Raw genomic sequence first — 1,079,878 nt, 5'->3', positions numbered from 1 at the left:
AGAGAGAGAGGTGGAGAGAGAGAGGTAGAGAGTGAGGTAGAGAAGGAGAGGTAGAGAGAGAGAGGTAGAGAGAGAGGTAGAGGTAGAGAGAGAGGTAGAGGTAGAGAGAGAGAGGTAGAGAGAGACAGAGGTAGAGAGAGAGAGAGAGAGAGAGAGAGATAGCGAGAGGTAGAGAGGTGTAGAGAGAGGTGTAGAGAGGTAGGTAGAGGTAGAGGTAAAGAGAGACATAGAGAGAGAGAGAGACGTAGAGAGAGAGGTAGAGAGAGGTAGAGAGGTAGAGGGAGAGGTAGAGAGAGAGGTAGAGAGAGAGGTAGAGAGAGAGGAAGAGAGAGAGGTAAAGAGAGAAGTAGAGAGGGGTAGAGAGGTAGAGAGAGGGTTAGAGAGAGCAGTAGAGAGAGAGAGGGAGAGAGAGAGAGATAGAGTGAGAGAGGTAGAGGTAGAGGTAGGGAGAGAGTGAGAGAGGTAGAGAGAGATGTAGAGAGGTAGAGAGGTAGAGAGAGAGAGGGGTATAGAGAGGTAGAGGTAGAGAGAGAGCAGTAGAGAGAGAGAGAGAGAGAGTGGTAGAGAGAGAGAGAGAGAGAGAGAGAGAGAGGTAGAGAGAGATAGGTAGAGAGAGCGAGGTAGATCGAGAGGTAGAGAGAGAGAGGTAGAGGTAGAGAGAGAGAGGTAGAGGTAGGGAGAGAGAGGTAGAGGTAGGGAGAGAGAGAGGTAGGGAGAGAGAGGTAGAGAGAGCGAGGTCGATCGAGAGGTAGAGAGAGAGAGGTAGAGGTAGAGAGGTAGAGAGAGAGGTTGAGAGAGAGGTAGAGAGAGAGAGGTAGAGGGAGAGAGAGGTAGAGAGAGAGAGGTAGAGAGAGAGGTAGAGACAGAGGTAGAGGTAGAATGGTAGTGGTAGAGAGGTAGAGAGAGAGAGAGGTGGAGAGAGAGAGGTAGAGAGAGAGAGAGAGAGAGAGAGAGAGATAGAGAGGGAGAGAGGTGTAGAGAGGTGTAAAGAGAAGTGTAGAGAGGTAGGTAGAGGTAGAGGTAAAGAGAGACATAGAGAGAGAGAGAGAGAGAGAGAGACGTAGAGAGAGAGGTAGAGAGAGGTAGAGAGGTAGAGAGAGAGAGGTAGAGAGAGAGGTAGAGAGAGAGCGGTAGTGAGAGAGGTAGAGGTAGAGAGGTAGTGGTAGAGAGGTAGATAGATAGAGAGAGATAGAGAGAGAGAGAGAGGTAGAGAGAGAGAGGTAGAGAGAGAGAGGTAGAGCGAGAGGTAGAGAGAGAGGTTGAGAGAGGTAGAGGGAGTGAGAGGTAGAGAGAGAAAGGTAGAGAGAGAGAGGTAGAGAGAGAGGTAGAGAGGTAGTGGTAGAGAGAGAGAGAGAGGTAGAGAGAGAGAGAGAGAGAGAGAGAGAGAGAGGTGGAGAGAGAGAGGTGGAAGAGAGAGAGGTAGAGAGAGAGAGAGGTAGAGAGGGAGGTAGAGAGAGAGGTGGAGAGAGAGAGGTAGAGAGTGAGGTAGAGAAGGAGAGGTAGAGAGAGAGAGGTAGAGAGAGAGGTAGAGGTAGAGAGAGAGGTAGAGGTAGAGAGAGAGAGGTAGAGAGAGACATAGGTAGAGAGAGAGAGGTAGAGCGAGAGGTAGAGAGAGAGGTTGAGAGAGGTAGAGGGAGTGAGAGGTAGAGAGAGAGAGGTAGAGGTAGAGAGAGAAAGGTAGAGAGAGAGGTAGAGAGAGAGGTAGAGAGGTAGTGGTAGAGAGAGAGAGAGAGAGGGGTAGAGAGAGAGAGAGAGAGGTGGAGAGAGAGAGGTGGAGAGAGAGAGGTAGAGAGAGAGAGAGGTAGAGAGAGAGGTAGAGAGAGAGGTGGAGAGAGAGAGGTGGAGAGAGAGAGGTAGAGAGTGAGGTAGAGAAGGAGAGGTAGAGAGAGAGAGGTAGAGAGAGAGGTATAGGTAGAGAGAGAGGTAGAGGTAGAGAGAGAGAGGTAGAGAGAGACAGAGGTAGAGAGAGAGAGAGAGAGAGAGAGAGATAGCGAGAGGTAGAGAGGTGTAGAGAGAGGTGTAGAGAGGTAGGTAGAGGTAGAGGTAAAGAGAGACATAGAGAGAGAGAGAGACGTAGAGAGAGAGGTAGAGAGAGGTAGAGAGGTAGAGGGAGAGGTAGAGAGAGAGGTAGAGAGAGAGGTAGAGAGAGAGGTAGAGAGAGAGGTAGAGGTAGAGAGGTAGTGGTAGAGAGGTAGATAGAGAGAGAGAGAGAGAGAGAGAGAGAGGTAGAGAGAGAGGTAGAGAGAGAGAGGTAGAGCGGAGGTAGAGAGAGAGGTTGAGAGAGAGGTAGAGGGAGTGAGAGGTAGAGAGAGAGAGGTAGAGGTAGAGAGAGAAAGGTTAGAGAGAGAGAGGTAGAGAGAGAGGTAGAGGTAGAGAGGTAGTGGTAGAGAGGTAGAGAGGTAGAGAGAGAGATGTGAGAGAGAGAGAGAGAGAGAGAGAGGTGGAGAGAGAGAGGTAGAGAGAGAGGTAGAGAGAGAGAGGTAGAGAGAGAGAGAGGTAGAGAGAGAGGTGGAGAGAGAGAGGTGGAGAGAGAGAGGTAGAGAGTGAGGTAGAGAAGGAGAGGTAGAGAGAGAGGTAGAGAGAGAGGTAGAGGTAGAGAGAGAGAGGTAGAGAGAGACAGAGGTAGAGAGAGAGAGAGAGAGAGAGAGATAGCGAGAGGTAGAGAGGTGTAGAGTGAGGTGTAGAGAGGTAGGTAGAGGTAGAGGTAAAGAGAGACATAGAGAGAGAGAGACGTAGAGAGAGAGGTAGAGAGAGGTAGAGAGGTAGAGAGAGAGAGGTAGAGAGAGAGGTAGAGGTAGAGAGGTAGTGGTAGAGAGGTAGAGAGAGAGAGGTGGAGAGAGAGAGGTAGAGAGAGAGAGAGATAGAGAGGGAGAGGTAGAGAGAGAGGTGGAGAGAGAGAGGTAGACAGAGAGGTAGAGAGAGAGAGGTAGAGAGGAAGGTAGAGAGAGGTAGAAAGAGAGAGAGGTAGAGAGAGAAAGGTAGAGAGAGAGGTAGAGGTAGAGGTAGAGGTAGAGAGGGAGAGAGAGAGATAGCGAGAGGTAGAGAGGTGTAGGGAGAGGTGTAGAGAGCTAGGTAGAGGTAGGGAGAAAGAGGTAGAGGTAGGGAGAGAGAGAGGTAGGGAGAGAGAGGTAGAGAGAGCGAGGTAGATCGAGGAGGTAGAGAGAGAGAGGTAGAGGTAGAGAGGTAGAGAGAGAGGTTGAGAGAGAGGTAGAGAGAGAGAGGTAGAGGGAGAGAGAGGTAGAGAGAGAGAGGTAGAGAGAGAGGTAGAGACAGAGGTAGAGGTAGAGAGGTAGTGGTAGAGAGGTAGAGAGAGAGAGAGGTGGAGAGAGAGAGGTAGAGAGAGAGAGAGAGAGATAGAGAGGGAGAGAGGTGTAGAGAGGTGTAAAGAGAAGTGTAGAGAGGTAGGTAGAGGTAGAGGTAAAGAGAGACATAGAGAGAGAGAGAGAGAGAGAGAGAGAAGTAGAGAGAGAGGTAGAGAGAGGTAGAGAGGTAGAGAGAGAGAGGTAGAGAGAGTGGTAGAGAGAGAGCGGTAGAGAGAGAGGTAGAGGTAGAGAGGTAGTGGTAGAGAGGTAGATAGATAGAGAGAGATAGAGAGAGAGAGAGGTAGAGAGAGAGGTAGAGAGAGAGAGGTAGAGCGAGAGGTAGAGAGAGAGGTTGAGAGAGGTAGAGGGAGTGAGAGGTAGAGAGAGAGAGGTAGAGGTAGAGAGAGAAAGGTAGAGAGAGAGAGGTAGAGAGAGAGGTAGAGAGGTAGTGGTAGAGAGAGAGAGAGAGAGGTAGAGAGAGAGAGAGAGAGAGAGGTGGAGAGAGAGAGGTGGAGAGAGAGAGGTAGAGAGAGAGAGAGGTAGAGAGGGAGGTAGAGAGAGAGGTGGAGAGAGAGAGGTGGAGAGAGAGAGGTAGAGAGTGAGGTAGAGAAGGAGAGGTAGAGAGAGAGAGGTAGAGAGAGAGGTAGAGGTAGAGAGAGAGGTAGAGGTAGAGAGAGAGAGGTAGAGAGAGACATAGGTAGAGAGAGAGAGAGGTAGAGCGAGAGGTAGAGAGAGAGGTTGAGAGAGGTAGAGGGAGTGAGAGGTAGAGAGAGAGAGGTAGAGGTAGAGAGAGAAAGGTAGAGAGAGAGGTAGAGAGAGAGGTAGAGAGGTAGTGGTAGAGAGAGAGAGAGAGAGAGAGAGAGAGAGAGAGAGAGAGGTAGAGAGAGAGAGAGAGAGAGAGGTGGAGAGAGAGAGGTAGAGAGAGAGAGGTAGAGAGAGAGAGAGGTAGAGAGAGAGGTAGAGAGAGAGGTGGAGAGAGAGAGGTGGAGAGAGAGAGGTAGAGAGTGAGGTAGAGAAGGAGAGGTAGAGAGAGAGAGGTAGAGAGAGAGGTAGAGGTAGAGAGAGAGGTAGAGGTAGAGAGAGAGAGGTAGAGAGAGACAGAGGTAGAGAGAGAGAGAGAGAGAGAGAGAGATAGCGAGAGGTAGAGAGGTGTAGAGAGAGGTGCAGAGAGGTAGGTAGAGGTAGAGGTAAAGAGAGACATAGAGAGAGAGAGAGACGTAGAGAGAGAGGTAGAGAGAGGTAGAGAGGTAGAGGGAGAGGTAGAGAGAGAGGTAGAGAGAGAGGTAGAGAGAGAGGTAGAGGTAGAGAGGTAGTGGTAGAGAGGTAGATAGAGAGAGAGAGAGAGAGAGAGAGAGGTAGAGAGAGAGGTAGAGAGAGAGAGGTAGAGCGGAGGTAGAGAGAGAGGTTGAGAGAGAGGTAGAGGGAGTGAGAGGTAGAGAGAGAGAGGTAGAGGTAGAGAGAGAAAGGTAGAGAGAGAGAGGTAGAGAGAGAGGTAGTAGAGGTAGAGAGGTAGTGGTAGAGAGGTAGAGAGGTAGAGAGAGAGATGTAGAGAGAGAGAGAGAGAGAGAGGTGGAGAGAGAGAGAGGTAGAGAGAGAGGTAGAGAGAGAGAGGTGGAGAGAGAGAGGTAGAGAGTGAGGTAGAGAAGGAGAGGTAGAGAGAGAGAGGTAGAGAGAGGTAGAGGTAGAGAGAGAGAGGTAGAGAGAGACAGAGGTAGAGAGAGAGAGAGAGAGAGAGAGAGAGAGAGAGAGAGAGAGGTAGAGAGGTGTAGAGTGAGGTGTAGAGAGGTAGGTAGAGGTAGAGGTAAAGAGAGACATAGAGAGAGAGAGACGTAGAGAGAGCGGTAGAGAGAGGTAGAGAGAGAGAGGTAGAGAGGTAGGGAGAGGTAGAGAGAGAGAGGTAGAGAGAGAGGTAGAGAGGTAGAGAGAGAGAGAGGTGGAGAGAGAGAGGTAGAGAGGTAAATTGGAGATCCTAGCATTTCCAGAGCATTAAAGGCACTACTCATTTGTAGCGTCATTCCTTTCACTGCACTTCCTGCTTTATCTAAATAACTAGGGCCCTCAAATACGAAAGGATTTTGTGGTCATGAAGCTTACAATTTGCAGCATCACAGTGTTTGCTGCTGCAAAACCCCTTTTTTGGAGTTGTGTATAAGCTTCATGATTGACAAAAGGGGTTCTGCATCTTACTCCATATTGGACTTTGGAGGGGCAGTGAAAAGGGCGCTATCTTCAAATTGCAATTTACAAGGACATGTATCAATGGTTTTCAAACGCAATGGCAATCACAAACCATTGATCTGATGCCAACACTGAACTGCAGTTGGTACATGATTCAGAAAAGAAAAGTTGTGTCTGTGGGACAGCTTTCCCTTTGGGAATCATGTCAGGCGACAGTGAGTACAACAACAACATATATTGGAAGAGGGTCAAAAGGGATTTTTAGAGACCACACTCTGATACGGCCCCAACAGAACTTGTAAAACACAAAGTGTAAGAGGGTCTGAGGTAACATGAATAAGACTAACTGTGCATCTCCAAAAGATTTAATAACCAATTAGTGAAAAAACAAGGGTCACCCTAACATTAACCCCAACAGATGGTCATGTGAGGATGCCCATCAGTCACCACACGGAACCGCCCTTCATCATTTGGGTTCCTTCTAAGACCACTGATGGTGTTATCTCCTATGTTGCTCATGGAGAGCTAAGATTATAGCCGCCCTCTCATGGACAATGAGATTAACGTGGTCTTACTTCTCAACGGAGAGGATGTTAAGAGAAGGGGACTGATGTCGTAGTGCAAAAATGGTGAAAAAATAAGAAAAGAGTGTGTGAAGTAAAATTGGATAGGAGGGTGCTGAACGTGACTTTATTCTGTCGCTACCCGCTTTTCCAATGTTAAAAAAGTAGACACGGACAATCCAACTTGGATCATCTAAGGTATTCTAGGGTCAACATGTTTCTGCAATATATGACTTATGTTGTCATTGCTTTCATCAGGACCACTATACACTTACTTGCCACTACGAATCAATGTGCGTTAAAAGAAAAAAGTGTTCAAATTATTAATATAAATAAATTATAAGTATCAAAAACCGATACTGGGATCACCTGTGTCCACTAGATGTCTGTATCGGAACTTTCACCATTCCAAGATGGAGAGTTTCTAGGAATAGCGAAAACATAGAGTTATTAAACAGTAATCTAATCTAATTGGGGAAGCACAGCATTCTCATCCTAGTTTATACATTCTTGGTTTCAATTGTAAAATCCAAGATGAAAAATAACATTTATGAAGGCACAGTCATAGGAACGTCTTCTTAAGTGCCAAGTTTTCAACTTTTTTATGCTAATGTATTGATAGTCATCAAAAGGAAATCAGCATCTTACCCCATTGGAAGATGTAAAGACCTCACCCCACCTGGCCACGGCTCAGGGTATAGGGGACAGTGAGTACAGACAGTGGTCCAGGGGCTGCACTCGACACTGCAATGAACATGAGGGACTGCCCCTTTGGCGCTCAAGGCGTAAACTCTTTAATCCATCTCATCTGCAGACCCTTCTGTAATACTAGTGCTTATGGTGCAAAAAACAGGCATATCGTGTGTGGTGCAGACACTTCTGTTCAGTTTTAACTCTTTTTCAGTTGTCAACAAAATATTTTAATTCATATTTTGGTTTCCATTGTTAACTGTTTTTTAATATATCCATCATTTTATTTTAGAAATAATGGATATATTAAAAAACGTATAACAAGAGTTAACAATGGAAACCAAAATATGAATTAAAATATTTTGTTGACAACTGAAAAAGAGTTAAAACTGATTATTACCATGGAAAAGAAATTGATGAAACTTTAATGTTCGCTGAAAAGTGCACACATCCATCGGAACATAAGTGTCTGCACCACACAAGATATGGTATACGAAAGGGTACCTAAACAGACCCGCCAGGATATTGCGGCATAGATTTGCAAATTTAGCGGCACAAAAATGAAAATTTAGCGGCACAAAAACAGAAATTTAGCGGCATTTTTGCGCCACTTTAGTGTACTTGTAATCATTCCTTTTCAGCCTTAAATCAATGTAAACTGATTTAGCAGAGTATACCACTGTGTAATAGGCATATTTAAAGTATGTGTTGTGAGAATGCCCCCATCTGTGCTGTTACCGATGCATTAAAACACCTGGGGTGCTGTAAAAGCTAAAAGGGTCATACATCAGAGTGCTATTAGTGCATCATATGAACACAGTGTAGTTAAGGTGCCACCCGGTGACTAAATGGTGATGCAGCACATGCCCTGTTTACCCAAGTCCAGACACCATCACCCCAATTTAGACCCAGTTGTATGCCTTGGGTGTTGAGTATAGCTGAGGTATGTAGGGACCAATATTAGGGCAGTCGGATTAAGCGGCTGTCTTGTTTGGCTGAGCACATTAAGCACTACAAGCACTACAAGTACCAGAATTCTTTGGGAGGCTAGCAGCTGTGCCACATAAAGTGCCAGCTCGCCTTGAAGCATGCTGCCTGATTCTGAAACACTAGTATGAGCAGTTATCTGCCTCATGGCACCGATTAGGAGTCAGATACGGGTGGTAATCCCCTGATGGGATACCACTCTGCCTGATCATGACTGTATTAGTGTTCCCACATGGACTTAGTTACCGTAGGTGCTGCAGGTGCAGAGTCTCTGGGGCCCAGAGACCTCATTGAATACCCACAGTGCTGTATTTTCCCACCTCTACAGCAGTGAAAAGGGCCCTTTTCCCTGCTTCCACCAAGGCTCATGGCATCTTTTCTACACTACTGTTTCCACACCTGTATTGAGTGGCAACCGTAAAAATCGAACAGATTTAATTGGCCAGAAAAAACGACGGGTAATATTGCTTAAGGGTCGGGTAGGGGGTACGGATGCAAAAAGCCCAGTTGAACCCCTGTTGAATATCCTACGACACGCAGGGAGTGTGGATTACCCCCTCCTGCCCCCTCCCTACAGCAAACCTGTGCTGCCCCTGACCCCTCCTCACCACATCCGCAAAACCCCCTTTCTCCCCCCCCCCCTTTCCATTTACCCGGAAGGTGTCAAACTCATGTCGCATGTCTACTCAGTAAACCTGTATCCACGCTTTTGTTATTCCACATTCCTTGGGATTCAACTGGTAATCGTGGGGTACTGTAAATTACGGGAGTGTAGCCTGTGCACTGCTGTGACGCTCTTACGTGAGCCCTCAGCTGAGCTGCACCGTTTTGCAGGTTCATATTTGCCGAACACTGAGATTCAAAGGCCAGGCTGCAGGGTCCTTGCTGCTGAACCCCCACGAGATTGGAGGGACCACGGTGTTTTAAAGAGCCAGCCCCCACCACCACCTCCTGTCCTGTACTGCTCAAGGGTCTGTCTGCGCATGTCTAACCCAACCCTGCGCCTCTCACAGCATTGCCAGGAGTATGCAGATTTTGGACGTCGGCAGACACGTGACTCCAGTTGATCTGTGACATGATAGAAAGAAGATAGGAAATTAAAATGTACACAGTGTGCAGCGTGTCATGGCACACAAACGGACGTCTGAATATCAGTTGGAGCCCGTAGGAGGGAGAGACTTGTGGCCTGCACACAGTGTGATTAAAGCTGCAGATGTCCTATCTATGGCAGGAGGAGTACGATTGAAGGGGTGGGGTGGAGTTAGGATCGTTCTATAGAAGGGCAAGGGGATAAGTGGGGGGAAGGGCAGAGCGCACTCGGGCCTGGTAGCTCTAACTACATGGAATTGGAGAGGAGACTGTGGCGTAAAGAGAAAAATAGCGACTGGGGAAGCACAAACTTCTGCCATGTGGGGCTGAAATGCAAATTTCGCGGGCAGTTTTGAAAAAATCGCGGCATTTTCACAAAACTGCCGATTTCGCGATTTTTTTGCAAATCGCGAAATCGCGATATTCTGGAGGGTCTGCCTAAAGAGTAGGTACCAGGATGTAGTAGTACCAACAAAAGAAAGGAATATAGCTTGAGTACAAATAAATCACGAGTGCACAGAAGGACTTTACAATTGATCTCGCAAAAAAACAGGCAGACACACTCATTGCATCTCTGGGCGAATTGTGTAATTTGGTGCCGGCGTTAATGAGGCTTTGATGGTTTTCACCCCTTCCTAGGGCCCCTGGCTGCAGCTCCACTCTTCCTTAGCTTGAAAAATGTGCCCCCCTCCCCGAAATTTGACTCTAGGTGCGCCTCTGCTTCTAGCTGTGGGAGCAGCCAGGCCCGGACCTTCTCTCTTGCCCATCAGCAGCAGTTTTCCCGCTCATCAAGCAGGACTGTCATTGCAAGCGCTTTCTCACGCGTTTAAAATTGACGGCCCTGCAGACAAACACCACTGTGGGGACTGTCAATAGTGACGGACCGGTGTTCCAGGGGGGGGCAAGTGCCCCCCCTTGCCCTCCCCTGCGGACGCCCATGTGACAGTGTCACATCCTCATATGCGGCCACGGAGAGGGGGGACTTCTCAGACCCCACTGGTCCAGCAGCAGAGACTCCCCCTACAAAAGGACCAAGGGGCTGTCCAAAGAAATACCAGGGAGGATCCTGTGGCAAGCACCTGCCAAGCGTCAGTGGAGGAGCCAGCCATGATGGCAACTCTCTTCACCTTGCCATTGACTTTGTTGACTGTCCTTCCCTACACTGTCTTGTTAATGGCATCTGTCTGTTGGACTGGGTCACCACATCTACTCAATTGTCTCATCTACCATCACTGACAATTCATTGCTTCACTATTCACCTGTTTGTAAATATTCACTCCCCTATCACATGTGCCATTTGTAAATAAACACTCCTTACACACCTATGTCGTTGTGTCTGCTCCGTGTGTATTACCCGATGCGCAGTTTTCACCATGATTACAATGTTCCTGGAGTATGGATTGTTTGTAGGTAAGGAGAGACTGAAGAGCCCTAGGAAAACATAACAGAACAATATTCACTAGTCAGGCTGTGGCATCACAGCCATCACACAACACTTGTCATCAGGGTACTCCAATCTGCGCACATTTCAATGAGCAATAGTACCGACAAACATCCTTTATCTATGCCAAACTAGCCAGTCCCAGAAACCTTGTCAGCCAGCACTTAGTCAACAACAGGCTGCAGTCACAAAGCGCACACACACCTTTCCACCAACAACGACATCAGCAGACAATGGCTCCGTTGTACATTGTCACTCACCTTCAAGTGAAGTAGCGGTTGATGAGCTGTTGACGCAGGTTGAACCTTCCTCCTCCCCACTATCCTTGTCACTGGACATGGGTTGGTTTACAGGCGGGGGCCTCGGCTGCTCATCAGCATCCAGGAGCAGGGGACTCTCCTTGCGCAAGGCCAGGTTGTGGAGCATGCAGCATGCAACTACAATACATTTGCGTCCAACGTTAACTTGTCCTCTTTCAGATCCACCCTGAATGGATTATATAGTCCGTTCCTAAGTATGCTATGCCACCGTCTTTTTGTAATGCACTTTACATATTTTCCTGCTCTGGCAAAGTAGGCCCTGAATTTCTGCCATCGAGCCTCTTTTCTGGCTTTCTACTCTGACAGCCTCTGCCCAGGCTACCTCTGTACCCGTGAACTCTGACTTACTTCCAGCACGGCCCCTCGCGCTCAGCTCAGCCTGCTTTCTGCCAAGCCTGACTATAACCTTCGAGTTATCTGTTCCGCTCCTTGAAAATGCATTCCTGCCTACTAGCTTCAGTAAACATCCTCCCCAGCTGCAGAGCCAAAGGGCCGACCCGTCCCAATGCAAATAATTCATAGCCTCTGTTACCATGCTTCCATGGAAGGCCCCGTGCCCCCACGCTTCTCATGCAGACACTTAGGCGCTTATACACACATCCACAGTTAGCATAGAATAGCTTCTGCCTTAGAGACCTTTCCGCCCAGATAGTATGGTTCCTAAACATCAGATATCAGATATGATAGAAGTACAAGTTGATCTGACATGCCAGACTTCTGTCTCTTTCCGTTAGTGTAAATGTCAAGTCCCCTGCACCCCTCCAATCACACGTCATGCAGCTGCGCGCGCATCCAAGCTTCCGATTTCTGCTGACATTGCAACAATTCTGTTAGCACCACCCCTTGGTGCCACCCACTTGCGTCACCTATCAGTGACGTTTCTAGCACACACCTCCAGTTCACGCCTAGTTCACGCCTCCTGATTACGTACTAGTACCACGTGAATACTGTTATCTTGTCTTCTCTCAGCTGTTACGCCTACTACACTACTTCCTATGGTATAAATCAAGTATATAAGCTATGTAATGTCAATAAAGTTTGCTCTATCCCTTCTGACACCCCTGTGGTGGTCAGAACATGATATCCTGGTCTTGACCATTCCTTTTATGAGGAATAAAACCCTTAGAAACTCTAACACCACGGACTCTGTCTTTTTTTCATTCCGATTGAGTTATTATTGATTAAGTACTTACCTGCATAGAAATTAAGAGAGTAAATTATTTATTTACGTCATTTTGGCGCCCGAACAGGGACTCCTCCCCCACCTCACGCGCCGGTTGGCGCATTGCAAGCTCTGTCCCCTGCCGTCAGTTAGACGGAACCTACGCGTACCGGCAGGATTTCCTGCATCTCCCTCTGACCCAAGGAGGTGACGAAGACTGCGATCAGTGCCCAGACGAGGCGGTGAGGAGTGCGGAGGATCCCGACCAGAGCCTAGTCGAAAGAAGCAAGGTCCGAGGTGTCAAGAGGCCCACCAGGTTTCCGAAGTTTTCCGAGGTTTTCCGAAGTTCTCCGAAGTTTTCCGAAGTACCGAGTCGAGTCCAGTCGAGTTTTCCGAGGCCTTCTGTTTCCATGCTTTCCGGTGAGTACCATTGCTGGGTCGTATCTAGACGGGTTTGGGTACACAAGTCCGGTCTGCACTGTTTTTAGGCAGTGTATCCGTACTGTTTAGCAGTATATCGAGTATTCTGAATTTTTGCACTGTTACACCAGTGTATCTGTACTGTTTAGCAGTACATCCAGTATAGGGGATAGTCATCTATGTCTCAAATGTTTTAATGTGATTAATGTCGTGGTATGAATGTGACTGTTTAAATGTGCATTATTGTGTTTCTCGTATAAACTAGCTGTCAGCAGTATTAAGGAATAAGGATTGAGCATTCAGTAATAAGTAAATAAGATGCCGTTTTTCAACAAGTTAAAGCAGATAGGAACTAGGAAAGGGATACTGGAGGAAGAAATTCCTATTCCCCCTAGGGACACTCCAGGTAACTTTATGTACCACAAGCATGGCATAGATGCCATATTATATCTAGATTTATGGGCCGATTACACCAAGCACCTAGACGAAAGACACAGATGGCCTGTTACCGGGACATGGGATGCCGAGTGCATCATGAAGGTAGAAGAAGCATTATGGAAAAAGAAAGCTAGACAATCTCAGAAAGACGCCATAGAATTCTGGCGTAAGGAATCCCATAAGCGTGCTGAGAAAGCACTCCGTAGAGAAGACAGACTTAAAGAATCAGAAAAAGCCCAAGAAAACGAATTAGTTATTGAAGGAATCCGAGTAAAAACAGAACAAATAGACCGTGCCCGAAACAATCTCGTAAACGGTATGTACCTCGCGGCCGAGGGCACATCTGAAGCCCTATCAGAAATACCGAAAAACTTACCGCCACCATTAGTGCCAACTAAAGTAATGCATAAGACTACTAAAGACATATTCCTAAATTCATATTTAGAGGATGTAGCACCAGCTTACGCCAATCTGCCTGTTCGTACCCTGCCTGCGGACAGGGAAGGGGGTGGCAATCCGGCCCCAGATCATGTTCCGCCGATACCGCGACAGACCTCCCCCGTTCCGCCAGCTCCGCCACTTCCCACACCCAAGATTGACCTACTGAAGCAAGTCCTACCTGATCCTACTAAACGACAAATTCAAGTTCAGATCCAGACTCCGCAGGGAGATAATGCCCAAGCATCCGCTTCAGGAGGTGCGACTGCGGGTCTTCGGACCCCGCCATTAACACGCAGATTCAATTTCAGGGACACGCAGAGTCCTCTCACGTTCCAGTCCCCCCGCCTTGACGCATTAAAGGAAAACATTTCCGTTTGTAGATATGATCCAGTACCCGGAAAAAACGATCTAATGATATTGGCATCACTACGGTTAAGATCTGCCACTGATATCTTGCTATGCTATGTAGGAATGAAGGAGCGTCTCGATAGAATATATGAGTTTGTTCAGACAGGGAAAGACCCTGACAGTATCAAGGATGCCATGGATAAACAGAAAGTTGACATTCAAGCCCAGATATTACGATTTTTCATAAATTGTCTAATAAGAGAACGAGATCGGCCTGAGACAGATCAGAGTGAATTAGATGCACTAAACAAGTGGGGTCAAAATATAGCCGAAGGAAAACATGACAGGGGGGCTTGCATAGCCAGTATGTACCAGAAAATTAGAAAGGCAGTGATAACGGCACATCAGAAAGGGAATGACAAAGCTTCCTCCGAGGAGGAAGAACTTGAAGAACAAGGAAGGACTACAGATACTATAGCGTATGTAGGTAAGGGAAACTACCTTAGGAAAGGCATCCGTCCGGAAAACAAGAGAGTTTTTCTCTCTGCTTTAACAAACCCGAATTCTTCTGAACATCAGTTCCAGGAAACTGATAAAAGGCTCCGAGACCGAATGGGGTACCATGTACTCAATTCTATGGATGAACAGGAACTAGCTCGGTCAGCCGTGTTATGGGCCGAAAATCCAGACATATATAATGATGACACGTTAGCACAGACATTCTTGAACCTCTCCCCAGACGAGCAGAAATTAGCAGGTGTATACATGATTCAGCACCTCCTCATCAAGTACAGAAACGATCATTCCGATCCAGGTCCCTTACACAAAACATTAGAAGCACTACTCATGGATAGATGGAGAGGTTTCAGCACCAAGTTAATACAAATAATTCTAGAACAACGACATAAATACAACACCTTCATAAGCTCTGAATATGTTCCCGCCCCACCTCCAGAAAGAAAAACGTACCACATGCAATGCGGTGGTGGCATTGAAAGTCAGAACCCCTTACGAGAAGTACACCCAGTTATGGGTGCGGATCACATCTTGAAGCGTGTGTATGTTCACACACCACTGACTAAGTTAGAACTGTTAGAAATGAAGAAACTAGTTCCGTGTCACGATAAAGACCCTGCAGGTTTTCACAGAGAGCTCAAAGACATGTTACTCATGGGGGATTACACGTATGATGATATTATGAAAATGTTAAAGGTACTGCTGCCCACGGGCATTTACGAGAAATTAAAGGAAAAAGAATGGGAGGTGGGGGACACAAAGATTGCATGGGCAGAAATAGAAGACGAAGAAAGTAAACGGGTCCCAGGGTTAGGCCTTGGGGATAAGACTAAAGCATTACCCGGATTAATAGTACAGGTTCTGCCAAGATTATTGACAACTAGAAAGGAAGATTGGGACGCAATCTCGTCCTGTAAACAGAAACAAGATGAAGATACTAGTGACTTCTATTCAAGATTCGAGAAATGTTTCATTATAAATAGTGGCCTACAACCAAGCAGCGAGTCGTATCCACACCTTTTTGTATCAAAATTAGTCGAGAACTCGCTACCATTAGTTAAAAATAGAGTGTACAAAGTTGAAAGTACTTGGCAGGCAAATACGCCATCCCAGATGTTACAAATGTTACAATATCATCAGAACAGAATTAGAGAAGAACAAGATCAGGAACAGAAACGTATGAAAGACACAAAGATGAAAATGTTAGTAGCTCAGACGGTCCCAGCCGACGGTCAAAGGAAGGGTGGGGCCCAGACAAGTCACTCTACAGCTCCCGTTAAGGGAACGTGCAATTACTGCAAGCAGCCAGGTCACTACGTACATGAATGCCCAGTCCTGAAACATAACATAGCAACAGGTAAAACTAAAGAAAGACCGCATCCACCTAGACATGAACATGGGCATCAACAGACCTCACAGAGCGAACAGCCAATGCAGAACACACAGTCTATGCATGCTCCATCCCACACAGCGCAGACAGTAGCAGTACCGCAGCCACAGCCTATTGCCGCGACTCAGCAAGTATCGCAACAGATGTACCAGTATGCCCAATCTGCATATCCAGATTACCCCCGATACACATGAAACAGCCTAGAGAGGGAAGGTGGTTTGCCTCTTATTGAAATTCCTGTAGATCAAGAAGGTCCTTATGTACACAGTCACGTATTGGGAAAAGACAGAAAGTTTTTAATTGACACAGGGGCAAGTCGCACTACAATTAGTCATAATGAAGTCCCAGGGGCACCCCTCTCAGGCTCACAGAATGTTTCCCTTGGTTTTTCAGGACAGCCTATTGTAAATGAAGTATCGGAACCGGTACCATTGGCTGTGGGTCCATTATCCCGAGTTACAGATTTGTTACTTACGAAATCATGCCCAGAAAATCTGTTAGGAATTAAAACACTGAAGGCTCTAGGAGCTATAATATGCTGTTCCCCGGAGGGAGTCAGACTCTTTCTACGGGATTTCAAGGGTCATTATGTCTTACGAGAATTTGATGTCAGATTGAAAAATGTACCAGAGCACCTATGGGCAAAAGGCCCAGCTGACGTAGGTTGTATGCATATCACTCCATATCGTGTTACACTCAAGACAGGAGTTGTTCTACCCAGAATCAGACAATACAAGTTACCACCAGATGCTGTAGTGGCTTTACTGAAAATAATTGAAGAGCTCATTGCCCAGGGAGTGGTCGTAGAGACCGACTCCAATATCTGTAATTCACCTATCATTCCAATTCTTAAACGTACAGACCCCAATGCACCGCCAGTATATCGGCTGGTGATTGATCTTCGAGAACTGAATAAATGTATTGTACCACAGTACCCTGTGGTCCCCGATATCTCTTCCCTATTGACTGCGATTGATTCAGAAGCAACGTTCTTTACTGTAATTGACCTCAAGAACGCTTTCTTCAGTGTACCTATTGATCCGGAGAGCCAATATCTCTTCGGATTCAGTTTAAATGGACGAAGTTTCAAATTTTCCCGCGCACCTCAAGGATTCACAGAAAGCCCCAGCATCTATAGTCAAGCACTGAAAAGACAACTAGATTGTATTCAAATGCCAGTTAACACCGCTTTACTGCAATACGTCGATGATCTACTGATCACCGCACGAAGTGAGCCCGAATGTGAACAAGCATCATTGACAGTTTTACATTTCCTGGCCGACAAGGGACACAAGGTGTCTCCTTCGAAGCTACAATTCTGTGTTCAGCAAGTTGTGTACTTGGGTCACTTGCTGTCCAAAGTGGGGAGACAGCTCACTCCCGATCGCATTCAGTTAATTGTAAATATGCCACGACCACAGACACAAAAGGAAGTGCGGGCCTTTATAGGCCTCACCTCGTACTGCAGACAATGGATTCCTCAATATGCATTTCTAGCTAAACCACTCATCCAGTTAACGACGCAGGAGGCAGCAACGTCGATTGCCCTCCCTTGGACTCAGGAACATACACAAGCCTTTGAGGAATTAAAGAAAGCATTATGCCAAGCACCAGTTTTAGCGACACCATGTTACAGCAAACCGTTTACACTTTTTGTTACAGAACGTGATGGTACAGCATTGTCTGTCCTCACTCAAGATCAGGCAGGTTCACATAAGCCTTGCGCTTATTTTTCAAGTACATTGGATTCAGTAGCCCAGGCACTCCCTGCGTGCTTGAAGTCAGTAGCTGCAACAGCGTTAGCAATAAGACAAAGTGATTCAATTGTTTTAGGCCATCAGTTAACAGTACAAGTCCCACATTCTGTAGAGGTTCTTTTAAACAGAACTCAGACTCAACACTTGACTATAGCACGACTGACAGGTTACGAATTGACACTATTCCAGCCACACATAGAAATCAGACGCTGCAGTATCTTGAACCCAGCAACACTGTTACCCACAGTTATGACAGATCCAGCCCCGCATGATTGCACAGAGATCAATAATGCAGTAACCAAGCCCCGACGAGATTTAACAGATGTTCCACTGACAAATCCAGACCTGACACTTTATGTGGACGGTTCATGCATGAGAACAAGTACCGGAGAATTAGTGGCCGCGTATGCAGTGACCACTGAAACTGAAGTTAAAGAAACACACCGTATTGATACACTGTCTGCTCAAGCGGCAGAGCTCATCGCTCTGACCCGAGCCTGTATTCTAGCTAAGAACAGAAATGTCAACATATACACTGATTCCCGTTATGCGTTCGGAGTTGTACACGACTTCGGCATGCTATGGCAAGAACGAGGTTTTCTGACCTCTCATGGTGCCAAGATCCAACATGGTCCCCTCATTCAAGCACTGTTAGAAGCAATACATCTGCCTTCAGGCATATCCGTCATGAAGTGTAAAGCACATACTAAAGTCACAGATTCTGTTTCCCAGGGTAACGACCTGGCAGATCAGACAGCAAAACATACAGCATTGACTCACACTCAGACAACTGATACGACAAAGACAACAGATCCGACAAACTGTATGACAGTCAGGGATCCCACACTAGATGTTATCGACATTCAGACTCATGCTACTCCAGAAGAAATAAAGAAATGGATTGAACTAGGAGGGATCCAGACAGATCAAGGTTGGATGACGAAGGGAAAATCTACATGGTTTCTCCCTGACTCTATGGTTCAAGTCATGATAAATACAGCACATAGTCCCGCACATCTAGGAGAGAAAGCGATGTTAGACAGTTTACAAAATCTCTGGAACAATAAACACTTACGAGCAGCCGCAAAACAGAAAGTGCGTACTTGCATGATCTGTTGTCAGTTCAATCCAGGAAAAAGCGTCCCTGTAGAGCAAGGTGGATTCCATCCTCCCGATCACCCTTTTGAAGTCCTCCAGATGGATTATATCCAGATGGACCGTTGTCGAGGATTCAAGTATGTCCTTGTAATTGTTTGTGCTCTGTCCCGCTGGACCGAAGCATACCCAGTCCCAGATTACACTGCTCCGACCACTGCCAAGCAGCTGGTTCGTGAATTCTTCCCACGATACGGCTTGCCTCGTGTCGTGTACTCAGATAACGGTCAGCCATTCTCATCTGCATTAATGAAAGAAGTTTCTTTATTACTGGGATACCAGTGGAAGTTCCATTGTGTCCGACATCCCGAAGCCGCAGGCCTTGTAGAAAGACATAACCAGACACTAAAGATCCGCCTTGCCAAGATATGTCAGGAGAAAGGGGTCGACTGGATAGTCGCCCTGCCAGTGGCACTATTCTACATGAGAATGGTTGCCCATTCGAGATCAGGGCTATCCCCGTACGAGGTGGTCTTTGGCAGACCACCGAATATGTGGGGGACGCCCATTCCGAAAAAGATTACTGATGTTGATTGTAATATGTTGACAGATTACCTTGCCTCCTTGATGTCTGCACTCCAATCATGTCGTTCACAGGTTGCCGCAGCCTTCCCTGACAACACTGATGTAAAGCCACACGACGTCCGTCCTGGCGACATTGTACTAGTGCGCAACTTTGATAGAAAGAGTCCGCTGGAGCCCCGCTGGAAGTCCCCGAAGACCGTTCTTCTCACCACGAGGACGGCCGTGAAAATCGAAGGGAGAAAGGGGTGGGTTCATACGAGTCATGTGAAAAAAATTTTTGGACTGAAACCTGATCGAGACTCGTCCACCCCCACCAAAGACTGTGTCGAGCCAAAAGACTTTACAGAATCTGAACGAGAAAAAACTCCTCAAGAAGAGTATCGCATGAAACTCCGATCTAGCAAGTCAGACAGTTTAATTGTTTAAGTCCTCCCCTAGGTGAATCGGTTAAATAGTTTCTGACATGTATCCCCTAGATCGAGATAGAGAGAGAGAAGCCAAGAAACGTACATACTGTAAATCACTTCGTAGTCACTGTATAGTGACACTATTAATCATGTTTATTCTGAGTATTTTAATTATTGTTGTTAGCATCGTTTTACCTATCTATTACCCTATTTTCAAGCGTGAACAATCTGCCTATAATGTATCTGCTGAACACACTTTTAGTGAGTTACCTCCACACGAGCTTTCCTACAGACTCGCGCTGCGCAACAACACATTCATTAGTATGCTACACCATTCTCATCAAACTAACAATGCTACAAATTGCTGGATATGTGGCCGACTCCCTCCCTACCAGAATTACAAGGGAGCTCTGCCCCTCTTTCCGTACCCATTCACTCACAATGGCTCCTGCGGAGCATGGTTTAAAATAATTAATTCCTTAGATCCTGATATTGCTGTTTTCGATGGGGGCTGGGTTTGGGGAAACCTGAACTTGGTCCTGCTCGACGTCTGTTACCCTGATAAGGAGGGACTCCCCACTAGAATAGGAACTGATCTAGAAAATGAAGTATATGGATTAGGTAATTATACAATTAGCCTCATGATTCTTACTGTTGAATCCGAAGCTGCACCAGTTCTACCCATTATGTCAGTATTGCCAGTCACTGGTGAATTATGTATCAAGAAGAAAGGTTCAGTACACTTAGGTCATAGTAAATGCACTACTGTGGTCGAATTCAGTGATCATGGAAAATCGTCCTTCAAATCTATTAGTCATTCTTACTTTGTTTGTGGTCATACCGCTTACATACGCCTACCTCCAGATTGGGATGGTACCTGTTACATTGCATTCCTTCTGCCACCTGTTTTCCTAGCTCCCCCTGATTACCATAGAAATACCAATCTAGTAAAGAATAGATCCAGGAGAGATGTCCCACTTGTCGACTACACAGAAACGGCATGGGAACAATACACCGATTTTAATAAAGGATTCTTTTTCTTTTTAGGACCTGTTCAGAATAGTAAATTAATACGCAGATTAACTAGAACACTTGAAGCAGTAGTGAATGAAACTGCCTCCGCCTTAGGTAACTTAACCGAAGAACAGTCCGCCATGCGGGTTGTTGTCCTTCAGAATCGTCTTGTTATTGACGTCATCTTGGCAGATAGAGGTGGAGCCTGTAAGGTCATCGGGTCGAGTTGCTGTGTTTTCATACCACAAAACGCACCATCTGTATATCAAGCTATCACACGTCTCCATAAAATTGCAAATCAGATACATCAGAATCCAGGCACCTGGACTTGGTCCGGTTGGTTCTGGACAACGTTAACAGCTTGGGGATGGAAGATCCTATCCTTCCTAGGCATTGGCCTAGTCCTAGTATTCAGTTGCTGCCTGTGCCTGCAGTGTGGGCCAGCGATTTGTGGACTGTGTGCCACTTCTTGTATTGAACATTCCAGTTTTCTCTCAAAACGCAAACGAAAGAAAGAAGAACAAATGATGTTACAAGAACAAACTGATCGATTCATGAGGATCGATATATCATGAAGGGTCCGTAGGGAACAAGGAGGGAATGAGGAAATATACATTTTTGGTCATGTTATGTTCCCTAGCGCGTACCCCACCGACTCCATGTACCAGCTTAAAGTGCATGTAACTTCCCTCCTGTGCCAGCTATGAAGACGCAAATACATTTGCGTCCAACGTTAACTTGTCCTCTTTCAGATCCACCCTGAATGGATTATATAGTCCGTTCCTAAGTATGCTATGCCACCGTCTTTTTGTAATGCACTTTACATATTTTCCTGCTCTGGCAAAGTAGGCCCTGAATTTCTGCCATCGAGCCTCTTTTCTGGCTTTCTACTCTGACAGCCTCTGCCCAGGCTACTTCTGTACCCGTGAACTCTGACTTACTTCCAGCACGGCCCCTCGCGCTCAGCTCAGCCTGCTTTCTGCCAAGCCTGACTATAACCTTCGAGTTATCTGTTCCGCTCCTTGAAAATGCATTCCTGCCTACTAGCTTCAGTAAACATCCTCCCCAGCTGCAGAGCCAAAGGGCCGACCCGTCCCAATGCAAATAATTCATAGCCTCTGTTACCATGCTTCCATGGAAGGCCCCGTGCCCCCACGCTTCTCATGCAGACACTTAGGCGCTTATACACACATCCACAGTTAGCATAGAATAGCTTCTGCCTTAGAGACCTTTCCGCCCAGATAGTATGGTTCCTAAACATCAGATATCAGATATGATAGAAGTACAAGTTGATCTGACATGCCAGACTTCTGTCTCTTTCCGTTAGTGTAAATGTCAAGTCCCCTGCACCCCTCCAATCACACGTCATGCAGCTGCGCGCGCATCCAAGCTTCCGATTTCTGCTGACATTGCAACAATTCTTGTATAAGAGCAGAGAGGCGCACACAGTGAAGTCAATAATGTAAGAGAGTCCAAAAAGTAATTGTAGATCTTCAGTTCTTATAAAAGGATTCTTTATTTTCATGAACAGCGGCACAGCCAACGCGTTTCATTCCCTATTCGTGCCTTGGGAATTTCATCAGGGCATGTATAGACAGTTAATCCCGGTCGTACTTCTTCAAGAGCAGTGTGTAAAACGGTCACGGTAGGTCACAATGTGTGCCTGCAAGCTGTTTTGTACTTCTTTCCAAATAGCGTGCTGATCCAAGTCCCCCCGGAGTTTCTGGTCACTGTCACTCATACAGGTCAGATGAAGAATGAATATTCCGGACCCCTCAAGGGAAATCCGAAAGTAAGGAGGGGGGGATTTTCTGACTGCCCGGTGAAGTATCCGGCTGCAGTGGAGTTTTGGGAAGCGAGATAACGCAAACGGAGCCCTTGATAAGGCCTCCGGATTCCTCTGCTCCTCCTCGTGGAATACTGGATCCAGTATTCCACGAGGAGGAGCAGAGGAATATACAATCATTGGTCTGAAATACATCCTCGGCAGCGGATGGTGAGAGTAGCCGCACCGCCTAATAACTTTGAAACAGGAAGTGGATGTGCGAAACCCTGGTCAGCTGCTGATTGCGTCTGTCTATTGCAACAATTCTGTTAGCACCACCCCTTGGTGCCACCCACTTGCGTCACCTATCAGTGACGTTTCTAGCACACACCTCCAGTTCACGCCTAGTTCACGCCTAGTTCACGCCTCCTGATTACGTACTAGTACCACGTGAATACTGTTATCTTGTCTTCTCTCAGCTGTTACGCCTACTACACTACTTCCTATGGTATAAATCAAGTATATAAGCTATGTAATGTCAATAAAGTTTGCTCTATCCCTTCTGACACCCCTGTGGTGGTCAGAACATGATATCCTGGTCTTGACCATTCCTTTTATGAGGAATAAAACCCTTAGAAACTCTAACACCACGGACTCTGTCTTTTTTTCATTCCGATTGAGTTATTATTGATTAAGTACTTACCTGCATAGAAATTAAGAGAGTAAATTATTTATTTACGTCAAGTCAAAACGGGCACACATCAACAACACAATGAGCCCAGTCTGTGCATAAAAAACAAGTCTGTGCATGAGCCACGAAAAGAAGACAGTCAATTATGCACATTGCGTAGTCAGACATTCATCACTGTGAGTTGCTCTGCCTTTTCATACATTAACATGTGTACCCTTTGGAGAGTCCATCACAACACTATTCAGTGTACATGCCCAGCAATATCACAAGTGACATGTGAGGGAGTACATGCCAATGTTTAAAATCATATACATAAACATGGCATGTGTAGTCAGCAGTGGGATAAATGTTACTTTGGCATTGTGTGCACAATCGTGCCATTAATCTTGTGGCCACTTTGCACTGTTGAGAACTGCCTATTGGCCATTGACACAGCTTGATATGTCCATAGGAGCTGTCAAAGTGCTCCGCCACCCTAATCATAGTCATTCTTAGCAATGTATGGCACCCATATTGCGGTAGCTATCGCCTGACCCCAGTGGTGTGCCAATGCCAATGCCACACTTGCGGTAGTGATAGCGATATGTGTATTGCCAAATGGCGGTTGGCATGCTCTGCCAGCCAAATCACGGTCATTCTTAGCAATGTATGGCACCCATGTCTCGGTAGCTACTGCCTGGCCCAAGCGGTGAGTCACTGCCAATGCCAAAGCCACACTTGCGGTAGTGATAGGCATATACCCATGGTCAAATGGTGGTTGGCATTCTCAGCCAGCCAAATCACAGTCTTTCTTAGCAATGTAGGGCACCCATATCGCGGTAGCTACCGCCTGGCCCTAGCGGTGTGTCACTGCCAATGGCAAAGCCACACTTGCGGTAGTGATAGTGATATGTGTATTGCCAAATGGTGGTTGGCAGACTCCGCCAGCCAAATCACAGTCATTCTTAGCAATGTATGGCACCCATATCGCGGCAGCTACACCTGGCTCCAGCGGTGTGTCATTGCCAATGCCAAAGCCACACTTGCGGTAGTGATAGGCATATACCCATGGTCAAATGGCAGTTGGCATGCTCAGCCAGCCAAATCACAGTCATTCTTAACAATGTATGGCACCCATTTTGCGGTAGCTACCGCCTGGCCCCTGCAGTGGGTCACCGCCAATGCACAAGCCCTTACAGCCAATGGGAACCGCAATCACGGTAGACTAATGTAATTCTGAGAATCGCGCTAGGCCACCGCGGGCCGGTCATTGTATGCAATTGAAAGATGCACGACCGCGGTAGCAGCCGCCTGGCCCCTGCGATGTGTCACCGCCAATGCCCAAGCCCTTATAGCCAATGGGAACCGCAATTGGGGTAGACTAATTGAATTGAGGTAGGCGTGCTCCGCCACTGCGGGCCGGTCCTTGGATGCATTTGAAAAAGCCGGACCTGGAACACCAATTGCAGCAGCTTAGAACCACTGAAACTACCCCAGGCGGCTATATATGTGTGTGTGAGAGCCTCACATTTCCACAGCTTCCAGAGCCTGCTGTCTGACACCCCTCACCACCAACTGCTGCTGCTCCTGTCTCCAGAGCCTGCTGCCTGACACCCCTCACCACCAACTACTACTGCTCCTGTCTCCTGGACCCAATGCTATAGAGGACTGAGAAGATCCGGGCCCGTCCCTTCACCACCTAGGAGCTGGAGGTCCTGGTGGACGAGGTGCTCACACAGTATGGGAGGCTGTATGGTGCTCCAAATGTCGTGGTAAGAGTAGAAGTGAGAGTGCAGGGAGTGCCCACATGACGTTGATCTGCTGCAGTATATGCCTGAGAGTGTGGGGTTGTGTCATGTACTGCCTAGCATGCTGTCTCCCGGGGAATGGGGTGTGTAGCCTATTTCACACATTTCCCTGCCTGTACATCAAAATTGGAGCAACATGTATTGTTTTGGCAGCCATACAGTGACGCAGCAAGTTGATAATGCAGGAGTCAGGACAGAAATTGCCTGTGTGAATGGATGTGTGGGTCCCTGATGTTCTTCACAGGCTCATCTGTGGCCTCAGCAAGGGTTTACTTCCAGAGGGTACTGATGGAATTGTGTCTGACTCAAAATTTGCATCATGTATAGGTCAGCACTATGCTCAGGTCTTTAATACCAGAGGGTGATACTCTTGGTGGTAATTCACCTATGACACAGCAGATTGTTGTACTTTAGTGCACAGCCCCTTCCATTTCCACCAGCATGTGTAATGGCTCGCATGTGTAGGCACTGTTTACGATCTCAAGTTGTCCCTTCATGTGACATTTCTGATGCCCCACGTTGGACCTCAGTGTGATCCCACCTGGCCTGCACAGTCACTCCCCAATATGACAAGGACACATCACTGAATGTACAGAGTGAAACATGTGTGTTGTTTGCTTTACTATCCATCAAAGAGCCATCTCAGCCCTCTCAGCCCTGTAGATTGCACACAACAGACCTTGTGAGAAGGATGTGACATTGTAAGATCATGTTCCTCAATGTGACCTCCATGACACAGTGAGCTATTCACAGGGCAAGGACATTGATGCAGTGGCGGCTGGTGACTTTTTAAAGTAGTGGGGCGGAAATGTGGGGGTGAGTTAAACTGAATACTGATAACCTTATAAATACCAACCCAACAAACAGATGTTATTTTCAGCAATTTAAAAAATACAGCATTAGGCGCTACTCAAATAACATACAATTGTTATTAATAGTGGCAATTTTCTACCACTACCTCACAAAAATGTACCCACTTGAAATGTGTAGATGTTGGCAGACGTCTTAACATGTTTCTAAAATGTTGTCTTGTTCCTATTTTATTTATTAAAGGCACCTTAAGACTGAGAGAGAATGCATACAGACAGGCACGTGAAGGGAGGAGGTGCAATGTAGGCTTAATTTATTTACTGACATACAAGGCTGCAAATCCTGTAGTGAACGTAAATGCATACTTTTTAGGCATAAATCTCGTATGAGATCGAAGATTCAGCATTTCCTACTTCCCCTTACTTTATAAACTTTTTGTTCACATACCATGTAGTGTCTTCAAAGAACGCATGGTCCAAAATGTAGCTGTGTGCCTTACTCATCAAACTACAACCCTGTCGCAGCTGTGGTCTGAAATGACCAGACACTTCCTCAAATGCAGCAAAAAAATTATGTTTGTTTCTTTGTGCCACACTATTTAATATATCACGTATGTCTCTTTACACATGTCCTCTCAAACCGCTGACCCCTAGATTCCAGCAGGGATTTCTCCGGTTGCTAAGAGGCGCTTTTACAAGCCTTTGCCCAGTCTACGGACGCTCAAAGCCTCACATGTGTCTGTTACATCATGCCTGCTTGGCACATTCAAATAGAATAAATGCTGGCTCTTGGCACAGTATGGTGTGTCTGCCTGCGCTAAACATATGCCCTCACTACTCAGTGCCCATATGGCACTGGAAGAGCGAATCTTTACATCAGGGAGTGTCAGGCCACAGATAGGCAAGGGATGGTGTCTCCATGACCATGAAACAGTATTTCACAGAAAAGCTCTGTCTGCTGACTCAGCACCATTAGCCAACTCGCCGTCATCCCCTTTTCTGTTGCTGCTGGGCACATGAAGGGGGTATTAGGTGCCTCTTTATTAACATTTTGAGAGACACGGCCTTTCAAAATTTGCATTCACCTTTAAATCACTGGGCGTGGGCCGTTCGAAATTATGTTGTCAAACAAACAGTGGACAAGAAAGCCTAGATATTGTGCGTCACGATAACATCTCGAAGGAGTGGTGAACCTTTCACCTTTGACAGACGCATTGTTTGTTCTTGCAGACGCACATCCAATAATTTCTTTCACAATTACAGCTGCTTAGGCAGCTACTGCTACGCTAACAAGCTCTATTCACTGCGGTACACAACTAAAACACAGGCACAAATGGCATTCTATTAAAAAGGTGCTTATTTCTGTACACTCGCCCCTAAACCACAACTGAGGAACTTGTATTCTCTCTAGGACTGTGACCCCCGAGCAGACACCACCCCTGGGCGCTCCTGTCCCTGAAGAGGTCACACAGAGCGCCAGCCACCACCTCAGAGCGCTTGTCATGTGCTGTATCACGACTGACTGACTTATGAACGCAGGGCAAAAAAACAAAATAATTGCCAGTGCTGTGCACCTCGACTTTGCCCCGGATATAATATTGGCCGCACAAGCAGTGCTCCGAGCTTGACCCCAGACATCTAGTGCATAATTACAGTGACTCACGAGGAGGGCCGCGCAGCTCAGAGGGACAGGCAGCAAGGGAGAGAGGGGCACAAGAGAGGGACACAGGAGAGGGCAGGAGAAACAGTGGTAAGACCACGGCATTCTTAAGGAGGGAGCAGGGGAAGCTAGCAGCACGGCAGCCACTGAGCCCATCTTCGCACGGTCACCATTCATTGCAGTGCTTGGCTTTTCGGTTCTAATAAATCAGTGTTGTCAGGTGAGCCTCCATCGAGGCAAGTAGGCAACAAGCACCAGCGTGACTGCAAATAAAATAAAAAACTTACCGGGTCCGCGATGGCTGCTGCATCTGCTCCGGGGTCCCGACCGTTGGCGCCTGAGGAACAGCCGTGTCTCCGTCACTGCTGGCAACACCTCGCTGTGAGCCAATCCGAATGACTAAGGGCAATGTTACGCTCTGCCCATTAGGAGACCGAGGTTTGAGCCTTTGCTCAACCCTCGCTCTCCTAAAGGGCATGCACAGATACTAGTGCGCATGAGTGTGCACGGAGGAAAATTCGACCTCCGTCCCCACTCATGCGCACGTGTGCTGCTGCCTGCTGCCCAACAATCATGTCAGTCAACATGTCGTGGACCGCCCACCCCTTCAGACTCTGAAGAGGTGGGTGGTCCGACATCATGCTGACTGACATGATTGTCAGTTCAACCTCGGCGTCTTTCAACTTGAGTAACCTGAGAGTTTACTTAAGTTCAAACTGACGCCGAGGGAGCTGCGTGTGCGGGCGGCTTGTGGGGCAACGCCCCAGCGCCCTTAATGCACGCACCGCCACTGCATTGATGGCTGCGCAGTGCTGGACACAGTCAATCTGCCCCTAAACATATTTTGAAATGTAATGTATGTCTTTCTCACTCACAAACTGGATAGTAGATGTGGGCAGCCTACAAATAGCTTTCTGTGCTGGCATCCAGCATGTGTATGAGATGTGCAGGTACTGTGTCCACCCTCATGCCTGCATGCATTTTTGTATGATTCTCCAATGCTAATGTACTATGTGACATGCTGTATTGTCTCTGCTAGACATATCTGTGAAGTTGTACTGAGTTAGTATCATGCTCCTGTAATGAGAGATAGTGGTACATAACACTGTGTAACTGATTTTTCCCCCTTTTGTCTCCCATGCCTGCAGCTCATAGTCCACCAGCGTAAGGCCGTGTGGAGGGCCACTGCACGTAAGGTGCGGGCTCTGGGTGTCTCCAACCGACGGCGCACACACTGTCACAAGAGGTGGGATGACATCTGCAGGCTGAGCAAAAATGTGGCAGAGATGACGCTGGGGCTGCTCCCTTTGACTGGCAGGTTGACGCGCAGGAGCATGACACCACTAATGGCCCACATCTTAGCTGTGACACAGCCTGAGCTGGTCGCACATTTGAAGAAGCATCAGCAGCAAGCTGGGGGTGAGTATTCTTATAAGGGTGACTTTGGTGGTGAGTGGCTGCATGTGTTCACTGCCTGGGCCAGCACTGGGCTCTGTGATGTTGCTAGTGTGATGCAATGGCTTGTAAGTGGTCTCAGTGTTGGGTGCAGCTGTCATTGGAGAAATGGCTCTTGACATTGCATTCTGAGTTGTGGCCTTCTGGCATCGTTTGCATTGGGGTAGTCAGGGACATCCCATTGAAGGGAACAGCAGTGTGCATCATCTGAGTGTGCTTTCATCAATGTGTGCAATTGCATGATGTCAGAATTGTGAGGACTACACATCTGACAACAATGTGCAAATTTAGTTGTGCCACAAAGTACGACATGGTGGATGGCATGAGCTCATGGTCATTGTGGACTGTTATGTTGTAATCTGTATCTATGTTGTTCACTTCTGCTGCCTCCAGATGTGACAGTGGGAACATGTTGGGAGGTATATCTCTTCCCCCTCAGGGCCCTAGGTATGCTCAGAGGGATCTATGTGTCTGGTTACACAGAGCCACTGGCAGGCTATTTGGCTGTGTGGTCATCACATGGGTCATTTATGCCACCTTTGCATGATAACACGCAAAAATCGACATTTAAATTGAGGTGGCACAATGTTACTGCACAGGGTGGTGTGCAACATGGGGATATCATCATCTTGTTTTGTGCTTTGCTTGCATATGATGTTTGAGTTAATGCCAATGAATTGACCCTACATCTCTGTCTCATGCAGCATCTCCCATGGGCACAGAAGGACAGGGGATAGACACCAGTGGTGAGGCATAAAGCACGGCTGCTACACACGAGCACAGTGACACTGATGTGACCAGCACTTTGCAGGGAGACAGGAATCTGCTTGACGAATCACAGCCAGAGACAACAACCTCAACATCATCTGACGCCAGCGGTGACACAACAATGTTGCCGGGCACAGGAAGCGGGAACACTGCCTCCTCTTCCACCACCCTGGGTCGAGTGCCCACCCTCCCACCTACATCCACTAGTGCTGCCCGTATTCACACTAGTAAGAAGGGAAGAGTGTCCTTCACCCCAGGCACCCCTGCCCCTGTCTTCGCTGCTGCCATCAGAGTTTAGTCTGTTGACCTTTTGCCCCAGCTGTGTGTGGGCCAGACAACTCTCATCAACGCCTTCCTAGACCACGACAAAAAGTTGGCACAGGTCGTTGCTTTTATGGAGGGCATTCATTCAGACATGGGTGGGCTACACCGGACTGTCCAGTCTTTGTCCTCTGCAGTGACGCCAGTCATTCAACTGGCATAATCTCAGAGTCCAGCTCCAGTCCCTTTGGCCACCCCCCTGCCAGTGGCTATATCTGATGATAGTGACCACACACCACAGACCTCAGGCTCAAGATACAGCATACTCAGCACACAACAGCAGCAGCCCAAGCGGTCCAGAGCTCAGACACCATCCCCCCAAAAACTCAAAGCCACCCCAGAGCACAAAGGCAAACTGTTTTCGCTGGATCATGGGTCAAAAGCGCCAGGATGCCCTTGGTGGTGACAGGTTGCGCTATACAAGTATGCTACAATACAATACAATACAAAAGCCCTTCAGGTGACACTCAGTCAAGAAGCAGGCCTCAAAGGCATCCCCAGCCAAGGACTCTAAGAGTTCATATAGAAAGAGCTCCAAGACAGATTCACCCACAACCTCAACTCCCATCCACACCCCTGTGAAGCAGGGAAAGGAGGGCACTGTAGGGGGTACACCTGGTAAACATGGGATGGAGGGACAAAGGCAAGGCCAGGCCAAGCGTACCGTTGGATTCAACATGTCCCCAGAGGGAGGGCCACCAGCTGTACCTGATGCAGCTTTGGTGGTGTGTGTGCTTGTTGTGTCCGCCACACCTCCCACTCCTACCATGACAAGAAGGCCATTTAGAATCCCCAAGAAGTGGAAAGGCACCCTTCCACATTCTCGCACCCACACTGTATCTCACTTCAGCATGACTCATCCTGCCACCACACCACCCGGTCCAAGCAGCCCTCGGGCTTCCAAAGCGACTGGTACCTCTACCTCATCTGGGTTTCTCTCGCCCCAGCCCAGTCCTCCAACTGGCCCTGACACTCAGCCACCTCCCAGTCCGACTGACAGCCAAGTCTGAGTAAAAGTCCCCTTCACACCTGTCTATTCCACAGCTTTGCCTGGACTGCCCATTGTTATCCCCCTAACTGTTTTGCTGACCATGGCAGGGTACATTCTCACCCATTCCCTGTGCAAGATCTAATGCACACATGTACCTACTCTGCACTTTGGACTAGCCACTGAACATCAAGGCACTGCTGTTTGCCCATTCCCTGTGCAGGATCTCATGCACCTACTCTGCATTTTGGACTGGTGTTCACTGCTGCTTGCCCTTTCTCTGTGCAGGATCTCGTGTACCTACTCTGCACTTTGGACTGGTGTTCACTGCTGCTTGCCCTTTCTCTGTGCAGGATCTCGTGTACCTACTCTGCACTTTGGACTAGCCACTGAACATCAAGGCACTGCTGTTTGCCCATTCCCTGTGCAGGATCTCATGCACCTACTCTGCATTTTGGACTGGTGTTCACTGCTGCTTGCCCTTTCTCTGTGCAGGATCTCATGTACCTACTCTGCACTTTGGACTGGTGTTCACTGCTGCTTGCCCTTTCTCTGTGCAGGATCTCGTGTACCTACTCTGCACTTTGGACTGGTGTTCACTGCTGCTTGCCCTTTCTCTGTGCAGGATCTCATGTACCTACTCTGCACTTTGGACTGGTGTTCACTGCTGCTTGCCCTTTCTCTGTGCAGGATCTCGTGTACCTACTCTGCACTTTGGACTGGTGTTCACTGCTGCTTGCCCTTTCTCTGTGCAGGATCTCATGTACCTACTCTGCACTTTGGACTGGTGTTCACTGCTGCTTGCCCTTTCTCTGTGCAGGATCTCGTGTACCTACTCTGCACTTTGGAATGGCCACTGGCCTTGATGTTCACTGCTGTTTGCCTATTCCCTGTGCAGGATCTCATGTACCTACTCTGCACTTTGGACTGGTGTTCACTGCTGCTTGCCCTTTCTCTGTGCAGGATCTCGTGTACCTACTCTGCACTTTGGAATGGCCACTGGCCTTGATGTTCACTGCTGTTTGCCCATTCCCAGTGCAGCTTCTTGTGTGCCTACTCTGCACTTTGTTCTGGCCACTGGCCTTGCTCTTGTCTATTTTTGGTGCCTATATGTGTAATATGTGAATAAAGACAGTTACTCCTGTTGTCTGCTTTGTCAGTGTCCTTACTAAATAAAGGGTTTTCTGTGTGGGCACGGTTTAATGTGACACATGCTCTGTATGCCACTTCAACATTGCCAATGTCTTGTTTCACTTTTTCAGGGTTTTGCAGAGGAGACAGGCACTTCAGTTCTTCTTGACTCTGAGGCTTGGGGGTGCAATGATGGTGGTTTGTGATGAACTACTGTTATCATAATCATTCTTTGGTCAGGTTAGCTACATTGTACACATGTAATGTTTGGATGCACTGCCAGCACAACGTGGGATTCTATTCACAGGATTGCGGGCAGGCTGACCAGGGCCATCATGTCTGTGTGATCTTTCTTGATGTGTGCACAGCAGTGTTGGTGTATGCTCATCTTGTAATGGCTATTTATCCTAGTCACATGGGTAAATTTCAATGTGTGCACTTGGGTGGTCAAGAAGTGTGCAGTGCGAAGGGGGTGACTTTGTCAGTAGTGTTGATGTGTGTGTGCCCCTGCAATGGCAACTACACACATATGTCACCCATGAGTTGAGTGCCTGTTATTGTGATTAGTCAGCCCTTTGCTTGTGATTGGGTGCACATGTGGCAGTTGTAGGTTGTGCACTGGGCAGTGTGGTGGTGTGACCTTGCACTTCTGGGGGACACCTACGTGTTGTTGGCAATTGTGAGTATGCAGAGTGTGTGACTGGCAGGTCAGTGTTGTGTTTTGTTGATCAGCCATGTGTCTTGATACTGGCTGTGCTCACTGTACTGACCTACTCAGCCACACTGACATTGTGAGTGTGTTTTCTCATGCATTGCTGTCACTTAAGGCTTTCTTGGCTCCAGTATGGCATGTGGGGTGTGGAGTCATAACATCCCCTATCTGTGCTTCTGATGCCTACCCATTGTGAGTGAGCATTCCATCTATTTGTGTATGGGGCACTTCAAACATGTCCACTACTGACGTGCACAACCATTCACTCTCATGTCAGCAGTCTCCTTGGTTTGCCAGTGTGTGTGCCTCCCCACCACTTTATTTGTTACACTTTGCTTTGTGGTGCTGATCTGTACATAGGACCAATGTTCCACTCAGGACAGTTTCCCAATTGGTTATATGTGATTTTCTTGTACTGTTTTGCAGTCATAGTTGCTCATATGCAGTTCAACTGTTTGTGCTGCAGAGTCCTCTGGTCATGTTATTTTCACCTGGGTGTCCCAGACTTGTGCATCTGTGGGTGATGGGTGAGCTGTATGTGTGTTTGCTGAAGTACTTCTTCCCTTCCTGAGTGTGATGTTGTCTGTGTGCTATGGTGATTTATGTTGTGGGGGTTCATAGTGGGGCACTCATTTCTGTGTGGAACTGGCATGTTTGATGTGCACACACTGCTTGTCATGCATGCAGTGCTGTGAGTGCATGTTGAGTTGTAATTACAAAGCAACATGCATCCCCTGATGCCCAGCTGTGTTTGCAATGTGATGGACATGTGCATCTGTTTGATGTGGATGTGTGCAGTGTTGGCTTGTGTTGTCTCTTGCAGCTGACAGCTCTGTGTGTGATGTTCTATTTGCTTGTCAGTGTGTGTGATTTGTTTGTGCGTTGTGATTCATTCAGATGTGTGTTGCAAGTGTATTGTGCATTACTTGTGTGTCTGTCACATGCACCTAGGGTTATTCTTGTTCCTGGGTTTGTTTTGAGTGCATCCTTGGGCGTTTCTCCTCTTATACTTGACCTGTCACTTGTCAGGATTGTGCCTGTGCAAGCATGTGGTACACTATGACACCATGTTGACTTGATGGGTGGTGTGGTATGTCTGTCTGTTTTCTTAATGGCTCATTGCCCCCAGTTTGTGTCCATGATTGTTTTGAGATGATGCCCTTCTTGTCTGTGTTGGGGTAGTTTGTCTGTGCATTGTTCCTGAGTGATGATGTTGTGTATTCCTATTCTGTCTGGGCTCCCATCGCCGTTCTTCAGTTTTACTGTACAGGTCTGGGCTTGTTGTACTTCTATGTATGTTGTTAGTGAGTTTTGAGTTTGGCTGTTGTTTTTGTGCCATCATTGGTTCCGGCATCCCTGAGTGTGTGTGTGCGATGTTTGTGGTTGCCCCCAGGGAGTGTGATTGTCAGTGTATTGACTGGACAATATTGGCACCATTCCGTGTGTTTGACACTGTGGTTGAGTGCTGCAGGTGTGAGGTTGGGGGGGGGGAGGTATGTGTGAAGGATCCAACTTGTGTTTGACAGTCATCGAGTGTGACAATGGGCCCCGTGTGTTGTGCTGCTAACATACACCTGTCAAGTAGTTGGATATAGATGTGTGGCTGATCACTGACTTCCTTTCATTCCTGTCCCTATGCATGAGTTGTCTTGCTGTCTCCCTGAGTGGTTTAATTTCACTCACTGTGCCAGCCATGTGTGATTTGATGGGCTAAGGGTGTTGTTATATGTTCCTTATCTAGCATGTGATGTACACATGCATAGTGTCTAGCTCCTTGGTCTTCCATTTGTGCCCACCTCACTTTAGCTTTCCCATTTCTTGTCCACCATTGCTTCTGACATCTGGGCTGTGTATGTGGCTTTGTGTCAGTGTGGGATGTGTCTAGTTGAGTGATTGTTCATATTCATTGTGTGTATTAATTTTGTGATTGGACTCAGTTTGCTTGACATGAGTATAGTGTGGGGGTGGTGTGAGGGTTGCCCTGGCCCTGAGCTTATGTGCTGTGTGTTTGTGTGCCACTCCACCTGCTGTGACTGTCTCCCTGGTTGGTTGTTTGGTGTGTGGTGCAGGGTGTGGGTTCACCTGGCTGGTTATTGTGCATGGGGGTGCAAAGGAGGGGCACATAGCATGTCCCTTGATGGGTGTGGGGGGCCAAGTGTGTGGCGGGTGGAGGGGTGGCCCTATGATCTTTGTGGACTGCCCCTGCCTGGCGCTGGCCCTGCCTTCTACATTGTGCGCATGTTTTCCCACGTCTTCACCGCTGCTGTGATGTGACCGGGATATTGCATTGGTTTCGCAGTTTATGGGTGACCTGGATGCGGAGGGGTGATTTAGTGACAGGTAGGACATGTATGGGTACACTTGTGGATGTGTTCCTGTTCTCACCAGGGTGTCTGGTGTGGACTGTAACCGTATGTCAGCTCATGAGTTGTGTGTTGTGGTTGTGTGCGAAGTTGTGTGTTTTCGTACCTGCGTCATCATCCGTGACGGTGCATAACTTGCAGGTAGTATATCCGGTACAGCACCGGGAAGACGTGTAGAGCTGGATCCATTGCGGTCCGGACCGGGTGGTGTGGACTGGGAGTCTGGTTTGGCACCCAGCAGCCGTGCTTCCCCCGTCTCCCGTTGGGTGGTTTCTCTGCTGTGGTAATGAACAGCCAGATCGGCGATAAGATCCCAAAACATGCGATAAGGCGCGTTAGCAGCATGATTTTAACACCTGCTCTGACTTGGTGTAAAGTCGGAAAACAACCTGCCCCATCAGAGGGAGCCCAGCCCAGAGCCCCACATGAAGAACAACAGATGCCATGTAGCCACTGACCATGCATCCCAGAGCCCGAAGAGGGCAACAACACCCACCGCCACCACCCCTAGGACCCCTCCACACCCCCTCCCTGGGGCCCCTTTCTGGGTACCCCCACTCACACCCGGACCAAGGTATGCCACATCAACATTACGAAAACAATGTGCCCGATGTCGCACAATTACAACACCTAACATACCTGTGTTGTCAGAAAAATTAAAAACATACATTCATCCCAGGATTTTAGAATAATTTGTTTCATTCAGAATAAACACAAAACAACTATTTAGAAGAGTTGTGGCGGGTCCTCCAAGGACAATCTGTAAGTCACAGCCTGCAAAACAAAATTCTAGATAAGAAGCTGTGTTATGCGCTCATCAAAGGACAGAGAGAGCGTGTAAAAGAGAGAGAGATAGATATAGAGATAGAGAGAATGAGAGTGAGAGAAAGAGAGGGAGCGGGAGAGGGAAAGAGGGAGAAAGAGAGGAAGAACAAGAAAGAGAGAGGAAGAGAGAGAAAGCGAGCAAAAGAGAGAAAGAGAGGGAGAGGGAGAGAAAGAGAGTAAGAGAGAGAGGGAGAGGGAGAGAGAGAAAGAGAGAAAAAGAAAGAGGAAGAGAGAGAAAGAGAGAGATTGCACAAGAAGCGAAAGGCCAATCGGTCTCTTGTCTCATACATGCCAACTGTTGTGTGTGTATCGCTATTGGCGCACACTAAGTCAAAGGCCTGGCATCAATTGCAATGCGAAGGCCACATCACATTTAAAAAATGCAAGCATTAGTCAGACTAACATTAGGCATGAAAGCTCCTTTGTCGCAATAGACAAGGCGGAAGGACATCTCATCCCCCGACTTTGGTCTTGAATGCAGCTGGCACTCCCTGCGAGAGATACCACTCCAGATCATGCTGACTCCCACACCACGAACTGTGCGAATGAAAGACCAACGTGTCCACACCCCACACACACTTGTCCCAGCTTGAGGTACACCTGCATGGGATGTCCCTGACACATAATTTTTTGGAGTGGGGATTTTAAAATACCTTTATTGAGGAAATTGCACAACATGGTACATTACATTCAGGCAGAAGGTCCGCAGTCAGTAAAGAAAACCACATCTGTTACATATACTGTAAGGACAATCATGCATGTACAGCCCGGTACATTAACTGGAACTAAGCTGTGTGGAACGAAGCAGGAAGGACGGCGAACGCCCAGGAGAGTCCAGATGCTAGTGGGAACAAATTATCATTAGAGCGTGTTGATGGAGGAGCTGTGTATCACGAGCCAACCCCGACATCCACCGCCCGCGGAGTGCCGGCAGAGGGCACAGGAGTGGGCACAGAGGGCGAGGCAACTTGGCGCTGGAGATAAGAAATGAGGGGACCCCAACTGTTAGTCGGTCTGCTGGTTGCGGCACTAGGTCCCAGAATTCGGACAAAAGTGTCTGACAGCACGCAGCATCCTCGAGCCAAGTCTTGACCTAGGAGCAGACTTCCATTCCCAGTGCATGGAGACCCTGCGCCATGCAAAAACGAGCAGCATGGCGATCAGCTTGCAGCAGACATCAGGGCAGTATTTCACAAAGCCAAGAGGCACAGCAGTGGTTCTGGCATGGCAGTCATAGAGGTGATCACGGTGATGACGGCACACACATCACGCCAGTAAGCAGAGACATTTTGGCATAACCAGGCTAGGTGGGAAAGGTCAGCAGCGGAAGCCAAGTACCACAGACATCTGTCACTAGGAATGAGGCCCATTTTGTGCAGTGTGACAGGATAGTGGTATAATCTGTGCAGATATTTAAAATGTATGAGGTGCAGGCAGTAATTGGGGGACAAGCGTTTGGTCTGATTGCAACAGTACAGCCAGACCTCCTGGCAGAGGTCGGTGCTCAGTTCCACACTCCAGGCAGCGTGGGCACGGTCAGCAGTGGTCAGGGATGCCACCAGCATGAGGGCATAAATACGGGTGACCAGTTTGCTGGGGGAGCTGGACGTGTAAGCAAAGTTGAGGGCAGCTATCCCAGGGGGCTGAGGAAATGTGGGTTGAATCTCCCTGCAGGGCGCTCTAATTTGATAATACAGCAGCGTGTCCATGGGGCCTGACTCGGCAGCAAGGGTGAAGAAGGTATTATCAGGGTAGAGGTCCGACACAGTAGCTAGCCCCAGGCGAGCTGCACATTTGACCATTCCAGCAGTTTGCAGAGGGGGTAATGCTGGATTATGAGCGAGGGGCATGGCATTAGCGGAGAGAATGCTAGAGCCAGAGTACCTCCTCAATCCATCCCAAGCCCAGCGCGGTGTCTCCACAGTGTCTATTTTGCCGTGCAGTGGTTTTGCTGGGGCAAAGAGAGCAGTCAGGAGCAGACAAGGGGTTGCGAGGTCATCCTCCACCGCTACGTGAGGTTGAAAAGGCGTTGGGTGCAACCAGAAGTGAAGGAAGCTGGCTTGGGCACTGAGGGCGTATAGTTTGAAGCCCGGGGCTCCCAGTCCCCCAAGCAATAAGGGCAGCATCAGAATGTTGTATGTGATTCTTGGCAGGTGCCTGGCCCAGACAAGGGTGATTACAATTGGACGGAGCCTGCGAAAAAAGTGAGCAGTGAGGGGGTGGGGATGTTCAGAAAGAGGTACAGAAACTTCGGAAGTACCACCATTTTGGCGATGGCAATTCATCCCGCCAGGGTCAGGGGCAGTCTTCGCCAGAGCTGGATCTTGGTCTCCAACCAGTCAACTGCCCGGATGAAATTCGCCCTCCAATGTTTGTCCACATCCCTGCTGAGCCCAAATGCCCAAATATGTGGTGGGTCCGCGATGCCCGAAGAAACGGGTTGTCCGGAGTGAAGAGAACAGTGGCATCCGTAAGGGGAAAAAAACGGACTTACCCCAGTTGACCTGGATGCCAGACAGAGCTCCGAAGCGCACCGCGTCGCGGACCATGGGACCGAGATTCTCCTGAGGATTGTGGACATATAACGTGACTCGTATGCGTACATGGAAATGACCAAGGCACGAGCCGCGAACCCAAGTCTCCTCTGGGTGTGGTGTTGCCTGAGTCTGGCGGCAATGCGCTCCATGGCAATTGCAAATAACATGGGTGAAAGTGGGCACCCTTGCCTAGTGCCCTGGGCGACAGGGATGGGCTCTGTGATCTTACCGGTTATCCGAAGGCGAGCAGTGGGGAGAGTGTAAGGAAGCTGGACTTCGCGCAGAAAATCCAGGTTAAAGCCTAAGCAAGGGAGAAGGTATAAGAGGAAGGGCCACTCAAGAGTATTGGAAGCTTTGGTGGTGTCCAGGAGCGCAGCCACGGCCGGGAGAACGGGGTTGATTTGCTTGAGGACGGCAAATATGGTCTGGAGATTATGCGAGGTGGCGCAGCCGGGGATGAAGCCGGACTGATCTGGGTGAGCTAGAAGACGAGAGGCCAGCAATTTAGTGCACATTTTGTTATCAGTGTTAATGAGAGACAGGGGCGATAGGAGTCTCGAAGCTCGGGGGAATTGTCTGGCTTCAGGAGGAGTGCAAGCAGGGCCTCGCAGAGTGAAGGGGGAAACGGCTGCACTCAAAAGACTCATTATACATAGTGGTGAGGTGTGGAACCAGGAGGGGCGCAAATGTCTTGTAAAATGACGTGGTCAAGCCAGCGGAACCGGGAGCTTTGTCGCCTTGTAGGCCACTGATAGCAGCCAAAATCTCCTCCTTGGAGAAGGTCTCATCGAGATATTCCCGGTGGCTGTTGCCCAGCCAGAGGAGCTGAAGAGTATCTAAGTATTGATCAAGGATGTTGTGTGGGGGCACATACCCAGCAGTGTAGAGTTGTGAGTAGAAGGCAGTGAATCTGGCCACCACCTCCTTGGGAGAGGTCGTCCTGTCCGTGCCTCCATCCTGGAGCGTGGTGACATAGGAGGCAGCATGAGGCTGCCGCAGGTGATTGGCAAGAGTCTTGCCAGGGTGGCCCCCCTCGCCAAAGCGGCGAGCCTTTGCCTCCCTGCCCAAAAATGAAAGCTCCCTATTGACCTCGTCATTGAAATCAGGGAGTTTACCCCTGAGCTGCGCCAAAGTGTCGGGTTAAGGGTTCTGAGATCGCATGGAGTCCAGAGCCTTGATCTCCCCGCCAATCGCTCAAGAACACCACGAATAGGGGGAGGAGCTACGCTAGTGAACAAGATGGCTGCCTACGCTCCCGGCTCCGCCGACCTCCGTCTCCTGCCAGATGATCCTGTCATTTATCCTGTCTTTACGCCCTGCCTCCGTGTGTATGAACCAACTACAGCTCGATGGTGCCATCCTGAGATTTCTACTGGTTTGGTAGACAGAGGTATATCGTGTTAAAGTTTGCGGCCTAGCCCAGCTTGGAAGCCGGGTTCCAGTTGAACAACATCATCCGTGAGCGTGTGGCAGGGTCCGGTCTATTGCTGTGGAGGTTTTCTTGGCCCGATTTTGATGGCGATCTCCTGAGGTGGTAAACATCGAAGGAGGGGTGACAATGCACGACTGAGGCTGTGGGCGGAGGTCCCTGACCCGGTTGCCCGGTTAGCCACCCGCCGGCGTTCGCTGGGTTGGGATCTTCGCTTGCAGTGGCGAGGCGCAGATCAATGCAGCTGTTAACATTGAGCCCCCCTCTGCTGTTGTCCGTTCCACTTTTGACTGTTCCCCCGGGGAGACCGGGCTCTATGGGGAACCTGAAAATGGTTGATATTGAGCGAGGAGCAGTGGAGCGGACTGAGAATGAACCGTCGTTCGAACTGTGCTGGCGGCCGTTGGGGCTCTTCATACTAACGTGGTAGCCCTTATTCATAAAATGATAGTGAGATTGTTTGAAATTGGGCGGATTGGACCTGACCCTGCTCCACTACAAGGAATGAAGCAGCTCGAGATACCCACGATGGCCATTTTGATAGAGGAAGCGGGCCCTGTGCAACGAGAGGTGTCGGAGCCTCCGGCCGGTGTGATGGCCGATAGGAGCGAGATCAGTGCTTCGAATGGGTCATCAAGCCTACTATTAACGCTGACTGTGGAAGGACTAATCGGTGCTCCCTTTCCGGAGACTTTTGAGGAAAACTGTTTTGGGATTGAAACCGCGTCTCTCCCCTATCCGCCAGTTCCATTACGATGGCGGAGGAAACAAAGTTGGGAGTTCATGATGGTGAGGAGAGTCTTTGGCCCTGATGGAGTTCTCAGTGACTTAACATCTTTGCTTGATCTCAGTTTGAACTTTGCTGCACTTTTATCGTATTTTGACTATCCTGTGGAGGCGCCAGCTCGTCCGGAAGGGGTTCGCACGTCCGATCGGAAGGGTCAAGGATGAGACTGATTGACTGGGTTTGACATTGTGGTCTTGATGGATGTGGGATTTGCTACCATGATGCTTGCGGGAGGTTGGGCGGTGTTTACAGTTTACCCTGTTGCGTATTGCATTAGCTTCTTAATAGATTTGTGGATTTACTCTGGGGGATTCTTGGTTCTGGCTGGAGGGAGGGGGGACCGGGGGCACATACGAAGGTGCCCTCCTCCATTTTCTATTTTTAGTATTTAGTTAGATTGGGCGACAGGCACACTGCTAGTTGGGGTTTGGCGAAAGCCATATGCAGGGGTGCAGGGTGAGGGGATGGGTGTTAGTGTAGTTAGTTTAGGCTGTGGCGTGTATATTTTTGTCAATTATCCTGATTTAGTTTTTTTGTATCTGGGGGCACTACACCTTTCTTTATCCTGTTTTGTTGGGTGGCAGGGACTGAGCACTGTAGCGCATCAAATGTAGCTTAATTGTGTGCAGTCAACCATTATTGAACGATCTACGCGTCGATGTTTCAATGACCCCGCCGACTATTTTTTACAGAAATCCTGATATCTGAAAACGTTTGCTTATTATTGTAACTGAATGTGATGTCCCAGATACGTCTTTGTTTTTTATTTTGTTTTATACTTGAACATAAAAAGAAATATTTAAAAAAAAAAGAACACCACGAATAGATTGCAGTACACCTGATTGCCTGGAGATGCATCCGCCCCAGATCACCGCCTTGAAACTCTCCCAGAATGTGGAAGGGAATTCGACTGAGCCAGCGTTGAGTTCAAAATAATTTGTGATTGCCGCTTGAATTTCGTCGAGTGAAAACGAGTCTTGGAGTGCTTATGGGGGCAGCCGCCAGGCGAACATGTGCCGCGGGGCGTGTGGGAGCTGTATGCCAAGTCGCATGGGAGCGTGGTCATAGAGGGTGCGTGCCATGTGCTTCATGGAGGTGGCCCATGCGAAGGCGTCATGAGTAGTGATCCAGAGGTTCAAACGGGACCAGCAGCCCAGCAAGCCCGTCACGCATGTGCCCTCGTGGACTCATTGGCGGGTATGCTGCCACGCATCGAGCAAGGAATTGTCGGTCAGTATGGAATGCAGGCGAGAGGTCGCGCATGGGTGCAGTGCATGGGATCCGGAGTGATCATGGGAGGCAGAGGGTGCAATATTAAAGTTGCCTCCCCAAAGCAGGGCAGCAGGGCCCAGGGAGATGAGTTGCCATACCTGCAAGAACAGCAAGACAGTCGGAGTTGGGACCATACATTGCTGCAAGGATTAGAGGTTGGGCAAAAGATTACCATGCAAGATGACAAAGTGCCCCCCTGGAACCGCAAGGACCTGAGAAGTGTGCCAGGGGAGCCCTCTGCACATTAGAATGGACACTCCACGAGAGTAGTTGGAGTAAAAGGAGGAGTGAGTTTCATCCCAATATTTAGAGATATGCCTGTAAGATGTAGTGGGTAGCAGGTGGGTCTCCTGAAGGAAACAAATGTCTACCTTGTGTCGGATGAGGTGGGCGCATACCAGGCGGGCCTTGCAGTGGTCCTTGAGACCCCTGACGTCTTAAGTACGAAGTGTGGTGTCCATCATACTGCGGTGCCAAGGTGATGGATGACGGATGGGGACAGATGTGCAATGTGTACCGTGAGCATTTGTGAAGAGATGCGCGGTGCAAACCTGATTCAGCATACAACATGTTGCAAGAAACATTATGAAACAAAAAAACAGCAAGCCTCGAAAAGGAGGCAACAAGTCCAATAGACCCTTCCCCCCGCCACCCACACCAACCCCCCAATTAGGTTGAGATACCAACCCCAACCGCCCAAGGGAACCCCAACTTGGAAGGGGAAGATCACAGACAAGGTAGGGAGTCATCCCATTGAGCCAGCGCTGAACCGGGCACCCATAGCAGCAGGCGTGCCTTCCGATGGTGAAGTAGCTGACAAAGGCTGGTTGGTACCCCAGCGTGCAGCGACCCGCGAGAGATGCAGATGTTCAGTCAAGGACCCCTAGGAGGTGAAACACAGCAGGAGACAGGCCATCAAGGCAGCAGAACAGGTAGGTGGGCCTCGGAGGCAGACAAGGGCCGGTGCGGAGGACCTGGCAGGCAAGGCAGCAGTTGTAGACTGTGCACTCCACCATGTACAGGAGGACCGGTGCGCGACCTCCAGCCAGCATGGCAAGTTAGCAGGATTGCAGCAGGAAGACGGGGACCGTGGGAGTGGAGGCAGCAGGGAAACGCGGGGAGCACGCCGCCCATGTCGCAGGGCCGAAATCTAGGCAGAGGAAGGCAATGGGGCTACCAGAGTGTCGGATGGCACCCGACAGCGGGAAGAGAAGCCCAGGCCCAGTGGTATGGCTCGCGCGCTCCCATTCCCGCCGCAGACTGTCCCGCCATTATCATGATCTTACTGGGCGGAAGACTCAGCTGGGCAGCGGGAGATCAGCAGCGGGGCATCCCGGTCCCAGCGAAGCAATGCAGGCAGCCCCTCAGCTCAGAAGCAGCTCAGCGCAGTCAAAGGCCACGCGCCGTCAGGTAGGCCCAGCAGCCACACATGGAACTGGAGGTGTCAGCGGATCTCGATATGGCGATGATGGCAGGCACCTGCTGGGGGATCAATCTTCGCCCCCTGATGCAGTGAGTCAGGATGGCGTGGGGTGGAGGGTCAGCTTCACCAGAGTCTGCAGGATTGTTTCGGATTAAAGACTGGCCGGCAGTGCACACTCAGAGTGCAGCCATCTTGCAGCCGGCTAAGCCACACCCCCAACCCCTGACACATAATTAAAAAACAACCCATACATCCAAATGTTGCACACAAATCTGACTCATTGCTCCAAGCATTGGCATATCATCCACATAACTACCACCTGTCAGAAGAGTGCCGGTGCAACGAAACAAACAAATGCAATGGCTGGCAATCCCGGACACATGCACAACCCCTGTCACGTGGAACTGTGCTGTGCACGAATGCTGGATCTGTTAGGATCACTGCCACTGGCAGTGATGTGCATCAGTTACCATCTGGGTTTCCATCCTGCATACGTCACCTGCACATTTTGACAGTTGCTTCCACCCACCCGTCCTAAGCGCTACGAGGCCTCAGGGCAGAAGTGTGCTCTATAAAACCCGATTACATTACATTACATTACCTGCGTCCAGCCCTGGTTTTACTGTTGATCATGCACATTCAAGTGGCCCATGAATGTCGGCCAATCCAACACAACGGTAGCTGAACTGGATTATGACTTGTGTGTGTGCCCCCTGTTGGCCCAAGAACAGGAGTGCAACCGTGATACCCTTGCTTGGGATGCCTTGATATTTGGCGTAAGTGCAGGAATTTGGGCATGGGAGATTGCACAACTCCTCGTGTGTAGTGACCACATCGAGGTGCTCCCCTATTGGGCTGTGTTGTGGATTGGTGAAACAGCGTGGACGGAGCACAGCTGCCCGGACCAGTTAATGGTTTGGCTCGCCCTCGTGTTCCTTGAACTCGACAACGATGTACTCTTGGAACAGATTGCCTATGATGCTGCCCTCGCATTCATGGACAAGTAACTACTTTCCTGCAGCCACAACTGATTGTCACCCACATCACAGGTTCCCACACCTTGTAGCATCTTGGAGGAATGGTCACCTATCCCCCCACAACAGTGGACATGTCTGCCTTCGCCTGGACTCAGAATGCATGTGCGTGGACCTACGTGTGTGTATACACACCTGTGCAAAATGATGCAGTCCCATGGGCGGAGCTGCACAGTGTCATATTGCAACATCCCACAATTAAGAAAAACTGCTGGGGGGGAGAGAACACACATGGCAATGTAGTATGACATGTGACCATGTAGGACCCTTTCACCTGCTCACTGTCAGCAGAGCACACAGTCTGCGCAGTCTGGTGATATAGCACTGTGCAGATCCCATGGGATGTGAGTCGTGTCCCCTGATACGGGCCAATGAGCAGACGCCCAACATCACATGACTCGTCCAGCAAGGCAAGGTGGGCTGAGACCGTTGACATCCGTAATAATTTGTGTTCACTTTTTGCCACCCACTTCTTGCACCTCGACATGTTTCTGAGCTGCCTGTAAGTGTCAAACGTTGGTCTGCATGTTGTTGCCCTTGCCTTGCCCGTACTGACAAGCACATGCTAATAAAATCTACGCAACTTCACTAGTGTACAACTGTGATGAGTGTTGATCATAATGACAAATCGTGTGCCTCCATGTGCATTGTCCGTACAGACAGAGGGACTGATTGATGCTTATAAATTGGGGGTGAGTCCCTACTGACAGCTCCTCCTCTGTGAGCCAGACATTGTGATTGAAATAGTTGCTGGTAGACCGGTGCACTTGCGTGTCTCTGTCTCCAGCAATGTGAGTATGTTGTTCAACTTCTTGCCATGTAGATCAAGGTTATCCATCAAAACAGACTGTGTCTATATAGATGTGTGTGAGTAGGTATGCGAAGGGATGTTCTGTTGTCACATGTGAAGTGGGACACTACTTCAGGACAGCTACCGACTTCAACATTTCTACACACAGCCCTAATTAATACATGGACGTGGGGCTACGTTGGGGGGTAACAAGATTGTTGTTCATGTGCAATGAGACCACAGCTAGTTCACACCTTCACAGTCATCTCGTTGGCCATGTGGGTCAGGGTCAAACATGCGCATTGATGACATTTTTCAGGGTGTACCTTTTAGTGCAATCTATGTCTCTACATTCATCCAAACTTTTATACGTGAGTGAACATAAACATGACACATCTGTGTGATTTGGAATGTTTTATTCACATTCTGGGGAGTGTGGGAGCTGGAGCAGTACATGGCCCTTTCAAGCACACATAACATGGTTGCCCAGTGGTGGGCCAACCAGAGTCCTTGGGGGAATACAAAGTTAATCTGAAGAGCAAGAGTTCAGTCCTCAGCCGGATTGCTGTGTCATTGGTACCAGAGCAGATATGGCAGTCCATGTTGGATTCCAGGTGAATGTCGCAGACTGTTTAGAGGGACAGTGGGAGGTGTTGTTCCAGGGCATGATGCAGAGGGCTGAACCAGACAGTGACATGCCATATGGCAGGGACAGATGCTACTACCTCCTTCCTCACACAGTCATTACCTTCCACATCTTACTCCTTAGAGACGTCTTCTGTGGCTGGTGGTGTTATGGCTGCATCACTGTGTACCACTGACACATCAGGGTGAGAAGGTGATAGGGCTGCATCACTGTGTGCCACTGACATGTCAGGGGGCGGAGATGTGTGTGTCGAGGTTCCTACAGCAGTCATCTGGTACAGGCTCAGTGGCAGCAATGGCAAGATGAGGATCTACAAGGCATGGAAGATTCCAGCTACATCTCACTGGTGTTCAGCCATGGCGGCCACACTTCCGGACTGCATCGGCTCCATGGTCTCCATTGTCCTCAGCATCTGTGCCAACTCTGTGCTGTCATCGCTGGAGCCTATCTGACTAGACAGTTCTTGTATCCGAGTTATGGCCCCAGCGATGTCAGCCTAGGATTGTTGGTGAGCATGGTGCGGATAGTGAGTGTCTGTTATGGACTGTATGTGGTTCCTGTTTTGTACTCTTGTGCATTGTTTGTCTGCAGATGTGTGTTTGATGTCATGGGTTGTAGGTGCACATGGATGTTTCAGAGTGTGACCTGTCCTTTACGCATGTGGTCCACACTCAGCCACCTCAATGTCGTCTCATGCACCTTGTCATGTATTGTGACTGCAGCCATGCTATCTATCATGCAGTGTCACTTGCATTGTCAGTGTGGCTCACAGAACCGCTGTTTTTCTGGATTCAGCACATGTGCATGGGTAGGTTGTGGCATTGGTGATATGGAGGAGGGCCCATTTGTGTACATAGTTTATGGGGGCCTACTTGGTGTTTCTATGTGTGCTGCAGTGTGCCAAGGGTATTAGGGACATGTTACACACTCATTGTGGGTGTGCAGTGTGCTGCACATGAGTGTGCATGTGTGCCATTGTGCCCATCTCTCCCCATCCCCTCAGTCCCTAGTCTTTACTCACCCTGTTGATGTTGAGTTAGGTCATATCGAGCGGTGCTCAGATCCCCAACTCCTTCCACAGTCTCCACACTGATGACTGTGGCCACCATTTTCTCCAGCTCATCCAGCTCCTCCTGTGGCGCATGACTCCCATCTCCAGTTGCCTTTGCTGCCTTCCTGTTGGCAGCGAGTTTCTGTTTGGTTTGGCTGTGCACTTCATGCCAGCGCCTCTTGACCTCCTCCATTGACCTGATTGACACTCCGACTGCATTCACGTTGGTGACGATGGACTGCAATATTTCAGTTTGTGTTGCCAATGACGCAGTGGAGGTGATGAACAGTTGTTGGTAGTGTTCTGTCACCTCCTTGTGGATGATCTGGTCTTCCTGCGGACTGAACCCCATCTTCCTTTTCTCCTTACCCTTCCTCAAACAAGGGGTTCCTGGCTGGTTTTCCGTGGGGCTTGTGGGGTTCAGGTTGTACTCTGCACTCAGTCTATGATACTACGCAGTTTGATTTGGTTTTGGTGTGTTCTTTTGGTTGCTTTTATAGTGCATTTTCCCGCATGAAGTGTGGGAATTGCAGGCCTGTCGCTGGTTGTCGCTGATTTTTGTATCGCAATTTGGGGCATCGCAGGTTTTCACGTTCGTGTTTAGCATTTTTCCGGCGTGGCGTTAATTTGTAGGTGGTCTTTTGGCGCGTCATCCTGCTACTATCGCATTATGCTGCCGTGTTGGGAATACCACGTTAACACAGCGTTATTTTCCTGCGATAGACTGCGATATGCAAAGTTGCATTAAGCTAAATTTGCAACGGGTACCACACGTTCTTGAGAATACGCCCCATTGAGCACTAATGCAAAAAGATGTTGACTCTCAAAAAAACAGAAGCCAAACATACTGCTATTATTACACCATTTGCAAAAAACACATTCATGCTGGGAAATGAAACTAATTTAGAATAAATAGTACAAAAAAATGCCTCTTACCAAACACAAGCAACTACACAAAGTGCAGAACCACCATTAACGAAACCGCAACCTGGAACATCAGTTTAAATAGCAAAAGACTTGAACTAGAATAAAAAGTAGAAATAAAACGTTAAATTTGCAATTCACAAGAAATAAAACAATTAACATTATAACACGCAATATCACTATCCAAATGGTCAATCTGCCGGATGGGCCTTCAAATACGGGTGAGAAAAACGGGGAGTGATCTTGCCCAAGGGATCAGGTGGGGTTTTCTGCCAGGCCGATCTGTCTCTAGGTGGGCCAGAAAACAGCAGGCAGAAATGTGCCCCCTTGCAAAAGAAATAGATTCCTGGTGCCTAGTAGGGTTTTCTGACCTCCCCCGGGGGGCAGAAAGGCTAAAATTGAGCCGATCTGCCTCCAGGGAGGGCAGAAAACACATAAACTTAATTTGACCCCCTTGGAAGCGACCCTTTGCCCAAGGGGTCGCTTCCATCTACAATAAAAAAAAATCACATCTGCCTAGTGGAGTTTTCTGCCTCCCCTGGGGGCAGAAAGGCCAAAAAACAGACTGAACCATCAAATCTCTGGTGCCTAGTGGAGTTTTTCGCCACCCCAAGGGCATAAAGGCCAATAAAACGGGGCGATATGCCCCATCAAGCCAATTTGTCCCCCTTAGAAGCGTCCCTTGCCCAAGGGGCCACTTCCTTACAATAAAAACACAACCACAGGTGCCTAGTGGGGTTTTCTGGTCCCAAAGGCCAAACAAATGGGCTGATCTGCCCCCAGGGGGGACTGAAAAAACATAATTTTTTTATACCCCCTTTGAAAGCGACCCTTGCCCAAGGAGTCACTTCCATACAATGACAAACAAAATCCCTTGTGCCTAGTGGGCTTTTCTGCCCAACCCTGGGGGCAGAAGGCTAAAAAACAGGCCGATCTGCCCCTGGGGTGCAGTAAAAACAATAAGCACATTTGTTTCCCCTAGGAAGCGACCCTTGCACAAGGGGTTGCTTCAATACAATAGACACATAATCCCTGGGGCCTAGTGGGGGGTTCTGCCCCCTCCTGGGGGCAGAAAGGCCAAAAAAAGGGTTGATCTGTCTCAAGAGGGGGCAGAAAAAACTTCCTATATTTTTTACTCCCTAGGAAGCGACCCTTGCCCAAGGGGTTGCTTCCATGCCAACCAAACACATCCCTGGTGCCTAGTGGGGGCATTTCTGCTGCCCGATCGCGACGCTGTGCGCAATCGTGCAGCACAAATGCCCTTCAAAGAGACATCAGGGAAGAGGAAAAACTATTTCCTCTCCCCTGAAGCCTCGATGGCCAAAGAAACTCCACCCCCTGGAGCAGGAACACAAACCTCCTCCTGTGGATGCCTGGAGCAAACGGCTTCCAGCGTGCCAGGGCTTCCTGATGATGACGGTGGCGCCTGCTGTGCGCGCTAACGTCATGGGACTGCTCAGGGTGTTGGGGAGTGGCAGCGAAAACTCTTCCACTTCCATCCCCCTTAGTGGGGGCTAGATGCACTGCCCATCGGGGAGCACCAGCACTTACCCCATGGGTGGGTGCCATGATGTAGAGGTTCCATCATGAGCACACGCCCACCATGGCTCATGAAGGAACCGCTCCATCATGAGCGTAGAAAGGGTTAACTGGTAATTGGCAAATGTCATTAATAGATCTGTCATATTCCACCACTATAATATTATATGGGCTTTCACAGTGTAGACTAGAGTCAGGAGAGTCTGGACCAATTGTTTTATTTTATTCTTCATTGATAGTGACCATATTATTCTTCGTCCAGTCTTAGACTAGACATAGTTGAGTTTAGCCAAATCTCTCTTATTTTAGCCACCCTGCCGAGTTGTTATAGAAGAGACCAATGATCACTGCCAGTTCCCCTATGAGCAAACCCTCAATCAAACAGAATTTCTCAATAGATATTATCACATAATTGTTCAGCGAGGATGTTATGTCATTATCAAATGTAGGTTTACTCAGTTGATATCCTTTACGTCTTGCATTAATGACTATCGGTCTAAATTCATAAAAAACATCCTCAATTTTTCTGCCTTAGACATCACTAGTTTTATTAGTTAGTCATTGAGACAGAGGATTTAGACTCGCCTTACTTTCAGCTTGAAATTCATCACACAAACCAAGATTAGGGATTTTCATTAAAATCCCCAGACAATAATAACATACAGTGGGGATATAATATATATATCTTATCCAGGAGGAGTGTCAGTTGTTGGGCTTGCTTATGGTGATAATTATTTGGTGGGAAATATGTATTTATAACAAGAACACAATTAATTCCAACAGTTTTAAAAGGGATCTTCTGAATAAACACTCTTACTAGAACTGTTAAAATATCTTTAAATTGCTTACAGATCCTCCTTGACTGTATATTTCTCTTTGTGGATATTAATGGTAGAAGACCTCCCAATGCCCTACCAAAGTGCCCTTTCACTGCCTTAACATTATAGGTAGGAAAATAATTCATTACCACACCATTTTATTCCCAAGTTTCCTATAACTTAACAACAACAAAATGGTAAACAACCTTTACAACGCGGTCAAAACACCACAGTGCCATCACAACGCAGATTTTGAAACGCAAGTCGTTACCACGACTTGCACTGGAGGGCGCTCTAGACTAAGGAATAGTAGATTTACTATTCCAACACCTTCCCTACTGTACGTAAGCTGGAGTTGGAAAATAAAATTATACTATTCCTAAGTCCAGCACCCTACAGCGCAAGTCGTGGTTACGACTTGCGTTGTAAAATCTGCGTTGTGATGTACCGCGATCATTTTGATTGCGTGGTAACAACATACATCCCAACAAAATCCATATCCTTCAATTTCTAAAGAAGAGGTTTCCAGTTCTTTCTTTGCCCGCAATATTCCAGGGCATACAACATAACTGATTATCATCATAAATGATTATCATCGCATTTTCCAACGTAGGCAGTTAGTAATCTGTATTTCTGTATTTATTACAGTTACAATCCAATTCAAGTCATTAATTTTCGGTGTGTTGTACTATGATTGCACTCCCTATATATATATATTAGTATTTCCTGTACGTTTTTTGTTATCACAATTCGCTCACTTTCTGTTTCTCAAAGTCAAGTCGTTGCCCATAATATAGGTATTATCTACTTCATTAAATTAGTTGCGGTCTAAAATATACCTCTGGTTACCTTTCAAAAAGGAATACATTTTTTGTTTGTTTTCATAAACATCATAGTAGGAACGTCTTATGTTAACTTTTTTTTAAAACATACTTTATTGATTTTTCAGATCCCAGTGGTACATACATATATTCCGACCAATTTATCTAGTTGATAACAATATCCTGAACATTATCTCTTTATTTATGACCAAGGCTACAGGGAATATAACACATGCATTAATATAAACACACAAATTCTAAGTTGCAACATTATTTTCTTTCTTCTTCTGAGTCCTCTAATAGAATATCAGCAAACTCTAGGAAATAAGCAAACTCCCCATTTTCTCATAGATGCACAGACAGTGAACCTTGAAAAGTTGATGTTTTGTGGTCCAGACAGTTCTTTCCATGAATCATTCTTCTGCTTACCTCCTCTTCTCTCCGTGAGAACTCACTATCAGTTGCCTAATACATAACAACCACCTATTCTCAAGCTGACATGCGTCTAGAACAGTAGAGCATAGGAAACAAAGAGAAGAAACATTGTCCGCAAACAACTATTCAATGTGAAAATCGGCCTTTCACTGGTAGGGCATTATTTATCATTTGAAATGATTAGGCTACCTTAAATCAGCCCTTTTATACAAATACAGGTCTGATAAGATTTTAGAATGATTACTCACTACAAATTTAGTATTTAGCATATGTTTTATCTAAACGTAGGTTTTGCGCATTATCAGTAAAAAAAGATTGTTGAAAATCATCACAATTTTTTGTTTGCCTGTGTGGGGACAGAACTACAAGCCCTATCCTCACACAGCATCCCTACAACCAGGAGGCAGGGCCCTTGATTCGTGCTGAGTACTTAAATAGCAGACTCCTCACCCACAGAGCGGGGCACGCCCGGGCCAAGAGTGGGCCCGTCTGCCCTCGTCGAAGCCTGGAAGAGGTTTGACTGGGCCACCCCTCTAACATCCATGCCTGCCTGCAATGGTGCTTTGCGATTTATGTAAGTATAATTCAAAGGCTGTATTTGTTCTTGAGCCTGGCCCTTGACAGGGAACAGCAGGTGTCTTTCTTTTTTGTCAACAGGGCCATGGAGAAGAGGAGAGTGGACCTATTAAATGTGGTAGACAAATGGACAATGACTAACAAGACTATTCTACCCTTTAACAACAATGCAGTTGGAGTTCTTACGGAGGAGATTTCTAGTGTGGAAGACCAGCTGGCTTTATATTGTCATGAGGCTGACCCTTCCAGGGGCCAAGCAGAGGCTTTGCCTATTGATGTATTAACTCCCAATCTATGTTGCACTCTGCATAGCCCGAACACTGAGGACATGCCCCTGAGGACATGCCCAGTAACCTTACCCCAAATTACACCCTGGGTCAGGATTGTGCCACGTCTCTTAAACTGCCTAGTGTCTATGAAGTAAGCACAAGACCAAAAAGTATAAACATGGTGCCACAAACTAAGCTCCAAGTCGTAAGCAGACCAGGAAAAGGAGGCAAAAAGGGGAGGCCGGGTTCAAGACCATATTCTATCTATGGTGTCCTGCAGTCATCAGGACCTCTTCTCAAAACTGGAAACGTAAATCTCAACTGCTTTTGATATGTTAACTAGCCATATCCCTAAAATGGAGAAGGTGGTTGGGAAATTGGGAGAATCTGTGGGGCTTATTTACATTTCTTCAGTAAAACAACTCCTTTGTCTCTTACCCCCACGAGGCTCCCAACGTACCTCCTCGGAATTATCCCAGCAGGAACTTCCCACCATGACCATCAGAGATGTTAGAGGGCTGAGGATCACTGGCATCACAGCTGGTAACATAGTCATTGCTATTCCAACATCTCTTGTTATGCAGCCAGTATCCCAGAGGGCCCAGCCCTGTGTTCTCGATACTAAGAAACCCCTTAACAAAACCAGTCAGAATGCAGAGCCAGGGCACTGAGGGAGGGGTTTGCATATCCTAGTGGATGTAACCCCGTGGGACACGTGCTGTCACTGTGTTGTTGTTATCCAACTGTCACCTGCATCTTCCCCAGATGTTTTAGTAATAGCCAATGTTGACTCTCCCCTCACAAGGGCAAATAAACTGAAAGTTATCAGCAGGTCAAAAACAAAGTCACACACTGGCTGTCTGGCAGAGGAAACCTTGCTCAGTCTCTTCATGATGAGATTATTATAGTTTGGAGAGTGGGCTGGTTAGGGAATTCCCACAAATCTTGTGCAGGGGACTGCATAGATTATAAACTTTCGTAAAGCTGCAAGGGTGGGTTTCATCCTCAATAACCTTCTATCTAGTTTTGCCTCGAGAAGTAGAATCACAATGCTTCACCTGGGTTTCTTTTATAAACACACAACTATGGGGGTGTTGTGGAGGAGGGGCAGACAATTCCAGATCAGGATGTGAGTCCTAGTTGTAAGTGCCAACAAGGACAAGACCATATTTTGTGCCTTAGCAATTGTTTTGAACCACTGAGTGGGCTGAATGACCAAGACTGACTGGCACCCATTCCTGGGCAGAAAACCATGCCATTTCTAACGATCTAAGGTCTCTGAGAGACCTAAAAGTGATAATTTGAAATATCTCTGGGATAAATGGTTAATTAGGTGATGAGTGGATTACAATGATAAGCACCTAAAATATTTTCAGCCCATATTACGTTTTTAGACAGATAGGTCACGGTTGCCTCTACAGTCACATGCCCCACTCATGGTAGAGCCAAAAGGGGGCTAGTGACGTTAATCAAACTGGGTCTAAATGGTGGATCGGAGATTATCGCTAATATTCTTGGCATTTTTTTTAATTTTCTCAATCACCTTAAGGGTTCTGATTGTGAACATATATAATTCTACCTTGATCAGGAAGGAGCATGATGTTGTTAGGGACCTTCGAAAGTTCTTAGATGATTTTATCCACTATACACCCAATTTTACGGTGATTATGATGATGATCAATTTTAATTTGCATCCTGTAGAGATTTAAATATTTATGCGGATATTGGCAATGTTTTCTTAAATAATGATCAGGTGCACCTCAAACATTCTGAGGAGTGTGATATGCTAAATAACTTAATCTCTGACTGTCACCTAGTTAACATGCTAACGTTCATGGTGGCAGGGACCAGGTCAATCGATAATTAACTACATTTCTGTCTCTGCATGCCTATTTTCTACCCTTGTAAATGTTAACGTGGAATAGGACATACATAGCACCCACACACCTCTATTCGGCACTTTCTTGGGGGATGAGATGCCTGGGGTAGCGGGATGTTTATTCAAGGAACTAGTCATCCTAAAAGATTAGGGCCAAAGGGCAAAATGGGCCAAGATTATTCCTGCTGATTTTAATTCCAATTTGTTATCTATCGGTCAACCTGATCTTCTGATTTGTTTAAATGAGGAAGCTACCAACACCAATACTTTTGCAGTTTTTATCAGCCTCTGAGGGTTGATTAAGTCCCCCATCACTAGGACTGGGGTGTTGCCTCCCCCAATTCCCTATAAGTCTTTTGAGGAAAAAGTGCTCTCAGGCCCACAAAGAGCAGATGGAGAGTTTGCAAAAGATACCCAGTAATCAGAAAGAGTGAAGGCAGGCCAGGGCCTAGAACCTAGTGAGAACCTAGTGGTGGCTACTGCTTCCAGGGACAGTGCAGCTTTCTGGAAGGTAGTGAACCATCCATTGTTTAGCGCAAGCAGCTGTCAAGTCAGGCATCAACCATTTTGGTCCAGGGCACAGATCAACTTACACCTTGTGCCCAGGAGGACTCGAGGATTGTTTTTCCTGGGAAGGAGTAAGAAAAGCAAATGTCCTTACCTGTAGACAAAGATCTCAGATCTGATGGGGTCCCAGGCGATCTGTATGTCTCTATTTAATCTATAGGCACCCATATTGACACAACATTTAAATGCAGCAACTTGAGGTCCTTTACCGTCCCGTTGACTGCTTTCTGTGATTTTTTCTGTATTTAAAAAGGGGAGCAGAATGGACCCAGCCTGTTACCGTCTCATCTCATTGGTGGAATCGGAGGCTAAAATTATAGAAGAGATGCTTCTGGTTCATCTCACTGTATGAACAAAAAAAACAATATTTTGTCCAATATGGGTTCTGACCAGGTTGGGGTACTGTCAAGCAAAACCTCAATATATATATGTTACTTACCAAGTATACAAGGACGAAGTGGGGCTCAATTCACCTGGCCTTCTTGGAACTCAACTCAGCATTTGATAGGGTCAATTGAATAAAGCTCTGGGCAGTGCTGGAGTCCATGGTGGTCAAGACCGCTCTGGGTTACCTTTCTGCAACATTTACACAATGCCCTCTCGGCTATAGTGAAGTATGGCCCCAATGGAGAATGCACACAGCTCTTTAGACTGAAGAGATGGGGTTGATAGGGTTGCATCCAGGCCCCCTTTCTCTTCATTAGATTTATAAATCATCTAGAATCTGCTATAATTGAACATAGGCTGGATGTCCAAAGTGTTAATAGCAGACCGCTGCCCACCCTCTTATATGCATAAAACACTGTTTTATTTGTACGCACGGCGAGGGGTTTGCAGTGACTCCTAGATCTTTTAATCAGTTTTATGGACAACTAACTATAAAAATAATCTCACGTTATGGTGATTGGCCCCAAAAATCAAAAATTATTTGTAAGGGAGCCAATATTTAAGCAGGGTAAAAAAAATCTTATTTGAGTATTTTACTAGAGTTCCTCTTTAACTGCCAACCCTTGTTAAATAACAACACAATGATTTTTAAGAGGGGCATTTATAGTATTGGTGATTTTTCATGACAGCTGGGGCGTAAATGAATAAAGGCGATACTAGACATCTTCAAAGCCAAATGAATCTCTATGGCAAATTTTGGCTGTGAAATCTGGGGTTAAGCGCCTATTGAGCCTATAAAACCACCAGAGGCTTCTAAAACATCCCAAAAAGCATACCCACGAGGTTGTGCATGAAGAGTTGGGGATTGGGTATATCTCAGATTTTATAAATTTCCGTCCCTTTCTATTACGGCTCTCAGTCTCGTAGATGGATGAATTACACCTCAACAAGTTAATTGTGCGTGATTGCATGTGTTTGTATAATATGTTACATATCCAGAGGTTGCGATACATACTGCGTAATTTGAAGGATTGAGGGTAAGCAGAACTTTTTTGATCCTGCTCACATTGTGAAAAAGGATATCGCTTGGTTGAAGTATGCCTTTTACTGCAGAGTGGCAGCAGAACGCGAGAAGCTTGCTCTGACCAAGCACTCAATGTGTCAGTTTGTTCTGGTGAAATCTGTAAGAGGGTAGACATGTCTAGTCATTTTTTTTTTGTTTGAATATCTTTTATTGCATTTCGTTCTCTTTTCACAGTGCATACCATAGAAGTAGATGAAAAAATGTACATAACATTCTGAAGCTGTACATGAATATACTTTGTAATCAACAATTTGCCACAGTAGATTGCACTTGTTCCATGTTATACAAATCAAATATACACAAGATGGTACTTCGTTCGAGGAATCATATATCCAATGAGCGTCAGGTCAATATAGAAAATAAGGATTGAGCGGGAAACAACAAGCCACAACAAAGCCCAAGGTATATGATAACAAAAAGGGCTCGTAAGTCAAGTTAAACCTCAGAGAGTATATAGTATCATGATCGTAATAACTAGACGCCATAGTCGCTGGCGGCTCAACACGGGGAATATGCTCTTATCTCTGCATCTCTATTGGCCAGTATCATTTAACAGTCACAGGACGGATCATCCGGCACAATGGTATTGACAGATGCAAGTGAGTATAGGGCAATGTGTGAACGATCCGATATTCATAACATTATAACAACCATTAAAACTAAAACAACAATGAGACACAAGATAATGAAAGCAAGAAAAAATATAAATAATAAGTCAAATCAAGAAATCATTGGTGTGCTACCGCGATTGCGAGATATTAGTCGTGGGGTATGCCATGAACTAGAGCAAGGAAACATGTTACTACTGTATGCAGGGTCTGTCGGGGATGGCAATGTCAGCGTCGTGTATAGCGCCGGCGTCAGATATGCGGTAGTGTGGGAGTCAGGCTGCCAGCGACTGGGTCAGCGAAGTGTCAATGTAGTGTAGCAAAAAAAGTCTGTATGCAGATGTGAGGCACAAACTGATCACACGGGCCTATAGTCACTGGTGCCACCCCCCCCCCCCACCCCACCCCCCCTGTTAGGGCCAGAAAGGGCATGTCTATCTAACTCCTCTTCGGAGACATGCTTGATGAAAAATCTTCAGGGTGTCATCCCAGGACTGTGCTATGGGGTATTTCCTTAGCCCCACCGTCTCCTCTCTGTGAAGGGTTATGCTTTCCGCTCTCGCCCAGTTATCGAAAGAGCTGCGCCAATGCGCAGCTTGTGGAGGTTTGCTGCATTTCCAGCGCTTAGTGATTAACCTCTTTGCTGTGATAAGCCCAAAGTCCCAGATTCTAGAGGGGACTTTAGTTTGCTTCGTCCTCAGACCCAAGATGCACGTTCCCATGTGTGCTGCATTTCCCTGCCAACACCTTCAGTAAGGGAAGCAGTCACGGTGTGGCAATATAACTGTTGTGCGAGGTATGACCACAGCATATGTAAGAGGTCTGCATCTACAAGCGCACATCTCGGGCAGGCGGATGTCGTGGTGTGGAAGTATCTGTTAAGTTTATCAGGCGATAGATAAGCGCGATATATAATGTAAAACTGTATAAGTTTGAAGCGAGAGTTGCGCTGGATGTTCGTAGCGCCGGCCAGCACTACCGCCCACTCCTTGTCTGTCCATGCCCGCCCCCTGTCTACCGCCCATTTGTCTCTTAGGCTCTGGAAAGGACACTGTGTATGGGTAAGGAGTGCCTGTGCAAGCCAATGGACCACATGTGAACCATTCCCCATAACGTGTAGGTATTGCACCAGTAAATGTGTTGGTGGTTCTCTGGAGAGGTCGGCCCAAGCTCGTGTTAGCGTGTGTGTAATTGCTGCATATAGGAGAAACTGTCCTGCCGGGAGGCCCGTGTCCGCAACCAATGTCTCAAAGGGAAGTAAAACCCCCTCTGCATACAGGTCTCCCACTGTGTCTACCTCGGCTTGTACCCAGTGTTCCAGTGCCGTCTCTGTGATGACGTCTCTGTCCCTGGGTGCTCCCAGTAATGGAAAAATCGGGGCATATGGTATTACGGCGCTAGTGAGTTTCGGCTTCTCGTGTAGCATTTGCGTGCAACTGCGACGGGTAGGGAGCCCTGGTCAAAGGGTGAAACAGTGTGTGGACTTGCATCCGTGTCCAAATCGTGGAGTCTGTGGCGGTGTCCCGTAAGTTCCTCCCGCTTAGCCAGCCAGTCACCCACTGCAGCTGTGCCGCTAGATAGTAGAGTTCCTGGTTAGGGACCGCCACGCCTCCATCATCTGGGGGTGCATAGAGTTTCTTTAACGCGACGCGGGGTCGACCTGTGTTCCATATGAGATTTCTAACTGAGGTTTCTAGCTCGCGGAATATACGTGTTGGGACATAGACCGGGAGGTTTGGGTAGTAGTACAATAACCTGGGTAAGACTATCATTTTCGTCAGTGTGACACGGCTGGGCACATTAAGAGGGAGGGTCTTCCAGAAGTTAATTTGCGCTTGCAGGGAGGACAAAGCACGCACCAAATTGCCTTCCAACACGTCTGCTGGGGCCCTATAAATATATATTTCGAGATAGCAGAATGTAAAAGGATACCAGGCCGAAGACGGCTGAAATGCCAGAAACCGGTCCCCGGTAGCTTGTCTCCTTTCTGGTGAAGAATTGGCTTGGTAGTTTAGTCTGCCCTGTTCCCATGATGCACTGGGCCAGGGACAGACTAATTTGCATGTAGCCAGGTTCTGAGCTGGGATGGTGCAGTGAGCTAAAAAACGGTGATGGATCAAGCCCTGATCTGTTGACTGGGTAGGAGTGGTCTACTTAATTCAGACACTCTGTTCATCACCACCCCCTTTTCTGAATCGTTATAGAATTCGGCTGGCAGCCCATCTGGGCCTTGGAATTTTCCATTGGAGAGGGAAAAAATTACAGTACGTAGTTCATCAGGCGTGAGTGGGGCTCCCAACTCATCTTGCTGCACATCCTCTAATTGGGGTAGTGTTATGTCGGAGAGGTAGTCAGCTATGCTGGCAGCAGAGACCTGTAATCTAGAGCGGTATAATTCCACATAGTGGTCCACAAAGGCTGCATGTATGGCACTCTGTGTATACACCATGATGTCTCGACCGGTGTGGATTGCGGTCACCGACGCCATCCTTGTATCCTGTTTAATCAGCCAGGTCAGTAACTTGCCCGGCGTGTCACTAAGATGGTTGGTGCGTGCCGAATGGGCTGTGTAATTTAAATGTTGCAACTGGTCAAGTAGCCGCGTATGCTCCTCGTGAGCCTACGACAACGACCCATCATCCCCTTCCTGCTCCCTCCGGAGTAAATCCGTTTCTATGCGCGTCAGCTCTTTGTCTAAGTGTTTCTGCATACCTGCTTGTGTGCCTAGACAGTGGCCTCTAGTTACAACCTTAAACGCATCCCACTCGATTTGGGGGGTGGATGCAATGCGGTTGTTGTCCTCAAAATATTGTATAAGGTGTGTAGACATGGAATTGCGAAAGGGTGCATCAAGCAGCAAGTTGGGCTGGAGCCTACAGGTGGGTATTGGCGGGTGTGGACGTTCCCATGCCAGTGCTAAGACATGAGGATTATGGTCAGAGTGGGTGCGACCCAAATAGTAAGTGTCAGTGACATGGGGAAGCAGCTCGTTCGATAACATGTACCTGTCTAACCTGACATGTAGCGTGTGTGGACCTGAATAATAAGAGTATTCTTGGTTCGTGGGTTACGAGTCCGCCAAGCATCATGTAAATCCCATTGTGCGGCCCAGGTCGTTAGTGTTTTCATAGCGCCGTGCACGGGCGTGCCAGAGAGGGGCGGAAAGGATCGGTCCAAGGCAACATCTATAACGCAGTTGTAATCGCCCCCCAGCACCAATGGGACACCATGCCAAGGCGGCAGGACCGTAGACAGCTTTGCTGGTCCGTGTTCGGAGCATACAATGAGGCTAGGATAATCAACTGGCCATCTAGCTTACCCTGCACAGCTACATATCTGCCCTCAGAGTCTATCTGGAAATGTGTGACTGCAAATGGGGTCCCAGGCCGTACCCAGAGGAGCGTCCCGCGGGCACAGACCGAGTATCCAGTTGCCCTCACCATCTGCAATGCAATTTCTGAATTTCCGTACCAGCTAAATGTGTCTTTTGTAAAAGAGCTATGTGTATGTGGTGCCGCTTGAGGTAAGAGTGTATTTAGTACCTACTTGACGGTGTGTGCATGCCACGCACATTCCACGTGCATATCCTAACCGTGGACATGGTTATCTCAGGTGATCGCTCCACTCCCACCCCACCACAGATTCACTGTAGGAAGCTGGTCTAGTGTCCCTACAGTCCCCACGTTCATGGCAACAAAGTATAAATCAGTCAACAATCGCAGAATTCGCACAATATAAAAAGACAACTCAATCATTACATGTAATAAAAGAAACAAATAATCAATACCAAAAGGTCGACAGCGGAACATGCAGCCATCCAAACTCTCCAATGAGGCAACAAGTATCTAAGTCTAGGGGGGTTGCTATGCACTTGGCACGACTGTACTACTGCTTCTGTAACGCAAGCAGAGGGAGCACCCCTCCCCTCAGGCAGCATGCGTCAGCCATATTAGTTATATAATGTTTCGGCTAGAAATTCAGCGGTTTGCAAACCATGTAATTCGTCTCAGGGGCACCATTGGAAGGCAGAGCACCCCCCACACCTCCCTGTCCATTATGTGAGGAACCATCATTGTCAGGCCTGGCCACCCGCTGGAAAGCGCAGCGAGGAGACCACCCCTCCAGAGGTCATTCGACACAAAATGAGTACTCACTGTGTAGTGCACTGCAGATAGAGGGTCCAGTGCGCGCCCAGGAGCCAGTCACAACAATGTTCGAAGGCTCGGCCGACATCAGGTCCGGCGGTGCATCCGGATCGCCTAGTGATAAACAAACAGTCCCGAACAGTGAGACTGAAGAGTTAGTGGATCAAGTCAGCTGTTTGCGGAGTAACGTCCGGTTGTTCCATGGACATCTGCGAGTCTGGCAATCCATAGATATGTTCATCATCACTAGGCAGTTCACGGAGCCGTATCTGTACTCGGGGATCACTGAGTTCCGCCACCCTCCGGAGGGCATCCTGCTGTTCACTGAGGATAAGTTCCGCATGTGGACCCATCTCCGTCATCGCGTGCGTTTTGTTCACTGGAGATGATCTGTTTCTGCGACGGCGCAGGGGTCCCCTGAAGCGTGGCAAAGGCACTGCCCCAGACGCCTCTCGGGATTCCGCGACTATACCAGTGTCCAACCAGGCCTCCACCTCCTCAGGAGTTGCAAAGAAATGGGTTTTGTCCTGTGCCACCACCCGCAAACGCGCTGGGACGAGAAGGGAGTACTTCAAATCCTGTTGACGGAGCCGTTGCTTGACTGCCAGGAAGGAGTGTCTCTGGCGCTGAACATGGATCGTGTAATCTGGGAAGAACATTATCCGGGTGTTTTCGATCCGGACTTCCTGCAACTTCCTAGTTTCTCGCACAATGGAATAGCAATCACGATAGTTCAGGATTCTAAGAAGCATTGGCCAAAGGTTAGACCCTGTTGGGAGCGGTCGAGTCGGCACGCTGGTGTGTGCGTTCTACGACAAAGTGTGGCGACAGTGCTCCGGTCGGTAGCAGGTTGCGCACCCAGTCCTCCATATGTGTCGCAGGGTCCCTCCCCTCCCATCGCTCCGGCACACCTATGATACGCATGTTGTTTCTACGTGCCCTCCCTTCTGCATCCTCAGCACGATCTTCCAGAAATTCCACTCTGTTGAGGAGGTCCTGCACATGTTTATCTGTCTGGGGGAACCCGGGGCGTGAGGTCTGCGACAGTATCCTCTAAGGTGGTGATGCGGTCCACTAGTTTCTTGTGATCAGCGTGTAGATGCGTGAGATCAACAGCCACACCGTCTATCTTGGACTCTAGTGAGGCACGGTTAGCTGGAGCTATTCTTCCAGCCGCTCCATGGCGGCTAGCATCGTGTCAAGTTTAGAAGTTGTCTAATCCATATCAGCTGGTTTCGCTGTTTTTTCCATTCTGCCCTTCGTTTGTGTGCCTCCAGTGCCTGTTCTCGCCCTGGTACCCCAAGACACGAGTGGCGCGGCAAGTAGCCAGCTGGTGTTTCATACAATAATGTCCAACAATCCTCGAGTTTCTGGCCAGCACCAAGAGCAATGAGAGAGGGAGGCAGCACCGATTGCCGATGGGGGGGAAGGAAGTCAGCTCCGCCGCAGCGCAGTCCTGCGCAGTCTGGCCAGGTGTGTGGTTAGCAATGCTCCACGACAGCAAGTGGCGCGTGCAAGAACCTACTGCGGCAAGGCAGCAATCAGTCAGTTGCGGCGTTAGGTGGGCGCTGGAAGGTGAGTACCTGCAGAACGGCACTGTCGCTGGATGGGGGCAAGCAGGCCGCTCCCTAGTAACTTGCTGCAAGAATATGGAGAAATACGAGGGGGGGGACAGCTGGCACATCTCCCCAAACTATCTAGCGTGTCACTCAGTGCCGAATGTGAGTCTCTTATGATATAACCGCAGATGTCGTCAGCAATCAGGGGCCAGCGTCGGTGAGTAGCTGCAGTATGTGGAGGCACAGGCAGCTAAATATAAGTATTGCCCCTTCTTCACGGGTAATATACGACTGCGCGCTGACCCAGGCAGCACTGACCGTATGTGCAGTGCTGTAGCGGAGGCAAGTCCCAATGCGGTCCACACGGCGGCACAGGTCAGAGGGCCACGCGCGACAGGCAGCAGCAATAAGGGTATTCCGGCACCAGTGCACCTCTCCACTGTGGAGCCAGAAATGGATTACGCAAGTCCGTCAGGCCATGTGCGTAGGGCCAGACCTCCAAATCTCAGGGGCATCCCCAGAAGGCGCTCGGGTCGCGAGCCGTCCCGCCCGGGACCAGTCCAGCCGTCGTGTCCCAGCTCTCATGTGGGAGGCTGGCCCGCCAAGTCCCCGGAACAGTGCCACCCAGCGCCGGCTGCTCAGGCCATACCGACCCGCCTCGCACTGTCTGCAGGGCTCGGGGACTACCTTGATGTACAGTTTCCCCAAGTCAGGCTGTCACATTCGCTGAGGACAACGCCATCGATGTTTCACAGCCGCACCGCTATGCAGGCCGTAGTCGCGCAGGGCCTTGCGGGCGGAGCCAGCCCTCAGCCTCACGTGGATGTCCCTGCCGGGCAAAAGACAGCGAAGGCGGCAGCACACCTCACGGAGCCTCGGCGCGGCAGCAGTGTCTCACCGGTCCCAGACTTGGTGCAGTGGCAGGTGACAGCTCTCCGCGGTTCTGCTGCTATTTTGGGCTGTATTCGGAGAAATGTGATGGATCTATGGCCTTAGGAAGGGGAGCTCGGATCGGAGCACTACCCCAATGCATCCGTCGCCATTGCGTGCCTAGCCACGCCCCCATAGACCTGTCTAGTCATCATCGCAGGCTTTTGACCTATTTTAGGTTTAGTTTGATTCATCATTTGATGTTCACAAATGATAGATGGATTAAAGAATCTGACCTGTCAGTATGTTTGTGAAAATATCTCAATCACTGACACCTTGCACATTAGCATGATCTGACTCAGGTTTAGCAATTTAAGTCTTAAATATATACGACCCCTCCTGCTTAGTCTGAATTTTAAACAGGTGAGACCCCCCACAATTGTTTTTACAACTTTTATCAACACGGTTTTTTAATCATGGTTTTTATCATGTGTATCAAGCATGAAATTAACAGATCCTTTGGATGATAAGCTGCCCCTCTTTTTGTGGCTGTATCCAAATCATGTGTTTCTAGATTTTGTTTTATGGAATGCTGATTTGCATAAATATCTTTTTTGCTGCATTTCTCGTTGATGTATCTATGTGTGTACTTCTATGATTTTCAAGAGAAAAGTCTAATAAAGTTTATATTGATTGTTTGATCACCCTTTCTTCTTCACAAAATAATCTTTCACGTGCACTCTCATTGTTTGCTGAGCCATTCTTTCTATCTTTCAGGATTTAAATTTCCTTCAACATTTTATACTCTTAATTCTTTCTCTCATCCATTTTTAATTCTTCGCCGGTTTGTCTCCTTCTTTCTTTATTCTTCTTCCTTGTTAAATAACATCTAAATCCTTTATATAAAGCAAATACCAATGATTAATATAGGTCTCAATATGACCCTAAAAGTCCTCCACCCACTGTTACAAACCAGTTGTCAATTGTAGAAGTTTCTGAGCCTAAACTCCCTAATATACTAGCGGTTTCTAAAGGTCCGAATTCAGGTTTCAGGTCAGAAATGTTCTTTGGAAATTCTTTTATCTTTCTACTCTCAACAGGGATGTAAGAGCAGCAATGTTGAGCTTTCAGCATCTTGCAGACGCTGCCTTTTTCTGGAAACCAAATCTAATCAATCTTGCAAGACCATTGATCTAATAGCCACTAATTCTGTGTTAACTGTAATTAAGGTACCAGATGTACTAGAAGCCCGTTTATCTATCACTAATTGTGTCCCATCATTAGTACTAAGTGGCTGCATACGGGGTGGTGTGATTTTTAAAGCTTCTATGCTACGTACATGATACATCTTAGAAAATTTCAAAGCTAAATAGCAAATACCCTCCCAATCAGCAGGCAATTTGAAATAGGCATTTTGTCTACATACACAAATGAACTCCTGGAATAACTGCTTCTTCCCCTGTTACAATATGTGAAGGCCCTCCCAAAACCCTAAATATCTGTTCACAATTACTTATCCCAATATTTCCCTTTCTAAATTGGCTTCTCCTTTTGTAAACATATAATCTCCCTTTTTGTCCTATAGCCAGCTTTAATTTTGGATAAACCATTTTCTTTTTGTATTCCTCTTCTTCTTTCTTCCAAACGTTTCTATAGACATCTTCCCCTTTATTGGTATTATGAACAAGTTGAGCTCTTATCTCCTCTAATGTTAAAATGCACTTCTTTTGTAATGACCTCATTAAACAGGCTAGATTCTTCTTTCATGCCTTAACAGTGTCTATAACTGTAGGTGATCTAAAGAAATACCATGCCATTGACATACCCTTTGCTTGTGGGCAAGAATTCATTCTTTTCTGAAGAGGAATCTTAGAAAGAATCATATCATAATTAGAAAAATAATATTCAAAAAGTTCAGATGTATAAAATAAACTAAGCAAAATACTACATGTAATTACATATGAAAGTGGGATATGATTATAAATCACTTCTTCTGCAGCTGAAAAAGGTAAGTGTGCAAGGACATAGCAGTCCTTAGTATCTAAATCTTGACTGTATTCCTGAATCCTGAATTGATCTAAAGTAAACACTAGTTGTAAAATCTTCTTTTGAATAATCTTCAAATTAAGCTTTTAATCTCGTCTCATCTGCTCTGTGTGCAGAAGTTGTAGATGCAGGTATAGACCTAAGTGTTTCTATTTCTGGTGTGAAATTAATCCCAACTCAAAGGATTATAATAGCTAATATAACAATTTTTAGTGTGACAATAATCACATCTCTACACTTAGCTTTGGTAAGAATACACGTTTGTCTACTGTCAATCATTAATAGAATAAAACAGTATATCGAGTCAATATTCTGCGTTGACTTCTGCCTATGCAAACGTGCAAAACCTTTGATGATTCACTTATCGTTTTTTAATTCAGCTTATAGATAAAAGTCTTTGTAAGAATTCCCTAGCCTTACTACATCTTCTTCTAATTGTGCTATCCCTACTCTTCTACTGCAACCTTGGCCCTAGGGAATTGTTCTTAATTCTTTTTATTTATATTATTGTTAATTGTTCATTTTCAATTTCAAGTTATTTTTTTTTTAACATAGTTAATCATTTGTCGAAGTTAATTCAGTTTTGAATTCATTAAATAGTGCTCGTCAAATACTTGATTGTAATTTTTGTGTCCAAACTATTTTTTACTGTGGAACATCATAGAGGTTCAAATGTATCTGATCTCAAATCAATTGGAATTTGACCTGAAGCATTGAGCACATTCTCTGCATTCAGAGGCAAAAAGCCTATGAGGAGGTATTCTTGCTCTCTTGGATTTCCTCGGTGTCTGTTGATCTTCTTCTGATTCGCTTATACTACTTGATTCCATTTCCTCGATGATAGTTTGTGGTATACGTTCAACCGACACAAAATCTCAATTGCCTCCTACCATTTGGCCATTCTGATCTCAAAAGGGATCTTTCTCTTCGCACACTTGTTTCTTCACCTGGAACATTTGGTTGCTCTGAGGACGATTCAACCGTTCCCTTATCCTTAGCGCTCAATTCTTCTTCACTGGTGGGTATTTCCACACCACTTAACGAGATTTCAGGAACTTGCACCAGTGAGAGTTTGCTTTACTTCACCCCCTCTGTTTCTTCTAGATGTATAGGTAAAGGAGATCTTGGACTTGGCTTGAAGAATACTTCTACTTTGTACAGGCACTTTACTCTCTGAGTGTGTGAAGCATGCACCCAATTAGGGGATCGGGCTCATTTGACACAGTGTTGATAATCAAGATGACCTGGTAGGGGTCTTTCCACAGTGGCTCCAGACAAGATTTGTTTCAGTGTGTTCGCCGTTTTGGCTGGCCAGCATCACTTCCTCGGTTAGGTGAACCACACTTGCTTTGCTCTACAGTAATGCTGTGTTACTGGCTGCACAGAAAAAACATATTACGCAACTACACTTAATCCAGAATACAGCAATTAGACTACTCGGATGTGAAAAGGTTTTAATCCGTTAACTCTGCCAGAAATAACCTACACTGGCTAGCAGTGCAGGCCAGAATAATTTTAAATCTCTTTTTCTTAGTGTTGCTCTTTCAGATGTCTGCGTTCCAACAGGCAGTTTCCTTTGAAAATACCTATAGTTCAGACTTCTACTTTTGGTAATTAAGCGTTCTCAATTGATGCTGCTAAACGGCAGAATGCCTTGCTGGCACAGCTACTGAAACAATCCTCTTTTACACATTAAGAAATCTCTGAAGACACAAACTTTATACCATACTGACCTCACACCCACTCATTTAACCTTAAAAGAAGCACCAAGAACCTCTTCTGGTGAACGTTGCGCGTAATAAACTTGGCAATCATGTTAAATGCTGCACTTTTCGGATTAAGCCCTATTATTTCAACTGTCAAAATATTCGTAAAATACGAATGCACTATATTCAGATCCAATTATGGCTTGCCTGACTTCTTGGTGTTAATGAATGTGTCTGTCGATTTAACACTTGTTTAAACTAGAAGTGTTATGTAGGGATCTATCACTGGTGTACATCGCCACCTAGTGGCGTTTGCGTATACAATTTTTTGAGGCCACAAAGATCAACTTTGCGGCCACCGTGCTAGTCAGTTGATTTCGTGATTACTTTGCGCACTGCGAAATCCTGGAGGGTCTGCCTAATGTGGACTGGAAGTGACGGCTCCAACCTGGTGAGAAACAGAGGGGCATATTCTCAAGGATTTATTGCTGAGTTATCAGCACTTGATCGCAGTCAAAATGGCGATAAATGTATCGCCCCATTCACAAGCTGGTGCAAACAGCCCATAGCACCAGTTTACCTGCGATAACAGCCGCAAAAAACATCGCCACAGATGAGCCCGACAACTATCGCTAATGAGATGCAAATTAGGAGTTCCCGTGCAAAAAGCTGCAACAACACCACTCCGCAACAACCTCAAAGACCAGCCCGATCAGCGATAAGATCCCAAAACAGGCAAATAGGCGCGATAGCAGCAGGAATTGAAAACCTGCTCTTACTTGGTGTAAAGTAGGTAGACAACTTGCACCAGAAAAGGGAGCCCAGCACAGAGCCACACCTGAAGAACAACAGACGCCATGGAGCTATTGGTCACACAGCTCGGACACCCAAGAGGGCCACAACACCCACTGCCACCAACCCCAGGACTTCCCCCGCAGGGGCCCCCCCCCCAGCATCCACCCCCCCGGACAAAGATATGTTACATCAACTTCACAAAACCATAACCAAAACTATTCGTCTCATGTCACACAATCACAACACTGAACATGCATGAGTGGACCGAAAAAAGGAGAATGACTCAATCATCTTTGAATCACTAGACAAAACATTTTATTCAAATAAACTCAAAACAACTCTTTTGAAGAGTCATGACGGGTTTCCTCAGGACAATCTGTAGGTCACATCCAGCAAGACAAAATTCAATATAAGGACAGAGAGAGAGAACGACAGAGAGAGACAGAGAGCGAGGGGGAGAGAGAGAGATAGAGAGAGAGAGAGTGGCAGGGAGATAAAGAGAAAGAGGGAGAGAGGGGGGGAGAAAGAAATGGAGAGAGAGGGAGAGAGAGAACAAGAGGGAGAGAGAAAGAGAGGGAGAGTTAGAGAGACAGTGAAAAGAAGAGAAGAGAGGGAGTGCCGACACTGCGGACTCAAGACTGCGCACCTGCTGCCACCGGTGTGTCTCCAACCACTGTGCTTATACAGTGCTGTGATGTTGCATACTTGGGTACATTGGTCTCTTGGTGGGTGTTGGGGGTCTGGGGCATGGTTTGTCCACAGGTGTTCTCTACTTAATTGTGCATATGTGCCATTGTGCCCATCTCCCCCTGTCCCTTACTCACCCTTTTGCTGTTGTGACATGATGAGCAGTGTCCGGTCCCCCAACTCCTGCTACAGTCTCCCCACTGATGACAGTGGACACCATTTCCTCCATCTCGTTCAGGTTCTCCTGTGGCGCTGGACTCCCACCTCCAGTCTGCATTGCTGCCTTCCGGTTGTTGGCGAGTTTCTGCTTAGTCTTCCAGCGCCTCTTGACATCTTCCATTATCCTCTTCTGCACTCCAACTGCATTCACCTTGTCCACAATGGACTGCCATATTCAATTTTTTGTTGCCTATGACACAGTGGAGGTGACGAACAGTAGCTGATGGTTTTCTACCACTTCAGTTATCAGGATCCTGTTTTCCTGCGGACTGAACCGCTTCTTCCTACTCTTCTTGTCCTTGCCCTTCCCTGACCCTAGGTCCCAGGCTGATCCTCCGGGGGGCTTGTGGGGTTCTGGTTGTCCTCTGTACTTGCTCCGGCTACCTCCATTGTGCTTTGCTGTTGTTTGGCTTTTGTTTGTATATTTTTCTACTTTTATAGTGATTTTTCACAATTTTTTTTTTATTGCGGTTGGGCCCATCGCAACTTTTCCCGCGTTGGGATTTACTTTTTTGATTGCAGTCCGGTGACTTTAGCGCGGACATTTGACGCGTTATCGTTAGACTATCATAAGGTACCACCATGTTGAGAATACAATGTTAATACAACGTTATTTTCTCAACGATAGACTGCGATGTGAAGAGTTGTGTTAAGCTTATTTTGCGATAATTATCACACGTTCTTGAGAATATCTCCCAGAATGTACCATATCAGCTAATCTTTTGCAGTAATCTAGTATCATGTCATCAGTGAAGTTTAAAAGGACATTTTCAGTACAGCAGGCAGTCTCGTGGCATGACCCATGAGTATTTCATGAGGAGATAATCCAGTTCTCCTGTCAGGGGTGCTTCAAAGACCATTCAAAACCCGTGGTAAAGCATCTGGCCATGTCAACTGAGTGGATGCACAGACTTTGACTTACAGACCTTCAGAGTCCTGTTTACCTGTTCTGCAATCCCCGAAGCCTCGGGACGATAGCTACAATGTACACTCAGTTCCACTTAAAGAGCCACACACAGCATTCTAAGATCCTTTTTAATGAAACGGGTCCCTTGGTCTGGCCCAAGAGAAACCAGGAATCCGAACTGCGGAATTAATTCACGTAACAGAAGCGTAGCTACAGTGAGAGTGTCATTCCTCTGCGGTGGGTAGGCTTTCACCCATCAGGAGAAAATGCACACTATAACCAGGATATACCTCAGCCCATTGAAGACAGGCATTTTGATAAAGTATTTTTATTTTTTGTATTTTAGTAGTTTTGTATAGCGGTAGCTAGACCAAAAGGTATCAGACGCTTCACAACATGTAAATCAAATACAATAGTTAGCAAATGTTCAACTGTACAGAATAGGTCATCTAAATGATTGTTCCCAGATGAAATCTTGAGTTGCAACCGTGTTGTCCGACTCGACGTTTTAGAAAAAATGGAGAGACAGTTGGGGGTAGTCCACATTCTGTCAGTTCCCTTGAGTACGGTCGAGGAAGAGGACTTTGAGTAGTCTCTTTGAATTTTGTTAACGGTATTTTTCTAATGTGGGGAGGAATGGAGTTCCAGATTTTAGGAGCATTACCAGCAAAGGATTTGGCTGAGGTTCTGTGCTTGCGAGTTTTCGGGGGGATGAGCAGTAGTGAGTTGGAGCTCCTGAGGTTCCTGGACTGGCCTGTCCTGGTGAGCTTGGCGGCCAGGGTATTCTGGTTTGCCTGTGTGCAGGGCTTTGTGCGTGATGCAGGCTGTTCTGAAACTGGCTCGCAGCTCCACTGGGAGCCATCTGAGTTCTCTAAGGGCTGGAGAGGTGCTCAAATTTCTTAATTCCGGAGACCATTCTCGCTGCTGCGTTGAGTGTCGTCTTCAAGAGGGCACGGTGAGATTTTGCTGTCCCTGTCAGGGTCGCGATCCCGTAGTCTATTCTGGAGAGGACTAATGCTTGGGTGGCTTGTTGAAGGTCCTTGGGAGGGGGGGGGGGGAGGAGGGGAAGTGGGGAGGAAGGGTTTATTTTGTAAAGTAATTTTAGGGTGAGAAAGGCACTTTTAGCAGATCTTGAGATGTGTTTCTTCATGTCACGTTTTGGGTCTAGGGTGATCCCTAGAGATTTCACCGAGTCTGTCAGGGAGAGGTCGCCATTGAGGGCATCAATGGGTTTGAGCCATTCTTTGATTTGAGGGTCATCATCTTTGTTAGAAATGAGTAGTATGGTCCTCCTGATCGTCCAATGTGGCTAAGTGTTATAGGGGTTCTCCGTCCCACATTCATCTGCTGAAATGTAACACACCTTTAGCGTAGCTCTTCAGCTTAAACTCTGAATCTGGGATTGAACCAATTCTGCCTAAACAGTCTAACTCAGTGGTTCCCAATCTGTGTGTGTGCAGCGGTACCTTGGTGCTCCATCAGGGCTAGCTAGGGGCGCCGCAAACCACGCACAGAGTTTAGGAGCCCCTGTAGATGGAGTAGTTTCTTACCTGTAAATCCAGTTCTGTAGTAGGGGTATCACTGTTATAGTCATAATCTGTGAATAGTCCCGCCCATGTGCAGGGACCCCGGAGCAATCAAAACAGTCTCTTAAGTCGTCTTCTTCTGCAGGTCTGCATTGACACTTAAGAGAAAATAAAAGACAAATAATGCAGCCTGACATTAACAAGGCTACATTGCCCAGCACTTCATCCTGAAGTGAAAAGGATAGCCAAATAATATAATTAAATTTGACACATTTTACAGAGTTTCACCACACATAGGGAAACTCCCCTTCACAAAAATCTTTTGCATGATAGAGAGGAAGGGTTGGACAGACAAGCCTCATAGGCTGCCATTATGTGTCTGGAAAAGGGATACCGTGCCTTTAAGGAACCCTCCAGAGACCCTCGGTATCCCATGATGCACAGCCAAAGGCAAGTTACTTTCAGTTCTTTTTGAAGGTCTCTTAAAGCCAGGCCTGTAGCATCCAGGAAAAAACGTTTACTTCCACCGGGGAGGAGGGTGGGTCCCTTATGACTATAACAGAGATACCCCTACTACAGAACTGGAGTTACAGGTAAGAAACTACTCCTTCTGTAGTAGGGGTTCTCTGTGTATAGTCATAATCTGTGAATAGAATGGCAAGACCATCCCAACAACCAAATCCAGGGGTGGAAGAAAACTAAAGAAAAAAATCCTTACTGAGCAAATAAATTCCTCAGCGAAGCTTGCCCAACTTGCGCATCTGTCCTGGCATCAGAATCCAGGCAGTAATGTCTAGCAAATGTGTGGACAGACTTCCACGTAGCCGCCCTACAGATGTCTGCAATGGGAACGTTACGTAGCAAAGCTGCTTTAGCCGCTTTGTCCCTATTTGAATGAGCCTTAGGCTTACCCCCTAGAGTCTTGTTAGCCTTCTGGTAACATAGTTGTATACAGGACACAATCCACCTAGATATGGACTGTTTGAAGGGGGCAAGGCCAGTCCTGACTGAACCGTAATTAACAAACAACTGATCTGACCTACTAATGTCCTTGGTCTTATCTAAGTAGAATTTCAACACCAGCCTCACATCAAGTGAATGAAGGGACCTCTCCGCCGGAGAAGAGGGATGTTGAATAAATGTTGGCAATGTGATCGACTGGTTGACATGGAAATCAGATATCATCTAGGGAGAAATTTAGGGTGAGTCCTCATGACAACCTTGGAAGCATGAAATACTGTATAGGGCTCTTGACAACACAAAGCCTGAATCTCACTCACCCTGCGAGCCAATGTTATAGTCACAACGAAAGATGCCTTCCAGGACAAATGCTGTAGAGAAGCCTTATGAATAGGCTCAAAAGGATCCTTCATCAACCTGGACAGCACCACATTCAGCTCCCATGAAGGCGAAGGACGCCTAATTTGGGGAAACACCTTCTTCAGACCCTCCAAAAAATCTTTAATTACAGGTATCTGGAAAAAGGATGTTTGTGAAGCGCATTTGCTATACGCAGTTAATGCTGCGAGGTGAACCTTAATAGAATGGAAATTAAGACCAGATTGAGCTAAATGCAAGAGGTATGGAAAGATGACATCTTCTTTGCAGGAGGTAGGATCAACGTTCTTGGATGTGCACCAAATGCAGAACCTTTTCCACTTGTAGGCACAGAAGTCCTCGTGGATGGCCTTTTAGCCTACTTAAGTATTTCCATGCAGTTGTCAGGCAAGTTCAAGTGTCCATACTGTACTATCTCAGGAGCCATGTCGCCAAACTCAACGATGAGAGGTTGGGGTGCACCATCTGCTCCCCGAACTTCGTTAGAAGGTCCGGCCGACATGGAAGTCGCAGGGGGGGTTGGAGAGATCGGTGGAGCAGGTCTGTGAACCACCACTGTCGAGGCCACTCCGGAACAATGAGGATCATTCGCGCTCTGGATTGAGACAGCTTGATGAGCACTGCCGGAATCAGGGGAATGGGTGGAAAAGCGTACAGAAAGCTGTTCGACCAGCTGATCCACAGCGCATTCCCCAGAGTCCCCGGTTGGTAAAACCTGGAGGCGAAGTCTCGGCATTTGCTGTTTTCGGCGGTGGTGAACAGATCTACGTCTGGAGTGCCCCATCTTTCGAAGATGTTTCCTAGCACCTCGTCGTTTAAGACCCAATCGTGGTTTCCTGAACGAACCTGCTGAATGCGTCCGCCTGAGCATTCTGCACACCTGGTAGATAGGTAGCCGTTATCGTCAGTCCTCTGGCTAGCAGCCAGTGCCAGATCGCCTGCGCTTCCTGAGACAGTGTGAGCGATCTCGAGCCTCCCTGCTTGTTGAGGTAATACATTGTGGTCGTATTGTCCGTCTGTACAAGCAGGGAGTTGGTCTGGAAGGACGAATGAAAGGTCTTCAGTGGCAAGTGAACAGCTCTGAGTTCCAGAAAATTGATATGGTACTTGGACTTCACCTGGGACCACGTCCCCTGAATTTGCAGATGGTCCGAATGTGCTCCCCAGCCCCGGAGAGATGCATGCGTCACAATGGTCTGTATTGGAATGTCCTTGTGGAATGGAACCCTCCTGAGGAGATTCTCTGCTGAGCGCCATCACTTCAGGGACTGCTGAGCGTGCTGATACAGCCTGATTCTGTCCTCCCAGTTCCCTCGTTTCTGGTTCCATTGATCCTCCAGACTTTCTTGCAGAGGTCTCATATGGAGGCGGGCATGCGGTGTGAGGAATATGCAAGAAGCCATCGACCCCAAGAGAGATGACTCTGTCCTCACAGTCGCTGATGGAACAGACATGAGTGTCTGAGCCTTCCGAAGGATCAATAAGCGTCGCTCCTTCCAAGGACACAAGCTTGCTCTGAGAGTATTGATGGAGGCTCCAAAGTACTGCAGACACTGAACAGGTGTCAGAAGAGACTTGGACATGTTGATGTGTAGACCCAGTTGGCTCAACAGAACAGCTGTCCTGTTGAAATGCAATTGCGCTTCCTGGAAGGTGGAGGCTTTGATCAACCAGTAGTCCAGGTACGGGTAGACGAGCACCTTGTTCTTTCTCAGGTGCACCGCCACCACTGCCATGCATTTCGAAAAAGTCCTGGGTGCAGACTTCAGACCAAACGGAAGTACGGTGTACTGATAGTGGTTTGTGCCGACTAGGAAGCGCAGGAACTTCCGATGTTTCTGTTCAATGGGTACATGGAAGTACGCATCCTGCAGATCTATTTCACAAAGCCAGTCTCCTCGATGCAGCTGAGGATAAATCTGGTGCAAGGACAGCATGCAAAACGTCTCCCTGCCGATCCACTTGTTTGCTTGTCGCAAATCCAGAATGGGCCTGAACTCGTTCTTGTCCTTTTTGCGCACCAGAAAGAACCTGGAGTATAGACCCTTTCCCATTTGAGACAGAGGGACGTCTTCTATCGGCCTTTTTCTTAACAGGGTATCGGCCTCCGCTTGGAGCTCGTGCAGCTGGTATTGCGAGCGAACCGGTGGAATAGCTGGAGGAGGGCTGACAAAACGAAGACTGTATCCATTGAAAACAATATTCAGCACCCACTTGTCCTGAGTAATTTTTCTCCACTCTGCCAAGTAATTCTGTATGCTTCCCCCCACCGGAGCGGGTAAAGGAGTGAGGGAAAAAATCCCTCAGGGCCTAGACCCAGCCGGGCCCTTATTCCCCGATGAGGCCTGCTGACCGCCTCTGCCCCTCTGACGCTTCTGGAAGGACTGCCTCTAATATTGTTGTTGTTGCTGCTGCTATTGGCCAGCTTGAGGACCCTGCCCTTGCTGGAATCGTTGGGAGGAGTAGCGCCTCTGGAAAGGGCGGAAAGACTTCCGCTGGTCCTTTGGTTTCTCCAAACCGACAGCCTTTAGCGTTTCAACTTCTGCCTTCATGCGGGCCATCTCCTCTTCCGCATGAGTCTCAAAGAGGGTAGTGCCCGAAAAAGGGCAAGTTGGCAATACGCTGTTGCGCCTCCGGCTTAAGAGAGGTAAGGCGCAACCAGGAATGGCGTCTCAAGTTTGCTCCATGGCAGTACCCATGAGCAGCCAGGAGAGAGGCATCCGCAGCCGCGCTGATGACTTGGTTGGAAACTATCATGCCCTCATTCAAGATTTCCTGGAAATCTTACCTTCTGTGACTCGAGAGGAGTTCAATTAATTGTTGCAGGGACTCCCACAATGAACAGTCATACTGACCCAGAAGTGTTGTAGAACTCGCAGCTTTCAAAGAAGTGGCTGCCGTAATACAGACCTTTCTCCCTGCCGAATCCATTTGACGGCTCTCCTTGTCCGGGGGGACCGTCAACGAAGGAGCAGTAGAGTGTTGCTTCTTGGCCGCTGTAACAATAACCAAACCGGGGTGGGACCCGTTTTCAGAAACCCTGGATCTGAATCCAGGGGCCCGTACTTCTTCTGAAGCCGGGATGGGACAGACTTCACCGAGGCCGGCGTCAGGAACAGCTCCATGGCTGGTTCCTCCAACCCTGGCACCAAAGGGCGAGAAAGGTGCTTACGCTGTAGCGTTTCAAAGATGACCGAGGTGGAAGGGGTGGGCACTGTCAGTGCTATCCCCAACTTCGCTGATCCCCTCAACAGCAAGTCCTGAAACGTCACAATGTCATCCATTGGCGACACCCTCGTTGGGAGGAGAGTCAGACAAAATAGGTGAATACCTCCCGTCACTGGAAGAGTCTGTGTATCTGGTTTGCCTGGACCGTGTCCTATCTCTACGACAACAATGTCGTGACCTGGTAGAAGATCTAGGCTCACTGCGAGAGCGATGCCTCCCACATGATCGTGACCTCGGTTTCCTGGGCCTCACCGGACCCACCGGACCCACCGGCACAGACTGCTGCAGAAGAGGGGTCAACTGAGCCGGAATCAAAGGCCTCTGTTGTAGAGGCTGCGGTGGAGGAGGAGGACGCGGTGGAGGAGGAGGTGGAGGAAGTTGTGGAGGTGGAGGAGTAGATGTCCTAGACCTTGAGGGCGAGTAGGTCCTTGAGTAATCAGAGTCCGGAGACCGAAGTACTCTCCTCTTCTTATGAGCAGGCCTCGGAGAGGATGCTCTGAAGGTACACTCTCTTGAGGAAGAACGCCGGCGCCATCACGACCGGGAACTCACTGATGAGGAGACGCTCACCACACTAGACCCCGTCTGGGGCGTCGACTTCCTCTTCGAAGCCGACCTGTCCTTCCTCGACGTCGATCTCCTCGACGTGGCTCTCCTTGACGTCGACCTTCTTGACGTCGATCTTCTCGACGTCGACCTTCGTCTCCTCGACGTCGACCTTCGTGTTGACGTTGAAGTCGAACAGCGGTGTCGCCTCGACGGCGAGCGCCTGCCTCTTCGGGACTCAGCACGATGACGATGGTGTGTAGACGCCAGTGAAGTCCTCAACGTCGACCTCGTCCGAGGTCTCGACGTCCCACCCCTTGACGTCGAGCGTCGACGTCACTTTGACCCAGAGCCCTGGTTCGACGGGGAACAGATGGTAGTCATACCTCTTGACGCCGACGTCGAATCCCTCGACGTCGACCGGGACTGTTTCCGGGCCTGTTCTTGACTGGGGAGCCCGATGCACGAGCAGAGGATGAAGATAGAGTCCCTTCACTCCCAGAGGTCCCACCTGCTTCTTGATATCTCCTCTGCTCCAGGCTTTGGAGACAAATCTTATCCCTGTCACACAGGGTCCTCCTGGAGAAAGAATGCCAAATATCACAGGAGTCAGGTACATGGGTAGAAGGAAGACAGAGTATGGGCACTCTGTGGGGGTCTGACTTGGCCTTCTTTCTACCACACTCAGGGCACTTATCGAATAAAACTGGCATTTCGACAAGGTAGGGTGGCAAAACTGGTAAAAAAAGACAGAAACTGGAAGAGGAAGACCCCAGACGTCGAGTGAAACACAAATCTCACTGAAAAAACTCAAAATTTTGAGAATATACCCAAAAAGGTAGAGCTCAATGCTCCAGGGTCCTTAAGTGTCTATGCAGGACTGCAGAAGACGATGACTTAAGAGACTATTTTGATTGCTCCTGGGTCCCCGCACATGGGCGGGACTATTCGCAGATTATGACTATACAGAGAGATCCCCTACTACAGAAATAGAAATACACAGCAGTTTATTAAGTGCATTTTGAAACAGCAACGCTAGATGGCAATGTTACTTAACCCCTTGGTTCCTGATGACGGAACCGCTCCGTCATCAGCTGCGGGTGCGCTGTGCTGATGACGGAGCGGTTCTGTCATGGCCCGCTCGGAACGCCTGCGCGGCGCGAATTCCGCGCCTGCGCTGAGCGTTCCATTGAGCGGGGCGGGCCATGACGGAACTGCTCCGTCATGAGCACAACTCAACCGAGGCTGGTGACGGAGCGGTTCCGTCACCAGCATGCGGCCGCTGCGCGGCCGCCCCGCCCCCCTAGCACTGCGGCGGAATAGCCGCCGCAGTGAAGGGGTTAAACAAAGAAGTGTTTATTTTCTATTTACATGCACATTCATCACCGTTTTCAAAGCATGCATGGAAGAAGTACTGTTTAACTCTAACTGTTGCACTAAGTTTTGGAGGCAATGATTTAAGCACTTAAAATCTCTCTTCTTAAGTGGACTTAAATCTGTTTACTATCTGGCCCAGCCAGTAATACATGAATAATGAGGTGCTGATAGCATGAAGAGGGGGTGGGTGGTTGTATGGTGGAGGGGGGCATGCATGCGGGACGCAGTGGGGGACTGGTGGTGAGGAGGAAAAAGATGGCATCTGGAGGTACAAGTTGAGGATTTCGGATGCAGAGAGGCAGGGTGTGGGTGGCTGGAAGTGGGAGACTGCAGATGAGAGCAATGTGGAGGCGGAACAGGAGAGATTGGATTGGGAGACTGGGGACGGCTGGTACAGTCACGGATCATAGTGATGTTTGCTTCACAATCACATCTTTTTCGATAGTTTCGAATTCGATTGTTTACAGCATAATTGTTGTTGCTCATTTGGCTGGTACTGTTGACACAGATTGGCAGTGCCAATGGGTCTGGCTTGTTTTGAGCGTGTGCTTTTTTTTGTATGTGTCTAGATATGATGGTGGAGGATTCACAGACAGTGCTCATTTGCGGATTGCTGCTCAGATTTTCTTGCAGGAGGGTGTCACTCTTTGTTCAGTGGAGTGTCACTCCCACACACCGAGGACACACAAAAGTGTCACACATGGGCAGTCTGGAGGCTTGGCAGCTATGCAACCCACATGGCATGACTGGGCATATTTTGTGCTTCTTGTCGGTGTGGGAATCTGGAGGACAGGTGGAATGTGAGCACACACATGCATTGTGTTCATCCTGCTGGGAATTTTTCCTCCACTTGAAAAGCTTTTTTTGAGGGGTGGTTGCGGGGGCAGCAGTGATGAAGGACACCACAGGGGAGGGTAAAAACTGAAAATTCCAGATACTTGTTTCAGGGGGAGAAGGTGGGCATTTAAGGACGTCTACTCGGGCAGAATTTAGGCAGGGACGGAGACTGCAAGTTTTGCCAAGGTGCGCCTTTAAATGGCCATGGTGTTCAGTGATCTTTCAAAGGTGGAGGGAGGGGGCTTGGCTGCCTCGCTGATGCTGCACTGCATGTTAATGGTCAGTATCTTCATCGGCTTCATCCTGGTTGTTTTGGGGAGAAGGAAGGGGGATTCCGGGGGCGGCCCAGTCTTGCATCCCCACCAGTCAAGGAAGATGTGGGATGGTGGAGAGCCATGCCCAACAGCCAGTGGATCGGGGGAGCTGAGAGTGAAAAAGGTTTAGAGAACTACTTGTCTAACCATTGTTTCCCATCTAATGTGTGCAGGATCATGGAAATGTTGTGTCACAGGAAACAGACTGTCTGGCAACATTTGTCTTCCATCTGCTGAAATCCAAATGTTGTTTGCCTTTCTAACACATCCTGCTCTAATCCACTGTAGGAAAGTAGGATCTGCTTCTTATGGTTACCCCCGCTTTTTGCGGAGTGTAATACTGTTTCTGCCTAGTCTGGCTGGGATCCTGCTAATCAGGACCCCAGCCTATCTGCTTTCTCCCTTAAACTGTTATGATATGTATTAGGTACACTCGAGATTGGATACTGGGGTACCCTTGTCAGTCCCTAGTATATGGTACACGTGTACCCAGGGCATAGGTACCAAAGAGGCCTCCCATGGGCTGCAGCATGTATTATGCCACCCATGAGAGGCCATGCAAAATGGAACTACAGGTCTGCCATTGCAGCCTGTGTAAGCTGGTGCTTGCATCACTCACGAAAGATATAGGTTTACTATATCTATAGTTAGTTTTTTGCACTTAAAACCTATCAGTCACCCCTATAACAGGCCTTGCCTACCCTGAAGGCAACCTGGGTTTTACATGAGAGGGTGACCCTGCATGAGCAGAACGCCCCTCCAGCCTTTGGAGAATATTCCCCCGGGTTGTCGGTGACGCAGCCAGATATATAGGCAAAGGTGCATTATATGCTCATGTAAAATGCTATCTTGAAAACGGCTGCAACAAAACATGTCGTGTTTGGGATTGAACACATTGAAATCATACCTACACACCAGGAACCAGTTTGGGAGGTATGTTTGTACCCTTCTGAAGTGAGCTTCAGCCAATCGATCACAAAAAGTATGGCTGCCTCCTTTTTCTTCTACTCCTAGAAGTCTGAATACAGGCGTCCCTCAGAGCTCTACATTGAGCCCTCTTTTGTTTAATATCTATAGGACACCCCTGGTTTACTTGGCAGAGGAGCTGGGTGCTAAGATCATAGCTTATGCCGACGATACCCAGCTCCTCTTCACGTGGAACAAAACTGACTCCTCTCCGACCATTGCTAAAAATGGTCTTGCTGAGGTCTTTAAGTGGCTAGCAAAGGCCCAACTGAAGTGCAACGAGGAGAAATCGGAAGTGCTCCTTTATGGTTCCTTCCCTCCCCCGAATGTCAGAGAGGATATTTGGCCTGCGGGCTACCCCTTGCCCAGCTCTTCTGGGTGTCTGGCCAAAACTCTGGGGGTTTGGATTGGATTTGAAATTTCTACCCCATTTTAATAAACTGGCGGGTGTGTGCTTTGGAACACTAAAACGCCTAAAGAAGTTTCTGCCCCTCTTGCCCAAAAGGGCTAAGGAAATGGTGACCTGTGCACTCATCCTGTCAAGGCTAGCCTCCGCCAAGACTCAGACCAGTCTTTGAGGCAACCACGGACAGAGCGGGGCCTCGTATAATCCTGAGCACGGTCCAGGTGAGGTGCGGTCCAGTCGCCGGTCAAGCTGGATGCCATCTGCATTCCTTGATGCGGAGGATTTGTAGACTACAGGTTGTATTCATTCCAACCTTATTTCCTCTTTTTTTGAATAGCACCACATTCTCACTGGGTATGATTATCACTTGTATATGCAGTAGCAATATTAGAGAGCAGAGGCCCTGAAGAAAGCCTTGGGATTACTAGCCCGATTGGCTGAAACATGTTGGCCCTTTTTTGGCAGCTATTTGTTTAAACTGCCTTGTTGCACTGTTCTGTTTTTAAACTAGGGGTTGTGTCTACACCTTAATAAAATGTTCTCTATTTTGTGCCACATCACCCTATTTTAACTCACCACTCATTTCTGTGTTTGCACTGCAATTCATTGTCTTTGGCGGTCAACTACTCAGTTGCTTATTGTGTTTTCCAAAGTGAATGTGGGGCAGGATCCAGCCCACTACTTATGGAATGGTGGTCTCTATGATCAAGAGACATACCATTTTTCTAACTGGTTGACCAAATGATAATACTGATCACAATGATAAGTTGATGGCTATCCAGACAAACTGGGCTGGATCTTACCACGTATCACCATAACGTTCTTTTCCTGTTGTAAGTTCTTTTCTTTTTGACTGACTTGTAACTTAGGTACCACTTTACTTTTGTGAAAGTGTAGTTTGCCTACCTAGCTTTGGCTTTAAGACCCCCGGTACATTGTGTTGTTTACAAGTTAATATTTGGAGATGTGAACCTGGGCTGGTCTTTAAAATTTTCCCTATGACCCTCTCTCGCCTGGTTTTGTTGTAGAAGGCAAGATTACACCAATGCCCTGTACATTGGTCTCCTGGCACACCAACAAAAAAGCTACAGATTGTTCAGAACGTGACGGCTAGAGTCTTGTTGGGTATGCCAGGTAGATCCAGTGCTAGTCAGAATCTTCGAGATCTGCATTGGCTCCCGATTAAGCAGTGGGTATGGATCAAGGCTCTTACATTAGCTCATGGTGTCCTTTACAAGACAGGGCCGCAATATCTTAGGAGACGTTTTTCGTTCTATGAGCCGCCTCAACAGCTTCGTTCTACAGGCCAATGCCTTGCTGTTGATCCTAGGTTCCGCCTGACTAGGTTAGGTGGTAGCTCCCTGTTAAAGCGTCCATGGCTTGGAATGCCCTGCCCTTTGAATTACATAACTTTGAGAGCCTCAGGTTGTTTAAAAAACAGTTAAAAACCCTGCTATTTAAGTAAACTTATGTCAGGCCAACCCTTCTCTTCTCTACCATTTGGCAATTGCGCCGGGACAATTTTTATTGCAAGACTTTATTGACATTTCCAACAACAGTACATACGTGCGCCTACAACCCTGAGGCCGGCTTAAAGGGTTCCATACGAATGGTATACATGCAGGCGTTCTGGCCTTCTCCGGTCGTTGATATTCTATGGATCTGACAATTTGTTGGAACTCTAAGATCAATTGGTATACGGACATAGTAACAACTTGCATTTTGTATTTTATGTGAAACAAAAACTCAATACGTGACTCAGTATTAACACACACAATATTTCTCCTGCTTATCAGTATCAGCACTACCCTGCTAGATGTCGTACCTTCAAGCCTCACATGACTCCAACTCCCCTTCCAACCGACCCCTCCCACCCGCTCCTCCTGTATCAGATAAGGCTTATGTCCATTGTGCGTGCGTCTTCCAGTACCCCTTGACAATCAGTCAACTTCTGCCTCGTCCTCAGAACTATCAATATCATCATAGTGGAGAAGTGTGGCTCAGGTGTTAGAGGAGGCAGACCCGGAAGCTGAGATAGACCCTGGACCAGGGTTCAATTCCCTGCCCCGACGGGGGTTGGACTCAATAATTCCACAGACTCGATAATTCTCGCCCCGGTGCCTACTCGACTCACGGGTTCACACTCTGTGACTCTGGGCAATAGCTTGCTTAATCTCCACAACGGCCCCTCGCGGCGGGATGCCTGGCTTTCACCTTGTGGAGACCCTGCCGGGGGTTATCTCACAGGGGAATACCAGGACGGGTTCCCTAAGCAAGCGCATAGATGTCTGCGATGTGGGTGATTTGCGCTATATAAATACATGAACATTTACACATTTACATCCTCCGGTGGTGGTTCGCAAATGTCCCCTCTGTAGTTGTTCCAAGGCTTCCAAATCCCATTCCACTTGCGCGGGTTGGCTCTCAGCTTGTACACCGCCCTCTCTGTTAACATGAGCGTATCCATATTCCTACTCCATTGCGCCAAGGTGGGAAGCTCCGCCGTCCCCCATTTTTGCGCAATGTCCCGTTTGGCTGTCATGAGGCCTATCGTGGTCCACAGCCTACCATAATATGTTAAGTCAGTAGGTCCCCACACATTCAACAGGCACACCCGTGGGTCTAGTGTTAGTGAGGTTTCTAATGTTTTCGCGATGGTACGGAGTACCCGCTGCCAATATCCCACGAGGCCCGTGCAGCTCCAAAGTGTATGTATGAAAGTGCCTTCTTCACCGCAACCCCTAAGACAATATGGATGATCCGCCCTCTGCAATTTGTGTAGAGTAGTTCTCGTGTAGTATATCCTATGTAGGATTTTCAGTTGTACCAGGCGGAACCTAGCTGATATGCCTGCCTCACGTGGGGACGCAATAGCTGCGTTCCATTCGGATTCGTCAAATTCCCCAACGTCCTCCACCAATTTATCTTTTAGTTTCCCCAGTGGGTCAGGTAGGTTATTGAGCAGTTTACGGTACGTTAAGGAAGTCGCACCCTCCTGCATAAAGTCTGTAAGCAGACGGACTTCAAGCGGTGAGGACTCCGGTGGTATGGTATCTGGCGGGATCACTGCCTGAAGAGCATGTCTAATTTGTATGTATCTAAACAGTTCTGTGTTTCCCAATTCATACTGCTGCTGAAGGGATGCGAATGGGACCACCCCCTCTCTAGACCACATGTCTCCCACTGTTGATATCCCAATGTTGTCCCACTGGGTGAAACCCTTAGTACGCCTCAAATGTCCCAATGCCTTAGTGTCCCACAGCGGTGTGAGTTTCGTGATGATTCCTTCCCATTGTAATTTCGATTGCGCCTTATACCACAGCTGTACTGTATGTTTGGTGGGTCCCATCAGTTTCGCTGCAGTACCCTTATGATACAGAGGTGCTAGCAAGCTGTTGGTGCCCAATTGGACCCTATCCGCCTTAAACGCCGGGTCATCCTGTGGGGCGTGGACCCATTGGTTGAGAATCTTAAGCTGAGCCGCCCAGTAGTACAATTGCATATTAGGTAATGCGATCCCGCCGTCGTACCAGCTCCTGTTAAGCTTCGCTTGTGCTATTCGGGCTGGCCGGTTCCCCCATAGTAGACCCGATATCAGTGCAGTCACCTTCTGAAAGTAACTGGTAGGTATTATTGTCGGAGTGTTTTCAAGTACGTACAGAAAACGCGGCAGTGCCATCATTTTAAACAATGCTGCTCTGCCCAACAGCGTCAATGGAAGTCCCTTCCAGTGCTGTACGTCATTACGTAGTCGAATGAGAGGGGGTTGTAGATTACGATTAGAGAACTCTGTGGCATCTCGGGTGACATATATTCCTAGGTATTTAAAGGAAGTGGTAGCCACTTCCAGAGGGCAGGACTCCGGAAGGGTCGGGAGTGGACCCTTAAGCTCATAAATTGTCGATTTCGACCAATTAATAGTGTAGCCGGACACCCGCCCATGTGTGTTGCATATTGATAGGAGGTTCGGGATACTGCTGCCCAGGTCCGTGAGGTAAATCAACATATCGTCTGCGTATAAGGACACTATCTTCCCAGTTATGATTCCATCTAATCCCCTTCAATAATGGCGTCTTCCGAATAGTGACTGCCAGCGGCTCTAAAATCAACGCAAAGAGGATGGGCGAGAGTGGGCATCACTGCCTAGTTCCCCGTGCCAAGTGTATGTCACGTGATAAGTGACCATTTGCTACTACTCGTGCCACTGGGTCATTGTACAGCAACCGCATCCATGAGATGAAATTGGGTCTAAACCCCATGCGGGTAAGTACTGCGAATAGGTAGCTCCACTCCACCATGTCGAATGCCATTTTGGCATCCAATGACAGTATTTCTGCCGGTTCCGTCAATAGTGGAGTTCTCGCCAATACTCCCTGCACTCTACGAAGATTCAATGCCGTACTTTTATGTGGCATAAAGCCAGACTGGTCTGGGTGGATCAATTGGCCCAAGTACGGCATGAGCCTGTTTGCCAATAGTTTCGCTAGTATTTTCGCTTCAGGGTTCAGGAGTGAGATAGGCCTATAGGACTTACATTCATTAGGCGGTTTGCCCAGCTTCGGAATGGCCACTATGTTCGCCATCCGTTGGTCTGGGGGCAGCGTACCTTTCTCCCTACTTTCCACATACATCTGTAGAAGGGGTTCACTCAGGGATTCTGACATTGTTTTAAACCATTCAATGGGCACCCCGTTTGGGCCCAAAGCCTTGCCCGAATGGATTGCATTAATAGCCAATTGAATTTCGTCAGTTGTCAAGTTGGAATCAAGGTCTTCCGCCGCTTCCTCCGTCAGCGTCGGCAGGGACACATGACTGAGGACAGCCCGAGCCTCTTCCTCTGTCACAACTACCGCCGGGGTGTATACCTCGCTGAAGTGGTCGGCCAGTGCGTTCACAATTTCTTCCGGCCGTGTATGCACTTTCCCATGTGTGTCTGTAATTTGTAGTATATGCCTGCTGCCCCCCTGCTTCCTATCTAGCCACGCCAAGAGCTTACTAGCCTTGTCCCCAATGTCATAGACCCTGTGTTTGGTGGCTGCAATATCTGCCATGGTCAGTCGCCTCAGATGGTCATCAAGGAGGCGTTGACGTAGTTGTAGGGAATGTAGTGTATCGTCCGATGGGTCCGCCATATGGGCATTGTTAGCTCTTTCGAGTTCCAAGTCCAGCTCTAAAGCTACCCTCGCCTGTGTTCTCCTGTGGTTTGCTATCACTGCAATGGCTTGTCCCCTGAACACTGCTTTGTACGCTTCCCATAGTACTGAAGGTGATTCTACCGAGGACTGATTTTCCTCATAGTAATGTCGGGTTGCTTTCTTTAGGTCTTTACTAACAGACGGAATTTTAAGATACCCCGGATAGATCGGGTAAATCCTTTTACGAGTCTTTTCTAAACTAGACAGTGTTAAAGTAATCGGTGAGTGATCCGAAATACCCCTTGGTTTTATCTGTGCTTCATCTATGGTAAGGAGACCGTTCCCTAATGTGAGGAAGTAATCTATCCTGGACAGGCTATTGTGCGTTGCTGAGTAGTAGGTGTATTGCAGTTGTTCTGGGTGCAATAGGCGCCATATATCCACCAACCCCTGCGCTTCCAGGAATCCATTGAGTTTGTTGGGGCCGTCCACGTGTGCTCGCCCAGGGAACCTATCACGAGTGCTATGTAGTACTGCGTTAAAATCTCGCCCAATGATTAAATCTCCTTCTGGGAGCTCTAAGAGGAACTTGCCGAGGTCCGGCAGTGCCACGGCATGCAGTGCCGGTGGAATGTAAACTGAGACCACATTCAATGGCCTGCCTTCCCATTGGCCATGAACCGCTGTGAAGCGGCCCTGGTCGTCTACCTTGGTGGACTGTATTATGTAGTGGGAGGATTTTCGTATCAATATGCCTGTGCCACGTGACCCTGAGGTGAATTCCGCGTGTGCAATCATGCGGTAGCTCCGTCTATCCATTGCCTGTGTAGCAGCAGTGTCTCCTGTAAGAGGACCAGTGCAGGACCTAATCTCTTAACTCCCTGAAAAACCAAGCCTCTTTTAATCTTATCGCCCAGTCCCCTGACGTTCCACGACATAATTTGTAGCGGGGCTGTCTGGGCTGTCTGGGTGACTCGATCTACTCTGGCCATGGCATTGGCTTGTAGCGGGGCCGACCTAGTACCTTTGGATTCATTCTACCCCTTACTCCGTGGATGAACCCCACCCGGGGGCGGGCCCACCGCCTCCTACGTGGGGCAGTGCGCCCGACCAGGGGCGAGACCGGTGTATCGCCGATAGTCTTACTTTCGTGTGCCCTTTCGTGTGTCTTGTGACGCTTCGCAGTGATAGTGTCATACTGTACTGTGTTGTTTTGAGTCAAAGCTGTAACCTTTAGGACCAAACGATCCTGAACAATAACCTTCCCCCTTCCCGTAACCGCCCCCCCCCCCCCTGCCCCCTGCTACACGGACTCAAACCTGCCCGCCCCCCCAACTTAGCAGAGTGCTTGCCCCCACCCCCCAAACAGTGTACTTGCGCGCCGGGGTGAAGGACTATCCGAAGTCAGCGGCCCCTCAGTCTTCTCCCGGAGGCCCATCGCCCAGTGTCCAATGGCGGATCTTAGGCATGCAGCACAATAAATCCAATAGAATTTAAACCAGGAAGTCATTGTTCTTCATTGCCCTCTTCACCCACATCTTCTCCCAAGGGTGATGCTTGGGATTCCGGGTGACGTCCGGTGTTACGACCCTTCTGTTGCCGGTTAGATCACCGAGGGTGGGCGTTCGTCCTCCATCCCTCCAGCCAGTCTTGCGCGGATTCTGGGGTGTCGAAGAACCAAGTTTTGTTTTCCCCAACTACCCGCAACCTGGCCGGGAAGAACATAGAGTATGGGATCTCTCTCGCTCCAAGTTCTTTCTTCACCTCGAAAAACGTTTGTCTCCTGTGTGCGACCTCTGCCGTATAATCTGGGAAGAAAGACACAGTGGAGTTCTGGAGCCGAATAGGGGGGGATGCTCGGGCAGCTTGCAAGATGGCATCTCTATCCCGGAAGTTGAAGAGTCGGGTAACAATGGGCCGTGGGGCCGCCCCCGGTTTTGGTTGGCCACCTGGCACGCGGTGCGCCCTCTCCACGGAAAAGAAAGTGGACACTCCTTTCGGTTTTAGTTCATTTGTGATCAGGCGTTCCACGTATAAGTCCATGGCTCTCGTACCTTCCGACTCCGGTACGCCAATTATGCGGATGTTATTCCGTCTAGAGCGCCCTTCCTGCTAGTCGAGCTTCCCACGCAGTACCTTATTGTCCGTTGCCAACTTCTCCACCGCCAACTGAAGTTCAGAAACATCCTCCACTAGTGATTTTTTTACCATGGCGTTGACCTTCTCCGTCATTTTACGGAAGTCAGCTCTGATCAATGTAATTTCGGTCGAAATCGAGCCAACAGTTGTTTGTAGTTGTGCCAATGCCTGCATCACGTCGTCCAGGGTTGCCTTCTTGACCCCTGGTGCCTCCACGGATTTGCCAGCTGTCTCTCTCCCGGTCGTCGGGGAGGTGGTAGGCTTGTCGCAGGCATATCGGTCTATTCGGGTCTGTGTGGTACCACTCTTTGGTCCTTTCCCCGCCATGCCGGTGTTTTTCGCAGTCGTCGGGCACTCCTGAGTCGGAGGACCGCGTACACCCCTCCTGCGTTTGATGTTGTTTGCTGGCGTCTCTGCCTGTGTCAGTGGTTGGGCAGGAGGCTTCGTATCTGCCCTGGGTTGCCCGCGAGCAGAGGACTGTGCAGCCGCACAGCCCCTTTATGCCGGGCGAGGTCCATATGAGGAGACCTGCTCCGTAATGTCGGTTGTTCCCCGCTTTTTGGGCCTATGAGTTGTGCCGCCTTCCAGTTCCCAAGCAAAGGGTCGAATGTCAGTACCACATGTAGGGGTGTCAGACGTTCCTGTGCTGCTTTTACTACCGAGGGTGTGCACCTGAAACGAGTGGCCGGACCCACCTGTAGGATATAACCATGCTGTGTGTGGCGCCTCTTCTCAGCGTCCCTAAAGCCAGGATGTGCTGTACCACGGTTGCATATCTTCTGGGCGAGTCAGTCAAGCGCTTTGCGGCATCAACCGTGCCCTGTTGTCACCATGCGGGGCCAGCGCCAGAGGTGTGTCACCGGCCCCGTTAGTAGCAGCCACCCGCAGCTCCGTGGAGTCGGTGCAGGCCCACGCAGTCTAGTGGCATATGTGGAGTTCCGTTTGCCCCCTCAGCGCCAGGCGCTCCGTGATGCTGGTTCCACCGGTGGGGTTCACAGTGTGGTGCGGGCGGTTGCCCCAATCATCCGACGTCGTCCCCAGCCGGTTGGGCCAGGCGTGCTCTTCATCCGCCTGAGGTGCACACAGCTAGTGGGTCGGTTTCACAGGCAGCCGCCACCCGCAATCGCCGTATCTCCCAAATTCGGGCGTGATGCACGTAACCAGAGGGCAGTCTGCGCCTTGTTTGCAGTGTCCTCCGCTCCCCACAAAATGGCGGCTCACCTCCTTTCTATTTCTTTTCTCGGCGGCCTGCAGTTGACGATTTGGTCGCCGAGGAGAGGGGAAATGGTGGTCAGGCGCTGCCTCCGCACCTCCGATTGAGGGCAAAGTCCGGTCCGACCGGTGCACACTCCGGATTTCGGCGCACCTTCGCGAAGCACGGTCACTTGGTGGGAAATTCCGGTGTGAGCCCCCCGGAGCTGCTTCACTTCCTGCTGGGCAGGGCTAGCAGGACAGTCCCCGGCTTGATCGCGCCGTGTGGGCCACTCTGCAGTTCCGTCAGCATTCGGCTCCCAGACGTCGGATTTTCACACCGCTGGCCGCCGCTTGCCCGGTCCTGGGCTCTGGTTCCCTCCTGCAGGGATGAAAAAATGTGTCGGATCACTCGTCGGATCTTAGGAGAGGCCGCCTCAACCACGGAGCCTGTCCTTTATGCTGCCGCCATCATCGGCTGCTAGCCACGACCCCCCTGCGCCGGGACACTTCTGAGTAGCCCTGCACGTTATAAATGGAGGCTAACATAGCACAACATAACATAACAGCTTTGTGGGGTCCCTGGTCTACCTAGTATCAGCCTGCTCACCCGGACAGCACAAAATGGTTGCTGCCAACCAGAGAAACATTTCTGCCCTCCTGCTGCTGAGCCAAGCTTGAGCAGGGGAAGGCAGGATAGGCATCCAGTCACAGGGAGGTGTGCCCACCTCCCAGATAATTTGGCTGGGTGGGTGCACTTCCAAAGTGCCTGAAAGTCTGCACGAGAGGCACACCTGGTGTCCCTGTGCATAGAACAGCTCAAACCAGTTCTAAAACTGGACAAAGGAAATGGGAGTTTCTGTCCAAACCCTCCTCTAGGAGGGTCTCCTGAATCTGTCCAACCCTCTCCCGTGGGCAATTAAGGGCTTACTTGGCTGTAGGACCCTATATTTGATGTGGACCAGATTCTGAACAAGAAGCCATGAGCTTCGAAAGTCTGGACTTTGCTGGACTTTGACTGGGCCCGACTTAGTCTCCCTCTCCGTCCAAAGCATTGTCTGTGCCCATGCACCATACAGGCTCTGTGGAGCATCAAGGACAACTGAAGTTATCTCCCTTGGGGTGAAGGAGTCACTCTCCTACATTCACAAGCACCGTAACGGCAACTGACCGGTCTGCCGATCCTGAGGTCTCCGAAGGCTTTAGCAACACAGGAGGCGGGTTCCTATGTTCCTTGAGGTTAAGCTACCCTCTCACCAAGTCTGAGGCCAGTATCCCTCATGGGGACTGCATAACCCAAACCCCAGTGTACTGTGTACTTTTGCAAGTGCATGTGCTTGTTGGACAAAGTGCATTGGGCTACGAATAACCCCAACCTCTGGGCACATTTCCTACAAAGAACTTCAGCTTCTTCGTACTGCAAGCTGTCGTTTTGTGAAATTGCTCAAGGTCCTCCCGCGACTCCTGTGCCTCCGGCCTGTGAGTCCACTTGAGGGTAAACTCTGCTGTTCCCTGGCTCCCTTGGTTGCTCCAGGCCTGCCCTGACTCCCCTTGCTGTGGTGAGTCCCCTGGTTCTTGCTGGGTCAGACCCTAACATTCCTTGACCTTCTTTGTGGGTTGCCGCTGCCAAGGCTGATTGGTGCTCCTGCCGGACGCCGACCCCTCAGCACTCGACATCCTTCTTGGGACAGCTGATATCCGACACCTGGTTGTCCTCGACATGTCCTGGTACCAGTAGCTGCAGAGCCAAGGTCTCCATCATCACACACCTGAAGCACCCTACATCGGTGAGCATTTACTAGAGGACATCATACACCAGGCCAACTTCTCGCATCCACCCTTGCTATTCTGCCTCTGCAACTTCTTCCTGTAGTCTCTTGGTTTCTTCCCAACGCCATTGAAACTGTAGTGTTCTCATCAGATTCATTTGTATAATCTCTGTTAAATGTGCATGCAACAAGTGCACTATACTGAGCAACTTCATCAGAGTATCGATTTTCAATGGAGACATAGTCATTGCCACTTCTCTGGCCAGCACATTTTACTACTGCACTCTCTTGGGGTAACTACAAAGCTTCCAATAATTTCATTACATATTCCCCATTTCTGATAGGGTAACCTGATGATGTCATTAATCCCCCTTGTGACCATAACTTCCCAAAATCATGGACCACAACATAGCCATAATGACTATCTGTAAATATAGTCACTCTCAATTGAGCTGAAAGACAACAAGCTCTTGCAAGGGCAATTAATTCTGGCACTCGTGCAGAGGTTAAAACCTCAAAGAGAGGGTGTCCCTTCACTATGCTCTCACACCTCTCAAAACTGACATCAGCTACCACAACTGCTTTAAGGCAGTCCTGCGGCAACAGGGTCAAGTGTAGTTGACAAATATGTCACAGATATTCGAGAGTCTGCATGCATTTGAGTAGGCAATGGGAGTGAAGCCCTCGCTCTCACTGCAAAACAATGTGAACAATTGACTGTAATCGGGCAGAAACTTTCTCTCAGCTCTAGGAAAGCTTGCAAGCAATCGCTGTCCCGTGGATGAGGATCAGGCACATCTTTGTTCATCAGCCTCAGTAAATACTTTGCCACTAGGGAAAAGTTTGGTATCCACTGCCTACAGTAGCCAACCATTCCCAAGAACATTTGGACTTCTCTCTAAGTTCTAGGTGGGATGATCTTGAGAATTGTCTCTATTCTCTCCTGTGACCCTTTTCTCATTCCCTTCTCAATGAGAAGTCCGAAACATAGGACTTCTTTATAACAGTATTGTAATTTCCTCGGGGGACACCTTGCGTCGGTTCTCAGCTAAATGGTTTAATAAGCAATTGTGAATTCTTGCACACTTAATGCCATAAGCAGGTTATCAATGTACTGCATAATAACTGAATTGCAAGGCATCTTCAGATTTTTTTTCAAGATTTGATTGATAATGGAAAGAATTTCTGTATGCCCTGGTGGAACTCAGCATCATGTCAAAACTATCTCTAAACACGAAAAAGAACAAGAATTGACTCTCCTCGGGCAACGGAATAAAGAACAGTAGACCATTCTGTGTGTGCAGAGAATTTGAAATTGTATTTTTCTCGGATTTGGTACCACAGAAAAATATGGGACAACTATGCTGTCAATTGTTTGAAGATCCTGTACAATCCTTTATTTTCCATTAGGCTTCTGTAAACCCATAATAGGCAAATTGCAAGGACATCCAACAATTTCTGTCAAGATCCATTGTTTTAACATATTTTCAATAACTGGCATTATTCCAGGCACAGCCTCTGGCGTTAGATTATGAGGTGGTGTTCTCCAAAAAACAGCATTTGGTTCTATTGTGATTCAGACTTGATGTAAACCTTTGATTAGACCGATATCTTTCCCTGAAAAATCCCATACTTTTGTCACAGGATAGAATCCGACAGCTGTTCCTTGTAGGGCCATTTTAAATTCAACATCTACATTTTGCATTTAAATTTAACAGGACTTGAATCATATAACACAAATTGATGGTCTTCCTCAATTAACTTATTTTTACAGGTATTTTCTATGAAACCTGATTAGTTATTTGTTTATATGTAACGCCTATAACTTGGATCTTCTTTCTCGAGAGGGGTAGGTCTGGGACTTCCACTGTTCCAATAGTGGAACGGGTAGCTCCTGTGGTGATAAGTAATGACACCTAGTGAACATTAACCTCTCCTTCTACAAATGGTCCACTTTGGTCTTCCTCTAAGAATGTGCCAAGTACGCAATATTCCTCCTCCCTCAGGTACCATCATTTTGAGTTGTCAGAATGTAATCTTTTGTTTTCCAACAAGGGGAACTGTTGGAATGCGTTCTGATCTTGGAATGGGTTTGAATTTGCTCAATACTTGATTCCTATTGAAAATGGGTTTACCCATATTCCGTGCATCCGCTGGAACTTGCAGGATTTGAATCATGGAAACTTGTGAATGCATTGGCATCTGCATTCGTCTACTTGTGCTCTGAAATTTTTCTGTAAAGGAACACTCTTAGAAAGATTCACCTCATATTTTTACAAAATTCTGTTAAGTTGTCATGGTTGGCCGACGCACGTCTTGTGATATCTTTACTCAGATATACCAATTAATTCGCCTAGTATGGATTCAAATGTGAAATGTCTAAGCATCCTCTAATAATCTCCTCTAACTCCACCTTTAATTTTGGACATCCAAAGGTTTCACTCTCTACTGGCTGATAGATGGTCTCTCTGTTTCTCCCACCCTTCATTCTCTGAAGTTTTTCCAAACCATAGGGGAGGAATGCCATCATCAAATGGCCCCAGGCCTACCTTTCCCATGCTGCTGCACTGCCTGCTTCCTTCATGTTTTTCTGAGTGCTTTCTTCTGCTTTTGCCTCATTTTTCACTTCTTTCTCCTCCCCCCCCCCACCCATTTTTCTGAGTGCTTTTCAAGCTTTTGGCTTGTTTTTTTTTTTACTGCTTTTTCCTTCCTTTGCTTCATTTTTTTGATTACTTTTTTCTGCTTTTGCCTTGTTTTTACTGATTTCTCCTTCCTCTCCCCATTTTTTTGAGTGCTTTCTCCTGCTTTTTCGTTTTTTACAATTTCCTCCCCTTTTCCGAGTACTTTTTCTTGCTTTTACCTTGCTTTCACTTCTTTTGCTTTTCTCTCCATGTTTTTTCTCAGTGCCTTCTCCTGCTTTTGCCTCGTTTTTCACTGCTTTCTCCACGAAGCAGCTAGCAAATCCAGTGCCTTGAGACCATCGCAGGTAATTTGCTGCACTTTTTTAATCCTGATTGAAATGGTCCTGTCACTTCCTGTGCGATTGGTGTCATAAAGACAATTCCCTCTTCTCTCAATGACTGAACATTTTGTGGTGTTGTCCAGATAGCATTTTTGTGAATTCTGCCATGTCAGGATGAACTCAGTCACAGCTACACCTTCTACAGCACCTTGAACAATAGCATTCAAAACAATATTTACTGATACAGTTGCAACAGGCACTGCCAATGTCTGAGCTGTTACAACTTGAGGCAATGGGGATGGAGCGGCCACAATAGAAGCCGTAACACCCAGGGTGATTACAGTAGGAGCTGCTTCAATTGATGCAGGTGCAACCAGCAGTACTGGAAGTGGTGTATCAATCTGGATTCTAATTATATCAACAGGGGCTGTAGCACTGTGACACTTGCGGTTGTAACACCCTCAGTATTCTTTGTGGGAGTCACATATGATGGTGACATGAGGACAACAAGGCATCTAAAATTCCATCCACTGAATCACTATCATTGTCTTTTTTTCTTGCAGCTTCTTTATCATATCTCTGTTTCAGATACTTTTTAGACTTTTCAGTAGTTCTAGCTGGGTACATACTAGCTCCCTCGACTACACATTTCCTCCACCTTTGCAGTCCTTTATCCCATTGAGTGTTAGCGTAATTTCGCACTGCTCTCTTTGCTGTATTCTGGTACCTTTCTCTCTCCATAGCATGAGCCACTCGCTCCCAAAAAGTCAATGATCCATTTCATATAACGTTTCTGTGAAATTTTCAATAATCTTTAAATCTAAAGTACTGTTTAGTAGAAATTTAAACAGCCCTTCGCTTTCAGTGAACTTGCACCATTGACAAAGCACAAAACATGTATAGAGCCCTACATTTGTCATTTAATGAGCTGGCGTAACTTCCGGTGGAACCTCTTCACTCTCCCGAACATGGACTTGCACATCACCCATCATCAAATCTCTTAGTGCTTTGAAACATTTCATGTTTGAAAATATTCCACAGCAATTGACCAGTAATCAAATTCAAAAACGTCAATGTTTTGTTCAATTTACAATTCCGTACACTCCCTCCTATCATGGGCCAATTCTCTTGGGCAAACCAATCATAGCTTAATGCTTACTGATTCTTCAACCAATCTCAGACGACACTTCACACCAACTGACCATTCCCAGCTCGACACACTGCGACAAAATTCTTTACTCCTTGCAGCGGCTCACACCCGTTTTACAATTTTCTCGTACACAAAATCATACAAGCAAGCACAATAAATATATAACTTTTGTCTGCTCCACTAAAGGATTTAAAGAAGACCATTTATTGAAGAAATAGTCAGAAATAAGGTTTTATCACCCTTCGACTTTCCTACACATATACATCAATAAAATCTCGGCAAGCAGGAAATCACCGATATAGCTTGCCCTTTGCATATAGGTTCCACTAACACCAATCAATATTAGTACAATCACAACAAATTGTTATAGTGCCTATCTCAATAGTGCAGTCTACAGTATCTAACAAATCTGCACCAAAATTTTTAGCAGACATATAACATCATAATTTCAACTATCAATTTATTTATTTATCCCAGGATCTTAGACTACTTCGAGTCCGATAACAACTTCAACTGCTCAACATCCAAGCATAAACACATCTATTTTATCACTTTACCATAATACAAAAAATAAATTCAACACAAAAACGAAAGAAAATTGCGATGCCTAGCCCTATTGATACGGACACCTCCACCGCTGTAGCTGCCTTCAAAACCGCAAGCTTCTTCAGTCTTCAAGTTCAGGCTCCGGATTCAAGAGACAGGCAATTCTAAATTGGGGCAAATTATTTCAGCTCCTTTCTCCTGTGACATAAACCGTCCTTTCACTACCACTTGAGGTGTGGCATTTTATATATCTCAGTCTTTGGGTGTACTCATTAAATAACCCCTGCCACTGGTTGTATTGACATTTGCTAATCGACAAGGAGAAGTAAAGAGCAATCATCTACATAACAATAAACCATTAAAAACTTAACAGTTTAGTTAATAAAAAGAAGTAGTGAGAAGGAAAGTGTTTTATTATTTTCAAATCTTTTATAGTCTGTATGTTTATTAATTAGGTATTCATCTTTAGATTTCAGCATTAAAAGGTAATATAATCCATCAATCCATATTGGATTATAAGAATAGAACAAACTATTTTTTAGAATCACAGTTAATATAGTAATAATACAACAATCGTGTTTCATAAAGGAAACTTCCTATTCTAAATAAGCTGGAACAATGAGAGAAAAGGTGTCAGCTCGGAAACCCAAAGAAGAGTTCTGATGAGAAAGAAAAATCAAAGCGCAAGCATAGGACCTTTGCATAATGTGCTGGATAATATTCGCAGCTCAAAAATACCAGCAGACACTTCACAATTCAGTAAAATCTGAGTAAGGCAGCCTCTCATTAAGAAAAGGCATCAGAAACTCAAAGGCATGTCTTCAATCAGAGAGGAAGGAAAGGAATCTGCTAGCTACTCTAGGAACATACACAAATATAAATACACACATTTTATGTTGCAAGATTGTTTCCTTTCTTCTTCCAAGTTCCACAGTAGAATATCAGAAAACTCCCGGGAATAAGTAAAATGCTACTTACCAGTATGCATCTGTTCTTGGCATGTAGAGCTGCAGAGTTGTACACTTAGCATTAGATCGCCACCTGGTGTTGGGCTCGGATGAATGCAGGTTGTTGTCTTCTTGGAAGAAGTCTTTGCAGTCACGAGATAGGTGACTCCTCCCTTGGACAATACTGCGCATGGTCATCGACTCCATGCTCAGATTGTTTTTCGCCATGATGGGAAATGGAGTTAGTAGAAGTAAAGAGAAAGGATGTCCATGCGTGTGCATCTAAGTAAGATGAGAACTGGAACGGATACAAGTCCCGGGGAGGTGGGAGGGCGTGTACGACTCTGCAGCTCTACATGCCAAGAACAGATGCATACTTGTAAGAAGCATTTTCCGTTCGAAGCATATGAGTTGCAGAGTGTACACTTAGCATTGATTGTGCAGCTGTGTCTTTCCCTAGCGGTGGTCGCTTGTATCCGTTGCAGTATTTTGAAACAGTGTTCTAAGGACAACTTGGCCCACTGCAGCTTGCTGCTTGCCCTGCACATCAACACAATAGTGTTTAGTGAAGGTGTGTAGTGTAGACCATGTTGCTGCCTTGCATATGTCCTCTATTGGTATATTTCCTAAGAAAGCCATAGAGGCTCCTAGATTGCGAGTGGAATGCACTCTAGGAGGAACTGTCAGTGTAGGTTTAGCTTTTTGATAGCATATTTCTATACACTTTACAATCCACCTGGCAATCCCCCCCTTTAGAGATGGGGTTGCCTTTGTGTGGGGGAGAGGAAGATACAAATAATTGTTTTGTCTTTCTAAAGGATTTAGTCCTATCTGTGTAGTATAACAGAGCTCTTCTAACATCTAAGGTGCATAAAGCCCTTTCTGCAACAGAGTCTGGGTTTTGGAAAAACACAGGTAGCTCTACCGATTGGTTAAGGTGAAAAGGAGTGATAACCTTTGGCAGAAGCTTTGGATTAGGCCTAAGAACCACTTTATTTGGATGTATTTGAAAAAATGGTTCTTGTATTGTGAATGCTTGTATTTTAATAACTCTTCTGAGAGAGGTGATGGCAACAAGGAAAGCAGTTTTCCATGTTAGGAATTGCAATTCACACTTGTGTAAAGGCTCGAAAAGGGGTCCCATGAGTCTTGTAAGGACAATGTTCAGGTTCCATACCGGAGCAGGTGGTAACCTAGTGGGATTATTCGTTTTAATACTTCCATGAATGCTTTCATTGCAGGTACTCTGAAGAGAGATATATGTTGCCTATTTTGTAAATAGGCTGCAATTGCTGCCAGATGCAGGCGTATGGAAGAATAAGCCAAATTGGACCTTTGTAGATGTAAAAGGTAACAAATAATATTTTGGATGGATGCATCCAGTGGATCAATGTGATTATTGTTACAATATATTGCAAATCTTTTCCACTTAGCGGCATAACACGCTCTGGTAGTGGGTTTCCTAGCTTCTTTAATTATGTTCAAACAGTCTGGTGGCAGGTTAAAGTAACCAAACTCTAAGACTTTAGGAGCCAGATCCCCAAATTCAGCTGGCTTGGGTCTGGGTGTCTTATTTCTCCATGGTTCTGTGTTAACAGGGAGGGTGTGAGCTGTAACTTTTGATGTGGAACCAGTGAGAGATCTAGTAGTGGGGTGAACCACGGTTGACGTGCTCATGTGGGAGCTACTAGTATTAGTTTCAGAGACTGTTGTCTGAGTTTGCGCACTACTAGTGGAATTAGTGGGAGAGGCGGAAAAGCGTACGCAAATCTGCCTGACCAGTTCATCCATATCGCATTCCCTTCCGACCGTGTGTTAGGAGTTAGACACCTTGACATGCGAGATTGCAGGCAATGTGATCTTTTAGCCCATATCCCTAAACTAACTGATCACTAAAATCTTTGTGGACGCTCCCTAAACTGAGTAAAGAGGCGCGGCAGACAGTAAGCCGTTGCTTGGCTTACTGTTCCGGTACCACGCCCCCTCTTCACTTCCTGGTTGTTTGCTCGCGTCCTCCGTGGCGTCCTACGGACCTCTCCGTGTGTTCCTGGATATTTCCCTTCCTGCATTCAGCCGTCCCCTTGTCTTGCAGCATCCCGCTAGCCTGGTACACTGTGAGAATGTTTCTGCCGGTCTTCGGCATTTCTTTGTTTTTGCGCCAGTAATCTATCGCGACTACCCTTCCTTTTCTCACGCATTTTGCGGGCGTTTTCTGCTCGATTCATTTTCATTGCTCCTTCTGTGTGGCTTGTACTTACCCTTCATTTTTTGTTGTTTGGAGACTCCTATGAGAGTGAGCGCTCCGCCCTTGCCTTCTTTTAGGGCCGGGTGTCTCTCCTCGTGTGTGTGTGTGCTGCTCCGCTGTTTCAGCCCTAGACAGCCGGTCGGTGCTCCTCACTCCCATTATTGTTTTGGTTGTGTCTGGTGTGTATGTCCTTCGAGAGTTCTACTCCTTCTGCGCCGTTACTGAGTATCCTGCTACCCTTTACTTGAACTCTTCGATAAAGTCCACCCGACCTGCAGTTGGGGTAAGCATACCTGGAATATCACGCATGTCAATGTATCCTGTATTGAGGTCAGTGTAACAAGGGGATTATTACGTGTATAACTTATTTTGTTTCCTAGCCTTGACATCCACCTGAGATTCCTGCTGTACCCTGCCGACCACCTCGTATGAGGAGAGTGGTGGACACTCCTTGGTAATTCCCTCATACTTTTAGGGGACAGTAGACAGGAGTGTGTACATTTCACATTCTTGCTTCTGTGTCCTGGAGGTGTGGGGATTCTTCTTCGCTCCCGTGGAAATTGGTTATTCGACTAACACCGTGGGTGTGGAAACCTGGCAGAGAAGGTTGGGCATTTTGCATTTTCGTGGGTGGCAAACAGATCTATCTGTGGATGCCCCCACATTTGGAAGAACGGTTTAAGAACTTGTGGATGTATTTCCCATTCGTGAATCTTTTGTGAATGTCGACTCAACAGATCTGCTATCTGATTGTGAATTCCTGGAAGGTGGTCTACTGTCCGGTATATGTTTTGAGGAATGGCCTATCTCCAAATGTTCTGCGCGAGCTGAGACAGTTGTAGAGAGTGTCCCCCCCCCTGTTTTTGTATATAGTAAATGGCTGTCATATTGTCCGTCCGGATTAAGACAGCTTTGTTTTGTACTTGTAATTGAAACGTCTTGAGTGCTAGGAAAATTGCTACCAGCTCTAGATGGTTGATATGGACATTCTTTGTTGGTTGTTCCATTGGCCTTGTGTGGTATAGTGTAAGAGATGGGTTCCCCATCCTGTGAGGGATGAGTCCGTTGTGAGCACTATCTGTGGAACAGGTTCTAGGAACGGCCGTCTTCTTGTCAAGTTTTTGGTGTTCCACCATTGCAGAGAGCGATATGTACGGCTGTCTACCAACACCAGGTCTGTGAGCTGACCTTGAGCCTGATTCCACTGATGTGCTAGACATTCTTGTAATGGGAACATTTGCAGTCTTGCATGTGGAACTATGAAGATGCAAGATGTCATCATGCCTATTAGTCTCATGAACACTCTGGCTTGGAGAGACTGCTGGTGTTGAAAAATGGAGACTAAGGCCTGAATGCTCTGTATCCTGGCTGGACTGGGATACGCTAGAGCTGTAGATGTGTCTATGGTAGCTCCTAGATACTGATGCACGTGCGAAGGCTCTAGGTGCGACTTTGTGTAGTTGATCGTAAACCCCAAGTCGTGCAACAGCTGAATTGTCTGCTGAGTGTGTTGTACACATTGGTGGAATGATTTGGCTTTTATGAGCCAATCGTCCAGGTAAGGGAAGACATGTATCTGTTGTCTTCTGAGATGTGCCGCTACTACTGCTAAGCACTTTGTAAACACTCGTGGTGCTGTTGTGACCCTGAATGGAAGGACTTTGAACTGATAGTGCTGTCCTTGTATGATAAACCTTAAATACTTCCTGTGAGCAGGATGTATAGGGATGTGAAAGTAGGCGTCCTTTAGGTCTAGTGTTGAAAGAAAATCACCTTGTTGTAGTAGTGGGAGTACTTGTTGCAGAGTGATCATGTGAAAATGATCTGATTGTATGTAATGGTTGAGGGGCCTGAGGTCGAGAATTGGCCGTAGTGTCCCGTCCTTCTTGGGGATTAGAATGCACAGGGAGTAAACTCCTGTTCCCTGTTCTTCTAAAGGAACTAATTAAATAGAACCCTTTTATAGAAGTGCTAGAACTTCCTGTTGAAGCAGAGTCAAGTGGTCTGTAGACATTGGACACTGCCTGGGTAGTATGTTGGGAGGGGGGGGGGGGGTTGCTGCGAGTTCTAGGCAGTAGCCATGTTGGATAATTTGTCTCACCCACCTGTCTGTTGTGATGGAATTCCAGACAGGTAGGAACTGTGATAATCTGCCCCCCCAGGAGTGGAATGCTGTAGGGGAGGCAGAGGGACGTCACTGTTTGGGAGTGGAAGAGGAGCGGTTGTTGTTATTACCTCTACCTCTTCCCTTATTATTATTGCCTCTGTATCCTCCTCTAAAGTAGCCCTTGTTAGAGGAGGTGTGTGTGTGTGCATTTTGAAAGATGATGTTGTATCTGCACCAGTTTGCTTGGAGCCTCCTCTATGAAAGGAGCGGCGAAAAGAACTTCTAGTCTGTTTGGATTGTAGTGCTCCCATAGACTTAGCTGTGTCTGTGTCCTTTTTCATTTTCTCTAGTGTAGTGTCTACTTCCGGCCCAAACAATTGGTTTTGATTGAAGGGCTGGTTCAAGATGGTAGTCTGCACCTCCGTCTTAAACCCTGAAATGCGTAACAACGCATGTCGTCTGAGTATAACACTAGTATTGACTGCTCTGGATGCTGTGTCAGCTACATCTAGTGCACATTTAATTGAGGCATTAGATATTAATTTGCCTTCTTGTATGAGCTCTGTTGCCTGATCTTTGTATTGATCTGGGAGGTGCTCTAACAATTTTTCAAATTTATCGTAGTGAGCCCTAGCATAGCGTGAGAGCAGGGCTTGTGTATTTGCTATGCGCCATATATTTGTAGCCTGCGCAGCAATCCGTTTCCCTGACGCATTGATAACCTTGGATTCCTTGTCAGGAGGGTGCGTGTCACCAGAAGTCTGGGAATTAGCTCTCTTCTGTGCATTGGACACTACTACTGAGTCTAGTGGCAGATGTCCCTTAATATAGACTCGATCAGGTGGTGCTGGTCTATATTTCTTTTCTATTCTTGGACTTAACACTCTACAATGCACAGGGTCTTTAAATATTTCCGGAGCATGTTTAATGACTACTTTGATCATGGGTAGTATTTGTGTAGACCTTTGTGACTGCTCAAATGTGTTTAATAAAAAATCCTCCTCAATGGCATCAGAGTGCATTTTAACCCCGTGGTAAAGGGCAGCTCTATTTAAGAGGTGATTAAACCCAATGCTATCTTCTGTAGGGGAAGGTTTCGTTGGGTAGAACTGAGGATCAGGAATGTCAGCCACATTAGTTGATGGGTACTCATATATATCCTCATCTGTAGGATAAGTATCTGGGTTGATCCCTTCATCTACAGGGTATGTGTGTGGGTCTGGTGTGTCACTCTCACCACCTATATCATACTCCTCATCAGTGTGGTGTGATGATGCAGGAGATTGAACAGGAGAAACTCTTGGTGAAAAGTAAGGATGAATAGGTGAGGAAGAAGGTGAAGGAGAGGAAGGGTGTATTGGCGAAGTTGCACAATCCTTCTTTTTGGCAGGAACCACAGGTAGAAGTGGGGTGCCTGCTGGTCTCTTTTTGTAAGGAATAGCTTCTACATGTCCAGTTTTTGGGTTGATATGGACCTTCTTTTGTTTAGGATCTGGCCTAAACAGTTCTTCCTCCTCTACAACCTTCTTCTGCGTCGATTTTTTCTGTGCCAATAGGGGTTGTTTTGTGTTTTTTGCTGTAGGAGTCGTTACAGAGTCCCGTGGCAAATTTTTCGGTGCCGAAGGTGGTTTTGGCTTGGCAGGCTTGTTAGAGGGTTTAGGTGTCTCTGAATCAGGCCTTGGAGTCTTTGGTATCGAGGTTGGAGTCTCTAGAATGGAAGCAAGTCTCGTTGGCTTTGAGGCGTCGGACGCTGGCTATCAATCTTTATTTTTGGAGCCGGAAGGTTTCGGAGCCAGAGATTTTGCGGATTCGGTACAGTTTTTGGCTTCGGCGCCGGTGCATCTTTACGTTTCGGTGCCGAAGGGTCTTTGTCCTTGGGCACCGAAGGGCTTTTTGGCTTCGGTGTCGAAGAATCCTTCGGTGTCGAAGGATGTGTGTGCTTCGGTGCCGATGGAAGAGGTGGAATTGGCACGTGTGGCTTGGTCGTGCCGAGGCACCGGAAGGCATAGTTGTTTTCCTCGGAGCCGAGCCCGAAGGCGGGCGTTTGAGGGGATATTTCGGTCCCGACTGGGCCCCTTGGGCGGAGTGCTGACCGTTGCCTTTGTCTTGGGCTGTGTCTGTTGTGCAGGGGCAAGAGTACTCATGGGTTGACAAGATGGAATCGAGTCATCTGAGTCCTCTGCCTCTGATATGATCTGGAGATCAGGCGAGTCTTCCTCGGCGACGAGTGGAGCCTCGTCCTCGGAGATGTCTTCGAGTGGATTCTCGCCTCCGGAGAGGTCTTCTTCGACGATCTCCTCCTCGAAGATGGCCTCCGGTGCTGGGACTCATCTCCTCATCTCGTGTCGACGGGCCCTCCGATCCCGAATAGTCTTCTTTGTTCGGAAGGATGCACAAGCTGTGCAGGTTGACTCGTCGTGGTCTGGCAACAGACAGAGGTTGCAGACCTCGTGATGGTCGCTATGAGGGAATTTTGCTCGACATACCGGGCATCTCTTGAATTGAGTCCTGTCCATGAGGCGTAGGCCGTATGGCGCCGATCGGCCCGCGTTGACGCACCGGAATGAAGCTGATGGTGTCGAAAGTAGTCTATTCGATGTCGATATTGTTTGTATACAGTTTTTACGCTTCGAAGTTGCTGGAAAAGTTTTTCTAGCCGGAGCGGAAAAGTTTCATCCGAACCCAGTGGCGGGAAAAAACAATCTGAGGATGGAGTCGATGACCATGCGCAATATTGTCTAAGGGAGGAGTCACCTATCTCGTGACTACAAATACTTCTTCCAAGAGGACAACAACCTGCAATCATTAGAGCCCAACACCAGGTGGCGATCTAATGCTAAGTGTACACTCTGCAGCTCATATGCCTCGAACGCAAACTTTCCATTTTCTCATAGATGCACAATATGCTTTTAGACATTAAACCTTGAAAAGTTACATAGTTGATGTTTTGCAGCCCAGACTGTTCTTCCCATGAATCACTCTTTTGGTCACCAACAAGACTCTTGGTGAGAACTCACTATCAGCTGTCTAATACATCACTAACGCCTATTCACTAGCTAACAGAAGGCTTCCTAGAAAAGTACAGCATTTGACGCAAAGAGAAAAAACATTGTGAGCAAGCAGCTTTTCAATGTGAAAAACAGGCCTTTCAGTGTTAATACATTATTAGTTACATGACATCAAGAGTTAGGCTAACATAAATCAGCACTTTTATTCAATTACAGGCATATAACATTTAAGTATGATTACCCACTACAAAGTTTGCATTTAGCATATGTTTTATTTAAATGTAAGCTTTGCACATTATCAGTAAAAGCATTTTGTGCACAAATAAAATTTGCATCAACAATGGGTTTCAGTAAGCTGGCAGCTCTGAAGGTCCATTAATAGTATTTCTTATGTTCATTGTCCGCTTAGCTGCCTACTGCACGGGGCTGTCCATTCGGAGATATTTAGTTTGAAATATATGGTTCTTAGCAGGCATATGTTAAAGTTGGTTGATATGCTTTATTTCGATACATAAAAATATCTTAAAAGCAGTGCATACAATAGAAATTAGAAAAGATATACAGCAAATATACATAGGTATACATCCATGAGATAAAAAAGACAATAAAACATTAGAATATGTACAATTAAAAAGAATTGGATTAGTATGTACAGTTAAAAAGGAATTAAATAGATACAGAAAGCCTATTTGATCGGATCAACCAAGACCATTTTAAAAAAGTTGAAACGCCACAAACTACAAGGGGGTGGTATCTGTTAGTAAAATGCGTAGGGCCACTGAATATTGGCGAGTCCCAAGTGATCTGCACACAGGTTTAAGCCAGCGCTTTCTTGGGTTACAATAGTCTGGACATTCAAAAAAGATGTGGGCAACCGTCTCCACCCTCGAGGAACATAGGGCACAATAGGGGGAGTGCTGGGAGGTAGATTTCCATCTCAATGTCAAAGTGAGAAATGGTGGTGGGGGGGATGAGGGGGGGGGAGGGATCTGCTGGGATGGGCTTCGCTCAATGCCATATCTAATTGTCATTGTGAGATGTTCAGAAGCAGTCCTAGTTGGTAGCTAGATGGATTTGTAGTGGTGGACTAAATTAAAGTTCTCCATTGGCCAGTGGCATGCAGAATTATCTCTTCAGTCATTGTACATCTGTTAAGTTGTGTAATGGGTAGTTTATTGCTGTAGACCACATAAGGTCCCTATTGTTACTCACAGCTTTAGCATCTGAAAGACAAACAAATACACCAAAGAGAAGTAGTTTGAGGGCAGGTTTCGTGTCGCCACCTTAATTGGATTTCAGGTGTTTTTCATTGAGCACCATTCCTTGGATGGGCTGTGCATCAAGACCATGGAATTCACTAGCATGCAATCTTTTCTGATTTATGTTTCCATAAGATGTTAGTGATGATGGATCAAGTAGCCCTTTTGTTAGACTGCAGATACAACACAATGTGCAGCTTGCAATTGACAGCCACTACGAGTTATTTGATGCATTTACTTCGCTGACACGACTTTTTAATTGCCAATTTGCTTTTTTTCTTTAAGAACAGCCACCTGTGAATGCCTTAGCCTACTATAATACAGTGCTATTTACTAACTGTGGATTCAGGTATATTACTTTTCTGCAGAGGAAATAGTGCATTTTCAAGCATATTTGAGAAAGAATGGAGTGACTTTGGCAAGCATTGATGGAACATGCTGAGAAATTCATTTCCCACTCTCTCTGCGCCTAGAAACAGACCTTAAGTAAGTGTGTAACCTCAAAATGATTAATTTAGATATTTAAAAAAAATTTTTTTATCCCTGGCATGGCAAAAATATCCTGCTGTTGCAGCTAGGGAAAACAGCCAGGCTTGAACCGGACATCTTCCTAGTGCATTCTCATTATCCCAGCTGAGTTGGCATTCTATAGCTTGGTGGGCCTCAGCTTGCTATTGCCCAGTGTGGACTTGTGAAAGGGCAGGATGAGTGGTCGTCATTGCCAGCTTCATAAAAATGCAGCCTCAGGAGCTACAAGGCTTATACTGTACCTCCCCAAGGCTGCTTGGAAATATGACGCTGCCTGGCGTCACTTGTGAGAGGGCCCCCAAAAGAGCCGAAACAGTGAATACTGGGCTGGCACCATGTCAACCCAGTTTACTAAACTTTAATGCGACACATACGCAAAGCGCAAGTGTCACAACTTTACAAGAACCTGCCTGCCTGTCTTGCTTGACGAGCGTGTGACCTGGAGCGTCACAGGCAGGCAGCAGGACTGGGGCAGGCTTCTGCCTTTGTTTTACAATGGTAAGTATCTTTGCTTCTGGTGTTACATAGCATTTTAAAACAAATGCGGCATGTGGATGCCCCCGCCCATTGAAGGAAACTGCCACTGATTGCAATGCTCCAATATCCTATCATGGGACATTATGAGTGTGACATGCAGTGAACCCCAAGCATTTTGCATTTAGGGGAAATTTTGTAACATTGCTGAAAAATGCTTACCGTTATTCAACCCAAGTCAGAAAGGATTTCGGGGAGAGATGTACAAAACTATTTTGCAGTTGCAAAGGCTTACAAATTCTTTTATTTATTTTTTTAAAATTCCTTTATTTCGGCATGAATGCCATAAAAGAGTCACAACACAATTCGTTACATTAAAATAAACATTTTGTCTAGAAAATTTAAATGCATCATTAAAAATAAATGTCTTAATACAAATACATCGGAGCACAATCGTTTGTAAAGTACCAAAGATCCCCCTGTAGTTACTGGGGCATATTCTGATTCTTTTCTTAAGGATATACTTCATTTATAACTGTTGCCCCTTTTTTTTCCCTTAGGAAAAAAATTGAGTGTAAGAATCGACTAACACTAAATATTATTGTTTGGGTTGTGTTTGTTTTAAGTATTCTCAGGGCCTGGTTACATGATCTCAGTCCTAACAGTAAGCATAATGGTTTGATACATCTTCTTCTAGCCAATGCATAAGCGGGGCAGAAAAAGAAGATGTGAAACTCATTTTCAATCTGGCTACAATCACACATAGAGCAAATTTCATCTGCCACTAAGGGTGGAACATTAGGCCTCCTTGACCAACGTGCCAAAGTTGTTTTGATCAGAAGATTCCCATATCTTAATTTTAAAAATAGGGTTTTGGCAAGTGGGGGCTCTATCTCATCAAGAAAAGTCTCAAATAGTGGCTCGTCCTTGAAACTGAGAAAGTTTGTTACTAAAGTTCCAGCATCCGAAGCATTTGTTGCCATATTGACCATGAAACTCCAAAAGGCCCTTTTAGAATTAGTTTTGAGTTAGACGGTAGATGTTCTGGGTTCTCCCAAAAATGCTTTAAACCTATTTTGGTAAGCCAAATTTTAACATGTTTTAGCCATGGGATGGTTTTTGAATTGTCCAACCCCATGATTTCTTTTAGACCATCTCTATAGTCATACAATTCAGGCACCCGCCACAGTCTAACCCATAACATCAGTGGGCGAATTATAGTGTAATGGTCGGTTCTTTTGACATTTAAATCAAGTTGAAGGGGCACTAAAGGAGTGCCTCTTGGGACCCTTACCAGACTTCTCATAAAATTATTGTCTAGAACGCAAAAAGTATCCTTTGACCCTGGTCCCCAAATTTCTGCACCATATAAAGCTGCTGGTTGAACCTTGAATTTAAAGAGCTCAACTACCGGGGACACAGCTTTACTAGTACTCAAACTTTGTTTCCTGAGAATTGGCTTTACATTCTGAGTGAATGCCAGCTTACTTTTTTCCATTTGGGCTTTCCAGGATAAGTTGGAGTCTAAAGTAACCCCTAAGTATGAAAAATGTGAGACCGATTCTAGTTTAACACCATTCAGTGTTAGACAGCCTTTATTTGTTTTTGGTGGATTGAGGGCCATACAGTTAGTCTTTTTCCCATTTATTTCCAGTCCTTTCTTGCTACAGTATTCACTAAAAGAATTAAGTAGAGCCTGGAGGCCTTTCTTAGTTTGGGAAATCAAAATAGTGTCATCTGCAAATAATAATGATGTTACCCTTTCTCCATTCAATTTTGGTGAATCATTTATACATCCCTCTAGATGTGCAGGGATGTCATTCACGAAAAGGGAAAAGAGTGTAGGGGCCAATACGCAGCCTTGGCGAACGCCACGCTCGATGGGAATTTTTGGGGTTAGTTCCCCGCTTGGGCCCCATCGGATTTTCGCAAAGTTCCCTTCGTGCAGCTCTTTTATCTGAACCAATAGACTATTTAGCAGCCCTACTACACTCAATGTTTTCCATAAAAGATTGCGTGGCACTAAATCAAACGCTGCTCTCAGATCAACGAAAGCAACGTATAAATGTCCCTTTTTGATATGTACGTATTTTCAATAAAGGCAACAGAATCTGAATATCTGATCTATTGTGCTTACTTTACATCGGAAACCAGCCTGGAATTTGGTTAAAATTGCGTTCTCCTCCATCCAATCACTGACACGAGTTAAAATATGTCGTGAGTAGATTTTCTGGAGAATGTCCATCAGGCTGATTGGCCGGTAATTAGAAGGGTCCATCCGATCCCCTTTTTTGAAAATTAAAACAATTTCAGCTCCCCTCCAACTTTCGGGGAAATCTAAGCTAAGGGATAACCTATTACACAGGTAGTTTATATATAGTGCCCATACTTTTAAATCATGTTTGTATAAGTCCCCAGGAATCTTATCTAAGCCTGGTGCTTTACCAGACTTTACTAGGTTAATTGCCAACTCAGTTTCGCCTAGTGTAAAGTCCAGGCAATCAGTGGGGTGTTCAAAGCATGGGACATCCACATCGAATTCGGCATCATCGTACTTTTTATAGAGGTTAGTAAAGTGGTTAACCCATGTTAGTTCGTCCAAATAGACGTCCTTAACCACTCTCCCTACATGGTTCCCATTAGCTACCAACCTCCAGAAACCTACACTGTCATTTGTTTTAACAGCTAACAGCATATCTGCCCATTTTTCTTCCTCCCAGGCTTTTTTTGAAGCCTTTTGAACTAACTTGTAATTATTCCCTGCTATTTTTATATCAGATAGTGTCTTAGATTTAATGGCTGATAAAAGCGCCCTTTTAGATTCCCTACAGATTCTGTCATACCAAGGTTTGCTATGGGACAGATTCTGTGTCTTTTGTTGGTTTTTCTTGGGCATTTTAGTAACTAACATCTTTAAATCTTTAAAAAAAATGTTGTGGAGTGACATAAAATGAGTAGGATTTTCCTCATCTACCATTGAACCTATGTATGGACCAAAGGTCCCTGCGAAAAGTGTATATATGTCAGCGAGAATCTCACTGTGGTCCAGTATAAGTGACCATTTGAGTGCTCGTCTATTATTGCTGATGTGTACCTCAACGTTATCTCTATTGTTTGTATCTGCTGATATCGGACGGACTGCTCCCTGGAACAAAGAATCTTCTATTAATAGGCCCAGGGGAAAGTGATCACTTTCTAACCTGTCCTTTACCTCGAGGTCTAGAATGCTCGACCAAATAGAAATAGAAACAATCACAAAATCTAAATTGCTTTTGTAGTTATTTCTACTAAAAGTTGGTCTATTCAAACTATCGGACCGAAGCCGTCCATTACAGGCCCTGAGACAGTGCTCCGCACATAATTTTGTTATTTGGACTGCCAAAACCGAGCATTTAACCGGTTTGACATTCTCCAATGCTGGGATATTGTTAGCTCAGTCCTCATCTTCGAAAACATCACTAAGCCCCAGGACTGGTTCGTAATTGCAATTTAAATCACCCGCCAAAATAACATAATCCTCTTTACCATCTAGTCTGCTTAAGAGAAAGTCTAGTTTGACTAGTGTGGGTGATTCTTTGGATAAGGATGTTGGTCTATTATAGACATTTATTAGGAGGAATTTTTTCCCTTCACATGTGTTAATTTTTAACGCTAATATGTCAGGAGAATTTGCGTCTACCAACTCAATCTGTATTCTCAAGTTTACTTTCACCCAGATTAATAAACCACCCGAAGGCCTTCCGCTTTTAAATGGGATGGTGCCTATTCCAAAAGACTTAAACCCTAGTCTATGTGGTGTTGCCACCGCCAAGGTTTCCTGTAACAGCCAAAAATCATTTGTATCAATGAATCTTGCCCATTCAGGGTCCCTTAAATTTTTTGAGACTCCGGCTATATTCCAAGAGATTAGTTTTAATGGTTCCATCATTTCGGCCAGGGTCTCAGATTGGGCCACCAATGATGTTTCCTCAATTGTTGACATTCCTATTGGCATTTCTTCTGCTGCTTCTAGTGTGTTAGGATCTTTCATGCTCTTCCCCTGAGCAATTCCATCCCTCGCTGCCATGTTGGCCATTGGTGATTTAGCTGCAATTGGACACCCTAAAATAGATCTTGTGACTTGATCATAACAATGACCCACGGTTCCTTGGTCTCCAGGCTCTATCAGGGGTACCACTAGGGCCAAATTATAATCTAAACAGCCTTTCCCACGGAAGGTTAGGGGACCTGAGTGATCATCGCACCCCATGGGCCTCTGAGTATTGACGATCGGCCTCAGGGCTACTGCTTCTGTGGTTCCAATCGGACTACTTAGGCTGATTACAGTGGTTGGGAAGTTGACCCCAGGAGTCCCCATAGCTTCAGCTCCATTGTCAATGCCCTCCATACTGAGGGTATGAATTCCACTTCCCTCATCCCCTGGACTCACCAAACATCAATCACACTCATCTAGGCCGCTAAATATGTCAAATCTATTTGTGGTCTCCAGTGGGGTAAATGGTTTTAAGTGGTCCATTCTCCTGTTAATGGTAGTGTTGGACCTAGTTGGTACAAAGTTCCACCCATAAGGGTCAGGGACCAACATGGAATAGGGCGCGGTTTGAGGGTTCCTGACATTTTGTATGACTAAAGGGTGGATATTAGGGTGAGCTTGAATTTGCATGTGTTGAGGGGGTTGGTGCTGGACTGGAAACACCACTGATCTTGGATAGAAATACGTCAGTGGTCGGGGAATAATGCAATTGTTGGCATTACCTGGGGGCCAGTTTAGTATGAAATGAACAACATTTGGGTCCCTACAGTTCACTACCACCACATCACCCTCGATGTCCTTGGGTCTGCCCCCCAACCACTGAAGGCGGCGAACGTGTACAATTTCGCCGCTGATGTTGCTTGCAATTGGCCTGTATAAACTCAGCCAGTGCATGATCTTATTCTTCAGTTGAGCAAAACCCTCCCGCTTGTTCTCTTCCAACACAGGCACCCCTGTAAGGACTACAACAAAAGGTACTGCTTCCGGAGGAAGTTCCGGAAGTGGGGCCCGATTTGGTCTCCCCCAAGTATGCCTAATACTTTCCGCTTCCCTTGTTGGTTTCCCCAGTGATGTTTTGCCCAGGCCCTTAGTTGGTCTGCTGGCTAAAATAGCCGGGACCTGGTCGGGTTTACTTGTTGGTAAATTAGGAGGTGGATTGTGTTTGTTGTTTTTATTGTCGGCAGGTTTCGAAGTAGTTGGGTTCATGTTCGAGACGGGAGTCGGGGCAGATGTAGTGGGTTGAGTGAACAGTGTAGTGCTTTGTGTAGCATTATTGGCAGCTGTCTTAATAGAGGCTTCCTTTCTTCCCAGTTCCTGCTCGATTTTCCCTAGTCTTTCTTCCACCTTGTTCAGTCTCTCTATGATTGCTAGGGAATAGCTCCTAATTAAGCTTTCAATGCTATCCAATGTAACAAGGTTTGGGGTTACTTGAGGCACAATATCAACTGGGGGGATATCTATACTAGCCTCCCTATCTGTATGCATGGTGGATGAAGGTAGGAGCGCTATATTTGCTACCTCAGGTGCAGCTATTGGGGCCTTATCACTCCCAGTGACAATCTTTTCCCTTTTGCCATAGTCAGAATGGCTCAACTTTTGTTGGTGGAGTTCCCCCCTTTTCCGCCTTTTTTTGTTGGGGGGTGGGCCATACGTTTTAGGCAGCGGCATGATTTTTTTTGCCCTGTTTCGTGTAGTTTTGCATGGCATAGGTGCGGAGGTAATCAGTGCCTCAGTTATGATAGGAATACTAGTGTGTTTAATAGGCGAAGGACCATTCATAGTTGTCTCAGGGCAAGTACTGGGTGTCGACGGACAATCTCTAAATACCAAAGGCAGGCTATCTAGTAAAAGTACACTTTCGTTGCCGTTTTGGCTCCCTTCATCAATGGAGGCAACAGGTAAAGGTGACTGTATCGCTGGCCTATTCTTCATACTTTCTACAGAGCGGCGGCGTTCCGCTCGTCGTTCTGCTCAGGCAATTTCCTTGGGGACATCAGCAACAGTCTTTGTAAAATAATTATCTAGAGTTCCGTTATGCATACCCCCTAACTTGTCCGACATGACTAGTTCTGTGCTTAGCGGTAGCAATGACATTTATAAGAAACAACCAGCTAAGGATAATAGAACAGGGTGGTCTTTCTTAATACGAGCCCAGGGATAGAAATTGGCCAGGGGGTTATACCCAGACCAGTCTCCTCGGGCCTCTGAGGGCCACAGAGGGCCCGCCCTGCCCGGGCTTAGCCCCGAGCTTTGTCCCGCGCGCGTCCCGCTTCGCGGAAAGCCCGAACTGCTCTTGTAACCCTCAGCAATCAAGGGGGCGTGGCCGCTGCGGGAAGAGGCTACAGCTGTTACAATCGCCTCGCAGTCCAGCAGCGGTAAGGAGGCGGTCAGCGGCACACCGGCAATTCCAGCACGCCGCCCGCGGTGCCCACACAGCTTCAACAGCAGCACAGACAAGGGTCCAGGTCCAGCGAGGGTCCAACAGGCACAGGAGCAAACGAATGAGTAGCACCCGCGCAGCGGGTGCTGCGAAAAGTTATAGAGCTGGGTGTTCAGGGGGGCGTGGCCGCTGCGGGAAGAGGCTACAGCTGTTACAATCGCCTCGCAGTCCCGCAGCGGTAAGGAGGCGGTCAGCGGCACACCGGCAATTCCAGCACGCCGCCTGCGGCGCCCACACAACCCCAACAACAGCACAGACAAGGGTGCAGGTCCAGCGAGGGTCCAACAGGCACAGGAGCAAACGAATGAGTAGCACCTGCGCAGCGGGTGCTGCGAAAAGTTATAGAGCTCGGTGTTCAGGGGGCGTGGCCGCTGCAGGAAGAGGCTACAGCTGTTACAATTGCCTCGCAGTCCCGCAGCGGTAAGGAGGCGGTCAGCGGCACACCGGCAATTCCAGCACGGCGCCCACACAGCCCCAACAGCAGCACAGACAAGGGTCCAGGTCCAGCTAGGGTCCAACAGGCACAGGAGCAAACGAATGAGTAGCCTAGCTTACAAATTCGTAAAATTACAGGTTTTGTACATTATGACACATTCTTTTCTGGTCTCAAAGTGTAGGTTGAGGGTCACAAAATGCTTTACTGCCTATAAAGAACAGCAGAGAAACAAATGTGTATAATGTGCGCCCCTCTTCTTTGAAAGTCTGTATTTAATGTCTTGCTACAACAGTTCTCATTGTGCACCACTGAATTTCAGTTGCAAAACACTGATCTATTTCCAAGACTCAAAAGTGTGTGGTAACACATTCGCAAAGTGGAAGCTCTCTCCAAGGGATAGTTTCTGCCTTTCTGAGTGGGGGAAGCTGGCATTGGAGGGTGAAGACAGCTGCATGCTCTCCACAATGCCTTATACTGAATGGCAATATTTATTTGTGAAAACAGCCCTTTTGATGGACAGGGGCTGCTTAAAAAAAAAAGTTAAAAAAAAAAAAATGTCAACATTTGGAAATGGAAAAATAGAAATATGGAAGTCTGTTGTACCTCGCAGTCCTTCAGAGGGAATTTCAAAAAGGCTTCTGTCAGGAACTAAGACAGGAGATTCACTTAGGATCATATGGCTCTTATGCCCTAAAAGTAATGTGTAAATTTTCAAGTTCCTCCACTTTCAGTTCTAGTTTTCCCAATCAGTGTCGCCCTTCCTAAAGGGTTGTAGTCTCTTTTTCAGTCCCTAACCATCATCTTGCTCAGTTTTCCATTTTCTTACCCTTATCTCCAATCACTTTTCACCAGTTTCCCTTTTCCTTATTTTACCTCCATCCCAGCTTTCTCCCTCCTGTTCAGTTCCCCTCATGTTGTTTCCCTTTCCGCATTTCCATATCCCATCTCCTTAGTCAACCCACTTTTCTTTGTTATGTTAGTATGTCATTTTATCTCACTTTTCAATATTTCTAAGGTAAGGAATCTATCACTATGTGTTTCTTTCAGATTTACCATACAATGCCGGTCATTGTCTATTTCCCCTCTTCCTTCAATAACACTCCCTCATCCTGTGTTACCTTCGTTCCATCCTCCTGAGCACGTGCCTCTTCATTTTCAGATTTCCTGGCACCTTTTAACCTCTCCCTTACATCAGGTGTACAATGTATCCCCTACGTTCTCTACATAAATCACATGGACTGTTTTGTGTTCATTTGGGCAAACACTGGTGGGTTTCTTTTATCAAGAGATGTGTGGCTTTTTATTTATAACTCACAGACAATCGTTTCTCTCTGCCTAACTACGAGCAGCCGTAGCTTAGGTGAATGACCTTATTTACATGTCAGCTCTTGATGGCGATGCTGATGAAATCTGCCGCCTCTCAGCAATCAATCAATCAATCAGGGGTTTATAAAAGCGCTCTACTCACTAGTGAGGGTCTCAAGGCGCTCGGGGGGGGGGGGGGGGGGGGGCGGACACATTGCAGCTCTGATCAGTCGAAGAGCCAGGTCTGGAGTTCCTTCCTGAATGTTTGCAGGGTAGGGGAGGATCGGATGTTCACCGGGAGCTCGTTCCAGGTCTTGGCTGCGATGTTGGAGAAGGCTCTCCTACCTGCTCTGTTTCTGCAGATGCTGGGGACCTCTGCCAAGGGGAGGTCGGCGGAGCGCAGATTCCTCTTGGGTATGTGGAAGGAAACTCTCTTGTTAAGGTATTTGGGTCTGATGTTGTAGAGGGATTTGTAGGCGTGGGTGAGGAGTTTGAAGGTGATCCTCCTCCACTTGCTCCCCGTCGAGAAGTCAGATAGGTGTTGAGTCATGTGTTCGTGGCGCGGTGTCCCGAGGACGAGTCTGGCTGTGGAGTTCTGGATGGCAAGAAAGCCAAACTATATGTACTACACAATTTGCCGGAGATCCACAGCTTTGTTCAAACGTGTATTTTGTTACTGGAGTTAGTTTCTCAGAGAAAAGCTTGCAATCATCAAACAAGAGGTGAGCAACGACTCTGTGCAGCACTTGCGGGAGCAGGTACCAATCTACTGAGAGAAAGTTTCTGAGAGATGGTACTTGTAGATCCTTGAAGAAACATTATAGGGCCTTACTTAGAGTTGGGACGTCATGGAAAATCCTTCGAATTCTGGAGGAAGTGCTGAATCTGAAAGGGAATGAACCCCTAGGAATATCTTCAATAAAGTGAGAGAGCGGTTGAAAAAGGAATGTTGGTAGATTTTCTGCTGGATTTAGAGGATTTGTCATTACCATCGCTCTCAAAAGGCCCTAGTCTCAATGTTGGTGTGGTCGAGAAGAAATATTGGGGCATTGCTCCTACTTATGTACAAAAAATGTAATCTTGCGAGGTGGGGGAGTGGCGGGATTGCAGGGGGGGGGGGGCATGTGTTTTTTGTTTGTTTTTAAAATCATGTTTAATATTTATTCCATCTGCCAAGGCACAGTTTCCAAGTACAGCAAAATGTCAATGACCTGAGTATAAAAAATAAATCAACTGAAACAATACTTTTTTTATTCAGTGTTTTAATGACCATTTGAAATTCAGTACTACAGACAAACACCAATGCTGGTGGACAGGAAACATTGAACAGACATCCAGTACTACAATGTGTTTCCCCTGTGCCAGGGTGAATAGAAAAATAAAACCCATCATATGGCAAATAAAAACAGATTAAAATAACATCTAAACTCACCCAGCAACATCATCGTATGAACTCCAAAAATAGAACAATCACTCCATGGCGGAGGATGCAAAAGCATGTTTTACTGTACTTTCAAAGGTCCTTGGCCCTCTCCTAAAACATTTAAAACCAAAATATTATGAAGGCTGGTACGCAACATATATACTACCAGTGAAACCACAACTATAAAAAATTAAAATAAATATTAAAACAAATGTGCTTACTCAACAGTGCTGCTGTTGAATTCATCTAAATTTTGAAGAGTAAAAATCTGCGATTTTGTAAAACATATCTACATCTTAAATCCCACACCTATGATCAGGGAAAAGATGAAGTTGCCTCTTCGGTACCTACAATTCATAGCTATCAAACGTCTAATCTCTCCAAGTGCAGTACTGTAAAAGTAAGGTGCCTTGTGGTCACTTGCTGAATCCTTACATTTCAGTGAAATACTTGTGCATATCTTCTATTGTCTCCCGCATTAAGCACGAGCGAGCAAACCTGTGTGACGCAGCTCTTATTATTGAATTCCTTTAGCTTTAAGTTCATCTCGAACACGCTTCAAGTACTCAAGATCTGGGTATCCAAAGCTACAAAAGAGAACATAAAGAAATGAATGAGAACACCTTTTATAGCAACCTTTAATACAGCAACACTGCATAATGCACCACAGGTAGGACAAATAATTCATCATAGTAAGCCCAGTACTCTAAACAAAGATTCCTTTATGTTAACAATTCTGAAAAGAAATAAATGCATAAAAGTAAAAAAAAAAAGAAGAATCCAACTAATGGCATAGAGTGGTAACTGCAAGGGTTTTTAAAAAACAACTTAGCCAGGCAAATTATAAACATTAGCAAGTTGGTAATATGAAGGAGAGTATGAGCTGGAAGTAGCTGAACAATTACGTTAATGGTCAAAGCTAAAGTTCAAAGAAACAGGCTGCAAAAACTTGACCAAATCATATTCACAACTGGCAAGTATAGGACAGCAATACTCACGGGACGCATGTACACCTTCTAGTTGTAGTTGCCATACAGATCTCTTTTCTAGTAACATACCACTGGAAAAGTCCCAGATGCTAATTTAGCACTATTGCTGACATTTACTAGAAACCATTTGACTCAATTTCAGTCTTCCTCATTTTAGAACCTTGATTTGAACCCTTCCCTATGAAAAAAAGCTTGCCCCATAGTTTCTTGACATGTCCTGGTCTGATAGACTCATTCTTGTTTTCGGTTAGACCAGTTTTAGTTTTGGTACAGTATTATTAGTTCAGGTAGAATTGTTGGACGTACCTAATCGAAGGAAATATCCATCACCAGGGTACATTTCTCTTTTTTTTAATTGGTTTTCATAAACATGCAACAACATGACTCAGAATATCTGCCATATCATACACAGTTTGCTTAAGTACAACATTAAGCAGTCACCACATGGTGACGGTAAACCCAAAAGCCCACAAATACAGTTTCCACTCATAACGCCTCCCCGGCCAGGTTTGTACATTGTAGTCAGCATGATTAAGATCCCGCACACACCACATCCTCGCCAGCCACCAGCAGCAAACCAAGTTCTACGACAAATAAGTATGTGTGGCCCCGTTTCGGTGATCACCCTAACAGTGAGTTTGGACGGGCGTCCCATTACCTCCACTATTAGAAGTAAGGCGATAAATATTGTAGAATTCCCCAAAATTCTTGGGCCTATTGTGTGGGGGAAGGAGCTCACTAACAACCTCTGTCTGCGTACTACAGTATGCCATGTCATTCTTCCCTTGGGTAAGCGTAGGGAGAGGACCCCTGGACCAGTTGATAGCAATCCTGCGCTTGGCCATCAACATACCCATGTCAACCAACCTACGGGTCGCCTTTGGAATAATTTTAGAATAACCCAACAATGCAAGTGTAGGCTCTGGTCCTAGGGTAAGATTCGTGATTTTACCTATTTCCTTGAAGACCAAGCCCCAAAAGACAGCTATGCCTGGGCATGCCCAAGCCAGGTGTAAGAAGTCTGCAAACTGAGCATGGCACCTGGCACTGTTTGCGTCCTCACGCAGACCATACCTATGTAGCCTGTACAGCGTGTAGTATACCCTGTTGAGTTATTTGAAATGTATCAAGCGGTGCCTGCCGGCGAGTGAAATGCTCCGTGTAGTGATGCAGCAATATGTCCACATGGTATCTGTTATTTCTATGTTCAGGTCATGCTGCCACGCTAATCGTGCCTTGGTGTACTGATTGGCTGTGTAAAACATGGATGCCTTGTAAATAGTTGCCACTATACGCTTGGAAGATTTCGCACGTATAATGAGTGTTAGGGCCTGGGGATACTTGGCGGATCACCTTCTTCATTTTCCTGGCAGACAGCTCCTTTGCGGCAGGAGATTAGACTCTGTTTCCCTACGTTTTGCATAGCAACTAGCGGTACCCGCTGCGCGGGTCCCGCGTCGTGTGGGAGGCGCTTTCCAGCTTTGTGATAGACATTTGGGCGCTGGAGCGAACCGAAGCACCTTGAATCTGCAGGGCTGCGAGCAGGCGGAGGCGCAGGACTACCTGTCCCAGGAGCGCCCGCCCGCCCTCACTCAACCTACCTGGGCAGCTCTCCCTGCAGGGTCCTCCCCCCACTGGCTGATAGAAAAGTGAGCTGAACCGGATCACCGGTGGGATACTTGGCGGATCACCTTCCTCATTTTCCTGGCAGACAGCTCCTTTGCGGCAGGAGATTAGACTCTGTTTCCCTACGTTTTGCATAGCAACTAGCGGTACCCGCTGCGCGGGTCCCGCGTCGTGTAGGAGGCGCTTTCCAGCTTTGTGATAGACATTGGGGCGCTGGAGCGAACCGAAGCACCTTGAATCTGCAGGGCTGCGAGCAGGCGGAGGCGCAGGACTACCTGTCCCAGGAGCGCCCGCCCGCCCTCACTCACTCAACCCACCTGGGCAGCTCTCCCTGCAGGCTCCTCCCCCCACTGGCTGATAGAAAAGTGAGCTGAACCGGATCACCGGCGGGATACTTGGCGGATCACCTTCCTCATTTTCCTGGCAGACAGCTCCTTTGCGGCAGGAGATTAGACTCTGTTTCCCTACGTTTTGCATAGCAACTAGCGGTACCCGCTGCGCGGGTCCCGCGTCGTGTGGGAGGCGCTTTCCAGCTTTGTGATAGACATTTGGGCGCTGGAGCGAACCGAAGCACCTTGAATCTGCAGGGCTGCGAGCAGGCGGAGGCGCAGGACTACCTGTCCCAGGAGCGCCCGCCCGCCCTCACTCAACCCACCTGGGCAGCTCTCCCTGCAGGCTCCTCCCCCTCCCACACTCTGATCCTATAAACAACCCAGATTAGTCCCGCTGCGCGGGAGCGCGCGGGAGCGACCGGGAGAAGCCCGGGACAAGGGCGGGACCGTCTGTGGCCGTTCGAGGACGGGACAGGCCACCCCCCTTTCATCTGGATTTTGTGACTCTAAATTATGTGATCTCCATCTGAAGATAAGTATTCACATTTCTTTAATACATTGTAACACATTACCTCCTTCTTGATAAATTACGGCTACCATGTCTACAAGGGGTAGCCGGAGTAAAACTGCAGCTGGAGGAGCCAAGGTTACTGGTCCCATTGACAATTTCATTACGAAAGCGAATGAGGCAATAGTTCATAGAATGTCCTTATTGGAACTACGCGTTTCCTTAGAACTGGCAGAGGCGAAAAGGTCGTCATTGGGTTTGCTAGCCTCAGCTAAAACACCTTATCGAGACTCTGCAACACATGTTACGCCTGGTGTAATAGTGGAAATACATAGCATGCCAAACACTGTAGACTTATCTGCAACCCAGTCACTGTCGGAATTACAGTTGAGTCTGGAAAAATCACCAAATTTAGACCTGACAGATGATTTTAATGCAGAACTGGGTATGGTGACTGAGTCAATTCCAACAGCAAGTCCTGTAATAGTCCCGGACTCTATCATGATAGAGGCATCTCAAGTTACCTCTAATATTGACATTGTAAGTAGTTCCATTGCCAATGATACCCCGACTACAAACCTGGACCGGGTTGTTGCAAACCCCATCCCTGATACACCCACTGTCACCAGTAATATTCTGGATGACTCAACCACCGTTACAAGAAATTTGAGAGGTTTAAGGGAGGGGGCCATACAGAAACGACCACCCCAAAGTTTAGATACAAATACAACTATCCCCAGGTACAGAAAAAGCAGGGGAAGGGCTCAGCAAATAGTCTTAAGAAAGGGAATAAGAAAGGGACTACAGATTCTGCATGCTTAGGGGAAAGGTCTAGTCTGGGCTTGATATGTAAAGATTGTACCTCTAACAGCCAATTAATAATGAAGGTTGGGGAACTTGTGAGTGTTCAAAAATAGAATGGACACTTGTTTCTACAAAACCATTGGTTTGTTTTCGAAAACCCTCATAGACATCCTGGTATTGTCGTTTGCGGTGTATCTTTTCTCCGCCCCATCAGGAGTCATGGCGTATTCATCGGGTGATCGATTGACGTGCTGGGTGCCTGCCTCACCTGAGGCTACCTCTGGTACAAGTAGAAGTGTCCAGAGATCAAAAGAATATATGTGAGGAAATAGACTAAAAATAGTGTCTAATCAAAAAAAGGTTATTTATTCTGGATAGTTTAGGCACTAACGTTTAAAAGGAATTGCGATATGTAGGTGGTCAAGTTACTGGACTACCATATCTTTTGAGGGACGTGTCGACATGTTTCAGCTCGCTTGGCCCGGTCGGGTCTATGGAGCTTTCGTCAGGACAAAAAAAGTATATACAAACAAAACATACGAAGAAAAATTAAGAAATGAGCTTCACACAATTTGTGCGGGATTTAGTGTTTGAGGAATGGGAAATTCCCATGCTGTGGAGACAAAAACCAACACAGACTATTATGAAGGTTGGTACTCTATTCAGGTGAGTAGACAGTCATGCAGGATTCTATGGGGAGCGCTATGGTTTTACTCCAAATATAGAATGCGCGCCAACATTGTGGCATTGACACAGTGAGTACGGAGAAAAGGAAAACAAACTAGGTCTGAGAGGGGGGAAGTGTAGTAGTAGCGATTCAAAGCGGCAAGTAATTACAAAACATACAGGTATAACACATGCACAGTAGACCAAATGTTATTGAGTCTGATGGCTGTTCTATTTTGGTCGGGGGGTAGGTGACCTAAGGGCCCCGCAATTATCTGTTAAGTGAAAAATAGTGCATGGTCGGTGGTGGTAGTTATTTGATGAGTCATTTTGGGTTTTTAAAGGAGACGTGAATAGTGACTTGTGTAACCCTTTTTTTGATGAATAAAGTTGTAAATACCTGTTTTGCGCAAAGTGAGCACTTCAACAGGGGAGCCAGAGTCGCATACGGTATTTTACTGTCAAAGTAAAGATGGGCCCATTGATTAGTACAGTTATTAGTCTTACCCGTTTGCTGGAGAGCGGTGTGCTACCATTCTTACCCATGAGGTACAGCTTGGTGTCCCTTGTGCTGACTCTTCCCCTGGCTATGGGCGGGACTTTAGATTTCAGTCTTTTATATTGGTCCTGAACACAAAGAAGGGGCAACTCTATGTGTGCGAGTAGGTACTAGTAAGATGGAGGACACTCAAGACAATGTATTTTTTTCAGTAGAACTGATGCCAAGGAATATGATCGTTCATCTCCAGTGTGTCTGTTTTGAGGCGGTCTACCCATCTTTGCTCTTTTTCGAAAAGAGTTTGCTCTGCATTTTGGTTTTTGAATTGAAGCATTTCAATAACTGTCCATCTGAGTTCATCGCAGGTGTGACCTGCCTCTACAAAGTGAGTACATAGTTTAGTGTTGTTTTTCTTGAGTCTGATGTTGCTCCGATGTTCTCCTATGCGGAGTTTGACTTTGCGGCAAGTCATGCCTACGTATTGGCGTTGGCAGGGACAGGTGATTAGGTAGATTACGTGAGTTGAGTTGCAGTTAGTGTGGCTTCTTTGAGTCCACAGTATGTTGTCAGTTATTTGTAGTGTTTTGGTGGTGTTCGTGAACTTGCAAACTCCACATGTGCCACAAGGGTAGTGGCCAGTGATTGGGGTCATGTTTGTGTCTCTGATGGTAGACTTGAGTGGTTTATTCCTTGGCCTAGTGTGCACAAGGACATCTTTGATGTTTTTCGTCCTTCTGTTCGTAAATCTGGGTTTGGGCCAATTGAATTTGCCTGAAGTCAGTATTTGCCAGTTTTTTCTTATGAGTTTTTGAACATCATAGGTTGCCGGGCAGAAGGTGGTGACACAAGTGACAAGATCTTTTATTGGTTCTTTGTTGGTGTTCTGTAAAAGGCATTCTCGGGCTGATGTTTAGCACGTTTTTTGCATTTGGAGATTACTGCTGGAGTATAGTCTCTATTTCGTAGCTTACGGCTCAGTTCCTGTGCTTGTTGTGTGTAGTCTTCCTATTTACTGCAGTGGCGTTTGTGCCTCAAGAATTGACCATAGGGAAGGTTATCTCGCAGAGGGCGGGGGTGGTAGCTGTGATATGAAAGCAGGCTATTTTTAGCTGTAGGTTTAGTGAAGGTTCTTGTCTCCAATCTTCCATTCTCAGCAAAAATGGTTAGGTCCAGGAAATCAATTTTTTGATTGTTCGCAGTGAAAGTAAATTTCAGCCACTGATCTCTACCATTGAGCCATTCCATGAAGGTAGTGAGATCTAGTCTGGTGTCCCAAATGAGTAAAACATCATCAATGTAACGTTTCCAGTATATTATACTGGAAACGTATGGGTTGGTGTTCTGGAGCACACATTCTTGTTCAAGGCGGCTCACATAGAGTCCCGCTACTGAAGGCGTAAAAGCGCTGCCCATGGATGTTCCGTGGCATTGCAAGAAGAATTGGCCGTTATATTAAAAATAATTTTCTTGTAGGGCCAGTCTACAGCATTCAAGAATTAAATGTCGGGGAGTTTTGTGTGTCCAGTCTTGCAAAAAGAGAAAATCTTCTAGCATTTTTAAGGTATCCTCTTGGGGTAAGCTGGTGTAGAGGGACTCCACATCCAATCCCACCAGTAACATTGTGTCTGGATTGAATTCCCGATCTGCAATCTGAGTCAGGAGGTCTCTGGTATCTTTTAAGTAGGTAGGGGTACTCTGGACTAAAGGTTTTAAATATTCGTCCGCGAACTTTGATAAGGGTTCTAACAAAGATCCTATACCCGATACTATCGGGCGTCCCGGTGGTGGGGACTTGTTTTTGTGCGTTTTGGGCAGGGAATAGAAAAATTGTACTTTTGGTCCTTTTGGTGTTAGAAAGTCAGCCTCTTTTTTGGAGATCCATCCATTTGTCTCTGCTTCATGTACCATGATAGCAATGGTGTTAGTTAGTCTTTCAGTAGGATCACTGTCCAGTTTTTCATTGATGTTCTCATCTGACAGTAAAGACAGACACTGTTGGTTGTATCCATCTTTTGTCAAGATCACCACACCACCACCCTTGTCTGCGGGTTTTATTATGATGTTCTCATTGCTCTCAGTTCGTTTAAGGCTTGTTTTTCTTTATTGCTCATATTTTGATAGATCTTCTTCTTATTGTCCATTTTGTCAATCCCTTTCATGACAGCCTGTTCAAAGGCTTGTATTTCAATGGGTACTGCGCTGGTCTGTAGAGGCAGGTCACACCTGCGATGAACTCAGATGGACAGTTATTGAAATGCTTCAATTCAAAAACCAAAATGCAGAGCAAACTCTTTTCGAAAAAGAGCAAAGATGGGTAGACCGCCTCAAAACAGACACACTGGGGATGAACGATCATATTCCTTGGCATCAGTTCTACTGAAAAAAATACATTGTCTTGAGTGTCCTCCATCTTACTAGTACCTACTCACACACATAGAGTTGTCCCTTCTTTGTGTTCAGGACCAATATAAAAGACTGAAATCTAAAGTCCCGCCCATAGCCAGGGGAAGAGTCAGCACAAGGGACACCAAGCTGTACCTCATGGGTAAGAATGGTAGCACACCGCTCTCCAGCAAAACGGGTAAGACTTATAACTGTACTAATCAATGGGCCCATCTTTACTTTGACAGTAAAATACAGTATGCGACTCTGGCTCCCCTGTTGAAGTGCTCACTTTGCGCAAAACAGGTATTTACAACTTTATTCATAAAAAAAAAGGGTTACACAAGTCACTATTCACGTCTTCTTTAAAAACCCAAAATGACTCCTCAAATAACTACCACCACCGACCATGCACTATTTTTCACTTAACAGATAATTGCGGGGCCCTTAGGCCACCTACCAAAATAGAACAGCGATCAGACTCAATAACATTTGGTCTACTGTGCATGTGTTATACCTGTATGTTTTGTAATTACTTGCCGCTTTGAATCGCTACTACTACACTTCCCCCCTCTCAGACCTAGTTTGTTTTCCTTTTCTCCGTACTCACTGTGTCAATGCCACAATGTTGGCGCGCATTCTATATTTGGAGTAAAACCATAGCGCTCCCCATAGAATCCTGCATGACTGTCTACTCACCTGAATAGAGTACCAACCTTCATAATAGTCTGTGTTGGTTTTTGTCTCCACAGCATGGGAATTTTCCATTCCTCAAACACTAAATCCCGCACAAATTGTGTGAAGCTCATTTCTTAATTTTTCTTCTTATGTTTTGTTTGTATATACGTTTTTTGTCCTGACGAAAGCTCCATAGACCCGACTGGGCCAAGCGAGCTGAAACATGTCGACACGTCCCTCAAAAGATATGGTAGTCCAGTAACTTGACCACCTACATATCGCAATTCCTTTTTAACTTTAGTGCCTAAACTATCCAGAATAAATAACCTTTTTTTGATTAGACACTATTTTTAGTCTATTTCCTCACATATATTCTTTTGATCTCTGGACACTTCTACTTGTACCAGAGGTAGCCTCAAGTGAGGCAGGCACCCAGCACGTCAATCGATCACCCGATGAATACGCCATGACTCCTGATGGGGCGGAGAAAAGATACACCGCAAACGACAATACCAGGATGTCTATGAGGGTTTTCGAAAACAAACCAATGGTTTTGTAGAAACAAGTGTCCATTCTATTTTTGATTTTTGAACGTTTACCTACGGGAAATGAATGGACCTCTAATCCTCTTCTCTCCTATTTTGATATAAGAACTTTTTAGTGCCCATCTAGCCACTGTAGAGGCACGATTGGGGTTGATAGAAAAACAACTAACTGAACTAAGTACTATAATTAGAGGCCCCCCTGTGAAAACAAAACATTGTCCCTCTCCCCAAAAAACTGTCCAGCCAGCTCTAAAAACCATGCTAGCCCCCACCATCACTACCAAACCTAAGGCAGTTTCAACGGCTAAGGATCTGGTAATAAAACCAACAGTACCCACCCCAACTGCAAAATTGCAAGATAATAACCAAAAAACCCTGGGGGAAAGCTCTATTAAAGGGAAAGATAAAGTTAATGAGGGGAATAAGGAAAAGGAGTGGCACAAAGGGAAGAAAGGACGATTCGCCGCCAACCTCCCCCCAGGCTCAAGTCCTTATGTGGTAGTGATGACGGGAGTCCCAGAGACCCCGGATAACATAGATGAGCCATCATGGTCCCTACTAAACAAAGTTACCCACTGGTTGAGCAATAATAGGCCCTTACCACCATACTGTGCAAGTAAAATCCTGACAGTACGGAGAGTACCCTGGGTAGGCCATGAGAAAAAGAAAGTACAAGGTGATTGTGTGATCATTAATTTCGATGACCCCCGCACAGTGGACTATATCTGCTCCTGGGTTAGTGAGGGATACAACGAGGGCATCGAGACAAGGCATCTTTCATATTTCTACCCACCAAGGGGAAATGTTAGACAAGAACGTTATGCCCATGGATTGGATGAAGGATGGTCTCAGGTGGGGCAGAGGAATTTAGGAAACAACTGGGGAGAATGGGGGAGAAATGACCACAGGCATAATAATTATAGAAACTATCAGAGATGCCTTCCAGTAAGGGACGCTATTTGGGGGTTCCCTACATCTAACAAATTCAACAGCCTGGATATGGTTGACTGACTCCCATCACTAATTGAACCACAAAATACTATAACAGATGTCAGCGCTGGGGAAAAAATCAGTAGCGAGGTTGAGGTGGGAAGTATACAAATAGATGAGGCACACCTTACACTAGTTCAGGGCTCAGTTAGCGTACCGGGTCACATGTTGTCCCAAGAAAAGGAAGAACATGCCACCCCCTATGAGCTGGTGGCACAGAGGATTCAAGACCTGGGTTGTCACATTAGTACTCAGGACACGAACTTAAATAGGGGCGGACAACACTCACAGGCGCCAAATAAGGAACTTAGACTCATAAGCTGGAATGTTGCAGGACTCCAGCAAAGGGTCTCTGACTCGGAATGGCTAAAGGTTATCTCGGATAAGGACATAATACTATTGCAGGAAACCTGGGCGACAACTGCGGTGCATATAGAGGGTTTTCATGGTCATTGTATTAAGGCCCAAAAGTCTGTTTTTGGCCGCCCGATTGGAGGTCTACTAATCGGGTTTAAGATAAATATAGGGGGGTCTATAAAACTGATCCCCTCTAAAAGTGCAAACATTCAGATAATTGAGTATACCCGTAGGCTTCCATATTACTTAATTAACTTTTATAATAATGATTTTAATTCAACTCCGAATAAGAACTATATAGAACTTTTCGGAGAATTATCCAAAATAGCGGAAAATTCTCATAACCAGGTGAGCACTAGGACAATTCTTGCAGGAGATTTCAATGCGAAGTTCTCAAAATCTAAAATGGACAACATACAAATAGACAGGGCTTTTAAACGCGGTGAAGAATTAGAATGTTTTATTAATGAACATATCTTAACAGACATAAAGGACGTCAATAAAAACGAGCCACCTACTTACATCCCAACCTTTAGAGGAAGAGAATTCTCTAGCACAGTGGACTATATCTTTATGTCTTCTGACCTAATAGATAGAGTCAAGAAAGCTGGGGTTCTTGAGACCGCCTTCGGGGACCATAATGCCTTGGAGGTAAACATTGGTCTAGGTTCCTCCAACGCCTTTGCTCGCACTTTGGGAGCTAGGGACATCATGGTCTCGACTAATAATTTAAGATTAAAATGGCGAGGGGTAGATAGTAGTCAAATAACAAATATAATTATGAATAATCATGGCTCGCTAGTCGACTCCTGCTCTTTTGATGACTGGAACCATCAGAGGATAGTAAAAGATTTTGCCACACTCTGCTATATTATAAAATCTCTCCTAAGTGTCCCTACTAAATTGACTGCCCCTGAGCCAAGGTGGTTTGATTGTTATTGTTCAGCAGCTAACAAAGCCCTTCGTAGGGCTTTAAACTGTAAACCTAGAAGTATAAGGGATGTACGGGCTGCTAGATAAAATTATAAAACAGCCATAGGATCAAGGAAGGCGGCTTTATTAGCTGAGCAATGGGAGGCACTAACAACTGCTGCTGCAATAGGGAGCAGTACGATTTTCTGGCCTGCTGTTAAAAAGATGCGGGACATGGGTAAGCAGCTAACTCCAACTAGCTGCACCATAGCAAGTGAGCAATGGGAATTACATTTGTCTAAAATATATGCTAGCCCGGGAGCTGCCATAGGAGATTATGCCCCAGGAATACTGGAATCTCTAGAAATTACCATGGGGGAAGTCACCATGGCCATTAATCAGAGCCTTGGTAATAAGGCACCTGGGCCTGACGGCTTCCCAATAGATATAATCAAGTATAAGCCGGAACTCTGGGGACCAATTTTTGTAAACATTTTTAATAGTCTCCCGTTTGTCCCAATACCTGCAACCTGGTCCACGAGCATAATTGTGCCCATTTATAAAAAGGGCGAAAGATCTGACCCTGTAAATTATAGGCCCATTTCGCTCTTGGACAACACACTGAAGATCTTGGGTAGGGTATTGTACAATAGAGTTAAGGATTGGGCTGAGGAAATGGGGTTACTAGACCGTTGTCAAATGGGTTTTAGATGTAAGGTTGGGACCATCGAACAATGCCTAAATTTAAATCTTTTAATAAGCAAATACAACATAGCCAAGGCATCGCCCATTTACCTTGCATTTATGGATTTATCGTCCGCATTTGACCTGGTAAATAGGTCAAAATTGTGGTCGACTATTTTGTCTTACGGCCTAGATGCCCCCCTGGTACATTTCCTCGCCTACCTGCACAAAGATACAAAGGCGCAAGTACGGATTGACATGGAGGGCACAGTCTCCGGGCCAATTAATGTTGAAAGAGGTGTGAGGTAGGGGTGCGTTTTAGCACCCCTGTTATTTATTAGCTATATAAATGGCCTGAGTAACTCCCTGAAGAGGGCTACTCCAGATGTTCCCAAAATTAAAGGAGGCTTACTACCCTGTCTTTTGTATGCGGATGACGCTGTGCTTATGGGATTAACACCTAATGCCCTACGCGCATTAGTCAGGGATTTTTCTTCCTATATGGGGAACCTGGATCTTAAAGTAAATTTTAATAAATCATTTATTAGTCCTGTGGGCCGGGTGCCAGGCAATTAAATTCCGTCACAATAGGAGCTGATAAGTTGCTCTCAACTAAAACTTTCCCATACTTAGGTATGGTCTTTGCTGCGAACGGCCTGTGGAGTGGGCATATTGCCCACGCCACAGGCAAGTTCTCAAAGGCCATAAACTCAATCCTATTCTTTCCCAGACCGAGGAAAATTGGAGCAACTAAGGCAATCCTAAAGATATACAGGCTACAATGTACTCCTGTGGCAACCTACGGCGCCGAAATCTGGGGGTTAGTAAAAACCCCTACATTACAAAGAGAAGAGAATCGGCTCTGTAGGAAACTACTGGGGGCTCCCATTTCATCATCGGGGTACATTTGTCATTCAGAGCTGAACATACCGTACATCAGTGATTTTATTGCAGCAAGGCCTGCACTATTTTGGTTGGCTATTTGGGCAAATGACTATGCTAGTTTAACACAGGATATCCTGAGGGAGTGCTTAGCCTGTGATAAATGGAATAGGATCCCATGGCTTCGTGCTACACAGGAAAGTTTGTCTAGCATAGGCAGAGGCGATCTCTTTGATAATCCATCTCATATTAAGAGTAATGATAAAAAGGAAGTCCAATTCGAACTATATGCCACCTATAACGAAAAGAGACTGTCAGATGAGATGCGGAAACAAACTGTGTCCTATACCAACAATGGTTTATTTATTCAACAACTTCCATTGTATTTGACACTGCCAATGTGTAATTGGGAAAGATCCTTACTTTTCAGAATGAGAGCCGGAACTATTAAGTTTTCACTCTGTTTCCCGCTGGGACACAGCACATCTGGAAATATTCCGTGTCCTTACGACGGAGTCAGTAAACAAAATGACTTACACTTCTTTTTTATTTGTAAGTTTTATATGAAATATATCAAATGGTTTTTAGCCCCATATTTTAAAAAACATAGACCGCTCTCCTTGAATCAGTCCTACTTAATGCTCCTAAAATTAGAAGATGATGAACTTATATTCCGCACAAGCACTTTCCTAAAAGTTATTTTTAATGTACGCAAAACTATGGAATGTCCTTGATCTATTTGCCCTTTTCATGATTGTTGACCTCCTATGCACTTTATACAATGAAAATATGTTACTTTGTAATTGTATTGATATGCACTTTATAACATTTATTACATTTATTGTAATTTTTAAAAAATGAACTGTATTTTAAACTGTGCTTTTATGGATTTCTTGCAATCCGAATAAAGATTTTGAATCGAATCGAATCGAGTGTTAGGGCCAGTAGTTCCGGTGTTCCGGTGGTTCTAGATATTCGTCCCCCAGTAACTCCCTCAGTGCAGTTGGGGCAGGATCAACATTTCTTAATTCCTCCCATTTTCTGACAACCCCACCATCAAACAACTCCCCAACAGTGCTAACACCCAGGGTGCGAAACGCTTGCGTGACCCCTTTTTCCCCGCAGGGAGGCAACCGCAAACACCAATCCAGCAAAGCTGCTGGGGAATGAAGAATTGCACCCGCCTGTAACTGCAGTAAATAGTTCCAGGCATGCATTGTGGCATTAATAGAATCCAATATGCATGTCCGACGGTCAGTGGCCTGAAACAGCAGCGAGGGGAGAGGCTGTGGGGCCGCCACCTCCCATTCAATGCGTAGGTGTGGTATGTCCGGGGAGCCATGCATCCAAACATAGGCCTGTGCACCCTGTGCAGCTCTGTAATATAAATTAAAATCCGGAGCTCCCAACCCGCTCATGGAGTAAGGTAGTACCAATATCTGCCATTTTACCCGGGGTTGTGTACCAGCCCATGCCAATCTAACCATGAGAGACATAAGGCGGTCAAAGAATACGCGCGGGAGAACCATTGGTATATTATTAAATAAAAACAAAAGGCATGGGAGCACAACCATTTCATGATGGATATTCTACCAAGAAGGGAAAGCGGTAGCTTTATCCACTTCTCAACGTCATCTTCTAGCTTGCTGAAAGCCATCCCATAATTCTCTCTGAATACAATGTCGGAGTCTGTGTGCACTTTAATGCCCAAATATCGTAAAGCCTCCGTGGACCAGATAAGAGGGTATTCCATTTCGAATTAGGGGATGTTCGGAGTAAGAGGAAAGATAATGGACTTCGACCAATTGACATGCAGCCCCAAGAGACCCCCGAAGTGCACCACTTCCCGTAGAACTGCAGATATATTAGATTCCGGGTGTCTAATATACAGGAGAGTGTCATCCGCATATGTGGATACTATGATTTTTGCGGGAAGCATATACCCCGATTCTGATGGTATTCTCGTAGTGCACAGGCTAGGGGCTCTGCAACTAAAGCGTAAAGCAGCGGCGATAATGGGCAGCCCAGTCTCGTGCCGCGGGTAATGCTAATAGGAGCATTGCCTATTTTTATACGGGCTGTGGGCTTACTGTAAAGTGTGCCCATTAACTGTAAAAATACCGGACTAACTCCCATCCTGGTCAGCACGTGTGTCATGAAAGACCACTCCACCGAATCAAATGCCTTTTCTAGATCTAGAAAGACCGCCACCGCCGGTGTCTCTGGCTTAAAATGTTGCAGGGTTCCAAAAACCGTCCGCAAGTTATAAGTTAAATTACGGCCGGGGACAAACCCCGCTTGTTCCGGAGCAACTAAAATTGGGACTAAAGGGACCAGGCGATTAGCTAGGATTTTAGCCATAATCTTCGTGTCCACATTAAGGCGGGACAATGGACGATATGAGGCACATTCCTCTGAAGGCTTTCCAGGTTTAAGGAGTGCAACTATCACCGCCTCAGACATGGAAGGTGGCATCCGTTCGTAACACACATGCCGTTAAATAGCGTAGTTGGTTGCGTGAGCAATAAATCCAAGAATATCCTGTAGAATGCAACCGTGAGTCCGTCGGACCCCGGAGCACTCCCTGCCCTCATGCTTGTTAAAGCTAGAATAATTTGGTCTCTTTCTATGGGCCTCATAAGAAATTCTCTATGTACATTAGAAACCCAAGACAGACGTATACATGCCAAGTCCAGAATCTCTTCATCCGAGGCAAGCTTTCTGGAGGCATATAAAGCTGTATAGTATTGACAAAACCTCTCAGCTACTTCTTGTTCTCAGTTAAGAGCACACCCTCAGCAGAGTTGACAGCCACCGTGAGCTGCACCTCCCTAAGTTTCTTAAGCAATTGTGCCAAAACGGTCCCCGGTCTCCCACTCTCTCCATACAACCTAGCAGTGGCGTATTTACCCAGATGTTTGATCTCATGGACAGCTGCTGTATTATATTCTCCCAGCAACTCAGATAGTTGTTCACTAGCCAAACTGTCCGCCTCAATCAAAAGGCTATGATCAAGAATTTTGATTTTTCCCTCCAAGTCCTGCAGGCGATTTCGTATACAGCGGAGAACCCCTGAGTGCTTTGTTATAGCGATCCCCCTGACATAGACCTTAAACTCTTCCCAGGCGACTTGATAGTCATCCACAGAGCCCACATTCTTATCAATAAAGGTCTCAATTGCTTCTGCTAATTCTTCTTTGAATACAGCATCTAGAAGTGAAAAGGGGGGAAAGCGCCAAGTAAATGGGGATATACGCTTGCTGGGAGAAACCGATGACAAAAAGGATCGGCGAATGATCTGAAAGCATACATTGGAGGACGTGGTACGACCGAACCTTATCGCACAGGGAGGTAGCCGCAAGCCAGTTGTCTATGCGTGTGCAAGTTATGATATGCTGAGTAGTGAGTGAAGCCTCCTGGGTTAGGATGCCTCGAGCGCCACACGTCTCTCAAATCAAACCGAACAAGTATAAATTTCACCTCTCTAGCTCCAGCCGTAATGTGTCTCACAGGACCCCCTGATCTATCTAAATTGGGGTCTCGTGCCAGATTGAAGTCGCCACCCCACAGCTGAAGTGAGTCGTCCTGGTCCCCCACTCTGCGCGCCAGTGTAGAAAAAAACTCAGGGTTATCAAAGTTTTGGCCATATACATTCACAATAATAAAATCCATGCCTTTCCAGCAGAACCTAGTTATTATATATCTGCCTTTGGCATCCGTGTGCAATGGATGAATGGTTAGTGCCGATTTAGGGTTAACCCATGTGAGCACACCCCGCGCATGTGTGGTGAAACCCGCAGCATGAACATTTCCCAGCAAGCCCTTACTGCGCAGCATGGGAGAAGTGAGAGGGAGGTGTGTTTACTGCAGTAGGGCCACATCTTTATTAAGTCTCATCAGATAAGAAAGGACTTTTTTAACTTTCCTGTGTACATTCCACGTGAGAGCTCTAAGTGTGCATTCTCAGACGCAAATTTTTAGCATTAGCAAAGAACACACGCCCCTCCCTGCACATAATGTAATAATAGAACTTAATACGCATTTCAGTCCGCAACACCTTCTGTCACCAGAAGTTAAATACAAGTATGCATTATAAAGCAACAGTACACTCAAACCCCCTCCCAATACCACCCGATAAACTATGTTAATAAACTGCTTTCCTCCCCAAGAACGTAAGTCTTATCTGTGTTAGGAACGATCAATTCTCAGTCCTGCTCCTCCATGGAGCGGCCAACCGTCCCCGGCCGAGGTCTCCCTATCTGGGCTGCATCGCTGTTCCATTGACCAATTTTTCATGGCCTTTTGCTGTAATTTGCGGTCCGTGAAGACGTGTGACTTGCCCTGACGGTTGACGCATATGCGGGCTGGATACAGCATTGCAATAGTCGATGTTACATTCTGGTAGCTGCTTCTTAAGTGGCACAAACTGGCGTCTCGCTTCTTGCACTTTTATAGTAAAGTCTGGAAATAAAGCGAGCTCTGATCCTTCATAACGCAAAATGTGTTTCTCCCTTGCCGATCTTAATGCCGCGTCTCTATCACGGTAGATTAACAACTTTGCAATAATCGGCCTTGGAGGAGCGCCAGGTCCCGGACGCTGACCCAGAGAGTGATGCGCCCGTTCCACCACAAACATGGGCGAGAATATATCAGACCCCAGGAGCGTGACTAGTAATTTCTCTAAGAACAGCTCCATATTACCAGTCGCTGTCAATTCCGGTAGGTCAGTAATTCGCAGGTTGCATCTTCGAGATCTCGCCTCTAGGTCTTCGGTCTTATCCTGTAAAACCTGTAGCATCCGGTCCATACGTTTCTGGCCCGAGTCCGCTTCTGTCTGTGCCTCTTCCACTTCGGTGATACGCCGTTATGCTTTATCAATGCGTTCCACCTGTTTGTCTAATCTTTCAGACATCCGATCCATTCGATACAATAGAGAATCAATCTTCGTACCTAGAACCATGTGTGTGTTTTGCAGGCCCTTTTCCATCGATGGAAGCATATTCTTGATGTCTCCAGCTCGTGATTCCTGCTCTTGGTAATCATCTTGCACCCGATCATCAGCTGATTGGGCGCGTTACCTAGGCTTGAGCTGCTCAAAAGATAACTTCTGCTGCGTTTTGTCCGTTCTACCCATTGCCACCAGCAGCAAAAGGGCACACTGGAAACAGAAGTGTTAGCGCACCAGCAGACAGCAATAGAGCGTTGCAGATGTCAAATGAAAGGAACAGGTCAATACAACCCCAAACTGCGTCACACGTCACGCCTGGTGGACAGCCAATCACACCAGCCCGCTTCAGGGGCACCAGATCAACCAGTGTGTATGTCAACAGTACCACTATTCCTTAGGCACAACACAGTAAGGCGTAGCCCACCGAGTACTTTATGATTCTGGCAGCCCTACCCCTTAATTCCTCAATCAGCAGGAACCAGGAGGGCCACAGATGTCCTTGAAGTTCAATTGTAGCGTACTTAGCTACTGCAGGAAGTCAAACCAGAAGCCAAACCAACTGGTAGATGCCACAGGGACAGTTAGACAGCGGGAGGCAGCAAGGCACAGTCCCCCTGGTGGCACGCAATTCAACTTTCTCCAACCAGCAGGGAAACAAATCAGGCCTCAGAACGAAATCCAGCGCACATGCCCAGGTAATGTACGCAGGACAAAGCCAACAGCGGGACTCGCCCCCCCTTAGCGCGTGATCACGGTGAGCACAGATGGCAGGAGAACACCACAGCCACAATGTGGCAACTCTCACAAGAATCGTAGCGTTCCGCACAGCAGGGATCCCGCAGCCCGCTCACCCGACTTCAAGGCCAAGAGTCTCTTCCCCACACCCCCGCCTGTACATGCGGTAACGCTCCCAGAAATCTGAGCGCTCCGCACAACGGGGATGCCACGACCTGCTCACCACACCACAAGGTCGAGAGACTCCGCCTCACTCCCCCGCCAGCACAGCTCGGGCCAGCATGATTTTCCGGGCAGACGCTCCACTGCCCCGCTCCTCCAGTCAGGTCGGATCAATGCTCACAGGCCCAACAATCGTCCGTTACAACACAGGGGCAGCACTTTGTCCAGGAATCCAAACCGCTCACTCCGGTGCAGTGTCCCGGGGTGGGCACACTTCCAGCCGGCCAGACAACAGGAGCAGATCGGGGATTAGCGGCCAGGTCAACACATGGTGTCACCTCCAGCAGATCACCGGATAGCTCGAATTCAAGTGCAGTCGGGCAGCATCAGAGGGTGGCAAATCACTTCCGCCCTGAAGTGTTGCGAACTACCAAAGGAGGTGTCCCACGCAAATACAGAATAAATGAAGGATAGTCAGTGAGATATGTGGAGCCTCTCTGCTAAGTGGCTATGTTCAGCGCCGGCAAGCTCCGCCCCCAAGTACATTTTTCTTACCTCTGTCTAATGTAAATTAGTGAATTTTAGACCCATACCTTGCTCACTCTGTTCTATTTCGCTTCTGATGCTATCCTCAGTCAGGTACACCATTTTAATGGCTAGTGAACTATTTGGTTGTGCTCTTAACAAGAGCAAGTGTTTTCTGGTTCTGCTGCTCATCTGAACTCATTTTGTAGTACGTAAAATAAATTTCATTTACATACATTTTTAACATAAAAGTTATAAACGTTTTACATTTTTCCTATACCTTATCATAGGGAGATACCTGTCCCAGTTGCTAAGAAGTCTTTTGTACTGGTCCACTGAGGTAATTTGGTCTTCATGCTCTCCCGAACATCAAGGTTGCAGGACTTTCCCCTATGGTTGAGTGAGGGGTAGAACAGTAAGCTCGAAGAGTGGAATTTAAGACAGTTTTCAGGTTGAGCTTTTCCAACACAGCACGTTGAACAGCTTTCTTGAATGCTCATGAAACGTTCAACAAGGCCAGGTGTGATATTTCACATTAAGATGACTGGGTGTCTCTGAATTCTCGACTGGTGAAAGGTGGGCCATTGTTAGATTTTAAAGTTACAGGAACACCCCATGTCGCGAAGATGCAGTGTAATCTCTCAAATGACTATCTCCTAAGTGATAGATGGACGATATTCTATCAATGTTAAATGGAAGTATTCATCAACAACCACCACCACCACCACATGCTTTGCCACTCTGACATGTTTAAGGTATGCTGAGTGGTTTTTGATGACCCGCAGTTGACTACAGGCTTTCAATTCTCTTTAAACTCTCATCGAGATGAGGAAACTTGAATCGGAGAGTTCCACGATTCCACAAGGTCCTTTATGGACCACTTAGATTGGGTAATAAGGTCTTTTAATTTTAACATGTCACTGCCTTGACTCGTAGCAGTGACAATTTGATCTATTGAGATGGCAGCTGGTGTGCTTGATTTCACAATGAAATTTATGTTGGCCTCAGCCGTCTTGGAAGGGGTACCAGGGCACTGCAAAGGCATTCTTGAAAAGTAGTCAGTAGGGTTTTGATCTTTGCCTGGACGGCACACAACTGTGTAGTTGTACTCTTGTAACCTTAGAGTCCAACGTTCAATGTGAGGAGTCATTTGCCTTTGGATTGACAAAGATTGTCAACAATGCATGATGATCGGTCAAAAGCACTAAAGGCTTTCCATATAAGAAAAAGTTTAATTGTTCAAAGGACCACACCAATGCTAAACTTTCCTTCTGAGTTTGTGAATAAGAACGTTCAGTTTGGGACAAAATTTAGTTACTTATGCCACAATATATGTCTTCGAGCATTTGGTTGTCCACTGTGCTGAGCAATGATTGAACCTAACCCAAAGGTGCTAGAGTCAACAACAACTTCGGTTTGAAGCTTTGGATCTAAGTATGCCATTTCATTCTTGATAGCCTGTTTGATTTTTTTGCATTAATTTAACTAACGAAATGAAACATTATTTTTCATCAAGTCTCTTAACAGAGTTCTTATAGTGGCTGTTAGACCTGACACCTTGGCGTGAGTTTCCCTTCCACTTTTTGCTGATGTGCCTCAAATGTTTTTGCTGGTATCCGCTGCTCAGGGCACTGCGCCATGGCCAATCCGTGCCGCAGTGCAAGTGCTCCCATTGTAAAGTGTATATATGATTGATTTCCGTGATTGGCTCCTTGGATTTACTGTCAGTCCCCAGTAAAGGGCACCAGGAGTGCCAGGGCTTGTAAATGTCAATACTGCTAGTGGGCCTGCAGCGCTGGTTGTGCCACCCACAGAAGCAGCCTTAAAGTGTGTCTAGGTTCTGCCATTGCAGAACCTGCGTGCAGTCTGGTACTGTCATGCTGGCTGGGCAAGTGCACCCACTTGCCAGCCTCAAAACCTTCCCTTTGCTTCATATTAGTCACCCCTATGGTAGGCCCTAGGGCAGGGTGCATTGTAAGTGTAAGGTAGGACAAGCCCTGATATGTGTGGCATGTCCTAATAGTGAATTACAGCCAAATTCGTTTTCACTATTGTAAGGCTACCTGTTCTCTTAGGCCAAGATGGGCTGCTGGAATTATTACACCCTATAATCCCAGCAGGCTCAGGGAACATGGTACAAAGTCAAGTTTAGTATGCCTGAACTGAGAATAATAAAATACTTCTTTTAGTAAAGTTTATTTTAATATCTTGTGCTTGCAAATGCTACTTTTAGAAAGTTAGCATTTGCTTGCCTAACCATTTCAGCCCGCCTCTGCTAGGATGTATATCTGCTGTCTGGGTTGTGTGAGTGACAGGGCTGGGGGATGACAGGTGGTGAATGCAAGGATTACACCTTAGTGCGTGGTGGGAGTACCCCTGGACTCTGAATAGGGCTGTGCTCTGCCACCACAATGCTGGCTCCGCCCCCTTGGGAGCGATTGAGGACTCTGCCCGACACCTGGCCCAGGAAGAGGGAAGACTGTCAACAAGATACTCCTGGCTGTACTTGTCATCTGAATGCTGGCTCCACTTACTGCGGAGCGTCTGATGTGCCTGCCCCTCACACTGAAAGGAAAAGCCAGGAACAGCACAGCAGAGTGCTCCAAAACTGAATTAGGCTAAGCAAAGGCCTCCCTGGCCTGAAAGAACAAAAGAATTGCTGTATAAAAGACGGAGCCCTGCTCCTAGCAAAATAGATCCTGTTTCCCACAACGAACCTCTGCCCAACTAGGAGAAGAAGAAGCTGGAAGGACTGGCCTGCTGTCTGCCTTGCTGAGGAAGGAGAGGATTAGACTTATTGAAAAGACTTTGCTGACTTGTGCTTGAAACTTTCTCCAAGGGCTTGATTGAGCTTGCCCCCTGATCTGAACCCCAAGGACTAGTGGGTTCTCTGTGCCTTGGCTCATCTGCTAGTTGAGCCGTGTGATTCCTCCTGCCGGAGGCCAGACTGCGCCCCCCTCGCCCCCTCCTGGAATCGTGGCACTCGGGAGCGGCCCGCCCTTTTACCCGTTAAGAGCCTCGCTCTGTTCAGATTCGCTCTCTGCCCCTCGGGTCAGGCCGCCTGCTCCTCTGCCCCTGCTCGTTAACTGGAGTACTTGGTGTGCTCGTCTACCCCCTCCCGCCGGACTCCTGGTCCCGAGAGCGCTCCTGAAGCCTGGACGGCCGCCCGTGTGCTGTGAGCGCATCCGGCCGCCCGCTGTGCTCTCCGACCTGTGGAGAGGCTGCACCGCACCAGAAGGAATCCGCCCCCAGTACGGACCGTACTGGAGGCCCCGTGCCATGCCCCGCCTTCCGGAATCCGCCCACTACTTGTGAATCCCAAGGTACGTCTTGTGCTTGAAGCGCACCAACACGTCTGTATGCCTGGTAGACTGTGAGGAAGAAGGAACGCCGCGCTACAAGTACCAACCAGCACACTACGGGCTCGGGGCCCGCAATGTTTTCTTTCCCCCGTTCTACCTGTGCACCTCTGCCGTGCCAGTACGCTTCCCGCTGTCCGCCGCCCCGCTGACAGCCTACGGCGCGTACCCGGCCCGGACGTCTCCCTCTGCGCAGCCAAGTGCGAGCCGCACCAGAGCCGTACGACGCGTACCCAGCCTTGAGATAAGCCGCGCCGTACGCGGTGCACCGCGAGAAGCGTGGGAGTCGGCAGGACTCCGCTTCTCGGCCCGTACGACGCACAGGGAAGTGCTACGAGCCGCACATCCAGCCCGACCCGTGCCCCAGTGCGGGGAAGTGTGCCAAGAAACCTAAAAGAACTATTTTTGAAGTAAAAGAGACTGAAAGGAAGCAGCGAACTGACCTAAAAGAGAATTGCCATTATTTTCACAATCTTGTGGCCTAAGCTAAAATCGTTATATTGGTCTTGTGATAAGTCTTACCTGCCCAGATATATTTTTATATAAAGGAACCGTATTTTTACATATCCACATCCTGGTGTCCATCTGTGGGGGGATTGGTACATTTACTGTGTGTGTGATTACAAATGCTGAACCCAATAACGCCTGAAGAATAACCTTGGCTGCTCATGCCACTCACCTAGAGGGTGAGCAAGGGTACTTCTAAGGGGTCATCCTTCGCCATAACTTAGAGGAGAGGGTCCCTGCTTGTCACAAGTGAATACTTGCGCCAACCAGAGACCCCCAATTCTAACAGTGGCAAAGTCTCTTATGTATCTAGAACAGTAACTGTCCATGCCAAGGAATGAACGTCGTTGTTGTTATATTTTTATTTGGCATATATAGCCATAAAAAGAAGCACATTACAAACAATTAAAATGTAGATTGTACGAATATTATAACCATAAGCACAATATAAAACCCAATAAAAATCTAATAAATTAAAAAATAAACAATCCCCCGGCCTATAAAAAGCTCTTAATTCATCACCAAGGCAGGGAAAAGGTCACATATACATTCGCTATACATTTATACATCCGTACATATTGCCAAAAGTTAAAGATAATCCACAGATCATAGGCAAGGACGAATTTCTATCATGTGCTAATTTCAAACTATATTACCATTTCCTTCAATGACTCCTGTATTGCAGTGAAAAATCTTCCTATTGCACATGTAACCAAGGAATCAAAGTAACATGGAAACAACTTGTGGGGGCCTGGCAGTTGACCACGCTTGCACTTTAGTTGGATCGGGTGTCCTGTCCCCATCAGCAAAGATATGGCCAAAAAATGTCAGCTTTGTCGAACGGAGCTCACACTTATCAGCATTCAAAGCCAAAGCTGAATCAGCGGGCAAAGGACACACTTGCATGAGAGTTTTGTCATGCTCCTTCTGGGTAGCTCCAAAAATGAATATGTCAACACTGTAATTGAAAGCATTAATGACCAGGCTGTATGACATGTCGAATGCCGTCTTGAAAAAGCTCGGCGGCAGACAACACATGGAAACTTAGTCTTTTGTATTGGAACAAATCAATATGTGTCGAAAATGTTGTAAAGCCCAATTCTCTTCTAGTTTTAACTGATGATATCCCTTATTCAAATCAAGGTGAGAGAAGACCTTTGCACCATTCAGTTGTGTTATAATGTAGGCAATCTGTTGTTCTCTTTCAATTGCCTTGTTTGCTTGATGCATATCAATACAGATGCGCAGAGCTCCTTCACGGTCCGGTTAGTTGAACATTCAGAAATCATGTTTGAGTAATGATTAGAGTTTTTTCAACTGCTTCCTGCAAGTTAAATGCAATCCACCTGTGTACTGAGCAATAGGACGAATGTCCTCATTTACCGTTTGCCTTTACTTTCATAGTCTTGAGTTTTCCTAAACCATGAAACTACGAAGGGAACGGACTTACTATTTTGAGATGAGCATTCATGTTTTAAATCACTGATAAGTCGCCCATCAGCAGCTATGCTGGAGTCGAGTAAACAGGCGCTTGACGCCGCACCATGAAGTACATGAATGGGTGATTGTACGTTTGTTTTCTCATGTTTCATCTTTGCTATCTATCAACCTTGACTTTTTAATGGCATTGATGCAGTCCATGCATACACTTTGGTTTTCAATGGCATAAGTTGGGGCGATGGAGATAGTTCATTGTATTTCTGCTCTGGCATAATGTTTATTGATGCACCACTGTCGATAATAAAAGGTATTGAACAACTGTTTACCTTTAGGGTAATCTTCGGACAATGTTTAAATGACTTTAGTACTTTTCATCTCTACTTTTCTTTGACTTGTATCTTTCCTTGCCTGAGACCAGACCAACATGTGCACGTTTCTCAGAGGTAAACCTAGACATTGCTCAGACATCATCTTCATTTTCACTTTCACTTGATATTTATACTGAAATGTTTAGACAATGATTTTGATGATGATCGTTTTCGTTTGGTGTCGATTTGTCTTAGCTGGTGTGGTCGCTTGGTCTTGTGGGTGTACGCTGCTTTTGAAACGTTTGGACAGCCATTTCGTCTTCGCACCATGATGTACTTACCTTTTCCTTCGCCTTGCAAACCATCACAAAATGCTTCTCCTTCCCACAGCTGTTCCAAATTGGTCCAATGTTGAGACACATTTAACCTCATGTGGAAATGACAATCCACACCTGAAGCACAACTTATTTTTCTATGGAGACATCACTCTCTGTCCCTCTGCCTTTTCATGTTCATGACTGACTCACTCTGGACGCCTCCGGCCTCCATGTCAGCACCTCGATCAACACGCTCTTTAGCACTGGCAGCCATGATAACTTGCTTCAGGCTAAGAGTCTCTCAACATTCATCTTCTGAATGAATCTGACAGGCAACTGTCAATAACTCAGAGACATATTGCTTCCTCACCAATACATTAATTGAGCTTACAGTGTTTGGTGAGCGTATTCAGTCTCTCAACAAATTCATCAATAGTTTCACCAACTTTGTCGTTCTTGACTGAAAATGTCTACATTTGGCACTGGATTGAACTTGAGATTCAATGCTGTTTTGATTTGACTGTAGGTAATTTCGTCAGCTTGCAGCATTTTCTTTATGACTTCTTTTACACCTTCACCAGCAAGATTCTTAAGGAATTTGATCATCTTTTTGTTATCTGCTTCTTCTATCGCATCAATAAAATCAAGTGTCTTTATCCAAGCAGCTCATCTATCGCCAATATTATTTTTTATGGCGGTACTGAATGGTGGTGGTGGTTTTAAGAAGGTGGTGGCAATGTAACCATTTATGAGATTGGCTGCCACTAAGGGTGGAGTTTTGGCCCACATGATCGGCTATCCACTAGGAACTGCTTCCTCCACACAATCTCTAAGGTCCTGAGCTGCACTGGCATCAGGTTCATCCTGGACAGCCTGTGGAATTCCCTCTTGGTCTCCATTGGAGCTCTTCACGTTTATGGAAACCCCTAGACTTGTTCTGAGTCACCACACGGCAACTTTGATGGTGATGGTGTGCGGCTTCCTGTGTGGACAGATCTGTAAGCACAACTCCGACACTTCCTCTGGGGTCACTTCACGCAACACAGTGATATGATGACTCTCTTTACTCCGTTCTCATAAGTAGACAATCATTTCTGTATTTAAATGCTTTGTTTTAGGCGTCTCTTTGTGCACTCTGACACCTGGTTGATCTATGCTTTTCATCGCTTCTGATCGCAGCGTTAACTTAAAATTGACTGTCGCTATATGCTGCTCTTTCAAAACCTGGTTGCATCCGCCTCTAGAGTTATCACTCAGTAGGACCTATGGCGTAAGGTAGTGTATTAGCACAGTACCTCTATTTGCATCCTTCTCAGCAAGTTCTAGGCCAACATGTGTAGAATTGTCTGTAAAGGTTTTGTTATCTTCAAAGTAAATAGGATTGTGCTTTGACTCCACATACGGCAACGACAATTCTGCACTTCGATTGAGGCACCTGTGGCACGCAGGAGCAGTTTGCTGGACCACGGCAAACTCTCTGGGTGAGCACTGCCGATCTTCAGGTTACTAATTCCCTATCTCGTCCCCAGTCTGGGTACCTGACAAGGACTATACCACTCACGGAGAGTAATAATACACATCTTTATTCATCAGCATGCAAACACGAACTCAACATTCTGAACCTGCATTCGCTTCACTATGCTCCAACACTTATGTCATAGAGCAACAGAGTCCATCAGGAGGCAAAAGCGTTCTGTCATTGCTAGCTCACGCAACACTACAACTGAGAGTGAGTTCCAAACGTTAGTTGCTCCATAAGAAAACAACTGGTTTCCCACTTGTGCAGTTTGGAATCTGGTTTGTTTCGAAAGAAGAGATGTCTTACTTCTTAGGCCACCTTGCCCTCATTAAATTGATTAGGTTGGCAAAGTATGCTGGGTTACTGTAATGGCAGAGTTTTTGGCTTTATTTAGCAGTGATATAGACCTTAATCTTGCTCACATCTAGTATAGGTATTCTTAGCCTGTGTTGGCCCTTTTAAGCCCTTTTTCCAGACCTAGAAGAGGATAGCTGCTTAATATGATAATAGATCCTTTATTCTTGACTTTAACCTGTCTATTGCCTATTGGCTTTGACATATTAGACACATTGGTATGGTTTATGTAGGTATTCTGACAGAGCTAAGGGGCATTTCATCCCTTTCAGGCCTACAGGCCTAGAACTAGAGCGACTCCATCTTGATGAAGCTGAGAGGCTTTTCAGGGTAAAGGCAAAGTTTATAGTTAAGGCTGTTTTTCACTTGGAGAGAACCGGTCTGGGCCAGCCCTTATCGGTAGGCTGTATTATTCTCTGTGTAGAAGACACAACAAAAGGCCGGCCGGCTGGGTGTGTGTCCTTGATGCGAGGTGATGCAGAGACCTGGTGGGCGGCAGGCTGATGGCTGGAACTTTCCATGAGGAAACAGCATTCTATATCAGTGAAGTGCAGAGGCGGAGTCAGTGAGTCGAGTAGAGTTGCAGTCGAGTGAAGGTGGCGGTGCCAGTCAGTCGTGTTAAGGTGGAGGAGTGGAAAGCAGTGGAGTGGAGTTGGCAGAGAGAGAGGGTTCAAGCTGGAGAGAGAGCTGAGTTGAAAAGTGAGCTGGAACTGAAGGAAGCAGTCAGAAGCAGTTACTTATCAGGAGGAGGTGTGAATAGCTGGAGTCTGAAGTAATGCCTTTTAGAAGAGACGGAGGAGAGATCGTGGACTAACCTATGGGAGCAGATGGAGTTAATTGGACATTGGCGCAGAGACAGAGTGAATAAGCTAGTGGAATGAACGGTGATCAGAGCGGCAGGAACCATTAAGATTGAAGCTGGAAGGTGGAGACAGTTCGTGGGGGAGAGGAGTCCAGTGCAAAGTGATCAGCGCAGAGGTGTACCCAAGAGTGCAGGAGAGAGAGAGAGTCTGAGATGAGCCAAGGCACAGACGAGAGAGGAACCCAGATGACAGCTAGAACAAGACTACACACTAATAAGGTGAACTCCATCCTTAATCTTGTCCTTATTCCCTAAGCCATTGTATGTTTAAATCTTTTCTCTTTCAGCGGAGTGTTCCTGTTATGTTTAATCTTTTCTCTTTCAGCGGTGTGTTCTACCTATAGTCTTTGTCAGATCTGTGTAAAGGTTTATATTGTACTAATAAAATAACCCCCAGTTTGTAGAAGACTGGCATGTGTCTCATACTTTTGTTCAATCTAGGTAAATAAAACTTCTAGGTGCTTACTAGGTACATGAATGGATGAGTAATCCCAATCAGGTAAGTGGTGATCACATAAATAGGGAGTGAGTGGACCTATGATGCCAAGAATAAGAGATACATTATATTAATTGGCTAACTCCTAATATTGTAGTAGCAGACCCTTAGTGAAGAGACTTCACCAATATATATATATATATAGGTGTTCATAGGAATGTGGTCGTCGTTGATATGCGGCGTTAGTGAGAACGCTGGGTGGGAGACCAGCGTGGATACCCACAGGATTGTGGCTTGAATAAGTGAGAGCGCCAGGAAGGAGACTGGCGTGTAGTTTTGCAGGATTGCGAACAGTTTGGAAAAGGGAGCATTGGGTTCTGCAGGCCCATGTGTAGACGCACCGGATTGTGTGTCATATCTGCCCTAGGGTAGACCGGTCTGGGTCTGAGTGGCCGCGAGACCAACTGATGTGAATATAAGTGTGGTGTAGGGTATGGATATCCTTAGTAATCAGTGAGTATTCTTAGTATCCCTATAGGTTTAGTGGTGTTTTTAATAATATGAGCTTGTATATTGCGAGTTCCCCATCCTCAGGTAGGTACCCAGGTGCCTGGATAGTTGGTCCTGAGGAGGGATGTGATTACGTTCTGGCTGGGTTGGAGGGGCCCCTAGGGGCTGATCCCATCTAACCAGAAAATCCAGCCATTACATCTGGCGTAGTCGTCATCTTACGAATCCTGTGTGACCTTGCCATGTGCTTAGATTGTTTCCCATGTGTTCTGAGGGAGTGCCCTGAACGCCGGTTCCATCTGGCGTAATGTTGCAGTTTATGTAGCCTGTTAGACCCATGGGCTTGAACAGTTGCAGCGTGAGGAGATTGCATTACATCATGGCATTTGGTTTATTCAGGGTGGAAGGAATGGTTTTCATCTTGGTGTTTAAACTGTCAGGGTTGAAGGATGGCATTACATGAGGGAGCCAGTTACATGTTTGTGATGGTCCAATTGTATAAATGTGTGTAAAAAATGCTTTTAAATTGCCCATTAAATTGCTTGCTGCATCTGCTTATGCTGTGCAATGTGAAATGTGTTCATTGTTATATGATCTGTGGAGTTCTTTGAATATAGCTCCTTGTAAATATGACTTGTGAATAGCGCCATATTAATGTGGCGTGTGAGGTGCATGTTCTCATGTTGATCTGCTATGTTCCTTGTGCATTGCGCCTTGGATATATTGTTTGTGAAAAGCTTGTCTTGTAAATATGGCTTGTGAATAGCGCCATGTGGTCATGGCTTGGACAGGGCATGTTATCATTACGTTAGGCAGGAGAGAGCTGGATCTCTCTCGGTGCTTGGGGATAACGTTTTGAAAATATGTGTACGTGTTATCTGTAAACGTGAAGAAATGTGCTCATGACTTTCCAATGTATCCGCGGACATTGGGGAATGATTGTGCTTGAGCTGCCAACGGGTTAATATCTTGAGTTGAGATGGCAGTCTTTATTTTTCAACATGCTGTATTACCTTGCATGGTTATTTGACCTGACTATAAAAGTCAGTGGATTATTTTAAGTATTGATGGGTTGATTTTGACTTTTTTTTTTTTTTTTTTTTTTTGATTTTGATTCCTTGGTCTGCCTACGTGCTTTGTCAGCTTCTTGACGGAAAGGTAACATCTTGTGCTTTGCAAAGGGTTCTGTTCATTTCACATTCTTTTTGAAATGCGTCTACGAATTTGTGTGGGTTTGCCTTGGAACTGATGTGGTTATAAATCAACCAGTCGGATTGAATTAAGGGTTTGCACGGAGAGAGAGCTGTGTTCTTTTAAAATGAGTGAAATGTTAAAAAGATGGCCCTGTTAGAGTGCACGCTACGGGGCTGTTTTCATTAATTATTTCTTTGAGGGTTTTCCATCTAGAAAGGAATGTGCTGGTTGCAATGATCACAGGTTGAGAATAATCAATCTTGCCCGACAGTGCATGGTAACATGTGCTTTTAATTAGTGAAAGGCAACCGTTTGCCTTTGAAAAAATATAAAATGTAACATTATTATTTTCCCAAAAGTAAATTAAAACATTTTTTATAAATGTGTCAGCAAAACCAGCCTTGGTAAGTTCACCAACTCAGTTAGAAAATAATAGGCTGTTTAATAATGTATGAATGTGGCCCTTTTATTAGGTTGGATTAAATAGCTTGCATGTTAAATTACATTGTAATGCACAATTATATGATGCCCCTGGTTGAATTAAACACAATGTTGAAATGTATCTGCATTTTATGTTTTAAAATTATTTCTCTTTCAACAGCTGACAATGGTCCATGTTAATTCGTTTTTTAAATACAGATTGTATAATCTTGTGTGCAAAACTTAGTTGCCCCTTTCTAAATAAGTGCCCATATTTTAAATGTCTTGCCTTTAGCTGAATTAGTTAGACAAAAGTCTTTTTAGAAACTGGAGCTTTTAAGTAGCAGTACATTGTAATAGAATTGTGTTTTTTTAAAATGCTAGCTTTCGTTCGCTAGTACAATCAGGCCTGGGAACGAGCTTACAAGGAATTGGTTTGTCGACCTTGGCTGACCAGCTGGCTTGTGAAGACGAGTTTTTTTTTTCTTCCGCTGCAGGCTCCGAACAGGGCCCTGTCTCGTTATGATTGGCTATAATCCAATTTTATTCCGCGGACGGCTTGTTTATGTAAGGGCGGGGGAACTGGCTCTTCCTGGCTGTTGACGCAGGCAGCTTCATTGCCTGCTGATAAGGGACTCTTGCAGACTCTTGCCCTTGGTGTTAGTTAGTTGCAGTGGGCCTGGGCGGGCTTCTCTGATCAGGGAAAGGGGAGGCTTGCAGTGCCCTGCTCCTGCTGTGAGATCATCATTTGGCAGTGATTCAAATTACTTCATACTGTAGCCTGGCTCCTGCTCTGAAGGGAGGGGTGTCTCACAGAGGATTAGGGTATGTTAGGCCCTACTAATATTTCATTAAAAATTAAATTTTGAATGTTTTTAATTAATTAGGATATTTTCTTTTCAATAATGAAAGGCACCCGGGGTGCTTTTTAAATTAAAATTTTGTCATGCAAGATTAATGATACTTGTTTTCTTGTCCCTAGGATTGCTGGGTTGTGGTTGTGCGTGGGCCCCTCCCCCTCCCACTTCCTTTATTGTTTTAGTTTTTTACTTTCATGTTTTTATGTTAGTTTATTATTTTTGGAAGATGGAACCAGACCAGACCAGACCGGAAGGGTGGTGAATGGCCGCATCGGAGGAAGTGTCCGGATACCGAAGATGCAGGGTGGTGGCCTACACTGAAGTAACAAAATTGACTTTGGACTCTTTTTTTTTCAAATGGATTTGGTTACGTAATCCCTTGGCCTGCATTATTCCCATGTTTTCAATCATTACAAGCAGGCCCCACTTTTAAAGCAAAAACATGTCACCTATTATAGTTTTCCTGTTTTCTTCAAAACAGTTTTTGCCAATGAAGGACTTTTTTTTTTGAATGGTGGTGCACACATGTGTTCCACAGTGTGAAGAAACTAAGTGATATATATATATACACCAGCTATCTTGTAGAAATGGGGTTGTTTTTTACTGTTATTACAATTTCACCTTGATTGATCAAAGGGTGGTTACCCTAGACCTTAGATTGTCCTGGGAGGTGTGTATTTTAGTATGATTATGTATTAATGTTTGCCCAAACCTTGAAACAGTTTGTCATGTTTACTTCTCAGATTTCACTTTAAATTGACAGATGTCAGTAGGCCTCATTTAGGCCCATTGTTATTTTCATCCCACAAACAAGCCCCTACACCAATAGATTTCATGAGTCATCATTAGCTTAAGTTGACTATAGTAGGTAGGCCTCATTTAGGCTTAAGTTGTCCGAAGTAGGTAGGCCCCTTGCTGTTTTCATTCAACACATAAGTCCCTATATCACTAGATTTCACCAGTTATCACTAGAAGTTGAGGCACATTTAGTTTGAGGATGCTTTGGTTAGTTTCTGTTGTTATCAGATCCAATCTCAGATATGTTTCAGCATTCAAGTCAAGGGTGCTTTGATTTGTTTTCAGTCGGTTGTTAGGTTTGTATTCCCTACAATTGAGTTTCAGGTGGAATTTCTTTAAGTTGTCATTCTTTTTAGGGAGTTTTTTAGTTTTTGATTTGTTGATAGATTGTGTTGATGTTTGTTTATTTGGATGTTATTGTTTATAAGATGTTCGCATGATAAGGATCTAAGGGTGGATGGCAGAGTTTTTGGGCTCTATTTAGCAGTGATATAGATCTTAGTCTTGCTCACATCTAGGATAGGTATTCTTAGCCTGTGTTGGATAGATTATGTTGATGTTTGTTTATATGGATGTTGTTGTTTATTGATGTTCGCAAGATAAGGATCTAAGGGTGGAGTGTAATGGCAGAGTTTTTGGCTTTATTTAGCAGTGATATAGACCTTAATCTTGCTCACATCTAGTATAGGTATTCTTAGCCTGTGTTGGCCCTTTTAAGCCCTTTTTCCAGACCTAGAAGAGGATAGCTGCTTAATATGATAATAGATCCTTTATTCTTGACTTTAACCTGTCTATTGCCTATTGGCTTTGACATATTAGACACATTGGTATGGTTTATGTAGGTATTCTGACAGAGCTAAGGGGCATTTCATCCCTTTCAGGCCTACAGGCCTAGAACTAGAGCGACTCCATCTTGATGAAGCTGAGAGGCTTTTCAGGGTAAAGGCAAAGTTTATAGTTAAGGCTGTTTTTCACTTGGAGAGAACCGGTCTGGGCCAGCCCTTATCGGTAGGCTGTATTATTCTCTGTGTAGAAGATACAACAAAAGGCCGGCCGGCTGGGTGTGTGTCCTTGATGCGAGGTGATGCAGAGACCTGGTGGGCGGCAGGCTGATGGCTGGAACTTTCCATGAGGAAACAGCATTCTTTATCAGTGAAGTGCAGAGGCGGAGTCAGTGAGTCGAGTAGAGTTGCAGTCGAGTGAAGGTGGCGGTGCCAGTCAGTCGTGTTAAGGTGGAGGAGTGGAAAGCAGTGGAGTGGAGTTGGCAGAGAGAGAGGGTTCAAGCTGGAGAGAGAGCTGAGTTGAAAAGTGAGCTGGAACTGAAGGAAGCAGTCAGAAGCAGTTACTTATCAGGAGGAGGTGTGAATAGCTGAGTCTGAAGTAATGCCTTTTAGAAGAGACGGAGGAGAGATCGTGGACTAACCTATGGGAGCAGATGGAGTTAAGCCATTGTATGTTTAAATCTTTTCTCTTTCAGCGGTGTGTTCTACCTATAGTCTTTGTCAGATCTGTGTAAAGGTTTATATTGTACTAATAAAATAACCCCCAGTTTGTAGAAGACTGGCATGTGTCTCATACTTTTGTTCAATCTAGGTAAATAAAACTTCTAGGTGCTTACTAGGTACATGAATGGATGAGTAATCCCAATCAGGTAAGTGGTGATCACATAAATAGGGAGTGAGTGGACCTATGATGCCAAGAATAAGAGATACATTATATTAATTGGCTAACTCCTAATATTGTAGTAGCAGACCCTTAGTGAAGAGACTTCCCAATATATATATATATAGGTGTTCATAGGAATGTGGTCGTCGTTGATATGCGGCGTTAGTGAGAACGCTGGGTGGGAGACCAGCGTGGATACCCACAGGATTGTGGCTTGAATAAGTGAGAGCGCCAGGAAGGAGACAGGCGTGTAGTTTTGCAGGATTGCGAACAGTTTGGAAAAGGGAGCATTGGGTTCTGCAGGCCCATGTGTAGACGCACCGGATTGTGTGTCATATCTGCCCTAGGGTAGACCGGTCTGGGTCTGAGTGGCCGCGAGACCAACTGATGTGAATATAAGTGTGGTGTAGGGTATGGATATCCTTAGTAATCAGTGAGTATTCTTAGTATCCCTATAGGTTTAGTGGTGTTTTTAATAATATGAGCTTGTATATTGCGAGTTCCCCATCCTCAGGTAGGTACCCAGGTGCCTGGATAGTTGGTCCTGAGGAGGGATGTGATTACGTTCTGGCTGGGTTGGAGGGGCCCCTAGGGGCTGATCCCATCTAACCAGAAAATCCAGCCATTACAGTTACTAAGATGGATGGCATTTGGCGATAAGCAATGGGGAGAAATGGTACCTGCTTAGGGACTGGGAAAATGTGACCAAACTTCTTCATAAAGCAGATTATTCTTGCCATTGAATGGAGAACATCTTTTATTGGAGCAAGGTATAACTGTGTTACTACCAACACAATGGCATTGCCGAAGTTGAGACCCTGTATGTTGCTTTACTTAATAATTTCTCAATGGGCAATATGGAGGAGATATGGATCATGTATATAGTAAAGTATGATATCAGCATATAATGACAAGAGAAACCTTCATTCCTGGAATGTGGTGCCTTTATATGATTGGTGCTCCCTTAGTATACACACAGCACGGGAAACACAGCAAAATGAACAACACTGGTGAAAGAGGACACGCCTGGGTGGTGCCCCTGAGGATGACAATTGGGTTATATGCCATTCATTCTTATTCAACACACATATAGGGTTGCATATACAGCCAAAGTATGATTTTCAATAAATCGACAGCTTGAATTTCAGTGAATCTAACTGCCTTCATATAGATTCTAGAACCTCAGTGTGTTTGAAAATAAAGTTCTCTCACACAGGGTATTATTTGTGCACTGACCTCTCAATGAGTTTAAGGCATTCTGTAATAGCTTTTCTAATCACAGACCTGGACACTGGGTCGAAGGCCATTTCTATTCAAAGGTCCTCAAAGGCCCCAAAGAAGTGAGTTAACTAGGGGGACCTAGAAATGGTCTAAACAGGTTCTGAGGTGAATATCTACTGTTGCTACCCAGCCAGAGGTGTTGTGGGTCACAAACTAATAGTCAATGAGGGACATTGCGTCATTGACAGAAGAGGAAAAGGTTAACCCTTTTTCCAAGAGGTGTCCATGACACCACACATCCACCAAACAGTTTTGCAAGTCACAGCACCACACTAGCCAGAACTGAAAGTGGTCTAGTACATTGTCTATATTGGTCAAATGTCACATCATAAATGAGGTTGGACTCTCGTATATGCCACTGTGTTAGCGCAGATGGATCCACATATCCATAAACCTAGTGGAGAACACAAGGTCATTAATATTAGCGCTGTATTTGTCAATGGCTGTAACGCACAAGTTACTACTTGTGTAACGATATATCTGTAAAAGACATTAGTTAGTGATAGATTCACAAATGTCATGCAAGGTAATGTCGCGTCCCAAAGCAGTAGTGGCTGCCTTCGCCCTGGTAGAATGGGCACGCAGCCCCACAGGAGGCTCCATCTTGGCCATTGAGTAACATGCTATTATGCACAGAATAACCCACCGAGAGATGGTCCGTTTGTGCACGGCCCGACCTTTTTTGGAGCCCACATAGCCAACAAAGAGTTGGTCATCCACCCGGAACTGTTGTGTGCGCTTCAGATAGAACGAGCGGTACAAAAGGGGGTGGTGATGGACGGAGCATCTGAATCAATCAAACACTCACACCCAGTCAAAAGATCTGGGTTTAATCCATCACCGTTCTTTAGCCCTCTCTGCCACCCCAGTTCAGACATGGCTATATGCAAATCAGTCTGACCCTGTGCCTCATGGGAACAGTCCAGCCCGAACTGCCAAGCCATGTCTTTCCTGGACCGGAAACAAGCTTTCTGAGGACCGGTTTCTGGCATTCCAGCCGTCTTCAGCCCGGCTTGCCTGAATCCAGTGGCAAAGTGAGCAAGGGACTCACGTCTGAGCATACCCTGCCACACTTATGGCGGCCAAAAGCGGTACAAAAGGGGGTGGTGATGGACGGAACATTTGAATCAATCAAACACTCACACCCAGTCAAAAGATCTGGGTTTAATCCATCACCGTTCTTTAGCCCACTCTGCCACCCCAGTTCAGACATGGCTATATGCAAATCAGTCTGACCCTGTGCCTCATGGGAACAGTCCAGCCCGAATTGCCAAGCCATGTCTTCCCTGGACCGGAAACAAGCTTCCGAGGACCGGTTTCTGGCATTCCAGCCGTCTTCAGCCCGGCTTGCTTGAATCCAGTGGCAAAGTGAGCAAGGGGCTCACGTCTGAGCATACCCTGCCACACTTATGGCGGCCAAAAGCGGTACAAAAGGGGGTGGTGATGGACGGAGCATCTGAATCAATCAAACACTCACACCCAATCAAAAGATCTGTGTTTAATCCATCACCGTTCTTTAGCCCACTCTGCCACCCCAGTTCAGACATGGCTATATGCAAATCAGTCTGACCCTGTGCCTCATGGGAACAGTCCAGCCCGAACTGCCAAGCCATGTCTTTCCTGGACCGCAAACAAGCTTCCGAGGACCAGTTTCTGGCATTCCAGCCGTCTTCATTCCGGCTTGCTTGAATCCAGTGGCAAAGTGAGCAAGGGACTCACGTCTGAGCATACCCTGCCACACTTATGGCAGCCAAACCGCTTTTGGCAAAATTGCCCGGAAATTAGGCAAGGGCGGAGGCGGAATGAACGGCGTCAATGCCGGTGCCGGGAACGGAGCCGCAGGGGGCGCCAGGGCCTGAGCCACTGGCAGAGGACCCCGTGGCACCGGGGCCACTGGCAGAGGATCCCGTGGCACCGGGGGAGGTCCTTGCGGCGCCCCGCGGTCCATAGGGACCGCAGGGCTGAAAGGCGCATTGGCAGGAGCCCTAGGGGTGAAAAGGCGGTCCATGGTGGCAAGAAACTCTTGTCGCCGATGGACCCGGATAAGGTGGGTAGGTTGCGGGACTCCCAGACTCCAACTAAGCCGCCGGGGAAGGACCCCTGGCCCCCTCGTCCGCATCCGAAGACCAACGTGGGGACATCGGAGAGCGTGAAGTCTCTTACCGGAATCCGAGGGCGAGGACTTTGTCCGAGCGGGGCGATGATGATGGCTCTGCGGACGGTCCCTTGAGTGCCCCCTGGACCTCGAACGGCATGGAGACGACTGCCTGGCCTCCAGCAGCTTTAGGGACCGCTCTGCAAAGCCTTTGGGGCCATGGCCAGACAGTCGGGACATGACCGAGAGTGATGGTCGCACTCCAGACAGTAGAGACAAAAGCCATGGGGGTTGGCCACCGACATAGTACGGCAACAGGCCTCAGAAGATTTAAACCCAGGCATCCCTACTTGGCACAAGGAGTCAAAGACTCAAAAGGAGAGACAAAAGTTTCAAAAAGTTAGTGAAAAAGTAACTGGGGCACGTGATCTAACCGGAACTGCACTTGCTGGAGCGGAAAAAGAAAGAACTGATGTCAGCGCACATGGGTGGCGCCTAAGTAGTCTCTGTGACGTCATCTCAGCGCTTAGGATGCCAGCGACGGACACGGAGCCTCACAACACCACCTATCGACGCACAGGGGTACTGCTGATGAAAAACTTTCCTGATCCAGTCCGACGCCTGGGGATATTCTAAGGCAATGAGGTGAGCTATGCGTGGGAGATTTGAAGTTGACCGACAGGCATTCAAAGGAATTGTACATGCAGGCGGGAGTTTCCGAGATGGAGAGGTCACTTTTATGGATAATTGTTAGGCTGCCATCTTTGCGAATTATCGAGAAACCGGGCGGCACCAGCATGTCGAGAATGGGGGTTGATAGGGTGTTTAGCCACGTTTCCGTGATGAAGACTACATCCAGGTCGTGAGAGAGGATGGATTCAGCTATTTCCTTTGCATGTTTGACTGCAGACCGGCTGTTGATCAGCAGACAGTTAATGGGGTGGGGGGGGGTCTTCTTTTGATTTCAAATTGACAGGCTTGGCTCTGGGAATGGCGGATAGATACATTGGAAGTCTAGTGGCTCTGCGGGGGGCGGGTCCCTACCCACTCCAGTGATGACTTGGATCGAGGACATGACAGTAGAGTTCAGGAGTGGGGCCTGGGCTAGCTGATTCGAGGGGGTTCGTAAGATGTGACGAGTGCGCTCACTTCTTGGGGGGAGGTGGAGGTTATAGGTCTTCTTGGGGAGACTGCTCGTGACTCGAACTGGCCTCTAGTGAGTGGAGGCAGGAAACTAGGTGGGGGAAGGGACTGGTTGGGGGGCTGAGAGTTGAACCTAGGGAGGGGCGGAGGGATGAGGGGTGATGCGGGGGGAGGGGCGAGCAGCTGGAGATTCCCCAGGGCGGATAAGGTTTCCTGCAGGCCAAGGATCAGGGTGGCGATCTGCGCTTCTATAAGGTCGAGGCGTAGCGTCAGCCTGGGTGAGGGGGACAGGAGGGGAAGGTGGGCGGCGCAGAGCCCTGGATGGAAGGGGCTGTGGGGAGAGTCTCTACTGGGGGGTTCAAAGGAGGGGGGGAGCTGGATCAGGTTTAGAGTTCGGTTGGAGATTTCCCCCTTCGTTGACCTTGTCCACCAATTTCCAGTGGTCATCTTTGACAAGGCTGATGTCGGTCGCGAGAGTGCCCAGCCTTTCCTCCATAGACACTCTGGATTGTTCAATGGCGGCCAGAACGCGGTCCAGCTTATCCGATATAGACTGGTCTGGAGGCGTAGTGGTCGACTGAGTTCCCGTCTTGAGGTGCAGCATATTTTCTAGTGCTGTCTCTGGCACCACGTTGGGTTGCGTGTGCCGGGGTTTCCCCATCGTACCACCTGAAAGGTTTAGGAGCCGCTTGCCGCCATACTGGGGCCCGGCAGGTGTCGTTGCGGGTTCCTCGCTCCTCCGGTATGGGCGCCGATTAGTCTCTGTCCTCTATCTGGGTTGCCAGTTGAGTCGCGTGTTCCAGCTGCTAGGCCCAGGAGGGTCCCCGGGAAGGGCTGCCCCCCTCGTCCGTGTTCGGTGGTTGGCACCAAGTGGATCCCGGCGCAGGGCGAACCTGGTGCAGGTGCTATATCCCTCCTGCGTCTATGTCCATTGGGTCCGCTGGTGTGTGGGTTGCACGGCCCCCAGAGCCCACACCGGTATGCATACCCAGAATGTGCATGGGGCCGCTGGTGGTACGGCCGGCGAGGGGGGGGGGGATTTCCGGCTCGGGTGCCCAGCGGGCCGCCAAGGCGCCCCTCTAGGGGTGGTCAGCGGTCTGGGGGCACCAAGCGATCCCCTCCGGTATCATGCAGCCCGGGAGAGTGGGGAGGGGGGCACGACTCCTCCCGCCACTCACCGTTCTAAGGCCGCGGTGACCACTGACCCTGCCGTGCGATCCGGGCAGTGCCTCTATCCGTCTTCGCGCCGCGGCGGGCTCAGAGTGGCTCGCGCTGCGGGGCTGAGCCGACGTGGGCGGGCGTTGTATTGTATCTTCCTCGCTGCCCTAGGGTTCTGCGATCGGGAGGGTCGCGTGGCCCGTAGGGTCCAGACCGGACCGGACCTCCCAAATCATGTCCCAGGGCTGTTGGCTGGCTGATGCGGCTCTACTCCGCTCTCTTGAGGTCAGGCAAGCGCTCAGTTTGGCCTCAGTGGTGGGGGTGTGCGCCCTTCCCGGTATCAGGCCGCCCGAGGGGTTCCGGGAAGGGGGGGGTGGGTCCCCCCACCACTCACTTTGTCCAGGACTTTAGAATTCCCGATTATGGACTGGGACCGACGCTGGGAAGCGGTGAAAGTGCCCATCTGCAGCGGAGCCTCAGCAGTGCACGTCCACCATCATAGACTGCTTGGCCACGCCCCCCTGCATCAGAGACACTTGACCAACCTATTCGTATAGAACAAGTGATTTTGGCGATCACAAGGCTGGAGCCAATGAAATCATCGGGCCCGGGCAGGTTTAGTGCCGTCTTTTATATGAAGCTTTGCGGGGCATTGGCCCTCTTTCTGACTCGCCTTTTTTATTCTTTTGCTGACACAGGCACATTAACAGAGTCAATGCTGCAGGCTTCTAGCTCTGTAATACCGACACCAGGGAAAGACCTCAAACTATGCAGTTCGCACCGCCCTATTTTCCTTCTCAACGTAGACACAAAATTGTTTACCTTTGACTTGGCGCATCGCCTCAATCCCTTGATGCCTGGCCTCATCGATCCAGATCAAACTGGGTTTATCCCCTTGTGCGAATGTGGGGACAATACCAAGCGCATTGGCCATCTCATTGATAAAGTACATCGCTCATGGGAAGAGACCTTATTACTGGCTTTTTAGGCTGAAAAGGCTTTGGATCGAGTGCACTGGCCTATCTGTTTGTGACTCTCAAGCGCTTTGGGGTGGGTGAGAGGTTTGAGAAATGGATTAAAAGCATTTACAGCTCCCTTAGCGCTGTGGTGCAGGTTAATGAGGTGAGTTCCAGTAAGCTTGCTATTGAGAGGAGCACGAGGCAGGGCTGCCTGCTCTCTCCACTCCTCTTTGCCCTGTACATGGAGCCCTGTGCGCAGAAACTGCGAGGCAACCCTAAGGCGCGGGCATCCCGTTCGGACCGATCATCATTTGATTAGTCTCTACACAGACGATAGCAAGTTCAAGTTCAAGAAGTCTTTATTCGATTAGTTCATCATAAAAGACATAAAATACAATTTATACATATAAAACAGTTAAAACAAGTATTAAATCATTGACAAGCTAATCAGCTTCTTGTACAAATTTACAAAAATTTACAGAGACGCTCAAGTACAACCATAGGTCAGCAGAATACAGGTCAGGATGTCAGACAATCACAACTTTTAAGTCCCCATTAGATTGCTTTTAATGAGCCTGCTTCTAAGCAACCAGGCCCACCCCAAAAATTTAGCAACCCCCACAACAATAAGAGGGTCCAGGTTGGTTTTTAACATTCTACTTGCTTCCACAGCCGATCTGGTACCAAGGTTTCTGCATACCGGACTAAGCCATTTGGCTCTAGGGGCAGTGTATAGTGGACACACATACAAAAAGTGATTCAAGCTTTCCCCAATACCTTGACACTTGGGACAGAACCCCGTCCTTTCTGTTCCCCACTTTTTAGTGAAGTCCCCAAGGGGAAGTGAACCGCATCTAAATTGAAAAAATAGTTTGCGGTCCAAGGGTTTTGTTATAATATCCCAATACCCTTCCAACTTGGGCGTGTCCTTATGTGCAATAAACAGACCAGTGAGGCTACTCGAGCTCATTTTCGAATACATGTTGTGTGTCACCCATTCCCAATAGCATTGTTTAAGTTCCTTTTTTGAAGGGAAGTTGGCTGATTCAGGCGAGGACCACAGGTCGCCATATCCCAGAGCTAATAGGGTAGCCCTAAGGTCTCTGAACCAGCCAATATGTGCGCCACCAAAGCTGTTTCTAACCTCCAAGCAGGCTTCTGCATAATGATGGAGTTCCGGCGTTGTCCAAAGACGGCGCCAAAATGTTAGTGGGCGAAGTCTTGCTTGGTCCTCCACCGGATGGCACCCTAGGTCGTAAAGAAGGGGAGTTAGTGGTGTTGACTGTGGCAGACCTGTTGCCATTCTTAAAAATTTATTTTGGGCGTGTCTTAGCGGATCCAAATTGCTACCACCCCAGAGTTCCGCTCCATATAGGACTGCCGATAGGACCTTACCGCCATAGATCTTAATAAGTGATGACAATGGCCTTGTAAATGACCCTTTATGTTCCTTTATCAGTGCCCCGCCCAGCTGCTGATGCTTCATGGTCATGAGCTCGATCTGATGGGTCCAACTCAAGGTCTCACTAAAGGTGACTCCCAGGTAGGTGAAATGCTTTGTCTGCTCCAGGGGGATATCCCCCATGGAGACCCTGGCATTTATTTGTTTGTGCCCCCTTAAAACCATAAATTTGGTTTTGGACACGTTCACCTCCAGCTCATGTTCGCTGCAGAAACTCTCGAACCTTGACAGTGCTTTCTGCAAACCCTCTCTGGTTCGTGAAATCAGGAGAGTATCGTCAGCGAACATGAGCAGGGGGATTTTCATTCCAGCCAAACTTGGAGCATCTGTGGAAAAATTGTCGTAGTACTTGGTAACTCTATTGATATATAGAGAAAAGAAGGTAGGTGCCAAAACACAACCTTGCCTGACACCTTTAGCCACTGGAAAATTCTCCGTCACCTCACCCGGTTTACCCCATCGTACAAATGCAAATGTCTGTGCATGAAGGTTCACTATAAGTCGTACCAAAATGGGGGGCATGCCCAGATCTATTAGGCAGTTCCATAGCCCGGCCCTCGGGACAAGGCCAAACGCTGACCTTAAGTCCACGAAGGCCGCATATAGGTTGCCTTTGCCCAAAGTGACCGTCTTCCAATGCAAAAGCATGAAACGGAATGCCTGATCCAGGGTGCTCACATGGGGTCTAAACCCAGCTTGGAGAGGAGTAAGGATGTCATGCTCCTCTATTCATGCCTGAATCCTTGATAGAACAAGGCGGGATATGATCTTCTGTACCGCGTCAATTAGACTGATCGGCCGGTAGTTGGATGGAACCCACCGGTCACCCTTCTTAAAGATAGGCAATATTTCGGCACCAGCCCAAGAATCAGGTACCCTCGCACCCATGGCCAGTGCATTTGCCAATCGCACTAGATACGGTACCCATAGATCTTGATCCTGTTGGAATATGTCCGCTGGGATGCAGTCAGGACCAGGCGCTTTTCCCCTTGGGATGGCTTTCAGGACTGCTTCAACTTCTTTGGCCGAGAACACAAGTGTATCAAAGGATAGTGGCCAACTGATGGAATCTTGCGTGGTACTGTGGCATCTAAATTGTTCCTCAAAATAGGACACCCATTTCTGTTGATCAACGGATGCGGGGCTTGGGCGATCGTCCTGTGACTGACCCCACCTAAGAAGGTGCCAGAACTGCTGTAGGTTTCTAGAGCCACAGGCCTCAGCCAATGATGTCCAACGCTCGTCATCCCATGCGGCTTTAGCATGGCGTTTGGCTTCATTATACGCCTTCCTACTTGTTTTAATTAGGGCTAGGTTCTTTGATTTTAGGGCTTTAAACAGATCTGAATGGGACTCTCGGCAAGCTTCGTTGTACCAGTTTGCTGGTTTCTTAACCTTCCCTCTACCCTTATTGGCAACAAATTTAACAAACAGTGATTTTAAGGACAAAAACAGGCTAGCATGAATGTCTGTGATATTTGAGTTCATCGTTTCCTGGTTTTCACACTTGTCAGTTTCTAACAGTGAATTGGAAACCAGGACTCTGATCTTTTTGCGTGCTTCCACGTCTACAGAAACCTTTGGCCAGCGCACCCTCCTCATGTCATTTGTAAGTACGACGGCCTCGTGTACAGGATTAGGCTGTCGTTCAATCGGCCCTGCAAAGCTAAAGTCCTTCAGTTCCGCTATGAGTGGTTCGTGGTCACTTTCTGGACGTGGCTTAACTATCATATCCAATACCACAGGCCACATTTTGATGTCAACTAGGATGTAATCAATGCGACTGCTATGTCTGCCATTGAAAAATGTGTGATTACCCATCCTGTCCGAGCCTACACGTCCGTTTAGGGCACGCAACCCCCAGTTCAGGCAGAGACCTTTAATATATGTGGCTGCTTGGGACCACTTAGTGATCGGGGGTAAATCAAGTTGAGGGATCCCCCAGGTCAGATCCTCTGCTTCAGTTAATAACCCATCCTCTTTACTTAATGGTTCAAAACAAGTATTAAGGTCACCCGTAACAACCACATAACCTGTTATAAGAGTAGAACTTAAGAAATCATCCAGACAAGTAAGGGTGGTTGAAACTCTGCCACCCGCAATACCTCTAGCATATATATTGATCAGCAGTATATCCAACCCACTTTTTGTTTTCATACTAACTATCAATATATCAGGACAGTCAATAAAGATTTCCTTAACAGAAACACCTGCAACTTGACGAACCCAGATTGTGAGGCCACCCATGGCCCGACCTCTTTGACCTCTAATTGCTAGTTTATTAAAATTCAAGAAACCTGGAAAATACACTGGTAGAGTTGCCCAGGTCTCCTGGAAAGACCAAACATCGCCTTGTCGGATGAAATCAGCCCAGTCAGGAATGCATATACAAGATTCAATTCCCGCAACGTTCCAACATCCCATAGTAGTACCCTTTTTACATATTTGATCACACCTTTTTGTTACGTCTAAAGGGTGGGGTTCGTTGGACTGGGGAGAGGATTCTTCAAGCACGGGTGTAACTGTGTTCATACCTTCCATTGGCATACATATTGACCCAGCCTGAGTAGTTGGCTCAGGGTTTACGCCCACAGTGGTAACATCCATGAAAGACAATGAGGTGGGTACCAGAGCTAGTATATCTGGCTCTCCTGAGTAAACCATACACCCCTCCACACAATAACGAGGTTGGTCTTCAAAACTTTCAACAATACTTAGCGGGTTACTCAGGTCATCTCCAACACCCAAATGCTCAGAATTAGATTCATCATCCCTTGTCGAAAAAGCTGGTCAATCGTTAGTCGACAGCCCTGATAGTGGGTCATATAGGTTTCTCAGCGGAATATTCCAGAACTCTTTAGGCTGAGTGAACCTATTTGGATAATGATGTGCTGGGTAAAAACTTGGGGGCTGTTGTATCTGTGGGAAAACAGGGGTGGTGGGAACCATTGAATACAGAGACTTATTAGGGAATGGCAGGTCCAATAAGGCTGGGGGACCAATGGGCTGGGGCTTGATCTTAGCCCAACCCGGCGTTTGTATGGGACAATTGTAGCTAGATTGGATGTAGGAGCGATACTGTGCCTCAGGGTTAAATTGGGGTCCATGGAAGCTAGGTGTAAAGTTGGACCATTTGAGGAAACTTTTAGTGTTTTTATTGTTTTTAGCAGGAGGTTGGTCTGTTGGATTGATCAGGGTCTCAGGATAGAAATAGCTAAGGTTCCTCGTGGAGATCCCTCCCTCATTTCTTCCCACATACCAATCTGTGAGATGGGATACTACTCTATGGTCCCTAAAATTAATAAGCACTATATCCCCCTCTATATCCTTGGGGCGTACCCCCACCCACTGACATCTTCTGACCGAAACAATATCCCCATTAAGATGAACAGGAAGGGGTCTATTTGTTTTCAGCCAAAAGATGACTTTGTTTTTTAAACTTTCGTTATTTTCCCAATCCCCTTCCGCAACTGGTGGCACACCCGTCATTACAATGACATAGTTCATGGAATCCGGGGGCAGGTCTACATTGTTCCTCCGTGGTAGGGATTTATAGGATTTACTATTAGAGTTAGCGGGTTTACCCATCCCGTTCTTTGTCTGTGGCACTACTCCCTTAGGAGGTGATTTATTGGCGACCACCTTGGGATTTGCTTTGGCAGTGCTGGCTGCTCTGGGAGGTTTAACAGCCAAAGCCGATGCTCTATTTGAGGTAGTGACTGCATTGGTTGTACTTTTAGGATGTTGGCTGGTGGTAGTATTTATAATGCCTGCAACATGGGTTATACCAGGAGGTTTAGTGGATGGGCCCTTGTCCTTATCAAAGCTAGAGGAATGTGTTGGCTCAATGGTCGCCAGAAGGCGATCCAATTTGTCACCCATTGTCCTAACACGCTCCAGCAAGGGTAACATATATGATTTAATAAGCTTCTCTATAATGGCATAGGACACCTCATTAAACCCTTCGGTAACTAACTCAGGAGTTACCAAATCCTGTATATCTGGTGGCGGTAACTCTGCATTTGGTGGGATCAACAACTCAGAGTTTGGTTTGGGTAGTGACGGTGGTGGTGTCTGACAGCTTTGGCCTTTCCTTTTTACCCCGCCCTTTCTCCTTTTTTTCCTCGGTGGAGAACGCACAACCCTCTTAGCCTTGTCAGGCTTGGTTCTAGAGTTACACACACTCATTGGGGGTAAATTCTCGCCTGGGTCTATGCAAACCAGTGACAGGTTGGGCAACATAGTACAAGGTTCGGACTCCGTGATTTGGATATCGGGGATATTTATTTCAACAAAACTAGAATGATCAATAGGGGGACAAACTAAGTGGCCTCCGCTGGTAGCACTGACACATGGCGGGGAAATAATTGGAAACCTAAATATACTGGGGATTTGGTTGATATCAGTAACATCATCCTCAATAGAGCTCAGCCCTTGGGCAGCCGTTTCTTGGGTGAGATTTGAGACTGATAGTGTGGGCAGTGGAATTTTCTTTAATTGCTCAATTGAGCGACGACGCTCAGCTCTTCTCTCAGCAAGGAGTAGATCCATATCTACTTCCTTGGTGGATTTCTTAAAGAATTTATCTAGTGGGCCAAGAACAGAAATACCCACGCCTGGGGGAGCAGAATGACTCATATCCAGACAGAACAAACTATGCTTTCATAACACAGAATTACAGACTTAGTACACTACTGTCAGGAAGCAGAGCAGTGGTCAGTGAAAGAGAATACAAATAAAAATAAAAATGACAGTAACCTGGCCCAGCCCGGCCTCCTGCGGCCCCGGACGGCCACAGACGGTCCCGCCCTTGTCCCGGGCTTCTCCCGGCGAGCTCCCGCGCGCTCCCGCGCAGCGGCAGTCGCAGTCTCCTTTATGGTTGTTGCAAAGGTGGGAGGATTTTTTTGGGGCGGGGCGATGAGGGAGAGCGGCCCAGGTGGAGCGGGCGCGGGATGACCTGAGACTCCTGGGAGATGGAGTCCCAGCCCTTGTGCTCGCAGCCCTCAGCCCCTGGTACGCCCCAGTCAGCAGCTCCCAGGTGAAGGAAAGTGCCTCACAGCGATGCGGGACCCGCGCAGCGGGTTCCGCGAGGCGTGGAGTGAACACCGGCAATTATCCTCTGAAATGCAGGGTCGGCAAGAACAAGCAGCAATGAGGTCCCACGAAGCAATGAGCAGTCCTGGATTTAATCCGTGTACAGTTCTGTTGGGGGCGGGGCGATGAGGGAGAGCGGCCCAGGTGGAGCGGGCGCGGGATGACCTGAGACTACTGGGAGATGGAGTCCCAGCCCTTGAGCTCGCAGCCCTTAGCCCCTGGTACGCCCCAGTCAGCAGCTCCCAGGTGAAGGAAAGTGCCTCACAGCGATGCGGGACCCGCGCAGCGGGTTCCGCGAGGCGCGGAGTGAAGACCGGCAATTATCCTCTGAAATGCAGGGTCGGCAAGAACAAGCAGCAATGAGGTCCCACGAAGCAATGAGCAGTCCTGGATTTAATCCGTGTACAGTTCTGTTGGGGGCGGGGCGATGAGAGAGAGCGTCCCAGGTGGAGCGGGCGCGGGATGACCTGAGACTCCTGGGAGATGGAGTCCCAGCCCTTGTGCTCGCAGCCCTCAGCCCCTGGTACGCCCCAGTCAGCAGCTCCCAGGTGAAGGAAAGTGCCTCACATCGATGCCGGGACCCGCGCAGCGGGTTCCGCGAGGCGTGGAGTGAAGACCGGCAATTATCCTCTGAAATGCAGGGTCGGCAAGAACAAGCAGCAATGAGGTCCCACGAAGCAATGAGCAGTCCTGGATTTAATCCGTGTACAGTTCTGTTGGGGGCGGGGCGATGAGGGAGAGCGGCCCAGGTGGAGCGGGCGCGGGATGACCTGAGACTCCTGGGAGATGGAGTCCCAGCCCTTGTGCTCGCAGCCCTCAGCCCCTGGTACGCCCCAGTCAGCAGCTCCCAGGTGAAGGAAAGTGCCTCACAGCGATGCGGGACCCGTGCAGCGGGTTCCGCGAGGCGTGGAGTGAAGACCGGCAATTATCCTCTGAAATGCAGGGTCGGCAAGAACAAGCAGCAATGAGGTCCGATAGCATATTCCCCATCATCCGATCCCTGACCTCGCTTCCAGCCATTGTCTCGGAGCCGAGTGCATTTGGGGCCACATCGGGCTTTAGGGTGAACTAAGTATAGAACCTTACTGCAAATCAAGGCACTGAGCAAACTTTGTGACCAATCAATCAATCAATCGTTTGTTAGGCGCACTACATACCCGCGAGGGTCTCAAAGCACCCGGGGGGGTGTGAGGGGGGGCTACTGATCGAACAGCCAGCAATTGATTATCCTCCTGAAGGTCAGCAGGTCTTGGGACTGTCGTGGAGTCAGTGGGAGGGTGTTCCATATCTTGGAGGCGAGGTGGGAGAAGGATACCCCACCGGTGGTTGTTCTTCGGATGCACAGGACGGTGTCGAGTGAGAGGTCGGCGGAGCGTAACTGGCGGTTGGGGATGTAGAAGGAGAGCAGTCTGTTGAGTTAGGCTGGGCCGGTCTTGTGGAGTGCCTTGTGTGCGCGGGCGAGGAGCTTGAAGGATATCCTCTTGTTGACAGGGAACCAGTGCAGGTTTTTTAGGTAGGGGGTGATGTGGCCGTGGCATGGTACGTCGAGGATCAGTCGCACCGATGCATTTTGGATGGTTTGTAGTCGTTTGATGAGCTTGGTCGGGGCTCCCGCGTAGAGAGCGTTTCCGTAGTGAGTCTGCTGCTGATGAGGGCCTGGGTGACTGTCTTTCTTGTATCGGTCGGGATCCATCTGTAGATCTTGCGGAGCAGGAGGAGGGTGTTGAAGCAGGAGGAGGAGACTGCGTTGACTTGCTTGGTCATTGAGAGCGGTGAGTCAAGAATGATCCCAGGTTGCGTGCGTGGTCGGTGGGTGTCGGGGCTGCCCCCAGTGCCGTCGGCCACCAGGAGTCGTCCCAGGCTGAAGGGTTGCAGCAGAGGATGAGGACCTTCATCTTGTCAGAGTTCAGCTTCAGACGGCTGGTCTTCATCCAGTCAGCAACAGCCTTCATTCCTTCCTGGAGGTTGGCTTTGGCTGTGATGGGGTCCTTGGTGAGGGAGAGGATCAGCTGAGTTTCGTCAGCGTAGTAGATTATGTTGAGGTCGTGCTGTCGGGCTACGTGTGCGAGCGGGGCCATGTAAATGTTGAACAGCGTCGGGCTGAGGGAGGATCCCTGGGGTACGCCGCAAATGATCTTGGAGGCTTTGGAACGGAATGGGGGAGGCGGACGATCTGGGTTCTGCCAGAGAGGAAGGAGGTGCTCCAATCCAGAGCCTTGTCTTGGATCCCTGCGGCGTGGAGGTGTGCGAGTAGTGTGCGGTGGCAGACGGTGTCGAAGGCGGCAAAGAGGTCTAGGAGGATAAGTGCTGAGGTCTCACCGTTGTCCAGCAGAGTCCTGATGTCATCGGTGGTGGCAATGAGGGCAGTCTTGGTGCTGTGGTTGTAGTGGATCCCTGACTGGGAAGGGTCCAGGATTCTGTTTTCTTCGAGATATCTGGTTATCTGTCTCTTGACTGTTTTCTTGATGACCTTGGCCGGGAAGGGGAGCAGAGAGATGGGCCGGAAGTTCTTGAGGACACTTGGGTCTGCCTTAGGTTTTTTTGAGTAGGGTGTTGATCTCGGCGTATTTCCAGATCTCTGGGAAGGTCACGGTCTCGAGAGAGAGATTGATGGCGTTGCGCAGAAGAAGTGCGATGGAGCTGCTTGCTCTGTTGAAGACGTGGTGCGGGAATGGTCCCGGTATGACTCCCAGTGGGTTGAGACAGACCTCCGCTATCTGGGACTAGTCCTGGCATGGAGTCTCACTAAAACTGCAAAGGCTAACCAAGCCAGACTTATGGCCACAATCCTCAGAGACCTAGATCAATGGCAATGCTGGCCCCTCTCGTGGCTGGGCAGATCAGCCATGGTGAAAATAAACGTCCTTCCTCGGGCTCTTTTCATTATCAGACACTTCCCCTCTCTCCACCACCAGGCATGATTTACAAGCTTCAAGGGGAGTATGACCGTTTTATCTGGGGAAGACAAAGCCCAGAGTGCAAAAACAGTTGCTGCAACGAACAAAACAAGAGGATGGGTTTAGTTGTACCTAATGTCCTGCTGTACTATCAGGCAGCACAGCTAAGGTGGCTGGTGGAGTGGAATCGCCCTATGATGGAAAAGTACTGGGTCTTCATGGACCAAACGGTGGCGGGTGCACACATCTGGCACAAGGTTTAGATTCCCCAAGCTCACTGATCGTGGGGTCTCTACTTATCCCCAGTCACCAGTCCTACACTGAAAGTATGGGATAAAGTAGCGGAGACCACTGGGCTCTCATCTTTCCCCTTCCCTGCGACATCTTTGTTTGCAAATCCAGAGTATCCTCCTGGCATGTCCCCGGGCATCACTAAGCGCTGAGTAGCAGGCGGTTGCAAGGAGATCGGCTGCCTCTTCGATCATGAGGTTCTTATCCCATTTGATCAACTTGGGGTGCACTACTCCTTGCTGGAGCAGGACCGATTTACCCACACACAGCTGACTCACTGGTTTCTAAGCACTGAGATACGCCCCAAAACCAGTAGACCTATGACCCCCTTCGAGAAATGGCTGTTCCTTGAAAAGGACGATAAGAAGCTAATTTCCGAAATCCATCGACAATTGAGGAAAACATCTCGTAATCACAAGGCCAGATCCAATGGGAAGAGGAACTTGGACGAACCCTTACGTACAAAGAATGGGGAGATATATTTTATAGGATCCACCATATGGCACACAGCGCAGGACACACTGAAACAGCATACAAAATTAGCTCATATTGGTACTACACCCCTGCATGCATTAAAAAATGAAGCGCACTGTGTGACGGCCAGTGTTGGCGAGGCTATGGCAGCCCAAGGACGCTGCTGCCCCTTTTGTCGCATTGCCTCAAGCTCTCTAGATTCTGGGAGATGGTCCTGGAAGACATTGATAGCGCCTTTAATACTGAGATCCCTCGGTTCCCTGCGTATACCATCCTGGGGCTCCCCTATGCACTTAAATACCCACTCCCATCCACTAGACGTCGACAGATTGCGCTGACCCTAAACGCTGCACACAGGCTACTCCTGGCCAACTGAGGTTCAGACAAAGTCCCGGACCACAGACAAGGGCTTTACCAGCTTTGGTCCCTGCTGGGCAAGGAGAGACTGTCAATGACAACTGATACTGATCCTACTGCTTACCCAAAAATCGGGTCCTCATTTATTGCTGTCCTATCCAAGAGTTGAGGGAATTGACTTGACCATCATACCTGCATATTTTCAGACTATTGCCCCACGAGCAAGAGCAGCCAGGGGCTGTGTGACTTGCTTGATTCTTAGCAAACTCTGGTCAAGTCAGACACTTTACACTCTTAGGATGGTTTGGTCGGAAGGGGAAAGGGTGGGAGTCTGTTCAATTTTGTATAGTTTTCTTTTCTTGTTTTCACTGGTATTCTTTGGCATGCAAAGCACCTTACTACACCCAGTGACACCAAGTGGAGGCCGCGTTGAGACAAAGCAGAACATGAAGGCATTGCACTGCTGAACGAGCTTAGACTGGCTCCCAATCCCTGGTCCCTGGTCCCCTAAAGCGCCGCCGGCCCATACTGGGTTGTAGGTGACATGCTGTGTATTACCGTGGCTACAATGAGACTGCGCAGAATGATGTGTTTGGCTCTGTTCGCCTGTAAGCAACTAAAATGTGTGGTCGGCCCGGTGTGGGTTGTACGCAGGTTGCTGTGTATATGATCTCTCTTCTGGTTTAATCATAAAAAATATAGTGCAGCAGGTTTAAGGTGTGTTCACAGCACTGCGCCAATTACGTGAAGAAAAAGAGTTTGGCAAACAAAAGTAAAATGAATGGGTGACCGGGACAAAGTAAAAACACACCCAAAGATGGGCCAAAGAGCAAAGCATTACGAATGAGAAGAAAGGAATTGAGAAAGGCACAACACATGGAAAGTGGCGGGCTTGGCCTAAGCACCCCGAACAGACACAGCATGCTTTGCACAGCAGTGTATGTGACCTGATAGACTCAACCTAAAAATGTGCGGTATAACTATAATAGACAATATCCAATTATAGAAAGAAAGTACGAAAATCTTAAAGGCTCACTTAATTTTTTTTTTAGCCGAGCTAACTATAACTTGCGCCCCTCAATGTACTACTTATGACCTCACATATTACATCACTGGGGGGTGACGGTCCGCTGGGCCATTAATCGCTCCATGAGGGGAGCCATGAGGCCCACCTCCTTTCTTGTATTTGGGCCCGGGAATTTGGTGGTCCCGACGTTGGGGATCAGCGCAGATCCCTTCTTTCATGTTAATTGTAGCCCGGGGAGGTGGTGGTCCCCGGGGTTCTTGGACGGTGTGTGTTTACGCACAACCCCCACGCATTAAATTATACACGGAGAGGTAGTGGTCACCCAGGGTTTATAAATGCCCATGTAGGGGTGGCCACGTGCACCCACTCCTTAAATTTAATAAACTTGGCATGCCCCTGGGACCAGACCCACTCGGGGACTTAATTAAAAACAAGTGTGGGAGACTGCACTTGTTTTCTTTAACAACAAAAAAAAAAAAATGTTGCTGCCAATTTAAAATTACATTAAACAATGCTTTTTTGCCCTCGGTCATCCTACCCTGCCCCCTTTTCTTTTTTTAAAACTTTTTTTTGGTACTCGGCTGGCAGCCAACACTTCTGGGTTGAAGTATTGGCAGCCAATCAGAGCTCTACAGTTCTCTGCATGAGCTCGTTATTATTAGTGAATTAGCTACGATCGCACATATCCTAGTTTGGAGTTCCTTAAATTTCGCAACAACTACTGAACGGATTTACACAAAATAACAAAAAGCACAACCTATGAACCAAATGCGAGCCTTCTGCCAAATTTGGTGTATTTCCATTCAGTGATTCGGGCGGAGGTGTGTCTATAGAGTCTTTGGGAATCAGCATAGGAAACACACTCCCCATCTTGCTTAGCCCCCAGCTTGACGCATCACCCAAAAACTTTATGTATGCAACAAGACTCACTAGGACACTTTTTGGGAAAGGTTTGTGAAGATTCATCAATGATTTTTAGCTTTCCAGGTGAGCTGGGAACGAGATTGACTTCCGGGCAGGAAAGGGTGCACCTTCCGACCTGCCCCCTCCCCCTTGTGCTCTCTGCCTCTTTCTGTACCTCAGTCCTGACTAACCTTATGGTTGTTAGTCCGCCTTCAGATCCCGGGCTTTGAACAGTCGTGTACCTACCTGCCTCTTCAGACCTCCTCCCTTGACAGTGGTGTCACTATTTGCGGATTTTAGGCTCTGTGTGTGTGGGGGGGGCTCTCTGTGTGTGTGGGGGGCTCTCTGTGTGTGTGGGGTGGGGGCTCTGTGTGTGTGGGGGGGCTCTGTATGTGTGGCTCTCTGTGTGTGGCTCTGTGTGTGTGTGTGGGTGCAAATGCAATAGGTCTCGCATTTGCGAGCGATTAAGCTATTGACATTGTAAATAACAATGCCATTTATTTATCTGTTTTCAAAACCAACACATAAATAAAAATTTTGTCATTTACAATGCCAATAGCTCTAACTTTGGCAAAGGCGAGACCGGTGCATTGTAAATGCTTGTTTTTTTCCTTCCTTGCTTTTTTCTTCTTTCCCTTTTGTTTTTCTTCCTTCTTGCTTTGTTTTTTCCTTCCTTCCTTTGCTTGCTTTGTCTTTCTTTGCTTGCATTGTCTCTTTTCTTGCTATCATTTTTTCCTTTTTTCTTTCTTTTTTCTGTTTATTTATTTTATTTCCCGTCTTCTTTTCTTTCTTCCTTCGTGCCTTCCTGTTTCCCTTCTTTCTTTGTTTTTTCCTTCTTTCCTTTTTCCTTCATTCCGCTTTCTGTCTCTCCTTTATTCTTTGTTTATCTTCGGGTCTTCTTTTTTTCTTGCCTTCTTTCTTAGAGGTAAATGGTTGACAGCCAATGCCCAACCAATTGGCTTTTTTAAGTGTGCGTGAGCCAAGCCCTTTTCATTTTTACTAACCTTATGTGTATAACACTGTCTCTTATGCAGAGTTTTAGTGCAACGTCATCTATTAGTCTGTGGTTGTATCACTCACATTTTTCCTCCACCAATGACAGCATGCATCCAGGGGCAATGCATCAGCTCACTTCATTCATTGGCTGACTTCACTACGAGTTTCGTCATGCTGCCCTTTCAAAAGTAAAAGGAACAAATGATGGATGGAATGCTGAACAATACAAACATTCATCCCCAGTTACAAAGATCTGGGTTTAATCCATTTTTCCTTTGCTCACCACACCACCCCAGTTCGGACCCAGCCATATGCAAATCAGTCTTGAGCCTTCTCCGCAAGGGAACAGTACAGCCCAAACTGCCAAACCAGGTCCTCCCTGGACTGGAAATAAGCATCCTGGGACCGGTTTCACACTTCATCTGCTAGGCTAGCTTAAACCCATAGGCCAGTTAAATGCATGACACAGATGATTTTTTGGCCTTTTGGTATGTTGTTAGTAATTGATGTTCTGCTTTTTAGGTCTTGTCCTATTAATCGCGCAAGCGAAAATAGGACGAGAGTATTGAGGGCAAAACAAGCTATGAAACCACCAGGCAGACTACATCAAGTGCATGTGCTCGTGAACGCGCTTACCATTTGCTCCCAAGCCGCCTGCCTCCGAGAGCTTCACTTCAAAGGGATCCACTCCCCCGGCTTCACTCTTTTCACGGCCGCCAGGTCGTGTCTCGCATTTCTCCTCCCCCCCTACAACATTGTCTTTATCTACTCCCCATATGCTTTCCCTCCCCTCGCTCGCTCCCCCCCAGGCTCTTTTATCTACTTGTTCCTATTGCTGTCACAACATGTTTTTCTGCAACATTCAGCATGTGATTTGCGCTTTCACTTTCCAAACAGCCGGTCACTTCCGTCACATGTTTTTTTAACTAACTCGTTTTATCTTCCTCCCACTTCTTCCGAGATGTTGTTTCTTTATTTATTTTTAATTTAAAAAGTGCCAGATCCGCTAATAATTACAGATGTTGAGCCCACGCCAAGGCTCGAACACTGGTCCCCAGCTCCAGAGTCGGCCCCAGAGCTGGCAGCTCTGACCGCTGATCCAGTTCTCTCTCCATGCTTGTTCTTTTTAACTTCAGTTGGGAGCACTTCACTTCCCATGCTCGCTAACAGAGCAACACTGTCCCGCCCTTACTACATAGTGCCTTTGTAATGATGAGTGTGGGGGAGTCTCATGCTCCTTATAGTTGAATGAGGCATGCCTTTCGCCTTCCTATGCCTGGTTATGCTCCTCCCCGCACTTTTCTTATTTGTTTATTTTACCTACGGCGGTGCTAACACTGCAGCAGAGCGCATGCATACACTACTTAAAAGACACATTAAAAATAGATTGTGGAGGTGCTAAGTGGAGTCGGCCACTCAACAGATATGATCTGGGCAGTTAAACTGTTGTAAGTTTCCAGCAGCTGAAACGTAGAGTGACCTCACAAACAGGCAGCTTCAGGAATTCCACTGTAAAATATGGCTGCGCTTGAATTACTTGTTTATTTTTCTTTACTTTCTCAGGATTTTTTAATTAAATATCGTCGGAAGGAAAAGAAGCTGGCATTAGCCCCAGTGCGGTGTGAATGTCCTTTCTTATATTAAAGATGCTGCTGGCCACCTGTCTTGGGTCCCACGGGCAGAACAGGGAGGGGAGGTGCCGCAGCTCTCATACCCAAGTGTGCTCCGAAGTGCGGGCACAGAGTTGCTGGGCGACAGGAACACACTGACAGAGCGAGGAAGCGACCTGATGTAAAATGAAGTGCTTGGCCAGCAGATTTCAAGGAACTCAGACGAGAAAGTACATTCTTTCGGTACTTCCTATTTGGCATTCAAGAAGCTACACGAGAGCCGGTTAAAGGTTGCCCAGAATGCCAAGGGTCTCGGAATTGACACAGTACAGTCTTCAATCTCGGACATCCCGGGTCTAACGCCCCAAACACCCCACATAGCACCCATAGCCTCCTAAAAGCCACCTTTTTGTTGCAGAATAGCTGTACGCAGGGCCATAGACCACAGAGGGTACTTGGCTCTCCGAGCTGTGCCGACGTCAGTTCTTTCATCACCCTTGAATTAGGGGTTTGTGAGGCGGTGGCAGCCACCACAGGGATAGCCTTCCTCTGGGTACACTGGTTAACCTCCGTGCCAGGGCCTAACCTTTATTTCTGCATGTCTCTGTTCCATTCATGCTGGGAGGTTTCTAGATGGTGTGGTGTCCAGGGGGCGTACTTCTCAGGGCCGTTCACACCTCTCCTTTTGTCTCATCTGCTCGGGAGACAGGAAACTTCAGGTAAATGTTGACCACCCTCATCTCTGGTTTGTGCTTTTCTGCCCCCTGTTAGACTCGTTTTTGTGCCCTTCTGCTAGACTCGTTTTTTGTGCCTTTCTGCCCGCAGACTCGTTTTTTGTGCCCTTCTGCCCTCCGTTAGACTCGTTTTTCCCTTGCTTTTCTGTCCTTCTGCCCCCTGTTACACTCGTTTTTTTGTGCCCTTCTGCCCTCTGTTAGACACGCTTTTTGTGCCTTTATACCCTCTGCATCGCCACATCATCATTCGGCGCTACCCCAGCACCACCACATTATCACTCAGCACCACCACAGCACCACACAGCACAACTCAGCACCACCACATTATCATTCAGCGCCACACCAGCATCACTCAGCACCACCACAGCACCACCACAGCACCACTCAGCGCCACCACAGCACCACTCAGCGCCACCACAGCACCACTCAGCGCCACCACAGCACCACTCAGCGCCACCACAGCACCACTCAGCGCCACCACAGCACCACTCAGCGCCACCACAGCACCACCACAGCATCACTCAGCACCACCACAGCATCACTCAGCACCACCACAGCATCCCTCAGCACCACCACAGCATCCCTCAGCACCACCACAGCATCCCTCAGCACCACTCAACACCACCACAGCATCACTCAGCACCATCCCAGTATCACTCAGCACCACCACAGCACCACTCAGCACCACTACAGCATCACTCAGCACCACTACAGCATCACTCAGCGCCACCCCAGCATCAATCTGCACAACCATTCAAAAACAACTGGTTCAAATATGTTCCCTCAATGTATCAAGCTTTATTACAAATGTCACAAAAAGATGTTAATATTTCACTTCTGTTCTTGGATTTTCGTCACAATAAAATACATTGAACATAATCTTCACAAAAGTTATTTACAAAAGTTTAAGCTATTGCCATTATAAATTACAATCACTTTTATTTAAGTATTAATTATTTAAAAAAATTAAAAGCCATTGTTATTTGTAATATCAATACATCTAAGTCACATAAATACAAAACATGTTGCAATACAAATGCTATAGGTGTCACATTTGTGAAAGTTATAACTATTGGCATTGTAAATGACAAAGCTATTAATTTAGCTATTTTCAAAACCAACACATAAATAAAAAAAATGGTCATTTACAAGACCAATAGCTCAAACTTTCCTAATGCGAGACCTATTGCATTGCAAATGCTTGTTGATACCTGTTAAAAATGGGGGTCTCTGGTTGGCAATGGTAAAGCATTTGCACATAACCAACAGGAACACAGTGAAAGCACTACAAAAGAACACCACACCAGTTAAGAAAAGTATCCAATATTTGTACATACTCAAAACAAGACTAAAAACAACAATACAGTACTTGAAAAATAGATACTTTGCAAGATGTCTGCTAAACTGCGGAAATACCTCAAAAACACAGTTTGTACGAGTCGGTAACTCCGTTCAGGGCTACTGCAATGCTGAAAACAGCAGTCTAACAATTCCAGCCGACCGTGGAGATACGGGCTAGCAAAAGCATGAACAGACCTGGTAACAGTAGCTTTCTCGTTGCGGCTTACACGGAGGTGAGAGCCAGTCGTGGCAACCATCGCGGTTGCGTTGCATAATGGAATCGGTGCACGGCATGGTGTCCTCTCGAATGTGGTGCAAGTAGAAGCTCGTGACAATTGTCCAGACGGTGTCGGTGAGACCAAGGCTTACATGGAGGGCGAGATGGTGCTCGATGCGGTGCTGGCAGGTTGAGGTGCAGGTGACAGAGCCGATTTGCGGGAGCTGGCTTCGGTTGGCCCAGATGGATGTGTGGGACAAGGTGGTGCGTAGTGAAACTTTACGAGCGGTACCCTCAACCACGATGCGGTCACGGGTGTCGTGTCAGCAGCAGGGACAGTGTCGGTGAGACCAGGATGGCAAAGTGAAGTGAGGCGGTGCGGACTGTGGTGCCCACAGGTCACGATGCAAGCAGCGGTTCAGTGGTGGTGGTCGTCGTTGGTGAGACCAGGGTTGCAGTGCGAGATGCAGACGGTGCAGTCTGCGGTGCCGTCGGGACACAGAGCCAGCGAGGCAGTCGGTTATGGTTCCCTTCTCTGTGGCAACAAACAACGGTTCTAGAAGCGGTACCCAGAGGTTGGTGAAGTCTCTGCAGTCCCTGAGACTTCAGAACAGGAGGCCAGCGCGATTTCAGGCCCTTGGAGATACTCCGCGCAAGTGAAGAAAGTTCAGTCCAGTCCTATCAATGCCCAAGGCAGAAGCAGCAACTGCAGGCCAACCGAACAAAGCAACAACACAGCAAAGGGGCAGTACTCCTCCTGGCAGCTCTTCCAGCTCTTCTTCTTGGCAGGTTTCTTGATTCCAGCGAGTTCTTAAGTTTAGAGGTTTGGGCCCCACTTTTTATAGCCCAAAATTGTTTGTTCTCTGGGGGCAGAGAGTGTCTGTGCCCAGCCAGAACAAGTTCTGTCCTCCTTGGTGCAGCTCCATGGAAGGAGGTGTAGACAGCTTTGATAGAGGCAGACTAGGCCCATGCAGGTGAAAGGAAAACTCCACCCCCTACTTTAAATGCAGCCCAGGTCTATTCAGCCCTTCCCTGACCCATCTAGACTCTCTGGAGCCACTGCTCCTCTCCAGCCCCTGTCATCCAAAACCCAGACAGTCAATCCACAAATCTAGCAGAGGCCTTCTGGATGGCTGAGCAAGAAAATACCTACTTTCTAAAAGTGGCTGACATGTAAGAAAAGGGAAGGTTAGGGCCTGTCAAGTGGGTACACTTGCAATGTCGACATGGCAGTCCCAGACTGCATAGAGGGTCTGCAATAGCAGGCCAGAGATACCTTTACAGGCTGCTTGTGGGGGTGGCACAATCCAGTGCTGCAGCCCACTAAGAGCATTTGATTTACAGGCCCTGGCACACTCAGTACACTTTATAAGGGAATGACAAGTAAATCAAATATGCCAGTCATGGAAACACCAATCCATAACACAATTTACAACAGGAGCACTTGCACTTTAACACTGCTCAGTAGTGACAAAGTGTGCAGAGACACTAAGCCAGCAGAAACAGAGTCAAAACCGGGAGGTCAGAAAGCAAAAAGTCAGGGGAAACACGCCAAATGAGGCCAAGTCTAACAATACCCCTGTATATATTTATTTCAGAATTCTTTGTTGGATGTCCCGTCAATTGTTTTGTTTGTCCTGATGATGACCATACCAATCTAATTAGGTCGAAACACCGAAGACTTTTATCTTAGGCACCTATTCAAGAGGATGCATTAATTGCCTCTCCTGTTTTTTCCAATCAGTGTTTTTTGTGTGAATTTAGCTGCCTCTGATATGTTTTTTCTTTTTACACTGTTAATTGTGATTCCTGGTCTTGTTTTTTGTGTAATTGTGTGAGCACCATTAACTTTAAGATTGTATTATCTTTTTATATTATAGTATTAGTAAACAAATTGTTTATATTTTGCACAGGTATCAGTATTCTCTTTCTAATTTCTTACGATTTCTTTTTTGTGATATCATTTTCTTCACTGTATTATTTTCATATCTTCTATATTTATGCTTTGTGTAATTATGTACTTGAACCTTTGTTCTTATAGGAAGGCCGTAACGGGGATAACGGTTTTTGCTCCTAATCAGTGTGTAATACCAAAGATAAAATATACCACCAACACACAGCATGTATTAGTGATGGTGCATCTTTAGAGTGTAAAACCCAAACAGAAGCTTTGGTGGGGTAAATTGGGGTTTAGAAATAAAGGACATGCCCAGTACAGGGCAGATGAAAATCTGTGATCCAAGTTGGGGACAACTGCACTCACATTAATGTAATAGTGATCACTTCCCTAGGAGCCCATAGAACATATTAACAGTGCACATAATGCCACAACAATAGCTATACAAACAGAACTGCTTTGAAAGAACTCATCAAGGGTACTACCCTACTGGTCCTTTTAGAGCAAGTTTGTGACCAAATATGCATTTGGTTGAGCCCAGTGGGCAAAAGAAAAAAAGACAAATGTCCGATGACAAAGCATTCGACCCATAAACTGTTATTGTTTAAATACAACTCATATGAGAGTAAGTATCATTGTGTCCAGTCCTGTCCTGCCTGTCATGGCCAAGCAGAGCCTTCAGGTTTCTTCACTTTGATAAACATCCTCTTTGCCTCCTGCACCAAAGCTAGGAATTCTGGATGCCGCAATACTGCAACTTCTGTATAACAGAACTCCCACCTCTCCCACACCAGACACTATCAGTGTCACAATACCTGAAATTATCTAGGAGAGTAGTGATGGGTCTCGGTAGCAGCCAAAACCCCAGTCAGTCTGTTATTGCGAAGTGATCTGACACCGAGGTAAACCTTAATGGCTCAGATCATCACCTTCAGTACCATTTCAATCCTAAGAATGTTTCACTTCTGGAATTACTATAATTTTCAATGTCAAAGATGGGGATTTTGACCATGTCTAGACCAGGTCTCTCCTTATGCATTCCATGCGCACGTCTATCTTGACAACTTTTGTGCGCAAGCTCTGTTGCATATCGGAGTACACCGTAGCTCAGCCTTTTACTGCTGTTACAGCAGTGTGCTGGGATTGGCACCCTGCTTCTACTCAACTCACCTGGTTGCCCTATTTGAGTTGACTGAGGGCTTGCCATAAAGCAAAGAAGGGTACGCAGTTCCCCACAGACGGTGTTGCACCACTGTATTGTCACGGAAAGCTGGGAAGAGGTCCCAGTGCAGGAAATTGAACGGGAGAGGGAGGGGGAATCTCCCATTCGGGACTAAAACCCTCACACACCCAGCAAGCTAGGTGTCATACTTCATCATATGGGTTTTGCTCCTCGTCAAACTGGTGGTGCAATGTCTGACGGGCTCCCTAAAAAGGGGCTCTTTGTCGGAGATCTTCTGTCCCTGCCAATTGGTGCTTGGGTGTGAGGGCCCTAGGTGGGGTGTAGATGCTGGGGAGTAGTGAAAATGTTAAAAAGGTTAGGTAGTCCAGATATACTGAAGGTGAGCCAAGGCACTGGGGGAAACACACACAAAGAGAAGCTGCTCCTTGTTACAATCATGGGTTTCATTGGGGACATGGCATTACGGCACTAAGTTATTGGGGGCTTGGAGAGCGGCCCAGCACTCTGAAGGCAAAGAGGGGCTGAGCCCTGTATTTACCCCGACTGACGGGAGCATCATGCGACAGACTGATCCAGGTTTGGAGTGAATCACTGGATGCTCGCACTTACACTGGAGTGCATCCGGTGAACAGAATGCTTCCTAGTCCCAGTGCGGGGGTGGCAGAACTCATTGCTATGTGACCTCCTTCATCATCTTAGAGGGGCATTTCAGACTGCAGTGAAAAGCTGGTGGACGGAGGGCTCTGTTCTCATATATCCCCCAGGGAGGTCTTATGTCTGCCATTTGTCTGCCCAGCCACAGGCGTCATATCTCTCACCCACTCTCTTCATGCCCTGGAAGATTATGGGAAAGTTAAAGGCCCGAAAACCGAATGCACAGAGGGAAGCCTCAGACCAGTCGATGATGGCGGACGGAGGGAGTGGGGGCTGGGACACTATGCCAGCCCCTATGCAGCAGCAATTTGATAGAATCCTGGCGGCCATAGCCGACACAAAAAGCACACTTCAACAAGAGAATGGCGCCTTCTCTGTGAGGATAGGCCTGCTGTGAGCAGACCACAAACTATCAGACAAGGTAACAGAGATAGAATCGGGACAAGGTACTACGACCAGTGCATCTCGAACTGGCCCAGCAGGTTGAGACTGACTAATAATGTACAAATCTTGGAGCACCGTGCAGAGGATGTGGAAGGTCGTAACAGGAGAAGCAACGTATGAGTTGCGGGCCTACTGGAAGGGACAGAGGGAGATAAGGAGTAGTTTCTGTCCTGTAACTCCAGTTCTGTAGTAGGGGTATCTCTGTTATAGTCATAATCTAGTGAATAGTCCCGCCCATGTGCGTGGACCCCGGCAATCAAAAATAATCTCTTAAGTTGTCAAAATAATGCAGAAACTGCAAAGACACTTAAGAGAGAATATAAAGACAAATAATGCAGCCTATATCCACAGGCTACACTGTCCAGTACTTCAACTAGAAATTCCACCAAAAAAACACCACACACAACACAGCCTGCCAGTTTCTACCATAGAGAAACTTGCCTCCCCCAGTCAAAGACTCTGGAATGATAGAGAGGAAGGTAGGGACAGACAAGCCCCATAGGCTGCCATTACGTGGCTTAAATAGGATACTGTGCCTTTAAGAGAACTTTCCAGAACTTCTCCCAGTATCCCAGAATGCATAGCAGGTCCCTCTACTTTCAGTTCTTTTTGAAGGCGAAGCACGCCAGACCTGTCGCATTCTTTACATGATGAAATATCTCCACCGGGGAGGAGGGTGGGCGCTTTTGACTATAACAGAGATACCCCTACTACAGAACTGGAGTTACAGGACAGACACTACTCCTTCTGTAGTAGGGGATCTCTGTGTATAGTCATAATCTAGTGAATAGAATGGCAAGCCCATCCCCACACCAAGCGGCGGTGGAGAATAAACACATAACGCCACTACTGTGCGAACAAATTCCGCAGCAAAGCCTGCCCAACCTGAGCGTCTGCCCTGGCGTCAGTATCCAGGCAGTAATGCTTAGCAAAGGTATGAACCGACTTCCAAGTGGCTGCCTTGCAGATTTCAGCAATCGGCACGTTACGGAGCAGAGCCGTCGTGGCAGCTTTGCCCCTGGTGGAATGAGCCTTAGGCTTACCTCCTAAGGTCTTATTAGCCTTTTGGTAACACAATTGTATGCAGGACACAATCCACCTAGAGATGGACTGCTTAGAGGTCGCAAGACCCGTCCTGACCGATCCATAATTGATGAACAACTGGTCAGACCTACGAATATCTTTGGTTTTATCCAGATAAAATTTCAACACCCTCCTAACATCCAGGGAATGGAGAGACCTCTCCGCTGGGGAAGAAGGGTTCTGAAAAAACGTAGGCAAAGTTATAGTCTGGTTGACATGAAAATCAGAAATAACCTTGGGAAGAAATTTAGGGTGAGTACGCATAACAACCTTAGCAGCATGAAATACAGTATAAGGTTCATTACAACACAACGCCTGAATTTCACTCACCCTGCGGTCCGATGTAATGGCCACGAGGAACGCCGCCTTCCAGGACAGGTGCTGCAACGAAGCCTTATGAATAGGTTCAAAAGGCTCCTTCATCAATCTGGACAGCACCACATTCAATTCCCATGAAGGCGAGGGAAGCCTGACAGGAGGGAATACTTTCTTCAATCCTTCCAGAAAATCTTTGATCACAGGGATCTGGAAAAAGGAAGTCTGTGAAGGGCATTTCCTGTAGGCAGTCAATGCAGGCAGATGAACCTTAATGGAATGCACATTAAGGCCAGACTGCGCCAAATGTAAAAGGTAAGGAAGGATGACCTCTTCCTTACAGGTCGTAGGATCATGATTCTTAGACTGGCACCAGATACAAAACCTCTTCCACTTGTAAGCATAGGAAGTCCGAGTGGAAGGTCTCTTAGACTCCTTCAGTATGTCCATGCAATCTACGGGCAGATTCAGATGGCCATATTGCACTATCTCAGGAGCCATGCCACCAAACTCAAAGACGAGAGGTTGGGGTGTAACATCCGTCCCCCGAACTTCGTGAGAAGGTCCGGCCTGCACGGCAACCGAATGTGAGGAAGGAGAGACCGGTGAAGGAGGTCCGTGAACCACCACTGCCTGGGCCACTCCGGGGCGATGAGTATCATCCGATTCCTGGACCGGGCCAGCTTGATGAGCACCGCCGGAATCAGGGGAATGGGAGGAAAGGCGTACAGAAAGCTGTTCGTCCAGTTGATCCATAACTCATTCCCCAGCGTCCCTTGCTGGAAGTACCTGGAGGCGAAGTTTCTGCACTTGCTGTTTTCGGCGGTGGCGAACAAATCTACGTCTGGAGTTCCCCACCTTGCGAAGACTTCTCCTAGTACTTCGTCGTTTATGACCCATTCGTGGTTTTCCTGAACCAGTCTGCTCAGTGCGTCTGCCTGAACATTCTGCACACCTGGTAGATGGGTGGCCGTTATCGTCAGTCCTCTGGCTAGGAGCCAGTGCCAGATCGTCTGCACCTCCTGTGACAGAGTGCGTGATCTCGAGCCCCCCTGCTTGTTGAGGTAATACATCGTGGTGGTATTGTCCGTCTGTACAAGCAGAGAGTTGGTCTGGAAGGACGGAAGAAAGGCCTTTAGCGCCAAGTGAACAGCCCTGAGTTCCAGGAAATTGATGGGATACGTGGCCTCCATCGGCGACCACGTTCCTTGAATCTGTAGAGTCGCGGAGTGCGCTCCCCATCCCAGGAGAGAAGCATCCGTCACGACAGTCTGCGTGGGAATGTCCTTGTGAAAGGGAACCCCTCTGAGGAGATTCTCCGCCGAACACCACCACTTTAGAGACTGAAGAGCATGCAGCGACAGTCGAATCTTGTCGTCCCAAGATCCTTTCCTCTGATCCCACTGGTCCTCCAAGCACTCCTGCAGTGGCCTCATGTGCAGCCGTGCGTGTGGCGTCAGGAAGATACAAGAGGCCATCGATCCCAGTAGAGAAGACACCGTCCTCACTGTTGTAGATGGAGTTGTCATATGAGACTGAGCATTCTGAAGGAGTGATAATCGTCGCTCTTCCGAAGGAGACACGCTTGCTGACAGCGTATCGATGGAGGCTCCCAAGTACTGTATGCATTGGACCGGAGTCGGAACAGACTTGGCCATGTTGATGTGCAGCCCCAGCTTGTTCAAGAGAACGCACGTCTTCTGGAAGTGTGCTCGCGCTTCCGAGAAGGAGGATGCCTTGATCAACCAATCGTCCAAGTACGGGTAGACGAACACCTTGTTCTTCCTCAGGTGTGCTGCTACCACCGCCATGCACTTCGAGAATGTTCTCGGCGCAGACTTCAGTCCGAATGGGAGTACTGTGTATTGATAGTGATTGGTGCCGACTTGGAACCGCAGGAACTTCCTGTGTTTGTGTGCAATGGGCACATGGAAGTAAGCATCCTGTAGGTCTATAGCGCATAGCCAGTCTCCCTGTTGCAACTGAGGGTAAATCTGATGCAACGACAGCATGCGAAACTTTTCCCTGCGAATCCATTTGTTTGCCTGCCGCAAGTCCAGAATGGGCCTGAACTCGTTCTTGTCCTTCTTGCGAACCAGAAAGAACCTGGAGTACAGTCCTCTTCCTCTCTGAGACAGAGGTACGTCTTCTATCGCCCTTTTCCTCAACAGGATATCCGCTTCCGCCTGAAGCTCGCGCAGCTGAAACTGCGAGCTGACCGGGGGAATTGCTGGAGGAGGGCTGGTGAACCGAAGACTGTATCCATTGCAAACAATATTCAGCACCCACTTGTCCTGAGTAATTTTTCTCCACTCTGCCAGAAAAAATTGAATGCTTCCCGCTACCGGAGTGGGTAACAGATCCGGGGGAAGTAGGTTCCTAGGGCCTAGACCCAGCCTGGCCCTTGGGCGCTGGGGCCGACTGCTGGCCCCCTCTGCCCTTCTGGCGCTTCTGGAACGGCTTACGGAACTGGTGTTGCTGTTGCGATTGCCCCGAAGCCTGGCCCCGTCCTCGGCCTTGCCCGCCGAACCGCCGTTGGAAAGGGCGGTACGTCTTCTTGGTCTCTTTAGGCTTCTCCAGGCCCACAGCCGTTAGCGTCTCGGCCTCCGCCTTCATGCGGGCCATCTCATCGTCCGCATGCTTCCCGAAGAGGGTCTCACCGGAGAATGGTAAGTTGGCCACCCTCTGCTGTGCGTCCGGTTTCAGGGACGTAAGCCGGAGCCATGCGTGGCGTCGTTGGTTGACTCCGTGGCAAAATCCGTGAGCAGCCAACAGGGAAGAGTCCGCTGCAGCGCTGATTATCTGGTTCACCACCAGCATCCCCTCACTCAGCACTTCCATGAAGTCCTCACGCTTCTCCCGAGGTAAATGCTCTGCAAACCGCTCGAGGGAGTCCCAGAGGGCGCGGTCGTATCGGCCCAACAGCGCCGTGGCACTCGCAGCTTTCATGGAGGTAGCGGAAGTTCCACAGACTTTCCTCCCTGCCGAATCCATCCATCTGGACTCCTTATCCGGGGGAACCGTGGAGGACGGAGTGGTGGCATGCTGCTTGCGGGCCGCCGTCACAATGACAGAGTCAGGAGGGGGTTCCGTTCTCAGAAAGGCCGGATCCGAATAGGGAGCCCGGTACTTCTTCAGCAACCTTGATGGAGCCGCCCTCGTCACCGCAGGGGTGAGAAACAGGGCCATAGCCGGTTCCTCCAGGCCCGGCACCAGAGGCAGGAGAGGACGAGACAGGTGTTTTTGATGTAAAGTCTCAAAAATGACTGACGTTTTCGGAGTAGGCACAGTCAGGGATATGCCCAACTTCGCAGCGCCCCTTAAAAGGACGTCATGGAACGCCACCAGGTCATCTATCGGGGACACTCTCGTGTCTGGTGACCCCGATAGGGTAGGAGAATAGTCCCTGGTCCCAGAGGACCTCGTGTGTGAGCGAGATTCGCACCTCCTATGGCGGCGTCTCGACCTCGTGGATCTGCGTCGCGATCTCTCCCTTCTTCCAGAGCGAGAGCGAGACCTGCCCGCCCGTGGCCGCTCCGCCGGTTTTCGTGGCGGGGTCTTCCTTGGCTCCTCACGGGGTTTCGGTTTTGGGGTCCCCTTAGGAGGAACAGGCAAAGACAGCAGGGAAGTGGACCTCGGCGGAGGAACCTTCGGCTGCGGGGTGGGCTCATGCGGAGGGACCGGAGGTGGTGGAGGGTCTCCTGAAGGAAGTGGAGGTTTGGGTGGAGGATCCTCCTCAGGAACAGGAGGAGGAGTTGGAGTCCGAGGCCGAGATGGTGTGTACACCTCTGAGTACACCGAGCCCGGTGACCCCTTAGGCGAAGGGGGCGGAGAGCCAGCCCAATCAGCAGGTGACCGCTTCCTCTTGCGTCCTCCACTTGAAGCAGCATGACTTCTGGGACTAGAATCCCTCCTGCGCCGTTTTGGAGAGGCTGAACGACTCCTAGACGCCGACCGCTTTCTGCTCGACGCAGAGCGTCGCTTTTCTGGCGTCGAACGAGGCTTCCTTGACTCCGGCGTCGATCGCCGCCTCCGCGACGTCGACCCTCTTCCTCGGCGTCGAACGCCGACCCCTCGACGTCGACCTCTTCTTCCGCGACGTCGTACGCCGCCTCCGCGACGTCGAGCGTTCCGTCTTTGACGACAAGCGTTGCCGTCTTCTTGATGCTCTCGACGTCGACCGGTGCTTCGACGGCGATCGACGGTGTCGCCTCGACGGCGATCGACGGTGTCGCCTCGACGGCGAGCGTCGATGCTTGTCACTTCGCCTTCGGCGTCGATAGGAAGACCTCGACGTCGACGATGACGTCGACGGTGGCTTCGACGGCGACTTCTTCATGATCTTCGACGTCAAGCCGTCACGCCGTCTCGACCTGGAGCCCCGGGGAGAAGGGGAGCACACCGCCGTCATCCCTCTCGACGTCGTCGTCGATGCAATCGACGTCGACGGAGACCGGGACCGTTTGCTGGACTTCCTGCCCCTGGGGAGCCCCCCAGAGGCCTCAGCAGAGGTAGAGGGAACCTTCCCAGCCTGCCCAGACCCACCTGCAGCCTGCAGACGCCTCTCCTCAAGGCCAGAAATCCTGATCTTCAGTCTGTCCCTCAGAGTCCGAGCAGTAAACTGCAGGCAGATGACGCAATCCTCAGGGACATGATCTTCAGGGAGGCAGACGATGCAGACATCATGGGGATCACTCTTGGCCTTCTCCCTTCCACATGCTGGGCACTTATCAAAAAGGCCAGGCATTTTAGAGCCCTAAAACGCCTAAAACAGCACAAAAAAGAGAAAGAGAACACCAAGAAATTAACTGAAACACTTTTAGAACTCAAAAGTGCCAAAATATCCAATAAACCCTTGAAACAAGGGAGAGCTCAATGCCAGGGTCCTGTAGGCAGGAGCCGGAAAAAAGAACTGAAAGTAGAGGGACCTGCTATGCATTCTGGGATACTGGGAGAAGTTCTGGAAAGTTCTCTTAAAGGCACAGTATCCTATTTAAGCCACATAATGGCAGCCTATGGGGCTTGTCTGTCCCTACCTTCCTCTCTATCATTCCAGAGTCTTTGACTGGGGGAGGCAAGTTTCTCTATGGTAGAAACTGGCAGGCTGTGTTGTGTGTGGTGTTTTTTTGGTAGAATTTCTAGTTGAAGTACTGGACAGTGTAGCCTGTGGATATAGGCTGCATTATTTGTCTTTATATTCTCTCTTAAGTGTCTTTGCAGTTTCTGCATTATTTTGACAACTTAAGAGATTATTTTTGATTGACGGGGTCCACGCACATGGGCGGGACTATTCACTAGATTATGACTATACACAGAGATCCCCTACTACAGAACATGGTGTTCTAACTGCAGGACTTGATGAAGACCGTAGTAGCGCCAAACCAACTAACTCCCTTCTTTGCATTAAAGAGCATGTATAGGCAGACCACCTCGTCCAGTGGTGGCCAAACGCCTCCCTTTTCGGGATCACAATACCCTTCTGCAAAATGCCAGGAATAATGGCCCTTACCTGGTTGGAAGCAGTAGGGCCACATTGTTTCTGGACTATACCCTGGCAGTGCAGTCCAAGAGGACATCCTATATGGAAGTGAAAAAGGGGGCGATGTTCCTGGCCCAGTTAAAAATTATGTTGGATGGCGATGCACATTTCTATGATGACCCTCAAGAAGTGTGGGACTGGCTGGAATCCTACAGTGCCAGGTCAGGTAGACCTTTGGAGGAAGTGCTGAGGCGAAGGAGAAGGAACCCTGGGCCCAGGAGCAGAAGTACACAGCGGAAACCCACAAAAGAACATACTGAGCTGGAGAGGGCTGAGGTGCTTTGGGCGGGGGTGGTCCTCACCTCCAAGACGGGGCCAGACTCCAGCAGTGACTCATGTTCAAGAGGACAGGCCAAGGGTGGTCAGGGAACATGGCAGCCGGTTGACGCTGGTCGGGAGAACTCTGTGTGCGGCGAGAGGAGTCCAGTACCAATTTCTGCCGAAGGAGAATGAGGGTGTTTTCACGCTGTTTACACGCCGAGGCTTGAAGTAGTGACCCAGTGAGAGGAATCCCGGAGCCAATTTGTGAAAATGGAAGTATGAGGGTGCTCGAGCTCCCTGGTTGAAGCAGTGATTCTGCGGAGGTGCTTGGCGCGGGGAAAACGCTCACTGAGGTCGCATAATAACAGCACAATATAAAAGCGTACCTTGGAAAGCCCGGGTGAGAGCAGGAACGCAGGAGCTTTTTCGGTAGTTTCAGCTTTGCACTGAGGCTCATTTACAACCACATGTTCTGAGAGAGGCGACTGCTAAATATTATCTCAACTTTTGTTATATCACGGTAAGGTTTTGTATGGGCTTTACTCAGGGGCGGCTGGTCCATAGGGGCGCCGGGGCAGCGCCCCACAAAAGAAACTGCTCACTGCAGTTTGGGCAACAGGAATGTAAGCAGACGAATTGACAGCTTTCACAATTCGTCCGTTTACATTTCCGGCCGGCCGGTGCTTCAGGGGTTAAAGTGCGCATGTCTCCTGCTCTCTCCTGCGCACGCAGGTGAGAGCAGGCTTCCAGAAGATGGTCTAACTGCGCATGTGAGTGAGGAGCGTTGCCCCTCACTCACATTCACACACCATTAGGATGCTGCGCATGCCCAGTATAGTGCATGCGTCTGTAGATAGGTTCCTGCCCGGGCGGTGATGCGTTTTGCGCAAAGTCGCCCCATGCCCTATTAAATGCCAGGATACGAGGAAACATGAGTGCTACGTTGCTATGTTGAAGATCATGTGGAAAAATAAGATGTATACCATTCAAGAACTGGAGGAAGTAGATGCACTATTAAAACAGTTGAAATTATGTAATTGTAAATAATTTATAAGTAGTACAGGGGTGGAGGTCCCATTTAGATTCTAGATCTCACTTCAGTTGTGGTTGGAATAGATATGTATTTGACATTAAAATAGTATAGCTTAGACTTGGATGCATTGGTGTTATCGTCAATTTGAGACAGGTACCTGGACTTGACTCGTCTGTATAGGGATATCTCGAAGGTGTTTTCGCCTTAAGAGATAATTGGGAGGGTTCCCTGGGGTTTGGGGGAGGGTGGGGGTCACAGGCTGTTGGGAGCATATGGGAGGAAAAAAAGAAAAAAATGACTGTCCTCAATCGGCCGTTTACGATAGGTTTGGCTTTATTATTGGTTTCTAAAGTTAAATATAGATTGAATGAATGCCTTGGCTTATTGATTGGGAGGGAGTCTGGTATTGCATAAATACATACAAATTTGGTGCATTTCATCTCATGGAATGTGAATGGGATGAGATCTAAGAGAAAATCAGCTTGTGTTATGGAATTCCTTAAGAAAGCTGAAGCAAATGTAATTCTTTTAAAGGAAACCCATCTTGAAGAAAGTGAATGTCTGGCTGAGCTTAGAAAATGGTCCTGGGTCCAGGATGTAGTTTGCTCCAACCAGAGGGGTAGTGCAAGAGGAGTAGCAATAATAATCAGAATAAATAGTGGAATTAAACTAGAAAGCCATCTTTCTGATTCTTCGGGTAGATGGATATTAGCTAATATTAAAATCCAGAATAGGACTTTAGCGTGTGTTAGCTACTATGGCCCAAATCAGGACAACCCAGACCCGTTAAATAAATTGGAGGCTGAACTTCTGTTAATCCATAGTCTGGTGATTACAGGAGGTGATTTTAATTTAGTTCAAAGACCTGAATTAGATAGAACGTCCAAAGTAAAGAATCGTTGAAGGATTAAGATACTCATAAGTCGTATCATGGGTAAAACCAATCCCCCAACCTCCCGCCCATTGACACGGCAAAAAGCAGCATTATCAGTTCCCGTCCCTAGTGTGACGGCGATTGATAAAATGCTACAAAAAGCTATTGTGGTGGTTTCACCGGCCGTAGTTAATACAGAAAGACGACTCTCTCTTACACCTGCAATGGCTTCCCCCTTGCTACCTGGGAATGTATCACTATTTCCAACTCGCCTGGTTTTACGTTAGAGTCTCCTGTAGGTGAGCTTCCATGTGCTCAGATTGTACCGGATGTTTGTTCTCCCATTAATCTTGCACCTCTTATAGCTCCCCAGTTGCCTAAAACGGCACCCAAGTGTCGTTCTACAAATAGGAAATTGAAACCACATAAAAAACCTGCTAAGGCGATTACATCTGCCCTAGATACTCCCCAGGCAGAGTCAGGCCCTGCTAACGTTACTCTAGCCCCTCCGGTATGGGCTACTCATTTACTAATAGACTTTCAAACACAATTGGAGCAGCTTATCAAATCTCATTTAATAATCTTGATGAGCAGAATTGATAAAGTTGTTTCATTGATAAATAGCAAGGGTGGGGGAGGAGGACAGTCATCTGTCTTTACTGGGAGCAACACCGAGGAGGTGGACCTAGGTAATATTAATCAGGCTAACCAAGGACTAAGTATATATAATGGCCCTCAATGTAAAAATCTGGCACCTGGATTGGAACTGATGAATACGCTTAAACTAATTTCTAGTACCACTCCTTCCATTTCTGTTATTCCCTGTAAAGCGCCTTTAGATATAGCCACTTCTGCCCCTTGAGACCCAAATTTAATTCCACAAGTTAATAATAGGAACCAGTTAGACCAGGTTTTGGCCCCCTACAAGCATGTCCCGAAATCTCCTAGCAAAGATATTCAACAAACGTTACCTTGCCTCCGGTTACCTCCAGCGGCTTCTCCGTATGTGGTCATATTAACTGAAGTTCCTCTGCTGTCTGGTGACCGAGGTGAGACATTCCCGGAGCTGAAGAATAAAATTACTTTCTGGTTGAATAAAAACAGACCCTTAATGGGTATGGGGCAGGGTGAAATTTCATTTGCTAGAAGAGTCGGCTGGTTGGGGACCAAACCCAAGGATATTAGAGGGGATTGTGTGATTGTTAACTTTAGGGATCCTAGAGTGGTTAAACACATTCTTGATTGGGGAGGTCCTAGACTATCTGGTACAATCATTCCACTCCCTCTGGGGTATTTTTACTCTCGGGAAATAGTCCCTGGTTGGTTTGGACCAACCTACCCCGACTCCGGCGTGCAGGCGGTAGAATACAACCTTCCTGTCGTAAATAGATTCAGTGTCTTGAATTATGTAGATTGACTATACCAGTCACTAAGGCCTAATGAAACGGATTCTAATGCATCTGGGTTTCCTGTGGAGGAGCGCCAGAGGGTTGAGGGTGGGACCCCCCAGACAGACTCCGGGGTACAGGAAGATGGAATATTAATGATTCCACCTAGCACAATTTCAAGTCCCCCAGGATATGGAACTCAGCCAGATAATCTGGTAAGAACGCCCCCTTTTAATGTGTGCGCACCTCCTCCAGTTACTCCATTAAGGGAAGAATCCCATAGCACATTGATTGGGTCGTGGAATCTTGCGGGTATTGGTTCTTAGCTAGCCCATCCAGAATGGGGAGAGTTGGTGGACCAGTATGACATGTGCCTGTTCCAAGAAACAGGGATGTTGACTGCTCCCATAAGGGTGGGCTTTGCGACTTTTCATATACCTGCTGTACAGGGACCTAGAGGGAGACCCTCCGGGGGACTTTGTATTTGGGTAGCTACGCACTTGGGCTGTTCAGTGAAGGTGATAGAATCCCACTCTCCGGATATTCTTTGTATTGTTCTTAAATATTTGGATGGCACGAGTGTGGCGGTTTTTAATGTTTATTTGCGACCCACTCCCCATACGGTGGGTTCCTCTATGTTAAATGTTCTAGATGAGCTCCTCACATTATTTCCCTCACCGACACATAGAATTATGGGTGGTGACTTTAATTGCCACTTTGAACCCTTGGCCGGGATCCCTTCTGTAACTCAAGATGAGGATTCCACATGGCTCATTCAGGAATGCTCTATGTACCCGGCAAAGCGTTGGTCGCTAATGGCCCTGCAGATTAACAAGCTCCTATTAACTCACTCCCTTAGAGCTTGTAATGGCAGACTCCTTCCTGATGTCCCAGGTAAGATTACCTATAATAGAATAGGGAAAGGCACAACCATTGACTATATCATGGTCAATGTAGAATTGTGGTCTAAAATCAGGGCCTTCAGAGTTATCCCAAGGGTAGACAGTGATCATAATCTTCTGTCACTAGAATTAAAACATACATTGTGTTACCAATATAGACCGGGCGAGCTGGAGACCCATGCAGATAAGTATTTAATTACAGTTGCGGGTGGCAGACGCATAAGATGGGCCAAGTTTGTGCTAGCTCCTGATAAAATAGCTGATCTATACCAACACGTTGCCTGCTCCCTAGTGGAGGCTTTCGAACTCCCGATTGAAAACTTTGACTCTTCCTATTTTCATGCGTTTGGGACCATCCACTCCAATGTAACTATTACTTTGGCATCCTATTGTTACACCACTGTTAACAAGAGTCTGCGACCAAAAAACTGGCCCAATGGTACACCAAACCCTGTAGGGTGGCTAAATGTGCCCTTTTTAGGGAAGTCAAAATTGGATCTGTTGAGAGCATTAGAGCAGCTAGACTCTCTTACAAGAGTATAATTGCTGAATCTAAGTCAGAAAGGGAGGCAATAAGATGGGCAAACATAAAGGAAGCATTGGATGGACGCGATTACAGGGCTTTCTGGAATCTAGTTAGAACGGGTTCGGTTGAAGGTCCCTCTGCATTAGTACCTAACCTGAGTGAAGAGGTTTGGATATCGCATTTTAAGTCTTTGTTTTCCCATAGCGATACCCCAACTGCTGTAGATTTACTCCCCCCTACCCAAGGGACTATTCGCCTCAGGAGCACTGGATGCAAGAGATAATGATTATCCACCTTGTACTATGTTGGAAATTCAGGCGGCGCTGGGGAGCTTGTCTTCTGGGAAGGCTCCGGGATTGGATAGAATCCCTGGAGATCTATTTCTAAATGAGCAGAAGGTCTGGGTCCCTTATATTTGGTTATATTTTAATGCCATCCTCCACGGTATGGAAATCCCCCACACATGGTTGGGTGCAGAGATCCTCCCCATTTATAAAAAGGCCTCTCCACTCGACCCGGCAAACTACTGCCCCATTAGCCTGATTGATGTCCTGCAGAAATTGTTTGCCCGCTTTTTACTAATGAGGCTACAGTGCTGGATTGATGAACACATAAGCAAAAGGATTCTATCAATGTGCACTTGGAAATAGTTTTTATTTAGATTTTGTAATATTTATCTGGAGTTGTGAGGAAGGCTCCCTTTGCTGGTGGCAAAAGGCAAGCACTATGTGTTTTTAAAATACCCCTCACACACTAAGAATCCCTTAGTGTCATGCTTCATCATGGGGGTCTTCCCGTCCCTCTACGAGGCGGGGCGTGCTACGACCTACGAGCTACGGGGAGCATTTTGTTGTGTGACGATAGGCTATGTGTGGTGTGAAAGCAGTGAAGGTGAAGTGTAGGGACCTAAATATGTGACTGTTAATTAAAAATTAAAAATTCCCTGGCTAGTAGAAAAAAATGATTTATTGGCTTCTCTGGCTGGGAACATTAAAAAGGGTTATAGTAGAGCTTTGATATGTTCTACCAGGTCGACATGTTTCATAAGCAGTCCCCTACTGCTTACTCCTCAGGACCTCTATTCGTCCCTACTGTTTATACTCAAATAACTCTCTAAATAGTATGCCTATTGTTCTAAAATAAAGCAGCAAAAATAGGCTACTTTATTTTGCTCCTGGGCTTGAGTCGGCCCTTGTTGAAAAGTAAAAAATGGGTGACCTATTGTGGTCTCTGTAAGAGAAAGGGAAAAAAAGGGGAGGGAGAGAACGCATATAGTCATTAGCATACGTATCTCTACACACAGTTCTCAATGCTCACATGTTCATTTTAGTCACATTTCAGCGTGCGTTACTATCTCTGCTTTTGTTACTCAATGGTAACCTCATTGTGTTGCATCACATATGGAGAAATATCATGATATATTTTTCTCGTATTCTATACGTAATTTCTATAATGAGCCATGGTGCAATAAATTATTATCCGGTAATTCTCAGGATTTTGATATACTATATCTCTTTAGATTCCACACACAAACATGTGCCACACTGCATTCATACATCGCACCCAAAGGTAAGGAAACGAAACAAGTCCCGAAATCGGGTTACTGCTGTAATTGAGAACGATTGTCTCTTTTTGAAGTAAAAGTTCTTGTTAATGGCGATGGGGTTGTTAAAAAGAAAGCAATCTATTCCACGCATACTGTATATAAATGTCGAGTATACATACTGGCATGCGAAATCTAGCGTGCTCCATGAGCCAGCATCAAAAGGTTTTCATGCGGTCACTGAAAAGAAAATGCATAGTAAAGTCATTTCAGAGGCTTCGTTCTTGCTTTTTTTCGTGGTGCATTGATGGCCATATTTTAAAGACTTCTGGCCGTAGTCTAACTTACGTTACCGGAATTGCACTCCCTGATATCAGGCGATACTATTGGGCCTCACATCTAGCAGCCATTAACCTTTGTACTTATGGATCCCCTACTGACCCTGGATATGCAATGGATAGATGGCTTCTCAATGGGGGTTCCTATAGTCGTGCACTGTATGCCAGGTCGGTGGGGAGTGGTTTGACAGGACCGACTAGGCATGCGGTAAGGATTTGGCGTGACGCTACCAGCTCTTTGGGATGGAGGAACGGCTTGACGCAAGCTACCCCACTTTTTGACTCCGAAAAGTTGGGCAAGCTTTGGAATACAAAGGACTTCGACAAGTGGGATTTGATTGGGATCTCTACTATCGGTGCAGTACTGGTTAAGGGGAGGATTAAGACGTTTGAGGAATTGCAAACTTAATATAGATTGGGGAAAACGGAGTACTTTCGTTATGCGCAGGTCAAGCATGCGTTGAGGGCGGTACTGCCGGCGGAGGCTGACCTCCCCGAGGCGTCTCCTCTTGAAGACAGAATTTTGGATGGGCACCTGCCTGAGAAGACCATTTCCCTGATTTATAAAAAATTGATTAATCATAGGGAAGATCTCCTGATCGAGCTAAGGGACAAATGGTCGAACGATGGTATTTAACTAGATGATGAGGACTGGCAAGCTGCGGTCTCCTCACCGAAGGTGGTCGCAATTCCAGCGCACCTGTGCCTTGTCCAGCTGAAAATATTGCATAGGGTTTATGTCACAGGGCCTCGCCTGGTTCGGATGGGACTTTCTGAGACTAGTCTATGTATACGAGGTTGCGGCTCTGTGGGTACTTTCCTTCACATTATTTAGGAGTTGTTCTGTGACCGCGTATTGGAGTGGGATACATGATGTCATGCGAGAGGCTCGGGGAGTCGCTGTGTTGCCAGAAGCACGGAGATGCCTCCTGAATATTTGGGAACCTACGGATCTAAATGTGGTGCAGACCAAATGGGTAACTTTAGGTAATATGATTGCAAAACGAAATATAGCACAGAGGTGGGGGGCAGAGAGTGTGCCGACAGTTGAAGAATGGATGGAGGACATGGATTGGTGTATTGTGAGGAAATGCTCACCGATGTAATCCCATGGGTCGATAACATCCAACGGACTCCACAAACGACAACACCCAATCCGGATCCATGCCGTCTTTTCCTTTCATTACAGAGAGCCGGAAAACGTAGCCCAGAAGTGAATGACGGTAACACCGGAAACGGTCTACGAAAAACAATGAAAACTGAGCACGGAGGAGGGTTTGAGAGAGAAGGAGAAGACCGGAAGAGGACGCCGGTCGAGAGGACGCGAGGAGAAACTCCATACCGGAGCCGAGAGGACTACGAAGAGAAGACCGAGGAGAGAGAAACCCAGGACGAGGAAGCAGACGAGCCCTGGACCGAGGAGTGGTGGATTCCCTGTTATAGGGTAAACTAGTGTTCTGACGACTCCCTATCTTTCCTCTTTTTATGAGCCTCCGGGGAACACCCTTCGATTCCGAAGACGACGAGCCAGGACCATTGCCAGGATCCGAAGAGGACTCTCAAGAGGAGGACTACCGTGACGCCCGAACATCTGTTTTACCTGATCCTACCCTTGTTCAAAATAAACCGATACCTGTTCGAAAATTTATTCAGCCTCCTCGCCTGTATATTAGACCCGCGCTCCCACAAGTGGTGTCAGAAGTGGGATCTGAAGGCGCCATGGAGGCCGCACTTGCTAAAATGGCGGAAAATCAAGAACACCTGGGAAAAGTGATGGAGCGTTTCTGGACTGTCGTGGAAGAAGATTGAGGCAAAATACAGCAAGTACTTTCCGGACAAGGCCAAACTCATGATACCGCCCTGACTAAACTAACGGAGGCACTTGGACAACAGAGAGGTCCTACGACCCTTCCCTCAGTAGTGCTACAAAGATATGTAAGTGGAGAAGATCCTGATTTCTTTTTCAACAATTTTGAAAGGATGGCCACAGCAGCATCATGGCCACCCGACAAATGGGCACAATATTTAGGACCTTTATTATCAGGAGACTTACAAGCAGCATATCAAGCTGCGACAGTACAAGCGGGAGTAACTTATCCTGACATTAAGAAATGTATTATGGAGCGACTAGGAGTTGATGATGAGTCGTATAGACTTAAACTCAGACAAATGAAAGAAGGACCACAAGAAACACCGAGAGCGTTGTACTTCCGAGTTAAAGATATGGCCGACAGATGGCTAAAACCTGCCACCACCGACAAAGATGGTATCATGGCTAAAATCTATCTAGAACAATATTTAACATCCCTACATCCACCTATTCAAAAATGGGTACGCCAACAAGCTAATCTTACTCTAGAGACAGCAGTAGAGATAGCCAGCGCTTTTAGTAGGGCACAAGATTTACAGAAAGGTAAGGAGGACTATCATGGACGAGTAGGTGGTCAGATACCTCATAGGGCTCCTCGACCACCGATGGTTAAAAAACCAGAACCTATATCCATTGTTCCCGGAACTCCTGTTTTCCGAGCCCCTATGGGACCCCAATGTTTCCAGTGTGGGGGTATGGGACATATAGCGAGATTTTGTCCACAAAGAGAAAAGGAGGAGCCTATGGAAATTGGAGTTGTTCGAAATTATTATTGTTCCCCGTCGGAAAAGAGACAACCTCCTTATCATTGTAGAGGGTCAGTAAATGGACGACCAGTGACTGCTTTGGCTGATACAGGGTGTCTGCACAGCGTGGTACGTCCACAAGACTTAGGGCCTAATATTGGTCCAATTGATGGGGCAGTTGCGATAAGATGTGTTCATGGGGATACTAAACCTTATCCTACTGCGCAGGTACAGATTAAACACGCTGGTGATACTGGCACCACCCTAACCGTGGGACTGATCCCTAAGTTACCCGAACAAGCAATTCTAGGGAATGATTATCCCAAATTGTCACAGTTGTTAAAGGACAAACCTGACAGTACCAAAGAGTGGTTGGCCAATGCCCCATTTGCTCAAGATGAGGAGAATGAATGGCCACCATCAAAGGAACGTAAAAGTAAAAGACAAAGGAGAGCAGAGAAGAACAGGTCACAAAATGTGTTTCCAGTCTTTCAAGATGAAAATCCATGGGAAACTGATAGAAGTTTTCATGCAGCACAACATGAAGATCCGGTCTTACAAGAAGCTTGGAATCAGGCCTTACCGGATGAAGATCCTCAACACGTAGGTCCATATTTTTTCACGAAAAATGGGCTATTATACCGGAAGGGAAACCCAAATCAGAAAGCTCAACTCTTGGTTCCAGGGCCCTTTAGAGACAAGGTATTATATTTAGCCCATAGCCATCTTCTTGGGGGTCATTTTGGGGCTGATAAGACTGAAAAACAGATTCTAGAACTCTTTTATTGGCCCGGAATTTACCAACAGGTGAAAAGATATTGTAGAGAGTGTCCCGTTTGTCAGAGGAATAGTAGATACCATCCACCACGAGTTCCCCTTAGACCACTTCCAATAATTGATGAACCTTTCCAGAGAGTAGGGATGGATATAATAGGGCCTTTGCTTCCCTCACGGAGTGGCTGTCGATATATACTTGTGATTGTAGATTATGCCACGAGATTTCCCGAGGCCATACCTTTACGAAGGCCGGATGCGACTAACATTGCTAAAGCGATGATCACAGTATTTTCTAGAGTCGGATTCCCGAAAGAAATCTTGTCGGACCAGGTAACCCCCTTTGTGTCACAACTGATGAAACAAGTGTGTACTCAGTTAGGAGTCAAACAAATCCGTACCTCTGCTTACCATCCCCAAACGGATGGATTAGTCGAGAGATATAATGCCACCATAAAAAGTACCCTGAAAAAACTTCTTGCCTTGGAATCCAGGAAGTGGGAAGACATGCTGCCATTGGCTTTGTTTGCCATCAGGTGCAAGGAACAGAAAAGTACGGGATACTTACCTTTTGAGTTGCTGTATGGTCATAAACCACATACTTTACTGGAGATGGCACAGGAAAGATGGGAAAATGAACCCCATGACACTAAACCCATCACTGAATATGTGTCGAATCTACGTACACACCTAGGACAGATCAGGGCCATTGTTAAGAATAATCTAGAAGAAGCTCAAGAGTCACAAAAGAAACAGTACGATAAGGGTACAAAAGAAAGGTCTTTTAAGGTAGGAGACTCGGTACTACTCATGATGTCTTCCTCTGATCATAAGCTGTTGGGCCAGTGGCAAGGCCCTTATACCGTAATTGATCAGGTTACCCCTGTCACATACAGGATTGAGTTAGATCCAGTAAAACACACGTCTCCGGTATATCACATCAATTTACTTAAAAAATGGGAAGGACCCGTCCCAACCACTGTGAGTATGGTTCAGAATGCATCTGCTCCATTTGAACAATGTATAGATCCAGGGTTGCCAGACCATTTAAAAGAATGTCTAACCCAGATGTTAAAACCGATCGAAGATACCTTTTCCACCACGCCAGGCAGAACCACATTTCTTGAACATGCGATAAAAACTGCTCCAGGAAAGAAGGTCAGACTTCGACCTTATCGCATTCCCGAAGCTCGGAGGCAAACAATACGGGAGGAAGTCCAAAAAATGTTAGAAATGGACATTATAGAACCTTCCGTAAGTGAGTGGAATTCCCCAATAGTTTTGGTGCCAAAACCGGATGGGTCAGTGCGGTTTTGCATTGACTTCAGGGAAGTTAACAAGATTTCAGAGTTCGATACCTATCCCCTTCCACGGGTTGATGAAATGATAGTAAGGATAGGCCAAGCCAAATATATCAGCACACTCTATTTGTGTAAAGGCTACTGGCAAATACCCTTAAGAGCAGAAGATCGAGAAAAAACTGCATTTTCCACTCCTGATGGATTATATCAGTTTAAAGTTTTACGCTTCGGGTTACATGGAGCTCCAGCAACTTTTCAGAGGGCTATGAATATCATTCTCAGGCCCTATGAAACATATGCTGGTGCTTACATTGATGATATAATCATTTATAGTAATACTTGGGAACAACATCTCTGTCACCTTTCGAATGTGGTCCAAGCACTGGGTCAGTATGGCTTAAAAATCAATCCTGCAAAAAGCTATCTGGCCGCCCAAAGTGTTAAATATTTGGGATACTTGTTGGGGGATGGTGTAATTAGACCACAGGCTTCCAAACTGGCAGCCATTTCACAAATCCCTTTACCCCGCACAAAAAAAGATTTACGAGCCTTTCTGGGATTATTAGGATACTACAGAAGATTTATCCCACAGTTTTCCCAGACGGCTGCTCCTTTAACTGACTTACTGCAAAAACATTGCAAAACAGAAGAGCAGTTACAACATCCTTCCTTAGAGGTAGTACAAGCATTTGAAACCCTGAAACAGGCTTTGACATCCGACTCAGTGCTAACCAGTCCAGATTACACCCTTCCATTTGTGTTACAAACGGATGCTTCAGATCAAGGACTTGGGGCTGTTCTATCCCAAGAAACGTCCCAGGGAGAGAAGCCCATATTATACATTAGTCGGAAACTGTTTCCCCGTGAAAAAAATTATGCCACTATAGAAAAAGAAGCATTAGCCATAAAATGGGCGATAGAAACCTTAAGATACTATCTAGAAGGTAGGGAGTTTACTTTGTACACCGATCATGCCCCTCTAGAATGGTTAGCCAAAAACAAGGGCCATAATGAACGAGTACTTCGATGGTTCCTGTCACTACAACCTTATCGGTTTCGAATCAAACATAGGAAAGGAAGCGAACAAGGAAATGCGGACTACTTATCTAGATTTCCTCAAGATACCACCCCGATTAGAAGGACAGCAAGGGAAAGGGGATGTGAGGAAATGCTCACCGATATAATCCCGTGGGTCGATAACATCCAACGGACTCCACAAACAACAACACCCAATCCGGATCCATGCCGTCTTTTCCTCTCATTACAGAGAGCCGGAAAACGTAGCCCGGAAGTGAATGACGGTAACACCGGAAACGGTCTACAAAAACCAATGAAAACTGAGCACGGAGGAGGGTTTGAGAGAGAAGGAGAAGACCGGAAGAGGACGCCGGCCGAGAGGACGCGAGGAGAAACTCCATACCGGAGCCGAGAGGACTACGAAGAGAAGACCGAGGAGAGAGAAACCCAGGACGAGGAAGCAGACGAGCCCTGGACCGAGGAGTGGTGGATTCCACCGGAGGATGCTGAAGAGCGGCCGCGGACTCAGGAGAGTTTGCGGCAGGAGTCGGTGAGTTAAGGGTTTTCACTTACTACACGTGAGGGTAACGGGTGGTTTCTGTAAGAGTGGTGGGTGGCAGTTAGTGTATACGTTTTTACTATTCTGCTCAGAGAACCGCTTCCATCCTTAAAACGTTCGTTATACCTGTTAAAGACGGTGTTTTAGTGATCCTTTTGCTGCTAATGAGTAAAAGTGGTTTTATGTGCCTAAGTAAACTGAAGTTAGTCTCATAGGAAAAATCCTGCCTATTGATACATTGTCGTCTGATTGCATTTACGTAGAAACTGTCTTAGAAACCAATCACTCAATAAGACGGGAAACTATTTCTCTTAAGTGAGGGAACCTCACTATCCTTTTTGCTTTATTTATTCATGAGTCCCTATGCCCCACCCTTTCTTAGTTTAAAACCACAACCCTTTTTCCTAAGCACAACTGTGGTGCGGTGACGGGTTAGATTCCCTGTTATAGGGTAAACTAGTGTTCTGACGACTCCCTATCTTTCCTCTTTTTATGAGCCTCCGGGGAACACCCTTCGATTCCGAAGACGACGAGCCAGGACCATTGCCAGGATCCGAAGAGGACTCTCAAGAGGAGGACTACCGTGACGCCCGAACATCTGTTTTACCTGATCCTACCCTTGTTCAAAATAAACCAATACCTGTTCGAAAATGTATTCAGCCTCCTCGCCTGTATATTAGACCCGCGCTCCCACATGTATGTTCCGAGAAAAGACTGTTTATGTGGTGAGGGGTCGCCCCCGTAAGTGGACACCTGTGTGCGGGCTGTGGAATCGTTATAGGGGGGACATTTGTGTGCCACCTGTAGATGCGCCCATTGATATCCCTGCCTCGCCGTGATTGTTTATGATTATGTACCATGTTTCCCGCTTTTCCCCACCCTCTCCTTTTGTTGGATTGTGAGCGATATGGGAGACTGTCTCCCCAATGTAATGCTATTATTTATTTATTGTTTTGATGCCTTGTGTTAATAAAAAGAAATATATAAAAAAAAAATAATGGGTCAGCAAAATCCCGGATAATTTGGGATGCGTTTAAGGCATTTCGTAGGACCCTGGCAACATCAACAATGACGGGGAAGAAGCACAGCTCTAGGCAACGGGAGACTGATCTGTTGGAAAATATTCAAATTAAGGAGCTAGAATTACAGAGGGCTTCCCTAGAGTTTTTTAGTGAGGTCCCGCGCCTCACTAGGGAGTTGGAGAGCCTTCAATTGGAATACCGGGGACTTTTGGATATGATCATAATAAATTGATGGAAGGTCAGTAAATTGCAAAACTTCTCATATGTGGAGAAAAGTGTCCTAAAGCCAAAGTTCTAGTCAATGGAGAATTAACTGATTGGTTCAGTATTATGCGGGGTACAAGGCAGGGATGTCAGTTGTCCCCCTTGTTATTCAACATATATATATTGAACCTTTCGCAGCCTTAATTAGGCAAGACCTTTCTATCTTCCCCTTCAGATATAAAAATTTCTAGGCTAAAGTAGCGTTATATGCTGATGACCTCATTCTTTATACTCAGAATCCTTAGGAGGCTATTCCTAAGTTGTAGGATAAAGCAGATGTATTTGGGAAGGTCTCCGGATATTGTGTAAACAGATAAGACTGAGGTAATGGAGTGGAATCAATCTTCTCAGACACCTGGGTGCGATATCTCGGCATTATTATCACACAGAAATTAGAAGATCTCCCGGGGGTTAACTGGAGGAAGATTAGCCAGGAGGTTGGAAGATTATTGACCAGATGGGCTAATCTGCCCCTTAATTTATACGGAAGGGTGAATTTGACCAAAATGATCATACTCCCCAAGATTACTTTACTTTTTAATAATATACCCCTCCCATTTGAAAAATAATGATGTTGCAAAATTACAGGGCAACATAGGAAGTTTTGTTTTAGCGTCTAAAGGTCCGTGCATATCCTGGAAAAGGCTGAGGAGAAGGGTGATGAGTGGTGGTCTTGCCTTTCCGGACCTTTGGGTTTACGCACATGTATTTCATTTTAAGAATTTTTGAATGCTATTGAATAAGCCAGATGATTCTGCACTAGGTATAATCTATGGGGCATTGCTTAGTGAGTTGGGAGACGGACAAGATCAATTCCTTTTTAAGTTCGGAGACCCGACATTTTTTAAAAGAGTAAGTTTAAAAATTCTCCTCGAGAGGACAGGCCACGGATTTGGAACCTGAGAGCTCCCTCGTGGATTGAGAAGCCCCCCCAGTGGTTACTCCCCAATCAGCCGAGGAATTGGTTTACTCTGCAGACAGATCGCAAGATCGAGGACGGACACCCTGAGTCGGCTCCCTGCGTGGCCTTCTGGAGAATGGCTACCTGGGGAGGGCTCCTGTTTGGGGTCCTTTCTGTTTTGAACCTATGGGTGATCCCTGATGTCTCTTCGTGAGGTGCCTGGAGGTGATGTGACTGGAAGGGAGCAGCACCTGTGGCCATGAAGCGGCTGCACCAGGACTGGTGCACTGGTAAACTGGCTGACATTGTCTGGTTGACTGACCATTAGGGAATGGGTGTAGGTTACTCAATGTAAATGTATAATGCCCTGCGACATGGACTGTTACAGAACTGAAAATGTACATCAGGGTACGATGGGATGGAGCAGGCCCTCCCTACCCCATTCCCTCTGGGTTGCCTTAGTTGGAGAGGAGCAAGCTGATGGTGGAACTTTGCTAATGTAAATGTTTCAGTTAGGTGCCATTTGGACAGACAGTCGTACCTGACCTGCCCTGGGGGGAGGGAGTTTATGTTTGGGGAGTGAGTTGTAATTATTTTTTGCTTGTCTCTGCTGGGGGAGAGGGAGGGATGGGGAGAGCTGCAGGACCAGGTGTGCATGTTTAGCAGACTCCGGCTCGGAAAATCCAGTCATGGCCACAGCTAGCCAAGATTTTAAATGTCTGACATGGCCTGTCCAGGGAATGGGTCCGTTACCAAGCAACATAATGTATACCGCTACCTCAGACGTAGAGGTGTACATATCGTCATGCTCCAAGAAACACATCCAATGGGTGTGGAAGTGGAATGACTGATCTTGGTGGCGGTGCCAATTGTATGCCACATCCTTCTCTGGATACGCGAGAGGCATGTTGATTTGGCTGAAAGCTGGGACCCCTTTTGAGTGTTTGCCCATCCTTAATGATAAGGAGAGCTGCTACATCCTCATGAGGGGTAGCCTGCTGGGCAAAGATTACGTTGGGGAGTATATATGCACCTAACCATGAACAGGTGGCCTTTTTCCACTTACTCTCAGCACCGATAGGGGACACGCAAGGGGGTCATGTATTATTGGGAGGGGATTTTAAATGCATGGCAGATGTCACCCTGGATAGCTCTACCGCCCCATTGTTGAGTCTCAGCCCATACAGTGACAGCAGGCTTTCAAGACTGAATGTGGCATTGGGGGAAATTAGATCTTTGGCGCATTCAACATGGGCATGAGCAGGATTACTCCTACTTTTTATCAGTATATACACTGTACACTAGGCTTGACATGTTACTATGCTCAGATAGGCTGGCTGGCTATGCCACAGGCACTGAGAACCTCAGGCGTAACCTTTCTGACCACTGCCCTCTTCTACTGGGTTTTAAACCCCTAGATAATAGACTTCTCATCCCAACATGGCGACTTCAACCAGCGCCTGTTATAACGGATCCCTTCAAACACACCTCACAGACTATTTCGACCACAACCAGGACTCAACATCATCTTCCTTGACTGAGTGGGAGACGTTGAAGGTAGTGGTGCATGGGCATTGCATGAACACCTTGGCGGGGATCACTTGGGAATTACATGCGGAGCTGAACACCTTGGATGCGGTGGAGGGCAACCTTGGAACAGACCCGGAGACCAGGAAAAGGTTGATAAAAACAAGAGAGCGATATAACGCTACCCTGGAGCAGCAGTGCTGCCAGGAATATAAAAAATTACATAAGAGTGCACTCAGAAGAGGGTAAATCCGGGAGTATGCTGGCCTGGCTGATACAACCAGACAACAGTGGGGCACCAATAACCTAACTCACTTCCCTCGCTGGGACACATATATACATATATATACCCCCAGGGTGATATTAATGACGAGTTCGGCAGATACTATGAGCCGTTATATGGTAGAACGATGACACTACCCGAGGGACCATAAAACTGATTCTTGGACTGTATCACTCTTCCGTTACTACCCCCGTGGCTAGGGAAGAACTGGGGGTCCCAGTGACAAATGAGGAAGTGCGTGCAGCCATAAAGGATATGACTACTGGAAAGAAACCGGGTCATGATGGGAACCCGGCTGAGTTTTACACCGCTTATATGCACGTATTGGTTCCCATATTGGTGGCACTCTACTCACACTTCTTTCGGAAGGGACGGCTCCCGGAGTCCATGCGGGCCGCCACATAGGTCAGCTTGCCAAAGACAGATGAGATGGGGCCCCCCCTGATGGCATCTCGTCCCCTGTCCATGCTGAACATGGATTTCAAAATACTCAGTAAAATATTAGCAACTGGATTGCTCCCTCATATGCAGACCCTGGTACACAGAAACCAGAATAGCTTTATCCCCAGCCGCAGTACTTCGCTCAACCTCCGGAGGCTCTTTCACATACTTTCCCATCCCGAGGTACAAACCAATCAGGAAGCCTTTCTCATGTCAAAAGACCTGGAAAAGGCCTTTGACTCCATTAGTTGGAACTTTCTCATGACAACCATGCAAAAGATGGTATTAGGTGAGAAGTGGGTCAAATGGGTTTCCCTCATTTATACGGAACCGTTGGCTCGGGTGAAGACCAGATGCATCTTCCCTGCCACATACATGGCTGCCCACTGTCTCCTCTCCTTTTTGCATTGGCCATAGAGCCATTAGCAGAACTGTTTCGGGCAGGGGCACTGGACTGATGATGGATGGTCGGGAACACATCATCTCCCTACATGCTTATGATCTTCTTTTGTACCTCTGTGGTGGTGCCTCTGAAGTATGTAGAGCTTTGCACCTCCTGGAAGACTTTGGATGCCCATCGGGCTCGAAAGTTACCCATACCAAATCCTGTGTCGGGGGAGCACCTCTGGACCTGCCGTCGGGTTTCGTCTGGTCTAAAACTTAAGAGTGAAGGTATATCATGTTTTGGAGGACGAGCGAGAAGGGAATCTGAGGCAGGCGCTTTGAGCTCTTCAGACCGGTCTGGTCTTTTGGAGGTCATTGCGCCTCCAACTCATGGCACGCGTCGCTTGTTATAACCCTGATGCTTACCCACTTACTGTATTTCTTCATGAACCTACCGGTTAAGATACCTAAAACATGGTCCAAACTGCTGGAATCTCTTCTTCGTGACTTAATATGGGATGGATCATGAAGCACCCACCAGATGCTGGAGGCCTGGGAGTGCCACATTTCGAGCTATACTACCTGGCTGCACAACATCAATGGGTGGCTAAATGGCTGGACGCAGAGCCCACACACCCAGTGGCCCTCGTGGAGCTGGCACATTGCCGAGGACTGCTATTGGCACACTTGTTGAACCCGGGGGTAACCATCCCACAGCCAGGAGTGTTGCTCCATGTGGCTTTACAGTGTTGGTGCCATTGCCAGAGGGCTCCTCTGTACGTATTTGCTCTGCCGCTGGTGGGCCTCTCCCATGGAGACCCAGTTGTGTGTCTCACAACCACCCAACTTGCAGACTGGGCTGAAGCGGGTCTTGTGACGGTGGGGGACTGTTTCCTCCAAGGAGCATTTATACCCTTTAAAGGCTTGGTGGAAACTCATGCTTTACCAGGGGTCAATTTCTAAAATATGGAGCTTTAGTACGTACATTCAGAGACTTATGGGCCAGGGGACGGGAGGAATCACCGACACACATGGTCTTTCAGCTTTTTTTTTTGATGGGCTCAGCTCGCCACTTGGTGACTTAGTTCTCCCGGGCGTTGAACGAGATGGGAAGCTATTCTGGGACATGACATCCCGGACAGTGATTGGGGGAGGCTACTAGCATACCCCAAGAAATTGCAGCGTAATACTAGGCTGAAATACATACAGATTACACATTGGGTATGGGGTGAACCTCGAAGCTCTCCACGCTGTCAGGTGCTCGACACAGCTTCTGTTCTATGATTTTGGGATGCCCCGTGCTCCAGACCTTCTGAACAGCGGTGATTTCAGGCCACACTGGGCCATGCTGTTTTCTTGTACAATACGGACTTGCCTCTTGGGGAGCTTCCCAAGGCAAAAGATGAGGAAAGTGGGTTCCTGATTTCTGGACTTGACACTGGCCCTGGTGCGACGCAGGGTAGCCATGGAGTGGAAGTCTGACAGAGGATAAAACACTGAAATTTGAGAAAGAGATGTGATGGTCTGGGTGGAGGGGGAGGGACTGGACCTTCGACGGGAAGATGGCCAGAGTATATGTAGACTCCAACCAGCGGCAATGTGGCAAGAGTATCTTAAATAACTGGAGGCACCCGGGGACAGACTCAGACGTGGAACCAGAAGACCCGGGTGTCTCATATGGGAGAGAGGGGGTCATTAGGAGACATGAAACAAAGAGACACAAAGAGGTAGAAGGCGGTATCATTATGAGGACACCTGGGAGATGGGCATTGATCACCCAATACTCTTTAAATAGTGAATCCTCACTGACCAGGGGAGGCTCCTCCGCTATGGCAGAGGAGTGTCACCCCACTGCTTTCTCGCAGTGCGAGAAGAAAACTAAAATGGTCATAACTTTTAGTTATAACCATTTTATGTTAGCGTTGCGGGCGGGTGGGCAGGGGAGGAGTAGTGTGCCCACTCCTGAGTGCGCAAAGACAGTTTGGTCGGCCCTCTCGGGCCGGCCAAACCCGCCATGCACATTTTGCCTTTCTCCATACTCACCCCATATGCCCCATGCTAGGCGCCGTCCCGACCAATCACAACGATGCATGCAGCGTTGTGATTGACTAAAGGGATCGAACCTGGCTGCCTGCTTCCTCATCCTGTTGTAGGCAGGAGAGCAGGAGAAGAGATGACGCGGGACCCAGCCTCAAGGTAAGTTTAATTTTTTATTTCTTTAATTGCCCTGCACGATCCCCCCTCCCTGCGTGCCCCGCCACCCGTGAGGCATGCCGACCGCGACTGTCACTGACCATGCACATGTCAGGAGCTCTATATAACACAAATTGCCCGAACCACAAAATCTCCACAAGCTTATTAAGAGGGAAAAGATCAATGTATTGTGATCACCCTCGACATCCTACTTAGTGTCAATGTTTTTTATCTGTTTCAAGTTATGACAAGCTATATGACAGAAAACAACAATACATTAAATATTTACACACCTATATATACTTTGTACATACATAAAAAACAAATTATTTACACAGTACAAAACGAAAATTTCTTGCATCAAACATTGCAAAAAACTAAGAATACATCAAAAACGACATTAGAACAAACATTACAATCAAAAAATGAGAAAAATAGGAAAAACCAATCCTAGGGGGAATTATAAGCAAATGAATGGCTCTTAAACAAATCAATACTGGACCAGCCGGTCCTAGTATCGTAAAGATGACATTTTATTCCACCCTATGAAAGTGTCAGGGGCTCTGCCATCTGAGACTCCCACCCTGGACTTAGACAGGCCGGAAAACCAATTTCACAAGGCCCGAACCACCTGCCTGACACCGGGAGACACAGGCGAATGCGCACACACTTCCATAGACAACAGAGACTTGACCCCTGTCCCCAGCAACGCAAAAGCTGAGACTTCCCCATAGTTTTCTTAAGTCTATCTCAGTTTCCTAGTTTCAATGATTATGATTTCATACCGGTTCAACCCTCCCACTAATGGCCTTCAACTAGACGGCTAATAACAAGTATTGTCTGGAGAAATTGAGTGTTCATTTGGTTGACACACAGAGAACCCTCTAACCACAAGACACAGGTTAGGCATGAATAGATTACATATTATAAAACTGACCTGCTTGGATTGATGACTTTGTATTTCAATGATGTGTATTTATTTTATTGATTATTGCAACGTTCTTTGCCCACTGATTAGAGATTGTACAAAGCAGCACCTACATTTTGGTCAAAGATTCTGAAGAATGTGTTTAATGCCGCTAGAATGGGTGTGATCCCACAGTCATGGGCTACATCCGTCATCATACCCATCTTTAAAAAAGGCCTCAAGAGTGACCCTGCCAGTTACAGGCCTATCTCCCTGATTGACTCTGCTGTTAAAATCTTGGGCAGAGTCTTGGCTGGAGGGCAGGGGAATTCTTTCTAACGCTCAATATGGCTTTAGGGCTAAAAGAAGCACATTGGATCAGTGTTTAAACTTATACCTGATAACTACCAAATACACCTTAGTTAAGAAAGGAGCCTTATATATGGCTTTTATGGATCTCTCCTCAGCCTTTGACCTGGTTAACAGGTCAAGGCTGTGGGGGGTCCTCTTGGATATAGGTATTGAAAAATCTTTAGTTGGCTTTTTGGCTGATCTGCATCAGGGGCTGGAGGCCTCAGTTAGAGTAACTAGGGACGGCAGATGCACCAAACCCTTTAGCTCCGAGAGAGGAGTGAGGCAAGGATGTATCCTTGCCCCTCTCCTCTTCACTTTGTATATAAACACCTTGGAGCCGGTACTTTCCACCTTGGGCGCCGACGTCCCGCGTGCAGGAGAGACTAACATTCCAGTCCTCCTGTACGCGGACGATGCGGTCCTCTTGGCGAGAACTGGCGTTGCCCTGAACAAACTTTTGGCCTCTTTTGGGGATTTCATGACCTCTTTGGATCTAAAAGTAAACACACAAAAATCCCACGTCATGATTATGGGACTTAAAGGGAATAGGAGGAAACCCATAACCCTGGTTTGCACAGGAAAGGAGGTTCAAAGGGTTCCCTCTTTTACATACTTGGGCGTCCTATTTGATGATAAAGGCACATGGGGTCCCCAATATAAGGCCAAATCTAATGCACTGAGTAGATCGGCAGGGGCCATCCTGAATTTTGCTAGAAAACTGGGTTCAAGACCGACGAGCGCGATCCTCAAAGTATATAATGCCAAGAGCATCGCAATCGCCAACTACGGGGCCTCAATCTGGGGATACATAGAGCCTGTCCCTATTCAAAGGGCAGAGAACAGGTTTTTAAGATCATTACTTTCTGTTCCCCAGTCTACCCCCACCTTCACTATTCATTCAGAATTGGGGGTTGGGTACGTCTCTGACTTCATAAAATCTGCCCCTGTTATTTCTTGGTTAAAAACCTGGTTAAATGAAGAGATTTCTTTAAATCATAAAATTCTAGAAGATTGTTTAAACATGGATGGGGTACTCAAGATCCCATGGATGTTGTATGTGAAAAACATGTTAGCACAGGTGGGACGTATCGACCTTTTTAATTCCCCCGAGAACATAAGGAAGGAGGATGTTAAAATAATAAAGGAATCACTGATGAACCTTTTTTATCACAGAGCGAGAGGAAGTTGAACTTAAGAAAATTACAGTGAGAAGGAATTTCACACTCAAAACTGTTCCAGGTCCAGAACCCTACCTGGTATTTGTAAATAATTCATTCCACCGCTTTCTTTTAATTAGATTTCGTTTGAATTTAATTAATTTTCTATTGGGCACATACTATAGATGGGATACCCGTGATAATAGCGAACCTTGTGACTGTGATAATTTCTCACCCCAGGACACTTTACATTTTATTATGTTCTGTGATCACTATGATAAAATCAGAAGGAAATATCTTGTTCCCATCCTTAGAGAGGCCCGTTTTCTACAAGTGAGGCCTGCACTCCTATTCCTGCAACTTTTGCACAATGCACATGTCACTTTCCATGTTGCCAATTTTTTAGTAGCAGGAGTACGCATTAATAAGAAGCGCAGCAAAAACTATAATGGATTGATTATAAACGAAATTTTTTAAATGTGACTTCTATAAGAATATAGATATATTGATGTATCAAAGGTTTTAAATGTATTTTTTAATCTTTTTGATTGTTTACATAAATTGTTTATGCACATGTCACTTTACATTACTTCGACGTCATGAACTATGAATTATTATGTATATATATTATGCAAATATTTTTCTCGTGATCATTTAATTTCTTGTATGTGTAATTCTTGAAATGTATCCTGTGTCTTTTTATGATTTTTTAAAAATCGAATAAAAGTGATTGACTGACTGACTGACTGATTAGAGATACCATCATGATAAGATATGTGGCCAACAGAGGTCACATTATTCAATCTGTATACATTATAGATTTAACAATCGCAACTATAATGTGCTTGATAACTTTAAATGCCAATAAACATATCTTTAAAAAAGTGAACTTAAATGGAACCTATTTATACAGTCAGTGGTTAGCCTGAAAATGTGGTGTTGCCCTCCTGAACCTATGTTGTCATGCCAACTGAAGAGAGACCGATAGGAAGGGCACAGAGGTATCAAGTTAATTCAAGCCGATCCATATGCCCATGAGCTGCCTTATTGCAATTAGGATAAAGTAATGCCACTGAAGTTGCATTAAAGTTACTTTCCCTAAAATACATTCTATTCCATAACAACCATATCCTGGAATGTACAATAATATTTAAACAATAAATTAGGAACAAGCTCATGAGTCACATAAGTTAGTGTGGTAGAGCACCCCCAACTCAGATTTGAGCTTATTTAGACCAATGAAAGGTCGTCAGCCCTCACCTTTGAGGTCCACCATGCATGCTGGTTTTGTGATGAATATCATTCCATGTAACAATATTACTGGTTCCAGTAGTGCGAGACTGACCAATTGTGAATATCAATTTCTGATTAAAGGCTTTCTTAAGCAGATGTAAGATGTTCCGTCCTTCGTCATTATCAGGCAAGTACGCTCTGCGGTTTGCTCCCTGGAACCTCTGGCCCGGGTGTGGATGCTTAGCCTATTTGGGAATGAAATGTACATAATTAGCACCCCAAGGCTTATGCTTGTGTAAACTCATAACGGTGCAGGGCATGTTCAAATAAATTAGTCTGTTAATATGTAACTAGCACAAAAATACATGGAATAAAAAGACAACGTCTTAGCTTCAATATTTCACTTTTTAAAAGTATTTGTAAAAAACGTTATTACTAGGTCAGGGAGAGGGAATTCCTCATCTACTAATGATGTACGGAATAAAGTACACTCTGCCATACTTAAGAAGTAAATCATGAGGGGTTCTTAGAAGGTAAATAATAGAATGGTGCAGAAATGTTGGGGTTGCAACCATCAATTTAACCAGTTACAAAAAAATTAACCTGCACCTCAGCAGATTTTCCTCTACCACAGATATTCGGATTCAGGTGCAGGTAGCAGCAGGCAAGCAGCAATTCCTCATCCTGCTTAGCCTGGTAACAACCCTTGGCGCAGACATGCCACCATTCTCTGTTGGGTGAAGGGCAGCAGATGTTTCCCAGAATTCGAACACGATTACTTAAGGGGGGAAGGGCTGCGGGGGGGTCAGGCTACTCCGTTCCCTTCTTGAACAAGTCTCCATTGATTTTTCCTTCTCCACCTAAACATCTTAATGACCGGAAAATTTGCCCTACTCTAAAATCAGACTGTAGAAGAAGTACTCGTTTAGAAAATGGGAGTCCACAGTCAGTTACTTGAGATATTTCTTGAACCCCAAGAAAGGAAAGGAGGCCAGGTACATTCAATTGAGCATCGTAGATTTCTAAATAAGGAAAAGAAAAGAAAAAAAGTGTATAGAGTAAGGGCGCATCACATTTTACAAGCCTTTGGATGAAAAGAGTGGTCAATGTCTCTTGCTCTACACCCTCCGTGATCTTAAATCAGGTTGCAAAAAACTTGAACGGATATGGAGACAAGCCTATCTCCCCGAGGCTAAAAAGAACCTGAGGATGGCGTAAAAGAAATATTATGCAGCGATTAGATCTGCATAAAGCCAATACTACGAAGGGCGTATAACTAAGGCCAATAACAATAGCAGGGAAATCTTTGCTATTGTGAAAAGCTTTACCTCACCCTGTGCTGCCCAACCTGTACTTAACTCCTCGGAGAAATGGTGCGAAGAACTCTCCGTGTTCTTTGCTGATAAAATCACCAAAATCCAGGACGACTTAATCACTGTATGCAATAGCTTTCCACCCTCACTGGTCATTCCGTCCCCCATGATGCCTGTTCCTAAGGAACGGTTCGACCAGTTCACCCTAGTAGAAAAAACAGACATTGTTAGCATCCTCGCTGCCCTACAATCAGGATCCCCCTCTGACCCTTGTCCTGCCAGAGTGTTTGCGCGTCTTGCAGACACAGTCGGCAATGAGGTAACTCATATCATTAACCGCTCTTTCCTCACTGCTACTGTTCCGGCCTGCTGGAAGCAAGCTAAATTGCTCCCTCTCCTAAAAAAAAATGGTTTAGATCCCGCTGTCCCAGCTAACTTCCGGCCCATATCACTGCTGCCGGCTCTAGCAAAAATATGTGAAAAGGTCGCTTTCACACAGCTGGACAAATTTGTAGAAAATTCCCAGGCACTTCATCCAGCGCAATCAGGCTTCAGAGCAGCCTTCAGTACGGAGACGGCGCTGGTGGAAATATCTGAGGCCATCCGGGAGTGCCTGGACGGAGGTGGCAGAGCGGCTCTGATTTTATTAGACCTCTCTGCCGCCTTCGATACTGTCCCTCACTCCCTCCTCCTCACCAGACTAGCGGCCATAGGCATTACAGGCTCCGCCCTTGACTGGCTGACGTCTTTTCTAGACAATAGATCTCAGCAAGTCTGGATGCCGCCCTTTGCCTCCTCTCCCAAGAAACTTGCAACGGGTGTACCTCAAGGCTCTACCCTTAGCCTCCTGCTTTTTAATATATATCTGACCCCGCTCATCTATCTCGCCGAACAGCTGGGAGCAAAAATAATGGCCTACGCCGACGACACTCAACTTCTGTTCACATGGCCTAAAAACAACCTGGATACGTCTGGAGCCCAATCCTGCCTATCATCTGTCTTTCGATGGCTTGCCCTCGCCCAACTAAAATGTAACGAAAGCAAATCCGAAATCCTGCTATATGGCTCTTTCCCAGACAACTTTGGCGACTCTCTTTGGCCTGCCGATCTACCATGCCCCAAATCCATCTGAGGCCCCGCAAAAAACCTTGGAGTCTGGTTTAACAATAACCTCAGATTCGAGAATCACTTAAAAAAACTCACGGGGATCTGCTTCTCCACACTTAAAACATTACGCAGGTTCTTCCCGCTCCTCCCGAGAGAGGCCAAGGAGACTGTCATTCGCGCCCTTATACTATCCAGATTGGATTACGCGAATGGCCTCTTCTGTGGCCTACCAGCCTACCTGATCCACCGTCTCCAAGTTATCCAAAATGCCGCTGTACGGCTCTTGTTTAACATTCCAAAAAGTTCAAGTGTTCGTCAACCTCTCCGCACCCTTCACTGGCTCCCAGTTGCTCATAGGATTTCATTTAAAATCCTTGTCCTCGCTTATCGAGCTGTCCATCAAACTGGCCCAGTCTATCTGAGGAAAAGATTTTCCTTATATGTTCCCAATCGTCCTCTCAGATCATCTAATCTCTACCAAATTACTGTACCAAAATTTAAATATAGCAGGCTTGGTGGCCAATCCATCTCTGTCAGAGCTGCGAGAGCCTGGAACACCCTTCCTCTTCATCTGAGAACAGCCCCATCCATTACTGTGTTTAAAAAGGGACTGAAGACCCATCTCTTTAACATCACTGTTTAGGGTCTCACCCCTTTCTTTTCACCGGATTCACTCTGCTCTGCCTCTCACCCACCTCGCGCCAGGATACTATTTTCTTAGTAACAGAGCGCGCTACAAGTCTCTATAATAATATAATAATAATCTAGAGTATCTTCACAAACCCTCCGAAGTTGCAACAGGAAATACCTCAGGTTTGTAATAGAGAACGCTTTCAGTTTGTTTCCACTGTTTTCTCTATCGCTACCCCAGAATCTCACAGATTGTAACAGAGTTGGTGTCACCGAAGCGCACTACAATATTGACGATTGGCTCCTAAAAACTATCTCACCTCATATAGAGTTGCATAATTCTAAAAGTTCTATCACCCTTTCTCATTACTTGAGCTTTTCCGTAAACAGCTATTGCTCATAAGCAGCCTCCTAGTTATGAGAAGCCATTGTGAGTTTCCACCACCGGAGAGTCTGGATTGCATTCAACAAGCAATTTCTGTATTTTCTGAGAAGCTGATCCTGTCAGCAACGTCAGAGCTGAGGCATCTGGGACGAATGACCCCATGCAATTATCTAATTTCTGAAACTTCACTGAGACCTCTATAATTATAAGTCTACAGTGGAACTGATTCTATGGCGTCCTGGCAGATAGGATTTTCATTCCTCAATCTCCAAACTATAGTGGTTTAACTGTCCCCAGAATCTTTGGCTAAGACTACTATTAGTCTTCATCGCCATAAATGAGACAAGTGACTAACTTCAATTCCCTCGACTCTGCAAAAACCACAATGCTCAACATCACATCACATTTCAGAAACAGAGTGCAATTTGACTGGCCCCGGAAAACTATTCTGATTCTGCTACAGGCCTGACAGGTCCAAGTACTGACAAACCATACTGCTGCAATGATCTACACCAAGAAAGGAGGAGTCCTACCCAAAGCACTTGGTGAGCAAGCCTCTGGGTCATCAACAAAGAATTTGCTTTATCAGCTTGCTTCTCATTTGGCAATGGCTCCGAACACAATGCCAGACAGTTGAAGTAGACAAACAAAAACAAATCAAGAGCTACTCACGTAAATAATCTGGCATTCTGCTGTGGGTGCTTTTGGACACATATCTGTACAAAAATAACACAAAAACAAAAAATACCACAGGCTCTGCTCTTTGGAATACCCTGTGAGTGAGACACAGGAGGTAATGTGTTGTACAGCTGCGTGGAGAAACCAACACAGGCTCCTAATCCAGGTCTGAGTGCCGAACCGAGGCGCTCATACCAATCCCAGTGCTGCTCACATGCTGGGAATAGTATTCCCAGAATATAATATAATGGGATTGGGAGCCGGGAGCCTGGGCAGTGTGAACCAGGTTCCTGACGAGGACGCGAGGATCGGGTGGAAGGCCGCGGCTGTCTGAGCAGGTAGGTGAAATTTTAGAAAATATTTTATTGTCTTTTTTGTGTTCCCTCCTCCCCCCGCCCCACCACTTCATAGCACGAGGGGCCGCTCCTGCATTCAACAGCTATGATTGAACAGTATGTTACCCACATTTAGTAGTAGCATGGAACAGCCCACAGCCTAGGTCAGACCCCTGTTGCCGGGCAGGGTGGCAGAGAAGAAATAAATCGACCAGAGATTCCTAGCCTTAGCCAGCTTGCGCCTCCATGGCTGGCAACCAATCAAATGAATGGCATGCCACGTGGGACCCCGAGGCCAACTAAAGGATGTGAGAGGGCGCTGTGCTTAAATGGTTTGCTTCCTTCCTCTCTGATAGATCCCAAATGATCAAAATAGCGAACAGTCTTTCATCTGCTTTGGAGGTAGGTCAAGGTGTTCCTCAAAGCTCTATACTTGCACACACATTGTTCAATCTCTATTTAGAACCACTGGGAAATCTCCTAAGTAAATCCGGGATCCACTATCATCTCTATGCAGATGACACTCAAATCTACCTCAAGGTTGCCTCCACTCACGATCTCGCCATCCTAAGTTCTACTCTCGACTCCATTCAAAACTGGATGTCAACTCATCAACTGATTCTGAATCCCTCCAAAACTGAATTCCTCCTCCTCACTTTCTCCTCCCCCGGTTCAATCATGGATGGATCAGATGAATCTAGTTAACAATAAAGCCATCATTGTCGACAGCGCAAAATCCCTTGGTGTCATACTTGACAAAAACCTCAATCTAATCTCCCACATCAATTCCATTGCAAAGTCTGCTTGATACCAACTGCGCCTTCTTTGGGAAATTCATCGCTTTTTCCCGGAGCAAGACCTTAACACCCTGGTGCAATCGCTGGTCCTCTCCAGACTGGACTACTGCAATTCTCTTCTTACTGGCCTCCCCAAAGCCCATCTGTCCCCCCTTAAATCTGTTCTCCATTCAGCAGCTCGTTTCATTTATGGGGCCAAAAGAAGCAACCACATCACACTGATGTTATCCACCCTCCGCTGGCTTCCAATCGAGGCTAGAGCTATCTACAAGACTGCCTGTATCACCCACAAAGCCTTGCACTCCCCTTCTCGCTACCTGGCAAATAGACTGAAACTCTCTGGAGGCTCTAGACCATCTCGTAATGTGGAAAATCTACTACTTGAACCTCCCACTTTCAAGAAGGGTAGACCGATGACCTAATCCTTTTCAGGCAACGCAGTGAGAATCTGGAACTCACTTCCACCTCAGCTCCAGACCACCAACTCCTCCCAGGCCTTCAAAACGGACCTCAAAGTTCTCCTCCTCCAAAGACACCTCCAGATTTAATTCACGACCTCTCTATTATCTGAAGGAAGACCCCCCATTACTGCAAATTCTATTCTCCATGACTATGGAAGTGCCTTCCCAGTGTGTTCTTGTGGTTGGAGTGTTGCCATTTATTGCAGTATTATCCTTGTACCTGTCTTTGGTACTCTTTTGTAACATGCACACGCCACTTTTCTCTTGTAACACACTGTTTGCTACCTCTCACATTTTGTTTGCTTTTGATACTTGCAGTGCCACCATTGCCTACATAACGTTTGTTCTTGTGCTTGAGTGTCTGCCATGAATTGCAGTATTATACCTCTAATTGTAATTTGTTTTCTCTTGTAACCTGTACAAATGCCACTTTTTCCTCCTGTAATGCACCGTTTGCTACCTCATGTATTTTGTTTGCTCACATTTGTCACTTTTGCCTCATGTAACTTAACGTTTGCTTTTGTAATTTGCTCACTTGTAATTTTCTCGCTCTGACGCCTTCGGGTAAAGTCTGCGCTATATAAAAACGCATAAATAAATAAGGGGCCCCAGCGCGGATCTTCTCCCTGCAACAGTTCTCCAATTAGGCCCTTCTTTTACTGCAGTTTAGGCTCACCCAGTTTTCGGCATGTATTAAAAAACTTAGTATTGCGGCTTGACATCCACGTCTGTTTGATACTATGGTTTGTGCAGAGTGATTTTTTCATGACTTAGGCGGGAGCGTAGTTTTGTGTTTAGGTCTTCAAATCTCTGAAGTTAATTTGCTTTCTGTGATAACAGGATATTTCCACATCATAGTTGTACACTAGCGCCATCTGGTGGCCTTTGATAAACAATACTCTGAGGTCAGCTTTAATGCATCCGTCCCAGCAAAGCGATGAACTGGAACTATCGTTTTATCACGCTTCAGGACATGGTTCTTTTGCGTTACTCGGCATTGCGGTAATGCAGGAAAATTACAGGAAATGCATTATTTTAATGCGTGATGCATGGCACTTGACAGGGCTGTAACATTCTAAAACGGCAAGCGAGAACCCTCGTGCACCAACACGTGAGGAAGTGAAGTAAGGGAATAGAAAGACAGTGAGCGTATCAAGAGAATGCATAAACCCTGCAAGGACAACAGCAGTAAATATATGTACTGATATTACATCTTCTCCCTCTTTAGGAAAACATTCAGTCCAACAAATAGGCCGTAAATGTCAGAGGCATTTCCCAAGGGCTGGTGATATTTGCAAGTGGGGGCGTATACATTCTGGATGAGTGCACTGTGGCGAGTGATCCCAACCGTTATTAGGAGGGTTCGGGGTGGTGGAGGGGCTTCTCTCCCCGATAATTTTTTATTTTTTTTTTAAGTCAGCAAATGGTTAATTTCCAAGTTAATTGAATAAAGCTGGGAGAATAATAAAGCAATTGTGATAGTGTAGTTATGACACCAATAAAGAGATTTCATATAATGATAATGTAGGTAACAGCTTATTCAGTGTACCACAGGACTTCATAACAGAATGTTTTTGTTGGCACAATCCCACGCCACTTCCAAATCACAACCCTTGTGGAGACTTTTGGATGGTCAAAAGGACCAAGAAGTATTTGGAGGTATTGGGAAGAACATGGAATGGACCCAGAAAATCCAGACCAATTTTTTGCCAAGCTCTAACGGGTGGAGGAACAACAGAATTACAAACACCTTCCAAAATAAGAACTTTATCGCTGGAGTTGCAGCGTGTGCAGAGTTTGACAGCATCCACAATTTGATTGTCCATTCTTGGCCACCAGAAATTTGATCTGACATTTCTCTTGGTAATGGTGGCACCTAGATGTCCAGAATGGGCATCAGCAATAATTTTTTCACGGTAAACAAAAGGGGGAATAAATTTATCGCCCCTAACAATTTTGCCATTTTCCAAGGAAAGTTCTGAATTAATTTTCCAATATATCTGAAGTTCGGGAGAAAGAGATTTTTCCTTGGGCCAACCCTTCTGTATGAAGGAAATAACATCCTTAAGTACAGCATCATTCTCAACAGCATTAACCCAATCAGACTCAGCGAAAGAGATGGAATTTTGGGAAATGTTGGCCACAAAACATTCCTCAATCTCTGTTTCCCACTCATTTTCATCAGGTTCTTGTATAGGTAACCTGGAGAGACAGTCAGCACGTTTGTTTTTGCCCCCAGGAATGTAGATAACTTTGAAGTTGAATTCTAACAATTTAGTAGAAAGTCTAGCCAAACGTGCGGTAGTACGCTTGACGTTTCTGCCTGACAGAATGTCAACAAGAGGTCGATGGTCAGTTTGAAGAACAAATGGTCAGCCCCATAAGTAAGATTTAAACTTTTCGACGCTCCAAGCGCAGGCTAGCAGTTCTTTTTCAATGACTGAATATTTTCTTTCGACAGGACGGAGAGTCCTGGAGGCAAACCCCACAGTAAATTCTTTACCATGGGCCAATTGTGAGAGAACAGCCCCTAGGCCATATTCACAGGCGTCAACAGTGACAAAAGTTTCTCTATTCCCATTGAAAGGTTGAAGAGCAGGAGCTTTAGTGATGTGTTCTTTTATGAGTTGAAAGCCTTTTTCACACTCATCAGACCAGCTGAAAGTGGCCCCCTTTTTAAGCAAAAGTCTAAAACATTCAGTGGTCTTGGCGTAATCTCTCATGAATTTAGAGTAGAACTCACAAAGACTTAGAAAGGACAGGAGTTGTTCCTTGTTAGAAGGGGCGGGAGCCTCAATAATACTCTTGACTAGACCTGGCCTGGGTTTAATGCCACACTCAGAAATGGTGTGACCAAGGTATTCTACCTCTCTGGTTTTGAATACACATTTGCTCTTTTGTAGAGTTACACCTCTTCGTTCCAGGATGTTGAAAACTTGGTCAATGACCAAGTTGTGTTCATGCTCGGTTTGAGTGAAAATAAGAATGTCATCCTGGAAAACGACAACATTAGAGAGTTCCTCGAACATTTCTGACATAATACGCTGGAAAACAGCGGCGGCAGACGCCAACCCAAAGGGAAGACGACGAAATTGGAAAACCCCATCAGGAGTTACAAAGGCAGTGAGATGTCGGGAAAGGGGATGTAACTCAATTTGGTGGTAGGCCGCTTTTAGATCAAGTTTGGAAAACCAGGTAGATGAGCCTACTTTTGCTATCAAATCCTCAATGCGGGGAAGAGGAAAGCCATCGACCCAGATAGCTTCATTGAGGCTGCGTAGATCCACACACATCCTAAGGTCACCAGACCTTTTTCTAGCAAGAACAATGGGACTAAGCCATAATGTGGATTCTACTTTTTCAATAATTTCTTGCTCGCATAATGATTTTAAGTGTTTGGATAAATCTTCTCTAATACTGAGTGGAACGTTCCTAAGCTTGTGTTTAACTGGGGAGACACCATCTTTGACCTTGATGAAATGTTGGAAATTGGTGATCTTACCCAGGCGATCATCAAAGATTTTCTCAAATTTGCGCTCCCAAAATTCGCCATTCAAAATGTTGCATATAGGGGTAGAAGATGAAGGAGAGGAAAGATTACATCCTTCAATGAATACAGGGTTGGGTAAACCGGGTTTAATGGTAACACCAAAATCTGCCTGATGAATGAGACCTAGAACATTGATACCTCGTTTGGCAACATAAACCTTCCCTTTAATAGATTTGCCAAAGATGGAGATTTCAGCCCAGAAGTAACCTAAAAGGTTGATTCTGCTTCCTTCAAATGCTACAGAAAGAACATCAGGGGGAAGTAAACATTTGTCTTGCCAGAAATGAGAGTATTTTTCATAGGAAACAATTGTGATGCGAGCACCAGTGTCCACCAGTAGTAGGACATGGTGATTTTCGATAGTGGCATCAACTTCAGGATCAGGAACAAGAAAGGTACGACTGATAGTGTCATTGTCTTTTACCACAACTACATATTCCTGATTGGTTACATCACATACAGAATTTTCAGTCGAATGTTCAAAAGAATTTAAATCTTGGGAAGAATCATTCTCATTCATGATACAACGCACATTACCTCTTCTACCTCTCATACAGACCCTTGAGAAGTGACCATTTTTCCCACATTGAGTGCATTGTTGGTTGGCAGCAGGACAATTTTTAAAGTTGGAAGCATGGTAAGAAGAGCCACATCTAAAACAAAAAGTACTTTGGTTGTATTGTCTATTAGGTGTGAAAGGTCTTCTAAAACTAGTGTTTCCCATTCTTTTGAAATAACCACGAGAGTCACGAGGAGTAAAATTAGAAGTCTTGGTAGGAAGAGGCATCTTAGTGGAAACAGCACTAGAAATGGAAGTGTTTGAAAGAGAGACTTCTAATTGTTTGGAATCTTCTAAGGATGTTTCAATACTTTTGGCTATATCGATAGCCTTGTCGAGAGAAGGATCTTTGCAGGATAGTAGTTTCCCTTGGATTTGTTTGCAAGAACAGCGAGCAACAAGTTGATCTCTAATAAGTTGAGAGGTGAAATTGTCAAATTCGCATTTAGACGCAAGTATTTTTAAAGCAGTAACAAAAGTATCAATGCTTTCTTCGGGTTTTTGAGCTCTGGTGAAAAATTTATAACGATGCACAACCATGTTCTTAGTCTTAACAAAGTACTTGTCTAATTTAGCTATAGCTATTTCGAATTCATCAGGGGTTTCACCAGTAGGTGGAACATAGATAGGTAGATGGTCAAAAACATTCTGCCCTTCCACACCAAGATGATAATACATTAGACTCTTTTTCCTTTCAGCACGGTACCTAAGACCATCGATTGCTCCTAAGTAGGCCATAAAAGATCTCAACCAAAGCTTCCATTCAAGAGGAGGATCACCAGGAGTCTGAAGAAATGGAGCTGGAGGAGATACGTTTTGCATTGTAAGATCTTCTATTTTTCCTTTATGGTGAAAGACTTAGGTGCAAGGAGGCGAACAATAAAATGACAATAAAATTTTATAAGACAAGAGTAAATATTGTAAATTGTAAGTAGTTTGTCTTTGTTAAGAGTGGATGATGTTCACATTAGTATGTGGAAGCTGTGCACATCAGCGAGTAGATACTGTGCACATCGGCATATTGAGAAAAGAATGCGTGCAGAAGCTGTGCACGTCAGCGTGTAGAGCGTGCATAAGCTGTGCACGTCAGCGTGTAGAGACTGTATACTTCGGTGTGAAAAATGCGTGCAGAAGCTGTGCACGTCAGCGTGTAGAGACCGTATACTTCAGTGTGTAAGTGTTGATGTAGAAAGAATAGGCTGTGCACATCAGCGCGAGAAAAGGTGAGTTTATCTTTTGCTGTGTGCTTGAGCTGTGCACATCAGCGTAGAGAAATGAAATAATGAAAGCTGTGCGCATCAGCGTAGTAAAAATGATGGTTGAATGGCTTAAAGCTGAGCGCATCAGCGTGGTAAAATGCGCATCAGCGTGGTAAAAATAAAGGTTGAATGGCTGTGCGCGGCAGGAATAATGAGACTTGAAATCAGCAAGAAAGAAAAACTTAATGATGTGTTGAAACAGCTCACATAGCCAAAACAATGAAGGCTGGATTAGAAAAAACGTGAAGCCTTTGTGACGTGAAGGTGTCAGGGAGAACGTCGTGAAGACGCGGTGGTTAGCACAGAGAAAGAGCGTCTTGACGTGCAGGTTGCTATGGACACCAAATGCGTGCAGGCGCTGGGTGAAGACGAAAGTTCCACTACGTCATCATTCCGAAGCGCAGCTTGACGGTGGAGGGACAAGCGGTGAGGAAACACACAGCGCTGACGATGAAAGCACAAGGAGTGCTGGACGATGAAGGCACACGCAGCGCAGGTAATAAGGAGTAAAGCCACACGTAGCGCAGGTAGATTGAAGTGTAGATTGAAGGTAGGATGAGGCCGAGTAACACAGTTTAACAGTGCGCTAGGCAGCTTGAAGCACGTGAAGAGGCTTGGAAGGTGCGCAAAAAGTAACAAAACAAGTTATAGTAAAAGAGTCTGGTGGCTGCGACGGCTCTCAGTAGGTACAGCGCGTTGAAAGTATAAGTAAAAGTACTCACATGGAAGTAGGTCGTAGAGAGGAAAAATGTTCTGAAAATCAAACCGTTTTGCTTGAAGAGATTGTTTTGTGAGTTGAAATGACAGCTGAAGAACAGCTGACCATCCTCGTCGCCAATGTAAAGATGAGGCGGAGGCAGGAACTGTAGTAGAGGTTTATTCAGGAGAAGAGAGCCGTCCAGCATGAAGGGGAGACACAGCAGCTGCAACTGCCAAACAGGGAACACTGGGGAGGAATGCTCAGTACATGGAAACCCACAGGTGACATCATGGAGTTCTGGCAGGCATTACGCAATACAGATCACCACACAGTGCTCACTATATTCTCTGCCCCAGCACACACATTCAACCAACCCAAAGATCATGTCACCTGTTCCTGGAGAAAAAAAACATTTGTTTCCAGCTGTGTAGTCACCCTCATTGTGAGCATTGCTGCGGCTTCTGAGATCTTGTAGAATTTTATTACAACTAGGCAACTTCAGTAGTAAACACTAACACTTCACTTTCTGGCAACCAAGCATTATTTTCAGCCGGCATTCGCGATTTTTGCATATTCTGTCGGAATTTAGATGTACGGCGGCGCTGCAAGGGGACCATGAAGTGGTTTCACTGTGTAAGTGACTCGCACCTTCCACAACTGACTCACAGCGTGTAGGCTGCCAAAGGCTGTGGCAGTTTCTACAGGGCCAGATATAACTGTTGTGCAAATTGAGATTCTTGCACAATCAGCACAAGCAGATGTTTGGGCAAAGATTGTAATTAAAACAATGTGGTGTTTAGTACACTCGACAAGTACCGGTGTGGTAAAGTTCTCTCTTTTAATTGTTGGCAGGTCAAATGGAAACCTGCTGGACCTTCTGGAAAAGGCCCGGTATTTACGAGCACATACGGATGTTGGTGCACTAAGCACCAAAAGCCACGATATTCATAAAAAGGCAAAATGGGTTACATTTATGACATCCAATAAATTCCGTACCCTGGGGTGTCTGACTTTAAAGGTTAGATAAATTCCAGCATTGCTCAGGGGCACTTGTATTAAGGCCTTTATTTCTTGGGCGATTTTGCCAGCACTTTACACTGTACTCGCTTCTCCAAAATGATCTCTTTGAGCTAAAATGACGTGCTGACAAAAATGAAATGTGCGATTCTGGATCAAACATTTGAACTTATATAGGTTCAATTCACTTTCCTTGAAACGCGTGCACACATTATTTACTGCTCCTATATAAATCCGAAAAGGAGAGGAAGAGGACTAGATGCGATTTTCCTTTCTTTCTATATTTTATCCTTTAGCAAATGGATCCTTACTGTGCATAGGGCTTCTCAGGTCGGGTAGTACTGTTGTAAATATGTATATTAGGCTTGGTTAAGAAACTCGCTCTAACTAGCAGGTTTTTTTGGCATTCCATTCAGACGGTGCATTTAGAAAAGATTCCTTTCTCGTGGCTGGCTCTCCTCCTTTGTGAAAGTCTTCCCGAGGTGGCTGGCACCGCAACCGCCACGGCATGTTTACCACACACGCAGACATGAAAACACATACAACAAAATTACACACGGAGCGCACACACAGTACACGCCGCGCTCGGGTCAAATTGGCAAGTGTGGGATTGCACTTGACTTTGCTTTGGCGAAAGTTATCCATCTGGCTGACGTATAACGTGCTGATCGATGCGGGCTGGGGAGGGTGGGTTGTGTAATTCAATTAAACAGCTGGGGCTTTTGAGGGTTGCGCTGAGAGAAATGTAAATAAATAATTTGGTGAGCTGCTTTTTTGCATGGGGTACTTGTGCAGCCGGCTCAGGGAGAGCCCACGAAGGTAGGAACAATGTATTAGCGTACTTCACAAGCACCGATTTTTACAAATATGTGAACAAGTCCTACATGAGCGCCAGTTGCATTACAGACGAATACGTTAACTTTTAGGTGCAGAGAGATTTTTATTTTTTGCCCGCCGCCTGCCCATTAGGAGACCGAAGGGCTACTAATGGGCATGCGCAAGCCAGTGCAAACACAAGTGCGCATGACTGGGCACGGGTGAAAAATTTGCTCACCTTCCCCACTCATGCGCACTTGTGCTGCTGCCTGTCCCTGGCTGGTCTGACAATGCATGTCAGTCAATATGACGCCGGACCGCCCAGGCAAGGGGGTCCAACATCATACTGACTGACATGATTGTCAGTTCTCCGTCGGCGTCTCTGAACTTAAGTAAACTGAGAGTTTACTGAAGCTCAAAGACACAGAGGGAGCTGCGCGGGCGGGCAACGCCCCCACGCCCCAATGGACGCACCACGCCTGGCAGTTCTACCTTACATGGGGGCAGTAGACGTGATATGCTAGAATCTTGCACGTGTGTGTGCTGGGAGAATCTCTCTTACAATCATGTGACGGAAACACACCATGTGATGACAGGGGTTTGTAACTCGGTAGGTAAAAGAGAAAGATTCCCCGGAATTCTTGTAGGAACCCAGTCAGTCTCACTTGATGCTTGGGAAGAAAAAATATGTCCGGGAGAACCAGAACAGCACGGGACTTATTCCACCAACAACCTTAGGACTACTCTCATGGAATCAATAAACTTGTCACCCCGAACTTGTGCAGACGTCTAATCTGGACTACGTTTCCAACACATTTTCTACTGGGAATGGCTAATTTTCTCTAGTCTCAACACTTCATTTTGGCTTGACAATTCATAATCCTATCCATAGTGTTTTACTTATCTTTGCCGCGCTACATTTACAGCTCAGGGAGACATTTAATTTTTTTTATAACAATGGGGCTGCAGTTCTCACCAACTCGTAAGGGGTTTTATTGGTTACTCTGTGAGGAGAGGTGTGATACTCCCAAAGGCGAGTACTTCAAGCATTCTCGACAGGTAGCTTACTTTTCAAGGCTAGCCACAGGGTCTACTCAATAATGTGGTTAGCTTTCTCAACTTGGCCATTGCTTTGGGAATGGTACAATGCTTTCAGGCGAGTTTTGCATTAACTTAAACATTTAGACATTGCAACAGAAACAAATTATGAACCGTTATCACTTACTATTTCTACAGGAAATCCTTCCCTCTGAAAAACTTGTTTGAAAAAGTCAAGAACATTACTAGTAGTAGAAGAATCAAGAAATTCCATACAGATCTACTTACTATAGTAGTCGATAAAGACTAGAGCAGAACGCATGGCAGTAGGCCATTTGTACATAGGTCCAATACATGCTGATTGAAGAGCAGTCTGTCGTCAAACACGACCCTGAGATTTCGGACTTTGGTAACGGGTTGAGGTGGAGGACCCATCTCGCTAGGCCACCAATGGGGGGGACCAGCTAGGCTTGAGCTTCCCAAAGGTCATGACCTCCGTCTTTCCAGAGTTCAATTTTAAACAATTAGAAGTCACCCAGGAGCTGATGGCAAGCATTCCCTCTCGAAAATTAGCTGCAACTGTGTCTCCATCATGATGAACTGATAGGACCAGCTGGGTGTCATCAGCGTAAGTTGTGAGACTGATGCCATGAGACTTAATCATCCTCGCTAAGTCCGAAACGTAAATGTTGAACAAGGTCGGACTTAGCGAGGAGCCCTGCGGCACTCCACCTGGAAGGGAGAAGATGGGAGAGAAGAAAGGGCCTAATTTTACGGATTGGGTGCGATTGGCTAAGAAGGAGGCAAGAAGTTCTTTAGCCTTGTGTTGGATTCCCATCGCTGAGACACGGTCGATCAAGATGGCATGATCGACCGTGTCAAAGGCCGCGGACAAATCAAGCAGTATCAAAACTGCCGCCCCGCCTTTGTCTAAGGTCATCCTGATTTCGTCAGCCGCTTTTATGAGGGCCGTCTCAGTTCCATGTCCTTGCCTGAAGCCGAATTGTGTGTCATCAAGCAGATGATTGGTGTCAATGAATTCGGATAGCTGTCTGTTCATTAGATTATCAAAAATCTTAGAAGGAAAAGGGAGACAGGTAATAGGTCTATAGCTGGAGGATGATGCGGGGTCCAGAGAGTGTTTTTTTAAAAGCGGCTTAATGATATCCTTTTTCCAAACGGAGGGGTAGGAGCCTGTGAGAAACATGGTGTTACAAATGTTGGCTATGGCAGGGGTAATGACCTCCGGGATGAGGTTGAGAACGGAAGGAGGACAAGGATCCAAAGGTGAGCCTGATCTGATCGTGGAAATTAAATGAGAGATCTGTTATTAAGAAACCTGATTAAAATTAGGAAAAGTAGGGGAATTGATGGTGGAAACATGCACAGAAGTGTTCTGAGTGGGGGGAGGTGCGTGAACAAAGGCAGAAAAAATAGAGGTAACTTTGTCCGAGAAGAATTCTGCCAGGGAGTTGCAAAGGGCTTGGGAAGCGTCAGGGGGTGGGTTATGGGGATTGGAAAGATGGTTGACCCCCTGAAATAGTTTTTTAGTCGAATTGTGTGCCGAGTTGATTTGGGTAATGCAGTAGTTGCTTTTTTCAGAGAAGATGAGTGTTTTGTATTTGGCCAAGGCGCATTTATAGATTTGTTTATCGAGAGGGTTATAATGCTTGCGCCAATGTCTTTCAAGGTTTCTGCAGTATTGTCTTTGTAGCCGAAGGGCTTCGGAGAACCAAGGGGCAGAAGGAAACCTCCGGTTACGGAGAGTAGTCTTAGGGGGTGCCAAAGTGCTACAAGCAGTGTCCAAGTGAGTTAGGTAATTGCTAGATGCTAGTACCGGATCCGACTCCACCACATTGAGGGAGTTTGTCAGCATGGAAGTAAGAAGGGAGATGTCGATATTTTTCCAATCGCTTGTTAATGAGGGGGACATGGGTTTGGCTTGTGAGGGAGGGGACTATCTAGGTATGATGGTGAAGAGAACTGCAGAGTGATCTGTCCAGGTGGGAGGGATTGGGGTGGATACTATGATGTCAGGGTTGTTGGTAAATATTCCGTCAAGGGTGTGTCCTGCCTTATGCGTGGGAGAGGTGACAAGTTGGCGAAGTCCAGCTGCCAGCAAATCACTGATGAGGAAGCTAGTGTCATTGTCAGTGAGGGATTCCAAATGAAAATTGAAATCTCCTAGTATGGTATAGTGAGGAGCTCCAGCTGCGGTCTCAATGAGATTGTTGAGCCAGTTAACACGCAATCCCAACAGTGCTCCGAAGTTCACCACTTCCCGTCAGACAGAGGAGAGATTTTCCTCAGGGTTGCAACTGTAGAATAACGTGTAATCTCCGTAGGTGGATACTATGAGTTCATACTTCTGGAAACTGATACCTTTGAGGCTGTGGTACTCCCTCAATGCACATGCCAGGGGCTCGGCCACCAGAGCGTATAATAAGGGAGACAGCGGGCAACCCTGTCTCGTCCCTCTAGAAATGACAAGGGGATCTGTCACTAAGTTTCCTATTTTTATTCTGGAGGAGGTCAGCACATGGCGCATGAATGACCATTCGACAGAGTCGAAGGCTTTCTCTATGTCAAGAAAAATCACGGCTGCCTTAGAGTTCTGTTTGATATGTTGTACGGCCCCGAATACTGTGCGAAGATTGTAGGTGAGGTTCCTATCCGGGATAAACCCTGCCTGCTCCGGTGCAACCAGTGTCAGATCTAAAGGACCTAAGTGGTTAGCTAGGATCTTGGCAAATAATTTAGTATCCACATTTAGCAGGGAGAGCTGGCAATAAGACCCACACTCCTCCGTGGGCTTCCCCGGTTTGGGGTTTGCAACTACAGGGCTCGACAAATGTACTCCCCGCTCGCAAATGCGAGTGAAATTTGTGCAGGTCGAGTCAGTTTCAAGGCCTACTTGACCGGCCTGGCGAGTGCCTCTGGTAGGTGCAGTAGCATATGGAAGGCTCTAGGTGGCAGCATTGTGGATCATGCACGCGGGTGCGGTGCGCCGTGGAAGGCTTTAGGGGGCATCATGCATATCACGCAGGTGCGGTGCGCCGTGGAAGGCTTTAGGGGGCATCATGCACATGTATTGTTTGGGTGCCAGGGCCGTCAATCATGTAGCGCGCGAAAGCGCTACCAATGACGGCCCTGGCCTGCCCCGGTGCTGTGCTGCTTAAAGTGCAGCAGTGACGTAGCACGCCACCACGCGCTCTCCTCTGTGGAGTCAGGACTCGGGACAGAGTGCAGGGCGATTTGGCAGAGGTGAGTCAGTTTTTACATTAAGTTTCATTTAGGCCGACCGCAAAACTTATCACAGTGAGCAGTAGTGTCTTTTTGATTTCGCTGAGCTATTGTTCTTTGCGCGCCGCTGCCTGTGTTGTGTGCGAGTTCAGTCCGTGAGTGTGATTTATTAATGTAAGCAGCATAGCTTATGGATATCGTATCAAACCTTGTCTACTTTTATTTTCTTTTGTCTAGCAAACAAAAAAAACCCTGTTTTCTATTTTGGAGAATTGGAAACCCTTTCTTTGATACTTCAGACTGGGATGTTATTCCTGTATCATTATTCTACAATTCCTCTTTGACAATTGGAAAGGGGGCTCATTATTACTTGTCCCATTGTCAATCGCACTGTTATCGCCAGCCCCTCTCCTGTCCTACAGCCCTCAATCAATGTACTACTGTGGTGAACAGTACCCGTAAATTCGTTTTTCATAATTTTCTTTGCTAGTTTGAATCTGCTAGTTTCTACTACCCCTGTGTTACTCTTATTTGGACTTCAATCGGGTATATCGGGTGCGAGATTAAATTGAAGCATCCTCCTTACCCTTGCTATTACTGTCGGAGGCAGTACAGTTCAAGGAATAATGCTGACACTAATGAATATACGGTTACTGCTGTCAATAAGTATATATGCACTATGGAATGAACCTCTGCCTGAACTACTAGTTTATTGTGGATTGGAGAAAAGGTGGAAGTCTCCTCTAGTGCACCAGCATCATCGACACAATCCTCCCTGACCCCTACTGGAGGCACATACAGTACATATTGTTTCTGCAGTTCATGGTCTATGGCGGGTCTCACTGGGCTCTAAATATTTGTATGGGCCCCTTGTAGTGGAGATTTCTTGCATGTTTCATGGAGAAGCATTGATATTCCGTCCTGGCTCATTACTGGGTTATTTTTCAGATTAGCCCTTTTGTTGTTTTAATATCCTAGATGCAAATATGATATCTGAATAATGTTTGAGCACATTTTCTTCCAAGTTGGCAACCTATCCGTTGACACAAGAATGAGCAAAAGGGGACGTGGCGGTCCACCCCAGTGACAGGCTATCTGTGACGCAGTAATCACACAGGCTGCCTCACGGAGCCTGACACAGCACAGTCCGTTGAGCATGTAACAGTTGGCTAATCATTGTGTGACTCATGTTCTCCAGATGCTCATTATTCCGATCATAATACCCTGTACAAGGTTTACCTACAAGTTGATCATGTCTAGCTTTGTCAGGGAAGGTAGCACTACCTCTTGTGAGACAATTGCAGGATAATCCATTTGTGCCGGTTATTGCTTGAAAGCACTCCATCTGCAACTTTGCATTAGCTTTCCTTTGGTTTTACTCGTAATTGGGTAATTGGGTAGCATCCTTTCTAACAAATCTGCCGTTTTTCATTGTCCACCCGCAGGAGAAATAGTGTTTTTCTGGAGTAGAAATAGTGTTTTTCTGGAGTAGAAAGTTGTTTGATATAGAATTGTGTTTTTCTGGGTGTCAGGTTCATAGGTTTTCGAAGCAGTGGACTTCTTGATGACTAGTTTCGCACAGGCACCAAACGCTCCATAGAGGCCACTTCTGATTCACCTGGATTTAAGTCTGAGTTTACAAAGAGTTTGGAAGTCTCTCCTTTGCCATTCCTTAATTTTGAAGCTGAAAATAAAAGTGTATCTATAAAATGGGACCAACCAGTCCTTTTTAAACTAAGTCTATCAGAAATATTTTACTTAATTGACTGGATTAACACTGGGCACAGTGGTGTAAACTGGTGCTTTCAAATGACATGCAGCTGTAATCCCCGAATATACATTTATGCTGTGGTCATTGAAAAGCGTGTGAGGGTGTTGGTTACCACATTTTCAACAAAACTAAGCCATTCGTCATCTGATAGCCCACCAGCAGGCAGAACTTTATTGATTACATAATAGCAGACTGCTCCCATATGGTAAACACTTAAACTAGTTAGAGACTAGAAGCTTACTGCTCTGTGTCTACGTTTTCCTTTTTCATCTTCAACAGCGTTTCGGCTTAGCCGTGGAGCACATGGTTTCTTTAAATTGCAAACATCATCATCTTCGTGGGGATCACTGTGAGTTACTGTATGCTTGGTGGTTAGTGCCCTTCCATTTCTAGTGCTGTGCAGCAGTTTCATCTTATATCCGAGTTTGTCATATTGGGGTAAAATGCGATCAATTGTGGGTCGAGTGCATTGCTGTTAGGTCGAGTAGAAAAGTCTACTCACTCGACCTGCAGGTCAAGTGAGATTTTTTTAGATTTGTCGAGCCCTGAACTATGATTGCCTCACGCATTGTGGGTGGCATTGTGCCAGAGACACAAATGGCAGATAAGTGCGGGAGTAAAACCTTGATAAACACTTTGTAGAAGGCAACCGTAAGGCCGTCAAAGCCAGGCGCCCGAGGCCTTCATACCCGAAAGGGCCAACTGATTTTCATGTTTTTCTATGGGCCTCATGAGAAACTCACGATAAGTGTTGGTGAGAAATGGCAATTTAATATGCACAAGGTAATCTAAAATGTCCTCCTCCGATCCCGACGAACGAGATGTGTAGGTAGAGATTGGCGTAAAATTGTTTGAACCTGTCCGCTATGTCAGTTTCCTCGGTAAGAACTTCACCGTAAGCCAATAAAAGTTCGGGGATCTGTGTTTTACTACGCTTTTTCGTCAGAAGTTCTGCCAGAATAGAGCCAGGCCTTTCTCCTTCACCATGAACCCGCCGCTTCAAGGTATTCTACCAGCAAGTCTTATTTTGCGTGTTATTGCTACATCGGCATCGCGTTAGTTGGCGCTTCTCTAAAACTCCCAATTTATTTTCCAGCTCGGCTAGTCTCCGTCGAATGGAGCAGAGAAAACCAGAGTGTTCGACCATGGCTATACCACAGATATATACCTGGAAGGCTTCCCAAACAACCGGAGAACTATCTACAGAACCCACGTTAATGGTGAAGAAATTTTCAATGGCTTCAGTGAGGTCTTCCTTAAAGACCGGGTCTAGTAGTGAGTAAGGGGGAAAACCGCCATGTGAACGGCAGAATAATCTTCTGGGAAGCAGAAATAACCACTAGCAGTGGAGAATGATCCGATAGAGAGCGAGGAAGCACTAAGCATTCTCTAACTTGGGCAGTAAGTTGAAAGGAAGCCAACCAATAGTCAATCCGGGTGTGAAAATTATGATAAGCAGTAGTGAGTGTAGCCTCCCCTGTCTGGATACAGCGTGTGCCAGACATCACATAGGTCAAGGTTAACCATGGGGACCTCAAGTGCCCCGGCCGCTGCAGAGGGACGTCTCGCCTGGCCCCCAGATCTATCTATTCATGGGTGTCTGACCAGGTTCAGGGCTCTCCCCCACAGCAAACTCCCCTCCGTGTAACTACCAACAGACTACCAACAATGTGTGCCCATGTTCTATAAAATTCTGGAAAGTCGAAGTTAGGGCCGTATATGTTAACAATCATTAATTCCATACCTTTACCGCGGCACCTGGAAATAACATAACGGCCATCGCTGTCTTTAACACCTTGGCTGCTAAGGCAATTCCCCTCCTGTGCTGGAAATTGCACTTAGGCTCTATTCATGACGAGCTCAGCTCGTCATCAGCACAGCTCAACTGTGCCTCATGACGAGCTGAGCTCGTCATGAGCAGGGAAGGGGTTATTTAATGATGTCAATGAAAATTGGGATTTAGGGTTAACTCATGTCAGCACTCCTCGTGGGGGTGGAGAGAGAGAAAAAAAGTGTAAGTGTGTGTGTGTGCGTGTGTGTGTGTGTGAGTGTGTTTTTCTTTTCTAACAACCCTCTATGTCACAGTAGTGGGCTACTGGGGGGGAAGGTGCATCTCCTGGAGTAGGGCTATGTCTATATTCTGTCCAAGTAAATATTTCTCACACTTTACAGAGCTTCCTGTGATCGTTCAGCCCCCTAACATTCCACATGAGGGCCCAAAGGGTATCAGTTGACATATGGGCATCATAGTTATTGGGTCCTGTCATCATGTGAGTTACGCAGTCTGACCCAAGCCTCCAACAGCTAACTAGTAGATCACGTGCATACTGATAGAAAAAAAATCAAACAATAAAAACCACGTTTCAAACCACCCAACCCACACCCTCCCCCAGCAGACCAACCCCAACAAGGTTGCGATTCTGCCCCATCTTCTCCCCTTCCGAAAGAAAATCCCCCATGAACATTCTCAGGTGTGTTTCACACGTGAGCAGAGGTTGCTCATCAAACTAGAGGATCTGACAGGCCAGCACAAGGCCCTTCCCACATCACCGTCTAAAAACATATTATGCATCTACACAGCATAGAATGACCCTCACAGTTCCACCTAAACAGTGACCTCGGTTCAGTAGAAGTGAGACCTATGAATGACTACGTTGAAATACAGTCTGTGAGATCAGACGCCCCCTCCCGGGATCCAACCCTCTGATATAGAGTCCCCACAGCAGTGTGGCGCACCCACTCAGCTCCTAGTCTGCAGCGGATACCCTCCCTCCATGGTGCCCGCCATAACAACTGGGGGTGGCAGAGGTATCCGAGATGCGATCCCAGCCACCAGAACGAGCAAGAACAGTTAGCAAATACACAACCCCTCCTCCCCCAACGCCTCTCGGGTTTACGCCACGATCACAGATCATCAATATACTCATCATAAAGAGGCATCAAGGAGTGTTCAGTCCTGCTCATCCAACTGTCCTCCCCACTGCCTCGTCCAGCAGCTGCCGCTCCGGACTGTGACGCTGCTCCCTTAACCATTCCTTCAGCGCCTTCTGGAGGGTCTTTGGGTCCGTAACGATTTGGGAGCAACCCGGTCTGTTGACGCACAGTTTCGCCGGGTAAAGCATAGCGTAATCCACTCCAAGGTCACGTAGATGTTTTTTCATTGGTGCGAACTGTCGGCGTGCCTCCTGAACCCGGATAGTGAAGTCCGGGAATAGCAAAATCATGGAGCCTTCAAACCCCAATGGCTGCTTCTCTCTAGCCAGCTTAAGCGCCACATCCTCATCAAGATAGTTGAGCAGGTTTGCAATGATCGGGCGGGGAGGCGCCCCCGGGGGTGGCCGGGTTTCCCAGGGAACGGTGCGCTCTCTCTACCACGAACATGGCAGAGAACGAGTCCTCGCCAAGCAGTGTCTTCAGAAGCTTCTCAGTGAATTGCTCCATATTACCCGTGTGGGTTGTCTCCGGCAGACCTGTAATCCTGAGGTTGCAGTGTTGAGACCGCACCTTCAAATCTTCGGACTTGTCCTGCAAAACCCGCAGCACCCTGTCAAGTTGTTTATGTTCTGAGTCAAGGGTGGTATGTGCTTCCTCAGCTTCCGTTCCGACATGTCTAACCTCTCTAGTGCCAAGAGCAGAGATACCCCTCTGCAAGTTTCTTTCCATGGTCACCAGCAGAACTCGGATATCCTGATACAAGTCTTCTGTGGGCTGCTTCTGCATTCTGGAGGAATCTTCTGCGGATGTGACTCGAGATTTAGACCTTTTCTGCTCAAACAACAGCTTTGGTTGCACCCTGTGCACTCTGCCCATCCTGGCCTCCAGCGGGTCGTAAGACAGACCCAACATCACACTAGGGATTCAACCGTATGGGGAGGGGACAGCTCGTTATGGTCAACCTGCGCACCAATGAAGCACAGAGAGAGCGCACACACCAGAGGGGTTCAGGCCTTCAGCGCTAGGCCCCAGGACCACGGGACAAGCCGTATGTTCTTATAGTGAGCTTCTCAGGCATGCTCCTCAGCACTATGTAGCTTGAGTAGAGGCAGCTCCAACTGCAGACAATTAAAGCATGGAAATCGCACAGCCAAGGGGAGTGCAAGGCAATCACAGGGCCCCGCACCGCAGTGGGCAGCAAGGAGGGGCCCAAGGGCTGTAGAAGACTGATTCAGGCTGCACCCCCAGCTGAGGTTCAGCAATTATACCCCCCCCCTTTGAATGTCGTGATGAATATAAAGCTCCTCATGTATTTTGCATTATGTTAATATAGATACAGCCTTGTGATTTATGTTTTGTATTTACAGGATTTTCCCCTGATGAAGGGTACCTAAGGGTCCCGAAATGCATTGGGCATTGCTGAAGACTACAAATATTGTGGAAAAATGATGATTTAGTTATGAACATTTTCTTAAGAAATTTGTGTCCACATATGCGGTACAGTTAATGTAGCATGTAGAATACACATGTAGCAGCATTAATGTTTATTGATTTACATATTGATACATGTATGTGATTTATGGTACAAAATATCGATTGATTGTTAATTATGTGTAGACGTGTATGACCATGCAATACAACTGACTACAAAACATAATAAATATACATATATTTTTTCATCAAGTCAAGTGGATTCACTAGTTTAGTGGAAAATAGTAGTTTTTTTCCCCTAGGAACAGTGCTTACTACTAGTAGTTTTTAACTACTTTTCTTCTAGTTCAGCAATTTGAGCCACGCACAGCTAGGCAAGTGTTCCACGGAACCCCAGCATCTGCAGCTGAACAATAACTTGAAATTACCTCACTCCAGGGAAACAAAATCCAGACGGAGGGCACCATTCCCGGCACACCAAACAGACACCAATCAGAGTCTACAATGAGCACTGCTACAAGGCTGATCGGCTACCACCATGTTCAGTCCGGGGAAATCTAAGACGTTAAATAAACAAAATGGCGATCCTGTACCCTCTGTAAAATTAAAGGTCCCCAGAGCAGTGTCACGCAGTATTGGGGGGGGGGGGGGGGGGGGGGGGGGGGGGGGAAGACCCACCTCTGTAGGTTATGGGCCCCCGTCACTGGGTGAATGCAGTTCGGCGAGCCCCCCTCTCGGGCTGTGCCGCAGTCCGTGAGGCCACCAAGCATCAACTGCCACACACCACCGCTAGTGTAGGCGAGGGATAACAGTGCCAGTGAGACAATGCTCCGCTCACACCCCCGGCACTCGCGAAGCCACAGCCCCAGGCGCGCCCTCCCCCGCACCAACCAAGACCGGTGTTTGCGGCCTAGCCAGGGCGTCTACGCCAGGCTCACTTTCTCCGTGCAGGGGGGTTGCACAGCAGTCGGGGGCACACAAGGTTGTAGCAGCGGCCGTCCAGAGATCAGGAACGGCTGTCCCTGGTAGTACAGTCGACGTAGCTGCAGGATAATGAGCGGATATCGCGTCGGTGTTTGGGAGCTCACGGGTCAATCACCCATCTCGGTTGCGAACAAGCTCCGCCCCCTAGCTTGGTGATATGTGGGGACACTTTGACCCCCATTTACTTTAAAAATATTACCAAGGAATGTATGATCTGTTTTAATAAGAAATGGCATGTCACATATAAAGCTTTTAAAACTGGCTACAGCACACACAAATACCAGCAACTCATGCTCAATGCCAGAGTACTTTGCTCCTGAACCCTTCAGTTTGGCTGGAAGTAAAAGCTATGGGGCAGTTCCCATCTGATGTAGACGGACTAAGGATCGTTCCCAGTCCTGCTTGACTGGCATCAACAGTAATTAGAGATAAAAGATTAATTAAAAAACTTTAAAGACATTGCTTTCTGCATTTCTTCTTTCAGAACACGCTTGCACTGCAGCTTTCTTTACTAGTTGATGCAGTGACTCTCTCCACCTCTACAGTATAGTTCCTGATAATCTTTGTGTAGAACTCACATAGGGCTACAAAGATATCAATTCTTCCTTGTTCCTAGTTATGGAGATTAAACAATAGCAGAAACCAGGCATGGTTTGGGCACAACGCCATTGGCACTAATAACATGACTCAAATATTCCACTTGGTCCCTACAAAACGGACATTTCTCCTTTTTCTCAGGGTTAAGCCGCCTGCCTAAATTAATTTAATACCTTCCAGTAATATGTCCTGATGGCTTTGCTGATCCTCTTAAAACACCAGTGCATCATCCTAGGAAGCTGGGACGCCTTTCACTCCATAGAAAAGTTTGATTATTGTTTTGGAGAAAATAGCAAATGCTTAAATCAGGCCAAAAGGCATGTGCCAAAACCTACCCGCCCCACTTGGTTTGATAAATGACATGAGGTCACATGAGTTCTTGGGTGACGCAACTTAGTGGTATTTCGCAGTAAATTCCAATATTGAAAACTTATTGACATTACCTAAGGTGACCACAAACTCGTGTGAGGTAAAGGGTGATTCTTTACCACAACTTGTTTGTTCAATTGCTTCAAGTCAATGCACAGTCTAATACTGCAGTTCCTCTTTTTGGCAACAACCACCAATGATAGCCATGAATGCGCTGAAATTGGTTCAATAATACCCTCTATCAACCAATTATCCAACACTGCATCAACCTCTTAGCATGAGGATAGGGGATTGTTGCGTATCTTCCGTTTGATGGGCACAGCATTGTCTTTTTACTAGATGTAATTCTGAAACACTGTCCGTCGGCCCAAAAAATGGCGTATTCGGTCACAGTCATTTTCAGAAAAGCTGAGGGTATAGGGCGCTTTGGACACGTTAATCTGCATGCGTAGGCTCTGTTGTTTGTACCACCCAAAATGTTAATATCAAGGTGCACTATGCATCTTGGCAAGCTCAGTTCTTCTTTCAAATGACGAGTTTGCCTTGAACACACCTCTCAAATAGATTTTGTGACCATCATAAGCACCAGAATGATACAACTGGGTGGCAGTATTTTATTTTATTTATTTATAAAGTTTTGTATAGCGCGAACATGACCCAGGCAGGTATCAGAGCACTTCACAATTAGAGTAGGTAGGAAAGAAGTGGGCAACAGAGGGCAAAGAAAAATCTTTACCAATAGGTGCGCGGTATGAGCATGACCCCAGCGTGATTCAGTGCGTTTAACATTTGAGATTGGATGGACCCAGTAATGGGAGAAGAGCAATCAATCAGCACAAACCTGGGGAGAAAACAGGCCAGTACAAGAGTGCCAAAACGTGTCGCTATGCAGGGCGGCAATCCCCTGAACCTTTTTTTAAGAAGTAGAAAGCTTTTGGTATGCAAGTGAATAAAACTACATTTCTAGTTTACTGTGGAAAAAGCATACTGAACATTAAACATTCCGTTAACCGGCCTGGAAAATAAGTTTCTGTACAAGAGTGACAGCTAAAAAAACATCTTTAGTACAGATGGGTATAAACTACAGTCTTACTTAAGGTGGAGACAGTGCACTGAGCATCTAAACCTAAAATATGTTTTTTAACGGCTATCTAGTCCTCACTGTGAGCCCAAATTGAGTTATCTACTCTGACTCTACATTCTCTTCAGTATGGAAATGGAAAACGTTTTCACTACCCTGAGAGGAGAGGTCCCAAAAAAGTCCCCATCCAATAGCCACCAAATTCTATATCCAAATATGCCTGAAAAGAGGCTAAAACATTCTACAATTAGGTCAAACCCAGAAATTCTCATTGCCCAAAGATAAAAAACATACCAAGACTGACCTCTTCTTTACAGCCAAAACAGATGCATGGCTTGACACATTCCTAGCTAAAATCCCTACAATCAAGGGGCCAGAAATGCAAGGTGGCCACACACTGGATGCTGTCCACTATCTTGTCTCACCCCAGAAAACTCACTATTAATACTTATTGTGCCATCACCACCCAAGTTTATGACAGAAACCTATTGGCCTTCAAAAGTCTAAAAAATATGCATAGTCAGAGCTTCTACACACATACTGCCTCCAAACCCATAGAAAACAAACCTCATCTCCTTGATCACACATCATCCTTTTTACCCTACGTCAATAACAATCACCACTACCTAGCGCCAGTGAGCTGAGCAACAAATCTGTTTAGTTGACAGTCATTGCCCCATTGCCCTGCTGTCCTTACACCCAGTTTGCCAACAACATACCTTCTATAACAATTTACTTCTGAAGCCTTAAATTGCACACATGATTTTCAATGGCATAGTTTCAGACAGCTTAGAGGCACCAAAGAGGGAAAACCAATTCTGCATGTCGTCTGTGTTTTTGTTTAATATAGCATTACAACCACTAGTCAGGATGATAAAATATTTAAATACAGAAATTAGCACATTAAAAACTTAATATGCAGATAATATGAGCATGCATGTTTCTGACCTGGATAAGTCTGTCCCAGCAATTTCAGAAATTATACAACAATTAAGAAATCTATCTGGTTATATAGTAAACTGAACCAAAACCTAAGGTATGTCTTCTTCAGACTCTGAAGATATCAGAGAATGGCCAATGGCAATTTGGAAAAGCGCATATCGTATTTTGGAATTGCGGTAACAAAGCAAAATATAAGCTGGCAGAGGAATATCTGAACTCCCAAGTGAAGAATGAAGTTAATAAATGGAAAAATTTATGTATGGCCCTGGAGAATGCTTAGTCAATTTTCTTTACCTTTTTGCTTACACGCACTTCCAAATAAAAGGCCCTCTTACAAAGGTCAAAAGGCCTTATTTAAACAAGTTGACACAAACCTATAGTGAATTCTACACTACAGACCCCATCTCCCATGTTGAATATGTATTTTTCATATTTTTAAGTACACCAAATAATCTTCCAAAATACACTTACTAATCAGAACAAATCTCGTTCACACACAAGTTCCCAGAATGAAGTTAGCTGATCCTTCTCACTCCTCAGCCTCTCCACCCAAGAGCTACCCTTCATCCCCATCTGAACGGTCCTGGCTGCCGAACAGAGAAACATACTTTCTTTTTTGAAAAGTGTTATTTTCTGCTCTGAGACCTTCCTCCAATGTATTTGTTTTACTTCACTATTAAATATAAACACGATTGTAAGTAACCATGCAGATACTTTCTTTCTAGCAAAAAATACAACTTAAGTAGTTGCTTGGCACCGCTGTTGTAGTACAAAGTTACAGAGATTCATTCTGCCAAATGAAACAAATAGCACCAGTTACACTACATTTGCCCATTTATGCACATACCTAATTTGTAGTTTTAAACTCTTGCCCCTACTTCCAATTGTTAATGCCCTTTGTGAGTTACAAGTAACCCTGGTCGTAGTTTGTATAGTAGCGCTACGCATAGCTACGCAAAGTGCACTTCGCACTATGCATGCTACGCGAATTGCGTAGTGCGGTAGGGAAATGCAGTTCGCACTGATTGCACAGTGCCGGGTGCTTGTCCGCAGTGTGTAATCATTGCAAACGGCATTTTGCACAGTGCAAGCAGTCGTTTTATGCTTTCTCAACGCGGACTGGTAGTTTCTCATCGCGAGCATACGCGACCACTCGCAATGAGAAACCTGACCTTCCCGCGTTGAGAATCTCTCAGGGAGGTTTATTTTCCACGCTCGCAATCTGCAACTTGATGTTGCTGATCACGAACAAGGAAAAAGTCTCGCCGTGATGTTGATTTTGCTCGCTCGCGGTCGCCAACTTGACATTGAGGACCCCGAGCAAGCAAAAAATGCCCGCTACCCTATGCGTTTTTGCACTGTGCTACGTGCAATTCGCATAGTAGCGCAAACTACGCGCGCTCCTCGTAGCGTAGTACTACGCCCACGGTTAGTTACAAGTTCTTTTCAGGTCTCTCCATTTACTACACCCACTTTCACGTGTTCTCATTTTGACACTTAATAGCTGGATTTTACTTTCTCCTATCTATGACCCACAGAGGCCAGTGATAATCAGGGGACACCCCTTGAAGCGCTCTTAACACATCCTGAACACACATCTGCTGCGAGGAGGAGAGCAGAGAGAGACAAATACGGTTGAAAAAACAGGTTTATCATTTCAAAGCTTGTGAACTGATAGTAATATATATATAAATATATATTTTTTTTTTACTGCTTTATAAAAAACCGAAGCCTTTAACATGTTTTATTTTGATAGGCATATAAAAAAAAAAACTTACCCCTTGAATTCCATCCGGAATAGAGTAGTCAATCACTATAGTGCCACAGTGGTAACCAGGAAGCTTTTCAGGTGTACAGTAGTGGTCCATTCTTCCATCTGGCTGATCTCCAATTACAATACCATAAGGCGTATTGCACACAGGACAGACTGGCTTGTGCAACATTGCTGTATTGAGACATTGTTCACAGAATTCATGTTTGCATTTGTCCAGTATCTTTTTCTTTCTAGGAATCTCAAGACAAATGGGGCAAGTAGCCTTTTGCTCTTCTATTGGAGCTGCTTCTGATTTTTTTAATGGGGATGAATTCTCTCTCGTCAAGTCAGAGTCTTTGCTCTTGCTATAGGAGTCTATGGGGACATTCCTCAAGTGTGACAAATCTCTCTTTAGTAAAAAATGCAGTTCTTTTTCAGCATCCATCACACGAGGGAGTAAACCAGTAAGGATTAGCTTTTCGTCTACCATCTGGAACGATACATCGGAAAAAAGGTTTGCCACAAAATCGATTGAAGAGCTTAACTTCCCACGTGGATGAAAATCCTTAAGGTTAATTATTTTCTGACTCACATTGCTGACTGCTCTCTGAAAGGCAAAGATAAAATGTTCATAAGCATGCTCAGAGAGATCTAAATCTGCTTTTATAGGCGTAAATATGATGCTAACTTTTGGACCATGAGTATTTCTGAATTGCTTGGACACAAGATACTTTTGCTCTATTTCCTTAATATCTTTCTGGATCAAAACATGACAGAGCTGTAACTGATTTAAATCCACTTCAACTCCATCAGTCCTTTTATGTGTTTGTATCACTAAGTCTACAGGCTTTACAACTTGCTCGTTTTTTATATATTTCAAGAGTTTTTTCACCTCCAAAAGTTCATGCTTAGGGCCACGGAGTATAAGCGAATTGGTGGTCTTTTTTGTTAGGATTCGTTTATATTTTCCATTTAACAACTTTACTACATTATCCAAGCAACTTCGGTCTGCTAATTCAATCACTTCCTGAGACCAATCCGCCATTGTCTTCTGAAAAAGATAAACATACGACTGATGAGCTTTCTCTACTTGGCCACCATCATGGAGAGCTATGAAATGCAAGCTACTCATGCCATCTGAACTATCTGAACAGTCAATTCTGATGTGAAATCTTTGCTTCAATTCTTCAATCTCTTGGAGACAAACATGATTAAAGTATTCGTACTGCGCAGAGGTAACACGTACGGACAGTTCTTTTTCCTCAAATTCCAAACTGCCATAGAGTCCAGAATGCAAACTCTCTCTACTTTCTTGCTTTCTCAGATGAAGATCTTGAAAACACTGATAAATCTTTTCAATGTCTTTGTATGTTCCAGTTACTGTTTCAATTCCATTTTCTGAAGTTTCTTTGGTTATCTTTACATTTGAAAAGGATGTGCATATGTTCTTCCTTTCCACCTTTGAAAACAAATTAGTATTGAGGCTTGCGGTCATGTAACCAAAAATCTGGAAAGAAAAGCAACAAAGTAAATATAAAATGTTCAACTTTTCCTCCCAACATTTTTATTTAGTCTTGCAAAAAAACAACAACCATAGGCATTTACTCTTTAGCATTACAACATTATTCTCTATGTTTATAATAGGTAGAGACCTATTTTCAATGAACACTTAATTTCCCCCCATTGAAAAGTGCCTCCTCCTTCTCATTTTGTCCAATACACAGCTTATGGTTGGAGACACACGTGGAATTTCATAGAACCACAACATCGCTGTAATAGCATTCATGCAACTGGTAAAATGTACCCTGAAACTCCTGAACATAACTGACATTTCTGGGTTTCAATTTGTACTGGTAGGTACTACGAGTAAGTCAACATGCTGTGGAATCCGTATTTTAAGGCCTTACTTTGCCTAAGGAGGCAAATCGTCATTTTTATTCTGCAGCACCAGTAACATTGGGCTCTACGAGTTTACATCCATTAGCCGCCCAAGCTACTTCCCACAGATAACAAAAGTTTCACATCCGCCATGGCCCACTATGGAATTTCTACCAGCCCATCCTTTAAACAGGGGGATTTTGTGGATTTTAAATGTTCAAAGGTTATCCTAACCATATTTCCTACGCTCAACTTGGCTTACTCTCTAAAACTATGTAGCTGTAGATGGTTATTTTTTTAGATACAGGTTTTAAATTATATGAAGCACAAACTAACATCTGTTAGACATTAGCCTCCCCACAGTAAGAATTTCACCCTTTTGAATTAAAAGTCAAATTGCATTTGGTAAAAATAAGCATACATTTTATTTCACTCGTTTAAAGGACTCAACCTTTTCAATTTAATAGACAAAACAGAAGATGGAATATTTGAGAGATTTAAGTCCCTTTGTACCTTATACTGCGAATATTCAAGTTACTGAACGAAACCAAACCCAGTGCATTAGTATAGAACATTGCTTACATTATAGAATCACGGGATCGCATAATTGGACATCATCCTCCTAAATTACACGTTAGATAACTCTTTTACTCTAAGGGTGCTTCGTGAAATGTGTCATCTGTACTTTATAGCCAGAAAAGTTCCAGAATGTATTCAATTGAGAGAGCCGACGATATTGGATATGAGAGTTAAAAGGATATCATCTGCATAGGAAAAGGCTTTAATTTTTTCAGCAGCGTTATAAATACCCTTAATATCAGCTTTAGCTCTAATACCAATAGCTGAAAGGTTTAAAGTCAGTAGAAACAGTAATGAAGAAAGAGGACAACCCTGTCTGGTACCGCGGTAAATGTTAAAATATGATGATGTGAACCCGCTACATGATACGGACGCTGTGGGTGAGTGATACATACCGCTAGTTAAAGTAAGGAACTCTCTACTGAATCCCATCCTTTTTTTATATATAAATAAATATCCCCACTCTAGCCTGTCAAAGGCTTTTTCGTCGTCCAGTGAAATAAAAATATTCCCTTTTTTTCCGTTCTATAATTGCAATAATAAATGTGAAATGATTTGATTAGCAAATTTGTAGAGCGCACTAATGCCCAGGGACGTCTTGGCACTAAGTCAATGTAAAAGTCTAGAACTGCCGGAGATATAATGTTCTAACTAAGAAGTAAAAAGCCAGGTTTTTACATCTTTCCAGAATGGGAATAGCGAGGGACTATTTTTTATTGTAATAGGGAGAAGGTTCCACGTCTTGGCTGCCTGCAGCAGAAAGCTTCTCTCCCCCACCTGACCTGCTTAAATTTAGGGACCTGAATAAACTTTGCCTGACCCGATCTCAGGCTCCTGGATGGCTCATACTGTTTCAGATGAGTTTTTAAAAAGTGAGATCCTACCCAGTGAAGGGCCACGTAGGCTAGGCAAACGGACTTAAACGTTATACTTTTCTCCATTGGTAACCAGTGGAGGGCTCTTAGTGTGTGGGCAACCGGCTCAGATCTAGGAATGTCCAGCACCAACCTTGCTGCTGCATTCTGTAGACGCTGGAGTTTTGTTAGATGCTGGATTTGTATCCCAGCATACCAGGCATTCCCGTAATCCAACCTAGACAAGGCCAGTGCTGTTACTAATGTTTTACAGGATTCTTGGGGAATAAAAGGTAATCGTTTTAAAAAAAAATCATTTTAAGAATATACCACACAGTGGAAGACAGTTTATTTATCTGAGCATTAAAAGATAATTTATTATCAAATACAACTCCCAGGTTTCTAACTTTGTCCGCTGGGGAGAGGCAGTTGCCTAGGCTATCCGGCCACCATTTCGGCGACCAAAAATTCATATCTGTCCCAAGCAGCATAACTTCGGTTTTAACACCGTTTAATTTTAGGCAGTTAAGCTGCATCCAGTTTGTTTGGGACTGACACCACTATTTGGGTGTCATCTGCGTAGGAGACTGGTAGGAAGCCACAATTCCTTATTATAGTTGCTAGTGGGGTAACATATATATTAAAAAGGGTATGGCTCAAGGAGGACCCCTGAGGTACCAAGCATGGTGAGTTGAAGGGTTTGGATGTGGCATCTCCTAATTTAACTGTGAAAATTGTATCGGTCAAATATGAGAATTGCAACTTGAGTGCCGTCTCATGAACTCCTAGTTCTGCTAGTCGGGTCAGGAGTATATCGTCGTTTACAGTGTCGAAGGCCACCAAGAGATCCAATAGGATCTGGGCGGCCTTCCCACCTACATTCAATACACTATTGAGTTCCTCAACTGCGATGATCAGATCTGTCTCAGTTCCATGTTCCTCACGGGAAACCATACAGTGAATGGTCCAGGGCTAATTCCAGAGGTTAGAAATTTTGACAGTTTCTTATTCAGTAGTTTTTCCAATACTTTCGCTGGAAAAGGGATTCTCGAAATTGGTATGAAATGCGGATCCATATTTGGCTTCTTTAGTAACGGGAGGACAGAAACCGTTTTCCGGGCATCTGGGAAACAACTAGACTGAATTATCTTTGTGAAAACCAAATTTAATTATTCACTCAGTAGATCTGGGAACATGTGCATCACCTTAGGTGGGCAGGGGTCCGTTAGGTCCCCAGACCTAGTTGTCATCACCACCTGTTTAATCTGTTCCACAGATGGGGTCGAAAGTGGAACCCCGGTTTAAGGTTTCCAGTGTGCATGCCATACTTAGGATGTATGTGTAGCTGTGGGGTAACAGATTTGCTGGTCGTCTTAAAAGACTCATACCGATATAACTTTATTAATGAAGAACTGTCCCAGTGTGTTACATAGTTCAATGCTGCATTCTACCTGCTTACTAATGGTGAGGTTTGTTATTTTTTTCACAGTGGGAAATAGTTCCTTACTGGAGTTCTTGGCCTCATTTATTTTTCTTGTAAAATATTTACTTTTTTCCTTTATTATTAATTTTTTGTACGTTGCCAGGGTGCTTCTGTATTCATCAGTTGCTCATAGTCTGCCCTCCATTTTCTCGCAGCCCTTCTGCATGCTTGTTTTTGCGCTTTCACGGTTCTGAGGGATTTTTCCTCCTAGAGATAATCCTTTTCAGGGGGCTACTGATTCGACCGCTGAGTTAACCCAACTGGATACCTGATCAGCGGCTAGGTTGCTATCTAACCCAAGTTCCGGAATAGTCTTGAGAAGCTGTTCCTGTAATCTAGGAGTGTCAATCTTGGCCCAGTCTAGATAGGTGACGCACCTGGACTGGGGAGCAGTGGCTGGTTTAACCTGCTCTACCTTCAAGGTGAATGTTATTACTTTATGGTCTGACCTGGGGACGGGCAATATTTCCACAATTTTGATGTTTGTGTTTGAGGTGTAAATCCCATCGAGCTTGTGTTCGGCCACGTGGGTATCATGCTTAACAATCTGCTCCAGAGACAAGCTGGACATTGTATCAGCCAATAATACAGTGTTTTTGCCCGAAATCTTTTCTAGGTGTACATTGAAACCACACATACAACCACACACACACAACCACACACCCACAATCACACAGCCCCACACACAAAATCACACACAAAACCCCACACAACCAGACACACACACAATCGCACACAACCACACACACACACAACCACACATACAACCACACAACCACACACACAAAACCACACACACAACCCCAGACACAATTACACAACCAGACACACACACACAACCACCGCACACAATCACACACACAAACACAACCCCACACACAAAACCACACAACCCCCCACACACACAACCCCCCCCACACACACACAACACATACAACCACACAACCCCACACACACACAACCAACCACACATACAACCACATCCACACACACCCACATCCACACACACACCCACACAATCACACAACCACACACACAATCACACACAACCACACACATTACCACACACACAACCACGCACAACCACACCCCGCCCCCCAGCCACTTACTGCTGATCAGCCTCCTCTCAGCCAGGTAGCGCGATCGCGATCAGTTTCACTTTCACGCGATCGCATTCAGTTACACTTTCACGACCGCGTTCACCGTGGAGTGTTTGCGTTTCTAGTTTTATTCAGCATTCACTCGTTTACTAGAGCTTGACAATCCAATCTCTACAATATTTAAGCAGCCTGCACGTCTCCTGTCAACCATACCACTCCATGCATTTTCTCCGATCCACATAGAAATCAGTGGTACAGACACCAGGTTTCTTATCCTTCCTTCAAGCAATAACCAGAATACTAAACTGCATTCGTGCCGGACTTCGTTTTAAACAGGAAACAGTTATTCTAATCAGTTTGTTTCACAGAGGTTGTCTTAGGAGAAGGGCAGTGGCACTCGCATGGCACTATACACTAGTGTGTTCAAAAGAGTTGTTTAAAAAAAAGAAATGTTATGAAAAATTGACTCTTTTAAAAATTCTGATTCCACCAGAATTCGATTCCTCCACAACACTGTTTTTTTGGCCGTCAGCCGTGAAAAGGAGACCAATATTGCCCCCATTTTTATTATTCTGTATCCTCTGTTCAATTCTGGTGTGCTTTTTCAACTTGTTGCTAGTTCATTGCGAATCTTACCGTTACTAATTCAAATTGTGTTAGCTTTGGCTTATTTGCAATGCAAACTTTGTCTCAATAAGTTGCTGTAACAAGCTGCAAATCCGGTACGGAAGCCCATTCATTTGCTAATTATTTTCCACATAAGGTTGCAAGACCATACAGTGGAGTTTTCAGGATTTTGAATAGTTTCTTGTTTGAAGATGTTACTCTCTCCTGCGCACCCCACTCCTGTACTAAGGTTACGAGTGATTTGGCACCCGCCTTTCAGAGGTTCTTGCATCCACCCAAGTCTGGCCTGGTACTGGTGCGTCCCAGCCTGGCACACATCGAGTGATGATCTCCGCACTTCCTTCTAGACCCCAGCTCCCTACTGTTTGCAGTCTGTCACTCACCCCTCACCTCCCTGGTACTCACCCTTCACCCCTCAGGCCTGGCAGTCACTCCTCGCACTCACTCTTCTCCCTCTCTAGCACTCAGCATTGACTGTCCGTGACACTCAACTGTCACCTCCCTGACACTCACCCTCGACCCTCTTGGTACTCATACTACCCCTCCCTGGCACATATCCTTCACCTCCCTGACACTCACCCATGTCTCTCCTGGCATTCACTAATTGGCACTCACACTTCACCTCCATGGCACTAGCCTTTCATCACCCTGGCCTGGCAGCTACCCTTCACCCCTTGCACTCACCCTTCCCCTCCCTGGCACTCACCTTTGACCCTCCTGACTCTTACATCTCACCTCCATGGCACTCAACCTTCATCTCCCTAGCATTCACCCTTCATCCCCCTGACCTGGCAGCTACCCCTCACCCCTGGCACTCATCCTTCCCCTTCTCGGCACTCACCCTTCCCCTCCCTGGCACTCACCCTTGACCCTCCTCACTCTTTCGTCCCATCACTCTGGCACTCACTCCTCACCTCTCTGGCACTCACCCTTCACCCCCATGGCCTGACAGTCACCCTTGTCCCTCCTGGCATTCACTCCTCACCTCCCTGCCACTCACCCTTGACCCTCCTGGCACTAGCCCGGTTTCCCCCAAGAACAAAAAATAACAAGCATTGGCATAGCCAATTGGTCTCGCCTTTTTGAGACCTTATAAGTGTTTAGCCACACAACAGTTGATGTGGTTGCACCAAGGATATTGTGCTGCATAACTAAATACTATGAGGGGCCTGGAAGGGATGGGTCAGCTCCACTTCATTGCCCTATATGCAGACGATCTCCTAATGTTCCTTGCCAACGCTATAGAAGAGTTACAGGGCGCCCGAGAACTGCTGGCTAGATTGGGGCGAGTGGCAGGTCTCAAAGTCAACTGGAATAAGACATGCCTTTTTCCTGTCTGGAGTGATAGAGGCGAACCACCGGGTGCGATAGGGGTGCGGTGGGAAAGACGCTGCCTGACTTACTTAAGAGAGCGGATTTATCACGCACCCTCCGACGTGTTAGAAGTTAATGTTGGGAGAGCAATAAGAACCACCAGGAGCAACTTTGACTTTTGGGGAACCCTTCCACTTTCGGTAGCGGGGAGGGTGGCGCTGCTGAAGATGGTAACTTTACCCTGACTACTTAACTACTTTGGCTGACTACCGCTATGGGTACTGCAAAAATACTTAACCCAACTCAACACCATGGTTACAGGATTTTTATGGGGCTCTGGGTGGCGCAGAGTAGCGCTCACCACCATGATGAGACCCAGGCGGGAGGGGGTTCGCAGTCCCTGACTTTGAGGCCTATTACCATGCAGCCCAATTCCAATGGTTTACAAAGTGGTTGGCGAAGAGACTACGTACTGGAGAGGCCCTTGGGGGTATGGACCCGGACCTGCAACAGCTTTCTCGCGTACTCCTCTGGCTCCCCTTAGGCGAAAGAGAGGCCCCAAGGGATCTTTGGGTGATGAGACAGTGCTGGAATCAGTCCAACAGAAGGGCTAAAGTGGGACCCTCGTATGCGCCCGAGAGCCCGCTGCGAGTTTGTGAGACATTGCCACATGGGGGAGATTGGCAGAGGTTGCGAGATTGGGAAGAAGTGGGGATCTCCACTATTAGAGTCCTCTAAGAGGACAGAACCCTCATACCCTTCCAGGACCTATTAGAATGGTACGAACTGCCCCGGCATGACTTCCTATTGCATGCTGCATTGACGGCCGCCATCCGTAAGCACTGGAAGAGGGGGATGGAGGAACCATCGACTTCTCTCTGAGTATGTGGTGTCAGCGGCGGGGACGATCAAAGCGGTTACTTGCCTATATAGGCGAATTACACAGGAGATCAGGTCCCCCTTAGAGAGCCTGCGTATCAAATGGGAAGCGGACCTTGGGATCCCCATAGAGGAGAAGCCGTGGGTGGCAATGATGGAGCGGCCGTGGAAATGCTCTAGAAACGAGAGATTTCAACTAATCCAGTTTTATGTCTTCCACAGATCGTATCTCACCCCACACAAAATTAATGAATTTTTCGGGTCCCGAACAGCCTGTCCGCGTTGTAAGCTAGAAAATGCTACATTTTTGCACATGTTATGGGAGTGTCCACTGTTGGAAAGGTTTTGGAGGGAGGTGGGTGAAATAACGGATAGAGATAGTGAGCTGGCTCTGGGATTTTGTTCTTCTACACTGGTTTCCTCATACTGCCTGTAATAAAGTTACCAACAAATTCATAGATTTGGGGTTAGTCCTAGCTAAACGAGAAATAACCGGCCACTGGAAGGCGACCACTGCACCCAACACCACACGATGGCTGCGAGAATTCATAAAATGGGCTGACTGCAAGGGGATTTTTAGATTACAAATGGCCCACAGAACTAATAATGAAAAGATGATGGACATGGCTAGAGCATGGGTAGCGATGGTGGACTTACTTAAGAACCCCCTGAGTGAGAGGTCCTATGCATACGGATTGAAGCATTGTCCTGACTGAGCGGGTGATTTATATGATGGTAGGCTGGTGCTACAAGACGGCTACTCTATGCAGCTGTCTACTTTCTTGGCTTATGATGCCAGATGCCCTACAAGACTAGATACCACACAACACTGAGAATTGGATGATGGAGCGACATGTCTGACGGGGGGGGGGTAGAGTTGGAGGGGGGAGGGAGGAGGGGGGATAATTTGTTAATTCATTGACTGTTGAGATAAATATGAGTGAGGGCTAGCATAGATGCATATGGAATTGATTCCCTAGACAGAGCTATGGATCAAAATTCTCCTGAGACTGTTGTTCAGATAAAGGAACAATCTATGAAGCGGAGACATTGGACGGGAAGATGACTGTAAGAATGTATCATCAGTAATGTTAATGTTGCTAATTAATTCCACAATAAGTGGGAACTGATGTATCCTTGATAGGGTACCTGTTTAATGAGCTGTAACTGAATAAAGTTTGTTTAAAAAAAAAAAAACTAAGAAGGTCCCAAAAGCGAGACCTATTGGCTATGCCAAAGCTTGTTAACCTATGCAGCGTTAACCTGCACAATGCATAATATCTGAGAGGTGGTCAATTCGAACCAGGAACGTACTAGGTTCTACATGTTTTACTCACTTCGGAAGGAAAAAGGTAAGGGGGAATAAGGCCTTTGATGGGAATTTAGGGAATATCAGTGGGAGTGCGCCCCTTAAAATATTAACAAAGTATTTATGAACATGAGGTTTGGATCAACCCAATGTATTTACCTTCATACCACTTACCCTACACCTTACTAGCTGAACAGGATAGTTGGGATGGTGAATAAAACCTACCCACGGTGTAATCTAGTAGATGCCCATTTCTTCCGCTTTATTTGGTCCTGGCTAGGACTGACAAGTTTGGAGGCAGTTGATCGGAGAAATTACCGATGATGGGGTACTGTTTACTAAGCATAGGATATTAAGTCCTAAGTAAAGTAGGCACACATTATTAAAACAGATTGTTTGTATTGTCATAAAAAATGTAAACTGATAAGCATTGCTCTGATTTTCTTTAATTGAATGCAAATTAAAAAAAATGTTTGAAAGTTGAGCGTAGTATCTGACTTATTAACGCTTATACTTGTTCCTTACTTGTGTTATCTGGCCTTTTTAACAATGTCTAATTTATCTCTAGACAAACCAGGAGGGCTCTAAGTTGATTTCCCACAACTAGCCATGCTCAATAGAGATTGAAGGCAGAAATGTAAAACAAGTCTGGATCAAGAGTCAATGCAGTACAGAGAGATAGGAGGGAGAGTTAGAGAGGATCATTCTGTACAGGCAGAGTGATTTAAAAAAAATAAAATTGATTTGGCTGTAGGTGTGCAGCCAAATTGCCCGACACCATTGTGTTGTTTCCAAATTGAAGATAATATATGGAAGTAGAGGAAGAGGAGGATATGCCTCATTCAGCTGAATTTTGAACAGGTCAGCTCACTGAACTGTGTATTTGTTAGCGACCTCTGCACTGTGCATAGACATTGTGCGGGACCCCTAAATAACCTGGAGTATGCATGTATAAATATTGTGTTCTTTTGTATTTGCAGGAAATCAGAAGGTGAATGAGGAACCAAGATGCCTTTACATTTTTTTTATCTTGTCACATTTTGTATGCTTTCAAAGACAGAATGCCAGGCTAGGTCTTCTGACAAATTGCTACTTCTTCTTTCAACATGTAGAAGGTTATTCATTTATCATTCTCTAACTTTAAAGTCTGACTTTCTACGACTGCAAAGTTAGAGAATTTTGTAACGCGAACTATTTGAAAATCATTCTGGGATATAGGAAGTGTGAAGAAAAGGCTGTAGGATGTCAGTTTTTTTAATAACAGAACAACATTTAAATACTTGTAAATGAACTGTACAACTATTTTAAAACATATCAGCAGTTAGGAACGCATAAATTAATCACATTTCTTTGTCAATCTGACGTGTGATAATGTTAATAGAATCAAAACAAATCAAAACACTTTTACTTGGTGTGGTGCAAACGATAAATATTTGCTGACCCCGATTTCCACATCTTACCGTTTGGGCACTATTTAGTTTTGTCAGTAAAACTACATGTCCATGCAAATTCTATTCCCATTTCAATAGAAAATATATAAATGGAAAAAATAAATTACAGTGCCCTACCACACCCTAATTTAGTAATATATTTGTGATCGTGTGCTCCAAAATGCCCCACTGGCTACATAACACTCACTTTTCTTTCTTTTGCTGAATGGGCCAAGATAATTTTCTTCACTTGTTATTTTTGTGACATTTGGATTTTACCCATTCTCTATGACTTCAGTAGGTAACATTGATGGCAGCAAACCTACTCTGGAAATTATTCTAGCATCACTGCCTAAAGCCTTTGCATTTGGCATAGGGACTGATATTTTCATTAGCTAGAATTTAATAAGAATAATTGAAAGTGTTAACAATGTTAATGGGGGGGGGGGGGCGAGTGACACTCATACATGGCGGACGCCGTTGCCTTAGCGCTCGCTCCCATGCCAGCCCTGAGATTCGATACCACCCTGCCTTCAGAAGCGCTCCCTTCAACGACTGAGAACTTTGCTGACTGCCAGGACAACTGGCCCACCAAGCAGTGACGGGAATTGCTATGGCTTTTGAGGACAGAGGTAAATCCAATGCTGTGAGTCCCCTGGCTGACATGATTCTGGAAGAAGAGTGAGAAAGCCTCCTGCAAATCCAGTGGGGGCGCTGCTGCAATTGTGAATCGTGACCTAGGACAACCGGCTTCTGAAAGACAGAGTTAGATAGCAGATTTTGTTGCAGGAAAGGTTGGACATCCGAGCTTCAGTGTGCAAAAGCTGCTGGTGACCCGGGTGGCGAGCAAGCATAGTAGTTGCGTCGTCGCTGTTGCTGCTTGTGTTATGTGCAATGACTTGCACTGCTTGGTGTGGCCGTCAGTGTCTGGAGTGCTCTGTATGCTGTGAGCCACAATGGATGAGCTGAAAGGACTGCAATTTCTGACAGTAGACTAAGGCTTGCTAGCAAGGGGTCAATCCCCAAGCAGGGGAAGTTGGGTAAATACACAAAAGTGCTTGCACCCTCAAATGTAGATCTGCTGGACACCCAGCTGTCCCCGGGTGAAACAGTGGTGCTTCCTGTGGGAGCTCCTACCTCAAAGAATAGATTCCACAACCTATTCATGCCTCCAGACAGACAATAGAAACTAAGATCAGAGAAGTTGGCACAGATGTGGCAAGACCTCCGAAGCACTACGGGTGTGTAACACAGGTGGAAGTTTACAGATTAACACAAAGACACTGTTAAGAGTGCTCAAATTCAAAAGGGCCTAAAAGTAGAAAGAGCATCTACCGAACTGACAGTAGGAGCAGAACAGACGGATGGCCGCTCCTGTCCTCATACCTTACGAGAAGGCTTAGAGAGCTTGCACCCTGAGAGCCTTCTTCCTACAAACTTCAGCCGGCATCTTAACAGAGCATGCACGCCACTTCCTAAACCTGAGACCACCACCGGGTGCTCCCTGAAGCTGGCAATAGCAAGTTTCTAACCTATAGGTAGCGAGATCTGGTCGTCAGATTTGCATGAGAAAAATGGGAGGTATGCTTTGAAACTCAAAAGATCATGGTCTGTACGAATTATTCAAGATTTGTACAGGAACAGAGAGAGTCCTTTAAATATGTTAAGCACCAGAAGACTGCAATAGTACTTAAGTACATGCTACTATTTCCAGCTAAGATGAAAGTAATTTTTTCAGAACAAGACACATTTTTTGACACTTCGGAACAAGCCTCATCATGGGTAGAAGAAGCTTGTTTTGACATGAGAATTGTAGAGCACAGGCAGGAAGGAAGAAACACTTGGTCTTCAACCACAAAAAGGATGGATTAAAAGTCTACAAGCAGAGGGCGAACCTGGCACTGGCAAAGAATGGACAAGGAGCCGCTGGCAACAGCCAGTGAAAATGACTTATTGACTATGTGAATGCCCGACTAGGAGGAAGACAACACAAAATATTAACACAGGCTAAATGTGTCACTACACAAGGAATAGACTGGTAGAGTATTGAACAAATCTCTACAGGAAGCATTGTTGGACCCTGAAGCTGCTGTTCATTGCTAAACCCACATATATGTACTCCCATGAAACAGAGGAGTAAACTGCCACAACTAATGCAATTCTGGATAGACTGTCAATCTCCAAGACCTACTGAACAATGAGACAACTGAAATAATTCTGTTATTCAGTAAATAGGGGGCAAAGACAAATCCTGAACCACAGCAATTATAGTAAGAGAGATGTTTGTAAGGTGTGTAGTGGTGTAAACAGACATGGCTGAACCAACTCTTCTGCAAAACAGTTTTGGGAATGTTTTCGTTGAATTTCAAGTGGGAGTTCGGAAGAATAAGAGAACCCCCGTTGGCAGCTCCCATTGCTTTATCCAGCAACAGATTCTTAATTTTATTCTTGCAGTTTTATGAGGTGCAAACTTGGCCCAAGGGCTAAAGGACGATTTGCATGAACACCAGATTACATTACACAAGGTCAGATTCAAGTTTTCGGCCTTACTTCAAAGATTCTTCATGTTCTCAAAGTGTAGCGTGTGGGGAGGTTATGGGGACTTAATTGTTTCAAATAGCAGTTCATCACTGATACTAATAGAGCCAACGTCTTGTTAGAGCAAAACCCAAAGTACATTATACATTCCAATGTCCAGCAGCAAACAGTAAACTACTGCAGTTTGCAAATCCTCACATGGAAAGTGAAGGGCCTCCTTAATAAAATTAATTGAAGAGCAGGCCTTAAAATGGCTAAGTGTTAAAACGTTGATACTCTCCAACTACTGGAGACACATTTGATGGGGTCGAACTATCATGATACTGCTCCACTAGTGTGCATGCAGGATTTACCAGGGGCTTCAGGGGTGTAGCAGTCTTAAACCAAAGTCAGGTCCTCTTCAAAGTAGTGAAGGTATGGTGTGACACTATGGGAAGATATATAGCAATCACTGGGACACTACATGGGAAACCTTGTCCCTTGACAAACATACAGGTTCCACCCTTTGCATTGCCTTTTTGAATACCACTGATAAACTATTAACGCAACTTCCATTTGGTTACTCGATCATGGGGGAGGGAGATCTTAATGGTGTTGTTAACTGGATGATGGTCTGCACTAGAGAATCGTTGTCCAGGCAACAAGGGTCCACATGCCTGGCTAGGTTTCTGGACACTCTGGGGTTAGTGAGTATCCTGCAAATGTTTCATCAAATGGAATGTTGTTATACGTATCGCTCCTTCTCGAAGATCAATAAAATTTGAATACCTCATGCTACGACTACTAAAGTGTCAGATGTACGAATATGAACAAGAGGCCTTGTTGATCTTTCTCTGGTGAAACAAACACTAAATATGGACTCAAAGGATGGGAGGATCGGTTGGCGCTCAATAAGTGATGGCTGTCTGATGCGTATTTTATTGTATTGTAATTGCATTTATATATAAAAATGAAAATGTACTTACTATCCCTGAAGAGACGTCAAAACGCCTTTTCGGCGAGTAGCACACTACTGCAGAACTCATAAAGGATTAGTGGTGAATTAGCATAGTGAAAATATTAAAGTAATTTGAGCATACTGCAAGTCCCAATTAAAATGTGGCATGGAGAGATATTTTTTACAGAGAACCAATATATTTAGTGAGACACTTTAAATTAGTCAAGTAAATAGTCAATCACACTGCTACTAAATCCTCCATCCAGGTATGTATATATCCACTCATTCTTCAATGCAGATTGCTATATATATTTAATAAATATTTAAATAACGAACCAAACCACATTCCCTGGATGATGTCTTCAGTGATGTAATTTGAGATGTCATCAGTGATGTCACTGACCAAGTCATGAATGATGTAATATGTGACATCATCAGCAGTGGATTACGGTCGCGCGAGTTATAGTTAGCAGAACTAACTAGAACGGAGGAATTTCAATGGTTTTGTACGAGTGAAATGTCCAGATAACTATAACACCCCTAAAACCTATGTTTTTTTCAGTGAATTTCAAAGGTTTTTTAAATGCTAATTCCTAACTATAACATATCTGAAACCTATGGTCTTTTCAGTGAATTTCAAAGGTTTTGTAAATGACAATTTTTAAATGTATTAATTGTTATATTTATTTTTTTATACTGATTTACTACACTTTTTTTAAAACTACTTATTTTTAGATATTTTATTTTTTAAATTACATTATAATTACATTATACATTACATTGCAAAATATACTTTCTCAGCATGAATTACTTTACTTTAAATACTTTGCCAAAAGGCAATAGACTTTTAAGTACAGTAGTTACAGTTGTTGCAATGGGCAAAGCAATTTCAAACACAATGCAACATTGAGCTCAATGGGAATTTCTAGTTAAATGCAAATAATTACTTTATGGATTACTTTTCTAACCACAGGACTAGATCCTAGATTCAGTCCTGGGACATCTCCTGTAAACAGTTGAGTTAAATTGTTTTGGTTACAGTAGTGATTTTTAAGGAATATTATTGTATTTTAAAAGTTGACAGGTTGGAAACTTTTTCACATAAAATCACCAATGTTATCCTATGGGAGGAAATTCACTTAGCAGGTAAGTAGTGTTATCGTTATTTTTTCTTAGTCAGTGGTGGATCCTGGATCTAGCACTAGTGCATCTCCTGTAAACAGTTAAAGAACGCGTTTAAGTTATACAGGCAATTTTTAAGGAATATTTGTAGTTTGTGAAAATCGACGCTTAGAAACTTTTCTGGTGAAAACCAGACAATGGATTCCTATGGAAGGAAATACAAGTTACTGGTAAGTACGGTTAGAATTACTTTTCAGGGTCAGTGCTGGGCTTAAAGATGCAGCACTGGGTTCTCTCCTGATAACAGGTGAGTAAATCGGAATTCGTAGTTCAACTGATTTTAGAGGGTCCCCAGGGTCAAACTAGCCCAATAGGTACCTCCAATAGGTGCCACAGAGCTGTGTTGCAGAGAGGTGTAAAAAGGGGCGTGGCCTCTGAACACCTGTCTGCAACGCAGCTCCCTGGGGCATACTGGAGATACCTGTTGGGCTAATTGGCCCCAAGGAACCCTCATTATTGAAAGAGAATTAATTCCCCAACTTAAAACCCGCAACGGGCGCAGTGGTGAAGGAAGGGGACGTGTCCTGAGGTGACATGTCTACAAATACGCCCTGTAGTGCGTTTTAAGTTAGAGAATTAATTCCTCCTCAATCCTGTGGGTCCCTTGGCGCCAATTAGCCACCAGGTACCTCCAGATGTTGAGAGATGTGGCAATCAACGGTGTATAAGGGAAGAAACTCGCACATCAACAATAATGTATTTATTTTAATACTCGAATAAATAAAAAAAATTGAATCGCACCTTTTTAATAAAATAATGATAATAGGGGTTTTGGGTGGGGAAGTGTATTAAAATTGTGTACAGAAACTGTACACAGTAACCAATAAATATACTTGTTTTAAGAAATAAATACAAAGGTATTTAATTTTAATACTCTTATAATAAAAGAGAGAAAGACTTAAAAGAAAAAGAAAGAGCGAATACGTATGAGGATATAAAACGTAACTAAAACTGTTTAACAGGTTTCACGTTTACAAAAACACGTGTGCAAGTTAAACAGTGGAAATGTGAGCATGTGTCAACTGAAAAACGTGACAAACAAAATGGGAGGAGCAGTAAATTGGTTTCATACTGTCTTGGATAACCAAAACGAATATAAACTACACCCGTAGGATGATTAGTTTTGTTTTTTGTGATTTAATTACGGGTGTCCAAACTATTAGCAAGATGAAGTTTACGATCGTCGGATTCATCTCCAGTTTATCGTCCATTTCCTCAATGTATATATTGTAATATATAAAACATTATGCTCCCTCCAGAGGAGTTGGATGTATGTCGACGGAAGGAGGAAAGAATTTTAAAGAGAGGTAAATTAATGGTATAGGTTTATGCTATATATATTTTTCTAATGCAAGTATATTATGATTTCTAAATGTAGTGTGTAAAAGTATAATCGTACTTTAGAAACAAAATGACGTAAGAACAGTTCATATATTATCGTCGCGAATTGAAAATACTGCGAAGACGCAGAAAAAAGAAAGTTTGAAATATGTACAAATAAAAAAAAATGATCAAGTAATTCTCTTTCTTCTAGAGTGAAAATGGGTTTATCAGTATGTATATTGTGCAGTACTGTGACATATTTTCACTCATGAGGAACTGGAGGTTTATCGTTGCAAGCAGTAGACATGAAAAAAACTATTAATGTCAATTACCAAATAATAAAATAATCCTTTTTAACAGTCACAATGTTTTCATAAAGAGTAATTGAAAAGAAATGTACAATAACAAAGATGAAGTAGTGAGGGAGTGTTTGAAGTAGCATTTCTATTCTACTTAATCTGAAAGTAAATCATGCCCTCTTATATTAATAAGAATTTGGGGCAACACTTTAAAAAGTATTTGAATAGAAAATAGTGTTTATGGAGAAAAAAGGGAGTGTGTGCATATTTATTAAGCGCGTAGTCGACCCAAAACTAGATCAGCAATTTACATGAGAACCATATTTACAGTACATTTTCAGGCAGGTGTAATTACATAATTTCTCTTCAATAACAGAAACAGAATGTGGACGCGACTCAGAGGCTCGAACACTGATTTCAAGCACCAAGTTCGACAGTGTACCTGAATGACCACATACATATATATATTAGCTGCCCTTTATGTGCCAAAAACTGCATTCTAAAGCTTTCATAGCCCTGTATTACTACAGCTACAAAACTCCACTGAATGCACACCAAACATTCATATTCGCAGAAATAAGTCATGTCCACCATCTTTTATGTGTGCAACTATAGATGGATATAGGGTAAGTGATACCCCGTACCTTCCATGTTGGCCATGCTGTGGTACTTTACAGATATGACACATTTGCGTTTAAGACCCGGGTGACGTCATCACGGACACCCGAATCAGTTGATTTCTTATATAGCTCACAACGGAACCACGCCCATGCGGAATCATGGTTCACAGCCTCGCACAGCACTGGCATACGTCAGTCTAGCCTACTCCGCTTACACTTCCAGGAAACCACAACAAATTTAACGACACTTTCCTAACGCTAAAGCGACGATAATTTTAATGCTGTCCTTGTAAATATGCCCCCAATATCGCGAGAAATACAGCGAAAATTCATGTTCGCAAGTGAAAACCTTGTTAATATAAGACTGTGCACTTAACATATCAATCCACCTTGCATATTAAACATGCTTAAGTCTACTTCAGAACAGATGTTAGGATCTGACATAAACCGCAATTAGAGAGAGTTTTGCTATCGGTCCTCAAATCCAGGGCCCCCTTGTAAATACAACGCTGTTGTCCTACCTCCCTCTTCCGTGTTATAATGTCATAGGAACACCTACCTTGCCTCTGGGAACGCCTACATTGCAACTCATTGGAGATAAGAGGCGAGCCCTTAGCAAACCGGCTGCTAACATGCATTAATGCATTTTAGCATTACCTAGTAAATAGGGCGATATAATTTTCACCGCAGTTTTGGCTGTTTTTTTTTATTGCGGCGAAATAGCACTTGTTAATATGCTCTCAAGCTTGCTATAATATATAGATAGTAGGAGGTGCACTCCTGAATTCTCTATTTAAACCAACAGTTATATGGGGTGCAGCATCAAGCAAGGGCTGTCAAACCTTGCAGATAATAATGACAAGTTATTACAAGCACAGAGACTTGAATTTGTTGCGCACACTTCACCTGGTGTGAAACACCACAATATGACCAATCAATTTGATAAATCTGTTATGTATTGCTCTATTCTTTCAACTTTGTTTTCATAAAACCCAAAAAATAAAATTTTCAACAAATTCTTTTTTTTACATTGTCATCATATCAATAAATAAATCATATGTTGCTAGTATTCATCACATACATGTACAAAAAACAATGAAAATCATGTATATAAATTCATTCACTGTTCATTGCTGGTGCACAATGCATTTCGGAACTTGTGACAGTTCCTTCATCAGGGGCTAATCTGTAAATAAAACATATGATACATATATGAAAAATACATTTGGATTCCATAAGTGACTCAAAATCACATTACATCGCCTAATGTACAACAACTACAGACTACTGTTTATAATATCCTGATAACCAATGGGAGTATTGAAGGAGTACTATTCCAACCTTCCTCTGTGGGGTGCTTGCCTCAATGTCCTATGCGCGAATGGGTAAACTGTAAACGACCAGAAACACTGACGTTCAATGTCACTATCATCATATTAAGAGTAATGATGGCTATATAGACAAAACCTAAAAGCTCTCACCCTTACCTGCTGTGCCAAATATCAAGAATCAAGATCTGAAAAAGATCACCAATCACAGATTAACCATATGAAAGTGTTGCCAAAAGGAAGAGACACTCACGAGAACCACTCGTGATAACAACTGCTATGCCAACAAAGCTTACCTCAATCCTTCTGCCTATTCACCATGTATTCTGTGAAGACAAAACAGAATACCAATAAATTTCCTCCCTCTAAGTTCCCGCGTTTCACCGAGTGCCAAACGTACGAAATGTGACCAGCAGTGACCAAATACCTAAAAGTACGCTAAGGAAGACTCGTCCGTGCTCCATTCAGCAGCTAACGTGTTTGACCTTGACGTCCATAGCGTTGCTGCAAGATTATAATGGGCTAGTGACATGCGGTTAATCAACAGTGAAAACAGACTAGTAAAGAAACAGAATGATCTCCCGTGCTTATGACGGGAGCCATATTAAAATGGACTAAAAACAACATGAAAATCATGTGAGTCTTTAACTTATATATATATATATTTTTTAAGACCCTTATTGCACACTTCCATTTTAACACAGCTTATGGCCAACAACCCCTTGGGCCGGCAGCAATAGCGACACAGACGAATCATCGTTATCTGGTCAACACAGCCGTTTAGCCGACAACCCTGGGGTCCGGCGGCGAATGAAAACATGTTGTACATAATTCAAACAGTTCACTTATCCGATGTGTCTTAGGTCTATGATTTTTGTTTTTCCTGTGTTACAAAACTTTTTGCTAAATTAAAATTACCTTAAATACTTCAATTCTGGAAGGCGACAAAACACATGACCATACTCGGAGTATTTTTAGCTTTTGCAGTGCATTCACGGACCCGTCCATAACATTATAACACCTGTCAAGTAGTAGGGCAAATTTCGATACAGAAAGAAATACCTCTACCGACATATGAATTTCCAGGCCGACCACTCAATCTGAAAGGTATTCATCCGAGTCTACCCGTGGCGGCTCAAATATGTCCCCTCTGAACTTATTCCTTGCCCCCCAGATTTGTCCGCACTTTCCAGGGCATCCCCGATGGACAAATACTGTCTTCTCTGCCACCATTGCGTCATCCATGTCTCTGCACCAGTCACTCAATGTGGGCAGCTCATGAGAACCCCACAGGCCAGCAATATTGCGTTTTGCTACCATCATTCCCAGCATGGCCCAGTCCTGTTGACGATGGGTTAAGTCTACTGCATCCCATACGTTTAAAAGACAACGACATGGGTCGGGCATCAGGGAAACAGCCATGGTCTGGGAGACGGTTCGCGCCACCGCCGCCCAGTACATGGCCACCCGACCACAATCCCAGATGGTGTGATAGAACGCTCCCCTCTCTCCGCATCCACGGAGACAATACTCATGGGAGGCTCTCCCTATCCTGTGAAGGACCGTTCTGGTGTAATATGTGCGGTGTAAAACTTTCAGCTGAACCAGTCTAAGTCTGGAGGGAATCGCTGTCTCTCGTGGCGAGGAGAGGGCCTCCTGCCATTCCGAATCATCAAGGTCACCAATATCTTCTACCCAACTCAAACGCAATTTAGATGTCAGGGAGGTTGTTAACCAGTTTCCGATATGTGAAGGATGTTGCTTTGCGGGGCATATGTTTTGTTAGCAGCCTGTCCTCAAGAGGGGTGGATTCCTGTAGAGTCGTCCCCGTCGGGACGACTGACTGAAGTGCATGTCGTATTTGCATGTATCTGTAATGTTCGGACTGCACCATATCGTATTTGGTTTGTAGGAAAGTGAAGTCTACTATTTTGCGCTTTTTCCAGAGGTCTCCCACTACTGAAATGCCTATGTTGTCCCACGCCTGGAACCCTTTACTGTTGCGCATGAAACCTAATCTGTGTGAATCCCACACGGGTGCCATTTGTGTAATAACGTTAGCGCACTGAAGGTATCTATTTGCCTTATACCAGAGTTGAACCGTGTGACGGGTCGGACCCAATACATCGGACGGGACGCTACGACTATAGATGTTTCTTAACAGTCCCCTGGACTCCAAACCCTGCCTGTCCGCCAAGTAGGCAGGCTCAGTCTGCGGGGTATGCAGCCAGTAATTGATTTGCTTGAGGTGGGCAGCCCAGTAGTATAGTTCAATATTAGGGAGTGCTATACCCCCATCATACCAGTCCTTCACCAGTTTGCATTGCGCAATTCGTGCTGGCTTCCCGTCCCACAGCAAAGTAGAAACCGCCGCTGAGGAGGGGACCGGGAACGGTGTGTTCTCGAGGAGGTACAGGAAGCGGGGGAGTGTCATCATTTTGAACAATGTAGCCTTGCCCAGGAGGGTGAGAGGGAGGAAACGCCATACCCTCACATCCCGTTTGAACCGTTCCAATGGGGGTTTCAGATTTAGGGCGTAGAATTTGTCCGGGCTGGAAGAGACGCAAACACCCAGATACATAAAAGCGGCGTCGGTATAACGTAACGGACAGCTCGCCAGGAGTGAGGGTGGGCAGCCGGCAAGAACGAATAGGACTGATTTAGTCCAGTTAATCCTATATCCCGAAACTCTCCCAAATTTCTCGCAGACATTAAAGTAGTTCTAGGATTGACTTTTTAGGGGACGTGAGATAGAGAAGGCTATCGTCCGCGTAAAGAGATATCCGATCCTCCCACGTCGGCGACCACCGGATACCTTTGATGGAGGGCTCCCATCTCACCCAAATCACCAATGGCTCAAGGACTAGCGTGAATAATAAGGGGGATAACGGGCAACCCTGCCTCGTCCCACGACCGAGCGGGAAATCTCTGGAGATGTGGCCATTCGCTACTACCTGGGCTAGGGGCCCGGTATACAGCAGGCGAACCCAGGCGCAGAACTTGGGGCCGAAGTCCATGTGGCGAAGCACCGCGAATAGATAAGGCCACTCCACGATCTCAAACGCCATAGTGGCATCAAGGGAGAGAAGCACCGCCGGCTCCTGTATGCACTCCCGACGAGCCATCACAGCCTGTAGACGGCGCAGATTATGTGAGGTATTACGATTTGGCATGAAGCCAGACTGATCTGGGTGCACCAGAGTGGCAAGATGGGTGGGCTAATCGCTGTGCCAGTAATTTGGCAAGGATCTTTGGTTCCGCATTTAGAAAAGGAGATGGGGCGGTAAGAGGTGCACGCCTCTGCTGCCTTACCATGTTTGTGGATCGGGACGATTGTGGCAAGGCGTTGATCTTTAGGGAGTTCTCCTACTTCTAAACTGTCGGCAAACATTTTGAGGAGATAAGGGGCTGTTAATTGAGCTGTTTGTTTATACAGTTCTACTGGGAGTCCATTGGGTCCCAGAGCCTTGCCAGACGCTAGTGCGTCGGTTGCCTCCCGTATTTCTTCCACGGTGATGTCCGCCTGAAGCAAAAATGCTGCCTCAAGGGAGAGGCAGGGGATTGTCAGATCTTTAATATAATCATATGCCTCTTCTGTCGAATACGTCGCTTGGGGGGCGTATATTGTTTCAAAATGGTCAGCCAGCAGTCCGACTATGGCTCCGGGGTCCGAGGTCGAATGTCCCCCAGGTGATGTCAGCTGTGCAATAACTCTGCCTGCTTTTTCTTTTTTGTCGAGCCAAGCCAGCATCTTTCCAGCCTTGTCTCCCAACTCCTAAATCCTGTGACGGGTGGCCTGCATTGTGCTCTGAACCATTTCTTTTTGATATGTCATGCACTCAGTGCGCCGCAGTCGGACTGCCTGAGCGGTGCTCGGGGACGGGCGAGTCTCCTGTTCATGGATTGCTATTTTAAGAGCCTCCTCGAGGGCGCTGAATTCTTGACGCTGTGCTCGTTTATGAGCGGCAATGGAGGCGATCGCCTGCCCGCGCAGGACTGTTTTGTATGCCTCCCATAGCGTACTGTGGGAGTCTACGGAGCCCGAGTTCTCCTGAAAGTAGTGCTTAGTAGCATTGGAAAGGGTTTTCCCCAAAGGGCCGTTCTGCAGGTAGCCGGCATGGATAGGAAAAATGCGGCTTCTATGGGAACGGTGGTTTGTGTATGTGAGTCGCAGCGGCGAGTGATCAGAGATTCCTCTAGGACGGATGTCCACCTCCCCAACGCCGTGCAGACCATCTCCAGACATAAAAATGAAATCTATTCGTGAGAGACAGTCATGTGTTGCTGAGTAATAAGTGTATTGTTTGTCGTAAGGGTGTTTGTGTCGCCAGCAGTCCGTTAGTCCCAGGGCGTCCAGCAGTTCGGTGAGTGCCTGCCTCCCCGCACCATTGATGTATGTGGGTGTCTATCAAGCTCGTGATCTATAACGTCATTAAAGTCGCCCCCTATCACCAGCGTCGCCGTCGGTAAAGTCAACAGAAAAGTTGTGAGGGCAGTATGCGCTGTAGCATGTACGGCTGGGGGGATATATACGGACACAAAGTTGAAAAGTTGGCCTTCCCATTGAACCATCACCGCTGCAAAGCGGCCCTGATCATCTAGTCTTGTCTGTTGACATACCATCTGAAAGTTCTTCTGTACAAGTATCCCTGTCCCCCTGGAGCCAGAGGAAAAGTCTGCATGCGCAATGAATTTATATCCCCATCTATCCATTGCTTTCGAGGCCGAGCCCACAAGATGTTTCATGCAATAGGACTATCGCTGGGTTACAGCATTTCAGGTATCGCAACACTAGGCCACGCTTCACCTTATCACCCAACCCCCGGACATTCCATGTTAGGACTGTTAAGTTCGACGTGTGGGAAGGCTGTGATATACAAGTATCCAAACCACATACAGTAAAGGGGACCCATGGGCAGTTTAATGACCAGCTCTGAATACATGCCCACCTAACATTAATCACAAGATCTGGTATAGTGTTGGTCCTCGGAGCCCCAAATGATGAAGGGCGGTTCCGAGTGGTGACTGATGGGAGCCAGAGACCAGACACTGATCTTGATCTGGCATGTTTTACAGCACTCGCCCCTTAGTCATATGGCCAGTGGGAGCGCTACACCTTCTCTGTCTTTGACAATTAGCCTGTCTCACTCTTGACCCTCTGATACTCTCTTGTGATTAATGTGATATACAAGTCTCAGGTGTATCTACCACATGTGCTGCCATTTACCAGTGTGTGTAACATCGTGTAAGTCAATAAGGAACGGATCCTGCAATGCACTTTTCACCAAATAACCTGTCACCTTCGTGTTGTTTCGGTCATGTCGTGTTCTGCCACACAATACAGTAACTAAAACATTCAAACAATCCCCCCCCCCCTGTTACACGGGCCTAAACCGCCCGCCTCCCCAACTTAGCAGAGCGCGTAGTACCATCCCAACCCATTATACTTGCTTGCAGGGGGTAAGAAGCTCTGCGACTTCGATAGCAGCCGCATGTGTCCTCTTTCGCCTCTCACAGAGTGGATTCCAAGGGTCCCATAGTCAGTTTGCTGAAGAGTTTGTGACCATTGGCCGTGCATTCTTGCGTTCACTCCTCCGGATGTTCTCCTTCCTCCAGACCTGATTCCGCAAATAGGTCTTGGCTGTGTCCCTGTGATGCCTGGTGACTCGTCTGGTTATCCGTCTTTTGGTCGCGTTGACCCCTGCCCGTTCGCCGAGGAACCTCCACACGCCTCCAACCATCCAGCCATTCTCTTGCCGCTTCAGGGGTGTCGAAGAACCACGCTTTGTGATTATCTACTATTTTTAATCTCGCCGGGTAAAGCATGGAGTAGGGTAACTCTTTGGCCCTTAAGGCTTTTTTGATGTCCGTAAAAGTCTTCCGTCGCCGGGCCACCTCAGCTGTGTAGTCTGGGAAGAATGCGATGGTGGAGTTCTGTATTTTAATAGGTTCAGAGATCCTGGCTGTTTGAACTATGGCATCCCTGTCACGAAAATTAAAGAGTCTAGCCAGCACTGGCCACGGCGGTGCCCCCGGTTTCGGCGCTCCCCCGGGGACTCTATGAGCTCTTTCGACTGGGAAGAAGAAGGAGAGGCCCTTCGGTTGCAATTTTGTCTTAGTTAAGTCTTCCACATATAGATCCATCGTTTGCTTGCCTTCCGACTCTGGTATGCCTAGGATTCGGACGTTGTTTCTCCGCGAGCGTCCTTCCTGATCGTCAAGTCGTTCCTGTAGCTTTCTGGTGACCGCTTCCATGCGCTCCACAGCCAGCTGTAGTTCCGAGGTGTCCTCCACTAAAGACTTTGGGACCACCTCCACCTGCGCCACTCGCTCCGTCATCTTGTGGAGATCTGCCCTCAGTAGGCCAACGTCCGTAGAGATAGAACCCACTGTCGCCTGAATGCTGGAGAGCATTTTCATGAGATCTTCCAATCTTACATTTTTGGCGCCATCTCCCTCAGAGCTCTTGCCCGTGGACGGGCGTTCTTCCGGATGTTGTGCGGCGGTTTTATCGAAAGCGTATTTCTCCAGTTTTGCTTGCGCCGCGCTATTCCTGGGTCCCATTCCCGCCATGGTTTCTGGCTGCTGTCTCGCTATTGGACCTGGGCTGCCGTTCCACAGTATGCCTATTAGACTGCTGTTTCGCGTTGTGGGGCCGCGGTATCAAAATGGCGTCGTTTTCCAGAGCCCCCTCTCCACCGCAAGGTGTATCAGTACGGTGGCGTATTTGGGCAATAAGCGGCAAAGTAATGGCTCCACTACCACTCCCCTGCTATGACCACAGGTCCACACGCCTCCGATCGCCAGTCAGCACCCCCGGTCTTTCTTATGGCGGTATACCCTTTATAGCCGCACCGCTCACCTCAAGTCCCAGCTGTGGGCACTCCCAGAGTCCAGGCATCCTTAATTAGTCCCAGCTGCCCAGCGGAGCGACGAATCCCCCACCAAGTTCAATCACATGCCTCCTGTGCGTGGGATATCTTTGGCGCCTTCACTACAGGGCTGAGTGCAGCAGCGTCGGTCTTTGAGAACAATGCCCCGGTCCCTCTCCACACATAGCTTGCACCACTGCCTCTGTTGGGCAAATTGTACTCTTCTCCAGGGAGAGAGGGGAGAAGGCGCCGCCCCCGAGCTCCGTAAGCACAGCGGCCCGCAAGCCTCCCGGTTCCCGGAGCACGCCGAGCGTAACAGGCGCTCCTTCGCTGGGGCTCCGTATTTATTGTCAGCCGTCTCGCAGGTGGCAGCGCAGCTGGGTGTCTAATCGTCCGCAACTGCCTCACCTCCTCTTCCGCAGTGCCGACCACCCAAGCGATCTTCTTCTAGTCCGCGGCACCTTCCGGTGATTTACTCCGTCCACAGGGCACTTCCGGTCGGCCCGCGACTCAGCGTTAAGACGGCGTCCAGATACTCGGAAGGGCCCACCTCGTTTCCACGGTCCTCTTTCAGTATTCCTCTTCCGATTTTGTTCTGGATAGAATCGGACAGTGCCCCTCAGCCTCCACACCCCAGATCAGCCTCAGGAGGTGCACTTAAGCCGGATTAGCAGACGGATTTATGAAGTAAGGGCTGCTTCGGTCTCAGAGCTCTTTCACAACGCCACCATCTCGGTCGGCTCGTAGCCACGCCCCCAACTTATATTTTTAAGAAAGCAATCAAACCTGCATGCTGGTAGCAAAGTGTCAAAAACCGATAGTAATATTAATGCAGCTGCTTGTTTATCATAAGAGAACACATTTATGCAAGCCGTCTGCCATTTATAGCGGTAAATACTATCGCCTGATTTGCCACGCAATGAAATGAAAGTCCAAGAAAACTAATACTTCTCAATTGAAAAAATGCTAAATAAATGAATAACATGAATCGCAGACTCACAGAACACTAATGTTGTTGATCAACTCACTGAAACACGATCTTCTCAACAATTTCTGTTGCCCAATGGCCTGAAGAGGATGGCTATAATGAACGAGAGAAATGCTAAAATGCTACTCTAATGAATGGCTATAGTGGTAGATATGTGCTAATAGTTACCTCTAAATCATTGTCACTTGAGACAACAAAGTATTTTGGGTAATTGTGATTGATTTAGATTATTTGTCGTGATCTGAACGATGCTGGGTTATATTAAAAATAGGGACCTATTCGTTTTTTGCAATGTTTTGCCTAATAAAAAAATATTAATGGCATGTGCATATGCTGAATGTACGGATTCTCAATGGACATAAATGTACTTCTAATCTAAGATGAAACAGGACATGTCTAATCTGTCATTAAGACCTGTCGGGATCATGGAGTCAAAAGTTTTGATCCAGTAAACTTCTTGTTGGAGCAATCTTTTATGATTATTTGTTCCTTGCATAACTTGTACTTGCTCAATAACCCGGAATCGTAGTTGTGAAATAGAACTGTTAGCCTCCGTCCAATGTGCAGCTAGAGCTGATGTAACGTTCTTTGTGCGGATGCGACTTTTGTGCTCCGTAAGCCTAATTTTAATTTTGCGTTCGGTCTTTCCTACATATAACTTTCCACATGGGCATTTGATGCAATATATGACATTCTGCGTGTTGCAGTCACTGGTATGCCTTAGTGGTATTTGAGATCCACTTGTAGGGTGCATTAACTAATTGCCAGGAATGACATTATTGCAGTGGCTGCAAATATGACATTTTAGAGTCCCCTTCCAATCTTTATTTTCCTTGCGCTTTGAAGATTTTGATATTAACTCCCGGAGATTACGCCCTCTGGTGTACGCATGTATTGGTGGGTCCTTGTAGATAATATTAAAATCTGGTTTACTGGCCAAAAGTTCCCAGCTTGAGTTTACTATTTTCTTAATCGTCGCCGACATGGTAATGTATCTAGTAACAAACATTATGGCATTTCTTTTAATGGTTACTTTGGGGGCAAGTAATTCCTTGCATTCTTAATTAGCTGCTCTGGTCATGCACTCATTTAGTGTCCTGTCAGGATATCCTCTTTGTTTATATCTTTGTAGATATTCTTCCATTTTGGCTGAACTGGTGACAGGGTCAGAACATATTCTCTTGATTCGTACAAATTGTGAATATGGCAGATTTTTTATGAGACTTTTAGGATGAAAACTTGAGTATTCCAGGCATTATTACAATCTGAAGACTTAGTGAAAATTTGTGTATGCAATCCTTTGCCATCTTGTGTTTTGATTATTGTCACATCCAAATACTCAATGGTCTTATGATCAATTTTATGAGTGAATTGAATCCTGGGGTCAAATGTGTTCAACTGTTGTATCATGGATTCCAGTTCTTCACGAGTATGCGTCCAGATCAGAAAGAGGTCTTCTATAAATCAGCAGTAAAGTTACATTTTTGACCACCATGTGTTGTTACTCATCAAATTGTGATGCTCAAAATAAGCCATAAAGATGTTTGCATACGCAGGCGCTCCCGAAAAACCCATAGAGGTTCCAGTAAGCTGTGCATAGTACTTGTCATCCCAACTGAAGTAACTGTGAAAACAAAAATTTAGCAATTGGAGCAGTAATACTTTGTTTGTGTTTAGTTCTTCCATCTGCAATAAGGCCCATTCCACGGCTTCCAGTCCTGCAGCATGTGGTATAGAGATGTAAAGAGCCACCACATCTATAGTACCGAGTAACCATGAATCCTGCATATCCTGTTGATTGCATTCCAGTTTAGTTAAAAAGTCTGTAGTGTCCTTTATGTACGATCTCCACAGTTGTACGAACTGCTGGAAAAAATGATCAAGATATCTCCTGAGTGGGTCAAATATTGACCCACATCCTGATACTACCAGCCTGAATGGGGGGAGGGGGGGTCAAGAAGATTCTTGTGAATCTTTGGTATCATATACAACTGTGGTCATCTAGGATTAGATGTACTAAGATACAATTTTGTGAAGTCATCAATCCATCCCATGTCAACCGCATCTTCCCCAACATGCCAATCAATTCCACTATTGGATCAGTTTCTAGCGGTAAATAATTGTCCAATTCACTGACATGTAAGTTGACTTTTTGATGGTAGAAAACAGTGTCCATATGGACAATCGCTCCCCCTTTATCAGCCGGATGAATTGTCAAGTCAGGGTCGTTCGCTATGGATTGTATTGTCACTCTGTCATGTTTAGTTAGATTAAATCTTTTGACTTTTTTGAAATTCAAAGCTTTGATGTCTTTTTTTATCATAATTTCAAAAGTATCTAACATTTTCTGTGAAATGGGTGGTTGGAAAGTGCTCTTGGGTTTGAACTTCTGTTGTTCAATAGTCTGTTCCCTTTGTTAAGTGTTGACCACATTGCTGAAAAAGTGACGCAGTCGTAGAGTTCTCATAAATCGATATATGGATACTTCCAATTCTATGTGGTTAGGAGTATAAGGTGGTACAAAGAATAATCCTTTATCAAGTATTCTAGTTTGTTGTATTGTGAGTTGTTTAGATGAAATGTTGATTATCAGGCTATGTTCTTCCCGCTTCGTAAGGATTTGCCTGCTTTTTCCTCTCCTGGTCGGACGGGACTGCCTGCCGCCCCTTTCTGTACTACTGGAGGTAACCCTTGGTCCGGGGCCTGTGACAAAAATACCACTGTTCTAGGAGCTGGTGCATTCTCAATTGTATCTGTCGTGGGTCCCATGCAGCTTATGCCAGATTTTCCAGGTTGTACTGGAGTTCTGTTGGTGGATGTATCCTTATCAGTTACCAAACTCTCTTCAAAGGAATGAGTAGTAGTTTTCCATTGGTCAAACCTTCTACGAGCATAAATTTCTGCCCAAGTATAGACTTCATTAATTTGTAGTCTATTGTATCCCGTTTTTACTTTCTCAGCTTCCCTTCTTGTAACTCCTTGCTATATTTTTCCATTTTTTGATTTAAACCTTCCAAGTTGATCTGCCAGGTGTTGTGTTCCATCCTCAATTCAAGTTCTCCTTTGAGTACTGAAATCGCCTCCTCTAGTTCCCGTACTTTCAGGTATTTGGTCGCTGCTGGTCACATTTCGTACGCTTGGCACTCGGTGAAATGCGGGAATTTAGAGGGAGGAAATTTATTGGTAAGCTTTGTTGGCATAGCAGTCGTTATCACAAGTGGTTCTTGTGAGTGTCTCTTGCTTTCGGCACCAACTATCATATGGTTAACCTGTGATTGGCGATCTTTTTCAGATCTTGTTTTTTGATATTTGGCACAGCAGGTAAGCATGAGAGCTTTTAGGTTTTGTCTATATAGCCATCATAACTCTTAATATGAAGATAGTGACATTGAACGTCAGTGTTTCTGGTCGTTTTCAGTTTACCCATTGGCGCATAGGACATTGAGGCAAGCACACCACAGAGAGCACACCACAGAGGAAGGTAGGGAATAGTACTCATTCAATACTCCCATTGGTTATCAGGATATTATAAACACTAGTCGGTAGTTGTTGTACCTTAGGCGATGTAATGTGATTTTGAGTCACTTATGGAATCCGAATGTATTTTTCATATATTTTTCATATTTTTATCATATATTTTATTTACAGATTATCCCCTGATGAAGGAACTGTCACAAGTTCCGAAATGCATTGGGCACCAGAAATGAACAGTGAATGAATTTATATACATGATTGTCATTGTTTTTTGTACATGTATATGATGAATACTAGCAACATATGATATATTCATTGATATGATGACAATGTAAAAAAGAATTTTTGTTGAACATTTTTTTTTGCGTTTTATGAAAATAAACTCAAGTTTGCTGTGACACAGCGGGAACCTCGACTCCCGCACTGCCATAGCAAACAGCAGTGTCCCGGGGGTAGACACCCCAAGACACAGCAGAAGCCACTCCTGGGGGGTGGTGTTCCCCAAGGCTTTCGACTGCTCCAGAATGGAGACCACGCGGCCCCCTCCCAAAATATAAAAAGCACCAGAGGGTGGTAATCCCCGGGCCTTAGATGGACCTTTGAGCTCCCTCACTTAGTTATTTTGTAGCACAGAGGAATGACGGTCCCTGGGCTACAGGGCCCCTCTGGAACACCTTCAAATGCAATATTTTAGACACTGGGAATTGACCATCCAAGGTAGCTAATTTTTAAGCACAGGAGCTCGCGCTTCGTTTTTATTTCTTTTACGGGGGATCCATGCACCCAGCGCACATTTCTGTTTTTTCAACAAAAAAATCCCTGTGGGAGCCCCTGAGCAGAGGGTAAAAATATTTCTTACCTGCCCCTTTATACATTTTGAACACTTGTCCCACTAATTTCTAGACCCACGCTTCTACCGAGGCACAAAATGGCTGCAAACACTTCCTGGTTTCAAATGTTGACAACCACTTGACAGCCAATCAGCATTCAGCGTGTGATTGGGACGGTGTGCTTATAGTCCGCGCAAGATGCACGTATCCACCAAGGCCATAGATATATATGTACTTTTAGTTGTCATTTTCTCAGGAGCTACTGAGCAAATTTACACCATATAAGCAAAATGCACAAGTCTGAACCAAGGACTACAACTTTGCCAAATTTGGTGTAACTCCGTTCAGTCGTTCGGGCTGTAGCCGCGATGAACGGTACCTATGGAAAATTGCATGGGGAAAAAACACGTTTTGGGACCCGCTTTTTTCTCAGACCCCGCTTCACCCCAAGACTTTCAGGATAGGAGCGGACCAGAGCACCCCAACAGTTTTGAAAATTTCGCGAATATTCGTCAATCGGCGCCAAAGTTATTCCAAATAGAATGTTGCTGATTTCCTATGGAAAATAGGTCCTAACTATCCTACTGGTGACCGTCAGTGGGATATGTATGATTATATATATATATATATATATATATCTGCAAATACCTCACAGCAGCGCTCCTTCCAAAGGAAACTCGAGGCAAGGACCAACTTTCTTTTTCAGCATTCTTTATTTAGCCATTAGGTGGTCTGTCATGACGCGTTTCAGCCGTCCCAGCGGCCTTGGTCACATGGCGATACAGATTGCTTTTTGCCCATTTAAAGTGATAACGTGTGGTCACATGTCAGACAATGGTGGACATAGAAAAAATACTAGTATGTATGAATACAATTTACATATGCTTTCTCCTAGTACCAATATTAAAACTTTTGAGAATACCTGTATAAATACATAAATGAATCACAATATTGCATAATTATAAATTAATTTAAACTTATGCATGTACTGTTTCAATTTTAGTGTGCGAAGAGTATTACCAATTTAATAAAGATTGGTGATAACTGCATGAATGCCTATATAACTCTTCCCGATGGCGTTGAGAAAGAAGTATACCCACTTGTCCATCACAATCTAACACAAATTATTGTGCATAAAAAAATGTGTGCTCACCCTAGTGTATTGAAGTATAATACAAGATTATACAAATATTCACTACTATTGTTATAATAGTCGTGAAAAGAAGGATCCAAAAAAAGGAGAAATTTATTCTATCATTATGGATCTCTTTTGTTAAAAAAAGGGGGAAAAAAAACCACAAGAAGAAATGAATTCAAGACGTCAAATGTGCCAGCCACAAAAGCTCAAAAAGGAAAAGATTGTGGAGCCTAAACATACATCCGGTTCCATTATATCATTCTTATCTTTTGGCTAAACTATTGCACTTGTATATTTAAAGTGACCTCGTGTCTTATGGAAAAAATTATTAATTATAATTCCTTCCTCTAAAGTGACAATGTGCGGTCAAAAAAGTGCAAGTACAAATAAAGTGGCTGGTGCTGGAGGTTATACAGTACTGGGATAAGGGAGGAAGGGCAGTCTAAACACTATTAAAACAGTGCTTAGCTTCCAGTTATCAAATCAAGATAATTTCATACATCATCAATATTGCACGTATAAGAATAATCATCACACCATAAAAACAGTCTAAAAGAGAAAGGGAATCGGTAACATGACTAAAATCAGTCGCCATATCAAAAACCAGGATAAAAGACATATACTACCCCAATATCTAAGACGACGGCTAAAATCAATCAATTCATATATTTTTACACACACCTGATATATACACTCAACATATAAATTATACATAGTATAGTACAATATAAATATAAATATGTAAACAAAGTGCATGGTGCGAACCAACTCCTTTTGTTCCTCAGACTGTAATCATGTCATGGTGTTCGCTATAAGGTGAGGGTGGCATTGTCCCAGAGTGGTCACAGGTATGTGTGGAGGTCCTCCGTGGTGTTAAGACCCCCCGGCCACTTTGAGTTGAACTCCAAAATATATTTGGTTTCCAACCTGCGCATGCATGCCTCCCTATCACCTCCTCTTCTGGTAAGTGCTACAGACTCAATGGCAAAATATTTCAGACACTGAGGCTTACTATTGTGACATGCCTCAAAGTGTCTGGCCACTGGATAGCTTTGGTCTTTATTTACAATGGCGCGTAGATGTTGCAGGATACGCTTGTGTATTTGTAGCTTGCTGCTGCCAATGTATTTAAGCTTGCAGTCGCACTCTAAAATATATACACAGTATTCCGTCCTGCAGGTTAAATGCTGTTTTATTTCCCTAGTGGTTTTAGGGATTACTGTTGTATATTTTTTAGTATTGACACCATGTTGGCATGCTTTGCATGCCAAACACTTGTAGAAACCCCTGCTGATCGGTCTCCAGGGCTCCTTGCCTATATAGTCTTGACTGTTTTTAGAGAGAATAGAGCCCATACACAAACCTTTTCGAAAGGTAATTGATGGATTAGGGGGCATCACATCACCAATTGTGGGATCATCCTTTACAAAGTGCCAGTTTCTTCTGACAATACTCCTTAATTCTTTCTCCTGTTTGGAGTATGTCAGGATGAGTCTGACCTCATTGGTATTGTCACTTTCTTTCACTCTCCTAGTCAGCAAATCGCCTCTGTCTTTGATCCTAGATTTCTTTATAGCAGTGTTCACTAACTTGGCAGTATATCCCCTATCTACAAATCTTTCAAAGCTTTCCTGTTGTTTTGCAATCATATCTTCTTGATTGCTGCAAATGCGGCGGATGCGTAGCATCTCGCCATAGGGTATTGACTTGATTAGATGTTGGGGATGAGCACTCGTAGCGTGTAAAAGAGTGTTACCTGCCGTCGGTTTTCTAAAAAGAGTACTGGAAATCACATTGTTACATATAAAAACCTGTACATCTAAAAATGTTACCGATTCCCTGCTTATGTCAGAGGTAAAATGCAAATTAAGATCGTTATTATTGATGTCATGTATAAAAGTTAAAACACTTTCTTCGGAACCACGCCACACAATAAATAAGTCATCAATAAACCTGAACCAACAGGTAACATTAGTAGTCCAATAATCTTCAAATTTTCGCTGGAGGACCAGTTCCTCCCACCACCCCATAAAGAGGCAGGCGTAACTGGGGGAGAAACTGGCCCCCATTGCTACACCCTGGACCTGTTGGTACATTTGACCATTAAATATGAAAAAGTTGTTTTCGAGGCAGAACTTTAGCATATCCATGAGCATTTTGGTGTGTTGGGCCAGTTCCATAGGTCTGCGGCTAAGATAATGCTCACATGCCCGCAGACCATCCGTATGCTTTATACAGGTGTATAGTGAACTGACGTCCAACGTTACCAACAACAAGTCGGGGCTCCATGTAACATCATCCAACTTTCGCAGGAAGTCACTTGAGTCTTGTATATATGACTTTAGGGACTTCATGTGTGGCTGCAAGAAGTAATCAATGTATCTTGAAAGATTTTCCAAAGGGCCCCCACATGCTGCGATTATTGGTCTTCCTGGGGGTTTGGAGATATTCTTGTGGACTTTTGGTATGAAATAAATATATGGTGTCAGTGGATGATCTTTTTTGATGAACTTAAACTCATCTCCACTAAGCATACCAAAGCCCTTCCATGCCACCAAGTTCTTAAATAGAGCCTCCAACATCATCCTGTATTTCTGAGGGGTGCTCTTGGAATAACATTGTGGGTCATCTAATTGCCTATGGGCCTCCTCTAGATATTCCGTGGCTGGCCATAAAACAATGTTCCCACCTTTGTCCGAGTTTCTATATATATATAAATAAACACACACACTATCTATTCTAATATTATAAAAAGAGAGCCCAAACCTTTGAGGCGGGTAATCTCAGGAACCACAGCACCAATCACAACACCCAATACAGCATTGGAAAGGGCAGTTGCAGCAGAAGGACATAGGCTATATAGATCTACATTTGAAAGGTAAAAGAACCTTACTAGCAAAGTAGTCCCTTGTGGGCGGGGCGGGGCATGACGACAAAAAAAAAAAAGTCTTCCTTAAACGTGTGCGTTGTGCTGGCGGGGTTTGCTGGGGGCGTGAACAAGGTCAATGGGAGCGGCAATTGCAATTGCGCGGCAGCAAGGGGTGTGGCCAATGGGCGCAACAACCGGCAACAATCGCGCGGCACATCCCCCCCAAAAAAGCGTGCCTTGAGGGCATGTGGAAAACAAACGTGTGCGTTGGGCCGGGGGCGTGGCCAAGGCCAATGGCACGGCAATTGCCGGGGCTTAGGCGGGTGCAGACGTGACTGATCGTGCCTGCGGGGACAATAACTGCACAGTATCCTGCGCGCAGTCAGTAAGTCAACACTCTGCATAAAGGACTGTGCCTGCGGGGACATTAACTGCAGAGTCTCCTGCGCGCTGTCACACACTCAACGCGCTGCATAAACAAATTGACACCAGGCGCACAACATCAACCAGGGCTGGAGCTGGGCTCAGGTGGCGGATGACGCGACTAAGCGCGCCTGCTGGGACACTAACCTTTGAACTGACTGCACTTTCCCACACATGCAGCTTCTCCAGTGCGCTTTGTCACCCACTCAACTCTCTGCATCAACGACTTTACACCACAAGCACAACATCAAACAAAACTGGAGCTGGGCCTCAAGCGGGGGATGACGCGATTCAGCATGCCTGCGGGGACACGAAATTTTGAACTGAATGCACTTTCACACACGCTTACCTACGGAAGTGGAGTAAATACACACTAGAGACATCTGCTAATACTTCTTACTCAGAGGTACACACAGTATTTGCACACACATGCCTAACTATTGTGACATGTCATGCTAAAAATGTTCTCTACTGCGAGATTTTAAAATACATTTCCCTTGCCTATTACACACATTCTATTTCATACCCGGACAACGTCGGAACGGGCTGCTAATATATTATATATATCCACACACACACATTTGAATGTTGTTCATTTGACATCTGGGAAAGCCTTTTTTCAGGGTTTGTTGCACAAATAAAACCCCATGCCTTATTCTGAGGACAGTCTTTTGATGTGTCTAATTTTGTGAAAGAGAAATCCCTTTCCTGGCGTTTTTTTTGCTTTGCCGCGTTTGTGACTCCGTGTGGGAGGGCGGTATTTTTTATTATTTGGGAGGGCGAAGCTATACAGATTGCCTCTGAAAGATGTTTAAGGATTTGATAGACGAGGGAGTTACAGACTGACTTGCTGTTAGCTGAAATAGTAGTGATACATAAACCAGGTGGACACCCAGACAGTTGGTCCTCCTATTATCTAGTTTGCTGCTAAATGCGGAAGTGAACATGCTTGCCATGGCACAGGCCAACTGAATAAATCAGGTGATCTGATTGCTGTTTCAACCAGTTTCATGTGGCTTAATACGGTGGTGAGCAACTACACAAAATATTAGATTCCAACATAGGGTAGGTAGGAGGGTCCTACAGTAGTTCTGATCGCGGATCTTGATCAAGCATTTGATACAGTGAGCTTGAGTTACCTTTCCATGCTCCTAAAGAAAATGAACTTGAGACCCAAATACCTTGACTATGTACAACTTGCATACACTAACTTAATGGCCAGTCAAGGTGGGTGGTTAGGTTTCAGAGCCCTTTCTCATAGGTACGAGCACAAGAATAAACTCCCCTCTGCCCACCATCCTATTTGCTATTGCCATCAAGCTTGAAACTGAATGCATCAGTTTAGATATACACATTAAAGTATTCAAACCAGCCAGATGGGTGGCCAATCGAGTGTCCCTCTATATAGGTGACATTCGGATATTTTTACAAGATCTGAGGTTTTCTTGCCCTAGAGCTCTCCAAATCCTTGTGGCTTTCAGCAAAAAATACAGATCTGAAAATTAACCAAGCCTCATCTCCAATCTATCCAAAAAGAGGCAGTAACTAGAGCTTAGATGTTTTAGAAAATTGCTGGTGACCAAATAGGGGCTGCAATATTTAGGGATGTGCACACCTGAAAAAAAGACCATCATTTGGCAGAGAAATATCCAGCCCCTCTTTGATAAACTGTGGAGTGAGATAACATTCTGTTCCTCCCTTTTTATTATTGTTATGCAGTGCTGTTGCATTTAACCTGTGATGCGAACTTCAGAACTGTCCATTTGAAACCGCAAACTCTCTATATAGCTTAATTCCATGCCATGCAATTTAATCTGGAAAAAGATCCCCAAGAAGAGCTTTAATGAACTGTTTCACATCCACCTATGAGGGAGGGGTGGCAGCTGTGAATATTAGCTCATACTACAGAACGACACGCCTATTCATAATTAACGAGGGGAATTAAGACACACTAGGATGCCCCGCACTTGACACAGAGAGGGGAGCCCTGGCAGGCACCCTCATGCTGCACATACTATATGGAGTTAGCATTAAGTCACACCTCCCTCTTGCAATGCAGATGTTCTTCAAAATAAGATACAACACGCTCAAAGATTTGGGTTGGAAGCGCAGGTTAACTCTTGAAACTCCCCCTTAGGAGAGAGAAAGGTTGGGTCAAGTGTCAGCTTTGCACAGTTATCTGGAGTGGTAAACGATACTGATGACCAAACCTGGGGATGAAATGGCAAGAACAATGTTATGATATACAGGAGGAATATAAACTCTATAAGAACCAACTCTTCTGAAACCTTTAAATGTGCCATGGAATAACCCCATCTATATATAATTTATCAGAACTTTTAGAATTTAACCCATAGGAGGGAAAGCTTCTCATAAGAGAACTGAACATAACATATCCCAGGTATACCGATTCTTAGTAACTAACATCCCAGACCCTTTCAATAGGCTGAGAGAAAACTCATTACCTATTTGGAAATTGCATTATGACTTCTGTAAACTTACCTTATCAGTCAAAAGGTCATCGATCGACCCATGATGTTTCTCTATGCCTTTTTGGGTCAAATCATAGGAAGCCTTTGGCTTACCATTATAGTGTCCATCCATCTTAGACCGAAAGCAATGATGCTCATTTCTCAAACATTCATCAATTTCAGTTCATGGCCTTTGCCTTCACGGTGTCTCTCTTCATGGTGTGTGCATGATATCACAACCTTGTTATCTAAAAGGAAAATGATCTGAAAGTTAAACAGAGGTTCTAATAAAATGAAACAGTGAAAAGACATAGCATAAAGCTTCAAGATTAAAATCAGCAAGCACGAAACAATGACACTGGTCACCTTTGTAGCAGCCCTGGTCTTTGTCCTAGCTTTCATACATTACCAACACATAGGACTATAGCGAAACACCCACCAAAACAAGAGAACACAAGATCTAATATTTTCGTTTTTACTCTACAAGTAAAATAATTGTGAAAACGTTATACGTAATTTTGGACAAATTATCCCATCACGTCAAAAGAAATTACTTTACTTACATACCTATGACACGTTTAGATTCTTCTCACACTGACATTGCATAACTAAAATATTTGTAGGTGCTTTGGAGAAGGTAGAATTTACAGATTAGAGAGTGATTACAAGTTTTATCAAGAACATTTAACAATCACAGTCAACTACTGAGTTGCAGATTATAATGAATTTTTATTGGGTAGCGACCACGCAGCAATTCATATGGTAAATTCTAATGAATAAAAAATGTGTATGAAGGAAACCTATGAATTGTTTAAATGTGCCCTAGAAGCTGAGTTTAGGAAAGCGTCCCAGGCACAAAGGGCTCTCACCTAGAATTTGCCTCTCTTCGGCTTGCTATCACCGGGGAGCCAGTGTTAACAGGGGGAGACAGTTGGTCGTGGGTGGCACCCTACTGCAGGGATAGACAGAAATTTCAGTACCTGGAGGCTTGAGAGTAGCAAGCCCATGCGGATGTCAGCTTTGTAAGGCTTGAAGGACCTGAGAGCTTTAGTACGGGAGTGTAAGTATCTTGAGCCTTAGTCATTGCATTATCTGGAGCCACATTATCTGGAGAATACATACCCACCTGAGATAGCGCTGCCCTGTGTTATAAAGGGGGAATGAGCAGCTCGTCTTGAGAAAGGCGACTGATACATTTAGGCAGTCGCAGTATTGCATTCACTTGCCAAGACAATGTATACAACTGGAGCCAAATCTAGGGCAGGGAAAACAACTGGGTGGGACTCACAAAACAAACAAATGAATGAATTTCTATGCCGGATGGCGAACCCAGTAAAGCCCCTGAGGGAACATTAAACACAAGCAGCAATTACAATAATAAACAAGAAAACATTCGTATTAAACCATGCAGTTTTTGATATTTGGCACAGCAGGTAAGCATGAGAGCTTTTAGGTTTTGTCTATATAGCCATCATAACTCTTAATATGAAGATAGTGACATTGAACGTCAGTGTTTCTGGTCGTTTTCAGTTTACCCATTGGCGCATAGGACATTGAGGCAAGCACACCACAGAGAGCACACCACAGAGGAAGGTAGGGAATAGTACTCATTCAATACTCCCATTGGTTATCAGGATATTATAAACACTAGTCGGTAGTTGTTGTACCTTAGGCGATGTAATGTGATTTTGAGTCACTTATGGAATCCGAATGTATTTTTCATATATTTTTCATATATTTATCATATATTTTATTTACAGATTATCCCCTGATGAAGGAACTGTCACAAGTTCCGAAATGCATTGGGCACCAGAAATGAACAGTGAATGAATTTATATACATGATTGTCATTGTTTTTTGTACATGTATGTGATGAATACTAGCAACATATGATGTATTCATTGAGATGATGACAATGTAAAAAAGAATTTTTGTTGAACATTTTTTTTTTGCGTTTTATGAAAATAAACTCAAGTTTGCTGTGACACAGCGGGAACCTCGACTCCCGCCCTGCCATAGCAAACAGCAGTGTCCCGGGGGTAGACACGCCAAGACACAGCAGGAGCCACTCCTGGGGGGTGGTGTTCCCCAAGGCTTTCGACTGCTCCAGAATGGAGACCACGCGGCCCCCCTCCCAAAATATAAAAAGCACCAGAGGGTGGTAATCCCCGGGCCTTAGACGGACCTTTGAGCTCCCTCACTTAGTTATTTTGTAGCACAGAGGAATGACGGTCCCTGGGCTACAGGGCCCCTCTGGAACACCTTCAAATGCAATATTTTAGACACTGGGAATTGACCATCCAAGGTAGCTAATTTTTAAGCACAGGAGCTCGCGCTTCGTTTTTATTTCTTTTACGGGGGATCCATGCACCCAGCGCACATTTCTGTTTTTTCAACAAAAAAATCCCTGTGGGAGCCCCTGAGCAGAGGGTAAAAATATTTCTTACCTGCCCCTTTATACATTTTGAACACTTGTCCCACTAATTTCTAGACCCTTGCTTCTACCGAGGCACAAAATGGCTGCCAACACTTCCTGGTTTCAAATGTTGACAACCACTTGACAGCCAATCAGCATTCAGCGTGTGATTGGGACGGTGCGCTTATAGTCCGCGCAAGATGCACGTATCTACCAAGGCCATAGATATATATGTACTTTTAGTTGTCATTTTCTCAGGAGCTACTGAGCAAATTTACACCATATAAGCAAAAGGCACAAGTCTGAACCAAGGACTACAACTTTGCCAAATTTGGTGTAACTCCGTTCAGTCGTTCGGGCTGTAGCCGCGATGAACGGTACCTATGGAAAATTGCATGGGGAAAACACGTTTTGGGACCCGCTTTTTTCTCAGACCCCGCTTCACCCCAAGACTTTCAGGATAGGAGCGGACCAGAGCACCCCAACAGCTTTTAAAATTTCGCGAATATTATAAACACACACACTATCTATTCTAATATTATAAAAAGAGAGCCCAAACCTTTGAGGCGGGTAATCTCAGGAACCACAGCACCAATCACAACACCCAATACAGCATTGGAAAGGGCAGTTGCAGCAGAAGGACATAGGCTATATAGATATACATTTGAAAGGTAAAAGAACCTTACCAGCAAAGTAGTCCCTTGTGGGCGGGGCGGAGCATGACGACAAAAAAAAAAAAGTCTTCCTTAAACGTGTGCGTTGTGCTGGGGGGGTTTGCTGGGGGCGTTAACAAGGTCAATGGGAGCGGCAATTGCGCGGCAGCAAGGGGTGTGTCCAATGGGCGCAACAACCGGCAACAATCGGGCAGCACATCCCCCCCAAAAAAGCGTGCCTTGAGGGCATGTGGAAAACAAACGTGTGCGTTGGGCCGGAGGCGTGCCATTGGCGGGGTTTAGGCGGGTGCAGACGTGACTGATCGTGCCTGCGGAGACAATAACTGCACAGTATCCTGCGCGCAGTCAGCCAGTCAACTCTCTGCATAAAGGACTGTGCCTGCGGGGACATTAACTGCAGAGTCTCCTGCGCGCTGTCACACACTCAACGCTCTGCATAACCAAATTGACACCAGGCGCACAACATCAACCAGGGCTGGAACTGGGCTCAGGTGGCGGATGACGCGACTAAGCGCGCCTGCTGGGACACTAACCTTTGAACTGACTGCACTTTCCCACACATGCAGCTTCTCCAGTGCGCTTTGTCACCCACTCAACTCTCTGCATCAACGACTTTACACCACAAGCACAACATCAAACAAAACTGGAGCTGGGCCTCAAGCGGGGGATGACGCGATTCAGCATGCCTGCGGGGACACGAAATTTTGAACTGAATGCACTTTCACACACGCTTACCTACGGAAGTGGAGTACATACACACTAGAGACATCTGCTAATACTTCTTACTCAGAGGTACACACAGTATTTGCACACACATGCCTAACTATTGTGACATGTCATGCTAAAAATTTTCTCTACTGCGAGATTTTAAAATACATTTCCCTTGCCTATAACACACATTCTATTTCATACCCGGACAACGTCCGGACGGGCTGCTAATATATTATATATATCCACACACACACATTTGAATGTTGTTCATTTGACATCTGGGAAAGCCTTTTTTCAGGGTTCGTTGCACAAATAAAACCCCATGCCTTATTCTGAGGACAGTCTTTTGATGTGTCTAATTTTGTGAGAGTGAAATCCCTTTCCTGGCGTTTTTATTGCTTTGCCGCGTTTGTGACTCCGTGTGGGAGGGCGGTATTTTTTATTATTTGGGAGGGCGAAGCAATACAGATTGCCTCTGAAAGATGTTTGAGGATTTGATAGACGAGGGAGTTACAGCCTGACTTGCTGTTAGCTGAAATAGTAGTGATACATAAACCAGGTGGACACCCAGACAGTTGGTCCTCCTATTATCTAGTTTGCTGCTAAATGCGGAAGTGAACATGCTTGCCATGGCACAGGCCAACTGAATAAATCAGGTGATCTGATTGCTGTTTCAACCAGTTTCATGTGGCTTAATACGGTGGTGAGCAACTACACAAAATATTAGATTCCAACATAGGGTAGGTAGGAGGGTCCTACAGTAGTTCTGATCGCGGATCTTGATCAAGCATTTGATACAGTGAGCTTGAGTTATGTGCACAGCTGAAAAAAAGACCATCATTTGGCAGAGAAATATCCAGCCCCTCTTTGATAAACTGTGGAGTGAGATAACATTCTGTTCCTCCCTTTTTATTATTGTTATGCAGTGCTGTTGCATTTAACCTGTGCTGCGAACTTCAGAACTGTCCATTTGAAACCGCAAACTCTCTATATAGCTTAATTCCATGCCATGCAATTTAATCTGGAAAAAGATCCCCAAGAAGAGCTTTAATGAACTGTTTCATATCCACCTATGAGGGAGGGGTGGCAGCTGCGAATATTAGCTCATACTACAGAACGACACGCTTCTAGCGCACACGCCTATTCATAATTAACGAGGGGAATTAAGACACACTAGGATGCCCCGCACTTGACACAGAGAGGGGAGCCCTGGCAGGCACCCTCATGCTGCACATACTATATGGAGTTAGCATTAAGTCACACCTCCCTCTTGCAATGCAGATGTTCTTTAAAATAAGATACAACACGCTCAAAGATTTGGGTTGGAAGCGCAGGTTAACTCTTGAAACTCCCCCTTAGGAGATAGAAAGGTTGGGTCAAGTGTCAGCTTTGCACAGTTATCTGGAGTGGTGAACGATACTGATGACCAAACCTGGGGATGAAATAGCTAAACACCCACCAAAACAAGAGAACACAAGATCTAATATTTTCGTTTTTACTCTACAAGTAAAATAATTGTGAAAACGTTATACGTAATTTTGGACAAATTATCCCATCACGTCAAAAGAAATTACTTTACTTACATACCTATGACACGTTTTGATTCTTCTCACACTGACATTGCATAACTAAAATATTTGTAGGTGCTTTGGAGAAGGTAGAATTTACAGATTAGAGAGTGATTACAAGTTTTATCAAGAACATTTAACAATGACAGTCAACTACGGAGTTGCAGATTATAATGAATTTTTATTGGGTAGCGACCACGCAGCAATTCATATGGTAAATTCTAATGAATAAAAAATGTGTATGAAGGAAACCTATGAATTGTTTAAATGTGCGCTAGAAGCTGAGTTTAGGAAAGCGTCCCAGGCACAAAGGGCTCTCACCTAGAATTTGCCTCTCTTCGGCTTGCTATCACCGGTGAGCCAGTGTTAACAGGGGGAGACAGTTGGTCGTGGGTGGCACCCTACTGCAGGGATAGACAGAAATTCCAGTACCTGGAGGCTTGAGTGTAGCAAGCCCATGCGGATGTCAGCTTTGAGAGCTTTAGTACGGGAGTGTAAGTATCTTGAGCCTTAGTCATTGCATTATCTGGAGCCACATTATCTGGAGAATACATACCCACCTGAGATAGCGCTGCCCTGTGTTATAAAGGGGGAATGAGCAGCTCGTCTTGAGAAAGGCGACTGATACATTTAGGCAGTCGCAGTATTGCATTCACTTGCCAAGACAATGTATACAACTGGAGCCAAATCTAGGGCAGGGAAAACAACTGGGTGGGACTCACAAAACAAACAAATGAATGAATTTCTATGCCGGATGGCGAACCCAGGAAAGCCCCTGAGGGAACATTAAACACAAGCAGCAATTACAATAATAAACAAGAAAACATCCGTATCAAACCATGCAGTTCTAACAAAGTAATACCTTGCACACATGTCCAATTTCTGCTTTCACCAATCAAGGCCAATAATGTATTGATGACCCCCAGAGGAACTCCCATCCCTCTCCTGTGAAAGGGAAGAAATCCTATCAAATCTCAACCACTACGCTCACATTTCTAAGAGATCCATTACTGATCAGTTATTTATTGTATTATCATGATAATTATATGACAAGCCCTGCACCTAAGCAATACAATCGCCTCACAAATCAGGCCCTCCTACTTCCTCTCCTTCAAAATCAATTGACTGCTCCTCTTACAGAAACATATCTCTATGTAAGGGAAAGGGAACTTTCTTTAGCCATTTGCAGGAGCATGGTACCCATGGAAGCTCGACAACGTACCCACGTAAGTCATCTCAGCAAGTAGTCCAGTGAAATCCCCAACCTGAGAATTGACAGCTTTGCCTTTTCTTTATAAAACACCATGCAACAGACTTGACTCAATTGGACCAATGTTGAGAATTTGGTCTGACTCTTTTCCTCTTGAAGATGAGGACTTCAAGGGCATTGAATCACATAATGACCCAGTCATTTCACTGATTCCCACACACAAGACAGACCGCCTTGTAATGGACCCGATGGGCTAAAATTTTCTACTGAGGATGACAAAACTCAAATTAGAACCTCTGAAGAATTTGATACCACACATGCACAACAAGGTTTGGGAATCATGAAAGCTATGTGCAGAACAATTAACATCATAGCAGGAACATTATCAGAAATTGATTGATGACTAAACACAAGTGTTTCGAAAGTTTTGAATGCCCATAATCTACACTGATAGCAGAATGGTTGCAATGGAAGAAGTGTAAAAAAATAATCTTACACTACCCAGCCGACCAAGGAGAGACAAGTACCTGTTCACCTATCCTTAAGAATTGTCAGAGGTACCAAAAGAAAAAAACTTTATTCTAGTAGACTGCAAAATGAAACTAGCAAAAGAAGGTTTGGAAGCCCCAGACATGTTGTGACAACTTTAAAAAACATAAAAGCATAACACAACAGAGCACAGCAGAAAGAGTTACATTGTCATACGTGGTAAAAGAACAGTGCAGGCCAAAATCTCGTGCTGACAAGAGAGGGGTGAAGTGCAAACTCGAGGACGAAATAGAACGAATAACTTGAAAGTGTTGCAGTTAAAGGCCAACTTGTGTTCAATAAATTAGAAGCAATTCATGGCCTTAGCACACTGCGGCACCGGCACGTGTTTTGTGTTCCCAAATAGACAATCTTGATTAGACATTAGGAGCAGAAGATTTAATTAGTTAAACTAATTAGTTTGAGGAATTAATTAGTCAAGAACACACAGAGTCTTAGGTGTACATTGATAAAGCACAAATGCCCTTAAAATTGTTTTTACAGCAGACTATTATGACACCGATATTCCTCAAGAGTATTGATTATTTAATGACGCGCAGCTATTTTTGGGAGCGTTCTGACGTTTGTTCAGGCTAAGGCAACAGCTCGATGGCTACAGATCACTCAGTGAGAACTTTTGAAAAATATTAATACTACAATCGACGGATTGAATGCCATAAAGGAAGAGCTGCGGGAATTGAGAATGATGGTAATGCAGCACCGCTATGTTCTTGACCTTATGACGGCCATGCAAGGAGCAGTATTCACCAAAATTGTAACTGTTGTGTTGCACTTTCATTCCAGCAAAAGATGCAGATAATAGAACTTTATCAGATACCATACACTGCATAATCTACAGAAGAAAATGGTGGACGAAGGAGGTGCCCCAGATAATTGGTTTAGCATGTGATGTTATTTCTGACATCCTGGATGTCAGGACTGTTAGGAGCAGTGTTGTTAACTATTGTGGTCTTGCTTTTAATTTATTGTGCTGTTCAGTGAGTTCTAGTGTGCTGCAAAAGAACAGGGACAAAGGCAGTAGGGATTTTTCCAGTTAGGACAGCAGCACAAGTAGTACATTTTCAGGATAACATATAATCTAGTACCTAGTGTAAACCAAGATTTAGATCCAGCACTTGAAATATCAACTAGAAGATGGAATGTTGTGGAAAATGTAAAAAGTAAAAGCAAAACACAACAGCAGAAAGCGTTACATAGTTATACGTGGTTAAAGAATAGTGCAGGCCAAACCCTCGTGCTGACATGAGAAGTGAGGAGTTCACATGAGGACGAAACAGAATAAATAACTTGGAAGGGTTGCAGTTAAAGGCCAACTTGTGTTTAATCAACAAGAAGCAATTTATGGCCTGAGCACACTAATGCACCAGCACGAATTGTGTGTTCCAAACTAGATTAAAGCTTGATTAGACAATAGGAGCAGGTGATTTAATTAGTTAAGAACACACAGCGGTCTTAGGTGCACAATGATAAAGTACACATGCCCCAAAAATTATATTTACCACAAATATACATTACATACTTTCCCGAGTAGACGAATGCTTTGTTTGTTAAGCATTGTTCGAATTTCAATAAAGAATGTGTAAGTGGATTACGTTAGAGTTTTTGTTACAGGCCTTCAAGTATTTTTCCACTTTCAATCTGTAAATATGGAGTTAATTATTATTTGCAGTTTTATAATAGAGCATTGTCTAATTCTGTATAAAAACAGCTACCTGTGCAGCAGTAAATTAACTTACTGTAGACCTTGGCAAGACCGAATTCCAAAGAGCACATATCCCAAACCAGGCTGCCAATTGGCTCATATTTCCTTCATCAAAACAAATTCAGGTCTTCTGTGTGAAGAATCCTGTACAATCCACATGCCTGTCATAATAGTTTGATTAGTCACAGAGATCCTGAAACTGGTGCACCAAGGAAAAAATAATGTACAGCTTTTGGCAACAAAACCACCGACATCCCGACAGGAGCCCAAGAAATGCTGCAATCGCAACTGTGCCGTGCTGGCTGCTTCAACTCACCATTAAACAAGTAGACCAGAGCTAACAGCTTGTATGCGAACAACCAGGAGATGATCCAGAGGCCACCTGTGGTACAGACGCATATTAGAAAATATATAGAGTGGTGACCGAACAGAGAGAGTCTGGCAGTTTGGGACCCCAAAATCCAGAAAGTGGATACCAGCCAATATAACAGGAGCCAGTAGACCTTTGCGGCAGAGACAACATAGTCAATGTAGCACTGAAGCTAAAGTATTGAAATTTCAGCTCAAGAAAAAAATACAATTTTGACCCAAAGAGCATCTAAACCTAACAGAGGCTTCCTACCTGAGCCAAATGTCTATCTTACCACAGAATGACGTTTGTTTGACCCCTAGCATGCCTTCTTTGCATCAAGAAACTATTAGCAAGAAGCTCACACTTTCTTCATACCAATGTAACAATCCAGGGGTAAGCACAACATCTTTAATATGGGAAACAGTCTTAAAATGTCACTCCCTGGCATCCAACACATACTTAGCCACGCAGAGGAGCTTTTATCCTTGGAAATAATAGTGACCAAGACAAGATCGGTTTCACTATCGTCCAGAAGAAAATGAATAATCAAACCAATTATAAAAATCAGACCACAATCCAACCAGCTTTGTGGCCCATCTATGCCTCTTCCAACCAAAAACGACATCTCAGTAGAGATTTCCCATTTCCTACTGACAAAAATGTTTGAGCTAAACTGCCAATTTTACTTCCCTATCAAAGAGTCAGCAAAGTTGCACCAATTTTATTATAGTAGGTTTGATGCTAAGTATCTCCTGAACCCTTCAGTAGATACCTATAACGTTAAAAAAATTAAAGCTCCCAATCTTGCTTATGAATTGCTGTGGTTAGTAAGTTGGAGCATAACAGGACTGAGGAAATATTGGAAGACAAAGATTGGTTTGCATAATTAACTAAACCAAGACATCTGCTGAGGTATGGCGATATGGGCCTCATGAATAATATAGATTTAGATGGCTGTATCGTTTCACATGCCAGCCACTAAAATGATCAAAGAAAGGAGGAAGGGAGGTCTCACAATATGGGTAGGGAACAACTTCTCAAACAAAGTGGAAGCAACCTAGACTAACATAAACAATAGTATTCAACACTTTAAGATGAAGAAAGACCTGGAGTTGCTAGACCAATTTAATTTGTACCTCTCTCATTGGTGAGGGTGAGGGGGGAAGTGGGTGGGAATGGACACTCAAAACTCTTGTTCCGAAAGGACATAGATATAGGCACCCAAAATTAAAGGAATAATAAGATGCCATCTCATCCCAATAGGACTACCCTACTATGTTGCAAATTAATATCAAATGCCATTTGGTATTGTGGGAACTAACAGTTGCTGAGGTATACTGTGTTCCTCCTATTAGGCAACTAGGATAGGACTAGGATAGTGGCATCAGGTTAATGACTTTTGAATGGTGCACAGATTCAGATGATCCAAGAAACCTACATCGAGATCACATAATTGCGAAAGTATTATCAACTATGTCATACTCAGCCTGGAGGATTGGCAGTTGGTCAAAGACATGTCCTTGGTGCAGAGATTAGAAAGCGATCCTAATCCGCTTTCGCTAGCAATAGCCTCCCAATTTGTTCAACTGCCTATGCGGATTACATACATCTGCAAGATGGTCCTGAATACAACAAGCATGAAAAAGACACATAGAAAAACTCTCCAAAGGAAACCAAATGACACTTTTTCTAATATAAGATGGAAAGTTCTTAATGCCATCTTTGTTAATTGCAAAGCACGACCCAGGGTTTCTATTGATCAAAACATTTTACCTTCTTCTTGAAGCCACAGTTATGAAGGAAGTTAATGGAGCTGCAACGCCACGCCGAATATGTCATACCTCCGTAGGTATGATGAAGTAATGCTTTACATTTGGAAGATATCTAGCAACCACCCTTAGAACCAGCCATGCAGTCAGAAAGGTGAAACATCCTTACTAGAAGATAGAATGGTGTATAAATACCTTATAAAAACAAAAAAGTAACCAAAAGGCACAAGGCAAGGAAAGCTCTGCAGGCTGCAATTCTCTCTCGCCAGGCGCAGTAAGGAATCCCGGTCGCGATAATTGAGGAATTTCATGATGATCGGACGAGGTGTCGCTCCCGGAGGGGGTTTGGGCGCCAGTGAGCGGTGTGCACGTTCGATAACCAATTGCGCTGAGAAAGACTCGAAGAGATCGCTCAGCAAGCGCTCCATGTAGTCTTCTAGTCGGCCTGTGTTGGTGGATTCCGCCAGACCAAGTATGCAGACATTGTTTCTTCGGGAGCGTGCCTCCAACTCCTCATTCTTGTCCGCTATTACCCTTAATGGTTTGTCCATTTGCGCCACTTGTTTTTGGTTAGAGGTAGCGCCATCTTCCAGATCAGATACTCTTTGTTCAGCTTCTTTAAGGCGTTATTCGAGCCCATCCAATTTTACCACTACATTATCCAGCCTATGGTTCATGGAGTCAATTTTGGAGTCTATAGAGGTGAGGCTTTGTTGCATAGTTACTAGGAGGGCTTTCCAACTGTCATCTCGTGTTTCGGGTGGATCATCATCACCTTGGGACTTAGAGTTGACGCCCGCTGTCTTCGTCCGTCGAATAGCAATTTAGACTGCCTGGGTTCCGTTTTGCCCATCGCGGCTGGCCGAGTGGTGAGGTAGGGGAGTGGGAGGCCACCGCACGTCCACCCAGCTTTTTACGCAGTTCCAGTTCGAGAAAGTAGTGGGTAGGAGTACAACCAAGTCAGTTCACATGAGCGATCGTGGCCCAGCACCCTCCCAGCTTCCGTGAGGGAGGGGGGCGGGGGGGAGGGGAAGAGGATACCTGGTTTATCCACTTGCGCTTTCACCCCCGATTGATGTGGGCAGCCCACAGCGTCACTCGTGGCTCTCTCGCTGTCACGGTCTCCAGTAGCGTCAGTGACCATGTAAGTCTGCTCCCTACATGAGGACGGCAAGGGACAATGCAGAGTAGCGCATCTCCAGTCCCGAATGAGTGCAGCAGGACGAGACCGGGCTAGCACACGTCTCCCCGTGGATCCAATATGTTCGGGGGTACAGGGCTCTCGGTCCGAGCGCGGCCTGTGACTGCATCCGTATGGCTGCGCGGCAGAGAGACAGCAGCAGCCCCGCAGCCCTCCTTAAAATGGCGGGCAATAAGTATGTAGGTTCCTGCGGTGTATCCGACTTTCCGGCAATTCAGGCGGCACAACGGGACTGTACGGCCAACCAAACGACGGGCTGATTAGGAGATGGGGCCCAAGATAGCCCTGAGCAGGCAGTCAGGGACCCGGGCAGTGAAAAATGGCAGGCACAGCATCCTCCACCGCAGCTCCCCCGCTTCCTCACGCAGTATGGTCTCCACTGCACCTCCGACCCTAGGCGACGACACATCCAGCCGCCAACAGTGTTCAGGATGTCTGTGGGGGCTGCTTCAGGCCTTCAGTCTCCCCCAGCACCATCAGAGAAGCCGGGAGTAATCGCCGGGGGTAGGGGGGGGGGGGGGGCGGCGGCAGCATCCTACCATCGGGTGTTCAACGCCGCAGAACCAGGGGGGGTCCACGCATCCAGCGGAGAGGCGCCAAGCCCAGAGCTGAGTATTGCGTGAAGCGCCGGGCCCGTATCATGCGGCGGCCTGCAGGGCCGCGCAGCACCAGTCTCGCATTGCTCCCCAGGCCGCCAGGTAGACCAGCTGGTGCAGCAACTCTTTCCCGCTGCAACTTCGTTCGGCGATTCCGGGCCCGCCGCTACAGTCACAGGCCCAGGATTCACACCGAGGGAGCAGCTTGGCCTCCTAAACACATCGGTGGCAGTCGTAGACTTTGGCGAGAAGGCACGATTGGGTTTATGATGATTTTTATTCCAGGCAGGGCGAGAGCTCTACACCAGAGCGGCCATTCCGATCTAGCGCCCAAGATAGCAGAGTTGATGTACTCCACGGAGTCTCCACCACCATAAAATACAGATGAGGGGCTAGACACCTCCAACGGGGCCGAACGAGATGCCATGATGCCTCTTTAGTTTGCTACCAACTGGTGTCGCCGAGGACATCAAGAATCTGAAGGGAAAAATGGTTGATGGTGTCGAATTGCGGCACCAGCCGGCGGAGACAAAGTGGTGCCAACGGCAGCGCCCCGACTGTAAAGACATCCCGGGGCTAGGGGTGGTCTCCTGGAGTGCCAGCGATGTCAACTGCAGCATCGGGAGGCGAGAGAAGTGATGACTTTGGGGAAGAGCACAGACAGCCCCACAGTGTCACTGCCTGGCGAGTGCAGCGCGGAGGGCAGACAGACCAACCTGGCTGGGTGAACCGCAAGGCCCGGGGAACAGACGGAGAGGGCCCTGGGGCCCTTTACCACACAGAAGAGAGAGAGGAGGCACTGGAGGGCCGGGAACAGTAATCCCGGCTGCAAGACGGGAGACAAAGGAGGCTCTGAGCAACGCAGGGTGCATGACTCCAAGATGGCAGCAGCGAGTCCTTAGAGTGCTACGGACAGATAGGGAAGGGCAGAAGTCGGGCTGCTCCTCCTGTGGGACAGAAGAGGCCCCCGATTAACTGAAGAATGTGGGCACCACTGAGGAACTGAGGGGCTAGCTCTAGGGTCGAGTCAGCCATGCCTGGTTGGGGGTGCTGTGCTGTACTGTAAAAGGCCGAAGCAAGGTAGATCTGGATTGTGTTCCAGGGGACATGAGGGAGACTGGAGGTCCTCAAAGCACCAACAGAACCCACAACGTTGAAAGCCCCATGAACACACCACTTTGAGCAGTGGGGAAAGGCGGAGTTCTCCCTTTGCAAGCATCGGTGAGTCCAGGCTCCTAAAGGAGAGAAGGGGTGGGGTGGCCCACTGACCGGACTTGGAGGGTCCTAGCTTCGGTCAAACCTACACCAGAACCACAGCGCCATTTGAAGATTGTTTCATCTGCTGGGGGCGCCCTCCGGGAGCTTATTGACGGGCAATGGAGATCGAGGAATAGTAAGTTAAGCACCGTAGTCATTTCCCTGGGGTGTTGCCCACATCCAGTGAGTACATCTTGATGCTGTCAAAAAAAGTCGTACCCACAATCTAATAGGGTCCTGAGCTACTTTGTCAAAAATTACACCCTGGAGAAATTAGTGCTGCTGCGGAAGGAGGAGATAATGGCGCTGACGAAAGACTGCCTGCTATCCTCTCTGCAAGAGTTCATGTGCAAACCAAGGGAAGAACTCAGGACAGACCTGACGGCCTCCCTAGACGCCTTCAAAACAGAATGAAATGAAAGGCTGAGCACCCTCCAACAAGATGTTGACTCATTTAGTATGAGAATAAGAGACCTGGAAACTAAAACAATGGATTTGGAGCAGCACACCAAATACAAGCTCTCAACAACCAACTACAAGCTACCATTTTCAAAAATGAGGATTTAGAAAACAGATTGCGGCGTGAAAACATTAGAATTAAGGACTTAGAGGAAACTCAGGGAGAAACTAACTTGAAAATCAAAGTGGAGAGGACACATAGCATGGGGGGGGGGGGGGTGGGGGGGGGGTGGCATTGACAGGATTCCAGAAACATGACATTGTTGACATTGGTGAAACTATGTTACTTCAAAGTAAAAGAAGCTATCTGAAAGCTGCAAAATAAATGGGCAGGTTGTAGTTTCAGGGCTCCTCGTGCTCCATCTATCAAGACTTCGCTCAAGCCACACTGGCACGACGACAGCATTGTGCCCAGTGATAGAAAAACTTAACAAAGAAAACATCAAGTATCGCTGGACATTTCCCTTTGGCCTAGAATTTGAGTATTGAAATAAAGACCACCATGTGACGGATCAAACGGATGCCCAAACTCCGCTAGATATACCACTCCCGGAGGGACAACAAAATGGGTCGGTGCTGACCTCTTCAACACAGAGACCCTCAGGTCCTAGGGAGAGGGGCTGTGGCTTTCTCAGAGGTGCAGAAGGACTCATAAGAGATGTTAACAATATTGACGGGAAGAAGGGCCTGTGGGCTGCCCGTTAGATGCCTCACACCAGAAGGGACTTTGATACAGAAGGACGCCTTGCCGTGAGTAATGACTAAGAGACTCCAAATCTAGATGCGCAATAGCCTGACATTTAGCATATTAGCTAAATGGAGGTGGCGGTCTCTGACCGACTCTACTCATGCGATGTATTCTTCTTTACACAGTTACACTAGTTGGGATTTGCTTGTCCCGGACAGTAAGAGGTTGGGGATTTGGTTTCCTTACTTTTGAAATACTCAAGTATCATGTGGAACACCGATAGGCTACTTATGAGAGGCAGACTGTATCGTAACGCACACAAAAGATCATCAGGACAGTATAAAAAGGAACCGATGATGGATGGTGATTGGGGGGGGTTGGGGGGGGAGACACAGTTTGGTGGGGCACAAAGGCAAGAAAGCAACCTCTGGAGACTAGGGGAATAATTACTACTTTATCCTGAAATGTGAGGGGTCTTAAATCCCTACTTAAACGCCACAAGACCTGGAAATATTCTTTGAACTCTCATTTTGATATAGTGGCCACATAAGAGACCCATTTTACCTACAATTACCCACCACGCAGGGAGGACTGGGCGCTCCATCCTTTGAATCCTATTCCCCTAGCAGGATCACTACAGTGGTTATCCTACTGGACGGCAGGCAGGCACACAGACGAGACGCACACCACGACTGGTCAGGTGCCCATTCCAGAACTCCACCCCCTACTACTACCCGGCACTAAACCAAGACGTACATATCCCTTACAAGCAGGAGTGGCATGCAAATGTATGCAACGGATACACCGCATATCACCGGGGAAACCCCATACTCTCCTTTGTTCCCGCTGGTCGGGTGGCCCAAACACGTAAACTATTACACACCAAACATGCTTACCACATGGACGGACTGTGGCATTACCGAAATGGAGTCACTATTCGATGACGGACAACTCACACCGTTCCAACGACTTATGGACAACTACAATCTCCCCCTAGCCAGTTCCTACTTCACCGCCAAATCCTCGACAGTTACAGATCGTACCACGACTTCGACGGGATAGCCAAATACACACCCAGTCATCCACACAATCTTACATATGGGAGTGGGGCGACACTTGACCACATGGCTCTATAAAGCCATACAGGAACTCCAGAGCAGACCCTTGGCGACCCTGCGGACCACTTGGGAGGAAGAATTAGGGCGCCCACTATATGAGAAAGAATGGGAGAGGGCTCTGGAATACCCCAAGAAGGTGTCTAGAAGCGCACACTTTAAAAATATACAATTCTATATCCTCCATAGGGCGTATCTGATGCCAGCACGCCTTCAAACATTTTATTCCGACACCCAGTTCCTCTGCCCTAGATGGCAATCACAGGAAGAAGATTTTTATCATATGTTCTGGAGCTGCCCCACAATATGATCATATTGGCAAAATATTCACGAATCACTTGGAGATCTCACAGGGCTTACACACTTGAACACATGGGAAGCCAAGGCACTAGGTTTTCTCCGGAAACAGAAACAACACAAAGTGCACATTAGATTTCTCTCACTAGCCGTTTTGCTAGCTAAACAAAATATAGCCATGCACTGGCGATCCCCCACAGGCCCCAAGCTCGCGGCATGGGTGGGAGCAATACACAAATGGGCTGCGGCAGAGGAAGAAACATCACGAGAGAAAGAGGTGAAAGGGATACTTAAGCACCTCATCTTGATGGAGTGGGCCCTATTACTGCACCACTTCAAGCAGTCACCGCCCGGTGATGACCCAGATGGCGGCACGCACACACCGAAGGACCCACAATCACAAGTTCAGACCGCAAATGCACATACCGGATCTCCCCCTGCAGCGCACTGGTAATGTTGATTGTTAGTAACACCACGCATTACGCCACACTCGACGGCCAGATGTCGTAGCTGAACGGACCGCATTTTTCCCATCATGTCTAATAGCACACAGATGTACCGATTAGAGAGACACATAAGAGACACCTCATCTGATGTTTGTACCCAGAATTCCATGAAAGTTTCCCCAGTTTTTGTGCCCCGGTCAACAAGATATCTATCGAACAAATTCATACATGAATAGCACTGTACCACGATGTGAGACGCGGAAAATGCAATCCAACTGAATGTATCCTAACGCATTTTGTTATTGTAAACTATAAATGCCAATAAAAATATGTTTAAAAAATAAATAAGAGGAGGGGTTGTGCCCAGGCGCCGGCTGAGATGGCCGCCTAACCCGAGAGCTCAGAGTCACCGAGCCTTCTCCCCCATTTAATCCGGCCAATATCCGTAGATATCTGCGCTCCTGAGGCTATTGAGTTAAGACGGGGTAAACCCAGAAAAAACCTGAGGACCTGGGTCACTAAGTACAGTACAGAAAAAAATGGTCCGAGTATTCACAGTTATTTCTAAATATTCAACTTTGTTTACGTGAAAAAGATCATTGTGAATTACTACATCACAAAGGTAATTTTCTTTTTAGGGAATATAAACATAATTTTCAAAGCGTCACAGTGATAGTGCTCTCAGTGAAGGAAGGAAGGGATGTGAATGGGTTTGTGAGGGACTGGGTAAAGGTGGTGTGACATTGAAAATTACCTTTGTGATGTAGCAATTCACAATGAACACGGTTGTAAAAATAAATACAAATCAGTCTTTGAATATTGCCAGCTTTATTGTTCATTCTGTCTAAATAACACATAATGTTAGATATATGTGGTGAACGCTTTTTCATGTAAACAAAGTTGAATATTTAGAAATAACTGTGAATACTCGGACCATTTTTTTCTGTACTGCGCTCCTGAGGCAGCACGGGCTCTGCGTGGTGAAGGAGTACCCATCGACCCGACTCCTGCCCCGCTGTCTGTCTCCGTGGTCGCGCGGCACCCCCGCCATCTGAAGACCGGACGCCGGCCCGGAGCGTGGGTGAGACGCAGGCGGCCTGAAACATCAGGCGAGGCCCCAGCTTTGCGGCAAAGTCGGCGCGTGGCTCGGCCCTTGCGACAGGTCTCGGCCGCCATCAGCTGGCATAAAAAACACTACACTGCACCGTTGGGCCACATAAGCCTTCCTGCATCGCAGCCGGCGGGCGCTGAGTGCCGGCGTGGAAATCGAGCCTAGGCCCGCAAGAAACGCGGTCCGAGGCCTGTGTAACCTGGCAGGGAAGAAATATGCCCGGTGGCTCTCTCATCCTGAACCACGGCGAAGGACAGCAACACATGGCGCAGTAGGGGGTCCCCACCCACTACCCTACAGAGGGCCAAATCGCCGCAGGGGCCCCACCGCTACCGAACGGGGGGACCTACAAGACCTGAGCTGCGGTGAAATCCAGTCGGGGAGGCCCTTGCAGTTCCATTGACCATTTGCTGTGCCCTCTCTGCTGGGAATAGTGGACAATTACAACTGCGCCTACATAACCAGCAAGCAGCCCCTAATGGGTAGGAAGTTGGCCGGAGAGTGCTGGTATAGACGTCGTATGTGCCTCCGTCGAGGCGGTGCCCAGGGCTGAGGCGGAGTGCGGGGATCAGTGGCCCGTAGCGGTGAGCACACTGTGTGGACGCCTGAGGGCCGAGAGTCTGGACAGCTGGTACGGAGGGCCCCGCGTTCCCCTTGACGGCACAGGGTGAAGGTGCAGCGGCGCGGCTGAGACAAGTGTGGGGTTCCGATAACTACGAAGGATACAAGCATTGCTCCCGGACGGGACTGTGCACTTCACGTAGCTGTGACCTGCGAAGTGGGACACAGCTGCCATGAGGCCCAAACAAGGTAGACCTCCCAAACCAATAAACTTGATAAATACACGGTCAAGAAGGGAACTCCACAGGCGGAGGGTCCAGCTGGGGATCAGACATGCCCTAAAGAGCCGTCGTTGGCTTCCATCATGGCGGCCATTCAGTCACTTGGCGCCAACCTGGAGACGAAAATCGACAAAGTTTCCATAGAGGTCAACCTCCTTCGAGCCGACCTCAATAAAACGTCGGAGAAGACCAAAGGCAATGAAGCACGTATTACAAAGCTGCAGACATCCACCAAGGCCCTGGAACAATGGGTAAATTATCTGGTGCACTAGCACCGCAAAATGGCCCTGCGGCTGAAGGACCAGGAAGGAAGAGCCCGAAGATGTAATATCTGCGTAGTAGGCGTACCGGAGGGTTTGGAAGTGCCCAACATGGAACTCTTTTTGGAGGACCTGATCCTCAATCATCTTAAGCCCAAACACGCCTGTCAAACATTTTTACTATAGAGCAGGCACTCGGGCGCCTATCCCTAAACCTAAACCAGGGGCACCGCCCAGGACAATAATTGCAAAAATCCTAAATTATAGGGATAGAGACGCCATATTGCAGGCGGCCATGCAGGCGGGGGACCTGCAATACGAAAATACCGCCATTCGGTTTTTCCATGACTTTACTCTTCAGGTCCAGCGAGAGAGGCGATCCTTTGTCGGTGTGAAGGCGGCGCTGAGGGAGAGAGGCAAGTTTTCCCCCGCTAAGCTTAAAGTCCTGGCTGGAGGCAAGTCCTTGTTTTTTACTTCACCAGCGAACGTGCAGAATTGGATTGAACGGGAGTCGTCTAAGGCTCGGGACGCGGCAGGTGGTGAGAGCTGGAGAGACAACCAGGCTGCGTCACCGGAGTCGACGGCTGATAGGTCAGATATGGACGGCCTCAGTCAGAGCTCCTGGAGATCACGGTCCGCAAGCACCCGCTGGGGAACTCTCTGAGAAGCGGCTGACCACTGAGGGTGATGGACCTGCCACGATGGACCGCTGTATAATGTAACATTTTGCTGGAGGTGATGCTGGGTCGGGATCCACCTTGTAGGTCTTTACGGGGGGGGGGGGGGGGGTTTAGAGACGATACAGCCCCTTACAGCGATGGGGACATTGCTCCGATTAATAGACATTGTTGAGGGCCCTCCCCTTCCCTCTCATCTCTTGATCCAATGGCCGGACAGTCCTGCGACGGGCTGGAACAATGCCGCTCTGGGTGGGCTGCAGACTCTAACTGGACATAATCCTAGTGTGTTGGATTTAATGGTGTACGGATATAATCTATGGGTGGAGACTCGGGCGGCGGGTGGAGCTGGAGCACGCTCCTTGCAAAAGGTTCACCGGGAAGGGAAGACAGGGGTTTGTTTGATCTGTTGGTTTCTTCCTTTTCCAGGGTGAGTATTGGGCGAAAGGCACTCTGCTGATTGGGGATGTGGGTAGTTCGAAGCCTGCAGGGCAGCAGGGAGGGGGTGGGGCTTGGGGGTGTTGGGGGTTCAGTTGAGGGGGTTGGGGGATGGCGGGGTGGGGGGGGATGTTTGGTATGGTCGCACCAGGAATGTAATGACACAGTTGGTAAGTGTACCAGTTCACACAGGGCTGTTTTCTCAGTAAGGAGTGGTTATGGCTAAGAAATGGGACAAAAGCCTCAAGGTATTGAGCTGGAATGTCAACAGGTTTGGGGACAAGCTTAAAAGAACCATTGTATTGCAATTTGTTAACCGACACATCCCAGATCCTGTATTGTTGCAGGAGACCCCCTTGTTGGGCAACATGTGCCATGCACTGAACAGATGGGGGTACTCTTTGACTATTCACTCCGGTTTCACCTCTGGGTCCCGGGGGGTGGGAATCCTACTCCGTCGTAGCTTCCCCATCGTCATTGACCATACAGAAACTGACCCACAGGGACGATTCACGGCTATATCGGGAAAATGGGAGGGGCGTAGGCTGAACCTGGTATCGACCTACATCCCGCCGGGTCTCCAAACTCAGTCCTATCAAGACTTGGGCAGGCTTCTCCTTTCCCTCCCGGATGGTCAACTCCTAGTGGGGGGCGACTTTAATGCAGTGGTATCAGGGGACCTTGACAGACACCCACATAGGGAAATACCACCGGGGCGCCTGTGGTTGGCTGACTTCATGGAGGCATTCAGACTGGCTGATATTTGGCGTCTAAAACACCCGACGGACAAACAATATACCTTCTTTTCAGAAACCACACCGCTCTTTCTCCCGCATAGACTACATTCTGGCACCTATGCATCAGGGCACCACAATTCAGGAAGTCACGCACTTAGCGCGGGGTATCTCGGATCATTCCCCGCTGTTGGCCCACCTCACAATCGGTGACCGGCGGGAAGGGTGTATTGCGCCGATCAACGCCTGGTATTTGCGTAGCGACGAACTGAGAAAGACGCTAACTCTTTCAATTGACAGATACTTTGAGAGCAATGATGGCACTGTAGAATCCTCTGTAATATTGTGGGAGGCCTTCAAGACCGTCCTCAGGGGGGAGGCCCTGCCTGCGATCGCTGGCCGGCGCAAAGAAAGGGAGGCTCAGCTGGTAACAATTGAGACCGACCTTATCGGGTTGGAAAAGGCAGCGCAGACTGACGGTGACCCAGGGATTATCCACCAGATGCAACTCAAAGCAGCGGAATATAGGGCCCTGGCCACTGACGCCGCCAAGACTGAAGGTACAGGGAGGGCAGAATATACGACCAAGGCGATAAGGCGGGTAAGCTCATTGCCTGGCTCGACAAAAAACAGCAGGCACAGAGAGTAGTGGCTGAGCTTAAGACTGAATCTGGAGCCGTCATTAGAACCCCGCGAGATAGTCAGTGAATTTGCACAACACTCCCAGAGGGTATATAGCAGAGGGTCTGACCGCCCGGAGGAAGATTCTGTGGCCTTATTGGCTGACATTCAGATGACGGCTCTATGGGAGGATGAGAAACACTCCTTAGAGGCGCCAACCACCGTAGACGAGCTAGGGCGGGCTATTAGGGATCTTCATCCGGGTAAAGCCCTTGGGCCCAACGGCCTACCGATCGAGCTGTACAAGCTCAAACCTGATGGTCTTAGCCCTTACCTCAAGCGTATGTTTGAGGAAAGTAAGGAGAGGGGAGTGTTACCGCGAGATCACCGTTTAGCCATAATCGTGGCCATCCCAAAAGAAGGGAAAGCGAGAGATTCCTGTGCCTCCTACAGGCCCATATCTTTACTGAATGCAGAGCCCAAAATACTGGCCAAGGTCCTCGCCAACAGGCTTAAGTCAGTCTTAAATTCACTGGTCCACCCAGACCAATCGGGCTTTATGCCCCACCGCAACACCGCGCTCAACCTCCGTTGTCTTAATGGGGTGATGTCACACTATTCAAGAAGCCGCGGTTGTGGTGTCGCTCGATGATGGCGCTACATGATGGTGGCCCTACATGATGGCAGTTCTCCGGAAATTGGGATTTGGCCCTAGTTTTATCGGATGGGTGTGTCTCCTTTACTCAGAGCCCCTGGCCCAGGTCACTGTAAACAATAAAACCTCTAAGGCTTTTGCACTAGCTGCCTGGATTAGACAGGATGTTTCTCTGAAGGGGCTCCGGTGGGCCGACGTCTGGGAGGACAGGATCTCGCTCTACGTGGATGACATCCTCCTTTATCTCTCGAGACCTCGAAAGTCCCTCATGGTGGCCCTGGACATCTTCACCAATTTTGGGAAGAACTCCTGTTATAGAATTCATTGGAGTAAATCCCTATTGTATGTCCTCCATGGCGATCCCCCAGTAGTCCCTAGAGACTGCCCGATTAAGGTGGTCACAGACTGGTTCAAATACCTGGGAATCTTCATCTCTAAAGATAAAGCCATCATGTACGAGAGAAATCTTCTGCCGCCCTTACAGCGGTTTAAACGAGACTCCGCAACCTGGCAGAAGCTCCCGCTGTCACTGCTGGGCCGAGCGGCTCTTTTTTAAATGATGGCGCTGCCAAGATTCCTTTACGCCCTACAAAGCTACCCTGACCTGGTCCCGCAGTCCTATTTTGCGTCCGTAGAGGCCGCAAAAAGAGATCTCCTTTGGTCTGGCACACCCCGAATATCCATACAGAAATTGACACTGGGATGGTTTGATGGGGGTATAGCGCTCCCGGACATCCGTAAGTATTACTGGGCCGCCCACCTCTTGGCCATCAACTAAGGCACCTACTGTGACGGCAACGACCTGGGATACAGAATAGACCAATGGCTCCTTCCGGGCGGGAACTTAGAGGCGGCGCTTTACTCAAAACCTGGTAGATACTCGCTCACAGGGCCAACACAACACTCGGTCCAATGATGGCACATTGTTCAGCGCAAACTGGGATGGGCCAATACCCTTACAATGGCTACCACGCTATGGGTCTCAGAGAAGCTAGGCAATTAGGGCCGCACCAAAGGGTTCCGCAACTGGGATCTAATTGGCATCTCCCACGTTAAAGACCTATGGGGTCCGGACGGAGTTAGGCCATTCGCTTCACTCCAAAGCACGTACGAACTTGCACAAACAGAATACTTCCGATACTTGCAGGTCAGGCACTCCCTTCAGAAGAATATTCCCCCAGGGACCAAACCCCCAAAAGCCTCCCCCCTGGAGGATAGATTGCTAGATGGACACCTCCCAGAACATGCAATTTCCCTCACTTATAAAAAACTCAAACAATTCTCCGGACCCGTTACTAGCTCTCAAAGGGAAGTGGGAGGCTGACAGACTGAAAATAGACAACGAGGAGTGAAAAAGTGCCCTTGCTTCCCCTAAGGATTAGGCTATATCAGCTAAGCTTAGACTTATCCAGCTTAAAATACTCCACCGGGTGTACGTTTCTGGCACCAGACTGAAGCTGATGGGTCGTAGTGAGGAGGGTCTCTGTAGGAGGGGATGTGGGGAGGTAGGAACCTTCATTCACATAATATGGGAGTGCCCAGTGTTACAGACCTACTGGAAACGAGTGCTTCAATGTATTGCAGAAGTGTAGGGGGTGGAGCTGCTTATGGAGGCTAAGAGGTGCCTTTTAAACATCTGGGAGCCCACAGACCTGCCAGCAAAGGGGAGGTTATGGGTGACGCTAGGAAAGGCAGTGGCGAAGTGAAACATTGCCAGGCTGTGGGGGGCAATAGCGCCTCCGAGACTCAACTCCTGGAAAAAAGATATGGACTGGTGCATGCTCCAAGAAAAGACAGTGTACATGGCGCGAGGGTGCCCCGGGAAATGGGGGGCGGTGTGGTCCAACTGGAACGACTACAGAGGCAACATATGTGAACGCCCCCAACCCTTACACACAGACGGGGCGGCTGAACTGTAAACTGATTTATGACATGCTGCTGTAAACACTTTACAATAGACCGTTCATTGTTGGCTCTGTGTTCTCTATGGTACACTGTAACAATTCTATTGCAAGACTGTGTAGACCACCACTTGTTTTGAGCTGTTAATAAAAAGAAAGATAAATAAATAAATGAATAAATAAATAAATAAGAGACCCATCTCACATGATCGTAGGGCCACAGGTTTAAACATAAGCTTTATCCCCTGATCTATCGCACCTCAGCATCAACTAAGCACAATGAGGTGGCATTGTTATTTGATTTTACATTACAATTTCAGCAAACGGTACAAGACAGATAGGGAGGGACAATGGGTAATGGTCAAAGGAGGTCTCAGAGGGAAACAAGATACACTGGTCTCTCTCTCCGTCTATGTCCAAACTACCAATCAGGTAACCTTTCTCCCTTCATTTTAACGGTGCTGGGAGGCTATGAGGAGTTAGAAATTATACTAATGGGGGACTTTAATTTAACATGGCATTCGAGTGCAGATAGTATGCACCCAAACAGATCTTCCACCAGTAGTTTCCTGAAGGGATTGAAATTCACAGTGCAGGAATTTGGGCTGATAGGCGCATGGAGATCCCTCCACCCTGCTGTTAAAAGAGGACATGCTCTACTCACACACCTTCCGCATGTATTTGAGGTTAGACTCCATCTTCATAAGCAAATCCCCTCTCTCCAAGTTGCAAGCAGTGCCTATACACCGTATCATGATCTCTCAATTCGCCCCGATCTCGATGAACGTGGAGTGGAATGCTAAGTCATCTAAAAAGGTGAGGTGGTATTTCCCCAACTCCGAAGTGAGGGATATACTTCAGCGAGATGAACTCAGGAAAGAAATCCGTGAGTATTTTCAACTGAACCGCCCCACTGACATTACCCCCTCAAATAACTGGGATGAAATTAAAGCACTACTAAGAGGCAGATGTATACAACTTATATCCCAATTTAATAAGCAAAGACGCAACAGAGTACAGCTAGAGAAAGAATTGAAAAAGTGTGAATCGGCCCACAAGGCAACACCAACATTAGCCCTCCATTGGAAAGTCACCATACTGAAGGGGAAGCTAAACACAATCTATTCCAATAGAACTGAATATACACTGCTGAAATTGAAGCAGACCTTGTATGAACATGGGAACAAGGTGGGGCGCACTTGGCAAAACAACTAAGAGTCAAGTGAAAGAGGGAATATATAAGGGGACTTGGGGGAAAGATGTAGGGCTGGTAGACTTAGAGGAACGGAAGAATGAAGAGTTTCAAAATGTTTACAGAAGCCTATATACCGCGGACCATACAGACGCGACAACACATCTTAATTTTCTTCGCTCTACGGATCTCCCACAGGAGTCAGCAGCTCCGAATGAATACCTGATGACTCATTCACAGAGGAGAAAGAACGCCAGGCAATAGGGGGACTAAAGCTTCATAAATCGTCGGCCCAGATAGCCTGATGGCCCCGTTTTATAAGATCTTTTATGCTGACTGGACCACCAGTTGACGCTGCTTTTCAACCACAAAGCAACAGAACAAGTTGACACACACTCAATGAACGAACCATTAGTATCAGTAATACCTAAACCTGGAAAACATCTCCAGCTTTGTGGCTCATTCTGACCAATAGCCCTCCTCAATCTAGACACTAAACTGCATTGGAAATCTTGGCCACGTGCCAGGGAGACCTAATGCCGGACCTGATTCATCCGGACCAATCGGGGTGTATCAAGGGCCGGCAAACTCATGATAACATCAAGAGAGTGCTCCACTTGATTGAGAAATCCAATAAAAGACACATTCTGGAGTTTCTACTGGGGCTTGATGCCGAGAAGGCGATCGACCGGGTGGGCTGGGCCTTTGTGTTCCAGACATTGAAAATAATCCATTTTTGTGATACCTTTATTGCCATGGTCCGAGCCAATTATGTGGAGCCTAGAGTGAGGGTGACTATCAATATGGTGCAATCCAGATATGTTACACTGAGCAGTGGGGCCAGACAGGGGTGGCCCCTCTCTCCGTTACTCTTTGCCTTAAGCACAGAACCCCTGGCTGTGAAAATACAAACCTCACCAGAGATTACAGGCATCATGTTCGGCAACGTAGAACACAAAATATCTCTCTTTGCCGACGTTTTGCTCACCATCACAACACCACAGCGTTCCTTCGAAGCCCTACAAAAAGAGCTAAAAAATGTTGAAGCTCTAGCAGGCTTTTTAATCAATCTAACAAAATCTTACTTAATGAATCTGACCTTACCTAGGGCAGAAATTACTAAGATAGAAGAGAATACCCTCTTCTAAGAGGCAAAGAAAGAGATCACTTATTTAGAAATAAAAATCACGCCTAACTTATCAGCATTATATCAGGACAACTTTTCTCCCCTCCTACAGCAAATGAGGTGTTATGTTAAGAGATGCTCACCAATGTTTCTTCCCTGGCTGGGGAGAAAACATGCACACAAGATGTCGCAGGGCTCCAAAAATCCACTCACTATTGATGGCCAGATTTAATCAGGACGACGTATTTTTAGGGCCTATCGCTCATTCTGGTGAGCTGACACCAGGTGTATTTTTGCTCACAAAGTGAACAAGCATTTACAATGCAATGGTTTTGCCTTTGTTAAAGTTAGAGCTATTGGCATTGCTCTTGACATTATTTTTATTTATGTGTTTTTTTTAAAACATAAATAAATGGCATTGTCATTTACAATGCCAATAGCTTAATCGCTCGCAAATGCATGACCTCTTGCATTTTACACCCACACAGAGCCACACACGCAAAGCCACCCACACACGCAAAGCCACCCACACACACATAGTCACCCACACACTCTGCACTCTCAATCGGCACTCTCAATCGGCACTCTCAATCGGCACTCTCAATCGGCACTCTCAATCGGCACTCTCAATCTGCACTCTCAATCTGCACTCTCAATCTGCACTCTGCACTCTGAACGGGACGGCCCCGGCAAACACGGGACGCCTGCTCACCCTGATTATACACCATACCAGGCCCCGTTTCTGGGCACCTTGGTGGCAATTGACCAGTTGTGATATTTATGGTACGCACTCCTGGATGAAGATCAAGGTATAGATGTCTTAGTAGGAGGCACTGCTGCTTAGGGTGGCGATAATTTGACTATCACTATGCCAAGAGCCAGGACGTCACTTACAGAGCATGGCTTCCACTCGCCTCCCTTGATTTAAAGATGCGTATGAGTGCCTGTAGTCTGGGTACCACTTGCGCAACGCCCCATGCTCAGTGAAGGTCACCGTGTGCGGATGTCAAACGTCTGCCATTCAGGTTCAGAGAGGCAGATATTTTCCCGCAGACATGCTTGCGCTCAGGAAAGGGAGTATATATGTGTGGCACCGACAGTAACCTGGAAGTGAGGGCAGATGAAACCCCCATCCCCGCCGCTCTTCCAGGGGCCCCCAGAGGAGGTGCAGGCTGCGTGATTAATAATATTTTAGCGTGGCTGTCCTCTCGGGTTGGGTTTTTTGACGCACAAGCTGTTAAATCGCTCTGGAGGTGGAAGGCCCTGACATGTCTCCGGTTACGAAAACAAGCCCCGAAAATGAATGAAATTATTTCTGTGCGAGGGAAGAGCTTACGCACTGTCCACAGAGGTCACACTGCAGAATTGGGTGGGAATTAAGCGTCCCCAGATGTGCCTCGTGCTCCTCTTCGTGCCGGAGTTCAGCATAGCTGGAATATTTGGTGTCTTCTGCTGCAGCAACAGCTCTGAAGAGCCAGCAACAATTTGCAGTCTGCCCTGGCTGGATGGACTGACCCCTGGGATAGGGTGGGGACCACATTAAGGTTGACGGGCAGTCATAGGAAGTGACTGTAAGAACCTACTAAATCCATGTTTTAGGGAACTGTGTTTTTCCATCCAGAATACATCTTCGAGCTCCCCATGATTTCATAAAAATCCATGTGATTACATGTGATAGCCTGACGGGGTGTCTGAAATCTATACTGTGGAATTAAACACACCATTACGCAGCTTGTAAACTGTGCCAACACGTCGCCAGTAGTTCATTATAAATCAGATTCGAGGCCAGCTTTTAAGTGTTGAATGTGCGGTAATACGCAGGTGGAATCCTGCTTTCCTGTACTGAACCCCAGCTGTGGAGTAAATAAACACCCACTCTTAATTTCTGCTTTATTCTATGTGGGAGACTATAATCACCTTATAAAGGCTTGCACAATATTTTCAGCAGGCGTGAGATGACGTAATAAGAAGGTAATGTAGCAGAGTTGCTCCGTTTGCCAAAGAGATCGGTGCAGCAGTGCGTCCATAACGCTAAAGAAAAGAAAAAAAAAAAAGAAATAAAGTAGAGGGAGGAAAACCTACCGAAGCTAAGAATTCCAAGCAAGCAAAGGAGAGTGACAATGAACCGAAGTAGAAATGGGCGGGCGCTAAGTCCACTGTAAAGTACCAAAACGTCTGGCAACAGACAAGGGTGAGACATAATAAAAATAAAATGATGTACACAGTGGGCTTTGGATCCAGTCAGAGGAGTATTGGTCACTCACCTCCTGGTACAGGACAGCGAGGGGGGGGGGGGAGGGCGGGAACGGGGCACAGGACAGCGAGGGCGGGAACGGGGCACAGGACAGCGAGGGGGGGGGCGGGAACAGCACACGGTGTTCAATTATTCTCCTGGCGATGTGATTACTGCCAAAAGAGTCCACTTCAACATAAGAAATTCAAGGCATAGTGCATTTAATCAAAAGTTTGCTAATCCTCTTAATAGCACCATGCCCTGCTCCCAATTAGATAAAAGCCATACAGAAGAAACCATTTAAACCTTTGCGTTTTCAGTGGCAATGTAAACAGAGTGCATTCCAGATGATTTCTTGTTAACTGCAGTCAAATAGTAAGCCTAAACTTGCTCTAAATAGTATGGCAACCACGTGCTTGGGCGATACAAGTCTGAATGCAACCCCCTGGGCACCAAAAACAAACAAGCAACGGAGAGTGAAAGGGGAGGGGGGGGGCGGAACGGACAGCAGGAGGGGGCGGGAACGGGGCACAGGACAGCGAGGGGGGGGGCGGGAACGGGGCACAGGACAGCGAGGGGGGGGGGGGAGGGCAGGAATGGGGCACAGGACAGCGAGGGGGGGGGGAGGGCGGGAACGGGGCACAGGACAGCGAGGGGGGGGGAGGGCGGGAACGGGGCACAGGACAGCGAGGGGGGGGGGGGGAGGGCGGGAACAGGGCGGGAACAGCACACGGTCAGCGGGAGGGGGGGCGGGAAGGCAATGAAAAGGAAAAACAAGCACTCACCCACCTGGACTTCCTCCAACGTCGGTCGGCCGCAGAATGAGAGCAACATGGCGCCGGTCCCCAGGGATCTTGTTGCCTTCTCTAAAGGCAAACAGCTCGTTAGCCCCCGTATCAAGTCCCTTTAACCCTAAACAAGGAACATACCTTTCTCACCCCTCTCTCCCGGGACAGACTGGCTCTGCCTCTCCTTCAGAGGGTGACACCGTATTGCCTCCCTCAACAGTATTTGTCCGTGCTAAAGGGGCAAAGGTTTACTTCACACGTCCCGAGCACATCTCTCCCTTCTGGCCCACAGCTGCCCCGTCCGCGCCCCTCCCGGATCTCAGCAGACCCATCCCGGGCCGCGGCTACTCACACAGCCGTCTCCAAGAGCCTGCCGCGGCCGCTGTGAGTGCGCCCGGCTCCGCATCGCTCAGACCACAACCCCTCCTGCGCACAGCGGCCGGCGCGCGCCCCGCGTCACCGTCTGGCCTACAATGAAAGAAATGAAGGAAGGACAATCCGGGAAGAGAAATCGATAACACCGAGAAGACATCAGGAACTGCATTTATTTATATCAGAGTCAACAGTCTGCCCTCAACCAAAGAAATGGAGACTTGTTAGAATATACGCTGTCTCTTACGTTGCTTCTCTTGAGGAGCTTTCATTGTTGCCAATTTAGAAACAAGCAACGCACGGCCCGGCCGGACCAGATTCGGGGGCGTTCCCGGCTTTTGGCTGACGTCGCGTGACGTCGGCAAAAGCCAAAGAATCTCGGGAACGCCCCAGAATCTGGTCCGGCATTGACGGACAGGCCCATCGTCCAATGGCTATGCTCCATTTATGGAGCTAGCCAATAAATGACGGGGGCCGTTCCAAACCACACTACAGTTCTCATTAGGTTTTCGCCTGCGCGAAAAAGATGCGCAGAAGCGCATCTTTTTGCCAGGCAAAACCTAAAAAGCAATAAAGATGCCTTTAAATCTTGTTATCTTGTCACATTTGCTCAGCTTTCAGAGACAGACATCAAAAGTCAGTTTGTCTTCCTAAATTTACTTTCTTTCCTTGACTGAAGTTAGAGGATTTTGTAAAGTGATTTGTGTGACAATGGCGCTGTGCAAATCATGTGAAATGAAAGACTGTAAGATGGCAGGCTTTTTTTCTAACACAACACTGAAATAGCTACTAAATCAACTGTTCAAACATTTCAAATACATTTCAAAATTTATGAATACACTTTTTTGTAACTCTATGGTGAAAAAAAAGATTTTTATAGGCTCAAAACAAATCATAACACTTTACTTGCCGATATGTAAATGTTATATATTTGTGCTGAAACCCAATTTCCTAACATTGTTTATGCGCTATAAAGTTTTATCGGATAAACGACAGGATAACAATGTTATCAGTAAATGACATGGAACGTTTTGTGGCCATTTCAATGGAAAATGTGCTATCTGTAAATAACAGGGCACTACCACATTATGCTTTAGTAATATATTTATGGAAAGTGAGTTTTTAAACATGAACTGGGAATTATTTCTGCTCCGGCCCAGGTGACAATGCTATTAGTGAACTAACATGCATGCCTGGGATTGGCTTGGTTCTGGTTAGTCTAGTAAATAAAAGGAGTTTTTTGTACAGCAGAAATAGTGAACTTGCATATTTGAAGGTGCACTCTTATGTAATAATAAAACAAAAGGCATCTCCAAAAGAAAAAATATTTGCCTAGGATCACACAATTTGACACCAGTTCACAGGTCAAGTGCATTACAGCTAGGTCGAGTAGATTATTCAAGTTACAAGACCTGAAGGCCTAATAAAATGTTAACGATTTTTCGAGCACTAGGTCGGTGCTGCCAGGTTTTTTATATCTATTTCAGGCATTGCCCAAGACTTTTTAACCCCTCTAAAGACTCTCAGCATTCGATTTATCTGGCAGAAGGGACAGGCTTGCCTAAGTTACAACTTACTCAAGGCCCAAAGAGTGAGGAGGGACTAAGGTTACCCTATTTTTATCTCTACTATTAGGCAGCTCAATTACGAGGTATCACTAAATGGTCCTTGCGGAAATCGGATAAGTGTTGTCTACACATGGACAGAGCGATAGCGGGTAGGGTTATCTGGGACGTCCGGAGGAAACCTAAAGACCAGCGCCCCCGATGTAGACTTAAGCACTCCCACAAGGGCCATTCTTACTGCCCGGCTCAGAGTATATATAATGGCCAACTGGACCACATTCATCTACCCGAACACACCGAATCACGGCAATTCGGCCTTCCCACTGGAATTAAAGCCGGGACTCCGATGCCTGGAGGGAGGGAGGATGCCTTACACTAATAGACTTATTCCATAACTGGACATCCTGACATTTACAGATTGCAGATGCAATTTTAACCTACCAGCGTCTGAACACTTCCTTTACCTGCAGTTGAAATACTGGGCGTTCACACCGGAGGTCAGAGAGGCGGCGACCAGGAGCCAAACTCCTATTGAGCAGGGAAATGTAAGGAAAATGGGATCTTCCATGCAGCATTCCTCTCAACCAAGATTCACCTCTTTCTGGGAAAACACTGGGGACGGAAATAACAGAAGGGAAATGGAGGAAACTTTGGGAAGATATCCCCAAAAATAACCACTCAATAGGTATGAGATGAGAGCATTACAAATTGCTTTAAGATTGGCTTCTATACCCAGCAATGTTGAAGAAAATCTTCCCGGGAACATCTGACCTAATTACAGAGATATTGGGCTACCCCGTGCCAAATACCCCAGGTTGCATCTTACTAGGCCTTCGCGACGACACCTTGAAACATCAAACTAAACACCACAGGGCTATAATGTGGTTGTGTCTAGGAGCGGCTAAGCTGGCGAATGAAGCAGCCTGGAAAAAACAGAAGAGTCCTCCCTGACACAATGGCATATGCGGCTTTGGCAAGCTCCAATTATGGAAAGGATGGCAGACATTTTTAGAGACTATTTAAAAAAAATGTGAATATGCATGGGGTCCGCTGGTGGCATTTCTTTCAAGAGGATTTCCCCTCACTGTCCGTTATCCTAGGACAAGAGCACTACATTTGTTCCAATTTTAGACTCACAATCTCTCCATGGCCACAACGATCATTCTCACAAGCAATTGCTGAAAGGTTAGTGTTACTACACAGGAAGGTAACATTTATAACACAATTAGAAGCAGGCAACAGCTACCAAAGTAAAGTTGGTTTAGCAAAAGTTATGTTAAGATATTCAGGGGAGGGGATGGGGAGACAGTGGTTTTCTTTTCTTATTTTTCTAATACCAAGAGGGTTTATAGTTTTCTTGGTGGAATGGCGATGTCCGCCTGCTCCTGTATGATGTTCCAGATAAGATACTCTTCTGTTATTTGCGAAACTGTAATGCACAATGGCATATTATTGTTTCTTTAAAGAGGGATGCAAACATTGGATATGCGTGTCTTTGTTGTCTAACTCTGGAAAAACTTTCAACAAAAACAATGTTGACAAAAAAAAATAGTTTACGTCCGTTGTGTTCGGTCACCTTTTAAGTGAAAAATGCTTGAAAATATAAGGAGAATTTTTGACTTTTTATTCAATGCTGTATTGATTATGGACCAACTGGTTTTAATAAATAATATTTGGTATACACGTATGCTATGTGAAAGAAGTTTCCGTTAAAGCATAATCAGCAGTGAACCAGATAAAATGTTTGAGCATAAATTAGTAAAAACGGAACATAAATGTCTTGAATTTGTCTCTTTCTTGGAGAAACTCCCATTAATGGGGCAGGAGGCACTTTTGATAATGTTTCTTCCAACAAAACAAAATAGCTATTGCACCTGTTTCAGAGCATGCTCGTGTTTTCAAGAGGTATTTTAAAAGATTAAATCAGTTGCTACTGAGCTAGTACTGTAATGCTAAGGGCTCAGAATAACACTGAATATAATGCGACATTTACTCAAAGAGGTTAGGGATCTGAGCCTCTGAATTAACATAATCTTGCGCATCTCATTTGCAATACTTTGCAGATTGGCTGACAGAGTAAGCCACAGACCTAATGAACAAACTGATTGGGAGTTTGATGAAGCCACTCAATCGAGGCATATATATATTATAGATGTATAATGAGAGATCGAAGTGATATACACATTTTGGGGAGATTTTGATTTAAGGCCGAGTTACATGGCAGCATGCCATTGGGGGAAATACCCTTTCAAAGGCACCCACGAGGGAAGGCATCATGGAATAAAATGGTCTACATATTGTGAGTGAGGTTTATGGGGATGGCAGATGTACAGGCTGGCAACGGGCAAATGAGAAACAGGGCACTGCTTAGTATTGCTTTTCTAGCCACTGGTGAAGAATTGGCTTGGTAGTTTAGTCTGCCCTGTTCCCATGATGCACTGGGCCAGGGACAGACTGATTTGCATATAGCCAGGTTCTGAGCTGGGATGGGGCAGTGAGATAAATAACGGTGATGGATCAAGCCCTGATCTTTGGACTGGGTAAGAGTGGTCTGCTTAATTCAGACACTCTGTTCATCACCACCCCCTTTTCTGAATCGTTTTTGGCCACTATAGGTGTGGCAGGGTATACTCAGACATGAGTCCCTTTCTCACTGCTCCATCAGGATTCAAGCAAGCCGGGCCGAAGACGGCTGAAATGCCAGAAACCGGTCCCCGGTAGCTTGTCTCCTTTCTGGTGAAGAATTGGCTTGGTAGTTTAGTCTGCCCTGTTCCCATGATGCACTGGGCCAGGGACAGACTGATTTGCATATAGCCAGGTTCTGAGCTGGGATGGGGCAGTGAGATAAATAACGGTGATGGATCAAGCCCTGATCTTTGGACTGGGTAAGAGTGGTCTGCTTAATTCAGACACTCTGTTCATCACCATCCCCCTTTTCTGAATCGTTTTCTAGCCACAGTGGCATGTATACCAGGCCAAAAAAAAACAAGCATTGGAAATGCAATAGGGCTCGCATTAGGAAAGTTTGAGCTATTGGTCTTATAAATGACATTTTTTTTATTTATGTGTTATTTTTTAAAATAGCTAAAATAATAGCTTTGTCATTTACAATGCCAATAGTTATAACTTTCGCAAATGTGACACCTATAGCATTTGTAATGCAACATGTTTTGTATTTACGTGACTTAGATGTATTGATATTACATATAACAATGGCTTTTAGCACTTTCTGAGTGGGCGAGGAAGTAGCTAATCTGTTTGTATTATTTATACAGTGTTTCTATTCCTGACAGCGTCACACTATAGTGAAATCTCACAGAAATATACTTTTGTGCTCTGAAATGAACATTACCTCATACCCAGATTAGTATAGAAATATTCTGAAATGACGATATAAAATAATATTTTGGATAATAAAGCCTCAACCCGAATATAATTTCACTTTGTGATTGATATAATCTCACGCTATGAATCATCATGAACTCACAGTCTGATATAAATGTGCATTCTGATATGATCTCAAACTCTGAATTAATGCGTCTTCCGGTGCTCCCTTTCCTCTATCCGGACGTGCTCAGTATGGGTCCCCTGAAGCTCTCGCGCTCACATCGCTAGACTGCGAGTGTAGCCGGAGGAGCTCTTATCTTGTGATATTTACGAAAGTGTTTCATTGCTTGTTAATTTCTACGTGGGCAGATTGCAGAACGCGTGAGCGCATTGTGGAGTGTGACTGAGCTTGGATCCCGCTCCGGCAAGGGTCCGTGTGCGTCACGAGTTTACTGCATGCAGGAAATAAACAGTGTATGGCAGGGAGGGAGACATGACGGGTACAGGCCACAAGCTCAGGTAGCACTCGCACATGAGGGAGATCGTCAATGGAGAGGAAAGGGGGAAGCGAGAGGGTGAAAGAAGGGACGACAGGTTTAGAGGCAGCGACTACAGCAGAGCATCAAAGGGCTGGGCGAGAAGGGATGGGGGAATGCGAGGAGATAAGGACCCAGAAGGGGGAGGAGGGAAATGCGAGCAGACTTTAAAGGGATGGGCTAAAAGGGATGGGGGTATTCAAGGCATTTTGTCCCCGCAAACATCGGGGTAAGCCGCATCACTCAAAGTAGTGGTTACATTTCATAAATCTAAAGAACTTTACTAAACAAACCATGGTAAAAGACGACTAAACATTAGGGTACATTGAGTGGAATGCTTAAAAGCTGAGCGCGCAGTTGTTGCAGCAAGGGGCGGGAAGATTGAGAAGGGAGGGCGGAGGAAGCACGGGAAATAAAAACAAGTTAAACAAGTTATAAAAGGAGACGAAACTGAAAGTATGGCCGGCAGGCCGTGAATAATTAGGGGGTGACAAATGCGCTGGGAGGGCTGCCTTTGATGTGGTAATGCGAGGCAGGCAGGCAGGCGGCTGGTGGCATTGTGCACGCGCTTTTTAGGGCTTGCGCAATGACCTAAAAAGCACATGCACTGCAAGGAATCGCCAGTGGTGGTTAAACACGGGATAAGACCCTATAGAGCTTCGCCAGCTGTGCGCATGCGCACAGCAGGCGAGCCCTAACAAGTTATAAAAGGAGACGAAACTGAAAGTATGGCCGGCAGGCCGTGAATAATTAGGGGGTGACAAATGCGCTGGGAGGACTGCCTTTGATGTGGTAATGCGAGGCAGGCAGGCAGGCGGCATTGTGCACGCCCTTTTTAGGGCTTGCGCTTGCGCAATGACCTAAAAAGCACAAGCACTGCAAGGAATCGCCAGTGGAATCGCCAGTGGTGGTTAAACACTGGATAAGACCCTATAGAGCTTCGCCAGCTGTGCGCACAGCAGGCGAGCCCTAAAAAAGCTTGGACAAAAAATACAGCATACCAACAACACTTAAGCTGCAGTGGTCTGGAGGTAAGATAGTTAGTAATCTGGTGTGGTAATCAGAAAAGGTGGTTCTGGGTTATTATAGGAAAGCGATTTGGCGAGTGAATCAACAGCTGCTGAGAGGGAAAGGACGTGTTTATAGATAAAGTGTACACTTCAAAATAAGTAACTAAAAATATTTCAATACGGTGAACCTTTCCGAAGAGGTGTCACATGGGACGAGGATGACCACTGTGGAAGTCTACCCCTGATGTGGTTGTATGGAAGAAAACCGGATTTGTACGCTCAGACCAGTCCTTCGTTGGAAAAATATCTGGGAATCGAAATTTGCCTAGCTTAGTAACGGTAAGTTTCAATTCTATTAAGGACACGGAGGCGAGGATTATGCTTTTCTCTCTTCGCTGTTTATTCACATAACACCACACAGCAGCCAGAAAAGCATCAAAACGTGAAAATTTTTTGTATTCCAAACACAGGAATCATTGAAAACATCATAATAACATTTTTATAACTACAAGTCCCAACAGACCAACATTAGGCAGTCCTTTCTTAGTGTCCATAAATCCCAATATAAGGCGTCCATCTTGTGAACTCCTCCTCTTTCTTCGTCGCGAGTCAGGCCAAAGTCTCAACGATCTTGTTTCGCACCATCATTACCTGGCGGAAAAAAGAACAACGTGAGCTATGCCATACCCGCTAGGCCTGAAGGCAAGTCAACGAAAACATTGCAACAAGTCAATGACATGCAACCAAAGGGAGCAGTAAATCCACATTGCAATCAGGAAAAAAGATTACTTACTCCAGTACGGGCGGGATCTCCGAAGGAGGTATGGGTGGGATAATCCTCGCCTCCGTGTCCTTAATAGAATTGAAACTTACCGTTACTAAGCTAGGCAAATTTCGATTCTATGTCAGGACCGGAGGCTTCGGATTATGCTTGTTCAAAGCTTGTTCACCACCAAACTAGCAATATCCACCACCGGCTTGAAATAAAACCTTTTGAAGGTGGAATCCGAAGACCAATCCGCAGCACGCATGAGGTCTTCTAAACGTGCCCCAAGGGCAAACGCTTTGGAGGCCATGGCCCCTCTTGCGGAGTGAGCTCCGAACTGCTTCGTATCAATACCAGCTTCCTGTAATACCCAACGCACCCACCGGGCTATGGTGGGGGAAGAGACAGCCTTGTGAGGTTTGCGCAACGCAATGAGTAATTGCCGCTCGCCCGGAGGGCGAAGTTCTGTCGAGACATCCTCATAAGTTTTCAAACATTGCACCACACACAACTTAGGGACATCCGCAAAAGCCGGGTAAGAAATAGACCTCGTAGCAGATTTCGTGCGGCGGCCCACGGTAAAGGTCACCCCATCCGGGGAAAACGCTCTCGCCGTGACGTCTAAGGCACGCACGTCGGACACTCTGCGACATGACACCAAACAGAGGAGCATCGCCAGTTTAGCTGACAGTTCCTTTAAGGAGAGATATTTGTTAGGCTGCCAAGAAAGAAAAAGGTTCAACACCACATTAACATCCCACAGGACAGAATATCGTGGCTCCGGTGGTAAAGCCAGACGCACTCCTCTGAGGAGCCGGCATACAAGGGGATGTTCCCCGACCGCCACCCCATCCAACTTTTCATGAGCTGCTGATATGGCAGAGCGTATCGTGTTAATAGTTCGGTATGCTAAGCCGGCAGTAGAAAGTTCCGCCAGGAAATTCAGGATGGGAACAAGACCTGCGACCATGGGATCCAAGTCCCGTCGAAGACACCAACGAACCCACCTGGTCCAAGCCGATCTATACCTTTTTGCAGTGCTGCCTGCCCAGGCTTTGGACAAAAGGTGCTGAGCCGAGTTCGAAAGGCCAGGGAGCGACCAGCGTCTCCTGAAAGCCTCCATGCCATGAGGCGGAGAGAACCCTGGAGGAGATGGTGAGGGACCCCGTCTGGATTGAGGAGAAGACGAGGAAGCCGGGGGAGTAGGATTGGAGAATCCCAGGAAAGTTCCAGAAGAACTGGAAACCACACTTGCGACCTCCACACGGGTGTCACCATCACTACGTCTGCCATTTGACGGCGAAGCTGGGCCGCGGCCCTCACTATCATGGAGAAAGGCGGGAAGGCATACGGTCGTTCCTGACTCCAGTCCTGGAGGAACGCATCCGTCGCCTCCGCCAAAGGGTCCGGTCTCCAGGTGAAGAACCTCGGCAGCTGGAAGTCCAGGCGGGATGCAAACAGGTCTATGGAAAAAGGACCCCAGCAAGTCGCCAACCAGTGGAACACTTGAACATCCAGCTTCCACAGGCTGGAGTCTCGCAGGTATCTCGAGTGCCAATCCGCCACTTGGTTGGCCCGTCCCGGAAGGTATTCTGCCATTACCGAGACCTGATGGGCGAGACAATAATCCCAAAAGTCTTTTGCCAGATCCGCTAGTGCCCGCAATCGCGGGCCCCCTAAATGGTTCACATACCGAACCGCCGAAACATTGTCCATCCGCAGAAGGACACATGACTTCACAGAGTCCCTCGTCCAGCAACGGACGGCGAAGGAACCTGCTAGAAGTTCCAAGCAGTGGATGTGAAGTCGCTGCTCGTCGGATGACCAAGCGCCGCCTGTGGAGAAATCCCCGCAGCGGGCGCCCCAACCGGACCTGCTGGCGTCGGACTCGATCACCAAGTCCGGAACGGACCCGAAAATCGCTCGGCCGTTCCACGCCTCCATGTGGGCGAGCCACCAGAACATTTCCTCCTTGACCTCCATCGACAGGGGAATCAAGCAGTCGTAAGGGAGCCCCCTGCGCAAATGATGCGCTTTGAGGCGCTGGAGGGCCCGATAATGAAGAGGGCCCGGAAATATTGCCTGAATTGACGACGAGAGAAGGCCTACCACTCTGGCCACCTGCCGAAGAGAGGTGTGCGATTTGGAAATCGTCTGCCGCAGTACATGTTTGATTTTGGCCATCTTCCTGGACGGCAGACTGAGAGTCGAGTGCACCGAATCTACCAAGAAGCCCAAGAACACCATTGTCTGGGCGGGCGTGAGAACCGACTTCTCCTTGTTGACAATAAAACCCAGGCCCTGCAATAGGGAGACCGTCTGGGACAGATGAGCGGTCAACCTGCTCGGGTCCTGGCCCAGCAGCAAAATGTCGTCCAGATAGACGATCAACCGAATCCCCCGACTCCGCAGGGTTTCCATGGCCGGGTGCAGAATTTTGGTAAAGCACCAAGGGGCCGAGGAAAGACCGAATGGAAGGGCCTTGAACTCGAAAACCATGCCTTTCCAGCAAAACTGGAGGAAACGGCGATGAGGAGGGTGGATGGGAACTACCAAATACGCATCTTTGAGGTCCAGGCGAACCATCCAATCGTTCAGGAGCAACACGTCTCTCAACAGATGGATTCCTTCCATCTTGAAGTGGTTGTACACTACCCAGCCATTGAACTCCTTGAGGTTGATGACTGGCCGTCTGCCCCCGTCCACCTTTTCCACAAGAAAAATATTGCTCAGGAAACCCCCGGGATGGTGCGTTGTTCGACAAATAGCCCCTTTGCGCAGCAGCGCCGAGACTTCCTCGTCGATCAACAGCACGTCTGGCTGAGAAAAAGTTATGGGCCGAGTTGGCTGTAACTGGCGTGGTTGATCGTAAAACTCTATGCGGAACCCCCGCACGGTCTGAAGGACCCATGCGTCTGTCGTAATAGCCGCCCATGCCTGTGGGAAACATGCCAACCTTCCCCCAATAACAACTTGATCCGCAGGGATCACACTCACCGTGGGAATTGCTGCCGCCGGAGTCATTCCTGAAGTTTCCGCGTCCTCGGAAACGCTGGCCTCTCGTTGGGTAGAAGTTGTTGTAGTTCGCAGAGGAGTTGTAGTTTCCTCTGCCGGAGCCATGCCCTTTATTGGGTTGTTGCTGACCGCCACGGCCGGTCGTGAGGCCCCTGCCACGACCAGCCCCCCGGGAAAAACGCTGTTGGAAGACTCGCTTGATGGTGGACTGGGGCTTGTCCAGGGAAGTGAAAGTGGAGACAAACTTTCCCAGCTCCTTTATAAAAGGCTCCCCAAAGAGACCTCCTTGTGCCACAGCGCCAGCCTCCGAGGAGGCCAAATCACCCAACTTGGGATCCAGTTTGATCAGGAGAGACCGACGCCGTTCGGTCGAGAGGGCGCAGTTAGCGTTCCCTAAGAATATAACGGCCCGCTGCGCCCAATTGGACAACACCTCCGGGCAAATGGCATTGCCCGACACCTTGGCTTCCTCGGCCATGTCCAGGATCTTGGTGAGGGGGCCAATGGTGTCCAATAGCTTGTCCTGACAGGAGCGCCAAGAACGGTCGATCCCCTTACGGGGGTCCTTCACAAACTTCGCCATGAAAGTGGCCATCTTTCCATCCAACTCCGGCGTCATAGCCACTTTCCCATCTAAAGTCGGACGGGGGCATTCCCCCCTCAAACAGCTGCGCGCTTCCTTCTCCAAGGGCTTGCGGAGGCTGCCCGCCACAAACTGCGCGACCTTGTCTCCAGGCGCCCAAGCCGCTGACCGTGGGTGCATGATTTCATCCGGATCGAGCATGCCCGAATTGTCCTTGGGCAACTCCGTCGAGGACGAGGCCAGTCGCCAAGACCGCACGGAGTCTTCATCATAGTCGTCGTCCGTATCCGCGGGGGAAATACCTCCCGGGGAGGTAGGGGCAGCATCCGCCGGTGTCGAGGGGACCTGAGGCGGGAGCGACGCAGGGGTAGGCAGAGTCGCCTTAGCCAGGAAAGCGTCACGTAGGCGCTCGAAGGCGTCCTTGTCCACGCCCTGCGCGCCACTGGGACCCGCGTCCCTACATGCCTTCTTGGCCGCCGGTGGCTGGCTGGGATCGATGGCGGGCACCCCAGCGAGGCCCGGCGCCAACTTGGCACACTCTTCAACAATGCGGGCTGATAGCCTGTCCTCCATAGGCCCTACAATATCCTGCACACAACGGTAAATCCACTGATCCACAGCCGCATAGAATTTGTCGTCCTGGAGGTACTGGTGGGACTCCTCCTCCTCGACGTAATACCCCTCAGCCATGGCGTCCACAACGCGCAGTAAAGAAAACAGGTATCTGAGGGTTCCGATGGCGTAGAACCACCGCCACGTATGGGCCAACCGGAGGTTAGCAAGTTTTTGTAAGCCGGCGGAACCAGGCAGTCACGAAGGCAGCACCAGCCTTCTTAGCGCGCCGACCCTCTCTCCAGAGACCGGGTCGCACCGCCTCCCAGCGCGCTTGAGCGGGTAACACCCTAGCGGAAGCCGATGCAGGAAAGGTGCTCAAAACTGCCCACAGGCGTCAACGTGGTCACAACCACCAGTACGGACTTCAACGGGGCGTTCAAGCACAGGATAATACAACCCAAGAAGGGCGTCAGGGTTAGGCGGCAGCAGGGCTCCGGCGACGTCGTCTCCCCAGTGCGGCTCCAATCAGAGAGACGGAAGCCGCGCGAGGGCAGGCGAGACGCTACGGCGCCCTCTAGCGGTGATATCAACACCGCGGAACACACGGGGACATCGCGTAAGGGGCGAAGGCGTTCCCGCGATGGAAGGGGCTCTGGAAGGGAAAAAACCCCACAGACCCCCCAAAAGAAACAAGCAAGAATCTATGCAAATAGAATATCCAACAAACAAGAAAACCAAACCCCTTCAAACACAAAACTGTGAAAGAGAGGGAGAATAGCACTTAACTGGCTGCGAAGCAGCAAAGAAAGAGGAGGAGTTCACAAGATGGACGCCTTATATTGGGATTTATGGACACTAAGAAAGGACTGCCTAATGTTGGTCTGATGGGACTTGTAGTTATAAAAATGTTATTATGATGTTTTCTGATGATTCCTGTGTTTGGAATACAAAACATTTTCACGTTTTGATGCTTTTCTGGCTGCTGTGTGGTGTTATGTGAATAAACAGCGAAGAGAGAAAAGCATAATCCGAAGCCTCCGGTCCTGACATAGAATTGAGAAGTGGTAAAACAAGTTAGTGATGTTACAGCTTGGTAAAAACAATACAATCTAATGACATGCTTTTTAGGTCTTTTATCAATAAAGAAAAAGGAAAATCCATTGTGAAACTTAATTCTTATGACTGTTAATAAGTAAATGACAAAAAAATATTAAATGGAAACCAGGCGCAGGCACGCGCCAAAATTCTAAAAGGCAAATATTCAAAAGTCCCAATAAGTGTGTGCATGTGTTTTTTTGGGGGGGTGGGGGGGGGGGGGGGGGGTTAGGGGGAAGGGGAGGAAATCGGCACAACCCCTGAACACTCAGCCATACTATCCACGTCCATCAACTTATACCTGTTCCGCATTCAGCTGAGAGGGGGGGGGGGGGGGCGGGGGCGGGGGGGAAGGTGCTTAACAATATTAAGGCTACTCCAGGTCTGCCAAGAGCCCATGGGGGCAGTACTGCGGGTAGAGGCGACGCCGGGCCGTTCCTTCTCCCTCTTCTTGAAATACTACGCTTGTTACCTTAATCTGTGGATTTTATAAGCAAATTTGAAAGCACTTTTTTTAGCCCCTCTTAAAAAAAAAGATACATTTAACCCAGGCTCAGCCTGCTTTCCTGTATTCCAATGAAACATAGAAAGGAGTATCCCCAACGGAGAGTTTGAAAAAAATCTCTGGAGGGTGAACTTTCTGGCAAAAAGGAAAAATTCAACCTTTTGTTTAAAACCCCTCACTCACCAACCTAGTGGTGACATGCTTCATCATCGGGGTCCACCCTGGTGACCTAGCGTCACCAGGATGTGCTTCAACACCTGTGCTACAGTGGAGCTGGTTGTGACTGTAAGTGCAAAAAAATGTTAAAAATTGTCCTGGTTTAGCTTAAAACATAATTTTTATTTTAAAGCAACTGAACAATGTTAAAAATATCGGTGGCGAGATACTGGTAGGTGAGTTACGACCAAGGTATCTCTATATGTGTCTGTGCAAATTGGTCAACATGTTTCTACCAAATGGGCGATTGCCCGGTATTCCTCAGGACCAAAAACAGGTGGACGGGAGGTGTGGGCCCCCTAAAAGGCGCACCCTATCCTGATCCCCTGTGTACCTACTGAAAATTAGCCAGTGGTATATGCGCTCAATCAAGTAGATGAGCGGGCAATAAAATGAAAAGAAGTAGAGACCTGTGGAAAAAGTAAAGTAAACAAATTTCAGTTATGCTCATGCTTACTCTCCTGTTACGTCGTGAAGTGTCTCTGTGCTGTGGTATTTCATGCCATAGGGGAATACCCTCCAGGTGATAAGATAACGAGGTGAATAGGTGTCCGTGGAGAGGGGTTTTTTTCGGGACACACATACTTATCAATAGGTGCGTGCATTACTACATGCATTATTGTTTACTGCCTTCGTATATGCTCTAGAAAAACGCATTTCTCATTAGATGCATGCATATCTACAAGCATTACTATTCATTGCATTCGTTTATATCCATGAGTGCGCGCAGATATTATCGTCGTGATCTTCAGTCTTTTGCTGGTGGTTGTAAAATTAGGCGCTGCATCTTGTGCATATCATCATTGAATAACGCACAATAACATAAAGTAACATACAAGACAAACACACACGTAACACATAGGAGTACAAATAAGTTACATGGCCTGAACTAGGGCTTACTTATTTGTAGGCTCTAACGTGCTTCAACGGGCAGGGGGTAGGCTCATCACACCGGCAAAACATATTCTGTAATGGCGGAATATAGAAGGGTAAAAGACGCGGATAACCAACGAGCAACATGTGATGTGCCCGGCAAAATCAAGTGTGGTCTCCGGTTCTCTGGGGAGAAAAGGTTACTACTTACAGTTAGCGGGTGAAGGAATCGGCCATTAACCTACTGCTATCCTCCTCTGCTCGGCTAGTGTTGCCGTGCGGGACTCGCTCCGTTATGAAAAGTCTACCACTTCCGGGATGGGCGTGGTTACGTCGCGGAGGTGGGAGGAGCTACAAGGGAATCTTGTAACGTAGTGACGTGTAGGCAGAGCTCCGATGTAAACAGGGAGCGGGGCTTATACAATGTAAGGGAGAATTACAATCGATACATTGAGTTGCAGAGAATAACTTGCTTGTTAACCCCAGAATGATAAAAATGTCTGCCATGGGGTCTTAATTCTGGCGAGACAAAAAAGTCTAGTGTGACAACTGTGTTAGGGATAGAAGGCTAAACCCTGATGAGGGAAAATACCTCCGGGTCCTGGGTTATTGATACTAGTGAGACAAGAATGTCTAGCGTGGCAGCTATATCAGGGATAGAGGATAAAATCCTGATGAGGGGAAAATACCAATAGGTACATCCTTAGTATTCAATGTCTATGGGGCATTAAAATAAGGATGGTAGGGAGGAACTCAGTGGGTCAAGAAAAAGATTTACTGTCCAAAGGTATTGCGGATTATTTGAGTACACTCGCCCATGGGATATTGTCATTGAGTCCTATCTTATGAGTGGAAAGTCTGTAAATCCACCTTTGTTCCTTTTCAAAGAGACGTGCCTGTACATTAGGACCTGGTTGGATTTGTTCGATGACAGTCCACCTCATGTCATTGGGGGTGTGATGCATGGTAAGAAAATGATCTGTGAGTCTTGTATTGTTTTTCCTGCATCTGATTGTGCTGCGGTGTTCTGATATACGTTGCTTCACTTTTCGTGTAGTCATTCCTATGTAGGGTTTGTCGCAGGAGCATTTGATCAAGTATACAACGTTATGGCTGTTACAATTAGTATGTGACCTCTGTTCCCAAACTTTTCCTTCTTCAAGGTTCAAGGTCTTGGTGTTAGCAGTGAGATGGCAGACACTGCAGTCCCCACATCTTGAATGTCCTGTCACTGGAGGGAGTCCCCATATTTCTGTGATGGTTGGATTGGTAGTGGTCATGGTCTGCTTAGGTCTGGTGTTAACCAGAGTGTCTTTTAAACTGCGTGCTTTTTTGTAAGAGAAAAGTGGTTTGTCCCATTTGTAGTTGCCCGTATGGAGTATTGACCAGTGCTTTTGTATGCTTTTGCTCACCTGGTTTGACACTGCATTATACGTCGTGACACATGTTAGTGGGACGTCTCCATTGTTTTTAGGTGTGTCTTCCAGTAGGGCTTTCCTGTATTCACATCTATTGCTTGATAGTCAAACTTGCCTACGTGTTGCAAACGTTTTAAGTGACAACGTAAATTGATTCCTTTTTCATTTCATGAACAATTCCTTTGACTTTGCTGGTGTGAAATTCATATTATTATACATGGGTGTATACATGAATGGGTATTTAGGGTGAATAACGCGTCCTCGCGGCACTCTGCCCTAATTGGCTACACAACATGAAAGAGTTGCGCAGCCTTGGTATGAGGCTGCCTCTTTGGGCATTGTCACTCCTAGGTGCAGGTCAGCATCAGGCCTTTCTCCTTCTTCCTTGTAAACATTTCAGTTTTTTCTTTTTTATCCACTTAAATGTTTTACTAATTGTTATGTTATGCATCTTGCTTTCCTGTATTGTTTTGCTTTAATCTTATAATGGTCATGCCCCAGCTCCTTGGTAACTGGGGAATGCTAGATTGTGCACATAGGGCAGTTACTGGAGAAGCTGGCAAGCAGGGCAAGGTAGAGGGTGAGGGTGTATCTGCTGTTACCTTTAAATTGTTGTGTCATTTACTATTGAACCTGCTCAAAACTTGGAATTGGTGGAGTCATATGTTACACTAATTTATATATTTTGTGATCATTTAGTTTTGGAGGGACATGTCTGCTGTTTTGTGGTTAAGGGTATTTTGTTGGAGGAGCACAGCATGGGAGGCGGGGCTATTGTCTGGGAGCAGGTGGATCGATTGGACGAAGGTAACAGTAGAGCGAGTGGTAATGTCAATGGGGCATGCGCAGTTGGACAGGTCAGGGTGTATGAAGAGAAGTTATAAGGAGGGCACACTTGGACTGTTATTAGAGGAGTGGGTTTCTTGAGGAATCAACATTTCTTATGGTTATTTTGAGTCACTTAACCATGGGATTGGGGTATGTTTCTTATTCCAGACCTGTGCTATTAAAGCAGCCTTTCACTCTTAGACATAGGCTATTTTTTTGGAGTGCTGTCTTGCCCGATGGGGAGACCAAGACCACCCTCTCTTCCACTGGAACGAATCAGATTCCACAAAATTCTGAGTTTCTCACCGTCCTCCATGTAAAAAGCCATGCATCTATTAAATTCCATTAGGTCATACTATGGTATCGCTGCTGGGAATGGTATCAATAAATACATCATTCTAGGGAGAATATTAGTTTTTAATGCAGCCACACTGACCAGCCAGGAGATAATAAATACATGCCACCCGATGTACGAGTACATGTAGACAAGTTAGTTAACATTAGCTAATTGCACAAGAATGCAGAGACCAGCACAGTTCCAGAACCCAACAACTTCATGAGGCAGTATGAAATTAAATGTAATATGTCAGAGACTAAAACATCGCTATCCTGCAAACTATTATTGACAAATATATAGTTAGTAAAGGCCAGGTAGTCTATAGTTTATTTGTGGATTTTTCTACAGCTTTTGATAAGGTGGATATGCGTTCCCTATGGAGAAAATGGTTGAAGTTAGGTGTTCCGACAAACTTATTAAGAATAATAGTAGTGCTCCATACATCTACATGGTGTGAGGTGCAGATCGGAGGAGATAAGGGTTTAACTCAAGAGATTTCCACGGAAGACTCCCTCAAACAGTAATGCTTACTTGCTCCCCTCCATGTTTCACTATTTCTTAGCGTTTTACTGGATTGTTTTCAGGAGGGAAATAATTTTCCACCTCAATTACCATCGCAAAAAAAAACATTTTAATGTACACTGATGATGTGGTTATAATTGATCTTACCCCAATTGGTCAGCAGCATAATATGGAGGGTCATTTTAATTACACAAATCATTTTTTTTAAGACTAAATATTTCAAAAACAAAAATAGTATCATTTAGGGGCAGGACAAAGGCTACATCTTTTACCTGGAAATTAGGAGGAACTCCAGTAGATATAGTATCTACTTACATTTACTTAGGGAGAGTTTTCTCCCAGTCTATTGGAACTGCTCGCATTTTCAACAGACTGAATAAAAAATAGTATCCTATGCTAATGCTATAAAAAAGTTTACTCATCTACAGGGATGCAACATTTAGCAGCCCTCCTAGAAATCTATTGAACAAAGATAACCCCTATTTGAACATAAGGTTAAGAATATAGTCCTATAAATCGCTGGGGTTTCTTAAATCTCAAGGAGGGAAAACTCTTATGTATGCTTACTACTACAAGTCACACTACTCCTGTTCACACACTCTGACTGGAATTAGGGGTAGTGAGTGCATTTACGAGAGCCATGGCAAACCTTGTCAGGTGGGATTCTAACATACTGCATGCACCTGAAGGTACATTGAGGGCAATTATATGTCAAGAAACTTTTAAAACTGATCCAGGAATAAATATGTTTAGAGAAAATTTAGAGATTGCTTTGGAGCACTTCCAATGCTCCACAAATCTTTTACAAAGTTGGTGTCCAGTACTCCTGAAGTTCTTCCTGAATAAATCTAGTCTGAGATTGAGCTATGAAATGGATACATTTTACTGTCAGCAGCTATTGCATTATAAGCTCTAACTCGCCATGGTGGAGAATAAAGAGATCCCAAAATATTGGAGTTTCACATTGGAACATAAGGTTAGGCGTTGCATCCTGATGCTAAGACTGAGGACATTGCTGCTAAAAGATGTAACAAAAAATTGGGGCAGTAATTTTGATAAAACCGGCCAATGTAATTTGTGTTGTGGAGGAATCCAAGATTTGGTACATGTCCTATTTGTCAGTCCAAATAGCAGCCTGGTTGATGCACGCTCTTGATGGAGCAAGGTCTTGGAGAAAAGAGACTTGCTCGAAAGCAATCTGCTCATTTAACTCACTAAGAAGTTATTAACAAAGTTTTGTGGAAAATAATACGCGATCACATGAACATTTGGGTTAGTGAAGCGTTACTAACGAGGATATCATTGAAGAAGGACTAATACCGCTTTAAACTGGAAATATGTTTTGTGCATGCGTCAACTACCTCTACTTAGGAGGACAAATTACTGCTTGGAGGGAAAATTCTTGCACATGAGCAGAAGCTTTTTAAGTGGTGTCGTAAAGACTTGCAAGCATGGCACCAGCTTATCTGAAATAAAAGCAAGCTATTTTACTAATGCTAAGGAGGGGAAAGGTTTTATAAACAAAATGGGATAGAGTAGAGTTGTGTAGTATACAATGCAAACACTTTATTTGAGAAAATAACATGTCTTTTGATTTTTATCATTATTGCGTAGTTGGGCCTTTCTCGCACAACTGAATTGAGCTGAGTGACGTGAAGTTTGCGCATGCCCACTGAGAGGAGCCATGAAGGCCATGACAAAGCAGTTTAAAGGGAGCCAAAGATCAAGTGCAACATCGTGGGAACAGGATGGTGTAGAGTTCAACCATGAAAAAACGCATTCATAATCAAAGTCAAAATTGTTGCAAAATCGTTACATTTAGCACATGGGAATAAAGTTTATTAATAAAAAGGGGATGGGTTTATGAACAATGGTTTAGCTGAAACTTGTGACATGTAAGGATGGTGTGATGAAGACCCCACTTTGCCAGACCAATCAAATTTCATATTTTCCTGATATTGAAACATTAGTGGGTGTAATATGCACAACGAAAGATATTATTAAGATAGCTTTAGTTAGTCAGAGCTGAGAGCGGAGATCTGAGAATGCTGGAGCAGAAAAGAGCATTAGATGCAGGAGTTGCTGATGAAGAATTGTAGAAGCGCAGAGCAGGGTGGAGGGAGCTGATTGTAGAACCTGAAGCAGAACTTTCTATCCTAGGTTAATTGGGTTAGATCTGAAGATTTGCGGAAGAATCTCGAGGAGGAAGAGAGTGTCAGAGAGGAAGTTGCGGAACCGTCGGTATTCTAGAGAGGTCAACTATCTTGTCCTGATTCCTGTCCTGAAGTCTTTGTCTCCTGAATCTATCTCAGGGGGTTGGTCTTCCACACCATCCTTGGTAACTATAAATTTCTGTTATTTGTTAATGTTCTTTATCTTTTCTCTCTGTCCTCTCTCTTTCAGCATAGATTATTGCATGAGTCGGAGATCAAATGCATTGTGTTTAATTGAATTTTCTCTCCTATGAATGATGGTGACTGCACTGTATTGAGATTGTTCACATTCATCTGAAATGTTTAAATATTTCAAATGTTCTTGAGTCTGTGGTTATTTACTTTAAAAAGTATAGAAAAGTTAGCTTATGTTAATTATCACCATCAACTAGTTCAACTAATGGTCTATCGACCAGAGGAAAGAACTTATTGATCTGTTAGGGGTTAGTTGTAAAAGAATAGAGGTATCGGATAGACTAATCCTAACAGCTTGTTAAAATTATAAAACTTGACCCCCCCCCCCGCGGTTTAACCACTGTGAGTTTATGTGCCTAGGTGAGTATATGGTAGGGGAGTATCTGTTGTTGGTGAATCACTGGATCACTCTCGATTTTTAAAATCTAGTTGCAAAAAATATATTATTTTTAGAACTATGGATCTGATTGAGCTGATAAGAATCCCAACAGATGAATTTGTAATTTATAAAGTTTTTAGCATTATTAAAGCGTATGAATAATAATCTCTTCTGTATAAAATGTATTTTTTTATATTGTGGCACTATGGAACTGGAAATCTGTATATACTATTTTAACACAGTGTGGATCTCGGAAGAGGTCTATACTAATAAAATGTCATTCATTGGAGAAAAAAAATATTAAATCACATTGTTATGCTGTTATACTAGTATGTTCGATTCTGCCCTTCAGAAGGCCAGCTGTCCGTTAGGCACAGGCGTGTCTTGCAGTCTCTGTGGTGTGAAGGGGACTGCAACGACTTCCCAGTGGTCTATGGCATCAGCCATGTGCTCTCTGATGCCTCTTGTCCCTGAATATATTAGGATTTTGTTCCTCTGTGCATCGTCGTGGACAGGTGGGTGCCTCAATCTCATTTATCCTCTGGCAGTAGGAATGGAAAACTCTTGCTTATGCAGAGCTATCAAATGAAGTTGGGTAACCATCATCTCTTCGTGGGGGGGCGTAGGCCCTTGCCTGTTCAGGACTAAAGCTTTGTCCCACAAACTCTGCAACACTTAGGCCACTGATTCACTTTCATCTGTCCCTTCAAGAATGTTGTCAGATTAGAAAAGAAATGCTTTATGATTCTGCATATGAACTTTTAGAAGTAATGCAGCTTCTTCTTAAAGACCCCTAAATTGCACAAAAGGGGCTACATTATAAAAATGCACCCCTCTGCATAAAAAATGAATGCCTTATTCTATTGGCGATAAAGTGGCACACAAAAAGCACCGACTGCCTCACGTAGACGCGTTCCGAAACTGTGACATTCACATATCATCAGATTACATACATGCCCGCTATGGTTCAGATTCGCAAAGTCGAGCCAGAACCGTGGCAAGATCCTCCCTATGAATTTCTCTATTTGCCCACCCCTACCTACCCTCCAAGAGGATAGACGTGCTGTCCGATGGGGAGCTCTCGGAAGAGCTCACGGGGCTGTGCTGTGCAGTGCAGTCATTTTACTCGGTTGGACTTTAAAAGGTTGACAGAAGTGGCAGAATAGCAGCAGCAGTCTGCGCCTCCCGCCCGTACCTGGTCGTCTTTCAAACTCCTCGCTCGTGCCGCCTTCTCTTCCAGCTTGCGGCGCACGCAGCTGGCCCGGGCCGGGAAGGGCAACTGTTTGTTGTTTTGCACGGAAACAACCCTTGCACCAGGAAATACTACTTCGGTTGCTGGGGAGTGCCCTGTATCCGCAGTTGGGGCGGGTACGCCCATCGCGAGTGAGTGACAGACCCGGAACAAACGGCGGCAACTACGACCGAGCTGCTTTCGGTTTCTGTTTTACGTCTTTGGCGAGTAAATGGAAACAGAAACTTCTAGCTCGGACGGACTCTGCCCACTGACGGAAAACACAGCAGGAAAGACGGTTTTCAGTCCGGTGCGGAGAAAAACTCCACGTGAGTACATAATAAGGTGGATTTGGGCGAGTGGGTGGGTGCCATTGAAATGGGTGATTGTCTACAGATTAATTCTAGAAGTTCCTCTGATCAGGGAGCTCGGGAGGGACGTCCATGGTAAGTATCTAGATTTTCGAAGAAGTCTTCAAAACTCAACTTTACAGTTTCGATGATCCTTGTCAAGAAGTACAGCTCTTTTTCACATCACCTTTAAAAAAAGTGAGAGAAAAGTTACCGAAACAATATGCGAAGCCGTCAATTGTACAGCGCTCTGACACCTTCGGATAATGTCCGCGCTTTATAAAAATGCACAAAATAAAAAAAATAGAGTTGAGACATACAAGTCGTGGTGAACTTGGCGAGAACAACACGGAACCGCATCCCTCTACTGCGGGTCCGAATAAGGACGGCGTTTGAAGTCAGTGTTAGCCTAGGGGTAAGGGGTGGGCCACGGGTGGCGAAGTGGAATAGGATCTTTGAAAGTAGCGTGACCATGGGAAGTTGTGGAAAAACACATAAGAGGCGTGGCCTCTGTAACTAAGGGTGTGACTATACTAATATAGGCAGACTATTTATTTATGTATGCGTGTTTATATAGCGTGGACTGTACCCGAAGGTGTCAGAGCGCTTTACAATAGGAACAGTAATGTTACATGAGGAGAACATTACAAGTGTGCATAGTACAAGAGCAAACGTTACGTTACATGAGGAAAAAGTGACAATTGTGCAAGTAACAACAGTAAACAAGATACAAGATGAGGTAGCAAACGATACGTTACAAGAGGAAAGAGTGACAAGTGTGCATGTTACACAAGCATACTGGATACAAATTGAGGTATAATCCTGCAATAAGTGGCAGTCACTCCAAACACAAGAACACACTGGGAAGGCACTTCTATAGGCATGGAGTACAGAATTTCCTATAGTAAAGGAAACTTCCTAGAGGGAATAGATGTGGCATGAATTCGGTAAGTTACATAAGCATACTGGATGCAAGTAAAGATATTATACTACACTAAGTGGCAGTCATTCAAAACACAAGAACACACTGGGAAGGCACTTTTATAGGCATGGAGTACAGAATTTTCTATAGTGAAAGAACTTCCTTGAGGGAATAGATATGGCATGAATTAGGTTTGGAAGTGTCTTTGAAGGAGGAGAAGTTTGAGGTCAGTTTTGAAGGACCCGGGGGAGGTGGTGGTCCGGAGCTGAGGCGGAAGTGAGGTCCAGATTCTCACTGCATTACCTGAAAAGGATAGGGCCATCGATCTTTCCATTTTGATAGTGGGAGGTTCAAGCAATAAATTTTCCGCATTGCGTGATGGTCTAAAGCCTCCAGAGAGTTTGTTTATTCGCCAATTAGCAAGGAGAGGAGCAGTGCAAGGCTTTGTAGATGTTACAGGCAGTCTTGTAGATCGATCTTGCATCGATGTGAAGCCAACGGAGGAAAGATAAAATGGGTGTGATGTGGTCACTTCTTTTGCCCCCCCCCCCTCTGTATGCAACGAGCTGCGGAATGGAGAACAGATTTAAGGGGGGGACAAGTGAGATTTGGGGAGGCCAGTAAGAAGAGAATTGCAGTAGTCCAATCTAGAGAGAACCAGCGATTGGACCAGGGTTTTTAGGTCTTGTTCCGGGAACAAGTGTCGGATCCCCCAAAGAAGGCGCAGTTAGTATCAAGCAGACTTTGCAATGGAATTGATGTGGGAGAGTAGATTGAGTCTTTTGTCAAGTATGACACCAAGGGATTTTGCGCTGTCGACAATGATGGGTTTATTGTTAAGTAGATTCATCTGATCCATCCATGATTGAACCGGAGGAGGAGAGAGTGAGGAGGAGAAGAGGAGGAATTCAGTTTTGGAGGGATTCAGAATGAGTTGACATCCAATTTTGAATGGAGTTGAGAGTAGAGTTTAGGATGGAGAGATCGAGTGGGGAGGACACCTTAAGGTAGATTCGGGTGTCGTCGCATAAAGATGATGGAGGATCCCAGATTTACTTAGGAGATTTCCCAATGGTTCCAAATAGAGGTTGAACAAAGTGGGTGCAAGTATAGAGCCTTGAGGGACACCTTGACCTACCGCTAAAAGAGATGAAAGACTGTTCGCTATTTTGATCATTTGGGATTTATCAGAGAGGAAGGCTGCAGAGAGGTCAAGGAGAATCAGAAGACAAGACTCCCCTGCATCGAGTATCCGCAGCTTGTCAGCAATCACTTGCAGCAGGGCTGTTTCAGTGCTGCAGGTTTGCATGAAGCCAGACTGGAAATTGTCAAGAAGATCATTGTCCTTGATATGACGGGAGAGTTGTTTCGCTACACATCTTTCTGTGATTTTCGCCAGAAAAGATAGGTTAGTGATGGGGCGAAAGTTGTTGAGGTCGTTTGCATCAGAGGTGGGTTTTTTAAGAAGAGGGGTAACCTGCCCAGTTTTGAAGGACACAGGAAGGGAGCCTTGACCGAGGGAGAGGTTAACCAGAGCGAACCAATAGTAAAGAGAATGGGTGTAGAAGTCAATGGCAATGTCACTAGGGATGGGGTCAAGAGAATGGTTGGAGGGCTTTGTTTCAAGGATGCATTTGAGGAGGGCATCTTCAGAGATGGTGTCAAAGTTCTGCCAAATGGCTAAGGATTTGCGATCCTCTGGAGGGGTAGGATGAATGATCTGCTCCACAAGGGATTTCACTTTTCTGTCAAAGAATATAGCAAATTCCGCTGCTTTCTTTGTACAGTCCTCCAACTTGTGGGTTGGGTGAGAGCAGTTTGGATTGTTGATGAGGTCAGGGCCACTGGAATTATGCGGCACTATAGGGTCACATTTGTGGCCGGGTTGAGTAAATTATGCAGCAAGAAAAGGTAAATTATGCAGCACATTTTGCAATGATATTACTTCTCTTTTTTGTCCTTTTTAGGTCGAGGACCGAAGGCTGCGCTTGCGCAGTCTCCGGGAGGAGATTTAATGATTTGGAGTATGGGGGCTTGAACCCGCCTCTCTACTCCATTCTCCTCCATTTGCTGGCTTCCTAAACGGAGGCCAGCCATTGGAGGAGAGGGGAGTCACTCCAATAAAGCCCCGTCTCTTTCGGATTCGGGGGCGTGTTTTTTTGAGTTCTTTCGACGGTGACGTCTTCCGTCACTCAGAACGCCAAAACACGCCCCCGATTCCGAACATTTCGTAAGCTTGCGGCCGCCATATTTTTTCTGGTTTTCAGCCTCTCACGGACGCCTCCCGCACTCCCCTGGAGCCCCCCCCCCCCCAGGCACGAGGGATTCCCTCCCCCTCGCCAGTACAAGCACCGCACGAGGCAGCGCATGTGAAGCCGGCCTTCACACCTCTTGCCTGGGAAAGGTGCGCCGGGCTGGCAGCTGGAGTGTGGCTCAGTCCCCCGACCAGCAGACGTACCTTTCCCGAACTGAGGTCTCAACGTGGGCTCTAAATTACTTCATAAACCCTTTATCTTGAACGCCTCGGCAGCCCACGGGCCCCGGGGCATTCGCGTGAAGCATGTCCCGCCCGCCGCGCTCGGTTGATGTCATGTCCGTTGGCCCCTCTCAGCAGCCCCAGAGGATGAGGCAGCGCAGCAGCACCGGCTCCCCGCCTCCCAACAGCAGCCGCCTACTTCTGCAGCCCATCCGGGCCACGGTCCACTTCCAGTTCCGAAGAGGGGGTGGGCACCCTCACCTGCTGAGCCCGACCTCGGTGGGCAGCAACGCGGAGCCGGGCGGCGTGGTCAGTCCCGGCAACAGCCCCCCGATCCTCGGTGCAGAAAGCGGCAGCCCCACCGGTTCGGAGCTCGTAGGCGGCAGTAGGGCCCCTGGTCGGACGCGGAGGTCTCCACTGGACAGGGGCAGGTGGAGCGGGTCCCCGGATGCCCGCAGTACCAGCTCTCCTGTGCCCAGAGGTAAGAAGCGCAGACAGCACATTCGACAGGCACCACTCTATTCAGAAACTAGCAGGACTGCTGAAGATGTCACGTATGAAAAGGGACCGCTTATCAGCCATACCTAGATTGTGTTCATGACCGGGAGTAGCACAATGACCTACAAGCCCTATAGAACCGAATTTCCAGATACACACGTTTACAAAACGTGTCTACCTCACAGGCACAACGTACATTATCTGTAACATGTGTTCACCTAACCAGCACACTGTACAGTGTATGCAGCATTTGTTCAGACAGAACACTGTACGGTATCTGGAGGAAACAAAGTGAGCTGCCAGCCGATGCTGGGTCTTTACACCCACCGCAGCGCATTCCAGCTGCAAGATTTACTTACCCTTGGTCAACAGTTGTCTGCATACCTGGCAACTTCTTGACTTTAAAATGGGGCGAATTTAGTCGTTTAGGAGGGCGATCTTTTTAAGGTAACTTAGGAATGGACACTTTTTTTGGAGGGTGATGCAGTTTTGAAAACGGGTGATCATATTACGATCTATCATTTTGTTTGTCAGGCGGGAGAATAAAAGTACAAAAAGCGTGTCACCTGCCAAAATTCAGGAGAGTTGAAAGGTATTTGCCCGTCGCTGACCAAAGAGCACTTGACTACTTGTCACATTAGCTCACTGCTGCACACCCAGCAGCATGCACCCTATGAGTCCAGTTGAGAAACATCGTGAGCGTTAGGCTGCCAGATGACCCAAAGTCGCCCCAGACGTTAGGTCCTTAGGTTTCTTTTTTGCAAACCATGTTGTTGTTGTTTAGAGCAATCGTTTTCAGTAACAAGAATCTAGTGTTCAGCTACCTAAATATCGAGAGTTAAATAAAGGTACAGGGCTGCCTCATTGCGTCTTTAGTGACATGGAGCCGTCTATTCATTTTATTTGTAGGATTCAACACCGTCCATTATGAACCAGTGGGCACGCAGTGATTTGGTAGTACCTAGGTTACATACCGCTTCAGCAAGCATCTGTAGCCGTACCATCTGTTATTTGAAGCTCTAAAATGAATCATTGGGGGATGGGCTCTACTCAGTGTCAAAGAGCTGCATGAATTGCTAACTTTAGCTTTGGGGTAGCTGAACCAGATATATTTTTAGATTACCGTTTGCAATTATTTCACAACCCTTATTTTTTGTTGTTGCATATAGAAGACTAAGAGATATAATGCAAGCCTGGCAGCACCGCAAAATCCTCTTCTCCAGAGAGCCCAATATAATTTGCCTTTTTTTCAGCATAGATACATTCTGGACCAAACAATCAGTCATAATCTACAACCAGGGGGTAATGTCCCAGGCCGCCCGACAACTGTTACCGCCAAACAAACATTAGTGCACTAGCTGTCTCCAAGCCAGAAACACTTGATGAAGAGGGACGTCTCTGCTCTGTATTCTCCCCAGGAAATGTACCATGATACTCCACTCCCCGAGGTACTCTACAACCAGGCATACACAGCATTGCCCTTTTCATACGGGTTATACGCACAAGCTCCTTTGTTTCCAAAACCATGCCCCCCTATGAGGTCCACGCACCTTACATCTGTAATACTGCAATATCGCCTGTTGCCTTTGCCTTCAGTTCAGAATCTTGCTTTACAGTGGACTATCACTACTGTGGGCGTCTGCACACAACATGTGAGCCACCATCTCCTATGTTACGTGATTACCAAATAACTCCAGCAGCGCACTCTACTTTAAGACCTTGAGCACACCTAACCGGAGTTTGTGTCCATGTCAAAGTACATGCGTCAACCTTCCAATTTTAAAGATATCTGATCGGGCATCCACAGTAGCACTACCTGTCTCCAGCCAATGCACACATATAAATCGGCCTGCACTTGATGTAACCAACTATTATGCATCCCATTCAGCACCATCTTCCTTCATCTCACACTCATATAAAAAGGGTGCTGCAGAGTGCAAGAATAGTCGTAGTCACCATTAGCCACACTTTTTTGTTAATTTGTGTCATGCAATTATGTGAAAAGGTTGGGTGATTTTTTTATTGAATCGTGTTCCATATATTAGAGTTTTACATAAAGATGAAGCTTCCACCAATGCCTGATAAATACCAGTTAGCTCTAAAACCTACGTCTCTATCCCTATTTTTGAGGGTGGAGGCACTTGTCAGCATTACTTACTCACCTGGTAATTTCCAAACCCCAGGTTGACAGAATTTACTTTGTGTGGGACTTACGTTTGCTAGTATGTGTAGCTCTATTGTGTTCTGGTGTTTGTGGCTATACATGCATGATTCATGGTGGGTGGGTGGTTCTTGTGTTGTTGTGTGTATCTATTGTTTGTGTTGATATTTGTGGTTTTGGGATGTGTGTGTTTGCGTTAGTGTGTCTGGCTCTTGAGTTTACTTTTGTGAATGACTCTTCTTTTGGTGTTTTTTTCTGTTAAGTGTGTATATGTGATAGTTTTTTAGGGCTCGCCTGCTGTGCGCATGCGCACAGCTGGCGAAGCTCTATAGGGGCTTAAACAGCGTTTAACCAAGCACGATTCCACTGGCGATTCCACGCAGTGCATGTGCTTTTTAGGTCATTGCGCAAGCGCAAGCCCTAAAAAGCGCGTGCACAATGCCACCAGCCGCCTGCCTGCCTGCCTCGCATTACCACATCAAAGGCAGCCCAGCCCCCCTCCCACAAGCTTCTCAGCGTGTGCTCTGCCTCAGGCCGGCATTTCTCCTCCCCATATTATGCTGCTGTTGTCGTGTGCGTTGTGCTCGGGCAAGCAGATAGCCGCAATAACAATAAATCCAGACTTGTGTCAGCACATCTCCCGTGTCATGCGCCGGCCTTTCAGCTGACCTGCCCTGCGCCCATTCAGGGCCTTTGGTTTCCATGCAGTGGGGTGAGCGGGGCGATGTGTTGGGCTTACAAACATATTGAGCTCGTTTGCAAGCTGCAGCCAGTCAGCTGCAGAAAGGCTTTCTTTCTATTTTATTTCATGTGTAGCTTTGCATTTTATTTATTTTAACAGTGGTCTCGCTCAAACCTCCCCGCCCCCTTCTCTCCACATTACCCCCTTTCTCCTTGGAACCTTGCCCATTTATTTTATTGCAACTCTTCAGCTGTGTGTCAAACACTGGGAAGAAAGACCTTCTTGGATGGGGGCCAGAGCTTCTTACACCGCTGGATGCAAGGCTCGACCGAGCGCCGAGTTTACAGTAGTGGTTCGATTTAGCGTTGATGCTCACTCGATTCCTACCCTAGCAAGCTGACTTGAGTAATGTCGTTCTAATCAGTAAATGGAACAGCACAGTCTTTGTGAAGGTAAATATATATATGTTGCAAGCTAATCCAATACACGCTTGGATTATTTTAAGACAGCACAGTGGTAATTAGTTTTGTGGACACTTTTATTTAACCTTCGCTACCGCGCCAAACTATTCGGTTAATATACTGTATTATTACAATGGTTGTACCCGTAGGAGAATTGTTTTTTTCTTCTTTTAGTCAGATTCTGAAAACCTCTTCTGGTCATGTATCCAAAAGTGCTACCCGGCCAGTCCCTCACGTGTTCTACACTCTCAAATATCCTAAAAGAGCATGGAGTGCCTCAAAGTAATAATAAGCAAGGTTGGGTTCAACTCGATGCCTTTCGATAGCGACAGGCTGTGTCCCCATGTTATAACTTAGCAGAGAAGATTGAAAATGTTGCCTTAGGACTTCTTTTCTCCAATGTATTATGGTTGCGTAATGTGTGCATCGACAAGACCGTGGCCATGGGTTGTGCTTTATAGAATTAAAATCCAGATACATGCAATGTCAAATGCACTAGTTCAAAACGCTTATCTGCCCGATGTGAATAAAAGGCGGACAATGTACAGGTATGCAATCACTGTGATAGCAAAAGCTCAACCCAAGGCTTTAAAGTTCAATCTGTAACTGAAGGAGGAAATTAATCTTGAAAAGACACCCAAAACTCCCACCGACAAGCTTTGTTGCAGTCACCTACAGCTGCATTCAAGTAACCCATATTTGATGGTGGTTGAACAATATTTTGAAAGGGCAGTCTTTACTTGATAGTCAGGTTGAAGTGGTTCTGCCATTGCACTATTAAAATTCGAATCTTTAGCTAGGATCCATCAAGGCTAAAAACTGCAATTTCCTAGCAAAACACACATCCCCACAGCTTCAGACTGTGGTTCAATTCTGGAGACATGTAACTGCTGAGGATTCACAAGAAGAGATAACATTTGTATAGGTGCAATATGGAGAACATAATTATTTCTGTGTACTGCAAACGGCAAGGGGTTCAACATTTGATTGCCTAGTGGTGTGGTTAAAAGGACTAGGCAAAGGTTAACTTGCAATACATAGTGACTCAGTTTGCAAAATTGTTTCACCACTGGGTATTTGCACCTAATGTACACTTTTCCTAGGCTGTGTTACAGGACAATCCTAAAGCACCAGTAGCATCACATAACCCTATCATAAACACAAGAGCACTGCTAAGTTATAAAATGGAGTTACAGACCGTCTCTATCGAAAGGCTTTGAGGTTTCTTGAACACATTGGTAGCCAGATAGATGGTTTTATTGACTTTGATTGATTGCTTTATTGATTTATTTTGGGGATGACTGGTGTCATGCTCTCCTGATCTTTCTACTTATCTGCGGGTAGTAGCTGTTACAAATCCAGTCTTCTTGACCCATCCCACCCCAGTTTCATCGTTTAGAGGTTTGTGAAAGGAATCACTAATCTGTTGGGCTGTATATTCACTGCACGGCCTGCTGCTCCCCTTGCGTCTCGTCACCCTTCCTCCCTTGTAATTATTTACTTCACTTTTGGCCGTGACTCGCATCCCGGCGCAGCGAAGGCATAGGTATGACACCTTTGTCCGTTGTCACCTTTCTTATGGTTACCGTTCACTTGTATTCGTATTCATGTTTTATTCATGCATCCCCCCCCCCACTGGCGATCAAATCTCAAAGTTGTTGCCTCGCCTTAGAATAAGAGGCTGATTGAAGCTTTTTGCATGCCAAGTAACCGGACGTCTTTGCTGCTTTTAAACTTGAGCAGAAACAAAAAGCATAACTGGGCGCCTTGAAACATAAAACCTGAGCTTCAGAGCACTGGAGTGCTGCACTCATCGCACGCCCTTAATTGAATTCCTGTCACGTATAAAATAGCTGAGGTTTGTTTGGACTACACTTCAGACTGACTTTAGTTTGCCACTTCCTTTATAGCATGATTATAGGGTGACACACAGCCAGCTGGTTATTTGAGAAAATAAGACATTTAGAGAAGAAATGCTGTACAATATTAACATTATACTGTACATAAGATGAGCTAGATTCAGTTATGAATATAAATGATTGTATTTGTAAATAAATATATATATATGTAGGTATATGTATAATATCTATATATAGTGCATGTTATTTTTCAGTGCTGTATAACTTCTACCACTCTACCGCCCTCACTCTACCACTCTACTGCCCTCATGCCCTCACTCTACCGCTCTACCGCCCTCACACCCTAACTCTACCGCCCTCAATATACCACTCTACTGCCCTCACTCTACCGCCCTCACACTACCACTCTAACACCCTCACTCTACCACCCTCACTCTACCGCCCTCACTCTACCACTCTACCGCCCTCACTCTACCACTCTACCGCCCTCACCCTACCACTCTACCGCCCTCACTCTACCGCCCCTACTCTACCACTCTACCGGCCTCACACCCTCACTCTACCACCCTCAATATACCACTCTACTGCCCTCACGCCCTCACACTACCACTCTACCGCCCTCACTCTACCACTCTAATGCCCTCACTCTACTGCCCTCATGCCCTCACTCTACCACCCTCACTCTACCACTCTTCCGCCCTCACACCCTCACTCTACCACCCTCAATATACCACTCTGCTGCCCTCAGACCCTCACTCTACCGCCCTCACACTACCACTCTACCACCCTCACTCTACAGCCCTCACTCTACCACCCTCACTCTACCACTCTACCGCCCTCACTCTACCGCCCTCACCCTACCACTCTACCGCCCTCACCCTACCACTCTACCGCCCTCACTCTACCACTCTACCGCCCTCACTCTACCGCCCTCACTCTACCACTCTACCGCCCTCACTCTACCACTCTACAGCCTCACTCTACCACTCTACCGCCCTCACTCTACCGCCCCTACTCTACCACTCTACCGCCCTCACTCTACCGCCCTCACTCTACCGCTCTACCGCCCTCACCCTACCACTCTACCGCCCTCACCCTACCACTCTACCGCCCTCACTCTACCACTCTACCACTCTACCGCCCTCACTCTACCACTCTACCGCCCTCACTCTACCACTCTACCACCCTCACTCTACCGCCCTCACTCTACCACTCTACCGCCCTCACTCTACCACTCTACCGCCCTCAATCTACCACTCTACCGCCCTCACTCTACAGCCTCACTCTACCACTCTACCGCCCTCACTCTACCACTCTACCGCCCTCACGCCCTCACTCTACCGCCCTCACTCTACCACCCTCACTCTACCGTCCTCACTCTACCACTCTACAGCCTCACTCTACCGCCCTCACTCTACCACTCTACCGCCCTCACACCCTCACTCTACCGCCCTCAATATACCACTCTACTGACCTCAGGCCCTCACTCTACCGCCCTCACACCCTCACTCTACCACCCTCAATATACCACTCTACTGCCATCACGCCCTCACTCTACCACCCTCACACTACCACTCTACCGCCCTCACTCTACCGCCATCACTCTACCGCCCTCATGCCCTCACTCTACCGTCCTCACTCTACCACTCTACCGCCCTCACACCCTCACTCTACCGCCCTCAATATACCACTCTACTGACCTCAGGCCCTCACTCTACCCCCTCTAAATGTAAATGTGCTGGACTTGTAAAGCGCACAGCTGCCCGTAAGCGTCCCGGTGCTTGCTTAGGGAACCCGTCCTGGTATTCCCCTGTGAGAAACCACGACAGGGTGTCCACAAGGTGAAAGCCAGGCATCCCGCCGCGAGGGGCCGTAGTGGAGATTAAGCAAGCTATTGCCCAGAGTCGCAGAGTGTGACCCCGTGAGTTGAGTAGGCACCAGAGCGAGAATTGTCGAGTCCGTGGAATTTTGAGCCCGAGACCCGCCGAGGCGGGGAATTGAACCTGGTCCACGGTCGATCTCAGCTTCCGGGTCTGCCGCCTCTAACCACTGAGCCACGCTTTTCCACTCCACTACTGCCCTCACTCTACCACCCACACGCCCTCACTCTACTGCCTTCACTCTACCGCCCTCACACACTCACTCTACTGCCCTCACTCTACCGCCCTCACGCCCTCACTCTACCGCCCTCACTCACTCTATCGCCCTCACTCACTCTATCGCCCTCACTCACTCTATCGCCCTCACTCACTCTATCTATTGCCCTCCCTCTATCTATCGCCCTCCCTCTATCTATCTATCGTCCTCCCTCTATCTATCTATTGCCCTCCCTCTATCGCCCTCCCTCCCTCTATCCCCCTCCCTCCCTCTATCCCCTCCCTCTATCACCCTCCCTCCCTCTATTCCACCCACCTCATTCTCTAACTCCCTGTTCTCTTCTCTTCTCCCGTGCTGAGCTGCTGCTCTCTTCCACCCTGCCTCCTTTTCTAACTCCGTTATCTTCTCTTCTCCTGTGCTGATCTGCTGCTCTTCCACCCCGCCTCCTTCTTTAACTCCCTGTTTTCTTCTCCTGTGCAAATCTGCTGTTCTCTTCCACCTCCTCTTTCTCTAACTCCCTGTTCTCTTCTCCTGTGCTGATCTGCTGCTCTCTTCCACCCGCCTCCTTCTTTAACTCCATGATCTGTTCTGCTGTGCTGTTATGCTGCTCTCTTCCACCTCTCCACCACAGCACCACTCCGCACCACCCCAGTATCACTCAGCACCACCCCAGTATCACTCAGCACCACCCCAGTATCACTCAGCACCACCCCAGTATCACTCAGCACCACCACAGCATCACTCAGCACCACCATAGCACCACTCAGCACCACCACAGCACCACTCAGCACCACCACAGCATCACTCAGCGCAACCACAGCATCACTCAACGCAACCACAGCATCACTCAACGCAACCACAGCATCACTCAGCGCAACCACACCATCACTCAGCGCAACCACAGCATCACTCAGCGCAACCACAGCATCACTCATCAGCACCACTCAGCACCACCACAGCACCATCACAGCATCACTCAGTGCAACCACAGCATCACTCAGCGCAACCACAGCATCACTCAGCACAACCACAGCATCACTGGTTCAAATATGTTCTTTCAATGTTTCAAGCTGTTTTCAAGTTTTCACGCTTTATTACAAATCACAAAAAGATGTTAATATTTCACTTCTGTTGGATTTTCTTCACAATAAAAAACACTGAACATAATCTTCACAAAAGTTACTTACAAAAGTTTAAGCTATTGCCATTACAAATTAAATAAATTATTTAAGTATTAATTATTTAAAAAAATTAAAAGCCATTGTTATTTGTAATATCAATACATCTAAGTCACGTAAATACAAAACATGTTGCATTACAAATGCTATAGGTGTCACATTTGCAAAAGTTATAACTATTGGCATTGTAAATGATAAAGCTATTAATTTAGCTATTTAAAAAAAACACATAAATAAAAAAAATGTCATTTATAAGACCAATAGCTCAAACTTTCCTAATGCGAGCCCTATTGCATTTCCAATGCTTGTTTTGTAGGTGGCTCTGTGTGGGTGGCTCTCTGTGAGGGTGGCTCTCTGAGGGTGGCTCTGTGTGTGGGTGGCTCTATGTGAATGACTGTATGGGTGGCTCTGTATGTGTGTGTGTGTGGCTCTGTGTGGGTGTAAATGCAATAGTTCATGCATATGCGAGGGATTAAGTTATTGGCATTGTAAATGACAATGCCATTTATTTAACGATTAAGCTATTGGCAATGTAAATGACAATGCTATTTATTTATGATTTTAAAAGAAAAAAATGTCATGAGCAATGCCAATAGCTCTACCTTTAATAATGCATTGTAAATGCTTGTTAAACTTGGTAACACTTTCTGGGAATTGGTTGCCCCCCTTTAGTACCAATTTAACACCCAAATTTAGAACAACTCAACAGAAAGTTGACCATTCCAGCTTTACAAATGGCCTTCAACCACGGTGCAACACGTCGCAGAACGTTTAGCAACTTTTGAACCGTTTGAGCTAGAAACACATTTTTGTTTGTTTAACACAAGAAGAATTCCTCTGTTTTTCTTCTCTTTATTCCATTTTCATGTTACGTAGAAAAAAAAACCCAGTACAGGCAACGCGTTTCGTCCTAGTGCAGGACTTCTTCAGGGCACTAGATGAAAGAATCAAATGTCTCCATGGGCTGGGGAGGACATAGAAAAAAGTACTGCTCAAATGCTGTGTTCCCGTCCGGCAAACTATTTGTGCAAGAGTTTTTAAGGCTGTCTATATACAGGCCACGGCTAGGCAAGTAATCGAAAAACCCGACCACAGATACGGATTCCAGTACTGCCACCATCTATTTGCAGAAGAAGTGCAGGTTCAAATCTTCAGAAAGTCACATGGAGATCTATGTATCGGTAGAAACACCAAATTAATAAGACAAATGATTATTTGAGAAAGCGACACGGTTGTACCTATAATAAATTCAGGTGTTCCTATTTGATTTATTGTTCTTATGTAGTTCACCTGTGCTTTTGGTTGAAATTGCTAAGTTCCTAAGGGAATAAGCACTGTGACGGTGGGTGCTATTCGGCGTGCACACGGACCCTTGCAAGTATAAAAGGGATAATAATTTTGAGAGCGATGATAGGTTAGGTACTGACTGTGAGAAGGTTCCACTGTTAGCTCAAACATTTTTCTACATTTTTGTTTGTTGTTAATATTTGCAGATTATGCGGCAGATGATGGATAATGTGGCAAATGTATAATTAGGCGAAACTCTCTGTGGCTGCACAATTGCATAATTCCAGTGGCCCTGACTATAGTCCTAGGCAGAGGTGTAGGAGACACTACATTTCTGAGGGAGACAAGGACAGCCTTAGGGACTTTTCATTGACTATATAAAGTGTCCGTTTTCTGAGAGCCGCAGGCTTTGATAAATGTTTAAAGTTGTATAGACCTGAAGTGAAATAGCAAGAATGGGGCATGTCGTCACAGCCTGTAATTATGCTTTATTGTTACTTTCACTCTGGAAAGTAATGAGAAAAAGTGAACTTTACATCTTCATGCACCAAGCAAACCAGGGTGGGTGAGAAATAAGGAAGAATAAACTAAATCTTCTTAGCGACCTTCATTAACCTCAAAAGGCAACAGGACTAATCACAAAGCATTCTTTTTGCTGCAGGCAGTTCTAATAAAATCCTGAACTTTTGTTTGAAACCAAAAATGTTCTTGCGCCTTTCATTGTGGAGGACAAATTATTTAGCTGTTGTCTGCATGTCAAATGATTTCATCAAGTCTTTATATGAGTTGCATATAGCATGATTCAGTCTTTTCTGCAGGGGCATCTTAAGGATTTTGGGGGCCCCTGTTAAGAACGCTTAGAATTTATGATGCAGTTTCAGCACATTCATGCCCTTTTTAGGTCTCGCCTAAGCAGCGCTGCATAGGAGGACCTTCAGCCGTCGCTCTGCTGTTTTTGGAATCCCACACTTGTGCTTGTGGTGACATCCAGCTTGCGGGAGCGAAGAGGGGTGCGCCACAAGCGTGAGTGCAGTGCTTCCAAAAACAGCAGACTGCGCGCGCACGCATGCTTGTTGTTCAGTCTCCCTGGCCTTCCCCTCACACCCACTACCCTGTTATCTCTTGTACTTTACATTCTCCTCTCGCTGTCCCACCTCCGTAGCTCACGCTTTCCATCCCCTCTTCCTCTCACTTCTGACAGGCATGTGCGCCGGTACCGGAAGCCGCCTCTTCCTTGTACTCCCAGGTTTCTCTTCCTTCCTAACCTGTTTCGATCGCACTCTCTCCTCTTTCCTTGTTCGTAATACGCCTGTTCATCACTCACATTTTACAGCACTATAGTCCCTTCCTCTCCGTGTGTCTCCTTTCTGTCAGTTCTACTCCTCTGCATTTCATCTTCCCTCGCCCTCTTTCCTCCTCCTTTCGCTATTTTTCTCCTTTTGCTTACATTCTGACCCTCCTTTCTCCATTCTGTTTCTTTCCTTGTCCGCAACCTCTTCACACCCCATCAACTCTTACTCCTTTCACTGTCTTCTTTCACCCCTTCTTCTTGGCTCTCTGCTTCCCACTTGCATATGTCGCTCCATCATTTTTATCCCTCTTTATTCTCTCTCACCTTCGATGCCCTCATGTGCACCTCACCTTTCTCCTTCCTCCTTACCTATTCATCGGCTCCTCCTTGGATTCTCTATTTCTGCCCGTCTTTTTGCCTCCACCTAACCATCTTCCTAATTTTAAACGATTTAACACTTTTTATGAAACTATCGTAAATTTCTTCCCTCACCCCTTCTTTTCTAGCCCTTCCCTGTTCCCCTCCCCATTCACATCTATGTGTCCAACCGTCTCTCTATCTCCCTTTCTCTCTGCCACCTGTTCCCTCATCTCACGCTCTCCCTACATGTCGACCCCTTCTTTCTTCTGAAGCAACACCTTTTCGTCTCTCTCTCATCTCACTAACTTTCTAACTAGGGTGACCAATATGTTAAAGCCAAAAACCGTGACATTTCACAAAAATAGAAGGACTACAATTTTACTTTTACTGAGCACACAGAATGACAGCGCTCATCAGCATATATTTACAGAAAAGGCAGTAAGAACATAAATAAAATCAAAATTTTAAAGCAAGTATCATGCCTATTAAATTGCTTTCTTATAACAGCTGCTAACTATACCTGCTACGGAAAACATAAATAGGCACCTGTCACCGTTTTCAGTCCACCCTCTCTAAAACCGGAACAGAAGCAAAATTTCCAGAAATCTACAGCGACAGCTTGTGAAAATCGGGTATGTCCCGACAAATCCGGGATGCTTGGTCACCCTATTTCTAACCCTTCTATATCCGGCTCATACCCCCCGCCCCCCACCCCCTTCGTCTTGCCACCTTGCCCCCTCATTCTATAATTTTTTGGCCCTCCTACTTCGGAACACGCTTTCTATAAATATGTCCCAATTCCATGTCAAGCGGCGCCCCCTCTGTTGCTTTTTCGCCCCCCTCTCCTTTGTTGTCCCTGTGCCTCTTTTTCTCTCTCTGCCTCGCGCTCTCCACTCCTCAGTACACCCGCCTCTCTCTTTCACACTTTCTCTCTCTGTGCGCCGATATCTCTTTACTGTCTCCATTGTAATTCTATCCGCAGTTTCTAATATCATTTTCTCTCTTTTTCAATTCTCATTCTTTTGCCCTCTGTCCCTCCCCCTACCCCTTTAATGCAGTTGACCATAATTGCCTCAGAGATGCAATCCTACGCAAACACACACATATTGTAGCATATATCAGTGGCCGCCACATTTCACGGGGCTCTCTGATTTAATGTGCTCACAGCGAGAGTCCGTCTTCCACCTGCACATGCTCCTCCCGCCCCCTCTCAGTGGAATCCGTTAGTGGTGCACAGAAAATGCGCATTATTCACACTCTGTGCACATCACCTCACGAGTGAACGGCTGCATCAGGGCCTCGGGGAGCAGCTGGGTGAGCTCCAAAGGACTGAGGGATTAAGTGAACTGTGGGGAAACCAGGGACATTTTAAGGATTTGGGGGGCCCTGGGCCACACATTATGGGGGGGCCCTGTTCTGAACAGCTTTACATTTTGGATACCATTTCAGCTCTTTTTCATGTTCACTTTGGCCAAGTCACTAACAGTGCACAGTCACATTGGTCCAAATTTTAAATGTGTTTTCTATATTGTAAGCAGCAGATCACTAATATTACTGCTAGTAATCTTTGTGACAACCTCCCGTTTCTCATATGTGAGGCCCTGATTTGATCTTAAAGAAGCTTTTTCATGAATGTTGCTTGAAATATCAACACAACATTTCTCTGGAAAATGCCTGAAATAGGCTCTCTGCCGGCCGGAATAAGGAATTCTTTGATAATCGGCGACATGGGTACCCAACTGTGGGGATAGACACCAGAATCGAGCAGTGGAATGCAGAAAAAGCAAGGGAAATCAAAATGAAATGCTGAGGGCAGTAGTGCTGAGCTGCAACCCGCAGTGAGACAAGATGGCGACCATGAGTGCTCTCTAGGTCCCGATGGTGGTGTGGAACCGCTATCGCAGCTGAGGCACAGGCGCTGCACTGAGCTGGACTCTGGCTGTGTGGGACCAGCGTCACTGCAGGGTGGGAGGAAAGACTGCTGCAGTGGAAAATCGAAGTGCAGCTTGTGCCCGGAAGTGGCCCCCTGACTGTTGGCTTCTGACAAGCAGTGAAAATAGGGTGATTCCGCGAACGCCCCCGTCTTCCCCCCGTGGTCATAACACTACTGCTGGTGGGAATGAGGCAAAGCGGTGCAGCGCGGCGGTGATAGAACCTGCTCCTGCCACCTGGACGGAGGTGCAAAAACAACAGTTGATGGACAGAATGCAGAACAATGTCATACATTCACCCCAGTACAGAGATCTGGGCCTAAATTCATCGTTTTTTTGCACTCCACACCACCCCAGTTCAGACATGGCCATATGCAAATCAGCCTTGACCCTTGACATGGGAATGTAGTGCAGTTCCTATTTTCCCTATAGGCCCTGCGCATTGGAATAACATAAACAGCAGTGTAGACGTAGAAGTGCGGTCTTCCAGGTCTCTACTGACTTTGTTAAACTTAATTGGGTTTGTACCAACTAGCTCAGAGGTCACTGGAAACTTTCTTGACTGAATAGGAAGTGATCAGCTTCCCAGGCACAGACAAGAAGGTATTCAGTTTTTCAACAACCGCATAAACATGACAACTTTGCTCCTTAGAATAAGAGTCAATCTCTAGAGTCGTGTGAAACAATAGACAGCTATTTCACTCAGTCAGTTGTGCAAGAATTACTTTCACCAGGATGCAGAGAATAGAGAGACGGGCGTTTTCAATAAAAGGTATTATTATTTATTGAACAGTCTTTCTTCTCATGCAAGAGAAATGAATTGCCACAATTGCAAGACTTGTTATTATAAAAAGTGCGTACAGTAAAAAGAGGATTGCGAAATAATACTGTGAAAGCATTGATATGGTTTCTTAGCCATATGATAGTTAAAATGAATAAAATATATACATTCATATATACATTTGGCTAACGTACTCAACTGGTGCTTCTAACTACGCCTACCCCAGTGTACCTGACCTAAGCCTAATACTTGGGAGGGAGTAAGTAAGTAGCAGTTTAAGTTAAGTTGGTTTTGCCAAGGGTTTGCTTCAAGAATTCTCTCTAAGGGTTTAGTCAACACTGTACCTCTGGAATAGAATGTTGGAGGTCTTGTATCTCCTCTCGGGACTCGATATCCCAGTCACCCGCAAGGGTAGGCTGGAAACGCCGGAGCTGGATTTTCTCGGCAGGAGAAAAGACAGCGTCTTTCTCAGCGCGTCAAGGAGGAGGAGGGGCAGCGTTCGTGGGCTTCTCGCATCTGCTGGGCTCTGCAAGGGACAGCTGTTCAGCTCCTCTATTCACCACCACCGCTGTGTTTGCTTAAGGCAACGTTGGTATTATTTATACCTGGAAGGAGCCTTGTTTGACGGAAGTTTTTGGACATAAGACGTCAATAAAGATGTCACTAAGAACTGTTCGTTCTTACAGTGCCCATTAGAGTTCTATTACTAATAAAAACAAAGCAAATGGGGCTTTCCCAGGTTGCCGGGGGTTTTATCTGTTGAAAGAACTCGGAGTGTAATCTAGGAATTTAAGATAGTGGCTTCTGCTGTGTCATGTACTTTTAATGAGCTGCAGAGACGAGTTTCTGAAATATGGCTCTGATCGTTTATGCCAGTATAGGGGTATGGATTGATTATAGCCGTATAGGGGCATAAGGTCACAATATTGATCGGGGTCCTAGATAGAAAACGACACCCACTCCAGGAATTTATGTCCATCAAATTACTAAAACTAAAGCAATAAGATGCGCGTGTAATACTTCCCACCCCAAAATACATTGCATTTGAAATGGCGTATATGGAATACATCAAAATATAGGTACTGTACGTTATTAAGCATAGAAATCATTCAAAAATTATAGCATATGTAATCAGTTGAACGATTTTGCGAAAAAATAACACATGAAACGTCTCTTAATACAGAAAAGAAGGGCAAGACTATTTCATCACATATAAATGCATTTGCTGTCTAGAGGCTGAGGTAAAGTTATTATGTCTCTAGATCTACTAAAAATAGAAGTTCTGTTCTTTATGAATAGTTCTACTTTAAGCAAAAGTTTTTGTGCCAGAAAAAAAAAGGAAAATATTTTGAAAAATGTTCAATTCAAAAAAAGAATTTTTCATGGTGAACAGGGGAATAGAGTTCCAACGCTTTTCAGTAGTTTTTGTTGATCAAAACTGAAGGCAGAGTTCATGGAAACGCTGTGCGCCGGTATGTTTTTCAAAATTCATTGTTTCTGTTCAGGGGAGAACATCACATCAGCTTTCAAAGAATAGGTCTACATATTCAGGTGACAGTTCGACCAAGTTCGATAATGCTGTAACTTGGCAGGTGTGAGAATGATTGCTATCATCGATTTCTGGATGAGCAATGCTCACAGAAGGCCGTACCTGGGTGATGTTGCTTTTATGTACCGCTTCACTGCCGCCACCTAGTCGTAGCGCGTGAGTCTCAAAGAATGCCGTCATCAGGATTGGTAGCCGCTGGGGACAAAACGATGCGTGAGCCGTTACAGGACTTAGCAAAGTATCGATATCCATTGGTACTGCTGATGGTAGTGCAAGACAGGTGTCTAACACGCATTCTTCTCCGCATAGCATACATCAAAGCACAGGTAAGATGCAGGTCTGCCATATAGGTCTGAATGAAAGAAACCAGGTCATGTTCAGATCTCTCAGCCTGGCCATTCCAAGGACTCTAGTTATGCGGTCCCGGTAGCGTACTGCTAGGATCGTTTCTTCCATCATTGCCGGAGTCATGTCTGTGTTTTGGCTTGCCATATCGGAGCAGGAGGGTCAAAAATGAAATGCCTGCTACGAGTCCTAAAATCAGGGGTATGCCACCAAAGACTGAATGGACAAAATTAGGAATAATTCCCAGGATTGCTTTGAATGGTGTTAACAGTCCCGAAAAAATCGTCTTAAATACGTTTGAGATACCTACGGCATCCGACATATTTAGAATTTGGCTAAGCATTTCTGTGAAATGCACGGGGCAAATTTGTTGATAAAAGGTCATGTATCTCCGAAGCTGTCCTTGCAACTTGGAGATCATACGTCTCTTTTGATGACGTTATGGGCACTGTTGTCTGTAAAAGCACAGACTTCATTCTGATTAAAGTATCAATTCGTATAGAAGAGGCATTCAAAGGAGGCCAAATCGGCGTCTCGGAATCTCTAGGGCCGTTTGGAAACAATGCTTGCATACAGCAAGTGGCCATGGAAGTTACGCTTACGAGATATGATTTCCCTGGCATCAGGCCACAACAGCTGTGATCGTTATTAGAATGTAACTCCTGTTAGAGAGTTGCTTAAAGAAAGGCTCTATCTACGTTGCAGGTGTGACATGTTGGTGGCGTGAAAGGTTGTTTGAAGTTCCTTCACAGGCCCCGTGTAAATTAATACCCTGGCACAAAAGTATACCGCTTAGTGAATGTTTGCAATTTTCACCACTAAGAAATACATTTTTGTTGCTGTCACTATAGCATGTGTGTGTATATGGTAATTTCCATATTGACTTAATGTACCCTTTACCCAATCGTTCATACTGGCCAGTCGGTATATACTCAAGGCAATTTTTAAATCGGAAAGTTGTTATCGTAATTGTGATGATCCCATGTATTATCCATTCAATGACAGGTCTTTCTGACATTGTCAATGGCAATCTCTCAAGTTTTTCGATGCTCAGGATTGTGTAGTCTGCTCCTTTCTGTGCCAAGCTGATTTGTTTATCAGTAAGTTTAAAGATGGAAAACAATGACGTTGTGTTGATTAAACGCCATGGCACATAGCCTGAACGAAGATTTTGCAGCGTCCAGCCTAACTGTACAATAGAACGTAATTGCGACTGGCCATGTTGTAACATTAGCAAGTCTTTATCTATTATATCGATGGCAGATGATACAATACTGTCCAGTGAATATATTCTGGAGGACAGAGTCATTAACCCATTGTCCACAACAGAAAGTGATTTTTCCAAATTAATACGATCAATTTCTCGTATTTTTTCTGCTGTTTCAATTTGTGTTACTTTCCAAGCCTCGTTGTAAGCCGCATATACACTTGCCGCTATGAAACGTTTTTGACGCTGTTTGCGTGGTCCCATAATGAAATCACGCAAGTCAGCACCATCTTTAAGTAAAGATAAGTGTTGCTTAATTTCTGCCAGTGTGGATGTTTCTAGCCATTCGAGGCAGAGTTTCCCTACACTGTATGTTGTTACTATCCCTGGAGGTTGTCTCTGGGAGTATCTAGGGTCTGGTCTGGTCATTTTTAGGTTTTGACTGGCCATGCGCTTTGCGCATGTGCCAAAAAACCTCTTGAGTTGTGTGTGTGGGTTTGGGTCGGCCCTCATCATTCATTGGCTGGCTCCATAAATGGAGCCTAGCCATTGGACGAGGGGCCTGTCCGTCAATGCCGGACCAGACACGGGGGCGTTCCCGAGATTCTTTGGCTTTTGCCGACGTCACGCGACGCCGGGAACGCCCCCGAATCTGTCCCGGCATTGAGCCGGCACCCTTTCCTGCTTGCGTGAGTGCTTTGCCGTCCGTGTCCCCTCCCGCCCCCCCCCCCCGTGTCCCCTCCCGCCCCCCGTGTCCTCTCCCGTTGCAGACTGCAGGCTTCAGGAACACGGAGCTTCCCCCGCCGCCGAATACACGCAGGCAGCAGGAGTCTGGAGGCTAAAGGCTGGATGCTGAGTCGCTTCTCACTAAAAGCGAAGGTGAGTGAGATGGTGTCCTCCTCTCCCCACCTCTCCTCGGCTCCTCAGCTCCTTGCCTTGGCTCCTCTGCTCCTCTGCTGGCCTTTGCTCCCCTGCTCCTCGCCTCCTCGCTCCTTGCTCGTTCGATGCTCTGACCCTGCACAGCAAGTATTGAAGAAAACAAGGGCTACCGACCGCCGTCCGTGTCCTCTCCCGCTGCAGACTGCAGGCTGCAGGAACACGGAGCACGGAGCTTCCCCCGCCGCCGAATACACGCAGGCAGCAGGAGTCTGGAGTCTGGAGTCTGGAGGCTAAAGGCTGGATGCTGAGTCGCTTCTCACTAAAAGCGAAGGTGAGTGAGATGGTGTCCTCCTCTCCCCCACCTCTCCTCGGCTCCTCAGCTCCTTGCCTCGGCTCCTCTGCTCCTCTGCTGGCCTTTGCTCCCCTGCTCCTCGCCTCTGGGATAAACTAAAATACGCTTAATGTAAGTATAAACAATTTACTTAGCCTGTGGTTATCGTAAGCAAGTAATGGCTCTGTCACGCCTGTCAAATATTTCACTCGCATGGTGTAATGACATAATTTGTGATTAGATTTGTACTTAATTTCCATTAATGTTACTAGTTGCTGCACGTCCTATTATCTCGCTGCCATGGAACAGTGCCTCAGAGACAAAGAAACAGCGAAACGTTTTTCATAAGTGCACATCTGATTGTTGAAACAATGCATCTCTTAGCCCAATGAGTGAGTTGGTGCCTCGCTCTCCTTTTCTACCTGCAAAAGAAAGCACAGCTTGGTGCAAAAAAACCGAATAGGACTTTTGTATAGCAAAACATATTTGTGCGTGGTGGAAGCAATGGATAAACTGTTGGGGGCGTGATTATGTGGTGAAGCATCAGACTTTAATTTACACACATGCATTCTATCATGAGTACATTCTATTATAGTACGAACAACCCAAACACCAACGGCGAACTAGTTAACTGCACCTCACACAAAGTTCCAACCAATTAGGACCTGGTGTGCTTCTTTTCCAGTGCCCGCCTATATACCGCTGCCAAGCAGAAATCGATTTTCACAAAGAAGTGGAATGGTGCTACTTGCAAATACATAGTTCTGTTGCATGTTTGTTATAGTTTGATTTGACAGTAAAGATATCCTAATTAATCTCATTTGTGCTTTTCTAAGTATTCTTAGGCAAATGCTTTTTCTCTTGAAGCGTCTCGGGTATTCATGGATTGAAGTGTAACGCTTTTTCCCGTAGACAAGTTAAATGAGACAGGGCAACAGAATGCATTTACAGCACATCATTTTGCTTACCTGAATAATTGCTTCATCTGCCTCCTTTATAATGGCACACTCAATTTTCTATTCCTCTTTTCCATACGTTGAGTCTTGTATTAAATGGATTCCGTTATTTGATGTGAATTTTTTTATGTGCTAGTGAGATTGTATTACAGTGATTTTAACCTGGTTTTTGAAGGCTATCTGCTAATGCTAGTCTGTTGTCCCTCAACATGTTTACATTTAGTTAGTTGGTCTCTTCTGCTTTCTGCTTTTATTGTGCTATTTGCTTATCTTCTTGTGCTGCCATCTTGATGGGTTTCAGCTTTCTTGTACTGTTCCAGCTCTCCAACCTGCAAGGATATAATAGTGATGTGTGGCCAACTAGTAGGTCTGCTAGTGGCAAGCACGTCTATGTTGGTAGGGGGCACATATGCTAGCTGTAAGCCCTTCAGACTGGAACTTCTTGCTCTGTCATCAGATTAACACCAGCTTGTTACCCAAACGTCAAAATATTAATCCATCAGTTAGGGAGGTGGAAAGATGTTGGTTTCTCGGGTACGCTATAGAGATTCTTTCAACTTAAAACAAGCCTCTGATATAACTAAAGATGTTTTTGCTGTTCACTATTTTTGATAGGTTCCTACGTGATGGAATCAATTGCAGTGTACTAAAAAAAACAGCGAATACGCGCTGCTCCAGGGAAATGGTGCTACTTGGCCAGTTGGTGGTTTGACAAATTAGACCATAAAATCCAGCGGTCATGTCTGAAATATCTGTTTTCAGTGCTTTGCTTTTTCCTAGATTCATTTGTATTGACTAAAGGAACTAGTCAAGTTCCAACCTCTATTTCCATGGGTGATCAATCCTCTTGGGTGGAAATGAGCATGAGTGCGCTCCAGGAGTACTGCTTTAAAATCTGTACTTAACGCAGCCTTCCCACAGTTTACATGCTGGAATCAACTTTTGCAGTTAGACACCCCATTAGCCTCATGATTACCTACATTATATATCAGAAGTGCAAAGAACCAGAACAGTTATAAAAGCCTTCAAGGGGTGTGATCAGTTGTACAACCTGCACCTTCCCATTGGGGGTCAGACTCCATGTTCAGCTGTCTGGGGTTGTATGGGGCAAGGGAGATGGGTACGGGTGAGTGGAGGGAGGAGAATAGGGAACTGCAGGAATAGATGTTGATAAAATTGCTGTAAGAGTGTACATTTCTCCAGCAGCTCCCTGATTGCCTTTCTTAACCCCCCTCCCCCTCCAATTATCCACAAAGGACCCAGTATGGCCTTGGTCTACTGTGTCTTCTGAGGGGAAGCTGTCCAAAGAGTGCCTCAGAAACTTGGTATCCATTGAGGGGTTTCTTAGTCCTGCCTGTCTTGTCGCCCAGCCTGAGATAGGGGGGCGTAATCCGATTCAGAGGCGCCTGAGTATCGGGGTTCAACGAGGTTTCTGTGTTCAGCGAGGAAGTCTCTCCATATGTCCCTAAACTTGCCAAGTTGGTGGTTCAAGTCGGCTATTGTTTGTATGCAGCTATATTGTACATCTCCTGTAGCAAGGTGTTAGGCGTAGGGCTAGTTTGTTTCGGCATAGTGGTAGTATACAGATATTGGCCAAGGCCATACCAAACCATCTGTATTTTTAGTTTGCAATAAATGGATATTGATCAGAGTTGTAAAAAAGTTATTCTGTGCTATTAGGGTGCCCTTGATGGTTACAGTCTGTATGAATGTGGTCGTAGTAGAAGCCTAGTATGTGGTCCAAGTTCGGCATCTCCCCCCCCCCCCCAAAACTGATTGTTGTCCCCCTTCGGTGATCCACACCTCCAACACGCTTTAGGGTTTATTAGGGACCTGCGGGGTGGCCCGTGCCATTTGTGTAGCACTTTAAACATGCTTCCCTGAGGCATTGGTGGTCTTGGGTAGCTAGGTCTGCCAAATCTTTTTCTTTGAGTTTGTGATCTGTAGCCTAGCTTATCTCCAAGCCTTCAACGCAGAGACCCTAATCAAGGCCTGCTGCCACAAGGTGTCTGGATAGGGAGAGCTGGCGGGACCAGGCGAACGTGGCACATCACAGGCCCTAACTTGCTCCCTGCCAGACCACGGAGGAGCCTACTGACCAGAGTCTAGGTGCGGAGAGTTGTGAGCACCGTGAAATATATCCCTGCCCACTGCTGTGCCTGAGGCCCGGGACACTCACCATACACACTACTCGAATCAAATGACTATCCAACCGGTGTCCCGGCGGGGACGCAGTAACTACGGCGCTGCTACACCACCGGGCCCCTTTTCTTCTAGCATCTGTTGCGGGGCACCTCGCCCTGGGAGAGGTGGTTCAGGGAGCAGGGGCGGGCGTCCCCAGGTGCAGGTGCGGCTCCTGTAGTCTAGGGGGAGACCCCTACAGCTCTGCTGGGGCCTACCTGCTCTGCTGGCCGTGGGCTGCGTTGCTATCTTGCTCCTAGGCGGCCTTCTCAGACAAAGCGGGCACTGGCTATTTCCGACTGCCCTTCCTGGTGCCTGCTCTGCGCCTTGTTGCCTACCTACACAGTGGAGACTGTCCGGTCGCTGGATCCCTGGGAGCTGTGCTCAATGGCCCATGAACAGAAATGTACCGCCACTGGACTCTGGCCACGCAGAAAAGCCTCTCCCCACCATCCTTACTTGCCGCACCGCCTGGCCTTCTCCAGTCATTCCTGTGTGGGGGGGCTCGCAGTGTGTGGGGGGGGCTCGCAGTGTGTGGGGGGGCTCGCAGTGTGGGGGGGCTCGCAGTGTGGGGGGGGCTCGCAGTGTGGGGGGGGGCTCGCAGTGTGTGGGGGGGGCTCGCAGTGTGTGGGGGAGGCTCGCAGTGTGTGGGGGAGGCTCGCAGTGTGTGGGGGAGGCTCACAGTGTGTGGGGGAGGCTCACAGTGTGTGTGGGGGAGGCTCAGAGTGTGTGTGGGGGGGCTCGCAGTGTGTGTGGGGGGGCTCGCAGTGTGTGTGGGGGGCTCGCAGTGTGTGGGGGGGCTCGCAGTGTGTGGGGGGCTGTGTGTGGGGGGGCTCTGTGTGGGGGGGGGCTCTGTGTGGCTGTGTGTGTGGGGGGCTCTGTGTGGGTGTGTGTGTGGAGGGCTCTGTGTGTGTGTGGGGGGGCTCTCTGCGGGTGTTTGTGTGTGGCATTTGCGAGAGATTAAGCTATTGGCATTGAAAATGACAATGTCATTTATTTGTTAAAAAAAACATAAATAAAAATAATGCCAAGAGCAATGCCAATAGCTCTAACTTTAACAAAGGCAAAACCATTGCATTGTAAATGCTTGTTAACCCCTGTGTTTTATTCAGGAATCTATCTTGACAGTTATTCGTTTCAGTAGGCCAGATTAACCACTTTTTCAAATCAGGATGTGTTCTGTTTAGATGTAAAATTTTAGATACGTCTATTTCAATATCTGTTGTTGCATTATCAGGTATTGGCTTTGGAATAGACGGTTTGTTAAGGTCTTTAATCTTAGCTAGGCCAAGACAGGTTGTTTGGTGAATTGTTTAATTTAAGAACATTATTTGTTCTGGGATCATGCAGGCTCGAAATAATGCTTCTAGGCCTTGTACCTGCCATTCTTTTGTACCCCAGATGGTTTTAGTTTCAATGTTATTTTTCCAAAAGTCAAAACCAAATGTCATCATTTTTTCATAAAATGCTTCTGAATAGATCAATTTAGTATTTGTCAACATGGTTTTCGTCCCTGTTTTATCCAACAGTTTATAATAAAACGTTTCTGCATCACTTGTCTTAAACCCTGAGAAGTATTGGAAATTCTCAAAAAACGTTTTTGAACTACTTTTAGGTGGAGTAGCACAATGTTCCCATTGGTTATATTTAAAAACATTTCTAGGTTGTGCAGATTTATGTATGTAATGGTCTTCGTAATGTGAGAACCAGTACATTTGTTCATAATTAGATGAACCTTGCAAATAATCATGTTCTGTAAATCTAGCTGACAGCACTAAATCTGACATCATATTATTTATACTTTCAAAATCCCAATCATCAGAGAATGTACTTGGTTTTGCAAAGTCACTTAACGAAACCTTGAACTGGTGAGGATATTTCAAGATCTCGACCGGGCCATATACTTCATAGTCAGTCTTGTCCCATACTACCCCGCCGGGTAATGGAATGGCTGTGACATTTACTGATGATAGTCCTCTTTTCTTCACGTGGGATGATTTGTGTGGTTTCAGGACTAAGTTGATTTTCTGACTTGCTGTGTCCATTGAACTGTATTTCCCTTCAATGAATTTTCCCAAACAAAGTATCATGATGAGCCAAAGCAGGAGGAAAAATATACCTAGCCCAAACCAAAACTCTAACCATGGAGAAATAAGGTAAATTTCCTTGAGTTGATGAAAGAGTTCTGTTGCCTTTTCTTTAAAGGTCTTTGTTTCTGGCGTTACTTCAGGGTCGTTTTGATCTTCCGAAAAGTTATCGAAGTTGATGAAGTAGCCAGAGGCAGTTCTGTCAATATTTGAGGGAAGGATGGTTTTTAGGATGTCAGAAAGCGGGCGCTCTGCCAGTATGGAAGCACTGTAGGACCAATGAAGTGTGGTGCAACTGGGTGAGTGGATAACCATATAACCACTCAAGGAGAAGCGAGCAAGCTCACCAATCCACAATAACATAAAACAGCACTTCGAACGAGGAGACCCGGGAGAAGAGGAGAGCAGCAAGACGCCCTCAGACACCAAGTCCGGAACAGGCTGCGTAATCACTCACAGAAATCGAGAAACATCGAAAGTTCAGATACACAGTGATCAAGAAGTATACCTTCCCCCGGGCAACCCATAACAAGCGCACTACGCTTACAAGCGAATATACCTCATTTTTTCGATAAACGTTTGGATGGTCTTGGGCCCTTCCGGGTCGGAAGTATCACCGGAAGAGCGGCCATATGGTCCAATACACAACCAATGGAGCCCTGAAGATTCGCAAGATGCGATGAAACACGTGTCGGCTGGTTGTTCACATGCAGTGTTGGAATAAAGCAAGGAGACAAAGACTTCTTTATTGACAATCATCACTTATATATATTTGGTTGCGCATTACTGTTGTTTCTCTGCATTATTGGATTTTTACATCAGGAGATTGTATCCGTTTTTTACTCTGTCTGAGTTAAATGGGCCAAGGAGACAGCCACTGGTGAGGAGATGCATGGCTTTTTGGAGGAAATAGCGATTGCTTGGCTGTCCCTGGAGCGAAGAGAATTCCTAATCTAACCATTCACGATTGAGGAGGTAAAGGAGGCTATACAAGCGTTTCCTGGTGGTAAGGCATCTGACAGCGACGGACTGGTGAGTGAATTTTATAAAACGTACTCGGAGTTGCTGGTTCCGCATCTACATAAAATGTATGTAGAAGCCTATGAAAACCAGCAGTGCATGAAGCACTAGTTATTACCCTAATGAAACTGGGCAAACACCCTGCGCGATGTGAATCGTGTCGTCCTTTGTCACTTTTGAATATAGGTACGAAATCATGGCGAAAATTATAGCTTCCAGAGTGCCCCCCCTATAGCCAGCATTTGTCCTTCCTGAGCAATTGGGATTTGTCCCATCTCGTTCCACTGCACATAATATGCGGTCGCTCTTTGCAGTGATGGCAGTTGACCCGGATAATAAGCTGCAGCGGTGTTGCTTGATGCTGCCTAAGCATTGGATTCCATTAAGTGGGGGTTTATTAGGTCTCGACCTACAGCATTGCTTTAGCAATGCTTGTTTGTGTCGAGATTATAGTGCGGCTTTCAAAAGTCTACCCAAACTGCTGCGGATTGGGTACAGTTCATGTGAGCCAGGCGCGTGCACAAAGCACACCTCAAGCCTCGACATCGGATTTCAAAGGGATCCGCTCCCCCACCCCTGCATCAGACTTCAAAGGAATGCGCTGGGGCTCCCCACCACAGCAATGCTGAGAGCTTCAACACACTCTCCTAATGAGTCTTCCTTCTCCCTCATGTGACCCTACTTGCACCCTCTCAGATCCATCTTCATTCTTTTCTGCTTTTCCCTATTTCCGCCACACACTCCACTCCTTTGTGTCTCCTTTCTGGCCTCTTTCCTGCTTAATTTTTCATCCTTTCCTCTTTAATCCCATTTCCACCTTCTCACAACCCCTTCGAGCACTGTTATCTTAACATTTGTGTTTCTCTCTGTCTTATAATCCCTGCCCTGCCACCATTTACTTCGGACCCTCACTCACCCTAACACACCCTCACACCCCCTCACCCTCACACCCCCTCACCCTCACACACCCTCACTCACCTCACACACCCTCAACCTATTTCTAACCCTTCTATATCCGGCTCTTCCCCCCCCCCTTTCGTCTTGCCACCTCGCCCCCTCATTCTATAATTTCTTGGCCCTCTTACTTCGGAACACGCTTTCTATAAATATGTCCCATTTCCATGTCAAGAGGCGCCCCCTATGTTGCTTTCTCGCCCCCCTCTCCTTTGTTGTCCCTGTGCCTCTTTTTCTCTCTCTGCCTCGCGCTTTCCACTCCTCAGTACACCCGCCTCTCTCTTTCACACTTTCTCTCTCTGTGCGCCGATATCTCTTTACTGTCTCTATTGTAATATATTTTGACTATAGTAATTCTATCCGCAGTTTCTAAAATCATTTCTCTCTTTTTCAATTCTCATTCTTTTGCCCTCTGTCCCTCCCCTTTAATGCAGTTGACCATAATTGCCTCAGAGATGCAATCCTGCGCAAACACACACATATTGTAGCATATATCAGTGGCCGCCACGTTTCACGGGCTCTCTGATTTACTGTGCTCACAGCGATAGTCTGTCTTCCACCTGCACATGTTCCTCTCGCCCCCTCTCAGTGGAATCTGTTAGTGGTGCACAGAAAATGCGCATTATTCACACTCTGTGCGCATCACCTCACGAGTGAACGGCTGCATCGGGCCTCGGGGAGCAGCTGGGTGAGCTCCAAAGGACTGAGGGATTAAGTGAACTATGGGGAAACCAGGGACATTTTAAGGATTTTGGGGGCCCTGGGCCACACATTATGGGGGCCCCTGTTCCGAACAGCTTTACATTTTGGATACCATTTCAGCTCTTTCATGTTCACTTTGGCCAAGTCACTAACAGTGCACAGTCACATTGGTCCAAATTTTAAATGTGTTTTCTATATTGTAACAAAGCAGCAGATCACTAATATTATTGCTAGTAATCTTTGTGACAACCTCCCGTTTCTCATATGTGAGGCCCTGATTTGATCTTAAAGAAGCTTTTTCGTGAATGTTGCTTGAAATATCAACACAACATTTCTCTGGAAAATGCCTGAAATAGGCTCTCTGCCGGCCGGAATAAGGAATTCTTTGTTAATCGGCGACATGGGTACCCACCCTCAACCCCTTCGAGCACTGTTATCTTAACATTTGTGTTTCTCTCTGTCTTATAATCTCTGCCCTGCCACCATTTACTTCGGACCCTCACTCACCCTCACACCTCCTCACCCTCACACACCCTCACTCACCTCACACACCCTCACTCTCAAACACCCTCACACACCCCCACCCTCACACACCCACACCCTCACACACCCTCACCCTCACACCCCCTCACCCTCACACCCCCTCATACTCACATCCCCTCACTCTCCCATCCCCTCAACCTCCCTCACACCCTCACCCCCACTAACCCTCACACCCCCTCACACCCTCACTCACCCTCACACCCCCTCACCCACCCTCACACCCCCTCACCCTCACACCCCCTCACCCACCCTCACTCACCCTCACCCCTCTCACCCCTCTCACCCTCACAACCCTCTCACCCTCACACACCCTCACCCCTCTCACCCTCACACACCCTCACCTCCCCTCGTCCTCTCTCACAACCTCACCCTCACACCCCCTGACTCACACCCTCACTCACCCTCACCCTCACTCACCCTCACAACCCTCTCACCCTCACTCACCATCACACTCCCTCACCCTCACACACCCTCACACTCCCTCACCCTCACATACCTTTACCCTCACACACCCTCACACCCCCTCACTCCCCCTCACCCTCACATCCCCTCACCTTCCCTCACACCCCCTCACCCTCACACCCCATCACCCCCTTACACACCCTCTCACCCACCCTCACACACCCTCAGCCTCACACACACCCTCACCCACACCCTGACCCTCACCCTCACACACCCTCTCGCCCTCACACACCCTCTCACCCTCACACACCCTCTCGCCCTCACACCTTCACACCCTCACACATCCCCTTCACACACCCTCACCCTCCTCACACACCCCCACCCTCACCACCATCATCCTCACACACCCCCACCCTCACACACCCCCTCACCATCACAACCCAAATCCTCACAACCCCACACCCTCACACCCCCTCACACACACACCCTCCCCCCCACACCCCATACCCTCACACCCCCTCACCCGCACACCCCCTCACTCTGCCTCATACCCCCTCACCCTCACTCACCCTCACACACACCCTCACACACACCCTCACCCCCCTCACCCTCACACCCCCTCACCCTCAAACACCCTCACCCTCACACCCCCTCACCCTCAAACACCCTCACCCTCACAACCCTCTCACCCTCACACACCCTCACAACCCTCTCACCCTCGCACACCCTCACCCCCTCGCCCTCACACACCCTCAGCCCCCACCCTCACACCCCCTAACCCTCACACCCCCTCATTCTCACACACACTCACCCTCCCACCCCCTCACCTCCCCTCACCCTCTCTCACAACCTGACCCTCACACCCTCACACCCCCTCACTCTCACACACCTTCACTCACCCTCACTCACCCTCACTCACCCTCACAACCCTCTCACCCACCATCACACTCCCTCACCCTCACACTCCCTCACCCTCACATACCCTCACACACCCTCACACCCCTCACCCCCCCTCACCCTCCCATCCCCTCACCTTCCCTCACACCCCCTCACCCTCATACCCCCTCACCCTCACACCCCATCACCCCATCACCCCCTCACACACCCTCTCACCCACCCTCACACCCCCTCAGCCTCACACACCCCCTCACCCTCACCCTGACCCTCACACCCCCTGACCCTCACCCTCACACCCCCTCACACACCCTCTTGCCCTCACACCTTCACCCCCTCACACATCCCCCTCACACACCCTCTCACCGTCACACACCCTCACCACCCTCACCCCCATCATCCTCACACACCCCCACCCACACCACCCTCACCCCCATCATCCTCACACACCCCCACCCTCATACACCCTCACACCCCCTCACCATCACACACCCTCACACCCCCTCACCATCACAACCCAAATCCTCACAACCCCACACCCTCACACCCCCTCACACACACACACCCTCACCCCCCACACCCCATACCCTCACACCCCCTCACCCGCACACACCCTCACCCTCACACCCCCTCACCCTCACACCCCCTCACCCTCACTCCCCCTCCCCCTCACACACCCCCTCACCCCACCTCGCCCCCCTCACCCTCACACCCCCTCACCCTCACACACCCTCACCCACCTTCACCCTCACAACCCTCTCACCCTCACACACCCTCACCCCCCTCCCCCTCAGCCACCCTCACACACACCCTCACACACCCGCTCACCCTCACACCCCCTCACCCTCAAAAACCCTCACCCTCACACACCCTCACCCTCACAACCCTCTCACCCTCAAACACCCTCACCCCCCTCGCCCTTACACACCCTCACCCCCTCGCCCTCACACACCCTCAGCCCCCACCCTCACACCCCCTAACCCTCACACCACCTCACTCTCACACCCCCTCACCCTCATTCCCCCTCAGCCTCACAACCCTCTCACCCACACTCACCCGCACCCCCTCACCCTCACTCCCTCTCATCCTCACTCACCCTCACACCCCCTCACACCCTTACCCTCACACCTCCTCACCCTCACACCCCCTCACACCCCCCACCCCCTCACACCCCCCACCCTCACACACCCTCACACCCCCTAACCCTCACACCCCCTCACTCGCACACCCCCTCACACCCCCTCACCCTCACAACCCTCTCACCCTCACAACCCTCTCACCCTCACCCCCTCACCCCCTCTCACCCTTACACCCCCCACCCTCCCTCACACACTCACCCTCACACCCCCACACCCCCTCACCCTCACACGCCCTCACACACCCGCACACACCCTCACCCTCGCACCCCCTCACCCTCGCACACCTTTCACACACCCTCACTGACCCTTACACCCTCACAACCCTCACCCCTCCTCACCCCCCTCACCCTCACACCCTCACTCACCCCCTCACACACCCTCACTCACCCTCACACACCCTAACACACCCTCACCAGCATAGCATAACAAAACATAGCATAGCATAACAAACCACAGCATAGCATAGCAAAACAAAAAAAGCATAGGATAGCAAAACATAGCATAGCTTAACATAACAAAGCATAGGATAGTGAAACAAAACATAGCATAACAAAACAAAACATAGCATAGCAAAACACAACATAGCATAGCATAACAAAACATAGCATAGCATAACAAAACATAGAGCATAGCATAATAAAACACAACAAAACATAGCATATCATAACAAAGCATAGCATAGCAAAACAGCATAGCATAACAAAACGCAGCACAGCATAGCATAACAAATCAAAGCATAGGATAGCAAAACATAGCATAGCTGTTAGACGGGGACCCGGAGGGTCGGCCGAGTACAGGGGGAGAGGCCTCCGGTGAGGGCCCTCTCCGGTAATCGTACAGACAAGTAACTTCCCCCCCACAGATAGACACCACACAGAGATGAGTTCTGCACACTTTTATATATATCTTTAGGCAAGGTGACTGGCGATACAGCAGGACCAGGATACGGGGATCCCGTCAATTCTAGTCTCTTTGGGGAAGAGGGTAGCGGGTCAGTCTGAGTACCGGTCCGGTACCGGAGCAGCAGAGGTGGAGCTCACAATCCTCGAGCTGTAGGGTTCGCAAGGAGGGGCCGCGGCAGCGCCAGCAGGCCTTGTAGATGGTTCACGACGAGGAGGGCCGCGGCAGCGCCAGCAGGCCTTGAAGATGATTCACGACGAGGAGGGCCGCGGCAGCGCCAGCAGGCCTTGAGGATGGTTCACGACGAGGAGGGCCGCGGCAGCGCCAGCAGGCCTTGAAGATGGTTCACGACGAGGAGGGCCGCGGCAGCGCCAGCAGGCCTTGAGGATGTTTCACGACGAGGATGAGCCGCGGCAGCGCCAGCAGGCCTTCAAAGGTGGTTCACGAAGAGGAGCCGCGGCAGCGCCAGCAGGCCTCCAAGGATGAGTTTGTCTCGGTGTCTCTCGACTCCAGGATACAACTCCCTTTCTGCTCTGGAGCTGCCCCAGTTATAGGTCTGGCGCCCTTTGATGTCCGGACCCTCGCACTTGGAGGTCGGGAGGTCCGGGATGAGGGAGTCCAGACATCCAGCAGGGGGGTGGAGCCAGCGCCCAGGGAGGCTGGGGGCGATCGGCACCTGGCGGAGGGGAGCCATCGACACTCCTTCTCCCATTGACCTGCCAAGTGGTCTCTTCACCCCCTGGGCGGATGGTGGTGCCTCGATGTCGGGGCCTGGCTGGGCCCGAGGTCGAGGTCGACCCGAGGTCGTGTAGTGTCCAAAATGGCGGCTGGGCCGGAGACAGGGGTTCTGGAAGGGACCTGGGCCAGCCGATACGGTGGTGTTCAGGAGCCAGGGTTTAGTCGGGGAAGGGCCGGGGGTTGCCCCGGAAGGGTTGCAGGGGTGGTTCTTGTCCGGGGAACAGGAGGAGCAGGGGTCCGCGACCCGCCATGCGGGGAGGGGACGGCCCGGCCACGAGGCCTGTCCAACATTAGCATAACAAAACAAAATATAGGATAGCAAAACAAAACATAGCATAGCATACAGCATCACTCAGCACCACCACAGCATCACTCAGGGCCACCACAACTTCATTTTGCACTACCACAGCATCACTGAACGCCACAGCATCACTCGTTCGCCATCACAACATCACTCAGAGCCACCACAGCCTCAATCTGTGCAACCAATTCAACAACAACTGGTTCAAATATGTTCTCTCAACGTTTCAAGCTTTATTACAAATGTAACAAAAAGATGTTAATATTTCACTTCTGTTCTTGGATTTTCGTAACAATAAAAAACACTGAACATAATCTTCACAAAAGTTATTTACAAAAGTTTAAGCGATTGCCATTATAAATTACAATAACGTTTATTTAAGTATTAATTATTTGAAAAAATTAAAAGCCATTGTTATTTGTAATATCAATACATGTAAGTCACGTAAATACAACACATATTGCATTACAAATGCTATAGGTGTCACATTTGAGAAAGTTATACCTATTGGCATTGTAAATGACAAAGCTATTAATTATGCTATTTTCAAAAACAAAACCTAAATAAAAAATGTGTCATTTACAATACCAATAGCTCAAACCTTCCTAATGCGAGACCTATTGCATTGCAAATACTTGTGTTTGATGTGTTACGGCGCATGGGGATGCCGCATGCATTTGTACTATGGATAGAATTATTATTTGCTGCCCCTGTTGCCAGAGTACGGGTTAATAACTGTCATTCTGCACTCATACCGATCTGCAGGGGTACGCAACAGGGCTGTCCGGTCTCCCTGTTGCTGTTCGCCACTGTGCAGGAGCCGTTGGCATGTAAGGTGAGGCAGAAGCATGCGGATGCAGCGCTGAGATTTTGGCAGCTCCCACTTTGCTATATTGCTGTATGCAGCACAGTATGGTGCTGTTTGTCCGCAACCCAGAGGAGCAGTTAAATGGTTTGAAAAGGGAATATATCACCTATGATCTCCTCTCTCGCCTCAGGATTAACTGGAATAAATCAACCATTTTTCCACTAACACCCAGTGCACAGCCATTTGATCTGGAATTTCCGCTCGAATAGAACATGGAGTCGCTCAAATACCTGGGGGTATGGAATCTTAACTACCCGGAGATTGTTCTCAGAGAGAACTATGGCCGCACACATTACTGCAGGAAGAGGAACACGTGGAGAGATGGATTAGATTACCTTTGTCGATGGCGGATAGAGTGAGTGGCTGTTTTAAAAATGGTAGTTCTTCCAAGATTTATTTTTTGACTAATGTCCCCATCCGCCTGACTCAAGCAGTCTTTGCAAAGTTGCACTCCACTCTAATTAGAATGGCTAGGGCGAGAAAACAGCCTCGCTGTCGCTGGGAGGTGCTCACCCGGCCATATTCACAGGGGGGATTTGGGGCTCATGATTTATACCTCTATGACATATGTGCACAAGCGCACTTCGCGCATTACTGGCATTTTCCCCTGCCTTTTCTTCCACACGATGCAGTGGAGGCGTATGGTGCATATCCGGAACCATTGACTGCTATGCTGCTATGGACACAATCATTATGTCCCCGGCTGGAAATGAGCACGATAGATTGCACAGTTCAGGCTTGGCGGATGTTAACGGTGTGAGGGGGGAAGCTACCACTGTATGCCCCAGCACTGCCATTGGCGCAAAACCCTGACATTTCGGGTAGCTCAGGAATCTAAAGCGCTCTCCCTCCTGACAGTTACAGGAATTATCGCAATGGGTGATGCATACGCAGAAGGCACATTTTTAGGTCTCGGCTTCGAGACCTATTGTCACGGAGTTCACTCTCAACGGAGCCAGAGCGGTGAACGAGCGCCGATTGCATCTCGTGGACGCGCACGCCGAGCCTCCTGGAGCCGTGCACATCTCTTGCTCCACATTCACACTCACGGAAGCACACACTCGCACACACACGCACACACACACACACACACACACACACACACACACACACACCCTCCCTCTCTGCCCACTCCCTCTCTGCCGCCCCCCCTCGACCCCCACTCACCGGGCTCTTTCCCTCGGCAGCGGGTCAGTCATGGCAGCAGGCAGACTTGGGGTCTTCTTCGGGGATCTTCAGCTGATGTGCACGCCCACGCTGCGTCTCGTGCGCGCCCGCCACGCTGTTTCGCGCCTGTTGATCCTCAGCTTGTTGCTTACAGCCAGTGGGTTGAACTTGAATGTACTCGACAAAATATCCTTATATAACTAAAAAGTGAGCATCATCTTCATCTCACGTTTGTAAAGGTAACCATGAACACCAATTGTGTTAAAATATATTGAATACGATAGATCACCTTCCACTCGCCCATACATATACTTTAAATTCCTTATTCATATTATTAGAACAAAGCAACGCAGAAGATAATTTTTGGTTGTCTGTGGGTGGGGAGATGGGGTTAGCACTCTCTGCCCTCTTTTCCTATCATTGACTCTTTGGCGCCTATAGGAAAAACCCAAGCTGCTTATACTTTAGAGGAATTCTGCATAAGGATTATTATAGTGTGAGTGCAGAGTGCGCACAGTTCAGAGTGCGCAGAGTGCAGAGTGTGAAGTAGTGAGTGCAGAGTGAGTGTGCAGAGTGTGAATGCAGCGTGCAGAGTTGAGTGCAGAGTGTGAGTGTAAGTGTGAGTGCAGAGTAGTGAGTGCAGAGTAGTGAGTGCAGAGTAGTGAGTGCAGAGTAGTGAGTGCAGAGTGTGAGTAGTGAGTGCAGAGTAGTGAGTGCAGAGTGTGAGTAGTGAGTGCAGAGTGTGAGTAGTGAGTGCAGAGTGTGAGTAGTGAGTACAGAGTGCAGAGTAGTGAGTGCAGAGTAGTGAGTGCAGAGTAGTGAGTGCAGAGTAGTGAGTGCAGAGTAGTGAGTGCAGAGTAGTGAGTGCAGAGTAGTGAGTGCAGAGTAGTGAGTGCAGAGTAGTGAGTGCAGAGTAGTGAGTAGTGAGCGCAGAGTAGTGAGTGCAGAGTAGTGAGTAGTGAGTGCAGAGTAGTGAGTAGTGAGTGCAGAGTAGTGAGTAGTGAGTGCAGAGTAGTGAATAGTGAGTGCTGAGTAGTGAGTGCAGAGTAGTGAGTGCAGAGTAGTGAGTGCAGAGTAGTGAGTAGTGAGTAGTGAGTGCAGAGTAGTGAGTAGTGAGTGCAGAGTAGTGAGTAGTGAGTGCAGAGTAGTGAGTAGTGAGTGCAGAGTAGTGAGTAGTGAGCGCAGAGTAGTGAGTGCAGAGTAGTGAGTAGTGAGTGCAGAGTAGTGAGGAGTGAGTGCAGAGTAGTGAGTAGTGAGTGCAGAGTAGTGAGTAGTGAGTGCAGAGTAGTGAGTGCAGAGTAGTGAGTAGTGAGTGCAGAGTAGTGAGTACTGAGTGCAGAGTTTTGAGTAGTGAGTGCAGAGTAGTGAGTGCAGAGTGCAGAGTAGTGAGTGCAGAGTAGTGAGTAGTGAGTGCAGAGTAGTGAATAGTGAGTGCTGAGTAGTGAGTGCAGAGTAGTGAGTGCAGAGTAGTGAGTGCAGAGTAGTGAGTAGTGAGTAGTGAGCGCAGAGTAGTGAGTGCAGAGTAGTGAGTAGTGAGTGCAGAGTAGTGAGGAGTGAGTGCAGAGTAGTGAGTAGTGAGTAGTGAGTGCAGAGTAGTGAGAAGGGAGTGCAGAGTAGTGAGTAGTGAGTGCAGAGTAGTGAGTAGTGAGTGCAGAGTAGTGAGTACTGAGTGCAGAGTTTTGAGTAGTGAGTGCAGAGTAGTGAGTGCAGAGTGCAGAGTAGTGAGTGCAGAGTAGTGAGTAGTGAGTGCAGAGTAGTGAATAGTGAGTGCTGAGTAGTGAGTGCAGAGTAGTGAGTGCAGAGTAGTGAGTAGTGAGTAGTGAGTGCAGAGTAGTGAGTAGTGAGTGCAGAGTAGTGAGTAGTGAGTGCAGAGTAGTGAGTAGTGAGTGCAGAGTAGTGAGTGCAGAGTTTTGAGTAGTGAGTGCAGAGTAGTGAGTGCAGAGTTTTGAGTAGTGAGTGGTGAGTAGTGAGTGCAGAGTAGTGAGTGGTGAGTGGTGAGTAGTGAGTGCAGAGTAGTGAGTAGTGAGTGCAGAGTAGTGAGTAGTGAGTGCAGAGTAGTGGGTGCAGAGTAGTGAGTAGTGAGTGCAGAGTAGTGAGTGCAGAGTAGTGAGTGCAGAGTAGTGAGTGCAGAGTAGTGAGTGCAGAGTAGTGAGTGCAGAGTAGTGAGTAGTGAGTGCAGAGTAGTGAGTGCAGAGTAGTGAGTGCAGAGTAGTGAGTGCAGAGTAGTGAGTAGTGAGCGCAGAGTAGTGAGTGCAGAGTAGTGAGTAGTGAGTGCAGAGTAGTGAGTAGTGAGTGCAGAGTAGTGAGTAGTGAGTGCAGAGTAGTGAATAGTGAGTGCTGAGTAGTGAGTGCAGAGTAGTGAGTGCAGAGTAGTGAGTAGTGAGTAGTGAGTGCAGAGTAGTGAGTAGTGAGTGCAGAGTAGTGAGTAGTGAGTGCAGAGTAGTGAGTAGTGAGTGCAGAGTAGTGAGTACTGAGTGCAGAGTTTTGAGTAGTGAGTGCAGAGTAGTGAGTGCAGAGTGCAGAGTAGTGAGTGCAGAGTAGTGAGAAGTGAGTGCAGAGTAGTGAATAGTGAGTGCAGAGTAGTGAGTGCAGAGTAGTGAGTGCAGAGTGCGAGTAGTGAGTGCAGAGTAGTGAGTGCAGAGTAGTGAGTAGTGAGTAGTGAGTGCAGAGTAGTGAGTAGTGAGTAGTGAGTGCAGAGTAGTGAGTAGTGAGTGCAGAGTAGTGAGTAGTGAGTGCAGAGTAGTGAGTAGTGAGTGCAGAGTAGTGAGTGCAGAGTTTTGAGTAGTGAGTGCAGAGTAGTGAGTGCAGAGTGTGAGTAGTGAGTGCAGAGTAGTGAGTGCAGAGTAGAGAGTAGTGAGTGCAGAGTAGTGAGTAGTGAGTGCAGAGTAGTGAGTAATGAGTGCAGAGTAGTGAGTAGTGAGTGGTGAGTAGTGAGTGCAGAGTAGTGAGTGGTGAGTAGTGAGTAGTGAGTGCAGAGTAGTGAGTGGTGAGTAGTGAGTGCAGAGTAGTGAGTGCAGAGTAGTGAGTAGTGAGTGCAGAGTAGTGGGTGCAGAGTAGTGAGTAGTGAGTGCAGAGTAGTGAGTGCAGAGTAGTGAGTAGTGAGTGCAGAGTAGTGAGTAGTGAGTGCAGAGTGCAGAGTAGTGAGTGCAGAGTGCAGAGTAGTGAGTGCAGAGTAGTGAGTAGTGAGTGCAGAGTAGTGAGTGCAGAGTGCAGAGTAGTGAGTGCAGAGTAGTGAGTAGTGAGTGCAGAGTAGTGAGTAGTGAGTGCAGAGTAGTGAGTAGTGAGTGCAGAGTAGTGAGTAGTGAGTAGTGAGTGCAGAGTAGTGAGTAGTGAGTGCAGAGTAGTGAGTAGTGAGTGCAGAGTAGTGAGTGGTGAGTAGTGAGTGGTGAGTAGTGAGTGGTGAGTAGTGAGTGGTGAGTAGTGAGTGGTGAGTAGTGAGTAGTGAGTGGTGAGTAGTGAGTGCAGAGTAGTGAGTAGTGAGTGCAGAGTAGTGAGTAGTGAGTGCAGAGTAGTGAGTGCAGAGTAGTGAGTAGTGAGTGCAGAGTAGTGAGTGCAGAGTAGTGAGTAGTGAGTAGTGAGTGCAGAGTAGTGAGTAGTGAGTGCAGAGTAGTGTGCGCAGAGTAGTGAGTAGTGAGTGCAGAGTAGTGAGTAGTAAGTAGTGAGTGCAGAGTAGTGAGTAGTGAGTAGTGAGTGCAGAGTAGTGAGTGCAGATTGCAGAGTAGTGAGTGCAGAGTAGTGAGTGCAGAGTAGTGAGTGCAGAGTAGTGAGTGCAGAGTAGTGAGTGCAGAGTAGTGAGTGCAGAGTAGTGAGTGCAGAGTAGTGAGTAGTGAGTGCAGAGTAGTGAGTAGTGAGTGCAGAGTAGTGAGTAGTGAGTTCTGAGTAGTGAGTTCAGAGTAGTGAGTAATGAGTGCAGAGTAGTGAGTAGTGAGTGCAGAGTAGTGAGTGCAGAGTAGTGAGTAGTGAGCGCAGAGTAGTGAGTGCAGAGTAGTGAGTAGTGAGTGCAGAGTAGTGAGTAGTGAGTGCAGAGTAGTGAGTAGTGAGTGCAGAGTAGTGAATAGTGAGTGCTGAGTAGTGAGTGCAGAGTAGTGAGTGCAGAGTGCGAGTAGTGAGTGCAGAGTAGTGAGTGCAGAGTAGTGAGTGCAGAGTAGTGAGTAGTGAGTAGTGAGTGCAGAGTAGTGAGTAGTGAGTGCAGAGTAGTGAGTAGTGAGTGCAGAGTAGTGAGTAGTGAGTGCAGAGTAGTGAGTAGTGAGTGCAGAGTAGTGAGTACTGAGTGCAGAGTTTTGAGTAGTGAGTGCAGAGTAGTGAGTAGTGAGTGCAGAGTAGTGAGTGCAGAGTGTGAGTAGTGAGTGCAGAGTAGTGAGTGCAGAGTAGTGAGTAGTGAGTGCAGAGTAGTGAGTAGTGAGTGCAGAGTAGTGAGTGGTGAGTAGTGAGTGGTGAGTAGTGAGTGGTGAGTAGTGAGTGCAGAGTAGTGAGTGGTGAGTAGTGAGTGCAGAGTAGTGAGTGCAGAGTAGTGAGTGGTGAGTAGTGAGTAGTGAGTGCAGAGTAGTGAGTAGTGAGTGGTGAGTAGTGAGTGCAGAGTGGTGAGTAGTGAGTGGTGAGTAGTGAGTGGTGAGTAGTGAGTGCAGAGTAGTGAGTGGTGAGTAGTGAGTGCAGAGTAGTGAGTGGTGAGTAGTGAGTAGTGAGTGCAGAGTAGTGAGTGGTGAGTAGTGAGTGCAGAGTGGTGAGTAGTGAGTGGTGAGTAGTGAGTAGTGAGTGGTGAGTAGTGAGTGCAGAGTAGTGAGTAGTGAGTGGTGAGTAGTGAGTGCAGAGTAGTGAGTAGTGAGTGCAGAGTAGTGAGTAGTGAGTGCAGAGTAGTGAGTGCAGAGTGCAGAGTAGTGAGTGGTGAGTAGTGAGTAGTGAGTAGTGAGTGGTGAGTAGTGAGTGGTGAGTAGTGAGTGCAGAGTAGTGAGTAGTGAGTAGTGAGTAGTGAGTGCAGAGTAGTGAGTAGTGAGTGCAGAGTAGTGAGTAGTGAGTGCAGAGTAGTGAGTGCAGAGTAGTGAGTAGTGAGTAGTGAGTGCAGAGTAGTGAGTAGTGAGTGCAGAGTAGTGTGCGCAGAGTAGTGAGTAGTGAGTGCAGAGTAGTGAGTAGTAAGTAGTGAGTGCAGAGTAGTGAGTAGTGAGTGCAGAGTAGTGAGTGCAGATTGCAGAGTAGTGAGTGCAGAGTAGTGAGTGCAGAGTAGTGAGTGCAGAGTAGTGAGTGCAGAGTAGTGAGTGCAGAGTAGTGAGTAGTGAGTGCAGAGTAGTGAGTAGTGAGTGCAGAGTAGTGAGTAGTGAGTGCAGAGTAGTGAGTAGTGAGTGCAGAGTAGTGAGTAGTGAGTGCAGAGTAGTGAGTAGTGAGTTCTGAGTAGTGAGTTCAGAGTAGTGAGTAATGAGTGCAGAGTAGTGAGTAGTGAGTGCAGAGTAGTGAGAAGTGAGTGCAGAGTAGTGAGTAGTGAGTGCAGAGTAGTGAGTAGTGAGTGCAGAGTAGTGAGTAGTGAGTGCAGAGTAGTGAGTGCAGAGTAGTGAGTGCAGAGTAGTGAGTAGTGAGTGCAGAGTAGTGAGTGCAGAGTAGTGAGTAGTGAGTGCAGAGTAGTGAGTAGTGAGTGCAGAGTAGTGAGTGCAGAGTAGTGAGTAGTGAGTGCAGAGTAGTGAGTGCAGAGTAGTGAGTGCAGAGTAGTGAGTGCAGAGTAGTGAGTGGTGAGTAGTAAGTGCAGAGTAGTGAGTAGTGAGTGGTGAGTAGTGAGTGCAGAGTAGTGAGTGCAGAGTAGTGAGTGCAGAGTAGTGAGTGCAGAGTAGTGAGTGCAGAGTAGTGAGTGCAGAGTAGTGAGTAGTGAGTGCAGAGTAGTGAGTGCAGAGTAGTGAGTAGTGAGTGCAGAGTAGTGAGTGCAGAGTAGTGAGTGCAGAGTAGTGAGTAGTGAGTGCAGAGTAGTGAGTGCAGAGTAGTGAGCAGTGAGTGCAGAGTAGTGAGTAGTGAGTGCAGAGTAGTGAGTGCAGAGTAGTGAGTGCAGAGTAGTGAGTGCAGAGTAGTGAGTGCAGAGTAGTGAGTGCAGAGTAGTGAGTGCAGAGTAGTGAGTAGTGAGTGCAGAGTAGTGAGTGCAGAGTAGTGAGTGCAGAGTAGTGAGTAGTGAGTGCAGAGTAGTGAGTGCAGAGTAGTGAGTAGTGAGTGCAGAGTAGTGAGTAGTGAGTGCTGAGTAGTGAGTAGTGAGTGCAGAGTAGTGAGTAGTGAGTGCAGAGTAGTGAGTGCAGAGTAGTGAGTAGTGAGTGCAGAGTAGTGAGTGCAGAGTAGTGAGTGCAGAGTAGTGAGTGCAGAGTAGTGAGTGCAGAGTAGTGAGTGCAGAGTAGTGAGTGCAGAGTAGTGAGTGCAGAGTAGTGAGTGCAGAGTAGTGAGTGCAGAGTAGTGAGTAGTGAGTGCAGAGTAGTGAGTGCAGAGTAGTGAGTGCAGAGTAGTGAGTGCAGAGTAGTGAGTGCAGAGTAGTGAGTGCAGAGTAGTGTGTAGTGAGTACAGAGTAGTGAGTAGTGAGTGCAGAGTAGTGAGTAGTGAGTGCAGAGCAGTGAGTGCAGAGCAGTGAGTGCAGAGTAGTGAGTGCAGAGTAGTGAGTGCAGAGTAGTGAGTGCAGAGTAGTGAGTGCAGAGTAGTGAGTGCAGAGTAGTGTGTAGTGAGTAGTGAGTACAGAGTAGTGAGTAGTGAGTGCAGAGTAGTGAGTAGTGAGTGCAGAGTAGTGAGTGCAGAGTAGTGAGTAGTGAGTGCAGAGTAGTGAGTGCAGAGTAGTGAGTGCAGAGTAGTGAGTGCAGAGTAGTGAGTGCAGAATAGTGAGTAGTGAGTGCAGAGTAGTGAGTGTAGAGTAGTGAGTAGCGAGTGCAGAGTAGTGAGTGCAGAGTAGTGAGTGCAGATTGCAGAGTAGTGAGTAGTGAGTGCAGAGTAGTGAGTGCAGAGTAGTGAGTGCAGAGTAGTGAGTGCAGAGTAGTGAGTAGTGAGTGCAGAGTAGTGAGTGCAGAGTAGTGAGTGCAGAGTAGTGAGTAGTGTGCAGAGTAGTGAGTAGTGAGTGCAGAGTAGTGAGTAGTAAGTAGTGAGTGCAGAGTAGTGAGTAGTGAGTAGTGAGTGCAGAGTAGTGAGTAGTGAGTGCAGAGTAGTGAGTGCAGATTGCAGAGTAGTGAGTGCAGAGTAGTGAGTGCAGAGTAGTGAGTGCAGAGTAGTGAGTGCAGAGTAGTGAGTGCAGAGTAGTGAGTGCAGAGTAGTGAGTAGTGAGTGCAGAGTAGTGAGTAGTGAGTGCAGAGTAGTGAGTGCAGAGTAGTGAGTAGTGAGTGCAGAGTAGTGAGTAGTGAGTGCAGAGTAGTGAGTAGTGAGTGCAGAGTAGTGAGTAGTGAGTGCAGAGTAGTGAGTGCAGAGTAGTGAGTAGTGAGTAGTGAGTGCAGAGTAGTGAGTAGTGAGTGCAGAGTAGTGTGCGCAGAGTAGTGAGTAGTGAGTGCAGAGTAGTGAGTAGTAAGTAGTGAGTGCAGAGTAGTGAGTAGTGAGTGCAGAGTAGTGAGTGCAGATTGCAGAGTAGTGAGTGCAGAGTAGTGAGTGCAGAGTAGTGAGTGCAGAGTAGTGAGTGCAGAGTAGTGAGTAGTGAGTGCAGAGTAGTGAGTAGTGAGTGCAGAGTAGTGAGTAGTGAGTGCAGAGTAGTGAGTAGTGAGTGCAGAGTAGTGAGTAGTGAGTGCAGAGTAGTGAGTAGTGAGTGCCGAGTAGTGAGTGCGGATTGCAGAGTAGTGAGTGCAGAGTAGTGAGTGCAGAGTAGTGAGTGCAGAGTAGTGAGTAGTGAGTGCTGAGTAGTGAGTAGTGAGTGCAGAGTAGTGAGTACAGATTGCAGAGTAGTGAGTGCAGAGTAGTGAGTAGTGAGTGCAGAGTAGTGAGTAGTGAGTGCAGAGTAGTGAGTAGTGAGTGCAGAGTAGTGAGTAGTGAGTGCAGAGTAGTGAGTAGTGAGTGCAGAGTAGTGAGTGCAGAGTAGTGAGTGCAGAGTAGTGAGTGCAGAGTAGTGAGTGCAGAGTAGTGAGTAGTGAGTGCAGAGTAGTGAGTAGTGAGTGCAGAGTAGTGAGTAGTGAGTGCATAGTAGTGAGTGCATAGTAGTGAGTGCATAGTAGTGAGTGCAGAGTAGTGAGTAGTGAGTGCAGAGTAGTGAGTAGTGAGTGCAGAGTTGTAAAGTAGTGAGTGCAGAGTAGTGAGTGCAGAGTAGTGAGTAGTGAGTGCAGAGTAGTGAGTAGTGAGTAGTGAGTGCAGAGTAGTGAGTAGTGAGTGCAGAGTAGTGAGTGCAGAGTAGTGAGTGCAGAGTAGTGAGTGCAGAGTAGTGAGTGCAGAGTAGTGAGTGCAGAGTAGTGAGTGCAGAGTAGTGAGTGCAGAGTAGTGAGTAGTGAGTGCAGAGTAGTGAGTAGTGAGTGCAGAGTAGTGAGTGCAGAGTAGTGAGTAGTGAGTGCAGAGTAGTGAGTAGTGAGTTCAGAGTAGTGAGTAGTGAGTTCAGAGTAGTGAGTGCAGAGTAGTGAGTAGTGAGTGCAGAGTAGTGAGTAGTGAGTGCAGAGTAGTGAGTAGTGAGTGCAGAGTAGTGAGTGCAGAGTAGTGAGTGCAGAGTAGTGAGTAGTGAGTGCAGAGTAGTGAGTAGAGTGCAGAGTAGAGTAGTGAGTAGTGAGTGCAGAGTAGTGAGTAGTGAGTGCAGAGTAGTGAGTAGTGAGTGCAGAGTAGTGAGTAGTGAGTGCAGAGTAGTGAGTAGTGAGTGCAGAGTAGTGAGTAGTGAGTGCAGAGTAATGAGTAGTGAGTGCAGAGTAATGAGTAGTGAGTAGTGAGTGCAGAGTAGTGAGTGCAGAGTAGTGAGTGCAGAGTAGTGAGTGCAGAGTAGTGAGTAGTGAGTGCAGAGTAGTGAGTAGTGAGTGCAGAGTAGTGAGTAGTGAGTGCAGAGTAGTGAGTGCAGAGTAGTGAGTAGTGAGTGCAGAGTAGTGAGTAGTGAGTGCAGAGTAGTGAGTAGTGAGTGCAGAGTAGTGAGTAGTGAGTGCAGAGTAGTGAGTAGTGAGTGCAGAGTAGTGAGTGCAGAGTAGTGAGTAGTGAGTGCAGAGTAGTGAGTAGTGAGTGCAGAGTAGTGAGTAGTGAGTGCAGAGTAGTGAGTGCAGAGTAGTGAGTGCAGAGTAGTGAGTGCAGAGTAGTGAGTAGTGAGTAGTGAGGGCAGAGTAGTGAGTAGTGAGTGCAGAGTAGTGAGTAGTGAGTAGTGAGTGCAGAGTAGTGAGTGCAGAGTAGTGAGTGCAGAGTAGTGAGTGCAGAGTAGTGAGTAGTGAGTGCAGAGTAGTGAGTAGTGAGTGCAGAGTAGTGAGTAGTGAGTGCAGAGTAGTGAGTAGTGAGTGCAGAGTAGTGAGTAGTGAGTGCAGAGTAATGAGTAGTGAGTAGTGAGTGCAGAGTAGTGAGTGCAGAGTAGTGAGTGCAGAGTAGTGAGTGCAGAGTAGTGAGTAGTGAGTAGTGAGTGCAGAGTAGTGAGTAGTGAGTGCAGAGTAGTGAGTAGTGAGTGCAGAGTAGTGAGTAGTGAGTGCAGAGTAGTGAGTGCAGAGTAGTGAGTAGTGAGTGCAGAGTAGTGAGTAGTGAGTGCAGAGTAGTGAGTAGTGAGTGCAGAGTAGTGAGTAGTGAGTGCAGAGTAGTGAGTGCAGAGTAGTGAGTAGTGAGTGCAGAGTAGTGAGTAGTGAGTGCAGAGTAGTGAGTAGTGAGTGCAGAGTAGTGAGTGCAGAGTAGTGAGTGCAGAGTAGTGAGTAGTGAGTGCAGGGTAGTGAGTAGTGAGTAGTGAGGGCAGAGTAGTGAGTAGTGAGTGCAGAGTAGTGAGTAGTGAGTGCAGAGTAGTGAGTGCAGAGTAGTGAGTGCAGAGTAGTGAGTGCAGAGTAGTGAGTGCAGAGTAGTGAGTAGTGAGTGCAGAGTAGTGAGTAGTGAGTGCAGAGTAGTGAGTAGTGAGTGCAGATTAGTGAGTAGTGAGTGCAGAGTAGTGAGTGCAGAGTAGTGAGTAGTGAGTGCAGAGTAGTGAGTAGTGAGTGCAGAGTAGTGAGTAGTGAGTGCAGAGTAGTGAGTAGTGAGTGCAGAGTAGTGAGTGCAGAGTAGTGAATGCAGAGTAGTGAGTGCAGAGTAGTGAGTGCAGAGTAGTGAGTAGTGAGTGCAGAGTAGTGAGTAGTGAGTGCAGAGTAGTGAGTAGTGAGTGCAGAGTAGTGAGTAGTGAGTGCAGAGTAGTGAGTAGTGAGTGCAGAGTAGTGAGTGCAGAGTAGTGAGTGCAGAGTAGTGAGTGCAGAGTAGTGAGTGCAGAGTAGTGAGTAGTGAGTTCAGAGTAGTGAGTAGTGAGTGCAGAGTAGTGAGTAGTGAGTGCAGAGTAGTGAGTGCAGAGTAGTGAGTAGTGAGTGCAGAATATTGAGTGCATAGTAGTGAGTGCAGAGTAGTGAGTGCAGAGTAGTGAGTGCAGAGTAGTGAGTGCAGAGTAGTGAGTAGTGAGTGCAGAGTAGTGAGTAGTGAGTGCAGAGTAGTGAGTAGTGAGTGCAGAGTAGTGAGTAGTGAGTGCAGAGTAGTGAGTGCAGAGTAGTGAGTGCAGAGTAGTGAGTGCAGAGTTGTGAGTGCAGAGTTGTGAGTGCAGAGTTGTGAGTGCAGAGTTGTGAGTGCAGAGTTGTGAGTGCAGAGTAGTGAGTGCAGAGTAGTGAGTAGTGAGTGCAGAGTAGTGAGTGCAGAGTAGTGAGTAGTGAGTGCAGAGTAGTGAGTAGTGAGTGGAGAGTAGTGAGTGCAGAGTTGTGAGTGCAGAGTTGTGAGTAGTGAGTGCAGAGTAGTGAGTAGTGAGTGCAGAGTAGTGAGTAGTGAGTGCAGAGTAGTGAGTAGTGAGTGCAGAGTAGTGAGTGCAGAGTAGTGAGTGCAGAGTAGTGAGTGCAGAGCAGTGAGTGCAGAGCAGGTAGTGCAGAGCAGGTAGTGCAGAGCAGGTAGTGCAGAGCAGGTAGTGCAGAGCAGTGAGTGCAGAGCAGTGAGTAGTGAGTGCGGAATGCAGAGTAGTGAGTGCAGAGTGAGTGTGCAGAGCAGTGAGTGCAGGTGCAGAGTGGTGTGTGCTGTTGAGTGCAGAGTGGTGTGTGCTGTTGAGTGCAGAGTGGTGTGTGCTGTTGAGTGCAGAGTGCTGTGTATTGGCAATGTAAATGACAATGCCCTCTATTTATAATTTAAAGAAAAAAAAGAAATGTCATTAGCAATGCCAATAGCTCCACCTTTAATGATGCCGAGACCATTGCATTGTAAATGCTTGTTTACCCTGGAGGCTATACAGGCACGTAAACCAAGTACCCAACTGTTAGTATTTACATATTATAGATTGAAGGAGGCCCTTAAAACTTTATATACATTGCACCCTGCCGAACCGCTGACATTGAAGCAGCTATAGGCTATGCTTGCAAGTCCCTCCCGTCTGAAACTAGTCACTTGTTTATGCATTGCAATGCAGGCAGACACTGCACCACACAACACAGCAGAGGTATGGAGAGATGGAATGACGTTCTTGACCTACCTATCACAGGAAAGGATTGGGACTACGGCTGACCTCTAACCAGATTTTTAACAGCTAATTGTAATTTTCGTATCATTCATTTTAAATATCTACAACGGTTGTATTATTCACCCAAGCAGTTACAGAGATATGTGCTGAGAGAGTTGGCTACCGGTAAACAATGCAAGATGCAGACTTCATGCACTTGGCGTGGTTTTGCGATCGAGTGCACAATTTCTGGGAGCAGTATACAAAGGCCTTGTCTGATATTGTCTTTGAACCGGTGAGATGTACACCAAAGGTATGTCAGTTGGGCCTTACGGTACACTTAAAGCCGCAGAATCAGAGACTGGTGGCGATTGCTCTTTGTTAGCAAAAAGAAAAGTGGCTCAAAACTGGGATGGTAGAAATGGCCCCAAACTGCAACAGTGGTTGGAGGACGTCACATATTGTAGGGTTCAGTTTTCCTACTATGCTGAAGAACTCCCATTACCGTCAAAGCCTAAAGGCTATTGGGCCCCCATTACTTCTTATCTGCTGACATCCCACTGTTCAAATTCTCCTGACAACCCCCCTGATGATTGATCTCTTGGTCATGGATTAACATATGTATATGCTATACTGTGTAACAAATACTGTGATGCATGCTTATTCTGTATACAATCGGAGTAATGTGATGTACCTGTTTGTTTTTTTGTTTGTATGCGGTGTGATGTTGTACTTGAATAAAGTTAACAAAAAAAAACAAAAACCTAGGACCACAGGTGCGATTAGGAGGAGTGTCATATGGCAAGAGCAATCAATAAATATTAAACAGGAACCCCCGAACATATATTCAATGATGCTATTGTTCAAACTAAAGCAAACTTGCCTGTGACTGAGAATGATATTGTGTATATAAGATGGTCTATTTTTTAACAGATGTCCCAAAACCTTTCCAATGTGAGCCTACAGATGTACTTAAGAACAGAATTGTTTCATTCCAAAGCGGGCCAAGGTGTTATCAAGTGGCTTTAAGATTAATGAGGATCAACATAGATGGTTGGTATATCAGCATCTCCACGGATTGTGTCACAGTGGGCTGTGGGACCAGCAATTTTCCACAATTTCAAGCACTGCACAACAGTATAACAAACACACATTCACCCATGAAAATTTCTCTGGATAGACTAGGGACTCCATAGCCATAACAGTGATCCAATAAACTGTGAAGCAATATGAACACTACAGCACAACTAGAAGGACCAGAACGCTCTTAAAAAAGAAGTGTCAACAGGCCATCTGTGTCTTGGGTGCTCGGATTGCCAATTAAGGTGAACTGTCCCCTTCTTTGCCTTTACATATTTTCCTAGAGTTCATCTAGTATTAGCAAATTCAAGAAAGACGGTAAGCAGGCTTGTAAATGTTTGGACTAAATCTAGTAAAGATCTGCACAGAAGTGTCAAGCTCCAAGGAGGTTCTACATGAATTGTTTCCCATTTTAATGAAGTATTGTCCACTGCCAAGAAGTTTTTGGGACACTATCAAGAAATATTATTCCTCTTGACAAAATGACTTGGAAAAGTAGGAGCCAATGGACATCCTTGCTCCACGTTATATACATCCTAGCACGACTCAAGAACTTTTTAATTCACCTTGTTCAAGATAACTCACTAGTCCTTTCATTCTTACATCTATTGTTTTTTCACTCTATGAACGTAGGTGCCTCCATCCTGCTGGCTTGGTCTTTTAATGAACGAGGAAGGACAAGTCATTCAAAGAGCCAGAGTGCAAGGCCAGAATGGGCCTTTTGCATTGATGCCTAAGGGATGAGTGAAGGAAATGACCATTTGATTGCGTGGTCCCCCCCCTACAGTTTTTGCCCTATCTGTTTTGCTCGATTTAGAACTAGTGCACTTTACCCCTTATAACCGGGAGTAAAGTGCCTGTGCTCCCCTTTTAACATGTTGCAATTGGCTTACCCCAATTGGTATATTTAACTTTCCTGTAAGGCCATAGTATATGGTTTAGAAATACACATATTGCATGGAAAGTTAAATATAATTTGTAGATTGCAGTACTGATTGTGCCGTTCACTATCCTGAAAGAGAACACATGGCTTCAGGCCTACCTTGTGTACCCTAAGTGCAGCAACCCAAAACCTGCTGTACAGACCTGTCGAAATAATCCTTTTGGACAGACGGGAAACAATGTTTTTAATTATGAATAAGTCACTCATAAGTACACCTTGTCACCCGCCAGGTAGGGTGCCTGATATTTAAAAATGGAACATGTGCAAAATTAAAATAGGCATGTTCCTCCAGTGACTAGCTCAAAAACTATTTTCTCTGGCAGGTCTGTAGCTGAATACTAGAAAAGGTCAAAGTACAAATTACAAACTTTAATCTTTAATGTTTGACAGGTAACATCAGCTACAAAAGTGCCTCAAAGACTAATTTTCCTGTCTATTAAAAGTCCAGTTCATTGGTAAAGTTTGATTTTTAATACACATGCTGCTCCCAGGCAGGAACAATGGCCTGTGTGGGGGGGTGGGGGGGTTTATTTCCCTTGCAAAAAGACCAGTATGGTGAACCCAGCAACTTCACTAACTTGTACATGGGCCTGCCCTTTCACAAGTAAATGTAAGGTTAGGCCTGAGAAGGCAGTCCTTTGTCCCCTAGGCTGGCCACACCTCTGTATGGACACAAAGGCTCTGCATAAGGCAGGAATGGTTTCTCCATTTTTTGCATTGTGGGATTGTTTGCAGTAGGGCAAACAGGAACTGATACAATAGTGGGTAGGGTTGCCCCTGCACATTTAGGACTTCTAAACCTCTGTATGACCGGTACCACTGACAAGAATCAATCTATTAAAGGTGCGACCTCCCCGGGTTGAAGAAACAGATCCAAATCCATTTCCGTAGGACCTCAGCGAGGAAGTATCAGCCCCCGAGAGGCCGGTTTTATGACAGCCTGCCTCCTTGCCCCTTTGGAGGAATTTGATCTCCAAAAAAGAGACTAAGTCCCTGTGTTGATTTCCGGACTGGGTGAAGGCATCAAGAGTATCTGGCTGATGCCATAACTTCTCTGAGCGAGGATTTTGACTTTTTCTACTCGGAGCTTTTCTTGCAAAAACCAACAGCTTCAGCGAGATCTTGTGCAACACTTTTTAAACTTTTGTGAGACCCTCCCGGATACAGCTTGCTGCCTTGCTCCACTAAAAGATTTTTGCTTCCATTTTGCAAATTAACGGCCTGATTTAGATCTTGGCGGACGGATTACTCTGTCACAACGGTGATAGATATCCCCCCACTGAAAAATAAATCCCATTATATTCTATGGGATTTCTATTTCGGCTGACGGGATATCCGCCATTGTTATGACGGAGTAAGCGGTGGAGCTCAAAGTGCACCTAGAGAGTAGTCTCCCACAACCATGAGCTATGAATGGTGCTTAGCCCTCTTTAGTTCTATTTTCACTTAGAAATTTTAAAACTCATATCGTTAAATTCACATATTCGATTTTTATCATTTTGTTTATTAAAATGTGCTATATTGTTCTAATCGGTTTGGGGTTTTTATTGTTTAGTATTTTAATTGTTGCTGGTGTGGTACTTTGTATAAACACTTTACACATTGCTCTTAGTTAAGGCTGCCTGCTCTGTGTCATAGCTAAATGGGTGTTGAACTCTGGTTAATTTAGTGACTTTTGAGGTTCACCCTGACTGGATAGCTTTAGTTGGTCGACCTCCCACCCCAAATAAAAATCCACTTTCTGACAGTGAGTTTCGGAATACTACATTCTTCTTTTCTTATTTTTTGGGTGTCAGTACTGCTGTGTATATGGCTACTAACATTATTGGCAGCAATAAAGGAGAGGTGCAAAGTCACCCTCTAAAAAAAGTTACATTAAATTAACCTATCTGAAGGCCTGGGAGGAATAGGTGAGCAATCAAGGGGTGGATTAAGGAGAAGACCTGGCGGGGGGATATGAAGGCGGAAAAGCAGTGTAGTGTAGTTCCTATTTTCCCAATAGGCTCTGCGCATTGGAATAGCATAAACAGCAGTGTAGACTTAGGACTGAGGTCATCTAGGTCTCTACTGACTATGTTAAACTTAATTCAGGTTTGAGCCAGCAAGCTCAGAGGTCACTAGAAACTTTCTTGAATGAATAGCGAGGGGTGGACTTCCCTGACTCAGACAAGAAGGGATTCAGTTTCTGACAACCGCATAAACATGACAACTTTGCTCCCTCAGAATAAGAGTGTATCTCTAGAGTTGTGTGAAAACAATAGGCAGCTATTTTACTCAGTCAATCGTGCATGCTTAGTTCCACCAGAATGCAGAGAAATAGAGAGACGGGCGTTTTCAATAAAGTGATGTTATTTATTGAGCAGTCTTCCTTCTCATGCAAGAGAAATGAATTGCCACAATTGCAATACTTATCATGAAGTAAAGTGCGTACAGTAAAAGTAGTATTATGAAATAATACTGTTAAAGCATTGATATGGTTTCTGAGCCATATAGTACTTAAAATAGATAAAATATATACATATATAAAAACATTGACTAACGTACTCAACTGGTGCTTCTAACTACGCCTACCCCGGTGTACCTGACCTAAGCCTAATACTTGGGAAAGAGTAAGTAAGTAGCAGGTTAAGTTGGTTAAGATTAGTTTTGCCAAGGATCTGCATCAAGAATTCTCCTAAGGGTTTAGTCAGCTCCGTACCTTGGTAATAGAATGTGGGAGGTCTGGTATCTCTTTCCTCAGGACTCGATATCCCAGCCACCCGCAAGAGTAGGCTGGAAACACCGGAGCTGGATTTTCTCGGCTGGAGAAAAAGACAGCGTCTCTCTCAGTGCGTCAAACGGGAGGGGCGGCTTTCCGTGGGCTCTCTCATCAGCTGGGCTCTCGGGCAAGTAGACGGCCGCTCTGCTCCAAACCACCGTGTGTTTGCTTAAGGCAACTGTTGGTATTTTATACCTGGAAGGTGCCGGGTTTGACGTAAGGTTGGACATAAGACGTCACTAAGAACTAACAGTTCTTTCTGGACTTCAGGAGTTCTTGTTGAAATCAAAACAAGAGCAGGGGGGATTTTCCTGGGCTGCTGGAGGCTTGGTTTGTTTAAAGAACACGTTGTGCTTTCTAGGAGTCGATGGGAGTAGCCGTGCTGTGCTTTGGACTGCATGGGCTATTATTGAATATGGATCTGATTCTTATGCCTTTATCAGGATATTATTGATTATAACCTCACAAGGGCATACATCGGGAATATTGAATTAGGGTCCTAGATATAAACATAACAGCAGCACATGAGAGAAGTAAGAAAACAAATGCTTTCAGGAAATGTTTAACTAAAAGGAACATAATAAGTGCCCTAAACATGAGCAGTGGAAGGGCACAAGTCAGCCGGTCACCAGAATGGCAAAGAGGCCAGCAGAGGGACAGACACAAGAAGAGGAAGGCATGCTATTGAAAAAGAAGTCAGTAAATTAAAGTGGCTATAAAGCCAACTAATAGTTAACAGTGGGCAAGTTCTAAGCATGCTGTAAGTTATAGCACTGGTCCACAAGCAGCTTTGATCTATGGACAGCTATAAGCTGTCTGGTAGGGAAGACCTAAAAAATGGAGTTTAACAGGTTAATAGAATTCTACGTAAGTTTCTGCTCACTGCCATAATAATATTTGCAGGTTAGGTAGCTCAGTAGAGACCTGCTTTAAGAAGATCATCTGCTTGCTGCTTAACCCGAAGACTGCATGTGAGATGCAACACAATGAATCCGTTCATGTATGTAAATTTCCAGCTTCAAAGGCAGCATGGATTACATAAAATAAATAGCGACGGTTTAAAATGAATGCGTTTGTTATTATTAACGCTCATAAGAATGCTCCTATTGGGAATCACAGTTACTTGTATTTTACTCCATATATCAATTTATTCTAAACTTCCAGAAGTAAAGTGTAAAATACATTTCAAAACTTTATTTTCACTCCTCCTTGCTGGTGTACACATGTATGCCTTTTTGTCTGTCTAAGTGTTGTTTGAGTACATGTGTGAGTGAATGTTCTTAGACTTTGTGCATAGGTACCTGTACTAGTTTCAGAATGTGTGTTTGGGGGCCTGTATGTATATTGTTTTAGTGTGTGTAGGCGTTTTATCTGTGTACATGGATGCATGTTTGTGTATGTTTGTATTGGTTTGTGTGTTCATGTAAGGCTGAACTGCTTTACTTTGTATGCCTGTGTTTATTTACTTAAAACCCTTAAACCACAAGTTGCCATTTCAGAACCTTGGAGTCGTGAGAAAGGGAAACTAATTTTTTTGTCTAATAAATTTTGTGGGAGACCAGTAATAATCTTGTTACAGTAACTGATGTGAAATAACTTGATGGTGATCTAGTGCAATCTTTTGGAGGAATTAGAGGAAAATGTGGAGCCCTAAAATACGCAAAGGTGGTAGATTACACATTGATGAGTGAGTTTATATAAGGAATAAAGGTACGGTTGCTGTCAAAGACAGCACTCAGACTGCATGTCTTCTGACAGGCTGTAAATGGGACCCATGGTGCCTATCCAAGTGAAACTCAGAAGTGAGGGGTCGATGGGGCAGTAAGAACGTTGTCAGCCTTCTGTAACATAAATCCAATTGTGGTAGATTCCGTTTTTGTCTTTCCTCAGTTTCAACCTGATGGTGACCTTTTTGACATTTATCCAGCTGGATAAGGATGCATGTATTCTCTGTACTCATATTTTGCATGTAGTGTGACTACTTGTAAAGAAACCCTGCTTGACTTAGTGGATTTAGGGGCATATGTAGGAAGCCGTTTGCGATTCGCAAACGCCGGAATTCGCAGAATTCCAGCGTTTACGAATCGCAAACGAATCGCAAACAGCGATTTGGTATGTAGTTGCCACATAGCAAAATAAGGAATCGCAAAAATTGCGATTCCTTATTTTGCTCAAGCATTTAAGGAATCACAATTTTGCGATTCCTTAAATGCTATGTAGGGGTGCCTTTTAAATTGCGATTTTGGCTTAAGGAATCGCAAAATACCACTTACTCCAAGTAGATTTAATTTTGCAATTTTCTTGTCAAAATGCATTTTTTTTAAAAAATTCAAAGTACCATGTGGCGCACAGACATGCCCTTAGGGCATGTTTGTGCGCCACATGTACTTACAGGCACATTCCAGGGGTGCAACAGGTGTCCTTTGGACACCCTGGCACCCTTGGGATTGCGATTCTCAAATTGCGATTTTCTCAAAGGAAATCTCAATTTGAGAATGTATCCCTATTCATTCCTATGGGCCTCATGCCCATAGGAATGAATGGGACACTCATTCCTTAATTGCGATTCGCAATTTGCTAATCGCAATTAAGGAATTTTAGGGATTCGCAAAAAAGTTGCGAATTATTACCTACATTCCATTTTGCAATTCTCAATATAGCGATTCCTTAAAAATCGCTATTTGAGATACGCAAAATGTGAATTACCTACATATGCCCCATAGTTTTCTAGGAATTAAGAGAACCTGAAAAAGACAGTGGCCCTTAGATGGGATACATCACAGTGTATCCCACCCATATCTTAATGCCCTGCACATTAGGTAACCATAGGGGCTTTGCCAGCATTTGTTCTTATTTTCTGCCATATGTTTCTCAGTTGCTTATAACTACAACTGGTTCACACAAAAAAAGGCAGATTAAAAAGTTGAGTTATCTCTGAATCTTTTTTCAACATCTGATGCTGTTGGTATTTCGGACACCAGCATTCCCTCTTCATCTTACACTTAATTTTTTTTCTCTACAGACCGCTGGTTCGTTGTTTGAAAACTGCATGGCATTCATTTTGAATTTATTTGGATTTGGACCATCCACAAGCAACAACATGGCTGGGCAACACACGTCTGCAATGGATTCTCGTGCTGGAGAAAGGGGATCCACCTTCACTACAGGTACCCTTTTCCACTTCCATTTGGAACTCTCTTTCCTGGCAAGGGTTTTTCATAAACTCTGTATCACTTCCAGGTTTGTGCCTACAGATGTGGTTCTGAGACTTGCGAATGTGTGTGTAGCCGTATTGCTAGCTCCTGCATAGTCTTCACATGGTGATCACTCTTGAGATGCTTTTGAATCTCTGTCAACCTTTTTAGGTCTCGCTTGAGCCAGGGCGCATGCGCTGCTCTGCAAGGCTTCTAGTAAGGACTTTCAACTCGGACCACACGCTTGGGTGTGTGCTTTTTTTTTTGTTGCTCCCACGCTATTGGCCTTTTCGTACGTCTTTCTAAGAAAGACTGCACGCAATTGGCCAACGGCGGGTGCATGTCCTGCCTTCTCTCTCCCCTGGCCAAGGGAGCTCGGGAGCGAGCAGCAGCACGGCCGGGTGCCAGCTGCATACCTCACATTCCTTGCAGTGCAATCGCACTGTGCTTATTTTGGACTTGTGCCCTGGTGGCTCGTGGCTTTTCTTAAGATGGAAAGTTTGGTGACCGCTCTGGCCATAGGTACCAAGCTGCTGGCCAGCAATGAGCCTGTCAATCATCTTGACTGACAGGTTTTGGAAGTGACACCAGAGGAGGAGGCGCCGGAGCCCACGCCGCGTTACACTGTAGCGCCCAGAGCGCGCATTGAAACGATCGTGGCACACCACACCTTCTAGTGTTACTTTTGCACCAAGTTTAGGGCTTTGAAAGCCCTGCCAGTCGTCGCACTGAGTAGGTCTGCTTGTGGGGCTTCTAGACCCATAATGGGCGTGACACGGCTTGACGCTGATGGGCCTCTCCGTGTGTCTGACCCTCTCCTTGGCCTTTTTCTTTTCGACGAGGCAGTCTCTAGAAGCGGCCTCCCCTCCCTCCACTCTGCAGTCCATGGTCTGCAGAGGTGAGCAGCGGGACAACCCCCTACCTCGCACCAATGCTTTGAGCCGCATGTCTCGCCACGCGGCACTTCACAGAGCCATGTTTGATCTGTCACTCGCCAGGGACGCGGCAGCTGAAAGCTTTGTACTGATAACCATTTCACGGGGTATAAGATTGCCGTGGTTTCTTCCCTCGTGTTTAGACACACACTTACGATAATTATATGTAGGGCTTTGCAAACTACCACCTTATACCAGAAAAGGCTCATCACCGCCTCCGGCATTTTGTAGATGACATCTTAGCAGCGCCGCCGTCCGGCAGATCATGCGGCTAAGACGCCATTTGGGGGGAGCTTGACACACCCTCTGCTGGGATGAGAAGGGATACTGCGCATATTCACCAGCAAGGTAATTTTATCTTCAGAGGGATCCTGCGCGCCAGGCGCACGCGCTGCGCGCCTCGAGTCCAAGCACCCCGATTCACCTCCCCCTCCCAAGAACAACATCTGAGAAAAACTTCCCCTGTACCCCTGGATATCTGCTAGTTATAGCACAGGTCCCAGGAAATCTGTCAGAGAGCCAAAAATGCACCAATGCAGCCCTACTTGGCACTAGGTGCCATAGTGCTGTCTCTTCCTATAGCACTGCATGGCATTAGGTACAGTGCTATCTGTCCACAAAGCTTGCTTGCAATTAGGGGATCGTCGCATCTATCTTTAAATGCATGCAGCACTACTTGGCATTACGTTCTATAGTAATATCCGTTCATGCTGTGCTGTTCTGGCTTTAGGTGCTCTAACAATCTTCTCTTCATGCAGTGCTTTGTAGCATTGGATGCTACCCGTGTCTGACTTACGGTGTTATAATATATATTCATATACCGCTGCTTGGCATTAGGTGCTATAGTAATATCTTACTAACTAACTCACTCTCACTAACTAACTCACTTCCTCACTTTCACTAAAAAAACAGTAACTCTCTCACTAACTTACTACTCTCTCCCCATTAACTAACTCTCTCACACTACCTAATTCTCTCACTCTGTCATACTCACTTAACTCTACCACTCTCACTAACTAACTCTCTCTCTCTCTCACTAAGTAACTAACTCTCTCACTATCTCTCAATAACTATCTCACTAAATCTATCACTCTCACTAACTAACTAACCTTCACCCTCCTGTTATTTATACCCACCCCTTTAACCGCTGGCCTACACGAGCACTACCTGCCCAGTGCTGCTGGCGACCGTTGACCAATGCAGCCCGCCCACTCTTTAGAACTCCCCCACCACGTTGAAATTTGCGCAGCGGTTAAGGAGTTAACAATAAAAAGCATAATAAACAACGATTGGGACAGGCAGATAAAAGTTGCCAGCATTCAAACATTAAAAAAACCTCACGTCATTACTTATTATTAATACTTTTTAATATGGTCATTCTGTTGTACATAATACTTTCTTGGTTATATCTAAGGTAACACAAATGCTTCTCACACTTCTTTATTATAACTTTTCAGCATACCGCAGGCTTCTGTACAACACAGCTTATAAAAAAACACAAAGTCAATATCTCTGCCCAAACACTTATTAGTACCAAAAGACGAGACCTATTGGCTATGCCAATGCTTGTTGTTTTTGCTTCCAAAATACTTGCACATTTACTTACTAGATGATTTGTCCGACTTTTTGATTGATATGCTTGGACGGAGTGCTTCTCCTTTTTTGAGTGTGTTCAGTGTTTTTTATCGTTGCACCCATCTCTTGCACGTGTTTTTATCTCCAAGTTATTAAAGAAATATGAAGATTTATTTTTCTAAATCTTTTTTATAACTTTTTATTTCTACATTGTTTGCCAATGTTTATACAGTAGGAAAAGCCTGTTTCGATCCCTAATAATTGTGGCTGCCATTGGCTGTTCTGCACAAAATATAAAAATCTACATTCAAGTCCGATGGATTGTGGAAGATTCATGCAGATTGATCAAATGTAGGCCATATAGAGAGACCCAACAATTTTATTTTGCATTCAAGTCCCCACAGTAATTTCTGCTTGCTGCTGTACTTAAAACTGATTGACAGAATTAAACTGAACTTGAGAAAATGCAGCTTGTGCCAAGGTAGCCTCTGTGCTTGGTGTGATTTAAGTCATTTCTGTGGAATTGGAGAACAATGAAACAAATGTAATGCCAGGAGGTATTTATATCTGGACTGTTAAGCTTGTGACTGGAATTTGAGTTAAAAATCGCATCTGTTTAGTTTAGCGAACACCTTGTAGTAAGTAGTTAGTAAACTGGCTGGGCCGATTTAGAATCAAGAAACAATGTGATTACGTGTTTTATCTAGGAATTATTTCAAGGTTCACGTGGCAGCGCATCTTGTTCCAGATCTTCAAAGCTATATTGGACCACCAGACATAGAGAGTAGAGTATTCCTGACCCTTGGGAAGTCAGAGCGCACTTCAGAAATTTGGATAAACCACCAATCAGAGAGGCTTAAAAGGAATCCGTCAATAACCTTAGGGCAGTTCCAGAGCTGAGCCTAGGGCTGAACGTTCCCTCCAGTGCCACTGACCGTCAAGGTGGCCTCTTAATACCAAAGCAAATTAAAGATTGAGTGAATGAACTGTAAAATAAGGAAGAGTGTTGTGAATAAACGAACAAGTGACTCATTTATTTTATGAAGTCAATATTACCGACTCAATTGTTTTTTGGTACAATCGTACAGTGCCACCCCTTCAGCCTTTGAGTAGCTGCGTGATGTTGGGTTCTACAGACCTTTTCTTGCTGATACGCTATGCCTATTTTCATTGAGTAATGACCACTTTTTAGCTTCAGAGATTTTAAGCAAACCATCACAGTATTACCATCTGAAGGCTTTATCAGTTTATATGTGATTGTTAGACAAAGGCAGACTTCTCTCATTACTAGAGACCAATCTCGGGCACAGGCGAGGCCCACCAGTGTTGCTCACATGCTTGAAGAGAATGATGCACATAACCTGAACTCTGAAGATGTGCCTTGATGTTGAGTTGAGATTCCTTGGCAAAAAGCTACACAGGAATATTTTCTATTGCCTGTTATGTTTAAAACAGTCCTTTTTACTTACCCAATACTGAGATTGTTAAGGCTATCCTCCAAGTATGCCCACTGCATCACGCTGAAGTACGTAGCAGGTCAATTCACATCTGTGATTGTTAAACACATTTGAGAGGGGTGCTTCTTAGGCTGCCAGAGTAACTTTAAAAGTGGTGCTGCCCAATACAATATAATATCTGTCGGAAGAGTTGAGTGAATTCACTGGGGATCTGTGATTCTAAGCTTAAAGCCCTTGAAAAAAAAGCAGCAAGAGGTGTGCATGGTTCAGAAAATCATGTGCTGCACATTATATTGGAAGCTTTTTGTAATTTTATTTTCTTGCTGTACGGTGGCGCTGTCAAGGGTTCTTTCAGTTGTTCCTCATCAAGCTTCACAAGAAATAGAATGTTAGTGTCCCTTAGCGAGAGGATGGTTTTAGTCCTACACGGCATAAAACATTGAGTGGCCCCTTTAATATGTACTTGCAGGATTCTGCTCTCTGTTGATGCCTTGGACAACGTGAGCCCTGATTGGTGGTGGTCTTGCCTGCACAGCATAGCCGTTGCTCAGTGACAAAGACTACCAGTGAAGACACAGTTCACACAAGCCCACTGCATGCGCTTTTAACCTCTACCCTCCCCCCCCCCTACGCACAGTTGTACACTGGTTGGTATCATAATATCGCTACGTCCTTCTCCCAGTCATTAAGTATGGAGGCGAATCTCACATCATGACAGGCAAAAAGAAATTAGGAAGAAAGAGTGGCCATCATAGTAACCCGCCCAACCTTGAGGTGGTCAATAAGAAGGGTGACTACCCAAAATTCATCTTGATTATTTTTCCTGCTGTTACTAGAACAATGAAATCCGAAGGGGTCCCTGCATGACTGGACCCCCACCTTTACCGCATTTGGACTCTGCTTCCAGGCACTGGAGAGTTAAGTGATGCTACATGGGAGATAAAGGCCCTGAAGGAAAGCTGGGATCCCTGGACCTCTTCTACTGGTAGACCGCTAACTCTGGAGCAACCAGGAGTTAGCTAGCTGAGGCAGTGACTTTTCTTCTTTGTTTATGCCAGGTTCTCTGTGGGTATCAGGAGCCCAGGGCTTAACCCTCATATTTTCTGCAAGTACATCATGCATGTGCGTAAGTAATTTTTGAGGGTGGATTTTGGTGCATGTTCATTTGTATTATTTCCGGGTCCTATTTCTGCTCTCACTACTTAAAGGGAATGTGTTTGATCTGTACTAGACCCTTGATTATTGTGTTCAGACGGCTATATTTTTGACCTTCTGAACTTCAAGGCAATTTAGGAACAACACGGGGAAACGCTTGAAAAAGGCTAGACATGTGGAGCCTTCTATCCCTTATTCTTTTTAATCCGCCTCCAAATGTCCTTCTCCAAGAAAAAGATCTTGGAGACTTTCACATGATGCAGATTCTGAGAAGAAAGTAGAGAAGATATTGTTGGAGGCATTAACCTTGTCAAAAACTAAACACTCCTAAACATAAATTGAAAATGTTTGACATCTTTTCTGCTACTGATGAAGAGGATGTCTTTCAATATAATGAGCAAAAGGGTAAATATATTGAATAAGAGTTTATGCCTGACATTCTGTCCAGAATTCACTGCTGATTAAGTCCCTTCTACTTCAACTTCAGTTGCTTAAATCGAACACTCCTTCATTACCCATACATCACTATGTCTTAGAAGTCATTCTAAGAGAGTGTAAAGATACGGACAACATTGTGGTGCTATATTTTATGTCAAAGTTATATCCTCTTGATAAAATAGAGAAAAAGATGCCAGAGTCTGTGCCGGGGGATTCCTTGGTGGCAAATCTTGTTGGGAGATCATCAGTAGCAGAGGAGAACATGCTTACAGACTCTATTGATGAGAGTGGACTCTAAACTTCAAAAATCAAATGCGGGATCAAATCTGGCCATGAGAGCAAGCATATATGCAGCTTATACAAGTTAGAGTCCAGTTTCTGACGTTAAACAACACTTTAAAACCATTGGAGAAGTAATTTAATGCACAGCCCTACTGGAAAGTATGGAAAGACAGTCTCTCTCTCAAACGCAGCCTTCGATATAGTCAGTAACCCAAAGGAGATAGGTCCGTATTTGGACGTAGAATAGGCTGGACCTTTTATAAATACAAAAATACACAATTTGCCTAGACCACTCGTTTTTAAACACAAACACAGTTAAAGGTCAAGAATATTTTATTGAATTCTCACCAGGTATTTATATTTTATACCTTTGACATCTTTTTTATTTTAAAGATTTTTTCTACATTGATTAGCAAAAATAGGACCAACTTTACACATATTTACAATACTCAACACAGCGACTTATAAACCAAACATATCATTTTTTATTTATTTTTTATTTATTGTCATTTTTAAAGCGCGGCGAATACCCGTAGGTGTCTCGGCGCTGGCTAAAGGGCATAGGTCAACATCCAGGAGAACCAACGGAACCTTCCTAACTATTGATCAAACAACTAAGTCTTAAGTTGTTTACGAAATATAAGCAGGGATGGACTGGTCCTGATGTAAGAAGGTAGGGAATTCCAGAGTTTTGGGGCGGCAACCAAAAAACGCCTATCGCCCCAGGTGACTGTTCTCGTACGTGGTACTACTAGATGATTGTGATGGGTGGAGCGGAGAGAACGAGTTGGTATGTAACGGAGAAGGTTATGTTTGAGAAAGTGGGGGCCTTGATTGTTGAGTGCCTTATAGACAATACACAGCGATTTAAACTTAATTCGACTGCGTATCGGGAGCCAATGAAGTTTCCTGATGGTGTTGGAAACAGGTGCAAACTTGGGAAGTCCCGAAAGCAGCCGGGCTGCTGCATTTTGAATCGACTGCATCTTGTTTGTCACTCGAGTTTGGGCATGTAGGAAGAGGGCGTTACAATAATCCAAGGCGGACAACACCAATGAACTGACCAGAGTTTTCCCGGCTGAATCCGGTAAAAAAGGTAGAATTTTCCTGATCATCTTAAGTTTCATGTGAGCCGTGGCAGCCATCTTGTTAGCATGCGCCATGAAATTAAGACCCACATCAAAGGTAACGCCCAGATTCCTAACTTTGAGAGCTGGACTAGGAGGCAATCCAAACGATGTCGGCCACCAAACTGATGACCAGCCAGGAGAAAGGTGACCGAAAATGACCACTTCAGTCTTTTCTGAATTAAGCTTAAGACAGTTCGTGGCCATCCAGTCACCTATGGCTACCATCCCTCTTGTGAAACGAGTGGCTACCTCCTCACCATCCCCTTTAATGGCCAATACCAATTGGGTGTCATCGGCATAGGAGGTTAGGCTCATCCCAAATGCTTTGATGACAATAGCAAGGTCTGACACATAGATATTAAACAGTATCACAATATTTCAAAAAAATAAATCAAATCAACAACATCATCACAACAAAACACAAACACAATTAATATATATTTGTTTTCAATCAATAAGAGACAGAATCAAAAAAAGGGGGAAAGAAGGAAAAAGGAAGGACAGGAGGTATACAATCCAGTTGATAGAACTATTTAATGACGTCTAAATGAACTAATACTGATAAATAACTAATATGCAAGTTAATCCTCCAAGTGTGCCTCCCAATATGCTGACGCGTTTCGAAACCAGGAAACCAGTTCCTGGAATCTCATCAGGGCCTTTTTTTTTCTTTTGTCTGTGTGATATAAAAACAAAACAATAAAGTTTTGTTTAAAAAGATTCATGATAGTCTCAATTACAGTCACACAATGAACCAATGAAATGTCACTGGCTTGGACTACATACCAAGTTTAAACGATGGATCGTAAAAGACTGTCTTATTATATTCTTAAATGATCTTTCTTTCGTGAGCAGTCAAAAGCGTTCTGGAGGTGTGCGCTGGGCAGGGCTGTTGGAAAAAATATTGAGTGTAAGATGTTCCGGTTTCTAAAATTGCTGACTTAATTACAGAAGAAAAAAAAGAGGAGAAAAGGGAACCGCTTACAAGCCTACCTTATTATGCTTGTATATCCGGTTTCCTTTCACTTATTCACGTTAGCCAATGGGTTTAATTGCCAACTTCATGAAGTGCTGTAACATGTCAGGAAGTTCCAAAGAGGGAGGCTGAAAATATAGCAGCGTTTTAGTTCTCCCAAACTATCTCTTTCGGCAATTGCCACTCGTGTCAGCTAGATTTAAAGCGTTAAAAGCCTACCTGATTGCCTCAGTAATTAATGCGATGCCTCTACGCCGCACACTTTGCCGTTCTGTAGAATAAAAAGGGAACATTGTAACCCCTTTAGCTACGCTCATTTCTTTGGTCTTACCGCAGCGCTGACAGAAGTCTTTACCTGGTCCTCGTGTCTCTCGACTGAATAATTCAACTCCGGTCTATCTCATCAAAGATGGCCGCTCAATGTCTGATCCACATTCGGTCCATCACCTGTTTTGTTTGCAAATTCCGCTCAATGTCTGGGCGTAATTTATACCAAAAATATGGCCATAAGGATTGTGGGTCGTGTAGTAAAGTAAGTGACCATAGTCACTTAGTTCATTTAGACGTCATTAAATAGTTCTATCAACTGGATTGTATACCTTCTGTCCTTCCTTTTTCCTTCTTTCCCCCTTGTTTTAATTCCGTCTCTTATTGATTGAAAACAAATATATATTAATTGTGTATTTGTTTTGTTGTGATGATGTTGTTGATTTGATTTATTTTTTTGAAATATTGTGATATGTTTGGTTTATAAGTCGCTGTGTTGAGTATTGTAAATATGTGTACAGTTGGTCCTATTTTTGCTAATCAATGTAGAAAAAATCTTTAAAATAAAAAAGAAAGTCAAAGGTATAAAATATAAATACCTGGTCAGAATTCAATAAAAATATTCTTGACCTTTAACTGTGTTTGTGTTTAAAAACGAGTGGTCTAGGCAAATTGTGTATTTTTGTATTCGATATAGTCAGAGCATTCGCTCTATCTGAGGTGCTTATCATCGCAGAAATAAAAAACGTAGTTTTACAGCATTGACATGCTGATTCTGCTAAGAAAAACACATTGCTTTGCCTCCCCTTTGCTGATCACAAATTGTTCACACAGGAATTAGAAGCGAAAGTAGACCAGATTTTCAAGAAAGGAAAACACTCCTCATCCTTTCACCCCTCCCATATTTCTGCTGTTTGAACTGCCAACAACCCATTCATCCATATTCCTATAGAGATCTCTCACCAAAAATATCTGATATTTGCCATGTTTGGGAAACACTATCAGTTCCGAGTCTTGCCCTTTGGTATCAAATTAGCAATGAGGTTCTTCACCAAAATGATGTCACATCTGATCTATTCTGTATATCTTCAAGGTCTCCACGTGTTTCCATACATGGACGACTGGTTTCTGGTGGCATCTTCAAGGGAGTCAACTCTTCAGGGCTTGTCATGCAAAACTGCATATGTATGTTCTGTTGATGAATCTCCCAAAATGTCCTCTAACACCCTCACAGGATCAGACACTTATAGGAGCTTGATTCAGAATGGAATTAGGCTAGGTGTACCTCCTTCTACAAATTGTAGAGAAGTTGAGGAAGCTCCTTGCCTCTGTACTTGCTTAACCTCGGGCTCCAGCAAGAACTTTTCTAAAAGTGCCAAGTCATATTACTTCATGCATATTTATAATTCTTTGTGCCTGACTACATCTAAACCCTCGCTTCTCTATCTACTCAAGTACAGGATAGCAACTAAGATGGAATTCAAGAGGTACATTCCAGTGACACAAGAGATCTCTCAACTACTGCTTTGGTGGCTGAAGAATTTATAAATGGAACATTTTTCACCATAGCACCTCCTGTGAGCCCTTGTGTAATAACTACTGTATTTTCCGGCGTATAAGACGACCCGGCGTATAAGACGACCCCCTACTTTTCTTGATAAAATGTAGGTTTTGTGCTACACTCGCCGTATAAGACTACCCCCACTTCCAGCGCAGTCCAACGCAGTCCTGCATAGCCATTTCGAGAATTTATTTTGGGCTTACCGTATTAGTGATTCTAATTCTCCTCCCTGTGGGTGAGCAGTAAGGCTTTATCAGTGGACAGTGTTAAGCGTTTATTGTACACACTCAAAGACTGAACTCAAACAAATTGGTTGTATAAACAATATTGCTTTAGTCGCAATATTTTTATTTAGAACCATATGAAAAACTGTCACTTGTGAACATACCTGTTTGTCATCAAACATGTACGGTACGGTAAACATAAATTAGTGCATGAAACAGTGCAAGTGGATTAAACTTTTCATAACTTTTCATAAGTCCAAGCGATTTTTACAGGATTTGCCAACGTTCCCTTTAAAAGCCTTCAAAATCCTCCTCTTCGTCATCTGATCTCATAAGTAAATCAATGAGATCTTGTGGTACATCTGTAAGGCAGTCATCGTATGGATCTGGTAATTCCGTATCAGATGGTGTGGTCTCGGCTTCGGCATCCTCTTCATCTTGCCACAAGTAGTCGTCCTCCATACCATCTAATGAATTTGATATGCCACACTTCTTGAAAGACTTTATGACTGTTTCTGCATCGATGTCATTCCAGGCTTTTATGACAAAGTTACACAAAACATCCAACTGTGGAGCACGCTTTTTTCCTCCTTTTGTGAATGTTTTTTCACCGCTAACCATCCACTCATTCCACTGTTCTCGGATGCGATCTTTAAATGGCTTGTTTAGGCACACATCCAGTGGCTGCACCAACGATGTCAATCCTCCAGGTATAACTGCAGCATCTGTTTTTAGTCTTGCCAGCCTTTGCTTGGTGCTTGGAGTTAAATGAGCCCTGAACATATCCTACACCAGTAGACTACGTCTTTGTAGAAGTCCACCTGGTTGCCTGCTCCATACATTATCAAGCCATAGCTTTACCCCTTCTTCATCCATCCAGCCTTTCTCATTCACATGCACAAAACACCCAACAGGAAACTTGAGTTTCGGCATTGTTTTTCTTTTGAAAATAACCATTGGTCTCAGTTTTGCGCCATCAGCTGTGCATGCTAGTACCACTGTAAAACTGGACTTCTCATGTCCTGTTGTTTTTATTAAAATTGTCTTTTTACCTTTTTGATGGACAGTTTTGTTTGCAACCATATCAAAATTCATTGGAGTTTCATCCATATTTCCGATACTACTTAGCGCATAGCCATGTTCATTGCGCAGCTTAATAACGTAGCGATGGAAACTATGCATTTTGGCATCAAGATCCGCAGGTAATTTTTGGGCAATTTTTGTCTTTTGCCTCAATACCAGATTATGCCTTCCCAAGAATCTAGTACACCAGGATACAGTGGCCTTAAATCTGTTGCTGAGATCTGGGTTAGATTTGGCCCACTGAAGTGCAACCAATCGTATTTTATTTCGGGTCACTACATAACCACTTTGGCGATGCTCATTCACCATGTCTGCTACATGCTTTTGGAGTTCTGGCCAATGTGGGGTGCCTCTTCTTAATGCACACTTACCCCTTGGCATACTCCTTAATGCTTTCTCATTGCTCTCCAGGCCCGAACCATCTTTTCTGTTACTCCATATTGTCTTGCAGCAGCACAGTTATTATGTTCCGTGGCAAAATCCACAACTTTAAGTTTGTAACTGGCTTCATATTTCCTTCTTCTTGCTACTGCTGGAGCCTTGCTGGGTTCTTGACTGTCAGCCATTTGCACTGTATGTACTGCTGGAGCCTTGATGGGTTCTTGACTGTCAGCCATTTGCACTGTATGTACTGCTGAAGCCTTGATGGGTTCTTGACTGTCAGCCATTTGCACTGTATGTACTGGTGCTATACAGTATGAACAGGTGCAGAGACTGGTGCTGTACTGTCTTCACCACCACATGTACGGTAAATATCTGCTCACCAGACTGCCTTTCTTGTTTGCAACAATCAGCCAATCACGGCAAGTGCTCTACTGCCATCGGGAACATTCTACAGTCCCCTTTCTATGCCCATGTCATGGAGAGTGCATGTGGAGGAGCGCGTGCCAAACGTGCAACACGGCGGGGGCTGCCATCTTCGGCGCTGGCTGCCCGTTATATATTTCGGATGTCCTGCTGCCTCGTCCTGCTGCCTCGTCTGCCTGGGGATGTGCAAGCGGTTGGAGGCGCGTGTGCAGCGGCAGTCTAGGTAAGACTCATGGCGCCATTTGCTCGCTTGTGAAGCGGTCTGACACCTTCGAGTGAAGTCCTCGCTATGAAAAAACGCTCGCTTTCGATACTTGCACAGTTCATGGCGCGGGGCCTGGGTGTGGACGTTGCCAGTGCCGGTGGCTGTATTTTTTAACATAAGGTGTGTTGTATTTCCTATTGTGAAGCGGTCTGACACCTTCGAGTGAAGTCCTCGCTATGAAAAAACGCTCGCTTTCGATACTTGCACAGTTCATGGCGCGGGGCCTGGGTGTGGACGTTGCCAGTGCCGGTGGCTGTATTTTTTAACATAAGGTGTGTTGTATTTCCTATTGTGAAGCGGTCTAACACCTTCGAGTGAAGTCCTCGCTATGAAAAAACGCTCGCTTTCGATACTTGCACAGTTCATGGCGCGGGGCCTGGGTGTGGACGTTGCCAGTGCCGGTGGCTGTATTTTTTAACATAAGGTGTGTTGTTTCTTGTTATTTCCTATTGTGAAGCGGTCTGACACCTTCGAGTGAAGTCCTCGCTATGAAACAACGCATGAAAACATACCATAAAATTTTACACCCGGCGTATAAGACGACCCCCGACTTTCCAGAACATTTTACGGGGTTAAAAAGTCGTCTTATACGCCGGAAAATACGGTACATATGCATGCCTGATAGGTTGGAGAGCAACTCTGTCAGATCCATTTGCACAGGGGAAGTGATTCAGGATATATCAACTTCAGTCGTCAAACTGGGGTGGTGCTGTCTCGACGGCCAGGCCGCCGTCTTTAGAAGCAAACACATGGTAGTCCCAATTCAGCAGCACACGAGGAGACAACGGAGATTACCAGCCTCAATCACAGGTACGGGCAGAGTTTGTGCAGCAGGTAAAATAAAAGCAGCCTTTCGCAATTCCTGACGCATTACGCTGATGCAAATGCTCTTAACGGAAGGTAAGTGTGCTGCGGTGTGCCTAATCCCTCATATATTGGCCTACAGGGACACGCCCCTGGTTGGGGCCGCTGCAATCATTCAGTGCTGTAGGCATTGTGGGGGATGTACTGAAATGTATTATCCCCTTCAATTGTAAACGCACAATTACTGCTCACAATAAAGTCCATAGAGAACCCCCGCCACAGAAACCTGCCCTTAATCCTGCGCCGCTCCTCCGTTTCCAGGCCAGTGATTCCGACCTAACGGCCCCCTTCAGTCTGGGATGGTGCTGTCTCGACAGCCGGGCCACCGTCTTTAGATGCAAACACGTGGTAGTCAAAATTGAGCAGCACGCAAGGAGACAATGGAGGTTACCAGCCTCAATCACAGGTACGGGAAGAGTTTGTGCAGCAGGTAAAATAAAAGCAGCCTTTCACGATGCTTGACGCATTTCGCTGGTTAGTTTTATCAAAGGCTCTTGGCGGGAGGTAAATGTGCTGCGGTGTGCCTAATCCATCATATATTGGCCAACAGTGACACGCCCCTGGATGGGGCCGCTGCAATCAACCAGCACTCTAGACATTGTGGGGGATGTAGTGCAATTTATTATCCTCTTCAATTGTAAACGCACAATTACTGCTCACAATAAAGTGCATAGTGAACCCCTGCCACAGAAATCTGTCCTTAATCCTGTGCCGCTCCTCTGTTTCCAGGCCAATGATTCCGACCTAAAGGCCCCCTTCAGTCTGGGGTGGTGCTGTCTCGACGGCCGGGCCGCCGTCTTTAGATGCAAACACGTGATAGTCCCAATTGAGCAGCACGCGAGGAGACAACAGAGGTTAACAGCCTCAATTACAGGTACGGGCAGAGTTTGTGCAACAGGTAAAATAAAAGCAGCCTTTCGCGATGCCTGAGGCGTTTCGCTAGTTAGCTTTATCAAAGGCTCTTGGCGGAAGGTAATTGTGCTGCGGTGTGCCTAATCCCTCATTTATTGGCCAACAGTGACACGCCCCTAGATGGGGCCGCTGCAATCAACCAGTGATGTAGGCATTGAGGGGGATGTAGTGCAATTTATTATCCCCTTCAATTGTAAACGCACAATTATTGCTCACAATAAAGTCCATAGTGAACCCCCTCCACAGAAACCTGTCCTTAATCCTGCACCGCTCCTCCGTTTCCAGGCCAGTGATTCCGACCTATCGGCCCCCTTCAGTCTGTGGTGGTGCTGTCTCGCCCCTTGGGCCGCCGTCTTTAGATGCAAACACGTGGAAGTCCCAATTGAGCAGCACGCAAGGAGACAACGGAGGTTCCCAGTCTCAATCACAGGTACGGGCAGAGTTCGTGCAGCAAGTAAAATAAATGCAGCCTTTCGCGAGGCCTGACACTTTTCACTGGTTAGCTTTATCAAAGGGTCTTGGTGGAAGGTGTGCTGGGGTGTGCCTAATCTAGGGTGACCAACTGTCATGGCTGCAAATTCAGGACAGTGAGTGTAAAAATTCAGGATAAAGGGTCAAAATTCAGGACAAAAATTCAGGACAGGGGGTCAAAAATCAGGACAAAATTTCGGGACAAAAGGTAGGTTTTACAGACACATCAACGGAGGTCACGCATAGTATATAAGTAATCCCATTTATATCCTAACATATTCATACATTTGCAAACCTATCCATTGTGTATCCTTCCAGACATCATTTCACTCATCCATCCCTCCATCCACACTTTGACTCATCCATTCACCCACCTTTTCACCCTATCCATCCGTACACTAATCCATCCACTCTTCCATCCAGCCATTTATCCTTTCACCCATCCAGCTATCCTTTCATTTACTCATCCAGGCACTCATCCTTCCACCCTTTCACCTTTTCAGCTATCCACCCATCCCCCCTTTCTCTCTCCATTGACCCTTTCACTTAGCCATCCATCCTTCCATCCTTCCATCCATCCACCCATCCTTCTACTCATCTACTCATGAATCCATCCATTGACCCCATCACTCATCCATCCTTTCACTCATACATCCACCCACGGATCATCCACCCTTTCACTCATCTATCCATCCTTTCGCTAATTATCCATCTATTCACCCTTTCAATCATCCATTCAGCAATCCATCCAGCCATCCTTTCACTTACTCACTCGCCCACGTTTTCATATTAATTATGAGCTGAGCCTTTGTCTGCAGAGTTCCAGACAGAAGAGGCCCATCAAGAATGTCACCCTCTCAGTAGTTCCTAAATGAAGGGGTGGGGTGGGGGAGTGTTCACTATGCCCCTGCACATAGGCAATCTGAAAAAGTGGAAGTCATGAGTCATGCATGATGCACAGTGCTAGGACGTGAGGTGACTGTGACATGGTGTTGTTTCCAAGGCTTTAAGCGGGATGAATAAAGGGGGAGGGTCTCTCAAAAGGGGGTGTTCGATGTAATTAAGAGCGGGGCTTAAAACACCTAAGCTAAAAAAATCTGTGTTTAGCATAGTGTGCCGCCAGACTGGTATTTTGCCTCTTCTGTCATTGTATCCAGATAAATAACAAGTAATGTTACACCTACAACAAGCCAGAACTATTGGCTTTGTCAATGGCTGTTAGATGCATAAAATAAAAATGGCTTTGTTGAAAATAATATTTAAACTGTAATTTTCTTAAATGATGAGACTGGAAGCACTCTAGCCCGAGCCTTTTCTTTTCAACCTGTTTCACCAGCTTCTTTGAATGAACTGGATTATGTAGCCACATTTACGTGTTTGCACATTCCTATCATCTAACAAAATACGCTGCCCTAGACCAAGGCAGGAGGAGGCCCACCATGCAGTCACACTTCAGATGGGCCCATTGTCATTCTGTATGTGGTAATCAGCCTCATACAGAATGACAATGGGGGGTGGGGCTGCTCTTGTGCTCCGAGGTGGAGTGCGAGGCGCCCCATCAGGGAGCAGAGGCCTCTCACAGAGAACAGCTCTGTTCCCAGCAAGGCCAAAATTACGGACAAAAGGCGTCCGTAAAAAGGATCCTCACGGACAACGGACGTGAGGTCCAATTTACGGACGGTCCGTGAAATTTACGGACGGTTGGTCACCCTAGCTTAATACCTCATATATTGTTGATAGAGCGCGCAGGTCGCCCGACCCTTAGATTTACCAGATTTCACGCACTTGGGCCCATGACGTGTTTAGGGCAGTATTTTTGTGAAACGGGCGAGTTTACACACCACCATCAGTAATTCTATGTGTTTTCTTTAACACTATTACCTGTGTACTTGACTTACCACAAGCACATATTCTCCTGACGGGTCAGGAGCTAGCAGTGGACAAGAGATAAGATAATCAAAAATACTTTATATATTTAATAACACTTTTATACCTTTATAATGACCACCGACACCTGGAGGGTTTTAAAGGTTTTATATAGTAAGTGAAAATTCAGAATGACAAGAGGATAAGGCTAATACAAATCAAAACATCAATAATCAAGATTACAACTATGATGTAGCTATGAATGAGGGCAAGCACCATTGAGTGCAAGTAGAAAATACTACTGGGTAAGGGTAACAGGGAACATGCTTTTCAGTTTCAAGCTTATATTAGGGTAGGTAAGGGTAAAACACATTAGTCAGTGAATTGCTAAAGTCCTACAAGTGATTCAAAACCCTAATCTTAGCCTATCTACTTAACTAAGCTTAGATCCTAGACATCAGTAAACTTAGATCACACTAGTTAAGTAAAACAGTTTCAATATGCCCTACAGGAAGGGGAAAAATGGAACATAGCTAATAAACAGTTTGCATATACGGCAATTGGAGATGACAGAGAGAATATCATGGGCATAGAGGCTTTATTAAAAGAGTAGGAGGAAGGAGAATAGATAGACGGACACCCATAAAATTATATTTACCTAGGACAGGAATGAGGACTAACCCTGGCCACGGGTCAGCTTGGGAAAGGCGAGGACAAGGACCCTCAAGGATTTAGGATGCCATTAGGTGAGCAGGTACAGCTCACGGACAATCAGGACAGGATACCCCTCAGGATTTGGGTCAGGACTGGGCTCACCAAAGGGCACGACCAACACCTGCAGCTTCGGATGCAACGCCTGCGCTACTCCCTCTCTGCACGGAATCCGCCAGTAACCCCGATTGGGTTCTCGAATCTCCCAGCAAAGTGCTTCGCCAGCACTTAAGACTATTTCCACCCCGTGGAGTTTGTGGAAATTTCAGACAGAGTGCTCCGCAGCTCTCTGTATCAATCACCTATAGAGTTCGTAGGGTCGGTGACAGGTCAGCTACTCGGACAAGTCGGACAATTTCTCTAGCTAAAACTAGGCTAGTTATACCCTTTACGGGTCCCCAGACCACCCACAAATGTTGCAAGTGACAGGATCCCCAACTTAGGATTGGTCAGAGGAGGTGGTTAGGTCATTGTCACCACCTAAAATTCTGAGTTCCCATATTTAATATTCAAATTTCGTACCCACCCCTTACATTCCAGTTCCCAGGGCATGAGAAAGGTGTAAAACAATAGGACACACATAAGTAAATACATTTGTAACAATTTTAGGTACAGCCGAAATCTTCTCTTGAAGCACGAAAGATTTTCCCAGGCGCATCTCAACTTCAGAAGCCAGCTGGCTTGGTTTTGCTTCTGCGCAGTTTGAATTTTCCCTCATCACATGATTGGGGTGTAATGGGTTTCAAAGATGGAGCGGCTCCCCACTCCCAGGCCCACAGATACGCGGTACATGAAAAGTAAGCGAAAACAAATTAGAAACACAGAAAATATGAATACACTGTACACCATGATATGCTACACTGCACCCCTTACTTTATAATATCTATAGCATTAGGGTTTTAGGCAGAAATAGATAGATGTGCAAAAGCAGCAGTAGCAAGCGGAGAGCATGTTAACGAAAAGCGGCCATATTAGCAATACTGCGCATGAGCGAAAAATCCCTCCAGAACTGCGAGTGCGTCACATCACATGGGTATGACCGACGCATGCCGGGACCAGGGTTCGATTCCCGGCGCGGCAGGTTTCTGGACCAGGGTCAGCGGACTCGATAATTCTCTCGCCTCGGTGCCCACTCTGATCAGCGATCACACTCGGCAACTCTGGGCATTAGCTTGCCTCATCTTCACTAATGGCCCCACCAGACCGCCGGGGATGCCTGGTCTCACCCTGGAGATACCCATTAAGGGACCATCTCTCAGGGAAGCCAGGAAGGGTTTCGCAGCGGTCGAAGCGCCTTGGGACCCTCCGGGTAAGTAGTGCGCTATATAAATGCCTATACATTACATTATACATTACATACATTACATTACATGCGCAGACTGTATTTCTGCGAAGCAGCGATTCTGTAGTATGCAAGCCTTGTTATGATTAATAGACACATAGGCAAGCGTCTCTGGGACACCTGCGTGTAGTGTGAAGGTGCAATATTAATGACGAAACAGATTGGTAAATGCTATTATAGGTTAATGAGGTTCTTGAATGTGAGCAAGTCGCTTTACGTGCGAATCCTTGCTCCATCATTGTCCAACAGTGACATGATGGTAGCAATCCTGAGGAGGGTTTCTTTTCGGCAACAGATATTTTTTCGGGATATGCAGATGTACACAAACAGAAGCATTTGCACATTTCAGCTCAATTTACGAGTGTAAGTCTAAACAACCATTTGCAACGCAATAGGTCTCTCATTTGCTAGAATTTGAGCTATTTGCCTTGTAAATGACAATGCTTTTAATTATGTTTTAAAAACCAACACATATATAAAAGGCATTGTCATTAACAATGCCAATAGCTCATACTCTCGCAAATGCGAGACCTATTGCATTGCAAATGCTTGTTTAAAACTTCTTTTATTGAGTTTTCATTTGGCATACACACAGCAGTTTACAAAACTGTCATTTCAGTATTACAGGCAGATATTTTGTCATAGTGTATTGATATCATTAAGCATTAACAATACAGGCTTTACACAATTGAAGCACAATGAGGTTCCAATTGTACATCTGGTTGGCATGATATCTAACTTTAGTGGTTGGACCTTCTAATCAGTGGTGCCTCATGGAGTGTTAATTAGGTAGCATTGTCTCATTGTAGTGCATGTGGGGTTCCTGTAATATCTGCTGCCTGTGGGGTGTGCATTAAGTAAGTCTTTAGTGGCTCCCATATGTCTCGGGGTCGTGAGCTAAGTGGCAATAACACTGAGCATATGGTTAAGTACTCCTGGCAGTAAAACAAATCTTGCATCCATTCCTTTAATTTTGGAGCTCTCCCCTGACCCCATCTGCACACTACCCTTCGCTTGGCCATCAGCTATCCCAGGGACACGAATCGTCTTAACAGATGCTCTATGCTCTCTGTGTAACCGAGCTGTGCGTTGAGTCAATCACTCAATAAATCACAGAATTTGTAGAGCGCACTACTTACCCTCGAGGGTCTCAAGGCGCTGGGGGCAGAGAATGGGGGGTGCCGCTACTGGTCGAACAGCAGCTCTTGAGTAGCCTCCTGAAGGTCAACAGGTCTTGGGTCTGTCATAGGCTGAGTGGAAGGGTGTTTCAGGTCTTGGCGGCGAGGTGGGAGAAGGATCTGCGGCCGGTGGTTGTTCTTCGGATGTGCGGGACGGTGGCGAGGGAGAGGTCGGCAGAGCGGAGCTGGCGGTTGGGGACGTAGAAGAGGAGTCGTCTGTTGAGGTAGGCTGGGCCGGTCTTGTGGAGTGCCTTGTGTGCGTGGATGAGGAGTTTGAAGGAGATTCTCCTGTCGAATGGGAGCCAGTGCAGGCTTCTCAGGTGGGGGGTGATGTGGCTGTGGCGTGGTACGTCGAGGGTGAGGCGTTGAGAATGCGTTGTAGTCGTTTGATGAGCTTGGCCAGGGCTCCTGCGTAGAGGGCGTTTCCGTAGTCGAATTTGCTGCTGACTAGGGTCTGGGTGACTGTTCTTGTATCTGTCGCGATCCACCTGTAGATCCTGCGGAGGGTGTTGAAGCAGCAGGAGGAGGAGACGGCGTTGACTTGCTTGGTCATGGAGAGCGTTGAGTCGAGGATGACTCCCAGGTTGCGTTCGTTGTCAATGGGTGTTGGGGCAACCCGCAGTGCCGTCGGCCATCAGGACTCGTAACAAGCTGATGGGTTGGAGCCGATGATGAGGACCTCTGTCTTGTCCATGTTCAGCTTTAGTCGGCTGCTCATCATCCAATCGGCGACGGCCTTCATGGAGGTTGGGTTTAGCGGTGAGGGGGTCCTTGGTGAGGGAGAGGATCAGTTGAGTGTCGTCGGCATAGGAGATTATGTTGAGGTCGTGCTGTCAGGCGATGCATGCGAGCGGGCCCATGTAAATGTTGAACAGTGTCGGGCTGAGGGATGAGCCCTGGGGTACGCCGCAGATGATTTTGGAGGTTTCAGATCAGAAGGGGGGGAAGCGGACTCTTTGTGTTCTGCCGGAGAGGAAGGAGGTGGTCCATTCCAGGGCCTTGTCTTGGATCCCTGCGTCATGGAGGTGTGTGCGTAGAGTACGGTGGCAGACTGTGTCGAAGGGGGTGGAGAGGTCCAGCAGGAGGAGGGCTGCTGTCTCGCCGTTGTACAGCAGGGTCCTGATGTCGTCGGTAGCCGCGATGAGGGCAGTCTCTGTGCTGTGGTTGCTGTGGAACCCTGACTGGGAAGGGTCCAGGATGTTTTCTTTGAGGTATCAGGCTCGCTCTCTGTTGACGATCTTCTCGATGACCTTGGCTGGTAACGGGAGCAGGGAGATGGGCCGGAAGTTCTTGAGGTCGCTCCGGTTCGCTTTGGGTTTTTTGAGTAGGGCGTTGATCTCGGCGTGCTTCCAGCTCTCTGGGAAGGTCGATGGAGCTGCTGGCTTTGTTGAAGATGTTGTGTGGGAAAGGGTCTGACGGGGAGCCGGAGTGGATTGTGCTCATGGTCTTGATGTTGTCATCGATGTTCACGTTGGTCCACACAATCAGGGGGTTGTGGTCAACGGGGTGCGGCGAGTCTGGTGTGCCGTGTCTGTTGGGGCTGTCTGGGTGTTGAAGCTGTCGTGGATGTAGGCAATCTTGCAGTGGAAGAAGATGGCGAGGGAGTCGCACAGGGCTTGCGACGGCGGGCTGTCGTTGGTGTAGGGGCTAGGGTTGGAGAGTTCCTTCACAATGTTGAAGAGCTCCTTGCTGTTGTGTGCTTTGTTGTCGAGGCGGTCTTTGAAGGAGGTCCTCTTGGCGGACCTGATGAGGGGATGGTGGTTGCGGATGGCGTCTTTGTGTGCTGCGTGGCTGTCCGGTGTCTTTTCGCTGTGCCACTTTTTCTCTAGTTTCCGTCCGGTACACTTGGATGCAAGGAGTTCCGAGATGAACCAGCTGGCTGTCTTGCTGGTGTCTCTGTAGGTGGGTTTTTTCTGCGGGGCTAGGGTGTTGGCGCAGTCATCTATCCATCGTCTGAGGTTGTGGGCAGTGTCGTGTGTGTTGGATTGGTCGGTGGGTGTGCTGAGAGCTAGGTTTGTCTGTAGTTGGTCTTCGGTGACTTTATTCCAGCAGCGGCGTGGGATCTGCAGGGTGCAGTGGTCTGTGGTGGGTTTCTGGAAGGTGAAGTGGACGCAGCGGTGGTCGGTCCAGAGGAATTCGGTGGTGTGGCTGAAGGAGATGTGGGAGCTTGAGGAGAAGACGGTGTCTAGTGTGTGTCCGGTGGAGTGGGTCGGCGTTGTGACAAGCTGTCTTAGTCAGAGGTTGTCGATCAGAGTGGTGGAGTTGCTGTCTTTGTTATTTTCCAGGTGAAAGTTCAGGTCTCAGAGGAGGATGTAGTTGGTGGAGGTCAGGGCATGCGTGCTGATGAAGTGGCAATGGAGTCGCTGAACTGTGGTCGGGGTCCGGGGGAGTCTGTAGACAAGTGAGGTAAGGCTTACATTCACTCCCACCATTTGTGATATAGCATTTCCAACCTCCTCCCAGTAGTTGTTAACACGTCTTCAGGACCAGGCCAGATAGAGGAAGTTAGCTCCCTCTGCGCCACATCACTCGCAGCAGTCTGTGGGTCTCAGACCGTATCTATTCATTTGGTTTGCGCCGGGGTGTAATACATCCTATGTAGATATTTATAATGAATGATACGTAACCTGCTACTACTAGCTGTTATCTTCCCAGTCTGCTGACTGCAGAATTCCCACTGTGCATCTTCAAGTGGGAAGCGCAGTTCTCCCTTCCAGTTCTCCTGTGACTTGTCCCGATGCACACTTCGACATAGTCGCGGCACCGCATGGGAAGAGCTAGCGGCCTGAAGCATAGCATGCAAAGGTGCGCTAAGGTTTGCGGCTCTTCTGGAAAGGGCGGGGTGAATGTCGCTACATCTTGACCTCCACCTAATGTACAAAAGACAGCTTCATCGTAGAGGGGTCGCCCCCCCAACAAACTTTCCCTTGTCGTTAAATTTCCAATTGGAATACAGACCCCCCCCCCAAATTAAATTAGCATAGCAGCGCAACATGCAGCAGCAATTCCCTCGTGGGTAACAGGGAGGGTACTATGATACTCTAATGGTAACGTGGGGGGTACACCACAAGGGATCCCAGCTTCATTGTAATGCCCTTCCATGCTATATTCGTGCAAGCCATGTGGAGTACCTGTCCCTGTCTTTCCCATTCCACACCAAGCAATCCAGACAGTGGTGTGGGAGCCATGTAGCCCTATTCCACCGCTAGATGTGGTATAAATGGCGGCGGATGAAACCAGTACAGCGCATAATGCGTTTGTGCACACAAGTAGTAAAGCTCTGGATCCGGAGTCTCAAAACCGCCCTTGGTGAAAGGTAATGTAGGTCCACTTGATTCTGGACAGCTTGCCCCCAGGCAAGGCAAATTAATTGCGTCTTTAGGGACCTGAAAAATTGACTCCCAGGGACGTGGGGGATGTTTATAAATAAATACAGCAGTCGTGGTAGAATTATCATTTTCATGAGCGCGTTGCATCCCGCCATGGAGAGGAGCATAGCAATCCATCTAGTAATGGAGTCAGTTTTGCTGTCTAGCACCTTGCCATAATTTGCTCTGATGAGTTCCTCTCTGCTGTGACTGATCAATAAGCCCAAATATTTCACTGCTGATTCATTCCAACTGAGTGGATAATCTGATTGCCAGGGCAGGGTATTAGAGGTGAGAGGACAAATCTGCGATTCCTCTTAGTTGATTTTGATGCCAGAGTAACCTCCAAATCTGATAACCTCCAGCAGCACCCCTTAAGGTTTTCCTGGGGGTCTCAGATGTAGAGTGTAATGTCAGAAGCAGGGACAGTGGGCATCCCTGCCTTGTTCCCCGAGTTATATGAAACGGGGGGAGAGCACACCATTAATAAGTACTTTTGCCATGTATTTGTGATACAATAGCTGTGCCCATGTGCAGAATCTTGAGGGGAAGCCCATACCCTGCAGTACAGACATCAAGTAGTCCCACTCTAGGGAGTCAAAAGCCTGGCGGTGTCAAGGAAGATCGCCACCGCACAGAGCTCAGGATCTATGTCTTGAATTTGAAAATAAGGTGCACAAGTTGTATGAGGTGGGCCTCCCCGGGATGAAACTCGCCTGGTCCGGTCGCACAAGCCTATCCATCAGCAGGCTTAAGCTATTTGCCAATAGTTTAGCCAATATTTTTCCAACGCAATTAATTAAGGACAAAGGCTTGTAGGAGTCCACGCTGTCAACAGGTTTTCCTGCCTTTGGGAGGGATACAACGAGGGCCTCTCTCATGGTAGACGGGAGTGTTGCAAGCCGTAGCACCTCCTCATAGAGTTTTTTAAGGAAGGGAACCAGCGTGTCTATGTACGTTGCATAAAATTCAGTCGACAGTCCGACTGGCCCAGAATCCTTGCCCGGACCCAGTTGCATAATAGCTGCTCTTATTTCGTCTTTTTCGAAGTCAGCTGTGAGAAATTCAAGTTGGTTATCACTTAGCCATCCCAACTCTACCTTTTCCAAATAAGAGTTTATGTCTAAGGAATCTGCTCTTTGCATTGTATAAGCGAGGAGTAGTGCGCCATAAATGGCAGCAGAATCTATTCAATGTTTTTGTGGGAGGTCCCGTCTTTCCACGACAACATTAGAGAAACAGGGTTTGCGCATCATCTCTGCTAGCGATTGTGTGGGGAGCCTCCAGGACATGTGGGTGGCGGGGGATCCCGGTGGGCACATTCCCAGCCAGACCCTGGGTGTGATCCAAACATGTTCTATCTAGGTGGATCATTTTGGAATGGTACACCACTGAGCTTTATTTTGCATAGGATATAATATACGGACAAAAATTCCTTTATGTTATTTCTCCTTTATTCAAATGCTATCAAAACACAAGCTCCAGCCAACGCATTTCCATCAATACACATTGAACTTCCTCAGGGCTTAAATGTAAAAATAATCAATGGTCCAATTGCGTGGTAGCAAGAATGAAAAATATGTATAAGCACAACTGATTTGCATTATCTCTCCGTAGTTCCATGTACGGGAACCAACGTTGCTACAATCAAATATGGAGAAGTTCCATGATGGGGCTCAGGTGTATAGGCCCGACATCGATGCGCTTTACTGCCTCCAAGTTGCCTATAGAAAGCCTTAATTGCCTCCCTTTTTATAATCATCACAATGGAAATGATAAAGAGCAGAACGTAGACGCAGAAAACAACCACTGGCCATGTGATTAAAGCACTGCCAAGACCATCAAACGTTCCGCCTAGCAAATTCATTTTGGCATCCAAGTCGATGTTCCTTTCATGCTCTTTATCCTTACACTTTGGGGGCTGCCGGCCAGCATCACAATGACAGTTTCCTTTATTATTGCACAGTTGTGTTTAAATTTGAAGGCCAAAGATTCACAGATCTTGACGGGAAGCAGACAACTGTAATCTCAGTAACGTGGCAGCTGCTGGCTGGCTGTCCTCGCTAGTCTGATCTCCTTGCTCAATTCCAAAATAATCAATATCTTGATCTGTCTTGCAGTTTTGCACCCAACTACAGCATGTGTAGGATTTGTTGTGCAAACTTTCATCGATTTTTGTAAGACACTGTCACATAAGGAACGTAGCAGTGAGGTGGGGCTTTTACCGTCTGCCGTTGTTCGGTTTTTTGTATCTATTCTAGCTAGGTGTTGGACGTGAGTGATCCGCAGTCAAATTCCTCTGGACACTAGCCAGAAGTTCAGTCTGGACCAGCTGGAGTGGGCCGTAGAAAAGCATGTTCCCTCCCTATGCGCCCGGTAAATGAAGCCTCAGGCATTGATCAGGCAGTGCTCCTCCACTATGGACTGTAATTGTCGCTGAGCCTTTGTGTAATGGTGAGGCTGAGGGTGAGAGCGATCTAGATTTGGCTGTAAAGTGAGGCTGAAATCCCTACCCCAAATGACGTAGGAGGATCCAATGTCAACGACCTGTCCCCACTGATTAGTGTAGAACATCTCATCATCAATGTTGGGTCCATAGCAGTTGACTAGTGTAATTGAGTGAGAGAACTGTCTTCCCCAAATTATATTATATCTCCCTTGATGGTCATTTATGGCTCCCTCCACCGCATATGTAGCCTGCCTCCGCACAATGATGGATGTTCCCCTCGAATAGGAGGAATAGGAAGAGAAGTATCTATGCACTGCCCATCGTGAAGCAAATGTAGGAGCAGGTGCCTGGGCCGTGTTGGTTTCCTGTAAAAGGGCAATATGGATGTTGTGCCTATCAAGATAGCGTAGGAGATGTCTCTGTTTTTGTAGATTCCACAGCCCCGGAATGTTCCATGTTAGGAGGTTCAGGCCTGCTTGTTTGTTGCTACTTGCCATATGATCTTGCTTTTCTGAAAGGTATCAACCGTGCTGCCTTCCCTGGGTCTAGCCTTGTTAATATTTGATTGTGTAGATTTGCCTTGCTGCTCAATTGTACTGTGTGGGCTATGTCGTCTATTTGTCCACCCACCCCTCGCCCACATCGGCAAACTCAACATGCCGTGAAGTGACCTACCTCCCTCCCATTTCCCCTTTGGGCCAACATGCCCTCAAACCAGGAGAGCATCCCAATGGTGGAGTATTCCAGAATTGCAAGACTGGATATGCAATCTTCACAGGTGCTGTGGGATGCATTATTAAAACAGTAGTCAGTAAAGACAGAGTAGAAAGAGTTCCAACACAAGTGGGTGATATATTGAGTAGAAGAGAAAAAAATAGCAAAGTCAGTAGAGACAGCAAGAAAGATAGTCCCATAGCGCCTTGGAGGATACTCCTGTCAGGTTATCTCGCTCAGAGGGCGATGCAACACCTCCCCTCGCACAGAAGGGGGAGGGGGTGTCCGGGGCTGCGGTATAATGCGTCCACAGAATCCATTGTCCCTTAACAGTTCCGCTGCACTTAGATTAATAATGATGGGGCTAAGGCTGTCCAGCCAGAGTATCTGTGCAGAAGTGCAGCAGCGTGCAGGTGCCTTCATCCTTGTTCAATTTGAGTGTTCAGACTGGTGCAGAATGTTACTTGTTGTGCATGGCTGCAGTCGAACCGTGTCGCGGGCGGGTCCCACCTCAGTCTGTGCTTGGCATCAGTCTCTGTGCTTATTCCACTTCAGATGTTGACAACGCAGCTCCGCTTCCAAGCGCTGAGCCTGCTACCCGCCTTGGGCTTTTGGGTAATTTTTTAAAGAAATCCATTGCTTGTTGTGGGGATATGAAAAAATGCAGTTTGTCCTGGTGAGTGATTCGTAGTTTTGAAGGGTACAACATCGCAAAAGTAATGTTGGCTTGTTGCAATTTCTTCTTGACAGGCAGGAATTCTTTCTCGCCTCCTGGACCACCATTGGGAAATCCGGGTATAGGGCAATGTTGTGGCCCTCAAACACCAATGGTTGCTTTTCTCTTGCCATTCATAAAGCAGTGTTGCGGTCCCTGTAGTTTAGTAGTTTGGCCACTATAGACCTGTTAAGTGCACCTGGGGAGGGCCTCGCCGCCAGCGACCAATGTGCCCTCTCAGCGACCAGCAGCGAGGAAAATTACTCCTTCCCAAATCAAGTCGTCAGTAAACGCTCCATATAGTCCTCCATCCTCCCTGTGCTGGTAGATTCAGGGATTCCAAAGATCCAAATGTTGTTTCTTCTGGATCTGGCCTCTAGGTCTTCATGTTTTGCTGCTATGATCTTCAAAAGGCGATCCATTTCTTTTACTTGCCCTGCTTCGCGAGTAGTGCTGTCCTCAAGCTCAGAAAGTCTATGCTCGGCCTCTCCTATCCTTCTATCCTGTATTTCCAGTTTTTGAGTGATGTAATCCTTGCTGGTGCAAATGGTATCCATTTTGGATTCCATCAAGGTGAGGCTACGCTTCATTGTTAATAAGATCATCTTCATATCCTCCTCCTCCTCCGCCTGCTGTCCAGGATCAGATCCTTCTGCCACTTCCAACTCACGATCATGGCTATTTCAACTTGCAGATTCTCGGGGTTCGACGGGCAGCTTCAGCTGTTTCCTGTGTGATTTGCCCATTATCCTCGCGCTTCCCCAATTTTTACTGGAATTGGCAATATCTGTATGCAGCGGTGCGCTGTATTTCTTGAGGCTTGTTGGTTCACGGGTTTGCACTCACTTGCCTGTCCGGTCCTCCGTGCGTCTGCTGACGTGTTGCTGTCAGCGCCTCTTCTACTGACTGCTCCCCCAGCAAGCACACCAGTTCTGCCCGGTTTAGGGTTACAAGGCAAGTGGGATGCTATTTTGCATGCCGGAAGGGGAGGCTTAAAGCAGCAGCGCTAGGCCCGGCGGTAAGTCTGGATCCCCTCCGTAGGAGCTAGACCTAGGGTACCAACTCGTTGACAAAGAATGGGCTTGAATACTAGAGAGCCCAACACACATACCCCGAAACATGCGGTTCAGACAAATCCAGCTATACATTATACACAGGCCTTACCTCACACCTGCTAAGATACTGGGCAATAGCTCGCTTAATCTTCCCGAGGGACCCCAGCGCCGGGACACCACTTCGGAGGTAGCTGTGCGATTTACATATACTGGTATTTCATTTCAAGATCAATAAATATTTAATTGGCGCAGACGCTAAGTGCCCGAGATGCGCCGAGCCGATCGCTGAGCTAATACATATGTTAAGGAGCTGCGCTAGCATTGGTGCATAATGTAGCGTGATTGCCAGAATATTACATACGTGCACGGGCCGTACATTGCCCTTTGAATGGCCGATATACTTGCTCCATAAGTTTAAGAGAACACCAGCCACCAAGGTAGCATCGAGGTTCCTAGACCTGGGAATGGTGGTAGCCAAAATGATTACTAACTAAACGCTGGAAAGCAGCAGAACCTCTGCACTTGCAGGCATGGCGCCATTCACAATTAGCGTGGGCCAAAGCAGAAAGCATCGCCATTAGGCGTGAGGAAACATTAGGTCTGTGACAGACCCCTATATCAGCACAGTGGGATGTTCTCCTGGGCGAGCGACAACAATGCAAAAGGGAGCGGCGCGAGAGATCATCTGACGTAGGGCCGGCAGACAGTGAGACAGTGCGATATTCCATGATCAACTATTTGACACACATAAAGTCATGTAGGCGCACCTGCCACAGACAAGGGACGCTGTAAGACACATCAGTAGGGCCAAGATACGCGTACACATGCAGGAAACCCAGGCAAGATACTAAGGGCAAGGTCAAAGTTGTTCGTTTCTAATGTTGTATCGTTGTTCTTTTATTTTATATGTTTAATATGCTAGAACTAAATGAACTCGTATAAGACAAAATGTCTAATATGTTTACACACACCTGTGCCTGACAGACAGACTTACGCAAAGTGAAAAGATGCCCAAAGTTAAAGAAAGTAATAACTCCTTACCTCATAAACTGCATTGTTATTATTACATCCTGTACAGTACTGATAAATCTGTAAATGTGTACACATTGTAACTATTGAAAATGTTAAAGGAAAGACATAGAGGGGCATTGTAAGCATACGTATGATTAATCGTGACTGCATAAAATAAATAAAAAAGATTTAAACAAAAAAAAGCAGCAGCCTAGGCCTACAGCACCGACTAGCATTATTTGTGTTTGACCCCACTCTCGCCCAGTCCGATGCACCACCCACACTTGGATGTGGAGTGGCAACTCAGCTGTGTTTTCTTGGAGTCAAACCCTCACCGGTGGAGGGCGAATAAATGGATATGGTCCCCAAAGGCAGGCAGGATATGCCTCTGTACGTGGGGAGAGGGGGGGGGGTCTCTAGCCACTCCGCAGGGCCTCCAGTGATATGATCAGCTCCCGCTCCATCAGATGTGGAGCACCCTACTGCGTAATGTCAGATCCAGTGTTTCTTCTCTGTAAGAGCACTCATTGGCAAGGGGGCGAATATATGTGCCGCCTAGCCCCTCTGACCTTTAGGACCCTGAGGAGGGGGGACATGAGCACCTCACTTTGTCGTCTTTTTTTTTTTTAACCAGGTCTCTCTCTGTGGCCCAGTCCATCTGTCCACAATGCTTCCCCCAAACTTGTTGCTGAGCTGCGGCAACTGCCCACCATACAGTTCCCAGTTTGTGGCTCTGGAGCGCGCCTCCGTCTCTGCCCGTGGCCCCATGCCAACACCCAAAATGGCGGGCAGTGCCGGTGCTTAAGCAGCCATCACGACTCCAACATCCAGTCTTTGTTGACTGGGTATGTTAGTCTGGCGAGGGAGGAGCGGCAGGCGGAGGGTGTTGCCACCTGCCAAAGGGTTTCCGACTAACTGGGAGGCGAGCCACCCCACACCACAGCTCGGTGCGTGCAGTGGCTGTCTCGCGTCTCAGCACGGCTCTCCCCGGCCCCTTTACCTCTTTTGCCTCGCAACAGCGCCTCTTCCGCGACTGGACTCCAAAGGTTAGTTTTGTGTAGTCAATACCGGTGAGGTTCAGGTCAGCTCTGATGTCCCACAGCACGCGTCTCTCCACCTGCGGCAATCTGCTCCCCTCGGCACGCCGTTCTGGCGCCGTGCACCATCTGTCAAGGCCTTGAGCGCCCAAGATTGGCAGCAATCTGATTTCTCCTACTGTTTTTTTTTTTTTTGCGTGTGGCACTTTCCAGCACTCTGCCCTCCAGAATATGGGCACTTGCAGCTCTCGATATATGTTGTGGAAGGCAGGATAATGCTGTTGATTTCTCCCGAACTGCAGGAGCCTCACTAGTATGCGCCCATCTTGCTAGCCCGCCTTCTAGCGCCCCGGGTCCCCAGGCATTGACCTTTTATTGTGGGACTTTTTTGTGGGGTTGTTTTGCTTCTTCGATTTTCCCCTTCAATATCTGTCTGAGCCATGGGTTAGTCATCAGGCTATTGGCTTTGTGATTTTTATTTTGCTCAGTATTTATAATGGAAATGCTATCCAGAGTACTGTTTTTGTAATATGGATTGTGCTGTTATGAAGAATGAAAAAGGTAGGTATTTTTGTGTTGCATATTCGAGAACAAAGCTTACTATATTTGCTGATGTTGACAGTGTTAACAAAACAACTAACGTCAAATATAAAAGAAAAAAAAACTAATATTTGTATCACTACAAATTCATTCTTTTTTCCTTGTTATAAGACTGTATAAAAAGTCTCAAATAATAGCCTCATTTTTTTTAAAAAGTACAAAGACAGTTCAGAAATGTGAAAAGAGCACAAACCATACCTTTCCCCTAAGGTGTGATGTACTTGAATGGATCTGGTGAATACCACCCCATTAAAAGCAGTGAACATTTTATGAATCCTTCTTTGTATTAAATAATTATTGTAGACAGATAACTTAATAATGTTAGTTGAGTAGCCTTGATAGATGCAGTTTTTTACCCACTTAGAGGTTCCTGCAGTTGTTAAAAATTCTCGACTGTGTGCAAAATGTGAAAATATATGATTTTTCTAGCTTTTCTATATTTTCATAGTTGTCCTCGAATTAACTGTGAACCACACGTGGTGATTCTACCATAATTTACTTATTTACGAAATTATCAGCACCTTTACAAACCATAGCTTCATGAACGTCCTTTAGGCGAGCCAGGGATTGCAGCTGCAATCCCTGGCTTGTCCCTTGCCCCTGTTTCCCCCCCTGCTCTCAGAGGTGGCAAAAGTAGTCCCAAATGCAGAATTTTTTGTTGCTCAGACTGGCGTCTACGTCTATAAAAAATAAGGAGACCCATGCACACAATTCAGTGAAATAAAAAATCACATTGTTAAGTAGCTTAGCATTATTAATTATTGTGAATACATGAAAGTTATTTATTTGAACAAAACCTTCACCTTTGACAGTGCCTTTCAAGTGGTGATCATTAAACAAAACGTTTTATCAATTATAAGGAATACTGTAAGCCAATTACATAGGTAATTTTCAATATATGGACATATAAGTTAGTTCAGGTAGACATAACAATTAACTTATGTTATGTAAAGTATTATCTTGTGATGTATGAATACATTTTAAGTTTTGGTGTACACTATGGGAAACCATTATGTTTACTTGCCATATGTCAGCATTCTTACTAAAATACAGGTGGTATCTAAAATTGGCATTTATTTGTGTTCTCAACTTCTGTTATTAAATTAATTGTGCCCTTATTATGGGGTCAAAGATCATATGACAATTTCCGCTACCCCTGGTATTTTTGGTGATTTTAAAGCCAAGCATAACCTTCATAAAAATATGCATGTTTGGTGAGTCTGGACATTGGGTAAGATTCTCCTTTTACCTTTTCATGATTTTTATTTGACTGAAACAATCTTCAGCATGTCACGAAATAACCATGTAGTGGTCGCACCAATAATAGCCACAAAATTGCAAAAAAATGAACATACTTTTTGGCAAATTACCTTTGTTTTGAAGTAATGCACTTCAAGTTCAGTTTTGTGTTTTTGTTAAACATGGGTCAAAAGTTTTTAAGCCTTTTACTAATATTCGTACAAGAAATCATCTGACCCTGATGTATTTGTTAATCCAAAGGTCCCGTTTTGTTGTATACTATAATGTATGTAGATTTTTGCAATACCAACTCAATCTTTTATTATTTTATACAGCTACAGTCATCTTGCCCTTTTTCACCTTAACATGTTTTCTCTTGTGTAATTTGTATCCCATTGTGTAAGATAAAACCACCCGCTTTCTTTACTGGGTAAGAATTGATACCCATCTGACATCACTATTTTGTTTTCATCTTTTGATATAGGTGGCTTGCTGCTAACAGACTATATATATATTTAACAGATATACAAATGAATTTTGGTACGTTTTTCCATGTCCCTCTTTTTTCTTATCCGCTGGTTTTACAATAAGTTTAAAGTGAATTTCTGTTAGTAGGAAAGCACATTTGCTCTAAATAAAATGTTAGTCCGTCCACCTTTTTTTCCGGGATTCTGCGCTGTCTATCATTTTGTAAAGATCAAACAATCAGTCATAATATTTGTATTGTATACACTTTATAATTTTAAGACGTTGACAGTAATTTATTTTTAAAAAACACTTTAAAAATTACTAATATAGAATGCAAACAGACGTCTGCCACTGTACCAGCTTCTTAACGTACCTTCTCTAGTATATGGTTTTCCTTTCTCTTTAAAGGAGGTTGCTGTGGATTTTTCTTCCCCATACCCTATTGCCTCTTCCCACAAGGCTATTGTTAGTTCTTTCTCTCATCACCATCCGCCTCACTGTTCGACTTGTCACTAATTCACATGCATGTTTCTAAAAATGAGTTTAATATATCCTTAAATGCATTAATATACCATGAAAAATAAACATCCTCCGTTTCATTGGGAGGTACACTCCTTACGTCTTAGTAGCGAAATACACTTTCTACCGATATTAAAACGTTAAAAATATTTTACACTGATGTCATTCAACAGTGTGATGCTGTCTCCCATTGAGTCAGACACCTTGCTGAGCCTCAACATTTCTTTATCATCTGTTGCTTATAAAAACAAAAGTGCCCGTAATATGTCAAATATATCATTACGGCACAGCAGTAAAGTTTACAGATTATGAAATTAATTTTCTTTCCACATATCTAGGTTGACTTTGCTCTGCCAGCAGAGAAAGCACATTTTCCAGCACCGAGCTGTCAACCTTTACTTTGACAAACACTTTAACCTGCATCTATTAGTATTTAATTACCCGAGTGTCGTTGTTACAGATCAGGTAGAAACAGGTGATAATTTGAAGGTTTTATTTCAAGTAACGCGGCACAGCAACACAGCATCTGGCTGGCAGGCAGGAACAGTAGCAACTCACCTGGAGCCTAGCAGCAGTACAGGTTCTAAGCATGGTAGTGAGAACACTGAAAGATGCAATGCATTTAAAGAGACATAACATACATTATAATTATATACACAGAATGTAACACATCTCCCTTTTATCAAAGAAAAGAAGAGAAAACAAAAGGAAACTTAAGTAACATAATCAGCAAATCTACTAGGTGGAATTCTGGAGCGAACCGACGTCTTAACTCTTGAAGCAATGTCATCATTGGGATACAACTGTACATCAGGCTCATAAACTTTTTGCAAAGAAGGACATTTAGCACCACGTTTGATGTTCCATAACTTACCATCTTGAGTAATAACACTGTTGGTAAAAACCTTAACAATCTTCATGGGTTTACCAAATTTATTTGCACATTTTGTGATGAAACCAGGTTTTTTAATCCTGACCCAATCACCAATGGAAAAATTCGGCTCTTTGGTCTTCCACTTGTTGTCATAATATTCTTTAACTTTAGCTTGTTTGCATTCCACTTTTTGTGCAACATCCCTTAACAGATTCTCAGAGAAAGAAACATTGGAACATTTGTCTTTTAACCACCATGGACAAATTGAGGAAGCTGGATCCCGCCCTTTTAACAAACGGAAAGGACTGACTTCAGTTGTTGAATGAGGAGTTATTCTGTATAACCACAGTTTTTCTCTTAATGAATTCTTCCAACTAGACCCAATTTTAATGACCTCAGAAACAAAACCCTTCAAGACCCTGTCGAAACGTTCAACCAAACCATTCTCATGCGGTTCATAAACAGAAACCAAAGAATGTTTGATATTGAGTTGTTTAAGAAAACTTTCCATCTCTAAAGAGGTAAGTTGCACCCCATTATCAGTAACAAGGACTGACGGAGACCCCTCTCTGGAAAATACCTCCTTGAAAAAGTCTATCACCACGTTAGTTGAGACTGAAGAAACAAACTTGACTTCAGGCAACTTAGAGTGGTAATCCACAAGAACCAAAGCATAACGGGAATCAACAGGGAGACACATAAACGGACCAGAAATATCAAAAGAAATTTTCTTCCAAGGTACATTTGGCCAAGTAGAATTCTTTAAGGGAGGAACATTGACCTTCAACATCCTTTCACTTCCCATACAAACCTCACATTCTCTTAACTTGCGATCAGCCATTCTATCGATACCGGGCCACCAAAAGTAATTTCTTATAAGACGCTTCATAGCCGACATTCCTGGATGCATTTTATGTGCCAAATCCAAAATTACCTTCTGGATATCAAAAGGAGGAACACATTTACCAGATTTAAAAATCAAACCATTTTCTAATTCTAACTCATCCAAAACAGAAAACATAGGTAAAGCACTATCAGATAAGTTCTTTTTGTCAGGCCAGCCTTCCAAAATGTACTTCTTAATACTCTGTAAGGTGACATCCTGCTCATCAGCAAGTTTCCAAGCCTGTTCAGAAATATCATCAAATGAACCTGACAAAACATCCTGTAAACACATAACTATATCACCTTCCTCAGATTTCCTATCCAAAATAGTCTTACAAGGCATACGAGACATAAAGTCCGCAATGACATTCTTTTTGCCAGGAACAAACTCTGGAGTAAAACAGTATTCCTGCAACCTTGAAGTCAGTCTGGCTATGCGAGCAGTAGAACGCAATCCACCACCCGTAGAGAGAATATTAACCAGAGGTTTATGGTCAGTCCTCAAAAGAAACTTACTACCCCATATGTAGTTACGAAAATGTTCTATGGCCCATACACAAGCCAAAAGTTCTTTTTCTATCACGGCATATCGCCGTTCAGTTTCATTGAGAGTACGTGAAGCAAAACAAACATTCCACTCCTCCTTCCCAGAAATTTGAGACAAAACAACACCCAACCCGTACATGCTGGCGTCCACAGTAATTATGCACAATTTGTTTAAACAAAAAGGCCTAACAGTGGGAGCTTGTAAAATGTCATACTTGATAAGCTCAAAAGCTGTTTGTTGTTCCTGTCCCCAAAGAAAAACGGAATTATTCCTGAGAAGTCTTCTTAAAGGTTCCATCTTAGATGCAAAATTATATACAAATTTACTATAATATTCGCACATACCTGCGAAAGAGAGTAACTGTTCCTTATTTTCAGGAGCAGGGGCATTTGTAATACCTTCAACATTTGTTTTTTTCGGAACCACACCATCCCCCGACAAAGTATGTCCCAAGTATTCTACAGAGTGTTGAAACATCTTACATTTGCTAGGTTTTAAGGTAAGACCATTTTCCTCCAACTTTCGACACACACTCCGTAGATGTTGTAAATGCTCATCAGTAGTAGCTGAAAAAATTAAAATGTCGTCCTGGAAGCACTTAACAAAATTATCAAAATCTCTAAGCAAGTTAAACATGACCCTTTGAAATACAGAAGCCGCCGAAGCTAAACCAAACGGCATTCTAGTATACTGGTATAAGCCCTGGGGAGTGATGAACGCTGTTAAACATTTTGAGTCTTCAGTAAGGGGAACCTGATGGTAGGCAGATCTTAAGTCTAAAGTGGAGAATACCTTCGCCCCCTCCAACATTGATACCACCTCATTTATACTGGGAAGAGGAGGACAGTCTACAATTTTATTTGCATTGAGAGCTCGAAGGTCCACACACATTCTTAAACTTTTATCCGGTTTTCTAACTAAAACGATGGGAGAAACCCATTCTGCAGACTCTATTGGTTCAATAATATTTTCTGAAACTAAATCATTAAGCATTTTCTTAAGTTCCTCTCTAACATTAATGGGTACGCCTCTCAGTTTTTGTTTGAGAGGAATCACATCATTCTTGAGTTTAATTCTGTGCGAATAATACTTAATCATCCCCAATCTATCTGAAAAAACATCTTTGAACTCTGTTTTAATTAACAAAGTCAATTTGGTTAAATTGTCATTTTCAACCATGGCAATGTTATTTAATTCCGCATTCACATCCAACATCACTGGCTCCTCCGCACGAGGATTGAGTATGATTCCAAATTTCCACTGGTCTCTCCAACCCAGTACATTAATACCTTTGAGAGCTATGTACAACTTAACACTCACACATTTTCCTTTGAAAGTAAGATCCACGACAAAAAAAAACAACATATTAATTTTAGTTTCATTGAAACTTAAAGCACAAATATCAGATGGTAAAATATCTTTAAGACAAAGAACTGAACTTAGTCGAATATCAAAATATTCCTTCGTAATAATTGTCCAAGGAGAACCTGAATCAGCCATGAGGTTCAATTTGATGTTTAAAACTTCAACTTCACACAGTGGTTTTTTAATACACATGGAATCAGTAGGATCATTGACGTTTGACATACCCTCCATCAAGAACACCACAAAACCTTTCTTATCCCCACAATGGTTTCCCGAACATTCACACTTGCATACATTGGGAACTTCTTCCAGAACAGATGCCATCTTTACTTGGAAATTGGGAACAGATTATCATCCTTACAGATGTTTGAAAAATGCCCCAACCTACCACATTTCCTACACTCTCTGTTAATGGCTGGACATCCCCCATATGAAGCTAAATGGGTTTTACTTCCACATCTGAAGCATATAAAAGTTTTATCGAATTTTCTAACAGTGCCATGAAAATTTCTTACTAGAATTGAAATAAGGACTGGGATGAACACTTACATTTGAATTTGACTCTGTGCGTTTGAGTGAACACACTTCATCAACCAACTCATTTTTATGTTCAGTGTGTTTTTTAACTGTAATCATCCACTTCTCGGATTGTTCTAACGTTTTTGGCAATGGCAATGGCTTCAGATAATTTAGGATCACCCAATTCCCACAAACGCTCTTGTGTTTTCTTATTTTTTACGTGAACAATAATTTGATCCCTTAACATTTCATCGCACATAGTGCCAAAATTGCAATGAATGGATAACGACCTCAGAGCAGTAATAAAATCATCAAACGACTCAGAATCATGTTGTGCTCTAGTATAAAACTTATACCTATTTAACGCAATATTTGTAACTGGTTTAAATCTTTTCTCTAGCCTTAACAAAGCTTCCTTGTATACATTACTACCTTCACCTTCTGAAGGTGGAATTTGTGGAAGGGCCCTAAAAACCATTTGTCCCTCTGACCCTAAACAATGTAGTAAAATGTTTATTTTTCTTTCGGCTCCCATGCGTTCACCGTCAATTGCCTTCATATAATTGATGAACTCCTCCTTCCAACGTGTCCAGGGTAAAGGAGGATCCCCTTTATTTTGCAAAAACTTGTCCGGTGGATCAAACTGCATGGCCATGACTGTAAAATATACCCTTTTTTTAAAAAGAAATACGTGGTGAAGAAAAGTATATATGCCAGCAGTCAGCTTTAAGAAAAGAAGAACTTCAACGTTTTACTTGAATTGTGAAGCAAAATCCTGGAAAGAACAAAATTATAAAAAAAAAAATACTTTACTGTCTTAATGCTGAGAAGTTGTAAAGTATAAGCGCCACTTACTTGAAGTCTTAAAAGCGCTTGTATCGGTAACAGGACAAAGAAAATATCGCGATTACCGCAATTGCACTCGGTGAAGTGTAGTCATGGAAACGAACATAAACAAAATGGCCGCACGTTGTTTCCAAATGACGTAGGACGCAACGTCTTCTCTGCGTCAAGACGCCTTAGCGAGGAATGTTCCTCACGTCAACACGCACTGCCTAGGAACGTTCCTTCAATGACGAAAAGCGCCAGCTCTTGTGTACGTCAACCAAGCTTGCTGATAGTGCGTGATGCGATCCAAGCGTAATCAGGCTTGCGACAGCTATACACACGCGGATGAAAAACAGGTGAGCAACCCTCGCGCTGGTGTTCCGCTTTCAAAAGAAAATACAGCTGGAATATATTCTTTTCAATTAAAAATGCATTTCTCCCGACCCAAAATGGTTATAATTACCGGGTTTCCAGGAAAATAGTAGAAATCCTCTTCTGAAATAGTTCTTCTTTATATTTTGAAGTAAAAAAGCAAGGATTGCTAGAAAGTTTAAAAATTACTCCACACCTGTGCCGCTACAAAGTTGATGGAGTGAAGTTCTTTCTTACTTGACCCTCGTCGCCAAATTTTGTTACAGATCAGGTAGAAACAGGTGATAATTTGAAGGTTTTATTTCATGTAACGCGGCACAGCAACACAGCATCTGGCTGGCAGGCAGGAACAGTAGCAACTGACCTGGAGCCTAGCAGCAGTACAGGTTCTAAGCATGGTAGTGAGAACACTGAAAGATGCAATGCATTTAAAGAGACATAACATACATTATAATTATATACACAGAATGTAACAGTCGTAACTTCACTTTTCCTTTGCTTCCTCCAGGTTTAATGTAATTACCCCCCCCCCCCCCCCCCCACGGACTTGTCCTGCTTCCCCTGTGTACACAACCATCATCTTAATGTATAATCATGGCAACTAAAACGGCCCACCTCCTACACCTGCTCCAAGTGACAGTCAAATACAATATTCCCCCTTTTGTGCACCTGTGTCCAACACAAAACGGCTAAGAATACTCGAATAACTAATCCCCCTCTCTTTTACAAAGAACCGGATGTTTTGAGGGTCGGGAGGGAAGGTAAAAATAGCGCCTAATTTACGTTGAGGGTCATAGTGTCACCAACCAAAATGGTGAAGGGCCATAAAAAATGGGTGTATATATAATGGGCAAGAAGCCCAAAAGTGCCTATCCCAAAGAGCCCAAATGTAGCCCGGGCCGCACCTTTGTCCTAAACTCTCCGGGGGTGCACCTCCCTATAGTCATCTGCCCCCCCCCAAGCTCTTTGGGCCAAAAGGGGCAGCGCAGACCACATATTACCTTTGTGTATGAAAAGGCAGCTTTATTGAAGACAGGTGAATATCACATAAAAACCCTTAGCCTTACAAACCTAGACCTCACTATGAAGTACTTCACCTAATTCCCCCAACCCCTAAATATCCTTCCCCCTTGTCATCCTTATCTTGCAACTGTAACTCCTACCCTGGCATTGAACTGTCAACCTTTACCTCAATAAACACTTTAACCTGCATCTATTAGCATCTAACTATCTAGGTATCCTAACTCTTAACTTTTTATTTCCTTTCTTCTGGTTTAACTTTATTACCACCCTGCCATTGTCCTGTTTACCCTATGTCCACAACCATCATCTTAATGTATAACCATGGCACCTGAAACTTCCCACCGCCACTCAGAAAAGGCATGCCCCCCCTTTCTGACCCTATGTTAGGGCCTGCCTCACTCTGTGCTCACTGTTAAAGCTTTATCAAGTGCCGCCTTCATATGCATCAAATATAGCTCTGTCCAGTACCTTGATAAATGGACCCCATTCCCTCTATAAAAAAAACGTTGGCGCATCAGACTTCAGCTCTGGATGTTCTACTCTACTGAACCTTTCCTCCCTATAAAAAAACCTTCTTATCCCTATTTATCTTTCGCCTGGCCTTTCCAGTGTTGCCGCGGAATAATTTCCATCCAGATGACAAGTGTCCCAGACCACTGCCTCCTAATCTCCATCATTCCCCTCTTCATCTCTTTTAGCAGAGCAAAGCCTTTACAAACCACTAAATTGTTTTCTTCCAGTTGTAACACAATAATGTTGGGATATCTGTGCATCCTCTGAACCTTATTCAAGCAGTGTAGCAGTTCTCACCATCTCATAACACCTTTAATATGCCATTTTACTGTTAAAAGCTTCTCGTGCAGCCTGAAGTTACTTCCTTGTCCCTTCTGTAGTTCATGACTTTCAACCCACTTAATAAACGAATGTCCTACGATCCATATCAACAAGTCAACTGCTTGCAGCTCAGATACTGCACCTGTAAAGAACACAATTGTGAGATACAACCGAAATTACGCTATTCAGAAACCCCCTTCATGTTCCATGTACACATATATCACTGGAAGCAATCTGACGACCAATGCCCCAACTTCATAATCCTGTCCCTGCCCCAGCCCCACTGTGCTGCCTCTGTGGCTGCACCAATTCTAAAAGAATGCATTCTGAACTCTCCCGGGGCTTCCCCGATGCTTTCCAATGTTTTTCGCATGACCCAAAGCAGCTGATCAGACACCCAAGCCTCATCCTCTTGACGAAAAACCTCCCCTCCTGGTGACCCCACATATTGTAGCCACTTCGCTCCCCACTGTACCAGACACACGTCCTTGGCTGGGAAAACTTGAAGCCACACTCTCTTCCCCAGCGCTCTATGAATTGTCCTAAATTGCCGAATGAACAATTCCATACCACATTCATCGCTTTCTATGTCATCCCACTCCAAACCCGGATTTCTTTTCCTACCCAGCAGTTCCGAAACCCTAAAAGGCCCAAAAAACATCCAGGACATCAGAGTCGGAAAAAGAACCACCTCTTAGTGGTTCTGGCATACCTCCGGCAGTGCTGCTATCATTTTACCTAGTACCAAAGAAAAAAACAGGTCTATCAAGCACTCTCAAAATTATTAAGTGTTTCAAAAGATTGTTGTTATTATTCACAAGTTCTGAGATCAATAGAACAAATTATTCATTGACAATTATGCTTCAATTTTAGTAAACGTTAATTTGTAGAAAGTGGATTTCCAAAATACGGATCCAAACAAGATGTTAGGCTTCAGATTCTTTATTTCATACACATTAAAAAATTTCCAGCTCACACCGCCGACACGTGTTTCGTCTCATAGAGACTTTTTCAAGGCTGGAAGTATAAAAAGCTACAATAAATATTCATACAAAATACACTAAATATAAGCAAATTCATTAATACTGTACATTTAAAAATAAGCAACATCATACATTTTACAAAAGTCATAATCACTTCATAGAAAAACCTCAAGAGAGAAAACACAACATGTCCTTACTATATCCAAGCATTGCCAATAATACTAGTTCATAGAAGACTGACAAATAATAAGAAAAAGAACACAATTGTTGTCATACACTGTCATCCCCCTCTGATTACAACATTAGCTAAGTGAGCAAATGATTGCCCAGATGTAACTGTGGCCTCCTAGTTGTGCCCCCAAGGTTGTCACTGCTGTATGAGTCTAGGTGCCAGATAGGCTAGGACTCACTGTCCCTCTGGTTTGTAATTACAGACCACACAACTATATATGAAGTAGAACATACCAAAAGATGTTATGAAGGGGTGTTAATTCAACACGAGTCTTGTTTTCCAGTGTAGGTATGGATAAAGTCAAGAGTCATACATTCAAAATGAGTCCTACACGACAAAATAATGAATTTTCAACGTGCATCCCAATTTAGAGAATATGTATGACCGAACTTGAAGTATTAAGGGACATACCAAGTGGAATAATCAAGGGGGAGGCAATCCTTACAATCCTGGTACCTTCACCCCGCTTATAAATAAAAAATAAGTAGTGGTCCAATGTCGTGATCAAAGGCTTAGATAGTGTTCCTAAGAATCAGGGCAAAGAGATATTGTAAGCCACACATTAATGTAGTTAACAGCCGTTGAAACATAAATCCTAAAATATCTGGGAAATACTAAGATATCAGAAAAATAAACTGGCATATTAATTGACCATAAGTACAGGTCCAAAGGACAAAGAAATAAGGGTATAATGGTGAGTAGTACGTGGTCAAAAGATCCATACAAACAACTCGATTATTTGCCATGTTATCTAGCTCCATAGTACGAGTATGGCAACAAAGGCACACAATAATGTTATTGTTCAATATATTAATAAAGGAATTGCTTGATTGCTGATGAAAATAGTTCAAGGCGGGACAAGGTGTCACAGCACGTATGAAATCCACTATAATGATATAGCAGGAGATCAGTAAAAAGGGACTAGGGCACAAAAAGAGAAATAAAAAACTTAACTAATTGTGACCATGCCATAAACGCATATTATAAAACGTAGACTCACTTAGTAAGTATTGAAGTCTTGCTGCATGGAGGTTGATTCATTATTTCATAAATTGTAGGGGGACCATGATAAGTCTCTAGGAAATGGTAAGTAAAACAAGCATGATTAACTCTATGTAGCGAACGGGGGTCACAAAAGTATTAACATGATTCAAATTGTCACAGAGACAAGAAAAATGAAAAGATTTTTGCCGTGGTGGGGTAATGGTGCGGTAAACAGCAAAAATCACTTAAAGAATGCGGCCCCTAATAGTTAAGTGCTCGGGCGATATCCCATGTACAGGAGACAGGTCCTCAAAGAAATAAAAGCCTCCTCTGTCTATCTTAGTTGGGTGACTAGTCCTGAATCTTACCTCCTTCCAAACGTCGTCAAGGGGAAACCTCCACTGCTGCCAGCTACCAGAAAATGTTTACCGCACTATCGTTTAAAAAGAGAGAGGGCGTGGCTTCAACACGGAAGTCAGGTGAAGACAGAGGAGGCTTTTATTTCTTTTAGGCATTATATGGATCTTTTTCCATATAATGCCTAAAGGAGAGGCCTCAGGTCAACGGGTAAAAACATATCTTGGGATTCACAGCTGAGGTTTTAGTTATCGCAGCTGAGGTTTGCTTTCTTAGGCAATATTCAGTGGTTTTACTTTTTATTGTATTTGCCCTTCAATAGAGGCACCAAATATTCTGTCCCCTACGAATATGATTCCAACATCCATTGGATTCTTTTGGCCACATTTTGAAATCATCATCTAGTAGAATGTTTTTCACTTTATCCATCCCTATATCTATAGTACCATCATATATTTCTCTTGTTTCCATAACTTTTCTGAGTTTCATGTAAGTACCCTTCGTTGGAATAGCTTATTCATATATATACTTGCTGATCCCTTCTTTCATGCTTGCAGCTACATTCTATAAACTCTTCCTCTTGCGGCAGGAATTACTTTGGGCTACCATTTAGTAACTGAAACATACGAGTCCCTCTTGGGAAACCGATATACAGTTCTGGATATCCTTAAGTTACTGCCCATTTTTGAGCCTCTCTCGGGAACCTGATGATCTAATGTGATATCCCTTTCATATCCCTATAGAAGGTCTTCTGTTTTATTTAAAGAAACATTTGAATGTATTTAGGTACTTCTACAAATATGCGTTCTTTCTGACAGGCCTGTTTCCCTTTAACCTCCAAGGATAAATAAGTGGAATGATCGTCTCAGTCTGGGGGAACGTAGATACCTTGACTTCAGTTTGCCCCACTTGAACTTCTGTAGTTCTGTTCCTCTACCTGGATTAATTTAAGGGTATGTATTGTTTATATAGATAGCTTCTGCTGCACATTCTGTGCACCCCTATGTGGATATACTAATTAGGTCACCCACTCAGTAACTATTTATGTTTCTGCCTTTATTCGTTATCCAGAAAGGTCTCTTTTTCTTCGCTTTAGGCACTCTGACCAGATTTTCTGCCACATTCCGGTTGGAGCACCTCTCGCTCTCCACCTGTGATCTGTTGATGTAGGAGAGACATTCCATATACTGATATAGTAGGTGCCCTTATTTCTGTTAATCTTCTTTTGAAACATTATTGAGGGAATAAGGTCACTGGTGTTCTATTTATACACTTGTTGTTTGTAACACATTTTGTCTCCTGGCCTGTAATGGAGATGCACTTGGGAAGTCTTTCTAAGAATCTGATCATGACTTCTCATCTATTTTGTTTTACGTCATATAGTTTTCATCACCTTCCTTTTTTTATTTGTTCCTTGAATTGAACACATTAAAAAATCCTTTTTCTTCCTCTTTCCTTTTGACACCAGGTGTTTCTCTTGATATGGTCTTCTTGATCGTTGTCCGGATACATTTTATCCCCGTATTCCTGTAGCTTTTATGAATATATATTTTGTATTCACTGTTTAATTTTTTATGTTTCAGACCTTATAAAAATCTGACACAAGCTCATTGATTGCTCTGCTCTCTTAGCCTGGATAGGTTGGGCCACCAGATAAATATTATGTTCATTGCCCTGATAAAGATTGCATAACTATTTCTGTCTTTTTTTTCTCACTGAAACGCACGTCAGCGTAAAGCTTCTGTTTTTTAAAACAACTGCCAACCACAGCAGATTGACTTAAGATATGTACTTATTGATCAGTGGAGAGCTATTCTGTATGTATATCTATGGATATTGATGTCAACATATAATTGCTCAAATAATATTGTATATTAAATGTCTGAGACTCGGGGCAATGTTTTTATTTAATGCATGGTTTGGATGGTTCTCCTAAGTATGTTTGTGTATGTGTGTATGGCTGGCTTGATGTGTGAGCATGTGTTTGTTTTTCGTTTGCTTTGATGAGAGCCTAAAATAATTTAAAATTGAAGATCTGTTTAATATAGATGAGTATGTACCAAACAACAAAATATCTGTTGAGTAGGTCAATCTCATGATATTGATTATTTACTGAGTTATACCTGTCTGAAAATTAATGGAGGAGCTCGTTTTCCTTGTTGCTTTTTAGTCCAGGTCGGCCTCCTTTTTTGATCCAGCCGCCCAACCAGTTGTGAAGGGATTCCACCAGCCTGTTCAGTCCGAGGTGTTCCCTTTGTGCTGTGACGCTCCTTCAATGAACTGTGAACAAGTGCATTATGTGACCCTGCTCCCCTCAAGTGCCACTAGCCCCACTACCTGTCCTCTTCCACAACCACCTCCTGTTCTTCTACACTTGTTTCGTCATATCCAGCTGTTCCTGCTCTCTGCCTAAGTCCCACTTCTCTATGAGCACCATGCCCCGCATATTAAACCTGTTTTCACCTTTTGTTTCAAACTGATGTCCATATCCAAGGGCTGACAGGATGCTGTGCTATGTCTTCCTGTGTTGACCCCAAATTGACGCAGTTTGACACCGCTGTCCCCTGCCTGGGAGGCCACATTGACTTGGCGGTTATTGCACTACAGAGGCCACCCCAGACCTTTGTGTGGTAGAGTTGTTGTTGTCCCACATCGCTATCCGGCTGGCCACCTTAGACCCTGACATCTCTTCCCCTTGGGGTCTGTGAGCCGCGTAAGACTCTCCTGAGTCTGCATGTCCACCTCAACTCTGTTCCTGCAAAAGAAACTGGAGGTCCGGCTTACAGTTGTTAAGGTCCATCTCTCCCTGGTCTTCCCACTGGTCTGTTACCCAGCACCAGCTCCCCCCATCTGTCCGTCCCTTCTAGACCCCGCCTTGCCCACCGTTTTATTCTTGTTGACTTGTCCCTTATGCCTCCTGCCCGACCTCCCCCTACAGAGTGCTTGTGGCCTCTTCATCCATACTGCTTCAGGCATAAGTCTGAGCCGGGGGGCCACACCCTCCAAAATCCTGCCCTTCCCTCTCCTCCAGATCCCCCTCCCCATCCTCTTCCCCAAGGCCTTCCTCATCACTCTACTCCAAGGCTGCTACAACTAACGCTAGAGCAGGTCCTTCAATATACCCTCTGTTAGACCTGTCTGCCCTTTGGGTAGTCCCTCCTAATTAATTATTTATTTTGTCCCCTTTTTGGCCCCTCAATTTTTTTTATCTTTTTATGTCCACTGGATTTTTGTGGTATTGACCTGGGAGTTAGATGCTCTTTTGCTTATAGTCCTTTTTCCTGAGGCCTAGGTGCCTTTCCTGACTAAAAACTAGGAGATACACAAAATGGTGGCCATTAACTGCCATAACTGCCACCCTAGGAGAAAGACCCATAGGTTAGAATAGGGACCTTCCAGAATCTTCTGGACCCTGCTGGACCCTTGGTGGTCAGCCTATAAAAGGCCAGGGACAGGGTAGCCATTTTGTGAAGTCCAGAGAGCTTGAGGAGTGAGGCAGTGGCGTGGGGAGGTGGGCGCGCAAGAAAGTAGTTAGTTTATCTGTAAGGTAGACAACCTCTTCGTGAGGACGTTCCCCCACCCTAGCCCTTGACCGAGCCCTGACGTTGGTTTATGACATCTGAGGGAAGCGGCTTTGTAATTTCTGCTGGCCCCCTCGGATCCCCCTTTTCCCCTGCCTTCACGGACACTGCCTGCTGACTGTGGCAAGCCCCGCTAGTCCGCCTTACCGGTTCCCAAGAGAGGGAGTCAGGAATAAGGTAGGCGACCTGTGCTGCCCGGAGAGTCACTGGCGGAGAGGATAGTGTCTGCGGAGGTGGCGCCGTTCAGTGCGCATGCCCAGGGGTAGCGTGGCCGACTGCTGGTGGAGAGCGAAGTAGCGCCGATCAGTGCGCAGGCCCAGGGGTAGCGTGGCCGACTGTTGTGGAGAGCGAGGAAGCGCTGATCAGCGCGCAGGCCCAGAAGCGGTGTGCCTGACTGCCGGAGGAGAGGAAGGGAGGCGGCGCCTTGCTGAGACACTGCTCCCCCGAGCCTGCTCAGTGGCACGATCATCGGGGAAGCTGAGGAGACGGCGCGAGCGGCCGAATCACCGCTAGCCCCAGGCAGGCCTCCCCTCGGTGCCGGTTTGGAGAACATTTGACCCGGCCCACGAGGGAGGAGCCGCCGGGAGAGGAGTTCTGGTGACTAAGGGCTGGTTGGCTGAAACGGCACATTACTCGACTGGCCCCCAAGTAAGGTGGAGACAGGGGGGGTTGTTGTATGACTGGGAAACAACCGTGATACCGAAAGGGAGATCTTTCTTGCCCCCTAATACCTTGGATAACTGAGAGGCCAGCCCTGACAGATTTGGGGAAGACTGAGACTAAAAGTCATCAGGATTAAGAGTAAAGAAGAATAAGTGAAGCAAGGGAAAGCAACTGTGCTGAAGAAGAAAACTGAACCCCTGTGGCTGATAAAGATGGGGATTGTGGTCTAATTTTGTATTCTCTTTCAGAGGTGGAAGGGGAGGAAAAACTTTGACTTTGCCTTATTCAAACACCTGAGTTAGCTATAAATGAGCTGATTGCAGCATTGAACCTGGCATCTGAAACCCTGGGGTTACTCACCTGATTGTAGGGAAAGTGTCACACGGTGGGTACCAAGGTATCATTCCAGGTTCCTATTGCCTGGATATTCCCAGGGTGTTAAGCCAGGGTGTTTTGTGAATTAATGGTTGAAACTGTTTTAATGTAAAGCCAGAAATGCAGAAGTAACTGAAGAAGGAGGGAGTGAGGAAGTTTACAGAAACAAGAAGCGTAAATGCACTGAATTCATTGTAACTGTGGTACTGATTTAGCATTTGAACACAAAGTAAGAAGTTAACAACAAAAGAGATCATAAAGCTTTTCTACTTTTATAAAAAGTAAGGTGTAGTGTCGTTTTTGGATGGATGGACACTGAGTTACTGAGTGGGTGAGATGCAAACTTAACACATGTACTTTGGAGTTAGGCCTTCCTATTTAGTGCCAAGCTACCTTATGTGACTTGGAGACCCCAGGTCCAACATAATTGGTGTCTAGCGGTGGGATGAGAACTGTGTTTGCGTCCACTCCTTAGTAATAAGGTGTATTCCATAGGCCTACACTTGGAGTTTTCTCCTGGCGGACTTCCCAATTACTTCTTTTGCTTTTTCCAAATTTACTCCTGGTGGTGGGTGGAGGTAGCTTTGAATTGCCCTTGGGACCAACTCTTCCCAAGTGGTTGCCCCTATAATTCTCATAAGCAAAATGGAGTTTGCTCTGGAGGAACTGGAAACCTATTCTGCAGCCCAGCTTAGAGATTTTTGCCAAAAGATGGGAGTGTTTTTTAAGCGTGGTGCTAAGAAGGGGGAACTCCAGACCAGTTTGAGAGCTTGGGTAGCAGCACATGGTGAGGGAAAGGAGGAGGAAGAGGGGACGGACCGGGACACAGTCATAGGGGTAGAGGGATTGTTCCATCCGGAGATGGAAAACCTACTCCCAGGACCTAAGACCTTCTCAAGGGGGGGCAGCAGTGTCTCCGGAAGAAGCTTAGCCGAAGCTGAACTAGTGGACAGGAGGGAAAAAAGACAGCTTAAGTGGGAGTTAGCAAGGTTGGAACAGGAGAGGGAGGAACAGAGGATGGCTCATGAGTTGAAACTGAGAGAGCTCGAACTCAAGGCCCTACAGTTAGGACCCTCCAATTCTCCAAATGGTGGCAGCGAGATAAAAGAAGTGACCAGGGAATCCAGACCCTACCTACCTAAAGATATAGTTGCCAGCTACAGCCCAGGGGATGACATCGCCAAGTGGCTGGCTGTCTAGGAGGTCTCCTTAAGAGCCCATGGGATCCAGGAAAAACACTGGGGGGGTGGTTTATATAAGTATATGCCTCCTACTGGTCGGGACACATTATTGGCCCTGGAACAGGAAGAGCAGACCCACTACCCCACCATGAAAGTGGCGCTAATTAAGAAGTTTGGGCTGACCCCCGAGAAGTATCGGCAAAAGTTCAGGGGGAGTCACAAATTAGGCACCCAAAATTGGGTGGATTTCCTGGACTATGCAAGGAAGGCACTAGAGGGTTGGATACAAGGCAGCGAGGTGAAGGACTATGAGGGATTATATGACCTTATTCTCAAAGAGCATCTACTCGAGAAATGTTTTCCCGAGCTGCGTCAACACCTGGTGGACAGCAAGCTGACTAACCCCCGGAAGCTTGCAGAGGAGGCGGACATCTGGGCAAGTACCCAGGTGTCCTCAAAGGGGACTGGAGGGGATTCCCAAAGGGCCGGACAGGGCGCCCCTCAGAAGAAGGAGGGGGGAGATAAAAAGCGGTAGTTCTCAAAAGGGCCCCAAAACAGTTTCCAGGGAAAGGGAACAGGATTCACCCCTAAGGCTAACCCGCCCAGAAACCTCCATCCTGGCCAAAGCCAGCAGCCAAGGGTTGTCCACTGCTTTGAGTGTGGTGGTGTTGGACATTATAAGGGAGATGTCAAGTGCCCAAAGAGACCACCCCCTCCCACCGGAGGAAAAGCCCCGGGAGTAGCTAGTGTAGCGCTCGGGGAGGAGTTGCCCTTAGATAAGGGGAGTGAGTGGGCGGGTGTCACCTTAGTGTTCCTGGGAGACCGGGAGATGGTTCCTAAGATCCAGGTGCCCCCAAATACTACCAAGTATGGGCAATGGATCACCATCAATGGCCAAAGAGGGGAGGCTCTGAGAGACACAGGAGCCAGTATGACTATGGTAAGGAGTCAACTGGTGTCTCCAGAGCAGGTGATTCCACATGTACTCCACCCCGCCGCGATGGCTGACGGCAGAATGGGCTACTACCCTGTGGCCGAGGTCCCATTTGAGTGGGAAGGGGTTGCAGGTTCACTTCGAGTTGCCGTAAGCCCTGCCGTGCCAGTCGATTGTCTGCTGGAAAATGACATGGAGCACAATGCTTAGAGAGAGGTGGAATACCGGACTCATTCGGAGATGCTGGGTACACCTGACTGGGCCTGTGCAAGCACCAGGTCTGCGACTGCCCACAGAGGGAGTTCGCCTGGGCTGGAGCCTGGAACAATGGCCCAGCCCGCTGCCAAAAAGGGACAGACCCGAAGACAGGAGAAGCCTGCTTCGGCTTCCACGCCCCATGAGACAGATCGGCCACCTGCGGTGGTGGGCCAGGAGTCCATGGAGGGGGAAGTAGTCTCCCTGGAGGACTTACCTATCCCTGCCGAGTGGCATGTGGAGGGAGGACCTACCAGAGAGGAGTTCTGTAAGGGCCAGAAGGAGTGCCCTACCCTAGAGGGACTGAGGCGACAGGCCGAAGCCCAGACAGCAGGGAACGTTGCAGGGTACTACCACATTTACTGGGAGGACGGACTCCTCTACAGTGAACCCAAGGTACCTTTACCCGGTTCATCACGGGCCTTGGTAGTCCCTCAGCGATACCGAGCCTTTCTTCTCGAATTGGCTCATGAAATACCCTTGGCAGGACACTTAGGTCAGGACAAGACCTTTGCCCGGCTTGTCCCCCACTTTTACTGGCCTCAGATGAAAGTGGCATCTGACACTTACTGTCGGACATGTGCATGTGTATCCTGTCAAGCCAGTGGGAAGATAGGGGTGAAGCTGAAAGCTCCCCTGGAACCACTACCTGTCGTTAGCACCCCCTTTGAAAGGGTGGGCATCGACATTGTGGGGCCATTGGATCCACCAACTACAGCTGGTCACAGGTTTATCCTGGTTCTGGTGGATCACGCCACGCGGTACCCAGAGGCAATTCCTCTGAGGACTGTCACTGCACCTGTTGTGGCGAGGGCCCTGATGGGGATCTTTACCCAAGTGGGTTTCCCCTAGGAAGTTGTGTCCGACAGGGGGACCAACTTCATGTCAGCATATATGCGGGCAATGTGGAAGGAGTGTGGAGTGACCTACCGGTTCACCACTCCATACCACCCCCAGTCCAATGGACTGGTAGAGAGGTTCAACAAGACCTTGAAAGGCATAATAAGAAGTCTGCCTGAGAGCCTGCGGAGGAAGTGGGACGTCCTCCTACCCTGTTTGCTATTCTCCTACAGGGAAGTGCCGCAGAAGGGAGTGGGCTTCAGCCCCTTTGAGCTACTGTATGGGCACCCTGTACGTGGACCTCTCAGCCTGGTGAAGGATGGATGGGAAAAGTCTCCCAGAAAGCCTCCCCAGGATGTGGTGAGCTACATGCTGGCTTTCCGGAGCCAAATGGCTAAGTTGTGGAAGCAAGCTTCTGACAACTTGGAAGCCAACCAAGCAGTAATGAAAGAGTGGTATGACCACAACGCTCACCCTGTGGAGTTGGAGCCTGGCCAGAAAGTGTGGGTGATGGAGCCTGGAGAGCTAAGTGCCCTCCAGGATCGCTGGACAGGCCCCTTCGAGGTGTTCGAGAAGAAGGGTAAGGCCACATACCTGGTGGACCTTAAGACCCCTCGACAGCCCCTACGGGTGCTGCATGCTAATCACCTCAAACCCCACCATGAGAGGCCCGAGGTCATCTTGATGATGGTGACTGATGGAGGAGAGGAAGCGGAAAGCGAGCCTCTCCCTGACCTGTTTTCGTCTCAGGAAAAGGATGGGTTGGCAGAGGGAGTGATTCTCTCCCCATCCCTAACTCCTGAGCAGCGGGAGGACTGCCGCCAGATATTGGAGCAGTACTCTTCGTTGTTCTCCCTTGTCCCGGGAAGGACCCACCTGTGTACCCATGATGTGGACACAGGAGACAGCCCACCAGTGAAGTCAAAGACCTACCGGCTGTCAGACAAGGTGAAGGCCAGCATCCACGGTGAGGTTACCAAGATGCTGGAGCTAGGAGTTATTGAACCTTCTAGTAGCCCCTGGTCCAGTCCGGTGGTTTTAGTACCAAAAGCTGCCCCACCGGGCACCACCCCAGAACTGAGGTTCTGTGTGGATTACCGGGGACTGAACTCAATGACCAAGACTGATGCGCATCCGATCCCTAGGGCGGATGAACTGATTGACCGGCTGGGAGCTGCCCAATATCTGAGTACCTTTGACCTTACTTCAGGGTACTGGCAGATCTCCCTTACAGATGGAGCAAAAGAAAGGTAAGCTTTCTACACGCCTGAGGGACACTTCCAGTTCTGCGTGATGCCCTTTGGGCTCAAGAACGCCCCTGCCACTTTTCAGCGGCTGGTGAACCAGGTCCTCTCTGGAATGGAGGCTTTCTCCGCTGCTTACCTGGATGACATTGCTGTCTTCAGCAGCAGTTGGGAGGACCATTTGCGTCACTTGAAAGCTGTTCTCCAAGCCCTGAAAGAGGCTGGCTTGACAATCAAGGCCAGCAAATGTCAGATTGGGCAGGGGTCGGTTGTGTACCTAGGCCACTTGGTGGGTAGGGGAACAGTGCAGCCCCTCCAGGCAAAGATTGAGGCAATCATGGCCTGGGAACCCTCCAAGACCCAGACTGAGGTCCGAGCTTTCCTGGGCCTCACAGGCTACTACGGTCGCTTTGTGAAGGGGTATGGCACTATTGTAGCGCCCCTCACAGAGCTCACATCCAAGAAACAACCTCGACGGGTAGTCTGGACAGAGGCTTGTCAGCAAGCATTTGGGAAATTGAAACAGGCAATGTGTGCAGCACCGGTCCTGAGGGCCCCAGACTTCTCCAAGGAGTTCATTGTCCAGACATCAGAGCATGGCATTGGGGCAGTGTTATCGCAACTCAATGAAGAGGGTCTGGATCAACCTGTAGTCTTCCTGTCCAGGAGACTGCTTCCCCGGGAACAGAAGTGGAGCGCAATTGAGCGGGAAGCTTTTGCGGTGGTATGGGCTCTGAAGAAGTTGCGACCATACCTGTTTGGCTCGCACTTCCTGGTTCAGACTGACCATCGACCTCTTCGTTGGCTGATGCAAATGAAGGGGGAGAATCCCAAGCTGTTGAGATGGTCCATCTCCCTACAGGGAATGGACTTCCGGGTGGAACATCGGCCTGGAGTGGACCACGCCAATGCAGACGGTCTCTCTAGGTATTTCCGCCTTAGTGATGAGGACTCCCAAGGGGCTGGGTAGCTCTCCCCACTTCCAGCTGGGGGGACGCGTGTTAGACCTGTCTGCCCTTTGGGTAGTCCCTCCTAATTAATTATTTATTTTGGCCCCTTTTTGGCCCCTCAAACCTTTTTATCTTTTTATGTCCACTGGATTTCTGTGGTATTCACCTGGGGGTTAGATGCTCTTTTGCCTCATAGTCCTTTTTCCTGAGACCTAGGTGCCTTTCCTGACTAAAAACTAGGAGATACACAAAATGGTGGCCATTAACTGCCATAACTGCCACCCTAGGAGAAAGGCCCATAGGTTAGAATAGGGACCTTCCAGAATCTTCTGGACCCTGCTGGACCCTTGGTGGTCAGCCTATAAAAGGCCAGGGACAGGGTAGCCATTTTGTGAAGTCCAGAGAGCTTGAGGAGTGAGGCAGTGGCGTGGGGAGGTGGGCGCGCAAGAAAGTAGTTAGTTAGTAAGGTAGACAACCTCTTCGTGAGGACGTCCCCCCCCCCCTAGCCCTTGACGGAGCCCTGACGTTGGTTTATGACATCTGAGGGAAGCGGCTTTGTAATTTCTGCTGGCCCCCTCGGGTCCCCCTTTTCCCCTGCCTTCACGGACACTGCCTGCTGACTGTGGCAAGCCCCGCTAGTCCGCCTTACCGGTTCCCAAGAGAGGGAGTCAGGAATAAGTTAGGCGACCTGTGCTGCCCGGAGAGTCACTGGTTGAGAGGATAGTGTCTGCGGAGGTGGCGCCGTTCAGTGCGCATGCCCAGGGGTAGCGTGGCCGACTGCTGGTGGAGAGCGAAGTAGCGCCGATCAGTGCGCAGGCCCAGGGGTAGCGTGGCCGACTGTTGTGGAGAGCGAGGAAACGCCGATCAGCGCGCAGGCCCAGAAGCGGTGTGCCTGACTGCCGGAGGAGAGGAAGGGAGGCGGCGCCTTGCTGAGACACTGCTCCCCCGCGCCTGCTCAGTGGCGCGATCATCGGGGAAGCTGAGGAGACGGTGCGAGCGGCCGAATCACCGCTAGCCCCAGGCAGGCCTCCCCTCGGTGCCGGTTTGGAGAACATTTGACCCGGCCCACGAGGGAGGAGCCGCCGGGAGAGGAGGTCTGGTGACTAAGGGCTGGTTGGCTGAAACGGCACATTACTCGACTGGCCCCCAAGAAGGTGGAGACAGGGGGGGTTGTTGTATGACTGGGAAACAACCGTGATACCGAAAGGGAGATCTTTCTTGCCCCCTAATACCTTGGATAACTGAGAGGCCAGCCCTGACAGATTTGGGGAAGACTGAGACCAAAAGTCATCAGGATTAAGAGTAAAGAAGAATAAGTGAAGCAAGGGAAAGCAACTGTGCTGAAGAAGAAAACTGAACCCCTGTGGCTGATAAAGATGGGGATTGTGGTCTAATTTTGTATTCTCTTTCAGAGGTGGAAGGGGAGGAAAAACTTTCACCTTGCCTTATTCAAACACCCAGGTTAGCTATAAATGAGCTGATTGCAGCTTTAAACCTGGCATCTGAAACCCTGGGGTTACTCACCTGATTGTAGGGAAAGTGTCACACGGTGGGTACCAAGGTATCATTCCAGGTTCCTATTGCCTGGATATTCCCAGGGTGTTAAGCCAGGGTGTTTTGTGAATTAATGGTTGAAACTGTTTTAATGTAAAGCCAGAAATGCAGAAGTAACTGAAGAAGGAGGGAGTGAGGAAGTTTACAGAAACAAGAAGCGTAAATGCACTGAATTCATTGTAACTGTGGTACTGATTTAGCATTTGAACACAAAGTAAGAAGTTAACAACAAAAGAGATCATAAAGCTTTTCTACTTTTATAAAAAGTAAGGTGTAGTGTCGTTTTTGTATGGATGGACACTGAGTTACTGAGTGGGTGAGATGCAAACTTAACACATGTACTTTGGAGTTAGGCCTTCCTATTTAGTGCCAAGCTACCTTATGTGACTCGGAGACCCCAGGTCCAACACCCTCCCTCTGGCATATCTGCGATACTCTTCCATGCCTTTTACTGTACCCTGTCATGGTCCTCTACCCCCACCGCCCCTCTTAATCCCCAAAGACCTGTAGTGCTCTGGGTGCCCTCTGCAACCACCCCCTGCAGATAGCGACACCTGAAGCCACCTCGTTTCCCCTCTTTTGCCCCCTTTCTTCCTCCCCCTGCCCCCTCTAACCCCTTCTAAGTGCTGGGGAGAGGCATGCACCTGCTTCTTACCGGCTCACCCCCCCCCCAGTCCGCTGTCTTGTGGCAAGCAGTTCATGGCATTCCCCCCCCTTACTCCCTTGCGCCTGTCAATGCCTTTTCTTCCCCACCTACCACTTCAAAATCCGTCCACCGGGGAGAGAGATGCACCTCCGAGACTGCCATGTCAATTGCTGTGCATGCGGCCTTCCCCTGTCCTGCCGGGTGAGACTTGGCCCTGCCGCATCTCCTGTCCACAAATTCTAGAACGGCCCGACATGCTGGTCCTTTCCCAGTGCGCTCGCCATGCGCACTTCTTGGGCCACTCTCCTGACTACCGAGTGGTCCTGACCTCTTACCTGTGCTCTACTCCTCACCATCCTGCCATGATGCGCTGGCGAGCAGGTGAGAGTTGCTACTGCTCACTGCAAGCCTTGCTGGGTGCGCCACAACATGCTTGCCTGGGGTGAGATCTGTGCGACCTGCCTCCGCAAGCAGGCGCATGGCTTCTTGCACACGTAAGTCCTCCATCGCCATAAACTATGCGAGCTGCACAATAACAAGAAAAAATTGCTACTAATTTATGTTGACTGTCACTGTGTCACCAACAAAAATGGTGATTGGCCTTTCAAAATGCTGTACATATAATGGGAAAGAAGCCAACAGTGTGTTACATCCTGGTAAGGAATTCCAGAAGACTTGGATAGGTTACAGATGATAAGTTTATTCTTTTTAGATGGTAAGATAGGTTTTCCAGTATATATGTAATCAAAGCCCCACCAGGAGCATCCTCTCTGCTGCTCAGCCCAGGATCCAACTGACAGTCCACTCACAGCATACCAAACACTCCAATAACATCACACTCACACTAACATTCCACTCACACTGGCTGAACAGCAGAGGCAGAGAAACAGGGAAGATGTAAGGTAAAAACCTTAGATATAACACACCTTCCCTCTTTATAAAATGAACAGAGAGAAAGCAAATGTAAATAGCAACATTGCAATAACATCACAGTATAATCAATACAAATTGCAGTAGAAAGATTGCAAATGCACATAAGTATGAAAAAACATACTAAAAATAAGCAAGGTGAAATGTGACGTAAAAATAAGCAATGAAGGAAAAACATGTAATAAAGTACAAAGTGAGAACAGTATGACAAATAAGACACACATCTCCTTCCTTAGCAGAGAAAATTGAAGTAAGAAGTTTCAAAAGGAAGGAAAAAAGTAAAAACAGAAAAGCAAACTGAGAAAATTACATAAGCAAGAAGTAATAATACCACGAAGATGAACAAGAAGTAATGCACGAGTGTAACCACAACAACTACACCAACTAGCCAGGCTAGCGAGAAGTATGGAACCACTGAACACAGCAACAGGAAGAAGGAAACGAGGAAGAAATGAAAGTAAAGAACAAAAAACAGGTGACATACACCTAACACATCAACCAAAAGGAAGACACGTAGAAAAGGTCTGCGGTCTGCGTAAACTGTCCCACACCGAAGATAGAGTACAGTCACACCTAAAAATTAGACCACAAGTGAAAAAATTGCAGGGAAAGTGCGATCTGGGAAACTGAACTAGACAGCAAAGAAAAATTCTGTAACACCTTAAATTAGACCACATAAGAACCTGCGTGAAATATGACAATTAAACAGTAAATATCAAGTACTCATGTAAGGAATCAGAGGAACAAACATGCTCCAAGAAAATGCGATCTGGGTAAACTGACCTACACAGCAAAGAAAATTCAGTCACGCCTCAAGTTAGACCACATATGAAACTGCAGGAAAATACGATCTGGGTAAACTGAACTACATTGCAAAGAAATTCAGTCACGCCTCAAGTTAGACCAAGTAAGATAGGTTACAGATGATACGTTTATTCTTCTTAGATGGTAAGATAGGTTTTCCAGTATATATGTAATCAAAGCCCCACCATGAGCATCCTCTCTGCTGCTCAGCCCAGGATCCAACTGACAGTCCACTCACAGCAAACCAAACACTCCAATGACATCACACTCACACTAACATTCCACCCACACTGGCTGAACAGCAGAGGCAGAGAAACAGGGAAGATGTAAGGTAAAAACCTTAGATATAACACAGTGCCTAGCCCAAATGTAGTCCAGGCTGCACCACTGTCCCAATCTCCCTGGGGGGGGCACACCTCTCTATGGTCGGCTGCCCCCCAAAGCCCATTGTTTGCAGTTGCTGCACTTTTGCGCAACATTTCATATAAATTGTTCAGAAAGACTTACTGTTCCTTGCTCTGACTCTTGATCTGCGATTCACGGAGTTATGTTCCATTTCTTCTCGTTATTCATTATTCTGATAGTGAAAGCTTTCCCGTGTAGTGTCAGTCAAAGAAGATATGGCTTCTTTGAGTACTACCATTTTTGTCCATTAAGGCTGGTCTGCAGTTCATTTACAAAACAGATAATCTAATGTAGTGCAATAACACTATTTCCAACTAGCAATTTAATCCCTCTAATGAGTACCACTCTGCCCAACCGAAATCAAAACTTTCCTCCCAAACTATACACAAACAATGCGAGAGGTAAGCAAATTTTGAACACTCCTTTATTTAATTATAAAATTAGTACTGATCACTGCCAAAATGGGCTTTGCAATAACTATCGCTTCTTCATGGCCAAATTCTTAATCAAATCTCTTTGAAGTAAATAAACATAAGATATAGTAAATATATATTCACATCTGTCTAGAAAAACTTACAACAATTCTAGTCCCTCTTGTATTGGTGCCTTGTTTCATTCATCCAATAACAAGAAAAATGCCAATACTGATCCGTTTCATTCATAACAGTTCATAAAGATGCAATGTCCCCATATGTAGAACAATACTTCTGTAACCTTAGCATCATACCCTCACAAACTTTACTTCCATCTACATTAATGCTATACTCATTGTAATTTATGTTGATCCTACTCATAAACATTAGGCTCTGAGACAATACAATATAAATAAGCATTGGCAGCCAAAAGGTCTTGCGTTTAAGACCATTGGCTCTTCCTTTGCATTTTTTCATGCTGTACTGCTCGGGCATTGTTGACTTTGGCAATATTATGTAGCCGTACTGTACAATAGCATGGCAAAAAATGATAATAGTAAAGGACTATAATGCATCCAGTGCTAATGCACATAGAAAAGAGCATTAGCTCTGCCTGGGTCATAGTTCTTTTTAGGTCAAAGTCTACCAGACAGCATAGCTGTCTGGTTTCCTAACGACTTCTTGTGGACATTCTGAAAGCTTCCCTGGAAATGCATTCTGCCCATTGCTTACCATTGGCTTTATCGTTTGTAACTCACAGTTGCTTGATTTCTATTTGCTGGCTTTATATGTTTTAAGATATCCAGCTTGAGTTCGTCCCTCTGTGGACCATTGCCTGTTTACAGTATCCTTCTGAATGCTTGCTTTCTGTAAACAGACCTTTTTAATCGTATTCCTATCTTGACAATGTTGCTGTGCATTCAAAGACGGGGGTCAAATGTCAGGCTGTGTCTCAAGGGAGCCTTGTGTTTACTTTTCTTTCTCGGACTTCAAAGTAAGAGAATTTGTGACAATCTTGCTGTGAAACAAAAAGCTTTTTCCTAGCACACAACAAAAACAAAATGTGCTGATATTTCAGAATATGTCAGAATTAGGAAAGTACAAATTAAGCACATTTTTGGTAATTCGGAAGTGTGGTGGAAACAAATATTTGAATAGGATCAAAGCACATCAGTATACTAGGTGATGACATTTCCACACATTATTATTTGTGTACAATAAAACTGTACGCCTGGTCAAAAGTAATGGTCATTTAAATTGAAATTGTATTGTCCGTAAAGGCAGTGCGCTACCACACCATGCATACTCCAACACACCACTCAACTCTACACCACTCCACACCCCTCCACTCTTAGGCACAGCACTCCCTTCTCCGACACTGCACTTCTCTCTACGACAAGCCACTCCACTGTACAATACTTCACTCCACAACATGTCACTCCATTCCACTTCACTCTATGCCACTCCACTCTACACCACTCCACTCTACACATCTCTACTCTATGCTCTTCCACTCTACGCCCTTTCACTCCACTCTAATTTACCCCACTCCATTTCAGTCTACTTCACTCCAATCTACAACACTCCTCTCCAATCTACCCTAGTCTACTCCAATCTACCCTATTGCACTCTACTCCACTCCAATTTACCCCAATCTACCTAATGCACTCCAGTCTACTCCAATCCACTCCACCCCACTCCAATCTACCCCACTTCATTCAATCTACCCCGCTCCACTTTACCTCAATCGACCTTATTCCACTCCAATCTACACCACTCCAGTCCTCTCCAGTCTACTCACTCCAGTTGTCCCCATTTCACTCCAATCTAACCCACTCCAGTCTAGCCCACTACCCTTCAATCTACCCCACCCCACTCCAATCTACCCCAGTCCATCCGACTCCACTCCTGTCTACCCCACTCCACACCAAGCTACCCCACTCCAGTCCACCCACTCTCCTCTAATCTACCCTACCTCACTCCAAACTCCACTCTACCCCACTACACTTCAGTCTACCCCACTCAAATCTATCCCACCCCACTCCACTTCAATCTACCCCAGTCCACCCAGCTCCACTACTGTCTGCCTCACTCCACCCCAATCGACCCCCACTCCAATCCACCCCACTCTCCTCTAATCTACCCTACCCCCCTCAACTCCAATTTTCACTCCACTCCACTTCAGTCTTCCCCACTCACATCTACCCCACTGCAATCCTTCCACTCTACTCCACTACACCCCAATCGTTTACTCCACTCTACCACACTCTCCCACTAACTACCCCACTTCAATCTACTCAACTCCAATCAAACTAACTGCAATCCACCCAGTCGTCTTGACTCCACTATACCCCAATCTACCCCACTCAATCTACCCTGCCACACCCCAATCTACCCCACTCCAGTCTACCCACACCACTCAAATCTACCCCACTCCATTCCAATTTACCCCACTTCATGTCACTTAAATATACCCCAGTTTACCCCACTTCACTCATAAGTGGCAATTGGGATCAACTTCAGTTTTAAAGGGGGCAAGGAGTTGTTCAATCTCAGCAAGTGGCACCATAGCACCTAGGTAGCCAACCTCTATATGAATGTCATATCAATCCAAGCCCTACAGAAAAAAACTGATTGGTCTTGGCTCCCGGGTGCACTGTGTTCTGGTACAGACAAACACCCAGGTACCTGACAGAAAAAAGTCCTACTTGCTGGCTATAAAGAGAACAAGGTTGACATCGGCTCATCGAATATAGAGGGTCTGTCAGAAATGGTAGATGACCAGGAAGTCCTCATCTTCATCAGAAGACACCACATAGTTATCTTCTAGGAGATATCGGCACAAGAGGAAATTGATCTCCCGGCATACCTATGTTATAACAAACCAGCAATTAAAACAAAATCGATGGGGCACGCTGCAGGAGGACTGGCATTATAGGCAACAGTGGATCTTAATATTAAAATCGAAGAAATCAAAATTGAACACCCAAATATACAAGCGATTAAGGTCTGACCCCATTGCCGAGTTAACGTGCCCCCCCCCCGTTGATAATAAACGCTTACATTCACCCCCTCGGTAGTAGAAAAAATAAGCTATTGAAATTATATTGAGTCTCCTGATAACTTAATGTAAAATGAATCCAGTTCCTCTGATTTTCTTGTCTGGAGACTTTAATATGAACCATTTTCAGGTGACACCTAGGGATCAAATATTGGATGTTATTGATCATATCTGGCATATCGCGGTGACTGAAGTATTTAAACAACGATCTGACAGAATGGGCAAGGATGCGGTGATTAATCTGGAGCATCATGGTTTACGAGTATTGAATGGTCGGATAACTCCGAATATTCCGGCACAAGCGTCTCACCATTCGGCAAAATCCAAAGCAGTCATAGACTACTTCTTAGTATCATTACAATTATACCAGATGGTTTCAAGCTACAATTTGTGCAACAGGCTGGAAAGTAGCCACACATGATCAGACTTAACTGAAACATCTCCTTACATGATCATTCGCCCCCGAAAATAGGTGAGCTCACTGGACACAATTATAAAAAGTTACAATGGTCTGTAAGTAACATCGAAAAAATCGAACAACAAGCAAGACAATTGTGGGAACATTCATATGACACAGACCAAAATCTTTTGAACCACTGGGACCAATTCGCAATGCGGCTAGTGGAGAAGAACTTTGATCAGTCAAGGGTCAGGATACCCAAAGCCAATTCATGTCCTAAGAAAATGTCAGTGCAACTCAAAACAGCCAATAGGAAACTGAATCACGCCCTGAGGGTCCTAAGAACAACACATCCATAAGTGTCCGGTGTGAGTCCTTACCAAAACTAAGGTCACTTTATTAAAAAAGCTGTATGGGTTCAGACAAAAGCTGAGTTAGATCAATTCTGGTGTAAAATTCATTATGCAGCTAAATGTAAAGATGCAAGAGAGTTTTGGAGATTGGTAAACCACCCACAGGTAGGAAATTTCAACAAGCAATGTCAAATATATCTGAAGAGGCTTGGGAAAAGCACTTGGGCGCCACGTCAGGTGGTACAAATATTGTAACAAGACTATCTGAGGAGGCAATGGGTGATAAAACGGGAACATTTGCTGATACAGATCCATCATATAACTGTGGAGAAAATTATTAGTACCAGTCGCCGGGATGGTGCCCCGGGGCCAAATGGCCTCCCCCAAGCAAACAACCGCAAAGGTGCACCACAAAACATGAAACAATAAGTGCAAATTGTGTTTAAGCATAATAAGGCGATATTCCTCAGAGATGTTGAAGTTCTTCTTTAAATCTTTATTTTCAATAAGCAGTAAAACACATACAGCCGACGCGTTTCGTCCCAAGCTGGGACTTCTTCAGGGCTGTCGGTAAAAACATATATACATTCAATCAGTTTTTATGTACAAAGATCAACTTACAGTCTAAAAACATTTACAATAACAAAACATTTTAAAAACATTACTACGATAGACGTGGAGCTTATGCAAACATTTGATGTTGAGGCGTTAGACCACTGCCAATCTATCAGCAGAGTAATGCAAATTGGCCTAAGGGTATATACACGTGTATAAACATTATTTACAGTTAAAATATACATAGTTGGGATATTCACATACATCATGTGATTTCAAGAAATGGGAAGCAGATATGTACAAACGGCATGCAGTGTGAACTAAGCCTATGTGTCTGACCATGACACAAAGAAAGGACTAGACTAAGAGAAAGATACATGTATAAGTTTAAGGAGAGCACAGCAAAGAACAGACAACCCATTTAGGGTTTAGGCTACTCCCATATTGGAAGCTTAGTGTTGTTGATTATCACTGGAGCATGCTCCAACATATAGTGAGAGTAGGAGACCAAAGGGATTTATGATCCCCATTTTGCCTAGCATGACATACCACTGTTACATAGAGCCCAATACTCATTTACCTTTCAATTCTTGGGACGTCGCTTGTGGGGAAAAGTGTGAAGGGAATCGGGGTCCAAGGGTCACCTTCCCGGCTACTGTTATCCTGTTATGTATTGGTTCAATCAAAAGTTGATTTTGCAAGCATGGACCTTAACGGGGACATGGAAATGAAAAAGATATCTATGTAACCATACAGAACTATGTCATTGTGTTGTTAGACAGCAAAGTCGGCAGTGCTTAATAAACATTGCAGCATGTGACAGGGGGCGTTAGGCTCCCTATCAAAAAGTCTAATTTTTCTTGAGTAATAACTACTTACTATAAGCATGCTAGTGGGCAACAAAAGGTGTTCTCGGAGTTCCTCGGTGGTGTAGAGAGTCTTACCACCTTAATAATATGACTGTCTCAGACCGTTTGCTGGAAGACATGAAAAGCGAAAAGCCAGCTTATACCCTATGCGAGAACTTGTTGCATTAATGAGTGAAGAGATTAAAAAGCCAATGGCCAAGGAACAAGAACAGGAAATCAATAGCTGCGAAATAGTAATTACCTGAGTCAAATATAGAACTGGTGGTGGACTGAGGGTCCTATTTGTCCAATGGAGGAGGGTGTGGGCACTGTATTCCAGTAGGCCTGTTAGAAAAGTAAGTAGATTGCTGTTTTAAAGTCGGGTCTAACTACTAGAGCTTGAAAAAACACAATTTTGCGTGGATTTATATAGTTAAGTGTGACCATTGTGAACATGGTCAAAAATATTCCGCCCCAGGTTTTGAGTCCAAATGCGAGAACCATATATTCGAAAAGTTAGTGATTAGCAGGCTATTATTATTTGCCAAATCAGGATCATTAAAAAGGAAGAGAAATTCCAGGGTGTACAGAGCCCCTTTACTAGGATGCTGTGATGAACAATGATAGCCAAAGTCTTTACCAAAGGCTAATTCTAGTGTGGAAAGGAAGCCAGAAAGGACCTAAGCTGGGGACCAATATTATGTCTGGAACTAACAGGGAGGATCAACCGGTTGCAGCTAGGCAATCAAACTCACCGTTCTAGATAAAGCGGCCGGCGCCCATCCACAGCCCTCGTCCTGACGAAACACCCGCAGCGACGTCGTGTTCAAATGTTGTGAGCCCATCCTGTTCGTTTTATAGCAGGAGTAATTGGGTTAAGGGTCTGCACCTGTTAGAACTCCCGCCAACGCGTAAAGGCGCTGGACAATGGCAAAGGCAAATCGCGATACCGACTTGTGTGAGGGAGGCGGCCATCTTAGAATGTCTAAACGGAGCACTTGTTTATACGTTCCTCAATGCCCCATTCCTAATCTACTGTGTGTATTCCGTCCTCCGTAATGCCCAGAGTAGCTGGTTATTTACTGTCAATATCCCTAAGTATTAAGACCGCATTCGCGTAAAGGACCGATAAGCAAAGAATGCTTGGAGCGGACAGAGGATGTGGTCGCACGTATCGCTAGGTCATCGGTTTAATTACGCCAAAGATCTGAAACCTGATTTGTAGCGAATAGACGGTATGGGCATGTGATGCGAGAGGGACATCTATTATAGTTAGCGATCTCTATCTATATGAGAGTGGCGGCCATCTTAGAGTGTCTAGGGGGAGTGTGTTTGTGTTCATAGGTTTGAGCCTGGAGCCCGATTTATTATGGGTGTTCAACCTATGCAATGCCCCCAGTGCCTGGCTGACTAATGTAAACAGCCATGAATATTATCAACATGATTACGAGTGAAAACGACATAGTAGGGTAAATAAGCTAAAAACCAAAGACGGTCGCACGTAATTCTAAGCGACCGGCTAGTTTAAGGTGGAGGACGAAAATCTTATTATTAATAACTTGGAGAGCAAGGGCATGTTATGGAAGGGTGCGCTACCACAACTGTAGTGTAATGTATGGGAAAAACAATGTAAAGGCGGCGGCCATCTTTGTCAGTGTATCCGCTCGAAAGAAGGAAGTGGATAATACTGTGGGAGTTATAATGCCGGACTATTAAAGAACCCTGGGGAGAGAAATGCGGGCGTGTATTGTAAAGGAGTCCCTTTGGACCTGTTTTGGGGTGTTGGAATGTTTGCATCTGATCCGAATGAGTTGACTAAACTCTTTAGCCTGCTTAGTTTGTGGCCCTAATGGTCGGGCACATGAGGAGCGTCTAATTTGTATAAAAATAACGCAATCCCGGACAACAAGGTGCAAAGGGACAGAAGAATGAGAAAATAATATGCAATGGTATTCAAGACTTCATGGGCGCCTGCAACAGTGTGCGAAAGTACTCCAGGTGATATACAACAAACTAAGTTATTCAGTATTAACAAATATACTGCAAGAAGGAAAAGAGATATATACAAATACACTATTTACTAATATACTGCAAGACGGGAAAGAGATATATACAACTACACTATTTACAAGCGGACAGACCATTGTTAATGTCAAGTTGTAAAGAAGTGTCATACTGCAATGGTGCAAGGAGGGAAAGAGAAATATACAAATACACTATTCACAAGCGGACAGACCATTGTTGATGTCAAGCTGTAAAGAAGTGTCATACTGAATATGCTTCAAAGCTTGAGTAGTCTGTGTGGTGAACCAGAGCAGGACAGAGAGCAATCAGTTTGGGCAGGTTACTCCAGGAAATAATGTAGCTCATCCTCGGTATTAAGGCCGAGTTCTATACATCGTAGTCTACATATCCAGCCCGCCTCCCGTTGTCTTAATGCTAGTTCCCTATTTCCTCCCCTTGGGTGTATAGGTTGGTGATCAATGCCCATGAACCACATGTTATCTGTGTCTTTATGGTGTTCCTGCATATGAAAGGTCAAGGGATATCTCATGTCACCATTACGTCTTGCACGGACATGTTCTTGGATGCGGATCTTTAAGGCTCTCTTGGTGCTACCAACATAAATCTTATTGCAGCCGCAACCCAAGATATAAACAACGTATTTTGTATTGCAGTTGATCAGGTGATCTATTGTATAGGTTTTGTTGGTATTGAAACGGAATTCCTTGGTTCTATTTCTGCCTAGTGCACACATGTTCCACTCGCTGCATGTGAAGAAACCTTTAGCGGGAGTAGTTAGCCAGTTGGTCCGCTTTTTGGATTCTATATAGCTGGGGCAGAGGATATTGCGAAGGTTTCTTCCTCTCCTATAGCATATTTTAGGTGTCCTGGTAATCGAGTCCTGAAGACTCGGTATATCCGCAATCAGATGCCAATGTTTTCTTAAGATGTTAAAAATTCTGCTGCTTTGATCAGAGTACTGTGTGTTAAATGAGAGGGGTCTGCTAGTATCTGATGGCCTATTTTTGGGGGCCAAGGTGCTTGATCTTGATATATTTTGGACTTTTTTATTAGCTTTATCAAGGGTCTTCCTGGGATAGCCCCTTTCAAGGAACCGTTTTTCCGTTTCCTGTATATTGTGTTGAAAAGAGTCCTCCGTGCTGCAATTGCGGCGCATCCGGATCATTTCCCCATAAGGGATATTCTCAATGACATATCGGGGATGTGCGCTCTCATAATGTAAAATGCTATTGCAGGCTGTCGCCTTGCGATGAGTGCAGCTTTGGATCTTATTGTTTTCTACAAAAAGTTTCACATCCAGAAAATCAATTGTTTTCTGATTGTGTGTCATCGTGAAGCGAACATTGAACGGATTGTCATTGAGGTAGCCAAAGTAATCCAAAAGATCCGGGGTAGGTCCATCCCAGATCATGATCACATCATCGATGTACCTACCCCAGAAAATTATGTTGTTCATCCATGCGGCTGCGTGGCGACCCCATGCATGCTCCCGCTCAAACCAGCCCATGAAAAGGCTGGCGTAAGCGGGGGCAAATTTGGAACCCATGGCGGTCCCTTGTGTTTGGTGGTACCATGTCGAATCATGTAGAAAGTAGTTTTTTGACAGTATAATTTCTGTCATCTCAAGAAGGACACCATTGTGTAACATATGGTCTGCTGAACGCTTGTCCAGAAAGGTTTCCAGGGCCCTTATTCCAAATTCCTTTTTGATACAGGTGTAAAGCCCAACTACATCGAGGGTAACTAGGTGTAGGGTGTCTGTCCATGAGAAGCCCTCCAGTTTGCCCAATATGTCTTTAGTATCTCTTAAATAGGCAGGAAGATTTTGTACCATGGGCTGGATGAAAGTGTCCACATACTCGGATAGTCTTTCCGTGGGTGAATTGACTCCGGAAATGATGGGGCGGCCAGGTGGGAAGGGGCCTCCCTTATGAATTTTGGGGAGTATATAGATACAAGGGTAAGAGGGGGTTGTTACTGTTAGGTATTGGCACTCCTCAGCGCTAAGTAAGCCTATCTCCCGCCATTCTGTTAGCTTCATGTTTATATAGGATGTGAGAGCTTCAATAGGGTTATGACCAAGTCTGGTGTAGCAGGTGGAATCAGAAAGCTGACGGGAAATTTCATTCATGTAATCTTCCTTATTCATGATGATTACGTTTCCCCCCTTATCCGCCTCTCGGATAACAATTTTTTCATCTGACTGGAGTCTTTTCAAGGCTTCGGACTCTGTCCGTGTGAGATTGTATTTGGACGGGGGAGCACGTTTAGGATTTTCAAGCATTTGGTGGAAGGAATGGCTGACTTTTTCTCTGAAAATTTCAATATTTGGATGGGTGCCTGTGGGGATGAATTTAGATCTTGGTTTCAATCCACTTTCAATATGTACATCCTCAACAATATTCAATTCATTCCTCACATTTTCAATGTCAACAGATGTGTCAAGTTCAACAGAGATCATTGCTTGAATGGTGTTTATTTCATTGACAGTATAATCAGTAACAGTGTTGACATTATTCAAATTGACATGATTAGTTGGATTACGTACAAAATGATCTTTGAGTTTGACCAGTCGAACAAATTTCATTAGATCAACAAATAAATCGACATCTCCACCCGTTTGGTTGGGGCAAAAACCTAAACCCTTGTTAAGGACAGAAATTTCATCTTGATCTAGTTCTCTTTCTGATAGGTTGACTACAATAGACTTAACTGTGTTATCAATCTCAGAGCTAGCTATTGTGGCAGATTCCCCTTCTTTTTGGACCTTGTTATTCTCTCCACTGATTCTAGATTTGGTTTTTTCGAGTTTCTGTTTGTGTTTCTGCCAGTTCCTCCCTCCCCTTCTTGTCTTTGAGGTTCTTTGTATACCGGTCGTGCCCCTAGCCTCCACCTCTCCATCTCCAATAAAAAATTATTGGGCCTTATGTCAGTTGAGTTGGAGCTTATTGGTTCAGTCGTGGAGGCCGAGCTTGCCGCAGAGGAGAGTGATGTAATGCTACTCGCCGAGCTCAACTCGGGGGTCTCAGCTCTCTGTCTTTTGCCTTCCCCTGGGACTTTCACCTTATCGTATTTTTTGGAAAAGGTATATACCCTCCCATCACTATAGTCCTTATCGTCCCTCTTAATTTTCCTCAGTTTCTTGTCTCTAAGATAGATCTGATGTTTTTCTAGCACCCCGTCTAGTATAGCATAATTTTTCTTTATCACGTCTTTTAGTTCGGATTGTGCTATCTCCTTTTCAAGTTCTTCTATCTCTTGCTGAGCCTTTGCTCCCTTTTTTTCAGCATTTTTAATTAGGATCCGCATCATTGTGAATGATGCGTTCCGTAAGTTATTCTCCTAGTCTTCTAGTTGGTCAGTGTCTAAATCTTCAAAAGTGGGGAAAATAAGTATTCTCAACCCACGTGGGATTTTCTCATTCTCTAAATATTTTCCCAAAGTGGTGCCATCCCACCAGCGGGGCATCTCATTCATTTTTAATTTTTCCAATTTTTTGAACTTTGCTTTTAAGCCATCTTCCTTGGGGATTGTTGTGCCTGTTGTTTTGGCCCCAGGTGTGAATAAATCCTGGGCAAGCTCCTGGCGTCTATCTTTAAAGCTGGTCATGTCCCCCAAGCACTTTACAAGGAAAATCCGCAATATTGGGCAAAGAAACTGACAATATTTTTTAATCCTGTTCTGGTGATAAATGGATAAATGGAGGGGCTCAATTCTGGCCCTTATCTATAAAGCTGGTCAAGCCACGGACCCTGCCAATTATAGGCTAATAGCCTTATTGGATTGTGAGGCAACATTTTTAGCTAAATGCCTGCTGGCAGAACTAACATTTTGGGTGGCTTCCAAAAATCTGCTGCCGAGAAATCAGACTGGATTTATTAAAGACATGGGTACTATTATTAATATTCAAATGTTAGTACTTTCAATTGAACTGGCAAGGCGCTGCTCATTGAATCTTCATTTGTGTTTTATTGATTTTCGCTCTGCCTTTGGCACAGTGCAAAGGAATATTCTTTTGGATAAGTAATCGAAATTGGAAATATCACCTAAACTCCTGAAAGTGAACCAACTGCTGTATACGAATACCTGGACTAGAGTAAGGTTGGGCCAGGGAACAACAGTTTCAGAAAACATATTAACAACAAATGGTTGATTGTGTCTTGGCTCCTATCTTGCTGAAATCTCTTTAGGTTTGACTAGCATTTACTCACACTCTCCGTTGGTGATTGGCTTCAAGGTCTCACACTTATTGTACTCCGATGATGTTGTGCTGCTAAGCTATACAAAGGTGGGACTGCAGCAGTTAATTAGTGAACTTTATGCCTCGTTCTACAGGTTAAAGTCAACTTAAAGAAGACAAAAACCATGTTGGTGTCAAGGGGTATAGCAGCACACCCAACACTGAGCATAGAAGGGACCGTGTTGGAATCGGTTTTAGAGTGCAAATACTTGGGTGTCATATTAGGCGCAAGGGGTTCATTTAAGAACCAGTGTGTGGCACTAAAGTGAAGGAACAATGTGTTAACTGCAGCATTTGCTATCCTACAGAACAGCTTAAAGGGCATTCTCCCAAGCCACTATTACAAGTTATGTCAGTTAAACATGTTCCGTCTCTGACATACGAAGTAGAGATCTTAAGAGGGAAGGCTGATAACATAATAGATAAGCTTGTGACAGGAACCTACCGTCGCCTGTTCAACCTCCCTCAGCAGGCATCACCATCACAAATTCGATTCGAGTTTGGGCTCAAAAGACAGAATTCAAACAGCCTATGGGCATTCCTGAAATTCTGCCACAAACTTAGAAGGGTTAATAATTCCACACTTATGACAGTGGTCTGGGAGGCAATAAGTGACTGTAAACACACGCAGGCCCATGAATACTTTAAATTGGATTTAGCTATGTTTAAGGCAGAACAATTATGAGCTTTACCCCTCTCTCAAGCGGTATTTAATAAAGTGTTTCAAGGCAGTCGCGGCTCCTTTGAGGGAGTTCTGTGGGGTGGGGAGGGGAAGGGCAGGGTGGGGGGAAGTAAACTCCGGCATACGGCTGCCCGGAATTCAGTACATGAACAAATAAATAAAACAAATTACATTGCGTGCGCAGCAACGCCATTTGCGTTGCAGGACGCCCAATGTAATTCGCTTTTTTGCCTATGCTTTTCCGCCTCGCCCTCCTCTTCTATTTCTGGTTCGGAAACTCGGGCAGATGTCTCTCATCCTCATTCTGATAGCTCCCACTTGGGAGCATAAACCATGGTTCACCACACTACTCGAACTGTCAGTAGTTCCTCACAAGAAGCTTCATCTCAACCCAAACCTCCTCACTCAGAACCGTGGTGAAATCAGCCCTCAAAACCCAAAGAAGCTAAACCTTGCGATTTGGCTCCTGAAATCATAGAATTCAGGTATCTAAATCTGCCGCCAGAATGCAGGACTATTCTTAAGGAAGCACATAAACCTACTACTAGAGCTTGTTATGCAGCCAAATGGAAAAGATTTGTTATTTACTGTGATAAACCAAAAGAATTATCCACTCAATGTATCTGTACAAAACATTATTTGTTACCTTTTGCATTTACAATGCTCAGGCCTTGCATACACGTCCATATGTCTACATCTTGCAGCAGTGGCTGCCTATCTACAAAACAGGCAACACTTATCCTTGTTCAAATTGTCAGTCATGAAGGCTTTCTTGGAAGGCCTTAAAAGAGTAATACTACCCAGAGTCTCACCTGCACCTGCGTGGATGGAATCTCAATATTGTTCTTACAAGACTTAAGGGTCCCCCCTTTGAACCACTACACAATTGCCCCCTCCAATTTCTTTCTTGGAAGGTTGCTTTCTTAATTGCCATCACTTCATTAAGGCGTGTCAGTGAACTCCAGGCGCTAACTTTAGAAGAACCATTTCTCCAGCTACACAGGGATAGATAGGGGGGTTCTTCGTACCAACCCTAAATTCCTTTCAAAAGTAGCATCCCCTTTCCACATTAACCAATCGGTTGAACTGCCTGTTATCTTCTCTCAACCAGATTCTGAAGCAGAAAGAGCTCTTTATACACTAGACTAGCAGCCCGTCCCAACGTTGTCCGGGTATGAATTGCTGCCGGGCATTAGTATATTGTTTTGTAGGATTTTGTTTTGATAGCATTTCTTATCTGTGACAGACCTGTAAAAAGCTCTGATTCACAGTGCACTGCTGATGCACTTAAGAGTGCGCGTTCAGTAGTGTGTGAACTAGAGTTTCCCTACTTTATTTTTCCTTGCGATATTATATAGCGCGAACTCGACAACATGGCATGAGCACAATTTACATTACAGAAGAACACATTCATTTGTGGTAGGCACGAGGAGACAAAGCGATTTGCCTGGAATCACAGGATGTTGAGCTGATGCCGAGATTCGAACGTAGCTCCCCAGCTCTAAAGTTCGCAATTCTAGAACTTGTGGCGGGAGGTGTGTCTAAAAGTGTATGTCGGTGCTGGCCATCAATGAGAGAGACCTGTGCATTTTTCAAATCGGTGGTGAAAAAATATGAGTATGTTGCTGGAGATGTGGGCCGCCGTGCCACCAATGTACTTACCGGGGGAGGGTAAACACCCATTATTCCGCAACTTTCTTTCCGCATACCATAACTCCGCATACTTTCATTACGAAAGTACCATGACTCCGCAAGGCCATTATAACGCGTATGGCATTACATTTTATATTCTTTTACCGCGCATACATTTACAACGAAATTCGTTGTAAATGCATGAATGGTAAAAGCATGTGTTTTTTAATGTTTGGCTAAGGTAAGTATGGGTATAGGGGTATATGTTTTTGGGGTGCTGAGGTTTTTGTTTTGGGGTGTTTGGGTATTTTAAGGGTTCAGATATAGTTTTGGGTTATGGGGTACAGGGGTAGTTTTAAGGTTTAGGGATAGGTATGGGTTTTGGGGTACAGGGGTATTTTAAGGGTTCAGGGCTAGGTTTGGGTTTTGGGGTATAGGGGTATTTTTAGGGTTCAGGGCTAGGTTTGGGTTTTGGGGTACAAGGGTATTTTAAGGGTTCAGGGCTAGGTTTGGGTTTTGGGCTACAGGGGTATTTTTAGGGTTCAGGGCTAGGTTTGGGTTTTGGGGTACAGTGGTATTTTAGGGTTCAGGGGTAGGTTTGGGTTTTGGGGTACAGGGTTATTTTTATGGTTCAGGGCTAGGTTTGGGTTTTGGGGTACAGGGGTATTTTTAGGGTTCAGGGGTAGGTTTGGGTTTTGGGGTACAGGGGTATTTTAAGGGTTCAGGGCTAGGTTTGGGTTTTGGGGTACAGGGGTATTTTAGGGTTATGGGGTAGATTTGGGGTTTGGGGTGCATGGGTATTTTTAGGGTTCAGGACTAGGTTTGGGTTTTGGGGTACAGGGGTATTTTTAGGGTTCAGGGGTAGGTTTGGGTTTTGAGGTACAGGGGTATTTATAGGGTTCATGGTTAGGTTTGGGTTTTGGGGTACAGGGGTATTTTTAGGGTTTAGGGATAGTTTTGGGTTTTGGGGTACAGGGTATATTTATAGGGTTAAGATGGGTTAGTGTTTAAGGGTGTTGGGTTATTTTAAGGAGTAAGGGTGGGTTATGGTTATGGGGTGCAGGGGTATTTAAAGGAAGCAGGGTGGACACCCGGAGCTGGAATGTACAGAACCTGGGAAGAAAAAAAAATGAAATATCGGGCACAACGCTTGCTTTTTTTTCCATAATCCCGCGCCCCGCACACGCCCACAGCACACGATATAAGACATGGCATGAAGGGCGGAACGTACCACACGCCCCCAGCGTTTGTCACGCCCCCAGCACACACCCACAACACAACGCAGACACGCCCACAAGGGACTACTTTGCTGGCACGGTTCTTTTACCTTTTAAATGTATATGGTGGGCGTCTGCATAGCCTATGTCCTTCTGCTGCAACTGCCCTTTCCAACTCTGTATTGGGTGTTGCGATTGGTGCTGTGGTTCCTGAGATTTCCCGCCTCAAAGGTGTCGGCTCTCTTTATTATATTAGTATAGATAGATATCAAAAGAGCATTAATGTATTATATTATAGAAGAAAATACTTTTAGATAACAAAACAACTCTTTGTGGAATTTGAACCCCTTCATAAAGGAAAGCCCATTACAAAATGGAGCATTTCCAGATGGATTATTAAATGTATCCAAACATGCTACATGAAAGCCAAAAGAACTTTGTCTGTACCCCCTAAAACATACTCCACTCATAAAATAGGGGCATCCATGGCTTTCTAAGGTAACATCTCCATAGCTGACATTTGTAAAGCAGCTACATGGTCTGCACCACACCCACATGCATTATTGTGTGATGTTCTAGCACATCAACAAGCTAATGTAGAACAGGCGATGCTATATACACTTGGAGGGCACTGCTATCCAGACTATGCAAAGCATGTGTATCTACCGCCACACATGCCCCAAAAGAATTATGTTACTTACCCTGTAAGCATCTGTTCTTGGCCTGTAGTGCTGTAGATTCACAAACGCCCACCCTCCTCCCCGGACAACTTTGGTCGTTACAGTTCTTATCTGTACTTTTATATGTATGAATATCTCCTTACTGATACTTACTTACACTTCATTCTTACCCTCTTGCGGGAAAACAATCTAAATATGGAGCCGATGCCCATGTGCACTATTATCAAGGGGATGTTTTACCTTGCCTCGTGCCTCTAGAGTCTTTTTCGAAGAAAAACTAAATGCACACATCCGGACCCAAAACTAAATGGCAGGCGCATGCAAAGCATGTGTATCTACAGCTCTACATGCCAAGGACAGAAACTTACAGGTTAAGTACCATAGTCATTTTAAAAGTATCTCAATCACATCGGAGTAGCGTAGAGGTGCTGAGGAGGCAGCAACACAGGGAAGTGGTGCGTGGGAAGGGAAAAAGGCAACACAAGCAAATTTTTCTTGCAAGCGAGTGCGTATGCACTAGCTAGCACGACTCATGCATGTTTGACCCTAAAAATGAAAGAACCATCTGCAGAAGTTTATATAAGTTGATATCGGAGCTTCGATTTATTTTTTTTAACTTTTTATTAATCACTGCCTTCCAGCGTATCAAGAACGAGGGACATGCATATACATTTTACAACATCTATAACTCACATGCATCCAATGCTTTTAAATTGACATAGAGCTTCGATTTCTAATACTGAAAACACAACTCACTTAAATGAGATGATAAAGGTCCCTTCAGCATTATTTAGACTTAAGGATCTAAATATCTAATAATATAAATCAGTGACTGATCTCTCTTAAACATTATATAAAAAAACATAATTATAGAACATTCTAAAAAAGAGTATGACTGATTCATAATTAATGAAATATATTACTTATTACATCAAAAAAATACAATTTAAACTACTCCATGTTTTTACTGAAATCCAAATCGTGATTAATGTATATACTTGTGGTATTTAACGTTCCCCACTTTATAACAGTAGTGCTCCAAACATTAATATTTTCCACAATTATGTAAAAACTGTATAAACTCCTTCAAATCACACATGAAATCTTATATTTATTCTCAAACTTTCCAAATCAGTATAATTTAGATTAAATCTTCCCTTTACTTAGGGTCTTTCCTCACTTTTCAAAAATGCGCCCGTAACCAGCATAGTGCCATGCCAGAATCAGTTTTCAAGCAGCTACAAGTCTTAATCATGGCCGTCGTTTATATCTGGTCTATATCAAAAGAGTTTCCACCACATTTACTTCGGAGTTTTAACTTTCTATAGTACATCTCTGATTACTTACTGCTAGCTTAAACACATCCTTCTCCTCCGCATAATAGTGACTAGATAATATTAATAACTGAAGAAGTGATCAAAACCTGCTTGCCCCTCGCATTTTTGTGTATATTTTAGAAAGCATTTACAAAACAGGCAGAATGTGTAGCTACAGGATAGTCATGGCAGGACGCCCAGCTTAGATGTGTGCCATTGAGACGCTCACCATCTATTGCCATCTTTAACCTCCACCCCAAGTGGATGGTACTTAAATACAAGTTTGGTCATAAGATCTGAGCAGCCCTAGACTCCAGTTTTAGAAAAGGTTAAAGAACCCGTTTTCTTTTTAGAAACGTTTAATGTTTGTTTCTTGTTCACAGTTGGTATAGTTCCCATGGCGTACTACATACTTCCTTGTAGGGCAATCTAACGTTATTGGAAGAATGTTGTCTTATTTGAAGGCACTCAATTTGTTTATGCATCTGTTGCATCACAAGAGTAAATGCAGTATCTACTTTGGATCATCCCCAGCTGGTCTTTTATATACAAAAAAATCTCATGATTTTTATATGTCTTTTGTTTATAACTGTGGGTGATGCAGTATATTGACAGTGATAATTTATACAGATCAGATCCTGTCATTTACAAGTACATTTATAATACCGCTCCATTGTGCCTCTCTAAAATTGGCCGCAGACCTAATTGTATCTTTAAATGTGTAAAATAAATAACACCCTATAATAAATGTTCCCAAGTTTTCTACACACCTGTATCAATTGGGGATCCAGAATTTTGAACTTTGACTCCCCCGAGATTCTGTTTTGCAAGAATCCGTAGATTGTCCAGGTTCAACATCATATGACCAGGGCCTATGTCTGTTGGTTTAAAAATAGATTTTTTAAAATAAAATCACACAGTTGAGGAAAGAAACTAAAGTATATGTTCGAGGCATATGAGCTGCAGATCCTACATTTAGCAATAGATCGCCACCTGGTGTTGGGCTCGGATGATTGCAGGTTGTTGTTGTCTTCTTGGAAGAAGTCTTTTGTAGTCACGAGATAGGTGACTCCTCTCTTGGACAATACTGCGCATGGTCATCGACTCCATCCTCAGATTGTTTTTTTCCGCCACTGAGTTCGGATGAAAGTTTTCCGCTCCGGCTAGAAAAAGACTTGTTCTGCTTTTTCGAAGCGAGAAACTTCAAACAAACTTCTTTCGACATCACGAGCTACATTCCGGTGCGTCGACACGGGCCGTTGGGCCCATCGGTGCCGTGCGGCCTACGCCTCATGGAAAGAACTCCATTCAAGAGATGCCCGGTATGTTGAGCAAAATTCCCTCATAGCGACCATCACGAGGTTTGCAACCTCTGTCTCTCGCCAGAACACGTCGAGTCGACCTGCACAGCCTGTGCATCCTTCCGATCGAAGAAAACAATTCGAGATCGGAGGGCCCGTCGACATGAAATGAGAAGATCAGCACCAGCACCGGAGGCCATCTTTGAAGAGGAGATCGTCGAAGAAGACGTCTCCGAGGATGTATATCCAATCGAAGATATCTCCGAGGACGAGGCTCCACTCTGCGCAGAGGAGGACTCGCCTGATCTCTAGATAATATCGGGGGCAGAGGATTCGGATGACTCGATCCCGTCTCGACAACCCGTGAGTACATCTGCCCCTGCACGACAGACATTACCCAAACAGAAGGCAACGGTCAGCACTCCGCCCATGGAGCCCAGTCGAGACCGACATTTACCCTCTAACGCCCCGCCTTCGGGCCCGGCTCCGAGGAAAGACAATACGCCTTCCGGTGCTTCGGCAGCGAAGAAACACCATGTGCCAGTTACACCTCCTCCATTGGCACCAAAACATCCTTCGACACCGAAGGATTCGTCGGCACCGAACATAAAAAACCCTTCGGTGCCCAAAGACAAAGACACTTCGGCACCCGTACCATCGGCGCCAAAGACAAAAACTGTACCAAACCCGAAAGCTTCGACTCCGAAACCTTCCGGTTCAAAAAACAAAGAGGGGAAGCCAATTTCCGGCGCCACAGGCCCAGCAAAACCTGTCTCCACGCCGAAACCTCTAATACCGGTACCGAAGACCCCAGATAAGGCTAAACAACATTCGGCACCGAAAACATTGCCAAAAGACTCAACAACCCCTCATAAGGCAAAAAGTACTAAACAACCTCTATCGGCTCCGAAAAGATCGACGCCGAAGAAGGTTATAGAAGAGGAAGAACTGTTTCAGATCCTAGACAGAAAAAAAGTCCATATTAATCCAAAAACTGGACATGTGGAAGCAATGCCTTATAAGAAGAGACCAGCAGACACACCACTTACACCTGTGGTCCCTGCAAAAAAGGACTGTGCAACTTCTCCAATGCACCCTTCCTCTCCTTCACCTTCTCCCTCTCCTGTTACTCCATATGTAGAACCTATAACTTCTCCTATTCACTCTCCTGCATCATCACACCACACTGATGAGGAGTATGATTTGGGTGGGGGGGGGGGTGATGTTCCAGAAACACATACATACCCTTTAGATGAGGATGTTAACACAGAATACCCTAAGGATGATGAGGATGCATATAATTTTTCACCAAATAATGCACCAGACATCCCTGATCCTCAGTACTACCCAACAAAACCTTCCCCTACACAGGACCGTATTGGTTTTTAATCATTTGTTAAACAGAGCTGCACTTTACCATGGGGTTCCCATGCACTCTGATGCCATTGAGGAGGACTTCTTGTTAGACACTTTCAAACAGTCACAAAGGCCTACTCAAATATTACCAATGATTAAGGGAGTCATAAAACATGCTCCGAAGATTTTTAAAGATCCAGTAAGGTGTAGGGTGTTAAATCCTAGAATAGAGAAAAAGTATAGGCCAGCACCAGCTGATCCAGTATACATTATGGGTCATCCGCCACTAGACTCCTTGATAGTGTCTAATGCGCGCAAAAGGGCCAATTCTCAAACTTCTGGGGACACACCCCCGCCTGACAAAGAGTCCAAGATCATTGATGCTTCAGGGAAACGAATTGCTGCACAAGCAACAAACATATGGCGCATAGCAAACACACAGGCTTTACTCTCAGGCCACAACAGGGCCAATTACGATCAACTAGAAAAGTTAATGGAACACCTACCAGATCAACACAAGGATCTAGCAGCAGAACTTTTCCAGGAAGGAAAATTTATTTCAAATGCCTCAATTAAATGTGCACTAGATGTAGCTGACACAGCATCCAGAGCAGTGAACACTAGTGTTATTCTCAGGCGTCACGAATGATTACGCATCTCAGGTTTTAAACCAGAGGTACAAACTACCATTCTAAACCAGCCCTTTAATCCGAACCAATTGTTCGGGCCGGAGGTAGATAATACATTAGAAAAGATGAAGAAAGACACAGATACCGCTAAGTCTATGGGGGCGTTACAATACACCCAAGCTAGAGGTTCTTTTCGCCGCTCCTCTAATAGAGGAGGCTCCAAGCAGACCGGCCCAGACACAACATCATCTTTTAAAACACACACGCAGACCTCCTCTAATAGAGGATTTTTTAGAGGAGGATATAGAGGCAATAACAACAAGGGAAGAGGTAGAGGTAGTAACAACAACCGCTCCTAAACAATGACTTCCCTCTGCCTCCCCAACAGCATTCCTACCTGTCTGGAACTCCATCACAACAGACAGATGGGTAAGACAAATTATCCAACATGGCTACTGCCTAGAACTCACAGCAACCCCCCCAAACATACCACCCAGACAGCGTCCAATGTCTGCAGAACACATAACTCTGCTTCAACAGGAAGTTCTAGCACTCCTACAAAAAGATGCTATTCAAGTAGTTCCATTAGAAGAACAAGGAACAGGAGTCCACTCCCTGTACTTCCTAATTCCAAAGAAAGACAGGACCTTAAGACCAATTCTCGACCTCAGGCCACTCAATCACTACATTCAATCAGACCATTTTCACATGATCACTTTACAACAGGTACTCCCATTACTACAACAGGGAGATTTTCTGTCCACACTAGACCTAAAGGACGCCTATTTTCACATTCCAATACATCCTGCACACAGGAAGTATTTAAGGTTTGTCATACAAGGACAACACTATCAGTTCAAAGTCCTTCCATTCGGGGTTACAACAGCACCACAAGTGTTTACAAAGTGCTTAGCAGTAGTGGCAGCACCTCTCAGAAGACAACAAATACATGTCTTCCCCTACCTAGACGACTGGCTCATAAAGGCAAAATTGTACAACCAGTGTGCACAACACACAAAGCAAACAATTCAAACACTGCACAACGTAGGGTTTACGATAAACTACACCAAGACGCACCTAGAGCCTTCGCACGTTCATCAATATCTAGGAGCTACTATAAACACATCAGTAGCTCAAGCCTATCCCAGTCAAGCCAGGATTCAAAGTATTCAGAACTTAGCCTCCCTTTTTCAATGCCAGCACTCTCTACAAGCCAGAGTGTTCATGAAACTAGTAGGGATGATGGCATCTTGCATCTTCATAGCGTCCACTACAGGAATGTCTAGCACAACAGTGGAATCAGGCTCAAGGTCAGCTCACAAACCTGGTGTTGGTGGACAGCCGTACATATCGCTCTCTGCAATGGTGGAACACCAAAAATTTGACAAAGGGACGGCCGTTCCTAGAACCTGTTCCACAAGTAGTGCTCACGACAAACGCATCCCTCACAGGATGGGGAGCCCATCTCCTGCATTATACCACACAAGGTCAGTGGAACAATCAACAGAAACAGTTCCACGTCAACCACTTAGAGCTGTTAGCAATTTTCCTAGCACTCAAAACTTTTCAAGTACAAATCCAAAACAAAGCTGTCTTAGTCCGAAAGGACAATATGACAGCCATGTACTACATACAAAAACAGTGGGGGACACACTCTCTGCAACTGTCCCAACTTGCACAGAACATTTGGAGATGGGCCATTCCTCAAAACATACATCTGACAGTGGAACACCTTCCAGGGATCCACAACCAGATAGCAGATCTGTTAAGTCATCAATCACAACAAATTCACGAATGGGAGTTGCACCCACAAGTACTTCAACCATTCTTTCAAATGTGGGGGCATCCACAAATAGACCTGTTTGCCACCCACGAGAACTCAAAATGCCCAACCTTCGCCGCCAGGTTTCCACACCCACGGTCGGAGGGGAATGCAATATGGATGAATTGGTCAGGCAGATTTGCGTACGCTTTTACGCCTCTCCCACTCATTCCACTAGTAGTACGCAAGCTCAGACAACAGTCCCTCAAACTGATACTCGTGGCCCCTACATGGGCACGTCAACCGTGGTTCACCACGCTACTAGATCTCTCAATGGTTCCACATCAGAAATTACAGCTCACGCCATCCCTGTTAACACAGAACCATGGAGAAATAAGACACCCAGAACCAAGCCAACTGAATTTGGCGATCTGGCTCCCGAAGTCCTAGAGTTTGGTTACTTAAACCTACCACCAGACTGTATGGATATAATTAAAGAAGCTAGAAGACCCACTACCAGAGCATGCTATGCTGCTAAGTGGAAACGATTTGCAATATACTGTAACAACAATCACATTGATCCTCTGGACGTTTCCATACAAAATATCAATTGCTACCTTCTACATTTACAAAGGTCCAGTTTGGCTTACTCTTCCATACACCTGCATCTAGCAGCTATTGCAGCGTATTTACAAAATAGACAACATCTATCTCTGTTTAGAGTACCTGCAATAAAAGCATTTATGGAGGGATTACAAAGAATAATCCCACCCAGGTTACCACCTGATCCAGTATGGAACCTAAATGTGGTCCTTACAAGACTCATAGGACCCCCTTTTGAACCGTTACATAAATGTGAACTACAATTTCTAACATGGAAAACTGCTTTCCTTGTTGCCATTACCTCTCTCAGAAGAGTTAGTGAAATACAAGCATTCACAACAGAAGAACCATTTTTTCAAATACATCCTAACAAAGTGGCTCTTAGACCCAATCCAAAATTCCTACCAAAAATGATTACTCCTTTTCACCTAAACCAATCAGTGGAGTTACCAGTGTTTTTTTCAAAAACGGGACTCTGTTGCAGAAAGAGCTTTGCACACCCTAGATTTTAGAAGAGCTCTACTATATTACACAGACCAGACTAAATCATTCAGAAAAACAAATCAACTATTTGTATCCTTCTCTCCCCCACACAAAGGCAATCCTATCTCTAAAGGAGGTATTGCTAGATGGATTGTTAAGTGTATTCAAATATGCTATCACAAGGCTAAACGTACACTGACAGTTCCTCCTAGAACACACTCCACTCGCAAACTAGGAGCCTCTATGGCTTTCTTAGGAAACATACCAATAGAGGATATATGCAAGGCAGCAACATGATCTACAATACACACCTTCACTAAACACTATTGTGTTGATGTGCAAGCCAAGCAGCAAGCTGCAGTAGGCCAAGCTGTCCTTAAAACACTCTTTCAGTATGCTGCAACGGATGGATGTATGACGTTACAACGCATACCTTTACAACGCATTTTTTACAACGCAACATCCATTACAACGCATTCCATTACAACGCATGCCATTACAACGAATGTTTAAAAACTACCTTTACAACGCATACTACCTTTACAACGCATACCATTACAACGCATAACATTACATTGCATGTAAGGTAAGTATTGAATAGTGTAGGGGTAAAAATTACTATTCTAACTCCAGGGGGTGCAACAGTAGGGTAAGTGTTGGATAGTGTAGGGGTAAAAATTACTATTCTAACTCCGGGAGGTGCAATAGTAGGGTAAGTGTTGGATAGTGTAGGGGTAAAAATTACTATTCTAACTCCAGGGGGTGCAACAGTAGAGTAAGTGTTGGATAGTGTAGGGGTAAAAATTACTATTCTAACTCCAGGGGGTGCAACAGTAGGGTAAGTGTTGGATAGTGTAGGGGTAAAAATTACTATTCTAACTCCAGGGGGTGCAACAGTAGGGTAAGTGTTGGATAGTGTAGGGGTACAAATTACTATTCTAACTCCAGGGGGTGCAACAGTAGGGTAAGTGTTGGATAGTGTAAGGTTACTATGTGTTGTAATGGTATGCGTTGTAATGGTATGCGTTGTAATGACTGCGTTGTAATGACATGCCTTGTAGTGGTATGCGTTGTAGTGTCATGCGTTGTAATGGTTGCGTTGTAATGGCATGCGTTGTAATGGATGTTGCGTTGTAAAAGTTTCGTTGTAATGGTTGTGCGTTGTAAAGGTTGTTTCCAGCAACGGATACAAGCGACCACCGCTAGGGGAGACACTGCTGCACAATCGTTGCTAAATGTAGGATCTGCAGCTCATATGCCTCGAACGGAAAATGCTACTTACCAGTATGCATCTGTTCTTGGCATGTAGAGCTGCAGAATCCTACATGCCCTCCCGCCTCCCCGGGACTTGTATCCGTTCCAGTACTCGTCTTACTTAGATGCACAGGCATGGACATCCTTTTCTCTTTACTTCTACTAACTCCATCATTTCCCATCATGGCGAAAAACAATCTGAGGATGGAGTCTTATGACCATGCGCAGTATTGTCCAAGGGAGAAGTCACCTATCTCGTGACTACAAAAGACTTCTTCCAGGAAGACAACAACAACCTGCAATCATCCGAGCCCAACACCAGGTGGCGATCTATTGCTAAAACGTAGGATTCTGCAGCTCTACATGCCAAGAACAGATGCATACTGGTAAGTAGCATTTTCTATCCAGTGGTTCAAATTAGTGCAAGCATTTCCATCCATTACATTTTCCTTGTTTATTTGAGTCGCTATAAGTGGGACAGGGGGAGGGTGTTGCCAGTGCCCAGACTTGGGTCTCCTGTATCTGCCAGAAGGCACCTTGCTGAGGATATCCAGTGAGGCTGAAAGTGATCAGATTTCTTGTGTTCCTATTCATATAAGATGTGACCTAGCAGTTGCTCGCATTGTTATAGGGACCTCAGAGAGCAGGCCCTGCTGTGTAGAAACCAGGTCTGGGGTTGCTTGTTCCAAGGAGATGTGGCGTAGGAGTATGGGCTGGACTGTTTCTGTATGGCCAAAAACAAAGAGAGGGGGACCCCTTCAGAGCCATGGGGATAGGGTCACACAATGAAAAACCCCGTGTGAGCTGTGAAAATTGTGTGCAACATACATATAAGGCTCCAAATCTAATGTGCCAGGAGATATAACTCATTTGTTCTGTGACAGAAACATTAGCCTCATCTCCTGACATATTGGATTTTTAGAAAGCCTCAGACAATTATATGGGAATCTAATATCTGCTGATGTATGTTCGGATGCTAATTATATGATCACCGATATTTTAAATTGTCTGAATTTGTTGGAGTCATATGTATTTTGTGAAAATTGATATCTGTACAAGTTGTGCAATGGTATGTGTTGATAATCCTTATATTTAATAAGGGACCTATGGCCAAATATACAACGCTTTTTCGCTTGCACAAACGGGTCTTAGACCCGTTTGCGCACACTAAATAGCATGGGCCCATGTACAAACAGTATTGTGCGACTCACAAATTAATTGCGACTCGCAAAAAACTGTTTTGCGACTCACTATTAGGAAGGGGCGTTCCCTTCCTAATAGCGACTGCAAAGCTATGTACCAATGTTTTTCAACCGCAATTACGGTCGCAGAACACTCACAAATTACCACCTTCTTCAAGTAGGTGGTAATGCATTCGCAAATGGGAAGGGGTCTCCAGGGGATCCCTTCCCCTTTGCAAATGCATGCAATATCATTTTTTAACCCCTTCGCTGCTGTCCCGTTTCCGCCGCTGTGCGGTAAACAAACAAACAGGGCAGGGCCGTGACGAACCCCAGCCGTCATCAGCACACGAGCACTGCGGAGCGTGACCCCTGGGGTTCGTCACCAGCATACAAGGGGTTAAAGGCAGGCTGTGATCCTACGGACCACTGCCAGCCCTTAAAAAATTAAATGAAAGTGTTTCATTTTTGTTTTTTTAAATGCATTGCTTTAAGGAAAACAGCTGCATATAAAACGAGCATTGAAAATGCAATAGGTCTCGCCTTTGATTAAGTTAAGGCCATTTGCTTTGCTAATGGTATTGTAAAGCAAGCAAATGCCTTTAACGTAATTAAAGGCGAGACCTATTGCATTTTCAAATCTTATTGTGCCATGTTGTACAGTAGCTGCTATGCGACATGTCTGAAAGTGATTTTAAAAAGCGCTATGATGCAACAATGCTCCACGTCACAAAAAAATGTTTAACAAACTTTTAGATGAACCGCTGTGCAACATGGATGAAAATCACATTGACAAAAGCCAATTAATCTTGTCTAGGCGAGACTAATTGGCTTTGCCAATGCTTGTTACAGACTAGCATTGCCCAGATGTAGGTGGATGAGCAACTTGCACAGTAATTAAGTCCCAGTTAGGACCGAGCTGCGGATGCTAACAGGAGAAGCCTAGGTGGAGGGTGAGGAGAGATGAAGGGTGAGGAGAGATGAAGGGTGAGGAGAGATGAAGGGTGAGGAGAGATGAAGGGTGAGGAGAGATGAAGGGTGAGGAGAGATGAAGGGTGAGGAGAGATGAAGGGTGAGGAGAGATGAAGGGTGAGGAGAGATGAAGGGTGAGGAGAGATGAAGGGTGAGGAGAGATCGAGGGTGAGGAGAGACCGCTGTGTAGGGTGAGGAGAGACAGAGATGGAGGTGAGGAGAGACAGAGGTGAGCAGAGACAGAGGTGAACGTGAGGCGAGACAGAGGTGAGGTGGAGGTGAGGAGAGACAGAGGTGGAGGGTGAGGCGAAACGGAGGGGGCGGAGAGACAGAGGTGGAGGGTGAGGAGAGACCGAGGTGGAGGATGAGGAGAAACAGAGGTAGAGGGTGAGGAGAAACAGAGGTGGAGGGTGAGGAGAAACAGAGATGGAGGTGAGGAGAGGTAGAGGTGAGGCGAGGTGGAGGTGGAGGTTAGCGGAGGTGAGGTGGAGTTGAGGAGAGACAGGTGGAGGGTGAGGAGAGATCAAGGTGGAGGTGAGGCCAGACAGATGTGGATGTGAGGAGAGACAGAGGTGGAGGATCGGGAGAGACAGTGGTGGAGGGTGAGGGTAGACAGAGGTGGAGGATGGGGAGAGAGGTTGGAGGGGGGAGTCCGAGGTAGAGGATGGGGAGACATACTGGTGGAGGGGGGAGAGACAGAGGTGGAGGATGGGGAGAGACAGTGGTGGAGGGGGCAGCCAGAGGTGGAGGTGAGGAGAGACGGGTGGAGGGTGAGAAGAGACCAAGGTGGAGGGTGAGGAGAGACATGTGGAAGGGAGTCAGAAGTGGAGGTAAGGAGAGACAGAGTTGGGGGGAGAGACAGGGGGAGGGGAGGGCTGGTATCACTTTCACCTCCTCTCCTAGTGTTAAGGTAACGCCCCTTCTCCACAGGCCCTGCCCGCATCAGCCGTCACCCGAGACCGCTTGTGCTTGTTGGTAAGGAGAGGTTCATTATCTGCTGATGATGTGATCCACTTGGATGGGGGGGGGGCTGCCCTCACCCACCCCCAGAGCCAACACCGAGAAGGCACCGGACACCTGAAGCTGTCTATGCTGCAATATTGGGGGAAGGGGCTGAGGGGGTGGAGAAAGGGGAGTGGGGTTCGAGTAGGAATAGAGAAGGGACAGATGGGGAGAGAAGGGACAGATAGACAGAAATGGAGCAATACAAAAAATGGAGAGAGCGAAAAGAGCAGAGTTGGGGAAAATATTATGAGAGAACTTGTAGAAAAGAGGTAGAGACAGAAGATGGCAAGATGGGGAGGAGAGGGTAATGGCGCAGGAGAGAGAGAGGGAGATGGTAGAGACAAAAAGCCAGGATGTGGTCCGAAAAACATCCTCCCCAACAATCTTAAAACACACAACTCACATGAACAGACGAGTCCCTCAGACAATCCACGCACAGCACAAACATGACACAGACATACACAACACACACAAAACTGCACTTACAGACCCACACGAGTCACAAACACCACACAGAGACAGTGCAACACTCACAGAACATAGAGAGACACAACAAGAACAGCACACCCCACAGACACAGCACAGACCCACACAAAGGACCATCATATGTAACACCACCACCTGGAAACACCTAGGAAACAGAACATAGACAACAAACAGCACAAAACACACACAGACAACCCATCCTATTTTTAGGCACCATATACAGACACAACACAACCATATGCACACTTGACACACAAATCATCAGCATGATGCAGACCACTGGTGTAGAATTCAGATTTACACAAAACACAACACACATAATGCAAGACCCTGGGTGGCACAAGGCTTGTTACCACAAACACTGCTGATGCTGAGGGACCCCACCAACCCCTCACCTCCTGGCAGCCTCGGGTAGTAGGTTCCAGCAGTGCTGGGTGGCACAATGCTTGTTACCACAGACACTGCTGCTACTCAGAGATGACCCCCGCCCTCATCGTGTGGTAGGTTCCAGCAGCGCTGGGTGGTACAAGGCTTGTTACCACAGACACCGTTGCTGCTCAGAAATGCCCCCCGCCCGCCCCATGTGGTAGGTTCCAGCAGTGCTGTGTGGCACAAGGCTTGCCACAACAGACACGTTGCTGCTCAGCAGGATCCCCCCCGCGCAGCCTCTGTGGTAGGTTCAAGCAGTGCTGGGTGGCACAAGGCTTGTTACCACAGACACGCTCCTGCTCAGAAAGCAACCCCCTTCGCCTCCGCGCAGCCTCGGGTGGTAGGTTCAAGCAGTGATGGGTGGCACAAGGCTTGCCACAACAACCACGCTGCTGCTCAGAAAGCACCCCCCCCCCACACCACCCCTATGCAGCCTCGGGTGGTAGGTTCCAGCAGTGCTGGGTGGCACAAGGCTTGTTACCACATACTCACTGCTGCTCAGAAAGCGCCTACCCCCGTGCAGCCTCAGGTGGTAGGTTCCAGCAGGGCTGGGTGCCACAAGGCTGGTTACTACAGACACTGTTGTACCAACAAGTGGCTGGATCCACATGTCAGACTTCACTGTCCCCTGCACAGGTGATGGTGGCTACTGCCGCTCCCTGCACTGTCATAACAAGAAGCAGATTCTATGTCAGTTACTCGGTCACCATGGGTTGTGGTACCACGGTGCCCAAGGTCACACTGTGGTTCGTTGTAAGTGGCTGCTCTCTGGGACTGGCACAGTGAGGGGTGGGCCAAACCGACCCCACCACCGCGGCTAGTGAAGGGGTGGACTGGGCCCGATTTTAACCCTTCTGATAACCGCCCCCGGGAAGAGGGTTCCGCACATGGTAATCCAGCTTTTAAGGTGTTCCAGACGATTTAACGGAAATGGTCCGTGGTCGCTCTTCATCTGCATGGCAGTGGAATGCAGTCCCAGCACAGTGCAGTTCCAGGGTGGTTGAGGTGAAATTGCTGTGTCCACTTCCTGTTAGAATGTTCCAGACACTATTTACTGTAATGTTGCTCAAACTCTGAGGCCCGCGGGACCCGGCAACCTGAGGGCTGATACCGAAATATTTGTCACTGACAGTCACTGGTCTAATGCCTGGAAAACGTTTCCAAATTAAATAATACAACCTGCACGTATAACTACATAGTGCGCAACTGCGCACAGGTGTACACGCACACTCTCTCTCACCATCTCTCTTACCATCTATCCACGGCGAACAATCAAAACCTCTTTTCCTGCGCGATACCCCCACAAACACCCCCCATCTATTTGGATGTCTCTTTGCCCAATTCCAATCTGGAGTATGTCTATGTTGCTCTTGGGAAACGATTCCTAAACCGAAAGTACATTTACAAACATAAAACTCTTTGTGCAAGAAAATAAATGTATGTTAAACTACCCGTTTTGGATTGCAGAAGTTTTCTGTAAGTTGTAAAAAAGACTGTCAATCAAACTAAAATGAGAGGTGAGCTGGGTTTGTGAAGAGGGCCCTCAGAGAGAGCTCGTCCGGGTCTCATATCCCCCAGTTAGGTATGAAGGGGGTATCACCCGGGGATCAGCGGGCGATACATCAGTGTTTATCGTCCGGAAGTGCCGCGCTTTGCCACACTTCCCCTCTGCCCAGAAAGAGAGGGGCCCCCGGCCAGGCCTTGTCACAAGAGAACAGTTAGTTGTCCACGAAGATCTGCGACAAATTCATCAAAGCAGCCGGACGGGGAGATTAAAAAAATAACGTGCTGAACATGTTTCGCCGGCTCCATTTCCGTCAAGCCCACAATTACGGGTACTTGGATCAGGTGCGAGCCCAGAGTCTGCCGGAATCATTGTCCTCCCCGTGACCCCGTGCGATTCTGATCTCTGTGCCTGCTTCACAGCTGTTGTGAATACTTTTCTAATCTGCTTGTTAAATAAACAAGCAGATACGAAAAGTCTTCACGACAGCCATGAAGCAGGCAATCCAGTCCGGATGGGCCGGACCAAAAAGCCAAAGGGAGGCAACTTAGATAGCTCATTTCCAATGGCAGGCCACCGTTAAGCATAAACGGGTACGCCAAGCAATGGAAATGAGGGGCGGGGCTTAAAGCCCTTTTCTGAAACTACTCCTTAGCAATAAATCTCGCGAGGTGAGCAGCGCATGCGTTGCCACGCCGAGCGAGACCTAAACTAACTGCTTTATTTAAAAGCAGTCCCAGACATGGTGGTCTGCTGAGCCCAGCAGACCACCATCCCTGGGAGGGCCTGTTCCCAGTGGGCTCACAAATTGCGAGAGGCTTATTATTATTCATGAGCCTCACAATATACGACCCCATTGGGAATCGCAACAGTGTTAAACACACTGTTGTACATGCCAAATATTTGTCAGGTCGCACTTCTGGCCCATATATTTTTGTTTATGGTTTTACAAGTTTTAACACCGAGTGGAATTTTATCTTTAGGACCAGAACCAACAGTGATTTTCCTATGGTTGACCCCTCCTGTACTGGCACAGGTGAGGTAATAAACATTGGTATGGGGATTTCCAAAACTGGGTCACAATAATTAAAGCATTAAACTCAGTACATCCATTTTTGCGGTCTAGATAAATGAGCACACTCGCTCACTCACTATGCACAAGCCTCCTTTTGAAAATGCTCTCATATGCTGAAAAAGTGCACATTTTATTTCTCGAAAAGAAATCGGTTTATACTGTACTCAAACGCAGGACTCCGAGTGTAACTCTTGTAATTTATGTTTTACTGCGATACATTCCCAACAGGGCCATTGGAACCAGCACATGCTTTTCTGTGTTTTGCTGGGGTGCTTCTGAATGCTCCTCATGCGTGGTTGCCACATGTAGAGTGTGTGTGTGTGTGTGTGGGGGCGGGGGGGGTTTTCATGGCTGAAAGTAAAGAAGCGGTCATCACAGGTTAGTAACTTTCTAATGTGCATGTCTTCTGTCCTTGAGTCATTTTAATGTGCAATATTGTCAAAATAATATGTTTTTATTTCACAGAATCGAACCTGCCTCAGGGGGGGAACACAGTCGCAGTTCCAATTGAAGATCCTGTGTATGACGTTCTTAAGGAAAGCAAATATTTCTGTGAAATAATTAGGATGAAATTTGACTGTGAGGCTTTTCTTACGGATTCTGCTCGAATTACTCAGTCTGGACCTGTATCTAATAAGAAGGCGTATGAGACAACAATAGGCAAAAGAGGGAGAGTGAATTTATCTGTCTGGGTGGGTGATTTAACACAGCAACGTGTAGCTGCAGTAGTGAATGCTGCTAATGAAGATTTGGCACATTATGGTGGTCTCGCCTTAGCCATTGCCACTGCTGGTGGCCCTGAGATTGAAAGAGAGAGCAAAGCCATCATTAACAAGCAAAGACAAATTCCAACTGGAGAATGTGTGTTCACCACTGGAGGCAATCTTCCTTGTAAATATGTCATCCATGCTGTAGGGCCGGACTGTACAAGGAGGAACCATATTCATGGAGAATGTAAAGATCTACTTAAGAAAGCTATTACAAACATCTTTGAGGGCATCGCTAAACACAAGGACTTTATAGATTCTGTGGCCATTCCAGCTGTGTCCTCTGGACTTTTTAAATTTCCACTACAGGAATGTGCAGAAATAATAGTGAGAAGCATAAAGGGACTGTCTGACAGAGATCGACTTGGTGAGCATTTAAAAGAAATCCGCCTAGTGAACAATGATGAGAAGACAGTCAATGCCATGAAAAAAGCCTGCGAAGATACTTTTGAGAGAAATGGAAGTGGCTCTTCCCTTGGCAGTTCCCCAAAGTCCATTTCAAGCCAGTCTTCAGATAACATCAGAATTAATAACGTTTTTCTTCAGATCACAAAAGGAAACATTGAAGATCAGCAAGTTAGTATTCCACTTTATGCTTTATATGCCTTGTTAATATTTTGTTCTTTTTTAAAGTGTTGGGGATCCGTGTTTGTTGATTTCTTGTTTTTATAAATGTTCAATCATTCATTGTGTTTGAGTGATATATTGTACATTCCAGGAAAGGAAAATTCCTATTTCAAGTGTGAGTTGACAAGTTATTGTACCAGAAAGATGTTTATATCTCGAGACTTCTAAAGTTGTAAATAACCTGTTCCTAAGCAGTCATAACATCACATTCTTACTGCAACGGAAATAATATACGATGTAGGAATGGCCCATAACCATTTTTTTTAATTATCTGGCAGCTATACTATACTATGGATTCTCCATGGTTTCTGAAGTGGTAATACACAAGCTTCAAGATATTGCTCATTTGTATAGTTAAGATGGGATGATAACAATGCTATGATGGCTTAGATATTTTGCAGTAACCCATAATTTGGGAAAGTTTATTGGAGGCATCTCATCATGAAGGTGCTTTGATTAGCCACATGATTTATTTCAGGTCTAGTGGTTGGGTTGGAATCCATTAACACCCCAAGTTCCTCACTTGAACTTAGTGTCATGGTAGTATTCCTATAATGCTAAATAGTTCAAAGGTGATTGTTAATCCATTTGCCTTTTGCTCAAATCTCAGTTATTGCAGGTTTAAGTTTCGGTGGTTAGCAAACATTCAGTAATTAATTGTATATGGGCATTTCCCCATGAATAGGATCTAGAATAGATCAAATGTTTAGCCTTAGAATGACCTAGGTAACAGTATCATTAGAGTAATTGAGGTTAAAGGAAGAGGTTAAAATTAGTTTCAGACTAAGGGAGATCTTGAATAGGAGAGTATCAATGCTTGAGCCTTGAGGCGCAATCGTTGAGGGGTTGACTAGTTCACAGGTGAGAACTATTTAGAAGTTGTAAAAGATGTAGTATGCTCTATATGGGAGATGTTGTTTGAGGTTGTTATTTACAACAAACAACAATATTTGTTTGAATGCAGATGTTTCAATTAGTTTGGCTAACTAGTCAGAGCTGTACAAAATACTGTTGTAATCTAAACAGTGGTACAAAAGGGGGTGGTGGTGGACGGAGCATCTGAATCAATCAAACACTCACACCCAGTCAAAAGATCTGGGTTTGATCCATCACCGTTCTTTAGCCCACTCTGCCACCCCAGTTCAGACATGGCTATATGCAAATCAGTCTGACCTTGTGCCTCATGGGAACAGTCCAGCCCGAACTGCCAAGCCATGTCTTCCCTGGACCGGAAACAAGCTTTCGAGGACCGGTTTCTGGCATTCCAGCCGTCTTCAGCCCGGCTTGTTTGAATCCAGTGGCAAAGTGAGCAAGGGACTCACGTCTGTGCATACCCTGCCACACTTATGGCGGCCAAAAGCGGTACAAAAGGGGGTGGTGATGGACGGAGCATCTGAATCAATCAAACACTCACACCCAGTCAAAAGATCTGGGTTTGATCCATCAGCGTTCTTTAGCCCACTCTGCCACCCCAGTTCTGCCATGGCTATATGCAAATCTGTCTGACCCTGTGCCTCATGGGAACAGTCCAGCCCGAACTGCCTAGCCATGTCTTCCCTGGACCGGAAACAAGCTTCCGAGGACCGGTTTCTGGCATTCCAGCCGCCTTCAGCCCGGCTTTCTTGAATCCAGTGGCAAAGTGAGCAAGGGACTCACGTCTGAGCATACCCTGCCACACTTATGGCGGCCAAAAGCGGTACAAAAGGGGGTGGTGATGGACGGAGCATCTGAATCAATCAAACACTCACACCCAGTCAAAAGATCTGGGTTTGATCCATCACCGTTCTTTAGCCCACTCTGCCACCCCAGTTCAGACATGGCTATATGCAAATCAGTCTGACCCTGTGCCTCATGGGAACAGTCCAGCCCGAACTGCCAAGCCATGTCTTCCCTGGACCGGAAACAAGCTCCCGAGGACCGGTTTCTGGCATTCCAGCCGTCTTCAGCCCGGCTTGCTTGAATCCAGTGGCAATCACCATCCCCTTTTGTACCGCTTTTGGCCGCCATAAGTGTGGCAGGGTATGCTCAGACGTGAGTCCCTTGCTCACTTTGCCACTGGCGGGTCCACTCAGCCTTTCATCCATTTGAGGTTGTTCCTGGAGTACCATTGTGTTGGGTAACAATGTTCATGTTATTCAGCGCCTTGCGACCCATGGGTGATATGTACGCTTTATGTATACATGTGTTGTCATACCGTGTCGCCCTCTCCTCCTCCTCCTCCTGATCCCTGGTTTGTCTGGCGGCTTTTGCTCCCCCATCCTGTTTGTGCTTTTCCTCGCTTCCTGGGGGTTGGGGGCTCTGTTAGGGGCCTTCTGCTGCCTCTCCTCACGTCCTGGGTGGCTCTGTATCGGTTCCTTGGGTCCTGCCCCCTGCCGGGCCGCTTCGGTTGTTGGGCTCCCCTACTCTCGTCCAACGTGCTGTAGCTCTTTGATTGGTCTACTGCCTTCGGGTGGTGGCAGCTTGGTCGGGCCTGGGGTTCATTTCGCGCCTCGGCTGTGGTGTGCGTTTTGTCATATTCTTGTGGAGTCGCCTTTTGGCTGTCTCTTTCGTCGGAGTCTCTCTAGCCTCATGGTTGAGGTCCTGGTCTCTTGCTCTGTAGATTAGGTGCTCGATCCCTGGTCTTTCCCTGACTCTGTGTGCTCATTTACGATTGTCTAGGCAATGTTATTTCTTTTGCTCCTTCTCCGTCGGTTCCTGTTCATCTGGTTCTTGCTGCCCCTTTTGTATTTTGTTTTTCAGTTCTGCTCTAGTGGGCTCTGATGTTTGCGGGCTCTTCCAGGTATCACATGGCGGGGGATTGCCCGTTGCTGGTGCCAGCTCGGGCTGGTCCTCCTCTCCTGGGCAGTGGGTCCTGCTACAGCGGGTCCTTGCCCCTTCTTACCTGTGCTGCCCCGTCACAATCTTCCTCAGTCCGTCGGACGGGCTGTTTCATGGGCCTGTTTTGGAAAGGATCTGTAATCCTGGTTGTTCCCGATGATGGACAACTAGTCCTCTCATTGCCTACTATGGGCTGGTGTCTTGCTGACGATCACCGAATCTGGAGCGCCTGGTTGCCTGTGGGGTGACTGTTTTCGCGCTATATAGATGTGCCATGCATACATGCTTACATGCATTCCTTGGTAGGGGCCTTCCTCTGGGTGTGTTTTTTGTGGTTTTTTGTGCCCACTTGGCTGGTGTTGCTTGCCCGGTCTGTCTGTTAGGGTTTCTTCCCTTCCGATTGGTCTCGGTGCCTCTAGGCCCTCCTTGATTCCGGTTACATCCCTACTTTGCCTGTTCCGTTGGTGTCTCTTCTCTTTCCCCGGTGGCTCCTTTCCCGCTCTGTTACGGGTGCAGCCTGAGGTCTTCCTGTTCAGGTATCCCCTTCCCGGATGTTGACGGTCTTTTTCCGTCCTGTTGGGCGTGCTGGGTTCCCGGTCTGTACTGGGTCAGTTGGTTCACCTGGTGGCGGGTTTCTCGTCTGGCTTCTGTTGGCCGTTCCTTGTCTGGTCTGGGGTTTGCCCCGGCCCTGCGAGGGCTCATTGTTTCTATTCTGGGCAGTTTTTCAGCTGCCTCGTTCTCCGGGGGGTTGCTGGGTTTGCCCCTCTGGTTTTTGGATCGGTTGTTCCGTTCCTTGGCTGGGTCGCTTTGGTTCCGGTTGGGGTCACCGGTGGTGTTCCTCTTCCTTCTCGTCTGGACTCCCGGTTTTCCGATTCCTCTGGTCCCTTGGCTTGCTCGGGGTCTGGGCTTGTTTGGCCTGGACGGGGCCTTTTTGGCCTGTTGATGGTACTCGCCTGGCTGCTTCTCCCTTTGTTTCTGCTGCTATGGATGTTGGTCGGGGGCGTTGGTTCCATGATTTGTATTGTGCTTCTGGGGGCACTGGTTCGCGCAGGACTGGGGTTTGGTCCTGCCGCTGCTTTTGTGTTCTACCGGTGTGATGTTCGGACGGTGCTTTTTGTCCGGGGGTACTGGGTTTCCAGGTTCTTCTTGCCTGTGGCGGCGCCCTGCGCTTCCTGTCTGGATTTTGCTTCCTCTTTTCTTCTTTGTCCCTGGATTTGGGGTGCTGGTGCCTGCTGGCTCTGGTTTTCTCCCTGGGGGCGTTGGCATTGCTCGGGCTCGTTTCGCCCTTCTCTTCCGTCCTCCTCGCCTTTGGTGTGTTTCTACCTGTGGCCTTTCCTCACTCCTGCTCCTGTCGGCTCTTCGTTGTTCGGCTGGGTCGGGCCTGGTGTTGCCTGGCTGTATGCCCTCGTGGGTGCTCGCTTCGGTGGCTCGCTTGCTGCATGTGGAGCATTCCTGGGGCGTTTTGCTTGGCCCCTTGGCAGGCGGTCTCGCTCCTTCGTGCTGTGTTCCCCTCCCTGTCGGGTTCTGTTTGCTTTCTTGTCCATGGTGGCCCCTGGTGGGGTTTCGCTTCCTTTCTGGTGGCCTGGCCTTGGGCATGGTCCCTTATGCTCTTCAGGTTCCGTGGGCGTCCTGATGGGCTTTTCGCTGTTGCCCGGTTGGGTTCCTTTTGGGGCCGGGCCGTTCCTGCGGCTTCCCAGGTCTGTTTTGCCTTGTGCCTGCCTGGTTTTTCTATTTGGTGTTGCGCTCCCTTCCGGGGGTCCTTTGTGCGACTGGGGTGCGTGTCCCGCCTGTTTCTGTCCTTGCCCTTCGTTTTTTGTTGTGGTTCGGTTGGCGTGCTGGGTTCCTTTCGGCACCTCTTCCATTCTTGCGGCTCCTGCCAGTCTGTGTTGTTTCGTCTGGTTCCGCTGCTTCTTACCTCGAGTGGGTTCTGCTCTCTCGATGTTGCTGGTCCGCCATGCGGTGTTGCTGTTTTTTCGGTCGGACTGCTTCTCTTCCTGCTGTGGCTTTTTGTTGGGTCGCAGTGGTTGGGTTGCCCTCTGCTTCTTTGGTACCAGTGTCTGAGCATGCTCCCCTCTTGCTTGTGGCTGTCCGTTGGGTGGTCTTGCTGTGTTTGGGTCGGCTTGCTGCCGTCTGTTCTGGGTGTGTTTGTTGTGGCTTTTGGCCCCGTACGGTCTGGTTCCGTGCCTTCTCTGTCCTCCTTCGGTTGTTGGTTGGTTTTTCTGGCAATCCTGCTGGTCCCGGGGGTTCGGATTCTCAGCCCTTCCGGTGTCTCTCTGTCCCGGGCTGGTTCTTCCTGCTCGTGGTTGCCTCTCTCGCGGGTGGTCCTTCCACTTGTCTCGTCTTTTGGGTTTGCCTGCATCCTTGGTTTCCCCTTCTGGTCCGGAGGTTTCTTGTGAGTTTCCATGAAGCCGCTCGGCTTTGGTATGTGCTCACTATGTTACTCATGTGGCGAGGAAGACTTACGAGGAGGTAATGCCCCGATTACTTACCGGTAATCTTCGTTACTCCAAGTGTAGTCTTCCTCACCACATGAGTTCCCATCCCTGTCTGGCTGTCGGCTTCACGTTTAGGCTTGGTAGTTTCAGGCTGAAGGGTTGGGCCGGCCCGCCTCTTATAGAGGTCAGGGGTGTAATGGGTCGGCCATATTGGGAAGGGATGGGAGGCATGGGAGGCTGACTTCTTTTGCTTTGGAGGGTTCTGGTGTGGAGCTGAAGCTCACTATGTTACTCATGTGGCGAGGAAGACTATACTCGGAGTAATGAAGATTACCGGTAAGTAATCGGGGCATTTATATTGCTCAGTTGTAGAACCTACAGTTGCATGAATGTCCTGGTTGTGGCATAATGCCTAATGGGAATCAGGTACCAACACCTAAGGAAGCCTATTAAAACAGTAAAAAAGTTCATCATGACACCCACGGAATAGGTTTACTTTGGGGAGGAGTCAACTCAGATTGTTATGTAACCCACATGATGGCAGGGATGAATGGTTTTGTATTCTGTGGGTAAAGTAAAACGATCCTCATTTAACAGTCTGCATGTTCTGCTTTTGAAAAAGCGAATCAAATGTTTAACTGCAGTTGGTACTCCTTATTTTTCTCTCCAACCTGTTACTAACAAGCATTAAAAATGCAATAGGTCTCACCCTTAATTAAGTTAAAGCCATTTGCTTTGCTATACAATACCATTAGCCAAGCAAATGGCTTTAACTTAATCAAAGGCGAGACCTATTGCATTTTCAATGCTTGTTTTAGCTGCTATTTGCACACAGTGGGTGAGAGATGGCAGCCAGCAGTGCTGCCTTCACTCACCCAAAACATCATGTTAGGTGCTTGTTGGACCTAAAGTTGTCAGGTCACCGAGGGTAGCCTGGCCTAGGGTAAGACAATCTCTAATAGAGGCACATGTGTGAAGATTGCATAACACCCAGCAGTAACTCAATGAAATTCCACTCAAAAATGAATTGTTTTATAAAAATAGTACTTTGTGGTTTTGTTGACTTTTTATACGACTTCAATACATCACAGAATCTTACAAATCATTACTACTTTTACTTTCATTAGTCAAACTGTTAACAATCACTTTGGGTTGAGCGGTTCTAATAGACTTTCCTTCATACATATAAGTTACTTTGAGTTTCTGTAATTAGCAAGCACTTTTCACTGTTCTGTATTACATACATTCAACAAGGTTTCACTACTTTCAATGTCTCATGGGTTATATAAGATGATCTCTCTCCAAGTACTAGACTCCCAATCCTTCTTAATCCTGTCTCTGCAAACCAGGGTTATTGCCTTGTCTGGTTGGGACAGTCCCCACACAGGCCCAAATCTGTATCCTGCTTACAAGAGGGGATCTGGTCAGTGGGGGCTCCCAGGACTCCTAAAGAGACTCACGGAGAATCTGGATAAGGTAAAGACTTTTAAGCAGGGTTTCCAGTCCTCAGACCTCTGATTACCCGGGTTGGCTCTTTCAAGGGTTGTCCCCTGTTGCTGGGTGGGGTTCCGGTGAATTTCCCCGACCCCCCCTCACTTCTTCCCTCAGATTCAACAGTGGGGAGGCCTCGGAGGACACCCTGGTTGACTTCTCCCCAGACCTCCCTGTGTGCCCAGCTTACTTGATGGGTGCGCGAGTGTAACACCCTCCTCCCGCCGCCGGGGCCTCGGATTACTTACAGCCCTCCGGGGATTAGAAATACAGCAAGACGTTTATCAGCCCTCTGCCACAGCTCCTCCTCCGCTTGGACTCCGCTCAGTCAGGGGGTTAAATCGGGCCTCTCCCTGCCCGGCGGAGAGACTTGGCCTCAGCGTAGAGCGCGCAGGGGGGCTGTCTGACACCACACTCACTGCGGACGCGCCGCTGAAGAGACGCTACCTTCTAGCCTCGCTCCCCGGGGCATGCGCGGAAGTTGGTCCGCTTTAGTACGGCACCGCCCACAGCCGGGGAGGAACTCCGCTCTAGCTTCCTGGCCTGCGCACACGGCCAGACGCTTCTCCGACTCCCACTCCTCACCAGCAGGACGCCAGGGAATCACCGGACACTCAACTCCTTCAGCAAGGGAACCGCTTCTGCGCACAGCAACGGGGGGGTTCTCTTGGCAGAACGGACAACGTGGGTGAGCAAGGTAGGGGAAAACTTCCGCCCCCCTTTCCTCCTCCTACACTCCCAGGTCAAGTCTGATGTAGGCGCTTACTGCTGTGGATTTCCCAGCTGCTCTGAACTGGCAATATTATCTCATGGATAATTCCCTCAGCTGGGCCAGATCGACTGGAAGGGAGGCAGATTCTCAGCTCGGGCAGCAGACCAATAAGGGCTATCAACCCTGACAGGATCTCCCTTCCCCTATTCACAGTAGTCTATGCTCCAACCAGACCTCAGGGTTCCTTTACCACCAAGCACCAACAACAATAATAACCACTCTAAAATGGCTGCCCAGCATTCCGCCTTATATAGGCTGACCCTCAAAGGTCCAGAAGGGGCCAGAAGGTTCTGGAATGCCCTATTCTGTCCTATGGGTCAGATCTGAGGTGTGACAGTTGTGGCAGTTGGTAGCCACCATTTTGTAGATCTGGATTAATTCCTGTCAGGAAAGGCACCTAGGCCTGAGGTGAAAAACTATGAGGGCCAAAAAGCATCTATCCCCCAGGCCAACTCCAAAAGAATCTAGTGGACACAAAAAGATGAGAAGGGTATGAGGGGCAAAAAGGGGACAAAATAAATAAATAATAGGAAGGGCTACGCAAAAGGTCAGACAGGTCTAACAGTGCTTATTGGGGTTCTAGCAGAAAACGTCAGCATAGCTTCCATTCTGTGTACTTTCCAATCCAAAATGTGCACCATAGTCAAGTGCTTTCTTTTGCACGGCATCTCAGCTCTCTCTGCGCACCTTAGAAATCTCATCTTGGTGTGAGTTTGTTGGTCTTAAAATGTAGTGCTGCAACATCTCTGTACTTTATTTAAATATTTTCTTCAAAATACCACCAAATAAAGAAGGAATCATCTAGAAAAGCACGTTATTACAAATGGTTTTCAAATCTGCCCTTAACCTTGCTGTTTTTCCCTGGTATTGGGCAGAAATTGTTGCAATGTACTGATAGCTTTCTGTTTTATTAGAGCAGCTACACACGCATCACTGGGTGTGTTGCCCTGTCACACAGAAAGTCCTCGGTGTGAAAATTAGGAGAGGAGCAAGTGCACCAGTGAGGCCACCAGCACCATTGAGGGAAACTTCGCAACAATCACAGGCACTTACTCACTGAAAGTACAGCACGTGAGTAGTCCTGCAAATGTGTTTTATGGGATACGGATCCCGGTGCTCTCGGCTGGGGCAAGGGTTCATTGATTAATATTTTGCATTGGCTGTGGTCGATGTTTCATGACAGCAATGAACCAGCAGACAGTTTTACACAGATGGCGGGGGCCGATAGTCAGGTGGGATAGATCATGTTGGAATAGGGCCACATGCGCATTTGGGCGCGCACACACACATTCTCTTGCACTTTCTCACTCACACTCTCTCGCTCAAGCCGCGCTATTGCGTGTACCGACTCATTATACTGATGCACACGAATGCACGCACTTTCACACTCATTCACTGGAACTCACCAGTACACGTGCACTGACGCTCGCACACGCACTCACCTGTGTTCACTATCTCTAGCACACACACGAACACACACACAAATGCTCATGCACTCTCTCACAGTCTCTCTCACTCCAGCCACGCCATTGCACGTAGAGACCCATACTGATGCACACGAATGTACGCACACGAATGTACCCACCCTCACTGGAACTCATTAGTACACGTGCACTGACGATCGCACACGCACTCGTGTGTTCGCTATCTGCAGCACACACTCCACACACATGGATACGCAATCACTAATACACAGGGACACACGCACACACTCTCACGCACTCCCTCACTCACTCTCCAACCTCGCAGGTACGGACTCACCTGGCTCTTTCCTCAAGCCTAGCGCACCCCTGAGCTCAGCAGGAAGCTCCTTTCAACTGATCTGCCTCAGACTCGCCTCTGATAGCGCCAAGACGCCCTCGGCTAGACGTCACCGCTCTATGAAGTACTTTTAAATTACATTCACATAAATCCGGGATTATTGTCTCTGCAATGCCTGGCACGTGAGGCATGTTAGCAGTGCACATGGGGATAATTAAAGACATAGGAAATACATTTTTATTTTCATCACAACAACTCAATTAAGGGGGAGGGAGGGGGAAAATGTGTTGCTTTTATAGCAAAGACAATGACAGAACCGTTGACACACAAAGGCGCCGTGTTTTTTGCGTTGATAAATACAGTTTTATTTCCTGTGTTGGGCGAGCGGACCTTGAGAAGGGGCTGGTAAATCGCACGTCTTTCTCACCACAGGTTCGCGCTTCTTTTTTTTTATTACAAGAAAAAGCCCGCAAGCCCTGATCCATTTAATTTACATAGAAGGAGAATTTAAATTTTTGGGGGTGGAAGCCCTGGTGTGGCTTTTCAACAAGTTATAAGTATCACTTTAAGAACATTACCCAAAAAATAATGGCACACAATTTTCTCGAAGTCATTTTCATCTCTCGTTTTCTCATTTGCTTGTGGACTTCTAAAGATGACCGATTTATAAATATATACATATATATATTTATACGACAAGGATATTGCAACAACAATTGTCTGGCCCAATCAGAGAGCCGGACTGGTGCTTGCAAGGCAGCGTGACGAAGCTTCTGACAAGAAACTTCGTCACGACAGCCGTAATGCAGGCGAGCCAGTCCGGGTGGGCCGGACAAAAAAGCGAAAAGGAGGCACCCCAGAAAGCTTATTCCCAATGTCAGGCCACCGTTTACCATGAACAGTGATGCAAGCCAATGGGAATAAGGGGCGGGGCTTCAAGCCCTTTTCTAAAAATACTTATCTGCAATAAAACTCGCCGAGCGACCTGCGCATGTCCGCAGCATCGCTAGCCGAGAGCTAAAAATAGAACAGGTTTACATGGTGAACAGATCAAAAGCTATTTATTCATAGAGTTATATAATACAAAAGTATAGCCCCTCCCACACTGGGTGTCCAGGTTTGTGAGGATTGGACGGGAATGGCCTGCAAACTAATTCAGAAGCAGGAACTGCGAAGGCAGGCTCCCAAGATTGATTATACACGATTTAGTCACAAAATAGTTCATTCATCAAAACAAAAATTGAAATTTCCTATGAAAAAACGGGACTCACAAATGTCGGAAACTTCAAACTCTGGATAAACTTAATTTTGAGGAAAAAGAGGTTCAATCCAAGAAAAGAATCAGAAATAAATGGTTTCAATTGAGAAGCATGGAGAATGCGATTAACACACCAGGAAGTAGGTAATTAATCACATGGTAATAGGGTTGATGATTTTAATAATCTGAAATCGACCCAATGGCCACGTTTTGGATGGCAGCCTTATAAGTGTAGGAATAAGGGGATAATCGGACACTATCCTCAACAGAATAGTTTTGGTTGTGTATGACGATCCACTAGTAACATCAGGGCACAAGTCAGAAGTGAACATGGGTAGAAGGCATTCACCCACTATTTTGACAGGGTAGACGCCATCTCTCCTGCCAAGAAGATGAGTCCCAATTGAAATAAGCGGAACTTGTTCTGATGTAATTTTCCAACACTGGGAGATATCCAGCAGCGCCTGCATATTGTCCTCTTCTGTTTCAAGCTGAAATATGCAGGCGGCGAGGGGGCTTTTGCATTTTAGATTCAGACTAGGCAGCTGGCAGGGTCCAAAACAAAGGCCAAAGTTAAGGGGCCATCAGCCCTGGTGCACCTATTTGGAGCCTCACACTTGAAACCAATACACGTTGGAGCTTGCAATCGTGATTGTTCACTTTATTCACCTCGCATGAGTCACGTTGTGTTTCACCATTGAGTTTATCATTTGATATACGCACATGGACACGTTCACCCTTTCATTAACGCACATGTTTCGCATGAATTCCTTGTCATAGTCATCTAACCATACCTGAGATATAACGAGATGTTCTTTTGTTAAGTACTTTTTCATTTCATCTTTGCTTGTAGAACTATCCCCTGACGAAGGGCACAGTGAAGGCCCGAAATGCATTGGGAAAATGAGTTTTGGTGAATTATGCATTTGAGTTAACACACTGGATTTTGACAGTGGAGAAACAATAATTAAATAATTGGAAGAAGATGGATCATGATGAGAATGATCATTAAAAACTCGAATTGAAGAACTTTCGTTGAACTTTTTTATTTAACACTCTATTGGATTAGAAACATTTGTTTATTTAAAGCGATGCACAGAGGGACAACCTCTATATAGAGGCTGCTTTGCATCAGTTCGCTTTTATAGCAGACAATGACAGAACCGTTGACACACAAAGGCACTGTGTTTTTTGCGTTGATAATACAGTTTTATTTCCTGGGTTGGGCGAGTGGACCTGGAGAAGGGGTTGGTAAATCGCACGTCTTTCTCCCCACAGATTCGCTTTTCTTTTTTTTATTACAAGAAAAAGCCCGCAAGCCCAGATCCATTTAATTTACATAGAAGGAGAATTTACATTTTTGGGTGTGGAAGCCTTGGTGTGGCTCTTCAACGAGTTATAAGTATCACTTTAACCCCTTCGCTGCTAGGCCTTTTCCCCTCCTGTGCTAAGGCTTTTTTTGGCGTTTTGGGTTAGTGCGCGCTTAGGCCCTTGTAACTTTTTGACCACATAAGGTATCCACGCCAAATTTGCGTCCTTTTCTTCCAACATCATGTGGATTCTAAAGGCGCCCAGGGTTTGTGGATTCCCTTGGAGGGGTCCCAGAAATTAACCAAAATATAGTGACATTTTTGTTTTTTTCTGAAAAATGGGAAAAACGGGCTGCAAATGAAAGCCTCTGGGTTTTTCCCTGAAAATGTTTTCAAAGAAGGGTTTGTGGGGCTGAAATCTCCATTTTCTCAGCTTTTAGGGAATGACAGTCTTTTGTCAGAGAACCGACATTTTTAGGTTTTGACTAGCGATGCGCACGAAGTGCGCATGCGCTAAAAAACCTTATGAGTTAGAGTGGGGAACAGGGACCCGCCCCACTCTCCCATTGGCTAGCTCCATAAATGGAGGCTAGCCATTGGGAGACGGCTCTGTCCGTCAATCCCGGACCAGATTCGGGGGCGTTCCCGAGAATTTTTCGCTTTTGGCAACGTCAGTCTCGGGAACGCCCCCGAATTTGGTCCGGCATTGAAGGCACCCGCCTTCCTGCTCAGGGCAGGAGAGCCCCACGCTGCTTGGAGAGACACACTGGCCGTGTGAACCGCACTCGCCACCAAAGAGAGAGAGGAGCATCCGCCTGAGAGCCCGGTGAGTGTACACGGGCGGGGGGAGAGCTCAGGTCACATTTCCTTGGTGTTCGAGCCCCGAGCGGCTCAAAGGGCATGGTTATCCCGAGTCCACAGAGGACTCCCAAGACGCACAGCGTGCTAATGTTTTGCTTGCAACGCACAGCGTGCTAATGTTTTGCTTGCAACGCACAGCGTGCTAATGTTTTGCTTGCACTAGGGACACGGCCCGTGGTATGCCGCTGGATCTTATGCGGGTGCGGATCTTAAAGTAAACCTGACTTTGCTCCCTCCCCAACCTATCATTTCAAGCCCTTTCATCCATTCATTATAGCGATCCTGGGAACTGCCCCTTCCTCAGCCAATCACAGAATAACTGGCTCTTTCCCAGGACATGTGGGAGCTGCCTGGCGGGTTGTTTAAAATGCAGGCGCTGTATGTTCAAAAAGGCTACTGTAATGTAATGTGTAAGTGCAACTACGAGATAACGGTCACTGCTGCGAGGTCAAAAACTGCCAGTCCGCCCGCCGCCCGAAGAAGACCAGGTGAGTGCTTTGTTTTTATTGTCGCCGCTCCCGCCCCCCCCTCCTGCTGTTCGTGCCTTGCTTTGTTTTCATTGTCGCAGTTCCCGCCCCCCCTCCCGTTGTCCGTGCCTTGCTTTGTTTTCATTGTCACAGTTCCCGCGCCCCCCCCTCCCGCTATCCGTGCCTTTCTTTGTTTTCATTGTCGCCGTTCCTGCCCCCCCCTGGTCTGCCCATGTGAAATGGGGGAGCGACGGCTGTCCCTTATCCCACCACGGAGCACAGTGACCGATGTAACAACAAGACGTGTTTGTTTATATAGTTCTCCATATAGCTGCTGCTTTGACACCTGAGACACAGTGGTCTCGGTATTAACAGCGTGTAGGAAAGTTATTTATAGCAGAAACAAAGCGTAGATTTTAGAGGAGCTTTCAGAAAAGGGACAGTAAAAATAATATATTTCATCCCTCCCAAAAAGAAATTGAAAGTATACACCCTGCCTTCAGGTGCCTCAGCACAATTTCGTCATGTCTGAAAGTGTATTGCTTTACTTTTGTTTTAGAATATCGAGTGTGCACCTTTTTATGTGTAGCCCCGCCCCCTTGTTTACATATTACACTGCGGGGCCGCGCTGACGCTCTGCACATATCCTTTGGCTCCGGGCGCCGTTCTGTCATGCAGCCGGCGTTCCTCCGCGCGCCCTCGTCCAGGGAGGGGGCCTGTGGCCAGGGCCTCTCACAGAGGCAAAGTATATGTTTATGTCATTCTGCTAACGACGGGATCAGGGAGATTAGCTGGTGTGAATGCTTTGTCCGGGCCCATTGTCCTAGAGTTTCACAAAATGTGCACCGTGCATATGTCTATTGCAAATGTTTGCTTCTTAAACTGCAGGTTTGCCAAGAGCAGACTTACTGGATTTGCCAATGTTTGCCTTCGTCTTGATGTCTCCATGAACATTTTGTTGTTTTGTCGAATGTCGCAAGTGCTTGTTTTCTATGGTGACAACACATGGAATCCGTTGTTTAAAATAAGAAATCTGCAGTTTTCTGCTGTAAATATTTAAAACATCTTTTGGTACACAAACAACGTGCAGACCTTCCAGGCTGTGTCATGGATGTATACGTATTTTCCTTTATGAGTACATTGGGTTTCTTTGCTGCCTTCCCGTCACAGGATTATGACACAGGCCCCAACTGTGGAAATACTGACCTGAAAGGCTCTTCTCTCGGGCCTGGCACTGGTTCCCAGCTTGTCCCGAGATAGAATGATGTGTCATATCTACAGCGTTCTGTTCCATCCCTATCTGGAATGTGAAGTGACCTTTCTCGGAGCTGCCGGTCTGCCAGCATAGCATGCCTTTGTTGCAGATAAACCACGAACACGGTCTGCTTGTCCATCCTTGCAGCCTGCAAGCTGAGAAGCTGCACAAAGGCTCTGCTTTGTTTACACCTGCCAGCTGCACGGCCTTTCATTCTTCTAGAAAGAACATTTTGGTATTTTCTCTCTACGTTTGAGCAGGCTCGTCCCACCTGAGCCTGCCTAGATGGATCGGTTTGGCGTGGAGAGAAGGAAGAGCCCCAGGTGGACTTGTAGACGTGGTTTATCCTCTGCTTCAGAAAGCCCTCTAATTAAAGCACACATTTGGCCCCGAGCTAGTGAATATTGCAGACTACTCTGGTGATGGGTCGGCCAAGGCGCCGGGCTCAGCGATCAGGTAAACAGCATTTTGTTTATATTTGTCTTTTCCCTTTCTCATGTCCTTTTTCCGTCCCTTTGTCATGTCCTTTTTCCGTCTTTTCCCGTTCCCACCCCCCCTCCCGCTGTCCGTGAGCCCGCCCCCCCCCTCCCGCTGTCCGTGAGGCCTACGGGCTCCTCCAGGGTTTGTTTAGACTACGACCTCGCCTCCCATGCCAGCTCCCGCTATCAGCCGCACCATATGTGTGTAGTGCTTTCCAATGCACTTTTTACGTTTTCCTAAATAGAGGGACTTTCAAACCGCGTTCTTCATTTGTTGGTTTGTTGAGGTGTTGTTCGCATTTTGCTTAGAGCGGTGTGTTGAGGTGGTGAAGGGTCGAGATGGGGGTGAATGGGCAGTTTGTAGTTTCAGTTGCTCGCAAGGACCAACCTCCCATCCCTTTCCGTGATGCTAATGAAATGGATCAGAATGCTGGATGAGGTGTAAGTGTGGGTGGTGTCTGTTTCTCATTGGCTGCCAGATGTATTGTGGCTCCGCGTGATTGGCTTTTAAAAGGTACCGAGTTAGGTTTTGATGCACATAGTATGTACAAAGGAGCACGGAACTTATTTTGTCGTCATTGCCTATAAACTGAAAAGCAGCAGGATTCATTGGTTAACACAAACGTTCATTTTCTATAATTTAAGGCCAGTTATTGAAGCGGTCACACGTGGACAGCGATGCTTCATTTGTCCATGGCCTGCGTTAGATGCTGCCACATTGAAGTGCCATGTGGTTCCCTGGGCCTCGTGTTTTCTGCCAATCTGCCCTCCGTTACAATCATCCCCCCTCTACTGCATATACTAGTGAATACAGTCATCTCTATATACAGAAAAAATGAGTTCTATTTAGAGGGGTCGGAGTGGGACACAGTGGGTGGATGGATGCATGATGGATGGATGTATGCATGATGCATGGATGTATGGGTGGATGCATGGATGGGTTGTTGGTTGGATGGGTTGGTGGATTGCATACATTGTTGAGGGATTGGCTGTATATATGCATCTATCCATCCACCCATCCATGCATCTATCCATACACCCATCCATACACCCATCCATGCATGCACCCATCCATGCATCCACCAACTCATCCATGCAAGCATTACAACAAGAGCCCGCAGCTCTCCTTCGTCTCTCCTCGCCCCCCCTTCCCTGAGCCCGCTGCTCTCCTTCGTCCCCCTTCCCTTTGTACCTACCTACAGGTCGAATGCAGCAGAAACAGAAATTGCGTTGTTTAAATTTTTTAGAAATCTCAAACTGAGGTATTTCTTCAAAGACATGCAGGAACAACAACTCACTGACACTTGGGATAAAGATTTCAAACCACAAAGTTCTTTCTGCGCACCGTTTTCACACAAAACTATCGACGCCTTCGAAAGGTCCGTGACCTTGGAAGTGCAAAAGATACCATTCAACAAACCCAAGAAATCCAACTTAACACCTAAAGAATGGAATACGTTAAAGAATCTAAGTTTGGATGAAAAGTTAACCTTTCAGAAAGCTGACAAGGGAGGTGCACTTATTGTAATGGACACGTCTTTCTACATCAACAGTGTGAATCTACACGTTAATAATCAAGATATCTATCTTCCTCTCGAGAGTGATCCCACTAGAGAATATCAACAAACTCTACAAAACTTAATTGATCATGCCTTAAATATGAATTGGATCAATAAAAAAACTCACACCTATTTTTTGATGAAATTTCCAAGGAGACCGCAACTATATATGTTGCCGAAAATCCACAAAAACCCAGTGAATCCGCCTTTCAGACCCATCGTCTCCGCCTGTGGGTCAATCTCAGAACCAATTGGTAAATTCATTGATAAATTTCTTCAACCTATCGTTCAAAAAAGTGACACCTATATTAAAGACACTACGACTTTTTTGAACCTACTGAGCTCAGTATCATTACAAAAAGATTTTGTATATTGGTTGTGCACCATTGACGTTACGGCCCTATACACATCCATCCCTCACAATGAGGGCATTGAAGCTCTAGAATGGAGCCTTTTGAATAGTGATCTGGAAGAATCCCAAAGAGTATTCATTTTAGAGCTCATGCAATTCGCTCTATACCACAGCTACTTTGAATGGCAAGGCAAATTTTTTAACCAATGTAACGGTACATCCATGGGTTTTGGGGGGGCCCCCTCATACGCGAATATCTTTATGCAGAAATTCGAAACCGATCACATCCTAAAAAATCCTGATTGGATGGTTGGACTAACAATTTTTAAACGTTACATTGATGACATTTTTGTCATATGGCAAGGCTCAAAAGAACAATTAGAGCTGAATATTCACGCTCTCAACACCAAAAATGCACGTATACAATTCACTCATAACATTGAGAAAGAATCGATTTCATTTTTGGATGTACAAGTAATGGTAGAAAACAACATCATCAGCACTAAAGTCTTCAAAAAGCCTACAGATAAAAATACCAGCTTGCTCTTTCAGAGTTTCCATCCAGATTCTTTAAAGAAACACCTGCCCACGTCGCAATTCATCAGGTTGAAACGCATCACATCTTGTGACACCGACTTACAGATTGCTTTGAATGACCAAGCGATGAGGTATCAAGAAAGAGGATATCCGGAAGACGTAATATCTAAGGCTTTGGAAAAAGTAAGCAAATTGGAACGGAATGCATTACTACAAACTCAAGTAAGAACTGATGAGAAAAAGACAGTGTGTGTACTAAAATTCTCCACGGAATCCAATAAAATCAAGGGAATTGTCAATAAACACTGGCACCTAATTCAATCAGAACCAGACCTCAAAGACTTATACAGTGACAAGGTAACATTTGCGTTCCAGAGATCAAAGAATTTAAAAGAACTTCTTAAAACACACAAAAAAGTAAATGCCAATTGGAAAGGAATGCTGAAGTGCATGAACTGCATTCATTGCAACAATGTAATGCCAGGGAAAACTTTCGCTCATCCATCTAAAGGCTATCCAATTGAACTCAAACACACAAGCACCTGTGACACCACTAATTGCATTTACGCTATTAAATGCCCGTGTGGGAAAGTTTATGTTGGCCAGACCGAACGTAAAGTAAAAATACGCATCACTGAACACAAAAGCAATATCCGTCAGGCCAATATGAAATCATCCTTAGCCAATCACTGGAATGAAGCCAGACACCAGATATCTCAACTTAAATTTACGGTTCTGGAAATTCTCCCACAACGCCCTGACGTGGACCCATTGAAACAGAGATTACGTTCTGAATTTCACTGGATCAAAAAACTGAACTCGACACATCCCTTTGGGATGAATGACCGTGTGGAACATTCATGTTTCCTTTAAATGACTATCAGCATTGCTGTTTTTGACCTATTTAGTCTGTTCTATTTGTTAATGTTTTATTCGTGTATCGTTATATCACCTACGTTTATTAACCCATATGTTATTGTTTACGTTTGTCACCCGCTTCCTGAATGAAGCCTACACACTCACACCACATGACCAGGGTTTTGCATTTCGGATTAGTGTTTTGATTTTTTCTTTCTTATTGGTTCTTTTCTTTTCCGCTCTCCTATTGGCCACTCTTCCGATCACATGACCTCGTCTTAAACGCCTGTCGTACACAGTACTGCACTCCGAGGCTTTTCGCGTCTAGATTGAGGTGACGGCGTCTGCCGCTTTCTCGTAAGTTTTTCGTATCGTGAAGGTTGGTGACTGGTATGGTGTTCACACTCGTAAGGTTAAGTTGCTAAGAGCACGGATTTTCTTGTTATGTCCATCTGGAGTTTTACTTGCACTTTAAATATACGACGGTCAGTTTAGCATTGCACGGTTTAACTCTTCCACCTTTCTATCTTCTTCCACGTTTCCGTTTCTTCGTTTGTTAATTTGTACTTAACATTCAGACAGTTGTGGTAGCAACTAACGTTGGTCCTGTCTTATCCCTTGTCCACAGACCCCTGACGAAGGGTCGAGGTTTATGACCCGAAATGCATTGGGTGATTACAAATGCAAGTTAACTGTTTATGGCGACATAAGGAGCATATTATGTTCGCAGAGTAACAAGTACTAGTGAATTGGATGTACCAATGAATGAAGAATTGGTTTAATCACAAAGGATATCTGAATTAAAAGAAATATTTGTGAAGAAACACCACTGTTTCATGTATAATTGAGCGCGTAAACTTGAGGATCGTTGATTCTATCCCCACCATCTTTTGGATGTTACAAGGCACGGTCAGACTCCGTGTGACGTTCACGCGCCACCACTATCTTGTGAACTTTTTTTGTCAAACTTTGAACACTGAGTGCATAGGGATTACACTATTTCTCATTGTAAATGACAATGCCATTTATTTATGTTTAAAAAAAACATAAATAAAAAAAATGTCAAGAGCAATGCCAATAGCTCTAACTTTAACAAAGGCAAAACCATTGCATTGTAAATGCTTGTTTACACAGTTTTGGCATTTTTCTGGGACATAGCCTATTTTTGCTATTTTTAGAGCTTTCCACCTCCTTCCAGTTAATGGTAGAAATGAGTTTGAAAGCAATAATGGATCCTGGAAAGCTGTACATTTTCGAAAAGTAGACACAATTCTGAATTCAGAAAGGGGTCATTTGTCTAAATCCATGAAAGTTTCTTTATAGAAACGAACAGTTAAATATTGGAATAATTGAAAATTTGTTGAAAAAAACAGCCTTTTGTCTCAACGTTTTCACCTATAACTTTTTCTAATTTTGACAGCTCTTGGAAAGCAATATACCGTTACATCCGTTAGACCTTCCTGGTTGTGGGGATATATAGGACTTGTAGTTTCACCAAGAACCCGACGAACTCAGATCCAAAAACTGAGCAGCAACTTGCAATGGTATTTTTTCATTTACTGGGTATAGAGCACTTTGTCTTGGAAAATGTATACATGGAAAAATCTGTATGAAAGACACCTATGTATTTCTGAATTGGGTACAAATTATAGAGTTCAGAAACAGTATATAATTGCACATTTTCAAAATTGGGGATACTCATACTAGCATGAGATTTATTGGTCATTTTTCAAAAAGAATTTTTTTTTACGCAATGTCTTTCATTGAAAGGGAGAAATGCATGAAAGCTCAATTGGCAATAACAGTTGATTTACAAATCTGAATTACCCCAAGTCTCCCGATAAAAACGGTACCTCACTTGTGTGGGTCGGCCTTGTGCCTGCGACAGGAAACGGCGCAAAATGCAACGTGGTCACACCTAAATTTTGCAGTTACAAATTGACCCTTTTTTGGCAAAGTGCCTACCTGTAGTTTTTGCACCCTAGCTCTGCCGGCACCTAGGGAAACCTAACAAACCTATACATTTTTGAAAAGTAGACACCCAGGGGAATTCAGGATGGGGTGACTCGACTGCCTACCACCAGGTTTTGTTACCCAGAATCCCTTGCAAAGCTAAGAATTTGACAAAAAAAACACATTTTCCTCACATTTCTGTGGTGGAAAGTTCTGGAATCTGCGTGGATCAACAAATTTCTACCCACCCAGCGTTCCCCCAGGTCTCCTGAAAAAAATGGTACCTCACTTGCGTGGGTAGGCATAGTGGCTGCGACACGAAACAGCGCAAAACGCAACGTGTTCGCACCTCAATTTCCCAGTGAAATCTTGCCCTTTTTGGACAAAAAGACTACCTTTTGTTTTTGAGCCCTAGCTCTGCCAGCACCTAGGGAAACCTAGCAAACCTATACATTTTTGAAAAGTAGACACCCAGGGGAATACAGGATGGGGTGACTCGACTGCCTACCACCAGGTTTTGTTACCCAGAATCCCTTGCAAACCTATTAATTTGACAAACAAAACACATTTTCCTCACATTTCTGTGGTGGAAAGTTCTGGAATCTGTGTGGATCAACAAATTTCCACCCACCCAGCGTTCCCCCAGGTCTCCTGAAAAAAATGGTACCTCACTTGCGTGGGTAGGCATAGTGGCTGCAACAGGAAACGGTTCAAATCGTACGGTGGTGAATTTACAATACCCTATTGCAAAACTATCTTGATTTTTGGGGGGGGGCACCTGAGTTTTTGGCCCGGTGGCTCGGTGGCCATCTTTGGAAACTACCAAACCCAAACAGTTCTGAAAACTAGACAGCTGGGGGAGTCCAGGGAGGTATGGCATGCGTGGGTCCCCCAACGTTTTCCTACCCAGAACACCTTGCAAACCTTAAAATGAGGTAAAAAAAATCACTTTTCCAAACTTTTTTGCGTGGGATCTACGTGCCGGCAAAAATGTCCTACCACCCAGCGTTCCCCTTGTTCTCCCGAGTAAAAGTATACCTCACTTGTGTGGGTGCCCCAAAGCAGAGCAGGCTAAAAATTAATTTTTTAAAATGTACTATTTAGGTTCGTCAAATTAGGCACCCCCACCCCAGTCACAGGCCTTTGGCCCACCCACACAAGCGAGGTATCATTTTACTCGGGAGATCAAGGGGAACGCTGGGTGGTAGGACATTTTTGCCGGCACGGAGATCCCACGCAAAAAAGTTTGGAAAAGTGATTTTTTTACCTAATTGTAAGGTTTGCAAGGTGTTCTGGGTAGGAAAACGTTGGGGGACCCACGCATGCCATACCTCCCTGGACTCCCCCGGGTGTCTAGTTTTCAGAACTCTTTGGGTTTGGTAGTTTCCAAAGATGCCCGCCGAGCCCCGGTCCAAAAACTCAGTCCCCCCCCCAAAAAAAGAAGGTAATGTTGCTATTGGTTATTTTTAATTTCTCCACCGTACGATTTGGACCTTTTCCTGTTGCAGCCACTATGCCTTCCCACGCAAGTGAGGTACCATTTTTATCGGGAGACCTGGGGGAACGCTGGGTGGGAGGAAATTTGTGTGAGCCCAGTGATGCCACGCTTTCCCACACAAAAAAAGTGTGAAAAAACTGTTTTTTTTAGCAAAAATTGAAGTTTGCAAGGGATTCTGGGTAAAGTAACGTTTGAGGATCCAGGCAAGCCATACCTCCTTGGAAGCCCCCGGGTGTCTACTTTTCAGAAATGTGTGGGTTTGGTAGGTTTCCCTAGATGGCCGTCTAGCACGGGGCCAAAAACCCAGGTAACCCCTCTTGCAAAAGCTGGTGGTATTGACGTTCAATACCACCAGCTTTTGCAAGAGGGGTTACCTGGGTTTTTGGCCCCGTGCTAGACGGCCATCTAGGGAAACCTACCAAACCCACACATTTCTGAAAAGTAGACACCCGGGGGCTTCCAAGGAGGTATGGCTTGCGTGGACTCTCCAACGTTCCTTTACCCAGAATCCCTTGCAAATCTCGATTATAGCTGAAAAAAATCAGATTGTTCACACATTTTTGTGTGGGAAAGCGTGGCATCACTGGGCTGACACAAATTTCCTCCCACCCAACGTTCACCAAGGTCTCCCGATAAAAATGGTACCTCACTTGCGTGGGTAGGCATATTGGCTGCAACAGGAAACGGTCCAAATCGCACGGTGGAGAATTAAGTTTTCAATTTGAGAGCGTGTGATTCAAGAAAATTGTGACAGACAATTTCAAGTTTGCAGGAGATTGTGGATAAAAATCGACAATAGAATTCACCAGAAAGACATGACCATATACTTCCATGGTTTAACAATAATATCTAAATTTAGTAAGTTATTTATAGCTATAATGTACACCTTAACAGAGTTACTCAAAAGTCAAACATTCAAGCACGGCTAACCGTTCCTCAAAGACACACACATGCAGGTTGGATTTGGCACGAGGGCGAGTGATGGTTCAGTACATAAAATTTTATTAACAAGATATTTCAAAAAATGAAATGCTCTGTCAATAAATAAATGCATAAAAACCGAACCAGTGACTCGCAACTCGTGAGCTGTAAAGCCACGACAAGGCACCAACCGTTTTACGGGCCATTCACGCACCTTTCATACCTGATACAAACCAGACCATTGACACCATCCGGAAGGAACAGCAACACATTACAACAATCACAATAAGGGACAAGGTACACCCTACTTCAGAAAGAGATAAACATTACTGCACAGCCATCTAATCCGCAAGCACACACACATTCTGGTTGGATTTGGCACGAGGGTGAGTGATGATTCAGTACATACAATTGTATTCGCAAGTAATTTCACAAAAATGAAATACACTGCGTATAATTGAAAGTATGATAAACTGAACCACTGACTCACGGCTCGTGAGCTGTAAAGCCACGTCAAGGCACCAACCTCTTTACAGGCCATTCATACACCTTTCGTACGTGTGACACATACAAAACATTCACACCGCCAGCCGCGGACCCATCACATTTCAACACTCACACCAGCAGACAGCGCCATTCAAGGGCCCTTCACTTTCACACGCCCACATTTCTGACATTGCAACAACACAAAATGATGGACTGCGTGGAGTGTCACTCAACTAGCAGTGTGTGTAGTGACCAACAGAAAGTAACTACTCACACACCGCCAGCCGAGCGCCCGTCCACCGACACCACCATCCAAGCACCAAACCATGCACACCGCCAGCCAAACACCACTCAGCGCACACAGACAGCCAAGTACCACTCCACGCACACCACCAGTCAAGCGCCACTCCACACACACCACCAGCCAAGCGCCACTCAACACACACCACCAGCCAAGCGCAACTCCACACACACCGCCAGCCAAGCACCACTTCGTGCACAGACAGCCAAGTATCACTCCACGCACACCACCAGCCAAGCGCCACTCCACACACACCACCAGCCAAGCGCCACTCCACGCACACCACCAGCCAAGGACAAATCCAAACACAACACCGGGCAAGCGCAAGAGCACGCATACGGCCAACCAAACACCAGACCACGCACACCGCCAGCCAAGCACCAGTCCACAGACACCGCCAGACAAGCACCAGTCCACAGACACCGGCAGCCAAGCGCCAAACCATGCACACCGTCAGACAATGGACACTACACGCAAACCAACATCATACTTTAGTTTTTTTTTTACATAAAAGAAAAACAAAAACAAATTGCAAATTGATACAAATCTACTAACTCAACAACTACACTAAAAAGACTACACAAATGCAAACTTTGAAACTGAACAATAAGACCAACCAGTTCACTTTACCACTCATTGATACTCCCAAAAATTATTTTGCGTGTGGTACAATCTAAAACAAGCAGGTACACACAGCCCGGGGTTTGAAGGGCAGTCAGGGCAGTACATACGAACCTCCTTCCGCAAACCTCTTCGCCAACAGACTCTACATCTCCGACTGGGAAAGTCTTTTGAGATTGTAGGAGGAATTGTATCAGAAAAGTGGCGATCTTTCAATCTGGCAATATCCTCCACCACTCCAACTCTAGGAACACTTGCCTGTTCCACTAAAACAAGGCTGCCTATTACAGACTCCTGAAACTTTTCAAAAGTCATCTTTGACTGGGGACAAGAATTCTTGAACACAACAAAAGCATTAAAGGTTGCCTAGTGGAAAAGATGAATAGCCAACTTCTTGTACCAAATGTAAGCCTTACGAAGAGCAGCATACGGTTCCAACCTCTGATCTACTCTGTCAACACCACCCATGTACTTATTGTAGTGCATTATGCACACAGGTTTGCGCACTTCTGCAACCTGACCCCAAACAGTCACCGGTTCAGTGCTTTCATCATGTATTGTAGTCAACATGTAGACATCTCTCCTGTCTGAAAACTTCACAGCTAGAAGCTCCTCACAACGCAATGCACTGCACTGTCCCCGAGCAAGCTTTCGACAAACAAGTTCTTTTGGGAAACCTTTACGGTTTGAGCAGATTGTGCCACAAGCAACAGTGTCCACTTTGGCCAATTCCCTGAACAACCGCACACCAGTGTAGAAGTTATCGACATACAAATGATGGCCTTTGTTAAAAAATCCACGACCAAGTTCCCACACAATTTTCTCAGTCACTCCAAAAGTCGACGGACAACCAGGGGGGTTAATCCTGGATTCCTTACCAGTGTACACCCTGAAATTAGAGACATATCCAGTCTCACTGTCACACAGCATATACAGTTTGATTCCATAACATGCCCTCTTACTGGGAATGTATTGCCGAAATACCAAGCGGCCTTTGAACAACAGCAAAGACTCATCCACTGCAATTTCTTTCCCAGGATAAAAGATCTCAGAAAATCGATCAACAACATGATCAATGACAGGCCGAATCTTGAAAAGACGGTCACAATCAGGGTGATCTCGTGGCAAAGCAAGACTATTGTCAACAAAATGCATCATCCGAAGCAGAAGCAAATACCTATCACGACTCATGACTGCCGGAAATATAGCTGTTGCCATCAAGGGACTAGTAGACCAATATGAAGCCTTTGATGGTTTCCTAAGCAAGCGCATCAAAAAAGTTAAACCCAAAAACTTTTTCATCTCCTCCAAATTTGTGGGAGTCCACCGGGTAGCTCTAGCGTGGGGCTTAAGGCTGGCACTGTTCCCCCTCAAATAATTTTCAGCATACAAATTAGTCTGCTCTACAATCTCTGCCAAAAACACATCATCCATAAACAACTTGAAAAAATCAATAGGCAAAAAGTTTTCAGTGTTCACCCTACACCCTGGAACACCAGTAAATTCAGGCAATGCCGGCTGCACCATGCCTGGTGCAACCCAGAGGTCAGAACTTTCAACGTCAAGTCTTAGTGCCGCCCAGCTGCCTCTCGTCTTACTACACCAACTGGAAGTCTAGCAGCCCAAGGCTGCAGCCCAGATGTCTCTTGCCGCACTATTGGCACAGCAATGTCCTCCGCAACCACAGGCACAGCAATGTCCTCCGCAACCACAGGCACAGCAATGTCCTCCGCAACCACAGGCACATCATCCACACCAAAAGTAGCTTCATCAGCACTCAGAGTGTCTTCATCATCAGATGAAGCCATGTGTAGAGAAAACTCACTACCTGAATCTTCACCTCCCACCTCTGGATCAGAATCAGAGTCAGACTCTGGACCATGGTCAGAGGAAGAATCAAAAAGCAATCCAACAACTTGCTGAGCAGTAATCCGGCGGCTAGCCATTATCCTTACAAATAAAGGAGTCTGCACAAACAACTCAACAACCCCAACACTGTGCAAATTAAGATAAAAAATGTAAGCCTTTTTTTAAAAAAAAACTATATTTAGAAAAAAATACAATTCACTTACAAGACACAACTACACTCACCAGCACCTACTCTGCAAAGACGCAACGATATCCCACTAGAAAGAAGAAAAGAAACTTACATCTACAGAAGGACACATCAAAAACGAATGCAAAACATGCTTTACAATCACAACAAACAGAAACCAAACATACTCGTATTACTACACACTTTGCAAAAAAAAACAATTACATTACAATTGAACAAAAAAGAGGTCTCTTACCAAACACATGCAACTACAGAAACAGCAGAACAACAGAACCACCAGTAACGGAACCGCATACTGCAACAATCTAAAGAGAAAAAAAAACAATACACATTAGAAGAAACAAAAACAACACACATTACAACAGGCTATGTCACAGGGTATGTCACAAATGGGGTGTCTGTCCCCAAGGAGGGTAAATTATACATTATTATAAACGTGGGCCCCCTGGAAGCAACCCTACGGAGGGCAGAGAGGCCAAATAAAGACACAGCAGAACATGCTTTTGAAAACAAATGGGCCCAAGGAAGCAACCCTTGGCCAAGGGGTCGCTCCCTATAAAAAAAAAAACCCTGGAGTCTAGTGGGCTTTTCTATCCCCCCCTGGTTCCAGAAACGGTAAAAAAAAACAGCCGATCTGCCCCCAGGGGGGGCAGAACAGTCTACAATATTTATAATGCCCCCTGGAAGCGACCCTTGCCCAAGGGGTCGCTTCCTTTATAAATATAATCCAATCCCTGGTGTCTAGTGGGCTTTTCTGCGCCCCCTGGGTCCAGATGCGGCCCAAAAAAACGCCTATCTGCCCCCAGGGGGGACAGAAAAGTATTAAAAAAAATTAGGGCCACTAGGAAGCGACCCTTCCCCAAGGGGTCGCTTCCTTTTCAAATGCAAACAAATCCCTGGTGACTAGTGGGCTTTTCTGCCCCCCCCCCTGGGTGCAGATCAGCCAAAAAAACAGCCGATCTGCCCCGGGGGGGTGGGGGGGGGGGGGGGGGGGCAGAAAAGTCTGAAAAAATATTTTATCCTCCTAAGGAAGCGACCCTTGCCCAAGGGGTCGCTTCCTTTATAAATATAATCCAATCCCTGGTGTCTAGTGGGCTTTTCTGCCCCCCCTGGGTCCAGATGCAGCCCAAAAAACGGCCGATCTGCCCCCAGGGGGGGCAGAAAAGTCTAAAAAAAAAATTAGGGCCACCAGGAAGCGACCCTTTCCCAAGGGGTCGCTTCCTTTTCAAATACAAACAAATCCCTGGTGACTGGTGGGCTTTTCTGCCCCCCCTGGGTGCAGATCGGCAAAAAAAACGGCCAATCTGCCCCAGGGGGGGCAGAAAAGTCTGAAAAATATTTCATCCCCCTAAGGAAGCGACCCTTGCCCAAGGGGTCGCTTCCTTTATAAATATATATCAATCCCTGGTGTCTAGTGGGCTTTTCTGCCCCCCCTGGGTCCAGATGCGCCCCAAAAAACGGCCGATCTGCACCCAGGGGGGGCAGAAAAGTCTAAAACAAAATCAGGGCCACTAGGAAGCGACCCTTCCCCAAGGGGTCGCTTCCTTTTCAAACGTAAACAAATCCCTGGTGACTAGTGGGCTTTTCTGCCCACCCCCTGGGTGCAGATCGGCCCAAAAAAACGGCCGATCTGCCCCAGGGGGGGAGCCAGAAAAGTCAGAAAATTATTATGGCCCCCAAAGGAAGCGACCCTTGCCCAAGGGGTCGCTTCCTGCACAAATAAATTAGCCAAAAGACAATCCCTGGTGTCTAGTGGTGCACGATCGCGACGCTGTGCGCGATCGTGCACCAGGAATGCCCTGCATTGGGACATCAGGGGAGAGGAAACACAGTTTCCTCCCCCCCGATGCCTCAAGGCACCGAAAACCGGCCCCACCGGAGCACCAAACACAGACCTGTCTGCTGGACGCGCTGGAAACAAATGGCGTCCAGCGCTTCCTGATGACGTTGGCGCGCGCTGTGCGCGCTGACGTCACCAGGAAGCGTGGGGGGGCCAGGGGGTGGCAGCGGAAAGTGTTCCGCTGCCAACCCTGCTAAAATGACCACGATCGATGCCCCAGGGGGGAGCACCAGCGCTCCACCCCCAGGGCTGTACAGATGACGGAGCGGTTCCGTCATCAGCACAGCCCAACCGATGCTAATGACGGAACCGCTCCGTCATCAGCATCGAAGGGGTTAAGAACATTACCCAAACAAGCATTGGAAATGCAATAGGGCTCGCATTAGGAAAGTTTGAGCTATTGGTCTTATAAATGATTTTTTTTTTATTTATGTGTTATATTTTAAAATAGCTAAAATAATAGCTTTGTCATTTACAATGCCAATAGTTATAACTTTTGCAAATGTGACACCTATAGCATTTGTAATGCAACATGTTTTGTATTTACGTGACTTAGATGTATTGATATTACAAATAACAATGGCTTTTAATTTTTTTAAATAATTAATACTTAAATAATTTATTTAATTTGTAAATTCAATAGCTTAAACTTTTGTAAATAACTTTTGTGAAGATTATGTTCAGTGTTTTTTATTGTGACGAAAATCCAAGAACAGAAGTGAAATATTAACATCTTTTTGTGATTTGTAGTAAAGCGTGAAAGCTTGAAAACAGCTTGAAACATTGAAAGAACATATTTGAACCAGTGATGCTGTGGTTGCGCTGAGTGGTGTGTGCATCGGTGGAGCTTAGTGGGTGCATTGGTGGAGCTGTTTGGTGTGTGCATTGGTGGAGCTTAGTTGGAGCATCGGTGGAGCTGTGCGGTGGATGCATCAGTGGAGCTGTGTGGTGGGCGCATCGGTGGAGCTGTCTGGTGGGTGCATCGGTGGAGCTGTGTGGTGGGTGCATCGGTGGAGCTGTGTGGTGGGTGCATCGGTGGAGCTGTGTGGTGGGTGCCTCGGTTGAGCTTTGTGGTGGGTGCTTCCGTGGAGCTGTGCGGTGGGTGCTTCCGTGGAGCTGTGTGGTGGGTGCATCTGTGGAGCTGTGTGGTGGGTGCATCTGTGGAGCTGTGTGGTGTGTGCATCGGTGGAGCTTAGTGGGTGCATTGGTGGAGCTGTTTGGTGTGTGCATTGGTGGAGCTTAGTTGGAGCATCGGTGGAGCTGTGCGGTGGATGCATCAGTGGAGCTGTGTGGTGGGCGCATCGGTGGAGCTGTCTGGTGGGTGCATCGGTGGAGCTGTGTGGTGGGTGCATCGGTGGAGCTGTGTGGTGGGTGCATCGGTGGAGCTGTGTGGTGGGTGCCTCGGTTGAGCTTTGTGGTGGGTGCTTCCGTGGAGCTGTGCGGTGGGTGCTTCGGTGGAGCTGTGTGGTGGGTGCATCTGTGGAGCTGTGTGGTGGGTGCATCTGTGGAGCTGTGTGGTGGGTGCATCTGTGGAGCTGTGTGGTGGGTGCATCTGTGGAGCTGTGTGGTGGGTGCCTCGGTGGAGCTGTGTGGTGGGTGCATCGGTGGAGCTGTGTGGTGGGTGCCTTGGTGGAGCTGTATGGTGGGTGCCTCAGTGGAGCTGTGTGGTGGATGCATCGGTGGAGCTGTGTGGTGGATGCATCGGTGGAGCTGTGTCGGTGGAGCTGTGTGGTGGGTGCATCGGTGGAGCTAGGTGGTGTGTGCATCGGTGGAGCTGTGTGGTTGCTGCATCGGTGGAGCTGTGTGGTGGGTGCCTCGGTGGAGCTGTGTGGTGGGTGCATTGGTGGAGCTGTGTGGTGAGTGCATCAGTGGAGCTGTGTGGTGGGTGCCTCGGTGGAGCTGTGTGGTGGGTGCATTGATGGAGCTGTGTGGTGGGTGCATCGGTGGAGCTGTGTGGTGGGTGCATCGGTGGAGCTGTGTGGTGGGTGCATCAGTGAAGCTGTGTAGGTGGAGCTGTGTGGTAGGTGCATCGGTGGAGCTGTGTGGTGGGTGCATTGGTGGAGCTGTGTGGTGGGTGCATCGGTGGAGCTGTGTGGTGGGTGCATCGGTGGAGCTGTGTGGTGGGTGCATCGGTGAAGCTGTGTAGGTGGAGCTGTGTGGTGGGTGCATCGGTGGAGCTGTGTGGTGGGTGCATTGGTGGAGCTGTGTGGTGGGTACATTGGTGGAGCTTAGTTGGAGCATCGGTGGAGCTGTGTGGTGGGTGCGTCGGTGGAGCTGTGTGGTGGGTGCCTTGGTGGAGCTGTATGGTGGGTGCCTTGGTGGAGCTGTGTGGTGGGTGCATCGGTGGAGCTGTGTGGTGGATGCATCGGTGGAGTTGTGTCGGTGGAGCTGTGTGGTGGGTGCATCGGTGGAGCTGTGTGGTGGGTGCATTGGTGGAGCTTAGTTGGGGCATCGGTGGAGCTGTGTTGTGGGTGCATCGGTGGAGCTGTGTGGTGGGTGCATCAGTGGAGCTGTGTGGTGGGTGCATCGGTGGAGCTGTGTCGGTGGAGCTGTGTGGTGGGTGCATCGGTGGAGCTGTGTGGTGGGCGCCTCGGTGGAGCTGTGTGGTGGGTGCATCAGTGAAGCTGTGTGGTGGGTGCATCGGTGGAGCTTAGTGGGTGCATTGGTGGAGCTGTGTGGTGGGTGCATTGGTGGAGCTTAGTTGGAGCATCGGTGGAGCTGTGTGGTGGGTGCATCTGTGGAGCTGTGTGGTGGGTGCATCTGTGGAGCTGTGTGGTGGGTGCATCTGTGGAGCTGTGTGGTGGGTGCATCTGTGGAGCTGTGTGGTGGGTGCATCTGTGGAGCTGTGTGGTGGGTGCCTCGGTGGAGCTGTGTGGTGGGTGCATCGGTGGAGCTGTGTGGTGGGTGCCTTGGTGGAGCTGTATGGTGGGTGCCTTGGTGGAGCTGTATGGTGGGTGCCTCAGTGGAGCTGTGTGGTGGATGCATCGGTGGAGCTGTGTGGTGGATGCATCGGTGGAGCTGTGTCGGTGGAGCTGTGTGGTGGGTGCATCGGTGGAGCTAGGTGGTGTGTGCATCGGTGGAGCTGTGTGGTTGCTGCATCGGTGGAGCTGTGTGGTGGGTGCCTCGGTGGAGCTGTGTGGTGGGTGCATTGGTGGAGCTGTGTGGTGAGTGCATCAGTGGAGCTGTGTGGTGGGTGCCTCGGTGGAGCTGTGTGGTGGGTGCATCGATGGAGCTGTGTGGTGGGTGCATCGGTGGAGCTGTGTGGTGGGTGCATCGGTGGAGCTGTGTGGTGGGTGCATCAGTGAAGCTGTGTAGGTGGAGCTGTGTGGTAGGTGCATCGGTGGAGCTGTGTGGTGGGTGCATTGGTGGAGCTGTGTGGTGGGTGCATCGGTGGAGCTGTGTGGTGGGTGCATCGGTGAAGCTGTGTAGGTGGAGCTGTGTGGTAGGTGCATCGGTGGAGCTGTGTGGTGGGTGCATTGGTGGAGCTGTGTGGTGGGTACATTGGTGGAGCTTAGTTGGAGCATCGGTGGAGCTGTGTGGTGGGTGCGTCGGTGGAGCTGTGTGGTGGGTGCCTTGGTGGAGCTGTATGGTGGGTGCCTTGGTGGAGCTGTGTGGTGGGTGCATCGGTGGAGCTGTGTGGTGGATGCATCGGTGGAGTTGTGTCGGTGGAGCTGTGTGGTGGGTGCATCGGTGGAGCTGTGTGGTGGGTGCATTGGTGGAGCTTAGTTGGGGCATCGGTGGAGCTGTGTTGTGGGTGCATCGGTGGAGCTGTGTGGTGGGTGCATCAGTGGAGCTGTGTGGTGGGTGCATCGGTGGAGCTGTGTCGGTGGAGCTGTGTGGTGGGTGCATCGGTGGAGCTGTGTGGTGGGCGCCTCGGTGGAGCTGTGTGGTGGGTGCATCAGTGAAGCTGTGTGGTGGGTGCATCGGTGGAGCTTAGTGGGTGCATTGGTGGAGCTGTGTGGTGGGTGCATTGGTGGAGCTTAGTTGGAGCATCGGTGGAGCTGTGTGGTGGGTGCATCGGTGGAGCTGTGTGGTGGGTGCCTTGGTGGAGCTGTATGGTGGGTGCCTCGGTGGAGCTGTGTGGTGGGTGCATCGGTGGAGCTGTGTGGTGGGTGCATCGGTGGAGCTGGGTGGTGGGTGCATCGGTGGAGCTGTGTCAGTGGAGCTGTGTGGTTGCTGCATCGGTGGAGCTGTGTGGTGGGTGCATCGGTGGAGCTGTGTGGTGGGTGCATCGGTGGAGCTGTGTGGTGGGTGCATCGGTGGAGCTGTGTGGTGGGTGCCTTGGTGGAGCTGTGTGGTGGGTGCATCGGTGGAGCTGTGTAGGTGGAGCTGTGTGGTGGGTGCATCGGTGGAGCTGTGTGGTGGGTGCATCAGTGGAGCTGTGTGGTGGGTGCATCAGTGAAGCTGTGTCGGTGGAGCTGTGTGGTGGGTGCATCGGTGGAGCTGTGTGGTGGGTACATCGGTGGAGCTGTGTGGTGGGTGCATCAGTGGAGCTGTGTGGTGGGTGCATCGGTGGAGCTGTGTGGTGGGTGCCTCGGTGGAGCTCTGTGGTGGGTGCATCGGTGAAGCTGTGTGGTGGGTGCATTGGTGGAGCTTAGTTGGAGAATCGGTGGAGCTGTGTGGTGGGTGCATCGGTGGAGCTTTAAAAATTGTGAGTCTCATGCATGAATTGTGTGTTCGCACGTATGCTCCCCCGTGTGCTGCTTGTTCATTTTTTAAACTATTTTTTAACTCCCTGCTTGGGCCTAGCAGCTGCAATTTGCTGCTGTGACACTCCGTTGTTAGAACGTACTTTTTCACACCTTATGTTTGTTTTTGTTTCGGTTTACATCTCCAAGGGTGTTTGCCATTTTGTGGGGGGGTAAATTAAGACAACCAAAATGTCTGCACTAGCACATGCTTATTGAGGCATGCGTAGTGTAAATCAATGCACTTTTATTTATTCATTCGTTTTTTCCCAATGCTGTTTAACATTGGCAATAACTATTTTCCCCAGAAACAAGTGGCAAAGCTAACAAGCATTTACAATGCAATGGTTTTGCCTTTGACAAAATTTGAGCTATTGGCATTGTAAATGTCAAAATTTTCACCTATGTTTTTTTTTGTAAAACAGAAACAAATGGCTTTGTCGTTTACTAGTAAATCGCTTTATGGTTACGAAATGTGAGACCTATTGCATTTGCACTTATACACACATAGGTATATGTACACAGAGCTATACACACACACACACAGAGCTCCTCCTCTACACACATTGACAGGCTTTGTATACACAGCTACATACACACACAGCTACAGACATGCACAGTTATACAGACAGACACAGTTACACACACACACACAGTATTATACATACATAGCATCACACATACATAGCATTACACACAGACAGCATCACTCAGCTCCTGGACACATCTGCACACATACACAGCTACAGACCCACACATACACATAGCATAATACACATATAGCATCACACACACATACACAGCATGACTTAGCTCTTGTACACATAGCTGCACACATACACAGGTACGCACAGTCCGTCAGTCTGCACAGTCAGTCTGCACTCGCAGCCTGCACTCACAGCCTGCACTCAGTCTCACAGGCACGAAAACGGAGGCACAAGCAGGCAACAGGGGCACAAGCAGGCAACAGAGTCACGGCACGAAAACGGAGGCACAAGCAGGCAACAGGGAGACACGAAAACGGAGGCACAAGCAGGCAACAGGGAGACACGAATTGTAACTTTAAATAAAAGCAACCTTTCTCACCGATGTGTCTGTGTGTATTTATTTATTTAATTCTATGTTCGTGTGTCTCTGGCATCTGTTGGTTGTGTCTACCCTTTCACACTGCACAGTCGAGTGGGATCACCGACTGACTGCTCAATTTAAACCAATGTCTGCAATTACCCCCCCCCCCCCCGCCGCCCTTAGAACAACAGTGCGCTCTAAACTGGCTTCTCGAATGCCACTGTCCCAAAAGCAACACCTCTCTACTACTCTGTCGTCCTCACACACTACAGACTCACACTCAAGGAGCCACACTGTGGTGTACACGCATTGTGGGTGTTTTGAATCGGTCTTGGGGCTTAACAAACCCCATGCAAATTCCTTGTTGCATAACCGGTGGACTAATGCAGTGATGCCCTGCTGCAGAAGGAGGCCAGGGGCACCGGACGCTCCCTATCTCACAGAAGTTCATAGACTTTGGGCTTATCGGGACCCCTTACGGGACTGCGTTCTGCCCCGGGCATTACACGTGCCACAAATACTCTGAGCCCCTGGCTAGCTCTTGGTATTAAGAAACCGCTATAATTGTGGTGCGCCGGTCCTTTACCACCCGAGCCTGGTGCCACTGCACTGGCTGTACTGACAATAGCCACACCCTTGCCGCCGCCACCACCACAACACCTGTGCTCCCTCTGGCCTATGCGTGGTCTATGGACTCCCCAGCCAGGAGAAAGCCCCGCCCCCTGAGCTCTCAAGGGGAGGGGCCGGTACTGACAGGCCAGTGACAGAGCGAGTTGCCAGTTGCTCAGTGCTAACATTAACCCTTTCACCCCGACCCTACCCGTCACTGATGGCAAACAGGAGCCTCGGCAGGTCTTCCTATCTGTCCTCGGCGGACAGGCTCCTCACAGGAGGCGCAGAGCCATGCATTCCTGAGGAGGGACGCACCTCTCAAAGGCTGTCTGCAGAAGAGAGCTGTAGCTCTTCCTGCAGCCTTGAGCCCTGCATTCCCTAGGAGAGATGCTCCTCTCAAAGTCTGTCTGCATAACAGATTTGCACCTCTTCCTTCCCATCTTTAGGAAAATGCAGACCCAGAGCTAACCACGTGTAGGTGTGTCTTGAGATCCCATCTGTCCCTTCCCAGCAGGCTGTTTACCAGTGTCCCCGTTGTTCTGTTAAGTATGAATATACAATCTTTTAGTGGTTTCTGTAAATTCTTTTCACAAAAGCTCGGTCTCGCTCCCAGTGACGCCTACCAAATAATTGAGCCAGGCGGTCTCTTTAGCAGGCTCCCGTCTCCCCCAGCCTGCGCTCTTTCTGTAAATGAATGGCTGCTTCTGTGCCTCATGCATTGGCTAGTACAGGTGCCTTCCAACAAGACATCAGTCATCCTCTCCTGTGATCCAACATTGATTTTTGGTTTCAAGTATCCTTTGTTCAGAGGTATGAGGGACACTGCCTCTCGTCTAGTAGAAACTAACTTGAACAAATAAAACATTTATTTTTGATTCTGAGAGGCCCAGACCTATAGAAGGCCTGCTTGGCTCCTCTGCAGTGATGGTTTCATGGCAGGTTGTAAGGAGCACCGTTAGGCACCGGCTGATAAAGAGTTAACCCCATTCCTCCCCAGTGTTTCATGTTTTTTTTCTTTCTAGCCCAGGCAATGACAGCATTGTCTGATGGCGCTCTGGGAAGAGACGGAGAGAGAGCGCCTTGCAAAAGCCTCGAGGGATGCGCTACACATTGCACATTTACAAAATAACATACAAAACGTATACCAGCACATAAGTATGTGCGCTCCACACACGTCACGCACCTATCCCGGCCGCAGAGGGCTCTGAGCGCGGCTGTAAGACATGGTTCTGAACTAAAAATTAAACAAAGCGTTCACGCGCACTGCCCACAAATCACGGCTTGGTTATTTCACGCGCGTTTAATATAAAGCTGCAATAAAATATATTTAAAAAAATGAAATTGAAGTTGCTGCATAGACAAAAGCAGGTCGAGAGCAGTCATCCCGGATTCGTTATGTCTGCGCGGAGGCTCAAGGACGCCATGCATGCTCGTGGCATATAGCGCTTCAATGAAAGCATACATTCCCCCCAGGAAAGCCCTTCATGGCCAAAATGCAATTTAAAGGCGCTGCTGGGACACGGGGAGACGTGTCTGTCGAGTGTGTTGTTCGCATGTGTCCTGCAGCTGCCGTGACTCATACTGCATATAATGCAGGCTGTGGGTCTCCGGGGGTGCGGGAACGGGAGCCGAGGCAGCGGTAGGGGGGCGGGAACTGGGAGCCGAGGCCGCGTTTAATATAAAGCTGCAATAAAATATATTTAAAAAAATGAAATTGAAGTTGCTGCATGGACAAAAGCAGGTCGAGAGCAGTCATCCCGGATTCGTTATGTCTGCGCGGAGGCTCAAGGACGCCATGCATGCTCGTGGCATATAGCGCTTCAATGAAAGCATACATTCCCCCCAGGAAAGCCCTTCATGGCCAAAATGCAATTTAAAGGCGCTGCTGGGACACGGGGAGACGTGTCTGTCGAGTGTGTTGTTCGCATGTGTCCTGAAGCTGCCGTGACTCATACTGCATATAATGCAGGCTGTGGGTCTCCGGGGGTGCGGGAACGGGAGCCGAGGCAGCGGTAGGGGGGCGGACAGCTCTCAGGGGCAGACACGTTACATACTGCCGAGGGGTCTCAATTTCTGTCTCATAGTTTCCTTTTACACGTTAAAATCACGACACGGCCCTGTACCATCTGACAAGCAATCCGTGGGCGTCTGTAAACCAGCCTAAAATGAGTATGCAGAGACTTTCTGGAGCGCCAGCAACTTATCTCACGGGGTGATAGAGGGGCAGAGGGGTGACCCAGCACTTGAAGCGTGTCAATGTGCAATTAACCATCGAGCCGCACGTTGGGCTGTCTTTACCTAAAATTCGTCATCGCCGACTTTACAACAGAACTTCCTTTACTTTGAAACCATACTCACTGTCTTTATTTCTAAGCACATTTACCCTCAACCTGTCTTCACGGTCTATAATTTTAAGCCGGCAAAATCAAGAACACAGAACGAAGCTGCTGCCAATCGCAGGGCGGCTCCAGCGATGACGCGACGGCTCAAGAACCAATCCTAGCGCGGCGGCACTGAGGGGGCTCGACCGCCTCAGCCAATGGGAGGGCAGCTCCTTCGTTCTTGCTCATGATGCGGCGGCTCGAGAACCAATCCTAGCGCGGCGGCACTGAGGGGGCTCATCCCACCAATAGGCAGGAAGGCAGGAACACCGGCAATGCCGGACCAGATTCGGGGGCGTTCTCGGCTTTTGGCTGACGTAGCGTGACGTCGCCAAAAGCCAAAAATTCTCGGGAACGCCCCCGAATCTGGTCCTGCATTGACGGACAGGCCAGTCTTCCAATGGATAGCCTCCATTTATGGAGCTAACCAATAGTTGACGGGGGCGGATTCCAACCCCTATACTATACTCATTAGTTTTTTCTAGCGAATGCTTACTTCGTAAGCATTGGCTAGGCAAAACCTAAAAAGCAAGATCAATTGACTTTAGCAAAGCTTGTAAATTCTTTCGAAAGAGCATCTTGATAAAGGCTATGAGCAGCTGTGTGCCACTAAGTGGAAACCCTGTGATGCGCAGCCCGTTAATGAGCTGCACACACTCACCCACAAAGAGGTTTGTTAGCAGAGGGTACTTTACATAATGTTCCATGCATTTGATAAAGATCCAGCGAACTGAGTGCTATCCCCCCACCAATAACCAATTACACTCTCAGTCATCCAATGGCAGAAGAAATAGTTCATACACTCACCCCACCCACATGGTTGGGCGGAGTCACACGTGAAATGTATCTGAGCGCAGATCAGTCTTATTTAGATTTCCTGCACGATGGCTGCATAGTGTTTTTGTACTTTCTTATTTTATTTGCAAGAAACCAACATTGAAAGTGTGCAAGATGAGAGCCATAGCGTAAAGCAGCCTGGTATGAGAATGTCATTGGCAGAATATTGTCTGAAATAAAAAATTCCATCCTGAATATTGTCTACAAAGATATCGGCGATAGCAGATAATAGAAAATCCAGACCCAGTGCGACACCAGGACAATATGTATAACAGATAATATATTTCTATACGATATTCTGACATGTGATGGGGAAGATGAGGAGAGATGGGGGAAATGGTGGGAAACAACTTTGGCTGCTGCACAACATGGCTTTCAAACTGCGGGCTGCAGTCCCTAAGGGGCCATGGAGCTATTTAAGGGGGAGTGTGGCGCAAACAGAAAGTAAAATTAATAATAATGAGACAATGAGGATACAGCCACCATCTCCTCACTCCTGAGGGCCTGCTTCCTGCCCTAAAGCACAGCACACATTAGGGAAGCATAATGCAGAATTCTCTGTCCTGCACTTAAACCATGTTATGTATGTTATGTCATGTCATGTAATTTTTTTGGGAGGAGGGGGGTCGGGGAGAGGCTAGAAGGGAAGAATAGGGGAGAGTAAGGGTGACGAGAGACGCACGGGGAGCAGCAGCCTTTGATGTGCCGGCCAGCCGTGGGCAGTGACTAATTAGGGGAGGAGAAATGCCAGAGCGCACGCTGGGGTAAGCTTGTAGGGGGAGGCTGGTGGCTTTGATGCTGTGCACGCGCTTTTTCAGGGGCACAGCATCAAATCGCCGGTTTAGTTAAGCTCTGGATAAGTCCCCAATATGTTCGACATCTGCAATGCTTGCGCATTGGCAGAGGTCGAGCCCTAAAAACAATAACTGGGGACGTATTAGCGCTACAGATTCTCAGTGCTACCCTGTAGCGTCTGACACCAAGGAAATTGCAAAGAGGAACTATCCATCACCTTCTCTGCTTATTGTATTTTGAACAGAAGAACAATATGTGATCTGTTGTTTCTTAAGCTTCTCCAAATGCAGGGCAGGAATTGGTAACCCAGTGATTGGCTTCCCATTTGCTGGTAACTGTTGCTAAAGGTAAAGTGCCCTACCAAACTTGATGTACAGTGTTTTTGTAAATGAAGGGTCTATCTCATCCATATAGTTCTCAAGGGAAGAGAATGACTTGAATTCTAGAAAGGATTTGGTCTGTTTCCTGAAGCCGGGCCGCTGGAGTAGTTCAGACCCCACCTGATCCTAGTACATTGCCTTCAGGTTTTTTAGGTCTCGCCTGGCGTTAGCAGCGCGCATGTGCTGCTCTTGCCATGGGAGGGTCTTTTGGAATCGAGACGGATTCCAGATGTGTACGCAGACGGACAGAAGATGTGCACGCGGGACTGGATGTTTTACTCGCGGAGTGAGACGGACGCACTATATTTTTTACACTGGCGACAGCCTCAGCACCCTCCTCCTCGCAAGCTTGCTTCACACGTCACAAAGCCGCTTTCCTGCCAGTTCCCTGCTCCTCCAGTTTCCCGGCAGCAGCGATTGTTTTCTTCTCTTGTTAAGGCTTATGCCCTGTATATGTAATAGGTGCTTTAAACTGCTGCTGTCCGATACCCTGCCGGTGGCCCCACCTCACCACTTGTGTAAATGACTAACCCAGTTTAAACACATGAAACGTAGGCAATACAGCCAGTACCAATGGATTCCAGGGCAAAGGCTGGCTGTCGGGCGTACATTCCTGTGTCGGTCACAGTGCCGAATGAGCCACTTGATTGGGTCCTACAGCTCACTCCGACCACCCGGGTCACCCTTACTCCCAACTGCCTGCAGACTCACCCTTACCTTCACCTATCCGCCTCCTTTCTGACATCTAGAATAGTGAGTGGCGGAATCTTAACCATCCTATCAGTGCCCAAAAATTGAGTTCTTGACTTACTAATGACAAAATCCACAAGCGATATTTCGCACAGTCTGCAACAAGGAGCACGCAGCCCGAACAAAGGTTTGTGATTGATACTCTCAGTGCAGGAACACATGGACTCCAGTCTGTTCTTCGCTGGCTGTGAAATTGGATTCAGTGCCAATCAGCTCTTTATAATTCTGTGTTGTGCATTAGGATTGGCTAACGTGCAACCAATCCTCCAATCCTAGGCCACTATATATATTACCACTACTACCATGCACCGTCTGTAATATGTTTATAAGTGGGATTGGCTGTCTTGCAACCCGGAAGTTCTAATGTCTGTCCATTATTATACTGATAATAAACATTAGACCGAGTTGACTGGACAGTCGATGCAAGTACTCCAGTTGGTGTCATTTTAAGCGCGGCATTTAAGCGATCACATCAGATGTATATGTCTGGCAAAAAAAACTGTTATATTAAACTTTGGCAATATAAGCAATGTGGTAGAATAGGCATAAAATAAAATAACTATAATGTCCGAGGCATATGAGCTGCAGATTGCACACTATGCATAGATTGCCACCTAGTGTTGGACCCGGATGTTTGCAGTTTGTTTTGTTGTAGAAAAGTCTTTGGAAGTCACGGGATAGGTGACTCCTCCTTTGGATGATATTGCGCATGGGCATCGGCTCCATCCCCAGATTGTTTTTTTCCGCCACAGGGCTCGGATGTGTTTCCAGCGCTCCGTGTTGGAACCGATTTCCTTCGGCGCGCAATCCTCACCAACTTTCAGAAAATAAGTTTCAAACGCTTTTCCACTCGACGCTATTCTTAAACGTCGAATACTTCGATTCCGGTCGTCATCGACGGCCTTTGGGCCTAGCTAGGCCTCAACTCCAGCTCATGGAAAGGACGCCATTCAAGAGGTGTCCTCGATGTCAGTCGAAGTTTCCCCACGCCGACCTTCATGAGGTGTGTAACCTGTGCCTTTCCCCAGAGCACGAGGCCAAAACCTGTTCCTCTTGTGCCTCTTTCTGCTCCAAAAAGACTATCCGGGACCGAAGAGCGAAAAGAATGATGGCTCGATCTTCAACTTCCATTCCGGACGACATCTTTGAGGAAGGCGTCAATGTCCCAGAACAACACAATGTCGACAGCGGTTTCGAAAAAGAAGTAGATTCGGAAGTCGAGGACATCACTCCAGCGCAGCGGGTCGTAAGTAAGACCGTCGACCCCAACACTTCCTCAACACCCCAAAGAAGGCCCCGGTCACACCCTCGCCCTCGGGCTCGGGTGCACACCGACACTCCACTTCTACTGCCCCACCTTCGGGCCCGGCGAAGAAGCCAATTAAGCCTTCTGGTGACTCGGGCTCGAGTCAGCCTTCGCATGGTGCCGGCGCCAACTTACCGGCATCGAAAAAGACAACAACACCAGCTATGCCGACGTCCTAACAATCGGCGCCGAAACCCACTACTCCTTCGGCACCGAAACCCAGGTCGGAACCAAGCAAAGCCGCTTCGGATTCCAAAAAAGCACCGGAACCGAAAAAACCATTGGATCCAAAGAAACCGTAGGATCCAAAAACAATACCGGAACCGAAAAAAGCTTCGGAGCCGAGAAAGACTCCTGCTTCCCCGACAAAGGACATTGTCAAAAAACCAAAACAAGCCGATTCGGTGCCGAAACCTTCCCCCACACCAAAAGATCGGACTCCGGCAGAAGACTTATCTTATCCAAAACCTGCTCAAAAGACTCTAGCTAGAGACCCAATCTCTGGACAGTTGATTTTGGCCTCAAAGAAGCGACCACTGGAAAAACCAGCTCCAGCTCCGCATGCAAAGAAGAAGGACATGGCTACCGCGCCCTTAAGACTGCCTTCTCCTTCTCCTCCACCTATGCCATCACCACATGCTCCCATACCACAGCATTCCCCAGCATCCTCTGTAGTACCAGACGATGACAACAGGGATGATAGCTCTGATGATATGGGGGGTAACATACCTGATCCAGCCACGCCTACAGGATCACCTGACCCATGGGATGATTATACCACTCCAGATGTCCCAAATGTCCCTCAGGATGACTTATACCCCTCAAGGCCTTCCCCGCCAGTAGTCACTATAGGGTTTAACGAATTAATACATAGGGCTGCACAATATCATGGGGTAGACATACATACAGACCCTGTAGAGGAAGACTTCCTGATGGATACCTTTGATAACGCACAAAGGTCCACATCCATTTTACCAATGCTTAAGGGAGTGATTAAGCACGCTTCTGAAGTCTTCAAAGACCCAGTCAGAACTAAGGTCATTAACCCTCGTATAGAGAAGAAATATAAGGCTGCCCCTTCAGACCCGGCATATATTAAAGGGCCTGTACCACTAGACTCACTTGTAGTTTCCAACGCACGCAAGAGAGCAAACTCGCAAACATCAGGTAATGCTGCACCACCAAATAAAGAGCCAAGTTACTTGACGCATCAGGGAAAAGAACTGCGTCTCAAGCAGCAAACATTTGGCGTATCGCCAACACACAGGCATTGTTAGCCAGATATGATAGGGCACATTATGACGAGTTAGAGTCACTAATGAGACACCTCCCTGACAGGTACAAGGATAGAGCAAACAAACTCATCCAAGAGGGTAAAAACATTACAAACACCTCCATTAGGTGTGCCCTTGATGCAGCAGATACTGCATCTAGGGCAGTTAACACCAGCATCTTACTACGCAGACAGGCCTGGCTACGTATATCAGGATTCAAACCTGAGGTACAAAGTGCCATTCTTTTTTTTTATATATTTTATTTGCATTTTCAAAACAGTGCGATACAGTGTTCAGTAAAGATACAGAGCAAATTGAGCACAGTAGTCTTTCAGCAGAAACCATTATGACTGTGTCACAAGTACAAGGATATCTGAATCCAGCAGCCGCGGCATAGGCTGTCAGCAAGTTCGTTATTCCCAATGCATCAATCGGAATCAGAGCTGGAACTAAAATCATATGAGGGTGGGTCACAAATGTCCCATCTATATTTATTCCATGTCCCCCAAATCTTACTCCATTTTTTGGGACAACCCCTATTGCAAAACACTGCTCGTTCTGAAATCATCGCTGCATCCACTTCATGTTTCCAAGCCGCTAGTGTAGGTGACTCCGTCCCACCCCATTTCTGCGCTATGTTCATCTTTGCCATCAGCATACCCAGTGTCATCCAACCCTGTCCCGAACGTGTGAGGCCATTAGGTTCCCACATATTCAAAAGGCAACGTCTAGGGTCTGGCAGTATGGTAACCCCTTCTGATTGAGACATGGTTCGCATCACTTGTGCCCAGTAGTTTGCAATTCTCGAGCAGTCCCATATTGTGTGATAGAAGGTCCCTTCTTCACCACAACCCCGCAGGCAGTATGGGTGTGCTATTCGTCTCATCTTATGCAGTGTGTGTCGAGTGTAATATGATCTATGTAATATACGTAATTGCACCAAGCGGAGACGCGAGGAGATGCCCACTTCTTTTCGGAGACGCCGTTGCCTCTTGCCACTCTGAATCATCAATGTCCCCACAATCATGCGACCATTTCTCCCGTAAAGGCCCTGTCAGGTCAGGTAAATTATTTATTAGCTTACGATACGTCAGTGATGTTGCCTTTGATGGCATGTAGTCTGTGAGTAGTCTGTCCTCGAGAGGGGACGCCTCCGGGACATCCTCTTCAGGTGTCAGTGTCGTCGTTAAGGCGTGGCGTAACTGCATATACCGGAAATGTTCTGATGGGGCCAAATCGTACTGTTGTCTCAGTGTCTCAAAGGGTATCACCTGTCCCTTCTGCCATAGATCCCCAATTGTTGAAATGCCTATTACATCCCAGCGGTCAAAGCCCTTAGTGTGCCTGAGCTTCCCCAGCTTCTTTGTGTCCCATAACGGAGTCAACTGTGTCATTACTCCCCGCCATCCCAACCTGGTCAGTGCCGCATGCCATATGGTGAGTGTGTGTTTCGGTGGGCCAAACTTTGTGAGGGATAAGGATTTATCATAGAGGGGAGCCAGCATACCGGACAATCCCAACTGTGCCCTGTCTGCCTTCAGAGCTGGTTCAGACTGCGGGAGATGCAGCCACTGGTTAACAACCTTAAACTGTGCTGCCCAATAATAGAGACAGATGTCTGGGAGCGTTATGCGCGCGTGTATCAAGAGGGAGAGAGAGGACCAGATAGCTAGTCCAGATCCCCGGTTTATATGTATAGTTAATCAAAAAAGGACTAGCTGGGATGGGGTTGGTATGATATTATATTGTAATCATACTGGTGACTCAGTATTGTTCTGTCAGTGGGAGATGGCACCTGTTGGGTGTCTTTAGAAAGCCCTCACCCACCAACTTAGTTGGTGGCATGCTTCATCATCGGGCCCACCCAGTGACACCTAGCGTGTCCCGGGTGTGCTACGACGCCTGGCTACAGCGGAGCAGGATTGTCACTGTGTGTGCGGTGAAGGGTGTTAAGTAAGTGAGTTTAAAACGGCTTGGCGGGGGTCCCAATACCCGAAGGGTAAGAATACTTTATTAAATGGGCCTCCGCCAGCGGTTAAAAATAAGGCAGTGGGACGTTGGAGGCGGGTTACGACCTCCTACGTCCTTTAATGTGTCAACATGTTTCAGCCAGTGCCTTATCTGTAATCTGGCTTTCTTCAGGACTGATAAAAATGTGTGTGGTTAAAATAGGGTTTGTGTAGTGCAGGCTATGTGTCTACACGACCTAAAGTGTATCTAACTGTGAGAGGGGGGATTCCCTTCTCAAGATCACCTGTACAAATAACATAAAGGGACATAGACAAAACATACATGGGAGAAAAAGAGTCACTAGGAGAATTTTGTCATAGGTGCTGACAGCCGGCTAAATAGCGATGGGGTGCAGGCTATTCACGGCTCAAGTGTAATGGTACTGGTGGTGCCATTATGGTGATAGATCGCACTAGAACTTCGGTAGTGGAGTGATTAAAACAACGGAAATGTAAAACATTGGTGAAAACAGTGAAAAAATTAGGCGTAAGGGCTATGGCTTACGCTAGTTTTAGGTAGGTCAGACTTCAAGGTTATTGAAGTGGCATGGGGTTGACCCTATATAGGAGACAAAGTTGGGACCACTGGGGTTAGGAAACCTGTAGGGAGAAAGATAGCGCTTACCCAGTGTAGAGGTGGTAGATCAGCATACTCACAGGATTACTGGTCAGAGCAGGCGTGGGACCTGTTGTGCCTCCTTCGCAGAACCGGTAAATGATGGCTAGGTTCGCTGGTTTATATACTGGTGCTGATAGGTTAAGTGAGGGCACCTGGAGGTGGAGGTAATGGTAGAAAGACTCGAGTTTTCGAGTCATGTTCGCGTTGCCTGGGCGCTGATGGGTTAAGTGAGGGCACCTGGAGGTGGTAGAAAGACTCGAGTTTTCGAGTCATGGTCGCGTTGCCTGGGCGCTGATAGGCTGAGGGGGAAAGACTCGAGAATCGGGTCATAAACGCGCTACAGGTGCGCTGGTTGCTTAGCGCTGTAGCGCGTCGTTGTGGCTCGTATGCGCGCGAGTCAGTGGCTAGTCTTCGCGCATGCGCGAAACGGGAATCAGAAAGGGCGCATGCGCGGTGGAGCAGTTTTGCCGCGCATGCGTCTGTGCTGTTCTGGGCGCCCTAGTATTGCCGGTGCTATGGGAGATTATCGCGATGGATAGTTATTCATTGGGAAATATGAGAGGTGCCAATAATTAAGATTATACAGAGAGAATGGGCAAGTTAAGCACACAATAAATGAATTGCTAGTCATGGAAGCTGGTGGTCAACGTGGTGACAAGCAAACAAGACCCATTAGTCAGGGGAAAATGCTACCCAGTGGTGCTGGGGGGTTCTGGGGGTAGCTAAGTGGGTGGGTATTACGTGGTGGACAGAGAGTTCCAGGGAATGGCATCGTTCAGGCCATTAGTGGATGTAGAAAGGCGGTATATCCATCTTTGTTCTTTATTCTTTATTATTTTAACCACACACATTTTTATCAGTCCTGAAGAAAGCCAGATTACAGATAAGGCACTGGCTGAAACATGTTGACTCATTAAAGGACGTAGGAGGTCGTAACCCGCCTCCAACGTCCCACTGCCTTATTTTTAACCGCTGGCGGAGGCCCATTTAATAAAGTATTCTTACCCTTCGGGTATTGGGACCCCCGCCAAGCCGTTTTAAACTCACTTACTTAACACCCTTCACCGCACACACAGTGACATACCTGCTCCGCTGTAGCCAGGCGTCGTAGCACACCCGGGACACGCTAGGTGTCACTGGGTGGGCCCGATGATGAAGCATGCCACCAACTAGGTTGGTGGGTGAGGGCTTTCTAAAGACACCCAACAGGTGCCATCTCCCACTGACAGAACAATACTGAGTCACCAGTATGATTACAATATAATATCATACCAACCCCATCCCAGCTAGTCCTTTTTTGATTAACTATGGGAGCGTTATGCCCCTTTCGGACCAGCTTCGTATTATCTTGGCCTGTGCTATACACGTGGGCTTATGACCCCACAATAGCACCGAGACTTGCGCTGTGATTGTTTTAAAATAGGTGGCATGTGGGGGCGTGGCCAAGCAGCATGGCCGACAGGACGTGAGCTCCTTCGGCTCCCTGCCAGTCGCCGCTTACATCCTGCGAATAGATCCTTTTCAGCCCTCCTCGGGGGTAATTTGCGGTCCAACGATTCCGGACTGCGCTGCGCTCACCCCTGCCCTGTTTTGAGACGGGGAGCGGCCGGATTGCTGGAAGAATTTGGCTGGTTAGCCTGCCGCCAGCCCTGCCAGTAATTGAGGCCGGGGATTGCGGCCTACCCCGGACATCGGCGGGCTCCAGACGCGTGAGGACCCACTGCCATCGGGGTCTTCCGCTGTCGCTGGAGCACCGGAGGGGAGTTGGGGCCTTCTGGAGACGGGGGGCCCGGTAAGATCGACCCGATGTCCGTTGGCTGGCCTGCAGCGGAGGAGGCTGCGGCCGGCCCGGTGGTGGCGCCGCTGTAACTTGAGGCCGCGGATTGGGCCTGGTCGCGACCTCGACCGACGGATTACTGAGAAACCCACTGCTGACTGGGTCCTCTCTGGCTGCACGAGTCAAGAGCGGAGGAGGGACTGCGGTGCGGCCTAGCTCGGGTGACGCTGCGTGGAGCCGCCTGGACCGGGGACTGTGCTGGCCTGGAGTGGCGCGGAGGTGCCCTCTGTCATCGGGGCCCTCCGCAGGAGCTGGGAGACATAGCAACGGAAGCCTCCTAGGACTCGGGGCCGGCCTCTATGCCCTAATTGAGTCTGGGTCGAGAGGGGGTGCAAAATTGAGGCTGGGGTCTGGGCCTACTTCCGGGGCCCGTGACTGCACTGCATCTGGGAGGCCCGTTGCCATTGGGGACCCCCCATCCGGCCTGGAGGTGGAGGCGGGCAGCGGCGGATCGGCGGCGGCCTGGATCCTACATGCCCGGAGGCGGGGCTGCCTGTGCCTGAACCGAGGGCTTCATCCTAGGCTCGGGGGACGCGTCACTCCTGGGGCGGGGAGTGCCAAGGTTTCAGGGGTCTTCTGCTGCACCTGGGGCGTAGATCCTGTGCCGCTACCTACAGACGCAGGGTGACCCGGAGTGAGTACCCTTGAGAGCAGTGAAGGGAGCGGATGCCTGTATGTGGATGGAGCTTCCCCCCCTTTGGTCCGGGGCCTGGCCGGGAGACACACGTGCCTGGCAGAGTGGCCCTGAAGGAAGCGCATGGATACTGGGGCACCGCCGCGTGGAAGGAGAGTCCGCGGATTGAGCACGACGGAGAGGGGGGTCTCCTGTGGAAATCGAGGACTGAGCCTGGTTCCTTCTTGAGACCCTTGAGAGCCTGAGTCGCGTACCTACTGGCCCCTCGGACTCGCCCTGCGTGCGGTAGGGTGTGTTAGGATCGGCGGCCGTGGACCGTCTCCTACAGGACAAGTTACCCAGGGAAATGCGGGCCAGCGCTGGAACTACGGCGGCCCTAGCCAGAGGGAGCCTGGATATTGAGGGTGTGTGCTGAGTGGCCTGGTCCAGGGGACTTATAAACGCTCCACTGTGTCGTGGGTCTCGTGGAGTGAAGACATCTGGGGGGTCTTATGTCATACTTCATGATGCGTAAGGACAAAACGCCTCGGGCGGGACTGCCCAACACCATAACACAGTATACTACACAAAGACTCCCTTCGCAGAGACTCACGCGCCAGTCGGGGCAGGAGGAGGGGGATCCAACGCCAGAGGAGCCATTGAGGGCGGAACTGCTGAAAGCTATAAAAGGGTCCCACTCGGCCTTGGAGCGCCAGATTGAGACTGTCCATCGACGTGAACCTCCTACGGACTGACCTGCGCCAGGTAGCCGATAAAGTTACATATGCGGAGGGGAACATTACTGAACTGCAAGGGCAGGTCGCTTCCCTCAAAAAAACGGTCTCATAACTCTCGGCCACAACGGAAGCACTAGAGCGGAGGGCAGAGGACGCAGAAGGAAGAGCACGCCGCAGTAACATTCGCGTGCTGGGTATCCCTGAACGGGCGGAGGCCGGTAACCCGGAGCGTTTCCTTGAGCACTGGATTCGGACGGTACTGTGCCCTGAGGGTCTGTCGGACGTCTTTGTGATAGAAAGAGCTCACAGAGCGCTGGTCCCACCCCGAGGCCTGGAGTCCCTCCTCGGGGTCTCATTGCCAAGATTCTGAACTACCGAGACAGGGACTGCATCCTAAGAGCCGCAAGGGAATCTAAGGCCCTTACATTTGAGAGTTCAAGAGTGTCCATCTTTCCGGACTATACGCAATTGGTTCAGGAGCAGCGCAAGTCCTTTCTGGCAGTCAAACAAAAGCTCAGGGAGATGAAATTGCAGTATATGCTACTCTACCCAGCGAAGCTCAAGGTTATGGCCCAAGGGAAGGCGCACTTCTTTGAAGTTCCTGCTGAGGTATGGGAGTGGCTCGAGATTCGGGGGGATGCCCTCCCTCCCGGAGAACGGGCGGGGTCTCGTGGCACGTGGGGGACCAGACCGCGGAGGCAACGCAGCCAGAGGAGACGTCAAAGGTCCCGGGCGGATGAGAGCGTGGAAAATAATCGAGTCACGGTGGGAGAGGATGGCTCCCTCAGCGTGGATCTGCCGGAGTTGAACCGCTTACCGGCGGAATCTCGACCTTCTTCTCCTGGGGAGATCCTTGTACCAGACACATTGCTGCCCACTCCGGAGGTGGTTTCCCCGACCAGTACAGCGGTCCCAGAGACGGCTGAAGTGCAGGGGCAGGAGATGGACGGAATATCGTGAAGAGGGGCCCAGGCGCTACATTGATCGCTGAACTCTGGACATGATGTTGGACACTTGTTAGACAGTAAGGGAGCCAAATAGTCTATTGGTATACAGAACCTGTAACCCCTTTTCCTTTTGAGTTCCAGTTCTTAGCCATGAGAAATTCCTCTTCTGAGCACTATTCATTTGGCAGATTTTGTTGTCAGATTAAAAGATAATAATACTGGTTACCACTAAGGCGTCTGAATCCTACCAAGTACGCATATCGTAAAACGAGAACCAGGAATAAACAAATAATTTACACCTAAAAATAAACTATTCCACGGAAAAAAGGATTGTTACTTACGCTTACTTAAAACTACAATTCCCATATCTGCAAGCTCGAATCGTAGTTTTGAAGCCATACGATCAAATTGTCACATGACATTCACAATACTCCACTTGAAAAACTACAATTCCCATGATTCTGGGCTTTGTTTGTAGTCCCCCAGGTCACGTGCTCAAATTGTCACGTGACTCTGTGAAGAACAAAATGGCGCTCTGGCAGTACACCGGCGCCCCCCCAGATTGCCCAGAGGGACGCCTGGTGTACCGACGGAAAGGTGATAGCCGGATAATGGTTGTTGACCAATTGGTGCGCAATATAACAAGATATTCTGGGTTTCCAGCCGGCAACTTTAAGGAATGTGCAATAATAATTAACTGAGGCGAAACGCTTGTCCGCTAAATATTACCACAATCGAGCTCCCAGTTTACCAAATTCGCGCTCAAGCTTAGTATGCGTACACATGCGCTAGAACGATTTCCTAGCCCCGCGCATTTATACCTACGAAGCTGCACGCGGAACATAAACGAATACAGCTAAGAGTCGACGCTGATTTACATCAAACAAGCAGCGTCGCAATGAAATACTTTTGATGTTAAACTAGCATCATTATGAGGCTGATCATGAGCCGATTAACTTGTTTTTCACCCGAACACATCTTAAGTGAACTAAATATAAAATACTGAACTGGGTTTGTGTAAGATGCGTGACATGTTCGTGTGAGTTTAAGTGTCGTGTTTTGTGTTTTTACTAGAGAGGTGCTCCTCATACCTGAGCAGCAGCCAGGTGGGGTGATGCTATTCCTCCTACTAAATTAGGTAAGGTGGACAGAAAATCAGTCTTGAGATAATGGTGATATCGTGACCATCTCTATAGATACAAGCAAATGTATGGCTAAACAAATTGTGTATGCCTCTCTACATTTCTACTGTGTTTTTCACTTGTATTTGTGTGTGTTTTTATTTTCCCTTCACCATTCACAGGGGAGAAGATTGAACGAATTTGAGAAAAATATACAGGTGGTATTTTTCCTTTTTGTACAGTAACCATTTACATCTAGGTCCTGAAGAAAGCAGTGACATATTTAGAGTCACAATTGCTGAAACATGTTGACCCTACTGACTGGCAGATATTATGTTAAATCTGCCAGTTTTCTCACTTTTTTAATATTAGGAGTATTGAGGGAAACTAATAAAGAATTTTCGCTTATCCATTCAATATCAATAATTACCTTATTTTAACATTGCACTTTTTTCCACGAATTTAATTTTGGCACTGTAATTCAGCTACCCACAACTAATAACTTTCCTGTGCTCTAAGCACAACTCTGAATTTTTCTGAAGTTGTTGTTCTATCAACACTACACTGATAGACATACTGCACCTTCTCCTGGGTAAGGAGAGCCCAAATGATGTAGGGCGTTACCGGGCGGGAGCTGATGGGCACTATTTTCAAAATTTGAGAATTTGAGTGCATCATGACACATAGTCACATTAAATTGTTTATTTCACAACACTCCTTTTTGATGTTTTCACAGTAGGATTGTAGTCTCTCTCTGACCCCCAGATACTTCTTTTGTTTGTATAGTGTTAACAGGGCATGTGTCTGCTGGGTCGTTAATCTAGCCCTAGGACCCTACTTTAACGTTGTATTTTCGATTGCATGTTTACAGGAGACTCATCTCACTGAGGAGGGGGTGCAGAAACTAGTCAAGAAATGGCGGGCCAGGTGTTCCATTCCTCCTATTCCTCATATGCTAGAGGGGTCCTGATCTGGGTGGCGCCGGGGTCCCATTTGCATTGCAGTATGCAGAGGCGGATATCCAGGGTAGATATTTGCTCCTTAGGGCTCGCTTGAATGGTAGGGAGATTGTCCTTCTGAATACGTATGCCCCGAATCTGGATGACCCGGGCTTTTTCCTAACGCTGCAGGATGTACTGGTAGATGACCTAGAGGCGCCACTTTTCTGGCTAGGAGATTTTAATTGTGTTCTGGACCCGGTCCTAGACAGGTCCCCGCCGAGAGAGGGCACGAAACCCCGAATGACGGGACAGCTTCAAGCGGTTATGGCAAACATAGGAGCTGTCGATGTTTGGCGACAGGCTAATCCGAAGCTGCAGGTTTATACTTGTTTTTCCCCGACTCACAATACCCACAGCCGCCTTGATAGGGTGCTGGTCGCTAATGCGGACAGCATCATGTCTATGGTGGTGACATATCAGGCGCGCTATCTTTCCGATCACTCCCCAGTGACCTGCTTGGTAAATTGGGGGGCTCCGGTTTCCCGTCCACGTACGTGGAGATTCCCAGTGGACGTCCTCCGTGACTCCGTGGGCAAGGCACATGCCGAGAAAGCCCTGACAGATTATGTAGAACTTAATTGGGAGGTGGGGGATTTGACGCTGGCCACTAAATGGGAGGCCTTGAAGGCCGTGGTGAGAAGGGCCTGTATGGGATTGACTTATGGAGTCCGTAAACAGCTTCTCAGGGATTTGCAGACTGCAGAGGAGGAGTTATTGCGCTCCCAGATCGCCGGGATCCCTGACGACCTCCAGCGCGCGGATGAGCGAGTAGCCCAGGAGAAGGTCCATGACATACTGGACCGTCTGGATAAGTACACCCTCGGCCAATACAGGCAGAGACTTCACAGGGTGACAAATCGGGGCAACTTCTGGCCTGGATCCTCCGTAGGGAACGCACCCCGGAACGCATATTGGCTCTGATAGACGCCTGTGGCAAAGTGGTCCATTCGGAAGGAGAGCTTTTGGAGGCTCTTAGGTCCCACCTTCAGCGGGTGTATACTGCGGACCCGGGCTTTTCCGAGGCCTCTTATTCCCCCTATTTGCGGGGGTTGACCCTCCCTTCGGTCTTCACACCTGTCCAGCAGGAGTTGGATGAGTCGCTCTCGGCGGTGGAGGTGCGGGCGGCTCTTGCCCGCTTGCCGCGGGCAAAGACGCCGGGCAGTGATGGCTACCCGCCGGAATTTTACCAGGAGTTCGGAGCCGTGATGTTGCGTCTTCTAGTGCAGGTCTACACCGAGGCCTTCAAGACTGGGGCACTCCCACCAAGCATGTCCAGTGGAGACATATGTATGATTCTTAAACCAGGGGGGACAAGCTCGACCCTTCCGCATATCGCCCTATCACCATGATTAATACCGACGTTAAAATCTTAACCAAGTTATTGGCCACTCGGTTGGCCCCCCATATGGCGCATTTGGTCCATCCGGACCAATGCGGTTTCATTCCCGGGCGTAACACCGCCATGAATTTGAGGCGCTTGAATCATATCATACATGAGGCTCAGGGGTCGGAGGAACAGATGGTGCTTGTATCAATCGACCTGGCTAAGGCGTTTGATACCGTGGATTGGGCTTACCTACAGGAGGGTCTTCAGGCAATGGGCATGGGCCCGAACTTTTGTCGTTGGATCCGTATTTTATATGCTTCACCCAGTGCGCGGGTGCGGCTGGGGACGGCGCGCTCGGAGGAGTGGCGTTTGGGGCGAGGTACACGACAGGGGTGTCCCCTTTCGCCGCTTCTCTTCGCTCTGGGGATAGAGCCCCTGGCTGTCCGGATTCGTCTGGAGATGTCGCAGTGGGGCATACAAGTGGGAGATACGTGTAACGTTGTCTCCTTGTATGCCAATGATGCCTTATTTTATCTGAGTGCCAATACTGATCATATATTCATGGTATTATTCTAACAACCAGAACAAAGACATTTTATCAAAGCTGGGATATACTAATTAATAGCTTTTTATTACAACCAAGTTATAAAGAGAGTACATTTGTTTTAGTCATATACTGTCAATCGAAACGGAACATTTTATCAATAACAAAAACAGTTTTGGACACAAACAGTGAAGCATTAAAATCAAACATGCATTCCATACTCAATCATATCTCAATCATACCATTCATTCATACACAAACAAAATACAAATACTCAGCCCTATTGAATATAAATAGACAAGCGGGTTGAGTATTAGGTCTGCTACAATATATACAATTATTTACAAAGAATTATACTGTGAACTCATATTTGTGGATCTGAATCAAATTAGTCCTGAAAATCAAATCGAACAATCAAACAATATGAATGAAGAAATTCTAAACCAATAGTGTAACAGTATATTAACACTAAGGGAGAAACAAGAGGAGCAGACACTGAGCATGAAAGGGCCTACGCGTTTCGAATCCCTAAGGATTGGGAGGGATTCTCATCAGGGCCGGGTAGCTCTGAAAAAAGAAAAGGAAAAACTTTGTGTACATCTGTTTAAAAAAGGAAGAATCTAATGAGCACTGTAGCACCCAAAGTTACCTATGCTAACCACTATGAAGAATATCCAGAGATAAATGTCACCTGTGTTGACAACAGAAAAGAGAAACAATATGTAAACAATGAAAAAGTGTGTATCTAGCCTGCTAATCTCGATTTTATGTAATGCCTACGTCACGATCATGTACACAAAATTACCTTAGGTGTGCACGGAAAACGGAAGCCAAGCCTGTCTTTGTTAGGGCAAGTAAAGCTGGGTGGCCTGAAAAAAAAAATATATATATATATAGGCTATTTAGTGTCTAGAGAGTTTCATGGAAATACCCTAACTGTAATATACAAGGTCGTTCTTCTTACCGGAAGATCGTAAACATCCACGTCCAGAGAAGGGGATCGGTGGAAAATCAGATCGAATAATAATTTCAACCAGCCTCTTTGAAAGAAAGGGGGAGAGAAAGAGTGTCAGACCTTGGTTAAGGACGCAAACGTTATCGGTCTGTTAGGTGCGCGATCTAGTGAAGGCTTACCAGCTGGGGAATACTGTTGTTGGAAGATAGTTGCCGGCGTCTCCAGTAGCACTAGTCTCTTGCGCATGCGTAGAGTGCAAAATGGCTTGGGAGGCTTCTCTATTTGTGGAGATACTATCCTGACGCGCTGATTTCTCGCGCATGCGTAAAGCGAATCGGCTTGAATGGCTTCTCTTTTTTAGTGGTAATGAAATCCTAATGCAAAGACTTGTTAATCCATAGATGTGGCATCAATCGAGAGATCCCGAGCTAGAGTTAAAAACGGATGGAGTTGCGGAGGCTGACAGTGTATTAAAATTATGAGCAGGGACAATATTTTTCTAGAGTTTATATATCTCTGATAGTTCATTAAGTCCCCTAACTGCTGTATCGAACTTAACAATTAAATAAGCTTCTCTCTTTGACAGTTTTAGGACCAGATCCCCGCCGCGTGGATCTTTTTCAACGCGTGAAATGACAGTCCATTTAATGTCACTTATGAGATGTTTGCAACGTTTCCCATGGTTAACCAACGGGGCAGTTTCTACTCCATTTTTTATCCTGGATTTGTGTTGGGTGATTCGGTTGCAGATTTCTTGATTAGTCTTTCCTATATATAGGAGTCCACAAGGGCAAACAATACCATAGACTACATACCTCGATTTACAATTGCGGAAAGTTTCATGTTTCCATGAGATGCCACGATGTTGAAACAATGATCCTTCTATTGTCAGGTCACAGCATAAGCACGTACCACATTTGTGGTGACCGACAATGGGGGACAATCCCATCATTCGTCTCAGGGACGGTTGTTCTTCTTTTTTTATTCCTGCTCTTATTATGTGGTTGGCCACACTGTTCTCTTTTTTAAAGGCAAATAACGGGGGAGCTTGCAGGCTTTAGTCCAAGTTTTTTATAAGGTGCCAATTTTGACCTATGATTTTTTTAAGGTTATTGGCATTGGGACAGTAGGTAGTTACACAAACTTGCCTATTAGAATTAGGTTTGGTTTTTCGTTCAAGAAGACTGTCCCTGGGAACCCATCTTGCCCTTTTCATTGAATTGCGGACCAATTTTTTAGGGTAACCCCTGTCACATAGCTTAGAAACTAGATTTTCAGCGTGAAATTTGTAGTCCTCATTGGAAGAACAATTCCTACGAATTCGTAGAAATTGCCCAAAGGGCAAATTTTCCTTTAAACTCCGCGGATGGTTGCTGGAGAAAAGCAATGCCTTGTTGCGATCAGTGGGCTTGGTGAACAGATGTTGCTAATTTGCCGTCTAGAGGGAAAACTTCTACATCCAGGAAAGAGATCTTGGTTGCTGAATGCGATATACTAAATTGTATATCTAGTGTTCTCGTGTTGAGCCAATTGTAAAAAGATGTTAGATTTTCTTCTCCTCCAGTCCAAATCATGAAGACATCGTCTATAAAGCGCCACCATGTGGCAATGTATTCCTTAAAAGGATTGTTGTTGTGAATGTAAGTGTCCTCATAGAGCGACATAAATAACACTGCCAGCTCAGGGGCAAAGGGACACCCCATGGCGACTCCCTTTATTTGGAGGTAGAATTCATTTCCGAAACTGAAGTAGTTCTTCTTTAGAGCAAAAGTGGCCAGATCCACTATAAATTTGTTTGGTGACCCGGACCGGTCTAGGTCTTGGGTCTTAAGAAATATTCCAATACTGCAACAGCTTCATCCTGTGGTATTTGTGTGTAAAGCTGTGTGACATCCAACGTCACTAGCAGATCATTGTCTCTCTCAAATTTAGCTCCTTCCAACTTGTTAATAAAGTCCGTTGTATCCTTTAGATATGACACAACACAGTCCATAAATTGTTTTAAGAAACAGTCGACATACTTAGCCAATGGCTCCAGCAGAGAATCGCACCCAGCCACAATAGGTCTACCCGGTGGCTTGGTCAGATGTTTATGGACCTTGGGAAGGACGTAAAACATGGGTGTTTTAGGGTGTCTATTCTGTAAGTATTCCAGTTCTTTCGGGCCTAGGAATCCTGCCTCAAAACCTTCTTTTAAGATGGGGAATAAGAGATTTTGGAATTCCGAAGTAGGGTCCTTGCCAATTTTGCGATAACAGGTCTGATCGTTTAATTGCCTCATGACTTCGGCTGTGTAATCGTTGGTGTCCCAAATCACCACGACACGACAAGCGGCGGGGGAGGTGCAGTGAAAAGTGGGTGCTGGCCCGATACTCACATGGGGCTAGCTGCTGTCTGATATTTGGAGTAATGTCGTTGAAGCCTATGTATCTCAGTGTGACCTCTGGTCGTTTAGCCGTGCCTTAATGAGTCTGTCAATGTGCATATGTGCCATTTTTGATGCCGTGGGGGGAAAGTTGATGTTTGTTCTTATGTGAAATGACAAAAATAAAGTTTATAAAAAATAAAAAAAATAGGTGGCATGTACGGGGTACGGCGTGTTTTCTAAAATGTAGAGAAAGCGGGGCAGAGCCATCATTTTGAAAAGTGCTGCCTTGCCCAGCAGAGTCAGCGGTAGCGATTCCCAGTGACGTACGTCACGCTTAAGACGATCAAGGGGGGGTAGCAAATTGTGTGCATGGAAGTCAGCCGGGTTAGCCGTGATATATATCCCTAAATATTTAAATGTACTGTCTGCAGTCCGCAATGGGCAGCCGTCCGGTAAGCGCGGTGGGGGCCCCTGCAGTATGTACATGGTGGATTTAGACCAGTTAATCGAATAACCAGACGCTCGGCCGTAGGCTGTGCAGACATCCAGAAGAGTGTTAATAGAGCACTCGGGAGAGGTGAAATATAATAAGATATCGTCTGCATACAGGGATATCCTATCTTCCAATCATCGGTCCAATAGAGGCCCCTGATAGTAGGCTCCCATCTTATCCATTCCGCCAAAGGTTCCAAAACTAGGGCAAACAGCAACGGGGACAGTGGGCAACCCTGACGCGTGCCTCTGGCCAAGGGGAAATCCGATGATATATGGCCGTTAGCAGTGACATGTGCCATGGGCTTCTCATACAATAAGCGGATCCAGGCACAGAACCTCGGGCCAAACCCAAAATGGGGCAGCACTGCAAATAAAAATGGCCAATGGACCGTGTCAAACGCCATATGTGCGTCCAGGGAGAGTATTACTGCCGGTTCCTGGAGATATTCCGCGCGTGCCAATACACCATGTACTCTCCTTAAATTGAGCGCCATGTTCCTGCCAGGCATAAAGCCAGACTGGTCTTTATGTATGAGTTTGGGCAAATGGGACGAGAGACGAAGCGCCAATAATTTAGCAAGTATCTTAGCCTCAGCATTTATGAGGGAGATCGGGCGATAGGATGTACATTGGTCAGCTGGCTTCCCAGGTTTTAATATAGCGACAATAGTAGCCGTGCGTTGATCCCCTGGAAGTTCCCCAGCCTCTAGGCTTTCCTTAAACATATTCAGCAGATGTGGCGCAATCGTGCCTGTCAGCTGTTTATATAATTCAACTGGTATACCATTAGGCCCTAGCGCCTTAATTGCCTGTAGCACTTTAATAGCTAACTGCACCTCATCGGTCGTGAGGTCCTCATCTAAGGCTTGTGCTTCTGCCGTGGATAATGTAGGCATTTTAAGGTCTTTGATGTATATGTGTATGCCTCTTCCTCTGAGACAGTAGATGTGGACGAATATACTGTCATGTAGTGCTGCGCTAGCATGTAGACTATTGTATGTGGATCCGTAGTAGGGCGCCCTCCCACCACCGCAAGCTGTGCTATCCATCTGTCCTGCCTGTCCCGTGTGTCCGGCCACGTGAGTAATTTGCCTGCCTTGTCTCCAACCTCATAAATTTTGTGCCGTGTATGGGCCAGTTGTTGCTTGACCCCCTCAGTCAGGTGTGCTCTGTGTTGGCGCTGCGCTACTTGTAAACTGTGTGCCGTTGCAGGGGTCGGGTCAGCAGCATGCTGCGTCCCCGCATCAGTTACTGCTGTTTCTAAGGCTAGCAGTTCCGCTCGCCCTGCACGTTTATGTGCCATAATGGAGGCTATTGCTTGTCCTCTAATCACGGTCTTATAGGCCTCCCATAGTGTAATAGAAGAGGTCACGGAATCAGTGTTGTCCTGAAAGTAATGTTTCGTCCCCGTCTTCAATTCCCTTCTGATCTTGTGATTGTGGAGGTTGCCAGGACGGATCGGATAGGTCCGACGCCGTTTGAGTGGTGTGCGTAACTAATCATCAGAGGGGAGTGATCAGAGATGCCCCGTGGTCTGATTTCTACACCAACAACAGTACCGGGGCCACCCACCGAGCCCAGAAAATAATCAAGCCTTGTGAGACTATTATGCACGCTAGAGTGATAGGTGAACTGGTGTTCCAGAGGATGGTACTTCCTCCAAACAAAGTGCCATTCTTAATCAACCTTTTGATGAGCAAAACCTATTCGGCCCCAATGTGGATGTATCTCTTGGAAAAAATGAAGAAAGATACAGACACCGCCAAATCTATTGGAGCCCTGCAGTCGCAAGCTCCCAGACGTTCATTTTGTCGCTCATCCTATAGAGGTGCCACTAGAGGATATTCCTCAGACACAGCTTCTACCTCATACAAAGCCCCCACACAGTCCACTTACGGCAAGGGCTACCAAAGGGGTGGTTACAGGGGTAACAATAACAAAGGCAGAAGTAAAAATAACAACTCCCGCTCTGCCTCTACCCCAGCCCAATGACTCCCTTCCCCTTCCCCCGTCCCATTCCACTCCTGTCGGGGGAAGACTTCAACAATACCTGCCAGCCTGGGAAAACATCACATCAGACAGGTGGGTGTTACAAATAATTCATTTCAAAGAACAGGGGTCCTAAGGAGTAAAGATATAACAGAAAATAGCAATATAGACTGCAATAAGAACTATATTTTTGAAACACGTCCAGCCGGGCGTAAGTTTATTCATGAGATAACAAGAAGTTGTTGGCCCAAAAGGAGGCCAAAAATAGTGGCAAGATAGGGTACAGTCCTGTACCTATCCCAAGAGGTTTACGAAGGAATAAACCAAGAAAAGGGGGATAGAAAAAGGAAAACACTTTTCAGGCAAAGCAAGAAGTTTTTTGAGCCAATAGGTGACTTGCAATTAAAGTAAATACAGTTACAACAAATTCACCCTGCAGTGCCAACAATTTCAAATACTCATATTAAATAATATGGTACACTGCTTATTGCGTCGACGTTTCGATCCCTAAGGGCTCATAGTACAATGGGATCATCATCAGGACTATTTATACAGTTATTGCCTGCATTACATAAAGCCTGTAGAAGAAAAGAGGGGAGATAAAAGACAATTTTTAGGCCTAGGCCCACAGAAACGAAAAACCAGACAATATTTGACAGGGCACGATTAAAAGTTAAAAAACAGCCATTACTTGAACTCGCCGGTTCTTTGCTGATGTGTTTGTGATTTTAGAAATTCATTTTGTACTGGTGAAAAAAGTGCGTAAAAAACGGCGCAGTGACATCGGTGTCATTCATCACGACTTGTGCTGTATCGACGGTGACAGTAGGGTCGCTTTTGTTACCTTGTCGTGCTTTGTGAATAAGTGACATAGTGAGTGAAAAAAGTGCCTAACAGCAATCATATGTCAGAGTGGGATCGGCTCGACTCATTAGGGGCCAGGGTTTCTTCCTTGTGAAGCATGCTGCTTGCAGCCAGGTTGCGAGTGGCATGCTGCCAATTGCTACAAGGTATGCTTGAGTAGCTGGAAGCTGCCCATTAAGGTTATGCATGTTTTAGGGGTTGTGCAATATAGGTCGTTTAGACAGCCACGGGAGATGCTTGGCTAAAAATAATTGACCGCCAAATCTATTGGAGCCCTGCAGTCGCAAGCTCCCAGACGTTCATTTTGTCGCTCATCCTATAGAGGTGCCACTAGAGGATATTCCTCAGACACAGCTTCTACCTCATACAAAGCCCCCACACAGTCCACTTACGGCAAGGGCTACCAAAGGGGTGGTTACAGGGGTAACAATAACAAAGGCAGAAGTAAAAATAACAACTCCCGCTCTGCCTCTACCCCAGCCCAATGACTCCCTTCCCCTTCCCCCGTCCCATTCCACTCCTGTCGGGGGAAGACTTCAACAATACCTGCCAGCCTGGGAAAACATCACATCAGACAGGTGGGTGTTACAAATAATTCAATCAGGTTACGGTCTAGAACTAAAGTCTACACCCCCAAACATACCACCCAGGCAGCGTCCAATGTCACAGTAACATTTAACATTGCTCAGACAGGAGGTAATATCCCTCCTGCAGAAAAATGCAATAGAGATAGTTCCAGAGCATCAGAAAAACAAAGGAGTATACTCACTATATTTCCTAATACCAAAAAAGGACGGATCTCTAAGACCCATCCTAGACCTCAGACCTCTCAACATTTACATACAGTCGGACCATTTCCATATGGTCACACTCCAACAGGTCCTTCCACTACTGGTACTAAACTACTTTCTCATGGACGCTTACTTCCATATTCCCATCCACACAGCGCACAGAAAATATCTCAGATTTGTGCTAGACGGGCAGCACTACCAGTTCAAGGTGCTCCCATTCGGAGTCAAAACAGCGCCATGGGTGTTTACCAAATGCCTAGCAGTAGTAGCAGCACACTTAAGAAGACAACATATTCATGTCTTCCCGTATCTAGACGACTGGCTCATAAAAGCCACGTCATACAGTCAGTGTGTACAACACACTCACGCTACCATTCAACTGCTTCATGACCTAGGATTCACAGTAAATCACACCAAGTCGCATCTACAACCCTCACACATACAACAGTATCTCGGCGCTACAATAAACACCCAACTAACACTAGCTTATCCCTCTCCAGCCAGGATAACAAGTGTACAAACTCTAATAACACAATTCAAACCGCAACACTCGCTACCAGTGGTACGTGGCGTGGCATCTTGGTACCTCACGCACGATTGCAATTGCGTCCTCTTCAAGAGTGCCTAGCACGCCAATGGAACCAGGCTCAAGGTCATCTGACAGACCTAGTGTTGGTAGACGGTCGGACTCATCGTTCTCTGCAATGGTGGAACACCAAAACCTTTCCAATGGGCGACCGTTTCTAGAGCCAGTTCCTCAAACTGTTATGACAGCGGACGCATCACTCTCCGGCTTGGGAGCCCACCTACTGCATCACACCATGCAAGACAGGTGGACACCGCAACAGAAGCTACTCCACATCAACCACCTAGAGTTGCTAGCTGTGTTTCTAGCCATCAAAGCTTTTCAAACTCAAGTGTCAGGCAAAGCTGTCTTAGTCCACACAGACAATATGACAGCTATGTACTACATAAACAAACAAGGAGGGACACACTCTCTGCTCTCTCTCAGCTAGCACAGCAGATATGAAGATGAGCTATACCACTAAAGATCTTCCTATTAGCCCAACACGTCCCAGGAGTACAAAACACTATGGCAGATCTGCTAAGTCGACAAACACAGCAAATCCACGAGTGGGAACTTCATCCACAAGTTCTTCATCTGTTCTTTCAAATGTGGGGCCAACCTCAAATAGACCTCTTTGCCACCCACGAAAACGCAAAATGCCCAAACTTTGCCGCCAGATACCCACACCCATTGTCCAAAGGCAATGCGATATGGATGAACTGGTCAAAACTATTTGCGTACGCTTTTCCTCCTCTCCCACTACTTCCGTTAGTGGTACGCAAACTACAGCAACATTCCCTGATGCTCATCCTGATTGCTCCAACTTGGGCCAGGCAACCGTGATACACCACGCCGTTACAAATGTCTGTAGTACCACACCAAAAACTAAACCATCTCCACGCCTATTAGCGCAGAACCATGGAGAGATCAGACACCCGGATCCAGCTCAGCTCAACCTAGCGATCTGGCTCCTGAGGTCATAGAGTTTGGTTACCTCAACCTTCCCCCAGAATGTATGAACATTATCAAAGAAGCTAGACGCCCCACTACCAGAGCATGTCATGCTGCTAAGCGGAGAAGGTTTGTCATATACTGCCAAAACAACCAAATTAATCCTTTAGACGTGTCTATTCAGACCCTCCAGCTTTTCGCGATTTCGCGATTCACAAAAAAAACGCGAAATCAGCGAAAAAGCGCGATGGTCGCAATATTTACCATTTCGGCCACGAAAATGGTGTCCCTGCTGCTATTTAAAAAAAAATAGTGTCATCTTATTGGATGTACGCAAACACGCATGTCACTATGTGTTTCCATACAGCATTAGAGATAAGGTACAGGAGAGAAGCAGGCGAAAAGGCACATGGGGTCAGAGGCGCAACTAGAGCATTTCTAAGCAATCGGCAGAGTGGAGCTGCAGGGGCTCTTAGAAGGGATGAAACAACAACAAAGCCCCATTAACATGCAAATGGTCTTTTAAAGACCTGTGAAGTGCTCGGGTGTGGCTGGGCGTGGAAGTACACAAAATAGCTTAATTTGACCTTTTAGGAGGAGCGGGCTGTAAATGGCAGTGGGGGTGAAAGGAGTTCTATCCTGGCTTGGAGGAGCTGTCAGAAGTCAAGGATGGACAGAGCTGAACAGGGTCACGCCTTTCCTCCACCCCCAGCAGCGCACCAGGGAAAAAAGCTAATAGACACACAAAAATATACAAACTGCATGGTCAGTCAAACTTGTATTTATTTAGACCGTAGTGTATTAAAATTACCATCAATACATCCAATAGTTAATACATACGATATAAAAGCTAAAAATACATCCAATAAGTAATACATACAATAGAGAAAAGAGAGAAGAGTTGGGAGACCCCATACATACACAGCCAGCAATACCTCACATTTTGACTACCAAATCTTTTAATACCCCGTGATAGCACTTAATAGTCTCCCTTTTGCACACGTAACAATGCACATTGCAGCAATGCAAGGACATGCCAGTCACAGAGAAGAAAGTCGGTTCACCCCGTATAAACATTCGGGAGAGAGGATGTGGCCTAATGGTCAGAAATGCTAGATTTAGACATCTCGGTGTCCGCTCAACAGCCCGTGATTCTAGGCAATTCAGTTCATCTCCCCGTGCCTATACACATTTTAAAATACAAATCTGATCTTGTGTAATGTAAATAAATGCTCATTTAAAGCACTCTAATCCCTTTCGTCAAAATCCGCCCTAAATAGAACTGGATAAAACATTCTTGGTATGTACACATCACTTATGTAGACAGCGCCTCATCCAGTGGGCTTGAACCCCTTTCAAGGAGCGCATTTCCAACCTTGTGACTAGGCTATTTTTTCACAAGGATGTGTGCCTGTGATTAAAAAAAGATTTCTGCAGCAGAGTTTCATAAAAAATGGAAGAGCTGGGAAATGCCCTTCCACTCAGCACATGCCTGCATGAAGTTCGCTGCCACAAGGCCTTTAGAGCAAAAAATAAATAAAGAAAGCTAAGAAAGCAAGTGAGTATTCACCAGTGTGTTTGCCTCCAGAAATGTACATCACTAAAAGTTTCCTCACTTCTAGATGCTTCCTGAGGGAAGTTTAACAACAGTATGTATACGTTATCCTCACTACTCTCAGATTTATGTCGAAAAAATTCTTCCAAATACCCGATGTGCTTGTTTTCAGTAGTAAAATGGGGTTTCGTGAAGTTGTTGTCAGTAAAATAGACGATAGACGAGTTGATGTTCCCCAATGGCATTGTGGTCAGTCACATCTTATAAGAAAAACCTTCAAACTGTAAGCTGTCAAGCCAGGCAGAACTTTAAACATACCTATTTTAAAGTGAAATACTCTGCTAAAACATTTTCTATTGATTTAAGGCTGAAAATGAATGATAATGAGTACAATAAAGTGCTGCAAAAATGCCGCTAAATTCCATTTTTGTGCCACTAAATTTCCATATTTGTGCTGCTAAATTTGCTACTCCATGCCGCAATATCCGGGGGGGGGGGGGTCTGTCTATTCAACACATCATAAAATACTTATTACACCTTCAAAAGTGTAACTTAGCCTACACGTCTATCAGGTTACACCTTGCAGCTATTGCGGCATACTTTCAAAAGAGGGCAACATCTATCTCTTTTTAGAGTACCAGCTATTAAAGCTTTCATGGAAGTACTCAAAAGAATAATTCCTCCCAGAACACCACCTGCACCAGTATGGAATTTAAATGTAGTTCTCACACAAGGTTAATGGGACCTCCCTTTGAACCATTACATAAATGTGAATTGCAATTTCTAACCTGGAAAGTAGCTTTCCTAGTAGCCATTACTTCTCTCAGAAGGGTTAGTGAACTACAGGCTTTTACCATTCAGGACCCCTTTCTGCAAATGCATCATAACAAAGTGGTTCTTCGTACTAATCCAAAATTCCTTCCAAGTCTTTTCACCATTTCATCTAAATATATCTGTTGAGCTGCCCGTATTTTTCTTGCAGCCTCAAACAGACTTTAGATGTCAAGAGAGCATTACTGTACTACATTGAAAGGACACAAGCTTTTCGTAAGACAAAACATCTTTTTGTGTCTTTCTCAACGCCACATAAAGGCAATCCCATATCAAAATCAGGGATCGCTAGGTGAATTGTTAAATGTATACAAATATGTTATCAAAAAGCCAAGCGTACATTAACAATCCCACCAAAAGCCCATTCTACCAGGAAGATAGGGGCTTCAATGGCATTCTTAGGGAACATTCTCCTAGATGATATATGCAAAGCAGCTACATGGTCTACACCGCACACATTCACAAAGCATTACTGTGTAGATGTGCAAACTAAACAACAAGCCACTGTGGGCCAGGCTGTACTAAAAACTCTGTTTCAAACAACTGCAACAGATACTGGTGGTCGCCGCTAGGTGTGGGAACTGCTATGTAATCTATGCATAGTGTGCAATCTGCAACTCATATGCCTCGAACGGAAAATGCTACTTACCAGTATGCATCTGTTCTTGGCATGTTGAGCTGCAGAGTTGCACATGCCCACCCGCCCCCTACCTTTATCTGTTCCAGTATTCTCTTAATTAGATACCTTTCACATGGACATCACTACCTCTTATACAGCTCCATCACTTCCCTAATGGCGAAAAACAATCTGGGGATGGAGCCGATGCCCATGCGCAGTATCATCCAAAGGAGGAGTCACCTATCCTGTGATTTCCAAAGACTTTTCTACAACAAAACAAACTGCAAACATCTAACACTAGAGGGCAATTTATGCATAGTGTGCAACTCTGCAGCTCTACATGCCAAGAACAGATGCATACTGGTAAGTAGCATTTTCCTTCCTATGCAAAGACAACTGAAATTATTCTATTTTTGACCACACCAGGTAGATACATATAAGGGGTACGAGAAAAGGAGGACATTTAGTCTAGTATCCAAATAGATGTAGCAGGGCTGTGTGTGTGTTATATTTACATATTTGCAGTAAGCATAAGTTTGACCAATGTGTGTAGGGACTTTTTTTTAATACAATCCTATTCTGTCTATTGTGTTACCTTGCCATGCCCCCAAGTATAATATAAACATGCATTAAAAATTCAATAGGTCTCGCCTTTAATTAAGTTAAAGCCATTTGCTTTGCTATACAATACCATTAGCAATGCAAACGGCTTTTAACTTAATTAAAGGCGAGACCTATTGCATTTTCAATCTTGGTTATTTCAAGTGGGGAAATGGATTGTGAATAAAACCAGTACTTTTGCAAGCCTAATGAATAGCAGGTCTGTTTCACAAAGGCCAGCCACAGAAGCTTTCTCCCACCCTGGGAACGATTCAAAATATCTTGAAGACCCTCTCTGTAGTAAGCCAATTCAGGGGTTGACCAGACTTGGAACCAATACAGAATTAGTGTGAGTCGAATGAGATGGGCTATGGTCTGAATTCCTAAGTCAAGTTTAAAGACTAGAAGGGTAATTTGGGGATTTTAAGAACCATTTTCAAAACGTTGTTCTCTGCCACTTACAAAGTGTCTAGGTTGACGGGACCCCACAATTCTGCACCGTAGATATCTGCATCAACAGCTTGGGCCAGAAACTAGATGGCTAGAGGAAATATTTTCTAATTTTAATAGAGCTGCCACTCTATGTTTCAAGTTGAGGGTACTTTTGGTAACTTGGTTTGCCCAGAAATGAATCCTGGACAAACGGATACCTAGATAATCAAATTCATGCACTCTCTCTATCCGTTTTCCCTCAAGCAATATTGTCCCTTTAAACCCTCAGCGCAGATGAATGGCCATTAATTTAGTTTTACTTTTTTTTATTTTAAGGCCAGTGCTCGAACAAAAGAGTCTAAACTTTTTAAGGAGAGACTCTCAGCCTTTGAGAGTCTTATATGTCAGCAACATGTAATCTGTGAACAACAAAGCTGGAATCTTAGTCCTCCAAGGAACTGGGGAGTCATTGTCGCAGGCCATCAAGTAGTCTATGCACCCATTAATAAACAACAAAAACAGTGTGGGGGCATGTACACAGCCCTGCCGGACTCCCTTGTCAACTTCAAAAGGACCAGTTGATTCCCCATTGACCTGAGCAAAATTGTTACATTGAAGGCGCATAATAGTAAGAAGGCAGTTGGGGAGCTCCATGTCGCTAAGGGATCTCCACAATCTATCCCTGGGGACCATGTCAAATGTTGCTTTAAAATCTACAAAAGTGGCATGTAGACTACCATCACCCAAGATCACCTCTTTCCACCTAACCAATTGAAACCTAAAGACCTGATCGACCTACTGGTCTTGGGGCGGAAATCAGCCTGGAATTGAGTCAGGATCTTATTTTCTACAATGCAAGAGAACAATCGGTCCTAATATAACTTTTCAAAAGATTTTCTGACTAGAGTTGATAAAGCTGATTGGCCGGTAATTCGCCGGATCCAGTTTTGATCCTTTGTTATTGATGGAGATAAAAATATAGGTGAGATATGGAACCCAGATGGCTAGTTCTAAGGAAAAAAGGTCCACTAGGATTTGGTCCAACCCTGGGGCCTTCTCTGGTTTCTGGTAAATTATGGCAGATTTAACCCAGTATTAGAGAAAGAAAGCCCAGCCTCATAGGAAAACTATATAAGGTTTTAGAGTGGGTCAGTTCTTTTCTCTCTGCTCCACCAGCTGCGGATCCGGCCCTACCTCTCGTCTCTTTGACATAGTTTTCTACCTGAATTTTACAGTATGCAAGGGAAATGTCACATCCCTAGATGACAGGATTCAAATCCAGTAAGAACTGTCACAAACAAATGTCTGTGACAGATTCTCGTACAAAATACAGGAGTGTGACCCATATACCTAAACAGGACTGGGTAAGGAATATACAGTCAAAAAACAGTGTCCCAATGGTTAATACTAAACAGTCAATTAAAAATGCATGCACATCGCATTGCTAGCAAGGAAAAAGGAGAACACTCTTTGAATTTAAGACAAGGTAGTAAATCATCTTGTTTTATAATGTAAATCCATGGTCGGTATTATACAGTTATAAGCAGCACTGCATAAACTCAATTAGATGACAACCATAGAAAAACTTGGTGCTCTAGAAAGGTGACTACGGTGAAGGTGGCGACGCAAGTGGGGAAGTGAACAGCAGAGGCGGCGCACTGTGAACAAGGTGCAAGTAATCTACAGTGGATGGCTCAGATCATGTGACAGAGTGAGATCACAGATAAAAGATTTCATTTCCATTATTTGAACCACATTAGAAAAGTACGCCTATTAATAAGCTGTAAAAGTCGACGGCGTTTCGATTCACGTTAGTAAGGATCGTCATCAGGACTGGGTTGTCTTGCTTGGGGCGTGCTGCAAGGGAAAGAGAATGTATCAGGGGCGGTGTAGTGGAGATTAGGAAGGCGGGGGCCGTGAAATAGAGGGATATTGTTTACCTGTAAAGGTGCTTGAATTGGGGCGATCAGAGGTGATCGTCAGGAAATAAATTTCAACCTGCACGAGGGCACTGTAATTAAAAATGAGGGCATTGGGTAAGAATAATTGGTCAGCTACTCGGGTGTTAATAGACGTGTAGCAAACTGAAAAATACATACAGGCATTGGAGGGCTGGGCGGTCGTCTGTGATCCGCTGAAAACCTGCACGAGTCCTGCAAAGGGGGAGACAGAAGCGGGGCAATTAATAACCATTCGAGGACGCTAACCCTATGGTAGAGGTAGCGGTGTGGGTCGTGGGGCCAAGGGTATTTACCTAAGATCTTCGTGCCGGTGCCGGAATGAATCCTCAGGTCTGGTGAACGGTGGCGTTCGAGTAGAATGGTGATTTTACTTCCGCGTGTGGGAGGAGAGTGGGCGGGGTCTAGGTGGATGACGGGAGGGGCGGGGGGCGTGGTATAAGGAATGACGTGAGCTGTAAGGAAAGCCTACCGCTTTTAAATTTACTGTCATGGGAACAATAACAGTCTGCGCGTACATATGCTATGTCAAGGATCGTATTGTAGCATTGTGTGTTCAAAACATAATATTGACAATGCAAAGGCTCATTTGAGCATAAGAGCTGTAAGGTTTGACAGGACGGTAAAAACCATTATAGTGGAGGAACTGCGCGGCTTAATTTCTACAGTGCTGAGTATTGCATTTGTTTGGGTAGATATCAAATAGTCCATATACAGATTTAGTTAACAGATCGCAGATTATGACAATATACACCAGCATAGTACATTTGAAAACTTGGGGAACGGGCGGAAGGGAAAAACGGGGGGGGGGGGGGGGTGCGGGGGGGGGGGCGAAGAAGGGGGAGGGGGGGGTTGTGGGAAGAGGGAGCAGGGAAGGAAAGAAGGGGGATAAGTGGTAGGGTTACTGTGTGCAGGGCCCGAAGCGGAGGAACTTGGGGATGGAATGAAGAATGACTAGGATACTTTTTACAGAGTCAGAGAAGGAGGTTCATAGCTTCAAGTGGTAACAGTGCCGTTCCACTCATCGGTGGTATTAAGGCCATTGTTCACTGAGTCACAAATAGTCATCCATTTGCATTCGGCCTTCTTGAGTAAGGATTTAATGTCCCCCCCACGAATCGGTAGAGTTGGTTTTTCCACCACTTGCCACAGAATGTCTGTATCCAGGTGTCCCCGTTCCAGATAGTGTGCCACTAGAGGTGCCGTCAGTGTTTTACAGTTTATCCTGCTTTTGTGTTGGATAATACGTTGCTTAATCATCTGGGTTGTTTGGCCGATGTAGAGAAGTTCGCATGGGCATTTTATCGCATAGATGACATTTTGCGATCTGCAGTTTGTGTGATTTTTTAGCTTATGTGAACGGTCCCTGAAATTTAATTCTTTTGTGTTGGGAGTCAGGCTGCAAACGCTACAGTTTTGGCATCTGTAAAGTCCCACAATCGGATCAAGGCCCCAGGCCGATGTTATGGTGTTTCTTTTTTTGGTGGTTTGTGGCCACGTGATAGCATGCACTAGGTGACTGGCCAGATTGTCACCCCGTTTGTATGAAAATAACGGGGCTTCCTGAAAGTGCTCATGTGAGCGAAGCAGCGACCAGTTCTTCTTGATAATTTGATTGACCTTGTTGCTGTGCGGGCTGAATGTAGAAACAAATGGAATCCTCGTCATGGATTTCTTAGGTTGAGTGGTGAGGAGAAGGTCTCGGTGGCAATACCAAGCTCTTTTTTTGGCTCTATTCACCAGGCGTTTTGGATATCCACGATGTATTAGCTTTTGGGACAGGATGTCTGCTTCCCTGAAAAAGTCTTTCCGCCATTTACAATTACGGCGGATCCGCAGGAACTGGCCGTACGGTAACCCATCACGGAGGCCGCGAGGATGGTAGCTGGAGTAGAGGAGTAGGGTATTCTTCTCTGTGGGCTTTCTATATAGAGTGGTGCCCAATCGTCCTTCTTCTGCGTGGATGGTTACGTCCAAGAATGGAAGGTCGTTATCTTTACATTCACTCGTAAATTTCAAGTGTTCTTGGGAACAGTTAAGCCAAGTGATGAATGGATCCAAGGTTTCTGCCGTGCCGTTCCATAATAGCAGCACATCATCTATATACCTTTGCCATAGATTGATTTGTCGAAAGAAAGGATTGGTTGGTGTTAGAATCAAGGTCTTCTCCAGATTGTGGACAAATAGAATAGCGAAGTTTGGGGCAAAACAAGCGCCCATGGACACACCCTTGATTTGTAGGTAGAATGTGTCACGGTACATGAAATAGTTATTCTGGAGTGCTATTTTAAGAAGATTCATGATAAAGTCTGTTGGGATTCGGGTAGGTTGAGGTCTGGAAAGTAGGAGAGTCTGAATAACTTGTAAGCCTTCATCATGCGGTATGTTCGTATAGAGGGACTCTATATCCAGTCCTGCCATTACTTGATTAGTGGTGTCGAAAGGTAGGTCCTCTATTGTATTAATTAGATCTGTTGTGTCCCGGATATAGGTGTCTGTTTCGGGGACGAATTACTTAATGATTGAGTCTATGTATTTTCCATGGGGTTCTAAAATGGACCCACAGCCAGAAACAATAGGTCTTCCCGGGGGGTTTTGATTGTTCTTGTGAATTTTAGGCAAGACGTATAGCACCGGTGTACGGGGACTATGGTTGTTTAAAAATTCAAATTCCTTTTTGGTGATAATGTCTCTGTCTTTTGCCTCGTTAGTGATTGTATGTATTTTGGTGCGGATATCCTCCAAGGGGTCTTTGGGAAGGGGGCGATAGTGTTGTTGATTCGCCAATTGTTTTTGGATTTCCAGATCATATTTTGTAGTACTCATCACCACTATTCCGCCCCCCTTATCCGCCGGCTTGATAATAATATCCTCATTATTCTCTAAGGTTTTCAAGGCCTGTCTTTCCCACATAGGTAAATTGTAGGGGATGAATTGAGATCGATTTTTGAAGTCCAATACATCCCTTAACACCAGACGTTCAAATGCCAAGATTTCAGGTGGCATGGTATGTGAAGGAGGGTTAAAGGTGGACGGTGGGCGAAAAGGAGACACCATGGTGGAATTGCAATCAGGCTTATCCGAAAAGAAATGTCTCAGTCTTATCCTCCTAAAGAATTTAAGCAGGCTGGACTGGAGGACAAGGAAGTTGGTTCTTTCTGTCGGTACAAAGGTTAAGCCTCGGGAGAGGAGGGCAGTCTCATCATGATTGAAGGTGTAGTCAGAGAGATTAAAGATAGGTATTTGTAAATCCATAGTGGTATCCATGCTGGTTTCGCTTACTGGGGGTGCCCCCATTGGTAATACCGATTGCGTGTTTGACGCTCGCCGGGCAATTGTGGTCGGTATTGTCGATTTCTTGTGCCACGGTTTGGGGGTGGAGGTTGACCGCGTCCGCGGCCCTGTCCTAAAAAACCGGGTGGCAGTAATGGTTGTGGTCGGTTAGAGGCAGAGGAAGTTCCAGGACGGTTGTCTGAGTCAGAGTCCTCCACAGAGGTATTGGATGAATCTGAAAATGTTACTCGTTGATTATTTCTGAATCGACCCCAGTTGCGTGTTCTAGGGGGGATATATGGAGTATTGAAGAATTCTTCGTTTAGATATGGATAAGTATATTCCACTTTATAATTCTTAATGTCTTTTTGGACTTTATTGACCTTTTTGTTAACCTCAAAAGTGTTGAAGGTCGAGATTGTTGTATTAATCTTCTCCAGAAGACTTTTGGCATCTGTAAGCAAAGTGTCTGCTAGAATCCCCCTTCTTTCCTTCCCTGCTCCCTCTTCCCACAACCCCCCCCTCCCCCTTCTTCGTCGTCCCCCCCCCCCCCCGTTTTTCCCTTCCGCCTGTTCCCCAAGTTTTCAAATGTACTATGCTGGTGTATATTGTCATAATCTGCGATCTGTTAACTAAATCTGTATATGGACTATTTGATATCTACCCATACAAATGCAATACTCAGCACTGTAGAAAGTAAGCCGCGCAGTTCCTCCACTATAATGGTTTTTACGGCCACAGACGACCGCCCAGCCCTCAATGCCTGTATGTATTTTTCAGTTTGCTACACGTCTATTAACACCCCGAGTAGCTGACCAATTATTCTTACCCAATGCCCTCATTTTTAATTACAGTGCCCTCATGCAGGTTGAAATTTATTTCCTGACGATCACCTCTGATCGCCCCAATTCAAGCACCTTTCCAGGTAAACAATATCCCTCTATTTCACGGCCCCCGCCTTCCTAATCTCCACTACACCGCCCCTGATACATTCTCTTTCCCTTGCAGCACGCCCCAAGCAAGACAACCCAGTCCTGATGACGATCCTTACTAACGTGGATCGAAACGCCGTCGACTTTTACAGCTTATTGATAGGCGTACTTTTCTAATGTGGTTCAAATAATGGAAATTAAATCTTTTATCTGTGATCTCACTCTGTCACATGATCTGAGCCACCCACTGTAGATTACTTGCACCTTGTTCACAGTGCGCCGCCTCTGCTGTTCACTTCCCCACTTGCGTTGCCACCTTCACCTTAGTCACCTTTGTAGAGCACCAAGTTTTTCTATGGTTGTCATCTAATTGAGTTTATGCATAATAGTAAGAAGGCAGTTGGGGAGCTCCATGTCGCTAAGGGATCTCCACAATCTATCCCTGGGGACCATGTCAAATGTTGCTTTAAAATCTACAAAAGTGGCATGTAGACTACCATCACCCAAGATCACCTCTTTCCACCTAACCAATTGAAACCTAAAGACCTGATCGACCTACTGGTCTTGGGGCGGAAATCAGCCTGGAATTGAGTCAGGATCTTATTTTCTACAATGCAAGAGAACAATCGGTCCTAATATAACTTTTCAAAAGATTTTCTGACTAGAGTTGATAAAGCTGATTGGCCGGTAATTCGCCGGATCCAGTTTTGATCCTTTGTTATTGATGGAGATAAAAATATAGGTGAGATATGGAACCCAGATGGCTAGTTCTAAGGAAAAAAGGTCCACTAGGATTTGGTCCAACCCTGGGGCCTTCTCTGGTTTCTGGTAAATTATGGCAGATTTAACCCAGTATTAGAGAAAGAAAGCCCAGCCTCATAGGAAAACTATATAAGGTTTTAGAGTGGGTCAGTTCTTTTCTCTCTGCTCCACCAGCTGCGGATCCGGCCCTACCTCTCGTCTCTTTGACATAGTTTTCTACCTGAATTTTACAGTATGCAAGGGAAATGTCACATCCCTAGATGACAGGATTCAAATCCAGTAAGAACTGTCACAAACAAATGTCTGTGACAGATTCTCGTACAAAATACAGGAGTGTGACCCATATACCTAATCAGGACTGGGTAAGGAATATACAGTCAAAAAACAGTGTCCCAATGGTTAATACTAAACAGTCAATTAAAAATGCATGCACATCGCATTGCTAGCAAGGAAAAAGGAGAACACTCTTTGAATTTAAGACAAGGTAGTAAATCATCTTGATTTATAATGTAAATCCATGGTCGGTATTATACAGTTATAAGCAGCACTGCATAAACTCAATTAGATGACAACCATAGAAAAACTTGGTGCTCTAGAAAGGTGACTACGGTGAAGGTGGCGACGCAAGTGGGGAAGTGAACAGCAGAGGCGGCGCACTGTGAACAAGGTGCAAGTAATCTACAGTGGATGGCTCAGATCATGTGACAGAGTGAGATCACAGATAAAAGATTTCATTTCCATTATTTGAACCACATTAGAAAAGTACGCCTATTAATAAGCTGTAAAAGTCGACGGCGTTTCGATTCACGTTAGTAAGGATCGTCATCAGGACTGGGTTGTCTTGCTTGGGGCGTGCTGCAAGGGAAAGAGAATGTATCAGGGGCGGTGTAGTGGAGATTAGGAAGGCGGGGGCCGTGAAATAGAGGGATATTGTTTACCTGTAAAGGTGCTTGAATTGGGGCGATCAGAGGTGATCGTCAGGAAATAAATTTCAACCTGCACGAGGGCACTGTAATTAAAAATGAGGGCATTGGGTAAGAATAATTGGTCAGCTACTCGGGGTGTTAATAGACGTGTAGCAAACTGAAAAATACATACAGGCATTGGAGGGCTGGGCGGTCGTCTGTGATCCGCTGAAAACCTGCACGAGTCCTGCAAAGGGGGAGACAGAAGCGGGGCAATTAATAACCATTCGAGGACGCTAACCCTATGGTAGAGGTAGCGGTGTGGGTCGTGGGGCCAAGGGTATTTACCTAAGATCTTCGTGCCGGTGCCGGAATGAATCCTCAGGTCTGGTGAACGGTGGCGTTCGAGTAGAATGGTGGTTTTACTTCCGCGTGTGGGAGGAGAGTGGGCGGGGTCTAGGTGGATGACGGGAGGGGCGGGGGGCGTGGTATAAGGAATGACGTGAGCTGTAAGGAAAGCCTACCGCTTTTAAATTTACTGTCATGGGAACAATAACAGTCTGCGCGTACATATGCTATGTCAAGGATCGTATTGTAGCATTGTGTGTTCAAAACATAATATTGACAATGCAAAGGCTCATTTGAGCATAAGAGCTGTAAGGTTTGACAGGACGGTAAAAACCATTATAGTGGAGGAACTGCGCGGCTTAATTTCTACAGTGCTGAGTATTGCATTTGTATGGGTAGATATCAAATAGTCCATATACAGATTTAGTTAACAGATCGCAGATTATGACAATATACACCAGCATAGTACATTTGAAAACTTGGGGAACGGGCGGAAGGGAAAAACGGGGGGGGGGGGAGGGTGCGGGGGGGGGCGAAGAAGGGGGAGGGGGGGGTTGTGGGAAGAGGGAGCAGGGAAGGAAAGAAGGGGGATAAGTGGTAGGGTTACTGTGTGCAGGGCCCGAAGCGGAGGAACTTGGGGATGGAATGAAGAATGACTAGGATACTTTTTACAGAGTCAGAGAAGGAGGTTCATAGCTTCAAGTGGTAACAGTGCCGTTCCACTCATCGGTGGTATTAAGGCCATTGTTCACTGAGTCACAAATAGTCATCCATTTGTATTCGGCCTTATTGAGTAAGGATTTAATGTCCCCCCCACGAATCGGTAGAGTTGGTTTTTCCACCACTTGCCACAGAATGTCTGTATCCAGGTGTCCCCGTTCCAGATAGTGTGCCACTAGAGGTGCCGTCAGTGTTTTACAGTTTATCCTGCTTTTGTGTTGGATAATACGTTGCTTAATCATCTGGGTTGTTTGGCCGATGTAGAGAAGTTCGCATGGGCATTTTATCGCATAGATGACATTTTGCGATCTGCAGTTTGTGTGATTTTTTAGCTTATGTGAACGGTCCCTGAAATTTAATTCTTTTGTGTTGGGAGTCAGGCTGCAAACGCTACAGTTTTGGCATCTGTAAAGTCCCACAATCGGATCAAGGCCCCAGGCCGATGTTATGGTGTTTCTTTTTTTGGTGGTTTGTGGCCACGTGATAGCATGCACTAGGTGACTGGCCAGATTGTCACCCCGTTTGTATGAAAATAACGGGGCTTCCTGAAAGTGCTCATGTGAGCGAAGCAGCGACCAGTTCTTCTTGATAATTTGATTGACCTTGTTGCTGTGCAGGCTGAATGTAGAAACAAATGGAATCCTCGTCATGGATTTCTTAGGTTGAGTGGTGAGGAGAAGGTCTCGGTGGCAATACCAAGCTCTTTTTTTGGCTCTATTCACCAGGCGTTTTGGATATCCACGATGTATTAGCTTTTGGGACAGGATGTCTGCTTCCCTGAAAAAGTCTTTCCGCCATTTACAATTACGGCGGATCCGCAGGAACTGGCCGTACGGTAACCCATCACGGAGGCCGCGAGGATGGTAGCTGGAGTAGAGGAGTAGGGTATTCTTCTCTGTGGGCTTTCTATATAGAGTGGTGCCCAATCGTCCTTCTTCTGCGTGGATGGTTACGTCCAAGAATGGAAGGTCGTTATCTTTACATTCACTCGTAAATTTCAAGTGTTCTTGGGAACAGTTAAGCCAAGTGATGAATGGATCCAAGGTTTCTGCCGTGCCGTTCCATAATAGCAGCACATCATCTATATACCTTTGCCATAGATTGATTTGTCGAAAGAAAGGATTGGTTGGTGTTAGAATCAAGGTCTTCTCCAGATTGTGGACAAATAGAATAGCGAAGTTTGGGGCAAAACAAGCGCCCATGGACACACCCTTGATTTGTAGGTAGAATGTGTCACGGTACATGAAATAGTTATTCTGGAGTGCTATTTTAAGAATATTCATGATAAAGTCTGTTGGGACGCAAGTGGGGAAGTGAACAGCAGAGGCGGCGCACTGTGAACAAGGTGCAAGTAATCTACAGTGGATGGCTCAGATCATGTGACAGAGTGAGATCACAGATAAAAGATTTCATTTCCATTATTTGAACCACATTAGAAAAGTACGCCTATTAATAAGCTGTAAAAGTCGACGGCGTTTCGATTCACGTTAGTAAGGATCGTCATCAGGACTGGGTTGTCTTGCTTGGGGCGTGCTGCAAGGGAAAGAGAATGTATCAGGGGCGGTGTAGTGGAGATTAGGAAGGCGGGGGCCGTGAAATAGAGGGATATTGTTTACCTGTAAAGGTGCTTGAATTGGGGCGATCAGAGGTGATCGTCAGGAAATAAATTTCAACCTGCACGAGGGCACTGTAATTAAAAATGAGGGCATTGGGTAAGAATAATTGGTCAGCTACTCGGGGTGTTAATAGACGTGTAGCAAACTGAAAAATACATACAGGCATTGGAGGGCTGGGCGGTCGTCTGTGATCCGCTGAAAACCTGCACGAGTCCTGCAAAGGGGGAGACAGAAGCGGGGCAATTAATAACCATTCGAGGACGCTAACCCTATGGTAGAGGTAGCGGTGTGGGTCGTGGGGCCAAGGGTATTTACCTAAGATCTTCGTGCCGGTGCCGGAATGAATCCTCAGGTCTGGTGAACGGTGGCGTTCGAGTAGAATGGTGGTTTTACTTCCGCGTGTGGGAGGAGAGTGGGCGGGGTCTAGGTGGATGACGGGAGGGGCGGGGGGCGTGGTATAAGGAATGACGTGAGCTGTAAGGAAAGCCTACCGCTTTTAAATTTACTGTCATGGGAACAATAACAGTCTGCGCGTACATATGCTATGTCAAGGATCGTATTGTAGCATTGTGTGTTCAAAACATAATATTGACAATGCAAAGGCTCATTTGAGCATAAGAGCTGTAAGGTTGACAGGACAGTAAAAACCATTATAGTGGAGGAACTGCGCGGCTTAATTTCTCCAGTGCTGAGTATTGCATTTGTATGGGTAGATATCAAATAGTCCATATACAGATTTAGTTAACAGATCGCAGATTATGACAATATACACCAGCATAGTACATTTGAAAACTTGGGGAACGGGCGGAAGGGAAAAACGGGGGGGGGGGGAGGGTGCGGGGGGGGGCGAAGAAGGGGGAGGGGGGGGTTGTGGGAAGAGGGAGCAGGGAAGGAAAGAAGGGGGATAAGTGGTAGGGTTACTGTGTGCAGGGCCCGAAGCGGAGGAACTTGGGGATGGAATGAAGAATGACTAGGATACTTTTTACAGAGTCAGAGAAGGAGGTTCATAGCTTCAAGTGGTAACAGTGCCGTTCCACTCATCGGTGGTATTAAGGCCATTGTTCACTGAGTCACAAATAGTCATCCATTTGTATTCGGCCTTATTGAGTAAGGATTTAATGTCCCCCCCACGAATCGGTAGAGTTGGTTTTTCCACCACTTGCCACAGAATGTCTGTATCCAGGTGTCCCCGTTCCAGATAGTGTGCCACTAGAGGTGCCGTCAGTGTTTTACAGTTTATCCTGCTTTTGTGTTGGATAATACGTTGCTTAATCATCTGGGTTGTTTGGCCGATGTAGAGAAGTTCGCATGGGCATTTTATCGCATAGATGACATTTTGCGATCTGCAGTTTGTGTGATTTTTTAGCTTATGTGAACGGTCCCTGAAATTTAATTCTTTTGTGTTGGGAGTCAGGCTGCAAACGCCACAGTTTTGGCATCTGTAAAGTCCCACAATCGGATCAAGGCCCCAGGCCGATGTTATGGTGTTTCTTTTTTTGGTGGTTTGTGGCCACGTGATAGCATGCACTAGGTGACTGGCCAGATTGTCACCCCGTTTGTATGAAAATAACGGGGCTTCCTGAAAGTGCTCATGTGAGCGAAGCAGCGACCAGTTCTTCTTGATAATTTGATTGACCTTGTTGCTGTGCAGGCTGAATGTAGAAACAAATGGAATCCTCGTCATGGATTTCTTAGGTTGAGTGGTGAGGAGAAGGTCTCGGTGGCAATACCAAGCTCTTTTTTTGGCTCTATTCACCAGGCGTTTTGGATATCCACGATGTATTAGCTTTTGGGACAGGATGTCTGCTTCCCTGAAAAAGTCTTTCCGCCATTTACAATTACGGCGGATCCGCAGGAACTGGCCGTACGGTAACCCATCACGGAGGCCGCGAGGATGGTAGCTGGAGTAGAGGAGTAGGGTATTCTTCTCTGTGGGCTTTCTATATAGAGTGGTGCCCAATCGTCCTTCTTCTGCGTGGATGGTTACGTCCAAGAATGGAAGGTCGTTATCTTTACATTCACTCGTAAATTTCAAGTGTTCTTGGGAACAGTTAAGCCAAGTGATGAATGGATCCAAGGTTTCTGCCGTGCCGTTCCATAATAGCAGCACATCATCTATATACCTTTGCCATAGATTGATTTGTCGAAAGAAAGGATTGGTTGGTGTTAGAATCAAGGTCTTCTCCAGATTGTGGACAAATAGAATAGCGAAGTTTGGGGCAAAACAAGCGCCCATGGACACACCCTTGATTTGTAGGTAGAATGTGTCACGGTACATGAAATAGTTATTCTGGAGTGCTATTTTAAGAAGATTCATGATAAAGTCTGTTGGGATTCGGGTAGGTTGAGGTCTGGAAAGTAGGAGAGTCTGAATAACTTGTAAGCCTTCATCATGCGGTATGTTCGTATAGAGGGACTCTATATCCAGTCCTGCCATTACTTGATTAGTGGTGTCGAAAGGTAGGTCCTCTATTGTATTAATTAGATCTGTTGTGTCCCGGATATAGGTGTCTGTTTCGGGGACGAATTACTTAATGATTGAGTCTATGTATTTTCCATGGGGTTCTAAAATGGACCCACAGCCAGAAACAATAGGTCTTCCCGGGGGGTTTTGATTGTTCTTGTGAATTTTAGGCAAGACGTATAGCACCGGTGTACGGGGACTATGGTTGTTTAAAAATTCAAATTCCTTTTTGGTGATAATGTCTCTGTCTTTTGCCTCCTTAGTGATTGTATGTATTTTGGTGCGGATATCCTCCAAGGGGTCTTTGGGAAGGGGGCGATAGTGTTGTTGATTCGCCAATTGTTTTTGGATTTCCAGATCATATTTTGTAGTACTCATCACCACTATTCCTCCCCCCTTATCCGCCGGCTTGATAATAATATCCTCATTATTCTCTAAGGTTTTCAAGGCCTGTCTTTCCCACATAGGTAAATTGTAGGGGATGAATTGAGATCGATTTTTGAAGTCCAATACATCCCTTAACACCAGACGTTCAAATGCCAAGATTTCAGGTGGCATGGTATGTGAAGGAGGGTTAAAGGTGGACGGTGGGCGAAAAGGAGACACCATGGTGGAATTGCAATCAGGCTTATCCGAAAAGAAATGTCTCAGTCTTATCCTCCTAAAGAATTTAAGCAGGCTGGACTGGAGGACAAGGAAGTTGGTTCTTTCTGTCGGTACAAAGGTTAAGCCTCGGGAGAGGAGGGCAGTCTCATCATGATTGAAGGTGTAGTCAGAGAGATTAAAGATAGGTATTTGTAAATCCATAGTGGTATCCATGCTGGTTTCGCTTACTGGGGGTGCCCCCATTGGTAATACCGATTGCGTGTTTGACGCTCGCCGGGCAATTGTGGTCGGTATTGTCGATTTCTTGTGCCACGGTTTGGGGGTGGAGGTTGACCGCGTCCGCGGCCCTGTCCTAAAAAACCGGGTGGCAGTAATGGTTGTGGTCGGTTAGAGGCAGAGGAAGTTCCAGGACGGTTGTCTGAGTCAGAGTCCTCCACAGAGGTATTGGATGAATCTGAAAATGTTACTCGTTGATTATTTCTGAATCGACCCCAGTTGCGTGTTCTAGGGGGGATATATGGAGTATTGAAGAATTCTTCGTTTAGATATGGATAAGTATATTCCACTTTATAATTCTTAATGTCTTTTTGGACTTTATTGACCTTTTTGTTAACCTCAAAAGTGTTGAAGGTCGAGATTGTTGTATTAATCTTCTCCAGAAGACTTTTGGCATCTGTAAGCAAAGTGTCTGCTAGAATCCCCCTTCTTTCCTTCCCTGCTCCCTCTTCCCACAACCCCCCCCTCCCCCTTCTTCGTCGTCCCCCCCCCCCCCCGTTTTTCCCTTCCGCCTGTTCCCCAAGTTTTCAAATGTACTATGCTGGTGTATATTGTCATAATCTGCGATCTGTTAACTAAATCTGTATATGGACTATTTGATATCTACCCATACAAATGCAATACTCAGCACTGTAGAAAGTAAGCCGCGCAGTTCCTCCACTATAATGGTTTTTACGGCCACAGACGACCGCCCAGCCCTCCAATGCCTGTATGTATTTTTCAGTTTGCTACACGTCTATTAACACCCCGAGTAGCTGACCAATTATTCTTACCCAATGCCCTCATTTTTAATTACAGTGCCCTCATGCAGGTTGAAATTTATTTCCTGACGATCACCTCTGATCGCCCCAATTCAAGCACCTTTCCAGGTAAACAATATCCCTCTATTTCACGGCCCCCGCCTTCCTAATCTCCACTACACCGCCCCTGATACATTCTCTTTCCCTTGCAGCACGCCCCAAGCAAGACAACCCAGTCCTGATGACGATCCTTACTAACGTGGATCGAAACGCCGTCGACTTTTACAGCTTATTGATAGGCGTACTTTTCTAATGTGGTTCAAATAATGGAAATTAAATCTTTTATCTGTGATCTCACTCTGTCACATGATCTGAGCCACCCACTGTAGATTACTTGCACCTTGTTCACAGTGCGCCGCCTCTGCTGTTCACTTCCCCACTTGCGTTGCCACCTTCACCTTAGTCACCTTTGTAGAGCACCAAGTTTTTCTATGGTTGTCATCTAATTGAGTTTATGCAGTGCTGCTTATAACTGTATAATACCGACGATGAATTTACATTATAAAACAAGATGATTTACTACCTTGTCTTAAATTCAAAGAGTGTTCTCCTTTTTCCTTTTTCCTTGCTAGCAATGCGATGTGCATGCATATTTAATTGACTGTTTAGTATTACCTATTGGGACACTGTTTTTTGACTGCGTCTTCCTTACCCAGTCCTGATTAGGTATATGGGTCACACTCCTGTATTTTGTACTAGATTGTGAGCAGCCGATGGCTGCAAGAGTTTGTACCGTTGGTACTTACCTTCATGACCATATTTATTAGGTCTTTCTGTGGTGTTTAACGTTAGTGCACACACGATGTCTAAGGAGTCCCTCTCGTATTCTGAAGAATACATTGCTTCTCTTATGGTCGGTCCTTCTGTCCTTTCTGGACCACTCCCTGTTCCTTCCTCCTCTACCACACCCAATACTTCTAAAGTACTTCTAGAAAAATTGGAAAAATTAAAAAAATAAACTAATCAGATCAGATCTCCACGCCCGCATGCTAACGGACTACCTTAGGTCTGGCGTCATCCCTGTGGGACTACAAATCCGCAACACTCCCACCATTTGCACCACTGACCCTGTTTTTCGCACCAAATTCAGCCACCTTGCCACCACATGTTCCCGTCATTGGATGGTTTTGGGTATAGATACGGCCATTGAACATAGTCGCCTTGAACTCCTGGAAATTGCTGAACTTGAGAAATTAATTCTAGCAGACACTTCGCTTACAGATGCCAAAAGTCTTCTGGAGAAGATTAATACAACAATCTCGACCTTCAACACTTTTGAGGTTAACAAAAAGGTCAATAAAGTCCAAAAAGACATTAAGAATTATAAAGTGGAATATACTTATCCATATCTAAACGAAGAATTCTTCAATACTCCATATATCCCCCCTAGAACACGCAACTGGGGTTGATTCAGAAATAATCAACGAGTAACATTTTCAGACTCATCCAATACCTCTGTGGAGGACTCTGACAACCGTCCTGGAACTTCCTCTACCTCTAACCGACCACAACCATTACTTCCACCCGGTTTTTTAGGACAGGGCCGCGGACGCGGTCAACCTCCACCCCCAAACCGTGGCATAAGAAATCGACAATACTGACCACAATTGCCCGGCGAGCGTCAAACACGCACTCGGTATTACCAATGGGGGCACCCCCAGTAAGCAAAACCAGCATGGATACCACTATGGATTTACAAATACCTATCTTTAATCTGTCTGACTACACCTTCAATCATGATGAGACTGCCCTCCTCTCCCGAGGCTTAACCTTTGTACCGACAGAAAGAACCAACTTCCTTGATCTCCAGTCCAGCCTGCTTAAATTCTTTAGGAGGATGAGACTGAGACATTTCTTTTCGGATAAGCCTGATTGCAATTCCACCATGGTGTCTCCTTTTCGCCCACCGTCCACCTTTAACCCTCCTTCACATACCATGCCACCTGAAATCTTGGCATTTGAACGTCTGGTGTTAAGGGATGTATTGGACCTCAAAAATCGATCTCAATTCATCCCCTACAATTTACCTATGTCGGAAAGACAGGCCTTGAAAACCTTAGAGAATAATGAGGATATTATTATCAAGCCGGCGGATAAGGGGGGCGGAATAGTGGTGATGAGTACTACCAAATATGATCTGGAAATCCAAAAACAATTGGCGAATCAACAACACTATCGCCCCCTTCCCAAAGACCCCTTGGAGGATATCCGCACCAAAATACATACAATCACTAACGAGGCAAAAGACAGAGACATTATCACCAAGAAGGAATTTGAATTTTTAAACAACCATAGTCCCCGTACACCGGTGCTATACGTCTTGCCTAAAATTCACAAGAACAATCAAAACCCCCCGGGAAGACCTATTGTTTCTGGCTGTGGGTCCATTTTAGAACCCCTTGGAAAATACATAGACTCAATCATTAAGGAATTCGTCCCCGAAACAGACACCTATATCCGGGACACAACGGATCTAATTAATACAATAGAGGACCTACCTTTCGACACCACTAATCAAGTAATGGCAGGACTGGATATAGAGTCCCTCTATACGAACATACCGCATGATGAAGACTTACAAGTTATTCAGACTCTCCTACTTTCCAGACCTCAACCTACCCGAATCCCAACAGACTTTATCATGAATCTTCTTAAAATAGCACTCCAGAATAACTATTTCATGTACCGTGACACATTCTACCTACAAATCAAGGGTGTGTCCATGGGCGCTTGTTTTGCCCCAAACTTCGCTATTCTATTTGTCCACAATCTGGAGAAGACCTTGATTCTAACACCAACCAATCCTTTCTTTTGACAAATCAATCTATGGCGAAGGTATATAGATGATGTGCTGCTATTATGGAACGGCACAAAAGGGGGTGGTGATGGACGGAGCACATGAATCAATCAAATACTCACACCCAGTCAAAAGATCTGGGTTTAATCCATCACCATTCTTTAGCCCACTCTGCCGCCCCAGTTCAGACATGGCTATATGCAAATCAGTCTGACCCTGTGCCTCATGGGAACAGTCCAGCCCGAACTGCCAAGCCATGTCTTCCCTGGACCGGAAACAAGCTTCCGAAGACCGGTTTCTGGCATTCCAGCCGTCTTCAGCCCGCTTGCTTGAATCCAGTGGCAACGTGAGCAAGGGACTCCCGTCTGAGCATACCCTGCCACACTTATGGTGGCCAAAAGCGGTACAAAAAGGGGTGGTGATGGACGGAGCACATGAATCAATCAAATACTCACACCCAGTCAAAAGATCTGGGTTTAATCCATCACCATTCTTGATGGCTTGGTAGTTCGGACTGGACTGTTCCCATGAGGCAGAGGGTCAGAGCTGATTTGCATATAGCCAGTGTCTAACCCAGGGTGGTGTGGAGTGCAAAAAAACGATGGATTTAGGCCCAGATCCTTGTACTGGGGTGAATGTATGACATTGTTCTTCATTCTGTCCATCAACTGTGTTTTTTGCAATTTTCACCCCGAGTGTGCTGGGTATACTCAGACGTGAGTCCCAGGCTCTCCACACCACTGGAGTCAAGCTATCCAGGCTGATGAAGGCTGATAGCCAGAAACCGGTCCTTGGATGCTTGATTCCGGTCTGGGAAAGACATGGCTTGGTAGTTCGGACTGGACTGTTCCCATGAGGCACAGGGTCAGAGCTGATTTGCATATAGCCAGTGTCTAGCCCAGGGTGGTGTGGAGTGCAAAAAAACGATGGATTTAGGCCCAGATCCTTGTACTGGGGTGAATGTATGACATTGTTCTACATTCTGTCCATCAACTGTGTTTTTTGCAATTTTCACCTCGAGTGTGCTGGGTATACTCAGACGTGAGTCCCAGGCTCTCCACACCACTGGAGTCAAGCTATCCAGGCTGATAGCCAGAAACCGGTCCTTGGATGCTTGATTCCGGTCTGGGAAAGACATGGCTTGGTAGTTCGGACTGGGCTGTTCCCATGAGGCACAGGGTCAGAGCTGATTTGCATATAGCCAGTGTCTAGCCCAGGGTGGTGTGGAGTGCAAAAAAACGATGGATTTAGGCCCAGATCCTTGTACTGGGGTGAATGTATGACATTGTTCTACATTCTGTCCATCAACTGTGTTTTTTGCAATTTTCACCCCGAGTGTGCTGGGTATACTCAGACGTGAGTCCCAGGCTCTCCACAACACTGGAGTCAAGCTATCCAGGCTGATGAAGGCTGATAGCCAGAAACCGGTCCTTGGATGCTTGATTCCGGTCTGGGAAAGACATGGCTTGGTAGTTCGGACTGGACTGTTCCCATGAGGCACAGGGTCAGAGCTGATTTGCATATAGCCAGTGTCTAACCCAGGGTGGTGTGGAGTGCAAAAAAACGATGGATTTAGGCCCAGATCCTTGTACTGGGGTGAATGTATGACATTGTTCTACATTCTGTCCATCAACTGTGTTTTTTGCAATTATGGAACGGCACGGCAGAAACCTTGGATCCATTCATCACTTGGCTTAACTGTTCCCAAGAACACTTGAAATTTACGAGTGAATGTAAAGATAACGACCTTCCATTCTTGGACGTAACCATCCACGCAGAAGAAGGACGATTGGGCACCACTCTATATAGAAAGCCCACCGAGAAGAATACCCTACTCCTCTACTCCAGCTACCATCCTCGCGGCCTCCGTGATGGGTTACCGTACGGCCAGTTCCTGCGGATCCGCCGTAATAGTAAATGGCGGAAAGACTTTTTCAGGGAAGCAGACATCCTGTCCCAAAAGCTAATACATCGTGGATATCCAAAACGCCTGGTGAATAGAGCCAAAAAAAGAGCTTGGTATTGCCACCGAGACCTTCTCCTCACCACTCAACCTAAGAAATCCATGACGAGGATTCCATTTCTTTCTACATTTAGCCCGCACAGCAACAAGGTCAATCAAATTATCAAGAAGAACTGGTCGCTGCTTCGCTCACATGAGCACTTTCAGGAAGCCCCGTTATTTTCATACAAACGGGGTGACAATCTGGCCAGTCACCTAGTGCATGCCATCACGTGGCCACAAACCACCAAAAAAAGAAACACCATAACATCGGCCTGGGGCCTTGATCCGATTGTGGGACATTACAGATGCCAAAACTGTAGCGTTTGCAGCCTGACTCTCAACACAAAAGAATTCAATTTCAGGGACCGTTCACATAAGCTAAAAAATCACACAAACTGCAGATCGCAAAATGTCATCTATGCGATAAAATGCCCATGCGAACTTCTCTACATCGGCCAAACAACCCAGATGATTAAGCAACGTATTATCCAACACAAAAGCAGGATAAACTGTAAAACACTGACGGCACCTCTAGTGGCACACTATCTGGAACGGGGACACCTGGATACAGACATTCTGTGGCAAGTGGTGGAAAAACCAACTCTACCGATTCGTGGGCGGGACATTAAATCCTTACTCAATAAGGCCGAATGCAAATGGATGACTATCTGTGACTCAGTGAACAATGGCCTTAATACCATCGATGAGTGGAACAGCACTGTTACCACTTGAAGCTATGAACCTCCTTCTCTGACTCTGTAAAAAGTATCCTAGTCATTCTTCATTCCATCCCCAAGTTCCTCCGCTTCGGGCCCTGCACACAGTAACCCTACCACTTATCCCCCTTCTTTCCTTCCCTGCTCCCTCTTCCCACAACCCCCCCCCCTCCCTCCCCCTACTTCGCCCCCCCCCCCCCCCCTCCCCCCCCGTTTTTCCCTTCCGCCCGTTCCCCAAGTTTTCAAATGTAATATGCTGGTGTATATTGTCATAATCTGCGATCTGTTAACTAAATCTGTATATGGACTATTTGATATCTACCCATACAAATGCAATACTCAGCACTGTAGAAATTAAGCCGCACAGTTCCTCCACTATAATGGTTTTTACCGTTCTGTCATACCTTACGGCTTTTCTGCTCAAATGAGCCTATGCATTGTCAATATTATGTTTTGAACACACCATGCTACAATGCGACCCTTTACATAACATATGTACGCCCAGACTTTGTTATTGTTCCCATGACAGTAAATTTAAAAGCGGTAGGCTTTCCTTACAGCTCACGTCATTCCTTATACCACGCCCCCCGCCCCTCCCGTCATCCACCTAGACCCGCCCACTCTCCTCCCACACGCGGAAGTAAAACCACCATTCTACTCGAAAGCCACCGTTCACCAGACCTGAGGATTCATTCCGGCACCGGCATCAAGATCTTAGGTAAATACCCTTGGCCCCACGACCCACACCGCTACCTCTACCATAGGTTAGCGTCTTCGAATGGTTATGAATTGCCCCGCTCCTGTCTCCCCCTTTACAGGACTCGTGCAGGTTTTCGGCGGATCACAGACGACCGCCCAGCCCTCCAAAGCCTGTATGTATTTTTCAGTTCGCTACACGTCTATTAACACCCCGAGTAGCTGACCAATTATTCTTACCCAATGCCCTCATTTTTAATTACAGTGCCCTCGTGTAGGTTGAAATTTATTTCCTGACGATCACCTCTGATCGCCCCAATTCAAGCACCTTTCCAGGTAAACAATATCCCTCTATTTCACGGCCCCCGCCTTCCTAATCTCCACTACACTGCCCCTGATACATTCTCTTTCCCTTGCAGCACGCTCCAAGCAAGGCAACCCAGTCCTGATGACGATCCTTACTAACGTGGATCGAAACGCCGTCGACTTTTACAGCTTATTAATAGGCGTACTTTTCTAATGTGGTTCAAATAATGGAAATGAAATCTTTTATCTGTGATCTCACTCTGTCACATGATCTAAGCCACCCACTGTAGATTACTTGCACCTTGTTCACAGTGTGCCGCCTCTGCTGTTCACTTCCCCACTTGCGTGGCCACCTTCACCTTAGTCACCTTTGTAGAGCACCAAGTTTTTCTATGGTTGTCATATAATTGAGTTTATGCAGTGCTGCTTATAACTGTATAATACCGACCATGAATTTACATTATAAAACAAGATGATTTACTACCTTGTCTTAAATTCAAAGAGTGTTCTCCTTTTTCCTTGCTAGCAATGCGATGTGCATGCATATTTAATTGACTGTTTAGTATTACCTATTGGGACACTGTTTTTTGACTGCATGTGACAGATTCTCATCAGGTTTGCTTGTTGTGCCTAGTAACAAGTCACAACTCTTTGACCTGCAGTGACTTTGCATTTATGAATGTGAATGCCATGTGAGACCGCGAGGTGAAATTGTAATTCGATTTTATATAGTTCTTACTACCCCTGACGAGGCGTCGCTGCGCTGTATGGCGGGTAGCACACTACTCCAGAACCCAGGGTTGGTGTTTAGTCCAGTGGCTATTGCTGCTTATTGTGATTAGCTATGTGCTCTCAAGAAAACTTGCATTCATTTGCTCCAGGTACTTTGTGATATATTAGTACCAGTTAGCTGTGATCATTAGTTGGGGGCTATGTGGTTTCAGGTGAATGGTTGTTGGGATAGATAAACTGGCAGAGATTATTTAATGTTAGATTACAGGAATAGGGTTTTAAAGAAGAAGAGGTTGTGATTTACGAAATGAGGTATCAGCCGATTGCAGAATTACAAAAAGAACGATTGAGGCAGACAAGCATGAGACTGAGAGGAGGCTGTAGTCAGAAATAGATAGCATGCGTAGGATGGAAGGTAACCTAGGGACACTCTTAAGAAAGAACGGAGAGGAGTCCTCCGAGAGTAAATCAATGTCAATTTTTCATGCACGGTTTGGGAGTATAGTGGAAGAAGGCTTTCTGAGTTAGCAAGTAGTTGGGGAATGTAAGCTGTAGAGTAACATTATATATAGTGCTCCATATCCGGGGCAGACAGCTTAAACATGTTATTCCAAGTGTATAGATCATTTCAACATTAAGAGCCCTAGCCTGTTGTGTGCCAAGCCTAGGACAACCCTCTTAGGCATAGTCTGGAATATCATAACCTTGGTGCAGGGTCTGTATGCTGCACAAGGGGAGTTGACGCAGAAAAATAGAAGTTCTTATTTAAATGTCTTCCTTCACAATTCTTTTTTTTTATTTTTAAATATTTTTTTATTTTTGCAAAGGATTCAAACACAAGAAATACAGACAAAAAAGATAACCTGTTGCACTCTTTTGTGTACATTTTGTTTTTCTAGGGGGGTAATATTAATACAAGAAAACAAGAGAACAAAAGATAGCAATATGAAAAAATGACTAAGTAATAGCCAGTGAAAAACAAAACAGAAAAATAGATATTGCATTAAATCTGAATCATACCCTGCCAAATAGCATTACATTTCTGTAGTGCCTTAAGACCTTTAACCTTAGGCAAAGCTTTTTCTCGCTCACAAAATTCAATAAGAATACTCCACCACTCCCTTACATTACATAACTTTGGAGAGATCCATGCCCGGGCTATAGCCAATCTAGGAGAGACTATGACTATAGTTATTAAAGCCTTCTTCTCTACATTGGCATTGTTTCTGTAGCCCAGAATTATCTCAGTTGTGGTAAAAGCCACATCCAATCTAAGTCGATTTCTTAATACATTCAAGACCTCTTGCCAAAAGGCCGCTAACATAAGGCACACAGCAAACATATGAACAATATTTACTCCATATTCCCCACATTTAGGACAACACGTCCTTTTGCTTAAAGGCTGAATAGTTGTTTTTCCCCATCTAGCAACCTTGTCCAACATACATATGGTTTTAAATTGTTGATGCCTTAAATTAATAGACCATACTGGGTCTTTTACTGTAATGAGTGCATCCTCTAGCGTTGTAGCAGATATTTCCTCCGCAAGCATTACACTCTGTTTCCCAGCTAAGAGGCCAATAGAATCCTGTCTTTCCTGACTAAATATTTGATACACAGTACAGATGAATTTTCCCTGAAAAGGTTCATGGAGAAAAGGCAGTAATTGGTGGGGTTCTACCTCCTTAAATCCTTGTGATCTCAAAAAATAATCCCTTAGTTGGAGATACTTGTAATAGTGCTTGCGTGGTATAGAAAAAGAGTCTTTCAGATCTTGGAAAGTACGAAAGTCCTCCCCATCATACAAATCTTCCAGTTTATCTACCCCAAGACTGGCCGAATGTTTAGCTATACTATCCTGCAATACGTCTGGAAGAAATAGATTATCCCACAGCGGAAACTTAGTAAAATAAGTAGGCAAAGAATATGTGGTAGATATTTCTCGCCAAACCATAGCTCTACCCCTCAGGGTCTTGAAACGTACCCTCTTAAAGTAATTCGGGTCATATGTTCGATAAAGGAATCTACTACTATCCTGGTTTAGCAAAAGCCTATGAATAAAAGCTTGGTCCTTTTTGGAGAGAAGACTACGGAGTCTACTTGTAAATGAGGGCCAATCGTATAGTTTAAAGTCAGGAAGTGCAAAGACCACCTTGATTAAATGGGTATTTAAAAAACTTAATAGCCTGACGTGCATGCCTATACCTCCAAATAAAACTACCTACTATCCCGTCTAATTTTTTAAGAACGAATTTGGCGGTTTCAAAGGAATAGACCTAAATAGATAAAGAAACTTAAGAAGAATTGTCATTTTGACAATATTACATCGTCCGATGATATTAATAGGAAGCCTGTGCCGATTCTTACGTTTCCTAGCAGTATCAATCAGTAGCGTTTCGTGATTTAATTTAACAATTTTTTCGATCTGAGGAGTAGCGTGAACGCCAAGATATATAGCTTCTGGGCAGTGTCCCAATATGGGGTTTCTGGTGTATAATTCAGCAAAATCTGAGTCTTATCAATATTCAATTTGTAACCAGAGAAGGTACCAAATCTATTAGCCTCTTGATTAATTAATTCTACCGACCGGGCTGGATCTATCGTAACGATTGCGATATCATCCGCATAGGCATTACGTTTTAGCTTGCTAGGTCCACAAGATAATGGCCGAATGCCCTAATTCATCATAAGTATTCGAATAAAAGGTTCAAGATTTAGGGCAAATAACAGGGGGTGATAAAGGACACCCCTATCGTGTACCCCTATTTATCCGTAAAGCCCTTGACTGTAACCCCTCATAACTTAGTTTAGCCTGGGGTGAGTGATAAAGCACTTTTACCCATGTCAAAAAACGAACAGAGATTCCCATTGCTGAGAGGGTAGGCTATATATAGGCCTAGGCCACCCGATCGAACGCTTTTTCTGCGTCCAGCAGTAACATTCCTAGTTTAACATTAATTTGCTCAGCCAGATCGAATGCCATAATGGCAGTATTGATATGAGTGGTCGTATCTCTTCCCATAATAAAACCATGCTGTTGCCTCGAGACCAATTTGACCAATAATGGAGAGTGGCGATTGGCCAGATTGGCGTCTCCAACCAGTAGCTCGGAAGCTACTGGTAGCTCACCAGCACCCTCAAAGTATCTCTCAGAGGTGAAGCCAAACCAATCCGATCTCAGGGATTTTGTGTATATTAAAGAAGGCAGCACTGCTCGTTTCGTTACCCGTAAAAGTTACAGACAGCCAAACCAATAGGAGGACTTCTTGATAACACTCAAACACACACTCTGTTGGCCTATCAATCAGTTAATCAGGGATTTATAGAATGCACTACTCACCGAGAGGTTCTAAAAGTGCTGGGTGAGGGGATTTGGGCAGCTCTGATCATTCGAAAAGCCCGGTCTTGAGGCTCTTCCTGAATGCTTTCGATGTGGGGCTTTGTCTGATGCTGAGGGGAAGTTCGTTCCAGGTCTTGGCCGCAATGTAGGAGAAGGATCTGCCTCATGTTCTGGCTCTGTGGATGTGGGTGATTTTGCCCAAGGCCTGGTCAGCAGAGCGGAGGTTTCTATTGGAGGCGTAGAGAGAGATTCTATTGTTGCAGTGTTGTGGAGGGCTTCGTAGGTGTATGTGAGCAGCTTAAAGGTCACTCTTTTTTTAAAGGGGAGCCAGTGGAGGTCTCATAGGTGCCGGGTGATGTGGTCGAGGGGTGCGGAGGACGAGTCTGGCTGCGGCATTCTGGAGGGCGTTTGTGGAGCAGAGATTTGTTGATGCGGCATAAAGGGCATTCCGGTAGTCCAGCCTGCTGGTGATGAGTGCATGGGTGACGGTCTTCCTGGATTCGGGGGGGGGTCCATTTAAAGGTTTTGCGAAGTATGCAGAGGGAATTGAAGCAGGTGGAGGATACGGTGTTGGCCTATTGGTCTGCCATATGAACCATCTTTATCCACTTTAAATCTACCTAAGAAGGAGATTGGCCATGTTATATGCCCTGTTCTATCAGTCACACCGTGTGTGACATCAAATAATAGTGGCAGCAGTAACCAGGGCTGACCCACCAAAGTGTGTGACTGAAAGAACTAGACTAGAGTGAAAATGTGAAGGAAGTGGTAAGGAGACAGACTAGTGCTGTCTCTTACCAAGTCAAAAAGTTGTTTAAAAAACGATTTTCACTTTCTGTGTTTACTGTCTATGCCTGTGGTTGTTACAGTTAAAAATTGTAGTTTTAGCCTGCCTGTAAGTGCATATTTTATCACTTGTGTTGTGTTTTAAATTTGTGGTTTTCCCTGCCCATGATTGTGTCCATTTCGTGTGTTGAATTGTGGGATATGCAGTCCAACCTCTGTAGTTTCTCCCTCTCATTCCTTGGTGACAATTCCTCCAAATTTCTCCTTTGCTCTGTGCCAAGATCTGTATATTAAAACAGTGCACTCCCAGCCACCATTTTGTGTTCACAAGCCAGTGAAACCAGCCCCCCTACCTCACTCCCCCCCCCCCCCTAGCAACAGGGATTTTTCTACATCAGAGGGTGCTTCTGTGAGCTGTTTAAACTGTGTTTTACTACGGCCTGTGCACTTCGTTTTTTGGCCAGCAGGGGGAGTAAAGTTTTATTCAAACAGTATTGTTAGATTTCAAGTTAGTGTGAGGCCCTTACCTGCTGAAGTCCACAGTGTGGATTGAGCCTGTCTGTCTCCTAGGAGATTCTGAACAGGAGAAGCAGCTTCCAACTTCCTGGCCAGCAAACCTTGTCTGAGGTCGCTCGGACCTTATATGTTCTGCTAGTGGTTGGTACATGTCTACACTGATTGGTGGTTGTATCTGGTGTTTCTATTGCATTAGGGTTAATGTCCTCATTGGTTGGGTATTTGAGGGTTCTGATTGGTTTCTGGATCTGTGGTTCAATCATTGTAGGGTTGGGACTAGGGCTAGGGTTAGGATTTCTATTGGAAGTAGGGACTAGGCCTTCCTATGTTATTGGTTGTTGGGAGTAGGGTGGGACTAGGGCTAGGGTTAGACCTTTAATTGGAAGTACCGATTAGGGCTTCTGGTGTGATTGGTTGCTGGACTAGGTGTGGGACTTAGAGTAGGGTTAGGCTTTCTATTGGAAGTAGGCACTAGGGCTACCTGTGCCATTGGTTGCATGGACTTGTTTTGGGACTACTGGTAGGGCTAGGGCCTTTATTGGATGTAGAGATCAGGGGTTTTGAACTGATTGGGTGCTTGGACTAGGGCTAAGAATGGCTGTAAGGTCCTAGTCTCCTATTGGTTCTAGATTTTAGGGCTAGTGTTGTGATTGGATAGTGTTAGAGCTAGGGTTCCCCATTGGCTGAAGGGGTCACCTGATTACTAGGGCTGTAAAAAAGGCCAGGCTTAGGGCGTCTCAGCCCGGGCGTCGAGGCTAAGGGCAGAGAGGACAAGGGCAGTTTCCTGTTTGAGCCAGTTAAGGGCAGAGAGGACAAGGGCAGTTTCCTGTTTGAGCCTGCTAAGGGCAGAGAGGACAAGGGCAGTTGCCTGTTTGAGCCTGTTCGAAACTGGTCGGGACTAGGGCCAGAAATGCTGCCCTTTTTCTCATTTAGCAATACCCAGCCCACACCATCAACATCCACAAACAGAGCAACACACTCACACCAAATGTACACCACGCACAACACTATGTCCTACATGAAGCCATTCCTCTAGGCTATCAAATAATCACCCAAAATGGTATAGCCAAAAAAGGAGGTGGTCTAGCTGTTGTATTCAGGCAAATAATACATATCACTAAAATTAACTTTTTTATTTATTTATTTATTTCACTTCTAAAGCGCACTATCGCCTAAAAAAGGCATCCTGGCGCTGACAGACTCATATCGGAGGGAGGCCGAACAAATAGCGAGCTAGGGATTCGGAAAAAGCCATGTTTTTAAACTCCTCCTGAACAAGAGGAGGTCGGAGGTATGTTTCAGCTCAGCCGGGAGGGCATTCCACAATTTCGCAGCGGCCACGCCAAACGATCTACCTCCTGCTTTGGATTTCTTGAACCTAGGTATTGTCACCAGCCTAGCTGAGGAGGATCGTAGGTTACAGGCTGGCACATGCCACATGAACTTCCTTTGTAGACGAACAGGGCCCAACCCATGGAGAGCTTTAAAGGCCAAACAGAGAGACTTAAATTGAACCCTTTTTCTCACCGGGAGCCAGTGCAGCTGACCCAAAGCCCCTGAAGAGGAGGACCTTGTTGGCCATCCCAGGGCTAATTTTGCCGCCGCAGACTGAATTCTCTGGAGTCTATCCATAAGATAACTTGGAGACTCCAACAACAGAGAATTACAGTAGTCTAACCTACCGAGCACGGTACAGCGCACCACCTCTACCCGAGCAAGAGGCAGTAACAGAGGAAGGATTTTCCTCAAGAGTCTGATAATGCCTAGACAGCCAGCTGCTATCTTCGAAACCTGCGCCTCCAGGGTAAGATTGCTGTTAAACATGACTCCCAGGTTCCGCACTACCTACACTGGCTGCACCAATGGGGAGAAATCCGCAGGCCAGAAATTGCTTGGTAGAAGAGATTGCACCTTGGGCAGTATAGCACCTCTGTTTTTCCTGTATTGAATTGCAGGGAATTGGCCTTCAACCAACCCACCGTATCTCGCAGGCAGTTGTGGAATACTTCCAGAGAAGTTGACTCATCTCCCTCCAAGGAGAGAATCAACTGCGTATCATCAGCATAGTTAACAATTTCAATATTATATTGTTTGATGACCGCGATTAAAGGCTTCATATAGATGTTAAATAATATCGGGCTAACTGCCGAGCCTTGTGGAACGCCATGCGAGATGGTGGAAAAGGCGGATTGGAAGGGAGGGAGGGACACAGCTTGTTCTCTGTCCTGAAGAAAGGACTCAAACCACCCAAGGGCACTACCTGCAATCCCCACCTCTCTCAGCCTATCCAGCAGGATTCCATGGTTCACTGTATCGAAGGCGGCAGACAGGTCCAGCAGGATCAAAACACCTGCCTGATCCCTGTCTGCCTGCCAACGAAGCTCATCCAGCACGTTCACCAAGGCCGTCTCGGTGCCATGGGCTGGCCGAAAGCCAAACTGGACTTCCTCCAAGAGCTTATGCTGTTCTAGGTGTCTAGAAAGAGTGCCTGCCACCACCCACTGTACAATTTTTGCTGGATAAGGTAGAAGCGAGATGGGCCTGAAGTTCTTCAGGCACTCAGGATCAAGGGTGGGCTTTTTCAATAAAGGGGTCACCACCGCTTGTTTCACTGAGGTGGAACCACTCCAGTAGTAAGCGACTGGTTACAAACCAGCCGAAGCGTGGGAAAGAGCTCAGTCTCGAACTCCTTCCAGATTTTTAGTGGAATCGGGTCAAGCGGAGACCCGGATGTAATACCAAAGGCCACTCCCCTGAACATTATCTGCATTCAGCTGCGCAAATTCCACGAGGGACTTATCTCCCCCCTGTTCAAAAATGGCTCCGAAATTCATCAGGACCTGCTTCAGCGGACTGCCACAATCAGCCAATGCTAAAAGGTCAATTCCGGTTTGTTGCTGCTCCACCCCCAGATCATCAATGATCATTTTGATTTTATCCTGAAAGAACCTAGCTAGGTTCTCACATTGTTCCTGGTAGGGGGGGATCTCATTCTTGGCACAGTCCGGACTAATAAGGCTCTTCAAAATATTAAAAATACTGCGGGAACTGTTCGGAGCATCGAGAATCACCTTAGAGAAGTGTGATGCCTTGACTCTATGGATCTCCTTCTTATAATCCATCCGCTTGGCTTTCCAAGCGAGTCTATCCCTGTCCAGGTATGCATGTCTCCACCTCCTCTCCGCTTGTTTACATTCCAGCCTCAAATTTTTTAGGCTGTCCGTGAACCAGGAAGCTGAGGGTCTCCCCCTACTCTTATGATGTTTTAGAGGAGCAGAGGTATCCAAAACCGCAGTAATCTTCGAGCAGAGGGCGGCATAACTCACCTCTATCCGCACGTCAGGGGAGAAACATTCCTCAACCCTGAACATGGGTGAGGCGCCTTTTTTCCGAGCGAGAGACTTCCAATCCCTGCTAACATATTCGCTCACTTGACTAGATGTCCTTGCAGTAAATGTGCCTGACTTCACAAAAAATTTAATCAAGGAATGGTCAGTCCAGGCCATGGGTAAAACGTCCCCAACAACAAGATGCAATCCTACACCGGCTTCCTCCTGTAACTTCCTGCACCTTTACAGACCTCCGCCTAGCAAGGCAACATTCCCAGACGCACTTCTAGACACAGTTTCAAACCTGATAACAATACACTCCAACCAATGCGTTCTGGGTGACCTTAACATTTGGTTTGATAAACCCAATATGACCCATCCAAAAACTATAATCACCGGCCTAGACGCATTGAACCTGCATCAGTTTGTCCACAATCCGACACACACCGCTTGACTTTCACATGGTCAGACCAAAACTTGCTTGCCTTCCAACATAAAACAACGCTAAGCGAGTCACCTAAAACTACCTTACATCCATCCACCTATCGGTCGTGGACCAAACTCAATTTGGAACATTTGGAACACTTGGAAACACAACTAACATCCAGTACAAATCTGGAAAGCATAAATTCTGTTCAAAATCTATATGAGTGGCTACAGGAAGCTTTTGACATCCTGATACCACTCAAAATCACACAACAGAACAAAAGAAAAAAAGCACCTTGGAGAAACATAGAAATAAAAGACATAAAAGAACAAATTGGAAAGCTGCAACGTACTTGGCTCAAAACAAACGCCAAACAAGACAAACTTAACCTACAGAAAATTAACAGATTATACAAGTCTGCTATCAAAAAAGCTAAGAAAAGGTACTAATCAGACAGAATTCAAAATGCTGAATGTGCAAATAAAGAATTCTATAAAATACTCAATGAAGTTCGCAAACCAAATTGCCTAAAAGGAACTCATCCTGTTACTCAAGATTTCACAGACAAACTGGCGAATCATTACACGAACAAAGCAGACACATTGGAATCGTACTTAAAACAGAAACAAAGCACCAGCACTAACCCTTGTACAAAACAACAATCCAAGAATGCTCTAATCAAGCCTCTCCGTTCCTTCCAACACATCTCACAAAATGAATTTATGGACCTGGTCAAAGCTAGCAGGCCTGCCGGCAGCCCTTCTGACCCCTGTCCGCAACAAACTTAAAAGACAATTCTTTTAACAACCTCTGCTGCCACTCCAGTAAGAAGAATCATCAACAATTCCTTAACTACTGGAATATTTCCAGAAGAACTCAAAAAGTCATACATACGCCATTTACTGAAGAAAACAAATTTGGACCCGCTAAACTCTGACAACTACAGACCAATTACAAATGGACCGTTCCTGGGCAAATTGATAAAAAGAGAAGCGTTCGCCCAGATGTCACAATTCATTGAAGAGAATGATATACTTTCAGATTTTCAAAATAGGATTACGTCCAGGAAGAGGCACTGAATCTGCCCTCCTTGCCATCTGGGATGACCTAAAGAATACAGTTGACCGCAACGGGGTTGCTGCGCTACTCCTCTTGGACCTCTCAGCTGCCTTTGACATGGTTAACCATGACACTCTGAAACAAAGACTCATACGAAGCCGGCATAGAGCGAACTGCTTTAGAATGGATTGCTTCCTACCTTCGAAACAGAACTAATGTCATCCATACCCCACTTTTCTCGTCCAAGCCATACTCCACAAAAGCAGGGGTCCCTCAAGGTTCTATCATCTCGCCCATGCTTTTCAACATCTAGTTCAAGTTCAAGTTCGGGCATTTGTATAGCTCACTACTCACCCAGAGGGTCTCAAGGCGCTAGGGGAAGGGGTTCATTATTTGTCGAATAGCCAGGTTTTAAGTTCTTTTCTGAAGGAGATGTGGTTCTGAGTAAGGCGGAGGTGGGTGGGGAGTGAGTTCCAGGTCTTAGCAGCCAGGAAGGAGAAGGATCTGCCGCCCATGGTGGATTTTCGGATGTGCAGGACTGCGGCGAGGGCTTGATTGGACGATCTTAGTTGGCGGGTGGGTTTGTAGAAGGACAGTCGAGTGTTGAGGCATTCGGGTCCTAGATTGTAGAGGGCCTTGTGTGCGTGGGTGAGAAGGCGGAAAGTAATTCTTTTGTTGACGGGGAGCCAGTGGAGGTCTTTTAGATGTCCGGTGATGTGATCTTGGCGAGGGATGTCTAATATGAGTCTTGCTGACGCGTTTTGGATGCGCTGGAGTTTTTTCGGTAATTTTGCTGCGATTCCGGCGTATAGTGTGTTACCATAATCCAGTCGACTCGTGACCAGTGCGTGGGTGACAGTCTTTCTTGTCTCGAGGGGGATCCAGCAGAAGATCTTTTTGAGAATGCGAAGTACCTTGAAGCAGGAGGACGAGACTGCGTTGACTTGTCTGGACATTGAAAGAGAGGAGTCTAGTATGAAGCCAAGGTTACGTGCATGGTCTGTGGGTGTGGGTGCTGTGCCCAGGGCGGAAGGCCACCAAGAGTCGTCCCAAGCTGAGGGGGAAGATCCTAGGATGAGCACCTCCGTTTTGTCTGAGTTGAGTTTTAGGCGGCTATGTTTCATCCATTCGGCTACTTCTTTCATGCCTTCGTGAAGATTGGTTTTGGCGGTGTTGGGGTCTTTGGTGAGGGAAAGGATTAACTGGGTGTCGTCGGCGTAAGAGATGATGTTGAGGTTGTGTTGACGCGCGATGGAGGCGAGAGGACTCATGTAGACGTTGAAGAGGGTGGGGCTGAGTGAGGATCCTTGAGGTACGCCGCAGATGACTTCGGTGGCCTCCGAGTAGAATGGGGGAAGTTGGACTCTTTGTGTTCTCCCAGCGAGGAATGAGATGATCCAGTCCAAGGCTTTTCCTTGTATGCCGATGTTGCTGAGGCGATGTATAAGGGTGCTGTGGCAGACTGTGTCGAAAGCGGCAGATAGGTCGAGTAGGATGAGTGCCACTGTTTCTCCGTTGTCCAGGAGTGATCGGATGTAGTCGGTCGCTGCAATGAGGGCGGTTTTGGTGCTGTGTTTGGCTCTAAACCCGGATTGAGATGGATCAAGGGAGTTGTTGGATTCAAGGAAGGCGGCGAGCTGGCTGTTGACAGCTTTCTCGATGACTTTGGCCGGGAATGGGAAGAGGGATATGGGTCGGTAGTTTTTAAGTTCAGAGGGGTCTGCTGTGGGTTTCTTCAGGAGGGCGCTGAGTTCGGCGTGTTTCCAGCTTTCAGGGAAGGTGATCAATAAATGTCACCTCACGTGCTATAACTATGCAGATGACACGCAAATACTCCTTCAACTGGAATGCCCCAAAGACATTGGAAAATCACCAATTTTCAGCTATCTCAGAAACGTGGATCAGTGGATGACCTGGAGCCATCTCAAATTGAATGCTTCAAAAACTGAAATACTCATGTGTGGCGATTGGAAACATTACAACCCGCTTGCCGCATGGCCTGATGAACTGGGATCACTGCCTAAAGTATCGAAGGAAGTAAGAAACCTTGGAATGACCATGGACCCCAAGCTGTCGATGAATGCCCAAGTGGATAAACTAGCAAGATCAAGCTTTGCTACTATAAAAACGCTGCGACAAATTTTCCCTCATGTGGGATTTCCACACAAGGTCCAAGCTACCATCTTCCTTGTTCTGTCCAAACTCGTTTACGCCAATAACATCTACCACGGATCACCTTTAACGACCATGAAAAGACTACAATGGATTCAGAACTCGGCTGCCAGACTACTCTTGCATATCAAACCGTGAGACCACATCTCCCCTGCCTTGAAAGCCCTGCATTGGTTACCGGTTGCCATAAAATCCACGTTCAAGCTGCTTTGTATCACCCACAAAGCAATACATGGAATGGGACCGCTCTTCATCAGGAATAAAATCACCAAACACATTCAACGTAGGAACCCTCGATCTAAAGGAGCATCTTGCCTCAAAATCCCACCATACAAGAAAAAAACCATGGGTGGCACATCCTTCTCTGTTCACGCAGCCAAACTATGGAACTCTTTACCCCCAACATAAGGTCCACCGACAACCACCTTATCTTCAGAAAACTACTCAAGATTTCGCTCTTCCCTACATAAGCACCATATGCAAACAGAAATTTACAGCATATCCCTCTGTATACAAGCATTTTTTTTCACTATAGATATGTACCTATCTTTGTGTATTACTTTGTATAAACATGTAAAATAATTATGTTGTTGAGAGAAAAAATAATAATAATAAATAAATAAAAATCATCTTTGGTCTACATGTACATACTTCCATTGTGCATCTATGTACCTTCCATGTACTTGAATCTGTATCTCTGTTACTTTTCTCCTGAAAAAGCAAATCCAATGCACTACCCTATTTCTCATCCTTTGCCTCTATCAGTATCTTTAATCTACATATACTTACCTCCTTTATGTATCTATATACATTCAATGTAATTATGGATCTATATATTTATCACTTTCTTCTAATTTAGCATTACCAATGCACTACCCTATTTCTCAGCCTATACTTCGCTCAATTTATCTTCTAGCCCAACCTTTCTGACTCATCTCAAACGTCTTCTACTACTCCTTCCAATGCACTACCCTGTCTCTCATCCTATACATCTATCAATATATCCTCTACATCCACTCTCTCATTTATCCCAAACCCCAAACCACTACTATGATTGCCAAAATAACCCTTTCTAGACTCTCTCCTACTCTACCCCTCCTTGCATCATCTGACACCTCTTTTACTATACTGATCACCTAAAACAAACCTTTCTAAACTCTTCCCTCTGAGTCTTCCCCTCCAAAACTCCTTTTTACTCTTTATCCCTCCACTATCCTTTTCAATCGAAATTAACAGACTAACATGTTCACTTCTCAAATTCCATATTAAACTATACTAATATACTACCCAAATAACTGAATAACATATCCACTACTCAAATTACTTCATATTTTCTTTACTATACTAATTTTCAACAGTGATCCTTTATGGGTTCCATAGTGGCGTGCTCGCCAGAAAAGGGATTCAACACCTAGAAAGGTTAGGAAGGTACATATCTCACTGTTCGGGTCCCATCTGGAGGTTGTGAATGAATTTGACTATCTGGGGGTTAGGCTATCCAATAATATGTCCTGGGGCTCTCATATATGCAAAATGGTACTTAATCTCAAAAGGGTTTCTGGAGCGATACTAAAGAACCAGCGCCTCTCCATTAGCAGACCGGTTGCTCCAGCCTTGGCAGTCTATGAGGGGAAGGCTGTAGCCTCGGCAGTTTACGGCTCTGAACTATGGGGTACCGAAAACATCAAGGCCCTGGCATCCGCAGAGAACAAGTTCATCAGAGACTTGGTATCACTGCCAGTGTCAACCCCTTTACCATTATTTTTTGATATGGGCAAAAAATCAATTTCTGATAAAGTCCATCTTAGGCCTCTGTTATTTTGGGTGCGCCTTAGAAGGACTCAGGAATTATCAGAATATGCTCGATTGCTGGACGAACTAATCTCCCTTAATGTTAACAACAAGATAAAGTGGCTTACCAATCTTAAGTTGCTGGTAACATCTATAGGTCTGGGAGAGTCTTGGGCCTCGCAAAGTCCACCGGCTAAACAAATTGTCAAAAAGCTATATTGGGACTGGGTTGAGGCCAAGGTTCATGCCAACCCCAAATTGGGATACCTGACGATCAAATTCCTTGACCATAAACCATTTTGTAAGTTTGAACCCTTTCTGGACTTTATCCAGCTACCCAGAGATAGGACTTTGTTTTTGAAGTTGAGATACGGTACTCTGCCCCTCAAGAAATTTACGGAAGGGTGGGTAAGAAAGGGGGGGCATGACCTAAATTGCCCAGGCTGCAGCTGCCCGGAGGAAACCCTTGGGCACTTCTTATTCGCATGTACAGCTTATAAGCATGCTGGGAATAAATCGTTGAAACCAGTGTGCAGGGTTCTGGGTGTAAAGGATCATAGATCAGCCCTGCGTATTTTGTCAACCAACACTGTTTCTATGTACATCGTTTGTGGGGTTGCAAAATACCTGGCAGGTGCCTGGATAATCCGTTCCAGGTTACTGGGCAACGTATAACGGTTTATTTGGGATGACTGTATTGTTTTAACCCTTCTTTTTTCCTCTACCTTTTTAAATTGTCTGTGCTATTCTGCTGAAAATGTAGTAATATTGGGTAGATTGTTTTTATGTATTTTGTATGTTTGTACTTTTATGATAAATATCTATCGAATAAAGTATTGCAACATTTAATGATTCAACACCCATCAGGGGTAACAAGTGCTATATGAATGCAAATCTTTCTTCTCCTTTTATCCCTCCACTATCCTTCTCACTCCAAGTAACTGACTAATATCCACCACTAAAATTACTTCATATTTCAACATATTAATTCACCACTAATCCTTTGTAGGCTTCCTAAATAGAGTGCGTCAACAAGCGCTATATAAATACAAACCTTTGTCCTCCTCTATCCTTCTTCTATCATTCCAAATCCAAATAACTGACTAACCTATCCACCACTTAAAATGTACTTGCATGTTTCACTATACTAATTCAACACTAATCCTCTGGGTCCCGGAGTAGCGTGCTACTCGCCGAAAAAGTTCTTTGAAGCCTCGTCAAGCGGTAGTAAGCGCTATATAAATGCAATTACAATACAATACAATCTAGGGCAAAGAAAATTAGAAGCATCACATTCATTTTTGTGTGGGTGTGTGACATTGTGTCCTTCCCTAATAAACAGTGTTGGTTCCTTTAAGCTACTCCTAGTGTCAAGGGCTGCCAAATATGTATGCTAGTCCCCATCATAAGAGTATTATCTCTGACACAATTGTGCCCATTCATGGTATAATTGTGCCATTGCCATAATAATTCCTTCCTTTACTATTTTGGGCATACAAGTCTAGTAATTGCATACAACGTCCGCAACACCAGCACCCTGCTCGACAACCTCGCCAACCTGGGACTCAAGCAACTGGTGTCCACCCCCACCCACCTCGCCGGACACACACTCGACGCAGTCTTCTCTTCCAGCACAGACATCAACTTCAGCCACGCCACTGAGCTTCAATGGACGGACCACAGCTGCGTCCACTTCACCTTCAAGAGAACGACGACCCACCACCACCAGAAACAGACCGCCCGCAGAAGCTGGAACAAGATCACAGCAGACCAGCTCGCCACCTCCCTGAGCCAGCACCCTCCTGCCAGCTCAGCGAACCCCAGCCAGGCCGCCGACAACCTCACGAAGTGGATCAGCAACTGCGCGGACAAACTCGCCCCACTGAGGACCCCGCCTAGCAGACCCGGCAGCAAGAAGGCCCCATGGTTCACCGACGAACTCAAGAGCTCCAAGAAGAACTGCCGAGCCCTCGAGAAAGTCTGGAGAAGGGAACCGACACCGGACAACAGGACCTCCTTCAAACTTGCCACCCGGAAACACCACCAGCTGATCCGCGCCGCCAAGAAAACAGCTTTCAAGGACCGGTTGGACAACAACGCACACAACTGCAAGGAACTCTTCAACATCGTGAAAGAGCTTTCCAACCCCAGCGCAGGAAACAACAACATCATCCCATCGCAAGACCTCTGCAACTCCCTCGCTTCATACTTCCACAACAAGATCGCGGACATACACAACAGCTTCAACAACCAACCAACGCACACCATGACCGAACAACCACCCCCCCCCCCACCACCACCCTCCACGCCTGGACCCCGATCAGCACCGAAGACACCATCCGCACGATGAACTCCATCCACTCCGGATCACCGACCGACCCCTGCCCTCACCACGTCTTCAACAAGGCCGACGCTGTCATCGCACCCCACCTGCGAGACATCATCAACACATCCTTCGACACCGCCACCTTCCCCGAGAGCTGGAAGCACGCCGAACTCAGCGCTCTACTCAAGAAACCCACAGCGGACCCCACCGAACTCAAGAATTACCGCCCCATCTCGCTCCTCCCGTTTCCAGCCAAAGTCATCGAGAAGACCGTCAACAAGCAGATGGCCGCCTTCCTCGAGACGAACGGATCCCTCGACCCCTCACAGTCCGGCTTCCGAGCCAACCACAGCACCGAGACCGCCCTCATCGCCGCCACCGATGACATCCGAGCCCTGATGGACAATGGAGAAACAGCGGCCCTCATCCTCCTAGACCTCTCCGCGGCATTCGACACGGTCTGCCACCGCACCCTAGTACGGCGCCTCAGCAACATCGGCATCCAGGACAAGGCGCTGGAATGGATCACCTCCTTCCTCGACGGAAGAACACAGAGAGTCCGCCTACCACCTTACAAGTCAGAGGCCTCCGAAGTCATCTGCGGCGTCCCCCAAGGATCATCTCTGAGCCCCACCCTCTTCAACGTCTACATGAGCCCCCTCGCGGCCATCGTACGCAAACACAACCTCAGCATAATCTCCTACGCCGACGACACCCAGCTGATCCTCTCCCTGACCAACGACCCCGCCGCCGCCAGAGCCAACCTGCACGAAGGGATGAAAGAGGTAGCCGAGTGGATGACGACCAGCCGCCTGAAACTGAACTCGGACAAGACGGAGGTCCTCATCCTGGGCTCCTCACCCTCCGCCTGGGACAACTCCTGGTGGCCTCTCGCCCTGGGCACCGCACCCAAACCGACAGACCATGCACGAAACCTGGGCGTCATCCTGGACTCCTCCCTCTCCATGACCAGGCAAGTCAACAACGTCTCCTCGGCGTGCTTCAACATCCTACGCATGCTACGGAAGATCTTCTGGTGGATCCCCACCGAGACCAGAAAGACCGTCACCCAGGCCCTCGTCACCAGCCGGCTGGACTACGGCAACGCCCTCTACGCCGGCACCACCGCCAAGCTCCAGAAGAGACTCCAGCGGATCCAGAACGCCTCAGCCAGACTCATCCTCGACATCCCACGAACCAGCCACATCTCCGGACATCTGAGAGACCTTCACTGGCTCCCCGTCAACAAAAGAATCACCTTCCGCCTCCTCACCCACGCACACAAAGCCCTACACGACCAAGGCCCGAGCTACCTCAACAGCCGAGTCAACTTCTACGCTCCCAAACGCCACCTCCGATCAGCCAACCACGCCCTCGCCGCCGTCCCCCGCATCCGAAGAGCGACGACAGGAGGAAGGTCCTTCTCCTACCTGGCCGCCAAGACCTGGAACTCCCTCCCGACCGACCTGCGCCTGACCCAAGACCACCTCTCCTTCAGGAAGAAGCTGAAGACCTGGCTGTTCGAGCAGTAGCGGCACCCCCCCCCCCCCCCCCCCCCCCCCCCAGCGCCTTGAGACCCTACGGGTATGTAGCGCGCTTTATAAGTGTCATTGATTGATTGATTGATACTTGCTGCCATCACTGACATAGTAAGAGCATGACTGGCTTGCTTTTGGCCATTCCTGACAGAGTGCCAACCGCTTCCCCCATAATAATGTCAATAACTGATATATGTTGGGCATCCAGCTGTGGCACAGTGGAAGCCCCGGTTTAATGGTAGGCATTATTAGCATAGCAGATGCATTAATAGTGTTATGGTGAGCAAGCATGGCATATGATTCCAATTTCTGGGTATTTGAAGCAGAATTTGTCCATCAGAGGCATTTTTACATGGCAGTACACAATGAAAACTGATTTGATTTTTCTGAAAAGGTTTTTCTTTTGGAAAATTGAGTTTGATTGCTTAAAGTGGAAAGTGGTTTTGATAGAAAAATATGTGTTTTTTTTAAAACTAATATGCTAATGAAGACAAAATATTACAATGCTAAAACACATTTAAAGCTGTTAATTCAATTTGAGTTGGGGAGACTTACTGCTGTGGTAGTACCCTTTGTGGCACACAGCATGTGATGATTTGAATTTTACTTGATTACAAGCATTTAATATTAATGAATGTTTTCCTAGCATTTGGCTGATGACGTGATCTGGAATGTTTGGGTGGTTACTACTGATAAATCGTTCTTAGGGTGGTCATAGTGTAATGTTAATACATATCAGCATTTTACAGTGAGAAAATATGCTAGTAGCTCGGCAGTACTTTTCTTGAGCAGCATTAGCTCTCATTACAGAAAAGGTTGGAGACCCCTGGAGAATCTTCACAAACCATTTAGCATCAGCATTGATGAGTGAAATCGGACGGTACAATCCACAAACTGCTGATGGCTTGTTCTAGTTTAAGAAATAAAAAATATTAGTGTTATCCCAGAAAGGAGGAACCACGCCTGTTTCTCCTATTTCCTTAATAACACTTACAAACAGTGGGGTTAAGATATTTTTTTAAACTTTATAGAATTCAATCGGAATAATATCTTCACCCGTAGCCTTACCCATGGGGAGAGATGCCAAAGCTGACCATATATCCTCTACCAATATCTCTTGTTCCAATTGGGCAGCCTCCTGTACTGTTAGCAGTGATACTTGAGCTTAATCTAAGTATTGAAAGACTTCCCATAGTTCTACCGGATTGGAAGGAGCATATAGATCTTCGTAAAAAAGAACAAATTGCTCCAAGATTGTCCTAGCTCCAGTGTGTAGCACATTATGCGTTCATTTAATCTCAGCGATCTTGCTTTTAGACTTTTTATCAGCAATTTTATAGGCTAGTACTTTACCTACTTGTTCACTGTATTCCTTCACAATGCTGTAAATAGAAGTGTTTTTACTCACTCACTCACTAAAAATGAGTTATTTATCACTGGCTGAGTATCTCGCCAGTGCAGAAAAAGATTATAGTCTGCTTTGTCACCAAATCCTGTACAAGTGTATGTTGTGTGTGTGTGTGTGTGTGTGACTATTGTAGTATGTGCAGTACATGTATTAGCGAAGCAGAATGATTAAGGCCTACGGGTTGCCTACGTTGCCAAGCATCGGAAGACTTCACGTCGTGATTGGTCCAGGTTCAAGGATTGGTCTTGTACTTGTTCCCGGTGTAGAAGTCACAGGGGTCGATCCTGTGGTCGCTCAACTCCACACACTAATCTTCGAGCAAGGAGAAGAAAAAACATAAAAAATCCAAGCTGGACGTGACCCCCTCCTGCCACTCTCGTACACCTGATGCAAGAGCATCTCCATACCGCTCAATCGCACTCCAGAAGTGGTTGATGTAATAGCCCTTCCTGCAATTTGTCCCAGCACAACCCGAGTTTCTGTTGCCATCTGTAACACTGAGGCAGATCCAAGAGTTCTGTGAGAGCATGCTCTGACTCTTTGGATCCCTTCTGACTGCCTCTGGCACACCAGTGGGCTCAATGGAGCTGAGAGGCTTTTCACCTGTGATACCGTTGGGGGGTTGGCACATGGTGCCTGTTAGACCCTCCTAAATTATCACTGGGCCTTATCAAGCACACAGACCAACTCTGCCTCCACAACCCATGCCGATTGCAGGAACGTCAACACCAGTGCAGACTCCACCGACGGCAGAGGCCGAAGTGCCGATTGTGCTCTTGTACTCCAAGTCTACACTGCAACTACCTCGGCAAGCCAACACTCTGTTTCTATTAACTCACAGCCTTCATCCTTGGAGCCACTTAATGTCCTTCCTCCGCAGGGTAGGCCTACACTTTACATTTCTTGTTTGGGGCAGATTCCGATAACGATTATGAAGCTGGTATGATGACCTCCAGGGTGCCAGTGGCCTTTACACTTCTTCTTATTCCGACCTTATCTCCCATCTCACACCTGGTCCTGCCACTGAGGAAAGTGCTTCCTTTGACCTCATAATGCGGATAAAATCTGAAGTGTTTGTCCTCGAGCTCCCCAACTTAAAGGTAAAATCTAATGTTCTAACAGAAACCTTCCAGCACACGAAGACTGACACGAAGAAGCTGCACTAACTGACATCATCTTAGGGGCCTCGGCCAAATCTTGTCTGGACCCCCAGTAAATTGACAAACTGGGAAACACCACTGTCCTTCCCAAAGTGACCCCGCATTTATGTCTTGGCACCCCTCTCCTGAGAGCTTAGTGGTGGAAGATTTCACTAGTCAAAAAAACCCTAATACTATTCCACTACAGTACAGAAAGCAGTGGAAACCATCGTAAAAAGGGTATTCTCTGCTACCAGTTTGGCTCTTCAGTCAGTTAATGCTAGTTGCCTGCTGGCTCAATATTCCCATGCTCTCTGGGATTCAGTGTTGAAATCCTCCCAGGTACACTGGAAGACCCTTGTCCTATATGAACAAGATCATTCAGAATGGCGTGACACTGACAAATTTACAAACCATTGCAGGTTGGGCACCACACACTGAATCTGAGATGCAATTGGCACTAGCATTCCTATTCGTCACCATGCCTGGCTGTGGTCAGCATGCTTTTTGGGTGCTGTCCGTTTGTCCCTTATGGACATGTCCTTTCGAGAACCATCTTTTTGGGGACAAGGCAGACTCTGCTCTTGAGCGCTTCAGAGAAAGCAGGCCTCAGCAAGCTTCCTCGGCTTGTCTATTTTGCTCTTCCAACCACATCAGTCTTTTTGTTTGTGGGTGTGACAGAGGTAGCCTGTTCAGTCAGCTACTTCAGCAAGGTATCCAGCCTTTTCGTGGCAGAGGCCATGGTAACCACCAGCCCCATGGCCAGGGACACCACCCCAGTCAGCCCATTGCCACCCCCTCTCAAACCCTCCCCCAGCCCCCCACTCAACCCCACTGTAATTACCCTACCTGCAAAGCCCCTTCAGAGTGCCCTTAGTGTAGCACAGCCACCCAGTTGGCGGCAGGATCCAACAGGTGGGTCCTGCAAATTGATCAGCAGGGTATGCCCTACCCTTTCTGTCTGCTTCGCCACACATTCCACTATCCCAGGAACGACTTACCGAGGACCATTTGTCTGTTTAACGGCAGGAAGTACAAGCCATTTTGGCCAAAGGGGCGATCGGTAGGGTGCAAGCATTAGCAGGGGATCGTGGTTGTTACTCCTGCTACATCCTGCTGCCAAAGAAGGGCGGAGGTCTTTGTCCTGTTTTAGTCCTGCGCCCTCTAAATGCCTTCCTCTGGACGACAAATTCACGATTCTCGTCCTGGCCCAGGTCATGTCTGCTTTCAACCCTGGAGACTGAATGGTCCTGCAGGCTCATCGTGCTGCCTGTGATTCATGGTTGAACAACAATTTCAGTTTGCTGTGCTCCCCTTTGGTCTCACCAGTGCCCCTCAGGTGTTCTCAAAAGTGATGGCAGTGGTAGTAGCACACCTTTGGCGGTCTGAGGTCCCAGTCTTCCCCTAGCTCGTTGACTGACTTTTGAAGGCTGGCTGGCCCCAGGCAGTCCTCAACCACCACCAGACTACGGCAAACCTCCTGTCTTCTTCGGTGTTCACTGTCAATTTGCTGAATTCACACCTGACTCCTTCTCAGACGCTCCCCTTCATCTGAGCCATTCTGGACACAGTTTGATTTGTTCTTTTTCCCCATGGAAAGGAGAGTCCAGGTCATTCAGGCTGGATCCTGATTCTTCAGCCTCTGTCATGGATTTCTGTGATGTTGACTCTCAGGCTGCTGGGACTGACAGCACCCTACAACCTTTTGGTCAAGCACGCCGAGTGGCATATGCGAGCTCTGTAATAGAATCTGAAGTCTGTGGTCCCAGCATCATGGGGACCTCATCAACATGTTCTGATTTTGGAGACGACTGCAAAAGATTTGCAGTGGTGGTGCCTGGACTGCAATTGGGTGAGCGGCATTAAAAGGCCAGTACAGGTGTTTACGGACAACACTACCGCCATATAGTATTGCAACAAGTAGGGCGGAGTGGGGTCCATGATCCTGTGCCAAGAGGCGCTATGCCTCTGCAAATGGCTGGACCATTACAGGATTTTTCTGGTGGTGAACCACTTGGCAGGATCATTGAATGCCAGAGTTGACAACCTAGGTCTAGCACCTAGCAAATCACAAGTGGCAGTTGCTTCCAGAGGTGGCACAAGGTCTCTTCTGCATATGAGAATGCACAATGTTCGTAGTTCTGTGCACTGTAGTTTCTAAGACGTCTCGCTAGAAGACACGTTCACACTGGGGTGAAACTCAGGACTCCAGTACGCGTTCCTACAGATACCTCTGTTGCCCCAATTTCTGAAGAAGATCAGCAATGACCAGGCCCAATTCATGCTTGTGGCCTTGGATTGCGCACAGAGAGTTTGGTATGTAGAGCTCCTCGGCTTGAGCATCTTCCTCCAATCAAGATGCCTCTCCAGGGGGGCCTTTTGCTTCAATGGGGCAGGGTTCTGCACCCAGGCCTCTGCAATCTCCACCTTTAAGTTTGGGGATCGAGCTGCGACAGCTAAACGCCTTTAATATTCCCTTGGAGGTGGGTGATGTCCTCTTGTGATCCAGGTGTCCCTTGACAAAAAATATGTATGCCAGTTGTTGGGTAAATTTGTGGATTGATGCAGTATGTGCCAGATTGACCCAGTTGAGGCTAAGTTATCTAACTTTTTATGGTTTGTTTTGTCCCTCTTCTGACAAGGTTTGATCTGGGCACAGTCAAAGGGTAATTTTTGTCTCTTTCAGCCTTTATAATGCTGCTGGACCATCCCTCGTTATTTAAGTCACTGGTTGGCATATGTTTTTTGAAAGGCCTCTGTGTTAACCAGCCGTACTCCACCATCTTTCCAGACTAACTGGTTCTGTGGTCTTGGGCTACCTTCTTGCCAAAAGTCATAATGCTATTCCACGTCAGTCAAACCATCACCCTGCTGGCGTTCTGTTCTATGCCTCATCTTCCTAAGTAGGAGGAGAAGAGTCTCCATCGCTTGGACCCCAAAAGAGGGCCTTAGAAGCTGAGGGTCCTTCGTATGCAAAACCTAATGGGCTATACCGATGGCCTTCAACTATATCCTCTTGGATACCGGCAAGCAGAATAGAGAAGCCACTGCACTGGAACCAGAATATTGTGTTTAGGTGTTTTCAGCAGTATCTGCGCAGCTGCATTTTGTAAAGCTTTTGATAACAGTTTGGATGTCATTGAGGAAGACCAATTTTAAACCCGGTGGCGCCAGTCACCCCATCATATCGGTGACAGGCCTGCACCTCGCATGTTCGTGGTGTCTGGAGCGCGAACACGACTCCAAGTCGTGCTCCAACTGCTGGACTATAGCGCCGAAGGCTTTGAGGGAGCGGTCCCTGAATTTGCTAGCGGCCTGGCATACGACTTTGCAGAAGTCACAGTACCGCGTGAGAGGAAGGTCTCGGGCTGTTCCAGGAGTCCGAAAATTGCTCTTTGTCCCCTCCAAATTGTCGCGGCACTCAGGTAAGAGGCACAAAAAAACACAAAAAGTCAAAGCGAAGCTGCCACGGTGGCAGTCAAGACCAACATCTTGACGGTGGACCTATTACTGGGAATCTCGTCCCCTAAGCCCCTACTCTCGCTCAACGAAGCCCTTACCGACGTACTTCTGGGGACTTGGTCCTAAACCACCACAGGAGCTGCGGTGAATAGGACGATTGCCTGCTGGCACTGCACCGCTCCAGGGGACTCAAATTCCTCGCCCAACACCCTACACCACAGAGCTTGGTGATCCAAGCCTCCACTTCCCATGGCGCGTTCCCTGCTGCTCCCTTGGACAAGGAATCCAAGAGGCTGGACAGCTTTGGAAAGGAAATGTTTTCTTACATCAGACTTGCTTTGGGGTCAGTGAACACCGCATGCTTAGTGGGTCTGCTACTCCCACAAGCTGTGGGAAATGGTTGCGCAAGTGCTGCCACAGGTCCCGGAGGAGGCTCGGGCTATTCTCTCCCAAGCAATTACAGATGTGAGAGAGACAGCGTTGTTCACGACGCTGTGACTTGAACACGACCGACTCGCTGAGCAGATAGATTTGTCAATGGTGGCCTTTCTTGTGGCGATTACATCGGCCAGTAGAATGAGTGAGCTGCAGGCTTTATCTTTCAAGACTCCATTCTTACCAGCTTATCCAAACAAATTGGTGTTTCGCACTAGGGCCTCTTTCCTACCGAAAGTGGTGACACTATGTGGGCCGATCTGTCACCTTGCCCACTTTCTACGCTCCTCCACATCTCTTTAAGGAAGAGGAGCGACTTCACCGTTTGGACCCAAAAAAAGCGTTGTTGTTTTACCTTGACCGCACACAAGTGTTCCGGGTTGACACCAGCTCTACGTGGGGTATGTTGGTGCGAAGAAAGGTCAGTTGGTGAGTTACTTCCCATCTCTTGATGGGTTGTTCTCTGCATCAAGATTTTCTACGCACTACTAAAGAAGCAGCCTCCTGAACGCTTACAGGCTCATTGCACAAGAACTAAAGCTGCAACCACTGCGTTAGAATGAGGAGTCCCAGTCCTGGACATCTGCCAGGCAGCAGCGTGGGCTTCCCTACGCACGTTTACCAAGTATTACTACCTGGACAGTCAGGTCCGCGGAGATGGGCATTTAGGGCTTTCGGTCCTGCAGGTCTTGCTAGTTTAAATTTGTCCACATACCTACCACTGGAGATGGTATTGCTTGGATATCTATTCAAAGGTAAGGAATTTGCGGCTAGAAGTCTCTATCAGATAAACAAGTTACTTGTAGCGCCTTATCTGGTGGAGACAATATCTAGCCGAGAGGAGCTGATCAACGCCACCTACCAGCATGCAGGAGTACTGCTCATGAAAAATCTTCCAGATCCAGTGTGTTGCCTGGGGAAATTCCAAGTTAAGGAATCTGCGGCTAGGTATTGTCTCTACCAGATAAGGCGTTGCCAAAGGTAAGTAACTTGTTCATTTTTAATGGTTTAACAAACCTTGAGTAAAGATGATTTAAAAAAAATTGTTTGTGTACTGATGCAAAATTACTGTTAGTAGTTTACTCTCTTGATTGCCCTTTCTAGGCAAATGTCAATCACACAACATAGTGGATTTACAACATTATTTGTATCTGCTTTACTTATCAGAATAAATAGCCCACCATTTCAAAGAACACCAGCAGACTCTCTTTTTATGCAGCAAAACTTTCCAAGCAAAATGCATCAATCCTATAATTGCCTGCCCAGCAGCCTGCATTTTAGCAGAATTATAAAGCAATGAGTTTGGAATGAAAAGTAATTCTAGATAGGTTTGGGAGCAGTAAAATGAAAAACAAATACAGTTGTTATAATGCAGCACTACGTTAAAATAATATTAAGTTCACTAACTGTTTCAAACTGATCAGAGATGAATTTTTAAGATACACAAAATCAGCAACTCCTTTACTTTCAGGTATTAAATACGCACATTAGGCCTGGATTACGGGTTGGTTGAAATTTTCAGCCCCCTGCGTAAACCACTGTTTTTGCAAGGATTGAAATCCCATATTGGATGATATTTGCTGCATCTATATATTGAGTGTGTTAACTATCTCATCCTTTGGTAAATTTTGGAAAGTGAAAGCTGCCGGAATTTAACAGCGGTAAAGTGTAAGGTATTTATTGTACCTAGGTGATTTTGATGAGTTAAGCACCAAAATCTGCTTGTTATTCCCCAAAACCTCGAAATAGGTGCTATTAATTGCATCCCATAAATAATCTACCCAACGATATCAGTATTTGTCAGTTGCAATACATGGCACCTTCATTCCGACAAACTCTGAATCAGTGCCTTACTGTTTTACTTAAGACACTTGCTTTTGTAGTCTAAAAACCCATGTCAGGCGATGGATCTGCAAATGGCTGGACCATTACAGGATTTTTCTGGTGGTGAACCACTTGGCAGGATCATTGAATGCCAGAGTTGACAACCTAGGTCTAGCACCTAGCAAATCACAAGTGGCAGTTGCTTCCAGAGGTGGCACAAGGTCTCTTCTGCATATGAGAATGCACAATGTTCGTAGTTCTGTGCACTGTAGTTTCTAAGACGTCTCGCTAGAAGACACGTTCACACTGGGGTGAAACTCAGGACTCCAGTACGCGTTCCTACAGATACCTCTGTTGCCCCAATTTCTGAAGAAGATCAGCAATGACCAGGCCCAATTCATGCTTGTGGCCTTGGATTGCGCACAGAGAGTTTGGTATGTAGAGCTCCTCGGCTTGAGCATCTTCCTCCAATCAAGATGCCTCTCCAGGGGGGCCTTTTGCTTCAATGGGGCAGGGTTCTGCACCCAGGCCTCTGCAATCTCCACCTTTAAGTTTGGGGATCGAGCTGCGACAGCTAAACGCCTTTAATATTCCCTTGGAGGTGGGTGATGTCCTCTTGTGATCCAGGTGTCCCTTGACAAAAAATATGTATGCCAGTTGTTGGGTAAATTTGTGGATTGATGCAGTATGTGCCAGATTGACCCAGTTGAGGCTAAGTTATCTAACTTTTTATGGTTTGTTTTGTCCCACTTCTGACAAGGTTTGATCTGGGCACAGTCAAAGGGTAATTTTTGTCTCTTTCAGCCTTTATAATGCTGCTGGACCATCCCTCGTTATTTAAGTCACTGGTTGGCATATGTTTTTTGAAAGGCCTCTGTGTTAACCAGCCGTACTCCACCATCTTTCCAGACTAACTGGTTCTGTGGTCTTGGGCTACCTTCTTGCCAAAAGTCATAATGCTATTCCACGTCAGTCAAACCATCACCCTGCTGGCGTTCTGTTCTATGCCTCATCTTCCTAAGTAGGAGGAGAAGAGTCTCCATCGCTTGGACCCCAAAAGAGGGCCTTAAAAGCTGAGGGTCCTTCGTATGCAAAACCTAATGGGCTATACCGATGGCCTTCAACTATATCCTCTTGGATACCGGCAAGCAGAATAGAGAAGCCACTGCACTGGAACCAGAATATTGTGTTTAGGTGTTTTCAGCAGTATCTGCGCAGCTGCATTTTGTAAAGCTTTTGATAACAGTTTGGATGTCATTGAGGAAGACCAATTTTAAACCCGGTGGCGCCAGTCACCCCATCATATCGGTGACAGGCCTGCACCTCGCATGTTCGTGGTGTCTGGAGCGCGAACACGACTCCAAGTCGTGCTCCAACTGCTGGACTATAGCGCCGAAGGCTTTGAGGGAGCGGTCCCTGAATTTGCTAGCGGCCTGGCATACGACTTTGCAGAAGTCACAGTACCGCGTGAGAGGAAGGTCTCGGGCTGTTCCAGGAGTCCGAAAATTGCTCTTTGTCCCCTCCAAATTGTCGCGGCACTCAGGTAAGAGGCACAAAAAAACACAAAAAGTCAAAGCGAAGCTGCCACGGTGGCAGTCAAGACCAACATCTTGACGGTGGACCTATTACTGGGAATCTCGTCCCCTAAGCCCCTACTCTCGCTCAACGAAGCCCTTACCGACGTACTTCTGGGGACTTGGTCCTAACCCACCACAGGAGCTGCGGTGAATAGGACGATTGCCTGCTGGCACTGCACCGCTCCAGGGGACTCAAATTCCTCGCCCAACACCCTACACCACAGAGCTTGGTGATCCAAGCCTCCACTTCCCATGGCGCGTTCCCTGCTGCTCCCTTGGACAAGGAATCCAAGAGGCTGGACAGCTTTGGAAAGGAAATGTTTTCTTACATCAGACTTGCTTTGGGGTCAGTGAACACCGCATGCTTAGTGGGTCTGCTACTCCCACAAGCTGTGGGAAATGGTTGCGCAAGTGCTGCCACAGGTCCCGGAGGAGGCTCGGGCTATTCTCTCCCAAGCAATTACAGATGTGAGAGAGACAGCGTTGTTCACGACGCTGTGACTTGAACACGACCGACTCGCTGAGCAGATAGATTTGTCAATGGTGGCCTTTCTTGTGGCGATTACATCGGCCAGTAGAATGAGTGAGCTGCAGGCTTTATCTTTCAAGACTCCATTCTTACCAGCTTATCCAAACAAATTGGTGTTTCGCACTAGGGCCTCTTTCCTACCGAAAGTGGTGACACTATGTGGGCCGATCTGTCACCTTGCCCACTTTCTACGCTCCTCCACATCTCTTTAAGGAAGAGGAGCAACTTCACCGTTTGGACCCAAAAAAAGCGTTGTTGTTTTACCTTGACCGCACACAAGTGTTCCGGGTTGACACCAGCTCTACGTGGGGTATGTTGGTGCGAAGAAAGGTCAGTTGGTGAGTTACTTCCCATCTCTTGATGGGTTGTTCTCTGCATCAAGATTTTCTACGCACTACTAAAGAAGCAGCCTCCTGAACGCTTACAGGCTCATTGCACAAGAACTAAAGCTGCAACCACTGCGTTAGAATGAGGAGTCCCAGTCCTGGACATCTGCCAGGCAGCAGCGTGGGCTTCCCTACGCACGTTTACCAAGTATTACTACCTGGACAGTCAGGTCCGCGGAGATGGGCATTTCGGGCTTTCGGTCCTGCAGGTCTTGCTAGTTTAAATTTGTCCACATACCTACCACTGGAGATGGTATTGCTTGGATATCTATTCAAAGGTAAGGAATTTGCGGCTAGAAGTCTCTATCAGATAAACAAGTTACTTGTAGCGCCTTATCTGGTGGAGACAATATCTAGCCGAGAGGAGCTGATCAACGCCACCTACCAGCATGCAGGAGTACTGCTCATGAAAAATCTTCCAGATCCAGTGTGTTGCCTGGGGAAATTCCAAGTTAAGGAATCTGCGGCTAGGTATTGTCTCTACCAGATAAGGCGTTGCCAAAGGTAAGTAACTTATTCATTTTTAATGGTTTAACAAACCTTGAGTAAAGATGATTTTAAAAAAATTGTTTGTGTACTGATGCAAAATTACTGTTAGTAGTTTACTCTCTTGATTGCCCTTTCTAGGCAAATGTCAATCACACAACATAGTGGATTTACAACATTATTTGTATCTGCTTTACTTATCAGAATAAATAGCCCACCATTTCAAAGAACACCAGCAGACTCTCTTTTTATGCAGCAAAACTTTCCAAGCAAAATGCATCAATCCTATAATTGCCTGCCCAGCAGCCTGCATTTTAGCAGAATTATAAAGCAATGGGTTTGGAATGAAAAGTAATTCTAGATAGGTTTGGGAGCAGTAAAATGAAAAACAAATACAGTTGTTATAATGCAGCACTACGTTAAAATAATGTTAAGTTCACTAACTGTTTCAAACTGATCAGAGATGAATTTTTAAGATACACAAAATCAGCAACTCCTTTACTTTCAGGTATTAAATACGCACATTAGGCCTGGATTACGGGTTGGTTGAAATTTTCAGCCCCCTGCGTAAACCACTGTTTTTGCAAGGATTGAAATCCCATATTGGATGATATTTGCTGCATCTATATATTGAGTGTGTTAACTATCTCATCCTTTGGTAAATTTTGGAAAGTGAAAGCTGCCGGAATTTAACAGCGGTAAAGTGTAAGGTATTTATTGTACCTAGGTGATTTTGATGAGTTAAGCACCAAAATCTGCTTGTTATTCCCCAAAACCTCGAAATAGGTGCTATTAATTGCATCCCATAAATAATCTACCCAACGATATCAGTATTTGTCAGTTGCAATACATGGCACCTTCATTCCGACAAACTCTGAATCAGTGCCTTACTGTTTTACTTAAGACACTTGCTTTTGTAGTCTAAAAACCCATGTCAGGCGATGGAGATGGTTAAATTCTAATTAATGGTAAATTCCAATTTGTGTATACTGGGTGCAGAATATCACCACCATTTTACCCCAGAATTCGGACTGATCCTCATAGTCTATTGTAAAGGATGAGTTGCAGTTGCACTCTCTTCTTTAAAGATACTACGGGTAGCGATGCTCCCACCAGAGAACGGAGGGATTGGACTCCCGGATTTGGCATTATATTTTCAAGCGGCTCAGCTACGCCTGCTGGTGGAATGGAGCAGATGGGAGTCTGAAAAGCACTGGCTTTTCCAGGACCAGGCTGTGGCAGCTAGGCCCTTACAAGAAATCCCCTTCCTCTGCAAACACCACAGACCCCCTAATTTATAGGCCTCATACATCACTAGGGTCCCTCTAGAAATTTGGGACAGGACGAATATTAGCCATGAATTTACCTCTTTCCCTTCCCCCTGTACCCCTATTCTGGACAATCCGTATTTCACTCCAGGACTGGACACTGCGGCCTATGCAAACTGGAGGTCAGCGGAATGCCGGTTTCTTTACCATTAATATACAACTGAGGGGGTGATCCCCATCTCTCATTTTAGACAGGAATATGGGCTGCCAGAAGGGGAGAGACTCCGATACTTGCCGGCTCGGCATTGGGCTCTTGATGAGCAGGTGCGCTCGAGGGCTGATTACGCGCAAGACTGATAAGAGGCTAATATCTGACTTATATAAGATGCTACTAGTTAAGTACATGTATGTTATAGTTCTAGCAGGGCTCGTTGGGAGAGGGAATTGGGCAGGACATTTAGCCACAAGGAATTGGAGGGTATTTATTATGGAGCGCGTCACTCCGCCTATCATATGGGACTTACAGATACCTTAACAAAATCATGACATATTGGTACTACACCCCCCAACGTCTCCATGAAATGGATCACACCAGGGAGGCAGTATGTTGGCGGGGTTGCGGACAGGTGGGGACTTTGCTCTGCGATTGTACACACCTTCAGAGATATTGGAAATAGATTTTGGAAGAGGTGGACGCACACTTTGATACAGAGATCCCCCGTCTCCCATCATGTCCTTTTGGGACTCCCGAATTCCCTGACATACCCACTGCGCTCCCGTAGAGGTCGCCTGATTGCGATAGCGCTGGGCTCGGCGTTACAAAACGTTCTCGCTCACTGGAGGACGGCGCTTGTCCCTACATTGCATGGGTGGTTAGACCGCCTTTGGCTAGTACTTGACATGGAAAAGCTTTCCTTGACGGCTGTTGGGGAGGGGGCCATATATGCAGAGCTGTGGCAGCCCTTTTTGTCTATGCTGTCTTCAGAGTTTTGTGAGGTCACCTGCCCCCGATATCTAAGATTGTTGCGTCTCTCGGAGACGGAGAGTGGAGAATTCGGTTAGCTCAACTGGAAGGTATAAAAGTGGTGGACAATGACCGTGGGAGGGGGGAGGGAGGGTTGGGTAGGGCGTGGGGATGGCGGGGGGGAGGGTTGGGTACCGGGTTTTCTTTCCTCTGTTTTCCTTGTTCCTTCTTAGTTTTTTCTCTTGAGGGGATTGTACACATTCATGTATTTCGCCCGATTACATTCACATTTGTCTGATTGGACTCACTATATCAAGTGTCTCTAGCTTTGGTTATGCTACTGAATGTAATATCTCTGACAGTTTATGTCCAATCATATGTGTGGCAATCCTTCAATAAAAATGATTTAATACTAAAGATACACTCAACTTTCAGGTATGTCTATGGGAAATTGCGCAGCTCCTGGGTATGCAAATCTTTTCATGCACTGGTTGGAGCTTGACCACATCCTATCTCAGAAGGCCTGGCAGGAAAATCTGATTACCTTTTATAGGTATATAGACAATATTTTCTTAATTTGGAAAGGACCACAATCCGATCTAGCACAAGCCATAACTCACATAAACACCATTGATGAAAGAATCCAATTCACATACAATATCAGCACAGAAAGAATCTAATTTTTGGATGTTGACATCATGATACAGGACAAGAAATTAATTACCTCCGTGTTTACTAAGCCCACAGACCGCAATAACTTTTTGCTCTTTTCCAGTTTCCATCAAAAATCGCTCAAAAAACATCTCCCCTATTCGCAATTGCTTCGGGTGAAATGGATTTCTTCATCTGAGGAGATATACAGTAACTACAGTATTCTGCAGTAGGGGATCTCTGTGTATAGTCATAATCATGTGAATAGTCCCGCCCATGTGCGTGGCCCTGGAGCACTTCATTAGATAATATCTTCTTAAGTTGTCATCTTCTGCAGTCCTGCATAAACACTTAAGAGATAAAAAGACAATAATGCAGCCTAACTAACTAGGCTTCACTGGCCATTACTTCATCCTGAAGTGAAAAAAGATAGCCAGTTAACTGTTAAATGTAACCGTTTTACTGAGTTTCACACATAGAAAAACTCCCCTTCGCAAAACTCCTTTTTAGGTTTCGCCTGGCGTTACTGCGCAAGCAGTTCGCGCAGGCGAAATCTAATGATTACAATATGGGATATAGGAATGTCCCCCGGCTCCCATTGGCTAGCTCCATAAATGGAGGCTAGCCATTGGAAGCCGGATCTGTCCGTCAAGGCCGGACCAGATTCGTGGGCGTTCCCACGATTTCTTCCCTCTCCGATCGTCATCGCGGCGGTGGACAGAGTTTCTTTTTTTTTTATGTGTTTGTTTTCGCCATTCTGCGGCCGACCGCTGCCGGAGGAAGTCCAGGTGAGTGCCTTCCTTGCCGTTTCCTCCCCCCTCCCGCTGTCCGTGTGCCTGCCCGCCCCCCTTCCGCTGTCCCTGTGCCTGCCCGCTCCCTCCCGCTGTCCCTGTGCCTGCCCGCCCTCCTTGCCATTTCCTCCCCCTCCCGCTGTCCATGTGCCTGCCCGCCCCCCTCCCGCTGTCCGTGTGCCTGCCCGCCCCCCTCCCGCTGTCCCTGTGCCTGCCCGCCCCCCTCCCGTGCCATGAAAGCCTGTATGCCGCATGTAAATCGTTTAGAAAAGGGTCGTGGAGTATTCCCAGTGCTTAAATTCAATATTGGGGTAGTCCCGGCAGGTATTCCCGCTCTTCTTGGGGCCTGTTGTAGGGTCTCCTGTGCCGTCGCTGAAGTGTCCGGTGTATGGTTTAACAGTTCTGCTCCAGTCCACCCTATAAGACGAGCAGGGCAGTGGAAAGACAGCGACCTTTTGTGTATGGAGGAACCTTCCTGCGCCTCGGGGCCGTCGTGGCTGTCGGTTTTCACAACCAGACAGTCGTATGGGGGGTGGGAGGGTGCTGGTGAAAAACCAAAAATGCCTCTCGGATCCTCAGCACTGGGTTTTCTGGGTTCCTGACTTCTCCCTGGCGCCCACGTGCGGTCCCTTTGACCCACTTCGAGTTCCTCCCACATCATGCACTTTAGTCAGATGCGGTGCCGGAACGCTCTGGATACAAGCCTCGTCGCCAGGGCATGTCCCTGAGGCCTGATGGAGGCTTCCAGGTGAGGACTGTGCATGTGATGGGCCTCCCGCCGAGCGGCCTGGGGGGCCATTCACAATCACAGCTCAGGGTCGGGGCTGCCGCACAGGCCCCGCCCGGCCCATTCAGCTGCACCTGCGGCCATAATGGGGCCTGTCTGGAAGTTCATCCTCCTACCCCGGTTTGTGTATTGGCTGTCTGGAGAAGGGATTCAGGGGCACTGGTACTGCTGTCGGCGAAGTAATATGTACAAGGCACATTCTAGCGCCTTTATCCTGTGACAGTCTCCAGAGGCGCTGTTCATATTAATCTTATGTCAGATGCAACCCAGCTGCGTCTATAACTCTACACCAGCCGCCCAGGCAGGCACTCGCCTGGCTTGGGCATAGTGGCATCATGCGGCATCACAGATCTCAAGAGGCGGCGCCCGACGGTGTGTGAGTGGAATAGATCGTCCGAGCTCTGCGTCCAGGCGGAAGGAGGGCACCCACTCAGAGCTTTGCACCCACTGGAGTGAACACGAGATAGGGGTAGAGGCCACTCTAGAGCGCGTGATCTGTGGCTCTGGGGATGGACAAGATCTGATCCCAAATGTACAATATTTTGTTAGTGCCTGTATGTGTAATCCGTTTTGGAAACGAAAACAGGATTGGGCAAAAAACGTGGATGCAGACTGCATCACCCGTGTGGTCTGTGTAGAATGAAGGGGGTATTTGGACCCGAGGGCTGGCACATTCCTTAGGGAACGTAAGTGTAAATAATGTATACATAACTAGGTAGAAATGCGACTTCCAGCACAAGCAGAGGGAACACAAATAAAGTGCATGTGAGTTATAATCTTAAACAAACCCTGGTAGATAGGGTGCGAACCTGTGACCCCTTTACTGTGCCAGGAGTCTGAAAGTACACAGCCCCTCCCAGCTGCGCCTTGGCACGGCCTGAACTGGCATGCAACAGGACCGTATGCCATTAAAGGCTGGGACTGGGCAAAACATAGGCCCGGGCACAGAAATAAAAGTGGCCACATTTGTAAATCGGCCAGTTTGGACTTGTAAAGACGCGCTGTATGAACTGTGGAAGACGGCATGCATCGAGCTTGTTGCAGGCAATATTTGGGGAGATATCAAGGAAATCAACAGTGCAGGCCGACCCCCCTGACCCTTAAACAAGCCCACAAACTGCCACACACCTGTCAGACCAGCCCATCGGGCACTGCTTGAGTGCCATATAGGCCAGTCCGACCCTGTGCCACAATGCTTCGTATGTATGGACGTGCAGGGGGCAGATCTCAGTCTTGGTCGGTTCCAAAGGCCCCACTGACCTGCAGTGGGCTGGACTGACATAAACACACTTCAGTGCCACATTTAAGATGTGTCATGTTGTGTCCAGTTGACATGCAGTGGGCTGGCCATGGTGCCCTTACTTGCTACGGTTATTTTAATTATGTATATTAGTCTATTTGGAGTATTTGAAATGGCCAAAAAAAGACTACAAATCCCAGAATGCAATGCATTCTTAAATGAAAGCCAGTAGCCAAGGGAAGGGGATGTTTCAGAGTTTCTGTAACCAAATTCTGTTTCGATAATGTCACATACGCAATGCAAGATAGCAAACAACTCCTATTTTTTAAAATAATGTTTTTTACAACACAGCCAATGATACGGATGAACTGGTCTCAGGCCAGTGATTAAAATTGTAGTGAAAATGAACAGACATTCTCCCTGCGCCGTCGATGCTACGATTAAAGTTTCCATTTGAGGTGCAGGGCCTTTATCATTCCGAAACCCAGCTCTGAAGTTTCCCATTCTCAGCCCCATTAACACCCATTTGAGAGCACAAACATTCCATTAAAAGAGAGGGGGCGGGCCCCTGCCCGAAAGCTGGGGGGCTTCATTAGTTTTTGCAATTAAGGAACATTGCATAATGGCCGCGGTACTTGCCACCGGTGTGCAGGCTGCCCCCACCCTGGGGCCCTGGAGGTGTGGGAGCCCAAGCGCCCTTTGTTATTTATAATGTTTGAAATCAAAGTCTAATGGCGTGGCGCACAGCTGGTATTTGTTTGAGGTTTATTGTATATTTTTTTGGTGGTTGGTTGAGGTTTTGGGTGCTCCAACAAGTGACGTAACCGTCCAAGTACGTCGTAATTATTTACTGGTTGAGTGCGTTACGGGCTGTAAACGCATCCTTGAAATTGGGCACATCCATTGGGTTCGTCATATAGAGACAGACTCCATTGTTGATTATGATAATCGGTTTATTTCATCACTGATTTATCATTAGCTTTAACTGTAACAGTTCATAGAAATCGGTTTTCAAAAATGGTTTTTAAGTTCATCCAGAACCATCCTTAGAGATGAATATTCAATAATGCTCCAATGCATTTCGGGCATGGCTTGCCCTTTTTCAAGGAGCTCTGTGAACACAATAGCACACATTTACTATTTAAACCATATCTCACATAATATAACAATGCCACACATAATGTAACAAATCAAGTTTTAACATTGCCTCAGTGTGCAGCGGCATGCATAGACAGCGTGTGTAGGATGATACGGGGTGAACGAGTGACTGGGGTGTGAGGGAGGGTAACGGGTTGTGAAACGAGGGTAAGTATCAGGGAGCACTTACATGTCTGGCTCAAGATGGTAGAATAGGCTGTGAGGACGAAACCGGGTAAAAGAATGGGTTAAATACGGTATGGCCCAAATTAACAAGAGCACGACCCAAATATCTATGTGAACATGGGAGTGCAGTGTATAACTTGGAACAAGCGTTCCCATGGAACTAATTTTCTAACAACAAAATAGGATAGCAAGGGAAAATACTGTATAGATTTAAACTTATGAACAATAATAATATTTTTACAGAAAATACATTCTGTTGTGGTGACCTTTCCCCCCCTAGTAGCACCGGAATTACATTTTTAATTAGACCTTTCCCTTATACATTGCTGAGCGCCCTAGTATCTGGGTTACCAAACATCTTTTTACATTCTGTTGCTGTTTGATCTTAAAAAAAACCCTGCCAGCATTCAAAATTAATTTGAATCAGCCAAATCGAAGTTTATTCTTTCATAAATTAAAAGATTCATGAGTCAAAGTCAGCGGTCAGGTGAGTGGTGAAGAGATGTTGAGCACGAACCCCAAGTGTTAACAGCCAAAACCATGAAAAATGAGGAAAGCTGACAATGTGAATTAAGGCAGTGGCATGGATATCAACCTGTCGCGGATATAAGTTTGTAAAGGCGAACTCCCTATCAGAGAACGCTTGTAGGGAAAATGCCCATGCCTTATTTCAGCATTGGTCATCCAGTGGTCTTAACGGAAGCGGGAGACCACCTCAGCTTCACCACCATTCCCCATGCTCACCCTTGTCCTGGCAAGACCCCGATTTCTGAGAAAGGATTGAAACTAGGCCTGGGCAGTAAATTCTGTTCCGCTTGTGGAATTTGGGTAATTTTGCTTTCCACGGAGAACGCTGAATTGCCAAAAATTCAGCGATCCGCTGCTTCATGGAATGTTTTGCCTGTTCGCGCTTTCAAAAATGCGTGTTCGCAAGATATTTACCCCCAAGCACGCAAACCGTGTTCGCGAACAGGAAAAAAGCATCGCGAACGGGCTGAACAAGCAATTCAGCATGTTCGCGGAACTCTGCGTGCTCTCGTAGATTTTTTACCGTTTCGCGGAGCTTTGCGTAGGGCGACTACGCAAAATAAGGCCACCCCTAGTTGAAACGTCGTCAACACCAAAAAAAGACGAACCTTATTGTGAACTAACACTGGGATTTTATCCGCTGTGTTTAAAATATATGTAAATGTAATTTGGCTGTCTTACAAAGCAATAACCAGTATACCATGTACGTTTATTCACATTGTCACCTTTTCTCTTTTTTTTGATGATTTTGGTTGTTAGCACTTGGGGTTTGTGCTTAATATCTCTTCACAACTCACCTGACCGTTGACTTTGTGACCCATGATTTTTTAATTTATGAAAGAATAAACTTCGATTCAGCTGAACCAAATTTATTTTGAATACTGGCTGGGTTTTCTTTAAGATCAAACCGAAACAGAATTTGTTTTCTGTAAAAATATTATTGTTTTTCATAAGATTAAATCTATCCATTATTTCCTGTATATTTTGTTAGAAAATGGGTTCTGTGTGAACGCTTGTTCCAAGTTATACATGTGAAGTATCCAAGCACCGGTTATTGTTTTCACAATTCTCTAAGGACTGACCTTACCTCGGGCCTTGTCCTTTCTCGCTTATTTTCAGCACACAGACTCTCCTCAGTCAATAGATTTACCATTGCCTTCTTCGCTCAATAGCTCCTCGGCACAAGTCTCAATCCTTTTTAGGTCTCGGCTAGAAGCGCGCAAAGCGCGTTCTCGCCGAGAACTATAGTCGTCGGCTCAGCTACAACGAGTGGCGACAAGAGCTGGTCACGCGCTCAGCATCGTCAATGGGAGAGGGAGAGACAAGAGCTGGCCACATGCGCATGGGATTTGGTCGCGCGCGTGAGTCTGTCTCGGAGCTGCCGATGTGCAGGGTCACGGCGACGGTGTCTCCGCCGTGCGCTACAGCCCCATGATGAAGGTGACGTCCGTGGACGCTCGCCACTGAGGAAACCAGTGGGACTCGATGCAGACATCGGCAAAAGTTACCGTATTCAATGGCAAAAGCGGCCGAGGGCCGAGCGAGACTCCATGAGGCGCACCAACATACCTTTCTGTCGCAGAGGACGGAGTAAGTAGCGCAGCCCCTTTCTGCCCCCTCAAGCAGGCAGCGGCACCATCACCTACCCTCACTCCCGTACTGCTTGGTTTACTAATGGCACTGACCATAGCACATCGGCAGCATAAGCAATACCCAGTTACCCATCATGTATCATATTTATGTATTTCCTTAAATCTCAGTTAGACACATTCTGGTTGTAATCAAACAGTTGAAAAAACAGAAATTCCACAATTATAGTTTGCTAAATAATTATACCATGATTTGGTAGCCCACATGCTAACATGCACACACAGACAACACGCTCACTAACTGAAACAAATACAAATACAGAAATACTCGAAAGCTAACCTACAGACTCACATACTCACATACACAGGCGGCTGACCGGGGGTGCAAGGCTGCAGGACGGGCCATGTTTACTACCCCAAACCCCCAGCAGACACACAGCCCCCCCCCCCCCCCACCCCCCCCGCTCTCCGGAGGCCCACGCCTCACGTCCGATGGCCCCGCGGCCCTGTCCCTTCCCCGCCAGCCTGAGGCCCCTGCGCTGTTCACCGGCCATGGGTCAGCGTCGGATTGATAACGCGGGCATCCGGGCAATGCCCATGGGGCCGGTGTCCGAGGGCTGCAGTGGGCTGTTTTTTTTAGCAGTCTGGGGGGCTATTTGGGCGGTGTCTCTGTTCTTCTGATACAGTCAGTGGCCCAGTGGGAGTCTGAGTGGCCTTTCTGGAGGCGGATGGGCGCTCATTAGCTCCGTTTAGCACAGGTATCACTCCCTTTGTCTCTCGGGTGCCCATTAATGTCTGCACATACTGAGCGGGGGCAGGGGGCCTCACTTGTTTCACCAGTGTAAACTAACGCATGCATTTTTTTAATCCCCCCCCCCTCTTAAAGATTACACCAACGCAGTGATATGAGGAGTGTTTATGCAAATCTGGGCCAATTTTTTTTTTATGTGCCCGGGCCGATTTTCATTCCCAATCCAACCCTGCCACAGGTCACTGTAGCTCCCAGCGTAGCCCTCCGCCCTCCCAACGGACAGGGAGCCTTCGATCGGTGTAGTAATGTGATCACGTTTACCACTCCGTGTGTGTGCAGCTTTGAACCAGAGCTAAGGCAGGCGTGCACTAGAACATTAGTAAACACTGTGCGTGTTGGTGTGTTTGCACGTCTGCCTTGAACTTTGTTTCTGGTTACACATGTATGCTGCCGTGTGCATCTGTGTGTGTGTGTGTGCAGTTTTCAAACTAAGAAAGCAGCGTGCTCGGGGCACTGTTAGATGAGTGTTTGATTGTGTCTGTGCATGTATGTCTGTATGGGCCTATATGACTGTTCACATGTGTGTATCAGTGTGTGTGTCAGTGCACAGGCTTGGAATTAGGGCAGGTAGGAGCACCGTAAGACTAGTTTATGCCTGCGTGTGTGTGTGTGTATGCCTGTGAGAGCAGGCCTCTATATGCCTGTGTGGCCGTTCACAAAGTGTGCACTGTGTGCAGCATTAGGCAACGACTGTTGGTGTGTGGCGCTTTCATGAGTTGGTGTGTCTGGTTACGCACGGGCAGCGAGTCTCTGCGTCTCTTTTTGTCGGCACCATGTGATTGTGGCTGTCTGGCTGTAACTAGTATATATTCATTGACTCACTAACCCTCCAAATGTCTGCCCCAGGATAGACCCATGGCGCTAAATACGTTTATCAGAGATAAAATGCACGACTCTTACAACTTGGCGTGTGTGCAGTTCGCGCAGGCGAAATCTAATGATTACAATATGGGATATAGGAACGTCCCCCGGCTCCCATTGGCTAGCTCCATAAATGGAGGCTAGCCATTGGAAGCCGGATCTGTCCGTCAAGGCCGGACCAGATTCGTGGGCGTTCCTGCGATTTCTTCCCTCTCCGATCGTCATCGCGGCGGTGGGCAGAGTTTCGTTTTTATTTTTATGTGTTTGTTTTCGCCATTCTGCGGCCGACCGCCGACGGAGGAAGTCCAGGTGAGTGCCTTCCTTGCCGTTTCCTCCCCCCTCCCGCTGTCCGTGTGCCTGCCCGCCCCCTCCCGCTGTCCCTGTGCCTGCCCGCCCCCCTCCCGCTGTCCCTGTGCCTGCCCGCCCTCCTTGCCGTTTCCTCCCCCTCCCGCTGTCCGTGTGCCTGCCCGCCCCCCTCCCGCTGTCCGTGTGCCTGCCTGCCCCCCTCCCGCTGTCCCTGTGCCTGCCCGCCCCCCTCCCGTGCCATGAAAGCCTGTATGCCGCATGTAAATCGTTTAGAAAAGGGTCGTGGAGTATTCCCAGTGCTTAAATTCAATATTGGGGTTCATACTTTATAAAAAGCACAACATATAGGGGTTTTGCACAGAGGTTATGTAGGTCAATGAAGACAAGCTCACAAATGCGAAAAGCCTTTATCTAGCTCTAAAGTGTCCAGCCTAAGTTACATTTTAGGGAGATCTCACTAGTCATGCGGTAGCACCTGAACACAACTTATGTCACCACATAAAAGGGTGTGCCACGAAACGGCAAGTACACCTTAAAGCATGTTCATGGAGTCGATACCACTGGGTTTGCCGCATTATAGCGATGAGATGGTTAGGTACGCGGAAACAAACAATACTAATATTTGTGGAAGGGGAGATGCTCTTCAGTGTCTCAATCAACACTTTTCTCCCCCTCACACCACTTTGATATGAAATCTCTATATGTTAGACAGATTGCTGTGTGTCTGCCTGCCCCCCTCCCGCTGTCCGTGTGCCTGCCCGCCCCCCTCCCGCTGTCCGTGTGCCTGCCCGCCCCCCTCCCGCTGTCCGTGCCTTTCCCGCCCCCCCTCCCACTTTGTGAATTTTGCATAAGGTACTGCAGTGCATTTTGTATCTTGTGATGCCGGAAGTTGAGTGTATGTTATGCCTTGTGAAGTGGGTGACTGCTGTGTATCTATGTGCCTTGTGAGACAGGCATTGTGAGACTTCGACCTTCATTGAGGTTGGCAATGTAAATAACAATGCCATTTATTTATAAGTAAAAAATAAAAAGAAATGTCATGAGCAATGCCAATAGCTCTAACTTTTCCAAAGGCGAAACCATTGCATTGTAAATGCTTGTTCATGATAGAGATGAAGGGTTGGACAGACAAGCCCCATAGACTACCATTATGTGTCTGCAAATGGATACCGTGCCTTAAAGAATCCTTCCAGAGACCCCCGGTATCTCATGACGTACAGCCAAAGGCCAGTTACTTTCAGTTATTTTTTCCGGCTCCTGCTAGCAGGACCCTGCAGCATTGAGCTCTACCTTTATTGGTATTTTTTCAATATTTCTAGCTTGAAAGTGAGTTTTTCTTTTAAACTTCACTTGACTTTTGTGACTGTTGTGTGTCGATACCGTATATAAATTTCCCGATATATGCCTTTATATAGGTACAATCCGCATGGCCCTTATTTAGGCATTGAAATCCAGCCCTTATTTAAGCATTGCTCATGCTAACCAAATAAAGGCATGGTTAACTACATCCGTTCATCTTCGTCACAACGAGTTCTTGGAACACCAGACTCTTAAGCCTTTAGGACTTCCCCTTGCCTGGATATCGATTTCTCCTAGAACTCATTTATTATGCATGAACAACCATTCCTTAGGGGTTCATTCATGACGTTCCTATGCCCGACTTGTACGTCAATACTGGCATTCCTAAACAGCTTCAAGGTATAAATATACCTTCACTTGCTATGGCAAACCACAGTGTGGTTCAGCTACCTACTTGCACGACGCGGCTCGCCACAGCAAGTTCGGAAGGAAGTCAAGTCCCCAACTGACGCACTGACCAGATGCTGTCATTCTCCTCGCCAAGAATCCAGCTCCATTGTTTCTGACTCCCCTTGCGGGGTGTTAGAGATCGAGTCCCGGAAAGAGAGGCACACTACACTCTGACCAGGGCCCTGCGTTTAGCTGTCGAGCTTACAAAGAAGCAATGGCCAGTTTGGGCGTCGAGTTGCGGTATTCTTCACCATTCCATCCTGAGAGAAATTCTGTTGTGGAAAGAAAAAACTGGGACATAAAGCAGTCTATAAGCGCTAGGGTATTAGGTTCGGGTGATGGGTGGGTCAAACATCTTTATGGGGTTCAATGTTCACTTAACAACTTGCCAAGAAGTTCTCTAGGGGGGTGTCACTCCATAGGAGGTCCTATTTGGGACAAGAATGATGGGTCCGGATCTGGATTGTCATGGAACAATGGTGGAAAATGAGAAAGTTGATATCAAAGATCGTTTGGCTGTTTTATAGGACTTAAATGAACTAAGATCGAAACAAAGCAACGTGTTCCTGAAGCCAACTACCACTGGGGGAATAGCAACCTTCCCAGCAAGGCCTGTCTGTATCCCAAAGCTTGGTGATCTAGTCAGAGAAAAGATCGCGGACAAGAAGGAATTTGGGCCTTCTTACAGACAGCCAGTACCTGTCCTAGCAATCTACGGATCAAGAACAGTACTACTGCCGCCCCTTGCTGGTAAAAGGAAGAGAAGATTTGTGTCTATCGACCTGATCAAACCACACTATATAGCCAATACTAGGCAGTAGGCCAAGTGGACTCCGCCAATGTAGCAGACACACTCCTCCAGCTACAATCCATGAGGTTCAAACTGAGAGAATCATCACCTTTAAAGATTCTACAGTGAGAAATGAAGGACTAAGCAACAAAGCTATGGAACTCGTTCCTCTTAAAACCCAAATAACAGTTCGTCCTGAAACACCTGTCTACAATGAAGTAACAAGTGATCAAGTGGTTCCAGCGATTTCAACAAATCCTGAAGCAAATCCAACAATTGACAGAACTGCCTCTGGCTATTTCATTAACTTTGATACGTTTTCTGAGGATCCCAGCGAACCTGAAACGGCGCCAGCAAAAAGAACTTTCAAAAGAACAAGCAACAGAGACTTTTTTCATCACCTGAAAAAGACTTATCTGGTTTCACCATGGATCGAACTATGGATTGTATTGGGAATATTTTTCTTTCTACTTTGGTTAGCTCTGGTAATAACTCTGGGTATGCTGATAAATGGAATATACATTCAAATGGACACAGCAAGTAAAAGAGTCAACTTACGTCTCCAGCCAGATGAATCATCCCAACATGAAAATAGAGACTTGTCAGCGGTAAACATCACAGCCGTTCCTATACAGGATGGTATAGTTTGGGACAAAACAGACTATGACATTTTTGGTCCGTCTGAGGTTTTGAAGATTCCACACTTATTTAGGATTTCATTAAGTGACTTCATTACCTCTTGTACCTTTTCTGATGATTGGGACTTCGAGACTGTTAATAACATGATGTCTGGTCTAGAGATGTCTGCAGTATTCACAAATCATGAATATTTAGAGGGTTCATCAGACTATGAACAAATGTATTGTTAGAACCATTATGGTCATCATTTCTTGCACAAATCTGCAATGCCTAGAAATGTATTTATGTATAACCAATGGGAACATTGTCCTACACCTCCAAAGGATAGCTCAAACACTTTTACGAATAAGTTTCCATATTTTTCAGGGTTCAATGTATCCAATGCAGAAACATTTTACTTTAAAGATGTGAAAAGAATAGGAACGAAAAATATGTTAAATACGAAACAGATTTATTCTGCACCCTTTATTGCCCAACTGTCTAGACAGGGTTTCGACTTATGGAAAGACAATATTGAGACAAAATCTGTCTGGGGTACAAAAGATTGGCAAGTACTGGTGATAGAAGCTTTATTTAGAGCCTGTATCATCCCTGAGCAAATTATGTTTTTGAATGACACTGTTGAACAGACATCTTGCCTTGGGATAGCCAAGATCAAAGACGTGAACACATCAGTCCATACCTGCACCTGCAATTGATAACACTACAGAGGGGGAGGTCGACATACGTACTACTTTGCATTACAACAGAACAGATCCAGAATTGAACAAATGGTTGCTCTGGCCCGCAGACACAAACAACTGTCAAGATCGATTCCTGAACAAATCACAAGGTTTTAAAATCAGTAGGCCAGACCCAAAATATGTTCAAAGACGGCATCCAGGGGTAGTAACAACATACAGTGTAGGTAAACTATGCCTTGACTGGCTACAGAAATCTACACTTGAGAATGTAAAGCAACACTTATCTTTACTTGATGGCGTAGACCTTAGGGAATTCTTGCTAGGACCAAGAAAAACGCGTCAAAAACGTTTCATATATGCCGGTATCTAAGCTGCATATAAGGAAATATGGAAGATTACACAAGCAGAGACTGCAGAACGAATACGAAAAATTGATTGTATTAATTTAGAGAAATCGCTCTCTGTAGTAGACAAAGGGTTAACAATTCTGTCGTCCAGGATATATTCTTTGGACAGCATTGTGTCTATTGCCATAAACATCATGGAACAGGACTTGGTCATGTTGTAACATGGTCAGTCTCGATTACGTTCTATCATGCTATTAGGCTGGACGCTACAAAACTTGCGTTCAGGCTATGTGCCTTGGCGTTTAATCAACACTACATCACTGTTTTCATAATTCAATTTCACTGATAAACAGATCAAACTGGCACAAAGGGGAGCAGACTATACGGTACTGAGCATTGATAAACTGGAAAATTTACCATTCACAGTGGCAGAAAAAACAGCTACTGAGTGGTTAATCCATGGTAAAATTACTCTGCCTGTTACAATTTTCCATTTTCAGTATTGCCTAAAACACATACCAGCAGGAAAATATGAAAGGTTGGGTAAAAAATACTTCAAGACATCCTGGGATTTACCATACACACACAGATGTTGGAATGGGGGGCGTGAAGTGTTCCTTAGCGGTACTAACTGTGAAAACACACTAAGCGATTCTTTCCTTTGTCAGGGTATTAACTTACACGGGGCCTGTGATGGTTCCACTACCAACTTATCCTGTCACCTGCAAGGTTCACTTGCTGCAGTAATTGATCAAATTTTTGGACAACTTTCAAATGGAAGTTACCTCATGTTGAACGATCACAGCTGCTGTGGCATGTTGCCAGGTATCCCATATCTAATTACTGTTGCATCCAGGGTCACTTGCTGTATGCAAGTATTGTTTCCACAAACTAAGAAAGCTAGGGAGTTGCCTTTATGGCCTTCACTGAACATCTCTTCTCTACGAATTGATACTCTAAGCAGAATGAAAACCATTCTTTTGCAAAAAACAGTGCCACTGACCTCGGCCAAAGAAACCTATGATCTACAAGTCGCAAGGACTTCTGCCGAGATACATGTCCTTTTGAATACAAACTGCCCTATGCATTTCTCATAAATGTTAGGTCGTATCTTAAACATGTCTGATACGAGCAGTATTGTACATGTATTTAAGAACGTGTGTGCAGGACTGTTAAGCACCTTTTTAAGCAGTCCTCGTAAAAATTCCAACTTTTGTGCAATCTGTGTTTGGCTGTCTGCCGCTCCTTTTAGCACTCGTTGCAGAGATCCTATTTTTGCTCCTACTGCTACGATATTGCAAGCCAAATCACCAGCGACACCCAGTTCACCATGGAGACAGCTCTACTGGCGATGAAGTGTCGTGAGCGCATCGTCCAAATTTTGGGTTTACCTCGTCTACGAGAATGAAATACCACATTGTTTCTGTCATTCAGACCAATCTTGCAAGATTGTATGTTATCTGTTCTATGCTGCCTGCTATGCGGTAAAGAATGCATGCTAGACACATGTCCAACACTCTAATCAGTCATGCCTACGGACGTCGATACTCTGCTGGACCCGATAACGGCCCATGCTCTGTGTTGTCGCCAGCGGCTACCAATCCTGATGACGGCATTCATTGAGATCTCACAGTCACAAATTGCAACTGCTGAGGTACAAGAGGAAACAACAGGCACGCAGGTAACATCCGATTCGAACATTGCTGATGCGACCAATGCTGAAGGCGATAGTTCACATCTATGTGAGGTATTCCAACTTTCACCTACAACGGTAGACAACTTTTTGTCTACAGAAATAGATTTCATGTTTTCTCCGAGCCCTAACACTGACTTTTGATTTTTGCACACAGTGTACTGATAAACTTTGAATTTGGCCTTCATTTTTTCAAAACAAGGGACTAACTTTGGAACTTTTTTCCTATGATTATTTTTTTTTTCCCAATTTGTATTTTTCATTTTTTGGCACAAGTAATCTGCTTATAGTAGAACTATTCATAGAGAACAGAATTCTTTGAATACTTCCAGAGACAATATGTAACCTTGTCCACAACAGTTTTATGTAAATCTGACATGAAATGGTATTGGCCCCTTTTTAGGTCTCGTGACCTATAAATGCGCAAGCATTGAGGTCACGAGACTATAGGGCTTTAAACAGACTTTAACTGACTGGCGATTTGGTCCTGTGCCCGTGCGCTTTTAGGTCAATGCGCAAGCGAATTGACCTAAAATGCGCGTGCACAGCATCAAATTGTCAGCCATCTGTTGCCCAGCTTGGTGCCGCTCCACCCCCTGCAGCATCAAAGGCTTTCACGGCCGGCCGGCCGTGCTTTCAGTTTCACGGCCGCCCGGCCGTGTGAAGTGCTGCTGTGTCGCATTTCTCCTCCCCCCTCCCCACAGCAATGCCCTCCGTCTTGTTTCTCTCTCTCTCTTCAGCTCGTCGTGAACTAGAGGGGGCCAAGAAAATGGGTTAATTTGCTTCCCGAAAACACAGTGCCTGTGAACCGCACTCTCAATAAATTCCAAAAAAACATTCTTTCTGCTGAACTCTTTTTCAGTCTCTGTTACTTGATGGAATAAGTAACTCGCGGGAATGTCTCGAAAATAATTTGCCTCCTACTTCTTTTTTTCATCTCTCCATTCTATTTTAAATTTTCCGCTTTCATTCTCTACTTTAAATGAGAATTATGATGAGTGATAAAACATTTGTTGGCAATTTGTTAATCCTGTAAGCATCCCTATCGTTTTTTCGTTAAATTGTCAAATCTAACCTCTAATATGTACTGTTACATGTCTTTCCATTGATTTACAAATGGGGAACTCCAAGTCTAGCCCTAGACCTTAGCCTACACTTATCCTTTACCCTTATCCTGTTTACCAGGCCGGTCGCTCCCCTCACCGCCACGCAGCCCCCTGTGTGACCACTGACCGCTACTGCATTGTGTCTGCCTGCGTTAAGATTGACTGTGCCCTCCTTCTCTTCTGTACCCACGAGTGAGTGATTCTAATGCCCAGCTCTGCTGATACAAGGCTTCTAGAAAATATACACAACCACCCCATCCACCACCGCATCCACCATCACCACATCCACCGCATCCTCCACCATCACATCCACCATCACCTCCACATCCACCATGACATCCACCACCACCACATCCACCACCGCATCCACCACCACCGCATCCACCACCACCACCACCACACCCACCACCAGTACATCCACCACCACATCCACTACCACCACCACCCCATCCACCACATCCACCGCATCCACCGCATCCACCACCACATCCACCACCACATCCACCACCACATCCACCATCACCTCCACATCCACCATGACATCCACCGCCACATCCACCACCATCACATCCACCACCACCACTTCCACCACCACCACTGCATCCACCACCACCACATCCACCACCACTACATCCACCACCACCACTACATCCACCACCACCCCATCCACCACCACTACCGCATCCACCACCACCGCATCCACCACCACATCCACCACCACCACCACATCCACCACCACCACATCCACCATTACCTCCACATCCCCATGACATCCACCGCCACATCCACCACCACCGCATCCACCACCACCACACCCACCACCACCACCACACCCACCACCACATCCACCACAACCACCACCCCATCCACCACAACCACCACCCCATCCACCACCACCACCACATCCACCACCATCACCTCCACATCCACCGCCACATCCACCACTTCCATCACCATCACATCCACCACCATCACATCCACCACCGCCACATCCACCACCACCGCCACATCCACCACCACCCCCACCACCACCGCATCCACCACCACCGCATCCACCACCCCCACCACCACTACCCCCAATCCCACCACTACTTCCACTACATCCACCACCCCATCCACCACTACATCCACCACCACATCCACCACAACCACCACCCCATCCACCACCACCACCGCATCCACCACCACCACCGCATCCACCACCACATCCACCGCATCCACCACCACCGCATCCACCACCACATCCACCACCACATCCACCACCACATCCACCATCACATCCACTACCACATCCACCATCACCTCCACAACCACCACCACCACCACCACATCCACCATCACCTCCACATCCACCATCACCTCCACATCCACCATGACATCCACCACCACCACATCCACCACCACCACATCCGCATCCACCACCACCGCATCCACCACCACCACCACACCCACCACCACTACATCCACCACCACATCCACTACATCCACCACCCCATCCACCACAACCACCACCCCATCCACCGCCACCACCGCATCCACCATCACCACATCCACCGCATCCACCACCACCGCATCCACCATCACATCCACATCCACCATCACATCCACCACCACCACAACCACCACCACATCCACCACAAACAACCCATCCACCACCACCACCGCATCCACCACCACCGCATCCACCATCACCACATCCACCATCACCACATCCACCGCATCCACCACCACTGCATCCACCACCACCACATCCACCATCACATCCACCACCACCACATCCACCATCACCTCCACATCCACCATGACATCCACCACCACCGCATCCACCACCACCACCGCATCCACCATCACCACATCCACCGCATCCACCATCACATCCACCATCACCACCACATCCACCATCACATCCACCACATCCACCACAACCACCACCCCATCCACCACTACATCCACCACCACACCCACCACAAACAACAACCCATCCACCACCACCACCGCATCCACCACCACCGCATCCACCACCACATCCACCGCATCCACCACCGCATCCACCACCACATCCACCATCACCACCACATCCACCATCACATCCACCACCACCACCAAATCCACCATCACCTCCACAACCACCACCACATCCACCATCACCTCCACATCCACCATGGCATCCACCACCACCACATCCACCACATCCGCATCCACCACCACCGCATCCACCACCACACCCACCACCACTACATCCACCACCACATCCACCTCAACCACCACCCCATCCACCACCACCACCTTTTTTCATCTCTCCATTCTATTTTAATTTTTCCGCTTTCATTCTCTACTTTAAATGAGAATTATGATGAGTGATAAAACATTTGTTGGCAATTTGTTAATCCTGTAAGCATCCCTATCGTTTTTCCGTTAAATTGTAAAATCTAACCTCTAATATGTACTGTTACATGTCTTTCCATTGATTTACAAATGGGGAACTCCAAGTCTAGCCCTAGACCTTAGCCTACACTTATCCTTTACCCTTATCCTGTTTACCAGGCCGGTCGCTCCCCTCACCGCCACGCAGCCCCCTGTGTGACCACTGACCGCTACTGCATTGTGTCTGCCTGCGTTAAGATTGACTGTGCCCTCCTTCTCTTCTGTACCCACGAGTGAGTGATTCTAATGCCCAGCTCTGCTGATACAAGGCTTCTAGACAATATACACAACCACCCCATCCACCACCGCATCCACCATCACCACATCCACCGCATCCTCCACCATCACATCCACCATCACATCCACCATCACCTCCACATCCACCATGACATCCACCACCACCACATCCACCACCGCATCCACCGCATCCACCACCACCACCACCACCACACCCACCACCAGTACATCCACCACCACATCCACTACCACCACCACCCCATCCACCACTACCACCACCACCGCATCCACCACCGCATCCACCGCATCCACCACCACATCCACCACCACCTCCACATCCACCATGACATCCACCGCCACATCCACCACCATCACATCCACCACCACCACTTCCACCACCACCACTGCATCCACCACCACCACATCCACCACCACTACATCCACCACCACCACTACATCCACCACCACCACTACATCCACCACCACTGCATCCACCACCACATCCACCACCACCACATCCACCATCACCTCCACATCCCCATGACATCCACCGCCACATCCACCACCACCGCATCCACCACCACCACACCCACCACCACCACCACACCCACCACCACACCCACCACCACATCCACCACAACCACCACCCCATCCACCATCACCACCACATCCACCACCATCACCTCCACATCCACCGCCACATCCACCACATCCACCACCATCACATCCACCACCGCCACATCCACCACCACCGCCACATCCACCACCACCCCCACCACCACCGCATCCACCACCACCGCATCCACCACCACCACTACCCCCACCACCACTACTTCCACTACATCCACCACCCCATCCACCACTACATCCACCACCACATCCACCACAACCACCACCCCATCCACCACCACCACCGCATCCACCACCACCACCGCATCCACCACCACCACCGCATCCACCACCACATCCACCGCATCCACCACCACCGCATCCACCACCACATCCACCATCACATCCACCACCACATCCACCATCACCTCCACAACCACCACCACCACCACCACATCCACCATCACCTCCACATCCACCATCACTTCCACATCCACCATGACATCCACCACCACCACATCCACCACATCCGCATCCACCACCACCGCATCCACCACCACCACACCCACCACCACTACATCCACCACCACATCCACTACATCCACCACCCCATCCACCACAACCACCACCCCATCCACCACCACCACCGCATCCACCATCACCGCATCCACCATCACCGCATCCACCACCACCGCATCCACCATCACATCCACATCCACCATCACATCCACCACCACCACATCCACCACAACCACCACCCCATCCACCACAACCACCACCCCATCCACCACTACATCCACCACCACATCCACCACAAACAACCCATCCACCACCACCACCGCATCCACCACCACTGCATCCACCATCACCACATCCACCGCATCCACCACCACCGCATCCACCACCACCACATTCATCATCACATCCACCACCACCACATCCACCATCACCTCCACATCCACCATGACATCCACCACATCCACCACCACCGCATCCACCACCACCACCGCATCCACCATCACCACATCCACCGCATCCACCATCACATCCACCATCACATCCACCATCACCACCACATCCACCATCACATCCACCACCACCACCACATCCACCACAACCACCACCCCATCCACCACTACATCCACCACCACATCCACCACAAACAACAACCCATCCACCACCACCAGCGCATCCACCACCACCGCATCCACCACCACATCCACCGCATCCACCACCGCATCCACCACCACATCCACCATCACCACCACATCCACCATCACATCCACCACCACCACCAAATCCACCATCACCTCCACAACCACCACCACATCCACCATCACCTCCACATCCACCATGGCATCCACCACCACCACATCCGCATCCACCACCACCGCATCCACCACCACCACCACACCCACCACCACTACATCCACCACCACATCCACCTCAACCACCACCCCATCCACCACCACCACCGCATCCACCACCGCATCCACCATCACCACATCCACCGCATCCACCACCACCGCATCCACCACCACATCCACCATCACCACCACATCCACCATCACATCCACCACCACCGCATCCACCATCACATCCACCACATCCACCATCACCTCCACATCCACCACCACTGCATCCACCACCACCACACCCACCACCACTACATCCACCACCGCATCCACTACAACCACCACCACATCCACCACTACCACCACCATCGCATCCACCACCGCATCCACCACCACATTCACCGCATTCACCACCACATCCACCATCACCACCACATCCACATCCACCATCACCACCACATCCACCATCACCACCACATCCACCACCACATCCACCATCACCTCCACATCCACCACCACATCCACCATCACCTCCACATTCACCTCCACATCCACCATGACATCCACCGCCACATCCACCACCATCACATCCACCACCATCACATCCACCACATCCACCACCACATCCACCACCACATCCACCATCACCACCACCACCACATCCACTACCACTTCCACCACCACCATATCCCCCAGATCCACCACCACCACATCTATATGTGTGTGGCTCTGTGTGTGTTTAGGTGCAAATGCAATGTTCTTGGATTTTCGTCACAATAAAATACACTGAACATAATCTTCACAAAAGTTATTTACAAACATTTAAGCTATTGCCATTATAAATTACAATAACTTTTATTTAAGTATTCATTATTTACAAAATTAAAAGCCATTGTTATTTGTAATATCAATACATCTAAGTCACGTAAATACAACACACATTGCATTACAAATGCTATAGGTGTCACATTTGCAAAAGTTAAAACTATTGACATTGTAACTGACAAAGCTATTAATTTTGCTACTTTCAAAACCAACACACAAATAAAAAGTGTCATTTAGAATACCAATAGCTCAAACTTTCCTAATGCGAGACCTATTGCATTTCCAATGCTTGTTTCTTCTGTATTTACGAGCCATTTCATTATGTGTATATTTATGATTCATTCATGTTGCATTCAAACGTCTACATATGCTTAGAATGGAACATTGCTTTAATATGTACAGCACCATTGCATTTTATGCATAACACCAGTTTTAATGCATTTCTACAATGTAAATTAGAACATGTTTTTGGCACTCCGTGTGTAGCTATTTGAGATATGTTTAACATGTTTAGGATTTAGTAATATCGTTCATACGAAAGTGGAGTGGGTGTTGTGTGTTGATTTAGATACCATATATATATTTCCAGATATCTGCCCTTATAGAAGTACAATCCACATTGCCCTTATTTAGGCATAGAAATCCAGCCCTTATTTAGGCATTGCTCATGCTAACCAAATACAGGCATGGTCAACTACATCTGTTCATCTTCGTCACAACCAGTTCTTGGAAAACCAGACTCTTAAGCCTTTAGAACTTCCCCTTGCCTGGATATCGATTTCTCAAAGAACTCATTTTTTATGCATGAACATCTATTCCTTAGGGGTTTATTCATGATGTTCTTATGCCCAACTAGTACGTCAATACTGGCATTCCTAAACAGCTTCAATGTATAAATATAACTTCACTTGCTATGGCAAACCACGGTGCGGTTTGGCTATCTACTTGCACGACGCGGCTCATCACAGCAAGTTCGGAAGGAAGTCAAGTCCCCAACTGACGAACTGACCAGACGCTGTTATCTTCCTCGCCGAGAATCCAGCTCCAGTGTTTCTGATTCCCCTTGCAGGGTGTTAGAGATCGAGTCCTGGAAAGAGATGCCAAACTCTCTCATTCTAAGGTATGGAGCTGATTAGAACCTAGAGAAACTTTTGGCAAAACTAAACTAGACTACAGCTAAAACAGCCCCTACTTCTTCCCTCGTACTACACCTAGGCTAGTTACACTGGGGTAGGATCATTCTAGAAGCATCAGATGAGTATTTTAGCCTATGTTATTTATGTATGTATTTTTATGAATATATGTCATAGCTACAAGCCATGCTATGACAGTATTATTTTATCTTACTGCTAACGCTGTACGTTTTATACTTCGCATTCTGTCTTACGATTGTAGCAGTTCATATCTCTTGCATGAGAAATAAGACTGTTCAATTTATTTATTTATTTATTTATTTACAAGCTTATATAGCGCTGGAATCGATTCCTTCAGGAATATCTCTGCGCTTTTGGGCCAGTCAACAAATACAGAAAAGAACACTAATAGGGATTAGATCTCATTTTTAAATAGGACAGTTTTGAGAAGTTTTCTAAACTGTATGTGAGAGGGGCAGATCCTGAGATGTAAGGGGAGTCGATTCCATAGATTCCAATGAACCCTTTTATTGAAACGCCCGTCTCACTATTTCTGTGCAACTCTGTAGAAACGAAGGAAACATGATTGACTGAGTGAAACTGTAATCTATTGTTTCCACGACTCTGAAGAGATTGTTCCAATTCTAAGGGAAACAAAGTTGTCATGTTTATGCGGTTGTCAGAGACTAATCCCTTCTTGTTTATTCGAGACGTTTCTAGTGACCTCTGAGTTAGCTGGCACAAACAAGTAATTAAGTTTAATGTACTTGATAGAGACATGCTGACCTCAGTCCTATGTCAAATCTATTATGTATATTTTTCCAACGCGCAGAGCCTATCAGGGATATAGGAACTACACTACATGACCTTTCTCTTGCTTCTGCTGTACTTTTTGGGCAGAAATTCCACAGTTTACTTGTCATAATGCCATCCTTATTTGACAAGTGCCTTGACTGTGGGAGGAAAAAGGCAAAGTCTTATTCACACAGAGTGTGTATTCTGTATCTGCCTGCCTCTCATATCCCTGATACCTGCGCCATTTGCAAGACCTTTTCTAGGTGCACCCTGCGTGACGGGGAGAAGATTTGACTTCAAGGGATGGAGCAGAGACAACAGGCAACTTCTACAGGGACCTCTGGGCAAGGAGAGGGTAAGTCCTCTACAAAGATTCATGCACCGGCCTCTGGAGGGATCCCTAATCGAAAATAGGCTGAAAAACGGCGCCTGGGCAACAGCCCTTTCGCCAGTGCCTCGCACGGAGCCCAGCAGACCAAGATCAAGAAGGCCTCGTCCGAGGCATCGTTCTTGTGAACGTCACCGTTTGTCCACGCGCTCTCAGCGGCGCCACAGCCATGGGAGATCATGCTCCTGGTATACCTGGGACACGTCCTCGACGAGTACATGCCAGTACTCTCCCACACTAGCTGACTCTCATAGAGTGTCACCTATTGATGATGTCACCACTTTTCAGGAGGTTTTGGTCAGAGGGGCTACTAAACTCAATATTCCGTTGTCGGCTCCAGTACCTTCAACATCCGTAATATTTTAAACACTCCAGCAGAGACAGTAATCTCGCCCCTTACTTCCACTGGTACCTGGCTTGCTGGAGCCAGCTATGGAGCTGTTCCTGACGCCTTCTTCTGTAAAATCTGCGCATTCCCGGCTTCAGAAGAAGTACAGAGCTCCCGATTCGAATGCTTTCTTTCTCCGGATGGACTCCACCCCGGACTCTGTCATTGTGGTGGCAGCAGAAAAAAGCAGCATGCTACGGCACCAGCATCTTCTGTACCACCGGACAAGGAAAGCCGTAAGCTGGATTTGGTGGGGATAAAAGTCTTCAGCTCGGCAGCCACATCAATGAAGGCGGCTTGTTCGACTGCCCTTCTGGGGTGGTACGACCGCTCCCTGTGGGAATCGCTCCACCAATTTGTGGATCTACTATCCAGGGACAAGCGGGAGGACTTTCAAGAAATACTGAACGAGGGACTGATGGTCTCTAACCAGGTCATCAGTACGGCGGCATACACATCACTCTTGTCGGCCCACGAATATTGTCACAAAGTGGTTCTTCGAAGACATTCCTGGCTTCGCCGTACCTCTTTAAAACCGGAGGCTCAGCAGCGCATAGCGAACTTACCATTCTCTGACTTGACTCTCTTCAAATGCAGATGAGGAGATGGCACGGATGAAATCCGAGATGGAAACCTTGAAGGCTGTCGGTTTGGAGAAACCCAAAGAGCAGCGTAAGACCTTTCGCCCGTTCCAACAGCGTTACTCCTCCCAGAGGTTCCAGCGTGGGCAAGGCCATCAGTATGGTCAACAACAGCAACTGTTTCAGCGACAACAGTTTCATAAACGACAGTCACGAGGACGGTCCAACCAGCAGTCTACAGGGAACAAGGCCACTGCTGGTCCTAAGCCCAGAAGGATTACTTCCCCCTGTTCTGTTACCCACTCCGGTGGGGGGAAGCATTCGAAATTACCTGGCGGAGTGGCAGAGTATGAATCAGGACAATTGGGTGCTGAATATTGTTCGCAATGGGTACTCTACGTTTCATCAGCCCTCCTCCGTCCATCCCTCCGACTCACTCCCGTTACAGGCTACGCGAGTTACAGGCAGAGGCTAACATCTTGTTGGAGAAAAGGACGATAGAACCAGTTCCTCTTGCACAGAAGGAAACAGGACTGTATTCAAGATACTTTCCTGTCTGAAAGAAAGACAAGAACGAGTTCAGGCCCATCCTCGACTAGCGACAGGCAAACAAGTGGATTCTCAGAGAGAAGTTCCACATGTTATCCTTACATCAAATCTACCCTTCGCTCCATCAGGGAGATTGGTTATGTTCAATAGATCTGCAAGACGCGTACTTTCACATGCCAATAGCGAAGAATCATCGCAAGTTCCTGCGATTCACATTTGGAAACAATCATTATCAGTATACAGTTCTGCTCTTCGGCCTGAAGTCAGCGCTCAGGACGTTCTCCAAATGCATGGCTGTAGTGGCAGCGCACCAATGGAGGGACAGGGTGTTCGTCTACCCATATCTGGACTGATCAAGGCAGCGACGTTTCAAGAAGCGGAACAACATTTCAATCAAATTTCCGCTCTCCTTCGACGTTTGGGCCTTCGCATCAACATCACAAAGTCTGTCTCAACTCCTGTACAGTGCCTGCAGTATCTGGGAGCCATCATCGATACTCGCAAGGCAAGCGTGTGTCCTTTGGAGGAGAGACGCTTATCAATCCTTGGTAAAGCTCAGGTTCTCATGTCCATTCCCTCGCCAACGGTGAGGACGGTGTCTTCTCTCCTGGGTTCCATGGCGTCTTGTATCTTCCTCACTCCAAATGCACACCTCCACATGCGGCCTCTGCAGGAATGTCTGGAGGATCAGTGGGACCAGAGACGAGGGGATTGGGAGGACAGGATTCAGCTCTCGCAGCAAGCCCTCCAGTTCATCAAGTGGTGGTGTTCGCCTCACAATCTCCTCCGAGGGATTCCATTCCACAAGGAGATACCGACGCAGACCATTGTGACAGATGCTTCTCTCCACGGCTGGGGAGCGCATTAAGGCCACCTTCAGATACAGGGCACGTGGTCCCAGAAGGAGGCCACGTACCACATCAACTTCCTGGAACTCCGAGCGGTTCATTTGGCGCTGAAAGCCCTCCAGCCGTCCTTTCACACCAGTTCCCTGCTTGTCCAGACGGACACCACAACAACGATGTACTATCTCAACAAGCTGGGGGGCTCAAGATCTCGTCCGTTGTCTCGGGAAGCACAGACAATCTGGACTTGGCTCCTGGCCATGGACCTGACTATAATGGCAACTCATCTGCCAGGTGTGCAGAATGCTCAGGCAGACGCTCTCAACAGACTTGTTCAAGAAAATCATGAATGGGTCTTAAACGAAGATGGGGTACTCCAGAGGTCGATCTGTTTGCCACTGCAGAAAACAGCAAATGCAGAGACTGCCTCCAGGTTTGACCAACCAGGGGCGCTGGGGAATGAACTGTGGATCAATTGGTCGAACAGCTTTCTATACGCTTTTCCTCCCATTCCATTGATCCCTACTGTGCTGATCAAGTTTTCTCAATCGAGATCCAGAATGATCCTCATCGCTCCGGAGTGGCCCCCTCAGTGGTGGTTCACAGAGCTACTCCACCAGTCTCTTCTGCCGCATCTCCGCCTTCCGTGCCAGCCGGACCTTCTCACGAAGTTCGGAGGACAAATGGTGCACCCCAACCTCTTGTCGTTGAATTTGGCAGCATTGCTCCTGAGTTAGTACAGTATGGACACCTAAATCTCCATCAGGACTGTATGGAGATATTGAAGGAGGCTAAACGACCATCTACACGTACTTCCTATTCATATAAATGGAAGAGATACTGCATCTGGTGCGCATCTAAGAACGAAGATCCTACTTCCTGTAAGGAAAATGTCATCCTTCCTTACTTGCTACATTTGGCTCAGTCTGGCCTCCAATTTCCTTCTGTTAAAGTTCACCTGGAGGCCTTAACTGCCTATGAGGAAATGCTCTTCACAAACTTCCTTTTACAAAATCCCAGTCATCAGAGAGTTTTTGGAAGGTTTGAAGAAAGTGTTTCCTCCCATTAGGCGTCCTTCACCTCCGTGGGAACTTTAATGTGGTACTTTCTAGACTGATGCGGGAGCCTTTTGAACCCATTCATACGGCCTCTCTTCAGCATCTATCCTGGAAAGCAGCTTTTCTTGTAGCCATACCATCGGCTCGCAGGGTGAGTGAGATTCAGGCACTCTGTTGTCAAGAGCCATACACAGTGTTTCATTCTTCTAAGGTAGTTATGAGGACCCACCCTAAATTTCTTCCGAAGGTGGTGTCAGAATTTCATGTGAATCAAACGATTTAATTACCTACATTCTTTCAGCATCCTTCCTCGCCTGCTGAGAGATCCCTTCATTCTCTTGATGTTAGAAGGGTGTTGAAGTTTTACTTAGATAAGACTAAAGAGATTCATAGATCGGATCAGTTGTTTGTGAACTATGGCTCTGTGAGGACTGGTCTGGCTACCTCCAAGCAATCCATCTCCGGGTGGATTGTGTCCTATATCTAGTTGGGTTATCAGAAGGCCAACAAGACTCTAGTTAGTAAGCCTAGGGCTCACTCTACCAGAGGTAAAGCTGCTACAGCAGCTTTACTCCGTAATGTCCCTATTGCAGAAATCTGGAAGGCTGTCACTTGGAAGTCGGTCCATACCTTTACTAAACACTACTGCCTGGATACTGATGCCAGGGCAGATGCTCAGGTTGGGCAGGCTTCACTGAGGAATCTATTTGCATTATAGTGGGTCTGTCTGTTTCTTCCACCGCTGGGGTTTGTTTTTTGGCGATAGGCTTGCTATTCTGTTACAGATGTTTTTGACTATACACAGAGATCCCCTACTACAGAAGGAGTAGTTTCTTACCTGTAACTCCAGGTTCGAGGCATATGGGCTGCAGATGGTACATTATGAATAGATCGCCATCTGGTGTTGGGCTCGGATGATTGCATTTGTTTTTCTCTTGGAGAAGTCTTTTGTCGTCACGAGACTGGTGACTCCTCCCTTGGGTGCTAGTGCGCATGGGCATCAGCTCCATCCTTAGATTGTTTTTTCCGCCATTGGGTTCGGATGAGGACCAAAGCGCTCCAGATCGACTTCGAGAAAAAGTGATATTTCGGCGCGTATTCCCTTTCCAATTCGACGGTATTGTTAACAAACGCTATATCATTTCCATTCCGACGCGTTTCGACTCCAACAATAAACATTTTCTTCTACGTCGACGAGACCGGGAGGCCTTTCTCGACGTAGTCCAGCCCGGAGTCCATGGAAAGGACTCAATTTAAGAGATGTCCAACGTGTGGTGCTAAGTTCCCACACAAGGACCTACACGAGGTGTGCAATCTCTGCCTATCGCCTGAACACGAATCCAGGGACTGCGAAGCCTGCGCAGCGTTCTCCTCCAAGTCGACGATCATGCCAATAGCTTAATCTCTCGCAAATTTCATTTGCACCCACACACAGAGCCCCACACACACACAGAGCCCCACACACACACACACACAGAGCCACACACACAGAGAGCCACACACACACACACACAGAGCCACACATACACACACAGAGCCACACACACACACACACAGAGCCACACACACACACAAAGAGAGCCACACTCACACAGTGCCCCCCCCCCACACACACACAGCCCCCCCACACACACACAGCCCCACACATAGACACAGAGAGCCCCACACACAGACACAGAGAGCCCCACACACAGGCACGGAGAGCCCCACACACAGGCACGGAGAGCCCCACACACAGACACAGAGAGACCCACACACAGACACAGAGAGCCACACACACACACAGAGCCCCACACACACACAGACCCCACACACAGAGCCCCCACACACACACAACCAGAGCCCCTCCCCACACACACACAGAGCCCCCCACACACACACACAGAGCCCCCCACACACACAGAGCCCCACACACACAGACACAGAGAGCCCCACACACAGACACAGAGAGCCTCCACACACACACAGAGAGCCCCCCCACACACAGAGCCCCCCCCACACACAGAGCCCCACACACACACAGAGCCCCACACACACACAGAGAGCCTCAGATACAGAGAGCCCCCCCGCACACACAGAGCCCCCCCAAACACACACAGAGCCCCACACACACACTCAAACAGAGAGCCCCACACACACAGAGAGCCCCACACACACACAGAGAGCCCCACACAGACACAGAGAGCCCCCCACACACAGAAACAGAGCCCCACACACACACAGAAACAGAGCCCCACACACACACAGACAGAGAGCCCCGCACACACACAGAGAGCCCCCCACACACAGAGAGCCCCCCACACACACAGAGAGCCCCCCACACACACAGACCCCCACACACACAGACACAGAGAGCCCCCCACACACACACAGACAGCCCCCCACACACACACACAGAGCCCCACACACACAGAGAGCCCCACACACACACAGAGCCCCCCCACACACTCACACAGAGCCACACACACAGAGAGCCACACACACACACACAGAGCCCCCCACATACACAAAGACCCCCCCACACACACAGAACCACACACACACAGCCCCACCCGCACACACACAGAGAGCCCCTCGCACACACAGAGCCACACACACACACACAGAGCCCCCCACATACACAGAGAGCCCCCCACACACACAGAGCCCCACACACACACACAGAGCCCCACACACACACAGAGCCCCCCCCACACACACAGAGCCCCCCCACACACAGAGCCCCCATAAACACACACAGAGCTCCACACACACACAGAGCCCCACACACAGAGCCCCACCCACACACACACAGAGCCCCACCCCACACACAGAGCCCCCCATAAACACACACAGAGCTCCACACACACACAGAGCCCCACACACAGAGCCCCACCCACACAGAGTCCCACACAGAGCCCCCCCCACACAAACACAGAGTCCCACACACACAGAGCCCCCCCGCACACACTCAGAGAGCCCCTCGCACACACACAGAGAACCCTCCACACACACAGAGAGCCCCCACACACACAGGACACGGGGGCGGACTACCCTTATGTGGGCCGTCGAGGACTGCCTGTCTTGCTTTATGCTGACGACGCCGTCCTCCTAGCCCGTACCCCACACACACAGACACAGAGAGCCCCACACACAGACACAGAGAGCCCCACACAGAGAGCCCCCACACACACAGAGAGAGCCCCCCCACACACAGAGCCCCCCCCACACACAGAGCCCCCCCCACACACAGAGCCCCACACACACACAGAGCCCCACACACACACAGAGCCCCACACACACACAGAGCCCCACACACACAGACACAGAGAGCCCCACACACAGACACAGAGAGCCTCCACACACACAGAGAGAGCCCCCCACACACAGAGCCCCACACACACAGAGCCCCACACACACACAGAGCCCCACACACACACACACAGAGCCTCAGATACAGAGAGCCCCCCCGCACACACAGAGCCCCCCCAAACACACACAGAGCCCCACACACACACTCAAACAGAGAGCCCCACACACACACAGAGCCCCACACACACACAGAGAGCCCCACACAGACACAGAGAGCCCCCAACACACAGAAACAGAGCCCCACACACACACAGACAGAGAGCCCCGCACACACACAGAGAGCCCCCCACACACAGAGAGCCCCCCCACACACACAGACCCCCACACACACTGACACAGAGAGCCCCCCACACACACAGACACAGAGAGCCCCCCACACACACACAGAGAGCCCCACACACACAGAGAGCCCCCCACACACACAGAGCCCCCCACACACACAGAGCCCCCCACACACTCACACAGAGCCACACACACAGAGAGCCACACACACAGAGCCCCCACACACACAGAGCCCCACACACACACAGAGCCCCCCCACACACACACAGAACCCCATACACACAGAGCCCCCCCACACACAGAGACCCCCCACACACAGAGCCCCACACACACACAGAGGCCCACCCACACACACAGAGAGCCCCTCGCACACACACACAGAGCCCCCCACACACACAGAGAGCCCCCCCACACACACAGAGCCCCCCCACACACACAAAGAGCCCCCCCCACACACAGAACCCCACACACACAGAGCCCCCACACACACACAGCCCCACCCGCACACACACAGAGAGCCCCTCGCACACACAGAGCCCCCCACACACACAGAGCCACACACACACACACAGAGCCCCCAACACACACAGAGAGCCCCCCACACACACAGAGCCCCCCCCACACACACACACACAGCCCCCCCACACACAGAGCCCCCCATAAACACACACAGAGCTCCACACACATACAGAGCCCCACACACAGAGCCCCACCCACACAGAGTCCCACACACACACACACACAGAGCCCCCCCCACACAAACACAGAGCCCCACACACACAGAGCCCCCCCGCACACACTCAGAGAGCCCCTCGCACACACACAGAGAACCCTCCACAAACACAGAGAGAGCCCCCCCACACACACAGAGAGCCCCCACACACACAGGACACGGGGGCGGACTACCCTTATGTGGGCCGTCGAGGACTGCCCGTCTTGCTTTATGCTGACGACGCCGTCCTCCTAGCCCGTACCCCGAAAGGGCTTCAAAACTTTACTTGACACATTCCACGGGTTTATGGGCAGCCGCGACCTATCCATAAACAACACAAAATCTTATGCGATGCAGATGGGGAAATTAGCGGAAAAAAAGCACCTTTTCAGAGTTAATGGCAGCTCTGGTGCCTATGTGTAATACTTTCTCCTTTCTCGGTGTCTATTTTGATCACCATCTGAACTGGGCTCCACTCCTGAACAAAAAGAGGGTAGAAGTTACAAGGGTTAATGATGCACTATTTGATTTTGCTGGGAGAATGGGCAATAGACCTGTGGGAGCCATGCTGAAGGTCTATCGCGTAAAAAGTATTGTAATAGCGTCCTATGGAAGCGAGTTATGGGGCTACTGTAACCTTGAGGGTCTACAGGTGGTTGAAAATACATTTTTAAAACAGCTCCTGTGTCCCACAGGGGACATCGAATATGTCTGTACAGACTGGTCAGCCTTTAATTAGCGACACCCTGTCCTTGCGACCTCTTATATTCTGGCTACAATGTTGGCTCAATAATCAGCTTAGTTTAACGCACAGCCTCCTGAAAGAGACAATGAGCCTAGACTGTATGACCAAGATTCCCTGGCTGAAGTACCTCAAAACCGGATTTGGGAACGAGGGGCGTCTGGATTTTTTTTTTAAACCCGGAAGGTATCACCAATAAATGACGTAGCGTACATTAAAAAGACCTTCTCCACACGAAAAGTAATGGAAAGGCAGGAAAAGGACATGACAAAGCAAAATGCGCATCTACACATGATGCTTAAAACCTGCCCTGGAGAGGAACCTTATCTCCTATTGCCATTAACAACGTATGAGCGTTTCCTATTAACCAGGTTTAGGTTTAATTTGTTTCACATTTTAAGAGCAGTGCCAAGGGGAAGCCACAGAGGAACAGTGCTAGAACCCTGCGGCTGCGACAGTTTGTCTCCAAAGGATTTGTTGCATTTCATGTTTTTTTGTAAATATTATTAATTCCCCAGAGCTTTTTACCTTAATCCTATTTTTAAAAGAACGCTCTTTGTACAAGCACGCCCCGCTCTCCTTTACCTCCAACTGTTAAAATTAGACTGTATACCCCATGTGATTGGCTTTTTAAAAAGTGCAATGAATTACAGAAAATGTCTTGATGTATAGAACTGTATGATGCATTTTAAAATGTGGAACAGATGAATTTTCTTTTTAATGCCAGGATATACCGGTTTTAACCAATACATATTTTAACATGTTCTCCTTTTTAAAAAAAAAAACGGAGATTTATTTTGTATTGTGAACTTTTATGGTTTTATGTAAAAAACCGAATAAAGTACTTTTGAATTGAAAACATCGGCACTAACATTCAGTAAGAGCCGGTTAGTTTAACGAATACTATTGGTTTTCGCATTGCCAAGACCACAGGGAGTCTGTTGTTTCTTACCATCGTAGTACCAGATTCACTTCCTGCTGAATTGCGAATTTATTTCTGGGGCATTTGCATGTCCGAGTAGAACGTTTGCAATACTGATTACGGCTGTGTTAAGGTGCGAAAGCAGATACAGGTAAGCTTTTTTAATAACAGAATGAATGTCAGCTCGGTACGCTTTGTTACTTTCCGCCTGTAATACCAAACGCATAATGCCAAGTAGTCATAGGTTCTTGAGAGTGAGCACTATTGCATTTGGCGGGATTACTGTGAGCACCTTGTCAGCGCATTCAGCAGCGCACTCAGAGGTATTTGAAACTGCATTATTTGTAAATAGTAGAACCTTGCAGCTGTCGAAGTCAGGTTTCTGGGTTTGGACCTTTCATTTATTTCACATGTTTGTACAAACAGCTTAATTGAGGTCACTCCTTTTTTTACCTCATAGTTTTTTTTCTTTTTCTCACGTTATGGTTTTGCAACGATTTTATCTTTACCACCACTTATGAACAGTAATGCTTTAGGTACTCATCAGATCTTGGGTTATTAGAAATAAATGTGTATTATACAGTCCCTGTAAGAATTATCCTCTGATGAAGGGCAAAGCCCGAAATGCATTTGGGAACCTGTAAAGCAAGGTGACCATTGACACAGGTATGTATGTATGTATGAGAAGAATCGTATGAAGAAAGAAGTTGATGATTTAAAAAAGTTTAATACACTTGATGAATAAATCAAAGTGAAATACATTAAAGCGTACTACAATTTTTTTAAAGAACTATATGTCGCAAAGGGGTGCTATTTGAGTTTGTTCTTTCCCTGCTGGAGGACTCTTTATATTTGTCTCCTAGCCTATTGACAGTGTTCCATACTTCTTGTTTGGAGGGGGAGAGAAAATCTATGACTTTATGGTAAGAACTGTTAATGTGTAAAGAAATGATTAAAAACTACTTTATGTGATATATTGTACAGCATAACTGCTTTTGTTAGATGCCTGAAGAGTACTGCTGTGACAATGTATGTAAGCATGAAGATTGAATATGCATGTAAATATTGAACATTTACTCAACCTTTTTTTGGCTCTAGACTACAGTCATCGTTAATTCTGTTGACGAGAATCGTAACCTCAGCGATGGAAATATTTCAAAAGCTATTCTGTTTAAAGCTGGCTATGAGATACAGAATGAAATTAAAACGAAACCACTTTCTACTGTGATGAAAACCAGTGGGTACAACTTACCATGTTCATGGGTATATCATCTGATAATAACTGAAGCTCGCACAGAGGAGGTGATATAGATTTTCACAATTTGCTCAAATTGAATGTGATTTTTATCTCTATCAAAGAAGTGATTATCATTAGATTACATTTTTAAATTGTGTTTTATTTTAGAGATTTCGTCGAGTTGTTTCTGAATGCTTGGAAAATACTGCCAGAGATAACATTAAATCAATTTCATTCCCTGCAATTGGAACTGGCAATCTTCAATTTCCCAAAAACAAAGTTGCTAACATCATGGTCAGCGAAGTGATACATTTTGCGAAACGCCATTCTAAAAAGCAACTTCAAGTGAACTTTGTGATATATCCAAAAGATGTTGCAACTTTTAAGGTTTGTATTTGCCTGACATTATTATTTCAAAAATGCCTAGCCGCAGGTTGAAACATTTATGAGCTCATTCAGATCCAAGCTTAGAGAAAACTGTTATTGCTTTCTATGCTGGTGATGATGTTATCCTAGACAATTTTACCTCCGGGTTAACAGGTCGGAATGGGGACTCATTTAACATTAAGGAATGTTGATTTACAGAAAAGTGAGATTTTTATACTCTATCACTCAACCAAGAACATTAAGGAAAAGCTTACTTGACAATGGTTTTCCAGTTCTCCGTTTTTGTAGATTTGATTTATTCAAATATCAAATCTAACATTACATAATGTAAAAAGTTAGATTCTGAGGAATCAATCGAAGCAAATTCATTACTAATGTAAAATATGTCAAGTGCCTTGAGAAATTAATTTGCCACAGAACATCTGGCAAATAACCTAATGAATAGTAATACACTCTAAATACAAAAAGGGCTGCACATATCTATCCCTCTCTAAATGACAAGCAGAGATGACTGCTATCCCATGGTTGGCTTATGTGTGAAACATTTTTCATAGCCTGGAGTACAGTCATCTTTTTGAGTCACCACAAAGTATAAGCCCGATCTTAAAATGGAAGTTAAAGGGAGCTATGAAACTTATAAAGAGGGAATACGACTAGAAAAGTCCCTTGATATTCCTACAGTTACAAGATATATGCAGATTTCTACATCATCTGATATGGAATCTTACCTGAAGAGCTATGAAACGTATAAAGAGGGAATACGACTAGAAAAGTCCCTTGATATTCCTACAGTTACAAGATATATGCAGATTTCTACATCATCTGATATGGAATCTTACCTGAAGAGCTATGAAACTTATAAAGAGGGAATACGACTAGAAAAGTCCCTTGATATTCCTACAGTTACAAGATATATGCAGATTTCTACATCATCTGATATGGAATCTTACCTGAAGTGGATAGCAAATCCAGAGTACAGATTTTATCTCACTAGGTTGTGACTAAACACAGTTCATTTCCTTGTGGCTTTCCTACAGGTGTCTTCCTGGTTTCCCTCCCTCCTATGTTGCCCCTGTGACTGTTACTGCAAAATCCACGGCATATTTTATGTTCTTTTGTACTTATTATGACTCTTATAGCTTGAGCTTTTTACTGTCTGTCCTACTGCATAAGCACCTTAATTCTTATAAAGAGGGTCTGATCTATCTGCAAAGTTTACAATCACTTGATGTTTTGTACTGCTGTTCTTAACTATATCGTTGCTGCTATCAAATTGAGAAGAACCTATTCACTTTAATGAAAAATTGTTTTATGATGCTTTTTTAAAGTGTTATTTATATTTTTGAATATGTAAATGTTTTATTCTGCACTTTTATGGTCAAACCATGACCGAATAAAGAGGATTTTGATTTGACAAGCAGAGATGAACAACAATGATAATAGAAAGTCCCGCTACATCACATTTCAACATTTTTTGTGTGTTTTAGACAATGAAAGCACACAGATTCATGGGATGACGCTGCGTAAAAAGGTGTCACTAAATGTTACTGGCATAGCAACCCTATCAATTAGTTAGTTTCCAAACCACCTCAAGCACCTAATTCCAACTGATTTTCATTGGTTGTTAACCACATGGTTAGTACCACAAACAAAATCATACGTTTTGCTGATACAGAAAACGAGAGAAAATAAACTTACTACAATAGACTGTTCTACATAGGCATAACAACAGACAGAGCTATGGGGTTTGGCTCAATAAACTTGCAAACCGTCTCAAACACATCCACTCAACAGACAAAGCCAGAGAAAAGATACTTTGTATATACAGAGAGAGACCATGACTGAAGCTGAATTTGAGATTTTCTGAAGGAGAATAAGAAACAATGCGCATGCACAACATTTAAACTAGCACTCTCAGTAAAGTGGCCTGGTTATTCCAACTGAACCAAACCGATATTAAGCTTTATTATTCTAATAAAATTATAATTTTCCACAATCCCTCCCTTCCAACGATAATTGAAAACTATCACATCAACAAACTTACATCTCAGACATCACTCTTGATTTTGAATGATCTCTGTGTAATGCTTTCAGATTGTCATAGACCTCTGCTTTTGTTTAATCAAAAGCAACTTCTTTATATGTCAATGTCGTTATCATCTTCTTCTTCCTCTTGTTCCTGTAGTCACATTTAGAAGCCCGGCCACAAATTGATTGATAAAACGTGAATGTGAAAGATGTGAAAGAAACACTCATTGCGACAATAATTATTATTGCTAATGAAACACCAATCTTCACCAGTAAATACTTTCCTATCCCATCTATCCATGAACCAGTCTGAACACATTCACAACATCAGTCAGGTTATCAAGAAAACTATTAATACTTTGATTATTATCCTAAATATACGTGTTGCACTGTACTTTTATTACGTGGCACACACTGCCCTCCTCTTCTACAAGCATATCTAGAACGATTTTGTTTTGAGTAAGCATTGATTTAGTTGCAAACTTCACCTCATTAACTTAGCTAATACACCTGCTGTTATCTGCCAAATGCTACTAAAGTGGACAAATGTTTGATCTTTGCAACATTAAAAAATAATCTACAAGGAGGAATTAATGTAGAAAACACATCTTATACTTGTTTGCTTACACTGTTTCTTTTCACTCTCCCATGATACACATCACTCAAACTGTTTACATAATAGATTTTACGAAAAACTACAGCTAAATAAGAGGAGCCTGTCCAGCTTCTTGAAAGGGTAACATTTGCAGTTTTGTTAAAACTATGATAAATGCTTTTTAACATAGGATCAACACCACCTAAAATATAAAACCTACCTATTACATAATTATAATCATGCATGCTGTTCCCGATCATAACTGTTTTCTCATTGTCACTACATTGCATTTGCAGATATATTTGTGACCTTTTAATCAAAGTCTCTTACCTCAAATCAAATCCTGTTTCTTTTGAACCTTATAACCTGACATTTGACCTTTTCTTATTATATTCTTTAATAAAGTTACACTCGACTTTGTCTAATCTTCACACATTTTGAATGCTAACTTTCCAGTGTGACTACTCTGAAACTTTATAGGGCCCCTAGATATTTCAGTTGTTTCCAACCTTTTAATAACAGGTAAGTAATATATTGGAACATTAATAATGTATGTTAATTTCTAAATATGTCTGATGCATAATTATTGAATAATAAACTGCACTTGATAAATCATACAACAAACTTAATTATTTCCAAAAGTGAAACTTTCTAAATCAGAAGCGGGCAAGTGGCTACAAATGTAACAATCGTACATATTCATTATGCTTCTGTAATTTTTCAACAATTCTCTGCAAATATTCTCAAAATCTTTATCATAACAATGTCTGTGTTCTAAATTACAATGCTTGGGCCTATTAAAAAATGTTGAGTTATTTATAGTGTTTGGGGACTACTCACCTGGAGGATATGTATACATGAAGACACTAATAAGTGCAAACGAAGTGAAAGTTATTAAGAATTTTTGGAAAATCATGCGGTTCCTCTCCTTTCTCGAAGGAATTCTCCCTTGTATTCAGTCTTTCAAAAGCTCAGTCTTTCGGCATGATGACGAACGAGTGATCTCTGAACTCCCAGCTTGGCCGCGATAAAGCTTTTTCTTTCTACACTACATACTTCATGCCTGCACGCTCCTGATATCCTGTTAGATATCCAAGCACGGGCTGGGATGTGGCAGTGGCCTTCTGATTGGTGTGCCGCAGACTTTGTGCTTGGAAGCTGCACCCGCCCGGCTGCTCATGGATCGGGGCTATAAAGCTAGGATGAGGCCCCGATTCTGTGGTGCTGTACCACCTGCCTTTTGTTCCAGGCCATCTAGACTCACTTTCACTGGATAGGAAGCCTGAGAGGGCCTTACGTGGCCCACTATGTTTTCCGACCGATTGCTGTCAGTCCCAGGGAGGCACTTGCTCCCCTGCTACATTGCTGCTCTATCCCTGCTGGACCAAGGCCACCTGGTGACTGGGAGCGGCCCATGGGAGTCACCCCAGCATGGACGGTACAGGCAATTGATGCCTGTAGCCTGGATCGCTGCTCCCTAATGCTGGAAAACCCCGCTTCTAGACTACTGGGGATTGTGGGGAACAAACACTTGGCACTGTTGGCGGTCCTGGGCCTACGTTAGAGGGCCCCTCAGCTGAGCCTGCCCCCTGTGAGTGACATACTCGGTTGCACTTGGGCACAGTTGCCCTGACAGGCAGACTTAGTCCAACCCGGGTGATACCAGTAATCGGTGGCCGCCTCTGTTTGGTGTCGGCGCCAGGCCCGTGATCAAGGCAAAAAAGATTCCACCAAAATCTTTTGAATAAATTCTTCTAGTTTTGTGTCATCCGTGGGCTGGAGGTGAACACTACCAAAACTAAGATCATGGTACTCAACTTGCATATAACCCACAGAGGGAACTTCCAGCTGAGCTGGGAGCCTCTCCAGGTAGTAGGTAAATTTGTCTACCTGGGGATCAGTATTGATCAGAGCAGGTTATGGAAATCACAGACGCAAAAGAGCGAGGAGGTTATACTACACTCTGCCTCAGCATTACCAATAGGTTTAGGGCAACTACCCCTAAGTCTGTATCTCCAGCCATAGCGGTATATAGGGTCCCGGCACAGGCTGGTGCTCTATATGATGCAGAAGTCTGGGGAATTTCTATCATTAAAGGTCTGATCACCAAGGAAAGTTATTTTTTGAGATCCCTATTCAGCCTCCCACAGAGAACACCCACTCTCCCACTTTTCTATGACACAGGATTAAAAAGGGTGGGAGACTTAGCAATGTTAAAACCGCTCCTCCACTGGTTGATTCAGAAAAGGGGGTGGTGGTGATGAACAGAGTGTCTGAATTAAGCAGACCACTCTTACCCAGTCCAAAGATCAGGGCTTGATCCATCACCGTTTTTTAGCTCACTGCACCATCCCAGCTCAGAACTTGGCTATATGCAAATTAGTCTGACCCTGGCCCAGTGCATCATGGGAACAGGGCAGACCAAACTACCAAGCCAATTCTTATACTGGGAAGGAACCAAGCTACCGGGGACCGGTTTCTGGCATTTCAGCCGTCTTCGGCCCGGCTTGCTTGAATCCTGATGGTGCAATGAGCTAGGGACTCACATCTGAGTATACCCTTCCACGCTTATGGTGGACAAAAATGATTCAGAAAAGGGGGTGGTGATGAACAGAGTGTCTGAATTAACGCAGACCACTCTTACCCAGTCCAAAGATCAGGGCTTGATCCATCACCGTTTTTTAGCTCACTGCACCATCCCAGCTCAGAACTTGGCTATATGCAAATTAGTCTGACCCTGGCCCAGTGCATCATGGGAACAGGGCAGACCAAACTACCAAGCCAATTCTTATACTGGGAAGTAAACAAGCTACCGGGGACCGGTTTCTGGCATTTCAGCCGTCTTCGGCCCGGCTTGCTTGAATCCTGATGGTGCAATGAGCTAGGGACTCACATCTGAGTATACCCTTCCACGCTTCTGGTGGACAAAAATGATTCAGAAAAGGGGGTGGTGATGAACAGAGTGTCTGAATTAAGCAGACCACTCTTACCCAGTCCAAAGATCAGGGCTTGATCCATCACCGTTTTTTAGCTCACTGCACCATCCCAGCTCAGAACTTGGCTATATGCAAATTAGTCTGACCCTGGCCCAGTGCATCATGGGAACAGGGCAGACCAAACTACCAAGCCAATTCTTATACTGGGAAGTAAACAAGCTACCGGGGACCGGTTTCTGGCATTTCAGCCGTCTTCGGCCCGGCTTGCTTGAATCCTGATGGTGCAATGAGCTAGGGACTCACATCTGAGTATACCCTTCCACGGTTATGGTGGACAAAAATGATTCAGAAAAGGGGGTGGTGATGAACAGAACTCTGTTCATCACCACCCCCTTTTCTGAATCCTCCACTGGTTGAGGCTGTGGTTTGTTCCAGAGCTCCACCTGTACAAGCTAGCAATGGAGAAATTATTGCGCCACAGAAATGCTCAAACTTCTGCCCTTGTTCAAGATTAGTAAATCCCATCTCATTGACCTAGACTTGAGTGACCTTTGGAGTAACCCTTGTACAATGGGGACAGGCACCAAGAGTAGAGTTATAGCTGCTTTCTGGGATAAGAAAGTAAACGAACACCACCAAAAAGCCAATTCAGGGGGGTTGGTAGAAGCTTTCCTAGCCTGCAAAGTCCTTCCAGCCAAGGAAGCTTACATTGACCAGATCCAACCACCCATGGCACATACACTTTACATAAAATTCAGACTGGGAACACTCTTAGTCAATAATTGTACGCACAGATGGAAGCTCTGCCATACTATCCCCCCAGCTGGTGATTTTTGCAAACATGCCACCAAATGTGTTAAACATGTTCTTTTTTTTATCCAAAATATGCTAGGCTCAGGCAGAGAAGGATTAAACCGCTATGCAATCTGTGGCGTGTGAGATTATATTGTGTGGCTTATCGCATCATGAGATGGGACACTAGCCAGGTTGTGGTATTTGGAATAAGCCGATACCTCTACTCAGTGTGCTTATATAGGAAAAAGGTGGGAGCGTTGTTTTAAACCCATATGGTTTGAACATTATATTACTGGCCCTCCTTTTAAATAGAAATGTGATTGCTGCTATATTTATCTTTTTTGGAAACATTTTTTTAATTTGGCTACCACATTACCCACCCCATTTAGTGATGGACTGTGTATGGGGGCACTTTACTTTTATCTGTTTTAATAGATCTTCTATTGGCAATAACCGATTCACTTTTATTATTATTCCACTGAACTAATATCATACTAACCCTGCGTTAGCAGGCTGGTGGCAGCTCCATTGTAAACGCTTGGTGAACGGCAGATTGCGAGGGGCTCCTCCTCTGCCTTGGATATTCAGCATATAAATAATATTTGCCTGACTTTACTGAGAATTGTACCTAACAGAGAGATCTTTTTAGAAATATTTTAAAAATCACGAAGCATCGTTTTTATCACTGTGTAATTTTCTCTGTGTTACCTTGCACCGATCCACCGCGGCGTGTGCCGTTTGAGTGGCGGGCAAGGGCGGATACTCAGCTTGCAGGCTCCCGCTTCAACCGAACGAGTTAGCGTTCGAGTTGGAGGCGGGGCCTGGATTATTTAAACAGCCGCATTATCCAGCGCTGGGCGTTAGCAGGGTGGTGGCAGCTCCATTGTAAACGCTTGGTGAACGGCAGATTGCGAGGGGCTCCTCCTCTGCCTTGGATATTCAGCATATAAATAATATTTGCCTGACTTTACTGAGAATTGTACCTAACAGAGAGATCTTTTTAGAAATATTTTAAAAATCACGAAGCATCGTTTTTATCACTGTGTAATTTTCTGTGTTACCTTGCACCGATCCACCGCGGCGTGTGCCGTTTGAGTGGCGGGCAAGGGCGGATACTCAGCTTGCAGGCTCCCGCTTCAACCGAACGAGTTAGCGTTCGAGTTGGAGGCGGGGCCTGGATTATTTAAACAGCCGCATTATCCAGCGCTGGGCGTTAGCAGGGTGGTGGCAGCTCCATTGTAAACGCTTGGTGAACGGCAGATTGCGAGGGGCTCCTCCTCTGCCTTGGATATTCAGCATATAAATAATATTTGCCTGACTTTACTGAGAATTGTACCTAACAGAGAGATCTTTTTAGAAATATTTTAAAAATCACGAAGCATCGTTTGTATCACTGTGTAATTTTCTCTGTGTTACCTTGCACCGATCCACCGCGGCGTGTGCCGTTTGAGTGCCGGACAAGGGCGGATACTCAGCTTGCAGGCTCCTGCTTCAACCGAACGAGTTAGCGTTCGAGTTGGAGGCGGGCCTGGATTATTTAAACAGCCGCATTATCCAGCGCTGGGCGTTAGCAGGGTGGTGGCAGCTCCATTGTAAACGCTTGGTGAACGGCAGATTGCGAGGGGCTCGTCCTCTGCCTTGGATATTCAGCATATAAATAATATTTGCCTGACTTTACTGAGAATTGTACCTAACAGAGAGATCTTTTTAGAAATGTTTTAAAAATCACGAAGCATCGTTTTTATCACTGTGTAATTTTCTCTGTGTTACCTTGCACCGATCCACCGCGGCGTGTGCCGTTTGAGTGGCGGGCAAGGGCGGATACTCAGCTTGCAGGCTCCTGCTTCAACCGAACGAGTTAGCGTTCGAGTTGGAGGCGGGCCTGGATTATTTAAACAGCCGCATTATCCAGCGCTGGGCGTTAGCAGGGTGGTGGCAGCTCCATTGTAAACGCTTGGTGAACGGCAGATTGCGAGGGGCTCCTCCTCTGCCTTGGATATTCAGCATATAAATAATATTTGCCTGACTTTACTGAGAATTGTACCTAACGGAGAGATCTTTTTAGAAATATTTTAAAAATCACGAAGCATTGTTTTTATCACTGTGTAATTTTCTCTGTGTTACCTTGCACCGATACACCGCGGCGTGTGCCGTTTGAGTGACGGGCAAGGGCGGATACTCAGCTTGCAGGCTCCCGCTTCAACCGAACGAGTTAGCGTTCGAGTTGGAGGTGGGGCTTTGCTCCGTCACTATAATGCGCTTCGCCAAGCGCAGCGGTCGAGCGCAGCGGGCGCGCCTCCAGCGCGCCGAAGCCGCGCCAAAGGGGTGCCAGTCTGCGCCAGTCCGCGCCCAGGGCGTGCCAAGTGCCCTGATTACTGGCCCGACATCATTCTTAACCAGTAAGTTTTTAAAATATACTAAATCGGATCTGTTAGATATAAAAAATACACTGGGACTGAAAAATTGCCCACATCTTAGTTTAGATGCACGCTCCAACTTATCCCATGCTATCTGCTCCTGCTGCAAGTATAAATTTATGCGTACAAACACACAAAACCCATCTGCCCCTGTAAGTCCTGCTAAAGAGGCAAAAACCATCAAATGTGCACTCGTGAATGCGAGATCATTGTGCAAACACAGAGAGGACGTGTCCGAATTTATTTCGGCTCACAAACTTGACATCCTCTTCGTTACAGAGACATGGGCCGATCTGGCATCTGGCCCAGACCTGGTAGCAGCCATTCCAGAGGGCTACTATATTGTAAGACAGGATAGACCGCAGGGAAAAAAGGGGGGTGGCCTCGCTATAATCCTACGGCTAGAGCTAACATTGAAAACAGTAATACTAGACAACATTTCTGCAGAAGTATTAGGCTTTGCTATCACTCTATCCCCTATTCAAACGTTTAACGGTATTCTGCTATACCGCCCCCCGGCAGCTAGAGCGCCTTTTCTCCAATCGATAAGCACGCTACAGGAATTGGCATTAGTAGCCCCAGATTTTACAGTACTCGGAGATTTTAATTTTCATTTGGAAAACACAGCAGATAAAGATACATCAATTCTCATTGATGATTTTAAGGCAGCTGGGCTAAATCAGCTAGTCACCTCAGCCACGCATACAGCAGGCCACATTCTTGATGGCCTATTTACGAGCAATCCAGATATCACCCCCCACGGTTGTCCCAGTTGTGTGGTCAGACCATGCAGTAGTCGTCTTCTACATCCCCGTTAAACAACACAAAAATTTACAGACGGCTAAAAGTAATCATAGGCTATGTAGGGACTGGAAAAACATAAATACCAAAGCTTTAGCTGAGAAGCTTGAAAACAACAAACCACCTATAGTGTCAGATTCTCATCTAGCAGTCAATAACTACAATCAATGGCTCACAGACACTATTAACCAAGTAGCGCCCTTAAAGAAACTGCGCATGAATCGCGTAACACCATCGGCCCCTTGGTTCTCAGAATCTTTAAGACTGGAGAGGCAGAAATGCCGCAACCTTGAAAGACGCTGGCGAGTCAGCTATGACAACAATGATAAAGAAAGATATAAACTAGCATGGTCAGGCTATCGAAAGACATTAAGAACGGAAAAAAGCAGATACTTCTGCGAACAAATAGAGTTGGCCCAGAATTCCAGCAAACAACTATACCAGGTAGTGGCAACACTATCAAACACTCCAACTCCCACAACCATAGATACGAATCAAGAGTTCTGTAACAAAATGGCTGATTTTTTTAGGACCAAGGTCACAGAAATCTTTGACAAATTCAATAACATTACAGAAGTGGAACCCTCGAGCTCACTGAACAACATATCACCCACTACTCCCTCTTTGGTTGAATTTAACCCTCCATCCCTGCTAGAAATAAAGGATCTCATCAAAGCCACCATGTCGGGTTCTCCTCTGGACCCCTGTCCACCGGCCATTATAAAATCATCCACCGACGTGGTGGCCCCAATATTGGAAAATATTTTCAATACTACCTGTAAATCAGGGAAGTACCCTCAAAGCTGGAAATCAGCTATAATAAAGCCACTTTTGAAGAAACCTACTCTTGATACCTCAGAACTAAAAAGCTATTGTCCGATAGCAGCGTTGCCTTTCCCTGCTAAAATACTTGAAAAGGTAATAAATAAACAGCTAGCGAGCTACATTGACCAGAACAACATGCTTGACAACACCCAGTTTGGGTTCAGAGGAGGCCATGGCACGGAGACAGCGCTTATAAAGGCCTCTGAGGAGATCAGACAGATCATGGACCAGGGTGGCACGGCAGTCCTGATTCTGCTGGATCTCTCAGCGGCCTTTGACACGGTCGATCATAACACTCTGATCGACCGTGTCACCGCCATGGGCATACAGGGCAAAGCTGTCGAACTCCTGGCTTCTTTTCTGTCGAACAGGGAGCATTCGGTAAAGATGGGAAGTTTCTATTCTCCGACCTTTATGTTGCCCTGCGGAGTCCCACAGGGATCCTCGCTAAGTCCGACACTCTTTAACATCTATGTGTCGGACTTGGCGAGGGTCATCAAAACCTTTGGGATAGGAGTGACTTCGTATGCAGACGACACTCAACTGGTGCTGGCAGTGAAAAAAAACGGGAGTGAGGTCGCAGCTAACTTCCAGTCAGGCATGAGAGCAATTAGTCAATGGATGGATAGGAACTGCCTAAAACTAAACACTGATAAGACTGAGGTAATGGTGTTTGGAGATCTACAGCCATCTTGGACTCCAACTTGGTGGCCTTCGGAGATGGGTAATCCACCTATCCCGGTTCCGAAGGTCAGAAATCTGGGAGTGTTGTTTGATAACAAGTTAAACTTTACCAGTCACGCCAACGCGGTGGTATCATCATCCTTTTTTACGCTTCGTAAGGTAAAAAAGTTGTTACCATTCCTTCCTCTGTCGGCTGGAAAAACCCTCATGTCCTCCTTGGTGTTGTCCAAGGTGGACTACTGTAATGGGCTTCTGTTGAATGCCCAGGAGCAGGTTTTCAACAAACTACAAATGGTACAGAACGCAGCCGCACGAATTCTGACCAAAACCCCAAGGTTTGCTTCCATTTCCCCTATTATACACCAACTTCATTGGCTCCCGATCAGAAAGAGAACTACATTTAAAGCTTTATGCATAACCTACAAAGCATTAAACAGCCTGGGACCTGAGTTTTTCAGGGAATCTCTGTGTAGATATGTCCCTAACAGAGTCTTAAGATCAGCCTCTTCTGCGGCTCTATGTATTCAACGGGTGAGAACGGTCACATGGGGAGACAGACGCTTCCTTGTGGCCGCATCTAAACTCTGGAACTCTTTGCCTACCCACATAAAAAGCAGCCCATCTTTGATGATTTTCAGAAAGAAACTGAAGACATGGCTATTTACTCAATAACTTACAGGGAGTGCCGCCTTTTTTTCTTTTTTCTGCTAACTCAGCGCCGAGACACCACACGTGGTATTTGTTGCGCTTTACAAATCTTAAAAATAAATAAATAAAATAAATAAATACTAATATCATATTTGACAATGTAATCAAATCTCTTTGCAGAAAGTCATTTAAAATACGTTTATGGTCTAAAGGACCAAAGTTGAAACTTAACTGAACTGATTTCACCATTAAACCCTTCCTTCAGCACTCATCCCAGGGTAGACCCGACGACGATGCGCCAGTGACACCTGCCGTCAAAGGCCTGGATGCTACCTCTGAGGACCTTGCCAAACCTATCACTGAAAGCCTTATCATTCAACTCTTTAAAGAGATCAAGGACTTTTAGGAGATCAAGGACAACATCGTGGAACTCAAGACAGACCTCCAACAAGATCTGTGTGCCCTTCAGCCGGACGTTGATGACCTTGGTGAGCTGGTGGCACAAACTGAGCAATCTATTGACAAACATACCGAAGAGAGTGAGGCTGTGCAGCTAAGTATCCTCCAGCCAGAGGACCAGCAAAGACCTTGAGAATAGGTCCCGTCACAACTATATTCAAATTTGAGGAATTCTAACTAGTGCCTCAGATGCAGATTTCCCTAAGTGCCTATCTGACCTCTTCAATACCATCTTCGAGAGAACCAACAGCAATCCCATCCTTTACGACAGGGTGCACTGGGTGGTGCCTCTCCGCAGAGCAGGGAAACGCACGCCGGATGTTCCAACCTTTATTCAGTACTTCACAAACAAAGAGATTATGGCCAAAGCACGACAGGGGGCCCTATGTCAATTAATGTTGCACAGCTTCTCCGGTTCCTGGATCTTTGAGCTACCACCCTTGCAAAACAGCACATCTGAAGCACGTCACAGACTTCCTGATCTCCTGTGATATGAAATATAGGCAGACACATCAGTTCTGCATCATTTTTACTTGGGAGAGCTGCACCCACATTACAGCCCTTCTCCATTAAGCGAAACATATCCTGAACTTGCCAGCTGGCAGTCCAGGGAACAGAGGTCCGGAGAGAGCCTTGAGATGTAGGTTCTGACTGGCAGAAAGATTCAAGATTTGATGGGAGTTCCACAGAGATCGAAAACAGCAAAACCCAACTTCTGGAACACATCAGATGCACGACCAATGACTGTGCACAGGACGAAGAATAATCAGATGTCTGTGACAGCCCTTTTGTTGCAAGGTGGGTGGTGGACCTGCCCCGTGGGGATCCCTACTGCTACTGAGGGCTTTCCCCGCTAGCCTGGGCCGGGCGGGGGATTGGTTACTTCATTGTGTCTTTACTGCCAATACCCTTCCTATTCTTGTTTTCTTTCGGGGAGTGAAAGCCTCCAAGCACACAGTATATTTTCTCGTGCTGATAGTGCTGTGTTTTTTTCTTCACCCACTGCTGGGCGATAAATGTTTCACAGTTCTGGAAGTTTTGGTTGGGGGGAGGGGTGATTTCACACTAACGACGAGTCACTCTTGCACACACAGTACGAAGTCGGAATTGTTTCAGAATTTGCTTTCTCGCTCCTACAGTAATGGTGAAATGACTACTACATAGACTCAACTGAAAACTGTCACCTACAAGTCGGAGGACTTAACTGCCCTAAACGTTCGGACTTCCTGGGCAACTGCAGCCTAATTGGAACACATATTTCCTTTCTCCAGGAGACTCGTCTCTTAGGGAGAGATACACTCAGACTGTGATCCCTAATGTTCCCACAGCAATATATCACACCTGTTCTCGTTCCAAGAAGGCAGGCACAGTAGCCCTACTTGCTAGCTCGGTGTCCTTTACTGAACCTAACCATAGATGGATAAATTGACCCAGTGGGTGGCTGTCAATGGCCTCTGGGAGGGTCACCCTTTGTGCTTGCCGTCAAGCCATGCCCCAAACTCAGTGAAAGAACAGTTTCTGAGGAACACACTCCAAACAATCAATGATTTTGCTGAAGGTCCTCTGATAATTGGGGGTGACCTCAATCTCATTCTACACACCACCCAGGATATGTCACACAAGCACCACAGTGGGACCCTGGAGCTATCTTCGTAGTGGTGGGCTTGGTCCGCGGACCTGTGTTGCTCAATGCTTGGTGTACACACCACCCTCTCACTATAGATTACTCTCCGCAGCACCACACACACATGTTCCTGGTTCGGCATCCTTTTGTTGGGCAAGAGGCTCAAGCACACCATAATAGAGGTGGAACAACTCCCCCAAACTCACTGCGACCATGGCCTTCATGTTTGACTTTTTTTTGTAGCTCCTCCTGCACTTCAAACAGTTAGTAACGTCCTTCAGATTCATGGCATTCATTTCTGCCAAGATACTTTTAGGGTGTCAGCGTTTGCTGATGTTATCCGACTCACACTCATGGAGCCCCCCACACTCCCTTCAAACCTTGATCCCTCTCCACAAGAAATTGTGAGAAGTTACCGGCCTACAGATAAAGATAACCAAATCAGAAGGCCTAACTCTGGTGGGAGGGAACCCTTATGTGGGCCAATGTTGTTTCGTTAGACCAAAACTCCATCAAATACTTGGTCATCCTCTTGACGCCAACCTTCTGCACCTGCACCTGCACAAATTTTGAACTCTTCACTGACTGCCTGCAAATATCACTCCCATTCATAGTTGGGGCATATTGCAACACTTAAAATTACCTTACTTCCCCGTATCTTGTACTTATTCCAAGTGATGTCTCTTCCCATCAGCAGGGAGGACATTGCTCGCCTCCAGGCTGCCTGTATGTTGTATATCTGGGAAGGGAAATGTTCAAGATTGGCAGTTAGTACTTGCATCAAAACATCCCAGGGATGGAGGTTTGCGGGTCCCATTACCCCCATTAGTATCAGACACCTCAGTTGCGCTATATGGTTGAATAACTAAGAGGGGAAACAGATATACCATGATACTTCATAGATCAGAACCTTACAGCCAGACCCTTGGGTGAGGTACCATGGGTTCCTAAGAACATGAGAGGCAGGCTCACATATGTCTCCCCTGGCCAGAGCAACACCAGCAGTTTGGGACTTTGTTGCTGCCAAACAGGGTTTCATCTCTTTTGCCTACCCCGTCACACCAGTCGTAGACAACACAGAGTTCGCTCCTGCTTGGGTGACAAGAGCCTTCAAGATATGGAGCTAGAAGGATTGTTTTCGAGGCATATGAGCTGCAGATCGTACACTTTTGCATTAGATCACCACATGGTGTTGCGCTCGGATGATTGCAGGTTGTTGTCTTCTTGGAAGAAGTCTTTGTAGTCACAAGAGAGGTGACTCCTCCCTTGGACAATACTGCGCATGGTCATCGACTCCAGCCTCAGATTGTTTTTTTCCGTCACTGGGTTCGGATGAAAGTTCTCCGCTCCGGTTAGAAAAACTTTTCCAGCAACTTCGAAGCGTAAAAACTTTATACAAACAAGATTGACATCGAATAGACTACTTTCGACACCATTAGATACATTCCAGTGCGTCGACGCGGGCCGTTGGGCCTATCGGCGCCGTACAGCCTACGCCTCATGGACAGAACTCCATTCAAGAGATACCCGGTATGTCGAGCAAAATTCCCTCATAGCGATCATCACGAGGTCTGCAACCTCTGTTTATCACCGGAACACGACAAGTCGACCTGCACAGCTTGTGCATCCTTCCGATCGAAGAAGACCATTCGGGATCGGAGGGAGCGAGAAGTATTGTTTTTGTCTGCATGACTGCCTCTCTGAGGCCCAATTCAATAGCTTTGATAAAACATGAATATGGGATTCCTGAATCCGAGCACTTTCATTACCTCCAGATGTGCCACAGGGTCCTGCATAGCAGCATCAAAATACACGCTACAAGCACACCTAGTCCATTTGAAAATTCCTCCAGCCGCTCCTCCTTCAAACTTGATCTCTAACATCTACAGAATTTTTACCACACTGGCGTTGGCAGGTAAATCATCCTTATAATTGCACTGGGAGAAAGATCTTAATGTTACATTGGATGGCGAACAGTAGCAAGAGGTATCCCTCCACACTAACTGTTTTGCCCACCATGCTCGAGGCAGGGAGATCCTCTATAAAAAAAATACTATTTCATTGACGTCTTACTCCGCATTGCCTCCACATTATCAATCCCACTTACCCCGAAACCAGCTTGTGCGGATCCGGAGGGATGACCTCTCTCATGTATTTGAGTGCCAGGACCTAAACAAACTCCACTTCCTTGTCAGCCCATCAACAGGATTTTATACATTCCCCTCCAGTGCAAGCAGAAGAATATCTCAACTCTTCCTCACTGCCAAGCACACTGTTCTTCCTCACCGGGGTAACCAGTAACCCCTACATACGAACTTATGCACAACAAACTCTGGCACCTGCTGGGGCTTTCGAAAATTGCACATGACTTGGTGGACAAACCTCCATCTCTCACAAACTATGAGGTCCCATCTTTTCATACTTAAATACAGGATTCCGACAAATGTTGTGAGGACTGGGTCTGCTCGAGCCTATACAGCTGCCTTGCATTGGATCCTCTGAAGCCCTAGAAACTGATGAGTAATGTATTGTTGTTAACCATGTGACTGGTCTGGTGTGGGGATGGGAATATGGGTGGTGGCCTGATTGCCTACTATTTATAAATGCATCAATAAAAAACATTAAAAAGTAAAACGCAGTCTCCAAAAGCAAAATAGTTACATTTCAAAAAAGTTATCAATAATCCATATAAATAGTAATCAGTTTAAAAAAAATTCAGAACAAGTTGCTTGTACAAAGAGAAATTTACTGATGATTTCTCAGTCCATTTACTATTTCACACGGGGCTCTTAGAAATCCCCAAACAAAAATGGAAGACCTTTCAAATCAATATCTTTTCCATCCAGTTCAATCTTTTGCCAGATGCGCCCATTCAGAAGATGTGTACTTTTTTTTACTTTCTTCCTTGTTGATTGTGTTGCTGCAATACGTTTTACATTTCTTTTTTTTTTTTGTAAACGTTTTATTGTACATAAAACAAGATCTGCAAATACATTCCTTATGAAGATAATACTTTGACAGCGTCTCATCAAGCAATATCGTACATAGTAATATACATGTTGCACAGCATTGATTATTGTACCTCATCATTCAAATCAATAGGAGGGGTGTATATATGTGGCCTCTATATGCATTCCACTTACCCCACACTTTCCCCCATTTCTTTGGGCACCGTCTGTGAATATATGTAGCTTTCTCAGCCACTATGATCATGTCCATGTCCCTGCACCACTCTGTCACGGTTGGGGCTTGCGCTACCCCCCATTTCTGAGCAATAGTCCGATTAGCTATCATCATCCCCCTTGTTGCCCATTGTCTATCCGTGTGGTTGAGGTCTGTTGGCTCCCTTATGTTCAATAGGCAGCACTTGGGATCAAGCGGGACTGTGTTCTCGCTAACCTCTGTGATAGTAACCATCACTGCCGTCCAGTATGATGTAATCACCGGACACTCCCACAAAGTATGGTAAAATGTGCATTCACATTGGCGAATACAGCGTGGGGCAGTGGCTCTACCTATCTTGTGCATTGTCACCCTTGTGTAGTAGGTCCTATGCAGTATTTTTAGCTGTATGAGACGCAGTCTTGAGGAGACCGCTACCACTCTAGGCGATGCAATCGCATCCTGCCAGTCTGTGGCATCTAAGACTCCAACCTCTGCCCGCCAGACTTCCCGGAGTCATACTAGGGAGTCCGTTTGATTATTGACAATTTTCCGGTAAGTAAGAGAAATTGCTTTCTTGTTTAAGTTGTCTGTCAACAGTCGGTCCTCCACGGGGGACAATTCCGGGAGTGCCTCCGCTGGTGGAATCGCGCTTCTAGTGCGTGTTTAACCTGCATATATCAAAACTTTTCACCACAAGCCATTTCATAGTGTTCCTGCGGGTAGGTAAAGGGGACAACCTTTCCTCTTTCCATAGATCCCCCAGCCAGGAGATCCCTATCAGATCCCACCTTTGAAACCCCTTGGTCTTTCCCAGGGTACCCAGCCTGCCGGTGTCCCATAGTGAGGTGTATTGCGTAAGTTTGTCAGCCCATTCCAGGTGCCGTGTCACTGTGTGCCAGACATGAACAGTGTGTGCTGTTGGTCCCATGAGGCCCATTGTTTTCCGTTTGTTGTAGTGTACCCTATTTACTCCCCCCCTGTTCCCAGAGCTACCCTGTCTAGGCGGTATGCCGGGTCAGTGTCAGGTGTGTGAAGCCACTGATTGATTACCGTCAGTTGTGAGGCCCGGTAATATGCTCGGATATCAGGTAAAGCAATACCCTGATCGTCCCAGCTTCTAATCGGTTTGCACGCGGCTACTCTTGCCGGATTGTTATCCCATAGGAGATTAGTGACTTCTGAGTTTATTGCTTTAAAATATGAGTCAGGGACTCGGTTGGGTGTGTTGTGTAGGGCATATAAAAATCTAGGTAATGCCATCATTTTAAAAAGTGCTGCTTTGCCCAGTAGGGTGAGTGGCAACGCTCTCCAATATTTAATGTCTCGCCTCAGCCTTTGTAGCGGTGGTTCAAGATTGAGCGCCTGGAAATCGTCTGGGTTAGACGATACGTATATCCCAAGGTATTTAAAGCTGTCTGTTACTATCTTGACCGTACATCCCCTAGGCAATCTGGGAGTTGGTCCATGCAGAATATACAGCACAGATTTCTCCCAATTAATCGTATACCCTGACAGTGACCCAAACACCTCACAGATATTCAGCAGTACGTGAAGGGATCGTGTGGGGGAAGCTATATACACCAGGACGTCATCAGCGTAGACGGGGATACGATCCTCCCATCCCTCCCTCCACTTCAGACCTCGGATTACAGGGTCCCATCTAATCCAGGCAGCCAGTGGTTCCAGAACCAGTGCGAACAAATGTGGCGACAGCGGGCAGGCATGCCGCGTCCCAGATCAAACTCCTGTGATATGCACCCACCTAGTCGCCCGATCCCTCTTATCCAACCAGGCAAGGAGTTTGCCGGCTTTGTCCCCTGCTTCGTAGACCCTATGTTGAACTGCCGTTAAGCGGGTCTTTGCATCCGCCCAGAGGTTTTCTTTATATTCCTGTTGTTTCACGCGCTGCCTATAAAAGTTTTACATTTCTGACTGTCTCTTTGTCAGCATCTCATTTTGTGGCTTCATCTGATGTATGTCTTTGTAATGCTATGCTTCTTTTGTTTTCACTTTCATTTGGATGACCTTGGTTCAAGCTTCTATCTTCTTGGCTTTTTTGGTTTCTGTTTTCTTCTTCTTGATTGACATAGTGAACTTGATTTTGGTTTTGAGACCCAACAGCTTGTTTCAATGTCTCTTCATCAGCAACACACACTTTCCTGGTATAAGATGTGTGGACCCAGGAAGGCAGAGCTCCACATGCATCACTGTCACAATATTGTGGTAAAAATATTATGGCCAAAAATATTGTGTCAAAAATATGGTTTACCACAATATTGGGCTCCTATATAATAGCAAGTACAAAAATATTGGGAAAGAGATCTGCTTTTCTGATATTTAATGCTGGGGGGACTGTGTTAGAATAGGACCAATAGTGTGATCATTAGATATGATTTTCCAATTTTTTCTTAACATTTTCTCAATTTCCCTGGACTGTATATTAAAGGTGGTTATCATGCTAGTTACTTCTTCACCCCTATTATCCTCTATACGTGTGGGTTGAAATAAGCTGTTTTATCTGTCTTGATTCTTAATCCTGTTAACGGCTCTTCCAAGTACCCATTGAGGGTAACCTTGTGTCTGGAATCTGGTAAGCATAGTCTCCTGCATCGGCTGTGTTCGAATTACAGCTCCTCTTGGCTCTCAATAATTCCCCATAGAGGATGCTCGAATTCAAAGGGTCTGGATGGATACTTAATGCAAGTATAACATCTTAACCGTGGATTTATGAAAAGGTTTGCACCCTACCCCCATGGCAGTCTAGTGGCTATTCTAGGAGCTCTTTTTGTGGTATATATATATATATATATATATATATATATATATATATATATATATATATATATATATATATATATATCAAGTCTTGCCAAACTTATCCGATAAGAAGAAGGCGCTGACACCATGAATCTGAATCCAAACTCGATTTATTCACTCAAAGTCTGCTTAGACGCGTTTCGGCGTTGCCGCCTTGTTCACTACATCTGCATTCAAAATGAGCTCATACATATATACTGAAGAGATATGGGCGTGTCTAACAATTAACACACAGGTTAAATCCAGGTGTTACCATGGTTACATTGTGGTAAACCTTGTATGTTTCAAAGAGTCTTTTCTCCGTTTCTGCCATTTTTACGAGTGTTCATTACAGAAATATTTTTACAAAAAATGCTTAAATCACCTAAACAAGTGTTACAAATAATATTGACAACCTTTTCATCAAATAGCATGTTTCAATTCACAGCTGACAAAAAGGTAACTTAAAAACATTTGCTGCCATTTCAGTGTGTAAATAATAAGTTGACACTTATTGCCGCTCTTTTACCCCGAGTGCTTGCCATGGATGTGCCCTATATAGGGTCCTTTCTTGGTAGGCCATCTGGTTTGCCTGTGCACCCCAGTCTCCCATGTGTCACAACCATGTTGGCGTGTATACCATGTCAGCGTTATGTGTGGGGGTAGGCCGGATCACTTTCCGTGAGCCCCGTTTGTGCCGCAGACCAGAGACTATCAATAGGTAAGTGCTGCTGCGCGTATAGCAATGTTTGTGTTTTGCACGACTGAAGTGTTGCTAACGCATTATCGCCGCCGACTCTGAAAGCAACTCTCGTGTTTGAATGCCTAAACCTTTATCTCGCGCCTGCTCGCGTTCAGAGTTATTGTGCGCGTCTGTCAGTGTTAGTGTCTTAAATGACTAAAAATAATAAATAATGCTAACGCATTCTCGCCGCCGCCTCTGAAGGCCACTCAGTGTTTGAATGCCTAATCCTGTAACACGCGCTTACTCGCGTTCAGAGTTATTGTGTCGCTGCCCTAGTGGGCTTGACGGCTTGATTAATCGTGTGTGACAGTCGCACTAAATGACTTGGCTAAAGGACATTATGTGAATCTCTACGTTAACAGATTGCACCCTACCAGAGTTAAGTTTGTGTTATTTTGTCACGTCAACCTACTAGGGCATAAACACATGAATAGTCATTCTCTAGGTAGAGCTAGTAATACGGGATAACCAGGGCAACATGTGTCTAATTGTGAAATAAGGTGTAAAAGTTAAAAAACGGTGATATGTGCTGTGTGTTCAGACATAATACTGTGTCTGAAAAGTGCTCTTATGTGCCCATATGTATCCCGTGAAACGTGTGGTAGATGAACTGCAGATGTTCATCGAATGGTACTTAGGGGAAAGGGAAACGGAGTGGGTGCATTCTATTCTCCTTATTATAGGTGGACACTTAAGGCTTCGTCCGCATTCAGGCCGAATGGGATCTTTGAGTTCAGTAGTATGATATACCTGGACTCAAGGCGGCGCAGCGCCAAAGGGCGATTGCCTCCCCTAACATTTTTGGGAATGCTGTCAATCACAAAATATTTAATGTTTTTAGCATTGCCATTGTGGGTTTCATGAATGTGTCTCGCTACGGGGTACGTAGGATCATTGTTGGAAATTGCTCGCAAATGTTGCAGGATCCGTACGTGAGCAGGATGAATGGTGGAGCCTACATATCTTTTACCGCACGAACATGCTAGCACATATACTGCGAAGTCAGTCTTGCAAGTGAATGCATCCCTCAAAATGTAAGGTTTAATCCTAAAAGGGACTTGAACTTTCGTAGTGTTCACACCATAGGTGCAGGCTTTCCATTTTGAACACTTTTTGAAACCCCTTTGGGAATCTAACCAATTTTTGGTCTTTTTAAGTGTTGGCGCATTGCAGACCAATTCTTCTCTCATAGATTTTGCCTTTTTAAATGTTATTAAAGGACTAGTGCCCACCAATTCACCTATGCTTGGGTCTCCCCGGACTAAGGGCCAGTGTCTTCTCAGGATTTTTCGTAGGTTACTATGATATCTGTTGTAGCCTGTTATTAATCTAGGAGGGTCCTTACTGTTGGAATCTGTTGTGTTTTTATTGGTGGTCATTGGGAAGATCAGATCTTTCCTGTTCTTTCCTTTACATTTTTCCTCAGCTCTTTTGCAACTGCTGCTGGTATACCCTCTCTTCCTGAGTCTTTCAAACAACTCTTGTTTGGCATTAGAGAGCCCTTCTTCCGTACTACAATTGCGTGTCATTCTGAGGCACTCAGCATAGGGAATCGATTGTTTCAGTGGCGTGGGATGGAAACTGTGTGAGTGCAGAAGGGCATTTCCTGCGGTAGGCTTTCTATACGTGCGTGTCTGTATTTTGTTATCTTGTACATACAATTCTAAATCAAGGAATTGGATACTGGCATCATTGGTGTTACATGTAAACTTTAGGTTCAGAACATTTTCATTTAGAGCCAACACAAATCTTTCTGCTTCCTCGACACTGCCCTGCCATAGGATAAAAATGTCGTCAATGTACCTTTTGTACATTACCACATTGTTTTGCATGATATCCTTATGCTGCACACTCAAAACCTGCTCCTCCCACCAGCCCATGTGCAGATTCGCATAGCTGGGGGAGAAGCAAGTACCCATGGCTGAGCCCTGGATTTGTTTATAATGGAGTCTGTCAAAGATGAATATATTGTTTGTCAAACACCACTCAGCCATTTCCAATAACATTTGTGTGTGATGGTATAGTTCAATGGGTCTGTTACCAAGGTAGTATTTCATGGCATTGAGGCCATCTCGGTGTCTGATACTGGTGTAAAGTGATTGGACATCTAGTGTCATGAACCTGTAGTTATTGTGCCAATCAATGTCAAAGATTTTTGCCAAGAAATCACTGGTGTCTCTGATGTAGGCAGGGAGTTTTTTGACTTCTGGTTGAAGGAAAGAGTCAATAAAGATACTTGTTTTTTCAAATAAACTACCAATCGCTGATATTATCGGCCTCCCTGGGGGTGTTTTCTCATTTTTGTGAACCTTGGGTATTAAATATAGTTGAGGCGTGATCGGGTAGTCATTTTTCAAGTAATTGAACTCGTCTTTACTGATGAGACCCATTCCCTTCCATCTATACAATTCATTGTGGAACTTTTCCTGGATGCCTACATTATGAGTGGGGCTCACCCTTACGTAGCAATCCTTATCTTGTAGTTGAGTCTGAGCTTCTTGGTTGTACATTTGGAGGGGCCATAGTACCACGTTGCCCCCCTTGTCTGACCATCTAACTACTACGTCTGATCTGGATTTTATTTTTGTCATTAAGTTGTTGTATTTCCTTCTGTGGTCTTGATTCTCTTTCCAATATTCTTTTGTGCTTTGCAGAGACAAGTCTTTTAGTTCTTTAATAACGTTGTCAGAAAATAGATCTAGATTGTCTTTGCCCATTATTGGCATGAATTGGGACTTGGGTTTAAAGTTTGTTTTGATTGAGGCGTAGATGTTAATTTCTGATGAGGAAGCTGCCCCACTGGGAGTTATTCCTTCGCCTGTGTTTTCTTGTTCTAGGTCTATTAGATCTCGTAGAGCATCCATGTTAGCCACTGATAGTTGCTGCGCCTGATCACCCATTTGTGTTGTTGCGATTGGTCGTTTTTTGGCGTTGATGAAATACTTTTGTAATTTTAGTTTGCGGATATATTGAAACAAATCAATTCGGGTTTGGGAATAGTCAAAGTTAGTATTGGAGCAATATGATAACCCCAGGGATAAAATTTCAAGTTCTTGCGTGTTTAGTTCCATATCTGTCAGATTGATGACTGTGTTATCTTTTGTATTTTGTGCTTCCATTAACGGCGTCTGTAACGTCTGTTTTGTGTTTTGTTCTGTTTTTGACTTGGTTTTTCTCCACCGTCTGTTTTTCCTTCTCCTGCTTTTTGTTGTTGTGTTTGTTTTTTGTTGTTCGTTCTTCCCGTGTCTGCTCCCAAATCTTGTTTTGGAGGGAATCGTGGCCTCAGTGTTCTGAGGCGTTGTAGTCTTAAAAAAGTCAATTCTTGTGCTGGAGTTGGCGGTGGGCCTGTGCCTGCTTCTCCATCCGTTTCGTATTCTGAACTGAATTCATTTTCACTTGGTTCCGCTGTTACGTTTGCCCCACTTTGTTGTGGCTTGGGGGGCGATTGTTTTCTTATTTGATCGTATTTTTTAGCAAAAGTATAAATTCTTCCGCTTAGATAGTCGTTGCGGTCTCGCTGAAATTTGATCGCTTTGCGTTCTTTTATTTCTGTTTCTTGTTTGGTGACTTTATCTTTGATCTCATTCAGACTTTTGGTGATATCCTCCTGATTTGGTTTTTGCTCCAGGAGTTGCATTATTTCATTAATCCGAATTATCATTTTTTGTCTGTCGCTGTTTGCGAATTGGATCAGAATTTTCAGCATATTCTCTGATGATTTGGCGCTATTATCTGCCCACATTTGTAACATTTCGGGGTCTGGATCCTCATACGGGAGCTACTAAAATTCTGAGTCCTCTTGGGATTCTACCCACCTCCAAGTATCTTGTCAATGATTTAACTTCCCACCATTTGGCAGTCTCTTTTTTGCGCAATTTTTCCAACTCAATGAGTAGTTTCCGTGTTTCATCCAATACAGTAGGTTGTGCTTGGGCGCTGGTTGTTTTTTTGCCGCTAATGCCTTTGTCAGTGTCCGTGAATACATCCACAGCCGCTTCCTCTCTCTCCCTTTCCCATTCGGCAGACATACTAAGTTTTGTATTTGTTCTATATCTTTAGTTTGCATAGATTCACTGCCCGCGTGTATCTTTTACTCACACACCGGGTCTACCTCTCCCATGAACCGAACACTTTTCTTTCCCGCTTTACCGTTACTCCCAGCTTTCAGCCGTCTTACCTGGAAATCCTCGACTACTCTCCAGCCGTCGCGGATCTCCAGTCCGATGGCGTCTCACTGATTTCGCAGGTTACTCGGGTTTCAAGGCTCTTGCAGGTTCCGGGGGGCTCTGTGTGTCTTTTTTCGAAAAAATACCAGCCGGTGTCCTTTTTAACACAGAGCAGCCAGATCGAGGAGGGTCAGCGTTGGGGTTCAAGGACTTCCACCCCATATATCAAGTCTTGCCAAACTTATCCGATAAGAAGAAGGCGCTGACACCATGAATCTGAATCCAAACTCGATTTATTCACTCAAAGTCTGCTTAGACGCGTTTCGGCGTTGCCGCCTTGTTCACTACATCTGCATTCAAAATGAGCTCATACATATATACGGAAGAGATATGGGCGTGTCTAACAATTAACACACAGGTTAAATCCAGGTGTTACCATGGTTACATTGTGGTAAACCTTGTATGTTTCAAAGAGTCTTTTCTCCGTTTCTACCATTTTTACGAGTGTTCATTACAGAAATATTTTTACAAAAAATGCTTAAATCACCTAAACAAGTGTTACAAATAATATTGACAACCTTTTCATCAAATAGCATGTTTCAATTCACAGCTGACAAAAAGGTAACTTAAAAACATTTGCTGCCATTTCAGTGTGTAAATAATAATATATATATATATATATATATATATATATATATATATATATATATATATATATATATATATATATTCCAACGCGTTGCCGGCGGCAGCCAGCATTCAGGTACACAGACTCCAGTAATAATCACCGCAAGCCAGACTTCGATGTGAAAGGTTATTTATTCCAACAAATGGTGGTGGTGGTGCCAGTCATCAGACGCGCTTCGGACTTGCGTCCTTGCTCACTGATGAGCGGGTGATGTGGAGGTCACTTATATATACAGGTTTGGTACACATTTGAATTTCGCGCCTTTACAAATACTAGACATAGATGGTGGACTAACATGAAAAAGTCACATCCCAAACCCAGTTTGTGGGCGCCATTTTGTAATGGTCAAAGGTAGAATACAATTGTATACCATATCCATCTACTGTTATGACAAATTTACTGCATTAGATTAAATCAAATCAAACCTCATCACAAACAATTCATAATGCTACAATTTTAAATAAATGGGAATTTCCACCCATTATCCAAAAAATTGATGTTTGTCACATTTGTGCGCTTGTATAAATATATGATCTGTACAAATACTCGACATATATACAAAATAGATTTAATAAATGCATAAATGCAGGGCACAATAACGCATTATGGCAAGGGGTGATGTGAAAAAAATCAACACTCTGTCACCTTTGATCGTAATGCAGTCTGTGCTTAGAACATGATGTAATTATGCAAAATTCTGTGAATTTATATATATATATATATATATCTCAAAAGAGTTTGATTTCAGAATAGGAATGAGGCGGCACACCAAGTAAGGTTTCGGGTAGATTTAATCACCACAAGCAACAACACGTTTCAGCCGCAAAACAGCCTTCGTCAAGTTGGTTACAATGCCTCAAAGTCGCCATTTTGTAAGCTTGATGTCATAATAAACATAGAGAAAACACTTGCAATTGCCGTTACATAGATCTATTCATCATCTGGGATGGTGAAAGAGATCAAGCTATGGAATTTATTGATAACCTGGACAGAAATGAATTGAATTTTAAATTCACATGCACCATTAGCAGCACCACATGTGATTTTCTTGACATAAGAATAACTGTTCAAGATAACAAACTGACAACCTCCTTGTTTCAGAAAGAGACTGCAGTTAATACAACTCTGCATGCTCAAAGTCACCATCCGAAATCCTTACTAAACAGTATTCCGTACGGGGAATTACTGTGGGCATGCAGAAATTGCAGTACTAATGATACTTTTGCCAAAGAAGCATCTAATATGAAACGACGCTTCAAACTACGGGGTTACTAAGAGAAAATTCTCAATCAAACACAGACCAAATTAGGCAGTATCACACACACAGATGCTAAAGATCAAAATAATTTGTCTAACACGAGGAGTTTGGCCCGCAGGAAAGAGGCAGGGCCACATAAATGCAGAAGCTAAACAATGTGCCGGACTCTCTACTATTTCTTGAGCTTTTATCCCTTTTGCTCATAAGCCAAACACATTTCTTTATGTTTGTACCTCTATTTTATTTATACTTTTTTTTAAAGGAAAATGATTTTCTTATTCCAATTTTTCGAATAGTGAAAAGGAAAAATAGTGCAAACTTTTACTTATATTACAAATACATTTACATTCACTTACAAACAACTTCTTGTACATACTCCATCACATTATGTACAGCTATATACAAATACCATGAAAAGCAAACTGGTGAATTAAAGTGTGTAATGTAATGTATAGGCATTTATATAGCGCACTACTTACCCGGAGGGTCCCAAGGCGCTTCGACCGCTGCGAAACCCTTCCTGGCTTCCCTGAGAGATGGTCCCTTAATGGGTATCTCCAGGGTGAGACCAGGCATCCCCGGCGGTCTGGTGGGGCCGTTAGTGAAGATGAGGCAAGCTAATGCCCAGAGTTGCCGAGTGTGATCGCTGATCAGAGTGGGCACCGAGGCGAGAGAATTATCGAGTCCGCTGACCCTGGTCCAGAAACCTGCCGCGCCGGGAATCGAACCCTGGTCCCGGGCCGTCCTTTGCTCTCGGGTCTGCCGCCTCTAACCAGTGAGCCACACTACTTCACAAAGTGCAATTTGTACAATGCATGAATCAAAAAAACATAGATCTAGAATCAAATATCTATGTAACTGAAAGAGCATATAGTCGTTAAACATTTAGTTCACAAGAATAGGAAAAAAAGATCCCTTGTTCTTCTATGCTCTTTTGCCTGATTCATGCATTGTACAAATTGCACTTTAATTCACCAGTTTGCTTTTCATGGTATTTGCACTATTTTTCCTTTTCACTATTCGAAAAATTGAAATAAGAAAATAATTTTCCTTTAAAAAAAGTATAAATAAAATAGAGGTACAAACACAAAGAAATGTGTTTGGCTTATGAGCAAAAGGGATAAAAGCTGAAGAAATAGTAGAGAGTCCGGCACCCCTAAAGAATATAAACACTTCAACAAGAAAAAAATATATTAAATAATGTAGACAATAAATAACATTTTGAAAATGCAAAACCCCCAAACCTCATTGGTTAAAAATACTATAAGTATTAAAATTGAGTTAAAATTAAAAGCAAATAATATGAAATATATTTAAAAAAACAATTAGTGCTACAAAATCTGTTTAACCAAAATTAGGAAAACTATTGCAATCTAAGAATATTAAATATACTACTCCCACTTTAGTTTATACAACAGTAAGGAAAGCTTTGGATTTTGGAGAAGTTAGATTTTCTATTCCCTCTCCAGTCAGTGCAAGACTAGGGAAAGCGTTGGACTTCGGAGGGGTTAAATGTATTATTCCCATTCCACTCTAAGCAACAGTAGGGGAAGCAGTGACCTTGTGTAGTGCTATAGGCAATTCTGTGGTCTGACACCCTGTGATGACCTTTGACTACCATCACTTTAATTGACTTGGTGTGTTATTTTATTCTATCCTAAATGTACAACGTCCTGCATATGCCTTGTTTCTCTTAAAGGATTCTTTCTTGTAATCTTGCAGTCTTTCTGTGAGAGCTGTCACGAAGTAGGACAGCTTTGCCAAGAACAGAATGTGTGGGATGTGCATTTGAAAGCATGGGAGAGAGAGAGAGAGAGAGGTGTGGAATGTACTTTTTGGGCTCAAAGTGCAGTCTTATGGGCAGTGGTGCTCAAATGTGCACTGTGTTGTACATTGAGAGATGAAGTATGTGATGCTCTAGGCAGTGATGCACAAATGTGCATTGTGTTGTACATTGGCCTCATGTCATCCTGAATTCTGACCCTACCTTGCTTCCGCTTCTCTGTGCGCACACAGTTGTTTGGGTTAATCACGTTCAAAGATTGTTTTGTGAGAGATTGTTTAATGTACCCTGGATGGTTTTCGAGAGCTCAGGTAAGCTAAAGGCTGGAACATGTGAGAATGTAGATGGAAACTCCTTTGTGCCGTGGAATGCTTGCCTGGAAGCTGGCAAGTTCCAATAAGTTTCCTGGCGCAGAGTGAAAGACTCTCAAACCTTGTAGTGTGTGTTTTATGATTTTTTAGCTGAGGGTTGTTGACTTAGAAACCAGGATTTTGGAATCTGAATGGGGACGGACACATCTTCTTCGGTACAGCGGACCCCTGGTTGCTAAGGCTCTTATCCCCTGCTGTTTAATCCCCCGGTCAGGAGTGGGCTAAGATGCAGTGTTTGCACCAGGTGAAGTGTTGAGTTTTGACTATTGCTATTGTGATGTGTGGCCAGTTGCTTTGATCATTTGAGGTGTTTTCTTTGTGATGTGTGAGCGGATTAAGGTGCACATCCAAAGCAATCATTTGATGTATATCATGTACATAAATATATATCTCTCTGATCTGTTGCAGGACGTCCAGTATATTTGCTTGAGTTTTTTCTCATATTATTTGCTGCTTGTTTAATCGTAGTATTATTCATGCATTTAAATGTTGCATTTTCCAAGTGTGTTATTATTACTTCCATATGAATATATATCTCTATAGACATTTCATTTGGCATCTGTTAGAGAGCAGTGCATGAATAAAACCCTAAGCCTTATTCTAAAAAGAGAGTTTTTGCATTTTGTAAAGAGAAACCCTTTTCTAGGTGTTGTGTTTTACGTTTTGCTCCGCCGTGTTTGAGCCACCGTGTGGGAGATTCTGTATTCTCTGAAAGGCGGAGCAAGACACCTTGCAAAGGGTTAAATTTACTATTTCTACTCCACATAGCACAACAGTAGGGAAAACATTGGATTTCAGTGGAATACAAGTTACTATTCCCACTCCAAACAGTGCAACAGTCGGGAAAGTGTTGGACTTCAGAGAGGTATAATGTAATGTTCCCACTACAGTCTGTGCAACAGCAGGGACAGCATGGCATTTAGAACAGTTAAAATTTACCATTCCCACTCCAACTAAGATAGAAGTTAAGTAAATGAAAATTACATAAATTATATAAGTAAAAATCAATTAAATAGCAATAATTCATTGTCAATTAATTATGACAATTAACCTCCCACCTTATACCCCTACAAACCTAAATCCTATTCCCAGCGAAGGTACTGGAAAAGATCATCAATAATCAACTCATGATACACCTGTAGCAGAACCAACTACTAGACATCTCACAACACAACCCAACTTCTGCAGCAATCATAGCGCTGAAATCACCCTGATCGCAGCCACCGACGACATCCGAATCCTCTTTGACTGAGAAGAAACAACAGCGTTGCTTCTCCTCGACCTCTCAGCAGCCTTGGACACTGTATCCCACCAGACGCTGATTGAAAGACTCCACCATATCGGCATCTAAGGGGACACGTTCAGATGGATCACCTCTTTCCTCACTGGAAGAACCCAGAGGTCGACTTCCCACCTTTCACCTCTGAACCCAAGGAGATCACCTGCAGTGTCCTCAGGGCTCATATCTCAGCCCCACGCTCTTTAGCGCATATATGAACCCGCTGGCCAACGTCTGATCCCATGGTCTCAACATAATTTCCTACGCAGACGTTACCCAACTCATTCTCCTACTCACCAACGACCCCACCACCACGAGAACCAACTTCCACAGATGCATGACAAACGTTGCTGACTGGATGAAGAACATCTGCGTGCAACTGAACACAGACAAGACAGAAGTACTGATCTTTGGCAACAGCAGCAACTCATGGAATGACTCCTGGTGGCCATCAGACCAGGGACCCGCACCCACTTCCTCCGGCCAAGTCAGAAACCTCAAAATCATCATTGACAACAAGCTTATCATTAAATTACAGATCAATGCCGTTTCCTTCGCCTGCTTCCGCACTCTGCGCATGCTTTGCAAGATCTTGAAGTGGCTACCCCTACACACAAGACGCACCATGACACTGCCCCTCATCACAAGCCGGCTGGATTATGGCAACGCCCTCTATGTAGGAATCGCCTACAGAGACTTTAGACCATACAGAACAAGGCAGCCAGACTCATCCTCTGCCTTCTTCGACAAACCCACATCACACTCCACCTCTGGCAACTCCACTGGCTCCCCGTACAGAAGAGATACCAATTCAAGCTGCTGACCCACGGATACAAGACTCTGCACAGCCAAGGACCCGCCTAAATTAACCCCCACCTGACCTTCCACCAACAGTCGAGAAGACTACGCTCCGCCTCCCTTTAACTTGCCCATACTTCCTGCAACTACCGAAGCAGAAGTGGGGGGCACTCCTCCCACATTGCAGCAAAGAGCTGGAACAGCCTCCCCACGCACCTCACTTCCGCAATTCCAAATTGCCTCAAGACCAGGCTGTTCGAATATCCCTCTGAGACCTGCAAGCGCCTGGATTACCTATTGGGTGATTAGCCGTGCTTTATAAATCCTGATAGATCCCGCAAATAAAATATAAAATAAATAAATAAGCGTTACATAATATACATAATAAATATCAATCGTATAATTAAATAACGTTTATTAAATGATAATTATTACCTAATTAACCTCCCACCCTTTCCTCATTAAAAAACGACAATCCGCAACAATACTATAAATGTCTATTAAAAATAAATAAAAAATTGTAAATCACTTGAAATGACATGCTACATGTAAAATAATTAATTACATTTATATAATCAATAGTAACACGTAAAATTAATAATGAAACTAAAACTCATAAAAATAATTTTAAAACGGTGTTTGTAACCATTATTTTACTGAAAACGATATTAGAAACATCAATATTATTTAAAATGATATTACCTACCTTAAAATACAGTACACATGTCAACGATTTTATTGTAGGGTGTTCCTTTATGGAGACCAATGTCGTTTTCCCTGTGTTAGCCTATTTTTTGCAGAATGTCGGCCGCTTTCGCTTTGCAAAGGTTACTAAATATTACGCTTGCTTTGGTACCACGTTAAAATTCGTACATAGTCAGCACATGTTTTAGTATTTTGTTCTTTTCCTGGGATTTTGTCTGAACAGCCTGAGCCAGGTCAAAAAAACATTGCTCCTTGTAACTCATTATGGTCCAACACTAGCACCAAGACAGAATTAAGAATTCTAGCTGCTATTTTTGAATCTACTCCTTTTGTAATAAAACTAGGGACGGGTTGTTTTGAGACACACACAGAGCCATGGTCCTGCAGACGAGAGGGCTGCATCAGCTTAGATGTAGAACAACCATCTATATGTGCTAAGGTACAGGGGTCCGCCACCAAAACCTAGAGATCTATAATCACTTGGATTTAGTAAACAGGGTGGGTTTAGGCAAATATAATATGACAGGACCATTCATTGCATTTGGTTTGTTAAGTATGCTACGGACATTATTGGCATGCATGTGCTTTGTATTTGTGTAGTACTTATGGCATATTAGAGCACAATTGTTTAAATAAATTGTAAACTGTGCTCGTGTCTTGACTTTGGTATATTATGGACAAGTACGAGTGAGAGAACGAGAGGATGTGACCTGCAACAGCGATCCCTGAAAGGGTCAGGAGTGTTGTTTTCTGGGGTGCCAAATCACTTGTCTCTCTGGGAAAGTTGGGAGGGCGTATGAGGCACTATAAGCTAGTCTGATTCTGGTCCACAGATGCTGATGTAACATGGTGCCTCAGTCCCTACCGATTGACTTCCTGTCGTCCGAAGCATAGTTCTGTTCCTGAGCAGAATCCCTTCAACATTCTTTCAGCAAAATATTTATGTATCACCATATTTTATTTCTGTCTCCCTATATTTACAGCTCAATATTTTGTTCAAATACCTATACACACTTTTCTGTAGTGTTCGTCATCAGGATGACTTGATGAGGCCCTTTTCAACGTGGCTGCAGACAGTTGTTTTCTCACATGCTTTTTTACAAGGTTCCAATCTCCTACAGTACAGAAGGTTTAGCAAGTTGCACCTGGTGAGAGCTAGAGAGGTTTGTACCTGCGAGGCACTTGCAGAAATCCAACATCAAATCATCAGCCGCTGCCCATGCATGTAAGAGCAGACGGGCGGTAGGGCTGGGTGGGAGGGGGGATTTCAAGAGACAACCACGAGGGAAAATGAAATAAATATTGAATTTTCCCTTGTGCTCATTTCTCTGTACTGAACACAGTAGGCATAAGGGGTAGACTACAGGGCATTATCAAACTCCTCTGCACGGAACCCACGGTAAGGGTGAAAAATAGGGTGAAGAATGTCTGCCCCCTTCCCAGTTGGCAGGGGCACGTGTCAGGGGTGCCCTCACCCACCCCTTCTCTTTGCACTGGTGAGGGGCCACTTACGCAGCAGCTCTGTCAGGCAGTCTGCCAGGGGCAGCTCCTTTGTTAAGGTGGAGGAGCGTCGCCCCATAATAACACAATGTTATTTTCATTTTATTTTTTCGGGCTGATGGCAGTTTTGCGGGGCTGGGCAGCGCTGCGGGGAGGAGTATTGTAAGTGCGCATGAATGTTTAACTGGCGGTCTCGATCCATGCGCACTTTGCATGTTCTCCACCCAGGCTGTATAACAGCCTGGGTGCACAACATTTCCAGACTCCCAATCCCTGTCTGAGCTCCTAACAACAGCGCTCAGACCAATCACAATGCTGCTTGAAGTGTTGTGACTTAGAGGAGCCTGGGTGCTTCCTGTTTGCATCCATACAGTGAAAGACCTCTATGAAAGAATCAAGGCCTCAATGAAAGAATCAACTTGCTTACCTGTATCTAAATATTTCAGCAAACCACCCTTCTCCCTGACTGAGGTTCACTCATGCTATGTATACTTCCACACTGTGCTCCAAAAGCTGAAGTATGGTGGCTTCCATGGGAAGTAGTGCAGAGTGCTTCCTTTGTGTCGACTGATGTTTGGGTCTTTTTATTTGAAGTTAATTGCTGTTAAGAAATTAAATTATTATTTTGGGTGGATGACTGCCCACAACCCTTGCCAGTGAGAACCCTAAAAGTCACTAAATTACCCAAGCACAGTCCCCTGGTAGCTATGGCACAGAGCAGACTTAATTCAGGGCAATCCGTACAGTATTTATGCAGTATTAAAACGGCAATAAAGATCCAAAACCAAATTAGAATAATAGAGTGCAATGTAATAGCTAAAATGACACCAAAATGGCAATAATCCAATAAGGGGGGTAGAAGATATTATTATTTAAGCTGCAGTTAAATATAGTAGCAAAATGAACAAAGTGGCAGAAGGGAAATGGTTGTTTGAGCTTGACTGTGATGGAGTACAGGTTGGTTACACCAACCGGGTTCATTCTGGCTAAAGATTTTAGCTTCTCACTTAGGGCCTGATTGAGATCTTGGCGGTAATAGTCCTGCCATCACTTTTTCTCCAGATTCACTGCCAGCTTACTTGGCGGTCCTCCCACTCTATTTAGATGTTGGCCGGTCCATAAGACGAAAGACTGCCAGAGTCCAGCCAACTGTGCCAGGAATTCTCACTTGCGTCTACGGCATAATAGGCAGAAGAGGCTGTCTGCAGGACTTCAGTCAAGATGACTGCCAAGCTAATCACGATTTAACTTTCCATTGAGGCAACTGTGGCGGAAAAATCTCCTACTTTCAGTTGGCGGAATCGAAGGAATATTTTCTTATGTGTAATGCAGTAGTGCTCATTTCCCAAATTATCAAAATAAAATTAACACACCTGTATTGACACTTAAAAAAATATATTGTTGTTGTGATGCCTGTGGGAATGCATGCAATAGTGTGTGTATGCTGTTTGTGTAGCATTCAGTATGTAACTAAAAGGAGCATAACACATTACCTACATATGTTTTTGAGGCAAACACAACATATATGTGTAGTGCACAAAAAAAGTTGTACTTACCAGTCTCTACTCCACCAGGGACTCACCCTCTTCGCAAACTGCCGCAAGGACGACGCCAGCATAATGGGGACATCTAAATCAGCTTGGCAGAGTACAGCCAGCCTGACAACGGCAGAGCCAGCAAAGTCTACATGCATCTAAATACAGCGGGCGGAACTCTGTCAACCCGGTGGTTGCCACGGAGGGGCTGCAGGAGTACCGCCAAGATCTAAATCAGGCGCTTAGTCTTTAAGTCCCAACCAACCACAGGAGTATACGTCTGATGCCCCCAGCACCGCAGGGCAAGACCCTTAAAGACTCCCAGGGTATCAGGCAGAGACCCACAGCAAAGTCCTGTTGCCATTCGTCCTCCTGGAGCTTGTGATATCCCTGTGGCCACAGAGTAGTTCGCCAGCTGACCCTTACTGTCCACTTCTTTATTCTGGATACAAGCTGGAGCAGGTCCAGTCTTTCAGGGCTCCTCTCAGGTCACAGACAGCAGGTCTAGTCCTCTTCAGTTTTTCCGCAGGTCTTGTTTTCTGAAGTGGGTGCCTGGCGATGCCCCATTTATGCTTGGAACTAGCTAGTGGATGAGGGTGACTATTGGCCCTTCCCTAATCAATGGGGTAAAGGTTCCTAGGGCTAACCCTACCAACTTTTTCAATAGTTCCTATTCACTTCAAGATGGCAGTAGTCTTCCTCCACACTAAACTTAAGCACTGAGGCTGGGAGTGTGTGTTGTGGAGTGTACTGTGGTAATCCAAAAGTCCTTTTACATCCAGCACCAAAATCCAGTTTGAAGCAGGCACTGTACCCTTCACAAATTCAGAGACAGAAGTCTGGTCGGACAAAAGCAGGGCTGTTAAGCAACCAGACATTGGATCCACAAGGATTGTCCAGGGCATCCTGTTTTCTCCCATTCAAGCACACCCCAAGTGTTACATTTGGCCCAACAGACCTGTCAAGCAGGATTCTCACTGTGCTGTCAAAAAGGTGCCATAGCCCTCACCTCTGTCATTCAGGTAAGCCTATTGTCATCTCCCGGGAGGCATTTAACACCTCATTCACACTTATTCAAGGCTTGAGCACAAGCTGAATGCTGGCAGAGGGTTGTGCTAATTAGTCCTCTAACAGTTCAGGCAAGTAACGGGTAACTTTCTGCAAACTGCTTCTCCCAGTTTGCAGAAAGTCAACCAATGCCAGGAATGGGCAGCCAGGAGCTGGAGAAGGAGGCATTGGGGAGGAAGAGAAAACTGAAGTTTTCTGAGTAGGAACTGGAGATGTTCCCTGAGGAGTGTTGCAACAACCAGAGCCTCCAGTCCGCGGGGGCATCCATGAACGTTTCTGAATCACAGAAGTGCAAGAAATGGAAGAAATGCAGCAGAAGATTAATGCTGTGGGGGTGACACAGCGCTCTGTCGAAGAGACTCACCAGAGGTAGTACAACCGTCGTTCCTTCACACCACGATGGGCCACTTCAGGGGGGATCTCTCGAGGGGCCTTGGCTGGATCACTACTGCGGTGTAGGCAATCTAGGCCGTTCATATTACTACTGATGTGGGTGCTGAGACTCCTGACAGTTAGGTGTCCAGCTTCAGCAGCATCACTGCCACAGAGGCACATGTGCTGTGAAGCAGTACCAGTTTCACTCCTGCACCTCAACATGGTGGCACATCACAAACTGGATGCACTCCCACAAAATAAATGTGGAAATATTGGTTTTCCTTATGTTGTCGGTGCTGTAGCCAACCCACATTATGACTACATGGTGCTAGAATTATTGCGAATGGCAGCTTGTCTGACAACGGTTTGGTGAAACCTGCCATTAGAGGTAGCTTAACTTTGAGCATTCAGTTAAGTGTGGTGGCATCATTTAGCAGTATTGTGGATTTGAGAATGTCTTACCATGTGAAGCAATCTGTTGCAATGTGGTCCCTGCGCCTTCTCCCCTCCACTGCTCTGTTCTCCTCTGATGACTGTTATACAGGTGAACTAGGATCCTCCTCCTCGGATTCAGATTCGGACACCACATGTGTAGGCCTCTCCTGCAGACAATATTGTGTAGGATGTTACACGTTGCTACAATTTTACAGGCGGTTTCTGGTGTGTATTGTAACCCCCCCTCACCCCCCCACACACACACACACTTTTATGGAGGCAGCGAAAGTGAGATTTCCGAATTCAGAAGTCCAGATGTCCGCTCGATCACAGTCCCGGTGCGTCGATGTGCAGTGTTGTATCGCCTTTCATTTTAGGTAGTGGTAGAGAGGTACGGTGTGAGGGTCCAGGGATGTAGGCCATATGCTCTATCACTTGAAATAGATACGTAAATGTGAGTCAACATACATTTTGGGCATATTGGGTTCCTAAATATCAGCATTTACATTATTTGTCAGTACCTAAGTATCCTTCTTCAAACTCCCCTCTTCTGATGCCTCGTCCAGCCATGTTATTATTAATTTGTTCTTATGATTTCTTTTGAATTAATATGCTGGTACACTCCATTGAATAGTAATATGTACCTTGATATCCTGGCCTGTGGCCAATACTGTACCACTATAACACTGAATAAAGATTGTTTTGAGAGAGAAAAACTCCCCTCTTTCCAGTTGTCTGTATATTCCGTTGTGCCTGAACATGTAGGAGTCATGGGTACTCCCTAGATATATGTATCTTTATTTAAATCAAAAATATGACCATTCACATCATAAAAAAACAGTACGTAAGAAGAAAAAGTTAAAATTACATTAAAAATATTCCTTAAAAAATTTCAATATGATAAAACAGACTTGTATTTCTTCCTGAATAAATACCAAGTGCATAAGATCATACCATGAGGGCCAAATTAGTCTAAATTAACAATTTTCAGAAACAATTTTAACAATTTTTGACCTCTTCCACCATGCGAAAAGCAAGCATCTCAAAATCGCAAACACTAGCCAACTTGTGGTGTCTGATCTAAAAATTCGTGTGGCTCCAGAGGGACGATAGTATACGGCAAACATAAGCTATCTAGGTTTTCCTAAGGTCAGCATAGGAGGGGCAACAAAAGATGAAGTGCTCAGGGGTCTCAGGGAAAGTGTGGAATGGAGGGCACAGTGGAGTAACGGTCACATTTCCCAGGTACTTCTTCTTGTATTTAAAGGGAGAGCTCTGTATCTAAATTGGGTGTACAACACTCATGCCTGGGGTTGTTCAATGTCATCCAGAAACATTTTGAAGCCAAATCCTCCTTTAAAGTTTAAAAAGCTCGCAGTTAAAGTGCCATGTGCAGTATGTTCTAAGCTTTCCGAATCCATGAACTCCCTGTAACATTTTTTAAAAAGGGGAACCATTGATTTAGTAATGTAAAATGTAAATGTCCAGTATTTGTAAAGCTCAAACAATTACCCAAAGGTGTCAAGGCGCTGTGGGCTGTCGGGAAGAATAAGCAAGCTATTGCCCAGGTCTGTTGTGCTGGGCAGGTCTGCCGCCGGTGCCAGGGATCGAACCATGAGCCCCCGGTTCCGGAGTCAGTCCCCCTGGACGCTGCGCCGCACCGCTGGATCCAGGCTCCTCCCAAAACTGCCCCAACCCTAGTTTTAAAAACCAGGCCATTATCTTGCGGAACCACTTGATGTAATGTAAAATGTAAATTGATACTTGTATAGCGCACTACTCACCCGCAAGGGTCTCAAGGCGCTTGTACGAATACCGCTGTGGAACCCATCCTGGCTTTCCCTGTGAGGTGTCCACTCCTGGGCACCCCCAAAGTGGAGGCCAGGCATCCTTAGCGTTGTGGGGGCCGTTGTGGAGATTAAGCAAGCTATTGCCCAGAGTTGCAGAGTGGGACTCCATGATTGGAATAGGCACCGAGGCAAGAATTATCAGGTCCGTGGAATGTTTGAGCCCAAGACCCGCCGAGGCGGGGAATTGAACCCTCGTCCCGGGCTAGACCACTGCATCAGGGTCTGCCGCTCTAATCATTGAGCCACACTTCTCCACTTGATGCGACCTATTTGCTTATACAGGGCAATCATCTCGCCCATGGCCTCCTTCACCGGGATCTGTGTGTTACTTGTCCATACCCTGATCTAGAACAAAAGTGCCCTGAGGATAGCAAAGTGGTCTATAGATTTTAAACCAAGATCAAGTCTTAGCGGCAGGAGGGGAGTATTCATTGGCAGGTTCATGATGTCTCTAATAAATTTGTTTTTGGTGGGGGTTTGGCCCGTCAGAGTTTCCAGCCCCCATAACTCAGCCCCACACAGGGCCGCTTCTAGACCTTTTCCCTGTGCATTTATAAAATAGGCATAATTGGCTGGTGGGGGACGCCCTAGCCCTTCGTACTATTGCACAATCAACATGCTGGAGGGTCAGTATATTCTTTTCTAACTGCGGTGTCCATACCAGCCTGTCGCTGATGCGAACGCCCAGATAATCAAAGGACTTAACCTGCTCCAAAATTTTGCCCTTGTGGGATTTATAGGCGTTAAAGGGTATATATTTGGTTTTGGAGCAGTTTATTTCTAAGCCCTTTTCTTTGCAGGCTTTAGCAAATATATTCAGGAGGTTTTGGATCACTCCAGGTCAGGGGCGGTGCGTCCATTAGGGCGCTTGGGCGTTGCCTCACCAATCAATTTGAGGCACTCGAGTTGAGTAACAACTAACAAGGGTTGCCGTCACTCTCTCACTCACATTTATTTAAATCCCAGTCCGCCGGAGGCAGTCAGCTCAGAAGGGGGAGGGGCAGCAGGAGTTCAGTCCAAGTGTCTGTCATGAGTCATCATCATGACATCGATAATATGTATCAGGTGCCGGTCGGCGGCGCTCACAGCAAGAGTGCGCATGTTCTGTTTACGGCATAAAGAATTTTGCACCAGCCCGAACATGTGCTCTAGGCTGCTCATTAGAAGAGCGAGGTTTGTTCCATGCCGCTCTTCTAATGAGCAGCCTAGTGTGCATGTTCTGGTTGGTCGCAAAATGTTTTAAGCCCTAAAAAGAGCACTACTGCTCAAGCCAATCCTGGCGCTGCTGGAGCAGCGTCTGGATTGGCTGAGACGGTGAGACCGAGACGCAGGCGCCTGTCTGAAGAGAGCCTCGAGACCTGTGGCAGCAGGAAAACGAAAACGCGGGACCCGGGTAAAGGGACTTTTTATTTTATTTTTTTTAACCCCTCCCACTTCCCCCCTTACCCCCACGCGATCCCCGCACCCACCTGTCATGCCGCCCGCAACTGCGCGTAAAGCGTGCTTTAATCCTGACCTAAGGGGGAAATACTCCGTCCTAGGCCTTTATTATGCGTTACCAACTAAGTAGTGGGGGAGCATCAGTTTAAGAGAAGACATTTCTGACTCGAGTAATCCTTGTCCCCTGCAGGATAAGTAGTGATAATCATCAGCAGAAACACTAGCAGGCCTGTGAAGACGGACTGAACAAACACAGGAAAAGAGGCCCCTCATCTGGAGGGGTCAGAAAGGTGACAGTCAGGCGTTCTTAAAAATGATTCTTTCTCGGGGTCCTCTCGGGAACTTTGGATTGCACCTACGACATTTTTAATATGCAATTTTCCATCTCCATGAAGTGTATATCTGAGAGACCTTTTACCGCCGAGGATGCTCGTAATTAAAATAAATAAATGCAAATGAAATATTGCGCACCCCCTTGCGCATGCTGCAATATGAAATTAAAATTAGATACAGTTTGCTACAGTGTGTGAAATTGGTGGAGCGATAAGCCTCTTATTGAGCGCGATCTGTAAAATGTACAAGAACCGAAAGAGTGCCGAATGTGAATATTCACAGTGGAAAAACGCAAGACAGGCACTTAAACATGAAGTTTAGCAGATTTACATGAGCTAATTCGTGGATTAAACTCCAGGAGTGCTGCCAGGGACTTTTTGCACAGCGGCTGGGATCTCCAGAATATGATAATACATTTGTATTCTCTTGATCAGGGCCACAATGGCACACAGGCGCTGGCTGGGTGGACTGCCATGACCCATCCATAAAAGCCACCATGGCCACTTTCTCGTCATGCCCTCATGCACTGAGCTGATTTGAATGTTTTTTGCAGGGACTAATTATGGTTTCAAGACAAGTTCTTTTTTTTTTTTTAATTTCTGTAATTTTTTTATTGTATATAAAAAAATATATATTTACATGGGTGGCAGAAAGCTACAGCATCCTGCAGATTCATTCAGCTGTCCTCTTTCATCATCTCAGTTTTGATTCCTTTGCTCCTAATATTTGGTTGGGTCATTTGGTCTGTCCGTTCGTTTTAAACTCAAATGCTATGAGATCTGAATCTAGGATGCCTTGGGGGTTGGTAAAGATCTGTTACCATAATGTAGGCTGAGGATTGGGAATAAAGTACTACATTATAGACACTGACCCCAGTCTTCCAACGCACTGAAGCACTCCGATGCCGATCAACCACTCCTCCAAAACTTTGACCGCCCCCCTTTCAAATGTCACCAGCCGCACCTGCTCCAGGTGTTCTGGCAATAAGCAGTGTGTCGTCTGCAAAGAGCAAACAGGGCACTACACTGCCTGCCAGTTTAGGGGGATCGACACCACAATTATACAGGTCTCCTATTAGGCCATTTATGTAGAGGGTAAATAATGTAGGGGCGAGGAAGCAACCTTTACGAACACCTATCCAGACTGATATGTCATCGGTCAGACTACCATCGGAATTCCACCTGGCCTTGGCATAAGTGTCATGGTGTAACCGAATCAGGATTCTAGGTAAATAATAATAATACAGAGTTTTTTAGAGCGCGAACAGTTACCTCAACCGGTGGTGTCCCGGCGCTGTGTGAGCAATACAAGAGACATGAAATAGCACCAATGGCTCAGATCTTGTGGGTAAAGAGCCAAGTTTTTAATAGCTTCCTGAACCCAGTTTCTGATGTAGCCGACTGAATAGCAGGCGGGAGGGCATTCCGCAACCTCACCGTGCTGGCCGATAAAGTCCTACCTCCAAGACGCGCCTTTCTGACTCGCAGGGTGCTCAAATGGCAATAAGCATTTGACTGCAAAGATCTCGCTTGTACAAACCTGGGGACTCTAGCTTTAAGGTAGTTGGGACAGGTTCCATGGAGAGCTCTAAAAGCCAAGGTTAAGGCTTTAAATTTAATTCTGCTTGCCACTGAGAGCCAATGCAGATCGCGTAAATGCGGAGAGACATGTCGTTTGAAGGGGATGTGTTTTAACAGCCTCGCAGCTGCATTTTGCACTGTCTGCAATTTTTGGATCAAATATTTAGGTAGGCCCAAGTACAGGCCATTTGCATAATCCAGCCTTGAGGTAACCGTCGCATGGATTACCATTTTGCGACAGTCATCCGGTAGAAGCAGGAGGAACTTGCGCAGATTCCTCAGTTTACTTAATCATCCAGCTACAACCTGCTGGATGTGGGAGGAGAAAGAAAGGCTATCATCCCACCTCACCCCCAAGTTTTTAGCATTTGTACTGGGGACTAGTGCGGGGCCCATCTCAGATGGCCACCACAGATCGGGAGAGGGGTGAACGCCTTTCCCAAAGAAGATCACCTCCGTCTTCCCCGCGTTCAGTTTTAGGTTATTAGTGTTTATCCAACTGGCAACATCGCAGAGACACCCTTTGAATTTGGCAAAACCTGCCTCGGACACTTCAGAATAGGGGAACACAAGTTGGGTGTCGTCAGCATAAGAAATTGCCGTGACCCCCCATTTGGCAATCAAGGTGAAGAGCGGAGCCAAATAAATATTAAAGAGTAGCGGACTGAGTGCCGATCCCTGTGGGACCCCACACCCGAGCCGCTTTGGTTTGAAGCAATAAGGGCCCAGTGCCACTTTCTGTGAGCAATTAGTCAGATAAGACTTAAGCCACCAAGTGCTTTATCCTGAAGCCCAATATCCCCCAAACGCTGCAGAAGTCTGTCGTGGTCGAGCGTATCAAATGCGGCCGATATATCCAGGAGCACCAGCATAGCTGATGCCCCTGAATCTAAAGACCATCTGACTGACTCTGCTAGTCAATCAGGGCGGTCTCGGTACTAAAGCCCGCCCTAAAACCCGATTGTGTTTCATGCAAGATCTTAATCTCCTCCGTGAAACTAGTCAATTGGCGCTGTATCAATTTTTCCATAATTCTTCCTGGTGCAGCCAATAGGGAAATAGGGCGGAGATTGCTAAGGTCCTCCAGATCCCCGTTCGTTTTTTTTTTCAAAGGGAGGAGCGTAGCGCGCTTCCAGCAGTCCGGAAACACCCCCGATGTGATGAACTTGTTCCATATATGCTGAAGAGTGGTCACAATTGACTCAGACATCATGTTCCAAAGCTTCGGGGGACAGGGATCGTCCGGCGCCCCGGATTTACACCTCTTTATTTCCTGTAATGCCTCCATAAAAGAAATCAGATGGAATTGGCTTAGAGTAATGGTAGATGTACTAATTTCCTCAGTGTCTGCCATTACAGTGGGACTGGAATGGGAGAAAGTACCGTACACTTTCTTAATTTTATCATCAAAGAAATTGGAAATATCTTCACACAGAGTCTCAGATGGAGTGATTTCTGTTTCAATACTTCTGGGCTTAAAAAAAGACTGCACTATTTTAAAAACTTCTTTGCTAGATTGTTCCGCTTGATGGATAGAAGTGGCAAAAAAAGATTTTTTTGCTATTTTTATTGATTTTTGCAACTTCCGGATGGCTATTTTATAGCAAACCTTGGATGATTCACAATAGTTCGCCCGCCACGCTCGCCCCAATCTCTTACAAGCCGACTTTTCAGCCCTCAACTCCGTTGAGAACCACAGAGCTGATTGGGATTCTCGACGCGACAGGGTGCGTTTGGCTGGAGCAATAATCTCCACCATATCGCCTGTCCATCGATTTAATGCAACTGCATCAGTATTAGGGTCAGCAGTCAGTGCCAGGACAGGTCCAATGGTGTCAGGCCGAAGGTTTTTCCATTGCCTATGCAGAAAAGAACGTTTGCCCGCAGCCTGGCCGCCAAAAGGCAGTGTGACAGCAAAGGAAATCAAAAAGTGGTCCGACCAGAGCAGTGGCTGCAGCGCCTCTGCTATGGTTTCCTGAACGTTGGAAAAGATCAGATCAAGCGTGAGACCTTCTTTGCGCGTGGGGCTGGTAATAATTTGTATTAGATTAGCAGCGCTCAAGGTAGATATTAACTAAGCCGCCAGAGGGCAGCTAGACCTATCTACATGTACATTAAAATCACCCACTACTATAAAGTGGGGATAAAAAAGGGAGCTTTGGACAATAATATCCATTAGTTCACTAGTGCTGGTCCCAATACAATCAGGGGGTCTATATATAACTATCCCAGCCAGGGACAGTTGGGGGTTGACTTGCAGGTAGAAATGTAACCCTTCCATACCTATGATAGTGGTAGGTGAGGAGGATGTAAGCGTGAATTTGTCTTTAAAGATAAGCGCCAGCCCCCACCCCTTCTGTCGCATTCCCGATTCGAGAAGCTCATTTTAAAACCCGGGGGGACAGCTAAGGCAATAGTAGTCAGATTGTCTTCATTCAGCCACGTTTCTGTCAGAAACAGGGCATCTCACCCTGAGTCCACCAACATGAGCCAAATAACCTCTGCGTGCCTAGCGAGGGACCTGCAATTTAATAGGCCCGCCCTAAAGCTTAGTTTAGCGGGAACGGCTATCGGGTTGGGTTTTTGTTTGACAGTCGATATTGGTACCAAGTCAACCTCACATAACACTTAACCACTGTGCCGACAACCCTGAGGAAGATCAGTGTTTCCTAAATCAACCCTTTTTGCCCTACAGTGCTTCTCTGTGTTCAGCGCAAGTAGATCCCCCTGGACCAAGAAATCCCATTGCTTTCATTGCCCTCACAAGCAGCGTTTCTGGCGTAAATAAGGTGGTAATCCTAATTCACTCAGTGCTAGCTAGAATTGAGTCTGATCTATAGAGTCAAAGGCCATTTTTAAGTCCACAAATACTACATACAAATGTCCGCCTCTGATGGTTACTTCTTTCAATATTAACAAAAGGAATCTAAAAACTTGGTCGGTAGTACTTGTGGAGGCCCTAAATCCTGCGTGTAAATTTGACAGAACATTATATTCCTCAATACAATTTTGGATTCTTGTCAAAATAATTTTACAGAAAATTTTGGAAGAGACTTCTATAAGGCCTATAGGCCTATAGTTTCTAGGGGACCCTTTGTCACCCTTTTTGTGGATGGGGATGATTTCGGCGACCCGCCAAGTTGCTGGGATTTCTCCTCCGGACAAGATGGTGTTAATGACTGTTTAAAGAGAGAGTCCCCATATAATGAGTTCAGCTTTGTACAAGTCTCCCGGCAGCTTATCTAAGTCTGGATATTTCCCAGTCTGTAGCGAATTTATGGCCAAAATTGTTTCATCTACTGTGATGTTAATCTCCTCGGATGTTATTAGATCAGGAAGAATTATTTGTGAGCCTTTGATCATATGGGAGCCCCTGGCCTGTATATAGCTGCCCAAAGTATTCCTCCCTCACATAGGGCTGTATATGGAATTAGAACATTGGAATGTTGGGAGCTCTATTGAAAACAATGGAGTAGTGTAGTAACCACGCTACGCTGGTATGATGTAAACCAAATAGGTTTATTCAGAAGTAAGTTAACAGGTAGTAAAAGTCATGTAGGTGGTAAATCACAGCCCCACCAGGAGCAGCCTGCTAGCTGCTCAGCCTCTCTGACCAACTGTCACACCTCATCCAGTCACCCAGGCATTCTAGTGAAGGTCCACTCACCAACATTCCATACAGAGGACACACACACAGGCTGAGCAGCTAGAGTGAAGAAACAAAGGGAATGAAACATCATGTGAGAATACTGCATACCTCTTGCCTAATGAACAGAAGAAAGAGCGAATACATAACTATGAACATGCAATTAACTATAAGCATAAATGTACATTATACATAAATAGTCCACATCCCAAAAATGAAGAGAACATCATGGAGAGGAAAGGAACAATTTAAAACAGTCAAAAGCCCAGACCCAGGGATGACGGGAACACCGCACCACGAGAGGGAAAGGAACCCAAGACAAGAAGGAAAAGATGGCTACTCAATACAATATAACTATCCCCTTCTCAAATACATAACATAAATATAGGTCAAAATGTAATGTTGAATAAAGGGACTGAATCCCAAAATCCTGCCCCCACCATTAACAGGGGACAGCGTGTGTGTTCACTGTGAGGAGAATCAAGTCATGTGGACAAAAGGGACTACCTAATGTCCTGCTCCAAACTAAAATAAGGAACACCAATGCAATGTAATGTGAACTCCCGTGTAGGAAGACAAGTAATGTGGACAGAGGGGACTTATACACAAAGTAAAACCCTAAGTCCTGCCCACACTCTAAACAAGGGACAACAATGTAAGTGCGGCACAAGGTGTCTTACGCACTTCATGTGGAGTGAAGGGACACATAACCCTCAGTCCTGTGCCCACCATCAACAACGGACAACAATAAGCAAGTGCGGCACATGGTGACTTACGCATGTAGGGGCAACCAAAGCCCTTGAGCCAACCCTCATGTAAGGGTACAAAACTTCAACCAAAAACCCAAACAACAGTATGTGAGTGCAGCACAAGGTGTCTTGCGCACACAGGACTTACACCTGCAACAAATGATAAAGGCAATCAAAACCCTAGAGTCAACCATCTTGTAAGGGTACGGAAAACTCAACCTAAAACTAAGCAACATCCTGAGAGTGCAGCACAAGGTGTCTTACGCACACAGGTCTTACACCTGCAACAAATGATAAAGGTAATCAAAACCCTCGAGTCAACCCTCATGTAAGGGTACAAAAAAAAACTCAAGCAAAAAACAAACAACATCAGGGCGGAGCTTGCCAGCGTTGATGGCGGACGCCTAAGTGAGAAGCTCTGCACCATTGCCCTAAAGATCCTGATAATTATCCTTTTCCACCAATATTAGACGGTGTCTGAAGGAAGCAGTGTCCTCCTGAGGCCTGGCGGCGGGCTTTGCAGCGTGTCACGGCGGCGGACGCACTCCGGAGCAGTGGTTCAGTGCTGGCGCTGCATCGCGGCGGACTGGGCCGCAATCCCCGGTCTCGATTTGGGAGTCGCCCGGCCTACGTAGCGGTGCGTGAGGCCAGCGGTCCCTAGGTATCACCGGTTCTCCGGGAAAGACACCACCAGTGAGGGACTGCAGCCTGGAGCGGTCACCGGAGGCCTTGGGGAGGGAGACCCGCCGCTGCACAGAGTGAGTTTGGGGACATACCTACAGACATTCAATGTAGCTCGCGGGAGACCAGGCCTGGCGTAGGCGCCATATAGCGCTGTGATTGCGAGGACAGCTCTGCCTGGCGACCTTCCGGAGGCAGTTACACCAGCGGGGGGGTGGGCTCGGACCCTACGCCTACACGCTCTGCCCAAGACTTTAATCCTGACACGTGAAAGCACGTTCTGATTGACCCACGCGTGGCCATTGCTTCGGAGGGTGTGCCCGTTGGTGGGTGTCCTTGGAGCCCCCTCCCCCCCGACTCCCTATTAAGGCCTAGGTGCGCCTGAGTTCGGACACGGAAGGCCAGGTGAGAGTGCGGACTGCTGGGTGGACGAGGCAAGCCCTTTGGATTGTAGTAGGGAAGAACGCACAATTGCTCCTTGGAGCCCAGCCCTTCCCCCCCCTCTCTGCGCCATTTTTGTGGTGTGGTGTCAGACCTTTGCCCGCTCGCTGACTCAGCTGCCTCAGTGGAATATAAGGACCCTCCGGGCCTATCGGTCACTAGCGGCTAGCGGATAGGGCTGCACTCGATTACGCAGCCCTCCGGATTCACGCAGTGCTGTCACACACAGCGAGAGGGCTCAGAAAATAACGGCGTCCACAGCTGCAGAGGGTGAGGCCTGCTAAACACGCGCTACTATCGTGATAGCCCCGTAGAACAGTGGAGCCAGGTGACAAAAGGAGACGCGCTGCGTGATACCTGGCCCTGGAGCCCTTCAACGTACTGGTCGCTGGACTGAGGAGAGTCATTGAGCGAAGCGCACGCCCATCCGCGGAAGCGCACTGACGTGAGATAGCTGGCAGTGGTGAACTACCCGAGTTTGTCCATATTCAGGCGGAGTGAGTTGGTGGTGACTCCTTAATCTAGGCATTCAGCCCCTCCATTATGGGCAAAGGTGACAGGACACAGACTAAGCTTGCCTTCGACCAACGGCGGGCGAAGGGCCCGGAGACTCAGGCCCCCGAATCATCGCCTTGGGGTAATGCACCTGAGAGCTCACTGTGTGCGGATATCAGAGAAATGTTGGTGGCCATGGAAAAGGGCTTACAGGACAGCATGACCTCCATAGGCTCCAAAATCGATGCCCTCACGTATCGCATGAACCGTATGTCCGAACGGGTGGACAAACACGCGGAGCGACTAGACATGTCAGAGAGACGCCTCACGGAAGTGGAGGAAGCTCAGACGGAGTGGGACAAAGACCGCAAGCAGTTTGGTCGACTACTGCAGGTCATCCAGGACAAGTTGGAGGACTTGGAAGCACGCTCGAGGCGCGCGAACATTCGAATCACGGGAGTGTCGGAGACGACGCAAACCGGCAAAATGGAGCTTTTCATGGACAAACTCCTCGTCACTCTTCTGGGAGAGGACGTCTTTTCACCAATGTTCATTGTGGAAAGAGCACACCGCACCCTGGGGCCTAGGCCACGTCCCGGGGCGCTCCCACGACCGATAATAGCAAAACTGTTGAACTACAGGGACAGAGACACAGCGCTGCGGGTGGCCAGAGACAAAGGGAAACTGCAGTTCGAAGGTATGGACATCTCCTTATATCCGGATTTTACTGCAAAAGTACAAGAGGAGAGACAGCATTTCGCTCCGTACAAGAAGCAGCTCCGTGAACTGGGACTATACTACGCGATGATGTACCCGGCGAAGCTGCGGGTTAATAGACAAGGTCACTCACATTATTTCACGGACCCCAGGGAACTCCAGAAATCCTTGAAGGACTGGTCCAAGGAGCGGAGGAAAAGTCCGAGGGGCCGCGAGGATGATCAAGACGATGCCCCCCACATGGATGAGCAGGGCGAATGATGCATTGACTACTCCGGCTCTCACATTTCCTGACACTAGAGGTTACACGTTGGGCAGCTACTAGGTCCTTAATAGCCGTATGCCTGGAGAATTCTGCTGCACCTATTGTGGACGCTAGGGTGCCATTGCTGGGACAGAGCTGCTGGGACTGGGTGAGATCATTTAATACTGCGACTACTTGGGCCTTCTCACTGTCTGTCGGCGGAAGCTGAATGTGGGGATGTATGCTGAGTCCCCTACTGCAGTGCACCCTAAGAACTGTTCGGCATCAACTTATGTACCCTAAGGGCGCGGACCCAGTGACAGTGCTGCCAAGGCTGGGTGAGATCATTTCATTATATTTGTGTTCCCCAACAGACATGTTGAACGGTTTATTAGTATGTGACCCTGGTTGCAGAGTATACTCTATTGCAAGTAATAGGTGAACCTTGATAATGTTGAGTTAACTGTAGAGATGATGAGGAGATGCCCACGGGAGACCTCTGGAGTACAGCTGTTGACACATGTTGGTGGACATTAGAGGGGTAATTGTGCAGAGGCTGTGCTGAAATGTGTAATGCTGAAGCATGGTCATTTGTTCTTTTTGGTAACCTCCGCCCTCGTGCTGTTAGCTCTTGTGGTCCCAATAGGGGCCGATTTGGGGATTGTTAAGGGAGATTGCAGGGGGGAGGAGGGGGGAGTGCAAGGGGAGAGACATGGAGGAGGGAGGAGGGGGGACTTTTCTATCATGCTAGGCCATGTTGGGGCTGGTCTGCTGTGGGTGGAGGGAGGGGGATTCATGGGCGAAGGGGGAAGTTACTGTTTTGATGTTTTTTCACGATATACATTGCCTCAGGGGACACAGAGTGCCTGCTACGGTCTACTGCATGTTCATGATATAGCCGACCTTGCACACTTGACTTCACTTTTAGAATTCATGACACACCCTCATGGCTGATGTAACTAGAATACAGACGAACGAACGGCCCTTCTCGCTAAGTGCCCTCACATGGAATGTTAGGGGGCTGAACGACTATAGAAAACTCAGGAAAGTGTTTGGCTACCATAGCCACAATATTTATGTAGCACTCTTGCAAGAAACGCACTTACCACTCACGAGTAGAATGCTTCACACCAGGGGCCTAACAGGGCGTATAGTAGCAGCTGGATTCACCACACATGCGAGGGGAGTTATCACTTGGGTGAACCCAAAAACAAACCTCCAGATACAGACGTTGGGAGCGGACACTGAGGGCAGGTATGGTATAGCGTCTTGTAAGGGTCTGGGGATGGACCTGCTAGTGGTCAATACTTATGGCCCCAACTATGACTCCCCTGAATTTTTTGACACACTGGCCAGTGAGATAGCTAGGCACGGCAACCCACATGTACTGTGGGGAGGGGACTTTAATTTAACGCTTAACCCGGACATAGACAGATCATCGGGCCCCACCCGTAGACCCTCGGCAGCTGCACAATCGCTCACAGCAAAGTTAATAATGTTAGATATGGATGACGTGTGGAGGAGTAGAAACGTAGGGAGGGGTGGCTTCACACACTATTCCGGATTCCACGAAATACACACGAGAATTGACTACTGGTTTGCCACTGCGGGGATCAATCGTTCTGTCAAGCAGTGCAAGGTACTTCCGCGCACACTCTCAGATCACTCCCCGGTACTGATCACCCTGGAAACCCCTGCTAAGAGGTTTGCTCCATTCACGTGGCGCTTCCCGCCTTACTCCTTCCTAGACCCGATTTTTCGTGGGGAGCTAGCGGAGGCGATTGATGTGTTCTTTGAGAAGAATGTGGGTTCAGTGGAGGACTTCCAAACGATCTGGGAGGCGTTTAAGGTCTATATTCGGGGCATAGCGATGTCTAAGGACTCTAGTGTACTGAAGGCGACAAGGACCAAACTGGCTGAGCTGGAACAACAGCTGCAGGCGCTTGAGGAACAGAGAGGTTCTAGATCAGACGAGATAGTAGAGGGGGAGATTAAGCGCCTTCTGGCGGAATACCACGAGGCAGCGGACAGGGAGGTCTAGCACCTAGGCAAGTACGCCACGGCCCGAACATACGGCTAGGGAGAGCGGCGAGGCTCAGTATTGGCTAATATTATCAAGGGCCGCAGGGGAAAGGCGCTAATTTCAGAACTGAGAAACGCAGACGGAGACTGGGTGACGGACGAGGCGGAAATAGCCACGGTCTTCAGAGACTACTATTCGGAGCTGTACTCTTCCAGGAGTGGCGACATGTCGGCTGAGATACTAGATTATCTGGAACACATAAAGCTCCCGAATTCCGACCGGGAATTCCTCATGTGCCCTATACAATTAGATGAAATTAGAGAAGCACTGGCCACTATAAGATCAGGTAGCGCGCCAGGTATAGATGGACTCTCGGTCGACTTTTATAAAACTTTTTAAGACCAACTTCTGCCGCACATGCACACGCTTCTGGAGGACATCTGTGTCCAAGGCAGCATGCCTAGCTCTATGAGGGAGGCAATGATTGTCACTATTCTAAAGCCAGGTAAGCCGCATGACGACTGTGGTTCATACCGCCCTCTCTCGTTGCTAAACGTTGACACCAAATTATACGCTAAAGTCCTGGCAACTAGGCTGGCGTTGTTGACTCCTGACTTAGTGGCCCCAGAACAAGCGGGATTCATACCATCCAGAAATCTGACTTACAACATTAGGACAGTGTTAGGGACCATCCAACACGTCAAGCAGGATGTGCCGGCAGTGGCGCTTTTCCTAGATATGGAGAAGGCGTTCGACTCCGTAGAATGGCCGTTCCTCCTTCTGGTGCTACGACGTATGGGACTTGGTGAACCCTTCATTCAAATGGTGGGCGCGCTTTATGACGGACCTTTGGCATGGGTGCGTGTGGGAAACGCGATCTCTCGCCCTCTATACATAGGCAGGGGTACCCGTCAGGGATGCCCATTATCCCCTTTGTTATACACTCTAGCAGCTGAGCCTCTGGCCTGTGTGCTGAGAGAGTATCATAGCCACCAAGGAATACGCTTCCCCACGTATAAAATAGTTGTGTCCATGTACGCGGATGATACGTTATTATATGCACATGACCCTGCTACCACACTTCCCCCACTTCTGAGAGAGGTGGTGCGTTTTGGTGCGTTATCAGGACTCAAGGTCAACTGGGCAAAATCTGTGGTGCTGCCCCTGACTCCGGTGACTAAACAAGTGGAGACCGAGTTCCCTGTCCAGTGGACTGAGGACCCGATCAGATATCTGGGGATTCAGATCCATACAGACCCGGACCTGCTCATAAGGCAGAACTACGGGAGGGCGGTCAGTAAGCTTGAAGACGATGTAGTGATTTGGAGTAAACTGCCTCTTACTTTAATGGGCCGCATAGCCATTATGAAGATGGTAGTGCTACCGAGGTTCTTGTTCCTTTTTAACGCTCTGCCTATAGTGCTCTCCAAGGCCTTCTTTCAACGCCTGACGGGCCTTATGATAAACCTGGTGTGGGCAGGGAAACAGCCGAGAGTTAAATGGACAACGCTCACCCTGCCGTACAGCATGGGGGGCCTGGCAGCGCCGGACCTTGAATTGTACTACAGGGCGGCCCAGGCATCCCACCTCCACACCTGGGTCCATGGCGACTGTCAGATTCCGCATGTCCGTATGGAGCGCTTATTTGCGCATCCGCTGCAACTCCCAGCCACTGTCTGCAAGCCGCAGGATCGTCGAACGGGAATACTGGATTCCATCTCCTCCACCAGTCACGCTTGGCACTCTCTCCTGCTCCGCCAGGGAGGGGCCACGCTATACTCGCCGGAGATGCCGTTGGAATGGATGATCTGGCTCCCGCCCATGGCTGAAAGAGCAGTCATAAAGGAACTAGCGAAACTGGGGCTAAATAGAGCAGGCGACCTATTCCAGGATGAAGTAGTCAAAACCTGGGAACAAGTATGGGGAGATGGTAGCGAACCTCCGCTGCTCCAACGATTCCACTTTCATAGAACCCGGAGTGCCCTTATGGAGCTCCTGGGCCCAGACATGGCGGAGCCTCCGGATGTCCCTGAACTGACATATGTGATTAAGCGCAAGGAGCCTAAAAAGCTCCTAACAAACATTTACAGTATAGCCAGGTCACAAGGCGTGCACCAACTTATGAAAGCCAGGTTGGACTGGCAGAGGGACCTAGAAGTCACGCTGGATGATGCGACATGGCGCTATTGCTGTGAGAGTACGAGGCGCATCTCTCTGAATGGGATGCATCGGCTCATACACTACAAGTTCCTTCAAAGGGTGTACTACACCCCGGAGAGGCTCCACAGATATGGGCTACGAACAGAGGCGAACGGTGCCGTGCGGCGGACGCCGACTTCCTGCATTTGGCGTGGGTCTGCCCGGGCATACAGGCATTCTGGCGCGAAGTATTTGCGGAAATGAGCAAAATACTGGAGGTGGACTTGGACACAGATCCGGGCATAGCACTCATAGGCAACTCCAGGGGACTCCCAGGTGCGATACGCAGACTCACAGACATGGGGATGCTAATGGCCAGGAGAGTAGTGGTCCAGTGCTGGATGAGAGGTCCTTTACCAACTAAGGGTAGATGGGCACGGGATATGCTGTACTGTAGCACACAGACGGAGTCGTACAGCGAATTACTACCTCCGACGAGTCGCCCGAAAAACGTCTGGGCCCTATACCAGACTTACTTGCAGGGACAGCAAAATGTGGAAGTAAGCACCGCAGATACTGTTTCCCAGGGTTAGAAGGCAAGGGCCATAATTGACATTACACTATAAGCCTGAGACGGAGTGATGGGACGGGAGTGGATAGGGGGAGTGCTGCCATTGGAGGGGATAGAGGGGGGGAGCGAACAGAGTGAGGGGCGAGGTGACACTATTGGTAACACACTGCACGCACAGCCAAGTTTAGACACTGCATTAGACTAGATAGATAGATAGCCCGAACGTGACAGGACTACGTTTCCCTAGGGAATACATGTGAGGAGGCGTGAGGGATCAGGAGAAAGGTTAGGCTACCACACTTTCGGACAAATCGGAGTAGCGTGGGAGGTCCTTCTGAGGCTGGGGAGGGAGGGGGGCGGGATGTTGACAACACTAATGGGTTTATATTAGTTTATTTTGACACGAGTCTTCAGGAATTGTTGTTAGACGGATAGGGTACAAAGCGGAGAAGCAGAGGATAATACAGAGGGAGAAAAGCTAGAAAATGCACATGTAAAATGCAACCGGCAATGCTGGGAATTACAACTGATTGTTGACCAACTACCCTTTGATGTACGCCGCCGGACCCCCGGGTTGTCGGCTGACGGGCTGTGTAATATAAGATCTAGTTTTGCCTGATATGTTTGCGGCGCGGCCGGCCCGAGAGGTTGTTGGCCTGAAGCTGTGTCAACTGAGTTTGTGCAATAAAAAAAAAAAAAAAACATCATGAGAGTGCAGCACAAGGTGTCTTACACACACAGGAATTACGCCTGCAAGAAAAGATAAGGGTAAACAAAACCCTAGAGTCAACCCTCACGTAAGGGTACAAAAAAACTCAAGCAAAAACCCTCCCCTCTGTGGAGGTAAAAGAATGTGATACAAATAAGTACAGAAACAGTGAACACCCCTCGTGTAAGAGGATGAATGAATCAGCAAACATAAACAAATTTCAACATATGTGCTGAGATGTGAAATCTAGTTAACTGTACAATTATTTAAACATCATGGGCAAATGTGAAAACGAACCACTAGCTGGCAGCAAAGTACAGCCCAATAAATGCGCAGATGAGCCTTCAAGAATGTTTTTGCCATAATGAAACAGAAATGTCTTAGAGACGGAGTATCGATATCAAACTTGTGTAAATTGACACCCAACAATAAACACGAAATACCAATGAAGTAATGTCACCTTCGATGATGTGCATACGCTCCAATATACGCAAAATTCCATCAACGTTAAGTACCAGAAATGACGTGGATGCCAATGTGGGAGTCCGGTACTTGAAATCCAAGAAAAGAATTCCCAGCCTTAAAGATGGCGGCACGTTTCCTGACGCAACATGTTTCCTGGCGCAGCGCTGGATGGCTCAAGTCAGAAACATCCTGTGGTAGAGAATGGAGCTCTCGTGAAGGCTGCGCCCGTGAAGGTAAGAGCGCGCACCAACACAGCCTGTGAAGAGTCGATTTCAAAATTACATGTGGTGGTTGAGAAACACCGCAGGCACCAAAAGTCTGCATAAACTCAGAAGTCAAGAGTAAATACAATTTTACATTTAGTTGTAAATTTCACCTTCCTCAACGAGTGCAGCATCGAGATAAAGGCTCCCCAAAACGGCATCTTCCAGTAGAAATGGCACACTAGTTCATTACGCAGCTGTTGTGAAGTCCAGCACTCATTGGGGTTCCTATTCACTCGTTTCACTTCTGAAAGCGGTTTTTATTTTAATCCTGTAGCAAGCATCCTGTAGGAAGCAAAGGTGGTTCCTGACATTGCGCAGCATCACAGCAAACAAATGTTCATGCACAGCGTTCATGAAGTCAGTGGTGACATATTTTACACGCAAACTTATTCCTTGCCAATATCTCTTTGTAAGATGAAGTACAACATTCTTGTTTGGCGGAGAGCCACGCGAAACAAATGTCTTTTCACAGCGTTCATTTGATTTAAAAGAGCCAAATATAGTTAAATAAACAACGCTTACTTCTCTTGAATGTGCACATTGTGTCCATAATTTCCAGGTGAACTCCACACAGCACGCTGTGGCAGGGGCTGTCCGGTCTGATGGACACTGGTGGGGCTTTTTGGCGTGCTGTTTATGTTCCTTTTGTGGTTCCTTAGTTTGTGGTATCTTGAGTTTCTTTGCTTCAACTTGTGGCTCTTGCGTCTTGAGGCTTGTTCCTGTAGGCTTCGCCTGTCGTTTCCTCTTAGTTGTAGCCTTTACCAAACTTGTTGTGGAAGACATCTTCAGGTCTCTTCAGGTTACTTTTACCCCTTTAGTGCGTGGGGAGGTCTCCAACTCGTCGCCAAAATTAATGTAGTAACCACGCTACACTGGTATGACGTAAACCAAGTAGGTTTATTCAGAAGTAAGTTAACAGGTAGTAAAAGTCATGTAGGTGGTAAATCACAGCCCCACCAGGAGCAGCCTGCTAGCTGCTCAGTCTCTCTGACCAACTCTCACACCTCATCCAGTCACCCAGGCATTCTAGTGAAGGTCAACTCACCAGCATTCCATACAGAGGACACACACACAGGCTGAGCAGCTAGAGTGAAGAAACATAGGGAATGAGCCATCATGTTAAAATACTACAAGTAGCTCCGGGCTTATAATGGCTGGTATAAGCCTGGAGCTTCAACATTCCAATGTTTGTTTACAGCTCTGGCTGTGAACAAAGGCTTCAAGGACCCTGAGGGGATTCCAGTCCCCTCACGCTCCCATAAGGCTTTATTCTTTTTTGTTACAACATTCTGCCCTCTAGTGGCAGAATGTTCTAATAGCCTTATACCCCTCGTAGTTGGGCTATACGGGCTATTAAAGTCCCTCTCCCTTGTGAAAGGCCCTCGCCTTCGGCTCGGGGCCTTTAACGCTGGAGAGGGCTTTTAATAGCCGGTATAGCCCTCTACGGCGGGCTATAAGGCTATAGTCTGTTTCTATTTCCAGATTTGGTGACTCTTTTGACAAAAGGTGCCAAAAGAGGTGACTGTTCTTTTGCTTCAAGGCCTCTAGAAGCATACTCAAATTATCAGACTCCCATTCCCTTTTTGCCTTGTTTTGTGCCAGTTTGTATAACTTCCTGATATTTTTTACGTCTATGGGAGATTTTAGTTTCACCGCGTGAATCAAGTCATCCTTGGCTTTTTTACAAGCATTATTAAACCAAGGAGCTGTTTTCTGCTTTGGTCGTTTGCATTGTTTATAAAAAAAGAGGTGTACTGTTTGTGGTCAATTTCAAAAATATGGTCATAATATCATCTGGCCCAGTGGTAGAGATACTCAGATCTAAAAGATTCTGCTATACCTCTGAATATATTTTAGAAAGTACAGCTGGATCAGCTAATATCAGGGGAAATGTGACTCTTCTATTGTTACTAGTTATAACCGGGGTGCCCTCAGACCTAGGGTGCCCGTACAATAAAGCTAAACCAGTCAGCGAGAGAGCCAGAGCATTATGGTCACTATCTTCCCGAGTTAGTTCAGCCAAATCTTTACTGGACCACAGTTCAAGATCTACAAGAATATAGTCAATCCGGATCTTGGATGCCACACCTTAAATGTGTGGCATGCTCCTTTGTCAGAGTCTGTCCAGCCGTTTCAGGCTCTGACCTCAAATGCAATAGTGAATGATAAAACCTGTTGCCCCACCCTAGTACATTTCTTGATGGGTGGTATCTGGAGTTTAGCAATCCGCCTGGCTTTGTCCCCGTCTGAGATCAGATTCTATATATAATCGACGGGTTCAAAAGTTGTGTTAAAGTCACCAGCAATTATCAGTTGGTAGTTCCCCATGGCTTAGGCAAGGTAATTGGTTAGCGTTTTTATTGTCCCAGATGGTCTGTGGGGACTATTAAACCGGTTATAGATGTTAAATAATCTAACTTGCACATTCCCCTTGCCAAAAGATAGTTCCAGCCAAATAATTTCCTCTGAGCCAAGGTGTAGGACCTTGATTTTGCAGGCTTGTGTTTTTAACCCAGATTAAGAGACCACCCACTGCGCTGCAGAATGTCGGCTGGGCTCTTATCGCGCCTCCGGGCGTGGGAGGCAGCGTCACGGCAGGCGCCAGCACAGGAATGCTGGGAGGTGTAGGCAGGTAGGTGTTGAGAGTGATGGCGGTTCCCCTCAGGGCAGTGGTGCATGCTGTTACCATTCCCTTCAAAGCAGGTAAGTGTAGAGAATAGTGGCTGTTCCCCTCGCGGCAGTGATGCTCGCTGTTTACCAGCATCTCCCTAGATATTGTGATACATTGCCAGTATTTATGTTCTGTGCATTGCAAACCACTCGTATATTAAGGAAATTCATGTTTTTCTGGTTCCTAAAGAGGTTTTCAAGGTGGGATGCGGGACATATGGGCACATGAACCATCTATACACCCTATGACCTGGGGAAATTTAGTTGAACGGTAAAATTGCAATTTGGTAATCCACATTTCCTCCTCATTCCTGGGCACATATATGTGGTAGTGGATATTGAGAAGCATGGCATCGAGACATGAGTGGAAGAAATGCGAAAGCGCACTTTGTGACACCCCATCTGCAAAAATTACCACATCCTGTTAACTACCAGCGGCTAATAGGTGTGCCACTGGGTGCAAGCTATCTTGGCTGATGAGGGGTGATACCTCGAAACCATACCTCGAAACCAGTCCCAGGATGCTTGTTTCTGGACCAAGGAGGCCTGGCAGTTCGAGCCGGACTGTTCCCATGAGGAGCAGGGTCAAGACTGATTTGCATATGTCTGGGTCCAAACTGGGGTGGCATAGTGAGCAAAATAACGATGGATTAAACCCAGATCACTTGACAAGAGATGAGTGGTTTAAAAATGTCAGCACTCTGTCCATCATCTTGTTGTGTTTGCTAATAGGTGTAACAAGCACAAAACATGATGTACATGGGTGGGGATGGAATTGCTGCGCAGAGCACTGTTTCTAGGTGTGGTTTTAAGAGGCAATTAAATCCTAAATGACAGTGTTACTTAACCTCTATTTGTCATATATCTCTTCATCTTTGGTCAAAAATGGTCAGCCTGACTCTGAATATCCTTTCTTGTCTCCGCCTTCTCCTCTGCAGAGCAGATAGTATGTGCATCCACCTTGCTATCACATACAGCCAGCCAATGTGGACAGCCGTTGTGCATTCTGGGACTGCTTTTATAGGGATGTATGACTAAACAACTACTGGCTAAACCACAACTTCCTGAACCACGAAAGCTAAACAACGAGCAATGCTAAACCACTACTTTTTTTACTACGACTTCCTAAACCACGAAATAAAAACCACCTTGTGACTGGCCAATAGATGGCTCTATTGTAATACCATTACTTCTACAAAATATTTTTTAAATTGCTGTTTATCCATTTCATTGATATTTTATTCTTGGTATGTTTCTATGTGGGTTTACCAGGAGGCAATAGGGTGCCTCCTCACTAGGGTTCACATAAAAAGACAAGCTCGCACTGCTACAATTCAGCTCCTCAGTTGTGTCACAGCAGTCACCGTTGTTTAAAGGTGTACCACCTTGTGAATTTAGCACTCTTCAGCTGAGCAGCTCACCACAGTAATGTAAAGCAATGCTCAGCAGATGTCTCGAATATTAAAATACTGGGTCTACAAGAATGATTAAATGAGGAGCAGGTTGTCACGTGGACACTGCGTGAGGGACATGTAAACAAGGGCAACTACAAATGAAAGGCATAAAAAAACCGCATGGTTTACCAATGAACAAAGAATGAAAGAATTCTGTGAGTTGTCAACACAGCTTGTATACATTTTCAAGAAGGAGGAAATGATGCCGTTAACAAGAAGACATAAATTCAAGACGATCCATTCATGTCACCCTACCTCATATCGACCTGGCACGTAGAACGGTAATCAGTTCTTTAAAGGAACATACATACACCCTCGAAGGCTAGGTCACACATGAAAACTATGAAGGAGGGGGCTTATGAACTGCAGCTGTTGCTACGTCCATGTCTTAGTCCAATACCCTGCCTCTTTCTGCCACTGTTCTACAATATTTCCCCATCTCCTGAATAAACGCATCACTGTGTCTATTCTTGACCGATTCCGGTAGTTTTTTTTTTATTTAAGTTTCGCCTCTACTTTCACAGGAAGGTATGAGTCGTGTTTAAGAACGTCGTGGTTCAGGAATTCGTTGTTCGGAATTCCTCAATGTTCTGACTTCGTTGTTCAGGTAAGTCGTGATTTAGACTTAGTTGTTTAGGATGTTTCCCCTTTTATAGTTTGCACTCATTTTGCACCTGGGTTGAGTTGGTAGTAAATTGCATGCGCAAACGGGCCAAATAGCGACTATTTGCAACTCACTCGCCCTTCCCGTTTGCAAGTCGGTATTAACGATTCCCTAATACCGACTCGCTATTTCCTTTTCAGTAAAATTTCCGAGTCGCAAATTGGTCACACCGCTAATTTTGGTTTGTGAATGGCTTTCATATATGGCGTACGACCCTTTTTTCATTCGTCAACCAGTTTGCGATCGATTTGTAAGTCACAGATCTTTGGTACATCTGGCCCTAGATCTCTAGTGTTATTATGGTAGTCACTTATCGTGATGTTGAGATATTGACAGTAAGCAGCTGTGACTAGTTTAATTATTTCCCATTATTATATTCCTTTCCCTTGTTTTCTATTGCCCAAGGTTACTTTTTGTCTCTAATGGTGCTTTATCCACCTTTCAGTCAGTAGGAAATGCTTAATAATCAATTTGGGAGTCTAGAGAAAGAGGAGCGTGATGTACCAATAAGTGCAAGCTGCTTACCTAGTGACTCCTGAACTGCTAGTCTGAGCTTTTGCTTTCTATGGATGTCTCACCAGCATACTCTTCTATTTTTCTGGGTGAATTCTGACTGTCTTCTTCCTAAAAAAATGGATAAGGAAGCTCTTGAGCATGGTTAGAACTGGCTCCGCGAATCGTTGAGCTATCCAACCTTGTTTTTTAAGCTAGTGTGTCTGTGCAAAATTATCTTGCCGCCAAAACCTCAATAAAGAGTATATAGGACTACCAGTACAAAATCCATTACAGTAAGTGAGTTGTTCTAAAGGCCTTGTTGTAATTCCTTAAACTACTTGCAAAAAATATTTTTACGGTTAAATCATTTTCGAACCATTCAATATAAATCCACGCACAGTACGTAGTTAAAAATTAATAGCTTGATGTAGAAAAACATTTTGAGGTCACAAATCCTGCAATTAACAAAGAACACAGGGTTTGCAACTATTATTTTTTTATACAATATACTGGATTCAGTAAAGCTTTTCTGAATTGCAAAAGAGGTTGTGTGACTCTTAATAACTTGCAGTTAGAAGGAGGTGTAAAATAGGTGGCCCCTCCTATTTTCAATTCGCAATAAGATATCTCAAATGGGCAGCTGTCTCTGTGGGACAGATTCCCTTTTTGGGAACTGTGTTGAGTGGCCCGCAGCATGTTTGGGGTATAGTCACTGGTCAAAAGGACCCTCTAATGTCTTCTCAATCCGCAAATTTGTTTTTACTGCACCACCTTTTCCTTTTAGGGATACTAGCTACTTTAAAAACAAGAATTGACTTTGTCAATGTCTTTTGGCACTGCTGTACAACAATTTTTTAGACCTGCGCGTGCTTGATGACGTATGCGTACAAATGCTTTATTATGATTGCGCACGAATACAAAATGACTCTAATGCATATTTTTTTTAATCTACTTACCGTTCTGAGATGAATCATGTAATGGAGTGCTGGAGTATGGATATTTGGTGCTGGAAGGTGCACACAAGGGGAAGTGTTGAGAAACACATACACTCTCATGGAGTGCGTATGCAAAAGACAAAATGAGTTCGCTAAACATGACCTGTGGAATGATACAAGTCAGCCAAGACAAACAATGGTAAAGAGTCTGTGCTCCAGGGGAGAGATAACACAGGATGGGACAAGATGGACAAAGAAAGCCATTGATTACGAAGCAAGAAAATGAAAGGAAAAATAAAGCCAACTGGTGGTTAGCATTGGGCGGGCTGTAAACCTACTGTATGTTTTTGGAAACCCCACAATAGGTATTTTCCAACCAGAGATATTTTGATATCTGGTAGGAAAGACCTAAACAAATGTTCCCATTTGGAAATCCAAACTTGGGTATGGAGGCTATAGTCCCTTGCTAATTATCGTTCCTACATTGGTAGGAGCTCGCAGGGCATCACAAATAGCGATCAGCCTCATTAAATATTCATGAGGTAGTCTGTTCAACAGCTTACCGTGAAAGAGCATTTTTTCATCATGACCTGTTAACACCAAGATCGCATCAGGAAATTACAGACTGGTTTCAGAAATTTGGTGTGCCGTTTGTGCCAGTATTTGTGACCTTATATTACAGTTTCGATTTTATTTACATTGTAGATGTGCTCCTGTAGTTGTCATAGCACTAGAAAAATACCATTGATAACATAAAGAGATATCCCTACCTCTTTGCCTATTATGTGAAAGAGGAGAGGAAAAGCCCGTTTTTTAAGTCTTTACTGAGTTTTAAAAGTCTAAGTGCCACATCATCCTCGCGGAGCTAATTAGGATGCAACCACCACCCTGGCGGTCCCATTCCGCATTGTTGACATTGCAGCGGGTCTTGCTGTAAGCAGCACCAGCCCCAATGCCAAAGTGTCATGTCATGCAGTCCCATGCACAACGTGGCAAGCACCGCACGGTGCATGGGAATGGAGAGGGGTACTTTGGATACCCCCCAAGTGCACCCACCAAGTGCACCCACCCCGTGGCCCGGGACGGGCCCCATTGCAATTCCCTGACAGTCTTTCCATGGCGGCATCGCTGCCCTGGAAAGGCCAGTTTCCGCACACATCCTAATATGGATGGCGGTGCCTGGTAGGCACTGCCACCATAGTAGTGGCCAAATCGGCCCGGCTGGCAATCATAACGATTGACGACCGGCGGAAGAGCGGCCGACACACTTTCCGTCTGCTGCGAAACCGCCGCCATAATAATATGGCGGGGGTAAATCAGGTTGGGTTGGCGGGTGTATCGCCACCATTGGACCGGCGGTGGCAATCCGCCCACCATCCTAATGACCCCCTTAGTGTTAGCAATTACCAAATAGAGAATTTTTGTGATTCATTATTTGGTAAATGCAAACACTAATGTATGAAAGTGTGTTTTACACTTTATGCGATTCCCATCTGGGTCTCAGAAAGACCTACCTCATGAGTATTAATGAGGTAGCGTTCAGTTTGGGACCCATTGGAAATCGCACAATTCACAGGGATGTTGGCCTGCTGGGGTCAGTAGACCACCATGTCAGTGATAGCTTTTTAAATAAATCAATCTTCTTTTTTTAAACGCAGCCTGATTTTCTAAAAGGAAACAGGATGCATTTAAAAAGAAAAAAATTAAGGGGCAGATGGACGACCGGGGCATTTAACGACTCGCAAATTGCGCTCAATTGTGAGTCGCTAAATGCCATGTACAACAGTGTCAGAGACACTGTTTGCGATTCCCAAGGGGGTCACAAATTGCAATGCTCATCAATATTCATGAGGCACTTGCAATTTGCAACCCCACTAGGAATGGGTGGCCCTCCCAGGTATGGTGTCCTGCTGGGCTCAGCAGACCTCCATGACTGGGACTGCTTTTCAGTAAAGCAGGTTTTCTTTTTTTAAATGCAGTAATGTTCCTTAAAGGAAAACAAGATGCATTTAAAAAGAAAACAATTAAGGGCCAGATGTACGACCGGGACATTTAGTGTCTCGCAAAATGCGCTAAATTATGAGTCGCTAAATCCATGTGCAACAGTGTCAGAGACACTGTTTGTGATTCCCAAGGGGGTCACAAATTGCATGCCTCATCAATATTCATGAGGCACTAACAATTTGCGACCCCTTTAGGAATGGCTGGCCCTCCCAGGTATGGTGGCCTGCTGGGCTCAGTAGACCTCCATATCTGGGACTGCTTTTCAATAAAGCAGGTTTTAGGTTTTTTTTGCAGCCCATTTTCCGTAAAGAAAAATGAGATGCATTTTAAAAATAAATGAAACTTTTTTGTTAAAGTTTTTAAGGGCAGGTAGTGGTACCTGGAACCACTGCCTGCGCCTAAAAAATATCGGGGACCCCTTCCCATTTGTGAGTGCATTACCACCCTCTTGAAGAGGGCGGTAAATTGCGCTTATTTTGCGACCGCAATTGCGCAAAACATTCTTACATAGGGTAGCGAGTTGCAATTAGGAAAGGACGACCTTGGAACGCCCCTTCCTAATTGCTACTCACTAAATAGAGTTTGTACATGGCCCTATTAGTTTTTGCATGCGCAAACGGGTCACTAACCCGTTTGCGCATGCAAACATGAATCATACATCTGGCCCTATACCTTTTGTTTAATCTTTTTAAGAATAGACAGTGATCCGGGACCACTGCCTGCTCTTTAAAAAAAAAAAAATGTCATTCTCCAAAGGAAGGGGTCCCAAAGGCACACCCATTCCCATTTGCGAATGGCTTACCACCAGCTTTGAGTTGGTTGTAAAGTGCAAATGTTTTCCCACCTCATTTTGGGAGCAAAACATTCTTACTTACAAATGCGAATCCGTATTTGGAAGGGACGCCCTAAGCACGCCCCTTCCAAATACGGATTCCCAAACCCAAATTGTGATTCGGTAATAGGTTACCAAATCGCAATAAGGGCTTTGTACATTTGAAAGTGCCTTTTTGCATTTGCATTCGGGCCATTTCTGCGAATTGGCCCATTTGCGACCACTTAAAGGTTTTTTTATGTGTGGCACAGTGTTGGGACTGTAGTGAGAACAGAAGAGAACTGAAGCGGTTGGTCTGCAAGTACATCTGGTCGTAATCACTTTTGCAAGTTCTAGTTGATCCAACAGTATTTGGTGGCTGAAGGTGGGCAAATAGAAACACTACTCAAGAATTTTCAGCGAGCTTGCCAGGATTTATGAAAGTAGAAAAACCTGTATAAATGCTTTTGTGGGCTTTGTTTAGCTTTGACTGAGTCTCAAAGTAATTCAGAACGATGTTGCAAAGTAACCCAGAACATGGTTACCAAGTATCCAACCAGGCATTGCTGAGTAACACAACACTTGCTGGCACATGCATCAACGTAGGCTTTTGCGATTCCTAAATAGCGATTTTTAAGGAATCGCTATTTAGGAATCGCAAAAGCCTATGCATGTAGGAATCGCTATAAAAATAGTGATTACTAAACATTCCTTAATTGCTACTCGCAAATTGCTAGTCGCAATTAAGGAATGCTGTCCCGTTCATTCCTATGGGCCTACAGGCCCATAGGAATGAATTGGAGATTGCATGAGCAATTTGCGAGTACCAGTTGGTACTCGCAAATTGCTCATGTAATTTCAAGGGTGTCAAAATGACACCCTGTTGCACCCCTGAAATTGATCTCTGCACATATGTTGCACACAAACACATGCCCTAAGGGCATGTGGGTATGCAACATGAAACTTTGAAAAATGCACAAAAGTGCATTTTTCAAAGTTTTTGCAAATTATAATGAAGTTCAACTTCATGGTAATTTGCTACTCCTATTAGCGAAATCTCTAATTTTTTAACTTTCATGCATTGCATTTAAGGAATCTCAATTTGGGATTCCTTAAATGCAATCTCAATTTAAGGAATCGCGATTTAGAGATTCCTTAAATTGCGATTTGTGCATTTGGGATGATGCATCCCAAATGCAAAAATACCGGTGGCAAAGGGGCGGATTCTGAGAATCTGCTCGTTTGCGACCGGTATTTAGTTTGATGCATGGGGCCCTTGATTTCTTAGGCTTTCATGTGTCTATTTTCTTCTCTTTGTATATTCATAAAATCCTAATAAAAAATGAGCCAATGTGGAAAAATTACTATATACCAGGGGGATTAAAATCTGTCCACTGTGTTTCAGAAGATTCTTAATGTTTCTATGTGACGTCAGTCGTTCTTGATTTATTGCTTTAATGTTTTTTCTCTGGTCCCTTTTTGAAGGTTTTTCTAGATGAACTCCAGTCCCAAAGACCAAAACAAAATGCATGGCAAGACGGCGCTTCTGATGGTACGCTATTTGTGAATCATGCATATATTTTCAAGTAGTTTCTGGTGTTGACTAACCGGTGAAACTATCTGGATCAAAACGGTGACGTAAATACATATTATTCGGTTATTTCAATGTGTTTTGTTTTATTTATGTAGCTTACAAAATTCTCTGCAATTTAAATGTCTTATCTGTAAATCTGTAAATGGGTTAAAGTTCACTTGAAGATCTGTCAGGTGGAAGAGGTAAGATCTGGACTGGGAATTCGCTCCTTTATAATTTTTGTCCGATCCTGTTGATTTAAGGAGCAATGCACGTCTCAAACTATTTATTTTGTTTTTTGTACAATATAAGCTTGTGGGCTTTTCATCAAGCCTGCCTGTTAACTTCAGGGCGCAAAATCAAAACCTACATTGATGAATCTGCAAGCTCTGATGTAAACTTGCGGATTCCACAGATCTTTAAAAAACACACTGTATATTGTACAGCCACTCTGTATTTTATGCTAAAGATTTACTGTTGGTATAAACCAACAATAAACTACTGCAGTCAGCCAAAGTACTAAGGTTGACCCGCATACACTGCATAGGGTTACTTCAGATTCCTGTAGCCTCCTCCATTTCCTACAGGCATGGGGACTTACTGCCTGAGCTCCTTGCCACCTTTTGAGACCTTTTTGTTTTTTCCAGGATGAGGGGGGCTGCTGTGCTCAGTGTCAATTTAATGATGGTCGCAACAGCAATAATTCTGCTGCAGACAACCAATCAGATCTTTCACGTTTGTGACCTTGGCTTTGGGTTTATAGACCCAAACTAGACATTAGGAAATAACTCTCTTGTCCAGACGGGTACCGCTTTTTAAATATTTGGATCCATGAATGGTGAGGAAACGTGGTTTTCGAACAGTTTGCATGCTAGAAGTCAAAATACTGCTACCATTTAAACCATCAAAGCCTGCACAACATATTTTCTCTAAAACTACTAAATTATATTTACACCAAACCAAGCAAATGCACTAATTTGAGTAAAGTAATTTATTTGTGATGGCAGTCTATCTGGCTGATCGAGCCCTTGGACCCTAACCAACCGAGAGTCCACTCCTGGGCGAATGAGGGCCTTTTAAAATAAGAAAAGTGTTCTTGAATGGTGTCTATCCGCAGGCTGTCTGACGAATAATGAACCAAATGTCCAGAAGAGTAACACTTCGAATTCCACCTGATTCATTTTATAACACAGTATTTCAAAAGTTGTTGTACAGATTTACACCAAGTAGGATCTATTCCGGGTAAAGTAGAGAGAAAAAGCAATTCCATGGGATATGAAATTTAAATTCTTCTTTCGGAACTTCCCAATAACGTTGTGCCCTCCTTGACAAATTTGCACAGAATGTGTAATATAAAGCGGAGTTGAGCATGCCCAGCAAAACCAAATTTCTTGAAGATTCATCAGCTGCCACCAAAGTTGTTAGCTGAAACACAATTTCATTAGAAGACCGGAGGCTACATTATGCATTTATCCTTTAATGCAGACCCAAGCAGCCGCTTACATCATTATAGATAAAGTTCTAAAACAGGATAAAGGCAACACATAAAGTCCATGAGATAGTAATAATCAGCCTCTTTTAAATGCGGTTCCAAACAGATAAGTTGCTTTTACCTCTCTTACTTTAAGCTTGTTCAACTGTTTTTAGACTGTTTTTAACATTATTGCTTTTCAGGGTGTGTCTGTAGCCTGGCCTTTACCCCACACTTTCCACACCCCCCTCCCTACCAATCTCCAATTTATGGAGATATTCGAGTTTCACCCTTTCCTGTTTGAGTGTGTCTTTATATCTTAATACTATTGTTTTTTTCTGCTATAAGTACTGACTTATTCGCGTGACATTTATTTCCCTTTATTTTTCCATAAACGTTAAAATGTGCCTGTTTAACCTCGTTCATGTGCCGATTTTAATTTTATGCCATCGCCCCTAACTCTGTGCGCTTTTAAGCGCTTTCCCATTCACCCGCTTCCGCTCTGAATTTGCATTTCTTTAGCCCCCTCGCCTCTGTCTCCGTTCAGCGGGCGCGTTTGTGAAAACTGAGTAAGGCACCTTAGCAACGGGAGCACAGCGTCCTCCCGTTGCCTGAGGCCTTTTCTCTTCCCTCCGGCCACCAGCTGGTCGCGTACGCAATCGGCCTCAAGGCAAAGGGGGTTACCATGGAGATGAAGTGCACGAGCGCTTACATTTGTTTTTTTAAGCCGTTTATTTCCCCGGAGACGGCTGCATGAACGCTTTTTCCGACGTTTAACCGCAAGTTAAAAAAAAGGGGGGGAAATAACTTTATTATGATAACTTTTACGAGCAAGTTCTAGAAACTAGAGTTTAACTGCAAGCTAACTTTATCCTTTTTTTCTAATACCGAGTGTTGAAGATGGCATATACTACTTGTTATATATTACTTGCACAACATTACGTAGAGGTCATATGTTATTTTCCTAATATTAGCAGCAGACCTCTTATTATTGTTATTATTATTATTTTCCTGACATTACCAGGATGCATTTTATTACTTGCCTGATATTAACCCTTTTTTAACAGTTTCTAACCCTTGCTAATTATGCATTTTTAATTGCTCTTATCATGTCCGAATCAGATTCCGATGGGGACTCTGCCCTACCCCAGGTCTGGACAAAGGGTCCTTTAAAGCAATGCTCCACATGGAGGTTAAGTCCTGCATGATGGGAAGCTTTTCTGAACTATTGGCATCTAAATGTCCACTCCCATTAGAGGACATCACACCCCCACTTTAGTGGAGGTTCAAGGAGAAAGAAATTAAAAAAGAGTAAACACGTGGAGAGCAACCATTTGGGAGGTCTTGGCACCTCGACAAGCAATGGAGGTCTTGGCACCTCGTCTAACAATGGAGGCCTTCGCGCCTTAAACGCCAAGGGTGCCCTTGGCGGCACAACATTTAATATGGAGGATGGCGAGTCAATTGATTCCTCTGAATTTATGAACGAATACATCTTTGATCTCAATGATAATGAAGAAGGTTTCGATGAATTCCCTTCCTCATCTAAGAGTGCAATCCTTGACCCATTGGGGAAGGAAATGCTTTTTCCACAAAATTTGAAACATCCCAGGAGCTCGGACTGTGTACCACAAGAACATGTATCCAAGTTTATCAAGAAGTGGCTCAGAAACCTCCTTGACAGAGGAACACAAAATGTAGAGCTGAGTGCTCGAGGCCTTCCTTGGAAGACAAAGTATGTTATACGCTCAATTTGGACCCAGAACTCATCACATTTTTATTTAAACTTGGGCGTGACCCAAGAAAAGGAGTGGAGAAGTCTTTCAAAGGATGCCAGGATCGTCTCCTGGATGTTCTGGGTCCTCTGGCTAGGATCCTGGACTCGGCCGAGGAATCCCACATCAACGGTACTCAACTAGATACCGAAATGGTTAGAGAATGGAGCCAGAGGGCAATTATCCTCCTGGGAAATGCTAATGCTAGCATTAATTCGGAGAGACGTAGAATTTTTCTTGAGAGGATAAACACCAAATTAAGAAATTTGGCCTATAAGGAACCCTCCAAGAATCCCAAAGGTCTGCTATTTGGAGAAGATCCTATTAAATCTCTTGGGAAATACGTTTCCACGTTTACTGCACTGGATAAAGTGTAACAAAATATGCGCAAACTTTTTAACAACAACCTTTTTGGGAGGGCTGGAAGACTGAACCGTCTTCCGGCCGCTACAATCAGAGGCCATATTCGAGAGGCCGTGGCTATGGCAGGGGATAACAACAGCAGTTTAATACCCAACCTTTCTACCAACAAAGAGGTAAAGCCCAAGGCAGAGGCAGAGATTATAGATCACGCGGAACAGGCAATTCCAACACACCCTCAGGTGAGTGTTCTTCCTTCTCCTTCTTCCCCCCCTAAAGGTGGGCGGAAGACTCAAACATTTTTTAGTGAATTGGAAATTAATTACTCAAGACTCTTGGGTTTTAAACAAGGTGAAGGGTTTCATGATAGACTTCACACATACACCCATTCAAACTTCTTTTCCGAGGGAAATTCACATGACTGGACCAACAAAAGATTATAGAGGAGGAGATCTCCTCCATGATTCAGAAAGGTGCAGTTGTAGAGGTCCCAATCGATCAATTGGAGTTCATAAGCAACCTTTTTTTAGTAGAAAAAAAGGACAAAGGTTGGAGACCCTTCGTCAACTTGCGAGACCTGAACAAGTTCCTGACTTACAGACATTTCAAAATAAAAGGCATCCATCGTCTCAGGGATTTACTACTAGAAAAAGATTGGGTAGTCAAACTAGACCTGAAAAATGCCTACTTTACTATCCCCATGGCCAAGGTCCATCAACCCTTCTTCAGTTCCTTTGGAAAAATCACTTATACCAATTTCAAGCACTTCCCTTCGGTCTTTCATCCGCCTCTTGGTGCTTCACCAAAGTTATGAGGGCTGTTGTATCTTATCAAGATGAAATATTATTAAGAGGAGTTTGTCTGATCATTTACCTCGACAACATCCTTCTTATTTTGTCCCACGATCCTCATCTACTAGTTCAAGATCTGAACTTCACGATGAATCTTCTGGAAAATCTGGGATTCATCATAAACAAAGAGAAGTCTTCTTTGATTCCCACATTGTCCATGGAGTTTTTGGGGTTCACAGTAGACACATTACGTTGTCTTCTCCTCCTCCCTTCAAAGAAAATTTCAAAAATTAAAAAGGAAATAAGATATGTTTTGAAACATCAAGACCTTTCCCTAAGAGAATTTGCCAGACTCCTAGGCCTTCTATCGTCTTCCATCCAAGCCATATTTCCTGGACCCCTCAATTATCGGGCTCTTCAGAGAATCAAAGCAAGAGCCCTGAGATCCGGACTGTGGTACGGAGACAGGATTTGTTAGGATCCAGAAGCCCGCTCAGAATTGAATTGGTGGCTAAACAATCTAGAAGCGTGGAATGGCAAAGCAATCTTTGGCCCAAAACCAGAGTTTGTTTTGGAATCGAATGCGAACCTTCATGGCTGGGGAGCTTGTTTGTTCAATCAAAACACTGGTGGTCTGTTGTCTCGAGAGGGATCTCTTTGCCACATAAACTTCCTAGAATTGACTGCCGGACTCTATGCTCTTATGAGTTTCAAACACTCCCTTCAGGGGAGGTCCGTCGTTCTGAAAATGGACAATATGTCAGCTGTGGCTTATATCAACCGTCTGGGCGGCACGAAGTCCGCGGATTTATCAAGCCTAGCCAAGAAGCTTTGGATGTTTTGTCTGGAGCACAAGATATCCCTCAAAGCAGAATATCTTCCGTGGGAAGCGAACTTCTCTGCGGATTGGAACGCGAGGTTCCGCATGGATTACAGCGATTGGAAACTAAATGTTTCCGTATTCAACTCCCTGAACGAGATCTGGGGTCCTCTAGACGTAGATTTGTTCGCAAGCAGATTGACATTCCAAATCGAGAAATACTTCAGCTGGATGCCCGACCCGGGTGCTCTGGCAGTCAATGCCTTCCTGCAATCTTGGAAAGAGATCCGGGGATATGCCTTCCCTCCCCTTGCCATGATTCAGAGGGTCCTGCAGAAAGTGAGACAAGAACAATCTTGCCTCATTTTGATAACTCCTTTCTGGACTTCTCAAGCTTGGTTCCCGACCATTCTAGAACTGACTTGCAGTCTCCCCTTCTTGATTCCTTCCCTGGGGGATCTTCTCACTGACGTAGACGGTCGAATTCACCTCCTAATTCTGAACGGGAGTTTATCCCTTCTTGCCTGGAAAGTGTCAGGAGATCTAATGAAATCTCGGGCCTTTCGGAGACGGCTTCAAACCTTCTCAGGGCACCTGGTCCACACTACACATACAATAATAGCTGGAAAATATGGGTACGTTGGTGCTTGGAAAGGAACCTGGATTCCTTGGAGGCCCCTATTGTTGACATAGTCAACTTCCTGGTCGAGCAATTTGAGAGGGGACTTAGTTATAGATCTATTAACTGCTATAGATCTGCTATTTCTGCCTGTCATACCCTCATCAACGGTAAGACTATTGGTAAAAATGTTATTATCTGTGGAGTCATGAAAAGTATCCGCCTGAGGAGACCTCCTAAGGCCAGATATGAGACTCTTTGGGATGTCAAACTTGTTCTCGACCTCTTCAATAATTGGCCTTCTAATTCGCTTCTTAATAGAAAGAACCTTTCTAATAAATTAGCCACTGTTTTGTGCCTAATCTCTTGCAGAAGAGCTTCTGACATCAGAGCTCTAGAAATTTCAAGACGTTCTTACAATATGTTTGGTGTTAAATTTGATGTTGTTTTAGAAAGCTACCAACTTGCATAATGTAGCCTCCGGTCTTGTAATGAAATTGCGATGCTCAAATTAACATGACTAGAGAATCTGGATTTCATTAAAGACAGGGAGGCTGACATTATCCCTCCCTCCCACCCTCTGGTGGTGATGTTGTTTCATTAACATTGTTCTTTATAACATTTCATTGCAATGCATTGTTTTACAGTTTTATGCTAAAAAAATTTGATTTGCAAAATATTTTTCGCGATCTAATTTCCTTCTCTTTTCAGATAATCCTTGATCGCTGGATCTTTGTCATTATCATCAATGGATTCCTTTTCGTCATCCTTTTCGTCATCAATGGCATCCTTCACTTTCTTCATTTGTTCTACATCTGAAGATTATCTTGGACTCTACATTTTCAAGTTCTTCGTTTTTTGGACTGTTCTCTTGTCCATTTAAAAGAGGCTGATTATTACTGTCTCATGGACTTTATGTGTTGCCTTTATTCTGTTTTAGAACTTTATCTATTGTGATGTAAGCGGCTGCTTGGGTCTGCATTAAAGGATAAATGCATAATGTCCGCCTCCGTCTCTTTAATGAAATCCAGATTCTCTAGTCATGTTAATAGGAGAATTGCAATTTACCATTTGTTTCTAGAAAGCTGGGTCTGGTGGCTCCGTGTACTAATCTGGCCTCTCCACTCCGCCTTTCACCCATTCCAGGTAGATACAATTTACCAATAACCATCTGTTATTCAGTGCCAAATTACCACCGGAATGAACGTGCGCCTTGTAAGTACATGTTATCTTATGTAAAGTACAATTCAGTGTGCATATGAAGCTCTATGGCTTCCTTACATCAAGCTACAGTGTAATCGGTCCAAAATGTTACTTACTATTACTGTGTGACAAATACTGCCTCAATGTCAGCGGACTCAGACACCGCACACAATGGACAAATCCCAGCTTTCCAGTATGTGGAAGAGGTGAGTCATTCCAGGCATGGCTGGAGACAATGACATACACTCATAGACACCCCCTCCCCATGGGTCAAATATTATCACTGGGGCAGAGTGTACAGTGATACAAATGAGAACACTGGAATGGTCAGCAGTTTCAGGCATGCAGGAACGCATAAGTCAGAGCGAACGCTGTCATGCTGCATAAAAAGTGGCAATGCAGTATCCTGGAACAACAGAATCGCATACTAAGGGTGTGCATAGTTGACTTTAGTTTGAGTAGTTTCACGTAGTTCCATAGAAATCACAAAGGTACTCTTTTAGAGAGAAATGTGATTTACCGGTAACTTGTGTGATTTTTTTCACACAAGTGCACACTTCACATATCAAATGTCGGCAATATACTGGAAGTGATTTGAGTAGAAAAAGTCTCAGTTGGCCATTTAATGTGCAATCAAAACTCTCATGTGCCATTATTAAGCAAATGCATAATTGTGAAAAAATTGTGTAAATTTCATTTAACTGGAACTTACAAAGATTTTACGAGCTTATTTCAAATTTTTGAATTCATAAAGTGACTACCATCACTCAGTGCTCTGTCTCTCTTGTTCTCTTTCCACTGAGCTCATTGTCCTGTGTAGCGATGTGTGGTAATGAGCCAGCAGCAAGTGATACTTAGGCCTACACTATATTATGCAGCACTCTGATAGTGCTTAATTTGTGAAAATATAAGTTCTGGGGCCCTTGTCAGAAGACCACGGCAGCTCGCACCAACCATTGCCTTTGCCAGTGCTGCCAGTAACAGTACCAACACAACTACTAACCATCACACTCCTCCATGTGTGACAATTCAGACTATTCCAGTGCCCCAAAAGTATAACAATGGCTTGGGAGGCAGGTATTAGTCATTTTTAAGGTATACTGAACTAACAAACAACTGTTGTGCCCATCTATAAATCAGACAAACAGTGTCACTATTTGGCAGACTATCATAAAGCTGGTGTTGACAATTAAATACCACGGCTGAGCACCGAAATCTACCGGCTCAAATTAAGCGCTGTATATTGGACAGCACTGTGCCATTCTTGGCTGTACTGTGAGATATTGTTATTTTTAGTGATATGTGCAGTATTTTTAAACAACCATTGGCAATACCAACCGGTCTGGCCTTGACTGTCGCAATTGCCGGTCTCTGGCGGTTCAACGAACTAGGAAAACGGCCTCTGCACGGGAGCACGCATGCACAGTGGCCGACCAGACGGGCCAAAGCGCAGCCACTCCTGAGCAGTAACGCCTCACGTTCTAGCTTGCAGGAGTTTGTGACTTACCTTCTGGTTCTCTGCATCAATTCCTGGGTGTCGGGTTCCTCACCGTGTCCAGCTCCGTAGTGGCATTGCTCCTCTGCCCGGACCTTCTTCTTGATAATTTCGTTCCGTGTTCCTCCTTTGTCGTTGTAATCCGTTTTCTTCATCTACGCGGTGCCTACAAAGGAAAAAAGAAATAAGAGAAAAGCTGTATTACTGTGCTATCGGTAACAGCGCATTGCGCTGAAATTTACTATAATTTCTTTTGGTGCCCCTATGCATACTTATCTGATCTAGTGCTCCAGGACCTGTGGACTTCCTCTCCTTCAGTCTGGATAAACATATGTTACAAAGACAGAAGAAAAAAGGGACATTAGCTATTTATACCTCAATGAAGGTTACACTTTTTGGTTAGGCCAGTAGAAAACATTTCTTTGGGAATTTATCACACATACAGGAGTCTTGCAACAAGGTGGGTTCATTAGTATGGGTATTTTTTACTGTTTCCTTCCATTTATGTTGGTCTCCTTCCTACTAAGTAGTTTCTTGTTTTTTCCTCCAGACTCAGACATATGCCTGTTAAACTCAATCATTTGAATGTTTTAGAAGGAGGGAAACTCTAAGGTATGAAATTGCATCTTTAGAGAGAAATAAGAATTAGGTGACTCTTTCCATATACTTACCAGTTCTCTATTTTTATCTCTATCTACAGCTTTTAGGCCTTGTCCCTGCCTGGTTCTGTTGCAGCCTGGGGTTCGACGTGGGACCCTTACCTCTCCTTGTTTTGTTTCCCTTCTTCTCGGGTTTACCATTGTCACTTTGAACTTGTTGGGTGCAATAGGTGATTTAGGGAAGTTGTGGATCTTTCTTTATGTCCATGACATTCCTGCGGAAACAAATTTGAGATTTGACATTGACTACCTAGAACATTTCTGGTGCAGTAGCTAACTCTATTCCAAGATCATTAGTGCAACAAGAAAACCACAAACGTGGCGTTTATTAAACTCACAATGAAATATTGGATGAATACGACCAAAACCGAAAACATCCCACAGCTTATAATATAACATTTTATTATCCTGCTCGCAGATTAAATATATATTTCAACGTCATTGACCCCAAAAATGTGCTCTTTTTGCCAAGCCTTAGTAGGGAAACTCAGAGATGTTATGAATTGTTACACGATACATACGATCCCAACTCTTTTAAAATTTGCCATGCAAGAGTTAAGCCTGAGTTAAAAAGATACTTACTAAAAGCAAAAAACAGGGGGGCGTGGCCAAGATGGCGAGGTGAGCGGTCGCACTCTCCGCGAGCTCCCACGAACCTGAACCCCTAGACCGTGATTTCACGCAGATCTCCCCCCGATCTGCTGGTGAACTGCAACACGAGCAGTGGAGCGTCCACGGGTTCATCACAGAGCCCTGAACAATCGCGGAGATTGCAACGGCAGAGCTCCGAAGGGCGTACGAAGGCAGGAGCGGAGCGGAGGAGGGGCCGAGGCCCGCTAGTGGAAGGGGAGGCATAAAGACCCGGCCTAGTGCGGAACCGAGCGACACAGATTGCTCAATTGAGGGAGCGAGGCCTTAGCGGAGTCGCCGGTAGAGCTCCACGACGGAGGGACACCCGGAAACGGTCAGCAGCAGTGCCGGAGCAAATAAGCCGGCATGGTGTCCTTACGCAAGGCCGGGGACGCGCCCTACTGACTGGGTGGCTCGAGCCCCTGCTTAAGACCGGGCGGCGACAGGCCTCGCTCCTGGCAGAGTGAAGGAGAGAAGCCGGCAGCGGTGAGGATAGCAGCGGAGGGCAGGACCCCTGGGGCGACACTGCACTACCGCCGGAGAGAGGAGTTGGGCCCAGATCGGCCTCGCCTGGGGAGTACGGCCTTCTCAGAGAGCGGCTGGGAGGACGGCCGGCCTTTGCAGCGGAGGATCGGGGTGAACGCCGAGCTCCTACAGATCCAGCCGGACCCCTGGTGGTGGAGGTGAGCCGTCGAAGGCGGAGGTTCCATGGACCAGAGGCGGCCGCTGGGGGACGCAGCTTAAGGGAGCAGAGGAGAGTGGCCGGGCCCCCCCCCCCCCCCTGTGAGCCACGTGGCGGACGCCGGATCGCAGGGCCTAGCGGGAGCCTGGGGGGACCCCGGAACTGGCTGGGACCCCGGACCTTATCGGAGGGGGGCGGGACTGGAGTGCGGTGCGCTCTGATGACCTGTCCCATACGTGGTGCCTCTCCCTGATTGCACCGATAACGAAGGGCAGTGGTGTCGCCGGGAGTAGCCCCAAACCCTGGAGGACGGACACGGCGACCCGAGGTGATCACTTTGGGGAGTGGTGGACACGCCGAGGCGACACCAGTGAACAGCAGGGACTGCAGAGTTAAGCGGCTGGTGGCGACGGGGGCCTGTGGTCGGACGCATCCCTGGAAGGTATCTGGGAGTCCCTGACGGAGGGCGCAATAGCGGCCTGCTGATGCAGCCTGAGGCCTAAGGGAGAGCCGGTTGGACATTGCCAGGAGGATGCAGTCAGGAAGTAGCTGAGAAGTTGAGGCCTTGATCGGGTCTGCACGGTCTATAAACCGCGGGGACAACCGAAGGAAGATCGCAGCCGGGCCGGTGAGACATTGGGTGCCAGGAACGGGACTTGCCCGACAGTAGCAGATACCCGGTGAGCCCGGTGCCCAGCGGGACAGCGACTGCAGTCAGTGTTAAGAGGGAGGTGGCGAGGCCTGGACACACTAACTGGGACGAACCCTGCCGTGACCGATCTGAGGCTGGTAATGGCCACCGGACTATGACTGGGTGCGGGGAATGACTTGAAAGAGCTGCGGCAGTGGAGGACAGACCGCTGCGCCCATCGAGGGAGGTAGGCCGAGCCTTGGCAACAGAAGAGGCGGACTCCCCCGGTTAGCTGCGGTCCCTGAACTTTGCTGACTATTGAAGCTGGCCGAAAGCCCGACAGGACTCTAGCTAAGAAGTACCCGCTTATGCGATGGCTGGCAACAGAGGGAACAAGAAAGGGGAGCGGACACTGCCGGAAATGCTGAACAGGGGACCAGCGAAACAAGACAAGGGGCAGCAATCGCCGGGCCCCTCAAGAAGCTCGCAGGAGGCGGGTGGAGGGGAACCACCGGTTACCAGATCCTTCCTGGAATCTCTCTTCAGTTCCCTACGGGATGATTTCCAGATGCTGAAGCAGGAGGTGGCCGGAGAAGTTCGTGAGGTACGGAGAGAGGTCGATAGCCTTGGTGAAAGAGTGGCTACCATGGAAGGAGCCGGACACACGAGGGATGAAGAGATCGTGCAGCTGCAGCAGGAGGTGCTGCGCTTGAGGGATCAACAGCTGGACCTCCAGGCGCACAATGAGGACCTCGAAAACCGGTCCCGCCGGAACAACATCCGGGTCCGGGGGGTGCCTCCTAAAGAAGAAGGTGAGGACACTGTTGGGTACCTGCAAAGCCTGTTTAGGGAGGCACTAGGTGAGCCGGAGGACTTCCCTATCAGAATCGACAGGGCGCATAGAGTGGGCCTGACGCGTCGGGCCTCGGCGCCACCGCCTGATATTCTGGCTTTCCTGCCTGACTTCCCGCTTAAGGAACGGATCCTCTGTGAGGCAAGGAAGCAGCAGTCGCTGCGCTTCTGAGGGCACCGGGTTGCTCTCTTCCAGGATCACGCTCCAGAAACGCAAAGCATTTAAAATAGCGACAGACTTTTAGAGAGACCATGGGACACAATATTCCTGGGGCCATCCTTTCCGTCTCATCTTCCGGTGGAACGGCACCCTACACCAGCTTCGTTCCCTCCAGGACACCTGCGGGGTACCGGGAATCACCGCGACGGACGAAGATGCGCCTACACCACGTCGAAGACGCACCACCAGGGACGGCTGGCAGGGGGTCTCTGAACGCCGGTCCTCTGCATCTTCCGCTCGACCGGATTCGCCTACCATCCGAGCGGGAATGGACAACGCAGTGCGGGAGGCGGCCAGGGACACGACCTCGGGTGATGTCGCGCTGACAGCCTAAGATGACTCTGGGGGGAGATCGACACAGCCTTCTTCACAGTGCAGGTTTGGGGGTTCTGGGGGGGGTGGGGGTGGCGGGTGGGAGTGTAGTGGCTGGACGTCCACTTCAGTAACTTACCACAGACTTGTCCTCTGAGGACTGGACTGGGACTATGGGGTTCTGGAACTCGTTGAGGGCACGGGGAGAGGGAGGGGAGGGATGTTGGGGTTGTTCTGAGTTTTGGTTGGGGGGAGTGCCGGGGGAGTTCTGGTTGGGGATAGGGGAACCGGGAGGGGAGGGTGGGTCTTCCAGTGCACTAACCAGGTCTTAGCCGCCCGAGAAGCACTCACATGCCTTGTTCCGCTCAGGCCGGAATTCTACGCTTTTATTTCCACCATCCCACATGCCACCCACGACCCTTAAGATTGTAACTCTTAATGTCAGGGGCCTAAATAACCCAGTCAAGAGACAGGCGGTGTTGTCCCTATTAGAGAGCACCCAGGCGGATATTTGTCTCCTACAAGAAACCCACTTGCTGCCCCGCAATTGCCATAGGCTGCGCTCCCATAAGTTCCCGACACAATTTTTTTCTTCCAGCAACACTAAGACTGCGAGGTGGCGATTTTGTTAGCCCGGCATTTCAGAGGGGAAGTCCTCCACAAACATGCAGAACACGAAGGCAGGCTGCTGGCTTATAGGTTTAGGATTGGGGGTGTGGCCTTCACAATTGGGTCCCTGTATAGCCCTAATGAACAGCAGGAGCGCTTCTTACGGTCGGCGCTGGTAGACATCACGGCCACGCAGGACAGGCACATTGTCATTGGAGGCGACTTCAATATGGTCTTTGACTCGCCCTAGACAGGACCGCACAACGTTTTCCGCAAGCCGGGGAGTTCTCGGCCGGGTGTAAGGCACAGTTGGCAGAGGTGGACCTCCATGATCTCTGGCGGTGCGCGCACCCCAATGACAGGGGATATTCATATTATTCCCACGCACATAAAACGTACGCGAGACTGGACCATCTCTTGGTCACAACCCCGGTACGCGCTCTGGCCTCAACGACGGAGATGGGAGTGGTCTCCCTATCGGACCATGCCCCGGTGTCCACCACGCTATGCCTACCGCCGGTGTCCTGCCCTCCCAGGGTCTGGCGCCTCAGAGACACCTTATTGCACAGGAAAGCGGTGGTAAAACATATCACGGATACTATTAAGGATTATTTGTCCCACAATGATAATTCTGACACCTCCCTGGCGACACAATGGGCGGCCCTGAAGGCTGTGCTTAGGGGGGAGTTTCTGGCCATTGCCTCGGCTGAAAACAAGGAACGGCGGAGTAAGAGGGATGAACTCACCCAGCGGGTCCGCGAACTTGAACACACACCGTCGGACGAGGGCTCCTCGAATCTGGAAGCAGCTCACGGGAGCGAGGAAACTCCTGACGGCCCTGGATATGGACCGCGCGGAGTACGCTGCGCTGCGCCTGCGCCATACCTACTACACCGGGGGGGATCGCTGTGGCCGACTGTTGGCGAACCGGCTCAGGGTGACGCACCAGCGACAGATGGTGAAGAGGGTCTCTGACTCCACGGGGACGATGGTTACGGAAGACGCCCATATTGCTGAAACCTTCCGCAAGTTTTATGCAGATCTTTGTGCCGGGGATCCCCCGGATGAACATGCGACGGCGGCGTACTTGGCCTCAGTCACCCTCCCTTCCTTGGCCCCCTCGCAGGCAGAATACCTAGACAGAGATATTCAAGTCGAGGAGGTGATTTCCGCCATTGCCAAACTTAAGCATGGTAAGGCTCCGGGGCCGGACGGATACACGTCTCTCTTCTATAAAACATTTTGCACGTCGTTGGCTCCGCTCCTCACCCGCCTATTTAACTCGTTCGCTGACCCCGGTGCCATCCCGCCTGACCTTTTACAGGCCTCTCTCACGGTCATTCCCAAGCCGGGGAAGGACCGGATGCAATGCGGCTCGTACAGGCCGATATCTCTCTTGAATGTAGATCTTAAGCTGTATACCAGGATTCTTGCGGCCCGATTGGCCCCCCATCTACCGGGACTTATAGAACCGGATCAGGAGGGATTCGTTCCCGGGCGGCAGACGGTGGACAACACTAAGAGGATCGTTCACCTCATAGAGAAGGCCTCCCGAATCCCCGGAGAGAGAATGATGTTGGCGGTGGATGCCGAAAAGGCGTTCGACTGTGTACACTGGCCCTATCTTGAACAGGTCCTGCTGAAAGTGGGTATAGGAGAGAAATTTCGATCCATGATCTTTATTTGCTATAAATTCCCGACAGCGGTAGTACGAGTGAATGGATACAGCTCACAGAGTTTTGACATCGAGAGGGGTACTAGGCAGGGGTGCCCGCTCTCGCCCCTGCTCTTCGCCCTTTATATGGAGCCCTTTGCCCAGCGGATCCGTACTAACCCGGCGGCAACGGGGGTGAGGTTTGGGGGCTTCACTCACACCATAAGCCTCTATGCAGACGACGTCATACTGTCGCTGGGCAGCCCCGGACTTCCCTTCCGGTGTGCATTGAGGAGCTAGACTCCTTTGCTGCTATTGCGGGCTTCAAGATGAATATGGGGAAATCGGTGGCTCTGGACGTGTCCCTTGCGCCAGCCACTAGATCTTACCTACAAGGCCTGTTCCCAATGCTCTGGTTGTCGGATCTGGTGCCTTATTTGGGGATCCAGCTGGCTTCCACGCTGCCGGCTATGGTGGCAGCGAATTACACCACCTTAAGCAAAAAGATCCGGGAGGAACTCGGACGGTGGACTCGCAGCACCCTTTCTTGTTTGGGCTGAATAGCTGCAGTTAAAATGACGGTCTTACCCCAGATTTTGTACCTGTTCAGGGCCTTGCCGCTCCAGCCGCCCGCGGGGTGGATCCAACAAACGCAGGCAGATCTAGCGCGTTTTATTTGGCAGGGCAAGAAACCCAGAATGAAGAAGTCACTCTCTATGCTGGCCCCAGAGGCTGGGGGACTAGGGATACCGGATCTCCGCAAGTACTTTCAAGCAGCACAGCTGCGTTATCTGGTGGAGTGGAGTTGGTGGGAATCGGACTGGCACTTCCAGGACCAGGCGGTGGCGGGCCGGCCCCTGCAGGAGGTGCCATTCCTGCGCCGAGCTTATCGCCACGCGAATTTATATGCTTCTTTTGTCACCAGGGTGCCCCTAAGGGTTTGGGATGCCACCAACATCGTTCACAATCTTACCACATTCCCCTCGCCACTCACACCGCTGGTCGACAATCCGGACTTTACTCCGGGGATGGAAAAAGGGGCCTTTGCCCACTGGCGAGCAGCCGGGTGTCAGGCACTGTGCCATGTGTACGACCCGGAGGGTGTCATTCCCTTCCCGCGCTTTCGACAGGTGTACTCATTCCCAGAGACCGAAAGGCTCCGCTACATGCAGGTTCGCCACTGGGCACTGCACCCACAGGTGCGGGAGGCGGCTGATAGGCGACTACTCCCTTATGAGAGATGGCTCTTGTCTCGCACGTCGGATGCGAAACTGATTACCGACCTTTATAAGCTACTGCAACCACCTTCTTCACACTTCTCAATCCCGGGAGGGAGCGTTGGGAGAGGGAATTAGGCAGGACACTGAGCCATAAGGAATGAGAGCAGATATCATACAGGGCAAGGCACTCGGCATACCATATGGGACTCACTGAAACACTGACCAAGGTTTCTACCTACTGGTATTATACCCCGGAACGTGTACATGAAATGGACCATAATAAGGATAGCACTTGTTGGAGGGGATGCGGGCAGGTGGGCACATTACACACATTCTATGGGACTGTCCGCTACTAGAATCCTACTGGAAAGCAGTGATAGATGACATTGACTCTCATTTTGACACCGAACTGCCACGCTTCCCAGCATACATATTATTAGGACTCCCGAACGGGCTGAGATATCCCCTTAGATCTTGCATAGGCAGACAGATAGCTATTGCACTAGGCTCAGCAGTACAGAACATTCTCCTACACTGGCGCACTGCCACGCTTCCCTCTATCACCGGCTGGCTTCATAGACTGTGGCATGTGTTAGGAATGGCGAAATTCTCGCTTACAGTGGCAGGGGATACAGAACAATTTGATGACCTTTGGCAGCCGTTCCGGTCCCTGCTGCTCACCGAATTCAGGGAAATCACCTGCCCAAGATACCTCCGCCTCTTAAAGCTTACGACGCCCGAAGAGCCGACTTCTTGAATGGACGCTGGGCTAAACTCCTTCACTTAAGGGTGGCCGAGATAGATGGCACGGGATAGGCCTGCGCACTGGACGATGGGGAGGGAGGGGTAAGGGGATCAGGGAGTTGGGGTACTGGGGGGGGAAGTTCGGAGGGGGGATTGTTATTTTATTGCAACACTGCCTATCTTTATGTGTCGCTGCGGACTAGTCCTCAGTTGAGATTCCCTTTGGAGAGACTAACGCCAGGAGTGCGGCGCTAGCCGCGGTGACTTGACACTTTATATGCTCTGGATGCTTTGTTTAATTGTGTTGCACCAATAAAATGCTTTAAACCTAAAAGCAAAAAACTAAATGCAAATCTTTAAGCTGTTTAGAAATGCAACCGCCACTTTCTCACTTAGCTACATTTCGTTTTAGAAAGTAAAATGCTGCTTAAAATTCCACATTGTGGCTTCCAGAAACAACAGCTTGAGCAATAACTCTTTCCAAAGGATTAATAAAAAACGGTTTACGACTGATGAGTCATTCACAAACCTTTGCTGCTCCATAACATAACGTGTATTTGTAAAGCGCATGTTCACCCTCAAAGGGGTATCTTGGCACTGAAAACAGATGTTTATTGTTACCCAACTCATTGGTACTCCATCAAACCATGTAGTCCTGTGCAAAGGCAAAAAGCCATCACTTAACATAATGGATACTGTAATTACCAATTTGATGCCCTGTGTGGTGATTCAAAGTAAGGCTGACACTCAGTGAAGCCAGCTGCTAAAAAAGACTAACCCGTTCCAACACCGTATGTACACTTTCTTTTGGGCTCACCCAACATTTCTTCGACACTCAAACCAACGGCTACAGAAGATTGGCCAAAGCTGTTTTCTGTATGAAATAAATAATATTAATATGATGTATTCATTTTTGAAATTACATTAGTCGGGTGAGACAGTTAAAGTTACATCTAGGCCAGACCTAAAAGTTAGAGCAGTGTGTGTGTAGTTAAAACAGCTGTGGCATACTTTTATGGTAAATGAATGGAAGGAAGTAAACCGTCTTAATTTTCCTTGACCTTTTGTCAGGTTCTGATATCATGGATACAAGAACATCATGAAAAGACAGAGAATTGGCCAGGTTATGTGGAATGCTCTCAAATTTAGGGGCTGATTAGGATGGTGGGCGGATCGCCACCACCGGCCAGGCGGTGGCGATCCGCCCGCCATCGCAACCTGATTTACCCCCGCCATATTATAATGGCGGCGGTATTGATCCGCCCGCCTTTGCAACCTGATTTACCCCCACCATATTATAATGGCGGGGGTATCGCGGCGGACGCAAAATGCAGTGTAATATTAGATTTTTCCTCTCCTCTATCTAATAGTTTCCCTACTGTTGCACTCACTGGATTGGGAGTAGTAATTTGTGCCCCTCCGCTATCCAACACTTTCCCTACTGTTACACTCACTTGAGTGGGAATAGTAATTTTCACCCCTCAGCTATCCAACACTTTCCCTACTGTTGCACTCACTGGGGTGGAAATAGTCATTTTTACCCCTCCACTATCCAACACTTTCCCTACTGTTCCACTCACTGGCAATAGAAATTTAAGGTTGAAGATTTTTAAATAGTTTAATGTTTAATGTTTTAATTTACAATAGAATGTTTATTAGATGTTATGTATTGGTACATATATACATATATAACGATATATATATATATATATATATCTACACACATATATGTACATTTTTAAATAATTTTAACATTAAAAAGTGAATTAAAATTAATAGTTTATTGTTTTAAAGTAAATATATATATTCAGTCAGTCAGTCAAAACACTTTTATTCGATAAATTAAAATCATAAAAAGACACACGTACAAACCATTCATATATAATAAACAACGACCATTTTACATTAAAAGATTTTAAAATTCATCAGGGTACAACTAAAACAAGGTGGCAATTTAACAATTAATTCATATAATGGATCTTAAAATAACCCTCAAGTACATTCAAAAAGAAACTGGGATATTCTGGGCACATATACTCTTCTTATTGATCCGCACTCCAGCTACTAAATAGCTGGCGGCATGAAATGTAACACGGGGACTACTTAGCAGTTGCAAATAAAGAAGGGCAGGTCTGACCTGTATAAACCCCGCCTCCCTCAAAATAGGCAACAAATACTTTTTCCTGATATCTGAATAGTACTCGCAAAACATAGTAAAATGTAAAGTGTCTTGTGCGGAAAAATTGTCACACTTGCAGGGGTTAGAGTTATCAGAAGTGCCCCATGTTGGAAAAAAAACCCAATGTAAGATTAATTAAATTAAAACGAAATCTAGTTAGCAGGTACCGATGGAAGGGTCGCGTTACTAAGTTCAAATAGGCCTCAAGTCGTTCAAATAGGCCTCAAGTCCAGGGGAGCTTACTAATACGTAATTCGCTCTTACAGTGGGTTTTCTCATTTACAGCTCCTCCTCTCTCTCAGGGGGGTCGCCCTAATTTTGAAAATGTTAATTTAATATAAGCCAACCATGGGATCCTACTGGCTATATCCAGGGCGAGGCAATCTTTTAAGATCAAGTGGTTCAGTGAGATTTCCTGGTTAAGACAGGACTTAAGCCAGCAGATCAAGGGGGCGATTTTCAGCGAATCTGTAACATACCCCAACCCTAACTCTGTATGGATAGAAAAAGTAGGGGTAGACTGTGGCACTGATAATAAAGATCTTAGAAATTTATTTTCAACCACTTGAATTTTATCTTGTGGGGTATAACCCCAGATTTCTGAACCATATGTAGCAATTGCTAAACATTTAGATGTATACACCTTTAAAATTGCCTCCATTGGTCTAGCCCCCAGCCGTTTTGTAAATCCCCGAAGGGCTGAGGTGGATCTAGCAAGTGCGTAACTTTTATGTTTCTGTTCTGGGCCCCAGGTCCCTCTTTCATCAAAGAGGAGCCCTAAGTATGTAAAATGGGCACCCCTTTCACCTCTTCACCTCAACAGAAGAAAGTTTTCACTTTTTTCTTTCTACTATATTCCCCTACAATCATAACCTGTGATTTTTTTGTTTTTATTTTCAGGTCCAAGGACTCCATAAAATTGCCGAAAGTATGCAGCAATTTTTTCACTCCCACCCCAGAGCGAGCTAAAATAACCGCATTGTCCGCGTAAAGGAGAACGGGAATAACAGTTTCTCCCATACACGGCACATCCAAAGAAGCCTCTCTTAAGGCAGGCTCTACTGCGTTAATATATAACGTAAAGAGAAGAGGGGCCAAAATACACCCCTGCCTGACCCCCTTCTCTGACCTAAATTGACTAGTGCATCTCCCCTCCAGGGTAACCCTAACTGAAGCTAAAAGACCGCAATGAAGGTCGGCTACAAATTTAACTAGGGGAGGATCAATGCCCAGATCCAGTAAAATTTGCCACAGCTTTGACATGTTCACCAGGTCAAAGGCTGTAGAGAGGTCCATAAACCCCATATAAAGGGACTCCTCTTTGGCTTTAGTGTATTTGCTTATTAAAAGCTGTGGATTGAGGCACTGATCGAGGATACTTCTCTTTGTTCTAAAACCATATTGAACATTTGACAGGACCCCTCTGCCCTCCAACCAATCCGTCATTTTGAACAAGATGACTCTTCCCAAGATTTTGACTGCAGAGTTTATCAAAGAGATAGGCCTGTAACAGGAGGTATCTCCCTTTGCCCCTTTTTAAAAACCGGGATAAAAATAGATTTGGCCCAAGAAGCAGGAAAGCGGTTTGATCCTGATGTGTTAAAAACGTTTGTCAGAATCTTACCCCAGAATTTGGGGGCACTCTTATACAGGTCAGCAGGAACACCATCTGGGCTTGGCGCCTTATTCTTCAGCGTCTCTTCAATAGCTCTTTCCACATCTATTGCATGGAAAACTACGGGGGCAGCTGGATGTGGGAAAGAAATGGCCGTTGAGGAGATCTCACCCCTCTGGAGCCCATAGATATTCCCAAAATGAACTAACCACCGATCATCTGGTATATTACACTCCAGAGGGGAGTTCTCCTCACTCGAGAAAAAAGGCTGGTTAATGGTCGACCAAAATTTCCCACTATCCTGCAGGACCTCAACTGATAGAGGTTTACTCCAGGCATCCTCTTTAATCTGCTGTTTCCGAACTTGGATAGCCTGTTTGTATGTTTTCCTTAAACCTGCTATCTGTTCCCTATTTCTAGGACTTATTTTCAAAGCTTTGAGCAGGGCAGACTGTGCCTTAGAACAGCTACTGTCAAACCATCTTTTATCTTTATGCCCGCCAGATCTATTTTTGGCCATCAGGTTGATCTTTACTTGTTTACAGATAGCGTCAAAAGCACCATCTATCTTTATACTCTGTGCCAAATTATCCAAACTAGTAGCTACCTCAGTTTCGACCTTGGTCAAGACTTCCAAAAGGAAGGTTTCCGGTACCACCTTAGACCATTTAAGTCTTCTGCCCTGGTCTTTTAGTATCAAGTCACTAACTCCCGTAACCTGTATTTCTTTAAATCCCAAAAGGCCCCCTAGAACCACCTCTAAAATCACAGGATTATGATCACTAAAAACAGAGGCCCCAACCTTGTATAGTAAAATCTTAGATAAAGAAAGGATGATAGAAAAATACAATCTATGACTGTACCCGAGTCTTTTCCTTTAAACGTGGGTGTCCTTGGTCCACCTTCGTCACACCCTGATTCATAAAGATTCGTGGTGGCCAAAAGGTTCTCGAGGGCCTCCCCTTGCTTTGTATGTTCAAAATGTGTAAGCACCGAGTAAGGGGCCCTTCATGTTCATCAATATCACACTGTAGGCCACACGGGTGAATGTTAAATCACCCATAAGGATGACATCAAAAGTGTTTTGTTTAGAGCTATATGTTGAAAAAAAGTCCTCTAAAAGAACTAAGTATTGATTTAAAAAATCACTCTCACATGAGTTATAAAAATTGATAAATAGCAATTTAAATGTTTGTGGCACTGACATCTCTACTATCAAACAGTTATGGCAACCTGACTCAAGCTGTTTTAGGGTATCATTCAGTTTGAGGGTAAAGAAGAGTACTAAGCCACCCTTAGCTCTACCCGCCAGGCCTGGTTTTGCAGGGATGCAAAAATGGCTTTATCCATCTAAAAAGAAACTATTTGATGTATCCCAAGTTTCTTGGAGTGCTATTATATCATACCACTTTAAAAATCCCACCCAGTTCTCATCCCTGCTTTTTGACCTTATTCCAGCAGTATTCCAAATCAGGATTCTGCAGGGGGGCACATAGGACTGGGCAGTTACATCCGCACCTGATGTAATACCTAGTCAATCGTTCTCCTCCAATTGGGACAGAGGAGAAAAACGATTAGTCAGGATTAAATCCATAACCTGGGAACTTTCACGCCCTGTGTGGATATTCGGAGTCACTAGAGAAATCAGGGGGGGATGAGTGTCAATTTGAGAAGAAGCGGAAATTTCGCCAATCCGTGGGGCAGGGTACCTTATCTGTGATGGGGGCAATGAGGAGGTGGATCTGATATTCCTCTGGGTAATAGGTGTTGGATAAAAATAACCTAATGGCAGAGTCCTAATGCTAGTATTTGACAGATCGGACCCATCCCAAAATAAGCTATCAGCTACATTGAGTTTGTTAAAGTTTACAACAGTGCAGTCTCCTACCAGGCTCTTAGGGCGATGACCAACCCATCCTACCCTTCTGACCATGCTAATACATGAAGAGATATCTATCGCCCCACTAGAATACTGCCTACACCAGTACCTAGATTTTCTTAGGAGCTCCTGGGTGGTCTCTCTACAATTTGTTTCTAACGGGGGTACTCTGGTAATACAGCCACCAAAGGGAATGCTTCAGGAGGAAGGTGCAACTTGGTCTCACAGGGTATTAAAGATTTTTTATTTGAATTTTGACGGCTTTCTAGAGGCTTTTGCCCTATGCCGTTGTCAGCTGCATGTGTCGTTGGAAGCGGGGGGTTCCCCAATGGCGTAGTAGTTATACTCAATTCTTTATTAACTGAAGTCGGGGTGACTTTAGCCTGGGAAGTACATGGCCTAGCATTAATGGAATAGCCTTCCTTCCGCCTGATACCACAAGTGTGTGCTTTCTGCGCGTGCATCGCTAAATCGTGTTGCCCTCGATATTCTTTAACAAAAGAGTCAATTGCGTCGAATCTCTTCAAAAGTCCTGAGACGCAAGTGTTGAGTGTGTCCACAATGTCTTTTGCGATACCCACTAAAACAGGCTCTAAGCGGGTGTTACACATTTCCTCTACCAATCCGCTCAATTTGTTTAAAATAGCTTGTTCATTGATGCTGTGCGAATTGGTAAAATGGTTTGTCTTTCTAGCACATTTCTTTGTGCTTCGTTTACCCTTAATCTGTTGAGCACTTAAACCAGGTAACTCTTCTGGGTGAGACTGGGAGGCCGAAATGACCTCACTTGTTTCTTCCACTATAATATCTTCTGCCTCGCTCAATGATGTAGGGTCTTTTTGTACTGGCAGAATCTCTGAGTTTGCCCCAGGCAAGGTCGTTTCATTTAGATTCGACCCATCTACAGAGATTCCCGAAGAACTCAGTCCCAGTTCCTTCTCTGCGTTTGCATTTTCTTTACTAATAACACGCACAGCTGAGGTTAGATATGAAATAATTGAGTCCGATTTCCGCTGTACTTTAGCTTTTTGGCCCCTTGACCCACATTACATAGTTGTTTTCGCTTACCCATTTGTGGGACTTAGTGGGGTGGCCCGTCTCGGGCTCTTCTGGCCCCTGACGGCCACAGACGGCCCGCCCTTTGCCCGGGCTTAGCCCGGCGCCCGTCCGTGCGCGTCCCGTGGGCGGGAGGAGGTGCTCAAGGAAATTCTCCCACTTGGAGGTGGGAGGGGCGGGTGATGCGTGACTGGTCCCAGCGGCCTCCTGGGTCTCATGGACCGACCCTTGTGCCCTCAGCAGTCTCTCCTCAGTTCCCGGTGCACAAAGCGAAGCGTCTCCCGCGGAGCGGGAGGCGCAAGAGGTATTTAAACTCCCCGCTCGCAGGTGAGAGGGGCGGGTGATGCGTGACTGACTCCCGTGGCCTCCTGGGTATCGTGGGCAGACCCTAGTGCCCTCAGCAGTCTCTCCTCAGTTCCCGGTGCACAAAGCGCAGCGTCTCCCGCGGAGCGGGAGGCACAAGAGGTATTTAAGCTCCCCGCTCGCAGGTGGGAGGGGCGGGTGATGTGTGACTGGCCCCTGCGGCCCCTCTTGGTCTCGTGGTCCGACCCTTGTGCCCTCAGCAGTCTCTCCTTTGTTCCCGGTGCACAAAGCGCAGCGTCTCCGCGGAGCGGGAGGCACAAGAGGTATTTAAGCTCCCCGCTCGCAGGTGGGAGGGGCGGGTGATGTGTGACTGGCCCCCGCGGCCGCCTGCGTCTCGTGGTCCGACCCTTGTGCCCTCAGCAGTCTCTCCTCAGTTCCCGGTGCACAAAGCATGTATGTATGTGTGTTTAACTTTTATTAGGTGTATTATATTTGTTAAAATGTATATTAAATCTACTTATTTTTTATATTAAAAGTATTATTGAACATATTTTATATATATATATATATATATATATATTACCTACTGGCGGTCGCCAGTAGGTATATATAGTTAGGATTTTTTCCCTATGGCATTTCTGAAAATTCTATGTCTAATAACTTTAGCGTTTGTGGACGGAATCGGCTGAAATTTTCAGGAAAATGGCACATTTTGTTTCTGAGCAGCCCCTGAAAATTTGGGGGGGGGTCGTCAAGGGGGGGCCGAGAAAAAAGGGGGGTCCCAAAACGCGTTTTTCCCATGTTAATTTCCATAGGGCGGTTGGACTCACTTTTAGCCCGAACGGCTGAATGGATTTTCACGAAACTTGGCAAAATTGTAGGGACTGTTAGCCCGATGTGCCTTTGCTAGGTCTCAATATATGTGCTTCAGTGGATTTTGAGAAATTACCGTTTAAATCAAGATATATATCTGTAACAGCGCTCCGGGCAGCGATCCGGTTAGCGAACTTTTCGCGTATCGGAACTTTGCGAAGCGAAGCTGATTGGCCCTTCGGTGTCTGTCAACATTCTAAACAGTCCGGAGCGGCCGCCATCTTGTCTCTCGGTAGGATCGAGAGACAAGAGGAGGCCAAAACAAAGGAGGAAATGAAGGAAAGGGGGCAAGGTAGACCCCTTCTGACCCCCTAGGATTGATGAGGGGATATTATAGAGCCACGCTGGGCCCAAAAAAAAAAAAAAAAAATCTGTTTTTTTCGCCGTAGAGACGCGTCTTGGTACGCGAACTGGGCAGCTAACCGGGAAGCTAACCGGCAGTGTAACGGGAGTCTGACGAGTAGCTGATTGGCTGTCAACATTGTAAACAGTTCGGAGCGGCCGCCATCTTGTCTCTCGGTAGGATCGAGAGACAAGAGGAGGCCAAAACAAAGGGGGTAATGAAGGAAAGGGGCAAGGTAGACCCCTTCTGACCCCCTAGGATTGATGAGGGGATATTATAGAGCCACGCTGGGCCCAAAAAAAAAATTCCGATTTTTTTCGCCGTAGAGACGCGTCTTGGTACGCGAACCGGGCAGCTAACCGGCAGTGTAACGGGAGTCTGAGGAGAAGCTGATTGGCTGTTATCATTGTAAACAGTCTGGAGCGGCCGCCATCTTGTCTCTCTGTGGGATCGAGAGACAAGAGGTGGAAAAAAGGTGTAAATGAATGAAAGGGGTAAGGCAGACCCCTCCTGAACCCCTAGGATTGATGAGGGGGCTATTAAAGTTCCCTGGGGGGTGAAAAAAAAAATGCGATTTTTCGCGGTAAAGGTGCTTCCTGGTACGTTAACCGGGCAGCTAACCGGCAGCGTAACGGGAGTCCGACATATTGTGTTTTTTGAACGTTTGTGATATGTGCACGTGTGGATTTTGTCTAATTAAGGTTAAAAAAATATATATATATCTTTAAGCGTGTTTTGGCGCGCTTACGTTTTGGGTTTGGTTTGCGCTGCAGAGACGATACGTCACGGTTATGCGATGCATCATGAGGCGTCTCACGGGCTACGTGATACGTCACTTAATAAAGAATATATTTTACAGCTATAGATATTAGCTTTTAAAAAACCAATGAAAATCACAGAAAAAACCATAGGTTATAGACCATATATAGTTAGGAATTTGCATTTACAAAACCTTGAAAATTCACTGAAAAAACCATAGGTTATAGACCATATATAGTTAGGGATTAGCATTTAAAAAACCTTATTTTATTTGCACAAAACCATTGAAATTCCATATATAGTTAGTTGCACTAACTATATATCGCGGACCCGCAATCCACTGCTAATAATGTCACATATTACATCATTCATGACATGGTCAGTGACATCACTGATGACATCACTGATGACATCTCAAATGACATCACTGATGACATCACTGATGACATCTCAAATGACATCACTGATGACATCACTGACATCTCATTTGGCATTACTGATTACATCACTGATGATATCATTTATGTGATAATACATCTTCAGACTCTAATATAACCTTAGATACACTCAGTGTAAACAGGCACTCACAGACTGTCACACATCCATGGAGTTACCCACACACCTAGTCAGTCATGCAAAGAATCAATCACACCTCCATTTCCTCAACTATACAGTTATACACACCTTACTTATTCAAACATATACTAACACATATTTACTCTCTTATACAATCCTTGATACAAGTTCACAATGATTCATACAGCCACTCTCACATTCACTGGCTCTTATGTTCAGTTATTTATATATGTCAACTCTAACATGGAGTGTGTTTTACATATGTACTTACTTTGACATGTAGAACTGAGATATCCATTCACTCACCAATACACTCATGCATGCAGTCAACCGCCCATACAGCTGTTTCCACATGCACTTTTGAAACCATACATCTAGTGAATCAACTGCTCACACATCTATGCACAGAGTCATACACCTCCCAGCCACCCACACACACACACTCAGTCTCCCATACAAATACTTGGGCAACCAATCAATAACCCATATAGTTACTCATATAGCTACTTATCAACACATGCAACAGTTTACAGAACAACAGACATAATAATGCACAAATTAAGACAGTTTAGTCACTAACCCATGCACTCAGTGAGACACATTTAATCACTCACTCATACAGTCAGTCATGCACCTACTAAATCCTTCATCCAGACACTTATACATCCACTCATTCTTCAATATGTAAGACATATTTTAACTTTACAGAAACATACAGTCACTGGATGTTGTCATCAGTGATGTCATCAGTGATGTCATTTGAGATGTCATCAGTGATGTCATCAGTGATGTCACTGACCATGTCATGAATGATGTAATATGTGACATTATTAGCAGTGGATTGCGGGTCCGCGATATATAGTTAGTGCAACTAACTATATATGGAATTTCAATGGTTTTGTGCAAATAAAATAAGGTTTTTTAAATGCTAATCCCTAACTATATATGGTCTATAACCTATGGTTTTTTCAGTGAATTTTCAAGGTTTTGTAAATGCAAATTCCTAACTATATATGGTCTATAACCTATGGTTTTTTCTGTGAATATATATATATATATATATATATATATATATATATATATATATATATATATATATATACATACATATACATACATATACACTTTACTCCGGGGATGGAAAAAGGGGCCTTTGCCCACTGGCGAGTGGCCGGGTGTCAGGCACTGTGCCGTGTGTAGGACCCGGAGGGTGTCATTCCCTTCCCGCGCTTTTGACAGGTGTACTCATTCCCAGAGACCGAAAGGCTCCGCTACATGCAGGTTCGCCACTGGGCACTGCACCCACAGGTGCGGGAGGCGGCTGATAGGCGACTACTCCCTTATGAGATATGGCTCTTGTCTCGCACGTCGGATGCGAAACTGATTACTGACCTTTATAAGCTACTGCAACCACCTTCTTCACACTTCTACAATCCCGGGAGGGAGCGTTGGGAGAGGGAATTAGGCAGGACACTGAGCCATAAGGAATATGAGCAGATATCATACAGGGCAAGGCACTCTGCATACCATATGGGACTCACCGAAACACTGACCAAGGTTTCTACCTACTGGTATTATACCCCAGAACGTGTACATGAAAAGGATAGCACTTGTTGGAGGGGATGCGGGCAGGTGGGCACAATACACACATTCTATGGGACTGTCCGCTCCTAGAATCCTACTGGAAAGCAGTGATAGATGACATTGACTCTCATTTCGACACCGAACTGCCACGCTTCCCAGCATACATATTATTAGGACTCCCGAACGGGCTGAGATATCCCCTTAGATCTTGCATAGGCAGACAGATAGCTATTGCACTAGGCTCAGCAGTACAGAACATTCTCCTACACTGGCGCACTGCCACGCTTCCCTCTATCACCGGCTGGCTTCATAGACTGTGGCATGTGTTAGGAATGGAGAAATTGTCGCTTACAATGGCAGGGGATTCAGAACAATTTGATGACCTTTGGCAGCCGTTCCGGTCCCTGCTGCTCACCGAATTCAGGGAAATCACCTGCCCAAGATACCTCCGCCTCTTAAAGCTTACGACGCCCGAAGAGCCGACTTCTTGAATGGACGCTGGGCTAAACTCCTTCACTAAAGGGTGGCCGAGGTAGATGGCACGGGATAGGCCTGCGCACTGGACGATGGGAAGGGAGGGGTAAGGGGATCAGGGAGTTGGGGTACTGGGGGGGGAGATCGGAGGGGGGATTGTTATTGTATTGCAACACTGCCTATCTTTATGTGTCGCTGCGGACTAGTCCTCAGTTAAGATGCCCTTTGGAGAGACTATCGCCAGGAGTGCGGCGCTAGCCGCGGTGACTTGACACTTTATATGCACTGGATGCTTTGTTTAATTGTGTTGCACCAATAAAATGCTTTAAACCTAAAAGCAAAAAACAGAATGCAAATCTTTAAGCTGTTTAGAAATGCAACCGCCACTTTCTCACTTAGCTACATTTCGTTTTAGAAAGTAGAATGCTGCTTAAAATTCCACATTGTGGCTTCCAGAAACAACAGCTTGAGCAATAACACTTTCCAAAGGATTAATAAAAAACGGTTTACGACTGATGAGTCATTCACAAACCTTTGCTGCTCCATAACATAACGTGTATTTGTAAAGCGCATGTTCACCCTCAAAGGGGTATCTTGGCACTGAAAAAAGATGTTTATTGTTACCCAACTCATTGGTACTCCATCAAACCATGTAGTCCTGTGCAAATGCAAAAAGCCATCACTTAACATAATGGATACTGTAATTACCAATTTGATGCCCTGTGTGGTGATTCAAAGTAAGGCTGACATTCAGTGAAGCCAGCTGCTAAAAAGGACTAACCCGTTCCAACACCGTATGTACACTTTCTTTTGGGCTCACCCAACATTTCTTTGACACTCAAACCAACGGCTACAGAAGATTGACCTAAGCTGTTTTCTGTATGAAATAAATAATATTAATATGATGTATTCATTTTTGAAATTACCTTAGTCGGGTGAGACAGTTAAAGTTACACCTAGGCCAGACCTAAAAGTTAGAGCAGTGTGTAGTTAAAACAGCTGTGGCATACTTTTATGGTAAATGAATGGAAGGAAGTAAACCGTCTTAATTTTCCTTGACCTTTTGTCAGGTTCTGATATCATGGATACAAGAACATCATGAAAAGACAGAGAGAATTGGCCAGGTTATGTGGAATGCTCTGAAATTTAGGGGGTGATTAGGATGGTGGGCGGATCGCCACCACCGGCCAGGCGGTGGCGATCCGCCCACCATCGCAACTTGATTTACCCCCGCCATATTATAATGGCGGGGGTATCGATCCGCCCGCCATCTCAACCTGATTTACCCCCACCATATAATAATGGTGGGGGTATCGCGGCGGACGCAAAATGCAGTGCAATATTAGATTTTACCTCTCCTCTATCTAACAGTTTCCCTAATGTTGCACTCACTGGATTGGGAATAGTAATTTGTGCCCCTCCTCTATCCAACACTTTCCCTACTGTTACACTCACTTGAGTGGGAATAATAATTATCACCCCTCAGCTATCCAACACTTTCCCTACTGTTGCACTCACTGGGGTGGAAAAAGTCACTTTACCCCTCCACTATCGAACGCTTTCCCTACTGTTCCACTCACTGGCAATAGAAATTTAAGGTTGAAGATTTTTGAATAGTTTAATGTTTGATGTTTTAATTTACAATAGAATGTTTATTAGATGTTATGTATTGGTATATATATATAGTTAGGATTTTTTCTCTATGGAACTTTTGAAAATTCTATGTCTAATAACTTTGGCGCTTGTGGACGGAATCGGCTGAAATTTTCAGGAAAATGGCACATTTTGTTTCTGAGCAGCCCCAGAAAATTTGGGGAGGGTTCGTCAAGGGGGGGGGCGAGAAAAAAGGGGGGTCCCAAAGCTCGTTTTTCCCATGTTAATTTCCATAGGGCGTTTGGCCTCACTTTTAGCTCGAACGGCTGAATGGATTTGCATGAAACTTGGCAAAATTGTAGGGACTGGTAGCCCGATGTGCCTTTGCTGGGTCTCAATATATGTGCTCCAGTGGATTTTGAGAAATTAACGTTTTAAAAAATTTATATATCTGTGACAGCGTCCCAGATAGCGCTCCAGATCGCGTACTTTTCGCGTCACGGAGCTTTGCGAAGCGATGCTGATTGGCTCTCCGGTGTCTGTCAACATTCTAAACAGTCCGGAGCGGCCGCCATCTTGTCTCTCGGTAGGATCGAGAGACAAGAAGAGGTGAAAAACGAAGGGGGAATTTAATGAAAGGGGGCAAGGTAGACCCCTCTTGACCCCCTAGGAATGATGTCGGGGTTATTAAAGGGTCCCGTGGGGAAAATTTAAAAAATGTGATTTTTCACGGTAGAAGCGCTTCTCGGTTCGCAAATTAACGGCTGAATGGATTTGCACGAAACTTGGCAAAATTATAGGGACTGTTAGCCCGATGTGCCTTTGCTGGGTCTCAATATATGTGCTCCAGTGGATTTTGAGAAATTAACGTTTAAAAAACAGGTATATCTGTGACAGCGTCCCAGATAGCACTCCAGATCGCGTACTTTTCGCGTAACGGAGCTTTGCGTAGCGAAGCTGATTGGCTCTCCGGTGTCTGTCAACATTCTAAACAGTCCGGTGCGGCCGCCATCTTGTCTGTCGGTAGGATCGATAGACAAGAGGAGGAGAAAAACGAAGGGGTATTTTAATGAAAGGGGGCTAGGTAGACCTCTCTTGACCCCTAGGAATGATGTTGGGGTTATGAAAGGGTCCCGTGGGGCAAATAATAAAAATTTGATTTTTCGCGGTAGAAGCGCTTCTCGGTTCGCAAACTGGTAGCGAAACGTGAATTCGCCATTTTGTGTTTCGATTTCATTAAATTACTAGGTAGAAGGGGGTACGGGAGACGTATCCTGACCCCTTTTTTTTTCTGAGGGTGGCTGAGGAGGCTCATATATGTTGATACATGTCTTCCAGCGGCTGTGCGTGAGCGTTTTTTTTTTTTTTTGTTGCGTGACGTCTGTTAACGTTCGATTCGATGGAAATCAGGAACTGTTGACCGCCATGTTGTCACTGCGAGTAAATATTTTGTTTTAAATAATTGTTATAAATGAATCCTTATTGATAAACATTGTCTGCGCCATCTTGTCTTTTTTGCAATGCCACACTTTTGTTGAGCACGGCAGCCATTTTAGATGCCTTGACCAGACCCACTGTCTGCACCCTCGCAAGCATCTCCCCCACGCACTGGTCACTCCCGCTCTCTTTCTCATGTATGGACTAGAAACCTCCTCCCATCTGCGCTGTTCTTCTCTGAGAATCACACCCTGTGCCCGCCCGACACCTGCCTTTCACCCTATTCACTACCGCACCCTCTGACACTCCTCTTCCTCTGTGTCCGATTGTCCAGGCCCGTCCCAGGCTATCACCTAGCCCTGCAGATGTAGTTTATGGCCTCAACTGTAAAGAATCACCCCTCTTCAAAGAAGTTACAGTAGATCAAGGCCCCCACCCGATGAGATCCGTCACACTACACGCGTTCCTGCAATCTGATAACCATCCTGTATTGTGATTGGAGAGGGGATTCTCACTGTGAGGGTGTGTGGGACCGAGCCTGAAGCGGAAGATTCCAGGGATGCCTTTTTGTACATCAAAGTCTTCACAATTATGTGTCACATTAAAAATATATAGCACTCACAAAAAAGTAGAAGGAAAATAACACTTTAATAATTTATAAATATATACATCGCAACAAAAACAGTAAACACCTTAAAACATTTTTTATTAAAACAGAAGCAACAATGGTCAGTAGCGGTCTGTTGTGCGAATAGTCCCAAGGCAGCATATTTACCTAGAGTGGTGCTGTGTAGGACATTCTGAATGGAAATTAACCAGAACTATAACCATCTACTTCCAATAATATAACTTTTATGCCCAAATTACGCAAAGATTTAGCTAATCTGCTAAAGGGGGGAGTCGCCATTTCTTTACAATAATCAATAATGAAAAATCAACATCAATAGGGTTGTCCGTATTCCCGATGCAGCACTATAGTGCAACATACACAGCACCTGGGGTGTCAAGAGTGAACAGGTCCTAGCTGCTTAACCAATGACTGACAAATGCTATATTAAACACTTACTATGTATAATACTTGCGTTCACAATAGTTTTACTTTACAAAACAGAACAAAAGATGTCCCCTGTAAGTAAACCCATATTAGCTGTTTCAGTTATTGAACATCCTACGGTTTTATGACATGGGGAACAGTAGTGATATCCTGGGCGGGTGATGGAACTGGGTTTGTTAATGGAAAAACATCTACAGAGAAAACTATTGGTAAATTATACTTCTCCGGAAATTTAAAACTCACAAATGTTTCATTTGTGTAATCGTTTTATGAACATGTACATTAAAAAACTAAAAGAAATGCCAAGAACGTCCCATGTGAAAGTGAATTTTATCTGGCAATTTTTTTCTTTTGCTTCTCATGAAAAGAAAGTTAAAGCCAGGTTCGTTACCTGCCTCATCTGCAAAAAAAAAACTCTCGAGAGGGACCGAAAAAAAATATTGCTATGGTAATCATACCATGCATCGGCACATGGAGAGGTGGCACCCTTTTAATTTTTCTAAAGCACAACTTCGAGATTTGGGGGATAACCCCCGACCGGCAAAAAAATCCACCAATGACTTAGCAATAAGTGAGTCAGAGGCAAGGGAAACGGTCCCAAATCTGCAAAAGAACTTTGGGCAGATGAGATTGACTTGTGTAGCATGTGGAAAATTAATTTCATGCGGAGAGATCAGTATTACTTCAATAAAAACAGTAATCAATGATGCATTAGAACTTAATATCAATTCATTTTCCGAACGTGTAATCAGTACCTGTCCCATGTCAATTCATTGTTCGAACTTATAATCAATACCCATCCCGGATCAATTCATTGTCCGAATATATAATCAGTAAAAAGTGCGACAAGTGCAACAAAATCATATCGATAATTCATTGTGAGCAAGTACCAAAAGTGTCGACAATTCTAACCTTCAATAAATACAGTAATCAATGATGCATTAGAACTTAATATCAATTCATTGTCCGAATGTGTAATCAGTACAAGTCCTATGTCAATTTATTGTTCGAACGTATAATCAATACCCATCCCGGATCAATTAATTGTCCGAACATATAATCAGTCTTATCCCATATCAATTCATGTGCTAAAAACTGCATACATATCTCATGATATCAAGGCTGAGCAATCGGGGCACAATAGTTTCATTTGTACCGGCGCCATTTTGGGTGAGGTCAGGAAGGTCCAAGTATAGTCAAAATGTCTGCACCAACTCGTGGTTGGACCGGGACCTCTTTCGGCAGTCTAAAAGTTTTCGTTGAAGGGTAGTAGAGCGGACTGGCGACATGAACTATCAGTCAAAGAGGGGTGGGAGGTAAAAATCTCTCCTACCGGGTCATACTGGTGTCCCACCGGAACTGATCAAGTTGGTAGTCTTGCAGGATTTTGGTGATTTCAAGACTGAGGCCGGCGCCGGCATGAGCGCGCCGACGTCCCGCGGCTACGTCGTGGTCGTTCCGTGGGTGATCATGGCAGTCATTCCCCATCGGGGGTCGGGAGCCCCCGTGGCTCTTATAGAATCTTCAAAGTTGAGGAGAACGTTTCTGGATGCAGGACTCATTTTCTAGTTTAACTCAGAAGCGCCGTTGCACCGCAACAGTGGACGAGACCCCCGCTGGGTGAGCGGAGCATCATTGCCTCGCAATAGTGGACGAGACCTTTTGTCCGGTGAGTGCAGCGTCGCTGCATCGCAAGAGTGGAGAAACCCTTTTGTTGGGTGAGTGCAGCGTCGCTGCATCGCAAGAGTGGAGAAACCCTTTTGTTGGGTGAGTGGAGCCTCGCTGCATCGCAAGAGTGGAGGAACCCTTTTGTCGGGTGAATGCAGCGTCGCTGTATCGCAAGAGTGGAGGAACCCTTTTGTTGGGTGAGTGGAGCGTTGGGGGTGAAGCCGAGGGGCCCTCACCTGTGGGGGTGGGAGAGGCTTGTTCGCGCCGCCTCTCCCTCCCAGCGCACCCCACGCCGACACCTGGCGTTGATATCCGTGATGTCCGGACCAGGCGATAAGAGGGGGGGGGAGGTCGGAGGCAGAGGCAAGACATCCCCCCGTGGCCTGCAGGTCGCCGCTTCAGGCCCGAACGGGGAGCTCATATCAAGCCGGGGTCAGACCAGGAGATACGAGGGGGGGGGGGGGGTCGTGGCATGTGCAAGACATTTCCCCCCCCCCCCGGTTGTCGCAGACATTATCTAAGAAAGAAGAAGAATCCCGTCGGCCTCGGCTCCTCTCCTGGCCCACCTTACTGGATGACCTCCCCGGCCGACGGCTGCCAGCAGGACTCGCCCTACACGTGCCGAAGGCCTCGTCTTCCGGATGGGCGTTGCACTTCGGGAGTTTCCGGAATGGGGGTAGGTATCTGCTGATTTGTATTTATTTCATGTTACCGTTATTGGGCGTGGCGGGCGGTGGGGCAGACATGCTTGGAGCAGTGGGGGGGTGGCGGAGCCTAGCTACCTTGTGGCTGCCGTAACGTCAAGCTTGGCTTCTTTCACCACTTTCATGTTTCTTATTTCTAGCGAAGTCAAAAACTCATCAGAGGCCTACTGATTTTGTTCGATTTATTTCCCTTCCTTTTCAAGTGTGTTTCATGCTAAAGTTTCTGTTTAACAGGATACAGGGATTACTTCGTATTTTACATATGTCTTCTTTATTAGGGGTTCTCTCCGGTTGAGTCAGATGATGTACCTCTAACAAATGGTCCGGGTGGAACTAGTTTCTCAATCAGTGGGGAGTAGATGGGCATGACAGATTACAACGGGGGACAAAGGTACGCATTACCCTTCCTTCACTACTTGCAAAGACTAGACAGAATATTTCTATTCCACGTTATTTGCAAACGGAGAGTACCTCGAAAGAACTATTCCTTGAACAATAAATGTCCAGCCAATCAATCAATCAGGCATGACGGATTACAAAGGGGGACAAAAGTCTGCATTACCTATCCTTCACTATCTGCAAAGGGAGACAGAATATTTCTATTCTTCTCTGTTTGTAGACAGGGAATATCTCAAACAGCAATAATCGATACAAAAATTAGTAGGATTATAACACTTTAATAACTTATAAATATATACATCGCAACAAAAACAGTAAACACCTTAAAACATTTTTTATTAAAACAGAAGCAACAATGACAACTAACAGTAGTGATATCCTGGGCGGGTGATGGAACTGGGATTGTTAATGGAAAAAGATCTACAGAGAAAACTATTGGTGAATTATACTTCTCCGGAAATTTAAAACTCACAAATGTTTTATTTGTGTAATCGTTTCAGGTCAAACGGATTGTGGGACAATGTTCACAATGGAAGAGTCACCAAAAGGCATTTGGATCGATGTTGCAGCAGGCTGCCATGTATATAGTTATTTAATAAAACGTTTTACCCTGTTACTTTGCTGGTGTGTTGTATAAATTTATAATATTTGCATAGGGTTTGTCGTTATTTTGGGCGGGGTGGGTGGCGGAGCCGAGCTGTCTTGCAGCCATCATGGTGTGGAGCTAAGTTCATCTCACTAGTTTCGTATTTCTCATGAGGGGTTGTTCTTAATGTTTCTATTTTAGCGAGGTCAAAAAGAGATCCCATTAGTGGCCTACTGATTTTGCTCGATTCCTTTTGTTTTTTTAAACGATTTTTCACTATCTGCAAAGACTAAACAGAGTATTGCGACTCTGTGCTTGTTTGTAAATACAGAATGAACCAAAGAGAACCAATTCTAAAACAGTAAATGCTTGGATAGCAATCAATCAAATAGAGAGAGAAGCAGGCACGACGGATTACAACAGGGGCAAAGGCCTGCGTTTACTACCCTTCACTATCTGCAAAGAGAGAGTACTGCTAAGAGAAAAGAGGGGGGGGGGGCAGGGGGGGAAGCGTTCAAAGCACATCAGCGTGCATAAACACGAAAATGTTTTTACCTATCATGTACTTGACATTTGACAGCTTTTGATATTTGCTATTAAAAAACCATTGAAATTCAATGAAAAAACCATAGGTTTTAGCCCATATATAGTTAGGGATTAGCATTTACAAAACCTTATTTTACTCGCATAAAACGATTGAAATTCGCATATATAGTTAGATGCGCTAACTATATATTGCGCACCCGCAATCCACTGCTGATGATGTCACATATTACATCATTCATGACATGCTCAGTGACATCACTGATGACATCACTGATGACATCTCAAATGACATCACTGATGACATCTCAAATGACATCACTGATGACATCACTGATGACATCACTGAAGACATCTCAAATGACATCACTGATGACATCTCATTTGACATCTCATTTGACATTACTGAGCACATCACTAATGACATCATTCATGTGATAATACGATGAACCTCTTCAGACTCTAATATAACCTTAGATACACTCAGTGTAAACAGACACTCACAGACTGTCACTCATCCATGGAGTTACTCACACACCTAGTCAGTCATGCAAAGAATCAATCACACCTCCATTTCCTCTACTATACAGTTATACACACCTTACTTATTCAAACATATACTAACACATATTTACTCTCTTATACAATCCCTGATACAAGTTCACAATGATCCATACAGCCACTCACACATTCACTGGCTCTTATGCACAGTTATTTATATATGTCAACTCTCACATGTACTGTGTTTTACATATGTACTTACTTTGACATGTAGCACTGAGATATCCATTCACTCACCAATACACTCATGCACACAGTTAACAGCCCATACAGCTGTTTCCACATGCACTTTTGAACCCATACATCTAGTGAATCAACTGCTCACACATCTATGCACAGAGTCATACACCTCCCAGCCACCCACACACACTCAGTCTCCCATACAAATACTTGGGCAACCAATCAATAACCCATATAGTTACTCATATAGCTACTGATCAACACATGCAGCAGTTTACAGAACAACAGACATAATGATGGACAAATTAAGACAGTTTAGTCACTAACCCATTCACTCAGTGAGACACATTTAATCACTCACTCATACAGTCAGTCATGCACCTACTAAATCCTTCATCCAGACACTTATACATCCACTCATTCTTCAATATGTAAGACATATTTTAACTTTACAGAAACATACAGTCACTGGATGTTGTCATCAGTGATGTCATTTGAGATGTCATCAGTGATGTCATTTGAGATGTCATCAGTGATGTCACTGAGCATGTCATGAATGATGTAATATGTGACATCATCATCAGTGGATTGCGGGTGCGCGATATATAGTTGGCGCATCTAACTATATATGCGAATTTCAATGGTTTTATGCGAGTAAAATAAGGTTTTGTAAATGCTAATCCCTAACTATATATGGGCTAAAACCTATGGTTTTTTCATTGAATATATATATATATATATATATATATATATAACAACGCCGAAATGCATTATGCTGTTAACCTGCGCCTAATTAAAAGGTTACCTGGTACCCCCGTTGAGTCCTTTGGTCTTTTCAACAGGAAGGCCCCACTCTGCATATATATATATATATATATTCCGTTCCACACTTGTCCAAAAGGCGAAGCGCACTCGATACTGGCTCTTTAGCATACAATCAGCTGGCAAACAAAGTTCTGGCAAGATCCGTTTCAAACTCAAATAGTTCTTGTTCACGGGCAAGTGGCAGCACAAATATCCACAGCAGGTATGCTGGTTATTGCTTTTATTGGCTCAATAATCCTCAGGTGAGTTGTAGAATACATCAAATTGCACCATGGGACAAGTAGTCCAAAGTTATAATGTACTTTGCTATGCCACTCAAATATTAAACAATATCGCCACGAATAAGCATTCAGTTCATTGTCATTCTTTGCTTGCAAATAACCTGAGACAGTGTCTCCCCAATCGCCTCACCTTCGTAAGACCGGGGAACCGCCATTACATTCAAGGCAGAGGTGCGCTTCTACGGCAGGACCGCCATTCAATATTCCGTTCCACACTTGTCCAAAAGGCGAAGCACCCTCGATACTGGCTCTTCAGCATACAATCAGCTGGCAAACAAAGTTCTGGCAAGATCCGTTAAATCTTTAGCCCAACGCGTTTCAAACTCAAATAGTTCTTGTCACGGGCAAGTGGCAGCACAAATATCCACAGCAGGTATGCTGGTTATTGCTTTTATTGGCTCAATAATCCTCAGGTGAGTTGTAGAATACATCAAGTTGCACCATGGGACAAGTAGTCCAAAGTTATAATGTACTTTGACGATCCGCCCCCCATCGCAACCTGATTTACCCCCGCCATATTATAATGGCGGGGGTATTGATCCGCCCGCCATCGCAACCTGATTTACCCCCACCATATTATAATGGCGGGGGTATCGCGGCGGACGCAAAATGCAGTGTAATATTAGATTTTTCCTCTCCTCTATCTAACAGTTTCCCTACTGTTGCACTCACTGGATTGGGAGTAGTAATTTGTGCCCCTCCGCTATCCAACACTTTCCCTACTGTTACACTCACTTGAGTGGGAATAGTAATTTTCACCCCTCAGCTATCCAACACTTTCCCTGCTGTTGCACTCACTGGGGTGGAAATAGTCATTTTTACCCCTCCACTATCCAACACTTTCCCTACTGTTCCACTCACTGACAATAGAAATTTAAGGTTGAAGATTTTTAAATAGTTTAATGTTTTAATTTACAATAGAATGTTTATTAGATGTTATGTATTGGTACATATATACATATATAACGATATATATATATATATATATATCTACACACATATATGTACATTTTTAAAAAAATTTAACATTATAAAGTGAATTAAAATTAATAGTGTATTGTTTTAAAGTAAATATATATATTCAGTCAGTCAAAACACTTTTATTCGATAAATTAAAATCATAAAAAGACACAGGTACAAACCATTCATTTATAATAAACAACGACCATTTTACATTAAAAGATTTAAAAATTCATCAGGGTACAACTAAAACAAGGTGGCAATTTAACAAATAAATCATATAATGGATCTTAAAATAACCCTCAAGTACATTCAAAAACAAACTGGGATATTCTGGGCACATATACTCTTCTTATTGATCCGCACTCCAGCTACTAAATAGCTGGCGGCATGAAATGTAACACAGGGACTACTTAGCAGTTGCAAATAAAGAAGGGCAGGCCTGACCTGTATAAACCCTGCCTCCCTCAAAATAGGCAACAAATACGTTTTCCTGATATCAGAATAGTATTCGCAAAACATGGTAAAATGTAAAGTGTCTTGTGCGCAAAATTGTCACACTTACAGGGGTTAGAGTTATCAGAAGTGCCCCATGTTGGAAAAAAGCCCAATGTAAGATTAATTAAATTAAAACGAAATCTAGTTAGCAGGTACCAATGGAAGGGCCGCGTTACTAAGTTCAAATAGGACTAAAGTCCTGGGGAGCTTACTAATACGTAATTCGCTCTTACAGTGGGTTTTCTCATTTACAGCTCCTCCCTCTCTGTTGTAAAAAGGTTTACCAAAGCGATTTTTATCTGGTTGACATCCTCTCTCTTTATACACTCGGGGGAAGAATAGAGCTCGGGTCGCCCTAATTTTGAAAATGTTAATTTAATATAAGCCAACCATGGGATCCTACTGGCTCTATCCAGGGCGAGGCAATCTTTTAAGATCAAGTGGTTCAGTGAGATTTCCTGGTTAAGACAGGTCTTAAGCCAGCAGATCAAGGGGGCGATGTTCAGTGAATCTGTAACATACCCCAACCCTAACTCTGAATGGATAGAAAAAGTAGGGGTAGACTGTGGCACTGATAATAAAGATCTTAGAAATGTATTTTCAAACACTTGAATTTTATCTTGTGGGGTATAACCCCAGATTGCTGAACCATATGTAGCAATTGCTAAACATTTAGATTTATACACCTTTAAAATTGCCTCCATTGGTCTAGCCCCCAGCCGGTTTGTAAATCCCATAAGGGCTGAGGTGGATCTAGCAAGTGCGTAACTTTTATGTTTCTGTTGGGGGCCCCAGGTCCCTCTTTCATCGAAGAGGCGCCCTAAGTATGTAAAATGGGCACCCTTTTCACCTCTTCACCTCAACAGAAGAAGGTTTTCACTTTTTTCTTTCTACTATATTCCTCTACAATCATAACCTGTGATGTTTTTTGTGTTTATTTTCAGGTCCAAGGACTCCATAAAATTGCCGAAAGTATGCAGCAATGTTTTCGCTCCCACCCCAGAGCGAGCTAAAATAACGGCATTGTCCACGTAAAGGAGAACCGGAATAACAGTTTCTCCCATACACGGCACATCCAAAGAAGCCTCTCTTAAGGCAGGCTCTACTGCGTTAATATATAACGTAAAGAGAAGAGGGGCCAAAATACACCCCTGCCTGACCCCCTTCTCTGACCTAAAGTGACTAGTGCATCTCCCCTCCTGGGTAACCCTAACTGAAGCTAAAAGACTGCAATGAAGGTCGGCTAAAAATTTAACTAGGGGAGGATCAATGCCCAGATCCAGTAAAATTTGCCACAGCTTTGACCTGTTCATTAGGTCAAAGGCTGCAGAGAGGTCCATAAGCCCCATATAAAGGGACCCCTCTTTGGCTTTAGTGTATTTGCTTATTAAAAGCTGTAGATTGAGGCACTGATTGAGGATACTTCTCTTTGATCTAAAACCATATTGAACATTTGACAGGACCCCTCTGCCCTCCAACCAATCCGTCATTTTGAACAAGATGACTCTTCCCAAGATTTTGACTGCAGAGTCTATCAAGGAGATAGGCCTGTAACGGGAGGGATCTCCCGAACCGCTGAATGGAATTATGCCAAACTTGGCAAAATTGTCGGGACTGGTATGCAGATTTGCTATATTTGGTGGAAATTGCTCCAGTGTTTTTTTTTGTAATTAACTTCAAAAACACATATATATCTATGGGCGCGCTCCGGGTGCTCACCAGTACCCGTACCGGGGAGCGCACCCGGCACGCCGCGGGAGTGCGCGAGCGGAAAGCTGATTGGCTGTCGGGTGTCTGTCATCATTCTAAACAGTCTGGATAGTCCGCCATCTTGTGTCTCGGTAGAATCGAGACACAAGAGGTGAAAAAGAAAGGGGGAAATAATTAAAAGGGGGCAGAGTAGACACCCCCTGACCCCCTAGGTTTTCTGAGGTGGGCCTAGAAGTACCCTGAAGGGCAAATAAACGTTTTTTTTTTCTTTAATTTTCGCGGGGTAGGCGCTGGGTGCGTTCCCGGGTACGCTCTCCGGTACGCGCACCCTGAGCGCACCACGGGGAAAAACAGTGTAAAAAATAGAGTAAAAAATAATGTAGAGTGTTTAGAGGTAAGTTAGCTCTGAAAAGAGCTGTTGTGTTATGTTGGTGTTTTTTGTACCTACAAGTAGGTACCAATGCAGAGTCTTATATTCAAGAGAAAAACTCTATTCCCCTCATCTGTAAAATGCACACCATCTCTCCTGTAGATGTCTTGCATGTTGTAACGCAAGTTGTTGTGGAAAATGGAACCCATAGCATAGTCTCTGAGGAAAGCAGAAACAGATTTATTTACATGTTTTCTTGCTTTTTCAATCTGTGGACAAAATTGGTTGGACCAGTTCCATTTTTGCCTTTGGCATATATTAGAAAATACCAAGGCAGTTTTGGGAAAAAGTGACATCAATTGCCAAAAGATGTCCTTTAAAAGCATTTCCAGACCTACCCCAGTCAAAGTGCCTAGGTCATTTCCACCACAGTGCACAATTATAAGGTCAGGGTGTGGTAAATGCATAAAGGATTTTACCAATGGTATTGATTGGTGACTCCTCAATCCTCTCTGTCCAATCCATACAATGTTCACATTTGGTAAATCAAGATTGTAAATACCTCTGTTAGCTGCGTATTTTTGACTCCAGTGGGCATAGCTATGACCTACAAACCAGACTTTTTCATGTTGGAGGTAGATGTGCTTCTAGTCAGATGAGTTGTGGAAATGGAATGGCAGTTTGATTATAAAAAAAAGTGTTTGAGAATCAGTGCAGTTGAATAACCAGAAATGATTGGAGCTTTCTTAAAAATCTCCACTGAAAAGTAGGGTGCATGCTTATTTTTTTTATAAGAAGTCATTTCAATGGTTGAGAAAAAGTCATTTAAACAAACATTGCATTTCATTTGCTAGTCGATTGAGAGGTCAAACAGCCTTGATAGATTTTTTTGCAACATAGTATGAGGAACTTGTGAACTGTGTGGTGGTTTAAGAGGAAGTTACCATGGTTACTTGGTGAATGAGCACTGGGGGGAGGGGTGAATGTTATGTGAGTTTCAAAGTCTTAAAATGTACAACCAATTAAAATGTGCAGTTTGGTTTTGAATTTGTGTGGGAATAATTTTGTACAAGTATATGGCTTTGAAATGAGAAAGAATCTATGCCATTACTCTCTGGCTCAAGTGAAGGAAGCATTGTTCAGACATTATGCTTAAGAATATCTGTTGACTGTGACTGACACTGTTTTTCATCTTCCAAAGCATTTTAAGGTGAGGAATGATTCTTTTAGAAAATATAGACAGCATAAAGATTTTTGACGAGTATCACAGTGAGTGTCTGTGTGAATTAAGGAATTATATTTTTACCTTTTTCCATAATGTTAGCCGTGTGTTTATAAGGTAGACTTCTTTTTAAATTGTTTTTTATGCTTGGATTCAATGCTGGTTTAGAAATTGTGTAATGGTTTCATTAGACTTGTAAATATGCTCTAGCACCTTGTGCAACCTTTAACATGGGTGGAAGCAGTGAATGTATGGAGAGGGATAGGAATAGCAGATAGAAAACCATATGAAATGGTGTGGGAGATGCATAAAGTATTTCAGTAATGGTATCAATTGAGTTGGAATATAAGGTATAGATGGGCATATTTACAAGCCGCGTGCACAATGTTTAACATTAATGCTGGTCCAGAGATACTGTATTGGTTTCCTTGGCCTATTTACAAGCCGCGTGCGCAATGTTTAACATTAATGCTGGTCCAGAGATACTGTATTGGTTTCATTAGCCTATTTACAAGCAGCGTGCACAATGTTTAACATTAATGCTGGTCCAGAGATACTGTATTGGTTTCATTGGCCTATTTACAAGCAGCGTGCGCAATGTTTAACATTAATGCTGGTCCAGAGATACTGTATTGGTTTCATTGGCCTATTTACAAGCCGCATGCGCAATGTTTAACATTAATGCTGGTCCAGAGATACTGTATTGGTTTCCTTGGCCTATTTACTAGCCTCGAGCGCAATGTTTGACATTAATACTGGTCCAGAGATACTGTATTGGTTTCCTTGGCCTATTAACAAGCCCTGTGTGCAATGTTGGACATTAATGCTGGTCCATAGATACTGTATTGGTTTACTCCCCTTTTTCCCACTCTTCTCTTACACTCATTTCTTTCAGACCTTCTCCTTTATTTTCTTTCCTTTCTCTTTTCTTACTTCATTCTTTTACTCTTTTCCCTTCCTTTACTCTCCTTACTCCACTTCACTTTACTCACGCAGGTATAATGTGGCACAGGGGGTTACAAAGTGACGCATCTACCTAGATGTGTCACTTTGTAAATATGACTCAACAAGGTACAATTTTTACACCACTGGTGCGTCACAATAAGTAGAAGTAGAATCCACAGGAATTCGGGGTTTGTCTTGATCCGTTACTGTCGCGGACACGAGGCTCCACCTCACAAGTGTCGCAGCATTTTTATCAGCACAAGTGAGGCAGTGTCAGGTGGTAGGAATTTTGTTGATTTCAGCAGATTCGAGTTTGAGGTTTGCAGGGCCTTGTGGGCAAAAAAACTTCATGGGATTCATGCAATGTACACCACACTGAAATCCCCTGGTTGCCTTGTTTTAAAAAATGTTACAAATAAAGGGTTAACTCAAAGGTACTGGGACCTGGGTTGTTCAATGTTACATGTAGGAAGGGGTCCCAGTTGCTAAACAATTAATTCTAGTATAATGATTTGCGAATTTTTCAAATAAATTGAAGAAAATCTTTGAGAGGAATGTTGTTTATTCACATCCTCTTCATAAGTTGTTTATGCATACATTTAATCATAAATAATCACATTTCTTTCAATGCCCAAAGAGAGGCGTGGGTGAACGGAGTAAAGGGAAGGGGTAAGGTAAGGGATTGGTGAGGATCAAGGTAGTGAGAGAAAGTTTTACTGAGGTCACATGTGGTCACAAAGATACATTTTATAGTTGGACAGCACATGGGCATGTTAATATCGCCATAATACAATTCTATACAAATGCCATCATATCCCAAAAGTAAAAACACAGTCAAAGATTTCAAGTTGAGCTTGGGTAGGATATGTAAAGGGGAGTAAGTCGACGTTTTGACCCCTGGTGGTGTAGGTTCACTTGCACCTTACTATGGGGTCTTCATCAGGACAGGTGAGGTAGTGGGTCTGGGGGTGTGTAGGGACCAGGCTAGGGCACCAGAAACGCCACTACATATAGTGTGGCATCTTGAAGAAGAAAAATCAAATAGGCCCGTGGGCTCGAATCAGCCGAGCGAGCAGCAACCTGGGGATCTGTAAAGGCCTCCCCAATTGTGCCTGGATATGAATCCTCAAATAACAAACTGCGGTGCTGAATCGTCTTGTGCTTTAATCGCGGACGTGTCTGATGGCTGCAGCTCACCACTTCCTCTGTCTAAGTTGTTTTAAAAAATTTCTTTGGTTTGTAGGATTTCATGGGTGGTGGCCGAGCAAGGCCCTAAATCCTGCAGCTACCCCTATTGCAGATCTCTCCACGTAGCACTGTAGGCCCTTTTGTGTCAAGTTCTCTTGGCCCACCCACACAAGTGAGGTACCATTTTTATCGGGACACTTGGGGGAATGCTGGGTGGTAGGAAATGTGTGGCTCCCTTCAGATTCAAAACATTTCTTCATTGAAATGTGGGCAAGAAAATGTTTGTGGGATTCATGTGAAACACAACCCTGGACTCCCCCGGATGTCTAGTTTTCAGAACTGTCTGGCTCTGGTAGGTTTTTCAAGCTGACAGTCTACCCCAGCCCAAAAAGTGCATTTGTTCACCATTGTAAGTGGGACGATATTGAGAGTTAGCCAAACTCTCCTGGCCCATATGTAAAAACTACACCCAAAAGAATCAGATGTCCTCTCGCTTGCCATTGGGATGCATTGCTTTAGTTAGGTTTTAGGGGTGAGGGTGGGTCTGATGTTAGGATGGGCAGGATCAACCCCATTAGTTGGAGGAGGGGACATAGCCATATAGGGGTCAGCCCCCACCCCTATATTTTCTTTTCTTAAACTTTGCCTAGCCTCTAGTGGCATATCTGCTCCCCATGGGGGCAGATCTGGAGAAATTACCCCCATCTGCCCCGGGGGGGAGCAGAAAGATTGCTTCCCCTATTTAAGGTGTTGTTTTGGCCACCATAAGCGTGGTAGGGTATGCTCAGATGTGAGTCCCTTGCTCACTGCACCATCAGGATTCAAGCAAGCCGGGCCGAAGACGGCTGTAATGCCAGAAACCGGTCCCCGGAAGCTTGTTTCCTTCCCAGTAAAGAATTGGCTTGGTAGTTTGGTCAGCCCTGTTCCCATGATGCACTGGGCCAGGGACAGACTAATTTGCATGTAGTCGGGTTCTGAACTGGGATGGTGCAGTGAGCTAAAAAACGGTGGTGGATCAAGCCCTGATCTGTTGACTGGGTATGAGTGTTCTGCTTAATTCAGATACTCTGTCCATCACCTCCCCCTTTTCTGAATCGTTTTGGCCACCATAAGCGTGGTAGGGTATGCTCAGATGTGAGTCCCTTGCTCACTGCACCATCAGTATTCAAGCAAGCTGGGCCGAAGATGGCTGTAATGCCAGAAACCGGTCCCCGGAAGCTTGTTTCCTTCCCAGTAAAGAATTGGCTTGGTAGTTTGGTCAGCCCTGTTCCCATGATGCACTGGGCCAGGGACAGACTAATTTGCATGTAGCCGGGTTCTGAACTGGGATGGTGCAGTGAGCTAAAAAACGGTGGTGGATCAAGCCCTGATCTGTTGACTGGGTATGAGTGTTCTGCTTAATTCAGATACTCTGTCCATCACCACCTCCTTTTCTGAATCGTTTTGGCCACCATAAGCGTGGTAGGGTATGCTCAGATGTGAGTCCCTTGCTCACAGCACCATCAGGATTCAAGCAAGCCGGGCCGAAGACGGCTGTAATGCCAGAAACCGGTCCCCGAAAGCTTGTTTCCTTCCCAGTAAAGAATTGGCTTGGTAGTTTGGTCAGCCCTGTTCCCATGATGCACTGGGCCAGGGACAGACTCATTTGCATGTAGCCGGGTTCTGAACTGGGATGGTGCAGTGAGCTAAAAAACGGTGGTGGATCAAGCCCTGATCTGTTGACTGGGTATGAGTGTTCTGCTTAATTCAGATACTCTGTCCATCACCACCCCCTTTTCTGAATCGTTTTGGCCACCATAAGCGTGGTAGGGTATGCTCAGATGTGAGTCCCTTGCTCACTGCACCATCAGGATTCAAGCAAGCCGGGCCGAAGACGGCTGTAATGCCAGAAACCGGTCCCCTGAAGCTTGTTTCCTTCCCAGTAAAGAATTGGCTTGGTAGTTTGGTCAGCCCTGTTCCCATGATGCACTGGGCCAGGGACAGACTAATTTGCATGTAGCCGGGTTCTGAACTGGGATGGTGCAGTGAGCTAAAAAACGGTGGTGGATCAAGCCCTGATCTGTTGACTGGGTATGAGTGTTCTGCTTAATTCAGATACTCTGTCCATCACCACCCCCTTTTCTGAATGGTTTTGGCCACCATAAGCGTGGTAGGGTATGCTCAGATGTGAGTCCCTTGCTCACTGCACCATCAGGATTCAAGCAAGCCGGGCCGAAGACGGTTGTAATGCCAGAAACCGGTCCCCGGAAGCTTGTTTCCTTCCCAGTAAAGAATTGGCTTGGTAGTTTGGTCAGCCCTGTTCCCATGATGCACTGGGCCAGGAACAGACTAATTTGCATGTAGCCGGGTTCTGAACTGGGATGGTGCAGTGAGCTAAAAAACGGTGGTGGATCAAGCCCTGATCTGTTGACTGGGTATGAGTGTTCTGCTTAATTCAGATACTCTGTTCATCACCACCCCCTTTTATGAATCGTTTTGGCCACCATAAGCATGGTAGGGTATGCTCAGATGTGAGTCCCTTGCTCACTGCACCATCAGGATTCAAGCAAGCCGGGCCGAAGACGGCTGTAATGCCAGAAACCGGTCCCCGGAAGCTTGTTTCCTTCCCAGTAAAGAATTGGCTTGGTAGTTTGGTCAGCCCTGTTCCCATGATGCACTGGGCCAGGGACAGACTAATTTGCATATAGCCGGGTTCTGAACTGGGATGGGGCAGTGAGCTAAAAAACGGTGGTGGATCAAGCCCTGATCTGTTGACTGGGTATGAGTGTTCTGCTTAATTCAGATACTCTGTCCATCACCACCCCCTTTTCTGAATCATGCCCATGCTGGGCAAGCTCCATCTCAATATAATTATTTTAAAAAAAATCCCTGGTGTCTAGTGGACTTTCTGCCCCCACCACACCCCTTCTGGAGGGCTGATCGGGGTAATTGCCCACACCGCCCCCCCATGGGGGGCAGAAAGACTTTAATGTGCTATTTGCCATGGGGAAATGCAGGCTCTTGCCCAACGGGCCACAGCCCCTATCCTTGGTTGGAAGTGAGTGAATTCCTGCTTGGGGATTGCTCTCCTTCGGCGATCCGTAAGCAGGGATCCACTTGACAGAGATACCATTGGGAAAAGAAGATTCTCCCATTTCCAATGATACCTCTTGCAAAGCAGTCCATGCTCGGGAGGGCTGAGATATGCCTTCAAGCGCTGATTCAGTGAAAGTAAGATCATGCGGTTTGGAAAAGCCCCCTCTTTCTGGACCGACAATTGGTGGCCCCAGCAACTGGGCCACACTCCCGTGCCCAAACAAGTGGTAAAGAATCTTGGCCTGAAAATAGATCAAGCCTTAACGATGAAAGAGCACACCTTGGCTATCACTGGAATATGCCACCACAATATGAGCCTCCTGCGCAGGATATTCCCTTACCTTCACTCTCTGCCTAAGAATTCTTGTCCAAGACTTAGTAATTAGCAGCCTAGATTATGGCAACACTCTTGTGGCAGATGCCAATAAAACTCAAAATACTGCAGCCAGGCTCATTCGCAATTTCCTAGCCTGGCAGTCTTTCGTCCCCTTTGTTGAAGGAACTACACTAGCTGTCAGTTAAGATACGCTCCTGTTTCAAGATCTGCTGCCTTACATTCAATGCCCTAAAAGGGAATGGCCCACTTAATCTTAAAAAAATAAATAAAAGCATACTTACCCGGACACAACCTAAAATATGCCAACAAAGCACTACTGTGCATCCCTTGCATTCGCCTGACCTGTAGCGGGGGAAAGACCTTCTCCTACCTATCTCCCTTGTGCTGAAACAAGCTTCCGCTTTACATTTGCACCTGTGCAAACTACGGCAAATTCAGAAAGCAACTTAAAGCTCATCTCTTCTAATCCTTTCCCCTTCATTCTGTACTTGTTTCCATGACAGCGCCGAGATGCGCCAGGGTGATTTGTGCGCCATTTCAAGTATCGATAACATACTAACATAACATAAAATAAGCCCATTAGGTTGTTTTTCTTTCACTTTTACTGCAATGACGTCAGGACAGCCTGCACGCTGATCACCGTTACCGGTGTTTGCAATTTGTTTTTCTTCGAAGAAGTCTTTCCTGTCACGAGGTAAGGTGACTCCTCCTTTCGGTGATAGTCGAGTCCATTGTTAGATTGTTTTTTTCCGCCATTGGGTTCGGACGTGTATTGCTGCTCTCTGGTTCAAAACCGTTCTTCGAGTTCCCCTCTGTGCGCAATCCACTCTACCCGCGTCGGTATTCTTTCAAACGCGTATCCCACTGCTCCGCTTATCGTTTCGGTTGATGAAAATCTCTGTTTCGATCAGAAAACTCCGAGAAGGCTATTGGGCCTAACCGATTCGGTCCACCTCGCAGTCGATGAAACGGACTCCATTCAAATTCTGTCCTCAGTGCCATGCAAAGTATCCGTGTGCTGACACACATGAAGTGTACAACTTGTGCTTATCTCCGGATCACAACGAACAGGACTGTGACACGTGCAGATCATTTCAATCAAATAAAACTTTCTGCGATAGTTGGGCTAGAAGTCGTGAAATGCAGAGCTAAAACATTGAATTCACGCCGGATATCTTTGGTGAAGGTTCTGAGCATGTGGAGTTTGATGCACAAGGGCTGAAGAAAAACAGGAAGAACTTCTATTCTAGAATCGGACTCCGAGATCGAAGACGACATACCGCAAGTTCACTGTCCCGTGAGTACCGAAAACCCCTTGCGGCAAAATTCAATTCAGGCCAAGCACAAGGCTTCAGTTCCACCCCCGCCTTCGGGCCACGGTTGGCACTGAGAATATGTTTCTGACACCCCGCCTGCCGGCTCAGCACTGAAACACGTCGCTAAGCCTTCCGGCTCGGGACCGAGTCGGCCAAAGTCAGGCACTAAGCCGAAACCTTCAGGTACGAAGCAGAAAACTGCTATGGAGCCGAAACCATTGACACGGAAATCAAAGACAGCGTCGGAACCGAAATCTTCACCACTTAAAAATTTTCCTCCGAAGCTAGAGGGTCCGATTTTCCACGTCCCACCACCCAAATCGGACCCAAAACAAAAGGAACTTTATATTAATTCCGATACATGTTCTTACCAAACCGCCTCAGAAGCGCAAACCTGAGTCAGAGGACACACATCATATATATTACTTTGAAGAGGAAGAATGTCGGTACTAACCCGTCTCCTCCTCTACATTCTCCTATATCATCTTCCCCTCCATTAGATCATTTACTTATTACACCAAGTAATTCTCCTCCACAACAACCTGATGGTGATGATGATGGAGATGGGGGGGAATGGTGGGGATACTATTTTACCAGTAGATACCTGGAAAGACTACAACTCTGATTCACCCACAGACAATGACCCAGACCTTCACCCTGCAAAGCCTTCCCCTCCTGACGTCAACACACAAAGGTCTAGTCACACTCTCCCTATGCTCAAAGGCATGATGAGCCATGCCAATGAAGAACCGGTTTGTGCTCGTATTCTTATCCCCAGAGTAGACAAAAAATATAAGCCTGCTCCCGCTGATCCAGTTTTTATAAGAGGACAGTTACCACTAGACTCTTTAGTCATCTCTAATGCCCGTGAACGGGCCAATTTACAACCTTCAGGGGATACCCCCCTCTTCGAGACAAAGAGTCAAAAATGTTAGACGCTTCTGGTAAAAGAGTAGTCACCACAGAAAAGATTCATTGACCTATTGCCAACACCCATGCCCTACTAGCCAGGTATGATAAGAGTTCACTAGGATGAAATGGAGCAATTGCTCCAATATCTCCCAGATGAGCACAAGACTAAAGCTTAAGATTTAGTGCAAGAAGGAAAGCTTACCTCCAATTCTTCTATTAAATGTGCTTCAGGCGCTGCTGACACCACAGCTAGAGAATTAACACTAGTGTGTTACTAAGGAGGCACGCATGGTTGAGAATTTCTGGTTTTTAAACCAGAACTCCAACAATCCATTTTAAATACTCCATTTGACAAAGAGCATCTCTTCGGGCCCGAAGTGGATAAGTCATTCGAGAAGATGAAGAAATATACAGAAGTGGCTGAGTCAATAGGAGCCCTACATTCTCCTTCTAATCGTGGCTCCTTTCGTTGTTCCTTCTATTGTGGGGAGTCCAAGACCACCAAGGTTCTTCACCACGTAATTCCCCCTCCCCTAACAAGCAGTGACTTGCCAACACTTCCCCCGATCATTTAGCACCAGGCGGGGGACGACTTCTGCAATTCCTCTCCATTTGGCAATCCATAACCACAGACAAATGGGTGTTAGGAATTATCCAACATGGTTATTGCTTGGAACTTACCAACAATCCTCCAAACATTCTACCCTGTTCTCACAAAATGTCACCAGAAGATTTACACCTGCTCAAACAGGAAGTTCAGTCTCTCTTGCTAAAAGGAGTCATAGAGCCTGTACTGTTACAATATCGAGGGTCAGGTGTGTACTTTCTAATTCCCAAAAAGGACGGCTCCTTGAGGCCTATTCTGGACCTCAGAGAATTAAACATGTACATACTGTCTAAGCATTTCCATATGGTGACGCTTCAACAAGTGCTCCCACTTTTGCAGCAAAGCAACTTTGTCTACTTTAGACTTAAAAGACGCATATTTTCACATTCCAATTCATCCCCCTCATCGCAAATACCTTTGATTCATGATAGCGGGTCATCACTACCAAGTAAAAGTACTTCCGTTTGGAGTCACCACTGCTCACAGGGTATTTACCAAATGCCTGGCAGTAGTCGCAGCTCATCTGAAAAGACAGCATATCCACATCTTCCCATACCTAGACGACTGGGTCATCAAAGCCAGCAGTTACCACCATACTCAAGCCACTGTTCACTTATTACATCAACTAGGGTTTACATTAAACTCGTTAAAGTCTCATCTACAGCCTTCCAACTCACAAACCTTTCTGGGAGCCACCATAGACACAGCTCTAGCCTCTCCCAATGCAGCCAGAATTCTCAGTATTCAGTCCATTCTCACTCAGCCCCACCAATCATTATCAGCAAGAGCATTCATGCAACAGCTAGGAATTATGGCGTCTTGCATCGTAATTGTACCCCACGCATGACTTCACATGCGTCCCCTTCAAGAATGCTTAGCACGTCAGTGGAACCAGTCGCAGGGTCAATTGACCGATCCAGTGTCGGTAGATGGCAGCACCCATCGCTCTCTGCAGTGGTGGAAAAGGGCGGCCTTTCGTCGACCCTGTTCCACAGACAGTGCTAACAGCAGACGCATTGCTCACTGGTTGGGTGCTCACCTACACAATCACACAATCCAAGAGTTGTGGAGTCTGAAGGCCTAGAGTCTCCATATATATCACCCAGAGCTACTGGCAGTGTTTCTAGCACTCAGAGCTTTTCAAATTCCCCTCACAGGCAAAGCTGTCCTAGTCGGCACAAACAACATGACAGCAATGTATTATATACAGAAACGGGGGAGGGGGGGGCACTCTCTCCAACTGTCACGCCTAGCACAAGTCATTTGGAAATGGGCTTTACACCACAAGATTTATCTCCTGGCAGAACATCTTACAGAGGTAAAAAATAAGATTGCAGACCTTCTCAGCGGACAGAGTCAGCAAATCCACAAGTGGGAACTTCATCCCCAAATTCTCCTTCCCTACTTTCAGGAATGGGGATTTCCTCACATAGACCTGTTCGCCACAGCTCAAAATGCAAAATGGCTAAGCTTCACCTCCAGGTTCTCATACCTGCTCTCCATAGGCAATGCTCTATGGATAAACTGGTCAGGGATATATGCCTATGCTTTTCCGCCTCTCTCACTCATTCCGTTCGTAGTTCGCAAGCTCAGACAAACAATCCTCAAACTGATTCTCATAGCTCCCACCTGGGCACGTCAGCTGGAGCTCTCAGTAGTTCCACACCAAAAGCTGCATCTCAACTTTAGTCTCCTCTTTCAGAGCCATGAAGAAATCAGAGATCAAATTCCAAACAGCTCAACCTGGCGATTTGGCTCGTGAAGTCCTAGAATTTGGTTATTTACAATTGCCACCAGACTGTATGAATATCCTAAAAGAGGGCTAGAACACCTACTACTAGGGCATGTTATGCAGCAAAATGGAAACGCTTTATCTATTGTAACAATATCAATCCGCTTGATGCTTCTGCGCAAAACATAATTTGGTGTCTGTTACATTTAAGCAATCTGGACTAGCCTATACATCCATTTGCTTACATCTAGCAGCAGTAGCTGTATACTTACAAAACAGACAACACTTATCTCTATTCAGAGTACCAGTGATTAAAGCCTTTATGGAAGGATTAAAAAGAGCGATACCACCAAGAGTCACACCTTCACCAGTATGGAACTTCAACATGTTCCTTACAAGGCTAATGAGTCCACCTTTTGAATCAATGCACAGGTGTCAATTAAAATTCCTCTTAGGAAAGGTTGCTTTTCTCATTGCATTCACTATACTATGGAGAGTTGGTGAACTTTAGCCATTAACTATACATGAGCCTTTCTTTCAGCTTCACAAAGACAGAGTGGTTCTACGAACCAATCCCTAATTTCCTCCTAAAGTAGTCTTCGAGGCATATGAGCTGCAGATTACACACTGTGCATAGATCGCCGCCTACTGTTGGGCCCGGATGTTTGCAGTTTGTTTTTGTCCTGAAAAGTCTTTGGAAGTCACAGGATAGGTGACTCCTCCTTTGGATCATAGTGCGCATGGGCATCGGCTCCATCCTTAGACTGTTTTTTTCTGCCATCTGGCTCGGATGTGTTTCCTGCGCTCCGGTTTGGAACCGATTCTCCTTCAGCGCGCAATCCTCACACTTTTGAATATTCTGATGGTGGCATACGAGGGCCGTAAAGAATCAGCTACCGATGGGTGAATAAGGAGGGCAAGGTGTAGAGTGATCCATCCCAATATACGGTTGATGGGGTAGTTTCAATCCCTGTTCTTGATTGGGACCCGAGATCCAGCTCTGATATACTTGGGCAATGAGGAAAAAAAAAAATCCTCACCCTTTTCAACGCTATTGTCTCAAATGCGTTTCCAATCGACGCGACTCTTCACAACTTCGAAGTCTTCAATTCTGGACGTCGACGAAAGCCTTCGGGCCTTCCCAGGCCTTATCTTCTGGCTAATGGAAAGGACGCCATTCAATAAGTGTCCTCTATGTGGGTCGAAGTTTCCTCAAACCGATCTCCATGAGGTGTGCAACCTTTGCCTCTCACAGAAGCACGTTGCCAGAGACTGTTCAGCTTGCGCCTCCTTCCGCCCCAAAAAGACGATTTGGGACTGACGAGCTCGAAGAACCATGGCTCGCTTGTCATCTTCGATCCCAGACGACATCTTCCTAGAGTGCGTCGACTTGCCAGAACAAGAGCGAGAACATGGCGTCGACAGCAACTCCGAGGCCGGCGACTCAGCCGTGGAAGACATCACTCTGGCACAGCGGGTCGTAAGTACACACGTCAACCCCGACCCATCCTCGGCACCCTCGCCTTCGGGCCCGGGTGCACACCTAGAGACTGCTTCCGATGCCCTGCCATCGAGCTCGGCAAAGAAGCCTAATAAGCCTTTAGGCGACTCCGGCTCGATTCAGCCTACCCCCGGTGCCAGCACACACCTACCGGCACCGAAAAAGAAGCCATCTTCCTCCTCCAGGCCGGCTGCTTCCACATTTAAGCACTCTGCGCTGAAGACCGTCAGCAGCGCCTTGGTGCCCAAACCTCACTCTGAGCCGAGCAAAAAAATGCCACCGAAATGACCCGACTCCCATGCCTTCGAGCCGAAAAAAGCCTCGGAACCGTAAAAACCACACGTTTCACCGGCTAAAGACACTGCAAAAGAACATATTTCAAAGCCAAAAGATATTACCGGTTCGGTGCCGAAAAAGCCTACGGAACCAAAGACCTCGGCACCGAAGGATCTACCTCCTACAGAGGAAATATTTCATCCAGATCCTACACAAAAGACTTTGGTTAAAGATCCCAAAACTGGTCGATTGACTCTTGGCTCTAAAAAACGACCATTAGACATGCCTGCACCAGCTCCTCATCCTAAGAAGAAGGACATTGCAACCTCGCCTCTAAGGATACCTCCTCCTCCTCCACCACCTCCTCCCCTGCCAGATCACTCCCCTACACCATCTCCTATTCTTTTAGATGATGAGGATTACGAGGATAACATCTCTGATGACACAGGAGGTGATCCAGATAATGAGCCACTAGATAATCCTAGTCCTCCTGGCTCACCTGACCCTTGGGATGACTATAGCACCCCAGACGCCCCTAACATGCCACAAGATGACATATACTTCTCCAGGCCTTACCCACCCGAGGACACTATGGGATTTAACCAACTTGTCCATAGAGCTGCCCAATATCATGGGATTGACCTACATGCTGACCCAGTAGAGGAGGATTTCCTATGGATACCTTTGACACCACACAAAGGTCCACCTCAATTTTACCGATTCTTACAGGTGTCATTAAGCATGCGCCAGAGGTCTTCAAAGATCCAGTTGGGGCTCAAATCATCAACCCTGGAATTGAGAAGAAGTATAAGGCTGCCCCCCTCAGATCCAGCCTACATTGAAGGGCCTGCACCACTAGACTCCCTTGTAGTCTCCAACACATGCAAAAGAGCCAATTCCCAAACATAAGGCAAGGCTCCCCCACCAGATAAAGAGTCTAAACTCCTAGACGCCTCAGGCAAACAATGGTGTCACAGGCGGCAAACATACGGCGTATTGCCAATACTCATGCACTACTAGCAAGGTACAACAGGGCACATTATGATGAGTTAGAATCCATAATGCAGCACCTTCCAGACAAGTAGAAAAATAGGGCCAAAGAACTTATGCAAGAGGGTAAAACCATCACCAACACCTCTATTCATTGTGCGCCAAAGGGCAATTAATACCAGTGTCCTTTGCGTAGGTATGCCTGGCTGCGTATTTCAGATTTAAACCTGAAGTACAAAGTGCCATCCTCAACCAACCCTTTGATGAGCAACACTTATTTCGGCCTAATGTGGGAGTATCCCTTGAAAAAAAGAAAAAAGATACAGACACAGCTAAATCAGTGGGAGCCTTGCAATCGCACGCTCCCAGACGCTCCTTTCGTCGCTCATCCTGCAGAAGCACCACCAGAGGCTACTCCTCAGATAGTCCCTCTACTTCATACAAAGCCCTTACCCAATCCACCTACAGTAGGAGCTACCAAAGAGGGGGTTACAGGGGTAACAACAACAAAGGCAGAGGCAAAACTAACAATTCCCGCTCTGCCTCCACCCCTGCCCAATGACTTCCCTACACTTCCCCCACCACATTCCACTCCAGTTGGGGGAAGACTACAACAATTCCTTCCTGTCTGGACCAACATCACATCAGACAGGTGGGTGCGACAAATAATTCAATCAGGTTACTGTCTCGAACTAACATTTACCCCCCCCCCCTCCCCCCCCCCCCCCCCAACATACCACCCAAACAGCGCCCAATGTCACAAGAAGGGTTGCTTCTGCTGAGGCAAGAGGTAATATCCCTCCTACCAAAAAGCTCAATAGAACTAGTTCCACCACATCAACAAAACAAGGGAGTTTACTCCCTGTACTTTCTTATCCCAAAAAGCGATGGCTCTTTAAGGCCTATTCTAGACCTCAGACCACTAAACCTGTACATACAATAAGACCACTTCCATATGGTCATACTCCAGCAGGTCCTTCCTCTCCTTTTACAAAATGGCTTCCTTGCCACTATAGATCTCAAGGACGCCTATTTCCACATTCCCATTCACACAGTGCACAGAAAATATCTCAGATTTGTAATAGACAGTTAGCACTATCAATTCAAGGTACTCCCATTCGGAGTCACAACAGCACCAAGAGTGTTTACCAAGTGCCTAGCAGTAGTAGCAGCACACTTAAGAAGACAGCACATTCACGTCTTCCCATATCTCGACAACTGGTCGATAAAAGCAAGCTCATACAGTCAGTGTGTACAACACACTCACACCACCATCCAACTACTCCACGACTTGGGGTTCACAATAAACCACACCAAGTCCCATCTGCAACCGTCCCACGTATAACAATATCTCGGTGCCACAATAAACACCTCAACAGCGCTAGCTTATACCTCTCCTGCCAGGATAACAAATATGCAAGCTCTTCTGACAAAATTCCAACCGCAACACTCTCTTCCAGATAGGAATGATGGCTTCTTGCATGTTCATAGTGCCTCATGCAAGACTACAGATGCGTCCTCTTCAAGAGTGCTTAGCACGGGGGGGCGTGGCCAACTGCCGAGCATGGCGGCAGCTTGAAGCGGGAGCTCCTCCAGGCAAACCGCCCGCATCATAAATCCGCAAACTGATCCGACTTTACACCCGCTCGAAGGAGCGACATCGGCTCGGGGACCCGAGCGGCACTGCTAGATCCGACCCCGGTGGTGATCGACCGCCGGGAACTGCTCCATCCTGCAGCGGCATACGACGGCCTGCGCCTGCCTGGCCGCATCGGCCTGAAGTAGCCAGCGAACCCGGGCGGAAGTTCATCCCCCTCGGCCTGGGCGCTGTGATGCCAGCCGACCGCAGCTGAACCCTATCGCAAGAGGTATCGATGCGCGCCGCCTATCCAGCGTCCACCCCTGTGTAAGCTGAAGGGACTGTGGGGACCAAGATTGACTGCGGGAGCCGTTCAGAGGCAGCGCGATTCCCAGAGGCGGCGAGGGTCTCCCGAAGCCCCGGGAGGCGCCATATTGAGAGGGACAGGCGACCAGACGCGCCGTGCATGCTGCGGTGTAAGACACTCTGAACCAGGGGCCCTACAGTCCCCCCACGCTACAGCCGACCTGAGTTACACCCCGAATCAGCGGGGGGCCAGTTTGAACCCCGATATCCTGGGGAAAGGGAGGCATCGTGTGGGGGCTTTTACAGTGGTGCCCAACTCATGTGACATTCTGCTGCACAGGCGATCCCACCCTAACGAGGTTGCGCTACTACACGGAGGGGCTCAGGCATATCCCGCAGGGTGCCACCTGTGTAGAAAAACAGCAACACAGCGCCTAGCAGCGCTACAGAGAGCGCGAAGGGAGGGAGTGGCGGAGCACTAAACCGCACAAGACCGCCGTACAGGCCGGCGTGCTGATCGTCACGGCCGCCAGCAGCAACACGCCTGGGCCCTGTAGGGGGTATACGGAACCCCTTGATTCCAGTGGGACACACAATTGACCGCCTGGAGACCGGAGACACCGCACACCTCATAGGCCAAGAACGAACCCGACGGCCAAGTGAATATACTCCCTCCACCAGCACAACGACATGGCGGGCAAGGGTACAAGGAGTGCGTCGACCCAAGCGAAGCTCGATAAATTTACGTACAGCCAGCATGGGCACTCCCAGAATGGCGGCCGCCACTCTGCTGGAGCAGCCCCAGAAACGGCCGGGACTCCGAAGGTGACCTTAGAGGATGTTATGAAAACCCTTACCGAGGTCCGAACGACAGTGGGCTCCATCTCCTCCTAGGTGACTCTGCTCCGAGCAGACTTCAGGAAAATGGCGGAAAGAGTGTCCCAAGTGGAGGTAGTTACGAAGGCGCTCATTGAGGACACCTCGGACCTGCAAGTAGCCCTGGAACGCATGGAAAGAGTCACTAAACAGTTGCAGGAGAAGCTCGACGATCAGGAAGGGCGTTCCCGGAGAAACAACGTCCGCATCCTGGGTCTGCCGGAATCGGAGGGTAAAGCCGCAATGGATCTGTACATTGAGGACCTAATCAAAACCCAGCTGAAACCTAAAGGCCTATCGCACTTCTTTTCTGTAGAAAGGGCACACCGAGTTCCAGGTGGAGCGGCTAAGCCGGGCGCTACCCCGCGGCCAGTACTGGCTAGACTGTTCAACTTTAGGGACAGGGACGCAATCCTGCAGGCGGCAAGGATCTCTCCACCTGTAAAAATTCAAAACTCAACTTTGGCCTTTTTCCCGGACTACACGGCAGAGGTGGCTAGGCGAAGGAAATCGTTCACGGATGTGAAAAAGACACTGCGAGACAAAGGCCTACCATACTCAATGCTATTCCCCGCCAAATTGCGCATTGTGGCTGAAGGAAAAACGTGGTTCTTTGACACACCAGAGGTAGCTAGAGAATGGCTTGATGGATGGAGACAAGTGGGCCAACCCCAACGCCCGCACAGGGAAAGACAACACCGGCGCAACGGAGGGCCGACAGACCATCCGTCCAGCAGTCCCGCGAACGAGGAAGGTGCAGCGGGACTGGAATCGGATCTCGAAAGAGACCCACTTGACTCTGGACAACCTGTTCAGGGCTGATCTGAATGGACTGCAGGTGGGACAGCATGTTTATAGCCCTTGGGAACTTGATGCTGATGGAGCTGAGTAGGGCGGGCATTGGCCGGTGCCTGTAGGGGTCTCACCAACCCCACGAGCAAGTAAGATGAACGGGGATGGGATTAAGCACTCTGCAAAGTTGGGGAAGCGGGCGGGAGTTCGTCCGTGGTGCAGGGTTGCAGGAAGGGGGCAGGGGGGGGGGGAAGTTGTAATGTTATGGTTCAAGTTCTCAGTCATCGTCACTTCAGTATGGACCACGGTACTACTACAGGCCGTGCACTCATGGTACCCTAACACAAGTCATTGCACATATGTCACAATCCACTTCCACACATCAGTACCACTAGATGTATACCTGAATGGCCCGACAGGATCGAGGTGCACCCGCGGAGGGCGGCCAGCCAATGACAGGGGTGCCCCCCATAAAACTGCTCACATGGAACGTTAGAGGCCTTGGGGATAAAATTAAAAGGGGCCTGGTCATCCAAACCATCAAACGCCACAGGCCTGACTTGGTGATGTTGCAAGAAACGCACCTGGCTGGGTCAACATGCAAAGCACTCGACAGACGTGGGTATGCCATGGCGGTACACGCGGAATTCACTACAGGGTCCAGGGGCACTGGGATACTCCTCAAAAAGAACTCCTCCTTCATGGTTGAGAGTCGTAAGACGGACGATCAGGGTCGATTTGCGACACTGTCTGGCCAGAAACCGGTCCCCGGTAGCTTGTCTCCTTTCTGGTGAAGAATTGGCTTGGTAGTTTAGTCTGCCCTGTTCCCATGATGCACTGGGCCAGGGACAGACTGATTTGCATATAGCCAGGTTCTGAGCTGGGATGGTGCAGTGAGATAAATAACGGTGATGGATCAAGCCCTGATCTTTGGACTGGGTAAGAGTGGTCTGCTTAATTCAGACACTCTGTTCATCACCACCCCCTTTCTGAATCGTTTTTGGCCACTATAGGTGTGGCAGGGTATACTCAGACATGAGTCCCTTTCTCACTGCACCATCAGGATTCAAGCAAGCCGGGCCGAAGACGGCTGAAATGCCAGAAACCGGTCCCCGGTAGCTTGTCTCCTTTCTGGTGAAGAATTGGCTTGGTAGTTTAGTCTGCCCTGTTCCCATGATGCACTGGGCCAGGGACAGACTGATTAGCATATAGCCAGGTTCTGAGCTGGGATGGTGCAGTGAGATAAATAACGGTGATGGATCAAGCCCTGATCTTTGGACTGGGTAAGAGTGGTCTGCTTAATTCAGACACTCTGTTCATCACCACCCCCTTTCTGAATCGTTTTTGGCCACTATAGGTGTGGCAGGGTATACTCAGACATGAGTCCCTTTCTCACTGCACCATCAGGATTCAAGCAAGCCGGGCCGAAGACGGCTGAAATGCCAGAAACCGGTCCCCGGTAGCTTGTCTCCTTTCTGGTGAAGAATTGGCTTGGTAGTTTAGTCTGCCCTGTTCCCATGATGCACTGGGCCAGGGACAGACTGATTTGCATATAGCCAGGTTCTGAGCTGGGATGGTGCAGTGAGATAAATAACGGTGATGGATCAAGCCCTGATCTTTGGACTGGGTAAGAGTGGTCTGCTTAATTCAGACACTCTGTTCATCACCACCCCCTTTCTGAATCGATGGAGCTGAGTAGGGCGGGCATTGGCCGGTGCCTGTAGGGGTCTCACCAACCCCACGAGCAAGTAAGATGAACGGGGATGGGATTAAGCACTCTGCAAAGTTGGGGAAGCGGGCGGGAGTTCGTCCGTGGTGCAGGGGAGCAGGGAGGGGGCAGGGGGCGAAGTTGTAATGTTATGGTTCAAGTTCTCAGTCATCGTCACTTCAGTATGGACCACGGTACTACTACAGGCCGTGCACTCATGGTACCCTAACACAAGTCATTGCACATATGTCACAATCCACTTCCACACATCAGTACCACTAGATGTATACCTGAATGGCCCGACAGGATCGAGGTGCACCCGCTGAGGGCGGCCAGCCAATGACAGGGGTGCCCCCCATAAAACTGCTCACATGGAACGTTAGAGGCCTGGGGGATAAAATTAAAAGGGGCCTGGTCATCCAAACCATCAAACGCCACGGGCCTGACTTGGTGATGTTGCAAGAAACGCACCTGGCTGGGTCAACATGCAAAGCACTCGACAGACGTGGGTATGCCATGGCGGTACACGCGGAATTCACTACAGGGTCCAGGGGCACTGGGATACTCCTCAAAAAGAACTCCTCCTTCATGGTTGAGAGTCGTAAGACGGACGATCAGGGTCGATTTGCGGCACTGTCTGGCCAGTGGGAAGGGAAACCCCTCAACATGGTGTCCGTGTACATCCCCCCGGCGCTACACTCAACGGCGCTGCCGGCGCTGGGCCAATTCCTTCTTGACCTCCCTGAGGGTGACATGATCATTGGGGGGGACTTTAATGCCATAACAGACCCCTTGCTAGACGCCTTTCCCATACGGGACCGAAAGAGGGGGACCTCCACACTTCCTGGTTTTTTGAACGCGCTAGGCCTCACAGATGTTTGGCGTCAACTGAACCCCACAGCGACTCAATACACACACTACTCCTCTACACACAACAGTCTCTCGCGCATTGACTACTTTTTCTTTTTGGGGGTGGGACTGGGTTCAGTAGACAAACTAGAAATCCTACCCAGAGGTATATCTGACCACTCCCCAATGTCCCTCCACATTACGACTAAAGAGAGGAAGCGCGCCAGACTCTATCCAATTTATCCCAACTACTTAACAGTCCCTGGTATCAGGAAGAAGCTCAAAACGGCCACATCGCACTATTTTGCAGAAAATGCAGGGACGGTTTCCTCACCTTCAATACTCTGGGAGGCATACAAAACAGTCCTACGCGGCGCAGCCATAGCGGCTATTACAGGGCACAAACGGGACTCCAGACGTGAACTCGCTCAGTTAGATCTGGCACTTCACACTGCAAATGTCGCCCACATGTCAAACCCCACCCCTGACACTACACATACGTTGCATCTCAGACAACAGCAACACCTGGCCCATCTCACTTCGGTTACAAAAGGCCACTTGGCAAGCACCGCACACAGGATATATGATGTGGGAGACAAGGCCGGGAAGATGCTGGCCTGGTTAGACAAGCCGGGTGGTAGCAACAGAGGTATTCAGAGACTCTATACACAGGAGGGCCAGCTGCTGACACACCCCGACAAATAGTACGCACCCTGGCGCGCCATTATCAGGGAATATACACACCGGTTCGGGCGGTTACAGAAGGGGAGGCGTTGGCATCACTCGACAACATTGCTGTCCCCGCACTTTCACAAGAAGCACAACAAGAACTAGACACTGACTTGACAGAAACCGAAATACAGTTGGCGATACAGTCGTTGCAATCCGGCAAGGCGCTAGGGCCTAACGGGATACCCGTGGAATGGTACAAAGCATCAGCTCCCTTGTTGAGCAAACCCCTGCTGGATATGTATGTTGAGAGTATGGGCAGGGCGGAACTCCCTTTGGACCAGCGCACGGCCACTATAGTCGCCATTCCTAAGCCAGCCAAGCCGCCGACGCTATGCGCCTCATACCGACCCATCTCTCTGCTCAACGTGGAAGCGAAAATCCTGGCGAAACTCCTGGCGAGTCGCCTGACCAAACACCTACACACCCTAATACACCCTGACCAATCGGGATTCATGCCACATAGAAGCACAGCACTGAATCTGCGAAGGGTCCATGGAGTCATGGCACGAGCACATCTCCTATCCGAGCAGGCTGTCATCTTATCCCTAGACGCCAAAATGGCCTTCGATCTGGTGGAGTGGGAATACCTGTTTGCTGTCCTTGCTCGTATGGGCTTCGGCCCGAAATATATTGCATGGGTACGGCTACTATACAAGTCGCCGATGGCGCAGGTGGTAGCAAACGGTCACATTTCACCGACCTTCCCCCTAGGACGCGGAACCAGACAGGGGTGCCCGCTGTCGCCCCTGCTTTTCGCACTAGTACTGGAGCCACTAGCTATCCTGCTTAGAGCAACGCCACTGTTTCGAGGCATCGTCTGGGAGGAGGGGTGGGAGGACAAAGTCTCCCTGTATGCAGACGATATGCTGATCTACATGACTAATCCCAATGAGGGTATCCCTGCCCTATTGACCCTGTGCGACGAGCACGGACAAGCATCAGGTTACACCTTAAATTGGTCCAAATCTATAATATTTGTACTTAAAAGCCCGGAGCCGTTATTGCGGGATGACTGCCCCCTGCAATTAGCAACCGGCTCATTTAAATACCTGGGTATCTTCGTCACCACTAATGCGGCGGACTTCTACACCGAGAACTTGGTGCCGCCTCTGGCGCGTCTACGTGCCGACGTTAAGTACTGGGCTACCCTGCCGCTCACCCTCCTGGGACGAGCAGCGTTATATAAAATGATGGCGCTCCCTAGATTTCTTTACGTGCTGGAAAATACCCCTTATGTGGTGGCTCCACGCTACTTCCAACAGGTCGCAGCATTGGTGTCTGCTCTGCTATGGAGTAATGGCCCGGCCCGTATAGCACATGACAAATTAGTAAAAAGCTGGTACGAAGGGGGAATTGCGCTACCCAATCTTCAATTGTACTACTGGGCGTCCCAGCTTAAAATAATCAATCACTGGATCCACGTCCCGCGGGAGGACCCCGCTTACAAGGCGGACTGGTCACAGTTGGGGACGGACGGCATGCTCTCAGTGTTGTACAATCATTCCCAGGTTCGGAAATTGATTGGACCGACATTACATACAGCGACCCTCTGGCACACGGCACAGTCTTGACTGGGTTGGAAGGGAAAGATCACAATGATGACACCGTTATGGGACACGAAATCGCTAGGAAACTTGAGGTCCAGTAGAGGTTTCGCACGATGGGACCAGATTGGGATTTCTGTGGTAGGAGACCTTTGGGACAAGGGTTCGGTGGTAGCATTCCCACAACTACAACAGCAGTATGGTCTAGGGCCCACTGAGACGTTCAGGTATGTGCAAATCCGGCACGCACTACTACACGCAATTCCACCTGACACCACACTCCCGGAATCGTCCCCACTAGAGGACAGGTTACTGACGGACTTTATGGAACAAAAGGCAACCTCTCTCACATACAAAAAGCTAGTCAACAACCTGACAGACCCCTCTCAGAAACTTAGGGAGAGGTGGGTTGGGGAACTTGGTGACATGGACGACACAGAATGGAACGAGGCGCTTGCGTCGCCAAGAGAAGTGGGTATCTCGGCTAGGTTGAGGTTGGTGCAGCTCAAGATTCTACACCGCACGTATTACACCAGGACACTCCTACACAAGATACAGCGGGCACCACACCCCTTCTGCCTAAGAGGATGCGGGGAGGAGGGAACTCTACTCCACACACTGTGGGATTGCCCACTAATCCAAAACGTTTGGAAACAAATTATGCGCACAGTCTCCCAAGCCCTTGAGGTATCACTCCTGCCTGAGCCCCGTAAATGTCTGTTGAACATTTGGGACCCTACTGACCTGAACAGATATGAACAAATATGGGTCACATTGGCAGTAACAGTGGCCAAGAGAGACATCGCACAAAAATGGGGTGCTCCAGAATTACCTACGGTGACTGGATGGATTAGGAATATGGACCTTCTAATGGTGAAGGAGAGGGCGGTGTACGTACTGCGGGCCTGCCCCCGAAAATGGAATAAAGTATGGACGCCGTGGAATAGATACAGGGGGGAGCCATGCGCGCCCTTGCCGGAGGACGACCACTTAGTCGGAGGAGGATGAAGACTAAAAGGGGCAAACTTGTATATTGAACCCGGGTTTGATGTTGGGGTGGAGCGAGAAATTGATAATGCTTTTCAAAATGTACTGACATTGTGCAGTAAAAAACAACTACCTGTGAAAGGGTGCAACGCTCTACTGAAGCGATGACGTTAGTTGAGTTTTATAAATGTAGAACTTTTCTTCTTTCTGTTAGTTGAACTTGATAGGAACAGATTGATGTATCATAAATGGGCAGATTGCGAACAGAAATAGGATATGGTGTACTGATGAATGAGACTTTGTGCAAAATAGCTGCTCATATTTCTTACATATCCATAATATGGAGATAAACACAAACGTTAGAATGTGGTGTATTTTATCCGTAGCTTTGATACGACCATGTACTGTTATGAAACTGCTGATCGCAAATGTTAATGTGAATAACTTTTCTGCCCTCCTGACAATAAAGTATTTTCACAAAAAAAAAAGAGTGCTTAGCACGCCAATGGAACCAGGCTTTAGGTCAATTAACAGATCTAGTGTTGTTAGACAGTCGGACTCACCGCTCTCTGCAATGGTGGAGCACCAAAAACCTTTCCAAGGGCCGACCGTTCCTGGAGCCAGTTCCTCAAATAGCCATGACAGCGGTCACATCGCTCTCCGGCTGGGGAGCTCACCTACTGCAGCACACCATGCAAGGCTGGTGGACGCCGCAACAAAAGTTACTCCACATCAACCACCTAGAGTTACTGGCTGTATTTCTAGCCCTAAAAGAATTCCAAAAGCAAATATCAGACACCCGGACCCAGCTCAGCTCAACCTAGCGATCTGGCTCCTGTGGTCCTAGAGTTCGATTATCTTAACCTTCCCCCTGACTGTATGAACATTATTAAAGAAGCTAGACGTCCCACCACTAGGGCATATTAGGCAGCCGAGTGGAAATGTTTTGTAATATACTGTCATAACAAAAACATCAATCCTCTAGATGTGTCTATTCAACACATCATAGGATACTTACTACACCTCCAAGGATGTAACTTAGTGTACACGTCCATTAGACTGCATCTTTCTGCCATTGCAGCATACCTACAAAATAGACAACATCTATCACTTTTTAGAGTACCTGCCATAAAGGCTTTTATGGAGGGCCTCGAATGAATGATTCCTTGCAGAGTACCACCTTCACCTGTGTGGAGTTTAAACATTGTTCTCACACGGTTAATGGGACCTCCCTTTGAACCTGTACATAAATGTGAACTGCAATTCTTAACTTGGAAAGTTGCTTTCCTAGTAGCTATTACTTCAGTCGCAGAGAGAGCTCTTCATACCTTAGATGTCAAAAGAGCATTGCTTTACTACTTTGAAAGAACACAACCCTTTCGTAAAACTAAACAACTTTTTTTGTCTTTCTCACCACTACACAAAGGCAACCCCATATCAAAATCTGGGATAGCTAGGTGGATTGTCAAATGCATACAGATTTGCTACCACAGAGCTAAATGTACGTTATCTGTACCTCCTCAAGCCCATTTTAAAAGAAAGATAGGGGCTTCAATGGCATTTTTAGGGAACATTCCCTTAGATGACATCTGCAAAGCAGCTACATGGTCTACCCCGCGCACACATTCACAAAACAGTATTGTGTAGATGTGCAAACTAAACAACAGGCAACTGTTGGCCAGGCTGGACTTAAAACACTGTTTCAAACTACTGCAACAGATACTGGTGGTCGGCGCTAACAACGGGTACTGCTATACAATCTATGCACAGTGTGTAATCTGCAGCTCCTATGCCGCAAACGGAAAATGCTACTTACCAGTATGCATCTGTTCTTGGCAAGTAGAGCTGCAGAGTTACACACGCCCACCCACCTCCCCGGCTACCCTTGTCTGTTCCAGTATTATCTTAATTAGATACAGCTTACATGAGCATGCTTCCTGTTTCTTACAAAGCTCCATCATTTCCCTGCTGGCGAAAAACAATCTAAGGATGGGGCCGATGCCCATGCGCACTATGATCCAAAGGAGGAGTCACCTATCCTGTGACTTCCAAAGGCTTTTCAGGACAAAAACAAACTGCAAACATCTGGGCTCAACAGTAGGTGGCGATCTATGCACAGTGTGTAACTCTGCAGCTCTACAAAATTGTGATGGGGGAAAGGGTGTTCACTTTCAAGGAATCCCTTTGCTGATATCTGTGTTCGAGTCAGCTTTTATTCCGCTTTTCCGGCAGTGGCTGTCATCTTGAGGCTATGGTTAGCAGACTAGCCTTTTTTCTCTATAGGCTATAAATAATGTGACTGGCTCGTCAAGCGCTCAGCGCCAGGACCAATGGAAGTTCATTACCAGGTTAAAAAAAATCTGTTTAGATATCGCCGAACAGATTTATTAGATCTGAATAGGGTGGAGAAAAACCAGGATTGCATATGTTTTACATTTGATGCTAAGCCCACATAACATCCTGGGACCTGCCCAAATTGCAAAGTAACACTACCTGCCATGGGATATCAGTTCATTTAGCAAAGGAGTGATACAAGTGACCTGCCAGTGGGAAAGGAAACACTAGTCTTTAATTGCATCCTCCTGAATGCAAGATCTTTGGTCAAGCATAGCACCGAGTGTGCAAGGCTAATTGAGGATAGGGATATAAAAGTGGCCTTTGTTACGGAAGCCTGGACCGATGAAGCGTCCGGACCGGACCTGGCTAAAGCCACAAACCCATGGTTTTCAGTACACGTTGAATAGGCCCCATAGAAAGGGGGAGGGTTGGCGGTCATCTACCATAGCTCAATAAAGGCGGTCTTCTGTGCTGCATCGAATGTAGCCTGTGAAGCCTTGTCTTTCAAACTTACCTTGGGATACTATTATATAGACCACCAGGAGCGAGAGGTGCATTCAATACAACAATGGGTAATCTGCTGGAAAAGAGCATTTGTAGGGATGCATATACCATCCTGGGGGACTTCAATTATTATTTGGAGGCCCCCTCCAATCCAGATACATCAATCCTCAACAATTTGATGAAGAGTGTGGATCTTCAGCAGCATGTCACTGCCCCAACTCATGTGGCGGGTCACACCCTAGACAAAATATTTTCCAACCACCCAGGGCTCTGGTTTAAGGGGGTCCTTCCTCTCGTCTGGACTGACCATAGTGCTGTTAAGTTTGAGATAGCCCTTCGGACCCAACGGGCGGGTGGAACATCTAACAAGAGGTCCATTGAATTTAGGTCCTAGAATAAAGTGGATGGAAAAGACTTTCAGAAACTCCTTACATCAACTGGGACCAAAGGAATAGGGGGTTAGAGGAAGAGACCATTGCTTACTCTAAATGGGTGGAGAGGGCGTGTGATAAATTAGCTCCAATTAAAACAATCTTTCCCAAGAGAGTGCTCCCTTCTGCTCCTTGGTTTACGGAAGAACTGCGATCTGAAAAACTGAAGTGTAAGTGTCTGGAACGTATATGGAGAAAAGGTTATCATGAAACAGAGAAGCAGGCCTATAAGACGAGCCTTCTAAGTTATAAACAACTTCTGTTTACTGCCAAACAAAAGTTCTATATTGATCGTATTGATACAGCCAAAAATTCGGCCAAAGAACTCTTTAGAACAGTTTCCAGCGTGACGCAACCACAATCACCTAAAGTTCAGTCTAGTCAGGAACTTTGTTAAAACATCGCTATTTTTTTCAGAAACAAAGTTGAGGTGATTTCATTGGCGTTCATTTGGCCAAATGCAACAGGGAGGGCTATAGTGGAGGAGGAACAGGATCTCTCTATGGTGCCCCCCATACCCTTGTTATGTTCGAGACACTGTCAATTGATAACACTCGTAATATGCTCATGGCAGCTAGACCAGGTTCACCCTTTGACCCGTGCCCGGCTGCAGTGGCTAAACTTGCCGCAGAACCAGTGACTCTTGCACTTATGCCTATTTTTAATGCCATGATTGAAACAGGACATTTTCCCAAACCCTAGAAGGTGGCTTCGATTTTACCCCTGCTAAAAAAGCCTAACCTGGACCCAAATGACTCCAACACTTTCCGCCCAATATCCCGGCTCCCTCTCCCTGCCAAAATGATAGAAAGAGCTATAAATGGACAACTTAGTGCCTTTCTTTGAGAGACCCAAGCCTTGGACCCTACCCAATTTGGCTACAGGAAGGGCCATAGTACAGAGTCAGCTCTCATCATGGCCACTGATGAGATTAGAAGAGCTGTGGATCAATGTGGAAAGGCTGCCTTGATCCTACTGGATCTGTCTGCAGCCTTTGATATGGTCCATCATGACATTTTGATGGACCGTTTAAGAGCTTGTGGGATCCGGGAGAAAGCTTGGAAACTCCTACAATCTTTCTTAGCAGATAGGGTACAAATGGTATCCTTGGATGATTATCTCTCAAAGCCATTCAATCTGCCCTGTGGAGTTCCACAGGGGTCATTGTTGAGCCCAACTTTGTTTAATGTATATTTTTCATCATTGGCTCCGATTATCAGTGCTTTTGGTTTTGGTCTCACTTCCCATGCAGACGACACCCAAATTGTGGTGTCCCTGCTTCCAGGTCAGGAGATGGGTTTAGAAAGTCGTTTTCAGGAAGGTATGCTATCGGTTGGCAGCTGGATGGCAGATAATTGCCTAAAGCTTAATTCTGGAAAGACTGAGGTTATACTGTTTGGAAATGATGGCAATTTCTGGAACCCAAACTGGTGGCCGCCCTCTATGGGTTCGCTGCCTACTCCTATGAAAAAAGTGAAAAACCTGGGAGTAATCATAGATAAGAAACTGACCTTTGGCAATTAAGTCAATGCAGTCGCTTCCTCTACAGCGTATGTCCTCAAAACGGTGAAAAAAATATGACTATTCTTACCCTTTGACAGTCGGCAAATGGTGGTTACCGCATTGGTCTTATCCTTACTGGACTATTGTAACGGTCTGTATTTGAATCTGCAGAAACGTCTTCTGAATAAGCTACAAAGGATTCAAAATGCGGCAGCCTGGTTCCTTATGGGCACTCCTAAGTGTGGCGATTTCTAATGTAATCAAAAAATTACACTGGCTCCCGGTGAGAAACCGGCTCCGTTTTAAATCCATGTGTAGCGTATTTAAGGCACTTCGAGGAATAAGACCCTATAAGTTACAAAAACAATTTAATTGGTATATACCAAAAAGAAATCTTCGCTCACTAGGAGCCAAGTTGAATACATTATCAGCTGTAAAAAAGGAGACATGGAGAGGCAGAAGTTTTGTTGTCAGGGCAGCCAGATCCTGGAATGAACTACCATTTTACCTGAAGAATCCCACTGACCTTCTAGCCTTCAGGAGAGGTTTGAAGACATGGCTGTTTGTAACCTTGCATCTGAGGCTCTGCCAATAGGATAGGTAACTAGCGCCAGGACACCGCTGGGTAACCGCTGCGCTCAATAAATTCTGTAACATAATATAACATACAGCTCACATGCCTCTAACAGATAATGTTACTTACCCAGTAAGCATCTGTTCTTGGTATGTAGAGCTGTAGATTCACATGCGCTCACCCACCGCCCAGGTATCTATAGTTGTTGCAGTTTCTTACTTTACATACATAGGCATGGACATCTCTATTCTACACTTGCTAACTTTATTCTCACCCTCTGCGGGAAAACAATCTAACAATGGAGTTGATGCCCATGCGCACTATCACCGAAAGGAGGAGTTACCTTACCTCTTGACTGGAAAGACTTCTTCTAAGAAAACTAACTTGCAAACATCCGTACCCAACTCTAGATGGCAGGAGTATGCAAAGCATGTGAATGTACAGCTCAACATGCCAAGAACAGATGCGTACTGGGTAACTAACATTATCTTTTAGTTACATTCATAAAAGGAATGGAGGGTCCCAAAGAGACCACTTCCCCTTTGCGAATAAGTTACTACTAACTCTACTAAGTAGTAATGTTTTGTGAGCAGAATTCAGTCGCAAAACATTAGTATATACAATTCTGATTAAGTATGTGAAAGGGACTCCCTAAACACTCCCCTGCCAAATCAGTATGTGGTTGCAAACGCAAATTGGGAATCAGTAAAGTGTTATCGAATTGCTGTTTAGGTTTCATACATACCAGAATGCTTGTTTGCATTCACAAACGTGTCAATTCTGCGAATTGGCCCATTTGCAAATGCAAAAATAACTTAGTACAGAGTTCTTCAAACTGTGGGGCGCGCCCCCCTGGGGGGGCCCGCGACACCATCCCAGGTGAGGCGCGCACTCCACTCTAATTTTACCTTTGATCCCTGCAAGTCGAGGGAGGGGAAATCGCCGGGGCACGAAGTGCTCATGCTTTTATTGTGTTTACCGGCCCAGGAGGGGGTTAACTCATTCAGCTTCAGCTGCAGTGAGGAGGCGTCAAGTCTCCTCTGCTGAAACGGAACGGACAGACAGCCACTTCCTTTGCATTCGAAGAGGAGACTCCTAGCCTCACACTGCAGATGAATTGCCTGTCTGTTCGTTCGCCCTCACTTTAAGCAGAGGAGACATCCTGCCCTTCACTGCAGCTGAGCATTTCAGCTCTTTGCAGTGCTTTAAATGGGAATAAAATAGTACTGGTACTCATTTAAATGCGGCAAATGGGTGGGGCTAAGAGTAAGACATGCTTATAGTTATTCACTTCAGTACTAGTGGCAGCACATACCAACACTGATGAGAAATGTGTTTCTATAATAAAAAAAACGGGTTCACTCGTTTCACAAAAGGAAAGCTAAACGCCGTGATGTTTTAACATTTCTTTGTTTTATGATATTTACAGTTTCCATACCCTTATATGCTGTTGCTTGGCACAATAGTATATATTCTCGAGCGTACAGACACAGAGAAAGAAACAAGCAAACGTGCACAAAAAACGTTCCACACATTTCCCTGATATACCTCCCAAGAGTGTCTCGATTCTCTTTAGGTGACTGCTTATTTTTGTAACGCCTGGGCCATCAAAATAATGAGCTGGTAACCCTAATCACAAGACTGGAAGTTTGTTGCAGGATCGCCACATTATTTATTTCCTCCACCCTGATCCCTGGTTACTGCCATATTAGCAATAGTTTAACACATTTGAAACCCTACACTGTCGTCAATAACATTCTGAGTTACTTCAAGTGTCTGGGAATGCACCTTGCATTCAGAAAACTCGCTTCTCATTCTCGCCCTTCACTTTCACGCTCACCCTGCACTCACACTGATCACCATGCATTCACACCATTCACCCACTTACCCTGCACTCACAGTGATCACTCTGCACTCGCAATGCACTTGCACTGTTCACCCTGTACCTCACCCTGCAATCACACGAGCACACTACTCAAGCTGCTCTCAAGTGACACTTCACTCACCTGTCCCCCTCACTGCTCAATCTGCAATCTCACTCAAATGAGCTAATCACTAACCATACATTCATTCATCTCACTATGCACGTATATCTGCACCCAAATTCATATGGTCACCTCGCTCACCCATCAGTCACTCCTCTTACCCTACTCGCAAACTGTCGCATGGCTCACCGTGCACTCACATGAGCACTCCTGACACCCACACAGCGAGAGGGTCCCATAGAATGTGTACCATGCAGATCACAGAACTAAGTGTGAGTAAATGAGTAGCCCTATAACAAAATAAAGAGAGATGAGGTTCATCGTTGGTGAGTGGTAGTGAGGGAATTCATGGAGAAGGAGGAAATGTGTGAGGGGACACTGTCTCCCTTACAGTCCCTCTTTTGGCTGAAAATGTCTGCAGATTTTTCAGCTTTGAGAGAAACTGCTCTAAAAACTCTCTTGCATTTCAGCTCGTCCTATTTATGTGAGATTGGGTTCTCAGCACTTGTGGTATTAAAGACTAGGGGGCAGATATACAAGCGCCCTGCGCCACCAGTACGTCACTTTTCGTGACGTACTGGTAGCGCAGGGGGCTTCTCCATATCTACGAGGACGGGAAAAGCTACCCAGCGTGACTTTTCCTCTCCTTGTAAATACGGCCCTTTCACACAGAGCACTTTGTTTTGAAGGGTTGTTCCATGGGTATTGCTGTGGGTGTTCCTACACAACACCCATGGAACAAGACATCTCCAAATCTACGAAGAATCGTAAATCTGGAAATGCGTCTGAATGCTACGCCACCCTAGAGGTGGCTTAGCGAGGCGCAACGAGGAGAAATGTTTTAATTTTTCCTCGTTTTTCCCTCTTTCAATGTGTGCTGCATTCTACAGCACACATTGAAAGAGGGAAATGCCTGCAGTGATTGTTTATGTGCAGAAAGGTGCCCCTTCCTGCACAAAAACAATCTCCCCACGACGCAGGCATCCTTGCACCATGGTACAAGGATGCCTACGCTAGCGCATGGCTGTAGTTTGTGCACCAGCACAGGGGGAAGCACAGAGATGCATCATATTCTTGTAAATATGTCGCATCCCAGTGCTTCGAGTGCCGTAGCCAAGGGGCTTGCGGTGCCACGCTGCGGCACTTCCTTGTAAATCTGCCCCGGATGTGGAGCACAACCTGAGGATGGCAGTAGCAAAAATCCATCCACAGATTGACAGTCTGTGGCGAAAAACAGGCACACCCGTCACATTTATGTTGGTGGTGTTATCAATCAATGTCATGTGTAAAACAAAGCATCCTAGTAAAAACTATTTGTGCACATTTTATCTAGGAAAATGGTGGTTTGAGCTATGTAATAATCTGTCATTTCAGCACACCCACTCACAAACCTGCACTTACCTAAACACTCTTATTATGGTGAACATTATTTTCTGGATATGGCCCAGGATATGCACGTGGCGGTCAATTATGTAGTGTACCAGATTCCAGAAATTTCTGTCAGGTGTTGGGGGGGGCCCAACAGCTAAAAAAAATGAGTTGGGGGGGGGGGGGCTCAACCTACAAAAGTTTGAAGAGCTCTGACTTAGTACCTCTCTCCCTTCATTTGTAGAGTGTGTTCTAGAAAAAGTGTGACAATACTAAATGTAGCTTTATTTTTGCTTCATGCCATATGTTTTTAGGGATATTTAAAATATATGAAATGTTATCAGTTATTGAAAAACATTATTTTCTCTCCTCAGATTCTGCCATGGCAAGTTCTTTTAGTGGGACTTTTCGGCCGAAATCTTCGAAATCAACAGTCCTCCTTGATGCAAGTAACTTTACTAACGTACAAGAGGCAGAAGCGTGGATACAGCACACCCTGAAGGAGCACCAACATGGGCTTACGATCGAAAACAACCATATCATTTACTTTGGAGCTCAAGAACACGAGGAGCTTGTTAATAAACTTGATCCCAGTTTATCCTTATTGGAAATTGTTGAGCATGGAAGTGCTCATATCAGAATTACAGGTCTTGGTCCTGCAGTGATAAAGGCAGCCCTTGAGATAGAGAAGCTTCTTTATGAAGTCCAACAGAAATATGAATTAGAGCAGATGAGACAACTTAAGCAGTTAGCAGGTACGATGATTTTGTTTTAAAAATAACAATGCTTGTAGCGGCTTATCATATGTTCTTGAATTTAATATTTTAAAGGTATTACAGAAGCGTTCACTAACTTTAAATACTGATTATTAATAAATAACCAAAAGCAAGACTAAATGACATTTGTTTACAGGATTTTAAAAGATAAGGAAGCTGGTAAATGAAAAATAAATGTTACCATCTTTCTAACTGCAAGATGGCCCATTAATAGACCAACATTTACAAGATCTAACAAAAGCAGACTGAAGCATTTCAGCAGCCAATTCACCCCTTTATATCTAGTAAATTGGTACTCCGCATTGGCTCAGTAAGACGTGGTGGCCTGCCCATCGCGACAGTTGTCCTCCAGGATGGAGACCAGCCCTTTTTGAATCATATAATCTTAGACTTCAATGAATTTGGAATTCTTCCTGTGACTTATAAGATCCAAATGTTAACCCACCAAGTATCAAGGGACTCCTCCAGGACTTTCAACTCTGAGCTAAGGTAAGCCAAGCTGTCAGTAAAAGATACAAGATCAATCCACCTGACATAGAACTCAGAGTATATATTTCAATCCTTTCGACATTCTGCTATGTGCGCATTCATTGGGCCACTTGGTCATTGGATACCAGAGAACTTTTGATTTGGGCACAAATGTAATTTCCTAAACACTCTACCTATTGACAGGACCATCAGATGTGTAACAAAGAGCCGATTTCAGAGCTACACCACTGGCAGATCTAAGATACACCATAATTCAAAGTTGTTCTCAGCAAATAAGATACAGATTCAAACAATGTTAAAACTTTTGTTATTGTACTCCATATCATAAAATCTTAATAAAACTTTGGCACATGCATTGCTAGGTAACCAGGGGCCATATGCACTATTTAGTGGTCAAAATTTGAAACAAGTAGAGATTTTTTAGAAGAAAGCTACGTACTAAAGTTTGAGTCCTTGTGGGCCGGAATCTGATCTACTTTTGCCTATTATTGAGCTAGGTCTCAAATTGTAACTCACAATGATTGGAGGCCATCACAGGGATAGTGGCCTGATGTGGTCAGCAGACCACGATGTCTGTGATTGCTTTTTAATAAAACAAATTATTTTTAAAATACAGCTTGGTTTCCTTAAAAGAAACAGGTCTACGTTTAAAAAGAAGAGTTTATTGTATTTATTAATTTATTTTGTTTGTTTCTTTTACCCCTTCGCCGCGGTGCGAATTACGCTACGGTGCCTGGGGGTGGGGGCGGAGTTGGGCGTGGCGCTGCGGTACTCATGACGACTCCCGGCCTTCATGAGACACAGTAGGTGTGTGCTCATGAGAGCCGGGAGCCATCAGAACTCTGCCCACTGATTAATTAGCCCGCACAGGCAGGGAATTAATTGCGCGTGGGTAGAGCGGCAACGTTCTGACGGCTCCCGGCCGTCATGAGCACACACCTTCTGTCATGAGCACGGAAGGAGTTAAAAGGAGGCAGTGGTCCTTGAGACCACTACCTCCTCTTAAACTTTTATTTTTATGTTCTAAAAGGGAAAGGTGTCCCAAGGGGACCCCTTCCCCTTTACAAATGTGTTACCTCCTCCTTTGAGTGTTTTGATGAAATATCAATGTTTTGCGACTAGATGTTAGTCGCAAATAATTGATACATTACATACTGATTTGATATTTGGAAGGAAGGGTTACAACATGCCACTTCCAGCTATCGAATCAGTATCCATTCGGTATACCATTTTAGGAATCCGAATAGGAAAAATCATTTTTATGGTCACGAATGCAGCATTGGAAAGTTTGCAAGTGTTAAAATGCCTTGTACACCTGCTTTCAGGGGATACGTGTAACAGTACAAATAGCATGTAATAATTCCACTTGGAAAAAGTATGGGAAATCATTTGCCAGTGTCACAGAGTTTAGGTGCAAAATGTTGTATTACAACTGTAAATCATAATAATAATGCAAGTCATGGAGACATTCTGTGCCATGAGTTCCGTGTCAGATATATTAGGGTGGCTCTGGTCATTGTTTTATAATGCACATTATTTGATTATAGACATATAAGCCAGTGAACACTACAGTTCCATTGGGCCCAGTATCAAGGCAATGTGACCGATGCCACCCAGGTCTCAAGAGGAATGCTCAGAATATGCTGTGCTGGCTGCTCGAACGCAGTTGGTCCAGCGGCAGACCCCTCTCCCTTCCTCACCCAGAACTGTAGATGGTGATGGATGCACTGGGCTAAGGAGGTCATCTGGGAAAGGTGGAGATTAAGGGACGCTGGTTTCCTAGAAGGATGCTGGAGTTGCGAGCCATTCATCTGGCTCTCAAGGCTTCTTGCTGTCTATCAAAGGGAGACTGGTGCAGGTTCTCACAGACAATTCCACCCCTTTGTGGTACTGCAACAAGCAGGGAGGAATGGCATTCTGTGTCCAGCGGCTCTGCACCTCTGGAGGTGGTTGGAACACCAGAGCATTTTACTGATCACAAACCACCTAGCAGGGTCCCGGAACATCAGAGCAGACAAGCTTAGCAGGCGGTCTCTGGCAGATCTCGAGTGACATCTCCATACCGAGTTGGCACAGAGCGTCTTCCAACAATGTGGAAAACCTAAATGAGATATTTTCACCACTGACTAGAACGCAGTGTGGTGTCTGCATGAGCACTTGTTAGGAGGTCTCGTGGCACCTGAAATAGAACACAACACTTTCCCACCCCGGTCCAAGTTCTGCAAAAGATCAGTAACTACGAGGACCAAGTAAACGTATTGGCTCCCAATTGGGCCTGCAGTGTGGGGTACGCAGACCTTCTGGGCATAAGCATCTATCCTCTGATCAGGCTACCACTTCACAAGGACCTCTTATCTCAGCAACAGGTCAAGGTCTTCCACATGAATCTGCGCAATGTACACCTTCTTACGTGGAGATTGAGTGGCATCAATCGGACTGTATTTGATCTGCCACCTGAAGTGGTGGAGAAATCCTTGCTTCCAAGTGCCTACCCACAAATTCCATGTATGCTGGGTGCTAGGGCAGATTTGTAGTCTGGAGTGTCATTTGCAGGACTGACCCCTTACAAGCAGAGCTGTCAGATGTCTTTTGTTTATTTTATCTTTGGCCCAACAAGGTCTTGCGGTGGCCACAATTAAAGGTTATTTGTAGCTCATTTCTGCCTTTCTATTTTTGCAGGACCAACCACCTTTGTTTAAATCACCTGTTGCAATTAGATTTCTTAAGGGTTTGATGCACATGTTCCCACAAAAACCATTTGTGATTTTACAGTTGGCCTTACCTTGGCCCTGATGTTTTTTGTGTACGCCCTTTGAGCTGATGCATAACTGCTCACTGCTTCTCCTTACTCTAAAGACTGTCTTCCTCATTGCAATATTTACAGATTGTGGCAGAAGTGAACTTTAGGCACTTTCAGTGCAATCGCTATATACCATGTTTTTCCTGGACACACTGCTACTTTAGGACTCGAGTAGTTTTTTTCATAACACATTTTATAGAATTTCCATGGTACAGTCTGTGCCGTAGCCCTGCATATACATATCGTAGACAAAAACGACTCAATCGTACAAAAGCATGTATACATTATTAGCTGCAGAACTTGCATATAAAATAACTAAAACATGGCACAGACAATTCAATTTCCCATATATCTTAGGAAGTCTAACTGACTACAAGTACAGATGGTGATGTAGCGTGGTGCAGGTGGGGAGAATCTCTTATCAGGGGGTCTGAGAGGGAAGTCTATACCCCGATATGTTGCCCATTGGGACCATATTTTCCTGTGTTTCAGGGGGCAGCCTCTGGCTTGGAACACAGCGATCTCTGCACCCACACAGCTGTCTAGGTCCTTTCTCCAGCCCCCTAATGTCGGGGGAGATGCCCCCTTCCATATCTGGACAATGTTCTGAAGAAACGCCACACATCCAGTCGGAGTAATATAGGCATGAAACATGTCGACCTTTTAAATCCTATTGCACTCGTCACCACACGAAAAGAGCTGTTACAGGTTGAATCCCTCTTGGCAGCCTAGACTTCATTAGTCTGCTTTAACCATAGCACAGTGTCCAGTGAATAAAGGTCTTATGGAACACTGTAAGCTATTTTTAGTTTCACTCACACTAAACGCACCCACTCTACTCACTTTTCTATGTCCCTCCACCCCCACTCATAGGGCCTCCTGGCGTGTACATCTAAAGACTTCCGGCAAAGAGCCCCCCTGAGGGGCCCGATGGGCATTGCAGCGCTGGCCCTACGAGGAGCTGCCCTATGATGAGGTATGACATTTCTCTGGGTGTGTGAGGGCCCTTGCTCCTAATTGGAGCTCTCCCCTCTTCTTGACCCTTCTTTCACCTGGCTTCCTTCTTCCTTTCCAAACTGCTGATCTTTCCCTTCTTTTGCCCCTTCCCATTAGGAACTGCATACCACTTTTGATTCACGTGTCTTTGGGCATGTATCCTGAACCTGCTCTTCAAAAGCCTTCGTTCCTCCAGTATTGATTAGCGTTCTTTGCTACCTTTACCCCTCGAAAGAAGAGGAGGAGGGGCTCCATCAGCTTGATGCTAAAATAATGTTAAGCTTTTATAAGGAACTTCGAGTTGATTGTCAAGTTCTGTGGAGTTCTCCAGAGCAAAAAAAATGGGAAGACTATGAAGAAGTGGAACCTGTCAAGGTTTATAATCCTCTGCATTGGTGAAGAAACAGCCGCTGGCAGGTCTGAGAGCCCATTCCATCAGGGTTAAGGCTGTTACCACTGTATTTGCATGCTGAGTGCCTGTCCTTGACATCTGCTAGGCTACGGCATGAGCATCTCTGCATACATTCACAAAGCATTACTGCCTTGATAGCCAGGTCTGGCATAATGGTATTTTGCATGCTCTGTCCTGCAAGACTTTTTGGTCTGATTCCCGTCAACAGACCCTCCAGGTCCAGGAAGGTAATGCTCTGTTATCTTTCCAATGTGATGAATCTGCATCAGAAGAAAAAGTTACTTATTTTTTGTCACGTTCTTTATGGTGAATACTCCTATCTAACCAGACGAGTGGTCTCTTCCGTTTAACATCTAAAAAGGTGACAAGTTCAGTATTTTAGCACACTGGTGCCAACAGTTGTTTATGGTCCATGTCTGAGGGCACGAAGAAAGAAAAGACAAGGAATGATGTCCGCACTCAAGGGTAGTGCTTATGTGCTGCTCTGCTCTGCCACTTTCGAGACACAATGGATTAATAATGGAACCTCGTAGTAGCGTGCAGACACACTAATATGGATGAAAGTTTCCAGGTCCAGTCTAGCCTACAGAAAGTATTCTCAAGTGAGGTATCTGCAGTTAGGTAGGGTATCCACCTCAAAGAGCATTACCAAATGCAAGTAACTTGAAAACCCGGATTGCTCATATAAGTGCCATTTAAGTAGATGCACTGAAAGGCTGTGCCTCTGACCATTGTTACCACTGCTCGCAATGTAAGTGAGTTTCAGATATTTTTTCTGCTCTGAGTCTTGCTTTAATAAGGATAAAATTGTCTTCTGAATGCATCGGCCATTCCTTCCCAATGTCCTATTCTACATTTATGCAACCTAGGAAATAGTGTTCCTATCTTTTTTGCCAAAACTGTTTCATCAGCCTAGCTTACGCTATGAGGATCATGGCTGTAGGGTGCACAACATGCTGCTTTTTCACATGTGGTGTATCCTTTACAGGGAAACAGGCTTGCAGGGCATTTGTTGCTCCTTACTTGGTTTCATGCATTTCACAATGACCCACAGAAGTATTGACTTCCCTCCCAAAGTGGTTTCAGTAAGCATGCTGTGTTGGTCAGGGTTTTCTCATTCACTTTTAAGCTCGGACATCATTTCCAACACAGTCACATGGGTGGCGTAACATGCTTTATTTAAACATTAGTGAGCAGAAGAATGATGATGGATTAAACCCAAATCTGTGACTGGAGGTGAGTGTTTGAAAAGTTTCAGCACTCCGTCCATCATCTTGTTGTGTTTGCTATGTTCTCCCTGAGTGACCAGGATATGCCCGGACATGGGTCACTTGCTCACTAAGCCACTGGATTTAAGCTAGCTTGGCTGATGAGGGGTGAAACCCTAAAACCGGTCCCAGGATGCTAGTTTCTAGCCCAGGGAGGATCTCGCCTGGCAGTTTGGACTGGACTGTTCCTATGAGGAACGGGGTCAAGACTGATTTGCATATGGCTGGGTCCAAATTGGGGTGGCTTTGTGAGCAGAAGAACGATGATGGAGTAAACCCAGATCTCTGACTGGGGTTAGTGTCTGAAAAGTTTCAGCACTCCGTCCATCATCTTATTGTGTTTGTTATATAAACATTACACCATTGACTTTGTTTCAGTTTAGATGATCGGTTTTGCCATGCTATTGTCAAGACTGTGTCCAGGTAAGTTGTTGCTTTTTGTAAGGAGTGATGAGTGGAACTCAAATCACTGCTGTGGTAGTGATGCAGCGGGTCTCACATAAAACACTTTCCCTGTGTCACTAATCCAGGAAAAACTCTAACCATTTACTCATCGGTGGGGCCCCTAACACCACAAACACACATTCGCACAGTTCCTGAATCAGTGATAAGTAGACGAGCTGCAAGACATGTGGGGTACCTAATTAACCTATACATTAACCATATACATTAAGCTTCAATAGTTGTCAGTTCCCAAAAATATCAAGGTACTCCGCTATTTGGTCGATGGACCAACTAGTAGGTATCAGTTGATGGCGGTTAAGTCCAGCTCAATCACAATTTAAAACTTTCAACATTTATCTATCATGACTTTTATTCTAATAACTACAGACTCGAGTTTATATTTTCACAAGACTTTATCTTAATTCATTTAAAGAGAACATTTAAATTACATACGTTTTGTTAGTCAAATACATTTTAAGCATTATATCAATATATTTAAGCATAGGAAATTAGAAAACAGAAAATACTCATTACACCTTGGCCATAGGTTAATAATGAGAAAGGGTCACCAGAACATGAACTGTAGATCACAGGATAGGTTCCCAAACTGACTGTCTGTCCCTATAACTTCCTCAGACGTATCCCTCCCGAGATAGAATATCTACAACGGTCTCGTTCTTTTCTCCCATCAAAAGTCCAAAGATTTAAAAGTTTCTTGCATCATAAAAGAAAATTGTCTCAACTGGCAGCATGTCGTGCTGAGCAAAGGTGCGACAAAGTAAAAAGCTACACACATCATAAGCACAGGCTCTTTTATACCCTTTCACTAACTTTCTATACACAAAATTTAAACTTTTAGGGGCTACATCCATTTCTGAATGGTCCATTGAAGGGGTGGTGATGATCACCTCATTGTCCTCCTAGCTCAACCCAGTTCGAAAAGTCTTTACTCATCCTAGGGGTTCATATGACTTCATAAAATGTTCACATTTATACTTTGTAAAACCATTTGTAACATTCTTCTGCGATAATAAGTTTTCTCATCCTCTGGAACTTAGTTCTTTCATCCGTTCCAATGCTTTAGAATAGTCTCTTTGGCACAACTCCTGTTGCAGGCCAGGCTGGCCTTGACATCTCTCACTCCTGGCATAGGCCATACACTTGTGACTGAACCTCCATTCTGTGCATGCGCCGGGACCATCTTTATTTTCTGTGTCGTCGCGTTTAACATCAGCCAATTTCAGACAAGGCCGATCTCCATAATGGGAACTAGCACGAAAGTAAGCATAACAGAAATTAGATATAGAAAATAAGCCCTTCTGTTTACCTTTCACCTTTCTAATTACCTGTATTAGGTATTACCCAGCAAAAGCGACATTTAAAGCCATTTTACTTACCATCTGCGTTCTATGCCACAATACAGTTTTACTGCAGACATAAATACATGCAATTTACTCTTTTATTTCTACGCAATCACAACCTATGTTAGTTCGATTCACATTTTATTAATCAATTAGAACTTTGCAAATAGCAGTTAGTTTCCCACTTGTAGTGTCTAAATAAAAGGTGCATTTGTTGATTATTTTACATGCTTCACACAGTTAATGTTATTAAAGTTATGAGGTCATTAACTTCGAAGGGGGTACAAATATGTTTGTATTTTCCCTGCTCCATCAGCAGTGGTAATAAAACTCTATCCTAGGCAGGAAAGAGCCTTGAACTTGTGTTTTATTGCATTGGAGGCACGGATTTACATCTTTCTTTATCATAGGGGGTACAAGAGATGTATTTTTAACACAGACTAGAGTGTGCAGGACTAAAATCAGAACTTTTTAATGCTCATTGAAGGCAAAAGGAGTATCTCGGGCCAATAATAGCTGGAGCTTGCCATCTGATCCAACATTATAATGTATGACGTTCTATTTCTACCTGTTTAATGAAGACGTTTCTACCCCCAGTGGGTGAAATGTTCGAATAGTTTTACAACCGGTCTGTCTTTGCTTCAGCTCAGAGCCTTTAACAACTATTATTTCCTCGGCAGCGTGTTGTAATTCTTCAGTGATATGCAAGATATTAGACACACTTCTCACTCTGCCCTCCAGGCCTCTTTGTGAGAACTGTACTTAATATTGATTCAACTCCCCCCACCTCGGTGGATCTTTATGTCTATATAAATGAACAGAACCTTTTTATGGAAATAGCAAATTGACCGGGGTCGTCTTCTTTTTTTTTTTTTTTACCAAATGTTGGCGCAAGGTTGAACTATGCCTTCAGCGTCTTTAAAAACAACTTTACTACGGTGCCTAATCTCTGTTAGATATGCTCATATGTGACTTGTTTTGCGTCAAGTGCACCTTTCTCTCCGTTTTTTGCAAGGTACAGTAACTGGAACATACTTTCCAAGAGTTCAATTGATTTAGGGAACAAGTTGTTAGAAACGCATTTCTTCTGCAAACTAACAAGCTCTCTCTGAAATGAAGTGAAATGCCAAGCGCTATTTTATCTCTAAACGTGTAATAACCTCTTTTGGAAAACGAAAGGAACATATCAGATTGTTATAGGCTTATAGACATCCGTGCTATCCCCACACTTCCCACTAATTTCAGTAGCATTTCTGACAGTTGTGCTCTGGTATGAATTAACTACTATCCTGTAGTGGACTTAATCCTTTGCATCGCAGCTCCGTCTGGTAGCTGCTGCAGTCCCCCGTGTGCTGCTGCTGCTGACCCAGAGGTCAGGAGTTCGAGGCCCTCCTCCACCCGCAAACACCTACCTGTGTCTCATCCCTGGTGGTCCAGTGGTAAAGCGTCACTGCTCTGAAGTTTGACTGCCCTTCAGTCTCTCTTTCTGCTTTTTCAGTCTCTCTTTCAGTTTTTCTTTTTCTAAAGTCAAGTCAAGTCAAAGCTTTTTATTTTGTTTCGGTACTCTTTTGAGGACCACAAAATTGTTTTAAAAAAAATATACATTTAGTTTTACATACAAATTAATACATTTTCAGTGAAATTTTCATAAACTTAAAAATTCTATAGCAGACATATTCGTTAGGTGGGTTAACACATACAGAAATAAAATCTTTTGCATTGACAATCCTGCAGGACCGATATATTGGCTCTAAACATGTTAACCTTGCACTAACAACATTTTTGTTTGGACATATAAAGAGCAGGTGCTTTAGATTCTGTTTACCCCCCTGACACAGGTTACATTGCGAGGAACTGGCTTGTCTCCAGGAAGAGGTAAAGGATAATACGGGAAGTATACCCAAGCGCAGCATCATGATTGTGCGCCTTGCACCGTGTGTAAGAGTATATTCCAAATACGGCTGTTTTTGTTTGTATTCTTGAGAGTCAGCATAAGTCTTGTACATAGATAGTTTAGTACAGTGGAAGTGATCAAGCTCATAACTCAATTTGGGAGAAAAGTTTTTTAGAAAGAGTTTGAGTTGTGCAGGTGTCCATGATGACAGCATTTCCACACTGATTTTTGCTAAACGAAAGGCCTCTCCCATATTTTTGGAAAAAATAAAATAAGTGGAGTCGTTACTAAATGTCTCGACTTTTAACAAATGTCGTAGAGTACCCTCTTTTGAATGGAGAAGGTTATAGGCCCACCTGATGATGCTTGTTACTGCTGTCGCGTATGCGCTAGTGATCATACATTCCAGTCTTATTGCCTGTACAGGTGTCGAGTTAGAAACTTTCAGTAATTTTTTTAGTATTTTGCCTTCATTTAAGTCCATATAACTCCATTGTTTTAGGGGAATATATTCAAAGGCATATGAAAGAACCGGGGGAATCTTAGCTCTATAGATTTTTATTAGTGCCGAAAAATGCCTGCTTCCAGTGGCCGTGTACAGGCGTGACATGGCCCCAGCATGTAGATCACTTTTCCTTTTCAAATGGTCAATTTGTTTGCTGTTACTCATATTATACGAAAAGATTCTACCAAGATAGGTATATTCCTTTGTCTGCTCCAACGTCTCTCCTCCCAGTTTCTAATGGTACCTCACACCTTTTTTCTTTTTTGAAAATGCAACTACTTTAGTTTTACTTATATTTAGAATTAAAAAATGTTCTTTAGAGTAGTTGTATAAGAGATCCAAAAGACTTTGAAGTCCAAAAGGCGTTAAATCGAACATGACTATATCGTCCGCATACAGCAAGGCATGTATGCGCTGATTGGCAATCTTCGGAGGAGTACATAGCCCTTGTTGTAGATGCGACGGTAGATCGCTTAAATATAGAGAGAATAAGATCGGGGCCAAAAGACACCCTTGTTTTAAGCCGTTGGATGTCCGTATTATCTTTGACAAGCCCTTATCACTCCCCATTTGAACACGGCACCAGGTGTTACTATGCAGGTTCACAATTAGTTGTAATAGAGGCTCCGGGATACCCATCTTTCTTGATTTTATCCATAGGGTCGGTCTATCCACTCGGTCAAAGGCAGTAGAGTAATCTATAAACGCTGCATATATTGGTTGAGATTTTCCAGTTACATATTTGTCAAGAATTGTTTGAAAGGTTGCTATATTGTCCGTAACTGAATGATTCGGTCGAAACCCAGCCTGAAACATGGGGATTAGTCCCAGCTTAAACGCCCAAGATTTCAGCCGGTCCAATATTTCTGCAGCAAAGATCTTACCGCCAGCATCCATAAGAGCTATTTGTCTGTAGTTTCCGGCTGTACTCCTTTTTCCTTTTTTATATATTGGAATTATTATGCTTCCTTTCCAGGAATTTGGAATGTTCCCAGAATCAAATATATAATTAAATAATGGCGAGAGCATCTGGCCCCATGCTTTATGATCAGCTTGATAAACTTTGATAGGGATCTGATCAGGGCCGGATGCGCCCGTACTTCTTGCCCTTTTGATGTTCGTGGCAATTGACAATGCCGAGGTCTTGGTGAGTTTAGTGTCATCGATTTCCATATCTCGTTCAACGTCCTTTCTCACCATTATGTTCAGATTAGATTTATATAAATCGCCTAAGTAAATGCCCCAGTCTTCCTCTGAGACAGGGATTGCTTCTAACTTCTTTTTGGTTCCGGTCATTTTCGCTATCAAAGACCAATATTTACGTTGGTTACATTGCTTGGCTGCTAGTTGGATGTCAATCCAATTAAAGTCCTGCTTCAATTTTTCCTGTTTAACTTTTCTCTTCGTATTTGATTCTTTTTTTTTTTTTTTTTAAACCTTTTTATTAGTTGCGTTCAGCACAAATACACGAAAGTGACAGCATCTGCAATCCAGTAGAACAAGAATCATGGTACATTCAGTAGAAAGGCATCAGTTTTACAGTGAGTATGAGAAAAAAAACAAACACAGGTACATGTCCCCATGAACAGCAATGGGGAGGCCAGTACACCAGGACTCCACCCCCCCCACAGTTAGGGACTAGATGATGAAAGCGAGGAATCTCCCCCACATATTCAGATGTGACGGCAGTCATGTAGGGGCGCCACCGCCCCAGTGTTCCGACCCCAATCTGCCTCCGCAATGTCTAGTCCGCTGGCCGCGTCGTCATGTGTGGTAAGGTATCATACGTGCGCCAAGGGTATGCATCTACGCTTAGGAGCACAGCTAATGGCATATGCAGGGATAATCGGCATGCAGTGTAGTGTGTAGCTGTGCATAGCGCCTCCCTTCCCAGGTGTCAACAGTAGCGTCGTGTAAGCGTAACTCCAGTGTATACATCCGCCATCCCCAGCCCTGAAGGTGAACGAGTTAGAGAGGCCCCTCCCTTACGCAGTAGTGCATGTCCCCCAGGAATTCCCAGTATCACCGACCCAAGTATAAGTGTCCATTTTCTTTCCTGTTGAGTAGTTTGTCGGTTGTTGTGTGTTCGGCGATCACGTCCTCCCGTCCCATGTCAGGCTGTGTATATTAACTCCCGCCCTGTGAAATGTAGAATGGTGAATGCAATGTGAAGAATTGCCACGCTCACGGACTCGGGTTCGGCTCGTCATCTCCAGGGGAGTCGCTATGTGTCGCCTGAGCCAACCAGTACACCTGCAGGGGGGACCAAAAATCACTGGGCGCACACCGGGCGGGTAGCAATTCCGCGTAAACGCCGTGTTGGTCTTGGCAATATGTGAGGTCGTCCAGCCATTCCTTAAATTTCGGTGCCCTCCCTCTCCCCCATCTGCAAGCTACTCTCCGCTTCGCAAGGAGTAGTGCAATGTCGACAAATTTACGATCTGACTTGGGCACGTATTTGGTATATCCCAGCAGCAGCACTACCGGCTCCATGGGTAGAATGCCAGCGATCATTATCTGGAGCGCAGCATGCACCTGCGTCCAGTACTCCTGTATGGCTCCACATTCCCAGGCTAGGTGGAGGAAATCCGCGCCAACCGCCCGGCATCTAGCGCACCTATCATCCTCCGAGAGGTGAAACCGCAGTTTCCTGGCCGGGGTATAATAGTATCGTTGCACAAACTTATAGTGAATAATTTTCAACCGACAGCTGGAGGATACTCTAGCCGTGACCGAGCAGCAATAACTCCACTGCTCGTCTGTAAGTGCAGTATGCAGTTCAGAGTCCCAGTTAGTACGAGCTCTCGGCAGGACCAATGGACGCTGTTCACGCATAGCGGCGTACAGTTTGGACACCAAGTGCTTGCCATCCGACACTAGCATAACATGCAATGGCAGCACCGTCCCCGGTTCCTCCGGGAAGCTAGGGAGGATGTCTCGCATTCCCTGCCTGAGTCTGATGTAATAAAACACCTCCATGGGCGTTGGGGATGTGGACTGAAATATCTGTTCTTTGGTGCGGAACCTCCCCTCATGGAATAAGTCCCCCCATGTGATAAGGTGTACGCGAGTGCACATGGACCGAAATCCGTTTTCCGTCAGGAGCGATAGCTTCGGGTGGTACGCCAGGGGCATTGCTGGAGAGTAGAGCATGGGGGCGGACAGAACCTTAGTTACTCTACGCCAAGCATCGATAGTACAAGTGACTGTGGTGGCAGGCGTCTCAACATCTCCAACCTGTCCCATCAGCATGCCCTTAAGCGGGAGCGGGTGTACGATCCAGTCCTCGGCCGCAACCTGGGGCATGAAGGGGGCGGGACGAACCCAGTGATAGGAATGCTGTGCTTGAGCACTAAGGTAGTATAATTCCATGTCAGGTACATCGAATCCTCCCCTGTCATACGGTTGCGTCAAGACTCTCCAGCTTAGGCGTGGCTGTCTACCCCCCCAGAAAAGGCGAAGCAACTCAGAGCGAAGTCGTTTGAAAAAATAGGCCCCCGGGTAGTACGGGATGTTTTGGAATAGATATAAGAACCGTGGGAGGACGACCATCTTGATCAGGGAGGCTCTTCCTGCCATCGAGAGCGGCAAGGCCAGCCAGCGGGACACATTATCAGCCAGTTGCGAGATAGCCACCCCATAATTTGACCGTATAGTGTCGTCTCTATTGAGCGATACTTCTATGCCCAAGTATCTTAAATCAGAGCTGCACCATTCCAGGGGGTAATCCAGCTGAAAACGGGCAACTGATGCCGTGAGGGGGAAGAATTGCGACTTCTTCCAGTTAATGTGCACCCCGGAAATGCCGCCGAAAGCCACGAATTCCCTCAGGAGCGGGTTAAGGTGATCTTGTGGGTGACGCACATACAAAGTGACGTCATCTGCATAAAGTGAAATACTGATCTGACGCTGAAGACAGTTAAAGGCACTAGCTTTGTGTAGCTGACGGACACGACAAGCCAATGGTTCTATTGCCAGGGCGAACAGTAGGGGTGATAGAGGGCAACCCTGCCTAGTCCCCCTCGTGATCGGCATCTGTGCCGAGAGCATCCCATTGACAACAACTCTAGCAACCGGTGAAGTGTAGAGCAATTTTACCCAGGCTATGAACATTCGGGGGAATCCCATTCGGCCAAGTATAGCCAGTAGATAACCCCACTCCACCGAATCGAACGCCTTGGTGGCGTCCAGAAACACAGCAGCGATCGGCAGGTCGGGCGAAATGGTGGGAATTAGGGAGAACAATGTACGTAAGTTGTGAGAAGTAGCTCTCCCCGGGACAAAGCCAGATTGATCCGGCAGCACCAGAGTATTCATAAGGAGGGACAGCCTAGTCGCTAACACTTTCGCGAGGATCTTCGCGTCGCAGTTTAGCAGCGACAGGGGTCGATAGGAATCAGTGTCCTTCGGATCCTTCCCCGGCTTCAAGAGCGATGTGATCGCTACCTCCCTCATGGAGCCCGGCAGTATCCCGACCTCGAGCGAGTCTTCAAAGACTTCCTTCAGCACCGGCGCCATGATGTCGATATAACACTTATAGAATTCGGCCGGTAGCCCGTCCAGCCCCGCCGCCTTGCCATTGCTAAGGGACATGATTGCCTCTCTGATCTCGTCTAGTTCGAACGGGCACCCCAGGAACGCCCTGTCGCTATCGCTCAGCCAGCAGAGTGCGATGTCGTCCAGGAAAGTACCGAGCTCCACCTCGCCCTCCTGTTGCGTGGAATAAAGTCGCTTATAGTGTTGTAGGAAGGCATTTTGAATGCCATTGGTATCCTGGTGTGTCCCGCCCCCCCCATCAGAGATTTCCAGGATATGAGTAGCGAAGCGCTGGTGCCTCGTGAGTGCCGCGAGCACCTTCCCCGGGCGGTCCCCTTCACAATATCGCCTAGCCGTCCAGTACTTACCTCGGAATTTCATTTCCCTGGCTGCCTCCTCCTCGTAAGCCGTCAATTTAGTCCTGAATTTCCCCGATAGGTCGGGGCAGGGGTTTCTAACCATCTCCGACTCCAGCGTCTTAAGCTCTGCCTCAAGTGTAGTTAACGTGCGCACTATGTCCCTAAGAATCCCGCAGCTTTTCGAGATCGAGATCCCTCTCACTGTCACCTTGAAGGCCTCCCAGATTGTCTCGACCCTGTCGACCGACCCCTTGTTCCTAGGGAAGAAGGCATCGATCTCCTCGCCCAGTTCGTGTCGAAAGACAGGGTCCAGCAGGGCCGACTGAAAGAGCCTCCATGGCGGCCTCACCCTAGCATACCCCGGCATCTCCAAGACTGACAGCACAGGGCAGTGGTCAGAGTAGGTGCGGGGCAAATGATTCACCCGCACAACCCCCCCCAGCGAGGCCTCGTGAGATAAAGCAGTAGTCGATCCGTGCCCATGAGCGTGTGTGTGCTGTGAAGTGGGTACCTTCCCGAGCCGCTGGGTGTGCGTGTCTCCAGCAATCCACCAGGCCAGCCTCCGTTAGTATGCCCTGAAGTGCATCCCTGGCGTTCGTATTGTATTGTATGCCACCGTCCAATCTATCCGTCCCAGGAGATAACGAGAGATTGAAGTCTCCCCCCCAGACAATGTGCGTGGCTTCAGTTTCCAACACATGACCCCACAGCGATAAAAAGAAACCAGGAGTATCCACATTAGGCGCATAACTATTCACGAACATTATTACATCTGTGCCCAACCTCCCCCAAAGGATGACGTATCTCCCTTCCTTATCCATCTTCACTCCCAGTTTTTGAAACGGTAGCTGCTTTTTGATTAAAATAACAGTCCCTCTAGAGTACGTGGAATAGGATGAAAACTCTCTCACACTCGCCCATTTGCTCGCAAACTTGGGGACACCCTTTGGGCTGAGGTGGGTTTCTTGGAGCATCGCCACCTGCACATGATGCCTATCCAGATACGCTATCACATTTCTGCATTTTCTAGGGTTATTAAGGCCGCGGACATTCCAGGACATTATTGAGACAGTGGTCAAAGCATCATCACCCATGTTTGTTTCTGTATCCCTGAAAGAAGACCTTGGTCAGTGCTCCAGCCTTCAGTTGAAATGTACCAAGTGCCAATTCGACCGCTGCCCAAAACCTTCTCACCACACGACCAGTCATGCAGTTATATATCCAAACTCCAATACCCACACACATGCCATGAGCGCCAACCGCAACAACATTGTCACTTTCAACAACTAGCAACCCAACAACCAAACCCCACCCCTCCCTCCATGCACACTCTTCCAAACCCCCCTCTCCCGCTCCGCCCCCCACCCACTGAAGCAACCCAAACTTGCCAGTACCACATCCCACCCCCCCACCCCGAGCCCAACATTCAAGAACTTTAGAACAACCATATGGGGGATCCCCTCCTAGTGACACTAGAGGAATGCACCCGAACACCCCGCCCCTCTCCCCCTGATCCGCATGCGCCATACGGAGAAGACAGAGAAGGTGGGGCGGTGCCTGGCGTTTATCATCCCTGCAGGCTAAGACCCAATCATCTAGTCAACGCCTCACATCGCCACCCTCCATACTAGTAAAGTTACCAAATGAGTTCAGGAGGATTGTCCAATCAGCAACCGCTGCTCACTCCAGGTCCTACTCGGTCATCGGGTCGCCCCGTCCAACATCAACACCAGCATAGGGGCAATGTAAATTAGCGCAGATGGTACCCAACAGAAGTCCACCGTGCAGAAAAACAGTCATCAATGGCACTGCAGGCAGGTCCGGAGCTCCCCGACGGGAGCCGGCAACAGAAGACCAAGGCCGATCGCCGACCCGTCATATGGAGTCAATGAGCAAGTGTTCACGAAGGCACTGTCAAGATTCCTCGTGCTCGGCAGGGAGCACGTCCGCCTCATCCTCCTCCTCATTTCGCCTGTCCCTCCTGGCATTGCGAAGCCTCCGCACATAGTCCTCAGCCTGCTGCGGGTTGGTAAAAAAATGTTGTTTGCCCTGGTGAGTCACCCTGAGACGTGCCGGGTACAGTAACGCGTAATCTACTTGCATGTCCCTCAGTTTCTTCTTCACATCCAAGAATTTCCTCCGTTGGTCCTGCACCATGGGCGTAAAATCCGGGTACAAGGAGAACTGCACTCCATCGCAGGTCAGGTTCCGGTTCGTACGGGCTGCACGCAGGGCCGTGTCACGGTCGCGGTAGTTAAGCAGCCGGGCGATGATAGGCCTCGGCTGCGCCCCAGGTTTAGGTACCGGGCCCAATGAGCGATGCGCACGTTCGACAATAAATTGACTGGAGAAGGCCTCCTTGCCCACTGCCGTGATGAGGATGCGCTCTATATAGTCCTCCATGCGCCCAGTGTTGGTGGACTCCGGAACCCCCGTGACGCGGATGTTATTGCGTCTGCTCCTCGCCTCCAACTCCTCGTTCTTCGCCGCTATCACCCTCAGGATATTGTCCATTCTAGTGAGGCGCGCATCGTGGGCTGTGGCTGTGTCCTCAGAGGTAGAGATGCGTCGTTCCGCTTCCGTCAAGCGCTCCTCGTGGACCTCCAGCTTTTGCGCAACCCCGTCCATTCTGGAGGATAAGCGATCAACCTTGTCCACTATCGTGGCGAAGCCCTGCCTCATCTCTTCCATCATCAGTCTCAGCTCCGGTGCCAGGGGAGGAGAGGGGGGGTCAGTGCCTGACGGTCCCGGGGCACCACCGGCCCCCGCCATACTGCGCAGTGGTTTTCTGGCGGCCGCCGGTTCGAAAGAGAGCTTGGGCTGCTTATTGTCATTCTTGCCCATCACGCCGTCACTGTGTGCACCCACCGGGTCCAGCAAGTGGTGTTAGTGTCCGGGTTCACTGGTCCCAGAGACACCCGCGAGTCCTGATGGCCCCCCGTGCAGCGGTACCGGCTGTGGCTGTATCGTCACCTTGAGGGCGCAGGCCTGCAGTATCTCGGTCGATTACCCGCCCCTCCGGGTCCCCGCACAGGTAAGTCAGCTGCGGGCGTAGTGGTGAGGCGCTATGACCAGCCTCGTAGTCCAGAGGCCAGGGAATGGCAGCAGAGGGTGGTGGTAGGCCGCCGGGCGCGAGGGAAGGTCCGTGCGCTAGTTGCGGGGATCAGGAGGTACAGGCAGGCTGACTCGTCCGGGAGGCCCCCGTCACTTCGAGGGTCTCCCCTCCCAGATGCAGCGAGAACACAGCAGGAAGGTGGAGCAGTTGCAGGATGATGGTGCGCTGACCAGGAGAGACTTCCGACTCCCCCTGCAGGCCCAGGCGTGTCCCGAGGGCCCCTCGCGCAGTGGCAACGGCTGTGGCTGTGTTGGCACCTCGAGGGCGCAGGCCTCCAGAATTTTTGTCGAGTCTTCGCCCCACCGGGCCCCCGCCTGAGTTAGCTGCGGGCGCGGTGGCGAGGCGTTGCAAGCAGCCTCGCAGACCGGAGCCCAGGGGATGGCAGCGGAAGGTGGTGGTAGGCCGCCGGGCGCGGGGGAAGGTCCGTGCGCTAGACGCTGGGCTCAGGAGGTGCAGGCAGGCCGACTCCCACGTCCGGGAGGCCCCCGTCACCTCGAGGGTCCCCCCCCCAAATGCAGCGAGATCGCAGCAGGATCGCAGGGCAGCTGCAGGATGATGGGGCGCAGAACCGGAGAGCCCTCCGATTCCCCCGGCAGGTCCAGGCGGGCGCCGCTACGAGCCCTCGGCACCCCGGCGGCCCACCGGCGTAGTGCAGAATGACCCCGCACGTCGCAGTGGCCCCAGAGGGGGGGGGGACTCACCTCCGTCGCCGCCCGGCAGGCCCCCAGCAGGATTCTCCACAAGCGGCACGGGCCCCACAGCTCCGAGGCCTGGTCACCTCGTGGGAAGCCGCGGTCTCGCGTTGTCCGGCGGCCAGGTGTCACAGCAGCTCTCCTCCACAGCGTCCTCCGGTCACCATAAACAGCCGCGTATCTCGGGCATCCGACCACGGATCTCACCCAAATTTGGACCGGATCTGTAAAATAGGTAGGTCCACCAGCGCTGCGATTTCTGGGCGTTTACCCACAGGTTAAAAGGATGTATGCAGGATGTATCTGGCCAGGCAGCCAGAGCCTCACTAAAGTGCGGCCATTAGCTAGTGCGCCCTCTAGCGCCCCCCCTCGTATTTGATTCTTTAGTCTGTTTATTGCCACTCTATTTACTGACGAGTAACTCAAATACTGGGCTCGAATCAACCTATTAAGTTTTTTTATAGTTGGTTGAATACAGTTTTTGTTCCTACTGACGCATTTTCTTTGTATTGGTCTATCCTGCTTTAATTTACTTTGTATGGCGTGTTTAAGTTCGTACATTATATATTCAAAGTTCTTTATGGGGTCATCTGAGTAGATAGCAGTTAACAGTTGAGTTTGTGAAATTAAAACATTCAGATAGTCAAGATTTTCTGCACCCCAATAAATCCGACGCTGGACTGTATTCACTTCCATTTTAGGATTATTGAATATTGGCTCATTCTGGTAAGTAGTCTGTGCCATCCAGAGTGTTGTTAAATGTAGGAGTGCATGATCACTTTCCTCATTAAATTTAATGGACAGTTGAGTGATTTGTTCCTTTTCTTCATTCCCACATATGAAGAACTCAAGAATAGAAGGAATTCCATTACCCTGCCTGGTGTATGATGCTGGCTTAACTCCATTGATATTTCCGTTTAGTATTATCCCATTTATACTAGGAAGGAATGATAATAATGAGCTTCCTCTTTTATCTGATTTAGCTCCTTTTGGAAATTGCGGGAGTGACATTTCCAAAGATTCCTCCTTAAATAATAGAGCCCATTTCTTAATTTCACTATTTGAGATTTTAGCATTTAAATCGCCCATTATGATGTATGGCAAATGAAGTTGATCTTCAAGGATGTTAGTAATGGTCTCTAGTAGGTGGTCAAATAATGGGTCATATTTATTACTGGGTGGAGCATAAATGTTAAAGAGTAGTGTTTTCTTGTGGATAGCTGATGATTGTGTTTTAAATAGTACTTTGATACATTGCAAGTTATCTGAATATGTGTCAATTATTTCCTGTGACCAAGAATATTCTTCTTTCAACAGGATTGCCATACCTCCCTTCGCATGACCCCTTTTGGATTTTTTTGCTGAAGTTTCATAGACATAATATCCTTTTTGTGTGAAGGGAGCGATTGACCATGTTTCCTGCAGGGCAAGAATATATGGATGATCTTTAGTTGCATCTTTCATTTTTTTGATGGTTTTCCCGGCCAGATTCCATGACGATAGCTTCAAACCTTCGCTAAACCAGATGTTGTTGTGGTTTATCCATTCTTTTGCTGTTTAAAGCTTCAGGTAGCCACGCCCAAGATTTTAGAGAGTTCTCTTTATTACTTAAATCTGTGTCCCGGGACCATACTGACCTTTCACCATGCATTACTTGTATTTTTAGTGTGTCTTTTCTCATATTGTTTGATACAGATTCTCCCCATTCTGAACTGAAATTATCACTAGTATGGGTTTGTCTAATTACAGCTTTATTTTGTAAATTGGTTTTAAGTTCTGGTATTGAGATTACATCATAGCCATTCTTGTGTAGAATTTCCTTCTCTCTTATAATTATTCCAGGGAGAACTGGGGAAAAGAATGACACTTGTACTAATTTGTCATTTTCTTTTTTCGGAAAGCGTACTAGGTCAATTTCTTTACTTGTCAGAGAGTTCAGGGATGGTATTTCTTGTAATAGATTAATTATTCTACCGCGATTGAACGGCATATTGTCAGTGGGAAAGAGTTCTTCTATTATTATGTGTTTTGATAGATTTCCATCCCACTGCCGTAATTTATAGTCTTGTAGTTCTTTTGAATCCTTGGTTTTTTGCCCTGTTAGTCTTTTTACTTTGGCCGGACAGTATTCTTCTGCATTTGGGTTCAGAGATTTCACCAGCGGTGTTATTTGAGTTGCTGGGGAGTTCACTAAGTTTGAGAAAGTATGTTTTTGAAATTTAAGCTTATTCCCTTTTTTCTTCTGAATTCTTCTCAGAGGCTTTCTTCTCTTTTTCTTTCCCATTTTTTCTTCCTGGTCTTTATTATTTTTGGTCTTTCCCGTCTGATTTGATTCCTGTGCGTTGATAACTCTCGTTAAATCTACTTTATTGTCACGAGCTATCGGACCTGGACCGGTGTCGATTTCTTTGTTGGAAAAAATGGGATAGTGTTTGATGTTATTTTCGGTGACGTTTTCATTTTCTTCTCTGAACAGTTTCTTAAGAGAGTAGATTATAGGAGATTTTTTCTTTTTTCTTAAATCCTTAGTTTTAGACTCAATTATTATCACATCCGATGTTTGTGAACTTGTATCTTGCGTATTAGGAGACCTAATTCCTTTTTTGCGGCCATCTTCAGTTTGAGATAAGTTTGCTGTTACAGGTTTTTTAGATGTATCATTAGCAAGTTCTTTTTTCTTTTTTTCTTCCACCAAGAATTTGAGAATACCTATTTGGACATCCAGGGTATCATCAGAATTAGCTAGAATTTGACCAAGGTGGGTGAGAACTGATTCCAGAATGTCCTGTAAGGAGAAAAGTGCTTTTGACAGGGGTGAAACAGTTGGTACCGGAGTTAAATTAGAGAAATGGGGGTCAGTGAGGTTAGTTTGATTAGAGTACAGTTTGGGTGATTTTTCTGGGGAACTGGTAAGTGGCTGGTTTTGACTTAGCGGAATTACTAGTTTTTCTTCTTCCATCTTCGTAATATTACTTGCAGAGACCTCCAAAGCTGGTTCGCTATCCTGGTGTTTTATGGGTGTTATTTGTGACATCTCTAAGATCGATTTATGATACTCTTCAGAGAGGGAGATCTTTGCCAGGTTGTTCTCTATGTTTGTTGATCCTTGGTTATAGATGCTTAGTTCAGAGGGTAATAGTAACTGATGTTCAGTCTTGTTTATTGAGAGATTTAGCTTTTTTTCTTCTTCTGATGTAAGAAGAAATGAGTGGTTTTTCGTAGAAAGGGTGGAAAAATATTTAGTTATTGCCGGAGTACAGGAGATTTGTCCGGGTTTCATCGATTTGTCAGCCGATTTTCTGACAGCTGCGTCAGTACCCATTCGCTTCATATAGATTGTTCGTGAGCGTAGTTTTTTTAAGGCCATCATAAGGAGGTTAGAGATCAGTTGATGGTATTGGTGATTACTACTGATTCTATCTAGATTTTATATTAGCTCTGTATCGAATTTGAAAGATGTTTAGTTTTATCTAAATTGGTCTTCGGTGAAATTTGAGGGATATAAATGGACGGGGTCCTCGACTTTGCTCAACTCCTAGAGATGTGCATAAATTAGTATACAGTCTCAGCTGGATAGGGTAACGGTCGATTATTTTTTCCGAGTAGACCGGTAGACCTGTACTCCTAAATGAGGTGAAAATGGGGTGGCCCGTCCCGTCCTCGATCGTCCCCGGACGGCCACAGACGGCCCGCCCTTTGCCCGGGCTTAGCTCCGCGCTTGGTCCCGCGCGCGTCCCGCGTCGCGGGGAGCTAGATGTATTTTATGTACGTTTCGCCGGTGGGCGTGTCCGTGGGCGTGTCGCCTGGGGGAAGAGGAACCAGCTGATCCAAGCTGGGATTTCTGGTCCTCGCAGTCCCCCGGGCTGAGTGTGTTGTTGTTGCGCCCTGGCCTCGACCCTATGGACTCAAGCTGGGAGCGTGTGACAGAGCGTGCCGACTGCAGCTCTCGCTCACACCAGCGAGTCCAGGGGAGGCAGCACCACGGAGCGCTGGAAGATGATCGATTACACAGGGCAGGCAGGCAGCGCAGGAGACAGTCAGCATAGGGCGGTTCCCTCGCACAGCAAAGTTGAAAGCGGAACAGCAAGTCCAGGTGAGTGGCGCCCGCGAAGCGGGTGTCACGAAGTTAAATGCCTGCTTCGCCGGTGGGCGTGTCCGTGGGCGTGTCGCCTGGGGGAAGAGGAACCAGCTGATCCAAGCTGGGATTTCTGGTCCTCGCAGTCCCCCGGGCTGAGTGTGTTGTTGCGCCCTGGCCTCGACCCTATGGACTCAAGCTGGGAGCGTGTGACAGAGCGTGCCGACTGCAGCTCTCGCTCACACCAGCGAGTCCAGGGGAGGCAGCACCACGGAGCGCTGGAAGATGATCGATTACACAGGGCAGGCAGGCAGCGCAGGAGACAGTCAGCATAGGGCGGTTCCCTCGCACAGCAAAGTTGAAAGCGGAACAGCAAGTTTCATTCTGCCTTTTGGCTTAGCTTTTTCCTTTTCCTCCTGCTCTCACCCTCGTCGCACCTGTCGCTGCGATACCTGCGGCCCGCCCCCTCCTGTGTCCTTCTCCCTTTCTGCCTTTTCTGGCTCTCTTTCTGCTTTTCTCTTTTATTCTACCTTTTGGCTTTGCTATTTCCTTTCCTCCTGTTTTCTCCCTCGTCATGATCCCCCGTGCCCCGTACCTCTCATGTGTCCCTTCCTGCTCCGACGTTTTCCCACCTCCCAGGTGTCCAGCCGCCTCCCCGCTGCAATACTTAATGGCGGCCACACACTGCAGGTGCGCCTACGGCGAGCCTGTCCGTGCCTGGACCACGCCCAGTGCCAGGGACCTTGGTTCTCGGACTTTCCACCACTACGACGCCAGCACCCTCGTACTCAACCCTCAAGATGTAAGTCAAGATGGCCGCCTGGTAGGAGCTCTAGTCCGGAGCTCCTAGTGCTTGGGATCCCTTTCCTGGAATTATCCCTGATAGCACGCACCACCTTCGGCGAGGAAAACAAGTAACTGGATCGCAACAAGTAACTGGATTGAATACAAGTAACTGGATTTAAAAGTAACTGGAATTTCGATGTAAAACACGTACCTGCAGCAGTGACGGCTGGGACCCCTGCAGCCTCGGCGGAGCCCAGGACGGCTGGAGTTGAGCTGTAGCGTGCCACCAGAGGTGCCCGACCCGCCTGAGATCACCATCGCCTGCACCGGATTTGGTCGGTATGAACCTGAGCCCGGAACCATGCTGAGGACGTCTGGGAAGATCCTGACGGACGACTGAATCCCGCTTCTCTCGTGAGTGCGGAGGTGCCCTGCCTGCCTGCAATCACCGCCTGCCTGCCTGCAATCACCGCCTGCCTGCAATCACCGCCTGCATTTGACCCCCACCCTGCCCGGGGACCCCGGACTGGACCGCAGCGGGAAGACTTATCTCTGCACCAGGAGGTCGGTGTGGATATCTCGGCGGTCTGTGTGCCTGACTGCTCTACGTGTCCCGGCGATCTGGGTGCCTGTCTTCTCGGTCCGGGGGCTGGATCCCTCGCACCCCGGTGGTGCCCGGAGGGTTCGCCGCCCCCCCCCCCCCAAATCAGTGTCATTGGAGCCGCCGGGGCGGGAGACAAGCGGACAGGAGTTAGCGCTGACCGAGCCAGCGCGGGTGACAGAGGGCTTTCCGGCGGGAAATTCCCCCCCTCCCCCCTCCCAGTGGATCAACGAGAACGGAGCAATTGGCATCTAGAGCAGCTCCGGTGTGCCCTGTTTGTGTGTTTTGGGCAGCCAATGCGCAACTTTGGAGGTGCCTGATGTGAGCAGCAGCGTCAGTGATGACTCGGAAGGTAACTGCACGCAAAGCTACTATTTTAAATACTCATCCCGATTTTTCACTCCTTGCCCGGAATACTGCACGCAAAACTATCTGAGCAGCGTCAGTGGCGACTCGGAAGGTAACTGCACGCAAATCTATCATTTTAAGTACTCATGCCGGTTTATCACTTTCTGCCCGGAATTTTGCACGCAAAACTACTACTTTAAACACTCATGCCGGTTGTTTACTCTATGCCTGCAATTTTAAACTGATATCTGTATGATTTGTATTTTCGCGGGCTTTGCGGTGGTTTCACTCTCCATTGGCCAATATGGCTGGGGCCATAAACTGGAGCCATAAATCGCCCCCCTGCCCACCAGATGACCATGAGGCTACATACCAACGCGGTCAGGGATCAGCAAAACAGAGATAAGCCTCTCTCCTCACCATTCAGCAGCATAGAAGCTGAACTTTATTCTCCCCTTCAAGCAACATGGAAGATGGACTAACTCGACCTAGAAAGGGAAACTAAACTCTGTAATCACTACAATTTGGTAGCCATTTTAGACTGGTCTCTCTCTCTCTCTCTTTGGCGGCCATCATGGACTAGTCTTTTTCACTATATGACCACACCCTAAGATCTGGCCTCTTTAGACTATTCTTAACTAGCGAAAGTCTGCCTTTTATTGCAGTATTATACCTCTACTTGTATTTAATGCACCGACCGTTAGCGCATATATTTCTGGCTGCTCTCTAGTCTCATTTTTGACTCACTTAACTCTTTGTTTGCACCTGTATTTTGTTCCAGTATATCATTAGTATTATACTTCTACTTGTATACTGTACAATTGTTATAAGCTGCACCCATTTCACTTTCTATTTTTGGATTGCACCGATTACTACCTCATATTTTTATATATTTATATATATATATTTCTTTTTCTTTTTTGTAAGCTGCACCCATTTCACTTTTATTCCTGGACTGCACCAATTGCTACCTCCTATATTTTGATTATGTTGGCTGCTCACTAGTGTCACTTTTGTTTCCATGTAACTTACTGTTTGCATCATTTCACTTTTATTCCTGGACTGCACCAATTGCTACCTCCTATTTTTTGATTATGTTGGCTGCTCACTAGTGTCACTTTTGTTTCCATGTAACTTACTGTTTGCATCTGTTTTTTGCACACGTGTACCACTTTAGGTCATCCTCCCATATCCACCTAAACCGCCATCCCATCATGAATCCCATCGGCAAGCACACATATAAAATAAACTACCCATCCACTCTCACCAAAAAAAGCCGCTAAACGCTTTAAACACAACTTCCTGAGGTCCCACCATGAAACCCCCTTTGCCGACACCTACTTCTCACCGGTCAATGGATCCCTGAACACCGATATCATCTTCCACACCACACGCAGAGCTCAATGGAGAAAAACGTTCCTCACCTTACTCACCGTCTCCACCTCCAGGAAATCCGCCCATGGCCTAACTCTATCCATCACACCATCCCAACTCTTCCCAGGCAGAGCCACCATTACTATTTACAATAACGGGATGGTCCTATCTCAATCCACAGACAGGAACTTGGAACTACTAGACAACCTGTTCCCCACTTTCAAAGAGCACCTCTCCAATCCGCGGACCAACACTCATATTTCCCTCAGTCCTACCACCCCTGACTTCACAGCTCCCACCACCCACAACCCTTCTAACCTAGCTCAGCACCAGGTAGCTACTACACACTCATCATTCAGAGACACACCTACCACCCCTGACTTCTCAGCTCCCACCCACAACCCTTCTACCCCAGTTCAACACCAGGTAGCGACCACTCACGCTTCAAAGACAGACACAGATATTTCCCCCTCATACACCACTCGCACCCCCACTCCTCCTACCGGCCCTCGGACCTCCACGCATACCATTACCACTCCTCTCTCCCATGACATCACAGCCGACATTAACACTCCTCTCACCCCTGACATCACAGCTCCCACCCACAACACATCTAACCTAGTTCTGCACCAGTACGACACGCACAACGACAAATCCCACCCTTTATCCCCCCCATTCTCAGTCCCCACTTCGCTCTAACTAACTACGCAGAACACACCTCCTCTCTTAATTTAACTCCCCCTCCCCACAACAGGACCTTCTCCAATCCCATTTCCCCACCCACTCTCAGCCCCCATTACCCTTCCTGCACTCCCATCTCCACTAACATACACCCATCCTCCACTTTGATCTCTCCGCCCACCACCAATGCCCTCACTCATACCACCAACCTCCTCCCTACCTCATCCACACTCCTCCCGCCCAAACCCTCTCTCCTCCCTAAGACCATCTCGTACACCAACACAACGGAGCCCTGCACCAACACCAGCCCACTCCCCCACCTGCACGCCAATTCCCTGGTCAATCATTCACCTTTGACTTCCACCCCCACCTCCAACACATACCCCACGTTGGACAAGATTATGGCCACCCTCATCCAGATCAAAGGAGACATGCACATCCTCAAAGAACTACTCTCCACACACCCCATACACCCCTCACCCACCTCCACCTCCCCTCCCAACATGTCCCCTACCCTTCCGATTGACTCTCTCACTCAACACTCCACACACCGGACTTCAATCCCTGTTCGTAATCGCAACAACCGCCCTCATCGCCCCTGCAACCCCTTCATCAACACTCCCCACACTGGACTTCAATCCCTGCTAGCAATCGCAACAACCGCCCTCGTCGCCCCTGCAACCCTCTTTCGGACCTCAATACACTCACTCTCTTCCGCTCCTACGACCCAGCCCCCCAAAAGCACACATCCACTACACACCTCACCATTCCCACGATACACCCAAATCCCCTTAGACCCCTCACACTAAACAGCAGAATCTCCATCCCCAATAACCTTAGAAAAGTCCCTCTCTCTCTAGAACCCTCTACCGCCCTCAACACACCCAGTCTCAAATGCACTCTCCTCAACTGCAGATCGGCCTCGAAACATTCAGCCGCCATCGCTGATCTCCTCTTAACGCTGGACCTTGACCTAATTATTCTGACTGAAACCTGGCTAACTGAAGCCTCGTCACCTATAATGGACATTCTGGTTCCACCCAATTACCACATCATTTGACTTGACAGGTCAGGCAAAATAGGTGGTGGAATCGCATGCATCTACAGGAACAACCTCTCCGTTCTGAAAGGCAAATCCACCTCCCTATCAGCCCCAACATCCTGTGAATACATCTGCCTCGACATTATTAGTGGGGGCAAACCGATATGCTCTCTACACAGCATTTACCACCCACCCAGAGACAACCTCACCTTTTCCCAACAAATCATGGATATGATCTCAACCAACTCGGGACGGCAGCTCACCCAAATATACCTTGGCGACTTCAACCTCCACTGGAACGATCGCAATGACGCAGTGGTAAATAGTCTTAAAAATTTCCTCAATGCCCTTGACCTCACCCAAATATGCAACAGCCCGACCCACGAGAAAGGCTCTATCCTCGACCTTATCATCTCCAAAGAGGACTCTATTCAACTCGAGTCCATCCAACCCTGTGACTGGTCAGATTATCATATTGTCACATTCTTCATCAATGTAAAAGTTAAATCTAACCCGGTTCAATCCTCCAAGCCCAAAGTCTGGAAAAGAGACCTGAAAAAACTCAACCCAAGCTCTCTGCCTCCTAACAGCTGCAATCTCCTACTCCCACCGACCGGCGCTAAGGACGTTCAATCCCTGACTGACCACTACCTCAACGCTATGACCTTAATAATTAATGAGGCTGCACCTATGCAGCTAAAAAGAGTCTCTACTAAAATCTCCAATCAATGGTACGACGGAAGTCTCAATGAGGATAGACGAGACATGCGAATGGCAGAACGCACCTGGAGATCAGCTCCCTCTGCACTGCACCTAAAAACTCTGAAGAAAAAGAGAAACGCCTATTTCAGGAAAATAAAACGCTCAAAACTAGACTTCTAAAGCATCCAGCTCGACCAAGCAAAAAACCGTCCGAGAAAACTGTTTGAGCTAATCAGAACACAATCCAAGGAACAACCCCAACCACTCAGCACTGTGCGCGAAGCTCCCTCCTGTGAAGACTTCTCCGCTTTCTTTATCCAAAAAACTGGCAACATAAAGAGCGAGCTCCTCATTGACGCTAGCCTCTACTCCAAACCCCACTGCACAGCACCCATTGTACCAAAAAACAATGCTACATGGTCAACCTTTGGCACCTACTCTGAAGAAGAAATTGGCAAACTGCTCAGCACCTTGAAACCATCCAATCACCTCACAGACCCCCTTCCTGCTAACGCTGTAAAAGACTTTACCCCTTTGCTTCTCCCACTCTGGACTAAAATTATCAACAGCTCACTTCAACAAGGAACCATACCAGACTCCCTCTAAGTTGGACAAGTCACACCTTTACTAAAGAAACCTACAGCCGACCCCTCTGATCTGAACAATTACCGTCCCATCACTAATATCCCCACTCTCGCCAAACTGCTGGAAAAATGCGCACAACTACAATTGACTAAACACATTAAACAGTTTGATCTCCTCAACCCTCATCTATCAGGCTTCCGAGCAGGACACAGTACAGAAACTGCTATGACTCACATAATTGACGACGCACTTCAAATGCTAGACCAAAACGACAACTGCCTCCTCATCCTGCTTGATCTCTCTTCAGCATTCGACACCGTTAAACATGAGAATCTACTTTAACTACTAAACACAAGAATGGGTTTATCTGGAACTGTTCTCAAGTGGTTCACTTCCTTTCTACACAACAGGTCGCAGAAATTCAAGATCAACAACCTGATGTCCTCGCCAATACCTGTAACGCTGGGCGTCCCCCAAAGATCCTCCCTATCCCCAACTCTGTTCAACCTAGTTATGGAACCTCTCACCACCTCGCAACAGGCATCCAATTTACACTTTCACATGTACGCCGATGACACCCAACTTTATCTCAAATTACAATCCCCCAAAGACATTTTGCTCCTGAACTCAACGATCAGAAGCACCCAATCCTGGCTGGCCGATAATCATCTCAAACTCAATGCTCTGAAAACAGAGTTCCTTCTGATCTCACCTCCAGCGAAGATCTCCACCACTCAAATTTGGCTTAAACACATAACCGCACTCAATGTCCAGCCCACCATCGTGGACTCAGCAAAATCTTTAGGCATAACCCTCGACACCAATCTCAACACGCAGCAACATATCAGCAAGGCAAATAAGGGAGCGAACTTCCAAATCAATACCCTGAGGAAACTTAAACCTTTCCTCCCAGCCAAAGACTTCCAAACCGCAGTACAAGCACTAGTCATCCCTCGAATAGAATATGGCAGCGTCGCCCTCTGCGGACTCCCCCTAACTACTACCGCACCCCTAAGAGCTTCTCTAAACGCTGCAGCGAGGCTCATCACTGGGTCAAAAAAGCACTCACATATTTCCCCTGACTTGAAATCCCTGAACTGGCTGCCTTTTGAAGCCAGAATACATCTGAAAATCGCCTGCATGACTCACAAAGCGGTACACCTGAACTCTCCCGGCTACCTCACTCAGAAGCTGACATTTTCTGGCGGCGCTAGAAACACTAGAGGCACAAACAATCTTCTGCTGAAACCTCGTAGATTCCGGAAGGAAAAAATCTATAAACGCTCCTTCTCAGGAATGGCACCCAGGATCTGGATTTCACTCCCTCCCGAAACCAGGCTCATCTCCTCCACTACACTCTTTAAGAAAGAAGTAAAAGCTATCCTCATGGCAAAATACACCTGAACTATTAATTCGGACTCTTTAAAGAATTTGCACCGATCTGTACTACTTATCTGACCCCGTTGCTTATTTGTATTACTTGTATTATTGATTTACATGATTGTACTGTTTGCTCTTCTGACTTACCTGTTTGACTATGCTCCCTCATGTACCCCTTCTGTGTAAAGCGCTCTGATATCTGCAAAGTTCTTGTCCGCGCTATATAAAACTTTCAAAATAAATAAATAAAATAAAATAAACACCATGCCGCCTGCCATCTACCGTCACCAAAGAAAGCTCATGGACCCTTCGCCTGTTGTAACTGCAACCGCGCCTTCACCCAAGCCAACATACCAGCTTCTCTCGCCATCCAGCCGACCAACAGCGCACCCGAACTACTAAACTGCATCTTCAATGTGCCGTCCCTCCACAAACACGCCTCAAGACTTCTTTAACGCCACCTCTCCTGACATCGCTTTCTTCACGGAAACCTGTACTAACACCTGCTCTCGACATAGCCCTCCCCAACGGCTACAAAATCACCTGCAAGGACCGCCCGATTGCCCAGGAGGAGGCATCGGTATCATCCATAAGAACACCATATGATTGACCACACATTCTGACGCCTCAACAAAGACCATGGAACACCTCCAGTTACGACCACCCTCGTCCATAGGCCTTCACCCCCTCCACCCTGGCCCACAAGCGCCCTTCTCTGACGCCATCGTAGACCTCATCGCACCCCAGACTCTTGCATCCACCGACTACATCCTACTTGAAGACCTCAACTTCCACATGTGCAACCCCAGCGACCAGAACCCCGCCTCCCTACTGGAGAACCTTGCCAACATCGGACTCAAGCAGCTAGTCACCACACAGCTGGACACCACAAGATCAGGCAGATCTACAACAGCTTCAACACCCTAGATCCTGCTACTTCATCAGCCACCTCTACACACATCCACACCGCACCCCAACAAACCATGCTCTGCTGGACCCCACTCAGAACAGTCACACTCAAGACCAGGAAGAGCAACCACTCAGGAGCCCAGTCGGATCCTTGCCCACACCACATCTTCCACAAAGCAGTTGCCGCCATCGCACCCCAGCTTTGCCGCACCATCAAAATTGCCACCTTCCCCAATGACTAGAAACATGCAGAGATCAACTCTGCTAAAGAAACTGTCCTCCGACCCGACTGACCATAAGAACTTCGGACCAATCTTCCTCCTCCTCTTCCCAGCCATCAAGAAGGCCATCAAAGACCAATTCTCTGCCTTCCTAGAAGCAAACTACGCCCTGGACACTTCCCAATCCAGCTTCCGAAGCAACCAAAGCACGGAGCCCACTCTCCTAGCCGCCACCGAAGACATCCGCTCCCTCTTCAACAGGGGCGAGACAGCAGCCCTCATCCTACTGGACGTTTCGGCCACCTTCTACACCATCTCCCACCACACCCTAATCATGAGACTCCACGATGCCGGCATACACAACAAGACACTGGCCTTGATCCACTCGTTCCTCACCAGCCAGACTCAGCGAGCCAGACTATCCCTGTTGCTCTCAGAACCTACAGAGATCAGCTACGGAGTGCCACAGGGTTCCTCCCTGAGCCCTACCCTCGTCTACATGACACCCCCCCTAGCAACTATCGTCAGAAGCCACAGACTAAACATTGTCTACTTTTCTGACAACACCAAGCTGAACCTCTTACTCACTAACAAGCCCAAAACCGCCAGAACAGACCTACACAGCAGAATGAAGGACAGTGCTACCTGGATGAAAGGTATCTGCCTCAAACTCAACTCGAACAAGACCGAGTACTCATCCTGGGACCCACCCCGATAACCTGGGACGACTCTTGGTGACCAGCCGCTCTGGGATCCCCTCCTACCCCTACTGGCCATGCACCCAACCTCAACATCATACTAGACTCGTTGCTCACAATGAACCACCAAATCAACGCACTTTCTTCAGCATGCTTCCACACGCTCCACCTGCTTTGTAAGACATTCAGCAGGATCCCCACAGTATCCAGAAATATGGTCCTACACGCACTCATCACCAGCAGATTCGACTACTGTAACACACTATACGCCGGAGTCACCCAGAAACAGCTCAAGAAACTACAGAACATCCAAAATGCAGCAGCCAGACTGGTCCTCGCAGCCACATCACACAACACCTCCGACAATTCCGCTGGCTCCCAGTCAACTAGCAAATCACCTTCAAGCTCCTCTCACCTGCCTACAAAGCTCTCTACAATGAAGGACCAGCATACCAGAGCCATCGTCTCGCATTCCACATACCCGCCAGACAACTCCATTCCACCCAACTCGCCCTAGCCTCCGTCCCCAGGATCCACAAGACCAGAACCAGAGGAAGATCCTTCTCCTACCTTGCCGCCAAGACCTGAGACACCCTGCCCCTCCACCTCAGGCAATCCACGTGGCTGACCTAATTCAAGAAGGAACTCAAGACCTGGCTCTTCGAATGATCCTACTCCCAGAACGACCAGCAGACACCCTCTCCCCCTATCCCTCCCCATCCCTCTCCCCCCGAGCGTCTTAAGAGCCTCACGGGTGAGTAGCCGTACTATAGAAGCCCCTGGTTGATTGGTTGATCCATGCCCTTATTGTGGAGAAACGAATAGTAAAAAGACACTGGCTGATGAAATGAAGACAGTAGGCCCCTGTTCTGTTTGGTGGGATCCACTATAAAAACAAAACAGCACAGCTCAATTTGTGTGTATAGCAATGACTGCCTCCTAGAGGTCCTGATGGATGTGACTAACAAATGTCCCATACCCTTCAATTCAGAACATGTTATGCAGTTTAGGAGTGCCTATTGAATGCATAAAAAAAGTATGGTGGTCGTCTGAATATGCAAGAAGTCCTAGGATACATATAGTCAGATTTTCGTTTGTACTTTTTATGTGTTAATGACTGGGTAGACGCAGCAGTGCTGTTGTGGTTGAAACAAATAATAGCCTGGTGACAGATTTACCTTTATAAGTTGGGATAGCAACTTGTTATACAAGATTCATATATTATTTGTACTTTTGTATGTTTTCATGTATTAAAGACTGAGTTTAGTGCTGAATATGCTTAAATATACAACATTGGTGTAGGTTGCTGAAATTCATAAAAATTGAGAGAATACAATGCCGTTGAAACAGAGCTTGTAATAAACAACAAAGGAAGCATAACATCATGGCACCTTCTTCCCTAGCTCATTTTCCTTTCTTTCCACTCTCCTGTTCCACCTCAGGGCTTCGAATCAGCTTTGTGAGGCTGTAAGTGGTAAGCAAATGATGTTTACATGTCCTTAAAATTGTCTTGCGTATGTAAGGCGAATACTCCATTGGTATGAGGACATAACATTAAGGCTAGGAAGAAGTGCACTCACATTTTATGATGCTCGATAAGTGACTAAATCCTTCAGCAGTTTAAGCAAACACTAGAGTGTATATGAAAGCTAATTTCTTAATGGAACAGTTATGTGGTTGTCGATGAGTGTCACTACTACAAATATGTATTAGACTAGGAAGGAACGGTGAAATTTAGATCTTAACATTCATTGCTTTTAATTTGTTGGTGACTACTTTACTGAGTTGAAACAAGCCGTAATTGTACTTTTCCTTTCATGTAGATCTCCCAAATAAGGAATATGGCCTAAATAGAGAAAACTTCACACTTCCTGAAGCTAGTGACATTAAAAAGGCCATCAACTCTAATCAACAACAATATAAAGATAAAGAAAAGGAATTTGAAAAGGCAGGTCTTCTCATTGTTAAGGTAAGAGTGTCTTCTGAGGCTTCTTTTTGTAGCTCCATAACTCTTTTCTTACTTTTTTTTCTACAGCACAGAGATCATGTATCGGATAGAGATTTCTAGCTGCAAATTTCTTCCCTTCAAAAAATCTCTAGGCGTCAGACTGGATCTGTACATTTTTAACAAGCAGTACCCCTGCGCGCTGGTAGGTTGTGTTGTTCTGTTCCATGTGGCATTGTTCACACAGGAACGTATGTGTGCGGTACCTGTATAGGTGGCGCCACAGCACACTGACGTCAGTTCTTTTCTTTCTGTGCTAGTTAGCGCAGATCCGGAGGAGAGCTACCTCTTAATACATTTTTGACAAACGGTTTGCAACTTTTTGTTGAGTCTTCTTAAGGTTTTTCTCCTGGATGTCCTCTCGGAAGGTCGGCTCTAAGTGCTACAGTGCCTGTCACCACTCTTCGTCAGTGACTGACCCGCATCTTGCATTGCTTTGGGACCTCGAGCCGACCACGATCCTAAGGCCTGATCCAGTTGCCAAACCATGAACCCGAAGGCCTTGAGGGATCAATCCCTCAAGTTCCCAGCGGCTCAAGGTGCCATGCCTCGATAAGCCAGATCCCGGTCGAGAGGAAGGTTTCGAGAGTGGTCGCGAAGTCTGAGATCCTCGTTGCACTCAAAGTCATCGGGCCATTAGGGTAAGTCCCACCACAGGAAGAAGTCGAAGAGATCTTTGACTTCACCCCATCTGTCGGATGACTAGGTGAGGGAGCATTAACATTCGAGGCCTGGCTCTGTGGTAGAGCCAGCACCTGGGTCGACTCCACATCTCCCCATGTTTCTGGGAGCCGAAGCAACCCTTGCTCAACTAAGAGTTTTATGAGGCTTTACACCTCATATTTAGGTGGTGAGTTCCCTCTGAAGCGCCTTCGGGCCCTGTGGGTTCAGGAGAGGCCCCTACTGTATCCACGCCGGTGGCTTCAGCCGCGGCGGCAGTCGGGCTTCTTGGATCCACAGATAGATCCGGACAGGCATCGGTTGTACCACCTCGACCTTCCCTAGTGTTAATCCCGATGCCAACGCTCCAGGCACTGCTGTACCAGGTCTGATTCCCAACTCCCAAACAGAGTCAGAGGGCCATCGTCTGATTCTGGTGCCAATTTTTAACCAGGCCGGAGCCATATACTTATGGGCTAGGACTCGGGGAGGAGTCCCTTGGCCCTGCACATTACCAGCCTTAAGATGCAAACCTGGACTGGTGTGAGAATTTGACAAACGCCAGCAGACTTGATACCTCTCCAGATAATCAATCAGCGTTTATATAGTACAGCACTTTCACTCCAATGAGTATCTGAGACCTCTGGAAGTGACGTCTCCACCAAAGAGCCAGCTCTTGCGTTATCGGTGTACTGGGGAGGGTGGGGCGCTGAGTGGTGGGATGAGTGAAACAGCGAGAAGAGGGAAGAAACTAGCAGACATAGGCAAAATAAAGGTCAGAAATTAGCAAAAGGATACAAATAAAAGATCAGAAACTAGCAGAAAGAGGCAAAATAGAGGTCAGAAACAAGCGGAAAGAGGCAAAATAAAGATCAGAAATGAGTAGAAAGAAGCAAATGTACGTTAGAAACTAGCAGCAAGAGGCAAAATAGAGGTTAGGAATGATCAGAAAAAGGCAAAATAAATGTCAGAAGTGAGCAGAAAAGAAGGCCGAATAACAAGCAGAAAATGAGCAGAGGAGGCACAAACCAAAGGCAGCAGAGTGTAGCGTACTGCGGCCAAGCTGGACAGGAGAACTGTCACAGGGGGAGCTGGCATGAGGACCTGCTCCATGGGGTTGCACTGCGTCCTCCATTAAGTAGGTCCTGGCGGGAGGGGAGGGTGGGGAGCTGGGTGGCAGGAGGACGAAAACTAAAAGTCAGAAATAAGAAGATAGGCAAAATAAAAGTCAGAAACAAGCCAAAAGAGGCAAAACAGAGGTCAGAAAGGAACAGAAAGAGGTCAAATTAAGTTCAGAAATAAACAGATAGAGGCACAAAAGAGGTCAGGAAAGAGGCAAAATGAAGGTCAGAAAACGAGCAGAAAGAGAAAAAATTAGGTCAGAAACCAGAAGAAATTAAGGCAGAAAACGAGCATAGAGGCACAAAATGAAGGCAGCAGTAGCAGACTGTGGGTAAGCTGGACATGAAAACTTTCGCAGGGGGAGCTGGCACAAGGACGATACTGGCATACTTTCTCCCCCTACCGTGGCTCATGGCTGTCAAGGAGGGAGCAACATTTGCAGTGGCGGTGAGGAAGACGGCAGAGTTCCTGGACCTTAGCTTGGTGGCAGTCAAGACGAATGTCTTGACAAACGTGCTTCACCCCCCTCAGGTCCGCTTATCTTTTTAATGAAGCTCTTAATGACTTTGTACTTGGGACTTGGTCCAAGCACAGCACAGGGGCTCCTGTGAGCGAGCCGATTGCCCGCTGCCATTGCCCCGCCCCAGGGGACTCCAACTTTCTCACGCAACTCCCTACTCCAGAAATGTAATGTAAAAATGATTTGTAGAGCGCTGCGTTCACCGGACGGTTTCTTGGCGCTGATCACTAACCCATGAAGAGGCAGAGAGGGGAGAAAGGAGAGCATTATGTATAGACACCACGGAAAAGGTGAGTTTTTAGGAGAGACCGAAAGTGAAGGTAAGAAGAGGAGAGTCTGAGGTCTAGAGGTAGAGAGTTCCATAGTGAGGGGGCCAGGAAGGAGAATCTAAGGCCTCCGTGCTTTTTTCGCCTGAACCTAGGTGTCTGGAGAAGGGCGTGATGGGAGGAGCGGAGGTGTCTGGGGGGGGCGTACGGATGAAGAAGAGAGGAGATGAAAGAGGGGCCGATGCCAGCCAGGGATTTATGGGTTAGGCATCCAAGTTTGAACTTGCAGCGTTCCGACACAGGAAGCCAATGAAGGGCTTTAAGGAGGGGACGGACGTGGTGATGTTTTGGCTGACGGTAGATGAGACGGGCAGCCTGATTCTGGATTAACTGAAGTCTCTTTATTTGGTATTGCGGAATGCCTGCGTATAGGGTGTTGGCGTAGTCAATCCGGGAGATGACTAGCGCCAGCAGCGCCAAGGTGAGAGCTTCAGTGGTCAGGAAGTGAGCTATTTTCCGGATTTTTCTGAGCTGGTGGAAGCAGGAGGATACTGTGGCACTGATCTGATGGTTCATGGAAAGATCTTGTGAAATGTAGACCCCTAGGCTTTTTACTTTTTCGGTGGGACTAGGAGGGGGGCCGAGGGAAAGGGGCCAAAAGGTGGAGTTCCATGGGTTGGCTGAGCCTCCGACAAGAACGAGCTCCGTCTTGTCGGGGTTGAGCTTAAGGTGGTGAGCGCCCATCCAGTCACTGAAAGCCTGGTGGTCCAAGCCTCCACTTCACACTTAAATCCTGGTGCATTCCCAAGCGAAGCACCAGATCGGGAATTCAAGAGGCTAGACAACTTAGTCAAAAAGCTGTTTTCCTCCCCACAGCCTGGCACTGTGGTGCATTAACACCGCGTGGCTTTTGGACCACTATTCCCACTCTCTGTGGAATATGGTTGCATAGGTGCTGCCAAGCTGGCCATCCATTGAGGAGCTCCGGCAAGGAGCTCCTCGACAGGGATTGCCCTTTTGGCTTAAAATCCCCCTCACTCACCGTAATTTCCCCCGTAACTCACAGAGGACTTCGAAAAGATATGACCGATGCCCGGTGGAGTTGCTTGGTTCGGCTAAAGAGGAGTCTGGCCCGGGTTTCTCCCGCAGCCAACACCTACCCAGCCGGACATCGGGGCAAGGCTTCCATCGTCCCGCTGCTGCTATTTTCCGCCTCTGCTACTGCCCTCAGAGCGAATCACCACGGACTGCTAAGGCGTGACCAGCCTTGGCGCAGCTCTGACAACATCGGATGGCGGCGGATTGACCCGGGACGAGTTTCCACACTTCAGGGACATCGAGACGACATGGCCGATGCCCAGTGAAGCCGCTTGGTTCGGGTATTGAGGAGTCCAGAGTGGATCCTCCCGCGGCCATCACCTACCCAGCTGGACATCGGGACATGGCATTCCTCGTCCCGCGGCTGCTGTTTTTTCCCCTCTGCTGCCTCCCTCGTAACAAATACCCGCAGATGCCTGATGTTTGGACTAGCCTTGGCGCAGCTCTTTCATCATCAGAAGGCTCCAGATGGCGGCGGACTGATCAGGGACGAGATTCCACTTACCCGGACCGTCCCTTTACCCCCTTGGTCGCCAGGAACTGCCTGCCCGACGCTTAACCACCTGCAGCATTTACTGGGTCGAATGTGAGTGCCACGGCGCTGTTTGATCCGATGGTCCCGCGTTCCCACCTGCAGTCTGCCGACCCGGACAACTTGTTCTCCCAATTCCTCGCTGCTGCCTCCCCCATTGTTGGCTGTCTACTTAGATGTACTCCGCCTTGATTCCATAGTCTGTGACCTGAGAGTCCTTTTCCAGGTAGGGGGTGCAGGAGCTACGCCCGGCAGATTGTCAACACCGATGCGCCTGTTGTCCGGAGCCTCTACAGGCTTCTTCTCCCTTCCTCTGCCTTTGACTCTCGAACTGTGTACCCTCCTTTGAATTCTTTTCTTTTTGCTCTTAATTCATGCTCCCGGATTTGCATCTTGGACTTTTTGTCTTTTTGCCCCGCCCGCAATTTTGTTGCTGATCACCGCTGACCTCCTGGACCTGGACCCTCCATCTTGTTGAACTTATGTCCTTTACTCCTTTCTCACCCTGATGATAATCAAACGTATTTCTCCCTCTGTCTGATCTGCCTTACTCCATCCCCTCCTCCTGGCTCCCTCCTATCCCCGCACCCTCTCTCATAACACCACTTTTGTCCCCCTCTACCTTCTCTCCCCCCTTTGAATTTTTCCACTATCCTTGTTTATTCCGCGCAACTCTGTCTTTAAATTACTGTACCTTGACCTTATGCTAATCGTTATCATTCCTTATCTCTTGAGTCGAACGTTTTTCTATCTCCGCCCTTTCTGCCTTTACCACCTCCCCCCTCAGGTTCCTTCAGAAATTCACCCCCAGTCACAGATCTGGGTTGAATCCATCATCATTCTTTAGCTTACTTTGCCACCTCAGTTCAGACCCAGCTATAAGCAAATCATTCTTGACCCTGTGCCTCATGGGAGCAGTCTGGCCTGAACTTCCAAGCCAGGTCTTCCCTGACCCAGAAACAAACATCCTGGGACTGGTTTCTGGGTAACACCATTCATCAGCCAGGCTAGCTTGAATCCAGTGGCAAAGTGAGCAAGAGACCCACGTCTGGGCATACCCTGCCAACTTAGGGCGAACAAAGCAAACACAAGGAGATGATGGACGGAGCGCTGAAACGTTTCAGACACTCACCCCCAGTCACAGATCTGGTTTGAATCCATCATCATTCTTTAGCTCACTTTGCCACCTCTGTTCAGACCCAGCTATATGCAAATCATTCTTGACCCTGTGCCTCATTGGAACAGTCCAGCCTGAACTTCCAAGCCAGTGGGAGGGGTATGCCCAGACGTGGGTCCCGTGCTCTCCATGCCACTGGAGTCAAGCTATCCTGGCTGATGAGGGCTGAAAGCCCGAAACCAGTCCTAGGACGTTTTTTTCCAGTCCAGGGAGGACCTGGCCTGGCAGTTCGGGCTGCACTATTACCAATTGGGCGCAGGGTCAAGACTGATTTGCATATGGCTGGGTCCAAACTGGAATGGCATGGTGAGCAAAAAAAACGATGGATTTAGGCCCCGATCTCTGTACTGGGGTGAATGAATGACATTGTTCTGCATTCTGTCCATCAATTGTTCTTTTTGTATTCTTTCCATCATGGGCACCCAATGGGGGCAGAATCCACCATCACCTGCCCAACTAGTGGTCTGGAACATTAGACCAGTGGGTTTTGCAGATCGTCCAAAGGGGCCACCTGCTTATTACAGAAGACCATCTATCACTTCTCTAGCAGGAAGTGACAGCTCTCTTGACCAAGGGAGCCATATAGAGGGTGCTGATACCAGAAGTAGGTAATGTTTGCTATTCCCTCCACTGTCTGGTGCCTACGGAGGATTGGAGGGCTTTGTCCTATCCTAGACCTGCACCCTCTCATTTTTTCCTCAAAAAGGAGAATTTCAAAATGCTCAGGCTCGCTCAAGTCCTGCCTGCCTTTGAGCCGGGAGACTGGTTGGCTTGCAGGACCCTTTCCCACAGGCATTGCCTGCGGTTCACAGTGAGCCACAAGCACTTTCAGTTCACTGTACTACCTTCTGGCCGTACCAGAGCCCCTCAGGTGTTCACTAAGGTGTGGAGATCTGGGGTGCCAGTCTTCCCCTCTCTCGACGACTGGCTGGTAAAAGCGGGCTCGCCCCAGGCTGTCATCTCCCACCTCCAGGCTATGGTGGACTTCCTGCATTGGCTGGTGGTCACTATCTGAAGTCACACCTGACTCCCTCTCAACTACCTTTTATCGAAGCTGTTCTGGACACGGTGCAGTTTTGGGTCTATCCTCCCGAACGGCGAGTTCAGGATATTCAGGTTATGATACCGATGTTACAGCCTCTATCCTAGATTTCAGGTACACTGACGTTGAGGCTTCTGGGCATCATGGCCTCTTGAATCTTGCGTGCGACCCGTGCCCGTTGGCATATGCGAGTTCTGTGGTGGAATAACCCGACTACCATTAAAAGCCTTCCTATCTTTCATCAGTGGAAGGCTAGTTCAGGTGTTCACCAACCGCACAACCACCATGTGGTACTGCAACAAACAGAGCAGGGTGGAGTCATGGCCTATTTGTCAAGAGGCCCTGCGTCTCTGGACATGACTCGAATGTCAGGGCATATCTTTGGTGGTTCAACACCGGGCAGGCTCTCTGAACACCAGGGCAGACAAAATCAGCCGAAGATGCCTAGCGGATCACAACTTGCTTCTCCATCTTTAAGTGGTGCATGGTCTCGTTCAGCAGTGGGAAGAGCCTTAGTTAGATTGACGAGAACGCACAATGTCTGCAGTTCTGCATGCTGGAGTTTCCAAGGCGGCTCTCCGGCTGAGATGCTTTTCATCTCGAGCTCAAACCTCCTGTTTGCCTTTCCGCCCATACCACTCCTGCCCAGAGTTCTCAAGAATATCAGGAATGGCTGGGCCCAAGTAATTATTGTGAATCCAGACTGCGTACAGAGAGTCTGGTATCCCGAGCTGGTTGAGCATGGCTATCGGTCCTCCTATCAAGCTGCCCTTTCGGGAGGATCTTCTGTCGCAACATGAGGGGAGTGTCCTCCACCCGAACCTGTCCACTCTTTGCCTTCTTAAGTGGAGATTGAGTGGCAACAGTTGACAGCTTGCAACCTTCCTCCTAAACTCTACCACGTTATCTTGACAGCCAGGTGGCCCTCCATCAAAGCTGTATACGCCTGCCATAGGGGAAAATGTGTGGCATGGTGTACAGAAAGACAGATTGAAGCCCTTTTTGCCCCCATTTCTCAGGTTCTTATCCTCATTCTTTCTCTTGCTCTGCAGGGCTATACTGTGGGCACTCACAAGGGCTGTCTTTCTGCTATTTCAGCTTTTCTACAATTGCCTGAGCAGCCTTCCCTCTTTAAATCCCCCATTATAAATAGATTTTTGAAAGGTTCGCAACATTTGTTTCCACCTTCTCCATTTATTATTCCTCAGTGGGACCTCAGTCTTGTCCTCACTTTCCTTATGTGTGCTTCTTTTTAACATTTGCACCATTGTCCTCTCGGACTCCTTACCTTCAAGACTGACTCTCGTGGCTATCACATCTGCCCGGAGGGGCAGCGAGCTTCAAGCTTTGTCATCCAAGCCTCTGTACTTTAACATCTACCCAGACAAACTGGTGCTTCGTAGAAGAGCTTCCTTTCTACCAAAAGTGTTCACTCCCTTTCATGTAGGCCAATCCATCTCTCAGCCTACTTTTTAAGCTTCGCCACTTCCCTCTAAAGAAGAGACGCCACTTCACCGGCTTGGCCCAAAAAGAGCAGTGTCGTTCTACCTTGACCCCACAAAATAGTTCCCTGTGAACGAACAGCTCTTCGTGAGGTATGTCGGAGCAAAGAAGGCAAAGGCTGCACAAAAGCTGACCATCTCATGATGGATCATGCTCTGTATTAAGATCTGCGAGCACTGGCCAAGAAACACCCTCCTGAGGGTTTGCCTGCTCATTCCACTAGAGCCCAAAGCTGTGACTACTGCTTTGTCATGCGGACTACCAGGCCTGAACATCTGCCATTACGCAACATGGGCTTCTCTGCACACGTTTACCAAGCACTACTGCCTGGACGGTCAGGTCTGTAGGGATGAGCACTTTGCTTGTTCGGTCCTGAACGATTTTTTGGTATGAAATTGTTTCGAAGACCCACTTCCATGAGCTATTGCTTGGGTATTTAGTCTAAGGTAAGGAATCTGTGGCTAGAAGTCTCTGTCGGATGAATAAGTTACTTACCTTCGGTAACGCCTTATCTGATGGAGACTCTATCTAGCCACAGATTTCTTAACGACTCATCCATCCTCCTTGTTCTGCTAGGGTCAGGGCTTTTCCCTTTCAGGGCCCTAGTTTTCTACACCAGTGGTCATTGTTCTTCGTTGCTGCACGCTCCTGGCATGGAAAGTTGTGAAAAGAAACTGACATCAGCTCACTGTTGTAGCATCTATATAGGCACTGCGCACGTCACTTCTGGAGCAGACAATGCCAAGTGGAGCAAAGCAATGCCATCTCTCCGTGCGCTGGGTTACTGCTCGTGAACAAATTCTGGATCCAGTCTGACACCTGGAGATAATTGAAAGATAAGGAATCTGCAGCTAGATAGAGTCTCTACCAGATAAGGCGTTACCGAAAGTAAGTAACTTGTGCGTTTGTGTGACATTCAGAACATGTGTATGGTTAATAACAGGGCTCTTGAGAAGTGATATAAACATTTTAGAAACTCTGTCCTGAAGAAGGTGGTTGATCCTAATCTCACTGAAACGTCACGTCGACTTTTGAGTAGTTTTCTTGTTTCAATGATCAACAATTGATTGTTTTTAATATGTTTTTAAATGTATGTCTATTTTGAATATAATGACAAATAAAACTGATTTGTAAATTTTTAAGAAAAACTTTGGTTTTTTGCATTACTGTCTCTACTACATCTATATGCCACTCTGATCTTTTTGTAATCACTATATGTTAATGTGATACTTCGCAATTACTGCTTTTTTAAATCAATATATACGGTTTAACCCCATTGATATTGTATATGACTACGGAGCAACACATTATCCAAATATTTGGTTAGGGAGTTGTTTTACTTTCTTGGTTTAATTACCCCATTCCTATCTTTAAGAATAGGGTCTCTCCTCCTTTTTCAGTTCATCTCAAAACACCCTGCATCGTACCAGATACAATATTTATGGAGATCCACTGGGGTCATAGAAGTCACGACCACAATAGCCTTATTTTGGCTGAAATAGAATTTAATAAGGCCAACATTATTTTGGGTTTAGCTTCTGATACTGCCTCCACGCCTTACCAGATGTATCCAGAATAGGGAACTCATCATGGAAATTTTCATTGTTCCATATTATAGCTCTCCTGTTATTTGCTGGAGTGTTTACAATGTGAAAATCCATCTAGTCGTTTCTTTTGGGGGCAATGTGTCCCCCGTGGCTCAACACCAGCTTGGTTATGAAGTGGCTAATCCTGAAAGGTTTTTAGTGTCAGATAAGCAATGGGCGCTCTGCCATCAGTAGGCGCATATGTAATGTGGCGTGTTAAGTATAAGTGGTGCAACTGGGTGAGTGGAAAAACCCCTTGGAACCACTCAAAGGTTGGTAAACAGGTCCACCAACCAACTGAAACAAAAGGAATACCCTATGCACACACATGAAAATACATTAAGGCGTATATGAGTCAATATACAATGCACAAAGCAACAGAAAATTCTGGGATCTCCTGTAAGGTGACAGTCCGATGAAATTCTTTTATATTTTAAAACAGCCAGCCTACACGTGTTTCATCGCTAATGCAAATCCTCAGGGCTGAAATAACAAAAAGTAACAATGGAGCATCCCACCAGTTGGCATATCAACAAAAATAAACATCTCATTTTGAGTAAGCATTCACTGTGACTTCCACTAGTGTATGTCATTAAATGGTCATACAAGCATACTGTGCACCGAACCGTACATGTGGCGATCGTGCATAGCTACATTGTCTCACAATTTGTGCATTGTATATTGACTCATATACGACTTAATGTATTTTCATGTGTGTGCATAGGGTATCCGTATTCCTTAGGTTATGAGGTGGTTGTGGCTGTTCGCTACTGTCCTTACAATGATCATGTCTCAACATTCTTCCAATTTTCTAGGTTTATAACTATATAATCTACCAGTGAAGCCTTTTTCCCATTGCCATAATTTTTGGAGCAGGGCTATTAGAGGGGATTCTTTCATTCAGGAACCGGAGGAGCTCCTGCTCTATGGGAAATGTCGAAACGGCCTTCCTTTTCTCTTTTGATTTTATCCATCTAATATCTGGGGGGGGGGGCAGAAAGCCCCAGCAATGTCCTCTACTAAGACCTACTAATTTACAATTATATCAGAGGAATATAAATTAAAATCCTCACAGTTCATCAGCAAGTGCTCGACCTTATTTGGATTTCTGTCGGTTAGGCTGTTCCACTCTTCCCTAATATATTGAATATATTGTATAGCATTTTCCCAAATTGCCTGCCTCGTGAGCTGCTGTCAAGTGTAATACATTAGAAGTGAGAGATGCTTTACCCAACTGTTGTTATTCACCATTTAAATTACACAATACCCATAAATGTGGACCACCCTCTGATCTCACGTTTTTTTAAACCATTGTGCAGGTGTAATACAATACACTAAAACTGTTTATTGAATGTTTGTTTTGGGCCCATGTTTCCTGAAAATCAACAAATTTCGTGGTTCCTAAAAAATAGCAGCCATTCACCATCTTCTGGCTTACTATTCAGACCTGCAATATTCCATGACATGATTTTTACAGGGCTCCTATTTATATCCTCCGTCCTATTTGTTTGTTCAACATCATTCAGTCATTTGGCACACTTCAGTTCACCAATGTTAGTTGGCAATCAGCCTGACCTTCCTGGGAACCTGCTCATGCTTTTACTTGTAAGGATTGTGGCCAGCCAGGCCCAACCCTGCAGACAATTATCTCCAATACATCTACCTTTGGTGTTTATGCCATGATCAGGTAGTCTCCCCATCCTTGGCCCATGATAATTAGAAGGTTGTCAAACCATTTGTCAACATATTGCTTCTTCCATGCTGATTTCCATGATATACTTCTGCTGCCCATGACTTTTCCAAAGCTCTACTTGCCTCGTGGTCATTTTCTAGAGGATTACTTCCCTCTGTTCAGTCTTAGTTAGGAAGTAGCACATCTATGCCCATTATATGTAAGTCGTCCCGATGTTTTAGAATCAATCTACTTGCGCTCAACGAGGAAAATTCTACCTTGGTTGTTTGGGACCACCCCATCTTACCTGAATACTTCCCAAGGATTACTTTTTTATGTGCTTTGATGTTATTCCCTTCAGTGCGTGCACTGTGTAAAAGAGAGCTAACAGTCTGGACATATTCAGAGGGCTGGACATTCCAATGTTAGGGAATAGGTCAATGATATTGTAAAAGTAAGTGACTACTGTAGCATTAGTTTTATCAGTGTCACTGATGCTACTCCCCAGGTCTCCGTTTTATTTCTCTCTTTCCTTCTCATGGAGAATGGTATTGCGAGCAGATTAAGAGCTTGTAAAAGTGGCTCGCAGGGTCGTTAGGCGTAGTAGGTCACTGCTTTACATAGTTGCTCTGTCCTTAATGTTTTAGTCTACCCTGGCAACAACACTCATTTCCCCTTTATTTGCCAACTTCAAACTTTTCCTCTGCTTGAACAATCCTTTCCTCTTCTGGAGTGATCACTTCGCTCTCCTAGGTTGGGCCTTCTTAGGAGGCGAGTGTGTTGTTCCCTTTTTTTCCTGGGTGATTACTTTCCCAACTATCTTGCTAGCTTTGACTTCAAGCATGGGGTAAATGGGCGCAATTCCAGATTAATTCTTGATTGGACCAGATTTATTCTTGCTACTGCCAGGGCATACTATCTCTCTTGTCTGTACCTTTTGATCTGCTTCTCTAATCCCCACTCTGTTTCCTTTTTGCCCCGGGCCATAAACAACGACCTTAGGGAGTATACTGGGCATTTCCCTTTCCTATTCTTCTTCCCCATGTTTCTCTTGTTTTCTCCCCGCTTCCCTCAGTCTGTTTGTTCTAAACAGTCTCAAAAAGAGAGTCCACCTTGATCGTCTCAGGGTGAACGGCATCTTTTGTTTTCATATATGCTACACGCTCAGGTGTAGGTTGTTGCCCTCTTTCTGCCCTTTCTGCTTATGCTGCAGGGCTGACGATTAGCTACTGTGGACTGGCCATGCTGGTTTGAAAATGTCCAAAACCGCTGATGGTTCTTCCTCCCCAATTATAACTCGAGATACAGTCATGCCTGCCTTGGCTAGAGGCTCATTGGTATTAGCTGTGCTTATTTTAGCGTTGGTCTGAAGTGCTACATCATGTTTGGTCATAGTAATTATTAGGGTATGAAGTATCATTGTCAGGAATAATGCAATGGGATCAGTACCACCCAGTTATTTCTCCATTACAAGGAGCATCAAGGTCAATACTTAATGTAGGGCTTCCACAGACTCTGACATTATAACATTTTGTCGATTGTCTCCCCTTCTAGACAATTGTATGGGAGGGGGTAGGATATGTAGGTTATAGCCAGGCATGTTCAAAAACATAAATCATCCATATGTGACCTGATATATCTATCTGGAAAACCACCTGAGCAGCACTTAATAAATTCATTATGCACCAGTAGTTTAACTGTCTTCGTTGAGTCCATGTTATTCGTAGCTTTCACTTGGGAAGCTGGCACATCTGGGAGGGTAAAATCTTGCCAAACAGGAAGGCTAGCGAGCGGAAGGAGATTATTTGATAGTTCCCTTACAGTGGTGTGCTCTTTTTGGGGCACAAATTCGACTTCATGTGTGACAATGTTTGGCTACAGCACCCACTCGTGTGTTACATTCAGCTGTCCCATGTTCACCAGACTTGGCATACTTTTATGCTCAGTTGTGCTGGGCTCTTTGGTAGCAGTTGTTAAGTTAACTCGCCCCCTACTTCAACGGAACCATCAAAAGTAGCTTTCCTGATTGGTTCCCAGTGGTTTCTTCCCGTAAGAAGTTGATGATCAGATTTTGTCAGGCTTGAGGTTGCACATGAGACTCACCAATCATCTGCAACTGGGGAGCTACAGATGTAGTGGTAACCTTTCTCAGATTTGTTCTCTTCGATTATAGACTCTCAGTGAACGATTCATACCTGTTGATTTTTTGCCCAGTTTTTGATTCCTGGTCACAGTCATTGTGCTACACTGCTTAAGCTTACTGAAGCTAATAAGGAACAAACAACAGGAGCACACACTTACCAACTCCCCCTGCTTTCGTCACAAGAATTCTTCTGCTGCCACCACCCTGGCGCTGATTAACAGCTGCTCAAAAATGGTTCTAATACTAGCAGTGACATTGTTGTAGTTCACTGAGTAATGTTTTCCTTGCAGTGCTCTTCTTAGATGACTCCTTCCACCTCTTTATCCTCCTTATGCCTCTCATTGAGGCAACTTGCATGCTACTGAATACTGAAAACACACTCCAAGCTACTAACTGCAGTAGCAATAGGCAGATGGCAGGAAAAGACAATTAGCATCGAGAAAAACAAGGCAGCAAACAAAGCAATGGGACAGTGATGGGTACTATGAGGGGCACTGTGCCGCAGCATCTTCAAGCCAAACAGAGAGGGTACAAATGGCACAACATAAGAACAGGATCACCAGTGGGGACAACAGAGCTCCGTCTGCCCTGGTCTACACCCTATCATCCCCAGCCCCCGTGGGTGACAAGCAAAATGGTGTTGGAGCCCAGCTGCCTGCAGCCTCTGCCAGCTCCTACCTCTCTGCTGAAATTACCCCCCTTGACTTGCTTGGCCAAGATGCCTGGTGGCTTAGGCAGAAGACTCCCGTTTTTGTAAGCTATACATAAAATAATGTCGCCTATTATCAGCTTAAAGCTTTCTTTACCCAAGGATTGAACAAACTAAGTCCACCACCAGGCATAATATTCCATATGGAGCACATTTCCATGTAGGTGTGATTGCTTTCGCTGCCTGCATTTTTCAGAGGTGAAAGCACTTTCGTATGCGAAGTATGCTTACTAAGCCCTACCTATCACTTAATGTGTCTCTGGAGGGAACCTGCCCTCATTTTAGGAGATTGGGGCTCACTTCCCACTAATAGACCATGACCCAAATCAAGATAGAAAGACAGAAAGGGTAGAACAGAGAGATAGGAAAACGATGAAGGCAGAAAAAGGGATGAGAAAAGAACATGCAATATTAAGCAAGTGTAAAGTAGTGAAAGAAAAAGGTTATGGCAACCTTGGCATTCAGCGGGAGGATTGCAAGAAAATGTTTGGGACTCTGCATTTATGTTTTTACAAATTACACACTGCCCGCAAAATGTCACCTCCATATTTAGCAGCAAACATCCCTTGTGTACTTATTGTTGCCATAATTATATTTTAACCACCCAAACATTCACCCGTGTAACCTGATGGCCCACCCTGAAATCATTACAACCAGAATACCGATACAAAGAATGGACCTTCAATTTCAAAGTAAGAGGTATCGGCTCGACATCAAAATACGTGCAAGCTACCCAGTATACACGGATGAGAAAGAAATGGTGATAAAAGTAAATGTAATTACAGTCCTAACTAGCACTATCAAGAAAATGTTGGCCTTCAGAAAAAGTACTCCAGTGGGGAGATGTACGAACAGCGAGACAAACCACAAATTATGGCCAGTAATCAGAATAGTACACTAAACTATGCTCGCTAAAAAGAGCTTTGCATATCTTAGACATGTGTTCGAGGCATATGAGCTGCAGATTGTACACTGTGCATAGATCGCCACCTATTGTTGGGCCCGGATGTTTGCAGTTTGTTGTTGTCCTGAAAAGTTCTTTGTAAGTCACGAGATAGGTGACTCCTCCTTAGGACCACATTGCGCATGGGCATCGGCTACGTCCCCAGATTGGTTTTTTCCGCCATCGGGCTCGGATGTGTTTCCTGCGCTCCAGTTTGGAACCGATTTTCCTTTGGCGCGCAATCCTCACCCAGTTCGATGGTATTGTTTCGATCGCGCTACATCGACGCGATTCTCTACCACTTCAAAGTCTCCGATTCCGGTCGTCGATGAAGGCCTTCGGGCCTACCCAGGCCTTGCTTTCTGGCGCATGGAAAGAACGCCATTCAAGAAGTGTCCTCAATGTGGGTCAAAGTTCCCCCACACCGACCTGCATGAGGTGTGCAACCTTTGCCTTTCACCGGAGCATGAGGCCATAGACTGATCGGCGTGTGCCTCATTCCGTACCAAAAAAAACATTCGGGACCGACGAGCTTGGAGAACTATGGCTCGCTCGTCAGCTTCAATCCCCGACGACATCTTCGAAGAGGGTGTCGACGTGCCAGAACACCAGCACGCCGAAGAGAGTATCGGATTCTCAGATGCCGAAGACTCCGACGTTGAGGACATCACTCCAGCTCAACGGGTCGTAAGTAAGACCGTCGACCCCAACCCTTCCTCGACACCCTCAAAAAAGGCTTCGGTTACACCCTCACCTTCGGGCCCGGGTGCACACCGAGACACTGCTTCCCACGCCCCGCCTTCGGGCCCGGCAAAGAAGCCCACTTAGCCTTCAGGCGGCTCGGGCTCGAGCCAGCCTATTCCCGGTGTCAACCCTATACCGACACCGAAGAAGAAGCCATCTTCCTCTACTACTCCAACCGTTGCTCCGACACCTAAGCACTCGGCGCCGAAGAATGGCAGCGGCTCATCGATGCCGAAACCGCACTCGGAGCCAAGTAAAAAAACGCCCAACGTGCCAGATTCACACGCATCAGAGCCGGGAAAAAAAACAGAACCGAAAAAACAGGTTCCAGTAAAAGACATTGCAAAAGGGCACACTCCTAAGTCAAAAGATTCGTCACCAGCTACCGACTCTGTGCCGAAAAAACCTACGGAGCCGAAAACTTCGACACCAATGTATTTGCCCCACTCAGAAGAACTTTTTACACCGGATCCCAATGAGAAAACTCTTGTAAAGGATCCTAAAACCGGACAATTGACTCTCAGCTCCAAGGAGAGACCACTTGAGGCGCCAGCACCTCCTCCCCATCCAAATAAGAAGGGCACTGCAACCTCTCCATTAAGGGTCCCTTCTGCACCACCTCCCCATATTGTTCCTCCTCCTACACCTCCTCCACCTCATCATTCACCTACACCATCTACTAATCCAGATGATGATGTAGACACAGATTCTGACGACATAGGTGGGGGTGCACACGACCGAGCAGGCACCAATAGTCCCCCTCAGTCGCCTAATTCATGGGAGGATTACAGCACCCCTGATGTGCCTTACGTCCCACAAGATGATGTGTACCCTTCCAGACCTTCCCCACCAGAGGACACTATAGGGTTTAACCTACTAGTCCAAAGAACTGCACAATATCATGGGGTGGACTTACACACCGATGCAGTGGAAGAAGATTTCCTATTAGACACTTTTGATAACACACAAAGGTCTACTGCCATTTTACCAATGCTTAAGGGTGTCATCAAGCACTCAACAGAGGTTTTTAAGGATCCTGTCAGGGCTAGGGTCCTCAATCCTCGCATTGAGAAAAAATATAAAGCTGCCCCTGCAGACCCAGTTTATATTAAAGGTCCAGCACAATTAGATTCTCTAGTAGTGTCTAACGCACGTAAACGTGCTAATTCCCAGACATCAGGTGAGGCCTCACCACCAGACAAAGAATCTAAGCTCCTTGACGCCTCCGGCAAGCGAACAGTGGCACAAGCAGCTAACATCTGGCACATTGCCAACACTCAAGCGTTGCTGGCAAGATACGACAGGGCACATTACGACGAACTAGAGTCCATAATGCAGCACCTACCAGACAAATACAAAAACAGGGCTAATGAACTTATACAGGAAGGTAAAAATATCACTAATACTTCCATCCGTTGTACTCTAGACGCTGCAGATACCGCCTCAAGGGCAATCAATACCAACACCCTACTACGTAGACATGCCTGGCTACGTATTTCAGGTTTTAAACCTGAGGTACAAAACTCCATCCTTAATCAGCCATTTGATGAGACACATTTATTTGGACCAAATGTTGACGTGTCTTTAGAGAAAATGAAAAAAGACACCGATACAGCAACATCTATGGGAGCCTTGCAACAGCAAGCTCCCAGACGTTCCTTTTGTCGCTCATCATACAGAGACAACACAAGAGGCTACTCCTCATAAAGTCCCTCCACTTCCTACAAAACCCCTGGTCAATCCACATTCACTAAGGGCTACCAGAGAGGGGGTTACAGGGGTAACAACAACAAAGGCAGAGGCAAAAACAACAACTCACGCTCTGCCTCTACCCCTACACAATGACTTTCCTCCCCCTCCCCCCCAACATTCCACTCCTGTGGGGGGGAAGACTTCAACAATTCCTGCCTGCCTGGATCAACATCACATCAGACAGGTGGGTGCGACAAATTATTCAGTCAGGTTACGGTCTAGAACTAACCTCTACCCCCCCAAGCATACCAACCAAACAGTGTCCAATTTCACAAGAACACCTACCACTTTTGAAGCAATAAGTAGTATTCCTGCTAGAAAAAAGTGCAATAGAACCAGTTCCTCTGCACAAACAAAACAAGGGGGTTTACTCTCTATATTTTCTGATTCCAAAGAAGGACGGCTCTCTAAGGGCTATTTTAGACCTCAGACCGCTAAACATATACATACAGTCAGACCATTTTCACATGGTCACACTCCAACAATTCTTCCGCTCCTGCTGCAAAACGACTTCCTGGCTACTCTAGATCTCAAGGATGCATATTTCCACATTCCCATTCACAAGGCTCTCCGGAAGTATCTCAGATTTGTAATAGACGGGCAGCACTATCAATTCAAAGTACTCCCATTCGGAGTTACAACAGCACCAAGAGTATTCACCAAGTGCTTAGCAGTAGTGGCAGCGCATCTACGAAGACAACACATCCATGTCTTCCCGTACCTCGACGACTGGCTCATAAAAGCCAGCTCATACAATCAGCTGGATTCAATTGAATCATACAATCAATGCGTGGAACACACTCATACCACCATCCAACTGTTCCACAACTTGGGGTTCACAATAAACCACACCAAGTCTCATCTACAGCCATCCAAAGTACAACAGTACCTCGGTGCCACAATAAACACCTCAACAGCGCTAGCTTATCCCACTCCATCAAGGATAGCCAGCATGCAAACTCTTCTAACAAAGTTTCAGCTACAACACTCCCTCCCAGCACGAGTGTTCATGCAACTCATGGGGATGATGGCCTCTTGCATCTTCATAGTACCCCATGCAAGACTTCAGATGCGTCCTCTCCAAGAGTGCTTATCACGTCAATGGAACCAGGCTCAAGGTCACTTAACAGACCTAGTGTTGGTAGACGGACGGACTCATCGCTCTCTGCAGTGGTGGAACACCAAAAACCTTTCCAAGGGACGACCGTTCCTAGAGCCAGTTCCTCAGATAATCTTGACTGCGGACGCATCACTCTCCGGCTGGGGAGCCCACCTACTGCAACACACCATGCAAGGCAGGTGGACACCGCAACAAAAATTACTCCACATCAATCATCTGGAGTTACTAGCAATATTCCTAGCACTAAAAGCTTTCCAGAAGCAAGTAGCAAACAAAGCTGTGTTAGTCCGCACAGACAACATGACAGCAATGTACTTCATACAGAAGCAGGGAGGCACACATTCCCACAGGACATATGGAGGTGGGCTATACCTCAAAACATATTCCTCCTAGCCCAGCATGTTCCGGGAGTACAAAATACTGTAGCGGATCTGTTAAGTCGTCAAACGCAACAGACCCACGGGTGGGAACTTCATATGCAAGTTCTTCAACCATTCTTTCAGATGTGGGGACAACCTCAAATAGACTTATTTGCCACCCACGAAAACGCAAAATGCCCAAGCTTCGCCACCAGATATCCACAAAAAAGGCACTGCAATATGGATGAATTGGTCAAACAGATTTGCGTATGCTTTTCCACCTCTACCACTCATGCCACTAGTAGTACGCAAACTACAGCAGCATTCTCTGACCCTCATCCTAGTTTCTCCAATGTGGACCAGACAACCTTGGTACACCACTGTTAGACCTGGGGTTACCAGTCCACACAGGGTAGCCTGGCACAGAGTGGGTAAGACTAATCTCCAGAGCAATTATGCTGTGCTTGCATCACACTTCGCATACTAACTCAGCGCCCATCCACAAAAAGATGACACTACACCAATTTAGAAAAATACGGTCTGTTTTATAAAATTCTTTGGTATGTTTTTGGTTTTTAGCAGTATTTCAATTCAGTACATTACATAACTTCTCATTCAATCATTAGTTTGTGCTAAGTTCCAGTTGCCATTAACAATACTTTTCTCCCTCAAATGTAAGCAACTCAGTGATGACTCCTGCAATTTATGAAAGCAGTATACATACACTACAATTTTAGATTAGGTTAAGAGCAATTATCAAGCTTCTTTACAGTAAGTTGAGGCTGTACATTACCCCTGAAATCTCAAAACATTACAATCAGGATGGTGCAGGTTCTCAGCAACAGTTCCAATAATGGCACACTTGTGCTTTACTGCGAGCAGCTGGTAAACTGAATAGAGACAGGCAGAATATTACTTCACTTCATAAAGTTATTTAGCTTGCTCTACAATCTCAATGGGCTAATAGGTTCCCACCGTATCACTCTCAGGCCCTGAAGGTTCTTCATAAAAGAGTACTCCCAAGCTAAGGCTTCTCTACCCTTGAAACAGTCCCATTCCCCTGGCTACCTTTAGTGGTAAACTAAACCTTCACTCGATCAATTCTACCCCGCAGATGTCCTCGCTTAATTAGGGAAGGCACTGTAATCAGTAAGTCACGTTCTTAAGGTGTAGTATTAATGCCGCAGTTTCATTAAAGGGGGGATTTCCTGAAGCCTGGGTGAGAATTCCTGGCCAATAACGCTGTCCCGCGTCAGTCCCAATATCGCTCCTCACCTCCCTCCAGCCTAGAGCTCCCAGCTTACTTTCTTCTGGTAGACTTTACTGTCCGCTTTCACCTCGAGTCCGATCCGCTGCCCGGGGACCGGAGAAGATTTCACTACCCGTTGGGTTCGTTCACCTTCCTGTCCGGAGCGGAATCCTGTAGCCTCCGCTCTGCTGGTTCTTAGTGCGTCGGACAGCTCTCCCGACGGCTTTTCCTCGCCGTCTCCACACGCCGGAAGATCCCCGCTCACAGCCAGACTCCTCTAGCGTCTCCCCGCCTCCTTCGTTGTCATGGAAATCCTGCCGGCAAAGCTCACCCGGCTGAAGGGCTCTGACAGGGGCACTCCCGCAGAGAAGGTGAGGGGGGTGGGGGGCTCGGCTCCTGTCAGTCAGCACCTCGCAGAAGGCCCTCCGAAGCCCCTCCGTGAGATCTACGCTCCGCTTTGATTTACTCACAGGGACCTGGGCTCTGGGCATGTAGTATAAGGTCTTGCCTTTCTGTTAATCAGTATGCGCCAACCGGAGTAGTGGGATCGGCAGATACACCATCACTCTCGGCGACTTCACAGGATCAGTCACACCCGTTTCTGTGGTTCCCCCGTCCAGCCACCCGCACTGTCTCCAGAAATGGCTCAGGGACAGTTCAAAAGGGACACTGGACAGGCTGGAGGAAACCAGGGTAATCCAGCGATGGTAGGGCTAGGTCAACAGGTAGGGGGATACGTCATTCAAGAGGGGCAGCCAACCTAAGGGACGATCTACCCTCACTTAGTGCGCCTTCCTCCCCACAGAGTCGTCTCACTCCTGACCTCAGTTATCTTAAGTTTTCTGGTCACACCCAAAATGGCCGCCCTGGTTCTGGCCTTTTATAGGCTAGGCTCTGGCTACCAGAACCAGCCAGAAGGTTCTAGAACCTCTCCATAGTTTCCTATGGCCTCAAGGCCTGAGGTAAAAAGATTATGGCAGTTGCAAGCCACCATTTTGTGTCACTGTGTTCAACAGTTTTTATGAGGGTGACTAGGCCTTAAAGAAAAATGGCAATGGGAAAGGTGACACCTAGCCCCTACGCAACACTAAAAATTCTGGTGAACATGAAAAATGGAAACACTCGGAGGCCAAAGGGGACAAAATAAATAAATAATTGGTAGGAAACACCCAGAAGCAGACAGGTCTAACAACCACACTGCTACAACTGTCTGTAGTACCACACCAAAAACTGCACCTGTCTCCACACCTCTAAGCATAGAACCGTGGAGAGATCAGACAACCGGACCCAGCTCAGCTCAACCTTGCGAACTGGCTCCTAAAGTCCTAGAATTTGGATATCTGAACCTTCCTCCAGACTGCATGAAATGTCATTAAAGAAGCTAGACGTCCAACCACTTGGGCATGTTACACGGCCAAGTGGAAACGATTTGTGATATATTGTCACAACAACAATATTGATCCTCTAAATGTGTCTATTCAACACATCATAGGATACTTACTGCATCTCCAAAGATGTAACTTAGCCTATACGTCTATTAGACTACATCTTTCTGCAATAGCAGCATATCTGCAAAACAGACAACATCCATCTCTGTTCAGAGTGCCTGCCATTAAAGCCTGTATGGAAGGCCTTAAAAGAATAATCCCTCCCAGAGTACCACCTTCGCCTGTGTGGAATTTAAAAGTCTCTCTCACACGGTTAATGGGACTTCCCTTTGAACCTTTACACAGATGTGAATTACAATTTTTAACATGGAAAGTTGCTTTCCTGGTAGCTATTACTTCTCTGCGGAGAGTTAGTGAACTACAAGCACTAACCATCCAAGAACCCTTCTTGCAAATGCATCAAAATAAGGTAGTTCTACGTACTAATCCAAAATTCCTGCCCAAAGTCATTTCTTCATTCCATCTCAATCAATCTGTGGACCTGCCCGTTTTCTTCTTGCAACCACAATCAGTAGCAGAAAGAGCTCTTCACACATTAGATGTCAAAAGAGCATTGCTATACTACATAGAAAGAACTCAACCTTTTCGTAACACAAACCAACTTTTTGTGTCTTTCTCACTGCCACACAAAGGTAATCCCATTTCAAAATCTGGGATAGCTAGATGGTTTGTCAAATGCATACAGATTTGTTACCACAAAGCTAAACGTACGTTATCTGTTCCTCCTAAAGCCCACTCTACAAGAAAAATAGGGGCTTCAATGGCATTTTTAGGGAACATTCCCCTAGATGACATCTGCAGAGCAGCTACATGGGCTACACCGCACACATTCACAAAACACTATTGTGTAGATGTGCAAACAAAACAACAAGCTAATGTGGGCCAGGCTGTTCTCAAAACATTATTCCAAACTACTGCAACAGATAGGGGTGGTCGCCGCTAAGAGTGGGTACTGCTATACAATCTATGCACAGTGTGCAATCTGCAGCTCATATGCCTCGAACTGAAAATGCTACTTACCAGTATGCATCTGTTCTTGGCATGTAGAGCCGCAGAGTTGCACACGCCCACCCGCCTCCCCGGCTACCCTGGTCTGTTCCAGTATTATCTTAATTAGATACAAATTACATAGGCATTCTTCCTTTTCTTGAAAAACTCCATCATTTCCCTAATGGCGAAAAACAATCTGGGGATGGAGCCGATGCCCATGCTCAATGTGGTCCTAAGGAGGAGTCACCTATCTCGTGACTTCCTAAGAACTTTTCAGGACAACAACAAACTGCAAACATCCGGGCCCAACACTAGGTGGCGATCTATGCACAGTGTGCAGCTCTGCAGCTCTACATGCCAAGAACAGATGCATACTGGTAAGTAGCATTTTCCTTCACTGCCAATATGGTGCACTGGAAATGGCATACTTCACCTACTTGTTTACAATAAGACTGACCTGTGGGCTCGCCTGTGTACTGTAACTTCATTCTGATGGAACCAGTATACTAAGTTAGCACACATGATTTTTCTTTTCATACAAAGCATAACTCTGAATTACATCAGTCTTCCAGACTCAAGAGCAACATAACAACAAAGCTACCCTTTGTTATTGTGTTATAAGACAGTACATGTACATTTAGAGCATTACTGCAGTAGTTAGGTGTGAGGAGGGCAAAAAAAAAGACCACTTATTATACCCCATCAGGGTAACAACTAGGCAAAATTGAACACGGTCATATCCAGAGCTCTCAATTTTTCAGAGGTTCAAAAAGGACAACATGTCTTCCTGTCAAGGAAAACAGTTCTTCAACATTTAGTGATTGGAAGTGATAAATAAAGCACATAATTTCAAATGTTTGGAACTTATTTTGTGTAATGGTGTGACGGATTTGGATACTTTTGCACAAAAATGAAATATGTGCCTGCAACCCGAGCTCCAACCTCTTATGACGAGAATTGAAGGCAAAGCATTAACCTTTGATGTAAAACAGGAGGAATAAATAGATGTCAAGCTAATGGCTGAAATGAACAATGTGAAAGCAGAAAAAATGCAATCAACCTTGGCTACGCAGCTTGACCAAATTGTGTGATCCTAGGCAAATCTCTCTCATGTTAGATTTAATAGGCTGAAATGTTACACTATGTATAATAATAATCTGGCCCACATATAGGATGTACTTGACTTCCATGTGGCCTCTGCCTGCCAGCCACACTTTAACCTCATGCACCAAGAATTAAAGACGGAACATTAACCTTTGATGTGAAATAGAAGAAATAAAGAGATGTCTACGTAGTGGCTGAATTGCGTAAAATGAATGCAGAAAACTTGTGTGCTGCCTATAAACTCCGTATGTCAGGTAGGGGGGACACAGTGGTGTTGAGGACTGTCGCCTACTCTGTCGAGAAGAGGGCCGTTGCTTTGTGCAGTACTGTGACCTGAAGGGGCCGTTTCCCTGTGCGCGCTGTTACGAACTGCGTATGCCAGGAGGGGAACCGTGATGAAGTGAAAGGGCTGTCACCCTGGAGCAGTTTGCAGCTGTGAAGGAGAAGTAAGCCATTATCTGCAGAGGAAGAGCAGCGATTCAACTGCCCAACAATCCAGGAGAACCCTAGACCTGTTGCCAGATTCAGGGAGGCTTACCACGTAGGAGGAGGAGCGTATGGACACCTGCTGCATACAGACTTCTGCTCACTGCCGGGCCACAGACACATCCAGATCACCCCGAACCTCCACTCCAGTGAGAGCAGTAAAGACTGAATATTGTGCTGCAAGAGCTTGAGGTAAACTTGCTCTGACTGACAGTTTGCGGCATAGAGGCACTTTGACTTTCTCAAAGCCATCATGGAACTTCTAAAACTTGAACCCACTAGTGGAACCTAGCTGGAATGTCACCTCGTAAATGGGGAATAACCTGGATCCTTTTACAGGGAGTGGGTCTTGAGAACTGACCACGGGAATGCTAGTGTGGCTACCTTAAGGAGACTGTGTATATTATTTGTACACAAAATACATGAGTAAAAGTAAGGGAATGCTCATGAACCACCCATTTATTGCCCACCTGATGCCCAGTAATGCAGTCCAGTTTTAGATTTCAATTTTTACTAAAACTATAATACTATTTCCTCTTTGTATGTGTGCTGTAGATAAAGATATTTCTCCTCGTTAGACCAACCAGTTTGGCGCAAACCTGTATTTACAAGTCTTCATATATAAATATGGGTTTGCGTCAGAATACATGGTTGGCTGTGTGCCTAAGCTGCCATGCGTTAATTAATTAATATATTTTTTTTGTTTTTACAAAGCTACACTTAAGCACTGTAAATCTAAAAATAGATTTTGCATCGGAGTTGTGCCAGAAAAGTGGCACAACACAACATAAAATCTGGGCCTCAACTTACACATTTATGTTTTTAAAAACTTTGCCAGAAAGGCATTAGTAAGAAGGAGAAACATGACAGTAAGTAAGTCTGGTCTGCTTAATTGGTTGCAATATCTGAATTTTCCAATATCTTATGGGGTTAAGGCACCTGCCACAGAGATCTTTGTGCTCTCAGTAAATCTGAGGGAGTAACAATAATAATGGTGGTTAAAACATTTGTTGGAAAGATCTGTGTTTTGTCTACTCCCAGTTTTGACTCAAATTAGCATAGAGGGTTAATGTGTCTCCTGCAAAACACATCATGTAACATGCAGATGACACATTTTTATTATGTAGATAAGTGGGTTACAGCTTTTAACACAGATCATTTTGTTACTTGCAGTTGCATTGTGATCCTTCCAATATAGCACAGAGCTATGAAGGGTGTTATGTGACTCCTACAATTTTTAACCCTCTCTGTCTTTTGTAACATATCCTGTACATTAAGTTACAAATGTGTGGTATTTATTTCAATGTAATATGTACATGTGGTGTAAAGATCTCTGACACCCAGCATTGGGATGAGTAGCACTAGTGTTAGTGCATCCCACCCCTATTAACTCGTTAGAATGCAGTTTGTTAGACATCATAATTTCAATGTCACGTTCATCATGTTCATTAGTCACACATAGAAACGTAAATTGGTTTTTTCATTGGTTAGACTAATGCCAATGCATTTCGGGACAAGTCCTTTCATCAGGGGAAATTTGTCCTGTAATACAACCAAAGTGCTTATAATCAATGACCCAAAAGGAGCAACTTTCTTGAATCAATAAACACATAATCAGTACTCATATGAGGCAAAAGTGAAATGAAGACGTCCACTAAATATATATATGAAATGCCTTAAAATTTGAAAAATTAATCATGAAGACCGCATAATCATTCAGGAAAAATTGTGAGAAAAAGTGAAATGGTTAACAAATCACCAAAACTGTGTAAATCCGTAACGGAAAAAGTAAACGGTTCAGAAGCCGAACAACGAGAAACCCATAAATGGCGGGTATAGACAAGAAAACCAACTATGAGATAGGAAAAGTAAGGTCCATAGCTTAGGAAAGTAGCCTACCGCTTATTCAAAGACTGGCGTCTTTCCCACGCATGTCTATATGTGGTAAATTGCAAAGTCAGTTAGTAGAGTGGCCATTTTCAATGGTGTAGAAATAGAAAAAAGTCCCGGTTCAAGAAAGAAAAGAAGGACTAAATGTAACCGGCTGTATCATTAGTCACTTTTGCATGATTTTATTTTGATAATTTACATTGTGTGTCATTTCATACTGTTTGTTCTCTTTGGTTCTTACATATTTTTTACCTCCTACCTTCTCCATGATGGCGGAGGTAGGCATCTAGTTCATGATGCAGCCGGTTTACATTTAGTCCTTCTTTTCTGTCTTGAACCAGGACTTTTTTCTATCTCTACACCATTGAAAATGGCCACTCTACCAACAGACTTTGCACGTTACCGCGTATGGACACGCTTGGGAAAGACGCCAGTTGTAGGCTACCGTCTGGAGCTGCGAACCTTACTTTTCCTATCTCACAGTTGGTTTTCTTGTCTGTACCTGCCATTTACGGGTTTCTCAGCCTCGGCTTCTGAATCGTTCTTTTCACTCGTTCCACTACGGATCTACACGATTTCGGTGATCTGTTAACTATTTCACTCCTCACTCAAGATACCTTTCCTAAATAGATTAGGCGATTTTTCACATTTTAAGGCATTGTATATAGGCACACACCTTTGTTTAGCTTTTCGGCTTCTAAATCGTTCACTTTTTCTGTTACAGATTGTAGGAAAGTAGGATATGCTTCTTATGGTTACCCCCACTTTTTGCCACGGATTGCTATAACCACTAGGCAAGAAACATGTTGACCTTTAGAGATGAGCATAGTTTTAACTGAACATTCACGTCAGGGAAACTGCCACTCTTTGTTTTTATTGAGGTGGATAACCAGCCTGAATAAAAGTGTTATTTGGATTATCCTACCTTTTTTAACCCACTCACTTCACTATATCTACACATCACTGGCCACAACCCAACTTCATCATACGGCAAGGAACAAAAGATCTCCGATAAAGAGCCCTTTCACGGGTGCCCGTTGGGTATTGCAGCGCCGACCCAACGAGGAGCAGGTCCAGATGATGAAGCATGACACCTAGCTTGCTGGGTGTGTGAGGACCCTAGTTCCGCAAGAGCGGGATCCCCTCCTTATCCCTCTCCTAGATCAGGTTCCACCTTAACTATCATTACCAATGATAGCGGTCGGTCCTCTGACTTTTATTGACTAGGCACCCCCCTATGAGGAACAGCATACAATTAGCTAGTAGGATCCGATAGGGTACTTATGCTGGACCTCAATAAAAAGCATTGCAGCCTCCCCTCTTGTTAAACACTGAAGCATGTATTATGCCACCCATGGGAAGCCATGCAAAATGGAACATACAGGCCTGTCACTGCAGCCTGTGTACGTTGGTGCACGCACCACTTTCTTAAGATATAGGTTTACTATATCTAAAGGTCACTGCACTTCAAACTTATAAGTCACCCCTCTAACAGGCATTAAGAAAACTGAGGGCAGGGTGCTTGGTTCTAAGTGAAGCAGAACACCCAGCAGCCTACAGAGTCCATTCTCCCGTGTTGTCAGTGAGGCAGCCATTTACGACATATAGAGTGGCACTATGCGACCACGTGATAACCAACTCTAAAACGGCTGAAACTAACCCTATCCTTTGGTGTCAAACATGTTGGATTCATACACCTACACTGGTAACCCGTGTGGGAGGCATGATTCCAACCCGCAGAAGCGAGCTTCGTTCGGTCCCTGGTGTTCCCGGTACCAACCTTCTAGTCCCAGGCTGCACAAAATGGTTGCTGCCGACCAGACACACATTTCTTTCCTCCTGCTGCTGAGCCAAGCTTGAGCAGGGGAAGCCAGAACAATAGACATCCTGTCACAGGGAGGTGTGACCACCTCCCAGACAGGATTTAGTGTATTAGGGCTAGGTGGGTGCGCTTGCCAGCGACCGAAAGTCTGCAAGAGGGGCACATTTGGTGTCCCTGTGCAAAGTCCAGTTCAAACCAGTCATGGGAGCCGTTGGTTCTGCTCTGGCGCAAACTGGACTAAGGATATGGGAGTAACCTCCCCACTGTCCAGACCCTCCCCTGGGAGGGTCCCCTGAATCTGTCCAACTCTCTCCCGTGGGTACAAAAGGACTTACCTTGCTGTAGGACCCTAGATTCGACGTGGACAAGATTATGAAGAAGAAACTACTGAACGTCGACCGTCTGAACACTCTGGACTTCCCTGGACTTTGTTTGGGCCCGACTTTGTCTCCCTCTTAGTCTGAAGCATCGTCTGTGCCCGTGCACCATACAGGATCCGTGCAGAACCTATGGAGCATCAAGGACAACCGAAGATATTTCTCTTGGAATGAAGGAGCCACTCCCCTGCATTCGCAGGCACCACAACACTGCTGTCCGGTCTGCTGACCCTGAGATCCTACGGACTCTGAAGGCTTCAGCAATACAGGAGGAGGGTTTCTAAGTCCCTCGAAATCCAAGCTTCCCTCTCACCAAGTTTGAGGTCAGAATCCCTCGTGGGGGCTGCAATACCCGAACCCCTGTACACCGTGTACATTTGCAGATGCATATGCTTGTTGACATGCATTGGGCTCAGAGTAACCCCAACCTCTGGCATCATTTCCTACCAAGAACTCCGGCCTCTTCGCACTGAGTGCTCCATGGGCTGCTGTTTGGTGAAATCGCTCAAGGTCCTCTTGCGACTCCTGTGCCTGCGGTCTGTGTGTCCACATGAGGGTCAACTTTGCTTTTCTTGGGCTCCCCTGGCTGCTCCAGGCCTGCCCTAACTCCCCTTGACGTGGTGAGTTTCCTGGACCTTGCTGGTCCGAATCGTAACCCTCCTGACCTTCTGCGTGGGTTGCCTTTGCCAAGGCTTGTTGGTGCTCCCGCCGGACACCGACCCCTAAGTACTCTACAATCTTCGTGGGACAGCTCGTATCCGGCTCCTCAATGTCCTTGACGTCTCCTGGTCCCTGTAGCTGCGGAGTCCAGAACTCCATCAACACACCTGAATCACCCAACATTGGTGGGCATCGTGTACCGAACCCCTGGTCACTCCTAAGTGACCCAAACTCTGTCCCCTCTGCTTTCAGGTACTCTTCAACAAGAATCCAATGGACACTTATCTTCCTTCCAGCAGCTGTTCTTCTTCGAAGTCTGGTTCGACAGCAGTTTCTGACGCCACTTCAGACCCATGCACCCGGCTTCCCTAGGCTAGGTAACTTGGATACCTCAGTATCCTGGGTGGGGTGGCTCTCCAACCTCCTAACTTCCACAGGGTTTCTTCGTAGTCCACTGGGAAAGGTCCTCAAAACTCTAAAACTTCAAATGCGACTTTCCCATAGAATTGTACGTAGCACGCTGTCGTGTTCCCGCGCTACACCCGTCCTTCGTGGGGTCCCTACTTACTCACCCTGGGTGGTTCCTTGGGGTCCCAGCGAGTCTACAACCTCTAGACACTGTCTTGATGCAAGTCGTGGTTCTTATGCCACTATTTTAGTATATGGTTTGGTTCCCTCTGGGGCCCACTGTGTATTAGTGCTATTTACTATAATTTCTGTGCTTAAGTATTGAGTGATTTGTGATTATCTCTGTTTAGGAGATACTGTGTCATACTAGATAGTGTTACATTAATAAATACATATTTTTATAACTACTGTGTGTTTCTCCTTTCATTTAACCAATACCTTATGGTTGCATTCTGGTAAAGCAAGCTGCTTAACATTCCTTCAAGACTAAGCCTGAAGGCTGCTCTCCACAGCTACCACTTGGATAATTTTCTTAGGTTATCCTTGGCCTCTTAAATCTCCATACTGGTTGTTTGGACTGGTGCAAGGTGCCCACTTTAATTAGTGGACAGCATATACCAGGCCAACTTCTCACACGGATTTACTTGGTTTCGGTGATTTGTTAACCTTTCCACTTTTTCTTACAGGATTTTTCCTGAATGTTTATGCTGTCTTCACGATTGATTTTTCACATTTTAAAGCATTGCATATATTTTGTGGACGTCTTTATCTCACTTTTGCCTCATATGAGTTCCGATTATGGGTTTATTGATTCAAGAAAGTTGTTCCTGGGTCACTGATTATATTTATATGCACTTTCGTTATATTACAGGACAAATTTCTCCTGATGAACGTCCTTGTCCCAAAATGCATTAGGATTAGTCTAACCAATGAAAAAGCAATTTGCCTGTCTATGTGTGACTATTGAACACAATGAACGTTGCATTGAAATTATGATTGAATAAAGTACTTCATGCATAAGCTGAGTTTGTACGAAGAAGCATAATACTTTGGAATTCAAGGCATGGTTTGTGCAGTGGGGACTTTGATCTAGCCTCAGGCACCGCACATTGTTTGCCTTTGGATTTCATGCTCCTGATCAGAGGGCTATTCGTCCACAAAGGAGTGCCACAATTGAAATATTTAATTTTACCTTTGTTTGATATACCATTGTTCCCCTGCACCTCCTGCGTCTCGGAAGGACGTCGGAATATGGACCAGGAATTGGAGTATCGATGGGGAATAAAGGAAGTTAATATAACAGTAGGTGAGGTGGGATATGGGGGTATCTGTGCAGCAATAGAGGGTTCACGCCTCTGTTCCCTAGATCTTGAAAACATGCTGGGTATTCTATGATGATTTTCTATTTAAGGGAACAGTGGGGGCTTGGAACACCAGAGGGCGGAGGGATGAAGTGTTGCGTTAATATCTGTTTGCATTCTACAAATAGGGTATCAACCCTATCATATACACAGTTTCAAGGATACCAGTGAAGCAGTCAAACTAGAAGGTCTAACACTATCGGTTGTAGGATATCACGTTATACAAACATATGGTGCTGCTGACTGCGTGACACGCTATATCAATTTACTAGAAGTCACATCCCCTCTCGAGTATACTACAGCACTGGCGTGCGGCGACGCTAAAATGGGGCAGGGCAGAGGCGGTGGCACTATAGAGATATAGGACTGCTGAGGGTCCCCATAGCGGGCTGTGGGAGAATGCAATGCAGGAATTGCAGTTGATCCATTATGCCCCTGACGATGGTTAGCAGGTACACATAACGTACAGCATTATTGCCCATTCCACCCGAGATGGCCCTGGCTGCGTCCCCCGAAGCCCACATGGCCCTTGCCTTCTACCCCTCTCCAGGTCGACAACTAGCTCTAGACCCCCACTGTGATGGAGGGAGATAGATGAGGGACTACCTACACTCAAATACAGCAGTTTAGAATGCACATAGAGAGAGGGGAAACATCATATACATAAGGGGTTACAGCACAAATGTTGGAATGCATAAAGCATGTCTGTTGTTGTGATCTGGAGTAAGTTATTTTTTTTTAATGTCCAGAACCATCTTCTCCTGACAGAACTCTTATGTTTACAACATTTAGTAACTTACATGCATTTCTGAATAATGCATCGCATGATGTTATGTTGCTAGACAAAATCTAATACAAATGGTCTATAATAAAAGAAAACACTGGCTAGTGGGTATAAGGATTCTTGGAGAGCTGGAGGGAGTGTCACTTTGTAACTAGTTGGTCTTACCGAATGTAAAGCCAGGATGCTCTTTATTTATTCATTTAAACAAAAGCCCTTAGTAGTGCCTCCTCACCATCGTTTTCCCTTATTTTGAATCCTGGTAGAATAAATGGAGGCATTACTGTTGAGAGCACTGAACAAAGAGCGAGCAAAGGATGCTGCTCAAGGTTCTCCAATGCTCAAAATGTTTGGTAAACGTTGTCCCTTCTAAACATTCAAATCCTAGGAATAGAAAAAAATCTAACTTGTCACTCTGGTCCACACATTTCAGACACTAAATTTCAGTATTAGTTGGTGTGTTGCTAATTTTCACTTCCTTATAAGGCACCGTAATCAGTGTAAACTGATTCCTTCTTGGCTAAGAGCATTTTTGGTTTGTAGCTTGATCTACATCCACCTTGCTAGCTTCACCGGAGGTGATTATATTGTGAGGTAACTTTGCATATATTTTACCTGGATAATTGGCCGATAGTAAGACTCTGCAGAGTAGTGGTATTAGCGAGTGCACAAAGTTTGCCAAACAGTTGGTCTGTGCAGACTTAGTGCAGTCTTGTTTGCAGTGTGTTTTCTTTGTCTTTTGGCATTGATAGCTTTTTACATTACTCTGGTGCCCCAAGCATTAAAATATCCTTGGATTAGAGCCTTTTCTCTTGTCGGAACCAGCTTGAATTGAGCACTCTGACAAAGGCTAAGGCTACTGAAGTTGAAAGGAATTGGGACAACCTTTGCTGAACCTTCAGGTACAGTTGACTTCAAGTGACTATAATTTCAGTCTTTCCTCCTGGGATGAGGCTTTCACCTGGATAATTTGTTAGCGGCCATTGGACTTCACAAGAGAAGTGACTGCTAATCAACCTACTAGAATTGATGGGTTTTCAGTTTGCCCAAATTACACTCAACCTTCCCTGATTTAGTGCTTATTACTGTAAGTCACCAGAGCTATCAAAACAATTACCCATTTAGCAAGCAAGATGGCAAAGGGTGAGCTTCATAAGTCTCTGCAGCGAGGAGATGTGAACTTAGGGCTCGGTGTACTAACTACTAGTAAAGAATTTAGCAAACTGATCTATGCAATAATGGCTCTGTTTGCTAAATACTGATTATTAGTTGGTCACAATCCAACTTACCTCGTTTAAAAAAAAAATAGTTTTGAGTATTTTGCTGTTTAAACTTTTCACATTAAAGGAAGCATATTTTTCAGATGGAGGTCTGTATATTGACAATTTACTTCATAACTATTAACGAAGTAGATTATAAATAGTGACACACTTCAATTGATTGCTGTCATTGGGAAGGTGGCCTCCTAACGTCAGAAGACACTAAGTCTGGAATTGCTTGTCAATAAAGTAAAACAACGTTTTTAATTCAGCCTGGTTTCCATATGGGTAACAGTGCTGTATTTTAAAAGTAAAGTTTTCTTTTTGTGAAAATGTTGTTTGAGAATTGTCAGTGGTCCCTGAACCACTGCCTACTCCCTAACAATGTATGTTTTGCGTTCACAAAGGGGAAGGGCTCCACTTTTGCAAGTGGCCCAAGATAAGGTTCTAAACAACATCTACAAAATACAGTTAAATAAGGAAGAATTGACTAAAGTGAGTTCGAGGGGGAATTAGAATATTTAGGACGATTTGTTTCAAAAATTTAAAAAGGTACAAAACCAACATTAAATGCAGAAACTGCTAGGATAAATAGAAATAAAGGCTATCAGAACAGAAAAATTAAAAAATATGAGAAAAATGTGTAGCAAAATCAATTAGAAATCAGACAGCATCTCTAGCATCAGTAAGTCAATAAAACTTTATTCGGTTTTTACAACCATAAAAGTATACACAAAGCAGCATATCAATCAATAATATAAGCAAATCAGAATCGTGGAATATATAATACATTTCTTAAACCTATAATTCACATATCCCTAAAATAAGAGATAAATATCTTATTTTTTTTTTTAAAACAAGCTATCCTTTTTTGAGGGCCAACGACCTTCAAGTATGTCTTACTCCATGCTTCTATCCATAGATGCCTCATTCTCCTTGTCGCTTAAAAGGTCTATATTTCATCAATGCTCTTTACATTTAAGGAACTCTTTAACTTTATTTAGATATTTTGCAATGGCACAGGCTATATCTAAATTCATCATTCCCACTAAGAGATTTACAGCTTGCACCCTTTTTTTAATATCATATTTTTCAAAATCGGGCCTAAAATCTCTCTTCGTATATCTAACAACCTCCAGCAATCTAGTAATATATGTAGAATATCACAAGTAGTACCTAAAGTGCAGGTGCATTTTCCATTGCTGTTTATCATAAAGTTTTCTACCCCTTTATTCACGTAACAAGGGTTTATCCCAATTCTCAATCGTAGCACTTCACGCCTTAGCTGGCAGCTAGGTAGCCTGTCGATATAGGGGTAATGTAATCATTTTTCCATGCTATGGCCATATGGGAAACTGAGCTTTTCTGTGATGGGTACTCATGATTAAGGGTTCGAGACACTTCTAATCCCAGAATCCTAAGACCTTTCTTATCTATATTTGGTTCGAGGGACTGAGGGCACAACTTTAGCTTTAACACACCATACGCTTCATTAATTGAGGCTCTAGTCTCTTTTTCCCAGGTCAGCTCACTGTTGGCAATTTCATTTTTACATCACTGTGAGATTTCAAGCCATACAGGCTGTTATACCCCATGAGGAGGTTCCCAATTCTAATCTTGCTACCTGTACCATAGACTATCTAGGCAGCGAGAACAAGCATTTAAGGATATTTCCCTCCTCTTTGTCCCATCCATTTTTGCCACTTAAATAGAGTACCTCTGCACTATACAAAAATTGTTGAGGGACCATTGCTTGATAGGCCTTTAAAACCGGTCTATCGGACATTTCTCCGTATACACTATTAAATCTTTTTAATCCCTTCACAGAAGCCGATGCCATCATTTTTAATGCATCAAGATGGGTATACCATTGAAGGCTACTCATGAACCACATCCCTAGATATCTGTATTCTGTTACTTTTTCCAGCATCTCTGTGCCCAGATACCAGGAGAACTTTCTTTTTCTTCTAAAACACAGGATTCTGGGCTTTTCCATGTTCACAACTAGTTTTTTATTGTGGCAATATTCTTTAAACATGTTTAATTTTCTTTGCAGACCAATCTCCGTCTGATCCATAATAACCAGATCATCTGCATATAATAAACAGGAGATAAGGTTTCCTCCTAGTTTCGGGCTGGCCCCTCTAACCTTTCTCAATTTTAGGGGCAGGTCAGCTATAAACGGGGAAAAAAGCAAGGGGGCAAGTACGCACCCTTGTCTTAGCCCATTACCAATCTGGATCCTCCTGGACAATCCTCCATTCTCATCCAGGATTATCTGGGCCCAATTTTTAGTATGCAGGGCTTGGATCAGGGCCAATAAATCGCCTTGAATATTATACCCTAACAAGGTTGACCACAGCTGCTCCCTGTTCACCAGATCGAAAGCTGCGCGGAAGTCCACAAAGACGCAGAACAAAGTGCCCCTCTGCTCGATCGACTTCCGCGCGATGGACCAGAGAGTAAAACAGTGATCAACCGTTGAATGTCCCTCTTTAAACCCTCCCTGTCTGGGGGCACTATCTGCTTTTACTCTGTCCAGTCCTTGAGTAGTCCCAGGATTAAGTTAGCAAATACTTTTTTGCCTATGTCTGGGAGATTTATTAAACAGTAGTTTTTAGGGTAATTTACATTATGTATAGGTCTTACAGTTGCCCCTTTTCAACTATCTGGCATGGCCCCTGTATTAAGAATCCCCTGGAACATATTCGAAAATAACTCTGACCAACACTCTGGGTTCATTTTTATAATCACAGCCGGCAGATTATCTGAACCGGTGGCTCGAGTTAAGTTTAAGCTGGATATTATACTTCTAATGTGGCTGGGAGAGAAGTGCTCTTTTACTTTTTCCCTTACATCTGGCCATGCAATGGTATTTATTTCCTCCATCCTTGGCCACTTCCCATAAATTTCCTCCAGATAATCCACCCACTTATCCTCCGGCAGGAGCACTGCAAAGACCCTAATACTTTACCAGTGCTCTCTTGTACTAATTTCCAAAAGCCTTTCACATTTTGTTCTTCGATTACCTCAAATAACTTCACCCAGCATCTGTCCTTATAAGTTCTTTTTTTATCTCTAATAATTGTTTTATATTTTGTCCTTAATTTCTGAAGGCTAAGTAACAGTTCGTCATTGTGTCTACCCCTTAGGCTTCTTTCCATTTGCCTAATGCTGGCTTTTACTTTGCAACAATCCTCGTAAAACCAAGGCTTGTTATTAGTATGTAGTTTTTCCTTGTTATTAGTATGTAGTTCTTCCTTACTTGCTAACCCAGGTTTACCACATTTCATTTTTATCCTGAGACATTCTACCAAATGTCTTATTATATATCCATACCAGGTAATATCCTCCTCTGGTGGCAATTTTTCGAATATGAATATCAGCTGGACTTCGCTTAGTTTTTTAATATGTTCTTCTGTGATACGAGTTGTAAGTCGCTTAGGGTATTCTACCTGTCCTTGTATGGCTCTTTGTCTCTGAGGAGCCCTTTTTGCACATAATCTCATCAGTAGTGGGTAATGATCACTACTTCCACCCTTGCTACTTAAAAGTTTTTGACTCGTTCCAAGCTCCAAGCCTGTATAAATAAACACATAGTCTATCGAACACATTTGCTGCCCTATTGTAAAAGTGCACTTAGCAGGTCTATCCGCTTCCTTTGTTCCATTTACACACACCAGACCTAAAGAGCCCAACAATTGTCCAAGTGCCACATCTTGAGGTGAAATGTCGCTGCTGGGAAACTTAGCGGTCTCTATATTGTAGACTCTTAACAAATCTCTGGGCCATGAATGAATCTGTTTTTGAGGGGTTTAGTATGTGATTAAAATCACCCAAAATCAAAAGCACATCTCTCTGGTAGGTATCGCATAGGCCCTCCAAATCCTTTTTTAAGCTTTCCAGGTATACCTTATAATCTTTTCCTTTTCCCTTCTGGATATACACATTGCCTATACATATACCTTCATAACATGGATTATTATTCAATGTCAACATTCTGCTACCTAGCACCCACTTACATTTAAGTTCAAGGCATTCTATTTTCCTAGCAATCTTTGTAGGAACTAGCATCAGCTGACCCCCAGACGGTCTGCCAGATATGTTCTTTCTTGCTGGCTTTACGTGATAGGTAAATCCTTCTGTTATTAGGGTTTCATCGCACAGCCAGGTCTCCTGTAAACACGCGATGTAAGTATTCTTTAGAATGTTTTTACAGCTTTCCTGGAGCACTATTCTTTTGTAACCATTAACATTCCAGGATAATGTAGACAGGCTGTGCGATGACCCTAACTCCTAGTCAATATCACTCAGGTACCCATTTTCTTCACATTCCATATATGCAAGCTCAGCAAAGTTCCTAAAAAAAGATTTCCCCTGTTTATCTGCTGCCATTTCCTCTCTTTTTATTATTCCAATGCCTTCTTTTAACATCTCAGGTTGTGCTTTTTCCAAAGCTACTTTTAGTAATGCAGAATGAAGTAGAACCTTGGTTACCTCTTCCCCTTTAGTGTTTATTAAAAACCCTACTTCTTTAAGGTCTTCAGAGCTAACGTATCATAGGCTAGGGCATTTTGCAAATGAAGAGAGGAGTTGGAAGCGATTTAGGGGGTTTAATTTCCCAACTCTTTTCCCACCTTTACCCTGTCCTATAGGCTCCAAAAGGTCCACCCGTCGTTCTGATTGTAAACTTGGTGGGCGTTCACCTATCCACTCTTCCCTTCTTTGCCTGTGTGCCACTTCAATACCTCTCTTCTTAGGGGCCCTATCAGAGTTGGGGTTGCTAGGACCTACACCTTAGGACATACCCAGCCCTCTTTCTACGACTAACTCTTTATTTTCCGATGAAAGTTTCCTTGAGCTATCATTTGCGCTCTTTGAGGTTCTTTTTCCCTTTGTCCACCTAGATTGTAACTATGGACTACAGGTCAGGTCAAGTCAATAGATCTTTATTCAGTATTTAAAAAATACCATAAAAGTACATGATAAACTGTTAAAATCCACAAAATACAATTCATGTGCCAGTAATTAACAATAGACAAAAGAGATGCATTCAACACCGCCCTCTTGAGTTCCGTAGCCTTATAGAAACCTTGATAAAATTCATAATACAAAACAGAGTGTGAGGATCATTGGCCCTTTGCAGAAACAGTAAAGCAACCTTGGCTTGTTTAAACTTTGCCTGTTCTAAAATTCCTACTAAAAAACTACGCCCTGGTAAAGTGTAAAATTAACATAAAAGTACAAAATGAAGGGTATCCTGCGGAGACCTATTGTCGCAGCCGCAGGTACCCTTCTTCTCAACCGTGAAGTAAAACCTGGTGGATCAGCCAGTATGTGATGTAAAAGGTTGAGCCTAAAACGGGTCATTAAAAATCTGTCCTGTGCATTGTGCATGAGGGCAAGATAAGGTTCCATTCCTTCCTCTGTTTTCATTACTCTATAGGCACCAACTGTGGGTTTACGTTCTTCTACAGCGGCCCTGCGTGAAGCTGCCCATTCCCCAAAAAATGTTTTGACTCTCAGTTTGTCATGGGGGGTAATTTCATTGGGGTTAGTAAAAAGGTTCTTGCAACCAATTCCCTCGAATGTGCCCTTCACATATTTTAACCAGGGAATGCACATTCCTTTATCCCTTTTCAGGCAGTCTATAATAATTTGTCTGCTTAGATCTGCTTCGTTATTAGTCCAGATCTTCAGCCAGGCTATAAGAGGTCTAACCTTTATTAGGTCCTCCATGTATGCCCCTCCCAGTTCCTCGTGAATGATACAGGCAGGGATACTTTGCGGGGTTTTGAGTACCTTTCTAAAATATTTATTTTCCTCTGCCTGTAACTGCTGGGTATTTGCAAAACCCCAAACTTCAGACCCATATGCCACTTTAGAGCAACAAATCGATCTATATAGGTTCATAACTTGTTCGGGCGACCACCTTCACAGACTACGTCCGTAGTTCATTATCGCCCCGGTCGAGGCCACCAGTTTTGAGCGTCGTTCTTCCACTAGAAGTTTGAAGTTTAAAAACCCATCAAATAACAGGCCTAGATAGGAAAAGTATAAACAAACAATGGTCCGAGACCCAATTTTGTTGAAAGCGAGAGATCAAGGTTTAAGTAGTTCAAGGTGTATATTAAATTCACAGACCTAAACACAATTAATGAAAAACAAAAGAATAGGCAACAGCAACAACCTCAGACTCTTTCATAGCATTTAATCCATTTTCTGAAACAAGATTCAATCTACAGTTATTTTACATTTTATATACAGTGCCCCGTATCTAGAGCGTGCAGTAAAGGAAAAGAAGGTGTTGAAAGGGCGTGATCGTGAAAAGGTGAAAAAGGAGAGGTTTCACACAGAGTATACAAAAAATTATTCTATATTATTCAAGGAAACACCAGTCAAAAAAGAACTGGAACAGTAGATCCTGGCCACTTAGGTAAATCAATATGTAGTCCTTCAAGTTATTCAAGAGACAACAGATGAGTTAATGTCTGCACTGGGGGGGAATAACATTAGTGGTCCAGGTATTATTGGATGTCGACGTTTCGACTCGTCTTGCGGCCTTCCGGTTAGTTATGCCTGGGCCATGCGAGTCTTCCTCAGGACAGGTGCAACGGGGCAAGGGATCTAGCAGATGACCCTATGGAAAATACAAATAACCATGAGGGTTGGGGCTGTTGTCTATTTAATTTAAAACTATGGGAAGGGGTCCAATTTGCTTACCCTTCACAGGATGAAGTAGGCGTAATATCTTCCATGGTAACTTGGTCCAAATAATTCAAATGGGGGTATTGAACAGATCCTCTGAAAAAATCAATGAGGAACCTATGTTTTACAATAATGTATACTTAGTAGAATTGATATCAGGATAAATAATGTAAAATTATTACCTTGTTCTATGCGTAGGGGTTTCCTATCAAGATACTGAGACCATATAACACTATATGTCTCCTCAAACACAATCCATAGTCAATTGTGCTGCTTAGAGAAATCTTCACGTTTTAATTTAGCCTGAAAAATTGAGGACCAAGCTGTGGTAAGTATCAGCACAATAGTGTACCCTAAATACTTAGAGAAATGGCCAAAAAAGGAGAAAAGGAGCCATTTACCTGAATTGGGCTGATTGTCAATGCTTCAATTGAAGGAAAATTCCCTCGCCGATCGAAAAACTTTAACCGGCAGCTAAAAGCAAAGAAACAAGGATGAGTCCCCTATCTAAGTTGGTCCGCGTTAGTGTTCCTAGAGTAATCCGGTTTACTCACATTTTCAGGACAGGCAGGGTGCTTCAAAGTAGACACGCGTCGGTAACCCCTGGACAGAGTAGTCTAACACCGAGTGTGGTGACTCTGTTGTAGCGCGTTCAGGGAGTAGAACGCAACGACGGACTAACCGGTACCCAACCACTTCCGGGTCGGAGAGGGCGAGAAAGGACCCTTCGCCCAAGTCATTATTGCAATGAAAACCTTCAGAGGACGTTAAAAAGGATGGGGGCAACCAAGGCCCTTATAATAATCATTGCTATGAATTCTAATGCGACCAATTCCGCAATTATGTCGTACCGGACATTACGGCGATATATGTTCGGAATTGATAGTAAATATCATTTTTAACATGCTTAGTACATATACCGTCGGTGTGGTGGACATAGGCCACTTCTAAGTACATTGGTCATAGGAGAATCAGTGTAAGAGTGAAGGACCGTGGCGGCCATTTTGAGTAGGGGAGACAGATATCGAGCCCCAATGGTTATCATGATACACAGATTAAAAAACATATTTACACATGAAAAAGGGACAGGCAATATTTACAAGTTACACACAAACAGCGCATGGTCGACATATTGAAAGTCAGTCACACTGAATATACAAGATATGAATGTCATAACTGATTAACACTTAAAACAGGAAAGGGAGTGATGGTTAGAGGATTCCCACTTGCCTATTGATCTCCTCCAATTCATTCAGCCCTTTGTGTGCCGTGTCAAGGAGATGTATCCAACGGCATTCCCTCCTGCTTAGGATACTTTGTACATCACCTCCTCGTGGGTTAGCTTGTACTTTTTCCACAACCCACCATTTGATACTCTCCGGGGGATGTGAAAAGGTAGTGAAATGCTGTACCAGTGGAGCCCCCGCTGTTTTGCATCGTATCCGGCTAACATGCTGGAGGATCCTACACTTGACTCTTTGGATGGTTTGACCCACATACATAAAGCCACAGGGGCAAAGGATGGCATAAATCACCCCTGTGGTATTACAGTTGCTGTGAACTTTCAGTGAGTGTGTTTGGTCGTTATGTGTAAAAGTGGTGCATTCCACGGACATGGGGCAGGCTTTACAATTTCCACATTTCTTATGCCCGATTACTGGTGGTAAACCCCAAAGTGTGGTTTGAGCAGGTGCAGATGGAGTTGGGAGGAGTGATTTAACGAGGTGATCTCTGATGCTTTTCCCTTTTCTAAAAGCATGTAAGGGGGTCGAAAGTCCCCCTACTTCATCCTGTACCAAATGCCAATGTCGGTTGATGGCACGCGGCAGAGGCCGTCCCTGGGGACGACCCAGGGGAACACGGGGTGGAACTTGGAACAGAGGGACAGGCAGGGGCAAGAAACCATTCCAGCCGGACTCCCACGGCGAGATCAGGACGAGACGCCAGCATTACAGATGGTAGTCCACAGACCTGAAAATCCGGTTATAAATCTATCCGATCATTTACTAACACAAGAGGAACAGAATGTGCTCTCAAAAGGGCTTTCCTTTGTCCCTACATCCATGCCCAACGACTTTAATCTAAAAATTGAGCTTCAGCAATTTTTCAGGAAGGTACGTTTGAAACACTACTTTCAGAAAGTCCCCCCCAATCCTATCTTTTCAGCTAGTGGATTGAGACCTCCCTCCAAATTTAACCCGTCATCTCACATGGTTAACAGTAAGATCCTGGCTTATGAACAGGTGGTCACGCGAGATGTAGAACAGATCCTGAACACTAGGCAGTATGTGCCATATAACATGAGCAAACAAGAGAAATTGGCCCTCCATGGTCTGAAAGACAATACGACTATTGTAGTGAAGCCCGCCGACAAGGGGGGGGCTATTGTTATTCAAAGTGTCGAAAAATATAAGTCTGAAATTTTATCCCAACTACAGGTTGAGGGTAATTACAAACTCCTCAAAAAAGACCCGACCAAGACCATTTGTCAAATAGTGAACACCGTGACCAGCCTTGCATTTCAGGAAGGAATTATCACCAAACACGAATTCGAATTCCTTAATAAGAAACATCCACGTACGCCTACCATTTACACACTCCCCAAAGTGCACAAACGCCTGGAAGATCCACCGGGGAGACCCATCATTTCAGGATGTGGCTCAGTTTTGGAGCCACTGTGTAAATATATAGATATATTTTTAAAACCCATAGCAATCTCTACCCCCACCTATCTGAGGGACACCACGGCAACCATACAGTTGGTGGATGGACTCCAATATGATCCGGAGGTTAGCCTGCTTGCAACCATGGACATCACTGCCCTTTACACTAACATCCCGCAACAGGCTGCTCTAGAATGTATAGAAGCAGTTCTGAACCGCAGACCAGCCCCACACAGGGTTCCTACGGAGTTTATCCTTAGACTCCTGAATATAGCTATGACCCAAAATTTCTTTACATTTCAGGGCAAATTTTATATACAAACGAAGGGCGTGGCTATGGGGGCAAGCTTTGCCCCTAACCTAGCTATCATTTTTATGAATGAGTATGAACAGACGTTTGTGTTGAACCAAAAAAAAACCTTTTGAGACCGAATCCAACTTTGGGCCAGGTACATCGATGATGTCCTCCTAATCTGGAACGGGTGTAAATCATCGTTGAATAACTTCCATGACTGGCTTAACCAACAACTGGCGGACATTCAATTTACCCTAGAATGTAACAAATATATGATTAGTTTTCTGGACATACAAATCAAATCAGAACAAGGACACTTGTATACTACTCTCTTTAGGAAGAGCAGTGAACGTAACACACTACTTAGGTACTCAAGTCACCACCCTCGGAACCTCATGGACAACCTTCCCTTTGGACAGTTCCTGAGGCTCCGGAGGAATTGTACTAAGAAGGAAGATTTCTTCGATGAGTCTTCTCTCTTGATTGCCAGACTCAGTGAGAGAGGTTACCCCATCCGCCTACTCAAGAGGGCACGGAAACGAGCCTGGCATAATCACAGGGACCAATTGCTCATGACACAAGAGAAGGATAAGAACGAGGAAAGGCTAGTCTGCGTAACTACGTACAACACAAAAAGCAACCTGATAAAAAAAGCCATCAACCGACATTGGCATTTGGTACAGGATGAAGTAGGGGGACTTTTGACCCCCTTACATGCTTTTAGAAAAGGGAAAAGCATCAGAGATCACCTCGTTAAATCACTCCTCCCAACACCATCTGCACCTGCTCAAACCACACTTTGGGGTTTACCACCAGTAATCGGGCATAAGAAATGTGGAAATTGTAAAGCCTGCCCCATGTCCGTGGAATGCACCACTTTTACACATAACGACCAAACACACTCACTGAAAGTTCACAGCAACTGTAATACCACAGGGGTGATTTATGCCATCCTTTGCCCCTGTGGCTTTATGTATGTGGGTCAAACCATCCAAAGAGTCAAGTGTAGGATTCTCCAGCATGTTAGCCGGATACGATGCAAAACAGCAGGGGCTCCACTGGTACAGCATTTCACTACCTTTTCACATCCCCCGGAGAGTATCAAATGGTGGGTTGTGGAAAAAGTACAAGCTAACCCACGAGGAGGTGATGTACAAAGTATCCTAAGCAGGAGGGAATGCCGTTGGATACATCTCCTTGACACGGCACACAAAGGGCTGAATGAATTGGAGGAGATCAATAGGCAAGTGGGAATCCTCTAACCATCACTCCCTTTCCTGTTTTAAGTGTTAATCAGTTATGACATTCATATCTGTGACTGACTTTCAATATGTCGACCATGCGCTGTTTGTGTGTAACTTGTAAATATTGCCTGTCCCTTTTTCATGTGTAAATATGTTTTTTAATCTGTGTATCATGATAACCATTGGGGCTCGATATCTGTCTCCCCTACTCAAAATGGCCGCCACGGTCCTTCACTCTTACACTGATTCTCCTATGACCAATGTACTTAGAAGTGGCCTATGTCCACCACACCGACGGTATATGTACTAAGCATGTTAAAAATGATATTTACTATCAATTCCGAACATATATCGCCGTAATGTCCGGTACGACATAATTGCGGAATTGGTCGCATTAGAATTCATAGCGATGATTATTATAAGGGCCTTGGTTGCCCCTATCCTTTTTAACGTCCTCTGAAGGTTTTCATTGCAATAATGACTTGGGCGAAGGGTCCTTTCTCGCCCTCTCCGACCCGGAAGTGGTTGGGTACCGGTTAGTCCGTCGTTGCGTTCTACTCCCTGAACGCGCTACAACAGAGTCACCACACTCGGTGTTAGACTACTCTGTCCAGGGGTTACCGACGCGTGTCTACTTTGAAGCACCCTGCCTGTCCTGAAAATGTGAGTAAACCGGATTACTCTAGGAACACTAACGCGGACCAACTCAGATAGGGGACTCATCCTTGTTTCTTTGCTTTTAGCTGCCGGTTAAAGTTTTTCGATCGGTGAGGGAATTTTCCTTCAATTGAAGCATTGACAATCAGCCCAATTCAGGTAAATGGCTCCTTTTCTCCTTTTTTGGCCATTTCTCTAAGTATTTAGGGTACACTATTGTGCTGATACTTACCACAGCTTGGTCCTTAATTTTTCAGGCTAAATTAAAACGTGAAGATTTCTCTAAGCAGCACAATTGACTATGGATTGTGTTTGAGGAGACATATAGTGTTATATGGTCTCAGTATCTTGTTAGGAAACCCCTACGCATAGAACAAGGTAATAATTTTACATTATTTATCCTGATATCAATTCTACTAAGTATACATTATTGTAAAACATAGGTTCCTCATTGATTTTTTCAGAGGATCTGTTCAATACCCCCATTTGAATTATTTGGACCAAGTTACCATGGAAGATATTACGCCTACTTCATCCTGTGAAGGGTAAGCAAATTGGACCCCTTCCCATAGTTTTAAATTAAATAGACAACAGCCCCAACCCTCATGGTTATTTGTATTTTCCATAGGGTCATCTGCTAGATCCCTTGCCCCGTTGCACCTGTCCTGAGGAAGACTCGCATGGCCCAGGCATAACTAACCGGAAGGCCGCAAGACGAGTCGAAACGTCGACATCCAATAATACCTGGACCACTAATGTTATTCCCCCCCAGTGCAGACATTAACTCATCTGTTGTCTCTTGAATAACTTGAAGGACTACATATTGATTTACCTAAGTGGCCAGGATCTACTGTTCCAGTTCTTTTTTGACTGGTGTTTCCTTGAATAATATAGAATAATTTTTTGTATACTCTGTGTGAAACCTCTCCTTTTTCACCTTTTCACGATCACGCCCTTTCAACACCTTCTTTTCCTTTACTGCACGCTCTAGATACGGGGCACTGTATATAAAATGTAAAATAACTGTAGATTGAATCTTGTTTCAGAAAATGGATTAAATGCTATGAAAGAGTCTGAGGTTGTTGCTGTTGCCTATTCTTTTGTTTTTCATTAATTGTGTTTAGGTCTGTGAATTTAATATACACCTTGAACTACTTAAATCTTGATCTCTCGCTTTCAACAAAATTGGGTCTCAGACCATTGTTTGTTTATATTACTAATTACCCAGGTCCAGTACCTCTAGGGTTACCCCATTACTATAATAGATAGGAAAAGGACTACACCTGCCCAATTCTGTGAGTGCCTATCTTATAAGAAAACGTCCTGCATGGTTTGGTCCCTGCCAGCATGCCGTAGGACTTATCCAGATTTGCAGATAAGTCTAACGTATTCATAAAGCTGACAAACCCATCAATCAAACTCTGCAGTCCCTTGGGAGTACGGGCTAAAAGCACTGTGTCATCCACGTATTACAGGACTGGGACAGGGCGGGAACCTACTTGGGGGGAATCTACTCCTAGTTTGTGTAGTTCCATCTCTAAGTTATTAATATATATGGAGAACAGAAATGGGTCTAGAATGCAACCCTGCCTAACCCCACTATTACATGGGAAAGGTGATGTGATGCCCCCTTCCGAATTGAAACGCACTTTAGCAGGAGGTATTCCAGTGCAGTGCTTTCAATATTGACTAAGTCCTGTTCAACTCCTAATCTAATCAGCAGGGCCCACAGCTTCTCTCTATTCACATGGTCGAAAGCAGCAGAAAGATCCATGAACCCTAGGTATACTGCCTCATTACTAGCTAGGGTGTATTTAGCGACCAGGAGATAGAGATTCAGGCATTGGTCCGTTGTTGACCTCCCCTCCCTGAACCCGTATTGGGTGTCGGTAATAATTTGGTGTGCATCAGCCCACTCCGTGAGGCGATTGAGGACCACACGGCCCAACACTTTCGCTGTTACATCGATCAGGGATATCGTTCGGTAACATCGGGGATTGTCCCTATTCCCTTTTTAGGTCTAGCCTGGCGTTGCAGCGCGAAAGCGCTGTCGCCAGGGAGACTTATTGTCAGCTTGATGCCTCCCAAGGGAGACAGACCGGGGCACGCGCAGATTGTGGTCTGTGGACGCGCTTCTAAAGAGTCATGCTTGCGCAGACGCGCTTCCACATACACACACAGCCTGCTTGCGCTTAGCTAGCATGCACTAACGGCGCACGCGCACACACAACCACCCCCCCTTGCACACACACACGCGCGCGCGCGCGCACACCGGCCCCCAGCACACCACTCCCTCCCCCTCCCCCCCCCCCCCCCCCCCCCCCCCCCCCCAGCCCCACTCACCGCATCGGCGGCCTCAGCCGCCACTCCTGAAGTCTGCAACCACCGCGGGGCTCTCCCTCAGGCATGGGAGCTCCGCGTCAACACTGCTCCAGCCACTCCGTGGGCGCGGGCTTCCCGCAGAAGACGGACGTCCCGCCCCACGACAGGCGTGACGCTCCCGAACTTCCGGTTTCGGGATGTGCCCGCTCACTGCTTATGTTTACAGATCTAAGTGCAGTATGATCAAACCATGGCGTAGGAAATGAATGCCATACCGTACAAGCAAAGGTACGTTATTAACGTATGTTCATATTCACGAAAACGTCATAAAGCAAAGTTATGTCCCTAGTAATTTATTTTCTATATTACAAAATCTTGTTTACTATAGCGTTCGCAAAAGCGATCGCTTTCAGTGCTGTTTGTTTTATTTGCCTTTTCAGTAGCAGCCCGCCACGCGAGGCACGGCTTGCTCTGTTGGTGCTAGTAGGTGGTTCTGGGGGGCGGTGTGCCCCTGGCAGTACTCACGGAGGGTGTCTATTCTTAAGTGGGATAAGGAGGAAGCTTTTTGGGTGCACGCATACATTTATTCATTGTGTGGTGACCATAGATATATGACTGCTGCAATTGACATAAATGCCTCTGCAGCAGTGTCTGTGTCCCTCGGTGGTCAGGGGTTCACGACAGCGTGGGAGGTAAAAAGGGGCTGTTTTGCCATAAACCCAGCGGTTAGAAGAGGAGAAGGTTGCAAAACAAGGGGCAGCGGCGCTCAAGGGCTTCGACGCCTGGTACACTGTGGTGCCCGGCACGTGAGTGCAGGTGCCTGAGGTCTGTGGTTGGGTGGGCTTTTCTTTTTTGGTGGCAGCGTTGACGTTAGGGGCTGTGCACTCTCTCTAAGGGCTATGGTGGTATCGATAACATGAAACAAGGCAGTTGTTAATGGCGTGTGTGTGTGGGTCAGGGTGTGTATGTTTCAAGTAGAATGTGCATACATGATGTGTGACGGACATTAGCAGGAATTGAGCACATGTGGTAGGCGGAAAGGGTGTGGTTAGGATTGCATTCTCGAGTGGGCCGTGCACAAGGAGGCAAGTTATGGTTTTTGGAGGTTGATGCACATGCACAGGCCTCCATGTTAACGTTGGTGATGGATGTTCCAGTTGGCTAGTTACAAATGATGTCAGCAGGCACCAATTGTTAGAACGAGATTTGGACAATATTAAGATAATTTTGGTGAGGAGTTGGAAATGATCAGTCTAGCCTGATACTTCCCTGAGGACATGGTTCCTTAGCTGGGTCCATTATAAACAAAGGGCATGTGGTTGCTTAAACTCTGCATCAAGATTGCCGTATCCCTTTATTTAGGACCGGTGGATCGGATTTTGTTGAAGCGCAGCTTCCTTTATGTGCACGTGCTCTTGTTTCTGGCTGTTCACGCGGAGTGGCCCCCCGGCCCGCGCCCCTCCATGCACTGCTATCAGGGTGACGCGGGCGCGGTCCGCGGCTCGGCAGGGGAGGGGCACGCGCCATGCCCCCACCCCTGTCACCGTCGCATTCTGCGAGAGCGTGTCCGTGTGCGATCCGCGATCTCAGACTAATTCGTTTTGAAATGGAGTTTTGATTGAACTCCCCGAAACGATGCTGCTACAAAATTTGTTTCTTGGGCTTCCCATTAAACAACATCTTAAGGGGCAGGTTTACTACTCTCCCTGTCGCGCAGTCGATACATTTAATAACAACTTACAGGCTATTTTCAATAAAGTGGCGACAGCAAATTAGTAGCTTTAAACATGACAAGGCTCCTCAGTGACGCCGGGATTGGCAGTGCAGAGCCATTCCACCCCCTCTTTTCCACTTGCAACCCCCCTCCCCCACACTCACATACGACTGGACTGCAGGCTCAAAGTCTTGAGCTCTAGGTGGGGGAGTGGTCAGGGGCATGTTAACGTCTGCTAGGAGCCGTTCTCCCTCAGCCTGAGGTGGGCAGTCATGACAGGCCCACACCTCTGGAAGGGCAGTGGGAGGCTGTGCCGATGGTTCTTAAACGCCAGGCAGACTGCTGGGGCATTCCATGAAAGGGTAGGAGTTTCCAGGCAGACCACTACCCCTCGAAGGCGGGAGGCACTGGACTAGGGCAGCGTCCCTTGCATGCAGGGCTCAGCTGCTAGTAACCCCCCCGAGCCCCAGAAGGGGGCAGTTCCACTGTGAAAGATAGGGATTTCAAGACGGGTCACAGCCTTTTGGAAGGCTTGTAGGAATGGGGCAGAGTCAGTCACATTCTGGGGACTGCACAGCACTCTCCTCTCTGGAGGTGCACAGCTTTCATTGAAAATGTAAGCGTTTCTAGACAGGTCAGTAACTCTGTAAGGTTGATAGGGCTGTGGTGATGTCAGTCCGTGTGGTCTGGTCCTAGCGTCCTGTTATAGGCACCATCTTATTTTCTATAGGACTGACTTTGTGGGGATTTCTTTGAAAGGGCTAACCCTTAACTGGTGAGGTGGCCGGGCAGGGATTGTTTGGGGGTGCTGTACAATGCTCAAAAAGATTTCTAATTGTGTTCTTCCAGACTCCCATACACTCCCACCACTCACTCCCCCCACCCCACTGCATCCCCCTTTTTAGCTGCTGCTCATTTCACATCTCTGGTTTTAAAAAATGATGATGGCAAATTAAGCTCTCTGGGGCTCAGCCAGTTCTGTCCAAATGAAAATTCAATATTAATTAAAAACAAGCATTTGCAATGCAATAGGTCTCGCATTTGCAAGAGTTTAAGCTATTGGTATTGTAAATGAAAATGCCTTTCATTTATGTTTCGAAAACCAACACGTAAATAAAAGGCATTGCCATTTACAATGCCAATAGCTCAAACTCTCACAACTGCGAGACCTATTGCATTGCAAATGCTTGTTTAAAAATGGGGACTATTATTGCTGTCGACCAGGAGCGCGGGAGGCCAGATGCCACCGCCGCGTTTAGAACCCTCGTGAGGATAGGGGCCCACAGCTCCACCTTGCTTAAATAAAGGTATGGGGGGTATGCCATCTGGGCCTGGCGCTTTATTTTTGGTTAAGCCCTGAATGGCCTCTACTATTTCCTCCAGTGTAAACTCAATCCTGGCTACCCACCGAGGGCCCAATCCATCATTCTCGTTATTTTTTGGCAGTGTGGTTATATAAATTTTTAAAGTGGTTCTGCCATTGTTCTGAAAGAATAGTGTTGCCAATTTCTGGGGCATTAATGTCCTGGAAACATGGGTTATTTATAATTTTCCAGAACTCTGTCATATCCCTTCTGTCTGCTGCCTCCCTTAAGTCCTCCCAGGCTTGAGATTAAAGGGAGTATTTCCTACATTTTAGTGCCTTTTTGTATGCCAACCTACAATGTGCGATACGAGACCTGTCCTGGGGTAGAGCTTTGAGGCTGCATATCAGCTCTGTGTGTGCCCGAGAACAGTCCTTATCGAACCATCTGGGAAAGGTGGTTCATCTAATTTTCTTAGCGGTCCTTAGTAGTCCTTCAATTAGGTGCACCATTTCCTCAAATGCTTTAACAACAGCAACCCCCTCCATGGAGAGGTCGAGACACCCCTTAAATTTGTCTATACCTTTCTCCATTAAAGATTTATAGAAAATGTCCCCATCCACTTTGGACCATCTAAGTCGTCTCCCCTGATCCGTTGCCCTCTCTATACTATCTACCCCTACACCTCTACTAACACTTCTAGGAGACAGGACTTTTAACTCCAACACTAGGGGGTTGTGATCACTGAACATACTTCATTCAATGTCTGCGCCTTTAATCCAGGCTTTAAGTAGGCTGGAGACCACAATATAGTCAATGAAGGAACGACATCCTCTACCCTTAAACGTGGGGTTGATCTCATCTCCACTTCCCAATGCTACAAGATCGATAGTGTGAGCAAGGGGATAGCTTTTCAAGACCCTATCCAATTCCATCCCCTCAGGGGAATGCAGGAAGTGCGGGCCATCCTCCACCGTGCAACGGGACCAATCCTCATTAACAGGTCTCAGGGTAGGGCACATATGGCAATTAAAATCGCCTGCTACAGGTATTTACTCCTTATTCTGCAAAACTAATCTTTTTAGATTCTGGAGTCACTACCCTACCCTTTGACCTTTGTTCGAACTTTCCCCCTTTCCCGTTAACCTGTTGCCTTAAGAGTTGGCCTTTAGGTGGACCTTTCCTCCCCTTACTTGCCCGTGGGATGTATTGTTTAGTTCGAGGCATGTGGGCTGCTGAATTCATATCTGTGCATAGATCGCCGCCTAGTGTTGGGTCCGGATGATTGCACATTGTTGTCCTGGAAGAGTCTTCGAAGTATCACGAGATAGGTGGCTCCTCCCCTGGACTACAGTGCGCATGGGCATCGCCTCCATCCCCAGATTGTTTTTTTCTGCCATTGGGTTCGGATGTGTGTCGGTTCCCTCTGTCGGAACCGATAGTTGTTAACTCTCTTTACTCGAGACCAAAAGGTCTTTAGGCTTGGCGCCGGTATCGTTTTCGTTCGGGTTTGCTGTTTCTTCAGCTCCGAACTCTCGCTGCCCTTCCGCGTGCTGTCGGCGCAGACGGGCCTACACGACGCTCCAGACATGGAACGGACTCAGTTTAAACGATGCCCGGTGTGCAACGCGAAATACTCACACCTCGACGTGCACCCAGTGTGCAACACTTGTCTGTCGCCGGACCACGACGAGGCCAGGTGTATGGCCTGCTCGAAGTTCCGGTGCAAGAAAACCCTCAAGATTTGTCGGGCTGCGAGACTCCAGGCCAAGCTGTCGGCGCCCCCGCCGGACGATATCTTCGAAGAAGACGTTGGAAGCGACAATGTCCAACAGGTTTCGGACTCTGACCCTGCGTCCGAGGGGGAGGCCTACGACGCAGGAGACGAGGAGTTTGACGAAGCCGGCGACGAGGTAGGGGACGACGATACGGCCATTGCCACCGTGGGGGATAGCTCGGAGGAGGAGCATCCCCAAACTGACTCAGGGGTCGACCCCCTTCCAGCGGCCCAGGTCGAGGGATCGCCTTCGGGCCTTACCCAAGACCATGTTATTAGTCCAGCAGCCCCACCTAATGGCCCGGCCACGGACATTTTGGAGGTGCCACTCACATTTCCAAAAACGAAAGTGAAGCCTTCGGGTTCAACACCTCCGGTTTCGAAACCGAAAGTGAAAGCGGTACAGAAGGCTCTGGAGGCGTCAAAATCTAAGAAATTCAAAATGGCCGACATGGGCAGTCCCGCCAAGATGGCCGACCCGAAGGCCTCAGGGTCGGTGCCGAAGGCGAAGTCGTCCGACGCAGCTGCGTCGGCGCCGAAGATGGTCGCGGTCGATGACCCGAAGAAGGCTTCGAAGAAGGCTTCGAAGAAGCGTCAAGGCGATCCCAAAGCTCTGGCTTCCCCGGCTCCGGCCGTCGGAGCCAAGGACGGTACCGCATCGACTCCGAAGACGGTGCCTCTCGCCGACACCACTCCCAAGTCAGGAAAATCACGCGAGGCGGTCACTCCCTCTCCAGCCCTGTCGAAGAGTCCCTGCAACGGATTCGGAAGGTCGCGGAGCTTCCCGACCCTGAAGCTGGGGTGTCGAAGCCCGCGCTGACGCCGTCGAAGGCACAAGCGCCTATCCGCTTCACCCTGCCGCCGAAGTCGACGCCGAAGGCCTTCGCTTCGAAGCAGGTGGCTGGGGTGCCCTCGAAGGAGGTGTCGACGCCCAAAGCGTCTCCGGTGGTGTCTAAACCTCGCCTCCAGCCACTCGCGGAGGAGGAACGTCGTGAAGTTATCATCGACGCCAATACCGGGAAACTGTCCCTCCTCAAACGGAAAATCACCACGGAGCCGGTGTTGGAACACTTTTGCATTCCTCTCAAAAACAAGAAGGACTCTGCGGGTACTTCAGCTCCTTTGGCGCCGACGTCTCCAAGTGACATGCCGCGTTCCCCAACTCACTCCAACGCGGGGGATGGCGACGAGGAGGAGGTCGAGTACAACTATCCGGCGTACTCGGATCCGGAGGAGGAACATGAACCTTGGTCTGCCGGAGGCGACCCTGAGGACCCGCAGTCGGGTCATGAACCGCATCTCTTCGCGGCGAAAACTTCGCCAACGGAGGACTCTGCTGCCTTCAACGCGTTGATCGAGAGAGCTGCGGCTAACCACGATGTCGAGCTGCACTCCGATCCTGTGGATGTGGACTTTTTATTTGACACTTTCTCTGTGGCCGAAAAGTCAATCAAAACTTTGCCAATGCTGAAGGGAGTGCTCAAGCACGCGCAGGAGGTCTTCAAGGAGCCCACTCGGGCGCGTGTCATCAATCCACGCATTGATAAAAAATATAAGGCAGCGCCCTCGGATCCAACATATATCAAGGGACACTTGCCACTAGACTCTTTGGTCGTATCCAACACTCGCAAGAGGGCGAACTCACAGACGACTGGTGACGCTCCTCCCCCAGACAAAGAGTCAAAAATATTTGAGGCATCAGGGAAACGGATTGCTGCACAGGCAGCTAACATTTGGCGCATCTCGAACACGCAGGCCCTACTTGCACGCTACGATAGGGCTCATTATGACACCCTAGAAGCACTGCTACGGCACTTGCCTGACCAGTACAAGGAGGCAGGGGAAATGTTAATTCAAGAGGGAAAGCTCATCACAAACGCTTCAATCAAATGTGCGCTAGATGTAGCGGATACAGCCTCCAGGGCAATCAACACTAGTGTGTTGCTCAGAAGACATGCCTGGCTTAGGATTTCAGGGTTTAAACCTGATATACAAACGACCATCCTGAACCAGACGGTTAATCCTGACCATTTGTTTGGCCCTGAGGTTGATGCGACGCTTGAGAAAATGAAAATGGATACAGACACTGCTAAGTCTATGGGGGCCCTTCAGTCTCAGCAGTTTCGGGGTGGTTCCTTTCGCCGCTCCAATACCAGAGGCGCCTCAAGGGGTCAGGCATCGCAATCAACCCAGTACTACAAGGGCAATACCCAAACCTCGTACACCAACAAGGGTAGAGGTGGCTACAGAGGCAACAACATCAAAGGCAGGGGACGTGGAAACAACAGCTCCAGGTCCACCGCCGCCAACAAGCAGTGACGCCTTGTCACTGCCCCCCGACCACACGACCCCGGTCGGGGGGAGACTCCAGCAGTTCCTGCCCGCGTGGAATTCCATCACCACGGACAGGTGGGTCAAGTCTCTTATCCAGTACGGTTACTGTCTGGAACTTACTTCCACTCCACCGAACATACCTCCAAGAAGCCGTCCTATGTCCGGCGAACCCTTGCTCTTGTTGCAGCAGGAAGTTCAGGTCATGCTGCAAAAAGGGGCAATAGAGCTCGTCCCACTGCAGGAAAGGGGTACAGGAGTTTACTCTCTGTACTTTCTAATCCCCAAAAAGGACGGTTCCCTGCGGCCCATCCTGGACCTCAGGCCCCTCAACTGGTACATTCTTTCGGAGCATTTCCATATGCTCACGTTGCAGCAGGTACTCCCTCTGCTTCGACAAGGGGACTTCCTGGCTACGTTGGATCTGAAAGATGCATACTTTCATATCCCCATGCATCCTTCCCACAGGAAGTATCTCAGATTCACGATCCAAGACCAGCACTACCAGTTCAGGGTTCTGCCGTTCGGGGTCACCACAGCGCCAAGGGTCTTTACGAAGTGCCTGGCGACTGTGGCGGCGCATCTACGACGCCAGAACGTCCACGTCTACCCTTACCTGGACGACTGGCTCATTCAGGCAAAAACAGAACAACAGTGCGCCGACCACGTGTCCCGCACCATTCATCTCCTGCACGATCTGGGATTCTCTCTGAACTACCCGAAATCCCATCTCCAGCCCGCCCATGTACGACAGTATCTGGGCGCGACAATAAACACTCTGGCAGCCACTGCGCAGCCAAATTCAGTGAGAATCGCCAGTATCCAAGCGCTGATGCAACGATTCAGACCTCAACACTCGCTTCCAGCGAGGGTGTTCATGCAGTTGATAGGCATGATGGCCTCCTGCATCTCCATTGTCCCGCACGCGAGACTACATATGCGCCCACTTCAGGAGTGCCTGGCACGTCAGTGGACTCAGGCTCATGGGCAACTGACAGACCTAGTGTTGGTGAGCGGTCGGGCATACAACTCTCTGCATTGGTGGAATCCACAAAACCTTTGCAAGGGCCGACCTTTCCAAGAGCCTGTGCCACAGATTATCCTGACGACGGACGCTTCTCTCCAGGGATGGGGAGCGCATGTACTCCACTACACTGTGCAGGGACTATGGACACTACAGCAAAGGAAGATGCACATCAATGTGTTGGAACTTATGGCAATCTTCATGGCCTTGAAGGCGTTCAAAGTACATCTGTGCAACAAGGTCGTGTTGATCCGGACGGACAACATGACAGCCATGTACTACATTCAAAAGCAGGGAGGCACACACTCTCCGCAGCTGTCTCATCTGGCTCAGAGCATGTGGAAGTGGGCCATTCAGAGGAACATCTTCCTCATGGCGGAGCATCTCCCGGGCAAGGACAACCAGATGGCGAACCTGCTCAGCAGGCACAGCCATCAAATGCACGAGTGGGAGATACATCCATCAGTACTCCAACCGTACTTCCAAAGGTGGGGTCATCCAGAAATAGACCTGTTCGCCACAAAGGAGAACGCAAAATGCCAAAGCTTCGCCGCCAGGTTCCCACACCCGCAATCACAGGGCAATGCGATGTGGATGAACTGGTCAGGCAGATTTGCGTACGCTTTTCCCCCAGCACCTCTGATACCGCTGGTGGCACGCAAGCTCAGGCAGCACTCGATGACTCTCATCCTGGTTGCTCCAACGTGGGCTCGCCAGCCATGGTACACCACGTTTCTGGAACTCTCCGTGGTACCGCATCAAAGGCTTCATCTCACTCCCAGCCTTCTGACGCAGAGCCATGGCGACATTCAGCACTCAGATCCGCAACAGCTCAACCTGGCGATCTGGCTCCTGAAGTCCTAGAATTTGGCTACCTCAATCTTCCTCCCGATTGCATGAACATCATTCGGGAGGCAAGGAAGCCCACTACTAGAGCTTGTTATGCGGCTAAATGGAAGAGGTTTGTCAGTTACTGTGTAAACCACGATATTGACCCGCTAGATGCTTCCATTCAAAACATCATTTGTTACCTGTTCCACCTGTATCAATGCAATTTGGCGTACTCTTCCATCCGCATTCACCTGTCTGCTATGGCAGCATACCTCCAGAACAGGCAACACCTGTCACTTTTCAAGGTCCCTGCTATCAAGGCTTTTCTGGAAGGACTCAAGAGAGTCATTCCGCCAAGGACCCCACCAGCTCCAGAATGGAACCTCAATGTGGTTCTTAAAAGGCTGATGGGTCCCCCCTTTGAGCCACTGCACTCTTGTGAGCTTCAGTTTCTCACTTGGAAGGTTGCTTTCTTAGTAGCAATTACATCGCTACGGAGGGTTAGCGAGTTGCAGGCGCTCACCACCCAAGAACCTTTCTTCCAAATACATGCTAACAGGGTTGTGCTCCGCACTAACCCTAAATTCTTACCCAAGGTTGTATCTCAATTCCATATGAACCAGACAATTGAGTTGCCGGTGTTTTTCCAAAACCCAGAGACGCTGGCGGAGCGGATGCTCCACACCCTTGACGTTAAAAGAGCCTTGATGTACTATGTGGACAGGACAAAAGACTTTCGCAAAACCAAGCAGCTTTTCGTTGCTTTTGCCTCACACCACAAGGGAAACGCTATCTCCAAAGCTGGGATCGCTAGGTGGATTGTGAAATGCATTCAAATCTGTTACGCTAAAGCTAAGCGCACTCTCACTATCCCACCAAGAGCCCACTCCACCAGGAAGTTGGGGGCCTCTATGGCTTTCCTAGGTAACATTCCCTTAGAAGACATTTGTAGAGCAGCCACATGGTCTACCACACATACTTTCACTAAACATTACTGTGTAGGCGTGCACTCCAAACAGCAGGCAGCTGTTGGTCAGGCTGTTCTCAAGACACTTTTTCAGACTGCTGCAGCTGGCACGGGCTGCAGCCGCTAATGGAGGGACTGCTATGTATTCTATGCACAGATATGAATTCAGCAGCCCACATGCCTTGAACTGCAAATGCTACTTACCAGTATGCATCTGTTCTTGGCATGTAGGGCTGCTGACATTCATATCGCCCACCCTCCTCCCCGGCGCCTGTAGCAGCTGCAGTCTTCATATATATATATATGCTCAAAGCATGGTCATCACTCACATACTTCACTCCATCTCTGCCAATGGCTAAAAACAATCTGGGGATGGAGGCGATGCCCATGCGCACTGTAGTCCAGGGGAGGAGCCACCTATCTCGTGATACTTCGAAGACTCTTCCAGGACAACAATGTGCAATCATCCGGACCCAACACTAGGCGGCGATCTATGCACAGATATGAATGTCAGCAGCCCTACATGCCAAGAACAGATGCATACTGGTAAGTAGCATTTGCATTATACCTCCTTTCCCCGCATTTTTTTATAATCATAGGGCAACGTGATATATATATATATATATATATATATATATATATATATATATATATATATATATATATATATATATATATATATATATATATATATATATATATATATATATATATATATATATATATATATATATATATATATATATATACACATACATATACATACACACCGTTGGTTCATCCTTCTGTGATTGGCTATTCCTTGCATCTTCTTCCTCCCCACCAACTTTTGTTTACTGATGGACTTCTACAGGCCTTACTAACAAGGGCATTAGACCTTTAATTTGTGTCAGCTCCCCAATCATATTCTTAAACTGCTTACTTTGGGTTTTTAGAATTTCATTATTCAAAACTGAAACCTCTAAAATACCCTGCAGGGTTTTCTGGAGCATCAGCATAACCTCTAATTTAGATACACTGGAGGATCCCGTAAACTCCAGGCTATGCAAAGATGGACATGTTAAATCAGTTCGAACAACATAGGAATTTTACAGACATCCTTTTGCATTGGAACAGTCTTTTCTTTGATTAGTCTTCCTCACACAAGGATTTACTTAGAGGGGCTCCTTCTTCCTCCACCACCTCTGCCTCTATGTCATGACCAAACAGTGACCGAAATAACCTAGACGAGGAGGATAAACGTGGTTCCATAGAGATCTCTGCGATGTTAAAGTTCATTTGATTCAGAAATTCCAAACTTAGAGCTGCCGGATCCTCTAAGATTAGCGGAGTCTCTACAACGTTCTGCTCCTTCTCAGGTGTCTCCTTCCCTTTGAAATGTTTCCCTAAAAAGTCCTTAATGGACTTCGATACTGCTGATACTCTTTTTAAACCCACTGACTTTACAGACGTCATCCCTGACTGTGGGGTTAAATTCAGTGATTGAGTGTTTCCTTTTACTAGTTTTTTGCTTCCTGTTGGTGCTGCCTTGCTGCCATTCCCCTCACTCATTCCTTTTGGTAATTCGGTCGAATCTTCCATTCCCGGACTTTTATTTCCTGGTTTCTTAGAGTTTTTTTGGACTTTCCGGGATATAGATTTCCCTAAGGCCATCACTTTTCCTTTCTCTTAGAGTCCCTTCGTCCCTGAATTCCTTCCTCTAAGTGTAAAACAACGCTGGAGTATTCTTCTTCTTTGGTACCTTAAGTTTGAGTGATAAACTATGGGAACTCTAGAGCCCAACACCGCATATGCCTACTAATCTTCTCCTTACTTCCTTTTACAGGGAATATTTCGTAGGCTATAAAACATTAATCCACTTACCTCTGTTCAGTGGTCATCCGCTCTCACCTCCACAACTTCTCTGCCGCTACTTCCCCATTCTGTTAACTCCAAACAATTAATGACCACTTTGCCACTTGAGCCTTATTTTAGTTTTGTGCTTTTACAAGGAGCTCTCGGTACACGATTTAGACCCTCAACAGCTCACTTCACCTACTTCATTGGCTTCCACATGGCCCTTAAGGTGGATGGAGGCACTTACTGAGCCCTCACGGCTGTGGTGCGGCTGGGCACTCCCATCCGATTTTTACTCGTGGCTCGCGTCTCCCGCGGCCACTGCTTCGCTGTCCCCACCTTCTCCGCTGTGAGGTGGGTTCCGGCCAGGGTCGGATTGGGATCACAATTCGGCCCGGGCACTGACGAAAAAAGTGGCCCACATTCAAGAGGCGTGGCCCATATTTAAGGGGCGTGGCCCACATTCAAGGGGCGTGCCCTTTCATGAAACACCATTTGCACAGACAAAGAATGAAAGTGGGAGGATACTGTTCTTGCACAGGACACAGGGCCAAGGTGACAATGGCCTACATGCTGAGAAACTAAAAAAAATAGCAAGGCCCCTTTTTGTCACAAAATATTCCAGTCCTCCAGCACAAGAGCACCTGAAAAGCAGCAACGCCCCTGCTATTACTAACCTACTCAGCCCTCCCCAGACCTTCACCTCAGGAGCACATGAACAGAGGTAAGGCCCCTGCAATTAGTAAATTAATCAACCCTCCAGGCCTTGGGAAAATGTCCTGGCAGGGGAGCACAAAGCACAGCTTTCTGGGTCATCCAAGGTAGCCAAGTAGCCAGGGGGGAGGCTGAGGTGAAGCTGGTGCATGGGAAGTGTATTCCCAGTGTGTTCTGGCAGTTTGAGTATTTACCATTTACTGTAGTATTACCCTTGTACCTGTGTATGGTACCCTTTTGTAACTTGCACACGTCACTTTTCTCTTGTAACACACTGTTTGCTACCTCTCACTTTTGTTTGCTTTAGATACTTGCACAAGTGCCACCATTGCCTACGTAACGTTTGTTCTTGTGCTGGAGTGTCTGCCATTAATTGCAGTATTATACCTCTACTTGTATTTTGTACGCTTTTGTAACTTGCACACATATCACTTTTTCCTCCTGTAATGTATCGTTTGCTCCTCTTGTATTTTGGTTGCTCACTATTGTCACTTATGATTCATGTAACTTAACGTTTGCTTTTGTAATTTGTCCACTTATAATTTTCTCCTCATGTATTATTGCTGTTCCTAGTGTGAAGCGCACTGACACCTTCGGGTAAAGTACGCGCTATATAAAATCGCATAAATAAATAAATAAATAAATAAAACAAAAAAATTTCAAACATCACCAGGCCCCCACAGCAAGACCCATTCTTCCTCGCCCACTATGCCCTGAATGTGAAGGGATGTGGGCGAGGTGTTAAAACTAACACTGTTTCTGGGCTGCATGGGCGCCAGGGGGCCGAGGTGCAAATCGCTCAAAGGCCTGAGAAACACCTGGCCACCAGGGAGGCCGGTTATTCCAAACAATCGCCCCTCCCCAGCCCAGCCTCAGCTTGATTGCTTGGCAGGGCAGGGGTGAAGGAGAGCCCACAGCTGACAATCGCTGTCTGGCCGCACAGCGAGGCTGCTTTCATTTTCTCTGTCTCCGTGCCCTCTGTGGGCCGTTTTTTTTTCTCCCCTTTCCTAGTCCACTCTCTGTGGACTGGGACAGGGGAGAAAAAAGACGACCCACAGAGGGCACTGAGGCACTGGCCCTTCGGCCCATTCCCGAATGCCCGCCTTGCCAATCCGCCCCTAGTTCCAGCTCAGTCCAAGGTCCTACATGCTGATTAACCAGTGCGATATTCGTCGTTTGCTGCTCCCAGCGAGGCGAAGGCGGAAGTGGGAGGTGCTGTACGAGAGCATCTTCCGATTGACCCCGAACAGGTCTCTAGTAGCATAGGTAAGAAGTTCTGCCCCACCCTTAAATTGAAGGGTTTGTATTGGAAATTTCTCAGTAGAACAGCATGAAAACGGCAGAATAATTGTAGTGCGATCAAAGAAATACATTTTCAACAACTCAGATTCACCTTTTAAAAATCGCCACACGTGCATTACCAGCTAAGCACTAACCCACTACATGAATATTGATTCGGAGCTTCTGACCTAATGTCTTCGTGTCGGAACAAACCAGTTACATAAAGAACAGTGAACCATTGAAATGAATGTAATACTGCGTGCAAGCAGAAGATCCTTGGAAATATGTTTCATTAGTGAGTCCATGCTATAGACTTCTTCAAGAGCAGTGTCATTCAGAAATAAACAAACATGATTAGCTTGAATGTGTGCAGCAGAAATAATCAACAGTGAATGTGACATCCATTTCGCACAAGATGGCATTGAAACCTAATAGAGGCCTAGTTAGCAAAAGCTAAGAAAGCACACTTTTAAGAGTCGTATCAAAATTGTTTCAAAGGCTATACCTCCATGTCAGTGTAAACTTGTGAAGTAAAGTTTGATAATGCACATTTTGGTTAAATAAAACTTTATAAATAAATAAATATGCAAAACTCCCTCACACTACTTAATTACCTCTTGTGGTTTACCCAATAGGGAGCATCTGAGTTCCAGGCAGCACACAACACCCCTTTTCAAAGCATGATTTGAATACTGTTGCCTTGCTGTTTTGGAGTCAAACGTTCCTCACATCCTTCCCTTTGTGCAGACGCCACAGCTGACGAACATAGCAGATATTAAGGGGCAACTTTGCAGGCCCTATCAGAACTAACATTTGCCCTCCTTAAGAGTTGACCACTGTAGTGTCCTCATGGGTCCTCTTAGGTGTGGGAATACTTGGACAGGGTTTTACCATATGCCAAAATGAGCCCGGTAAAAGACAAGAGCTTCTCTGTCGTGCTCTTTTCAGCAGCCCTGAAGCCTGCCCTTCCTCCAGCCGCCCTCCTCACTCACCCCATGGCTTCCACACAGCAACCTGCTGTGGCCCTCGGCTCCCATTTACCACCTGCTTAGCAGTGCTGGGAGATGTAAACGATAAACTCCCAGAAACTGACCCAACCTCTGCAAGAGACGCCGGCAGGTTATTACCTGTTGTAAGGAGTTTAACTCCGTTTCCCTGTTACCTCCTGTGGCCTTACAAACTGGAATCATTAATTCTGACCCCTATATCTGCCAATGGAGTTATTGGGGAAATCGCAATGAGTTCCAGTAGCCTTTTTGGCCGCCGATTTATCTAGGATCATGATTCACTAACAACAGCAAAAAACATTTATAACTGCATTTGGTATGTGGTTTGGTAAGTGTGAATGCATATTTACGTAAGGAATTGTGCCCTTGACTGAAGTAAATTAATCAGCAGTTATCACTTGATTTGGCAAAAGTTTGATTGTTTAAGATTGAGATGACTTTGAACATTTATCTGAAGTGAAAATACTGATTTTTACTTGTTGATGTATTTCATGTATGCCTGAACCTTCTAACGGTTCTTTGTGTGCCATAGTAAATTAAAATATTTTTGATCCGTTACCTAAAACATTCAGTTTTGATCCGTTACCTAAAACATTTTGTTTTGTAGATGGAGCAAATACAAAATCCTCTCCTAAAGACCATCTACCAATCCAAAAAAGATTACATTGGATCAAAAAGACAAAAAAGTGTTATTTCTACACTGTATCATCAAGTGCCTGCCCAGTTCTGCAATTCAGTATGCAGAATTGGGTTTCAGAGACTTTACTCACATCCACATGGTAAGTCTATACTAGAAAGATTTAAGTTAATGGCATATCTATAATTATGTGAAAGTTAACTACATTTTTTGAAAAGCCCTACTTGAAATGTTTTTTGCATTCTTTTTTTACTTTTTCACGTTTTTAGAAAATACATGTTTATCAATGAAGACTTTAAAACTTAAATACAGCTGTGTTAAGTTATGTGTACAATCATTTTAAAAATTACTTGACAATGAGACTGTACATATGTATTATGTATGTCAACAAAGAGAGAGGTAGGGAGAATCAAGGACACTCTCTTAATCCCCGGTTAAGTATCAAACAACAAAAGAAGAGAGGTCTGGTCAGTCACAAGGCTGCCAGGAATATGGAGCAAAGAGATAAGAGGGTTTTTTTTGTACACAGTTACTCTGATTGAGTAGGAAAGCCCTCACACACCGACCTGGTCAGTGTCATGCTTCATCATCGGGCCCCACCGAAGAGACCGAGTGTCTCTTCGGTGTGCTGCGACGCCAGAAAGACTGCGGAGCTGGTCGTGTGGGGAGGACGTGTTGTGAAAAATAGAAAATTAAAAGTGCCTAACAGGGTATCAAAAAAACTTTTAATGAGTGATCCCTAAGACACGTGTGGGTGGTATATGTGTCTGAATTTAAGTGCCAAGGTTGTTAGGATTTGGTTAAATTCAGCTAAATACCACTAGTTTAAAATTAATCAGTCAACATGTTTCTGCCGTGCTTGTGGTATGTATTCACCAAGGCATTCTTCAGGACTATACCCCGGCGGTATGGACACTCTAATAGTCCACCCTGACCTGGGGACGTGAAAGTGAAAAAAGGAAAAGTGAAAAAGTGCTTAAAAATTAGAAGAGCAAATGCTCATTCCAAAAAAGCCCCAAATTCAGGGGTGTATCAGCACTTTAAAACAGGGCGCTACTAGCACCATGGGTCTCGGGAGGAGGATTGGAGCGCGCCTGGCACATCGCCCTCAGCGCTCACAACCCGCTTCTCAACCTGCAAGAATCCTCGAAACCGGACCCCGACGATCATCGTCGGGGTCCGGTTTCGAGGATTCTTGCAGGTTGAGAAGCGGAATGAGCATTTGCTCTTCTAATTTTTAAGCACTTTTTCACTTTTCCTTTTTTCACTTTTTCTACCATATTCCTGGCAGCCTTGTGACTGACCAGACCTCTCTTCTTTTGTTGTTTCATATGTATTATGTAACAGGCTTGTAATATATTTGGTGAATATATTTTAATATGCGAGGGTAGATCGAATACATGCATTGTATGGAGTCCTTCCCATCCATGTACTACAGTTGGTGAATCAATTTCTTATGTCGAGCCTAGAGTCCGTGCACAAGCGCTGCTCTGGTGAAGATCTGCTGTTGTTCAGTACATGAGGAAAGGCCCCCCCCACACAATTTATTGCATTGCCATGATACATAGAAAAGACTACTCTGTTCATAAGACATGTTTCAACATGGGCGTGGCTCGGCCACCAACAAGAATGGACACGTGAGCACGAAGCTCCGTGCCCACCTCCCCTGTTATCCTGAGGGCCTTTGCCCTGATGTCCCTGGAGGCCAGCTGCTAACCACCTCCCCCTGTGTGAGCCTCGGAGAGCGGCCCTGAGCGATGAACGGCGGCGATACGCCGAGCTCCCGGGAAGCTCACTCTGCGGTGACGGCCATTTGCTTGTGGCCTGGGCGGTCGAGCTCATCCCCGGCCTTGCGTGATCGGCAGGCCGAGTCGCGGCGAGGGTTGGCCGGCCGCACTCCACAGCGGAACCGGAGCTCCGGAGCCGAACCGGGATTTCTGCGCCAGAGGAAGGCGGGACCCTGGGGCCTTTGGAAACATCGGCGGTGCCCCCCTGGGGGCTTGGCGGCACTGGGAAAACGCCTTTCCCCACCGACAGGGGACACAAGCAATGAGGTAGGCCGCGCGGCCTGCGGATTCCCCGGCGATTGCGGAGGGCCCCGGGGGCCTGGACGATCTGTGGACCCGGTTCGCACAACGTGGAGGCGACGGCCGGTTGTGCTGTGGTGGGACCCCTGAACGTCCGGGTTGCCCTGGCCTTGACAGTACGGGTGGATGGCGAGTAGCTGCATGCGGGCCCCCCTTCTTGCAGTGTGGACACAGATCCATTTGGAGAGCGAATTTGACGCTCCTTTTCGAACTTGCTTTTAAAAGAACAATGGTTCGAGGTAGGCCTTATGAGGTCCTTAGAAGAGAGTAGAACAAAAGCGAGTATTTAATAAATCGCTAGGGAGCAAAAAGTAGTAGGTACAGGTAGGAGTTTTTATTTTACTCTTTTTTCTTAAGGATATACATAAATAATTATACTGTATTACAGGTGCTCAAGTGAATAGTACGGTGCAGGACGTGACATAAGTGATCAAAGTGAACGGACTGTCACACAACAACAACAAGGATAAAAACACAACAATTATATACAATAGAACGAGTGAAATTCCTTGGGTAGGTCGACGGCGTTTCGATCTATATAGCTTTAGATCATCATCAGGACAGATGAGCCTCCTGAAACTGTAAGAATTTCAATTACACTTTGTTTCCTACATGTATGCTTAACTGGCATTCCTACATGTATGCTTTAACTCGCATTGGTTTATGGTGCTCCCGGGAAAATAAGAGTTTAGCATGCACGTGTACTTATATTTTCACATGCGCGTTTGGTGAAGAATTAAAATAAAGGAGGTGTATAGTTTAACCTCACCTTAGTGCGTGGCGCTTATTTAATCAAAAGTTATATATAAGCGCATGCATTATTCGAAGCAATTAATTTATAGCAAATTTAAACTATACCTTGCCGAGGAATTTGGGCAAGGATGGTTTTTGGACAGTACAGCTGATTGGATGTCGCTGTTCTCAAGAGAATCTGCAGGTAATGTAAAATATTTTTAGACATAGGTGAACTTGGTAACTATAATTATATACTAAGGAATTATAGTAATTGGGTTGGTCTAGGATTTAAAAACAGTATCTGGTAATTCTGAGCAAGTTGAAAAAGGGGGGGGTGAAAATTAACCATATTTACTGGCAGGTATAAACACTTACACTGCTGTTAATGAGTTTCTCAGTGAGGTGATTCGAGTAGCGCTCAGTCACTTCTACTTAGATGAGGGTCCTACTTGAACTTGTAGAGTGAGAAAAATAATTAGGACCTTTAAAATGCTGTTAATCACAGCTAGGATAAAGAGGACAGGGCTACTTACTTGGAAAGGTTTAACCGAGTTTAAACAGAATTAGTATAGGGGGGTTCCGTTAGCGCATTCGTCGCTATGGCACTAGGAAGATATTGGTGCCTGAAACTACAAAAAACGTTTTGTCAGTGCGTGGTTAAAATTAATTGAGATTCAGTATTTTAAGCATGGTCCCGTGGTCGGCGGTACACTTACTTAATCTTGGCAGTTCGGCGTGGCAGGAAAGGAGGGTCCGAGTACCTCTCTCGCAGTTGCTCACAACTGTGTGGACGCCAATGCCTCCATTATTAGCGTGTAGGAATTATTGCGCGCGCAGACACAGTAGTGTGTCGAGACGGAGCATGCGCGGTGAGGACTATTGGGAGCATGCGCCGGGGATTAGTGTTGGACTTGGGCACATGCGTGAAAGGATAATGGGTGTTAATCAATAAATTTACAAACTAGGAGTTCGATATTAGCGCGGGGTTAATCAATGAATTTACAAACTGGGGGTTCGATATTAGCGCGGGGGTATTAATCATTATGGGCCAAAATTAGACCGTTCTAAGTGGAAACTTAATATATTAGTAGAGGCAATAAACATGACCATAAGTAAAACTGTTAAGAACATTTTTTGAAAAGAACATTCAATTGCTGCTTTCATGAAAATGCAGATGCACCTTGGTCAGTAGGAAAACAGAGTACATGGCTTAATGGATTCATAGAAAACTTCACTTGGTGTGTTTCAGGTGCACATGTTCCATTCATCAAGTGAATTGAGTCCTTTCTCAATGGTTTTACAATAAAAAATCCATTTACATTCCAACCGATTTAGTATTGTCTGTTGATTGCCTCCTCTGGCATTTGGCACCAGTTTGTCAATAACCTGCCACCTCATGTCCTTTTTCAACTTGCTCAGAATTACCAGATACTGTTTTTAAATCCTAGACCAACCCAATTACTATAATTCCTTAGTATATAATTATAGTTACCAAGTTCACCTATGTCTAAAAATATTTTACATTACCTGCAGATTCTCTTGAGAACAGCGACATCCAATCAGCTGTACTGTCCAAAAACCATCCTTGCCCAAATTCCTCGGCAAGGTATAGTTTAAATTTGCTATAAATTAATTGCTTCGAATAATGCATGCGCTTATATAAAACTTTTGATTAAATAAGCACCACGCACTAAGGTGAGGTTAAACTATACACCTCCTTAATTTTAATTCTTCACCAAACGCGCATGTGAAAATATAAGTACACGTGCATGCTAAACTCTTATTTTCCAGGGAGCACCATAAACCAATGCGAGTTAAAGCATACATGTAGGAATGCCAGTTAAGCATACATGTAGGAAACAAAGTGTAATTGAAATTCTTACAGTTTCAGGAGGCTCATCTGTCCTGATGATGATCTAAAGCTATATAGATCGAAACGCCGTCGACCTACCCAAGGAATTTCACTCGTTCTATTGTATATAATTGTTGTGTTTTTATCCTTGTTGTTGTTGTGTGACAGTCCGTTCACTTTGATCACTTATGTCACGTCCTGCACCGTACTATTCACTTGAGCACCTGCAATACAGTATAATTATTTATGTATATCCTTAGGAAAAAAGAGTAAAATAAAAACTCCTACCTGTACCTACTACTTTTTGCTCCCTAGCGATTTATTAAATACTCGCTTTTGTTCTACTCTCTTCTAAGGACCTCATAAGGCCTACCTCGAACCATTGTTCTTTTAAAAGTATCTCTTTACCCCAGGTTCTACTCTATGGGGTTCCCTTGTTTATAACAAACATTGTATGCGCAGTGGCTACACTGCAAGGGTATCACTCTTTGAGTGGTTTTTTCTCCAAAACATTAAAAACTCGGTCCCCTTATCTAGATAATGTCTACAAATACAGCCGTTACCTACACAGAAGAATATATCGCCACAAAACTTGCAGGTCCATCGCTGTTTAAGGGTCCCGTAACCAACCCTAGGGCCCCCACAGACACAGCCAGTGAGAAACTTGCTCAACTAGAACATCTAAAGAAAAAACATATACGCACAGAACTTCATGCTCGGATGCTAACAGATTACTTAAGAGCAGAAGTCATCCCAATAGGCCTCCAGGTACGTAACGTACCAGCTATCTTTATCCAAGACCCTAAATTTAAACTAGGCTTTTCCCACATAGGAAAAACGTGCTCACGCCACTGGATGGTGTTGGGCATCGACACCGCCCTTGAACATAGCAAAAAAGAGCTAGAAGAAATTGCAGCTTTAGAACAAGCAATCCATGATTTGGATAGCCTGGCTGACGCCAAATCAGCTTTAGAGAAAATAGACCGCACTATTAAGGATTTTGAGAGCTTTGAGCATCATAAAAAAACAACAAAAGTCTCTAAAGACATCAACCAATATAATAAAGAAAAAACCTACCCGTACCTTCGGGAGGATTATTTCACTGCGGGTCCTCCAGACCAGCAAAGAGTTCCTACTGGTTTGTGGGGCCGGTTCAGAAACCGAGCACCAGTAACATTCTCTGAATCCTCAGCAGAATCAGAAGGCTCGGAGGGTTCAGAAGGCCCTGGTACCTCCACTGGTACAAATCCCCATTTTTTAGGGAGAGGCCAGTCGAGGCACACAGACCCTCCTCGGGGGAGAGGGAGAGGGAAGACACGACCCAAACCCAGATACAACTTCCCTCCGGGGGAACGCCAGACCAGGAACAGATTTTACCAATGGGGCTACCAATACTAGACATGGAACCAGCAACTAATACTAATCCAGAAACAATACCAATATTCAATTTGTCCCAACATCAACTGAATTCAACAGATATAGCCCTTCTTAGCAGAGGTCTATCATTTGTAATTGCTGAGAAACCAAACTGGTTCAATATCCAAGCTGAAATCATGCAATTTTTCAGAAAAGTAAGACTGCAAACTTTCTTTAAAAACCGCGAGGGACCAAATAGGAATGACACTACAGGCTTACGCCCACCCTCCACATTCCGTCCATCCAGTGGAACCATGCCTCCAGAAGTGCTTACCTTCGAACACTTAGTGTTACGCGATCTGGAAAAAATAAAAGACAGCTATAGATTCACACCCTACAACATCAGCAAAGAGGAGAGAAATAGCCTGATTACACTTAAACAAAACAATGATATTGTCATAAAACCATGTGACAAGGGCGGCGGAATAGCCATCCCAAGACCGCACATCCTATGAAAATAAAATTTTGCGCCAGATCAATAACAAAGATCACTACGAACAACTAAGAGGCAACCCCATTAAGAATATAAGTGAAACAATCCTTAATGTCACCCAAGAAGCACTTGAATCAGGATTTCTGAGTAAGAATGAATTCTTATTCCTAAATAATAAAAACCCACGTACCCCTCTACTTTACACATTGCCTAAAGTTCACAAGGATACGGAACGACCCCCTGGAAGACCAATACTCTCAGGATGCGGGTCTGTTGTAGAACCCCTGGGAAAATATATTGATTTTTTTATCCGAGACATGGTCCAAGACACTGCCACGTATGTTAAGGATACTACACACCTGATCAATCTCATTGAGTCACACCCATTCCATCCCGATAGTGAGATCCTAGTGACTCTAGACATAGAGTCACTATACACCAACATCCCCCAGGACAAAGGAATTAACGTAATCAAAAAACATCTGGACAATCGACCGGCACCACATCAAGTCCCCACAGAATTCATAATAAACCTTCTGGAAATAGCCCTAACCAAGAACTATTTCTTATTCAAAGACACCTTCTATAGGCAGTGTAGGGGCACTTCCTTGGGGGCGATTTTTGCCCCCAATTTTGCGATTCTTTTCGTGGATGACATAGAAACTAACGTCATCCTCAATAACACAAATCCCTTCCGCAATCAAATAAAATCATGGCATCGATACATCGATGATGTCCTCATGATCTGGAGCGGTGATGAAGAATCACTAGACAATTTCTGTATATGGCTTAACACCAACCAAACAGACCTTAAATTCACCCACTCATACAACAGAAATCAAATCGACTACCTAGATGTGACCATTAAATGTGAAGAAGAACAATTGTACACCACACTGTTCCGTAAAGCAACGGAACGTAATACCCTCCTGCAATACCATAGTGCACACCCCAGGGCTCTGAGGGATGGATTACCCTATGGTCAATTCCTGAGAATCAGGAGAAATTGCAAATATAAAAACGATTTTTTCACTGAAGCAGAAGTTCTCTGCAAAAAACTAACTGCAAGAGGCTATCCAAGAAAACTTGTAAGAAGGGCCATGAAAAGGGCCTGGTACACACACAGAGAATATTTGCTTGAACCTCACCACAAAAAAACTTTATCTAAAATTACCTGTGTTACCACTTTTAATACAGCTAGCAACAAACTCACGAAAATGATCAAGAAACATTGGAATGTACTAGATCCTTTAGAACTAAACACCGGGCTCCCCCTTTTTTCATTCAAAAGAGGTCGTAACCTGAAAGACCATCTAGTGAGAGCAGCCAGCAACCCAATCGTTCATAACACAATTGAAACCAGATTGAATCTGCCACGAGTCTTAGGGCATTTTAAATGTAATAAGTGCATGGCATGTGAATTCACCACCAACACTAAAGTATTCGAGTATGGAAGTTTTAAGCACACTCTAAATTTTTTCACAAATTGTAATTCAAAAAATGTGATTTACAGTATTGAGTGCCCATGCAAACTACTATACATCGGACAGACGACTCAACAGATAAAGACAAGAATATCCCAACACAGGAGCAGGATCCGATGTAAAGTGACAACAGCTCCATTGGTGGAACACTACCTCGAACTGGGACATTCTGAAAACGACATGAGGTGGCAGGTTATTGACAAACTGGTGCCAAATGCCAGAGGAGGCAATCAACAGACAATACTAAATCGGTTGGAATGTAAATGGATTTTTTATTGTAAAACCATTGAGAAAGGACTCAATTCACTTGATGAATGGAACATGTGCACCTGAAACACACCAAGTGAAGTTTTCTATGAATCCATTAAGCCATGTACTCTGTTTTCCTACTGACCAAGGTGCATCTGCATTTTCATGAAAGCGGCAATTGAATGTTCTTTTCAAAAAATGTTCTTAACCGTTTTACTTATGGTTATGTTTATTGCCTCTACTAATATATTAAGTTTCCACTTAGAACGGTTTAATTTTGGCCCGTAATGATTAATACCCCCGCGCTAATATCGAACCCCCAGTTTGTAAATTCATTGATTAACCCTGCGCTAATATCGAACTCCTAGTTTGTAAATTCATTGATTAACACCCATTATCCTTTCACGCATGTGCCCAAGTCCAACACTAATCCCCGGCGCATGCTCCCAATAGTCCTCACCGCGCATGCTCCGTCTCGACACACTACTGTGTCTGCGCGCGCAATAATTCCTACACGCTAATAATGGAGGCATTGGCGTCCACACAGTTGTGAGCAACTGCGAGAGAGGTACTCGGACCCCCCTTTCCTGCCACGCCGAACTGCCAAGATTAAGTAAGTGTACCGCCGACCACGGGACCACGCTTAAAATACTGAATCTCAATTAATTTTAACCACGCACTGACAAAACGTTTTTTGTAGTTTCAGGCGCCAATATCTTCCTAGTGCCATAGCGACGAATGCGCTAACGGAACCCCCCTATACTAATTCTGTTTAAACTCGGTTAAACCTTTCCAAGTAAGTAGCCCTGTCCTCTTTATCCTAGCTATGATTAACAGCATTTTAAAGGTCCTAATTATTTTTCTCACTCTACAAGTTCAAGTAGGACCCTCGTCTAAGTAGAAGTGACTAAGCGCTACTCGAATCACCTCACTGAGAAACTCATTAACAGCAGTGTAAGTGTTTATACCTGCCAGTAAATATGGTTAATTTTCACCCCCCCCTTTTTCAACTTGCTCAGAATTACCAGATACTGTTTTTAAATCCTAGACCAACCCAATTACTATAATTCCTTAGTATATAATTATAGTTACCAAGTTCACCTATGTCTAAAAATATTTTACATTACCTGCAGATTCTCTTGAGAACAGCGACATCCAATTAGCTGTACTGTCCAAAAACCATCCTTGCCCAAATTCCTCGGCAAGGTATAGTTTAAATTTGCTATAAATTAATTGCTTCGAATAATGCATGCGCTTATATATAACTTTTGATTAAATAAGCGCCACGCACTAAGGTGAGGTTAAACTATACACCTCCTTTATTTTAATTCTTCACCAAACGCGCATGTGAAAATATAAGTACACGTGCATGCTAAACTCTTATTTTCCCGGGAGCACCATAAACCAATGCGAGTTAAAGCATACATGTAGGAATGCCAGTTAAGCATACATGTAGGAAACAAAGTGTAATTGAAATTCTTACAGTTTCAGGAGGCTCATCTGTCCTGATGATGATCTAAAGCTATATAGATCGAAACGCCGTCGACCTACCCAAGGAATTTCACTCGTTCTATTGTATATAATTGTTGTGTTTTTATCCTTGTTGTTGTTGTGTGACAGTCCGTTCACTTTGATCACTTATGTCACGTCCTGCACCGTACTATTCACTTGAGCACCTGCAATACAGTATAATTATTTATGTATATCCTTAAGAAAAAAGAGTAAAATAAAAACTCCTACCTGTACCTACTACTTTTTGCTCCCTAGCGATTTATTAAATACTCGCTTTTGTTCTACTCTCTTCTAAGGACCTCATAAGGCCTACCTCGAACCATTGTTCTTTTAAAAGTATCTCTTTACCCCAGGTTCTACTGTATGGGGTTCCCTTGTTTATAACAAACACCTTTTCGAACTTGGGCACCCCCCTCCATTGTTGCCGCTGAGCTCCGGAGCCTGACATGAACAGTGGCAAACGTGGACCCAGAGCCTAGCGCAGACGGCGGCGGAAGCGAGCTTGTGAGGGAGTCTGATCCCTGGCCAGGAGCATGCGGGGGGCTGCCTGATGGCGATGGTTGGCGGCCCCGCCTGGGCATACACTCTGCCATATTGAGCGACCGGGGTGCTGGTGAGTGGGATTTCGGGCCCGGCTGTGGGGCCTGGCGCCTTATTGGACAACTGCCACGGCACCGAGGGGCCTACTGCCGCAGCTGGAACGACTGCGTTCGAGACCTTCGGTGCGGATTCCAGTCGTTGGCGGGTACTCCTGGTGGACCCGACCTGAGGGAAGTCTTCGCTGCCACAGGGATTGCCCACTGCATGCTGACCGGCGCTATGGGGAAGCTGCGTCAGAAACCGGGCATGATGCCTCCTGGCGCTGTGGGGGACCAACCTGGGGACCGAGATGTCGACCTGTCCAGAGAGTCCGCGGCGGGGCTGCAGCAGCGCCAGTTGGACCAGATCTTGAAGGCCATAGCCGACACGAGAGAAGCCCTGCACCATGACATCACCCAGGTGTCCACGGGCTTGGGGCTGTTGCGGGCGGATCATGGCAAGTTGGTAGACCGGGTCACACAGACTGAGGTTAAGCTGGAGGCGCTGGAGGACTTGCAGAGGACTTGCAGAGGACTTGCAGAGGAGAGTACAGATGCTGGAGAAGAGGGCCGAGGATTCGGAAGGCCGCAACTGGCGCAACAACATCTGAGTGGTGGGCCTGCCTGAAAAAGTTGAGGGGGCTGACATGGTTACCTACCTGGACACCTAGCTGCGAGAGGTGGTCGCTCCTGAGGGGTTGACGCTGGCTTTCAAAGCCGTTACTTGCCTCTATAGGAGGCTATCGGCCGAAACCTTGTTGCCCTTGGATGGTTTGCGCGGTAAATGGGAATTAGATATCGGAAAACGCATCCCTGAGAAGACGTGGCCCCAGTTGGTTCGGCGTGCCTGGAAGGGTACTCGTAACGCTAGATTTCAACTAGTCCAGTTTTATATTTTGGGGGCGCTACATCGCACTGCCCGAGATGTGGGGCTGAGGGAGCTGATTTCTCCCATATGTTTTGGTCATGCGCAGGATTGAAAGATTATTGGAAGGAAGTGGTGGTTTGTCTGAATGCTGTCACGGACCGGCAGATAGAGGCGGACATGGGAATCTGTTTATTGCTCTGGTTTCCACATACCCCCCGAACGAAAGTTACTAGCAAATTTTATGACCTAGGCTTGATTTTGGCCAAGAGGGAACTTACCATGCACTGGAAATCGAACCTGGGCCCTAGTTATTCAAGATGGAAGGCGAATCTCTTGCGCTGGGCGCGTGCTGAGGGCACACTACGACTGCAGCAGGCCAGGCGCTTAGATAATGATAAATCCCTAGAGGCGGTCTGAGCATGGGAGGCATTGGTGACAGCGCTCCAGCGTCCGGCGGATAGTTCGAGTGAGGGGGAAAATGAACTAGCTTAAGCGTTAGCACCCCGATAGGCATGAAACTGACGAAAGAAGGACAGATAGTGGTCAAGATGCTGAGCATATTTTAGGAAGCTGTTCCCTTTACACTGCCTGGCACTAAGGGAGTTCACGATGGATGGAGGGTATCCATAGATACTGTGTTTTTACTTATCGGATGTAGGCGCACTGACAGGGGCGGGAGGGGCACGGAGGAGGGAGGGTCCTGGGTTTTTCCTTGTTTTCTTGTTATTCAGGGACATGAGTATCAATGGATGTTAAAACAGATTGTCGCTAACACGACCTGGTGTAATCTGAAAAGTGATGCTCATTTTGTTTACAAATGCCAATAAAACGTGTTTACAAAAAAAAGAAGAACAAAAGATATGTTTCAACATATAAAGCAATTGTGGTGTTCATTTACACCAAGTTCACAGGCGCAGATAAAATGTGGAAATACGAATTGCAGCGAGGAGGATGAGTGCCAAAGCTGCTGTCTACTTAGTCACCCCTGACAACCACACTGCTTTCAGTGTTCTGAAAGTTAGCAGCACACACCCCACAGTAACTGCCTCTTGGTGCTTAGGAATCAAAAGTATTGGTACAAGTGAGAACCTCTGAAGGATGAGCGGCTCAATCTTCCCCACGGGTATTTTTAATATGTGATCCATTAGTTTGCAGAGATCTATTCAGCACGGCAGTTAGCCACCTGCCCTATAGCATTAGCGCTTTCCTGTATGATATGTCGTTGAGCCACAAGTTAATACGTTCATTTCGTAAATGCGCCCTGAGATCAAATTTCACTGAGGGCACTTCGTGCCTTTTGCAGCCGTGGTAGTAAACATTAAACTTGTGCTGTTATCTTGAAAGAGACGAGGTTTTAGATAGCTGTTCCGCACAGGCCAACCATTGAAATGTGTCGCATGACATCAGGCGCCCAAAGACTGCATGCCATACAGCTGGAGTGTTTCCTGGTCACCGGCGGCTTCTGTCACATCAGTTTATCACTGCCCATCAGAAAAGGAGGCGGACTCAGCAGTGCTTAATTTGAGCTGGTGGTTTCTGGCAGAGCCTGATTGCCTGTTTATTCCGTCTGCCATTTTTCCACCCATGCCCGCCAAGTCATTACAAAAGGCACAGCAAGTGCTTAGGTGACAGAGAGGATACACGGAGGAGAGAGGAAAAGAGAGAGATATGAGGAAGAGAGCGGGGCTGGTTCGAACATTTTTGCCTGGACTGCATTTGGTTTCTGGTTCTCAGCACAAGCACTTTTTCATCAACACCAGCTCTTCTCCTGAGCACCAGTTGAGCACACATTTATTTACAGGAAGAGTAAGTGATCTGCCCAGATTCACAGGATGTTGATCCAGTGTGGAGACTCGAGCCTGGTTCCCTAGCTCCAAAGTCAGCAGCTCTGGTCATTATGCCACATCATTTACCCACTTTCATGGTTAATAGTTTTAGGCGGTGCTAACAGGAGAAATGGTCTGGTGCAAGCTGCCTCCTGACGAGAGCCCCGGCGCTTCTTGTTTTTACAAATCAATCACTGGTGGGCTGGCATAAGAGGAATCTACGAATATTCCTGAAAGGCTGGTTTGGTTGGGACGGCGTCGGTTGAATGTCATAGCAACTGATTGTAACTGAACCTTGTGTCCTTGCTCCGGTCTTTCGAGCAGTCCATAACCTCTCCTGTAAGTCAGTCCATCTTCTCTCAGCCGAGTGTTCTCGTTTCCATGCAGGCAAGAATAACTTTACTCCCTCCTTCCTGACCACTGATCTCAATCTCTGAAGCTGTGGCACTGACAATGCTTGAAGTGGAATTGAGGGTGTGACCTAAAATGAATAATCACTATTTATAAGATGCGTGGCCTATGTAACCCTGGACCTTACCTGATACATGTGAAATTGAATCTGGTGCTTGACAAGTTCATAAATTGGGCTTGATTACACGTGTGCAGGTAAAGTTCTACATCTGTACATACCTCTGTTTGCAAGGTATGTCAGAAGTACAGGTCTTTAAGTAAAATCAATTTTTTTTCCGGCTGACAAATTTCGGCAGGTCAAACTTGCTGAAATTTAAGTTGTGAAAAAGGCCCGATAAATAGTACGACATGCAGAATTTAGTGCGGGTAAGCACACAAATGTGCATGTTAAGCTCCTTTTCACTGGACCACTCACAATTGCCATTACAAGAGAAGTAGGGAGAATATCTACAAATCATGTACATCAAGTCAGAATACACAAATACATTTCACATTTTAAGGCAATGGGAGATAAAGTGATTTGCTCAGAATCATTTCATTTTAAGACAAGCCAGAGGCCCACAGATTCCAAGGTTAGCAGCCCTGACCGCCAGGCCATACACCCTCCACCTCTCCACCCTGTAACAGTATATTCAAGGTCAATGGAAATATGCGATTGTACGCCCGCAGCGATTTTCACATAATTATAGATATGCCGCATTTACCACATAATCTGCAGGTTTTAACAAACACAAAATATTGTTTCTAGCTCAAATGGTTCAAAAGCTAATAAAAATGCAAGAACATATGTTTCCACACAGTGGAAGGCCCTTTTCAAAGCTGGACTGGTCACCTTTCTGATGCTTATTGCTATATTTGTGTTGAACTGGTACTAATGAGGTCCAACTAATTCCCAGACAGTATTAATAAATGTAGAAATGACTAAATAATGAAGTAATACTGTTACAAAATGTATCGCAATATGCTGCATAATTTGCCTTTTATTAACGCATAATTTACTCAACCATGCTGCATGTTTTGGCCCTCTCTTGCCGCATAATTCCAGTGGCCTTGAGTATATTCATTGGCATGGGCAGCATACATAATTTGCATACAGTACTACCTCCACCAATAGGTGTGGTCCGGTACATTTGATATCTCGTTGTTGATTTACCAAGATATGTTGTTGATAAAGTAATAGCAGGGCACTAACTGCAGAAGCATTTTCCTGGGAATATGTAGTTTGCGTCTTCTTCAGGATTGGAAATAAAGAAAAAGAGAGCCCCTGTAGGACCCATTTTCAGTGTCAAATTTAAGGTTTTGCTTACTAGACAGCCCATGTTGCAACACATAATCTGGGCTGATTGGCTGGCTTTTATGCTTCCACTGCTGCACTAAATTTTTCTTTTTGGATAAGCACTCCATAAGAATGCATGCTTTTTCAAACTGTCTCCCTCGTGTACTTGTCTTCGAGGTACTCCATGTTGACTCTGTCATCATGTGCTTTTCACCACCCTCTCGATGTAGCACTTGTCTTTGTGTACTTCCCATCCATGCGTTCACACATGTGCGCTTCTCCCTGCCCGCTTTAGGTTAATTTCTCGCCCAATTTTTCTCCTCCTCACCCGCATTCTCCTCTCTAGCCCATTGTTTTTCCACACCCCTATGCCCTCTCTCCTGCTCGCATTACATTGCCCTGTCCTATTGCTTCTCCTCACCCACTTTAAAAAAAAAACGCTCTCACCTAGATATTTTGATTTTAGTTACTGATTAAAACTCAGATCAGTAACCAAACAAGCATTTGCAATGCCATAGGTCTCGCATTTGCAAGCGTTTAAGCTATTGGCATTGTAAATGGCAGTACCTTTTATTTATGTTTTAAAAATCAACACATAAATAAAAGGCATTGTCATTTACAATGCCAATAGCTCAAGCTCTCGTAAATGCGAGACGTATTGCATTGCAAATGCTTGTTATATATAGGACATGCAGGAGTAAATGTGAGGTTCTAATCAGGTACACCAACTGTGAGTGTCACAGAAGCACGTCACTGCATCTTAGAGGGAATCAGTGGGAGATATTGCACTGCGCCGAGTTTGTGAGTGAGTACTTTAGTGTCTGCTATACATAATTGTGTGTAAGGTAGAGCAGAGCTAGGCCAAGTTGTGAAAGTCCGCTAGAGCATAATTGTTGCTTGTACTCGTATCTTTGACATCCATCCAGTGTATTCCAACAGATATGTAATACAGTTGGTGAACAAATTTATAATGTATGACACATAGGTTAAACCTCATTGAGAGCTTTCTAGACAGGAAACTCAAAATCTGGGGTGAATGCCACAGTCGTGGCAATAAACAGTGAGTGTGGAATAAAAATCATAGCAGTTCAGTCACTAGTCCAAAAAAACACAAGTATATCTATTGTTTTGCATTTTCACATACATGTTTTGCAGATGATATAACAAAAGTATTCAGTTCACCGCAACTCGAGACTCAGAGTTTGGGAATGCTGGTATGCAGACCTCTCTTGTTGTAGGTGTGCTGTGATCTTTGACAGAACAAGGTGCTGCATAAAGTATCAACAAGGGCTTATTGAGTTAATGCCTTTCACCACCAACAGCTCCTGCAAGGCTCTCCTCCAACTGCTTCAGCTCGTAACTGTTGGAGTGATTCTGGTTCATGAGGTTCCAGTATTACAAACATATGATTCTACATGGGACCTACTGTTACCTGGTGGAGAGAAGGGTCTGTGGACCACAAGGTCCAGAGCTGCCCTAGGTGGGGAAAAGCCATCAGCGACAAAGGGCCCTTCAAAAATAGTTTGTGCTCTCCGTGGCGCAGGATGTGTCCAGGTGCGTGCCTGGACCAAGAACAGGCCTGTCTGCGCCTGTTCGAGCCTGGAAGAGGCTAGGCTGGGCCCTCTCTTGACTTTTGAGTCAGGGGTCAAGGAGTATTTCAACCACAAAGTAACCTTTCTTTTTTTGGTAGAACAGTATTGGCTGATTTGTAGTACATATTAAAATCATGCAGAAGCAAAAGGTAAATAACTCACTTGAGGCCAAGGGGGATCCCAGTTCCAGACCCATATCTATTACCAACCATTTAACGTCTGTCATGGTGCCAATTAGATCAGAAAACTTGGTGGAGGGAAAAATTGATGCCTTAAGGATGCAATCGATATTACAGCCACAGATACCCTTTTAGCCCCAACAGCTTTGGAGAGTATAGGAATAGTAGATGTTATGTTATAAGCTGTTTTGTAACGCGCACAATTACTACCGGAGTATCCTGGCGCGGTATACAGCTGGGGAACCCGTCCTGGCTTTCCCTGTGGGATGGTCCCTACTGGGAGTCCCCAAGGTGGAGCCAGGCATCCCCGGCGTTGATGGGGCCGTTGTGGAGATTAGGCAAGCTAATGCCCAGAGTTGCTGAGTGGGACCCCTGGTTAGAGTAGGCACCGAGGCGAGAATTATGGAGTCCGCTGACCCTGGTCCACGACTCTGCCGCGTCGGGAATTGAACCCTGGTCCCGGGCCGACTCCCTCTTCCGGGTCTGCCGCCTCTAACCAGTGAGCCACACCACTCCACTAGATGACGCTACTAAGCGGCAAATGGCATCACCATAAGCGAATAACACCTACAGGATAAAGTGGACCCATCTCCAATTATCTCAATCAGATATACTTTGATTCCAGGGGCCAAAGTGCAAGTGCTTGATTCATCCCCCACCAGCTCTCCTCCGGTGAAAAGAAAGAAAAAGACTCATGTTGAAAGTACATCAGACGTGGGGTCTCTGAGGCACACCCCAGTTACTAAGAGATGAGGGAAGATGTACCTCAGTGAAGCTGAATGGCAAACCAAGGCAAGTCCTTAGTAAAGATAGCAAGGCTATTCTTGATTGGGAAGTAAGGATTCTGAAGGATGTACCAGTTATATCATCTTTTACCGGGGAAGAGACCACTCGACTTTGAATGAGACAGTCTTCTGGCTTAAATCAAAATCAGGTTGGTTCCATGATTTATACAAGGAAGTCCTCTCTGTTAGAAGGACCACTTGGGTAGGCTTTCATCCAGAGGAATCCCAGGGGACTGTGTCATCTTCAACTTAAAAAACTCTCATGTTGCCAGAACTGTATCACAGCGTCTGTTGTTTTTGAATCCTGCCCAGAGCACAATCAAAGCCCTGCCTTCTGGGTATTTGTACAGGCCAATTAAACCATTGACAGATTTTCCCCCTGTTTCAGGTGACACATAAGCTGCTATTATCAAGCTGCTTTTCAGCTTTCCCATCAGGAACAGTTTTGAAGCCTTATCCTCTTAGGAAGCCCAGGACTGACTTCATTTCAGTGGTGTACCCGGGTTACAGGAACCTGTATTCATAAAGTGGAGATTTGATTTACCCCTTCCCTAAAACAATTTGTACAGCTTAAACATACGGTTCGAGGCATATGACCTACAGAATACACACTGTGCATGGATCGCCACCTAGTGTTGGGCCCAGATGTTTACAGATTGTTTTTCTCCTGAAAAGTTCTTTGGAAGTCACGAGATTGGTGACTCCTCCTTTGGACCATATTGCGCATGGGCATCGGCTCCATCCTCAGATTGTTTTTTTCCGCCATCGGGTTTGGATGCGTTTCCAGCGCTCCAGTTTGGAACCGATTTTCCTTCGGCGCGCAATCCTCACCCAGTCGACGGTATTGTTTCGATCGCGGTCCCCATCGATGCGACTCTTCACCACTTCTAAGTCTTCGATTCCGGTCGTCGGCGAAGGCCTTCGGGCCTACATAGGCCTTACTCTCTGGCTCATGGAAAGGACGCCATTCTTTTTTTTAAAAATTATTTTACTGTCCAATGCAAAGTATACTGTGTTTAACATCATTGTGTCCCCCCTTTCCCCACACACCTTCCTCTGCAAAAAATAAAATGTACCAAATTCATCAAGGACACCAAATTATGCACAGAAGAACACCTAAGATATTTGCAAAATCTAAAAAAAAGAGAAAAAAAGACAAGGCTGCAAGGTTAGGAGAGAAGAGAGAGAAAAAAAACCAGAAAGCCGATTAAAGAATCAGGCTGTGCTAGCCAAGTGGTGAGAGGTCCCCAAATGTCTAGGCCCTTGTTCCTCCCTTTGCGACCTTTTTTGGCATATAAAGCTTTTTCAAGATAACTTGCCATTAGCCTAGCTAGCCACTGGGGGAAGGGAGGTGGGTCAGCCCCAATCCATGCTGAGGCTACACAGATCCTCCAAACTGTCATGGCTACAAATACCAGTGCCCCTCCTTTTGTCCTACTAACATCTTCATAAGTCCCTAGCATGATTGTCGTGGGGGTTAATACCCAGTCCTGAGACATGACCTTACCCAGAAATTCCTGTGTTCTAAGGAGGACAGGCAATAGTTTTTGACAGGTGGCAAACATGTGGATAGAGTCGGCGCCAAACTCGGAGCACCGTGGACAGGCAGTCCCCTTGCCTGTTCCCCATTTGGCGATTTTACTGGGCGTCATATATAGAAAGAAGGAGGTCTTAAAGTGTTACACCTGTAATTTTGCTGACAGCAGGTCACTATGGGAGAGTTCAAGTGATTTAAAAAACAAACTATGTGGCGCCTCTAGTTTTGAAAACCACTTGTCCGCAATCCTGGGGAGATCCTCTGGGGGTTTCGGAGTTTAAGGCAGCGTAGATAGAACCTATTCGTGGCGTTACTGGAGATCGTAAAAGATTGATAAACGTAACCTCTGAAAACCCAGCGAGTCCCCCAGCCTTTCGTGAGAGAAAGTCATAAATAACTAGATATTTAAAGGCGTCTTGTTGTTTTAAGCCATATTTGTTTTGTAAGTCAGAAAAAATGCTCACTCTTTCATTTGAAATTAAGTCTCCTAGTTTTAAAATGCCAGCTTTGTACCAGTCTGCTAGGTAACTTCAGCCGAAGATGGCGGGTAAGTTGCAATTCAAGCTGATAGGGGTATAGTGGTTATACCTTCCAAGACCATAGATTCGACGTACATTACCAAACACCTTAAAAGAATTCATCAGTGTCTTAAGCCAGACCCGCTTGTAGTACCCAAAGGATACCTGCCTGAAGAGACAGCCGAGAGACTCCTCTCCCAACAAAAGCCAAAAGGGAGAGGGCAGACCGGTTGCAGGAGTAAGAGAGTGTTCAGTGATTAAGTCGGTGCTAGACTGCAGAACTGACGCCCAGTAATAAAGTACTATATTGGGCAATGCCCAAACCCCCGCTCTTTAGGAAGCGACAGTTGTCTTAGGGCCCATCTAGGTTGCACATAAGCCCAGATGAATTGCATAAAAATTTTCAGAAATTTCAGTAACTGTGCCTTGCTAAATTCCAATGGAATGGAGCGAAAATAATAGAGCAGTTTTGGAAAATAAGTCATTTTAAGTACATTGCATCTTCCCACAAGTGTCAGATGCAAGTTGTCAATTACTTTAAGGGATCTTTTTGTTTCGGCGGCCAAAGGGGCTAAGTGTTTTGTTACAATTTCATCTAAGCTGGCTGTTATTGTTACCCCCAGATATTTGGCCTTTGCAACTACCCGGCTGTTGTTCCAATTGACTTCTCTGTTGAATATTATTTGTGTTTTGTTACTATTTAATGCATACCCCAATATTTTTCCAAATGCCTGTTCTTTTGATTCTAGTGCTCGTATAGCGCTTTCCGGATCAGAAGTGGTGATGGCCAGGTCATCAGCTTACGCCAAAATCTTAGTGTTAACTCCCTGTGTTCTCACTGCCAGAATTGCAGAGTTTTTTTCCGATTTTCTTAATTAGGGGATCTATGTAGAGTGCAAAAAGCAAAGGGGAGCAGGGGCATCCTTGCCTTGTGCCCCGCGAGATGTTAAAGTTCTCAGAGAGCCTCCCGTTTACTACTACACAGGCCGTAGGGCACTGATACAGAGCCTGAACTGCCTGTGTGAGTCTAGGACCAAAGCCCATCCTCTTCATGACGCTCCACAGGAACCGCCAGGAGACCCGATCAAACGCTTTTCAGCGTCTAACAGGATAAAGGACATCGGGTCTCCTGACACCTGCGCTGCATCAAATAAAGTGATAGCCCTCCGTATATGCTCGGTAGTGCTCTTTTTTGGAACAAATCCGTGCTGCCATTCTGACACCGGAGATTCTAATACCGTAGATATTCTTACTGCGAGCATTTTGGAATACACCTTGGAATCACAATTAATTAAGGTAATAGGCCTGTATGAGCCCATTTCTAAGGGTGATTTATCCTTTTTGGGAAAAATTGAGATTTTAGCGTTGGACCAGGAGGCAGGGGGGAACCTCCGTTGAATATAGCAGTTACTACATCAAGAAAGAGGGATTTTATTTGGGGTGCAAATATCTTATAAAATTCCACAGGAATTCCATCTATTCCTGCGGCTTTACCGTCAGGCAGACTAGCTAGGGCTGCTGAAATATCGTCCCAGGTTGGCGTAGCCTCCAACTGTGCACAGTCGCCCGGACTAAGCTGCCTGAGTTCTATGTCATCCATGTAACTAGTAGTTTCAAGTTCATCCAAATCAGCTGACCGATTATTTCCTTCTGAATATAATGCTACGTAGAGGTCTTGAAAGCCCTCTTGTATCTTAATAGGGTGACTGGTCTCTATCCCTGTTGGTAATTGAATTGTGCATATTTCACTGTTCTCTGCTTGTTGCCTAGTTTTGACAGCAAGATGGTGACCAATACTGTCACTGCACTCATAAAGTGTTTCCCACGTAGCCGCCCATTTAGCTGCTGTTTTTTCTGCGAATACTGCCCCTATCTCTGCTTTACTAAGTGTAACTTCGGCTTGGATGTTCTCAGTCTCCACTCCACTTTGGACCCTTTGTACTAGTGTGGTTTCTGCTTTTGTTAGCTTTCCCTGTAAATCAGTTATTAGTTGTTTTTCTTTTTCTTTTTTCTAATTGAAAATCTTAGAGTTTCACCCCGGATACCCGCCTTTAGTGTGTCCCAGACTATTATGTCAGAGGCCGATCCCAGGTTTACTTCAAGAAATCCCTGAATCCAGGCTTGCATATGAGCCCGGTAGCTAGCATCCTGTAAGAGTGCTTTCTGAAGCTCCACCTTGGAATCTCCTTCCAGTTCTCAAGCCACCCAATGTTCAAGATAAGCGGATTATGGTCTGACATGAAGCGTGGAGCTATGTCTATAGTACATTTGTCTAGTAGAGAAGACGAGATCAGGAAGTAGTCTAACCTAGCAAATCTTTGGTGTGGGGATGAAAAATAGCTGTATCCGGGCTGGGAGGTGTTGAGTTTAGACCAAACGTCGCTGAGCCCATGGGTTTGTGCTAAATTGGTTAGTGCATTATTCACCAAGGGTTTTCTGCCTTTATAGCCCCATTTGCTCCCTATTTCTCGGTCGTGCGGCAGATTGATGTTAAGGTCACCACACAGGATTATTGGAGTGGGCCAGTGAGCTAGCTCCCCAGAGATCAGATTAATGATGCCTGGATCATCAGCGTTGCTACCTTAAATTGAGCATGTAGTGAAGGGGGGGCCTGTGGGCAGTGACATTCCGCAATCACCCATCTGCCGAGTGAGTCAGATGTAACACGTGGATTTTTAATGGGTAGTCTTCTTTCAGCCATAATTCCTACCCCCTTTGTTTTGGCTCCCTGTGTGGTAGCCCCAATGATCTTATACCCTAATGAATTCAGGAGCTGCTTCTGTGATCCTTCTAAGTGTGTCTCTTGGTGACATGATATCGCCCCCTAGAGACCGTAACACTTGTGCAACTTTTTGCCTTTTTACAGCGTTGTTTAACCCACAGATATTGGCCGAGATAAACCTGAGAGCGCCTTTTTTAGCCATTAAAGCACATAATAGAAGAAATGACGGATAGTCTCTTGAGCCAGCTAGCACTCCCCTTCTTTTTCTTTTCAGAGTATACCTTAACCTTGCCTATTGTGTATGTGAGTAAGTACATAGGTGTGCAAAAATGAATGTCCCTGATTCCTGCTGCTTCCCTTCGAGTGCCCCCACCCAACCCACCCCCCCCCCTTATACTCAGAGCAATTAGGTACTACCTGAGTGATGGTTGTCGTTAGTGAAGTTCATCCGCCAACCACGCCTTTGTAAGTTTAAGATCTAGTACAGCTAGGTTCCCCCCTTTTTTCCCCCCACTTTAGTGAGTCATGCTAATACCTTACTGGATCACAAAAGTTTGAGCCTTGCAATAACATAAGTTATTCTAAAGGACGCCACTCAAGAGGTGTCCTTGATGTAGGTCGAAGTTTCCCCACACCGATCTACATGAGGTGTTCAACCTTTGCCTCTCCCTGGAGCACGAGGCCAAAGACTGTTCCGCTTGTGCCTCCTTCCGCTCCATGAAGACAATTCGGGACCGACAAGCTCGAAGAACAATGGCTCGCTCGTCAGCATCGATCCCGGATGACATCCTCCAAAAGGGCGTCGAAGTGCCAGAACACAGCAGCGGGACGAAATAAGCGCCAGCTCCTCCGATGCCGAAGACTCAGACATCGAGGACATCACTCCAGCTCGACGGGTCGTAAGTAAGAACGTCGACCCCGACCCTTCCTTGCCACCCTCCAAAAAGGCTTCGGGCACACCCTCACCTTCGGGCCCGGGTGAACACTGAGAGACTGCTTCCCAGTCCCCGCCCTCGGGCTCAGCAAAGAAGCCTACTAAGCATTCATGCGGCTCGGGCTCGAGTCAGCCTATTCCCGGTGTCGATCCTACACCGACACCGAAAAAGAAGCCATCTTCCTCATCCATGCCGACCTCTGCTTCGACACCCAAGCACTCGGCGCCCGAAGACTGGCACAGGCTCATCGATGTCAAAACCGCACTCGGAGCCGAGTAAAAAACTACCTAAAGGTCCCGACTCCCACGCTTCGGAACCGAAAAAACCCACGGAACCGTAAAAACACGTTCCGGGTAGAGACATTGCAAAAGGTCACAGTTCTAAGCCAAAAGACCCTAGACCAGCTACCAAATCAGTGTCGAAAAAACCTCCAAAACCGAAGGACTTGCCATCCACAGAAGAGCCTTTTCTACCAGATCCTACTCAAAAGACTCTTGTAAAGGATCCTAAGACTGGACAAGTGTCTCTTAGCTCCAAGAAGAGACCACTAGAGGCGCCTGCACCTCCTCCTCCTCCTCCTTCAAAGAAGAGAGACAGTGCAACCTCTCCATTAAGGGTCTTTTCTCCACTTCCCCATACTCTTCCACATCCTCCACCACATCATTCTCCTACACCATCCCCTAACCCAGATGATGATGTAGACACAGACTCTGATGACACAAGTGGAGGTGCTTATGAACCAGTAGGGAACGATAGTCCCCCTCAGTCACCTAATCCATGGGATGATTATAGCACCCCTGATGTGCCTTACGTCCCTCAAGACGATGTATATCCCTCCAGGCCTTCCCACCCCAGAGGACACTATAGATTTTAACCTACTAGTCCAGAGGGCTGCCCAATACCATGGGGGTAGATTTGCACACAGACACTGTGGAGGAAGATTTCTTATTGAACACGTTTGACAATACACACAGGTCCACTGCCATTCTGCCAACGCTTAAGGGGCTCATTAAGCAGGCAACACAGGTCTTTAAAGATCCTGTCAGGGCTCGAGTCCTCAACCCTCGCATTGAGAAAAAATACAAAGCTGCCCCTACTGATCCAGTTTACATTAGAGGCCCAGCACCCCTAGATTCCTTAGTAGTTTCTAACGCACGTAAACGTGCCAATTCACAAGCATCAGGTGAGGCCTCTCCACCCGACAAGGAATCTAAACTCCTTGACGCCTCCGGCAAACGAACAGTGTCACAGGCAGCTAACATATGGCGCATTGCCAATACCCAAGCGCTATTGGCAAGATATGACAGGGCACAATATGATGAACTGGAGTCCTTAATGCAGCATCTACCAGACAAATATGAAAATAGGGCCAATTAACTCATACAAGAAGGTAAAAATATCACTAATACTTCCATCCGTTGTGCCCTAGATGCTGCAGATACTGCCTCAAGGGCAATCACTACTAGTGTCCTTTTGCGTAGGCATGCCTGGCTACGTATTTCAGGTTTTAAACGTGAGGTACAAATTCCAACCTCAATCAGCCATTTAATGAGAAACACTTATTTGGCCCTAATGTAGATGTATCTTTAGAGAAAAAGAAAAAAGACACTGACACAGCTAAATCTATGGGAGCCTTGCAGCTGCAAGCTCCCAGACGTTCTTTTCGTCGCTCATCATATAGAGGCAACGCAAAAGGCTACTCCTCCGAAAGCCCCTCCACTTCCTACAAGACCCCTAGCCAATCTACATTCACTAGGGGCTACCAAAGAAGGGGTTACAGGGGTAACAACAACAAAGGCAGAGGCAAAACCAAGAACTCCCGCTCTGCCTCCACCCCTACCCAATGACTTTCCTCTCCTCCCCCCCCCAACATTCAACTCCTGTGGGGGGAAGACTGCAACAATTCCTTCCTGCCTGGGCCGACATCACATCAGACAGGTGGGTGCGACAAATTATTCAGTCAGGTTACTGTCTAGAACTAACATCTACCCCCAAACATACCACCCAAACAGCGTCCAATGTCACAAGAACATCTATCACTGTTAAAGCAAGAAGTAATATCTTTGCTAGAAAAAAGTGCAATAGAACCAGTTCCTCTGCACCAACAAAACAAGGGGGTTTACTCCCTATACTTTCTTATCCCAAAGAAGGACGGCTCTCTAAGGCCTATTCTAGACCTCAGACCGCTAAACATATACATACAGTCAGACCATTTTCACATGGTCACATTCCAACAAGTCCTTCCTCTCCTATTACTAAATGACTTCCTTGCTACTCTAGATCTCAAGGACGCATACTTCCACATTCCCATTCACAAAGCTCACAGGAAGTATCTCCGATTTGTAATAGACGGGCAGCACTATCAATTCAAACGGAGTCACAACAGCACCAAGAGTGTTCACCAAGTGCCTAGCAGTAGTGGCTGAATAACAGAACAAAAGTGCCAATACTGATGTAAATGATTCAAATTAACGAATATACCATCCAAATCCAGAAAAGAAATTCATGAATGGGAATTGCTACTCAATAGCATTTTATTCAAAAAAGTTTATTTTAAAGGTTTTTTTTCCAAGTTTAATTCATAGTGCAAGGAAGGATGTCCATGTAAGATACAGCTTACATGGACATCCTTCCTTTTCTTGCAAAGCTCCATAATTTCCCTAATGGCGAAAAACAATCTGAGGATGGAGCCGATGCCCATGCGCAATATGGTCCAAAAGAGGAGTTACCTATCTCATGACTTCCAAAGAACTTTTCAGGACAAAAACAAACTGCCAACATCGGGGCCCAACACTAGGTGGCTATCTATGCACTGTGTGCAACTCAGCAGCTCCACATGCCAAGAACAGATGCATACTGGTAAGTAGCATGTTCCTTATAAATCCCACTCTAAATGAAGGTCCTAGTGAGGATTTTATTTAACCTTCCTCACAAACAAACTCTTCAGAAGTATTGCAAGTAATTATTCTTACACTGAGAAAGGATATCAAGCTGTTATCGTGGAATGTTGCCAACATTCGAGCTAAACTCTCGAATCCAGACATGATTTTTGTGTGCTTGTGTGATGGCATCTTTATCTAGATGTGGCGTCAGTTGGGGATTTTTAGCCAGCGGTACAGAGTGGGTGTAAAGATAAGTGACCTTTGCTCTTTTTCACTGTCAACAGTGGCGGAGCTGCCGGGGAAGGGCTGAGATGTGCTTACACTAGTATCAGTGAATTGAGACCGTTTGGACTAGTGAGAAAATACTGGCCTGGGGAAAACGCCATAACTGAGAAAGGGAACAGCACCAGCTTTGAAGGAGCCTGCACTGCAACAGAAATAAAGGATGGGCATCCGGGGAGCCCTCAAGTTGACATATCACGCCGCCTGAAGAGCGCTACCGATAAAATAGCCACCAACTTACCAATAACACCAAAGCATATGTGCAAAGTAGTCCACCTGAATATATCCCCTGAATATAATATACACGACGTGGCAGACATCTGGTCAGACTCTGTTCATCTGTAACCCCCATCAAGAGAACCCTCAAAGGCCGCGTGTGCTGCGCTCCGGAGGCAGATGTCGGCCAATATCTCAAGGGAATGGGCCACCTAGAAAAGAGGGTCTTTCCATCCTTCACAATGATCGTAGGAGCGTGTGATGTCAGGGAGCAAGGTAACAAAAATGACTCACCAAGCGAAGCTTGAAAGGTATGCCATGTCAAAGACTGTGGACCCAGACGGAACGCCGACAGCTGAGGTAGACCGGACAGCTATAAAATGCTGACAACCCTACATTGAAAGACATTATGGACGCAATCACAGGAGTAAGAACTTCACTCGAAGGATGAATGGATTCAATAACGACTGAAGTTAAACTCATTAGGGCAGTCCTCGCTAAAATAAGTGAAAAAGTTAAAACAATGGAAGGCGTTACAGCTGATCTTTGCCAGAACTCAAAAGCCATGCAGTAACAAATCGCGCGCCTCCAGGAAACCAGCAAAGCGTTGGAAGGTAAACTGGACGACTATAAAGGACAGTCGTGCTGCAACAATATCAGAATTATCAGAGTGCTGGAACGCATGGAGGGGCCCACTCCAGATCTATTTGTCGAAGAGCTCATTACCAAACACCTCTAGCCTAAGAACCTATCCAACTTCTCGGTTGAAAGGGCTCACCGGATTCTAGGAGGCAGACCAAAACCCGACCTCCCCAACCCAGACCTTTGCTGAGGCGGCTTTTCAATTTTAGAGACCAAGACATTAGCCTTCAAACAGCCCACACCATTCCACCTATTCGACTAGACAATATCATGGTAACTTTCCTCCCTGACTTCACCGTCAGTGTGCAGAAGCAGAGACGCTGCTTCCAAGGAGTTTAAAGCAGGCTCAGAGTCGAAGGTCTTAAATATTCAATGTTGTTCCTGGCACAACTGCAGGTTGAGGTGGAAGGGAAGGCATGGTATTCGAGACTCCAGAATCAGCACAAGAGTGGCTAGACAGTTGGAGGCCGGCCAGGACAGGCTTCTCTCCTCAAAAGGAGAGAAGCGTCCCCCAGACGTCACTACAACCCTGAGACATACTCAAAGCAACTAGTAGAGGGAACCAGCCCAGAGGCCTAGAAACAACAGATCAGGCACAGAAAACTGTTGAGGCTTCTGACTGGAACTCAAGGGCTCCAGCCAACGCACACAGTGGAACGGCCACCTGAACATTTTCCTGCGGCTACAGCTAAGTGACTCTAAGTCTCAATTCTTAATTATAACAATTACATGGACATTCTAGTTGGACAAGGTAAAGGGCGGTGGGCACAGGTATGGAGGTTGCACATTCCTAATCCTCTTAGAATAGTTCTTAAATGGGGTGGCAGGCACTCTGCATATTTGGGGACAGGGGCAGTTTTAAGCCCAGATTGCAGGGAAGCAGGGAGGGGGACAAGGGCTTTTGAGAATATTCGCATTTAGTTTAGAAGACACTTACACGCATCCTTAGAAGGAATTTAGCAAATCTTAAACACTTAACACATAGATAAATGCCCTAACTGCAGCGGAAGGGAGGTTTACATTGGAAAGGGGAAGTGCAACACTTGCAGGGCCTCTTGTACCATGCAAAGGATTACAGTGGGATCATGGGATCATCCACAAAGCAGGGATTTAGGCTCATGCCCTGGAATGTAAACGGCCTGGGTGACAAGCTCAAGAGGGGAATACTGTTCCAGTACATGAAACGGCACTCACCAGACGTGGTCCTCTTACAAGAGACACACTTGATGGGGAACGCATGTGGGGCATTGACCAGGTGGGGATTCAGGCTCGTGGCACATTCGGCATTCAGCTCAAGATCTAGGGGAGTAGGCATAATGATGAAGAAAAATTTCTCAATAATTATTCAACGCACATGGACGGATAAATTGGGCAGGTTTGCCGTGGTCAACGGGATATGGGAAGGCCAATCATTAACACTTGTATCAGTGTATGGACCACCGGACCTCCACACATTGGCCTTTAAAGTACTTGGGGATCTCTTGCTCGCCATTCCTGCGGGACGGCTCTTAGTGTGAGGGAACTTCAATTTGATCGTATCGGGACACCTTGATAGGTGTCCTCCTAGGGAGATACCGCCCTCACAAACTCAAGTTCACAATTTTATGGGAGCTATGGGGCTGGTGGATGCATGGCGTGCGCTCCACCGGGGGGCGACGCAGTTCATATTTTATTCTGGAGCCCACCGCAGCCTCTCAAGAATTGACTACATCATAGTGCCAGAAGGCCAACTAAGACAAATTAAAGAGGTATGTCATCTGGCCAGAGGCATTTTAGACTCCCCAGTCTGGACCCTGGTAGGGGTGGGAGAACCGCAAGCAGGTAGAATTGCTCCAATAAATCCACGGTTCCTCAAAATCCCACTGGTCAAACCTAAAATTACATAAGAAATTGAGAATTTCTTCCAAGAAAACGAGGGATCGGTAGAATGTGTGCAGTTGCAATGGGAGGCGATTAAAGCAGTGATTAAGGGACATGCAGTTTCCCTGATTGCAGGGAATCGAATAGAGAAAAATGCACAATTGGTCAAACTAGAAGCCGGTACACTGCAGTTGTAAGGAAGGTTACAAGAGGTAGATACAGAAGAGACCCAGCATTTGCTGAAATTAAAAGCAAAAGAGTATATGGTCACAGTTTCTGATGCTATGAGATCACACTACAGGGCAACACTCAGCAAAATCTATGACGTAGGTGCCAAAGCAGGGAACCTGCTGGCCTGGCTCAACCGAAGAGAACATGCTAATAGATTGGTAGCTGAACTTACAAACGAGTCCCGGAAGCAGGTTAGGGAACCTCAGGAGATTGATTTGTATGATCACAGATGGTTGCAAAAGTAACCATGAGAAATAGTGCAGTGAAGAAACAGTGAGTGCAAGGTTAAAAGAGAATTTTTAAGAGAGTAGTTTTGAGATAAGAACTACTACTTCTGGTCTCTTTGATGTCAAATTGTAGATCGGTAATGTTCCTGTTACATCTGCCAGTCACTAAACTCTTTGCGCAGAACAGTGGAACTACGAGTTCCGGTTCCGTTGATGTCACTTTGTAGTCTTTCGTGACATGGTTGGAACATGCCTCAAGCCCCGGAAATGCAGCACAGGGGTGGGCTCTTTAGGATATATAAAGCAAGTAACCTGTACCGCTCGTTACCTCCATCCTCGACTCTGACACCGCCGGAGGCAACGACGGACAGGTAGGGGACTACCTTCTAAAACATTGCTGTAGCCAAGGGTACTGCGCTACGCTCTCCATGCTATTTCTGGTGCGGTTGATTTAACTAAGTGTTTCTAACAGTGTGTTTGGGGTCGAGGCTCGGAGGAGGGTTTTTTTGGTTATCTGTGACAAAAATTTCCTTACGCTTCAGGCGAAGCTCCGCTCTTTGTTCTTTGATTCTGGTTCCATATTGCACAGAATGAAGGGGAACACTCGAGGTATTGAGCCAATAAAGACACTTAGATTTACATTACTGTTTATCTATCTATTTTTTCATAAAAGAATACCGATGCAGAACCTATTTGTTTATGTTACTAAGTACATAGAACCAATAGGAGTAATACGGGAGCTGTAGGGATATGTGGGAGGACAGGAACTGATTGCTGTTAGGACCAGTCTCTCTATCATTCCCCCTTTCTTTCTTCCTGATTCCTCTTAAGCGGGACCTCGTATTCCTGAGTGAGGTACCAGGTGAGGTGAGGTCAATTTCCCGATCAAGACGGTTGAGCAAGAATTTACGATTGGCAATATAGACTGCTATATGATATAATATGCAGTCTGTGATAGCATTATATATATCACATGACATAGTAGAGGCTTTTAGGCCCATTAAAAGTGAATTGTTTGGGAGTATTTGTTGTTTCATTTATTTTTCAGGTGCCATCTGCATCCCTTGAAGCGGAGGATCTATAGAGAAGGGTTGTATTTATTCGAACCTAGACAATTGGTTAAAAGTCTTTTTTCCTTTTTTCACTCAACACTATTTAGGTCACACTTTTTGTTTTCGATGTAGTAGCAAACTATTAACATTGACAGGTCCTGAAGAAAGCCTCGGGCACTTTTACCCCAATGACAGAAACATGTCGACCTTAATAGAAAGTAGTTATTTGTGAACACTGCTTTTTGCACTATTTTTATTGATTATGTTAAGGGATATCTGTAATAAAGACTGTTTCTCTCTTAACAATTCTCTTTTAACTTTGCACTCACTGTTTCTGCACTGCACTATTTCTCATGGTTACTTTTGCAACAATCTGTGATCATTCTTGAAGAACATACGAATATTTCTTCCCTTGTTTCTGTTTCTCCTTTCTCGACCTACTTGAGAGATAGTTCCCAAGGAGATAGCCTCTATGATCAAGAGGTATATCGATTGGTTGGGAGGATACCCAGATGATGATACGGATCACCAAGGTAATTGATGGGAATCCTATCTCCGATTAAGGGTCCCCTTCTGTTTCTTTCATAGTACTCCTACTTCTCAATTCTCTCTTTGGCATTTGGTGGCATTCTGTGAGACCTCCGGTTTAATGTGTATTTGATATGTAGTATTTGGGGAAGAAAACCGTGGCAGGTCGTTAAAATATCCCTTTGACCCTATTTCTCTGAGTGTTTATTGTGTACCCTCAGGAGATTGCCAATACATTTGGGAACTATTATAAACAAATGTATAAATCACACATGACCTCCTTGGAGGCGGATGCAGATTCTTGGGTATCTTACATGACTCTCCCCAGCCTCTCAGATGAAGACCTTTCAACGCTAGATGGTGAGCTCACAAGCACAGAAGTCGAGCAGGCAATAAGAGACCCACAGGCAGGCAAGGCGATGAGACCAAATGGTTTGCCCATAGAGCTGCACAAATTAGCCCCAAGTAAAATAGCCCCACATCTCATGAAAATGTTTCAGGAAAGCTGAGAAAAAACAGGGTACTTCCAGCAGATCAAAGGTTGGCCATCATAGTGGTAATTCATAAAAGTGGGAAACCTAAAAGTATATGCTCCTCATACCGGCCAATATCATTGCTTAACGTAGAAGTTAAGATCCTAGCGAAACTGCTGGCCACCCGTCTACTGCAGGTCATCACTAAGCTTGTACATCCCGACCAGTCCGGCTTTATGTTTGCAAGAAACACCTCCCTCAATCTGTGGCATCTGCATGGAATAATGGGAAGATTAGACACGCTGCGTGAAGATGCGGTGGTGGTGTCTTTTGACGCCACCATGGCGTTCAACACGATCGAATGGCCATACATGTTCTCGGTCCTCAGAAAATGGGATTCGGCCATGAATATCTGTGCTGGATGTAACTTCTTTATAGAAATCCCTTGGCCCAAGTAGTAGGTAATAACCGGAGGTCTCCGGTGTTTACCCTTGAGAGGGGAACCAGACAGGGCTGCCCTCTGTCCCCGCTACTCTTTGCTCTAATGTTAGAACAACTAGCAATGTGGATACGTAGAGACCCAATCATTAAGGGTCTAAAATGGTCAGAGGAATGGGAGGATCGTATCTCCCTATATGCTGACAATATCCTTTTATACCTGGCGTCACAAAGAGCCTTACTAAACAGAGCAATAAACATTTTCACCAATTTCAGGAATTATTCGTGCTATAGCATAAACTGGTCCAAATCAGTCCTATACATGCTAAGGGGTAAATTTTCTCCCACGCCCAGGGGATACACTATAAAAAGCGACCGAGGGCTTTAAATACCTGGGCATATATGTCACTAAATACCTGTTATTATACTATGAGCACAACCTATTGCCCACACTACAACAACTAAGAAATGACGTCAAACACTGGAAGTCACTCCCACTGTCACTTCTGGGCCCAGCTGCACTTATAAAAATGATGTCCCTACCACGTTTCTTATATATCCTACAAAATTCACTGGGGCCGGTTTGCTCAGATTATTTTAAAGCCATTGAAAGCGAGTAGATAGAGCTCCTGTGGGAAGGCAAATCACCTTGCATTGCGACCCAAATGCACACTCAAGGGTAGCATGATGGGGGAATAGGACTCCCTGTCTTCAAAAGATATTACTTGGAGCGGCGCAACTAGCTGCCTTTAACCAATGCATGTATAGACCCCTGGGTGACTCGGGATATCAAATGGATAGGTGGCTTCTCCCAGAAAGAAATTTTACGGGGGTGCTCGACTACAAACCCAATAAATTACGATTAACAGGCCCAACTGTGCATGTGGTCCAGATAAACTCCAAAGGCTTTGAACAATGGGATATGATTGGTACGGAAATCCCTTCGCACAACTACAAAATGAATTCGAAATGGCAGATAAGGCACACATTATTATCAGTTATCCCAAGAGGAGAGTCGCCCCCAGTGAGTTCCCCACTGAAAGATAGAGTTTTAGATGACTACATGCCGGACAAGTCCATCTCCATGATGTATAAGAAACTAATCAATAATATGCCTGACGCCCTCCTCCAACCAATGTTTCGGATATGGAGGTCGAGTAATGGTTGGAGGCCTCGCCTCCCCCAGTAAAGTTGCAATTTCCTCTTGACTGAGACTGATCCAATTAAAAATACTGCACAGAACTTATCTATCTGGTCTGGAATTGGTAAAGATGGGCCACAGAGAAGATCCTGAATGCAAGAAGCGGTGTAGTCAAGTAGGCACATTTACCCATATTGTCTGGGAATGCACGTTTATTAAAAAATATTGGTCCACTGATACAATGCATGGGGGAAGTGCTGTCGACCAAAATCGAGCCTAACATAGGTCTCTGCCTACTGAACATTTGGGGACCCACTGACTTAAACAATAGAGGGAAACCTTGGGTAACATTGGGAATGATGATCATCAAGAGGAATATTGTGCGGTTTAGGGGCTCTCGAGAAACACCTTCAATCACTGAGTGGAAGAAAGACATGGACTAGTGCATGTTAATGGAAAGGACAATATACGAATCAAAGGGCTTCCCCAAAAAGTCGTCTTAAATATGGGGAAAGTGAAATGAATACAGGGGGAATGTTTGTGAGCCTGAGACAAAGCTGTAGCACACCAAATAGTGGGTGAAACTGTTTAGAAATAAATACCAGGTGTTCAGCAAGAGGGGTAACATGTAGAAAGTGCACAAAAAAGGACACTTTGCGAAAGTTTGTAAGATAATATTTACAAGGTCACCTACATGGTCAATGATGCGGAGGTAGAAAAGAAAGATATTGTATTGCAATTCCTAATACTGAATTGACATATTCCACGTGTGATATAGCTTTAGATGGAGTTGAATTAATGTTTTTTTTCCGATTCCTGCACCCTTACACCTTGATAAATGAATCTGCATTTAAAGAGAAATTCCCTAACAAGGAATATACCCCACTTCCAGCTGATGTGAACGCTGGAGGTTTCAATAAAGATCCCAGTCCCTTGGCAGGGATCTCCTAGGTTGAAAGCATCAGAAAGACTTAGGGATTTAGTTGGACCCCCAATACAATTGAACAGGTCTATTTAGTTGACAGGACAGTCATGGGTATGGAAATATGTGAGAAATTTCCATAAGCCTTCACAAGTGATTCAGGATTACTCAAAATGTGTTTTCAAAATATATAACTTAAAGCTAATGCCAAACCTGTCATACAAAAGCACACCCCATCCCTTTACTCATAAGGCATCCCTCAAGAAAGAATTAGACACATTTGAAAATTCAGGGATGATTGAAAGAATTGAAACTGCTGAATGGTTGGCCCCTATTGTTATTGCCTCCAAAGAAGGGGATAAGAATATTTGTTAATGCATTGATTTAAGAGATCTCAACGCTAATATTTCGATACACAGATAGCCTCTACCCAAAACCAATGAAATGTTGAGCATCACTCAAGTAGTAAGCTATTTCAGTGTGATAGACCTTTCCTTGGCCTATCACCAAGTAGCTCTTCACCCAGATTCTAAGGCCTTAACATTGTTTATTACTCCTTTTGGCGCATACCAATTCTGCAAGATGCCATTTTGCCTAGCATCTGCAGCTGCCGTATTTTAGCGGATAATGCAGCACATACTACAGGGAACCTGCAAGGTCCACTGTTTTCAGGACGACATTTTAATGTATGGCAATTCCAAAGAGGAACACAATAAAATCCTAGAAGGAGTGCTTGGTAAACTAAGCAAATCTGAATTTACCTTACAGATGGAAAAATGCAAGATAGGGGTTAAATCGGTTGAATACCTGGGACACAACATTTAAGAAGAAGTCATTAAGCTTAAGTACAGCTTGGTAAACTCTGTCAAACTAGCACCTACACCCGCTTGCTAGGAGGAACTGAAATCCTTACTGGGATTAATGGAGTATATTTCCGAATATATCCCTAACTTCTCAGAGCAGGTCACTCTATGAGAACATTACTCAAAAAAGGAGTTCATTTTGAGTGGAGTACTCAGTTCCAATTTGACTTTGACCAGGTAAAAGAAGCAATCTCTTGTGCCCCTCATTCAGGTATGTTTGACGTAAAAGCTAAGATCATGTTGACTACGATTGCCAGTATTAGAGGTTTGGGTGAGTCTGTTTCACAAATCATTGGCAGAAATGAAAGGATCATAGCATTTGCGGTTAAGACTCATAAGGAGGTTGAAATAACTACTGTACCTTAAAGGAGGAAGCACTGGCGTGTTTCTGGGCTATATCACTTTAAATTCTACCTCTAGTGAATACCATTCAGTTTAAGAACAGACCATAAACCGCTCATCCCCATGTTCTCTTCTAAATGCATTGAAAAATCCACCCCTGGCATTGCTAGATGGATACTGCATTACAGGGCTACAACTCCGCTGTTGCGTATTTTCCAGGTATAAGAACAACAAGTAGCCAATGTATGTTCCAGCTACCTATAGCTTTTGAAGATCCCCTTATAAAACCGCCTGATGAAGCAATACTTTCTATAGAAATTCCTGCCATAGATAAAAAAGGAATGGGAACAGGGGAAAAAGACAATACTGTCCTGGCTGCTCTAAGAGACAAAATAATCAAGGGTTGCTCAGCCAAATGTAAGGAATTACCTGACAACTTGCAACTATATTGGAATGCAAGAAATTTATTATCCATTCAGGGTAATATGATTCTGAGGTCCAAACAAATTGCACCCCCTAGCAACATGAGGGATCACATTATTGATATTGCTCATGAGGGTAATCTGGGATGTAGTATGACCAAAAGCAAGATACAGAATGATTGCTGGTTTCTATACATAGACTCCATGGTTGAAGGAAAGGTTAAGGACTGCTTTGCCTGCTGTGCCAGTGACAAATCTAAGATCACCCGTACTTTGCCCCTCATACTGGTCGCGGTCCCTACCAAACCTTGGGAAAAGCTAGGTTTGGACAGCATAGGACCTATGAATTATCTAAATGTACAACTCAAATACATGTTTATATTAGTAGAATATCACTCTCATTGAGTACCTACCAAAGCAGTGAACAATATTAATTCTGCCAAACTGATTGAATTTCTAAACAATACATTCTCCAAGGAAGTTATTCCCAGTACTATAATCACAGATAAGAGGGCATAGTTAATTTCCACAGAAATGACTCTATTTCTGAAAATGTTTCTATTAATCCTATAAAGAGGCCCTCTATTGTCCTACGGCCAATGTCCTTGTGGAAAGGGTAAATAGGATGATTAAAGAGACCATTCAGTTAGCTCTTAACTCAGGAGAACAAGTTGACAAAGTTGTGAGGAAAATGCTATGGTCCAACCACACCCAATGCTGTTTCAGGTATAACTCTGTTTGTATCACTTGAAGGTGGATATCCTAGATCCAAACTTACTCCCAATTGGTTGAATGGGGGTGGTCCAGTCTGGGTTGACCGAAATTGAGACTAAGAAAAAGTGGGACATCACCAAGAAGGATACACAAAATAGTATGACAACAAATGGGAAACGGTGGGACGTAAATAGACAAAGGGTGAACTTAAAAAGTCCATACAGGTCACGTTCCAAGTCCACATCATTTTCTAAACCTGAAAAAATAAGATGAGTGAAACTGAACACAGTGATTGTGGAGAATGGCCGTACTTGGAGTATGTTCAACATAAATTGCTGTCCAGAGGCTCTCGTTCCTCCAGAAGAAACGGTCAGCCGAAAAGATGACGTGTCCATTCAAACTACGGGTCATAAGACAGCCAGAGATCGACATCCACCTAGCTGGCAATCTGATTACAAAAGGTGCCAGTCCTTTTCTCTGTTCGTTATTAAAATCTTTGCTCATATATCAATTATATTCAGTAACGTCTCGCACGTTTCCTTCCCTCCCTTATGAGGTGTTGTGTTGTATTTCTTTAAATTGTGCTATTCTTATTTTAGCAAATATTCACATTACCCTTTACATAATGGTAATATAATTCTAGTATATTTTTACTTCACAATGTACATAATTTACCCTCTGGCTCTTCTTCTTTCCTTTCAAAGGGAGATATGTTATAATCTATGTCTGGAATGCTATATTCCCTTGTGCCTCCTTCCCCTACCCCCCTCCCCCTCGCCCTCCCCCAACCCCCCTCTGCCATTGTCATGTTCCATTCCGAGTTTAGAATGTTGCTAGTGGAGCTCACATCAGAACATTGGTGAAGGGCAAAGAGAGAAGGCAGTTAGGGTTGTGTCTAAGAACTCTGTCAGAATAACATTTTAAGGATTAAACGTTTAGTCTCTGTGTGATCTTCTAACACCTTTTCTGTAACCTACGTTATTAATCATGTTCTATAATATCTTTCATTCTCAGTAAATTAGCTTCTTCAACCCAATTACCATTGTAGCAGTCGTTCTGCATCTGCTGGGCTTGTCACCCACCTGCTCACTTTCTGGCATCTTGTGGCTCTGTAAAAAATTAAAAAATGTTCTTCTGTCCAGTGATCTTTAGTTTAGCCAAAAACAATAGTGTATTCATTCATGTATTCATTGACCATCGGTTATATTTTCCTCTTTCAGAGGACTTCCTGTCTGTCAGTACTTGTTAAGTGTAATCAGCGAATATTATGATTTTGTTTTTTAAATTGCATCCCATTTTTGGTAGATTAGCTACGTTGCTGTGATGACTCAGTGACTCAAGGCGCTTCTATCGCTTTTGGGGTCACTCAGAAGAAAGGAGGTGTGGTAGCCTTGCTACAGCGCGGCTCCAGAAATAATTTCTAATCAATACTCACCATTTCCCTGAAACCTTAAAACAAACAAATCATGCATCAGTGGGGCCCATAACACTGCGCATTTACCCTGTTCACTTACACTTGGCTTCAAGGATTCTGGTGAATCACACTGGAGAAATGCTGTAACATTTGGTGGAGTGTCTAAAACTATTTAACTAATTATTATTTACACTTTACCATTGTTTTATTCAGACATTTAATTATTCAGACACACCACCATAGTGGCAATGGATCTGCTAGAACGAAAATTAGGCGTAGGAAGAATCAAAGACCAGCTTTTACTTCTTCATTTATCTAATTTTTATTCAAAAGATTTTATGTAATTAATTTGCATAAAAGAAAATTAGCATTTATTCTATCATTGTTAATTCTCACTGAGCATTGCTATTTATTCAGGCAATAAATCAAGTAAAACTGTTTAATCATAAAGAGAAAATTCAAGTTCACATTAATTTCATTATTCTCTCAAATAAAACATCAAACCTTGGTCAATGCAACTGAAAGTGAAATTCTACATGAAAAGATCAGAGAAACCATAGTTAAAACATGCATTTCGTTCTAACGATTTTTAAACTAAAACCTGCCTACCCAGCACTAAACCCAAAGCTATACTCACTTAACTCAAAGTCTCCTCGGACGCAGTCTCTCACCAAAGCTTAATATCCCGCAACGAAATCTCCAACCTACAGGGTTTATCAGCAAGCAGTCTGGCATAGTTTCAGGCTCCCAGCATCTCTGCAAACAGCTGCAGTGCAAAAAGCATCCCTCTCTGCGTTCAGCTCCAATGACATCAAACCCCAATTTTGCTTTGATATTTATACTTTATTTTCTGGCTCACTACCCTCAAATGTTTCAACACTTTCCGGTTTCCTTTCTCTGATTGGTCATGACATTGCAATTATTAGCTTCCAGGATGTTCGTTAATCGACATAGTATTTGTTAATTTTTAGGATGTCCATGAATAACTTGCTGATTAAAAGCTGACAGATATGAATTCGACTGTTGATACATTTCTCAAACTTCCAGGATGTCCGTGAACAACTTTGTTTGCAAACTGATAAATACACGTTCGACAGTTCCTGTTTTCCTATTTAGGCCTTTTTAAATGTTCATTTTCAGTGATTCAGCTGTTTCCATATGCTTTTGTCCTTGGCAGACATTCAGCTGTTCTCGTGGTTATCACTTTGGCCTGCAGCCACTTCACCAACATTCATATCAAGTGGCCTCGAATCATAGTTAGCTGAAGCTTCAAAATTTTTTTCAGTGAAGACGGAGCATAAACGAGCTTTCTCTCAGAAAAATGATGTAAGCCTTTCTACTGCGCAGAACCAGGAAAAGCGAAGCCATTTTGGAATTGGCAACCCACCAAAACTACAATAAACAGAAAATGTGAATACATAAAATATATGTGTTTTCTGTTCCCCCAACCACCAGTGCTAATATTTACCCTTTAAAACTGTTACCTAGCAGAAAAGCATCACACTGCAAGCCATTAAAATAAAGCAGAAAAGTAACATGCAAATGCACAATGCACATTATAACGCAGACATGCATTTTACACCACTTAAATGAACAAAATAGATTAAACATGCGTTTTATATCACCAATTAATATGTTAATTAAACCTGTTAGTGTAAAGCATTTCCCACATGTAATGTGTGTGTTTTGGTTAATACACAGCAATCAAAATTAATATATTACTTTATTATGGAGGTGATTGATCTGAATGAGGTACACACAAAATCTTCTGTATCTCGCTTCATCAATTCTATCTACTGGTGACAACTATTGGTACATTGTTGACAGTCTCATTAGAGGGAAAAAATGATACAACATAAACACATCTTATACCTAAAGCAAAACATGTTATATTTACTATGGTATCTAAGTTATCCTATAAATCTAATCTACTAAATATGTACTGTCTGTACAAAGTGTGTTTCCACACTTGAATGACTTTCAGTCCTTTGCCCCTTCTTTTATTTGAACTACTTGGAAATTGTTCATCAAAAATCGTCTTTGCCTTGTGTGCTAGAACCCAGAAATGTTTCTGTAATACTGTTATGGTCACTTCAAGTAATCCCTGAATTCATGTGTAAATCATCCCTATCTATATGTTCACAGTCTTTGTTTGAATTTTCCTGATCATCCTTGCCTCCTCTAGTGTCAGATAAGATAACTCTCATTATTTCAGAATTTTCTTCTTCCTTGACCACCTCTCGTACAGTCACTCTCAGACTTTCCTGGCTATCTGCTTCCTCTTGTATATCAGGAAGTGCCAAATATGTCAATTTCAGTGACTTATACTTCAGATGTGGTCTCTGTTGTCCTAGTCCTGTTAAATCGTTGTCAGGTGAAAAATCATTAAGCCTTAAACCATGCTGTACACTCTCACAGTCTGTTGGTCTTAAATCACCAGTTTTACAGTCTGTTTCTCTTGTGTTACCAGCTTCTGGTTGCTTAGCACCTGATTCTGAACATTTATCCAAAATCTGCACTCTATTTCTCAGTGGCCTGTCTTGTTGACCAGGTATATGTGTTTTTCTCATTCCCTGTTCCATTAGTACTTTTCACAGATTTAAATCAGTCCTTCTATCATTTGTATTTCTCATTGTCACTAGAACTAGGGGCAAAACATCTAGCCAGTTCAAGACAGTGGAATCACACATTTTTGCTAATTTGTTTTTCATTGTGCCATTCACCTGTTCACCAATTCCAGAAGCTTCTGGACAATAGGCACAATACAGTTCTGTAGTACGGGATCTCTGTGTATAGTCATAATCTAGTGAATAGTCCCGCCCATGTGCGTGGACCCCGGAGCAATCAAAAATAATCTCTTAAAGTGTCGAAAAAATGCAGAACTGCACAGACACTTAAGAGAGAATTAAAGACAGATAATGCAGCCTATAAACAGGCTACACTATCCAGTACTTCGACTAGAAATTCCACCAAAAATCCACAAACAGCAAAGTCTGTCCAAATTTCCCTTGCTTTAGCAGCAAAAAACCCTCTGGAATGATAGAGAGGAAGACATGGACAGACAAGCCCCATAGGCTGCCATTATGTGGCTCAAAACAGGATACTGTGCCTTTAAGAGAACTTTCAAGATTCACAGTATCCCAGAATGCCCTGCAGGTCCCTTGTACTTTAAGTTCTTTTTTTACGGCTCCTGCTAGCAGGACCCTGGAGCATTGAGCTCTCCCTTTTCAAGGGTTTTTGGTGATTTTTCACTACTTTTTCAAAATTAAGTGCTTTATAAGTACTTTGATGCCTTTCTCCTTGGTGTTGCACTCTGTTTTATGTTGAATATGCCTGCATTATTCGATAAATGCCCGGAGTGCTCCAGGAAGAAGGCCAAATCGAATCCCCATGAGGTGCGTATCCTCTGCCTTCCCTCTTCCCATGTCCCAGAGGAGTGTGTGATCTGTCAAGGCTTCCCTGGAAGGACCCTGAAGGACAGAAAGAAGGTCAGGCTTCAGGGCCTTGAGGAAAGGAGGATGAAGGCACAAGGTGGGTCTGGAGGGGCTTCTTCTGCCCATGCTGAGGCCTCTGGGGGGCTCTTCTGGGGCAGGAAGACCAGCAAGCGTCCCCATTCTCCGTCGGGGTCGATTGCACCGACTTCGGCGTCGAGAGGGATGACTACGGTCTGTTCCCCGTCGTCAGGGGCGAAACTACCTCGATGCTCGGCGTAGAGGGATCCTACCAGGCCACCATCGAAGTCTCCGGTGACTGTTTCGTCGTCGTCTTCGTTGACGCCGTCGTGGAGTGATCGGCGTCGAAAGGCCCGGCGTCGGCGCTCGCCGTTGACGCGACACCGCCGTTCGCCGTCGGCGAAGAGGAGACGATAGTCGTCGAGGAGATCCTCATCGTTGAGGGCTGGATCGCCATCGAGGCGAAGGTCGCCCTCGATGCGCAGAAGATCGCCGTCGAGGCGCAGAAGATCGCCGTCGAGGCGAAGATCGCCGTCGAGGCGCAGATCGCCGTCGAGGCGCAGAAGATCGCCGTCGAGGCACAGACGGTCGCCGTCGAGGCGAAGGCGTTCGACGCTGAGGAGAAGACGCTCAACGTCAGGGGGCCGACGGTCACCGTCGGGTCGCCGTTCTTCAACGTCGAAGACAGGTGGAGGAAGGCCTGACGCCGGGGGAGGTTCCCCATCGTCCCAGGCTGGTGGAGTTGGTGGTTCACCGGGCTCGGTGTACTCCGAAGTTTATACCCCGTCACAGAGGCAGGTTACGCCACCGCCTCTGTTGCCGAGGGGTCTCCCACCAAGGGACCCTACTCCTCCTCCGTTACCACCGCCTCAGCCCGTACCTCGGTTTACAGACAAGCCACCTCCGGTTCCTCCGAGGTCTACATCACTGCCTAGGTTCCGACTCCGCCCAAGGGGACTCCTAAACCGAAGGCTCCGACCAAGCCTAAGTCTCCTGCTCCTTTGGAACCGGTGGATCGACCAAGGCCGAAAAAGTCCCGATCACGCTCCGGACGGAGAGGAAGATCGAGGAGTCATCATAGATCCTCCACCAGATCGAGGCGTCGCCATAGGAGGCAGGGTTCTAGGTCCCGCACGGACTCCTCCAGGACCCGTTCCTACTCGCCGACCTTATCGGACTCCCCTGGGACCAGGGTCTCTCCGGTGGACGACATTGCTACATTCCAGGAGGTTCTCCTGAGGGGGGCTGCGAAACTGGGTATCACGGTGACGGTTCCAACACCTACGACGTCCGTGATATTCGAAACGCCTCACAAGAAGCATTTGTCTCGCCCTCTTCTACCGCTAGTGCCTGGATTAGTGGAACCGGCAGAGGAGCTGTTCCTCACACCAGCGGTGGTGAAGGCCGCTCCCTCCAGACTTCTAAAGAAGTACAGGGCCCCGGATTCGGACCCTGCCTTTCTGAGAGTAGATCTGGTACCGAATTCGGTGATAGTCACGGCGGCTAGGAAATTGCACTCTACCTCCCCGTCATCCACCGTACCGCCAGATAAAGAAAGTTGATGGATCGACTCGGCTGGAAGGAAGGCTTGTGGGACTGCGTCCACAGCTATGAAGGCATCCAGCGATACAGCTCTGCTGGGACGTTATGACCGGGCACTGTGGGACTCCCTGCAACAGTTCGTGGAACTGCTACCAAGAGACAAGAGGGAGGACTTCCAAGAAATCCTCAAGGAAGGGATGCTGGTGTCAAATCAGGTCATCAGCGCGGCGGCGGATGCCTCCCTGTTGGCTGCCCATGGTTACTGCCATGGGATCAATCAGCGGCGACATGCCTGGCTCAGGCTTACGTCTCTCAAGCCGGAGGCCCAGCAGCGTGTGGCCAATCTGCTTTTTTCCGGGGAAACATTGTTCGGAAAACACGCAGATGATGAGATGGCCCACATGAAGGCGGAGGCAGAGACCCTTACGGCTGTGGGCTTGGAGAAGCCCAAAGAGAAGAAGTTATACCGGCCGTTCCAGAAACAGTTCGGTGCTCAAGGAAGAGGACGGCGACAGTCTTCGGGACAGCAGCAGCAACAACAGCAGCAGTTCCGGAGACCCTTCCAGAAACGGCAGTAGGGTAGAGGGGGACAGCAGTCCTCTACCGCGAACAAGGGCCCGGCCGGGTCTCGACCCTGAGCGGTTACTTCCCCTTCATCCGTTACCCACTCCGGTGGGGGGAAGCGTTCAATTTTTTCTGGCAGAGTGGAGAAAAATTACTCAGGACAAGTGGGTGCTGAATATTGTTTGCAATGGATACAGTCTTCGGTTCATCAGCCCGCCTCCAGCGATCCCTCCGGTAAGCTCGCAGTATCAACTGTGCGAGCTCCAGGCGGAGGCCGATATCCTGTTAAGGAAAAGGGCGATAGAAGACGTACCTCTATCTCAAAGAGGAAGAGGTCAGTACTCCCGGTTCTTCCTGGTTCGCAAGAAGGACAAGAACGAGTTCAGGCCCATTCTGGACTTGCGACAGGCAAACAAGTGGATTCGCAGAGAAAAGTTTTGCATGCTGTCCTTGCATCAGATTTATCCTCAGTTGCAACAGGGAGACTGGCTTTGTGCAATAGACCTACAGGATGCGTACTTCCATGTGCCCATTACATGCAATCACAGGAGGTTTCTGCGATTTCAAGTCGGCACCAACCACTATCAATACACAGTACTGCCGTTCGGGCTGAAGTCTGCGCCCAGGACATTCTCGAAGTGCATGGCAGTGGTAGCGGCACACCTCAGGAAGAACAAGGGGTTTGTCTACCCGTACCTGGACGATTGGTTGATCAAGGCCTCCTCCTTCTCGGAAGCTCAAGCACACTTCCAGAAGACGTGCGTTCTCTTAAACAAGCTGGGGTTGCACATCAACATGTCCAAGTCTGTCCCGACTCCGGTCCAGTGCATTCAGTACTTGGGAGCCACCATCAATACGCTGTCGGCAAGCGTGTCTCATTCGGAGGAGCGACGGCAATCGATCCTTCGGAAGGTTCAGGCTCTTATGACCACTCCATCTACAACAGTGAGGACCGTGTCTTCTCTACTGGGTTCGATGGCCTCTTGTATCTTCCTCACTCCGCATGCACGGCTGCATATGAGACCTCTGCAGGAGTGCTTGGAGGACCAGTGGGACCAGAGGAGAGGTTCTTTGGACGACAAGATACGACTGTCGCTACATGCTCTTCAGTCTCTGAAGTGGTGGTGTTCGGCGGAGAATCTCCTCAGAGGGGTTCCCTTCCACAAGGACATTCCTGTTCAGACTATTGTGACGGATGCGTCTCTCCACGGCTGGGGGGCGCATTCAAGAGACTTACAGAGTCAAGGGACATGGTCCCCGATGGAATTCACGTACCATATCATCTTCCTGGAACTCAGAGCTGTTCACTTGGCACTGAAGGCCTTTCATCCGTCCTTTCAGACCGACTCTCTGCTTGTACATACGGACAATACGACCACAATGTATTACCTCAACAAGCAGGGGGGCTCGAGATCACGCAATCTGTCGCAGGAGGCGCAGGCGATCTGGCACTGGCTTCTGGCCAGAGGTCTGACGATAACGGCTACCCATCTGCCAGGTGTGCAGAATGTTCAGGCAGATGCACTGAGCAGACTGATTCAGGAGAACCACGAATGGGTCATAAACGACGAGGTTCTAGGGAAAGTCTTCGAAAGGTGGGGAACTCCAGACATAGATCTGTTGTCCACCGCCGAAAACAGCAAATGCTGAGACTTCGCCTCCAGGTATTACCAGCAAGGGACGCTGGGGAATGCTCTATGGATCAACTGGTCGAACAGCTTTCTGTACGTTTTTCCATCCATTCCCCTGATTCCAGCGGTGCTCATCAAGTTGTCCCGGTCCAGGGCACGGATGATCCTGATTGCCCCGGAATGGCCCAGGCAGTGGTGGTTCACGGACCTGCTTCACCGGTCTCTCCTTCCGCACATACGGCTGCCGTGCAGGCCAGACCTTCTCACGAAGTTCGGGGGGCAGATGTTGCACCCCAACCTCTCGTCTTTGAGTTTGGCGACATGGCTCCTGAGATAGTGCAATATGGCCATTGGAATCTGTCTGAAGACTGCATGGACATACTGAAGGAGGCAAAGCGACCTTCCACTCGGACTTCTTATGCTTACAAGTAAAAGAGGTTTTGTATCTGGTTTCAGTCCAAGAACTATGATCCGACGCCGTGCAAGGAAGACGTCATCCTTCCTTACCTTCTACATTTAGCGCGGTCTGGCCTTAATGTTCATTCCATTAAGGTTCATCTCGCTGCATTGACTGCCTACAGGAAATGCCCTTCACAGACTTCCTTCTTTCAGATCCCTGTGATCAAAGATTTCTTGGAAGGCTTGAAGAAAGTATTCCCTCCTGTCAGGCTTCCTTCGCCTTCATGGGAATTGAATGTGGTGCTGTCCAGATTGATGAAGGAGCCTTTTGAACCTATTCATAAGGCTTCGTTGCAGCACCTGTCCTGGAAGGCGGCGTTCCTCGTGGCCATTACATCGGCCCGCAGGGTGAGTGAAATTCAGGCGTTGTGTTGCCAAGAACCTTATACTGTATTTCATGCTGCTAAGGTTGTTATGCGTACTCACCCTAGATTTCTTCCCAAGGTTATTTCTGATTTTCATGTCAACCAGACTATAACTTTGCCTACGTTTTTTCAGAATCCTTCATCTCCAGCGGAACGGTCTTTACATTCCCTGGATGTTAGGAGGGTGTTGAAATTTTATCTGGATAAGACCAAAGATATTCGTAGGTCAGACCAATTGTTTATCAATTATGGATCAGTCAGGACCGGTCTTGCGACCTCTAAACAGTCCATCTCGTGGTGGATTGTGTCCTGTATACAACTGTGTTACCAGAAAGCTAATAAGACCTTAGGGGGTAAACCTAAGGCTCATTCCTCCAGGGGCAGAGCTGCCACGACGGCTTTGCTCCGTAATGTTCCAATTGCAGAAATCTGCAAGGCGGCCACTTGGAAGTCGGTCCATACCTTTGCCAAGCATTAATGCCTGGACACTGATGCCAGAGCAGACGCTCAGGTTGGGCAGGCTTCGCTGCGAAATCTGTTCGCACAATAGTGGTGTTATTTCTTTTTTCTCCATCGCCGCTTTGGTGTGGGGATGGGCTTGCCATTCTATTCACTAGATTATGACTATACACACAGATCCCCTACTACAGAAGTAGAAGTTTCTGTCCTGTAACTCCAGTTCTGTAGTAGGGGTATCTCTGTTATAGTCATAAGCGCCCGCCCTCCTCCCCGGTGGAGAGAGATATTCATGTAAGGAATGCTACAGGTCTGGCGTGTTACGCCTTCAAAAAGAACTGAAAGTAGAAGGGACCTGCAGGGCATTCTGGGATACTGTGAAGTTCTGGAAAGTTCTCTTAAAGGCACAGTATCCTGTTTTGAGCCACATAATGGCAGCCTATGGGGCTTGTCTGTCCATATCTTCCTCTCTATCATTCCAGAGGGTTTTTGCTGCTAAAGCAAGGGAAATTTGGACAGACTTTGCTGTTTGTGGATTTTTGGTGGAATTTCTAGTCGAAGTACTGGATAGTGTAGCCTGTTTATAGGCTGCATTATCTGTCTTTAATTCTCTCTTAAGTGTCTGTGCAGTTCTGCATTTTTTCGACACTTTAAGAGATTATTTTTGATTGCTCCGGGGTCCACGCACATGGGCGGGACTATTCACTAGATTATGACTATAACAGAGATACCCCTACTACAGAACTGGAGTTACAGGACAGAAACTACTCCTTTCTTTTTATTGCTCATTATTTCACAAATCAATCTGATAACTTTGTTGGCAAAGTCAGTTTCTCTATCTGTGTGTGCCTGTCCATGATAGATGTGTGCAAAATGGGCAAACAAACTGTTGGGCATAACAGCTCTTTCATCTTGGTAGGCCCAAAAATAATTTTCTTCTTTTTGTGTGCAACCTTCTCTTACCCATGTTTCCTTTTCCTCATCACTTGCCTGATCCTGCACTTTCCCCACTTCTTCTCATGTTTCCACTGTGTTAGTAAGCATGTGATATTGGGAAAAAGTGTCTTTCTCCACCCATGTCTGATTCAAAGAACAATCTTGTTGTGTGCAATATTTTGCCAATTCATCTGCAAACCAATTCCCTCTGATAATGCAGTCAGTTTCACATTTGTGAGCAGCAGGAACTGCTAAAGATCCCCTATCAGCTATTCGTTTTTTCTTCTTTCTCCACCTGCTTCTCCATTTTTCAACTTTCTTTCTTGCTTTTTCTCAACAATTCTTTAATTTTAGCTTTTCTTCCAGCTTTGTTTACATTTTCTATGCCCTTCTCTGTAAAGTTTGATCTATATGGTTTTTGTAAATCTCTACATTTGGAAATTTCTACTCCTGTCTCGCTTGCAACTTCTTCCAGTTTTTCCTGCAAATCCTTACTTTTTAAGGCATTGCTTCTACTCATAAGGAGTATCTCTTTATCTTGGTGACATTTTAACCTGTTCATACTTACCGTTCCAGAATGTAATTCTCCATGTCTACCTTTAATTCTGCAATATCTATCTGTTGGCATTCTGCATCTTTTCTATAGCCACTTTGTACCCACTCTCCCAGCTCCTCATTTGTCTGGCCCAAAGACACTTAATTTACTCTTTCTCTATGTTTCGCTCCCTGCAACCATCCAGTCTGCTTTTCAGCTAGTATCTCAGTGCCATTCGCGTAAGTCAGAGCTTTTGTCAGATCTGTCATTGTATCTAACTTGTACACACTAGGCAGTTAATTCCTGACACTTTAAGATAATAACTCTCTTTTAAGATCTGGGTTTACCTCATTTAACGGTATGGTCAATGAATGTTCTTTCTCTACCTCACTTTTGCAAACAGAAATTTCTGAATCTATATTCATTGGGACTGTTAAAGCTTCGATATTCATAGGCATTTCTTTTAAACTTTCAGACAATTCTCGTGTTTTGACTGCTAATTCATTTTCTTCTTCAATATTTGACCTATTTATCTCTTGTCTTTCTTGCCTACTACTCATTGGAAGGAGTTCTGACTTTGTTACTGTATTATTAATTTGAACATGTTCCTGTCTATTTATTGCATTAATCCCTGTGGGAACTGGAACAGTTTGGAAAACTTCTGTAATTTCTGCTGGCGGTACCTTTGGCACCACTGTTGCAGACTCCCCTTGATATGGAGGTGATCTGTTATCCAGAATGTCATCTAGCAATTCATCTTTTGTGTCACTATATTTACAGTCTAAAATTTGAACATGCTTCTCTTCCTTTCTTTTTATCTCCTGTAGATCCTCCCATACTCCTGACAGGAAACAAATCATTTGCTACATCTACCTGTTCCCATCTACATATGTTATTCTCAATATTCTTATTCTGATATTTATTCAAACCAAAATCGTAACCTTTTTCTGATCTGTGTTTTTCTTTCTCATATGCCTCATCTTCCCAATCCATTAACGCTTCAAATTACGTAGGTCTAGGTGTAGGCCTAAGTTTGATCATTGTTTCTCTCAAATTTCACAAAACCTCTATGTTAAAGGAACCTTCTTGAGGAAATGCAAGCTCATCATCATCTTTCGTATATTGCACCCAATTCTCAATCCACACGCAAGTATGAAGGCCATACTTTCCTAGCATATGAGATACAGGCGTTCCCAGGGAAAACTTTAATCTAAATTGCGGTTTTTCTACAGGCTTGTCTTTCACAAACAATCTTTTTACCTTTCCAAACAGTGAAACTTTCCTCTCTTAACCAATATAATAAATGTTTGCATTCATTTCCTGTCTTTCAAAAGGTCGCGCACTCTTCTGTTTGCTGTTCCGTACACCAACCTATAGCAGCGCTGTTCACACTATCGTACCAATTAGAACACAATACGTTTTTCTAAGTGCTTAACCAATCGCTTTGCTGCTTTTTCGTGATGAACCTACCAGCTCCTACTCTGACTTGGTCACGAGGACCAATCCCTTAGCGACACTTTTGACGTCACCAGAGCTCCGGCCTCCTGCAGCGCCGACTGACGCCTCCTTTACAGGGTTTTTTCAAGAAGCCGTATTTACAAGATATTTTACAAAATCAGTTAATAACTTACACAAAACAATTCAACTAATCTGTTTCGCTAATAAAGTGATAGAATTTTTAATCGCACAAGTATTCTGTAACCGGAGTAGGCGGCGCTTATCTCCTCAGAATTTTAGACTCGTCGATAAAGCAACACTACTGGCCTTACCCTTCTATCAGGCAATAACGATCTCGTTTCTCTAGGAAAGCACATACAGAGATCGTTTTCACCTCCTTAGAGACAATCCCAGAGTTTCACTTGAACGCGTATTGCAATTTCATTTACACACGTTCATACGGAAAACCCTATTCATATATACATGAACTCTGTTTTACCAGTAGGCAGCGCGTCCATCTAACCCAACCACAGAATTCCTCTATTGTTAGTAAAAGAGAGACACCACTCTCTTTACCCTTCAATCAAGCTCGGGTTAAGACCTATTACTTTCCCAGCAGTAAGTTTTAATCGGGGAGCACGGAATGATCCCTATACTTGAAGGCTGAAATTTCATAGACTGTCCTCACTGTACATTTATCCTCTCACACCTAAGGTCCCTAAACAGTGATATGCGACGATACCACCGCAGTATTCGGCAATACCCCTTTCTTGAAACAGACTAATTCACTGTGCGACTTTACCTTGCCACACTTCCTCCTCCTGCAGACAGAGGCACTGGCTTCACCCTACTCTATGAAGCCTTTTCAGGACTACATATAACGTAATACAAACTCAACAGATGTTAGTCATAATTCTGTACCTCAAATTGTATATAGTACTTTATACATAACCCTAGCTAATTTCCTTAGCAACCACTACTCTGCTACCAAGATATAACTGCTACAGCGCGGCTCCAGAAATCATTTCTAATCAATACTCACCATTTCCCTGAAACCTTAAAACACACAAATCATGCATCAGTGGGGCCCATAAAACTGCGCATTTACCCTGTTCACTTACACTTGGCTTCAAGGATTCTGGTGAATCACACTGGAGAAATGCTGTGACATTTGGTGGAACGTCTAAACCTATTTAACTAATTATTATTTACACCTGCAGATTATTTACACTTTGCCATGGTTTTATTCAGACATTTAATTATTCAGACACACCACCATAGTGGCAATGGATCTGCTTGAACGAAAATTAGGCGTAGGAAGAATCAAAGACCAGCTTTTACTTCATTTATCTAATTTTTATTCAAAAGATTTTATGTAATTAATTTGCATAAAAGAAAATTAGCATTTATTCTATCATTGTTAATTCTCACTGAGCATTGCTATTTATTCAGGCAATAAATCAAGTAAAACTGTTTAATCATAAAGAGAAAATTCAAGTTCACATTAATTTCATTATTCTCTAAAATAAAACATCAAACCTTGGTCAATGAAACTGAAAGTGAAATTCTACATGAAAAGATCAGAGAAACCATAGTTAAAACATGCATTTCATTCTAAAGATTTTTACACTAAAACCTGCCTACCCAGCACTAAACCCAAAGCTATACTCACTTAACCCAAAGTCTCCTTGGACGCAGTCTCTCACCCAGGCCTAATATCCCGCAATGAAATCTCCCTCCTGCAGGGGTTCTCAGCAAGCAGTCTGGCATAGTTTCAGGCTCCCAGCATCTCTGCAAACAGCTGCAGTGCAAAAAGCATCTCTCCCTGCGTTCAGCTCCAATGACATCAAACCCAAATTTTGCTCTGATATTTATACTGTATTTTCTGGCTCACTACCCTCAAATGTTTCAACACTTTCCGGTTTCCTTTCTCTGATTGGTCATGACATTGCAATTATTAGCTTCCAGGATGTTCGTTAATCGACATTGTATTTGTTAATTTTCAGGATGTCCATGAATAACTTGCTGATTAAAAGCTGACAGATACGAATTCGACTGTTCATACATTTCTCAAACTTCCAGGATGTTCGTGAACAACTTTGTTTGCAAACTGATAAATACACGTTCGACAGTTCCTGTTTTCCTCTTTAGGCCTTTTAAAATGTTCATTTTCAGTGATTCAGCTGTTTCCATGTGGTCATTTTTGAAAGGCACTATGCTTTTGTCCTTGGCAGGCATTCATCTGTTCTCGTGGTTATCACTTTGGCCTGCAGCCACTTCACAAACATTCATATCAAGTGGCCTCGAATTATAGTTAGCTGAAGCTTTAAAATGTCTTTCAGTGAAGACAGAGCATAAACAAGCTTTCTCTCAGCAAAATGATGTAAGCCTTTCTACTGCGCAGAACCGGGAAAAGCGAAGCCATTTTGGAATTGGCAACCCACCAAAACTACAATAAACAGAAAAAGAAAATGTGAATACATAAAATATGTGTTTTCTTTCCCCCCAACTACCAGTGCTAATATTTACCCTTTAAAACTGTTACCTAGCAGAAAAGCATCACACTGCAATCCATTAAAATAAAGCAGAAAAGCAACATGCAAATACACAATGCACATTATAACACAGACATGCATTTTTTCACCACTTTAATGCACAAAATAGATTAAACATGCGTTTTACATCACCAATTAATATGTTAATTAAACCTGTTAGTGCAAAGCATTTCCCACATGTAATGTGTGTGTTTTGGTTAATACACAGCAATCAAAATTAATATATTACTTTATTATGGAGGTGATTGATCTGAATTAGGTACACACAAAATCTTCTGTATCTCGCTTCATCAGCCTCTTCTGCTTTAGTTTCATTTGTAACCTCTAACACAGTTCTATATTTTCTGACCAATCAGGTGTTTTTTCTGCAAAGTTGTCCCATGTCACCCTTTGTCACATATTTCAGTCCAATCCAAGTTATACCTGTTTTCATACACCGTATGTTGGCCTCCGTTTCTATCACTCATTCTAAGGCTATTATTTAAATCACACAGTACTAGACTCACATCTCTCTGTTGCTTTTCAGTCACAGGTAGTTGTCCTTTTACAATAATATTGTTTTCCCATACCAACTTAGATCAAATTTGACATTGAAATCTATGGCACAAAAAATAATAAAATGTAGCTTATATTGAATGCATACTTCTAACCATAGATTCCTCACCTCCGTATTCTTCCTAGGTTCGTGACAGGATCCAGAAAACTGCTCTTTAGCAATATTCCTGCATGACACTAGTTTATGTTTTGCTTCTATGTGTTGACTCCATACCGCCCTGAAATAACAGGAGTGGAGGTGCCATCAGTGAGCGCTAACGTCAGTCCTCTCTTTCTGTGTCTTCCAACATGGATGCGGAGCTGCGCTTTCGGGAGTATTCCAACAACTCCCGACAATTTTTCAAAATTCACTGTGCTGGAGAACAATGTGCCCTCCTAAGATAACAGGTTTTAAACCATACCACAACTGTAGAAAATAGATGTCGGTCACGGACCCACATGAGCTGAGTTTATGATAAATAGGCTTAGGACACAACTCTAAATTGTGCGACTTGTCTGCTCTCTTGAAGCCAAAGCCAATCTAGGACCACGAGGTGGAGTTGTAGTATGACAAACACAAGAAGTCACAGGCCTCGCATAGGTCTTCCTCCCGCTCCAATTTGAAGGTGCTAACTCTAGTTTTTTGCTCACGTCGTCACCCCAGTTTGAACCCATATACGAATCAGTCTTGACCCTGCTCCCAATGGGAACACTCCAGCCCGAACTGCCAGGCCAGGTCCTCCCTGGACTAGGAGCAATCATCCTGGGATTGATCTCGGGGCATCACCCCTCATCAGCCAGGCTAGCTTGAATATAGTGGCCCAGTGAGCCCGGAACCCACACAGGGGTCCGGACCATGCTCCAGCCCGCGGGAGGAGCCGGTGCAGTGTCCGCCATGGAGGCAGAGGCCGGGCTCAGCATTCACCAGGACGTTCCTTTTCCACCTCACCTTGAGGTGCAGACTGCACATAACAGTCTGGCTCCTGACAGGCAGCCACAAAAAGGTGGCCTCTGCAAAGAGCTGCGGGTGACCGACAACATCCTGCCTCTGCAGTGGAAAGCTGCGGAGGCCAGGATCCTGCTGTTTCTATCACCTCCTTCTGGATAACCTCTCCCTCGCCCTTCAAACCATTGACCGCTTCAGGCCTGGGGTTGAGCGACTATGACACTGATTGTCTTGGGTCAGTGACAGCAGCCACTGCTGGAGGACTGACTACAACAGTGACTTGTGAAGCTAGCCCGAGGATGGTCCATTGGCAACAACCAGAGCACATGCCGAGTCTCAGACTTGAACTGTTTGAAGTTCTTAAGCTACCGTAGCTGTAAGTGTCTTGGCCGCAAACACGAATGGGTCATAATCTAAGCTTTTGAGCACCAGCATCTGACTGGGCAGGGGCACAAGGGAGGGCGATAGCATCTGACTGGGCATGGGCACTGATATGTGGTGGGACAGAGGGTTCTGTGGAAAGGTGCTGCAGCACTGATATGAGAATAGGCCCTAGCACTGGTTTCTGAAGAGACAGCTACATTGATATCTGAAGTGTTCCAACGCCTGCATGTTTGCTCAAATCTGAAGTGGCAGGGGCACTGACGACAATATTTTATGGGCCCTGTTGCCAGGTGCAGTGTCTAGAGTCACATGGCGAGTGTTAGAGGAACGTGTAGGAAATAGCCTTGATCTGGCTCCTGCTTTCTTTCTCTGTCGTGGGGAAGACCTAGGAGGTCATTTGGCCAGAAAATTAGATGGCTAGCCAAAGGGTACCCTGCGGTCCTTTTCCCATGATGAATGGTGTAAGTGAGCAATGTTCACTCTAGTGTGGCTATGGTACCCTTCCCCTGTATCTGTTTGAGGATGTGGAAGAGCCCCACCTAAATTTCCTAGAATAGTGCAAAACACAGACCTGCTAGAGGATATACATTCTTTACCAGTTACAGGCAGTGCACAAAGACCTTCTCCCCGCCCTCACCACTGCTCATTAACTCCTCAGTCTATTACCTGTTCTGAATCCAAGATGCAACATCTGCCTGCCTAAGGTAACTGTTTTACTGTTTATTTTGCCTGTTCAGATAACTGTGAAGCAGCTACCTGTTTGTAGTCCGCAAGGTGTGCCGGTGGAACAAAGCTTGTCCAGCTCTTCCAGGAAGTTGGAGAAACCTCACTCATCCTCATAGGCCATAACATAAAGAAATCTGGTCACATAAAAAAAATAAACTTAATGTCCACCTACTATAAGCTTGTGGTGTAGGCCTGGCGCTGCAAGATCTTGATATCTGTGACTCTAGAACTGTGTGTGGTCTTGATGTCAGTGCAGCTGGCATTGTGTGAATGTAGTTGAACTGGACACCTCTCAAACCATGGACTTCCCTAAGATGCGTCAGTATGCTCGGTGTGGTGTTTGTGTAGATAACTGTGTGGTTTTGTAGATGTGGCATTGTGTGGTCTCTCTTTGCAGGTGAGACTCTAATTGCCAATGACACTGTCTGATCTACGAAACAAACACTTCTCCCTGGCACTGTGCAGCACCAGAACATGCTGCCCAACCAGCTGAGCTGCTAATAAAGTTAGTATAGCATTTTTGGATGCTAGTAGAGTCAGTAGAGCTCCGTGTTCCGCTTGGTGGAGCAGATGTCAGTTGTAGTGATCTTGCACGCTGTCACTGACACGATCTTTGGTTTTAATGTCTTATCAGTTGAAACTGTATGATCTTGAGATGTTCAAGTTTGTACTCCCTAGGCTGTGTAAGCTCTTCATCTCCAAGACTGGCACTGTGCAATATTGGTAGAACCCAATGCTCCTCCTCTCCCCACGACAGGCCATATTAACGGAGTTGCTAAATATATTTAAAAACATGTTCTACAGGTCGAAACAGCCAAAAACCTGTTAATATGTTTACAATGTCCGTTTGTTAGTGCATCACATCCGAGAATTGATATTCTTGAATCGCTCACAAATGCAAACTGAAAAACTTCTAAGCATTTCTCATTTTTAGCAGCTTCGAGAAGCACAGAGTGACAAGGTGACCTGTTCAAAATATCAGATTTTGTTCAAATACATGATCCAGGATCTAAACCCATATATCCTGAATCCTAAGACTGCATTGTGGATACTAGCTGACATCTACTCCGACAGTCTTCATGGTGAAGCACTTACATGTGGTGCAGATACTAACCTAAAAGAAGTTACCTCCTGGGGCTAGGGTTTTCTGAGGGGACAAAGTCCCCTATTATTCTTGGAATGCAATTACTTTGTTCGCAGAATAAGGCCTGAGTTGAAAGATACATGTATGGGGAAGATAATTGATAGAGGGCTGAGCCACTGTACTGGTGGTGACTGTCGTTCCATTAATGACACGATGCTGCTGAGCCCTCAATACCCTACTGCTGCACACTCATTCATGCACTCACTTATCTGTTTATATGCCTGTACTCTCTCTTCTCTAATTATTCACCCATAGCCATTGTCTTGTCACTCGCACCCATACACACAAATCCTACAGTCATTGAAGTAGAGCTTTCAGATGTTTTTAAAAAGCCAGACTTACTGGCTTTGACAATGTTCGTTTTATTAGTGTCAAGCTAGAGGTACTGTGGCTGTCTGTTGTGTGTACTGATCGGATCACTGCAGGGCTATAGCATTTAGTGGATGGTTACAATGTTCCATTGACGTTATGGCTTTGGTGATGTGGAAGAGTGGTTCTCTTCCAGGGGATCCTCATCAATAGTCATAAGCATTAGAATATTCCCACCCATGCGCGGGACCCCGGAAACACTATATTATATGTGCCCCACATATATATACTCATATATATATATATATATATATATATATATATATATATATATATCCATATATATATATAAAAAATATGCAATAGCAGCCAAATCACATCAGAGCTGAAATATGCTGTGAAGAATTTCCACCATACATGAATAATGTGCATTAGAAACATGAGAAACAACACTAAAGATTGTTTAGAAACTGTTTTAATGCTTAGGCAGCAGTAGAAATTCTTATAACTCACTGAAAGCATAGAAAGCTCCCAGGCTGCATTGCAAACACACAGTCTAAAAAGACTGAAAAGGTAACCTGTAGCTGTATGTAATACAAAAAACTGAAACCGTGCCTTTAAGGCACTCATGACCCCCAGCATCCCATCATGCCTCAGGGGTGACAGTTAGGTCAGTTGTTCTTTCCGGCTCCTTCAGGAAGGATCCTGGTAACACAGCTCCACTAATTTCTGTTTTCTGACAGAAAATTACTTCATTTTTAACAACTTTTTCTACTTACTTTGACATTTTACATCTAGTCAAGTAAGAAACTGTCTTCTTAAGTCAGTTTAGTGAGCATTTTCAGCTGAGAATGCCTTCACTTTTTGACAAATGTCCTTCTTTTTGCAACAAGAAAGCAAAATCAGACAACCACGACGTTTGTATCCTGTGTCTGCCTGAAGAACATGATCCAGGCACCTGTCCTCACTGCGAGCACCTGTCAGGAAGAACTCTCAAAGACAGGGAGAGAATTTGCATTTATGGCCTGGCTTACAGGTCATCCAGAGGAAGGTCTCCGGTGAAGAAGGGCTCCAAGAAGGCTAGAACATCTTCGAAAGAGAAGTCTTCACACCCTTCAGGTTCAGTGTCAGGCTTGGCATGGAGGAAAGAGCCACCTGTGGGTCATTTATCTTCAAAACTATCGTCGACGGCGGGCTCGCCGTCGAAAAGAAGACCAGGTACGTCGACGACCTCGAAGGATCCAGCTCCGTCGTCGAAATCCCCTCCGCCGTCGTCAACCCGGCGTTGATCGGTGTCGAGGGAGGTCATTCCTCCGTCGGCGTCAACCGGGCGACGTTCAGCGTCGACAAATGTGACTCCACCACCGTCAACCGGGCGACGGTCGGTGTCGAGATCCAAGGCCCCTCCTCCGTCGCCAACCGGGCGACGATCGGCGTCGAGGGAGGTCACTCCTCCGCAGTCGTCATCCAGGCGACGACCGGCATCGAGAATTGTGACCCCCTCCGCCGTCGTGTAAGAAACGACGTTCGGCGTCGAGGACCAAGACCCCTCCGCCGTCGACAACAACATCGCTGTTCGACGTCGAGAGAGAGGGCTCCGTCGACGGCTGATCATCGCCGTTCGACGTCGAGGGAGGCTCTGTCGTCGGCTGCTCATCGCCGTTCGGCGTCGAGAGACCGTAGATCCTCGCATCGATTGCCGTCGAGACATTCGATGTCGAGATTGATGGACCCGCCGACTCCCCGGAGGCATTCGGCGTCGAGAGAAAGACATACGACGCCAGAACGCTCAACGTCGAGACATTCAGAAAGAGCTCGATCGTCGTCAAGGAACTCTGTGATCATGGTTACGGAGTCAGCTTCTCGTCATTCCACTTCACAGTCTTCTGGCTCCTCAACAACATCCTCAAGATCCAGAAGTCCTGTCCTCAGATCTCCTGTGCGTCAGCCAGATCCTTCGGCTGCGGAGGTCAGACTGTCACCCAGATGGTACAAGTCATTGGAACATTGGCGAGAGTCAGGGGCTACCAGACTTATGTGCGAGTATGTCAGTCCGCAGCACAGATCTCCTCTCCAGAGACTGGTGGATGAAGTGGACAGGCGTAGTCCTCCCAGGCGCCATGCAGACAAATTGCCTTTGAGAAGACCGACAAGATCTCGCTCTCCCAGAAGGGAAGATCCGGTTAGATCTCAATCTCCCAGAAGAGAAGATCCGGTCAGATCTCGTTCACCCAGAAGAGAAGATCCGGTCAGATCTCGCTCTCCTAGAAGGGAAGAGCATCCAAGAAGATCACGTGAGAGGAGGCACGGTGCTCACCGTAGACGTCGAAGAACTCCGTCTACTTCATCTACCTCTTCTACCAGGTCTTCCAAGAGGGATTACTCTCCCACGCTGATGGATAGTCCTACTTCTAGATCCTCTCCAGTGGATGACATCGGCACTTATCTAGATGTCCTACAAAGAGGAGCTCAGAAGCTGAGCATTGAAATGTCTGTTCCCCAGGTTGCTACGACAGTAATTTTTGAAACTTTGCACAAAAAATCTGTCTCTCGTCCACTGCTGCCTTTAGTCCCGGGGATTATGGATCCTGTCAAGGACGTTTTCCTAACTCCAGCAACCATCGGAGCGGTGCCAGCCCGCATACAGAAGAAATACAAACCAGCTTCTTCTGACCCCGTTTTTGTAAAATCTGATCCTCCAGCAGTCTCTGTGATAGCGGCAGCGGCAAGGAAGACACACGCAGTTGCTGCTTTCTCTTCAGTCCCACCAGATAAGGACAGCAAATCACAGGACTTGTGGGGTCGCAAAGTGTGCAATTCACCTGCCTCCACGCTGAAGGTCTCCAGTGCGGCCGCGCTGTTGGGTAGATACAATAGAGTCTTATGGGACTCCATGGAAAGGTTCAAGTCCAAGCTGCCAAAGGAGGACCAGAAGGACTTTGAAGAAACAATGACGGAAGGATGTCTGGTGGCGAACCAGTTGATAAGCACAGCAGCGGACGGTGCAGTGCTTGCGGCGTATTCCTACTCACATGGGGTTTGTGCCAGGAGGTCAGCTTGGTTGCTCCTCACAGGGCTGAAACCGGATGCTCAGCATCGCATCCTTAATCTTCCTTTCTCTGGTTCCTCTCTCTTCGGAGAACATGCTGACGAAGAGATGACTCGTATGAAGACAGAGCTGGATACAGTAAAAGCGGTGGGTTTGGAGAAGAAAAAATAATTCAAAAGCCGCTTTAAGACCAGCAAGGGAAAAGGGGCCCAACAGAGGGTTCAAACCCCTCTGTGGTCCCAAAATAAGAACCAGGGAAAATCCCAGTTTCAAGGCAAATCCAACAGGGGTAGAGGAGGTCACCAGCAGTCCTCTACCACCACGAGAGGAGGAAAGGCTTGAGCAGTGGCTTCCTCTGGCGCCGTTGCCCACTCCAGTGGGAGGAAGTGCTTCACAACACCTGGCAGAGAGGGTCAGCATCACAAAGGATTGGTGGGTGCTGAATATACTGCGCAATGGATACATGCTACGTTTCCGTGCGCTTCCAAAGAACATTCCCCCAAAGAACTCGTGCCCTCATCAGCTAAGCTTGCTCCGAAGAGAGGTGAAAGTTCTGCTACAAAAAAGAGCTATAGAGGAAGTTCCTCCCTCACAAAGGGGAAATGGGAGTCTACTCCAGATACTTTCTTGTCCCCAAAAAAGATCAGGAGGACAAGTTCAGACCCATACTCGATCTGCGTCTCCTAAACAAAGTCATTGTCAGAGAAAAGTTCTGCATGTTAGCTCTTCATCAAATATGCCCACATCTTCAAGCCGGAGATTGGATGTGTTCGGTGGATCTGCAAGATGCATACTTTCACATTCCGATTGCACTGCGGCATCGCAAGTACTTGAGGTTTGTCGTAGGAAGCAAACACTACCAGTACAAGGTGCTGCCCTTCGGACTCAAGTCCGCACCACAAGTCTTCACCAAATGAGCGGACACGCTGATTGTGGACGGGGAATACTTCTCGGGCAGGGATACAACGGGCGAAAGCCTTCCTGTAGAAACTGATACTTGGAGCTAATCAGACAACACACGCAGAATAATATACAGCAGAAGACCCCCGTAGAACCCCCATGCCGGTTGGAATTATCACCGCATACTGATTGAAAGAGAACAGATCTGGAAATAGCCTTGAAAAAGTCGTGGGTTACATTTCCAATTACGACGAAACACGTGTCGGCTGTGTGGAAAATTTCCAGTGAACAAGAATAAACACGAACTGATGTACCAATAATAACTACTCTTCGTGATTGTATCAGAATGTGGAAACACTTGTATATATAACATTACTGTGACTTACGTGTGCTAAGGAGTGTTATAGCTTGTGTAAGGCTTGTGCCGCGTTTGGAAGGGATTAAAGTGGTTCCTTCTACCTTTTAGCACCGTCAGATATAACCTCTAAGTCAAAACCAATTGTGAGAATTTCTGATTGGTGCCAGTTAACCTATACCAAACCACTGCTTGTATTTAACTCTTCATCAAATGCATGGCAGTGGTGGCGGCTTTTCTTCACAAAAAGGGACTCTTCATCTACCCATACCTGGACGACTGGCTCCTAAAGGGCCCGTCTCCGGTACAGGTAACACACGATCTGCAACTTTGCCTACATCAGTTGCACAGGCTCGGTCTCCATGTAAATCTGGAGAAGTCAGTCCAGCAGCCGACACAGTCCATCCATTACCTAGGCTCCGTTCTGGACACAAAATTGGGAAAAGCGTTTCCTTCGGAGGAGAGACTTTTTTCCATGAGGCTGAAGTGTGGGATTCTATTAGAGTCTCGGCTTCCAACAGTCCGGCAGGTAGCCTCCCTGCTGGGTTCCATGGCGTCCTGCATTTTTCTCATTCCGAACGCCAGGCTGAGAATGCGGCCTCTACAACAGGCTCTCGAAGACCAGTGGGACCAGGCGACGGGGCGTTGGGAAGATCGTATCACTCTTTCCCAAACAGCGAAGGATGCCATCAAATGGTGGACTCGGACGAGGAATGTGCTGGTGGGGGTGCCTTTTCACCAACCTCTACCAACCCAGTCTATAGTGACAGATGCCTCTCTGCAAGGCTGGGGAGTGCACATGGGTCCCCTTCAGATTCAGGGTCAGTGGTCTCCGCAGGAGCGGACGTACCACATCAACATGCTGGAGCTCAGAGCGGTGTTTCTAGCTCTCAAAGCTTTTCTTCCAGCGATCGAGTCCAACTCAGTCTTAGTTTAGACGGACAATACAACCACCATGTTCTATCTGAACAAACAAGGAGGCACGCGGTCACGCCCTCTCTCCCGGGAGGCGGTGCACCTTCCAGGCGAGTTAAACATCAAAGCAGACGCACTCAGCAGGCACTTCGAAGATCAGCCAGACTGGGTGCTAAACGACGAAGTGGTAGAAGAGCTTTTTCGTTGTTGGGGTCGTCCAGCCATAGACTTGTTTGCGGACGAAGAAAACGCAAAATGCCACGCCTTCGCGTCCAGATTCCACCAGCCAGGGACGCAGGGGAATGCTCTCCTGATGGATTGGTCGGGAACATTTGCTTACGCGTTTCCTCCCCTAGCTCTGATTCCGAAGGTAGTTTCCAAGCTCCTCAGGTCAGACATGGAGATGATCTTGATAGCTCCGGATTGGCCTCGGCAGTGGTGGTACCCGGACCCTCTGCATCTGTTTGTGTGTCCACACAGACGACTTCCTTGCAGACCGGACCTGTTGAGCAAGATGAACGCGAGGATACTGCATCCCAACCTCTCATCACTGAACCTGACAGCATGGCACCTGAGGTCCTGTAATATGGGCATCTGAACCTGCCTCCCGAATGTATGCACATTTTAAAGGAGGCTAAGAGACCTTCCACGAGAGCGTCTTATGCGTTCAAGTGGAGAAGGTTTTACGTATGGTGTAGGGATCATCACCTAGATCCTACTAAAGGGCAGGAGGAGGTAATCCTACCATACCTCCTTTCCTTGGCAACTTCTGGTTTGAAATATGCTTCCATTAGAGTGCATCTGTCAGCCATAGTAGCGTACAGAAAATCACCTAATCAGATTTCTTTCTTTCAGGTTCCGGTAGTTAAGGACTTCCTCCAGGGGTTGAAAAAGGTGTACCCCCCTGTGCGAAATCCTTCTCCTCCTTGGGAATTGAACCTGGTTCTATCCAGGTTAATGTCACCGCCTTTCGAGCCCATCCACAAGGTCTCTTTGCAACATCTCTCTTGGAAAGCAGCCTTTTTAGTGGCGATTACGTCAGCGTGCAGAGTAAGCGAGATACAAGCGCTCTGTGCGAAGAAACCATATACTGTGTTCCACCACAATAGAGTAGTCCTGAGAGCTCATCCATCCTTCTTGCCTAAGGTGGTTTCTGATTTTCATATAAATCAGTCCATTTCCCTCCCTTCGTTTTTTCCAAATCCTACGACCCCAGCCGAGCGGGCATTGTACTCCTTGGATCTAAAGAGCGTGCTCAAATTCTATTTGGAAAAGACCAAGGAAATCAGGAAGGCGGATCAGCTGTTTATAAACTATGGTTCCATGAGAACGGGCTTTCCAGCGGCCAAGAGGTCCATCTCCAGATGTTTTGTCTCCTGCATTAAATTGGCCTATCAGTTTGCAGGCAAGCCTTTATTGGTATCACCCAAAGCACATTCTACTAGAGGGAAAGCGGCCACAGTAGCTTTCTTACATGACATTCCAATGTCAGAAATATGCAAGGCTGCAACCTGGAAATCAGTTCATACCTTTACTAGGCATTACTGTCTAGAATCTGATTCCAGGGCCGATACTCAAGTAGGGCAAGCCTCCTTGAGAAATCTGTTTGGGTAGCCTATAGCCTTCTCAGGCTTATTGATGAGATTACTGTCTTGTCATTCCTTTGCCCGCAGGGATGAGGAGAGGCTCGCTATTCTATTCTAATGCTTATGACTATTGATGAGGATCCCCTGGAAGAGAAGGATTAGTTACTTACCTGTAATCCTAGTTCTCTTCTAGGGGTATCCTCATCAAAGTCATAAGCAACCCTCCCGCCTCCCCGGGCAAAGGATATTCTTTAATAAGGAGATATTGTTAACCTATTTGTTACTTTGTTTTTACAGTCTCCGAAAGGAACAACTGACCTAACTGTCACCCATGAGGCATGATGGGATGCTGGGGGTCATGAGTGCCTTAAAGGCACGGTGTCAGTTTTTTGTATTACATACAGCTACAGGTTAGCTTTTCAGTCTTTTTAGACTGTGTGTTTGCAATGCAGCCTAGGAGCTTTCTATGCTTTCAGTGAGTTATAAGAATTTCTACTGCTGTCTTAGCTTTAAAACAGTTTCTAAACAATCTTTGGTGTTGTTTCTCATGTTTCTAATGCACATTATTCATGTATGGTGGAAATTCTTCACAGCATATTTCAGCTCTGATGTGATTTGGCTGCTATTGCATATTTATATATATATATATATATATATATATATATATATATATATATATATATATATATGTGTGTATATATTACCTACTGGCGGTCGCCAGTAGGTAGTTATAGTTAGGATTTTTTTGTAAAGGGAAATCGCAACATTCTATTGGGAATAACTTTGGCGCCGATTGAGGGATCTGCCTGTAATTTTCCTCAAATTTGCCTCGCTGCGCTCCGCTCCTTCCCTGAAAGTTTAGGGAGGATTCGTCAAGCGGGGGCGGAGATAAAAGGGGGTCCCAAAATGTGTTTTCCCCATGTTAATTTCCATAGGGCGGTTGGACTCCGTTTTAGCCCGAACGGCTGAATGGATTTCCACCACACTTGGCAAAATTGTAGGGACTGGTAGCCCGATGTGCCTTTGCTATGTCTCAAGATATGTGCTCCAGTGGATTTTGAGTAACTTAGGTCCCAAAAAATATATATATCTATAAGCGCGCCCCGGTACGCGCACCGGGGCGCGCACCAGTGCGCTACACGAGTTCGCGAGCGGAAAGCTGATTGGCTGTCGGGTGTCTGTAAACATTCCAAACAGTCCGGAGCGGCCGCCATCTTGTGTCTCGGTAGGATCGAGACACAAGAGGTGGCAAAAACAAAGGGGGAAATGACCAAAAGGGGGCAGGGTAGACCCCCCCTGACCCCCTAGGTTTGATGTGGGGGCCATAAAAGGGCCCCGCGGGGCAAAAAATATATATATATTTTTTTTCGATTTGCGCGGGGGAGCGCCCGGTACGCGCACCGGGGAGCGTACCGGGGAGCGTACCATGGGGAAAAAGAATGACAGATTTTTTTTAAAAAGAAGCATTTTTTAATAAATTGGAGGTAGTTCTAAAAAGAACTGTTTTTTTATTCTTTTTGTTGTTTTATATTTTTATTATTGTTTTTTGGAACATTTTTTACTTTTTTTGGCTTTTATGAGCAATTTTATATTTTATTGTTATTTTTATGGGGACAAACAGAAAACAGAGAATTGTAAATGGCTCAACTGGAGCAAAAAAAATCTGAAAAAAATTACGTTTTTTTGGGGCACTTGTGGTTGTCACCAGCACGGTTGATGAGTTTAATGCTTTGCTCACCATAGCTAATTGTCCCTCCACAAAATATGCAAACGATTTTAAATTCGCCAAACTTGGGTTGAATGTTTGGGATCAACTCCCTTGCCTCTGGACCCGATGGAGTGGGTTGTTTTCTTTAGGAGGTGCTGGGAGAAGATTGGGGTGGGTTTCTGGCCAGTTCCCTGACCTCTGCCCTAGCATAGTTGTTAGGGTGCCGGCGTTGCATGTGGCGAATCATGGTGTTGTTGCCAAAAGAGTATTTTTTGTTAGGGTTCCCCCTTGAAAGTTGAATGCCACAGATTTGACAAGTCACCTTTCGCACATTAACTTTCTTCTGGTCCGTTGGGATGGAAAAAAACTCCCAGACAATGTGCTCCTTTGGCTTATATGGGGTAGTATCCTCAGGCAGGAACCTCCTCCTCTCCTCCTCCTCCTCCTCTTCTTTATCTCCACCACTATGGTGTTGTGGTGGTCCTTGTGGTGGTGGTGGTTGAGATGCTGCTGCTGCTACTGAAGCCATTTTTCAGTCCAAAAAGGTACAGAGAGGTCTTTCAACAGGTCTTCCTCACTAAAAGTACAAAGTGAGAATGAGGAAAAAAGGTGGGGGCTTTCATCATTTGGAAAACAAAACTGTCCTGAACCAATGAAAAGTGTTATTTTCAGGTCACATGACTCGGGCCTTCATCATTTGGAAACCAAAACTGTTCTGAACCAATGAAATGTGTTATTTTCAGGTCACATGACTCGACACGCTTACGCTACGCGACCCGGGGCGCTTACGTAGCGCGTTCGTATGCGCGTGGCTGCTTCCGGGTGCGCTTACGCCGTGCGTATCACGCGGACGCGGCTACGCGATACGTCACAATGATGTTTTTGTTCGCGGCAAACGCGCTAACGGGACGCTCCCCGGGAAGCGCACCGGGGCGCGTCGCAAGACTGCGTTGACCGGCGCTCTCCCCGGTACGCGCACCGGGAGCGCTCCAGGGCAAAAAAAACAAAAGAATATACATATAAAAAATAGTATTACATAAATATACAATATGGGATTCATTAAAAAAATATTATATTTGATAGCAATAGAAATTTGCGATTAAAAAACCTATGAAATTCACTGAAAAAACCATACGTTTCACATCAGTTATAGTTAGGAATTAGCATTTAAAAAACCTATGAAATTCACTGAAAAAACCATAGGTTTCACATCAGTTATAGTTAGTAATTAGTATTTAAAAAACCTATGAAATTCAGTGAAAAAACCATAGGTTTCACATCAGTTATAGTTAGGAATTAGCATTTAAAAAACCTATGAAATTCACTGAAAAAACCATAGGTTTGACACCAGTTATAGTTAGCTGGAAATTTTACTGACATAAAACCATTGAAATTCCCACGTTATACTTAGTTGGACTCACTATAACTTGCGCGCCTGCAATGCACTGCTGATGACGTCACATATTACATCACTCATGACATGGTCAGTGACATCACTCATGACATCACTGATGACACCATCCTTGTGACAGAGGGACAGACCTCCTTTCAGTGTAATGAAACCCTTGAAACACATATTCAAAAATAGAAACTAACATTTTCAAAAAAAAGGAGATACCCATACCAGTTACAACAACCAATTCAGTAATTCCACCATCTATATACACATCCACTCATTCACCAACAGTTCTATATAGTCACTCATACATATACTCACTCATCATATGTAGTGATACACCTATACATCCTATTACACACCGACAGTCATCCAAAAGTTACTCACACATGCAAATAAACTATTGAACATCCATTTATTTGCACATACAGCTATACACACACTACCACCTTACTTCTAAGGAAACTTACACATACTTACTCTCTTAAACAATCACTTATAGAAACACAAACTTAGTTAAACAGGAACTCTTACAATCTCTCACTGTCACATATACTCACTTATATACATCAATACTCACATATACTAGATTAAAACATATGTAGTTACTGATAAAGACACTAGTGAGACAGTCATTCACTCACTAACACACACATATACACACTCATCCACCCATACAGTCCTGCACATATGCTGTCTTCAAAACACATACAAACAGTGAGTCAGTCATTGATGCATCTATGTGCTAAGTAATACCCCCACCAAACCATACAGACACTCATACTGATACTAAAAAAATATCTAATAACCCATATACACACACATGTAGCTACTCACCAACCCATGCAGCCACTTATATACAAAGTGAAACACTGATACATATATTTAAATATTTAAACTTTACTCGCTAATATATGTATTCACTAAGATACACTTAATAAGCCAGTTAACTAATCTTTTTTTTTTAAACATCCATTTAGACACTTACTTAAACATTTATTCTTCCATCGTCCTTTTTCATATACATATATAAAACATATTTATTTTTCAGAAAGACACACATTCACTGGATGGTGTCATCAGTGATGTCATGAGTGATGTCACTGACCATGTCATGAGTGATGTAATATGTGGCGTCATCAGCAGTACATTGCAGGCGCGCAAGTTATAGTGAGTCCAACTAACTATAACGTGGGAATTTCAATGGTTTTATGTCAGTAAAATTTCCAGCTAACTATAACTGGTGTCAAACCTATGTTTTTTTCAGTGAATATATATATATATATATATATATATATATATATATATATATATATATATATATATGAGGCACATGTAATATAGTGTTTCCGGGGTCCCGCGCATGGGCGGGAATATTCTAATGCTTATGACTTTGAGGATACCCCTGGAAGAGAACTAGGATTACAGGTAAGTAACTAATCCTTCCTTATCGCGCACGCAACACACGCTTATCTCTCAGCATTAGATGCCACTTCTCTAGTAGTTAATTTCCAAAAGTGGCAACATTGGTGCCCCGCTGCTGCACAGCGATAATGAGGAAACTTTTCCCAGCGTAAACCATGTATCTTCTAGTAATCCAATTGACTCCATAGTAAACCAGTGTGATAATCCAAATAGTCACAGTTTATCAATTCACTCCGGAGACAGGCAGATGGTAATAGAATGTTTATTCTGCATTTTCAAATATCATTTGTCGCCAAACGTGCTTAAACAATGATACGTGCTTTTAACATTCCATCGAGCCAGCACAGTCAAAGCCCAATGCATTTCAAACTCTTTTAGGTTCTTCCTCAGGGGCACTGTAATGAATCAGAAACGTGTATAAACAATCAGTCTGAAGCACAAATTATAATCCAAATGTAAATGACCATCATGAAAAAATCATAATAATGAAATTATTAGCATGACCCACCCTTTGCTTTACTCCCCTGATCAACTCCCGTGTGTAATGAAATGAAAAGAAAGGATGTGAAATCCTCACCCTAACCGTCGTGCTCTAAAGCATCAAATACCTTGCTGCCAAATCCAGTGGCTTCAAGAATACGTGTCTTCTTGCATGTGGTGCACTAAACTAAAAATTACTACATCCCAAAATCCACGGTCACAATAAATAAATAAACCTTTTAAACAAAGTGTTCCAAATCCTTGAGGAATTACTACAAATCCTTGAGGATTTGGAACACTTAGTGTAAAAGGTTTATTTATTTATTGTGACCGTGGATTTTGGGATGTAGTAATTTTTAGTTTAGTGCACCGGTTTCAATCACCGCAATAGTGGGTTATGGGAGAGTTAGTTTCTTGCTTAATGAGTTCAGTGAATGGAAGAGGCCACGGGGTTTGGAACCAATTAAGGGTTTTCATTCAGCACACATGAGCGCGTGAGATTTAAGAAGAGCGTGATGGGCGGTTTTTCACTTTAGCTACACATGCAAGAAGACACGTATTCTTGAAGCCACTGGATTTGGCAGCAAGGTATAGTGAACATTATCGCATTCTGAAATGTGTTAGAACAGCATGAGGTAAGGGGAGAGCATTAGGACGACATAGTGTCTTCTTTCTGTTTTGTAACAAACACTGGATTAATAAACAGGATGCATTAGTGGGAAAAGTTGTTGATTTGGTGCTTTAGAGCACGACGGTTAGGGTGAGGATTTCACATCCTTTCTTTTCATTTCATTACACACGGGAGTTGATCAGGGGAGTAAAGCAGAGGGTGGGTCATGCTAATAATTTCATTATTATGATTTTTTCATGATGAGGGTCATTTACATTTGGATTATAATTTGTGCTTCAGACTGATTGTTTATACAGTACGTTTCTGATTCATTACAGTGCCCCTGTATTAATTTGCCAATGCTTGTTTAGAACTAGTGTTTGGATGTGTCTGCAGCCATGATCGAGGGTAGCAGTGTAAAGGGCAAGTAAAAGGTACAAGATGTTCACAACCATGGTGCAAACCTTTTAATGAGATATCAGATATTCACAGGAGGTATTGACGGAAAGAACCCATTGCACAGTACTACACATAACACAGGTAAGTAACTCATCAAAAAGTCATCTCTATTTTCCCCTTAAATATTCTCAGGTAAAATGCTAATTGTGGGTAAACTAGGTTGTGCCGTGTAAACCGAGTGAATTCTTGTAATTATGTCCTTTGGCTAGCCGTTCTGGTAAGTAGATGGATAAATGCTGTTTGTCAGTTATTTTATCGAAAGTCTCCAAATGGACAGACTTGCCCACCTCTGGTAAAAAAAAAAAATACCATTCTTTTTTTCTCTGTGATTTTCAAACACTCATTGAGAGTATAAATCATATATTGAAAACAAATGTCACAGTAATATAAAAACTGCAGGTTCAACGTTAATTTTAAAGCTCTACAGCCAACGAGCATAAAAACAACTCCAGTCTTGTGAAATGCACTACAATAGGGGACTGGATGGCATTCGTAATGGGATTAGGGGATGTCCTTATATGTGGTTGAACTCCTGTTGTACCTTGCTGACCCTGATACCTCCTTACACGTTTATGGCCATTATTCCGGTTTTGGCATGAACTGGAGAACACTCCTTTTCCCTTTGACAAGGGACACCATCTTACCTAATACCGCATATCTACTTTGAGAGACTACCTGGGGCTTGTGTTTGTTGTTTTTTTTTGTTAGAATGGCTAGTGACGTAATTATGGCTGACAGCATCGTTAGTGCCTTAGCCCAATTTACAGGATGGACCCTATAGAAGGGTTCTTCCCTCACCCTGCTGAGTAGCGTGGCTCTCCTTAAAATGACTGCCCTTCCTAAATTTCTTGAAAGTTAGCAGAGTGTTTCATTTAGGGGTTCCCTATAAATTGTTTATGAAACGCTATTCTGTGGTTCCCATTCTATTCGAGAATGGGGTTGGCCATAGAATATCGCTGGCATCCCTCAGTAAATGGAGGCATGATGTCACAATGTTTCTTTGAGAATCATTGGACCCTCTACTTAGTACTTTTGAATGCCATGGTGTTGTCATCGTGTTCTGTCCCCAACAAGAGCCTTACTTGACCATTTATAGGTATGCCTTGGGACGAGGGGATATCTTAGCGATGCCTGTAGGATGGTCTCATATGGCCTCACCACCCCCACCAGGGCAGCAATACGAGCTTGGATGGCCACTACAGGATGTAAAGGAATTATGACTCTAAAGACCCCACTTTGGGACACAGCTCTGCTGGGTAACCCTAGAGATCTGAACAGACTTTGTGGGTGTGACTTGATTGGGGCCTCTAAAGTGGTTTATGTGTAGGATGAGAATTGTTTGGAAAACCCTTGTAGGTTTGAGCCTCCCAACAATATGTACAATCACTAGAAACGTCCTGCACAAAACGTTGGTAAGCAATTGGATCTGCAAAGTACTACCCGGTTCAAATAGAGTGCTGTACCAACTGCTAGTGAACAAGACAGTATCATTGCTATGTAAAACAGTGTTCAGTGAAGCTCCAGACATTGTTAAATTGCGGGATACAAGGCAAGAGGTTGTAGGCACACTCTGGGACTTATTTATGAGAGGCTTGCGCTGCCGGAGCATCACTTTTTCTGAAGCTCCGGCGGCACAAACCTCTCAACCATATCGACGAGACCACACAAAGCCACTTTGTGTGGATTTGAATGACCTCATAGATATGGAGTAAGGCTAGGCAGCGCAACTCGCTGCACTGCCTTACTCTGTGCCAGGGAGGAGATCCATGGGTGTTGCAGTGGGTTTTCCAATGCAACACCCATTGGTTTTGAGGCTGCCTCAGATTTACTTAATCATATAAATCTCGGGATGCACCAAAACCTTACCCCTCCCCAAGGAAGGAATAATGAGAAATAATTGTATTTCTCCTTTTTTTCCCCTCTTTCTCTGTGTGTGCTGCTTTTCTGAAAACGCCTCTCTATATTGTTTTTGTGCAGGAAGGTGACCCTTTCAGCACAAAAACAATCCTGCCTGCAACGGAGGCACCCATCATAGTTCAAGGGTGCCTATGTTGATGCTAAGCTGCCCCCGCAGACAGAAAGGACAGCAATGTACTGTCTTGCTTAAATACAGTGCATTCCTGCCCTTTCATTTTGGCATAGGGCAGTACAGCAAGGTGCCTTGCTGTGGACCGTATGCTAAATTGCCATAGATGAGGCCCAAAGGCCCAGATGCATGAAAGGAAAATCTGGTCGCAAAGGGGCAGATTCTCAGAATCTGCCCCTTTGCGACCGGTATTTTTGCATTTGGGATGCATCATCCCAAATGCAAAAATCGCAATTTAAGGAATCTCTAAATTGAGATTCCTTAAATTGCGATTGCATTTAAGGAATCCCAAATTGAGATTCCTTAAATGCAAGGCAACAAAATAAAAAAAAATAGCGATTTCGCTAATAGGGGGAGCAAATTACCATGAAGTTGAACTTCATGGTAATTTGCAAAAACTTTGAAAAATGCACTTTTGTGCATTTTTCAAAGTTTCATGTTGCGCACACACATGTCCTTAGGGCATGTGTGTGTGCAACATATGTGTACAGATTAATTTCAGGGGTTCAACAGAGTGTCCTTTGGACACCCCTGCACCTTGAAATTGTATTCTGAATTTGCGATTCGCTAATTGCTAATCGCAAATTGAGAATGTCTTCCCATTCATTCCTATGGGCTCTAGGCCCATAGGAATGAATGGGGAGGTATTCCTTAATTGCAACTCGCAATTTGCTAGTCGCAATTAAAAAATGTTAAGAAATCACAATTTTTTTAACGATTTCTTCGTGCATAGCATTTTGCTATTCCTTATTAGCGAATCCTTATTTTTCGCTAATAAGGAATCGCAAAATGGATGCTTGATGCATCTGTGGGTAAGTGTGTTAAATTGTGAAAAAGTGAAGTTATATCCCAGGCAGGAGGCAAATCGGTGAGGGTTTATTTACCCTGATTCAATTGAAATTGGTATATAGGGTATACAACAAATAAACATAGTCATGGTGAGATTCATTGTCAAACGAGGAGACTTTTCTCAGTAATCTGTGTCAGAGTCCATCAGTTAAGGTGTTGTAGAAAAATGTGAAGACATTTCTAAGCACAGTACTGGGGTCCTCGGTCCAGATTTCTGAGAAGATGGCATTGCTTTAAGTGTAGGGAGAGTCTGCCCCTTGGAAATTCAAGAACCTCTTCTGCTATTAGGATCTGAGTATGAAAAGGCCAAATATAATTCAACTCTGGGGAACGTGTCTTCCTCCATTGGACACATAGAACAGAGGCATGCACCTGTGTATGATGGCAGAGAAAGTATGCAGTGCGAGTCAGGGTTGCCCGAAAAAGCTTGGAAAATGTGAGACTTCTGGCAGATATACTGTGGCCTCCGATAGATTCTTTAAACCCTTCAAGCCTCTACCCTCTTCCATGTTAGATGTGTCTTGCCAAAGTATTGTATATTCCCATGTGGCCCTTATATGATGTGAACACAGGAATTGACTGCTCTGTGTTTTTATTGTAACACTAGATTAACTGTTCTATAGTGTCCTGGGGCGGCTGCTATTAAAGGGCAAAAGGGGCGTTGCCCTGCCATCACAGTGAGGGGGATAAAAAGCTGTGAGCAGCTCTAGTCAAAAAGCTAATGGTTGCTTTTGACTAGAGCTGCTCGTAGGTTTTTCTCCCCTTCCACTCTGATGGCAGAGCAACGTGCTCTTTTACGAAGGATGTCGGTTTTTTTTGTTGGTAGGAGTGCCTACACATATGCAGAGCAAGCATGCGTGAATGATTCTCGTGTTATTCTTCCCACGCACTTCTGGCAGGCCTGGCCAAAAACTTGTGCGTGTCGAGGAGCCCTGACAAAGCCTCTTCTCTCGGTTAACAATGCGGTTAACACTGCTGCAGTGTGTGTTAACCCTAGGGCCTAGACGAACATACCCTGGAGGAGGAGGGCGAGGTTAGGAGCTGCGGTTGCTCCCCGGTTCTGCATAAGCTGCATGGAGTAAAGTGAGAATAATCACTAACGGGCCTCACTGAGTCAACCCACAGAGCCCCAGGCTGCGAGGAAGTGGGAGAGCTCCTGACTGCACGGGGTTCTGTGCTTGTGTCCCTAGTCAGATGAGAGCTGTGGGAGAACCCTGGGGATAGCCTCTATTCGTTCGAATAAGAATGAAACCATGTTTGCTTAATTATTTTTCATGTAGTGGTGGCAATTCACAGTTATTTTTGTTACATTTTTCCAGGAGTAGCAGCTTTGTGAGGAAGCATTTCTTATTTCTAGACAGCCGCGACCTCAATTTTCACCTTGAAAAGAGCAACGACCATAACTCCACCACCCTTTTGGACAACCTCGCCAACCTCGGACTTAAACAACTGGTCACTTCCCCCACCCACATCGCAGGTCACACACTCGACCCTATCTTCACCTCCAGCAACCATGTCTCCTTCAGCCACACTACGGCTCTCCTCTGGACTGACCACAGCTGCGTCCACTTTACCTACAACAAGCCCAAACCCAACAACCACCCCCAACCAACTCTGCAAAGAAACTGGAACAAAATCACCATCGACCAGATCTCCTCATCGCTTCTTCAAAAGCCTCCCGCCCACTCCTCAAACCCCGACCAAGCCGCCACCAACCTCACCCTATGGTTATCCAACAGCGCCGACATCCTAGCACCACTGAAAAAACGACAAATCAAACTTGGCAGCAAGAAAGCCTCCTGGTTCAACGATGATCTTAAGAAATCCAAGAAACTCTGCCGTTCCCTGGAGAAGGCCTGGAAAAAAGACCCAACCACCAGCACCAAGGAAGCCTTCAAAAACGCTACTCGCACACACCACCAACTGATCCGAAAAGCCAAGAAAACTGCCTTCAAGGACCGACTAGATAGCAACGCCCACAACAGCAAGGAACTTTTCAACATCGTCAAGGAATTCACCAATCCCTCGGCCAACTCCAACGACATCACCCCCTCTCAAGCCCTCTGCGACTCCCTAGCTTCATTCTTCCACAACAAAATTGCAGACATCCACAACAGCTTCGACAACCAACCCGGAGACCAACCCACCCAACCATCTGCTTGACCTTCACCACCCTCGAACATCCTTAATGACTGGAACCCAATCTCCACTGAGGACACTATCCGCCTGATGAACTCCATCCACTCAGGATCCCCCACAGACCCATGCCCTCACCACATCTTCAACAAAGCAGACTCCATCATAGCACCGCACCTCAGAGACGTCATCAACTGCTCCCTCAACTCCGCCACCTTCCCGGAAAGCTGGAAACACGCAGAACTCAGCGCCCTTCTGAAAAAACCCACAGCGGACCCCACCGAACTCAAAAACTACCGTCCCATTTCGCTCCTTCCATTCCCGGCCAAAGTCATCGAGAAAGCTGTCAACAACCAGCTCGCCGCCTTCCTCGAAGCCAACAACTCCCTCGACTCCTCACAGTCCGGCTTCCGAGCCAAACACAGCACTGAAACCGCCCTCATCGCAGAAACAGACGACATTCGAACCCTACTGGACAATGGAGACACAGTCGCCCTCATCCTCCTCGACCTCTCCGCAGCCTTCGACACAGTCTGCCATAACACCCTTCTACAGCGCCTCAGAAACATTGGAATCCAAGGAAAAGCACTAGAATGGATCACCTCGTTCCTCACCGGAAGAACCCAGAGAGTCCGCCTTCCACCATTCGAGTCAGAGGCCACTGAAGTCATCTGCGGCGTTCCACAAGGATCTTCACTCAGCCCCACCCTTTTCAACGTATACATGAGCCCCCTCGCGACCATCGCACGCCAACACAACCTCAACATCATCTCCTACGCGGATGACACTCAACTGATCCTATCACTCACCAATGACCCTCGCACCGCCAAAACTAACCTACACGAAGGAATGAAAGAAGTTGCCGAATGGATGAAACATAGCCGTCTGAAACTGAACTCTGATAAAACAGAAGTCCTTATCTTAGGTACCTCCCCCTCTGCATGGGACGATTCTTGGTGGCCAGAAGCCCTTGGAAAAGCACCCATCCCGACAGACCATGCACGGAACCTGGGCGTCATCCTGGATTCCTCACTTTCGATGTACAAACAAGTCAACGCCGTCTCTTCATCCTGCTTCAACATTCTTCGCATGCTCAAAAAAACATTTTGTTGGATCCCCACCGAAACTAGGAAAACTGTCACCCACGCCCTGGTCACGAGCCGACTGGACTACGGAAACACCCTCTACGCCGGTACTACCGCTAAACTCCAGAAAAAACTCCAACGAATTCAAAACGCCTCAGCCAGGCTCATATTAGACATCCCGCGTAAAGAACACATCTCTGGTCACCTGAAAAACCTCCACTGGCTTCCCGTCAATAAGAGGATCACCTTCCGGCTCCTAACCCACGCACACAAAGCACTCTACGAAATCGGACCAGAATGCCTCAACACACGACTGTCCTTCTACTCCCCCTCCCGCCAGCTACGATCATCCAACCAAGCCCTTGCCACTGTACCTCGCATCAACAAAACCACCATGGGAGGTAGATCATTCTCCTACCTGGCAGCTAAAACCTGGAACTCCCTTCCCACTCACCTTCGCCTTACTCAGAATCACCTAGCATTCAGAAAGCAACTTAAAACTTGGATATTTGACAAGTAATTCCCCTCCCCTCCTCAAGCGCCTTGAGACCCTCTGGGTATGTAGAGCGCTATATAAATTCTTTGACTTGACTTGACTTGACCTGACCTTTTGCTTCAAATAAACGGAACTGACGGCAGGTTCACGGTATAGCTAAGCAATTGGACTGCACGGACGCTGCAGGGTGCCGGTGGAAATTGCATCAGAAGAAACCCTATTGCCCCTCTTGCCAGGCCCGCTTTTAAAGTTGAAAAAAAACAATTAGGGACATATGTAGGTAAACTACATATAACGATTCTAAAATACCGGATTTTACCGAATCGGCATTTTAGAATCGGTAAATGCTATGTAGGTAAATATTTGGTAAGTATTACCGAATCGATACGATTCGGTATTTACCAAATCGGTATTTAACGATTCAGTAATTCCCATTCATTCCTATGAACGGGATTTACCAAATCGGTAAATACCAATTTGGTAATGGGGGAACGCATTCAAGGGTGGCATGGTGTCACATTGACACCCTGTTTCACCCCTGAATAGTGCATGGGTGCACATGTGGCTCACGTTCATGCCCTTTGGGCATGTACGTCTGCCACATGGCACTGTTAAAAAAGCACAAAATTGCTTTCTTAACGGTTTTCGTTATTTACCACCAACTTGTAGTTGGTGGTAAATAACGAATCCTTAAAAGTGAAAAGCACTCACTTGAGTGTTTCCTACATTAAGGATTCGGTAATTTACCGAATCGGTATTTAAGAATTCGGTAATTTACCGATTCCTTAAATTACCGATTCGGTATTTAAGAATTCGGTAATTTACTGATGCCTTAAATTACCGATACGGTAAATTAGCGAATCCTTAAATTAGGCCCCTACATCTCAAAAGCCTAATACCGGGCGGTAACGGCCGAAATTCGGTAATTTCGGCCGTTACCGACCGTGGTGGAAAGTAGCCAGAGCCAGTAGCAGTTGTCTAAACTGTTCATATGAACAAAGAAGTGATTGCTCTGTAAAATATACATGGTCCCAAATGTACATAAATCACTGCAGCACCTCAAAGTTTTATAGACATTGCTGCAGAAATATAATCCATGCCACTGCTAAATATTGTGGGGAGTAGTCACTGCTAGCCCCGTTACTGCATGCAACAGGCTACATCACATTTTGGTTACATCTGCCGAGCCCGCATGCTGCGTTATTTAATCATCTCGAAAATATGTGCAGGAAACTTGGTTGTACTTGGGTCATAAAAATCGCCTATGAAGGAATTACAGCATGTGACAGTGATTGTGCCTGAAAAGCAAAACACAGAATGTTACACACGGGTACCTAGCGCTGCTAGAAATAGATGGAGCTGAAGCGTTATGGCATACTAGTTGTGAATGCGTCAAAGACGCACATGCAAGGTTGTGCACATGCAAGTGGTTAAGCCACTTGTGTTTGCATGTTCATCGGGGTCTGCCCTAGTATTCAGCCTCATAGAGCCCATAATGGAGACATTATTACTTGAAGATTCATTAAATCGGTTGAAGGGGGAATGACCGCCAAAATGATTCACAAATAGGATCTGTTGTGTTTTTGCAGAAATATTGAAAATATTGTCAACTACTAAAAAGTTGAATTCTCTGAAATGGAACTGGTGCTATGAATGTGATTTCAATTTAAGCTTATTTCAGGTACAGCTCTTAAAACACTAAAAGGTTGAAACCAAATCCAGTACAAAACTGCATATAAATATTAAAGCAAGCACCATCATTACACTTATAAGTCTTGCTCCTGTCATGAGGTACTGGTCAGTGCTGGCATTACAGAATCAGATGCAAGATACTTCACTAGCATATTCAGAGGTGTTATCACAAAGACTGTTATGAAGTTCTGTGGATATGCTGAATAAGCAGCTACCTATGTCATAATCATATGAAATCTCTTTATTGATTTATTAACCCCTTGCTTGCTCAAATGTGCTTGGAAATGCATCATTTGCCCACTCTTTTTTCAAACTTTTCTTGTCTTGTTTTCTTCTCTGATCCTCTCTTTTGGCGGTCAGGCTTGCTCGCTATGATCGCTCACGAAAGATAACTCGCGCACAACTTTTACGCCTCACCTTTTTCAAAAGACACAAGCCACCACTGATAGTGTCTTGGAGATTTGGTTTGGAATCCTCCGGCTGTATGGAGAACTAAGATGTCGTGGTTTGATCATCAGTATTGTTGAGACAATATAGAGGAAACCTGGAGGATATATTGTGTATTAATTTGTAGTAAAACAAAGGTGTACTCCTTCACGTATTGAGATTCACTTTTGACACACCTGCATTTTGCACTCCATTCAATAGACAAAAAAAGTAATTGACTCATATTTCTTTTATTTCTTCACAGAACCACGCTACGGAGCCGGAATGTATTTTAGTAAATCTCTTAAACGTCTCCAAGCAATTAACAAGCAGATGTCCGTTCCGGAGCAATATGTTTACATCTTCCAAGCTGAAGTAATCACAGGCTCCTTCACCAAAGGCAAAGAGTCTTACATTCTGCCCCCTCCAGTAGGCGAAGATTACATGGATTTGCATGACAGTGTTGTAGATGTTACAACGACCCCAGAAACCTTTGTAATTTTTAACAGCAGCCAGGCCGTTCCACTGTTCTTGTTTACTTGTAAAAGAATAGGATAGAAACATAAATCTACAGCTCAGATCTGATCTACCTTTACTGCAAGATCAATAATATGATTCATGATAAAGCTTGCAAATTGTAGAGTTTTTAATAGCTGGTTCATCTTTCGATACTTTTTATACTCTTAGAGAAATTGCTTGTGACCTTCATGATAACTGTTCTTTTTTGTTCTCATACACCATGTTTTTGTTTGAAACGAGTTGTAGTCATGATATATAATTAATACAGAGAGAGAAATATATGTACGCACACTAAAGAGTCTTCACATGTATAAAAATACATAATCACAGTGATTTGCGCTCTAAATTAAATTGAACTTTGTTGTGTTTTATAACAGTGAAGATACTAAGAACAACAGTAATTCCTGTCACATAAATGTTCAATCAAATAAAACGTATTAAACACTAATGGACTTCTGCCCTTCTTAGCAGTTGGTATGGTTATATGGTTCGTTGAATGTTAGTTTTACACACCTCTGATACATGTGTTTCTGTGGGACATTGTGTTCTCAGTTTGCGCTTAATAATGAATTGAAAAAGATGATAAACTTCCTTCATTGTGACTTATGTTACTCCTAACGCGTGTTCTCAGTTTGCGCTTAATAATGAATTGAAAAAGATGATAAACTTCCTTCATTGTGACTTATGTTACTCCTAACGCATTTTAGCTTTCAGTGTTTCTTTGAAGCAGCTGTTTACACAAACCTAGGACCAGCTGGTATAAGAAAAATAATTTTCTAAATCAACAATAATATTACTTGTTATGATGGATGCTTCATGTTTTTTTATGATCTATATTGTCGTTTCATAGGATACAATATCAAATTATAAGCGAGGGGTTTACATTTCAAAATCATTATGTAATCCTCAATATAGTCAGATAGACACATCCCCAACAAACCCCACTCTCCCTGCTGCTCTCATGTCAGGTCCCATAAAAACGTACTAAGAGGTACCCTGGTTTAGACTGGCCGTGAAGTAGTTTCAGGGATAAGAAAATGAGTTACTTACCTGTAACTTCAGTTATCCAGTATTGGTATCTTTCATAGATTCACATGCTTGAATCATCCCGGCTGTCGAGGTGGGAGTCGCAGAGGCCGCCGCACCCTCCCGCAGGGGGGGGGAGGCTAGAAGGCTGGCGCCATAACCCACGTGGTGCCCCAACCAGTGGTGAAACTGGTTCCGGGCGCCCGGAGACCAGCGGAAGCGGGCAGCGCACCAGCCTGCCCGGCCGGAAGTAACCTTTGGCCTGGGCGCCCCTAAGAGGCGCCCAATGGCAGCCCCCCCCCCCGCCTCATTCAAATCCCCCAATCAGGGGAGACACCGAAGCCCCCCTAAGGAGAGTCAGGGGGATTTAAGTTGCCGACTCTCCCAGCTAGGCCACAACTTCTTCGTGGAGCTGGGAGAGCGGCGCGACAAGAAGATCTGCAGAATCGGACGGCGGAGCTCCGAAATTTCGGGGAACACTAGGACTTCGAGGTAGAAGAATCGACGCGCCGAAGCCCTCTTCCCGCACCATCGTACCAGCCGCCCCGCGGTGCGCAGCGTGCCACTACGGGGCTGAAGTTGCGACGAGGCTCGGGCGGAGCGGAGAAACCGTCGTCGGCTACGCTAGGAGCCATGGCAGAGGGCCAGCCTGGGGAAGTGGCCGAGTTGCTGAAAAGGATCTGGGAGGACACGGCCATCCACGGGAGCGAGTGGCTCCAGCATCACATTGTCAGCGGGAAAGAAAACAGACCAGTCGACCAGGCGGAGGAGGGAGCAGGCCCATCGGATCCCAAAAGGCGCAAAAAGACACCGATAAGGAAGTCCTCCAGGAAGAACCCCCCGAGGAAGGAGCGCCATAAAAAAAAAACCTCCGCGACGCGATGATGGTGATCAGAGCGAAACATCGGTCAGCACGAATGGTGAGCATATCAGCGAGATAGTTAAGGAATGCTTAAAATCACTGGCGCCAGCACTGCTTAACAATACGGGACAAGGGGTATCAAGCGGGCCCAGGGAGCAGCGCGCAGATTAGGCGGCAGGCATATCTTGGCACATGGTCGACCCAGGTTGGGGGCGCCAGGCTAGGGGGCAGGAGCACGTGGTTCTGCCGGCACAGGGCAAGCAAATGTCTCCGGTCATGGGTTGGGGTTACGGTCCCGCGTCAGGGAGCCCAGCGCTGGGAGGCATAACCTCCGATCCATACAGCAGGCCATCCCCCGGCCCGGCATCTTTGACAACAAAGGCCACAGGCCTAGCATGCCTTATCCCACTAGCTGTTAAAGAAAGAATATGGCGGAAGGAATTTATCGATATATTCTCTCTACTCGAAATTCAACTCGAGGGTCTAGACCTCACCACCTGTGACAGGAAAGAAGAGGATAGGAGAGAGAGGCGCGGCAACAGAAAAGAGCGCAATTTTGAAAATTGGTTGGATGCCTTCAGAATAATGGCCTGCATTATTGTAGAGAAATTCCCCCACTGTGCGACAGACCTTTGGCTTTATGAGGCTAATATTGACCTGGCACATAGGCAGTTCCCAGGGGAAGCGTGGCTGGAATACGACAAGGGTTTTAGGCTCAAAATGCAGAGGCATCCGGAGATAGAATGGAACGAGGAGGATGTATCTGGGTTCATCCATAAAATGCTCACAGCGAAGGAGGTAAAATCTTGGGCGGGCAAGTATGACCATTCCTTTCGTAGTTCCCACCAGAAGGGCAGGAGTGGAGCTTACCAGAAGCAGAGCGCAGGGAGATCCCAGTCCCCGAACAAAGCTAAGGCCATTTGTTGGAGATACGACGCAGGGTATTGCTCGTGGGGCTCGTCATGTAAATTCCAGCACGCTTGCTCGAGCTGTGGGGGCAAGCACGCGGCAGTGGCGTGCAGGGGAGGCAAGCGCGAATCCAAAGGGGACAAAAAAGAGAAAAGCAAAAAGCACTAGCCCCGGGCCTAGTAGGCGAAGTGACCTGGTAGACATTCAAGATTGCCAGCTAGCCAGGTCTCCTATCAACAGACAACAGCTGCGCAGGTTGGCGAATAAGTACCCGAACAGGGCTGATGCCAGGGTGCTGGTGGAAGGTTTTGACAAAGGATTAGTCATTCCATTCAAAGGAATCTTACCACTCGAGGGGGCGAGGAACCTAAAGTCGGCGATGCAACACCCACACGTGGTATGCACCAAGCTGGCGAAAGAGAAAGCCCTGGGTAGGATTGAGGGTCCACTACCGAAGGAACTACGCGGAGGCATAGTGGTCTCCCCACTAGGGGTGGTCCCCAAGAAAGAGCAAGGTCAGTTTAGATTGATGCACCACCTTTCATTCCTCGAGGGGGCATCAGTGAATGATGGAATTCCCCCGGAAGCCTGCTCAGTAGGTTATGCGACAGTGGATGACGCAATAGATCTAGTAAAAGCGGCGGGGAAGGGAGCCCTCATGGCCAAGGCGGACATTGAGTCGGCGTTCTGCCTGCTGCCCGTCCACCCATCCAGTTTTCACTTGCTGGGTTTTCAGTGGGAGGGTGACCTGTTTGTCGACAAGGCGATGCCCATGGGCTGCGCCATATCGTGCGCATACTTCGAGCAATTCGCAACTTTTTTGGAATGGGCCCTTCATGATTACCATCAAGAAGGCGGCAAACTACACTACCTCGACGATTTCCTGTTCACAGGTCCAGCGGGATCCCCCACATGCAGCAACACTCTGTCGGCATTTGAAAGGCTAGCCAGGACCTTAGGGGTCCCCCTGGCAGCAGATAAGACGACAGGCCCTACCACGAGACTAACTTTTCTAGGGATAGAACTGGATTCCGTGGCAGGGACAGCCAGGCTGCCCCCGGAAAAGGTAAAAGAATTCAGGGAGGATGTTGGCAAGTTGCACAGGCGGAACAAGGCCACCCTCCGGGACATACCGGGGGTGATAGGCAAGCTGAACTTCGCGGCCAGGGTCATACCCGCGGCCAGGGTCTTCTCCAGGCGCCTGACACAGCTAACAGCGGGAGTCACGCACAGACATTACCGCATTCGGTTGGGTGCGGGGGTGAAGCAGGACCTCCAGATGTGGGACGAGTTCCTGCAGGAATTTAACGGAGTATTGATCTCGAGAGAGGGTTGGGTGACGGCCAGGCAGATAGCCCTATTCACGGATGCAGCAGGGAGCCTGGGGTTTGGGGCCATCCTTGGAAATCAATGGTGCGCGAGCCAGTGGCCAGACAAATGGCACACTCCGGGAGTCACCAGGAACATCACGCTCCTGGAGCTTTTCCCAATAATAGTGGCATTGACCATCTGGAAGCAGGAGTTGAAGAACATGAAACTGACACTGTGGTCAGATAACAAGGGGGTGGTGCAAGCCATTAACCGGGGCGCAGCGCGATGCCCAGATACATTGAGGCTAATGAGACAGTTCATTAAATTGTAGCTGGAAGGGAATCTGGAGCTGAAAGCACGCCACGTCCCAGGGTCAGAGAACTTCGCAGCGGACGCATTGTCCCAGTCACAGATGGAGCGATTTAGAGACCTGGTCCCTGGGGCGGACCGAGATATGACCCCTTTCCCAACGTACCTGTGGGACCTGGGGGGGTAGACCTATCCAGACTGGTGGGACATTCACTAACCCCTGAAGCCACCAGAAGATACAAGAGATGCACAAGTACTGTAATGAGCGTGGGCGGCATAAGCACACTGGAGGACAAATTAGGAACACGGACAGCCGTTGAGAAGTTTGTGCAGTGGGCATTCAATGCCAATAAATCAAGGTCATGGGCACAGGCACACCTGTCAGCCATTGCCCATTTTGCCAGGCTTCATACGGGAGATGACCCCACGGCCTCCCCATATCTCAAGGCAGCCCTGAAAGGGTGGAGGAGAGTAGAAGGGAAAAAGACAGATGTAAGGCGCCCCATTGATTTTGGTAAGATGGGCCTCCTCCTGAGGGCTTTAGATGGAATCATCTCAGACAGATACGAGCTCCTACTATTTAGAGCCGCATTCACCACAGCCTTCTTTGGCGCGTTCCGCATAAGCGAGCTAGTGGCGCCCAACAAGATGGACCCGGCACAGCAATGCCTCCAGGCCAGGGACATTAAACCCATGGCAAGAGCGGTGGAGATTACTTTAAGACAGTCTAAGACAGACCAGGCACGAAAAGGGGTAACAATTAGGTTGCACTGCATCCCCGAGACGGGGCTCTGCGCAGTGTGTTGCTTGTTCAAATACATGATAACCCGCCCGGCGGGCAACGGCCCTTTGTTCAGGCATCGCGACGGGGGGAACCTGAGCAGGTTCCAATTCACAGCTGTGATGCGCCAAGGTCTCAGAAAAGCGGGCTTCCACCCAGCAGCCTTCGCCCCACACTCCTTCAGGATCGGGGCAGCAACCATGACATCGCAGCATGGCATGCCAGAGGATCGGATACGGGCTGTGGGCAGATGGCAATCCAGGGCCTACAAATCGTACATACGGCCTCACCTGATATAAAAAAAATTAAAAAAAAGAAAAGGAAAGGGGAAAGAAAGGTTCCAAAAAAAAAAGGGGGGAGTCACCTTGGGATGCCGCACGGCAGGGTGCCGTGGCAATGCCCACTTTCCGCCGATACTCCGGTGCGCAGAAGGCCACCGGAGCTCAAATAGCTATATCAAAAGAAAAAAAAAGGGAAGAATGATAAAGTATGATTAACTGCATCAAAAGAAGACGAACCCGGGTGCGCAGCGGGCCACCTTAACAGAACCCCCCCTTTCTCTTGACAGGAGGACGCCCGCGGCTGGTTTGGGTGGTGGGACATTCTTTCGTGTCCAGGATGGAGTCATGGTAGCGACGGTCGGGGCACAAAGCGGCAGCCAGACCCAAAGCGACGTGCATCCGGTGGGTGGGACAACCAGGGATGAGATGGGAGCAGCTGCTGCCAACCCTGGACAGCTTACTGGCAGATTCGGCGTGGCATCCCGACGCGCTGATCATCCACCTCGGCGGCAACGACCTGACGAAACTGGGGCGCAAAGCATTGGGACAGGCCATTCAGAAGGATCTCACAACGACAATAACGTGGTTGGGTCCCACGATGGTGATCTGGTCGGAAATGATCAGCAGAAAGCAGTGGAGAGGCGCTGACTCACACAAAGCGGTGGATAACGCCAGGAGGAAACCGAACATCGCAATGCACAAGTTCTGTGCCACGAACGGCATGGACTCAATCCGCCACGGCCTCATTCACCCAGGACGTCCAGAGCTGTACGGCCAGGACGGGGTGCACCTTTCCGAAAGAGGAATGCAAGTCTTTTGGGACAACCTGTGGGGTGCATTGGCGATGGCAGGCTGTAAGTAAGTATAAAAAAAAAATTAAAAAAAAGAAACCGGATGGGGGGAGCCGCAGAAAGACGTAAGCCTCCCTGCGGCGTGGCGGAAAATCCTACAATGGTTGGTAAGGATACACACCGGCGGGCGGTGTGTAGGAAGAGGGCCACACACTTTTCAATGCCGCACGGCAGGGTGACGTGGCCGCAGCAAGGAGGGGAGTACCAAGAGGAGACGGCACTCGCGGCCCAGACCCAGCAGGACGGCAGGGCGCAAATGGTAGCGAGCTGGGGACCTAACTCCAGTTGGGCTCCCCTCCACGACACGCAGACGGCGTGGGCAACCAACCAATGGGACAACAAGGATTCACAAGGAACTGGTTGCAAAGTGCCATTTACGAACTGAAGAAAACTGACACCTTTTGCTCACAAGACGGTGTCATGTGTCTATTAATATTCATGTATGATTGATGAGGACAGTTCGTAAATGAAGAAATTGCATAACCAGTATTTATGTGTAATATTGAAAATTGAATATTGTAATTTAAATATTGCAATTTAATATTAATAAACTGCGGCCAACAACGACCACTACTTTAACCGGCATTGTTGGCTGACATGATTGCAGGAGGTACAAGCGGGAAGTAGGGCGGGGGGGGGTGGAACGACGGGGTGAGTTACGATTTGGCAAACACGGAATGGGCACGTTCGGGGGTTATCCCATGGTACAAATAAAATATATACATAACATTAATAGAATATCACACAATAGGCTATAATGTACTGTAAAGTCACTACACTAGCCCATCCTTGTACTTTTGTAAAAAAAGAACCAAATCTGAAAAACAGCCAATCAAGCTCTAGCACCCTCTAGAACACTCCACAGAGAGGCAAGTCCCTCAGATTTTCAAGCACGAGTGACAGTAAGAATACATTAGAAAAAAGGGAAGCCTCTCAGGGGAGGAGGGTGGGTCGCATGTGAATCTATGAAAGATACCAATACTGGATAACTGAAGTTACAGGTAAGTAACTCGTTTTCTTATCCAGTATTGATGTATCTTTCATACATTCACATGCTTGAATCAGAATAGCTAGCAGTAAAGTTCTTAGTCTTTCAGCGGATGGTGGGTATCATACCAACTACTTTAGACACCGCGCAACAAATATACATCAATATATACATAAATACATAACATATGTAATACAATATGAGAGAAACATGCATAATGAGAAAAGACAGCATTAACAAGTAATACAAATAGCTTTCATTAACATGGAATAACATAATTACCTCTCAACAGAGGCTTACCTTATTGGAAAAGGTTGCGTAACACTGCTTGACCAACAGCTGATTCAAATTCTGTAGCCAGATCCAAACAGTAATGCTGTGTAAATGTCTGCACAAGTTGCAGCACAGCAAATTTTAGCCCACGTCACTTCCGCAAAAAGCGCAGCCGATGATGACCCTGCCCTTGTGGAATGAGCTTTAGGTTTTACAGATAGAGGATTTCTTGCTTTAGAGTGACAAAAGTAAATCACTGATGCAATCCATCTTGCAATTGTTGATTTAGTTACTGCAGAACTTGGTTTTTGACCACCATATGACACAAACAATTGATCCGACGTTCGGATGAGTTTAGTATGTGATAAATAGAATTTCAGGCACCTTTTTATATCTAAAGTGTGAAGAGCCTTCTCAGCCGGGGTAGAGGGACTGGGAAAGAAAGTGCATAGGATAATGGGCTCGTTAAGATGGAAAGACAATGGAACTTTTTGGAATAAAGTGGGATTTGTTCTGAGGAGAATATAGTCATTGGTAAAACGTGATATCGCTGTTTGATAGTAAATGCCTGAATTTCGCTGTCTCTTCTAGCTGAAGTAAGAGTCAACAAAAGAGTGATTTTCCAGGAGAGATATTGAAGTTCAGCTCTGGGAACAGGCTCAAAAGGGTGCTTCATGTGCTGCGCTAGAACCAGGTTAAGCCTCCATTCAGGAGGAGGAGCTCTAATAGGAGGAAATCTCTGAAGAGACCTTTCAAAATTTGCTTGAACAGACGGTTAGAGCAAAGAGATGAAGCCGCCTGAAGAGCGCCTATAAGTAGAGATGCAACTTAACCGATTTAAACATGAAGCCAGACTTGGCTAGTGAAAGAAGATAAGGGAGAACCTTTTCCAGAAAACACTCCAGGGGATGTACATTATTATCAAGGCACCATGAACAGAAACACTTCCATTTCAGAGAATAGGTCTTTAGCGTAGAAGGTGCTCTCGCCTTAGCAAGTATGTCTCTACAGTCTTGAGACAAATCTAACACCTTGAATTCAGAGAACTCAGAAGCCAGGCATGTAGCTGCAGTGGGGCTGGATGTGGATGGAGAATTTGGCCTTTGCTCAATATCAGTAGACTTGGAGACGCTGGGAGGCGATATGGTCTGCATTCTAAGAGCAGGAGAAGCTCTGTGAACCAGTGCTGACGCGGCCATCGTGGAGCAATGAGAATCATCCAGCACAGTTCCATTTTTAGTTTTCTCAGTAGTCTCTGGAGTAAAGGGAAGGGGGGAAGGCGTAAGCAAAAATCCCCGTTCCTCTCATCATAAAAGCGTTTTCCCAAGATCCTTTCTCTGGTTCCAGCTGGCATAGAATGGGCATTTCCGATTTGTTTCGGAGGCGAAGAGATCCAAGTTGAGTCTGCCCCACATCTGAAAAATGTGTTCCAAGACTGACTGGTCTAGCTTCCATTCATGGCAAGAATTTGAAGTTCTGCTCAAGGTGTCCGCCAGACTGTTGTTTACTCCTGGCAGGTGTTCCACCTTTATAGAAATGTTGTGGGAAAGGAGCCACTTCCATGTATCTTGCGCTTCCTTAGATAGGATGTGAGAACGTGTCCCCCCCCTTGCTTGTTTAGGTAATGCATTCATGTGGTGTTGTCGGTCCTTATGAGAACAGAGGATCCTTGAAGTCTTGGGAGTAAAGACTGTAAAGCTAGAAATATAGCCTGAAGTCCTGGGAAATTGACGTGCATTTTTACCATCAATTCGAACCATTTCCCCCTTATGCAGAGGTCTTGAAGGTGCGCAACCCATCCTTCGAGAGAAGCGTCTGTAGTAAGGATGAATTCTGGTGTCGGAGGAAGAAAGGTAAGTACGGTCGAGATATTGCTGGAGCTCTGCCACCAAAGCAGAGCTACCTGCATGGAAGGAGCTTTTATCAGCCAATCGTCCAGATAGAGGAATAGCTGCAGGCCCTGCAGCCTGAGGGAGCCGCAACTGGAGCAAGACCTTCTGTAAAAACGCTTGGAGCTGAACACAGACCAAAAGGGAGAACCCTGAATTGAAAATGAGCACCTGCCACACTAAAATGAAGGAACTTTTGATGTTTGGGATGGATAAGGATGTGGAAGTATGCATCCTGCAGATCTAGTGTTGTCATGAAGTTTGCATGATCTAGGAGCTGCAAAATCTCTTGAAGCGTAACCATGCAAAAGGATTGTTTCTGCAGTTATTTGTTTAGCTTCCTTAGATCTAGGATTGGCCTCCATTCTCCTGACTTTTTCTTGACTAGAAAGAAACTGGAGTAAAAACCTCTTCCCACTTGAGAGCGAGGCACTCTCTCTATAGCTCCTTTCTGGAGCATACTCCTTGCCTCTTCCTTGAGAAGAGCTAGGTGTGGTGGATGTTCCCTTAGAGGTGGAGGGGTGGTGGAATCTTTACAAATTCTAGGGTGTGTCCAAATTTGACTATGTCCAATACCCATTTGTCTGAGGTCAGTTTTTTCCATTGGCTGAAATGACGAGAAATATTCGGCGTCTCGGGGTTGAAGCATGGCCGAACTGCTGCAGGTGCTGGGAAGACGTCACTGTTTCCTAGCATTATCTCTGCCTGTTGGGGCTGTTTCCTCCTGTTCTGTTGTCTGTGCGCTGCAACAGGGGAGCTCTGTAAGATTGTTGTTGCTGAAAACCATATCTGGCCTGGTAATTCTGGGTCTGGTACTTACGAGCACCTCAGAATGAAGTTTTTTTGTACTGAAGCCTACCCAGAGATTTGGCCGTGTCGGTGTCCTTCTTAATTTATTGCAAGGCATCATCCATATGCTTGCCAAAGAGCGCATCCCCATCAAATAGCATATTGAGGATTTTGTTCTGTACCTCCGGGCAAAAGGTGGTAGATTTAAGCCATCCTTGACGACGGAGGACCGCCACTCCAGCAAGTTGCAGGAAACCTAGATAGGCCAGATCCATGGAGATGTCAATCTTCTCCGATGCTGCCCTCTCCCCTTCCAGGAGAATTTTTCTTGCCTCCTGCTTCTTGCCATCTGACAAAAGCTCGAGGTATTGAACAATATCTGACCACATTTGGCGGTCATACCTTCCTAGGATTGCCAAGGAGTTAGCGGCACGCACAGAAGCACCTGCCATGGCAGTGAATCTCTTCTCTGTTATCTAATCTCTTTTCATCCTTATCAGGTGGAGTGGCAATTGGCATCAATGGATTCCTAGATCTGCATTGAGCAGACTGTGAGATCAGGGAATCAGGCCTAGGATGTCCGGACAGGCATGTAGGGGTATCATCTGGGGCCTTATACTTATCAAGTCTGGGAAGAATTGCAGGCACGGAGAAAGGATTCTTCATAATCTTGATGCCCTCTTCCCAAATATGGTCGATAATGGGAATGGCGCAGACCGATTTCCTGCTCTGATCTATAAATTATTTGTGTAGAAAGCAGTCGGACTACTCAACAGGCATAGGGAGGTGAAAACGGTTCGCCACTCTCTCCATGATGGTATGAAAACCTCCAATGTCCTCCCGAGGAGAATCAATTGCCTAAGGAACTGGTGAGGATGGTGTAGGAATTAAATAATCCTCCCATTCATCAATGGTAGTTGGCGATTTAGGGAGTTCACCCTCTTCGGCGACTGTATCGTCGTCATCATTTTGCACTCCCTGGTCTTGTGGTGCAGGTAAAATATCATGACCCCAATAGCAGGAATAGAACGACCTGTAGTAAGCGGGTCAGAAGGAGGAGAGGGCTGTCCATGAACGGGACCTGCTGTAGATGGGGAACGAGTATGGTAGTCCTGCAGCATAGCTGTCAAGTCTTGCACTAATGCTACAGGTATTTGAACAATAGGTTCCTGCGAGGCAATAACACTTGAGGCCTTTGCATAATTTGATAGGGCTTATAATACTCCTCATCATCATCCTCCTCCTGGTATTTAACATGAAGTTGAGAGGGGCTGCATGCAGAACTGAACAGCCCATCATCCTCTGATTCCTTCCTATAAAAATGACTAGGAGGCAAGGGAGAAACGTAGGAGGGGTACTGGTAAAAGCCTCTCGTCAACTGGAGCGTGGACGATAGCCTAGAAGATAATATAGGCGTTACTTGCAAGGAAGTGTTTTTTTTCCGTGTAAGCGTCGACGAGATGATCATCGAAGGTAACATAGAAATAGCTGAAGCTGTCATAACCGTCACCAGCGTCGACGTCATCGACGGATGAACCAGCGTCGACAGTGATGTCATTGTCAAAGCAGCGGTCGTCCTCGACGATGAAAGCAACTGAGAAAGAGGGGCCGTCACCACCGATGGTGTTGTCTGCGTGAGAGATCTGGACAGGTAGAAACTGTCACCGTCGGTGGTATCATTGACGGTGCCAGCGGCGGTGGCGATGTGATCTTCGTCGACGAAGGTACAGTTTTCATCAATGGTTCCGTCGACAGGGATAGCGTCGACGACGTCTGAGGTGGTTTCATCGTTGACGATGTCTTTTTCGACGACAAGGATGATCTGACAGACTTTGATTGAGTCTAAAGCTGCTTAAAGGCAGTTTTGAATGGCATTTTTGATTTTTCAGCAGATTATTTCTCAGAAGAGAAAGAAAGCGTCTCTTTTTTAGAGGTAGAGTGACTAGTCTCATGATGGGACTTTTAAGATGGCTTGTCAAGTCTCTCGGGAGGATCTCCAGATCTATCCCTGTTTTTAGTCAATTAGGATGATGCCTGAGAACTGCCACTGCCTTCATCTTCAGAAACCACATCAGATTTTTTTTTTTAATTTCTCCAGCCAAATCAGTAATCTGCCTTCTCTGTCCTTTAAGGTCTTTGAAGAAAAGGTTCTATAGTCCTTGACCTTATGAGCAGGATACAGACAACAAATACACTCCTTGTGGGGATCTTCAAAATGTAGCCTCTTTTTCCCACAGGAGCCACAAGGCAAAAATAAACCTTTCTTGGAAGTATCAGACATTCTATACTCACTAAACCAGCAAATGTTGAAAAGACTGAGCAGAGCTCAGGGAGACTACCTGTCACACGATGTGCGGTCGAAAATCTGAAGGACTTGCCTCTCTGTGCAGAGTTCTAGAGGGTGCTAGAGCCTGATTGGCTGTGTTTCAGATTTGGTTCTTTTTTACAAAAGACAAGGATGGGCAAGTGTAGTGACTTTACAGTCCATTATGACCTATTGTATGATATTCTGTTACTGTTATGTATATATTTTATTTGTACTGTGGGACTCCCACCTCGACAGCGGGGAAGATTTAAGCATGTGAATCTATGAAAGATACCCCAATACTGGATAACTTAACCCACACAAGGATCCCACACCCTTCTCCCTGCTGTGAAGACAATGGGGTTTCCGGTAGCTATACTCTACTGACTCCTCTGAGGGGGCAAGTTCTGGGGGTTCTTTTCAATCAGACTGCATGGCCGCCTGTGCTTTCAGGTCATCTTTCAATTTTTCATCTCTACGGACATATTTCATGTGTATTTAGTCAGCAGTCGCCCAATCAGGAACACCTTTAAGCCAGTGCAAGCGCTTTTTTCGACAACAGTAGGCTAAGTAAAATAAACTTTTTGCTGCGTTTTTTATGAGTAGGAGAGAGGCTCAGCCCCAGCAGTACCTGTGTCATCGTAAGGTGTGTTTTCTACCTAGTGGCTCTATTTATGTCTCTAAGCACCGTTTACCAGTAGGGTGTCAGTGCTGCACAGGACCACACCATGTGAATAAAGTCTGCCTTCAAACACCTCCACTGTGGGCAACTATCACAACGGGTATTTTATATGGTGTGTAGTGTTGTGGGAGAAAGGTAAGTTTGGTGCACATAATTACATTGTGATAACTTACATCTGGCGTTGGAACTAACCGCCCTCACTCTCTCCTGTACCCGTATACATTTTTTGGTGGTCATGGTGTTCTCTAGTACACCCTCCAATTTGGTCTGGAGTGAGAGTGTCGAACGGAATTACACCAGATTTGGCGGAAGGCTAGCTCTTGGTCCAGAAAGGGTGCTTGTTGTAATCTGGTGTAAATGTGTTTAATAGTTTTGGAGTTATTAAAGAAATAGATGTCTGTACATGTAGAGATGTGGATCCACCACAAAGGATCCGCACATCCACACGCCAACAGCAATGTCGTGATTAGCTGTTATCCTCTCAGTCCTCAGGATCAGTGTGTTGTTAAAACAAGGCCACCTCCTGATCTAACAAAAACACTACGGTGAGGTAGGACCCGGGGGAATATTTAAAGACCAGTCTCTGGAAACACTCCCCAATACAGAACAAAATACAGAACAAAAACAAAGAAGTACCAGAGGGTCTAAGAAAGAAGTGAGTTTACAATGGGCAGGGAACAGACCAACAACAAGAAAAACCCTTAAACTGACTAGACAAAAGCGTGGTATACACTGACAACTCGATAGATGGTCAGAGATACCCATTAGTCACCACTCGGAACCGCCCTTCATCATTTGGGATTTGTCAAGACCATCCATGCAAGTATGTGTTTACACAGACGTAAGGAGACCAGGTGGTAAATGGGTCTCCTCCGCTGCACCAACAATAGTATGGTCTACCACTCTATAAGACTGATGAGTGGTGAGGCGTGGTGTGACTGGGGAGTGCAGTGCAATAAACGTGAAAAAGTAAACATAGAAAAGTGTAATATAAAATTGGATAAGGGAGCACAGAACAAACTTTATTCGGATGATGCTCGCTTGACCAAGATTAAAAATTTGTTAAAGACAGTTTGAGAAATGCGCTGTCTACAGATGGAACCAGGTCGACATGTTTCAGCAATATATGGACATAGTCGTCCTTGCTTTCTTCAGGACCATATTACAAACAAATGCTACTGCAAAGTGTGAAATAAATAATAAGTGACAACTGAGAAACAGTATAAGACAGACAAGTACAAAAGTCACCTGCAGTCTCCAAGTGAAGAGTCTTGTCTTAAGCTTACAGCTAGTGTCGTTCACTGAAAGGTCAGAACAGAAAAAAGGGGGGGGGATCAAGTGTCAGACTAACTACACATATAAACATATTAAGACTAGGTCCAATCAGTATAGACCTTCAGCTGGGTCAGACTGACAGTGCTGACAAAAAACACTCAAAACAATAGTGTAATTAAATGTCCACTATTTGGATATACAATTTATATGCCAAATAAGTATAAAAATAGCATCTTACCATAGTCTGTAAGATGCGAAGACCTCACCCCACCTGGCAGTGGCTCAGGAGTAGAGTGAAGCACCGCTCTATAGAACACGTAAAAATGAATCACAACATATTTATCAATGTGTGCAAATCATTTGTGTGTGAATCGCTGCGGAAGGAAAACTCTTACCTAACCGTTGGTACTCCTTAGCCGGCGTCTGAACCGACTGGGGAGGCACCGAACGGCATGAGTGTGTTGCGTTATATGGAGAGCTCCGGTTGGTCAGGAGCACACGTGACACACTCCTTCCGTAGTGTGATAGGCTCGCTTACCAGCTGAAGAAGTTACAGCGCTCGCTATTGGTTGTATAGCGTAGCCAAGGTGACGACTATTTGTAAACATCGCAGGCGAACCGATCGTTCGCAAAGGGTAGATGTCAGCCCTAATTAGTTGTCTAACAGTATGTGGGATACTGGTGCCCTCACAACGTTTTTTGGAACATAAAAAACTGCAATTTGTATGAGTCAGCTTCATTGTGGGTCTCAAAGGTTCAAGTGAGGCAGCTTTGCTAGGATGTTATAACAAAATATAATATAACACAGCCAATGTGCAAAAGAGATAATGTGTACACAAGGCTAAGGAGTACCGACGGTTAGGTAAGAGTTTTCCTTCCGCAGCGATTCACACACGAATTTAGAGTGTGTAGGTTCACTAATCAGCGCGCATTCCGCCAGTGATTTACGAGTATCTTTCCCATATGGATGGCAATTTTATCTCTGCAAATACTTTTGCAGGGTTTATGAGATTGAAACAGGGTTATTAACAACTCGACATACCCCCTTTTCTTTAAATCCTTTGCACACCTTAGTTTATGGAAGGTTTTTTGTATGACGGTTTTTGCACACTTTGATAAACATGTTGTGATTCATTTTTACGTGTTCTATAGAGCGGTGCTTCACTCTACTCCTGAGCCACTGCCAGGTGGGGTGAGGTCTTCACATCTTACAGACTATGGTAAGATGCTATTTTTATACTTATTTGGCATATAAATTGTATATCCAAATAGTGGACATTTAATTACACTATTGTTTTGAGTGTTTTTTGTCAGCTCTGTCAGTCTGACCCAGCTGAAGGTCTATACTGATTGGACCTAGTCTTAATGTGAGTTTATATGTGTAGTTAGTCAGTCTGACACTTGACCCCCCCCTTTTTTCTGTTCTGACCTTTCAGTGAACGACACTAGCTGTAAGCTTAAGGCAAGACTCTTCACTTGGAGACTGCAGGTGACTTTTGTACTTGTCTGTCTTATACTGTTTTTCAGTTGTCACTTATTATTTATTTCACACTTTGCAGTAGCATTTGTTTGTAATATGGTCCTGAAGAAAGCAAGGACGACTATGTCCATATATTGCTGAAACATGTCGACCTGGTTCCATCTGTAGACAGCGCATTTCTCAAACTGTCTTTAACAAATTTTTAATCTTGGTCAAGCGAGCATCATCCGAATAAAGTTTGTTCTGTGCTCCCTTATCCAATTTTATATTACACTTTTCTATGTTTACTTTTTCACGTTTATTGCACTGCACTACCCAGTCACACCACGCCTCACCCCTCATCAGTCTTATAGAGTGGTAGACCATACTATTGTTGGTGCAGCGGAGGAGACCCATTTACCACCTGGCCTCCTTACGTCTGTGTAAACACATACTTGCATGGATGGTCTTGACAAATCCCAAATGATGAAGGGCGGTTCCGAGTGGTGACTGATGGGTATATCTGACCATCTATCGAGTTGTCAGTGTATACCACGCTTTTGTCTAGTCAGTTTAAGGGTTTTTCTTGTTGTTGGTCTGTTCCCTGCCCATTGTAAACTCACCTCCTGATCTAACCAAACTCAGAATGCTGTAATAGCTGTGGGTTAAGGAAGGATCAAGCGAGGGCAAGAAAAAGGCGGGGAAGGAAGGGAACAGCAGGGTGGGAGATCTGAAAGACAAACAACAAAACGTTGGTACCAGTTTCTATACACCAGGTAATAGACAACCACGAGAACAACAAGTAGTACTACCTGTAAAGGAAACTGTACTGTAAGGTATATCGTACTTCAAAAACATCAGATCCCAGGAAGGAAACGAGCGAAGCTATGTCCCCCCCCCCAGTGGAAGGATCTTGATGCGACAAAAGGGTAGGTCTTGTACAGTGTCTTATAAACCCCGTGTTCTTTAGCACACGATGCAAATAAAGAAATGATTGAATGGGTTGCCTCACCCGTGAAGAATAAGAAAAGCAACAGTACCTGAGCCACTGAAATAGTGTTTATCCTGGTACCTTAGTTGGTACTTGAAGAAATGTATTTTTAAAATGTAATCCCAGCAGGAGTCGCAAGTCGCAGGCTCTACCGACAGAGAACTATCTAACCAAGCCTGGTAAGGATAATGAGTGGAAATGACGAGATTTCGTCCTCCGCACAAGCCTCGGAAAAAGAGGCTCACCAACGGAGGGCAAAGGTGCAATCAGATTATCGCGAACACAATTGTCCTCCGCATGAGATTACGACCCTTCCAACGGAGGACAAACAGGACACGCCACTACAAACAGGGAATCAAGGTTCCTCCACATGAGCCGATGCAAGAAGGCTTCCCAACGGAGGAACACGTACGTGGCACCCACCAGCCGAGTTTCGCTCTTCTTACCCAGGGGATCGTTAGCAGACCCATCTCCTCTGAGCGTAAAGCTCTGGTCGGCTCATACCTTTGTACTAAATTCTGAAGATAGGGGGGGAGCTTTATGATGGATTATCCTATGACACATTAGGAGAGCTTTAAACATCACTCTTTTTTTCACCGGAAGCCAGTGTAGGGTTGCTAAAGCTGGTTTGGATGCTGCTCTCCTGGGGAGTCAGAGAACCAGACTAGCTGCTGTGTTTTGGAGGACTTGTAGACGTTCTAGACTGTGTTCAGTGGCACCTAAGAATAAGACATTCCCGTAGTCCATACGGGATGTTACCAGTGCCTGAGTCATAGTGCGTCTGGCCTCCAGCGGGAGTAGATCAAGGGTGCAATTTAGTGTTTTCAGAACTCCGAAACACTTTCCTACGAGGCGACGAATGTGGCCTTCGTAGGACAAGGTGGGATCGACCCATATTCCCAGATTTTTGGCCTCTTTAAAGGGAACAGGCGTAGGACCCAGACATGTTGGCCACCAGTCTGGAGACCAGCACAGATTGTTCCCACCTACAACCATTACCTCTGTTTTTGATCCATTGAGTTTCAAGCAGTGTGAGTCCATCCATTCTGCTAGTGCTTGCATACAAGCCTTAAAATTGGATGCCGCCATTGAGGGTGCTTGAGACAGAGATCAGCAGTTGGGTGTCGTCAGCGTAGGAGACCAACTCTACCCCGTACGCTTGCACCACTTCGGCCAGGGGGGGTCATGTACAGATTGAAAAGAGTTGGACTCAGGGCGGAGCCCTGAGGTACCCCCTGTTCTAAGGCCATCTCTGCTGATCTACATGAGCCTCGTTGTACTTGAAAGCTTCTGCCTGTGAGGAAGGACTTCAGCCACCCCAGTGCGGAGTTGGTGATACCCGCTTTGCCTAGACACTGTAGTAGGGTGGAGTGGGCTACAGTGTCGAATGCCGCACTGAGGTCGATCATTACCAAGGCCATGGTGTTGCCGGGATCCGCCCCCTGTCTAAGGGTCTCGGTTGCTCTTAGGAGGGCAGTCTCCATGGAGAAGCCCGATTGGGAGGGGTGCAGGATATTAGATTTCTCTAGATGTGTCATTAATTGACAGTTAGCCACTTTCTCCGCTACTTTGGCTAAGTACGGGAGTAGAGAAATAGGTCTCAGATTTTCCAATATATCCTGGCTTATGTTGGGTTTTTTCTTTATGGGAAGAACTAACGCTTTTTTCCAGTCTTCCGGAAGGTTTTCCGTGGAGAAGGAGATCTGTAGTACATGCCTGATGTACGGCTCCAGTACCGAGAGGCTTTCTCCCATAACCCTAGGAGGGGCCGGGTCTCAAGGGGAGCCCGATTTGATTCCCTGACAGATGCTACATAGCTTCTCTGGGGGAGGAACCGAGAAGAATTTTAATCCCCCTTCGGTGGTGTCTACTGCTCTGATTACTTCAAATCTTGTTCTATCTACTGGCTTATTGGAGAAGGTAGCATATATGTTTCTGACTTTTCCTGCAAAGTACTCCGCTATTTTATTTGATTCTGCTACGGAGTCAGTGTCATGGGTGGTAGGGTTGGATACCACCGAGATCTCTTTGAAGATTTTAAAAAGCTCTTTCGACGAGTTTTCAGCCTCCCCAATACGTTTTGTATAATGGTTGGCTTTAGCTCCACGTACCATCATTTGATATTTTTTCTGCACCTCTTTGTAGTTTGATTTACTCAGAGGGCTGAAGTATATCCGCCATATACGTTCCATTTTTTTTACAAGCCGATTTAGCCGCTTGTAGGTCTGGTGTAAACCAGGGAGCTGATTTCCTGTCTTTGTTCCCTATCTTGGCAAGATGCATCGGGGCTGTCTTATCAAGGGCCCTGAGAATGTGCTCTTCTAGTTTTTCCAGTGCGCTTTCACAGTCGTCACCCCCCGGTGGACTTCCTTCTAGCAGCAGTTTGTTAAACGCATCTTGTTGGAATTGTTTCAATTTGCGGCGGGGGTATCTTTTATTCTCCACTCTGTGGGAGTCAGTAGTTAAAATAAGAATTTTAAATGGGACCAAGTAGTGGTCTGACCACGGGACCGGAAGGGGCATGTCAACCTTTACTCCGTCCCAACTACAGAAGATAGGGTCTAATAAGTGGCCCTGTTTATGGGTGGGGGTATGATTTTTTAGATCGATTTGTAGTGCCTGTAGGTCTAGTCTTAGATTTGTGGCATCTTTATCCTGCTCATCTTCAAGATGGATGTTTAGGTCTCCTAGTACCAGAAGTCTGCACTTTCTAGTTGCCAGATGAGCAATACCCTCCACCAAACTAGATTTAAAGTTCTTCAGTGAACCTGGGGGTCTATAAACAAGAATCCCCGATACAGAGTATTGGGGCCCCAGTGTCAGAGAGAAACATCCTGCTTCGCAGTTGTCAATTTGTATGGGTTCTAGAGTGCATTCCATCGGAGATTTGATAGCGATGGCAATTCCTCCTCCTCTTCCTTCACTCCTATCTAACCTGGTCAGGGAGTATGACGGTGGGATAGCTTCTATTATTTCTGGATCGGAGTGCTCTCCTAACCAAGTCTCCGTTAGGAAGAGAAAGTCAAGATTCTCATCCACAAGAAGATCCCAGATCTGACTACTATGCGTACTTAGTGACCTACAATTTGTTAGACCTCCCTGGACCGTCTTGTTCCCTGTCCCGCTATGTGGTTCCCTCTTACCTTTGAAGGAGCATGGTGGACAGTTTCTGAGAGTAAGTGGTTCCATTGAGTGCCAACAGGGCTCCTCCCTGGGGGGTAGTAGTGCTAGTAGTTCCTGTTTATTATACTGAATGGGGGTTGCATAATTTGTGCAGAGGTCTTGGCCACGGGCCCGTTCGGTCGCGGACGGGCGCAGACGGGCTCAACTTTGGCGCGACTTCGGCGCGCAACCGTCGCGCCCGCGTCCGCTGCGCGGACGCTGCCCTACACACATTTGGAGGGGCCAAGGGCGGGACAGGAAGGGGCGACTAGAGCGCTGACCTGCCTGCTCTGGGCCCGGAAGTGTTGGGCTCCTCCTCACCCTCCGCAACAAACGCCCAGAATGGACGCGGCGGACCAGGGCGGGAGTGTAGTAGGTGAGTGTCTCCCCCCGAACTATTATTCAGCCCAGAAGAGTAGTTGACACAGTTTTAAAATAATTATTCCCAGCTCGTGTGCAAAATAGAACATTTGCGCCAGCCAGTCTCAGATGCTCACACCATGTATTTTTAAAATAGCCGTACAATCGCTAGTGCATTCAAAATAAAACGCTCTCAGTCAGCGCCACAGTGCGATCTATGCAGCTTACAAGCGGCTCGAGTCTGCCACTGCCACTGGCTTCCTCGTCTATGCAATTGTAATTATGTTTTAATAATTATTAATGGGTATTTGTAAATAATTTAGAGTTATTTGTAAAATTATTAATTATTTTAAATACAAAAATTATTTATAAGTATGTTATATTTAACCTCTACGCTATCCAACACTTTACTCACTCTTGCACTCTCTGGGGTTGGAATAGTAATTTTTACCCCTACACTATCCAACGCTTTCTCTACTGTTCCATTCTCTGGAGTTGGAATAATAATTTTTACCTCTACGCCATCCAACATTTTCCTTACTGTAGTTTTTTGGGGAGTTTGAATAGTAGTTTTATTTCTGTAGCTATTTAATATTTTTTGTATTATTTTAAAAACATTGAAAGTAAATTAAATTTTTTTAATTTATTAAACATAAATATATAGGGGCCTATTAGGATGGCGGACGGAAACGGGTCCCGTCCGCCATCGTCGCAGCAAAAACACTCCCGACCGCTCAGCGGATAAACCGCCGGTGCGATTTGGATATTTTTGGCAACACTCACCGACCGAGGCGGACAGAACACACCAAAGACCGCCGCAAGCGGACGTAACCACTGAAACACTGTCCGCGGACGCAAAGGCCGCGGAAACAGGCTCAACCGCCGCCACACATTCGGAGGTTCCGTACGCACGATTAGGATAACCCCGCCATCCCAATGGAACTCACCAACTTCCACGACTGCCGCTGAAAAAAAGCATCGACAAACAGAGCTGGGCTGCGGAAGGACCTAACTAACATCACCCCTGCAGTCAAACCGAAGCAAAAATGGCGGACGGTAGTAAATAGCGAACAAAAATTAAAAGAAGACACACCCACCTCCAACAACTACACGCTCCAATGACACCCCCAGCACAAATAAGAGCACCCAAGTCAACACACCCACAAAACACCTGACCGTCATAAACCATTGGGACACAACCACCACACAGAGTATAAAAGGAATCCCTCCCATTACCACAATGCTTTGCATCACAGCAAAGCTGGAACAAAGAGGCACAACATCATAAACAACAGAGACACACAAACACACATACAACCTGCACACCAACACACCCACCACACCAACCCTCACACAACCATCCCTACATACCACACACCTGCACACCCCGCACCACCAACACCTTGCACATCACACACCATGGCACCCAAGAAAAACCCCAAGTTCACAGAGAGTGAGTTGCAGGTCATGGTCGATAAAATCATTTGTGTGGAACCACATTTGTTTGGTACCCTAGTCCAGCAGACCACCTTGGCAACTAAAACCACCATGTGGGACAGGATAGTGACCAGAGTCAATGCCTCAGGGACCGTGCCACGCACCAAACACGACATCCATAGGCGGTGGCACGACCTCAAGACAAGGGTGAAGGGCATCCGGGCCAAGAACCACCTGCGGGTACACCACACTGGCGGCGGCACTCCCCCCGGATCCCATACCATTTACCGAATGGGAGGAGAAGGTGCTTGGCATACTGCACCCTGAGAGCCTGGAAGGAATAGAAGAGGGACTTGAGGCTGGTAAGTACATACATGTTCTGCCTTGCACAACTGCTAAGACACATCTCCCAGGCTCAAATCCATGCATGTGAATCACACAGTCACCCAAATGTGAATGCCAGGGCTCAAATGCACCCACCATGATTAACCACAAATGTTGCCTCCTACCTTCCCATGCTCGCATGTGTGCAAGCAGTGAACACTACACCTCCCAACAGGCCCACATGTGTGGGGGTCCAGCACTACAACTCCCAACAGGTCCACATGTCTCCTGGGGGGGTGGGGGGGGGGGGTGGGGGTCCAGCACTACAACTCCCAACAGGCCCACATGTCTCCTGGGAGGGTGGGGGTGTGGGGGGGGGGGGTCCAGCACTACAACTCCCAACAGGCCCACATGTCTTCTGGGAGGGGGGGGTGTGGGGGGGGGTCCAGCACTACAACTCCCAACAGGCCCACATGTCCCATCCCTGAGCAAGATGTGGTCCGCCCACTATTTGGTGATCAGTGCATCTCCCCCTTCAAACTTACAGGTAGGTAGCCATCTGCACAGGGGCACCATTCAATAGCAGGACAGGACCACACATAGCCAAGTATTGTCTCCCCACCTCCACACCACCAAAATGTCCACTCATGTGTGCAACACCAATATGATGACACTAACAACGATGTCCTGATTCCATAGAGATTTGAAATGTAACTACAAGAAACCTGTCATGTCCACAGCATTGATTCTTACATTCTTGTCCCTCAGGTGATCACGACTTGACACACCAAAACACCAACCGACAGCAGCAGTCGCCCCCCTCACAGCCAGGTCTCTCCGGAGAGGATTCCCAGGACACCTCGGGTGCAGAGGACGATGCTGGCCCAAGCACACTTCCAGGGCCATCAGCCTCCCAGGACATCCCTGCCTCCACCACCTTGGCCAGTGGTACTACACAAACAACTGCCACTGTGAGCTGTGCAGCTACCACCACCACCACCACCACCCCTGCCAGCGCCACCCTGCCTGACCCATCGGACGATGATGGGCCATCAACGTCTCAGGCAAGCAGGGAGAGTGGACGTGGGAGGACACAGGTGAGGCCACAGCTCACCAACAGGAGTGGATGTGTAAGGGGAGGTCGGAGGCAAGAGCCAGACCATCATGGGAACGAGACCCTGGAAGCCATTGCCAGAGTGAATGCCTCCTACCAGCGGTCGCAGGCACAGTCTGATCGGGCCCATCAAGATTCGCTACAGACCTGCCAGCTGTTGAGGTCCATGGACACACGTATGGGCCAAATTGTGGACCTCATGGGGCAGCAAAAGGCACCTTGGAGGGAGTGGTTATCCCGTGCCATACCACCTCCCCCTCCCCTAAGTGCCCAGCGGGACAGGTCACCAATACCACCGCCACTGACAGGGAGGTGGACCCAGAACAACCGGCCCCCACAGCTGGGTCTGCTCCGGCTCCAAGACGGAGGGGCCGTCCGAAGCTGGACCCAGCACAGGGCAGTGGCAATGCCCCATCCACCCGCCCGAAGAGGGGCCGGAAATGACTTCACCCTTCCTTGAGCCTGGCCTTGACCCAGCGAACTATCTTGTCCCAAATTGCCAAGCATTGTCACACGTCTGTTGGACTAGGTGTACATCACACAATGTGGTGTCCCCATCGGTGTCTTCATCTGACATGAGTTTCAACTCACTCTTCCCCACCACTTCCTTTTTGTAAATATGCACAAACACTTTTACACACCCTGTAAATAAAATTCACTGTAACGCTCAATGCTGTGTGATCTCCATGTTTATATACAGGTATGTCTCAGTTGTTGTCATCAGCTGGTGCAGGCATCAATGTTGTTTTGAATCCTGGCTCAGTGTGAGTGACCTAGGGACAAACAGAGAACAACAAGCACAGGTCAAGAAACTGAATCACAACCATCACAAAAGATCGTACTGCAACATCCCACAAACCAAAATCATAACAAAGTCAGCGGATCACAGGACACACATCAGGGAGCATTGCTCGTACACCGTGACCCACACCCATGTGCAAACATAAAATAACATGCAGTATTCAACACCACATCCAACCATCTACAGCAAACATAGACACGCCTTGAACAGCAGCACAACAGGTAGTTACTCACATTCAAAGAAAGTAGCGAGCAATGAGCTCACGCCTCTGGTCCACACCTTCTTCCTCCCCACTATCCTCATCACTGGACATGGGTGCGATGGGAGGCGGAGCAACCTGTTGGTCTGCAGGGTCCATGATCACTTCAATATTGTTGCGAAAGGCCAGGTTGTGGAGCATGCAGCGGCAATCACTATTCTGCATACTTTGTCGGGTGAGTATGGCCGGGCCCCTCCGGTTTTATCCAGGCAGCGAAACCTAGACTTCAGCAGCCCAAATGAACGTTCCACAACCCGACGTGCCTTCCCATGGGCCTCATTATAGCGTATTTCACCTGGGGTAGTTGGATTCCGTAGAGGGCTTAGCAGCCACAGCTGGTTTGGGTACGCAGAGTCGCCTAGGTGGAGGGATGACAGACACATACATCATTACCAGGATTGTTGGGAACAGCATGGCACACATACAACACAATAGTCGTCACAGCACACTCACCTACAAGCCACGCACGTTCTTGATGCAGATTGGCCATCAGTTGGGGGACAATGCTGCTCCGCAAGATGTGGGAGTCATGTGCGGACCCGGGAAATCTTGCACACACATGGGAGATGATGTTGTCAGCCAGGCACACCACTTGCACGTTGATCGAATGGTAGTGCTTCCGATTGCGATATACGGGTTCACGTGCCTGGGGTGGAATGAGACCAATGTGTGTGCCATCAATGGCACCCACTACGTGTGGAATCTGGCCCAGGGCATAGAAGTCCCCTTTGACTGCTGGCAACTCTGACGGCCGTGGGAAATGGATGTAATCATCCTTGTAATGCATCATCCAGCACATCCCGCAGTACCATGCTGAACATGGATTGTGACATCCCCCCGGCATGACCAACTGTGTACTGGAAAGTGCCTGTTGCGAAGAAGTGAAGTGCCGCCATCACCTTTGCTGTGGATGTAATAGCTCCTGGATATGTTCTGCGTGGCTGCCGATGAGGTGCCAATTGGGCTACAAGCTCCTGCAATCTACGTCGGTCAAGCCGGAATTTGCGGATCACCTCCTCGTTAACCATGTCCTCCAGCACAGTGTAGGGTCGATGCACATTTGGAGCCCTCCTGTGTGGGAGTAGATGGGAGCAGATGTCAATTGACCAACACCGCATAGCTGTGCCACACTATCACATATTGACCAACGAAAAACAAATAATACATGTTGCAGACGTATGTGTGACGTGACCGAAATATAAGGCACTTCAGCTAACTCCACACACAATGTTCACCCACAAACAACATCCTGTGTGCAAACATGCAAACATGCAAACATGTCCAATGTAACGTGCACACATGTTGAGAGAACAGCCAACATCTCATGACTGAGTGCACAAGTGTGGACAAGCGTCCCCACAGACACACATGGACGTGCACACACAACACGAACATTGAACACACCCTCCTTGTCTACATGCACCCATGACCCCACCTAAAATGCTGTGCATCCTCACATGACATGCATGGGCACACAACACAACAGGCGACACACATATGAACATTACATGTGTGCGGAGACATGCAGTGTGTGTACACACGCCATCCGGATACGTAGTCCCCCAACACAGAGGATGAACCTTGATACTGCAATTGTGCATAACATATGCTGCATGGTCAAGGACCATCACAGTCACACCCTGCCAAACGCATGTGCGCACTACCGCGACGGTGCATCTTTTGAAAATCATAACTCACTGGCATCGCAATGGCGGAGCACGCATTCTGCGGAGGCAGGGCAGGCTAACACATACATTTGAATATGCAAGTGGAAATGGCAGTTGGTACCCCCCCTTACAGTCACATTGACGCACCCACCGCAGACCGTCGGCCCTGGCCGGTCACCCACCGGCGGGCCTGGCCCATCACACACTGGCGGGCCTGGCCAGTCACCCACCGGCGGATGCTGGGGGTGGGTTACCACCCTGTGCCCGCGGTGGGTGACCGGCCAGGCCCTCCGGTGGGTGACTGGCCAGCCCATCCATGCCTGGGTGACCTCAATGCACAGGGCGCTCACCCACTGCCAGCATCCGCCGGTGGGTGACCGGCCAGGCCCGGCAGTGGGTGACCACCCTGGGCCAGCGGTAGGTGACCGGCCAGGGCCATCCATGCCAGGGTGACCTCAATGCACAGGGCGCTCACTCACCGCCAGCACCCGGCGGTGGGTGACCGCCCTGGGACGGCAGTGGGTGACTGCCTTGGGACGGCGGTGGGTAAGCGGCCAGGTCCGGCGGTGGGTGACCGCCCTGGGACGGCGGTGGGTGACCGCCCTGGGCCGGTGGTGGGTGACCGGCCAGGGCCACCCATGCCAGGGTGACCTCAATGCACAGGGCGCTCACCCACCGCCAGCACCTGGCGGTGGGTGACCGCCCTGGGCCGGCGGTGGGTGACCGGCCAGGGCCAATCATGCCAGGGTGACCTCAATGCACAGGGCGCTCACCCACCGCCAGCACCCGGCGGTGGGTGACCGCCCTGGGCCGGCGGTGGGTGACCAGCCAGGGCAATCCATGCCAGGGTGACCTCAATGCACAGGGCGCTCACCCACCACCAGCACCCAGCGGTGGGTGACCGCCCTGGGACGGCAGTGGGTGACAGCCCCGGGACAGCGGTGGGTGACCGGCCAGGCCCAGCAGTGGGTGACCGCGGTGGGTGAACAGCCAGGGCCGGCGGTGGGTGAACGGCCAAGCCCGGCGGTCTGCGGTGGGTGCTGCAATGTGACTGTAAGGGGGGATACCAACTGCCATTTCCAATTGCATATTCAAATGTATGTGTTAGCCTGCCCTGCCCCCGCGGAATGCGTGCTGCGCCATAGCGACGCCAGTGAGTGATTCATTTCAAATGATGCACCATCGCGGTAGCGCGCACATGCGGTTGCCGGTGTGTGATCGCGACGGTCTTTGCACATGTAGCCAATGGAAACAGGTAACGCGGGCCGCGTAAGCGCATTCAAAAATAGCGGAAGCTGTGCACTGCCACACCAGGGCCAGTCATTGGTTCATTTTGAATGAGGCATCCCGGGAAAACCAATTGCTGCAGACGTGTGCCACTGTTGTGAGCTCAGGGCCCTATAAATGTGTGAATTTCAGCAGCACACATTCACTGCTTCCAGCCACTGCTGCCTGCCCCCATCACCTTGACCTACTGCTGCTGAGCTATCCAACAAATGCTGCCTGCGACCATCACCTCGACCTGCTGCTGCTGAGCTATCCAACAACTGCTGCCTGCACCCATCACCTCGATCTGCTGCTGCTGAGCTATCCAACAACTGCTGCCTGCACCCAACACCTCGACCTGCTGCTGCTGAGCTATCCAACAACTGCTGCTGTAGTGCCACAGTCCAGGAGCTTGCCATGTCGAAATTGCGAGCGATCCGGTCTCGTCCCTTCACCGCAGCGGAGCTGGATGTTCTTGTGGACGGTGTGCTCCACCACTATGAACGGCTCTACGGTGCCCCCGGACAGGTGGTAAGTACAGTGAGGGACATGTGTGGTGTGCATGAGGTGGTCACTGACTCCTGGCTTCTGCAAGCTTGGCGGTGTGCTGTGGGACCTTCACATGTGTTGTACTGTGCATGGCTGCTGTAAGATACGTGTTGCTATTATGTTAGTGAATGTCTAACTGTCCACTGACGTTACCCGCTTGTCTCCCATCATGGTAGGTCAAGCTGCACCTTCGCAAGGCCGTGTGGAGGACCATAGCACGTGATGTACGGGCAGTGGGGGTGTGCAATAGACGACACACACACTGCCACAAGCGCTGGGACGACATCTCCAGGCTCAGCAAGAATGTGGCAGAGATGACACTGGGGCTGATTCCAAGATCAACCCGGCTTGCACGACGTACCATGACCCCTCTAATGCACCGTATCATAGCTGTGACGCATCCTGACCTGTCCGCATGGCTGAGAGGGGATCAACAGCAAACTAGCGATAAGCACACTGAATGGGTTTGTGACTTGTGAGTGCATGCATGTATTGCTGCTCAGACACAGTAGTGACATCTGTGGTGTATATGTTGTGCTGCAAATGCATGTTGGTGCCATTAGCGGAGTGAGCGTTAGCATCCATGTCCGCCAGGTGGACATACCAGTTGCATTGTAGTGCAGGGTCCCAGGACATGCCGTTGAGGTCTGTGGTCCCATGGGATCACATGTGTGGTGGTCTGCATGCACTTGTCCTGTTTGTTTGATGTACATGTTTCACAGGCACCCCCGGTTCTTTGACATGAGGATGTCTGTTATGGATGGTTTGTGTGCAGGATGGGTGTTACATGTTAGTTGACTGTGAGGAAAGTTGTGATTTTGTAACCTTCAGTACGTGAGTGTGGCACTTAGTTAAACCTCTTTTCTCTCTCTTTCAGATTTGGCAGAGGGCACTGAACCACAGACGACTGAGATGAGTGGTGCCAATGCATCCGGATCCGAGATCACACACATGCAGACTGAGACTGAAGAGAGCAGCCCCGGAGAGGGGGACAGAACTGTCCCTGAGGAGTCACATGTTGATACACCATTGTCCTCATCTCAGACAGTGTTGGCGAGTCAGCACTGTTAGGAGAGGAGACACAGGGAGTGGGCAATCAACACCTTCAGTCTGTACACAGCACACAGGGCCCACACTGCCACCAACTGCAACAAGTACTGCTCGTGCTCGCCAGAGTAGGGGAGCAGAGTTGTCTTCGGTGCAGGCACCGCTGCCCCTGCCCCTGTGACACAAAGTGCACTTTGTGCAGCTGTGTGTAGGGCAGACCAACATGATCAATGCATTCCAAGACCACGATAGGAAGCTGGGGCAGGTGGTACCATTCATGGAGGGGTTGCATGGCGATGTTGCTGGTCTCCACAGAACAGTTCAGTCATTAGCAAACACAGTGTCTGCAGCCATTCTACAGTCGCATGGACAAGGTTCAACTTCAGTTCCCCATCCACAACACTTGATGTCTCAGGGGAGAGTGACATTTCAGAGCAGGCCTCATTTTCGGGTTATTGCACTAGGAGCAGCCACAGGGAGCAAGGCAGGGCACGGAGGGCACAGACACCATCCCCTAGGACAGGGAAATCTTTCACAGAACACGACATCAGCTACCCTGGAGTTGACACACAGGCTCCTCAAGGGGTGTTTGGGGACAGGGATCCACATGTAACACAAGCATCCCCCTCAAAAGGTACTCCCAAGGCCAGGGACACTCCCAAGGACAAGGACACTACAAAGGAAAGGGCACCTCCCAAGGCCAGGGACACTCACAAGGACACTACAAAGGAAAGGGCACCTCCCAAGGCGAGGGACACTCCCAAGGACAAGGACACTACAAAGGAAAGCTCAAGAACCAAACAAGGGCTTTGACTCACCTTCAGTAAAGTAGAGTCTAATTTAGATAATAAACAACAAAGATGCCAATACTGAGTTTTACTCCAAACCATATCATATTCATCAAGCTAACAACAAATAAATTATTAGCCATGTGTTGGATTTAATCCATCGATATTTATTTCTTTTTTATGAAAATTCCAAAAGAACACACATAATGCACAATGAATTTATATATGTGCCAACACCTAGAGATTATTTAGGGGACAGACGTACACCACAAAAATGAACAAACACTTATTGTTTACACATTCGCACAAAAAAATCCTCACACACCTGATTCAACTCGTCTTCATATCAAACTCACACACCTTCAAGCTTGCGAAACCAGACAAGACACAGAACAGATAGTGTAAGGGAAATGTCTACGTGTGAATCAAAAGAGTTTTTGAATAAACCACAGGGGATTCTTTAAAAACTTGCAGACTTAATATGCATCACTACTCAAGTACAAAAATATGTGAATCAATTAACGACATAAACCAAACAAACAAGGTCGACGCGTTTCGAATCAGACCCTTTGTCCGATTCTCATCAGGACCAAACAGAGAATCTGAATGAACACAAATGTCGATTCAACTGGTTTGTAGATGAGGAAAGGGTGAACGTCTGCAGCCGGGGCAAATGAATCTTGAGAGATTATGGAGCAGATTTTTAATATCTGCGAGGCTCCTCAGAGGGTGGACTTAGTTCCATTGCTGTTCGCTGTCAGTACCGCGGGTGACTCGGAACGCACGGCCGCATTGAACTCCGGCCCATCTTTCTCGATCGTTTGGAGGCTGCCACGTAAGAAACATGGCGAACAGCAATGGAACTAAGTCCACCCTCTGAGGAGCCTGTTCATTTTTGTGGTGTACGTCTGTCCCCTAAATAATCTCTAGGTGTTGGCACATATATAAATTCATTGTGCATTATGTGTGTTCTTTTGGAATTTTCATAAAAAAGAAATAAATATCGATGGATTAAATCCAACACATGGCTAATAATTTATTTATTGTTAGCTTGATGAATATGATATGGTTTGGAGTAAAACTCAGTATTGGCATCTTTGTTGTTTACTACAAAGGAAAGGGTGCCTCCCAAGGCCAGGGACACTCCCAAGGACAGGGACACTACAAAGGAAAGGGCACCTCCCAAGGCCAGGGACACTCCCAAGGACAAGGACACTACAAAGGAAAGGGCACCTCCCAAGGCCAGGGACACTCCCAAGGACAAGGACACTACAAAGGAAAGGGCACCTGCCAAGGCCAGAGACCTTCCCAAGGACAAGGACACTACAAAGGAAAGGGCACCTCCCAAGGCCAGGGACACTCCCAAGGACAAGGACACTACAAAGGAAAGGCCACCTCCTAAGGCCAGGGACACTCCCAAGGACAAGGACGCTACAAAGGAAAGGGCACCTCCCAAGGCCAGGGACACTCCCAAGGACAAGGACGCTTCAAAGGAAAGGCCACCTCCCAAGGCCAGGGACACTCCCAAGGACAAGGACACTACAAAGGAAAGGGCACCTCCCAAGGCCAGGGACACTCCCAAGGACAAGGACGCTTCAAAGGACAGGTACACTACAATGGACAGGGACACTACAAAGGACAAGCTTGCTCCCCGGGACAGGGCACCGGCCAGGGATCAGGGACATTCCAGAGACAGGACACCTCCTACGGCCAAGCCACATCCCAGGACCAAGGGTTCTCTCATGGACACGAGCTCCATCAAGGACAGACATACATCACCCCTGCCTGCCCTGAGGCTGATGTTGGCGAAGGAACGTAAAACACATGTGTCAGCGGTGGAGTCCCGCCATACCTCTACTCCCATCCACACCCCGCAGAAGCAGAGGAAGGAGTACACTGTTGCTGCATCCCCCTTTACACATGATTCAGAGGGCAGAAGGCAGGGCCACAGCAAACGTCAAGCAGGGTCCAGCACGTCCCCAGAGAGCAGACCCCCACCAGCACATGATCCACATTTGAGGGTTGATGTTTCTGGTGAGCCCAAACCACTTACCAGTCAAGTCATGTCCTGTGTGCCCCTACATATCACAAAGAAATGGAGACACACACCAGTGACACCTGTCCACCCCAATGTCGCTCCAGTACAGCTGTCCCCAGCTCCCAGAGCGTCCCTGCCTCCTGGCCCATACAGCCCTGTGGCTCATCATTTCAGTGGTCCTAGTGGGTTAGCTGCAGTTCACTCTCATGTGTCAGATAGTGGCACTGTGTCTGTTGTTCGCTGTCATGCCTCATGTAGTAGCACTGTGTCAGTTGTGCCCTCTCCTGTTTCAGGTACTGGCACTGTGTGTGTCCGCCACTCTCATGTGTCAGATGCTGGCATGGTATTTGTTGGTCACTGTACAGGGACATGTCCTGGCAGTGTCTGGGTCTATGTGGCTCATGTGTCGGTCACTAGAGCTGTGGCTGTGTCTCACACTCCTGTTTCTGGTGCTGGCAGTGTGTCTGGGTCTATGGCTCATGTGTCTGTCACTAGAGCTGTGGCTGTGTCTCACACTCCTGTTTCTGGTGCTGGTAGTGTGTTGGAGGCGACTAGGTCATGCAGTCCACCAGATTCTGTGCTGTGAGGTGTAGCTCCCATCACTCACATGTCATTTGACTTGGTGTCTAGATTGTCCATTGTAACCACCCTTGCATTATCACTGTCCTTGGGACGGGGCGCTTGACCCACGTACTTGTGTTGCCTCTAATGTACCTGCTCTGTTATGGACACTGCCCTGTTGCTGTTCTGATACTGCATTGTGCCCTCTCATGTGCTGCCTCAGATATACCTGCTCTGTTATGGACACTGCCCTGTTGCTGTTCTGATACTGCATTGTGCCCTCTCATTTGCTACCTCAGATGTACCTGCTCTGTTATGGACACTGCCCTGTTGCTGTTCTGATACTGCATTGTGCCCTCTCATGTGCTGCCTCTGATGTACCTGTGCCTTGCTATGGACTGTTGATGCACTTAGCCCCTCTCACGTGCTGCCTCAGATGTACCTGCTCTGTTCTCTGCCATGGACTGTTGATGCACGTAGCCCCTCTCATTTGCTGCCACTGATGTACCTGCTCTGTTCTCTGCCATGGACTGTTTATGCACTTAGCCCCTCGCATGTGCTGCCTCTGATGTACCTGTGCCTTGCTATGGACTGTTGATGCACTTAGCCCCTCTCACGTGCTGCCTCAGATGTACCTGCTCTGTTCTCTGCCATGGACTGTTGATGCACTTAGTTATGTTATGTTATGGTATAATGGGATTTCTATAGTGCTCAGCTACTCCGAGGAGTGTCCCGGCGCTTCAAACCCAATGCGGAAACAGGAACAGGCGAACAAATGGCAAGTACTACTGAACAAACAGCCAGGACTTCAAATCCTTCCTGAAAGCTAACACGTTTACATTCCTTCTCAAGGAAACTGGCAAAGCATTCCAAAATTGGGGCGCCAAACGTCGGAAAGAGCGACCTCCAATGCGTGTTCGTCTAATGCCCGGGACAGACGCCAAGGCCAGCGAAGCTGACCTCAGCGATCTGGATGGCTGGTAGAAAGCTAGCCGTTTCCTGATGTATTTGGTCCCGGAATCATGGAGCGCTTTGAAAGCAAGCGTAAGCGCCTTAAAAACAATCCGTTTTCGGATTGGGAGCCAGTGAAGAGTTTTCAAAAGATCAGTAGCACTGGCTCTCCGATGGAGACCAAAAATGGCTTGTGCAGCCTAATTTTGCACTATTTGCAAACGTGAAAGGAGATATTCCGGGAAGCAGAGATAAGCACATTCGCATAATCCAAGCGAGAGCCTATTAAAGCCTGCACAGTAATTTTCCTGTGATCAAGAGAAAGAATAGGAAGAAACTTCCTAAGCATTTTGAGAAGGCCAAAACTTTTCCCCACGAGACCAAGTATCTGAGGCTTCAAGGTGAGGCCATTGTCAATCTGCACACCAAGATTCTTGGCCCGCTCATGTGCTGCCACTGATGTACCTGCTCTGTTATGTACACTGCCCTGTTGCTGTTCTGGTACTGCATTGTGCCCTCTCATGTGCTGCCACTGATGTACCTGCTCTGTTATGGACACTGCCCTGTTGCTGTTCTGTTACTGCATTGTGCCCTCTCAGGTGCTGCCTCTCATGTACCTGCTCTGTTATGGACACTGCCCTGTTGCTGTTCTGATACTGCATTGTGCCCTCTCATTTGCTGTCTGAGATGTACCTGCTCTGTTATGGACACTGCCCTGTTGCTGTTCTGTTACTGCATTGTGCCCCCTCATGTGCTGCCTCTGATGTACCTGCTCTGTTATGGACACTGCCCTGTTGCTGTTCTGTTACTGCATTGTGCCCTCTCATGTGCTGCCTCTGATGTACTTGCTCTGTTATGGACACTGCCCTGTTGCTGTTCTGTTACTGCATTGTGCCCTCTCATGTGCTGCCTCTGATGTACCTGCTCTGTTATGGACACTGCCCTGTTGCTGTTCTGATACTGAATTGTGCCCTCTCATGTGCTGCCTCTGATGTACCTGTGCCTCGCTCTGGACTGTTGATGCACTTAGTCCCTCTCACGTGCTGCCTCAGATGTAACTGCTCTGTTCTCTGCCATGGACTGTTGATGCACTTAGCCCCTCTCATGTGCTGCCACTGATGTACCTGCTCTGTTCTCTGCCATGGACTGTTGATGCACTTAGCCCCTCTCATGTGCTGCCTCTGATGTACCTGTGCCTGCCATGGACTGTTGATGCACTTAGCCCCTCTCATGTGCTGCCTCTGATGTACCTGTGCCTTGCTATGGACTGTTGATGCACTTAGCACCTCTCACGTGCTGCCTCTGATATACCGGCTCTGTTATGGACACTGCCCTGTTGCTGTTCTGATACTGCATTGTGCCCTCTCATGTGCTGCCTCAGATGTACCTGCTCTGTTATGGACACTGCCCTGTTGCTGTTCTGATACTGCATTGGGCCCTCTCATGTGCTGCCTCTGATGTACCTGTGCCTTGCTATGGACTGTTGATGCACTTAGTCCCTCTCATATGCTGCCTCTGATGTACCTGCTCTGTTATGGACACTGCCCTGTTGCTGTTCTGATACTGCATTGTGCCCTCTCATGTGCTGCCTCTGTTGTACCTGCTCTGTTATGGACACTGCCCTGTTGCTGTTCTGATACTGCATTGTGCCCTCTCATGTGCTGCCACTGATGTACCTGCTCTGTTATGGGCACTGCCCTGTTGCTGTTCTGTTACTGCATTGTGCCCTCTCATGTGCTGCCTCTGATGTACCTGCTCTGTTATGGACACTGCCCTGTTGCTGTTCTGATACTGCATTGTGCCCTCTCATGTGCTGCCTCTGATGTACCTGCTCTGTTATGGCCACTGCCCTGTTGCTGTTCTGATACTGCATTGTGTCCTCTCATGTGCTGCTTCAGATGTACCTGCTCTGTTCTACCCAGTGCCCATGCTCTTGGCTACTCTAGGATTATACCCCTATTATGTTTAATAAAGCAAGTCAATCATGTGTAGTGGTTTGTCGTTGTCATTCCTGGTTGTCTCCTTGCATTGTTGATATATTGGTGCTATCGTAAATGCTGTTTCCCCAACATAACCCTCCCCCTCCCAACGTCATGGCCCCGGAAGGTACTCCCCTTCCGACAGCAATTGGTGTGTTGGCGTACCTGCGTCGTCGTCGGTCCATGACTTGCTGGTGGTGGAGCATGAAGAGTATCGAAAATGCGTGTGGCGCTGGGTCCATGACGGCGATCTGCTTGTGGTGGGTATCTCAGCAATGTGTTGTATCTCCACTGTGGTGAATCCGCCGTGGTCAGGCAGGTTGTTTTTCAGCAGCGATTTGATGTGTGTTTTCCACCATCGTGATTTAGAGGACGGTCTGAGACGTCATTCTGTATGGCAGTGTCTCTGGATTAGTTACGCCGCCGCGGGGTCGGCTGTTGTTCCACGGCGGTGCGTGCTCTTCCGCGGCGTACGGACATTTCCCGTCCTAATATGGCGGACGGACTGACTGCGGCTGGCGGACTGTGAAAAGACATTTTCCGCCTACTCCAGGCCGGCGGTCGCCCTTCCGTCCGCCATCGTAATCGACCCCTTAGTTTTTATTTATGTTTTTGTTGAATGTGTGTAGATGGATTTGTAATGTATAATATTTTTAAATAATGTATAAGTTATTAAAATAATTATTCAAACTGATTATTAAGTATATATAATATATATATGTTTAATGAATGTTTTATTATAATATATGTATTACTTATTAATTCTAAACATTATTACATATTTTAACTGTTTATTTTATTTATAAGTATTATTTACTTTATTTTACTTATTTTTTTAACAAAAAACAATATTTTTAATAACGATATTTTTAACATCGATATTTTATTTTCGATAATTTTGTACTTTCCATGTTGTAGATAGGATATCGATATTCTTGCGTCGATATTTCTGTAGGTCCATATTCTGACCTTCGATATTCTGTCAGTGATCCGTTTTCCTTTCCACGCCCACATACCCACACACCTACTCACACATCCACTTACACACCCACTCACTACTCGCATTCCCATACAGCCACTCACAAAGCCACTCACTCACCCACTCAGACCCACACAGCCACTTACACACCCATACAGTCACTCACACCCACTCACAGACCCACACTCACTTGTGCACCCACTCACAGACCCACAAGCCACCCACACACCCAGTCAGAGATCCACACAGCACTCACAGACCCACTTATACACCCACACAACTACCCATACTGGCCATCACACACCCATACAGCCACTACCACACCCACTCAGACCCATATAGCCACCCACACACCCACATGCACACACAACCACTCACACACCCATTCATACTCCCATACAGCCACACTCCATCACAGACCAACAAAACCACTCACGCCTACCCAGACCCACACAGCTACTTACAATCACACACATACTCACACATTCACACACCCCGTACCCTCAAAATCACATCTGCAGCCACTCACACACCCACACAGCCACTTACATACCCACTTACACATCCTTCCACACACACATAAAACAAAAGGTTGGAAATAGTATTAAAAAAAGTAGAAATTCACTGAAAAAAATGAAGGTTACAGGGACAGTATAGTTTGGAAATAGAATTTTAAAAAACCTTTGAAATTCACTGAAAAACCCAAAGGTTACAGGGACATTATTCTGAGGTTCCGATTTTAATCACACACACAAAACCATACAAATTCAGCAGTTACAGTTATAATTATCTCAAGTAACAGTAACTCGTAATTACCTCAAATATTACATCACTCGTGACACCTTCTATCACCTGATTAATATTATCATTGCAACATTTCTAGTGAAAATATTGATGAGAAAATTGCGAATGGTGGGGGCGCTGGTGTTCCCTCACATCCACCAATGGATTTTGGCTCATTCCCAGATTTACCATCAGTGGTAGACCTGGGAATGCGTAAAAATGCAACACCTTCCATTGGAGGTGTAACGAGGAGAATTATGCTTATTTCACCTCATTTGTTCCTCTTTCACATGTGGTGCATTCTGCAGCACACATAGAGGAAAACGCTTCAGAGAATTATTTTTGTGCAGGAAGGTGTCACTTTATGCACAAAAAAGCCTGTCTATAATGCAAGTACCCTTTCACCATGGTACAAGGGTACGTGCGTTGGCTCTAAGCAGAAGTTTTTGCGCCAGCGCAGACAGAGAGCAGGAATGTGCTTTATAATGTTTGATACAGTGTATTCTTGCCTGTCTCCCTTTCGCGCATCAAGGTTATATGCTGCAATGCGTGAATATTTGCTAAATACGTCCCATGGTTTTCTGAAGCGTCCTCCCAAACCTGGTTACTCCCTAATGACTGTGCCACACACGGCCCTTAGTATAACTCGTCTTTATACTTCTGCATGTAACCGTAAACTCAGCTTCTAAACCTGCATTCAGTTCACTACCCGCTAACGCTTACATCGCAGTTCTACGGAGTCCATCAGAAGCCACAAGGGTTCTGTCATGGCTAACTCACACAACACTACATCTCCCCCTCTGTTAAATAAAAAAATTACTTTTTTTACAACTATATACACAACAATAGTTCTGCAATGAGTCTTCATGGCGCTTTGGTCACACGTCACAACTGTGTCTTCGGAAACTGGTGACAGTCAGTAGAAGCGTCCATGATCATCATTGGTGATATAGGAACGACAGCAGTCAAGGGGTTTTTACTTGTCCTTTCAGACTCCGCCTCAGCATTGACATCAGTGCCTAACGAGCGATGGGACTTCCCAGGGCGTTGGGCAGTCACCATATGTCCTTTGCTAGTCACAACATGAAAGAGCTCAGCATCGAAGGGAGCATCAGATTTTCGTTTTCTGGATTGACAAACAAGTACTCGATTTCCTCTTGTAAAAATAACGTCCTTAGCAGGTCAACCCTTGTCTACATAGGCCTTCATGTTCCTTCTACAATTCAAGTCTTCTACATGGATTTCTTACTTGATCTTCTGTTGGTCCATTGAGGTAACTTGGTTGTTATGGCTTTCCCGAACATCAAGGTTGCAAGGCTTTCACCTGTAATCGAGTGAGAGGTTGAAATGTAAGCTCGAAGAGTCGAATTCAAGACAGTTTTACGGTCGAGCTTTTTCAGTACAGCACGCTGAACAGCTGAGTATAGTTAAATGTGAGCATATGTTCCTTTTTTCTAATTGAGTAATTATTCATTCAGCATGGATAAATCCATATTGGCTTTGTATTCCGGTAGAAGAATCTGTTACTGAATATTCCATCCATTAATTTCTCAATTAATCCATTTCCTTTCTTTTTTGTAAAATTTGTAAAACTTTATTGAGCATGACAGAAACAGTCGACACGTGTTTCACCCTATGTGGCGAATAAAGCCAGGGCTTTCTCAAGGCTATGCAAATTTACACATTATTCTATTTCTGGTTTCCAAATAATATCATAATGCAATAAGTCAACATCGGTGTTGTCTTTGCTGAATCAGTATATACTGTTGGTTAGAGCGATGTCAGGCGCAAAGCACCCGTATTCGTGAGTTAGATTTCTTACTCCATTTTTTTCTCTTCATCCACTACTGGCTCAGACTGGTGAGTCCTCCATCAATAGACCTGGGTCCTCTGGACCAGTCACTTTTGTTGGAACTTTCTTAAGAGTACTCATGAAGCGTTCGACAAGGCCATTGGCCCATGGCCAAAGAGGTGTGCCCTTTTGATGCTTTACATTAAGATGACTGAGAAAGACTTTGAATTCTCGACTGAGAACTTCTATCAATGGAAAGCGGGAGTATTCATCAACAGTCACCATTAGGTAATGTCAGTCAAGAGGACCAAAGAAGTCCACATCGATTCTTTCTCATACATGATTTGGCAATTGACATGTTTAAGGTGTTTTGAATTGTTTTTGATGAAATGCAGCTGTATAGAAGACAGGTCTTTGGGCAAGGCTGACAGCTCAAGATAGTGGTTGCATAAGCGACTAGCTCCGGGCCGGGCCGTAAAAACTGTACAAATATCTAGTGCCCCTGATGTGCTGGAGTGAATGGCAGAGCCGCTAGGCACGGCGGATTAAAGTGCCTACCTGCCGGTGATGTGCTGGAGTGTGGTGGCAATCCCTGGCCCAGATACGGTATGCCGCAGCAGTTGGTGAGGCAACAGGCCTGGAAGCCGCAAGCAACACCTTACGCAGCGGACTCTCCTAAGGGCAGTCCCGCTGGTGTCATCACGTGAGCGGAGAGCTCTTTTGGGTGAGGTCCAGGCTTTGGGCCTGACTGGACGCATCCAGCCCAGTGACCGGAGGACTCCGCAGCGGATTGGCCAGGGACTGTGCATCGCAGGACCAGGTGCGCTGCCCCACCGCCTGGCCCCCCCCCTGGAAACTGGAAGCTCCGCACTGCGCCAGAGCCGGTAAAAGGGCAGGGATTATGCACGCGGGGCACGGCTGGCTGAATTGACTTCCCTCTCTTCCTGGCTGGCAAAATCGGGAGGGGGCCTTCTACCCCCCCCCCCCAACCCAGTCAATTTAGAGAGCCACTGACACCGAGGTAAGCCCTGGGGTACCGAGCCCTGCAGGGGCCCCCTGGGAGTGCGCAACACTGATTCGCTTTTGTGTGGAGTCGTGGGCGTCGTCCCCCCCCTCCCGCAGCTGAGGCAGCTGGTGAGGAATCTGAGACCTGGCTGGGGTAGGCATTGGGCTGGACTTGCCACCCGGATAGAGAGTACAATACGAGGGTTGTTGTAACAGTGGGACCACCCCGGGGGACAAGATCCATTGAGACCCGGAGCTTTCTTAGGGATGGGCTGTTGGCGATGTGCTGGGTCTGGGAGCAGAACCACGTGACACCTTGGTTTTGGACTGAGAAGGACTGCTACAGTCACTTTTTGAAACTGGGCCCACTTGGAGTACGCGGCCTACTGAAGACCCGAGCTTTCCTGGTAGCGGGCTGCCTGTGGCGAGCTGGGTGTAAGAGCACGTGAGACCCTGGTTTCGGGCCCAGAGGCCGCACATTGTTTGGGAGTCCAGTGGGGCCTACCGCTGCGTGGTGTGGATGCCTGCTGATCCTTGCTTTCGCCCACCCTCATGTACCCCATGAACTTATGGACTCGCACTGTTTCCAGGCCTCTGAGTGGATGTTCCTGGTCGCTGCCCTGGACGAGAGACTGGGGTGCCTCTCAGGCCGAGGGATAACCTGGTTCTGCAAGAGGTGAGCCTTTAATCACATAATGGGGCGTTACTGACTGATTAGCTTGCCAGAGCTGTAAGATCAATATTCGCACCGTAAGGTCACTCTTGGGGGGCTTAACCCCCCAAAATACCTGACTGCTGGCTCTGGAGCACCGTGCAGAGAAGGTGCCTTCCTGCTGGGTACTTAATCCTCCTGAGCTGTAATAGGCAGAGGGAAGACACGGATCGCCTTAAGATCGGGCAGAGGGGGCTCCCACTCACCGCCCTCGGAGTCCTCATCTGGCAGATCTCCGCAGATTGAGCTGGCACCCACATCCGCCCCAGCGGGGAATACATTGGACATGATCCTGAAAGAAATTCGGGATTCACGCTCTGCAATTGAGAGTCAGCTGGGTATGATTTCGATGGAATTAAACCTACTGAAAGATGACCACCGAAAGTTATCCTATAAAGTCAAAAACACTGAGCAACTACTGGACATAGTGGGGCCTCAAATCACTGAACACAATGGCCAATTAAAGCAGATGCACCAGCAGATTGGGGCCTTGCAAGCCCGCGCTGATGACGTGGAAGGGCGGGTGAGACAAAACAACCTCAGAATTGTGGGTCTGCCTAAAGGAGCGGAGGGGCCCAACCCGACGATCTACATCGAGGAGTGGCTGAAAACTGTAGCGGCGCCCACTGGTCTATCTTGACACTTTACCGTACAGCGAGCCCACAGAGTGCCTATGCTACCCCCATACCCCGATCGAACCAACGCCCAATGTTGGCGCGAATATTGAACTATAGGGACCGGAACCAGGTGCTACAAGCGGCGAGGGAGCAGGCCCCGCTACAGGTGGAGAATGTGAGGGTATCTATATTCCCGGACTACACTTTTGCTGTTCAGCAGAATCGCTTATCGTTTATGGAAGTCAAAGCGAGAGTCAGCGGGCTTGACATTTGCATTACTTTTCTTGGCCAAGCTCAAGATTAACTATAACCAACGGTCATTGTTCTTCGATACCCCCGATAGTGCGTGGGAATGGCTGGCCCGACACTTCCCTGATGTACTATCAGAACGGCGATTGGACTCAACGCAACTGAAATCTCAACGGGCCCCCGATGGCGCAGGAAGGGCATGGTCACCCAGAGTACGGGGGCTTCTCCCCCACCCCATCCACAAGGGATAGAGGGAAGGCGGGAGGCCCTCCGGACAGCCGAGACACTCAGAGCTCCCAAGCCGACGATCAGCACTAGCCCTTCTGATGAGGCAAACGCTGACTCCGGGGGTAGCATGGCCTTATTCCCATCCGCATCTACTCAAATCAGTCAGAGCCTGTTGGGTTGAGCTCGAGGGGTCTTTTGGAAGAACACTGTCGCTAAGTACTGGAACCATATCCACCCACTTTAGCAGATTATTACATGTTATGCCTTAATTCATTCCTAACCGGTCTCTATTGTACAATGTATAGATGTTGCTACTGCTTACACATGGAAAAAGGGGATCTTATGCTAGTATGATGGCCCGGCCCGACTTGGGCATGTATTCGTTCTGTAACTTAAGAAACTTGTGTGTTACACACGTAGTTTACCCCCACAAGCGAAAGCAAGAGTTCTAAGTGTACAATTTTAACCCAGTTTTGCAGTTTGGTCGGGCGAGGTTCTATCGTTGGACCCAGTATTGGGGATTGTTTGTATTGTTTTAATGGTTGCCACACATTCTGATTGGGGGCTCGGGTGAGGAGGGTGGTGGTGGGTCGGGAGGGGCTTTTGGATTAGCAACTAACAATGTTAGTTGAGAAACTGTATACTGTCATATCCTGGAATGTTTGGGGGATGGGGTCGGCCCAGAAGAGTCATAGAATAGTACCTCAGCTACATCGACACAAGGCTCAAATAGCTTATCTCCAGGACACGCACTTCTTACAAAGTGAAACAAGTAAATTGCAGAGGAGGTGGAGGGGCCAATTTTATGCTACAGCGTACTCCCCCTTTTCTAGAGGGGCTGCAATATGGATACGGGTGGAAAATCCCATTTGCTCATAGTCCCGAATAGATGACCAAGGCAGGTATGTCTTGATTCGTGGGACCCTGGATGGTAGGCAGGTAGTATTAGGCTCTATCTATGCTCCAAATGTGGATCAGGATGCCTTTCTCTCAAGGTTAACTCAGGCACTCTCCGACTGGGTACAATACCCATGGTTATTGGGTGGGGACTTCAATGCTGTGTTTGATGTACACTGGGACCGCTCTCACCCCCCTTACCGAACACCAACGCTGTGACTCAAGCTGCTGCTCTGACTAGATGGGCACTGTGTGGAATCTTTTAGATGTCTGGAGGCCCCAACACATGAATATGTGCGAATATTCTTTCTACTCCCACCCACATAACCTACATACCCGATTGGACCATTTTCTTTGTACCACAGATTTATCCTCTGCCATACATCAGAGTACTTTCCTAGGTAAAACCATCTCTGACCATAACCCTATAGAACTGACACTGCATTGGGGACTGGTCCCTACGCCTATACAAACATGGCGGCTGCAACCTTTGGATATCAGGTTTTTCTTGCAAAATTAGCTGACACTATCACTACATATTTTGCTGAAAACGAAGGCACAACCTCGACTAGATCGGTTGAGTGGGAGGCTTTTAAAATAACAATACGGGGGGTCGCTATGGGAAGTCTGGTGGGGGTCAGAAGAGAGGTGACGAGGGACTTGAGTTGGAAGACAAACTGCAGGCGCTGGAAGTGGCAGCTCAGGAACATGTAACAGGAGCGGAGCAGTGGCAGGAGGCTGAGCTGAGCTATTGGAGCGGCTCTGGACAGTGGATCTCCATGCTTACACGCTGTGTACCCACGCCGAAGTGGATAGGGCTGGCACTCTGCTAGCGCGACTGATTGCTCCCCCTTTAACTCCCAATCCCACCTTAGCGATCTATAATGCACACCGCACGATGATAACTTCCCAGAGCGAAATGAATAAGACTTTCCAAGAACATTGAACAAATCTTTATATGGCACAATCATCAGAGAGGTCGGAAGCGACTGTGCAATTCCTTGCGGAAATAGACATTCCCACTGTAACGGACGCATCTGCTGAGTTGTTGGTAGCCCAGATTACCATAGCAGAGATCCGGTTAGCAATAAAAGTGCTGGCAGGCAATAAGACCTCAGGCCCAGATGGCCTGCCTGTAGAATTTTATTCCATATATGTGGACGCGCTGGCCCGGAAGCTGTTACAATTATATGTCACCTCACTTGATGAAGGTACATTGCCCCCCACTACTAAGGAGGCAATAGTCACATCCCTATTGAAACCAGGTAAGGCCCCCTCTGACTTGGCATCGTACCGACTGTTATCGATCCTCAACAGAATATAAAATCCTAAGTAAAATTTTAGTGTCCAGATTACTTCCCCAGTTGCCTAAATGAATACACATGAACCAGTGTGGTTTTATTTCCAAGCGTAGAACTTTTCTCAATATTCGTCGGTTGCACGCCCTGCTGCATGCAGTGAAGGGGACATTGCTTTTGGCTGGATGCTTGTCCCTAGATATACAGTAAGCGTTCGATACGTTAAGCTGGTCATACATGCTTGTAGTATTAGTAAAGTTTGGAACACCCCCAGAATATTGCAAATGGATTAAATTACTCTATACTAACCCCACGGTCCTTGCCAAATCGGGAACGATCAAATCGCCTGTGTATCGTATTTATAGGGGGACTCGTCAAGGTTGTCCCTTGTCACCCCTATTGTTTGTGTTGGCATTGGAGCCAATGCCCTAGCGACTACGATGCGTGATGGCCCCATACGGCATCCTGTTACAGACAGCAATACACTCAGTTTCACTTTACACAGACTATATGCTGTTATATTTTAAAGACCTTGACATGGACATGCATCTCATAGCTACTGTGTTCTCGCACATCGGAGCCATCTGTGGTCTGCATCTTAATGCCACAAAGTCAGTGGCATACTCCTTCTCCTACGCATACGAGGGAACCCACTTGCAGTTTGGTCAATTACAGTTCAGGGCGGAACCCACAACATTCAAATATCCAGGGATACAAATCTATAAGTCCTCCAGCTGACACTAGTGGCGGAAATGTGGTGAGGACAATAAACTCGCTCTGTTCACAAGTGTCCTTTTGGAACACCCTTCCGTTGTCAATGGTGGGCCGTTTGGCAGTGTCCATAATGGTCATGCTACCCAGACTCTTATACCATTTCGTGAATATCCCTATAGTCCTACCGGCCTGGATTTTTAGGGCACTAAATACTTTGCTAACATCCTTGTTATGGGGAAAGGGGAGACATAGACTAGCACTATCCAAGATGCAGCTGCCGAGCAATGCAGGCGGCATGGGGGCAACTGATTTTAAAACATACTGTATTGTTGGGCGGCTGCAGTGGCTGGCGGCACATAACTTGTTTGAAATAAGTTATACCCCTGTACAATTACAGCGAGGGAAGTTGCAGGCACTGCTGTGTCCCGGGGCCGACAAGATGCGAGACCCTCCCTTTCTGTTGTCTATTGCTTTACACTATTGGAAGCTAGCTCAGTAATATGCAAAAGAGCTGAATCCAAATGCTCCCAACACCCCCCTTTGTGGTTTGCCTTCCCGCCGTAGTGTTTTATCTACTGTTCGGGTGTGGGGCTGTATACAGGTGGGCACGTCTGAAGTTGTGGGTTTCTTCTTAGATGGTACTTTGATGCCCCATGGCGAATATGTCTACAATAATGCGGTGCCGGAGTATCTGTTTCTCACACATGCATCGGTTGTGCACTATATCCTGTGGCGGTAGAAACACCATCAACGGCCTGACTGTGGTGGTCCCACCGCCATCATAATGCGGCCTTGAGTCCCCAAAAGGCCTTCATATTCTAGATCAAAATATATTGTTTCCAGTTGATCACACGTTGAGCCGTGCGCTGCCATTCCAATTAGGAACCTCTTCCTGTACAAGAAGTTGTCGCCCCCACTAGTATCATTCTCGGGAAATCCCAAGGCATCTTGGGATATGTATTCTGACCCCACAGTGATTCCGTACAACGTGACACATTGCAGTATCCTGTCACTATTAAGAAATGTCTATACTACCACACAGTGTGAAATGCTATTAATTTACCCTGTCCTTAAGTTTTGGTAGGACGTGATTTCTCCACATTACACAGAGACCAATTCCTTTTTCACAAGTTCACTATAGACACATACACACATATTTGGGTCTCATTATAAATGTTATGATGTCTTTTTAACTTACCATGGATAGTGGTATATATACGGCCTTCCCGGTCGTGACTGGGAGCCTACTGCAGTTGCGGGTCCTTTCAAGACGCCACTGGGGTGTTTGGAATTATGGAACGGAGCAAGCTGACACTCTACAGGGTGTTGTCAGTTTGGCGCTCTATTTGGCATCTGCAAAGCGAGGCAGGAGCCCGCTAGCAGTGCACATCGACCCACTATGGATTAATTTTGTCTTAACAAGAGGGGGAATGCAAGCGCACCCACTAGGGATATAATGCGGACTACACATCCCAGAAGGCCATGCAAATGACCGCGCCCACTGAGGCAGGTGTGTTAAGAGCAAGGTGTGCAGAGAAAGACGCTTTCATTTCCTTAATGACACAACGCCACTGAGGAAGGGATTTTACTCTCGAAACGTGTCTGGCGTTCAACTTTGGATTTGTGTTTCTAGTTAGGGCGCCTGTCAGCAAGCTGCCAGATAAAATAAACGAGCTGATACTGAACTCCGTGTGGCTCCAGTCAATTTGGGTTCCTGCATTTGGTGGTATATATATTTATATATATATAAATATGCCGCACCCTGTGATTTCAATTATCCTGCAACACGGTGTGATGTCTACAAAGCAGTTAGGAAGTTAAAACTTCGAAAATTCTATGCACTGAAAGAAAAATCAAGAAATAATCCACCACAACCAACGATGTCTAACAGCGATACTATCAATGTGTCTCAGGGTACACGAACCATCACAGAACTTTGGGAAACTGATGGGCCGGGTTATGAGGAGCCGAATATTGCCACAAATGAGGTAAATGAAATTGACCAATGGGGCAATAGACTCTCATCAAAAACCCAATTTAGACCACCATCAACTTTTTACCCTATCTTACCACGAGATAACATTGACATATTTCAGAAAAATGTGGTTGGAGATTTAAAAGAACTTTTGAAAAACACAGGAAAAACAAAAAGGAAACATGATGGCCGTTCACAACAATATACAGCCCTCACTACCAGGTTATCCAAGGATAAAGACATTGTAGTGAGGAGCAGTGACAAGGGCTGAAATGTAGTCCTGATGACCAAGGCAGAATATGACAAAGAGGCATATATTCAGCTTAATGACCGAACATGCTATGAATGTATACATACTCATGTACTCACATCAATTAAAACTGAATACCATCGGAAAATATCTAAGTGGAAAGCATCGAAGCTGATCAACGAGACTGAATTTGATTATTTGAAAATAGACAATCCCATCACGCCTATACTTTATTTTATCCCCAAAGTACACAAAGATCCCCTGAATCCACCGGGCAGGCCTATCATCTCTGACAGAGGCAGTCTTCTTGAACACACCTCTGTCTACATTGATTATTTTTTACAGGGGTATGTGCAGAAATTGGGATCATACATTCGAGACACTGGGGACTTTTTGACAAAAATAAGAGACGTGGAATGGGTTCATGGTGATTGGCTTATAGCATTGGATGTATGTTCCCTGTACACCAGTATTGCGCATAGCGATGGCATAAGAGCAGTTGATCACTATTTGTCAAAGAGGGGTCTGGAATTTAAGGATCACAATGTAATGCTTCTCAACATGTTACAATTCTGCCTTGATAACAATGTGTTTTTATTTAACCAGCAACTTTATCGCCAATTACAGGGAGTGGCAATGGGGGACAGCTTCTCCCCTAGCTTTGCATGTTTACACATGGGAGCTTGGGAGGAGCTGGTCCTGGGCCAAGAATACCGACATAACATCCAAAATAATGTAGTCGCTTGGTATCGTTTCATCGACAATTTGCAGGTTATTTGGAGGGGTAGTATAGAAGAAGCGTTAAAATTCATTGATGATATTAATATTAATGAACTAAACTTGAGATTTACTGCTACCCTAAGTCAGGAAACCGTAACATTCTTGGACACTGAATTGTATATTAATAACGGACATCTAGAATCCAGAATCTTTCGAAAACCCACTGCTGGTAACAGCATATTGCATGCTGCGAGTGCACACCCTGCGCACTTGGTATCTAGCATCCCCTATGGGGAGATGCTACGATTACGACGAGTGTGCAGCAACCCAATTGACCTAGAGAGGGCACAGGAGGAAAGCAAGATACGTTTTCTTGAAAGAGGATATTCAAGTCAATTGATTCACAAAGCCAAAGAAAAATCTATGATATTATCTAGGGAGGAGCTATTGACCAATAAAATCGGTCAACCTGCAATAACTACAATGGAGACAGCTGGTAAAAAGAAAGAGGAGAGTACCAATTTTCGTGTAATAACAGGATATAGCAGACAACATCAGCAGATATATAAGATCATGAATAAACATTGTTCCTTGGTAACTAATGATACCATTATAGGTACTACTCTCCCTAAAAAAGTGTCCTTAACTTACAGTAGGGCACCCTCCTTACGAGATCATTTGGTAGAAACTAATCCAGGACCCTATGTTAAATCCTCTTGGTGGCAGGAACACAAGGGCTTTTATCGGTGCAAAACCTGTAAAGCCTGCCTCTACGGAGTAAACACTAAAATCTACAGGGATAGGTTTACTGACATACAACACCCCATCACGCAGGTATTGACCTGCAAGACTGAATTCGCGGTATATATCCTACAATGCCCCTGTCTACTAAGATACGCGGGCAGCACCAAACATGCTGTCCACAAACGTATCCTTCAACATTTACGGGCAATCACCAATGGCGATAATACTTATCCGGTGGCTCGGCATTTCAGGGAACACCATCAAAGCAATAATGCTACCCCGAAATATTGGGTAATTGACTCAGTTAATGCCAATAGAAGAGGAGGGGACAGAGAGGCCAAATTAAGGAAACTGGAAACAAAATATATCTTGTTGCTTAATGCCAAGAGTCCTGGGGCCCTTAATGTAACCGAGGATTTATACACATGTTTACCGTAAGAGCTTTTGAACCATGAAGAATAATATAAGGTCTCCCATCTATACGCCTCAACAATAGGTACCACCCGGCTGGGAGGAACTATAGGAGGATGAGGAAGTTAGAGACACTTTGGGAACCCTGAAATGAAAAACTGATTGTGCTGCTACTTTTTAGTAATATTGATCATTATCACTTAAGGGCACTTCAGGAACTGGATTGACTGTACCGGTCTTAATTCACGATCAGTCAATTCAGTTAACCTTTTAAAAGACACTTATATCACTTTTATCACAATACATGTACATAATATGAATTTCCGCTAGGTTTTTAAAGGGTTGTTAACAACATTGTGGTTGAATGAGTTTTAGGTTGCTTTTAAACAAAAGTATTTAACTAAGACTACTGTTTCTGGTGTTGTCAAATCTTGGTTTAATATTGTATGGTGTTTTTATTAATCAATCTTATTGTGTGAAACCATTCGATCGTGTGCATTGATTGAAGATTTTTATACAATTAGCTGTCATTATTTTGATCATATTAGTGTTTGCATCCTAGTATAATGAGGACAGATAGAAGGGGGCCAGTACCCCTGATTTGATTCGATTTGCACTAATGCATTGTTTTGCATAAATAATTGCACTAAAGGCGACATTTGCACATTAAGAATCTTGCACTTGCTATACCTGTTGATCTAATACACAGCAATTGATATCGATTGATATGGCACTATAAACAATAATGCTGCACCCAGAAATGTGGAAATATTTAATTTTTATAGTCTTTAAAATGTAAGGTATTTGACTGTGACACCTCGTTTTAACCATAATGTTGTCAATGTTGACAATCCAATTCAATGCACTATTTGAATGGTCAATTGTTCCTAAATTATGTATTTTACTGTAATTTACGAATAGCATCTAACCAACACTTTTATACATCGCAACTACCGTATAAACCTAGTATTTTGTTTATGTCCATGCAAAGCCCTCTCATGTGACGACAATGAACCTATCACTGACACTTTATAAGGGCCAACCATATACAAGAACATTGTCATGTGAACAAGGCTCTTGGAGCCGAAACGTCATGAGACTACCTGCACTAGAAAATAAATAAGGAAATCACCTAACTGGTCCGTGTCCGTGTGCTTTTGTATCCTGGCTGGAGTGACCCCAGAGCACGAAACGAGTGACGGAGTATTGGATATATATATATATATATATATATATATAATTTATTTTTTTATAATGTTAAAATAATGGAAATTGAATAGTACTTAACGGATTAAGACAAGTTGAATTTTAAGAAATATTGTGTATAGATTTCTGATGGTGCTCATGGCGTGGTAGTCTGTTTTCACTGTTCAAGACTGTTGTGTATCTAGTTTCTATTGGTGCTAGGGACATTTTCATCTTGAGAAATGCTTTGATTTCACTTACTGTATTAAAGGTGTTCCTTCAAGAGAAATGCTGCTAAATAAATATATGGTGGGCTTCACAACCCCTTTGTACTGGCACCAAGAGGTGGATATCGTTGTATAGTTTTTGGAAAGCATTGAAGAAAAGCAATAAATAATACTGCATTCATAGTCCATTCTTTCAAATTGATAAAGATAATAATATAGGTAATCTCAACTGTATTTTTTTACAACATTATTAACCACACCTGTCATATTAAGGGTGAGTACATGAGCATTACTTATGGTGTGCGAGTTACGGTTTGCACAGCTGTTGCAGGATTTTTGTATAGCAGAGTTAACTATAAATTGAAAATTTCAGGTTTTTTTAGATTTTAATTCACAACTATATCTGTACTTTAACTGTGGTTGTTTAATGGAAATATATATATATATATATTCACTGAAAAAAACATAGATTACAGACATGTTATAAATAGGAATTAGCATTTAAAAAACCTTTGAAATTCACTGAAAAAAACATAGGTTTTAGGGGTGTTATAGTTAGCTGGACATTTCACTCTCACAAAACCATTGAAATTCCTCTGTTATAGTTAGTTGTACTAACTATAACTCGCGCGCCCGCAATCCACTGCTGATGGTATCACATATAACATCATCCATGATCAGTGACATCACTGGTGACATCTCAAATGACATCACTGACAGCCGCGGTCGGTAGTGGGATTACCTGCAGGGCGTTGACGTGGGGAGGGGCAGGGTGGGGGGCGGTAATGTATGGATTACGGAGTTTTACAGGTAAGTAAACATAAATAAATAAAACTAATTTTGTTGCTTGCACTGCATCACATTTGGTGATGCAGTGCATGCAACAAAATTCATTTTATTTACATATATGTTTACTTGCCTGTAAAACTCCGTAATCAAATGCATTACCACCCCCACCCAGCCCCTCCCCCTCCCCCGGCACCGCCCTGCAGGTCATCCCACTACCGACCGCGGCTGATCACTGATGATGTCATCCAGTGAACGTGGTTTGGTTCAATATTTAAATAAGTATTAAATATATAGAAACCTGCATTGAAGACTGAGTGGATGTATAAGTGTTTGGATGGAGGATTCAGTAGCACTGTGATTGACTGTCTAAGTGGCTAATTTAAAGTGTCTCACTAAATATATGGGATAGTGATTAAACTGTGTGAATATCTGTATCACTATCTCTTGTTGTGTAAACTACTACATAAGTTGGTTACTAGCTATGTGAAAGTCTATATTAGTTATTAATTAGTTAAGTGAGTATTTGTATGGGATAGTGAATGTGTGTGTGGTTGGGTGGAAGGTGTGTGACTGTCCAAAGATGTGTAAATAGTTGATTTAGTAGGTAAATGAGGTTAAGACTGTATGTGGAAACAGTTGTTTTGGTGAGTGAATCTCTTTATGGTTGTGGTGATGAGTGAATATATTTCTCAATGATACATGTCCAACAAAGTAGAAATATAAAAGGCAGTGTATATGAAAGTTGTTGTATGTAAATAAGTATACATAAAACTGTATACTTGTGATTTTATAACACACTAAGTATAAGTTACTAGGGGACAAACTTTATGACTGCGAGAAGCCCTTTGTACCTGCTGTTCCTTGTGGGAGGAGAACGCTACATCTTGTTTGGGAGCCGTGTGAGAGTGCACTGAGGGGCGAGTGGGCTGATTGAAGACTGCGCCGAACGCCACCAGGGACTCCAAGTACCAGGAGTCCCTGCCTGACCACACACAGCTGGTCCGGCGTTCGGCAGCTAGCCCTGCCCGCACTCCACAGTTAAAACCCCTCTCCTCTCTACCAGCTTCGGGACAAACTTTCTGACTGCGAGAAGCCCTTTGTACTTGCTGTTCCTTGTGGGAGGAGAACGCTACATCTTGTTTGGGAGCAGTGTGAGAGTGCACTGAGGGGCGAGTGGGCTGATTGAAACCGCGCCGAACGCCACCTGGGACTCCAAGTACCAGGAGTCCCTGCTTGACCACACACAGCTGGTCCCGCGTTCGGCGGCTAGCCCCGCCCGCACTCCACAGTTAAAACCCCTCTCCTCTCTACCAGCTTTGGGACAAACTTTCTGACTGCGAGAAGCCCTTTGTACCCGCTGCTCCTTGTGGGAGGAGAACGCTACATCTTGTTTGGGAGCCGTGTGAGAGTGCACTGAGGGGCGAGTGGGCTGATTGAAGACCGCGCCGAACGCCACCAGGGACTCCAAGTACCATGAGTCCCTGCCTGACCACACACAGCTGGTCCGGCGTTCGGCAGCTAGCCCTGCCCGTACTCCACAGTTAAAACCCCTCTCCTCTCTACCAGCTTTGGGACAAACTTTCTGACTGCGAGAAGCCCTTTGTACCTGCTGCTCCTTGTGGGAGGAGAACGCTACATCTTGTTTGGGAGCCGTGTGAGAGTGCACTGAGGGGCGAGTGGGCTGATTGAAGACCGTGCCGAACGCCACCAGGGACTCCAAGTACCAGGAGTCCCTGCCTGACCACACACAGCTGGTCCCGCGTTCCGCGGCTAGCCCTGCCCGCACTCCACAGTTAAAACCCCTCTCCTCTCTACCAGCTTTGGGACAAACTTTCTGACTGCGAGAAGCCCTTTGTACCTGCTGTTACTTGTGGGAGGAGAACGCTACATCTTGTTTGGGAGCCGTGTGAGAGTGCACTGAGAGGCGAGTGGGCTGATTGAAGACCGCGCCGAACGCCACCAGGGACTCCAAGTACCAGGAGTCCCTGCCTGACCACACACAGCTGGTCCCGCGTTCGGCAGCTAGCCCTGCCCTCGGACATTCCACGTGCTATTTAATAGACCTGATCACCCGCAGCGCGGGAGCGTCCCAGGAGAAGCCCGGGACAAGGGCTGGACCGTTTGTGTCCGTTAGTGGCCGGGAGAGGCTGGGCTGGGCCACCCCTTCTGGTCCTATGGTCCCGTACTTCAGCACCTGCACAGGTTGTTTTGTGATGTTGTTATCTGTTATTAGTATGACTGTGAACAGTTACTAACTCGACAATTCTCGCTCCGGTGCCTACTTGATTCACGGGTTCACACTCTGCGACTCTGGGCAATAGCTTGCTTAATCTCCACAATGGCCCCTCGCGGCGGGATGCCTGGCTTTCACCTTGCGGATAACCTGCCGGGGTTATCTCACAGGGGAATACCGGGACGGGTTCCCTAAGCAAGCGCTTAGAAACCGCTCGGTGATTTGCGCTATATGAATTCCTTTACATTTACATTTCCTGTACATGTACATCCTGTACATTTACAACTAAGGGTTGAATGTATATAGAAACACCTCCCTGAATTTTTGTACTCCCTTAGGGTGCTGCATTATGTTATACCTAGGGTAGTCTTGCTAAGTGCTAAACTTACATCCAGTACTTAGGTTTCCACCCTTTTACACAATTGCACAGGAATGGGAAGGCGTAATACCTTGAGATCTGCCCCTGCACCCAAACAAAATGCAGCTGTTAACCCTTCCTCTAGCTTCCTAGCTTGAAGGCAATAGATCGCATGCTGCAAAAAGCAATTGGGGTGGTGGCAAACTCCATAGAAAACACAGAACGTCGTATGTCACTGCCTGTAGGTTTCCTCCCTCCCTTGCCCCCCTCCAATATATCAATATTTACCACCAATTCCCAAGATTCCATCTTGGCACCTTCTTTTGCCTCTCTTCCAGGCATTCGTCAGGTCACAGCGGCCCAAGCTCTATCCCCTTTGAATAGTAATGTGCCCTCTGTGACACTACCTTTATCCCCACATGATAGGCTGTCTCAGACCCCGACTACTCCTTTATCCCGACCAGATGACTCCAAAAATAGCGAAAACTGTGAAAGATTGTTAAGCTCGACCTCGATTTCGGAGGGAGACCAAAGCATAAACAGTCCCCGTGTAATCACTAGAGGACAACTGGCTAGGCTTAGGTCTGAACTTGTCTCTGGAGAAAACCTTTTTGATCAAAGATCTAAGAGGAGCGCAGGAGATGACAGGAAGAAGAAACAGAAAAGGGTTGAAAAGCATAAAACACCACAGGAAAAGAATAACAGTAGCTATGTATCAAACTCTGCAATTACATTAGCTGAAACTGGTGGCCCTATACCCGGAGAACTCTTCTTGCAAAGACTGGCGGCCCTGTTGGAGAAACCCTCCGCCCAAACCAACAGTGGAAATTCTAATAATAATACTATTCCGCTGTCTGGTGAAACTCTAAACCTAGAAAGTTCACTGAGTCCCCCAAAGATATTCCTCTTATTGCCCACATTGAACAGATCATGAAGTCCCTTATACTGCCGGTACTTGTGAGGGTAAAGGAACTATCAAAAAGACTTGATAGTTTTGAACAAAGGACTCTTGACAACTTCTTTTCGGTAAAGGCACTTATTAAGTTACATTAAAAAAATAGCCTTGCTTCTGACGAACAGAAGTTGCAAGACCCGTTGCAGATACCTATTATCGCTCCTCCAAACCAAAAAGGTCTCCCTGGGACAATGGGTAGTAGTAATCTCCCAGTATCAATTACAAAAAAGGGAAGCAAAACAAACAAACGACCAACAGCAAATAGGGATAAGGGGTGTAGAGAAAGTGAAACCTCCCAACCCCAAGGAGACAAAAACGTCCCCAGTAAGGTAGTAACTATAGAAAGTAAGGGAGGTAGCACTCTTGTATCCACACAGACCCAGAAAGATAAAAACACTCCTAGTAATGTAGCAAATGAGATGACAAATCTGACTCATAGATCGGGTGTTACAGATAGTGAACGGCTTAGCTTTCCCCACATTGACTTGCCCCCGCAAGTATGCCCTATGTAGTTGTTTTGGTTGGAGTTCCACGGCTACTGCCTGGCAAAACGGAATCATACTCCGAACTAAAAAACAAAACTACATATTGGCTGAATAACAATACGCCTCTACCGAAGCAAATAGATGGAAAAGTTCTATTTGTCAGAAGAGTTAGCTGGGTGGGTAGTAGAGCAAAGGATGTCCCTGGCGATTGTATCCAAGTTAATTTTCTGGATACACGCGCCGCAAAGTTCATTTGCAACCATCATAATGAGCCTGGCAATAGTGGAATAAGAGCACTTAGATTGGGGCACTTCTCCCTGCAACAACAAGTGCCTCCACTCCAATGGCAGAACTATGGATACCCATCTTGGGGAGGGCTTCCCAATGACTATTGTATCCATCCCACTTTAAACTTTGGTAACAGGCGAGAACATTATGGCCCTGATCTAGGGTATTGACACATCGACTCCTCTCTATCCCACTCACAAGATAACCTTATAAGTGACCCTTTGACTTTAGCAGTATATCCAATAGATCAGGGAGATACCCTGGATTTGGGCATATCCCCCTGGTTCATTCCAGCTATTGAGTCAGTTGAAATAGAACCTAACCCCCTCAGAGTACGGCTGGACACCCTAACAAACCATGCCCCAGATACTACTGAATTACTTAAGGTTATTAGTTGGAATATAGCAGGTATTCATAGAAAATTAGGCTCACCAGATTGGAATACCTTGGTGGAGGCGCATAAGATTTGTATTTTCCAGGCGACTGAAACCCCTCCACAGAGCTGGCTATGTTACCTACTTTCTACCTGCAACACCCCCAATTACAGGGAAGGGTCGCCCTTCAGGGGGGCTTCTCATTTGGGTAAGCATTTCCCTGGGCTGCCACATTACACAAAAGCAGAGCAATTCCCCAGATATCCTTAGAATCTAGTTGAGGGGCCCTAACAGGGGGCGAACCGTTGAGCTATTTAACATCTATGCTTGGGGCACAAAAAATGGCTCTCTGTCTCCAATAGTAACCATCCTTGAAAGTGAGCTTAGAGACTGTAATGACGGCATCCAAGTCCTGGTCGCAGGAGATTTTAATTGTACATATGAGCCCCTTGCGACAGAGGATATTTTGGACCTAGGTGAGGATGATGTAAGGAGGGCATACCCATGCTATCCATTCAACCAATATAAAGATGGTCCCAAAGGGTGATTCAGTTGAACGCATTGACTATGGAGTTTGGGCTAAGAGCTGTTAATGGACGAACTACTTCGGACCCCATGGGTGCTGACACATTCAATAGGGTGAACCACACGTCAAGGATTGATTACATCCTCCTTGATTTCATGCTTTGGAAGTTTGTTCAGGATATGGTTGTTCTACCCACTGTAGATAGTGACCACAACTCGCTTTCATTAACCCTTAAGAGTTTATGGCCCAGAAAAACAAATGGAATAATACCCAATAAATTGGAGCTTGCCCCCAAAGTTTTTCCATCTAATTGCGGGAGACGCCTTAGGTGGTGTAAAGTAGCCCTGGACGAAACCAAGCTAAAAGCTATAGACATATCACTAACAACTTCGCAAAGGGAGCTGGACACCATCTTTCTAGCCCACCCAGTTCCGGGAAGGGTTACGTTTGTCTTCCAGGAAACCATCAAGACTGTAGGGAAATTATTCCTGAAGCAAGTGTGTGGGGGCAAGACCATAGGGATCCAGAAACCAAAGGGTGTGAATGATTGGTTTACCCCTATATTTAGACATAAAAAGTCAGCCCTGATCAAGGACATCAAAGGCAAGTCACAACCCTTGATACAGTGCGCTAGAAAAGAGTATAAGCAGGCAATAACAAATGCAAAAAAGGAGTGGGAAGACGAGTACTGTCAAACCTTAAAAGAGGCTAGCTCCAGTAAGGATGCTAGGCGCTTCTGGGATACCATAAGAGCTAGAAATAGACCAGACAGCGACCTCATTACATGTAACATCACTAGCCAAGCATGGTTTGACCATTTCTCAAAGCTATATACCTGTCAGCATGGGATTAGCACCTTAGCTACATCCAACTTTCATGTTTTGGAGGATGACCCAAATGAGTCCCCCTTCACAACTAAGGAAGTGGAATATGCTATTAGTACTATTGAGCCCCAAAAAGCAGCCGGCCCAGATGGCATCCCTGGGGACTTGCTTCGTTCAGACAAGCTGAAATGGGGGAAGTTCCTTCACTCTTTGCTTACTGCAATCCATAGAGGTGCTGCCATCCCTGAGTCCTGGAAAGGGGCCGAGGTTGTGCCGATTTTTAAAAAGGGGCTGAGGGATGACCCCTCCAATTATCGGCCCATAAGTTTACTAGACACAACCCAAAAAGTTGTTGGTAAGGTGCTGTTGGAGAGAATTCTACAATGGATTGATGAGAATGACATTCTCTCTGATTACCAAGCAGGGTTCAGGGCTGGGACGGGCACAATAGAACAAGCGTTCAGATTAATGCTAATTTACTGGAAGGTGGTGGTCATAGGCAAAGGCAGTCTTTATCTCGCGTTCATCGACCTAAAGACTGCCTTTGACCTCGTGCCTAGGGAGATTCTTTGGGGAGTACTCGCCGACATGGGGCTCCCTCGTTACATCCTCTCCATGTTGGTGAGGCTCCACAAAGATAACTTTGCCCAAGTAAGATGGGGTACAGAGGGCGAGAAAACCAACAGAATCCTGGTAGAGAGAGGGGTTCGCCAGGGATGCGTCCTTGCTCCCACCCTTTTCTCATTATATGTTAATGGTGTGGTTGAGCATCTGCTAAAAGATCCTTCAGATGAACCATCCCTGGCGGGCGAGCGAATTCCCACCCACCTATATGCGGACGACACGCTCTTGTTGTCCAAGTCCCCAATGGGCCTCCAAAATCTCCTTGACAACTTCCAGATCTTCTGTTCGGAGCGGGGTCTAGTAATCAACACCGACAAAACAAAATATCTGGTGATGAATCCCCCCCAAAAACTTGGCCGAGCCCCTATGCTGAATCTTGTGCCTTTGGAAAGGGTCACTGTGTTCGATTATTTGGGCATACGAATATCACATACCATGCAGTGGACCCCACACCTTTGTAAAATGTTGCTAACCCATAAGAGGGTAGCCGGGGCATTGCTCAAGGAGCAGCGTTCCTGTTCAATAAGGCCAATAGCCCCTGTCATCGACATTTATAAAGCAAGGGTAGTTAGCTCTGCTCTTTACGGGGCGGAGCTATGGGGTACTAATAGTATAGATGAATTGACAAGTTCTAAAAATAAATTCTATTGGGTCCTTATGTCACTTCCCCAGAGCACCCCAATGATACCCTTAATGCTGGACCTAGGTTGTCGCCCCATTCGCGATTTGGCAAAGCTACGGCCGTTGCTCTTATGGGCCCGGCTGTGGCGAGTACCCGAATTGGCCAAATATGCTAAAGGGCTATCTGAAGTCATGTCATTGCCTGGATGGCATAAAATAAAGTGGCTAAAAGATGTAAAAACTCTGCTCGGCGATTTGGGCCTAAGTGAGGCATGGGATGGTAGGTCCTCTCCTCCGAAAGCAACTCTAAAGATTCTTTATTGGAACTGGGTTGCGTTTCGAACCAGTACTAACCATGCTCTGGGTAGGCTTACGGACGATTTTCTGAAATTTAAGGACCTGCTGATCCGGGAACTCTACCTGGATATTATCTGGAAGCCACTTGATAGGGTTCTTTACTTCAGGTTTAAGGTCGGGGCTCTTCCAGTGCGTGCCCTCACAGCTCGCTGGAAACCCCCGGCTCAGACAATAGTATTTTGCCCTATTTGCCCAACTAGGCCAGAAACCATAGCACATTTTATGTTTGAATGTCCGGAGTACATGCATCCAGGAAACAGGTGGCTTAAACCATTGTGTCGGTTGTTAGGCACTAGGTCTCACAACGAGGCGTTGCGTATTTTAATGGCAGATTCAAGGCCATTGTATGCCTGTGGCCTGTCTAAATTCCTGTCATGGGCATGGCATCTTAGAAGCAAAAGGCTTAAATAAAATGTTTAATTAGTTTTTAACCAATTATTCAAAACGTTTTTTAATTTGTAAATATTGAATGTAAAAATTGGTGTAAATAGATTATTTCATGCTCTTATTTCCAAAATGTGTTTTTAATGTGAAGCTTTTATGATATGTTTTTATCGAAAGAAAGCCTTTTTGACTTGAGTTACTATCTATATGAAAAAATAAAGTGGGGTTTGTCTAAGTGTGTAGCTTAGTAAATGTGTGTATGATCAATTGTTTGCATAAGTGAGTAGGATGACTGCATAAGTGAATAGGATGTGTGCTGGTGTGTAATGTCGATGTAGGTGTATAAGTATATTTAATAGTGTTCTATTGATTTTTGTTAGCATCTATGAGTGAATCTATAGGTAAGTATTTAGATGTGTGTCTAGATGTAGGAATCACTGAGTGGGTTTTTAGAATCTTGTATTGGTGTGTCAATGGTTTCAAATATGGTACTCCATATTTTATAATGAGGGTTGATAGGTTATACAAGTGTATAATGAGATGTATCAGATTGTCACATGGATGATGTCATCAATGATGTCATCAGTGATGTATCTTACCATGTCATGAATGATGTAATATGTGACATCATCAGCAATGGATTGCGGGCGCGCGAGTTATAGTTAGTATAACTAACTATAACAGAGGAATTTCAAAGGTTTTGTACGAGTGAAATGTCCAGCTAACTATCACACACCTAAAACCTATGTTTTTTTCAGTGAATTTCTAAGGTTTTTTAAATGCTAATTCCTAACTATAACATGTCTGTAATCTATGTTTTTTTCAGTGAATTTCGAAGTTTTTTTAAATGCTAATTCCTAACTATAACAGGCCTGAAACCTATGTTTTTTTCAGTGAATTTCAAAGGTTTTTTCAATGATAATTCTTTTTTTTCTTTTTCTTTTTTAAATTTTTTTTATTAAACAAAGCAGAGTAAGTGATCAGTTGACAATCATTAAGTACAAAATTCGACATAAAGAGCATGTATTACAGCGGTGCATTACAAGAGCGAGTTCGGGGAGGACCAATCCTGGCCATCGCCATTTCAGTTGTAGGGGAACTGCAAAGTTCACCTCTAAAGACATTCCAGTGCCCCCATTTCTTATCCCAAGTTTTAGGACACCCCCTGATCTTATATACAGTTTTTTCAGACAACATACATGTATCCATTGCAGCGACCCATCTGATCAGGAGCGGTTGGTTTGGCGAGCCACATTGTATTGCTATTTCACGTTTCAATAAAAGGAAGCCCAGAGCCGCCCATTGCTGTTCCAGTGTAGTGAGATCCGTGGGGTCCCATACATTAAGGAGTCTGCCTTTTGGAGACAGAGAGATATGTTTCCCTAGCGCAGTGCGAGACATGTGTTACCCATCAAGTGTGTCTCTTGGAGGAGGACCAGGTCCGGAGCGTGTCGTTTAAGATATTGCATGACTATCCCTCTTTTTACTCTACTGCCTAGGCCATTGACGTTCCATGTCATGAGGGAGAGAGACTTATTCAGGGGCGGCGTCATGGCGGTTCAAAAGATGGGAGATATGCACAGAGTATGGGCTCGTAGGTCACAGAGTGGTCCTCAGGGCCGATAGCGGACCCGACCCGGTCAAAGGTGGTCAATGATAATTTTTAAATGTATTAATTGTTATATTTATTTTTTTCACATTGTTTTAATACATGTTTTTAATCTATTTATTTTTAGATATCTTATTTTTTAAATTACATTACCCATTTTTAATATATATTTTTTTAAAGTAAAAATTCATTTTTATATTTTGTAAAATATATTTATAATATTTTCTTGTTTTTTTGGGGGAAGTTGCACATCGAAAGCGCACCTTACTCGACTACCGCGCCGAACGTAGCCGCCATTTTAGGCTTGTTGTGTAGGATCCGCGTATGGTATGCGATGGGTGCGTATTCCCCTGCGCGATAGGTATGCAACCCGTACATGACTTCAAGCGCATACACGACACATAAGTATCACGATACGCAAGACGTTATCTACGTATTCGACGCTGTAGGTGCGCGACGTCCGCAAATTTTTTTATGTGTAGAAAGATATATATATGTATTTAATATAAATATTAAGGCAAGACATTATCTGAACTAATCAAAAAAAGAATATTATTTTATTTTTAATAAACTAATATTACTTTTAAATGCAATGTCGCGAATTCGCGTACAGATCCCATGTGACCAAAAAAAAAAGAGATTTGATTGGTTCATAACACTTACTATTCTAACTATTGAAGAACCCCACCCATTTCAATCACTCTTCTTAGACCTTTCTTGGGAGAAGACCTGTCCTGAGAAGAACATCCCTTTTACTTCATTGGAGACCTGAATTTTCTTTTTGGAGAGAAAAATGGCTACACCACTGGAAGAATCATCTGATTCTAATCATTCTGTTGCTGAAGAATTTCTACCTGAACCTCCTCCCCCGAAAGATACACATCCATCGTATGGAATTTTTTTACTTTTCCGGAGGGGCAAAAGAAACTTAATGCCACCAATTCAACTTTGCATCTACACTTCGGACAGTAGGGAATTCAGCCTTGCTTTATTTAATGCAGAAACAATTGTACTATATGTCTTTAGATTTTGTTAAAGGATGTGACAAAAATAATTCCTCGATGTCTGTGCTGACTATTGCCTTCGATCTACACTGCGGACAGCAGGGTTCACAACTTGAATTCAGCTTTGGATCTACACTATGGACAACATTGAATCAAGCCTTGCTTTATCTAATGCAGATACAATTGTACTATATGTCTACAGATTTTGTTAGAATAAGTGATAAAAGCCTTCCTCGATGTCTGTGTGGACTACTACCTTCGATCTACACTGCGGACAGCAGAGTTCACAACTTGAAATCAGCTTTGCATCTACACTATGGACAGTATGAAATTCAGCCTTGATTTATTTAACGCAGAGACAGTTGTACTATATGTCTTCAGATTTTGTAAAAATAAGTGACAAAAAGCATTTGTCGATATCTGTGCTGACTACTGCCTTCGATCTACAACTTGAATTCAGCTTTGGATCTACACTACGGACAGCATAAAATTCAGCCTTTGCTCTCTTTAAGGCAGAGACAATTGTACTCTATGTCCTCAGATTTTGTTGAAGGATGCGACAAAAAACATTCCTCAATGTTTATGTCGACTACTGCCTTCAATCTACATTGTGAGGGCTCACGATTCAGGTGGAATGGCGATTGCACATGACGCATTCCAGTAAGCAAGAGATATTGTACTAGTGCGACCCGCCCGAACCACGAATCATCGCAGGGTATGCAGACGCTGAGTTCTTCAGGTACCACTAAATCACTGCACCACAAGTCATCTTCACGTGGTCTTATTAAGGCAGAATCCACAAGGCAAAAAACATTTCTACCACTACGGCCCCCCCCCGGACCACGCATCATCGCAGGTTACGTACACGCTCAGTGCCAAAAGTACTACTAACTCAGTGCACCATAAATTATCACCACGTGGCCTTATTAAGGCAGAATTCTGTAGGCAAAACACATTGCTACCAGTGCGGCTTGCCCGGAGCACGCATCATTGCAGGCTCCACAGAACATTGATAATTCAGGTGCCACTAACTCAGTTCACCACTTATCATCGCTGGTTGCAGACACGCTAACTTACCGATACTCTGCAGCTCTACTCAACGCCACCTGGCCGTGGGCTCTTGTTAACCGCTGCCTCCTGCCTACACTGCGGTCATCAGAGCTCACAATTAAAAAGACTCTTCATTCATTATTTGCAGAGTTCAATACCAAACAAAGTATAACGTCCCTCAAACCTACACAACAAACCCTTTAGTAGCTTTCCTTCGAAAACTTCTTTTATATTATTTCTAGGTTTAGTTGAATAACAAAATTCACCCTGCAAGTGCAAAGGAACAGTGAATGGCAGTGTACACTGCGGATAGCACAGGTCACAATTTGACCTATATTGTCCCTGAAACTTACATATTTCGACAGCGTATTTCATATATGTTTCGTCTTTTATTTGAATCATTATTACAGATGATGCAGTCCAGTAGGCAATAGACAATGCTTCCTGTGCAGCCCGTTCGGACCACCCATCATCTCAGGGTGAGCACATGCTGAGCACCAGAATTACCACTAACTCAGTACACCATAGATAATCGCCACATGGCCTTTTTAAGGCAAAATTCAGTAGTCAAAAGACATTGTTACCAGTGTGGTCTGCCTGGACCACGCATCATTGCAGCCTCCACACAAACTGCCCCAACCTCAGTGCACCACAACTTATGAACCTTTTACAATAGAATCTTCTGTGTATTATTTCACATGTAGTGTTCCTACCTTTGTACAGCAGAAGTCATAAACTGTTTATAATGGAATATTTGTGTATGATAAGATGATTACTATTGTACTTGTTCCCAACAGCAATGTAATAAAATGGAGTCGAGCGAATGAGCCCGTACTCACTTCATCTATGTATCTGTGCCTGTGTATTCATTATGTTTGTAAAATGCTGCCCCTGGGCCCTACCATATTATATTGTGCTATAAACAGCGTATGCAACCATCTTACCTCTGGCAGCAACAAAAACTTTGATTATATAACTTTCTCTCGCTCATTCTACAAATATGAAAGTAGAAACTGGATCATTACAATACTGCAGGCAAAGTGTATAGTAAATTTATAAGTGTATGCTATTGCTCAAGTTTTTTTTGTTGTAGCATATTATATAGCGCGAAGTTGACCCAAAACTATATCAGCGATTTACATGAGCACCGTAGTTACAGTACTTTTTCAGGCACGCCTATATTTCATGATTTGTCTACAATAACAGGATGCGACTCCGAAGCTCGAACACAGATTTCCAGCACCAAGTTCGACAGTATACCCAAATGACCACATACGTATACATACGTATATGTATATGCCTAAAACTGCAACCTAAAGGTTTCATAGCCCTATATTACTACAGCTACAACACTCCACTGAATGTACAACAAACATTCATATTCGCTGAAATGCGTCATGTCCATCATCTTTTATGTGTGGAACTATGGATAAATGTAGGATCAGTGATTCCCCGTACCTTACATGTTGGCCATGTTGTGAGACTTCACAGACATAATGACACATTTGCGTTTAAGACCCGGGTGACGGCAGCACTACAACACAGACACCCGAATCAGTTGATTTCTCATATAGCTCACGACGGAGCCACGCCCATAGCTCCGGAGTCATTGTTCCCAGCACTGGCATACGTCAGGCCAGCCCACTCCACTTACGCTTCCAGGAAAACACAACAACGCTACATTGCCCATGTTAGAACTGGGATTTCTGGTTGGCTAAGGCTAGCGCCAAAGCCAGGCAGAAACCACCACTCTAGTCAGGGCAAGGGAGTTACACGCCAAAGATAACCCCTGCTCACCCCCTTGGTAGCTTGGCACGAGCAGTCAGGCTTATCCCGGAGGTTATGTGTAAAGCATTTGCGCATGCGCACAGCAACAACATCCCAGGCACACTACAAAAGGAACTCCAAGGTTATATAAAAATAGCGTTTTGTATTCTCAAAACACGTCAAATAGTAGTCACACAATTTCCATGGTGCCAACTGGCACGGGCAATATTCACAAGGGATTATTTACACAGGACAGGGCCACGTGGGCTACTGTCAGGATCAACACTTAGCAGAAATTGGTACAAGTGAAAATAGGTCATAAACATACAAACAATAACCACTGGTAATCACTGTACTCCACCACAACCTGTAAGATAAACTACATTATACACAGTCACCTCAGGCGCGAATTATATCCTGCGCCAACCTCACCAACATAAACACATTATGCAATCTCTCACTAGTCTAAACACATTAGACCCTACCTCCTAAGTATACCTCACATTAGGGGCGTAAATCACAGTGAAGTACAATCTCACTAATGCAAACCTAAATAGGTAAAACAACCTCATAAGCCTAAACCACAGTTTATAGGTATAAAACACAGGGTGCGCAAAACATACTAAATGCATTACATTTCCTAGCACCAAAATCACTTCAGCACATAAATCACATTAGGGCCTTGAGCCCTATACCTCTACCAGCCCCCCCCCTGCGCAACTGGCCATCCAAGAAGGGGCTCATATGCCCTGTGTTCAGAATGTCAGGGCGCGCTGCCAATCCAGCGCCAGTCAGGGGTGCGCCATCTGCGCAAACCTAAATGTTGCAGCTGCCCACTACTTGCTGGGCAGCTGAGAACAAGAACAGGGCCTAAACGCTGCAGCTGGCACTAAGAGTTGCGCAGCTGTGATAGGCCAAGGTAGGGCGAAGGAGTGCGACTCACTCCTAGATTCCAAAGACATGTCCCCTGAAAAGAAATGCCTAAACTGTGCAACTGCCCACTACTTGCTGGGCAGCTGTAGAAGCAAAACTGCGGCAGGGGCTGTCACTGGCCCTCAGGGACAACTGCGCCACAGGTTTGGAGCCCTCTAGGCTCTAAAACCAAATAATGTGCACCTTGGAGCCCTCTAGGCTCTAAAAACAAATGTGCCCAGCGTTGGAGCCATCCATGCTCTGGAAATGATGGGGCTAAACATTGGAGACCCCTAGGCTCTAAAAGACACACATGGCCCCTGGAGCACTCTGGCTCCTTAAATACAGAATGCCCCCAAAGGTTGGAAAACGAACTTGCCAGGGGCAATAAAGCATGGGCCCCTCTGGCCCTTTAAACATGGCAGCTCCACGGGGCTTTAAACAAAATATGCCCCCAGGGGGGACAAGCACAGGCTCTGGGCACACCTGGGGCCCTAACACAAATGTCCCCCACGTTGGAACGGCCCTCTGGGCACACGGGGCCGCTCTGACTCGGTGCCCTCACTGGCACCACCTATTGTGCACACGGAGCCCCCCCTCTCAGCCGCGCTACTCACCGGCTGCTCTTTCCTGGTGGGGGCTCCTCTTCACTCGCCCGCCGTCAGGCACCATAGTGCCTGACTTCCTGTTTTGCCGCGGTCTGCGGCGGTGACTTCTCGGGGGCCCAAAACGAAGGGTAGGCTCCCTCGGTGAACAAAAGTAGAAGGGGGGTGGGCACCAGCTTGGGCTCCCATAAATGGGGTGGGCTCCCGTAATATAAATAATTAAATAAGCGGGGCACCCACAATCAGTAAAAAGTGCCGGGGAGTTCCCACGGAGGAGTCTGCAGCCCAACGCTGCGAATGTAAGGCAGGAGCGCTTCCCCCTGTATTAAAGACAGCGCTCTGCCAGAAAGAAAAAAAAATAAGGCGCTCATGAGGCGCTGGGGGGGATAAAAACCACAAAGGGCCCCAGGCAAGACCCCTAAAACAAGAAGGGTCCCAGCAACAAAGTCCATCAGGCATCCAGGGGCTGGGCAGGGCCCAGGGAGGCAAGCATTCCCCTGGGCCCTAGCAGCAGCACGCCCCTGGTAGTTTCAAGTACAAAACAAGAACATTTTCATGGGGGTCATAGCCACTCTTTTATACACCATTTCCTTTGTTTCCAAAGGTGCAGGCAAGGGGCTAACCAGATGCAACTGGTTCTTGAGAACTTTGTTTTGCTCAGCCCCTCTGCCTATTCACCGGATGGGTCAGGGACATCAGACACACCACAGGGGGAGGAGCTAGGATTGTGGAGGGAAGGCCCAGCCCTATTCAGGCCCCAAGTGCACTCCTCCCTCCTATCAACATGCAGATCTCCCCATTCACCACTGGGCAGACCCATCCTGACTCCTGGAGCCATGCACACCAGCCAGCTCTAGCAAATCACAAGCCAGACAGTCAATTCACATTCACTGCACAAAACATGCCAACTTCTAGAAGTGGCACTTCTCCACTAGCCACAATAAATCCGCGCACATCATCGCGCAGCATTTAATCACACGGGTTTGCACATACTAAACTCGCCCCTGCACTCCCCACACATCAGGAACTACCATGGACACACATATTCCCCATGCATTCGTATCGGAGGGCAGGCCACTCATCACACATACCCAGAGAGCGCACACACTTTACACTGGACCACAGTGAAAAAGTGCGCAGAGGCCTACAATCACCAACACCAGGTTACAGAAATAGGCTAGGCAAAGGCAAAAAGTTTCAGGGTGAACCTGCCAAAAGGGCCAAGTCCAACAGCCCAGATTTACATTGTAGTGATTTCTTAGTTCGAGTTCTAGTTGTCAGAACAGCACAAATACACACTCCCTCATGGCTGGTATATACCCAACCCACACCCATCCAGCACAGGCGTCACAACACATGTGACCCTACCAATAAAAAAGACAGGGCGCACGTGCTATACACCATTTTAGAGTTGCTCTCATCGCAAGTGCTGTGATGGCCCGACCTGGTGGTTCGGACGCCTCATATAGGCTAAAAGTACCACACAGGGGGGCCCACTAGCACGTGCGTGGCCTCTTTGGTCACTGAGTTAGTGGTACCGCAAGGACTGAGCGGGTGAAGAACCTGCGATGATGATGGGTGCACAAGTATGTCCTTTGCCATAGCAATATCAAGACTCAGCAACAAATGTGAGACTTCTTGGTGGCAGAGCGAGACTACATGATGTAGAAGGTGCTCTGTCCTCAAAAAGGTGAGCAGTGAGGCCTGGGTGCGCACCGGAGGAAGTAGATGCGATACAGCAGACTCAATACAAAAAATCTACGCAGCGATTTAGGCATACACAGTCCTACATACCCTATATTATTGTATTTGTATTTTTTTTCTTATAGCAGGAAAGTTTTTATAGTCGGTCAAATGTGTAGCGAAGTAGATGAGTATTTATTTTTTTATACTAAGTACAACGAAATTTATGATCTTATTTTGATAACCTTTCCTTTCTCAATTTATTTAGCACTCGCGCCCCCGTTGCTGTGCACAGTACAGCTCGTACCTTGCTTGGAGTGCACAGCACTGCTCTGCGCGCGCGAGACATTTTTTACATGAAAAAACGGGGATATGAACCTAACCTACGAATCGCACACGCTCGTGCTAAACCATTGGCCTTTGCGTGTGACTTGTTCTAAAAGACTGCACGCAATTGGCCAGAGACGGACGCATTGCTCCGTCCATGACCTATTGGTATCTATTACGCGCTTGTTTCCCGTAATAGACTCCAATAGCACATGAGGTTTCAATTATCGTGCCCAGACACGGGCGTGATGATTGAAACCACGTGTATGACTGCGCACCAATTGTTTTCTATAACCGGATGGAAAACATTCCTACTCTACTAATTGTTCACAAATTTAATGAGAGAGGGCAGGTGTGTTAAAGGGCGATGTTATTCTACTCCACATTAAGATAGTGGCAATTACCAATCATAACATCTTTCTTTTACTATCTTTTAGATGTGGAGCTTCAGGGTGCACTATTTCCCGGCACCTGGTGGAAGACACACCGGTGACAGAAAGGTGAGCTGCGAATATTCTTTTTAGTTACTCTCTCACTTCCTCTCTCCTTTGATGAACAAATGACGCACAATTGTATCTTCCTTTTTATCTAACAGGTTGTGTTTCCCAAATTGGCATCCCCCCCCACACCTCCAAAGCTCAACGTTTGAGGATTCTGCAATGATGCGTGGCCATCGCAACAACGCGTAGGAAGGCTGCTTCGACACATGTTGGACAGCAGATGTCTGGTTCTGTGCGGGTGCATTGGTTGTTGGCGCCGAACGGTGTTTTGATGCTGAAGGCAGCAGATATGAAGGGCGGTTCGGTGATGAGGTGGAAGCAGTTGGCGCAGAGTGCGTCGGCTTCAGAATATTCTTCTGCGCCAAGCCATGTATGAGCGTGGGGTCCAAAGTGAAAATTTGGTGCCAGCCAGACAGTGGCACCCAGAAGCCTGTCTTTGAGCCTCAAGCATGGCTGTCTGGCTCTTGGGAGGGGGCTTGCTCAAAGTGCGAGCGGTGTCAAGGGGGTAGGGGAGGAGGGATTCCACTCATGACCAGTTGAGCGGGTAGAAGGATCTCTAGGTCAGAGCAGGAACTTGCATTAGGCAAGAAGGTCTTCTTGGCTGCTGACAGCACCGGTTGGTGTTCCCCCTAAAGCTACTCGTGCTGAAGAGTTCTGGGGTGTCGTCTCCACTTCTGCGTGGCATTTCCAAGTCACAAGCACAACTGCCTCAAAGAGTCTTTCTTCAACAGAGGTGCAGCAGGCCTCGCATCAGGCATCATTTTGCTTTTTGGCGAGAGGCAGAGGTTGCAGACCTGATGGAGATCGACCCAGGGGTATATAACTCGACACCGAAGACTGTAGCGGAATTCAGCTGTTCCATCACAGGCAAGGTATGGAGAGCAAACAGACAGGAGAAGTGCCGAAGGGCAAAAACCCTCTGGGGCGGGTCGAAGTCAGCCTGATCCCTGCCCGAACAAAGCTGTGCCCATCAAAACGATGAAAGAAAAAGAGGCCACAATAGCCAAACAATACTGAAAGAAGGAGGAGAAACCACGGAGAACTGAAAAGAACACTGCAACAATTTTGATCCGAAGCTCAGTCCAAACCAGATGACAGAAAGGAAACAATCTAACAGTAGAGCTGATGACATGCGCATTACCAACAAGAGGTGGAGTCACACTATTCTGTGACTAGAGAAGTCTTAAAAGAAAATCAATTTTCACACATCCGGACCCAACACTAGATGGCAGGAGTATGCACAGTATGTGTATCTAAAGCCACACATGCCTTGAACATGTGAGTTACTGCACCCTTCATTGACCATCAAGAAGACATGCCACAAAGTGTCTAGCAGCCAGCATGTGGGCTTGATTTAGAGTTCGACAGATAGGTTACTTTGTCACAGACGTGACGGAACATCCTGACCACCATATTGCAAGACATTAAATCCAATGGCACATGTAATATCGCCGACGGTACTAGCAAGGTAGCAGTCCTTCTGGTTGTAGAGCAGCACAGCATCCACAGGTCGAGGAGTGTACTGAAGAGTTGGCTCTGAGGGTCCAATATTTACACCTGGTGCCCACTTTCAAGTAGGAGAAGCTTCTAGAGGCTTCCAGCCTCAGAGGTGCTTGGAATTTCTTGCTTCCTTGCCCAGGCCCCAGCTTGTCTGGGGTCACAAAAGAAGGGTGTCAACACCTTTGTGAGTGTGCTCATGCCCAGTAAAGAGATCTGGGTTAAACCCATTGTTCTTTTGCTCCATTCCCCACCTTAGTATCGACCCAGCCATATGCAAATCAGTCTTGACCCTGATCCTCATGGGAACAGTCCAGCCTGAACTGCCAAGCCGGGTTCTCGCTGGACCGGAAACAAGCATCCTGGGACCGGTTTCGGCGCTTGTCCCCTCATCAGCCAGGCTAGCTTGAATCCAGTGGCACAGGGTAGCCATGTCTGGGCATACCCATCCCACTTAAAGCGTAAATTGCTACTGCAACAAATAATGGACGGAATGCTGAATAAATCAAACATTCAGCCCCAGTCACGAGATCTGGGTTTAATCCATTGTTCTTTTGCTCACTACGCTACCCCATTTCCTGCGGGCATGCAAATTAAAAAATAAAGCGTGCTGCTTATGACCGCACATATAACAATATTCATGACATGTTCTATAACATCATTGATAACATCACAGATGACAATTGAGATGACATCACTGTGTATGGCGAGGGTGCAAGATATAATTACTTGAGTTAAATATAACAGTGTTTGTTTGAATTTACAATGTTACTTTTTAACTGACACTTTCACCTGACTGTACCATAATTTCCTATTGTTGATTTTTCTGTGAATTTATGAGGGTTCTTTTTTTAATGTAATGCGAGATACTATTAATATACCTAATTAAAACGTCACCTTGAATATTGTTTTTTCAGTAAAAATATACACACACACATATTACCTACTGGCGGTCGAAGGTAGGTAGTTATATTTAGGACCTATTTTCCATAGGAATAACTTTGGCGCCGGTTGATGAATCTTCGAGAAATTTTCCAAACTAGTGAGACACTCCGGTCCGCTCCTATCCTGAAAGTCTCGGGGTGATTCGTGAAGCGGGGGCTGAGAAAAAAGGGTGTCCCAAAACAAGTTTTCCCCATGCAATTTTCCATAGGAACCGTTCATTGCGGCTACAGCCCGAACTGCTGAACGGAATTACACCAAATTTGGCAAAGAGGTAGTCCTTGGTTCAGACTAGTACCTTTTGCTTAAATGGTGTAAATCTGTTCAGTAGTTCAAAAGCAGTTTGGGGGGCAAGGTTCAAAGGTGTTGGCTGTACAGAAACCGTCATATTTACCCAGAGTACTCTACATGACAGAGGAGAAAGCATACAGAGACAACAGAACACTGTGTACAAGGAGCAAAAGAAGTACACAACTCTTCGAATTAACCTCAAGAGAGGGCGCGAGCAATAGCCACTGGCGTTACAAAAGCCCATTTACAATATGCCTACTCTGTACATAACAATGGGCAATTCTTTATTGATCCCAATCACACACTGCTACTTCATGTTTCAGTGTGCACTTCACTAAATACTTTGGGCCTTATTTATGAAGGCCTTGCGCCACCGGTGCGTGTCTTTTTCCCATTTTAAAAGTCACGTAAAAGTGGCGCAAGTCCTTCATAAATAAGGCCCTTTGTGACTACTTAAATGGAAAACAGGATTGTCGACATTCCAAAACTTAGGGGCTTATTTACAAGGACGGTGTTAAAAGTATCGCCGCGTTAGCGGCAGCAAACTGCCGCTAAAACGGCGATAATGGGCTTGCTAATATGATTTATGGAATTCCAGTAGAAGCCCAGGTTAGATGTGCAGAACATCTAACCTGGGCTTCTATTAGAATTCTATAACGCATAGTAGCAAGCCCATTATCTGCATTTTCCTGCCGCTAAAACGACGATAATTTTAACGAGGTTCTTGCTAATGTGCCCCTTGGTTTGGATTTTGAAAGAGAGAACAGGGAAACCTGCTCACTCTTTCAAAATGCAAAGCAGATTCATTTTCCCCACGGGGAGCTGCATATTAGCAGGTCCTTGTGTGGAAAAGTAATGGCGGCTTCAGAAGGACGCGGGTAGCTGGCTAGGACCATAGAGACATTGGGGCTCCCCCCACGGTCCCCATCCTTGTCTATACGCCTAAACAGTAAACAGGGCGATATCATTTTCAACACATATTTGCCTTTTTTTTAAAAATACGACAAAATATCCCTTGTTAATATGCCCTCATGTTTGCTATGACAGAGTGGGAACCTCGACTCCTCCCTGCCATACTAAACAGCAGTGTCCCGGAGGTACGCACCCCGAGACACAGCAGGAGCCGGCCCTGGGGAGTGGTGTTCCCCAGGGCCCTAGACTGCTCCAGAATGGGGGCCACACGATCCCTTTCTCACAATAAAAAAAAGCCCCGGAGGGTGGTGATCACCGGGGCTTACAGGGACCTTTGAGCCCTCCGACCCATTTTTTTAAAAGCCCCGAAGAGTAGCAGACCCCGGGGCTAAAGAGGGCCTTTAAGCCCCCTGTACCCAAGTATTTTACTGAGGGAGTACCTTTGAGCCCCCCTCACCCGTTTATTTTGTAGCACCGAGGGATGGCGGTCTCCGGGCTACAGGGCCCCTCTGGACCCCCATCAAATTAAATATTTTAGACCCCAGGATTTGGCCACCCAGGTAGCTCATTTTTAAACAAGCACAGGAGCCCGCGCTTCGTTTCTATTTTTTTTTACGGCGGATCCATGTACCCATCTTTTTTTTTATTTTTTTAAATACATTTTTTGGACCCTAAGAGTCCTTGTGGTGACCCTCTAAGCAGGTCTACAGGGTCAAAATATTTCTAACCTGCCCCCTTTATATATTTTGAACACTTATTCCACTGATTTCTAGACCCTCGCTTCTCCCGAGGCACAAAATGGCTGCCAACACTTCCTGGTTTCGAATGTTGACAACCACTTGACAGCCAATTAGCATTCAGCGCGTGATCGGGACGGTGCCCTTAGGGTGCGCTCAGGATGTGCGGATCCGCCGCGGCCATGGATATATATGTACATTTAATTGTGATTTTCTCAGGAACTACTGAACAGATTTACACCAAAAGGCACTGGTCTGAACCAAGGACTACCTCTTTGCCAAATTTGGTGTAATTCCGTTCAGCAGTTCGGGCTGTAGCCCCAATGAACGGTTCCTATGGAAAATTGCATGGGGAAAACATGTTTTGGGACCCCCTTTTTTCTCAGCCCTCGCTTCACAAATCAGCCCGAGACTTTCAGGATAGGAGCGGACCGGAGTGTCTCACTAGTTTGGAAACTTTCTCGAAGATTTATCAACCGGCGCCAAAGTTATTCCTATGGAAAATAGGTCCTAAATATAACTACCTACCTTCGACCGCCAGTAGGTAATATGTGTGTGTGTATATTTTTACTGAAAAAACAATATTCAAAGTGACGTTTTAATTAGGTATATGAATAGTATCTTGCATTACATTAAAAAAAGAACCCTCATAAATTCACAGAAAAATCTAAGATAGGAAATTATGGTATAGTCAGGTGAAAATGTCAGTTAAAAAGTAACATTGTAAATTCAAACAAACACTGTTTTATTTAACTCAAGTAATTATATCTTGCGCCCTCGCCATGCACAGTGATGTCATCTCAATTGTCATCTGTGATGTTATCAATGATGTTATAGAACATGTCATGAATATTGTTATATGTGCGGTCATAAGCAGCACGCTTTATTTTTAATTTGCATGCCCGCAGGAAATGGGGTAGCGTAGTGAGCAAAAGAACAATGGATTAAACCCAGAACTCGTGACTGGGGCTGAATGTTTGATTTATTCAGCATTTCATCCATTATTTGTTGCAGTAGCAATTTACGCCTTAAGTGGGATGGGTATGCCCAGACATGGCTACCCTGTGCCACTGGATTCAAGCTAGCCTGGCTGATGAGGGGACAAGCGCTGAAACCGGTCCCAGGATGCTTGTTTCCGGTCCAGCGAGAACCCGGCTTGGCAGTTCAGGCTGGACTGTTCCCATGAGGATCAGGGTCAAGACTGATTTGCATATGGCTGGGTCGATACTAAGGTGGCGAAGGGAGCAAAAGAACAATGGGTTTAACCCAGATCTCTTTACTGGGCATGAGCACACTCACAAAGGTGTTGACACCCTTCTTTTGTGACCCCAGACAAGCTGGGGCCTGGGCAAGGAAGCAAGAAATTCCAAGCACCTCTGAGGCTGGAAGCCTCTAGAAGCTTTTCCTACTTGAAAGTGGGCACCAGGTGTAAATATTGGACCCTCAGAGCCAACTCTTCAGTACACTCCTCGACCTGTGGATGCTGTGCTGCTCTGCAACCAGAAGGATTGCTACCTTGCTAGTACCGTCGGCGATATTACATGTGCCATTGGATTTAATGTCTTGCAATATGGTGGTCAGGATGTTCCGTCACGTCTGCGACAAAGTAACCTATCTGTCGAACTCTAAATCAAGCCCACATGCTGGCTGCTAGACACTTTGTGGCATGTCTTCTTGATGGTCAATGAAGGGTGCAGTAACTCACATGTTCAAGGCATGTGTGGCTTTAGATACACATACTGTGCATACTCCTGCCATCTAGTGTTGGGTCCAGATGTGTGCAAATTGATTTTCTTTTAAGACTTCTCTAGTCACAGAATAGTGTGACTCCACCTCTTGTTGGTAATGCGCATGGTCATCAGCTCTACTGTTAGATTGTTTCCTTTCTGTCATCTGGTTTGGACTTATGTCACTGAGCTTCGGATCAAAATTGTTGCAGTGTTCTTTTCAGTTCTCCGTGCTTTCTCCTCCTTCTTTCAGTATTGTTTGGCTATTGTGGCCTCTTTTTCTTTCATCGTTTTGATGGGCACCGCTTTGTTCGGGCAGGGATCAGGCTGACTTCGACCCGCCCCAGAGGGTTTTTGCCCTTCGGGACTTCTCCTGTCTGTTTGCTCTCCAATACCTTGCCTGTGATGGAACAGCTGAAATTCCGCTACAGTCTTTGGTGTCGAGTTATATACCCTTGGGTCGATCTCCATCAGGTCTGCAACCTCTGACTCTCACCAAAAAGCAAAATGATGCCTGATGCGAGGCCTGCTGCTCCTCTGCTGAAGAAAGACTCTTTGAGACAGTTGTGCTTGTGACTTGGAAATGCCACGCAGAAGTGGAGTCGACACCCCAGAACTCTTCAGCACCGAGTAGCTTTAGGGGGAACACCAACCGGTGCTGTCAGCAGCCAAGAAGACCTTCTTGCCTAATGCAAGTTCCTGCTCTGACCTAGAGATCCTTCTACCCGCTCAACTGGTCATGAGTGGAATCCCTCCTCCCCTACCCCATTGACACCGCTCGCACTTTGAGCAAGCCCCCTCCCAAGAGCCAGACAGCCATGCTTGAGGCTCAAAGACAGGCTTCTGGGTGCCACTGTCTGGCTGGCACCAAATTTTCACTTTGGACCCCACGCTCATACATGGCTTGGCGCAGAAGAATATTCTGAAGCCGACGCACTCTGCGCCAACTGCTTCCACCTCATCACCGAACCGCCCTTCATATCTGCTGCCTTCAGCATCAAAACACCGCTCGGCGCCAACAACCAATGCACCCGCACAGAACCAGACATCTGCTGTCTGCTCCGTGGAACCTGTCTTCCAGAAACTGCAGGACAAACTTGACGTCCACCAGTAGCATATCATCATCCATCCTTACACAGGATGGAGCCTCACTCAGCCACCGGCGTCCTCCTTGCAGCCATCCCAGGGGCAGCTCAGCTTCAAGGAACCCCTCGAACTTTCACATCCAACCATGCAGGGGAAGCAACACGACAAGGCTACCAGCTCTTTTCCACAGCCTCGGTCACCTCCTTACCTCCACCCCTGCCTCAGACATCACCTTTCGCCCCCAACTTACACCCTTCCTTACAAACCACAGGGATCACCACACTGACTTTGGGGATCAAGGTACAGGGGACTTTTATGACATGCTCCCACAGGATGACCCCCTAGGAGGCTCTATGCCTCCAGGGGGCATAGAGCCTGATATCCTGTATGTCCCTCCCCGCTAGATGACACTACTACCTCCTACCATGAGGTACTTGGTAGAGCGGCCTCCTTGTACAAGGTTGACATGCATAAGGATGCCATCAAGGAGAATTATCTTCTAGAAACTCTGTCCTCCTCACAACATTCCACGTAGTACCACCCAATGCTGAAAGGCACCTTTCAAAGTTCATGTAGTCACCCCTAGGGTAGACAAAAAATTAAAGGCCTCCCCTTCTGGCCAACTGTACATCGGGGGTCAACTCTCTTCCGACTCCTTGTTACATTGCAATCTGCCAACAACTGGCACATTGTCCACTCCATCAGCCTGCTTTACTGATATGACCTTGCCCACTGGGACAAGATGGGGGAGCTCTTTCAATATTTTCTTAGACATAATTCAACACAGTTACTGTTTAGAGCTCACTTCCACACCTCCCAACATAAAACCCTGAAGACACATTGTCTCCCCAGAACACCAATGCTTGCTATGGGAAGAGGTTTAAGCGCTCCTTCTCAAAGAGGCCATGCAGCCTGTGCCTCAAAGTCTACAGGGCACAGGGTTATATTTCCCTCTACTTCATCATTCCCAAAAGGGACAAGTCCATCAGGCCTATCCTCTACCTCAGGGCCCTCAAGGAAAACATCCAGTTAGAACATTTCCACATGGTCACATCTTCAGGATGTAATTTCGCTGCTACACCAAGGCGACTTCATGGCTGCACTCGAGCTCAAAAATGCCTTCTCCCACATCTTGATTCATCCAGCTCATTGTCACCACCTACGGTTCCTGGTAAATGGCAAACACTATCAGTTCTATGTGCTGCCTTTCGGGGGCACCATGCACCTCAAGTGTTTACAAAATGGCTTACAGTAGTAGTAGGGCACCTGTGAAGACATGGCATCTATGTGTTTCCATACCTAGATGATTGGCTGATAAAGAGCGCAATAGAGTGTCGTACACACCCAGGTCATGATAAACCTAACCTATTACACAATCTGGGATTTACCATCAATGACATAAAGTCACACCTCCAACCCCATCTAGAGGCAATCCTCAATTCAGAAGTAGGCAATGCTTATTCCAACCCTGCAAGGGTGCAGTCTTTCCATGCATTGCTCCCTTTTTTCCAACCAGAACAACAGGGCACAGTTCAGATGGTCATGTGACTTTTCGGCAAGGTTGCCTCCTGCATTGCCATAGTTCCCCATGTCAGGTAACACATGCGCTCACTGCAATAATGCTTAAGCCATAATCAAGCCGGCATGGCATACCCCCGGTCTGCCGGATTCATTCCATAAGAGGGCTGCCTACCGCGTATCTTGGACTGAGCCTGCCGCCCCCCATACTAATGACTGCACCTCGCCGCTCCTGAACATAATTTTACTGCTCACTGAAGCAATATATACCAGACCTCCGCTGGCTCGCCACCCCAACTGGTCCTAATTTGCCAGCCGATTCTTCAGTATCTACATCTTCACCCCCCAGAATTACGGATGCATCCTGACCTAACCTGACAACAGCGTAACTTTGCACAACAGCCAAATCACCATATTCGCTCTGGTCCACTCCACCGGATTAGCTCCTTGCTGCGTGCTTTTCATCACCATCCTTCACTGTTGTGTAATTAATTGTAACCTGGTCCTGATGATGACCTAACATCCCTAAAGGCCGAAACGCCATCGGCTCTCACAGCGAAACTTACAGCGCCAATCTTTCGAGGATACCCATTCTAGGCCTTTCTGTATACACTTTCATTTGTTGTTTGGGTATTTCTACGTAGAAACTTTGTACACTACTTGTTGTGTTTTTGCGTCCCTTCCTGTTGCTGTACATACTTCCTCACGTTTCACTTTGCGTCGTTCACTATTTCACGAGCACTTGTACACAGTATTACGTGCCATTGAATGTAACGCAGTGCTTTTTCATGTCTTTCAAAATATATGGAGTAATACATACAACAAAGTTACTCAGACATGAGTCCCTTTCTCACTGCTCCATCAGGATTCAAGCAAGCCGGGCCGAAGAAGGCTGAAATGCCAGAAACCGGTCCCCGGTAGCTTGTCTCCTTTCTGGTGAAGAATTGGCTTGGTAGTTTAGTCTGCCCTGTTCCCATGATGCACTGGGCCAGGGACAGACTGATTTGCATATAGCCAGGTCCTGAGCTGGGATGGGGCAGTGAGATAAATAACGGTGATGGATCAAGCCCTGATCTTTGGACTGGGTAAGAGTGGTCTGTTTAACTCAGACACTCTGTTCATCACCACCCCCTTTTTGTAAATCGTTTTTGGCCACTATAGGTGTGGCAGGGTATACTCAGACATGAGTCCCTTTCTCACTGCTCCATCAGGATTCAAGCAAGCCGGGCCGAAGAAGGCTGAAATGCCAGAAACCGGTCCCCGGTAGCTTGTCTCCTTTCTGGTGAAGAATTGGCTTGGTAGTTTAGTCTGCCCTGTTCCCATGATGCACTGGGCCAGGGACAGACTGATTTGCATATAGCCAGGTTCTGAGCTGGGATGGGGCAGTGAGATAAATAACGGTGATGGATCAAGCCCTGATCTTTGGACTGGGTAAGAGTGGTCTGTTTAACTCAGACACTCTGTTCATCACCACCCCCTTTTTGTAAATCCCTAACCTGACAACAGCGTAACTTTGCACAACAGCCAAATCACCATATTCGCTCTGGTCCACTCCACCGGATTAGCTCGTTGATGCGTGCTTTTCATCACCATCCTTCACTGTTGTGTAATTAATTGTAACCTGGTCCTGATGATGACCTAACATCCCTAAAGGCCGAAACGCCATCGGCTCTCACAGCGAAACTTACAGCGCCAAACTTTCGAGGATACCCATTCTAGGCCTTTCTGTATACACTTTCATTTGTTGTTTGGGTATTTCTACGTAGAAACTTTGTACACTATTTGTTGTGTTTTTGCGTCCCTTCCTGTTGCTGTACATACTTCCTCACGTGTCACTTTGCGTCGTTCACTATTTCATGAGCACTTGTACACAGTATTACGTGCCATTGAATGTAACGCAGTGCTTTTTCATGTCTTTCAAAATATATGGAGTAATACATACAACAAATTTACATTATCATTCTAAATCAATTGTCTCCCTGTTCACCCCTTGTGCTCCTAACAATTAATTGTGCTCCTGATAAAATTGACTTTTAATTTACACCCTTAGAGACATTGTACTATGTTACACAAGAATGCTTAAGGCATCAATAGGCTCGGGGGAAGGGTCATAGGGATGACCTAGTGTTAATCAGCCACCGCCCCATCACTCTCTGCAGTGGTGGAACACCAACAATTTGTTGCAAGTACTGCCTTTTATCGACCCAGTTCCGCAGATCCCCATTACAACAGAGCCATCTTTCATGGCGTGAGGTACACATCTACAGAACCTGACTGTTCAAGATCAGTGAGAACTCATTCACATTGGTCTCCACATCAACTATCTAGAGCTGTTAGCCATCCATCTAGCGCTGAAAGTCTTACTTTTCCACATTGTGGGCAAGGTAGTTCTCCCCTAGATGGACATGACAGCCATGTATTACCTACAGAAACAGGGAGGAATTCGCTCTCCCCAGCTCTCACAGCTAGCCCAAGCCATTTGGCGGTGGGCTCTCCACCACAAGCTCCATCTCTTGGCGGAGAACCTTCCAGGAGTAGACGACAACTTTGTAGACCTCCTCAGCAGGATGCAGCAAGTCCATGAGAGCGATGGTTGTTTCTCAACGAATACCTCTTCGCTACGGCAGAAAACGGAAAATGCCCAAACTTTGCCTCCAGTCAATGTACTATGGATGAACTGGTCAGGGATAAGGGATATTTGCCTACGCTTTTCCACCTCTCCCTCTCCTTCCGTTTGTGGTTCGTAGGGCTTCATCAAACTTTACTCACCCTCATATTAATGGTTCCCACCTGGGACGCAGCACTGGTTCATCACTCTCATCAAACTCTTAGTAGTTGCACAGAAGAGGCCTTCAGCAGGCCGGGCCTTTTCACACAGAACCATGGAGAAATCAGGCACCCCGACTTCAGGGGCCGCTACTTTGCGATCGGGCTTTTGAATTCTTAAGAGTTCACTACCCAAACCTACCTCCTGAATGCACGAATATTCACAAATAAGCATGCAGTCCTACTACTCGTGCCTGCTGTACTACCAAAAGGAAAAATTGTGTCTGTTACTGCCTCTCAAAACACATAGGGCCATATTTATGAAAACAAGGCTCAGCGCAGCAAGGCTGCATCACTCAGAAAGATCAGGAATGTGCCATTTTTACGGCAATACGGCTCCTTCCTGTCCTTTCCCCTGCACTGGCGCAGAATGAGTTGCCTAGTTGAACGGAGGCAGGATTGTTTTTGTGCTGGAAGGGGCACCTTCCTGCTCAGAAACAATACTGAGAGGCTTTTTCCTCTTTCTATGTGTGCTGCACAATAGAGCATACATAGAAAGAGGAAACAACAAGGAATAATAACAATATTTCTCCTACCTACGCCTCACCTGGGGAGGAATATCTTTGTGGTGCATTCTCAGGTTTAAAAGTGCTTGTAAATCTGGGAATACTTCAAAATCCCTCGATGTTCCATTTGATCACGCATGAAAAGCCTCCCTGGCTCCGAGTAATGCAATGCAACGATTTGCGCTGTGTTACATTACTCAAGATTCATGAAGCCACGAGGCCCATGCAAGGCGGCCTTGCGTGGCTTCATAAATCAAATTTTTTATTGCAGTCACTCTTGCACCACATTGCGTGGTGCAAGAGTGACGGAAAGGGGCTCATATATATGCCCCTATTGATCACTTAGCAGCTAGCATAGAGAACATTGCATGCTACCTACTACACCTACAAACCTGTGGACTGGCCTTCACCTCAATCTGGCTTCACTTAGCTACTGCTGCTCATCTCCAAAATAGGTAATACATTTGCCTCTTTATCATTCTGGTCATCAAAGTTTGTATGTAGGGTCTCAAAAGGGTCATTCTTCCACAGGTCTCCCCAGACTAGGTGTGGAATCTGTATATTGTTCTTACCAGAAATATGGGACATCCATTCGAGCCGCTCCATTCATGACCCCTTCAATTCCTCTCCTGGAAGGTGGCCTTTCTTGTTGCTATCACGTCACTCAGGTATGCCAGTGAACTCCAAGTTTTAATGTTGGAGGAACCTTTCTTTCAGGTTCACAGGGATAGGGTTGTCTTTCGCACTAACCCTAAATTCCGTCCTAAGGTGGTCTCTCCATTCCACCATAATCAGTCTATAGAACTCCCAATTTTCTTTCCTCAATCTGACTCTGTTACAGAACAGGCCCTCCACACCTTAGATGCTAAGCGAGCCCTAATGTACTATGTAGACATGACAAAACCCTTTCAAAAGACTCAACAACTCTTTGTTGAATTTTCCAAATGGCATAAAAAGAAAGTCCTATCAAAAACAGTCATAGCCTGATGGATAGCCAAATGTATCCAAACATGTTATCTAAAAGCAAAGATGGCTTTGCCTATTCCTCCAAAAGCCCACTGTACAAGAAACTAAGGAGCCTCGTGCAAAGCAGATATTTGGTCTACACCACACACTTTTATTAAACACTATTGTGTGGATGTACTAGCACACCAGCAAGCCAACATTGGTCAGGATGTACGCTGTACCCTATTTAAATCTACTACAACACCTACAGGCTATTCACTGCTTATGGGTGGACTGCTGTACAGACTATGCACAGTATGTGTATCTACAGCCACACATGCCTCGAACAGAAACTGTTACCCTGTAAAAGCGTCTGTTTGTGGGATGTAGTGCTGTGGATTCACATGCACCCAACCCGGAGCACTCTGTCTGTTGCAGTTATCATTCTTCCTTATTTCTCTTGCATGGTCATCTTTCTCTTTCTCCTGTAGCTCTTTGCTCCATCTCCACACTCACCGCAGGGCAGAAAACAGTCTTAATAATGGAGCCGATGATCATGCGCATTACCAAGAGGTGGAATTGCGATACCTCTTAACTCGGGATGACTTCTTCGAAGAAAACCAACTTGCACTCATCCATGTCCAACACTAAATGGCAGGAGTATACACAGCATGTGAATCTACAGCACTACATGCCATGAACAGCTGCTTACACAGTAAGCAACATTTTCCTTCTGTTTGAGGCTGGTATATTGTGGATATTAAATGTAATTACTCATGATGACATCGCACAGATCACAACCCCACCTAGCACAAAATTGACGCGGCTGAGACGGGTGACAATCGTGTGCTCAGTGGCAGTGTATCATGTCAGCGCCACCTGCTGACTGTGCAGTACAAAGGAGGTTGGGTGCTTCTAAAACTTGCCCTCAGGACAAAAAAATGGCCCACATTCTGGTCTTTCAGTGAAGACTTATATTACCTTGCCATGGCCAAAACCTACGTCTGTCCCAGGAATAGCCATCTAAACAGTGGTGCCTGGTCTACTGCGGTGATGATCTTCTGCGCCCAAGTGTCCCAACCCTCATTGCTCTGCCACTAAACCACTAACCACATTTAGTCAGCTCAGTAGTTGGCCTAAGCAGTATTCTTAGATCTAGATGTAGCTGCGTAGCTGGCTCTCCAATGCACGCTTGCTGTAACTTCTGCCACTGGACAGCACAGGGCCCCGTTGCCGTTTGAAAGGCCTAAGTGTTAAAGCACCATGATGCAGGAAACAGTTTTTTCTTCCTCTTACAAGTGCTGAAGATAGAGTGCATGTGCTCCTCCTGACCTCCATACCCATATTAAGATTTCTCCTATTTCTCCATTTAAAACATTGAGAAATAGACAAATGTCCAACACAGGGACTCCATTGTCATGGGGCTGAGCCTTGCCTTTATACTGTGTTAAGTTGACATGAGCTTGTTAGAAGTTTAAACGCCATCTTTCCTTTCTGCTGCCTTTTTGCACACTGCACACATTATTATAAATGTTTAGAGTTAAGCAGAGTGTTTTGCTTCACACGAGAATAATATGTTTTTCTATATTAGCAGCCTTGCTTGGTAAGCTTTGTCTGAACAGTGAGTGCCGAGGCCTCCAAGGTTATTTCAACATAGTGGTTGTTGTTCGGACTGATCAGCGCACGTTCTAGACATAACATATATGCAGCTGTGGCCACCTCTGATTTTGGCACGTTTAATAATGCACTGCGTAGGCATGATCACACACACTTGGAGAACATTTGCATGCAGAGAGCTAATGCAGAAACTGATGTGATCCATTTCTGCTAGGACCAGAGATATGGGGCCGCCCTGGAATCCCAAGAGACCCTCTGTAGATATAAAGTAACCTACTAGAAACGGAGGGTGAAATATAGGTATATTTAAACATGTTTCCATTTAGCATTGTAACATGCTTTCTCCCCTTGTATTTTATGGAATAGTAACTATGCTGATAATCTTGTTGCTTATATTATTGTCTGCTTGTATTAGCTAAGATACTGCGCATGAGAACACAGCATTAGAAATAAATATTTCAAACTTGCACGTGTCTTCTTTTACTCCCTGTTTTGGACTGGTATGAGAGTATAACGAAAGAGTTTTCATGTGTTCCACATTGCCTGAGGTAATCTAAGTTCCATGTTCTGGATTGTCTAATCATAGGTGTTATGGAAGAACCAATGAGACACTGATTGCTAGTCTAGTAGGGGATATTGGGTACTAAGGTGAGTTTTGGCACACCCTAAATCACTGAGGTTCCAAGTTTCTATGCACAGTTCTGTGTAGGAGCAGAATCCCTGCTACACGGCGCCCATACGATGGTGGTCTTATTACATGACGCTTGAGTAGTACTTCTGTCAGTCCTTACCCCCTTCACTATTGTTTCCGTATAACATTAGTGTCGGACAAACCTACCTATAGTTACATAGGTCTTTTCAATCTTGAATGTTTCAAAATTGTTTCCTTTTGAATTACTACCCAGTTGTGCTACGTAGTTTTACATTGTACCTCACTTCTCTGTGTCACTATGGCTAACGTTGATATTCCGCAACATAGTGGCAATGCGGTTCGCAATCATTTGCAAGCTTATAACGTTGGTTTGGAGGGCATGGCAGTTATTTTGCTGGTGAGGGCTGAGATTGCTTACCTGTTTGAGATATTCTACTCTTGGGTGACGTTTCCTGCAGTGAATGCGGCTACGCAGGTTTTTCACACTTACACTCACACAGCCGTGCCCGTGGAATACGTTTCTTATAGGACACAGGAGAATCCGATTTCTGCATGGCAGCACCGTGTTTAGTTTGATGGCGCCCTTCCCCACAGTCTAACAGCGATTAGATTGGGTCCTTTGTCCATTCCAGGCGCTTCTTGGCCATTTTTTTGCTGGATTCATCCTGCATCCTCCTGCGGGGCAAGTCCCCGTTGCTAAATTACGGACCCTGTATGACTCTGCTATCAGTGTTATTAGGGCCCTAGTTCAATATATTACCCACAATTTCCAGGGCGAGGCTCCTGGTGTTGCGGCGCTTCCAGCTGGACCGAACGGAATTAAGCTTAGTCCCATGATGATCAATGCGGTAATGGGCAAGCGTCCCCAAAATAAGGATGATATGCCTTTTTGGCTTGCCGAGAAGTTTGACCAGCTGGAAGCAGTTTTTCCTAATTCGACTCCCGTAGAAAAACACAGGATTCTCACATTTGGTTTACCCAAGGACTTGGTACCAGAAGCTGGTGACTGCAAGTCATGGGGTGCTTCGGCACTCCGTCAATGGCTGTCCTCCTGATGGTCATTAAACGTGTTCAGGACGAACACGGACCTGAGGCTGCGGTTGAATTGGGAATGAGACTCGTTGGCACATTTGACGTAGTTTCCGATCTCGTCCTTTCTAATATAAAGGGAGATGCAGTGAACTTTCGAGTGGCTAATGCTAATGACATTGTCCAACTACACAGAGTGGCCGATTCTTCTTAGTATGACACCTGCGGTCTCATGTCCATCGATTTTGAGAAATTCTGTTTTGGCCTCGACTCCTAACCGAAGGCCTGACGTTGCCTTTGAGATGCCTACAGTTTCCAGTCCTTTACTGAGTTCTCCACCTGATGCTCATCTTGATGAGACTGAACATACTTACCCCACTGACTTGTCGATGCCTGATTTACAAACTTGTTTGGCTACAGAGTCCAGGTTTTCATTTGACACTGACTCTCACACATCGAAGACCCCTTCAAAAATTTCTGTTTTTGCAACATAGTTTAAAAAACATTTTTTGATTCCCCTTGGACCTACATTTGGTGGGTTTGTGCTATTATTAAATTTACTTGTTCATGTCTATTGGATTTATGGTGTATTTTTTCCACCTTGTCAACGGACATTAAGTTGAAGAGAGAACATGCATTCGACATATTAATGGAACATTGCCTCCCCATTACTCATCAATCAGATTGAAGAGGGACTTGGCTTTTGTTAACATCACTGCTTGGCCGTCTTAGATGGAATTGTGTGGGATGCGAATAGATTTCAAATTCACGGGCCCTGAGGGTTTCTATGGGCGATGTGAATAAACAAAATTTACGTTCCGATGATTGGGATGTTCAGGCCGTAGAAGCTTTGTTTATAGATTTGAAATATTATGCTGCCTTTGAAGCTGAAGATTTGTATTTAGATTCCGCAAATTATGGTGATTTGTTTTGTTACGAACACTTTGGCAATCACTGCCTGCATAAGGCAAACACCAGGAGAAATATGGTTAATTATACACAATAGGAACATTGTCCCGCTCCTGTACAAGGCAGTTCCACTTCTCTTTTAAAGAGGTTCACTTATTTTACTGATTTTAATCAGTCAAATCCCAATGCCTTTTTATTTTAAAATGTCCGAAAAGTCCACGTCCAAAGTTAGACTTACCCACACAAAATGATTGCATTCAAAGTCCTTTTTAGACCAATTGGCTGTTGGGGGGCTACGAGCTGTGGAAAGATACTATTGATCTTAAATCTGTTTGGGGTTCTAAAAGCTGGCAAGTGCAAGGCACAGAGGCTTTGCATCGTGCATGCCTCATCTCAAACAATATGTTGTTTTTGAACTCTACGATTTCACAAACAACTTCCTTTGGATTGGCTACTACTAAAAGATTTGGGACCCGATATAGGTAGCCAAATACCGGTCGGTAACGGCCGAAAATCGGTAATTCCTGCCAATACCGACCGGCAAAAGAGAATCGAGATGTACGTGACGGAAAACGTACCGAATCGGTAAATACCAGTCGGAAAAACACCGAATCGGTATTAAACCAATCGGAATTTACCGAATTCATGTTTTCCGATTCGGAAAACAACAGTCGGTAAAAATCCGAATCGGATTTTACCGAATTCATGTTTTCCGACTCGGTAAATAACAAGTGGTAAAAAAGGGCAGTTGAGATGTAGCAAATTTAAAAAATACCGAATTCATTGAAAATCGGTATTTATCATTCGGTATTTACCATGGATTGGGAGCAGGTGGAAACCAGGAACAGGATATAAAAGAAGGAGCCAAAATGCAACAGTGCTACCACAATGGCGGCATTATACGTCATAGCTAGGCGGCTACGGATACAGGCAGCAGGACAAAGGGTCTGGCTAAGGGAGGAGCAAGTGTATAGACAAAGGATCACCCTCTTTCAATTAACAGAAGCTGAAATCCTGCAAAGGTACAGACTGCACCCCAGAACCATCCTGGACTTGATTAGGGACCTCAAGCCATATTTGGAACACCCAACCCCAAGAGCACATGCAATCCCACCACATGTGCAGGTTCTGTGCTGCCTATACCTCCTCGCCTCTGGTAGCTACCAGCACGTCATAGCCGCTGTAGGTGGTGTGTCACAGAGCTGCCTATCAAGGTTTTTCAGGAAATTCTTAAACGCCATGATGCAGAGGATGGAACACTACATAGAGTTCCCTGAGACACCAGCAGAACTTGCTAGGACAAAAACCGAGTTCTATCAACTCGCTCAGTTTCCGCACATCATAGGCTGCATCGATGGGACACACATCCCTCTATGCCCACCTGCAGCCACAGAACATATTTACAGAAACCGGAAGTCCACACATTCTCTCAATGTGCAGGTGATCTGCAACGCTGGCAACATGATAACGGACATTGTGGCCAAATATCCAGGGAGCACCCATGACTCCTACATATTCACCAACAGTGGGATATGCAGACGCCTTGTGGCTGGCGATTTTGGTGATAGATACATGCTGGGTAAGTATGTGCAAGACACCTTGATAGTCCTTGCTGAAGGAAACATTGAGGGTATGTGACTAATCAAATTCTCATTTTCCACCCAGGTGACAGTGCATATGCCCTCCGGTCATTTGCACTCACCCCTTACCTGAACCCATCCACCATGAGAGAAAGGAGATATAACATGGCACACCGGACAACACGTAGCGTGGTGGAACGCACATTTGGACTGCTGAAAAGTAGATTTAGGTGCCTCCATAAGAGTGGGGGTGCACGCCAATATACACCAATAATTTGTTGCAAGATAATAGCCACCTGTGCCATGCTGCACAATCTTGCAACCAAGGAGGGCACAGACATTGAAATAACATATCATGAAGACATTGATGATGTGCCTCTACAAGCCGATCACACTGCAGCAGGAGCAGCACCTGCAACAGATGGTAGACTGCGACGCGCAGAAATCACCAACAGATACCTTTGATTTACAGAAGACACACAGGCATGTTTATGTCTTATCACACTCACTTTAATGTGCACAACTGCACTAATCAAGATCAACAAAACAAAATTAAATCACCATGCCCACTGGGTGGCCAAAGTTGAAATCACTATGACCTGTCCTGTGCATATTTCTTCCCTTAATGCTTGCGCTTGCGTGTGGTGTGCAGTGAGCCACGGGGCTGGGGTTCGACCTGCGCAGTGGGACCAGTGCCATCTGCATTGAGTCTGCTGCTCCGACGAATGTCCTGTACAGGCGTGCTTGCTTCACTCCTGCTTGTGGACTCCTCTGTGCCCAGTACACACGTTCCCCCAGCAGTGGCTGTCTGCTGTGTCAGCATCACCTCCATGGCAGAGGTCACCCTCCCCATCCCCCTGGACAAGTCAGTGCAGCAGTGTACAATTTTACTCTGCATGGTCACAGACCGGCGGCATAGCAGTGTGGTACAAGTAGCCAGACGGTTGATAGACTGGTTCAGCTGCTGTACCTCGCGCCTGTACCTGCGCCTTTCCTGGTGGTCACTCTCCAGCCTGTCGAAGAGGGAGCCCATGCGCGCTCCCATGTCCCTCACCCCCTCTGCCATGGACTCCATTCCTTTGCCCATGGCCTCCATTCCTTTGCCCATGGCCTCCATTCCCTTCGCCATGGCACCTATCCCCCGATCGATGTCCGACATCCTGCTGTTCAGGATGCGCACTTGTCTGTGCACGGCCAGGATCCCCTTTGCCTGAATGCGTTGCACCCTCACCATTGTGGCTTCCAGCCCAGCAAATACACCCTGCTCATTCTGGCCCTCATCCTGCTCACGTGCCCTACGGCCACGGTCTCTTGCACGGCCAGTCCCCATTGACCCCTGTTGGTCTGCGTTGCTAGCCGGTGGTGGTGTGCTCGGTGTGGGCGCCTCCACCACTTCCTCATCAGAGCTTTCCATTATATGTAATGGCAGTACATCCTGCCTCCTTGGCCTCACAAGCACTGGGGAACCCGAGCTCGGTGTTGTGTCACCTGCAGGTGGTGCTGGTGTCTGTGTCACAAACAGCAGGGGCGACAGTGGCTGTGCATTGGCGTCTTGCTCCGTTGGTGTGGGTGCATGCGTACTGGTCGTGTCCTCTGGGACAGTGCTAGGTCCTGCAGTGTCTGTAATTGTTACCCTCTGTGCCGTTGTTGGTGCACTTGACTCTCCTCCCTGCGCTGCTCTGCGCGATGACTCTCCTGTGGAGAGACATGGACAATGATCAGATGTATGTTTGCATCACACATATTCCTGCAACACATTTATTTGGCGCTCAACTGGTTGTGTATGGTGTGTTTGGCATGGCATGCTGTGTTCAGTGTTGGCTGCTTTGATGTATGTGGCTATGACTACAACTACCATGATGCATTGCTGGTAACTACTGTCATGTGTGCTGGATTGTGAGTGAGTCACACATCCTTGCTGCTCTGTCCGAGCTATCATCATCCCCAATCCCATGTATGCTTTCTGCCTCCATGGTTGATTCAACAAGCTGCTCCAATTCAGTCAGGCTTGGCGCACGGTTCTTCCCCCCACCTGTGAGTCCTGATTCCTTTCTTTGGTTGGCAAGCTTCTTTTTGGTGGTGATCCTGAGATCATACCACCTTTTCTTCATGTCTTCGATGTCACGGTGAGTCACTCCCAGGGCATTGACTTTGCTCTGTTTTGCCAGCCAGGTGCTCCTCTTTACAGACTCTGCTACTTGCAGAGAATGCCTCCCAAACAGCTGACTGTAGTGCTGCACGACCTCCTCCACCAGCACCTGGAGCTCTGTTGGACTAAATTTCACCTTCCTCTTTCTGTCACCTCCATCCTTCTGTGCCCCCTGGGACTCCATGGGTTTGCTATGCTGGGCTCAGTGCAGCCTGCTCCTCTGTCTCACCTCCAGCTCTCTGTGCATTTCTGTTGCTCTGCAGCTGCATGGGCGTGGCCAGCTCCAGGTACTGGGGTGTGGTACTTGCTTCTGATTGGTTCAATTCCCTGTGCCTTTCTTGTTGGGTGTGGTGGGTCTCCCTGATTGGTGCAGTGGGTCACATGTCTGTATTCGAATTTTCGAGATCGGATTTTACCGATTCGGTAAATACCGATTCGGTGAATACTGATTCGGTAATGTCCGATTCGGTATCTCCCATGCATTCCTATGGGACTGTAGGCCCATAGGGGTGTATGGGTGTTACCGAATCGGAGATTTCCGATTCGGTATTCACCGATTCGGTATTTACCGATTGTGGTTACCGAATGGTACCGAATCGGTATTTTTTACCGATTTTTTACCTACATTAGGTTTTCCGGTTCAGGAATACCGATTCGGTATCATTCGGTATTTACCTAACGGTAAAAAAAAATTACCTACATCGGGCCCTAAATGTTTCTTCTTTTCCTGAATAAGAAGAATATTCCGGTTGGAATAATAATACTGATTTTTCCATTGGAGAATTACAGAAGCTGTTACTGAATTATACCTTTAACATATCCAGTTTGGATCCTAAGGGTTGGTTGCTGTGGCACAAAAGTGCACATTCTTGACAGCATCGTTTTCTGGGTTTAGCTCAAGGCTACACACAGGTCAGAGTTGATCCCCGTTTTGAAAGTGGCCATTCTGTGACTACCTATTCTGTAGGCAAATTGTGTCAGAGTTGGCTCAAACATTCCACTTTGGTGTCAGTTAAGATGCATTTATCTAAATTGACTGACAATGTTGATCTAAATGATTTTGTCAAGGGTCCGGCTTCCGGCAGATCTAAAAGATGGATATATGCTATTTACAACGAAGTTTGGAAACTGTCCCAAATTGAGGCTCCTTCCCACATTAGAGCTAAAGATCAGGCAAATTTAGAAAAAGTGCTAGCCGTTGTAGATAACAGCATTAACATGCTTTCTTCCCGGATTTACACATTGGATAATATTGTTTCATCTGTTGTTGATATTGTGCAAGAAGATGTGTCTGCTTTGTACCATGGTCAAAATCAATTGCGTTCTATTATGCAGTTTGCCTGGACCTTGCAGACATTGAAATCAGGGAAAGTGCCTTGGCACTACATGAATACTTCATCATTGTTTTTCCCGTTTAATTTGACTGAAAAGCAACGTTTTATGTCGATGAAAGATGCAACTTTTTTTATGTTACACATTGAAAAGTTAGAACGTTACCATTTTCTGTGGCTGAGACAAATTCTGCAACGTGGCTTATCCACGGATTAATAACTTACCTTTTCCCCTTTTCAAGTTCAAGGCCTGCATGAAGTACGATGCAATTGGCAGATATGGACCTTTGGGCACAGCTTATCTTCATGATGCTTGGTCACTGCCATTTACCTATAGGTGCCTTAGGGAGAGAAAAGAAGTTTACTTGAATGGAGAAGATTGCACTACAACACCAGATCACTCATTAATGTGTAGGAATATCCAATTACATGGCTCTTGTAATCAGAACGAGACAAATTTAGCCTGTATTTTAAAAGGTACACCAGCACCTGCTATCATACCCACAAATGCACATTACTGGCAAACAGGAGTTATTTACTTTTAAATAATGAGGATTGTTGTGGGATGGTAGCCGGAATTCCTTACGTGGTTATGGTCTGTGAGCGTGTAGTCTGTTGTAAAAATGTAATGTTTCCTCCTCCGCATGGGAAGCTTGATGTTTCCATCTGGCCAACGATTCCGACCTTGAAAGCAGAGTTCAACAAGATCAGTCGCATAAGAGCTTTATTGTCTCAGAAAGAAGTCGCCCTCACATCTGCTCGTGAAACATTTGTCCTTCACGTGGCAAACACCCGCACAGACGTGCATGCTTTATTAAATACGGATTTGTCCTTGCATTTCGGTGAGTTAATTGACACTATCTTTAATGCATCCTCCACCTCAGGGCTGGCTCACTTTTTTAAAGTTAGCAGTGGCTTTGTGACTTCTTTTCAAACTATGGGGTCCATTAGGATGGCGGACAGATCGCCACCGCCATGCAGGCGGTGGCGATCCGTCCGCCATCCCTGCCCGTCCTCCACCTTTCTTCCCCCCGCCATATTACAATGGCGGGGGGACCGTGGCGGAGGGGAAGACCGTTCGCCGCTTTTCCGCCGCGATCGGCATGCGAACGGAGATGAAAAGGCCTGATATGGTGGCATGTCTATCAGACACCGCCAGCCATATTAGGATGGCCGGTGAGGAATGCCTTTCCTTGGCGGTAATGCCACCACGGAAAGGCATATGGTCTTTGCTTTGGAGGCCAGTTGCGGGCCCCCAGGGTGAAGGGGGGTGGGTGGTGCACATGGGGGGTACATATGGTACCCCCAAGCATTTCAATGTACACCATGACAGGGACCGCGCAGTGCCTGTCATGTTGTGCATTGAAATGTACAACGTGCATTTTTTGCATTGCGGCGGCCGGTGCTTCAAGCACCCTCCGCCACAATGTAAAAAATGCGGGATGCACCCGCCACTGTGGTGGATGCATCCTAATTGGGGGTACGGTTCCTCCGCCCTGGTGGCGGACGGTACCGGCCCCCGACAGGATGGCGAACGGACTTTGTCCGTCCGCCATCCTAATGGACCTCTATATTTGGTGTGTTCCCGGCATTTTTTCATTTTTTCATTCGATTTTTTCCAGCCTGTTTGGTGGTTTTTCCTTAATGCTCTCTCTGGTTGCAGGCGTACTTCTGTTGTTGTGTTTATTTCAAAATGGATGCACGTCCTGTGTTGCGAGAAGATCTGTCACGACTGTTGCTGCTCCGCAACCGAATGCTTGAATATTATGGAGCGCTGCCTCTTATTTATTTATTTATTTATTTGCACGCTTATACCGCGCTGGGAATCGACTCCCTTGGGAGTATCTCCGCGCCATTGGTAACGTTAGAAAGCAAATAGCAAACAGCCCTGTCATGTCATTAATATTTACCAGAGTCAATAATTAAACAGGAACGTTTTTAGCTTTTTCCTGAAAGGAAAAAGTTCCCTGCATGCTCTGATTTCCAGTGGAAGACTGTTCCAAAGTTTCGGGCCTGCAACTGACAGGGCTCTTCCACCTTGTCTCGTCTTCCAAAATCTGGGGACACATAGTAATTCATGGTCTCCAGATCTCAAAGTTCTTGTGGGAGTGTATGGGATGAATTTCTGATTTAAGTCCTCCGGGCCTCTACCAAACAAACACTTGTGAATAATGCAACAAGTTTTAAACAGCACTCTTTGTTTTATGGTGAGCCAATGAAGTTTTTTAAGGAGCGGCTTTGAAGGAGTCCTGGCCAGGGCATTAAGAACAAGGCGGGCAGCCGTATTCTGCACGACTTGAAGTCTAGCGATGACCCCTTCGTTGGTGGCTAGAAGCAAACCGTTACAGTAGTCCAGTCTGCTCAACACGAGCGACTGAACTAACGTTTTCCTGGTGGAATCAGGTAGCAGGGGGAACACCCTTCGGAGAAGTCCAATAACATGGAAACAGGAGCTTACTACATAGGTAGCATGATGTTTTAAGGTGAGCTCCTGATCCAGTTTGACTCCCAGATTTTTTACTACCATTTTTGGCTCGGGGACTGGGCCAAGATCACAAGGCCACCAGTCAGGAGTCCACAGTCGCTTGGCTTCCCCAAAAAGCATCACCTCCGTCTTGGAGACGTTGCACTGAAGGAGGTTTGCTGCCATCCAACGTGCTACTTCTTTCATCCCTTGGGCAAAGGAGTGGCGCACTTCAGGAGTCATGGTTTTAAACGGGAAGAGGAGTTGTGTATCGTCTGCATACGATACAGGGATAAACCCGTGGGATCTCATGATGTTAGCTAGGGGTGCCACGTAGATGTTAAATAATGTAGGGCTCAAGCAGGAGCCCTGTGGCACCCCCTTTGAGATCTCCACCTCCTCAGACTGGTAAGAGCCCAATATTACTCTCTGAGTGCGTTTGCTGAAAAAACTCCTTAGCCATGCCAACGCCTTGCCACCCAGACCGATGTTAACTAGTCTGGAGGTCATGATCTCATGTGACACCGTGTCAAACGCCGCTGACAAATCTAGTAGCACCAAGATCACGGAGTACCCCTTGTCCTGGAGCATATGAAGATTGTCAGCGACGGACAGCAAGGCGGTCTCGGTACTATGCCTAGGTCTGAAACCCGATTGAGAGGGATCTAGTCCCCCTGCACTCTCGATGTAATTAGATAGATGCCGGTTAACAAACTTCTCGGCCAGCTTCCCCAAAAACGGGAGAAGCGAGATGGGTCTCAAATTAGTGAGATCCGTCCAGGGAATAGAGTTGTTCTTCCGTAGAGGTCTCACCAAGGCGCGCTTCCAATCAGAGGGAACTTCACCTGATCCTAGGGATAGATTGAGTACCTGTTGGATCCCTACTCCTAGATCATCCCTTAGGAGAGACATGATACGAGCTGGAATAGTATCTGACGGGCATCCACTCTTGGTTTGATTAATTAGAGTGCCAATGTCCTCAATTGATATAGGGGGGAAATCAACAAGCTTGTTAGCATTATTTTCTGTTGACCAGAGATGAAGGGGGGCCATACTATCGACAGTTCTTAAGATGTTAGAGGAGGAATTTGAGGCTAAAATCTTTGCATAAATGCCTTCTATTTTCCTTACAAAGAACTGTGAAATGTTATTACAGAGTTCTTGGGATTCAATCCCCTCTGTTTCACAGGCTGCAGGCTTGACAAAGGTCTGTAGGATCTGATAGAGGACTTTCGCATTATTACCCGCAGCTGTTATTTGGTCTGCTATATGATGTTTCCGGGCAGAACGAATGGCTTTATGGTAATTTTTCTGGGAAAATTGCTACATTGAGTGCGGCTTATGGATTATCGTTTAGATTTTCCTTTTTCACATGCATCCAGCCTGTCTTTCATTGCCTGAGTTGCGATTTCGACTGGGCCCTGGATTTGTGTCTCTGCAATACGGTGTCTCCCTATGCAGATTATGATCAACTGATGAGCCCCTTAGTTGCTAATGAACTGCTTTGTTCTGGCGGAGGGATTATGGCCTTTGCAGCGATGCATGGTTTCCTGGGACGTTGGAATGTTTTCGCAGCAGTGCAAGATTTCTTGGCACACAGCTTCATTGAATTAACACCGAGTTGACCTCTGATGGGGCTAGAGCACTGGTCTACAACTGGTCGATCGCGAAATACCGGTAGCTCGCGGAGACTCCGGGAGTAGCTCGCCTGGCCGTTGCTCTGATTGGAGAAGATCTGTGGATGGGGCGGGCCGGGCGAAGAGGATGACACGATGACGCTCCTCTCCTGGAGCTGCAGACTCCTCTCGTGAGAGTCTGACATCATCACCTACTGAAAACGCGCGCTGGCATCGCACTCTCTGCCACTGTGCGACGGGTGCCAGCGCGGAGCAGTAGAGTGACTTCCACCACCAGAAGCAGCCACTGCACTGCAGGTAAGCTCGTTTTTTTCGTGCCTCTCCTCCCCCTGATTGTGCCGTTTTTCGTGCCTCACATCTGGTGCTCCTCTGGGCTCCAGCAGCCAGGCCCCCTCCCGCTGACCCCCGCTCGGGCTGCTCTCCTGCCCCGCTCCCTCTCTTCCTAGTAGCCAGGGCCCCCTCCCGCTGACTTCCGCTCGGGCTGCTCTCCTCCCGCTCCCTCTCTTCCCAGTACATGTTATATTCAAGCATTTTGTTTAACTTAGAAAAGTCCTTCTGACGGTGCCCAATTTGAAACTCACCATGACAGATGGGCGTTGTGTTTCCATGCAGGTTCCAGCGTTCTGGAACACGCTTCACCTGGATGTTAGACTTGCATCATCATTGTCTTTAAGAAAAACTTTACGATTGTTCTGTTTTGTTCGGTGGTACTAGAATCCGCGCATAAGAGACCCAGCTTGGTTTTTAACGCTATATTAGTCATACTGTTTCCGCAGGGGTTGACGCCCAAAGAAAAACTTAATTTTTCCCAATATTATTTCTAGACCCATTCTTGAGATAGTAAAATAATGCACATTGCCCGTCTAGAGTTGTATATCAAGATGCAAACCTGTTTCTACCAGTAACTAACTAGTTTCTTAAAAGACTAAACTCCTTCCGTGCCCTGCATCCTTTCACAGGACCTGTGCTTAGCAATGTTATCTCACAGTAGACTGCCAAAGTGGCCACTAATGAAAGTGGTCTAAAATTCGTCCCCCATCTCCTGCCCGCTCCCTCTCTTCCCAGTAGCCAGGGCCCCCTCCCGCTGACCCACGCTCGGGCTGCTCTCCTGCCCTGCTCCCTCTCTTCCCAGTAGCCAGGGCCCCCTCACTCTGCCCCAGCCCGGGCTGCTGTTTTGGCCTCCTCCTTGCCTCCGCTCCTCTTCCCTTCCCGGGCTGCTGTTCCCTCACCTTATAGTCACATTGTACACAGAGCCGCCTGTAAAGTATGGCGCTGTTGACGCAGAAAGATATTCAGTCGAGTTAAAAGTCACCATAATTGACGGGGAGTTTCTGGTCTAAATAATTGCACACATTTCTATGTGCATATAGTGTGCTTTTGTATCATTAATTGGGCTTCATTTGCATGTTTTTCATATTACGTACCCCTAATGAGGAAGGTTTGAGTGAAATGTATTTTTGTTTGCGAAGCGTATTGTTACTTTATAGTACTGCGCATTTATTATGTACTTTGCAAGTTGGTGCCATAAAGTTCTCCTCCTTTGTAATGCATGCACTCGATTGCACAGTTTATATCGAAATAGTGAGTGGTATAACCTTGGTAAAGCTTCTGAGCATTGGGTAGTTTGTGGTTAGTTGTATGTTTGCCGTGTTCAAAGTAGCATGTGCATGTCGGTATGTTACTTACACACGCAAGCTATTAACTAAATGAATTACTTTCACTACAGCGGACACCGCGCCTGGGGCAGGCAATCCATTATTGGATGGCCAGAAATGTGGGCTTGGGAGTCCGAGCATGAGCTGTCCTGCGGGCTATAAAGCGAAGATTTGATAAAGCTACCCTTTGACAAATCGGGGTTGACCGAGATGCAGCTGGGATGAGGACGAGCTAAAAAAGAAGTGGGCTGAGAGATGAAAAGCAAGGAGATGTAGGAAAGGAATAGGGCAGCAGAGGCACAGAAGAAAACATGTCAGTGAAAAAGTTGGCAACTGAGAAAAGTAGATGAAGAAACAAAATGGAAACATAATAGGGAGTGAGATGTTATAGGCAGAGTGGGGAAATGAGGAAGCGCTGTTGGTGTAATATGGGCAGAGTTAAAATAAAAGCGTAAGAGGAGAGAGAGAGAGGGAAAGGAAGAGTGGGAAGAAGTAAGAAATGGAAAGGGCGGGAGCAAAGGGGAGTGCAAAGAGTGACAATGAGAGGAGAGTGACAGGGATGGAGATGAGAGAGAAGTTCACAGAAGAGAAAGCGACAGAGGGGAGGGGAACGAGTGGCAATGAGAGGGTGTGGCAGATGAGAGAGGGTGGCGGAGATGGTGAAGGCTGTGAGACACAAAGACACTGAAACACAGAAATGAGTGGGATGCAGAGAAAGGAAGGTGGTCATTTTTTAACACAAGTAGACACTCGACTTGCTGGGACAAGCACTCAGTATTTCCTCATCCAGCCCAGTGAGTCTCATGGAAGCTCCCAGAAAGGGGAAGGTGTGACCAGGGGGGTGCTTGTGAGGTGGCACCGGGCCCAGTATATCTGGCTTCGGGTTTTGTGTTTGTCACTATGTGAGTAAATCGAGTATTTCAACGTCTGCTTGCAGCTGCAGAAGCCTCTGTGTACTTTTTGGAGTACTGGGGCCTTATTTATGAAAGCCTTGCGCCACCGGTGCGTCACTTTTTCCCATGTTAAAAGTGACGCACCAGCAGCACAAGGCCTTCATAAATAAGGCCCCAGGTCTTTAAGCCTAAACAAATGTTTTTGAATCTTGCTTTATGTGTGTACTTGATAGTGTTTGAGTGTGTGTTTGTACTTTTGTTGGGGTGAAGTTGATGGATATAAGGATGTTGTTACAGATCCTGTCATAACACTTTCGCAAGTGCTTTATCAACCTTCCTGCTTCCTCAAATTTGCTTGAAACTCTTTTTTTCAAAATTTTCTCGGGGGAGAACCCCCCCCCCCCAACTCCTTGTAGGTTGTTAGGGGTCGCTCACTCGCCTCAGTGCAATACCACAATCACTTACGCCTCATCACTTTCAAATGTCACCAGCCGCCCCTGATTACAGCATTATTAAAACTGTCCATGTGGTATTCTTGCCCTTTGTGGATTGGATGTGGACTTCATCAACATTTTTACTCTTGCTACAGCATCAACAACCAATGATGGGTGAAGAGCCAGGTCCCTCCAAAAGGCCGAAGACTTACAACTTCCATCAAGAGTGGGAGAACAAATTTTTATTTACACAAATCAAAGACAACTGTGTGTGTTTAATCTGTGGAGCAAAAGTTGCAGTGGGGAAAAAGGGCAATGTTGAGAGGCATTTTTCAACAAAGCACATGCATTTTGAGAGGAAGTTCCCTAAGGGAAGCAGCCTGAGGTCACAAAAAGTAAATGAACTGAAAGCTGCATTCCAGACACAGCAATCTTTTTTCACAAAGCCAACGAAGAAAGCCACTGCGGCAACTGAAGCATCCTTCGAAGTTTCTCATCACTTGATCAAGCACAAAGCAACATTTTCAGATAGAGCAATTATGAAGGAAGCAATGCTTCTAATGGCCCACTCCTTATTCAAAGACTTTAAATATAGCCCTGAAGTTATGTCTGGCATTTCAGATGTGCAGTTGGGGTCAAACACTATGGTAAGAAGGGTATCTGCATTATCGGTCAACATGACAGAGCAGTTGGAGCGGGATTTAAAGACATGTAAATATTTTTCTCTGCAATGTGATGAATCTGTTGATGCAAGCGATATTGCACAGTTGGCTATCTTTGTTGGAATGTTTTTTGAAGATTTCACTTATAAAGAAGAATTTTTAACTCTGTTGCCTCTGAAAACCACAACCAGAGGATCTGACATCCACAATGAGGTGAAAAATTGTTTTGTGAGGAGGGAGGAGCCAAGATGGCGATCTGAACAGACGTGCGGACGCTCGGCTCCGCCGGCTCACGAGTCCCGCACCTACATCCTGATCTCTATCCTGCTGATCCTTTTTGCCCACAAGGTGCGGGAAAAGGTGCCGAGTCCGACGGTGTCCCTCCGGTCTCTCCGCCCGCCCGGGGTCGGAAGTTACGGGACGGAGTGCCCTTGCCCGGGTCCCTGCCCGCACCACAGCGCCTGCCGGACCAGCGCCTGCCGGACCTCGCGTGCCCGTCCTGATGCGGCGACTGTGACACAACGCGGGGGTGCCTCCGCCTGCCTGCTGCTTGGCCGATACTTGTTTTCTCCACCCGGCTGAGACTACGCGGAGCTGTACCGGAACGGCTAAGAAGGGGCTTCCCTGGGGTTCCTTTGTTCATGGCCGCCATGATGCTGGTCGGCTCTTCTCGCCAACGTGCCTGTCGCCGGTGAGCTCCCCACGGCTCTGCCTATTTCCTTCACGGCTGACTGCTCCCTAATTGAACGACGGACGGCAGCGGATACAGTGTGCCACAGGGACGACGGCTGCCTAACGATCGGGTCCCGTGGCCCCCTTGTCTTACTTCCCCCCCAACTCTCCATGCACTGAAGTAAAGATGGCGGCTCCTGCTCTCCGGTGCTGTGAGGACGACTGTGTGCTTTCCCTTCGGGATGACGAGCACGCTTTCGTGCAGGGGGCTGGGGCTGATTTCTCCCCTGGGAATATGGAGCTACCGGACCTGCAGCCGGAATGGACCTACAAAGATGTACTGAAGGCCTTGGGTGAGCTACGAACGGAGATGTTCTGCACCTATACAGTATTGAGCGCGGCTCTGGATGCATGTGCTCATGATGTATGCCATGCGCAGGGAGCTCACCCCCGACAAGATCTTGTATTGTTTTTGTCACAGTCTGCCAGCCCACCGCCACCTCCTAGTGCTACTGTTGCGATTCTGGAAACTACTGCTGAGGCTTGTGGAGATCTGTTGCCGCCCGTCGATAACGCCGCTGCAACATTGTCTCCCCTTTGTTTCCTGGCTGGCTGTCTACCTCGTGCTACAGTCTCACTGCTTTGTTCATTGCTAGCCTGCCCTCCTGCCTTGTCTTCTGCTTCGTCCTTGCTGGTTTTGACTTCCCCATCTCGTGACTTTTGCCGCTTGGTTGCTTTGGACGAGTGTGTCATCAGGGGAGAACTATCTAAGGCAGGCAGGCGATGCCTGTTCAACGACTGTGCACTTCCCCCATCCTCGGAGCGGCCATGTTTCTTTGTTGCCTCGGACTACATCGGAATGCCGCGCAGGGTAGATGTGAGTTCACCTCCCAGATCGGGCCAGGGCTAGGTGGTCCACTTGCTGCACTGATATACTGGCGGGTGGGGACCGCGAGGGCCCCGACTCTTGTATGTGATTTTGTGTATTGATTGTTGTCTCTCCCTAATGGTCAGACCTTTGGTGCAGCTATCCGTTATTGTTATTGGGGTAGAGAATGCTTTGCGAGCCGGGGGTGTCCGAGCGTTTGCGATATGGCCCTCCTCCCCGCCGTTCTTTTGTGGGAGTTCTGGACAGATTTCTTTCCTTGCTCCCCATAGCACTAGTGCATATTTTTCTTTGTTTCTTCCCTCTTTCTTTCTCTCCACTTCTCTTTTCTTCCTAAATTTCGGGTTTTTAGGGCGACAGACACTCTGCTGGGGGGGGGGGCAGGCCGTAGCCTCTGCATGTGTGTAGGGTGGGGGGTTATATTTAGTTTTTGTTAGTTTCTATGGTGCCTACGTACGATCTCTTTTATGATTTCTTCCCTTTTCTTCCGTTCTGGGTCTGTTATAGGGGGTTAGTTAGGAGTGGGTAGCGCTGGGGGTGGTACGTATATGTGAACTGCTTCTCCTGTTGACGTGTGCAGTACTGCCAGGCTGACGGGGTGGGTTTCATTACGGTTGTTTCGTCTTGTTGCTGCCTGCCCATGTAGTGAGGTTAATGTGCGGACTCAGTTCTCCTTGACTCTATTCTTCACTGATTTATCTTTGGACTGGAACAAAAAATTTGAAAACTTAAACCTCAATGCTCCTTTTCCCTAGCGACATGATTCCGTTTAGTGTAACTACTACTGATTGTTGCTATATTGCCTGATGTCGCTGGGGAACCGTATTGCTTGCTCCTGTGCTTCACAGTTTCGTGGCCGGCCTGGTGGTTGTAGGCCCGTATTTGTATTGATTTTCATGCACAATAAAGGTTTTCAAAAAAAAAAAAAAAAAAAAAAAAAATTGTTTTGTGAAACAAAATGTCCCATTCAAAAAGTTAGTGGCGATAACAACTGATGGTGCGCCCGCAATGATAGGGCGTCATTCTGGCTTCATTGCCAATTGTAAAGCAGATCCAGATTTCCCTCCATTATTAAACTACCATTGCATTATACATCAACAGGCATTATGTGCGAAGGTAATGGGGTTTGATCATGTGATGACTCCTGTTGTTAAAATTATTAATTCAATTCGTGCAAAGGCCAAGCAGCACCGAACCTTCCTTGAAGAACTTTCAGCTGAGTATGGTGACCTTTTACTGCACACTCAGATCCGATGGCTTAGCAGAGGAAGAATACTGCGAAGATTCCTTTCCCTATTGCCAGAAGTCAAAGCTTTCATGGAGTCTAGAAATGAAGATACCACACAGCTGTCAAACACTGAATGGTTGCTCGATTTAGCTTTTTTGACAGATGTCACAGAGGAATTAAATTTATCGAACTACGAGTTGCAAGGCAAAAACAAGACAATAGCCAACATGATTAGTTCTGTGAAAACATTCAAAACAAAACTTAACCTTTTCATACAGCATGTACAGAAAAGAAAGTTGCAGCACTTTCCCTGTGTGCTCCAAATCCTGTCAGAAAACAACATTGAGGCTGAGATCCTTGACATACAAAAATACAGTAACCTCCTCGTGAGGCTTAATCAAGAGTTCAGTGACCGGTTTAGTGATTTTGAGCAACTGGAGCCCTGTGTGATGTTCACTTAGTGTTCTTCTGAACCTTGACTCTGACACCATGGAAATGGAGATGGTCTCACTTCAAAATGACATTGAATTGAAATCAAGGCAATCTGACATTAATTTCTGGAGTCTTGTGGATGCAGAAAAGTTTAAGAACATCCACACAGCTGCATTGAAACTTTTTCCCTGTTTGGCTCTACCTATCTTTGTGAATCTGCATTTTCCGATATGAACTTCATAAAATCTAAGTTTCGCACACGTCTGACTGATGAACATTTAAATGACTCCATAAGAGTTGCCCTCTCAAGCTACACCCCAGATTACAGGGCATTACTGGACACCATGCAGTGTCAAGTCTCTCACTGAAATTATTTGTATGTAGTCGTAACCAATACTTGTTCAGTCGCACTTCCTGGTGAAATCACAAATCTGTTTAATTATTAAAACCAAGATTAAAGTCGCTGCAGAGAAGAATCTTCAGCCTCCTGCAAAGCTTTTTTAGTATTTGAACAAGAACAATGCAATGTGTACTGCAGGCCTGTATTACAAACATAATAAAACTTAGCTGGAGAGAAGAATCTTGAGCACGCTTCCAAATGATTATTTGCAGCATAAAAACGAATCAGTTCCACATTGAAGTTAAGATCGCTTTCCATGTATGTTTGTTAATTGAGCCGCATTACAATGATTATTTCAATGACCACTATTACTGGAAGGTCTTAATTTTGGACCTATTAATTGAAATGACTTGAAGTGTAACAAATCCAAAGTCATTCCTTTTGGTGTTCTAGGGAACTCTTAAGTCAGGCCTGTCTTGGGTATTTTGTTCAAACCACAGTTTGGGCTCTGATGAAATTAGGCTTAAAGTCAATGAAACTGGGCGTGGGGAGGCGTGGGGGGTCTCTGCGAAAAATGCACGAGTTGATTCGGGTACATTAGCTCACGACGATTTTCACTGGTCAGAAGTAGCTCTGGCTACACAAAAGGTTGGAGACCCCTGGGCTAGAGGCTCCGGTAATTGAAGAACATGTATGTTCTTTCCCATTGCTGAATTGGATGGCTGAACTGTTTTCAGATGATGACAGTGACTTCCTGTTGGAGGGTGTTGCTACATAGTTTGCATATACATTGTTGGAGTGAGGTGTGTTATCGCTTCTCTCTCTCTTACATGGCCGAGGTCACATGTTGGACATCAGACTTTTTAAAAAAAATGTCAACTTCATTTTTTTTTTCACCCAGCCCTATTGGCTTCCAAATGTCTGTGGCAAAAATTGCTTGATTTGAAATATTTTCAATTTATGGAGTTTGCTCCCGTTTTTTCACTGTGGGAATTTGAACTTGGTTCTGAATGTCGTCTTGAACTCTGCTTTCCAAATTTGCCCCTTTTCTTATCTGTTCTCAGATCAAGGGAGGGTGTCATGGGGCTGAGCCTTGCCTATATACTGTGTTAAGTTGACATGAGCTTATTAGAAGTTTAAATGCCATTTTTCCTTTCTGCTGCCTTTTTGCACACGGAACACATTATTATAAATGTTTAGAGTTAAGCAGAATGTGTTGCTTCACACGAGAATAATAGGTTATTCTATATTAGCAGCCTTGCTTAGTAAGCTTTGTCTGAACAGCGAGTGCCGAGGCCTTCAAGGTTATTTCAACACAGTAGTTGTTGTTCGGACTGCTCAGCGCACGTTCTAGACATAACAAATATGCAGCTGTGGCCACCTCTGATTTTGGCGCGTTTAATAATGCACTGCGTAGGCATGATCACACACACTTGGAGAACATTCGCATGCAGAGAGCTGATGCAGAAACTGATGTGATCTATTTCTGCTAGGACCAGAGGTATGGGGCCGCCCTTGTAATCCCAAGAGACCTTCTGTAGATATAAAATAACCTACTAGCAAGGGAGGGGGAAATATAGGTATATTTAAACCTGTTTCCATTTAGCATTGTAACATGCTTTCTCCCTTTGTATTTTATGGAATAGTAACTATGCTGATAATCTTGTTGCTTATATTATGTCTGCTTGTATTAGCTAAGATACTGCGCATGAGAACACGGCATTAGAAATAAATATTTCAAACTTGCACGTGTCTTCTTTTACTCCCTGTTTTGGACTGGTATGAGAGTATAACGAAAGAGTGTTCATGTGTTCCACATTGCCTGAGGTAATCTAAGTTCCATGTTCTGGGTTGTCTAATCATTGATGTTATGGAAGAACCAATGAGACACTGATTGCTAGTCTGGTAGGGGATATTGGGTACTAAGGTGAGTTTTGGCACACCCTAATTCACTGAGGTTCCAGGTCTCTATGCACAGTTCTGTGTAGGAGCAGAATCCCTACTACACAATGACCTAACACAGTTTTGCAGCCTTAGCTCTGGTGGAATGAGCAGGCAAACTTTTAGGGGGTTGCTTCTTAGCCAATGTGTAGCAGATCTTGATAAAGACCACTATCTATCTTGAGATTGTCTGTTTTTGCACAGCCTTCCTTTTCTTAGCTCCTACGTACTCCACGAAGAGTTGATCGCCCACCCAAAACTCTTTTGTGCGACCAAGCTAGTACAGCAATGCTCTTTGTGACTCCTGGTGGAGTCTCTCCTCCACTTTGGAGGGGGAGGCGGAGCAAAGCTAGGCACGGGGACGTTGTGGCGTACATTGAAGGGAGTCACAACCTTTGGAAGGAAGGAGGCACATGTCCTAAAGACGAGCTTATCTGAGTAGAAGGTGGTGAGGGGAGGGTGCACCGAGAGTGCCTGCAATTCGCTGACCCTCTTGGCTGATGTTATAGCCACTAGAAATGCAGTTCTGTTAGTCAATACCTCAAAAGGGCAACTATGCAGAGGCTCAAAGGGTGCACACTTTCAGAAAGGTGAGAACACAATTTAGATCCCACTGGGGCATAATGACTGACCATGGGGTGTAAACGTGCTACAAGCCTTCAGTAAACCATGCCACAGCAAGTGACTTGAATAAAGAAGGTTAGTACACCAACTGCGAAAATGCCAAAATTGCTGACAGATAATCTTCAACTGTGCCTAAAGCGGAGTCCTGCTAAGCCAACGATAGAGCAAACAGAAGAACTGCAGAAAGAGGGTCGATGTTGTGGAATCACACCATGTTAGAAACTTACCTCAAAAGCAGGCGTATACCGACTTTGGGAGGAAGGTCAAAAGCTGTCAACTGTTACTGCTCAATCGCCACACATGAAGATGAAGGATGCACAGATGTGGGTGCAAAACCCTCCCCTGTTGCTGCAACAGAAGATCCTCTTGAAGGGTCAGCCTGATTAGAGAGGCAATGGTCATGCTCTGATTCATTGCTGAGCTTGAGAACTCTGAGCATGAGTGGTGTAAGTAGAAACGTGTATCAGAGGCCGGAGCTCCACTCGAGATGAAAAGCGTCTCAGAGTGAGAGTCCCTTTGGAAAATCCAGCTCGCAAAACTGCAGACATTGCATGTTCTTGGTGGTGGCGATCAGATCTAACCAAGGCCCTCCCCACTGCAGTAAGAGACCTTGCACCACCTCCAAGTGTAGGTGCCATTTGTGATCTGCTAGGCATTTTAGGTTAAATCAGTTTGAACTGGCATTCCAGCCATGTTCACAGATGCATAGTTTCTTGACAAAGGGTCCAAGACCACACCCAACCCTGTTTGTTGCAGTATCATATTGCGGTGCTGTGGTCTGAAAACCTGCACCAGCCTTCCCTTGATCAAAGAAAGAAAGGGGGATATTCTCAAGAACGTGTGATAACCATCGCAAAAGTAACTTAGCGCAACACTCAACATCGTAGTCTATTGCGGGAAAATTACGGTGTGTTAACTAAGTATTCACAAAACGGCGGTACCATGCAATCGTCTCCAGATAACATGTCAAATGACACCGTTAAAATCAACGCCACGCTGCAAAAATGCGAAACACAAATACAAAAAAGTTGCAATGAAGCCAATCGCGATACAAAAAGCAGCAAAAAATATCACCAGGTCTGCAAATCCCACGCGTCTGGCGGGAAAGTACAATCCAAAGTGCGTAGCAACATGGATGCACCCTGACCGAGCGCAGAAGCTAACGCGAACCCCACAAGCCCCACAGACCACCAGCAAGGAACAACAGGGTCGTGGAAGGCCATGGAGAAGAGGGAGAGGAGGAAAGGGTGCAGTCCGCAAGAAAACCAGATCAGCGTCACGGGGGTGACAGAACACTACCATCAACTGACCCACAATTAGACTACCTTGAATGCAAAGGGAGTGTCGAGGAAGCCAATGGAGGAGGCCAAGAGGGGCTGGCATGATGTGAAAACCCAAACCAGGCACAAAGCCGCTGCCAACAGGAAGGCAGCAACGGCGACAGGAGGCGGGAGTCCTGCGCCACAGGAGGAGCAGGAGGAAATGGAGGCCACAGTCATCAGTGTGGAGACGGTGCAAGGTGTCGGGAGTCCGGACACAGCTCGGGAGGACCTGACACAACAACAACAGTGTGAGTAATGACCAGGGAAGGGGGGAAATGGGCACAATGGCACACATGCACAACGATGTGTAGCACACTGCACACCCACAGTGACCCAGCATCATGTCCCTGATCCCCGTGGCACACTGCAGCACACACACATAGCAATTACAGCACATCCACATGGACGACAAAGTGGTACAATGCGCAAACCAGACACTGCAGAACAGAGGACACAACTGGCTCTGCACACGGGCTGAAACTGGAAAACTACATCTGACAGAGCTGGAAACTGTGAAATTGAAATGTACGCGTACAGCCTCACACCCGTCATGTAGGCCAAATGTCCACTGTCTGGCATCTAAATCAGCACCTCCCAAACAATCACAATTTACATTGCCAAACAGTCTGCATGTAAACAAGAACAATGCGCAAACATATATGTCAACACAATGTCAACATGCATCGCCCCTTCACATTGAGGGACACACAACACCTCCAGCAGAGCAGAGAAGACCACTCATCAGTGATGCCGGAGAGGACCACCACACCTTCGACACAGACGCCCTACAACAGCCCATGGACATCCCCGGCAACCCACCACCAGAACCAGGGCAGCCAAGCTACATAGAGGAGAACACAGCCCGTGTAACAGACCACGCAGCAAGGAAACACCCGCAAGCACGGCTGGCTGGCTCCCAACACCTCACTGACCCACACATGGCATCCCTATGCTAGGTGTCAGAACGCAAAAAAGAGGTGGCCGAAAAGGTGCGGGTGGGTTCCGAACCCAAGGAAGGTGAACTGGATCACATACGTGGGTGTCTAATACCCTTGAGGGACCACCTACACCCCACAAAGGAGCCCCACACTGCCAAAGAGACACATGCAGATGCACATTCCCACTATAGAACCACACCCAGGGGCACACAAATATCAGTCACACACCCACGTTGGCTCTGTGTACGACGGCCCAGTCCACTCCTCTTACATATTGAGTGGGTGACGACAAAGCACATGTCCAAGCTCTAATCCGCTACCTGCAGTGACATGTCTGCGTCCGCTGTACATAGCACAATGTAATGTCGTAGGGCACAGGGCCCTCAGGCATACAACAAGACCACAGGGACACACGCAGATAGTATGTGGAACTGGCTACGGGCACGTGCGCCCGGCCCCTGTATTGGCAGTGACGCCTGTGCTGGATGTGTGTGGGGTGAGTGTAAGCCAGCCTGCACGGTGTGGTTGGTGCTGGCAACAACTTGAACAGTGGACACCATTGAAGCGGAAACAGAAAACACCAGCAAAACAGAGTCAACTGTTGAGCAACATGGAGGAAGTACAGTGGTCACACAGAAGTGTCAGTGAGTTGCAGTGCACTGAGGTTGGGGTGCTATAGCTGAGCACGCTCTTGTGAAGAAAATTTCTAGGATTGTGTCCCTTCGAGATATTCCTGATGCAGATGCAGTGGGGTGTGTTAGACCTGCACCATCTTCCACTACGTAAAGAGTGGACTGGGCCATCGTACGAAGAGCAAACGTGGATGCGTTTGTGTGCCTCTGGACGTGGTTCTATAGTGGGAATGTGCATCTGCATGTGTCTCTGTGGCAGTGTGGGTCTCCTTTGTGGGGTGTTGTCATGATTTCCTCCCCGCGCCCCTGTCACGGGCCGGGAGCAGAGAGGAAACCACAAACGGCGGACGTGCAAAGAACTACAGATACCAGCCTGCTTGGCGCCTGGAAGACACGCCCATAAAACAGGTAGCCGGCCGAGAGAAGGCGTTGGATATTCTGATCCACGCCGGCCGTCTTGTTTCCAGTTCCCCGGACCCTCGTTAAAAGTCAGCGTTTAGTAAAGCGGAGGCTCGCTTTACTTATAGACCCAGAGGACACGACATCGCGTTGGCGTTTGTAACTCAGGTAGAGACGCACAACAAGGAGGTGTTTGCCGCGTCTCTGCCTTTCCTTTGTTCCATTGTGATTAAGGGCGATGCACACCACGGAGGTGTTTGCCGCGTCCTGTCCCTCCTTTGAGCCCGGTCGTTCTGGCGATGGAGACGCACACCACGGAGGTGTTTGCAGCATCTCCGCCTGAACACCATCGAGTCAGGGCTTACTTCACCACGCCTGAGGGCGCTAATTACTTGGCTTGGTGACCGTGTTTCAGGCTACAAAGGTAGAGCGGCTACTCCCTTGTTAACTTGCCCTGAAACAAAGTAGAATGCCCGGCTGGGCATTCCGTAGCTCACTCCATCAACAGGGCGGATCCTGATTACACTAACCATGGAGATCCTTGCCCAGAAAACATTAGCAGCAGCGCTCGAACGGCATTGTCGGCCATTACTAAGCACAGTGCCCTCCGTTGGCGAATACCGGGACCGGTATTCATGCGGAGGACGGTTGGACCTCACCAGTCTTGCGGAGCTGGCTGCTAATGGGTATCGTTGTTACTATCTTTTCATTTACACACTATTGTGCTTAATATACTGGTATACCGCAAATTAGCGGTTTGTACTGTATTCTTTCACTATTCCTTTTTCAACAACAAGTTAATAAAACCTGACTTGACAGTGTTCACAGGTATAACTCTAATTTCGTGTTCTGGTTTGTCTTTCGCCGACCCCGAGACTTTAGGTAGATTACACAATATCCGACTTTCATACAATCATTCTCCTGGTCGGTTGGACGACGACATGGCTACACTGGATGATGTTCTAGCAGCCTTGGCTTTAGTACAGAATGAACTTGCCACTTCCAGACAGGAAACTGCGGATTTGAAAACCAGGCTCGACACCATACAAAGGAACCCTTTTGATGCCACTCCCCCGACTGGGGCTCCCTCTCCTACGGTGATGGTGGAAATGCCGGTGGCCATCCCTTTGGCCACTCCCGAGAGGTACAGCGGTGACCCCAACACAGTCCCAGTCTTTCTGACTCAGGTGGCTTTACACCTGTCCTGTAAACCCAAGGCTTTCCCTACCAGTCAGGCAAGGGTGGCATTTCTAATCTCGTACCTGGCGGAGAACGACGCCCAGTGGGCTGTTCCGTTAGTGAGCAGAGACGACCCGCTCCTATGCGATTGGGGAGCTTTCCGTGAGGAATTCCTAAAAGTATTTGACAGACGGGCTGATTCATACACCGCTGATAGGGAGATGTTGGAACTCTGTCAGGGTAATAACGACCTCTTACAATACTTAAACGCCTTCAGACGTCTGGTAGCAGAAAGCAAGTGGCCCATGTCAAAGCAAACCGTGCTCTTCCATCAAGGTCTGAGCGAAGAACTCAAAGACGTGGCAGCGTAAATTGACCCACAACCTAAGACGTGCGAGGGGCTATTCAACCTGGTTCTGCAGTTAGATCACAGGTTGGGAGAGCGCAAGGGAGAACACAAGCGGAAAGGAAAGCCCCTGCCTTCCTATGTGTCGATGGGAACCCCTGAAACCAGCCCTTCGGCGAAAGCGGAGCCAATAGACATCGGGGCCATTCGAGCCAGCTTGATAGCAGCTGAAAAGGAATCCCGCCGCAAACAAGGCCTATATTTGTATTGCGGCAAGAAGGGACATTACGTCCGTGAGTGCCCGGCCAAGCCAAAGTCCAGTCGCTTTCGAACCAACAGACCTATGACGGCAGTAGTAGACATGCAGGCGGAAAACTAACGGACTCCAGGAATAGCGAAGGGGCCTGTCGGAGTCATATATGTATCCCTTCCTTGTCACGCCTAGACCCGGTGCGGCACCAGCATTTGTTCGTCTCAGTGTATGTAGGGATCCTCATGCAGTGGGTTCCTGTGGTGCCCATGGTCGACTCAGGGGCCACCGGTTTTTTTATGGATCAAAATGAGGCCCAGAGACTGGGCATAACCCTCATTCCCAAAGAATTCCATGAGGATGTCTACGCAGTGGATGGGAGAAGACTGATAACCGGCCCTATAGGCCAACACACAGGAGAAGTCCCTGTGAAGTACGGGGAGCATCACGAAGAGACAATTGACTTTAGTGTCATACGAGCCCCACAGTATGGGATCATCCTGGGTCTACCCTGGCTTCAAAAGCACAACCCCTCAGTCAACTGGGTGACACATGAGATACAGATGTCTTCGTCGCATTGTCTTCAGCATTGCATGGTGAAACAGGTCACCGACACGCAAGATGTGGTTCACATGGTCGCCACGGCAGCTGGGAAAGCAGTTACCCTTCCCGAACAATACCAGGAATACAAGGACGTATTCGACGACGTAAGATCAGAGGTGCTTCCTCCGCACCGGATGTACGATTGTCAAATCGACCTGGTTCCCGGTGCTTGTGTACCAAGGGGTAGATTGTACGCATTAACGGAGCCTGAGAACATGCACTTCCGTTCCTACCTCGATAAGCTCCTAGGCCTGGGCTTCATCAGACCTTCCAAGTCCCCAGCGGCATCGCCACTCTTCTTCATCCCTAAAGCCAATGGAGAGCTAAGGGCTTGTGTGGACTTTAGGGCCCTAAACGCAATCACCGTCAAAAATCGGTACCCCTTGCCACTCCTTAGCGTTCTACTGGAGCAGGTGAGGAAGGCCCGTGTTTACACGAAGTTGGACCTAAAGGGGGCATATCATCTTGTACGCATGAGGAAAGGCGACGAGTGGAAGACGGCCTTCAAGACCAGGTTCGGTCTATTTGAATACCTCGTAATGCCTTTCGGGCTCTGCAACGCCCCTGCAGCCTTTCAGTACTTTCTGAACGAAGTCTTCCGTGATGTCCTAGACCTATATCTGGTTGTATACATAGATGATATCATCATCTATTCCGACACGGAAGAGGAACACGTATCCACGGTACTCAAAAAACTCTGAGAAAACATGCTGTTCTGCAAGCTCAGCAAGTGTGACTTCCATGTCACGTCCGTTGAGTTTCTAGGAGTGATGCTTAGCCCCAACGGTCCGGAAATGGCTGAACGCAAGGTTAGGGCGGTAGAGGAGTGGCCTACACCGCAAGGTGTGAAGGACGTGCAGAGCTTTATTGGGTTCGCCAATTTCTATCGGCGGTTCATAGACGGCTTCTCTGGACTCGTGGCCCCCATCACCCAGCTGTTGCAGAAATCCCAGAAGTTTGCATGGAATCCAAAAGCACAGGCAGCCTTTGAGGCATTGAAGAAGGCGTTTGTTACGGCCCCCGTACTGGCCCATCCCAACCCGGAGCTACCTTATGTGGTGGAGGCGGATGCCTCGGAAGTAGCCATAGGGGCCATATTGTCACAGCGCCACCGCCAAACGGGCGTGTTGCATCCAGTGGCTTTCATGTCCAGGAAACTGAACGACGCAGAGCGCAACTACCATATTGCAGAGAAGGAAGTGCTGGCCATCAAGGATGCATTCGCGGAGTGACGTCACCTGTTAATGGGAGCCAGACATGTGGTGACGGTGTTCACGGACCACCGCAACTTGCAATTTATGACTGAGGCTAGACACCTCTCACCTCGGCAGTTGGGGTGGATGCTCTTCTTCTCCGGCTTCCACTTCCACATCAAGTATCGGCCAGGCACAGAGAACAGGAAGGCGGATGCGCTGTCCCGTCAGTCCACCGGGTCGGAGCAAGCTCTCCCTCCGGTGCATTCCATCATCCATCCGGACGCTGTGTTGGGAGTAATACAGCCGGATGCGTTTCTCAAGGGCATCCAGAACGGAATCTGTTCCTTTTCGTGGAAAAGCTGGCTCCAACGGCACCAAGAGTGGCAGGTTAAGGACGGGATTCCTGTCAGGGCTCGTCGTTTACTGCTACCTACGTCCCTTCTGCAGAAACAGGCCTTTACGTGGTGTCACGTTTCGCCCTGTGCCGGCCATCTCGGGGTTGAAAAAATGGTGTCCTGTTTGGGGAGGCAGTTTTGGTGGCCTTCCATGAGAGCAGATGTTTGGAATTGGGTGGCAGCCTGCACGACCTGTGCCGCCATGAAGACGGACCATGGACGTTCTCAGGGTCTGCTTCGTTCCCTTCCTACCCCCTGCCGACCGTGGGAGAACATATCTCTGGATTTCATCGTGGGACTACCGGTGGATCAAGGATGTACAGTAATCCTGGTGGTCATTGACTACCTCACAAAGATGGCACATTTCGTGGCATGTAAGCAGGTTCCTTCAGCTGGTCAACTGGCAGTGCTGTTATTGAGAAATGTGGTGAGGCTCCATGGATTGCCCAGTGTGATCGTGTCGGACAGGGGCTCGCAGTTCACAGCCCAGTTCTGGAGGAAGTGGTGTTCAGCGTTGCACGTCTCATCGGCCATGTCAACGAGTTACCACACCCAGACAGACGGCCAGGCGGAGCGCCTGAACCAGTCCCTCAAGCAGTACCTACGTTGTTTTGTGGATCAAGGGAAGGAGGAATGGCTGGATCTCTTATGGATTGCGGAGATCGCCTATAACAATGCCACCCACAGCTCCACCAAAGCATCTCCTTTCTACTGCAACTATGGTCATCACCCCAGATTCCTGCCGTTTTTACACCCCATCAAGGACCATAGGATACCTGAGACCACCAGGAGAGTCGCACACATCAAGAACACGCTTGTCGCTTCTCGGAAGTGTTTGGAAGCCGCCAAGGCGAAGTATAAGACATCGACTGACAAAAAAAGGAGGCCTGGACCTTTATATGGGGTGGGCGACTACGTTTGGGTGTCACCAAGAACATGCGGTTTCGCAAGCATAGCGTGTTTCACCCAAAGTATATGGGCCCTTACCGCATTTCAAAATGCATCAGTCCTGTGAAAATGAAATTGAACCTGCCAAAACAACTGCGAATCCATCCGGTGTTCCACATTTCCCTGCTGAAACCCTCGTCCACGCGGGTGCGTGAGAGACCGGCTCCGGTTGCAGTGGACTCTGATGTGGAATACCAAGTGGCTGGCATTCGGGACTCCAAGTGGAGAAACGGCAAGCTGTGGTACCTGGTGGTATGGAAAGGGTATGGGCCGAAGGAGCAATCATGGGAGCCCGCATCCGGGGTGCATGAGCCTCAATTGGTGTCGTTGTTTCACAGGAAGCATCCGTCGTGTGCTGGCCCTGTGGGGAAGGGTTGAGGGAAGGAGGATGTACTGTCATGAATTCCTCCCCGCCCCCCTGTCACGGGCCGGGAGCAGAGAGGAAACCACAAACGGCAGACGTGCAAAGAACTATAGATACCAGCCTGCTTGGCGCCTGGAAGACACGCCCATAAAACAGGTAGCCGGCCGAGGGAAGGCGTCGGATATTCTGATCAATGCCGGCCATCTTGTTTCCAATTCCCCGGACCCTCGTTGAAAGTCAGCGTTTAGTAAAGCGGAGGCTCGCTTTACTTATAGACCCAGAGAACACGACATTGCGTTAGCGTTTGTAACTCAGGTAGAGACACACACCAAGGAGGTGTTTGCCGCGTCTCTGCCTTTCCTTTGTTCCGTTGTGATTAAGGGCGACGCACACCACGGAGGTGTTTGCCGCATCCTGTCCCTCCTTTTTTTGGTCTACAATAAACAAAATCATAAATCCAAAAAACTGCGGAATAACGTCTAACATTACCAAATCTTCCTGGGAATCATTCCTAGACTCGCATTTTAACCAGCAGGTCGCCACTACAAGTAAGCCCCAGGAAGCCCCAGAGGGCCAACCGCTACAAACAACAACAACTTGGCTAGAATCCAAACCTGGAATCTCTGCGGTTCTGCTTAAACTCATTGCGAAGGGAAGGAAGGATGGTGCAGCAGGGCCAAACGGGATTCCTCCGGCCCTGTTCAAACTTGAGCCAGAATACTGGGCAGAAACGCTGACCCCTCTTTTCACGTCTGTGAGTCGATCCAGGATTCTTCCTGCCTCTTGGAGGGGTTCAATCATTTCACCAATCTACAAGGCGGGGGATAGAACGCTGCCAAAAAATTATCGGCTGATAGCACTCCTGGATATTGAGGCTAAATACTTTGCCGGGCTCTTACTGACCCACCTGTGCGAATGGGCTACCCACCATAATATAATTCCACCGAGCCAAACAGGTTTCAGCAGAGAAACGGGAACAACGACTAACCTGCTGGCAATTTCGCAACTTATTGACAAAGCAAGGGTGACCAAACAGGCTCTTCACCTTTGCTTTGTCGACTTCAAGGCAGCGTTTGATAACGTCAACCGGGGCTACCTCTGGAGAAAACTGGCCTCCTGGGGAATCCCCGATCCCCTACTGAACCTTTTGATCGAACTGCACACCAACACGTGGGTCCAGATAAAGCTCGGCAACGGCACACACCTTTCTAGGCGCATTCCAACAACCAACGGCCTAAAGCAAGGGTGCGTCTTAGCACCGACCCTTTTCAACCTATTTACAGCCGACTTACCACCTGCCCTAGAAACCTGTAACGCGCACGCTCCACGCTTGGGGGGCAAAGCGCTGCCTAGCCTATCCTACGCAGACGACGTGGTCCTGGTCAGCCACACTAAAGTAGGTCTCCAAAACCTCATCAATGCACTGCATGGTTATGCCGAAGCGAACCTGTTAGAAATAAATATCGACAAGACCAAAGTTCTGTCCATAAATGGGAACAAAAAGCTGCACACTTGGTTCCTTGGAACAAAGGTTGTCGCAAACTGTTCAGAGTACAAATACCTTGGAATATTGTTCGATAAAGGAGGACGCTTTATGAACCAACTAGAAGCAATTAAGAGGAAAGGGGTGCTGATAGCTACCACGCATGTGCAATTCAAGCGTGTTGTAAACAAGAGCATAAAAAATCAATCGCACCTGGAAGATAAAGCGACCTTTTCACAAAGGCGACACGCATGGATGACTTTGTCCACATACAAATCGCCTGGATTACAAGCATACTTTGGTCTGGGGTATGGCAGGAAATCAAAAGAAGCCTTTTTAAAACATAGGCTAGGAATTCTACCCTGTATTCCGCATCTGCAACCATGGCTGAGAAGGGGCTGGGGGACAAAATGCAGGCTGTGCGGGGCAGAGTATGAAGACTTCGAACATCTACTATGCACCTGCCCAAGGCTGAAAGAGGAAAGAGTTGCCCTGTTAAAAACGGCCTTCAATGAACTTAAAATCCGCACACGCAGACAAGCGGTTCTTGCTTGCTTCGACCCAGGCCATCCCCCATTAAATGGGAAGATGGTCAAATTCCTGAAATGTCTGGAACTGAAACTAAAAAATCTGGAAGATGGCACCAGACCGGACTAGTTGAATATTGGCCAAGACACCACACTGGGACCTCACACCTGCACCAAATTGTTTTTATCAAAATTCTCTTGTTTTAAAAATAATATATTTTTCTAAAAATCCTTTTATCCGAAGGTATGAGCTATCAATGTACTTTTGTAATGGTTTTAATTAACCTAAAACAATAAATTACTTACTTACTGTCCCTCCTTTGAGCCCGGTCGTTCTGGCGGTGGAGACGCACACCACGGAGGTGTTTGCAGCGTCTCCGCCTGAACACCATCGAGTCAGGGCTTTCTTCACCACGCCTGGGGGTGCTAATTACTTGGCTTGGTGACCGTGTTTCAGGCTACAAAGGTAGAGCAGCTGCTCCCTTGTTAACTTGCCCTGAAACAAAGTAGAATGCCCAGCTGGGCATTCCGTAGCTCACTCCATCAACAGGGCGGATCCTGATTACACTAACCTTGGAGATCCTTGCCCAGAAAACATTAGCAGCAGCGCTCGAACGGCATTGTCGGCCGTTACTAAGCACAGTGCCCTCCGTTGGCGAATACCGGGACCGGTATTCATGCGGAGGATGGTTGGACCGCACCAGTCTTGCGGAGCTGGCTGCTAATGGGTATCGTTGCTACTATCTTTTCATTTACACACTATTGTGCTTAATATACTGGTATACCGCGAATTAGTGGTTTGTACTGTATTCTTTCACTATTCCTTTTTCAACAACAAGTTAATAAAACCTGCCTTGACAGTGTTCACAGGTATAACTCTAATTTCGTGTTCTGGTTTGTCTTTCGCCGACCCCGAGACTTTAGGTAGATTACAGGTGCAGGTGGTCCCTCAATGGTATTAGACACCCACGTATGTGATCCAGTTCGCCTTCCATGGGTTCGGACCCCACCCGCACCTGTTCGGCCATCTCTTTTTGGCTTTCTGACACCTGGCATTGGGATGCCATGTGTGAGTTGGTGAGGTGTTGGGAGCCAGCCGTGCTTGCGGGTGCTTCCTGCTGTGTGGTCTGTTACACAGGCTGTGTTCTCCTCTATGTAGCTTGGCCGCCCTGGTCAGAGCAGATGTTAATTTACTGCTGCTTACACGCCTTATCTCCTGTTTTGGGTTCTCATCGCCTATATGGCTGGTCGTTGAGAATGTTGCGGAGTGGTGTTGTTGTGGCTTTTCGCACGGGAACGCCTACTCTGCATCTCATTAGCGATAGTTGTGGGGTTCATCTGTGGCGATGTTATTGGTGGCTGCTTTTGCTGGTAAACTGGTGCTCTGGGCTGTTAGCATCAGCTTGTGAATGGGGTAATAGATTTATCACGACTTTGGCTGAGATAAAGTGCTGATAACTCGGCAATAACTCCTTGAGAATATGCTCTAAAGTCTTTCAATGGCAAGCAAATATCCCAAAGCTTCAACAGTTTGTTAGCCTGGACTCTGCCGGAGACCAGAGTCCTCTTATCTCAACCTCTCCCAGATAGCCACCCCATCCGAGAAATGATGCATCTGCCACTACAGTCAGCTCTAGTTGGGGGAGATAGAGATGTCTGCCACTGACCCAATCGCGGTTCTTCAGCCACCAGTGCAGATCTTTCACGGTCCCCTCCAAGATCTGGACCATGTCGGAGAGATTTCACAGATGAGGCCTCCACTGGGACTTCAAGTCCCATTGCAGAGCCCACATATGCCAATGGGCATGAGTCACAAGCAGGATGCAGGGAGCCATGAGGCCCAGCAACCTGAGTGTCATTCTCACCGAAATCCAGTTCAGAGGCTGAAACATAGTTATCAGAGCCGGAAAATCATGGACTCGCCACTCAGGAGAACAGGCCCGAAATTGCACTCTGTCAAGAGCAGCTCTGATGAAAGGGAAGTCAGGTGGGACTTCAACACGTTGATAGTGGACCCCAGCGAGTGCAGAAGGATTGATGTAGGCGGGAGATGACTGCTTTGGGTAAGCCCGCCTTCAACAGCCAATCATGGAGCTAGGGAAAGACTGCAAACCCTGGCCAATGCAGAAGACCGAAATCCCACAATCACTTTCATGAATATCCGAGGGGCACTAGTATGTCCGAAGGGGAGCACAGAAAACTGAAAGTGCTTGTGGCCCACTTTGAACCTCGGGTAATGTCTATGGGAAGGCAGGACAGGAATGGGGGAATATGCATCCTGCAAGTCCATTACTACCAGTCTCCTGTCTCCTAAGTCCACAGCAGACAGAACTTGCGTGAGCATCTTAAATTGCTTCATTTCAGCAAAACATTGAGAAGGTGCAAGTCTTAGATTAGACAAAGCCCTCCATCCTCCTCGGGCACCAGGACTGTCGATAGGCTCACCAATTTGCGCAAACCCAGGTTTTCAGGTTTCTGTAAATCTGGGTTTGAATCAAAATACAAAGGTGAATGCATAGGATCTCCCATTCTCCACCCATCTCCTCAACGAATTGTATATTCACTGCCTTGCATTATTTTGTATTTACTCACCACAGAACGTGATACAAAGTGCCTTTTTGTGTCTTAGAAAATGCCAAAAATATTTTTGCGTCAGGCTGCGCTAAACAAGTAACGTAACCCTGACGCAAAACCATAGTAAATCTGGGCCATGGGCCACTACACCCCTATTGGATTACTAAGACCCTCTCATCTTTCCCGACTCAGCTAAAACAGCTTCTGTCCATTGATTCGGGTGGCTCCTTTTGAATTGAAAGTGAGACCTATGGAGTGGGGGATTGGTGAGTTAGGAGAGGCACTGGCATAGTGTGTTGTAATGTTTTGATTATTTGTGTAGTCCTTGTCGTAAACCTTATGAAGCCCAAAGTTATTTCTTGGGTGGTTGGCTGCAATATTTATGTAGCGCTTCATATCCCTGGCAGGTCGCCAAGCGATCTGATTCTCGTACGGTTCCTGGGTGGCATTCAAAACCAGATTTATCAACAATTTGCACCAGGACAGTCCTCAAAAGTGATTCAAACCGGCACAAAGTGATCATTTAGGATTTCCTTTGATGGAAAGTTGCCTAAAAGTAAAGCACTGCTTTATGTTACTGTAGGAAAATAGGATCTGCTTTTATGGTTCCCAAACCTTTTGCCTGGTGCTAAGCTGTTATTCACTAGTCTGACTGGGATCCTGCTAATCAGGACTCCAGTCTATCTGCTTTCTTCCTTAAATAGTTATGTTCAGTACTTCGGTGCATCCCTGATTGGATACTGGGGTACCCTTATCAGTCCCTAGTATATGGTACTAAGGCACCAAGGGCATAGGTACCCCAGAGGTCCCCCATGGGCTGCAGCACACATTATGCCACCCATGGGAGACCATTCAAAATGGATCTACAGGCCTGCCATTGGGAGCATGTGTAAGCTGGTGCTAGCACCACTTACTAAAGATATAGGTTTCATTTATCTAGGGTGACTGCACTTAAAACCTATAAGCTACTCCTATAGCAGGCCTTTGTAATCCTGAAGGCAGGGTGCTTCTTTCTAAGTGTGAGGGTGCCCCTGCATGAGCAGAACACCCCTACAGTCTATGGAGTCCATTCTACCGGGTTGTAAGTTAAGCAGCCATATATTATATAGAGGGGCACTGTGTAATTACGTGATAACAATCTCAAAAATGGCTTCAACGAATCCTATCATGTTTGGTATCAAACATGTTAGAATCATACCTCCACATCGCAAACAGTGTGGGAGGTATGATTCCAAGCAGTGGAAGAGCCCTCCGTTAGGCTCTCAGTTTCCCCGGTACCAGCCTTCTAGACCCGAATAGCATAAAATGGTTACTGCCGACCAGAGACACGATTCTGCCCTCATGCTGCTGAGCCAAGCTCTAGCAGAGGAAGGCAGAACAATAGGCATCCTGTCACAGGGAGGTGTGATTTCCTCCAAGACAGGATTTAGTGTATTGGGGCAGGGTGGATGCCCTTGCCAGCACTACTCAGTCTGCATAAGGGATACATTTGGTGCATAGTTCAGTTCAAACCAGCTCTGGGGGCCATTGGCTCCCGCTTTGGCACAAAACTGGACAAAGGTCATGGGAGTAACCTCCCCCCTGTCCCCTGAATCGTCCCAACCCTTTCCTTAGGGTACTTAACAGTTTCTCTGTGGGTGGGTCCCTAGATGCGTCGTGGGACAAGATTCAGATCAGACACTACTTCTTATACCATCTGGGCACTCTGATCTTCGTTGGACTTCATTTGGGCTCGACTTAGTCTTCCTTCCAGTCTGCTGCATCGTCTGTGTATGTGCACTATACAGGAACTTCTAAAGCCTGTGGGCATCAAAGACACCTGAAGGAATCTCCCTTGAAGTGAAGGAGTCACTACCCTGCATTCGCAGGCTCCGCAACAAAGTCGGCCGGTCTGCTGATCCCGATCTCCTCCGTACTCCGAAAGGTTCGGCAACATAAGGCTGTATAGTTATTGGCGGCAAGGGACACTATTTGCCGCACCACTACGTGTGTTTTGGATGTAAAATGAAATGAGTAGGTTTAATCTCCGTATAATGCCCACCTCTAAAGGCCTGCCACCAACATTGGCCCTTCATATAATAAATTATGTGCAAAAATTACGTTTTAAATATTCCAGTACACAACGTAATCACGATGCGAGAGGCCTTAGTTCTTTTTGTATTCTTTACTTCTTTTATTCATTTCTTGCCAAAAACATGAACATTTCTGTACAGGCAACACTTCAGGCTTCTTCGGGGCTGTAAACAGAACAAAAAACAACTATCAACATATTTGACAAAACACATAAATATATCATACCCACATAAAAACAGTGTTGTCAAAGTCTCAAATCTCTATACTCATGTAAGCACAATAGCTGTTAAACTGAAATAATATTTTCTTCACAACAATAATAAAAATGACAAACAGAAAGCTATCTACACATATCACAATATATAGTTTAATGCATGGGCTCGTCTCAGACGATTTTGTGGTCTGTTGCACTTACTGGGGGTGCTCATGCATATGCTTTATCACGTTTTGGTAAGAAATAAATAAAAGAAGTAAAGAATACAAAAAGAAAGAAGGCCTCCTGCATCATGATTACGTTGTGTACTGGAATATTTAAAATGGGCGTCCTTCCAAGAAGATCTTTGGGCTCCAACCTTGAGCACCTCCAGTGACCAGAATCTTCAGCCATACCGCATCATTGTGCACCGTGGCCTGCATCTTTTGGTGAGCTGCTTGAGGTCCTCTCGTGACTTCAGTGCCTCCGGCCTGTGGGTCCGTTGGAGGGTCACCTTTGTTTCTTCTGGACTCCCTGACTGCTCGGGGCCAGCCCTGACTCCCCTGCTTGTGGTGAATCCCCTGGACCTTGATGATCCCGACATTAAACCTTCTTCGACTTCTGCAGTAGTTGCATTTGCCAAGGCTTGTTGGTGCTCCCACCGGACACCAACCCCATAGTATTCGACATCCGACATGGGACAGCTCGTGCACAGCTCCTGGTCTTCCTCAGCATCGCCTGGTCCTCACAGCTGCAGGGTCAAGGTCCTTGACAACTCTCCTGCAACTGAAGACATTGGTGGGCATTCGTCTTCCAGATCTCCTGGTCACTCCTGAGTGACATAGACTCAGTCCCCTCTGCTTGCAGGTACCTCTCAACTAGAATTCACCTTCGGATTCCACCAGACACTTTCACCTTCGTCAGCAGCAGCTCTTTCCTGAAGTCCTTCATTGGGTTTGACTGCAGTTTCCGACACCACTTCACACCTGTGCTAGGCTTCCCTGGTGTAGGTAACATGGGTACTAGGGTATACACAGATGGGGTGGCTCTCCAACCATCTGTCTTTCACTGGGTTTCTTCAGGGTCCACTGGAAAGGATCCTTTTGCTTTAAAACTCCAACCGCGACTTACACGTAGAGTTGTATGGAGCATGCGGTCGTGTTTCCACTCTGCACACTCTCTCCGTGGGGTTTCTAGTCACTCACCATGGGTGGTTCCTTGGGTCCCCAGTACTTCTACGTCCTCTCGACATTATCTTGACCTGAGTCGTGGTTCTTATACCACTTTCTTAGTATACAGGGGCATATCAGCAACAGCCGGCGATAATTATCACTCAGCGCGAGGATAATTATCGCCGGCTATCGCCTGATTTTATCTCAGAGTGAGCGTCCTATCAGCAACGCTTATCACCAATGCGATAAAAAAATCCAGCGATAGCTGCAAAATATGCGATTATCGCTGGAAATCCAGCGATAATCGCACCGCGATAGGCAAATCCTTGTAGATAGGGCAGGGGGTTTCATCTTTATAATATACCACCCATAGGCTATAATGGTTTAGTCAGTTTAAAAGCAGGCGTAATAAAACCTGCGATAAGCGCGGTTAGCGCTACTTTTATCGTCGCTATGCAGGTTAGCGTGCAGCTTGATAATTGGAGAAATGTCTGTTAGCGACATTTCCCACGGTATTTTAATCAGTTACGCCCACTTTGCATGTCATTAACGTTGCAAAGCCTGGCGTTGAGGGAGCGGGCACAGAGGCATAGGAACACGCGCTAGCGTGTCATTGCTGATAGTGCGATAAAATTATTGCCGCTTTTCGCATGAAAACGGACGTTAAAGTGGCGATACTTTTATCGCGGGCCTTGGTAATATGCCCCATGGTTTGGTCCCCCTCGTCCCCCCCCCCGGGCCCACTATGTATTATGTGCTATTTACGTACTTCTATCCAGAGTATTGTGTGCATTGCGTTTATTCGTGGGTAGGAGGTATTTAGACGTGTTACAGAGTATTATATAATAAATACATATTTTTATAAATAACTTGTGTGGTTCTTTTTCACTTAATCTATACTATAAAATTGCATTCTGGTAAAATAAGCTGCTTTACTCTCCTTCAAGGCTAAGCCTGAAGGCTGCTATCCACAGCTACCACTTAGAGAGCTTTCTATGGTTGTCTAAAACCTCTTAAATCACCTTAGGGATTGTCTGGACTGGTGCAATGTGCCCACTTACATTTGTGGACATCATATACCAGGCCAGCTTCTCACAGTTACTTTGCATTAAGGGAGAATTCCACGTGTCCACTCATGGTTTTTGATGTAAAGCATTATCTACTAAGAATTGTAAATATGAGCTTTGTGTCAAAATAACATGCCTCCTCAAGACAGGTGCAAAGAGAGACATTTTCTTTTCTCCATATTTTTCTTACCTTACATGTGTGTTGTACTGTACTGCCTACATACAAAGTGGATACAGTAAATCCAGGCTTAGTATTTATTACAAAAGTATACCCTTCAAAACCTATTTTGGATTTACGCAGATACCATTGCACTATGATTCAGAGAGTTTGGGCATGGCACTAGGCAGCCACAAAGGTCACCAGCACTTCAGAACGAGCAACAGCACATCCTGGTAGATATAGCACTGCCCGACACTGATTGGGCTCCATAGGATTTGAGAGAGGGTCTTTTGCCTTTCTCTGAACATCATGTGAGCTGTTATTTTAGTTATTTAATTTTACTCTAGTTTTGTTGACTGATTGAGACATGATCATGTAATGTTTTTTCTTTATTTCTGCGTGTGCTTGCCTACATTACTTGCAACATGTTTTGAGGTGGCTGTTCTTGTTGCAAAATAGTTTTTTGACAATGTTGTATTAGAGAAATACTAATAAAGATATGTCTTTGAAAAAAAGATATAGCTCGGTCCTCATCCCTCCCTCCCATGCATCACAGCAACTTAGGTTACTGTGTAGCATTGAGTGAGACTTTAGTAAATCTGCCACCATGACTTAAAGGGCGTTGTTTGTGGGTCTGCCCATGAAGGACATGTTGGTAAGGTGTAAAGGTTTAATGACAAGGGTGCACAGTTTGCTGAGTGTTGCTGTGCACATTGTAGTAAAACATTTTATATCCCCTGACCTTACACTTGTTTGTCTGCCACCTCACAGTTTCTGGTAATACCATGGGGGTCAAATAACTATCCAATGGCTTGCCATGGAGGAGTGATTAATGGACTAAGAGTACCAGCTATTTAGGCTATAATAACCGATAAAAACCCACCAAATGGGAAACAGTTCTCATCAGTGTAAACATATAAACACTGATAAACACTAGCACAACCACTAACTAATATGCCATTCAAAGAAAGGAAAGTGAGAGAGAACAAGTCATTTTGATTTCTTTCTGAAGGGGCCAACACAATGTAACTTTACTATACATAAAGAAAGGCTGGTCTAAGATCATTCTGCTTGAGTTCTGATGTTTTGGAAGGTGCTTGAATTAAAAATTCAGGGTTTAGAGCATATTTTAGATCCAATTTAATTGTTTTATATACTGTAGAGAATCTGGGAGTGTTAAAATCATATATGAACTTTTGGCAGTGTTTAAGTCTTTTAATGATTGGTGAAATGGCTGGCTCATACAAATATTAGCCAATATGTACTAGCACGTTTACCCACAGACACAGAATGAGTAAAACAGAATAGGTAAAACCTTTGAATAAATCAGTCACCTTTTATAACAAGGCAGTACTGATAGCAGGTCACCTGCCAAAAGCCCTAGGTTTTCAACATTCAGTGCAAGGTCTTTTCACAGTTACTTGTGAAAAGACTCCTATCACTGTGCACATGTGATCGTGTTGAAAACATGACACAAGATTTTCCACATACTAACAACATTCATGGATGCCAGGTGCCCCATTGTTGTGTGTACCATTAGCTAATGCTGGCCATTTATTCAACTGCACTTTACTGCTGGGGTTTTGAGTCGATAGTTACAACATTGCCATTAAAATCTCAAGTCGGAATACAATGTGATGTCTGTTTAAAGTTCAGGACTCACTTAAATTGAGACATTTGTCATGGGGGAGGGAGGCTTTTGCAGCTGTAGATGCCCACACAACAGCAGCACTACCTTACTGTTTTCAGGTAAAAAGTACAGAAAAGCAGTTATGAACATCTTAACACATCAGGCGCCTTAGAATGCAGGGCTACAATTTAATCTGGTGTAATTCAAAATGTTAAAGGTGTCACAATGTCCTATACTTTTGGCAGGGTTGACAACCCCTACAATGTCATAATATTAAGTAAGGGGTAAATGAATAGCCCTCAACGTTGTCTAGGATTTTTGTTTCTGTAAAATTTCAAATATAGCACCCTTTCTTTTTAAACCATTATTAGTCCTGGTACCAGACAGTCCTGACAGAGTGATTGAGAGAGGTAATGAGATGTGAGAGAGGTAAATGAGATGTGAGTGAGAATGTAATACATAAACCTCCTATACTGAAAACTGTCTAACGTAAGTCCATTGACCACACTGCACCAATTTAGAAATGTTTAGAAAACTGAAAAACACCACTGAAATCCACAAACAAATAAACACTGGAAAAAGGTACAGCCTACAGATTTTAAAGGGGAGCAACGTTATCTTTTGACAATGCACAAATACCCTGCCATTCATTCTGTATTTTACAATGATAGAAGTCTTCACTTGTAACTATATCTTTGTATGCTTGTATGGCTGTAGATTTAGAAGGTTTACATACTCCTGCCGACTAGTGTCGGCGCAGGATGTTTGCAAATTGTTTTTCATCATAGACGTTTAAATCACAAGACCTGTTGTGACTCCCATTAGCACAGAATGCACTCGCACATGGACCCCACTTCAGATTGTTTTCTTCCGCCATTGGGGTCAGACATGCGAGAACGCTGCTCCAAAGTTGAAGCATAATATGCACTGGGTTATTTTTTTCTTGCTGCTGTTGCAGGTTCTGCAGCTCATTCTTACACTCAGACGATGAAGGCAACATGAGGGTCAAAATGAAAGCTTCCATTTGTACCAAGAGGAATCGAAAGTTGAAGCCAGACGTACCTAGATACATCGTGGCCTCAAGATACTTTCTCCTTTGGAGTCGGTTGCGGCTTTCCTCTGAGATGCTAGTAGGATTGCCAGCCAAGTAATTGTGTTTGGAATCAGTAGATTTCTTTTGGCTGTAAATTTCGTTAGACTTAAAAAGTCTCTTTCTTTTTAAAAAAGAAAAAAGCTGCACCTGTTTAGTACCACGGAATATGTTTTTTTTTTTTTGTTTTAATTGCTTCGATAATTTTTAATTCTATGCCTGGTTGTTATAAACTTGATTTAATGATTTTTTAACTCTGCACAATGTATTTTAAACTATTTATTCAATTATGTGATAATTCCAAACCACCATAGATTCTCCTAAATGAGGACTTGTAGTATTGATTATGGTTCCTTGTACTGTTATTGTTATTGTTATTGTTATTTTTGATTTGTAGCGCGCTCAATCACCTACAGGCCTCTAAGCGCTCGGGAATCGATGGTAAACAACAACTTTGACAGTACAGAGGGCATCCACTAGCCTACGTGGCTCACAGGGCTCTCCTGAACAACAGCGTTTTCAGCCCCTTTCTGAAACGTAGGAGGTTTCCTTCCTTTCGTAGTGGCTCAGGTAGTGTGTTCCATAAATGCGGAACCAGCACCGAAAAGGCTCTACCGCCCTTGGTGGCAAGTTTGTACCGAGGGCAGACTAATAGCTGAGAGTCTGAGGACCTTAGAGCTCTCTTTGGGCTATACATTGCCAGGCGATCTTTGATGTAAGCAGGTGCCATGCCATAGATGGCTTTATGGGCGATGCACAGATTTTTAAATTCCACTCGCTCCTTAATAGGGAGCCAGTGGAGGCTTTGTAGCAGGGGGGGATGCTTTAGTGTGTCTTGGCTGTCTGAAGATAAGACGAGCGGCATCATTCATCACCACCTGTAGCCTATTTATCAAGGTTTTTGGTAGGCCAAGGTAGAGGGCATTTCCATAATCTATGCGTGAAATCACAGTAGCTGCGACGATGGAACGTAGCATAGATTGGGAAATGATAGGCACTATATATGTATATATGTATTTCTTTTATTGTACATCTTTTATGTTGCAGTGCAACGAAATAAAGATTATTGACTTGACTAGTAGGATTGCATTGTAGAATACCCTCCATTCCATTTCGATTTTAAGTGAAACACAAAATACCCCTGGGCCAAGCAACACGAGGTCTGCAACCTCTGCCCCTTCCCAGAGCACTCAGAGACATACTGCAAAGCCTGCCTCACCTTCTGCTGCAAAAACATTAGGGTACCGGTGGGAGAGAAGGTGCATGAATTCCAAGGTACAGCCATAAAAGTTATCAGGAACGGCTGACATTTTCCAGGCTGAGGATATCCCCAGCGCCAAGGAGGAAGAGGCAGGCCCATCCTGCATTTCCCAGGACCAAATGCAAGAAGACGTACTCCCAGGCCCTCCCCTTTGTGCCTCCGGCGTTGAGAATGAAGTAGAAATCCTCGAACCAGCACTACAGGATGGACTGTAGGGTCAAAGACAAGGGTTACAATATGCTCATCAGCGAAACCTCAAGATCAATCTCAACCAATGGCTGTGACAGAGCACAGCTCTTCTGGGAGTTAAGCATGCAGCCGAAACAAGCATAAACCTTCGGATCCCACACCTCCAGACAGCCCACCCTGGACTTATGACGTTGGTTTGATGTCGAGCAAAGCTCCACTCAAGGGTATCAAATCTGATCCTGCTTAATTGCCCACTCATTGCCAAGGCAGCGAAAAACCTTACATGGCGCCAAAGCCATCACCAGCTTAGCCCCAAGATGTTGACAAGCCCCACTTTCGGCCAAAGCCAATGCTGAAGATGCACCAGAAACAAGCACCGAAGTGGGCGCCGAAAACCCCTCAGAGGTCAGACAACTCAGAGGGGTCGTACTTCGGACAGCTGGTAGATGTCCTGGATAAAAACAAAAGAAACTCTTAAGTCGCCTGACACACATGCTCCTGACACTAACCCAGATAGTCCTTACTACCCACAGTGCCCCTATTAGAAGCCCTTTTGGCCTCTGTAGGCAGACAATCCCTGGTAGGATTTTGTAGTAGATCCACAGGTTGACAATGATCTTGAGCAATATCCTGATATACTACTGCATGTCTTGCATTACAGCGGGCTGCCTAATGCTATCATGTGAAGATCCATCTTGTGGAAGAGGAGGAAGACTTCCTTGTGGAAAGGTCAAATAAAGAGGAGTTCATTACAGATTTTCCCATGTTGAAGGGTGTGTTAAAGTCAACCAGTGATATCTTTAGGGACCCATTTTTGGTCAAGGTGGTGGCTCCCTACATAGAAAAGAAATATAAGCCTGCCCCATAAGATTCGGCTTACATTTGTGGACAGGTTGTCCTGGATTCCCTGATGATGCACACTGCCCGTAAGACAGCTTTTGCACAGGCCACAGCGGATTCTCCTGTTAAAGAGTCCAAAAAGATTGATGCTGCAGGGAAGCGGTAGCCACACAATTGTGAACTGCCAATTCGATGGGCCTCCTCTCTAGGTACAATCATTGCCATTGGGAGGAGATGAAGGAGCTCATAAAGTAGCTCCTGGAGGATCACAGCAAAAGATGACAAGAGCTAGTCACCAAGAGCAAAAAAATTAGCAATCCTAATATTCATTGTACCCTAGATGTGAAAGACACAGCAGAAAGAGGTATCATCACTAGCTTCTGTCTTCGTAGCCATGTCAGGCTTAGGTCCTGAGGTTTAGACCTGAGGTACAACAGCAGCTCTTGAATGTACCATTTGATGGAGAGCATTTGTTCAACCCTCATGTCGAACTGATGCTTGAGAAAATAAAAAAGATGCAGACAAAGCTAAGTCTTTGCATGGTCTCCAGTGTCTGGTAACAAGAAAGGGTACTCAGGGTAGAGATTCCTTATCAGTAACACCAACCTCTCTTTCAGGACTCCCAAGCACCTCAGTCCTTTCAAACAGGGGCCTATAGAAGAAATGGGCAGAAACAATTTTACATAGTCACCTTACAAGATGTCATCCTGCAGCTATGCCAAGGCGACTTCATGTCCGCACCAGATCTGAAAGACGCATACTTTTACATTCCTATACACCCACTGCACACCCAGTACCTTCATTCAGCGGTTAGCGGAAAATGCTACCAGTCAAGGCGATGCCCTTCGGAGTTACTACAGCTCCAGAGGTGTTTACAAAGTATCGGGCGTTCGCAGAAGCCTATCTGTGCAGCAGCGCCATTTATGTATTTCCATATGTAGAAGGCTAGCTGATAAAGAGAAATAGCAAACAACGTCTAGCACATACTCAGTTAAGGGTGTCTACTGCACAACTTGGGTTTCACCATCAATCAAAAAACGTTGCATCTTAAGCCGCACCAAATTCAGCCCTTCCTTAGTTCCATTCTAAATGCAGAATATGAAAAGCATACCCTAACCAACAAAGGGTGATGGCATTCCAGCAGATTCTGCTTCTTTTTCAGACACACCATCCCAGCACTGTCTTCATTGCACTGAAACTGTTGGGAATGATGGCTTTAATAGTAGCGATTGTACCACAGGCCAGATTACATGTGCACCCATTACAAGAGTGCCTCTCATGGCAGTGATCACAAGCGGAAGGGAATTGGGAGTATCTATTGTTGGTAACGATCAGGGCCCAGCATTCTCTCCTGCGATGAAACAACAACAACAACCTTTTGCTCAGCAGGCCCTTCCTAGACAGCCTTCCACATGTGACCATCACCACTGATGTGTTTCTTGTGTGGTGGGGAGCCCACCTGTACCAGATTACAAGTCAGGGCTCTTGGGCTTCTTAGCACTAGGACCATCACATCAACTACTTGCAGCTTTTAGCCATCAGTCTAGCTTCAGAGCATTTCCGAGAGGAAAAATAGTACTCATAAAAACAGACATGACAGTCATGTTCCACATCCAGAAGCAGGGGGCACCCACGCCACCAGCTTTCTCAACTGGCACAGGAGATCTGGCATTGGGCAACTCTTACTAACAATCACCTGCGGGTGAAGTCCCTGCCCGGAGTGAAGAACAATCTTGCGCATCTCAAGGAGGTCCAGAGAGGCCTCTAATTTCAATACTTTCTCCGCGTTGCCTACGTTCCTAGCAAAGCATATTCAACCAGCTGATCGCTCACGCTGTCTTTTCAACCTCTTCTTCGGGTTGGGACGCATGCGATCAGCTGAGTCACCTTACCTCTTTTTTTGGTTTCTTTATTTGAACCCCTTTTTTATAATTAATTTTGAGGATTAATGAAAACCCCTATTGTAACTACAATAATTAAGAGATATTGCCTTTATTTCAGGGCAGTCTTTGCCTTCTAATCAATCATTTAAAGCGCTTGGGCATATATTTATCTTATTAGTTTCCATACCAATACCTCATTTTAAGCCTTTTGACCCTTTGTGGTTTAATCTTCAAGTATGTCTGAGGTTGAATCAGATGATTCAGAAACCCAGGCCCCAGCTCCCAACTCTAATGAGGAGCTTATTAAGAAAATAATTTTAAAAAGAAATGCACGCATCCATGAGGGAGGCTAAGAGCAAAATTGTTGCCGGTAAGAGACCCGTACCCGAAACTACCAACCCCACTGCTCTCTACGGAGGGCACATTAAGGAGTTTAATAAATGTGGGGGTAAAAGATTAAGAAAAAGCATCAATTTGGAAAGAGAGAGCACACTGGGAGGTCCAAGCACCGGAAACCTATTGGAAGGGTTGTCAAGAGGGTTCTTTCTCTGCCATGTCACAGAGCTTAGGATCAATTTTGGATAAAAACAACTTTCCTTCTCTCTGTATTATTTGTAGCATTAGCGTTGCCGAGGAGAATTAGTGTCCTCTGGCTCCATCCCTTCAATAAATCGATGTTTGGTGAAGAGCTGTTAGTGTAGCTCTCTTCGATTAAATCAATCAATCTGCATAATGGACCTAGCATGTCGAGCATGCGATGTTGGTAGGTTTTGAGTGACTGCTCCATCCCCTTCCTAGGGTCCCTGCCCAGTTTAAATAGGAACTTGATAAGTTCTGGGTCGAGATTTGGGGTGAGACAAATTTTATCTTGGACCATGGGTCTTGGGCATTCAATTTTTCGTATATTCCTTGTGTCTCTTTCAAGGGGGTTCCTTATTCCCTTCTTGATAAACTTGGCCTCGTGGTTCTGAGGCCACAATTAGGAACTCCTAGGGTGTTGAATATTATAGGGGGGGAACATTTCCCCGCCTAAGGGATCAAAGATTATTTCTTTTGAGGAAGAGGGGAGTTCCTCCTCTGAAAGATCAAAGTTGAGATCATTTTTGACTTGGTCCAGGTCAAAGATATATTCATCCAAGGATTCAGTTGTTCCTTGATCGTCGCCAGTAAAGAGGGGATCGGGTAGAGCACTTGGGTAAAGTGAGCCGCTTAGAGCATCCGGATAGGCACTTGATCTTTTTAGGGCACGTAAGTATTTGAGGCGCTTAGTCTTCCTTTGGGTTTTGAGGTGCGTAATGTTCTTCTTTTTGGGGAAGACATGATCAAGGGACTAGGTAAATACGTGGCAACGTTCACGGCACTGGATAAGGCGCAAGCTAGCATGCGCATAGTTTTTAACCCAAGTGTTTTTGCTAGAGCCGGCAGAAGAGGTCTCTCTGCCGGTCGCCCCTAACAAAGACACTTCTTCAGGCAACAAGGTTTTGGTCGCCCTTACCAGACCCGCACATCCTTCTAGCCTCAACAAGGTTGACCCGTCCGCTTAAGAGGCTTCAGAGCCAGAGGCCAGAATTCCACTAACACTTCAAGTAAGTACCTTTTCGCCTCATCCTTCCTTTTCAACAGGGAAAGTGGAGGTACACATCTGGAAACAAATTACATACGACCCTTGGGTACTAATAAACTGTTCAGGGTTTCAAAATACATTTTATAGAGAAACCCAAACAAGTTACAACATACAAAGTGCTAACTCTCACCCTAGAGCAACGGTCTATTGTGGCAGAGGAAGTAAACTCTATGTTGACGAAGGGAGCAATTGTAGCGGTCCCCTGGGAATGCCTACATTTCCTGAGCAATACTTTCCTGGTGGAGAAGAAGGACAAAGGTTGGAGACCGGTAATACATCTAAGAGATCTGAACAAATCTCTCACCTACATTCATTTCAAGATGGAAGGTATCCATCTCTTCAGGGACATGATTTTAGAAAAAGACTGGTTAGTGAAACTAAACCTAAAGGACGCCTATTTTACGGTTCCAATGGCTCAAGAATCTCAGTCCTTCCTACAATTTGCCTGGAACAATCACCTATATCAGTTTCAAGCTCTTTCCTTCGTTCTATCATCTGCCCCCTGGAGCTTCACCAAAGTTATGAAGGCCATTACCACAGTTCTGAGGGAAAGAGGTATCCGCCTTATAATCTATTTAGACGACATTCTAATCAGGTCTCAAGACCACTCTCAAATTCTGAAAGACTTAAATACTATGGTAGAATTAATATAGAGTACATGTTTTATTATGCACAGGGGGAAAAAAAATCGATCATGACTCACTCGAGGTCTCTAGAGTTCCTGGGCTTCACAGTAGACACCGTGAAGTCCATGCTGTTACTTGCCGCAAAAAAGATATCCAAGATCCGGAAAGAGATTCGTCATGTTCTGAAACTCGATCTATTAACCTTAAGAGAACTAGCCAGACTCCTGGGCCTCCTATTGTCATCAATCAAAGCTATTTTCCCGGGTCCTTTACACTATTGGGCCCTTCAAAGGTTGAAGGGCAGAGCCCTCCGATCTGGCCTATGGTACGGAGACAAAATTGACCTAGACACAGAAGCCAAGACAGAACTGACCTGGTGGTTAGAAAATGTGGATGCATGGAATGGCAAAGCTATATTTGGCACTTCCCCGGAATTTGTACTGGAATCAGACACCAGCCTTCATGGCTGTGGTGCTTGTTTTCAGAATCAGAACACGGGAGGTTTATGGTTCTATTCATAGAGGTTGCACCACATACATTTTCTGGAGTTAACTGCCGGGCTTTATGCCCTAATGAGTTTCAAACAATCCCTTCATGGGAGGTCAGTCATTCTCAAGATGTATAACATGTCAGCCGTTGCCTACATAAATCGACTAGGGGGCACCAAGTCACCAAACCTCTCCAACCCAGCCAAAAAACTATGGAGGTTCTACCTGGAACACAAAATACTGTTAAGAGCAGAATACCTCCCAGGACAAAATAATGTTTGTGAGGATTAGAATTCCAGATTCCTAGTAGATCACTCAGACTGGAAACTGAACTCAAACATATTCAAAAGTCTAGATTACCTTTGGGATCCCTTAAAAGTAGACCTCTTTGCCAGAAGACTCACGTTCCAACTACCCAAATACTCAGATGGATGCCAGCCCCGGATGCTCTGGCAGTGAACACCTTTCTTCAACCTTGCAAAGGAATACCGGGATATGCTTTTCCTACCTTTGCAATGATCCAGCACGCCCTCCAGAAGTTGAGGATGGGACAATGTTCACTAATCTTAATGACACCCTTTTGGCCGCCCAACCTTGGTTTCCAACGACCTTGGAATTAACATACAAAATACCCTTTCTTCTTCCAGCTTCACCAGGTCTCCTGAGAGACATAGACGTTTTGGACCATCCCCTTCTTCAGAACGGGACTTTGAAACTTCTTGCATGGAAAGTGTCAGGTGAGCCAATTAAATCTCTGACCATTCGGCGCAGGCTTCTCCTCTCCTCCTAGAATAATGGGCCCCTGGTATACACTATAAATACAACGGCATCTGAAAAAGATAGGTTCATTGGTGCTTGGAAAGGAAGAAAAAAGTTACTCACTTGTAACTGCAGTTATCCAGTATTGGTATAGATTCACATCGCAAAAACACAAGAAGATGATGGACGGAGCGCTGAAACTTTTCAGACACTCACCCCCAGTCACAGATCTGGATTGAATCCATCATCATTCTTTAATTCTGAATTGAGGTGGCTAAGTGAGTTAGTCTTGACCCTGTGCCTCATGGGCACAGTCCAGCCCAAACTGCCAAGCCAGGTCTTCACTGGACCGGAAACGAGCATCCCGGGACCCGTTTTGGGGTAACACCCCTCATTAGCCAAGCTAGCTTGAATCCAGCGGCAAAGTGAGCAAGGGACCCACGTCTGGGCATACCCTGGCACCTTAGGGCGAACAAAGCAAACACAAGGAGATGATTGACGGAGCACTGAAACTTTTCAGACACTCACCCCCAGTCACAGATCTGGGTTGAATCCATCATCATTCTTTAGCTCACTTCACCACCTCATGCATGAATCATTCCCCGTCGTCAAAGTGGGAGTCCCACGGTTCATATAACAATGTAGTAAATGTAACTTTCATAGGCTATTATATAGGTAACCATGCATTCAATAGCCCATCAGCCTCCTTTTACGAATAGAACTAAACTCAAAACACAACCAATCAGCAGCCAGCACCCTCTAGAACCTTCACAAGAGAGGCTGAATCCCTCAGATTTTCCAGCACAAGTGTAGTTAGTACTGTATTGCAGAGGCGCATCTCCGGGGAGGAGGGTGGGTTTCATGTGAATCTATGAAAGATACCAATACTGGATAACTGAAGTTACAGGTAAGTAACTTTTTTCTTATCCAGTATTGGGGTATCTTTCATAGATTCACATGCCTGAATCAGAATAGTAATCAGTTCCGTATATGTATATATATATAAATATATATGCATATAAATGTATATATACATCTTTCTAGCAAGCACTTAAGTGGACGGTGGGTGGTGCTAAAATAATCCTCAAAGCAATGCTACAGTTAAAAACAATGTCTTGAATATTAAACAATGTTATAATGTATAGATTACTGGTATTACTTAAGGAAAAAAACATAAACCGATATATAAATATACATATATATTTAATCAGTAATCTCCTAATACCTCCTCCGTTTAAAGAGGCTTACCTTTACTGAAATAGGTTCCGTAGTACGGCCTGTCCCACGGATGCGTCGGCACACTGTGAAGACTCCAGGCAGTAATGCTGCGTAAACGTGCGGTTTTCTATGTTGCAGCTCTGCAGATCTTTTCAAGTGGTACTCCGGCTAATAGAGCAGCTGATGTGGAAAATGCTCTGGTGGAGTGCGCTTTTACAGTCCTTGATAATGGCTTGCCAGCCTTGTCGTGACAAAATTGAATTGCGCTCGCTATCTATCTGGCGATAGTAGCCTTAGAAACTGCAAAGCCCTGGCGGCTTTGACCATAAGCTACGAATAACTGATATGACTTGCGTATAGCTTTATTCCGGTGCAAGTAGAATTTAAGACATCTCTTTATATCTAGAGTGTGGAGCGTTCTTTCTGCAGGCGTCAAAGGGTTAGGGAAGAAAGTTCTCAGGATGACAGGTTCATTCAAATGGAACTGAGAGGGAACCTTTGGGATGAATTTAGGGTTCGTTCTAAGAATGACCATTTCATCAGTGAAGCTTAAGAAAGGATGGGATATGGTAAAAGCCTGTATTTCACTAACCCTTCTTGTTGATTTGAGTGCTAAAAGAAGAGCGACTTTCCATGTTAAGTACTTCATGTCTGCCTTGTGAATAGGCTCAAAGGGCAGCTTTAGCAACTGAGATAATACCACATTTATTTTCCACTCTGGGGGTGGAGCTCTGATGGGTGGGAAAATTTGAATCAGTCCTTTCATAAATTGCTTTACTATTCTTGAGGATCATAAGGACTCACATTTAGGTGATCGTCTGTATCTAGATATAGCAGCGAGGTGAACTTTAACTGATGAGTGTGACAGTCCAGATTTTGCTAAGGAAAGCAAATAAGGCAAAACTTCTTCTGAAGTAGATAGAAAATAATGTACTTTGTTACGCCTGCACCATAGACAAAAACGCTTCCACTTCAGTCTGTATGTCTTATTGATGCTGTCAGCCCAGGATCTAACTATAAAGTCTGCATTCATGTGCAATGGTCAGATCTTTAATTTAGAAGAATTCAGGAGGCTCGCATGTAGCTGCAGAGTAGCTGGCTCCAGATGACATATTTGGCCTTGGTTCCTAGTCAACAGTGTTGGTAAGAGGCGGATGGGTTGAGCTTCGGACATCAGGAGAAGTTCTGTGTACCAATGTTGTCTTGGCCACTTGGGGGCTATCAGTAGAATGCAACAGTGTTCCCATTTCATTTTTGTGAGGACCCTGGGTATGAGAGGAATGGGGGGAAAAGCTTATGCATAGATTCCTGACCAGGGCATTAAAAGAGCATCCCCCCGAGAGTTTGGGAGAGGGAATCTGCTTGCGAAGAATTGGCATTTGGAGTTGATCTGGATCACAAACAGGTCCAGCGATGGTTTTCCCCAGACTGCAAATATTCTGTTGAGTTGGTTCTGTTCAAGTTCCCACGTGTGACAGCTGCCGTTTGTCCTGCTCAGGGATTTGGTGCCTCCCTGCTTGTTGATATAGAACATGCTCGTGGTGTTGTCCATGCGGATCAACACCGATGATCCCTGTATTCGAGGAAGGAAAGCCTGAAGGGAGAGAAAAACGGCTTTCAACTCCAACCTGTTTATGTGCATTTGATGTTGCGCAACGGACCACTTTCCTTGAACTTGCAGGTCCTGTAAGTGTCCTTCCAAGCCTTTCATAGAAGCATCTGTTATTACTATGTAATCTGGAATAACCGGGAGAAAGGATAGGCCTTGGGACAGATGGGGTTTTTGTGCCCACCACTGGAAAGCCTCTTTCATACGTGGTGTGATATTTACCACATCGTCGAAAGATCCAGTGGTTTGAATCCATTGGCATTGTGTTCCTCTTGGAGAGGCCTCATATGCAGGCGAGCCAGCGGCACTAAATCGATTGCCGAAGAGTGCATTCCCAGCAGAGACTTGAACACTCTCACAAAAACGCACTTTTTTCTGGAACATTTGAGTGCCAATGCTTGCAACCGTTGTTGTCTTTCCTGGGAGAGGAAGGCTTGTTCTGAATGGTGTTCAAGATGGCTCCCAGAAATGTCATTGTCTGACTTAGAAGGACAGAAGATTTTTGGTAATTTATTGAGAGTCCCAGTTTGCGAAACAGGGTTGTTAGGCAATAAGTCTGTTGCAGCTTTTACTAGATGAGCTGATGGGACCTTCAGCAGCCAATTGTCTAAGTATGGGAATACCGGAGAACCTTTGTTCCGTAAGACTGCTGCCACAGGAGCCAGAAACTTAGTGAAAATTCGTGGAGCCGATTTGAGGCCAAATGGAAGGACTCGGAATTGACAGTGGGTATCAGCCACTGTGACCGTAGGAACTGTATGTGCTTTGTATGTAAAATACGCGTGTTCTAGATCCAATGAAGTCATGAAGTCGCCGCTGTTGAGGTGTCGTAGGATGTCGGAAAGCTGACCATCCTGAATGTTTGACTTTTTAGGAATTTGTTTAATTTCTGAGGTCAAAGATAGGCTTCCCCTACTGCGTTTTTTTGCGAATAAGAAAGAAGCGAGAGTAGAAACTTTCCTTCTCTGAGGAAAGGGAACCTTTTCTATTGCCCCTTTCTGGAGCATGATATTTGCTTCCTCTTTGAGTAAGTGTAGACGAGGGTGGTGCGATCCCCTGGGAGGGGTATTGGGACGTATTTGGGTAAATTCCAAAGTGTGGACCCACTTGTCTGACGAGATGTTGTGCCACTGTTGGATATGATTGGAAATTTTCGCACCGGTTGGGGAGAAAGGAGATGCAACTGGTACCCTGTTGTAATCACTGCTTGCGACCGGAGTTGCGGGCTTGAGACCCTGGCTTTCGTCTGGAGAAGTGTCTAGATAAACTAGCCATTGTTGGTTGGCGGTAGGATTGCTGCTGGTATCCTTGGAGATTTTGTGGCTGGTAGGACTGGTAAGTCTGGGCACGCTGGTAATTTCCCCTGTATCATGAAAAACCACTGCCTCTAGCTACCCGAAAGGGCACCATGCGGTACTGAAGGGTACCTAGCACTTTGGCAGTATCCAAAGTGTATAGTTGTGGTAAGCGCCTCATCAATGTGACTGCCAAACAGGCTATCGCCATCATAGGCCATATCAAGAATTTTCAACTGTACTTCTGGGCAGAAGCTTGTTGCTCTTAGCCACCCCTGGCGCCTTAGAACAGCCGCACCCGCTTGCTGACGGAAGCTCGTAGTGGCAATGTCCATTGCAATGTCTATGATTTCTGACGTAGATTTATGCCTTCTTCAAGGATCTTATTGAACTCTTCTTTGTTTTCTTCTGGGATAAAGTCTTTCATTGTCCCCATATCAGACCACATTTGCAAATCATATCTGCCCAATATGGCTAAAGCGTTAGAAGCTCTGACTGAGATTGCTGCCATTGAGGAAAATCTTTTTCCAACGGAGCCGAGACGCCGACCATCCTTATCCGGTGGAGATGTGATGGGAGTAGACGGATTCTGCGAGATCAGAGTCAGGCTTGGCATGACTCGTGAGACACGCAGGAGAGTCCTCTGGAGTCCTATATTTTTTTATCACGTCTGGGTCGTACAGGAACCACCGAAGTCGGCGTCTTCATTACTTTGCCAGATGTGATCAATTATAGATATTGACCTGACGGTCTTTCTCGACTGCTCTTTAAAATCGTACAAAAAACAGTCAGATTGTTATACAATTGTGGGCAAGTGGAATCTGGTAGTGGCTCTGTCCATAATATTGTGGAAACCTCCAATATCCTCCGGAGACAAGTCTGAAGGACGATGAGGTGCGGGGATGGTGCATATAATCATCCCATTCATCAGTGGGCGGATGAGGATCATGGATTTCTCCCTCCTCAGGTTCTTTCTCAGAGGTGGTAGGATCCTCTCTGGGAGGCAGAGGAATTATGTGACATGGTGTTAACCTGGGTGTGGCAGGAGGTGGTGGGGGCGGTGTTTGAGGAGCAACAGGCGGAGGCGGGGCGCTGTGACATTGTCCTCTTGAGGATAAAACCTCCTTTTATAATCTGCCAACATATTTTGCAGGACCAGTACTAGTGTCGGAGGAAGTTGAGCAGTTTGTTGTTGTGGCTGTTCAAAGTATCTGTATTGTTGATACTGAGCATGAGAGACCGGATAGTGTTGATAATATTGTTCCTCATCGTCATAGTCATCGTTCTCTTCTTGATATTTGACATGGAGCTTTGAAGGGCTATGTGGTGTTTCAAATTGGCCTTCATCCTCATCAGAATCCTTCACATCTAAAAGATGACTAGGAGGTAGTGGTGGAATTTTTGGTGACCTAAATTCCATCTGTGTAGATTGCAGGAAATGAGTTGAAGGAACTGCAGACAAAATTGGAATTTTTCGTCGATGGTGCAGTCGTCGACCAGATTCTCTGGTCATGGTAATAGGAGAATCGCAATTCATTTGCACCTAACCTCTTCCCGGAAGCCAGTGATGATCACAGATATTTCTATGCCTCTTCATTTAATCACTTTACTAAACACAACACACTCTCTCTTCAACACTCCACTTACAGTATTCACCCCCTGAGTGGATAGCAATCTGAGGTGGAACCCATGTACCATTCTGGATTAACGGATGATCCACAGCAGGTCATGTGACTCAAAGTTAT

General features: G+C 46.2%; 2 protein-coding genes and 1 long non-coding RNA gene across 8 annotated transcripts; 1 reads left to right on the top strand and 2 right to left on the bottom strand.

Annotated features, from left to right (window-relative positions):
• Positions 1 to 114,674: 114,674 nt before the first annotated feature.
• Positions 114,675 to 327,305, bottom strand: DTX3L (deltex E3 ubiquitin ligase 3L). 5 transcript variants are annotated; one of them, XM_086957421.1, is made up of 5 exons: positions 327,177 to 327,305; positions 276,115 to 276,331; positions 237,364 to 238,845; positions 207,616 to 207,833; positions 114,675 to 115,450 (listed from the first exon to the last, which is right to left on the bottom strand). In XM_086957421.1, the coding sequence occupies exons 2-5, from the start codon at positions 276,214 to 276,216 to the stop codon at positions 115,381 to 115,383; spliced, it is 1,872 nt and encodes a 623-aa protein (XP_086813547.1). In that variant the 5' UTR covers positions 276,217 to 276,331; positions 327,177 to 327,305; the 3' UTR covers positions 114,675 to 115,380. The 5 variants fall into 5 exon arrangements, with proteins under 5 accessions (XP_086813547.1, XP_086813548.1, XP_086813550.1 ...); XM_086957422.1 differs by having other exon boundaries at positions 114,681 to 115,450; positions 327,025 to 327,295; XM_086957424.1 differs by having other exon boundaries at positions 114,681 to 115,450; positions 276,198 to 276,331; positions 327,177 to 327,289.
• Positions 327,306 to 327,336: 31 nt separating this feature from the next.
• PARP9 (poly(ADP-ribose) polymerase family member 9) lies at positions 327,337 to 941,780 on the top strand. The gene is made up of 10 exons (XM_086957420.1): positions 327,337 to 327,541; positions 384,019 to 384,163; positions 472,957 to 473,834; positions 626,500 to 626,703; positions 626,807 to 627,025; positions 692,372 to 692,438; positions 766,767 to 767,147; positions 801,265 to 801,410; positions 863,512 to 863,683; positions 941,079 to 941,780. Exons 2-10 carry the CDS (start codon positions 384,046 to 384,048, stop codon positions 941,369 to 941,371), a joined length of 2,478 nt encoding a protein of 825 aa, XP_086813546.1. The 5' UTR covers positions 327,337 to 327,541; positions 384,019 to 384,045; the 3' UTR covers positions 941,372 to 941,780.
• Positions 773,982 to 914,410, bottom strand: LOC147732879 (uncharacterized). Of its 2 annotated transcripts, none has more exons than XR_015308496.1 (4): positions 914,235 to 914,410; positions 900,812 to 900,880; positions 776,351 to 776,459; positions 773,982 to 774,846 (listed from the first exon to the last, which is right to left on the bottom strand). It is a non-coding gene; the product is annotated as an uncharacterized LOC147732879 (long non-coding RNA). The 2 variants fall into 2 exon arrangements; XR_015308497.1 differs by lacking the exon at positions 914,235 to 914,410 and adding an exon at positions 901,823 to 901,998.
• Positions 941,781 to 1,079,878: the final 138,098 nt, after the last annotated feature.

Source organism: Lissotriton vulgaris, chromosome 2_1 (assembly GCF_964263255.1).
Source record: "Lissotriton vulgaris chromosome 2_1, aLisVul1.2, whole genome shotgun sequence".
In the NCBI taxonomy this organism is placed as follows: domain Eukaryota; kingdom Metazoa; phylum Chordata; class Amphibia; order Caudata; family Salamandridae; genus Lissotriton; species Lissotriton vulgaris.
Note: the sequence above shows the minus strand (reverse complement) of the source record. Positions and strands in the feature narration are given on the sequence as shown.

What these genes read in the sequence shown, in the direction of transcription:
- DTX3L (XM_086957421.1), bottom strand. Translation starts at nt 276,216, where the DNA reads ATGGATGGACACTATAATGGTAAGCCAAAGGCTTCCTATGATTTGACC. An exon ending in TTCCGGATGGAATTCAAGGG is followed by an intron (nt 207,834 to 237,363) that starts GTAAGTTTTTTT and finishes ATTCCCAAATAG; the next exon opens with GCTAAGCATCCACACCCGGG. An exon ending in ATGCATGGTGGACCTCAAAG is followed by an intron (nt 115,451 to 207,615) that starts GTGAGGGCTGAC and finishes TCTCTTTTGTAG; the next exon opens with CTTTGGATACCCAGATCTTG.
- PARP9 (XM_086957420.1), top strand. Translation starts at nt 384,046, where the DNA reads ATGGCATTCATTTTGAATTTATTTGGATTTGGACCATCCACAAGCAAC. An exon ending in CTGAAGCTCGCACAGAGGAG is followed by an intron (nt 626,704 to 626,806) that starts GTGATATAGATT and finishes GTTTTATTTTAG; the next exon opens with AGATTTCGTCGAGTTGTTTC. An exon ending in AAGATGTTGCAACTTTTAAG is followed by an intron (nt 627,026 to 692,371) that starts GTTTGTATTTGC and finishes CCCTTTTTGAAG; the next exon opens with GTTTTTCTAGATGAACTCCA.